Source organism: Schistocerca nitens, chromosome 3 (genome assembly GCF_023898315.1).
Source record: "Schistocerca nitens isolate TAMUIC-IGC-003100 chromosome 3, iqSchNite1.1, whole genome shotgun sequence".
Classification (NCBI taxonomy): domain Eukaryota; kingdom Metazoa; phylum Arthropoda; class Insecta; order Orthoptera; family Acrididae; genus Schistocerca; species Schistocerca nitens.
The window spans coordinates 807,267,504-808,420,936 of record NC_064616.1 but is presented as its reverse complement, the minus strand read 5'-3'; the positions used below and the strand labels follow the sequence as shown (position 1 = coordinate 808,420,936).

General features: G+C 41.5%; 3 protein-coding genes across 5 annotated transcripts in view; 2 read left to right on the top strand and 1 right to left on the bottom strand.

Annotated features, from left to right (window-relative positions):
* Positions 1-387,486, top strand: part of LOC126248838 (tyrosine-protein phosphatase 99A-like) — a 482,348-nt gene extending 94,862 nt beyond the window's left edge. Inside the window, exons 2-15 of one of the 3 annotated variants that reach the window (XM_049950254.1) lie at positions 158,412-158,609; positions 226,789-227,069; positions 238,656-238,912; positions 250,638-250,912; positions 267,341-267,555; positions 316,154-316,198; positions 330,609-330,734; positions 340,609-340,775; positions 345,402-345,702; positions 355,956-356,124; positions 356,588-356,715; positions 362,465-362,736; positions 363,171-363,306; positions 385,008-387,486. In XM_049950254.1, coding sequence (XP_049806211.1) covers positions 158,412-158,609; positions 226,789-227,069; positions 238,656-238,912; positions 250,638-250,912; positions 267,341-267,555; positions 316,154-316,198; positions 330,609-330,734; positions 340,609-340,775; positions 345,402-345,702; positions 355,956-356,124; positions 356,588-356,715; positions 362,465-362,736; positions 363,171-363,306; positions 385,008-385,208 — 2,771 coding nt within the window. In that variant the 3' untranslated portion in view covers positions 385,209-387,486. Of the gene's footprint in view, positions 1-158,411; positions 158,610-226,788; positions 227,070-238,655; positions 238,913-250,637; positions 250,913-267,340; positions 267,556-316,153; positions 316,199-330,608; positions 330,735-340,608; positions 340,776-345,401; positions 345,703-355,955; positions 356,125-356,587; positions 356,716-362,464; positions 362,737-363,170; positions 363,307-385,007 lie in introns of those variants that run through there. The other 2 variants (XM_049950255.1, XM_049950256.1) reach the window with 2 other exon arrangements.
* Positions 387,487-483,753: 96,267 nt separating this feature from the next.
* LOC126248837 (methylcrotonoyl-CoA carboxylase beta chain, mitochondrial) lies at positions 483,754-591,834 on the top strand. Its single transcript, XM_049950253.1, has 11 exons — positions 483,754-483,965; positions 491,448-491,698; positions 515,348-515,588; positions 526,161-526,339; positions 528,834-529,026; positions 533,131-533,280; positions 533,656-533,722; positions 542,334-542,490; positions 569,502-569,616; positions 588,136-588,221; positions 591,605-591,834. The coding sequence occupies exons 1-11, from the start codon at positions 483,828-483,830 to the stop codon at positions 591,720-591,722; spliced, it is 1,695 nt and encodes a 564-aa protein (XP_049806210.1). The 5' UTR covers positions 483,754-483,827; the 3' UTR covers positions 591,723-591,834.
* Positions 591,835-610,337: 18,503 nt separating this feature from the next.
* On the bottom strand, positions 610,338-1,145,885 carry LOC126248836 (uncharacterized). Its single transcript, XM_049950252.1, has 29 exons — positions 1,145,845-1,145,885; positions 992,932-993,004; positions 980,921-981,079; positions 963,933-964,043; positions 954,139-954,295; positions 939,921-940,048; positions 935,354-935,460; positions 922,723-922,867; positions 901,746-902,015; positions 879,548-879,823; positions 873,486-873,671; positions 860,857-860,955; positions 838,110-838,379; positions 831,396-831,534; positions 821,751-821,872; positions 807,735-807,886; positions 800,554-800,843; positions 794,356-794,567; positions 786,663-786,804; positions 759,875-759,999; positions 752,810-753,067; positions 696,898-697,070; positions 678,779-678,945; positions 659,260-659,490; positions 624,257-624,407; positions 621,769-622,030; positions 621,153-621,274; positions 612,111-612,246; positions 610,338-612,027 (listed from the first exon to the last, which is right to left on the bottom strand). Exons 1-29 carry the CDS (start codon positions 1,145,857-1,145,859, stop codon positions 611,759-611,761), a joined length of 4,947 nt encoding a protein of 1,648 aa, XP_049806209.1. The 5' UTR covers positions 1,145,860-1,145,885; the 3' UTR covers positions 610,338-611,758.
* Between the last annotated feature and the right edge of the window lie 7,548 nt (positions 1,145,886-1,153,433).

The following is a 1,153,433-nucleotide window of genomic DNA, read 5'->3' as shown; positions in this document are numbered from 1 at the left end:
CGATATATCAATGTATTTTCATAATAATATCGATACATGACCTGATATCTAAGTTCTCGACGCGTCGAGTAATCGATATTAAAAACCGTGTACCGGAAGTGATATATTTTGTTCTGTCTTTTCGTATGTATCTTTACACTATTTGTGGCACGTGTCTGTGCCTAATGACCACCGGAGTGAATCTGTTAATACTGAATACTGGCAAACACATCCTGCCACAGACAACATGACTCTACATCTCTACTGCCTAATCCAGAGTGACGAACAGGAATTTAAATAAAAATTGGAAACACATCCTACGACTGACAGCATGTTTGTTCTTCTAGACTGCCTAATTGAGAGTGACGAACAGCCCGAAACACCCCGCGCGCCATATCAGAAAAGCCGTGACCCGAACGCTTCCGAAGTGCTTCGTCTGCAGTTTCGTCAGTCTTCTATATTTTATTTAAATTGTTTTTAATAATTCTAAAATGACTGATGGATAGTCAGCTGTTGAGAGATATTTATATTAAAAAGTGAAATCATTCCAATGAGTAGTTTAAGTAATAATAACTATACTTTAACGTTTTGGCGCCCTTGCTCCGAACACAGCAGCCAATCACAGAGCAGTAGCATTATGCAGGAGGTCTTTCTCACGGGAATGGTACCGAATCTGACATGTCACAGGTACCTCACACCACATTTCGTCATCTATATACTTCTTGCATCTCCACTGCTCTGGGAACAGCTTCTTGGAGCCTAATATGGTGGCTGACTAAGCCATAAATATTGCAATGTATCTGTACTGCATTTTCGTGAAAGCTTGTTACTTCCGTGCGTCATTTCTACCATTGCAAACGATAGGTAGGAGGTGCAAAACGAACACATTTAGCGACTGCACTGTATGAGAATGGTGGAAACACCACTCTCAGCTCCCAACTATAAGGTAGAATGTACGCTTTCCTTACCCCCTGAGTACCTGGATCAAGAACAGATAAACGCAACAGAAAAGTAATGTAGACTCGCACATATCAGAAGTTTTTCATTCCCGAGACTTCTCACACCTAGGGATGGGCCAAAAATATCGATATTTCAGAATATTGATATATTTGTGTCGATAATAGCGAAATCTTTTTTAAATACCGATATTATATACATCGATCTTTTTAAAACTTTGCCCATCCCTATTGCCAGGACCTGCTGGTAGCCACCAACATTATCGGCCAAGCCTACAATTGGCCCCGTGCAAACGAAAGCCAGTCCTCAAACAGAAGATGGACGGTGGATGCAAACTTGTCTCATTATTAGAAGTAAAAGTACGTGTGTCTGTGTGTCAGATCGGGGGAAGGAATAGATTATATACAAAATAAACTTGAGAATTACAGGGATGGACAAAAATACGGGAAAACCACCCACACAACACGTTACCATGCCTGATACGGTGCAGGAAACCCGTTGGTTCAAAATGGTTCTAATGGCTCTGAGCAGTATGGGACTTAACATCTGAGGTCATCAGTCCCCTAGACTTAGAACTACTTAAACGTAACTAACCTAAGGACATCACACACATCCATGCCCGAGGCAGGATTCGAACCTGCGACCGTAGCGGTCGCGCGGTTCCAGACTGAAGCGCCTAGAACCGGTCGGCCACACCGGGTGGCAAACCCGTTGGTATCATTACAGTTTCCAATCGTCTCGGAATGGATAAATTAAGGTCCTGTGTGTTTTAAAGGGAATCTTGTACCATTCTTATTGCAAGATATTGGCAGGTGCAGATAACTATAGTGGAGTTGGATAGCGATCACAACCCTTCTCTTTGAAGTAGGTCAAAAAAGCTCAGTAATATTGAGATCTGACGACTGTTGGGGCCAGGTGAGATGCGACAGTTGATCTTCATACTCACGAAACCAGTCCTGGACGATGCGAGCTGTGTGAACAGCGGTCCTCTTGTCTTGAAACACAGCATCAGCATTGGGGAGGAAACACTGTACCATGGGGTGGACCAGCTCGGCCAAAACCGTCACATAACCCTTGGCAGTAATGCGACTTTGCAGAGTAACCATGGGGCCCGTGGAATACCACGATACAGCTGCCCAAATCATAACCGAGCTACCGCTATGTTTCTGTCTTGGGACGTAATCTCGGCCAGAAGTTGGAACAGTGTGAAACAAAGTCTTATCCGACCGAATGACTTTTATCCATTGCTCCACTGTGTACGCAGGATTTATGGCTTTGGCACCACATTTTCCTGTTACGGGCATTGGTATGACTGATAAGTAGCTTTAGAATTCCAGCTTGCCGTGCAATTCGCTTCTTCTGTAGCTCCTTTCGTGTTGTTTTGATACTAACAGGGTTGGTGAGTGCGACATTAAGTTCTGCAGTGATTTTTTGCAGCTGTCGCCCATTTATTTTTCATCACAATCCTCTTCAATGGCCGTCCGTCACCCTCATTCTACACACACTTTCGTCCACGCTGTGACTTACCGGGTTCTGTTTTTCCGCTTTCTCTGTGGGCGGTATAAATCTTCGACACCGTATCTCTTGAAAAACCAAACACTTTGCCGCCTCCCTTACCCCTCTTCTTCGTTTTTATCTACTTACACGTCAAGTTCCGTAGGACCAAATTGAGGAACAAAGCTCCAAGGTCATGGAAAGTGTCAGTACATGAAATTACAACATAAAAGTCATAACAGATAAAAATAAAATGTTTATGAATGCAAAAAAAAGTCAAGCCATAGGACCCAGCGTAACTTTTCAAGCAACTTCTCAATAGAAAAGGAGTGACCCATCAGGAAACTCTTCAGTTACGATTTGAAAGCGCGTGGATTACTGCTAAGATTTTTGAATTCTTGTGGTAGCTTATTGAAAATGGGTGCAGGAGTATACTACTCACCTTTCTGCACAAGAGTTAAGGAAGTCCGATCCAAAAACAGGTTGGATTTCTTCTGAGTATTACCCGAGTTAAAACTGCTTATTCTTGCGAATAAGCTGATACTGTTAACAAGAAACGACAGTAAAAAAAAATATATGTATTGAGAGGCCAATGTCGAAATACCCAGACTAGTGAGCAGGTGTCGACAATAGGTTCGCGGCACCACTTACTGCCCGAACCGCCCATTTCTGAGCCAAAAATATCCTTTTAGAATGGGAAGAGTTACCCCAAAATGTAATACCATACGACATAAGCGAATGAAAATAAGTAAAGTAGACTAATTTTCCTGTCGAGCGATCACTTACTTCAGATACCATTCGAATGGAAATCATATGCCCATCGTGTGCAATCCAAACGTCGGGTTTTGTTGAATTTTGTGCTAGAAACTTAAAAACTGAGTTTTACTGTGATTTAGCGTTAGTTTATTCTCTACAAGCCATGAAGTTATGTCATTAACTGCACTATTTGAAACCGAGCCAATGTTGCACACAACATTCTTTACTACCAAGCTAGTGTCATCAGCGAGCAGAAATATTTTAGAATTACCCGTAATACTAGAGGGCATATTTTTTATATAAATAAGAAACAGAAGTGGCTCCAAGACTGATCCCTGGGGCATCCCCCATTTGACCGTTCCCCACTCAGACCCCACATCATAGCCATTCTCAACCCTGTGAATAACGACCGTTGTTAAAGTAAGAGGTGAACCAATTGTGAGCTACTCCCCGTATTCTGTAATGGTCCAACTTCTGGAGCAATATTTTGTGACCAACACAATCAAACGCCTTACTTAAATCAAAAAATATTCGTAGCGGCCGGCCGCGGAGGCCGAGCGGTTCTAGGCGCTTCAGTCCGGAACCGCGCGACTGCTACGGTCGCAGGTTCGAATCCTGCCTCGGGCATGGACGTGTGTCATGTCCTTAGGTTAGATAGGTTTAAGTAGTTCTAAGTTATAGGGGACTGATGACCTGAGAAGTTAAGTCCCATAGTGCTCAGAGCCATTTGATTTTATGCCTAGCGTTCGAAACCTTTTGTTTAGCCCATCCAGTACCTCAAAGAGAAAAGAGAATATAGCATTTTCAGTTAAACTACTTCTAAAGCCGAACTGTACATTTGATAACAAATTATGTGTTACTAAATGATCAGTTACCCTTATATACACAGCCTTTTCAATAACTTTAGCGAACAGTAATTGCATAGAAATAGGTCTAAAATTGTCTCCATTATTCCTTTCTCCCTTTTTATAAAGCGGCGTTACTACTCAGTACTTTAGGATTGGTCAGTTTCCTGACCGATTAAAGGAAAAAAAATTACAAATATGGCGAAATACAGGGCTAACATGTGCAGGACAGTTACTGAAGCACCAACTATACGAGCACCAAGATTTTTCCCACATTGGAAGTCACTTAGCTCGGACATAATGCACTCAAAACTGCGTAGTACACTGTTTTTGCCACGACTGAGACTTGCAACTTATTCAGGACACTGCACAGCTGCCGTTCGTGGCCAAATACAACAGCACATGCAGGCTTGGAAGCCTCTGCATTTATGATCAACCATGCATTTCTCGCCGAGTTTCGAGATTTTTGCCCAACCCCTGTGCATAACTAGTACCTTCAAAACAAAATAATTACCCAATACTCGAATAGTGGTGTAATTGATATGCTTCACGAGAAACTCAGCAAGAATCGTATTCAATGGAACCCATGAAGCGAATGGGGCGTCTGACGCATGGAAAGAACTCATCGATGTACATTTTATTTCTGTGTAGCGCAATAAGATGATTAAACGTTATGAAATGTTGTAATTTTACAGTGCTAATATCAGTGTCGTGGCGTGGACATCTGAAGTTCTGGAAAACTAATGTAGATACACGTCTGGGACATGTTTTATTAGATTCACCAGATCAATAACACCAAAATAATTGCAAAGCGTGATTTACTTTAACCTCGTACAGTTATTGCGATGGCCTCATATTAGCGAAGTTGCTAAATTTCAGGCAAAATGTTTTATTAGCCGTAACTCCGTAACTAAACATTGGCGGATCTATGTTTGTATAAACTTTTTTCTTTAGTTTCACTTGTTGAGTAACATATTAAAATATTTGCATATCTTCGTGAATCACCCTGTATTGCTGGGAGTGTAGGGTTGCCAGATCCAGAGATAGAAAAGCCGGACATTTTACCGTAAAAGACGGACTAGCTATTTTAAACAGAAATAATCAGTTGGATATTTTCAGTCATTTATTAATTATCAGTTACAACCAGTTTTTGCGAGATCGACTTGAACCTTAAACAAACAAGCAGTAAACGCCGTATAATGTGACAGTTATGGTAATAAGCAAATACTCAGCCTTTTTAATTGGCCAGTCTTCTTTCTTAGGTAATATTATGCCAAAATATATTAAAGATTCTTCATTAAAAATAATCAATTACCTATTTTTCTGGGACATGAATGGAATAGATTTTCAATAGATTTGCTCATTTCAAATAAACTTATAAAGAAATAACAATCTTTAGTTAAAATTTAATATTTCTCATACGAACTCACTTGGGCTCTTGGTAGTATATCATCTAAACACGGATACGACGGACGCGCACGTCGTTAACCTGAAACATTGTCTACTTAATTGCTAATAAGCCCAAGAAAAACCGAACAGGCCCGAAACCTGGCAACCCTTGGTGTGTGGGCTCTCAGTGGCACTGCCAAAAGATGTCTGACATACACAAAGACGAAAAACGTTAAGTTAAAGCTGAGATTTATGAACAAATTATTTTAAAATTTGTAAGGATGACTTTAATGAAGATTTTATAGTAAAGAATCTTGATTTTTTTCCCGCTTTTTTAATTTAATGCTGAAAAGATAAAACGAAAACAATAGGAATTCATTTAAATCACGATGGATGAGCTGTGATGTGTAGCACTGCATTATGAGTAGAAGTTGGAGGACCCGCCGACGGCTCCGAAGAAGACTGGAACGGGCGGTGGCGGAGTAGCAGGCGATGAGCAAGCAGCAGGCGACGAAGTGTGTCCGAGGTGACGGGGGATGTCGCGGGCGACGGGGAGTTGACAGAGTCCACGGGAAATGCAGCCCTACAACCAACTTGTGACGTCACGAGAGTTGCCTGCCCGGCACTGCTCGGCGACATCTGGGGCCACGCGGGAAATGAGTACTTCAATGGAAAGACACCCAATAAAGTCCGTAACTTCGCCATATTTTATAGAGAGTGTGAGTCTATTTAAACACGCATCTACGAAATATTGAAATGGCCAGAAAGATAACTCGCTCCCTTCTGGATGCGGTCGCAGCAACTCGTGTAAGACCTGTAGTCGGCAGGCATGCACGCGAGAGCAAAACAACGTGACGCGGACGAACTATAAGGCAGCTATCAATCAAGCGCTAGGGACTGCCTCTAGCCATTCTACACGGATATGAATCCGCATATCTGATTCCTTTCTGTAATAAGCGATTAACAGAACCTTAATCGAATACACATAAAAATATGCCATTTATAAAATAAGCACAGCAAGAGAAAAAGTCATCATCAAAAACCACTTTTTAAAATAATTGAAAAGCCACGACAGCTTCAATCGTTTATTAGATGACCGGTTTCAGCACTCTGAAGGTGCCATCATCGGATCTGTGAAGGTATAACATAACAGGTTTGAGGGAGGGCTTACATGGGTTAACTATATACATTACAATTATTACAGAAGCACATACCTGAAACGTGGATAGGCCGGCCGGTGTGGCCGTGCGGTTCTAGGCGCTTCAGTCTGGAACCGCATGACCGCTACGGTCGCAGGTTCGAATCCTGCCTCGGGCATGGATGTGTGTGATGTCCTTAGGTTAGTTAGGTTTAAGTAGTTCTAAGTTAGGGGACTGATGACCTTAGAAGTTAAGTCCCATAGTGCTCAGAGCCATTTGAACAATTTGAAACATGGATTAATATTTATAAAACCGTATGGACATCATGGCATATGAGGCAGACCATCTGATAAAATCATTGTCACAACTAATAAAAAATAATAAACTGCTCTCATGGTCGTTCTTTCCGTAAAATATAAAACTGAAGTCACCAGATGAAACTACCACTGCTCGCGTAACACAGGTCGGCATCATCACTGCCCTATTCCGCGCAGGCTTACCTGCTGTGATTCTAGCGGTTCACAACCGGCCACCAGATAGCGCTGTCCAAGCAGCGCATACACAGTCCCACGGTATAACCACTCATTACTACTAAAACACAACTTTACTATAACTGCTTGTCACATATACATGCAAAGCCCACATTTTCGCATACATTTTCTGTACATACTACAATCACTATAAAGTACGTCAATTATCAAGTAAAAGCATCTGAGGCACAGAAATTATCCATTAGCGCCTTACAAAACTACATATTATAATTACCTTTATTCATATAACGACGTCCGGAATATGCACACAGAAAGCTGTTCATAACACGACTTAGGTACATTGTGACGAGCGATTAAAACCTGTATGCTGGGCTTTACCTGTCTAGGCACTGTGGTCTTAGGTATTGTAAGCGCTAAAAAAGAACATATTCACTTGTTATAAAGTCTCTCAGCATCTATACATTCGTTATGAGCAAGGTACGAATCAACTACGAAAACCTGTATAGGCAGATGGAATTAAGGAATGACAGGTCAGAAGCAAACCGAAGAGCACAAGAACAGGGGGGAAATGATATGCGAACCAAGATGCACTGTGACCCCACGCACGCTCCCATCGGCATGGCACTCGTTTCGTCCATGGGCCTCACCGAATGGGGAATAATGACAAACTATATTAGTATGATACCAAAACCACAAGCGTTCTAGCTTCATACAGAAATATATCTGTAAAATATAAAAATAAATAAAATAAGAACGTAACGAAGACACGCTTGGCGGGCAATAGTAATCATCGAGTAAAGTTTTACTGGCGAACGACCATGAGAGCAGTTTATTATTTTTTATTGGTTGTGACAATGATTTTATCAGATGGTCTGCCTCATATGCCATGATGTCCATATGGTTTTATAAATGTTAATCCACGTTTCAGGTATGTGGTTCTGTAATAATTGTAATGTATATGTTAACTCGTGTAAGTCCTCCCTCAAACCTGTTATGTTATACCTTCACAGATCTGATGATGGCACCTTGAGAGTGTTGAAACCGGTCATCTAATAAACGATTGAAGCTATCGTGGCTTTTCAATTATTTTTAAAAACAGAATGATCGCCCCACGACACACCATGTGTTCACTACAAAAACCACTTTTTAACGTTACATCTATGATGAAATGAGAGCAAGTAATTGTTGTTATAACTGTTAAAATGGAGTTGCAATAAAGCTGCTTCGCGTTAGGATAACAGGTTCCTATACTGGGCTATGCGGTAACTGTTTACTTTAGCAGCGCACGATAGGCCCGGCGTGGCACGCTATTGCAACATGAACATTTCTCACCCTTCATCCGTTCTTCACAACGTATCTGAATGCGACCCTTCGATCTCCAGCCTGGTTGAGAATGTCTGTTCCGTTGTTGCATTTGGAGAATTTCTGCTGTACCGAAACTAGGGAGTGTTAAAAGAAACCGAAAATGTTTTCGAGTACAGTTAAACAGGAGGCAAGCGTGTAGTATTACTGGAGGAATTGGGGTACTTAGCCGAGCGGTGTAAGGCGCTGCAGTCATGGACTGTGCGGCTGGTCCTGGCGGAGGTTAAAGTCCTCCCTCGGGCATGGGTGCGTGTATTTGGCCTTAGGATAATTTAGGTTAACTAGTGTGTAAGCTTAGGGACCGATGACCTTAGCACTTAAGTCCCATAAGATTTCACACACATTTGAACGTTTTTGAGGTACTTACATAATATTGCAAGGTACAAATGCAGCATACTGCTCGTTTCTTGGGCGTCGATGAAAGGTAGAGAATTTAATGTTGTTTCTTGCTAAAATGCTGGAGGCAAGGTTCAATATTTCCTCATATGTTGTCAGTAAAATTTACGACCCGGTATATGGCGATCTTGTAAACAATCTTCGAAAGTGTGTGTTTCAACTGTCTTCCTGCACACAGCAAATAAACGGCGCTAGGAGCAGATACTGTCTAAAATTTCACTGTGCGCTCTTATTCTTGTTAATGATGCAGCCGCAGTGATATATATATATATATATATATATATATATATATATATATATATATATATATATATTTGACGAAGAACAACAAAAGAAAGTAAGTATCATAATGCAGAAGAAAAACCTTTTAAGAAATAGCGTAAAAGTTTCGAAAATAATTTGCCCGGCATAATCACACTAATTCGTTCTTTTTGAAATTAGTGTGATTGTGCCGGACAGTTAGTAAAACAATGAATCACCGCGTGCGTGTTTGTGTGTCCAGTTTGGCCGAATTTTTCCTTCTTTCCGAAAAGAGTGAAATGTAACATTTCATTTAGAACCTGCACCGATTGTTCTGCTGTGAAATGTAAAGTTAGAAATGGCAGCCTGTATTTATTTAACTTTCTGGCTTTGTTTGTGTAGTTTTGTGATGTAGATTAAGACTATAAAGAAATAAAAGGCTCCACAGCAATGAGAAAAACCGAGGATTACACCATAATAAGTGCTTGTCTAACAAAAACAATTCAACGACTGCTGCTGCTGCTGCTGCTGCTGCTGCTACTACTACTACTACTACTACTATTACTACTACTACGTCACCTCCACCACCATAGGTGTGTGCGCTAGATGAAGTACAAGACGAGGGCGCTGAGCCAGCCTGCCACTGAATAAACCTAGCGCCTTAGATAAGAATGCCCCTCCATTCCAGCACTCGTAACAGGGCACGGAAAGCGAGACTATCGGTAGAGACCTTGACAGCGACGGAAAAACCAAATGCACCACAAGCCAAGCTTGCTGACTTAGTGCCTTGTCGCTCGCTCACAGCTTGAAACGTCGATGGGGACGGCGTACGTTACAGTCGGTTATCAGACTGACGTACATTCTTAACTCGAAGCTAAGCACTCAAAGTAGATAGCGAGTCCGTGTATCGAGGAAACCAGCAAAAGTTTTCTTATTTGTGTTTTGCTACAGTAGAACATTTCTTAACAAAAAAAGATCTGTCGAGACAGTATATTACCTTGGTTGGAAAAAGATATCTCCCCATGAAACAAACTGTTCCTAAATACAATATCGGTGTCCGAAGGCTACTGGCTTTGCTTTACTACGGTTAGTAGGCTCCGGGTGGTCCTTCCGCAAACTTCGTCGAAGGTGACAACAAAAAGGCTATAATAGTTATCAAGCAGTAGCGGGTTGGTGTTAGCATTCCTATTTCGCATACGGGAAGAACTAGTTCATCAAATCAACGGTAAATCTTTTCTATGTTCTTCTTTTGCTAAAAATTTACACCTTACTCTTTTCGTCCGTCAGGTCGAAAAAGCTCGTGGAGGAAGTAACGTGTTTCTTATTTTCCATTATATTCCTGGCGTGCATCCGGAACTATTGTGTAAAGCGATTGAAAAATGTATAAAAGTGACTCACCTTGAGAATAGCTGAAAGGCTGTCAACCGAAATATTAACAGCAACATCCTTGACGCAACCTGGAAAATGAAGCAATACTAGGTGCGTCGGGAAAACTTGAAGAACAATATCTTTGTTGTTTCGCTTTTGAACGTGGGCTCTGTGATGCACAACGCCTTTATTTGTAACGCCTTCCTCTGCAATTAGTTGAGCAAGCCTCCGATACTCTCATGCTGACCATACCAACCAGTGACGCATTGTGCAGCTCGTCTTAAACATTTACTCTCCTCCTTCCATTCAGTCTCATAAGATCGAGTAACAACACGAAACTGGTACAACAGGGGTTTGGCAACCCATTTTGATGCGTGAATTACTCTTCCTAAAGACTTTCCCAATACATTTGAGTGTGCGTCTGCCTTCCTCACTACAAGATTTATGAGGCCATTCCACCTGTAATCGTTCCGGACATAAGTTCTCCCACGTACTTGGAGGTAGTGATTGGTGCAGTGATGGGATCGCTTGTCGTGTATTAAAGTGATACCGGAACTTTTCTCGAATTTATGCGCATCTAATTATGTTTCGGGTCAGATTCCATTCATCGCATCAGCCACTGATCATCTGCAAGTCGATATTGTGGTCAACAGGTATGGCACACTAGTTCATTTGTTAAGGGATCTGTCGTGCTCCTTTTGAAGAAATCATTGCACTTCCGCGTTGATCTTCGAAATGTAAACTACGAGGTCAGGTCTGGAGCATAAATAGGAAACCACCTCGCTCGCATTGATGTCACGCTTCAAAAAGTCAACGTTGTTGTTAACAGAGTACTTTCTCACAAAATATATGATAGTTGGATTTAAAATAACTCGTTAGTTTGTATCTATGTATTGAACTGGGAACCTAGAAACGACGAAGAGGCTCCGTCCCCACTGTAGCCCTCAGTGGTACACAACCCCACAACAGGCTACAGCAGTCCACTCACCCCACCGCCGCCCCACACCGAACCAAGGGTTATTGCGCAGTTCGGCCCCCAGTGGACCACCCGGGAACGTCTCATTCCAGGCGAGTGTAACCCCGATGTTTGCATGGTAAAGTAATTGTGGTGTACACGTAGATGGAGACAGTGTTTGCGCAGCAATCGTTGACATAATGTAACTGAGGCGGAATAAGGGGAACCAGCACGCATTCGCCGAGGCAGATGGAAAAGCCATCCACAGACTGGCCGGCACACCGGACCTCGACACTTTTCCGTCGGACGGATTCGTGCCGGGGACCGGCGCACCTTCCCGCTCGGGAAGCAGTGCGTTAGACCGCACAGCTAGCCGGGCGGGCTAACTCGTTAGTAGTTCAAAATGGTTCAAATGGCTCTGAGCACTATGGGACTTAACATCTGAGGTCATCAGTCCCCTAGAACTTAGAACTACTTAAACCTAATTAACCTAAGGACATCACACACATCCATGCCCGAGGCAGGATTCGAACCTGCGACCGTAGCAGTCGCGCGGTTCCGGACTGTAGCGCGTAGAACCGCTCGGCCACCGCGGCCGGCTCGTTAGTAGTACTGTATAGTTATCTTACGTCTGAAGCCAGCGGACCATCAGTCGCGCCCTTGGCAAGTGTGGTGAGTCCATTATTATTCCCGGTCTAATTAAATGACGTTGCTTCACCCACTGCAACTGTTTGCGGGCGATGTTTTGTAGCAGATAACTCATATTGTAACAAGTATATTGGTAAATCAAGAAACACTGAAAGAGGGTCGTCTAGGCAGCTCCCCTCCCCCCCCCTCCCCGCCCACCATTTCGCAAGAAAAAAGAAATCCACGGGATAACGTTGCTGCATCGTAAATAGAAGGTCGTGTGGTCGATTTCCCGGCTTGGGACTAGGCCTGGATTTTAAATGTGCTGTTACTGTATGTATCCATTAGATTTGCGTAAAGTAACTGAAATATCATTGTCAGCAGCAGCAGCAGCAGCTATTTGACACCATCAGTTGGGTGAATAACCGCTGTAGATTGAGATTAGGAATAAATTTACCTCTGACTGTAAGTATGATCTACAGTTTCTTGTTATTGTGTCAGCCACATCCTCAGATACACCTGGGAACACTTCCTACCTCTGGTGGGCAATTTTATTCATAAGCTCGCCTTATCATAAGACTGCGCTCCCATCGTTCCACGCGAGTGAAAATTTAAATATGATTGTTCTAGACAGTTCAGTTCTAAAAGCCTTTGTTGCGGTCTATTATTGAAACTATTTGATCATTTTCGTCACTCTTAAGACACTGAACACTCGCATACAGGAGGAGTGGAGTTAAGTTGAAATTCCCGTCCGGCTACTCAGATTCAGATTTTCCGTGGTTTGCGAATATCACGTTAGGCAAATACCGAGTGGTGCCATTGAAAAGCCCACCGCCTATTTCTTCCTTCATCCTTAACCAATCGAAACTTCTGCTTCGTCTCCAACGAGCGCATCGTCGAAGTGATTTTAAGCCCTAATCGTCATTTTTATAGTAAAATAGTTGCGATACTCAGATCTGTTGGCCAAATGCTACTGAAGGAAAAAATCTGAAGCGAACGTACTGCGCGATGCACGCCAGGAGCACCAGGTTCTTTTGGCTGTGTCACTATAGAACATGTACATCGTCAAATTCATTACAGCAATTATTTGAGGTGGAAATCGTTGGAAGACGTCGCGGACGGAGACGGAGAGGCAAATAATAGCATTTCATCAGAGGATTTCGGGGGGGGGGGGGATATAGCTTACGGGCAAAAGACTTGTCTTGCAGGGTACTGTTTTGTCTAATTAATGAGTACTGTCGAACTGTGGTATCACTGCCAGGTCTGAGTGATTTTAGACAATTCTCAGATGAGCGGCGGTGTGTGAATCTTGTGAAGTACGATTATCCTGTTGAATAAAACAGTCCAGCGCGAGTCACCTTGCAGCTAAGATATAAGCGTGTCGAGAACGAGTTTTTTTTATGAATATGAACTTACAGCCTGGTTTTTACGTTTGTTGCCGTTTTTCGGCATGCGGCATGGTGTGTGCCACTGTATGAGCGTCTGTTATTAACAAAAATGAAAATGTTATATATTGGAAACTGCGGTAGTGTTGTGGATACAGCTTTTGTGTGCACTAGGCTGTACGTAATCTGTTATGTACTCAATTTCGTTGGTCGGCTTACAGTTGCTTTGAAACACAGAAAAAGTTCTGTTTCAGTTCTCTTAAAGCCGTTATTGTGTTGTTGCAAGGTGTTGTGTTTTCATGTATTACGTTTTCGCCTTCCACTGTACGTATGTATTAAAACAGAGATCTAGAAGCGACGGAGAAGCTTCGTCCCGCTGTAGCCCTCAGTGGTTCACAACCCCGTAACAGGCCACAGCAGTCCACCCATCCCACCGCACACAGGGTTATTGTGCGGTTCGGCCCCCAGCGGACTCCTCCGGTAACGTCTCCTACCAGACGAGTGTAACCCCAATGTTTGCGTGGTAGAATAATTCTGGTGTGCGCGTACATGGAAACGGTACTTGCGCAGCAATCGCCGACACAATGTTACTGAGGCGGAATAAGGGGAACCAGCCAGCATTCGCCGAGGTAGATGGAAAACCGCCTTAAAAACCATCCACAGGCTGGCCGGCACACCGGACATCGACACTAATCCGCCGGACGGATTCGTGCCAGTGACCGTCACGCCTTCCCGCCCGGAGGTTTCTATATTAGTGGAGTGGTGGTTTTTATTCATTAAGTGTTCTGCAAAGTATGTGCTCTGTGTACCTTGTTTTTTGCTTTTTTGACTATGTATTGGGCTTGACAGGAGTTTCATGTGAGTTAGTGTATGCCTGCATGCTGAATTTGTCTAGGCTTCTTCTGTCTGATGTTAGTCATTGTTGAACTGTGTTCTTTGTTCAGAATGTTGTGTTATGCTTTGTATTATAATATGTTATACAAGGTAATTCAAAAAGAAAGAACATATTTCAGTTGTTTATTAGAGAGAAACAATGAAAGATAGAAATGCATTGCACATGTTACTGGATAGAGGCAGTTTCAACGTTAAATGTTCGCTTAGGCACTATACCATACACTCAACGTGAGCAACATATCTTGCTCGGGAAACATCGAAACGGTAGTTGATTTCATTCCACACTCGGATCAACAGGTACCTGTTCATTGAATCGACAGCTTCAACAGTTTGATTTCTCAGCTGTTGAACAGTAATTGCCGTAGGTGGGACCAAGACTGTCTTTTACGTACCCACACGGAAAAAAATCGCAGGACGCGAAGTCTCGTGACCTGAGAGGCCAAAAGCAATCAAGAAGATCTAGCCCGCCTATTCCATTCCAATTTAGTGGGGTGGTGTTGTTAAGATAACGCCCCACCTCGATGTGAAAATGAGGCGAGGAGCCGTCATGCATAAAAATGAAATCATTGGAATCTTCGTGTAGCTGAGGAAGCAACCAATTTTGCAGCATGTCCACGAATGACATTCCTGTCAGCTTCCTTCTCAAAAAAGAAAGGTCCATAAACTTCGTGAACAGAAGCGGCACGAAACACGTTCAGTTTCGGTGAGTCTCTTTCATGTTTGACGACGACGCCAGGATTTTGTGATCCCCAAATCCTTACATTATGACGTTTTTCTTTACCCTATAATTGGAACGTCGATTCGTGTGAAAAGATCAGTCTTTCAGAAAAAGTATCCTCTGCCATATCCTGGAGAACTGAAATGCAATATTCGTAGCTTCTGCTACGGTCACCGAGACGCATCTCCTGCAGTAACTGCAACTTGTAAGGCTTCATATGCAGGCGTCGTCGTAGAAAACTCCACCCCATTCTTTGAGGAAGTTGAATTTCCTGACCTGCCCATCTTGTGGACTTCTGAGAACCCGTGTAAACGCATCTCGGATACGCTCGACATTTTCATCAGACGTGGGTTGCCGACCAGTGCTCTTCCCTTTGCAATTGCAACAAGCTCCCAAGAATTTTGTATGCCGGTCATAAAAATCTGCTTGTGTAGAGGCCGCTTCTTGTTGAATCGACGGTGGAATGCATGTTGCTGTTGAACAATGTTTTGACTTCTGCAAATTCCAGCACAAAAAAGGATTTCTTTAGTGGCGCGGTCACCGTGTTGCTGAAACAGACAATACCGCAGGTTTAACTTCCCCTATCCAGTGACGTGCGCAATGTGTTTCTATCTTTTATACGGTAATTTGTCTGTAATAAACAATTGAAATCTGTTCTCTCTTTTTGAATCACCCTGTATAACTTAATATAATACAGGGTGTATCAAAAAGAATCACTCGATTTAAAAAAATCATAACTATCATGTTATTTGAGATATGTATGTGAACAACGTACAGTTGGAAAGAACAAACTCTCCAGTTTTACATGGTTCCCGCTAGGTAGCAGCAGTGTGCGTACACTTCAGTTCTAGTAAAAATGGTGCCGGGAGAACAAAAAGCGTTTTGTGTTCTACGTTTTCCTCAATGTGGGTTAGTAATAACTTTTCAGCGTGACTTTCGTACTAGGTACGGTGTGGATCCTCCTACAGCACAGAGCATTAGACGATGGCATGAGTAATTCCGTGAAGCAGGTTATTTGTGTAAAGGCAAATTGCCGGGCCGTCCCCGAGTGTCTGACTCAGACGTCGAACGCATCCTCCATAGTTTCACAAGGAATCCGCAGAAATCCATTCGTCGTGCAGTTCGACAGCTCCACATGTCCGCGATGTCCGTCTAGCGTGAGCTGCGTCTATGTTTACACATGAAACCATACAAAATTCAGCTACTGCAAGCTCTTCGTGAAGGTGACAAAGAACAACGTGTGGAGTTTTCTAATTTAGTCCGTGGCCAGATGGAGGATGACAGTTCTCTTCCACACTTAGTGTTTAGTGATGAGGCAACATTCCATTTAAATGGAAAGCTGAACTGTCATAATGTGAGAATATGGGTTCCAGAACTATAACATGAAGTTGTACAACATGAGAGGGACTCTCCAAAATTTAATGTGTGTTGTGCAGTTTCACGGAAAAAGGTGTTTGTCCAGTTTTCTTTGCCGAGAACACCGTTACAGGAAGCTCAAACCTCGATATGCTTGAGAACTTTCTTTTCATCTACATCTACGGCGATTACTCTACTATTCACAATAAAGTGCCTGGCAGAGGGTTCAATGCCCCTTCAAGCTGTCTCTCTACCGTTCCCTCCTCGAACGGCACGCGGGAAAAACGAGCACTTAAATTTTTCTCTGCGAGCCCTGATTTCTCTTATTTTATCGTGATGATATCGTGATGCAGTTGGAAACTGATTTGAACGACTTCAGCCGGCCGGTGTGGCCGTGCGGTTCTAGGCGCTTCAGTCTGGAACAGCGTGACCGCTACGATCGCAGGTTCAAATCCTGCCTCGGGTATGGATGTGTGTGATGTCCTTACGTTAGTTAGGTTTAAGTAGTTCTAAGTTGTAGGGGACTGATGACCTCAGATTTTAAGTCCGATAGTGCTCAGAGCCATTTGAACCATTTTTGAACGACTTCAATTTCCAACAGTATGGAGCACCGCCACATTGGCATCTGAAATTGCGGGGATTTTTAAATCAAAGGATTACAGAACGATGGATCGGTTGCACTGGACCAAATGATTCAGCCTTACATTACTGGCGTTCAGGGTCCCCAGATCGGGCTGTATGTGATTATTTCTTGTGAGTGTTTACAAAAGACTGTTTATGTTCCTCCGTTACCAATAACAACGAATGAATTGAGACGTTGCATAAAAGCAGCTGTTGAAGCTGTAACTCAAGATATGCTTGCTGCAGTATGGGAACAATTTGAACACCACATTGACGTATACCGTGCATCTCAAGGGGGGGTGTATTGAACACGTGTGAAAAGGATGAAAAAAAAACTCTGAATTTCCCGTTCATCAAGAAACAAAATTCGTTATATATGTTTATTAGTTTCAGAAATATAGTGTGCCAAATCGAATGATTCTTTTTGATGCACCTGTATAATATAAAACATAATATAACATTCTGACCAAAGAACACAGTTCAACAGTGGCTAAGGTGAGACAGAAGAACCCCAGATGAATTCAGCATGCAGGTATATACCAACTCACTTGCAACTCTTGTCATGCCCAATACATAGGACAAAAAAGCAAAAATTTCCGAACAAAGTACACAGAGCACATGAGAGCTCTGAAACTGACAGCATAAATTCCACTTTTGCAGAACACTTAATAAAAACCACCACTGCACTAATATCAAAACTGATCTATTGAAAACAAGACTGACAGTGAAAGTTTGTGAGGCCTGGAACACTGATCAAAAAATGGTTCAAATGGCTCTGAGCACTATGGGACTCAACTGCTGAGGTCATTAGTCCCCTAGAACTTAGAACTAGTTAAACCTAACTAACCTAAGGACATCACAAACATCCATGCCCGAGGCAGGATTCGAACCTGCGACCGTAGCGGTCTTGCGGTTCCAGACTGCATCGCCTTTAACCGCACGGCCACTTCGGCCGGCAACACTGATCAGGTGGCCTATTGGTTAAGGCTATTGTTCGCGAAAAGCAGGAGATCCGCATCAGAACGCCATTTTGGCACAAACTTCCAGCTGTCACGACATATTCATTACACTGCAGGCTCAGCGTTTGTGAACGGTTCTCACTGATATCATTTTATGTCATTACATCATAGATTTCATCCGAATTGGTCAATACGTGCAACTTCTGCGCATTTGCTTCAGTTGAGAATGGTTTTGGTGACCCAGGGGGAGAGAGAGAGAGAGAGAGAGAGAGAGAGAGAGAGAGAGAGAGCGCCGTGAGGTGTGAGGTACGGATCACGCCTGGGTTCCCACGCGCGGCCCCAGATACAGGAAAAGGCGCGGGAGCACTCGCCGCTTATTTATCAGACAGCGGCGTCTCCACAGCGCTGTCACGAGCCTGTGTTCATTTTCTCCTCGTACGAACGTAACAGGCTGCTTTAGCTTTGCTACGAGAGTCCTTTAGCACTATAAAACAATCGAGAACAGTTTGCTCAACGGACAAAACGTTAGTAGCACCGTTCAAAGGGCACATCAGGCGCTACCGAGAACTGTAATTGGCGTAGAGCTGCCGCTGGGCATTCGTGTCGCCCTTCACGGGTAAAGGCCCCCGTAAACGAGCTAACTTGTTTGTCAACTGCACCTTTGTCTTGCTGCGGATTCGACAAACTAGTCCGTACACGTACAAACAAACTTTGTCAGTTTAACCTCACTTTCAAGCAGACGCTGCTCGTTTTCGTGAGCGTTTTGACAGTAGTGAGAATAGCCACAAATGCATATAAAGCATTTCTCATACTGACTTTTCTCCTTGGCCTTCTAATGACAGTTCATTAAAGTAGCACGACGTAACAACAGCCCAAATGCGTGGAAGACCCGGAGAACTTCTATTTATTATTATTATTTTTTTTTTCACTTCATTGCAAACCCGCTTTTATGTTATGCGTACAGTATTGATTTTGTTCCTAACTTCTTCCTGCGTAATACACTACTGACCATTAAAATTGCTACACCACGAAGATGACGTGCTACAGACGCGAAATTTAACCGACAGGAAAAAGATGCTGTGATATGCAAATGATTCGCTTTTCAAAGCATTCACACAAGGTTGGCGCCGGTGGCGACACCTACAACGTGCTGACATGAGGAGAGTTTACAACCCCTTTCTCATACGCAAACAGCAGTTGGCCGGCGTTGCCTGGTGAAACGTTGTTGTGATGCCTCGTGTAAGAAGGAGAAATGCGTACCGCCACGTTTCCGACTTTGATAAAGGTCGGATTGCAGCCTGACGCGATTGCGGTTTATCGTATCGCGACATTGCTGCTCGCGTTGGTCGAGATCCGATGACTGTTAGCAGAATATCGAATCGATGGGGTCAGCAGGGTAATACGGAACGCCGTGCTAGATCCCAACGGCCTCGTATCACTAGCAGTCGAGATGACAGGCATCTTATCCGCATGGCTGTAACGGATCGTGCAGCCACGTCTCGATCCCTGAGTCAACAGATGGGGACGTTTGCAAGACAACAACCATCTGCACGAACAGTTCGACGACGTTTGCAGCAGCATGGACTATCAGCTCGGAGACCATGGCTGCGGTTACCCTTGACGCTGCATCACAAACAGGAGCGCCTGCGGTGGTATACTCAACGACGAACCTGGGTGCACGAATGGCAAAACCTCATTTTTTCGCATGAATCTAGGTTCTGTTTACAGCATCATGATGGTCGCATCCGTGTTTGGCGACATCGCGGTGAACGCACATTGGAAGCGTGTATTCGTCATCGCCATACTGGCCTATCACCCGGCGTGATGGTATGGGGTGCCATTGGTTACACGTCTCGGTCACCTCTTGTTCGCATTGACGGCACTTTGAACAGTGGACGTTACATTTCAGATGTGTTACGACCTGTGGCTCTACCCTTCATTCGATCCCTGCGAAACCCTACATTTCAGCAGGACAATGCACGACCGCATGTTGCAGGTCCTGTACGGGCCTTTCTGGATACAGAAAATGTTCGACTACTGCCCTGGCCAGCACATTCTCCAAATGTCTCACCAATTGAAAACGTCTGGTCAATGGTAGCCGAGCAACCGGCTCGTCACAATACGCCAGTCACTACTCTTGATGAACTGTGGTATCGTGTTGAAGCTGCATGGGCAGCTGTACCTGTACACGCCATCCAAGCTCTGTTTGACTCAATGCCCAGGCGTATCAAGGCCGTTATTACGGCCAGAGGTGGTTGTTCTGGGTACTGATTTCTCAGGATCTATGCATCGCAGTTTCCATAATCGTGGAAACTAACGACACAATGACACAAAGTGTAATAAAACATTCTTCATTAAACATACGCGGCCAAACATCGACGCAAACAACGTCCGTCATCTTGTTCAAATTTCGCCAGTCAAAATTTCTCGCAAACATGTCAAACACTATCTATGCTTGACAAACATATCAAACAGCACCATACACGTCAAATGTTTGGCAAACATAGCAAAGTTTGACAAAATGGTTAATCGTGTACGGGGACCCTTAGCGTAAGTCGTGGCAGTGGAGTGGTTTGCATGTGCCCGTCGATTGTATCGAATCAGCGCAGTAAAATAGACTGACGTGTCAGAATGGCAGGAGCAAGGAATCGTTTTTGACGTTCCCATAAACACACCGTGAATAAAATTGCCCGATGTTTTGGTGTATCGTCGCGAACAGTCCTACGCTTATGCCGGCCGGAGTGGCCGAGCGGTTCTAGGCGCCTCAGTCTGGAACTGCGCGACCTCTACGGTCGCAGGTTCGAATCCTGCCTCGGGCATGAATGTGTGTGATGTCCTTAGGTCAGTTAGGTTTAAGTAGTTCTAAGTTATAGGGGACTGATGACCTCAGATGTTTAGTCCCATAGTGCTCAGAGCCATTTGAACCTTTTTTTTGAGTCCTACGCTTCTACAAGAAATGCTGGATCATTCTTGCCTTGTAACACAACGAAAGAACAGCGGTCGTAAAACGGTCACAAGCGGATGAGGTCGGAGATGGATGGTACTCCTTGTCAGTGACAAATCAGGTTCAAACCCGACCGTTGCTGCCTCTGTATCACTGGGTCACGGGTTCGATTCCCGGCCGGGTCGGGGCTTTTCTCCGCTCGGCGACTAGGCGTTTGCGTTGTCCGCATCATTTCATCATCATTCGTGAAAGTGGAGCGTCTGGACTGTGTGAAGATTGTGAATTTGTACTGACGCTGATAACCTCGCAGTTGATCGTCCTACAAACCAAATATCATCATCATCGAAAACCGACAGGAACTGCTGCTTTCAAAGAATGTAGGTTCATCTCGACTAGTTTCCGAGCGAACATTGTGAAGTAATGTACACGCCGTGGATATTTTGAGTCAGGTACCTCGTGAAACGCCACTGCTCACAGCAGTACATAAACCTGCGTATGCTCAGTGGGCCAAACAACACACAAACTGGAACAGTGACTTAATTCTTGTAGTGTGGTCGAAGGAGTCGCTATTTCGCATCTTTTCAAATGATGCAAGGCGCGAGTGCGCCGACGGCCGAGTGAGGCGTTTAACATGCAGAGCGTATAGAACATTGTTTAGGCCAGACGGGTCTCTGTGATACTTTTGGGAGCGTTTCTTCTACCGCGACTTGGTCTTGTTCATTCAGGCTACTGTGAACATCAACCAGGATTTTATATCGGCACTCTTAGTAACGAAGTAATACTCTCTCTAGCACGCCTGGCTAGCCGCGCGGTCTAACGCGCAGCTTCCCGAGCGGGAAGGCCTGCCGGTCCCCGGCACGAATCGTCCGGCGGATTAGTGTCGAGGACCGGTGTGCCGGCCAGCCTGTGGATGGTTTTTGAGGCGGTTTTCCATCTGCCTCGGCGAATGCGGGCTGGTTCCCCTTATTCCGTTTGAGTTACACTACGTCGGCGATCGCCGCGCACTCTCTCCACGTACGCGTACACCATAATTACTCTACCACGCAAACAATGGGGTTACACTCGTCTGGTAGGAGACGTTCCGGGAGGGGTGGTTGTCCACTGGGGGCCGAACCGCACAATAACACTGGGTTCAGGGTGGGGGGCGGCGGTGAGGTGGATAGACTGCTTTGGCCTGTTGTTGGGTTGTGAACCACTGAGGGCTATGGCGGGACGAAGCCTCTCCGTCGTTTCTAGGTCCCCGGTTCAATACAATACAATACAATACAGTACAACACTCTCTCTTGTACATATTCGTGATCAATATGCTGTGGACACCCCCGTCTTCCAAGGCAACAGCCCCGCGCCCAGGGTTGCACGCGTACATGACGTCAGGCACCCTAATGTACATCGACTGGCCCTCATATCGCCGATTTAAGCATTTCCAGTAAAATCAACGACCTATACTCAATATCCTTCCCTCACAAATACTTTTTTAATCTTCATAAAACATTTAGAAAAAGCATATGATACTGCCCCGAGGAAACTACTTTGGAAAGCATTACATTTGGCAAACATAAAGGATCCTTTAATTAAAATAATACAAAGAAATCTGTAAAGATAACATATGTAAAGTGAAAATTGGTAGTACACTTTCACAGAAATTTAGAACAAACAAGGGTCTGTTACAAAAAAAATGGTTCAAATGGCTCTGAGCACTATGGGACTTAACATCTATGGTCATCAGTCCCCTAGAACTTAGAACTACTTAAACCTAACTAACCTAAGGGCATCACACAACACCCAGTCATCACGAGGCAGAGAAAATCCCTGACCCCGACGGGGCTCTGTTACAGGGCTGCCCCATGTCACCAACATTATTTAAATCTATATAGATATGTCTTAAGACATGGTCTCGTAAATGCAATGGGATGAGGTTAGAAATTAAAGATGGGATTTATTTACATCACCTACTATTTGCTGATAAGTAGTTATAGCACAAGACGGGGAGGATGCAAACTATGTGTGTAACCAATTAGTAATGGAATACAGAAACTGGGGATTGAAGATTAATTACCAGAAAACAGAATACCACACAAATGTTTCAGATGACGTATACACAGAGGGAAAGGAAATTCAGAAGGTCAATACTTTCTGTTATTTGGGATCCATTTTAGGGTTGGAGGTAAAATCAGAGGTAGAAATTAATAAAAGAATTATCAGTGGAAGGAAGGTCACAGGGATGCTCAACTCACTCTTATGGAGCAGAAAATTATTCTGGGATGGGAACCACAGGGAAAGAAGAGAAAAGGACGCCCTATGATCACTTGGCTCCAAACTGTACAATTGACATTGAGAAGACTTCGAGCAGAGGGAGAAGATATAAAAGATCGAAACATCTGAAGGGACATCCTGAGGAGATAAATTAAGATCCTATGGAACAGATGTAATAATTTTCGGGTATTTGTTATGTTGGAAATTTGTGGTCATCGGCCTCTAGGCTTACACACTAATTAATCTAACATAAACTAACTTACGCTAAGGACAACACACAAACACCCACGCCCGAGGGAGGACTCGAACCTCCGACGGGGGAGAACCGCGCGAGACCGCACGGCTACCCCACGCGGCTGTTGTGTTAGAGAAAAACCTTTGTATAGAGGAAAATCCCAATAAATAAATAATAAAAATATTTAGGACATTGTAAACGCTACCTACTCAGATTTTGTTTTGCGTGTTCTGGAAACCTCAGTCAAGTTTTTAGCTAATGATTGCGCCCACTTGTGCAAGTGTATTCAATTATGATGTCTGTAAAAAGAAATCTCAACCACGCGGAGCACACTTAAACTGTTATTTTATTTACAACGTACTACTCCAGTAGTTGGTCTCACGTAATCTTTATTTCACTTTCACTAGTTTATCAAGCAACACAGTTTATCATAAAGTTGTGTTACTGACCTTGGAACATAATTAGTATGGTGTACTTGCAAGTAATTCTGTTTTTGTGGGCAAAGTCATTTTGTATTCTTACTCCATGGGCCATTCAACATTGTAAGTATCGTTTTGCAACGGCTTTTAAAAGTAACCCCGTATGATTGTGCAGTGGCAATAGTTATTTCATGTGTGCACTCAAAAAATAAAGGCTTGTTTGTTGATTTCATGGTAAATTAAGCTTTGGATGTGTGCACAGAGTTCTGCGGACAAACGTATTTGCCACCCCTATTGCCATAACTAACATTTGCTCTGCACATAGGCAAACATAAAAAAAATTACCGGCAGGCGTAATAAGAGCACCACGACTCTTTCTCTGTGGCAGAGACAAGGGTGATTACCTTCACACCTAAGAGCAGTAACACAAATTTCACACCTTATTTTCTTCTCCAGACAGCTGATAACAAAACCAGATATGTATGCAGCAACACTCGTAGAAACATCAGGCAGACTGTCACAGCTATTTATATTGTTAGGATCATGACTAACAGCGTTATTAGTCTCTACTGAAAGCATACACTTTCTGTTCGTGGTTAAATTAACACACTCCACAGGTGTGAAAGTGCTTAGGACTGCAAGTTCGGTACAGTTATGCTATTTTGTCGAAAACTGACATTGTGAGACCATGCTGTGAACAAAATACAGGTTGATTCTTGCAGAGAAGATAACAGCAACCATCCACTTTTAATAATGCTATTTCAAGAAACGCCGTTACCGTTTTCGAACCAACAGGTTCATCAGCATACATATGTTCATGTTAAGAGACACAATTGTTCCTTTTACGTTAGTTTTCGCTTTTTACTTCTCGTTATGGTTAAAATTTCTTGTGGTGGTAGCGCCGTCGTATATATATTAGGTATTAACAAATTAATCGCTACGGTCGCAGGTTCGAATCCTGCCTCGGGCGTGGGTGTGTGTGATGTCCTTAGGTTAGTTAGGTTTAAGTAGTTCTAAGTTCTAGGGGACTGATGACCTCAGATGTTGAGTCCCATAGTGCTCAGAGCCATTTTTGAACAAATTAATATTAACAAATGGATTTCAACATGTGATAACATAACTCTTACAATTTTTTGTTCCTCATTCATAAACATCAGTGTGTGCAACCTTATTGGCACGGATAATGTCTAGTCGAAATTCCATTTCTATCCACGTACGGTTTAATATCTCCACAGTACTGCGAATGCGTGCCTTAAAGTCCTAACCTTGATTGGGTAGACCAGATGCTTTACAGATGCTTTACAAACCTCACAGGAAGAAGTCTAGTGGTGTGAGATAAAGGGATCTTGGCGGCCATCGAATTTGACCATCTCATCGAACCCACCTATTGGAAAACTTTTTATGTAGAAACTGACGGACATTTTGGGACCAGTAGGGTTGTGCCCCATCCTGCTCGAATATGGCATCAGGTTGCAGGTGTTCCAATCGTGGCACAGCAAACTCTTGTAACATATCCAGGTAAACACCGCCGTTAATGGCAGACTCGATGAAAAAGAACGGACCAATGATGCAACCATACATCAGTCCACAACAAACGCTGACCTTGTGACTATCTGTTTCCATTTTACGTGTAATAAGAGGAGACTGTGAACCCAATATCCGAACTTCATGACGATTGAGATTGCCGGATACACGAAACGTTGCCTCATCGGAGAAACAAATCTTTCCCAAAAACTCATTGTTTGCGCTAGTCTTGCCGAGCATATTCCCTGCAATCCGTTCGCGCTCAGTTTTGTCCACAGGCTTTAATGCCTGAACTGCACCTTGTAGGGATGTAGTCGTAACGTCTTAGTGATCGTCTCATTTCCAACTCTCTGGCCGCCGTACGCACCGATTTTGTGGAACTCTTTGCAAACGCCTATTTTTCCATAAATGACGTGCACCAAGCCCCAGTACATCTACATCTACACTCTGAAAATCACATTTAAGTCCCTGGCACAGAGTTCATCGAAACATTTTCACAATTCTGTGTTATTCCGATCACGTATAGCGCGCGCAAAAAACGAACACCTATATCTTTCCGTGCGACCTCTGATTTCCCGTATTTTATTATAGTGATCGTTTCTCCCTATATAGGTCGGCGTCTGCAAAATATTTTCGCATTTCGAGGAGAAAGTTGGTGACTGAAATTTCGTGAGAAGATTCCGCCGCAACTAAAAACGCCTTTGTTTTAATGATGTCCACCCCGAATCCTGCACCATTTCAGTGACACTCTCTCCCCTATTTCGCGATAATACAAAACGTGCTTCTTTCTTTGAACTTTTTCGATGTATTCCGTCAATACTATCTGGTAAGGACCCCACACCGCGCAGCAGTATTCTAAAAAAGGTCGGACTAGCGTAGTATAGGCAGTTTCCTTAGTAGATCTATTAAATTTTCTAAGTGTCCTGCCAATAAAACGCAGTCTTCGGTTAGCCTTCCCCACAACATTTTCTGTGTGTTCTTTCCAATTTAAGTCCGCAGCTCGTGGTCGTGCGGTAGCGTTCTCGCTTCCCGCGCCCGGGTTCCCGGGTTCGATTCCCGGCGGGATCAGGGATTTTCTCTGCCTCGTGATGACTGGGTGTTGTGTGCGGTCCTTAGGTTAGTTAGGTTTAAGTAATTCTAAGTTCTAGGGGACTGATGACCATAGATGTTAAGTCCCATAGTGCTCAGAGCCATTTGTTTTCCAATTTAAATTGTTCGTAATTGTAATTTCTAGGTATTTAGTTGAATTTACGGCGTTTAAATTTGACTGATTTACGTGTAACTGAAGTTTAACGTTTATGTTTCTTTTTTTTTCACTCATGTGGATGACCTCACACTTTTCGTTATGTAGCGTCAACTGCTAATTTTCGCACCATACAGATATCTTTCTAAATCGTTCTGCAATTTGTTTTGATATTCTGATGATTTTATTAGTCGATAAACGACAGCGTCATTCTAAACAGCCTAAGACGGATGCTCAGATTTTCTCCCAGATAGTTTGTATAGATAAAAAAACAGCAAAGGGCCTACAACACTACTTTGGGGAACGCCAGAACTCACTCCTGTTTTAATCGATGACTTTCCGTCAATTACGACGAACTGTGACCTCTCTGACAGGAAATCACGAATCCAGTGACATAACTGAGTAGATATTCCACTAGCACGCAATTTCACTACAAGCCGCTTGTGTGGTACAGTGTCAAAAGCTCTCTGGAAATCCAGAAATACGGAATCAATTTGAAATCTCTTGTCAATAGCAGTCAACGCTTCGTGCGAGTAAAGAGCTAGTTGTGTTTCACAAGAACGATGCTTTCTAAATGCGTGTTGACTGTGTCTCAGTAGACCGTTTTCTTCGAGGTCATTCATAATGTTCGAACACAATATATCTTCCAAAATCCTGCTGCATGTCGACGTTAATGATATGGGCCTGTAATTAAGTGAATTACTCCTACTACGTTCCTTGAATATTGGTGTGACCTGTGCGACTTTCCAGTCTATCGGTTCGGATCTTTCGTCGAGCGAATAGTTGTACATGATTGTTAAGTATGGAGCTATTGTATCATCATACTCTGAAAGGAATCTAACTGGTATACAATGTGGACCGGAAGACTTGCTTTTGTTAAGTGATTAAAATTGCTTAAATACTCCTGGGATATCTACTTCTACGTTACTGTTGGCAGCTGTTCTTGATTCGACTTCTGGAATATTTACTTCGTCTTCTTTGGTGAAGGAATTTCAGAAGGCCGTGTTTAGTAACTCTGTTTTGGCAGCACTGAAAAATGTTCAAATGTGTGTGAAATCTTATGGGACTTAACTGCTAAGGTCATCAGTCCCTAAGCTTACGCACTGCTTAACCTAAATTATCCTAAGAACAAACACACACATGCCCGAGGGGGGACTCGAACCTCCGCCGGAACCAGCCGCACAGTCCATGACTGCAGCGCCCTAGATCGCTCGGCTAATCCCGCACGGCTGGTAGCACTGCTTTCGATAGTTGGTCGGGGTGTGCTCCTGTCGAAATAACGACGGTTGTCGACGTCGTCACGCGGCTGAGTTCCACCGAGTTATTTGAACAACTTCAACATTGACACATAACGCTGAACGTGACCTATAAAGTAGAAGAGGAGACAGGTGTTCGAGCAGAGTGACTACGCTTGCGCAATAGGAGCAGTTAGTAAACCATCAGGTGGAGGGAGAACGCTGTTCAAAGAATCCCACTAGTCACTGCAGTTGTGATAACTGCGCCAACAACAATGACATTGCTCTTCGCAAGGATACCCTCTCAGTGTCGCCACTGTCGTAAACATTGTCACCACGTGCTTCCTCGTTCTTTACTGCGTTGTTGTTGTCTTCGTTTGTCCGTTAGATTAGCTGGAAGACTCTCTCCCGCCCTCCTGGATACATGTCAGTGGCTATCTGACGACAGCTGGCGGAAGTGAGCTCAGATTGCACGGAAGGAAACTCGTCACATCCTAGACGTTGTTGGCAGTATCACAAATCTCTCTGCAACGCTCAGTGCCCAGGCTGCGTAACATTGCCATTTTGCAATGTTTCTCACTATCTTTGGCGCGTTGAGGCCGTTGAGTACATACGATTCGGAAAAACGTGAACTGAACATCTTCACCATCACAGTTCTTGCCCTCGCGGTGAGCTAATTAAGCGGAGTACTGAATGGATAAAACTGTATATGTTTTTGTTTCACTGCGTTAAATTCACACGAAAAATTGTCTGTCAGAAATGAAACGACTGCTGAAGAGATGCAGATCAGTAAACAGAATTATTTCCATTACGTCGACAACGATAGCTTTATAGCTGCAGATGACTGTGTTTACGTGTCTGTCTGCAGTTGTGATATGGTCGGATGTACCGGTTTCATGGGTTACAGTCTCCAACAGACGGAACTGGCTACGAAAGGAAGAGTCAGAAGGTGCTGCTAAAGCGTTTCCCATGCGTAGGTGATCCAGAACGACAGGTGGCAATGAGTAAGTCGCACATCGTCTAGTGACGTGGAAAGCAATTCTACAGTTGGGGGGAACAACAGACCACTAGCGGGAAAGGCGATATACACTCCTGGAAATTGAAATAAGAACACCGTGAATTCATTGTCCCAGGAAGGGGAAACTTTATTGACACATTCCTGGGGTCAGATACATCACATGATCACACTGACAGAACCACAGGCACATAGACACAGGCAACAGAGCATGCACAATGTCGGCACAAGTACAGTGTATATCCACCTTTCGCAGCAATGCAGGCTGCTATTCTCCCATGGAGACGATCGTAGAGATGCTGGATGTAGTCCTGTGGAACGGCTTGCCATGCCATTTCCACCTGGCGCCTCAGTTGGACCAGCGTTCGTGCTGGACGTGCAGACCGCGTGAGACGACGCTTCATCCAGTCCCAAACATGCTCAATGGGGGACAGATCCGGAGATCTTGCTGGCCAGGGTAGTTGACTTACACCTTCTAGAGCACGTTGGGTGGCACGGGATACATGCGGACGTGCATTGTCCTGTTGGAACAGCAAGTTCCCTTGCCGGTCTAGGAATGGTAGAACGATGGGTTCGATGACGGTTTGGATGTACCGTGCACTATTCAGTGTCCCCTCGACGATCACCAGTGGTGTACGGCCAGTGTAGGAGATCGCTCCCCACACCATGATGCCGGGTGTTGGCCCTGTGTGCCTCGGTCGTATGCAGTCCTGATTGTGGCGCTCACCTGCACGGCGCCAAACACGCATACGACCATCATTGGCACCAAGGCAGAAGCGACTCTCATCGCTGAAGACGACACGTCTCCATTCGTCCCTCCATTCACGCCTGTCGCGACACGACTGGAGGCGGGCTGCACGATGTTGGGGCGTGAGCGGAAGACGGCCTAACGGTGTGCGGGACCATAGCCCAGCTTCATGGAGACGGTTGCGAATGGTCCTCGCCGATACCCCAGGAGCAACAGTGTTCCTAATTTGCTGGGAAGTGGCGGTGCGGTCCCCTACGGCACTGCGTAGGATCCTACGGTCTTGGCGTGCATCCGTGCGTCGCTGCGGTCCGGTCCCAGGTCGACGGGCACGTGCACCTTCCGCCGACCACTGGCGACAACATCGATATACTGTGGAGACCTCACGCCCCACGTGTTGAGCAATTCGGCGGTACGTCCACCCGGCCTCCCGCATGCCCACTATACGCCCTCGCTCAAAGTCCGTCAACTGCACATACGGTTCACGTCCGCGCTGTCGCGGCATGCTACCAGTGTTAAAGACTGCGATGGAGCTCCGTATGCCACGGCAAACTGGCTGACACTGACGGCGGCGGTGCACAAATGCTGCGCAGCTAGCGCCATTCGACGGCCAACACCACGGTTCCTGGTGTGTCCGCTGTGCCGTGCGTGTGATCATTGCTTGTACAGCCCTCTCGCAGTGTCAGGAGCAAGTATGGTGGGTCTGACACACCGGTGTCAATGTGTTCTTTTTTCCATTTCCAGGAGTGTAGAAGGCGCGAAATAGGCACCGCCGTGAAAGATGCACAGAAAAATTTGTTTATTTTTATGTACTAGTTAATCTGCCGATAATTCGAAAAAAAATGGTTCGAGTGGCTCTGAACACTATGGAACTTAACATCTGAGGTCATCAGTCCCCTAGAACTTAGAACTACTTAAACCTAACTACCCTAAGAACATCACACACACACACACACACACACACACACACACACACACACACATCCATTATTTCGATTAAGTGCGCGACTTACATTTAGAACATTACAGAGGAATCTTTCTCTGTGCAACGGAATAACTAGCTACAAGACCCCAGGCCATAGCCGATCCTCCGGTAATTGTTGAAATTCGTATCATAGCTACTCTGGCAATTGATGTGTAGCCGTAAGTGACTCCCACAGCAAGCTGCATTGTTGTTGCAACCTGCAGTTACCCGACGTATGGTGAAACGGTTTTAAATAAAATGAATGTCACACACTTTAGGTGTTTAGCGTTTCCGGATAATCGACGTCGCCCTACTGGCGTTCGCACCACCAATCTAGCTTCGGCAGACGCCGACGACTCTTTTCGGCGCAGACAGATGCACTGCTGTAGCATTGCTTCATTATGGAGTCAGTACCGATACATCTGGTCTACCCGCCAGGGTAACCGATTCGGGTAGGCGCGCCGGCCCCGGATCGAATCCGCTCGGCGGATTAACGACAAGAGCCAGTGTGCCGGCCAGCCTGGATGTGGTTTTTAGGCGGTTTTCCACATCCCGTGAGGTGAATACCGGGCTGGTCCCCACGTTCCGCCTTAGTTATACGGCTCTCAAACATCTGAAGACATTCGCTTTCTTCCATGGCTTCCACTAGATGCAGACAATTGGGGTACACTAATTCCGGCCTGGGGGGGGGTTTGGGGAGGGGTATGGAGTGGCGACAGGAAGGGCATCCGGCCACCCCTTACATTAACATGCCACATGCGATTAACCATAGTCGACCCTGCATAACTGTGGGACAAGGCTCAAGAAAGAGACAGAGAGAGACTGATTCAGCTGATCTGTTACGACCATGCAGAGCTCTTTGGTTCCACACACTAATCGCTTTCGGACCAGTATGCTCCGTACAAGTCAAAATGTCCTTTCCCCTCCCTCCCCCCACCCCAGAAATAATAGGTCCACAACGACTCTTTTTTTTATTGAATAATCTCTTTGGCACCTACTATTTACGGCGTTGACGATCCATTCTCAGGTGGTCAGTGTTGTTCAAATGAGCCATGCTGTCCACAGGCAGACTAAGATCACAGATGGAGATTGAGAGCTTGAGAGTGGATCTTCATTCCCGAACATAGTAGTGAACTAAGAAATAAAACAATAATACAGTGTGGCTGTGAACGTGTGACGTTCTTGGGAAAACCTCCTATCAATTCTGGATGCACACACAAAACTTCTCCATATAAAATAATGGAGATAATCTTGTATACAAACCCATTTCTGGAAGACCGACGTATTATGCTATTCAAGCCCGCATCCATGCTGATACGAGTATTGCTCCCCATGTTATCAATGAATCACGCTCGCCTGTATTTTCGAGTTCATGTTTCGTTTAATGGCGATTCGCTGATTGAGAATGGCTAAAAGAGATCATTCTTGTCACACAGTACAGCTGTACTCCACATCTCTGCACACTTAATCACTTACATAAAGTGAGATTTCTACTTTTGCTGTAATAATTTAATTGCATTTCTGTGGTGCACTGTTCTGCACTTTCTCTGGGCTGGGATTTTTTTTTATTTTAGTTCTTGGTAAACTGTTTACTGCAATAAGAATTCAAGAGTGTGTAGCATGGTATCATTCTCTTATCACCACCACCACCACCTCCCACCATGAACTGTTCTACTATATCATATCTATCCTTGATCTTGTTAAGCACCACAGTTGACAATCTAAAATTATCTATATCTATCTATCCATCCATCCATCCATCATACTATCCACTCAACAGTATCCACCTATCTCTGAATATCTATCAAGTTCATGGTCAACTACTCTTTTAAACGTGAACCAAAGTTCCTCCTGTGAGGTACTAAAACCATCAAGTTCCTCACTGAAATTTGACACTAATGCTTTTATTCTGGATATATGTACCTTTTACCTTGTTTTAGTTGCCCCCCCCCCCTTTGTACTTTGGTAATCACTACTACCACAACCGCCAAATGGTCACCGATACCAGTTCTGATATGGACATCCACAAAGACATCATTTCTATTCATTGCATTAGATTTAATATATTTCCATCATTAGTGGGGTTCCGAACTATCTGTTCTAAGCAGTTTTCAGAGAAGCCATTTAGTAATTTTTAACAGCATAGTATGTCACACCCACCACTAACAAAACTGTAATTATCATAATTGATTTTTGGATGATTTAAGTCTCCTCTGATGATTACAGTAGGATTAGGGATCTTAAGTACAAGCGAATTGCGGTTTTCTTTAAAGTTTTGGGTTGCATCAAGAGCTGAGTCTGGTGGTCGATAGAAGTTATTAATTTACGTTGTGTAGTATTATTATGTAAAATTACAGTCGAAAATATACATGTCTTTCAAACGAAATTCAGATAACACGAGAGTTCACTGCTACTTTTACGCGCTCTATCAGTGACTCAAGTATAGTAGTTCAAAAATGGCTCTGAGCAGTATGGGACTTAACATCTGAGGTCATCAGTCCCCTAGAACTTAGAACTACTTAAACCTAACTAACCTAATGACATCACACACATCCATGCCCGAGGCAGGATTCGAACCTGCGACCGTAGCGGTCGCGCGGTTCCAGGCTGAAGCGCCTAGAACCGCTCGGCCACACCGGCCGGCAGTATAGTGGTTAATTTTTGTATATACCGAGATATAAAACACTGAAATGTGTACTTACGCACCAATCAGCAATTCTTCTGAGTTTGCGCTGTGATTTTTCATAGTTTATGGTAGCTGCGTGGAACTAAATCACCCGCCTGAAACACTACTGCAGTTAGAAATCTATGGAAGCAGACCTGAGACGATTGTTATGTCATGCTTCAACCGTTTACTTCGAAAACTTCCTACACAGTGTAAACAAATCCAGTATCTGGACACATCTTGTTCCATACGGGAACGATTCATTCACTGTCAGAAAAACAAACACGAAATTGCCATGGAGAGACGGTTTTTTATTAAGGTGCCGTCTTTAAATGCAAAAAAACGAAATTATGTGAATAGTGGATTAAACATTTGTTCCAGTCTGCCAAACGATTAGAAGACGCGTCTTTCATTACTGGCACGTCTAGACAAGAGCTTGCAGAATGGCCGCTTGGTTAAGCGGCGGTGCAGGAAGTTGCATCTCACCTGCTCTGCCGACAACATGCCAGGCTTCCGCTTGTTCTTCCTCCTGGAGAAGTTGCTTACGTAAATGCATCTTTTAGTGATTACTGTAAGGACAGCGGTACCAACTCAAATCAATACTTCTCCTCTCTGAAAAAGGAAAAAAAAAAACTGTTGGCGCCTAGTTTTTACAACGGAGGATAACTTTCAACGCGTGCTGTGCTGTAAGAGACACGACACACCGTATAATTGGAGTTATAAATCACCATTTATTACTTAGTTCTTAAAAAAGCATCTGATTTGTGTAGGAAAGTTGCAACGCCATAAAGCGATAGCGCATAAAGTTGTTGCGCGCTAATGAGCGGGAAAACTTTTTGTTTGGTAGAAATATTTGCGTTAAATCACTGCAAACAGTAACAACCATCAAACATCTAGGAGTGTTGTGCGAAACGGTTTAAACTGGAATGAGCGCATAAACTTGTTATAAAAGGTGCTTGGATGAGATTCATTGGGAAAATCCTGCGGAAATGCAGCTTATCCAAGAAAGAAGTGGCATACTAAGGACTTGTTCGACTGTTTCTTAAGTATATCTTCACCATTTGGGAAACTTAACATGTAGGATTAATAAACAAGGTTGAGAATATTGACAGAAAAGCAGCACGGGTTTTTTTTAGTAAGCATGAGATGGTAACTGAAATGTTCATCAAACTTCAATGTCAGACGCTATGAGATAGGTGCAATGTATCACACAGGAGAAGACAAGCTCCAGGGCGATTCGATAAGTAAGGTAATTCGGTCTAAGATGCTAGAAGGTGGAGGACGCACAATGTTGATATTTCCGCCAGTACCCTATGGGTGGCAGCTCTATCCAAATAGGAAGATGATGCAACAACACTGATATTTCCGGCAACGCCCAACAGAAAGCTGTAGGCATTTATCCATTAAAGACGTAGTAGTCGGCTAATTTATTGAGTGAAATAGCCGTAATTATGCAATTGTAAGTCCGTTCTTTTAATGGTAACCATTTTCCTCGTGGGTGATTGTATTATGATCACGATTTTAATGGAGATTATGTTGAAAAAAAAAATAGTTTGCATCTTCCCAATATAAAATGGGTAAGATGCCACTTCACTAAAGGGTTCTTCTCTGTGTGTCGGACACGTTCAAAAGAGTTGTGTGGTGTAAAGTTTAGGTATTAATTTTAATTATTTATGATTGATATTAAAATATGTAAATAGGCCATTTAAAATTTAGAAGTAAGAATTGGTTTTACTTGAGGTATACAGCTAAAGTACGTGCATGTAAACATTTAATTTAGCTTTAGAGTAACCTAACTGCCTCGTCAGTACGAGGGAAAAACAAATAGAGCTAATGGCTGCAGAATATGTCACTATTAGGAAGATGTCATTGTGGGATGCTTCGAAACTGTACCAAATACCATACAGAACTTGGAAACGGAGGACGGAAAACAAAAATTTAACCAAAGGTTGATCAAGCCCTGCAGGTAAGAATACTGTCATAAATTCAACAGTGGCGCCAACTTTGTCGTTACTATAGACGTAGGAATTTTAGTGACAACAAAATATTTTCGGCAGTCCGTGAATTAATTTGCGGAGAAAAATGGAATACCTTACCGATTCAACAAGTAAGGTGGCAGCCTATGACTGGTCGAATGTTTTTTACAGAGGCATTTCACTGTTCTAAGGAATGCCTTGACTATATCCATTGCAAGGGAGTTGGGAATGTGTCGAGAAAAGTTGAGAACTATTGTTACCCCTGTTACTCACTTGCCAGGAGAACAAACTGTTGCCGGCCGAAGTGGCCGTGCGGTTAAAGGCGCTGCAGTCTGGAACCGCAAGACCGCCACGGTCGCAGGTTCGAATCCTGCCTCGGGCATGGATGTTTGTGATGTCCTTAGGTTAGTTAGGTTTAACTAGTTCTAAGTTCTAGGGGACTAATGACCTCAGCAGTTGAGTCCCATAGTGCTCAGAGCCATTTGAACCATTTGAACAAACTGTTTCAAGAGTCAGGGAAAATTTACCGTCAGTAGAAAAAGCGAAACCACATCCGTAATTGCTTGCTGCAATACCGTACAGGTTCCTACCATCCTACTGCATATTTAAAGGAGAAAGGAAGGAACCTGATTTTGAATACGATAGATCTCCAGGTTCCCACGTCGAAATGAAAGATGTCTGTATATGTGAATACAGATCTGTGTATGAATTGCATGAACCATCATACCATTTCTAGGAACGAATCTGGCAAAGTATTGTTAATTCTACATGATCATGGGCCACACGGGTCTGATACCAGCCTTCATGATTTTTCAGCTGAGAATCAGCTTAACCGTGCTACTCAATACTTGCAACCCCTAGATCGGATTTTCTTCAAACCATTAAAATTTTTTGTCAACAGACTGTCAGCAGTTGGGTTCACAACCATACTGGCCGCAAAGTTACTCTTCTGCAGTTTGCACAGGTTTTAAGTTCTGCCGGCCGGAGTGGCCGAGCGGCTCTAGACGCTTCAGTCTGGAACTGCGCGACCGCTACGGTCGCAGGTTCGAATCCTGCCTCGGGCATGGATGTGTGTGATGTCCTTAGGTTAGTTAGGTTTAAGTAGTTCTAAGTTCTAGGGGACTGATGACCTAAGATGTTAAGTCCCATAGTGCTCAGAGCCATTTGAACCATTTTTTTTAAGTTCTGCATGGAATCATGCTGCAACTCGGGGTAATGACACTTTTGGATTTTCGGGGTGTAGGATTTATCCACATGATCCCTCCAAAATCCTAGACCAGCGCATTTGCAATATCCGACACAGCAAGTGGTGATACACAATTGAAAATATTAATATAATATATTAAATATAATAATGTAACACCAACATGCAATGTGGAACAATCTAGTAATCCGCTCCACACAAAAACTTTGTAATGGTACCTTTCCGAACGTGATATAGGACTAAGTACCGGAAATATGTAATAGCCAAAAGTCAAATACCAAACTCATTTTTGGTTTACTTGAGCCAGAACTGCATTTTTAATGTGAGTATCGAGTTCTTTTAATAGAGCTTGAATCACACCTCTACAAGTACTCGAAATTAGCTTTCGCTATCCAAAAGTGATTCACGTATAGGTCTTAGACTGTACATACAGTACCCGAGATGATTCGTGGTGACCTTGAACAGCAAGATGAGACTGTAGTGTTAGCAGTTAGCCAACACTACGCACACTACTTGGTTGAGGAGGCCGAATGCACGCGTTAACTCACGCAGGCTGGCGTGAGGTCTGAAACAGGATACGTAATGAATGCTATAAAGAAAAGTACGTAGCTGCTGGAAAACTTAACTTTAATCCATCATTGTTGTACATCCCTCTTGACGATACAAGTGAGACTCTGTAGATACATGCAATGTAATGCTAATGGCGCCTTGCTAGGTCGTAGCCATTGACTTAGCTGAAGGCTATTCTAACTATCTGCTCTGCAAATGAGCGAGGCTTCGTCAGTGTGCATCGCTAGCTAAGTCGTCCGTACAACTGGGCGAGTGCTAGTCCGTCTCTCGAGACCTGCCGTGTGGTGGCGCTCGGTCTGCGATCACTGACAGTGGCGACACGCGGGTCCGACATGTACTAATGGACCGCGGCCGATTTAAAGCTACCACCTAGCAAGTGTGGTGTCTGGCGGTGACACCACAGAGACACTATGTTTTCCTGAATTTATTTAAAACTGTGCAGACATTTCAATAACTGGCACTCAGTATTCGTGTAAAACATAAACATTAGAATAAGATAATCTGAACACCTCAAGCACTGAAAAGTGGAAACACACCACATTTGCATACCACTTCATGTAACAATCACCACCCTACCGGCATAAAAATGCCAGTATAAGCAGTAATAATAATTTGTAGGCAGCAGATGCCCACCAGCCACAACCCAAAAAAGACAGACTAAAGTAACTTTAAGCATAAGATGTGCCATCGTTTACACTTGAACAAGTTATTTTTTGAGGTTATAATTCACACCTAAAATTTCCGACGAAGATTTTGCCTACTTGCGGTTTTTAATAAACCTGCGATTTCAGAACTATATCCTCGTGATGCCACAAACTCCTCCTTTGACCAAACTTATCAGTTTCTCACTGTCCATGTTTCATGTTGTGTCGGCCGATATGACCGAAGAAAACAAACTGATTTGAATTTCACCGCGCACGTAGTGGCGTACTGATATGGAATGATCGGCAGTCTTCGGCCGTTGTCGGTCGTCGTCGGAATCCACTGTGACCTCAGCGTTAGCTGATGCCGCCTTAGTCCCCTATATTTGCGCAGCGTATTAGGAAATTTAAAACACTACACTCGGCAGAATCTGTAGACGTCGAAGACACACTCGCGATGTGGCTGGATACTGGTTCACACGCTGGCACGAAAGGAGCACGCACTTCGAATAGTCGATTTTGACTAGAAAGTTGTTCCTGTGAAAAGAGTTTAAGACTAGGAAACATTATTACGCTAGTGTCGAATTACTTCGGGACTTGGGGTAGAAGATGTCTCTGATGACAGCGGTGTCTCATACTACTGCACAAATTGAAATGGCGTGCCCTTCTTGGGATTTTCTCACGGAGAAGGTATTTAAACTGCCCAAAGATACGTATGCGGAGACACCTGGCCACATTATGTTGACGTATATGCATTCAATGTTACAATGCGTAAACATTTCAGTCCGTCGGACCGTTGACCGAGGGGTCGCGATATGAGTGGGCACGCGGTACGGCGGACTTGGAACGATTGCCATTCAGGCTGTGGTGGCCGTGCCACATCGGGTATTTCCGCTTCGGCTTGGCGTCGTTGTTATGTAGGAGGCGGCTGGTCTGGAACCCGCGGCGCGCCCACGATCGGCCGGACCAGCCGCCCCTGACGTCACGCAAGGTGCATCGCGACCGCACGTGCTGGCGCACCTGTCAGGGGCCGAGCAGTGGCTGCGCAGGGGCCATTCCCAAGTGTTCGCGTCGCGAAGCTTCCGCTTCGAAAACATCGACGTCAAAGGTAATGTCATAGGACCCATTTCGCACCAAGCAGAATCGTTAGAACACTCGAAATCAGTGCTCACAACCCAGTACATTTCGATCCGTTGCGGATAAAGTTGAGGCGAAGAGCCCTTACTAACTGGGGCAAAGTGATACTGCTCCTTCATTATCAGAGGTCAACATCCAGTGCGCGAGGATCTGAATCGTATCTGTACAGTACTTTTTGCTCTTGGGCTAGAGAATGGAAACAGTTACGAAATTATTTTAAATTAAAAAGTTTATTGCGAACAAGAAACTATAATCAGCTAACGTGTGTGTGTGTGTGTGTGTGTGTGTGTGTGTGTGTACTTTGACGATACTCAATGCGTATGTCATGTTTTTTTTCACAAAGTAATTCTTTTTGTTTAGGACACACACAACTGCTAACGCCACCAAAAGTTCCTGAATTCATTCGCAGGAGCTAGCTACTTGTCATAGCGAACTGTGGGCCTTCGCCCAACATCAGAAGCATAAAGGCAGTTACATTGTTATTCGTTTTAGTTATGCCGGCTTCTTCAGCCACTGAGAATTTACTTTGATCTGTCTTCAGAATTAAGACTAAAATGTTTCTGAAATGGAAACCTGACGATAATTGCGTATTACAATTTGTCTTGCAGCATAGGCATGGACTTGGAAGTTTCCTTCTTCCATTCAAATACAGAGCGTTGATGAACGATAGATCTAGAGATGCATTTTGGAATTAATAGAAGACACCAGAAAAGTCAATGGAACTGGGAACAGACTTGTGTAGAGGACGTAATTATGATTGTAAGTATAAGTGAACAAGACGTTGTCAGTGGGAAGATACGCAAACTGTTGACTTAAAACATGTATGGATAAAAATCCTACATCAGGATTACAAGCTTTCTTTATTGATTAGCGGCTTCGGCTCACTGATAAGCCATACTCAGATCAATATAAAATGTTCAAATGGTTCAAATGGCTCTAAGCACTATGGGACTTAACATCTGAGGTCATCAGTCCCCTACACTTAGTACTACTTAAACCTAACTAACCTAAGGACATCACACACATCCATGCCCGAGGCAGGATTCGAACCTGCAACCGTAGCAGCAGCGCGGTTCCGGACTGAAGCGCCTAGAACCGTCATTACATGTCGTCGTATTCTTAGAACTAAGCCATCCTAAAATGAAAACCCATAGTTGATTATGTAAACTTGAAAAAAGAGACAGCATTGGTCGTATATTTTTTACTATTGCAAAATCGATTTTCTGTCACTGAGTGACCATCTTCAGTGCTATATTGTATAACTTAAATTGGGATGCACTGTTGTCACTAAGCTTACGGCAATCACATAGACTATGTGACTGCCGTGAGATTAGGTACCCTCTGTCACGTAACCCACGAGAAGCTGGTGCTGCGATGACTGCCAATTATCTGCAAGGATATAAAGAAGGCTTTTTTTTTCAGCTCTTGTCAACTTCCTGGCAGTATCCTAGTAACTATATTCTATGGCAAACTTTTAGCACCTGTTAACTCGGATCTGTTCTATACCGATTGAATTGTCTGTGATATTCGCGCCTTACATGTGCCAGTCTGTATTTCTAGTTTCCGTCATCCATGAAGAAATTGGCGTCGGTATTCAGCACACTTACCTATGCAGACTGCTGTTGATCGATGAAGTGATTGCGTTGTTAAAAAGAAGCCTACGGTTACCAGTGACTGCTCCTTATTTTGACTGTACAAGAGGTGGGATTCTTCCTGCTGTGTCGGTCAGGTGTTACTGAAGATGACGTAGTGTAACGTCGAAACTGGCAGCAAAAATAAAATAAAATTAGAAATATAGACGGCTGAAGGTGTTTCCGATTTTACATTTTATTACGGAAATGCTCCGTGAACTCAGTTAGGGATCGCAGGAGAGAAGACCTTTTTTTCCCGAAAAGCTATTGGAAAAATTTTGAGAACAGGCATTTGCGCTGACCGTGGTGGCGGTGACGATGATACTAATAAAAGTTTTGGATGCAGAAGATCTACAGCTCACTGTCAGATGCAACTAGGCCTAACTTGCCCTACTTCTGCCACATCGAATAAACAAAACCTACGAGACTCATTCAATAATTAAAGAGACAAATTGGTCTGGGGAAAAACTGTTAGTAGACCAAGTTTGGTACTTTTATGGCTTTAAGTTGGCATCACTGGGATGAGCCCTGATCAGCTGATGTATCACCATTGTTTTGTTTATAACTTCAAAAATACATTTCAAGATGCTGAGCCCGCTTGAAACGTCCACATTAGTTGAACAACGTTCTGTTATTCGTTTTTTACTTTCTGAAGGCAAGAAACCAGTGAATATATACTCCAGAATGTCTAAAGTTTATCTTGGGGGTTGTATGAATCGTCCAAATTTTTACAAGTGGGCAGAGCAGTTCAAAACTGGGCGCGACTCAGTGACTGACGAACACCGTTCCGACCGACGAGTTGCACTTTCAACTCCCTCACTTGAAAGTCGAACTGATGACATTATTCGTGCCGGCCGCCGTGTGACTGTCGAAATGATAGTTCATAAGGTTCAAATTAGTACTGGTGCAGTTCATAACATTATCTGTAAAAAGCTGAAGTACCGAAAATATGAGCCGGTCGTTGTGATAGAGCGGTTCTAGCCGCTCCAGTCCGGAACCGCGCTGCTGCTACGGTCGCAGGTTCCAATCCTGCCTTGGGCATGGATGTGTGTGATGTCCTTAGGTTAGTTAGGTTTAAGTAGTTCTAAATCTAGGGGACTGATGACCTCGGATGTTAAGTCCCATAGTGCTTAGAGCTATTTCCGCAAAATATGTGCAAGATGGGTCCCAAAGGAGTTGACGCGGCTACACAAGGAAACAAGGGTGAGAGTATGCACAGAGCTAAAAGAACGTTTTGAAAGAGAAGGTGAGCACTTCCTCAACAAAATGTAAGTTTTGACGAAACTTTGGTTCACTATTATCAGCCACAATCAGAAAGACAAAGCATGGAGTGAAAGCACATCAACTCACCTGCCAAGAAAAAATTCAAAACCCAAGCATCAGCAGGAAAAGGCATGTTGACGGTGTTTTGGGATGCTGAAGATCCAGTTTTTTGTAATTGTCTCGAAGAGCAACGTGCCAAGAACAGTGAATACTACTCGGATTTGCTTTTAAACAAGGTGAAGCCAGCCATGAGAAAGACGTCGTGGATCTCAGAGGAGAGGTGTGATTCTCCAGCAAGACAACGTACGTCCTCATATTGCTCAACTAACCAGTGAAACCATCGACAAAGTGGGCTGGGAAGTAGTGCCTCATCCCCCTGATTTATCACCTAGTGATTTCCATTTAACTGGTGCGCTGACATTACGTGGGAAGCGGTTCCAGGACAACGAGTACGTGAAAAAGTTTGTGGGGAAAGGTTCAGAGATCAAGATAAAGAGTTCTTTGCAGCTGGAATAAAAAAGCTTGTAGCCTGTTGGAATAAGTGCATAAATGTTCATGAGGATTACGTTCAAAAGTAGAAGTATTGTTTTGTAAAAATGAACGCTTTTTTGTCCAGATCAATTTGGCTCTTTAATTATTGAATGACCCTCGTACATAAAAGTGGAAGAGGGAGCTATTTAACTGCTGCAGTAAAGTAACTGCAGCTTAAATACCGTAGTAACCCGATCACCTGTTTCATTTTATTTATTTTTCGCCTGCAATCTCGAGACTAATATCGTATTTCACAAGAAAGCCTCATGCAGATGTGTTTTAGAAATTCAAATCTGTGTTTAGAACTACTGCTAACTGTTACAAATACATGTTTTTACTACACGTGAGATAGACACTCGTATGTCAGAGAGAGAGAGAGAGAGAGAGAGAGAGAGAGAGAGAGAGAGAGAGAGAGAGGGGCAGAATGAGTAGAGATAATCACAGCAGCGTGTGCAACGTGATTCTTAATCGTATCTACCTCCTGAGTGCTGACTCACTCACCCTCTGCATTTCCTGTCTTCTCTTCACCGTGTATCTTATAAGTTGTTCGCTGTCATTGTCATTTTATCTGTGGTTTATTTTCCGTTCCAGTTGTCATTCCTAAGTTCAGGGTACACGCTAACTCCTAGAATTTTGCATCCTTGTTTCGCCACTAGTGTCTTCTTCCGTAGAGTAGTATGTTGCGTCTTCAGGTATATCTACGGTAACACGCTGCGCTTACTATCTAGTTTCGCTTTAACTATATGCCGGTATGTGGAATAAGGTATCATCTCAGACTGAATCATTCCTCGTCCATGCTTTTGTTGCTTTCCCTTCTTCCGTTGCTTGACATTTTTATGAAGCTAATGTTCCACCTTCTTAATTTCCAGTAGGTCGCAGATCTGCTGCCGTTCGTTGTCAGTCCATTTATTTAGTTCGATGTTCCTCATTCCGTGTTCTGTGTCGTCCTGTAGCTTATCCATGTCTATTTTGCGTTATTAGTATGCGGCACCACATCTTTCTGCGTTGAGAGTAGTGTATAACAGCGTAGATTACACCAGTTTTTTTTTTTTTTTTTATTTCGTAAGCCCTAATGAGTCTCAAAATTAGTATTCCTCGTATAATACACAGGGCTTCGACGTGTAAAATTTGTCGAAGTTATTGTTCACACATTTCTTCCAAAGCTTATTAAAGCTGTTAAAATTGTGTGCAAACTGGAGGTAGCCTAAACATGAGTGCGATGCTGTTGGCTAAATGGCTCTGAGCACTATGGGACTTAACATCTGAGGTCATCAGTCCCCTAGAACTTAGAACTACTTAAACCTAACTAACCTACGGAGATCACACACATCCATGCCCGAGGCAGGATTCGAACCTGCGACCGTAGCGGTCGCGCGGTTCCAGACTGAAGTGCCTAGAATCGCTTGGCCACACCGGCCGGCTGCGATGCTGTTGATTCCGTTGATTAGTCTGGTCGCTTTTTAACAAACGTTCTTAATGTGTAAATAACAAGATGGTGGAGAAATTATTATTATTTGTTTATAAATTAAACACTTTTTTCTTGCTTCTGTAGTGCAAGAGGAAGTAGGAGTCTAATTTATGAACTATATTTACATATTTGCTGCAGTCGGACCTGGTTGTATAATGGTGCAGCGTGTTCCTGGAAACGGAGAGGCCGCGGGCGCGAATCCCGGACAAACCATGGATTTTTCAGTCTGCATTTAATTTGACCTTCGTCTTTCAACGATATGTGTAATCGCCAGAAAAGGCACATGGTTCAGATTCCACGTTGAACTTTAGTTTCTCTTTCCCGGTAGGATAACCGTGGTAGATTAGTACCACCCAAGCTGCCGAACTGGGATTCGATCGAAAGACTGCTACTCGACCATTGAGCCACATGCATTTATTATGTACTTGCTGCAAAAAATTGACACATCAGCAACCATTTCAGAGAAATTGTCGTTTCTCACTGGTCATTTCTGAATTTACTAAGCTGATAGAATAAAATTAATGACGGAATTGTAATTAAGACTCGAGCAAAAGCCTGAATCACGTTACGGCGGAAGATAATCCAAAGAAGCGTGATGGTGCTGCATTATTCAATTAACTGAGCTCAGAGTCACCGTGATCAACCATCACCATCGTTGTAGATAAAATAATGAAGTATCTATCTCTGTTTCTTTTCTCTTCAGTGCCCTTCTTCAAAGGACGTCAAAGATAGTTACATCACTTGTGTCTGTAACAGTTATAGGCTTCTTAGATTTTAAATACAACAAAAATTTCATATCAATACAACTAAATATTGTTGGAATAGTTATTTTGGTTTTTCATTTGCGTAATGACGAGTGAGGTGACGGAGTGGATAAGCCACCAGATTGCGAAGAAACTAGTTTCAGACCCTTTTCTGGCCATCGATATGCAGTTTTACCGCGGTTTCCTAAAATTACGGCGAATTCCTTGATGGTTACTTTGAGAAGGCCTCCGCACATGCTGGATAAGGGCGAGGAGGGAAATCCCATAAGTTCAGTCAGTAATGACCTCGCTGTCGACTGAGTGCTAACAGCTATCTCCCTTCCTTTCCTTCAGTTGCGCCATGCCCATAACTTTACATAATAAAGCGTGAAGAACAGTGGTCGGAGGAAATGGTAGAGAGAGAGAGAGAGAGAGAGAGAGAGAGAGAGAGAGAGAGAATGAAGTGAAGCGATGCAGCAATCTTATTACTGAGGAAACAAAAACAAGCGTGGAAAGAACTTCATGTTTTGGCGAAAGACAGGAAAAGTCTAATGGCGTTGCTGGCTGTGGAATTCCGATGAATTTTTCTGCTTGTTCATTCGCGCCACTTGCCACGTCTCTTTAATGATATGTTAGTGTTGTGTATTTCGTTTGTATTTGTGCCGAGTGCTTATGGAGAGAGAACTTTGTTTGTGCAGGAGATGGCGAAGGGAAGGGTGAAACTTGATGCGGGCATATAAGTCGCTCCTTCCGAATAGCGCCGCGAGTGTGGTAGGGGTTCCCGAGAGTAAGTGGGCGGAGGGGAGGGGCGGGAAGGGGGGGGAAGGGGTGTGCCAAATGTCCCCATGAAGCGGACGGCTCACCTTCCACCCCTTCACCAGATCAGTTCATGACACTCTGGGGAGATATTTGGCATTTAACAAATGACGTTGGGGCACAGTTTGGACATCAGGAACTTGACCTGACTGCACATCAACGTCGTAGCAGGGGCTGTAGTATAATATTGGATTCGTATTCGAGAGGAACAGGGACCATATCCTAGTCCTGCCATCCTGAGTTAGGGTCTCCTCAGTATCCGAAAAAAACAAAAAAAGCTACGGCCAGTTGCCTTCCACATCCTTCTCCAACTGTAATTATGCTCTGTGTCCAATACTCCTATATACATGAGACGTTATGCATTACCTTTCTTTCCATTTGTCTTCGCCTATACTCCTCTCAGGTTCCAAACTTCAGTGATGAAAGTTGTTCCAGTATCAGTTTTCAAACGAGATACCTTTAAGTCAGCGCCACGACGCAAACTTAACCATGCAAAAAGGTGCTGTGTTTCCTTGAGTCGACCCATTGAAGCTATGGGTTTTTCATCGATAAAAAAACTATAAAAAAATCTTTTTTAGATCTTGACTGTTACTTGGAAGAACTGAATGATTGCAGTGAACTATTACCGCATTTAGTTAAGCCCTGTTTGTCATCACAAATGGCCGGCCGCGGTGGTCTCGCGGTTCTAGGCGCGCAGTCCGGAACCGCGCGACTGCTACGGTCGCAGGTTCGAATCCTGCCTCGGGCATGGATGTGTGTGATGTCCTTAGGTTAGTTAGGTTTAACTAGTTCTAAGTTCTAGGGGACTGATGACCTAAGTTGTTAAGTCTCATAGTGCTCAGAGCCATTTTTTCATCACAAATACTTTAAAAAATGGTTCAGATGGGTCTGAGCACTATGGGACTTAACATCTGAGATTATCAGTCCCCTAGAACTTAGAATTAGTTAAACCTAACTAGCCTAAGGACATCACACTCATCCATGCCCGAGGCAGGATTCGAACCTGCGATCGAAGCGGTCGCGCGGTTCCAGACTGAAGCGCCTAGAACCTCTCGGCCACAGCGGCCGGCCCACAAATACTTCTTTCCTTAAATTGTTCGCAGTAATTGAAGGATTCGCTTCCAATCTTGTAGTGTTCGGACGTCTACACATAGTGTATTCGATACGTGGACTGGCAGTTGGGATCAGCTGAGCTGTTGTGTAGCATTGACGCGAGACCGATGTCCGCAGTGGAGCTGGTCATTCTGGCGGCACAAGGGCACCTTTGCCGCTGCCAGTTAAGTGGACCTAATGAGAAGCGCTGAGCTGACTAGGCTGTGGGATTCCTACGCCGCTCTGCTACTATTGTCAGCGCCTCTCTCTTACTACGCTACCTATCACCGATTGTTCGTAATCTCCACTAAAAGAAACCACTTGTAAACGTTACGTTTAAATGCGACCGCGTGCTAATGCAGTCTTTTTGAATATTCTACGCGAAGGTATTGAAGTGGGTTTCGCAATTTTTGTATTCTTCGCACGTGCGTATAAAAATACCGTTAGATACCTGGCAACATAACACGGTTTGTCATTGCTCCTTCATATAAGTCCATATGTTTCGTCCGTGAGCGTGAATTACTATTTTACATATCTCTTCGTGGTGCAAGTGATGGAAAATAATTCTATGAGAACGCCAGCTCCTCGTGCTGCCGAAATATCAGATTTTGGAACATCCTTTGGCCGAAGAACTCGAAACAGACTTCAAACAACTTGTCAAAAAGTAGCTACAAAAGTCTCAATGATTGACAATTACTGCTTTGTTCAAATGGCTCTAAGCACTATGGGACTTAACTTCTGAGGTCATCAGTCCCCTAGAACTTAGAACTAATTAAACCTAAATAACCTAAGGACATCACACACATCCATGCCCGAGGCAGGATTTGAACCTGCGACCGTAGCAGCAGCGCAGTTCCGGACTGAAGCGCCTAGAACAGCCAACTGCTATGTCTAGGATACATAGATATTGGCCGGCCGAAGTGGCCGTGCGGTTAAAGGCGCTGCAGTCTGGAACCGCAAGACCGCTACGGTCGCAGGTTCGAATCCTGCCTCGGGCATGGATGTTTGTGATGTCCTTAGGTTAGTTAGGTTTAACTAGTTCTAAGTTCTAGGGGACTAATGACCTCAGCAGTTGAGTCCCATAGTGCTCAGAGCCATTTGAACCATTTGAGCCATAGATATTGAGAAAACTTTCTAATCAATTTCAACAAAATCTGTTCTGATAGTTGTTAAGAAACAAGGCACTGATTCAAATTAGGTTAGTCACTGAAGAATACTACAGCTTCCGTAAGTCTTCGTCAGACTAGTGTGAATTCAGAATTGAAAGAGGAGTCAGGTAAGAGTTTCTGTACCATCAAAACTACTCCCAGCATCCGTACAGGAAGTTCACAGAATCATATAGTGGAAAGCCGCAGAAAGAATAAGTGTTAATTGAACAACCCTAATGGGCCTTAATTGTGCTGATGGCATTACAGTTCACCGCTACGGGAAATCACCGCTATGGGAAATGAACTTCAACAACTAATTGAAGAAATTAATAGATCGTGTTTGAAAATAAACTTGAAAATCTATTCTTATGACTAAAATATCGAATAATAAATGAAATAGTACAAATTAACAGTGAAGTCATAAAAGTAGTTCTGTTGTTAGGGCAGTTGAACACAGCTGCTGGATTAACAGCAAAAGAAATAAACAGAATGGTAAGAAATAGCCAGGACACTTTTTGTTATAAACGAGTAAAGTCTCAAAACAAATATTCATCTGTGTCTGAAAGGAAAAGCGGACAATCATCCACATGAGTTCTAAAAGCAATCCGTTAAATTTCGGTTACACAATAAATCTTACAACTAAGGGCTGCCAATTCAACTAAATACCTAGGAATAACAATTGCAGACAACTTAAATTGGAACGCTCACGTAGATAATGTTGTGGGGAAAGGCGAACCAAAGACTGCGTTTTAATGGCAAGAACACTCAGAATGTGCAACAGGTGTACTAAAGAGACTGCCTACACTACGCTTGTCCGTCCTCTGCTAGAGTATTGCTGCCTGGTATGGGAATCTTACTGGATAGGATTAACGGAGAACAGCGAAAAAGTCACAAGAATGGCAGGTCTTTTGTACCTATACATCTACGTGACTAATCTATAAACACACTTAAGTGAGTGACAGAGGGTTCTTCGAACCGATTTTACAATAATTCTGTGTTATACCACTCTCGAACAGTGCAAGAAAAAACGAACACCTATCCCTTTGCGTGCGAGCTCTGGGGGTTGGGTTGGGTTGTTTTAGGGAAGGAGACCAGACAGCGAGGTCATCGGTCTCATTGGATTAGGGAAGGACGGGGAAGGAAGTCGGCCGTGCCCTTTCAAAGGAACCATCCCTGCATTTGCCTGGAGCCATTTAGGGAAATCACGGAAAACCTAAATCAGGATGGCCGGACGCGGGATTGAACCGTCGTCCTCCTGAATGTGAGCTCTGATTTCCATTATTTTATTATGATGATCGTTTCTCCATATGAAAGTCGGCGTCAACAAAATATTTTCGCATTCCAAGGAGAAAGTTGGTCATTGAAATGTTATGAGAAGATCCCGCCGAAACGAGAAATGCCTTGGTTTTAGTGATGTCCACCCCAAATCCTGTATCATGTCCGTGACACTCTCTCTCCTATTTCTCGATAATATAAAACATGCAGCCCTATTTTGCACTTTCTCGATGTACTCCGTTAATCCTATCTCGTGAGGATCCCACACCGCGCAGCAGTACTCCAAAAGAGGACCGACAAGTGTAGAGTAGGCTGTCTCTGTAGCGGATCCGTTGCATCTTCTAAGCGTTCTGCCAGTAAAACACAGTCTTTGGTTCGCCTTCCCCACAACCTTTCCAAGTGTTCTTTCCAATGAAAGTTGTTCGTAACTGTAATTCCTAGGTATTTAGTTGAATTTACGGTCATTAGATTTGATTGATTCATCGTGTAACCAAAGTTTAATGGATTATTTTTAACACTCATGTGGATAACCTCACACTGTAATTATTTGGGGTCAATTTCCAATTTTCGCACCATACAGATTGTTACCTAAACCGTTTTGCAATTGGTTCTGATCTTCTGATGACTTTACTGGACGATAAACTACAGCATCACCTGCAAACAACCTAAGACGGCTGTTCAAATTGTCTCCTAAACCATTTATATAGATAAAAAACAACAGAGGGCCTATAACACTACCCGGGGGAACGCGAAATAGGGGAGAGAATGTCACGCATATGATACGCGAGGTGGGGTGGAAATCATTAAAACAAAGACGTCATGTTCCCACGAAATTTCGATCACCAACTTTCTCCTTCCAATGCGAAAATATTTTGTCAAGGTAATTGTAGCAGCAAAAATAAAATTGAAATCAGGGTCACTAAAATTTTGTTGCTCCACATTCCAGCGCTACAGTTCCTTCTGAGACCGGCAGGTTCAATTATTATTCGTCCTTTTTTTTTTTTACCTGTTTTCTGTTTACGGAAATACCTGGAAACGTAGCCGAGGTCGTTACCACAGTTTCCGGCCTCCGATCTAGAAACAGACCGTACAAACCCTGCTGGTGGCAGAAATTTTTATTGCCAGTTCTTAGCCGGCGTGGAGACGATGGTGTAAAAATTCTTATCACAGGGCCGGACGCTAATGTCTTGGATAATCGCAAAACTTTCCACAATGGCGTGTGACACTTTTGCTGGAAATCCAGACATCGTACCGGAACGTTAATATCGGCTTCCTTATTTGTACAGTTGGAGAAGTGCAATATATTAGCCACCACAATTTCTATAATCATCCGTAGCAACACACAAAAGTACACATAACATTCATCTACAAGATATTCGTCCGACATAGCGTCAATGGTTCAAAGTAAGGCTCTGGTAAACTACTCCTGTAGGACCTTCTGAAGAAGAGAATTTGCGATTCCCACATTGAAAAATTACTACAAAATTCCAGTCGGTCATACCCACCAAATATTTTTTTTTTTTTTTTTCGATTGATGCGGCGAGGCCAGATTTCCAGAGAGGACACACACGATTAATTTGGCAAATTGTCGATAAAAAGGTGGAGAAAAGCGAATAATAGAATTTCCATAACTAAATAATGTAATAAAAATTGTGTAGGATAACTTCCAGTGATTGATTTGTAACGGTATGCATCGGTACTCCGGGCCGACACTGACGAAAACAATCAGAACCGCAAGGTTAGAAGTATGGTGCCGGCCGGAGTGGCCGAGCGGTTCTAGGCGCTACAGTCTGGAACCGCGCGACCGCTACGGTCGCAGGTTCGAATCCTGCCTCGGGCATGGATGTGTGTGATGTCCTTAGGTTAGTTAGCTTTAAGTAGTTCTAAGTTCTAGGGGACTGATGACAACAGTTCAGTCCCATAGTGCTCAGAGCCATTTTTTGAGGTATGGTACTTCGTCGTCCTCTATCAAGGACGTCAAAGAAAGTGATAAACAGTGGACAGACTGTTGGACTTTTGCACAAAAGAGAGAGTTTAAAGAAAAAATACAGTTCGCTTATTGTACACAGCATAAAGATTGGCTGTGAGGTTCGCCTAAAGGTTGGATCCCTGAGTGTTGGAAAAAAAAATCGTATTAAAATGTCTCTGATATCACTAGTTCTAGGGAAGCTCGAGCCCAGCAACAAACAGCGTTGAGAAAAAATGTATTTGACCACAAAGAGAATCCTGCGCCGGGACAGCAGTACACTTTTTAGGAGAGTCCCAGAAAGAAGCATTGGAAAATATTTACTTGAGAACCATATCAAAAGAGAAAGAAGACACGACGAGAATCTTTCGCACTGCTTTATGACGTTGGAAAAGGGAACCGATCATTCAACTCAACAACTTTGAATCAGAAATCAATGTTCGAGACCTCAACGGATGAAATATATGCCGAATATTCTACATGCGAATAAGGCGTGTGTGAATATCATGAACCATATCAGCCCAGAAATGAGAAAACATGTACAGGAAATAGCGCTAGCGGACGATAAGTTTGCAATCTTCAACGACGAATCAACTAATTTAAGCAAAAAAATCAACTTTAATTTTGTACTTTACAGTTTAGCTTACAAAACGGGGTATCGAATCCTCCGTAAATTTATCAAGACAATTTCAGTGTCATCTATTGGATGTGAAAGAGGGTTTCCCCAAATGAATCAGATCTTCACTGACGGTAGAGACTATCTCTTAACAAAAACTGTTTCTTCATTACTTTCTCTGATGCTGAATGACCGACCTCTGACTCATATAAACCTTCAAAGCACGTGGAATCTCGGCTACTTCGTGGACAGCACTCCGCTATCGAGGCCAACAGAAAGGAAGGAGACAGAAGAGGGACGAACAACGAAAACCTTTCAAAGATTTGTACAGTTTTATAAACTGTAAGTTTTCGCTTTTTCAGTGTCTCATGGTTTAAATTTAAGTATGTTTACCTTACTATAATTTCTTTTTTTTGTAACAAATCGTAAATTGAGAAATAATATTTAAATTAATTAATAAAACACCTACTAAACGATTGACGGTGCACGCGGGAGTTCCTTTTACCGGCATATGTTGTATTCGCACCTTTAAAGTGCACAGAAAAGCGTTAAAATAACGTTTTAAGAAGTCTAAATTTAAAGACAGCCCGTCCCTCCCAGAAAGTCACAATACCGGAGCCCCCCTCCCTCTCCCTACCTCCCTCCCCACCTCCCCCCCTCCCTCCCTCCCTACCCCCCCTCCCTCCCAACCCTCCCTCACTCTCTCCTTTTATATCGTTCCGTTTTGAAACAAGTCCAGTGTCGTTGACAGTTTTAGTTAGCATGTGATTTCGTAACATAATTATGTAACTTGACAAAGCTATCCTAAGAGTAATGCTACCATCGCTTCTCAAACTTGTATGTAGACAAGGCAATAAAAATCGAGTTTGAAGAGTTCTGTAGCTGAATCTTATATTTCCTATACTTAGGTGGTATCGCAACTTCGTTGTACTCTTAACTTACGATAATCGAAAACATGTTTGCAGACACAGAACATCCAGCAGTTAAATACGAAAGTTTCCGACTTGTAACAGGAAGGATCAAGTCACCTTCAAATATAAATATGTTTGAAGATAAGTGTCACCATTTCCCCTGTGGAGCACGCGTAGATCAGCCCATCTGCAAATAATCGGCGTAGAGTCAGATGTATGTATAAAGTACGTCAAAAACACTGTAGCCCCGCGGTCTCAGGCGCTTTGCTACAGTTCGCGCCGCCCCCCCCCCCCCCCTCGGGCATGGATTTGTGGGTGTTGTCATTAGTTTTAAGTTAGTGTAAGTTAGATTAAGTAGTGTGCTAGGGACCGATGACCTCAGCAGTTTGGTCCCATTGGAACTTACCCCAAATTTCCAAAAAAAACACTGTAAACTGACTCGGTCCATGTCAGTGCATTATGACTTGCAGTATATATGACGCACGAAGCATGTAAACTGACATCCATGGCTGCCAGTGACGTCACACGCAACAGTTTAATAGAGCCTCCTGACAAGTGTACTGACCCGTACCAAGACTGGTGGTGGGGCTATGCGCAGTAGCAATAACCAATATCGTCACACCAGATCATGTACTTTCTTGCGTGAATTTGGTTGTCAAGCTACACCATCTGCCTGTAGCATGCATTGGTATATGTGCATTGAACATTGGGCGATGCTTTTTGGATTAGCGAACTACGTACGGCGGTGGCTGTTTTGTTATCGCTGTGTTATTTATGTCGTACATCTACATCTACATCTGTACTCCGCGAGCCACCTTACGGTGTGTGGCGGAGGGTACTTATTGTACCACTATCTGATCCCCCCCTTCCCTGTTCCATTCACGAATTGTGCGTGGGAAGAACGACTGCTTGTAAGTCTCCGTATTTGCTCTAATTTCTCGGATCTTTTCGTTGTGATCATTACGCGAGATATATGTGGGCGGTAGTAATATGTTGCCCATCTCTTCCCGGAATGTGCTCTCTCGTAATTTCGATAATAAACCTCTCCGTATTGCGTAACGCCTTTCTTGAAGTGTCCGCCACTGGAGCTTGTTCAGCATCTCCGTAACGCTCTCGCGCTGACTAAATGTCCCCATGACGAATCGCGCTGCTTTTCGCTGGATCATGTCTATCTCTTCTATTAATCCAACCTGGTAAGGGTCCCATACTGATGAGCAATACTCAAGAATCGGACGAACAAGCGTTTTGTAAGCTACTTCTTTCGTCGATGAGTCACATTTTCTTAGAATTCTTCCTATGAATCTCAACCTGGCGCCTGCTTTTCCCACTATTTGTTTTATGTGATCATTCCACTTCAGATCGCTCCGGATAGTAACTCCTAAGTATTTTACGGTCGTTACCGCTTCCAATGATTTACCACCTATGGCATAATCGTACTGGAATGGATTTCTGCCCCTATGTATGCGCATTATATTACATTTATCTACGTTTAGGGAAAGCTGCCAGCTGTCGCACCATTCATTAATCCTCTGCAGGTCTTCCTGGAGTACGTACGAGTCTTCTGATGCTGCTACTTTCTTGTAGACAACCGTGTCATCTGCAAATAGCCTCACGGAGTTACCGATGTTGTCAACTAAGTCATTTATGTATATTGTAAACAATAAAGGTCCTATCACGCTTCCTTGCGGTACTCCCGAAATTACCTCTACATCTGCAGATTTTGAACCGTTAAGAATGACATGTTGTGTTCTTTCTTCTAGGAAATCCTGAATCCAATCACAAACCTGGTCCGATATTCCGTAAGCTCGTATTTTTTTCACTAAACGTAAGTGCGGAACCGTATCAAATGCCTTCCTGAAGTCCAGGAATACGGCATCAATCTGCTTGCCAGTGTCTACGGCACTATGAATTTCTTGGACAAATAGGGCGAGCTGAGTTTCACATGATCTCTGTTTGCGGAATCCATGTTGGTTATGATGAAGGAGATTTGTATTATCTAAGAACGTCATAATACGAGAACATAAAACATGTTCCATTATTCTACAACAGATTGACGTAAGCGAAATAGGCCTATAATTATTCGCATCTGATTTATGACCCTTCTTGAAAATGGGAACGACCTGCGCTTTCTTCCAGTCGCTAGGTACTTTACGTTCTTCCAGAGATCTACGATAAATTGCTGATAGAAAGGGGGCAAGTTCTTTAGCATAATCACTGTAGAATCTTACGGGTATCTCGTCTGGTCCGGATGCTTTTCCGCTACTAAGTGATAGCAGTCGTTTTTCAATTCCGATATCGTTTATTTCAATATTTTCCATTTTGGCGTCCGTGCGACGGCTGAAGTCAGGGACCGTGTTACGATTTTCCGCAGTGAAACAGTTTCGGAACACTGAATTCAGTATTTCTGCCTTTCTTCGGTCGTCCTCTGTTTCGGTGCCATCGTGGTCAACGAGTGACTGAATAGGGGATTTAGATCCGCTTACCGATTTTACATATGACCAAAACTTTTTAGGGTTCTTGTTTAGATTGTTTGCCAATGTTTTATGTTCGAATTCGTTGAATGCTTCTCTCATTGCTCTCTTTGCGCTCTTTTTCGCTTCGTTCAGCTTTTCCTTATCAGCTATGATTCGACTACTCTTAAACCTATGATGAAGCTTTCTTTGTTTCCGTAGTACCTTTCGTACATGATTGTTATACCACGGTGGATCTTTCCCCTCGCTTTGGACCTTAGTCGGTACGAACTTATCTAAGGCGTACTGGACGATGTTTCTGAATTTTTTCCATTTTTGTTCCACATCCTCTTCCTCAGAAATGAACGTTTGATGGTGGTCACTCAGATATTCTGCGATTTGTGCCCTATCACTCTTGTTAAGCAAATATATTTTCCTTCCTTTCTTGGCATTTCTTATTATTGATGCAACCACTGACTTATGATCACTGATACCCTCTTCTACATTCACGGAGTCGAAAAGTTCCGGTCTATTTGTTGCTATGAGGTCTAAAACGTTAGCTTCACGAGTTGGTTCTCTAACTATCTGCTCGAAGTAATTCTCGGACAAGGCAGTCAGGATAATGTCACAAGAGTCTCTGTCCCTGGCTCCAGTTCTGATTGTGTGACTATCCCATTCTATACCTGGTAGATTGAAGTCTCCCCCTATTACAATAGTATGATCACGAAACTTCTTCACGACGTTCTGCAGGTTCTCTCTGAGGCGCTCAACTACTACGGTTGCTGATGCAGGTGGTCTATAGAAGCATCCGACTATCATATCTGACCCACCTTTGATACTTAACTTAACCCAGATTATTTCACATTCGCATTCGCTAATAACTTCACTGGATATTATTGAATTCTTTACTGCTATAAATACTCCTCCACCATTGGCGTTTATCCTATCCTTGCGGTATATATTCCATTCTGTGTCTAGGATTTCGTTACTGTTCACTTCCGGTTTTAACCAACTTTCCGTTCCTGATACTATATGCGCACTATTTCCTTCAATAAGCGATACTAATTCAGGAACCTTGCCCTGGATACTCCTGCAGTTTACCAATATTACGTTAACTTTTCCTGTTTTTGGTCTCTGAGGACGGACGTTCTTTATCAACGATGCTGATGTTCTCTCTGGTAAGCCGTCAGGTATTTTATCGTTTCGCCCAAGGGGGGGTCCCTCTAACCTAAAAACCCCCCGTGTGCACGCCACACGTACTCTGCTACCCTAGTAGCTGCTTCCGGTGTGTAGTGCACGCCTGACCTGTCTAGGGGGGCCCTACAGTTCTCCACCCAATAACGGAGGTCGATGAATTTGCAACCATTATAGTCGCAGAGTCGTCTGAGCCTCTGGTTTAGACCCTCCACACGGCTCCAAACCAGAGGACCGCGATCGACTCTGGGCACTATGCTGCAGATATTAAGCTCAGCTTGCACTCCGCGTGCGATGCTGGTTGTCTTCACCAAATCAGCCAGCCGCCGGAAGGAACCAAGGATGGCCTCAGAACCCAAGCGGCAGGCGTCATTCGTTCCGACATGTGCTACTATCTGCAGCCGGTCACACCCAGTGCGTTCAATAGCTGCCGGAAGGGCCTCCTCCACATTACGGACGAGACCCCCCGGCAAGCACACCGAGTGCACACTGGCATTCTTCCCCGACCTACCCGCTATTTTCCTGAGGGGCTCCATAACCCGCCTAACGTTGGAGCTCCCTATAACTAATAGGCCCGCCCTCTGTGACTGTCGGGACCTTGCCGGGGAATCGGCCACTGGCCCAACAGGCGAGGCATCCTGTGGTGGCTCGGAAACGATGTCATCACCACTAGGAAGCACCCCGTACCTGTTGGAAAGGGGTAAGGCAGCTGCCACGCGGCCAGATCCCACCTTCGCCTTTCGGCCAGGCACGCGCGAGCCCACCACTGTCCGCCATTCACCCTGGAGTGATGGCTGACCGGTAAGATGCTCACTGCCGGAAGACGCAGCGACATCAGGGGTTCCATGTGATTCCAAGGCCACCGAAGTAGGCATAGGTCTCACCACAGTTGCCCCAACGCCACTACGAGCCGACGCCTGCGCCTCGAGCTCGATGAGCCTAACAGACAAAGCCTCCACCTGCCCCCGAAGAGTGGCCAATTCTCCTTGCGTCCGCTCACAACAACCACAGTCCCTACACATGACTATGTTTACCCTACTCTATACGGTGACAAATTCCCAAGATAATCTTCTGATGAGCTACTCTGATAATCAAGAAACACTCACTGAAATACGAGACGCGAAAACTACGCTAGGTTTTCCCAGAAAAACTATTTAAAAGCTAAGCGCAGCAAATAAGTACAAAATAAATTTCTCTCCTAACGATCAAGAACTGTTAGTTTCTATGCAGAGCAGATAAACACAAATAGAATCCCTTCCTTAGTGGAAGGTCGTAAACAAAATGCAAAATAAACGCTTTATACAAACAGTACTCGCTGCTGCTGGTGCTCTCGCTCTGGCTGTCACAAGACAGAGTGAAGTAAACGTAACAAACGTTACGTTAAAAACCGATAGCGGAAGCATACCGAGTACACAAATTTTCCAAAAGAGTCATAAAGGTACCCTCACGCTCTCGAGAACGATATTGACGGTTTGCGCAATAAACTGAAGAAAGACTACAGAGCTTTAAAAATATTCACACTTGCTCAATATATTGTGCAATACTGTACCGTTTAAGGGTGATCATGAGCAATACATGAAAGTTTCTGTAGATACCGAGAGAAATTCAGTTTACTCCGAACGAATTTCCGCAAAGAACTGAAAAAAGTAAATGATAAAAGATCAGAAAGAGGGTTGAAATATGTGTATGAAAACACCCTGCTGTAAATAAAATTGCTAATTGATCAGGAAACGCCAGATACTACGTTGTCCACAATAGCGGGGAAAATTGAATAGCATGATGGATGACAGTAAGCAGAAAGGTTTATTTTAGTTGTAGCGGTTGTCAGACTTGACAAATGAGATCAGCTCAGCTATCCGGTGAGCATACATATTTATTTTTTTTATAACTGTTACCTCAACACGAACGTAACGTCAAGTCCGCTTTCAATCAGTAAATAATTGTTTTATTTCGATTGCAGAGTTTTTACAGTAGTGAAATATATTAGAAAACAGCGTATGTACCCTGTAAGTTATACAGTTCACTTATTTAATTATTGTTGTTGTAGTATACGAATCTGTTATGCCGTGAATGAGAGCCCCTGGTCCATTGAATGTTCACTGGCATCCTTTCAGGCTTTCTTCGTAGTTCTGCAAAATTCCCGCTTGTGTTTTGCAAGGGAGGCAAATCACTCGGAATACATGCAAGGCCGGCCGCAGTGGCCGAGCGGTTCTAGGCGCTTCGGTCTGGAACCGCGCGACCGCTACGGTCGCAGGTTCGAATCCTGCCCCGGGCATGGATGTGTGTGATGTCCTTAGGTTAGATAGGTTTAAGTAGTTCTAAGTTCTAGGGGACTGATGACCTCAGACGTTAAGTTCCATAGTGCTTAGAGCCATTTGAACCATTTTAATACATGCGAGTTCCACATCGTCTAGCGCTGACATATTCGCTATGAAGACAAGAGTTGTAACTGACGCATGCCGGACATACACATTGTGCAGTGTATTGACATAGTATAATTTTTTCAATAATATTGAGAGTGTGAGTGCTGCTTAAGCAGAAAGAGTGTGAGTGCTGCTTAAGCAGAAAACTTGTCTTCCATTGGCGCTTACAGCAGTGTTGTGGGAACTGCCGTTATAAGGAACACAATAGAGACCCTGCAAAATGTCGTCTCCCTGCACAGAACACATCACGCACCAGCATTCCTAGGTGCGCACCATATCACGACCATGATGGTCAGCTAAGGAATCGTAAGTCTTTTTGCCGACGTTATCGTTCCACAAGCCACCGACAATTTTTTTTAGTGCGGCTACATGTGACGACAGGAGCGCAAGTAAGGTCGTGTTTTTGATGTCGTGGTCGATAGCAAAAATGGCTCTGAGCACTATGGGACTTAACTTCTGAGGTCATCAGTCCCCTAGAACTTAGAACTACTTAAACCTAACTAACCTAAGGACATCACACGTTCATGCCCGAGGCAGGATTCGAACCTGCGACCGTAGCGGTTGCGCGGTTCCAGACTGAAGCGCCTAGAACCGCTCGGCCACCACGACCGGCGATAGATAGCAGTGGAAAGCCCTGTGGTGGAGTAAAAATTAACGGCAGACTTGTGTCTATGAATGTATGGTTATAAGTATGTAGGTTGTCATCTGCCGTGACAGTAGTGTCTACACGAAGGTGTAATGTTGTCACACTTCTCCATATGGCCATTCAACAGTGCACGCGAACAATCTTACTCACTGCCCAGTGCTTACATCGAGGATCTGTCGCCGGCCGGAGTGGCCGTGCGGTTCTAGGCGCTACAGTCTGGAACCGAGCGACCGCTACGATCGCAGGTTCGAATCCTGCCTCGGGCATGGATGTGTGTGGTGTCCTTAGGTTGGTTAGGTTCAATTAGTTCTAAATTCTAGGGGACTGATGACCTCAGAAGTTAAGTCCCATAGGGCTCAGAGCCATTTGAACCATTTTACCACGGCTGAGCATGTGTATTTACGTGACAAAACACAATCTGCATCGTGTGTGATGGTGTGGTCTCCCGCCAGCGAATATGAACTGGGCTGCTTGCTGTCCTAGTTTACACCATACTTATAATCCTTGGACATTTTGGGACCGCCACTTAGCATTAGACGTAAAAGGTACGTATTCAAACAAGTCTGATACTCCAGAATCAAATTTCCACTCTGTAGCGGGGGGTGTGCGCTGATATGAAACGTCTTGCCAGATTAAAACTGTGGTCCGGGCCGAGACTCGAACTTGGGACCTTTGCCTTTCGCGTGCAAATGCTTTGCCAGCTGAGCTACCCAAGCACGAATTACGACTCATTCCCACAGCTTTATTTCCTCCAGTAGGTAGGAGACGGGGTATTGGCGGATGTAAAGCTGTGAGGACGGGTTGTGAGTGGTGCTTGGGTAGCTCAGATGGTAGAGCATTTGTCCGCGAAAGGCAAAGGTCCCGAGTTCGAGTCTCGGTCCGGCACACACTTCTAATCAGCCAGGAAGTTAACCTCTGATATTGACTCTCTCCCTCTCCCTCTCCCTCTCTCCCCTACTAGGTGAGCCGCCACAGTGGAGAAAACTTCGTGATTTGTGCGCAGGTATATGGAACCTGTCATGGACAGTTGTATGAGTGTAGCATCTGACAAGTTCCAAGCTGTTTTTGTCCACTTTTAGTCCTGATTAACAGTTGGGTACTCTTAGCTTCCTGTCTAAACGGAGCCTCCAGTTCGTCTTTGCCTAAATTTTTGACATCGACAGTTTACGCGCTCTACCCACAGACGACTGACTAGCCGTCCGCTACTACCGTTAATGTGCGTCCTCAGTCGAGAAAACATAACAGTCCCACACCGCAGGGGAGACAGAAGGCGCGCAACGGCGAGTTCTCTGCTCTGTGTTATAATCTGTGCGTTGGGAGATAGGGTCGTGCATTTGTGGACTTGTGCCGAGTTAAATTAGCAGTAAAAGTATTATGGTAGGCCGCTGTGAGCTGCTTTGCTGTTGCCACCGCATTGCCATTCTGCCAACTCGAGAGACCTTACACAACTCTCGCTGCCCGATGTTCAGCGACAATTAATCTTTGTGTCGGTAGCAGGACCATGCCACCACACGCCCACGCGCACTGACAAAGTGCTCTACAGTGCAGAACAGGCAACATAAATGTGCGAAATCAAGAATTTGAAAATTGTTGCAAGAAGCGCGCTTCACAGAAACGCGACCAAAATTAAAGTAACAAACCGCTGTTTTCCCGTCCTGTGTCTAATTCTCGATATAATCATACAAACTGTCAACAGATTTCCGTACAATCGTGTTCTGGAAGGAAGCTGGCATTCCGGTCAACGGACAACCACGCCAACGATGACCTCAGGGCAGCTATCAAACTGGGTAGTCTTTGCCATGTAGTCCCACATCTACACTCGCTCTGTACACTGTCACAGACGGTGCAGTATGGCACAGAGAAAACACCTACCAGACTCTCTACGGTGGAGGATAATAGGAAGAATGGAAGCACGACAGTTGCGCAAACTGAACTGGCCCGATGGCTTAATGCGAAACGATCTGTTGTTTCTCGGATGTGGAGACAGTTTATAGAGACCGAACTGTATCCTGAAGACCAGAAGGCTTCGGCAGAGCGGCCTTTATTATCGGAGACCTGCTGTATGTGTATCTCTGAAACGTCTAGAGGGGAGCTGTCAACATGCCACCTGGACGGTCGAATAGTGGGCCAATGTTCATTCCAGAGATGAGTTCTGATATGGTCTAGAGAATGATTCTCGACGAATATGCATCTGGAAGGAACATGGAACAATTTCGGGACCCAAACATTGAGGAAAGATACCGGTATCGAGGAGGATACCTAATAGTGTGGGGAGGGGTAATGTTGACCACTCAAACATTTCCTCATGAAATTGTACGGGTAAACTGGCAAGGTTTAACTGCTGTCAGGTATCGTGACGAAAGCTTGGGACCGCAGGCGCGGTCGTTGCGAGGTGCTGTGGATCCAGACTTCGTATCGACTGACAATAATGATCGACCTCACAGAGTACGGGTAGTCGATGTTTTCTTGGAAACGGAAGATATTGCACACACAGGTCTTTAGGAGAGGAAATGAATAAACGAATAAAAATACAGGGTGCCATTTAAAAAAGTCATGCCGCTGTTCATATCCTTGTAAAAAACAAAGCTACAACGAAGGCAGTCATGCTCATTGCTGTCCTCCTGACGGCTAAAGAATATTTGCTTGAAACATTTTGTAATTTGCATTTGGACAAACAGTTATGTAGGGTGGTCAAGATAAATGGAACACCGTGTACATTTCTGATTTTATAACGTACGTTTTACCTCTTCACTATGGGACGAAAAGTATATTTAATCTAACCTAACAAGCAGTTAGAACATAGCAGTTTCTCCCGTGGCTGCACACACGAGCGACGTCGTGTAAAACCATAGGGACAAATCCATGGGAGCGAGATCCGGCGATGTGACAGAACTTCCAATGCACGACGAGGGTATGTATTGTTCATGTGCACACGGACAGCAATATCGAAGTGGTAAGTTGCAATTTCGTGTTGAAAACGGACAAGATTAGTGCTAGTTTCTCCACGTCTGGATGACAATGCTTCTGATTCCGCAACTGATGTTCAGTTATTGAAAAGCAGCTCCAACTGTTGTTTTTTTTTAGACCTTTATTAATACAACTTAAAAAGTTCTTTTCAGAAGTAAATAAAGTTCTGACAAACGTAACTGGAGCGGCTTTTCATTAATCGAGCAATAAGACTTGCTGTCCAAAAGTACATTTCAGTTAATGAATAAATTAATTTCATTATGTGACAAGGTGATCTTGACAGTGTTGACGGGAATACACACTTTGAAATTCCGAAGGTAGCAGGAGTAAAACACAGGGGGAGAAAGGTTATCAACAGGTAGTACAGAAACCGGAGTCGAAAGACGTGCAAGAGAAGCAGTTGTTGAGGAGGGAATGAAAAGTGGTTGTAACCTGCTAAGACGTCTTTCGCGACGGAGTCAAATGCTTCAAATGGCTCTGAGCACTATGGGACTTACCATCTGAGGTCATCGGTCCCCTAGAACGTAGAACTACTTGAACCTAACTAACCTAAGGACATCACACACATCCATGCCCGAGGCAGGATTCGAACCTGCGACCGTAGCGGTCACGCGGTTCCAGACTGAAGCGCCTAGAACCGCACCTAGAACACATCGGCCGGCCGCGACCGAGTCCTTGGGTAAAAAGTTCTCGGTAAACTTGCCGCGTCAAATTTGGATAAAATACCGAGCTTTCGATAACTGCCTCCATCATCGTCGTCAGGGGCTATATGTGATTGAATCAGTCTGACAGAGCCCCTGACGACTGTTACGGAGGCGGTTATCGAAAGCTTGGGATTTCATCCAAATTTCACGCGGCAAGTTTACCGAGAACTTTTTATCCACGGTTGTAGCCTATCTCCGATGTCATTCAGTATTACATTGGACAGCAGTAAAGAAAACTTGTGAGAAATTCGTAAAGGCAATGGAAGTTCAGAGAGAAGAAACAAAAAGTTTGAAGTTTTCCGAATATATTGTAATTCTCTCACGGATGTAAAAGGACTTGAAAGATCACAAGAACGAAAAGGTTAGTGTCTTGAGAAAATGTTTTAAGATGAACATCAACAAAAGTAAGACAGTAGTAATAGAATGTTGTTAAATTAAATCAAATGTGCTGAGGGAATTAGATTAGGACATGAGATACTAAAAATAATCGATGGGTTTTGCTATTTGGGCGGCAAAATAATTGAAAAGGCCAGAATAGATAAGATAAAAAATGTGCAATTGAAATAGAAAGTAAAGATTTCCTGAAAAAGGATATTGTGCAGCGAATATAAATTTAAGTTTTAGGAAGTCTGTTCTGAAAGTATTTGTCAGGCGTTGTGAACGATAACATAAATACAGAAAGAAAAGAATATAAGAATTTTAAATATGGTGACAGTGATGAGTACTGAATACGGGTAACTGTCCGCCCCCGGTAGCTGAGTGGTCAGCGTGACAGATTGTCAATCCTAAGGGCCCGGGTTCGATTCCCGGTTGGGTCGGAGATTTTCTCGGCTCAGGGACTGGGTGTTGTGTTGTCCCAATCATCATCATTTCATCCCTATCGACGCGCAGGTCGCCGAAGTGGCGTCAAATCGAAAGACCTGCACCAGGTGAACGAACGGTCTACCCGACGGGAGGCCCTAGCCACACGACATTTCATTTCAATACGGGTAACTAATGAAGACACTCAATCGAATAAAATACATTTATGGCGTAATTTGACTAAAGGCAGGGATAACTAAATAGGATGCATCCTGAGGCGACAAGGATACGTTGGGTGTGTGTGTGTGGGGGAGGGGGGTGTTAAGAATAGAGACACCAGGGCTTGTCTACAGTAAGCAGGCCCATGTGGATATAGGTTGCAATAGTTTTACTTAGATGAAGAGGCTTACACAAGATAGACTAGCAAGGAGAGCTACATGAAACTAGTCATCATACGGAAGACTACAACGTATGATCAGTATTGTTAAAACGTGATCAGGTAACTCATATTACGCTGCCACGACGTTCCCCGAGCAACGGCATATGTAACTGACGATGTAGTTGGCCTAACAACGGAGTTTGTGTGTGCAGGTCCCTTTCCCCAAGCCCAATTTTTTTGGTAGACGGCTTGGGAGTCGCAGCCACCGGATGTTTCCACTTGATGCCCCCTCGGAATGTTGGTTTGGACTCTTAATCTGGGCAAAGGACGGCATCCTCACGGTTTTTAAAAACATGAAAACGTGACCAGGATACCGCGAGAGAAAAAGACGGACTTTCACTCAAAGGGGAGTTTTGAAGGAACCAGGTTTCACACCCGACAAGCGAACTGATACAGTGTCCTTATTAGGCTGATGATCGGTGAACGGCAGTTATATAATAGTGGTGCAGGACTCGCTGAAGGAAGAAAAAAAGGTGTCTCAGAGTGAATCTGTAGGGCGTAGAGAGTAAGATTGATGGAGGACGATGTGTCGAAGAAATTCACGTGTGATGTGATGTTCGAATGAGTTGAGCGCTCGTAGCGTTGTGAGAGCTGTAGTGTTTAGGTCGTTAAACTCTAGCAGAAGCCGCTTAAGGGTTCCACTGCGCATTCCAAATGTAAGGGGGGCAGTGGAGTCGTGGACCCCACAAAAGCAGGATGAGGAAATCTGTTGTTATGCGTCAGCAGGCTTGAATTATGCTATACGAGCCGCAAGCCTGAGTTTTGTGTGATTTCAGTTCTGGGTGTCTCTTTCTGTGGCCAGAGAATTTGCAAGCAGTTAATTTCGTAATGACCCTTCATCTGGATATTGTAAAGAATTAATAAATCTTCCTTTGGCGGATTAATTGAGCCGGCCGCGGTGGTCTAGCGGTTCTGGCGCTGCAGTCCGGAACCGCGGGACTGCTACGGTCGCAGGTTCGAATCCTGCCTCGGGCATGGGTGAGTGTGATGTTCTTAGGTTAGTTAGGTTTAAGTAGTTCTAAGTTCTAGGGGACTTATGACCTAAGATGTTGAGTCCCATAGTGCTCAGAGCCATTTGAACCATTTTTTTTTTTTTTTTGATTAATTGAGAAGAATATCGCGACAGAAATTAGAAGATCACGACAGATACGCGATATTAATAAGCTGAAAGAGATGGAATTGCGTGCCTCGAAACACACTTTGCACCGTTGGCTGCATTCTAGGAGGAAGGGCAAGATTTGATAAACGAGATGTTTTTCGTGACCAGGTAACATTTTAAAATTCGCTCTCTTGAGGAAGATAGTTTTATCGTTATCGGCGAAACAGGAGGCATGCATTTATGAGGTCTTCCAAAAAAAAGAAAATCCCCATATCTCAAACCTAAGTTCAGAACTGACCCCTAGACTTAAAACTACTTAAACCTAACTAACCTAAGGATGTCACACACATCAATGCCCGAGGCAGAATTCGAACTTGCGACCGTAGCAGCCGCGTCGTTCCGTACTGAAGCGCCTAGAACCACTCGACCACAGCGGCCGGCTGTAGAGTGTATCTTTCGGCTCGATTTTTTATGAATATCTCGTTTTTGTAGTAGTTGTTGTGGTCTTCAGTCCAAAGACTGGTTTGATACAGCTCTCCATGCTTCTATATCCTGTGCAAGCCCCTTTATCTCCGAGTAACTATTGCAGCCTACACCCCTCTGAATCTGCTTACTGTATTCATCCCTTGGTCTCCCTCTGCGTTTTTTAGCCCCCCCCCACCCCCACGCTTCCCTCCAGTACTACATCGGTGATCCCTTGATGACTCAGAAGTGTCCTACCAACCGATCCCTTCTTTTAGTCACGTTGTACTACAAATTTCTCCCCACTTATATTCAGTACCATTACTTATGTGAGCTACCCATCTAATCTTCAGCATTCTTCTGTAGCACCACATTTCAAAAGCTTCTATTCTATTCTTGTCTAAACTGCTTATCGTCGATGTTTCATCCCCATACATGGCTACACTCCATACAAACACTTTCAGAAAGGACTTCCTGACACTTAAATCTATACTCAATGTTAACAAATTTCTCTTCTTCAGAAACGCTTTTCTTGCCATTGCTAGTCTACATTTTCTATCCTCCCTACTTCGACCATCATCATTTATTTTGCTCCCCAAATAGCAAAACTCTTTTACTACTTTGTGTCTCATTTCCTAATCTAATTCCCTCAGCATCACTTGATTTAATTCGAGTACATTCCATTTCCCTTGTTTTGCTTTTGTTGATGTTCAACGTATATCCTCCTTTCAAGATACTGTCCATTCCGTTCAACTGCTCTTCCAAGTACTTCGCTGTTTCTGACAGAATTACAGTGTCATCAGTAAACATCAAAGTTTTTATTTCTTCTGCCTGGAACTTAATTCCTATTCCAAATTTTTATTTTGTTTCCTTTATTCCTTGTTCAATATACAGATTGAATACCATCGGGGATAGGCTACAACACTGTCTCACTCCCTTCTCAATCACTGCTTCCCTTTCGTGCCCCTCGACAATTGTAACTGCCATCTGGTTTCTGTACACATTCTAAATAGCCTTTCGCTCCCTGTATGTTACCCCTGCCACCTTTAGAATTTGAAAGACAGTGTTCCACTCAACATCGTCAAAAGCTTTCTCTAGGTCTACAAATGCTATAAACTTAGGCTTGCATTTCCTTAACCTATTTTCTATGAGAAGTTGTAGGGTCAGTATTGCCTCGCGTGTTCCTACATTTCTCCGGAGTCGAAACTGATCTTCGCCGCGGTCCGCTTCTACCAGTTTTTCCATTCTCCTGTAAAGAATTCGTGTTAGTATTTTACAGCCGTGACTTAGTAAACTGATAGTTCAATCATTTTCATACCTGTCAGCACCTGCTCGTTTTGGAATTGGGATTATTATATTCTTCTTGAAGTCTGATGGTATTTCGCCTGTCTCGTACATCTTGCTCGCCAGTTGGAAGAGTTTTGTCATGCGTGGCTCCCCCAAGGCTACCAGTAGCTCTAACGTAATGTTGTCTACTCCCAGGACCTTGATTCGACTTCAGTCTATCAGTTCTTTGTCAAATTCTTCAGGTTGAATCATATTTCCCTCCTCATCTTCCTCTACACCCTCCTCCATTTCCATAATATTGCCCTCAAGTACATCTCCCTTGTATAGATCCTCTGTATACTCCTTCCACCTTTCTGCTTTCCCTTCTTTGCTTAGGACTGGTTTCCCATCTGAAGTCTTGATATTCGTACAGGTGGTTCTCCTGTATCCGAACGTCTCTTTAATTTTCCTGTAGGCAGTATCTGTCTTACCCCGATTTCATTCTTTAGACGTTTGTGTTCCCTTCGCCCGCTTCATTTACTGCATTTTTATATTTTCTTCCCGTTTCATCGATTAAATTCAATATCTCTTGTTTTACCCAATTATTTCTATTAGCCCTCATCTTTTTACCTACTTGATCCTATGTTGCCTTCACTATTACATCTCTTAAAGCTACCCATTCTTCTTTTAGTGTATTCATTTCCCCTGTTCTTGTCAGTTGTTCCCTAACGCTCTCTGTGAAATCCTCTACAACCGCTGGTTCTTTCAGTTTGTCCAGGTCCCATCTCCTTAAATTCCTGCCTTTTTGCAGCTTCTTCAGTACAGTTCATAATCAATAAATTTTGGTCAGAGTCCACACCTGCCCCTGTAAATGTCGTATAATTTAAAATCTGGTTCCTAAATCTCTAACCATTAAATAATCAATCTGAAACCTTCCGGCGTCTCCAGGTCTCTTCCACGTGTAGTAGCTAGGGCCTTATATATTGTGTAAGACCTTTCTCAGTTCGCGTTATAAATCAGTTAAACGTTTTTGAGACTATAAGACACACATATGTGTTACACATGTATTGTGACACAGTAGTAATGGTAATTTTTGATATGTATGGAAAAGCTTCTTTTCGTGAAGTTTAGAAATCTGTTTTCATATTGCTGAGGTACGGCATTTACCGCTTGTTTCACTAACCCACATCATTATGAAGTGTTTCATCAGTAGCGTCCAGCATTTATGGTGTCATGTAAATGAATGTTCGAGGTGAAAAACCGTTCAAAATTTAAGCACTTCACAGCTTCTTCCGGAAATCAAAACCGTATCCTTCACCATCTGTGAGCCATTTTAGAGAAATAGCCATCCACATAATCGATCGACTTTTGTAGTAAAAGAGTGAGCAATGGTATTCGATAAAAATATCTTTTTCCGCCCCCAAATAATTATGATGATCTTGTGGAAATATTTCAGTTCAAGAAGAATAGAACCGCGTTGCATCATACATTACGGTATCTCGTTTCCTCGCGAGTTCATGCGCACGTCTTGAGCAAGGAGACGGCAACGCCAAAAATGTCTTATGGGAAGCGTGCATCTGTGTCCTCGGTGGCTCAGATGGATAGAGCGTTTGCCATGTAAGCAGGAGGCCTGGGTTCGAGTCCTGGTGGGGGCATACATTGTCAGCTGTCCTCATCGAGGTATATCAACAACATCTGTCGGCAGCTGAGGGTTTCAATCAATTATAATTTATTCTAGAGAAGCTGCACTGTCATCCATGGTATGTGTTCTTTCGAGAACATATAAAAATGTGATCATCCGACTTGGTCACCCCACTGGAGCTCGCAAATTGAAGCACTTTGCGAAGAAATCCTGCGCCTCATAAGAGAGAGAATCCGCTAGAGGTAATCGTCAAGGTCAGGCCTGCACGCATTTATCTTAGAAAATTGCTCGTACTCATATAGCGGCATTAGGTCCGACAGGAGTTTGTGAGCAGTGGAGTCGTTACAATTAGACAAAGACTGGCGGAGAATGATTGATAGCTGTGATTTCTTTACTGGCTTACAGTTCAGCGAAGAGGAGCTATTAAGAAACCTCTTAACGAACTGTTGTGGCCGATTTTTCACCCGGTTACTACGGCATTGTTTTCTTTGTTGCCTGCTTTAAAAATTCTAGCAGGCTTCCGCACGTTATAATACTCGGCAATGAAAGACGCACTCGGTCTGATAAAAGTCGACATTTTTACGGGCACTCGCACAAACCGAACGACGTTCCGCAGCTGAGACACTGAGCTCGCATTCGGGAGAGCGATGGTTCACATGCACGTCCGGCCATCCAGATCTAGCTTATTCTAAATCACTTAAGGTGAGTGCCAGGATGGTTCCTTTGCGAGGGGAGCGCCTATTATCTTTCCCAACTTTGGCAAACCCGACGTTGTGCTGCGTTTCTAATGACCCTGTCGTCGACGGGGAGCTAAAGCCCAATCTTCCTCCTCATCATCTCAACACGAGATGTACAGTGGAGGCAGTGGAATTACTGCTCTCTGTTCCTGGAATACCGCTTCCCTAACAGATGGTCCTGGTGACCTAACGACGCCGGCACGGTAGCTCAGCCTGTTCGACCAGAGGGCTGACTGCCGTCTGTAATTAAAAAACTGAGTAAAGGAATCAACGATGAACTTGAAAGAGTATCATGTGTCGTCCGCACGGACCAAATGGAAGAAAAACATAGAGCTCGTACCTGGAAACCGTCGGACCACCGATATTTCAGTCTGCTTTTACTATAACCATCACTTCTCCACGATGTGAGGAGTAGCCAGGAATGGCACGCTAAACTGCAGGTCCTCTTTCTTCGGTTGGATAACTGTTTTAGATTAGGGGCACGCAAGTTGCCGAAATGGCGTCCAATCGGATGGGCTATATTGATCTGTTGCAATCGTAACACTGTGTCTTTGGATTTGATCGATGGCTGCTGTAATGTCTCCTTGATTTTAGAAAACTTGCAGAAACGTATTTCGATTAAGATATTTTTTTTAAATGTTGGAAATACATGCGGAAACTCTCATATGTTAGATGACATGACAGGGTGGGCCAAAATTTGTTGGCGAGTAGTAACAGATACAGACGGCAGAAGAACGTAGATTGAAATGGTAAACTCGTTTCCGTATGTCGCTTCTCGAAGGGAAATCGGTAAACGTTACTAAAAAAAAAAAAAAAAAAAAAAAAGGTTCAAATGGCTCTGACCACTATGGGACTTACCATCTATGGTCATCTGTCCCCTACAACTTAGAACTACTTAAACCTAACTAACCTAAGGACATCACACAACCCCCAGTCATCACGAGGCAGAGAAAATCCCTGACCCAGCCGGGAATCGAACCCGGGAACCCGGCCGCGGGAAGCGAGAACGATATCGCACGACCACGAGCTGCGGACGATAAACGTTACCCCCGTTAGCATTTAGGATGTTTATTCAGTGATACTCTTATATCACTCAGCACTCTGAGAGAACATGAATTTTTTCAAATATGAGGGGCGTTCCGTAAGTGACGGATCACATTTCCTCTTCACGACCAAATTTGGTAATAAAAATGCTGAATTTGTTGAGGGACATCGTGGAATATTTCCGATTCAGCCACTATAGTTTCATGAAATTCTGCTGGGTGGCAGCATTATACGTTGCCTTGAAAATAGCGTCTGTAGCGGAGGTGCGTTCCAAGCAGAAAGTTGTCATGGAGTTCCTTTTGTCGGAAAGCCAGAGCACAGCAGATATTCACAGGCGCCTGCAGAACGCCTACAGAGACCTGGCAGTAAACAAAAGCACGGTGAGTCGTTGGGCGAGGCATCTGTCGTTATCGCAACACGATCACGCAAACCTGTCCGATCTCCCGTGTGCCGGCTGTCCTCGCACACGTATGACTCCTGCAATTTTGGAACGTGCGGACACACTCATTCGAGGTGATCGACAGATCACAAACACGTCGCTGTGCAACTGGACGTCTCTGGTGGTAGTGCTGACTCAGTTGTCCACCACCAGTTGCGGTATTCAAAAAGGGTGCGCCCCGGATTCATCGCCGCCAAACAGAAGACCATAAAGAGCAACGAAGGACACGGTACCAATTTTTTGACAAACGTCATCACAGGCGATGCAACATGGGTTCATCACGTCGAACCGGAGGCTACAGGTAGTCCATAGAGTAGCGCCACACCACCTCTCCTCTGAAGCCCATCTTCAAAGCCGCACCCTCACCCGGTAAATTCATCAAACCAGTCTTCGGACCGAAGACCAAAACAACAGCAACATCAACCTATAAATTTACGGACTCCGTCTCGAAAATTGCGTTTGCATTTTTTTTATTTTTATAACATCTTCTTTCACATACCTTTCGGTGCAACCAAACGCTGCACAAGATTTCACCATTGTAATGATGACACAGTTACTAACAATACTACTATTAATATGGAGATAAACTGAACAGTATTCCAGAAGTTTCCTGCAAAAGGAATATAACGTCATGTGCGATCCGTCATCTATGGTCTTGAGTCAAGTGAAGTTCACTGAAGTGAAATGATAGAGAAAAAATCAATTAACATGCCATGCCAAGAAATGGTACCAGTGAAAATCGTTCAGCCTGCAGTGCAGTCAAGATATCGCGAAAAATGAAACATTTTGATGGATCGAGACTCGAACCCGGATTTCATGTCTTTCAGGAGCGATGATATTACCCATTAGTCTGAGCACTTCATCAGATCTGCCACAAATTTTAATTTTCCTCGATATGTTCAGTATATTATAATTTAGCATTTCCAAGCGTTACCTCGATACAATTTCATATCATTGCTTCTTCATTTATTTCATCCCCATCGATCGATTAATTTTATTTCGGCGACTTTAATTCAGCTGATGTATTGTGACAGAGCAAGTCGCGGTACAAGAGGAAGGCGTTAGTCACAAAACTCAGACGTGGAAGCGCGCTGGGATAGCCTAATGGCTAAGTCGACTGCTCATGAAAAGTAGGAAATCCACTGACTGCCTTTCTGGCACAAATTTTCCGTTATCGCGACGTATTCATGAAGAGCAGAACTGGCAAGCGCCACGACTCAAGAACAGCATCCAACCAACCTAAGAGTTGTTGACAGAAATAAAAACAACCATTGGTGACCATAAACAACACAAATCACCTAATTTCCGCAAAGCACTCGGCTCTTTGAAATCCCCGTCGAATGCTGTATGGAATTTACCGCGGAACTATTACTCAATCATATGCATAATTTATAGCAAATCCCTTTCAAGTCCTCCCAACCTCCCCTCCCCCCAACCCCGCAGTGACTGGAATACAACACTTACCGCATATTGTACAAGAAATATTGCAGTACTGAGTCACGAAACACACAAGCAATAGTTATTGTATCTGCAAATTTTAGATACTACTCGTTTTTCGAAATCTGTGATTAGCCTTGAATAAGTGAGGCGCGCGTTTATCCTGAAATACCTGCTGTGGCCGAGTGGTTCTAGGCGCTTCAGTCCGGAACAGCGCTGCTACTGCGGTCGCAGGTCCGAATCCTGCCTCAGGCACGGATGTGTGTGATGTTAGGTTTAAGTAGTTCTAAGTCTAGAGGACTGATGACCTCAGATGTGAAGTCCCATAGTGCTTAGAGCCATTTGAACCTGAAATACCGAATGTGCTCACGTTTTCAGATATAACTTCACGCCGTGGATAGAGGTTAACAAGTGGATTTTGTGTCTATGAGCTTTCGAAAATGGCTTCGATTCAATCGACACCTAGCGAAAATACATAGTCAGGGACACGTAGTTAGTTTTGCGACTGGATTGTACAGGTTTCCTTGTTCTAATTTTCGGTTTCGGTTTATTTAACAAGAATCGTCTTCTGATCTCCCATTACGACATTAACTCCGCCCGAACAGGCCACGAGGGCCCACCGTCACCGACCGGCCGCCGTGTCATCCTCAACCGCGGGCGCCACTGGATGCGGATATGGAGGGGCATGTGGTTAGCACACCGCTCACCTGTGTCATCCTCAGACCGCGGGCGCCACTGGATGCGGATATGGAGGGGCATGTGGTTAGCACACCGCTCTCCTGTGTCAACCTCAGACCGCGGGCGCCACTGGATGCGGATATGGAGGGGCATGTGGTTAGCACACCGCTCTCCTGTGTCATCCTCAGACCGCGGGCGCCACTGGATGCGGATATGGAGGGGCATGTGGTTAGCACACCGCTCTCCTGTGTCAACCTCAGACCGCGGGCGCCACTGGATGCGGATATGGAGGGGCATGTGGTTAGCACACCGCTCTCGTGTGTCATCCTCAGACCGCGGGCGCCACTGGATGCGGATATGGAGGGGCATGTGGTTAGCACACCGCTCTCCTGTGTCATCCTCAGACCGCGGGCGCCACTGGATGCGGATATGGAGGGGCATGTGGTTAGCACACCGCTCTCCTGTTTCATTCTCAGACCGCGGGCGCCACTGGATGCGGATATGGAGGGGTATGTGGTTAGCACACCGCTCTCCTGTGTCATCCTCAGACCGCGGGCGCCACTGGATGCGGATATGGAGGGGCATGTGGTTAGCACACCGCTCTCGTGTGTCATCCTCAGACCGCGGGCGCCACTGGATGTGGATATGGAGGGGCATGTGGTTAGCACACCGCTCTCCTGTGTCATCCTCAGACCGCGTGCGCCACTGGATGCGGATATGGAGGGGCATGTGGTTAGCACACCGCTCTCGTGTGTCATCCTCAGACCGCGGGCGCCACTGGATGCGGATATGGAGGGGCATGTGGTTAGCACACCGCTCTCGTGTGTCATCCTCAGACCGCGGGCGCCACTGGATGCGGATATGGAGGGGCATGTGGTTAGCACACCGCTCTCGTGTGTCATCCTCAGACCGCGGGCGCCACTGGATGCGGATATGGAGGGGCATGTGGTTAGCACACCGCTCTCCTGTGTCATCCTCAGACCGCGGGCGCCACTGGATGCGGATATGGAGGGGCATGTGGTTAGCACACCGCTCTCCTGTGTCATCCTCAGACCGCGGGCGCCACTGGATGCGGATATGGAGGGGCATGTGGTTAGCACACCGCTCTCGTGTGTCATCCTCAGACCGCGGGCGCCACTGGATGTGGATATGGAGGGGCATGTGGTTAGCACACCGCTCTCCTGTGTCATCCTCAGACCGCGTGCGCCACTGGATGCGGATATGGAGGGGCATGTGATTAGCAAACCGCTCTCCTGGCCGTATGTCAGTTTGCGAGACTGGAGCCGCTATTTCTCAATCAAGTAGTTCCTCAGTTTGCCTCACAAGGGCTGAGTGCACACCGTTTGCCAACAGCGCTCGGCAGATCGGATGGTCACCCATCCATGTGCAAGCCCAGCCTGACAGCGCTGAACTTCATGTATCTGACGGGAACCGATGTCACCACTGCGGCAAGGCCGTTGGCTCATTACGGCATTAGTAGGTCTAATTAATTAGCAAATTGTTAAATAAAACTGTGTGTGTCATCTAGACGGCTAATACACAGGGTGGTTATGATTAAACTTTCCCCACTAAGCGGGCCCCCATGAGAAACGAGTGATCATAGGACAATGAAACTTACAAGGGGAGGCCGCCAATTGTGAAATTCAGATCCGATTCACACTGCGCATAATAAAAGCTCATGGCCAGAGGTGTAATGTGGCAAAGCACAAAGATGCACTTCTCAGCCGTTGTCGAGAAAATCGACAGTTAAAAGAAACCGTTGCGGTGAAATACTCTCTACGATTAAAAATTTTCTACAGCGTCGTGGCGCAGCGGTAAACGCTCGGGTTCGTAACCCGAAGGTCGCAGGATCGAATCTCGCGCCATGCAGTTTTTTTTAGTATTTGTTTTTTGTAATTCAAATGTGCGCACACACACACACACACACACACACACACACACACACACACACACACACACACACACACACACATATACAGGGTGTTTCAAAAATGACCGGTATATTTGAAATGGCAATAAAAACTAAACGAGCAGCGATAGAAATACACCGTTTGTTGCAATATGTTTGGGACAACAGTACATTTTCAGGCGGACAAACTTTCGAAATTACAGTAGTTACAATTTTCAACAACAGATGGCGCTGCAAGTGATGTGAAAGATATAGAAGACAACGCAGTCTGTGGGTGCGCCATTCTGTACGTCGTCTTTCTGCTGTAAGCGTGTGCTGTTCACAACGTGCAAGTGTGCTGTAGACAACATGGTTTATTCCTTAGAACAGAGGATTTTTCTGGTGTTGGAATTCCACCGCCTAGAACACAGTGTTGTTGCAACAAGACGAAATTTTCAACGGAGGTTTAATGTAACCAAAGGACCGAAAAGCGATACAATAAAGGATCTGTTTGAAAAATTTCAACGGACTGGGAACGTGACGGATGAACGTGCTGGAAAGGTAGGGCGACCGCGTACGGCAACCACAGAGGGCAACGCGCAGCTAGTGCAGCAGGTGATCCAACAGCGGCCTCGGGTTTCCGTTCGCCGTGTTACAGCTGCGGTCCAAATGACGCCAACGTCCACGTATCGTCTCATGCGCCAGAGTTTACACCTCTATCCATACAAAATTCAAACGCGGCAACCCCTCAGCGCTGCTACCATTGCTGCACGAGAGACATTCGCTAACGATATAGTGCACAGGATTGATGACGGCGATATGCATGTGGGCAGCATTTGGTTTACTGACGAAGCTTATTTTTACCTGGACGGCTTCGTCAATAAACAGAACTGGCGCATATGGGGAACCGAAAAGCCCCATGTTGCAGTCCCATCGTCCCTGCATCCTCAAAAAGTACTGGTCTGGGCCGCCATTTCTTCCAAAGTAATCATTGGCCCATTTTTCAGATCCGAAACGATTACTGCATCACGCTATCTGGACATTCTTCGTGAATTTGTGGCGGTACAAACTGCCTTAGACGACACTGCGAACACCTCGTGGTTTATGCAAGATGGTGCCCGGCCACATCGCACGGCCGACGTCTTTAATTTCCTGAATGAATATTTCGATGATCGTGTGATTGCTTTGGGCTATCCGAAACATACAGGAGGCGGCGTGGATTGGCCTCCCTATTCGCCAGACATGAACCCCTGTGACTTCTTTCTGTGGGGACACTTGAACGACCAGGTGTACCGCCAGAATCCAGAAACAATTGAACAGCTGAAGCAGTACATCACATCTGCATGTGAAGCCATTCCGCCAGACACGTTGTCAAAGGTTTCGGGTAATTTCATTCAGAGACTACGCCATATTATTGCTACGCATGGTGGATATGTGGAAAATATCGTACTATAGAGTTACCCAGACCGCAGCGCCATCTGTTGTTGAAAATTGTAACTACTGTAATTTCGAAAGTTTGTCTGCCTGAAAATGTACTGTTGTCCCAAGCATATTGCAACAAACGGTGTATTTCTATCGCTGCTCGTTTAGTTTTTATTGCCGTTTCAAATATACCGGTCATTTTTGAAACACCCTATATATATATATATATATATATATATATATATATATATATATATATATATATATATTAAATTCCCGGCAATCAGTTGCAACAATTATGCATATAATAAGTTGTTGAAAGTCGTTTGTTTTGGAAAAACTGGCGACTTCGAACATCATTATGTTTTCCGCAAACAAAGTTGTTCAAATGGTTCAAATGGCTCTGAGCACTATGGGACTCAACTGCTGAGGTCATTAGTCCCCTAGAACTTAGAACTAGTTAAACCTAACTAACCTAAGGACATCACAAACATCCATGCCCGAGGCAGGATTCGAACCTGCGACCGTAGCGGTCTTGCGGTTCCAGACTGCAGCGCCTTTAACCGCACGGCAACTTCGGCCGGCGAACAAAGTTGTATTTCACAAATGTTAACCATGTATAGTTAACGGAAGACGTAGAAACGATATTCCGAAACGAATAAGTATAGCGTAAGTCAAACGTTCGAATTAGAATAGAGACCCCACGAACACAAATTTGCTGTGGCAGGTATGAAATATAAACTCCGTTACTCGCTCGTTACACTTGAAGGACAGATGCTGAATGGGCCGAAACGAGCCGCCTTATAACAGCGTAGTTGCCTGCTAACTTCGAAAGAAGGTAGATGCGGCCCCTAGCGCAACTTATAACATCGTCGAAAATCGGTGCGGACGTGAGAGCTTTGGTACACCCTGTTAAACAAACGGAAAAATGGAGGCGGTACAATTGGAGAGCGACCCGCTTTCACCAACATGCATAAGCAATTTATTAATAGTTATATATATATATATATATATATATATATATATATATATATATATAAATTACAAAGAACTAATAATAAAAAAAAATCGCATGGCGTGAGATTCGATCCTGCGACCTTCGGATTACGAACCCGAGCGCTTACCGCTGCGCCACGACGCTGTAGAACATTTTTAATCGTAGAGAGTATTTCACCGCAACGGTTTCTTTTAACTGTCGATTTTCTCGACAACGGCTGAGAAGTGCATCTTGGTGCTTTGCCACATTACATCTCTGGCCATGAGTTTTTATTATGCGCAGTATGAATCGAATCTGAATTTCACAATTGGCGACCTCCCCTTGTTAGTGGAAGGAAATACAGAAGAGGAATAACGAGTAAACCATTCAAAGAAACACATTTTGTGATGTGTCGGCAGCTGGGCCAACACCTTGTAGATAGAGGTGGCTTAAAAGGCACGCTAGACTAACGCAGACGGGCGTGAAGTACTGGAACAGGATACGTAATTAATGCTATGAAGAAAAGTGCGTAGCTGGTATAATACTTATCTTTAATCAATCATTGTGGTACATCGCACAAAGGAGACTTTAAGTACAATCACTCTAAGGCTAATGGCGCCTTGCTAGTTCGTAGCCATTAACTTAGCTGAAGGCTATTCTGTCTCTCGACTAATGAGAGAGAAAGGCTTCGTACTTCTAGTCGCTAGCTCTGTCGTCCGTACAACTGGGCTGAGTTCGAGTCAGTCTCTCGAGACCTGCCTTGTGGTGGCGCTAGGTTTGCGATCACACAGTGGCGACACGCGGGTCCGACATGTACTACAGGACCGCGGCCGATTTAAGCTACCACCTAGCACGTGTGGTGTCTGGCTGTGACACCACATTTTAATTTCCGTATGAGCGGTAACGTCGGTTAATTGCCTACCACCTTTACGTCCCGGGCTACAAACATTGCCGCGCGCTATTAGCCGAGCGGTCTCAGGCGCTACAGTCACGGACTGCGCGGCTGGTCCCGGCGGAGGTTAGAGTCCTCCCTCTGGCGTGGGTTTGTGTGTTTGTCCTTAGGATAATTTAGGTTAAGTAGTGTGTAAGCTTAGGAACTAATGACCTTAGCAGTTAAGTCCCTTAAGATTTCACACACATTTTGTGTTGCTACAAACGTTGCTCATTTTGACGACCATCTGCATCCACGAGAGCTTGGAACTACACTAGAGATGTCATTCTACAGTTGTTTTCAGCACTTTTCGAAGGGTGGACCATGGAATGTTCAGCTGCCGTGCACTGCTTGAAGATCACAGATTGCATTCAAAAATCTCTGCCACGGCAACAGTAATTTCTTCAACAATTTGTGGCACAAATGGCCGACGCCCTCTCCCAGGAGTAATTCGCAAATCGCCAGTTAATTCAAACTTCCGACTCGTGTTCTTCAACCCCGCTGCGGAAAGAGGACGTCTCCATATTACTTTAATGCGTCCCTCTTCGCGAGGAACAGCTGCGCTTTTGCTGTTGAGCCCGCATCTCGTGGTCGTGCGGTAGCGTTCTCGCTTCCCACGCCCGGGTTCCCGGGTTCGATTCCCGGCGGGGTCAGGGATTTTCTCTGCCTCGTGATGGCTGGGTGTTGTGTGCTGTCCTTAGGTTAGTTAGGTTTAAGTAATTCTAAGTTCTAGGGGACTGATGACCATAGCTGTTAAGTCCCATAGTGCTCAGAGCCATTTTTTTGCTGTTGTTTTGATAAAATAGCCTTACGAGTGCAGCCCTGCTCACTGCTTTGGCGCACAGTCTGAACGTTATTTCTGTAAAGTTGGGTATCCATACGGTAAATAGCTTTTCGTTTGGACTGGCTCAGGCGGCGAAAGGTTAATTATAACCAACCTGTAAGTACAAAAGAAGGGGCGAGTAGAGGACAATGAACAAGCAGAAAATGCTAATCAACATAGATCCCGAATACGACATATGCACATGTCATTCTTACAAAACTGTTCGTGTCTAAGACTAGTTTATTTCGAAACATTGCAAGTGAGGCGCAGATTATAAAGTGATAAACTGTGCAACGGCGTGATTAATTGTTTTAGTTATTCAAAAGTCGCAGTTTACACATAAAAACCAGAATTCCACGAGTTCGTCTTTGTCACTCGTTCGCGATTACTTCGCAGCACTCCACGGTCAAGTTAAATCATTGTTACACAAAATTATCATATAAGTACGCATCTGAACTTAATGAAGGTGAACTCGAAACTTAATTTGGACTTACTGAAGCAATTCTTTTGCCCACATATTACGCGCGAGCGTACTGCTCTCTGACTGGGTGATACGTACATAGCCAATCCAATATCAGTATTAAACCGCACAATCGTGTGTCTTTTACATTCGACCCAACATAGCATATTAGCTTTTATGAGCAATTTATTAAAATAAAAAATTAATAAAATCCACAAATTTCAAAATAACGCCTCCTCACATAACTGAAGTATCGCAAAATGTTTCTTGTTTTTCCAGTACCATAAATTGGCCAGCTGCACTTCACACATTTCCTCTGAGCCACCGATTCCCTTACTTTGTATTCCCAATTCCCACGCTAACATTTACAGGTCGATACACATATCAGTATTAATTTCTTACGTTACTTTGCATTCACACCTTCATTCACACTCATAACTAAACATATTAAAATAGTTATAATTAATAGAAGTAATATTCACAGAAAGTACAGTTTTGTGTTTAAAATATGCTATTTTGACTACGTATGATTTACAGTGCTTAAGATGCTGACGCCTTTCAGCCTCAGTCGCAACTAAAAGGGACTCTTGTATCGCAAGAGCACATCTGGCGTGCTAGAACCATGACTCATGTATGAAGCTATCTCCTCTGCCTCATGTATGAAGCTGTCTGCTCGCTTCCGTCCGACTTAACGCAGGCCTCAACTGCCCTCTTTTGATTTTATCATGGGCCCCCCAGATCCATAACTTGAACCAGGTGGATTTTTTGTGTGGGGATATCTAAAAGCGTTGGTGTATTCCAGCCCTGTTGATAGTGTCATTGAACTCTGGGAATACATTGTGGATGGTTGTCAATGCATTCGGAACACGCTTGGGAGTTCTGAACGTGTACGGGCGCCGATGAGTAAAAATATATGATGACCATGATCAGTAGTCATCTGGAACATAGTCTCAGTCGTAATACATCTACCGGAGAGACCGTTGGTTTCCAAACCTATGTTTATTTGAAATATTTGCTTGTTTTATTGTCCTCGACATGCCCCGTTCGTTTGGACTTATAATATTCAAACACAGTTTTTTGTAGACTGGGTACACCAAAATTTCACGGTCAAAGTTACACAGACAGTATAGGGTTCTAAACTGAGTATTACGAGATAATGGTCGGAAATAGATATTTCAGGCATTAAGTTATAACGAAAGAGCAATGCGAATGGTAGGCTTGTTCGCGAACTGATTATTATATCCAATCGCCCGGTTTGAATGGTGTACGTTAACTGGTGTTCGTCGGAGAGTGCTGTCACAGTTGGCACCTGTTGTTTTACTCGAAATGATACGGTTTTTATTCGACGATACGCCATCCGATGTCTGTATTAATGTCCGCTGGCGTCTGAACAACACATCCTTCATCCTTTGGTTGGAAAGGGAGGGCCTGTCCCCTAGCGAGCGCGGCCGCTGGATCTCACTACTATGGTTTTTTGCCCTTATAGTTCTACATGAAGTCGTTGGCGTAAGAAACTAAAGTCCAAACTGAGGAAGAAATCGTGTGTAGGATTGTAACTACCTGTCTCATTGTACAACAGACGATTGGGAAATTTTATACATTACAGCAGATTTATGTGCCGTTGTAAAGCATGCATTTACTCCGTGGTTGTTATTTTGAGCAGTTTCTATGAGATTAAATTTTTACTGTAATCGTAAATTGTTGCTATAAGGGGTAAGTTATGTCAATAAAAAATAATTCATATGCGACCATTATTTTCTTATGTATAAGCAATCAGGTTAGGATACTCTGCCATCCGTACGATTTTTGAATGCTTGGAACTGTCCTGTATTACGGATTTAACTGTTTCGCTACCATTGGGACGTATGTGTCCCACGATTCGTTATCAGAGAACCAGTGGGAATACGTTGCATGTTATTACTATGTACAGGGTGATAATTATTGAACTATATGAAAAAACGTAAATTAGTTACAAACTACAGCGTGCACACACTTTATTCAACATGTAAATGCCACTACAGATATTCTGATTTAGGTTATGACATGTTCGACGTGCCTGCCGTCATTGGCGATGATGTGGCGCAGACGAATAGCGAAATTCAGCATGACCCGCTGAAGTATCGGAACATCGATGCTGTCGACCTCCTGAATGGCTGTTTCAGCTCAGCAATGGTTTTGGGGCTATTGTTGCACACCTTGTCTTTAATATAGCCCCACAAAAAGGAGTCGCATGTTTCAGATCCGGAGAATATGGGGGCCAATCCAGGCCCAAGCCAGTGGCCTCTGGGTACCCCAGAGCCAGAACGTGGTCCCGAAAGTGCTCTTCCAGGACATCAAACACTGCTTCGATGGGGTCAATCTCTATCTGACGTGAGCCACATCTTGTCGAAATCAGGTTCGCTTCGGACAATGGGGATGAAATCGTCTTCCGAAACCTTAAAGTACCGTTTCTTAGTCGCCGTGCCATCAAGGAATATCGCACAGATTATTCCGTGACTCGACATTGCACACCACACGGTCACCCGTTGAAGCTGAAGAGACTTTTTGATCGCGAAATGCGGATTCTCAGTCCCCCAAATGCGCCAGCATTGCTTTTTGACGAACCCATACAAATGAAAGAGGGCTTCGTCGCTAAACCAAACGATAACGCGCAAACCAATTCCCATCATGCCCCGCGGCCAACTATGCAGTTTGAATGTCCTCATCCAAACCGTTCAGAAGTTATGACGATTTTATTCCATATAGTTCAATAATTGTCACTTTATTGGTGCCCCGTGGTAAAAATTGTAAATTTGTGATAAGATCTTATGGGACCAAACTGCTTAGGTCATAGGTCCCTAAGCTTACACACTACTTAAACTAACGTACGCTATGGACAACACCCACTTCTATGCCCGAGGGAGGACTCCAATCTCCGACGGGGGAAGCCGCGCGGACCGTGACAAGGCGCTCTAACACCGCGCGGCTACCCCGCGGTAAAGAGAAGCCTGCTAATCGTTTGCAGAATTTCTTCTAATTACGGATTCTACCTGTATGTTGTGCTTTCTTGAAGTTCCATTGTTAACCATCTAGTTGCTAGAAGTCTCACTCTGTCTTACGTTATATTTTCTTTATTTTTAGTGTTATCATTTGAGTTCATTGACACTACTTTTTACCTAAATCGTGTACTGACTAGAGACATAATAGTCGGGAACCATCACTCAACTGAAGGTGAAAGAAGGAAGCTAGATAAAAGACCTTACATACCATGTGTTAAATTGCTTTGGGTAAATTCACACCACATCCCGCGTATGAGGATCGATGTGACTACTACATGAGACACTCGTATTTGCATTTAATGACGAGGAGATTGTCATTTGAAATAATTTACTGAAATGTCAAATATTTGCAGTCATAAATACGAGCCAAGTGCCTTTCTTGAAAAATGTCATAAATGAAAGTACTGGATGATCACTGATTTCATCACCACTAGGTTCAAATGGCTCTAAGCACTATGGGAATGGGACTTACCATCAGAGGTCATCAGTTCCCTAGAGTTAGAACTACTTAAACCTAATTAAGGACATCACACACATCCATGCCCGAGGCAGGATTCGAACCTGCGACCGTAGCAGCAGCGCGGTTCCGGACTGAAGCGCCTAGAACCGCTCGGCCACAACGGCCGGCTCACCACTGGGACATGCAAGCCTCACTTCAAAATGCCAGTGGGACGTGTATATTCCACCGATGGCGGGAGATATATACAGGGTGTTACAAAAAGGTACGGCCAAACTTTCAGGAAACATTCCTCACACACAAAGAAAGAAAATATGTTATGTGGACATGTGTCCGGAAACGCTTACTTTCCATGTTAGAACTCATTTTATTACTTCTCTTCAAATCACATTAATCAAGGAATGGAAACACACAGCAACAGAACATTTGCACTGAAATAAGGATTGAGACATTGTTGGATGAACCATTCGCAGAATTGTACCCGAGGAGGCCAATCAGCTGCTGATAGTGCCTGCACACGCTGTACATGGTACGGAAACAACTGGTTCTCCCGTAGCACTCTCCATACAGTGACGTGGTCAACGTTACCTTGTACAGCAGCAACTTCTCTGACGCTGACATTAGGGTTATCGTCACGAAGAATTGCCTCGTCCATTGCAGGTGTCCTCGTCGTTCTAGGTCTTCCCCAGGGTGATTCATAGGCTGGAATGTTCCGTGCTCCCTAAGACGCCGATCAATTGCTTCGAACGTCTTCCTGTCGGGACACCTTCGTTCTGGAAATCTGTCTCGATACAAACGTACCGCGCCACGGCTATCGCCCCGTGATAATCCACACATCGAATGGGCATCTGCCAACTCCGCATTTGTAAACATTGCACAGACTGCAAAACCACGTTCGTGATGAACACTAACCTGTTGATTGCTACGTACTGATGTGCTTGATGCTAGTACTGTAGAGCAATGAGTCGCATGTCAACACAAGCACCGAAGTCAACATTACCTTCCTCCAATTGGGCCAACTGGCGGTGAATCGAGGAAGTACAGTACATACTGACGAAACTAAAATGAGCTCTAACATGGAAATTAAGCGTTTCCGGACACATGTCCACAAAACATCTTTTCTTTATTTGTGTGTGAGGAATGTTTCCTGAAAGTTTGGCCGTACCTTTTCGTAACCCTATATATATATATATATATATATATATATATATATATATATATATATATATATAACTTCGACATTAATTTAAATACCCATACATTGTCTTTTACTCCGAAAAAAAATTGTTAAAGAGTCAACAGATAGTACTAGTAGCAAAGTCAGACTGGCCGGAGATTTCGTGGTTACTTTTGGGGATATGTGATACCTTCTCAAAATATCAGAGACTGGCATGTGCTCCTAAATACAGTAGAATGTACAACTCTGCCACGATATTGCCGACCGGGGTGTCCGCGCGGTTCTAGGCGCTACAGTGTGGAACCGCGTGACCGCTACGGTCGCAGGTTCGAATCCTGCCTCGGGCATTGATGGTGTGATGTCCTTCAGTTAGTTAGGTTTAAGTAGTTCTAAATTCTAGGGGGCTGATGACCTCAGAAGTTAAGTCCCATAGTGCTCAGAGCCGTTACAACCATTTTTTGCTACGATATTATTGCAGTTGGCTGTTATCGGAAATACGCGGTGGCGTTACAGTAAACAAGTACAGTGGCGACTAAGGAAAATGCATCCCACTGTCAATGCTTGCAAGTCAGTTGTGCAAGTATTGTCAACCCCGATTACGCGCTCACTAACGATAATCCGATCCAATGGTCCTCACTCTCACGAGCAATAATATTGTGGTTGATCAGTGCATTGCGAAACATAAACAATTTATTTTCTTGGCTAGAGGATTGTCACAACTGTCGTCTCTCAGTTCATACCAGTGCCTGGGAGTATCAGGCCGTGTGGATAGGAATTCACGAACAATGAAATTGGTATGCTGGAGAGGGAGCGTTACACGTGACTGGGACTGTCACGACGGCAGTCAGTGCACGGTGTGACATCCCGAGTGCACGATGCGTGGTAGAAGCGTGATTTAGCGTATCGCCGGTCCTGACTCATGGGATACTCCATCGCGAGGCACTGGTCTTTTCACCTGCCACCGTGTGGAAGGTGTAGCTTGAGTGTGTCCAACTGGGGAAAAGCATCTTCGCTAGACTCAGCTGTCTTGGGCAAAAGCGTGTTAAACATAGGGGTCGCCGTAGGCTATCTCGGATTGTAACAGCACATCAATTGCGTAACTGAAGCTCTGTTGAGCACACCGGAGCGCCATCATGGATGAAGATGGCTTCCTAATGCTTCCTGTGTGTGGTACAGCGCAGGTGTATGGGAATCTTACCAGATTCGAGTAATAGGACTCACCCAATTTATACAACATGAGAAGCACAAATGTGCAGACGCCCGTTTAGTGTAGGCATGTGTAACGATTCGTAAATTCCACCCATCGATATAACATCAGCATCACTTAATTAGCACTAAACAACAGAATGTACACCTGAATGCTTTGCTGAGTGTTATTGCATATGTGATGTGCGGAGATGGAGTGAGTGAATGAGTTTGTTTCCATTAAGTGCACAGGGACTGCAGTGCCTCTTGCGTCACGCGAGAAACCTTGAAAGGCAGCCAGCAGAACATTAGGTTTCTAGGAACGATAGGCGCTTCGGCATACTTGTAACGATGTAGGCGTGTTTCCACATGACTAATGGGGCAAGATATTCATAAACACACCAAGCAGTTATTCCCCCTTTTTGACATTTATTTTTTAACCCTGGTTTGAATTCAACTCTTTTTTTTCTTCACTTCCACAAAGTCGTCTCTCAAACTTCTGCTTCACTTATCAGAAGTTGCTCAACGCTAGTTCAGAAAAGTTTCTATTACAATAGCTTCCTTTCAGTTACAGCCGGTAATCACAATATACCCATAAAATGAAACTCCTTTGCATAATGTTTTTGATTTGTTTGTAATATTTATGACTTGTTAAGCATAGAACACGTCAGTGTACAGCCCACACATCTGACAAAGGTTATCAGCAACATAGCTACGCACATCTCTGCTTCCTGCGTTGCCACGAGGAATTTCCTCATGTCTTGTGCATAAGACAGTAGTCTACAATTCCAAAACATTTTACTAACAAATGTGGCGAATCTTAGGAAATTTTCTAGTTGCCTACATCCTAACTATTAATGTTTTCGTCCGCAGCTCGTGGTCTTGCGGTAGCGTTCTCGCTTCCCGCGCACGGGGTCCCGGGTTCGATTCCGGGCGGGGTCAGGGATCTTCCCTGCCTCGAGATGACTGGGTGTTGTTGTTGTCGTCTTCATAATCATCATTCATCCCCATTACAGTCGGAGGAAGGCAATGGCAAACCACCTCCGCCAGGACGTTGCAGTGCCGGTCCCCGCATCGTCCCCTACGCTCCTCGGAGTATGGGACCTCATTATCATCACTAATGTTTTCAAGGCCTTCCTTTGAAAAGCGATAGCACCGGTATATTTGTACTGAACATCAGTTGCTGATGGCAGAAGAAGTTGGTTGGTTGGTTGGTTGGTTGGTTTGGGGAAGGAGACCAGACAGCGAGGTCGTCGGTCTCATCGGATTAGGGAAGGATGGGGAAGGAAGTCGGCCGTGCCCTTTGAAAGGAACCATCCCGGCATTTTCCTGGAGCGATTTAGGGAAATCATGGAAAACCTAAATCAGGATGGCCGGACGCGGGATTGAACCGTCGTCCTCCCGAATGCGAGTCCAGTGTCTAACCACTGCGCCACCTCGCTCGGTGCAGGAGAAGTATTCTAGTTATGTACGAGCACATATTACGCTATTGATTTTGTCTCTGGAGAAACTGAAATTTTCAAGTGCGTCTAGCCCTAAAGTAACATCGTATTTTTCACTTTTCTACATTGAGCGTTTTTTCCAGAGAAGAGCCAGAGCAGTGACTACAAATAATTCCTCATTTCCTCAGTTATTTTCTCACGTAATATGTAGGAAAACCGCTCATTTTCTTGTGGAAGGGAATTAGGAAAGGGGGGGGGGTTGAAACTTCGATAAACCCAGAAGAGAGAGAAATTACGTTTTGCAAGAAACATTTTGTACATTTTTCAGTACTTTCTGTGCTCTCTTCAGCAGTTTTTATATAGACCGTATATAACGTAGCTTTTCGTGGTTTCACTACTGTTTCAAGGAAATAGTTAGTTTTTTTTCTAAATAGTGCCTCATTCACGATTTTTGTGAATCTGTTGGTCGCAATTTTCTTTTACACAGAACTGTTAGTCAGTGGCATGTACTTCTGTAACCTTCAAACATGGATGGTACAAACATGCACAATTTTATAGATAATGAGCTCGATGGCTGGTAGAACACACACATCTCCGTATTTTAAAATCATTTTTATTCGGTTTTAGCTGTTCGAGGTGGTGGGGTACTTTCCTTGCGAGACGCCCGTTGCATCTGCTGCATGAACCAGCAGAGATGCCATTCCCACATTGCGACAATGCGTCTGTAGTTAACTCACGTCCCTAAGGCACGCTTAGAAAAGAACTCCTTCCTGTTTCTCATTTCTTAATATAGCTGTTGTCGCAGCTGGTGGGTAATATTTGCGGAAGTTTCTGGCTGCGATGCCGGAAGTGGTGAACGCGCGAAGCTCGCCTCTGTTGACTAGTCACAGCTGGATGAGTGGCTCCCTTTCCGGCGAGTTGTCCCACCAGGGCACATTTGAATACGACTGTATTAAATGGGACTCCCGTGATTTGTCCGAAGTTTCTTGCCTCTCTTATTGCAGTTTCTGACAAGTTACCTCCTTGTGAGAATAATAATCTCGTAAGAACTTGAAGGAAGAAAGATTGTTAGGCCTCCCGTCGAAGTGGAGCCCATTAGAGAAGGAGCAGAAACTAATTGATTCGAGGACAGGGAAGGAGATTGGCCGCGTTCTTTAGAAGGAACCATCCCAGCATTTGCCTACAGTGACTTGCAGAAGTCATGGAAATCCTAAATCTGGATGTCCCGACGCAGATTTGAATCGCTGTCCTCCGGAATGCGAGTCAACGTGCTGACCACTGCGCCATCACTAGGACTGGAAATGCCACGTACAGTCTGCTATTTGACATCCCTATTACTGATTTCGGGTATTCATTCCACTCCTCATCGCTTCCTATCATTACCCGTAATTATTAACAAAGCGAAAAACTTCAGCTGTTTACCACTAGCGCTATAACCTGATGCTATCGGATTCATTTACAATTTAGCCTCCCTATTATACAGTTTTAGAGTGAGTGCGCTACCTTTCAGTACACTAATTGGAAATACTGCCCAATTCGTTCTGCATTTCCTTACAGCCAGCCAGCGACTTCAGTTTCCTGTACACTACAGCATTGTGAGCGAAAAACTTTTTGATCGTTCAAATGGCTGTGAGCACTATGGGACTTAACATCTGTGGTCATCAGTCCCCTAGAACTTAGAAATACTTAAACCTAATTAACCTAAGGACATCACACACATCCATGCCCGAGGCAGTACTCGAACCTGCGACCGTAGCGGTCACGCGGTTCCAGACTGAAGCGTCTAGAACCGCACGACCACACCGGCTGGCAAACTTTTTGATGAATTGTTGACATATGCTGAGGACATTAACGGTGTCAGAGTATGCAGACACAATAGCGCCTTTCCTAGCAATCATATACAACCGCTCACTTGACGAAAGATCTGTTCCTAAAGACTGGAAAGTAGCACATGTCACACCAATATTCAACAAAGGAAATAGAAGTAACCCACTGAATTACAGACCCATCTCACTGACCTCAATTTGCAGTAGGATTTTGGAGCATATCCTGTACTCGAACATTATGAATCACCTTGAAGAAAATGACTTATTGATACATAACCAACACGGATTCAGAAAATACCCTTCTTGTGCAACACATCTAGCTCTTTATTCCCATGAAGTAATGAGTGCTGTCGACAAGGGATCTCAGATCGATTCCATATTCCTATATTTCCAGAAGGCTTTTGATACCGTTCCTCACAAGCGACTATTAACCAAATTGCGTCCATATGGAGTATCGTCTCAGTTGTGTGACTGGATTCGTGATTTCCTCTCAGAGAGGTCACAGTTCGTAGTGATAGACGGTAAATCATCAAGTAGAACAGAAGTGATATCTGGCGTTCAGCAACGTAGTGTCATAGGCCCTCTGCTGTTCCTGATTTACATAAATGATCTAGGTGATAATCTGAGCAGCCCCCTTAGATTGTTTGCAGATGACGCTGTAATTTACCGTCTAGTAAAATCATCACACGGTCAATTCCAATTGCAAAATGATCTAAAGAGAATTTCTATATGGTGCGGAAAGTGGCAGTTGGCACTAAACAAAGAAAAGTGCGAGATCATCCACGTGGGTACTAAAAGAAATCCGATAAATCGCACAAGTCTAAGGGCTGCCAATTCGACTAAATACCTAGGATTACAATTATGAGCAACTTAAACTGGAAAGACCACGTAGATAATATTGTGGGGAAGGCGAAGCAAAGACTGCGCTCTGTTGGCAGAACACTTACCAGATGCGACAAACCCACTAAAGAGACAGCCTACATTACATTTGTCCGTGCTCTGCTGGAATATTGTTGCGCGTTGTGGGATCCTTACCAGGTAGGATTGACGGGGGACATGGAAAAGGGCAAAGAAGGGCAGCTCGTTTCGTGTTATCGCGCAATAGGGGTGAGAGTGTCATTGATATGATACGCGAGTTGGGGTGGCAGTCACTGAAACAAAGGCGGTTTTCTTTGCGGCGAGATCTAACCACGAAATTTCAATCACCATGTTTCTCTTCCGAAAGCGAAAATATTTTGTTGACTCACACCTACGTAGGGAGAAATGATCATCGTAATAAAATAAGAGAAATCAGAGCTCGAACAGAAAGATTTAGGTGTTCATATTTCCCACGCGCTATTCGAGAGTGGAATGGTAGAGAAATAGTATGAAAATGGTTCGATGAACCCTCCGCCAGGCACTTAAGTGTGAATTGTAGAGTAACCATGTATATGTAAATGTTTCTTGGGGCACAACCGATACTTCGTTCCTGTTATAAAACACCGGATTCTATCAGGCGTAAATGTACAGGGTTTCCATAAAGTCATTTTATATCGTAACTTGCAAACTATTGGAGACTGAGCACCGTGGTTTGTTTAAAATGTGTAACAGTTGTAAAAGTTGTTTCTCTGTGCCTGAATTTCAAGGCGTGTCCCACATGTTCGTAGAACATCAATGCGATGTAAGAGTTCTGCCCATGTAAGAGTCAGCATTGCACCATCAACGATCTTCATTGCTTCACTGATCCGTGCACGGAGGGTAGCAATGTCACTGGTTGGTGTTGTGTTGACATAGCCCCGTCTAATTGCGTGACACTGGGAGAGGGAGGGAACCATGCTACGGGACCTTCACGACCCATCTACCTCTCAGGAATCTCAGCACATCCCGTACGTTCAAACTTCAATGTGGAGGTGCAGCGTGATGCTGGACAGCTGCAGCTCCTCAATCTGTGGTATCAGGAACTGTTCGAGCAGGTCCAGGTAAATATTTCACGTTATAGTCCCTTTCTGCGAAGAAAAATGGGCTTATCAGCCTGTCGTGCATTACACCACGTCCAACATGAAGCTTCGGGCTATCAAGGATGTGTTAACATGTGTTGTGTGGCTTTTAGAAGCCCCAAATCCTAATCTCGTGACTATTCACATGTTCAGAAATGTGCAGGGTTGCTTCATATGAAAACATGCACTTTTCGGAAAGTCATTGTCAGCATCTATGGAGGTCACTATGGAACATGCGAATGCACACAACAGGGGATGATCGTTTGGCTACAATGCTCAGAGGACCATTTGAACATTGTACACGCAGAGTCTTAAATGCATATATAACACTTTATGGATCATAATTCCTTGCGTGATGCACGACGAATTGACTTCTGGGGGCTGCGTTGAAATGCAGCTGGCACGTTCTTGGGACGGGGCGGAGACACGGGTCCACTTCGAAGAGGCTCCTTTAACCCTACCTGCCTCTTTAAACTTCTTTAATCACCTCATTATGCTCGTTTTTGCCGATGGTGCCCTCCCATTCTGGCGTCGATAATTCCTCAGTGCCGTTGTCGCAGATTTGGATTCAAAAATGGCTCTGAGCACTATGGGACTCAACTGCTGAGGTCATTAGTCCCCTAGAACTTAGAACTAGTTAAACCTAACTAACCTAAGGACAACACAAACATCCATGCCCGAGGCAGGATTCGAACCTGCGACCGTAGCGGCCTTGCGGTTCCAGACTGCAGCGCCTTTAACCGCACGGCCACTTCGGCCGGCGCAGATTTGGATTCTGCGTACCAAACAACACCTTGCGACTTTTCCAGGTGCTTCGCCATTTTGATCCACTCTAAGTGAAGTCTGCAACAAGGGACGAAGGAAAATGACTTTGACATCTTTTAAATGTTCTACAACAAACTATGGTTCTCTATCTAATAGTTCTCAAGTTATGATTCTTTTAAATGACTGTAGGGTGAAAATCCTGTATATCGAGATATCGAGGCGCGTCGTTCTCTAATGTTCCATATTCCACCTCTAATGTAGTTTAAAATATTGACAGCAGAAATGTTAGTATTTGCGACCTAGTGTCCATAAATTGGAAGAGAAATCTGTACAGAATATTTTCGGAATTTTTAGGTAGGGACAAATATCTGTAACCTGCCAGTTACCAACTACGCTCATTTCATGAAACAGAGTGTACGAAAACGGCAGGTTTACGGAGTGAGACTTAGAGCGTGCTGAAGCGGCGTTGCAAAGTTGCATGGCGGCGCTTCTGCTGTAAACCGGTTGGGCGTATCTTCCAGCAGGTACAGAAAGGCCGCTGGGCGCAGAGTTGGGTGGAGGTGGACACGGACCGTCCAGTCTCTCCATGTGCCTTACGTGCGGGTCGCCTCCCAAACTCTCACTATCGACCTTAGCTGTGTACAAAGTTGGACTATGCGGAATTATGACTGTGCCACTACACTAAAACTTGTTCCGTTAACCATTGAAATTACCGAACCATATGAGGGAGGGGGAGTGGCAAGTGGCAATTATTCAAGTTAGTGCGTAGAATTTATGAGACCGGAGACATATCGTCGGATTTTCAGAAGACTGTCATCAAAACAATCCCGAAGATAGTAGGGGTAGATAAATGCGAGGACTATGACACAGTGTGCGCGACAACTTACGAATCGAAGTTGTTGACCAGAATAAAACACAGGAGAATAAAAATAAAATGAAGGATCTGTTACATGATGACCAGTTATGCTGTAAGAAAATAAGTCACAAGAATAACAAATCTGACGTTGCGCTTGATAATGGAAGCAAGACTTAAAAAAAAAAGAAAAAAAAGAAAATCTGTTTAATTAGATTTGCAGTCCTAGGAAGAGCGTTCGACAACATAAAGTAGTGAAAGTTGTTTGAAATTCTCGGGAAAATACGTGTACGCTGTAGCCAAAGTAGGGTAATATGCAATACGTACAAAACCGAGTAGGGCAATAATAACAGGAGACCAAGAGAGAAGTGCTCGGAGTAAAATTCCATACGAAAGTGACGCAGTCTTCCTCCTCCACTGCTCAACCTGTATAAGGAAAAACAAATCAAAGAAATACAGGCCGACCGGTTCTAGGCGCTTCAGTCCGGAACTGCACTGCTGCTACGGTCGCAGGTTCGAATCCTGCCTCGGGCATTAATGTGTGTGATGTCCTTAGGTTATTTAGGTTTACGTAGTTCGAAGTCTAGGAGACTGATGACCTCAGATGTTAAGTCCCATAGTGCTCAGAGCCATTTGAAACATTTTTGAAAGAAATACAGCTTCAGAAGCGCAATTAAAATTCAGGGAGATTCGATGGCGACATCGCTGTCATCTGGGAGAATGAGGAAGAATTACAGAACATATTGAACTGAATGAATTGACTACTAAACGTAGAATATGGATTCAGAGTACCGTAAACCAAAGAAAGTAGCAGAAATGAGATTAGCGACAAACTTAACGTCGAAATTAGAGAACTGGTAGTACACCAACTAGAGGATTCAACTACTTTGAAAGCAGAATAAGGCGTGGCGGATGAAGCAGGTAGCACACCATCGTAGGCAAAGATACCATTTCTCCCTTAAAGAAGACAACTCGTATTAGACGTAGGTCTTAATTTAAGGAATTCAGAGAATGGAGACCAACGTTATAACGAAATGCAAATCATAGACCGTGGGAAAACCAGAAAAGAAGAAAGAAATGAAGTTCTCCGCAGAATCGGTGAGGAAATGAGTTTGTGGAAAGCACTAATTATAAAAAGAGACAGGATGATACATCTGTTAACATATCATGAAACTGCAGAGAGGAATTATACAACAAATAACTGAGGTCGTTGGATGTGTTATTCCGAGATAAAGAGATTACCAACCGGAGGAGGAATCATGGAGTGGCTGCATTATACTAGTCGTAAGACTTATGACTAACGACTTTTAGTACCACTACCATTTACATTTGCATATGGAGCGAGTGAAAAATGAGTGGCTCACTCCTTGAGTCCTCCTATTCGCACGATCCCTGCGCGAGATACACAATGGAGGTAGTAGTTATTGTTGTCTACCTCGAATACCGGTTTACTAAATTTACCCTGCAGGGTTTCGCAACAGCAAAGTTGCCTTTCTTCCAAAGATTCCCAACTACACTCTCCGAGCTTCTCTTTTGCATGGCCTGTATCGAAATGTCTCGATTGTAACAATGTGTCACTGAATTCGTTGGACATCTGCTGTAATGCCTACTTGATAAAGACTCTAAGCGCAGTTTCTTTTTGTTATGGGTATTGTCTTGCATTTGTCAACATTTAAATAAAGCGGCCACTTATTACACAAAGTGGAAATTTTGTCCATTTCTTTCTGCATTTGCATTCGAGCGTGCAGCGCCGATACAGTCCTATAGACGCAGCATCATCAGCAAACAATCTGATAGTGCTGTAACCCTCACAATAGATCGGTTATATGCAGGGTGCTACAAAAGTACGGCCAAACTTTCAGGAAACATTCCTCACACACAAATAAAGAAAAGATGTTATGTGGACATGTATCCGGAAACGCTTAATTTCCATGTTAGAGCTCATTTTAGTTTCGTCAGTATGTACTGTATTCCCTCGATTCACCGCCATGATTTCATACGGGATAGTGCTGTAACCCTCACAATAGATCGGTTATATGCAGGGTGCTACAAAAAGGTACGGCCAAACTTTCAGGAAACATTCCTCACACACAAATAAAGAAAAGATGTTATGTGGACATGTGTCGGGAAACGCTTAATTTCCATGTTAGAGCTCATTTTAGTTTCGTCAGTGTGTACTGTATTCCCTCGATTCACCGCCATGATTTCATACGGGATACTATACCTGTGCTGCTAGAACATGTGCCTTTACAAGTACGACACAACATGTGGTTCATGCACGATGGAGCTCCTGCACATTTCAGTCGAAGTGTTCGTACGCTTCTCAACAACAGATTCGGTGACCGATGGATTGGTAGGGGCGGACCAATTCCATGGCCTCCACGCTCTCCTGACCTCAACCCTCTTGACTTTCATTTATGGGGGCATTTGAAAGCTCTTGTCTACGCAACCCCGGTAACAAATGTAGAGACTCTTCGTGCTCGTATTGTGGACGGCTGTGATACAATGCGCCATTCTCTAGGGCTGCATCATCGCTTCAGGGATTCCATGCGACGGAGGGTAGATGCATGTATCCTCGCTAACGGAGGACATTTTGAACATTTCCTGTAACAAAGTGTTTGAAGTCACGCTGGTACGTTCTGTTGCTGTGTGTTTCCATTCCATGATTAATGTGATTTGAAGAGAAGTAATAAAATGAGCTGTAACATGGAAAGTAAGCGTTTCCGGACACATGTCCACATAACATATTTTCTTTCTTTGTGTGTGAGGAATGTTTCCTGAAAGTTTGGCCGTACCTTTTTGTAACACCCTGTATACACCGCCGGAAAAAATTGCAACACCAAAGAAAAAAATTATGCTGAGTAATGAAATTTAGCTAATACATTTTTCTAGGTAACACATTTAATAACACTGCAAGATCACAGATCGACATAAGCGCGATATAGGCCATTGTAAATGTGAAATGCAAGCATGCAGACGTGCATGCATTGTGTTGTACAGGTGCCGCATGTCAGTTTGTGGGATGGAGTTCAATGCCGGTTGCACTTGGTCTGTGGCCGAGCGGTTCTAGGCGCTTCAGTCTGGAACCGCGCGACCGCTACGGTCGCAGGTTCGAATCCTGCCTCGCCCATGGATGTGTGTGATGTCCTTAGGTTAGTTAGGTTTAAGTAGTTCTAAGTTCTCGGGGACTGATGACCTCCGATGTTAAGTCCCATAGTGCTCAGAGCCAAAGGAACAGCCGCGCGGCCTTACGTGTCTTGTCACGGTCCGCGCGGCTCTATCCATCAGAGGTTCGAGTTCTCCCTCAGGCATGGGTGTTTGTGTTGTTTTTAGTGTAAGTTAGATTAAGTAGTGTGTAAGCTTAGGGACCGATTACCTCATTCAGCAGTTTGGTCCTATAAGACCTTACCACAAATTTCCAGGAAATAAAGGGACAGTTAACATTGGTTATGGATGACGCAGGAGTTGTCGTCCGATGATGTCCCATATGTGCTCGATTGGTGATCGAGCAGGCCTAGGCACGATGTCGACACTCTGTAGAGCATGTTGGGTTACAATAGCGGCATGTGGGTGAGCGTTATTCTGCTGGAAAACACTCCCTAGAATGCTTTCCATGAGTGGCACAGCCAGTCGTACCACTGGATTGACGTAAACTTTTGCAGTCATGGTGCTTAGGATAACCACGAGAGTGTTCCTGATGTGATACGAAATCGCACCCTAGAGCATAACTCCAGGTGTAGGGCCAGTGTGTCTAGCGTCTAAACAACACATAGCCATCACTGGCACAGAGGCAGAATCAGCTTTCATCAGAAAACACACTAGATCTCCACCGTGCTCTCTAGTGAACTGTCACTTGACACCACTGAAGTCACAAAGGGTGGTAGTTTGGAATCAGTAGAATGCACGCTACTGACTCGGCGCTCTTCCTGAAATAAACGATTTATAACAGTTCGTTTTGTCACCGTGATGCCAACTGCTGCTCATATTGCTGCTCCAGGTGCGGTACAATGAGACAGAGCCACGCCGAACACTTTGGTCTTCCCTTTCAGTAGCGCCATTCGACTGTCAGGAGCCCGATCTTTTGCGACCTTAGATTCTGGTATCCACCGCTGCCAGCAATCTTGTACAGTGGCTACATTCCTTCCAAGTCTTTCTGTAATATCACACAATAACCCTGAAAGAGTGGTTCGTTGTGGGGCGGAGGAGGGGTGAAGTGGACTGCGGTAGTCGTCGTGGGGTTGTGGACCACTGCGGCTGCGGCGGGGACGGAGCCTCTCCGGCGTTTCTTGGCCCCCGGTTAACATGCAATACATACATGCAATACAAGACCGCACAGACGTTGGAAGGCAGTCCAGCGGCCTCTACCACAGACGTCAATGTTAGTCAATCGAGGAACTGATTTGCAGAAACCGCAGATTGTCCGACGATGAGGACGTTCTCTCAGCTGTACTGGAATGGCTCCGTGACATAGGAGCGAATTTGTGTCTTCGAGGAACTGAACGATTGATAGAAAGTTCAGACCGTTATTTACAGATACTTTGCGACTATGAAAAATATTGCTATGTTTCTGTGTCTTTGAAGTGTAGTGCAGCATTCAATAAAAGTTACAGGGCTGTCTGCGACGTCTCCAGACACACCTTCGGCCTGGAACCTCAATGACTGGAGCAGAACTGGCTTCAGTAATGACTCACGCTACGAAATGAGCCCCGATGACCAGTGAAGATGTGTCTGGAGTCGCCATGGACAGTGGGTGGATACCAAACTGCCTGTCGCCCGCCATACGGCTCCACAGCCAGGAGAGATGGTCTGCGGTTCAATTTTCTTTCATAGCAGGACCCCTTTGGTACACCAATGGCAAAAAAACAGTAAATACCGTCACTGCGCGATAGCGATGGAAATGTTACCGATGATGGTGCCACTAAAGCGGTTTTACTAAATACAGTTTTCCGTAATTCCTTCACGAAAGAAGACGAAGTAAATATTCTAGAATTCGAAATCATAACAGCTGTTAGCATGAGTGACAAAAAGTAGATATCTTAGGTGTTGCGAAACGACTCAAATCACTTAAGAAAGGCAAGTCTTCCGGTCCAGATGGTATACCAATCAGGTTCCTTTCAGAGTATGCAGACACAATAGCGCCTTTCTTAGCAATCATATACAACCGCTCACTTGAAAGGTCTGTTCTTAAAGGCTGGAAAGTAGCACATGTCACACCAATATTCAACAAAGGAAATAGGAGTAACCCATTGAATTACAGACCCATATCACTGACCTCAATTTGCAGTAGGATTTTGGAGCATATACTGTACTCGACCATTATGAATCACCTTGAAGAAAATGACTTATTGATACATAACCAACACGGATTCAGAAAATACCCTTCTTGTGCAACACATCTAGCTCTTTATTCCCATGAAGTAATGAGTGCTGTCGACAAGGGATCTCAGATCGATTCCATATTCCTATATTTCCAGAAGGCTTTTGATACCGTTCCTCACAAACGACTATTAACCAAATGCGTCCATATGGAGTATCGTCTCAGTTGTGTGACTGGATTCGTGATTTCCTCTCAGAGAGGTCACAGTTCGTAGTGATAGACGGTAAATCATCAAGTAGAACAGAAGTGATATCTGGCGTTCCGCAACGTAGTGTCATAGGCCCTCTGCTGTTCCTGATTTACATAAATGATCTAGGTGATAATCTGAGCAGCCCCCTTAGATTGTTTGCAGATGACGCTGTAATTTACCGTCTAGTAAAATCATCAGACGATCAATTCCAATTACAAAATGATCTGGAGAGAATCTCTGTATGGTGCGAAAAGTGGCAATTGGCGCGAAACAAAGAAAAGTGCGAGGTCAACCACATGGGTACTAAAAGAAATCCGATAAATTTTGGATATACGATAAATCGCACAAATCTATGGGCTGTCAATTCGACTAAATAGCTAGGAATTACAATTACGAACAACTTCAATTGGAAAGGCCATATAGATAATATTGTGGGGAAGGTGAAACAAAGGCTGCGCTTTGTTGGCAGAACACTTACAAGATGCGACAAACCCACTAAAGAGACAGCCTACATTACGTTTGTCCGTCCTCTGCTGGAATATTGCTGCGCGGTGTGGGATCCTTACCAGGTAGGATTGACGGGGGACATGGAAAAGGTGCAAAGAAGGGCAGCTCGTTTCGTGTTATCGCGCAATGGGGGTGAGAGTGTCACTGATACGATAAGCGATTTGGGGTGGCAGTCACTGAAACAAAGGCGGTTTTCTTTGCGGCGAGATCTATTTATGAATTTTCAGTCACCAACTTTCTCTTCCGAATGCGAAAATATTTTGTTGACTCACATCTACGTAGGGAGAAATAATCATAATAATAAAATAAGAGAAATCAGAGCTCGAACGGAAAGATTTAGGTGTTCCTTTTTCCCACGCGCCATTCGAGAGTGGAATGGTAGAAAAGTAGTATGAAAAGGGTTCGATGAACCCTCTGCCAGGCACTTAAGTGTGAATTGCAGAGTAGCGATGTACATGTAGACATCGGCGGCGCCCGTACAGCACAACGGTGCATCGACGATTCATACACCTCGTCTTGTTGACGTTCATGACAAGCCATACTGGGCTTACATTTCAGCAAGATAATGCCCTCCTGCAAACGGCGAGAGTTTCGTCGTTGGTAAACACTACCTTGACCAGCAATGTCACCGGATCTCTCCACAACTGAGAACATTAGGAGCGTTAAGGTCAGGGCCCTCGAACCATCTCGGAGCCTAATGCACCAGTTGTACAGAATTTTGCACGACATACCTCAGGAGGACACCCAAATACTCTGTCAGTCATCGCCAATCCGAATAACTGCTTGCTTAAGGGCCAGAGGTGGACCAGTGCGTTATTGATTTGCTAAATTTGTGAAGCTCTTTCTCTTGAATAAATCATCCAATTTTTATGAATATCTAATCATTTGCTTTTCTGCACGTACACATCACATCTACCGATTTGCGTCCCATACTCTGCAAACCACCATACGGTGCATGGTGGAAGGTACCTTGTACAACTGCTTCTCATTTTCTTTCCTGTTCCACTCACAAATGGAGCGAAGGGAAAACGACTGTCTCTGTTCGTCCTTACTGGCCCTGATTTCTCTGTCTCGTCTTCCAGTCATGTGTTCGGATATTGTCATGTGACAAAATGATGTCCTACTTATAAAGGACGAGAACTAGGAGACGGACGCCTTAAAATTAAAAAAGTAATTGACGAGGATTCGAACCATAAGTCCATGGTGGACCTGGGTTTGATGTGATAGCGATCTACTCAGTGTACCACTGCGGGTTACGGTGGTGCGCGGTGATGCACTTCTCTCTGTACGTTCCGATGCGCTAAATGATATGACAGTGTTGCCAGCTCCTCGTTTTCATACATGTGTTTCCAAAATGCACTCGATCTGATTTTGCTAGGTAAAATTTTGTCTTTAATCTGGATGAGAAATCACATGCTGACATCAAAGTGCAGCCCTTTTTCGTCACCATATATGTAACAAAACGTGCGATCTAAGTAATAAAGTGAAACTTCCAGGCAGGTTAAAACTGTGTGCCGGACCGAGACTCGAACTCTGGACCTTTGCCTTTCGCGGGCAAGTGCTCTGCCACGAAGTTTCATATCTGCGCACACTCCGCTGCAGAGTGAAAATCTCATTATAGGTAATAGAGTCCTAAAAGGATACTAGACTCTTATATATAAAAGATCGTCTCCTTCTTCCAGTGACAATATCAGATAATCATATCAAATACTAGGTCTGCGGTTCCTTCGCGGAGTAAAAAATTAATCTTTGAAGTCAATGCAGTCAAAAGATACTGCAATCAATGTCACATACTTCGATATTCGCAAACTCATTCATGAAAACCTATAGATAATTTGCCTCTGCTTGATCATCGTAATATAATCCTCTTCACAACTAAAAGGACTTGCACCAGGCGACACGTCTACCCGACGAGGGCCCTAGCACATTTTATTTTTATCTTCTTCTTCTTCTTCTTCTTCTTCCTCTTCCTCTTGTGATTTTGTTCCGCACGGGCACAGGTTCGGCATGGTTGTGAAGGGTTTTGGCACGGGTAATTTAAGGGGTGGCGGGGTACCATTCCTGTCGAAAATCATCATTTAATAATAATAATAAATGTATGTCACCTGCCCTTTCATTGTTATTGTGGCAAGTGTATAATGTTGGTAGTTCAGACTGTAGCGTCGAGGCCTGCTAATATGCGTGCTAGCTGCTGTGACTTTTGGGGAGGATAGTGTACTCCGTGAGCCACCTGATACTATGTGGCAGAGGGTACAATGTGTACTACACCTTCCATACATTTTTAACGAGATACGTGAGCTGTAAAACAAGCACGTATACAAATTTGTTGAGTTACGAGAGGAGATAAAAAGAAACACTTTTGTTCTGTGTCACAGTTTCACCATTTCCCCGCTAGGCGTCCTCGAACGGTTTTACGCTGCACTTCCCCATAGGCTAACAATCACAGTTGTTTTTACTGCTAGCTGTGCAACACGTTGACGTTGGAATCTGATTTGCAACAAAGTTACATGTTACTGCTAGGAACGGTAAGTTTTCATTACTGCTAGGAGTGTCCACATGGCTGGATAAACAGTTATATTATTACTATCAAACCCGGCAATGCTTGATAATTCCTAAACATTTATCAGAATTTGGTATATGTTCTAATTTCTTCCCCAACCTCTCTTTGTCCATCTCCATCTCCTCCTCCCCATTCTCTGTCCATCTCCTCCTCGTCCCCACTTCCTCCCCATTTCCTCCACGCCCACCCCTCTCTCTCCCCCTCCCCCCTTCCCACTCTTAATCCTCCCCCTCTCTCTCCCTTCTTCCCTCCCTCCCTCCCTCCCTCCCTCCCTCCCTACCTCTCCGTCTCCCTAACTCCCCCCTCCTCTCTCTCCATCCCTCCCTCCCCGTCTCCCTAACTCCCCCCCTCCTCTCTCTCTCTCTCTCTCTCTCTCTCTCTCTCTTTTCTTGAGACCTGTTTATTGTTACTGCAAATTCAGCTTCTGTAGTAATATTCTAATCATAAGCTGATGATCGATAAATACAACTTCCCTGTTTCCTCTGAAAACAGACTGCGAGAAACAAAACGAAACTGGATATTTTCAGAACAAAACACTTTCTTCCCGTCAGATTAAAACAGATAACCTGTACATCGTAGTATAAAAATTTTACATCCAACGTCCGTCTGAATGTTAGTGTATCGTGTGAAAAATGTTAAGTAATTCGGTCAAGTACTTTACGAGATTTTTGGTAATAATCTTAATAATTACTTGTCATTATACAGTAGTAGTATAACAGTATGGTGCCCAAGTAGGTATGTAAAAATACGCGCATATTCGAATGCAGCGTTGTGTCAAAATTTCAAAGCAATGGGTGAAAAACTTCCGGAGATTTAAGATTTTGAACAAACGCACATTTACATTTTTGTTTATATACATTGTCCAAGCTATGTTGCGTTCACATAAAAGTTTGTACTGATGATTTACAGGTTCTTGGTGGCTGATGAGTGATGACACTCCAACAGAGTTAGCTGACGTATACCTTTTTTATGGGGAGGCACGATGCAACAATCGAGCAGCAAGACACGTGCACGCAGAATTATTTCTAGCGAGAGGACTACCATATTATTTCGCATTTCAAAGACTTGATGACTGTCTAAACGAAACACGAGATCTTAGACAAGGCTGATGGGAAACTGGTAGATCTCGCACAGTGCGAACCGTTCTGTTTGGGGAAGCTATGTTACAACGAACTGAGGACAAGCACAGAATCAGCACTCAATCAGAAGCCAAGTAACTAAATACCTCCACCGCCAGTGTGTGGAACGTTCTGCACGAGATGAGCATGCCTCTATTGAAGTATCGAAGGTACAGCCCCCAACAACCGATAACTTCCCTCAGCGCGTGGAATTCTGCCGCTCGTGCCAACATAGATTTACGATAAATGTGTTGGCTGATACTGTTTTCTACCTTCTGACTGCGCCATATTCTTGCCTAACACTCTCGGAGGAGGAAATTACCGTATCTCTCTGCGTGAAGTACAACGGGAAATGTTGGAAAGTTTGTGGTAAGGACTATGGGACCAAAGTGCTGAGGTCATCGGTCATACGCACTACTTAATCTAACTTAAAGTAACTTACGCTAAAAACAACACAAACACCCATGCCTGAGGGAGGACTCGAACCTCCTACGGAGGGAGCCGCGCGAACCGTGACAAGACGCCTCAAACCGCCCGGCTACCCCGCCCTGCCGGAAATGTTGGAAAATGTCTGGCTAGCAGTCGGGCATTGGTTCCAGCATGAAGAGGCCCCACCGCACTTTGTCGTTGATGTCAGGGAATATCTAGACAGTGTTTTCCCCAGTAACTGGGTTGGAACGTATGGTCCAGTACCGTGGGCACGACGCTCTCCCGACCTCACTTAAGAATTTAGTTTTCTGTGAGGAGATAAAGTGTTTGGTATACGAGACACGGATAGACGCTCCAGAACAGTCGGTTGCCCGTTTGGCTGAAGTTGCAGCCATCATTAGTGAAACATCTGTTTTTTGTTGTTTTTTTTTTTATTTTTTTAAGCGTGTTAGGCAAAATTACCTCGCAGATACCTGTGTCTACTTACGTAAACGGATAACATTTTCAGCATCAAATAAGCAATATTCATCGCACGGCGGTTTGAACACCGTCTCTGGACATCACCAGCGTCAAAACCTTCCTAGCGGAGAAACGCTGCACCTGTGGTACTTATGTCACATGGAGAGTCTTCCTTTCTGGAATGAGATTTTCACTCTGCAGCGGAGTTTCAGCCTTCCTTTCTATTTCTTCTAAACATTAGAAATTTGTACACGCAGTTTTTTTTTACACCTTGTATGTAGAAGTGAACAGTGTATTGGTTGACTGCGGGAAACGACGCTCTCAGAATTTTCGGAGTTAAACTACTCCGTAATGCTTAACACTTCCCTTGTAGCGTCTGACAGTGGAACTGTATGCGTATGTACGGTACGCTTTCGCGCTTACTAATTGAGAAAAGACCTTTGGATCTTTCATGTTTCCACAGTCCTCTCGGGTAAGGGTCCCAAAATAACGAGAAATGGCAATTTCGCGTTGTTGGTGTAAAATATGCAGTCGCCAACTGAGTGTATGCTCCTTTGTGGATGGCCACTAAAGACACCTTTTGCAAGTGGCGGTACTTAATGTTGACACAGTTATGATCCCCTGTCCAGTCAAATTAATGTGAGCACCTGTCAAAAGCATGAATAACCACATTTTTGCAGTGTGTACTGCTGTGAGACGTGCAAGAAGAGTGTCATTTATGTTCTGGAAGGTACTGACAGGGATGTGGAACCATGTGTACTCCTGTATCGTGGCCAGCGGGCTAGATTTCTCAGTTCAGGATCCATGACTGGAACGACCCGATCGAGGTGGTTCTACAGATTCTCGACTGGGTTTAAATTCGGGAATTTCTGTGGTGCTAAGTTCCTATGGGACCAAACTGCTCAGGTCATCGGTCCGTAGGCTTACACACTACTTAGTCTGACTTAAACTACACTACTGGCCATTAAAATTGCTACACCACGAAGATGAAGTTCTACAGACGCGAAATTTAACCGACAGGAAGATGATGCTGTGATATGCTTTTCAGAGCATTCACACAAGATTGGCGCCGGTGGCGACACCTACAACGTGCTGACATGAGGAAAGTTTACAACCGATTTCTCGTACACAAACAGCAGTTGACCGGCGTTGCCTGGTGAAACGTTGTTGTGATTCCTCGTGTGAGGAGGAGAAATGCGTACCATCACGTTTCCTACTTTGATAAAGGTCGGATTGTAGCCTATCGCGATTGCGGTTTATCGTATCGCGATATTGCTGCTCGCGTTGGTCGAGATCCAATGACGGTTAGCAGAATATGGAATCGGTGGGTTCAGGAGGGTAATACGGAACGCCGTGCTGGATCCCAACGGCCTCGTACCACCAGCAGTCGAGATGACAGGCATCTTATCCGCATGGCTGTAACGGATCGTGCAGCCATGTCTCGATCCCTGAGTCAACAGGTGGGGACGTTTGCAAGACAACAACCATCTGCACGAACAGTTCGACGACGTTTGCAGCAGCATGGACTATCAGCTCGGAGATATGGCTGCGATTACCCTTGACGCTGCATCGCAGATAGGAGCGCCTGCCATGTTGTATTCAACGACGAACCTGAGTGCACGAATGGCAAAACGTAATTTTTTCGGATGAATCCAGGTTCTGTTTACAGCTTCATGATGGTCGCATCCGTGTTTGGCGACATCGCGGTGAACGCACAGTGGAAGCGTGTATTCGTCATCGTCACACCGGCGTATCACCCGGCGTGATGGTATGGGCCGTGGCTCTACCCTTCATTTGATCCCTGCGAAACCCTACATTTCAGCAGGATAATGCACGACCGCATGCTGCAGGTCCTGTACAGGCCTTTCTGGATACAGAAAATGTTCGACTGCTGCCCTGGCCAGCACATTCCCCAGATCTCTCGCCAATTGAAAACGTCTGGTCAATGGTGGCCGAACAACTGGCTCGTCACAAAACGCCAGTCACTGCTCTTGATGACGTGTGGTATCGTGTTGAAGCTGCATGGGCAGCTGTACCTGTACACGCCATCCAAGCTGTGTTTGACTCAATGCCCAGGCGTATCAAGGCCGTTATTACGGCCAGAGGTGGTTGTTCTGGGTACTGATTTCTCAGGATCTATGCACCCAAATTGCGTGAAAATGTTATCACATGTCAGGTAGTATAATATATTTGTCCAATGAATACCCGTTTATCATCTGCGTTTCTTCTTGGTGTAGCAATTTTAATGGCCAGTAGTGTAACTTACGCTAAGGACAACACACACACACACACACACACACACACACACACACACACACACACACACACACACACACACACACACACACACACACCATGCCAGAGGGAGGACTCGAAATTCCAACGGGGGGAGCCGCGCGAAAGTTGGCAAGCCGCCCTAGACCTTGCGGCTACTAAATTCGGGGAGTTTGGTGGCCCGGGGAGTACGGTAAACACATTCTGGAGCTCTTCGAATCATGGACGTACACTGCAAGCTGTGTGATGCGTTGCATTGTCCTGCAGGTAGATCCCATTGTGCTGAGGAAAAAGAAATTGCATGTAGGGGTGACGTGGTCCCCAAGGATAGACGCACACTTTAGTTGATCCCTTGTGCCTTCGAGAATGACGAGATCGCCCAGGGAATGCCACGAAAACATTCTCCAGGTCATAACGCTCCCTCCTCCAGCAGGACCCTTTCGACGATTGTTACAGGGTGTTTGCTTTCAGACGTTTTACAGCGTACACGCCAACGGCCATCTGTCGTATGAAAAGGCCACCTGGCGCCACTCAGTGGACGTCTAGTCTAGGTGTTGGTGTGCTAATTTCAGCGTTCGTCGCCGATGAACGGCTTTCAGTATGGGTGCACGAACCAGGCGCCTACTGCGGAGGCCCATTCGCAGCGACATTCGCTTAACAGTCGTTGAGGAGACACCGTTGGTAACTGCTTGGTTAATGTGGTCAACAATTGCACGTACATTCGCCCTACACATCTCCGCAGCCGCCGTTCACCGTGTCATCTATGCCCCGTGAAGCACTACAGTTGCCACAGCGCCATTATGCCATTCACAGAAGCACGGTCTACTTTAACCACGGCGGCACACGAACAGTTTACAACTAGCAGTTTTGGAAATGCTTCCACTATTAGGTGCTTGCACAAATCCTACCCACAGAACAAGTGTGCATCACCCCCCCCCCTCCTCCCTGTCTATTAAATACCCCCTGCACAAAGTTTGTGTGGGTTATGGGTAATTTTGAACGTCACCCCATTTTTCGGTATGGGTTGAACCATATGTACGATGTTTACATTTCAAGTTTCCGTTGTCATTTTAACTTAGGTGACATTGGGCTCTGGCAGTAGCACCATCACAAACAGCATTCTAGTGCCGGAAATCGGAACTACTATTCCGCACTTAGCATTAGGGAGCCAAATCGGAAGTATGTGTCGTGTGGGCCTCACCAGTGCGACGATGCTGTTGGCGGTGGCGGGCGGTCGGAACCTCGGCGCACGTGGAAGAGGCAGTGGACCTCGTAGCTCGCGGGAGACGAGTCCGGTCATTCTCCCCTGGTATGGCATCAAATAAAGACTGTTACACAACATAATGGTGACAACCTAATAATTTTAAAGTACACCCAAAAACAACTCGATTACACTATGACGTGTGAAGTGCAGTTGTTTATACTTAGGGAAAAAGTGGGCTTACGACTTTTGAACTGAAATAACACGATGCTGTATAACATATATGTTGGGAAAACTTAAACAGCTGTTTAAATGGTGTCGCCAGAGGGGAAAACGCTGCAGAACGACCTGACAGCTATAAATAACCGTACACATCAGAGTGAAAAATAGCATGGGGAAAACATGCTAAATAGGCTGGTTACTTCCCTTTGTCCTAGCTTCTTGGATATAGGCTAGTTACTTCCCTTTGTCCTAGCTTCTTGGATTCTGATGTCAAAGAGGCTGTGACAGTACCCCAGGTCTGAATTCCAGCATGACAATGCACCATCATGGATTTCTTTTTAATTTCCCAGCTGGCCACTGTGGCCGAGCGGTTCTAGGCGCTTCAGTCTGGAGCCGCGCGACCACTACGGTCGCAGGTTCGAATCCTGCCTCGGGCATGGATGTGTGTGATGTCCCTAGATTATCTAGGTTTACGTTCTAGGGGACAGATGACCTCAGAAGTTAAGTCCCATAGTGCTCAGAGCCATTTGAACCATTTAATTTCCCGCCAGTTATATTTAGGACAACAGCCCTACTTCGACAACGACATCATAGTAATGGTGGGGAAAGCTACTAGCACAATTGAACTTTTTGAATGTCCAGCCATAATTACACAGGAAAATTGGCCTATGTCAGAGGGGGGTAGAGGGAGAGGAAAATCTGGAAACAGCGCATCACGTCAAAATCTGGGAACAACGCACTCTGTTCCCGAACGCACTTAGTCTACCTTCTTAGCTCTGCTCTTTACTATATTTTACCCTCACATCTTATACTAAGCTGGCAACAGCACTGACGTCCTTCATCAGTGACTCCTGTCTCCTTTTCTGCGCCATCTCAATAATCGTACAGCCTCCATTACCTTATTATCCTGTCAGTACATCAGTAAAGTATTTATTGACCCGCAAATGGAGAGATTTTCGGCGAATACTGGCAGTTTCACGTTATCATAAATAAATGTATTATACGGAGCGATTCAAAGTGGAACGACGACATTAAATTTGCTGCAGGTAAGGCAGAAAAAAGAACGGGATTTATCCGAAGTATCGTAAGAAAGCGTAATGCACCCAAGTAGTAGTTCGCTAAGACTCGTTATTCTATAGCTTCTTGTGTATGGTTTGACAGCCACGGAATCATACAAATTTGTATTAACGGTTAAGAGTGATGATTCAAAGAGGTACTGCGCTCTCCGTCACGAGTTTGAATAGTCAGTGAGAGACTGTCGCAGAAAAAGAAAAGAAAAAAACCTTAAATGGTATGCTCAACAACAACGGCGTTCTGCATCATGTAGAGCCTAACTCAAAATTCCGAAAACTCGTGTTTCATTTCGGATCAGTAAACTTCCTCCAATATAGATTTTTCTTAGAGACCTCAATGGTCAGTTAAAAAAGAGAGATACATCCTTGATGCGTTCCATTTGCCAGTGGAGCATAAGAGTGAGAGAGTGTGTGTGTGTGTGTGTGTGTGTGTGTGTGTGTGTGTGTGTGTGTGTGTGTGTGAGAGAGAGAGAGAGAGAGAGAGAGAGAGAGAGAATGTGTCCTACGCAACGTGTGGTATGGTGACCTGCACCGTACAGATTAATGCACTGAAATTACATCGTTGACCTCTCTTTTGTAGTCACGTATCTTTCAACTGGTTTATGCTCTTGTCCATATTTTCATTTACTGCCTAATCTTCTTTTCATTTCTATAGAACCATTACACTCAGCATCTTCTAGAGTCTGATGTAATCCTGGTCTGAGCCTGTTATTTTCTCTGTCTGCTGCTCCTCCCGGGCCCAGATTACTTATTCGTAAATGCCCTATCACACGTCCTGTCCTTTCTTCTGGTAAGGTTCCTCCGTAGAACACTTTCTTCATATACTCGGTATAGTATTCCTTCATTTAGAATATTATATGTCAACTTAATTTTCAACAGTCTTCGATATGCAAAATGTTCCCAGTTTCTTTTTCTCCTTACTTGCGATAGACCACGTTTCATTTCCATACTGCTGTGTTCCAGACGTTCACTTTGAGGGACTTCTTCCTTCGTTACACGTCGATATCTGATTTTTATTGAAGAAATATTTCGTAGCATGAGTCGTTCTTTTCGTCATTTGTGCTAGGAACGTTGTGATATGAAAGCAGGGATGCAGGGGAGAAGAGACGGGCAGCACCAGAACTCGACGCCCGGACGCCCCCAGCCCCAGCACCAGCGGCCGGGGCATCTCTTCCGGAGGCTTCAGTTGGTGCACCCGTGGGCGCTATCCGGTCCAGCAGCTATTAGAGTGCGAACTGGACGTGAACCCCATTCTTCAGAGATAACGAGTAGAGAACTCGTCGAAACGTCGCGAATAACACTACACCACGACTCGGGAGATCATCACCGATATCAAATTCGCCGAGAAAGCAAGCATTCCCGTATACGTCCGATATTTTCCATGTTCGATCATCTTGTGTAATGTACACATGTGATCAAAAGTATCCGGACACCCCCAAAAACGTACCTTTTATCCATATTAGGTGCATTGTGCTGCCACGTACTGCCAGGTACCTCATATCAGCGACCTCAGTAGTCATTAGACATCGTGAGAGATCAGAATGGGGCGCTCCGCGAAACTCACGGACTTCGAACGTGGTCAGGTGATTGCGTGTCACTTGGGTCATACGTCTGTACGCGAGATTTCCACACTCCTAAACATCCCTAGGTCCACTGTTCCCGATGTGATAGTGAAGTGGAAACGTGAAGGGACACGTACATCACAAAAGCGTACAGGCCGACCTGGTCTGTTGACTGACAGAGTGCGCAGACAGTTGAAGAGGGTCGTGATGTGTAATAGGCATACATCTATCCAGACCATCACACAGGAATCCAGAACTGCATCAGGATCCACTGCAAGTACTAAGACAGTTAGGCGGGAGGTGAGAAAACTTAGATTTCATAGCAGAGCGGCTGCTCATAAGCCACACATCACGACGGTAAATGACAAACGACGCCTCGCTTGGTGTAAGGAGCGTAAACGTTGGACGATTGAACAGTGAAAAAACGTTGTGTGGACTGACGAATAACGGAACACAATGTGGCGATACAATGGAAGGGTGTGGGTATGGCGAATGCCCGGTGAACGTCATCTGCCAGCGTGTGTAGTGCCAGTAGTAATATTCGGAGATAGTGGTGTTGTGGTGTGGTCGTGTTTTTCATGGAGGGGCTTGCACCTCTTGTTGTTTTGCGTGGCACTATCACAGCACAGGCCTACATTGATTTTTTTAAGTACCTTCTTGCTTCCCACTCTTCAAGAGCAATTTGGGGATGGCGATTGCATCTTTCAGCACGATTGAGCACCTTTTCATTATGCACGGCCTGTGGCGGAGTGGTTACACGATAGTAACATCCCTGTAACGGACTGGCCTGCACAGAGTTCTGACCTGAATCCTATAGAACACCTTTGGGATGTTTTGGAACGCCGACTTCGTGCCAGGCCTTACCGACCGACATCGATACCTCTCCTCAGTGCAGCACTCCGTGAAGAATCGGCCGCCATTCCCCAAGAAACCTTCCAGCACCTGATTGAACGTATGCCTGCAAGAGTGGAAGCTGTCATCAAGGCTAAGGGTGGGCCAACACCATATTGAATTCCAGCATTACTAATGGAGGGCGCCACGAACTCTCCCCGCTGTATTTAATAACACAGCGAAGGATAATGAGTCATTTTCAAATGGTTCAAATGGCTCTGAGCACTATCGGACTTAACTTCTGAGGTCATCAGTCCCCTAGAACTTAGAACTACTTAAACCTAACTAACCTAAGGACATCACACACATCCATGCCCGAGGCAGGATTCGAACCTGCGACCGTAGCGGTTGCGCGGTTCCAGACTGTAGCGCCTTTAACCGCTTGGCCACCCCGGCCGGCGAGTCATTTTCAGTCAGGTGTCCGGATACTTTTGATCACATAGTCTATCTTCCTATATTGGAGAATTCTGTCATTTCTTGCACTACTATGTCGTTCGCAATTTTGATGTAACGTAGGTAGTTATTCTTCTTTCTACTTCTCTTTATCGCTCTCAAAGAAATCGAATTATAGGAATACGTTGCGATCCAAAAGGAAGCGTTGGAGCGTTTTAAGTATATATCTTCGTAGAAGGCCAGCAGTCTTGCTTGTACTAAGCTAGAAATGTTGCATTTTGTGTAGCAGAGACAGACGATTGAAGAGCTATAGCCGCGACGTTCACACGGTTACCCGGACTGCTCAGTCTACGCCACGGCCAGAATTTATTTCACCCTTCTGCTCGGCGTATACATTAACATAATCTCCATCTAAATTACGTCCTGACTGGCGTGCAGCTCGGCAGTGTGCCGATTTCCGATGCGAATGTCTCAATTGAGGTCAGCTGCCGTGATTTAGCAGACCATTTCAGATGAGTCCAAGAATTCCCCATACATCACAAAAAGAACTCTCTCTCTCTCTCTCTCTCTCTCTCTCTGTGTGTGTGTGTGTGTGTGTGTGTGTGTGTGTGTGTGTGTGTGTGTGTGTGTGTGTGTGTGTGTCGAAAATTATGCGACATCGTGCGCCACGGTCGCAAAGTTTTATATCCCGGTGCTCAAGACGAGATTTATGGAAAGGCATTTTAATTTTATTCTCTGCTTGCCTGTTACGCAGACACTTAGTGAATAACTGCTTAATCCTTTGTAATGAAAATGCTGTGTTCTCATCCTGATAGGTCTGTCTTCGTAATGTTCCCAAACAGAGAAGTTTGTGTTCCCGCTGTCACCTCCGTCTTGTAGGAAGCCTCTACCTAGGTCAATTTGACTAGGTTGTACATTGTATATTTCCAATATCATATGATATAATTACTTTTATTATACATCGGGCGTCGACCCTGTGACCTATTCAGCAGCTTTGTGTTTATTCTAATGACTCGCAGCTGGGCTTTTCGCGTTCCTGCGCAGCTGAATAAACCTAGCTAGAAAATAACAGCTCTGTGGATCTCGCTGGAGCATTTACCACCTCACCGCAATTGTTCAGTGAGACAGTCAGAATCGAACCTTGGAAAATGGAACCTGCAAAAATGTAAATCTTCAGTCAGTGTGAAGCATAATTGTTGCGTATAAACGTTCAGTGAATGCATTTCCAGTTTAGTTCTGCTCGTTTTAAGAATTAATTCTACAAAATGACAATAAAAAACTCTCCCCGTAATATTTAATAACACCGCTAAGGATAATGAGAAAAGTGGCAGTAGTGGTGATTAATTAGTAGCGCCGCTGTATTTTTCATGAGTCACTGCATGCTGCAAATTCACGACAAATTAAAACTGTATTCCGGACCTGGAACGTTGTCAGTTATCTTAGCAGCTGAGCTATCAAGAAACACTTCACGATCTAGCTTCACAGCTTTAATTTTTTTAGCACCTCTCCTCTGGTTTTCGTTCTTCACACAAGCTCTGTTACATATCTTACTGGACTAACACTCTTGCAAAGAGGGAGATCACGGAGAAATGGATTAGCCATGGCCTTGGGAAGAAAAAGAAACTTTATTTGCTTTTTGTTACTATGCCAAAGCAGTTGTATTTGTAGTTTTCCATTACAGCCCATTTCAAAGTCAAAAGGATTCAGATTATAAAAATCAGATTCTTGCTCACACAATATTTTATAAATATTATTACCGGTTTCGGCTTTGTTCTGATGTTCACGTGACGCTCCTAAATTTTTATATCTAGTAATGACTGCAAAGCCAAAACCGGTAATCAGTTTTACTAAAATATTACCTTCTCAGGAGGTACAAACGGCCTCGTTTCCCCGAAAGCCTTCATCCTCAGGTACGTAGTGCGGTAATCGATGAGTTACAAACTCGCAACTGGTTCATGTACCCATGAGGCATCACCGAGTACGCCTAAACCGCAGCTCCTCTTTCGGATGGTCGCTAACAGTGTAAAAGTAGTCGCAGGGGAAGTGTCGCAGCTCGAGCGGCTAAAATCGATTGAGAATGATTTTAAAATATGGAGATGCTTCTGTTCTACCACCTAGTAAGATCACTGACCTTCATTAAGCTGTGTATTGGGGACAATCGTTGTTTGAAGGTTAACAATCGTTAAGACTACAAGAGGGCACGTCACGTTACCGCGGAATAGACAGCTATGCTCAATAGACTCACAAGTGTCACCAATGAGGTATTGCTTAGCAAAAGCTAAACATTTGCTTGAAACTATATATGCAAACACATGCAGTACGTTGTTGTTGTTGTTGTTGTTGTTGTTGTTGTGGTCTTCAGTCCAGAGACTGGTTTGATGCAGCTCTCCATGCTACTATATCCTGTGCAAGCTTCTTCATCTCCCAGTACCTACTGCAACCTACATCCTTCTGAATCTGTTTAGTGTATTCATCTCTTGATCTCCCTCTACGATATTTACCCTCCACGCTGCCCTCCAATACTAAATTGGCGATCCTTGATGCCTCAGAACATGTCCTACCAACCGATCTCTTATTCTAGTCGTGTTGTGCCACAAATTTCTCTTCTCCCCAGTTCTATTCAGTACCTCCTTATTAGTTATGTGATCCACCCATCTAATCTTCAGCGTTCTTCTGTAGCACCACATTTCGAAAGCTTCTATTCTCTTCTTGTCCAAACTATTTATCGTCCATGTTTCACTTTCATACGTGGATACACTCCATACAAATACTTTCAGAAAGGACTTCCCGACACTTAAATCTTTACTCGATGTTAACAAATTTCTCTTCTTCAGAAACGCTTTCCTTGCCATTGCCAGTCTACATTTTATATCCTCTCTACTTCGACCATCATCAGTTATTTTGCTCCCCAAATAGCAAAACTCCTTTACTACTTTAAGTGTCTCATTTCCTAATCTAATTCCCTCAGTATCACCCGACTTAATTCGACTACATTCCATTATCCTCGTTTTGCTTTCGTTGATGTTCATCTTATATCCTCCTTTCAAGACACTGTCCATTCCGTTCAACTGCTCTTCCAGGTCCTTTGCTGTCTCTGACAGAATTACAATGTCATCGGCGACCTCAAAGTTTTTATTCCTTTTCCATGGATTTTAATTCCTACTCCGAATTTTTCTTTTGTTTCCTTTACTTCTTGCTCAGTATACAGATTGACTAACATCGAGGATAGGCTACAACCCTGTCTCACTCCCTTCCCAACCTCCACTCTTATAACTGTCATCTGGATTCTGTACAAATTGTAAATAGCCTTTCGCTCCCTGTATTTTACCCCTGCCACCTTCAGAATTTGAAAGAGAGTATTCCAATCAACATTGTCAAAAGCTTTCTCTAAGTCTACAAATGCCAAAAACGTAGGTTTGCCTTTCCTTAATCTTTCTTCTAAGATAAGTCGTAGGGTCAGTATCGCCCCACGTGTTCCAGTATTTCTACGGAATCCAAACTGATCTTCCCCGAGGTCGGCTTCTACCAGTTTTTCCATTCGTCTGTAAAGAATTCGCGTTAGTATTTTGCAGCCGTGACTTATTAACTGATAGTTCGGTAATTTTCACATCTGCCAACACCTGCTTTCTTTGGAATCTGAATTATTATATTCTTCTTGAAGTCTGAGGGTATTTCGCCTGTCTCATACATCTTGCTCACCAGATGGTAGAGTTTTGTCAGGGCTGGCTCTCCCAAGGCTATCAGTAGTTCTAATGGAATGTTGTCTACTCCCGGGGCCTTGTTTCGACTTAGGTCTTTCAGTGCTTTGTCAAACTCTTCACGCAGTATCATATCTCCCATTTCATCTTCATCTACATCCTCTTCCATTTGCATAACATTGTCGTCAAGTACATCGCCCTTGTATAGACCCTCTGTATGCTCTTTCCACCTTTCTGCTTTCACTTCTTTGCTTGGAACTGGGTTTCCATCTGATCTCTTGATATTCATACAAGTAGCTCTCTCTTCTCCGAAGGTCTCTTTAATTTTCCTGGAGGCGTATCTATCTTACCCCTAGTGAGATATGCCTCTACATCAAAAATGTTCCAATGTGTGTGAAATCGTATGGGACTTAATTGCAAAGGTTATCAGTCCCTAAGCTTACACACTACTTAACCTAAATTACCCTAAGGACAAACACACACACACACACACACACACACACACACACACACCCGTACCCGAGGGAGGACTCGAGCCTCCGTTGGAACCAGCCGCACAGCCCATGACTGCAGCGCCCCGGACCGCTCGGCTAATCCCGCGCCGCTGCCTCTACATCCTTATGTGCAGTACGTACATAATTATAATTTCCAGAATAGAAGTTTCGGAGTTTGCGCACATTCTTCCATTATTCGTCAAAAAAGAGCGAGTGCGGAGTTTCAAATGAAGCGATTAAAACACAGCGGAATGGAACAGTGTGCACACTTGACTAGAACAATATGCGGACATGATCCCCATTTTCGGTGGATCCGCACTGCAGTAGTGTAATATCAGTGTGATAACATTCCCAGAACTTTGCTATTCCGCAGTGTTTTAATCACATTACTGAAAACTATGACAACACAGCAAATTGTATTTAGGGAAATATGACTCGATGAGCACAGAACGTGATAACGTATATTGTTTCAAGCTAATGTTTAACTTTTTGACAGATAAAACCTCATTTCTGGCCCTTGTGAATCTGCTTGCTGGTCATAATTGTCTGATACTTGGGCTGCTATAGTCTCACGAGTCGTTAACCTTCAGAAATTGATTTAAATGCCAGTTTTGTACATAAATAACCTTAATGGGTCGTAGAACAGATAAATCGCTGTATTTTAAAGTCATTTTTATTCGGTGTTAACCTTCCGAGATGTGGTATTTCCCATGTCAGTGCGGCGGCGAATTCCGTGCATGTATATATATGCTTGGCTTACTAGCATCAGAAGAAGTAAATGATTTTGCAGGTACAATCAGTGGCATATTTGGATACTATATGCAAATTTCATTGCGAATACAGTTAGCGGTAAAAAACCAGGAAATTAATACGACATGCCTGACGCGGCAGTTTTACCACAGGAACAGCGACATCATCGTCAGAGATTAACTTCTTTCCTTTATCATTTTTTGGGGGCTATCATCGCCAGAAAGTTTCGCACAGATTTGAAATTACATGTGAAGGTTGTTGCAAGTAGGTGAGTGCTCTCATTCTTAAATGCTGGATGAATATAGCCTGCATAATTAGTAATATAGATTACCAACGCCACTCCATGGGTGCTCCTGACTGTAGTACATAAAAATCGGGGCTACACCTTCAGGTGTAAAGGAGACTGTCAAGTTAAGGAAAGATACTTGCGGATAAAAGACTATGTTCATTTCGAAAGCCTCTGAAAGGAGGGGCCGAGCAATCAGTGACATGACGCCTCTAACCGCGCGGCCACCCCGCGCAGCTGATAAGTAGTAGAAGAGCAGTGTGTGCTCTGGGACAGATAACCATCTTACTTGACAGACGCTCTATCCATCCGAGCCACCGAGGGCACAGAGGATAGTGCGACTGCAGGGACTATCTCGCGCACGCCTCCCGCGAGACCCACATTCTCACCTTATATGTGCACACACTACATTCGTAGTGTCCCTACCCATCACACTCATTACTCGTGGAAGTTCGGGTAATATGTGTGCATCCGCACAGAAGAAGACGGTCATGGCCGGTATTACCAGAACTATATACACTCCTGGAAATGGAAAAAAGAACACATTGACACCGGTGTGTCAGACCCACCATACTTGCTCCGGACACTGCGAGAGGGCTGTACAAGCAATGATCACACGCACGGCACAGCGGACACACCAGGAACCGCGGTGTTGGCCGTCGAATGGCGCTAGCTGCGCAGCATTTGTGCACCGCCGCCGTCAGTGTCAGCCAGTTTGCCGTGGCATACGGAGCTCCATCGCAGTCTTTAACACTGGTAGCATGCCGCGACAGCGTGGACGTGAACCGTATGTGCAGTTGACGGACTTTGAGCGAGGGCGTATAGTGGGCATGCGGGAGGCCGGGTGGACGTACCGCCGAATTGCTCAACACGTGGGGCGTGAGGTCTCCACAGTACATCGATGTTGTCGCCAGTGGTCGGCGGAAGGTGCACGTGCCCGTCGACCTGGGACCGGACCGCAGCGACGCACGGATGCACGCCAAGACCGTAGGATCCTACGCAGTGCCGTAGGGGACCGCACCGCCACTTCCCAGCAAATTAGGGACACTGTTGCTCCTGGGGTATCGTCTCCATGAAGCTGGGCTACGGTTCCGCACACCGTTAGGCCGTCTTCCGCTCACGCCCCAACATCGTGCAGCCCGCCTCCAGTGGTGTCGCGACAGGCGTGAATGGAGGGACGAATGGAGACGTGTCGTCTTCAGCGATGAGAGTCGCTTCTGCCTTGGTGCCAATGATGGTCGTATGCGTGTTTGGCGCCGTGCAGGTGAGCGCCACAATCAGGACTGCATACGACCGAGGCACACAGGGCCAACACCCGGCATCATGGTATGGGGAGCGATCTCCTACACTGGCCGTACACCACTGGTGATCGTCGAGGGGACACTGAATAGTGCACGGTACATCCAAACCGTCATCGAACCCATCGTTCTACCATTCCTAGACCGGCAAGGGAACTTGCTGTTCCAACAGGACAATGCACGTCCGCATGTATCCCGTGCCACCCAACGTGCTCTAGAAGGTGTAAGTCAACTACCCTGGCCAGCAAGATCTCCGGATCTGTCCCCCATTGAGCATGTTTGGGACTGGATGAAGCGTCGTCTCACGCGGTCTGCACGTCCAGCACGAACGCTGGTCCAACTGAGGCGCCAGGTGGAAATGGCATGGCAAGCCGTTCCACAGGACTACATCCAGCATCTCTACGATCGTCTCCATGGGAGAATAGCAGCCTGCATTGCTGCGAAAGGTGGATATACACTGTACTAGTGCCGACATCGTGCATGCTCTGTTGCCTGTGTCTATGTGCCTGTGGTTCTGTCAGTGTGATCATGTGATGTATCTGACCCCAGGAATGTGTCAATAAAGTTTCCCCTTCCTGGGACAATGAATTCACGGTGTTCTTATTTCAATTTCCAGGAGTGTACTTACATGGATATGGTGTCTGTTCTTTCGGTCATTTCCGAAAGAACAGACACCATATCCATATAAGTAGATAACCATCTTAGCTTAAGGTCTAGGTCTTCCTATGTCAGGTTCCACTTTTGTTAGTTGTAGTCAATGTCACCCCCCACTCCCCACCTCCTGGGGGTCTCCGGCAATAGATCAAGGTTACGCAGGGGGACCCTCATTCCCTCCCGTCCCCCTGGACGAATAAGATTTGAGCTACCCCCCTATCATCCTTTATAACAAATGCAATCGCGTAGGCTTCTTCATTCGAGATCGTTTCCCCATGGAGACAGGTTTAGGTTTGTTACAAATAAATTATTATTAACAATAAGTCTGTTGTGACAATGTTTGCAAATGATAATAATCATATCGCAGATTAATTAACTGTTTATTAATAAAAAATTCCAGTACAACCTTTACAGTAATTTTTCGTTTTTTATTAAGAGTTTTCAACGGTTTTGTTCACAAATGTAATGAACGATAAAGATTTTCTTCTGGTTACTCTCGCACATATGTTTGCGCATAATAATAATAAAACTGTAAAACCATCATGTTTGTAAGTTTGCCTGTACTAACAACAATACTGTAAAACTGTCGTCTGTTTCTGTTTAAACACGCTAATTTCTAAAACAACGAGACAAACTTTCATGGCGTTTTCACAGGTAACTTGAATGTAGCTTAGGGCAACATAGATGCTTATTTCATCAAAACTGGACACGGAAAAGAATATTTCTTTATTTAAAACTTGATTTAAAATCGTCTGCAGTGGCAGAAGTGTTTTTGGAAGAGTACATCAGTGACAGAATTAAACTCACGAAATCTTATATTTATGAATTAAAAATTTAAACTGGCTAGAGTACATGGATTTACTGATTTCGCTTTATATATTAAAAACTTTAGGACATTGCTGTGCTTCTTTCGATAGGTTTTATTTATATTAAATTAGGGAAAACGAATTTATTAACTTTGTTTTTTGATTTGGGTGCCTATTCATCACATTTTCTCTTTCCAAAAGTGAGGCACGACGTAAATCTGATCGAAAGCATCATGCAGTATTTCGCTCGCTCTTAAGAAATCTTTACTCACAAACGTTTAACTTCTTTCTAAAGTAACATTACGGAAATGGAAAATTTTGACGGGAAGTGGCCCAGGTACGCGAGTTTTGATACCCCGAATCCAGCTTATTCCTAACAATTTACCATTTCGCTTTGAACGTGACAATCCCTAGTGATCTTATGTCATGCTATGACCACGAAAACAGCTAAATGCCAGACGCTGCATGTTGTGGGTATGGACGTTAGTGTCAATTGTTCACGCAACACCAGCGCTACGTGGTTCTCTCCTGCGTTAGTGAAGCAAACAAGCTCTTCGTTGATGTTCTCAGTCACAATATTTCAAACGTTGTATACATAGAAACCTTATAATTCAAAAAATAAATCCCACGTGTGTGAAGCCTCAGGCACAGCCATAAATAAATACCCTGGTATCGCCGAGTTGCTAGTTTACAACAATTGGCAAAGCTATTTTTTTACATTTTTTGTGATGACATTCCTAGCTCGAGCAGTCAGTGAGATACTCACCCTTTGTAAAACAGTTGAGGTATCTACGCCAAAAAAAAACTTGTACATTTTTTGTCGTCAGATGGGAGGAAAGCAGGTGGTGCATACTTTTCATCCACATGTAGTGCTGCTTCTCGCCCTCGGAGAATAGCAGTGCTTTACTTCTGTGTTCGGCACAGTGTGCCCCCTAGTCACCTTCTTCTGCTGGCGTGCTGTTATCAACAACGAGGGTGTATACGTGAATTGAATAATCAGGGTTCTGGCTCTCGAATTTTGGTAGACGCAGGAGTTAGATGGGGAATGTTAATCAGAGACAAGAATTCTTCTCTATATACAAAAATGATCTGACAGACAGAGTAATCAGGAATCTGTGGCTGTTTGCTGATGTTTCTGTGGCCTCGGGAAGATATCGTCGAGTGACTGTAGTGGGATACAGGATGACTTACAAGGGAACCTCCCCATCGCACCCCCCTCAGATTTAGATATAAGTTGGCACAGTGGATAGGCCTTGATAAACTGAACACAGATCAATTGAGAAAACAGGAAGAAGTTGTGTGGAACTGTGAAAAAATAAGCAAAATATACAAACTGAGTAGTCCATGGCCCAAATAGGCAACATCATGGACATTGTGAGCTCAGGAGTGCCGTGGTCCCGTGGTTAGCGTGAGATGTTGCGGAACGAGAGGTCCTTGGTTCAAGTCTTCCCTCAACAGAAAATTTTATTTTCGCAAAGATATGATCTGTCCATTCGTTCATTGACGTCTTTGTTCACTGTAATAAGTTTAGTGTCTGTGTTTTGCGACCGCATCGCAAAACCGTGCGATTAGTAGACGAAAGGACGTGCCTCTCCAATGGGAACCGAAAACATTTGATCGCAAGGTCATAGGTCAACCGATTCCTCCACAGGAAAACACATCTGATATATTCTATACGACACTGGTGACGGCATGTGCGTCACATGACAGGAATGTGTTGTCGACCCACCTAACTTGTACACTTGGCGAATGGGTAAAAAGATTCTTCTACCTTGCCCGATTTAGGTTTTCTTGTGGATGTGATAATCACTCCCAAAAAAGTGATGGAAACATAAGAGTTTGTCACATAAACTGAAAATAAAAAAATTAAACTTTTCACTCGATGGAAGATTTGAACCTACGACCTTTCGTTCCGCAGCTGATCACGTTACCACGAGACCACGGCGGTCCTGCGTTCCCAGTGTCCTTGATATTGCATATCTTCCCATGAACTACTCAGTTTGTATATTTTGCTTATTTTTTCACAGTTCCACACAACTTCTTCCAGTTTTCTCAGTTTATCTGTGTTCAGTTTTTCAAGGCCTATCCATTGTGCCAACTTATAACTAAATCTGAGAGGGGTGCGATGGGGAGGTTCCCTTGTTAGACTAAATTCCTTGTTGGTGTGAAGAATGGCAGCTGACTCTAAATGTAGAAAAATGTAAGTTAATGCAAATCAGTAGGAAAAACTATCGTGCAATGTTCGAATACAACATTGGCAATGTGCTGCTTTGACACTCAGGTCGATTAAATATCCATGTGTAACGTTTCAAAGCGATATGAAATGTAACTAAAATGGTTCAAATGGTTCTAAGAACTATGGGACAAACATATGAGGTCATCACTCCCCTAGACTTAGAACTACTTTAACCTAAGTAACCTAAGGACATCACACTCATCCATGCCCGAGGCAGGATTCGAACCTGCGACCGCAGCAGCAGCGCGGTCCCAGGCTGAAGCGCCTAGAACCGCTCGGCCACACCGGCCGGCAGTATAGTGGTTAATTTTTGTATATACCGAGATATAAAACACTGAAATGTGTACTTACGCACCAATCAGCAATTATTCTGAGTTTGCGCTGTGATTTTTCATAGTTTATGGTAGCTGCGTGGAACTAAATGACCCGCCTGAAACACTACTGCAGTTAGAAATCTATGGAAGCAGACTTGAGACGATTGTTATGTCATGCTTCAACCGTTTACTTCGAAAACTTCCTACACAGTGTAAACAAATCCAGTATCTGGACACATCTTGTCCCATACAGGAACGATTCATTCACTGTCAGAAAAAGAAACACGAAATTGCCATGGAGAGACGGTTTTTTTATTAAGGTGCCGTCTTTAAATGCAAAAAAACGAAATTATATGAATAGTGGATTAAACATTTGTTCCAGTCTGCCAAACGATTAGAAGACGCGTCTTGCATTACTGGCACGTCTAGACAAGAGCTTGCAGAATGGCCGCTTGGTTAAGCGGCGGTGCAGGAAGTTGCATCTCACCTGCTCTGCCGACAACATGCCAGGCTTCCGCTTGTTCTTCCTCCTGGAGAAGTTGCTTACGTAAATGCATCTTTTAGCGATTACTGTAAGGACAGTGGTACCAACTCAAATCAATACTTCTCCTCTTTGAAAAAGGAAAAAAAAACTGTTGGCGCCTAGTTTTTACTACGGAGGATAACTTTCAACGCGTGCTGTGCTGTAAGAGACACGACACACCCTATAATTGGAGTTATAAATCACAGCGGCCGGCAAATGTAACGAGCATGTAAGGATTGTAGTAGTGTTATAGAATTTTACGAAAGTGTGGTTCATCTGTAAATGAGACCATGTATAGGAGACTGTTCAAAATGGTTCAAATGGCTCTGAGCACTATGGGACTCAACATCTGTGGTCATAAGTCCCCTAGAACTTAGAACTACTTAAACCTAACTAACCTAAGGACATCACACACATCCATGCCCGAGGCAGGATTCGAACCTGCGACCGTAGCGGTTGCGCGGTTCCGGACTGAGCGCCTAGAACCGCTAGACCACCGCGGCCGGCTAGGAGACTGTTGCGTCCTATTCTTGAGTACTACTCGAAGTTTTGGGATTCCCAACAGGTCGGATGAAAGGAAGACATCGAAGCAATTCAGAGGCAGGCTGCTAGATTTGTTACCGGTGGTTTTGAGCAACATGCAGGTATTACAGGGATGCTTCGCTGGAAGGAAGGGGCCGTTCTTTTCGAGGAACATTATCGTAAAAATTTGGAGAACCGGCATTTGGAGCTGACCGCAGAACGATTGCAGTGCCACTAGTGTATATTTCGCGTAAGATCCGTGAAGGTAAGAGAAACTGTGACTCGTACGGAAGCACGTCGCTCAGTTTGCAAGTGGAACAGACCAGTAGTTGTACAACGTACCCTCCGTCGCGCATCTTACAGTGGCTTGAGTAGTATATTAGGAATGGTAATGTGGCGTGTTTTTGTTGATTCCAAATGTTTGTCCACATCCTGTGGAATACTACTTTCCTGAATTTTGTGAAGTACACAGTTTCACATTTCTGTATAGTTAAAGCACGTTGCCAACCTTTGTACCACTTTGAAATCGTATCAGGACTTTTAACCTGGCTATTTGAGCAGAAATTTTCCGGTAGTAGTTCGTTATTATATACCTGCATCCTCTGAAGAAACTCTCAGTTTGCTAAGAAGCGCTGGCCGGAGTGGCCGAGCGGTTCTAGGCGCTTCAGTCTGGAACCGCGCGACCGCTATGGTCGCAGGTTCGAATCCTGCCTCGGGCATGGCTGTGTGTGATGTCCTTAGGTTAGTTAGGTTTAAGTAGTTGTAAGTTCTAGGAGACTGATGACCTCAGCAGTCAAGTCCCATAGTGCTCAGAGCCATTTGAACCATTTGCTAAGAAGCGTGGGTTGTATAGTATTGTTTCGTTTCCTTTGCGCATATTGAGTAAGAAATTTACTTTATAAAGTACAGGATGTAACGGATATAAGTGCAGATATACACTGAAAACAGTGTACTGAACAACATTACATCAGTGTTCACTTCATTTGTAGACTAATAATTATATATATTAGGTGTGGTATGTTTTTAGTTTGGTTAATACCTCCAAGTACATGTGGCAAGAGCAAGCCATTAATGCCTGTCTGCCCCTGAGCAGTAGGTGGAGTGTGAACGCAAAACTATTAGCCTGTACTGACAGGCGTAATCCACTGAGTGGTGCAGTTACGACCGTGCAGAAAACATCGGGTAGTAAATTACGTGACGAGTCTGAGGGAAGACCGACGCAGAGAAATAACAACGAACATACTGATGTGCGTACATATTAACGTACCATATATAAAAGATCTGAACTTATACCCGTTGCAACTATTATAGTTGTTCAAGGACCACGAGCCACTCTGAGAAGTTGAGGCCGGGGTTGTCATTTATATCAAGACATAGTACAAAATAACCCACCGTTTTTCCAGTGATTACCACGTGAAGCTTTGTGGCGTTGAAGTAGAATCGTTGGGAAGTCGATAGTAATAGTCAAACTGCATTGGGCTCAATGTTGATTTATGCTTATTTATGAAACAATTACACACAATATTTAAGTTTTTAACTTTTAAACAGAACGACGTATAACATAAAGTGGACATTTCAGTTCAAACATCCACGACAAGTGTCATATAGGTGCACTGACATCCCTTGTCATTTAACATAATTTAACTCTCCCTCTTACAATAACAGGTATGGCAACCAACAGTGCTGCTTTTGACATCATTTCACTAGACTCATCGAATCTGCAAGCTGGCTCAAATGGCTCTGAGCACTACGGACTAAACATCTGAGGTCATCAGTCCCCTAGAACTACTTAAACCTAACTAACCTAAGGACATCACACACATCCATGCCCGAGGAAGGATTCGAACCTGCCACCATAGCAGTCGCGCGGTTCCGGACTGAAGCGCTTAGAGCCGCTCGGCCACCGCGGCCGGCAATTTGCAAGACAAATTGTGTAAATATAAGGGGCGATCAAAACATTTGCGTTCGAAGGCCGTACAGTCGAGAATCGGTATGGCGGGTATGCCAATCAGGCAAAATCACCGTGAGCATTGAGGCAATCATCGCACCGTCACACAAGGCTGGGGTTACCCATTTGATAAAACAGCGTGGCCTGCTGCGTGTAACTGCCTGCTGCCCATCTTCGTCCGACAGGAATCGTAGACCCTTCAGGACATTTTTTAAGGGGAGAGATCTGGACTGTAGGGTGGATGTTCGAGAGACTCCCACTTGAGTTGTGGCAACTTTGCGGTACGACATGGTATTATGAAGCAGCAGTACCCGTTGTCGCAGTTTTCCTGGGCCATTCCACTAAGGTGGTTTTCGACAGACATGCTGCCCCATACACATACGACCATGCAGAAAACATCAGGTAGTAAATTATGTGACGTGTTTGCAGGAAGACTCTACGACACAGAGAAAAATAACCAACGCATTGATGTATATTCATATCAAGGTAGCACATATAAAAATATCTGCACTTACAGGCCTACATGTCACATCCTGTATAGTTGTTAAAGGACCACGAGCCGCTCTGACAAGTTGAGACCAGTGTGTTCTTCTATTGATGTCTGCTGGTAATGCCCTTCGGCGACCAAGAAACGAACAGCGCCACAATGGTCCTGCTTGTGCGCATTCGTTTAACACATGCACGGCGGAAAGACACGGAAGTCCCACAATCCCTTGCCTACATGTCGATGCTTACACACCCACATCAGAGCCGCGCTACGTTACATATACGCTGCTGCAACGCCCTTGAACAGAAACTTTTGATCGTCCCTTATTCTTGCAGTTAAACAATAAGATTAAGGAATGAGAGAGGAATTAAAGGACTAATGATCGGAAAACGAATTGTATTAACACTGGAAAGCTGTACAACCTACTTACCGTCAGCGAAAAATTGTAATATATTCTATAAAAGAACCCACAGTTCGCAAGCAAAGCGTTGCAAAACGAGATTAATAAATTAAAATTGCCGTTTTTAATTTCTTTTTTTGCTAGTATTCGTGGGAATACGGAGATCAACTGCAACTGCTGCTAGACATAACAGTTAGCAGTTCATTTTCCATAGCACACCTTTTCAACTTAGTCGCGTTCGAACCACTGGTTGAAGTTGCGTGGCATATCGCTCGTGTGGTGTGGCGAGCGACCGAATGCAGCGGAACCTTCGCGATCTCTCGCTCGTATGTTGGAACCCTCTAGTAATAGTGTGAGGGTCGCCGCTTTTCTTTTCACCTTCAAGATTAATGAGAAAAATATGCAGCTATTTGGTGTGTATAGAGCGAAGACGTACTGAAAACCGAAAATTTAGTGGTGGGGAGGGAAACAAAGAAGGGCAGTGTAGGTGACAGAATGGAGCTTCAGCTGCAGCTGCAGCCACCTGAGAAGTTTTGTCCCGAGGCCCGCAGGCGGTTGACCTTGGGCGGCGCATCTGCGGCCAGACCGCCTTTGTTACCGCTCAGAGCCCGTGCAGACCAGTCAAATGGGACGCGCTCTCACACTTGGGAACAATGATCTGGGATACTGGCTGATCCGGGTCCAAGTTCTAGCTCAGTGGGATATCCTCCTGGTGACCGGGGCGTACTCATCGTACGACAATACGGTATTCGGTGCTTTTGAGAAAGTTACGAGAGAATGTAGGACTGCATGGTGTGAGAGATGGCTGTTACAGACTAGGCTAAACCCGCTATAGGAAATCGTGTTCTCCAAGAGGGGAGACATGTCTCCTCTGTGGATTTGAGTGTGAGATAATAAACAGGACATCGCAATATGGTTACCGTTACAAAGCGTCGCGGCACCGTTAGTCCGCCAGCTCAAACCTTCTAAGGGGACGAGGAATTCCTTTTCACATATTTCCGTTTTTTAACAATCTTGCCCACAACACAGCATATATAAATTGCGTTTTTTGCTCACTTACAGAACTACTCTTAAAAAATTACAAAACTGACTACGTATTTGTGTATTTGCGTGATTGCGTATTTCTGAGTTATTAAATCTCGTTTTCCAGATATTGACATTTGGGGCCGATCAGCGGATCCACTTTATTGGCAAGTAAACCTGAGTTCCCGACTGGTGCATTCACACAGGTTATCTGAAGTATTGTTATAGGAGACAATGAGGAAAGTAATGAGGCAGTCATTTGACGAAAGATGGCAGACGTAAATCGGAGCTGTGTCCTCCGGTATACTCAACGAGTGATACAGAGTAGCAGATACGTTGAAGTTTATGGATGCTTGACAAATCTTCTTGAAAACGTGCTTTTTCCAAGAAGAATATTTTCTATTCGGGTAACATAGTTTCACACACTTCCAATCATTTCATCCTCTTACACAACAAAATCCACGCATTTCTTACGAAGTGCGAAATAATTTTTCATGCAGAGCTCAGAAAACTCAATTAGGTAGTACTATCCCCACAGATTAAAAAATATATGAATAGATTTTATGTACTTTGATACTTCTTCGGATTTCTAATCAGTCTGAAGCACACTTGCACATGAAATTTAATAAAGATCGCTGTAGCCAAACATATCAAAACCTCTGCAGAAACGGAGGGAAATACAGCCTACACACACACACACACACACATACATATTTTCTTCAGTTTCAGAGATTACAACAATTACTTCAATTAATTGTGATTGCCGTTGCGAAGTTTTGAATGAAGTGCGGTTGTATTGAAGTTCGCGTTGATCAAATGTTTTCGAAGATATACTGAAGATCATTTTATGTACGCAGCTCGTAAAATATTTACTCTGTCGAATCATTAATTCTCAAATATTTATGTAGCTCTACAAAAATTTTTAGAAACAAAAAATTGTGCAACTCGAGATTAACCTATGTGCAACGTCACAAAATGCATTAAGAGCAGCATAATTCACGAAGTATTGCTGCTGTGAAACCAAAAATCAGCGAGAGTTCCAGTTCACAAAGGAATCTGGTACCTACATCTCGGCGCTTGCTGATGTTAGCGTTATTCATGTTTTTTAATAGTTATTGTATGTAAAGCTCGCTCTCCCAGCATGCGTCGTACTTTCCACTAATATTTGTTCCTTTTGTGACACAAAGTAGCAAAGTCCGAGTATCACTAGTAGAGATTCATCAGGTGATGAATTTTGACATGTAAGCTGTTCTTGCATCAGCTAGATCGAACACTTTCATTCCACATTTGAAGGTTTGGAATGAATATACATTCTAAAACCACATCACTTTTACAAGCATTGCATGAACATTCACATATTCTCCAAGACAACAGTGCGCCATGCAGTTTTTAGTGGATGAAAGAAAGCTATTCCTTATAGGAGCCAGTTCAAAAAATGGTTCAAATGGCTCTGAGCACTATGGGACTCAACTGCCGAGGTCATTAGTCCCCTAGAACTTAGAACTAGTTAAACCTAACTAACCTAAGGACATCACAAACATCCATGCCCGAGGCAGGATTCGAACCTGCGACCGTAGCGGTCTTGCGGTTCCAGATTGCAGCGCCTTTAACCGCACGGCCACTTCGGCCGGCATAGGAGCCAGTTCATCTGCTTTTCATCTCTCACACTTCGACTACTTATCACATTTTATAAGTTGTGACAGAAACCTGAACCTATGTAGCCATTGTACAGTAGAATATTTTTATCCTGTACCATCTCTGTCCCAGAGTTGTTCTAAATTTACCCTATCAATCTTGTAAAATATCCCAAATACACCAGACTAATAAAGGCTTCAATTTCAACTCAATCTATCTCACAAATGAAGGACTGACAAGCACAGTACCTAGAATCAGCAGACTTTATTCATAGGTTAGTGTATATCATTACTTCATCCATTATTTCATCAGTGAAGAACAACCGCGTTATTCCCAAAAAAAAAAGTTCAAATGGCTCTGAGCACTATGGGACTTAACTTCTAAGGTCATCAGTTCCCTACAACTTAGAACTACTTTCACCTAACTAACCTAAGGACGTCACACACATCCATGCCCGAGGCAGGATTCTGTAGCGCCTAGAACCGCTCGGCCACTCCGGCCGGCCGTTATTTCAATTTTTGTCTTTTTATTCATTGCAGTTCCCCTCACACACAGAATATGTTGTACAGTATTACGATACCTATTTCTGATATAAAGGTCAGAAATGTCTTTCATGCATTGAATATGATTGCCCTTAGCAAAAAAATATTTATTATTGTTCTGATTCGTATCACTTTCATTCCCACTATCCTGTGCTTCATCGAGTTTAGCCATCTCCCGAAGTAAATTAGCTGATTCAGTGTTTGGAATGTGTGTCAAATCCGTTACTGTTTTATGAGAAATAATGCCACCGTTGCTACTCTGGGTTCTGTGAAAACAAACAGTACTTACCTATATTCTACTGTCGGTTCTGAAAGACCCAAACATACTAACATCAGTCTTAGGCAATGGTCTTCTACCGGCAAACAATAAACAAGTTTCACTACTGTGAAGGATAAGAAGCTACACAAAAAAGGTACGATTTCAGTGTTGAAGACCTACGAAAAACTAATCGCGAACACAGCTCTGGGTACAGGACACCAGTAGCAATGTAAGGTTAACAGCCTTTTGTAATACTCTTCATCACTAAGGCATCGACCGATTGGTTATGTCAGGTCCCAGCCTGAGCCTTAATTCATATTAAATTATGACTTGGCAAGTCATGTTTCATTCGAAGTATATACACTACTGGCCATTAAAATTGCTACACCACGATGACGTGCCACAGACGCGAAATTTAACAGACAGGAAGAAGATGCTGTGATACGCAAATGATTAGCTTTTCAGAGCATTCACACAAGGCTGGCGCCGGTGGCGACACCTACAACGTGCTGACATGAGGAAAGTTTTCAACCGATTTCTCATACACAAACAGCAGTTGACTGGCGTTGCCTGGTGAGACGTTGTTGTGATGCCTCGTGTAAGGAGGAGAAATACGTACCACCACGTTTCGGACTTTGATAAAGGTCAGATTGTAGCATATCGCGATTGCGGTTTATCGTATCGCGACATTGCTGCTCGCGTTGGTCGAGATCCAATGACTGTTAGCAGAATATGGAATTGGTGGGTTCAGGAGGGTAATACGGAACGCCGTGCTGTAACGGATCGTGCAGCCACGTCTCGATCCCTGAGTCAACAGATGGGGACGTTTGCAAGACAACAACCATCTGCACGAACAGTTCGACGACGTTTGCAGCAGCATAGACTATCTGCTCGGAGACCATGGCTGCGGTTACCCTTGACGCTGCATCACAGACAGGAGCGCCTGCAATGGTGTACATAACGACGAACCTGGGTGCACGAATGGCAAAACGTCATTTTTTCGGATGAATCATGGTTCTGTTTACAGCATCATGATGGTCGCATCCGTGTTTGGCGGCATCGCGGTGAACGCACATTTGAAGCGTGTATTCGTCATCGCCATACTGGCGTATCACCCGGCGTGATGGTATGAGGTGGCATTGGTTACACGTATCGGTCACCTCTTGTTCGCATCGACGGCACTTTGAACAGTGTACGTTACATTTCTGATGTGTTACGACCGTGGCTGTTGCCTTCTTTCGATCCCTGCGAAACCCTCCATTTCAGCAGGATAATGCACAACCGCCTATTGCAGGTCCTGTACGGGCCTTTCTGGATACAGAAAATGTTCGACTACTGCCCTGGCCAGCACATTCTCCAGATCTCTCACCAATTGAAAACGTCTGGTCAATGGTGGCCGAGCCTGCATCTCGTGGTCGTGCGGTAGCGTTCTCGCTTCCCAAGCCCGGGTTCCCGGGTTCGATTCCCGGCGGGGTCAGGGATTTTCTCTGCCTCGTGATGGCTGGGTGTTGTGTGATGTCCTTAGGTTTGTTAGGTTTAAGTAGTTGTAAGTTCTAGAGGACTGATGACCTCAGATGTTAAGTCCCATAGTGCTCAGAGCCATTTGAACCATTTTTGAATGGTGGCCGAGCAACTGGCTCGTCACAAAACGCCAGTCACTACTCTTGATGAACTGTGGTATGGTGTTGAAGCTGCATCGCAGGCTGTACCTGTACACGCCATCCAAGCTCTGTTTGACTCAATGCCCAGGCGTATCAAGGTCGTTATTACTGCCAGAGGTGGTTGTTCTGGGTAGTGATTTCTCAGGATCTATGCAACCAAATTGCGTGAAAATGTTATCACATGTCACTTCTAGTATAATATATTTGCCCAATGAACACTCGTTTATGATCTGCATTTCTTCTTGGTGTAGCAATTTCAATGGCCAGTAGTGTATTACATATTTATTTGTTTGGCTACAACTGTTGCGATATTCCAATTTTTGATAGTTGTGATCGTGTGTTATAGCTGCCAGGATCTTAGCTGTACCTACTGAGGCTTGCTGAAGAACGTGTGTGAACGTGGCCGCGTGTTGCTCGCCTTACGGAGTGATGTTTCCTTAGAGGGAGAAATAGAGCAAGGCCTACCCGGCCTCGCCAGGACAAAATATAAGCTTCGCGGAGATGTGGAGCCTCGGTTCGGTGGTCGCCTACAGCCTTTCCGCCCATTCAAGATTTAGGCACGTGACGAGCCCAACAGAGTTTAGTTTTAGTTTGGTCAATGGAAGCCGAATGGACGCGCGGCTATTTGAAGTGCATTAATACATCTGAAGCGTTTTAACACTGTAGGGAGACCACTCTTGGGAATTGCGGCACGTTTCGAAAGCATTCGCGCGTAAACTCAAGATGTATTTAAAGTAACTCAACACTCAGACATTTTGTCCTCCAAGGGAGTGTTCCCCAGAAGCCAAGAGGAAGTAGTGTGTGTCAAAAAACCAGTTCTTACGTTCCTGATGGCCGCAGAGCACACGTCGCATTCATCTACAAAAAGGAAGTGAACTAACCCAAATAACTACAGTTCTACACCACTCTCTGTTTTTACCAGAATACAAGATCGCAACAGAATTGAGTCTGGAAATTTTGGAAACTTGTGGTAAGCTTCTGTGGGACCAAACTGCTGATGTCATCGGTCCTTATACTTACACACTACTTAATCTAACTTAAACTACCTTACGCTAAGGAACACACACACACACACACACACACACACACACACACACACACACACACACACACACATGCCCGAGGGAGGACTCGAATCTCCGACGGGGGGAGCCACGCGAATCGTGGCAGGACGCCTCACACCGGGCGCCTACCCCGCGCGGCAGAATTGAGTTTAAACATAGCGACCTACCCGGAATAAAATAACCTTCAGAACGGAAATCCGAACGGATTCAGTGTAACATCGATCAAGCGAAGCTAAACTTGCACTATTCACACATGGCATTCTCAATGAACCCTGATTGATTCGGTACTTTTAGACTTTCTTTCTTTCTTTCACTGGTGCCATGTCCCGCACTGACGCAGGGTCGGGATTGTTAGGAAAGGATTTGGCAAGGTTAGTATGAAGGGGTGGCCCGATGCCCTTCCTGCCGCCGCCCTGTACCCCCTGGGATGGAATTAGTGTACCCCAGCTGTTTGCGTCTAGCGTAATTCATGGAATAGTGCGAGCGTGTTCAGATGTCGGCGAGTCGTGTAACTGAGGCGGAACGTGGGGACCAACCCGGTATTCACCTATCAGGATGTGGAAAACCGCCTAAAAACCACATCCAGGCTGGCCGGCACACCGGCCCTCGTCGTTATCCGCCGGGCGGATTCGTTCCGGGTCCGGCGCGCCTACCCGAGTCCAGGAACCAGTGCCTTAGCGCTCTTGGCTGTCCTGGCGGGTTACTTTTAGACTTTCTATACGCCATTAATTCAGTACCACATCGAGGCCTTCTTAGGAAAACACACTGCCTGACAAAAAAATGAAGCATTCAAAAGGGGACGAGGAAACGAAATGGAACTTAACGGGTTAAAGGATATGTGATGTTATTTCACTGATTGCAAAATCGAGTCAAATTTACAAATAACTTGGCAGTTTGAGCCTTCTTCTCAGTATGATGCTGCAACCTCTCTGGCATAGATGGATCCACTGAATAGGTTGAGAAACGTGTCCTAAAGCTGCTGTTCCTCTATTGAGGCAAGCTGGCCAACAACCGTTGTAACTGGTTCTTGATATCCTGGATATTCGCTCTCGGACGTATTTGACATCCTAGCTGGTGCCACACACATGCTAGCGGGGATTTTGCTGACCGTGGGAATACCTCAACGTCACGCAGACATTTTTCGATACATGTGCCGTGTGTGGACGAGCATTGTCGTTTTGAAAATGGCACCACTATGTTGTCACATGAGAGGTAACACACGAGGACGCAAGATGTCCGTGAGCTGCCGCCGTCAGTCACCACCATCCGTGACCCGAACTCATAACCGATGCCTTCCCGCATGATGACTGCAGGGGTAACACTGTTCTGCCCCTGCAAAAACATAGAAAGAATAGGATCAGTTCTCAGGTCGCCTGCATACTCGCTGACGATCAACTGGGGAAGGGCAGAACTGCGATTTATCGATCAACACAACGCGACGCCATTCGTCAGCAATGCATGCCGTTTCTGCTGTATTAACGTCAGCCCATGCATAGGCGGAATTCCCTAATGTGGCTGATGCTGCGAGATGACACAGAATGTTGCAGGAAGTTCATTACTTGGTCTCGGATGGCAGGCGCAAATGTGAATGGGTTACGATGTGCTTGCTGCGCAACACAAAGATCGTCCCTTGTGTTGGTCAGACGCGTTCGACCGGAACCTTGACGATGAGTATTCTTGCCCTCACGTTCTCATGCAGTCTAACATCGGGCCATTGTAATGGCCTGCAAAACTGGATATTGCAGCGTTCGATCAGCCGGCCAAATGGAGATCCACGAGGAGCCCGCTTTCAAACTTTGTCAGGTGCTGATAACGCTGTCCCACACAAGTACGGTATCTCCGTTTTCTCTACAATGATTACTCAACATCTGATGGTGTTGACGCCCCATATACACCCTACCAGTTGTAGTAACAACACTAAACACGAACAGCTCTGGTCACTCTGGTGGCCATTCAACCTTTCACAGAGAATTGCAACTCTGTAATCATTTATATACCAGCCTATGGTGTGTACGTGTGCGAAATTACATCGACATCTGACCGTGTCTTCTGGATGCTAGACTTTTTTTCGTGAGGTGATGTACGTTCGTACGGGATATCTAACAAGGTTTTCGACTGGATCGGAAATTTCCTGTCAGGCAGCACTCTGTCCTCGATCGAGAGTTACCTACAGACATTGAAGTGTATCTGGGGTGCTTCAGGGAAGTGTAATAGTGCAATTGCTGTTCATATTATACATAACAATTTAGCGGATAGTATTGGTTGCATAATGCATTTGATAAAGTTGTCTGTTAAGTAATTCTGTGCGGGAAAAATCGCAGCGTTATTCAGTCAGATCTCGACAAAATAGCTGCCTAATGCAAAGACAGGCAACTTGATCCTAACGTAGAGAATCTTAAAGTAGCGCACTTAGCTGAATTTAAAAGCGCTATATTCTTTGACAACCAGATTAATGAGTCACAACTAGAGTCAGTAAAGTCACGCGAAAATTTAAGAGTCACATTGTCTAGACATACGAAGTGCATCTTTATCGTAGGTTTAGTTGTGTGTAAAACAAATGACAGGCTACGATTCGTTGCTAGAATACTGGGAACCTGCAATTTGTTTACTAAAGAGATTTCGTATAAACACGTCTTGGCACATATTTGAATATTGCTCAAGGGGATGGGACTCACATTAGGTCCGACTAATAGAGAATACCGCGTGGATGAACACAAATATAGTAGTGCGAATGTCAACATGCTTGTTTGAGTAGCAAGAGAGTGTAACAGAAATGTTGGAAAACCTGAAATGGTAGATACTGGAAGAAAGACGCCGTATACCTCGCGAGAACCCGCGTAGAAATCTTCAAGAACCGTCTTTCAGGATAGAAACGAGGAATATAATTCAGCCCCTTACCAGTCTGTCCTATTGAGGTAGTGCAGTTAAAATGAGGCTAACACCATGGGGAAGCAGTCATTTTTCCCACGTTTCATCCGCGAATGGGACAGGAAGAAACATTAATATATTGTGCAATAGAAAATACGCTCGACCATGCACTTCACAGAGATTTGAAGAGTGTAAATATAGGTGTTGGAGAAACGTAGCTCGAGATTGTAGGAGCGCCACGATCGGCGCGAAATGATATACCAAGAGATGACGTCTCAGCTATGCACTCTTACGTGCGGGTGTAATGTACTTTTGTAATAGACTTCTTTCTACTGACGACTGTTTCCCTACTGAAATTAGAATTTGCTTTTCACTTTGCAAAACGCCCCAAGAAAATCTTCATTGAGGTTGAGCAAATTAATTCATGAACTCTTCAATGTGTGATTATTGTCCTGTTGAAAAATAACAGGGGCAGTAGCCTGTGGCCCCATAATTGATAAATTTTGACTTTTAATGTTCTATTAAGTCAAATAAATGTCATTTTTTTTGATAAATGTTTTCTTACCGAAATATAGCTGTCTAGAGTTGTTAGGGTGTGTCACACCTTGGAAGTTTTATCAAAGACCATATAGATTTTTGTTTCAAAGTATTCGTGTACTTCCTCTACGTTCAGTTGTAACTGCTTGCTAGACTGTTGCGTAGAGGTAAGACTGATCTGATAACTGATGCGCTACAACAATTTTCTGTTAAATCACTCATAGAATTATTCTCTAAGGCCTCTTATTGATTACTAATCTGACAAGCAGTCCTAGTCATTGTGGAATCTGAAGACCACTGTATTCTCCAGGCAACTTGCTCCGTTAAATTCTGGAATACGTGTTAGCTTACTCAGTTGTTTCTCCATCAAACATCTGATTATCATCTTCGTCAGAGACCATAGGATTGTCCTCTCTTTCATAATCTATGGATGTAAAAATATAAGGTGTCAAGACATTATCAAAAATGTTACTTGTAGGTTAAAACTGTGTACCGGACCAAGATTCGAACTTTCGCGGGCAAGTACTCTGCCAACTGAGGTATCCCAAGCACGACTCATGATCGTCCTCGCAGCTTTAATTCCACCAGTACCTCGTCTCCTACCCTCCAAACTTCACAGATGCTCTCCTGCAGGCCTTAGCCACAGCCTGGGGGATGTTTACAGAATGAAATTTTCAGAGCACTTGCCCGTGAAGGTCCCGAGTTCGAGTCTCGGTTCGGCACACAGTTTTAATCTGCCAGGAAGTTTCATATCGGCTCACACTCCGCTACAGAGTGAAAATTTCATTCTTGTCACTTGTACATGATATATCCCGTCATCTTGTTCTTAGAACCTTTAAGAGGAATATATTCTTTATTTTGTCATAATACTATGTTGTTTTAAACTAGAAAATTACTGTAACAGATGTAATTGAAATGAAAGTAACTCAATTTCCGAGTATGAAAAAAGGTCTTCTTGAAGTAGAAACGTTAAAACACTTTTTATTACGTAGGAATGATGCGCCCAGTTACTTACAAATCCTTTCTCTCTCTCTCCTCCTCCTCCTAATATCTTCTGTGAACTGCCTGTTGCGCACCTAGGTAAAGTCACCAACAGTAGTATACCATCGTATTGGTATTCCATTGTTACTGATACCATCTTTCCATCATTTCGATTTCTTGATGTTCCGACCAATGTTTCTCACTAACATAACCCAAATTTTACAGGAAAGAAATGAAGAGAAGTGACTGTTCCAAGAAATCACGCAGTTTCATGAGCCTCAAATTTCACTTTTTATACCTTTCCAGTGTGTTGCCTATAAAAATGTTCGTCTGAAGTTTTGCCCAAGAATTTAGTAACAATCTGATGTCCAAGCCTCCCTGTGAGTCGCAAGGAGACCGCGCCTTCTCGTCATCACCGATTTCGCCCAGATTTCTGGTATATACGGGGCTCGGCCAGAAATGAAAGTGACAGAGTCGGAGGTTCAGATGGCCGAGCATTTACAAAAGATAGCATTTTCGGCGAGGACCTGGGGGCGGCATGAGCCATTTACGTAAGTGTAGTTTCCAGGGAGCTGCTGGCGTAGCGGAAACAGTACTGAAATGGTAATCTGGAGGTCGTGGGGTCGAGTCCTTACGTGGAAAAATTCTTCTTCTTGTTTTCAGTTTCTACGTTACTTACGAGATGTGTTCAAAAAGAAACCTAACTTTTGCTGTATCAGTTTTATTGCTTATTGCACAGCATTTTAAGCACTACCCCTTCAGAATAGTTCCCATCTACTGGCAGTATACCGTTCCCACCAATTTTGGAACGCCTTCTGGAGCACATTTGCGGGATGGCGCGCAGGTTTCTCGTCGCATAGTCCCGCATCTCCTCTATGGTTTGGAAACGATGTCCTTTCAACGTGTTTTTCAGTTTGGGAAACAGCAAAAAGTTTGCTGGGGCTAGGTCCAGAGAATACGGTGGATGGGGCACAACGGGAATGTGGTGTTTTGCTAGATAGCTGCAGACAAGGAGTGACGCATGAGCTGGCGTATTGTCATGATGCAACTCTGGTTTTCCGACAATTCAGGCCTCTTCTTGCGCACAGCATCCCTCAAACCCACTGGGATTCCCTGATAGACTTCCATGTTTACCACGTGCCACTAATTCGTGATTGATAATGCCTTTGAAATCAAAAAACACAACCATCACCACTTTGATCTTTGATAGACTCATGCGTGGTTTTTTTGGACGAGATGACCCTTTGCCCACGTACTGCGACGGCTGCATGTTCGTTTCAGCATCATCGCCGTACACCCACGTCTCATAGCCTGTTATGATGTTCTTAATAAAGTTTTCATTGTCATTAACAGCGGCAAGCAGTTCCCCGTACCTTTCAACACGTCTGTTTCTGAACTTCAGTCAACAAACACGGTACGAATTTTTCACTGACACGGCGCATCTCAATTTTTGACTCAAAATTTGATGGTATGATGCTACGCTGCAACTTCCCGAACAGTTAAACGACGATTTCCGCGAATCACAGCACGAACTCTATCCACATGGCCATCATTTGTTGATGTGGAAGGACGTCCAGACTTGGAATCGTCACAGACCGACATTCTGCCCTGTTGAAAACGTTTGAAACACTCGTAGCACTGCGTACGACCCATACAGTCCTCCAAGTATGTTTGGCTAAGCATTTTTAAATGTGTCTATGAGACGTTTGCCAAGTTTGTAGCAGAATTTCAGGCACTCGTTGTTCTTGCCGCTAGGTGCGCTCAGCAGCCGCAGCGCTCTCTCTGCTGGTTGGCGCGCTGTTTCAAAAGTTCGGTTTATTTTGAACACACCTCGTATACCTCATAGAAACCGAATTATTGCTAAAATATAGTGTTTATTGACATTTTCATGAGATTCATGAAAAGGGAAGACAAAGAAAAATTTGGGATTGCAAATAACTATCCAGGAAGGGACTGTACAGTCTGCAAGAGAACTTCAGATAAAAAATTAGAAACGTTTACAATTTTACAGTTAATGATCACGTGGTAGAGTGATATTCATCGTAAAAACAGGAGAAGCACTAATTTTCGCTGCATCGTGCACACATTATAAACGCCGCATTTTTATAATTACGTGATTATTTTACAGTTTTCATAGAAAAACAAACATCGTGTACGTTCATAAAGTGTTCTCTCTCATTGGACGGTTTCAGACCAAACCGCGTGTAAGGAAGTCCTTTACGCTCGAATTACAATTCCTTCTTGGGTAGTTATTTGCAGTCTCCAATTTTCCTCTACTTTTCGCGCTTTTATGAAAACATTAACAAATGCGATATAATTAACGTTATTTCGATTTATATATGTTGTATTTAACGTAAAAACTGAACATTAAAAGAATGCTTCCACATAGGAACTCTGTCCTACCCTCGGACTACGGGTCAGTACTCTTTCCGCTGCTCCAATCACCGCCTGATAACACCGCTAATATAAATGCCTCATGAAACACCCGATCTGCGCCAAAGATGCTTTTTTTTCCTAGACGTTTAGCCATCTGGCGCTTCCACGACTGTCACTTTCATTTGTAATCAAACCCCGCATATACCATAAATCTGAATGAAATCGATGATTACGAATAGGCGCGGTCCCGTTATCAGTAAATTTTGTTTCAAGGGCACATCACCATTCGAATGTCAAATATAACAAACACGCCTTCTTTTAATTTTTGTTCTGGCAGATGAGGGAAATTCCCATACATGTACTGAAGACGTTCTCCACGTTTGGGTAAGAGAGAGAAACAGAAATAGAAACCTTTGAACTTCGAGAAATAGCGATAGTAAAGGAAGTAGGACAGCAATCCGGAGAGATAGGAGTAGTTAATGCAGTGCGCTATGGATAATTACTGAAGACAGGATTTGTAGGCAAGTGGTCTCAACGAACAATGCAAAATGGACTGCGAAAGTTACTTGTTGCAGTAGATAAAAAAGTTCTTATACAAGCTTCGGAGTTACCGGTATGCGATTGAGACAATGGCCGAACTGGTAACGTACAAAGAAATTGACCTGGAACTTAGAAGTGTTCAAATGGTTCAAATGGCTCTGAGGTCATCAGTCCCCTAGAACTTAGAACTACTTAAACCTAACTAACCTAAGGACGCCACACACATCCATGCCCAAGGTAGGATTCGAACCTACGACCGTAGCGGTCGCGCGGTTCCAGACTGATGCGCCTAGAACCGCTCGGCCACAGCGGCCGGCTTTAGAGGTGTATGAGGCAGGTCTTTCTTAGACTACAAGAAGGAAATGCGACGTACTGCAAAAGAAATTTTCGCGTAGTTAAACTAATAATTACAGCGAATGCGTAAATAATGGCAAAAAATAAGAAAAATCAAACAATGGAAAAATCCAGGATGGAATGTAGCAATATTATGAAAAGGATAGTTACTACTCACCATATAGCGGAGATACTGCGTCGCAGACGGCATAACAAAAAGACTGTCACAAAATAAGCTTTCGGCCAACAAGGCTTTTGTCAAAAGTAGAGGACAAATAACACACACACACACACACACACACACACACACACACACACACACGCGCGCGCGCGTGCTTGTGTATGAGTTGCGTTTGTTTGTTTGTGTGTGTGTGTGTGTGTGTGTGTGTGTGTGTGTGTGTGTGTCTGTCTGTCTGTCTGTGTGTCTGTCTGCTTGTCGTCTATTTTTGACAAAAGCCTTGTCTTTTTCTTGTACCTATCTGCGACTCAGCATCTCCGCTATATGGTGAGTAGCAACCATCCATCTCATAAAAATAAGAAAAAAGTCGAGATGGAAAAAGTCACAGTTAGCAGGCTTAGAAATTGAACAAACAAACGTTATTACAGGTGTAAATCAAGCTGCTAAAGCTAAATGGGAGAAAGTGAGGCGGAAGTAGTGGTGACGCGGACATGGGCGTAAGGGATGCGCCGGCGGCCCCCTAAAGTCTGTCCACAATGAGGCCATTAGTGAGGCAACGGAGTTTATTAAGAGCGAGCAAGTGGCCGCTGCGTTATTAAAGAACTTCCAGCGCGTCGGGCTGGAAAAGCGCGCCAAACTTTAATAGCGGCTGGGAATCGACACAGCGAGCCGTCGAAACACACAGCTCACACACACTCGCTATCTTTACTTTTTTCTTGCCGCCGGTTTTCAAATTGACTTCCGTAGAGGCGAAGTTTGATGGTAGCATTTGCGGCAACTTGGACTCATACAATTTTTATAACAGGGCCGTTCCGCCGAAATGACTCACAAGCTTCCCAAAATGACTCGCTGTCAGCGAAACGTAAAGTAAGTGTCTTTGAAAATACGAGTTCTTGTCAAATCTCGCAGATTTTATTTATTTTTGTCTCGGTAGCTGCGTCACTCATATCCTGCAAAAAACGTAATGACAGCGGTTCCTGGACTGTTCCATATCTCACTAATGAAAGACACAGGTCTCTCATGCTGGAGGCGCAGGGCTCTCATCTTAATTTAACCTTTCCACGTGTCTCCTAAATCGTTTCACGTCAGTGCCAGGCCGATACCTCCGACACGGTGCAAGATCCATCTGTGGTACTAAACTCCCATAACTGTTTCTCAGTCCAGCCACGAGTCGGAGATGCGAGCAGGCTGTCTGTGTGACTATAACTGGAAGTGCAGGTAGCTAATCTGTTCTAAATAAATTCCACGATGCTATTCGATGCATTTACTGACAAACACTGTAAAATAATTAAGTCACACCGATACACACAAATAATTTCAAAATCACCCAAAATTGAGGGTAAGGCTTGCACAGAAATTACGTCTACATTCCATCCTTACACCGACTGAAGAGCTCGGCGCGCAACAACAGACATCTTTAGTTCACTTCGTATAATTTCGGAGTTATTGCTTTGCAGTCAGCAGATCAATAATTTTCATTTGTTTCTCCCCCTAACCACTCTCCTTCCCTCCCTTCCCCTCTACCCCCCTCCCTTCCTCCACATTTCATAGGAAACGCTTTTCTTAGCCTGTGAGAGATCAACCTACACTCTACAGATTGTCCCTAAGCTTGTATCTGTCCGTTCCCTTTTCCTACATATCCGTGCCAGACAGTGGTTTTTAAGCATACACTGCTGGATTCGCATCCTGAAAAGGAGGAGAAAGGCAACATCATAGCACAATCTAGATGTTGGCTATCGACTGAACGTAGTCATATTAATAGAGGATGCCATGACAGGTTAGGGTTTATAATCCCACTGACACAGAGGTCATTAGCGGTGGCATCCTAGGTCAGTTCAGAATGATTGGTGAAGACATCAGAACCAGTTTGTGATCTTTCAAGGAAGGAAACATCACGACATTCACCTGAATGGATGTACAGAAAACGAGAAAACTTAAATCAGGGGGCAGAACGAAGATCTGAACAGTACTCTTCCCAAATATGTCTCCATTTATTTAGCTACTCTTTCATCTTCCTTCTTCATTATGTTTTTCAACGAGACTAAATCTGCAGGTGAGCTCACCAGACAAATTATTGATCACCCCCTTAAAAGAACAGACTGATCACTTTAGAGCGCTATAGAAAGTGTAGAACTGGCAGCAGACGGTCATGTGGCCCTTCACCGATTACGTTAGTCATTACAGTGAAGTAGCCAGTCGGTTGTATGGAATTAGCACAGCAAAGTGGAGGAGTTAATGAGTTCAGCCGAGCCCGTGACTACACCGTGAATCAAGTTGCCCAACTTGTTGGTGTATCAACGTAGACTATTTTTATTTATTTATTTATTTATTTCATTAACAGTACAGAATAACTCACCGCCTTGAAATGTAAGATGGGTCGGATGCTTCTGAATCTAATGGCAAAGACTTCTCATTGTTACAGTCTTATTGGTATACAGTTGTTAATGGGACTGCCCAGCTTGTCTATAAGGAATAGTGTGCCACTCCCAGCAATGCAACACGGCAGAAGGAAAGTGACCGTGAAAAGATCTTAACCGGCTAGGACCTGAAACGAGTAACACACTTTGTCAATGACAATCGGTTTCAAACCCGACAGGAATTGGTGCTGTCAGTAAATGCTCGTCCATCTCAACTAGTTTCCGAGCGAACATGGCATGAAGTGGGTAGTATCTAGCAAAAGGCCATTGCTCACAACTGCACAGAAAGCTGTACGTCTTTAGTGAGCCAAACAACTCCGGAAATGGACAGCAGATACCCACTAATATTTACTTTGCGGTTAACAACCTGCGCCGATGCGGATATCCGGGGGGTTTTGTGCAGATATCCGCAGTAACAATTACCTTGTGGTGAAAAGTTAATGTCAATATAACGATTATCGCCCATTTCCATTACAAGCGCTCTACAACTAATTAATGTTGAAGTTACTATTACTACCAATTCCGGCAGAAGTGCCTCTATATTGCTTTGAATACGATGTGGCCTAGAGATTTTTGAAGCATTGTTGATATTCTATAGGTCTAAAGATGGCGACATACCCTTCTTCCTGGTTCTGCGCATAGTTACACGTACATCCTTGTTCCTTCGTGCCAGCAGGCACCTTACATATGAGACATTCCTGTTTCTCATGCGTTAACAGATGTCACGTAATTAATGAAAGGTGCCCCAAACATACGTGAAGGATGTTGTAAGACACTCCATCCACTGAAATCTTCGCTTCATTATCTGATTCTTGTTTGTGTATAAAGTATGACATAAATAATGTTTGGTAGACATCAGTGAATTAATCGTTTCTCCCAAATATAATAGAAATGCACACAATGCCAGACTTATTACATTGAGAATTGTAGCATATTAAAATACCGCGGTTGGACAAAAATGTGGAAACAGGGCGAGAAACGCACGCCTGAGCATAAATGCAGATGCTGCATGTTGTGCTGTTGTAACTGAACACTGTTACCATGTCGCCGGCCGAAGTGGCCGTGCGGTTAAAGGCGCTGCAGTCTGGAACCGCAAGACCGCTACGGTCGCAGGTTCGAATCTTGCCTCGGGGATGGATGTTTGTGATGTCCTTAGGTTAGTTAGGTTTAACTAGTTCTAAGTTCTAGGGGACTAATGACCTCAGCAGTTGAGTCCCATAGTGCTCAGAGCCATTTGTTACCATGTCCCCAATGGGTTGTAAGTGTCATTCGTGGTCACAACAGTGTTCTGTGTAGTAGTGAGTGCATCGTCGGAGCTTATTACACTACTGGCCATTAAAATTGCTACACCACGAAGACGACGTGCTACAGACTCGAAATTGAACCGACAGGAAGAAGATGCTGTGATACGCAAATGATTACCTTTTCAAAGCATTCACACAAGGTTGGCGCCACCTACAACGTGCTCACATGAGGAAAGTTTCCAACCGATTTCTCATACACAAACAGCAGTTGACCTGCGTTGCCTGCTGAAGCGTTTGTTGTGATGCCTCGTGTAAGGAGGAGAAATGCGTACCATCACGTTTCCGACTTTGATAAAGGTCGGATTGTAGCCTGTCGCGTTTGCGGTTTACCGTATCGTGACAGTGCTGCTCGCGTTGGTCGAGAACCAATGACTGTTAGCAGAATATGGAATCGGTGGGTTCAGGGGGCTAATACGGAACGCCGTGCGGGATCCCTACGGCCTCGTATCACTAGCAGTCGAGATGACAGGCATCTTATCCGCATGGCTGAAACGGATCGTGCACCCACGTCTCGATCCCTGAGTCAACAGATGGGGACGTTTGCAAGACAACAGCCATCTGCACGAATTGTTCGACGACGTTTGAAGCAGCATGGACTATCAGCTCGGAGACCATGGCTGCGGTTACCCTTGACACTGTATCACAGGCAGGAGCGCCTGCGATGGTATACTCAACGACGAACCTGGGTGCACGAATCACAAAACGTCATTTTTTCGGATGAATCCAGGTTCTGTTTACAGCATCATGATGGTCGCATCCGTGTTTGGCGACATCGCGGTGAACGCACATCGGAAGCGTGTATTCGTCATCGCCATACTGGCGTATCACCCGGCGTAATGGTATGGGGTGCCATTGGTTACACGTCTCGGTCACCTCTTGTTCGCATTGACGGCACTTTGAACAGTGGACGTTACATTTCAGATGTGTTACGACCGTGGCTCTTGCCTTCATTCGATCCCTGCGAAACCCTACATTTCAGCAGGATAATGCATGACCGCATGTTGTAGGTCCTGTACAGGCCTTTCTTGATACAGAAAATGTTCGACTGCTACCCTGGCCAGCACATTCTCCAGATCTCTCACCAATTGAAAACGTCTGGTCAATAGTGGCCTAGCAACTGGGTCGTCACAATACTCCAGTCACTACTCGTGATGAACTGTGGTATTGTGTTGAAGCTGCATCGGAGGCTGTACCTGTACACGCCATCCAAGCTCTGTTTGACTCAATGCCCAGGCGTATCAAGGCCGTTATTACGGCCAGAGGTGGTTGTTCTGGGTACTGATTTCTCAGGATCTATGCACCCAAATTGCGTGAAAATGTAATCACATGTCAGTTCTAGTATAATATATTTGTCCAATGAATACCCGTTTATCATCTGCATTTCTTCTTGGTGTAGCAATTTTAATGGCCAGTACTGTATTTGTGCTCGTATGGTGGGTGCTCCCGCATACGAGGAAAACGGAAAAACATCATCCGCTAAGTCAGAGCGCGGACAAAAGTGTGTGTTGAGTGATCGTGGCCGACAGTCATTGAGAGGATTATGATGAGAAATAAGAGGACGACAGTTGCAGTTGCAAACATCACTATAGAACTAAATTTCGCTCGCGCGAACACTGCCAGCACCTAAACAACAAAAAGCGAGCTCCAGAAGCAGGGAATTGCAGGGCGAGCTTGAATTCCCAAACGACTCGTCGGTGATGCACGTGACCGTAACAGGAAAACGTGGTGCCGAAGGCATAAAACGTGGAATACGGAGCTGTGGAAGAATGTCATTTGGTCTGATGAGTCTTGTTTCACACTGTTACAACTTTTGGCCGAGATTAAGTCCCAAAAGTGAATGATTCGCTAATGATTTTGCCAGTCATATTGTGGTATTCCATGGGCCCCGTGGTTACTCTGCAAGAATTATCAAGTCCATCCCACGGTACAATGTTTGTTCCCCGATGATGATGCTGTGTTCCCTGTTCACATTCTTTTCATTGTCCAAGACTGACTTTTGGATCACCAGGATGCATTGTAGCATCTCGACAGGCCAGCACAGACAGCAGACCTCAGTTTTATTGGACCTTTGTGGTCTACTTTGGAGAGAAGTTTGCGTGATAGCTGTCCACCTCCGTCGTCATTACCTGAACCTGCCACTATTTTGCGGGAAGGAATGGCCGAGCAGTTCTAGGCGCTACAGTCTGGAACCGCGCGACCGCTACTGTCGCAGGTTCGAATCCTGCCTTGGGCATGGATGTGTGTGATGTCCTTAGGTTTTATTGTATTGTATTGTATGTTAACCGGGGACCTAGAGACGATGGAGAGGCTCCGTCCTCGCCGCAGTGGTCCACAACCCCACGACGACTACCGCAGTTCACTGCACCCCTCCGCCGCCCCGTACCGTACCCAGGGTTATTGTGCGGTTCGGCCCCCGGTGGACCCCCCCAGGGAACGTCTCAGACCAGACGAGTGTAACCCCTATGTTTGCGTGGTAGACTAATGATGGTGTACGCGTACGTGGAGAACTTGTTTGTGCAGCAATCGCCGACATAGTGTAACTGAGACGGAATAAGGGGAAACACCCCGCATTCGCCAAGGCAGATGGAAAACCGCCTAAAAACCATCCACAGACTGACCGGTTCACCGGACCTCGACGCAAATCCGCCGGGCGGATTCGTGCCAGGGACCAGGCGCTCCTTCCCGCCCGGAAAGCCGTGCGTTAGACCGCACGGCCAACCGGGCGGGCTGATGTCCTTAGGTTAGTTTGGTTTAAGTAGTTCTAAGTTCTAGGGGACTGATGACCGCAGCAGTGAAGTCCCATACTGCTCAGAGCCAATTTTTTTATCCATTTCGAGACGACTGGAAGCTGCTTTGAATCCCCACGGTTTTCTAACAGCGTAATAGGCTTGGTAACGTGTTGTGTTTTTGAAGTTTCCCTGTTTTTTTTTTTTTCATCCCCTGTAGTTTAACATTATGGTGAATTAACGTACATTTGATAAACAAATGACTAACATTTAACAATATGTGACATGTGACGACAGCTTTTAAAAGGACTAATCAGAATTCCCAATGCTGAGGAAATATTTCGCAAAGAATTTCACAAAATCCATTTCAGTAATTAACGACAGAAACTTATAATCCAGGGAACGAGTCAAAAGTATGATAGACTACGTTGTAATAGAATGTGACCATGATTGGCCTGTACTTTCTTAGTGTGGAATGGAAATTGCGTGGCAAGACTTCAGCAGACGAAAGTTCAGCCCAGGAGCAAGCCTACCGTAAGAATTCGAGCACGCCGAGCGGGCGAAAACGGTTTACGACGTGGTATTTTGATATATGTGGCTGCAGATAAGACTTAAGGATGTGTATATGGGACTTACAGATGAGGCGCGGCTCCGGATATAATGTCTGTAATCCTCACAGAGCTCTCTACACAGGGCACAGAGATAGACATGGGCGCAAAAACGCTGCCATTGGACCCAGAAGGCATGAAACATGGTAGCATGGGTTCATTACATGCGTACATTGTTTGGAAAGTGGCTGACCTCAGCAGGGATAGGTATTTTAGTAAGAGTGAATTTAAATCGTTCTTGAGTGTGTGTACTGATGTTGTTGGGTCCATCTACATGGTGCACCAGCCACAAACTTTCAAAGGTTGTTCAGGTTTACCTTCTGAGTATTTTCGTATAAATGACTGAGGCTCCTCAGCGCATCGTCACAGAGTAATAACGTAATTATGATTTATTCAGTTTGTTACCGCAGTCACCATTTTGTCTGTGAAAATATCTTCAAAACATTGAAGACACCTGTCACATGCCATAACCAAAACGTACAACACAGAACTCAGAGTTATGCAACAATCCTCTACAGATGCAAAGCACTGTGATGTCGACACCGTCATTGCGCGAGCTGCTCAGCAGAGCGTTATTGTGCCACTCTTCCATATCTTCCACTGCATTCAGTGAACCCATACACGAGGGGCACATACACTGAAGAGCCAAAGAAACTGATAAATCTGCCTAATATCGTATCGCTACGGTCGCAGATTCGAATCCTGCCTCGGGCATGGATGTGTGTGATGTCCTTAGGTTAGTTAGGTTTGAGTAGTTCTAAGTTCTAGGGGACTGATGACCTCAGAAGTTAAGTCCCGTCGTGCTCAGAGCCATTTGAACCTAATATCATGTAGAGTCCCCGCAAGCCCGCAACACAACGTGGCATGGACTTGACTGCAAATACTGCAGGAGGGAATTGACACCATGAATACTGCATGGCTGTCCATAAATCCGTAAGAGTGAGATTTCTTCTGAACAGCACGTTGCAAGACTTCCCACATATGTTCAATAATGTTCATGTCTGGGGAGTTTGGTGGCCAGTGCAAGTGTTTAAATCAGAAGAGTGTTCCTGGAACCACTCTGTAGCAATTCTGGGCGTGTGTCGCATTGTCCTGCGGAATTGCCCAAGTCCGTCGGAATGCACAATGGACACAAATGCATGCAGGTGATCAGACAAGATCCTTACGTACGTGACACCTGTCACAGTCGTATCTAGACGTACCAGAGGTCCCATATCACTCGACTACACACGCCCCATACTATTACAGATCCCCCACCAGCTTCAACAGTCCCCTGCTGACATGCAGGGTCCACGGTTCATGACGGTATCTCCATATCCGTACACGTCCATCCGCTCGATACAATTTGAAACGAGACTCGTCCGATGAGACAACATGTTTCCATTCATCAACAGTCCGATGTCGGTGTTGACGGACCCAGGCGAGGCGCGAAGCTTTGTGTAGTGCAGTCATCAAAGGTACACGAGTGGGCCTTCGGCTCCGAAAGCCCATATCGATGATCTTCCATTGAATGGTTCGCACGCTGACACTTGTTGATATCCCAGCAATGAAATTTTCAGTAATTTGCGGGGGGGTTGCAGGATCTTTTCCGACCGCAGCGATGTCGGAGTTTGATGTTTTACCGGATTCCTCATGTTCACGGTATACTTGTGAAATGGTCGTACGGGGTAATCCCCACTTCATCGCTACGTGGGAGATGCTGTGTCCCATCGCTCGTGCACCGACTATAACACCACTTTCAGACTCGCTTAAAAAATTTGATAATCAGCCATTGTAGCAGCAGTTACCGATGTAACACCTGCGCCAGACACTTGTCTTATACAGGTTTAGCCAACCGCAGCACCGTATTCTGCCTGTTCACATATCTCTGTGTCTGAATCGTGACTGTCAGTCTATGCCTGAAAGTAAGCAAAAGTTACATACTGAAAATATGAAACTTTCTGTAAAACATATATACCTCTCTCTGGATTAATGGACCGGGTCATGTTTGTATCTTGCCAGAAAATATCCTTTTCAGTGATGGTGAACAGGTTAGAAATAAATCTCCTCTTCCAGTCGAATGAAGTTCCGAAACGAATCTCGATCTTTAAATCTGTGTGATCAAGTACCTTAGTTCAGAGTGTTGATAATAAATGCAACTCGAGAATATGGATATTATGCACGCACAAACTGACTTACACGCTATATCTTGACTATATTCAATTTGAAAGTAAAAATTGTACGAAAGTTCAGGTGCGTTAACGAACAACTTATACTAGTGTGTATCTTGGATCCTTGTACAGCATTAAGTAGTGTTCGTCTACCAGCAATTTGCTGTTCAAGCCATCGACGAATCAAGAATCTTCTTCGCGATTTTCTCCGCTCTTCTTCAACAATCGCTAACAGAGTTAACGCAGCTATTTTACCCGCGTCCGCTTTCGTAAAGAGACTGTGTGGTCTGCGAGCCAAATAAAGGCGACAAAGGCCGTTGGGGCCGTGCGGTTAAAGGCGCTGCAGTCTGGAACCGCAAGACCGCTACGGTCGCAGGTTCGAATCCTGCCTCGGGCATGGATGTTTGTGATGTCCTTAGGTTAGTTAGGTTTAACTAGTTCTAAGTTCTAGGGGACTAATGACCTCAGCAGTTGAGTCCCATAGTGCTCAGAGCCATTTGAACCAAAGGCCGTTGGAGAGCGCAGATCACGTTAACCAACTCGTCCCGTGTGCCGACGGCTCTGGCTCTTGTAGATCGGATGTCCTTCCGTGTCCACGTCAACGGTAGCTTCATATTCCCACGAGAGGACGGCTTACTCCACTTCTTTTCTTTCGTGGCTTTATTACATTTCCTTAAGATTCTTTCACTGACTCTCAGCCTGACTACGCGCAGTTAGTTATAGGTATTTTACAGTTGTTACTGAACTTTCAGCAGTTGCGTGATGGAACAATAATGAATTTACTTCTGGTAAACTGCCTGTCCCCGCACCAACACCATATCCTCGGCAGGTCTTCCGTCATTTCACTATAGTCACCTGGCAGTACTACATTCCTGTAGACAACGGCAGATCGTCTGAAGGATTAACGAACTTCCGACGTTGTTCAGTAGACCATTTATTCGAAATTAATTCGCTGACAGCGAATTCCTGTATTAGGTATACACTGAGGCGACAAACGTCATGAGATTTATTTATTTTTTATTTATTTATTTATTGTTCCGTGGGACCACATTTAGGAGAAGTCTCCATGGTCATGGAACGAGTCAATACATGAAATTATAACACGATTGTAGAAACAGATAAAATGAAATATAAGAAACATATTCAGGCGACAAGTCGTTAGTTTAAATAAAGAAAATCAAGAATGTAACACTGGAATTTGCTTAATTTTTTAGCTCTTCCAGGAGCTCCTCGACAGAATAGAAGGAGTGAGCCATGAGGAAACTCTTCAGTTTGGACTTAAAAGTGTTTGGGCTACTGCTAAGATTTTTGAGTTCTTGTGGTAGCTTATTGAAAATGGATGCAGCAGAATACTGCACTCCTTTCTGCACAAGAGTCAAGGAAGTGCATTCCACATGCAGATTTGATTTCTGCCTAGTATTAACTGAGTGAAAGCTGCTAACTCTTGGGAATAAGCTAATATTACTAACAACAAACGACATTAAAGAAAATACATACTGTGAGGGCAATGTCAAAATTGCCAGACTATTGAATAGGGGTCGACAAGAGGTTTTCGAACTTACACCATACATAGCTCGAACAGCCCGTTTTTGAGCCAAAAATACCCTTTTTGAATCAGAAGAATTACCCCAAAAAATAATACCATATGACATAAGCGTATGAAAATATGCGAAGTATACTACTTTTCGTGTTGAAATGTCACTTATTTCAGATACTGTTCTAATGGTAAATAAAGCGGCATTTAGTTTCTGAACAAGATCCTGAACATGGGCTTTCCACAACAGCTTACTATCTATCCGTACGCCTAGGAACTTGAACTGTTCCGTCTCGCTTATAACATGCCCATTCTGTCTGATTAAAATGTCAGTTCTTGTTGAATTGTGAGTTAGAAACTGTAAAAACTGAGTCTTACTGTGATTTAGCATCAAATTATTTTCCACAAGCCACGAACTTATATCATGAACTACATTATTTGATAATGTTTCAATATTACACACAAGATCCTTCACTACCAAGGTGGTGTCATCAGCAAACAGAAATATTTTTGAATCACCTGTAATACTAGAAGGCATATCATTTATATAAACAAGAAACAGCAGTGGCCCCAGCACCGACCCCTGGGGAACGCCCCATTTAACAGTGCCCCATTGGGACTGAACATCATTACCACTCTCAATAATGCGGAGGATTACCTTCTGCTTTCTGTTCTTAAAGTAGGAGGCGAACCAATTGTAAGCTACTCCCCTTACTCCATAATGTTCCAACTTCTGCAGTAATATTTTGTGGTCAACACAGTCAAAAGCCTTCGTTAAATCAAAGAAAACACCTAACGTTCGCAACCTTTTATTTAATCCGTCCAAAACCTCACAGAGAAAAGAGACTATAGCATTTTCAGTTGTTAAGCCATTTCTAAAACCAAACTGTACATTTGACAGCAAATTATGTGAATTTAAATGCTGCAGTAACCTTGTATATACAACCCTCTCGATAACTTTAGCAAACACCGATGGCATAGAAATAGGTCTATAATTGTCAACATTATCCCTGTCTCCCTTTTTATAAAGTGGCTTCACTACCGAGTACTTTAATCGGTCAGGAAACCGACCACTCCTAAAGGAAAAGTTACAGATATGGCTAAGTACTGAGCTAACATACGTGGAACAATACTTCAGTATTCTTCTAGATACCCCGTCATATCCATGATATGATACCACCTAATATCGTGTTAGACCTTTTTCCCGGCGTAGTGCAGCAGCTCGATTTGGTATGGAAATAGTTGGAAGTCCCCTGCAGAAATATTGAGCCATGCCGCTTCTATATCCTCCACAATTACGAAAGTTTTGCTGGCGCAGAATTTTGTGCACGAACTGACCTCTCGATTATGTCCTGTAAATGTTCGATGACATCCATGTCGAGAGATCTGGGCGGCCAAATCTTTCTTTCAAATTGTCCAGAATGTTTTTCAAACCAATCGCGAACAGTTGTGGCTCGGTGACATGGCGCATTGTCATCTGTAAAAAGTCATCGTTGTCTGGCTGCAAATAATCTCCAAGTAGCCGTCCAATCAATGATCGGTTCATTTGGTCCAGAGGATTCAGTCCATTCCATGTAAACACAGCCCACACCATTATGGAGCCACCACCAGCTTGCACAGTGCCTTTTGGACAATTTGAATGCAAGGCTTCGTGGGCTCTGCACCACTCAAAACCTGCCATCAGATCTTACTAACTGAAATTGGGACTCATATGACCAGGCTAAGATTTTCTAGTCGTCTAGGGTACAACCGATATGGTCACGAGTCCAGGAGAAGCGCTGTAAGCGATGACGTGCTGTTAGCGAAGACACTCGTGTCTGTCGTCTGCTGCCATAGCCCATTAACGCCAGATTTCGCCGCACTGTCCCTACGGATACGTTCGTCAAACCTCCCACACGGATTTTTGCAGTTATTTCTTGCAGTGTTGCTTGTCTGTAAGCAGCGACAACTGTACGCAAATGCCGCTGCTCTCGGTCGTTCAGTGAAGACCGTCGGCCGCTACGTTGTCCGCGATGAGAAGAAATACCTGAAATTTGGTATTCTCGGCACATTCATGGCACTGTGGATCTCGTAAGATTGAATTCCCTAACGATTTCAGAAATGGGATGTCCCATGTGTCTAGCTGGAACTACCACCACTCGTACAAAGTCTGTTAACTCCAGTCGTGCGGCCATAATCACGCTGGAAACCTTTTTACATGAATCCTCTCAGTAGAAATGACAGCTCCGCCAATGCACTGCCCTTTTATACCTTGTGTACGCCATATTGCCGCCACCTGTATATGTGCGTATCGCTATCTCATAACTTTGTCACCTCAGTATAGCTCTGCTACGCAATAACGACATGTAGACCAGAACTCGAACCCGGCACAAATTTTCGCATGTCGTTATTGGATAGAAGATCTGTACCTAATACAGCTGACGTCAAGGAATTCGCTGTCAGCGAATTAATTTCTAACGTATTTCTTGCAGCTGTGAATCGTCAACAGTGTCTGTTCTTTCAGACATATGCATGTAAGTAGATAAAAAAAATGGCTCTGAGCACTATGGGACTCAACTGCTGAGGTCATTAGTCCCCTAGAACTCAGAACTAGTTAAACCTAACTAACCTAAGGACATCACAAACATCCACGCCCGAGGCAGGATTCGAACCTGCGACCGTAGCGGTCTCGCGGTTCCAGACTGCAGCACCTTTAACCGCACGGCCACTTCGGCCGGCTAAGTAGATCAGTTACATATATTGTAAACAGTAACGGCCTAGTAACACTTCCTTGGAGAACTCCAGAAATTTCGTCCCGTTGTGAATAACATATTTAGTTCTGTCTCTCAGAAAGACCTCGGTGCAGTCACTAATCTTGTCCATTACTACATAGGCTCATATTTTGCTGACTAAAGGGTAGTGCGGAACTGTATCGATTGCCTTCCGAAAGTCAAGGAAAACGCCATAAACATAGCAGACTTTTTCTGTGGCACCCCTGATTTCATGGACGAACAGAGGGACCTGTGTTTTGGGAGATCTCTGTTTACGTAATCCGTGTTGGTTTTTACTGACGAGACTTTAAAATGCGTGAATATACAAAATTATTGTGAATGTACTAACTGAATACTACGGTTAATTCAGAGCCAACATCCACGGCAGCAAAAAAATGTTTCCTTGCTACAGGTCCTTAAAGGTGGTTCCTGGCATGCTCGATTATTAACACTTGTTTGACAGGGTGGCACTATAACAGAAATGTGACAACAGAGCAAATAATAACAAATGTAAATGTCGTGTGAATAGGGCCTCCCATCGGGTAGACCGTTCGCCAGGTGCAAGTCTTTCTATTTGACGCCACTTCGGCGACTTGCGCGTCAATGGGGATGAAATGATGATGATTAGGACAACACAACACCCGGTCCCTGAGCGAAGAAAATCTCCGACCCAGCCGGGAATCGAACCCGGGACCTGAGGATTGACATTTTGTCGCGCTGACAGGATATATATATATATATATTTTTTTTTTTTTTTTTTTTTTTTTTTTTTTTGCGTTTGGTCTGGACGGACGTCACAAGACATCCGTTCTACTTGATCGTTGATTCCTTTACTCAGTTTTTTTATTACAGAGGGTCAGAGGGCGAGCAGCCCTCTGACCGAACACGCTGAGCTACCGATCCGGCACCACTCAGCTACCGGGGCGGACATAACAGCAAATGAAATTTATTGAGGTTACCGGTATGTTACAAAATGGTACTTAACTTTGATACAGTTTGATGCGTGGCACTTGGTGCCCTATACTTACTACAATGAAATCTAAATGATACAATCTGATGCGTGGCAACTAATGTCCTGTACTTAATAGAGTAAAATCTAAGTAACATTTCTGTCTCTTTGCAGTTTGTAGTATTGTCACTATAACTGGAGATAATTGTGCAGACGCTCTGTTTATGGTTCTAGTTCTCCGAAAATAGCGACCGCTAAGTTGGAAGGTAGTCTTCAGAATACTGTACTAAACAGGCTGCAGGAACTGAACTAACTGCTGAATCGTGACTGTCTGTTGCGCGTCGTGTTTTGGTGCCTATCGGTGGTAGGATTCCCGTGTCTGCCAATACAAGGCGGAAGGAATGTAGTCCGCGGTTGACAGTGCTCCTGGTGGCAGCTGTCCACACTATCCGTTGACGTACACGACACGCGCGCGGAAGCAGCAGCGCCATCTGGAGCCTGCTACACGGAACTGAGAGGCGAGAGGCATGTTGTGCCTGCAAGTGGCGCCTTCTCGCGGTATTTGTTCTGTACCTTTTGCTTGGTACGCAACAAACATGTTTCATAATTCTACAACAAACTGACATCAGCAATATAAGCCTACAGTTATGCGCATCAATTCGACGAGCTACCCTCAAAACAGGAATTACCTGTTTCGTTTTTTTTCTTTCTTTCCAACTGTTTGGCAGTCTTCGTTGTTCCAACGATAAACTACTACTAGAAGGGGGCAAGTTACTTCGCATTATCTGTTTAAAATCTGAGAGGTATTTATCCAGCAATCCATCCATTCCAATTGCCTATCCACTATTAAATGTATTTAGGTGATTTTCTATTCAGCGATCATGTATCTCAACATCTATAATTTTGACATGTGTGTAATGAGTGAACGGAGGGCCTACATTAGGACTTCCCGTGGTGAAGCAGTTTTGTAAGGCCGAATTGAGTATTTCGGCCTTCCCTCTGTCATCTTCTGTTTTGGTTCCATTATGGTCACTGAGCGACCGAGTAGATGGTTATTCTTACTGATTTCAATAATACCGTAACTACTTCGGCCTTTTGGTCACATCGGTAGACAATATTGTACTTTCGAATTTCGTGAACGCTTCTCGCATTGCGCTTCTTACGCTCATTTTGGCTTCGTTCAGCTTTTATTTATCAACTAGACTTCCACTTCGTTTAAATCCGTGATGAAGCTCTCTCTGCTTTCGTAGTAACTTTTTAATACCGCTATTGTACCACACTTGGTCTTTACAGTCCGTCACAACCTTTCCCGGCACGTATTGGTCTAAGGCGTATTGCATAATGTTTCTAAATTTCGTCATTTTTACTCTACATCTTCGCACTCAGAACTGAATATTTAATGCTTACTACTCAGATATTTTGCAGTTTATTTCCGATCACTCTGCTAATCAAAAATATTTTCCCATCTTCCTTAATATCCCTTGTAACACGTCATTAAGCACTCCATCTTCAGGCCACAAGTGGCCCATCGTAACCATCCGACCGCCGGGTCAACCTCATGGCGGATGCGGATAGGAGGGGCTTGTGGTCAGCACACTGCTCTCCCGGTCATTATGATGGTTTTCTGTGGCCGGAGACGCTACTATTCGGTCGAGTAGCTCCTCATTGGCATCACGAGGCTGAGTGCACCCCGAAAAATGGCAACAGCGCATGGTGGCTGGATGGTCACCCATCCAAGTACCGGCCACGCCCGACAACGCTTAACTTCGATGATCTCACGGGAACCGGTGTACCCACTGCGGCAAGGCCGTTGCTTTGTAACACGTGTCGTCAATGATAACTAATGGCTTCCTCTATATTAACTGATTCGAAATGCGCGGGTCTGTTCCTTACTGGGAGTTCCAAGACATTATCGTCACGAGTTTGTTTTGTAAGGATGATATATTTTGTAACTATGGACTTTACGGTTCAAGAGAATATAGTGGATTCTTTCGGTCAAGTATTCGTCTTTCCAGGTACATCGACGGGAAATGCTCGCTGTAATCGGATCTTTTTTGTGCTTCGATTGTATGGTATGGTGTAGCACACTTTTCGAAAATCTTATCTGTCCACGATGGACAGAAACAGTCTGAAAAATTTGTACGTGTGTAGCAGTGTAGGATGTGCAGAGAAAGAAAAAAAAAATTCGATACGTTGCGCCGTTTCCGAGTTAATTAAATCTGAAACCAGCCAATCAGGCCTTTGCACATGCAAATTCAAGCATCCAGCCAGAGACGGTGTCCCTAAACGTGTTTTTCGTTTTGTTTCCCAAAATCTAACAAGAGTGTCATAGAAAAATTGGATGTGGGACGGTAGTAAGGATCGAACCCGAGCCACAGTCTTGTGCGCTATCATTTACGCTAGGAGAGCAACTGATGCTAATTGTATTTGGTGGTCTACTTGAATTTGTGCGCGAAACGGCATGATCGGCAGACTTCAATGCTAATTAACTCGGAAACGGCGCAACACATCGAATTTTTTTTCTTAACAATTATTTTTCTGCACAGTCCACCCTGCAACACCCTCACAACCTTTTCAGACTGTTTCTGACTACCCTGTATATCCTTGGAGTCTGTAAAGGAACTGAAGAAAAGCCTGTAAAAATTAAATCTAGATCTTATAGCTCAATTTATCGTAACATACGGTGTAGTGATAAGCAGTATAGTTTTTACTGCCACGTAAAATGTCCGCTGGTGTCCAAAATTAAAGCAACAAACGGAAATTTTGCAATGTTGCGTTTGTTTTTCCACAAAACAGTATAAAGGAGTGATAGTAAAGTGCAAAAATGTAAAGAATACAGAACATAAACAAATGCAGCATGCACAACGGTAGACAAAAATGTCCTTCATTTTTTCCGGCTTAAGGGATTTGTACACCAACAATTGGTTAATGTGCTCACATGGGGAGTGACAACCTCTCGCAGCAATACAGGCCTGACAACGACGGGGCATGCTATGAATGATGTCATCAATCTCTTGTTGAGGCAATAACGTCCCTTCTTTCTGGAGAGCTGCTCGCAAGTCTTGGAGAGTGGTTGGTGGATGCTGACGTGACGCAACACATCTCCTTAGTGCATCCAAGACATGCTCTATGGGATTCAGATCGGACGCACGTGCAGGCTACGCTATGTCTGCAATATCTACCGTTTCCAGGAAAACATCGACCACCCTTGCTCTGTGAGGTCGAGCATTATCATCCGTCATTACGAAGTCTTAGTCCACAGCACCTCGCAACAACCGCACATGACGTACCAAATCAAGTGTGTGTGAAATCTTAAGGGACTGAACTGCTAACGTCATCAGTCCCTAAGCTTACACACAAATTATCTTAAGGAGACACACACACACACACACACACACACACACACACACACACACACACACACCGAGCGAGGTGGCGCAGTGGTTAGCACACTGGACTCGCGTTCGGGAGGACGACGGTTCAATCCCGCGTCCGGCCATCCAGATTTAGGTTTTCCGTGATTTCCCTAAATCGCTCCAGGCAAATGCCGGGATGGTTCCTCTGAAAGGGCACGGCCGACTTCCTTCCCTGTCCTTCCCTAATCCGATGAGACCGATGACCTCGCTGTTTGGTCTCTTCCCCCAAAAACCCACCAACCAACCACACACACACACACACACACACACGAGGGAGGACTCGAACCTCCGCCGGGACCAGCCGCACTGTCCACGACTGTAGCGCCTGAGACCGCTCGGCTAGTCCCGCGCGGCACACATGAGGTACCAAGATCTCGTCACGATACCTGACAGCAGTTAAACCTTGCCTACCTACCCATACAATTTCATGAAGAGATGTTCGAGTGGTCAACATAATCTCTTCCCACACCATTAGGGTTCGTCCTCGATACCGGTCTCTTTCCGCAATGTTTGGGTCCCGAAATCGTGTTCCATGTTCCCCCCAGACGCAAATCTGTCGAGAATCACTCCCTAGACCAAATCAGGACTTATCTGTGAAAAGAACTTTGGCCCATTGCTCGACCGTCCAGGTGGCAAGTTGACGGCTCCACTCTAGGCGCTCCCTTCTGTGAATACGTATCAGAGGTACACATACAGCTGGTCTCCAATAGTAAAGGCCGCTCTGTTGAAGCCTTTTGTACACCCTTTGCCTCGATACAACGTGTCCAGTGGACGCTGCAAGATCAGATGCCAGTTCCTGTGCAGTACTAAGGCAGTACTGTCGTGCCCTTACAGCGAATTAACGGTCTTCTGTTTCTGATGTCATTCGTGGTGATGTCACTCGTGGTCGTCCCCGCCCTGGTCTTCCGGATGCAGTTTCGGTTTCTGTAAACTGTCGCCACATTCGAGAAACAACAGAACGATTCACATTAAGGGGGGTAGGACGTCAAACGGGCCGGCTTGGAGCAGGAGAGACACCACAGGACATTTTAATTTCCACTGTCTATACTTTTACAAATAAATTCATAAAACCTTAAGAGCATGACCAGGAAGGATTCAGGATTCATACTCATAGCAGTGGAAGCTCACAAACGTAACAAAACACATTTTTTTACATGTGAAATTTAATCATTTTTTCACTTACTACTGGCTGCATTTGTTGCTATAGGTACACTTTTCTTCCTAAATAAGAGAGATTCTTCGATGACTTTTGCACAGCATACAAACCATAGTTACAGGTGTATGAAACTCCAGAAGTTATTTAATTTATGAAAAATGAACATTTTAAACTTCATGTTTAGAAAAAACTCAAGTTTTATAGTTAATTATCTCAATTTTTTCCACAGTTTTTTAATAGATTTGGAAAATTCTAGAGTTTCATACACCTGTAACTACTGTTGGTATGCTACGAAAAATTCATCGAAGAATCTCTCTTACTTAGGAAGAAAAGTGTACCTATAGCAACAAATGCAGCCAGTAATAAGTGAAAAAATGATGAAATTTCACATGTAACAAAAAAAGGTATTTTGCTACGTTTTTGAACTTCCACTGCGATGAGTGTGAGTCCTCAATCCTTCCTGGCATTGGTGACAAAGTTTTATGAATTTATTTGTTAAAGTATAGACAGGAGAAAATAAAATGTCCTGTGATGACTCTCCTGCTCCAAGTCGACCCGTTGGACGTCTTACCCCCCTTAAGCCATCGGGCCACATCAGTTTCCGAGCGTTCTGCTTCCATTCCTCCTATAGCCCACCACCACAGCGATTGTGGATGTGAGACCAGCGCCAAACACTACGCCTTTTGATATGTGCCCTGACGTCAGCGTTGGCGTGGTTGTCCATGGACCGGAATGCCATCTTCCGTGCAGAACATTACCGTACGGGCATCTGGTTGGCAGGTTGTGTGATAATATCGTGAATTAGACACAGGGCGTGGAAATAGCGGTTTGTTGCTTTAATTCTGGACTCTACTGTATTTAAAGATGAACGTTAACCTTTTATGAAATAAGCAAATCTGATGTCTAGTGTGTTGTGTGTTACAGTGCCGAGCCAGCCGAGGAACGTGACTGTCCTCCGAGTCGCTTCTAACTCTCTCAAGCTGAGCTGGCTGCAGCCCGAGAAGCCCAACGGCCTGATCACAGGCTACCGTGTTTACTACATGCACGCCAACTACACCGAAGTGCAGTCTATGCGCAACGTCAGCTCCAACAAGAAGGTCGAGTTCGAGCTCACCAACCTCAGTAAGTTAACACAAAACCCAATTACTATCTTTTGTCTGCCGTTTGGCTCTTATCTGGATTTGCGAACTAGTTCTTTCACTCCTTTCTGGTATATTCGTCTTAATGCTACAGTGCGGAAGCCTGGTTAATGGACCCTGATGTAGCTTCTTTCTAGAAATGTTACAGAGGGACATAAAACTGCATTTCCATGATAGATTCGTATCAACTTTTTATTCAGTATAATTTGCTACGAGTTTTTACCATTGGACGTTGTAACGTTAGAAGTAATTCCCTCTTTAATTTCAATGAATTTTAGATTTCTGTTCTAACAAATCCTCTTAGTGCTGTGGTAAGCTAAGAAGGCGGCTGAGTGATGCATGTTGGAGGGAGAGAGAGAGAGAGAGAGAGAGAGAGAGAGAGAGGGAGAGGGAGGTGGAGGTGAGTTACACTGCAACTCTCCCTCCCTCTCTCACTTGCCCTCCCTCCCTCCCTCGCTCGCGCTGCCCCCTCCCTCCATCCCTCACTCGCGCTCCCCCCTCCCTCCCACCCTCTCTCCGTCCATCCCTCTTACGCGCCCCCCACCCTCCTTCCCTCCCACCCACCCTCCCTCCATCCCTCTCACTCGCCACCCACCCTCCCTCCCTCCATCCCTCTCACGCGCCCCCCACCCTCCCTCCCTCCATCCCTCTCACGCGCCCCCCACCCTCCCTCCATCCCTCTCACGCGCCCCCCACCCTCCCTCCCTCTCACGCGCCCCTCCACCCTCCCTCCCTCTCACGCGCCCCTCCACCCTCCCTCTCTCCCTCACTCACGCCCCTCCTCCGTCTGTCTCTCAAATGCCCCCCTCTCCCTCCCCCTACCTCTCACTCTCTCCCCTCCCCCTCACTCTCTCCCCTCCTGTCACTGTTTCACAAGCGCGAGAGAAATTTTCAACTCGCTCGTCCATGCGGTAACGACGGACAGCATCGGCAGGATGACACAACTGGCTGGCCTATCACGCAGTACACTCATCCTGCTGCGCATCTTCCCGCCACCTGCCTTCTTAGCAACACACTACTGTAGGGAAACTTTAAATACTGTAGTGCTTTAGTGTGAACAGTATTGTGTTGCCTAAAATCACTCTCCATACTGTAAAACACTTCTTATTGTTTTCTTTATCGGACCCAACACTGATAATGAACTTGCTCAGAAAGTTTTTTGTGGTCTATCACATTTGTAACAGACAAAAATATATGTTTATATGTTGTTGTTTACATGAAGCTCACTGGACAAAAAAGCACCACCATAGCACCAATAACGTGTGAAATGCACACGACTCTTGCAAGCTGCATTTCGGTGTAGCGTAGACCAGATAAGACTGTGGCGTAGGAGGTATTGATGTCTTAACTGCTACCATTACTACCACCACCACAATTAACTCGTCGGGTCAAAATGCGTGGATATCATCTACGAAATGTGGCATATTATTTGAGACACTATCAAAGGTTTTCAGTTGCGTTCGACTCTGGCGACTTCACTGTTATCGTCAGATCTGGTGTTGCTTCATGCCAAAAAGTTAGAGTTTTAACGTGATGAACGTGACAATTGCCATCTCGGAGGATTGTGCTGCTAGTGTATTACAGTCCTATAAAGTCGGCACTCTGTAGCCTGTGCATGTCGGAAAAATTACAGAATTTGTAATAGAGTATCGACAAGGGTGCCGTATTCAACAGTTTTTGCTAGCTCGGTATCAGACTAACGCCCACCACCACCACCAGCCCTGCACACAGAAGACTAACATACTCTAGAAATAGTTAAAATCGCTGTAGTGTATTGTCATTGTCGCGGATAAAGAAGGGAATATGAAAAACATAACATTAATTACAAATCAGTGCCCTGCATTGTCGTATCGATCAACATATCCAACCTCTGGTGTACACACAACACTGTACGTGCCATCTAAGAGAATGAAGTTGGTGACACACCACATTCCCATTATCGATTTGTGTCACAAGATCTCCGAACACAAAATATGAATTAACGTACGTGTTAGAAGAACGCAAGTGCATCATAACGCGAAGAACATGTTAATGCGAGTGAAACAGCGTCGAACCTTTAGTGGTTACATCACGTAACTAGCGCCAGATTCATAGGAAATCAAGGAAACAAACCGCCCACTGTCACATCGTGATTTCAGTACCCGATGTATTTCGAGACTGGGGGCTGCTGAGGTCATCAGTCCCTATGCTTACACACAATTTAATCTAACTTAAACTAACTTACGCTAAGGACAACACACACACACACACACACACACACACACACACACACACACACACACACACACACGAGGGAGGACTCGAACCTCCGACGGAGGGAGCCGCGCGGACCGTGACAAGCAACAGAATGCTGTTCGTGAATCGTAGCAGAACTGGTCGAATCACCAGACTGACGTACAAATTTGCAGTCAGGGCGCGTGGGATAACCACGAGAGTGCTCCTGCTGTCATTCGAAATCGCTCCCGACCGTAACTCCAGGGTTAGGTCCAGTGTGTGTAGCACGCAGACAGGTTGGTTGCAGAACCTCACCTGGCCACCTTCTAACCAACACACGGCCATCACTGGCACCGAGGCAGAACAGCGTTCATCAGAAAACACAACATACCTTCACCCGACCCTCCAATGAGCTCTCGCTTGACGTCATTGAAGTCGCAGATGACGATGGTTTGGGGTCGGTGGAATGCACGCTACAAGGCGTCTGGCTCGGAGCTGTTCTTGGAGTGCCCGATTTGTAACAATTCGTTGTGTCACCGTGGAGCCAACTGCAGATGCAGTTGCAGTACGATCCGCTAGAGCCATACGCTGAACTCAGTGGTCTTCCCTCTAGGTCAGACTCGTCCAAACTGTGCCCCTGGGGCGCTAGCGCCCGCGATCGCCCGCGGCCAGCGTCCCGGGCGAATTCGTACGTTGCTGCAGTGGCCGAGCCGTGACACTTAGCTGGCCGTGCGGACCGCCCGAACGCCAGCCGATAGATATGTTTGTTCGCCCGTTTTCCGTTCGGGCAGAGGACGTCTCACAAGTACTTCAACTAGAACTGACTGACCTACAGTGCCATATCCGCCTGAAGGACCGCCTTCTTATGTGTAAAACTTTGGATGACTTTTACAGCTATATTCCACGAGAGAAGTATCCTCTTTTGCACAAGCACGCGGCCAAAGTCCTCTCAATGTTTGGTTCCACGTATATTTGTGAGCGCTTTTTCTCTCTTTTAAAGCTTGCTAAAACTAAGAACCGTTCATTCCTTGGCGATAAAAATTTGACCAATTCCTTGAGGTTAGCAGTCTCACGGAATATTGTACCAAACCTAGAAAAAATCGTTTCCTCGAAAAAGAAAAACGTGTAAAATGTTGTCTTCTTTAACAATGTTGACTGTAAGAATTAAAGAGTTTTATAACCATAATTCTATTTTAATAAGTTTTCAAACTTGGCCAGTTAAAATTAATACGTACAAAACAGCAAACTAAGGATCTGATTTCTAAACTCTGAAAAGGGATACAAAAAATTGTAGCACGAAGTATAACAAAAAATACTTACTTGTAACTACTAACAGTAAGAATGAGACTCTATATCCCTTTACATAAAATGAATTCTAAAATAGAATATTTTGTTTACGTTAGATCTGATCGCGGGACAGTCCAGCGCAGAGCAGTGCTGCGCGGTCTCACTGGCGGCGCAATTCTTGGATGAGCCTGCTCTAGGTAGTGCCACGTGGCCGTTGAGAGCCCGGTCTTCTTGCGACTGTACATTCTCTTGAACATCGCTGCCTTCAGTCATGTACAATGGCCATGTTCCTGCCCATTCGTACTGCAATATCCAGCTATTACTCTACCTCGTTCAAACTCAATGAGGTGTTGTTAAGGGGAGGTTTACTATCTTTGGCCCGAAAAAAGCATGTTTTTTGAGAATTTTTTTTCTCGGGATGTGTTATAAATATCAATGTCAAATTTGGTCAAAATGTTTATTTATATTTCCTCTACAAACTGGAATTTTTTCGACCGGAAATGTCGAAGAGCAAAGGCGGAAGTGGCGTCGGAACGAAACAAAATTTCGATGTAGACCTCCACGCGCGGTATGTCACTGGTCAGTAGGCTCATCTGAAATCAAAATTGAGTTGACGTTAGCGGAGCATATAAGATTCTTTAGGAGTTTTACCTCGCTTAAGTTATGTGGACCACAGGAAACAAAATGGCGTCCATTTGAAAGAAATAGGGTTTTTTCGTCGATTTTTCGACTTCGTCGGCCAAGTAAAAATGTTTATGGTTGATGGATCGGAATAAAAGTGGTAAAACTCCTAGACAATTTAGTTAGCTTCGTCGGAAACGAAGAATCATGCCAATCGGTTCAGTAGATTTGAAGTTACCATATCGCGCGATAAAAAAAACGTCATTTCTAGAAAAGTTATGGCTACATATAAATGCAATATTACCCCCTGCGGGTTCGGGGGTTAGAATAGGCCCGCGGTATTCCTGCCTGTCGTAAGAGGCGACTAAAAGGAGTCTCACACGTTTCGGCCTTATGTTTTGGTCCCCTGTTGGGTTTGACCTCCATATTTCAAAATTCTTCCGAAGAGCGAGCCGATTGGGGAAGGGCGCCTTACTTGGTGCCTTGTGTCCATGTTGTGTTCCGAACTTTTGCCATCTTATTCGTCGTTGCGTTGCAGTCCTGCCCGCTTTCCATCGCTTGGGCACGGATACGCTCCTGCGTACCCTCTCTGCCAAACACTGTGCAGGGCCATTTTCTGCACTGACGGCGACCATGGACCACTTGTCACCTAACATCCAGCACGGTAGCCAGTCCGTTGTGGTGGGGCCGCCATGTACCCTCTTGGTTGTAGCCCCCTGACAACACAGGGATCGCTCTACTGATGCCTGCGCCGTTCACTCCCCACGTATGCCAAGGAGTAGATGCCCATCTCCTTGGGGCATCGGGACTCCCGGCAATGGCCATCCTGCCAGGTGGCCTTTGCTGTGGCTGGGTGGCGCCCGTGGGGAGGGCCCTTGGTCGGAGTAGGTGGCATCAGGGTGGATGACACGCAATGAAGCGTGGCACTTCTTCTCTTGCTGGTGGCCAGCCACCAGCAGTCTCTAAGCGTTCTCGGGCTCACTTTAATGCTGACAAGTACAATCCGAAAACGTTCCCCTCTCTGGCCACGCCGTGGGAGGAACGTAAATCTCAGGATGGCAGTAGCAAATATTCGCCCCGATTCTTGGTTTGTACGAGGGCTGATGGGGAGTCTTTTCTCTCCACAAAGCCTCAGTTCTTCGTCGAGCATTTAGAGGACAAGTTTGGGGAGGTGGAGGGTTTGTCAAAAATGCGCTCTGGATCGGTCCTGATACAAACGGCATCCTCTGCCCAGTCACGGCGGTTACTTGCTTGTGACAAGTTGGGGGATGTTGCTGTTACGATCACACCGCATAAGAGTTTAAATATGGTCCAGGGTGTTATTTTCCATAGGGACCTCCTTTTGCAGTCTGATGACGAGCTGCGCGCCAACCTCGAACGACGAGGTGTTCATTTCGTCCGGCGCGTTCATCGGGGTCCGAGGGACAATCAGGTTGCTACCGGTGCCTTCATCTTGGCCTTCGAGGGTGATACGTTACCGGAAAAGGTCAAGGTGATGGTCTACCGATGTGACGTCAAGCCCTATATCCCTCCCCCGATGCGGTGCTTCAAGTGCTGGAAGTTCGGCCATATGTCTTCCCGCTGCACTTCCAGCCTCACATGTCGAGATTGCGGACGCCCATCTCATCCCGATACTCCATGTGCCCCGCCTCCTATCTGTGTTAACTGCGGAGAACACCATTCCCCCTGCTCGCCGGACTGTCGGATCTTCCAGAAGGAAAGGAAGATAATGGAATATAAGACCCTGGACCGCCTGACCTTCACCGAGGCACGGCGGAAGTTTGAAAGGCTACATCCTGTGCCCATGCCGTCCACCTATGCTGCTGCTGCAACACCTGTTCGAACTTCTTCAGTGTCGTCCCCATCAGTTCGAACTCAGCTCTGTCAGCCATCACCGGCCCCCTCGGTTGTGGGGGGCACTTCACTCCCTGTTGCTCCTGCTCCATCTACTTCAGGAGCAACACCACCCCAACCACCGGGGACATCTGTTCCCCCTTCACAGCCGGAGAAGCGTGGGCCTTCTTCGGCTCCTCTCGCCCGGAAGGGGTCCCTTGGGGCCCTCCCATCCCAGGCTTTGCCCAGTGCCAAAGCGGACACTCGCCAGTCTGCCAAAAAACCACCGGTCGCTGGTTGTAGGGCGTCGCGGTCGTCTTCGGTCCCTGAGACTGACCCAGTGATGCCCTCCCAGCCAGAACCACCAAAGGCACAGCGAGCAAAGCAGTCAAAGAAAAAGGCTCCCAAGAATCCTGAAATTGCGGTGGCACCTGTCCCACCGCAACCTTCTCCCTCTGCGTCCGAAGATGAGGTGGAGATTCTGGCGTCCGCTGCGGACCTCGATCTCGGCGGTCCCTCAGACGCCATGAATGGCACTAGCGCGGGTGCTCAGTCGGAGGCAGCAGGTGATCCGGCGGCATAATCTGCCTTCCCAGTCCCGTCACGCCTTTCCCAGCCATGGACAACGCCATCCTCCAGTGGAACTGCAGCGGTTTCTTCCACCATCTAGCTGAGCTCCGCCAACTTATCAGCCTTCACCCTTTCTTCTGCATTGCTCTCCAGGAAACTTGGTTTCCAGCAATGCGAACCCCCGCCCTCCGTGGCTATCGGGGTTACTATAAGAACCGAGCAGCTTATGAAAGGGTGTCTGGTGGCGTCTGCATATATGTCCTTCACACTCTGCACAGCGAGTCTGTCCCTCTCCAGACGCCTTTAGAGGCTGTCGCTGTACGCGTGTGGACGCCACAGCCTGTTACCGTCTGCAGCCTTTACATTCCACCGGATGGTGATGTCTCGCAGCATGTCCTGGCTGCACTAGTCGCCCAATTGCCGCCACCTTTCTTGCTATTGGGCGACTTCAACGCCCATAACCCTCTGTGGGGTGGGTCAGTGGCAACAGGTCGAGGCGCCATCGTTGAGCGTTTATTGTCGCAGCTCGATCTCTCGCTGTTAAATGATGGTGCCTTCACACACTTCAGTGTGGCGCATGGCACCTACTCCGCCATTGACCTTTCACTCTGTAGCCATAGCCTCTTACCGTCTGTCCAATGGAGTGTGCATGACGACCTGTGTGGTAGTGACCACTTTCCGATCTTTTTGTCACTACCACAGCGCCACTCTTCTGGGCGCCCTAGCAGATGGGCTATGAATAAGGCTGACTGGGACTTGTTCTCCTCCACTGTCGCTTTTGAGCCTCTCCCTACTGCTAACATTGATGCGGTGGTTCAATCGGTCACCACCGGCATCGTTACTGCCGCCGAATCTGCCATTCCCCGTTCTTCTGGGTCCCCTCGGCGGAAGGCTGTGCCTTGGTGGTCGCCTGCGATCGCTGACGCGATTAAAGATCGCCGGCGGGCGCTCCAGCGTCACAAGCGACATCCCTCCATCGACCACCTTATCGCCTTCAAACGGCTGCGTGCGCGGGCACGCCTCCTTATCCGCCAAGGCAAGAAGGAGTGCTGGGAGCGGTATGTATCCACCATTGGCCTCCATGTCACTCCATCGCAGGTCTGGGCCAAGATTCGACGCGTCTACGGCCATCGGACCCCTGCCAGCGTCCCTGCGCTCTCACTGAATGGAGCAGTTTGTACTGACTCCGACGTCATTGCAAATCGCTTAGCAGAGCATTTTGCTATGAGTTCCGCCTCTGCGAATTACCCCCAGGCCTTCCGCTCCATTAAAGAGCGGATGGAACGTCGGAGCCTTTCGTTTCGCACCAACCACCTAGAATCTTACAATGCTCCATTTAGTGAGTGGGAATTTCGCAGTGCCCTAGCTGCTTGCCCTGATACCGCTCCTGGGCCGGATGGCATCCACTGTCAGATGCTGAAACACCTTTCAGTGGACTGCCAGCGGCGCCTTCTCGATCTTTACAACCGTCTTTGGGTCGAGGGGGAGTTTCCGTCGCAATGGCGGGAAGGCGTTGTCATCCCCGTTTTGAAACCTGGAAAGAACCCTCTGGAGGTGGACAGCTACCGTCCCATTAGCCTCACCAACGTTCTTTGCAAGTTGCTTGAACGGATGGTGAGCCGGCGCTTGAATTGGGTACTGGAGTCTCGGGGCCTTCTGGCTCCGTCTCAGGGTGGGTTCCGTAAAGGCCGCTCCGCCACCGACAATCTGGTGAGCCTGGAGTCGGCCATCCGTACTGCCTTTGCCCGCCGTCAGCACCTGGTCGCTGTCTTTTTCGACATGCGGAAGGCGTACGATACGACATGGCGCCACCACATCCTTTCTACGCTTCATGGATGGGGTCTTCGGGGTCCTCTGCCGATTTTTATCCGCGATTTTCTGTCGTGTCGTACCTTCCGCGTGCAAGTCGCGGCCTCGTATAGTTCCTCCCGCGTCCAGGAGAACGGTGTGCCACAGGGTTCTGTTTTAAGTGTCTGTCTGTTTTTAATAGCCATTAACGGGCTTGCTGCGGCCGTGGGAACTTCTGTCTCCGCTTCCCTGTATGCTGACGACTTTTGCCTTTACTACAGCTCTACTGGCATTGCAGCTGTTGAACGTCAGCTACAGGGCGCAATCCGTAAGGCGCAGTCTTGGGCTGTAGCGCATGGGTTTCAGTTTTCGGCAGCCAAGACCTGCGTTACGCATTTCTGCCGGCGCCGGACAGTCCATCCTGAGCCGCAGCTTTATCTTGCCGACGAACTCCTTGCAGTGGTTGAGACCCACAGGTTTTTGGGGGTCGTTTTTGATGCTCGGTTGACTTGGCTGCCTCATATTCGGCAGCTCAAACAGGCGTGTTGGCGGCATCTCAATGCACTGCGATGTTTGAGCCACACCCGCTGGGGCGCCGACCGCTCTACCCTGTTACGGCTCTACCAGGCGTTAATCCAGTCCCGTCTGGATTATGGGTGCCTGGCATATGGCTCGGCATCCCCGTCTGCGTTGCGGGTGCTGGACCCAATTCTCCACAGCGGGATACGCCTTGCCACTGGTGCTTTCCGCACCAGCCCTGTGGACAGCTTACTAGTGGAGGCAGGTGTCCCTCCACTGCGGTTCCGACGCCAACGTTTGCTGGCCGCTTATGCTGCCCATGTTCTAAGCTCGCCCGGGCATCCTAACTATCGTCTCCTGTTCCCACGATCGGTCGTCCGTCTGCCAGAACGTCGGCCCCGCTCTGGTTGTACAATAGCGGTCCGCGTCAAAGAGCTTCTCTCTGGGCTTCAGGTTTTCACTGTTCCACCTCCTTTCCGGGCTACTTTGCATACACCCCCATGGTGTGTTCGTCGCCCTTGCCTTCGGCTCGACTTGGCACAGTGCCCGAAGGACTCAGTCCCTCCAGAGGCCTTCCGCCGCCGCTTTCATTCCATCCTGGCCACGTATCAGGGCTCTGGCATTGTTTACACCGACGGCTCGATGGTTGCTGGTCGTGTCGGGTATGCGCTAACTCTAGGGGACCATTCCGAACAACGTTCCTTGCCGGATGGCTGCAGCGTTTACACTGCGGAGCTGGTCGCCATCTTTCGAGCCCTAGAGTATATCCGCTCCTGCTCAGGTGAGTCCTTCGTTATCTGTAGCGATTCCCTGAGCAGTTTCCGAGCTCTCGACCAGTGTTTTCCACGTTCCCGTCTGGTGATGGCTATCCATGAGTCCCTGCATACTCTTGCCTGTAGCGGCCGCTCTGTGGTCTTTGTGTGGACCCCCGGTCATGTCGGTATCCCGGGTAACGAACATGTTGACCGCCTGGCGAAAGAGGCCACCAGTAAGCCATCTCTGGACGTAGGCCTCCCAGAGACTGATTTGCGGGCAGTCTTCCGCCGCAAAATTTTGGCGCTATGGGCCGATGAATGGCGCGAACTGACGACGCGCAATAAACTACGTGTTGTGAAGGAGACGACGGCTGTGTGGCGGTCATCCCTGCGAGCCACTCGCAGGGACTCAGTAGTTCTTTGCCGGCTCCGCATTGGCCACTCCCGGCTGACACACGGTTACTTACTGCGCCGGGAAGACCCTCCTCTATGTCGCTGTGGGGCGGCTTTGACGGTGGCCCACATTTTGCTGGCCTGCCCCCTTTTAGCTGTGGTCAGGCAGACATTTAGGCTGCCTGATACGCTCCCTGCCCTTTTAACAGACGACTCCGCAATGGCTGACTTAGTTTTACGTTTTATTCGGGCAGGGGGCTTTTATCATTTAATCTGAGTGTTTTTATTTTCTGTTATTGTTTTGTGTTGACTCTGGCCTTTGGCCTATGCTTTTAAACTGATTTTTTAACGTGTTTCTAAGTGGTTGGCTTTTCCTTTTTTTGTTTCTATGGTCGGCCAACCACCGTCACACTCTGTGTGGTTTTAGTTCGTTTTGTCTTGTCTTTGTCTCAGTTTCTCTTGTTGTGTATCGTCTGTGTTCTATTCTGTTCCTCGTTTTTATTCTCTGTGGGTGTTCTTTGTCTTTGGAAAAAGGGACCGATGACCGTAGCAGTCTGGTCCCTTTGATCCCCCAAACCAACCAACCAAATGCAATATTATGCAAGGTACGTTCAATCTGCTATTCCGGGTCCATAAGCTAGTCCTTCCTCTTCCTCATAGAGGGCTTTCTGCACGATCTGGGCCATCCTGCACTGGTCCAGAGCCGCTCGTACGGCCGATGACAAGCCGTTTTCGGCCGCTTGAATCCGGTGGTCGTCCGAATGCTTGGCGAACTGCATCGAATAGAGTCCCAGGGTGACGTCCATCATTGTCATGGTCTTCAGAATTGCTGAATACCCTTCGTTGAAGGTACTCACTGCCAGGAAAGTCTCAATCTCCACAGTCTTCGGATCAGATTGAAAATGCTTGGGGGCTAACTTCCAAACACACGCGTTCAAACTTCCACCGGTACAATAACTCGTCCTCCGAAAGAAAAGAACTGCTGCGTGAAAAACGCCGATTTTTTTTGTTCAACCGCGAATAACAAACATTTCCGTTCTGCAGAATGAGATTTTCACTCTGCAGCGGAGTGTGCGCTGATATGAAAATTCCTGGCAGATTAAAACTGTGTGCCGGACCGAGACTGGCAGAAGTAAAGCTGTGAGGACGGGACGTGAGTCGTGCTTGGGTAGCTCAGATGGTTGAGCACTTGCCCGCGAAAGGCAAAGGTCCCGATTTCGAGTCTCGGTCCGGCACACAGTTTTAATCTGCCAGGAAGTTTCATTTCCGTTCTGTATTCGGAAAAACCGTTCAGGGGTGGATTCTAAACACTTTTATGGATCCAAAAATGCAATTTTAAAAAATTAATTTTTTGACCCAAAAGATAGTAAACCTCCCCTTACTGGCGTCTTTATCGCCTTGAAGGCTTTCTTGACTAACATCAACTGACCGTCCAATCTCAAAGGTACCTAACGCTCACGGCCGTTACAGTGTGTATTTAAAGCAAACGAGATTTGCATCCTCGTAGTGGCACTACTAGCGCCACTCATATAAGACTGGCGCGAAATTTGAATAGGCATTATCTTTGAGATGTAGAAACAGGCCTACCAACTTTCATTTATGTCGTACAACTCCTTCCTGGTGTTGCGATTTTTTTCCATCAGTGTACTTTTACTGACTTCACTTGGAGCTCACCCAGTTCTCAGAGTACAATCCCGTGAGCGGGATAGGCTGCCTTAGAGCAGCAGGTAGGTAGTCTTATTTGCTGCGATTTCCAATCTATCGCCTGAACATCACTTTTAGATCTGTTCAAGTATATCACACGCTTTTGTTTCCAGTCTGGCTGTTTAGTCCTCTGCCACCACATTCAGTATGTCAACCGCGTAGGCTATGCCTCCTGACACTTGAGCGTTTTCATTCAGAGCTGTTAGCAACGCCTACGTAAGGCCACAGGAAATTGTTCCACATATTTAAATCCCTCTGGACAATTTATAGTGATTCGCCTCACTGCATTACTGGATGTTGTGCCCCATTCCACAGTGCTCCCTTCACAATAATGTAGGAAACATTTTGGGACCTGTAGTTGTTATTCCATGGGTTGGGAAGGCAGTGCGAGTGCGCTTCACAAATGGTCACCCAACTTCAGTGGAGGACTGTACAAGAAAGGCGCGTGCCTAACGGAAGCCTTACTCACAAAACAGCAATACTCTGCATTCCAGTATGAGTCACTAAACGTATCACTTCGTCGCGCAGTGACCAAGAGAGTAAAACTATTGAAGTTGAAGCTTACGCCCACGAGCATCGCCGACAGGGGGGCGGAGATCAATTTACCCTCCGCCAGATGTTGGATGTTGATGTTGGATTAACGTTGACTCCCAACACCAGTATTTACCCCATGCGAAGCGATTTTTCTCCACTAGCCGGGACACTGGATGGCAGTTTCGGTTTGCCATCGTGTTTCGCCGCGAATATGACCTAAATGCCTTGCAGACGCGGCTGTATTTTTCTGCTAAGCCAGCGGACAGTGTGCGAGGCTACGATTGGGAAATCTTCCACGCAACACGATTACTTTTCCGTTAGAGTCCACACACCCCTGTGTGACGCAGGACTAATGAGGCCTCCATTGACGTCGTGAACAGGAGTAGCTTACAGTCCCCAAACAGTTTCCCCCCGTTCCACCTCGTTCAACGCAGTTTGCAGGCGCGAGAAGCTACTATTAGCTGTGACACGCCAGGTGAGGAAATTTTTGTCCAGTGAGCTTAACTAAATTTTTAATATTTTTCTGCTTGGTTCTTACGTTAAGTGCTGCCCACGCACGCAGGTTGCAGTATTCATCCTAAAGGTAACAGATTTTGAACATTTTGCATGCTTATTATTTAACTGACTTGTTATTACGAATTTCAGATGTGTAACTGATAATAGTTCGTAACTTTTTCTCTGTTCTCAAGTGCACATATGAACGCTCAGAATTCATCATGTATTACATACTTTATATCACATAAATCTGAACAGTTAAAATATATGAACATTCTGTAAGTAGACTTCAAAATTGATATTTGATCCAGTATTAAAACATTTGAAGCGCTTACATCCATTTAGAAGCTCTTGTGTCTTGAACAGTAGAAACGATTATGTAATGTAACATAATAGCTGCAGCTGCCACAGAACAACTCGTGGTAAAGAAACCAGTGTCATAAATATACCTGAAAAGAAACCAAAAATGGTAGACATTGAGAACTGCTGCGATTAGTGTATTCTTCGGAAGAACCTCTATGACGAAGCACAGTTTATTCCTTCGGAAGAAATTAGATTTTAGATCAGTGCTCCTCCCAACTTTCGGGATGCCTTCGTAGAAAAGAACGAAATTCACACCTTTACACAGGCATCGTCTTTTTCAGTATTAACAGAAGATGCAACTTCGGTGGAAACATATTTTTCACGTGTTTGAAACTTATAGAACGGCATAACGAAACTACAAATACGTGCTGTGGCGTGCACGTATTTATCGACACTCAGTTTTGGTCAAATAAATTAATAAACATTACAGCAGCTTCTGGTTGTTGCGTGACCCCGTGCAGCTCTGTTCACAGAAAACAAAGTATCAGAAACTACACTGCCCGACAAAGTAAGGCGCCCAGAACGGGGCGAGGAAACGAAATGTAACTTCATGGGTTGAGAGCGTATTTGATGTTATTTCAGTGATTGAAAACTCGAGTCACATTTATAATGAAATTGGCAGTATGAGCCAACTTCTCATTACGAAGTTGTACCACATCTGGCCTGGATGCTTGCACCGTTTCGATTGGGAAGGGTGTCACAAAGCTGTTATATCTTCTTCTGAGGCCAGCTGATTCAGAACTGTTGTAACTGTTTCTTGATATCCTGGATACTGGCACCGACATCTGAGGTGGTCCCGCACATGTTCTATCGGGGAAGGGATCTGGGAACCTCAACATTACTCATACGGACCATAGAGACACGTGCCAAGTTTGTAGGAGCATTGTCCTGTTGGAAAATGGCACCAAGATGCCGTCGCAACAAACAAGGGCATAGGATATCCGTGATGTACCGTTGTGTCGTCTAAGTTCCCACATTCACTAACAGATGGAACCTGAGGTCATACCCGATGGCTCCCCATACCATGACGTCGGGCAGTAAACCCGTTGTGCCTGTCGAAAACATTGGAAGAATGGTACCTATCCCCAGGTCGCCCTCATACATGTTGACAATAGTCATCCGAGATAGTGCAGAACAGCGATTCATCGCTAAACAAACTGCGCCGACATTCGTCAGCAGCCCATGCTTCCCGGTCACGACACAGCTGCAAACGCAACCGTATGTGTTATGGTGTTAACGGCAGCGTACACGTGGGGTGGTAATCAGCTACTGCACCTGTTACACGTTTCCGACCAGTGCTGCGGGATGACACAAAATATTGCAGGCAGTCCATTATTTGTTCTATGATGGCAGGTGCAGATGCGAAAGAGTTACTATGTGCTTGGTGCACCATATGGCGATCGTCCCTTGTGGTGGTCAGACGTGGTCGAGCGGAAACTTTACGACGAGTATGTCTGCCCTCATGTTCCCATGCAGTCCAGTTTCGCGTCACCGTCACATCCGGATGCCCCAAAAATCTGATTACTGCACGATTCGACCAGCCGGCCAAATGAGACCAACAGTGGGGACCATTTCAAATGTCAGGTGGTGATGACATTGTGTCAAAAGCGTACACGGAATGTCCGTATCCTTCATAGTGCTCACTCAACATCTTCTATCCCTACCAGACCTGGTAACAAATCTAAACACGAACAGAACTAATGCATTCTATAGCCATTCTACCTGACGCAAAGAATTGAAACTATAGGTCTTTACACCCCACATGAACCATCTACCAAGCCTTGGTGGGGAGGCTTGCGTGCCTTAGCGATACAGACAGCCGTAGCGTAGGTGCAACCACAACGGAGGGGTGTCTGTTGAGAGGCCAGACAAACGTGTGGTTCCTGAAGAGGGGCAGCAGCCTTTTCAGTAGTTGCAGGGGCAATAATCTGGATGATTGACTGATGTGGCCAACATCAACCAAAACGGCCTTGCTGTGCTCATAATGCGAACGGCTGAAAGGGGAAACTACAGCCGTAATTTTTCCCGAGGGCATGCAGCTGTTGCAACGTGGAGAGCTGCATCAAACGAGTCTCTGGACTGAAGACCGCAACAACAACAACAACAACAAAAGTTGTTTATATCCCCGCCGATGGTGTGTACGTGTACGAAATGACGTTTATATCCGACCACGTCTTCTGGGTGCTTCACCTTTTTTGTCAGGCAGTGTAGTTAAAATCCCAAGTATTGTTTTTTTTTTTTGTGTCAAGGCTCTATATGGGAGAATGTATTCTTCGTTCGCTGTTAGGATGGCAATTCCAAAACGTAGCGATGTCGTGCTCAGTTGAATTACATTCACTTAAATGAAGATATCGTTGCCAACCAGAGAAAAGCGGTATGAAAATCTGATCGTGCAATGTATCGCACGTGTCGTGACTAACGATAATTCGCGTCATCAGTCGCTTTAACCATTTAGACCATCCTCCATCAAATCCGTTCCCTTAGTGGTGCTACTCACGCACACCCCGTGGGACACTTCTGGTTGTAGTCATCGGAAACCATAGGAAGAAATATCTACGACAGTGAAACTTTGATTGAGGCCTGGAGGTTTGCTCGATACACTCATGGCTTAGATGAGTGCTCGAGAAAAACAGGAAATACGTTCTCGAGTGCCAGTCTGGCAAAAGTTTGCACTAAAGACGATATAATCATTACAAATACTGTTTGTCTCTGCGGATCATTAATGTCAGTAAGGGGTCACATAAAAGACAGGTATTCCTGACATTAAAGCTGTTGGCCGGGTTGCAATTCCCAGAGCACTGCCTTGTACGGGCATTGCTCTTTAAGTCCTGGCCCAGTGCACAGTTGTAATCTGTCAGTTACAGTGCATATACCGCTGCAGTATCAATGTTCCTTCGATATCTGACCATTTGAAAAACAGAACAGGTCGCCACCTCTAAAGCCCGTTTCAACGAAGTAGTGATGTCAGGGAGTTCGGTCAGTTAGTCTGTCATACTCGGACGCTCGTGGGATGTGCTGTAGTGATTACAGTTGCTACTTTTCTTTCGGACTGCCACATCATCCTTGATGTAACTGGTAATCATAGCTCTGTGTGAGCTTTTCATCAATTCGCCCGTGGTACTAAAATCTTTGATCTCCGGCTATTCCAAATTCAAGCCGCCTGTGTTGATAACTGGCATTCAGTTCTCGTATCTACGAAAAGCACGGAGACTTCCTAGCAGTGTGCGGCTCTCGTTCTGTCACAGCTTACGTCGTGTGTTTGTACAGCGAGATAAGCCCAAATAGCTCGTTCCTGTGCACAACATCTAAGTAACTGTCAGGTCCTAAACCTTGGCATGTGATGTCAAGCCGTTTCTTATTTGTTAACCTCATTTCGAAACTTGGGTAACTATTATTCGGGAGCTGCACAAACACTAAAAATATTGCGTGAGCAATTGCAAGACAGCTAACTGAATACACTAGAAGAAATGACTGCAGGCCTTACACTCATGCTGAGCTCTTTGTTTACAGAATTTATACTAGACTTTGTAACACAAGCTATCGGCCTGCGAATTTTTAATATTTTTCTGTAAGTCATGCTCCACATCTTTAACAAAAAACATTTTTATGTATAACCACCAAGACACTGCTAAAATTTTCGTAGTTCTGCAACGAGTTTCGACGGTCTGCTATTATCTGGCAGACTTCTGAATTTTGAAATGGTGTGTACCACACGTCCATAGTTTGAAAATACGTTGTATACCTATTTAGTGCTGTGAACCTAAATGGGTATGGAGAATGACATGACATCATGTAGCCCAGAGCTTATGCGATACTCCGGGCCCATTACGTCCACACCACTAAATAGACACATTTTTTTAAAGTTAAACGCCTGTGGCATAGGCCTACACCATTTTAAAACTCTAAAGACTGCCAGATGACAACGTACTGTCGAAACTAGTTTCAGCACAATAAATATTTTAGCAGCTCTCTGGAGGTAACACGTAAGAAATGTTAATATACTTTCAAATTATAAAAGTACGTGAAGCGTTCTTCCGCTTAGAAGAGTCTTGCACTTTTGTGCATTGAAAACAGTTTTGCTTTCTGTTGGGAACGAGAACTTATGTAAGACCGTAATGACGTTTCACGGGATGTGCGTAGTCTCGTGAATATTTTTCTTCGTTATTAGCTTTTGGTTTCATGACCACACAGCCATCCGTAATTTGTATATATATGTAAACTTTTATTAGTTTTGAGTTTTATTTATGTAGAATGATATTCGCATATTAATAACAGTATTACTGTCATTACAGAACGAAAATATTAAATTCATTTTCAAAATAGTAATATAGTTACCATTAATTTGTGGTAAAATTGTCTGTGCTTATACACTACTGTGTGTGTCCAGTTTGTGTTCTGTTATCTTCGGTAGCTGGAGTCATTGCTGCAGACGATGCTTTTCTTCCTCTCAGTTGGTCTCCCTCCGATGCAAACTAATAGTGGCATTATTCGCATTTGGTCTCGTAGTCCAGATCTAATTCGGATCGTTCCTGGATCAAAATGTCTTTCTAGCGATGTTACAATAAAATAACTCCTCTTGTCTTATAAGCAGAATCTACATCTTTCACTGTACGATAATATGCACACTCAAACTCCTTTAGAACTATGTACAGAAGTACATAAATTCTGGTGTCTTGTTATGCCCAGTAGAATGGTAATGTAGTGGAGTAGTAGACCATTGTCATCAGTTATTAGTATAATCATCGACTTCCTTCTGCAAAGCTGTCGCTAATTCATAGGAGTTCTCGGAGGGGGAATTCGATTGGTTGCACACGAGTTCTTGCATTTGATCAGTGTGTTAATTAAACAAGGCTCTGACAATTACAGAACTGTGATTGTGAGCATTATTGTCTTGGCGCACTGGTCATTCACCAGGGAACACAGTTTGCTCTACTGGGTGAAGGTGTTCGTCAAAAATACTGATATACACGGAAGGGCCAAAGAAACTGGTATAGGCATGCGTATTCAAATACGGTGATATGTAGGCCTATACAGGCAGAATACGGCGCTGCGGTTGGCAACGCCTATATAAGACAACAAGTGTCTGGCACAGTTGTTAGATCGGTTACTCCTGCTACAGTGGCTTGCTATCAATATTTAAGTGAGTTCGAACTTGGTGTTACTGTCGGCGCACCAGCGATTGGACGCAGCATCCCCGGGGTAGCGGTGAAGTGGGGATTTTCCCGTACGACCATTTCACGAATGTACCGGAAATATCAGGAATCCGGTAAAACATCAAATCTCCGACATCGCTGCGGCCGGAAAAAGATCCTGCAAGAACGGGACCAACGCGACGGAAGTGCAACCCTTCCTCAAATTGCATCAGATTTCAATGCTGGGCCATTAACAAGTGTCAGCGTGCGAACCATTCAACGAAACATCATCGATGTGGGCTTTCGGAGCCGAAGGCCCACTCGTGTGCCCTTGATGACTGCACGACATAAAGTTTACGCCTCTCCTGGGGCTGTCAACACCGACATTGGACTGTTGTTGCCTGGAAACTTGTTGCCTAGTCGAAATGAGTCTCGTGTCAAATTGTATCAAGTGAGTGGACTGTACGTGTATGGAGACGTCGTCATGAATCCACTGACCCTGCATGTCAGCAGGGGACTGTTCAAGGTGGTAGAGGCTCTGTAATGGTGTGGGGCGTGTGCCGTGGTATGGGACCCGTGATACGTCTGTATACGACTCTGACAGGTGACACATACGTAAGCATCTTGTCTCATCACCTGCATCAATTCATGTTCATTGTGCATTCCGATGAACTTGGGCTCTCCAGCGGGACAATGCGACACCCAACACGTCCAGAATTGCTACATAGTGGCTCCAGGAAGGCTATTCTGAGTTTAAACACTTCCGCTGGCCACCAAACTCCCCAGACATGAACGTTTTTGAGCATATCTGGGATGCCTTGCAACGTGATGTTCAGAAGAGATCGCCACCCCCTCATACTCTTACGGATAGCCCTGCAGGATTCATGGTGTCAGTTCCCTCCAGCACTACTTCAGCCATTTGTCGAGTCCATGACAGTTTTGCGGCACTTCCGCGTGCTCGCTGAGGCCCTATACGATATGAGACAGGTGTACCAGTTTCTTTGACTCTTCAGTGTATAATCCCATTCTGTAACACGGCCCTACAGAAAAACAAATGGGGCAAGACCACAGTGCGACATCATCATCACAGAACCCCTTCCATGCTTTACGTTAGGACGGCGTCACTCAACGTCATAGTCTTCTGCTGGCATTCTCCATACTCAAACGCGTCCATACTGCAGGAATGATGTGAATGACGGTTCATCTCAGCAGATAATATTCATTCTTCCATTATTGGTGGTCCACTGTATATCTTCGCGACACAAATTTCTAATATTCATGCTATCCGCGTCGAACAGTTTTTGATGATACAGCTTCCTGTAGATGTGTATTCATCTTACATATTATCTGGGATGCTGTTGCCTAGGGCTTTGCGGCCACAATCCGCTTCCAAGCCGCTCTGTCAGCCAGCTTCGATTCTCGGCCAATATTGCGCATCGCAGATGATGTTCTTCCCTGTTTGACGTAGATTGTCATTAAAGTCTACACCAATAAGGGTGTCTCTTCAAGTGTGGGAGGTCAGCCACAATGAAGCTGCCTTCCGCTATCTCACGTAATAAGAGACTGGGGTGTGTACATTTTCTCTCCTCAGGCGGCAAGCTTCAACACTAGAAAATGTAGTATACGATAAGTTCTCTTTTGTTATACAGGTGTTCAATTTTTTTGTCCAGCCATGTATGTTTGCAGATTTCACAATGTGCTTGATTATGCTCACGTGGATAGTTATTTGGTCGTTTGTTTCTTTTTTGACCACTAAGCAGCAAAGATTTTTCCGGAACGCTCTATACAATAGAGTTTGCAGAGCTGAGTACAGAATGGTTCAGTAGATCGAGAACACAGGTATTTAGGATCCGGACATTTGTCCACCTATGTCGTATTGTGGTGCTAGATGGCATCCAAGATTTAGTGTGCTGGTGTAAACAAAGGAGAATCGTCAGGCACGCATCTAACTGTCCGGTTCTGCGAGTCATTACTTGGTCTACGTTTGCGTGTCTACTGCACGTCTTTCAGTTTTTCCATCAGTTATTCCTGCGGCGACAGCTTCATGTTTCATGACTGCTTCGCACGACCTAGACTGCCTGGAGAGCTGCATGCAGCAGTTGCATACCACCAAACATTTGGTCGTGTGCATCGGAAACTACGATAAACTGTAGCTCTACGTGCCAACAAATATTTCAGTATTTTGTCTGCAGTCAGAGAAGTGGTACACACTACGTGTGAAGTCTTCTGTCGCCAAAGACTGAGTTCGGCGAACCAAAGTCTGCATCTATCACAAATTTGCATCACTGTTCTCTCTTGTATAAATATATTCACACAGTTCTTCAATATTCTAGATATATTTGCGAGCCGTCTACCTTACGAAGTGGTGTAATTCTAAGAGTCTCGTCTTATTATCTAAAATAATTAGTTGCTACAAATACCACACGCTTATGAAAACTGAGGAAAGTTTTTACTTTTTCCCCCTGGCGTCGCGAGAGAATTTTTCTACACATCTTGCTGTTTATACTAATACTTAGTAGTAGTCTCCACTCGATATGTGCATTCTGGTCCCCAAACCGACCCACTTCTGTATTCCTTAACTTTTCCTAAAACACTACAGGTCAAGGCAAAGCTTTAATGAAACAGGCAAGATGTCGTTTATCGAACGGCGTTAGTCATTGTAGGACATATTTTGTTGAAATTAATTCGCAAAATGTAAATTTATGTGTAGTTTTTTAAGTTTTCTGCTTTAAGGTATACGCAAAAATGTAAATGGTCAGCATGTAGCCATTATAATTATAGATATTAAGCACATTTAATTACTTAAAGTGCCGTAGGTAATATAATCCATGTCGCGATACAACATAAATTCTTTAAATGTTTATTAGGTTGTGTCACCCACAACAAACAACTCCCACGCTGTGACGTCGCAGACTGTAAATTAAGAAAGACTGAAACCTGCAAGGCAATAGATAACTTGTTAAACACGAGACTTAGAATAAAAAGAAAGTTAAGAAGCAACGAAGTGTCTACTGAACTGGGGCAAGTACATTCAATGTTCATTCCGAACTCAATTCTCGAGATGTATTCACTGAGATATAAACTTGCACCGTAGCGTACAGATGAATACATTAGCAGAAAAGAAATATAACTCAACGATACATTCAAGACGTGGACTAAGATACGTTACAAACGAGATCAAGAAAAGAATGAAGGAAAGTGCAATAAAGTCTAAAGCATTAACGGGGTTTCGTACCGTACAACTTTATTAAAAATTCTGTGACAAGATTCTCCAGAAGAAATTTTTGGAAGTTGCCGATGAGGAACTGGACTGGTAGTATTGCACCAAAATCAGATTATACGTATGTAATAATGGATGACAAAACAAAATTCATAAAAGGAATAAGATGAGGACGTTCTAAAATCATGTTTCTCTAAACTACTGCTCGGAAACGCAGAAAATTTTTTTTTCGAACTTGAAATCAAGAAATGGAAATAAGATTTTTTTTACCGTATGTGGGATTTTCTAACGACGCTGGACCTAGTGTAGACAGCTGATAATACGTGAAACAAATTAGAGGTAAACAAGAATGTCGGTAAAATGTGCCGACTGGAAGCACAAAAAAAGAGAATTGAGCGTCCTAAATTAAAATTTGGGAAAATTAGGATTTGAAAAGCTAAGCTCTCTTTATGATGCCCCAGAGCCGCAAAAGACACCATATGTATACGAAAACCAGGATGCAAACCGAAGCAGTAAAAAAGTAGAAAGCTGGACCATTACAGTGGACGACTAAAAGGTGATGGGCAACGGAAGTGCAGACGTGGAGACGATTTACGAAAAATAAGTAAACATAACAGCTTGTGAATAACTCTTGCAACTCCGAATAGGTATGTGAGAGAAATAATATCCACAAAATAGACTGTAATAGTATTTGGAAACGCGAAAGAGGACGACGAAGTATGCACTAAAGGATAGTTTGAAAATTATTTAGTACTGGAAAGGACGGCGCATCTAGTACATTTAAGAAAATAATGAGTAATTATTTGAAAGAAAAGTTCGCTAATGGCGATTGAGGTACAGTCGCCAAAGAAGGCACATCCGTCTAATGGAGAGCGAAATGAAGATGCAAGTAATCGATGAAATAGATCAGATTACGATCTCTACCTTTTTGTAGATTCAGTATACTAACCAAAAATTTGTAAAACTTAATGACGACAACTCAAGTTTCTTAGCTTAGGTTCAATAAAAGCTTTGGATGAATAAAAAAATCAATAAAAGTAATAGAATGGTTAAAATAATCAAACATTAGGCCTGCTTCACAATGTAAAGCTGAATTTGATACTCATCGGGTAGTAGTAATTCAATCTGTTACGGAATATGTCAGATAACATGTGACAGATGAAGCAAGGAGGACATAATAGGCAAACCAACACAGGAAAAGGGGGCATTCCTGGCAAAGAGGAGTCTGCTAGTATCAAATATAGCCTTTATTTTGGGAATTAGTTTATGAGAAACTTCGTTTGGAACAGAGCGTTGTATGATAGCGAATCATGGACTGTGGGAAAACAAGAACAGAAAAGAATCGAAGCGTTTGAGATGTGGTGACGTAGAAGGATGTTGAAAATTAGGAGGACTGATAAGGAATGAGGTGGTTCTCTGCAGAATTTGAAAAGAAGGACCATATGGAAAACAATGACAAGAGGAAGAACAGAGGATAGGAAATATGTCAAAGACATCAGGGAATAACTTCCTTGGTACTAAAGGTACCTGGAAAGCGTAAAAAATGTAGGGGAGAAACAGAGATTTGAATATATCCAACAAATAAGAGGACGTAAAGTGTTACTGCTACTCTGAGATGAGAAGAATCTGTGTCAGGAGGCGGCATCACATTTAGAAGACCGATGAATCAAAAAGAAAGGAAAGAAATATGCAACGAAGCGAAGTCTATAACAGGAAGTATGAAATTATAAATTAATTTCAGCGTCAACAGAGTATATAGGAGTATGACATCAGCAACAAATCGAAAGAATGTTACAGAAATTTATAGTTAATCATGCTAATGTACACAACTATTAATATATGCAAATAAGACTTGAATTTGGAGCAATACGGGTAGATTGAAGTAAGAAACAATGCATAATAAATCATAAAGAGTGTGTAGGAGACAAACTTGTTATAGCATTTCACAAATACATATTAGCATAATGACATAGTCTTGCATAATCGCAGAAGAGTGAAGAAATTAGTATATTAATCTCTCTAAGCGAATGCGAAGAAGAAGAACAGGAATAAGGACAAAAGTGTAACGGTATAACAGTTTGGTTCCAACTATCCAGTGAAACAATAGTCTGACGTAACAGGTCTGGGGAAGCAACGACTTGGAATGGAATTTTGAACCCATGAGAGGGAGACAAAAAGTTGGCAGGAAGCGATGTGAAGCAACAGAGAAGGTCTGTGGGTACAGCAATATGTTACGGCCCAGGCGAGCAGTACATCGATGATCCTGTGGGATTTAAAATAACCGTTCAACGAGTACCTACGATTGCCTTACGAGCCAACAGTGAAACAGAGCTCGACAAAATAGCGGCATGCGGTAAATTTCGAAAAATGAATCTGGTAGCCATGCACAAGGTTGATGATAAATAGAAACAAGAGTACTTAAAAGAGAGCGCCGTGGTGTTCTCTCAACAGCAAAAAGTGCAGACGGCCAAACCAGTGTCCAGAACGCTCGTAAGACCTTACCTTACCTGACCTGAGCTGTGTGTGCTGTTTGGCAGAGCACGTACTTATCCATCTGACCCACGATTGTCAACGCCGCTCCTTTTTTCTTTCGGCGGTCGTATTATGCCATAGGTTCACCATGAATGTAACTGGGCTGTTGCTCCGAGTAAAAGAAATGAACGGTGAATTAGCAACTAGTTGTTCCCTGGACGAAGTTCAGCAAGAGATTCTGAAATTTCGAAACGAATCACGCCGGAAAAAGTACAGGGAAACAGGGTAGCACTGTGAACGGCGAACAAGATATCAGCATTGACATCTCAAACTTGAGACGAAATTGAATGAATATAAGTATACTGGAAGGTGGGTCATAAACTGGTAAGCAATAAGGGAGGTTTACTGTAAAAATGGCAATAGAACACATCATACATTAAATAACGACATGGAGGTTCGTCGGGTTATTGATCTATCTGAGAAACAGTGTCTATGGAAAACAGGCTTGGCCGAGAAGCTAACCACGAGCGCTAAGGTTGACGGTTAGAACGTCACCATAGCCGTGGATGTGTACTGAAATGTTCGCGTTCTTCGTCGAAATGTTCCTTAATGTCATCTCCTTGTGGCTCCGTACAATGCAGAATATGTTGCCATGAAGGGCTAGTGTGTAGATTTCGTAGACTTCTACCGTGATCTACAGAACAACAAATCCTAGACACGGCAAGCTACAAGGGCAAACAACAAAGCAAAGAGAGAGAGAGATAAGAAATTAAATGCTGCAATATTTACTACAAATGATGTTACAATTTGTAGATATCAAACGTTCGTTCACTGACGTCTGCTAATAGCATTTAAAAGTTAATATTCAGAGATAAAGAGAACTGCATCGATACAATTTAACCAGAACAAACAAAAAGTGATGCGGTGTGTGTGACTATGCACAGGACATGTCTTTGTGTCTACTTCTATAAAAATTATTTAGACAAACGCACATAGTAAAAGCCTAATTATCGCGAGAAAAAGATCTCCAAGGAGTCGAGAGAGAAGAGCAGACATTAGTGACAGTAAAATATCTGCATAAAAATGAAATGAAGACTGCCTGCCCAGAAGCAGAGCTTAATACATAAACTTCTATCGAATTTTATGATGTACGCGATACCATAGAAGAATATCCAAAATTTGAGTCATCGAAAAATTAAAGATACTGCGAAGAACAGAGGCCGAACCCTTCATCTGAACTGCATATGTCAATAAACGGAGTATGGTATGACAAATGTATAGAAACTAGTATAAGAGCTAAAGAGACATCAGACAAAGTGTGCGTTCGCCTTTTGGTTTCAGTGGGGAAGAAAATAGATCCACTCAACATCGTTTTATGACTGTTCTAAGCACAGAAGATTTGCATTAGATAACTCTTAGAAAAAAAAGCCCTCGGAAGACCATTACATGGTCTGAAGTAGATGATGTTCCAGCAAGTCAAAACATGAATTGCTTTCTCTTGCAACCCACAGTTGGCAGGTTGCAAAAGACATTACTTTATTATTGCGTATTTATCTAAAAGTTCATGCATAACACGTATGGGAAACTTGTTTGGATAGCCTTCACACACGAAAGCTGATCGTTGAAATGACTAGAAGAGGTGGTCATTTTACCGCCAAAAGTTGGAGGTAGCGGTTGGGAGCTTTGATAACCAGTTGCTAAGAGTATCATCTAACGGTGAAAAAATTGCCTTTTCTTACCGTGAATGACACTAATGATAACTTATATCGTTGAACATAGTTGCTTGTTTAATATAACATATAAGCCTCATCTAAGAAAAGTACAGAAACGAATTTATTGACGATCAAAATAAACATCAAGCTATGAAACGAATTAAAATATCAAAGCAACATAGCCAACTTGTTACTTGCCACCCACAATCTGCAACATTCATTTGAAGTCAACCAAGGCTCAGTGTGTAAGCGGAGCTCAATCTCCATAACAGTTGATTCTTATGTGAACGATTGTTGATCATGCAAAACAGGTGAAAGGGTACAAATACCAGCGTTTGAGAAAGTAGTTAGCACGAAAATTAAAAGTGTGCAAAATACAACTGTTATTGTTCGTTCCATTTTACGACAGAAAACATTCTCTTACCGAAATTCTCTTCAGAAGTATCTCAAGAGTGTTTCCACTGCTTTGCACCACTAAGGAAAGTACGGAGATATAACTGAATACCGAGGACGAAACTGACTGTGCTGTTTTACCTTCACGTGTCTCAATTTCCAGCCAATGTTCTATGGCCATAGCGCACGGAGAACGATTGACGATAAAATATTCAATTGACTGCCGACAGCTAAGTGAACAAAGCTTGACGCCATTAGTGTTAAGGTCAGTCTGAGACGACTTCTCCAAGGAAAGATCCCAATTATTTGTTTCAAGAGTATGTATGTACTCCTGTACTTACCAGGGCCGTTAATACCGAAAGTTGTAAGTTGTGAAATGCTGCCCCAATTCATTTGATGGACTGAGCCTCATTAGCTGTGACATTAATGCTTTGCGAACTTACCTTCAATAATTTATGTCTGTCTAGTACCGTCGGCATCCCACAACAAGGATTAATGCTTAAGACCGGTACATATTTGAATGTCATTCATCCCAATGTAGCATATTTCTCTAGATTTTACAATGATCGTGTTCAAACATTTGTCTAGTCGATGTGCGTCAGTCGAGCTCGTTCATGTTTTCGAATAAATGCTTCACGGAGTTCTTGTCGCATCAGATTCGACGATAGCCTCCATCGTCATCGTGAGAAAATTTCAGTATGCTTTTACGAGTAGTGGTGCAGTGCGAGTTCAATTATTCATAAAGGGTAGCCCCGTCTGACAGAACGTTGGATTGGGAATCCTTCCGTAAGATGTCCGTTTATTTGCACTGTGGAAATTATATCGTATTCATTTGATAGCAGTAAATCTGTTTTAGTTGTATAAATTTGAAATGCTATGACGTTTTCCTTAGTAGCCAAAGAGGAACGTAACTACAATGCACTCATCAACGACATTTATCATTTAAAAAAAAAAATCCCCCGACTGGGACATTATATATGAGGTACAGATGCCCTTATCAGATAGCAGCTCTTGAGGACACCGGACAATGACCACTTGCACCTATACTTCCCTCAGCCATATGCTGTGTTGAGGGAGTGGTCTGCATGTGATGGCTGCAGCAGCAACCACTGCACAATGTTGTGCTGTGACGAAGTTCACGAGACCATGGATATGATAACCTGTGGGAGTCCAACTCAAGTGTTTAGTTTGTTTTAAATATCATGCGCGTCTATTCTATTCCCAACTTATGTCAGTGGGGGCAATTATTTTACAGTGTAAATTTGTGGATATTTTTCCATCATTATTTACAAGTCTACTATAACCATATAGTGTCATATTCCTCTAAGGCATCGTAATACTGATGTCATTGTTTTTTAACATATAAATAATGCACAGGCGAGTTCCTTGTGAACTAGGTATGTATTTGTTTAACGTGGGATATGGGCGTAATTGATAAAATTGCACGTTGTGCTAATTGCTGAATATTTAAAATCACCTATTTACATATATATCTTAGACTAGAAACGTGTGTACTTGGATAAAACTGGTAAAATAATAGCAAATTACCCCAAACTGTAAATACCAAAATGCTTACAGAATATGCTATGACGTCATTAAATTATAGTAGTTCATCTACACCCCAGTCAAACACTGTAATTTCAAACTGTCCTACCTCATAAATTATGGTAACATCTTCCACCATTTTAAAATTAGGATAACTCTGCTGCTGGTAATAGCAACAATAATAATGATGATAATGATGATGTCGTCGTCATGCAATTGCCTGAGAGCTATGGGCAGGGATTCAGGTTGCATTCTTACTTTGAAAATACCTCACACAGTTGCCTGACAGAGGTCAGTGGGGTGTCAGGTTAAGTTGTCATCTTATCTTACCTTATTGTGAATGATGTGTTGCCCAATGTTTCTGTGTTGCAACCTGCACTGCCCCACCAATGTTATATACTACATTTAGTTAGCCAAATTATGTCATGCAGATGGTATGAAGTCCTGTAACTTCCATAAGCTACCAGACATTATTTTGTTATCTGTCACTGAAGAACATTTTCAGATATTCTACTTCACTGGCTAGGCCACTTAATTTACTGGAAGCTAACACATTGTATGTATTGTGTTGTATGTTAACCGGGTACCTAGAAACGACGGAGAGGCTCCGTCCCCGCCGCAGCCGCAGTGGTCCACAACCCCACGACGACTACGGCAGTCCACTTCACCCCTCCGCCGCCCCACACCGAACCCAGGGTTATTGTGCGGTTCGGCCCCCGGTGGACCCCCCCCCCCCCCCATGGAACGTCTCACTCCAGATGAGTGTAACCCCTATTTTTGCGTGGTAGAGTAATGGTGGTGTACGCGTACGTGGAGAACTTGTTTGCGCAGCAATCGCCGACGTAGTGTAACTGAGGCGGAATAAGGGGATCCAGCCCGCATTCACCGAGGCAGACGGAAAACCGCCTAAAAACCATCCACAGACTGGCCGGTCCACCGGACCTCGACACAAATCCGCCGGGCGAATTCGTACCGGGGATAAGGCGCTCGTTCCCGCCCGGAAAGCCGTGCGTTTGACCGCACGGCCAACCGGGCGGGCAAGCCAACACATACTGACCTATATCTCAGTGCACACGGCATCATCGAGCCCAAAGGAATTTAGTGTTAAACATGCTGCTACATCGAGCTGAATCTGATTGTGACAAAAAAAAAAAAAAAAAAAAATGGTTGAAATGGCTCTGAGCACTATGGGACTTAACTTCTGAGGTCATCAGTTCTGAGGTCATCAGTCCCCTAGAACTTAGAACTACTTAAACCTAACTAACCTAAAGACATCAGACTCATCCATGCCCGAGGCAGGATTCGATCGTGCGACCGTAGCGGTTGCGCGGTTCCAGACTGTAGCGCTTAGAACCGCAGGGGCCACTCCGGCCGGCTGATTGTGACAACTGGACTCTTTGATCAAGTATCCATGTACTGTATCCCTCCCGCTGTCCATACATGTTGTGTGAGGTACTTTCAATATCACAGTCTATCGTGATGCCACACCCACAGCTCAAGGGCAGGATGTAACCTGATACGCCACACATGCATCTTAGCCAACTGCATGACGTAAAAGTGTTGGGAAGCCCACCCCACTGATCTAGGCCAATAGGATGGCTAAAAAAAGGGCGAGAAACCCGTTCTTATTTTAGATGAATAGGAGATTTCCTCCGCTCAGGAATTGGGTGTTGTGTTGTCTCTATCATTATCATCTCATCCCCATCGACACGCAAGTCGCCGAAGTGGGGTCAACTGAAAATGCTTGCACCAGGCGACAGATCTACCCGACGGGAGGCCCTAGCCACACGACATTTCCGTTATTATAATTGTTGTTATTTCAATTAGGCGAGTTTCCTCATTCAAGGTCATTACACTGTAAATGACAGCAGCAGTAGAGATCAACCACTGCCTGCAGCCAGAATAAAACGAAAGAGAAGGCTGTCGCAATCAAAAGTAAGTATTAGCTATACATCTCCCTCGTTATTAATAAATTATTAATATTCTGTGTACTTTTTGGAAATTCTAACGATTTTTCTTTTCCCATAAATGATCATTCATTTATTAATGTTCTATGTGTTTCTACTTAGCATTGTTCTGTGTATTTCGAATTGGTATTTTAATTTTTGTTTTCAAAAAACACAATGCCCATCTGAAGTGGCATTAGCTGAAGTATTGGATCGGGACACAGTTGTTTGAGATTCTGTTGTCTGTACTGCCACCACCACCATCACAGCACCAGATATCGGAATCATGGGATCAGGAAAAGCAGCTGGCGTATGCATCTCGGCAACAGTGTCACAGGAATGGGATACCTGATGTAGAACAAGTTCCCATTATCACTATCGTCAGCACCCCTCATCAGACTGCTGCTGTGGCACACCAAGATATTAAAGTGATCTTTTTCTCTATAATGTTCAATCTAAATTCAAGTGGTAGTAAACATTTGACTGCAGGCTATCGTCAGATTGTGGGTTCAATTTAGTGGTATTGATTGAAAATCCCCAATGTAGTGGTACCAATGCAATGCCTTTGTACTACAAATGACGTTTATTACATCAGAATTTCTCAGATTTATCTGCAATATTCAGCGGTCAAACACCTCCTGTGTGACTAGATTACCTCACAGTATGTGTTGGCGGCTGCCCGAGGACAGTTAAGATATGTAACAACTGTGCACTCACTTTCAGGTATCAACATTCAGAAAGTTGATGGGTGCTGTCTTGACCATTCAGTGTGCTGTGAATGAGTGTCTCAGGTGGTGTGAGTATGTATTTTTAGGAAACGACTGATACGCCCTTACAGAGCTTACCTGGCCACACTTGGTTGACCCACAGCCATCTCTTGTGCCACGAAGACCCCCCTCAGTGTCAGTGTGGCGCCCAGTTACCAGTGGCTCACATTCTATTGTGCTGTCCTGCTTTGTGTGCTCTGCGGGACAATCTTCGGTTACCGGATTCGTTGCCATTCATTTTAGCAGACAACGCCTCATCGGCTGATTTGGTTGTACATTTTCTCCGTGAGAATGGGTTTTATAATTCCATGTACGTTTTTGCGCATGTCCTTTGTCCCTCTGTGTCCTCCACGCCAGTGCTTTTAGGCTGGAGGTTTTAATGTGTCGCAGAGTGGCTGGTTTATCCTTTTTATTCCCGTGATCAGCCAACCATGGTCATCTGCTCTCTTGTTTTAATGCTTTCTACCTGTTTCCTGCGTCTCTCTGTGGTTATCTTGTCTTTATGTTTGTTGCCCTTTTGTCATTCTTGTGGTTTTTCCTTGCTCCCCGTTTTGTGTTGTACGTCTCGTTTGTTTTGTTCTGACATTTGTATACATGTTTTAATCGGAACAAGGGACAGATGACCTAGCAGTTGGTCCCTTCCCCAACCAACCAACAGAGTTTACCCATGTATAAGAAAAAAGAAAAAAAAAGACATGTTCCACATCCACGAGGATCTTCTCAGCACGGATCTATGGAACGAAAAACTAATTTAGTCTAATCTAATCTGCAGTGTATCATTTAAACCTTTGCTACCGGGAACGTATCTCTGCATTATTAATATGTGACATCTAGTGGGTTAAAAACAACATCAGTTTCTTTAACACTTCCCAACGTGGAGAGAATTGTGTAGTTTTACCTTTGCACTTTCTTAGTTTAGCTTTTTGAATCTCTCAGTATTAATCCAATTTACTAGAGACAGCTCTTGCTTTATCGTTAGTGTCTACAGTAGAGTTTCACAGCATGTGTCGATAGTCGTTTGTTTCTCTTTGTACTGTAGTTTTCCGCCGTTTTTAGTATGGATAGGGACTGTGATTGCTGTGTGCAGATGTGAGCTGAGTTGGTGGCACTTTGCTCTCATCTCCATGCTGTGCTGGCTTCGGTTACACAACTTGAGGATGCAGTGGATGGGCGTCACTCTTTTGGACTGGGGATCTAACGGATCCGCTGATCGGTCCGCACCTGTGGCAAGCCCAGTTATTGCTATCACTGAGGTTGTCCCCTCACCCGTGGTCGAGTAGGAGGTCGCCTCAGGCCGTGAAAGACTTCCTGGGAGGCCGAACATAAGGCTTCCCCAGTTAGTTTGACAAACAGGTTGGAGGAGCTATTGTGGCTGCCAGATGCAGTTGCTTGCCCTGGTTCTTAGGAAACATCTCAGCCTGCAAGACCAGGACAGTCACTAAGGGTGGGCGCCTAGGAGGGAAAGAAAACCAGTGTCCACTCCATGTACATACCGAGTGGAGTCATTTCAGACGTGGAGTGGGTCCTTCTGGATGGCATGAGGAGCACAGGGTGCACCCAACTGCAGGTGTGTGTCGCTTTGAATCGGAACTGATTCTCTCTGGTTTTGAGCGGCTATCCAAAGTGGTGAGGCTGCTAGTCGTGCTTGGGAGATGAAAGCAGAGCTTACCATTTGCAACATAGTCGACAGGACCGATCGCGGAACTCTGGTACAGAGCAGCGTGGAGGATTTGAATCAGAGGCTCAAACGGTTCTGCGACTGCTTAGGCTGCACGTTCCTCGACTTGTGCCGTAGGGTGGTGGGGTTTCGGATTCTGCTAAATATGTCAGGAGGCCATTACATGCAAGAGGCGGCTACACGGGTAGAAGGGACTGTGTGGCGTGCAATGGGAAATTTTTTACGTTAGATGGTGTCGGGGAAAAACAAAATGTGCATCCTTCTCAAAGGCTGCAAGTTGAACACAGGAAGAAGATAGACTTAGGAACCGTCGGTATAACAGTTGTAACTTGTCGTAGCTGTGTTGGCGAAGTACCAGAGATCCAAGCGCTAATAGAAAGCACTTTTCAAATTGCTATAGGCACTGAAAGCTGGCTAAAGCCGGAGATAAATTAAGTCCAAATTTTTGCGAAGGATCTAATGGTGTTCAGAAATGATAGGTTAAATATAGTTGGCGGTGGCGTGTTTGTTGCTGTAACAAGTAGTTTATCTTGTAGCGAAATTGAAGTAGATAATTCCTGTGAGTTAATGTGGATAGAGGTCATTCTTGGCAACAGAAATAAAATAACAATTGGATCCTTTCACCGACCTCTCAACTCAGATGATACTGTTGCTGAGGAGCAGCTGAGTTACGCATGTCTGTTGTCGTGGTGTGCATATTTTAACGATTACAGCGCCATCTACTGGTCAAATTTTCGTGAAATTTGTTTGTTTCATGACGTTTCCCCTGGGTTAGTAATATGTTTTTCAAATTTGACATCACCCTGAGCAGTGGTTCTCTTTCTACAGCGTTTTGAAACTGGAATTTTTAATTATGGACACTGAGCATTATGGAAAATAATATCACCTTAATAGATGAGGTGTCCATGTTAGCGGTGTGATGAGAGGTGCTGGTGATAGTGATTATGGGGACTGAATGTCTGGGAATAGTTGTAGATCAGATGCACTGTCACTGTGACACTGCTGCTGGGGTGCATATGCTGCCTGCATTCCCTGATGCCATGATTCAGGCATTTGTTGCTGTGATGGAGGTGGTGGTGGTGGTGGTGGTGGTGGTGGTGGTGGTGGTGCAGACAATAACATCTTGAAACCAGCGTCCTACCGAGCGAGGTGGCGCAGTAGTTACCACACTGGACTCGCATTTGATAGGACGGTGGTTCAATCCCGCGTCCTGCCATCCTGATTTAGGTTTTCCGTGATTTCCCTAAATCGCTTCAGACAACTGTCGGGATGGTACCTTTGAAAGGGCACGGCCGACTTCCTTCCCTAATCCAATGAGACCGATGACCTCGCTGTTTGGTATCTTCCCTGAACAACCCAATCCAACCCAGCGTCCTAGTCAAGCATTTCAGCTAGTAGCACTTCAGGAGGGCGTTGCACTGTTGGAATATAAAAATAAAAAATCCTAAGCAAAACCAAATCCAACATTAATAAATGGTCATTTGAGGAAAAAGATAATCTGTGAGTATTTCCAAAAACATGCAGTATATTAATTATAATTATGCATTTGTGGAAAAAAGGAAAATCGTTGGAATTTCAAAAACCTCGTAAAATATTAATAATTGATTAATAATGAGAGTAATGTATGGATTGATACTTGTCTTCGAATATGACAGTCCTCTTTCTCCTTTTATTCTGGCCGGAGGCAGTGTCTGGTCTCTATTGCTGCTGGCTCATCATGATCCTCCCACTATGTTGTACAGACCTTGAATGACGCAACTCACCTAATTGAAATTATAATTATAATTGAAGAGGGGATTTGGTTTCCTGCCATGTGTTCCTGTTGGATTATATTAATGTAGGGCCGGCCGGAGTGGCCGTGCGGTTCTAGGCGCTACAGTCTGGAGCCGAGCGACCGCTACGGTCGCAGGTGCGAATCCTGCCTCGGGCATGGATGTTTGTGATGTCCTTAGGTTAGTTAGGTTTAATTAGTTCTACGTTCTAGGCGACTGATGACCTCAGAAGTTAAGTCGCATAGTGCTCAGAGCCATTTGAACCATTTGAACCATTAATGTAGGCTGGAGGAGGGGTTTCCCTCCTGTTTCAGTCATCCTATTGGTCTAGATCAGCGAGGGAGGGCGTTTCCCGCCAATTTTGTGTCATGCAATAGGCCAAGATGAATGAGCGAGGTATTAGGTTACATCCCGACCTTGGATGTACCACACACCAGTGCATTACAGGCATGGGCCCCAGAAGAGGGACATGACACGTATCAGGTTACATCCAGACCTTGAATGTACGACACACACGTGCCACAGATGTGCGGGCAGTGTGTCAGATTGCACCATGACATTCATAACATTGAAATTACCCACGCTGTCGGCCAACCGCAGCGTGAGCGGAGGGAGGGGGGGGGGGGGGCGAATTACCTGTAAGCGTGAACTTGTCCTTTGAGATAAGATCATTAACTGGCCTGATAGCCTCATTGAAGGTCTATTGGCGATCAGGCTTTAGCTCTCGTACCTCTCTTCAGAGCTGTCACAAATAAAATAGGCAGAGGGCTGTGAGTATATGGTATTCAATCTATTTTCCGACCCCACAAGATAATTAGAGAGATGATATGCCCTGTAAATAAAAAAAAAGCCTCTCTCTTGTTGTTCCTGGCATTTAAAATACCTTGAGCATGAGAAAGCAGTTACAAAGGTCAGTCAATATGAAAGATTTCAGGAATGTGCTCAGAGTACCTTCGTCACATTAAATTTCATGATGGGAATTATTCTATTCCTGAAGATAGTCTTCTGAACAAACAGACGATTATGTTTGATGCAACAGAAATATTATCCCATGTGTTAACCTAATGGGATTATGTTATCAAAGAAGCCATTGCGATCAGAATGTGTAAAAACAATTTTGACCAGGCAAAGGCTGCATTCTTAGTTGTGGGTGGAAACGGACACTTGATGGTGAAAGCCAGTAGTGAAATGAGCTGAGCCATCCACCAAGTAACGAAATCAGCATCGCTGCAAAGGTTCCTCATCCATAGACATCGACATAATCTCCGGCAGCATACGAAAGTTCAGTGGCTTTGTGACTTCTACAGGACATAATGTGGCCAATTAAATGTAGTATGGTGACAATGGAGGACGTCGTCACAAGCTTGAGACTTGACACACCAAGAGCTCTGTGAAGTATTTATTATAGTATGTTTCAGCGGAAAACTATATTCTCATATTGTCAATGTTTTATCTGAACAGAAGTTCAGACCTTATGAAACCGAGAACATGATTTTGTCGAAACTTACGTTACCCATTACAACAAATTCTGATCACCTTAGGTTAGAGGTCTTCTGTTTTCATGAATTCTACATTGTTGTTAACTAATACTTTTAACGCTTGTGTTTTCATCTTGTGAGTTAATTCCATGATCGTGTGTAACATATGATAAATAATAACTATAGATTCAGTGTGGTTACTTGTCTTTCCTCAGAAATGTTTAATGCATTTGCTTATGACGGTTACGATTATACAGGAAGAGATTACACATAGCAGATGTAAGCTGTGTAGTGGGGCAGGTGTGGCTTATCTCAAGATAATATAACAGGGTGCATCCCAGTATCAGGTTCCACCTGAGGCAATCTCAGGCCACCCCAACCTTCCCCCAACGCCACCCCTCTTGGGAAGCCAACCATCTTGGGCAATTGTGTGTGATTAATTCAAGATCACCAAACCGATGTGGCCATTCTGGCGCAGACAAGGATCTGGGCCAATTGCGTGTGTGAAAAAAGATGGGAACCCCCTCCCCTTTCCTCCTTAGGCCACTAAGAATCAAGCTACCCCTCCCCTCTTAATACCATAGCAATTGTGTGACACTTGTCATTCGAGGCCTATGCACTGTAGTGAGACGATCATTAGCTGCGGAGTTGTTCTGCTTAAAAAATGACGGCAAATGTTACCATAATTTATTAGGTACGGCACTTTCAACATTACAGTGTGTTGCTGAATTACTATAATTCAATGACATCATGGGATATTTTGTAGAAATGGCGGAAAATAATAGTCCATTCACTCCTGTAGGCGAATTGTGTGAGAAGGAATTATCTTACTTAAAAATTGTAGCCAATGTTACAATAATTAATGATAAAAAATGGCCACCTTCAAGTTTTGTATCTTAATTAACAGAATTAGCAACGAAGTTTTGGACATTTATCTGTACGCACTCCAGCTCCCATTGCTATTTAAAAATTTAGCAGATTTTTTCATGAATACGTACTTACACTAGACAGAGCAAATACAATCTTGTTTCTACCTTCTGCAAGCACGCTGACATATGACCACATCAGTCTGTTGCTATTTACAGTTCTGTCGTTTCTCCCTCAGTATTTCAAAGACACATAGGTAAATATAAGACTCACTAATTACCAAAGTGCAATATTTAAACACATTACGTCATATCATGTGTCATACAACTAGCACAGTGCATTATTTTAACAAATAGACCAGTATCCCACTGTAAACAAAATGTATACTAAGTCCACGAGGAACTTCTCCCTTTTTATTACTGTGTTAAAAAACAATGACGTCACTATAAGGATACCATAGAGACAACTGCACTATAGGATCATAAGGCATCAGTAAATAATAATGAAAGAAAAATGCACGTGTGTACATCCACAACACATCGCTATATTCACACTGTAAACAAATTCCCCATAAGCATAGAATGGGAATAGAAAACCAACCAGTATATTTGAAACAAACTAAAAAACGATGTGAGGTGTAGTTCCACATTTAATCGCCTCCGCAGTGCCCGTCAATCTCACCACACACCGTTGGGTGGCTTGCGGAGTATAAATGTAGATGTAGATAACATGGCGCTGTGCGGTGACCCAGAGCCTAGTGGAGTCACCGGCGGACCCCAGGGATGCTACAGCAACCCATCACTCTCCGCAGAACTGCTCGCGTATATACACCGTCTACCCTAGGGAAGTACTGACACGTCTGTATCTGCAACCTGCAGGCCTCAACTTGCAGGCAACACAGACGTATTGGCTCCCAGTAAATGCAGGAAAATGTCCTACGCGTACCCGATAAGTGGAGAATCCCCCCCCCCCCCCCTTGTCGCTACAGCTAACGATCAAGCATTCCATGCACGGTCTCATCCGATATCATTCGCACCGAACTCCAGGGCCAATTCGTTTCTTAAAGACGGCCGACCACCACCAGCAGCAGAGCCTATACAACGGAGATTAGACCAGGGTGCTATCAGAATCAGCCAGCAGACACAGTATGCAGTTAGTCTTGTAAGACGATCTAAAAAATAAATAAATAAAAAATCGCATCTCTCTGTATCCTGAGATTACTTACTGTTCTAAATCCGTATTAAAATCATTATATCACAAGTTGGCATTGATTCAGAAGCTCGTAAAACTCATTCCATAACTATGAAATTTGAGGGTTTCTACATGTAGCAAAGAGTCGCTATAGATTATCTTCTCTCATTGAATACGAATATATAAACCGTGCAAGTGCTCTTGCCTTGGAACGAACGCTTTGACATCCATTTAAATTAATTTCTAGGTGTTTATTTCGTTAACACTAGTTGATTTTAAACTGTAGCCATCTCCATAGACCTAAATTTTCGTGAAACCTGATGTTTGATTTCAACCATACTGCTTTACTGGCGGCACAGATGACTACCACATAGACATTCAGTGGACGTTACTTGTTCCAGCGTAATGAACGTAGAAGAATTATGGGGAACGAATGAAACAACTTTGTTACCAGTCACTGTTTATTTATATTCACAACGCGTTTCAAATGGTTTCAAATGGATGTGTTAGTATGACATATGTGTGTGTTGTGTTACGATCTTGGGGTAACTTGTGGCACTGTCTGCAGTGTCACAGGTTCCTTTCTCTGTCGCCGGCTGGTGTGGCCGAGCGGTTCTAGGCGCTTGAGTCTGGAACCGCGTGACCGCTTCGGTCCCAGGTTCGAATCCTGCCTCGGGCATGGATGTGTGTGATGTCCTTAGGTTAGTTAGGTTTAAGTAGTTCTAAGTTCTAGGGGACTGATGACCTCAGATGTTAAGTCCCATAGTGCTCACAGCCATTTGAACCATTTCCTTTCTCTGTCGTAACACACCACATGTAAGCTGTGATATTTTTTAAACAAAGATGGTATCTGTTTACAAATTATGTCAGTTCAAATGTGATGGGTTTCGACAGAGAAAGAAGCCTGTGATCTCTGGACACAGTGCCATAAGTTACCCCAAATTTCTAACACAACACACACGTATTTCATACTAATACATGTGAACCCACCACGTAATGGAGGTTTCAACCTCCGAAGCTTTATACCAATGAAAAGAGGAAGTTTCAAAGTTTTTGGCGGGCCACGGCGGGCGGGCGGTGATTGTTTCAGAAGCGGCCGGTAGAGTTCGCGCGGCAATAGGGCCGTCATTCCGTTTCACTGTCAGTTGTGAGTGAAATGGCGACTGTGGAGGGCAAGGTTTTCTGCGTTCTTGAGTTCGCGAAAACTGAGTCGCAAATTGCAGTGCAGCGGACATATCGTACGAAATTCGGTATTCAACTATCAACTCGCAAAAACATTAGCCGCTGGTTTAAGCAATTTAAACGGACAGGTAGTGTGTGCGAAGGAAAAAGCGGAGGCCGACCGCGTGTGTCAGAGGATAATGTCCGACGGATTCAAGAAAGTTTTGTGCACAATCCCAGTAAGTCTACCAGTAGAGCCAGTCGAGAACTTGGAATACCCGGCGTTTGCTGTAAGCCCTACCGATTATAACTTGTGCAGGCTCTCAACCCCAATGACAAAGACAAGCGTCTCGCATTTTGTGGTTTTGTGCTAGCAAAGATGGAAGATGACGCGTTTCTACAGCGTGTAATTTTTAGCGAACAAGCGACGTTCCACCTTAGTGGAAAAGTCAACAGACACTATGTTCACATATAGGGTTTTGAAAATCCACACTCAACATTTCAACACGAAAGAGACTCAACGAAGATCAACGTGTTCTGTGCCGTATCCCCTATGGATCATTTTACTTTGCGAAAAGAACTGTAACGAGATTCACGAACCTGGACCTGTTGCAGCAATGGCTGTTCCCTCAAGTTATGGAAGATTCCCAGGACTTCATTTTCCAACAGGATGGAGCTCCGCCTCATTGGCACCGTGATGTACGAGGATTTTTGAATGACTCCCTTCCTCAGCTCTGGATCTGTCGCAGGAGACTTGAGGACCTGGCTCTGCACTTCTGACCACCGAGATCTCCTGTTCTCACACCCTGCGACTATTTCTTATGGGCTTATGTGAAGGAACCTGTTTACGTTCGGCCTCTATTAACCACTCTGGCAACGACCTTGCCGCAGTGGGTACACCGGTTCCCGTGAGATCATCGAAGCGCTGTCGGGCGTGGCCGGCACTTGGATGGGTGACCATCCAGCCACCATGCGCTGTTGCCATTTTTCGGGGTGCACTCAGCCTCGTGATGCCAATTGAGGAGCTACTCGACCGAATAGTAGCGGCTCCGGTCAAGGAAAACCATCGTAACGATCGGGAGAGCGGTGTGCTGACCACACGCCCCTTCTATCCGCATCCTGCTCTGAGGATGACACGGCGGTCGGATGCTCCCGATGTGCCACTCGTGGCCTGACGACGGCGTGCTTTGTGCTATTAACCACTCTGAACGATCTGTGGAACCAGATCACTGCTGCCGTGCTCTCAGTAACAGCAGATATGCTTTCGCATGTGTGGGACGATTTTGGCTACCGCGTCGGTATTTGCCTTGCAGCCAACGGTTGCCACTTTGAACATTTGTAACAAGTATCAAATTTCTAATTATTAAAAACTAATTAATTGCAAATTATTAAATTTATTAAATTGATAGCTAACATTATGAAAAAACTTTGAAAGTTCCTCTTTTCATTGGTATAAAGCTTGTTCATTTTGGATTTGTACTTGAATAAATACAAAGTTTTGGAAATGGGTCCATCATTTACAATAACCCTGTAAATAAACAGTGACGGGTAACAGTAAACTTGTTGTTTCATTCGATATCAATAACAGTCACGGTAAAGTATTTATAATTAAGGGGAAACTTTAAACGGATTCTAAATCGATCTCTAGAGAGGTCTGTTCCAAGCAAGCGGATGAAGTACGGAAAAGACCCACGGTGGTTTTATAATAAAATCCGGAAAATGCTCAGGAAACACAGTGTGTTGCACTCTCCATTTAAAAGAGTACGCACAACTGCGAGAGAGAAAAGTTACTTGAGATACGTGCGTCTGTCAAAAGATCGATGCGCGAAGCATAAACAATTACTACCGTAATACCTTAGAAAAAGATCTTGCCGAAACCCAACACGGTTCTGGCCCTCCGTAAAATCACTAAGCGGGTCGAAGGCTTCTATCCAGTCACTCGTTGAACAGCCTGGTGTGACAATAGAGGACACCAAAAGGAAAACTGAAGTTTTAAATTTCGCTTTTAAGACATCGTTCACACAGGAGCGTACAAACATACCAACGTTTGACCATCGCACAGACTCCAAAATAGAGGACATAACAACAGGCAACCGTGGCGTAGAGAAACAACTGAAAGTTGGGGAAAAAAAAGAGTCAGCAGGTCCGGATGGAATCCCAATTAGGTTTTACAAATCGTACAAGCAAATTTTAATTAATAAAGCAAAGCATGTTCTTATAAGAAATAGTAATATGATGTTCCATTCAAAGATCGATCAGCATTATAATGGCTGGTAGTTCCTTAATTTTGTGTAAAACTTTCAACTGTTTCCAAACTTCGTTTTGTTTACAAATTATCCTCCTTTTCTCTAATGGATCACAATGTTGTCACGATTAGGTACTGTAATGTTGAAATATACGTTTGCAGCATAACTAAATTGGTATTAGCGTAGTTCTGTTAGCTGGCGGGAATATCACAAGCAGCACACAGAGATATTATGGTCACAAGTCTAGTTAGTATTCACGAACCTCCTCACCTCTGCCCTCTTTTTCTCCCCGCCCCTCCTCCACCCATCCCCTCCCCCCAGCCGGCCGGGGTGGCCGAGCGGTTCTAGGCGCTACAGTCTGGAACCGCGCGACTGCTACGTTCGCAGGTTCGAATCCTGCCTCGGGCATGGATGTATGTGATGTCCTTAGGTTAGTTAGGTTTAAGTAGTTCTAAGTTCTAGGGGAGTGATGACCTCAGATGTTAAGTCCGATAGTGCTCAGAACCATTTGAACCATTTTGAACCCTCCCCCCGTCTCGTCAATTACTGCGAAGAATATTTCTTAAGCCACCAGTTGAGAACTGGCTTCCTAGTCGAGCGGTACCGCACATTGGACTGTGGCTTAGCTTGCATTTATGGCGAATCTCTCGCCCAGTGCAAAGTCCTGAGTGACTGGAGAAAAGCGCAGGTGACACCTGTACATAAGAAGGGTAACAGAACGGATCCCCAACATTACAGACTCATATCCTTTAACATCGGTTTGCTGCAGAATTTTTGAACTTACTCGCAGTTCAAATACACTCCTGGAAATTGAAATAAGAACACCGTGAATTCATTGTCCCAGGAAGGGGAAACTTTATTGACACATTCCTGGGGTCAGATACATCACATGATCACACTGACAGAACCACAGGCACATAGACACAGGCAACAGAGCATGCACAATGTCGGCACTAGTACAGTGTATATCCACCTTTCGCAGCAATGCAGGCTGCTATTCTCCCATGGAGACGATCGTAGAGATGCTGGATGTAGTCCTGTGGACCGGCTTGCCATGCCATTTCCACCTGGCGCCTCAGTTGGACCAGCGTTCGTGCTGGACGTGCAGACCGCGTGAGACGACGCTTCATCCAGTCCCAAACATGCTCAATGGGGGACAGATCCGGAGATCTTGCTGGCCAGGGTAGTTGACTTACACCTTCTAGAGCACGTTGGGTGGCACGGGATACATGCGGACGTGCATTGTCCTCTTGGAACAGCAAGTTCCCTTGCCGGTCTAGGAATGGTAGAACGATGGGTTCGATGACGGTTTGGATGTACCGTGCACTATTCAGTGTCCCCTTGACGATCACCAGTGGTGTACGGCCAGTGTAGGAGATCGCTCCCCACACCATGATGCCGGGTGTTGGCCCTGTGTGCCTCGGTCGTATGCAGTCCTGATTGTGGCGCTCACCTGCACGGCGCCAAACACGCATACGACCATCATTGGCACCAAGGCAGAAGCGACTCTCATCGCTGAAGACGACACGTCTCCATTCGTCCCTCCATTCACGCCTGTCGCGACACCACTGGAGGCGGGCTGCACGATGTTGGGGCGTGAGCGGAAGACGGCCTAACGGTGTGCGGGACCGTAGCCCAGCTTCATGGAGACGGTTGCGAATGGTCCTCGCCGATACCCCAGGAGCAACAGTGTCCCTAATTTGCTGGGAAGTGGCGGTGCGGTCCCCTACGGCACTGCGTAGGATCCTACGGTCTTGGCGTGCATCCGTGCGTCGCTGCGGTCCGGTCCCAGGTCGACGGGCACGTGCACCTTCCGCCGACCACTGGCGACAACATCGATGTACTGTGGAGACCTCACGCCCCACGTGTTGAGCAATTCGGCGGTACGTCCACCCGGCCTCCCGCATGCCCACTATACGCCCTCGCTCAAAGTCCGTCAACTGCACATACGGTTCACGTCCACGCTGTCGCGGCATGCTACCAGTGTTAAAGACTGCGATGGAGCACCGTATGCCACGGCAAACTGGCTGACACTGACGGCGGCGGTGCACAAATGCTGCGCAGCTAGCGCCATTCGACGGCCAACACCGCGGTTCCTGGTGTGTCCGCTGTGCCGTGCGTGTGATCATTGCTTGTACAGCCCTCTCGCAGTGTCCGGAGCAAGTATGGTGGGTCTGACACACCGGTGTCAATGTGTTCTTTTTTCCATTTCCAGGAGTGTATATCTTAGCATGGAAACGTGGATATCTGGGGGGAAATTGATTTAAAAAAAAAATGTAAATTGTGTTCGAGGTGCAGTGCTTATACCAATGTTTTTTAACACACTATGGCATCACACTTAACTAATGCTGGGACAAGTTCATTGTAGCAATAGTTTATTTACTCTGTGGTAATAATTGAGTCTGGTGCTTAGAGTGGATATTTGTGGATAAATTGGCTAAAACTTGTAATAGAAATGAGAGGTGGAGTGGATACAGAGAATATCCAGCATTTCGTTGCTAATCTTATTAAGATGCCAAACTTGAAAGCGACCATTTTTGACCGTTAATTATGGTAATATTAGTTACAATTTTTAATTATAACCGTACCCCATCCCAAAATTCACCTAGAGGAGTGGATGGACTAATATTTTCCGCCATTTTTGCAAAGTATGCAACGACGCCATTAAATTATAGTAATTGAGCCACACACACTGCAATTTCAAAAGTGTCTAAACTCATCAATTATGGTAATATTTGCCACCATTTTTAAGTAGGAGAACTCTGCAGCTGATGATCCTCTCAGTCTGGTGCACAGACCTCGAATGACCAGACCAAGCGAGTTAGCGAGTGATTAACACACTGGACGACAATTCAAATCCGCGTCCAACCATATAGAATTAGTTTTTCCATGATTTCCCGAAATCACTCCAGGAAAATGTCGGGATGTTACCTTTGAAAGGGCACGGTCGATTTCCTTCCTCATCCTTGACAAAATCCGACCTTGTGCTCCATCTCTAATGACCTCGATATCGACGATATGTTAAATCCAACCTTCCTTTCTTCCTTCCATCCTTCTCGAATGACAAGGATCACGCAGTTGCTCTAGCAATAAAATGGGAAGAGGGAAGAAGGGAGGGGAGAGCTTGATTCTTATTGGCCTAGGGGGAAAGGGGGGGGAGGAGAGGTGTTTCCCGCGTTTTTTAACTCACGCAGTTGGCTCAAACCTCATCTGCGCCAGAACTGGCGTGATGGTTTGGTGACCTTGAATGTACCATATAAAATTGGCCAAGATGCAGGGGTTCCTCAGATGGAGGGGGTTGAGTGTGGCCTTGAAGTTAGTAAGCCCAATTGCCACTGGCGTAATGTGACACCAGGATGTGTCCCTTTAAATCGCGTCGTGTTATCTTCAGACAAGCGTCATTTAAATCTAGAACCGGCCCTGCTACCCCACTGACATTGAAGGAAGTTTCGATAGTGACGGAAAATAGGTTTTACCTTTTCGAAAACACAAGGAAGATGAATAGACAGAGGTGAAGCTTTTATGTTCGATCTCAAACCACCTGCGGCTATTTTAGTACATACCTGTTACCAGCCCCCGCCCCCCCCCCCCCATCTCCCCACCGCCCCCCCCCTACCCTAGTTTACTGCACTAATGTCCTTGAGCTCTATTCAACATGAAATGTAACACCATTTTCTCTAAATATCGGGGCCTCGCTCCGTCCCCACAAGGAGACGCCAAACGGTGCGACCGACTGATCTCAATAATTTTAGTAATAGTGTTTCCTTATGTACAGGATGAGTTTGCTAAATGGGCTTAAATTGCAGGAAACGACCCCTCACAGGGTAAGAAGCAAAGAGGGGAAATACACACACTTGAAGGTGAAGATAAAATATCTTTGACAGTGTAGGTTTCAGTGATTGAAAGCACAACTGGATTCGTGATTTCCTGTCAGGAACGTCGCGGTTCGTAGTAACAGACAGCAAATCATCGAGTAATACTGAAGTGATATCAGGTGTTCCCCAGGGAAGCGTCCTGGGACCTCTGCTGTTCCTGATCTATATAAATGACCTGGGTGACAATGTGAGCAGTTCTCTTAGGTTGTTCGAAGATGATGACACGTCTAGTAAGGTCATCCGAAGACCAGTATCAGTTGCAAAGCGATTTAGAAAAGATTGCTGTATGGTTGTGGCAGGTGGCAGTTGACGCTAAATAATAAGTGTGAGGTGATCCACATGAGTTCCAAAAGAAATCCGTTGGAATTCGATTACTCGATAAATAGTACAATTCTCAAGGCTGTCAATTCAACTAAGTACCTGGGTGTAAAAATTACGAACAACTTCAGTTGGAAAGACCACATAGATAATATTGTGGGGAAGGCGAGCCAAAGGTTGCGTTTCATTGGCAGGACACTTAGAAGATGCAACAAGTCCACTAAAGAGACAGCTTACACTACTCTCGTTCGTCCTCTGTTAGAATATTGCTGCGCGGTGTGGGATCCATACCAGGTGGGATTGACCGAGGACATCGAAAGGGTGCAAAAAAGGGCAGCTGGTTTTGTATTATCGCGTAATAGGGGAGAGAGTGTGGCAGATATGATACGCGAGTTGGGATGGAAGTCATTAAAGCAAAGACGTTTTTCGTCGCGGCGAGATCTATTTACGAAATTTCCGTCACCAACTTTCTCTTCCGAATGCGAAAATATTTTGTTGAGCCCAACCTACATACGTAGGAATGATCATCAAAATAAAATAAGAGAAATCAGAGCTCGAACAGAGAGGTTTAGGTGTTCGTTTTTTCCGCGGGCTGTTCGAGAGTGGAATGGTAGGGAGATAGTATGATTGTGGTTCGATGAACCCTCTGCCGAGCACTTAAATGTGAATTGAAGAGTAATCATGTAGATGTAAAGTGGGAATGTTTCTGTCTATTCCACTGTTTTATCCCTACAGTCAAGAGCGCAGTAATGTTGTCAATTATGGGGCTGTGCGCACAAGCCTGTACTAGGGGACATACTTTTCACCGCTGCTGTCAACGCACTTTGTTGTGAACATGTGCCGAGCTTGGAAATGATGGGCCGTTATACACCAGGAACATGGCTACGTAGTCTCTACATACAGACAGGCGAACGGCAATGAACGGGCAGCAGCACGACTGTACCGGAAAAAGTATCCCCGCCGACAACAACCGCACCACAATAATCTGTTGGTGACAGGGTTTCGTGGTTCGTATGAGACAGCCTCGTTAACGGGAATTGGTAACCATGCAAGGCGAGTGCGTCCAGTGCGTGAACATTGCAGGATATGGCCCCAGGTAGGTGGCCCGCCAGCATGAGGTAAGCCAGACGGCCGTGTGGATCAATCTCCACAACTGCCACTATTCGTACCACTTGCAACGTGTGCAAGCCTTATTACCTACGGACTGCTAACGGCCTTGCCGCGTTGGCTACACCGCCCGATCACTGAAGTTAAGAAACGTCGGACCCATCTAGTGCTTGCTAGGGTGGGTGACCGCTTGCGAATACCGGGTGCCGTTGGCACAGGGATATGAAAGTCGCCGAAGTGGCGTGCAATTGAAATACGCCACGCCGTTGGGCAATACGAAATCATTATTTTTAGGGTTCCGTACCTCAGTCGGTAAAAACGGAACCCTTAAAGGATCACTTTGTTGTCCATCTGTCTATGCGACTGTTAAAAACACTTTTTCTTAGGAACAGGTAGACGTATCAAACTGAAATTTGTGTCACATACAAACTCACTCATCAAAGCCCATAGGGTACTCCCCGTTGGCCAATATTCACGAAATTTGGCAGAAAGGAAGGTTTCACATTACGACCAAAGGAAAAAAAAACGAAAACTGTAAATTTGTAATTGTATAACACGGGAAAAAAATTGTCGTTCCCTATCCGACTCTCCGTAGGTTCGTCCGCCTCTTAAGACCCCGTTTTCTCAGGAATGAGTAGATGTATCAATTTGAAACTTTGTCACATACTAAGGTCTATATGCCTTTGACGATGTAATAAATAAAACTAGCCTGCGAATGTTTGTTTCACATACGACGTAAAATACCATACCTACGTGCGACAATCGCTCCTGGATATCTGATGGTGGATAAATTCCGAAACGCGTCATGTGAGCAGTAGTCATTCCTTGCCTGATGTTTGGCTTTTACCATTGCGACTCAGTCAGCCTGAACGGAGAACTACTGATTGTTATAATTATGGCGGCCTGTCTGCAGAATGATTTTATGTCACATCTTTATTAGACGACCGACATTCTCGAAAACGTTGGAATCCATCGGAGCGATAGCTTGCAGGTATCAGTGTCGATAACAGGCAAGATTGGTCGAGATTCTCGATTCCTGGAATGGATGAACTGTCTGTATACGTAACTGAGTTTGTACGGAATACTCGCATCTAGCCAGTTTTTTACCAATGGATTTGCATCCACGGCAACAGTTTTGTCCCTGATTCGTCACACAGGCCACGACGAAGCTGGGACTTCAGTCATCCCTCAGCCTCGGTGTGTGGACTGGTATTACTGATGACCGCATTGTGGGACGAGTCATCCTATCGTCTCAGTTGTGTGACCGAATTCGTGATTTCCTGCCAGAGAGGTCACAGTTCACAGTATTTGGCGGAATGTCATACGAGTAAAACAGAAGTGATTTCTGGCGTTCCCCAGCGTAGTGTTATAGGCCCTTTGCTGTTCCTTATCTATATAAACGATTCGGGAGACAATCTGAGCAGCCGTCCTAGGTTGTTTGGAGATGACGCTGTCGTTTATCGATTAGTAAAGTCATAAGAAGATCAAAACAAATTGCAAAACGATTTAGAAAAGATTTCTGTATGGTTCGAAAATTGGCAATCGACCCTAAATAACGAAAAGTGTGAGGTCATCCACATGAGTGCTAAAAGGAGTCCGTTAAACTTCGGTTACGCGATAAATCAGTCAAATCTAAAGGCCGTAAATTCAACTAAATACCTAGCAGTTACAATTACGAACAACTTAAATTGGAAAGAACACACAAAAATGTTGTGAAGGAGGCTAACCAAAGACTGCCTACACTACGCTTGTCCGTCCTCTTCTAGAATACTGCTGCGCAGTGTAGGATTCTTACCAGATAGGATTAACGAAGTACATCGAAAAAGTTCAAAGAAGGGCAGCACGTTTTGTATTGTCGCAAAATAGGGCAGAGAGTGTCACTGAAAAGATACAGGATTTGGGGTGGACATCATTAAAACAAAAGCGTTTTTCCTTGCAGCGGAATCTTCTCACGAAACCTCAATCACCAACTTTCTCCTCTGAATACGAAAATGTTTTGTTGACGCCGACTTACATAGGGAGGAACGATCGCCATAGTAAAATAAGGGAAATCAGAGTTCCACGGAAAGATACAGGTGTTCGTTTTTGCTCGCGCTGTATGAGATTGGAATAATAGAGAATTGTGAAGGTGGTTCGATGAACCCTCTGCCAGGCACTTCAATGTGTTTTGCAGAGCATCCATGTCGATGTAGAACAACACACAGGCGAGGCATATTTGCACTTCCTTCGGGTACCCCTGCCTTCCCTGCTGGAAGATGTGCTTTTGTTGGTACGAAGAGTAATGTGGCCACTACATGATGGTGCTCCAGCTCACTTCCGCATTTCCGTGCGGAGACATCTCGACATCATCTACCCCAGCCGGTGTATGCGGAGCCCATCCCAGACGTGCAGACACTGGAACAACGTATCTGTGCTACCTCTGAAGCCATTCGTTTGCAGGATGGCACGTTTGAACGTGTGCATCAGTAGCTGCTGCGTTGTGTTTGCGCAAGCGTAAAGGCCCTTGGAGACGACTTCTAACGCCTTTTCTAACTAGGCTCTTATCATAGCATGCCGTGCACTACATTGTGCTGTACAAGTATGATGAATTAATAAATACCCTGTAGCATAGACAGCATGCATTTCGGGCCATTAGGACATTTGACCTATATGTCCCCAGGTAGCAAAATCGCCATACCAGGCTAGCGATCTAATACTTTGCGAGCAATCAAAAAATTAATCATTTCAATCAGTTGTTGGAGCTACTTATCATTATTTTAAATAAAGTAATAACGAAACTTCACGGTCTGAGAGGGGGTGTGATGTTACTGCAAAGATTACGGATTCGAGTCGGGTGTATAAAGAACTAGGCAATATGACCCCACTTATCAGTATGATGTTGCACCCTCTCTGACCTGAATGCATGCACTGACTCAGTTGGGAAGGGTGTCACGAAGCAGTTGTAAACTCTTCTGAGGATAGCTGGCCCACAGCTGTTGTACCTGGTCGTTGATATCCTAGATACTGACCGAGCGAGGTGGCACAGTCGTTAGCACACTGGACTCGCATTCTGGAGGACAACGGCTCAAACCCGCGTCCGGCCATCCTGATTTAGGTCACTTCAGGCAAATGTCGGGATGGTTCCCTTGAAAGGGCACAGCCGACTTCCTTCCACATTCTTCCCTAATCCGATGGGACCGATGACCTCGCTTTTTGATCTTCTCCCTCAAATCAACCAGTCAACCTAGATACTGGTATTGGACGTCTGAGCTGGCTCCCCACACGTGTCGTAATAGGGACACACTTGGTTTTCTTGCTGGCCACTGGAGTATCTTAACATTACGCAGACAGTTCAGAGACTCGTGCCGTAAGTGGAGTAGCGTTGTCCTGATGAAAAATGCCATCACGATACAATTGCATGAGAAGTAACACGTGAGGACACGTCGTGTCCGAGACATCCAGATTCCCACAATCGCTACCAGCTGTGACCCGAAGCCATAGCCAGTGGCTCCCCACACCATAACGCCAGGCAGTAACACCGCAGTGCCTCTCCAAAACATTGGAAGAATGGGACCTACTCCCAGGTCGCCGCCATACTCCCTGAAAATGGGAGTAGTGCAGAACCGCGATTCGTCGCTGAATACACTACGACGCCATTCATCAGCAGTCCATGCTTTCCAGGCACCTCTCCAGACGCAGCCATTTTTGTTAAGGTGTTAACGGCAGTCTACGCGTGGAACGGTAATTCCCTGGTGTGGCTGCTACTACTCCCCAGTCCATGGTGTGGGGTGACACACAGTGTTGCAGGGCCAATACTTGTTCCCGGGTGGCAGGTGCAGATGTGAAAGAGTTGCGATGTGCTCGGTGCACAATACGGCAAGCCTCGTGTGTGGTAGTCAGACATGGTAGATTGGAGCCTTGTGGCCACTGTCACATCAGACTACCCAGCAATTTTGGATATTACAGTGTTCGACCAGCTGGCCAAATGCAGACCCACAGTGGGGCCCGTTTCAAACTCTGTCAGGTGTTAATAACGCTGTCTACACGAGTACACGGCGAGCGAGGTGGCGCAGTGGTTAGCGTACTTGACTCGCATTCGGGAGGACGACGGCTCAAACCCGCGTCTGGCCATCCTTATTTAGGTTTCCCGTGATTTCCCTGAATCGCCTCAAACAAATACCAGGATGGTTCCTTTGAAAGGGCACGGCCGACTTCCTTCCCTAATCAAATGGGACCGATGACCTCGCTGTTTGGTCTCTTCCCCCAAATCAACCAACCAACCATCTCGTATTCTTCAAAGTAATCACTCGACGTCTGACGCTCTGAGGGCCCCTTATATTCATCGGTGTATCACTTTTGATACAACCATGAAATTTATATTTAATTTCTTCCTGTCTCGGTAAGCCTTCACGGTACATTGGATATGACACCGACCATACAAATAAATTGCATGGTTGTTTTAGAGGTGATACACCGGTGAGAATTTTGGTGGAGAGAGAGAGAGAGAGAGAGAGAGAGAGAGAGAGAGAGAGAGAGAACGGGGCTTTGGGGGGAGGGGAGGATGCACAACATCTAGACTGTAATTTATTTCCATGGCGACATTGCGAGTGACGACAAATATCACAGACGTTCGTCTGTTGCGGAATCATAGAGTATATTTTGACGTTCATGAAGGAATATCTCGCGAACATTAGACGAAACTGAAGAGGCAGATTCCATCCTCTTAAATTTTCGAAAGGCGTTAGACAGTACTACTACGTCGACTGATAACCAAGATTACGATCAAATGTAGTATGTTCACTGATATGTGATTGGCTCGACGAATTTTTTGACTAACAAAATGGTTCAAATGGCTCTGAGCACTATGGGACTTAACTACTGTGGTCATCAGTCCCCTAGAACTTAGAACTACTTAAACCTAACTAACCTAAGGACATCACACATATCCATGCCCGAGGCAGGATTCGAACCTGCGACCGTAGCAGTCGCGCGGTTCCGGCCTGCGCGCCTAGAACCGCTAGACCACCGCGGCCGGCTTTTGACTAACAGAACCCCGTAGGGTGTCCTGGATGGCGAATGTGCAGCAGAAATGAATGTAACATCGGTTATGCCCCAAGTAAGCCTGATATTCTAAATATACATACACGATTTATCAGATAGCATCAGCAGCACTATGAAATTGTTCGCTAACGAGACTTGTCTATCGATAATTATCGCGGATGGATGATCCTAAAACGCTGCAGACAACTTGGACAAAATAAACATCATAAAAAGTTTCCACGTTTTATGATTAATAACAGTTTTCTTCAAATGTGTATAAACGCAATGTACATCTACATGGATATTCTGAAAATCACATTTAAGTGCGTGGCAGAGGGTTCATCGAACCACCTTCGCATTTCTCTATTATTCCAATCTCGTATAGCGCGCGGAAAGAACGAACACCTATATCTTTCCGTACAAGCTTTGATTTCTCTTATTTTACAGTGGTGATTGTTTCTCCCTATGTAGGTTGGTGTCAACAAAAATATTTTCACATTCAGAGGAGAAAGTTGGTGATTGGAATTTTTTGAGAAGATTCTGTCGCAACAAAAAACCCCTTTCTTTTAATGATGTCCAGCCCAAATCCTGTATCATTTCTGTGACTCTCTCTGTCATATTTCACGATAATACAAAACGTGCTGCCCTTCTTTGAACTTTTTCGATGTATTCTGTCAGTCCTATCTGGTATGGATCTCACACCGTGCAGCAGTATTCTAAAAGAGGATGGACAAGCGTAATGTAGGCAGTCTCCCTAGTAGATCTGTTGCATTTTCTAAGTGTCCTGCCAATAAAACGCAGTTTTTGGTTAGCCTTCCCCACAACGTTTTCCATGTGTTCCTTCCAATTTAAGTTGTTCCTAATTGTAACACCTAGGTATTTAGTTGAATTTACGGCTTTTAGATTAGACTGATTTATTGTGTAACCAAAGTTTAACGAATTCCTTTTAGCACTCATGTGCACGAACTCACACTTTTCGTTATTTATGGTCAACTGCCAATTTTTGCACCATTCAGATATCTTTTCAGAATCGTTTTGCAAATTTTTTATCTTCTGATGACTCTATTAGTCGATAAATGACAGCATCAGCTGCAAACAACCTAAGACGGCTGCTCAGATTGTCTCCCAAATCATTTATATTGATACGGAACAGCAAAGGGCCTATAACACTACCTTGGGGAACGTCAGAAATCACTTCTGTTTTACTCAATGACTTTCCGTCAATTACTACGAACTATGACCTCTCTGACAGGAAATCACAAATCCAGTCACATAACTGAGACGATATTCCATAAGCACGCAATTTCACTACAAGCCGCTTGTGTGGTACAGTGTCAAAACCCTTCCGGAAATCCAGAAATACGGAATAGATCTGAAATGCCTTGTCAACAGCACTCAACACTTCATGTCCATAACAAAAAGAAGAGATCCGATAGTATCTGGTTACAAGATTAGTGGCGACCAACAGGAACACGTCACATCGTTTAATTATTTAGGAGTAATGACAAGAAGCTGCACTGCGAAACATAATTAAAGGGTCACTTTTTTTTAAAACAGCGTAACTGCCTCCTATTGCGACGCGGAAGTTTGAAATTTGGCTCAAAGCTGCCTGCAGCCTTTGTCCGTAATAGTGCAAACGCGTGGTCCAATGTAACGTCAGCCTCGGGCTGACACAGCAAGGTGTCGAGACATACGGAGAAAAGGTCAGAGTTCAGAAGTTCATGTATGGTGTAGGATGAGTTAATGGTGTCACATTGGCAACTAATTTCACCTCAATTCTGCTCAACGCCACACGATGGGAAGGTCGTGAACCTCCTGTTATCACGGATCACCCTTTCTTCTGAAACCTTTGCGATGGAGGTCGCGATTGTGACGCCCAGCGTTGATATCGCGCAGTTTCCTATTCGCTGGCCGAGCCAAACATTTCAGACACACCACACCTCAGAATCGACACGAAAAAATCCGAGAAGGTGGCATAAAGGGCATAAATGAAGCAATCTCCTTCCGTTGAGACACTGATTCCCACAATTTTCGCGGTCGAAATCGACGGTTCACAGTGCGATGAGCAACACGAAGACGCTCTTGACGACTTTCGACACTGCTGACCCCCCCCCCCTTCCCCCCCTCCCCCCCTCCCCCCTGCTCGCTGACGATTCAGCCCTTCTCTAAGGGCATCGTGAGGCTTTAGTCCCATTGTATGTGGTCTGATCCCTGTGGAGTTTACTACGACCGCAACGTTCGCTCTTACGTGCAGGGAGGATCCACTAGGGGCCCTTCAAAACCATTCGACGAAATTCGAACAAGATTCGAAGCAGTAAAAGATGTTTATGTTGTTCAGGCCTTCTCTTCTGCACACTCCTCTGGTATCATCAGGGAGTGGGGCGGGGGGGGGGGGGGGGTTCAACATTGACACGTGCGTGTATAAAATAGATCGCATTCAAATTTCATCGAAAGGGCCAGCCGGTGTGGCCGTGCGGCTCTAGGCGCTTCAGTCTGGAACCGCGTGACCGCTACGGTCGCAGGTTCGAATCCTGCCTCGGGCATGGATGTGTATGATGTCCTTAAGTTATTTAGGTTTAAGTAGTTCTAAGTTCTAGGGGACTGAGGACCACAGATGTTAAGTCCCATAGTGCTCAGAGCCATTTGAACCATCATCGAAAGGTTTTGAATGCTACCTAGTGGTTCCACTCTGTACACCAGAGCAAACTTTGCGGTCGCACTGCTCTCCAAAGGGGTATTTTCACTTTCAGTGGAGTGGAGGTTGCAGCTCCCCCATGTGTTGCAGTTGCATCAAAAGAAGGGATGAAATGTAGGTATAACCCAGCAGAGATAGCACTTTGGTTCGCAGAAGGTGGAGTCATTTTGATTTTCAGGTATGTTGTATGTATTACCCCTCCCGTGAAAAATCCAACTTTTCGACGTTCTGCCCCTTGTGTGCCATCTTAAAGAAACCGCTACGAAATGTCACTTTTACAGTCTTCCGCAGTAACTCGCTTCCAGTGCATTTTAGGTAAAAATATGCCATTATCGATTTTAAAGAGCATTATAGTTCAAAAATGGTTCAAATGGCTCTTAGCACTATGGGACTTAAGTGCTGAGGTCATCAGTTCCCTAGAGTTAGAACTACTTAAACCTAATTAACCTAAGGACATCACACACATCCATGCCCGAGGCAGTATTCGAACCTGCGACCGTAGCGGTCGCGCGGTTCCAGACTGTAGCGCCTAGAACCGCTCGGCCACCCCACCCGGCCATTGAAGTTCCGGCAAGTTTGATGCATAACGTGTTGGAAAATTCGGAACAGCTGCTGAAATACAAGGCTTTAAAAATCTGCAATACTGTCAAGAAATCACAAAAAGTTTGATGTGTCAGTAGTTTCGCCTTAATAATTTTTAGTGCAGTTTTGTGCACAACTCATAACAACCAATGTTCTAGAGGATTTAATTTCCTTCAAGATTCATGTTACTTTGATAACTGTGGTAATTCTAGAGCTAATACACGCGAACAGAGTCCCGACCGGAGATGGGCGGGACAAAATATTTGTAATTACTGCCTCTACACGCCGATGCATTAACAGTTATAGTGAAAGTGGACGCTAAACTGAAAATATCATCCTCAGTCAAAAGTAATACTCCTAAATGTAAAATCATCTTTAAGTGATATGTAATACATACATGTAGTTCATGAAATTCATGTAATTTCTGGATAATAGGTACTTTTGAAAAGGAAAAACAAATTTTCAACACTTTTACATATCTGTACATTTGAACAAAATACAATTTAAAAATAGATCTTAAATTTTATGTTAGTGATATATACAAAAATTTAAGTTAAAATTCATGGACTTCTGTTATTTTGGCTCAGATGTAGTGCAATTGTACAATTCTTCACTTTGACCAGTCAGCAGTAGATTAACTAATTCGTCTTCTTCCATGTTGAATTCAATCCTTGGAGCATTCTCGCATGATTCGAATCCACGCTGAACAAATACAGTGGAATATTGAAGCCGACCCTTTTTTTTTCAGCTGCATTTGTTGCCACAAGTCTTTTTCTGTTGGCTTGAAATCGTGTTCAGCAATGCCAGTGGAGCTTGTTCTTTATTCATTGGCTCTGAAGTTAGACCACCAATATCTTTCTTCAGCCCCACTGACCTCAAGTGGGTCTTTTTCATACCCCATCCACGTTTGAAGTTGCAGATAAGTTCTATAGTCATGATACTGAACTGCATCCCTTGTTGGAGGTGGGAGTGCCAAATTGAATTTGGTGTTTGTAGCAGCTTCAGAAAAGCGAAGATATTACAACTCATCTTTAGAAGTGTTAGGCAACCCCCCACAAATTGCCACGAGAAAGTTACAATTACTTTCACGATCTTCCTCTTTTCTGGAGCTGGTTCTTTGAAAATGGAAACACTTTTATTTTGCCAAGCATCGGTCCCAAGTGTGTTGCAAAATTTAGTTCTTCCCTATCCAGACAGAGTGGAGGTTGTATCGCAACCACTTATTGCATGCAGAAATATAATGTTTTCCAATATCTTTATATCTGGAGGATGTTTTGCAGTACAGCGCATGTCCTGTGTTATCCCTTCCAGATCTGCAAAAGAACACATTGTCTGGCGTTAAGGCCGTCACCAATACCAAAGGATCAATATTTCCTCGAATAATAACAACAACAGAATCGTGTTCAGAAGACAACGAAATTGATGTTTTCACAATTGACACATCCGTATCTTCTGCAGCCTGCTTGGAGACCATTAGTGCTCGCTGAAATTCCTTCTGAAACAATGAGATGATATGGGATTTTTTTTTCTTTTTTCATTCGGTAAAAAAATATCCATTGACATCTGCGGAAACATGGTTCTATCAAAGAACGACAAGCTATTTCGGCGCTTTTTGTGCTCCTTATATATTCTTCTGTGGGGTACCCACCGAAAGCTACCACAGCATTTTGACCATGATATCGCTGTACGTAGGTCACAATTTTTTTAAAAAAATAGAGGAAAAACATTCGCTTCGTTTCCAGTGAACTCTGTGTAGGAGGTAGCCATCACCCGCTACATAAACTTCACTTTTTCCCATTTCTACGTCACATGCAAAGTGCGCGAAGACAGAGTAAAATATAGATTTTGTCCCTGTGTGAATGCATTCCCTAGAAATTGCATTAATCGCATGAACCACATCTACATATCTCGTACATAATGGATTAAAGATGGTATTACATTCGGGAATACTATTTTTAACTGAGGATGTTATTTTCAACTTCGAGTCCATTTTTCACTAAAATTGCTAACGCAGCATTTCTCGCCTGTGTAGGCTGTAACTACAAATATTTTTTATGAACCTTGAAGGAAATTAAACATTCTACAACACTGGTTGTAATGTATTGTGCCCAAAACTGCACTAAAATAAGTTATTAAGGCAAAACCACTTACATAAACTTTCTGCGATTTCTTGGTATTTGCCGGCCGCTGTGGTCGAGCGGTTCTAGGCGCTACAGTCCGGAACCACGCGGCAGCTACGGTCGCAGGTTCGAATCCTGCCTCGGGCATGGATGTGTGTGACGTCCTTAGGTTAATTAGGTTTAAGTAGTTCTAAGTCTAGGGGACTGATGACCTCAGATGTTAAGTCCCATAGTGCGTAGAGCCATCTGAACCATTTTTCTTCATATTTTTGCAGATTTCACAGCCGCTTATCTCAGTAGCTGTTCCTAATTTCCCAACATGTTGTGTATGAAACTTGCAGGAAGTTTAACGACCTTTAAAATTGATAATGGGGTACTTTTTGCCCAAAATGCATTGAAAGCGGGTTACTGAAGAGAAACAGAAGAAGCGGTTTTTTCAAAATGCCGGAAACGCACAACGGGGAGAAAATATCTTGGATTTTTCACGAGAGGAGTAAGACATAAAACCTAAGGGAAGATCAAAATTACTCCACCTTTCGCAACCCAACCTCCTTTTCAGAGTTCTCTTCTACTGGGCCAGTAAGAGCACTGGTGATCGCCACACCGTGTGACAAGCCCACAGTAGCGTTGGACAGAACTGTGGTGAAATTTGGTACCAATGTGACATCATTATCCCACGTTACATCTCACATGAACTTCTGAGCCTGTGCTTCTTTGTTTGCTTGTGTCGACATGTTGCTGTTTGAAGCTTCGGAGAGCCCAAGGGTGGTGTAAGGTGTTACGCCCTGGCAGCGTTGCACAGGAATGTTGTAGGCACCTCTGAGCCAAACTGCAAACTTTTGCATCGCAGTGGGAGACAACTGCGAGGTTTTAAAATAAAAGTGACCCATTAATAATGTTGCGCAGTATATATAAAATGAAACTAACACAGAAAATATTTATTAGGTAAGGTGAGTGAAAGCCTTAGATTCATTACAGAATTAGTTTGCAGACTTCGATTTGTTGAAATGATTCTGGAAAATTGCAGTGAATCTGTAGAAGTGGAACAGATGGGCCAGAGGGCTGTATAGGATGAACATAATGGGAGCAGCCGTACTACTCTCAACCATCTCTTCGCCATTATAGAAGACACCATCACACTGTCGAAACGTTGTTTCGTGTAAGAGTCTTTGAAATAGCTTTTGCGCTCTCCGATTTTTAATATCTTAGGTGGTAACGTTCTCGCCAGTGCTTACAGATTTCCGCATGCAAATTTGAATTAATAAAACAAACTATGTTATAACAAAAAGCAGTGTGATGTTTCACTCCCAGTTTGATCAGCATTACAAAAGCTGGTAGTTCCTTAATTTTGTGTAAAGCTTTTAACTGTTTCCATAGTTTCGTTGCTCTTTAATCAAACTTTTTTTTCTTATGGGTCACGATGTTGTCACGATTAGGTTCTGTCATGCAGGAATATATGTTTGCAGTATACCTAAATTGGTTTGGGCGTAGTTTCTGGTGGGAATATCAGAAGCAACACCAGGCTACGGACCCAGAGATACTATGGTCACGGACTAACGATCGCGAACCTTACGCTACCATCTCCTCTCATCCCCCCCCCCTCCTCCCCCCCTCCGCCCTCTCCATCCCGCCAATTACTGGTGATAAATGTTTCTTCCACCACCAGATTCGAACCGGGTTCCTCCGAGTCGAGCGGTACCGCACGTTGGCCCCTTGATAAGCTTGCATTTATGGCGAATCTCACGCCCAGCGAAAGTCCGAAGCGACTGGAAAAACGTCATGGTGAGTCCTGTATATAAGAAGGTTAGAAGAACAGATCTGCAAAATTGCAGGCCAATATCCCTAACATCAGTTTGCTGAGGATTCCTTGAACATATTCTCAGTTCAAACATAATAAATTTCCTTGAGACCGAGAAGCTTATGTTCACGATCCAGCACGGTTTTAGAAAGCATCGCTCATGCCAAACTCAGCTTGCCGTTTTCTCTCATGATAAACTGCGAACTATAGATGAGGGGCAACAGGCAAGTAACATATTTCTAGATTTCCGGAAGGCATTTGACATGGTGCCCCACTGCAGACTGTTAACGAAGATACGAGCATATGGAATAGTTTCCCACATATATGACTGGCTCTAAGACTTCTTAAATTATCCTCGACGGCGAGTGTTCACCAGAGACAAAGGTATCGTCATGAGTGTTCCAGGCAAGTGTGATAGAACCTCTGTTATTCTCTATGCGCATTAATCTTCTGACGGACAGGGTGAGCACCAGGTTGCGACTGTTTGCTGATGATGCTGTGATGTGTCGGAAGGTGTCAAAGTTGAGTGACTTTAGGAGGATACTAGATGATTTAGACTAAATTTCTAGTTGGTGTGGCGGATGGCAGCTAGCTATAAATTGGAAAAAATGTAAGTTAATGCGGATGAGTAATCTTGAGATACAACGTTAGTAGTATCGTGCTTGACACAGCCACCTCGCTTAAAAATATCTGAGGTTAATGTTGCAAAGCGATATGAAATAGAACCGGCATATGAGGACTGTGGTAGGAAAGGCGAATTGTCGACTTTGGTCTGTGGCAGAATTTTGGGAAACTCTGGTTCATTTGTAAAGAAGACCGCATATAGGACGCTAGTGCGGTATATTCGTAAGTACTGCTCGAGCATTTGGGATCCGTACCAGGTCGGATTAAAGGAAGACAGCAAAGCCATTCAGAGGTGGGCTGCTAGACTTGTTACCGGAAAGTTCGAACAATGCGCAAATCTTACGAAGATCCTTCGGGAACTCAAATGGGTATCCCTGGAGGAAAGGTGGCGTTATTTTCGAGGAACACTATTGAGAAAATTTAGAGACTCGATTTTTCAAGTTGACTGCAGAACAATTCTGCTGCCGCCGACATACATTTCGCGTAAGGACCACGTAGATACGAGAAATTAGGGTTCATATGGAGGCATATAGATTCTCATTTTTCCCTCGCTCAGTTTTAGCTTGGAACAGGAAAGGAAATAACTTTTAGTGGTATAGGGTACCCTCCGCCACGCACCGCACGGAGGCTGGCGGAATATGTATGCAGTTGTAGATGAAGAAGCGTGCGTTGGCGACGTCTGTTACAGAGGCGAGTATGAGTGGCTGCCTCGGAAAGGGCATCATATTACGCATTTCTGTTGTCATTTGGGACGGCTTAGTTCGGTGGCGATTTCATTATATGAGAAGCGGTTATTTCGGATAAAAAGGCCTTATTTCGTTCCTCAGACGCAAACGAAGCGTGCAACTGCTGCAAAATCACTTGCATCTGTCACTCCAGAATTTTTCCAGAGGGCATGGATAAACCAATCACCTACATGGTGCCAAAAGTCACTTTATCTCAAATTTTGCAAACTTCACGAGATTATATAATCTGGGGTCATTTACGCAGTAGACGATAGTATAGCGGACATCTAAGCTGCTGAGAAGATGGACGTATGCGTGTTGGACTCCGCTCTGATCTACCGGGTGATCAAAAAGTCAATATAAATTTGAAAACTTAATAAACCACGTAATAATGTAGATAGAGAGTTAAAAATTGACACACATGCTTCGAATGACATGAGGTTTTATTATAACAAAAAAAAATATTGCTAGACGCGTGAAAGATCTCTTGCGCGTGTCGTTTGGTGATGATCCTGTGTTCAGCCGCCACTTTCGTCATACTTGGCTTCCCAGGTCCCCAGACCTCAGTCCGTGCGATTATTGGCTTTGGGGTTACCTAAGTCGCAAGTATATCGTGATCGACCGACATCTCTAGGGATACTGAAAGATAACATCCGACGCCAATGCCTCACCATAACTCCGGACATGCTTTACAGTGCTGTTCACAACATTATTTCTCGACTACAGCTATTGTTGAGGAATGATGGTGGACATATTGAGCATTTCCTGTAAAGAACATCATCTCTGCTTTATCTGACTTTGTTATGCTAATTATTGCTATTCTGATCAGATGAAGCGCCATCTGTCGGACATTTTTTGAACTTTTGATTTTTTTGGCTCTAATAAAACCTCGTGTCATTCCAAGCATGTGTGTCAATTAGTACCTCTCTATCTCCATTATTCCGTGATTTATTCAGTTTTCAAATTTATACTGACTTTTTGATCACCCGGTATATCACAGAGTGTTGGAGAGCCTGTTGAGCGGTAAAGGATCAGTATGGCTCTCCAGTACCATATGGCTTCGTATGGTGTTGGTACTAAGACGAGCCATAGGCCATCGTCATCATCAGGGCTTAAAGTTACGCTACACTGTACAAGAATTCTTCTCTGACTCGATTACTCGTTAGTGGATACTAATCTTGTTGAAGTAATACCGCTGTACACCCTCAGTGAGACACACTGAAAACTTGCATGCTGAACCAAGCAGTACGCGTGCTTTTTCTAGGTCTTTTTTAGAAGTGGTTGTGGGAAGCCAAGGAAGGAAACTTCGCTTCGGACAGCAACATTCACGGGAACACGAAGCATGCTGTTCTGCGGGGGGCTCACAGTCTGTGCCTTTCACCGATTTGTCACAAGGATAGAAGTGATACCCAGAGTTAACGAATGCTTAAATGTTTTGTCAGATGAAAACTGATACCACTGAATACGAGAGGACACACGAAGTTTTGGTTCTACTTTCTTAATTGGCACGCTCATGAAGTGACAGGAACTAATGAAAAGTAGTGGTTAAAAATGTATGTGTAAAAAAGTGGTTAGGTCCTGAACTAGAAATCCAAAAGCTAATTCGAAACCAGTCGTTTCTAGAATAGGATTTTTCTCTCACTTACTGCCTCTTTCACTTATGACAATGATTTGTTATTTTGAAAAATGCTCGAGGTTAGGCTGTAGGTCCCGATAGAATTGCCTGGGTAAGTCATTTCAGTGGCTGAAGGACTGCAACTGCATATCAATTAGGACCATGCTTGGTACACTGAGGTGACAAAAGTCATGGGATAGCGATATGCACATACAGAGATGGCGGTAGTATGGCGTACACAAGGTATAAAACAGCAGTTCATTGGCAGAGCTGTCGTTTGTACTCAGATGATTCAAGTAAAAAGGTTTCCGACATGATTATTATGCCCGCACGACAGGAATTAACAGACTCTGAACGCGGCATGGTAGTTTAAGCTAGAGATATGTGACATTTCATTTCGGAGATCGTTAAAAAGCACTCCGTCTTCAGGCCACGAGTGGCCTACCGGGACCATCCGACCGCCATGTCATCCTCAGTTGAGGATGCGGACAGGAGGGGCGTGGGGTCAGCACACCGCTCTCCCGGTCGTTATGATGGTATCCTTGACCGAAGCCGCTACTATTCGGTCGAGTAGTTCCTCAATTGGCATCACGAGGCTGAGTGCACCCCGAAAAATGGCAACAGCGCATGGCGGCCTGGATGGGCACCCATCCAAGTGCCGACCACGCCGGACAGCGCTTAACTTCGGTGATCTCACGGGAACCGGTGTATCCACTGCGGAAAGGCCGTTGCCAGGAAATCGTTAGGAAACTCAATATTCCGAGATCCACAGTGTCAAGAATGTGCCGAGAATACCAAATTTTAGGCATTGTCTCTCACCAAGGACAACGTAGTGGCCGACGGTCTTCACTTAACGACCGAGAACAGTGGCGTTTGCGTAGAATTGTCAGTGCTAACAGACAAACAACACTGCCTGAAATAACCGTAGAAATTAATGTGGGACGTACGATGAACGTATCCGTTAGGAGAATGCGGCGAAGTTTGGCGTTAATAGGTCATGACAGCAGACGACCGACGCGAGTGCCTTTGCAAACAGCACGACATCGCCTGCAGCACCTCTCCTGGGCTCGTGACCATATCGGTTGGACCCCAGACGACTGAAAAACCGTGGCCTGGCCAGATGAGTCCCAGTTTCAGTTGGTAAGAGCTGATGGCAGGGTTCGAGTGTGGTGCAGACACCACTAAGGCATGGATTCAAGTTGTAAACAAGGCACTGTGCAAGCTGGCGTTGCCTCCATAATGGTGTGGACAGTGTTTACCTGCAATGTACTGGGTCCTCTGGCCCAACTGAACCTATCATTGACTGGAAATGGTTATGTTGGGCTACTTGGAGACCATTTGCAGCCAGTCAGCGTTGGAATTGTTATGGATGACAATGCGCCATGTCACCGGGCCACAATTGTTCGCGATTGGTTTGAAGAACATGCTGGACAATTCGAGCGAAAGATTTGACCACCCAGATCGCCCGATATGAATCCCATCAAACATTTGTGGACATAATCGGGACGTCAGTTCGTGCACCGACAACTCTTTCGCAGTTATGCACGGCTATAGAGACAGCATGGCTCAGTATTTCTGCAGGGGACGTCCAACGGCTTGTTGATTCCATGCCAAGTCGACTTCCTGCAGTATGTCGGGCACAAGGAGGTCCGACATCGTATTGGGAAGTATCTCATGACTTTTATCACCTCATTGTAAAGCACTATGGTGTTCAAACAACCTTCAGGTTGAAGACGGCTTTATTTTTTAGCTTAATTATCATTTTTAGAAACTTAACACTTTCATCATTTCGAAGTACTCTCCATAACCTATGCATTTTGCAGTTACTCGAAACGGAGGTAAATGCTTCACACACACACTGCAGACACTAGCGCCAGCACACTACCAAAGATGACCAACGTCAGAAGTTATCGATAGCGAAAATTAATAACCAGCGGATGACGTAGCATTAACTGTGTCCCTTTGTTACTGGACGAGGGGGAGAGCAGGCTTTCACGCAGAATTTAAACAAAAATCGCCAGATCTATTTATAAGGTTACTTGGTAATTTAATTTCAACTGTTTCCTTAATAACGTTATCTCAGTAGCTGGAAGTGCTTGCCAGATCTACGTATTGTCATATTCCATACGATGACCGGTGTCAAGATGATAATCTTCAATCGCAGATTTGCTCGGCTGTTGTAAGCATGTGTGACGCATATGCTCAGTACACCGGTCCTCCATAGTCTTGATAATCTGACCAGTATATGACATGCCACAACTGCAAGAAATACGGTAGCTACCCGCCTTACACAAACCAAGATCATCCTTTACGGAACCTAAAAGAATCCTAATCTTAGATGGTGGTCGGAAGACACATTTTGCATAATATTTCCGCAAAATACAACCAATCCTGTTGGAAATACCCCCAGTGTGGGGACTTTGGTGCCGCCTCGGTATTACCATCACTCACCTGATGCACGGTTGGTCTATAGGGTAATGCACGTCTGAACTGTCTTTCACCATAACCATTCCAGTGTAGGGTTACCTTAGGAAGGGCTAACTCAGCTAACAAACCCTCAGGTCTGAAATGACGTGGGCCCTGTATACCAAGGTGCGAAGTACCCCTTGATGCTGAGCCCGATGCTGCTAACAGCCTACAGATTCAAGTCACTGTGAGAAGGCTTCCCATAAACGGCAGATCCCAACGTACCATCAAACTTCCTCCTGACCAGTGCTTCAAGGAAGGGACGGCAGCCATTCTTTTCCACTTCCATCATTAAACGAATATTAGGGTGGATTGAAATTAGGTCTTCTGAGAAGCCGAAAAAATTCTCACTACAACAAAAGTATCGTCTAAATATCTGAAAAACACGCAGGTTTCAAAGCCGCCGACTTTATGGCACATTCCTGAAAATCTTCAATAAACAAGTAGCCAATAATACGTGACAACGGGCTTCCCATCGTCTGCTCATAGTACTAGTCACTGAATGAAAAGTAAGTGGAAGCCAACACATGTCGAAACAGATTTTTTAATTCAGTACCAAACCTAACCCCAATTAACCGTAACGAGCCAGTCAAAGGAACGCGATTGAGGAGAGAATGTCAGAGTCATTCAACCGTATTCCCTCAAATCGTCGTAAGAAATCCGCAAAGTTCTTACAAGGGAACCTCCCCATCACACCCTCCTCAGATTTAGTTATACGTTGGCACAGTGGATAGGCCTTGAAAAACTGAACACAGATCAATCGAGAAAACAGGAAGAAGTTGTGTGGAGCTATGAAAAAAATAAGCAAAGTATACAAACTGAGTAGTCCATTCGCAGGATAGGTAACATAAAGGATAGTGTGAGCTCAGGAGCGCTGTGGTCCCGTGGTTAGCGTGAGCACCTGCGGAACGAGAGGTCCTTGGTTCAAGTATACCCTCGAGTGAAAAGTTTAATTTTTTTGTTTTCAGACAATTATCAAAGTTCAGGCACTCACACATAATTAACTTCGCTCTCCAAAATTCCAGGACATGTTCAGATTTGCTTGGACATATGCAGGATTTGACGGTCTACACATTGATAAATTTGAAAACGTTAAAAACATATGTTTTGACAGAGCACAGGCACAACTGTGCGACTGTGAAACTGTTCCATTCATTTGTTGCAGTTTATGTGACAAACTCTTATGTTTTCATCACTTTTTTGGGAGTGATTATCACATCCACAAGAAAACCTAAATCGGGCAAGGTAGAAGAATCATTTTACCCATTCGCCAAGTGTACAAGTTAGGTGGGTCGACATCTTATTCCTGTCATGTGAAGCACATGCCGTCACCAGTGTCGTATAGAATATATCAGACGTGTTTTCAAAAAATGGCTCTGAGCACTACGGGACTCAACTGCTGTGGTCATAAGTCCCCTAGAACTTAGCACTACTTAAACCTAACTAACCTAAAGACATCACACACATCCATGCCCGAGGCAGGATTCGAACCTGCGACCGTAGCGGTCGCGCGGTTCCAGACTGTAGCGCCCAGAACCGCTCGGCCACTCCGGCCGGCGACGTGTTTTCCTGGGGAATCGGTTGACCTATGACCTTGCGATCAAATGTTTTCGGTTCCCATTGGAGAGGCACGTCCTTTCGTCTACTAATCGCACGGTTTTGCGGTGCGGTCGCAAAACACAGACACTAAACTTATTACAGTGAACAGAGACGTCAATGAACGAACGGACAGATCATAACTTTGCGAAAATAAAGAAATAAAAATTTTCACATGAGGGAAGAATTGAACCAAGGACCTCTCGTTCCGCAGGTGCTCACGCTAACCACGGGACCACGGCGCTCCTGACCTCAGATTATTCTTGATGTTGCTAATCTACTACTCAGATTGTATATTTTGCTTATTTTTTTATAGTTCCACACAACTTCTTCCTGTTTTCTCGATTAATCTGTGTTCAGTTTTTCAAGGCCTATCCACTGTGCCAACTTATAACTAAATCTGTGGGGGGTGCGATGGGGAGGTTCCCTTGTTAGTGTGGTGCTCACACCGACCTACTACCGTCTTGCTACGTGATATCGGCCTAAGAGGAGCCCCTTCCTTTTGGGTCTTTGAAAGGCCATATAACCTAAGGGGAAGAGCACAATAAGAATTAAGGCTCTTACGACAAGGAACTTTCCTTCAGGAGGCTGTTTTTCTCTCAACACTTTTTGTGGGGTCAGCACCGATACTGCCATATCCTGAATCAGATAACAAACACTGCATCATTTGAACATAATCTTGCTTGGCCAAAACAACCATAGCATGCCCGTGCCCAATGATAGAACAACAACATCCGGATCAACTCTTAAGTGAATGTAAAACAGCTCTCTCAGCTGCTGCTATATTACCTTTGTGTGGACGTGCCCTAGTCAACACGACATGCCTCCCTCCTATCTCCTGTGCAGCATCACGAGATAGTTTGAAAACAGTCTAAATCTTCATCGTCAGAAGCTTTTTCTTTGTGAAATTCGTCATAAAATGTCGAGATATAGTATTTAACTCGAAGCCACGGAAACGTTCACACTTCGCCATTGTGCTATCTTCTGGAATTGCTCTGCAAACCGAGGTTTTAAATTCCCGTGCACAGTGCTTGCTTTCTTACAGTTTTGGATTGAAAATGACAGGGTCTGCGCCAGTCAAAATATCAGCGGTTGTCGACGATATCACCTGGCTTCATTCCCGTAAGTTATTCGAACATTTTATACGCCGGGAGAAACTGAATTCTCACAGTTGGTGCGGTGTTTTCATGGAGCAGGATGACGCAGAAAAATGATTTTGGACGTTTCTCCGTGACGCATTACAAGGGCGTGGCCAAGCAAATACCAATGTACGTACTTGAAGTTACTGTCTTGCGTTCATCCGCGCACTGGTAACGATGTGATCACTTGCCGAAACGAATGCGCCCAGCATTCTTTTCCTCACACACCGCATACTAATTCACTTTATCTGGGTGGGCTCCTTTTAGGAAATCTGAAACATACGGGAGTAGCACCGTTTCAGGTCCAAATTGGTACAGCTATCTTTCATCACCAATTGTGATGATAAATACTGCTTTTAATAGTCCGGAATCTAATTGTTCTGTCATTTGCTGGCGGCATTCAACGCGCTGAGTTTGCCTGCTTAGGCGCCAGACTGCGCTATATCCAACGACTGCAGAGTTTTTTAAACCGGAAATTATCATGCAAGATCTTACATACTGCTGCTGATTGGAACTCAAGAGTCACCAAGAGCCTGCTGAAGTCATTCCAAATAGTGTTGCATTCAATCCTAAACATCGTCGCACGGAAGTACTCCCATTCAAGTTGTAGCTCCATTGCTCCTTCAGCCTGTAGCGTTTAACGAAACAATAGAACACTAGCAGTCCATCCAGTCTGTCGATATAACTGAAATTTGCGCGACTCAATAACAATGCGTGTCTCTGCGTGCTACATTTCTTGGAAATAAAACAATCAACAATCAACCAGCACCCCAGGAAGACCCAGTTCTCCTGAACACCTCTTCAACACTGCGTGACCACACTTGAGCTCGTGATTGAATGAGATTAAATGATAACTTCTTACAGTGTATGAGTCACACGCTTCTGGTGGTTTTAAAGCTGTCAAATATTTGCATCTACTATCATAGCAACACAATCGAAATAAAGGAAAGCTGCAGACTGTGGCTCACTGGTAGAGTGTTAGGAAAGTATACCTTTCCTGTAGAGGTCGCCAACAAAACTTTTGGTCTGTGATTCATTTATCGATAAGAAGGTGGATTGTGCTGCTGTTATGTGCCATTTGTTATGGATGTTGCTGTGGCTTTACAAGTACAAATCTAATTTTAAATACTGATACGTAAAGATTTACAAAGCTACGATGTATCAAAGTCAATCTGAATTTGTTTATGTCGGGGATTGTGTCTTAACTCAGATATTCCAGCATTTGTACTTGTCACCAGTAATAATACACAAATCACTATTATCTAATACTGGTAACATAACAACAGGAAACTTTAAATATATTCCTGATTCAAATGTACGCCTTGAAACTTTCTCATAAAAGTCCATAAAACATAGTTTTGTGAAGAATAAATCTGAGAAGATCTGAAGCATTGAGGCAGGCATGGAGTAGTAGCACAGAAGTAACCTAAATGTAGGCCAAAGTATGTTAATTGCAGTGGACACATCCACAGAAGTACGTACAGCAGATTGTTTTTTTTTTTTTTTTTTCATAAATGTGGCAGCAGAAGACAAATTTTTGACTCAAAGTCCACGAGTGCCACAATGAAAGGCAGTTGCCATATGTTTAGTAGTAACTGCAACATCAACAGACACATTTGAAACCTAGGAAGCATACGCAGAATAAAGCACTTATGGAAGCTACAATTGTACAAATTGTCAATAAAATGGTAGTAACATCATGCTGAAGATCAGTAATCACTCTCTTACAATATTTCCAACTTAGAAACATCGGTGCAGTGGAAAACATATAATGTGATTTTCCTTAGCTAGTGGTGTACTCGGGTGACACTTTTTTTTTTGTTGCAGAGCCGTTCACAGATTACAAGATATGGCTGAAAGCGTTTACTGGGAAATACGAAGGACAACCATCTGCAGCAATATACCACAAAACAGATGTGAAAGGGCCAAGTGCTCCTCAAATTTTGAATGTAACCTGCCATTCACATGACACAATATACCTACAGTGGGAAAGGCCTACAGAATTCTACAACACCATTGACTATTATTATATTTTGTACCGTGACGAGTTCTCAAGTGACTACAAAGAAATAATGACGCAGACATCAAAGGAGCATCTAGAAACTATGGTACGTTTCTACCTTAGTTAAATTCTTGCTCAGTGTTGAATTGTGTCCACAATGAAACATTAATAACATAATTCATTGTTTCTCATTAGTGAATTAGTCAATTTTGAAACTGACCTGTTGGTAACGTGGAAGAAAAAAATGTCGACATGATTTTACAGTTGTGTAATAAAACAAATATTTTCTTAAATTTAATTGATCTGCAACATTTGAACTGAATTAATTTTATGTAGGATGGAAAATTTTGGTCCAATCAGACTGTTTTTACAGTATTGTGGCAATTAAACAATGTTAATATGTGAGACATTGAAAAGTTTCTGTTTATAAATTACGTGTACAGATGTAAGAGAGATAATTTTGAGTGAGGGCATTCTATCCTAGATGCCACATCTTGTGAACCTTTGCTAGGCCTATTTGGTAGAGAAGTGCAGTTCAAGAAATGTCACCAATGTTTTTGTGTCATGAATGTGACTTCTTAATGGACTTCCAGTGTTACATAATGGAAGTAATAATGGCTATTGTTATTATGTTTGTAAATGCTCTACCAGGACTAAGCAGACTATAAACATGGATGTTATTATACTAAAAAAAAATTCTAAATAAGACCATAGATGCCAAAACAATTTTGTGTGGTTTTGTAAAGCAGAAACAAAGTGCACTGTTCCTGGATATTATGTTCCCCCTTCATTTGTTCAGTGTTACTAGAGGCACATTAACTGAAACATCTATAAACATGACAGACCATTGGGAAGTAAGGCAGGAGCAGTTTAATCTTAACTGTAAAGCATGTGATGTGGATACTAAGTTCTACAAACTATAATGAAAATGTACTCATGAACTACTACTATATGGTGATTACACTGCAGTGCCCACACTTTTTGTTAGTATTCTCTCAGTGAGATAGTGTGATGAAGTTAATATGACTCATTGAATCAATTGAATATTTTCTGAAGTTAACTTATAAATTTTGAAAATACAAACTACTATTTCCTCAAGTATGTGCTCTGGTTACAGCATAATTTAGTACAAATAAAATTGATGAACAGTTGTTTTTTTCACATCATAAGAAGGTCTGATGCCTGTTCATAATTTATCCTTGACTTGATAGCAAAAATTTTGAAGACTTTACAATTTTTCTTCAGCATTTGTTGAGATATTTATTTGTGTTGTAGAGTTATTTATCTGTGCCCAAACCTTTTCAAGAAACGACATTTGTCTTAATCTGATAGACAACGCTGTCTAGTTGAAACTGTAAATAATATATAGCAGCACAGTACATGACGACATACTTCGACCTACAATTTCATGCAGTCTCATTTGCAACTGATAATGACTCGGCATCAATAAGAAGAAAAATATAGCTTCAAACTTACAGTGATTGTGCATACTCCCTTTTTCTCCCCATCACCAGCAGAAGTGGATGTATATTTCCTCATGGTGTTTAATAGCCCATGTTACGAGAAAGATTTGCATGGGCTTGAACTACTTGCAGTTTCTTGTACTGTATTTCTACTAATCTTGTTAATAATTTCTTGAATTACATGTAGAATGTGATACAGAAATTTTCTATGGGCTGACACATAATGATGAGATGATAACATAACTATACCATGTTTAAAACAAACAGGAATGTTTAAGTAGACATAAGTGCTGTTGACTTCATGAGACTATCCTGTAAAAACTGTCATTAGTTTCCTACACATATGGTTTTACTGTGTAGCAGAAAACCTTCAGTGATCTAGCTTTGCAACAGGCTGTGTGTCTACCCTGTACATGCATGTAGATTAAATTTATTTTTAACAGAAATAGATTAAAATGTTTTACATATAAATATAAAGTATTTTTATACATTAAATTTTTACTGATACTCATTTTTTACAGTAACAAAATTGACAATCATTGATATTACAAGATGTTCAGATATACTGAAACTTTAGTTGGTAGTTACTGTTTTATATGATGAAACATAAAATAATTAATTCATAACATTAAGGTAATGAAAGCATTACCTTAATATTATGAATTAATTTGTTGGACAAATTAGTTTTATTTCTTTCCCAAGTGTTTTAGTAGCAATAGAACATGTAACTCCATTTGTCAGGGTAAATGGTCATTTTCGCATAGACATGATATTACTTTTAAATAAAACAATTGTTATAGGAGTACATCAATCAAAAATGTTTCTTCTTTGATTATGAATTCTATGTATGCTTCCTGTTCCTTGCAGAAGCTAAAATGTAACCATAATTAAAACAATGGCAACAGTAATTTTCTGTAGATAATCACTAGTACATCTTCACAAGTATAACATCAAAACAGAATTCAGTTGATCAAATGTTTCAATTGTCTGTCCTCACATCTTTACATTATAAGAAGTTAGAAATACATTATCACCAGTCAGATGCACAGCAGACCAGCTTATGAATGAATTGTTTAACTAAGAATAAAGATTGTGTATTATTGTTATTATTCCTCTTTTTTCTGTTGCTGTTAGGTTATCTCAGCACCAGAATTTTAATGAGTCACCTAACTTTGATAAATCTTGTTCAGTTATGATGTGCGGCATAACTGGAAAGAAGACATGTATCAACATTCCTTTCCATCTGAATCTAACCCTGGTATGACTTATGAGGTGGCATATTCATCTCCTTCTAAATTACTTGTTGAGATTGTAATTACTTGAATACTGCCATTCAATTCCAGATCCAGATTCAAACACTGAGTCAGATTTCATAAACTACTTCACAGTTTTGAATTACCCATCCAGTGATTGCAGTCACTAATCTCTGATCTCTGGACTGAAAAATATCAACACCAACTTTACAGAGTAAAGACACAAACCCACACAAAAGCAAATGAATAAGTGTCCATTAGTGATAACAATTTAAGACACATTAAAAGTCCTGGAAAGTTAATTTGATTAGACAAATACTATCTCAATAAAACCTCCACCACCCTAGCCAATATTTCAGCTTCCTCTACAAGGAACAATATGAAGTAGGGTTACTGACAAAAAGTATCTGACTTTTTTGTCAGTTTTGGTCTACGCTTCTTCTGAATTTCCTGTCCATATTCAAAATGACACAAACTTCACAGCAAGCTGTAATTGAATGTTGGTCCTTGTCAGCCCACAACAAGATCCACAAGGGGTACTCTAAAACTTGATATACAGTTTCAGATGCAAAACTTTGTCTTTGGAGTCACTTCAGCAATTATTTCTCTTCAGTTATTTATCAAATGACTGACTACTCCATCATATACCTCACAACATTACAGTACATGCCCTTCTGAACCATTCCCAACTCTTGCCCTGTATTCAGTATACTAATTAAGTAAATAATGAATCAAAATAGACCAAATAAATGAAATGAAAATGAAATGATTCTAACTTCAGACTCCTTTCTTCACTAAGTGCCAATGTCTCGTAAAGCTCACCCATATCTCAAAATTAATCTTCAATAATGTTTCTCATAATATCATAACCAAATTATTAGCTTATATGTTAGTAACCTATGCAGTTATTAGTGAAATGACCTGACCCCCCCCCCCCCCCCCCATGCCTCCAACAACAACAACAACAACAACAACACCTGCTCCTCTTACATAGCATGCCTCTGCCTTGTGCTGCCTTCTGGCAAGAATGTTGGGTACTGGTGTACTGTATCCTCAAATCCTGCACTTTCCATTGACATTGTGGAGAGAGATTCTTATGTTAGGATAAATGATGACGTTGGGCAGTAGCAATCTTTATGCTCACTGAACCTTCCCAGAGGCAGACTTGCTCTCCAATATCAGATACCATTGGCTTACATGGGAGGTACCTGATCTGAATGAGAGTAGTGGTTGAAGACCAACCACTTTCAAAGCAATTGAATTGGCAGACTGAGAGGCCAGTAACTAATTGGCATCTGAGTGCAACCATCCCTTGGCCACAGCTGATGCATCCCAATACATTCCTATGACAGATTTACGCTGGGTAACCATTTTGTTAAAAACACACATATCCTAATCTATAAACAATGTGTTACACAACTCCTTCGTTTTGTAGAAAAACTGAAATAGCTCTCCTGCAGAAAAAATTAGAAGTTCAGTATTCTCAAAATAAACTCAATATACACAAAAGGATAGACAACTAGCCTTTCAGTAGATCACATAAATGGCTAATGCTCATTGACTAATCATAGAGCAATGAAAAGTAGAAAATAAAATGTGTCAAATGTGAACAAAAGTGATGTAATATCAAATGGGTGGATTACAGGCATGGATCATCACTAGAATTAATTGTTTTTATGCATACTGTACAAAGCAGACACAAAATACATGCGAACTATAATTTTATTACCAAAACAGACTTTCTGAAGTATGTTAAGACAGTACCCCCACCCCCCCCCCACCCCCTCCTTTCCCATTATCCATGGGAAATGTCCAGCAGAGAATGACGTAGACATTATCATAAACTATGGCTCTCATATAGCTATGAGATACATATAAGCAAGAACCTTCCATGGTCACTTAAATTTACATTCCAAATGAGCATGAACAATGGAATATTCACATTTGGAACTCATGTTTTACTGCTAAATCCTGCAAGTGTTGCCTACAGTTCACATTCTACCTTTGGCATTTGCATTTCTGCCACATTTCTATTCTCCAGAGAGGCTGTTCTTGGTGCCATTCCTTCCATTGTTAAATCACTAATCTTCATGATCTAGATATCAGAATTTAAATAGGGATGAGAAAGGAAGTAGAATATCTTGCTTGTTGACAGAGGGTTCTCATGATTGGTGTGTCTGTTACAGTGTTACATTGTTTTGAATCAGCTTCTCATCCGTCATCCATATTGAAGCATCAGTTTGGGGAGAGTGCTTGTTTGTGCAAGTACTGTTTGATATGTTCAGCAGTTTTTGCTCCACCTCCTCTGTGTTCTGAAAATCCTCCCTTTTCAGGTCCTTTTCTATTGTAGGTACAGGAAAAAGTAATGGGGGTGGGGGCTAGACAGAAAGAGTAGGGTGTATGGGCAAACCATTGTCAACCTTGTTTTTGGGCAATAACTGTCTGACACTCAATACTGTGTGGGTGATAGGGCCAATCTTTCGAACTCCACATTGTAAGTCATTTTTTCTGCTGTGGCTCACACAGTCATTTCATTCTTAGAAGACAGTAATGATGGTTATTTTATTATATTGTGTAACAAATTTGTGGTGGGCTATCTCACTGCATTGAAGAAACAAAGCAGCATTGTTTTTAGTTGGTTCTCACCTGTTTTGCTTTCCTTGGTCACGATGATGAAGCATTTCAGCTATTGTAGAGTCAGAGAAAGAAGAGCACTGCAGTGGGTTTGCCACTGCTGCTTTGTACATGTACCTCAACCGATCACATAACGCAATTTCGTATTATATGTCTCTATGATGATAACTTGAAGTTGTTGCACCTCTATAGACAACTATTGCTTTAGCCTGCAGCCATTTACATTTTGAAGTTGAAAGCTGGTAACAGCACTGCCAGCTGTCTGTGATCTTTCATTGACTCTACTATAGCTCAGTTGATATTATGTTCTGGGTTAAACCTGTAACACCATATCTCCCAATATGTAGTGATTGCTGACAAAAACATAATGTGAGTGTGTTGTTCTGTCATGTCTGCAACAGCTACATCACTGAAACCATGAAACAGTGCTTACGTAAAGAAGCACTAGGATGGACCTGGCCCTTTTTACATGGATGATAGTTGTTCACCTGATTCAGAACAGTATTTAAGTATGGAACCTTATAGAACACATCACTTTCACCCCTCCACCCACAGGATAGGACTTACAATTATCCTCAAATATGAAGTTTTTAAGCAAAAGGGAGGGGGGGGGGGGGGGGGGGGAGGAAATGGAGAAAGAGGAGATTGAGCTGAGTTCTGAGGATTCCTAGGTAGAAATGCAGCAGTCTTGTCTGTTCACTTTTTGTGTGTCTTTTCTTACAGTGTGCAGGAACCTCTGTAGAGCTTCAAACTGTAACATACAGGCTTTCTCTATCATTAAAAACTAAGACAATATGTTAATTTCTATAGATTGTTTGTATAAATATCATTCTAATTTTGAAGGTGTATCCATGTTACTCAATGTCACACATTTTTTGAACAATATACAACTGAAAATCAATTTTGAGCTACTTACATCAAAGTACATTTATACCTGGTATAAGATAATGGGCCATCTCTAAAAAATTAATTTTAGGTGTAAAGGTAGCAAATTGCTGAATAGTTGAGGCACAAGTTATCAGTAGGCAGATAAACAAAACTGAAATTATTACTAGCTCTCAAACCAGTTCTGCTTCAGTGATACAGAGCACACATACAGTATGCACTGTTACACCTGCACAGCTACAGTGACCCTGTGAGGATGAAATAAAGTGATCTCATTCATTGGTAGGATACTGGCAAAATGCAGTCAGTCTACAAAGGAGATTATTATGAAACACTCGTGTGACCTGTCACAGAATACTGCTAGAGTGTACGGGACTCATGCTAAATAGGACAAATGGGAGATACTGAATGCATACCAATAAGCGCATCTTGTATCATCACCAGTTTGTTTGACTCACAGGAGAGTGTCACTGAAATGCTCAAAAACCTCAACTGTTAGATATTTGAAGATAGGTGCCAATTACCTTGCAAAAACCTACTTACAAAGTTGCAGAAGCCAGTATTAACTGGGGATTGTGGAAATATACTTTTGCTCCCTATGTATTGCTCTCAAAGGGACCACAAAGACATTTAGATTAATTTCAGTGTGAACACAGGCATTTAGGCTGTCATTCTTTTTTCTATGTGTACATGAAAGGGATGGGTAGAAATACCAAGTTCCTTCAGTCCTGCACATCACATTGATTGGTTCAAAATGTAGGACAACATCTGCTTAAGAGTTTAGTTTCTGTATAAGCGAAAAGGTAAAATACTTTTCTTTGAAGCAATATTGTATGATTTCAGCATGTGAAATACATGAAATAATGGTAAGTGTTGTATTGAAACCATCTTACACTGTTCATATAACATCTTTATAGTCGTTTTATTAATTAAATTAATCCTTAAGTTAATTTTGAGTCCAAACCAAACAGTGATGTGAAAGGTTTCCCAAACACTATTTGTGGTCACATAAGGTACACACTCAGTTTTCTGCCTTTCATTGTTTTTTGAAACAGAAATATATTATTCAGTTGTTGAATTGGTTCTTAAAGTTCACCACTACTCAGTGTTTCAAAAATAAAGGGTAACTTTGTGAGGAAGTGAAGACAATGTGGTGGCACCAACCTGGCAATTCAACCTTCTTGACATGCTTTCATAAGATACAAATTACATGTCACGTAATAGTAACTCATTAAAGCTTAGCACCATGATTGTTATTCAGATAGTGAACTGTTAAAGTCATAATATGCTTTAGTTGAGAAAATGCTGCTGACTGTTGCCAGGCAGATAGTCACAGGAAAACAGAGATTTCACGTGCCAGTTATAGCACACATAACAAGTTCTTTGTGACCACCACAACCAAATGCTAGTTGTGTCTAATATGCTAATGACTGTGATGAGTTAGTTTGCAAATGGATATACATACCCCAAGAGGATGTCAGACAATGCTGTAAGTTAACAAAACTGTAGATATCTCAGCACTGAAAAAGTAATCATTGGAGCATTACTCTACTGATCTGTTCTGATTTTTGTGAAAGAGACTGCATTTGAAGTATCATTATTCTGATGAGTTACTAAATAGGATATAAAATGTAGGAATATAGGAAAATTTTAAGGAAACTAAGGAGTTCAGGCAAAAAGTGTGAAATGATGATGAAAGAATAATGTTCAAGAGAATGAGGAAAACGAAACTACATGTTCAAACAATGGAAACATGAGGCTGGAATATCGACAGTATTATGAAAAGGATCAGTTGCTCCTCACCATAAAAATGACATGTTGAGTTGCAGACAAGCTCAACGAAAAGAGTGTTACACATTGAGCTTTTGGCCAAAGCCTTCTTCAAAAAAGAAAACGCACACACATTCACATAAGCAAGCACACCTCATCCATACTTCATAGCATAACTGTTACCTGTACAAATATAGTCTCGGTAGCTGTGCCTCCATCAAATATGGCTGAAAAGTTGGTGTTTGAAAGTAGGCAATTTTAAATGGTATGGTCTATACCAAGTTTTGAGTTCAAATACTTGACTTACACTTTGATCACCAAATGATCGAGTATTTATGTCCAAATTGAGTATCATTTACTTAAATTATGCACAGATAATCAGCTAGCCACATACTAGACTCAATTGAAGATCTGTAATGAGATTATTAGAATGCATTAGCCTAACACTGAAGTAACTATTGAGAAAAGTTCACAGGTGGCAAGCAAATTATTAAGAGAGTCACAGATTTGTACTCTTAATACGCTGTCTTTCAGATCTAACAGTCAAATGAAAATAAATGCTATGTGCACAGTTATTATCATGTGGAAATATCACAGTTCACTGTCTGACCCTATTGGAACAGTGTGTGTTACTGAAGTTTGACATAGTCCATGATATCAATTGTACATTCACTGCCCAAGTAATCATTTAAAACAGTTGCTAAACCATGAAGCAAACATCCAGACACAAAATTTAGATAAAAAATGTTACATTTTCTGACTTATAAGATAAATTACATTATCTGCAGTACATTTCCTGGTATCATTGAACTTAGGTCTTGGTCTATTCAAACTCACTACAAACTGACTTAAAATGGCTTCCAACATACTTCTTCAATAGGTTTACAATAATGAGATCTGACTTTAGCTATTGTTGTGTACTAGACTTTCACAAATTACAATTAAAGATTTACATTTCTCTGCAAATTAATAGTAGAGGGAGATCTGTTTTAAAAAGGATTTTTAGATACAACAGTAATTTCTATTTAATTATTCTGGCTAGTATGTCTAAATATGGGATTCAGTTTCAATAGAAATGTTTTTACTAAAGAGGCTAATAACTCGAAACTAAATCAGTGGAAATGTTGCTAACATATTTTTGTCATTAGCTGTATGGGTGGATGTTTCCTTGATTTATATATATTTTTCATCTACCTTATCAGGAAGCCAGCAATCGGGTATGTTTACTAATGAACAAAGACAACAAAATCTGAAATTACTGATGTTTTGTGATTAGCATAGTTATTAGGCAAACTAAACTAACTATACTAATGGATTCTAGATAACCAAAGAAAGATAATAGATAGTAAAGTTAAGTTGTAAGAGTTCTGGCTCAGTATCTGGAATTTTAGGTACTATGTGCATTTCATAAAAATAGTGTTATTGAAGATATTACAAAATTTGAAATAATTGCACAATGTTGCATGCACTCTGTAGCAACACCCTCAAATGGAAACTTTCTGGTCACTCCTTATTTAAAAAAAAAAAAAAAAAAAAAAAAAAAAAAAAAAATATATATATATATATATATATATATATATCAAATGGATGATGTAACTCAGTAATGTGAAGGAGATGTTGAATATAGGATTATCCATTTTTGTATTATGTGTTTACCATGTTTCTTAAAGAAAAGGGAGAAAAATACATTGTGTATGTACTACCAAAGAAAAAGGACAATATAATATGTGATAGATTGAAAAAATTATTACCTAGTACTAAAAAACTAATTTATGCCATAAACAGATATTGAACATTGTGAACTAATAGTTTTCATTCTGAAAGATAGTTCTTTTGTTGCACCTATGTAGAAGACAATGCACAATAGAAGTATAATTGGTTTGGGGCCCTTATGTGCACAAACTAACTGGCGAAACATGGTTTTGTTGATATATGGAATTACTGATATCTTCAAAAGAAGCAATTCATTTGTATCTTAACTTCCCAATTTGCTTGCCTATTTTGCTGAACTCACCATCAGAAAAAAGAAATTAACATCACTCAGTAATGAAGTGCTACATTTGTTGCAAAAGCATTTACAGAGACAAAAAAGTAATTCTGTCAGTACGGTGAAATGTTCAAAAAGTATTTGAATAATGCTGCTGCATTAACTATGCTATTGCAACTTTTTGAGACTAACGCTTGTTTCCATTTTTTCATCACCACCATATTGGCACATTGATACAAACTCCAGAGAATCAGTTTCACTTCCTAAAAATATCACCTTGTGAATTAAAGGTGCTGGTAGATTATGCAAATTTTAAAAACAAATGGAAAACATTTATGCTTGGCAATTACTTCTACTCCCTAGATGAATTTCTGAATAGGTAGTATGTATGTGGTTGGGCTATATTAAATTTTGCTGTACATGAAGATAGACAAATTCTAGTAATATATACAGCCAGCATGTAGCCATATTTTTGTAAAGTAAATTCATCTTCTTTGTAAAGCTACTGACATGTTCCATGTTATAGCGAGTTATCATAAATATGATCCATGGAATACGCAAAAAACTAAATGAAACTAAACTCACCACCTTATAGCAAAAGATATTTAAGCCTGAAGGAGGCTCCTTAAGAGACTGTATCTTTTCACGATTCCTTTATAGAGTGAAATGTTTTCAGATCAACATACTCAGCTCATTTTTTGGAGTACCAGTTAACAAGTTCATAGTACTTCATAATCTTTAAATGTGTCTCCTTAAAATTAATACATTTTGAGTTGTGACACAGTTATTACACATATGCTTGCATGACTTGTGAAAGAAAACATCTGTAAATCTGTGCTGCCTTTTATCAGTTCCAACAATGAACTAACTTTCAATGGACAGCACAATCCTGGTATGAAGTCATTTTAATATAATGCACAATGTCACATAATTTCTTGCAGCTGTAAAAATATGTCAATAATCTCCATAATTAATTAGCAATTTTTAATAAGGAATGGCTCTGTTGCCCCTTCAGATGATATGTGTGTGACTCAACTCATTAATTGCTGTTTAGTTTTGTTCCTTAAACCTTTGCTGTCATATACCTGAAGAAGAGCCCCTGGTTCCAAAAGCTAGCAGTTATGTGGATTTCTGTGTAGATGTAGATATTGCTTGGTAACTCAAGTTTTAATCTAGCTGTATTTACTTGTAGCAGAGAGTTCTTTAATTTTCAGCACTATAGAATTATGATCATTTAATTGTGAATATTCCATTGCATATAACATTAAAATTGTGATCAGCAACAAGAAAAATTGTATCACTATTTATACAGGGACATAAACACATGTTACTGAAAATATTTCAGTTGTTTTCAGGGCAAATCTGATTTATGAATACCAATTAACAGTGGCTTGCCTCTTTCATGTGTGTCTAAATTAGCACTTCCTGTACTGATAATATTAATTCTGCTGTCTGATATTATCTTAACTTAATACTCTTGACAACAGCAGTTGTGTCTATGTGTGTTTTGACTTTCTCCCAAAAACCATACAGAAATTCTGTTTGGGAGAAAACCAAGAGAGTAAACATTACTGCCTTGATGTTAGCACGTGCCAATATTTTTATACAGTTTAAAATTTGAGGAATATTGCAGTACCGTTTTTCATTAGATCAATACCAGATTACATTACTGATGTTCTCATTCTCAATTTTTGAAACAGATGTTCCTACCCAATTTAACAACGAATACTGTTTACGAAATAAAAATCAAAGGAGCATCACATAGCATCTTCTACAAGGATCGGATTCTGGGAGGGGAAGAGTCTGTATTGAAAAAAGTGGAAATACGACCTAATTGTGACAAAGAGCAGACATTCCTAGATGAAACAGAAGAAGAATTGAGTCCTGGTGTTATTGCTGGCCTAGTGTGTGTGGGATGCTCTCTTGTATTTACTGCAGTTGGTTTCTTAATTTGGAGGTAATGTGGTTATAAAATAAATGAAATTAAATGTGTAAATTTAGTTCTAGATGAGGAAATTATTTCCAAATGTTACAAAAGTATGGAAACCAATATAGCAGTAAGTAGTGCCATGCATGCTACATAAAGTTTACTTGTTTCTTTATTTATTTGTACAGCTCCAAATTTACAGCATACATGTGAGTATTCAGGAACTTATAGATAAACACATCAGTTCTTCTGCATGAGTTTTCAAGATTTTTAAGTTTAGTTTCTGTCATATGAACAACACTCTTTATGAGCCTGATTCTCTAAATATTTTCCAGATATCAGAAAATATATGAGTTTTTATTTGCTCCAAATTGAAAAGGCCTCAATGTATTGTTACACAAGATGAAACAGTTTTTACCTATCATTTATAAAATACTTTAATGTGCTTGTATTTTTGCCAGCTTATGTGTTATTAATGTATTTGTAAGCTTCCTCACTCCTTTTCTTTTCCTTTTATTCTGAGAGATAAATGGAGTACTCTAGTAATTGTGTATGGTGTTCTTTATTGTGTATTGATTAAATCAGAGACCTGATTAAGCAAAAATCCACAGTGACTGTTTTGCTAGAGATTTCAATCTAGTAGTGGTGGTAGTGGTAGTAGCAGTAGTAGTAGTAGGAGTAGTAGTATTTATCCATAGATCTCTTTTAGAAGTATACTGGACATGTCTTGGTATTACAATTTACACACAACAAAAATAAAATAACTCACATATACAGGCATTTACAGACTTATGGGTCTAGAATGACAAGAATGGGACAGGTAGTCACTCATGGCTTTGTGGTAGGAATTATTCAGGCATTTGCCTGAAATAGTTTAGGGAGACCACAGAAAACCTAAATCAGGATGACCGGGTGAAGACTGGAGTCCCCACACTTATGAATACAAGGCCACTCTGTTTAAAACAGTGCTATTTCATTTGCATCACCCCTAGCATACAATACTGCTTTAAAAAGAAGTGATTTAGTAATTAGAAAGAGCTAGTGCTTATTTTTCAATCGGTCGCTGCACACACTACACACAATACACACGCAATGTTTCATAACACTATGCACTTTATGAGATTATGTCAACCATTTTGTGCACTACAACTTTCGATTTGCTAGCCTGAAAAACTGAGTAGGCATCCCTCTGTAATGAGAGAGATGTTTAACTCAGAAAGAGGCTAAGGTGTTAGTATGATAATTGCATAGCTTTGGGAGTAAGTTTTTCCATATAAGGAGAAAAAAATAAGTATAGTGTGAAAGTGTAATGTGGAATGTTAGATGTTCTGTTATAATTATTATTATTTGTGTTACATTTTACACCAAACCTCTACTCTCTGTGATCTAAGTAATCCTTCAGTGCACAGAATGTTAGGGTTAAAAGGTTTTTTTAACTACCTTTTTAAATTAGTTTGTTTTAGCAATTTTTTTAATATCCTTGGGAATTTATTGTACAGTTTCATTCTTTGGTGGAAAATTCTGTTTAAAGCTTTATGTTTATACTTTCTTGCTAAATGTAAATTCAGTGTAAATCTTGTTCCATGGTCACAGACAGAGCTGTTTTTGCTGTAATTATTTATGTTATTTTTGATGTGTAGAACTATTTGGTAGAGGTATTCACATGGTGCACTTACAATCTCCAGTGTTTTTGAACAGATCTTTACAATGAGCTCAACTACTATTTTTATTGTTATTCTTATGGCCCTTTCTTGCTGTCTCACAGCTGTGGCCAATCATGACACTGGAACAGCTCAACGAAGTGCATATTGGTGCCACAGGTCAGGGAAGCTACCTTGTCCAGGTCACCACCAATGTCACGTGTCCCATCCCTGTCCAGACTGTTCCCTGCTCCACTCACTATCACTACATGGTCTTTTAAAAAACACTTACATAAAAAGTCCACTATCTTAGCTGTGCATTTGTTTTGAAAATGCTGGTGGCATGGTACATTGCAGCTAAACTTCCGTGTAACTGAGGGTCTATACATCACCCATGGCCACTGTCTTGCAGCAGCACTTCCTTCTTCCTAACACTTTGCACATTCCTACACTTCTTAACATCGGATGAAGTGTGGTGCACATTTTTTAGTCCTGCCTGAGGCTCTTCTCTTCTTAATTCTCTAGTGGTAGATACTGGTTTTTATGGTTGATAATAAAACTATCAGATTGCATTCTCTTTCTATCTTCTTACCAAAAGCCAGTTTCCAGTCAGCTTCCTCCCCTCTGTCTCCCTTGATCCTGATGAATTCCTTCCTTGCTTTCTCCAACCATGCCTGAAGAGCACAGGTTTTGTTTTCCTTTTCCTCAATCAAACTATTCTTACAGCATACTCTGCAATTCCAAGAGAGAGCCTCTTTTGTTTTCCCAACATTCTCCCTACTTCAGTCCCCACTCCCAAGTGAAAATGTTTCATATAAGACTGGCAACAAAACTAATCTCTGTAAACATTTATGTTAATATTATAAGACAATTCTCTTGGGGTAGAGCCCAATCAATCTTTAGCAAATTAGTAAGAAATTGAAATATTAGAGAAAAAAGAAATAATTATGTAACACAATACTAATGCAGGTGGTAGCTAAATAGGGCAATGTAGCATTGCATGTTACTGTAGACATCAGCCAGCATTTGCACACAGTTTCATCTGGTACACATGTTCTTTCAGCATACTCCAAAGGAAAAAACTTCAGAGACAGATTTGGGAAATAGTCCTAACCTCCTTCAAATAATAAATTTACCCTGACTTAGAAGAAGGATGTTATGTGTGCCATGTTGTGAGCAGACATGTGACAAGTTTCGCCACCTTGTTGGAAGTAGCCCTCCGTCTGATTGATGAATGCATCAGAAATTTGCATGTACACATCTGTCCACAATGTTCTTCATGAGACTAGTGGAGTAAGAATGTATGACCATCATACTGTACAACTTGCACCAAGTGTTATTGCCCCAATTTAATTCTCACAACAAAAAGGAGTGATATAGATATTAGAGTCAATGGTGTTGAGAAACAGTTGAAATTACTAAAATTGAATAAAGCTCTAGGGCCTGATGAAGTTCAACAGCCTGATGATGGAATCCCTACAGGTTCTGTCTAAAATCTGTGACTGAGTTAGGCCCTCTTGTAACCATAGTCTACTGCAGATCCCCTTAACAAAAAACTACACCCAGTAGTTGGAAGGGCACACACTTCAAACATGTTTACAAGAAGATCAGCAGAAGCGATGCATAAAACATGCTTCCATTATCCTTGACATCCATTTTTGTAGAATTGTAGAACATATCCTCAGCTCAAACATAATGAGGCATCTCGAACAGAATGACCTCTTCCTTACCAACCAGAATGAATTTTGAAATCATCGATCATGTGAAACCCAACTCGCACTTTTGTCAAGTGAAACCCTGAAAACCATGGATCAAGGCAGTCAAGTAGATGCAGTATCTCTCAGTTTCTAGAAAGCATTTGACACCGTACCACATTTACACTTATTGTCAATAGTACACTTGTATTGGGTATCCTGCAAAATTAGTGACTGGAATGAACCAATGAGCCTTTTTTGGTAGGAAGGACACAACATGTTATCTCACTCAGAGAATAAACAACAGATGTAGAAGTAAATTCAGGTGTGCCCCAGGGAAGTGTATTGGTACTTTGCTGTTGATGTAGTATATTAATGACCTTGTGGACAATATAAATAGTAACCCTCAAATTGTACGCAGATGGTGCAGTATCTGTAATCAAGTACTGTCTGAAAGAAGCTTCATAACCATTTGAACCAACTCTCGATAAGATTCAAAAGTGGTGCAAAGATTGCCAACCCACTTTCAATTTTCAGAAATGTAAAAATGTGCACATGGAAGAGTGTCACAGAGACACTGAGGAAAGTGAACTGGCACTTTTTTCACATGAAACCCTGAAGCCGTGGATCAAAGCAGTAAAATAGATGCAGTATTTCTCAGTTTCTAAAAAGCATTTGACTCAGTACCATATTTGCACTTATCATCAATAGTACAATTGTATTGAAGATAGATGCAAACTATCCGTAGAAATTCTATGGACAGTTTCAAGGAACACCTTTAAATGATGAATCTAGGAATATGCTACAACCCCCTATGTGTAGCTCCACTAGGAATCGTGAAAGCAAGATTAGATTAATTGCATCAAACACAAAGGCATTTAAACAGCCACTCCTCCTGCACTCCAACACGAATAGAATGGGAAGAGGTCCCAATAACTGGTGCAATGAAAAGCACCCTTTGCCATGCACTTCATAGTGGTTTGCAGACTATGGTTGTAGATGTAGATGTAGGTAAGATTTTTCATAACGGTTGCTTGGGTACCCGGTTGCCATGTCTGCATGTTTTAGAAACTGATACATTCAAATAAATGACTGACCATGTTAACTATGTCATGTATGAGTACAACATACCCCTTTATTTTCAGCTGAATGTGTGACATATCATCACTTTACTTAGATACCTAAATAAACTTGGTTGTTTTTAGCTGTCTTTAATATTAACCCACCGAACACTGATAACTGTAAATAATTGGGTCACCAGCCACACAATAAATGTTGACCCTGTGAGTTAAGGGTAGTTCACTAACTGTGACTCATCAGCCCTTGTGACTACACATTTCCTGAAAGCCAGCATCCGTTCAAAGGATAAACAAGCTGTAGGGATACCAGTGCTAGAAAATGCACGACAATAAACTGAATTAACTGAACAGCTCTTCTGTTCATTTACATCTATTATGCACTGATATTAAAGAACACACTGAAATGCAGCAACAACACAAAATACCAGAAAGCACTTCACAGAAAGTAAAAACTCATTATTAATAAGGATATATCAATATATAATAACAATGAAGCTTTGTTATTAAATTTGAATTCAAAGCTACTGTATTATATAGTTGCCCAGCAATTCCTGTCTTTATATCATAACTTAGTTAATTGCTAAAACTTCACTAAGTTTCAGTAACACCATTAGTAACTCATAGATTCTCTTGGAAACTGATCACAGTAACAGAAAACCATGGATCCTTGAGTCATTTACTGAACATAGTTCCTTCCTCTTATCCATAAACTACCCACCAAATGATGAGTAGGAAACTCATCAAAATGTTGTGACAACTGAATGCCAGAACTCAGCTGAGAACCCGAGAAAATTCCATTAATGAAAATTGCTGAGAAAGCCTACATTCCCAGGTAACTATGGATTCCATTCAGCACTATACCATGAGTCTACTTTTCACCACTCAAGGTAGGGTTCTGCACCCTATTCCATTTTGCAGCACTCCTATTTCAACATTAATATCTCTCATCACACTCCACATTCACCAGTCCACCCTTGAGTGATCAACCACAGACTAACACCAACTGAGTCGAACTCATTTTCTGCTCCAGTACACAAACACACATTCTTGGTCGCTCTTTTGACTGGTTTTCTTGTAAACATCCATAGAGACGTGATCACATCGTTCATGCAGCTCCCTTTTGGCCAGTGTTGCAGGTGCAGGATTTTGTGCACTAGCTTACCTCTCGATTATATCCCATAAATGTGGATGGGATTCATGTTGGGCAATCTGGGTGGCCAAATCATTAGCTCTAACTGTCCAGAATGTTCTTTGAATCAGTTGCAAACAATTGTTGCTTGGTGACATTGTGGATTGTCATCCATAACAATTCCATTGTTGTTTGACCCCTCCTCCATTTACCGAACATGACCTGGTCTCCATAAACTGATGGTATGATGGTTGATTTCTTCCATATTTAGTTCTGAAGTTTCACTAAGTCTGCAGGCTTCAATAAACCATTTCACACACAGTGACTTCCCTTTGAGGAACAGGCATTTTTGTAGAATATACTTCACAGTATCTCATCCATCTATAGGGTACATGAAACACACAGACACAATGTAATTAAAAACGTAAATAATCACTGAGTACTTAGTACAAATCAGATGAGAAGATTGACTTTGTATCACATTTTTTGAAATTGTAAAGAGCATTAATGGATTTCCTGTATAATAGACAATAATTTGGGGACACCTATGAGAAATTACATAGTACAGTGAAGTGTGAACTTTCATATGCACCCTCATTACCTCTGTGCCAACAGGACATAAAACTGAAACTGCGTTATACTAAATAAAAATTACCAAACTGTCATGAACCATTTTTTTTTATTGAAAAATAGAATATCTACATATAATTCCCCTACTTTCAGTTGGTGTAGATTTCTGAGTAGCTTCTTATCTTTATAGCTCCTACTGCTCTCCTATTTTATTTCAGTTCTTAGTGATATTTTTGTAAGAAACTTATGCACCATAAATCTCAACTGTGTAAGTAATTTCTTATGATATTGAGACAATCACATAAAGTTAACAGCACAAAAGAACTGAAATTTACAATAAAAAAAACTTATTTAATTTGCTTGTTTTATATATATATATATATATATATATATATATATATATATATATATATATATATATATAAAACAGAGGGAAACATTCCACGTGGAAAAAATATATCTAAAAAGAAAGATGATGAGACTTACCAAACAAAAGCGCTGGCAGGTCGATAGACACACAAACAAACTCCCTCAAAACCCACATCCTTTCGTCTTTCCCTCTCCTTCCCTCTTTCCTGATGAGGCAACAGTTTGTTGCGAAAGCTTGAATTTGTGTTTGTTTGTGTGTCTATCGACCTGCCAGCGCTTTTGTTTGGTAAGTCTCATCATCTTTCTTTTTATAAGTTGTTTTAATTGTAAATTTCAGTTCTTTTGTGCTGTTAACTTTATTTGATTGTCTCAATGTCTATGCTGTTTAATCACTAACAGCTGAAAAACTATTTAAGCACTGCAGTTGTCATTGTAACCAGAAACGAAAACCTTATGCATCATCATATGACTAGGAAACTCACCGTTATAAATTTTTGCCTAGAAATAAACAATGAAGTAATAGTTGCCAAGACACAACAGATTTGCGGAAGTTACAACCCACTGGCAAGTGAAACATAAACCATTAAAAGGAGCCCTACAGTAGAATGATTGACGGATGGTAGCATTTTTAATGCATGCTAGAAGATGATACTACTTTTAACGCATGATAGGGTTAAATTTTATTTTACAGGTCCGTCTTGATCACATAAATTTTTTTACATTTCACTATGACCGGTTTCAGCTACTGCTATCTTCAGATCATAAAATATTCAGATGTAGAATATTTTATGATCTGAAGATGGCAGCAGCCAAAACCGGTCATAGTGAAATGTAAAAATTTATGTGATCAAGACGAACCTGTAAAATAAAGTGCCAAAAATATGACCATGGACTCATTTTCAAACTTTATGGCTTCAATTGATAAATAGGATTAAATACAGTAGTCTGTGCAGAGTAACATCACAAAAAAGTTCATCTAGCTGATCATTTGTACATTTTGTTTACCATCTAAAGTCGTCAGACTAATGACAGATTTTTTTAAAAAAGATGTTTTTCCTTTCTGCAGATATTGTGCTAATCTTTTCTTCTCTACATTGCTACTATATGTAACACCCTCTGCAATTATGTTTAGCATATTCTGAAACTTGCAGTCCCCCTACAATATTTCCTCTCAACTCGTCTTTCCAGCCACAAATCCCTCTTATCCCACTAATCTACTTCTTCTTATGGAAATGGTTTTCAGAAGTCTGTTTTCCTCAATTCTCCTACCCAAATACTCTTCATTTTGTACTTTATGTAGCTACTTAATTTTTAGTACCCTATTGTATTTAAAAGACTTGCAATTTCTTCTTCTCTTCTACTTTCACAGTCTGAATGTCACTTCCATACAATGCTATGCTTATGTGAAAACTGAATATATATATAAAGAAAGCATTCTTTGCCAGAATCATTCTACTTCTGATATCTTTCTTGCTACAGCAGTCTAGTGTAATCTCAGAGTACAGATAAGATAAACTCTGTCTTACATTTGTTATCCATCAGTACTTGTCATCGTATCGTACTACTTCATATCACAAAGATTTCACTGTGTTCCTTGATTGGTCGAGTTTCCTACCACCATTTTCAAGAAGAGCTGCTAATACTGATCACCACTACTGAGTGCTCCGTAACAGTTTTTGCTTTGGAAAAAGTTTAATATTATTCAGACAGAATTGTTTTTGTGATTTCTGGGTGTTCGGATAAGTAAATACATGTTTTGCCAGACCCCAAAAACAATCATTATATGCAGAACATCGGGGAGATTTTACTTCTAACAGTTGTGGATGTAGAGCTTTGTGTTCATGGCAATACCAACATTATACAAAGTTGGACATACATTTAGGTACCACAAGCTACTTCCTGTTGTATAATGAATCGATGTTCCCCCCTAAAGTAGAAACACTGACTTAACAAAAAAATATATGGTTCAGTTATTTTTCATTGTATGTAAATTTTGATTGTCTGTTTACATTTTCTTGCCTTGATTCACATGCCAGTAAGAAACTGAAATACTTAGTACATATTTTGCCATAGCTTTTTTATCACAAGATACCTTTTTATTGTAACTAATAATTATTTTTAGTGTTTCATCCTAGTGTCCATGCCATAATAATGACACAGAGATGTAATAAGGTTTAATATTTACTTTAAATGTAACACCATTATATCAGTTTCACAGATCACATTAACTAGTAGTACACCAAAGGTACCAGACATAAACTGCAATGATCATACATTAAATGGTATACAATTCATTGAGGCCCAGCTGTTAAAATGGTGTCAACACATTGAAAAATTAATTGAAAAGGCCAGTTCAGCATGTCTGCCACTTGGAAGTTTCTCCCAAGTCAGAGAAAATAATGTTACCTTGTTTTGCCTACTTTCTCTCCCTGTTGTCTTACAGAATTAGCTTTTGAAGCAAGTCAGCTGGTGTAAAGAAACAGTGAGCGCTAAGAGTATTGTGTAAAGTAGATAACTGCACTTTTTTCAAAGACCTCTTCAGATAGCTTCAAATTCTTTCTTTCAGTTTCCAGCACATTTACTGCTTAATGGTATCAGGGACAAATAGTGCAAATCAGTTTCAGATTAATTCTAATGTTCAAATTAATACACGAAACAAAAATAGTTTTCAGGTAGACAATGCCTCCTTGTGTAAGTCTCCAGTGGGATTTCTGTATTCAGTGAGTTTTCATCAGATATAAAGCAAATAACTGAGAATCCCTGCAGAGCAAATAAAAAGAAAGGACTAACAAATTAAGATAATATTTAGTAGTCACTCTTTGTACAAGTTATATTATTAACTGCAGTGACTGAAAATTCCCATTAATTGTGAGACAAGTGACAATGTTCATTGTAAATAGGCTTCTATTGTAACAGCATGCAGATAAGTGTTGCTATCAAGTAGTAGTAGTAGTAGTAGTTGTTGTTGTTGTTGTAGAAGAAGGAAAGGATCAGCTACTCATTGCATCTGAAGAACAGTAAATTCTTCAAACTAGTAGCTTACTTGCTCCTTTATTAGATTTATTTACATTGCGCATAATTACAATTAGGATCATAGTTAATTGTTAACACAGCCTATACAATTAGTTGCTAACAGACCTATTAAAGTACATGTTGACTCCAGCTACATGCTTGAAGGTTTTCCCTCATGGTAGACCACAGAACAATGAATGACAGTTGCTTATTGTCACAGGAAACCTTAATGCATTTCACATCATGACAGGGTTACACACACAGAAAAATTTTACTGAATACGTCTCCAGGCATGAAAGTTGGCAGTCATATTATTTATTTTACTATGAACAATGTAGGAAAAGATTGATTGCAACCTATTGTAAAGAAGATGTGTCAAGTTGCACACAGATATGATTAAAAAATGCTCACATGTAGCTTTCAGCCACAGCCTTCATCAGTAAACACACACACACACACACACACACACACACTCTCTCTCTCTCTCTCTCTCTCTCTCTCTCTCTCTCTCTCTCTCTCTCTCTCACACACACACACACACACACACACACACACACACACAAAAACCACGCGTCTCATACACACAGGGCCGTCAACTCCAGCATCTCGGGCCGAAATGCTGGAGTTGGCATTTGTGTGTGTGTGTGTGTGTGTGTGTGTGTGTGTCTAAACTGATGAAGATTGTGTCCGAAAGCTGCATGTGAGTGTCTTTTTAATCGTGTCTACGTCAACTTGACGTGTCTCCTTTACAGTAAGTAGCAATCTGTCTTTTCCTGCATTGTTGATATTCATACCTGAAGTTCCCATTGTTTTATTTTACTATGAGTTGTGTTGGTTGCAGTTAGCAGTAGAGTTACTTACTGTTATTTTTATTTTGTAGAATAAGCCTCTGCTTGCATGACACATCAGAAATATTGGCCTATGGCACACTATACTAACAAAATTGTCTTATTATCTGTGCTACCTTGATAGTTGTGCATTGTAAGCAATGGACCTCATTTAAAATGTTCTCTCTCTCTCTCTCTCTCTCTCTCTCTCTCTCTCTCTCTCTCATTCACAATGTAATGACCATTTAAAAGTTGAAAAATATTTATATAGTACAGAAACTGAACCTTTTTTCCTGTCAGACCTTGCAGTTCTTGGTGTTTAATGATAAGGAAGCATAAGATTATTCGCTTCAAATCCAAATATTAGTGTGCTCAGTATTCTTCTTCACAGAAAACAGCACTGTCAATCCCACAGTGTATTGTACCCCTTCATTCATTGTATTTACTCATATTCTTTCCAATTTCTCTCAATCAGTGCTTCGCAGTACCCTTTGGACTTTTTACTTTTGTTGATTTTACATCAAAATACATCATTGCAGCAGATTTTGTCATAATGATACTGATACAAATATGATACAAGTTAGTACAAAAGGCCTGGATTTCTTCTATAAATGACTCAGAATAGATTCTTCATCAGTCACGCTAATATAATTTTCTCAGGATTGGGTAAACTTAGTCATGCTGATGAATGATACAGTCGTGTACCATTTCAAACCCAAGGAAACATATTGGATAGAGCAGAAAGAAGTCAAAATTTATGTACCATATGTAAATTTGTAGAAACTGAATACTGCAAAACACACTCTGAGACTTCATTGCAGGCAAAATAGTTATAGTTTTGTGATTAAAATAACTCATCATTTGTATGCAGTTCCATCTGTCATATCTAAGGTGTTCTTGAAATCTGGTAGACTTGAGCTTTCTATTATCAAACTTCATTAATATTCAGCACTATTGTGTCTGATTGATTCATGTATAAGTTAACATGTCCAAATGTGTTGTGTAAACAATATTTTATGTTGTGTACCAATCTAGCTTTACTTTGCATATTAACTTTTTGAGACAATAAAACACTATTCAGCAATATCATGGTATGCAAATTATTATTGCCAAAAATACTTTTCAGTTTTATTTGGAAGAATTTTCATACAATTAATTCAATAACTTGATAAATGTGTTTCTTATGTTTTTCTTTTTATATTAGATGCATTATGGAGTAAAATGTGATGGCATGCTCAGGTAGCTACATGCTAATCCATAATGGTCATTTGCTTTCTGTGTGTTCTAAAACTTCTTTAAGTAATATTAAAATGTGGAACATCTCATATTATTTGATAGCAATGTAAATAAAGAAACTAGTAGTGTGAATTTAATTTTTATTGATGAGATATATAAGACTTCAGTATGTCATGATAAACAATTTCTTTCTTTACAGAAAATGTTTCCATGTCAATTATTATTATCTTGATGATCCTCCTCGAATAAATGCTCCCACACTCGTGGACTGGGATTCCCAGACAGAGCAGAAAACTGCTGTGCCCATTGAATTATTTGCCAAACATGTTATAAGTCTGCATGCTGATGGTGACATCGGGTTCAGCAAAGAGTATGAAGCTATACAGGCATCGTCAACCCAGGAAGAATATACATCAGAACATTCTCTTCATCCTGACAACAAGCAAAAGAACAGATATCTCAACATATTGGCATGTGAGTCAAACAAGTACAATCTCTAGAGTAGCATGTCTTATGTTGTAATATATTTAAGTATTCTGCCGGCTGCGGTGGTCTCGTGGTTCTAGGCGCTCAGTCCAGAACCACGCGACTGCTACGGTCGCAGGTTCGAATCCTGCCTCGGGCATGGATGTGTGTGATATCCTTAGGTTAGTTAGGTTTAAGTAGTTCTAAGTTCTAGGGGACTGATGACCACAGATGTTAAGTCCCATAGTGCTCAGAACCATTTGAACCATTTAAGTATTCTTCACAAAAAAATTGTGTGTGTGTGTGTGTGTGTGTGTGTGTGTGTGTGTGTGTGTGTGTGTGTGTGTGTTTTAAAGAGATCAGGCACATTTTCTCTACTGTTTCTGCAGATATTCGCAATTAAATCTGTTATCCATTATGGATGAGGAACACTGTGACTGTGACTGTGACTGTGACGAATAAAGGTTACTTGAAATTACTGCAACCAGTTACCTTTTATTTTGTTCTTCAATTTTTCTATTATTCCAGTACTGATTTTGAACACCTAGCGATTCATCATCAGATGGTCCATGTATTAATTTTCTGCAGCAGTGTGGGAGTCATGCAGAGTGATTACGAGGGTCATTTGAAAAGTTCTCAGAGCAGAATAGAAAAAAGTACTTACATCACTGAAACTTTTTTAAAATTTTTCAATGTAGTCACCTTGTAGATTAATGCACTTAGTCCAACAATGTTCCAGTGCCTTGATCTCACCTCGAAAATAAGTTTACTCCAGGCCTGCAAAATAGTTGTCAGTTCCGGCTATCAATTCTTCATTTGAAGTGAATCTTCATCCACCAAGAAATATTTTCAGTTTTGGGAAGAGATGGAAGTCTGAGGGAGCCACACCAGGTGAATAAGGCGGGTGTGGCAACTATTCATACTGTGTAATTTTGCCATGGCGATGGCTTATGTATGCGGGTGTGCATTGTCTTGATGGAAGATGACTTTCTTCCTTGTTAAACCTGGCCGTTTTTCATGCATCTTTTGTTGCAATTTGTCTGCGAGGTTAGCATAGCATTCTCCAGTAATTGTTTGCCCAGTGGGGAGATAATCTACAAACAGAATCCCCTTCACATTTCAGAACACTGATGCCATGCCCTTTCCCGCCAAAGGAATTGTCTTTGCCTTCTGTGGTGGCAAAGAATCAGCATGTTTCCACTGCTTTGACTTTTGTTTTGTCTCTGGGGTAGAGTAATGCACCCAAGTTTCATCTGTGGCCACAGATCAACACAAAAAATCTTGTTCGTTCCTCCTAAAACGGGCCAAACAGCATTCCGATATGTCCATTCTCATGCATTTTTGATCCAGCGTCAAGAGTCACGACACCCATCTTGCAGATGATTTTTTCATTCCTAATTCATCAGCTAAAATGTTATATAACCTTTCAGATGACATCTGGCAAGTGTGAGCAATTTCGCACACTTCCAACCGGTGATCCTCCATGACCATTTTGTGCACTTTTGCAAAGATTTGTGGAGTAGTGACACATCTTGGCTGACCACTGCACGGATCATCATCTAAGCTCTCCCAGCCAAATTTGAATTCGTGAAGGAGCAGTGTCGCCCAGTCTATTCTGGAAATCGGCATGAATGTCCTTTGGTTTCATACCTTTCTTTACAAAGTACTTAACCACTGCTCGAATCTTGATTTTTTTTTTTTTTTTTTCCCATGTTCGCAAATCACTACGTGGGAACAACAACAGAGCAACGTCACTGCCACAGCTCTCTTCCAAGAGCACTGACATGGCATTTGTTTACAGGCAACAGTCCAATGAATATCACTTGAACAACTAGTTGTGCTAGCGCTGATCTCTTGTGTCAATTCCGAGAACTTTTCAAACCACCCTCATAGTATCCGTTGGTTGGATGTAGGTGTACACAATATTCTGAAAAACATACAGAGATTTTTCCAGTGAGGTTAACAGGTAATACGTTCCACATTTTTACTGTCCCTGTTAATTCATATTGACAAAACGAATATTGCACTAGACTAGTTTGGGGCCATTCTATTGAATGGCCACCTAAAATTTGATTTTGAAAACCATTTTGTCCATAATAGGAAACAAACTGTTGCCTTACATCAACAATGGGCATCACATGAAAGATCTGATTAGAACTATTTGTTTGGACTGACTACAGCTACACACTGCAAAAAAGAAATTGCAGATATCTGCCAAAACACCAGAGAAAATTTGCCTGGTGACTCTAAGGAGAGACATTGTGTATATATCATGAGGAGAAAGTAAAGTTCTGTGTACTGACTTGGCAGAAAATCCTAAGAAATTCTGGACTTATGTCAAAGCGGTAGGTGGATCAAAACAAAATGTCCAGACACTCTGTGACCAAAATGGTATTGAAACAGAGGATGACAGACTAAAGGCCGAAATACTAAATGTCTTTTTTCCAAAGCTGTTTCACAGAGGAAGACTGCGCTGTAGTTCCTTCTCTAGATTGTCACACAGATGAAAAAATGGTAGATATCGAAATAGACGACAGAGGGATAGAGAAACAATTAAAATCGCTCAAAAGAGGAAAGGCCGCTGGACCTGATGGGATACCAGTTCTATTTTACACAGAGTACGCGAAGGAACTTGCCCCCCTTCTTGCAGCGGTGTACCGTAGGTCTCTAGAAGAGCATAGCGTTCCAAAGGATTGGAAAAGGGCACAGGTCATCCCCGTTTTCAAGAAGGGACGTCAAACAGATGTGCAGAACTATAGACCTATATCTCTAACGTCGATCAGTTGTAGAATTTTCGAACACGTATTATGTTCGAGTATAATGACTTTCCTGGAGACTAGAAATCTACTCTGTAGGAATCAGCATGGGTTTCGAAAAAGACGGTCGTGTGAAACCCAGCTCGCGCTATTCGTCCTCGAGACTCAGAGGGCCATAGACACGGGTTCACAGGTAGATGCCATGTTTCTTGACTTCCGCAAGGCGTTCGATACAGTTCCCCACAGTCGTTTAATGAACAAAGTAAGAGCATATGGACTATCAGACCAATTGTGTGATTGGATTGAGGAGTTCCTAGATAATAGAACGCAGCATGTCATTCTCAATGGAGAGAAGTCTTCCCAAGTAAGAGTGATTTCAGGTGTGCCACAGGGGAGTGTCATGGGACCGTTGCTGTTCACAATATACATAAATGACCTGGTGGATGACATCGGAAGTTCACTGAGGCTTTTTGCAGATGATGCTGTAGTGTATTGAGAGGTTGTAACAATGGAAAATTGTACTGAAATGCAGGACGATCTGCAGCGAATTGACGCATGGTGCAGGGAATGGCAATTGAATCTCAATGTAGACAAGTGTAATGTGCTGCGAATACATAGAAAGAAAGAGCCCTTATCATTTAGCTACAAAATAGCAGGTCAGCAACTGGAAGCAGTTAATTCGATAAATTATCTGGGAGTACGCATTAGGAGTGATTTAAAATGGAATGATCATATGAAGTTGATCGTCGGTAAAGCAGATGCCAGACTGAGATTCATTGGAAGAATCCTAAGGAAATGCAATCCGAAAACAAAGGGAGTAGGTTACAGTACGCTTGTTCGCCCACTGCTTGAATACTGCTCAGCGGTGTGGGATCCGTACCAGATAGGGTTGATAGAAGAGATAGAGAAGATCCAACGGAGAGCAGCGCGCTTCGTTACAGGATCATTTAGTAATCGCGAAAGCGTTACGGAGATGATAGGTAAACTCCAGTGGAAGACTCTGCAGGAGAGACGCTCAGTAGCTCGGTACGGGCTTTTGTTAAAGTTTCGAGAACATGCCTTCACCAAAGAGTCCAGCAGTATATTGCTCCCTCCTACATATATCTCGCAAAGAGACCATGAGGATAAAATCAGAGCGATTAGAGCCCACACAGAAGCATACAGACAATCCTTCTTTCCACGAACAATACGAGACTGGAATAGAAGGGAGAACCGATAGAGGTACTCAGGGTACACTCCGCCACACACCGTCAGGTGGCTTGCGGAGTATGGATGTAGATGTAGATGTAGCTGTGTTACACAGACCTGTCTAATAATGTGTAGACCCAGTTTCCCTGATGAAGGTGCAGATGCCCATGGCAGGGACATCATGAGACTTCAGAAGTATTGGAGTATCATCTTAGTCCATGACTGCCCAACTACTACTCATAACTTGTGAAGATTGGTCAGGGCTGCATCCGCATGTGATGGTATTTAAGATGAACCAATAGGATTGGATTCATATGACACAGGCAATGACACAAGTCCTCTTGTGTCTGTGGAGTGTTCCTCAAATCCTTCAGTGACAATTTGAGAATAATAAGATGATGCATTGTGTTGCAGAAGATGAAGGTCACCTGTGGCCTGTGTATGTGAACATACAAAAGCACTTGATCAGACAGTAGGTTCCTGTGTGGGCAGTGGCAGTGCCATGATTCCTATCTCATCTCCAATGAGATATGTCACCTCTTACAATACTTGTACCCAATCATCAGTTTGTGCCATTGTGTCTGATGGCTCAGCAATCCAGAATTTTTGTTCCATGGTTTGAGTGCTGAATTGCAATATTACTCTGACAAGGCTATTTTCTGAGACCAGTGGTGTGCAGTGAACAAACGGACACATGTAGGGCAGTGGCTCCTGTAATTCATGACATGTTTATGGTTTCGGATGGTGAAGTTGCTTGCTGCTAGTTGTTGTCCAGCAGTGAACTGGCCAGTGCCTGTCTGCATTGTCGTAAATCTACACTCCTGGAAATGGAAAAAAGAACACATTGACACCGGTGTGTCAGACCCACCATACTTGCTCCGGACACTGTGAGAGGGCTGTACAAGCAATGATCACACGCACGGCACAGCGGACACACCAGGAACCGCGGTGTTGGCCGTCGAATGGTGCTAGCTGCGCAGCATTTGTGCACCGCCGCCGTCAGTGTCAGCCAGTTTGCCGTGGCATACGGAGCTCCATCGCAGTCTTTAACACTGGTAGCATGCCGCGACAGCGTGGATGTGAACCGTATGTGCAGTTGACGGACTTTGAGCGAGGGCGTATAGTGGGCATGCGGGAGGCCGGGTGGACGTACCGCCGAATTGCTCAACACGTGGGGCGTGAGGTCTCCACAGTACATCGATGTTGTCGCCAGTGGTCGGCGGAAGGTGCACGTGCCCGTCGACCTGGGACCGGACCGCAGCGACGCACGGATGCACGCCAAGACCGTAGGATCCTACGCAGTGCCGTAGGGGACCGCACCGCCATTTCCCAGCAAATTAGGGACACTGTTGCTCCTGGGGTATCGGCGAGGACCATTCGCAACCGTCTCCATGAAGCTGGGCTACGGTCCCGCACACCGTTAGGCCGTCTTCCGCTCACGCCCCAACATCGTGCAGCCCGCCTCCAGTGGTGTCGCGACAGGCGTGAATGGAGGGACGAATGGAGACGTGTCGTCTTCAGCGATGAGAGTCGCTTCTGCCTTGGTGCCAATGATGGTCGTATGCGTGTTTGGCGCCGTGCAGGTGAGCGCCACAATCAGGACTGCATACGACCGAGGCACACAGGGCCAACACCCGGCATCATGGTGTGGGGAGCGATCTCCTACACTGGCCGTACACCACTGGTGATCGTCGAGGGGACACTGAATAGTGCACGGTACATCCAAACCGTGATCGAACCCATCGTTCTACCATTCCTAGACCGGCAAGGGAACTTGCTGTTCCAACAGGACAATGCACGTCCGCATGTATCCCGTGCCACCCAACGTGCTCTAGAAGGTGTAAGTCAACTACCCTGGCCAGCAAGATCTCCGGATCTGTCCCCCATTGAGCATGTTTGGGACTGGATGAAGCGTCGTCTCACGCGGTCTGCACGTCCAGCACGAACGCTGGTCCAACTGAGGCGCCAGGTGGAAATGGCATGGCAAGCCGTTCCACAGGACTACATCCAGCATCTCTACGATCGTCTCCATGGGAGAATAGCAGCCTGCATTGCTGCGAAAGGTGGATATACACTGTACTAGTGCCAACATTGTGCATGCTCTGTTGCCTGTGTCTATGTGCCTGTGGTTCTGTCAGTGTGACCATGTGATGTATCTGACTCCAGGAATGTGTCAATAAAGTTGCCCCTTCCTGGGACAATGAATTCACGGTGTTCTTATTTCAATTTCCAGGAGTGTATATTCAACAATAGTATCTGCCATCAACTCAGTGATGCTGACAGCAGCTGATGCTGGCAACAATGATTTTTACAAATTCAGTGTTCTTTCACATGAAGAAGACAGTGCTTAATTGATCTTGAAGACAGAAAATCATGTGGCAGAGTATCACATGACATGCATGAGGCACCCATGAACTGGTCATCAACAGATGCTCTTGTTTTGTGCATCTTACCTGTCATATGCTCAATAGTGGTTCTGTAGGAGATGATATTCCAGTCTGAGGATATACCTAACTATTCTATTCATGGCATCAATGAAAGTGCTCGCTCTCCAATACATCTCTCTCTAATTCAGTTGTTCATGTGTGTATGTTTGGGATCCATTAACCATAATTTCAAAGGTTGTTAGGCTACATCTGTCTCTTGCCACATTACAATCTCAGTATCCTTTTTTGGGTGGTGTTGAATCATATAATTTTTTCAGAAGGACATTATTGCCAACCTCAATAGTTAAAATTATTTATTAATGAAGTCTGTGATTGCAGTTTTGGCCTGTGGCCATTTTCAAGGGGAACATTGCAAGAATTTTGTACTTTAAAATGTATGTAAATATAAAAATATCAGTGAATGAACACACATTGTCATCACAAGACTCATTTCCATGTCCATGCCATGTATTCATTGTCTGATATTTTGAAATTTTTGCAATGCTACACTTGAAAATGGCCAAAGTCCAAAACTGTCATTGTAGACTCGATTAATAGATTATTTTAACAATTGAGAGTGTTAGTGATGTTTCTTCAAAAATTACTGTCTGACTTTTCCTTACTGTGTAGATATTTAGATCGAAACTGCTTTCTGTGAACCACTTACATGTCAGGTTCATTATTGTTAAAAAAAAAAACTTCTGTTTCAGTGTCTTGGGCAATGACTAAAGTCATTAGAGTCATACCACAAGCCAGTTCCTGACATGGGGAGATGATTAATGAAAGCTGTTTGAAGCAGAGCCTAAAAATGAAGTCTTGAGGAACTGCGTTTTTAATTTTTCCCAATTTTGAATTGAGTGTCACAATTCTGCCTGTTGGGGCACCTTTTTTGGTTTTGTACAACAGCCAAACTAAGAGAAGAGCATGTTCTTTGTACCCCACTGCTATTGTTTCTTTTCAAGATTGTGGGTCGTAGTAAAAGTCCTGTGACCATGACCAACCAGAGATTGAATTCCAATCATTTGGATTATTAAACTTAATCAAATGAACATATTCAGAGAATCATGTACATTATCTTCCACAAGGTGAATCCTGTTTATTGCACTGAAAGATACTACACGGATGTAAGAGCCTGTGCTTCTGTGAATGATGGACATTAAAATATTATTTCTGAATACATTTTATGCTATGCCAAGTGAAAACTTGCTGATTACATGAGCCCCATAGCAACCGTCCTCTAGACTAGCATATTCATTTGGTTGTCATACTGAGAAGGTCCATCTGTTAGCATAATAAACACACTTTCATGCTGATCTGCATGATAATGTTCTTTAGCAGTTTTCCTTGCACAGTTTAGAAATTATAAAATTTCCTTTCATTTCTGCCTTGAATACAGATTGGAAAAATAACATAAAACATTTAAAACACGCACTATGTTTCATTCTCAGCTTACCTTTCACATACAGATAGTAATGTAAATGTAGGATCTTAATAAACAGACACTTCACACAAGGATAAGACACTTTATAGGTGTCCACAACAGGAGAAATAAGTATTCTCTCATAATATACTATTATTATCCCGTGAATTCTTGCACTGTGGCAGATCGGAATGCACTGTCTGCTGGAGTATGTGGTCTTTCCAGTGTTTGTCATTCATGATGTTGTCAATGGATAGCTGTGGAGTGACCTGTGATCTGTCACTACACCACACCCCCACAAGGAAAAGAAACTGAAGAGAACTAACTTGAACTATGAAATGACTGCTGGCTCAAAACAGAAACACACTTTTCATCCGTAACAAGTTTCTGTTGTGGTTGGATGTTGGTGGATCAGCTGGTGCTGCGAGGTGACTGCTGACTCTGGGTTGGCACTGGCCAGTCAGTTTACAGTTGGACAGCACTGCTCTGTTTGATATTACAGTGCTGCTGATTGTGGAATGGCAGATGTTATGCATTCAGTGGTAGCCTGCATTACAGTGCCTTTTTCTGCATGAAGGTAGACTGGCTTGTCCCAGTAGATGGACACTACTGTGTTTAGCCCTTTAATATGTGGACTGTTTGGACATTGGCAGCGGCCTTGCCACAGTGGATACACCAGTTCCCGTGAGATCACCGAAGTTAAGCGCTGTTCGGCATGGCCGGCACTTGGATGGGTGACCATCCAGCCACCATGTGCTGTTGCACTCAGCCGTGTGATGCCAATTGAGGAGCTACACGACCAAATAGTAACGGCTTCGGTCAAGAATACAATCATACCAATCGGGAGAGCAGTGTGCTGACCCCACGCCCCTCCTATCCACATCCTCCTCTGAGGATGACACGGTGGTCGGATGGTCCCGGTAGGCCACTCGTGGCCTGAAGACGGAGTGCTTAACTGTTTGGACATTGGTAGGGTGGTTCCAGTCATATGCACAGTGGGCCATATCAGTCGAAAACACTTTTTTGTTGCCATGTCATTGAAGATAAAAGTAACCTGTTTTTTGTGCCATGATGCAAAGATATATCATACACCAGTTTCACTGGGGAGGCCTGCAGGTCTTTGTTTAATGTGCTACACAATCCATCAGTAGCACATTGTAGTAGCCTTCAAGGAATGGTGTAGGTGCTCCACAATTCCACTTGCAACTGCATGGTGTGGTGAAGTCCTTGTCACATGTATTCCATAAAGTTGGGGCACTGTATGAAATATTTCTGCCTGCCACTGCTGACCCTGGTCGGAAGTCACAGCCAAAACATGAAATCCGGCCGCGGGTGAACCCATATGCCTTATTCTCAGCAGTTTGTGTTTTCACAGGGAATACCTCTGACTACCTGCTGTCTCTTTTGATCAGGCAGTACAGTTAGTTACACATGGCTGGTAGTGGTCCTACCAATCCACGTGGACATGTGAGAATTATGCTTCTGGATGTAAATACTTGAGAGTGGAGCTCATACGTGATGTGTTACTTTGCACTTCAGCAGGGAATGCAGGCCTGAGTTCATGTATGGCAGTCCTGTATACCATACCATGGATAATGCTGTATTACTAATACCCCTGTATTTCAGATTCCTGGTTCGCTGAGCCCATGTAATGTGCTGAAAACGTGTGATCATAAAAGGGCAGGCATTTACAGCTGCTGTTGGCCTGCTGACTTGCCACAGTATATCATTTCCTCTATGCCTGGCACTGACATGTGGCACAAGTTCAGGGCAGTCTTGCCTATCAGCAGGTCATTTAACTCCTCATTGTCATTCTGTGCTGCTGTGAAATCCACAAGTGTGGAAATGCTGTTCGCTGTAGACAAAGCATCAGCAGTTCCATTTTTTGAACTGCTAACATGCTGAATGTTGTGACCAGATGAAACTACTTTCATCCAGCCACAACTGTGGGTTCTTTTATCTCTCTGGAAGAAGGCACATCAAACTAGAACACTTGAAATATTACTTCACTTTATAAATCAGTAAAAAATTTACTTAACTTTGAACACTTCCTTGCCACAGGAGTGCTGAATAATTTAGAACTGTCATTGACTAGCAAAGCAACACTTGATGCATTAATTAACAAACTGTTTTCTGGCAGTACAATGGTCAACATTAACAACACTACAAGTTCATCTGAAACTTTAACTACTCATTGGTCCTAGATGGTGTTGGTGTCTACTGTTGCTGAGGTCTCAAACTGGCTTGAGCTCTTGCATTCTCAATATTGTATTGACCTCAACATGAGAGAACTTCTGTTGCTGAGAGGGATGCATTGTCTTCTGGAGCACCTCTCAAGTGTCATTGTGGACTGCATTGAGCCCTCAATAGCTTCTGTGGTATCAGTTCACATTGGCAGTGCGGCATAAGGAGGCCAAGAAAATCACTAGTGGGAAATCGGCAATCAAATGCAGATGGATAGTGTGGCTTGCATGAGGCTTCTAATGCTGCCTGCAGTTACAACAGGTGTGCAACCAGACACTTTGGGGCTCTTAAGGATGGCAAGGACAGCCCAGAATGGTGCCTGCACATTAGCAGCTCAGGATAAAAACCAATGGTAAAAATTTATCACCACCAGGTACCGATGCGTTTGGCACACCTTTTTTTGGGCCAGATAAGATGTAAATGGAGTTATACACTCTGCTAGTGGATACATACCAGTCAAGGAAAACCTAATATCCCAGGACTGGCACTTTGTTAGCACCAATGACACATTTAGTCAGATTTATGAGGAATCTGTAGAACCCTAGGAAAACTATGCCTAGATGTCTTCTGAGTTATTCTGAGGATGATAATGCCACCAACACATCATCTGTGTATGCAAAGCAGAAGTCTAATCACTGCAAAACTTCATCAAACAAGGCACTGAAAAGTCAGTGCCTTGTTCTGTAGGTGATACAACATGTATGGGAAATCAGATGCTTTTAAAACAAGCCATACCAGTTGTCGAGATATGTGCAAATGCCAATATGCTTAAAGCAGAAATAAGAATGACAAAGGCAGTAATAGACTTTACAGGGAAAAATTCAATAGAACCAGAATAAATGTTAAGAATCGGCTCCATCAGTCAGTGGATTACTACCGACTAGCAGTATTCATGTAGAGTGCAATATTGCTGTTTTTTGATGTCCTCTTTTGCTGCAAGTATATGATATAGGCTTTTACTAGGTTTAACATCAGTAAAATGGTGAACCTAGTGAGTCTACATGGAAAATCTCTGCTGCAGTGCACAGGGAACCAGTCGGAACTTGTCCGCATGTTGAGTCCTCTGTAGTCATCCCAGAGGAGCCAGCCATCTGGTTTCTTTGGTACCAGATGAAGGGGAGAAGCCCAGAGTCTTTCTGAAGATAGTGCTGTGTCTGCTTGTATCATTTCATCAAATTCTGCTTTTACAATACAGGGGTTGTTGAGGGCCGGCTGTCTGAGCTGTAGGAAAAAATGAGGACCAGGCAGGGTCCTGATGTGATGCGGTGTTGACTAGCAGGTCATGTGATTGATGCAAACCTGTTAAACAGGTGCACCAGTGGTAGTGGCATGATGGTGAAGTGTGATGATGGATAACTGCACTGTCTGGTCTGGCATGCAACCTTCAATGACATGACCTAATCTAAAGTGGTATCATTCCTTACATCGAGGATGATGTCACAGAAGGATAGGAAATATAGCCTGATAATAGTGTGTCATGTCTGCAACTATAATTTGCAGTCCACTGACCTCCATAAACCTATGTTCACATTTAGAATCTGGTGTCTGTATGTAACTACAAGTGAACCATTTGCAGCTGCTAAGTCATAATTACATATGGTCACGGTTGTCACAGCAGGTGCCCGGGAAACGCACACATAGCTGACTGGGTACCCATCAGAAACTCAGCTTAGTGTTTCTGTGTGTTACCACTAAATATCTCGATAGCTGCCTGAGCTGTTGCGGCTGGCAGAATTTCCCAGGGGGTGTGGGAGGCTGCCGTTCATGTTCCCCACCCAAGAAAACAGTGATCTGCACCTAAGCACTCTGTCACCAAAACTACACTGGTAAAAACACTGATTCCTATCAGGCAAGTGTTAGGAGCACACACTACATCATCCATGTAATAGCATGTGGTCTTGTTATTTGTATACCGAGAGCTGCAATTTGCTCTGTCAACTCTTTGAGATGAGAGATGATGTCATCCTCCATGTCTCTGGTGGTCATTAAACACCCATGGATCAGCATCCTCAGATACTGTGTCTGTGACATCTGCAGCTTGCTTGAGTTTGCCTCTTACATTACCAACAGCATGGTGTGATGCCTCTCCAGCAAGAGATCCATCCATATGGACCCTAGGAGAGGATTCAGTGAGTCTGGTCCAGTCTAAGTGCAGAGGTCTCACAGGAACTGTGATGCCTTCCTGTCGCCATTTTCCTCCCTGTGCAACAGTTGTCTCAAGCATTGCTGTAAGGGGGGGGGGGGGGAAGGGGGGGGGGGAAGGAACTGAATGAGCTCACCTTTTAGTAAGTGCGTGTATTTGTGATAACACCACTAACATCACTGGAAGAGTAGCTGTCTAGTAGTGCCACTGAAAGTGCATTTTCTGTGGAATCTAATATTTTCACAGGCTTTAATGTGTGTGTGAGCCAAAGGGTTGGACAGTTTGTCAAAGGGCTGGTGCTTTAAATGCCACAGAGTTCACTTGACACCACTGGCACAATCCCATGGTTGATGACAGGTAATAATTTGTCATCCTTGTGACTGTAGGCAGTCAGAGGCAGACTCATGTATGGGGTGCAGGTAGAACTACTGTTGTACATTAGCAGGCATCTTGAAGGTGATGCCAGGGTGCCTGGACACACATTTTCAAGGCTGCACAACTGTAACAGCTCTTTTAATTGTCCTGGAGGTGGTCCGTCTCTGTTGCCACCAGTGTTCGCAACTGCTCCTGGTGTCACTGTTGCAGCAAGGTCAGCTCATCCATGTGTTACCATTGCTCATATCACAATAGTTGCTGCTGTTGTTCTGTCACTTGTTTTGGGTGTCATGATTGTTGCTGTAGTTGTTACATTTGTTCTTGTTGCTGTTGTTTTAACTGTTCCCTCATACTTCTGTCAGGGTCACCACTTTGTAGGTACTTAACCCTTCTATGCACTCTGGCCACAATTGTGTACATTAACTTTTACTGTGGCTTAGCTGCAGTTGAAGTGATTTTTTTCCAATGGAAACCTGAGGTACACATTTGTGGATATTCAACCTTTTCATCATGCAAAAGTGTTGCCAACTGTTGGGAATCACTATGAAAATACCAGCAAGTCACTGTTGCAGTGCGCAACAGCTCATGACTACCAGAATACATGGATGTGGTTGGTTCACTATACTCTAATGTATAATTGAATATTGTTATTGTTCCAGAATGTGGCTAAGCCATGTCTCCGCAATATCCTTTCTTTCAGGAGTGCTAGTTCTGCAAGGTTCGCAGGAGAGCTTCTGTAAAGTTTGGAAGATAGGAGACGAGGTACTGGCAGAAGTAAAGCTGTGAGTACCGGGCGTGAGTCGTGCTTCGGTAGCTCAGTTGGTAGAGCACTTGCCCGCGAAAGGCAAAGGTCCCGAGTTCGAGTCTCGGTCGGGCACACAGTTTTAATCTGCCAGGAGGTTTCATTGTTATTGTTATTTTGCATGGTAATTACTGAATAATCATTTTACAATTTATTGCAATAAATGATATTTTGTAATTAGTGTACAAAGTATGTTTTGGAAATAGGTACATATTTTTGTATAAATCTTGCATCTAAAATCATTAAAAACTCACCTAAGACCATTACCACACAAGGAAAAATTTTCCTTCCACCAGAAAAATTCAGATCTGAAAGAGATAATAGTTGGTACATTTTATGTGAAGATAAGATTCTTCATTGGTTTGGACAACAATAAGGTAATGACAGCTATTACATAATTTATCATCATCATCCTGCTAGTTGTTTTCCCTAACACACCTCTGAAAATCACACACTCTCCAGTGCTCATGCTGTGGCAGGTAGCGATGTACTGTCTACTGGAGGGTGCAACCTTTCCAATTTTGGTTGCTCATGGCATTGCCAACAAATAGGTATGGAATGACCTGCAAGCTGAGATCACTACGCCAGTCATGATGATATTGTAACTAATGTCTGCAAGTATGATTATGTTCTATTGCATACCCATAGATGAATAGAAGGAAATGTATGACTGTTATGGTGTTATTGCATATTATTGCTGTATTATTGTTGCTCTTTCATGTTAATGCTGTTATGATGATGGCGAACGAGTTTTCGCCAATGTTGACTGGTGGTCAATGCTAAATAGAAACATACAAATCACAGCAGGTTTGTCAGTAACGTCGATAAGGTGCTGGCTGCATGGTCTGGATCTGCAATGACTAAAATAATTAGAAGTCATTGGTAAAAAATGATATATATTGTACTTAACTGGTTGTACAGGATTTTTCTTGGCTGCATACATATAATTATAAACAGATAGCTATTTAGGCCTCAATTAGGCCATACGCTACTAAGCACCTTGTTAGAGGTTGCTTCCTATCAGCTGAAGGCTATGCTACTTTACTGCTTGACGTCTGTAGCAAGAGTGGATGAGAGCTCGCTAGAAACTTGATACAAGCCATGGAGCAGTGCTAGCGGTGCTGGTCGTGACTCGCAGGTCGATAACTGCAACCCCTAACAAGTGTGGTATCGAACGTTGATACCACAAATGTGATCTGGAAAGCTCCTGGCATGGAGTTGTGACCAGCATTCTTAATGGTCAGTTTGGGTTTCTAGCACATCTACTGGAGATTTTAGAGTTTCAATGCTGAATAAAATAATAGCACAATTTTCTTCAGAACTTTTATGATGTAATTTCTTGTTGCATTATGCTATATATTCTAAAACAGTAAAGCTCAATATGAAGTTGTCTTTTAGAGCATTGAGAAAAGTCAGCAAATTTATTGGCACTTTTGTATCGTGCTCCCATTAAAATTAACTGTACGATTAAGAAAAAAGTGCAAATAGGCACACACTCTGAGTGTTCTGTACAAGCTTAGTTATGTATATAGCTAGGTCATCTTTAGGTTTCAATGAGTGAGTTTGTGGCGATCATAATATGTGATGCAAATGGCCGTATCTTTTTAATGTATTGTCTTTACTTACTTTACTTTACATGTGGCAAGGGCCTTATCAACCATACACCTGCTCTATGAGCCTCTTCCACTTCTGCCTGTCCAATGACCTGTTTGTCCAATTGCTGTTGCTGCTCATCCTAGTTGTGTCCTCCCAAGTGTTATCCCGCCATCTGATTCTAGCTCTCCCTCTTCCTCTCGTTCCATCTATTGTTCTGCTGAATGCCATTCTAGGTAGTCTATTCTCTGTCATTCTTGCTATATGGCCTGCCCAATTCAACCTTCTCCTCTTGAGCACTTCGACGATGTTATGGTGTTTGTACAGCCCTCTTAATTCTTCATTTCATCTTATTCTACATTCCATGTTATTTTCATCACATACAGGTCCAAAAATTTTCCTTAGTACTTTTCGTTCAAATATTAATAGCTTTTCTTCATCTTTCTTTCTAAATATTAATGTTTCACATCCATATAACATCACAGGTATAATGGTCGATTGATATAAGCAGATTTTGAAGTTACTGCTAAGTGATATTTTTCTTAGAATTTTGATGAAACTGTTGCTTTTGATAAATGGGCATCTATTTCTATACCTGTACTGTTGTTATTACTAAAAAGACTTCCTATGTACTTGAAGTGATCAACAGTCTTGAAATTGAATCCATCTACAGTCATAGGTGCATCTTTTCTTGTTTTCTTACTTATGGGCAGGTATTCTGTCTTTTCTTCATTATCATGTAATCCTGTTTTCTCAGCAATTTTGTAGTAATTTTGCATCATTCTGATTAATTCTCTTTTGGAACTACTTATTAGTGCTACATCATCTGCATAGGAAAGTCTTGTAATGTTCCCTTGTGGACTGGTTTTAGAAAATTCTCTATTGATCTTCTCTAGGACAAGGTTAAATAAAATAGGTGAAAAGGCATCCCCTTGTCTCAGTCCAGTGTACACCTTAAAATCGTCAGTGTCTCTTACTGGTGTCTTTATGCGGCCTAAAGTTTCATCTATACACGTTTTAACTAATCTGATTAATTTTGAAGGTATTTTAAATTCCTTCATTGTATTTAGGAGTGTCTGTCAGTGTATGCTATCATAGGCCTTTTTTAAAATCTACGAATAATATGTGGACATCTACACTGAATGCATTGTCTTAGAATCTTAAATTTTTTATACCATCAAGGGATCGTAGATCTTAACATTTGACAAATTTCAGCATGATACCTCTACCTATTCCTGAAAGAAGGGGATCAAAACAGACAGCAAAGTGATCCTATAAGGGTTCTGTTTTTACTGACTGAGGTACAGAACCATCAAAATGAAGATCAGCTTTAAATAACTAGATAACAATGCAACAGCCAGAAAATATTGTCTCCCTCATTGAAAAGGAGCATTTCCTTCTTACTTAAACCTCTGATTTTTTTTTAACAGGTCACAATGTATGTTTTTTCAGTGGAAAATAAAAGTTTATTGAATTGATGTTTATTTCAGATGATCACAGCAGAGTACAACTGCTTCCCGTACCAGGCCAGAAGAAATCGGTTGACTATGTAAATGCGAATTACATTGATGGATTTCATCAGTCCCGAGCATACATTGGCACCCAAGGCCCATTGCCTTCTACTTTTGATTGTTTTTGGCGTATGGTGTGGGAACAGAGAGTTGTAATTATTGTGATGATCACCAATCTTGTGGAGAGAGGACGGGTAAGTTTTATAATTGATTTCATTAGTGGTAGTAGAAGTAGTTATTGTATTGAATTAATTACTTGATTTTAGATCTTTGCTACCTTATTTCTCGTAGTCTTTATTGTAAAATATTGTAGGTTTGAACAGTTATAGTATTTTTCTATGATAATGCTACAAACTGAGAAAAAATGGAAGAGGGAGGAAGCATAAATTTGAAATGCAAAATGATGATCCATAAACACACAAATATTTGTTCTGCTAACACTCTGTAGAGAAGTCACAGTGTTACAATTGTGATGAACAGTTAAGTCAAATCTTGAGTGAAAATGTGATTAAGTTTATGTTGGTGATCACGTAATCATCCTCTCTCCTATTAGCTTCCCTTTAAGTGCAATGATGTTTGCACGATTGTTTTAAGATAGCACTCAAACATTTCACTGAATGACTGTTATAGCTTATCGTTTCAGTGTGATGGAGTCACAGAAAATAACTGTGCAGTTCTTGTAGAGCTCATTTGCCAAGTTAATTATTTTCTATGTGTCATCATTTGTAAAATATTTTTTTCTGGGTCATCTTTAGAAAAAGAAGCAAGCACCAATGTAAGAATCGTTGTTGTATACACACAGCTAGAATGGGAAGAAGACGTTGTATCTTGGAGAACCTGTGATGACGCCTTACTTGAACAGAGTATTTGTTAATCATCATAATACAAATTTTCACTGCTTTTTTGATATCAATGTTTTTAGCAAACTGAAATCAGTAGTCTGCAAGATCACTTTCCAAATTTTTCTCATTACTGATTTCAAATTTTTTTAAACCCATAATCGGTACAAAATAAATAATGTGATGGTGGCAGTTAATAAGTACCTACTAGAATAACGCCAATGGTGATTTCTCTAACAAAGCTAATTTAAATTCTTCTATGCCTCCATGAAATCTGGAGGCTACTATTTTGAATAAGGGCTGCAAGTTTAGTCTTTGTAACTCAAATGTAATTAAATGATTAAATTTACAAACATATTAAATAAAGTTTTTGACTGATACATCTGTAGACCACAGTTCCTTATCAGGAATTAACTCATCTTATATTCCCATTTACTCACTAAAGTTTAATATATTACAAAAATACCTTTCATGCACAGCATTATTTTGTAGATTCATGAACAGTTAATGCTGCATAAGTTGAGTATCACAGTGCACCAGAATGTAAAATTGCTATGTGCTTAACCATGAGTAGATTTTTACACTTGGTTTTGAAGAAAAAGTAAAGTGTAGAATGTGATAAACATAACTTCAAGAACTCTATACTATGCTTCACCTTTTACATTACGCTTTTAATGTAAAAAAGACCAGACTGAACAGTGTAACAGTTTTCTGTATTCCATGTTTCACAATATTATAATCAGTGGGAACAATGATAATATACTATTTCTTTTACTGCTAAGTTCATATCTTTTTCCAGAGTCCCATGTAGCTTACTTTCTCTCTTACACATGCATCATCTATGTTATTTAAGCTAGAGAAAGTAGTGAACCACACTATATTAATCATAGATTGTATTGCTTTCATTGTTTCCTTGCATTCAGGATTAATAATCACCAATGGACAACTAGTGTTTACAGTTAGGGCTCCCAGTTTACTGAATTTGCTTCTTCAGTGTATCATCAAAAGATTAAACAGTTGATTTAGAATGAGAATGATTTAGATTATACTCTCAGATAAAGTTCTCTGGACAGTGAATTGTCTTTATGGAACCCCCCCCCCCCACTCCCCCCACCCCCACCTCCAAGCGGTAATAATATTTTATCTTGCTTTCTTTCTAATTTTTATAAATAACTTTATAAAGTTTGAATTATTTAGGAATAAAGGAGGTTACTCATGTAAAGGCAGAAGTGCTACGTGGTCAACAGATACACACATAAAAGGTACAGACCTCTACTTTGCTAGCTTTCGGAATGAAATTCCTTTCTCAAGCTGTAGGAGAAACATGCGTGTGGACACACACACACACACACACACACACACACACACACACACACACACACACACACACACACACACACACACCTGTCTCCCTACATTTTGCTTATTCGACTGCCAACTCTTTCCTGGCCCACAGTGAGTGTGCTAGAGTGAGGTGAGTGTGCAGTGTGTGGTGGGGTGAGGGATGGAGAGGCAGGAGGCAGAGAGGGGGTTGGGGGGGGGAGCATCACTAGGGCATGAGATGGCAGGTTGGTTGGTTGGTTGTTTTGGGGAAGGAGACCAGACAGCGTGGTCATCGGTCTCATCGGATTAGGGAAGGATGGGGAAGGAAGTCGGCCGTGTCCTTTCAGAGGAACCATCCCGGCATTTGCCTGGAGTGATTTAGGGAAATCACGGAAAACCTAAATCAGGATGGCCGGATGCAGGATTGAACCGTCGTCCTCCCAAATGCGAGTCCAGTGTCTAACCACTGTGCCACCTTGCTCGGTGAGATGGCATCACACAACTAGTTGACAGTAAGGATCCAGATGGCATGGATTGTGAAGCAGCCACTGAAATCTCGCATGTTGTGCTCTGCTGCATGTCGTGCCACTGGGTGGTCCACCTTGTTTTTGGCAACCGTTTGACAGTAGCTATTGATTCTGCTTGATAGCTGGTTGGTTGTCATACCAATGTAAAACACAGTGCAGTGGTTGCAGCAGAACTGGTACATAACATGGCTGCTTTCACAGGTGGCTTGACCTCTGATGGGGTAGGATAAGCCTGTGACCGGGCCGGAGTAGGAGGTGCTGGGTGGGTGGATAGGGCAGGTCTTCCATGACGGAATGATCCCTGTGGCAGGGGATTGAGGGTGGGAGTGGCATAGGCATGGACTAGGATGTTATGGAGGTGGGTGGGCAACAGAACACCACTTTGACAGGGGATGGAAGTATCTTGGGTGATGTCCCTCATTTCAGGGCTTGATGATAGATAATCAAAGCCCTGTTGAAGGATATGGTTCAGTAATTCCAGTCCCTGGTGGTACTGGGTGCTAAGGGCAGTGCTTCTTTGTGTTTGGTTCTTGGTATGGATGTGAGATTCAGGTGTGTGTGGAGATATGGCATGGGAGATCTGTTTGTGTATTAAGTCTGGAGGGTACTGTGTGTCTGCAAAGGCCTTTGTGAGGCTTTCAGCATATTTGGTGAGCAGAGTTCTCTTCGCTCTAGATGTGTCTGTCATGGGAGGCCAGGCTGTAAAGGAGGGAGATTTTGGTGTGGAAGTGGTGTCAGCTGTCAAAGTGCAGCTGGGGGGTGGGTGGGTGGGTTACTCCTACAGCTTCAGGAAGGAATTCCATTCTGTAAGCTAGCAAAGTAAAATTCTGTATTTTCCCCATGCTCACAACTTTACTTTCACCAGTACCTTGTCTTCTACCTTTCTACCTTTATGAGGCGTGCTTGGGTAGCTCAGTTGGTAGAGCACTTGCCCGCAAAAGCAAAGGTCCCGAGTTCGAGTCTCGGTATGGCACACAGCTTTAATCTGCCAGGAAGTTTCATATCAGCACACAGTCCACTACAGAGTGAAAGTTTTTTTCTGGAAACTTGGAAACAGCTTAATCTGGAATATGGTTTTTCAGTTTGATGTTATCTATTTTAATTTATGAACAGTAACAGTTTTAGTGGATGTGTTTGTTCATGAAGCAGTGTTTCAGTGTGCATAACCTCAGTGAATAGTGCTATAGGAAGATGTTCTTTATTATACTGGATAAGACCACTACAGAGGCTTATAAAATGTGAAAATGGGATTATATTGTCCTTCTCTTAAATTGTGAAAGAAGTTTTTGATTGTGTTCGTATTTCGAAAGTGGGCATAAGTATTTGGAAGATGGCTCATAGCATGGAAAACATTCAGTGTTGGTTATTTCTTAGTTGCTTTACTCTTTCAGTATCCTAATTTTGTTGACTACCTCTTGCTTCTCATTCTTTAACCTGTAATTGATACAGAAAATGTGACAGAAACCAAAAAAAGAAAAGGCTCAACACAACAGTAAGCCTGGCTTTATAATGAGTGAGGCTGTTGTGTGGACACTTTAATGGCAGTTGGTTGTGAGTATTTGCAAATGACTCAGACTGCAGACCACCATGTGGAGAGGAATGGTGTTACCAGCCTCCACCCATGTTTTGTGCTTCTGTGAGGGTGACAGTAACTGCCAAAACATTTTGTATAACCAAAACTAAACCTGTTGCATTAATCAACATATCCAATGAAGATACCTATTGCAACTACTTGTTTATCAGTCATGAGAAACAGTATGAAAATATAGGCAAACTGAACCAAAAGTTATGATACAAGGCCAAGTGTGGATATTTGTCACATAATTTAATTAGTTATAGACAACATTTAATGTATACAGATGTTTCATTAAAAGTTTGACCACTTCTTTTAATCATTTCACATCCAATCTAAGCCGTGCCTTTATGTGGTAGTTTGTTCTTGTTCATGTCCATATGAAAGGAAACTTCATATTCTGCCTTCTCTTAAAAGATGAGTCATCACTAGAATCATTTGTGTGCAGACATATTACAAAAATGGATGTACATAAGTATGTATGTATGTTCCACATCTCCTCCTAAACTATTTGACTGACTTCAACCAAACTTGGTACACATATCACTTACTGTTTGGAAAGAATTTCTGTTTGATATGAACCACCTCTCTATCAAAGGGGTGGGGGTGAAAAACAGTTAGCCCATGACGCGCGAATATCCGTATTTCATTCACACAGTATTTGAAGATGAGAGCATTTAGTGACCTGTAACAAACTTTACATATAATTTCAAACTTTTATGAAACTTTTTCTTGCTGACAACCCCCACAAAATGATGGAAGGAAGAAATTTTCTATCACTTACTGCATTCATGTAGTAATATGTAGCATATGTTAAATTATTATTTCTTTACTACTGATTGTATTCATGACACAGTTTGCAGAGAGTATTCACACATACCACTGAATGTACCATCAAAATTATATCATTGTATAACATATTGAAATTACCTGATCACATATAACAGGTGTAGGTGAAACAAAGTTAGTTGTTGGATGTTTTTACCAGCCACCCACTTCCACTGTGACAGTTCTAGAATCATTCAAATAAAGTCTATTGTCAGTAGTGTTAAAGTACCCAGATGATGCAGTTCTAGTTGAAGGTAACTTCAACCTACCGAGTTTAGACTGCAGTGTCATGCAAAATACTTTTGAACACATTTTCTGAAAACTGTCTTGAGCAACTAGCTCGGCAGCCGACATACAATGGAAATATCTTAGACCTGGTAGCTACAAATAGGCTGGATCTTATTCACAGTGTCAGTACATTTGAATATAATAAACTTTATTGAGACTGAGTAGCTTATGTCCACAGGTCAGCATGGCTTTAGAAAGCATCACTCATGTGAAACTCGTGTTGCCCTTTTCTCACACCATATATTGTGAACTATGGATAAAGGACAACAGGCAGATTCCACATTTTTAGATTTTCAGAAAGCATTTGACACTGTGACTCATTGCTGGCCTCCCCTGCAGGTCTGGGGTTAGACTAGGCCCGAGGTATTCCGGCAGATGACACGCCATGAAACGTAGTACATCATCTCTTGCTGGTGGTCAAACACCAGCAGTTTCTAAGCGGTCAAAGAAATAAGATCCCAAATCCCCCCCTCCCCCTTCGTCGCACCAATGGGAGGAACAGGAACACCAGGCTTAAGGCAGTTAGGTAGTCAGGAAGCAGTAGCCAACCGAGATGGACGCAGCAGCAGGAAAGTAACTGCTTTTGTGACATTTACGAGTTCCTAACCAGGAGCAAATTTTATATCATCTGTGTTCCTTAATAGTTTAGTTTCTTGAGTTTCTGCATGTAAATTTAATATCTTTAGCCACAGTTCTCGCGTTTTCGTTTGTGTCGGAAAGTAAACCGATTTTGTGACATATTAAAAGTTCCTAATCAGGGGCGAATTATTTAGTTTCACCCGAGTGCTTCGGTAGTTAGGTTTTTTAATCTCTATGTATTATTACACACAGTTCCTGTGTTTTCGTCAGGGTTTACAGTAGAGTTGCACAGCACATGCCGATGGTCCATTTATCTGCATAGGTTAGTTTTCCACGGTCTTTAGTATGGACAGGAACTGCGATTGCAAGCCGAGTTTGTTATAACGTCAAGTTTAACAAATATATTTCAGAATGACACAACACATATAAGTCACAGAGTAAGTTGACAAGCAAGACATGTGTACACGTTAGCATTCGAATGAGCACTGAGTTGCAGTCTAGCGGCCGCTGCTCGGCTGGCTGCTTAGCTGGCGCAGCTGCTGCATGGCTGGCAGACAGCGCCGCACGTAGAGGGCGCGCGTAATTGCGCGGCAGCGCTTTGAATGATCGGCGAATCACAACACTTTTCCCCCCTTTGAAATTGTTGCTCTGGTCTTGATGTAGGTGTCCTGGAGATGGCTAACGTCCATAGGCGTTGTTTGACTCGCCATAAAGTCTCGAGGAGGAGGCTTCCCGTACAGACGGAAGTGTCTCCGTTGATAACGGGTTGAGATGACAGGAGATGTAGGGGTCGAATCTGCTGGGGCCCCCTGCACCAATCTGCCCGTTGCGGCAAGTCCAGTTGATATGACAGGAGACATGGGCGATGTGTCGGCGTCCGTTGGAGGAGGAGGCGAGTAGATTTGCTCTGACAGGGGATGGTCATCCGGTTCCTGCATGGGCACGTCTCCTGGCGGCATCCGTTCTTGTGCTGGCATCGCGATGACGGTGAGAGGGCTGCGTTGTGAGTATTGAGAGATTCCAAGATCCCGAGTGTCAGGTAGGTCCAAAAGTGGTGTACCGGCATTTGGAACAGGCGTTACTGGCACACGAGGCTGAAGCTGGTCCGAAAGATGCACTGCAACACCCGTGTCCATCTGGATTTCATACAGGCGTCTGCCACGGTGTCTTAAGATGCGGCACGGGCTCCATTTTGGCTGCCTGCCATATCCCCGTACCCAGACGAGGTCGTCGGTGGTGAACCAGCCAAGGGAAGGCACCCGCGGCCGTGAGGTGGGAGGCCGCAGAAGATGAAGTAGCATGCGGGGCTGTTGGCCATGTAAGAGCTCAGCCGGGCTGTGGTTGCCTATGGGGGTGAAACGGTAAGACGCCAGAAACTGGAGAAGCGCATCATCAGCAGCAGAAGAAGTCAGAAGTTTCCGCATCTGAGCCTTAAATGTGCAGACCAGTCGTTCAGCCTCACCGTTGGATTGTGGATGGAACGGCGGGGCCGTGACATGCACAACGCCGTGACGAGCACAAAAATCCGCAAATTCGGAAGAGGCAAATTGCTGACCATTATCAGTAACAAGAGTAGAGGGGAGGCCTTCCAAAGAAGAAATGCGGGCGAGAGCACTGGTGGTTGCCGCAGTGGTAGGCGACGTGCAACGGACAATGAAAGGAAAGTTAGAGTAGGCGTCAATTACGAGGAGCCAATAAGTACCTAAAAAGGGTCCTGCAAAGTCAGCATGAATGCGCTCCCAGGGCTTCTCAGGCGAAGGCCATAGTGACAAAGATGACTTCGGGGCAGCGGCCTGTGACTCACAAGGGCCGCAGGCAGCGACCATGTGTGCTATTTCAGAGTCGATGCCAGGCCAGTACACATGATGGTGCGCCAGAGATTTTGTGCGAGACACACCCCAGTGCCCTTGGTGAAGGAGGCGCAAGACCGAAGCATGCAAAGATGCAGGTACCACGACACGCGGCGAAGCGTTGTCAGTGGAGAGGAGGATAACACCATCCCTAGCCGTGAGGCGGTAGCGCAAAGCGTAGTAGTTCCGCAACGGATCAGAAGTCTTAGCGGACGGGCGATCTGGCCAACCCTTCTGAATACAGCGTAAAACCCGGGAGAGGGTAGGGTCAGAACTCGTAGCAGCCGCCAGCCTGTCCCCAGTGATGGGGGAACCCGTCCACAACCCGCTGCTCGGCAACATCCAGGTGGAAACACAAAAGTTCGTCCCTATCGAATGCCTGATCAGGACCCATGGGAAGGCGAGACAGAGCATTAGCATTTGCATGTTGAGCCATTGGCCGGAAATGAATCTCATAATTGAAATGAGACAAGTAAAGAGCCCAACGCTGGAGGCGGTGTGCAGCCTTGTCGGGAAGTGACGTTGATGGATGAAACAAGGAAACAAGTGGTTTGTGATCCGTAACAAGATGAAATTTTGAGCCATAGAGAAAAACACCAAACTTATGAAGAGCATAAATAATGGCCAAAGCTTCTTTTTCAATTTGAGAATACTTTTGTTAGGCATCCGTGACCGTTTTGGAGGCAAAGCAATGGGTTGTTCCGAACCGTCAGAAAAACGGTGCGCAAGGACTGCACCGACTCCGTATTGAGAGGCGTCTGTGGCAAGAACAAGATGTTGGCCAGGTCAATAAGTAGCTAGGCACAGGGCCTATTTCAGCATAGTCTTCAATTTGTGGAAAGCTGCATCGCATGATGCGGACCAGTGAAAAGGCACGTTTTTATGCAACAGGCGATGCAACGGCTGAGCCACCGAAGCCGCAGACAGTAAAAACTTGTGATAGTATGCTATTTTCCCCAAGAAGGCCTGCAGTTCCTTAACAGATGTAGGAGGTACAGCCAACGACGAGAAACGCCCTGCATTTGATGCCGCGACGAAATCACGAATCGCTGCTGTTAGAAGCATTTGCTGTTCAAGGAGATTTTGCAATAGTTGCTCGACAGTAGCCATGGAACCCTGTGGGTCAACGGTGAAAAGGAAAAATCCACTACCTCATCGCCAATTGTTATAACGTCCAGTTTAACAAATATATTTCAGAACGACACAACACATATAAGTCACAGAGTAAGTTGACAAGCAAGACATGTGTATACGTTAGCACTCGAATGAGCACTGAGTCCCAGTCTAGCAGCCCCTGCTCGGCTGGCTGCTTAGGTGGCGCAGCTGCTGCATGGCTGGCAGACTGCGCTGCATGTAGAGCATGTGCGTAATTGCGTGGTGGCGCTTTGAATGATCGGCGAGTCACAACAGAGTTGGTGACACTTCACTCTCAGCTTCAGGCTGTGATGGCTTCGGTTACACGGCTTGAGGCTGCAGTGGGTGGGCACCACTGTTGTGGGCCGGCCGTGGGGATCCAGTGGACATCCAGCATGTCCGAGTCCTCCAATTGGTCCTCACCAGTGGCCAACCCAGTTACTGCTCACACTGAGGTTGACCCCTCACCTGTGGTTGAGTGGCAGGTTGCCCCGAGGTGAAGCAGGTGGCGAAGGACTTCCCACGTGGCTGCACATAAGACCTCCCCAGTTTGTCTGACAAACAGGTTCTAGGTGCTGTCTGTGGCTGACACTGTCACTGAGCCAGATGCTGTTGCCTGTCCTGTTTCAGAGGAAACCACTCAGCCTGCAAGATCTGGGCAATCACAGAGGGTGGGATTATTGGTAGTTGAGAGCTCCAATGTTATAGCTTATTGACTTGACTGACAAGAAGGGAAAGAAAACCAATGTGCACTCCGTGTGCGTACCAGGTGTAGTGATTCCAGATGTGGAAAGGGTCCTCCTGGATGCCATGAAGAGCACAGGGTGCAGCCAACTGCAGGTGGTTATACGTCGGTACCAATGATGTGTGTCACTTTGGATCAGAAGAGCTTCTCTCTGGTTTCGAGCGGCTAACAGTAGAGGTGAAGGCAGGCAGTCTCACTTGCAACATGAAAGTAGAGCTGACCATTTGCAGCATAGTTGACAGGACCGATTGCGGACCTCTGGTACAGAGCCGACATCAATGGCGTGTTATCTACCTACGCAAATGCGATTGCCGAGCACTTTGCTGAGCACTGTACTCGAGCCTCTGCATTGGAGAACTACCCCCCCCCCCCCCCCCCAGCCTTTCGCACCCTCAAACGGTGGTTGGAAAGGAAAGTCCTCTCATTCACTACATGCCACAGTGAACCCTATAATGCCCCCTTTAGAGTGTGTGGGCTCCTCAGTGCCCTTGCACATTGCCCTGGCACATCTCCTGGGCCAGATCGGACCCACAGTCAGCTGATTAAACATGTCTCATCTGACTACAAGTGACATCTTCTTGTCATCTTCAACCAGATCTGGTGCGATGGCATCTTACCATCACAATGGCAAGAGAGCACCATCATTCTGTAGCTCAAACCCGGTCAGAACCCACTTCATGTGGATAGCTACCGGCCCATCAGCCTCACCAACTTTCTTTGTAAGCTGTTGGTACATATGGTGTGTCGGCAATTGGGTTGGGTCCTGGAGTCACATGGCCTACTGCCTCCATGTTATGGTGGCGTCTGTCAGGATCACTCTACCACTGATAATCTTGTGTCCTTCAAGTCTGCCATCCAAACAGCCTTTTCCTGGTGCCAACATCTGGTTGCTTACGTAAAGCATACAACACGACCTGGTGACATCATATCCTTGCCACATTGTATGAGTGGGGTTTCTGGGGCCTGCTCCTGATTTTTATCCAAAACTTCCTGTCGCTCCGTATTTTCTGTGTCCAAGTCAGTGCTTCCCATAGTTTCCCCTGTATTCAGAAGAATGGTGTTCGGCAGGGCTCCATATTGAGTGTCTGTCTATTTTTTGTGGCTATTAATGGTCTAGCAGAAGTTGTAGTGCCGTCAGTCTCACATTATCTGTGTGCGGATGACTTCTGCATTTCATACTGCTCCTCCAGTACTGGTGTTGCTGAGCAGTGCCTACTATGAGCCATTCACAAGGTGCAGTCATGGGCTCTAGCCCACTGCGTCCAGTTTTCAGCCATGAAGTCATGTCATCCATTTCTGTTGGCATTGCACCATTAATCCAGAAGCAGAACTTTACCTTAATAATGATCCACTCACTGTAGTGGAGACATATCAATTCTTAGGACTGGGTTTCAATGCCTGATTGACTTGGCTACCTCACCTTCATCAGCTTAAGCGGAATTGCTGGCAGCACCTCATTGCCCTCAGCTGCCTGAGCAACACCAGCTGGGGTGCAGATTTCTCTACACTGCTGCAGCTTTACAGAGCCCTTGTTCAATCCCACCTTGACTATGAGAGTGTGGTTTATGGTTTGGCGATGCCCACAGCGTTGCGTTTACTCGACCCAGTGCACCACTGTTGGGAGCTTTTAGAACGAGTCGGGTGACTAATGTCCTGGTGGAGGCCGGAGTCCCTCCATTGAAGGTTAGGCAGCACGTCTGCTCGCCAATTACGTTGCACACGTTTGTAGTTCTCCTGTGCATCCGAATTACTGTCTCCTTTTCCCAATCATGGTAGTTCATCGCCCGCATTGGCGGCCCAGGTCAGGGCTTACGATTGCAGTTCACATCCCGTCCCTTCTGTCTGAAATGGAGTTCTTCCCATTACCACCTCTCTCTGAGGTCCATTCACGTACACCTCAATGGTGTACACCTAGGCCGCAGATTCTTCTGGACCTTTCGTATGGCCCTAAGGACTCCGTTAACCCTGTGGCTCTCTGCTATTACTTCCTCTTGATTCTCGACATGTACTGGGGCCATGAAGTGGTTTTCACCGAAGACGGCTCAATGGCTGATGGTCACATAGGCTTTGCTTATGTTCATGGAGGACATATTGAACAGTACTCCTTGCCAGATGGCTGCAGACTTCTCACTGCAGAGCTGGCGGCCATATCATGTGCTCTTGAGAACATCTGCTCATGCCCTGGCAAGTCATTTCTCCTTTGTACTGACACCTTGAGCAGCCTACAAGCTATTGACCAGTGCTACCCTTGCCATCCTTTGGTAGCATCCATTCAGGAGTCCACCTATGCCCTGGAATGGTCCTGTCATTCAGTGGTGTTTATGTGGACCCCAGGACACGTCAAAATCCCAGGCAATGAACTTGCCGACAGGCTGGCCAAACAGGCTACGCGGAAATCGCTTCTGGAGATGGGCATCTCCAAAACTGACCTGCATTCTGTCTTATGCTGCAGGGTTTTATGGCTTTTGGAGACGGAATGGCATAACAGTACGCACAACAAACTGTGTGTCGTTAAGGAGACTACGAATGTGTGAATATCTTCCATGTGGTCCTCTCACAGGGAATCAGTTGACCTCTGCCGGCTCTGCATTGGCCATACACATGGTTACCTCCACCATCGAGAAGACCAACCTCAGTGTCACTGTGGCTCCCAAATGACAGTCGTCCACCTCTTGCTGGACTGCCCACTTTTAGCCATTCTGCGGACTTTTAACTTTCCCAGCACCCTACCTTTGGTGTTGGGCGAAAATGGCTCAACAGCAGCTTTAGTTTTATGTTTTACAAGTGAGGGTGGGTTTATCATTTGATCTAAGTTTTAGCATGTGTCCTTTGTTCCTCTGTGTCTTCCAACCTAGAGCTTTTAGGATGGAGGTTTTAATGTGTTGCAGAGTGGCTGGCTTCTCCTTTTTAATCTCATTGTCAGCCAGCCATGGTAATATGCCCTCTTGTTTTGATCTCTTCTACATGTTTCTTGCATCTCTCTGTGGTTTTCTTGTCCGATTTTGTCCATTTTAGAGTTTGTTGCCCTTCTGTCATTCTTGTAGTTTTCTCCTTTCTTCAGCTGTGTTTTGTATGTCTTGATTATTTTACTCCCACTCTTGAGGAATTTTAATTGGAATGAGGGATCGATGACCTAGCAGTTTGGTCCCTCCTCTTTTAAACCAACCAACCAACCATTGCTGACTGTTAATGAAGGCACGAGCATGTGGAGTAACTTCACAGATATCTGAGTGGCTCGAAGACTTCTTAAGTAATAGAACCCAGTATGTTGTCCTCAACAGCAAATGTTCATCAGAGAGTGCTCCAGGGAATTGTGATAGGACCACTGTTACTCTCTATATACATAAATGATTTGGGAGACAGATTGGGCAGCAATCTGCAGTTGTTTGCTGATTATTCTGTGGTGTAATGTAAGGTGTCAAAGTGGAGTGATTGTAGGAAGACACAAGGTGACTTAGACAAAATTTCCAGTTGGTGTGATGAATGGCAGCAAGCTCTAAATGTAGGAAACTGTAAGTTGATGTGGATGGGTAGGAAGAACGCAGCTGTAATTTTCAGATACAGTATTGCTAGTCTCATGCTTGACACAGTCAAGTCATTTAAATATCTGGGCATAATATTGCAAAGTGATATGAAATGGAGTGAGCATGTGAGAACGGTGATGGGGAAGGCAAACGGTCAACTTTGGTTTATTGGGAGAGTTTTAGGAAATATTAGTTCACCTGTAAAGGAGACCACATATAGGATGCTGGTGCAACCTATTATTGAGTATTACTCAAATGTTTGGGATCCACATCAGGTCAGATTGAAGGAAGACATCAAAGCAATTCAGAACCCGACTGCTAGATTTGTTACCAGTAGGTTCGGCCAACACATAAGTGTTATGGAGGTGCTTCGGGAACTGAAATGGGGATGCATGGAGGGAAGGTAATGTTCTTTTTGAGAAACACTGTAGAGAAAATTTAGAGAACCACTATTAGCAGCTGAATGCCAAATGATTATACTACCGCCAACATACATTGCATGTAAGGACCACAAAGACAATCTACAAGAAATTTGGGCTCAATGGAGACATATAGGCAGTCATTTTTCCATTGACCTGTTTGCAAGTGGAACAGGAAAGGAAATAACTAGTGGTGGTATGGGGTACCTTCTGCCACAGACTGTATGGTGGCTTCTGGAGTATGTGTGTAGATGCAGAAATAGAGCATACTAAGTGCAAACAGTTCAGTGAGAAGGCTGTTCTCATGTGAACTGGCAGTAAACAAATGCCAACAACAATAGTTCAGGTATACATGTCAAAGTCACAAGGAGAAGATAATGGATAAAAAAAAGAGTGTGAGGCTACCAAATAGATAATTGACTATGTAAAAGGAGATGATAATGTAATAATCATAGGGGATTGGAACATCATAGTAGGGAAAGGAATAAGACTTATTGAATTCTGTAATAAATTTTAGCTGTTAATAGCAACTATGCTGTTCAAAAATCACAAGAAGAGGAGGTATACTTGGAAAAGGCCAGGAGATATGGAAGATTCCAGCTGAATTACATCATGGTCAGACAGAGATTCTGAAATCAGATATTGGGTTGTAAGTTGTACCCCAGAGCACATATAGACTCAGATCGCAATTTAGTAATGATGAAGAGTAGACTGATGTTTAAAGAGATTGGTTCATTAAAATCAGTCTGCAGAGAAGTGGAATACTCAAGTACTGAGGAATCGTGAGATGGGTTTGAAGTTCTCTGAGACTATAGATACCATGATATTCATTATCACAGTAGCCAGTTCAGTTGACGAGGCATGAACATCTCTAAAAAGGGCAGTTGTATAAGTTGGACAGACAAACATAGCTACAAGAAAGGAAACTGTAAAGAAACCTTGGGTAACAGAAAAAAATACTTCACCTGCTCAACAAAATACTAGAGAAATTCAGAAGTACACAAATATAAGTGACTTTGGAGTGAAATAAATAGTAACGGCATGGAAACTAAGGTGAAATGGCTATGGGAAAAATGTGAAGTAATTGAAAAAGAAATGGTCCTCAGAAGGAAGATTCAGTATATAGAAAAGTCAAAACAACATTTGGTGCAATGAAAAGCAAGGATGTTTACATCAAAGAGGCTAATGTGAATTCCTCTGTTACACGCAGAGGAGAGAGTGAATAGATGGAAAAGGTACACTGAAGGTCTCTATGAGAGGGAGGACTTGTCCAAACTGATTGAGGAAGAAATGGGAGTTGATATGGAAGCCATAGGGGGTCCAGTATTAGAGTCAGAATTTAATAAAGCTTTGGAAGACTTGTGATCACATAAGGCAAAAGCAGTAGATAACATTTCTTTGAAATTTCTGAAATCATTGGGGGAAGTGGCAAAAAAGTGACTATTCAAGTTTTTCTGTAGGCACTCTACCTCTGAAGACCTATCATTGGACTTGAAAAAAATATTACCCACAAAGTCCTGGATGTAGCAAGGGCAGATAAATGTGAGAGCTATTGTGCAGTTAGCTTAACAGCTCATACATCCAACCTGGTGATAGAAGAATTATAAAGAAAATTGAAGATCTCTTAGATGATGATCAATCAAATGGTTCAAATGGCTCCGAGCACTATGGGACTCAACTGCTGAGGTCATTAGTCCCCTAGAACTTAGAACTAGTTAAACCTAACTAACCTAAGGACATCACAAACATCCATGCCCGAGGCAGGATTCGAACCTGCGACCGTAGCGGTCTGGCGGTTCCAGACTGCAGCGCCTTTAACTGCACGGCCACTTCGGCCAGCTAGATGATGATCAGTTTGGTTTTCAGAAAGGCAAAGACACCAGAGAGGCAGTTCTGATATTCTAACTGATAATGGAACCAATACTTAAGAAAAATCAAGACTTGTCCGTAGGGTTTCTCCATGTGGAAAAAGTGTTCAACAGTGTTAAATGGTGTAAGATATTTGAAATTCAGACCAAAATAGTAGCAAGCTATAGGAAAAACCAGGTATAACACAATATAGACAATCATTATTTCTTTGAAAGCATCAGTTTATGTAAATATAATGATTATGTCAACTGGACATTTCAGTGATATTTTTATTTGACTTTACCATCAAATTTTTTAACACAGATTAAATGGTAACTTAGTTGAATATATGTTATTTCTGGGTCCACCTTTATACTTTACATACCACTGTACCAGTTTAGTCTGATTTAATTTAGTTTACATTTTTGCCTGTTTGGTGAATTGTATTCTCAACAACCCACTATGATGTGGAATGTGTCAATAGGTTTAGATATAAGATGCATTTTATCTGTGAAAACATGGCTATATACTGGACATTCACACTACAATCTTAAACTACAAGAAAATTGGTGAAATGTAGCCCAACTACATGTGCACTGTCTACTCAGAAATTCATCTGCAGATTTGAAAAAATTGTCGAGTAGAAATGATTTAAATTTGTTTTCCAAAGTTACATTATCTGCCAGCATCTTTAATTCACAAGTAAGGTGTTCAAAGATTTTTGTGGCTGCCTGCTTTGCTCCTTTCTGTGCACAAGTAAATTTAAATCATACATAGTGGAGCCTACTTTTGTTCTTGGTGTTATATTTATGAATGCTACTTTTATTATCAAACTGTGGAGTGTTAGCCACTTTGTCTCCTGTTTCATTTGCACATGAAACAAATGAAAAATGACTGTCTGTTTGCCTGTGTACACACCAATCTAATCTCTGTCATCTTACTATCATGGTTAACACACAAATATATAATGGAGGTAGCAGTACTGATTTACAGTCTATCTACATTATCCAGAGGGTACAATAAAACTTTATTATCATTCTTCCAATGATTTTCATTGAAGTTCTCTGAGTATATCTGTTCCACTTTAGTATATGCCATATTGACTTTGTACCGTCTTAGCTGTATGTGTCTCAATTCTGTGATAGTCCTCACTCTAGACTAATTTGCAGTACGAACTGGTGTTTGCTTTCCTTAACCAAGGGACCACACTTTCCCAGAATTCACTCATCAAATCTAAGTCTTCCATGCATCACACATATTACTGATTTCAAGTGCTCATTCAGCCTTGTATCAGTTTATAGCATAACCACTAAAGTATTTAGATGATGTGACAGGTTCTACAACCTTATTACTAATGTTGCACTATGGTACTACTGGGTTCTTTCTTTAGTTTGTGCATTATCTTGTATTTATTCAGATTTAGATGGTCAATGTTGTAACCCAAGAACACTGTAACCTTATTACATGATAAAGAATACACATGAGATACAAATTACATACAACAGACAACACACAAGTGGTCAGCAGAGCTATGTGCTCTGGCCTATATAGTCATTAGTCCTAACAGGGGGGGGACAGCCATAATGCTGCGCAGGCAGCTGCTGTCACACTGGCAGGCCGATTGGCCTCTAGTGGCTGAATCAAGCACAAACTTCATGTGCAGACTATGAAGTGGTGCACACACAAATTTGGTAGTTACAGCAGTCTGTTCTACATAACTAGTATCATTAACATACACCGTCTGAACCCAAAATGTAAGATTTTTTGTTATTGATGAAAATATTTCCTTTGTGTTGTGAGACTAAAAGTATTTATGTAAACAATGTCAGAGAATTTTCAGAGTTTATGTCTTTGCAGCAGTAAGACTTTTACAGATGAAATACATACTTAAAATGTACAAGAAGTGGGAAATTAAGAAGTGATGGAGAAATAAAAAGTAAAGGCCTTGCATAGTGAACCATTCTGATATTCATATGTTGTTGTTTAGGAAAACTGTAAAAATCTAACATGGGTAAATCAGGTTGAGGTACTTACTACCCTTCCCCTTCATTAAGGAGTGTTGTGATAAATTTGAATTCATGGTGTTCATTGTATAAAAAGTAAAATTGAACTCAAAATATCATTAAAATCACAGAAAGCAAAAAGGCAAATACAGAAAATTTTGTTGTGTTAAAATTTATTTTAATTGTGTGCTTTTTAATAAACATTGGTGATTATGATAGCAATAAACCATTGCTTTAGATCCTAATATTGACCACTGTTTGTTTCGTTTCTTCAATTTTTTTTTTGTCAGCCAATGCAAATAAATGTTATTTGATTTGATTTTTACTTATGAGTTTTTGAGTTAGCTATCATGAGAATGATGGGAACATTATAAGTTCACAAAGATTGAGGAGGATTAGATTTCAATAAGGAAAATACTAACTGAATCAAGTTTTCAAAAAATACTGTTTCTGTAGCAAATATTGTACCACACTCTGTTGTTTTTTGTAAATTTTCATTGATTATCTTCACTTCATAACATAAATGTAGTGCAATAAATAACATATACTTGTTTAAACAAGATACTGTGTCAAATGACTTTAGCACATGTAGTATGCATCGTTAGCATGTTAGGCAGCATTTTATAGTGCAATTAGAACTTTAGCAGTCTAAGGTTATACACAGAGACAAATAATGAGATGCCATTGGTAGTATTGGCATCTGCTGTGATTGAAACAATGATCAAAATATTCATGTTCAGAAACTGTGTAATATCAGTGCTACATAATGCTGTGACTATAATTAATGTATGTATGTATGTATTTGTGCATATGTATGTTTCTGGATCTTATGCCATTACAATGATTTTCTCTCTTAACATATTTACTTTCTCTTAGGGTACATATCTCTCATGTGCTGTAAGAACAAATGTTTGAAAATAGATCTGTAGTGATCCAAAATTCAAAGAGTTATCACACTTCTGCTTTTTGTGTTTGGTTTAAATTGTTTGTGGACTTTCGAAAACTTTTTTTCATTTAAAAGAAATCCTGAAACTGTGATCTGTTGAACAATAGCCTTTTGTGATTGTCATGTGATGTTTCACAAGTGTATGAATGATGAATTAAGAGTACTGAAATAGCAATACGACACTTTTTTTCCCTCAGTATTTCTCAGGACCTCATTTCTACACCACTTTAAAATTTGACAAGTTCAGGATTTATTACAATACAACTACACTGAAGTTTTTCTGCATTTTGTCCCATAAATAGCTGTACAAATTGTCACTGGCAGACTTCTGTTCACAAAAATTACAGCAATGCAAATTGTTGATGTCCTTTTCCAGCAAAGGGAACCAATAGTAGTATTCATAAATACCGGGTGCTCAAAAAGTCAGTATAAATTTGAAAACTTAATAAACCACGGAATAATGTAGATAGAGAGTTAAAAATTGACACACATACTTGCAATGATATGGGGTTTTATTAGAACCAAAAAAATTTGCTAGACGCGTGGAAGATCTTATGCGCGCGCCGTTTGGTAATGATTGTGTGCTCAGCCACCACTTTCGTCATGCTTGGCCTCCCAGGTCCCCAGACCTCAGTCCGTGCGATTATTGGCTTTGGGGTTACCTGAAGTTGCAAGTGTATCGTGATCGACCGACATCTCTAGGGATACTGAAAGACAACATCCGACGCCAATGCCTCACCATAACTCCGGACATGCTTTACAGTGCTGTTCACAACATTATTCCTCAACTACAGCTATTGTTGAGGAATGATGGTGGACATATTGAGCATTTCCTGTGAAGAACATCTTGTTTGCTTTGTCTTACTTTGTTAGGCTAATTATTGCTATTCTGATCAGATGAAGTGCCATCTTTGGACATTTTATGAACTTTTGTATTTTTTTGGTTCTAATAAAACCCCATGTCATTCCAAGCATGTGTGTCAATTTGTACCTCTCTATCTACATTATTCTGTGATTTATTCCGTTTTCAAATTTATACTGACTTTTTGATCACCCGGTACAACCACATCCTGCCTGGAAAAGGAAAAGGGTGGAACACTATCCCACTGAGCTAAATGTGTTATTTTGAGAATATGTTTCTGTATTTGCTTTTATTTTGCTGTAGTTTGACACATGCATGCTTCTATATATTGTATGAGTAAGAAATTGCACACACACACACACACACACACACTCTCTCTCTCTCTCTCTCTCTCTCTCTCTCTCTCTCTCTCTCTCTCTCTCTCTCTCTTTTCTAGTATACGGGATGGTGCAAAAAGAACACATGTTTTGATGTGAGTAATACATGGAAAGAGCTTGGTGATTCACTTCCTCCACCTGAGTTCTCACTGGTTTAATTTTGTACAACATGGGGGCAATCCCAGATTATAAAACCATACTGCATTAGTGTGAATCAGTTCACACTACTGGATCTTGTATGAAGAGGAAGTCAACTGACCAGTGTCATAGCGTTTGAACCCAAGAAAATATTGACAATTTGAGTATACTAGTTCCTGAGTGTTTTTGGTGTTCCACCAGGCAATATTTAAAAAGAGATGTAGCACTGACCATTTCCATTACAATAAGTTGTGCATTAGCAGAGTAGATCACTGTCACCTTCTTGAACACACATGAAAAGCTTTTTGAAACAAAAATTAATGTTAAGCACTGTGATAAAATACATATGTACAGAAAATTTGCATTTATAGTGTATCAAGGATCTGAAGAAGAAATAAATGAATTGGTTAGTGGCTTTAACAAAAGGCATAAGAATATAGTAGAGCATGAGCAATTGGGAGTGTTAAGTTATCTTGATTAGGATCAAGAATAAGAATAATAAGCTTGAGCTATAACATTTAAGAACCCTAAATTCACAGGTGCAAGAACTGATAAGACCTCATGCCACTCTCCCACTCCCCGTGCCTCCCACAAACATACATTAACATTCTTCAAAAAGTACTGTGCACAGGGCTAATTCCACCTCACTGTGTTGTCAGAAGAAGGATGAATAAATAAAAACACTTAGGCTAATAACAGTAGAAAATGGTTTTGATGCAGGTTTAATAGAGAGTATTAATGCAACTATAGGGCTCAGAAATGAACAGAATGACAAAAATCCATAGCAATATAGAGTACTACCTTAGGGGGGAATTATCTCATATAAACTGACAAATTTATTTAACACCAAAGGGGTGAAAATTGTATTTGGGATGGGCAAAAAACTGGAGCAGAGGCTGAAGCACAAGACTGGACTGGCAGGGGAGCAAACTGGACACGAAAAGGAGAAGTTTATAAAATAAAGTGTAAGAACTGCGAAATAGATTAAGTGGGACAAATGGGAAGAAACTTTATTTTAAAATTTAAAGAGCATAATAATAAAGAGAATGGCTCTTTGGCGGCAGTGAAGCACGTCGAGGTTGAGCAGCATTCATTTGGTTATATCACAGACGACACAGGTGTATTGCACTTTGAGGATAAGGGATGGTTGTTGTCAAATTTAGAGGAAGTGGAGATTTTTTGTGCTTTAAGAAAGGGATGTGTCAGCATGTTAAATGAGAATACAGAAGTCTCCACAGTGCATTTCTGGGCCCACTTTAGCAATGTCCTCCTTGGGAAGCAGCCACCAACTTATTCAAATTAGCAGTGTTATGTTTTCTGTTGGCCATTCTATAGGAATTGACATATTTGTTCATGAATTTTAAGAATGACTGTAGCATCATTGGGGGCTGTAACCTGTATTGCAGGAAAGCGTTATCTTTGGTGAAAGCAGCTGCCTTTAGTTTACACCTGTGCCTCGAGAGTATATCACGCCAATATGAAATGTTCTAAAAAGAGTTTTATGTTTGCCAATGCGTATTTGCTGCTTGATTTTTACCTCTTGATGCTGCCTTATGGCATAGAAGCTTAAAGGTATGTTATACTACAGGATGATATAAACACTTTTATATAGTTGCCAGTATTGTAGTATTGCAATTTATTGATTGACTTCCTTGTTTTATAGCTTTGATAATGGGGCAATGTAGTCCCAAAACATGTTGTGCTAAAAACTGCTGCCATAACATTCTCATACTGATTCACGAGACAATTATACGATGGCTTCACAACAGACGTATGTTACTGTTTCTAAACTGATGAAAAATTCATTTTGATACAACAACCACCAGTCAAGCTGTAGTTTTTCTGAAAAAGATGTGTTTGAAAATGACAGACATTTCTCACCACATAGATCATTTGCAGGTTACAGTTTCTGGTCAATCTTTAAAAACTAAGTTCAAAAGTATCTTTTCATTGTACAGTTTAGGTAAAGTTTTGCTGCTTCCGTCAGGTACAGATTTATTGTCATCATCGATACAATCGACAACTGCTAGGCTCTGTTCACTACCTCCAATTACAAAGTCATCTTTTGAAGCTCAAAAACAATTATGTTCATCATTATCACTACCCATTTAACTTAAGTCGTGAACAGCTTCCACTTCATTAACGACAAGACTGGGTGCTGCTATTAAAATAGATTTTGGTTCCCTTAGGTTTTTGATTTTGGCTGCAAAATTCTCAGAATACACTTTTACTTTATTACTGTCTACTGTTAGCATTTCTATTCCAAGAACCTCACTTTTGTCTTTTTGCTCAAAACAGTTGTTTAAAGTTAACAAGTTTGCTAGATTATCCTAAACGCTAATTTCAGTTTTTACTGGATTCTACAGTTAAGGCTGTTGGTGCTACAATTCCAGTTTTATTCACAATTTCATGAATTTCATTGAGTAGTGCTTTTACTTCTTTATTTAAATCTGCAGAATATTGTGTAGTTTGGTCCTGAGAGATTTTACATCATGTCCCAAATTTGAAATTTTTTGTCAAGGTGTTGTTTAGTTTGTTCAACTGACCATTCTATTGTTTTTATAATATTCCTCATTTCTTCGTGATGATCTGTTTCTTAGTTATCCCATTCTTTAAAAAGTTGTTCCAAATCTTTCAAGTGTGTATACATCCCAAATATTCCCTTCATCATCTTTGAAAGGTTTTAATTGTGTGCAAAGTAAAATAAAGAAAATAATCACTTTGTGCTTTCACATGTCAGTCTGCTGCTATTGTTTACAAAGTCAAAAACTGGTTATGGTTCATCATAATTATCATCCATCACTTCTGATTGTTCATCATCTGTCCATCCATAATTTCATTTGTGCTACTTTCTCACAGATTGGCACATAATTCTCCTTCATAATTTGTTTCTCATTCATTCTTGATCTGTAAAACATCGATGAACAGCAGTATCCGAAGTCTCTTTTAAAATATCCCAAACCTGAGACACCAAGTTGAGTCACCCTCCTCTCTAATGCTGAACAAACAGTCGAGAAAATAAAGTTCAAAGCAAGTGCAGCTCTTTGGCCTACAGTGCTAAGTTTGTGCAGCTAATAATAAGATGAGAAGGAAAGTCACTCAATACCTGACTCTTGCTGTGCCTAAATAACTGTCTCGCATGCAAAGTATTACGGCTCATTTGAAAATAACAATGCTCCTGTCTGGTAGGTATGATCAGGATAAGTAATACAATTTGGACACTGCTTCTATCAGTTTCTTCATCAGCTGTTTTATTTTCTTCATTTCAAGTATATTTCCACAAGATTGAACAAATCAAACTTCCGTTGTAATACAAAGGTTAATAAAATCTTTTTTCAGCCAAAACCAAATGAGTTCCCAGTCCAACAACTCACACCATAACACACCAACTTCTAACTTATGCCATTTCAGACTTTTGACTTCTTATACAAATCAATAAGTACAAGGATACACAAAGTTGCCATTCACTGATATTAAAAAGAAATATCCATTTTACATTCAGAGAGTTTAAATGTGAAATAGTTCTTATTGAATGTTTTCAGAATAAATTGTACAAATAATTTTAAATTTCAATTACTCTTTTAAATTAAATTGGAAATAATTCTTGTCATTTTTCTGTTTTAGTTCTGTCTGTGAACAAATATAAGAACAAACTATGATTTTAGATTTACAGTTTTGATTCCATTGGATTGTGTCATTAATTTAATGTGAGTGTTGTATTCTATGATTTGTGAGAGAGGTAGAAACACTGACCAGTTCCATTACCTTATCTACCAGACATTTTATTTCCATGATTAGACTGTCAAAGAGTTTTATGGCTGCATATTTTACCCCTTTTAGTAACAAAGTTAGATTCATTAAAGAGTAGTGCAGATCATTTTTCCTTCTATTGTTGTATTTATGAACATCTCTGCTACTCTCAAACTCAAATATTTTTAAAATGCAAATTTTTTCTGAACTTAGAATCTATCTTGAATATATTTATGTAGAGTTACAGTAGCAAAGATACCTCCACCTGTAATTCCTGCAAGTAGAGACTGCCTTTGATGTACAAAACAGCTGCAGTGTGTCATGGCATGGGATGTACAGTTTCTTGATAAACAGTTGTAAATAGATGGCACCAAATAGCTGTGCACAGGTCATATCACTCCTAATGGTGGTGGTGGTGGTGGTGGTGGTGGTGGTGGTGGTGGTGTTGGTGGGGGGGGGGGGGGTGGTAATGATGATTGGGAGGGTGGAGGAGGAGGATAGTAATTTCTTTGTAAAATGTAACCCAGAGTGTCACAGACATCTCTAAATGATCAGGTGTGGCTTATGGTTTCTATACAGGGGAAGGTGTATCATTTACTGGTCAGAACTATGGTGCTGGGGCTCTCTAAAAAGTTTATGGACTGTACCTCCTTTCCTTTTCATAAAGAACTACTCCAAGACAAGATACCATAACAAACTGTACTAAAAATGATGGGTTTTGGAGAAATCTTTAATGCAGTGTATGTTAGCTTCACTGCATGCTAAATGTATTTCTCTTTGTCTGTTCTGAACTTGATATGTTAAATGTTTTTTGTGTGTGTTCAATATGTGGCATCAATGAGTTTATGCAATTAAATAGTGATGTTTCATGACATCGCAGGTCCTGTGCTGTCATGGGATAATATTTCTCCTTTTCCACTGCTGAAAGCATACTTACCACCAACTTAATTGTTTTAGTATAATCAGGGGAATATATTTTACCACTTCTGGATGTGACTGGCGTCTTATGCTAGAACTCTGTACTAGGTATATAAACACTGTTACAATAATCAGTTTCTGATTGTCTTTTATGAAGTCAGAGCACAGTGCTTCATTTCCACAGTATATACTATTTTGACTTGCTGCATGTTGATTCGTGGGTGGGAACAAACAGAAATTACCAAATTTTAAAATCTGATACATAGTGAGGGGCTACTACAGGTGGCAGTCATCAAGGGATTTTCAAAGATTTGTGATGGCAGCTCATAAGAGCTCACAAAAGGACAGTTGGATGAATATTTGCCACCATAGTTTTTGCTCCTGAATCACAAAAATTATACTATCATAAATTAAATGTCGTCAATTGATCACAGTTCTAATATGATACAAAAAAGTAATGTTACTGAGCCGCTACAAAAAAAATGAGGCTGTGAATGCTGTCGTTATTCACAAGAAAATATAACTCACAAGAACTCGGGCGCATTATACTCACAAAAAGAAACTTGTTAACAACACAGTTTATCTTGCAAATGCCATTAGCTATTGAAGAAATGCTTAGCAACTACACATAACGGGACATGTTTTTTCCACTTACTTCATCTAATCATTCATGGAAAACTGGCTAAGTGGTATCAATTGCATTACCATATTCTACTGCACTGTAATGTGACATACCTTTCCTACAGCAGACACAATTGCCTATACCAGAATCATAAAACGTTCGTTAACACAATGAAAACATTAATATTATACATTGATTAATGGTGTATTAACACAGAATAAAGATTTACAAAGATAGGGATTCAGTAGTGCAGTATCAGCCACTCCATTGATTCCCTTTTGTTGTAAGCAGTGAAATGTGAAAATCATATTGAGGTTGGTAGAACATGCTTAGACTGAATGAACAAAGCCTTCAAAGAGCCCATAAGAGCTGTACTCCATAGAAGCCATGCCCCCAAACCTCTGCTACTTGGATCTAACCTACATGCCAAGGCATCTACATCTACATGTATACTCAGCAAATCACATTTAAGTGCCTGGCAGAGGGTTCATCGAACCACCTTCACAATTCTCTATTATTCCAATCTCGTATAGTGTGTGGAAAGAACAGACACCTATATCTTTCCATACGAGCTCCGATTTCCCTTATTTTATCATGGTGATCATTTCTCCCTATGTAGGTCAGTGTCAACAAAATATTTTCGCATTCAGAGGAGAATGTTAGTGATTGGAATTATTCGCAATAATACAAAACATGCTGCCCTCCTTTGAACTTTTTCGATGTACTCCGTCAGTCCTATCTGGTACTGATCCCACACCATGCAGCAGTATTCTAAAAGAGGATGGACAAGCATAGTGTAGACAGTCTCCTTAGTAGATCTGTTACAATTTCTAAGTGTCCCGCCAATAAAACGCAGTCTTTGGTTAGCCTTCCCCACAACATTTTCTGTGTGTTCCTTCCAATCTAAGTTGTTCGTAATTGTAATTCCTAGGTATTTAGTTGAATTTACAGCCTTTATATTTGACTGATTTATTGTGTAACTGAACTTTAATGGAGTCCTTTTAGCACTCATGTGGATGCCCCACACTTTTCGTTATTTAGGGTTAACTGCCAATTTTTGCACCATTCTTTTCTAAATCATTTTGCAGTTTGTTTTGATGTTCTGATGACTTTATTAGTCGATAAATGACAGCATCAGCTGCAAACAACCTAAGATGACTGCTCAGATTGTCTCCCAAATCATTTATATAGATAAGGAACAGCAAAGGGCCTATAACACTACCTTGGGTAATGCCAGAAATCACTTCTGTTTTACTGTATGACTTTCCATCTATTGCTACGAACTGTGACCTCTCTGAAAGGAAGTTACAAATCCAGTCACCTAACTGAGATGATATTCCATAAGCACGCAATTTCTCTATAAGCTGCTTGTATGGTACAGTGTCAAAAGCCTTCTGGAAATCCAGAAATACGGAATCGATTTGAAATCCCTTGTCAATAGCACTCAACACTTCATGCAAATAAAGAGCTAGTTGTGTTTCACAAGAACGATGTTTTCTGAACCCATGTTGACTGTGTGCAATAGACTGTTTTCTTTGAGGTAATTCATAATGTTCGAACACAATATATGTTCCTGAATCCTGCTGCATATCGATGTTAATGATATGGGCCTGTAATTAAGTGGATTACTCCTACTACCTTTCTTGAATGTTAGTGTGACCTATGCAACTTTCCAGCTTTTGGGTATGGACCTTTTGTTGAGTGAACAGTTGTATACGATTGTCAAGTATGGAGCTAATGCATCAGCATACTCCGAAAGGAACCTAACTGGTATACAGTCTGGACTAGACTTGCTTTTATTAGGTGATTTATGTTGCTTCTCTACTCTGAGGATATTTACTTTTACATTACTCATGTTGGCAGCTGTTCTTGATTTGAATTATTTACTTTGTCTTCTTTTGTGAAGGCATTTCGGAAGACCGTACTTAGTAACTCTGCTTTGGCAGCACTGTCCTTGATAGTATCTCTGTTGCTATCATGCAGAGAAGGCATTGATTATTTCTTGCCACTAACATACTTCACATATGACCAGAATCTCTTTGGATTTTCTGCTAGGTTTCGAGACAAAGTTTTGTTGTGGAACCTGTCATAAGCATCTCGCATTGAAGTCCACACTAAATTTTGAGCTTCTGTAAAAGATTGCCAATCTTGGGGATTTTGCATCTGTTTGAATTTGGCATGTTTGTTTCATTGTTTCTGCAACAGTGTTCTGACCCATTTTGTGTACCAAGCTAGTACCAGGCTAGCTAGTACCTGTTCACATCACTTGCTATCAACACATCCATACATGTTGACTGTTATTAAAATCCATGTCGGAAATATTCAAAATGCATACTGATACTTTAAATTCTGTAATCCATTACTGAGAAATGTATTTTAACATATCTCTTGGGATGTGGCTCTGCATCAGAGTCAGAGCCTTTAATTACAAGGCACAGCTCTCCATGGTGGTATGTAATTAGTTGGCAATGATACTGATGTTGCCTTCTGTAGATGGCAGAGATTCCTGGAGGATTCAAATGAATATCCTCAGCCACTGGTAATTTATCATCATCCTATAGTGTGTGTACTGAGCAAGTGTTTCTCTGAGAGATGGTGTACCCTGAACCGAACATCAACATCCTGTAAGAGAAAGTACAGTTCATCTGACCAAGCAAATTATTTCCATTGTTCCATCTTCCAATCATAACATTCTCATGCCTGCTGGAATTGTCACTGACCATATTTTTTGCAATAAGTACAATGAATGTTGTGGTACAAAATGCTTGAGCTTTCTATGATGTATTTCATTCCCAGTTACACAGCAGATTGTCATATATGCTCCCTTATTGAACAGTAAATCTACAAAGGACTATATTCTTTGTTTGGGCAATGGAGTCCAACATCCATTTTTATCTTATTGTTGTTTCATGATTATTCATATGCTTTCTATAGCTAACAGTGGTGCCAATATCTGAATATCCATTTAGCATAATCTTTTTTAATATGTCTTATGCCCTGTCACTGGTCTGTCACAAACTTTGTTATCTCCAAGTTGCTTAAGTCATCTGTGTGCCTAGTTCTCTGAAAATGGAATTGGCTGAGTTAATTATGTGTTATATGCCTTTCACATCCCTTCATACTGTCTCCCCCCCCCCCCCCCCCCCCCCCATGACTTAAGGTTTGACCATTCCCACAGTAGAGGGATGGTCATAATGTTCCATATGTTTAATGGAAGATCCTTGTAAGGAAAGAAAGTGCCACAATAAGTATTACAAGACATAATGGTAATATTAAAATACCTGAAATTCCTGGATGGGCTTTAAATGGTGACTGGCAAGGCATACCACTACACACATTTAAAACAAACTGTTATGTGATAGATGGGCACATAAAAAAATGTTTTTGACTACAATTGGGCTTTCAAATTATTTCTTCTTCTTCTTCTTCTTGGTATTATTATTATTATTATTATTATTATTATTATTATTATTCAAGCAACATTTCTCATGTAGATATAATACACTTCTGCTAAATCAGAAGCTTTTAGCAGTACATTGTGTTCTGGAATTGGTGTATGCTGAATCATTCTGTAAAGTCCCTACATGCATATACCATTTCTGAGTTAAGCTTTAACAATGCTGTTAAAGTGTTTTGAACTTTAATGTGTTGTAGACATTGGTCATGATATGCTAATAATATCAGTACCACCCTACATGATAAATGAACAATTTTTCCATATAGCTCCACACTAGAAAAATTATAGAACTGTACGCAGATTTATTATCCCACTTGCAATAAACAAAAAGCAGTCTATCATAATCACAATACCAACTTTATTACTAGAATAAGCCACTTTGATCAAGATGGAAATTCAACCCAAGTGACACTTTAGTTATCCAGATCAAATTTATGTGACAAAATTTTCCCAGTGATTACTGTTGACATTGATAGAAGCCCATTCCTGTCTTCAGTGGTTACAAGTACATCATCCCTTGTGTACACTAGAAGTCAGTTGCAGCTTGTTCTGGCACAATCCCAACAATTGATATCCATAAAAAATGGCAAAATAAAATTCTACATTTTCTAAAATAAGCAATTCACTTAAATAAATGTAAGAAAAGTAGTTTCACCAAAAACAGCTAAGAAATGCAAAATAAACACCCACAGGCAACCTCAAACTGGTAAACACAACTCCTCTTTCTGTAGAAATTTCTTATTCTACAAACAGGGTGGCTGGACATTTGTTCACTAGACTGTACTAACTTACGCTACCTGCCAAGAAAAGTGATGCACCCACAAGGGAAGGAGGAAATGAAATGAAACTTCACAGGTGGAAAGGGTATTTTATGTTCAGCAACTACAAAATCAAGACAGATTTACAAAGAACTCGACAGGATGAGCTAACTTATCATTATGGATTTGTACACCCTCTGGCATAGACACACACACCGATTCATTCCAGAAGAGTGTCATAAAGTCATTTTATCCTCTCCTGAGGCAGGCTGACGCACAACCATTGCAACTGGTCCTCAATATCCTGGGTACTGGCACTGGGATGGGTTTTATGTCTGAGCTGGTCCAACATTTTCTACTGGGGGCAGGTATTGGGATGTAACTGGCCATCGGATTTTGAGCACACAGGCAGTTCTTAGACACACATGCCGTGTGTGGACAAGCATTGTTATGTTGAAAAATGGCACCACGATGCTGTCATAAGAGAAGTAACAAGTGGGGATGCAGGATCTCTGTGACTTACAGTTGTGTCCTCTGATTCCCTCATCACTACCAGCTGTGAACTGAAATTGCACCCGATGCCTCCCCACACCGTGATGCCGTGAATAACACCACTATGCCTCTCCAAAACAATGGAAAAATGTGGCCTCTCTTTAGGTCACCAACGTGTTTGCAAGTGACAGTCAGCCAGAGCTAATCCAGAACCATAATTCATTACTGAACACAGTGTGTTGCCATTCATCAGCAGTCAATGCTACACATTCACAGCAGCAATCCAAATGTTGCCATTTGTGTTGTGGTATTAATGCCAGCTTTTGAGTGAGACGGTAATTCTCTAGTATGGCTGCTGACAGTTTCTGACCAGTGGTGCAGTATTACTCAGAATCTTACAGGGAGTTCATTACATGTTCTGGTTTAGAAGGTAAAGATGTGAAGGAGTTCCAATGTGCTCAGTGCACAGTACGGTGATCCTTCCTTGTGGTGGTCACAGGTGGTCAACCAATAAGTGAGACTGCCCTGTTGTTCCTGTGCAGCCCAAAATCAGGCCACTGTCACATCGAAATGCCCCACAAATTTGGATATTGCACTATTCGACCAGACAGCCAAACAGAGTACCACAACGGGGATCTCTGCAAACACTGTCAGGCACTGGTAATGCTCTCTCACATGAGTATGTGGCATCTATGTGTCCTTCACAGTACACACTCAACATCTGATGCTGTTAACTCCCATTATACACCCTACCAGATGCTTTACCCAGTGGGTTAGTGTCAAGGTCTGGTGTGCCAGCCAGTCTGTGGATGGTTTTTAAGTCAGTTTTCCATGTACCTCAGTAAATGTGGGCTGGTTCCCCATATTCTTCCTCAGCTACACAGACTCAGTTTCCCCATATGCGTACACCATAATTACTCTACCACGCAAACATCTGGGCTTACACTTGTTCGGTATGAGATATTCCAGGGTAGGGGCCACTGGGGGGCCAAAATGTACAATAACCCTGGGTTCAGTGTGGGGCGGCAGTGGGGTAGGTGGACTGCTGTGGCCCATTGTGGAGTTGGGAACCACTGAGGACTACGTTGGGCCAAAGCCTTTCCGTCATTTCTAGGTCCCCGGTTTAATAAAATACCCTACAATACAATACACTAAACATGGTGGATGTTATACCTGTCACAGAGAACTTCAACTCTAATAACTTACATACCTGCTGATTGTGTGTGTGTGTGTGTGTGTGTGTGTGTGTGTGTGTGTGTGTGTGTGGAGAGAGAGAGAGAGAGAGAGAGAGAGAGAGAGAGAGAGAGAGAGGGAGGGGGGGGGGGTTACATTGACTTCTGGATGCTTTACTTTTTTTATTGGGCAGTGTATTATATTTTTGTCTGAGACTGGTAGAACATAGTGATGTATCAATAGTTAAACTTTCTATCTTTACTTCCAAAGTAACTGGTTACTACTCTTTCTCATCAGTTTCAACTTTGGTCACCAACTTCTGTTGCACAGTATTCTGGTCAACAATCACTTAAAAAAGAATGGAAACTTACAGGCATTTGGAAAAAATCATTTAATGAGCTGGAGTGCACACACACACACACACACACACACACACACACACACACACACACACACTCGTGCAGCTACATTTACCTGCTGCAAAGAGGTGGGAAGCAGGAGGAAGGGTTGGGGAGGAGTAGGCAGGGCTCGGAGGGAGGCAGAAGGTGTGCATGAGAAGAATGTGGGAAGGAGGGGGCAGCAGGTGTACAGGAAAAGGATGTGACAGACAGGCATGAGAGATTGAGTTTGTGTTGGGCACATTGACTATATGTGAAGGTGTGGAATGGGATGGGGTGACAGGACAGAGAAATGGAACACTGCTGGGTAGATGGTGCAAGTTCAGTGGGTTAGCAGAGAGTGAGGCCAGCAGGATTATGGGAGTGAAGAATGATTGCCTTGCTCCTATTGAACAGTATCTCTCTCAATGTCCTTCTGAATCCAAACCCACTACCTCATTCCTTATACACCTTACGAATTATATTGTCACACACAATTATGTCTCCTTTGGAAGGAAGATATACAAGCAAATCCATGCCACAGAGATGGGCACCTACCTGACACCCTCTTCTGTCACAGCTATATGGACGAAACCTTCCCAAACACCCAAGATCCCAAACCCCTTCTTTGGTTCAGGTTCATTGGTGGTATCTTCATGACCAGGACCTGGGGCGAAGACACCCTATCCTCATTTGTCCACAATCTCAAAACCTTCTGCCCCATGCACTTCAGCTGGTCTTCCTCAGCCCAACATGCCCATTTCATGAATGGCAACCACCACCTCTGTGATCGCTCCATCCACACCTCTGTCCATACCCAGCCCACTAACCACCAACGGTAACTGCATTTGACAAATATCACCACTTTGACACCAAAAAATTGTTCCCATTTAGTGTAGCCACCCATAGGTGGCATATCTACAGTGACAAGAATTCCCTTGCCAAGTGTGCTGAAGGTCTCATGAAGGCCATCACAGGTGGGCACAATCCCCCCAAACATAATCTGCAAGCAGATTTCCTGTGCCATATCTTCACATACCTCTAATCCTCGCACCACCCTCAAGAACCAACTGCAGAGGAGTGCCTCCCCTCATCACCCCAGACTGGAGCAACTGAACCATGTCTTTTGACAGGCCACTGACTATCTGTCCTCATGCACGGAAATGGGAGACATCCTGCCCACGATCGTTCTGCCTTCTTAGAGAGGCATTCCACTGCCCACCCAACCTACACAATATCTTGATCCATTCCTATGATACTCCCACTCCCAACCCCTTGTCACAGATGTTGCATCCCTGTGGAAGACTTGGGTGCAACACCTTCCTGATTCACCCACCCAGCACATCCTACTTTAGTCATGTGACAGGTTTATCCTATCCCATTGAGGTGAGGCAACCTCTGGAAGCATCCATTTCATATACCAGCTCTGCCCCAATCTCTGCACAGAATTTAATGTGGACCTGCTACTTCACAACTTGTGCCATCCGCATATCCACATCCTGCCCCTCCCCCCCCCCCCCCCCACCCCCCCACCCAGCACCAGCTTTTCTAAACTATACATGGATGGGAGTAGTTAGCCTTGCAACACACAACTGCTCCCATAATCCTCCTGGCCTCAGTCTCCACTAGCCAACTGCACCTGCATCCTCAACCTGACAGTCTCCCTTTCTCTGTCACCCCCTCCCATCCCAAGCCTTCACATCATTATCATAGTGCTCTGCATGAACTCGCCATCTCCTTTGCCTGTGTGTCACATTCTTTTCATATACCACCACTGCCCCTATGCCACATTCCTATCCTGCACTTCAGCTGCCTCTCTCCTGTGAGCACTTTCCTTACCATGTACACTGTCCAGTCACATTCATGTGACCACCTGTCAAGAGCCTGAATAACCACCTTTTGCAGCATGGACCACTATGAGACATCCAGGAAGAGCGTCAGTGAGGTCGTGAAAGGTACCAACAAGGATTTGGAACTGTGTTAATTAAAGTGCCGTGGCCAGGTCTTACAACTGAGTGAGTGTCTGTTGTGCGAATGGACCAGTCGAGGTGGTCCACAGAGTCTTGACTGGGTTTAAATCCAGAGAGTTTAGCAGTCAGGGGAGTACAGTAAACTCACCCTGGTGCTCTTTGAACCACACATGTACACTATGAGCTGTGTGACACATTGAATTGTCTTGCTGGTAGATTCTATTGTGCTGAGGAAAAACAAACTGCATGTAGGGATGGACATGGTCTCCAAGGATAAATGCTTACTTGTGTTGATCTGTTGTGCCTTCGAAAATGAAGAGATTACCCAGGGTATGCCATGAAAACATTCCCCGGACCATAATGCTGGCTCCTCTGGCCCGGACCCTTCTGATGTTTGTGGCAGGGTGTTTTCTATCAGATGTTTCATGCCATACACAGCAACAGTTATTTGTCCCTCGAGCACAAACCATGATTCATATTAAAAGGCCACCTGTTGCCACTCAGTAGATGACTAGTTGCGGTATTGGTGTGCAAATTCCAGTCTTTGTCGACAATATACAGCAGCCAGCACGGTCTGTGAACCAGGCACTTGCTGCAGAGTCCCATTTAGCAATGTTCACTGAACGATCATCGAGGAGATACTGTCGGTAGCCCCTTGGTTCATCTGGGTGGTCTGTTGCTCAACAGTTGCACATACATTCACCCATACATAGGTCTGGAACCATTGTTCATCTCTTTGTCTATGGCTTGTGGTGCACCAAACTTAGCTGTTTCAAAAATGCTTCCATTCTTGTCCCAGAAGTGAATGTTCATGCCATTGTGGACATCAGATAAATCACTCCATTTCCACATTACAACAACAACTGCAGTGTTTTCCATGTCCATCTGACACACTTTGTATACCTTCCACTGCTAGTGCTCTCACCTGCCATCTGTGAATGGTTATTTCATATGTCTAACATAGGTGGTGGTCACACTAATGTGACTGGATTGTGCATATTTCGAATAGCCATGTCATGTCCACTGCATGAGCTATTTTGGCCTTACCTCATTCATGGTCACTACAATAATCTTTGTTTTCTGTTGTCTGACTTTGGATAAACATGGATTTCTAAAATGTCACAATCTAATCATTTCAAGATCCTATTTATACTCTATTTATTGTGTTTCTAGCTAATTTCTGTTTCTCTGTCCACATTATTTTGTGCAAAGGTAGAGAAATGGGAAACAGATAGGTTGATGCTGGATATAATGGAAATTGGTAACATCCAGCCCAGGAAGAACAAGATTTCGGGTCAAGTGAATACAGGGTTATCAACATGACATTCTAGGTCCAATAAAATAAAATAGGAAAGTGTATGACATGCTATGAACAGCATAGTGAATATATTGTCATAGCCAAGATAGACACAAAGCCACCTCCCACCACAGTATTAAAATTTATGTGCTGATGACAAAGAAATGTATGATGAGATAAAAGTAATTTTTCAGATTATTAAGCGAGATGAAAATTTAATTGTGATGGGGAGCTGGAATGTGATGGTTAGAAAAAGAGGAAGAGAAACTAAAATAGTAGTACACTGATTGGGAGAAATAAATTAAAGGGGAAGCAGCATAGTAGAATTTTGTACAGATCATAATTTAATCATTACTAACATTTGGTTTAAGAATCACAAAATTCGTGGTGTATGTGGAACAGATCTGGAGGTATCAGAGGATTTCAGATAGATTATAGAATCATAAAGTTGTAATGGAACTGGTCAATGTGCTTATCTCTCTCACATATCATAGAATATGATACATTAAATTCGTGATACACTCCAGTGGAATCAAAATCATAAATCTTAAAACATTCTTATCTTTATGCATAGTTGGAACTAATATATTAAATTGAAATTAGATTTATTTTCAGTTTAATTTGAAGTAGTTATTGTAATTTAAAATTGTTGTCTCTATTCCTATTTGTATAATTTTTTCTGAAAACATTTGACAAGAAGTATGTAATCATATAAGAAACTCTTTGCATTTAAAATCAATAATTTTTTTAACATAACTGAACTGTAACGTCTTGTACCTTCATACTTGTTGATCTGCGTAAGTTAGTAGAAGTTAGCCTCAAATGGCATAAATCAGAAGTTGTAATTTAGTGTATTATGGCATGGGATGTTGTGAAGTGTCTGTGATGTTAAAGAATGAAAACCAGATTTGTAACAAGTTACTGAAATTTGAGATGAAGAAAATAAAAAGAAGGAGAAAATTGCATCATGCAGCAATGTCCTTATTTGTCAAGTACTGACCCCATCGTATTCCTAGAGGACAGTTATTATCACAGTTAGCTAGATTTTGAAGAAGATCAATGAGAACCAGATCAGTACATTTTAAACTTATTATTTGGAGGATATTGGTCTGTAATTTACAATGAGAACCAGATCAGTACATTTTAAACTTATTATTTGGAGGATATTGGTCTGTAATTTAGCAGGTCAGTTCCTTCTCTCTTCTTATATATGGAAGCCACCTGCTCTTCTTCCCAGTAGCTTGGAACTTTATGCTGAGTGATGGACTCAGGATAAATAAGTAAGGGGCCAATGCCATAGAGTACTCTTCGTAAAACCAGAATTGGGTTTCCATCTCAACTCTTTCAGTTGCTTCCCTATGCCTGGGATGCCTGTTAGTACATCCTCCATACGGGAGCCTGTGAGATTGTCAATTGATGGTATGGTATGTTTGTACAATCCTCCTGTGTGAATGATTTCTTAAACATGAAATGTATAACTTCAGCTTTCCTTTTGCTGTTTTATATTGCCACACCAGATTAGCTAAGAGTGACTGTATAGAATCCTTCAGACCACTTAGCAATTTTATGTAGGACCAGAATTTTCTCTGGTTCTCAGCTAGGCCCTTTCCTAAGGTATGTCGGTGGTACTTGTATGCTTCACACATTGATCTTTTTACAGACACATGAATCCCTACTAACTTTTGTCTATTGTAATTTGCTCATTCTCTTTTGAACTGAGAGTGTAACCGTCTGTGTTTCCTCAGACTGAAGTTCTCTGGTATTCTGCTGCCAAGAATATTTGTGAATGTCATTGTGTTCTAAAAATGTTTTGGTTAAGTTTAGATGAAATACTCCAAAAATTTCAATCAGTTGTTCATCATTGTTATTTTATACTGCTTCCCACTATCCTGCATGAGTCTCTAATTCATACTCTTGCATTCATGTCGTCGATAATGATCTGTTCTTCTTGGGATCTTGCCCTTACAACTTTGCATACCAGACTCAAAATGTGTATATAGTTACCACTCTTCTTCTCCTCCTTTACTTTTACACTTGGTTTCAGAAAGTACAATAACATCAATTCTGAGTGTGTCAAATTTTGTAGGTAATGCAATTATTTTTGTAGAAATGCCTTGTATCTTCCAACATCTGAATGTCATTTTACTTTTTTCATTGCCAATCCATCATCCAAAGTTCCAATTTTTTGGGCAGATTATTAGCTTTTTTAGCACTTAAAGTTTGTTCTGGAAGTAAGGAGTTGGCTCACTGTTCAACCTCCAACCTAGAGGAACAGGTGTTTTACTATTATAATTTTCTTCCTTTAGATTTTGATAAGCCAGTGTCTTAACATATGGTAGCAGCTGCTAGTTTTGGTCTGCCCTAGGTATTTTATTTCACTGGTACCCATCATATCTGATGAGAATCCCCATATTCACTACCTGGAGAAGTGCCTAATGGGAGATTTTCAACTCTGCATGGGACATGTGATTTCTACCCTACCAATATTATATATACGGAAACAATTTTTTCCATGATATTCTGGGGTAACTCATATTTAACAAAGTTTTCATTGCTGAAAAATGTGCTGAAAGAATAATATGCAGTGCTCACCTACAATATTGTAGACATCCATTGAAGGAGTTGGGCATTCTCACTATTGCTTCACAGTATGTTTATTCCCTCATGAAGTTTGTTGTAAATAATCAATTGCAGTTCAAAAGGAACAATTATGTACATAATTACAATACGAGAAGGGAAAATGACATACATTACTCCACATTAAGGTTGTATTTAGCACAAAATGGGGTGCACAGTGCTGCAACAAAAACTTTTGATCACTTATCCAGTGATATAAAATGTCAAACAGACAGCAAAGTAAAATTTGAAAATAAAGTGAACAAGTTCCTCTGTGACATATCCTTCTGTTCTGTAGAAGAATTTCTAGTACTGTAATGCCAAAATGGGGTGGGTAGGAATTACTTACTCACATCTGTAAATTTAATAATAATAATAAATAAAAAATTAAATTTTTAGCATGTAGCCATATTTACAAATTAATTTATGATGTGAAGGTAAAATGACTTGTTCCACATCATTACGATTTATCATGCAAATGGTCCATGGAATATGAAAGTAACTAACTAGCTCTCTAACTTACTTACTCTTTGGCAGTGCTGCCTACTTTTTAAGTATTCAGTTAGTTTTCAACAAAACATAATTAATTATCTTCTGTCATCTCCTAATATGATGTCAGAATTTGTCAGATGATGGGATGCTTGGAATTATGCTTGCTGCGCCAACTCTCTCCACGCTACTTAAATACCTGTCCAAACTGGTTTGTCCGTCAGCTTCCCATGTAACTGCTACAATTGTTAGTATTCTTTCTTGACAAGGGTTTCTCTGTGTTAATTTATTTTCAGAGCACTTTATGAAACCTTTATCCAAATACTGAAGATCATTGCAAACATAATGACTTCTGTAAGTTTCACTTCCTAATAATCCACTCTGAACATTACTGCAGTTATTGTTTCATGTGGAGCTTAACTGCAGTCTCAGGCTATTGAAAATGCATATAAATGATACCCCAATTTATCATTAAACTCATGACCAACATTAACATTCTTTAGAGTCAAGTATAGATTCTCCTCAGCATGGTGATTGAACCCAAATGTTGCCTGTGGTATCCAGATCAGACTTTTGTTACCAAATCAGTCTTCCAATCACTATTCATGTTTATTGAGATTCATTCCCAAGTATGTTTCAATTTCTGATGACTTTCTACGTGTTAGCCCATCCTTACACAAGAAGATTGCTGGTTCCAACCTGGACACAATTATTGTGAAGATGATCATTACAATTGATACCCAAAATGCAAAATAAATGCCACAACCTCTAAATAAGCCTCCCACATATTGAGAAGTAATTAAGGCCAATTTAATGAAAAATCTCCAAGAGATGCAAAATGAGTATCTGTGGGGAGCTAGAATTAACTCCGTTATGTTTTCTGTCTGACTCTAAACATTATATGACACACTGATGGCAAAGCAAAAGCAAATCTGTTTCAGTGATATTAATTTGTGGTATGTAAAATGGACTTAACAAAAATAAAGATAGACTGTGATGTTAATTCTTAGCCAAATCTCTGTACATGTTTAATTTAACTAATTAGACAAGAGATGAAATTGTAAGATACTATGCAGTGTTAATGTCACCAATAAATTACTGTGAGTGGAATGTATGTTATTTAAATATTTGCATGCAGCACACACCCTGTGGCTGTAATGTGATGAAACATTCCACTTAAATAGTATTATAAACATAGTTCTGGGTGGGAAGGTTTACTAGCTAGAAAACCAGCAGAACTCTGACAGAACATTTTGAATGCATAAAATATGTTTCTCAAAGAAGTACACAAATCAGTTTTACCTGATGATATGAAGCAGTTTAAACTTGAATTAGTCCTTTGACCCATTGCATTAATAACCTTCATGATAATTTTAAGGAAGCCAGTGCTCCAAAAATTTGTTGTACACCTTCCTATCAGGTTGGAATAGAACAAAAAATAAATTCACAACTAAATATGTAACCTAATCAGGATATTTACAGTGCTTTTGTCTTCATTATCTATTTACCATTCATGAAAATGACACTGTATGATGTACTCCTGCATGCACAGTGAAGGTTTACTTAATTCATAATGATATACACAGTCACAGTTTTTTCACCCCACTATGGCCAAATTGGCACACACAGTTCATAATTGGTACAGGGTATATTAAGTTTGAATATGACAATCCTGGTATGAAGCATACATCTCATTACATCATAAAATTTTTGTTTGTATGTTATTGTAACTAACATGTGCAAATAATATAAATTCTAACCAAAATTACTGATAAGTTGAAGTTATGTCATGCCAGAATACATACATAAGTTACTACATGACACAATTAAATAAAGCACACCTGAGCTATATTACTTAGAAAAAGATGTGGGTAATGTTTGTCTCTTTCAATAAAAATATAACACTTTGCCATCCATTTGCCAGTATCATCACTGTCCATAAAACAGGACAAAAGTAATTCACTGGTGGTTTGAATGTGAACCACACTACGTGAAACATGAATGTGTAGTAAAACTGAGATATATTGGTTACCTGTTTACATGGATCTTTTGACTTTGTATACTCGATACAGTACTTTATTATGTCAGATACAAACACTTCAGCTTTCATCTGAAGTATAGTGTCATTTAATTAAATAATTAGCAATGAAAAAACATTGTTCTGTCTTATAAGTTAATTTGATTACAAATTGTAGCTGTGATAGGAAAGACAGACATGTGTGGTCCCCCCCCCCCCCACACACACACAGTTGAGTGCAATTCATTTGGAGTCACGGAGCTCATAATTTTAAAGTAAAACTGATATGAGTATTTGTCTAATCATCTCCTATGAAAGACACAATACTTCAATTGTTGTGTGTCATTCAACTAGTATGACAAGCAGATTGAATGTTCCACATGTCAGATAATTGTGAATATTGACCAAAACTATTTCCCTTTTTTTATATAAATTTGGCACGTGTAGTTCCATCTTTAATGTTTTGTTAGCATTCCACTGTCCAGGCTGTATGGGCTCTGTGTCCCTTACTATCATTATATTGCATTTCCATGAATCACACAATTAAACAGTTCATTTTGTCATTACTGGATCTGAATTTATGTTAAGCGGACTACAGAGTAGGGCACCATTTAGGTAAAGAAAATTTTATTAGTTAATTCGTACTCATGACACTCATAAACACAGTTATTTTTCCAGCCAATTCACAGCATGTGCCTGTGATCTCTGAATTTCAGGTGCTGCTGCTGATACCAACAGTCATATTAATAAGGAATCCTGGCCCCACACCTTAATACTCCATAAAAATTAAATTTACGTACAGTAACTTATAAATTCAAATAACAATGCAACATTAATATAAGAAAATAAATTTATTATTTGAATTTTACATCAATAAATTACAAAATAACTGGCACTGGAAGCTCAATTCCCACTACAAGCCAATGTTCCCAATTATATTTAGCATGTGACTACACATGTAATTTTAGTTCACTAATTGACTGTAGAAGTTCACCACAAAGCCACCCAATGATTCAAGCTTTAGATACAGTCTCAGTTTCTTAAAACAGTATGTTACATCACTAAATGGTGGCACAAATGTGCCGTATTCAGCATGCAAACTCACAACTCATCTTAATCAAAATGAGAAAGAGAGTAAATTCTTCTGCCAAGTGTTCACAGTCATGTAAAATTTCGTAAAAGATGTCATTGTCACATTTGAATGTAAAATTCCTTATTAGAACAATCCACTATCGAAGTGTCGACCATATGGTCATTATTAAGTGGAAACAATTGTATGTCAAATGATTTTTAGGTTCTGACATTGCAAAAGCTTTATTTCCACTTGGTAATGGCCATGCGGCCAAAATTGTAATAGTAGGTTGTTCAGTTAAAGAGTTTTACGGTCAACAGCAACCATGATGTGTTTTACAAAAAGAGAGAGTAATTTAATTCCATAGTAACAGTATGGTAACTACTACTACTACTACCGCCGCCGCCACCACCACCACCACCACCACCACCACAACTTAATGTTACTTATTCTTCTTTTTCATTTATTACTATCTCAGCAACTATGACTACATTTACATACACTGCCACAACTAATACAGAAATAATTTTTATTTTGTGAATAACTTCTTACATTGTATTGGAATTCTTTCCATCACAGATGTATGAAATCCTATGGAGCTATAGAAAAATGTTATAGACATTGGGCATGTTCTAATATATGGATTTAAAGTTTCATACTGTGTACTACTGCAGAAATTTCCTTAAATGCGTTCTAGATCTTCCTCTAAATTATAGATTTCTCAAACACTATGACAGATGGTTAACTTTATTTCATTTTCTTTGCAGGATTCCATATTTCAATTGGCAATGTGAGTTTCAGACTACAGATATAATGGTTCAGGGTTTTACCAAGGCCAGTTTGGTCACTGTGTGGCCATTTTCAGTGCACTAAATGTAATTTCAGACATTAAAACCGATTATGTCCCAACTAAACTGTGTGCATATATAAGTGGTTTTAAGGTTTTAACCTACATTTACTGTATTGAAGATGGCCACACCCTGACTGAAATCTGGGTATGGAGTAAACATTGTTTGTGTCTTACTGCTGTACCCTTTACTATTTGAACAACCTCATCTCATACTGAATATACCCCCCCCCCCCCCCCCAAATCAACACACCATCCTTTATACAGTACACACTGCATGAGGAAGTATTACAATTGGAATATATTTCCTCTGGGGTTCACTGTTCCACTGAACATGGCTTCTTCTGTGACAGATAACTTTCTCAGACTTGCCAAGAACTATTTAACCAGTTGGTTTGAAATTTACTTTCACAGTGTTGAGAAACTCTGGAAATCACACAGCAGAACACCTGCATAGTGATTGAAGTTTATTGTTCTCTTGATTAATTTAATGCTAGAATTCTCTTATCATCTATGCAGAAGAGTGATGAACAAACTGTTATCTCCCGCAGCTCGCCAGGCACAAACTGAGTAGAAGATCTGAATAAAAGAAGTCTTCACCACGAATGTGGTTTGAACACCAAGCGTTTTACTGTGCGTGGTTGTGTCTTATCTGATCTGAAAATCATATCAAGTGTTGTGTTCATCCTTCGCATTATTTAATGTGCAAATGTTTTAATGTGCAACCACATCTATTAATTTTCAGTATTTCTCGTGTTCCAGATGTAGTTGGTAGATGTTGATTTGCGTTCTAAGATTGTCAAATCTGTAGGGTTAATATTTTTAAGTGTCCCATTCTCACAAAATAGCTAAGTATGGATAGAAAGAAAGATGGAAAACACTCAAGATAAGTTTAAGACGTATGATTATGGTAATGTAGTTTCTTGACTTGTTGCATAAATGTGTATTTTACTGAACTAATGCAGAGTATTGATTTACCACATAGAGACCTAAAATATGATTTTTGTGATTACCTGTTGTAGTTAATGTGCATTGTCATTGCATTGGAATCACTACAAATATTCAGTAGGTGGGATTTACCATGCATGGCGCAAACTCAATTCTGACCAGAAAGAGAAGTTTGCTGCAAATAATAAATTGCATTATAAGTGATTGACCTTGACTTACCAAATCAGTGAACTTGCCAACAGGAGCAGTATCTGTAAAATAGATACTGTTTTAATTAATATCTCATTAGCTGACAGGTTCATTTTGGAAGGATTTAATGTCAAGGTATCAAATTATGAGACATACACTTAACACTGACAAGCTTTAAAATGCAAAACAGGGCTATACAAACAAGTAGAAAATTTGTTTATTAGCCTTGAAGGTTTTATTTAAATGACTCTGGGTAAATGAAGCTACTTTACTGCAGCACAAGGGCATCATATAATGCTCATAAACCTCAGTGTAACACACAGACAGAAATGTTTTGTGTGTCATTAAAATGTTTCTTACATTTCTTTAAAGTTGATTCTATCAGAATTTTCAAAGAGTTTATTACTATCCTACACATGTAAATACAGGGTGTTTCAAAAATGACCGGTATATTTGAAACGGCAATAAAAACTAAACGAGCAGCGATAGAAATACACCGTTTGTTGCAATATGCTTGGGACAACAGTACATTTTCAGGCGGACAAACTTTCGAAATTACAGTAGTTACAATTTTCAACAACAGATGGCGCTGCAAGTGATATGAAAGATATAGACGACAACGCAGTCTGTGGGTGCGCCATTCTGTACGTCGTCTTTCTGCTGTAAGCGTGTGCTGTTCACAACGTGCAAGTGTGCTGTGGACAACATGGTTTATTCCTTAGAACAGAGGATTTTTCTGGTGTTGGAATTCCACTGCCTAGAACACAGTGTTGTTGCAACAAGACGAAGTTTTCAACGGAGGTTTAATGTAACCAAAGGACCGAAAAGCGATACAATAAATGATATGTTTGAAAAATTTCAACGGACTGGGAACGTGACGGATGAACGTGCTGGAAAGGTTGGGCGACCGCGTACGGCAACCACAGAGGGCAATGCGCAGCTAGTGCAGCAGGTGATCCAACAGCGGCCTCGGGTTTCCGTTCGCCGTGTTGCAGCTGCGGTCCAAATGACGCCAACGTCCACGTATCGTCTCATGCGCCAGAGTTTACACCTCTATCCATACAAAATTCAAACGCGGCAACCCCTCAGCGCCGCTACCATTGCTGCACGAGAGACATTCGCTAACGATATAGTGCACAGGATTGATGACGGCGATATGCATGTGGGCAGCATTTGGTTTACTGACAAAGCTTATTTTTACCTGGACGGCTTCGTCAATAAACAGAACTGGCGCATATGGGGAACCGAAAAGCCCCATGTTGCAGTGCCATCGTCCCTGCATCCTCAAAAAGTACTGGTCTGGGCCGCCATTTCTTCCAAAGGAATCATTGGCCCATTTTTCAGATCCGAAACGATTACTGCATCGCGCTATCTGGACATTCTTCGTGAATTTGTGGCGGTACAAACTGCCTTAGACGACACTGCGAACACCTCGTGGTTTATGCAAGATGGTGCCCGGCCACATCGCACGGCCGATGTCTTTAATTTCCTGAATGAATATTTTGATGATCGTGTGATTGCTTTGGGCTATCCGAAACATACAGGAGGAGGCGTGGATCGGCCTCCAAATTCGCCAGACATGAACCCCTGTGACTTCTTTCTGTGGGGACACTTGAAAGACCAGGTGTACCGCCAGAATCCAGAAACAATTGAACAGCTGAAGCAGTACATCTCATCTGCATGTGAAGCCATTCCGCCAGACACGTTGTCAAAGGTTTCAGGTAATTTCATTCAGAGACTACGCCATATTATTGCTACGCATGGTGGATATGTGGAAAATATTGTACTATAGAGTTTCCCAGACCGCAGCGCCATCTGTTGTTGACAATTGTAACTACTGTAATTTCGAAAGTTTGTCTGCCTGAAAATGTACTGTTGTCCCAAGCATATTGCAACAAACGGTGTATTTCTATCGCTGCTCGTTTAGTTTGTATTGCCGTTTCAAATATGCCGGTCATTTTTGAAACACCCTGTACATATGTACATACATACATACATACATAACAGCCACATAAGGACTACCTGTGAAATTACTTTATAATCATTTCATCTGAATGACAATCATGAATGGAATAAAAACAGGGGCAAATGATGCAGGTACATCATATGGAAATGTACAAGAATGAACAAAAATTATGGAAACAAAAGAAACAGAACACTTTACCATGCCTAATACGGTGCAGGGAAGCTACTGGCATTAAAAACAGCTTCTGGTTATCTCAGAATGTATACATACAGTACCTCTATAATTTTCAGGACATCCTATACCACTCTTCCTGCAAAACTGTGGTACATTCGGGTAATGATGGTGAAAGTGGATAGCAAACATGCACCAGTGTCCCCTAATTAGACCACAAAGGCTTAATAATATTGTGATCATGTGACTATGGTGGCCAGGGGAGGTCCGACAATTCATCCTCATGCTCACAAAACCAATCCTGAATTATACGAGCTGTCTGAACAGGGACGCTGTAATCTTGGAACACAGCGCCACCATTGGGGAACAAACATTTGTACCATGGTATGGACCTGATCAGCCAAAATGGTCACATAAACCTTGGCAGTAATGAGACCTTGCAGAGTAACCATGGGGCCCGTGGAATACCATGATCCAGCTGCCTATATCATCACCGAACCTCCACCATGTTTCACTCTAGAGACATAAGATCAGCCCTGAGTTGGAAACAGTGTGAAACAAGACTCATCTACCAAATGACTTTCTTCCATTACTCCACAGTCCAGGTTTTATGGCTTCAGCACATTTGGGCATGGACATCACTGACGTGTGGTTTTGACATTCCAGCTCACCCTGCAATTCCCTGCTTCTGGAGCTTACTTCATGTTATGTTGCTGCAGACACAACTTAAAAGTGTGACATTCAGTTCTGCAGTGACATTTTCAGTGGTTGTCCTGTTATTTTTATCACTGTCCTCTTCAGTGACCATGTGCGATGATCATTCAAAACACACTTTTGTCTGTGTTGTGACTTAACAGTTGGTGTTTTTCCAATTACCCTGTATGCAGTATAAATTGCTGAAATGGTGCCTCTTTGAACTCCCAACACTTCAGCTGCCTTGGTTACAAAAGCACCCTCCATACGACCAAAAACAAGTTGCCCGCTTTCAATTCAAATTAACTTAGCTCAGACTGTACTCACAACTACACAGAACACTTTTCTGGTCACAACTGATGCTTGCAATGTATTCACAATATTGCACAGGTGCTGTTCATAGTCAGTTACTAAAGTGTAAACTGCATGCTTGGCTAGCACCTGCATTTATGTTCAACCAGGCGTTTCTTACAGTGTTTCTACATTCAGGTCCAAACCGTGTAGGTGTGAGTATATATAATGGCAGAAAGTTCACAGAGCAGATTATGTAATTAATAAATCAAATACATTTCTATTGACATTTTACTTTATTCAGAAGCTTCTTTCAGCTACAGAACACAGTTCTCTGATGTGATGCTAAGTCACTTCATGAATATTGTGTTGGTTCTCTAACTACAGTCATGCCTTGCAATTATCCTTTTGTTTCACAGCACTAACTGGCTCTGTAGCACATCACCCAACTTTGCTGACATGATTTTCTAACATCACAAATTGTCACCCTTTCTGTCTGCTGTTTTTACCATGCTACCCATAGTGCACCTTCAGCAACCTGTTGACTGTAAACTATAATTCTCCTCCCATTCTGTTTTATTATAGTGATCAGTGATTCTAGCACCTTGTGTCTTCTCTTTTGCTACCCTGTGCATCATCTGAACCACACCACCTACAGCACCCCCACATCCGTATTTCTAAAAGACCCCCTTCGAGAGAGAGAGAGAGAGAGAGAGAGAGAGAGAGAGAGAGAGAGAGAGAGAGAGAGAGAGAGAGAGAGAGAGATACCAGTTGATGTGCCCATGAGTGCTCAGTTTTTGGAACAACCACTAAGCTGTCAGTAAGAATAAATGGACAGAAATGAATTTCTGCACTGCCAATGCTCAATACCCTAACATATCAAAGGATTGTTGATCTCAGCACAAATAGCTCATAATTTTGGACATGGGTATTTGCAACATTTGATGTAGTTGGCATGGTCTGGCCATTATTTATACTAATTTATCATGTTATTTATTTTTAATTTTTGTAGAAAAATAATGTGCTAGCTTGAAAAGACAAGGGAGGAGGAGAGAAATTGGCATTCAGCTTGTCAAGGGAACCATCCAAACAATTACCTGAAGAGAGTTGAACTGTTGAATGAATTCAAGATAAAGACCTTAGTGGAAGAAGAAATTTTATGGGTACAATAAAATGAAATTATATAGTTGTGATTTTTACATGTGTTGTAACATATGAGAGTTAGTGAAGACCTTTTATAATTGTCAAGTACGAGTGAAACCTTCATCTGTTGAGAGTTTAAGCATGGTAAGGTCAGCAGGGTGCAGGTGAACAAAGTTGAGTGGGATGCTTCAACTGATAAATAAGGTACCTTGTATGTGGAAAATTCTTTCTGTGCCAGTGGTGCATTTTTCTGGGAGACTGCAAATGGGTTATCTTGGGACAGTAGAATGTTATTTGAATTAGTATCCATGATCATCATGATTTCACTGCAATTTTTGGTCTTCAATAATGTTACAAAACCTAAACAGAATTATTTGCACTGTTATGTTTGTGAACAGTGTAACAGTCAGTGAATATTCTGTATTCTTAAAAATAATTATTCCCTTGATCAAACCAATACGATTATGATTATTTACTTCACCACTATTATTTGGAAAAATGAGAATAATTTGTGTGTTTCTTCATTACTTGTGAATTGCATCTTGTGTGTGACTGTTAATATTTCCTCTTGCATCAAAACCATTCTGTAATAAATGCAAAACGTATTTTGACATATATTAGTCCATAAAAACTCAAATTATCATTAACGACTGATAGAAAATCCGTACTTATTTGAAAAGCTTGGAAATATGGCAAATGACAACAGCAAGCAGGAGAAGAAATATCAATCTCCATGAGCTATTTCTCAAATCAAGATAAACATAGGGAATCTCTCAAACCATCTTCATGTTCCATTTCTCTCTCATGAACAACTACATCCTGATTTGTTTTGCTGAATGCAGCCGTTGTGTAAACTGCTAGACCTTCTTCTTGTTCTTCTTCTTCTTCTTCTTCTTCTTCTGCTACTGCATCACCCACTACTCCCTTCTCTCCTAAGCCTGGATTTTTCATCTATTCATACTATGGCAAAGAGGATATACTGTTATCTGTCATAAATTTCAAAAGCAAGCAGGTTGTGTATTGTGAAAGATATGTTGAAGAGAAGCTCAGTGCCTCTTGTTCCCATATCCAAGGAGCCTGCTCCAGCTATACAAAACAATGATGTTACTGCCTTGCCTGTCATCCTGTTACAGGTTCAGAGATGTTGTCAGTGAAGCTCAACATCTGAAGTTATCTTGATCTCCTCATGAGTTTGTGTGTGTGTGTGTGTGTGTGTGTGTGTGTGTGAGAGAGAGAGAGAGAGAGAGAGAGAGAGAGAGAGAGAGAGTGTGTGTGTGTGTGTGTGTGTGTGTGTGTGTGTGTGTGTGTGTGTGTGAAATTTACTGTTGATATTTCGTGCATGTTTGTGTCACTCTCTGCAAATAATGACTTTCTACTGTTTATTTCTTCACATAGATTATATTTGTATCAATTTGCATATTGTTATGTTGCTTCTCATTATATCAGCTGTAGAACAGAATTGTGTTGTGAGCTGCTCTATTTTTTTCTACGTGCCTGTAAATCAAATTCTTTCACATTTAAAAAAAATTATAGCACAGACTGATGAAATGAGAAGCTCAGAGTATTTCTAAGCAAGACCCCATACTTTAGAGAATCAATGCACATTAGCTTTGTAATAATTTATATATTTATTTGTTGAATGTTTACATGCATATACAAGTGACACAAGAGAATAAAATCCTCTGACACTGATAGGTGTATTTTCTTTCTTTTCTCACTCATGCTCTCCGTAGGAAACTCTAAAAAGACAGCCTAAGCTTGCATCTCAGTGTCTCGAGGTACTGTACTTTAGTTACAGCTATCATCACACTTTAAGTACATTGATGTTCAATGTTCACCTCACTTTCCTAAAATTGTTTGCTATTAGTAACTGTAGAACTAATTATGAACACTGCTTTGTTTTGTGATTATTGTTTCATGCTGACACATCCTGTGTCATTTACCAGATTGGCTCAGTGTTCTTTTCTCATAAACTGGAAAAGTGAAACATTGCATGATAATAGAAGAAAGGCAATTGAATAATTTATTTAAATAATTTTAGCATGAAAATGACACATGATTTTCTACATTTTAATGCTGCGCTAACTGTCAATATGTTACTAGTGCTAATATAGTTGTCAAGGGAATTTACAGAATTGTAAAGTTGTGTTTCAGCATAATATAATACTTTCATCTTCTGTTAGATGCATCACACACCATCTTGTAGGAAACAAACATTTAGAAATAACCTCATATAAGCAGTTTTTAACCTAACCTGGTATGCTTATGCAACGATAAAAGTTATCATAACTTATTAGTTTATATTCTTTTGGTGGAAATGATGTGATAACTTGTAGCTCTACTAAGACTGCATGCTAAAGATTCAAGTGTGTGTGAAACTGTTCAGTTTAATGGAGGTGGATTGGCGAAAAGGAATGGAAAGGGAAGGAACTGATGATATCAGTAGCATCGGGGCTTTATGCGAAATAAACAACAATGACTGAAAATATATACCAGACCAGGCTTTGAACCTGGGATCTCCTGCGTGCTAGGTAGTTGTGTTAACCACTGCCCATCCAGACACAGTGTTAATCACAAATGCATGGAATATCTTGGCATGCTCATCAACGGACCTACATACCCACCTAGTGCCACCACTTATCTACACTCCCTGTCCATGTTGTCCGTGCTTTCTAATTTTAGATTCCGGCTGAAGGTCGAACATAAATGTGCGTCTGCAGACACCAAGCATTCATATAAGTGATACACCTTGATGGGCTATGAATCCACAACCATCAATGCAGATGCACATTTATGTTTGACCTCCAGTGGGAATCTAAAATTAGCGAGCATGGAGGACACGTATTGGGCCTGTGAATAAGTGGTGGCACTATGTGAGAATGTAGGTCTGGTTCAAATGGCCCTAAGCACTATGGGACTTAACATCTGAGGTCATCAGTCCCCTAGACTTAAAACTACTTAAACCTAACTAACCTAAGGACAACACACACATCCATGCCAGAGGCAGGATTCGAACCTGCAACCGTAGCAGCAGCGCGGTTCCAGACCGAAGCGCGTAGAACCGCTCGGCCACAGTGGCCAGTGCTCAGATAGTCCACACATTTGTGACTAACACTGTGTCTGGGTATTGCAGAGGTTAATGCAACTGCCTAAAACGCAGGAGATCCCAATTTTGAGTCCCAGTCTGGCATACACTTTCACTCATTGCTGCTGATTCCTCATAAAGTCCTGATGCAGCTGATATAATCAATTCCTTCTGTTCCCTTTCCTTTCTCCCCCCTTTACCTCAATTTACATAGTATGTATCACAGATGCGATTTCCACATTATGTCTTTTCTTTCGGACATGTTTGAAAGAACAGAACCATGCAGTCATATAACTGTTCATTTTGTTACATAATATATATTTGTTAGAATGAAAAGTAAGAAATACACTACCCTCTAGTAACGGGAGTATTTAAATGCAATAAATATGTCATTGTTTAATATTTCTTGCGCACTGCACATGGATATACAAAAGAATTTTACACTGCTGTGTATGGAGACAAAGATTTACAGAAAGGAGACATAGTACTGAGCAAAACCAAAGGGATCTTCAGCATATGTGAAAACTTGTCATAAAATTGACAAATGAAGCTGACAGATGTTGGTTAGTTCACCAACTGTAGTATTCAAAGAATTCCCAGTGAAACAGGGTAAGATATATTATGAGGCAATATCTCTCTGTAAAAGATATTCAGCTGAACAACTTCAAAAAACTGAAATTTAATTCTGATTTATTAATTGTTATAGTGATGATGTAGCGGTTCATGTACTGAGATTGTATGCGTTATGCCGCAGCACACTTCAGTTATTAGCAATTTAGAAGTCTCTCTCAACTCTTTAACACCAGTGCAGTACCAATAAACTAGAAATTGTTCATTCTTTACAACAATTAACAACAATATCCCAAATAAAATGAGGGAGTATAATTTTGATGTGTTCCATTCTTATCATTTCTTCTTACTACATTTATCAGGATGTCTGTGCATAACTGTTGCTTTTAATTACCCTTTGGGAATTATCTTTGAGGAAAGAATAATAAAAATGAAATTTCAGAACAAAAATGCCAAATATGATATCTATGTGCTGAATATTATTAATCTAAATGAGACAAATACAACTCTTGGGCAATTCTGCTTTTTCCTTTTCAAAACTGTGAATATTCTCTGACCTCAAAATAAATCTTTAAGTGCAAGCCCTAACACTGAACTTTAATGAATCCTTTGAACAACTAGTGTATTATTTGTTATTTTACATAAATGGTTCCATTGGGACTGGTTATCTTCTCATGGCATATCTACAAATTTACTACTTATAAAGTATTTGAATATGCAACCAGATGATTTCATTGAAAATTTGCCTTTCAGTAAAGAATATGTAACTTGGTGAAATGATGATCGAAAGCAGGACGTCAAAAGATTCATGGTTTGCACATAGTTTTAATTAGTTGGGAAGTTTCACAGCAACACATACTGACTTTAGTGAGAGATATTTGTTCTCTCATCAAAACGCATATTTTTGTTAAAATATGGGGCATATTGCATAGACCTGCTAATATATTTCCAGCTTTTCTTGGTTTTCCACTTTCATAGAAATTTTCAAAATGTCCCTTATCTCCTTTACTCTATGCAAAAACTAAGGACTACTCAGCAAGCAAAGAACTGAGTGAAGCATCATGGAAATCAGTGGATGTGTCAAGGAAACAAACAAATAGACCAGCTGACAGACTAGAGCAGAAGACATAATTGTAACTGTAATGCAAATGAAGTTGAGGTTGGCTGAACATGCAGCCAGATGAATAGACAGTAGATGGCCTAAGGAAGTCCTCTGGTAAATTCAAAGTGATAAGTAAAGGTAGAGGCTGTAACCTAATAGACTGCAGATAGATGACATTAGGAAACATGCAGGAGCATCACAAATGCATATTGCAGAAAATCACAACAAACTGAAAAAGTCCATAGGGAGGTATTTCTCCATCACGGGAAGTAAAATGGATAGATGGATAGATAGATAGATGATGTAATATCCTTGTATAAGAATGTTATTCTTCCATTGTCTGTACTTATTAATAATCACTCAAGTAACTCTCCAGTGTCAATGCATTGGTCATTATCAGGTCTATGCAGTCAATTAGATCCTGTATCATGCACCATAAAATAAAAGCATGTTGGTTCCAGGGCAATATTACAAACAACACAAATCAGCATATTCAGTGACTGACATGCATTGCCAGTCATGTGAAACCATCAAATGACCATTTGATGGTGTTTAAATAATTGAAGGAGTAAATGTAAGAACACAGCTTGTAGTTGGGGTGCTTAGCAGTTGATAGGCACATAAACAAGAGTGAAAACATTGCTAAGCTTTTGGATGATGTCCTCCTTCAGAACTAGCTTCTATACCTGTACATAGCTACATTTACCTGGGATTCAGTTTTTTTATATTCCATCCAGGACTTTCCACTTGATAATGTAATTGATTATGTGTGCTGATACTTGTTATAGCATCAAAAGTAGGCAATCACTAGAGCTATTATTAATAAAGACAGCTAATGCTGGGAGACCCATCTCCTTAGTCACACCTGTGTGGCAGTGCTTGACTCAGAGGTTACCCATTTGAATCCTGGTAGTGGAAGAAATTTTCACTACTAGCATTTAGCCAGCAAACGGAGGGAAGGTTGTGACAAAGTTCATAATCACCAACTTTGCAGTCCTGTATTAAGTTCCAAAGCTATCTACAGTGTCTCAGTGAGTGAAAGAATGTAACATTGTTGATAGTGATCCTTCTGTTGAATGTGGATGTTTGGCTTGGTGGACCTTTTATTGCTTCTCAGAAGGTGTAAGCCCTTTCTCTGTAAAAGCTCTTATCACAGTCATCTATACAGCACAGATACACACCTGGCACTCAGTTACAGTTCAGAGGAAGGTAATGGTAAACCACCTCCACTAGGATATTTGCCAGAACAGCAGTGCATGATTCCCACATCTGCCCCATTTCCTGAATATGGGACTGACATTAACTTTTTGTTGGAAAAATATACTCATACAAGTAATTTGTTTCAGATGTAGACCCAAATATGCCAAAGATAATTTATGTATAATCCCTTCATTATTTTTTCCCTTTTCTTTCTGAGCTCCTGCAAACTCTTTGAAATCAAATAGTGGTAAGTATTATGAGCCATTTTGCACAGAATACTTTGGTATGGGATTGCATTTCATTGTGCCATAGTAAAAGAAACTAGGCATCGAGAATTTTCGAATTTGAGAATTCCGTTTAATATATATACAAAGAACTGTTTGAAAATGTGAAAGGCTTTGAGAAATTCAATACTAGGCATATTTCAAAACACAGTAGACTTTTAGATTGGATTTGTTGAAAAGAATTATGGAGTGACTCCAGTAGTATTTAATATGCTTGGTAAAGAAAAGAACCCATATATGTGCTGAACATTGAAGCAATAATCAAATAACTCACAAGAATGCTACCAGATAATGACCTTAACAGCTGCACTCTAGAAACAAAATCCAGCTGTCACCAAGTATAATCAAGGCTCTCACAAATGAGAGCTTGTTGTAATTAGCAGCAGGAGAATTACTTTGGCAAACACTGAAATGACATTATGGTCTTGATGCTGCAACAAAAATAAAAGTGCACATTGAAATCTCACTCTTCTACTGCAGAGTTTGTCTACCTTTCACCAGACAATATCACCCTGCTGCATTCCTGCAAGTTATTTCAACATTTGATATGGCAAGAGAAGTTGATGTTTTATGTTGGAAAAAATATGTAAGAATGAGTAATTTTGGACATAATATAAAGAGGATTTGTGACTGAGTGGTCTGAAATGGAGAAAAATACATCTAATCCTGGAATTGGTGTAGTCTTTGCAGTACAGTTACCAACTCTTTAACAGTGGTGATATTGTTTTGTGTGGCAAAAATTATTGGTGATTACAATTAATTTGGTAACATTGCAAATCAATATGAAATGGAATGAGCACGAGGGTCATGGTAAAGAAGGCAAATGGTTGACATTGGTTTATTGGAAGACTTTTGCAAAAATGTGGTTAATCTGTATAGGAGACTGCACATAGAATGCTGTGTGACATACTCTTGAGTACTGCTCGAGTGTCTGGGATCCATACCGGGTTGGTTTAAATGAAGACACTGAAGCAATTCAGAAATGGGCTGCTAGATTTCATAACGGTAGGTTTGAACAATTCACAAGATGCTTCAGGAACTCAAATGGGAATCCCTGGAGGGAAGGTGATGTTCTTTTTGAGGAAAACTATTGAGAAAATTTAGAGAACAGGCTTTTTAAGCTGACTGCAGAACAATTCTACTGTGATCCACATACATTTCATGTAAGGACCTTGAAGATGAGATACAAAAAATTATGACAACATAGACTGGATCTTCCTAGTAACACCATGTTGTGAGACCATTGGTTGATAATTCACATGAAATAGTATATGTAGACACACACACACAAATTTAGATTTTTGTAGTTACAAATCGAGCTTTTTGCCACGAAATGATTTTGTCAGAAATTGACATTTGCTCTTAGCCAGTTAAAGCAAAATTCAATAAATTCAAACTGTATGTTGCTTCTGAGAGACCCGAAGGGAGACCCACAGTGTAGAATCTCTTTGTCAATGATAATATGAGAGGAAAGCAGAAAAAGGAACACAAGCCATAAGCAAATGCTTGCCACCAGAACCAATGATAGAAATAAATAGATGATTATAGTCATTTTGAGCCAGGTTTGTCAACAAAACACAGGTTGCACAGCCTTGTTGCAAAAACATTCAATGCAATACAGTGGAAGTTCTCAATTGGTGACTTATTCTGTTCCAGACAGACGTGGCAACAGAATTTGTGCATTATGATTCATTCCTGAGCACAGACAAAGGAACTGATTCATTTTTATACTAGGCTTGAAACAGAAGGACTGAAAGTATGCATCCAAGTAGCCACTGCTCTATTGGATTTTCTCAGAAACCTGAAGGCATCCTAGCCAGAAAACAGTCTGAATGAAATTAATTTACTTTCTGGCTCCTGTACTAGTCAAAATAAAAATACAGTAGTGATGGGCACCATCATACAGAAATACAGTAGTAATGGGCGCCGTCATGCAGGAAAGCAGGAAATTTAATAAGCTGGTATCTTATTTCCCTGTTTGTTGTCACAGCTATAATCCTGACAGAGTCTTTGGTAGATTGGGTAAAGGCTACTGGGAAAAGAAAGATGTTCTTCCACACACTGTACACTTTAAGGTGCTGGGACAACATGGCAGCATCAAGATACTAAATATGGGTTGGGGATCATAGGATCTCAAGCCCTTTCAAAATAACTGCTCAGTGAGTGATGGCTTATGAAGTGTCTAAGGAGGAGGTATTGTTGTCAGTATCAGACACGTATAATGGAAGTCCTGTAGAGGTTGAGGTATGGAAATCCAGGAACTGCACCAAGAAAGTGAGGAAGCAGTCACCTTGGAGAAGAAGATGGTTCACCTAGGAAAAGAAAAAGTATGTCTTAAAACTTATGAGGCTTTTTAACATACCATAAGGAACAGAAGAGTTTTATAAGAACAGTGTTGAAAGTGATTAAAAGATTTTCAGTTCAGTATCTTTGTAGCCAGTATTTTGTGTTATATTTCATTGACATTTGTTGCTTTTTGTATTTCTGATTATCAAACATTTATGAAAAAGTATAATACTTAAGTGTTGTTTTGTAGTAAAGTATGGTATTTCTATGTAAAATGAACACATTTCTTTGCAATTAAAAGTTAAAGATAAAAAAGAAATTGAAAAAATCACTTTTAATGTGTTTATCAACAGAACTTTCAACTTCCATCTTTGTATTCATCAACTTTTGAAAAAACTTGGAAACTATGTCCCTCTATTCTTAAATAAAAAATTAAAATTTTAGAAAAATCAACACAGTTGGGTGTTCCATTATTGTTTGAGTGTGTTTTGTAGGAGATAAAGTTGGTGTCATTGTGAAGATATAAGGGTGTATTGATCTGAAGCATTACCACCATATACTTCAATATCATACAATACCATGTGGATTGTGCTTAATAGGGAAAGGGTTCACATTACAATAGGATAATGACCCAAAAAATCTGTTGGTGTTCTTTAAGAACAGGCTAAGAGTTATTCCACCCGTTGTGAGCAGAGAGGAAGCCAAATGTGGAAAAAAGGGGCCACAATTAGTAGGAGGTCAAAAACAGTAAATGAGTAAGCATGTCGTAAGCTCCAGTTCAGAGGTGATGAAAAGGACAGAACATGCTAAGCAACTAGGTATTTGACATTTTGGGACTGATGGTTCTTCTGTGTGCACTCAAGTGTTCTATCAGTTTGGCGTACACGCACCCCTGCCTTTAATGGTGTATGGTGTTACAGTGGTGGACCTAGAGTAGAAGGAAGTTGATGGGTGCATGGGACATGTTTTGCAGTACAAATGGTTAGGGTCCAGCTGATGTCTTGAAATATCGTGTAGTATCATAAGGATGTTGCGAAGGCTGGAAGGGTGACTGGAGACAGCAGTAGACGATATAGGGAGAATATCAAGGAGAGATAATCTTGTATCAGGACTTGACTTGAGAAGTCCTTTTTTCAACTGAAGTTATTTATATGGGCCAAGCACATCTCAAATGATAAAACACTAGTTCCCAAAGTCAAATCATGACCTCTGTGTCAACTTGCAGATTTCTGCAAATAAGGATTCCGTGGGTGGGTTAAGTAAAGGCCAAACCATGTGTATTTTTATCATACTTAAGTAGATAATGAAGAATAACCAAGACAAATTTAGTTCCCAATAGCTGATGTGAATTCGTACGGGGAATATCTGTAATGAGGGAATATGAATTGAGCAATAAAAATGTCAGTTTTTCATAAATAGCTAAATCATATCTTCAAAATACATATTTTCCATATCAGGATATGACATACATAGTTCATTTTAACTAGAGACTGTACTTAAGAAGTGTAATAACTTATTTCTAGTCTTTTTATATGCTCGTATTTGTTGTATGATGTTAATTTTCCCCTGTTTTTTTATTCCAGTACTTAGTTTAACACACTATCAGTATTTCACATTCATTTCTTTTGCTTAACGTAATAGTCTGAATCACTTACTGTATGTTTACTGATCTGCCTTTACACACAATTGACATTTTTGTTCACTTGCCCAGCTCCCAGTGAAATTCATTGTTGGTATTTAGATTTTTTAGCTCATGCATTTACAGCTAACTTACTTGAGGGGCACTCGAAAGAAATCCAAGTTGACATACAAAAGGCTGAAGTGGTGCCAGTACTATGGTCTGTGGTGCCTGTTTTCTTACTTTGTCACAAAAGTCACTTAATGTGTGATATGTTTTGGTGTTAAAGATCTATAAAATGTAATCAGTTTGCAAGCTCTGTACTGACCTAAAAATCTGCAGAGAGTCCAGAGAATAATGACATCATGGTTGTCTTGTATAGTACCCTTTGATTTTGCCATAAAAATACTAATATAATGTATGCAAGTACTTTGTTGTAGGTCAATAAACCCAAATAAAGGTAAGATATGCGTGATTACTCAGGAACCAGTTGTCAAAACACCAAAACTCTAAATGTTTTCAGCTTAATACCATGTATGCAGGTACTTTTTTTGTAGGTCAGTAAACTCAAATAAAGGTAAGATGTGCATGATTGCTCATGAACCAATTGTTAAAACACCAAAACTTGTTTTCAGCTTTTCTGTCTGCATTTTGTGTTAGATATTTCCTACTGCATTAATAATAACAGGTGTAGTATGTTTATCACAAATTTTTCATGTAGATGTTTTTGTAGCAACTCGCCAGACTTGATGGAATTATTTGGTTGTACTTTTTATAGACATGTTGCAAATAAGTGCAACACATTATAATTCTGATGATTTTTTCTGATTTACATCTTACTGTTTGTCTTATATGAGCCACTGATAATTCTTGCTAATAAGAGGCAGTGAGCTTGTACAATATATCTTCCTATTATTAATGCCAGTAACATGTTCAGTATTTGTTTGGTGAACACTCTTGTCCAGAATTTCATGTCTATTTCTGAGTTTACAATATAGAATTTTCAATATAGCAAAACATTATCAAATATTTTATATCCCATTGAAGAGTTCACTACTAATGCATCATCAGAGTGCATTGATTGATCTGATGGAACTATATTTGTCCAACACACTGTTGGGGGAATTGGTATTTTCTCAGTGTTATTTTGAAACCTCTTATTGTTAAATTGTTAATTAGAAATACATTATATTCAAACTTCTAGTTGTAGTGCAACTCATCCATCAGTAGGAAAAGACTTTTCCCCTGGGAAGGGAGGGGGGGGGGGGGGGGGGGAGGCGGAGAGTCGTGGTGGTGATAATCCCAGAGTTACCCAAAGATAAGTAAAAAAAAATACATAAAATCCAAATTGAGATCATCAGAATGTAATTTCTCCCCAAAAGTGAGTGCACTGTTGTACCTTGGAAAAAGTGTTTAGTGTAATGTAATTTTTTGTCTCAGGCTAGACAAATGGCTCATTATGCTCAAACTAGAGAATAATTGTGCTTCTATGGGAATTTTAATCATATTAAAACTCACTTTTGAACAGAAAATTGACTTTTAATAAGTTCTGTCTTCTTTAACTCGTTACTAAGCCATGCATATCACTTTACACATCAATTAGGGCAGTTTAATGCCAAGTGTTCTTTAGATATACTAAAACATAAAGAAATCTAATGCAATTGGATACATAAAAAATCCACTCACCAAGTGGCGGCAGGAGGACACACGTATAAAAGATATTATGTATGCAAACTTTTGGAGCTGGTGACTCCTCCTTCTGGCAGAAGGGTTGAAGGGGAAGGAAGAGGGGTGAAGGAAAAGCCTGGTGAGGTTTAGGAAAAGGGGGTAGGGTTCAGAAAAGTCATCCACAACCCTGGCTTAGGGGATCCTTACCAGACGGGATGAGGAGGAAAGACTGATCTTTGGGGACTGCACCAGACAAGATTTGAAAACCTGAGAGCTTTAAGGTGAAAGGTAGGGTAATGTGATAGACAGAGATTGCCACTAAAACATCATGCTTGAGTTAATAAGAATGAAAGGTAAGTGCATTGTATGTGAATATGGTGGGGGGGGGGGGGGGGGGGGCAGCAAAGAATTGACAGGTTAGAAAATGAAAGATATAGAAAACTAAAACTAGGTGAAGAAAGGAATAGATACAATGAAGAAGTACTGAGATCAAAGAAATTAGTGTAAATTAAGGCCAGGTGGGTGATGGGAACCAAGGACATATGGTAGCACCAGTTCACACCTGTGGAGTTCTGAGAAACTAGTGTCTAGAGAAAGAATCTGGATGGCATGTGTGGTGAAACATGCACCATGGTGGTAGTCATGGTGATATAAAAGGCCGGACAGTGTTTACATAAGAGCTGGTATATGATGTGTTGTTTCACAGTTGGCTGTCCCTTTGGTAGTATTTGATTTGCCAGTTACATGGCTGGTATAGGTGGTGGTAAGAGGATGCATAGGGCAAGTCTTGCAGCAGGAATGATCGCAGGTGTAGGAGCCATAGAATAGGGTGATGGATGCAGAAGGAGCATAAAGAAAGATAAGTAAATTTTGTAGCATAAAGAAATATTGCCACGGCTGAAGTAAAGCTGTGAGGGCTGGTTGTGAGTGCTGCCTGGTTAGCTTAGTTAGTAAGAGTTTTCCCTGTGAAAAGTAAGGTTCTTTGTTCGAATCCTGATGTGCCACACAGTTTTAATTTGCCAGGAAGTTTCGGATCAGTGCACACACTGTTGCAGCATGGAATATTAATTCTACGAGGGCCGTTCAGAAAGTAACCTCCGGTTGATTTAAAAAATACACCAAGTTAAATAAAAATATTTTAATATATACATCTTACAACTACATCTTTGCACTATTTTTCTACATAGTCTCCATAGCGATTGAGGCACTTATCGTATCTCTTCACTAGCTTTGAAATTCCTTCTGCATAAAAATCACCCGCTTGTGCCTGGAGCCAGCCTGTGACCGCATCTTTGAGCTCTTCGTCGTCATCAAACCGCTGTGACCCGAGCCATTTCTTCAAATGCATGAAGAGGTGATAATCACTTGGCACCAGGTCTGGGCTGTAAGGTGGATGGTTGATAACGTCCCACTTGAAGGACTCAAGAATGGCCGTTGTTCTGCGAGCAGAGTGAGGACGGGCGTTATCGTGCAAAAAAACTATACCGGAAGTCAGCATACCACAGCGTTTGTTCTGTATAGCCCGTCGTAACTTTTTTATTGTTTCACAGTACACGTCTTGATTAATGGTCGTACCACGTTCCATGAATTCAACCAACAACACCCCTTTGGCATCCCAAAACACCGTTGCCATCAGTTTTCTGGCAGAAAAATCTTGCGAGGCTTTTCTTGGTTTGGTAGGCGAATTTGAATGTGCCCACATCTTTGATTGTTCTTTTGTCTCAGGGTTCACGTACTTAATCCAGGTTTCGTCACCGGTCACGATTCTGTTTAACAATGGTTCTCCTTCGTCCTCATAACGTGACAGAAAGTCTAATGCAGAGGCCATTCTTTGAGTTTTGTGGTGGTCGGTAAGAATTTTGGGTACCCATCGTGCACAGAACTTACGGTAACCCAATCTTGCTGTCACTATCTCGTACAAGAGAGTCTTAGAAATCTGTGGAAAACCAGTAGACAACTCCGACATTGAGAAACGTCGATTTTCACGAACTTTTGCATCAACTGTCTGAACGAGTTCGTCAGTCACCAATGATGGTCTACCACTCCTCTCTTCATCATGAACGTTTTCTCGTCCACTTTTAAATAAACGTACCCATTCACGGACAACTCCTTCACTCATAACTCTTGGTCCGTACACGGCACAAAGCTCACGATGAATAGCTGCTGCAGAATATCCTTTGGCTGTAAAAAACCTTATGACAGCACGCACTTCACATTTGGCGGGGTTTTCTATTGCAGCACACATTTCAAACTGCCACAAAAACTAAACTAGCGCAGGTACGACGTTCACTCGACCACGGCTTGATGCCGACTGACCTGTTGAGTGCGTGAACGCACAGATGGCGTCGCTACTCCCCCCACAACCCGCACTGTGACCAATCAGAGGTTACTTTCTGAACCGCCCTCGTAGATTAATAATAATATAACTTGACAGGCATCACTAAAAATTGCAAGTTTTTGAGGGGAGGGGATTATCAGAGAGAACAAGAAAGGAGAATGAATAGGCATATGACCACTGTCTACATCTCTCTCTCTCTCTCTCTCTCTCTCTCTCTCTCTCTCTCTCTCTCACACACACACACACACACACACACACACACACACACACTCTTCATAAACTCGGTATTTGTAGTCTGGTTGGGACTGTAACATCGAGCAAGCAGTTAAGCATATAATGTTAAAAGAAAAGGAAATACCTTTCATTTGCACAAGTGATAACATAAAATAACCAAAAGAATTATTAAATTTTATTTCACACTATATTACTTTTTTTGAAGTGTTTGTATTGTAGAGTGCTCCACTTAAAACATTAATATGAATATCTTTGTAAACATTGAGTACAAACTCAAGAGATACATCACTGACGAATTTAAAAAATTCCTGTAAATGATATAAAATACATTTTCTTTCACAGCTTTAAAAATATTGTATCTTGAACTTTGTAAATACTTTAGGATTAAAGGAGACCACTCACTGAAGAGCAGAAGCACTGAGTTGTTGATAGGCACACACAAAAAAGAGAGAACTTCCTAGCTTTTGGAGTTACCTTTGATGAACTGGAGTAAAAAAAAAAAAAGAAAAACACGCACACATTGTGCTGGTTAGGCTAACAGTGCCAATGCTATTTTGCAGCAGGTGGGCTGGTCCAACAGTCCACGTACTGCAAAACAGCATTTGCATTGTTAGTAGGGGCATAGGTGTGTGTGTGTGTGTGTGTGTGTGTGTGTGTGTGTGTGTTATTCTAGCTCATCAAGGGATAACTTGGAAAGCTAGCAAGTTTTCTTCTCTTTGTGCGTGCCTGTCGACTACTCAACACTTCTGCTCTTCAGTGAGTGGTATCCTTTAATCCTCCAGTATTTCCATTCTGCAGGAACTTTCCTACAACATTTATCTTTAACTTTCATTTTTTTGAGATAAGTCATGGATATCTCTGATTGGCATTCTTAATTTCATATGGTTGATGTTAACTCATTTCTGTCAAATGAAATCAACAAAATGAATTTCATTTGTGGGAATGTGTGTAGATATGTGTATTTGTGTGTTCTTTAATACATGTTTATTTGTTCAGTGTTTATTAATATTTAATTTGGCTTGTGTGTCATTGATAGCACACAACCTCTGTAGTTAAGTAAACTGTTTTTCCTGCTTATTACTGCTATCTCATATTTGTGTGTGTGTGTGTGTGTGTGTGTGTGTGCGCGTGCGCGTGCATGCATGCTTGACTTGCTAATGAAGTCTTGATTAATGGGTTTAGTTGCAACTCGTTGCTTTGTCTCTGTCATGCCATTGATGTTACCAGGATGGATATCTACCCGAATGTGCTAAAACATATATTTTTCATTAATGACCAAATGAGTTGATGTAAACTGCAAAAAATATGTACAATCATCAAACATGAGATTTCAAATTCTGGAGATTTGTTCACTAAAATGATTTCTCCAGATTCTGTTACTGTTGTTCTGATTTAGAAGAAAAGTATTATTTATGTAGTAGATTCAGCTATGTAAAAAATGATTGAACATGTTATTTGAAGCAAATAAAAACAACAGGGTAGTTTTCTGAATCTTGTTCCAGTGCATTGTATCACTGACATAGTTATCCAGGTTATCCCAACATATTTTATTTATTGATGTCAATGTAATTTGGATTGTTAATGTTTGGTTTAATGACTGAAAATTGTTGTTGAACTGTGCTGCATGCAGTGTTTCCCCAAAATATTACAGATATGCGGTGGTGGTATGTGGCTTTATGTTAACAGAATGTTTTGTGCACTATTATTGCATGTAAATGTGTATAGACAGATATTATGTTGTTAGATATTTAACACTAGCAATCTGATTTCAGCTGTACAATGTCATTTTTTTGTGGCTTACAGAGAAAGTGTGACATGTACTGGCCAAAAGAGGGAACAGAAACCTATGGTGTAATACAAGTGAAGCTAGTCAAAGAAGATGTAATGGCAACATACACAATTCGGACACTGCAAATTCGCCATTTGCGAGTAAGTTATGATTTTAATTTAATAATCCCCATATTTACAGGTAAATAAAAAAAATATTGATATAAACTTCCATGTTTAAACATACTCTGTCTTAATAGTGTATAACTGTTTTTAATAAATAAAGTTCATACATGTTTTTCCCAATATTGCGGCATTACTTAAAGTGACAGTAAGATATTTGTGAAAAAGAAAATTAGAAAGTGTTTTCCTATTTAATAGTATTATCATGTTCTGCCAGCAAAAATGGAAAATTCAGTTAATGGAAATAAAGAATAAAAAATATTTTCCAGTTGAGTATCACTGTATTAGGGTCCTGAGAGATTGGATAGTTATCAATGAATTAATTAGAAAATCATGTCACCCTTCAATGAAAACAAAGTCTTTATCATTTTCTCAAGGATTACTACAGGACACAAGGACATTCTTCAACTGTAGGTGTATATAATAATTAATTGGTAGCTACAGTTTCATGATGATTTATTGCCTCATTTGGTTTCGACTAATGAGTAGTCGACATCATGTTGTGTAAATTGTACTATCTTCATTGCAAATGCAATAATCATAACTTGGATTCGAAGTTCATAAGAATTCAATGAAACGCAAGAAGCAAGTACACACAAACCAGGAGAGGTCCCCAGCAGTAGGGTTGACTTTTTGAAACCATCTATATGGTTATGTAGGTTAAGATCCCAGGTACCAAACAATGCAGCTGTTCACCCTGGCCGGCCGGTATGGCTGTGCGGTTCTAGGTGCTTCAGTTTGGAACCGCGTAACCGCTACAGTCGCAGGTTCGAATCCTGCCTCAGGCATGGATGTGTGTGATGTCCTTAGGTTAGTTTGGTTTAAATAGTTCTAAGTTCTAGGGACTGATGACCACAGATGTTAAGTCCCGTAGTGCTCAGGGCCACTTGAACCATTTGTTCACCCTGGTGGGCCCTCATTTGTGAGTAATTGATGGAAAAAAATTTGGAATCTTGTGTCACACTGAGTACCATTTTTATTATTTAATCGTATGGCTGGGACCTCACGTCGGGCAGACCGTTCGCCGGGTGCCGGTCTTCCAATTTGACATCACTTCGGTAACTTGCAATCAATGAGGATGATAGGATGAGGATGAGGACAACACAACACCCAGTTCCTGGGTAGAGAAAATTCCCGGGAATTGAACCTGAGCCCAGAGGATTGACAATCCATCATGCTGATCATTCAGCTACCGGTGGCGGACACTCAATACCATTAAAAAAGTTACATAAAATAGTCTGGTTATGTGGTGTAATGGATAGGATAGTAACTTCACATACAGGAGCTTGTGGGTCCGCATCTTGTCGGAAGCAGTAATTTTTTTAAAATTATTATTTAAAATTTATCTTTTGATAGTTTTTTATTTCTAAATTATTATTTTTATCTTTCAATAAAGATTTAAAAATAAACAAAATGACTGCCTCATCATTTTAATCATAAATCAACTTCTTCATTTCCTCTTATTTTTCTTCCTGTCATTCATTTTCCACTCAAAATCTTTATTTATGTGTTTTTAATTAATTTTATGTATTAATTTTTATTTAATTTCTTTTGTTTTATCACCCAGTTTTCTTGTCCACATTATTGCATTCATTGTATCTATTTCTCTTAAAATATTCATTGAACTTATAAATCCTTCTTTCATTTAAATCTTCATCTGTGCTATTTTTGACCATAGTGCAGTAGCTGTTTATATTAGGTTTTAAATGTTTGTATGAAAACGAAAAACACATTTTTCACACTACTGCACAGTCAATATGAGTAGGTTATTTGGTCTTTTGTTTTTTAACTGATAGATCAGAATTTTCAAATAATTGAATATCATAATAGATAAATATAATAAAATTCATATTCACAAAAATTCTGATTGGAAAAAGGTTAGTGTAAAGAAAAAGAGAAACAAATGAAAAAAGTTCATACGGTGATTAAAATAATGTAACAATGGAATAGAAATAAAAAAATTACATTTAAACCGATTAGTTGAATAAAAATAATAATCACAGTCATTTTGATGAGATTCAAACCCACAACCTCTAGAATGTGAAGCTAATATACTATCCATTACACCATACAACCACATTATATAATACACGTTTTTAAGGGTATTGAGCATCACACAAAATTCTAAAAATTTTTTGTTAATTACTCACAAACAAGGGCCCAACAGGGTGAATGGCTGCAGTGTGTGATACCTCGAACCTTAACCTACATCACCATACATTTGGTTTCAAAAGGTCAATCCCACTACTGGTGGACCTCTCCATGTAAGTACAAAGCTCACATATAATTGCTATAACTATGTTGTAAACAAATTGAACTGCTTGAAGGATTAGTCTGCTTACATAGCTCTGAAACAGCTTATGATTTTGTACTGTAGAGTTTGTTATGGGCAATAGCTATTCATGTACAAATCCCAAAGTAGAAAAGGCACACACACACACACACACACACACACACACACACACACACACACACACAGAGAGAGAGAGAGAGAGAGAGAGAGAGAGAGAGAGAGAGAGAGAGAGAGTGTTCCTGTTGTTCCCGTTGCCATGGGGAATGGAATAGTTTAGTGTGTACTGCAACTGGGATTTCATTAGACAATTGCACTGACAATTGGTGTAACAGTAGAGCACAGGATTTAGAAGATGCTTGACATTGTAGCAAATAATCATGTAACTTGCTTGCTGATAGAAGATGGTGCAGATATCAGCTGAAAATAATTCCACAAAGGAAAATAAAAACTGTTTATTCAGTTCTTTTTATTTATTTTTCTTCATCTGTTCAACTGTATTTACTGTTTTCTAGTGTACATCCTATCAACTTCAAAGCCAAATGGCTCCTTATTCAGGCACACAGGGTCAGAAATTGATGTACATCCACAGCACATACAGGGTGTTTCTTTTTCCACCTTGTACAAATTCTAGGGATTGATCGATGAGAGGATATGGAACAAAAAAGGTCTGATGAACTTATCTGTAAATGCATGATTCCCCTACTAGAGACCATTTCTTCAATTATGCTTTGTTACAGAGACTGTGGTCTAATATGTGCTGTAACATGTAGCCACAGTTACAGTATGCATGGTTTCCTCCTAGAGGGTGACACTGTTTCTCATGTCATGCCCTAGCATCCTCTGCTGCCATAGTCAATGGTAATGTTGTGTCATATTCGCTTCTCATGCTGACTCACCTTGTAGTGGAGGTGATACAGCATTGTACACAATGCTTCTGTATTCGAGTCGAGAGCTTTCCAACATGGTATTAACTTACAGAAAGGCAAATGGCAATGTGCGGTGGTCAGCAAGGTTGTATCAGGAGACCTGTCCCTGCCGACAACAACCATACCATTCAATGTTTGGAACTATGTTTTGCTGTTTGACTGAGACAGGGTCATTTCAGGAAGCAGGAAATCATGAAGGATGTACCCGAAATGTTCGGACACCAGACTTGAAGGAAAATGTGATTAACACTGTGGAAGGTGATCACCGTGTCAGTACCAGGCAGTTGGCCTGCCAGTACAGGGTAAGCGAGGCGACAGTGATGTACATTCTCCATGACTATTGTTACTACCCGTGTCACTTACAATGTGTGCAGGGCTTACTAGTGACAGACTTTCCACATCGGGAGCAGTTTTGTCACTGGTTTCTTCACAAGACAACCATGATTCTGGGATTTATGTCATCCATCCTATTCACAGTTGAGGCCACCTTTATGTGGCGTGGTATTTTCAACTTTCATAATGGTCATCTGTGGAGTAGTGTGTAGATCTCCCATGGTATGGTGACAGCAAATCATCAGCATCAGTGCAGCTGGAATGTGTGGGTCAGGATAATTGGCGACTGTGTTTTGGGACCAGTCTTCCTTCCACATTGCCTATCAGGCTGGAACTATTGGCGTTTCTAGTGGGTGACTTTACCTCCCCTGCTGGAAGAAGTGCCATTGATGATTTGAAGGATTACGTGACTGTCTCATGATGGTGGTCCAGCCCACTTTGCCATTAATGCCCAGATGCATCTGAGTTGTGTCTTCCCTGGTCGATGGATCAGATGAGGGGGTCCAGCTGCATGGCCTGCTTGTTCACTGGTTCTCAACCTGTGCGATTCTGGTTATGGGGCCATCTCAAAAGTACCATGTGTGCAGAGCCATTCCAGATGTGGAGACACAGGAGTAGTGTATTAATGCTGCCTTTGACACTGTTCAGATGCAGTCTGACTGATGCGAACATGTGAGACAGAGCATACTGTGGCATGTACACACATACGTTGAGGCACATGGAAACCATTTTCACCACATACTGTAACTGTGGCTGCATGGCAGCTTACATATTGGACCCTCTGTAATGATGTATGATTGAATAAATTTTCTCTAGCATGGAAACCATACATTTCCAGACATAAGTTCATCAGACCTTTTTTGTCCTTTTGTATCCTCTGATCAGTCAGTTCCTAGAGTTTGTACACTGCGGAAAAAATTGCTCTGTATAACATGATGGCTGGCATGAGACAACGGCTATCAACTGACTGGCACAACCAAACTGCCAGTTCAACCAGTTCTGCATAGTGAGCATTATAACAGCTTACAACATATCAGAACTTTTTTCTCCCACTGGATCAAATAGAGCTCATATGTTGTTCTTAGTGAGGATAAATCATCAGACCTGAATGTTGTAACTGTGGATAGTGGGAAAAAACTAACAGCATCTTTATAGCAACTAATGGTGTCTCCAGGATTAGGAGATGAAATTTTAGACACACAAATGTGCTTTAGACCAAGGAGCTCTAGCAAAAATTAGCAAGGATGTATGTGCCAGCCATGAAGATCTGTAATGTATCATTGGCATATATGGCCATTAACTTGTTATTGTCATCAAAAAATTCTGAAAGAGCTATGAGGAACCACTACTTGTGCCTACCGATATGACGACAACTTCATTATGAGTACTTTTTCATTTCTCAAACAATGATTGGACCATGTTACTGGAATAATTGAAAAGAGAAAAAAAAGATTGTCGTGATGACTTTATGTAGTATGAAAATTATCTCAGCAGTTATGCACTTGAAAGTCAACATTTTTGAAAGCCACAATGCTGGGGGAGAGATTTCAGTAACTTCTCAAATTCCTCCAATTTAAAAAAATCATCCCAAGCTGAATGCTTGCCAGCCGATAAGAGCTTTCATGTTTCTGAATTTTGGAAGAAGTTAATTGAAAATTTTGTTTGTTTGCTGTTATCATCAATGAAATATAACAAAAAATTCACAGTTACTTCAAAGTAAAACACAGTGCAGTTCACTCAGTTCATGGCCAACAAATTAGATAAATAGTCTCAATGTCTGAATTGCTGCTCATGTGCAGACAAAATACATGTGTGACACATTTGTTTATGTTAGTAAGGAGAATGCATATCCAGGAAAACAAATGTTTCGAGACTATCTTTTAATGTGCCTCATGGAACCATTTCTAAACCAAAAAATAAATGAGATGGCAGATAATATGTTTGCTTCTCTAGCTTGCTAAGAAATTTGAGAGAGAAGAGCCAGATTAGTGGCAACAATAAGGAAGTTTCAATTCAAAATCCTTGATAATGGGAAGAAGATTACTAGTGAAGTATGCTTGACCACCATCTACGACTAATTGCCAAGAGAGACAGCACATTTATTTATTTATTGAATGTACATCAATGAATGCAGAAGGGTTGGCACTTTAATAGTGGCAACTATTTATTTACAGCTCGTACAAAATAGATACATGTTTCTAAGTTTTACTGACCTTCAAAGTAGTCACCAGCATTGTATATAACCCATTGTCAGTGATGTGGAAGTCGTAGGATACTCTTAGCAGTGCCAGTTGTGTTGACAGTTTGAGTGGCGTGGTCTATAGGCTACCGAATTTGTAGCGGTTCTGAAGCGAATCCCGTGAAGAGTTTCATTCAGTTTAGAAATCAAGTTGAACTTACGAGGGCTTAAGTCAGGGGAGTGCAGTAGATGGTATAGCACTTAGCAGCCCCATCAGCCAAACAAATCAGTAACAACTTGCACTGTACGTGCTTGAGCATTGTCCTGCAAAATGACGGTCATATCCTGCAGAAAGTGTCATCACTTCTGTCTCTATGCTGTTCAGTTTTGGAACACAACCTACGACCAGCTTAGAGACAGAAGTGATGACACTTTCTGCAGCACCTGACCATCATTTTGCAGGACAATGCTCAAGCATGTACAGAGCAAGCTGTTACTGATTAGTTTCACTGATGGGGCTACTAAATACTATACCACCTACTGCACTCCCCTGACTTATGCCCTTGTGAGTTCAACTTGATTTCTAAACTGAAGGAAACACTTCACAGCATTCACTTCAGAACGGCTACAAATTTGTCAGGTAATAGACTGCTCTGCTCGAACTGTCAACACAACTGGCACTGCTAAGAGTATCCTACGACTTCCACATCACTGGCAACAGGTTATACACAATGCTGGTGACTACTTTGAAGGTCAGTAAAACTTTGAAACACGTATCTATTTTCTATGAGTTGTAAATAAATAGTTGTCACTATTGAAGTTCCAACCCTCATACAGCAACGAAAGAAAAACAAGTTTGTAATTTTCAGGTACTTCACATACTGAAACAGGAATAGCAAAAGAGGAAACCAGGAACTGTGACTTCTATAAAAATAAACAGTAGAGGTTTGTTGTCAAATGACACCTCCCCCCCCCCCCCCCCATAATATAAACCTATTAAAATTGTTTCATGAAGGAAATGGCCTATGTATTGCTGTAAATGCTACATTCATCTAGAGCACAGTAACAAACCAAAAAATTAAAATACAGTAAGTCATTCTTCATATATTAAATGAGCTGAGCAGAGAAAAATATTATGGGAAACAGCATAGAGGAGGCCAGAAGACAGAAGAAGTTGCAGGATGAAGTTAAATGAAGAAACAGAAGTAATGTTAAATCAGCATCTCCAAATAGAAGACAACTAACAACCCCTTTGAAAAGTACCACAAAACTGTGTGCAAAAAATGTGCATATAATTATCAATTTTCTGTGCAAAATATGTGTAGAGCTTACAGTGACTTGTTATGAGCAATACACTAAAGCCAAGTGCTGAAATATAAACTACATGTTCCAATTGCACATAGACTGAACTAATATCAATAAAATTATATCTGAATCACTATAAATTTAAGCACTTTTTAGGGTAGTGTAGTTAATCTGTTCCTCAGCACATTCTGTGTATTTTGTTAATGACAGACAAAAATAATCACAGTGTGGGATAATATTGATGACTTTATAAGAAGGCTTGCTCAAAAGAAATTCCTCTGAATGTTTTTGTGTGAGTGCTCTTAATACTTTTTGAATAAAACAGACATTATTAACATTCTAAATCTTTATTATTCATTTCTACATATTAATATACACTCCTGGAAATTGAAATAAGAACACCGTGAATTCATTGTCCCAGGAAGGGGAAACTTTATTGACACATTCCTGGGGTCAGATACATCACATGATCACACTGACAGAACCACAGGCACATAGACACAGGCAACAGAGCATGCACAATGTCGGCACTAGTACAGTGTATATCCACCTTTCGCAGCAATGCAGGCTGCTATTCTCCCATGGAGACGATCGTAGAGATGCTGGATGTAGTCCTGTGGAACGGCTTGCCATGCCATTTCCACCTGGCGCCTCAGTTGGACCAGCGTTCGTGCTGGACGTGCAGACCGCGTGAGACGACGCTTCATCCAGTCCCAAACATGCTCAATGGGGGACAGATCCGGAGATCTTGCTGGCCAGGGTAGTTGACTTACACCTTCTAGAGCACGTTGGGTGGCACGGGATACATGCGGACGTGCATTGTCCTGTTGGAACAGCAAGTTCCCTTGCCGGTCTAGGAATGGTAGAACGATGGGTTCGATGACGGTTTGGATGTACCGTGCACTATTCAGTGTCCCCTCGACGATCACCAGTGGTGTACGGCCAGTGTAGGAGATCGCTCCCCACACCATGATGCTGGGTGTTGGCCCTGTGTGCCTCGGTCGTATGCAGTCCTGATTGTGGCGCTCACCTGCACGGCGCCAAACACGCATACGACCATCATTGGCACCAAGGCAGAAGCGACTCTCATCGCTGAAGACGACACGTCTCCATTCGTCCCTCCATTCACGCCTGTCGCGACACCACTGGAGGCGGGCTGCACGATGTTGGGGCGTGAGCGGAAGACGGCCTAACGGTGTGCGAGACCATAGCCCAGCTTCATGGAGACGGTTGCGAATGGTCCTCGCCGATACCCCAGGAGCAACAGTGTCCCTAATTTGCTGGGAAGTGGCGGTGCGGTCCCCTACGGCACTGCGTAGGATCCTACGGTCTTGGCGTGCATCCGTGCATCGCTGCGGTCCGGTCCCAGGTCGACGGGCACGTGCGCCTTCCGCCAACCACTGGCGACAACATCGATGTACTGTGGAGACCTCACGCCCCACATGTTGAGCAACTGCGATGGAGCTCCGTATGCCACGGCAAACTGGCTGACACTGACGGCGGCGGTGCACAAATGCTGCGCAGCTAGCGCCATTCGACGGCCAACACCGCGGTTCCTGGTGTGTCCGCTGTGCCGTGCGTGTGATCATTGCTTGTACAGCCCTCTCGCAGTGTCTGGAGCAAGTATGGTGGGTCTGACACACCGGTGTCAATGTGTTCTTTTTTCCATTTCCAGGAGTGTGTATCAACATAGTTACTCTGGCAATTAACACATTTCTTCCAACAAGAAACAAGTTTGTTGACACCATCAGTGTAGAATGTTTGACTTTGTTGACAGAGCCACAAATTCATATCTATTTGCACCACTTCAGCACTATCATAGTGAAGTGTTGAAGATGTACTTTAAGTTTTGGAAACAGATGAAAACCAGGTGAGGCCAAGTCGGGACTATATGGAGGATGATCATTGACAGTGAACCTAAGGCGTCAGATTGTTGCAGGTGTCACAGCGCTAGTGTGTGGTCTGGCATTGTAATGCTGAAGGGGAGGGTGCTCCATGTGTGGATGAACTCTTCTGCAGTTAGAAACTTGATTATCGCACACTGTTTCTCACACACCAGCATAGTTACTTTACACACTACCATGTTACATACCACAATTTTGAGCCCTCTAGTGGTAGAGGGCTGCAAATATGTAGACATGAAGAACAATGATTCAGAATGTTAATAACATTTGTTTTATTTAAAAAGCCTTAAGAGTTATCATATAAAAAATTCAAAGGTTCAACTTTTCAGAACACCCTCATATATAAATTAGAAACAGATAAATTGAAATGACTCCTTCCCTCTATTATAAGAGCATTACTTTCTCTGATAATGTAGTGTTAAATAGTTTAAGAGCAGCCACTGACATATGTGGTGTATGTATACAATTTATTTGCAATGTATCAACATGTTCCACATCATAATGAACTACATGCATATGGTTTATGGAACAGGCAACAAACTAAATTATGTGAGTAACTGATAACATCACATTACATTAATACTTGTTCCATGAATCATGAATGTGGTATTTTGTAATGATGTGGAACATGTCAGTTTAGCATAAGGTTTCTTTGCATCAATTACTCCTTCTATATAAAAATTCATCTTTTGAATAGAAAGAGTAGTCAATCAGAAATTCTTTTACTTTGTTTGTAAATGCTGGTTGCCTATCTGTCAGACTTTTAATGCTATTTGGTAAATGACCAAAGACTATGTGGCAGCATAATTTATCCCTTTGTGTGCCAAAATCAAATTTAAACCAGTAGTAACTCTTATATTGCTTGTACAATGATTATATTAACATGTTTTCTCTTGTTTTCATGCATTTGCAGCTAAAGAAGAAGAAGCACAGCCTGTGTGAGAGGCTTGTGTATCAGTATCACTACACAAACTGGCCTGATCATGGTACACCAGATCACCCACTACCTGTGCTTAGCTTTGTTAAAAAATCATCAGCTGCCAATCCGCCAGAGGCTGGCCCTATCATAGTTCATTGCAGGTGTGTATAAAAACACTATCTATCATGTGTAGCAAAATCTGTTCACTATACTGATGATTTCTATACAAATTAAATTATTATAGAGGTAAAAAATGTAGAAAAAATAGAAGAAAACAGGTATTTTAAAATGCCATTGTTAACTGCAATCAAGCCATTTCTATGTGAGTTTATCAGATCAGAGACACATGTATGTGTATTCCTGACCTATTACTCAGTATAATGTTTTAATAAAAATCAATAATTCACTGCTACTGACTCCTGAAGAACAATAATCAAACCAATATACAAAAATCATGGATTTACTGATTCAGTTACTTTTATTTTAAACACTTCTCTCCGTTCCAATTGTCATGCCATCGTGAGGTGTATCAAGAAGATTTTATGTTGTGGAATGTATCTGTGACACATGCACGTGTCATCTATTTGATAGACAGTGATGCAGAAAGAACATTATATCACAAGTAAAAAGTGACTGAAGCAGTATATAAATGATGAATTTGTGTATTATCTAATTAGTTTATGTCCATTACAAATAGTCCTTTATGCACAAGATATTTCTTAAATGATAGCATGATAATTTGATAATTAAAAACACACCCTGTAAGATTATTTGGCACTGGATCCAGATTAGGGAATAAGTGGAATATGCCACACTTTGAACGTTTTCCCCCACACATAGCCAATGTATAATAGTGTAGTCATGACGATGCAACACAGTCCCAGACATGTTTAAAATAAATGCACCACATCTCTCTCTACAACTTCCTAGACTTAGCAGCTGCTTGTTATGGTGTATGTTAAAAATGATATCAAATATCAGCATGTCTGTAATTTGTCAAATGTGACACTCCAAAATGTGTGCAAGACATGGTGGCCCCTGACAGCATATTCGGGCATCATTTCAAAATGGGAAGTATGTGACAGCTGCCTGGTAACTTGTTTACAGCACACATGCCTTTGGATATATTCACTTTCTCATTGTAGCCAAAGACATAAGCAATTCAGTACAATTTTCCAAAAGTAATTTCAGAACACTGTTCATGATGACCTGCAAATATGATGTGATGGGTTATTGTTGTTACCATTGACAGCCAAGACTGCTACAAATTGAAAATAATTCCAGAAGAAATTTGTACTTTGAGGAAGTCATAAAGAACAAGAGTGATATTCATTTGGAACATGACTTTCATTAAATTCCATCATTACAAATCCCATCTACATTGTACGTAATACTTCAAAATACAACAGGCAGATATTCTTCTCTGAGCTATATTTTGATCAGATGTTATAGGTTTTTGGTGTAAAATTCGAACTTTATACTCATGTCACCAGTCAGGTGTGTGCCAGATCCCAAAGCTTCAGCACTAGCCGGCAGTGTCGCTCTCGGCAACTGTTCTATATAGTTTATGCATTGTTGTTAATTTAATTTTTTAAGGTGGTTCTGTTTCAAAGTAAGCAACAAATAATTTTTGGCTTAATTCTTTATTTCTCATTAGCTAGGTTTAAAAGCAGATATGACCAGGGATGTCCTCTGTAGGACCATGATGTGGAACTGATCTTGATGATGAAGCTGAATTGGCAGTTGTCAACTGGCTTCATATGCCCATTGAAAATTATGCAGGTGATGTACTGGCAATCACAAATGTGATGTGGAAACTCCCAACTGAAGTTGGTGTCAGCATGGTCCTCAGAGAATCACAATATAGCGCCAGATGGTCACTCGATGGTGTCTAACAGGTTATGACCACATATAGAGTTAGTTTTATGTGGCAAACGGCTTCTAACTAACAGATTAGTGTCTGGAATCTACCACTATTCTCAGTTTTTCCTGTGAAGACTGACAGAAATGATGAGGCCAGCCAACCTAAATTGGACAGTGTCATTATAGATGTCTATTTGCAGCATTGTTCTGAGGACTGATCTGGATTTTCTCATCTGCACTTGATTGAAAAGCTTAAACCAAAGACTATCAATTCTGTGATGAGGTTGACTGGAGATTCTTTGATCTGAACTACAGGTTGGAGACTTGCAGAGTCACTCTGCATGGCCCAAGGTGTGCAGTACATACCTGACTGCATGTGGAATGCACTTTTTTAAGGCAAAACATTGATACCCTAGTATAAAAACAAATGTTAGATAAACCAATTATTAATAATAATCCCCTTTTACTCAATGGCCTGGTGCAAATATTTCAATTAGATGCTGCTTCAGCAACTTGCGTGCCCCTTACCTGTCCCAGTAATCCTACCATGGAAAGAGGACCGACAGTTTAATGTTGAATACAAACCACATGCTGTTCATGGTGAATCTTGGTGTCATCAAGAGGTGACACCAAGACTGAAATATTCTGTGGTCCAACCAGGATCCAGTCCTTCAGTTTGCAGGCACATGCTTTACGAGTATACCATGAGTCTTGACAAACAGACCAGGTATAAAATGCATAGGACAAGAAAAGTAATAGTTGTCAACATCTAGAACATTCAGATCCCATGACATGCTAGGAACTAAGTTAGGTAAACCTGAAGTATAATATAAAGAAATTTTCAACAAAACATGAAATGTGTATTGGAAAGATAGATTAGGGTCCTCACAATGTGGAGTCTTCATTCTAACAGGCGGAAACATTAGGCCTAGTGAGATCCAAAACAAATTCACCTGGATACTTAATGGACAAGAGCTACCAGGTTCTGTGGGTCTGTATTAATAATCATATGTTTCTACCAGTTGCCATTCAAAGATTGGCTAAACTTAGTAGCATGGAAATATCTTGTCCATGTAGCAATAATAGGCAGTGAATATAATTTTATTCTATCAATGGGAAAAACTGCTTGGTAATAAGAAACAGCTGTTTGAAGTAATACTGAACATCTCCTTAGACAATTTTCTCAAACAACTAGTTCAACAGCCTATAGGTGAAGTAAATGTTTTAAACTTCTCAGCTACAAATAGACCATCTCCCCACTGCTTCACACTGCTCTCTGACATTGCTGTGCTTCTCTCTGAAACTTGCTTTAAGTTTGTTGGCTTCTGTATCCTCATTCACAGTGTTTTCTCAGCAGGCTCTGTAGGTCCTAGCTGTCAACTCTACCTGGGCAACATTTGTCTGCCCTTGTATTCGTGTCATATTCTCCTGTTGTCTCTCTGTTCCCCTACCATTCACACCCATTCATTTATTTGCACACCATACTCCATAAATCTCATAATCAAGGAGAGCCTTTATTCCCTCTTTCAACCCTCTGCTCTGTTCCGGACACTCACTCACTGCAGTCAGGTTGCAGGAGTGGGAGAATGTAGCTCTGTTTGTGTTTGCTTATGGTCTTTTTTATATACCTGCCATCTGCTCAGCTCACTTTTTTACTCATTCTGTTGTTTATATTCCATTCAGAATTTTATACATTACAGAGCACTAGTTTGTACATGCACTTTGTACTGCACTCTGAAAGTCCTTGTTAAACTTACACATATAGAGCTGTAGAAGAGAAATAGAAGCCGTATATCATTGTCTACTAGCAGCACTCTTTTGTACCTTTCCAGAAGCAAAAGAAGTTTGTGTGACCACATGTGAGATTTAATGATTCAGAGTTAATTTTCTGACACTTGTTCAGTATTAAATACAGCCAGACTTTGGCCTTGGGTGGTTCCATTTTTGGATGAATTTGCTCAGGACCATATTGAAAGTGTGCTTGGTTGAATGCCAAGACTTCTACAGTTCTTATTGCAGTGTTAGGAACCTTCACCAAGTACTGTGTTTTTTTTTTTTTTATCTGTGTATTTCATTGTTTCTTTGTCCATTGTAGGTAATAAGTGGACTTTTGGGATTTTCTGCAAACACACATGTAGAGACACTGTGAAATGCTATCACTTAAGTGTTATACTGAAATTATTAATAAGATGATTAACATGACTTCTGAACTGTGAGTGAATCAAATGTAAAAATTTATTTATTTCATAGTGTTGTTACACACTTTCAGAGAAGAGAACAAAGTAAAATAAATATATGAGGATACTTCCCTAACTTGCTGCCTCTCTAAGGATGGGTATAATTTCCTTCATTATATCCCACCAACACATATTCATCTGCAACTCGTGCAAGGAAGTATTTATGATTTGGTGTAAACAAAACTTTGGCCCATTGATGGGAAGGTAAATAAAAAAAACGCTCCATTCAGTTCTTGATATACTTAAAGCTATGCTACAGCTGCAATCCACACTGGGTTCAAATCATCAATGGAATGTTTTAATGGAGCTATATATTGAATATGGGATAAAATGAAGCTGTTAATCACTGCAAGGGAAAAAGGTTCACAAAAGTTGACTAAATAAAAGTTTAGAATGCATGACAGTGTGGCCAAACCACTAAAATAATGACAGAAATTACATATTTTTATGCTGAAACTGGCAGTTCAGTTTGTTTCATTGGTAATAAAAAAATTTTCTACTTGAGAACTTTTAAAATCCTTGAAATCCAAAAGCTTTCCATCTGTAAATCTAATTCTAGTGTTTTTAGTGTTAGTGACAATGGTGGAGTTTCTTTTGTTTTATTAATGTCAAATATTTCAGTCAATTTCTTGTAATTTCAGTTAAATACAGTAAAATAACCTAATAATAAATGTTTCTTCTTTCCAGTGCTGGAGTTGGTAGAACTGGTACATACATAGTTCTCGATGCCATGCTGAAACAGATACAAGCAAAGGGAGAAGTTAACATATTCGGCTTTTTACGTCATATCCGTACTCAGAGGAACTTCTTGGTTCAGACAGAAGAACAATATATATTTATTCATGATGCTCTTCTTGAAGCTATTGAAAGTGGAGAGACTAACATCAGTCAGACTTCTCTGCTTCAGTATGTACAACAACTTCAATTCTGTGATCCTGATGACGAGCAGAAACCGGATCAAATAGAGATGTTGGAGTTACAGTTTCGGGTATGAGTATAGACTGCAATTTCTTAGTTGTTACGAAAAAAAAAATCTTACTTCTGTGTCATTAAAGTTGCCTGTTAGAAAATAATTTTCATCGAAAGTAGATAATTTGTTAGTACATGAACAAAATTAAGCTCTTAAAAAAAAGTTTGTTAGGATCCTCATGACTTGCACAATTTTTGCTATTTTGAACAGAAAGCTCATTGTCAGTACTGTTTTGACCACAGGTAATAATTAGGTGGAGCCGCTTGTGTAATGGAGATAAAAACATCAGTGCACATCAGTAGAGCATACAGTGTCATTTTTATACACTGTTCAGTCTTCAACATGCTTCAGAAAGTCATTTCAAGCTCAGACCATCCACACATTCTCACTTTATGGGAAGAAGGTTTGTCACAATGGGAAATTGCCCACTGTATTTGTGTACACCACGGGAACATGATACAGATATACAAACATTGCCACAAGACATAAATCATAGAATGTACAACTTTTGTTGGACGTCCTCATTCAAAATCACCAGCTGATGTCAGCTACCCATAAATTATGGCTCGTACAAACCCAAAGGAGAATGCAACAGAGCTACACACAGGCTTTTTGGAGTAATTTGGAGGGCTGTGTTGAGTCATACAATAAGCAACTGACTTCATGCAGTCAATTTAGCCTCTGAGCATCCATTACAAACAAGAGTACAAAATCCCCATCATGATGAAGTGTGAGGAAGACAGGTAATGAAACATTAGGCATGGAACCTGGATCTCTGTCAGTGGGTTCTCTTCACCGATGAGGGCAGGAATTGTCTGACTCCTGATGATCATTGTAGGATTGTGTGCAGGTTTCTAGGTACTGATGCACATCTCAGGCATGCAGTCTCATGGGTTCAGCAACATCACGTTTTGGCTCAGTATCCTATATGTCTCTCAGAGGCCTCTAATCTCTATCAAGGATAATTTGAAGGCTGTGCACTATGGGGATGATATCCCCCAGCTTATTATATAGCCCTCCAGTCAACATTTCAGTGGTGGGTTCAGCTTTTGAGATGATGATGATGATGATGATGTGTGAACACACTTTGGCCACTTGGTGAACACCAACCTCCTGGAGGTAGGAATTGTGGTGCATGCAGTACTACACCCCTGCATATTCAGCCACTGCAGTAATGGATATTGTGGATCAGGTGTGGCCCCTGCATCACAACATAGAATATTTGTTGATAGAAGAGTCATTGAGTTGTTTGCTGTGAAGCCTCCTGTAGCTGCCATGGCGTTTGGGGGCACAAGCTATGCCACTACAGAGTGTGCAGGTTGTAGTACATGGCACTGCAGTTGCAGGCTCGTATTCACATCATCAAGGACGTATGTCCACATGATACTGTGTGTGTAGTCTGCTGCGGGTACCTACTTAAGTCAGCACTCCATCCTCTGAGAGCCAGTTATACTCTGGGCTCTGACTGACTGACAGCCACTTCGTGTCCCCAATATAGACCTGATGCCTGACACTGCCACTGCCTGCCGAGATGTAGCCTTGCCCTCACTGTGAGCCCTGTGTGATGCTGAACTTCAGTCAGCTGCTCCCAAGGGAACCACCCCACAGGATCTGCATGTGACTTTCCAATGAGCTCATCACCTCAAAGGACTGTGTTGTTATTGGACCTTGCTGCTCATCAATGGACTGCCTGTGAGTGCCCAGCCTGCCCACGAACTGCCAGACTCATGAGACTGGTTTGTGAAAAACACTGTTACTTATCTTACAATTAATAGCATATGTAGAATTTAAAAGAAGTTGATTATATTGTCATGTCATAACAAGAATCGCATCCAGATCCAAAAGCAAGGTTGTCAATGAAGTAGAACACTTAGCACTGAAAGTACATTTATTACGAACACCAACATACAGATAGAAGATAACACAACTCCCGTGTGGAGAATGCTACTGTTTAGACAGACATCAAAATTTTAGAATGTACAAACATAAGAAATTTTGAGAAAATTTCAGAAATTGTCAATACCAAATTACAAATGGCTGGTGCTTGAGTTTCAACTGGTGACCCATAGTGCGCTAGCCAGCAATGCTAACCACTGCACTGCACTGTATGCCATACAGCTCATGCCTTTGTTCCCTCTCCTGGAGCAATGAAGAGTCACTGTTTCAGAAGTTCTTATTAGAGCTGACTACACTGCCCTGGATCTAGATCTTGTCAAAGGTCATGTGTATGACAGTGCTGGTGGAACCTCACCTTCTGGTAGTGTTGCCACCTCCTTTTCACTATAATGAGCATTGAAAATAGCCCCTCCCATCAAACCTTTGCAGTCGTTGAGCAAGTCTTTAAGTATCTTGGAATGCAAATCCCCCATGATAGATCAGCACCTCAAGACTATAGTAGGGTTTTGTACAGAGGATGTGGGTGACATATCTGTGCTTTTGTCATCTCGATGGGATGGGAGTTTGTATTGGTCAACTTCGTATGTGGCATCAAAGAAGCAATGAAAGATATTATACAGCCCCAAAGTAGCATTTCAGTAAATTTCCGACAGATTCACTTTCCACATAATCATAAAAATCGATGCCAAGTCTCCCAGACCACATCTCACTGGCCAGTGCTTGGCATTACTGTATTCTTGGCCATTCTCCTGGGTTTCTTGGGTTTGTACGTGAGCCAGCTGTCTTGCTTGTTTGGTCCTACTGATGAGGTGTTTCATGTACTCATTCTAAATATCATCTGGTTGAAATGGGAACATGTATCCATTACCGTTGCAGCCTCTGGAGCAGAAAGAATGTTGCGAAGCCTGTGATATCTTACTTCACTGTGGTACATGTTAATGTCACAATGGGCAGCATTGATTTGTTTGGTGCCCCTGACCTGCCAGGCATGGTAGCTTGGGGAACAGCAGGTGGCCCACGCCACACCTAGCACGTTCCGACTATCGGCATTCTCTAGTCTACAGTATGCTTTGTTTACTGTGTGGGTCAGATTTGCCTCAGTCCAAGCCTGGCCACTCTGCAGTGAATGTTAGTTGCAGTTTAGCTGTTAGGCTATCTTTCTACCATTCTGTGGTGAAATTTGTGCAGGTAAGTGCATTTGTTTTCAATTTATCATTCCTTATCTATAAAAAATTATTGTCGCCATAATTACACACAAATTTTATTTTTATAGAAATGCCTCAAAACAGGTGAGGACGTAAGAGGAAATTATTTTCTGTTGAAGATGAATTTTGTGTATAATTATGCTGGAAATAATTGTTTTATAGGTAAAGAATGATAAATTGAAAACAGATGCACATACCTGCACAAGTTTCATCACATAATGGTAGAAAAATAAATCAACAGCAGAATCGCAACTGATGTTCACTGTATAGTGCCCAGGCATGGACTTATGCAAATCTGACCACACAGCGAACAGAACATAGACTAGATGATGCTGATAGAACACGCTAGGCTTGGTGTCGGCCACCTGCCATTCTGTGAGCTACCATGCCTGGTGGGTTGGGTGCACTAAATATGTTACAGTAGTAACAATAAATAAAAAAAAACCAGGCTGCAGTTATGGTGCTACAAGTTTCAGTACATGATCAAAATAAATATGATGGCTAATGAAGATACATATATTCCATGCCACGAAATGAGAACTGAAGATCAGGCATAAAGTCTTGAAATCAATCATGCAATAAAACTTGTAACATCTTAACTGCAGCCTGAGGCTATTTTATATATTGCTATTACTATATGCAAATGCATCCCCACCATTCACAATTATGCATAATGAAGATATCATATTAAAGCATTTGGTGAGGCCATTAAAATGTGGGTAGTAGGCAGTTATCATCTTGTAAGTGATGTTGCAACATGAAATAAACTCTGATACTAATCTTGACTGGAAAAGTTTTTCACGGTCAGAGATCATAACTCAGGATGTTCTATGCTTCAAAATGATGTTTTCTATAAGTAATCTTGCAATTTGTGGAACTTCAGCAGTCTACACAGTTTTTGTGACAGCTGAGAGGGGTGAAGCAGTCAGAGAAGACTATTATTCATGTTTGTTGACTTTGGGAACCTCCCCAAGAAGTCAATTTCAGTTTGGTGGAAGGGACTGCTGCTGGTAGATTTGGTACCAGGTACTTCAGAGGTAATTGCAGCATGTGCTTCCATTGCTGGAATTCCTCACTGTTGCAGACAGTGTGTCTTACAAACTGATGGGCACTTGGCCAGTGGTGCCTGCATCAGATATATCTAGAGTCTTCTCAAATCCCAGGTGACCAGAAGTTTTGAAGCATCATGGAAAAACTTCAGGATAACTGGCCATAGATGAGCAGTCATTTCTCTGCCCCTCCCAATTGGAACATAGTTCCTCTAATACAATGTTCCGTTTATTGACTTTAATTCACCTTTGGCCAATTCCTCCTTCAAGTCTTGTAGGGTTTTCAGCAGTGCTGGATCTTGCCTCTCTTCTGCAGCAGTGTCATGATTGAGATTTCATCCAAGCTGCTGTGTTCTGCCTCAGTCTCAAAAGACAGTTGGTGTCATTGCATGTGCATCCATTTTTGTACACCACTGTGATATTGCACTCCTGAAGCATCAGTGCCCATCTCACCAGTCCATCTGACAGATCCTTCAGGCTAGTCAGCCAACATAATGAATGGTGGTTAGTTACAGAGGTAAATGGTTTGGCATATAAATATGGCTGGAATCTATTGTGGCCCAAATAACTGCAGAGAACTCTTTCTCAATTGTAGAGTAGTTCATCTTGAACTTAGACAGTACTCTGAAGCATAAACTATCACCTTTTCAGCACCTTCCTGAATCTGTACCGTAATTGCTAGCTTCATTGTGACATTGTCACTTTGCACAGTTTTTGTACAATGGTATGACTGCAAAAGATGTTTAAGCCTCCTTAAGGGTAGTGAAAGATCTTTTCTGTGCCTGGAATATTTGCCATTTTCCTGTAGTAGCTCTTGCAAGGGATGTGGCTTGGTACAGAAGCTCTTTATGAATTGCTGGGTAATATGAGCACATTCCAAGAAAACATCTCTCATCACTAATGTACTGAGGAGTTGGAAAATCTGTGACTACTCCGATTTTCTCTGGATCAGAAGAGGCTCCATCACCATTAACTAGTTGTCCCAAGATTTTCATTTCTTGGGCAACTGTTTTGGAGTCAGGGAGAGGTCTGCAGTTGGAACAGACTTTAACAGAGTTGCCAGGCAGCTTAGATGTTCCTCAGACGACTTTGAAAAGATGACAATGTCATTCAGATAGCAAATACATATCATCCATTTAAGGTGTTGAAGCAAGTTGTCTACCATACACTCAAGGTGGCTTAAGTGTCACATAGTCCAAACAGCATAACTTTGAACTCATAATCACTGCCAGAAATTATGAAGACAGAATTTTCCTGGTCAGAGTTGTCAACCTTGATTTGCCAGTAGCTTTACTGCATGTGCATAATTGAGATGTACTTTGAGGGTGTAATCAATGTGTGAGAGTCTGTTAACAGTTGACGTAGAAACACTGTGTGCTTCCTTCTTCTTGATAAGAACCACAGGACAAAAGGAAGATTAGTGTTTAATGTTCCATTGAGAATGAGGTCATTAGAGATGAAACAAAAACTCAGATTAGAAAGAAGTGGGTGGAGAATCAGCTGTGGATAACCTAAAACTAGATGATCAGATGTGGATTTGAACCATTGTGCTCCGAAATGTGAGTCAGTTGTGCTAGCCACTGCACCACCTTGCTTGGTAGGACCACAGGAAAGGAGCAACGACACTCTCAAGATTCAGTAATGTCATTCTGCAGCAACTTCATTTCCTCCTGTATTATCTCTTATTCAGCCAGCTTCATCGTATTAGAGTGCTGGCTAATCGGTGGATGAACCCTAATGGTGGTGCAGTGTTTTCCCATTGGCCTCTTAAAACTGTTGTTTTGCCACTCCACATCTGGGTGGGCCAGTTCCTATTGGCATTTTGATAGTTGCTTCCTCCATTGTGTTGTCTGTGGTTGGAGTAGAGAATGATTCTTCATTGATGGTACTTAGCTGGCTATCCTGGACTGTTTCAGTGCACATACCTTTACGGATGAATTGTGGCTGTTTGTGATAATTAGTGATCCAAAGTCCTTGACCACGTGTAATGTTTATTATTGTTGCAGGTATGTAGATGTGTTTTGTGAGCCCCAGTAGCTTTTGACAACTGATAAAATATTTACAGATTAACTGAGCATCCACATTGATGACTGGAACTTGTCTCATTGATGATGGTGGTATAACATCATCTTCAAAAGCAAACCACCATTCAGAACAATTTTTGATGTGTGTACTTGTTAGAATGGCTTTGTCAATCTAGAGCTCTTATCTTCCACACTTTGTGACTGCTTGTGATGCCCGTAAGAAGTTACAGCTGGGAATTAAATTATAACTGCATTAGGCTAAGATGACAAATTTGAAGGTCTGTGTTCTGCTATCAACAATTATTCTTGCGATACATGTTCCTGTTAGTTGGACATATTTCCCAGTTGTGTCCTTCATTATGATCACTTTCATGTCATGGAACATAGTCTGCTTCAGCTGACATGATAAGCTTTCAGTATTACACAAAAAGAAACCTGAGTCAGCTAGCAGCCAGACAGATTGGTCATTGATGACGACATTAGAGAGTTTTCCTGACATTTTGATAACCGTCATCCGTGGAGTATTTTCATCTGTTGTGGACTCACCTCCATAGATGACTGCCTCAGGTAGTTTTCCTGAGCTTGTGTGCTAGGCATGCGGCTGGTACCTCAGTATGGTGCAAGAAGATAGGTACACCATATTGGTGAGTGACCTTGTCCAGGGTACTGCAATGAGCTTTGCGCCACAGGCTGACTTTGGTCACCTGAAGTTGACTGGTGTGTATATGACTGGTGTGATGATTGATGTCTTGTGGCATAATAGTCATCAAAAGTAGTCACCTATCTCTGCAGTTGCATATAGTGTGTCCAGGGCGTACACTGTAGAAACGTACTTGTGTGTTGTTCTCTGAATGTTTGTGCTTTTTTTAGGTGAATACTTGGCAGAGGAGTTGGTTGTACCTCCATTGGTCAGATGCTATATTATTGTTTGATGGCTGCAGCATAAGTCTGAAGTCTCCTCTTTCTGGGCCATTCAATTGGTAAAAGATATTGGTATTAAAGATTGATACATCTTTTCTTTAACATCTTCTTATTACCTCCTGATGTATAGGGTCAGCCACTATCTCTGGCTTACTCTGTCCAAGCATTCTGTCTGCCATAAACTGCTGTATCTCTCGTCTTACTACCTGGTGTATGAGAGAGGCAGAGTCATGGTGATCTTCCACAACTACCATAGATCCATTTTCTGGAGTTGGTCATATTTCTTGATGAAAGAATTCACAGAAGAGATGTATAAAGCTCTTCTGGTAAATGATGCAAGAACAATTGAGGAATCCATCAAGTGTGAGATTTTTGCTGGCTTCTGTTGTATTCAGATTCAAAATGTGGCACAGGGCAAAAACATTTTGTATGCATGACGCTGTCATTTCCCTATGACTATGGGCCCCATTTTTCAGTTGTTCTTCTGTTAAGGTGACTTGCTTCCAATTGTCACCTAATGTCTTCTCCAAGTCAGTCTGTATTTGGTCCCAGCTAATGAGCTTCTCTTTGATGTACTTAAATTATTGCTGGGCTGTGCCATCCAAGTAAAATTACCTCTTTGTCGAACACATCATATTGTTCCACCTGTTTTATTTGGTGACTTGGTCAAATCCTTTGTCAGGTCATCGGATTCTGACCAGCAACTTCTGAAAACACTGATGGATGCCTAATGTGCAGCTGTCCTGTTGCTGTTTTTACCCTTTGGTTTCCTGAACATGTGGATCTCGAGAATGATTTATGCTCATTTGGATTTTATGTTTCCTAAGTGGAGCCGCAGTGGGATACATGTTTTGAAGTACATGGTGTCTCCACCAAACGTCATCATATCATAACTGGAATCAAGTCCAAATCTGAAAGCTAAGTTGTCAGTGAAGTACAACACTTAGGCCTGAAAGCACATTTTCACAAACACCAACATATGGATAGAAGAGAACTCAACTCTTGGATGGAGAGTGATACTGTTCAAACAAGCATTGAGTATTGCAGAATATACAAACATTACAAACAAAAGAAATTTCAAGAACCTTCCAGAAATGATAACACTAAATAATAAATAATGGCTGGTGGTTAGGGGTCATCTGGTAGCAATGCTAAGCACTACACCACATTGTACACATCACAGATCTTGGGAATATGCTTCAAATGGCAAAGTTTCTCTATAAATTTATTTATTTATTTACTTACTCATTTATTCTCCAGAGACAAATACATGATTTTTTTCAGATTGTGGACATATTTTACATTCCTGTAATAACATTGTGGAATAAATAACAAAAAAAGTTGTGTACCTTGATTACTGGTACTTATAAATACTGTTATGCTTGTAAATAATGTTGGTACAAATGAAAGTATTCCACTTCCCTGAAATAAATTCCTTAATACTATAAAAACATTTACTGGTAAGAAACTCCTTCAAGGCAATTTCACAGCAGCTTCCACTCAAACTTTTTTAGGTTGGATGTTTGTTACAAAATTTGATCCAAAACAACTCCCTACTGCATGGGATCAAATTTTATAACAAACTTGCAAAGAATTCAAAAATTTCCAGCTGTTTTGAAATGGTCTTGAAGGAGTTATCCACTTATTACCATTACACATAGCCACACCTTTTCAACATTTTATGAAAGATCTTTATCCAGATCTGACTGTGGAATTTTTCAAGTTTTCATGTATAATCTACTCATAGATCTGCATCTGCAAGTATGACTTACACTGATGAGCCAAAATGCAATGCCCACTGCCCACTGTGAGGTTGTATGCTGCCTGGTGGCACTGAGGGCACATGACATGGTAAGAGAAGTATACGAGTGGAGCGAGATGAATGGGCAACCATTCTAGCAACAATATGTTGCCCCTTATGCTTGATGCCTTCCTCAACAGCGATGGCATCTCCCAGCAGGATAACTGTCCATGTCACAAGGCCAGAAATGTGCTGCAATGGTTTGAGGAGTATGTTAGTTAACTCACATTGATGTCTTGGCCATCAAATTTGGCTTATCTGAATCTGATGAAACTCGACTGGGATGATACCGGGTGCTAATTCAGCACCCACAAACCAACCATCTGTAAATTATGGGAAGTGTATGACCTGTGCATAGGCACCTGCTGCCACAAACCTCTGGAAACCTATCAAATACTTGTAAAATCCATGGCATTCAGAATCACTGCTGAATTGCATTCTAGAAGTAGATCAACATGCTTTTAAGTAAGTTGCCATAATGTTTTGGCTCATCAGTGTATATTCTGCAGCTCACCTTATGGTTAGTAGCTGAAGGCACATTATATATCATTATTATTTTCATCTCTCTTCTTCCATTCACAAACTGTATGTGAGAAGAACAACAATTCACAAACTGTGAATTAACTTGACTGTCTGATTTTACCATAATGGCTACTTAGTGAGAGACTCATAGGAAAAATTAACATGTTTGGTAACTTCACTACCACAGGTGATGATTGAATGGATCTGTGATGCCCTTATCCTGACTAAATGAACTTCTGATTAAATACAGAGTTGTCCTTTGAATTTTCAGTTTTTCTACATTAATTGCTTCATGGGAAGGGTCACAAGCTGAAATATGACACTGAAGAATTCGTCAAACAAAGTTTTGTAAGATATCTACTTTGTGATAGCATTTCATTTCTGTTTGATTCTTCTTCTTGCAACAAGTTTTATGTGGTTTTCCTGCCATAAATTACTCTGAATTTGTACCCTTGGTATTTTATTCCACTGCTCCCATTAATTGACTGCAAATGGTGTTCTCAAACAGTTGTAGCTTGTTTCTCCTAACCAGAAGTTAGCACTAATTTCACAAATAATAATGTATGTCCCATTGCAAAGACATGTATGTTTATTAACTTTTGTGTATCCATTTCTCTGTATTCTTTATTGAACCAGGAGTGCTTACCCTGTAGAAGAGAGCTTACCCTGAAGCTGCTGTAAATTAATTATTTTTATACTCCTGTATGTGTTTTTACTTAAATTCCTTCCTTATTTTTTTTCTATCCTACCAACTGGCATGGCTTTCAGTCATAATATTAAAAATTTTTAAGGTAATGGTTATTGTAACTGTAGCACATTGACTTTACCATCATACATTGTTTATTTTTTACAGCTTATCACATCCTTTCAACCCAAAGATTTCAACTTAGTTTCTGCAAATAAACCATGCAACCATTTTAAAAACAGAAGCTGTATTTTACCAATTGAAAGTTCAAGAGTACACCTGACACCAAAACCAGGCGTCGATGGCAGTGATTACGTTAATGCTACATGGATTCAGGGTAAGACTGTAGAAGTTGCATAATGTTTTCCCCAGTTTTTTCCATTTCGAAAATTTATGAATGAATTAACATCATTATCATCATCATCCTATCCTTTCCTATTGACTTATTGAGTTGAATTTCTCTGTATCTATCTTCAAGCCTTTCTTATCTTTCAGTTTTCTTCCCATTGATGCTTGATGTATTTGATCACTGTGTAACTGTGTTGTAATCAATAATGCCATAAAACTTTTGTTCAGCTATGATATAAAGTTGTTTGTTTGGAAGCTGCAACAGGAATGAGATGTAACCTACAATGAAAGTTACTCCACAGATGTTGAATATTTCTTACTGCACTGAAGTATTAATTTATTTTCCAACAATGTTATAATTATTTGCTATTATTTTGTAGTATACTTTAAAAACCTGTAAGAGATTGTTCATGGAAAACCTATAATTATCTGAACATGCAATTTCTTTCCAGGTTTTCATAAACTGCATGAATTTATCATTACTCAGCATCCAATGCCACATACAGTTCACGACTTCTGGCAGATGGTTTGGGATCACAATGCACAAACTATTGTAATGTTGTCATATATAGATGGACAGGTAAAAATTTTAAAAAATAAATTGAAATTTGTTTCTGAGTAATCCAGTAAAGTACATTCATAATATTAGAGGCAGATTTGCATGTATTGTGAGGTTCCTGAATGTTTTCTCTTATTATACTTCTTCTGCAGAGCAATGCAACTTAGTAAGCTTCTAGTAAACAATTATTTAGAATATATTTGTGTGTGAGATGTGCTCAAATGAAACCAAACTTTTGTAACAGTACATTGATGAATGTAGTGAATATCTTCAAAGAGTAACTGGCTTGTGGTGAAACAATGCCATGTGACAATGTAACACTGTAATTACTGACCTCCAAGTTGTAAATGTGTAGCAGAATTTTGCAAAGTTTTTAGCAATGTGGAAATAAAAGTAACTGATTAGGGATCTTTCTTTTTAAATTTCACTTATATATTAACATCCAGCTAAGTCATCTTACAATCTTCAGGCTGATTACATTAAATTGTAACTGTTTTTCCTTTTCTTCATCCCTCATTCCTTCCTTTGTTCTTTCCCAGGCTTATTCAAATACAAGGAATATAAAAGGTAATGTTAGCCATACAGAGAGTCTGCAATACCAGAAGCAGAAATAAGCTCACTGTATGCACAAAATTGATATTTAACTCCTTTTCACCTTCACTTATACGGCATACAAAGCTACCTTCCCTTTGTTACATGTCAAATGAACAGGTCTGGACAATTTAATGTTTGTTGGAAGTATGATAGTTTCTAGCTTTGATATATATGCCATATGATAATGTAACAGGAATCATTTCTTTACTGCACAGTGTTAATCAATTCTCTACTGTTAATAGCTATACAAACAGGTATTTAGATTCTGAAGAAACTGGGCAGATGAAAATCTCAGTGAATCCAAAAACTTTGACAATGTTTACACAAAAGTGTAATAATTGATAGACCTTGAAAAATACTTAAAGAGAAACCATCTGAAATTCCACCAAACTGCATCAAATGGCTAGTTTATTCAGCAAGGAAAAAACGGACAACTAGCAACAGTGAAAAGTAAAATTACTCAAACATATCTCCAAGTAGAAACAGAGGGAACACTGATGTATAATGAGGGATGCAGATAAGTGATGAAATCATGACATTGTGAACACAAAAGAAAATGTCATTTCTGTGGTGTTAAGGACACTGAGATTGGAGGAGTGAATGACAAAATCTGATGGCAGCCTACTCCTCTGGAATAGTACCAAAGATCATCAGAGTTTTGTTCTCAATCGTACAAATAAATTAGCATTTTAAGTGGCATACTCCGTTTCTTGCAAAACTGCAGAGAGATTTGACATAGGGGATTTGGTACATAGTATGGTGGTCAAGAACTATGTGGTACAACTCTCTTTACTTCTCAGTTGCATTTGAAGAGCATGCCATATGGAATTTTAATTGTTTGAAATGAAGTCAAAGCTCACACTGAAAAATTCCGGAATTTCTGTAATTGTCTTTTACAGGTATGAAACGCTATCTAGAACTCCACAATCTATCAAATCTCACAATTATTCAAAATTAAAAGATTTTTACCTCCTTCCCAGTAAGTCTCGCCTGACTCGGGATTCTCGGCGACTTTTTTGAACTCTCCCTCTTTGCTAAACCTTACCAGTCTGTGCGGTTCTAGGCACTACAGTCTGGAACTGTGCGACCACTACGGTCGCAGGTTCAAATCCTGCCTCGGGCATGGATGTGTGTGATGTCCTTAGGTTAGTTAGGTTTAAGTAGTTCTAAGTTCTAGGCGACTGATGACCTCAGAAGTTAAGTCGCATAGTGCTCAGAGCCATTTGAACCATTTGAACCTTGCCAATCCTTTTCCTTCATCCCTCTTCCTTCTCCTTCAACCTTTCTGCCAGAAGAAGGAGCCACTGGCTCCAAAAGCTTGCACATTTCTTTAACCTTTATATTTGTTTTCTCCTGTCACCACTTGGGGAGCTTTTTTTTAATGTATCCAGTTACTTCTATAATCTGGAAGCCACTTAACAGTGTGTAGTAGAGAGTGCTTTGTGTATCAGTCTCACCCCCCCCCCCCCCCCCTATTCCCGTTCTGGTCATGAATGGGTCAGAAGAAGAATGATTGTTGGTAAGCCTCTGTGTGGATTGGAATCTCTCTAATTTTATTCTCATGGTCTTTTTGTGAGAGATACACATTATGAAACAATACAGGGTGAACATTAATAAAACTGACAAACTGCAGGGATGGATTCCTGACTGGAAATGGAGGGAAAAAGGTCCAATGAACATGTGTCCAGAAATGCATCATTGCTAGAGTAGAAGGCACTGTCAATTGAGTTTCTCTGATCATGTGCTGTGTCTGTAGCCTACAGATCACAATTATGCACATTTATGATGCCAGTTCTGGTAAAGGTTGCTTTGTCGGTAAAGAGGACTGATGACACAAAGCCCATAATTGTGATGGTCTGATGAACAAAGTATCAAAAAAATCCTTCCTGTAGAGGGAAATCCGCTCCAGATAATCCTTGCTCTCCTTGCAGATGATAGGGATAGTAGCAGTTGTCATGCAGGATATATGTAATTGTAATTTGGCTGACACTATGTTGGCAGGCCACTTGCGTGGAGCATGTACTAGCATTCTTCTGAATATCCTGTAGAACCCAGTCCTCCAAATCTGGTTTACACACAGTCTGCCACCTCCCTGCACATTCATCTGTCTGGAAGGACTCATGATGACACATATTCCCAAAAAGGGCTTGAAATGTTGTGTGACATGGTTGATATCTGTGAGTATGCTTGTTGTGGTACAGCCGTGCTGCCTCTTGACCATTTCCATCTGCACGGCCATGCACAATCACCATTTTAGCATGTTACTGACATGAATACCAGACCATTTTGCTGCTTATAGTGCACTGTGTCAATCAAACAGTCTGCAACACACAAGGAACACGCGGCATGTGGTCAGAGGAGCTTCCATTTGTCAGCACCATCTACTGTGGCAATGATGCATTTCTGGACACGTGTTCATAGGACCTTTTTTCCTTCATTTTCAATCGTAAGTCTGTCCCTGCAGTTTATTCATTTTATTAATGTTCACCCTGTATACTTGGTGACTCTTCTAGGAATGTGCGCTCTTGAAACTTTAGCAGTAATCCACATCATGACACAGAACACCTCCCTCGCAATGTCTGCTGTTTGAGTTGGCTGAGAATTTGTGTGTCACTTTAGTGGTTACTAAATGAACCTGTAATGAAACATGTTGCTCTTCTTTGCGTCTTCTCTATTTCCTCCGTAAATCATATCTGGTACAGATCCCAGATTACTGAGCAATATTCAAGTATTGATCAAATGAGGGCTTTGTAAGTTAATTCCTTTGTTGATGGACTACATCTCCTGAGCATTCTTCTAATGGATTTCATTCTAGTATCTGCCTTACCTATAATTAATTTTATATGGCTGCTCCACTTTAAATCATTCCATAACATACTTCTAGATATTTTATGGGAGTAACTGCTTCTACGACAATGCTCAGAGCCACACTGTTCTTGTCATGCAAGATTTTCATGCTAGGAATGGCATACAGCCGTGACCTGGCATCACCAGACTTCTTTCTGTTTCTAAGGATAAAGAAAAGCTTGAATGGACAGCATCATGGGTCATTGGAGGCGAGAAAAGAGAGTTCAGTGCACTGCCTTAAGGTAGTTCCCAATGATGATTTACCAGAATCCTAGGTAAACTAGGTGAAGTATCAGTGATCTGCAGATGCAGAAGAAATAAACTTTAAAGATTTTAAGTTTTTTTTTTTGTTAAAAGGCAATAAATCTCTTTAAGAAAATTATTCTTGGAACTTTTGGAACAGACCCTGTAGATACCTCTGCTTAAAAAGAATGCAAATAGAGAGAACTGTCTACTCAGCAGCCAGATTTAATACCAACTCTCAATTTCATACATAAGTGACTTGTCAAGATACTTAGAGATTGTACTACATGGTGACAGTTATTGAACTATATGAAATAAACGTAAATTAGTTACAAACAACGGCATTCACACACTTTATTCAACATGTTTACATCACTACAGATATTCGCATTTAGGTTATGAAATGTTCGATATATCTGCCATCACTGGCGATGATGTGGTGCAGACAAATAGCGAAATTCTGCATGACCCGCTGAAGCGTCGGAACATCAGTACTGTCAGTGACCTCTTGAATGGCTGGTTTCAGCTCAGCAATGGTTTTGGGAATATTTTTGTAAACCTTGTCTTTAACACAGCCCCAAAAAAAGTAGTCACATGTATTCAGATCCGGAGAAAAAGGTGTCTAATCAAGGCCCATGCTAGTGGCCTCTGGATACCCCAGAGCCAGAATGCAGATCTCAAAGTGCTCCTCCAGGACATCAAATATTCTTCTGAATTGATGGGGTCAAGCTCCATCTTGCGTGAACCACATCTTGTCAAAATCAGGGTCACTTTGGATAAAGAAGATGAAGTCATCTTTTAAAACCTTCACATACCGTTCGGTAGTCACCGTGTTGTCAAGAAATATCACACTGATTTTTCCGTGACTGGACATTGCACACCACACAGTTTCCCATTGAGGGTGAAGAGACTTTTTGATCGTGAAATGTGGATTCTCAGTCCCCTCAGATGTACCAGTTGTTCCAATTTTCTTATTTGACAAACCTATCCAAATGAAAGTGGGCTTTGTCACTAAACCAAACCATACTAATTCCCGTCATGCCCTGCAGCCAACTGTGCAGTTTGAACATCCTATTGCAAACTGTTCAGGTCCGCAGCTCGTGGTCTCGCAATCACATTCTTGTTTCCCGAGCAGGGGGTCCCAGGTTCGATTCCTGGCAGGGTCAGGGATTTTCACCTGCCTCGAGATGACTGGGTGTTTGTGTTGTCCTCATCATTTCATCTTCATTCATGAAAGTGGTGAGATTGGGCTGTGCAAAGGTTGGGAATATCTATGAGCACTGGTAACTGTGCAGTTAAGTGCCCCACACACCAAATATCATCATCATCATCATCATCAAAATCAAACTGTTCAAAAGTTATGATGATTTTATTGCCTATAGTTCAGTAAGTGTATCTTCTCAGATTGCTTCACCCAAGAGCATCATACCACAGCTTGTACCTCCCTTCATCAAAGGGATGCAAAAATAATAGAGAAATAAGTGGTGAATGCAACTGAAAAATGATGGAAGATAACCAATAGAGGAAAGACCACTAGACCTGATGGGATACCAGTTAGATTCCACATCAAATTTGTGGAAGATGAAGAACCTCTTTCAGAAATAGTTTGTCCTAGGTATTTCCAAAACTTATCTATACTATACAATAAATTTAAAGAAATTTAGTTTTGTACTGAAGCATACTGACAATCATTTACTCATACTATCTGTAAATGAGAAGAAAAGTATGAAAATAATTTTGCTGTGTTATTTGTTCTCCTCCAACCACTGGAACATAGCTTTCGAAGAGCAAATGTAAGTGTGGGTGAAAAGTAATGAAGATAAAAGATGATTCAGTTGAAAAGGCTATCAAAAAAGAGATGAAACTATTCCAAAGTAGGATGTTGATAAACATTTTATGATGTGTATTTCTATCAGAAAAAACCTGTTCTAGTGTCAATGCATTTCAGTAATTTCACAATATTTAATCTCCTCAAGCACTGTGACTAAAAGTAAATGCAACATTTGAAAAACTGTATCTTTTTTTCCCTGCAGTAGTGAGAATGAGTGTTATTAACTGTTTCTTCCTCCATCTGTGTTGCTTCTAGGACTTTGGAATTTTCTGGCCTATAGAAAATGAAGAAATTGATTGTGAAAATTTCAAAGTGAAGTATGTGGACACTGCAGAAAATGAGACCTGTATGACAATGAATGTTGTACTACAGTCACTCCAAGATGACTATGAACTTACAACACGAATTATTCAGTGTCCAAATTGGCCTCATAACTGCAGTCCAGTCAGTACAGTTTTTCAACTTATCATGCTGGTACAGGAACTGCATTTGCGATTTCAGAATGGACCTGTTGTTATTGTAGACAGGTATGCAACCATTATAACACTGTGCTTTATTACTCAAGAATTTCTGTGGTGTAGTAGATAAATCTCCTTTTATGTTGTAATATAACCAGTTTTTTCGAGGCAGTGTCTCTCTGTTACTTGTTTTCTTTAATGTAATAGAATACTGTAATTTCACCTTTTCTGCAGTTCTATAGCTTACTTTGTCTCTGTGGTGTCTCAAAACTGACATAAAAGTTAAATGCCATTTGAAATTCCAAATGAGAAAAAAGGGAATTAAACAATTAAAAATTGATGAAGATAGGCAAAAAGTTTTAGTAGTCAACAATACAAATCAGGATGTAAAATATGCCTGGGTAGAAATTGTAATGTAATAATTAAATCATTTTAAAATATGTAAAAATAGATGACTGTGCTCCAAAGAAATAAAATAATATATTGTTTCTGGTTTCTCTCAGGTATGGAGGAACAGAGGCTGCTACCTTCTGTTGCTTGATGACTATGTTCAAACAACTTAAATTTGAAAGCTCTGCAGATCTTTATATGTATGCAAAATTGTATCATAACAAACGTCCTGGAATTTGGAGAAGCAAGGTATGTGTGCTATTTTTTATACAACAGTATTTTTATCTGAATACTGTTATTCAGTAAAAGTTCAGATACTGCACTGACACTTACCATAACACAGATATTCATTTTTTGATTTATCACTCTGCACATATCCTGGCATTATAAATTTTCTTTGGGTGATCTTTTCATGGTTCTACAGGTCTGCCTGTTCTTTCTCAGTTGTACTAACATGTTGAAGTTCCAAAATAAAATTCATCTTTTAATACAAAATAGGCTTTAGGTAGAAAGTGGATGTGAAGAGAGAAGCAGTGATGAAGCAATAGCAGGTATGCTGAAAGATGTGAAAAGAGTGGGTAGTGACACTCTTCTGATAAAGATTACATCATTAAAAATAAATAAAGCTAGTGACACTTTCATTGTTTTATAACTGCTCAGAACTTTCAAGTTCTATAAGAGTGTCGTGATACCACAATGTAGATGTGAAAGAGTCACAAGAAGAGTAGTTGTGAGGAGGGAAAAGGAAGTAACTGGCATTTTGGAGAAAACAGCAGCATTCGTCTTAAAACAACATACGTCCATTACAGGAATACACAAAGATGATATATATCTAAATACATATATGCCTTTTGAGGTTCAATAATGCATACCAAATTTAATGAGGTGTTTCAAATGCCAGAGAGATGGCTTTTTACTGTTTCATTTATAGAACATTAAGGTACTTCCTTGGGAATTTCTTCTCCTTGAGGATTTTAATACCCAACATACTGTTTGCCCCCCCCCCCCCCCTCCCCCCTGACCCCTCCCACTATGCTTGCTCCACGTGCCAAGAATTTCAGAACATCACTCTGCCTAGGCCAAATGGCACACTTCAACTTGGCAAGATAGTCATCAGCTCAGTGACAGGACCCTTTTCAGCTATTGCTGTCTTTCAGTTCACTTGTCTGCTCTTGCAGGCACTGACTGCTGGGAAGCTAGTACCTATTTACATTCGGGGAAATAATTCCCAATCTGGTTACACCTTGTGGAAAGAGCTGTCCTAAAAGGAATCTTACAAAATTGGTCAGCAGAGCAAGCTAAACACTGCACATCCATCTACTGATATTTGCACATGAAGGCAGCATCCAGGAGTGGGTGAACTACATCACACCACTGCTGGTACATCTATTCTAAAGGCCTCGAGAAAGGAAAGCAGGGAGCCTGTAAGCTAATGGAACTGCAAATGTCACTGTGCAATCAGAGACAGGCAGATGGCACTGCAAATTGATAAGTTCAGACAATCAGGAGAGAACCTAGCATTCTTCCTACTAATTCACATTTTATATACAAAGAAGCACTTTATCATTTTATTCAAAAGAATGGTGTCTCCCCAGGGAAGAATTAGAAGTGTTAACCATTTAATAGTATATAATTTGGATATAAAGTCCTGTTGAGTGTTCTTTGCAAGTGAGCAATTTCTTTATTTTTCTCGTTGTTCTTCAGTGATTCAGCCACATGTCATCAGCTTCAACTGATGCTCAAAAAGTTGGAGAAATGGGTGGAGAATACTGGGTTCAAGTTTTCTGCAGACTGACTTGTGGGCATCTATTTTAATTATTAACACAATGCTTTTTTCCATACCTGACTTGCCGATAAGGGGACTCCTCTATCTTTTTAGAATTTGGTGAGTTCCTGTGTCTTAACCAGACAACAGGTGTATTGGCTGCCACATTTGAGATACCTTAAAGCAAGAGCGGTGAATCCACTTCACACACTGAAATGCTTAGTGTCGAAGTTTAGGGATGGGGGGAGGCAAAAGGGGGGGGGGGGGTGGCAACAGTTTTATAGAAACTTCATTCTGTTCTGCCATAATTATTGATATACTATACATGGATTTGCATGAACTTCATATATTAAGATGTTGTGCAGTCTATAATTAGGGCATTAGGTTGACTGCTTGGTTTTACAGAACAAGCTTCATACATGGCATATATGCTGAAGCTGGGGAAAAAAAGCATTATCCATTTTCCAGCAGCTCCTGATAATGCATGCAAGTACAGACATCACTCCATTGTCCAATAACATCAGTTGCCCATCTGTGTATGGAATACTTATATGCATGATTTCCTAACCCCACAAGATCATTCATTTTCTAATGAAACAGCATCTAATACAATTTAGCAGACATAAAGATTTTACCTCAGTGTAAGAGTAGGCCTCTGCCCTGACTTTTAGAAAGGACTAGAAGGTTTTTCAATGTAAAGCAGTAGAGTAAGCCCTGTACTTCAAATCATAGTTTTCAATTCAAATTTTGTGAGATTATGAAATAAAACTATGATTTTGAAATTGGAGACACAAAAGTGAGTTGAAGCAGGTGAATTGCGTGTGATGTACAATTGTATTCACTGACCACATCTCCTGAATTTGCAATTTTTTATGCTGAATGTCATGATGTCCTGCAGCCCTGGAATATCTGCAGCAAAAGAGGCTCTGGAGCATTTGGGATACTCTTTACCAGTTGCAGCAGCAAGATAAGGTAGTGACATTCTGCTGCATACCTCCCACGTTGGAATCGAGAGAAATAAAATAGATGGAATTAACAAGGAAACTTTTGGGGAACTGACCAAAATGTAGTGTTCCATCCCCCTGCATACCATTACTGTGTTGTTGAACTATATGTTCATGAGCCAATGGGAAAACACTTATTGCTTATAACTGATAATAAGCTGTGACATTTGAAGTCGGCATCAATACAAACAGCTGTCTCCATCCAGCAATAAAAAGAGATGAAGTTGTTTTAACATACTTGCATATTCATGATTGTCTATGTTGGTTAAACTTGTGATGTACTAATTTCGGTGAAACATATTTTAACCAGTTTTACTTATATGCTGGTAGTAGAGCACACCTTGACATAAATGAGAACTTGCTTGCCACTGCAGGATGAGTGTGAAATGACATTTTAAGCTTTTGTGTATTATCATAACTTCTCCCTAAGCTATTAAGTAGGAGATTTCATTGTGCTGCAGAAGGTCTGGTTCATCCCTGGTGTTGCATGACCAATAAGCCACAAGCATATGTGTATTTAATTATGCCTTATATCTTTATTTGGTTGATGGACAGTGATCCACATGTTCATCAGAAACAATTTTAAATACTGTTACATTTTTATTGCATTATCAACTGAGTAGAATTTTGTCTTGTGACTTGCTCCAAGGGTAGTAGAAACAAAGGTATTGTAAATTTTACACTAAAGGAAAGGTGCTGAAAATGTGAATACTGAATGCTCAAACAACTGATCAACCAGCCAATCACCCAAGTGGAAGTAATTATATTAATGGAAGCCATCAGGAAGAGAATAAGAGATTAAGCTTAAATATACCAAGAAAAATAAATAGTGTCAAATTAATTAATGTCACAAAATAGAGAAGTGTTTCATAAGTACTTCATTGTAGTTAAAATACCAATACCGAGCGAGGTGGCGCAGTGGTTAGACACTGGACTCGCATTCGGGAGGACGACGGTTCAATCCCGCGTCCGGTCATCCTGATTTAGATTTTCCGTGATTTCCCTAAATCGCTCCAGGCAAATGCCGGGATGGTTCCTTTGAAAGGGCACGGCCGACTTCCTTCCACATCCTTCTCTAATCCGATGAGACTGATGACCTCGCTGTCTGGTCTCCTTCTCCGAAACAACCAACCAACCTTAAAATACCAATATGAATTCTTTTTACATTTGCTTTTTCAAATTAAATTTCCAGTACTTATCGTATGAAAGGATACAAAAATTTAGAAGAAGGCACATGAAAAGAGTGAAGCCATAAACAATTAAAACAGTTTTCCAGCTGTCACCCATTTTCATAATCAGTTAATACTATAAACAAGAAATTCATATATGACAGTCCCAGATAGTACTGAATATCATTAAAAATTCATGGCCTTCAAGGAAGCTGAAATGTCACAAATATCATACAGTCACAATTAACTGAAAACATTAATCTCTTGTTATTTTTCACGAACACCTCACATATCAATAAAAAAGAGAGAAGAAACACTTAGTACATAGAAAAGGTTAAGCTGTGTTACCCACACCCATTATTGTCATCTAACCACTCCGTCATAGGCCGTGCATTATGAACAGGTGCTCAATCGTGTTGAAAGATGCAATCACCATCCCCGAATTGCTCTTCAACAGTGGGAAGCAAGAAGGTGCTTAAAACATCAATGTAGGCCTGTGCTGTGATAGTGTCATGCAAAACAACAAGGGCTGAAAGCCTCCTCCATGACAAACACAACCACACCATAATACCACTGCCTCTGAATTTCACTGTTGGCACTACACACGCTGGCAGATGACATTCACCAGGAACTCGCCATACTCACACCCTGCCATTGGATTGCCACATTGTGTACCATGATTTGTCACTTTACACAACATTTTTCCACTGTTCAATCGTCCAATGTTTATGCTCCTGACATCAAGCTAGGCATTCTTTGGCATTTACCTGTGTGATGTGTGGATTATGAGCAGCTGCTCGACCATGAAAGCGAAGTTGTCTCACCTTCCACCTAACTGTCATACTACTTGCAGTGCATCCTGATGCAGTTTGGAATTCCTGTGTGATGGTCTGGATAGATGTCTGCCTATTACACATCACGATCCTCTTCAACTGTCGGCAGTCTCTGTCAGTCAACAGACGAGGTTAGCCTGTACGCTTTTGTGCTGTACATGGCCCTCCATGTTTCCACTGCACTATTACATCAGAAACAGTGGTCTTAGTGATGTTTAGGAGTGTGGAAATCTCATGTACAGACATATGACACAATTGACACCCAATCACCTGACCACGTTCGAAGTCCGTGAGATCTGCGGAGAGCCCCATTCTGCTCTCTCACAATTTCTAATGACTACTGCAGTCGCTGATATGGAGTACCAGGCAGGTGGTGGCAGCACAATGCACCTAATATGAAAAACATATGTTTTTGGGGGTGTCCGGATACTTTTGATCACATAGTGTACTGATTGAATGTCTACCTGCAAGAGTGGAAGCTGTCATGAAGTCTAAGGGTGGGCCAACACTATATTGAATCCCAGCATTACTGATGGCGGGTGCCATGAGCTTGTAAGTCATTTTGAGCTAGGTGTCCAGACACTTTTGATGACATAGTGTAGCGCACTGATCTTTTCAAATCCTGTAATGTCCAGCAAGTAGAAAAGTTGTCATTACATTTTGAGTGCAGTGAAGAAACAAAATTTAACTTCTAGGCCTGTGTTTGTACATATTATAAGGTATTATCAGGGAAGGTGAAACATGATGGTCTCAATTGCATGTTTCTTGCAGTGACAGAACTGTATCACCAGTGAAACGGAATGTTCCATTGAGAGATTCCTTCACAGTAATTATACTGAAAATTTAAGAAATGTAATAACAGTGTTTCAAGAATTGTTATTCCACACTGAGCTTTCATTAACCCATATAAATCATGTGCAAAGGGCCTTAAAATGTGTGGCAAGAATTATAAGAAATGACTAAATTCTTTTAATGGCCAAGTGCAAGAATCCCACTCTTTAAATCATGGCCTGCACCTCATGGTCTGGTGGTTAGTGTCACAGCCACTAGAGATCGCACAGCATTCAGTTCAATTCTCGGCAAAGCTGGAGGTTTTGTTTGCTCGGGGACAGTGTGTTTGTGTAATCTTAATCTTTTATCTCATCTTCATTAGAAAGACATGCAAGTCACTGAAATGGCGTCAAATAGAAAGACTTGCTCCAGGCAGCTGAACAACCCCAGAGAGGGTTTCCAGGCCAGTACTGGCATATGATCATTTCATTTCATTGGATCACAGGAAACATTTTAGTCCTTAATTCTCAAAAATTCAAAAAATAAAATTCCACACAAATGCTGTTGGCTTATTGATTCTGACCAGTATGAAATAACATTTTGTGTATAAATTTGTTCATGTTCAGTGCATCAGGCAGAGCGGAAAAATGTGTATTGCTTGAGTAAGAATGCATCCTTTTGCAACTACCGTCAGATATTATAAAACTTTTTGATCTGTGATGAAAACTCATCTTCGCCAAATGTTTTAATTAAGATGATGTACTCCATAACAAACTGCTTTATTCTAGATAAGATAATCTTGCTTTTTGAGGAAAAGTGTCACTATGTTGGCACACATACAGAGATACTTACAGGTCTAGTTTGACAGTGATGGGAAAGGCAGTTGGCTGGCCTGAAGTAATTTAGAGAAACCACAGAATACCTAAACCAGGGTGGCCAGATGAAGACTGGAGCCTCCTTTAGGAGGTGATAGTGAGACTAATTCAAATAAGACATTTCATGTTGTGTGTCCAATATTTAATGGTTGAAGAGACACAGCTGATTAAATAGATAAGTTTTTATTTCACTTGTTGCTTCTCCAGTTGCTATGGGTTTATTTATTGATTGCCGTTATTTCTTTGAAGTTCCAGCTAGGAAGTTTTACTTGAGTTTACAAAACTGATTTTGTCAATTGTTATTGTGATTATGATTTGTTGGCCAATTCTACTGTATCATTTAACCATGCTGCATGGATTTAAAAATTCTGAGTATGCTAATATGGTATTCGTGTATAGGTTTTGTAGTGGAAACACTGCTGCTGCTTGTAGAGAATATGACAGACAATTTCCTAACAGCAGAATACTAGATTCTACATTGTTCACTCACGTTTTCACTAAATTGTGCCAGACTAATGCAGTGCCCAGCAACCGTATTTCACCTGAACATGCAAATAAATAAACTGTTGATGAACTGTAAAACATTATTCAGTTGGTAGATCATAGTCCTTCAACATGCACACACAGAATTTCTACACATATCAGTGTTCAGCATACAGGAATATGGTGGATATTACATATGCATGGCCTGTATCCTTATCATTTACAGTGGATTCAATACCTCCAAGACGGAGATGAAAGTACACGACTGGAATTTAGTCACTGACTAATTGAAAATCACTGAGTAACCTCATTAATACTGTGTACTGATGAAGCCACTTCCACTCACAACAGTATCAATAATGTGCGTAACTTACACTGGTGGCGTGACAAAACCCATGTGCCTTTGAGGAGACAAATTTTCAAGAATGCTTCTATGTAAATGTGTAGTGTGCCATGATAAACAGTCAGTTGATTGGGCCTGTTGTGTTACTACATTGTCTAACAGGAACTAGACTTCCTTGAAAATGAGTTTCTAGCATTATTGCAAGAGCTTCCTTTGATTTCTAGCATGAGAGTGGCCGTGCACATTCTAATCATCAGGTGATGCGTCCTCTAAACCTAACATTCCACGGAAGATGGATCAGCAGAAATGGTCATGTTTCTTGGCCACTGAGGTCCCTTAACCTTACCCCTTAAGATGTTACCTGTGGGGCAGTTGAAAGGTGAAGTTAACAAAGAAAAAGTAAACATGAGACACAAATTGATTATTTGGTGTTGCCAAGAGAGTTAGAAAGTGCATTGAGGTAGGAAGGGGAATTTATGAAAAGCAACTTTGAATTTAACATTTTGATTTGCGCAACACCTTCCACGAGTATTTGTAAGTGTTACATTCTAACAACTCACTATGATCAATAACAGTTGACATATATTACATGAAATGTTTTATTTGAATTAGTCTATAATGCCACCAGCTAAAATATTTGCCATTCTTCCTGAAATAGCCTAACAGAAACTACCCAATACAAGGTACTTTAATTTTTTATTTTATTTCCAGACTAGTGTCAGGAAAATCTTCAGTGCCATTTTATAAATACTGTTTTCTTTAGCACATGCCCAAGACAATTGTTGATAACATTAATGTTGTTTGTAAGTTGGTTGGTTGGTTGTGGGGAAGGGACCAAACAGCGAGGTCATCAGTCCCATCGGATTAGGGAAGGATGGGGAAGGAAGTTAGCAATGCCCTTTCAAAGGAACCATCCTGGCATTCGCCCGAAGTGATTTAGGCAAATCACAGAAAACCTAAATCAGGACGGCCGGACGAGGGTTTGAACCGCTGTCCTCCGAAATGTGAGTCCAGTGTGCTAACCACTATACCACTATGCCACCTCGCTCGGTCATTGGTTGTAAGTGTAAGCTTCCGCAGACATTGTCACTGTCAAAAAAATTCTTCAGGGTACATGACTGGATTATCAATATACAAAATTCCTGAATGTTTTGACCACTGTTGCAAATGGCCTTCCTCAGGGTGTTTTGCTTACTGCTGAATGAGAAAAAACTGACAGGGCACTGAGGATGGGGGGGGGGGGGGGGCTGTTGGCTGTCATTTATTGGTATTTGCCTTTTTTCTTGTTACTGATAGAAATAGAAATCCCTACCATGTTTACAAGGGGTCGCTGAATATGTGGGCAAAATATTCCATCAAGCGGGTATCAAACCAATTTTATAAAGTAGAGATGAAACAAAAGATGTATTCGGTCAACAAAAGATGCAGTCAACAAGCTACTTACTGCTGGAGTCTACGAAATCAGCTGTGAGTGTGGACCGGTGTATTTAGATGAGATGGAGCAACTGATTAGCACACAGATATCAGATCATGAGCGATTCATACACCTAAGCCAATGCCACAAGTCATTGCTGGCAGAGCACTGGATGAGTACGGAAAACAGGCAACATTTCGAGAATCCTATGTAATGGCAAAACAGCCTCTTATCTCAAGGAAGAAGGTTGGAGAAGGGTAGAAATAACCAAGTGACTTGCAAACATGAATAGAGAAGATGGGTGCAGACTTCCGTTGTCTTGGCTGCCAGCAGTAATATTGCTGAGGGATGACAGCTCTTGAAAGCAACACGCAAAGTTATGTAGGAGACCATAGGGACTGTTGGTATTCAAAGAACTGGTGTGCCTCAGCCGGCACTAGGAACAAGTAAGCGAGTGCCACGCCATAACTGCTGTCTATTTCTCATTTGCCTATTTCCACCAGTGGAATCAAACACAGAAAATGCCAATAAGTAACATGTAATGCCCGTCCTCCTCATTCTCAATACCCAATCAAATTACGAAAACAGCTTCTTCTACTGGTATATAAGAAGTACAGTTTTTGTCATTCAGCAGTCAAGCAAAACACCCCAAGGAAGGCCATTTGCAATACCAGATGAAACATAAGAGAATATTATGTATTGACAATACTGTCACATACATTGTAGAATTTCATTGACATTAATGTTGTTATCTATCGGTGTAAAGCATCACCCTAGCCAATTGCACAACACCAAAAATTAATTGCTGATTGCCATGCTTATATAAGTGAATAATTACTTGAATGTTACCAGCAGTTGTCTTTGTCCTGTGCTATTAAAAAAAATAATTAAATAAAAAAAAACACTATTTGAGATGCCTCTGAAGCTGGACATTTACCAAGTAATAGTCAGGTAATAAAATAAAAAATAATAATTACGACTCTATTAGGCATTAATATAATATCATGATATAGTTTCAATTATCACATACATAACATTGTCATACAAATTTCAGAGCAGGGTTTGTATCCTGATGCAACAATCTTGTAAGAAGGAGTAAATAACATCAGGCAGGAAAGTGCACAGCCACAACTACTCAGTAGTCATTTTACTTTTGAGATTCTCCTAAACTGTATGAGCCTTGGGAACTGAAAATTCCTGTTAGTACTCTGTACTGGGATATGTAGAAGAAAACATGTCAATTGTTTATTTCTTTTGCGCCCATCTATAGGTATTCTATGGGAATATTTATAATCTATATACATTTTGACAAATATGGGACCTATATATAAAAAAAAAGCAAACAGTGTACTGTTGTAACCTTATTAACTTCTGATGTGCAGATATCAAATTTGTTTCTTCAGATGAAACTGTACAGTTTTATGGTTCCAGAATGGTTGTTCTAGATGAGTTGTTCTGCTTTTTTTGCATTCTTCATAAGATAGTACATTTTTAGCTAATTCTACATTATTAAAAAACATTTACTCAAAACATCCACAACTTAATAATGCTACGACACTAAATATTTACAAGCAGCACAAATTTTAAAAAAGCTTGACTTATGTTCTATATGCCTGATAGAGACAGACTTTGATTCCACTATACTTCATTAAAATCTTTGGAAGTCCAATACACTCTCTGTGTATCTCTTATCTCGGCAAAGCACTTCATTTTTGACAGCAGCATAAAGCTCCAGATAGTGCATACTCTGCCTACCACATAAGCATTAGGACAACTTAATTTTAAATCCATTTTTGCTACATAATTTCTTCACAGACCTGTGAAATTGGTATATTGCTAAATTAAATGCACACAAATACAGAGTTGTATATTCAGGTTGTAAAAATCTATGTATAAAAACTTTTGGAGTGTTTACAGGAGATAAAAAGCAACACTCTTTTATGTGACAAAAATTTCATAGGTTAACATTTTCCTCACTAGGGGTTCATGAAGATTTCAATGCTAGTGATGTTTAGAGATTGTGCCCAAAGTGCTGTATGATGAATATTGTTTTAGTGCTGTTGGTGAAAATGTTGTGCATTTGCATTAATGCACAACTGGCATCTGTGGTTGTTTAACTTGTTCAAAACAACTAGATGTTTCACAAATAATTCTGCAATCAAATGGGTAACCAGCTCATCTGGAGTGCATATCAGTGTCTCGTACATCTCACATTTCATCTCTCCCCACAAAAAGGAATCCATAGGAGTGAGATCAAGAGAACTTGATGGCAACAGTACTGGCTCAACTTTTCAAATCGAACAGTTGTGCACCTGTGATTTTTTTTTTTTCACATAAAAAAAGTGTTTATTTCTCTCACATCTAAATACACTACAGATCTGTATGTGTAGTTTTTTTTGGACACTGCATATGTGTTAGAAGTTTTTATGAAAAGCAAAGAACTTGCTACTCACCATATAGCAGAGATACTCAGTTGCAGATAGGCACAACAAAAAGACAGTCACAATATAAGCTTTTGGCCAAAAGACCTTTGTCAAAAATAGATGACAAACACACACACACACACACACACACACACACACACACACACACACATCATATATATATATATATATATATATATATATATATATATATGTGTGTGTGTGTGTGTGTTTGTTTGTCATCTATATTTGACAAAGGCCTCGTTGGCTGATAGTTTATATTGTGACAGTCTTTTTGTTGTGCCTATCTGCAACTCATCATCTCCACTATAAGGTGAGTACCAACTTTAATGTTCATAATATTGTCGCATAGAAGAAGGTGTAATTAGATGAATGATCAACACTAACTTCACTTAACAAAGGTTTATTTAGCACTTGCACAAACAAGAGCACAGAGCGAACTGCCTCCAGCCAGAACACATACGGTATATATACAATTACAGAACATTCCAGTACAATGATTCTTGACAGTTGTGGATACTTCTAGACTGTATTGAACCGAATATAGAAATTAAAATTTTGCAGTTTGGGTGAGTTTTGAACTCACTACCCACCATGCGACAGTCTAGTATCATAACCATTACACCTACTAAGCTTCTTCTGCGACACTGCTCCCTCCGTAAGAGAACAGCGTCCCAGTGTTACTTCCTCCTAGTCTGGGAAGAGTCATGGATCCTGCATACTCCGACTCTCGATGACTGATGCTCACACTGGCGGTGATCTTCTCAGAACTTCCTTTGGCGCTACGCTCTTTGTCACCTTTCCGCTTGTTGCCTGTTGCTGGAGCTTCGAATTTACCCTGGGTATGATGAAGATGAACAAGATGTGGGTGCAGGACGATGTAGCTTACCATCGCTGCAAACTAGTCGCTGGAGAGGACGCTCCCCAAAATGCTGATCAAGGTCTCCATTGCCGTTTAGAATCTCCAGCCGATCACCTAGCCACCATACCTTCCTTGGAGGTGAGGCCGCAGAAGAGAAAAATCCTCCGACGTCGATCACTACAAAAATGATGGGAAACTACGTCAATATCCTCATGGATGGCCACCCAGCTCAAGCTCTTGTGGACTTTGGAGCATCATATTCAGTCATTTTTGAGAAGTACCATTGCCAATTTCAGAAAACCATATCTACATCTACATCTACATTTATTCTCCGCAAGCCACCCAATGGTGTGTGGCGGAGGGCACTTTACGTGCCACTGTCATTACCACCCTTTTCTGTTACAACAAAACATCTCTGCTGAAAGTGGCTAATGGGAAATATGTAAAACCTACAGGAAGATGTGTCATTCGTATGGGTATAAGTGGCCATACACAGCCATTAGAATTCATTGTCTTACAAGAGTGTAGTCATGGCGTCATTTTCCTATGGGACTTTTTGAAAGCTTCTCAGGCAATTATAGATTGTGGCTGCTCGAAGATTATGCTAGATGAGATACTGTGGACAGGAAGATGCACATCTGAGTGTGCTGGATGAAGTGATCATTCCTGCAGTCAGTGCTAGAAAGGTAACTGTCATGTGTTATGCCATGCATCCACCCATGGATCTTGTAGTGGAATGTAAGAGAGGCATACCACTGAAGAATAACTTGGTCATCCCAGCCTCTGTTGTCTTTTTTAAGAATGGATTTGGTGAACTGTGGATAGTTAACTGTCACTGAGAACCGCAGATCCTTCCAAGACGCATGTGCATAGCAAACGCTGAGCTGTAAATTGCCAAACAGCGGAGCATTATAGAAAGCTCCCATGCCAAGTCTGTGGGAAAACTTGGCACTACCACTACGAGACAAGATCTTCTAGCTTGACTATCATCAGATCTCGCTAAGAAATAACAGAAGAACCTATTTGCCATTCTTCAAGAGTTCTCTGAATACTTCAATCCACAGGTGAAGAGCAAATTAAACAAGTCGACGGTGAAGCAGCGCCAAACAAGACACCACAGGATTTAAGCCATTTTTTCTTGTGCATGAGTGTGACGCTACTACGACGATGGACACTGTGTTTCCATTACATCCTAATGATGTGGATGACGACTACATTGACCAGGTGTTACCCAGAGCTGAGGAATGCAGTTAGCTTGACTCCGCACGCTGCAAGCTCAAGAAAATGATCGCTGAAAGTATGACGCGAACCACCGCACTGTTGTCTACCAGCCTGGTGACCTCGTCTGGATCTTCACTCCTGTTCAGAAGGTTGGTGTCTCTGAGGAGCTCCTCAGGCGCTACTTTGGACCTTATAAGGTTGTAAAACAGTTCTCTGATGTTACTTATGAAGTTGAAGATTTCGACCCTGACACAAGACGACGAAAGATCAGAGATGCAGTCCACGTTCTTCAAATGAAGCCCTATAAGGATCCCCCAACCCAGGGTAAATTCATAGCTCCAGCAACAGGCAACAAGCGGAAAGGTGACAAAGAGCATAGCGCCAAAGGAAGTTCTGAGAAGATCACCACCAGGGCGAACAACAGTCATCGAGAGTCGGAGTATGCAGGATCCATGACTCTTCCCAGACTAGGAGGACGTAACAGCGAGACGCTGTTCTCTTACGGAGGGAGCAGTGTCGCAGAAGAAGCTGAGTAGGACAGTCACTGTGGTGTAACGGTTATGATACTAGACTGTCGCATGGTGGGTAGTGAGTTCAAAACTCACCCGAACTGTAAAATTTTAATTTATATATTCTGTTCAATACAGTCTAGAAGTATCCACAAATGTCAAGAATCATTGTACTGGAATGTTCTGTAACTATATATATACCGTATGTGTTCTGGCTGGAGGCAGTTCGCTCTGTGCTCTTGTTTGTGCAAGTGCTAAATAAACCTTTGTTAAGTGAAGTTAGTGTTGATCATTCATCTAATTACACCTCCTTCTATGTGACAATATTATGAACAGTAAAGTTGGTACTCACCATATAGTGGAGATGCTGAGTTGCAGATGGGCACAACAAAAAGGCTGTCACAAGATCGGTCTGCTGTCTTCTGACGCGGGCGTCATCACATATCCACCACCTTTCTCGACAATAGTGCACCACATGTCCTGGTCATCTGCAGTGGAAACATACTGGTTGGTTATCCTGGGTCCTCCAGACGTCATTCTTCCTTGGTGCCCAAACAGGTTCCTCATGTGGCATTGTTGTAAGGTAACTTTCCCTGGGTCTCTACTTTTTCACCGTTTTAAAGGGAAATCAAGGACAAGAGATTGGGTTCAATGTCTGTTCCATTTCCCCCCCCCCCCCCCATGATCTCTTGAAGCGTCTCAGTTATTTGCTCACCATGCAATCCAAGTGCCTTCTGAACTTCCTCTCTCACTATCTGACGAAGAACACTTGTGAAATCAGTTCCTTCCTCCATCACAGATATGGATATGACATTTGGAAGACGTTCAAACTTCTTGCGTGTAATTCTGTTTTGACGCATTGTCTCGATATACTTGGCACCATTTTATGAAGTCATCTGTTGTGGAAACCTCCTTCAGGATTACGGCTTGATACATGTCCTCAGCAACACTCTTCATGAGATGTGTAACCTTATCTTCCTCCTTCATTCTAGGATCCACTATTTTACACAACTCCAAGAGTTCTTGAATGCAGTATGCTGTAGTTTCTCCTGGACGCTGCACCCTGCACTTTAATTTATCTTCAGCCACGGTGTCGTCGATAATGTGCACTATCACAAGTTCCAATACCTGGCGCCTCCTTCAGAATAATGTCACATAGAAGAAGGTGTAATTAGGTGAATGACGAACACTAACTTCACTTTACGAAGGTTTATTCAGCACTTGCACATACAAGAGCATGGAGCGAACTGCCTCCAGCCAGAACACATACGGTATATACACAGTTACAGAACATTCAAGTACAATGATTCTTGACATTTGTGGATACTTCTAGAATGTACTCAAACCGAATATAGAAATTAAAATTTTAGAGTTCAGGTGACACTCCATGCAACAGTCTTGTATCATAACAACTACACCAGGGTGACTGTGCTACTCAGCTTCTTCTGCGACAATAATGTTACATTCCATCCTGGATTTTCCATTGTTTGATTGTTAGAAGTTTTTGATACTTTTGCATACAATTATCTTCTGTTATCTTCATATAGGTGCTTTCCTTTTCATATTTTAAGACTTCTTTATTTTTTTGTCTCCTCACCATTGTAATAATCTTGTAGTATCATTTTACATGATTGTGGAGACTGTACATTGCTTCACCTGTGGCGGGGGACCACCAACATGAGCAGCATATAATTTACTTTTGGTTCTCCACTTTTTCAAAAATACATCCACATACCTGATTTTCCATTTGGACATAGCAGAAAAAAATAAAAATAAAAACCTAAATTATCTTCAAATTACAAATGGTGATAATACTGTCAGCGCTTTTGGAAGAAAAATTCAAAAATCTATACAAACTTCAACATCTTTTTTTTCTTGGTATTAGGGAAAATCTGTACCAAAATGTTTGAATTGCCTGAACATGCATACATGCTGTGTGCCAATTGATTCAAGTATTTTAAAGACTGTAGAACATTGATGGAGGAAGACCAGTCAATTAGATGAGCTTCTCCATCAGCTGGTGATTATCTTGTGGCAATTGTCTGTTTCTTGGAAATTGTCAGTTAAAAGTTGCTGTGAAAAAGTGAATCACTAATTGTCAAGAGATTACAGAAAATCAAAATGATGAAAAAAACTCCCTTGAAAAATGTGTGATGGGGAATGACTTGTGTCTGTGGCTACAACATGTAAACAAAGATGCAGTCACTATCGTGATTGGGAAAGGGTCTGCTGCCAAAAGAAAGTATGCATGTATAGATCCATCATCTAAGTGCTGATGAACATGTTCTTTGATTGACAAGATGCCATGCATCATGAGTTCCTAGCCTTTGTGCATACAGCAAACAGAGAATTGTATTAAAGGTTTTTAACAATTTGCCAATGATCTGTGTGTATAAAGAAGGGTGACACACACACACACACACATCTAGCTTACAGACTATTAGCTCCAATCCATGGCTACACAGCTTGTTGGAAAACCAAGACTCCTGAAGCAGCTGTAAATTATACAGACATCATCAAACATCATTATGCAATTAAACTGGACATAGGTCCTGATAAACTTTGTTCTGATGTACTATGAACATTTCATGGAGGATTTGCTTGCAGGTGTACTGCACAGTATTTCAGTGCCATTTTCCTCAGGCGCTGTGAGTTTTTCTGTTCTATAGACTCACTGCCTGGACTCCAACCACATCGTGAAGTAATGTTGGTCTCATACAAAAACAAAAAGAAAACTGTATCTGTCACTCCGAAACATTTCCAATGTTGATGCTATAGCACATTATAAGAAATACTGCAAAATATTAAAGACTGTAATACGGATGTCGAAGCAAATATATTACAAGGAAAAGATAGTCATATCAGATAACAAAATAAAGACAATATGGGATATAGTGAAGGAGGAGACCGGTAGAACCAGGCATGAAGAGGAACAAATAGCATTAAGAGTAAATGATACATTGGTGACAGATGTGTATAGTGTTGCAGAACTTTTTAACAAACATTTTATAACTGTTACTGACAAGATGGGGTTGTCAGGTTCGGTAGATGCTGCTATGGATTACCTTAGACCAGACATTTCAAGTAACTTCCTTAATATGAATTTGACCCTCACTACCCCAACAGAAATAATGTCCATCATAAAATCTTTAAAATCAAAAACATCTAGTGGGTATGATGAAATATCAACAAAGTTAATTAAAGAATGTGATTCTGAGCTAAGTAACATATTAAGCTATCTGTGTAACCAGTCGTTTATTAGTGGAATATTTCCTGAATGGCTGAAATATGCTGAAGTTAAGCCACTGTTTAAGAAGGGAGATAAAGAAATAGCATCAAATTTCCGTCCAATTTCACTGTTGCCAGCATTCTCAAAAATTTTCGAAAAAGTAATGTACAGTCGTCTTTATAACCATCTTATCTCAAATAACATACTGTCAAAGTCACAGTTTGGATTTCTAAAAGGTTCTGATATTGAGAAGGCTATCTACACTTACAGTGAAAATGTGCTTAATTCATTAGACAAAAAATTGCAGGCAACTGGTATATTTTGTGATCTGTCAAAGGCATTTGACTGTGTAAATCACAATATCCTTTTAAGTAAACTAGAATATTATAGTATAACAGGAAATGCTGCAAAATGGTTCAAATCTTATATCTCTGGCAGGAAACAAAGGGTGTTATTAGGAAAGAGACATGTATCAAGCTATCAGGCCTCATCCAACTGGGAACTAATTACATGTGGGGTCCCACAAGGTTCCATTTTGGGGCCCTTACTTTTTCTTGTGTATATCAATGACCTTTCATCAGTAACATTACCAGATGCCAAGTTTGTTTTGTTTGCCGATGACACAAACATTGCAATAAATAGCAAGTCAAATGTAGTCTTAGAAAGATCAGCCAATAAAATATTTGTGGACATTAATCACTGGTTCCTAGCCAATTCTTTGTCACTAAACTTTGAAAAAACACACTACATGCAGTTCAGAACTTGTAAGGGGTGTCCCAAGAGTATATGTCTAACATACGATGACAAGAAGATAGAAGAAGTGGACAGTGTTAAATTCTTGGGATTACAGCTTGATAATAAATTCAACTGGGAGGAGCACACCACAGAACTGCTGAAGCGTCTTAACAAATCTCTGTTTGCAATGCGAATTTTGTCAGACATAGGGGATATAAAAATGAAAAAGCTGGCATACTATGCTTACTTTCATTCCATAATGTCATATGGGTTTATTTTTTGGGGTAATTCATCAAGCCAAGCTAAAGTTTTCCGGGCACAAAAACGTGCAGTGAGAGTTATATGTGGTGTGAACTCAAGAACATCCTGCAGAAGCCTGTTTAGGGAACTAGGGATACTAACTACTGCTTCCCAATATATTTATTCCTTAATGAAATTTGTCATTAAAAATATATCACTTTTTCAAACCAACAGCTCAATTCATGGAATCAATACTAGAAATAAGAATAATCTTCACAAGGATTTAAAGTCACTTAGTCTTGTACAAAAAGGTGTGCATTATTCAGGAACACACATTTTCAATAACTTGCCAGCAGCCATAAAAATCTTAACAACCAATGAAATTCAGTTTAAGAGAAGCCTAAAGGATTTATTGGTGGCCAACTCCTTCTACTCCATTGATGAATCTCTTAGTAAAACCAACTGATTTGTATATAAGTACAACATAACTTCTGCACAATTTCAGTGCAGTAATGTGTTCATTGAAAATTTGTGTGTGTGTGTGTGTGTGTGTGTGTGTGTGTGTGTGTGTGTGTTAGTATAATCTAACTTCTGCACCATTTCAGTGCAGTAATGTGTTCATTGTAAATAAGTATTACAGTAGTTGTATTACCTTATAAATAAATAAAAAACTTTTTTATTTTAAATTCAGTGCATTAGTATTTGTAAAATTACTCTTAGTGTTCATTAAAAAATGACGATCATTCCACTTGGGACCTGTGGAATGGTACATTAGCTTATTTGTTTTAATTGTAAATATTTGTCATGTATTGTTGTTTTTCTGACATGTTCCACATCCTGGAGGACCTCCTCACTACGGATCAATTGGAATGAAAGTAAATCTAATCTAATCTAATCTATACTGCTGTTTACAGCTGGATTCAATTCCTGACACCCACTATGCCCCTTGGTGCTCATTCTCAGAGCCCGCGCTGATATCCGTGCAACATAAATTCCCTCTGACTTCTCCAGCTCTGTTTGATGTGATGGCTGGCAAGATTCCAAACCTTGTTTAAATAGAAATTTACATCCCTGTTTATTGAGATTTGTGACAGTTTATTTTGTGAGATTCCTTAATTATGCTGTCCCAGGAACTTTGCCTTTGCACTACAAGACCGGTCTCATCATATTTCATTTCATGATTATATATGAGGCAGTGCTCAGTGACAGCTGATTTGCTTGGTTGTTATAGTGGGGTGTGTCACTGATGTTTATTGCATCTCTCTTCAACTTTTCTGATAGTCTGCCCCACATAAGACATGCCACATTCTCATGGGTTGTGATATATACCCAAACACAGCTTGGTCAATTGTCAAAATATTGAGCATAAAATGGAAATGATAAATTGGCAATGCACATGGCACCACACCATCAATCATGATGACAAAATCTGTGGGAATATTTCCTGTGCATCTTGAAGCATCACTAACTGATTTGAATGGCATTCTGCAGACTATGCTTTGTGACTGACCTGCTTCAAGGTGTCTGAGGAATCTTCCCTGAAAAACAGGTTTCAAATAGCATCTCTTTGAGATTACATTCTAAACATATATAGTGATTTCTCACAATTATTCTTTAGATTTTCCTGTTTTTGTCAGTTATGCTTAACTTTTGACACTAGTGAACATGCACCAGTGTACCTCAATGAGGGTCTAATAATTGTAACTGAAAAATAATTTTGTTTTCACTTTTAAATGTAATTTTAAAATTTTGTCATGAATGGATGATGTGGTGTGAACAAAATTAACAGCACTGATTTGTGTTACCTAATTTACTAACTTAAGATGCAAGATCTCAATAAATTATGCTATTACTGATAGTCATAACCACCTCTCTCCCACAAGGTAATTAAGGTTTTTAAAACTTATTGCTAGTTTTCTCTAACACTTTTTCCATGTCTAATGGTTCCATTATTGGTGACATGTACCAGCTGGTATTCTGCAGAATCAGTTGAGATAAAAATATATTTTTTGTTCTCCCATGGCTAATGGAAATGGTACCATGACATGGAGCATACAATCTCTAATACCAACAAACACATTCCTGATTTGCATCGTACCTCAAATGAATGGCGGTATTGTATTGTCATCTAGTGTGTTACATTTTGTATATTATTCTGTTACCTTCAACATTCCTTAGTATTCAATGAGTCCTTCTCAAACTATTTGTGTGTGTGTGTGTGTGTGTGTGTGTGTGTGTGTGTGTCCCACAGTAGTAACCTACAAACTATTGCATATTGCATTTGTAATCAGTGTGACATGCATGAATCTCACACTTACATTAACAGGATGCAGATGAATAATACCTTTGAAAACTTTCATTTCTCATAAATTTCATTTGTTACAACTTTGACATGTTGTGCACTTCGTTCAAATATTTCTTCTGCTTCATCAAGGTTTTTTTGAGACTTTGGTGTGTGCTACCAATCTTCCCATGTGTGTTTCATTATTTTGTGCCTCTGAAACCTTGCCTATGTGTCTGCAGGTCTTCCCAAATGTAGTTACCGCACCCGCTCTCTAAGTTTTGTCAAAATCTCATTATCCACCACACACCAGTTCTTGACATTCATTCACACTTAATTATCAGTTTCCATGGATTAAATGTCTGTTACATTATCTTTCACACATGATCTTTCATGCCAGCTCATAGTTTACCACGTGCCTCGCATTGTATAACATTATTGTAGTGATTTTCATACCTTGTCTCTTCAAAGGTAGCAAACAAATTGTGTTTTCTCTTTTTTGACATTACACACTTATTTTACTGATTATGTGTTCTTTTTTGACATACTTATTTTACTGATTATGTGTTCTTTTTTGACATACTTATTTTACTGATTATGTGTATGTTCCAGTATGGCTTCATTGGTAGTGTCAACTTATGGGTACAATCAATTCCAACTGCAGCAACAGTGCTCTCTAGTGGTGAGGTTATCCATAAATAATGTCTTCCAACTCAGTGACACTACTTGCTGTGTGCTCAACTGAACATTTCAGTAGCCCAATTTTTGTCATCTTTCATATTCTGCTTACTTACTTCCTTTGTTTACATCGACAGATTACAACTTTAACATACAGTGCACAACCACAGGTCATGTATAATTTGATTTATTTTGACAGGTTTAGCTTATCAAATGTGAGTATCCTTAAACATTCATTGCCCTAGTGGGAACACTAAAAGTATTACACAGTGCCATCATAAACAATTTGTGTGGCTGTTTAAGTACAGGAATCTAGAAAAATCAGTGGTGGCCAGACACAGCCTTATGTATAACCATTATATCTTGTTTGACGACACACTTATTCTAGTCCGTGATTCACATTACTTGGACTCAGTCATCAAGGAGGCTGTGTAAAGTGAAAACTGCATTAACAACTTTAAAAGAGTTATGAGCTATGCATTCAGCAATACATGGAAATAAGCACTTGAAACTTCAGACCAGTATGCACCATACTGTAAAATCACACTACAGGTGACGTATCATCATTGACACTGCTATGACCTCTGGCCACAGTGGGCACAATAATCAGAGCACATTCTACAAGAGGTAAAAAATGTTGTCAATCCAAGTTAAGTATTCAACTAGTCAAATAAAATCATTTCCTTTATTGGTGCCTGAGAAATTTGAAACAGACAGAGAGAAGAATTACAAACTATACAATCCCCTTTATGGTATAGAAAATGCTCAAACCTCTCATAAGGTGGAGAGCTAATGACCAAATGGAGTAATTCTTTGTCAGTGTTATTGATGTGGTGGTCCTTATATTTGTAAAGCAAGCATTGCCCTCTACAAAATACAAAGTTGTGTTTTTCATTATGCATGGCTCCAAACAATGTAAGGGGGAAACTGAGTATGAGTTCTGATTAGAAGGCTTTATTCTGCAAATTACTATCATACAGATATTACTTTATGCTGAGGGGACTGTCTTTTCACAATATCACAGATATGATATTTTGTGGACCTAAACCTTATGTCTAGAAAATGATTTTAAGTGTTCTTTCTTTCTTTTACAGGACGATTACTTCATGATGTACAAGGCATTAGCTTGTCTAGTGAGCAATGCTGTCCATCATCCAGTACCTATGTCTGCTTCTGCACCTCCTGACTTGTATCTTACTGCAAATGGCCATGTGAATGGTTTTGCTGCAACTACTAATGGATGTTCACAAGCTCCTTCACGAGGAACTGGGGATGGTGAAGAACAACCTGTGTAGACTGGAGGTATAAGGCAAGCTCTGTTTTATAGAATTCTGTTTCTGTGAAGTATATGTACATACTCTTTTCTGAAGAAAGATCAGCAGTAAACCACCAAAGATGTTACAGAATACATAACACTATGTATGTGGTGTCTGTTCTTTTGGACATGTCCGGAAGAACAGACACCATTTTGACTCTGCAGCCACTATGAATCAAGACACAAAGGAATTAAAGGCAATAACTGCCAGTGGGCATTGATTTATATCAATAGGGCAAGTTGAAAATTTTTTCACTCTCAGATCTATTGTGTACTACACAAGATTTGGTGACCTCTGTGTCTGGATGGCATGGAGTACCATAGAATGCCTCCCACCAGACCCAAATTCTCAACTTAAACCACACACTACTAATGTAATACCTCTGCTCATTATCCTCATTACTTGTGGCATCTCGCCAATTTCCATAAGAGTTCAAGCATGGTGCATCTGCACTGAAGGGAACATTGCCATAGTTACATATCTGAAAGAAAAGGCATCATGTTGATACTGTATAATTACGGTGATGATGGCCAAAGATGCCTTCAGTGCAGATCCACATGAAGCTCAAACACTTAGGAGAAATGGCATGAGGCTGCAGGTAATGAGACTAATGACCCGGGGCACTACATCAGTCATGCGCGGTATGAGTTGAGAATTTGGGGCTGGAGTACTAGAGTAGTCCATGTGATTGTGGTGACCACTGCATTGCGATAGCATAGTGGTCAGCACATCTACCTAGTAAGCAGGAGACCCAGGTTTGAATCCTCGTCCAGCACAAATTTCCATCTTGTCCCCATTGAAATAAATCAGTGCCCACTGGCAGCTGATGTCTCCAATTCCTTTGTGTCTTGACACATAACACTGTTGCAGTCCAAAGTCAAGAAATTTAGACATAATTGCTTGTATGTTTATGAAAATGATGATGGTATATTACTAGTTGTCTGTCTCTGTATCTAAAATTAGTGTTATATTTGTCAATAAATGTATTTGTGTATCCCTTCTTTTGTTTCAACATGTTGTTGATGTTTCATGTACCTTTAAGCAGAAGGCTGTTGTTAGTTTCCAAGATGTAATAGCATGACAAAACATGAAAAGAAATGTGTGTAGTAGTCATTTGTCCCATTAGTCCATATTTGTGTTATCGAAAATAAGTGTTACAAAATGTGAAACTTAGCTGTGTGTCAATCTGAATTTTATTAGTCATTTGCTGCAGTTAAAGTCAAATGCAGTAGTTCTAGTCCCAGATATTTGGTGTGACACTGATTCACGGAGGGTGCAGGCAAATTGGCATATATATCATTGTGTGTTGGCTGTAAGCTTCAAAGCTACCATGGATTGGTGGTAGATGTGAGGCTGCAAGCTTATGTGAAGAATGATCTCACCTGTCTTATAAATTAACAGCAGATGATGTTATATGTATTATTTTAGTATTAAAATGAATGTTGTATGTAGCTGTTGAACATAAAAGAATATGTGTGATATGTGTTAACTATGTTTCACATTATAAACTCAGAATTGTGTGTTTCTTTCTCTGTGATGTTCAATAACTATGAAATATGTAAGACAAGATGCAATTTTATCTCTGAACTGAAAATGTTTGAATGAAATAAAGTGATATTTATGTTAGACTGTTACAAATGAAGATTAAATTAATGTTTTGTCAAAACTTGGTACTATACTGTGAAAGAAAAAAAATCAATCCTGCCTATTTTATTGCTCTACTTTTTAAGCAGCTAAAAAATGAAACTTTGTTCATGATAGACTTCATAATTAGCTTCATGATCAGTCAAATGTCATCAAGCTTTCAAAATGATGTTTATCACGTGAAAAGTCAAGTCCAGCAGAAATTTCATTTTTAAATAATTTTTGAGACATTAGTTTTAAGTGTTTTATACTGTATATATTATAGCTTTTTATGATTGTTCCATGAGAAACATGTACCACACATTATTGTTGATACCGTACCCTTCCTTTACTGTTCCTAGTATTACATTATGTAGTTCATCCAATAAACAGGTCCTGTTACTGTGCGCATGACAAAAACATGACAAAAAACTACATAAAAATGAACTGAATGTTTCTGTGTTGTAATAAAAGCTTTATTTGTCGAATATAGTTGTTATCAAAAGAATATGTCTCTGTCTACATTCATTCAACAAGTTAAATGAAAACCAGTTTCAAAATCCATACTGCAGTTTTTGTTTCCAAGTATATGTACCTTGAGAACATGTTTCATGTAGTGAGAAAATATTTTATAAATGTGAAAAATTAAATACATTATTATTTACAAAAACTTTGCGCAGTTATTTACCTCACAGCCTAAAGAAAAAATTGATAATATTTCAAAAGCTAATTACCTTGAAGGCCAGCTACATTACAAAGTTTTTAAATGTTGTTTGAAAGATCTACACTCCTGGAAATTGAAATAAGAACACCGTGAATTCATTGTCCCAGGAAGGGGAAACTTTATTGACACATTCCTGGGGTCAGATACATCACATGATCACACTGACAGAACCACAGGCACATAGACACAGGCAACAGAGCATGCACAATGTCGGCACTAGTACAGTGTATATCCACCTTTCGCAGCAATGCAGGCTGCTATTCTCCCATGGAGACGATCGTAGAGATGCTGGATGTAGTCCTGTGGAACGGCTTGCCATGCCATTTCCACCTGGCGCCTCAGTTGGACCAGCGTTCGTGCTGGACGTGCAGACCGCGTGAGATGACGCTTCATCCAGTCCCAAACATGCTCAATGGGGGACAGATCCGGAGATCTTGCTGGCCAGGGTAGTTGACTTACACCTTCTAGAGCACGTTGGGTGGCACGGGATACATGCGGACGTGCATTGTCCTGTTGGAACAGCAAGTTCCCTTGCCGGTCTAGGAATGGTACAACGATGGGTTCGATGACAGTTTGGATGTACCGTGCACTATTCAGTGTCCCCTCGACAATCACCAGTGGTGTACGGCCAGTGTAGGAGATCGCTCCCCACACCATGATGCCGGGTGTTGGCCCTGTGTGCCTCGGTCGTATGCAGTCCTGATTGTGGTGCTCACCTGCACGGCGCCAAACACGCATACGACCATCATTGGCACCAAGGCAGAAGTGACTCTCATCGCTGAAGACGACACGTCTCCATTCGTCCCTCCATTCACGCCTGTCGCGACACCACTGGAGGCGGGCTGCACGATGTTGGGGCGTGAGCGGAAGACGGCCTAACGGTGTGCGGGACCGTAGCCCAGCTTCATGGAGACGGTTGCGAATGGTCCTCGCCGATACCCCAGGAGCAACAGTGTCCCTAATTTGCTGGGAAGTGGCGGTGCGGTCCCCTACGGCACTGCGTAGGATCCTACGGTCTTGGCGTGCATCCGTGCGTCGCTGCGGTCCGGTCCCAGGTCGACGGGCACGTGCAACTTCCGCCGACCACTGGCGACAACATCGATGTACTGTGGAGACCTCACGCCCCACGTGTTGAGCAATTCGGCGGTACGTCCACCCGGCCTCCCGCATGCCCACTATACGCCCTCGCTCAAAGTCCGTCAACTGCACATACGGTTCACGTCCACGCTGTCGCGGCATGCTACCAGTGTTAAAGACTGCGATGGAGCTCCGTATGCCACGGCAAACTGGCTGACACTGACAGCGGCGGTGCACAAATGCTGCGCAGCTAGCGCCATTCGACGGCCAACACCGCGGTTCCTGGTGTGTCCGCTGTGCCGTGCGTGTGGTCATTGCTTGTACAGCCCTCTCGCAGTGTCCGGAGCAAGTATGGTGGGTCTGACACACCGGTGTCAATGTGTTCTTTTTTCCATTTCCAGGAGTGTATTTGCCTGTTGTAGAACTATATATAATTATTGTGATGGAAAATGAGCTGTTTTAGCATTGTTGAATGGAGCCCAGAAAACTTCACAGCTATAATTTGTGAAACTATATTCACTGGAAGGTCAGTTTTGAAATTTTCTTTAGTGAAACCCTGTACTTGAAGAGATATTGCTTGATTATACAAAAGTTACTCTGAGCCAAAAGATAACTGCAGAATGCAGAACAAAAGACTGGACAATATGATTGCAGTAATTATTGATATCTCTCCCTCTCCCTTCCTCTCCCTCTCCATCTCCCTCTCCCTCCCTCTCTCCCTCTCTCTCTCTCTCTCTCTCTCTCTCTCTCTCTCTCTCTCTCTCTCTCTCTCTCTCTCTCTCTCTCTCTGCCATGAAATACACAGCTCCACACAGAAAACGAAATATTGTAAATTCCTGTCGTGATATAAAATGTATGTAAGAAGCTGTCAAGTTAATAGTTCATTTATTTATTTATCCATCCGTAGACGATAAATATTGTATGGATGTTGTCCAAAAATACATATAAATTTATAGGAAACCCTTTAAGGAAAAGGAACATACAAAATTTTATATTAAATGGTACAAAGAATAATCATACAAAATTGTACAATGAATAATACTTGGTCGTACAAGACCCAGTAATACAACTTTTTATACATGTATACTAACAGTATTGTAACTGCATAGTCTGTTTGTCCTAAGGCTTTACTTTTGTCTTCCCTGAACAGGAAGCCTTTATATTCACTACAATAATTCAGTAAAGATTTTACCACACAAAACAGCTGTCCATCAGATATAAAAAATTAACAGTAACTTTAGGGGATGAAAGACAGAGTTTTCAGTTTTGCCTTAATATAAACATTATCAGAATTATTTATTTTTAAATAGTCATTTACTGAGTAAAAACATTGCTCAAGTAGAAATTCTGTTTTCATTTTCTAACTTTCTGATGTTGGCTGGCAGTCTGTTGTAGAGTTTTGTACCAATATGACCCACATGCCTTTGTGTGTGTGTGTGTGTGTGTGTGTGTGTGTGTGTGTGTGTGTGTGTGTGTGTTTTATCTCTTCTTCTTCTTCTCTTCCCCCCCCACCCAGTCCACCAAATCAGTTCCCATAAGCTTGTACCTTCGGTAACAGCTTGCAGTGGGATACCGTGTCAAATGCTTCCTGAGAAATATGGAATCTGCCTGTTGCCCTTCATCCATAATTCACAGTATACCATGTAAGATAAGGGCAAGCTGAGTTTTGCCATGAGTGATTCTTTGTAAAACTGTGCTGATTCATGGACATAAGCTCCTCGGTATCAAGAAAATTTATTATATTCAAACGGAGAATATGTTCAAGGATTCTATAGCAAACTGATATTAGGGATATTGGTCTGTAGCTTTGCAGGTCCATTCCTTTGCACTTCTTATACACAGGAGTCCCCTGCACTTTTTTTTCAGTCAGTTGGGACTTTGTGCTGGGCTAGAGATTCATGATAAATGCAGGCTAAGTATGGGGTCAGTGCTGTAGGGTACTGTTTGCAAAACCACATTGGAATTGCATCCATACAAGGTGACTTATTTGTTTTCAGCTATTTCTCCACACCAGGGATGCTTATTACTATGTCGTCCATACGGGAGTCTGCCGGATGGTCAAATGATGGTATGTTTGTACAATTCTCCTGTGTGAACTATTTCTTGAACATGAAATTTAAAACTTCTGCTTTTGTTTTGCTATCATCAACTGCCACACTAGATTGGTCAACAAGTGACTGGATGGAAGTCATAGACCCACTCAGTGATTTTACATAGGACCAAAATTTTCTCAGGTTCTATGCCAGATCTTTTGCTAAATATGACACTAGTAGTAGTTGCATGCTTTGTGCATAGATCTTTTCACAGACACACAAATCTCTACTAACTTTTGCTTGTCATCATTTTCATGTTCTCTTTTGAACCAAGAGTGCAACAGCCTCTGCTTCCTCAGCATTTTCAAAATCTCATTATTACATCATGGTGGGTCTTTTCCATGCCTAATCCACTTACTAGGCACATAATTCTCCAGACCATGATTCACGATCTGCTTAAACTTTGCCCTTAATCACTCTATGTACATCTTAGTGGAAATAACCAATGTCAGTTCAGTGTCTATCTTCAAGAGTCTGTAAGCTCAGTTTCTTCAGCAACTCTGCGACATACTCCCACAGATCACACAAACGTGTGACCATTTGTGTTGCCCTTCACTGTATACATTCAATATCCCCTGTTATTCCTATTTGGTAAAGGCCACACACACCTGAGCAATATTCTAGAATGGGTCACGTGAGTGTTTTGTAAGCAATCTCCTTTGTAGACGATTGCACTTCTCCAGTATTCTACCAGGAAACCAATGTCTATCACCTGCCTTACCCACAACAAAGCCTATATGATCATTCCGTTTCATATCCCCACAAAGTGTTACATCCAGGTATTTGTATGCATTGGGTGATTCCAACAGTTACTCATTGATATTACGGTCATAGAATACTATGTTGCTTTTTTTTATTTTGTCAAGTGTAGAATTTCACATTTCTGAACATTCAAAACTAGTTGTCAATCTTTGCACCACTTTGAAATCTTATCAAGACCTGATCGAACATTTATGCAGCTTCTTTTAGAAAAATACTTCCTTGTAGATAACTGCATCATCTGAAAAAATTCTGATGTTACCACCCTACTGGCCATTAAAATTGCTACACCAAGAAGAAATGCAGATGATAAACGGGTATTCATTGGACAAATATATTATACTAGAACTGACATGTGATTACATTTTCACACAATTTGGGTGCATAGATCCTGAGAAATCAGTGCCCACAACAACCACCTCTGGCCGTAATCACTGCCTTGATACGCCTGGGCATTGAGTCAAACAGAGCTTGGATGGCGTGTACAGGTACAGCTGCCCATGCAGCTTCAACACGATACCACAGTTCATCAAGAGTAGTGACTGGCGTATTGTAATGAGCCAGTTGCTCGGCCACCATTGACCAGACGTTTTCAATTGGTGAGACATTTGGAGAATGCGCTGGCCAGGACAGCAGTTGAACATTTTCTGTATCAAGAAAGGCCCGTACAGGACCAGCAACATGCGGTTGTGCATTATCCTGATGAAATGTAGGGTTTCGCAGAGATCTAATTAAGGGTAGAGCCACAGGTCATAACACATCTGAAATGTAACGTCCACCATTCAAAGTGCCGTCAATGCGAACAAGAGGCGACAGAGATGTGTAACCAATGGCACCCCATACCATCACGCCGGGTGATACGCCAGTATGGCAATGACGAATACATGCTTCCAATGCGCATTCACTGCGATGTCGCCAAACATGGATGCGACCATCATGGTGCTGTAAACAGAACCTGGATTCATCCGAAAAAATGATGTTTTGCCATTCGTGCACCCAGGTTTGTCATTGAGTACACCACCGCAGGCACTCCTGTCTGTGATGCAGCTTCAAGGGTAACCACAGCCATGGTCTCAGAGCTGATAGTCCATGCTGCTGCAAACATCATCGAACTGTTCGTGCAGATGGTTGTTGTCTTGCAAACGTCCCCATCTGTTGACTGCTAGTGATACGAGGCCATTGGGATCCAGCACTACGTTCTGTATTACCCTCCTGAACCCATCGACTCCATATTCTGCTATCAGTCATTGGATCTCGACCAACGCGAGCAGCAATGTCATGATACGATAAACCGCAATCGTGATAGGCTACAATCTGACCTTTATCAAAGTCGGAAACGTGATGGTATGCATTTCTCCTCCTTACATGAGGCATCACAACGTTTGACCAGGAAACGCCGGTCAATTGCTGTTTGTGTATGAGAAATCGGTTGGAAACTTTCCTCATGTCAGCACGTTGTATGTATCACCACCGATGCCACCCTTGTGTGAATGCTGTGAAAAGCTAATCATTTGCATATCACAGCATCTTCTTCCTGTTGGTTAAATTTCACGTCTGTAGCACGTCATCTTCATAGTGTAGCAAATTTTAATGGCCAGTAGTGTATTAATATTGTCCGCAAGGTCAGTAATATACAACTTGAACAGCAAGAGCCCCAACACACTTCCTTGGGGCACACACAAAATTACTCCTACATCTGTTGATGACTCTCCATCCAAAATAACATGCTGTGTCCTCCCTACCAAAAAATCCACAATACAGTCACAAACTTCACTTGGTACACCATATGATTTTACTTTTGATAACAAGTGTGGATGTGATAGGAATTAAGGACGATATTTCAAAGTGTTAAAAGAGAGACTTCTGCCCCAGACTAGGAATGGTTTAATGGTGAAGATTCTGTTTCTCTGCATGATGGAGCACCATACCATAAGGTAAAGAGTGTGGGAAAGGTTTTGGATGAAAATGGAGGTACTGTGCTACTGTGGCCTGGGAACAGCAGAAGAAACTAAGAATCAGAAGGTCACAACAGAGGACGATCTGACTGAATTTCAGACCCAAATGTGGTTACATGACCCAGATATTAACAGTTGTAAAAAACTAGTAGAAAGTATGCACAAAAGAGCAGAAATGTCAATAAAAGCTAAAGGAATGCAAATGAAGTGTTAAGAAAATAGTAAACTTATATGGTTATGCATTTACCTTAATTTTAAATAATAAATTGGGTTTAAAGCAACTTTACCATAATAATTTGCCATCTTTGTAGTTGCAAATGCTTTGACAATCAACTACTAGCATTTTAATACTTTTGAATGTGGAGGCATTCCTTTAGATCTTACACTAATACTTCTGGGTCTCCTGCAGCTGCCATCATCTGCACATGTTTGTAAAGTTGGCCAGTTGCTCATCTTGGTAGTGCAAATGTATTACAAAAGTGACTATATGTGCCACTGCCCAGAGGAAAAGTGCCCCCATTAATTTATCCACATAAAATAAGCACATCATCTCATGATGGAATGCAATGATTGATTCACAGTGGGATTCACAAGAGCAGTGAAGTGTCTCAGCTGTCATCAGCAGATTTCCTGCAAAAACACCAGATTACTACTGTCCACTACCCTTGCTGAACTGGAAAATATGGATTGGCCTCCTATTAAGGTGAAGGTGATATTTAGCAGATGCAATCCAAATTTCATTGACTACTGGATACAATAGAATGAATAATTGCAGAATTATATATCCTTTAAAGTTCATAACTGTTTCCAAATTTGGCCGGCCGGAGTGGCCGAGCGGTTCTAGGCGCTACAGTCTGGAACCGCGAGACCGCTACGGTTGCAGGTTCGAATCCTGCCTCGGGTATGGATGTGTGTGATGTCCTTAGGTTAGTTAGGTTTAAGTAGTTCTAAGTTCTAGGCGACTGATGACCTCAGAAGTTAAGTCGCATAGTGCTCAGAGCCATTTGAACCATTTGTTTCCAAATTTATAACTTAGATGCTGTAAATCTTTCATGGAAAAAATGAGAGAGAGAGAGAGAGAGAGAGAGAGAGAGAGAGAGAGTGAGAGTGAGAGTGAGAGAGAGAGACTGTATTTCAATAAGGAATCTATAAAGGTGCTTAATGATAAAAAAAAAAAACATTATTTTTCTCTGGTAGACACTAACAAAAGGAAAGGATTTATCAGCACAGAGGCACAAAAAATAAATTGAGGAATGAACAAAGACAACTACATTGCTGGAAAAAAAAGTAGTACACCCTTTTAGAAGTCTCCATTTCACTCAAGATTTATTGTTGCAACAGTCTATATGGAGCACATGAAACGATTACATTTACAGATCTATAGCACAAGTGATTCTGCGGTATTGGGTATTGACCCTTGCTCAAACACCCATAAAGTGCATTGTGTGGGTCCCATGGGTGACAATGCAGGCACTGATTCTGACATCCAATTGACAATACAGGTGTCCTGGAATACATTATGCCACACCTGCTTGACCTGTTCATGATGTTCTGTAATAGTTGTTGGGTGATGGACAAATCGCACGGGTCACTTCTTGTCCCATCATATCCCAACAATGATTAGTTGGAGACAAATCCAGAGGTAGTACTGGACAGGGAAGTTGTTGTACATCTTGCAGAGCATATTGAGTTCACAGGCAATGTGTGGGTGAACATTATCCTCTTGGAACAACACATCACCCTACTATTGCAAGAATGGGTCTAACAACATTTTGCACATACTGAGTGCTGGTTAGCATCCTCTCCAGACACACCAAAGGTGAACGAAAGTTGTAGCTTATCACACCCCAAACCATAAGGCCTGCGGTGGGGCCAGTGTGTCTTGGGAGAATGCATTCTACGAGTCAGTGCTCACCATATCTACACCACATGTGCAATTTTTGAATTAATTACCATTAACATACGTGAGTATAATCTGCATTTTCATAAAAGAGAAAGGTTGGCCCTCAGTTTTAAAGAATATAACACCAGATCTAGTTTTGTGCTTAGTTTTATGTATGTAATTGGTTTTCTAATTTATTTTGAGTATTCCTAGTTAGTACCTTTCATTGTAGGGTGAAAGCAGTGAGTGTTTCATAACTTAAATTCTATTGTTGAGTTATAAAAAATCATAAATTCTATAATAATTATAAAAATTTGGAGGAGCAACTGATAGTGTTCTTAAAGGATCTATTGGGCTCTATTTGAAAACGTGTTAGCAAAGCCAGCCCTAAATTAATTCCAAAGTAATTAACAGTTTTCTCGAAAGTATTGTTTGAATAACTTTATATGTTAATTTCATCATTTAAACAAATTAGAGTAAACTGTTAAAAGGAATGAATTTTTTGATATATTCAGTTAATCTAATGAATTAGGTTTTAATCATAATTTCTGTAAATTAAACTTCGAGCAATGTGAAGTTTCAGCTGAGTCAGTCAGTCCACAGCCGAGTTTCAGACAAGGAACCTGTATTGGTTAGGTCAACAACAATGCATCCAAGAAATAAGCGTAACACAATTAGGCCATGTGTTAAAACAATGACAGTGTCTGTTCCATAGGTACATTTCTATTCTTCAAGAACTGTGAACTTTGTGGTTAGGTTTTTACTACTCGTAGATGTTCAATGGTAAACTATTGTAACAGTATGTGGAGGTTTGCCTGCAAATTATTAATGAGCTTAGGGAAAGTTAAAACAATAGTGCACTGGCCATATACAAATGTGTATATTTGGGGGGTTGTGAACAGTGAAATTAAATTACTGTGGAACGCAATTATGTTATTTAAAGTAGTAAGTGTTGTACTTCCACACCCCATTTTTCAGCCAGTATCACAATGCAGTACCTCAACACTGAGGACAACAAACAAAGAAATAAAAAAAGAGAACCGTCACACCATCACGTGCATGCAGGCATAATCTGCTTTTATCACTGAAGACCGTGGTGCACCATTCCATCTTCCAAGTGACCTTTTGATGACACCAGTCAAGCCATGAATGTCGACACTGTGGTGAGAGTGGAGGATGGGTTGGAGGTGTGCATGCCTGTAGCCCCCTTTCTAATAACCAGTTTGCAGCAGTTTGTGTTGACATGTCTGGACTTGTAAGTTCTCTTATCTGTGCTGTTGTAGCTGTAAGATCAGCCACTGCTGCTCTTACAATACTACGTTCCTGGTGGGCACATGTGCTGCATGAGCATCCAGAACCTCACCTACAGGTGTGAGAATTTTCATGTGACCATTGATAACAGCATCACAACCGATGCAGCACAACTGATTCAGCACATCCAACTTGTGTGGCAATTCTCTGATAGGACCATCCTGCCACTTGTAAGGCCACAATTTGACCCCTTTCAGACTCACTCAGTTGACTGTAGGAATCACAAGTGTGTCTCAGTAGCACGGTTGCTTGCTTGCTTCACACAACTGCACCACAATGAGCCTTCTGACTTTGGGCATTCCATATTAAAGGGTAGACACAGATGACACTCTAGTAGACATGCCACTATGATATCTGTTGGCAGATAATGTTGAAACCATTATCAGTACATCTACTATCGCCCAGGTGGAATATGCTGTCATCGGATCTCAATTTCATCTTTCCAGATGTACTATTTTTTTCCAGCAATCTATATAGTGAAATTGTTAGTAGTGAATAGGCGGGTATTAACTCTAGTTATCAATATAAGTTCTGTGCAAGTGTACACACCCTAAGCTACATTGCCCCCAGAATTCCCTTTATAATGCAGTCCCTTGCTAAGTCCTTGATGACCTCAATGTCAACAGGACATTAAATCCTAATCATTTATCTTCCTTCCACCCAGTATTTTACTAGTGACATACAAAAAACTTTTGAAGCAGTGGGGTTCATATCAAACTGTAGAGTAAACTGCACATGTGGGAGGTTATTGGCAAAGGTTACAATAAAATTGGTCTTGTTGCATTGAAAGACACTTTTTTGAGAGCTCTTCATTCTAAAAACCATGATTATCCTCCATTTATTCTGTTTATGGCATATTTGGATTGTAAAAAATACATATTTTTAGCAAAGCCATTTTAAGTATTAGCACTTATTTCAGTAGCTCTTACCCATACTATACTGAAAAGCAAGAAAATATATAAAAGAGCAGGGAAGTTTTAACATTTGATACTGTGCACAAGCATGCTCGCATGTATTCATTGGATGCCATGTTGCTAGTTGTGCTAGGCTGACAAACACTGTTCACATCCATTTGCAGCATGTAGAAATGCTGAGACTGTCAGATATTAAGAAAACATGTCAGGGCAACATAGATTCACCACCTCTTACCAAATTATTATCAATAACCAACTTACTACATATGACACTTGAAATCTGCCACAAGGTAACACACCAGCATCTCAAATGAGTTTCCTTGACTCTTGTAGTGTCCCCAAAATGACCACAATCTCTGTTTGTCGAAGTCAATGCAAACTTATTTAAATGTTCATTGTTGAAAGGCAAGGACATGCAATATTTACCTCGAGTGTATTTGTTAGTTAAACCATTGTTCCCTCCCTTTTCCTTTTCTTGAAGCTAAGTCTACCTGTATTGAGCAAGCAATAAAGGAAACAAAAGAAAAATTTGGATTAGGAATTAAAATCCATGGAGAAGAAATAAAAACTTTGAGGTTTGCTGATGACATTGTAATTCTGTCAGAGACAGCAAATGACCTGGAAGAGCAGTTGAACGGAATGGACAGTGTCTTGAAAGGAGGATATAAGATGAATATCAACAAAAGCAAAATGAGGATAATGGAATGTAGTCAAATTAAATCAGGTGATGCTGAGGGAATTAAATTAGGAAATGAGACATTTAAAGTAGTAGATGATTTTTGCTATTTGGGGAGCAAAATAACTGATGATGGTCAAAGTAGAGAAGATATAAAATGTAGACTGGCTATGGCAAGAAAAGCATTTCTGAAGAAGAGAAATTTGTTAACATTGAGTATCGATTTAAGTGTCAGATAGTCTTTTCGAAAGTATTTGTATGGAGTGTAGCCATGTATGGAAGTGAAACATGGACGATAGCTAGTTTAGACAAGAAGAGAATGGAAGCTTTCGGTGCTACAGAAGGATGCTGAAGATCAGATGGGTAGATCACATAACTAATGAGGAGGTACTGAGTAGAATTGGGGAGAAGAGGAATTTGTGGCACAATTTAACTAGAAGAAGGGATCGGTTGGTAGGACATGTTCTGAGGCATCAACTGATCACTAATTTAGTATTGGAGGGCAACGCAGAGGGTAAAAATCATAGAGAGAGACCAAGAGATGAATACACAAAGCAGACTCAAAAGGATGTAGGTTGCAGTTGTTACTTGTATATGAAGAAGCTGGCGCAGGATAGAGTAGCATGGAGGGCTGCATCAAACCAGTCTCTGAACTTAAGACCACAAGAACAACAAGTCTACCTCTAATGCAAACTGTCACTAGTCACAGTAGGTCACTGTCTCAAACACAGCTTTGGCTGTCCTGTCATATTTTTGTATCATCAATTAATGGAAAATAAACATTTTGTTCAAGAAAAGAATACAAAGAAATGTTGTCATTAAAATGTTAGTTATATTGTAGATAAAACCTTAGAATTGTACACTCATGAACAATTAAATTAGATGTAGCTGCTGTGCTGAAGAGAGAGTGATACAGTTGCCACTCTAAATGGAATAGGTCATAACATTATATAACTATGATGTCATCTGACCTTGTTTTAGCTGTCAATGTGACAACTGAATGCATAATAGATAAAACACACATTTGATAATGATCAGATAGTGTGTGCCTCAGTACCTCAATTTGAGTAAAACTACAGTAGCCAATAATATGTTGATGATGGGGATTGTCATTAACTATCAGCTGGAACAACAGATAGACCATAGTGCAGCATGTAAGTTGCTAATTCCAAGCTAGGTAACATCAACCAATGGGCAGCCATATCATTCAGAAATACGTCCCCACTAAAGAATAAATTGCCCTATATGTGTACCTATACTCCACACATGTAGCAAGCACAGATATTAGTGTGGGAAGATTAACACCGTAATTGGTCACTTGAAATCTGGAAAAAAGGCCACTTGTAAAATGCAAACTATCATGGCAGAAATGTTAAAATTACTAAAATTCCCTGGTATATTATTCTGTGGCTTTCTGGAATCTGTTAGATAACTCATTGCTTTGTTTTCATCTGCTAGGGGACATCTTCAGGAAGGTTGTGGCTTCAGTGACACTCTGGAACACACAGCAGCTCACCACTGACTGGTGTTTTGTTCTTATAAGCTAGATGACATTTCCAGGAGGGCCATGGCTGAATTGTTGGGCTGGAACACACTGTGGCTCACCACTGACTTATGTTAAACTGCCTGGTTGTGTACTGTGGTGCAGAGGCATGACATCACATGAGTCTCAAATGCAGGCATGGTTGACCATTGGTGGCTGATTACGTCACCATGCTTTTAGCCACATTGTGGAAGACTTTTGCATTTCTTCAGAAGTGGAAGCCAGATGCTGTTGAGCTTGACACCTTCTCTCATCCAATTAAAGTTTATTGGTATGCTTAACTGTATCCACCCCTCTCTATGCAGTCTTGTGACTGCCAGGATATGCATTATCCGAAATAAAATCTTATGTCATCCTGGTTGCAAATTGCACAGCTGCAGCTGATTTGTCCATCTCCCCTCTCTGATAATTGCCTTTGTGGTTCTCTATCCTTGTTTCAACGGTTCTCACCATGGTACCCACATACACACATCTTTAAAAGACACAGGATTCTGTACACTCCTGCTTCCTCCAGAGGTTGTTGAGTATTAGCCAACTTTATATGTAAGGGATAATCAAAAATTTTCTGTTCAAAAGACATTCAGTCCAGAATAAATATACCAATCAGGCAAAATTGCCACGAACACTGATGCAATCATCCTACTGACACACCAGGTTGAAGATACCCATTTGGTAAAACACCATGTCATGCTGTATGAAGAAGTTCACAACTGCCTGCTGCACATCCTTGTCTGACAGAAACTGTCAGTCCTTCAAAGTCTTTTTAATGGACTGAAGGCATGATAATCACAGGGGGAGAGATCAGGGCTATTGGGCTCAAGTGTCCCCCATTTAAGCTGGCATAACTTCTGCCTTATGACAGTTGCAATAGGGGGATGGGCATTATCAAGGAGCAGCAACATACCCTGGCACACCATTCCACAATGGTGGGTTTTGGCAGATGTTCTGCCCAATACACATTCTTTATTCTCTGATGGATATTTACCAATGTTTGTCCTTTGGGAGTCAAGAAAAAAATAGCACCACATTAGTCCTGTTTGGACACATTTATGAATAATATTCCCATAGTTCATGTTTCTGCATTTACCACACGCATGTCGGAAAGACACAAAAGCTTCATTAATCCCTTGCCTACATGTTGGTGCTTATATACCAGCATCAGAGTCATGCTACATTGCATTTATGCTGCAGCAACACCCTCAAATGGAAACTTTTTGATTGCACCTTATCATAATGAATCTTCTTTCTGGGTTTTTAAATTACACTAATGTTATTTCTCTAAGATCTACCCATTGTGATCAGTGACATCTTCAATTGAAGGTAAGAAGACTTTTGATATAGCAGTTTAATGTCAGTTGTGGCAAGTTGCTGTATGCTGGAAAAGCTGTGGAGGGGAGGATCCAGATGGCTCTGGTAGTGTAGCAGCCATTTAAATCATGCATGTTATGTTCAGCTGCATCTTGTGCAACAGGGTGCTCTACTTTATCCTTGGTTACAGTTTGGCAGTGGTCATTCAGCCTGGTGGACAGCTGGTTGGTAGTCATACCAATATGAAAAGCTGTGCAATGACTGGAGCAGAGCTGGTATATGACATGGCTGCTTTCACAGGTGACGCAGCATCTGATGGGATAGGCTAAGCCTGTAATAGGACTGGAGTAGGAAGTGCTGTGTGGACGGATTGGGCAGGTCTTGCTCCTGGATCTTCCACAGGGATATGATCCGTGTGGGTGGTTCTTGGTGGTGGTGGGAGGATTTGTGATGTGAGGGGAAATGGCGTGGGTGATTTGTTTGCAGACTAGGTCTAGGGGTAGTTCCTTTCTACAAAGGCCTTGGTGAGACCCTCAGCGTACTGGGCAAGGCAGTTCTTGTCACTGCAGATACACCGTCCCTGAGTGGCCAGGTTGCATGGGAGGAATTTTTTGGTATGTAATGGATGACAGCTGTCTAAATGCAGATACTGCTCTGGATGGTGGGTTTAATGTGGACAGAGGTGTGGATGGAGTCATCAGAGAGATGGGAGCCAAAGTCCAGGAACGTGGCACATTGGACTGAGGAGGGTCAGATGAAGTGGATGGGAGAGAAGGTGTTGACGTTGTGAAGGCTAGGGATGTCTCAGCCACATAGACCATAAACAGGTTAGCATAAGAGGGTACTATGTGGGCATCCATGGCTGTGCTGCAAATTTGTTTGTATACCTTCCCTTCAAAGGAGAATCAGTTGTGAGTTAGGATAAAGTTAGCAAGGTGTATGAGGAATTAGGAGTGGGTTTGGTGTCTGAAAGACATAGGGAAAGGTAGTGTTCAATAGCAGTAAAACCATGGGCATGAGGAGGTTAGATTACAGGCCATTGGTTGGAAGCGTTGCTCAATAATAGCCAAAATTCTTTCATTGGAGGCACAATAACTAGCGACAATGGGTCATCCAGGATTGTTGGGTTTGGGGGATTTGGGGAACATGTACAAGATGAGTGTGTGGAGTGTTCTAGGAATGCAGAAGAAAATAGATTCAGGGCAGAGGTTCTGGGAGGGGCCTAAGGCTTTAAGCAGAGATTGGAGGCTACATTGGACTTCTGGGATAGGATCACTCTGGTAGAGTGTGTAGGTGGAGAAGTCAGATAATAGGCAGAGGCCTTCTGTCGGATAGTTACTGCCATTCATAACAATAGTGGTGAAACCCTTTGTCTGCAGATAAGACGATTAGATCAGGATTTATTTTGAGGTTGTGTATGGTTGCGCTTTCTTCTGCTGAAAGGTTGGTGTTCTGAAGAAGGGATGTAGGGAAGGATGTTCAGTTGGATGGTGGTATGAACTGGAAGAGGCAGGGTTCAATGTTGGGATTATGTTTGCTTTGGCTGGAGGGATTGGTGGCAAAGAATTGTTTCCATTGCAGGTTTATGGAGTGGTGCTAGAAATATTGAGTGGTGTTAGAAATATGGAGTATAGTTGACATTAACAATGGATGCTGGCAGCAGCTGAAGTAATGGTTTCATATTTACCACTGGGAGGTCATCATCACTAATTAGCCGAGTGCCATTTGCTATAAATTGCTCAAAGTTTGTGCACCAATAAAAATCCATTCATGGCAGCTGCAGCTGGCTAGGACTATGGCATAATGTTATTGAATGCCTTGATGGCACATTACTTAGAGCAGGCTCAGCTGGCATTACACTGGCTATTTCTGTAAGGCATTGCACACAAAGTGTGCAAGAAGCAGTCCTGCTGATAACTCAGCATCTGTTACATGATTATTTAGTATAACAAATATATAGCTGCATGTCTACAGTGGACCAAACAACACAGCAACTGGACAGTAGCTGACTGTAGGCATTTAGTGTGGTCCAAGTAGTCACAATTTTGCCTCTTCTTGAAAAGATATGAAAAGTTGAATGCACTGATGTCCCAATAAGAAGTTTAACCAATATGGTTCAGTTTGGAGGTGTTTGATGTTTTGGGGGTGTTTTTTTTGTACCATGAGTTGGGTTCAACAGATATAACAGATATAGTTAGACAAACAACACTTTTGACATATATGGTAACTATAATGGAATTAATTAAGGGGTGGCTTTGCTAATATGTTTTTGAATAGAGCCAAATAAATACTTTAAGAATCCTAGGAATTCTTCCAAATTTTATAATTAGTACAGAATTTATATTTGTTTATAAGTCAACAATAGAATCTACATCAGGAAACAATTACTGATTTCACCCCATACTGATTTGTAGCAAAAGATATTAACTAGGAATGATCAAAATAAATTAGGAAATTAATTGCATACACAAAACTAAGCACAAAATTATACCTGGTGCTATATTCCTCAAGACTGAGAGCCAACCTTTCTCTTTTATGGAAATGCAGAGTATACTCATGCATATTAATGGTAATTAGGCAAAAATGAAAATAAAATGAATTTAAGGAGGCACATGGCAAAACAAGAGATGAAGTGAAGAGATCCCAGCTTGCTTTGTCACAGTCTCAGTAATTGATGGATTTTTCTTGGAGGCCTGAAGATCGAACTGATCTTGTGTCTTTTCAGCTGGCATCTGATCTTGCCTGACGCAGACCAACAGAGCAGCAAGATAACACATTTCATTTCCTGCTCCTCGTTGGTGGTCTTATTGTGACTCTTGCTTGATATCAGTACATTTATTTGACAAACGTTATAGCCATTGTTTCTGAAAACCTTGTGTAGGTGGCTCAGCTCATGGGGCAGATTGTCAGTGTCTGATATTCTTGCACAATGCACCAATATTTGTAACACAGAATGTTTCTGTGCCGGGTAGTGACAACTGATGGCATGCAAGTATAGATGAGTGTCGGTAGGTTCTCTATAGAGCTGGTCAAGACATCCATTCCATTTGCAGTGAAAGAGGATGTCAAGGAAGGGCAGTGTGTTGTCTTTTTCTACCTTGATGGTGAACTGGATGTTACTGTTAATGTCGTTCAGGGGTTCCAAGAACTCATCACGTTTGTCACATCTGTGGGGCCAAATGACAATTCTGTTGCCAACATTTCAAAAGAAGCAATCAGCCTTTAATGGCCCCATTTCTAAGGCAATATCCTCAAAATTCTTCATGAAGAGGCTTTAAACAGATGGAGCTAATGGGGTACCCATTGCAACGCCATCCATCTGATCGTAATACTGGCTGTTGTACAGAAAATAAGAAGACATAACAGTGTGCCTAAATAGTTGGACCACAGATGGGAGTCATCCTTACGACACATTATCCACTCCCGAAATTATCTTGGCCTCAACCTGCAGTATCACACTGTCCACACACCCTCTGCTCCTCTGGCCTATCACTTCCTCCCTGTTCTTGGGTCCTACCCTCTTTGTGTGCCACCCTCTGCCAATGCACCCCACCCATCTTTCCCCACTCCTCTCCTTTTTCACTCTCTTCCCCTCCCCTCCCCAGCTCCCTGCTGCACAGCCTCCTGAAGTTGCACTTGTTGGCAGTCTAGTTCCTGCACACTCCACTAGACAGTGCTCTTCCCTCCCTCCCTCCATCCATACACTGCTATCCCTTCCCTTCCCTGTACCATCCAGATTCCAGCTTCCATTCCACATGACAACAGCCATCGTGTGCGTGAGATTTGCTTGCTCATGTGAATGAATGTGTGTGTGTTTCTTTTTCTGATGAAGATTGTGGCTGAAAGCTAATGTGTAAGTGCCTTTTAATTGAACCTGTCTGCAACATAATGAGTCATCTTTACAGTAAGTAGCAATCTATCTTTTTTCCTTACATTGTTAAAACCAATGACTGACATGCATCAAAAATGTCCCTATATATCCCTCACCTTTAACCTTTTTCTGTTTCACTGTTTTAAATTTACACTGGTTCTAATAATTGTACACATGACATCATGTGAGATGTTAGATAATTTTAAGGAGCAAAATGCCAACAATGATTATAATAACATTTTACTTTATAAAGTAATCTGAAAATGTCAAATAAAAGAAAATGTTGCTTAGATTTTGAAAGCTCCACCATTTCACAAGTTTTCTATAAATTTGGAACAACTTTCAACATTTTCTTATAATTTCACTAAATTCTGCAATTTGTAAGCACAGATTATGTGGCAGTAGAACAGAATATGAAGCATCTTAATAATAAAGGCATAATAGAAGAGATACAACACTGTCCCATGTAGTGGTTCTTCAGTTTCATGGTCATAAAGAGCAAGACAACCTTCCACTTCCAACATACTCACCCACTGACTAACATCTAGTAAGTGATGGGTACCTGCAAATATAATGCTACATCACTGAGAAGCTGGAGGTGATGCAATATTACCTCACTGCATATCAACACTGCTCTCAGCTTACTGTTCATAACTTACAAGGCAATGGAAGAAGATTACAATCGCAGGTACACCTAGTACTTAAAGATAGCCAAAGGAAATGATGCAAAGAGTGATAAAATGTCATAGAAGTTGATATGCTATATAGACACTCATTTATTTTACATGACTACTCTTTCCTGGAATGAAGTTCCTATACTCTCCTTATCTGGAGTTTTAAGTATGGTGCCTAATCAAAAGCACCACAGTGGGCTGTGGGCTTTCAAGGTTATTGAAAGAGTGCCCATGTCACCATGGTTCTAAAGTGAGAGTTCTTATGCATTTATCATTGTATTCTATCACTGACTACTGGCTCAAGAACATAATAAATGATACCTTTGGCCAAAACACACCAGCTTACAAAATGAATTCAGGGTCCTTTGTCCTAGCCTCTTGGATATAAAAGTTCTATGGAAAGCATGGTCTGTAAAGAACATCAGTGTGAAAGCAGTTTTTCACCCATTAGTCGTGAAGCCAACAACAGCTGCAGCAACAGGCTCCTGCTGTATTCCACTCTTGTCCCATCTTGAGACAAAGGGCATGGAGTGGCAGCTGTGGGCCGGAATTTTGTGATACTGATGACTCCTTTCCTGGACTAACAACTTTTTTCTATTTCCTGGTACATAGGTATTGGTCTATATAGCTTTCAGTGTTATGCTATCGACCGCAAGAATATGATTTACAAGATGCAAGGTATAGTTTCCTGTGAGAGGCCGCGCATCAGTCCATGTTAAGGTCTGTTTAGAATCAGACACTGACTTCGAAGTCACGGCAGAAAGACGAATTGTTCAGCAGTGTGCAAAAGCATGTTAGAAAACAGTGTTTGAACAAGGGTCAGAGGTAGCTTCTCATTTGCTTAGAGTATGGGTGATCAAACTTTAAAGTGGTCTCTGCAGCATCTGTATATTTAAAATGATCTTGTCCATATAGGCAGCTGCAGTTTGAGGTGTCGCACATGGTGAGCTGTTAGGAATTCTTGGATGGCCACACTCTGAGTTATTTGGGGAGAGTATTGTGAATTCTATTTGTCCATGCTGGAGGTGGATCGCTTTGGTGCCTTCATGAGTTGTAAATAGGATGAGCTTTTATAGTTGGTAATTTTTTTCATTGTTTGATGGTAGAGAATAAAGGTGATAGGATGTTGAGGATCTGTTGTACTTGTATCTAGTTTGGGACATACAACATTGTGCGGTGAATGGTCAAAACAAGGTCCTGTTGCAGTAACTGAGGTCGTTCTGTTTCTAGACAGGCTGCAGAAGGTAATGGATATGTCTTTCTCTGACTTAAATTCCAGAGATCAGATGTGCAACGATCTGGAAATGGGATCAGCTGAATGATATGTAGGGTGTTACTAAACCCCAAGTTGGAATTTTACTGTAGCATGCAAGTTCGGGAAAGGTAACGCGTTTCGCACTGGGTGCAGCCATCTTGAATAACGGTAATTGCGTAATCAACTGACGTGATGACAGAGCACTCTGGTGGTTGTGATAGGAGCTAAACACAGTTGAACTCGGAGCCATTTTTGTTAGATAAACGAAATGTATAATCTTCCGCCAAAATTCAAACTCCCCGCCAAAATCGGACATCTTGAATGACACCCTCTGCTGGGGGGCGATGTGTACTAACCCAGTTGCACTCCGGACCTCGTGGCGAACACACGCGTATGATATAAATAATAATAAATGATAATAAATAATAATAAATGATGATAAATGATCATAAATGTTAATAAATGATAATAAATAACTGGAGCAGCTGTCCTGTTGGAGTGTAGCGATCTGTAACAGTTAACTTTTCTGTCCTCTAGACGACCAAATAGCGAAGTAATAGAATGTGGTGGGAGGCTTTGATGATCAAGTCAGAATTTGAGAAGATGATCGATTTGGGTTGGAGTGTTATTCGATGGGATGTAGATTGTTCGGTTGACTACTTCTGCACATTTGCTGCCATTATTTAGTTGAGTGAAAATCTATTGTGGTGTGTTGGATACATGGTCTTCTGTTCTCTAGATGTGTAAATTATAGCGAAAATTGCAAACATGTTACACGACTGGGAACGGTATTTGAGAGTGGAAATATCATTTTTCGTATGTTTGTTTCTAGTTAGTCAGTGGTTTACAGCATGCTGTACATATATAAAGTTTGGCGTTTGTAGAGAATTAATTTGAAGTCTATATCTTGGGAATTATGATGAACTAGTGATCGGTAGCGTGTAGCCTAGTGCATGATATTGAGAAGTACAGCTAAAATGGTGTAATATTGTGGAGAAAGTACATGTGCTCTTGCAGTCTATGAGTCTGAGAATGTTTGTAGAAAAGTGAACAGACAAGTGAGGAGAGACAGTAAGGTGTTTGTGCTGAGGGGAGACAATACCGAATTTGTAAAAATAGTTCTGAAGGTGACTTAGGTCCACTGATGTAAGAGGGAAGATTAGCTCTGAGTGTTGGGTCTGTAGAGAGAAAGCGCAGGTTGACGGTGCTTTCCTAGGATTGGAGAGCATTGCGGTATATAGACGCTGTAGGAATTTGTTGTTGTTGTGGTCTTTAGTCCTGAGACTGGTTTGATGCAGCTCTCCATGCTACTCTATCCTGTGCAAGCTTCTTCATCTCCCAGTACCTACTGCAACCTACATCCTTCTGAATCTGTTTCGTGTATTCATCTCTTGGTCTCCCTCTATGATTTTTACCCTCCACGCTGCCCTCCAATACCAAATTGGTGATCCCTTGATGCCTCAGAACATGTCCTACCAACCGATCCCTTCTTCTAGTCAAGTTGTGCCACAAACTTCTCTTCTCCCCAATCCTATTCAATACCTCCTCATTAGTTATGTGATCTACCCATCTAATCTTCAGCGTTCTTCTGTAGCACCACATTTCGAAAGCTGCTATTCTCTTCTTGTCTAAACTACTTATCGTCCATGTTTCACTTCCATACATGGCTACACTCCATACAAATACTTTCAGAAGCGACTTCCTGACACTTAAATCAATACTCGATGTTAACAAATTTCTCTTCTTCAGAAACGCTTTCCTTACCATTGCCAGTCCACATTTTATATCCTCTCTACTTTGACCATCATCAGTTATTTTCCTCCCCAAATAGCAAAACTCCTTTACTACTTTAATTGTCTCATTTCCTAATCTAATTCCCTCAGCATCACCCAACTTAATTAGACTACATTCCATTATCCTCGTTGATGTTCATCTTATACCCTCCTTTCATGACACTGTCCATTCCATTCAACTGCTCTTCCAAGTCCTTTGCTGTCTCTGACAGAATTACAATGTCATCGGCGAACCTCAACGTTTTTATTTCTTCTCCATGGATATTAATACCTACTCCGAATTTTTCTTTTGTTTCATTCACTGCTTGCTCAATATACAGATTGAATAACATCGGGGATGTAGGAATAGGATTTTTTTTTCGCATGCTGTAGAAATATACTGGATAAGTGCACTGTTTTGTGTCAAATGTGTATATACTGTATTGTAAAGTTAATGTGGTTTACATTGTGTAGTGATTGTATATACTGCATTGTAAAGTTAATATTGTTTATGTTATGTGATGAGTAGAGAGGAAGTCATAAGGATGGTAGAGATATTTCCAGAGTAACAGCGGTCAAGAGAGTGTATTTCCAATACTTATCTCACTTATGCGAATCAATTGAGACTGCGATCGTAACATTTAACTGTAAGTATAATGACATCAACGACTTCGGTATTTGAGAGTGCGAATATTATTTTTTGGTCTGTTTGTTTCTAGTTACTCAGTGGTTTACAGGATGCTGTGCTTCGAAAAATTTTGGTGTGTTCTTGTAGTCTATGAGTCTGGAGATGTTTGTAGAAAAAGCGAGCAGGCAAGGAAGAAGAGGCAGTAATGCATTTGTGTTGAGGGGAAGCAATCGCTGAATTTGTGGAACAGCTCTGAGAGAGACTTCTGTCCATTGATGTAGAAGGGCTGATTACCGCTGAGTGTCGCGTGTGTAGAAGGAAAGAGCAGATTCACAGTGCTTCCTTAGGAATGGAGAGCATTGGGGCATGTAGTCAGTATTGTAAAGTTCCTGTGGCTTACATTGCGTAGGGTTTGTATATATTGGATTGTAAAGCTACTATTGCTTATGTTATGGGATGAGCCCAGAAAGCCTCAGAAAGAAAAGCAGGATTGTACTTAGATAACAGGACCTTAGGAAATTAGGGTGGTAAATTCGATAAGGAGGAATAAGAATGATTAATGGGTTGTGCTGGGATATAGGAGGGTTGAGAACATTTGCGTATGTTGAGAGCTGGAAGGGTAGGAGGATAGGAGCGCATTCATTATTATTTTAGTGAACAAGTTCTGTTAGGGTAAGAATTTGAATTTACACATAAGCTGAGAAAACACAAAAGCAAGGGTTAACTATTTCTGGGGACATTATACAATTTTGGAGAGGATGACTGGGCTCTTATTTTTTTTACTTAGTCAGATGATCATTTTAGATTTTGAGGGGAGGGCAGCGCTGGGATGTGTGCGGACGGTGTGTGTGAACTCGCTCTCGGCTATTCTGACAGCAGACGTGAAGGTGCAGATGTGTCACAAGCAATGGAATGCGGCCTTAACCCATGTGTAGGACCGCATTGAGTTAGGACGGTGATGGACAATGCGCAGGGCCTGGCTTGGATAGTCATGTTCGACGTCTAGGTGATATGAATTTCTCCGGTGTTAGGTGTGAATGCGGCTGTCATCAAGTCATGTTTGAGGGGTCGAACAAATACCTTTGAGCGAACTGAGAGCTGTCAGGCGTGTGACTTAGTGTGGGACAGGTTGATTCCGCGCTTCTCTTAAGTTATTTTGCTATGCGTTATTTTGACAGATTACGAGTACTGAGGGTGTTTAAAGTTATTTGTACTGCATTATTTGATATTGTGCACTGAAATTAGGAGCTGTTTGCGTGTCTGCTGACTGTGCAACATGACCCCAGGTACATCAGGGCGAGTGTTTTTTGTATGAGAGTGATAGATATACTTGATGCCTAAATAAAATGTATGTTAAGTATTTGTGGGACGATATAGAATATGAGAGAGTTAGAGTTGGTTCTTATGTTTTTCTACTTGGAGGTTTTGATAGATCGAATTGCAGAGGCAAGTAGCTACGAGCGCGCGAATGGAGGGGATTGCAACATATCTCCGTCTCTCAGCGGTTAACTACAGGTGGGGCGAGCGATGTTCTCAGTTTAGGTACTGGGGGTGTGCTCTGGCCATGTCCTAGACCATGTGGATTGAACAACAGTATTCGGGTCATAGTTTAGTTAGAATATTTACAGAGGAGTATGTCCGACGCAAGTATAAAGGTCCAGGCTGTGACGTGGGCGGTCTCGCGCTTGTGGAGCGCGAGAGAGGCAAAGCTGACGATTTTGAGTCATCACAGGTGACTTAGGTTAGTGGCTTTGTTTGCCACAATTTTCTTGTGTTGGTAGCAAAACATGAACTGACCATCAGAATTCAAACTTGACTTACTTGTATAGACAAAATGTGATATAGGTTAATGTAGGTTAGTACACATTAGTAAACAGCAGTACATGTTAGCCAACAAACATTGGTCGGTAAGGAGACATGGTGGTCGGTAGGGACTTTAACTATTTCATTCCAAGTCCATGTGGGCGTGGCGCTCGCTAAAACTGATTCCAAGTCTAGGTGCACGTGGCACTTTTCCGCATAAGAGAGGTTAATTAATTGATCAATTTAATTAAGTAGTCATGCGAACTTTGTTACATTCACTTGCTAGGGGCGTGCGATGGCTCACGTGTACGGGCGTTTGTTTTCACGACGATCTTGGATTAGGTAAGCACAGAATGTGAATTGAATAATGAGAGTCGGGTGGTCAATTAACTTAGTGAGGGACGTTATGGCAAGCACATGTGCTGGACCACCTGTTGTGACGTCATGGCGGATTCCACTCTTGAGCAAACTTTGGCTCCAAACGTGCTCTGTCAAGCACGTGCTGGATCAACCGACCGGCAGTTGTGAAGTCGGCACGTTCCACCCTGTCCAGCGAACAGCTTTGGCGGAAACTGGTCAGTGGGAGCAGACTCCACTGTCCACAAAAACATGTTTACATCGGTGGACCAGCGTGGGCCTGCGAAGCGAGTCGGCAACAGTAGGCTGTGACGTTAGCGGCCTCTGGACCGGCAGCGTGCGCAGATCGCAGGGGACCACATGAACTAATTCAGTTGGACTGGGGGCCTCGTGGTGACTGGACTGCCTGTTGGAGAACAAGTGATGACTGTAGCGCTTGAAATAAAGACTTCAGTCCTTTTTCTTTGCAAAATCAGAGGATGTGGATTACGTTAGTACAAGTGCAGTTTATTATCTGATGCGATTTTGATAGGTTAGCAGTGAAAAAAGATAAGTGAAAGTCAAAGTTCGTAGAATGTGGACTATTTTGTACATGTGATCGATTATGGTGTGGAATTTGAACTTGTGACAGATTTTTTGTTATGGATGTAACGCAAATGGCTTTCTTCCCACTGAAATCAAATGACTTGAATAAATAATAAATGATAATAATAATAAATAGAAGTACAGTTTTCGAGACATTATGGTGTTGGAAATTGAATTTGGAGCAATTTTCTAGTGGAGGTAGGCCAGTAACAATAATAAAAATAATAAATAATAATAAATGATATGGAATAATAATAAAGACAAGTGCGGTTTTTGCAGCCATTATCCTGTTGGAATTAGAATTTGGTGCAATTTTCTTGTGGAGGTAGGCCAATAATAATAATAATAATAGTAATAAAATAATAATAATAATAATAGTAAAACCCGCGGAGGCCCGGGAAAAGAATAGGCCTCCGGTATGTTCTGCCAGTCGTAAAAGGCGACGAAAAGAACAAACCACTAATAGGGCTAACCCCCCTTTAGTGTGATTAGTTGGTTCAGGACAGAACTAAAGAAGCCTCGGACAAGCGCCGTCATGGTCGGGGACGACGCTTGAACCCTATGCCCGCCCACAATGGTAACGACACTGCTAGCCAACTGGAAAATGATTTAAATCCAAATAGAGGTGTTTTGCAGGATATGCTTCCTGCAACCACCCTAGAAGGAAAACAAAGACAGAGGATGAGATGGTCAGATGAAGTTAATCGACACCTCATGTTCTGTTATTACCAAGCAACAAACCTAGGAACCAACACAACTGGATACAGATCACAAGTATACACAACATTTATTACCAGATACCCAGAATCAAAATTTTTAACAGAACAACAACTAGCTGATCAGATCCGTGTAATAATCAAAAATAACAGGATACCCCAGTCAGAATTAGAAAACATCAAACAACAAGTACAACAAATACTGGAACAAAATAATGTGCAATCAGAAGAAGAAGAAAATACAGTAATGGACTCAAACATCCCAGAGCAAACAAACAAAGAACAACACGCATCAATTAAACAATCAGAGGAAAACGAAATCTTAACACAGCCACCAGAACAAGCACAAATAGAACACGAAGTGACACACATGTTAGATATAGAAGAAAAATTTCAGCTGACATATATAGAATACAAAGACACAAATACAGACATAAGACCATTCTTGCATAGACCACCAAATAACCCACAAGTCGAAACAACAATAAAAACTATCAACACAATCATACACAACAAAATAAATGAAAACACAACTATGGAAGAGTTACAACTACTGGTTTATATAGGAGCACTCACTACACTAAACATACACACTAGACAGAGATCAGAACCAACCAACACACAGAAGAAACCCACAAAACCAGCATGGCAACACAGGCTACAGATCAGAATAGAAAAACTGAGAAAAGACATCGGACAGCTAACACAATTTATAAGAAATGAAATCTCGGAAAAAAAACGAAAAAGGTTAGGTAAAATCTCACAACAAGAAGCGATAGAGCAATTAGACGAAAAGAAGCAGAAATTACAAGCATTAGCCAAACGACTCAGAAGATACAAAAAAAGTGAAAATAGAAGGAAACAAAACCAAACATTCAACACAAACCAAAAGAAATTTTACCAGACAATAGATAACACACACATTAAAATAAACAATCCACCAAACATAACAGACATGGAACACTTCTGGAGCAACATATGGTCTAACCCGGTACAACATAACAGGCATGCACGGTGGATACAAGCAGAAACAGACACATACAAGATGATACCACAAATGCCTGACGTGATAATTTTGCAACATGAAGTCACCCAAGCAATTAATTCTACTCACAATTGGAAAGCCGCTGGAAATGATAAAATAGCAAATTTCTGGTTAAAGAAGTTCACCTCAACACATTCACGTCTAACTAAATTATTTAACAGTTACATTGCAGACCCATACACATTCCCTGATACACTTACACATGGAATAACTTATCTGAAACCTAAAGATCAAGCAGACACAGCGAACCCAGCTAAATATCGCCCCATAACATGCCTACCAACAATATACAAAATATTAACTTCAATCATTAAACAGAAATTAATGACACATACAACACAGAACAAAATTATAAATGAAGAACAAAAAGGCTGTTGCAAAGGAGCAAGAGGATGTAAAGAGCAACTGATAATAGATGCAGAGGTGACATATCAAGCTAAAACTAAACAAAGGTCGCTACACTACGCATACATTGATTACCAAAAAGCTTTTGATAGTGTACCCCACTCATGGTTACTACAAATATTGGAAATATACAAAGTAGATCCTAAATTGATACAGTTCCTAAACATAGTAATGAAAAATTGGAAAACCACACTTAATATCCAAACAAATTCAAATAATATCACATCACAGCCAATACAGATTAAGCGTGGAATATACCAAGGAGACTCATTAAGTCCTTTCTGGTTCTGCCTTGCTCTGAACCCACTATCCAACATGCTAAATAATACAAATTATGGATATAATATTACTGGAACATACCCACACAAAATCACACATTTGCTATACATGGATGATCTAAAACTACTGGCAGCAACAAATCAACAACTCAACCAATTACTAAAGATAACAGAAGTATTCAGCAATGATATAAGTATGGCTTTTGGAACAGACAAATGTAAGAAAAATAGCATAGTCAAGGGAAAATACACTAAACAAGAAGATTACATATTGGATAACCACAGCGACTGCATAGAAGCGATGGAAAAAACGGATGCCTATAAATATCTAGGATACAGACAAAAAATAGGAATAGATAATACAAATATTAAAGAAGAACTAAAAGAAAAATATAGACAAAGACTAACAAAAATACTGAAAACAGAATTGACAGCAAGAAACAAGACCAAAGCTATAAATACTTATGCCATACCAATATTGACCTACTCATTTGGAGTAGTGAAATGGAGTAACACAGACCTAGAAGCACTCAATACACTTACACGATCACAATGCCATAAATATAGAATACATCACATACATTCAGCAACAGAAAGATTCACATTAAGCAGAAAGGAAGGAGGAAGGGGATTTATCGATACAAAAAACCTACATTATGGACAGGTAGACAATTTAAGAAAATTCTTTATAGAACGAGCAGAAACTAGCAAAATACACAAAGCAATCACTCATATAAATACATCGGCTACACCACTACAATTTCATAACCACCTCTACAACCCTTTAGACCACATAACATCAACAGATACGAAGAAAGTAAATTGGAAAAAGAAAACACTTCATGGCAAGCACCCGTATCATCTAACACAGCCACACATCGATCAAGACGCATCCAACACATGGCTAAGAAAAGGCAATATATACAGTGAGACAGAAGGATTCATGATTGCAATACAGGATCAAACAATAAACACCAGGTATTACAGCAAGCATATTATTAAAGATCCCAATACCACAACAGATAAATGCAGACTTTGTAAACAACAAATAGAAACAGTAGATCACATCACAAGCGGATGTACAATACTAGCAAATACAGAATACCCCAGAAGACATGACAATGTCGCAAAAATAATACATCAACAGCTTGCCTTACAACATAAACTTATAAAATAACACGTTCCTACTTACAAGTATGCACCACAAAATGTACTGGAGAATGATGAATACAAATTATACTGGAACAGAACCATTATAACAGATAAAACAACGCCACATAACAAACCTGACATCATACTCACCAATAAAAAGAAGAAATTAACACAACTAATCGAAATATCCATACCCAATACAACAAATATACAAAAGAATCAGGAGAAAAAATTGAAAAATACATCCAACTGGCTGAGGAAGTCAAAGACATGTGGCATCAGGATAAAGTTGACATCATACCAATTATACTATCAACTACAGGAGTCATACCACACAATATCCACCAGTACATCAATGCAATAGAGCTACATCCAAACATATATATACAACTGCAGAAATCCGTAATTATTGATACATGTTCAATTACCCGAAAGTTCCTAAATGCAATATAACACATACCATACAGTTAAAAGGAAGTGACGCCTGATCAAGGTCCGCGTAACTTTCCATTTTTAACCAGACTTAACGTCTGAGAAAGTAAATAATAATAATAATAAATCCCGTGGAGGCCCGGGAAAAGAATAGGCCTCCAGTATGTTCTGCCAGTCGTAAAAGGCGACAAAAAGAACAAACCACTGATATGGCTAACCCCCCTTTTAGTGTGATTAGTTGGTTCAGGACAGAACTAAAGAAGCCTCGGACAAGCGCCGTCATGGTCAGAGACGACGCTTGAACCCTATGCCCGCCCACAATGGTAACGACACTGCTAGCCAACTGGAAAATGATTTAAATCCAAATAGAGGTGTTTTGCAGGATATGCTTCCTGCAACCACCCTAGAAGGAAAACAAAGACAGAGGATGAGATGGTCAGATGAAGTTAATCGACACCTCATGTTCTGTTATTACCAAGCAACAAACCTAGGAACCAACACAACTGGATACAGATCACAAGTATACACAACATTTATTACCAGATACCCAGAATCAAAATTTTTAACAGAACAACGACTAGCTGATCAGATCCGTGTAATAATCAAAAATAACAGGATACCCCAGTCAGAATTAGAAAACATCAAACAACAAGTACAACAAATACTGGAACAAAATAATGTGCAGTCAGAAGAAGAAGAAAATACAGTAATGGACTCAAACATCCCAGAGCAAACAAACAAAGAACAACACGCATCAATTAAACAATCAGAGGAAAACGAAATCTTAACACAGCCACCAGAACAAGCACAAATAGAACACGAAGTGACACACATGTTAGATATAGAAGAAAAATTTCAGCTGACATATATAGAATACAAAGACACAAATACAGACATTAGACCATTCTTGCATAGACCGCCAAATAACCCACAAGTTGAAACAACAATAAAAACTATCAACACAATCATACACAACAAAATAAATGAAAACACAACTATGGAAGAGTTACAACTACTGGTTTATATAGGAGCACTCACTACACTAAATATACACACTAGGCAGAGATCAGAACCAACCAACACACAGAACAAACCCACAAAACCAGCATGGCAACACAGGCTACAGATCAGAATAGAAAAACTGAGAAAAGACATCGGACAGCTAACACAATTTATAAGAAATGAAATGTCAGAAAAAAAACCAAAAGGGTTTGGTAAAATCTCACAACAAGAAGCGATAGAGCAATTAGATGAAAAGAACCAGAAATTACAAGCATTGGCCAAACGACTTAGAAGATACAAAAAAAGTGAAAATATAAGGAAACAAAACCAAACATTCAACACAAACCAAAAGAAATTTTACCAGACAATAGATAACACACACATTAAAATAAACAATCCACCAAACATAACAGACATGGAACACTTCTGGAGCAACATATGGTCTAACCCGGTACAACATAACAGGCATGCACGGTGGATACAAGCAGAAACAGACACATACAAGATGATACCACAAATGCCTGACGTGATAATTTTGCAACATGAAGTCACCCAAGCAATTAATTCTACTCACAATTGGAAAGCCGCTGGAAATGATAAAATAGCAAATTTCTGGTTAAAGAAGTTCACCTCAACACATTCACGTCTAACTAAATTATTTAACAGTTACATTGCAGACCCATACACATTCCCTGATACACTTACACATGGAATAACTTATCTGAAACCTAAAGATCAAGCAGACACAGCGAACCCAGCTAAATATCGCCCCATAACATGCCTACCAACAATATACAAAATATTAACTTCAATCATTAAACAGAAATTAATGACACATACAACACAGAACAAAATTATAAATGAAGAACAAAAAGGCTGTTGCAAAGGAGCAAGAGGATGTAAAGAGCAACTGATAATAGATGCAGAGGTGACATATCAAGCTAAAACTAAACAAAGGTCGCTACACTACGCATACATTGATTACCAAAAAGCTTTTGATAGTGTACCCCACTCATGGTTACTACAAATATTGGAAATATACAAAGTAGATCCTAAATTGATACAGTTCCTAAACATAGTAATGAAAAATTGGAAAACCACACTTAATATCCAAACAAATTCAAATAATATCACATCACAGCCAATACAGATTAAGCGTGGAATATACCAAGGAGACTCATTAAGTCCTTTCTGGTTCTGCCTTGCTCTGAACCCACTATCCAACATGCTAAATAATACAAATTATGGATATAATATTACTGGAACATACCCACACAAAATCACACATTTGCTATACATGGATGATCTAAAACTACTGGCAGCAACAAATCAACAACTCAACCAATTACTAAAGATAACAGAAGTATTCAGCAATGATATAAGTATGGCTTTTGGAACAGACAAATGTAAGAAAAATAGCATAGTCAAGGGAAAATACACTAAACAAGAAGATTACATATTGGATAACCACAGCGACTGCATAGAAGCGATGGAAAAAACGGATGCCTATAAATATCTAGGATACAGACAAAAAATAGGAATAGATAATACAAATATTAAAGAAGAACTAAAAGAAAAATATAGACAAAGACTAACAAAAATACTGAAAACAGAATTGACAGCAAGAAACAAGACCAAAGCTATAAATACTTATGCCATACCAATATTGACCTACTCATTTGGAGTAGTGAAATGGAGTAACACAGACCTAGAAGCACTCAATACACTTACACGATCACAATGCCATAAATATAGAATACATCACATACATTCAGCAACAGAAAGATTCACATTAAGCAGAAAGGAAGGAGGAAGGGGATTTATCGATACAAAAAACCTACATTATGGACAGGTAGACAATTTAAGAAAATTCTTTATAGAACGAGCAGAAACTAGCAAAATACACAAAGCAATCACTCATATAAATACATCGGCTACACCACTACAATTTCATAACCACCTCTACAACCCTTTAGACCACATAACATCAACAGATACGAAGAAAGTAAATTGGAAAAAGAAAACACTTCATGGCAAGCACCCGTATCATCTAACACAGCCACACATCGATCAAGACGCATCCAACACATGGCTAAGAAAAGGCAATATATACAGTGAGACAGAAGGATTCATGATTGCAATACAGGATCAAACAATAAACACCAGGTATTACAGCAAGCATATTATTAAAGATCCCAATACCACAACAGATAAATGCAGACTTTGTAAACAACAAATAGAAACAGTAGATCACATCACAAGCGGATGTACAATACTAGCAAATACAGAATACCCCAGAAGACATGACAATGTCGCAAAAATAATACATCAACAGCTTGCCTTACAACATAAACTTATAAAATAACACGTTCCTACTTACAAGTATGCACCACAAAATGTACTGGAGAATGATGAATACAAATTATACTGGAACAGAACCATTATAACAGATAAAACAACGCCACATAACAAACCTGACATCATACTCACCAATAAAAAGAAGAAATTAACACAACTAATCGAAATATCCATACCCAATACAACAAATATACAAAAGAATCAGGAGAAAAAATTGAAAAATACATCCAACTGGCTGAGGAAGTCAAAGACATGTGGCATCAGGATAAAGTTGACATCATACCAATTATACTATCAACTACAGGAGTCATACCACACAATATCCACCAGTACATCAATGCAATAGAGCTACATCCAAACATATATATACAACTGCAGAAATCCGTAATTATTGATACATGTTCAATTACCCGAAAGTTCCTAAATGCAATATAACACATACCATACAGTTAAAAGGAAGTGACGCCTGATCAAGGTCCGCGTCACTTTCCATTCTCAACCAGACTTAACGTCTGAGAAAGTAAAGAAATAATAATAATAATAATGATAAAATAGCAAATTTCTGGCTAAAGAAGTTCACCTCAACACATTCACATCTAACTAAATTATTTAACAGTTACATTGCAGACCCATACATATTCCCTGATACACTTACACATGGAATAACTTATCTGAAACCTAAAGATCAAGCAGACACAGCGAACCCAGCTAAATATCGCCCCATAACATGCCTACCAACAATATACAAAATATTAACTTCAGTCATTACACAGAAATTAATGACACATACAACACAGAACAAAATTATAAATGAAGAACAAAAAGGCTGCTGTAAAGGAGCGCGAGGATGTAAAGAGCAACTGATAATAGATGCAGAGGTGACATATAAAGCTAAAACTAAACAAAGCTCTCTACACTACGCATACATTGATTACCAAAAAGCTTTTGATAGTGTACCCCACTCATGGTTACTACAGATATTGGAAATATACAAAGTAGATCCTAAATTGGTACAGTATCTAAACATAGTAATGAAAAACTGGAAAACCACACTTAATATCCAAACAAATTCAGATAATATCACGTCACAGCCAATACAGATTAAGCGTGGAATATACCAAGGAGACTCATTAATTCCTTTCTGGTTCTGTCTTGCTCTGAACCCACTATCCAACATGCTAAATAATTCAAATTATGGATATAATATTACTGGAACATACCCACACAAAATCACACATTTGCTATACATGGATGATCTAAAACTACTGGCAGCAACCAATCAACAACTCAACCAATTATTAAAGATAACAGAAGTATTCAGCAATGATATAAATATGGCTTTTGGAACAGACAAATGTAAGAAAAATAGCATAGTCAAGGGAAAACACACTAAACAAGAAGATTACATACTTGATAACCACAGCGACTGCATAGAAGCGATGGAAAAGACAGATGCCTATAAATACCTAGGATACAGACAAAAAATAGGAATAGATAATACAAATATTAAAGAAGAACTAAAAGAAAAATATAGACAAAGACTAACAAAAATACTGAAAACAGAATTGACAGCAAGAAACAAGACAAAAGCTATAAATACTTATGCTATACCAATATTGACCTACTCATTTGGAGTAGTGAAATGGAGTAACACAGACCTAGAAGCACTAAATACACTTACACGTTCACAATGCCACAAATATAGAATACATCACATACATTCAGCAACAGAAAGATTCACAACAAATATACAAAAGAAGACAGGAGAAAAAATTGAAAAATACATCCAACTGGCTGAGGAAGTCAAAGACATGTGGCATCAGGATAAAGTTGACATCATACCAATTATACTATCAACTACAGGAGTCATACCACACAATATCCACCAGCACATCAATGCAATACAGCTACATCCAAACTTATATATACAACTACAGAAATCCATAATTATTGATACATGTTCAATTACCCGAAAGTTCCTAAATGCAATATAACATATACCGTACAGTTAAAAGGAAGTCACGCTTGATCAAGGTCCGTGTCACTTTCCATTTTTGACCAGACATAACGTCTGAGAAAAGAAAGAAATAATAATAATAATAATAAATAATAAATTATAATAAATGATAATGAATAATAATAAAGACAAGTAAGGTTTGGAATTTGAATATGGCGCAAATTTTTTTCCCACCAAAATACGCCATCTTGAATAATGTCACGGCAGTGCTCTCTGGTGGCAGGGGTATGAACTAACGCAGTTGAACTCCGGACCTCGTAGCGAACACACGTGCATTGTATCAATAATAATAATAAATGACAATAAATGATAATGAATGATAATAAATGATAATGAATAATAATAAATGATAATAAAAGATAATTAATAGTAATTAATAATAATAAAGACAGGTACGGTTTTGCAGGCATTATCCTGTTGAAATTTGAATTTGGTGCCAATTTTTTCTGGAGGGTTAGGTTAGTGGATGTAGCCCAATTGGCATTATTTCCCACCAAAATTCAAATTTCGCGCAATTTTTTGGAGGGTTAGGTTAGTGGACATAACTCATTTGGCCTATTTTCCCGCCAAAATCCACCATCTTGGATGACGTGATGCGATGTTGCCAAGTCTACATGCCGCCATCTTGTATTACGTCAGCGCCACCATCTTGAATAAATTTGGCAACAATGCAGAGTGGGGTAACCGTCTCCTTGCTCCACTACTGTCGTCATGCCGAATGCGAGACCAGTGTGCTAACCCCTGCGCCACCTTGCTCGGTTTGAGTGGAACTGCTCCCATTATTTTCTACATGCACAAGTTTGTGACCATTTTGTTCATCTCCGGTATTTTCAACGAGCGAGGTGGCGCAGTGTTTAGCGCACTGGCTTCGCATTCCCTAAATCATTCCAAGCAAATGCCAGGATGGGTCCTACGGAAGGGCACACTAATTTCCTACCCCATCTTTCCCTAATCCGAGCTTGTGCACCATCTCTAACGACCATGTTGTCGACAGGAAGTTAAACACTAATCTCCCACTCCTCCAATAGTTTAGAACTACATAGAACAACTAGTAGTAGCTGAGATGCCAGTACTGTAATCGGTAGCAGGGTGCTGGTATTCATACATACATTCTTGAAAATTGCAGCTTTTCAGCTGTTGAACCAGTTCAAAAGCAATCGTCGATTTAGCTTTCTTGGTGCCAAGGCCCTCACTGGAGCCATTCTCTATAGATGACAACCTAACCTGAGGGTGCTGACACATTGACTCCTGCACGTCACTACCATTCCCTGCATTATGCCTGGTGCCTACTAGCGGCTGCCACACGGCAAATGCCACAACAGCGAAAGCATTGCCATGGAAAAGTCCTCAGCGATGTGTGTCACGTTGGACTTAGCGTCACATTTCTACATCTCTAAATGCTGCCTTGTGCCACTCTGCAGGTCTGCACTGCCAATCACAGAGTGCACTGAGAGCGACATCACATGTAGACCCCTTGGCCACACAAAATGTTTGCCGAAGTGCTGACTCGGCTGTGCTGACAGCTGTGCAGTACTTATCTACAGCTACTCTACATAGATACTTCATAAGCTACCATAAGGTGCGTGGTGCCAGGTACCCTCAACCACAATTTGTCACTCCTCCTCCTGATGCACTTATCTTCGTTGTCCTTACGGGAGGTGTACGTTGACGGCAGCAGAATCGTTTTGCACTCATCTTCAAATGCAGGTTCTCAGAAGAAGGTGCAATTAGATGAATTACGAACACTAACTTCAATTAACGAAGGTTTATTCAGCACTTGCACCTACAAGAATGCGGAGCGAACTGCCTCCGGCCAGAACACATATGGTATATATACAGTTACACAACATTCCAGTACAATGATTCTTGACATTTGTGGATGCTTCTAGAACGTACTCGAACCGAATAAAGAAATAAAAATTTTACAATTCAGGTGAGTTTTGAACTCATGACCCACCATACAACAGTCTAGTCTCATAACTGCTACACCACCGTGACTGTGCTACTTAGATTTTTCTGCGTCATTGCTCATTCCTTAAGAGAACAGCGTCTTGGTGTTACGTCGTCCTAGTCCGGGAACGAGTCATCGGTCCTGCATACTCCGACTCCCGATGACTGAAGTTCGCCATGGCGGTGATCTTAGAACTTCCTTTGCCGCTACGCTATTCGTCACCTTTCCGCTTGTTGCCTGTCGCTGGAGCTTCGAATTTACCCTGCGTTGCAGGATCGTTATAGGGCTTCATTCGAAGGACGTGGTTCGTCTCTCTGACCTTTCGTCATCTTGTGTCTGGGTCGAAATCTTCAACTTCATAAGTAACATCAGACAAATGTTTTACAACCTTATAAGGCCCAAAGTAGCGCCTGAGGAGCTTCTCAGAGAAATCAACCTTCCGAACCGGAGGTCACCAGGCTGGTAATCAACAGGGTAGTGGCTCGCATTATACCTTCGGCGATCGTTTTCTTGAGACTGCAGCGTGCGGAGTCGAGCTAACTGCCGAGATTCCTCAGCTCTGGATAATACCTGGTCGACGTAGTCGTCGTCCACATCATCAGGATGTAACGGAAACACGGTGTCCATCGTCGTAGTCGCCTCAGGAAAAATGGCTTAAGTCCTGTGGTGTCTTGTTTGGCGGTCACGAAAGGTCGCACCTCATCCCAGTTGCTCTGCTCAACACTGACGAACATTGATAGCACATCGGCCAATGTCTTATTAAGGCGTTCAGTAAGCCCGTTAGTTTGCGGATGGTAGGCAGTCGTCATGTGATGAGTAATGTTGCACCTACGGTTTATCTCTGTCACAAGATTCAATTCAAAAACTTTCCCTCGATCCGTATTTATCGACCTTTGGGCTCTGTGTTTTAATACAATGTCTTCCACTATGACATGGGCTACCTTGAATGCTGGAGCTGTTTTCAAGGCTTTTGTAATGGCATATTGTGTCAGATAATCAGTGCAAATAATAATCCAGCTATTACCACTGGCGGACGTTGGAAATCGTCCGAGGTTTCGGCTGGTGGAATTGGTATGAGACGGCCAGGTGGTTTCTGAGGAACTGCCTTTCTCCTCCGGCACTCTCGACAGTGCAACACATAGTGACGCACACTCCTTAATAAACCTGGCCAGAAAAATCTCTTGCGGATCCTATCGTATGTCTTAATAAATCCTAACTGTCCGGCTTCAGATGTGTCATGGAATTTCTGTAGAACATCTAAATGCATAGGTTTAGGAATCACTAGTAGCCACTTCTTTCAAAACGAATAAAAGTTTTTCTTGCAAAGTAATCCATTAACTACCTTAAATTGTCCTTTCACATCCTCTGACCGATTAAAGGCTAGCATAATTTGAGATATCTTGGCGTCCTCCTGCTCAGCAGAGGGATCCTGGAGTGCACCGAGACAGTCACTATCTTCATCAAAGTCTCGATGGTCTTGTACAGTGTTTCGTGAGAGACAGTCGGCATCTTGGTGTTTTCTTCCACTTTTTTACACTATGGTAATGTCATACTCTTGAAGATGTAGTGCCCACCTGGCGAGTCGTCTTGTTGGATTCCTAAGACCTGTCAACTAACAAAGTGAATGATGGTCTGTAACAACTGTGAATGGCCTTCCATAGAGATACTGTCGAAATTTGCACATGGCCCAGATCACAGCAAGACAATCTCTTTCTGTAGTTGAGTAGTTTCTCTCGGCTTTTGTAAGTGTCCTAGAAGCATAGGCTACAACCTTCTCTTTTGCATCCGAAATTTGCACCAGAACAGCACCGATCCCTTACCGACTGGCATCTGTGTGTAGTTCTGTAGGTGCTCTCTCATCGTACAGATCAAGTACAAGGTCAGTCGTCAGAGCTTTTCGCAGCACATAGAAATAATCTTGTTGAGCACCACCGCAGATAAATTTAGCATCAGCTTTTAACAACTCTTGGAGTGGCCTGGCTTTGATACAAAAGTCTTTGATAAAACGACAGTAATACCAACATAATCCGAGGAAGCTTCTCAAATCTCTAATTGCTTTAGGAATGGGAAATTCCGTTATAGATCTCACCTTTTCTGGGTCTGGCAGCACACCTTCGTTTGACACAAGGTGTTCAAGTATTTTGATTTATTTTGCTCCAAAGAGTCACTTTCTTGGATTAAGTTTCAGTCCGCCTTGTTGGAGACACTTAAGAACGTCTCTCAGTCTTTATACATGTTCATCAAATGTCTCTGTGAACACTATAACGTCATCTAAATAACGAAGACACATCGTCCACTTCAGTTGACTTAGAAGATTATCCATCATCAGTTCAAAAGTTGCTGGTGCATTACACAAACCAAACTGCTTTACCTTAAACTCATACAGGCCCTCAGGGGAGATGAATGCATTTTTCTCATTATCAGCCTCGTCTACTTCGATTTGCTAGTATTCCGAGTACATGTCCATGGCTGAGAAAACTTATGCCCCTTCAGACAATCTATTTTATCGTCAATTCGTGTAAGGGGGTAAACGTCCTTTTTAGTTATCTTATTAATCTTCCTATAATCAACACAAAAGCACCAACTGCCATCCTTCTTCCTGACGAGAACCACTGGTGACAACCATGGGCTCTCTAACTCGTCGCGAATTTTTCGACGTTCCGTTGTTGACACACCTTATGCTCTCTGGCTTATTGGTTGATGGTCTCCTGTGCTAATCCAGTGCTTCACCGTCGATTAGTCTAATTTGCTCTTCACTTGTGGATTGAAGCATTCAGAGAACCCTTGAAGAATGACAAGTAGCTTCTTCTGTTGTTCCTTAGTGAGATCTGGTGATAGTTGAGGTAGAAGATTGTGTCTCGTAGTGGTAGCGGTACTTTCGCCCACAGACTCGGCATGGAAGGTTTCTATGACGCTCAGCTGTTCGGCAATTAACGGCTCAGGATTTGCTTTGTCTTGGAAGGATCTGCGGTTCTCGGCGACATTTAACTACCCACAATACACCAAATTCGTTCTTAAATGAGACGACAGAGGCTAGGATGACCAAGTTATTCTTCAGTGGTATGCTTCTCTTACATTCCACTACAAGAAGCATGAGTTGATGCATGGCATGACACATGACGGTTACCTTTCCAGCGCTGACTGCAGGAATGATCACCTAATCCAGCACACATAGTCTCCACACACGCGGATGCGCACCTTCCTGTCCACAGTATCTCATCTCATCTAGCATAATCTTCGAGCGACCACAATCTATAATTGCCTGAGAAGCATGCAAAAATTCCCATAGGATACACTGTAAAAAGGCTTTAGTTACTTCCATATCTCGACAGATGAAAAAGTTTCGCATATTTATCATGCGACAAAGTACGCGACTCTTTGCGACTTATCATTTGCAGACAAACACGTTTAGATATCCTGAACCGTTAACAAAATTTGACGACTGTTACCACTACATGAATCACTACGAGCCGGGAAACACTATTGATTGTACCGTGCGCAGCCTGCCCACCAACATATAATTCAATATTTCGAGAACAGTGAGTCTGTTATTTTATTCTCAACTTTAAATACAAATTCGATATGTTGGCTACATTTCATATACAATATGCAATAATGAGTTATGTAAAATGAACTATATGCAAAGTCTGCGGATCTCGTGGTCGTGCGGTAGCGTTCTCGCTTCCGACACCGGGGTTCCCGGGTTCGATTCCCGGCGGGGTCAGGGATTTTCTCTGCCTCGTGATGGCTGGGTGTTGTGTGTTAGGTTTAAGTAGTTCTAAGTTCTAGGGGACTTATGACCACAGCAATTGAGTCCCATAGTGCTCAGAGCCATTTGAAAAAAGTCTGCGGAGAGCGTTTTTACCTCAGCAAACTCAGTGAAATTTCGCGTAGTAGTTGACTTAAAAGCGATACAGCACGTAACTATGGGAAATAACGAAAAGACGCGGAATAATCAAATTTTTCACCAAATAGTAGATGATAAACAAACAAATAAATCACCAGATCCGCATGGAATACCAGTTCGATTTTACAAACAGTACTCTTTGGCATTGGCCCCTTACTTGGTTTGCATTTATCGTGAATCTCTCGCCAAGCATAAAGTCCCAACGACTGGAAAACAACATACGTGACTTCAGTATATAAGACAGGTAAAAGACACGAATCAGCACGGTTTCAGAAAGTACCGTTCGTGCGAAACTCAGCTTGCCCTTTTCTCATATTATATACTGACAAGGGAACCTCCCCATCGCACCCCCCTCAGATTTAGTTATAAATTGGCACAGTGGATAGGCCTTGAAAATATGAACACAGATCAATTGAGAAAACAGGAAGAAGTTGTGTGGAACTGTGAAAAAATAAGCAAAATATACAAACTGAGTAGCTCATGGGAACATATGCAATATCAAGGACAATGGGCTCGCAGGAGCGCTGTGGTCTCGTGGTAACGTGATCAGCTGCGAAATGAAAGGTCCTTGGTTCAAATCTTCCATCGAGTGAAAAGTTTAATTTTTTATTTTCAGTTTATGTGACAAACTCTTATGTTTCCATCACTTTTTTGGGAGTGATTATCACATCCACAAGAAAACCTAAATCGGGCAAGGTAGGAGAGTCTTTTTACCCATTCGCCAAGTGTACAAGTTAGGTGGGTCGACAACATATTCCTGTCATGTGACGCACATGCCGTCACCAGTGTCGTATAGAATATATCAGATGTGTTTTCCTGTGGAGGAATCGGTTGACGTATGACCTTGCGATCAAATGTTTTCGGTTCCCATTGGAGAGGCACGTCCTTTCGTCTAATAATCGCACGGTTTTGCGATGCGGTCGCAAAACACAGACACTAAACTTATTACAGTGAACACAGACGTCAATGGACGAACGGACAGATAATAACTATGCAAAAATAAAGAAAGTAAAATTTTCACTCGAGGGAATACTTGAACCAAGGACCTCTCGCTCCACAGCCATTCATGCTAACCACGGGACCACGGCGCGCCTGAGCTCATATTATTCTTGATGTTGCCTATGTTGCCCATGGACTACTCAGTTTGTATATTTTGCTTATTTTTTCACAGTTCCACACAACTTCTTCCTGTTTTCTCAATTGATCTGAGTTCAGTTTATCAAGGCCTATCCACTGTGCCAACTTATAACTAAATCTGAGGGGTGTGCGATGTGGAGGTTCCCTTGTGAGAACTATGGGTGAAGGGCAAAGGGCAGATTCCGTATTTCTAGATTAGCGGAAAGCATTTGACACGGTGCCACATTGCAGGTTGTTAGCGAAGGTACGAGATATGGAATAAGTTCACAGGTATCTGAATGGCTCGAAGACCTCTTAAATAGTAGACTCGAGTACCTTGTCCTCGACGGTGAGTGTTCATAAGAGCAAAGGGTATCATCAGGTGGTGTCTCACAGAAGTATGACAGGACCGCTGTTGTTCCTTATATACACAAACTATTTGGCGGACACGGTGGGCAGCGTTCTGGGGTAGTTTTCTGATGATGCTGTGGTGTACGGTAAGGTTTCAAAGTTGAGTGATTGTAGGAAGATACAAGACGACATAGACAAAATTTCCAGTTCGTGTGATGAATGGTAGCTAGCCCCAAATGTGGGAAAGTGTAAGTTAATGGGAATGTGTAGGAAGCACAAACCTGGTATGTTTGGATACAGTATTACCAGTGTCATGCCTGACACAGTTAACTCGTTTAAATATCTAGGTATAACGTTGCAAAGCGATATTAGGTGAAACGAGCATGTGAAAACTGTGGTAGGGAAGGCGAATGGTCGACTTCGGTTTATTGGGAGAAAGAGTGGTTCACCTGCAAAGAAGGCCGCATATAGGTCGCATGTGCGATCTAGTCTTGAGTACTACTCGAGTGTTTGGGATTCATACGAGGTCGGATTGAAGGAAGACATTGAAGCAATTCAGAGGACGGCTGCTAGGTTTGTTACCGGTAGGTGTTACGGAGATGCTTCGGGAACCCAAATGGGAATCCCTGGAGAGAACACGTCGTTATTTTTGGGAATCACTATTGTCGCAGATGAAAGTGAGTAGCACAGTCCCCGTGGTGTACTGGTTATGATACTAGACTGTTACAGTTCAAAACGCACCTCAACCGTAAAATTTTAATTTCTATATTCGGTTAGAGTACATTCTTGAAGTATCCACAAATGTCAAGAATCATTGTACTGGAATGTTCTGTAACTTTATACATACTGTGTGTGTTCAGGCCGGAGGCAGTTCCTTCCACACTCTTGTATGTGCAAGTGCTGAATAAACCTTCGTTAAGTGAAGTTAGTGTTCGTCACTAATGTAATTACCCCTTCCTCTACCTGACATTATTCTGAGGGAGACGTTCGGTATTGGAACTTGTGATACCGCACATTATCGACGACACAGTGACTCCCATCAGGCCACTACAGAGCCTTCGTTTACGTGGCGAGAAAGCCGAGTTCGAGCCATATTCAACAGATCGCAATCTTTCGGAAATAGAAGAAGAAGAGGAAGTTACGATGACACCAACTGTGTGTCACCACATAAGAGGTCCTTCCGGATTCTCTGGTGATAATGCCCAATATCCAAACAAATGGCTGAAGTTATATGAGCGTATAGCGAAATTTAAGAAACAGGACGACAGCGTGTGTTTGGCTAGCGTATTTTTCTACTTGGAGGGCACTGCCAAGCAATGGTATGAGAACAACGATAAGTTCACAAGCTGGGAAGTATTCCATGCGGAACTGCTCAAGTATTTCAGCGACACACAACGACAGAAATGCAAGTCTGAAGATAAATTTAAGTGCAGGGTACAGCGTCCAGGGGAAACTACAGCATCCTAAATTCAAGACATCATGGAGCTGTGTAAAGTAGTGGATCTTTAGAATGAAGGAGGAAGAAAAGGTTGCACATCTCATGAAGGGTGTTGCTGAGGACATCTATCAACCCCTACTTCTGAAGGAGGTTTCGACAGCAGACGACTTCATAAAATGGTGCCAGTATATCGAGACAATGCATCAAAGAAGAATTACACGCAAGAAGTTTGAACGGCTTCCAAACGTAGGATCGATGTCTGTGATGGAGCAAGGAACTGATTTCACTAGTGTTCTTCATCAGATAGTGAGAGAGGAAGTTCAGGAGGCACTTGGATTGCTCGGCGAGAAAAAAACCGAGACGCATCAAGAGGTCATAAGGGAGGAAGTTGAACAGTCATTGAACCCAATCGCTCGTCCTTCATTTCCCTTTAAAACGGTGAAAAAGTAGAGACCCAGGCGAAGTTATGTTCCTACAATGCCGCATGAGGAAGATGTTTGGGTACCAAGGAAGACTGATGTCTGGAGGACCCAGGATAACCAACCAGTATGTTTCCACTGTGAACGACCGGGACATGTGGTACGCTGTTGTTGAGAAAGGCAGCGGATATTTGATGACGCCCATGCCAGAAGACAGCAGACCGACCTCAGCTGACGCCAACTCTGGGACGACGAAGATGAACAAGAAGATGTGGATGCAGGACGACGTAGGTCACCATCGCCGCAAGCTATCCGCTGGAGAGAACGCTCCCCGCTGATCAAGGTCCCCATCAACGTTTAGATGTTCCAGCCGATCCCCTAGCCGCCGCAACCTGGCAAACTAAAGGGTGCGACCTTCCTTGGACGTGAGGCCGCCGAAGAGAAAAATCCTCCGCCGTCGATCACTACAAAAATAATAGGAAACTACGTCAATATCCTCATGGATGGGCCGGCTGGTGTGGCCGTGCGGTTCTAGGCGCTTCAGTCTGGAACCGCGTGACCGCTACGGTCGCAGGTTCGAATCCTGCCTCGGGCATGGATGTGTGTGATGTCCTTAGGTTAGTTAGGTTTAATTAGTTCTAAGGTCTAGGCGACTGATGACCTCAGAAGTTAAGTCGCATAGTGCTCAGAGCCATTTGAACCATTTTCCCTGATGGATGGCCGACCAGCCCAAGCTCTTGTGGACTCTAGAGCATCATATTCAGTCACTTTGGAGAAGTACCATCACCAGTTGCAGAAAACCGTATTCGCCGACAACAAAAATCTCTGCTGAAGGTAGTTAACGGGAAATATCTAAAACCTACAGTCAGATGTGTCATTCATGTGGGTATAAGTGGCCATACACAGCTCTGAGAATTCATCATCTTATAAGAGTGTAATCATGACGTCACTCTCGGATGGGACTATTTGAACGCCTCTCAGGCCATTATAGATAGTGGTCGCTTGAAGATTATGCTAGATGAGATGAGATACTGTGGACAGGAAGATGCGCATCTGAGTGTTTGGAGACTATGTGTGCTGGATTAAGTGATCATTCCTGCAGTTAGCACTGGAAAGGTAACTGTCATGTGTCATGCCATGCATCAACCCATGTTTCTTGTAGTGGAATGTAAGAGAAGCATACCACTGAAGAATAACTTGGTCATCCTAGACTCTGTCGTCTCATTTAAGAATGAATTTGGTGAATTGGGGATATTTAAATGTCGCCAAGACCCGCAGATCCTTCCAAGACAAAGAAAATGCTGAGCCGTTAATTTCCGAACAGCTGAGCGTCATAGAAATCTCCCATGCCGAGTCTGTCGGCGAAAGTACCGCTACCACTACGAGACAAGATCTTCTAGCTCCACTATCACCAGATCTCACTAAGGAACAACGGAAGAAGCTACCTGTCATTCTTCAAGCGTTCTCTGAATGCTTCAGTCCACAGGTAAACAGCAAATTAGACAAATCGACGGTGAAGCACCGGATTAGCACTGGATACCACCAACCAATAAGCCAGAGAGCATACCATGTGTCAACAACGGAACGTAAGTAATTCGCGACGAGGTAGAGAAAATGATGAAGAATGACATCATTCAGCCTTCGGGTCTACATGTGATTTCGCTCTCAGTGCGCTCTGTGTTTGGCAGTGCAGACCGGCAGAGTGGCGCAAGGCAGCATTTAGAGATGTAGAAATGTGACGCTAAGCCCATCATGACACGCCACTGAGGACTTTTCCATGGCAGTGCTTTCGCTGCTGTGGCATTTACCGTGTGATAGCCCCTAGTAGGAATAAGGCATAATGCAGGGAATGGTAGTGACGTGCAGGAGTCAATGTGCCAGCACCCTCAGGCTAGGTTGTCATCTATAGACAATGGCTCCAGTGAGTGCCTTGGCACTAAAAAGCTAAATCGAAGATTGCTTTTGAACTGGTTCAACAGCTGGAAAGCTGCTATATTCAAGAATGTATGTATAAATACCAACACCTGTTACTGATTACAGTACTGGCATCTCAGCTACAACTAGTTGTTCTATGTAGTTCGAAACTATTGGAGGAGAAGGAGGTTATAGTTAATGTTCATGTCGACAACGAGGTCATTAGAAACGGGGCACAAGCTCGGATTAAGGATAGATGGGGAAGGAAATTAGTGCGCCCTTTCGAAGGAGCCATCCTGGCATTTGCCTGGAATGGTTTAGGGCATGCGAATCCAGTGCGCTAAACACTGCACCACCTCACTCGGTGAAAATACTGGAGATGAACAGAATGGTCACAAACTTGTGCATGTAGAAAATAATGGGAACAGTTCCACACAAACCGAGCGAGGTGGCGCAGTGGTTACCACACTGGTCTCGTATTCGGCAGGACGGCAGTTCAAACGCGCGTCTGGCCATCCTGATTTAGGTTTTCTGTGATTCCCTAAATTCCTTCAGGCAAATTCCGGGATGGTTCCTTTGAAAAGTCCACGGCCGACTTCCTTCCCCATCCTTCCCTAACCCGATGGGACCAATGGCCTCGCCGTTTGGTCCCCTCCCCCAAATCAATCACAACCAATGGTACTGGTGATAGTTCTCCCCATGATACTCAGCTAGTAGAAGAGAGGAGTGCAATGAATACAGATAAAAGCAATCGATACAGTCTCACGGATAAAGGCCTCCGTGCTGTCTACACTGAGAGTATATCCCAAAATGTGGGAAACTTCCATCCTATGGCAGTAGGCAGGCGCTTATTTAAAGACGGTAACGATTGGGAAAATGAAATTGCTTTAATCAAAACACCAGGAAGAAATAGGATAAGAATAGAACACAAGTCCGCCACTGTGGCTAATCTGGAATTTGGCTAATCTGGAATGTTATGTACTGACTCACATAATAAAAAACAGGGGCTTATCATCAAGATTGTCGACATGGATATCAATGATGAAGACATGGTAGCTGATATATCAGCGCAATACCCATTCGCAATAGTTAAAATTAAAAGATAATTAAAAAAAACGTGTTGTTAATGGGTAAGCCACCTACCAACCTATATTGGTAATTCAGCTGACATTCGGGTCTCAGAGGCTTGCAGATTATATCTCCCATGTGGCTTCAGATGTGAAGGTCAACCCATAGACTGCCAGTCAGGCGATGTTATAACTGCCTATGGATTTATCACAGTGTCAGAGTAAGCCACGCTGCACAAGATGTGGTGGTGAACACTTTCTAATACAGTGTATACCAAAGTCTGCTCCTAGGTGCCTGTACTACTCTGGTAATCACCTATCTAGTGACCGTAATTGCTCATTATACCCTAAACTATAGCCAAGTATATGACGACCACCAATTTTCGGCACTCAAACTTCGTAAGACTCTGGTCCCTTGTATTTAGAAGTGATGATTGCCGCCATATTTCCACCATCTGACGTAATTACGTTCACAGCCCACAACGAACCCACTATCTCAGCTCAGCTAAACAGGAAATCTCAAGTGGCATCTTCATCTCCTAAAAATTTTGTTATTTCTCTCCCGACACTGTAGTCCTTCCCAGCTAACCCAGTACATAGACAATACAATATCCTGAATGACGTGGACACTGTATACCAGTATACTAGATTCATCGAACCAGTCAGACAAAATCCCTACCTGTCTGCCACTTCTAGAGGAGTTGCTACGGACCAACAGAACTTACATGATACTGACAAAATAAGTGATACAGAGATTGCATCAACAACCTGTCCTTCTCGTCAGAGCAGTTCCTGTGAACATTCTTGGAACAGAACGTGGATTATAAGAACTTATACGAGTACATTGCACAAAATATTTGTAATTACAGTGACGTCAGAACCATCGACAGGCTGCAGAAGAATGGAAATGATGTTCCTTTTACTACTCTACAGTAGAACTCGAGGAGCCTTAGGCACAAATGGAATGACTTGACTGCTACCATGAGTCAACTGCTTGGCAGTATATCAACCATTTCAGAAACTTCATTAGCTGACATTGTACACCTGAAGGACAAACGTTTTAAAATTTTTAGAAGGAACAGAGATAATGGATATGGGGAGTTGCGATTGTAGTTTACAAAAAGATCTGCTTTTCTCATAATATACAAGTAAATAATAGTTCCGTACATATTTTGTCGCTGTGCATAGTGAACTTGCTACATATTTCTAATGTTACAGCTACATACTGTCCTCCGCATGCCCACACTTCTGCAGCAACAAGATCTAACATTTTTAACCAACTACGATGAAATGCGCGCTTGGAGGAGATTTTAATGCACACAACTGCATGTGAGACACCCAGTTAAATTGTCGACAAATCATAAAATCCGTGGTAAGTGCCACAACTGCTGTTTTGAGGAAATCGAAAAAAACTTCCGGAATGCATTCCTTTTTGATATCGTTATTTTTTTATAACCTAAATAAATGAAGACAGTTAGTCTACAAACATATTTAGCGTAAAGTTACTGTAAAACATTTAACAACAACAACAAAAAATTGTTGATGGAACAAAATAAGAACAGGGCTATGTGCCAAACACGAAAACCGGGCTAAGTCTACCACTGATACCTGTAAATAAAGGGGTGTGAGAAGGATAATAATAATAGTAATTTTCCTATTATACAAATCTGGAAACTACTGTTTACAGTTTTTCTATAATACTATATTATTATGAAAAGTCAGTTAGGCCTACAGAAGTGCTCTGTTAACAAACAAACTAGTTAAAGAACAAAGACAAAATCAAGCATGTTACTGCGTTCGTACAAGTTTTATTTCAAAATAAATGCCTTTGACAAAGTTTAAAAAGTTACATTTTGTATTAATTTTCCATTACTTTATAAACAAGATATTACAACATTACAGTCTATAAACAGAATGATATTTACACTCTGCAGTGGAGTGTGCGCTGATATGAAACTTCCTGGCAGATTAAAACTGTGTGCCCGACTGAGACTCGAGTTCGAGTCTCAGTCGGGCACACAGTTTTAATGTGCCAGGAAGTTTAAGTCTATAAACAGCTGCTGTGTTTATTCAGTCAGATTTTGGTAAAACAGTTTGTTTTCTTGTTTGAGATAAGGTATCATCTTTTTTAAGTCCTCCTTCTTCTCAGTTTTCATATTGACTGTTAATTCAAGCAGGTGTATATCTAAGCCTATTGTGGTTTCCATCTTCACACCATTTTTTAATACATTCGTTTATGTCCACGTTTCAACTTCACAGATTTTTTTTTTTTTTTTTTGTAACCAGTTTACTGGGTTGGTTTTGGAAACTTTGAGCCAAATGGCGTTGGAAATTTCTAACCTCATTGTGATGATGTGTTCTTTAACTACCTTGGAGAAGTCATAAAAATTATCATCGTTCATCATAGTGGTTAGAAAAGGAGTTTTGCTATTGGCATTACACAAAACTCTCACAAGATCCAAAGGAACTTGACAGTTTTCTACTCTTTTTCTTTTTTCAATTAGAGCAAACTCTCGGTCTTAGGTTAAGTATGTGTCCAGAGACGACATGCTCATGGTGAACTTCGTCAAAGAAATCATTACAGACCAAGTATATACACTCCTGGAAATGGAAAAAAGAACACATTGACACCGGTGTGTCAGACCCACCATACTTGCTCCGGACACTGCGAGAGGGCTGTACAAGCAATGATCACACGCACGGCACAGCGGACACACCAGGAACCGCGGTGTTGGCCGTCGAATGGCGCTAGCTGCGCAGCATTTGTGCACCGCCGCCGTCAGTGTCAGCCAGTTTGCCGTGGCATACGGAGCTCCATCGCAGTCTTTAACACTGGTAGCATGCCGCGACAGCGTGGACGTGAACCGTATGTGCAGTTGACGGACTTTGAGCGAGGGCGTAGAGTGGGCATGCGGGAGGCAGGGTGGACGTACCGCCGAATTGCTCAACACGTGCGACGTGAGGTCTCCACAGTACATCGATGTTGTCGCCAGTGGTCGGCAAAAGGTGCACGTGCCCGTCGACCTGGGACCGGACCGCAGCGACGCACGGATGCACGCCAAGACCGTAGGATCCTACGCAGTGCCGTAGGGGACCGCACCGCCACTTCCCAGCAAATTAGGGACACTGTTGCTCCTGGGGTATCGGCGAGGACCATTCGCAACCGTCTCCATGAAGCTGGGCTACGGTCCCGCACACCGTTAGGCCGTCTTCCGCTCACGCCCCAACATCGTGCAGCCCGCCTCCAGTGGTGTCGCGACAGGCGTGAATGGAGGGACGAATGGAGACGTGTCGTCTTCAGCGATGAGAGTCGCTTCTGCCTTGGTGCCAATGATGGTCGTATGCGTGTTTGGCGCCGTGCAGGTGAGCGCCACAATCAGGACTGCATACGACCGAGGCACACAGGGCCAACACCCGGCATCATGGTGTGGGGAGCGATCTCCTACACTGGCCGTACACCACTGGTGATCGTCGAGGGGACACTGAATAGTGCACGGTACATCCAAACCGTCATCGAACCCATCGTTGTACCATTCCTAGACCGGCAAGGGAACTTGCTGTTCCAACAGGACAATGCACGTCCGCATGTATCCCGTGCCACCCAACGTGCTCTAGAAGGTGTAAGTCAACTACCCTGGCCAGCAAGATCTCCGGATCTGTCCCCCATTGAGCATGTTTGGGACTGGATGAAGCGTCGTCTCACGCGGTCTGCACGTCCAGCACGAACGCTGGTCCAACTGAGGCGCCAGGTGGAAATGGCATGGCAAGCCGTTCCACAGGACTACATCCAGCATCTCTACGATCGTCTCCATGGGAGAATAGCAGCCTGCATTGCTGCGAAAGGTGGATATACACTGTACTAGTGCCGACATTGTGCATGCTCTGTTGCCTGTGTCTATGTGCATGTGGTTCTGTCAGTGTGATCATGTGATGTATCTGACCCCAGGAATGTGTCAATAAAGTTTCTCCTTCCTGGGACAATGAATTCACGGTGTTCTTATTTCAATTTCCAGGAGTGTATATAGGAACAATATCATTTGTTTTTGTTTTGGCCACAGCTGTTGTCAGACCACACTATTAACTTTTTTCTGGGTAATTTTACTTTTAATCCCCCTTAACACAGAGAACGCTATTTCGTTGCCCTCCCCCCCCCCCTCCCTGCCACACATGCCCATGGCCAAAGAAACAAGATCTTCATTATTATCTGCCATATTTAATCCCAAATTGTAACAGGAAGTTGACATAAATAATACATTTGGCAGTGTGACAATGTTGGCAAAGAAAAAACTTGAATGAGATTTTCACTCTGCAGCGGAGTGTGCGCTGATATGAAACTTCCTGGCGGATTAAAACTGTGTGCCGGATTGAGAGTAGAACTTGGGACCTTTGCCTTTTGTGGGCAAGTGCTCTACCGTCTGAGCTACCCAAGCACGACTCACGATCCGTCCTCACAGCGTCAATTCTGCCAGTACCTCGTCTCCTACCTTCCTTTGGAAGGCAGAGCACATGCCCACGAAAGGCAAAGGTCCCGAGTTTGAGTCTCGGTCCGGAACACAGTTTTAATCTGCCAGGAAGTTTCACATAGCCCTGCTCTTGTTTCGTTCCATCAACACAGAAGGTAGGAGACGAGGTACTGGCAGAAGTAAGGCTGTGAGGACGGGGCGTGAGTCGTGCTTGGGTAGCTCAGATGGTAGAGCACTTGCCCGTAAAAGGCAAAGGTCCCAAGTTCAAGTCACAGTCCGGCACACAGTTTTAATCTGCCAGGAAGTTTCAAAGAGGAAACCTGTTGTAAATCTGTGGATACAGTGCATGTAGCACTTGTAGGAGTGGTAGAATATACATGATCATGCTTCATCTCTTCTCTAGCTTTTCCAGCGCATCTATGATGAGATTCTAGTGAAGTACAATGTGTAGCTCTATTGTTTGAGTCATTCAACATTTTATTTTTAAGCAGATCACATGTGTTACAGGTATCTTTCCTTGGGCAGTGAAATCTCAGTTTGGGAAAGTGTTCTTTCAATACTTTTTTGCAGTACAAATATCTAATATTTATGTTTGGATAAAGCATAACAAAAGCCTCATACATCATGCTGTAATTTTAATCTTGGCTTAAAAGTAAAAGGGAGATTTTAGCCCTCGTGTAATGGCTTTCGTCCTCAGGGAAACTTTTGATGTGTTCAACAATGAAGATTTCCTTTCTTTTTTTATTTCCCCTATGTTCAAAATAAGTAACATCACCACTCATTTCTGCTTTTACCAAGGTTTCCACTATTTGCCTGGTAACTTTGTGTATTTCCAGATAGGTTTTTTTTGCAAACTTGAAAAGTCTGCCTTTGTCATCAGGAACTGTATAAATAACACTGTCCTGTCTGTGACTCTCCTCGGGTTTTTCATAACAACCATGATGCCTTCTTCTAACATTGCATACATTTACGTTTCCCATCACATAAGAGTTTTGCTTAACATTATCACCTAGTTCTTAGAACTGATTCAATAAGTTTCATTTGTTTTCCAATGCAATGTCTCTACATTGACTGTGGCACCAGCATGGGATTTACAACAAAAGAAAGTGGGAATTAGAGGTATTAAATAATTAGTGACGAACGTAAATAACCTGTTTGTTTTCTGTTCTACACAGTTAGTAGGTCTACTATAGTCCAGGAACCAAGTCAAACATAACCTGACGTGGTCTGCATAATCTAAACATAGGTTAGCTTAAAACGCCACACAAAAATCATAATCAAGCGAAGTTCTTCAAAAAAGCCTTAGTCCTAAGGCGTTCAAGTTATGATATACACTTACCTTATTCAGGTGGAGGTTGTTTTTGAGGTACAGTAACTTTCTTATTGTTCTCATATGTTTTTCATTCGGCTCTTAGCTTCTTATTTATTTGGGAAACACTATCTTCACCCCTTTTCCGACGTTTCCTTGTTTCATCCATCACTTAAACCACAATACTAAACACAACAGACAGGACAAATCACTGCAACTTGAACACAATCGAACCTCAAACTAAAAACAACAGCATGGACACACAACCCCGATTTTATTTCAGAAAAGATGTGACTTAGCACCTGCCGCATTCCGGTGGCAATGTTTTAAACCACTTCCACACTGATTACTAGATGCCCAGTTTTTACTGATGAAGGTTAGGCACATAGCCCATATTTTGACAATAAAACGATATTTTTTTTAATTTTTGGCACTTAAACCAGATTTTATAATTAGTCAACAACTGTACTAATGAACTAGTGAACTCTCCCATTCAATCAGATCTAGTTCTACTAAGTACTAAACAACCAGCCAGATTAGGCTCACCATCACAAGTCCATACTCGCTAAACCTTACACCAGTACCACCATCATTATCCTTGAAACGCCTGTGGGAACCGCTCACTGACATCCTAGGCACTGACCATCATCCAATTAGACTCTCCGATTAGAATCTCTGTGATGGCATGTGCACCCAGTCAATGAGGACACATGTGGAATGATCGGATGAATATCCCTGTCATTTAATATAATTATATTTGATCTCATAATTCCATGTGTATCCTCATCGACAGGGTGTATGTACATTCATAGAGATTCTGATTACAGATACTAATTTGACTTTGATCAGTGCCTAGAGTTCCAGTGAGTGTTCCCACGGGCATTTTAAGGATAATGTTGGCAATTTTCACTCTGCAGCGAAGTGAAAGATCTAGTGAGTGTGGCCTCACAAAAGTCTGCATCATCTGGTTGGTTGTTTAGTACTTGGTAAAACAGGATATGATTGAAAATGAGGTTTTGCTAGTTCATTACAGTGGACACCATTCAGCTGGGTGTCCCACATGTGGTTGTGTGCCTTAAAATCTCCTCCAAGTGCGCATTTCCCATTTCGTTATATAAAGAAGTGAGAAATAATTGACATGTCGAAAGTACAGGCCAAAAGCAAAAGTAGCTCAAAAGCTCTAATTAACATGAGTCCACAAATCAATTATTGTCGAGCTACAACGCATTTTCTGTCATTGCAGTTCATCTGTGTCTAAGAACACATGGCATCTCTAAACGTTAACTATCCCATGCTCCTCCCCTTTCTGACAAAGGCCAATTTCCCTATGAACGAAATGGTAGGAAACTCAAATTTTGGCGGTAAATTAAAAATTTTGGCGGAAAATTCAGAAACTAGCCCAACTACACTAGTGTTTTTCCTGTGAATGAGGTTTGTTGCGGGAAATTCAAGTGAAGCATTTTCGTGCTGGCTGACTTGGGAGTACTGGTCCTGGCTCTATAATGTCACAATCTGAGACTTGGTATACGAGCATCAGCCTAGCCATGACGTCGTAATCCAACATGGTGATCGAACATGGAGACTGGGGCATATTTGGGACATGGTCTATCTCATCAGAATCTGAGTTCCTGGCACTATAATGTCAGAGGCAAAAGATGTTTGTGCGGTTCCAGGCCTGTCTACTTGACATGTTTTTCCCTCCAATCTACTATTCACTCAGAGGCACGTGGTCAATGCATACTCTTAGTTTGGGTCTCTCCAATTGCATTTTAATTTAAAGAAACACCAGGAGGGACAGGGACTTTTGAACACACCGTCCGTGCTGCTGACCCGACTTATTCCACCTAAGTTAATGTCCAAACTGTATTCTGTGTCGTAGGAACACTTGTATATTTATTTAAACAAATAACACTTGTATATTTATTTAAACGAATACAATTTCAGGGAGAGCTCCCTTCTCTAAGGTCACAAAGTTCACACTAACCACATTAGTTGAGAAACATGCCAGCATCCCATCCACAGTATCCCAACTAAGAGCTATGTTGCCCTGATGTCAAGTCACCATGCACTGGTGACAGCTCTGTAGAGAGAGAAACCACACATGTACTACCGATTCGATAACCTAACGCAAAATGGTGTATAGAAGTTCCAATTCCTAACGCTAGTACGCTGTTGTGACAGCATTGCAGCCACAGCACACATGACTTGAGTTAAAATTATGGGAAACATGAAAATGGAGGAAGCACACTTGTACTTTAACCGAAATAACAAGGAATCAAAATTCAAGTAAGCTGAAATAACCTATAACCCGCACATACATACATTCTGCATGGAAATTAAAAAATCATGACTCGCACATTAATTTCTTGGTGGCCGACATGTGATTGCTTTGAAGCAAAAAAAAAAATATTAAGGTGCTATGTTTGTAAAATTCATGAGAAGAAATCGTGTGTGGAATGGATCATGGCTATTTACCGACAATAGCATAACCTATCAAGCCAGCACTCCCATAAAGTTGTCATTCTTATATTGCAGTAGTTATTTATGAATCACATTTTAGAATGAAACACACTTATTAAAAGTAGAATCGTAACTGTCAAAGACACGGTAAATATAGACAGTGGATAAACAATGCCATCTTACAGGAGTAATGGTCTGTACCCTTCTTATCCAAAGCATTTCGACACGAAAAACTGTCACCAGTATCAGATGCTAGACCACAGCACATCTTGCAGACATGAATTGCCTAGTGTGGGAAAATATAATCCACAGACTATCCACATAACAGATGAGCAAGACGCTTCCGGCGTACCAGAGCTATGAATCACATGGTACAGTGCGGTGTTCGTCAGACCACAGCTGGTCGCGATCATTAAATTGTGCTTGTAAGCGATTGACATTCAGTTGTACTTCTATTAACAATGTGGGATATATACACAATATTAATCATAGCAACAGCTTCCATGCCATTCGCAAATAGCGAATATCCATAGAGGTGTCAAATGTCATGGGATACCTCCTAATACCATGTCGGACCTCCTCTTGCCTGGTGGAGTGCAGCAACTCGACATAGCATGGACTGAACAAGTTGTTGGAAGTCCCCTGTAGAAATATTGAGCCATGCTGTGTCTATAGCCATCCATAATTACGGAAGTGATGCCGGTGCAGGATATTGTACATGAACTGACCTCTCAATTATGTCCCATAAATGTTCTATGGAATTCACGTTGGGATCCAGGTGGCCATATCATTCGTTTTGAATGTCCAGAATGTTCATGAAACGAATCACTACCAGATGTAGCCCGGCGACACAGCGCATTGTCATCCATAAAAAATTCCGTCGTTGTTTGGGAATACAAAGTACATGAATGGCTGCAAATGGTATTCACATAGTAGAACATAACCTATTCCAGTCAACAGTCGGTTCAGTTTGACCAGAGGACCCACTCCATTTTATGTAAATAGAGTCCACACCATTATGGAGTCACCACCAACTTGTACAGTGCCTTGTTGAGAACTTTGGTCCATGGCTTCATGGGCTCTGTGCAACACTCCAAGCCTACCATCATTTCTTACTAACTGAAACTGGGACTCATCTGAGCAGCCAACTGTTTTCCATTCGCCTCAGGTCCAACTTATATGGTCATGAACCCAGTGGAGGCACTTTGGGCGATGTCGTGCTGTTAGTAAAGGAACTCGCATTAGTTGTTTTCTGCTATATCCCATTAATACCACATTTCACCGCACTGTCCCATCAGGTGGACATCATCACGTCAGACACCTTTTCTCGTGAATCACCTGACTACAAACGACAGTGTCACCAGTGCACAGCCCTTTTATACTCTGTGTACATCATACTACTGCATCTGTAAAAGCCTTGTTTATATTTTTAGCAACAACAATAATTCTTTTAAGCTCACAATCGTACACAAAATTATATGTTTGTTGCTCATTTCCAGTCATAAATATAAATTCATATATTTTTATATGAAATATTTTATTTTGTAGTACATTACATCTATCTAAAAGTAGATTCAAGAGCTGTATTCACGCTTCTTATCTCTTCATTAAGATATGTTATAGTGGTACAGTAATCATTATGAAGATGTAAATTCTTTTCATTGAGATGTGTTATAGCAACATACTGAATTGTGTTATATACTTGAGGACATTTGTGAATATTCAGCTTTTGTACATTCATTTTCTAAGTATTGTTTGATAACTGCATCATAACTACTTACTGGATATTTTAGATACCTTTATAATAAATATATCCATCAATGATTTTAAAAATATTACATAATTCTTTATGAAACTCTTTGGTTATATTTGACTCAAATTTTCAGTTAATGACTCTAATTCATTTTTGATTTTTTCATATTCTCCCAACTTTATTTTTTCCATTATTTTGCTCATTAATCATACGGCCTTTGGGCTGCACCTCATTTCCAAAACTTCCACTTATTAGATTCAAAATATCACTTAACTTATAAATACCTGATGATAGCTTTAGGATGACTGTACACAAACGATTTCATTAAAATCTTGAATTTGCTTTCCACCATAGTACAAAGCGCATGTTCTTCAGGAAAATTTCCTCCAAATGAATCAAACACAGATTTTTCATTTTTGTCTTAATAGTAACATATTCAATGTGTGCCAACATTATCAGATGTATCTAGATGAACTATTCCGTATTTGTATTCTCTAGTATGAATAGGTAACTTATCAGTCATGCAAACACCATGAAAGTGATTAATCTGATGCTTCTTAGTTAGTTTTCTACATCAAAATTACTTAATGCATTAGGATACATATCGCTTAATGCCCTGAAGAGCTCTTGGAAGGAAGTTCCAACTATTTTCTGAAATTTACCTAGATTATGTCTTTTTTTCTGCTAACTCAGCATCGGTGTTTCGTTTGACATGAACTCATTTCGCTATAGCTGCTGCTCCACATGCTAATGAACCAATTACAGCTAATACTACCAGCAAAATTAGAAGAAAATGACTTTCTTGTTTGGTTAGACCTGAGTCTTCCTTCGTTTTCATTACATATTCAGTTATATTTACAACAGTTATGCATAGTGTTATGAGCAAACTCCCACCTGTTTTCTTTTATCTCTTTCTTTTTTGTAAATCAGTTAAAACTTATCAGTACTATGTTGTTGTTGTTGTGGTCTTCAGTCCAGAGACTGGTTTGATGCAGCTCTAGATGCTACTCCATCCTCTGCAAGCTTCTTCATCTCCCAGTACCTACTGCAACCTACATCCTTCTGAATCTGTTTAGTGTATTCATCTCTTGGTCTCCCTCTACAATTTCTACCCTCCATGCTGCCCTTCAATACTAAATTGGTGATCCCTTGATGCCTCAGAATATATCCTACCAAGTGATCCCTTCTTCTAGTCACGTTGTGCCACAAATTTCTCTTCTCCCCAATTCTGTTCAGTACCTTCTCATTAGTTATGTGATCGACCCATGTAATCTTCAGCATTCTTCTGTAGTACGACATTTTGAAAGCACCTATTCTCTTCTTGTCTAAACTATTTATTATCCACTTTTCACTTCCATACACGGCTGCACTCCTTACAAATACTTTCAGAAACGATTTCCTGACACTTAAATCTATACTCGATGTTAACAAATTTCTTTTCTTCAGAAGAGCTTTCCTTGCCATTGACAGTCTACGTTTTATATCTTCTCTACTTCGACCATCGTCAGTTCTTTTGCTCCCCAAATAGCAAAACTCATTTACAACTGTAAGCGTCTCACTTCCTAATCTAATTCGCTCAGTATCATCCGATTTAATTCGACTACATTTCATTAACCTCATTTTGCTATTGTTGATGTTCATCTTATATCCTCCTTTCAAGACACTGTCCATTCTGTTCAGCTGCTCTTCCCGGTCCTTTGCTGTCTCTGACAGAATTACAATGTCATCAGCAAACCTCAAAGTTTTTATTTCTTCTCCATAGATTTTAATTCCTACTCCGAATTTTTCTTTTGTTTCCTTTACTGCTTGCTCAATATACAGATTGAATAACATCGGGGATAGGCTACAACCCTGTCTCATTCCCTTCCCAACCACTGCTTCCCTTTCATGCCCCTCTACTCTTATAATGGCCATCTGATTTCTGTACAAATTGTAAATAGCATTTCGCTCCCTGTTTTTACCCCTGCCACCTTCAGAATTAGAAAGAGAGTATTCCAGTCAACATTGCCAAAAGCTTTCTGTAAGTCTACAAATGCTAGAAACGTTAGTTTGCCTTTCCTTAATCTATTTTATAAGATAATCTGTAGGGTCAGTATTGCCTCGCGTGTTCCATCATTTCTACAGAATCCAGACTGATCTTCCCTGAGGTCGGCTTCTACCAGTTTTTCCATTCATCTGTAAAGAATTCGTGTTAGTATTTTGCAGCTGTGGCTTATTAAACTGATAATTCGGTAATTTTCACATCTGTCAGCACCTGCTTTCTTTGGGATTGGAATTATTATATTCTTCTTGAAGTCTGAGGGTATTTCGCCTGTCTCATAGATCTTGCTCACCAGATGGTAGAATTTTGTCAGGGCTGGCTCTCCCAACTCTATCAGTCGTTGTAATGGAATGTTGTCTACTCCCAGGGCCTTGTTTCGACTTAGATCTTTCAGTGCTCTGTCAAACTCTTCACGCAGTATCTTATCTCCCATTTCATCTTCATATATGTCCTCTTCCATTTCTATAATATTGTCCTCAAGAACATCGCCCTTGTATAGACCCTCTATATAATCTTTCCACCTTTCTGCTTTCCCTTCTTTGCTTAGAACTGGGTTTCCATCTGAGCTCTTGATATTCATGCAAGTGGTTCTCTTTTCTCCAAAGGTCTCTTTAATTTTCCTGTAGGCAGCATCTATCTTACCCCTAGTGAGATAAGCCTCTACATCCTTACATTTGTCCTCTAACCATCCCTGCTTAGCCATTTTGCACTTCCTGTCGATCTCATTTTTTAGACGTTTGTATTCCTTTTGGCCTGCTTCATTTACTGCATTTTTGTACTTTCTCCTTTCATTAATTAAATTTAATATCTCATCTGTTACCCAAGGATTTCTATTAGCCATCGTCTTTTTGCCTACTTGATCCTCTGCTGCCTTCACTATTTCATCTTTCAAAGCTACCCATTCTTCTTCTACTGTATTTCTTTCCCCATTTTTGTCAATCGTTCCCTAATGATCTCCCTGAAACTCTCTACAACCTCTGGTTCTTTCAGTTTATCTAGGTCCCATCTTCTTAAATTCCCACCTTTTTGCAGTTTCTTCAGTTTTAATCTACAGTGCACAACCAATAGACTGTGGTCAGAGTCCACATCCGCCCCTGGAAATGTCTTAAAATTTAAAACCTGGTTCCTAAATCTCTGTCTTACCATTATATAATCTGTCTGAAACCTTACATAATCTCCAGGCTTCTTCCATGTATACGACCTTCTTTCATGATTCTTGAACCAAGTGTCAGCTATGATTAAGTTATGCTCTGTGCAAAATTCTACCAGGTGGTTTCCTCTTTCATTCATTACCCCCAATCCATATTCACCCACTATGTTTCCTTTTCTCCCTTTCCCTACTCTCGAATTCCAGTCATCCATGAGTATTAAATTTCCGTCTCCCTTCACTACCTGAATAATTTCTTTTATCTCATAATACATTTCATCAATCTCTTCGACATCTGCGGAGCCAGTTGGCAAATAAACTTGTACTACTGTGGTAGGCATGGGCTTCGTATCTATCATGGCCACAACAAGGCGTTCACTATGCTGTTTGTAGTAGCTTACCCACATTCCAATTTTTTTATACGTTATTAAACCTACTCCTGCATTACCCCTATTTGATTTTGTATTTATAACCCTGTATTCACCTGACCAGAAGTCTTGTTCCTCCTGCCACTGAACTTAACTAATTCCCACTACACCTAACTTTAACCTATCCATTTCCCTTTTTAAATTTTCTAACCTACCTGTTCGATTAAGGGATCTGACATTCCACGCGCTGCCCCGTAGAACGCTAATTTTCTTTCTCCTGATAACAATGTCCTCCTGAGTACTCCCCCCCAAGAGATCATTTTACCTCTGGAATATTTTACCCAAGAGGACACCATCATCATTTAACCATACAGTAAAGCCACATGCCCTTGGGAATAATTGCAGCTGTAGTTCCCCCTTGCTTTCAGCCATTCGCAGTACCAGCACAGCAAGGCGGTTTTGGTTAGTGTTGCAAGGCCAGATCAGTCAATCATCCACACTGTTGCCCCTGCAACTACTGAAAAGGTTGCTGCCACTCTTGAGGAACCATACGTTTGTCTGGCGTCTCAATAGATTCCCCTCCGTTGTGGTTGCACCTACAGTATGGCTATCTGTATCGCTGAGGCACGCAAGCCTCCTGACCAACAGCGAGGTCCATGGTTCATGGGGGGGATCAGCACTATGTAGTTAATTATTACTGAGTTTAATTATAACTGATTTTGCATTAGTTTTGCCACTACTTAGTAATTTGTAATTAAGGTTCAAGTGATTCATTAATATAGAAAAAACGATTTATAAACCTCAAACATTTAAATGAAGTTTTTCTCCAAATCAAGCATCTTTAGCATACATTCATCTTTTAGCTACTGCTTGAAGTTGTATATCTGTTTCCTACGTCCATTCTTCATGATCTCTAAGGCAATATCACGTTGTTTGCTTGCTTCGTCTAATGGATTTATATCTTGGTCTTCCTTAGCTAATCGTTCGTCTAGCTTGGTCCCCAGATCACATAATCTACATCCTGGAAGATGCATTTCAGATGAAGTTTGGTAATCAAAGTGTTTACTAGACCTTTACCATATTTTTCACTTTATCAAAATGTGTGAGGTAAATTGTTGGGCAGTCTAATCAAATATGGAATTCCTTTAGGATTGCTGATGACGAAATCACTGAACTTAATCGTTAACATTCGTGTTATTCACACGTTTTTGTTACAATAATTTTTATTTCCAGCTAATTCTTCCCCATGCATTAGTTTTGATCTATCGATTGAATCATGTACATCATTCATCCAAATATATTAAACTGTATACTTTTTTTATTAAGCCTCCACTGATTTTTGCATCTGAAGAATCTGATCAAATTGCATTATTATTAGCATATGAATTTTATCATATATCTGTATTATTTGACAAATCCACAGCATCAAATTCTGTATTAGTATCTTGTATAGTAATACTATTTTTTACTTAAAATATTCTTCAATCCACCAGCACCTGAATATTCCTTTCCACTGAGAGTTAACGTATCTCAGCTGAATTCTGTTGGTAAATTACCAACAAATTCAAACAAACCAACAGGCTTTAATCGAAAAACTTTATCTTCACTATGGTTAACATACTCCATAATCCTTTCACTTATATCAATTTTTGAAACACCATGTTCTTTTGTTTTTTTCTGTTCTTTGCCAACTGACTTTTTTCTACCATTATTCTCTTCTTCATATTTCTTCAATGCAGCCCGTATTTCTGATTCACTTAATGTATAATCAAACTCTGGAGTTTCATAAGATTTAAGCTGTGGTAAATATTCAAATTCTTCATCCACATGAGTATTATGACAGTGATAAGGAATGTTAGGAGTCAATTGTTTTTCCACTGCCGTGTTTTCTTCAGTAGCTTTCATAACATTATCAATTATACCTTCAATGCCTTGTTTAACTTGTCTCATAGCATCAAAACCATGTTGATCTTTCCTGAATGAGTTTTTACTCTGCAGCAGAGTGTGTGCTGATGTGAAACTTCCTGACAGATTAAAACTGTGTGCCGGACCAAGACTCAAACTTGGGATATTTGTCTTTCACAGGCAAGTGCTCTACCAATTGAGCTACCCAAGCACAACTCACGACCCATCGTCCCAGCTTCAAACTTCACAGCTTCCAAACTTCACAGAAGCTTCACAGAAGCTCTTTCTTCTGGGAGTGCTTGTTCTGCCAGGTTCGCAGAAGAGCTTCTGTGAAGTTTAGAAGGTAGGGGGCGAGGTACTGACAGAATTGAAGCTGTGAGGATGAGTCATGAGTTGCACTCAGGTGGCTCAGTTGGTAGAGCACTATCCCACGAAAGGCAAAGGTCCCGAGTTTGAGTCTCCGTCTGGAACACAGTTTTAATCTGGCAGAAACTTTATGTTGATCGTTCTTATTATATCTTTTATAGACTGTTCTTGGTTGTTTCTTCCATAGCTCCAATCCATCTTTCTAACTATTCAAGTTTTTTCTATTTAATTTAACACTTTTAACAACTTCTGGCTCGTATTTTGCCAACATTTAATAAGGATAAAGAAAATTAATCATTTGTGTTTAATGTCCTTGTATAACATTCTTTTTTATGTTGATTTTATTAACTTTTTATTTTAGCTCTGTACTTGCATTCATTAGGTTCCCTTGTCACGTCTATTGTAAAAATGTTGAACTCTTCCACATCCCAACATTTATTACACATTTCTATAAAATCAACAAAGTTTAAATCTCCAACAACAAATTCATGATAAATATGACCTAAATCTGTGACATCTTGTCTGAAAATATTTTGAATTAAGTGGCAGTTCACCAGTGCTTAAGAAAAGATTGACTGTACCTTGAAAGACAGTTATAATCGTGTAGCACTAGTTGGTTTTTATACAACATTTTGAACCCCAAAATCACATGAAATGTTATAAACTATATTGTGATGGAAAAATAATAGAAATTCCAGTTGGTCAATATAGCCTCAAAAGCTTAGAAAAATTTATTCAGACAATAACACCCAACATACACATCAAGGCAGATGAAAGCTTAAACAGAGAATGATGTTAACATGTATATGGACATAGAAGATAGTGTTTGCAGTTTTAGAAGCCAAACTGTTGAAGCCAATGAAAAATTGTAGCTTACGATCTTCCAAATTAATTAATGGAGTTTTAATCTAGCTGATGGACTGTATGTAAAGCATAGTTAGGACTTTCAGTCGAGAAACTAACATTATTGCTTCATTTAAACTTAATGTAGAATTTGGTGGACCAATGATTTATGAACCACATTAGCCTTTATTCATTCCAAGCCACAATAAAATTTAAGATTTAGAAATAACTATAACTGATGAAAATGATGAGTTGATTAACTTCAATGGTACTAGTGTAGCAGTTACTTTAGAAATGACTTGATGAGATATTTTCCTTTACAAATAAACATGACTGGGAGACACAAGTTCTACTCATTCCCTATGAATGAGAAATCAAAAAATAACTTAAATACTCGCAACAAGGAGACAGAGATTAACGTCTGTATTGGTGATGGATGGATACATCCTAATTGGCTCAGCTGTATATCAGTTTCAGACTCCTAAAAGCTAATGCCATAAGTTATCCAGCGTATGATGATAAATCCAATAAAAAGTTAATGGATAACTATGTGAGAAAATTATAATCATAAAAAAGGAAATAAAGTTTTCTCTAGAACAGAACACCCTTTTATTTCATCATCAGTTTTGTTGCATTTGAATTCATCTCTTGCTGATAAAATAAGTATGAAAGGTGATATATTTAACAGTGGTAAAGCAGGAAATACGATAAATTAAGTACTTTATCCACTGGATATACTTGCTGCATTTTTCAAGGACTTTAAAGAAGTCATGTGGGAACGAGATCTAACTGTAGTTATTAATTGGAGTTCAAGTGCAAATTATACCATTTTTTGATGGGCTGATCATTATCATCGAAATAAAAGATACTCGTCCAAGTGAAGGAAAAATTATAGTAGGAAATTGGAGAAATTCTATGCCTGTTGTTAAATATGATCATAATTATGAGCTGGAACAACGAGAAATTATGTTGAAAAACCTTATATTCCTATATCTTTCTATGAATTACGAACTGCAGAAGCTGCTGGATTAAGTGGGTAGAGGAATTTCGAGCAAGATATCATAAATTACTATAGCTCAGTGGGATTTGATATTTATTATTTTATTTTCTCTGTGTTTGAAGCTAATCGTAAAAACAACCATCCACCTGATTCATCCCTGTGTGATCATGTTACGCTATGTACATTGTATTTGAAAAATGGAAGAAATGAAATATTTCCTCAAAAACAGCAGAATTTAGATCCACCAGAAACTTATCTCAAAGCTTACGATGCTTTTTGTGATTTTAAATGAGTTACACAGCTAAAAGGAAATGTTGGTGTATGTCCATATCATTTCTTAACCAATTATCCTATCTATGTGATTCACATGACATGTAGAAAAAATGTTGTTGCTACACAGAAAACCACTGTGAAACTGTGTGCTTCTTTCAACACTAATATACCATCTGATACACTAACCTACATATATATGTTTGGAAAGAAAAATCTCATATATAATGCACAACACAGTGTATTGACTGAAAATTTTGGTTAAATAAATGAATAAAAAATTAGAAAAAGTTATCAACTCTTAAGTTCTTGTTTATATTTCCTTTTTATTTTAAGAAAGACAGAAGAATTAAAAACTCAAAATTTTAGTATTTTAATTAGAATTTAATATCTGATTTTATTCCTTAATAATGTTCTGGATAGCTCTTTCTTGTATGTCAATTACAATTAGCATTTTGACTTTTTAAAATCGGTTAATTTTTGAGTGAGAAGTTAAGAAGTAAATTTTGGTCCTTGTCCTCACAAGTTATGCAACCGCACTTACTTCTTCTGTGTATTGCAGAACTGAATTTTCAGGGGCATTGTCTGTATCCTAAAATGCAACCACAATTCAGTTATCTGTAAAATTACTTATTACAGTGAGAAAAACAAGACTTTTTAGGTCAGTCTTTCAGTAGGCTCCACCTACGACAATTGGTTAGAAGGAGTTAATAAATATTTCACATACTCTTTCCTTAATTTAATTGCTTCAGCTTTACAAGTGATGCCAGCATGGTGTACCAGCAATCGTGATTTAATGCATTGTGACATGATGTAGGTAGCAACAGCAGTTATGGCAGCTGTGATGGCAGTGGGTATCATCTATCTACTACTGCTGTAGCACTGGGAGGCAGGGGAGACTCTGCACACAGAAATTTGTAGAAACGCACAGCTCTCTGATCTCCTTCTGTTCTCAGCACCAAAGGTGGCCACAGTTAAGTGCCATTTTCCTCTCTTCATGTTAAGAATCGCTGTGGATAGCATTCTCTGTCTAGGCTTCCCAATTGTTAATAAAACACAATTTACGCTTCACAGTTGCTAATAACACTGTTCTCACTTTTATTTCAGTGGATCCTGCCTCCCATGTAGCCCTCTTGTGCCTACCGAGTTCACTTTCTCTTACCGATCACTTTCACTGTTCAGTTTCCCAGAAAGATTTTCATCATACGTGGGGCAGCGGGTAAAAGTATTTGGTTATTTATTCAGTTCTATAAGTTGAAGGTCTGGTAGTCTTGTGCGATTTTTGGATACCAGAGACTCTTACATGGGACTCAACATTATTTGTGCGAACAAGCAGAAAGCAATGAAGGATGTACTTTTCAGTCTTCAGGCGATAGGTTCATCATTCAGCTGAAATGATATGTTCTAACCCTTTAAGGATAAGACAGAGGTGTCAAGAACCATGACGATACATAAAAGTCTTCATACGCTCAAAACTTTTCAAATGATACAGCACAGCAATCAGTCGTCCTTTTCTATCAGGTTTTATTAGACAAATCCAGATTTCGGCTAGTGCCTAGACATTAACAATGCACTATCATGTTATCAATGAATGTCCTAATACGTCAGTCTCCTGTTGTTTGTGCTTCTGCACAGTTCGTTCACACAGTTCATTGAGTCTTGAACGAACTGTGACAGAAGTCCAAACTACGTGGACTGATCTACTGGGGCATGCATTGATACAATGAAATAGTGCATTTATAATGGCTAGGGACTTACCGAAATCTAGATTTGCCTAATAAAACCTGAAAGAAAAGGACGACTGATTGCTTTGCTCTATCATTTGAAACTCATTTCACAATCATTGAGTGCACCCACATTCCTAATGGAAGGTAACCTGCTCATGAACTAGTTCGAAAAATCATTAAAGCTTGGTCCATCGTATCCAGCACAAGACACCATTCAGAGACGATTTCAACTCTCTGTACCTAATTAAGTGAAGTTAATTGTGCGCCTTTCTATCGTGTACCGTTCGTCACATGAAATAGAACATTGAAAACGAAACATGGGTTTGTCAATAAATCATTAATCCACTTAGGTTCATGTTTACACAGTTTCTCATGATATTCGCGATATCTCATTCTATCGAAAAACCATTACAATCACTCTTCATTAAAGCCATCCAAGGCTTAAGTGGACTATCATGGATAGAAGCACAGCACATTCTGCCAGAGGACTGTAACACATTCCTTATGACTGACAGCAGTCGAATACCTCCATCAGTGTAGACACTTCAGTCTTTATTTATTGTCAGAGCAGACGACAAAGGAACCACTCCCTCCAAAATTGCTTCCAGCGTTGGCAGCAGTGCACACCCAGCACCCTTTTTGCCTACATAATTCTTTTCATCGTTGTTAATTGAAGACCTAAAACGATCCTGATTTTTCTCTAAATAAATCTGATAACTTTTAAATTTTAATCTCCAAAATTTTTCAAATAGATGTACTGTTGTTGATTTACAATACCATAGTGAAACTTAATACAGTTTTATTATTACCTATATCAAATATAGTGCTGTCAATTTACATTTGTATCTTATATACTAAGGTAATTTATATAGTATTTACTTAATGATTCAAAACGTAAAGGAGGTAGCCCTATGAAAACAATTCCCATATGTTTTTATGATAAACTGAACCTAATTCCAAAGGTTGAAGTAACTAACTTCAATATTATGTGCTTTTAAGATTTCCAAAAAAGTGGAATAATTCAAAGAGTACAAGCAGTAGCTTCATGAAAAAATCGAAATAGTGCTTTTACAACCAGCTGAACCTAATAGCAAAATCATAATTTTCAGAGTTTGATATTACTTGTATTTTAAAATTTAATTTTGAAGAAACTAATTATTGGATAATGCTGAGATTGAGTATCTATACTGTGTTTTTATTGTGTATAATTCCCATGCTGATAACATTTAAACTTCAAACACTACAAGTTTTCAAAAGAAAATGAGGTTAGATAGTGGCTTCTGAACTGTCTCTTTACTTATTTCTGTACCACTGTTAAATTACAATTGACATTCCCTTAGTTTTACATAATTTGGTAAAGTTTTGTAACAATATTTAAACATTTAATTTTATGTAGGATTATTATGCAATCTCGTTGTTTGATCAGGTCGTGGAATGCATTTGGCACAGCTGGCCTGACCTTAGCTGAACAACAGAGAAAAATTAATAACTTGATTGCCACAGTGAACATACCGATGAGTGCTTGCATACCCACACAGTCTATACTCAGAATCTTAAAGTCATTTCCAACTGATATTGCGTAATTAGGGTATTTTCAAACTACTGAGTGTTGAGTTTCTCTGAATGATTCTATAATTGTTATGGCGGAATTGTTATAGAAGTATCTGATAATTGACTCAAGCTCGCCAGGACCTGGTACATGCATTCAGATAACTTTACAGTCGGACTCAGTTTCGACCTCGATAGTCACAATATTTCTGTCAGCTGCTGTGAACACTCGCTCCTCCTATGGCAGATTATTTGTCTTTCTGACAGGCGCTCCATGCCCAACTAAACATTTCAGAGTTTTCTATTTCAGGTTTCAGCCATGCTCGATTCCAAGAATAATTTGAGTGCAACAACTTTCCATAAGGGAGCTAAATTCAGGAACTTTGTTATGAATACTTCAACAATTTGCTGTTAAAATTTTGACAGTTGAATTGTCTTTACTTTTTACATAGTCTTCTTCTGCCCTCTGCATTATGCATGGCGAGCGTACATCAGAGGACCTCGAACTACCACCTACCAAAAAAAAATCCCCATGTGCACTCCACATGTACTCTGCTGCCCAAGTAGTTGTTTTCTTTGTGTAGTGCACCACAGAACTATCAAGGGGAGTCTAACAATTTTCCACTCCATAATGCAGGTCCAGAAATCTGCAGCCAAGACAGTCACAGAATCAATGGAGCATTTGGTTGAGACCATCCACTTGGCTCCAAATGAAAGGACCCCTATCAGTTCTGGGAACAACGCTGCTAATTGCGCTCCAGACATGAGGTCAGCATTCTTCACCAATTCCGTAAGCTTTATATACTGTATAAACTGAGGATGGTCTCAGCACCCAAGCGATAGCCATTGTTGATCCCAATGTGAGGCACAACTTGTAGAGGACTGCACACTGCATGCTCGACCACCTCATGCAGGGCATCCTCCACATCTTGCAAGAGGCCGCCCGGTAGACATACGAAGTGCACGTTGGATTTCTTTTCGGCCCTGGAAGCTATTTTCCTACCAGACCCCATAATGCGCCTAACAATTGAGTTCCTGATAACTAGCAATCCACCTCCCTGTGTGTCTGCCTGGGCACTACACAAAGAGTAGTCAACTATGCACTCATGGGGTGAATGGCTGAGGTCAAGTGACCAGCCTCCACATTCTCCACCTCAAGTGATGCAAATGCATTACTGCCTGTCACTCAACCTGTGGCAATGGCAGATCCATTGCATTAGGTACTCTGCAAGGTGGCTCAGTAGCACAATGTGTAAGCAAAGCAAGTGACTCCTGGTGTGTACCACATAACATGCCATTATTCTGCTGGAGAACAGCCTATTTGTCGTAAGTAAATTGCACTTTAAGATCAGAGTGGGATGCATGCACCACAGAAGACTAATTTTTAATGGGACATTTGTTAATGGTGGGAGGCAGCATCACATGCAGCAGAATACTTTGCAAGTTAGTCAATAATTCCTGTGTTTTTGCAATATGTATACCCCTCACGTTTCACTCTAATACATTATAAATCTCTAAATTTCCTCCCTATGTGGCAGCTGCTGCATTAGAGGCGTCGAGTATAACAGAGTGGTTTACTGTTGCAAAAATCGGAGTATGTTACTTCCTCACAGAGATGTCTCATAAATGGCCACAATGTAGAATTACAGGTGTTTGCCAACAAATGTTCTTTCCATGTGAATGGCGCAGTAAGGGTCTTAATGTATTCTCCACAACACACTCTAAAGTGATATGCGAGTGTTAAGAATCTTATTTCTCAGTGCATTCCCCATGTTATGGGCACTAGGAACTTGAATAGTATTCAAAATACAACATCTTCCTGTTGTACTTCGAATACTGTTTAATTTCTGAGAAAATTTGTATATATCACAGATGGAGACAAGTACAGGCAGTGTCCATGCAGGGGTTTGGGATATACCCTACTCTAGTCAAATTCTGATATCGTGCAGGTACTATACCAACCACAGTATAATTAAATTAGTGGTTTCTTTGATTATTGTTTTGGGTTACTATAAATATACCTCCATCTATATTCTCGCCATTTGAAACTGTTGTCATCGATACATACAGCAAATTTCGTCCTCATGATTTTTGAAAAACGAAATTATCTTATTGTGATCAACAGTTCTACTTCTCTCATTGTTGCATCACAAATTTGGCAATCGTTTGATAGTACAGAGGGTATGTGGTACAAATTTTTTGTCGATAATATTATGAATCGTTTATTTGGATATGCTTAAATTCACTCATATGTCCCTGTCTTGTTGCTCATTTTTGCCTCAATTTTATATATATGGCCTGCATTTCAACTGGTATACGCCCTCAAAAATTAATGTACATTGGTACTTGTCTAGATATTAACATGGAGCATTGTAAGGAATTATACTAAGATAGAAAACACTAAGGTTACAAACGAGGAATATGTGTATGTATGAGAGTGATGCATAAGAAGGATCGAATATATATTTGTATGAGCACTTTGCTATGCTGGGGATACTGACTATTCTTTGCGTTTTTATATATCAGTTAATTAATATAGAACCAGCCTATTTTTGGGGCTCCTGTATCAAATGACTACATGAAAATTCTACTTTAAAATCACATTGTTCATAATAGGGAGACCATACAATTTCATTATTTATTTCGACCTTTGTTTTTCTTCATAAGTAACAGAATTCAACAGTACATTATAGGAATGAATATGTGGAAATATCTGTAGGATGATACATGACTGAACGATGACGGTTTATCACTGTATATGTAAATAAATGGTTCCATCATGGTGATCAAGCTGTCATCATGACACACCTAATATGTGGTAGGGAAGCTGCCAGCATACACCCAGGAAAGTGTGGACTGCCTTAACACTAGTGTTACGTAGGAAGTAAGAGGTAAAATTAAAATCCCTGCATTCTCTCAACTAGAAGAATTGCAGAAAGAAAAGGAACGAATTTTTAAAGTCATAAAACATCTGTTTTAAAGGGAAGATATTAGATACATTTTGGAATTTGGGAACATATCTTCTTTGTATTTGTCATATTTATGGCTGGAGAAAGAATTAGATGATCCTAATGTTGATTTAAATTGTATGATAAAAATTAAGTTGGATGTTATTAAACTATGCCAAACAAATGTAAAGAAAACTTGTTTTCTGTATGTAAATGTATATGCAGAAATTAATAAGGAGAACATTTGGCTTCCTTATTCACTACCCTGCGAGAAATCCTCAAATGCTCCCTATTTGCGATGATATATATATATATATATATATATATATATATATATATCTGTGTGTGTGTGTGTATGTGTGTGTCTTTTGAATGGGGTGCAGTGAGGCAAGGGGGAGGGAGGAGAGGAGTGGGTAGTTTTGGATGACACAATAAACGCAAAGAGATTAATGTATATGGTTGTCAAAGCGATTACAAAATTCTACTACCATACTTGCTGAGAACGCTAAAGACAGCATGGAAGTACCAAGGTACAGTCATAGATGACAGGCAGATACCAGCAACTATATCCTGAGCCTTGCAACCCATGAGGTATGTATTAGAGAAGATTCAAAATGGAAGACAATCAATTAATTCACATGTGGTATCGATGACATACATGATTTAATCCTGACAGAATCATGCCAATACAAAATAAAAACTGGCAGGTCATCTATACTGCCAGCATACATATACAGCTGACACATCCATACACTGAACAGATGGGTATAGTTTAAATCGATGACTGTCAACGAAATAAACATCTAGAAATTAATGTATATAGATATCAAAGCGCTTCCAGCCTCCAAGGCAAGAACGCTTATATGATTTATATATTTGTCTTCAACTAAGGGTGGGAACGTTTAGCGGTTTTTGTGGTATGTGGAAATTATAGGAAAATAACTAAGGAGTAATACAGTGATGAACGACTGCTCACTTGTGATGTAATGATTTTAGTAACGACTCATTATTGGAAGTATTCTTGATATATGGAGAGAGAAGTATAATAAAAAGTTTTTAGATCATTTTCAAGACTGCCAGCATACTGTGTCCGCTGGCTGATTCTTACAGGAATGACAGATAGTCAGACACGTGTGTGATACAAGCAGTATCAGTGGATGTGATGTCCATGTGTAGAATGGGTAAGGTGCGCGATCTGTCTTAGTTTGATCGAGGCCAGATTTTAATAGACCAGAGGCTCAGCATGAGCATTTCGGAAACTGCATGATTTCTCGGTTGTTCGAGGGGTGCTGTGGTTGGTGTCTTCAATCAGACGTCATGGAGTTGGGTGAGCATCTCTCATTACAGATGTCAGATGTCATAGACTGGGCAGACTGATAAAACAGGACAGGCGGCAAACTGTGGTGAAACTAACATCAGACTTTAACTCTGAGCAGAGTGCAAGTGTGTCTGAAGACACAGTGCACCAAACACTCCTAATGATGAGCCTCTGCAGCTGATGCCCAATGAATGTACCAATGTAAACACCATGAAATCGGCAACTATGAATGAAATGGGCACGTAACCATTGGTACTGGACATTGGTGCAGTGGGAGAGCATTGCATAGTCTGATGAATCCCGAAACCTTCTTCATCATTCCAGTGGGAGGGTGCGCATCCATTGTCTTCCAGGGGAACAACTCCTTGACACCTGTACTGCAGAAAGTTTGCAGCAGCTTCATTATGCTCTCGGAAACATTCACATGGTTATCTATGAGTCCAGTGAAGCCCGTGCAAGACACCATGAGGGCCAAGGTCTATCGTACACTAGTTGCAGCCCATGTACACACATTTGTGACGATCATGTTTCCCAAAGGCAATGGCATTTTTCAACAAGATATTGTGCATGTCACAATGCCAGGAGTGTGATGGAGTAATCTGAGGAACACAATTGTGAGTTGCAGTTGATGTGCTGGCCCCCCAACTCACTAGATCTGAACACTATTGAACACATCTGGGACGTGAACGAACATTGCATCAGAGGTCATCAGCTGCATCATTGGAATATATGGGAATTAGGTCAACCGCGTGGTTGATCAGTGTTTATCACATTTTTTAAAAAAATTGGTTTAAATAATGTACTTGTCCACCCTGTTTCCATCCAATGGTAGTGGCCGCATAGTTATTATTTACAGTGTAAATTTAGTGATTTGTTGTGAGTGTACATATATACTTCGGATCTTTGGGCATTATTTACATGTCTCCTATGGTCAGTCTTACAGTGATGTTATTGTTTTAACATACTATGATGTGGTTTGTTTTAATATCAGTGGTAGTAATCACTTACGGTGTATATTTAGCACTGGGTTTTGAGTGTATATACTCAGCTTTTTCTGTAGTTGTTTAGGAGCCTTACAGTGGCATCACACACTTCTGATGTAGGGATAATGTAGGTAATGTACTTAATGCGAGTGTAATTATTGTTAAATAATGTACTGCAGTAAATGAGGGATTGTTTACAAAAACTAGATAAGTTCTTAACTGTGATCTTTCAGGAATAAGAAAAACCATCCATTCAAACTGAAGCATGAAGAGTGTCTAAACGATATATTTAGTGTGTTAAATAGGAACATATTTTTAACTAATTTTCGTTTTCAAGTATACAAAATGGTTTAAATGACTCTGAACACTATGGGACTTAACATCTGAGGTAATCAGTCCCCTAGAACTTAGAACTACTTAAACCTAACTAACCTAAGGACATCACACACATCCATGCCCGAGGCAGGATTCGAACATGCGACCTTAGCGGCCGCGTGGTTTCAGACTGAAATTGCCTAGAAACACTCAGACACACTGGCCTGCTTTCAAGTATACAGTCTATAGTTAATTCCAAAGGAGCATTTTTCTTTGGACCTGTTCGGTATTTGTTGAAACTTAAGAAAAGAAGGTTCTAAAATTTTTCACTGGACTGCTTTATTATGTTTTCGAAATGTTGTCTGCGAGAATCAAACAGCAAAAACAAGGCAATGTTATTTTCTTTACAACAAAAAGAAAACAAATGTTTAGTTGTTCCTATTGTTCTATTTATTAATTGTTGTTCATCCTCACACATATCACTGTTATCATCATCATCAGCTTCCATTTTCTCCTCTTCATTACAGTTTTCATCTGGGATACCATAAAAGAAGTCCTTGTAGAATGCTTTGTTTACTTCTTCCAAGAAATGCATCAAATTTCAAAGATCTCTTGGCTGAATACCAGGATTCTTCTTATACAACTGATATAGGTCCAAATTCATATGTTCTGCAATAGGACTTCCCTTAACAATGGTATGACTGTTCCATGGACCAAAGTAAGGGTTTCGCTTTGAGACAGAAAACCTATCTTCCACGTCATTGCTAATTATCCACATGCCCTGCAGTCTGAGTGTTTTCAAACAGAATGACTCAGTATCACACTTAATGCCTGCGAAAGGATCATGTTTCATTATTAACAGATGGAAAGGATGAAGTAATGTGCACGTTTCAACAATTTTCCTGACCCAAGCTTCAAGAATTTCTGGAGTCTTTGCCTTGCATCTGACAACATTTGCATTAGAAATACAGATTTCTTTAGATGCTTCAGCAGTAATGCGGTGTGATCCTCCCATTTGAATTTATTATCAAGCTGTTATTCCAAGAATTTAACAGAGTCAACTTCTTCTAGCTGTTTTTCATCATATTTTAGCCAAATAGTGGTGAGAAATATTGGAAAAAGTCACGTGGACTGAACGTGAAGTTGGTAATGTTTAATTCGTTTTTTGTTATGTTTTTATAACCTATTAGACAACATAAAGTATGAAATATGCAGATTTGCATCAGATCAGTAATATCTAAACAATGACTTTTTGAATACATCAGTTACTTTGTTTTTAATTTTTATTACAACTGTAGCTTGCAGTCACGGTTTACTTGAGATGGCTTATAAGTGTGGAAGGGTTATGTCAGAGCTGACTGGTAGGAGACAAGGTACGTATTCTTCACGATGGACAGCTAGAAGGCGACGTTAGTCTTATGGCTCCACAGCTATGAGTTTACAACAAGACACCAAGACCATCCCAGATGGGTGTGGGAAAGTGGCCCACCATCTCTCCATGTCATGGAGAACAGATAGAACAAGTTTCTTTGATCCTTAACTTACAATTGGCTTCAGAGCTTGCAAAACAGAAAACAAGATTTTCCGTTTCGTTTTGCTGCCTCCGCTGTGTTATAGAAGTATTCTGCTCTCTCTCTCTCTCTCTCTCTCTCTATCCATCTATCTCTCCACACTGGGACCAGTGTGCGATTTACAGGGGGGGATGGGGGGGATTTGCCCCCCTCTGCATCAGACCATCCCCTCCTCTGGTTTTAGTTTATGCATCCCAAGCTGGGATGTTTATTTCCCACGCACTGGAGTAAGACCTTACATATAATTTTGCAAAAACAGACATAATGTCTTATGTGATAACAGCAATCAGTGATTTTATAATGTTACTTAAAATCCGTCTTGATTGCAAATGTTTTATTCATATGACCGGTTTCAGTTCATTCAGAACCATCTTCAGATCTGTAAAAATAATGATACTAATTCACGGAAGCAAATCTTTTTCATCCTATCTAATCAACATCAAATGTACCAGAACGTACCTGATATTTCAGTTACAGGAGTAACCCGTCCAAATCCAGCAACTTTCACATGCTACATCACATAAAATTGGTTGGCAGAGTGCACGTCATTTATATTAATTATAATACTATTACCGACAGGTGGCGTGTGGTACATTTGTTACATTCCATTTGCACATACTGTATTCAGTAGATATTTTTTATATTAAAAATACTTAATTAAAATATGTGGATGTCAAGGTTAAAATCTGTACTTATCAGAATTAAAAAACAGTAAAATTATCATTTTTATACGATCTAAAAGTCATAGGGCCTTTTGTATATCCATGGTGCTAGTGTGAACTTGTTTTCCTCTACGGTCTGCTTCCGTGGTTCCCGCCATTTCGGTGTTGTGCCGCGGTCCGCTCAGTCGTCTGATGTCCATCGCCGCGGGCAAGAGGGCCGCACAGGAGGGCCCCGTCAACGACGCCAGGCGCTGCACGCGTCTTCCGGCTTCTCCACCGCGCACCATCTCTCATCCCTCGGCCTGTATCTCCACACGCAACAGTTTTCATCTTAGTAGGTCGTCATAAATGCTAAAATAGGCGTTATGATTGAATTCTCTTTGCTCGTTGAGGATTAAATCCGGATCTTTATTTTTGTGGGTGTATATTTCAATTTCTTCCAAAATGTTAAGAAACCGTTCCTTATGAGCTCTATGCAGGATGTCTAAATTGTGTTCAATGTTCGCGACTGAGTGCTTTTTCGCAGCCATATGCGCCCCAAAAGCTGTTTTGTTTTGAGAGTAGGTGTGCTCCCTGAATCTGGTTTCAAGGTTCCTACCAGTCTGCCATATATATTGTTTACAGCAGTCATTACATTTGATGTTATATACACCTGAATCCTGAAATTTATTCCTACTATTACATATTCTATGCCGGAGCTTCAATTTTAACGTGTTATTTGTTCGGAACCCTATTTACGAAAGCATCTTTCAATTTAAATTTGTGGAGCCGAACACTGAAAGTTTTTAATACAGTCTTACTATTAATACTGTTAATATGTTTGCTTATTAATTTTGAAAAGGTGTTATGTAGTAGGTAAGCATTTCAAAACATTTAGAACTAAATGACAAGACGACGCACGCCACATTTCCGTAGCATGCTACAATGTTGCAAGACGTCGCCCCAGCGTAAACGAGGCTTTAGACCCAGGTCTGTATTGTATGGTGGATATGATGTGTTGCGTACGAAACTAAAACCTGCAATCAGATCCAAACGTCGTGGAAAACCGTGAAGAGGTGTCAGCCTGCAGCAAGATAACGCTCGCCCACATTCTGCCAAACGGACAGGCGAAGCAACAAAGGAGTTGAGATTCGAGGTGCTGTTACATCCACCATACAGTCCACACCTGGCTCCAAGCGATTTTCATATGTTTGGACCCTTAATGGAAGCACTACAGGGAAGAAGATTGGAAAGTAATGAAGACGCCATTGCTGCGGTGCAAAATTGGTTGCAGGTGCAACCGATAAACGTATTTTTTCTGATGAAATAAAAGAAACCTCGTAAAACGTCGGGAAAACTGCACTGAAATCGAGGGATGTTACGTAGAAAAATAACGCATGTTTCAGTTTTCTATCATCAGAATAAGTACAGATTTTTACAAATGTACCTTTACTTTTCGAATTCCCCTTGTATACCTGTGTGTAGATTTTGTAAATAAGTTTTACCTATAATGTACTTTGAAAGATATAACAAGGAATGACTTTTCTGATAGTGCACACGCGTGAATAGTGAGTTCGGCATTAACATCTATTTATAAATAACTGTTTAACCATGGGTAAAGCCACGGTCCAAGGTAGTAACATATATTATACTAACCCCCTAGGACATCCCCCCCACTGGTAAAAGCACAAATCGCACACTGACTGGGACAGATTGGAATCTTCAAAATGCGAACCGAACACGGGACGCAAAAAATAGCTACCATCTCCAACTTCTAAAGTGTTTTCCTTGTGAAACAGAGAACATTCTTTTGTGTTTCGCTTTACAGCCTCCACTGTGTTAGAGAAGGGCACCGCTCTCTCTCTCTCTCACTCGATGCTGAGAAGACATCTCTGTCAACATATTGGAATCTTCAAAAAATGGGGAGTTGGGACGCAAAAATAGCACCCACCACCCACATATAAAGTGTTTTCCTTTTTTTAGCTCCAAGCTGTAGAATCGAATACTGTAGCATTCAGAAAGCGCAATTACTATTCGGGAAGACATTGTGACATCGGAGGGGAAGCTGTCGTCTCTCCCACCTGCACTAGAAGACTGAAGCTAAATGTTTGATTGGATAAGACTCTTTTTTGTGTTGGTGGTGAGGGGACTCTCTCGGTGCTGAGGCTGGTGATTGGAAAGGACTAGTGGAAAATTAGAAACGTAGTGGGGGTACGAGTTTCCGTAATTCCCAGTGGGAGATATGCATAATTCGCCTGTTCTCTCTACTTTGGACACTCTAGATTTTCTGACACCATATGGATTGGGCCACGCTGTTTTCAGACTCAACAGATAAAACAGTCATCTAATGGACCCTTCTGCATTGGTATACAGTCATGGACAACTTCTGCTTGGTATATGCAGTTGTGGAATGACCTTCTGCCTTAGAATTCTGCCAAGTAGACTATTTATGTTTAACCTCCTGCTTTGTCAGATTAAAATTATATATGAAATTTGACGAACGTCTGGTTCAGTTTTCTGAAAGTGTAGAGCACTTAGCATTCTTCCGATCCAAGTAGAAGAGCTTCACTCTAAGTGCGTGTTCAATCTGAGCATCTCTCTTAATCAGTTATTTTGTTGAACTGAGTCCTTTGGACTTTATTCAGGCTAATAGAATATTCATTAACTTTGTGATTTCTTTTTTTGTTAGTTTAAAGACATGTTTTGCATTGGAATGGGTGTATATCGTCATCCTCATTAATGTAAATTTGAAATTGGATTTTTCGGTACTTATTTCAGCATAAGGCAGGATTAGTCGCATTTTCACCATCAACCACCAGATGTGTACTTACAAACACACCCGTCATGCAGCATATAAGTCATGCCATTACACTAGCAGTCACAGGCACGAAGATGCAGCACACATGCTCGATACAGTAAAGCATAGCTCAGCTCTGACTGATTAGGGAATCTCATTGTCAACTCCTTGCTCAAGGCTGGTCAGCATTCACTTGATCTTTAGACTTGCATGCCAATTTTCATTTTATAATGCACATTATATTACTCAATTCCTGTCGGTATGTTTCCCCTTACTTTAAAAACATTCGCCAACCAATTAATTAAATTCATATTGCTCTTTCTAATAACTCATACTTATATTCGCCGCTCAATGAGCACGCTCGCTGAAACATATTTAATGTGGTTTTTTTTCGTTCAAAACATAAATGAAATTCGTTAAAAATGCCATCTTTCTTTCAAGTTACTAGTACTAGTCATCATTTGTATCTGTATACGATTCGTAAGGGTGAGAGAGCCACTGATTGAATTTCAAACAAGTACTTCACTCAGATGTGTAGATTTTCATTAAGTTTGTAGAAAGAGATTATTTGAATTTGAAACAAATACTTCCTTCACATGCATAGTTTTTCATTAAGTTTGTATGTCCAGATTGTCAATCTTGGTTGAATGTCACAGGACTAAATTATTTACCACATTTCAATATCGATTGTGTAATCTTGTTAAGCATTTAACCCAAGGAGAGTAGTGTGGTGTTTCACACACACACACACACACACACACACACACACACACACACACACACACACACACAATTTGAAAAAACCATGAACAAACAAACACTTGAAGGGGGTCTTGCAACCTCTTACAAGTTCTGAACTGCATGCCGTGTGTTTTTTCAAAGTTTATTAACAAAAAATTCTTTAGGAATCATTTATTAAAGTCTATGAAAATTTCACTAACCAATCTTCCTAAGATTACTTGATTTGCTATTTATTGCAATGTCTATATCCTCTGCAAACAAAACAAACTTGGCATCTGGTAATGTTACAGATGACAGGTCATTGATATGACCAAGGAAAAGTGAGGCCCTAAGGTGGAACCTTGTGGGAAACCACATGTAGTTAGGTCTCATTTGGATGATGCTTGATAACTTGTCTATCTTCTAATCGCGTCCTTTGTTTCCTATCATATATATAGGATTTCAGCCATTTTGTAGCATTACGCATTACACAGTAATATTCTGATTTACTTAAAATAATATTGTGATTTCCACAACCAACAGCCTCTGAGAGATCTCAAAATATACCAATAGCCTGTAGTATATTGTCTAATGAATTAAGTACCTTCTCATATGTGTAGATAGCCTTCTCAATATCACAACCTTTTAGAAATCTGAACTGTGACTTTACGAGTGGCTAAAAATTGGAAGTACTTTTGTCAATTGGCTGAAAGTGGCTGAAATCAGAAAGTGGTCACATGAGGTCCCTCACTCATGTGGTGCGATCTGTGCCTTGAATGACAAATTTACGAAAACGCCTTAAGAATTCGAACACAGCTAAATATTTGTGACAAGCAAGACCTGCTCTTTTAATTCACAGCAATTTAAGTTAAGCTCTTAAGTCCCTATCTAACCACACCATCGAAAATCGGGACATAATCCGAATAAACAGCAAAGTATTGGTGACAAGCGAGACTATAAACGTGATTGCCCCTCGTTTTACCCACAGAAATTTATGCTACACTCTTAGGTTCCTGCCTAACGACACCATCAGAAAGCGCAACATATCTGCAAATAAACAGCCAAATATTTGTGACAGGTGTTCTCTTAGATTCCTGTCTAAACACAACATCAGAAATAGTGACATATTCGAGAAAAACGGTCAAATGTTTGTGAAAAGAAGGAATATAAACGTCATTGCTGGTTGTTTCATTCACAGCAATTTCGTCTTTCGTTTTTGAATCAGAGTGAAGTCACAAAATGGAAGGAACTAACTATACAAACTACATCGAATATTCCAGAACATACTTCTGTTACATGAATACGGAAGTCCCAAACTGTTTTACAAATGCAAAGAAGAAAAAATTGCATGTACCTGGTTCCGTAGCTACTTTCTTTCTCGCCCTCATAGCGCATATATAATCACACAAGTGGAGGAAACACACAAAATGCAGTGCTCTAAAACTGTTTGTATAAAATTTTCTTGGAATTTTTAGAGATGATGTATAATTAAGTGACGTTTAATTACAATAAATCGCACCTTGAGTGGTAATCTTCATTGTGCCTCTGCCTTAGAGTGTCCTAACACGCAAGTTATAAGATGGAAACAACTGAAATAAGATTAATTCACTATGGTGGCTCAAAAGTAGTGAGCAAGGGACATCACACGTTCACTTTCCTCTTTGCCTACCTAATTTAAAATATTTTACTTAAATAATACGCCTATTCCATTTGTGTGCTGCGAGAAATTATCTGCATTTCACGGGGTACACTACATTGCTTATAAAAGAGTTTCATTTGAAAGTATAAGTGGAATGACAAGGGCGCCCATACCCACGGACGAGGGAGGAAGGGCTGGGGTGGGGTGAAGTGGGGGCGTTGCCCTGCCCCTTAGCTCTCAGGGAGAGGAAAAAATAGTTTAGTCCAGTGTTTTTCTTTCAATAAAATTGTGTAAATAGGGTTGGAACTGAATTTCTTATGGCTACTTACAAGTCCCCAATCGTCTTCCAAAATACTGTAAATATTCCATACCTTAGGTCTTGGACCCTTTGGCTATCTACGTCAAGTGAATACACTCCTGGAAATTGAAATAAGAACACCGTGAATTCATTGTCCCAGGGAGGGGAAACTTTATTGACACATTCCTGGGGTCAGATACATCACATGATCACACTGACAGAACCACAGGCACATAGACACAGGCAACAGAGCATGCACAATGTCGGCACTAGTACAGTGTATATCCACCTTTCGCAGCAATGCAGGCTGCTATTCTCCCATGGAGACGATCGTAGAGATGCTGGATGTAGTCCTGTGGAACGGCTTGCCATGCCATTTCCACCTGGCGCCTCAGTTGGACCAGCGTTCGTGCTGGACGTGCAGACCGCGTGAGACGACGCTTCATCCAGTCCCAAACATGCTCAATGGGGGACAGATCTGGAGATCTTGCTGGCCAGGGTAGTTGACTTCTAGAGCACGTTGGGTGGCACGGGATACATGCGGACGTGCATTGTCCTGTTGGAACAGCAAGTTCCCTTGCCGGTCTAGGAATGGTAGAACGATGGGTTCGATGACGGTTTGGATGTACCGTGCACTATTCAGTGTCCCCTCGACGATCACCAGTGGTGTACGGCCAGTGTAGGAGATCGCTCCCCACACCATGATGCCAGGTGTTGGCCCTGTGTGCCTCGGTCGCATGCAGTCCTGATTGTGGCGCTCACCTGCACGGCGCCAAACACGCATACGACCATCATTGGCACCAAGGCAGAAGCGACTCTCATCGCTGAAGACGACACGTCTCCATTCGTCCCTCCATTCACGCCTGTCGCGACACCACTGGAGGCGGGCTGCACGATGTTGGGGCGTGAGCGGAAGACGGCCTAACGGTGTGCGGGACCGTAGCCCAGCTTCATGGAGACGGTTGCGAATGGTCCGCGCCGATACCCCAGGAGCAACAGTGTCCCTAATTTGCTGGGAAGTGGCGGTGCGGTCCCCTACGGCACTGCGTAGGATCCTACGGTCTTGGCGTGCATCCGTGCGTCGCTGCGGTCCGGTCCCAGGTCGATGGGCACGTGCACCTTCCGCAGACCACTGGCGACAACATCGATGTACTGTGGAGACCTCACGCCCCACGTGTTGAGCAATTCGGCGGTACGTCCACCCTGCCTCCCGCATGCCCACTATACGCCCTCGCTCAAAGTCCGTCAACTGCACATACGGTTCACGTCCACGCTGTCGCGGCATGCTACCAGTGTTAAAGACTGCGATGGAGCTCCGTATGCCACGGCAAACTGGCTGACACTGACGGCGGCGGTGCACAAATGCTGCGCAGCTAGCGCCATTCGACGGCCAACACCGCGGTTCCTGGTGTGTCCGCTGTGCCGTGCGTGTGATCATTGCTTGTACAGCCCTCTCGCAGTGTCCGGAGCAAGTATGGTGGGTCTGACACACCGGTGTCAATGTGTTCTTTTTTCCATTTCCAGGAGTGTAGATTTGATGATGAGAAAGAATAACATTCACACTTGCGAGATAACTTAATATATTTACACTAATGCGCAAATTACGAACATGGCGAGTTAGCACCAAAACATATCACGATCGAGCACCAGAACAATAGAACAAAGAAGTGCACCTATAAAGATAAAACACACTGAAGCATATCATTGCTGCCTATGTCCACTGATCGATATCCACTTTTCACTACATCAGGCCCCCTTTTTGAAGTTCGGCGCCCCAGGTATATCGAGGTAATGGTGGCAAACAGTTCTTCCGGTCCATGTGATCACTGGAGCAATAGGTGGAGGACCTGTAGGAAGTATTGTGTGGTCCATAGCCTGAGGTCTGTGTGGCCCTCCTAGGGAGGGTTTTAGTGACCGCACTCGAAATGTCATTGTCCTGTGGGCCGAAGTGAAAGGGTTTCAGCTGCTCTATGCAGATCATTTCATGCTTTCCATTCCAATCTATCATGAAGTCGTTCGGCAATCTGTGCAGCACTCAGAACCGACCTGTATACAGTTGGCAGAGAGGGACATGTACAGTGTTGTCCTTTAGTCAGACATATGTTGATGTGGACAGATCCTTGTGTACATAAACTGCTTTGTTACCATGATATTTCGGAGCTTATACGTTACGTATGTTGATCTGTGACATTCTCTCTTTTAATCGTCCACCAGAATCGGAATTGTGTTGCTCCGATTGAAGGAGCACATGTTTGTCAGTCAGTAGATCAGCAGGTAGGTGTACTTGCTCACCTAACACCAACAGTCCCGGTAAACAACCTAGATTTTCATTCACCACTGATCGAAGGCCTAACAGCACCAGAGGCAAAACTTCCGTCCACTTAGAGCATTTCGCCATTAACGCACCCTTCAGAGATAGGTGAAATCTTTCAACTAACCCGTTGCTTGCTGGGTGGTAAGTAGTTGTTCGAATGTGACTGCAGCCATATATCTGTAGCAGCTCTTGAAATAAACAAGCCTCAAATTGTCTTCCGCAGTCAGCTGTATGCCACAGCGACCAAACCAGCCTGCCCATAGTGTTGTAGCCACAGTGCCTGCTGAAATATTGGACATACAGATTGTTTTTGGCCAATGGGTGAGCCAATCCACCACCATCAACACGTAGCTATAATTTTTGGAACCCAGAAGAGGTACCACCAAATCAATATGAAGGTGCATAAAATGGACTGTAGGTTCAGTGAGCGTTGCCATAGGTATGTGCACATGTCTGTCAACCTTACTCTTCTGACACTGTAAACAACACTGAATCCATCGATGGGAAGCCTTTCTTATTCAAAGCCATATTCTGTATTTTGCAAGCAGTTTACATGAAGCCCAGACTCCTGGGTGTGCCAAATTATGAAATGTGAAGAAAACCTCTTTCCTGTGTCTCAGTGGAATGTAAGGCCATAATATATCTTGCGATGTAACACACCATAAGGGAAGTCCTAACTATTTCACGTCCGCTTTATCAAAGACCAAACCATGATATTGATTAGCCAACAACTGAGCCAACTCCGAGTCTTCCTTTTGATAAACCGCTATTTTCTCCCAACAGAATGCCTTGACACTGGCGCAGCTACATGATAAATACTCAGGCACTAAATTATTCACGCCCCTTATGTGTCTAAAGCCTGCAGAGTACTGTGCTATGAAGTCTGCTATGCAACAATGATGGGGCCATGGTAGTACTGTCGTCTTGGAAAATAATGCTGTAAGCAGTGAATGATCTATGTAAATTGTAAAGTGCTTGCCTTACAGATATTCTTTGAAGAATTTAACCGCTGTGTCAATGGCTACTAATTCACGGTCTGTAGCGCTTCGTTTGCGCTGTGCTTCTGTGAAGAGATGAAAAAAAAAAAAAGACAAGGGTTCCCAATCACCATTGATCCTCTGTCGTAATGTCGCGCCGATTGCCTCCTGGCTGGTGTTGACCATGGTTCAAAATGGTTCAAATGGTTCTGAGCACTATGGGACTTAACTTCTAAGTCATCAGTCCCCTAGAACTTAGAACTACTTAAACATAACTAACCTAAGGACATCACACACATCCATGCCCGAGGCAGGATTCGAACCTGCGACCGTAGCGGTCGCGCGGTTCCAGACTGTAGCGCCTAGAACCGCTCTGCCACCAGAGCCGGCTGTTGACCATGATTGTCAGTTTGGTATCGTGGATAGGGTGGTGTAATAGCACAGCCTCCGCCATAGCATCCGTAGCCTCCTTAAAGACCTCCAGCAGATTCTCATTAGGTAGTGTCTTCTTGTTCCTTGAGGTGAACTTTCCCTTCAGAAGCGCAGTCAGAGCAGCCTGTTTCACAAGTAGAAATTAAACATTCGCAAGAATCTAAGTAATTCCTAGAAAGTCTGAGGAACTGGGAAGTCACTGATTAGTTGTAGTCTCCAAGGGTTTGGAGATAGACCCTATGCAGAATCGATGAACGCTCTCTTTTACGAAAATGCACTTGTGTTCTTCTCTGGAGAAGGGTTTGTAGATGCTCGTTATGTTGTTCCACATTGTCAGAGAAGATGAGAATGTCGTCCATGCAACGAAACAGGAATGGAAGTCCTCCAAGTATCTGGTGAATAAACCTGTGCCATGATTGTGCACCATTTTTTAAGACCAAATGGCATAAAGTTGAAATGGAACCAACCAAATAGAGTACTGATAGCAGTCTTCTTCCTGTCACACTGTACGACCGGAATCTGTACATACGCCTCATGACAGTTGAAAACGCTGAAAACTCTTGGGAATTTAAGACCTTGTAATCCCCACACATGGGCCAATTTCTGTCCTTCTTTTGACCTGGTGGACAGGTGACTATCTGAAGGAAATACGATGCCTTCAGTAATCCGTCCGTCTATGTCATCCTTAGCTGCAGTGAACGTTTCTGGCATAAGCCTGCATGGGCAGGCCATTACTGGACAGTCAGTCGATGTCCGAATGTAGTGCTGAGTGTTGTGCTTGCAAGCTGTTCCAGGTTTCCTGGTTTCTATAATCTCAAGAAATTCTTGTAATACTGCGTTATATGCAATGGAAACTTACGTCAATTGAATCACTTCTAGGAGTCAATTAGAAGACATGTCTGGAGCCAGCCGGAAGATTTGTAGAAATCAGCTCCCAAAATCGGTTTTGTTTTCCACAAGGAATAGCCTTGGTAAAGAATGTTGCAGCCCAGGATCGATTGTCAAAACTTTTCTTACCGTGATCCCAGTTCTGGAATTATTCGCCATCGTTAGAGTTGTCAGAATCTTGGAATTGTTGCCTGTGAAACTTCCAGCCAGTAATGTACTGCAATCAGAACCTGTGTCTACCAGAGACATTGTTCCAGACGTGTTATCCCTTACAAATAACCAGCGAGACTGCTTCTCGGTTACACACACTAAGCCAATCTGTTTTGTCAGTTGCCTCCTGTCCACCAGCTGCAGCTCCTCAGTACTATAGTAATTGTCGAAACCCTGCATAAATGTTATGCACTGTCTTCTTGTAGGCCTCTGAGTTGCATAGCATTCAATGTCTTCCGTCAGCATAAAAACAGCCCCATGCATCCCATTACATATCAGAGGTTCGTGCCCTATTGATTGACGCACATCGAATGGTGAGCCCACGGAAATCTCGCTTGACATACCTGGGAACGTTCCACATTGCTTACGTATGATAGTGATCGACTCCTGTAGCCTGGCACGGCAGATGCAGGAAGAAAAGAAGTAGTAGGGTGATTTTTTTGCCGATGACCACCCACGCCCTTCTGGGGTCGTCGAACTATTTTGAGAAATTTCACAGACTGATACATTGGCTTGTATTTCTGCCGAAATGCAGATGGAAGCAACACCACAAAATTTTAACTGATGGTTTTTGTTTATCTGTATGTACTTTTGTTTCAGGTGTGGCTATTCACTAGCATTTCAGAACCGCCACCATGGCTTGTCATGCCCTCACACACTCCAACATTTGTTCTACTTTGTTTAGGGGTGTGGCTGGGACTATACCTGAGCTGGGCCTGCGTTGCCCAGCTTTACTGATAATGCCCGCTTCAGGGCCTTCAGCCACACCAGTGTGTTTGACAGTGTTAAAACCTTTATGCTCTGAATATTGAGCCATTGTTTCAACTTTGCCAGCTAAGACTGCCAGTTGTAATTCAGTACATGCTACTAAGACTGTGCTGATTTTTGGTGGTAGCTGCATGAGCCATAATAACCGAAGGGAAGCTTCAGGCAAGAAACCATTGCCAGCTAATGATTTTAATTGCGCCAACATTTGTTTTGGTGACAGGTTACCAGTTGGCATCTCCTGTAACAGTTTATGCAATCTGCTCTCCAGGGCTAAAGAATGCTCTTTGATTAAACCTGCTTTTAGAATCTCATAACTCTGTGAACTTAATAAGTCCTCTGCTTGTGTAATTTGTGCCTCATCCGCTTGTGGCACCACACAATGAAACCTGTCGAGTCAAGCTAGGACGGCATGTTGCGAAAATATGCTCTCTACCTGCCTGAACCATAGGTGTGCCTGTTTCGTCCAGAAGTTTCGGAAGTTTAACATTTCCAAAGTTCCTCCATAGAACTGTAGAGACTGTAGGTTCATTTGAAGAGCTTGCCTGTGCTGTGGCGTCCAGTGTAGCTGCATTTTGAGGTTGTTGCTGTGGCTCTGACTTGATTGTAGCGTTGTTGGTGTTGTTAGTTCTTCAGTTGGATCACCACTTTGGCAATCTACATTGAGTGAATAGAATTGATGGCGAGAAGGAATAAGCTTCACACTTGCAAGATAACTTAATATATCTACATTAAAGCACAAATTACAAACACTATGAGTTAGCACCAAAGTACACGGAAAATCTACACCAGAACAATAGAACAAAGCAGTACATACAACAAGATAAAACATACCACTGCCATCTATGTCCACTGACCGATATCACTTGCTACTATAGCCTCCATCTCCCCCCCCCCCCCCCCTCCAACAAACTATCATGCGGGTGTCCTTGAGGAGGAGTCACTAGACGGGATAGACTGCTCCAAATTTTTGGGTGTACGTATTGATGAAAACTTCAACTAGAAGAAACATATCACCGAGCTTCTCAAACAATTAAGTGCAGCTACTTTTCCTCTTACAAGGGAACCTCCCCATCGCACCCCCCTCAGATTTAGTTATAATTTGGCACAGTGGATAGGCCTTGAAAAACTGAACACAGATCAATCGAGAAAACAGGAAGAAGTTGTGTGGAACTACAAAAAATAAGCAAAATATACAAACTGAGTAGTCCATGGGCAATATAGGCAACATCAAGGACGATGGGAGTACAGGAGCGCCGTGGTCCCGTGGTTAGCGTGAGCAGTTGTGGAGCAAGAGGTCCTTGTCTCAAGTCTTCACCCAAGCGAAAATTTTACTTACTTCATTTTTGCAAAGTTATGATCTGTCCGTTCGTTCATTGACGTCGTTGTTCACTGTAATATGTTTAGTGTCTGTGTGTTGCGACCACACCGCAAAACCGTGCGATTAGTAGACGAAAGGACGTGCCTCTCCAATGAGAACCGACAACATTTGATCGCAAGGTCATAGGTCAACCGATTCCTCCACAGGAAAACACGTCTGACATATTCTATACTACACTGGTGACGGCATGTGCGTCACATGACAGGAATATGTTGTCGACCCACCTAGCTTGCACACTTGGCGAATGGGTAAAAAGATTCTTCTACCTTGCCCAATTTAGATTTTCTTGTGGATGTGATAATCACTTCCAAAAAAGTGATGAAAACATAAGTGTGTGTCACATAAACTGCAACAAATGAATGCAACAGTTTCACAGTCGCACAGTTTTCTCTGTGCTCTGTCAAAACAAATGTTTTTAACGTTTTCAAATTTTTCCGTGTGTAGACCGTCAAATCCTGCATATGATCAAGCAAATCTGAACATGTCCTGGAATTTTGGAGAGCGAAGTTGATTATGTGTGAGTGCCTGAACTCTGATAATTGTCTGAAAATAAAAATTTAAACTTTTCACTCGAGGGAAGACTTGAACCAAGGACCTCTTTTTTTTGTAACCATATATATTTATTTAAATATATTAACAACGATACATTTAAAAAAGACATTTTATTCTATTAATCTATTATATTCCTAGTGTTGGTTAATATTACTGTCATTTTATATGTTTTCGTTTTTATATTTTCCTTTTTCGTTTTTTTCTTATTGTTGTTCCTTAAACCCTTTTACATGGCCATTTGTCGTCTTTTTTTTTTTTTTTGAGGGGGTAGACATTGCAGGACAGGCATAACAGTTTATATTTGGCATCGATGCATTGATTTTGAGTTTATGTTTCTGTATGTGATGCACTTGTGATACCACAGGCACGTTGTGTATTCTGGTTTGATCTCTTGCTCTAGTTACACTGTTAACTGGGACAGTATGAGGGAAACGTCACCATGATAGGTGGAGCAGAAGTGGAAGAAATTTTTTTTACATATACTACAGAATATACCTAAATTGAAGAAGAGAGAAAATTTTGTCATATTACATAAGAGAAGCAGAAATGATAGTGTGAGTAATCAATAGAATTTTATAGGCACAAAGTAAAGGAAATCATTTTAAAAAAATATCTAATAATAGTAATGAGTAGTTGGCACTTTCCACTAAGTAATGCTTGTTTCCTATTCAGTATAGTACAAATAATGGAAGAAAAGTTAATTAAAAAAACTGGTAGTACTACTGTGCATACTTTTGACACTGTTTTGGCTGCGAGCATGACAGATGTTTGGTGAGAAGCACTTTGTATCACTGATTTCACTAAGAAGAAACACTTTATACTACTATACTTCACTATTTTCGTACTGCAGCTGCTCACGCTAACCACGGGACCACGGCGCTCTAGAGCTCACAACATCCTTGATGTGGCCTATGCCCATGGACTACTCAGTTTCTATATTTTGCTTATTTTTTCATAGTTCCACACAACTTCTTCCTGTTTTCTCGATTGATCTGTGTTCAGTTTTTCAAGGCCTATCCACTGTGCCAACTTATAACTAAATCTGAGAGGGATGCGATGGGGAGGTTCCCTTGTTAGTAGTGTTGTTAATCATGGAAACAAACATATCAGCCATCTGACATATTTTGTATATTTCCATTCAATGTCTTACAGAATAATTTTCTAGGATAATTCATCACTTAGAAAGTAGTGGTTACACAAAAGCGAGAATTAAGAATATGTGGTCTTCATCCACGGATGTTGTTTAGGTACCTCTTCAAGGAGCTAGGCAGTTAAGCTGCACTATTATGATATATATATTCGCTAATGTAATACATTATAAGTAACCCATCATAATTTGAGAAGAACAATGATGTCCATATCTACAGCACTAGAGGGGAAAAGTGACCTTTATTGCATATTGTCAAAGCTGTCAGTAGCTTGGACAGGGTTCAATATGCAGCAACAAAAATTTTTGATCATTTGCCCAATTCTATACTGTCTGCAATGTAGCGAAGCAGGTTTTAAATCTAATTCAAAATTATTTCTCTTGGACAACTCCATCTATTGCTATGATAGATTACTACTTAAAAACTAGTTCCCAGTAACTAAACAAAAAGGCCAATCCACACTGTCCAACACGGCACCACCATGTGACAACACCATCATGTCAAGGTGTATTCACACTGTTCATCATGTCACGTCATATCATGATCTCAACTCACATTGCTGTCCTCAACTGTTCTTTTCGCGGGAATTGCGACCTTTGTAAGATGATTCCAACTGTTTCTATGCGCAAAGTGCACATACACAATGCAGTAGCCGATATAAGTGGATGCTGAAGTCCAAATTTGTACAAAAACGACATTTATTGTAGTAAAATGATTTGCAGCTTGCAGGGATAGCTTGTATAGTAGAGAAGGGAAACAGAAGTGCAAAACAACACAAAGAAAATGCGTGGATCCGAAAAAATGTCAGTACATGGTACAGAGGGGGAATTTCACACTCTATGCAAGGAGCTTGAGGAAGAGGAATCTGCATTTTATATTTCAGAAAGTCGAACCATCAGTTTTTTCACACCCCATTGAAAATTTGGTTCGTTTTAAGGTTAACTGTGGTTGCTAGCCCAGTGCAAATTTTTGTGCCATAGTCATACGAGATCTCCCTTGATTCATTCCCGTCACAATGTGTAGGTATTATTTATATGTTGTATTTTGTTTCTAATAGTTCAAGTGCCTTATTTGTGTTGGAGTAAGCTTTTAAACCACATAAGTATTGACCACTCCTGCTTGAAAAACTGTTTCACACACGATTCAGAGAGCTACATAACAATAACCACGCCTGACACAAATACATATTTAAACAAATAACTTGCAGTGTCTGCAGTTTTCAGTGCATTTCTTTACATAATACTACAAATGCCTGACGACATAGAAATAAATTCCACCTAATAATCAATCTGATTCTACCCACAGCACTTTTTTACTTCAGGTTGCAGCCATGTTGCAATCCATTTCATTGTAAAATATTAAATATGGTATTCATATCTATAAAAATCCACTGTACAAATGCAGTAGGGGGCAAGTAATCTAGTATGCTCATGTCATCAAATTCAGTCACCTGTCTCACTGCTTCAATTAATCTGACACCATTTATTATAAATCTTAACAAAAGAAATAACGAAACGAAACGATTTACAGCAAATAACAAACAACAGATATCAACCATTAAAATAACGACAAAATGAAATACGGACATCTGCACATGGCCATGTTTTGGGAGGAAATGAGCTTGTGGGTCACATTCCATGTGACCAGTAATGGATGACTGATTTCAGCCATAAAAAATTTCCTCCAGGGAAACCTTGACTGTGGCATGACGTGATGTGATGGGACAGCCAGTGTGGATGCCACCATTTGAAATGCACTGCAGAATGTTTTGAAGGGATGGGACAGTATGTGATGTGATAGCCAATGTGAATGGACCTTCTTAAGTGTAGTTGCATGAGAACAACTAAAAGCAATTTGTTCATTAATGCTAACACTAATCATGTATACATATCCTGTAAATTGACTGGTTCCACATCATTTAGGCAAAAGAATCATTAAAATGATCTGTGGAACATGTAATTACCTAACTAACTTTCAAGGCCAATTCACACTGCCCTTCACTGCACGATCACGTCACAGCACCGTCACCTCAAGGTGTATTCACATTGTCCATCACATCACAGCATGTCAAGTCAGTTCAAGTCACATGATCTCAACTAGCATCACTGTCCTCAGCTGTTATTTTCAGGGGAACTGCGAGCTTTGCAAGATGATTTTCAATTGTCTTACAAATAAAATGTGGATACGTGGCGTGGTAGCTTATATACATTGATATTTGTGTCCACATTTATACTAAAATAACATTTATTGGACTGAAATTGTTTGCAGCTTGCGGGGATAGCTTGTGTATTAGGGAAAGGAGCCAGAATGCAAAACAAGAAAAAAAAGAGTGTGGGTCTGAGGAATATCATCACTCTGTACAGAAAGGGAATTTCACACACTACATAAGGAGCTTGACGAAGAAGAATCTTCATTTTATACACTCCTGGAAATGGAAAAAAGAACACATTGACACCGGTGTGTCAGACCCACCATACTTGCTCCGGACACTGCGAGAGGGCTGTAAAAGCAATGATCACACGCACGGCACAGCAGACACACCAGGAACCGCGGTGTTGGCCGTCGAATGGCGCTAGCTGCGCAGCATTTGTGCAGCGCCGCCGTCAGTGTCAGCCAGTTTGCCGTGGCATACGGAGCTCCATCGCAGTCTTTAACACTGGTAGCATGCCGCGACAGCGTGGACGTGAACCGTATGTGCAGTTGACGGACTTTGAGCGAGGGCGTATAGTGGGCATGCGGGAGGCCGGGTGGACGTACCGCCGAATTGCTCAACACGTGGGGCGTGAGGTCTCCACAGTACATCGATGTTGTCGCAAGTGGTCGGCGGAAGGTGCACGTGCCCGTCGACGTGGGACCGGACCGCAGCGACGCACGGATGCACGCCAAGACCGTAGGATCCTACGCAGTGCCGTAGGGGACCGCACCGCCACTTCCCAGCAAATTATGGACACTGTTGCTCCTGGGGTATCGGCGCGGACCATTCGCAACCGTCTCCATGAAGCTGGGCTACGGTCCCGCACACCGTTAGGCCGTCTTCCGCTCACGCCCCAACATCGTGCAGCCCGCCTCCAGTGGTGTCGCGACAGGCGTGAATGGAGGGACGAATGGAGACGTTTCGTCTTCAGGGATGAGAGTCGCTTCTGCCTTGGTGCCAATGATGGTCGTATGCGTGTTTGGCGCCGTGCAGGTGAGCGCCACAATCAGGACTGCATGCGACCGAGGCACACAGGGCCAACACCCGGCATCATGGTGTGGGGAGCGATCTCCTACACTGGCTGTACACCACTGGTGATCGTCGAGGGGACACTGAATAGTGCACGGTACATCCAAACCGTCATCGAACCCATCGTTCTACCATTCCTAGACCGGCAAGGGAACTTGCTGTTCCAACAGGACAATGCACGTCCGCATGTATCCCGTGCCACCCAACGTGCTCTAGAAGGTGTAAGTCAACTACCCTGGCCAGCAAGATCTCCGGATCTGTCCCCCATTGAGCATGTTTGGGACTGGATGAAGCGTCGTCTCACGCGGTCTGCACGTCCAGCACGAACGCTGGTCCAACTGAGGCGCCAGGTGGAAATGGCATGGCAAGCCGTTCCACAGGACTACATCCAGCGTCTCTACGATCGTCTCCATGGGAGAATAGCAGCCTGCATTGCTGCGAAAGGTGGATATACACTGTACTAGTGCCGACATTGTGCATGCTCTGTTGCCTGTGTCTATGTGCCTGTGGTTCTGTCAGTGTGATCATGTGATGTATCTGACCCCAGGAATGTGTCAATAAAGTTTCCCCTTCCTGGGACAATGAATTCACGGTGTTCTTATTTCAATTTCCAGGAGTATATTTTAGAAAGTCGAAGCATCAGTTTTTTATTTGTTACTTCAAGCTGCACCCAGAATTACTAAAAGAAATGCAGTGTTATGCGCTACCATCACATCCCATAAAGAATTGATTTGTTTGCAGTTAAGGTTAGTTAGTCTAGTGCAAATTTTTATGCATTGGTCATATCTCCCTCAATAACTTCCCCTTCAGGACTCATAGGTTTTCTTTTAGTCTTGTATTTGGATTTTAATAGTTCATGTGCCTTATTTTTACTGGGGTTAGCTAGTGAAATCACATACATATTGACTACTGATACCTGCAAAACTATTTCACACAGAGTTCAGAGAGCTACTTAACAATAAATCAGCATGACACAAACACATATTTAAGCAGACAACTTGCAGTGTCTGAAGGTTTCAGGCCATTTATTTACAAAACGCTACAAACATCTGACAATATACAAATAAATTCCACCTCCTAATCAATCTGATTCTATTCACAGTACTTTTTTCACTACGAGTTGCAGCTATATTGCATGCATTTCATTATAAAATATTAAATACTGTACCGGTATGTATAAAAGGCCACTTTATAAATGTAGTAGAGGGTAAGAAATTTAGTGCACTCATGCCATACAATTCAGATGGCTGCCTCACTGCTTTAATTAATCTTTCGTCATTTAATACGAATTTTAACAAAAAAAATGGTTCAAATGGCTCTGAGCACTATGGGACTTAACTTCTGAGGTCATCAGTCCCCTAGAACTTAGAACTACTTAAACCTAACTAACCTAAGGACATCACACACATCCATGCCTGAGGCAGGATTCGAACCTGCGACCGTAGCGGTCGCGCGGTTCCAGACTGTAGCGCCTATAACCGCTAGACCACCCCGGCCGGCCGAATTTTGACAAAAGAAATAACAAAATCAATAAATTTATGATAAGTAACGAACAAAAAACAGCTGATATTAACCACTAAAATCCCAACTAAACGAAATATTGAGATCTGCATATGGGCAGCTAAAGGTAGGAAATGAACATGGGGATGACATGATCAACATTGGACAGATGATGTCAGCTGTCAAAACTTTCTTGCCGAGAAACTTTGACAGTTCCGTCACGTGACATGACAGTATGGCCAGTGTGGATGCCATTATTTGAAATGCATTGCAGAATGTTTTGATGGGATGTGATGTGACGTGATAGCCAGTGTGAATTACCCTTCAGCCGAGTGCCAGACATGCTACCAATGTTTTGTCACTTGTATGACTTTGACGCTATACTATACTTGTGTCTTGGCACAGCAAATCTTGGTGCCAGTGGAGTGAGCTGATCGGTTTCGCTCAGTTGGCCTCAGGGCTGCAGTTCGTCCTACTGCCTGGTGGCAGACAGTGAAACCCTACATTCGCATTTAGGACAAGGAGATGTTTGATTCATTCATTAATTACAGAAGTTTTTAATCACATGTGCATTGTCACAATCTTCACATCACACTGTTCACAAAAAAACTTCTCAAAAATCAATTCTACAACTAAAAACATAGGTATGTTCTTTCGAGTCTGTGAGTTGTTATTTCCGAGAAAAGTGTTCCAGTTCTTAGTATATTAACTGACTAATATTACACGTTTCTGACTATAGAGGACTACGCAGATAGATTGGCCTGAATCCCATGTATATCTCCTATGGCTGCACGAACATCATGGGCACTGGTTTGTACGAGAATCTTTGAATTTTTATATAGAATTCCATTCAGCGGATTTAATCTGCCAATAAACCAATACTTGCAATTATGCTTCACGTACCTGGAGGTGCAGAATCACTGCACTCGAATGGAGAATCAGCTGACAGGCTTTGTGATATAAGCTACATTATGGTTAGCTTAATGAGTAGGCTACATTATTAGAGCAAGATCTATGAAATACCAGTGTTCATGTAGTTTTGTCAGTGTATGAAATATTTCGAAAATTGGGCGAGCTATTTTATAGTTTTTGGCCTCAGCAGTAGTGGCCTAGGAGATTTTCTTGCTGAAGATGTTTCAGACGAAAAAATGTTTCAGACGAAAAAATTGCTAGTAACGTGCAAACTGTGTTGCATGAATTCATGATAATTGATTATGAAGAATACTTTACTATCGTACAATAGTATAAGTTTAGAATAAAAACTGCCTGTCCTCTTTGATTGCCATTAGCGTTTTTGCTGATAAAAAGCGAAGACAATTGTCGCTGCTGATGACAATGAGTTAAACAAGTAAAGCTAACTGTCAAAGCGTTTGTTTTTATGATGAGAACCATGACAGAGTAGTTAACAGTATGTTTCCTTGACACTACTTGTAAACTTCTAAATGTCTCAGAAACGAGAATTTAAATTGTGCATGCAGTAAATGACACATTTTATAGTTTTATACAAGATTATTCAAACAAATATTTTTTTTTATTTCATCAGTCTCCATTTTCATCAAACATCGTATAAATTACATGTGTGAGAAGCCATATTTGGTAAGAAAGTATTAGAATGTTACGGCAACATGGTTGTGTCCGTTATTTTCTGGGTTAGAAGATTTGAGACATTCAGGATTAAAAGTCAGGGAGAGTGATCTCGACATGTAACATCTAGTAAGGATTTGCAGGTTAAATAGAAACCTGTTTTCCTTAGCTTCTCAGCTGAAATAAAGAAACCAATTACGACCATTAGTAATTGTTAATTTTTACGAAAATTTTGATTATCTTGTTGGACAATTTGGCGAAATAATCTTGCATTACCGCCAAATGTTGCAACTATACTTCTCCATTTTGCAAACGAGAGCTGTCGTAACACAAACAACCGCACACAAGCAAAACACCGAGCCAGATGACGAAGTGGTTAGCATGCTGGACTCGCATTCTGGAGGACGACTGTTCAATCCCGCGTCCGGCGATCCTGATTTAGGTTTTCCATGATTTCCCTAAATCGCTTTAGGCAAATGCCGGGTGGTTCATTTGAAAGGACACGGCCGACTTCCTTTCCCATCCTTCCCTAATCCGATGAGACCGATCACGTTGCTGTTTGGTGTCCTCCCCCAAACAACCCGACCCAATAAGCAAAACGCGGGACCAGTACACAAAATAATGACGATTACTGTCTGTAGGCTTCGCTGCCTGCCACCAGGAAACGCTACGAGCTGCAGACACGAAGCCAGCTGAGCGCACCCGATCGGTACCAAGATTTGCTGTTCGTAGAGAGTAGACAGTAGACACACTGTTTATATCTTTGGTTTGAACATATGTTCGTGTTTTAGTAAACTGAAAGAAGTTGTTGATAATATGAAATCGCACGTAACAAAGTTAATTCTGAGGAGAGTTTTAAATGTAAAAACTCAGCATTATTTCCAGAAATGTTCACGTCATAATTCGGCTGATTTCATAGGATCCGCCCAGGACAGAAATTCTCCTGAATTCAAGGTTAGATGCCGTATTATAATTGTTAGAATGCATGAACCAGTCGTTAATTAGAGATCACAGGCGAATTTCTGTGATTCTTCTAAATTTAGTTTATTTAATAGTAGCAGGACTTACATATTGTTGGAGAAGAGATCTCTGTCATTACTGGTACCGCTTTGTTTATTTTATGGATTGTTTCCACTGGTCATCTTAAAGTTATGCAGAAAACCCGAGACTCTCCGATCTATCTTGTAGATTCATTTCGTTAATACAACATTGTTGTTGTGAAGAACATGTAGACATCGTGCAGTAGTTACACACTTCAAAAACTGCCCAAAATTACTAAGAAAAGCTATTTAAAAAATCAAGAAACATGCACATTATGTTAGAAATCTATATTCTGACCTCAAACTTAGTGTTACATGGAATGTAGTGAAACGAGAGACAGGACAACACGCCACAGAACAGGATACCACCACCATTTAACTGAATGGAAGGGCTGTTATTGATGAAATGAGACATAAGTACCAAATATATTTAATAACTATTTCTTAAATATAGTAGAGTATGTAGGGACAAACAGTTCAAGAGAAAAATCACAGCGGTATGTAGGAAATGGTGTTTTCATAAAATTCACTCATACGACTGTAACACCAATTTCTGGTTTTGAAATTAACAAAATTATATAGTCTCTCAAAAATCAAACCTTACCTGTTTTTTTTTTAATTGTGTTTCCAATAGAGTTCTAAAAATTTGTTCCCATATAATAAGCGCAGTCTTATGTGGAACGAGTAATGTTAATGCGTCATTAACTCGTGGCATTTTTCCAGAGAGACTGAAATATGCCATTGTTAATTGCTAAAACCATTCAAAAGCCAATATCGCAAAAAATATATTTTTATTTAAGGCAACAATTTTCAACAGTCTTTGCTGTCGTCGTCAGGTCTTAGGTCTTAAACATCTTTTCATTGTAAAACGTTTTCATTTTATGCTGAACCTCATGCACAAGCTGTCATGTGGATAAAACTCAGCACATTATAAAAGTTTGTCATCGCTAAAATATTTAAAAACATAGAGCACCTTGTCCAATTGGCCATTCCATATGCATATTGCTCACAGGTGCTTGTTACATCATACAAACACGGTTCTGTGTTGTATGATGTAACAAGCAGGTGTGAGCAGTATTCATATGGGCATGGTCCTTTGCACAAGGTGCTCTATGTTTTTAAATATTTTAGCGATGACAAACTTTTATAATGCGCTGAATTTTTTCCAAGACCTGAAGATGACAGCAAAGACTGTTGAAACAGGTTGTATTAAATAAAAGAAATATATATTATGTGATCTTGGATTTTGAGTGTTTCTTAACATTTAAAACATATCACTCCTCAATACTCTCAAAATGAGAAAATTCAATCAAGTTGTCAATCCCCTCTATAATAAAGGTGATAGGAGAGATGTCAATAACTACTGACATATTTCTAATGTTATGTCGCCCCCCCCCCCCCAAAAAAAAAGAAAAAGGTACTTAGTAATACAGCCAGTATAGTCTTGAGAACATTATTCTGACCAGGGAAAAATCACTTATGACGCTCTCTAAGGCTCAGTCTTTGGCCTGCTGCTGTTCCTCAAAAATGTAAATGATCTTTCACCTAATGTAAAAAAAAAAAAAAAAAAAAAAAAAAAGTTATTTTTGCAGATGATACTAGTATTGTAGTCAATCCAAGCATACATACAAAAACAGAGGAAATGGTAAACAATGTCAAAAAGTATCATTGACTGATTTCTTTTGCAAATGATCTCATCTGCAATGCCAAAAATAGACAACATATCAGTTCTGCACATCTAGGGGTAACCCACTAAAGATAAATGTAACATATAGTGAGGAAATAATAAATAGGATGGTAACTTAAAAATTCTTAGGTGTCCATATGGATGAGAATTGAAATTGGAAAAAGCACATTTTGGAACTTTTAAAACAACTTAGTTCAGCCATATTTGCACTTAAGAATCACTGCAAAGCTTGGGGAGAGAGAAATCAGTAAGTTGACATATTTTGCATATTTTCATTCAATAGGGTCATATAGAATAATGTTCTTGGGTAACTCATCTTTAAGAAATAAATGTCTTCTTCATTGTGCAAAAATGTGCTGTAAGAATAATATGTGGCGCTCTCCCACGATCATTTTGTAGATATATGTTTAAGGAATTGGGCATTCTAACCACTGCTTCACAGTATATTTATTCCCTCATAAAGTTTGCTGTCCATAATCCATTGTGACAAAAAGGTGCAATGATGTACATAATTACAATACAAGAAGAAAAAATGACATTCATGACTCGGAATTAAGGCTGCTGGTAGCACAAAAAGGAGTGCACAGTGCTACAACAAAATTTTTTGGTAACTTGTGTCATGTTATAAAATGTCTCTCAAACAGCAAAGTAAAATGTGAAACAAAACTGAAAAAGTTTCTCCATAACAACACCTATTCTGTAAAAGAATTTCTGTTGTTGTTTTTGTAAAAGGTGATGGATAGGAATTACTGACTGTAGATTTAATAAATAAATAAACTTATAAATATTCAAATTAATTTCCAATGTTAATGTGAAAGACTCATTTGAATTTCACATCATTATGAATTATTGTGGAAATGATCCGTGGAACATGGAACTAACTAATTAACTACAAATGATACTAACTATGTGTCTTTGTAATTTAGCTTACTGATGTGCCATAATTCTTACACTTGGAGAGAATTTCTTATCTGGTGATATGATATATTCCATTTTCTTTTCAGTAAAGGTCCAGTTGAAATGCTCTCTGTGATTGTGCCATGTGTTTTTCCCATTAGTAACTAAGTCTCATCGTAGTTACACAGTATGTGGCTACAAATACATCAGTGGGATGTACTGAACATACTGATATCATCCATCTACTTTGACACATAAAGTCATCAAAACAGCATTCACTTATGACTCAGTGATTATCAGCCATCTCTTAATGTCAGGGTGCTGTTTGGGCTACTAAGTGATGGTGTGTACAAATATGTAATGTTCAGATATGTTGGCAAAAATTGGTTGATAAATAAAACAGAGTAAAATGCGTCCAGATTAGTCTATAATAGAATTTAAGTGAACATTGTGGTGTAGCTATTGGTCAGTGGCATTTGAGGAGGACTGGCCCCATCCACCTGGTAATGGGTTTCCTACACCATATTAGGCATAGTAATGTATAGTGTTTTTGCTGTTTCCATTGTTTTGTCGACCCCCAGTATATTCTTTTCTTTTTGACAACCACTGACAACCAGCCTGCCCTTACATAGACAGTTATTGTTAACTTTAAAGACCCATTTGCCTGACAAGATCTCTTTCCTTAATGCCTCCTTTGGCTTCACCAACTTCTATGTGTCATTCTGTTCAAATGGTTTCTTTTCTTGTTGTATTGCATTTATCCAATTTTCTTTATCCGTACTGTTAATACACCTTTCATATTCAAGTAATACTGTATCGTAATCTTCATATTTTTAAGGTTTCATAAATTTGTTCCATTGCATAAACTGTAGTTTCTTCTGTCTTCATTGCATCCTCTTCCATCTTGATTTTCTTCTCCCACATTTTCTGTACCTTGAATTTCATTTACTTAATTGCTAGTGTCATTTGATAATTCACCAATAACAAGATTTTGTGTACAATCTTTTGTCACTCTGTTCAAATTCAAGATCTTTTGACACAACAGTATTTCTTCTTTGTGCACGAAATGGTTTTGTAGCAATCTGGAGCATAACCTAAAAAAAAAAGTAGGGATTACTTCTTTTGTTTAGTTTCTTCAAGAAACCTAGATTTTTGGCGAAATCTCTCCATCCAAAAGTTTAAAGTCTCGACGGATCAGTTCCTCTCCCACACCACTTTTCTGCAGGTGTGACTCTTTGGCATTTGGGGTCTTTTATTGATTAAATATGTGGCTCTGAGCACTGCTTGTGCCCGCTCTTTCTGCAGTAATCTGTCAAAGATCATAGCTTGTGCTTTGTTCATTATTGTCAGATTTAGTGTCTGCTTTCCCCATTAAATTGAGGACTATAAGGAATTCTGAAGTGTTGCACAATTCCTTTTCCTTCATATCAATTCTTAAACTCATGGCAGGTATATTTACCACCTTTATCACGTCTTATTTTTGACAGATTGAACTTGCTTGATGGACCTCTTAAGAACATTTCCACCCTTTGATGTCAGTTGACAGGTTGCATTCTTGAGTACTGTTGGGGGAGCAACTTAGTTTAATGTTTGGTGCCTCTAGCTTCTTTGGGCTTGGCCTGTCAGTTTGTTCTTCCTTAATGATGTCACTCACAAAAATACCTGCTTCTGTATATATTTAAAAAAACTCCTGTTGGAGGGTGCTGTCATAAAAATTATATCAGTTTGTTCTCTGAGAAAACTTTAATTTATTATATAAGTAATCAAAGCTTCTTTATGGTGGTGTTATGTTCTATGAAAATTAACTTTAATGTACCTAGTTGTTTACATAAGTGTTTGTGCAGAGTTTGAGAGGCTAAAAAAATATAAACGGACATACCAAACCAGTTATAAGGGAACATACAATTTATTGTCAACTATGAACTACAGTGCATCTCAATTTTTCATGTACACAAATTATTTTCCTTGGTGAAAGAAGTAGTAAATGAGATCAAAAGTCTTATGACCAATTGGGATTTGGACCTCGAATCTTTCTCATTTGTAGTTTGAAACCTACCCATTGAGATGCAGAGTGTATACTGAATCTTACTTTAGAAGCTTTGTTGTCAGTATTCATTTTGGCTGACATTTAGGTGGTGTTGATCTTGCATTGGGCAGTAAATCACAGATGTTGGCAGCAGCAGTGGGAGGATGGTATTGGGTAGCAGTGACTAGATGTCTGTATGCTTAATAATATGATTTGCTCACATTCTGTCATTTTCTGCATTCGCATAATATTAATGTTTTTGTTATGAATATGGATAGATGTGTTTTCTAAAATAGTTATGATCAGTGAGGTAGTTGTTTCATCTTAAGTACAAAAGTTTTTTGACAGACAGGTTTGTGCTGTAGTCGGAAGTCTAGGTTAGGTTGGAAGGCGAGTGTGGTTGTGAATGGATGAAGCCAACAAAAGTGAAAATGAAATTTTTGTTGTCATGATTGAATGATCTGTACCATAGCCGAAGGCCTAGGTTAGACTGGAAGGTGGTGGTTCATTTGTGAGGCAGGCTAATGAATATCAATATGAAATCTTAGTCCTGGTGGCAAACTGTTTTGTGGCATAGCTCAAGGTCGACATTAAAGTGGAAGATATTAGTATTGTATAACATTTGTCATGCAAATGAACTGAAAATTCCTCTTTTGACTGAGAAAGATTATTATAGGTTGTCCATGTGCTGTATAAACGTACCTATTTGTTTGTCAAATGCACTCAAGTTAAGGATGTATTTTTTCTCTGACAATATCATTTGCTCACACCCTGACCACTAGTATTTTGAAGTTGTCATCATGTTAGCACCTGAAAGTTAAGTTTTCCACAGCTGAAATAAAGTCATCTCCTTGATCTCTACCGAAGCTCATATCAACTTCGTGGTTTGAAAAACAAATGATTGTCAGAAGGACTGACTCAGCATATAGGAAAGTCAAAGCTACCTTTGGTGAAGTTAAAAGCAAGGGTGGTAACATTATGAGTGTAACAGGAATTCCACTGTTAATTGCAGATGAGAGAGTGGATAGGTGGAGAGTACATTGAATGCCTCTATGAGGGGGAAGATTTATGTGATGTGGAAGAAGAAGAAACAGGAGTCAGTTTAGAAGAGATAAGGGATCCAGTATTAGAATCAGAATTTAATAGAGCTTTGGAGGACTTAAGATCAAATAAAGCAATAGGGACAGATAACATTCAATGAGAATTTCTAAAATTATTGGGGGAAGTGGCAACAAAATGACTATTTACATTGGTACGTAGAATGTATGAGTGTGGTAATGTACCAGCTGACTTTCGAAAAAATATCACCCATACAATTCCAAAGACTGCAAGAGCTTACGAGTGCGAGAATGATGATACAATCAGCTTAACAGCTTATGCATCTAAGTTGTTGACAAGAATAATATACAGAAGAATGGAAAAGAAAATTGAGGATGTGTTAGATGATGATCAGTTTGGCTTTAGGAAAGGTAAAGGCACCAGAGAGGCAATTTTGACATTGCATTTGATAATGGAAGCAAAACTAAAGGAAAATCAAGACACCTTCATAGGATTTGTCAACTTGGAAAAGGCGTTCGAATTTGTAAAATGATGCAAGATGTTTGAAATTCTGAGGGAAATATGGGTAAGCTGTAGGGAGAGACAGGTAATATACAATATGTACTAGAACCAAGAGGGAATAATAAGAGTGGATGACAAAGAACGAAGTGCTTGGATTAAGAAGAGTGTAAGACAGGGATGTAGCCTTTTGCTCCTGCTGTTCAATCTGTATATCGAAGAAGCAGTGATGGAAATAAAAGAAAGGTTTGGGAGTGGAATTAAAATTCAAGGTGAAAGGATATCAATGATAAGATTTGCTGATGACATTGCTACCCCGAGTGAAAGCAAAGAGGAATTACAGGATCTCTTGAATGGAATGAACAGTATAATGAGTACAGGGTATGGATTGAGAGTAAATCGAAGAAAGAGGAAAGTAATGAGAAGTAGCAGAAAAGAGAACAGTGAGAACTTAACATCAGCATTGGTGGTCACGAAGTAGTTGAAGTTAAAGAATTCTATTACCTAGGCAGAAAAATAACAAATGATGGACAGATCAAGGAGGACATCAAAAGCTGGCTAGCTCTGGCAAAAAGGGCATTCCTGGCCAAGAGAAGTCTACTAGTATCAAACATAGGCCTTAACTTGAGGAAGAAATTTCTGAGAGAATACGTTTAGAGCACAGCATTCTAAGCTAGTGAAACATGGACTGTGGGAAAACCGGAACAGAAGAGAATTGGAGCATTTGAGATGTCATGCTACAGAAAAATGTTGAAAATGAGGTGGACTGATAAGGTAAGGAATGAGGAGGTTCTCCACAGAATCGAGGAGGAAAGTTGTATGTGGAAAACAATGACAAGAAGAGGGGACAGGATGATAGGACATCATTGTACTAGAAGGAGCTGTAGAGGAAGACAGAGATTGGAATACGGCCTGCAAATAATTGAGGACATGGCTTGCAAGTGCTATTCTGAAATGAAGAGGTTGGCACAGGAGAGAGATTTGTGGCAGGCCGCATTAAACCAATCAGAAGACTGATGACTAAAAAAAAATCACATAGGTATGTATGGCAAGTCTTCAAGATAATTGTGTGGAAAGGCCTTTAGAACTTTTACCAATTTTTCATGTGAAAGTAGCTAAAACCCAAAACAACTAATGGGGATGTTAACTGTCAAGCTTCTATTGTTTATTTTTTTCCATTCCTTTTGCTGTAATACAAATGACTAAAAGGTTTTCATTTGCATTTGCAGGACAACTATGCAGCTATGAAAGGTGTTGTAGATAAGTTGACCCAGCGTACTTTAGATGTACGTGGTGGTGGAGGACCGAAATATGCCCAGCGCCACAAATCAGCTGGCAAGCTGCTTGTTCGAGAGAGGATTGATGCCATTCTTGACCCTGGTTCTGCCTTCCTTGAGTTGTCGCAACTGGCAGGATTAAACATGTATGAGGATGATGTTCCATGTGGTGGATTAGTGACTGGAATTGGTCTTGTGGCAGGGTAAGGTAATATTTCCCCATCATTATTTGAAAACAAAGATCGGCTTTAATGTAGTATTTATAATACTGACCAATAGGAATAACACTATTTTGACAGTAAATATCTGTTGTGAAGTCACCTTACAACTGCCCTATGAGTCCCCATGAGTCAGTACTGAGAATGTTATGCCACCAGTTGTTGAATGTGTGATGTTTTTAGCACAACATATTGCGGGAATACGTTATCCAATTATCAGATACTGTAAAACGAGGAAACCAATCAATAAATCCCAACATGATACGAACTAACCAATATTTATATTGTCTAGTAATGTAACATACTTTAAAGCTGTTATACTACAGGACAGTATAGCTTAAAGCTTTAAGATATGGTATACATCAGGATGATATAAATATTTTATATGGTTTTTAGTATGTGTCAGATTGTGATATATTGATTGGTTTCCTTGTTTTAAAGTGTTTGATTATGGGATAACATAGTCCTGAAACATGTTGTGCTAAAACTATCACAAAGTTGACAACTGGAGATGTAACATTCTCATTAATGATGGAACAATAAATGTTTGGAAACACTTCCTTTATCAGCTAACTCATTCAAGGCTATTGTACTAACATTGAATCACCACTCAAATTTATCATTTGCTTCTAATTTATAAACATATCTCATATATAATGTTAGTTCTGTCAAGGGAGTGAAAGATTTCCTGGGGTGGTATTTTGTACATTAACACTACAGGTTTGTGTAAGGCTGGTTTTCCCCAAGCCTTTTGCTACATGATAAATAACATAAGTTTGTCGTAATGCATGACTTATTATTATTATTGTGTTGCTATAATTTCCATTTTCATATACTTATACTTAACATGAATTAGGACATAAACAGGAAAGAAATTGCATTTAACAGACTGGCTGCTATTGTGATTAAATGTGGAGTAATATGATTGCAGATTTTGTTGCACAGTAATTACAGAATTATAGTTTTAGTCTGTAATAACATTTTACAGTTTTAAAGACTTACCACTGTTTAGTGTTGTGTGATATTATTCTACACAGTCCACAACACAAAATGGCTTCTATGCCAGGGAATAGTGTGACAGTATGCACACTGTAATTTTATTATTCTCTGAAGAGCATTACATTTGTGGTTGTAATGAGTTATTAAGCATACTGTGTAAACATATTTAGAAGTAAATTTCTTCGTACTAGTATTCTGCATTCACTTGAAGAACTGATGACATACTTTGGGCATTGGTTAGGAGTGTATGTTGTACTCAACTTCTCTTGTCACTGTACTTATTTTGTATGTGCACTTATGTAAATCAGATAACTAATTAGAAGGGATTGGATCAAACTGGTCAGTAAAGAAATTTATGGCAGAACTAGACTGAAAGAAGGGATTGGTTGTTAGGACACATCTTGAGTCATCAAGGGATTGCCAGCTTGGTAATGAAGCGAAGTTTGGGGGTTAAAATTGTAGAGGGAAACCAGGACTTGACTGTAGTAAGCAGGTTCAGATGGATGTAGGCTGCAGTAGTTGTGTAGAGGTGAATGGGCTTAATGCAGGATATACTAGTGTGGAGAGCTTAACCCATCTTTGAACTGAAAGTCACAATAAGATGTGTTTTTCAGCTGCTTCTTGTCACAAATGTTCTGTAACTAATATAATTACAATAAGAGACAATATGACACTAATCTTCCTGGAAAGAGTAATGAGAAAATAGATAACTTATGACTGTTTGGCTTACTGTTAGACGGGAATACAAAACCATCCAGTGGTGAAAACTTTCTGTTAATGACCAATTTTTAGCAGCAGAAAGAACTCTCGTTCCACTGCTTTGATGAGAATAAAGCAACTTTATACAGAAATCTGTAAAGATTCTGTGTATTATTTGATGTCAGTTCCATCTGATTCTAAATTCTTATAACTTGGAAATAACTATTTCCATAAATTTTTAACTTATTATTTTGTTGATTTATTTTTGTATCTGGCACTCAGGACGTGAAAGAAAGCTTTGGACACGTCAGAGTGTGCAGCACATGTTACCTTTAACTGAAAATAATAAATCTCTTCAATCTTACAGATTACTTTCACTTAACATCTGGCGTATAAAGGGTGTTAGTTAGAAGTGTGCATTATTGAATTTCTTTTATTTAGGCTATACCATTGTACACTGTCTGCACATATTATTGAGCAGTTTTTAAAGAAATTTCCAAACTTTTGAGATGATATTTTAAAATGATTATCATTAACAGTTGTAATAGAGAGTGGAAAACTTATACAGGTAACAATAAAGTTATCTTTTTTGTTTCCTGATGAAAATTACCTCCTGGATCGCCACAGCATTTATCTTTGACAGCCAGTTTCAGTCTGTCAGACAGATTTGTCTTTATCAAGTTAAGTGCATATAATTGCCATACTAAATATGAAGATGGTTTGTATATCATATTAAAACCAGTCGTCATAAAAACACTTTGGTTTTCAACATTGAGTCATTAGTGGTTACAGTTCCCTAAGATGACATGGATTTAAATATAATATACCTGTTTATTGTTAGATTATTTTCTGTGTATCTTTTTAATGTGGAGATACATCAGCTTTATTTGAGCAACAATAAAGATAGTTTGAAAAGTTTCTCTACTCTGCATGTGCAGTGATGAACAGTTTAAAATGTTTTGAGATTTTCACGTTACTCAAACACATGCCTTGTTCGTTTCATACTTTGCTCATCTATAGCACTATTAGGGGTTAGCACAAAACTTATTTAAACACCATGTTGGATTAAATAATTCCAAACTAATGTGCTGTATTTGGTAATTCTCGTAATATGACTTGTGTGTTAAGAAAATGCCACTGTTACATGCATTATTGCTTTAAAGATCTATCAAATGCATTTTGTTTTTCATGCAGTTTGATGTAATGAAAGGGAGGAAAAGTGACATTGATGTATAAATCTTTTATCTTAAATCTATCTATTTGCAGTTCTAAATTAAGCTACATTTTAATGTTGTACAGCACAAATTTTACATCTTCAAACGTGAAATAAGTCATCAAACACTTACTGGAAACATGCATAACAAGAGCACTGTGTCAGCAGGCCAGGAAAGTGTTAAAAAAAAAAAAAAAGTTTTTTTTTCCCCCAAATCATTTTCCGAAAACATATGCACGTCCTGATTCACATGATAGGTATAGTATGATATGAGAAATATTATGGTAAAGGACAAAGACATGGTGTGATAAAAATTCATATATACATCAAGCCAACAAGATTTGACATACACTGACGAGGCTAAACGTTATGACTCTCTGATTAATAGTGTGTTGCTCCTCCTTTGGAACGCAATATAGTGATGATTTTGTGTGGCGTGGACTCAAAAGTTCTTGGTAAGTTTCTGGAGATTTGTGGCACCAGATGTCTATGCACAGGCTATAGCAATTCCCATAAATTATGCTGGCCGCGGTGGTCTCGCGGTTCTAGGCGCGCAGTCCGGAACCGTGCGACTGCTATGGTCGCAGGTTCGAATCCTGCCTCGGGCATGGATGTGTGTGATGTCCTTAGGTTAGTTAGGTTTAAGTAGTTCTAAGTTCTAGGGGACTGATGACCACAGCAGTTGAGTCCCATAGTGCTCAGAGCCATTTGAGCCCATAAATTATGGGCCAGTGGTTTGTGGGTTTGGAACTGGTGTTTAATGGCATTTCAGATGTGTTCCATTGAGCTCAGATAAGGTGAATTTGATTACCAAGACATCAATTAAGTTCACTCTCATTCTCCTGAAATCACTGTAGCACAAAAGTGACTTTGTGACACTGTCTGTTATCATTCTGGGATATGCCATCACTATTAGGGAACACATTAAGCACGAAGGGATTCATGTGGTCCACAGTATGTTCGTGTACTTCACAAATGTCATGGTTCCATTGATTAATACCACAGTTCCCTAGAAATCCTAAGTGAATGTTCCCCATAGCATAATACTATCCCCATTGGCCTGCATCCGTGGCACGGTGAATGTTTCGAGCATCTGTTCACCTGAGTCAGTGCTTATTTATATGTGACCATTGACCTAGTGTAACAAGAAATATGATTCAAGTCATCAGGTAACACGTTTCTATTGATCTATAGTCCAAGCTTCATGATACTGTGCTGGCTGCAATCATAACTGATAGTGTTGTTGCGTCAACATGGGAACATGTAGGGGTCGTCTGTTGCAGAGCCCCATGTTCAGCAGTTTGCACTGAACAGTGTGCTCGAAAAGACTTGTGCCTGCATAAACATTGTACCCTGGCATCAGATCTGTCAGAGATTGCCTCCTATCCTGCTTTACAGAGCAAGCAGTCGTCCAACCGCACATTCTGTAATTAGACACATATGTCCAGTGCTTCATTACCTACTCTTATTTTCACTGTCAAATGGTTCAAATGGCTCTGAGCACTATGGGACTCAACTTCTGAGGTCATTAGTCCCCTAGAACTTAGAACTAGTTAAACCTAACTAACCTAAGGACATCACACACATCCATGCCCGAGGCAGGATTCGAACCTGCGACCGTAGCAGTCGCGCGGTTCCGGACTGAGCGCCTAAAACCGCTAGACCACAGCGGCCGGCTTTTCACTGTCCTTCAGCATTTTCCATAGATGCTCATGACAGAAACAGCATATAAACAACAGGCCAACTTTGACATTTATGAGATGCCAGTTCCAATATGCTGGGCCATAACAATTTGCCCTTTGTCAGAGTATCTTACATTAGTGGATTTCCCTATTTGTAGCCAATATCATTTCTATAGTGAATCCCCATTGTTTTGATCTACTGGGGGATGGTTGCCAGAATGAATTTTCCTTCTGCAACCGAGTGTGTGTTGATATGAAACTTCCTGGCAGATTAAAGCTGTGTGTGGGACCATGACTGGCTACTTTGCCTTTCATGGGCAAGTGATCTACCATCTGAGCTACCCAAGCACAACTCATGACAGCCTTCACAGCAGAATGAAAATTCATTCTAGAAACAATCCCCAGGCTGTGGCTAAGCCACGTCTCCACAGTATCCTTTCTTCCAGGAGTGCTAGTCCTGCAAGTTACGCATTAAAACTTCTGTGAAGTTTGGAAGGTAAGAGAGGTACTGGTGGAAGTAAAGCTGTGAGTACAAGTCATGAGACATACTTGGGTAGCTCAGTTGGTAGAGCACTTGGGTTCGAGTCCTGCTCTGGCACACATTTTTAAAGTGCAGGATGTTTCACATTGGCACACATTCTGCTGAAGGGTGAAAATTCATTCTGAAAGACGTTTTGTTTCATGGAAAGCAGATGTATAAGAGACACCATCAGCGGAGTCACTTTCAAGTTAATATCTTCTAATATTTACATATATACCATTAAAAGATTGTATGTTATAGGATAGAAGAAACAAAATATGAGAAATTACTCTAAAAACATTTGAATTTCATACACCACATTGAAAAGCATAACCCAAGAAGTAGTGTGCACACGTTTGTCCAGACTCACAACGAAGCACCTAACTTCTCACTTTCAGTTTTAGGACACCAGTTTTCTACAAATATTATTTCATTTTTAGTTCTTAATTATGACATCCGATATGATCTATTAAAGCCATATGTACAAGGAAATGAAAATGTGCACTTGAAATTGAAATTGAAACTAGCCAATAGTATTAAACGAGACAATTTTTTGAAATAAATTGACAGGCTCAGTGGAAAACAATGGTTCATCGTAATTGATGTGGGTGGGCTGTGGAGCCAATCATGAAAAAAGAGAAAGCAATCAAATTTATAAAAGACCGGAAAACCAAAGCAAATCACTGTAATAACTAACATGCTACTGTAGTCTACCACAACGGTGTTAACATATTTTAATTCACTTGAGAACTTCCAATCAGCAAAGGAAACTTAGTGGGAAAATTTGTGTAGTCGCAAAGTTTTGTACACTGGTGGAAGGGAGTGCCATGAAAAATGTAATAGAAATTCTGATGAGTGGGCTTTGAGCATGTTTAGTTTAAAGGTAACTTACTTTTTTGTGTTTTTCTTGACAGACTCAAAGACTGCAGCTGCTGGTGAAAATTTTCCCCAGTAAAAAATTAAATTTCCTACAAAAAGGTACTACTAATTTCTTCTCTTATGACAAATAGTTTTGCATATTGCAGGGGATGGAAAAATCACAACTTATTAAAAAATAGTATATTAATGATACAAAATCAATAGTTAATATAATAGAGGGAAACATTCCACGTAGGAAAAATATATCTAAAAACAAAGATAATGTGACTTACCGAACGAAAGTGCTGGCAGGTCGATAGACACACAAACAAACACAAACACACACACAAAATTCAAGCTTTCGCAACAAACTGTTGCCTCATCAGGAAAGAGGGAAGGAGAGGGAAAGACGAAAGGATGTGGGTTTTAAGGGAGAGGGTAAGGAGTCATTCCAATCCCGGGAGCGGAAAGACTTACCTTAGGGGGAAAAAAAGGACAGGCATACACTCGCACACACACACATATCCATCCACACATATACAGACACAAGCAGACATATTTAAAGACAAAGAGTTTGGGCAGAGATGTCAGTCGAGGTGGAAGTGAAGAGGCAAAGATGATGTTGAATGACAGGTGAGGTATGAGTGGCGGCAACTTGAAATTAGCGGAGATTGAGGCCTGGTGGGTAACGGGAAGAGAGGATATATTGAAGAGCAAGTTCCCATCTCCGGAGTTCAGATAGGTTGGTATTGGTGGGAAGTATCCAGATAACCCGGACGGTGTAACACTGTGCCAAGATGTGCTGGCCGTGCACCAAGGCATGTTTAGCCACAGGGTGATCCTCATTACCAACAAACACTGTCTGCCTGTGTCCATTCATGCGAATGGACAGTTTGTTGCTGGTCATTCCCACATAGAATGCATCACAGTGTAGGCAGGTCAGTTGGTAAATCACGTGGGTGCTTTCACATGTGGCTCTGCCTTTGATCGTGTACACCTTCTGGGTTACAGGACTGGAGTAGGTGGTGGTGGGAGGGTGCATGGGACAGGTTTTACACCGGGGGCGGTTACAAGGATAGGAGCCAGAGGGTAGGGAAGGTGGTTTGGGGATTTCATAGGGATGAACTAACAGGTTACGAAGGTTAGGTGGACGGCGGAATGACACTCTTGGTGAAGTGGGGAGGATTTCATGAAGGATGGATCTCATTTCAGGGCAGGATTTGAGGAAGTCGTATCCCTGCTGGAGAGCCACATTCAGAGTCTGGTCCAGTCCCGGAAAGTATCCTGTCACAAGTGGGTCACTTTTGTGGTTCTTCTGTGGGGGGTTCTGGGTTTGAGGGGATGAGGAAGTGGCTCTGGTTATTTGCTTCTGTACCAGGTCGGGAGGGTAGTTGCGAGATGTGAAAGCTGTTGTCAGGTTGTTGGTGTAATGGTTTAGGGATTCGAGTGTATACCTGTCCTTTTTTCCCCCTAAGGTAAGTCTTTCCGCTCCCGGGATTGGAATGACTCCTTACCCTCTCCCTTAAAACCCACATCCTTTCGTCTTTCCCTCTCCTTCCCTCTTTCCTGATGAGGCAACAGTTTGTTGCGAAAGCTTGAATTTTGTGTTTGTGTTTGTTTGTGTGTCTATCGACGTGCCAGCGCTTTCGTTCGGTAAGTCACATTATCTTTGTTTTTAGATATAAAATCAATAGTTAGTTTTATATGAAGTTGGTTAAGAACAAATGTTAAATGTGTGTACCACATCTAAGTTCAGTGGAGTTTATTAAGGTATAAACTGCACTACGGGGGTGTTCATTTTCCACAAAATGTATCAACACTGCATGGAATACTGACTTACCAATAACACTAATGCATATGGACAGAGTCTACATAAATATCTGTACACTGCTAGAGGGGAAATTAATTCTTAGGCATCCTGTATGGTAGTTGTAGCATTCTTCAGGGAAAAATCTCTCTTCCATCCCGCCCCCCCCCCCCCCTCCCCAACCCCCACCCCCATCACCAAGTGCAGCTTGCCTATCAGTTTACAGAGAAACTACACCTCTTCAACATTCCATGTCCAATTCTTGTACCCAAGTAGACAGAAGTTCATTGAACTTGTGTTTATTAACTGAGTACTCATTTGCAGTTTTTAATTGAGTTTTTATGTAAAAGAATTCCTATGAACAATGGATGAGAAGTGTTTAATTTGTGAGTTTAATGTTGCCAGTGACTTATGTAGCACTAATGGGAAAGGGGTTGAATTGGTAAATGTGGCACTTTGTTGCTGTCTATCATTGACAGCTTATTGTGAAGCCTTAGAATCATGTTGTAGTCAGTTGTTGGTGAATTAATGAATGATCAGAAAGTTAATCATGGTACTGGTAGACTGCATAAATCTCTTCCATTCTGGGATTGCTGGAAGTTGACTTGGGTTGCTTACCATAGTCCACAGTATATCTTGCATTGTGGGTGCAGATTTTTCTGATGGAATCAGACTGATTATGTTCAAGTCTAGAACACCCGTCTGACCTAATCCATTGCTTGATTATGTTGAAAAAAAAAAAAAAAAAAAAGTCGCCCTTCCCCTCCCCAATGTTCTCACTGCTTTAGTCAGAATTTTTAGTATGTTGTCCATGGCACTTTCTCCTACTTCTGAACAAACATTCGCAACTACACAAATTTTTCCCCTATTCTACCTTGTTTGGTATTCGTTGACTGGGCTATTGCTTTTCATTTGATGGGAGAGATACCCAACTTTACACATTCAGCTTTGTGCATTTGCTGAGATGCAGTTTGAGTTAGTTTGAGAAAAAATCTTTGAAATTGTTCTAAAGGTTTCCATTTGTCTGTGGGTATGACTTGAACAGCGTACGGCCAGTCGCAAATGGTTTGTGTTTGGAGAATCTGCTGCTCGAATACAAATTCCACTATGTCCATGTGCCTGATGGTCGCAAACTGCTTCTCGAACAAGGCTATTATCTTTGGAAACAAAAACTCTACTTTGATATTTATTGCTGTGTGTGCTGTGTCTAGATGCAGTTTCCGTAGCCCTCTATGTGACACACCATTATTTGTAGTGCACATAAAAAATCTCACTACGTAAAGAGAATAAAAGAAGAAAGTGGCAAAAGAGATGGAAAAATCTAGAATGTCAAAAGCAAGTTGAATTATTTGTGTGTGTATGTGTGTTTGAGAGAGAGAGAGAGAGAGAGATAGAAATATGTAAATATAGGCATCCATGTGTTAAACATGGAAGACTTTGAATTAGCAGCTCATTTCTGTAGGGAAAATTTGATTCAAATCTATTGATATCAGTGGTTTCTACTTAGATCAAAAGTTGGAACCCTGTGCTTGTGGATTGCTCCTTCTGGAAAAGTTATTTATAATTGTGATGGTATGTAGATCCCCACTGGGAAACTTCAAGTATTTTTATACAGTTATGGCTCATTGTCATAATAAAAGAAATCAAATGATAGTCTGTGGAGATTCAAATATTAATTTTCTGAGAGATTTAGACAGAAGGAATGATTTGAAAATGTTACTAACACTTACAACATGTGTTCTGTTGTTAGTTTTCCCAGCATAGTTGCGCAGGAAAGCATTACACTAAGAGAGAACATTTTTGTACGTGAACACTTAATCAGTGATGTAAATGTTTCTTCAGTAGTGGATGATGTCCCTGACCAAGATGCGTTTTAATCATATTAAAAAAAACTTACAATGAAGTAGAGTCATGGAAAATAGTGAAAGTAATTAAAGAACAGACAATAAATAATTGCTGACCAGTCTCGCTACTTATCTTGTTTTCAAAGATATTGGAAAAATTATGTATGCAGGCACCATAACACACTCATCACAAAATAAATCATTCGCCGTTTGAATTGTAAAAAGATCTATCCACAGAACATGCAAATTTTCAATACACAAGTCAGACAACACAAAATTTGAATAACAGAGTATTGCCAACTAGTATCTTCTATGGATTGTTAAAAGCATTTAATTGTAGAGTTCATAGCATCTTCATAGAGAAGATAAAATATTATGGTATCAGAGATCTTGTTAGTTACTGGTTTTCATCCTAACTTAGTAAAAGGATGCGGAGTGTTGAATTAAGAAACTCTGGGAATGTACATAACAAAACAGCATTTTCAAAAAGGCAATAATTGCTACAGGTGTACGAAAGGGAACATTATGTCTGCTCTTGCTCTTATTATATATAAATGGTCTTCCATTATATATCCAAGAAGCAGAAATATTTCTTTTTCTGACAGTGCAGGTATCAGCACAAAGCCTAATAGACTAATTTCAACACTTGAATATGCCAATAATATTTTCTTGAAATTAATAACTACACTCTGAAGGCCTGACCACATCATTAAAAATAATGCATGAGGGTAAATCAATAAATAAAACAGAATATTCAAAATTCTTATATGTCTATAATGATAAAAAACCTGAACCGAAAGTTGCCTGTTACAGTTGTTCTTAAATGTTTAGGTTGTGCGGATTTTACATTATGGAGAATATCAGGTTTTGGAAACAAAAAGGTAAAAAAACCTGACTTACTTTTTCTGTTTTCATTCCATTATGTCTTGTGGCATCATATTCTGGGGTAGCTTTTCATTCAGGGGACAAGGGTTTGTTACACAGAACATGTAATAAAGACAATGTGTGGTGTTGACTCCAGAATTTCTTGTAGCCAGCTTTTTAGACAGTTGGACATACTGCCAACATTTCCTCCCTACAGGTTTGTTGTCAACAGTCAGTCATAGTGTGAAAAGAACTGTAACATTCATAAATATAATACAGTACTTGAAGGAGAAATGATGTACACTATCCATCACTCAGCCTCAGTGTGCCACAGAAAGGAGTGAGGGTATTCAGCAACAAAAATCTTTGGCCATCTACACAGTGATATAAAGATTTTAATGGATTGTAAAATTAACTTCAACACAAACTAGAATCATATCTGCTTGACAGCTCCTTGTAATCCATATAAGAATTTCCCTCTCTCTCTCTCTCTCTCTCTCTCTCTCTCTCTCTCTCTCTGTGTGTGTGTGTGTGTGTGTGTGTGTGTGTGTGTGTCAGAAAAAGAGAGAGAGAGAGAGAGAGAGAGAGAGAGAGAGAGAGAGAATGAACATAGTTGAGTATAAATCACTGTATTCACGAAAGAAAGAAAGGAAAACTGCCTAAGAAATTATGTAAATGGTCAGTATGTGCTATGTTTTCTGCTGGGACAATGTAAAACTTGACATATTCCATAATATAGTGAGAGGTCACTGTTAGGATCCACGGAACATTCAAATAATGAAGGTATCTTATTTAGAGCTAGTGTAGGAAAAATTGTCATGTAGGTGCATGCAGGGAGGGAGAGGAAAAGAGAAGAGGGTACTTGCTTCTTGGAATCTGAGGCTGTAGACTTTATACCTCTTACACAGTGTTTGCCCTTTTGTAACAATGATTGTTTGCAATTCTACTTAATTGCAGATGTAGCATTTTGGAGCGTGATGGGAAATAATGTTATATTTAACATTTATTGTCATTTCTCCATTTAGAGGAGTCAAAATTTGGCTCCTTTTTTCCAATAGGCTTTTATCAATTGTTTTGATTCCTTTTCTGTTTCACATTTTTAATTTTCAGTGAAAATCTAACATTACTGGTTTATGAATAAAATTTTTTCTTGTGCATAGCTCCTTGAATTGTAAAAAGATCTATCCACAGAACATGCAAATTTTCAATACACAAGTCAGACAACACAAAATTTGAATAACAGAGTATTGCCAACTAGTATCTTCTATGGATTGTTAAAAGCATTTAATTGTAGAGTTCATAGCATCTTCATAGAGAAGATAAAATATTATGGTATCAGAGATCTTGTTAGTTACTGGTTTTCATCCTAACTTAGTAAAAGGATGCGGAGTGTTGAATTAAGAAACTCTGGGAATGTACATAACAAAACAGCATTTTCAAAAAGGCAATAATTGCTACAGGTGTACGAAAGGGAACACTATGTCTGCTCTTGCTCTTATTATATATAAATGGTCTTCCATTATATATCCAAGAAGCAGAAATATTTCTTTTTCTGACAGTGCAGGTATCAGCACAAAGCCTAATAGACTAATTTCAACACTTGAATATGCCAATAATATTTTCTTGAAATTAATAACTACACTCTGAAGGCCTGACCACATCATTAAAAATAATGCATGAGGGTAAATCAATAAATAAAACAGAATATTCAAAATTCTTATATGTCTATAATGATAAAAAACCTGAACCGAAAGTTGCCTGTTACAGTTGTTCTTAAATGTTTAGGTTGTGCGGATTTTACATTATGGAGAATATCAGGTTTTGGAAACAAAAAGGTAAAAAAACCTGACTTACTTTTTCTGTTTTCATTCCATTATGTCTTGTGGCATCATATTCTGGGGTAGCTTTTCATTCAGGGGACAAGGGTTTGTTACACAGAACATGTAATAAAGACAATGTGTGGTGTTGACTCCAGAATTTCTTGTAGCCAGCTTTTTAGACAGTTGGACATACTGCCAACATTTCCTCCCTACAGGTTTGTTGTCAACAGTCAGTCATAGTGTGAAAAGAACTGTAACATTCATAAATATAATACAGTACTTGAAGGAGAAATGATGTACACTATCCATCACTCAGCCTCAGTGTGCCACAGAAAGGAGTGAGGGTATTCAGCAACAAAAATCTTTGGCCATCTACACAGTGATATAAAGATTTTAATGGATTGTAAAATTAACTTCAACACAAACTAGAATCATATCTGCTTGACAGCTCCTTGTAATCCATATAAGAATTTCCCTCTCTCTCTCTCTCTCTCTCTCTCTCTCTCTCTCTCTCTGTGTGTGTGTGTGTGTGTGTGTGTGTGTGTGTGTGTGTGTGTGTGTGTGTGTCAGAAAAAGAGAGAGAGAGAGAGAGAGAGAGAGAGAGAGAGAATGAACATAGTTGAGTATAAATCACTGTATTCACGAAAGAAAGAAAGGAAAACTGCCTAAGAAATTATGTAAATGGTCAGTATGTGCTATGTTTTCTGCTGGGACAATGTAAAACTTGACATATTCCATAATATAGTGAGAGGTCACTGTTAGGATCCACGGAACATTCAAATAACGAAAGTATCTTATTTAGAGCTAGTGTAGGAAAAATTGTCATGTAGGTGCATGCAGGGAGGGAGAGGAAAAGAGAAGAGGGTACTTGCTTCTTGGAATCTGAGGCTGTAGACTTTATACCTCTTACACAGTGTTTGCCCTTTTGTAACAATGATTGTTTGCAATTCTACTTAATTGCAGATGTAGCATTTTGGAGCGTGATGGGAAATAATGTTATATTTAACATTTATTGTCATTTCTCCATTTAGAGGAGTCAAAATTTGGCTCCTTTTTTCCAATAGGCTTTTATCAATTGTTTTGATTCCTTTTCTGTTTCACATTTTTAATTTTCAGTGAAAATCTAACATTACTGGTTTATGAATAAAATTTTTTCTTGTGCATAGCTCCTTGAATTATAAGAATGATGTAATTTCAGGTTTTTTAATCAGAATTATAGCTTTCATATTCACATGAATACTGTAGTAACATGTCGTAGCATATACTAATTAAACATGCTTACCATTTTGATATCAGAGTAATATACCTAAAAACATTGGATGGATACGTGTTAACATTTTGTGTAATTCTCTTAAAATTTAGCTTTTGCACCATTACAGTTTCTTAAACTCGTTGAATCAGATAAATCAAATTGGCAAATTTTAGAATATGTCCCTTCTTGGATAAATTTTTGCGAATGCACAGAGTCATGACGCTGATGTTTCTTTGATATGGCAATAAAATCTCTGTGATAGAATACAGACTTATATATGACATAGAGACTGATATTTCTGTGAGTCATTTAATGTTTAATTGGTAGAGAATTAAAAGATTCATATAAGAACAGTATCAACAGGTGATGTAATATTCGTGATCAGCAGATAGTGCCAGTTACCTGAAATGAACCCCAAATGTCTCCATAGTGATTGATGGTGTGCTTCCTGGAGTTCAGCCGAAGTGTCAGATGCCTTGAGATGCGTTGTTGTCAACTGAAGAAGACATGTATTTTTGGTCGTTGAAATAGTGCCTAGAAAATCTGAGAGACCGTGTCTATGTAATGTCTCAACAAGTGAGAACATGTGATACTATTGACAGTAAAATCAAACACTGGAAAATCCAGGATTAAATGTAACAATATTATGAAAAGGATAGTTGCTATTCAGCATATAGCAGAGATGCTGAGTCGCAGACAGGCACAACAAAAAGACTGTCTAAAAATGTGCTTTCAGCCAACAAGGCCTATTGACAGTAATCTACTTATCAGATTGAGTCAATATGCTATGTGACCCTCCTGGTGCTACTTGAGAGAAGACAATGTGCATGCACTAGGTTTGATCTCTGATGTGTGCTCTTAGGCTTTTCCAGCGAATCAACTGTCTGTACTGTTGTCAGGTGTCCATCTGGTTGGCAGTCGTTTTCATAACATAGTATTTCGACAGCATACCTTGTCGTCATCTGCAGGTGATACCTACAGAACGAGTGTCTGTGCTACATCCCACCTCCTTTGTACTCTGTCTATATCCAGTCCTTCATTGCCAGTTGCATGCTGCGACAGATGGAGAAGGGGTGGGACAAGGGGGGGGGGTGATGCTAATGGATGCTGGGCACAGACTCTGGTTCTTCAGTACTTCTGTGGCCTGCATTGGATAAGGAAGCTACTTTCAGCCAACACCATGATTTTAGTGCCAGACTAATCTCTTGTAAAGGAAAGGTTGTGGTACAGAAATCGGTGACTGGATACAACATCTAAAGAAGTGCTTGCACTTAACTTGGAGATGGCCTGTTTACTCTCTTCTGATTCTTGGGAGTGGCTTGACACCATTTCTCTACACAGTGCTACTACTAGACAAGCCTCCAAGTTTAAACATCTAGCATCAAGAAAACAATAGTCACAAGAAGAGCAATGATGAACCATGATCAACCTCATGGAGAAAGAGATTGATGGCAGGGCGAAATCAGTTCTGGGAAAGGGGCTCACCTTTGAACCATCACCGACTGCAATACCTGTTGCAGATGTCATAAGTGGTATAGAACAAGTAATTTCTACCCTCCCTAGTGACAATGTGCAAGAGGTACGTTGGGAAATAAGCCACGTGCTCACTAGGGACATCTCACTGAGGACGAACATCATGAAAGTGGAAAGAGCTGCCATTCAGGAACTATGGAATGATCCTGAAATAGTCATTCTACCTGTGGACAAGGAAATACCACTGTACTAACTACTGCTGTCGGAGTGCAATCACAAAATGTATGACCTACTAAAGGGTCCAGCATACAGAAAAGTGAAGGGAGACCTGACCAACAGAGTGAAGAAGAAAAGTATTGAGTTTCTTCTCCAGTCACTGCTGAAGAAAATCATCACGAAGCTTCGACCACGAGCTGCTGCACCACCAAGGCTCTATGGGTTACCGAAGGTTCACAAATTGGAAGTCCCTCTATGTCCTGTTGTATGCAACATAGGCAAACCAAGGTACCAGCTGGCCAAACATCTCACAGCAGTATTAGGGCCGTATGTTGGTAAATGTCGGCACCATGTCTTATCATGAGATTTGATATGGTATCCCTCTTGAGCAGAGTGCTGCCCGCTGATTCTCTCAAGTCGATGAGAGAGAAATTCATCCCAACAATGGTGTATCTCTTTGAATTTGTCCTCACATCAAGATGCCTTCTCTGCAGTGGCAACTATTATGAACAAATAAATGGTGTCACGATGGGATGCCATCTGTCACCAGTTGTGGCAAACTTGGTTATGGAGGACTTCAAAGAGATAGCACTGGAAATAGCTGCACTGAAGCCCACATGCTTTGTCAGATATGTTGATTACACATTTGTGGTGTGGCCACATGGGAGTGAAAGACTTCAGGAGTTCCTTTGACATCTGAACTCTCTGCACCTTAGTATCAAATTCACCATAGAGGTGGAAGAGAATGGCAAGCTCCCCTTTTTGTACATCTTAGTCAAGTGCAGAATGTATGGCACTATAGGACACAGTGTATGCAGGAAAGCCACCAGCTGTCAGCTGCCATCATCCTCCAAAGCATGGGGGACACTGGTATACAGGATGCACACAATATCAGATGAAGAGTGCCTATGAAGGGAGTTTAACCATCTTAAGCACATATTCAAGCATAGCAGCTATGATGAGAGATAAAGGCAATGTGCTTTCAGGCAGAATGTACAAGCCCAGCAGATATAAAATGATGATGAGGAGAAGAAAATGGCATATCTGCCATACGCCGGCAAAGTATCGAACAAAATCTGCAGAATCCTGGCATGATGTAACATTAAATGCATTTTCCGTTTACCTCTGAAAAAAATACCCTATTTGGTATGGTAAAAGAAGACTTGGGGCTCTGTAAACCAAGTTTATGCGGTAAGGTGTATATCGGGGAGACTGTATGGAAAAAAGGTGCAAGGAACACAGAAGACACATTGAACTTAAACAAGCAACAAAATTTGTGGTTATAGAACACTGAATAGCTACAAGAGACTCCATGAAGTATGAAGAAACGGAATTGCTAAGAAAGACCTCATCTTTTTGGGACTCTGAAGGAGGCTATCAAAATATGGGTGTCCGATGAGCTGATCAATACACACACTGGGTTCACTCCCAGCAATGCTTGGGACCCAGCACTTAGTGAACTAAAATCACAGTGTTGGCTTAGAGTGACTTCCGCACCCCACGCAGGCCACAGGAGTACTGAGGGAACAGAGTTTGCACCCAGCATCTGGTGGCACTGTGTCATTGTCCACTCCCCCCTTCCCCCTCCTGCAACTCTGCTTGTCACAGCATGAGACTGGCAGTGGAGGAAGGGGTGTGTGGCTGTCAGAGTATAAAGGAGGCTAGATGTAGCAAAGCCGCTAATTCTGCAGACATCAGCTGAAGATGATGGCAAGGTATGCTGTCGAAATATTGTGTTATGAAAATGACTGCACCCGGCTGCACACAGCAGTACAAACACTTCATTATATTTCATCATCCTCAATACCATGAACATATTACCCATCACTCTCACTTATACATTGACCAAAACATCTGTTTTATCCAGTGACAGTTATTGTACTATATGATGTGGCACCATACTCAGAAATCCTTTATGTTAACTGAGTACGAAAGTCTGTGCAATTGTAACAATGTTCACACTTTGCAAAGAGAAGCTGCCCTATTGATGTCTATAAACAAATACTTTCTGAGTTAGGCAGCTGAATGCTGGGGATATCCCAGCCAATAATTCCACACATTCCATGTGCCATGTCAACTAGCACATCTTTGCATTGTGAGACTTCAGACACACATCCTTCATGTCAGTACATGCAAAGAAGCACAGAAATTGAGCTCCTCCAACCACTCCTGCCTTAGTCTGCCTTTCACCAAGAGATCCAACAGTGGAAGAGTAGTGTGTAATATTGTGATATTTTTTTCTGAGGATTGACAGTGAATGGGAACTTTGAGTAAATGTCTCCAGTGTTTTGTTGAAAGATACTACACGGGCTTACACTACCAGTAGGCACAAACTGTAAAATCATTCTGCTTTTAAGCTGGAGACCCATGGCTTTCAATTCACAATGAGAATATAGATTCTGATTTGCTGAACAGTCATGTGCTACTGTCACTTTTTGCGTGCAATACTTGGACAAAAGCTGGATTCAGCAAAGAAAACTAAGTGAAATAGATATGTTGCAGCTTAGCATAGTCACACAGGGATTAAGACACCTGCAAGTAAAATAACTTGTGTTATCCACCTAGACTTTTCAAAGATTTTTTAACACTGTTGTAGATCAATACTATAAGTGCATTTTTATCTTTATGGGTGGATGTAAAAGGGCATGCTGAAAAGTAATGTCTCCAAATCTTTTATTCTGTTCTCAGTTTCAGTTGAGCTATTACATGTCATGCAATACTGGGCTGACTTTCCTGCTTCGCAGACACAAGTTGTAACCCTCTGCTAGAGGGGTCTGAATTTTAGTATGTAACATGGCAGTGTTTAACTTGTGTCAGTGTGTGAGAAACAGTGATAGTGATGAAGTGGTGCAAGCAAATGAGACTATGTCAACAAAGTCAAACATTCTACAGTGATGATATCAATAAATTAATCTCTCATTGGGAGAAATGTGTTTGTCACCAGCGTGACTATGTTGAAGAATGAATACACAGTCCACTCACATTAATGTGACCACTGCTTATGTTCAACATCAACATGTAATAACTACTCAGATGGCTGGGGCAGCTTTAGCAGTGGAGGGTATATGAAGTGCATCGGGTTGATGCAGGAAACAGTGCAGTCGTTACCATAATTAGGAAACAGAGTGATTTTTCTGTCATCCAAAAGGGCATGATCATTTACTGTGGGGCCAAGGCTGAACACATTTCTAAAATGGCTAAGTCTGTAAACTGTTCACATGCTGCTGTGGTTAAAGTGTACTTGCATGGCAAAATGGTGCTATCCAAAACTGACTCCAAGGCAACTGTGGTGCACCACTAGACGTAGATGACAGGAGACAGGAAAATGTGTACTGGCGAATAGACATACAACTGTTGAGCAGCTGATGGCACACATGAACCAAGGGGCTACCAGCAGAGTCTCTGCATGTAGGCCTAAGCAGCAGGCACCTGGTTCATGCATTCACGCTGATTACTGTTTGTCAGTGATAAAGGCTTAAATTTGCACACTAGTACCGCAACTGTATGTCCACTGAGTGGCAACAAGGGGCCTTTTCAGATGAATCATGTTTTATACTCAATTGGACAGATGACCATTGTATATGGTGTCATAAGGGTCCAGGCCGGAGGAGGAAGCATTATGGTCTGGTGAATGTTTTTGTGGCATACCCTGGGTGATCTCATCGTTATTAAAGACACACTGGATCAACCCAAGTATGCATCTATCCCGAAGGATCGTGTTCACCCCTACGTGCTTTTCGTTTTTTCTCGGCTTGATGCAACAATGAAAAAGGCACTGCAACATGTCACACAGCTCACAGTGTACGTGCATGGCTCAGAGAGCACCAGGACAAATTTGCCATACTCTCCTGGCCGTCAGATTCCCCAGATTTAAACTGGAAATCTGTAGGACCACTTTGATTGGGCTGTTAGTGACACGGATCTTCAATCGAGAAACGTAGCACAGCAGTCCATGATACTGGAGTCGACATAGCTCCACATCTCTGTTGGTACCTTCTAGAACCTCACTCACCCTCTTTCCTGAATGTCCATGCTGCAGGAGATGGTTATTCAGACTTTTGACAGGTGTCACATTAATGCGACTGAACTGTGTATATGGACATGAAGACTAAAGATGTAGAATGTTAATAAAATTTGTTTTATTTTAAAAGCTATAAGTTTTTTAGCAAAACAAATCAGAAGTATTACATTTCAACATACCCTCATAGGATTGGGAATGCTGTAGGTTGTGCCTTTCTTTCCTTCCATCAAACCTTTGGGTTTTAATGAATAAATGACCTTGTATTTAATCATGCAGGTCTTCAAACTCTCTTGAAGCCAATAAGGCAGACAAGGTAGCACTCTTACACCTATCTCATTTGCTCAGGTTCACAATATACCATGCATGTATCCAGCAGATTAAACAATCCAAGCCATTCAGGACAGAGCTAGCTGGAAAGGTTTTTGTGTTGTATACTGAGCCCCCATAGGCACTGAGGGGAATGAGCTGGTTGATAATACAGCCATAGCAGTTGTCAGCAATGCATTATACAGAACTATCCCTGTACCAGATGTCTGTCACTCAAGTACTGAAGCAAAGAGTCAAAAGCTGATGGCACAGCAACGAAAGAAAGTGACAAACATATAATTATTTGTTCTGTGAACCGCGTGTTAGTGGCATACCTCCTTCCTGCCCCATAGTTAAGAGGACAGGATTCTCACTTGTGTGACTGTTGGAAGTGGCATTTAAATGTATGACTGTCTCCTGTTACATGACAGACAAGCAAAATGCAGCACTTCTGTAGAGCAACTTACAATAGAGCACATTGTAACATCCTGTGCTGCATGTATTCGAACGTAGGAAACACAAGGATTGACTGAAAGTCGGCTTTTAATGTTAGTGATAAATGGAGGGGTGTACTGCACATATTACAATTCTTATTGAGGACATAACTTATGCTATGACTAGTGGAGAGGAACCGTTAATATTTGGTAGAACAGCTATTAGACAACCTGTAAATAAGGTGAACCAGTAATAATTAGTGATTTTCTTAACTTAATCCCAACATTGCATATAACCCACTTGCTTAATAAAAACTTTGTACATATGCAAGTACCATCAAATTGGGTGAAGTTGACCAAAAAGATCAAAAAACATTTAATGTTAAATAATTACACATTGGTGATGAAAATTCCTTTATTTTAGTTATTATATTTGCTATTCAAAAGTTCTTTGCATGTGGTAATGGCTAAATGTACAGTATTCCAAACCATATGGTCAGCCAGTTTTTAGTGCCAAGGAAATGAGCGTGTGTGTCTTCAGAATTTCATAAAGCAAATTGTCATGAAACTTTCTTTGTAAGGTACTCTGAAATTATTATTAAAATTTAATTATAATATCAGATTTATTTTTCAATCATTGATAACATTCCAGAAGAACTGACCACTTTTCTCTCTCTCTCTCTCTCTCTCTCTTTTATTTATTTCCTAAACTTTTATTTCTGAGACTGGCATAAAGCAACTCATATGTCTAGATCTTATGTATATCATGCATTGACTCTTAGACGACAACAACTAGAGCAATAACAAAGGTTAATCTATTATACTTACCTGTTTATAGAGACACAAATAAAACTTTTCAAATTCTTGGTGAAACTGGCATCTCGTTAATTGTCTTTTCTCATGCTGGTCTTTTCTGAACATACATTTGTGAATGCGGCAAGAATGTGACTTAATGGAGGCACCAACAGTGTGACATAGTGGATGCAGCAGCAACTGTTCATAGCAGTCTAGTGATGAAGTTAGGAAACCATTGTTGCAAGTATCTGTATGGTAACTTATGACGTAGGCCACAGTTCTGTTTGTTGTATCATGAAGTGGAGATTGTTAGAGTTGCCAGTGTAAAAATGCTGCCTGTGTAAAAGTGTAAATTGGGTGAATTGAAGAAATATAGCCATGATGTGTTGTAACTGAGTTTCTCAGAAATTTCAGATTGCAAAACAATAATTAATGAGGCTAGAGAAGTGCTTCAAATTCCCGAAGGAACCCTAATAAACAGGATTCATGGTCGTCATGGTAAAACACCATATGGTCAGCCAGTTTCTAGCGCCAAAGAAATGAGCACGTGTGTCTTCAGAATTTCATAAAGCAAATTGTCATGAAACTTTCTTTGTATGGTACTCTGAAATTATTATTAAAATTTAATTATAAATTCAGATTTATTTTGCAATCATTGATAACATTCCAGAACAATTTTTTATCTGTTAGATCAAAAGTTGAAGAAGACCAAAAATTTTATTACTACAGCTCTGAAACAAAAATCTATATATTAATGTCATTGGTTTCAGAAATATTTAACATTAAAAGTCCACAGTTCGTCAACTTCATCCCATTTGAAGGTAAATTACTTGTTATAAGAGTTATGTAGTTTTATAATCTCACTTGAACATCTCCTCAAATCCAACTATAATTATCTCATTGTCAGCTGGGTGTTAAATCCCAATCTTCTTTCCTTCTTCCTCCCCAAATTAGTGGAGCATCATAATGTTTTATACAGTGGTAGTTTGTTCAATTATTTTCTTGTTCTTTAAAATCTGCATACAGCCATTCTGATTTGAGTTTTCCGCCATTTCCCTAAATCGCTCCAGGCAAATGTTGGGGTGTTTCCTTTGAAAGGGCAAAGCTGATTTCCTTCCTCATCCTTCAAGCATCTGATCTGAGGTTGTGCTGCATCTCTGTATGATCTGTGTCGGGTCTTGCTCACTCATCTCGTATACGGTGCCTATTGGATGGTGCGTTCTCGGAATGCTGTACAACAATTCAAGTAAATAACATTAGTAGTTTTATTTCAATAAAGCAGATCAACAATGCTTAACTTGTATTTACAAAGGTGTCACAAACGATGGGTGACATGCAGCCAAGTCAGAGTTCATGCAAGTTTGTCACACGTCACTGATACTGCTCTGCGAATCCTGTCCACTAATGTCCACTACCGAGTACTAATGCCTGCCCGAGGCTGGCAGGAGCGGCGCTTATATTCACTTTTTGCAGGGGGCACTCGTGTTGTGCTGTGGTCCTAATCAGCGCACCTTTGGCCGGCAACGTTTCACCGCCTTCTCAGGTCTTCCATTCTTCATCTTCATTCCGGTGCTTGTGGTTACGCCAGAACAATCTCGATGTTGATGGGATGTCAAACCCTAATCTTCCTTCCTTCATCCAATTTTTCATAGTGATCAACCAGGCATACAGGTATATGCCTATGGAGTAATTTTAGGCTGTTGTTGGTAGTTTTCTTTTAGAAGGATATAGTTGTTTTTTTGACAGCATGCTTCATTACACACTATTTGTAATACTGTGTGTGTGTGTGTGTGTGTGTGTGTGTGTGTGTGTGTGTGTGTGTGTGAGAGAGAGAGAGAGAGAGAGAGAGAGAGAGAGAGAGAGAGAGCACATGCGCATGCACATAGTATAATGTTTGTGTTATATGGTGGTGGTGGTGGTTGTTGTTATGGTCATAAGAGAAGGGAGAGGATGAAACCAGTGCTGGCACATTGCCCACTCCTTGCAATTAGCACCAAGGGTTCTGCCAAGCTTAACGTCCCCATCCGACAGGCAGATGGCCATCAACAGTGCCACATGCCCTCACTTCATGAAACACTGTGGATAGGTTTGGTATTTAAATCAGAACGTTGACACAAAGTCTGGTGATCAGAAACCTTACACAACCACCTCTCCTCCTCCCCCCCCCCCTGCCCCCCTTGCCAACCAAATATTGGCAGCAAAAATTTTTTCCACCACCAGGATTTGAACCGGCTTACCCCCAGGTCGAGCACCACAGCAAGTGTGCGTTAGTGAGCTTAGCCATGGATGTGGATCTAGTACGATATAGTGAGAGGATATAATTTTTATTGAATGCACATATATTTTCCTTTAATGCACAATTTTTATTGTAATTTTATTATGTTTTTGGGCCTACTGTTTATTCAGTGGCCAATTCCCTGAACTTGTCAATTATGAAGTCCCAATGCAGCGAAGTGTCTCCAGTGACAGCTGCATGTGAGGGTTGCCATTTGCCAGGGATTGGGATGAATACCTTAACTGCCTCTGTAAGGGTGGCCTTCCTCGTGCTTCTAAATATTGACATAGCCATACATCCTAAAATCTGATAATGTATGGAAACATCATGCATCAATTGGAAGGCATCATTAGAGTTGTCAACGTGTTCCAGTACAAACTCTAAAGCTGGTCAGATATATTTATTATAAACTGTTACTAAGTCACTTAATTATGAATATTAGCTGTTTATCATGATTTTGTACATTACCCATTAGCACTAATGCTTTTTTTATATCTAATGCTATGTATTCCAACTGTCTCCTCCCATTGATATTCATATTTTACATTAATTCTAGGCGAGAATGTGTAATTGTTGCAAATGATGCAACAGTGAAAGGAGGCACATATTACCCTGTTACAGTAAAGAAACATTTACGAGCACAACAAATAGCCTGGGAAAATAGACTTCCTTGTATATACTTAGTGGATTCTGGAGGTGCAAATCTTCCTCATCAGGCAGAGGTTTTTCCAGACAGAGACCATTTTGGTCGAATTTTCTACAACCAGGCCAACATGTCGTCTGCTGGAATAGCTCAGGTAAACATATACGTGATCAATTTTTTTTAACAAAAATGTACATTTCTGCAGTGTGTGTCCTCATATATATTCTATTTTTACATGCTGATTTAAGAATTATCTTTTTCTTCTTCTAATGCTGTTACAGAATACGGTTATTTTTTAACACAAAGTTAACTCAGTGGATATCCATAGCTAAAATACTTCATGTTGAGTAAAAACAGTAGTATAGAAAAAAGCAAGTTTAATCTCAAAATTCTAAATACCTCATTCATGCTAAGTATATGTTGAAATCTTTGTGAAATTGTTCCATAATCAGTATGTAAGAACCACTTTAGTTTCCAATGCTCAACCATGGTACCTAATTGGCAGAATATTTAAACAAACATTTTAAACATTGTTTTTCATTAGTATTTTTAGTGGAGAGGAACTGATTAGAATGCTGATGGGTTTGTCTTCCCCACCTGTTATGGTGATGGTCTCATTTCATGTTAAGAATATTACTTGAGCATACCCTGAGATCATGTCATTATTATTGTTAGGGACAACCTCAGACAGTACAGTGGGAGGGAGGTAGATGAAACTGACGATGTTTTATGGCTCTGTGAGTTAGTACGTGGTTTTAATTAATTTAAGTTTAGGGATGATTTCTGTGTTCAGGGACACAGTCTTGACATGGGCTTGCCCTTGTCATGCACATTGACCATTATATTTATTACTATTTCGGAATACTGTGTAGTTACTGAGTTGGCTAGTATTTCAGATAGAGTGGTGCTATTGTCATGGTAATTTTATGATATTTTCCTTTTGTATAACAGACCCATTTCTGAATGTAACTAACTGCACCACCTTAAACCTTGTAATATGGGGGGGGGGGGGGTTACTTTATGCCCAACTTAAGAAAATCCTGTAATCTATCATATTACTTTGTATTGTAAAATTTTGAAAAATATTTATTGTTTTTAATGACTTCTTCTAGCAGACGCCATTTATGTTTCAAAATTTTCAGTTAAACTTAACCAAAAAATTTAAGTCCCAATAGTGGATGACGGTTTCCCCAGTGAATGTCGTTTTCACTATTTACAGGTTCAGAGCCTTATTTACATATTAGTATGTCTTTAAAAAGTGTGTTGAGAGTTAAAGTCAACAACAATGAATGAAAGTTGCAGTTTTTATATTTTTTGTGGTAGTCATAAAGTTGGTTGTACATGTTACTGAAAGTGCATAGATTTTGCTAAGAGCCTGTTAAAAGGAGGTTTCAGGTTCTGGACCACACTTACACATCAGTACCTCTTTAAATAGTATGTTACTAATATAACTGAACAACAATTAATGATTTTTAAAAAAAATTTTTTTTTTTTGGATGGTCACAAAGTATCCCCTCCATCCACTTGGTAATGTGCATTATGGAAAATGCCTCGATACTGCTACAGTGATGGCTTCAGTAAATGTGCAGTTCAATAGTGAACATAGTACTAATAACATTTTACCATTTTTGGACCTTTCAGTGACATTGCAGGATGATTCTTTTATGTTTGATATTAATCGGAAGCCTGCCATGGTGGACTTAGTGTCTCATAGTTTGTCCAGTCATCCTCTCCATTACAGACTGGGTGCTTTTTGGTTGTGCTCTTGTGGTTGTGTAACACTGTTGGCGGAAGCATTCAACTGGGAATTACAGGGTGATCCAGTTTGTAGAATTTTCTAATGGATACCACTGTGAGTTTGTAGGGAATATTAATAGAAGCAGTCTTAAGAAACCTAAAGGTTCCTCATCTCTACCCTTAGACCGGCAAGAGGGTGTAATTTCATTAGTGCCATTAAATAAAAATGGTTTCATATCATAGAGATACAAACGATTTTTGTTTCACAAGATTGCTGTGGCATATTTCATTCCCAGGAATAATGGGCAGAGATTCAGACATAGTGAAAAAATGAAAGGTAATCCTTTTAAGTTTCCAGGGGTTTATAGAATTATGTGCAATGACTTCCAATACAAATATATTGGCCAGGCGGGTAGAACATTTGAGGTCTGGTTTAGGGAACATTCATCTGGCTAGAGCTGTAACTCTGCTTTGGGTACCCATATTTTTTGAGATCGGTCATTCAGTTACCAGTATTTCATCCAACCTTTCAGTGTTGCATACAGAATTTAAGGATAATGTTCTAGAAGAGCTAGAGATTTACCATGCCTTAAAGCAATCCCCAGTCGCACTATCAGCATCCAAGCAGAATTGAAACATTAATAGATGTTAGCTAATTTTGACTTTCTCAGTGGGTAACCTGTGCTGTTTACCTGTTTGTGCATTGCCTCCTCCTTTGTCTCCCTCCATCTTTGAGTCTTTTTACAGTTTGATACTTTAAGGGTACCTCTCTTTTTCATTTTTCAAAGAGTTTTAACATTTTTAATGGTTTCCTACATTACGCCATTTAAGAGTACCCAGGTTATATTTTTTATTGCAAATATTTGACTTTGTAATCTTGCATGAACCTGATTCCTAGTATTTTTTTTATTCAGAGTCCACTTTAACTCTTCTGCACATGCTCCATTTCTCTGGTGGCCAGTCATATGTTTCTACATTAGTCTGTGATCAACTGCAGCGCTATCCTGTACGTCTGGTCCAGTAGTATATGGCATGTTTTTTTTTTTTTTTTTTTCCACCACCCCGACCACACCATATTTTGCCCCCCCTCCTCCCCCCCTCTGCATCAGTCTAGTGTGTGGTCTGACATGATTTCTAGAATGGAGTGAAATTGTAGGAATTGGGGAGAAGTTTAGTATCAGCTGTACTCCAGTATCATGTTGTAACTGTAAGCATTGGTATTTGCCACATTTTGTAGTACATGCATTCAGGCACTTTTGGCAATGATCTGATGCTCTTTTTATATAAGTTTGTCACTTCCTGGTATTTTTTCATGGTTTCTTTCTACTCAGGACTCCATCTGGTAATGTAATTAATGTTACGAAACCAGTCATACTTTTTAAGTAGAATAACCATACAGCTGCAGTGGTGCTTTTTACTCAACATGGCGGTTATTTTTCTTAGACTTCAGCTTTAACTTGCATATTTTTCAAACATTTTTGATAGCTTGGGCTAATAGTACAGCATGAAAACATTACTTCAAATCTGAAAGTCTGAACTGAGGTTTGATTGCTTGGCTATATCTCGGATCCAAGTGTATGTTGGTAGACAAACACTGCTGTTGTACTTCACAAAAACTGCAATAGCTAGTATAGGACACACAGCAGTAAATTTATTCATAAATATTTAGTTAAATTGTATGTATCTGAATTAAAATTAGCTCCTCATAATACAGTCAAATGAAGAAGAGTCTTGGTTTGTTTATCTCAACCTATGGATTTTTTCAGAATTGTCAGATTTGAGCTGTTGAGTTAGTGCAGCACACTATGAACACAGCCCCTGCAACCCATGTAGCCACTACCTGTTTGCAGTGGAACCCTGACCTGTCAAGTGGGACCTGAAAAATCCATCACCCTATTGTGCAAGTCGAGAAATCTGCAGCCTATATAGTCGCAGAACTGATTGAGCCTTTGATTCATACCCTCCACTCATCTGTATACCAGAGGTCACTGCTTTCAAGGATGCTGCAGATGGTGATAATTGATTTCATCTCGCAAACAAGACCAGTAGTCTTTACCACTTTATCTAACCACCTGAAACCAGAGAGAATATCATCTAATCCAGAGCGACACATATTGTTAGAACTAACATGAGCCACCACCTGTAGTTGGCTGCACCCTGTGCTCTTCATGGAATCGTGAAGCACCTGTTCCACATTTGGAATGACTCCTCCCAGTATGCACATAAGGTGCACAATGGATTCCTTTCTCACCTTTGCAGCCATATCCGTAAGGGGCCCCCATTACGCGCCTAGTGTTTGAGCTCCTACTACCAGTAATTCCATCCTCTATGATTGCCCCGGTCTTGCAGGCTGAGAGGCTTCCCCTGAACTGGGGCAAGTGTCTGCATATGGGTCAGGATGTTTACCAGACACAGCCAGCGTCTGAAACCTGTTCATCAGATGATCCGAGGATGCCCTCTCATCAGCCTACTGGAAAGTTTTGCTGCCTGCCACACTTTGGAATGACCTCACTACCTGCCACACCTTGGAATGACCTCCCACTCGACCACAGGTGAAGGGTCAACCTCAGTGCTGTCAGTATACAGCAGTGGACTCATCAAGGGTCACGGAGTACATGTCTGTTGGATCCCCATGTCAGGTACCCCACAGTGATGCCTATTGGCAACAGCCTGAAGCTGTGTGACCAAAACTAGCTCTGCATGGAACTGTGAATGAAGGGTCACTAAATCAGCTCGCATCTGAACATAGCAACTATTGTTTCACAGTTCCTGTCCATGCTAAAGATGGTGGAAATATACTCAGGCAGTAATTAAAATTGAGTTTCTCCATTCCAGGATATTATTGGCTGTTTTTTTGTGTGTGTGTTTGTGTGTGGGAGGGGGGCTGCTCCTTGCAACTAATTCTTGGAGTTGTTGGGAGGATTGGGGGTGTGTGAGGATATGGTGTGGGAAATCTGTTTACTGACTATGTGTGGGGTTTAGTGCCTGTCTGTCTGTCTGTCTGTGAAGGCTTTAGTTAGACTTTAAGCATACTGGCCAAGGGAATTCTCCGTACTCTAGATACACCATGCACAGGTCTCCAGGCTATAAGAGAGCACCTTTTTGATGTTGAAGGGGTGACAGCTGTTAAAATGCAGGTTCTGTTGGTCGTTAGTTGACTTAATATGAACAGAGGTATGGATGAAGCCATCAGAGAGGTGGAGGTGAACATCCATGTATGTAGCACATGGTTGAGGAAGGCTAGGTGAACTGGATGGAAGGGAAGATGTTAAAGTTGTGGAAGAATGAGGATAGGGTGCCTTGACCTTGAGTCCAGATCAGGAAGATATCATCAGTGAATCAGACAAGTGATTTGGGGTTTCAGGAGGCTAAGGTTTTCTCTAGACGGACTATAAACAGGTTGGCATAAAAGGCTGCCATGTGGGCATTCATTTCTGTGCTGTGGATTTGTGTATATACACCTTTCCCTCAAAGGAGAAGTAATTGTGTGTGAGGATGTAATTGGTAAGATGTATAAAGAATGAGGTGGTGGTTTTGGAGTCAGAAGGATGTTCGAAGAGGTTGTGCTCTATAGCAGCAAGACAATGGGCATCAATTATGTTGGTGTACAGGGAAGTGGCATCAACAGTGATGGGCAGGGATCCATGTAGGGTTGGGATGGTCAAGAGTCTGTGTAGGTATTGGTTTCTGTATTTGGTATGGGAGGCTGGAATATGGGCAATTTTTTGTAACAGAAATTCTTTCAGTGGGAGCACAGTAACCAGATACAATGGGACAGCCAGGATTGTCGGGTTTGTAGATTTTGGGGAGCATGTAGGAGGTGGATGTACGGTGGGTTATTATAATGATGAGTGGGGGAGATTCTGGGATGCACCTAAGGGATTGGAGATTGTGTTGGATTTCTGGTATGTGGTCACTAAAGCAGAGCTTGTAGGTGGAGGAGTCAGACAGTTGGTAGAACCTTTCTTTCAGGTAGTCACTGTGATTCATCACAACAGCTAGCAAGTGTTTGTCTTTAGGGAGGAAGATTAAATCAGGGTCAATCTTGAAGTTGCAGATAGCTGTTCTTTCTCCTGTTGAGAGGTTTGTCTTCTTGGGAAGGTAGGTGAGGGATGATGGTGAGGCCAGGTTGGAGGTAAAGAATTCCTGGAAGGTGACCAGAATGTGGTTAGGTGGGAGGGGGCAGGGTCATGGTTGGATGTTGGGATTAGGTTGCTTTGGTTGGAAGAATTCATAGCAAAGAAATGTTTCCATTGTAGGGATCAGGAGAAAGAAGAGTAGGTCTTTGAGTGCAACATTGTTAAACTTGGATGTGGGGCTGAAGGTGAGGCCTTTGGATAAGACTCAAGTTTTGTAGGATTTAGGTTTGATAGAAAGGAAGAAGACAGTGTTTTTTGTTTGTTTGGGTTCTGCATTTCATGCAGTGTTGGGGAGAGTTTTGGCAGATGTGACAAATTGAGAAGCTGAGTGAGGCAGGGTTTGGGTGATATCAGTAGTTGACAGAGGGTTCACTGTGAGTAGTATAGGTGGTGATGGACAGTGATGCTCTAGGGTAGGAGTAGGATGTCGACAAATTCGATAAATTAATGGGGATGGTGTCTGCTCCTCCAGGTGTTGGAGAGCGAGAATTTAAATTTGGGGTATGTGGTGTAGGTAGTTGGGATTGCACAGTTACAACATCGTGGGGAGGAAGCAGAGGTACAAACCACTTCCTTCACTACTCTTGGCCATCCCCACCCCATTAACACCTGGATCCATACTCATCACAGTTGAAACCCACTCCCTCATGCCCACAGCAGTGCTGCTGTTTTACCTTATCACTCGCGACATCCTTCTGTCTCCAAATGCACCATCTCATTCCTTATAAACAATACCAATTATATCCTCACAGACTACTGCTTCTGCGGTGAGGGGAAGTATGTGTTATATATCAGAAATGAGCTCCATAAATTATCTTTAAAATGACCAGCTGGTCCTATGATATCATTTCCAAAGTCACCATCTCTGTATGCTGGGAGACTCGACTCATCAGTCCGCTGCTCCCTCTTAATTGACAACATGTCACTTGAATCTGTTGTCTGGTACACATATATTACATCCGTGTAGAGAGAGAGAGAGAGAGAGAGAGAGAGAGAGAGAGAGAGTGCACAAATGGGTGAATATAACTGAGGACACATGGTATTGCTGCTACACACACAACTGTTGGATATGACATCTACCTATACGTATTATAACTTAAAAGTCCTCTGCCACGATTTTCAGTCTTTATGTGGAGGCTAATCTCGGGAACTGTTGTGTGGATTTTGATATGGTTGTCACAAATATATAGACTGATTCACCAGGAAGATTTGAATATATAATTTATTACTGCTACACCAGACAAGTCATACAACTTTTTTGAAGACTACAGCAAATTTATTTTAATATATGCTATTTATTCAGGGAAATTCTAACAATTAAGTTGATGACACACACACACACACACACACACACACACACACACACACACACACAATTCTCTCTCTCTCTCTCTCTCTCTCTCTCTCGACAAGTTACCAAGCCTGAGACAACAGTACAAGAAAACAGGAAATGATGATAAGGGGAGGTTTCTCTGAATATTAAAACAAATTTACAGCAGTCTTTCAAAATTTAATGAAATGAATGGTACACTACACAACTCACTATTAGCACATAAATGCAAGTTACCATAGCAAAAAGAATACATAAACTGATGGACTTGACCTGTTAGTATGTATTAGTAGTCTCATTCCAATTAATGTTGTACATAGTATTTTACCTTGTGAAACCATAGAGATTGTTTTAAAATGCCTAGTCCTTGCTGTGTGGTTTAAAAACCAGCCTGGCTTCCTTTAACAATGCTTTTGAGTAATGCAGCACTGCTGTGTCTTTGATTATCATAACTCAAAGAATCTCCTGAGAGGTGGTGGTCTGGCAACTAGGTGTTTCTAGGAGACCATTGGAAAGGATCACGAAATTTGACTAACATGTCATGCTATTACTTTAATATCAGAATAGTATTGGCATCAGTTAATCTACTTCACAAGTATTTAACAAATCATTGTTACTAAGAACCAATAAAATGTCATCCACTACATTTGGGTTCAGACAGCTGTGAAACTCTGTAACAGCCTAACCTGTAGCACTGAAGTTCCACTCACTAAATCCACTTGTGGTTGGATTTCACGATATGCTGTTAGCTACACATGGCAGAGGAGGTAGTGCCTTTTCATGTTCTTTCCATCATCGAAGGATATCAGTTTCTGCCTCCGTATCTTTTTTGGTAATGGTGATTGAGAGGTACAACGATACTTCATGGTGTTTGTGTGTATCGTTCAGACCTCTCACATACCTCTAGATGTTCAACGGATAAGCCAGTTTCTTCAGGCCTGATATACTTTCGTATGAACTGCGAGTCACTAAAAAGAATGGAGGTCGCAGTTTATAGCAATGTCCACTTGTAATCATGTTACAAGATCATAGAATAATAGTCGTATATAGTTGTTCACTCATCTGAAATGTTTACACACAAAGCAGCAACCTATTTCAAAATATTCTCTTTGCCTTCAGTGTTCAGTATCAACAGGTCATGAAAATATTGCAGTCTTGTGGTACAAATATAGTTTAATCATATCACTCTTTCTGTCCATGTAATTGCTGCACCTTAACTCAAGTATTGCCGTGGTGTCACTATCCTATTCATTAGGGCTCAAGTGCTCATCCATAAGTTTACAATGCCAGAGAAGTTCCAAATGGAGAGTTCAATTGTTGTCATGTTCTGTATCATTACTACCTTCTTTAAATGGCTTGAATAACATGATGGACCCATTTAGGGTGTGCTCATCTATATTGTGAAGTCTACTCAGCTCTTCCTGTGGGAGCAACTCCCTAACCTCAGTCAGAGTATCAAGTACTGAAACCAGCACTTCTAACAAGTGTTCCATTGGGCTTTGACCTCTTGTTTGAGTGATTTTGGAGAGTCTCGTTGAAAGGCCAATACTCTTGCAATATGCCACTAGTACTTTACACAAGTTTATTGTCTCTCCTGCATGAGTTAGTTCTGGCTTCAATCCTAAAAACTGTGACTTGAAGGTATGTTTGAGCTAAACGCTAAGACAATGACAAGTGCAAGAAAGGCTAGTGAAGTCTTTCAGAGCTGCCAGTATGTTTGAACCTTGATCTGTTATGAAACGTGCTGACTTCATTAATTTCTCAGAAATTTGCAAGGACTCAAAATGGCAAACAATCACCTATAAAACATTAACTGCTGTTTTTTGCTCATTGCGAAACAGGCCATAGTAATGTAGGTTATTGTAAGTGTATCCTCCATCCACATGTCGGTTTGGAAAGAAGCTCTTTTATCAGTAATGGTAGCAGTAATTTGTGGAACCAGCACCATTTTAATAGTATCTGCAATGGAAATAACCCAATTCTTAACCATAGTGAGATGAGGTATAGGCTCCACATCAACTTCACAACCCACTTCACTTCCTACAAATATGAATGGGTGGGCTACCTTTTTGAAACTGGAGCTATGAACCATACTGAATGGTCTAAGATATCTGTAGCCCGAGTGTCACTGAATCACAAGTAGCTTGCTTTTTAGATGCAGTGATGTAACATGATGTGCATTATACAAATTTTGTCTGTTCTCCATTTGCAGTGTGGATTATAGTGTGTAACTTTTTGCAGATGTCACTTCACTTCTGGAGCTCATTTTTAGCTGTGTACACTCCATTATTTAATTTTTGTTTCACATTCTCTCAATCTCACAAAACAAAGATTCATTAGAGGCCATTTGATCCCAAGAGTCAGTTGTTTTCACCCTGTTAGTGCTACACAACACAGCAAGATCGTGCACTCAACTTCCACATTACATCACAGCTAGTATTACACTCCTACATGTTTCAGTAACAGGGTATGAGTCGATGAGTAGGAAGTAACCGCAGCACCATGATACTCAGATTCCTCATACTCATAGAATCTTAGCAAGAAAGAGAGAAGCCAGTCTGATCTCTAATATATAAAGATACCAATCCTACCCTCAAACACATCATATGCCTGGCCTTTCACAGGCCTATTTTATCCCATTAGGGACAGGGCTACCTCTGAAAGCAGCCATGTCATATATCAGCTCTTCTGCAATTTGTGCACGGCATTTTATTTGGGCATGGCCACCAACATACATTATAAGCCAAAATGAATGGTCACCATCAAACTTACCAAGAACAAAGTTGACCACCCAGTGGCACAGTACTCTACTGAGCACCACATGCTTGAGCTCAATGGTTGCTACACAACTCATGCCATCTAGAGGCTTCCCTCTAGCACCAGCTTTTCTGAACTACATAGATGAGAGTTAGCCTTGCCAGTCCTACCATTCTTCGCTCACATAATACTTGTGACCTTAATCTCCATTAACCCACTGTCCCTACGCTTTCTACCCACCAGTTCTCCCTTCCTTTGCCTGTTGCATCCTCCCAATCCACATCTCCATCATCATCATCATCATCATGCACTACACAAACTCAATGACTGGAATGCCTGTGTGTTGAATGCCTAGTCCATGCACTTGCTGGCCCTCCCTCCCACGTTCCTATTCTGCACACCCACTGTCTCTGTCTAAGCCACTAGCTACCTATCCCCAGCCCTTCCTCCTGCTTCTTACCTCTTCCTCCATCTACATATCGCACCCAACATGACACCTCACCCCTGTCCACCTGGCAGATAGTGAAGTGCCGTGTATCTTATATATGAGAACAGTAACTGTTGTTCTTATTTATAAGCTAAAGAACCTTTTAATTACACATTTGTCATATCATGTTTGAAAGTTATATTTATCAGCTTGTGAATGAATAATGGTGTATATACTGCCCAAAAACAAACCTTCAATAGATGATTACTTTTTTTAAAAAATAGCCATGCATCTGGTTATATCATTTATAAGAATGGACTGATACTTTTTTTCCAGATTGCAGTTGTTCTTGGTAGCTGTACAGCTGGTGGTGCTTATGTCCCAGCTATGGCTGATGAAAGCATAATCGTGCGACGACAAGGAACTGTGTTTCTTGCAGGACCACCTCTTGTCAAAGCAGCAACAGGTGAACAGGTGGATGCAGAGACTCTTGGAGGAGCTGACCTCCACTGCAGGTAATTTATAGTTTTGTTGATAGGAATATGTTGTAGTTGTAACAGGTTGTTGGATTGGGTAGGTGTGGGCGAGTGGTTCTCTTCTTGAGGTGGGGGACATACGTATGGTGTAGGCAGCGAATCTATTGCCAAAACTCTTCATTACCAATCATATGTTAATGTAGATCAGTGCATCTGCAACAGGCAGATGGTAGACAGTGGGTGGAAATGAGCCAGGTGGTAGCCTAGCTGTAGCTAGGTAGGGTGTGCCTAGCATGACTGCCCAGATGATGAACTCAGAACTGCATGCTGGAATGCAGCAACACCCGTTGCTGAGTTGTCCAGAACTCATGTTTCGACCTGGACCGTGGAGGCGGCTACTGGTTCTAACGTCCCAGGCTCAGGCAGTTAGATGGTGTTCGCTGCTTCACACACCAGAGATGGCAAATGTAGCTGTCTCAGAAGTATGGAAATGAGTGGCATGGGCTGTGCGTTGTTGTGAGGTCCAGCTGTCCTGATGACAACAGGCTGGACCTGGAGGTGTAAGTACTATAGCCCAGCACTGAGTTTGCTGAAGCGCCATATTTCTGTGTCATCAGGAAACATCTGGAAGGGAGGCTGATGATTGGTTTTTGGCTGTTGTTAATGCGGCAGTCGGTCAAACTTTCAAAGCTTCATTATGGCTATTCCAGACCCAGGTCTTTAGCATGTGGGTGCAGTGGTACAACATTTCTGGCATCTGCTGAATAGCAGTATCGGTGGGCACATTATTTCATGACATCTTAAATGTGAGACATGTTGTATTAATGTAAAAGACACAATTGAATATCTTTTTTTCAGTCATAATGATGTGTGGAATAGCTATTCATAACAATGTCTTTGAAGGTTTTGATATCAGAGTATTTGAATATAAAACAAGGAAAAAAAACTGGTGAGATCAGTTGAGGCAATTCATGATATTAATGTGAAACTTACAGCAATGTGGATATATAATTGTAAGAGAAATTAGAAATAGTATTTGTTGATAGTCCCTCATTCCAATTGTTAGGGAGTTTGTAAGTCCTTGAGATCTAGCACGACCTTTGTGACAGCAGAATTTTAAAATCTGATAAGGGTAGGTTGATACTAAGCTATGATATTATTAAGAAAATTGATGCATCCACCTTTTGTGAATGCTCTGTAAGTTTTTAAATGCACTGAATGTTGTCAGTGGCTGACATTTACCACCACATTTTTGAACTATGTAATGAACAAATCATTAGTGTGTCAATGGTGTGAAAATCGATGTGAAAGCACAGTGAACGATATAGCACTGTGTATGATGAACACAATGTGTCTGTAGTCACAGATAAATTCACTATGGAAGGAACATGAAGACAACCATTTCACCATGACAGATCGATAAATTTCCCCAAATTTGCTGATCGTTGATGCATGAAATTGTGTTGGACAGCCTGAACTCCCGCAAATTATATACCTAATGGATGCCACTTTAACTAGCAGTCAGTGTGAAGTGCATTACTGTGTTTGAGGCAGTACTCTGAGGAGATAGGGCATTTTGAATCGCCTCATGATGGGGGATGACACATAAGAGCTATAAATGAAAAGACCAATATCAGTCTTATTCTAGCCACTTGAAAGCTTCCGTGCACTGTATTTTGTCAGACAAAAGCTGTATTTCTTATTGACTAGGGGCTACAATAGCTGCAATGGTAAAAATACTACAATAACTACCATGTTGAACCACATTATAGGCTTTCCTCCTAGCTCCTGCAAGATTTCTTTGCCCACAAGAGATTGTGTTCTGCTATGATGCAAACAAGCTCTTACCACTTTATTATTATAGGTGGTAGAGGTCTTCGTTATAGGTACATAGTGTAGAATGTGTCTCAAAGTGGGTTACAATTATATTGAAACATAGTAAGAACTGTACTTCAGTTTACAATAAAGTGTTTCATTTTGTACATTTTATGTTCTCTCTTATCGGCTAATTAATATCTGTTTTTTTCCACCTGTGCTCCTATATATATTTATATGCTGTCTTAATGTTCTGGTTGGTATTTTTTTTTTACTATGCATGTCTTCCTCCCCAGATTTCCTGATTTTCCATTTCTTGTTTGAGGTCAAAGCTACATTACACTCACACATTGGCTTTTGATGTTGTGCCTAGAAAGCACAGTGGTTAAGAAACTGAACGCATATTTGCATTTGGTTCACATCACAGTCTGGCCTTCGTAATTTATTTTTTTCAATGATTTTGTATCAAAATCTGGCCTTCCTAATTAACATTTTCCATGGGTTCCATAAATTATTACAGGCAAGTGACAGAGTGACAGATTGTTTATATGAACAAAACAGTGGCTGATTGTCACTCCCCCTTGCCCCCAACTTTATCCAGCAGAAATCTTTCTCTAATGATATCTGTGTTCACAAGGTGTTAAATTCTAACCTCACCCCTCTTCCTTTCAACATTGTTTATAGTATTTATTAAATTCTTTACTTTTCTTTGTAACAGAACATCAGGTGTGACAGACCACTATGCATTGGATGATCGACATGCATTGCAAATTGCAAGGAGTGTAGTAAGCAGCCTGGAACCACCTTTCTCTCAAAATACACCCGAGGATACAGAAGAACCCTTGTTTCCTCCTGATGATATATATGGTATCGTTGGATGCAACCTCAAGAAGAGTTTTGATGTAAAAGAGGTTAGTTGCTTATTTAAATGTCTGCCCAGCTTTCTAGACCAGTGTGTCTCCCATTTGTTGTTATATTACAATGTCCCACCTGAGTTCAGTCCCATAACTAAAACTCTTTTGCCCTCTGTGCACATTTGAGTTAATTGGTAATAAGGAGGCAGCTAATTTAATAAATTAAGTGATGCTTGGAGGAACAGTTGGGCACTCAAAATGATACCACAAATGATTCAAATGATTATTTATTCTGAGCCACCACTTCATTTCAATACAGATTGGTGATCAATAAAAGAATAAAAATGTTATTTAATAATTGAAACACAATATATTGAATAACTTGTAACATCAGAATTCAATTTAACTAGTTAATCTGAAGTTTGTAAACTATTTTCTCACACACACTCGTGCACACATGTGCACTCTTCTTACAGAAATGGAAAAACAATTTCTTGCTATTGATGATACAGTAAAACTGATGTGTAGCTCATATTTGGTTGTTGATTGCAAATCTGGTAGCCCATTAGGTCTCAAAGAGAGAGAGAGAGAGAGAGAGAGAGAGAGAGAGAGAGAGAGAGGATAATAATAATAATAATAATAAGAAGAAGAAGAAGAAGAAGAAGAAGAAATAGTTTACTACAATATGTTCTAGTTCTCCATGGGTTGATTTCTAAATAACAGTTGTTTGCTTATGTGTTGTGGTAAGTTTCTTTGGGTAAGGGTCTACTACATGGGCAGTGCCATTGCATGCATGTTTCACTGTTCATTGTTGGCAGCACTGACTTAGAGGTGTGACTACAATATTAGAGGAGTGTATCAACTGCGGGTTGTAAGTACTCAGTGTAATTCAGCATATGGACAGTACGGTGGTGTGTTTTGGAATGATGAATTGAAGTAAATGTATCAAATGTGTTGAGGTTTACACATACTGACACTCTTTATTCTGGATAGACAAATGGTGAACGGGTGGTACAGAATCACATAATCCAAGAGTAGTCTAGGTCTGAGGCAGTGATTGTCATCACAAGATAGCTGGCATAATATGCGGATCATGTGGAGCACCTACGACAACTGCTGTTCCCAGTGGAGCACCTGCTTGTATCCAGCAGGTTGGCCACAGGATTCTGCCAGGTGATGTGATGTGATGTGATCACCTTGAGGATGTTCCAACATTTTCCTTGTGGCAGCCACTCACAGCTCGCAACATTGTCAGCAGTACAAGCGGCAAGTATGGATCAATTTTGGCCAATTGTGATAACTCAATCTCGATGTGAGAGTCGATTACATCACATGATTATACACTGGAAAGCACAACCTATTCGGAAAAGCGGCAGCCATAACTCTGAAAATACACAAGATATTCACCGTAAGTGTACAAATGATTTCATGATACTTGATATATAGCTGCAGTTCCTACTTAAACTGTTCAGTAACTGTAAATGAACTTTTTATCACAATATTAGCAACTGTAGCTGATTTGTTTTCCGTACCATCACATTTGATGCTTTTTACCAGCTCACAACCAACACCTTCATACCTAACCTATAACTGTTATTACACTACAGTTCAGTCTGTTGCCATTACCTTCATACCACATAAATGTTCCGTGGCCCAATGAAGCCATGAATAATCTACAAATAACATGAAATGATTTCAATTCTGGCATTCAAAGTAGATTGCCGAAAACTCGGCTTTGCCTAGGTATGTGTTTATTCCAATCTTCTATTAGCACATCTCCTTTGCTCACTCTCAGTCTACCACCACCACCACCTCCTCCTCCTCCTCCTCCTCCTCCTCCTCCTCCTCCTCCTCGCTATATCCATTTCCTCCTCCCCCTTCTCTCTGTCCATCTTATCCTCTCCCTGTTTATCTCCTCCTCCTCCCTTTCTCTGTACCTTTGCCCCTCCCCAATCTCTCTGCCTATCTCTTCCTCCCTCTGTCTGTCCATCTCCTCATCTTTCCTCTTTCCATCCATTTGCCCCTTTCCCTCTGACTCTGTCTACACAGTGCAGAAACAAAATTGCAAATATCTACTGAAACACCAGAGATAATGTGCCTGATGACTCTTAAGAGAGAGAGACCCGGTATATAATGATGAGCACTATTTGTTTGGGCTTACTCCAGTGACACATTGCAAAAATGAAATCAATCACACACACACACACACACACACACAAATGCTGTGACTGGCACTGCCCCTGTTCTAGACAGCCTTCTTATGTTTTCCATTATAAAGTTACAGTATGAAGCTTTATTTATTTGTACTAATGGATCTGACTTCACTCCAGCTAACATATATTCTAAGTTAGAACATAAGCTTTAGTGATTTGTAATGCACTATCACAATGATTATGTTGTTCCAGCTGGTCGTAATCAGTACCTTTTTGTATAGAAAAACTTGAGGAATTACTTTACGGCTGTTTGTTGACATGAAAAGAAAATTTTGTAGTATCACAGTTGGAAATATGGATCAACATTTTCTAAATATATGAGGGTCACTCCAAAAGAAATGCACACTATTTTTGTAAAAATATAGTTTTCATTCTGCATGTGTGAAAGTTTTACAGTGTGTAGATACACCCTTCCCGCTTGTTTTCAAACTTAGTTCAACCTGTTTCTGTGAGTGGCGCCGTCACAGCATGTCCTCAAGATGGCTGCTACATTTGACGTTTGTCAGAAGCAACGTGGTGTCATAGAATTCCTGTGCTTTGAAAACGAGACAGTGGGAAACATCCACAAGAGGTTGAAAAAGGTGTATGGAGATGCTGCTGTTGATCGCAGTACAGTTAGTTGGTGGGCAAGCAGGTTACGTGATGAAAGCGGGCACAGCAATATTGAGGATTGTTCTCACAGCGGCAGGCCTTGTACTGCACACATGCCAGACAATGTGTAGAGTGTTAACGAATTGGCGACTGCTGACAGACGCATCACAGTGAACGAATTGTCATACTACGTTGGGATAGGGGAAGGAAGTGTTTGCAGAATGCTGAAAGTGTTGGCATTAAAAAAAAAGTTTGTGCCAGATGGGTTCCCAATATTTTGACAGTGGCTCACAAAGAAACAAGTAAAACGGTATGCAGCGAACTTTGGAACAGTACGAGAATGGAGGAGATGAATTTCTTGGAAGAATTGTGACAGGTGATGAAACATGGCTCCATTATTTTTCACCAGAGACGAAGAGGCAATCAATGGAGTGGCATCGTGCAAATTCACCAAAAAAAAAAAAAAAAAAAAAAATTCAAAACCACACCTTCTGCTGGAAAAGTTATGGCTACGGTGTTTTTCGATTCCAAAGGACTCTTGCTTGTGGACATCATGCCATGTGGAACCACCATAAATTCTGATGCATATGTGATGACACCGAAGAAACTTCAAGCTCAACTGAGTCGTGTTCGACCACATTGGCAAAAGCAGGATGTTTTGCTGTTGCACGACAATGCACAGCCACATTTCAGTCAAAAAACCATGGAAGCGATCACAAAACTCAGATGGACAACACTGAAACACCCGCCTTAGGCCTACAGTCGTGACCTGGCTCCATGTGATTATCATCTCTCTGGGAAACTGAAAAACTCTCTTTGTGGAACAAGGTTTGGAGATGATGACTCCCTTGTGCACACTGCCAAACCGTGGCTCCAACAGGTTGGTCCAGAATTTTACCGTGCGGGTATACAGTCACTGGTTCCAAGATGGCGTAAGGCAGTTGAGAGGGATGGAAATTATGTGGAGAAATGAAAATATTGTTCCCAAAGGATGTATCTACATACTGTAAAACTTTCAAACATGTAGAATAAAAGCTGGATTAAAAAAAAAGTGTTAATTTCTTTTGGAGTGACCCTAGTAGCAGTATTGAGATATTTAAGAGCAGTTTATGAGAAACACTGGTCTATCATGAAGTTGTAGTCTGCACAAATATTTCTGTTCATTTTGGAGCTTAAAAAGAAAATCTCTTAATTTGTCAGTTGCTGCTGTAGTATTTGAACATACACCTGATCTTGACAGTGTGCTTATTATTGTAGGAAACTTTCTGGATGAAAGGTATCAACGTAGAAAGATCTGGTAAAATTTATTTTCTCTGTGTAAAAATGTATATTTAGCTTGTTTATCTTTGTGTTGCAGGTGATTGCACGGATTGTTGATGGCTCAAAATTCAAAGAATTCAAGCAGAAATATGGCGACACACTAGTCACTGGTTTTGCTAAGCTGTATGGTCACACTGTTGGTATTATTGGCAACAATGGTGTTTTGTTTTCAGAGTCTGCTCTTAAAGTGAGTGCTTATACCTTTTAATGTCGACAAAGTAACATACAAGTAGTAGTAGTAGTAGTAGTAGTAGTAGTGTGTGTGTGTGTGTGTGTGTGTGTGTGTGTGTGTGTGTGGGTGTGGGAGGGGGGGGGTACACATGTGTGCATACGTGTTTATTGTGGGGGGAAAAAAATTGAAGGTTTGATGAAAAAGTCATCTGAATTGTTGTGACTTGCTTTTGATTGCATTGTACTGCATGTTACTTCAGTTTTAATTGATTTGCTACATCTTTTTGTTTGCTTGCTTAAATTAACTATAAATAGGTACTTTTCTCCTTGCATTCTGTGTTGAATTGTGTCCTATTAGGAACCATTTTCTTTTTTTATTTTCCATTTTTAGGGAACACATTTCATTCAACTTTGCTGCCAGAGGAAAATCCCAATAGTGTTTCTTCAAAACATCACAGGTAGTACATGTTTCAATTATGTTATCACTAATTGTATGACTGAACAAAAAACAAAAGTATCATTTTCCAGACAATGGAATTTCATTCTTTGTTTGAGAGGTGTTATCTGTCAGTAATCCATTTAACAGCAACAGTTATGACATTGGATTAGGAAACTATGCTTTGTTATAGATTGTATAAACAACCGAGACTTCTCTTAACCGTGCCTGGTTATTTGTATCACTTCAGCAACTGACATTTTGTCTGAAAAAACTTTCAAGGAACAGAAATTGTGTTACAGAGTGAAGTGATTATGTGGCAGAACATGTTAATTACAGAAACATTAGAAAGCATTGCATGTATTTTTAAATGTGTGTTAAAATGCTGTAGTTTCAGTTTAATTATTTTTTATCTTTTCATTCATCTGTTATGTTATGCTGTTAGTGCAGGTGGTTTTTTTTTTTTTTTTTTTTTTTTTTTTTTACTTAGTCCTTTTCTTGACTTAATAACTTTGTTCTCTAATAATTTTGGTGCAGGTATTTGTAGAAGAGAGAGATGCATTTGATGTGTTCTTCAGTAGCTGAAAATTTGTTTTGAAGCTCTGCTAACATTTTAATTCTTTGTCCTGCTAACATTGCTTGTAAAAGTGCCTAGAAGAATGAATCTGTTACTTTTGGTGAAGATTCCCAACAGTATGTTCATAAGGACCTTGATAATGTTCAAAGACACTATCAAAATAAGGAGGAATAAGTGTGTTGCTGTGTGTTGTTTGTGTGGCACTGTGAAATCATTAGTCGTATTTGACTGTTGGGTGGGTCCCCTATGAGATACAGTTAAACTAACACGAATATGTGTGACCACTCTAGAACCTCTTGTAAACAGCTGTTCAAACAATTGGGCATACTGACAATAGCCCCAAAGTACATATACTCCCTTACGATGTCTGTTGTCAACACAAATATGAAATTAGAAGGAGAAATAGTATACACTACCCATCACTCAGCCTTATGCCATCCTCACAAGGGATGTGTTTTTCAATGTGATACACACCAAATATGGTTTCCAGTGAGTTTGGTGCATGCTCAGAAATTAGTTGGTACATCACATTGAACATACTACTTAAGTGTTGTCTAGGAATGCAGCACTCTCCAGCAGCAGTTGTCAGTAGTATATGGTGCATAAACCGCACAGTTTTTTTAATTATGAAAGTGGACACATTTAAAACTCTATGATACCTCTATTAGCGATTGTTGAAGGTGACCATAGGAAATTGGAAGGAAGATTGTAGACACAATGATGGACTGGACAGCAAATTGCTGATAGAGGAACTGTTACTTGTTACTTGTAACGTTATACATTATACATTATACAAACACCTCTCCTCTTTCAGTGCACCTGTTGAAATGCACATTTGCTTTCTTGTCAATGTGCTACTCTTATTGTTCTGATGTAGTATACACTGTGCTGAAGTGAATGAGAATTGCTCAGTGATGTAGCAGCGATCTTGCAAGCCATAGTCCATGTTCTATGGCATATTCACAAAATCGAACAAACTCACTCCTGGACGAAGAGCCCTGTTATATAAACATAAACATCAAATACTACAGAACATACTTCTGTGGAGTTAAAGCTCCAAAATTTTTTAGAAAATGTGAAGGTGAATACAAAAATATTCATAGAAAGCAGGATGTGCGAACCTACAGTGTTACAGTTCTCAGACTGCATCTCTACTGTGCTGCAGGTGCAGTCATTTATCTTAAGAAGTCATAAAGGCTATGGCAGCAGATACGTTATGACCTTTCATTTAATTTTAGCAAATTACACCAAAAACGACGCATTTGAGATAAATCTTGAATGTGCTGGTCCATTGAAACTACTGCATACTTTCAGAACATGATACTTGTAATTTGAATACAACCAAACATGAGAAGTCTTTAACCACCAGTATGTCGATTCCCATCATTTTATTGTAACAAACACATTTGCAAGGTATTCAAAATGTGCTAGTGGTATGAAATAGCATATATTTATGGCACATAAGTTATAATATGAAAACCAACATATACAGGTTTAAACTGCAAACAAAGTAATCCAGTATTGTGCCTTAAGTTTTGCTTGTCACATAAAAAAATCTTGCATCTCATTAGTCACATCCAGTTCTCAAAACAAAAATCTTATTCTGCGTTTCACACTTGGGAATACTCCACAATGTGAAATTTCACATTGTGATACAACAAAACCTGACCATCTCCAAATCTATGTTTGCTTCCATGTCCCATCTAAAGATGACTGTACTGTGACACAAAAAGGAGTGAGGTATTTACACACAAAAATCTATGACCATCATCCAAACGATGTAAAAAATTTAATGGATAATAAAATTAACCTCAATCATATTTGTGTGCCAATTCTTTCTACTCCATAGGAGAATTCTGGACTGTTAAATAGTGTGTGTGTGTGTGTGTGTGTGTGTGTGTGTGTGTGTGTGTGTGTGTGTGTGTGTGTGTGTTTAAGAGAGTACGTTAGAGATCATATGTAGTTAAGTATAAATCGGCATATTCATGGAAAAAACTAACTTAATAAATCATATAAATGATCAGCATGTAGCCATATTTTCCATTGAGAAAGTGTATGTTAAACTGACTTGTTCTATGCCATAAAGATAGGTCACAATTATGATCCATGGAACATGAAAATAACTAATTAACTAACTTGGGTACATATTTTCCCAATCCTCATTGATTAACTGTTTCATTGAGAGTGGTTTATACTAATCATAGATTGATGATGGTTACATGAAATCTTTTCTGGTCTGGTGACACTAATGTTTAAGCATTGGAATCTTCACCCAGAGACTGAGGCAACTTATTGCATTTTATTTTTGTGATAGTTCTTGCTTGTCCTCTTAATTGTCACATGTATGTGGCTTTGTTTGTGAGTTTGGGATTATCTCTGAAGATGCCATTTCAGAGTGGTAAAATTGTATTCTTGCTCTGAATCCATTCATTTTTTAACAGAAGTCACTACAAAATGTTTTACTAAACATTTTCAGCTTACCACTCTACTAGGATGAATTTTTATTTTTTGTTTAATATTGTTTTGAAAATGGTGTCTTCTCTTAACTTATATGAGTGATAGCACGTTTTTATTGTGAATGTTAGATATTACAGCAAAACACACTTTGCTGTATGTCTGTCAGCCTGCCTTGAAGCTGTTGTTAGTATGCAGTATTAAAAATAATTCATATGTTGAGCCTGATATTGTCTTGGTTTCACAATCTTTCCTGTATCTGTAAAGCTGGTTTCATTACCTGCCATGTGACTCATCATGCAGCAAAAAATTTTTAAATTGTCAAACTCATTCAATGAAAGTTCTACATGATGCCTCGTTTTGCATTTATGAGGTGAAGTATGATACTGAGATAAATTATGATACTGAGATAGCAATGGTTGCATGTAAGGTGACGCATTGTCCAAGGTAGTGTATTCCAAATGTGCTTCTTACAGATACAACACACAGCCAGTTAGTGGATAACTTATAAGGGGTGGAATATTTTAGGGTTGGCAGACACAAATTTAAGGTGTTTGAATAGGCAGCTTTTGTGGTTTAAAAAAGGTTCAAGAATGAAAATAGAAGTAGTGTTAGTCTTTCCTTACTTTTGAATAATTTCCTGCTCCTTGATCCAATGCTACAGTTTTCCTTCACTTCAGTATCTGTGCTTCTTACCATTTCTCTTTCCTGTTTTTTATGTGATCTGACAACAGAGACAAAGGTGTCATTAGGAGTGTTCTAGGAAAGTGTGATAGGTCTGCTGTTGTCATTTATATACATAGACAAACTGACAGGTAGAATGAGTAGCAGTCTGCAACTGTTTGCTGATGATGTTATAGCATACAGGAAATTGTCATTGCTGAGTGACCATATGAGGATACATGATGACTTGCACAGAATTTCTTTTTGGTGTGATGAATGCCAGCTTTCACTAAATGAAGGAAAATGTAAGTTAATGCAGATGAGTAGGAAAAACAATCCTGTAATGTTCAAATACATCATTCATCTACATCTACACTGTTACTATGTAATTCACAATGAGGTGCCTGGTGGATGGTTCATCGAACCATTCTCAAACAGTGTGTGGGAAAAACGAACACTCTAGTCTCTCTGTATGATGACTGATTTCTCTTATTTTAGTATGATGATTATTTCTCTCTATGCAGGTGGGCACCAACAAAAATATTTGTGCACTCTGAGGAGTAAGTTAGTTTGAAATTTAACAGAATTGACAGCCTTTAGATTTGTGTGATTTATTTGTGAGCCAAAATTTAGCAGATTCCATTAATTACTCATGTGGATGACTTCACACTTCTCATTTAGAGTCAATTCCCACTTTTCACACCATACAGACATCTATTCCAAATCATTTTGCAGTTGATTTTGATTATCTGATCACTTTGCAAGACAGTACATTACAGCATCATCTCAAATAATCCAAGGGGGTTGCTCAGATTGTCTCCTGAATCACTTATATAGATCAGGAACAGCAGAGGGCCTATAACACAGCCTTGGAGAATGCCAGGTATTACTTCTGTTTTACTTGGTGACTTTCCCTCTATTACTACGACCTGTGAACTTTATAACAGGAACTCACAAACCTAATTGCATAGCTGAGGTGGTACTCCATAGACACACAATTTCATTAGAAGTTACTTGTGAGGAAGTGTCAAAAGCCTTCTGGAGAAATAAAAATATGGTATCAATTTGAACGCCTGAGATGATAGCACTCATTACTTCGTGAGAATGAAGAGCCAGGTTGTGTTCACAAGAACCATTAGTGATGTGCTGCTTGATACAATCATGGCAATTAAATATCCAGATGTAATATTGCAAAGCAATATGAAATTAAATGAGTACGACAGTTCGATAGCCAGAAAGGTGAATTGTCAACTTTGGTTTATTGGGATAATTCTAGGAAAGTGGAGATCATCTATAAAGGGGACTGCATGTAGAGCATTAATGCGACCCAGTCTGGAGTACTGCTGGAATGTGTGGAATCCCAACCAGATCCAATTAAAGGACAACATCAAAGCAGTTCAGAGACAAACCTGCTAGATTTGTTATTGGTAGGATTGATCAACACATGAATATTTTGGATTTCTTGTGAATTCAAATGGTAGTCCCTGGTGAGAAGACAACATTATTTTCGTGAAAAACTATTGAGAAAACGTAAAGATACAGAATTTGTGGTTGACTCCAGAACAATTCTATTGCTGCCAGCATATATTTTGCATGAGGACAGTGAAGACAAGATAAAGGGGAATTAGGGTTCATACAGGGACACACACTTGTTTTTCCTTCAGTACATTTGTGAGTGAAACAAGAAAGGAAATGACTAGCAATAGAAAAAGGTACCCCCCTGCTATACACCATACGGTGGCTTGCAGTTTGTATGGAGATGTACATAATTTTACTAAAGATACTAAGTAGATAGTTCTCTTCTGTGCCTATGTAATAGAAGCAGCTTTTATTTTTTTTATTTTTTGTGACTTTTCAGCCACCAGTGTGTCTAATACCTCTTAATTTTCTTTGGAAAACAATAATTTAATACTCCAATCTTTGTTGTGTATAGGGATCACTGGATAAGAAACTGAGAGTATGTCAGTGTTACATTACCAGTGCCTAGTGCCCAGACATGTAAGCATCTGTCAGAGGACTGTTATTACAGCACTTGCTCTTCTTCCAATTAGGATCTTCACAAAGTTCTTATGAACAACTGTCAAAAGTTGAGCCATTCATCCTGTAATTGTATGAGAAATTGACATGCATTTCCATCCTGATTGGGTTTGGTAATTGACAGACTCAACCCAATCTACAAATGTTCTGTCATTGTGCTTCTCTGCCTTATGTAAGTTTTCATGGGACTCCATATGATTTTCTTAAAAATTACATACAATATTATTATTCGTCAGATCCACCACACACACATTTGAGCCCCCTAATCTCTAACACCGTGGCAGCATTGTTCGCACTGCAACAGTGCTTAGCTTTGGTGTACATTCATGTGACAGAAATCAAGGGATACCTCTTAATATTGTGTTGGACCTCCTTTTGTGCGTTGTAATGCAGCAGCTCGACATAGCAGGGACTCAAAGTTATTTGAAGTACACTGCAGAAATATTGAGCCATCATGTGTGTATAGCGATGCTTAACAATTCACAGATTTTGAATGTGAGCACTTGCTCCTGCTCATGCTCTTAGCTGCAAGCAGAGTAGCTGCGACAATGTGTTCGCACCATGTGATCGTAACAACAAGGGAGAAGTGCTGACTGCGAAATATGACAGGATCAGTTTTGACTGTTGTGCCATTTAATAGCAGTAATGGTGAGTCAGTATTACATAACACTGAAATGTCTTCGCACCTCAGTCTTCTGTCTGAGGAATCTTACTTTTAACACAAAACGATAGGTACACAAAATGACAGCCCGTAAAAGGAAATCCAGCCGATTTTCCTAAATTATCATCTGTGCAAGATGCTGTTGTTAATGAAGACTTTCAGCATTATTAACACATTTTTATACCCCTTAAGGAAGAATTTGAGCAATGTTTTCAATATCTGGTGGCATTAGAAAGTAATTTTGATCTATTCTCCTCTCCGTATTCAGTGCTTATTGAAGATACTTGTCCTGAACTACAATTAGAAGTTATTGCTGTGTGGTGTGACAGAAAATATCAAGACAAATGTCAGTACAAGAGAAACATTTTGGAATTCTATAGACACGTCCCTCAGCACAGATTTCCTTGTTTCCATAAACAGGTGGCTACAATAATAACCAATGTTTGCTCTGAACAGTTGTTCTCTGCAATGAAAAGTAAGAAGATGCACCTGAGAAACTCACTGTGTGATCACAATCTAAACTACATGCTGCATGTAAGATGCACAAGAACAATGACTCTGCACATAGAAGCAATTGTTTAAGGGGAGAAGTGCAAGAGAACCGACAACCTCACACTTGAATGACTTCATTATTGTATAACGGGTCACAAAGTAAATAAAGAAAAATGTAGAAGTATAAGTTAATAAGATAATGTTTATTTGTTTCATTTCTAGTAATAATATTTCATATAGTGATTTCCATGGAACTGGCTGAAGATTTAAATTTACTGATGAACATGCGACGGCAGCTGTTGTGTCCCCCACTCGACTCTTCATTTGGCACCCCCACGCTCTGCCCTGTGCCAATAGTAGGGGTTCTGTGCTCACCCTGCTCTATGCTCGCACCTAGCTGCTCACAGCTTGCTCCGTGAGCGCATTTGTTGTGAAGTCCTGCTCTGTAGCCTTCCACAATTGTGAAAGTGTTGCCAATAGGGGATTTTGTGCACAAACTGACCTCTTGATTATGTCCCAGTCAATGAATGGCTGCAACTGGTCTCCAAGTGGCTGAACATAACAATTTCCAGTCAGTGATCAGTTCAGTTGGATCAGAGGAGCCAGTCTATTCCACGTAAACACAGCCTGCACCATTATGGAACTACCACCAGCTTGCACAGTGCCTTGTTGACAAGTTGGGACCATGCCTTTATGGGGTGTGCGCCACACTCGAACCCTACCGTCAGCTCTTACCAACTGAAATTGGGACTCATCTGACCAGACCACAGTTTTCCAGTTGTCTACGGTCCAACTGATATGGTCATGTACACAGGAGAGGCACTGCGGGTGATGTGCTGTTAGCAAAGGCACTCATGTCAGTCATCCACTGCCATAGCCCATTGACACCAAATTTTGCTGCACTGTCATAGCAGATACATTTGTAATATGTTCCACATTGATTTCTGTAGTTATTCCACACAGTGTTACTTGTCTGTTGGCTGCTGCTCTTGTGAAGGCCGTCAATCACTGCTTTGTCCATGGTGAGAGGTAATGCCTGAAATTTTGTATTCTCAGTACACTCTTGACACTGTGATTTGCAAAATACTGAATTCCTAAATGATTTCAGAATTGGAATGCCCCCTGCCTCTAGTGCCAACTACCATTCTGTGTTCAGAGTCTGTTAATTCCTGTCATGTGGCCATAATCATGTCAGAAACCATTTCACATGAATCACCTGGATACAAATAATAGCTGCACCGATACACTGCCCTTTTATACTCTGTGTACGTGATATTACCGCTGTCTATAAATGTGTATATCGCTATCCCATGATGACTTTTGTCACCACAGTGAATGTGATAAGGTTCTTCAATGACTGCTGAATTGTTGTGTTCCTGCATTCTGTTGTTTGTATTTCACCAAGCACTTAGTCAGAAAAACATGAAATGCCATACAACGTCCCAAGGAGCCATAATTTCTTATGTAAGCAAAAACCAAATAAACAATCTACAGGAAGATGTGTGCGTCCCTTAATACTGGAAACCCTGATACACAAATGTAAATAAATAAAATATACAAAAATGAGCAGACAAACAAAGGACCCAGTGAGAATCCATGTGCCCAACCCCAAAGTGGAAGAGTAAAGAGACTTTTTAACTGTACCAAGAACGTTAGGAGTCTAGAACATCATATATGTTAACACTTCAGATATGCAACTTGCCATTTTTTAAGTGTGTGTGTGTAATTTTGTTTTTCTTGTTTGACTAGGATTCATGGTGGGGTGTGATGCTGAAGCTGGTGGCATTGCCAAGAATGGAGCCAAAATGGTAACAGCTGTTGCTTGTGCACAGGTGCCCAAATTTACAGTCATCATAGGTGGTTCATATGGTGCTGGCAACTATGGAATGTGTGGTCGAGCATATGGGTAAGGCTTATTGCTGTGGTTCAACATTTTTATTATATTATAGTCCATGATAGCGTTAATGGCCTCCCGCCCTGCAGCTCACATGGAATACTGCGTTGTCAGCCTGGGTGAAAGTGCATGGACATTAGCTATGTTACAAACAGTTGCAGTAAAGGGAATTTAACCTCTCTTGCTAGGTCAGGTTCATGGTGTGCTAGAAACTGTTTCATGATAAATTATTAAGTGTGTGTAATAAGTATGAGATACACGTTACAGAATTGAATGTGTATTCAGTGTTTCCCCATCACAATGACATGAAGGAAAGCCAGCTATACAGATTTTCACACTGCATACTGGATTGTATAGTAAATTGCACTATGTAGAATTGATTACACCTACTGTTGCTTTTTACTTTAATTAACAAAATGATGACAGAATCAAATCTAAAATATCTACAGCTGGACGAACAGCATTTTAAACTATGTTATATTGTAGCCAGAATAGTGAAATAAGTAAATTAAATTCCCATTAGAGAACAGTTTATGCTCCGATCTGCTTTCTACTGCACAGACAGCCGGATAAGGCAGTAAATGTTCCATTAAAATTACTAATAAATTTACATTCCATTCACATACCTTTTTACTCAGATGTTTCATTGTCACTGCCTTTGGAACTTGAGTCGTTGTATGTGAGTATCAGATTATCAATTAAAGAATCCGTTATTTCATCTCTTAACAACTTCTTTCTAGTAGTCATCTTCTTGCAGTTTGTCAGTGTGTCATTCATAAGCTTCTCAACCAGCAACCATGATTTTGTTTACTGCTTCATGGATCAGCCTTTCAGTGCCAGCTACTTTAAACATAGCATTTTTATCTGGTGCTTATCTCTTCACCTGAGCCCACACAAGTTCTATGGGATTATAATGGCAATGATAAGTAGGCACTCATATCATCCTGTGACCATGTTGCAGAGCTATGGAAGCAATTTCGTATTTTTTACCTCCACCTTTATAAATCTTAGTGAGCCCAACAGCTCTGCTCTGGCTTTTGTTTCAGTAATCGGTGTACTGTTACTTCGCAGCCCTGAAACAATATCACTTTTTCTTGTATTTGTAGTGGGAGGCCTGTCGAGAGTAACAGCGATACATTGCATTGTCCGTAACAGTGATAGAACCTGGACACAAGTAGAGCAACAGCTGATTCTGAAACTATTCTCAAAATGTTTCTCCATTTATTTTGGCGTGGTAGTCAGACATGGTTTTAGATTTTCCTTGGAATGAAAGTTTACTTTAAGGCACAAATCCCGTAGCTGTGGAACCAGTGTGACATACCATAAGACACCCTCATTTTCATACTGGAACTTTCAAGCTGCCTTTTCCCTCTGTTGTTCGCCAAATAAAATTTCTAATGTGGTTTCGATTTATCCAGGACTCATATAAGTAATATGAGATGACACACTTTTCCACAGCTACAGTGTCTTTTTTATCATTTGCTCTTTGTTTTTGTTCCCCAGCTATTGCAAACTCAGTTGCGAGATCCAGTGGGCTGCCACAGAGCCCATCCTCCTATCCAGTAACCACCTCAGATGACGACCTTGACCTTGGTGGAATTATGACTGTCGATTGGCTATCAGGGCCAGACGAACAGCTCTGCGTAACTTCAAACACTGTCCAACTACAGAAAAACCTTGATGCTCTCAGATCTGCAAGAGCACATGCAAGGCAAGTCATAAAAGAATGGAAGAAGGCTTCCTGGAGGGAATTCACGATTTCCATTAAATAGTCCACTTCCACTGAGCGAGTTTGGGAATCAATAAGACAGATTTGTGGCACGGGTGGTACATGTCCTATTACGGCCTTGTTAACTAATGGGGTCTTGATGGACATGCCAGAATACATGGCTCAGGTTTTAGGTGAACAGTTCTTTACTGTTACTACATCATCCAGACAATCTCCTGCTTTTCAGGTGTTCCGTAGGACTGCAGAGATGAGGAAGCTCAATTTCTTCTTGCATAGTAAGGAAGTTAGCAACCTTCCGTTCTCCATGTGGAAACTGGAATCAACTTTGTCTGCAGCCAGAGACAGTGCTCCAGGATCTGATGAGATCCATTATGCCATGCTTCGTCATCTGTGCCCTGAATCGAAAGGACAGCTCCTCTCTTGTTTCAATCAGATCTGGTTTGATGGACAGTACCCCATGGCTTGGAAGGAGGCAGTATTAATTCCATTCTGGAAACCAGGCAAAGACCGTAGTACCCCTAACAGTTACCGGACTGCAGTCCTTACTCATTTATATGAGTAAGACTCTTGAATGCGTGGTCAACCGCCGCCTCGTCTGGCTGCTTGAATCCCGACATCACCTGAGCCACTCCCAGTGCAGTTTCAGGTGCTACCATTCCACCTTTGACAATTTAGTTCTACTGGAGAGGGCAATACAGGAGTCCTTCTTACACTGGAACCATTTGGCTTGTATGTTTTTTGACCTTGAAAAAGCATCTGACACTACTTTGAGGTACAACATCCTTCGCCAACTTCATGAATGAGGGCTATGTTAACACCTGCCACTTTTTCTCCAATCCCTTCTTGAGGACCAGTGTTTTCAACATTGCATTGGCAATGTCTTGTCTGAGTGCTGTGTTCCAGAGAATGTGGTTCCCCAAGGCAGTGTTTTTTTTTGCCATTGCTATGAATGACATTTCCTCCACAGTCAGGAACCCTGTCAAATGCTCTTTGTTTGTGGATGACTTTGCCGTCTTCTACTTTTCCTCTGATCTTATTATGAAAATGAGGCAGCTACAGCTGACCATTAGGAGGCTGGAAACGGGCCAGGACAGCTGGTTTTCGGTTCTCGCTCGAGAAGACTACATGTATCAATTTTAACCATGTTCGTCGAAGTTTTAAGCAACCAGTGCTCATAATGGGGGACAATATTTTATGTTTTCAAGAGACTGTGCAGGTTTTTGGTTTATTATGTGACTCAAAATTAACTTGGCTCCCACACCTGAAAGACCTATGAACAAAGGAGTTCCAGTTATTGAATATTTTGAAATTCCTTAGCGGAAAAACATGGGGAGCTGACAGATGCCGCCACCTGCAGTATTATAGACCGTTTGTTTGATCATGTTTAGATTATGGCAGCATGGTCTATGGATCAGCCCGTCCTTCCTGCCTCGAGATGTTAGATGCTGTCCACCACAAGGGTATTCGGGTATCGACTGGAGCCTTTCGGACCAGCCCAGTTCAGAGTCTGTGTGCAGAGGCTGGTGAACCACCACTCTGGATTTGGCGACATATCCTTTTGGCTTGACAGGCACTGAAAATATCAGCGTCACCTCAGTCATTTACATTTAGTTTAGTGGTCCAACTCACCTTTCAACAGCTGTTCAGGTATCAGCCCCATGCAACCAAGCCATGTGGGATATGTGTTACAGACTGTCTCAAGGATCTGGATCTATCAGGCATCAAAATACACAGCCAGGTATGGAATGCATTGCTGCCTTGGCATCTTCAGAAGCCCAAAGTGATTTTAAGCTTGACACAGTACAAGAAAACTTGTACTCCAGATTATGTTTTTACAACTTTGTTTTTGTCCTTGTCCAGTTTTATTGTTATTTATACAGATGGCTCCCAGCAAGAGAATTTCCTCGGTTGTTCTTCTGCTTTCCCTTATAGGGTTTTTAAAGTGCGTCTTCTGGAACAGTTTACAAATTACGATGCGGAGTTATGTGGCATTCTGATGACACTGGAGAGGGTTCACAAACATCGATGTACAAGGTTTCTTGTCTGTTCAGACTCGCTTAGTGCACTGCAAGCACTTCAGCAAAAGTATCCAGTAGACCAGCTGATTCAGTTCAGTGGTAACTCCTTACAGCAGCTACAACACTGTGGCAAGGAGGTGGTCTTCTGTGGGGTACCTGGCCACATCGGGATTCAGATCAATGACTTGGCTGACAGAGCTGCCGAGGAAGCATGTTGGGATGGTGGTGTCCGTTGTCTCATTTTCTGAGAGATGCATCATGCGTCAGTGGGAGACTGAATGGTTGCAGGTGACAGAAAACAAACTGTGGTTGCTCAAATCGACCACAAAGGCATGGTGGACTTCAAGTCAGCCACACCGCTGGAAAGAGGTCCTGCTTACCAGACTGTGCATCAGACATAGCCCTTTAACACGTGGCTTCCCCCTATGGGGGGGGGGGGGGGGGAGGAGCCACCACTCTGTAAAGTTTGTGGTGTGCCACTTTCAGTTCAGCATATTGTGGCAATGTGTGTCCTATATACTGAAGTTAGGGCAGCCCTCAGTCTAGATGGGGATCTGTGCACCATCCTCGCAGATACTGTTTCCAGTGTTACAAGGGTGGTGAAATTTTGTGCGCTGTCAGGGGTTATCCTTAAATTGGTGGGGAAGTGAGGCAGACTTTAATACATTATAAACTGCTCCACTTCATGTGGGGACAGCCTTTGTTCCTACCCATGAGATTAGCATGCTGACTTTTCGTCAGAGTGCTGATGACCATGCTGTCGAGCACCCCTCACCTCAAATAATCATCAGCAATATCACTATGCTCCACAAAAAATTTCTGTCTGTCATTGGATTGGACATTTTCAAGTCCGATGTTCTTCGATATTACACTACTGGCCATTAAAATTGCTACACCAAGAAGAAATGCAGGTGATAAACGGGTATTCATTGGACAAATATATTATACTAGAACTGACGTGGTTACATTTTCACACAATTTGGGTGCATAGACCCTGAGAAATCAGTACCCAGAACAACCACCTCTGGCTGTAATAACGGCCTTGATATGCCTAGAATTGAGTCAAACAGAGCTTGGATGCAGCTTCAACACAATACCACAGTTCATCAAGAGTAGTGACTGGCGTATTGTGACGAGCCAGTTGCTCGGCCACCATTGACCAGACGTTTTCAATTGGTGAGAGATCTGGAGAATGTGCTGGCCAGGGCAGCAGTCGAACATTTTCTGTATCCAGAAAGGCCCATACAGGACCTGCAACATGCGGTCGTGCATTATCCTGCTGAAATGTAGGCTTTCGCAGGGATCGAATGAAGGGTAGAGCCATGGGTCGTAACACATCTGAAATGTAAGTCCACTGCTGAAAGTGCCGTCAATGCGAACAAGAGGTGACCGAGACATGTAACCAATGGCACCCCATACCATCACGCCGGGTGATATGCCAGTATGGCGATGACGAATACACGCTTCCAATGTGGGTTCACTGCGATGTTGCCAAACATGGATGCGATCATCATTATGTTGTAAACCGAACCTGGATTCATCCGAAAAAATGACGTTTTGCCATTCGTGCACCCAGGTTCATCGTTGGGTACACCATCGCAGGCGCTCCTGTGTGTGATGCAGCGTCAAGGGTAACCACAGCCATGGTCTCCGAACTGATAGTCCATGCTGCTGCAAACATCGTCGAACTGTTCGTGAAGATGGTTGTTGTCTTGCAAACGTCCCCATCTGTTGACTCAGGGATTGAGACGTGGCTGCACAATCTGTTACAGCCATGTGAATAAGATGCCTCTCATCCCGACTGCTAGTGATACGAGGCTGTTTGGATCCAGCACGGCGTTCCGTATTACCCTCCTGAACCCACCGATTCCATATGCTGCTAACAGTCATTGGATCTCGACGAATGTGAGCAGCAATTTCGAGATACGATAAACCGCAATCGTGATAAGCTACAATCCGACCTTTATCAAAGTCGGAAATGTGATGGTACGCATTTCTCCTCCTCACACAAGACATAACAACAACGTTTCACCAGGCAACACCGGTCAAGCGCTGTTTGTGTATGAGAAATCGGTTGGAAACTTTCCTCACATCAGCACGTTGTAGGTGTCGCCATCGGTGCCAACCTTGTGTGAATGCTCTGAAAAGCTAATTATTTGCATATCACAGCATCTTCTTCCTGTCGGTTAAATTTCGCTTATTTAGCACATCATCTTCGCGGTGTAGCAATTTTAATGGCCAGTAGTGTATTTCCATTGATCTTGCACGTCCTTCAAACTGAATAGCTTCACGCATAACAGTGAACAGTTTCAGTGTCACTGGAAAATTGCCTCTTTCATAGAATTTGAAAACCTTTTGATGTAAAACATCTTGATCAACGTCATTGATTCTTGTTATCCTCTTTGCCACACACTCCCCCAAGGGGCTCGCTGCTCTTTAGCGGTTTCATGCTTGGCTAGCATGGGGCCCCAGCCTTTGCAGCATCTTTTCCCTTCCATGCTGCATGTCTATCCTCTTGGTATTCTTTTTCCCTTCCTTTCGGGAACGTGTCTGGGATGTTTCTGGAAATATGTTCTGTATATTCAGTACCTGATATCACAACAGTCTATTGACTGTTTTTCATTCCCCCTTTTATTTTTATTTATTTATTTATTTTTTTTCCCCCCCCTCTCCTATCCTTCCTCTGCTTCGGTGTTTGAGGTTCCTCTTTTTCTTCTTTCTTCCTGTGCACTCCTGAAGGCCAGCCCAATTGTCTGATGCATAAAATGTGACTGGATAATATGTAATTCCCACCCCGTGTTGACAAGTAGGGTTCGCACATACCTCTGGTACAGGCCAGGACCAGGGAGGGGTGATTGCCTGAACTGCTATCTTCCGAAATTGCTTATGAGTCCCTCTGTCAGTTGTTTGGGTATTGTGATCAATCACCTAAGGTAGGTGTGCCCCTTTCTGAAGGGAAATAGCGCGCCATTGAAGACGTTGGCAATCGTGGGGGATTTTCTCGCAATGAGCCAATCATCATCTTCACAGTTAACGCCTACCAAATGTAAACAGAATGAGACTAACAATTCAAAAGCCCCTCCCAGCTGCACCACAGTTCCTCGTGGTTTAGTGTACTGAAGGTTATCAATCCTTTGCTACAGTAAATTCATTTATTATTTAGAAAGGTGTTGATACAATTGCTGGCTCTGTGAAATCCTGCTCTCATTTATGAAATGGTACCTTGCTTTTTGAGACCACTTCTGATTCTCAAGCACAACAATTACTTGCAGCTTCGCTCCTCCACAGCCATACTGTTCATGTCGAGACCCATCAAATGCTGAATTCTTCTCTTGGTGTTATTTGCACTAGGCTGCTTGATGGTCTGATTGAGGCAGAAATCCAAACATACTTCTCTGATCAGGGTGTCCTTGCAGTCCATTGGGTGATGAAAAAGGTAGATGTACACACATTCTTTTTTCACTTTTGATAGAGTGGTGCTTCCGTCAAAAATTAATGCAGGCTATGAAGTTATCACATTCTGACTGTACATTCTGAACCCGATGCACTGCTACCACTATCATTGTTACAGCCACAATCAAATGCCCTATCGACACCCAGCCATATGTGTAAACTGTATTAGGGATGCTCATGATAGCAATTGTCTGCCTCCTCCTTCCCAGCGTATCAACTACAATGGCGCCCATGCCATCCTCCAAGATTGTCCCATGTATCTCAGTGAGTGGGCTGTCCAGGAGATCCAGGTGAAGGAAAAAGTACCCTACCCTGTTGCTCGCAAGTTGTTGGCTAGTAGGAAAGCCTGCGTTCTACCATTCGACACTTACAATACTGTTCTTGCTACATCTCACTCCACGAAGAACATGACCATGCAGACATGCGACCTTAAATTCAGCGCTGTGGTTGTGGAATCGCTGTCTCCTCCTCCAGCTGTGCAAGAAGCCACCAAACTTTTGCCTCACGGGTTGAAATCACCTGCTACACAACCGGCAGGCCAGAATGGACAGAAGGAATACTCTGGCGAAGACTTCCTATGTTCCTGTGGCCAACAAACATCTGAGTCTTCCTCTGCCAACCAGAGAGGCTCCAAGAAGTCAAACAAAGGCAAACGGTCCTCTCCTTTGCCGAATCAGAAATCCTCTTCGACAGTGTCGCCACGTGATACCCTTGCCCACCTGACCTCTGTGTTGCTGGTGCACACCACCAACTGTTTTTCTGCCCGGGACTCCACAGATCGACAGAAGGAGAATGCCAATGCCTCTACAGATCTCATGGAGCAGAATCCTCCAGCCTCTGTGCCCTGTAGCAGTGAATCATCAAAGGCTGGCACTTAGCAGCCGCCGAGATGACACCACTTCATTTTTCCCTCCTCCCCTTTCCTCATTACGACTCTCCTCCAATGGAACATTTGTGGCCTTTGATTCAACAAAGAGGACTTATGGTTGACCTTAGAATCGCAGCATCTGCTTGTTCTCTGCCTCCAGGAAACAACATTGCGTCCTTACTACTGCTTCGAGCTCTCACATTTGTTCCTGGTCTGCTTTGACCTTCCCCCCGAGGATGGCATTCCATCTCGTGGGAGAGTCATGCTTCACATCCAGGCTGACATTCATAGTCAACTGGTGCAGTGGTTAGCACACTGGACTCGTGTTCGGGAGGATGACGGTTCAATTCCGCGTCCGGCCATCCTGATTTAGGTTTTCTGTGAGTTCCCTAAGTCTCTTCAGCTAAATGCTAGGATGGTTCCTTTGAAAGGGTACAGCCAAGTTCCTTTCCCATCCTTCCCCAACCAGATGAGACTGATGACCTTGCTGTTTGGTCTCTTCCACCAAATCAACTCAACCCATAGTCAACCCATATCCCTGACCACCCGATTTAAACCTGTTACAGTCCGCATTTTCCTTCCTCACTTGACATTTTCCCTTTGTATGGTTTACATCCCTCCGTCATTAGATGTCACTAGGGCAGACTTCCTCCAGTTTATTGGGCAACTCCCTCACCCCTTTCTGCTGCTCGGTGACTTTAAAGTGCACAATCCCCTTTGGGGCTTGCCCAGAACCTGTCAGAGGTGTGCCCTCAATCACCTTAACCTCATCTGCCTTAACACGGGAGCACTCACATTCCTTTCAGACTCCACTAATGCCTATTCCCATTTGGACATCTGCTTCTGCACTTAACAGCTTTCCCATCATCACGAGTCGTGTGTTCTCTCTGACGCGTACTTAAGTGACCATTTCCCACATGCTATCCGATTGCTAACTCCTACACAACCTACGTGCACACCCAAATGGCAACTTTCTAAGGCCGACTGGAGGCTTTACTCCTCCCTGGCAACCTTCAACGAACGACATTTCCCCAGTTGCGATGATCAGGTAGAATATCTTACAAACTGGATTTCCTTTATTAGTTCTTTTAACAGTTCCATACTGTCTTCATTGTGTGGGCCAACGTCCAATGCCGGTCTGGGACCAAGGTCTATTCCCCAATTTCTGGCCTGAAAGTAGCAGGTGATGTCATAGTGGACCTTATTGCTATCTCAAATACCTTGGGCCACTATTTTGTGGAGATTTGGAGCACCACCCTCTATCACCCACCTTCCTCCATTGGAAATGAGTGGAGAAGGCTCAGGCGATACCCTTCTCTTCTCAGAATGGTGTTACAATGCCGCCTTTACTATGAGGGAGCTAGATCATGCTCTCATTTCATCCAGATCCTCCGCCCCAGTGTTGGACAATGTTCACATTCAGATATTACAGAACCTTTCTCTTGTGGGCAAGCACTTTCTCCTTCATACGTACAATCCCATATGGGCAGAGGACACATTTTCCAGATGCTGGCGTGAAACCACTGTCATAGCCATACCTAAGGCCGGCAAGGACAAACACTTTCCTTCTAGTTATCGCCCCATTTCTCTCACCATCTGTGTTTGCAAGGTGATGGAACATATGATTCGTGCCTGGCTGTTATGGTGGCTCGGGTTTCACAAATTACTAACATGGCACAGTGTGGATATAGAATGCACTATTCTGCATTTGACTATCTTGTCATTTCGTCAACCCTTGTCACGAGTGGTTTTCTTTGGAAATACCAAACTGTAGCTGTGCTTTTCGAATTGGAGAAAGCCTGCGACACCTGCTGGTAGACTGTGGAATCCTCCATACACTCTACATGTGGGGCTTCCATGGCCACATGTCCCATTTCCTTCAGGGATTCTTAAAAGATGGAGTTTTTGAGGTCTATGTGGGTTCTGCCTTGTCAGACACATTTATCCAGGAAAACTGTGTGCCTCATGGTTCCATCCTGAACGTCATCCTCTTTGCTATTGCCATTAACCCTATTATGGCCTGTCTCCTGCTGGGCATCTTCGGCTCCCTTTTTGTTGACGATTGTGCCATCTATTGCAGTGCTCCACAGACTTGTCTCCTTGAGCGGCGTGTTCAGTGATGTCTTGATCGTCTTTACCCATGGAGCATCGAAAATGGCTTTCACTTTTACACTGACAAAACTGTTTGTATGAATTTCTGATGGCACAGTAGTGACCCATTTTTATTTTTAAAAAATATTTTGCTGCTTTCTCTTCATGTACAGTTCACTCATCAAATGCAAACAAAATGAGTTTCTGTGGCTGGGAGCTATCAAGTAAATTAAAATACATTAACATAATTATGGAAGGCTCAAATGTGTTATTAGTTCCAGTTTTCTGATTTTATTTTATTTTCACATTTTTGGCAGTCAAGCATTAATCACCTTGCACAACAATGAAGTTATTTTTGTCGGTTTGCTAAATAAATGTGACTTTTATTGATATTCTCTGCAGATGCAGTCAATTTATAAGAAATGAAATGTTTCATTCCACACTATTGGCTAACTTCTACTCTTCACTGAATTTCAGGTGCATATTTTTATCTTCTGGCATGTATGGCATTATGCCATAATAAAGAACCAAACATGAGACAATACATTACTGGTACCCCAAGAAAATTTGCATCCCGAAAAGCACACATAAAAGCTTAATATCAGATTGGGGCCCATTTCATTGTGAATTTGAACATATGAATGTGTCCTTTAAGCCAAATTATGCATTTTACTATGGTTTATGAAATACCTATGCTCTTGGAGTATCCTCTGATGTCCTATTTTTTATGACATTATGTAAGATTTCTTAATACTATATGTGTATGAACAAAGGGGCTTCCTATGTCCTACTCATAGTAACGCCTGTTGTTTTCTGGTGCACTCTGGCAGCTACTGAAATGAACCCATGTCTAAGAGATCACAAGAAAATATTGCAAATGGTTCTTTGAAAAGCGTTATTTTCAAAGGAAATTTCCTTTTACACAAGATGAATAATGGTACATGTGAGAATGTGCAATGAATTTCTTAAATCTCTGAGCTGTTGACTCTCATTTAAAACTTAACACTTTGAGCCCAGTAGACCAGACATTAATGTCATTGTTTAAAATTTTACTGGCCCATTTGTGTGATGTACCCTAAGGTGTAACACATGCTGAAAAGACCAATATTGTTTGTGAAAGCTTAGCTTTTCTTGTAGCTTATTAATCTTCGAGGCCGATATTATATGTGAAAGCTTAGCTTTCCTTGTAGCTACACCATGTGCATTAATTTAAACTATTAACTTTTCTTATTTTTGTGTTCATGCTACTTAATAGTGATGTTGCTATTGGCTGACTACATCACGTGTCCTATGTTCTGAATATCTGCTGTCATTGGCTGGTGAGATCACGACATGAGCTATGATTGGCTTACAAAAGCACATTGCAATCTCTATTTCAATGCTTTTGAAACTATTGTGCTGTGTTCGCTGGAATTCAAATTTATACTTTCTTAATATGAAAATATGCAGCGTACATGTTGCTGAACATCAAAGATCTTTCCAAAATGCGCCCCCCCTCCCCTCCCCGAGTTTCGTTTTCTAAAGTGCTGGGAAATTCTACGTTGGTGTATAAAACCTTTACTATTCAAAGGATTGATATTTTGACATATCTGAGGGAAAGTACACTGTCACTTAACTTGGAAAAAGTGTATTTTCACCTTGGAAGAAGTGTATTTTCACGTGGGGAAAAGTGCATTTTTATCCAAGAGATCTGGGAAAAATTGGGGAAATCCCCCCCCCCCCCCCCCCCCCCCCGCCTGTCTACGTATACACCCTGATTCAGTAATAACTTCAGTTGACACATACTAGTTTGTCAGCTATTCTTCACTATTAAGTGTATACTCGCTCCTCAGCAGTATTTCTAATGTCCATCTTGCTTTTGCAGGAAGCCTTATGTGGTGATGCCTCAATCATTTCAAAAATTGACCTATCCTGTAGAGAAGTCAATTGTTCGGACCCTCTCTTGGATAATTTCCAGGCCCAGAATACAGTCTGCTGGTAAATTTTTTACCACTAGGAATGTGCATTTTATGGCTATATTTCCCAGCTTAATTTTCAACAGAGTCTGTATTATAACACTTCATGATCTCATACCTATTGCTCCAAATGTCTTACAATTGTGTACTGGAAATGGAGGCAGATTGGTCATTTGGAATGCCCTTTTGAGAAAACTACTTGAAATAGCATCACCAATGCTCCAGTGTAAAACACCACTATGACTGGAACATCCTCTACTGTTCCTTGGATTGCTGAGATCAGTACTAGGGAATCCACTCTTATCACATGGACTGGTATTGGAACATAGTTCCTCCATAATACCCACATCATCATTATAATGTAAGAAGTTCTCTTCTTGCTCATAGCTCCTATTCCAGTCCCATAATCACTAGTGTTTGTTCTTTCCAGTTACTACTCATCAGTTGTGGTTGCTGTATTTGACTATGATTCTAGTTCCAGAGCTGGTTATTGGTACTGGAATTGTAGACTGGATTATTTCTTTGATCTTATGTATTTGATTGGATCTGATGTATTTGATTGATTACGATTAGGATGGAAGCTGTTTACATTCCCATTCTGTCGATAATTGCTATTCTGTTTTGGATTGTAGCTGTGTTGCATAGGACTATTTGCATTTTTTTCATATGTGTGATTGTTATTTGCATGACCATTATATGAAGTATGTCCTTGGACATGTCAGTTGCCTTGTCTCCTCTCGATTTGATCTCATTCTATATAAAAAAAATTGAATCTACAACTGTCATAAATTCATCTACATTCTAGTCAGATGTATGTAAGAGGTTTTTGTGAATCTCAATTGGCAACTTTGCTTTTAGAATCCATGGAATATCCTTCTTCGTAATTGGTTCATCCCAGTATTTCTCCTTTGGCTTGGCTCTGAGCACTATGGGACTTAACATCTATGGTCATCAGTCATTTCTCCTTTGTTCAAATGCTTTTCAAAGTACGAGCACAAGCTACCAGATATAAATGAGCAATCCTCCAGTCTAAAGACTTCTGTTCTCAAGTGCTCCTGTGTCCCTATAAACCAATATTTGGCCAGGACGGCTCTTTGAAATTCCTCATGTTTTGTGTAGGTGACCATCATATAAGTGGTCCATGGTACGCCATCTCCTGGAGTATAGCATGGGACATAATTCATCTCCAACATTTCTGTCCATGATCCCGGTAAGACTCCATGAAGTCCACAAATAAACACGACAGTATTTACAGTTTTCTTATCAGATCAAAATAGTTGGAACTGCCTATATCTGAGAGGTTTCCCCTCTATTAACTTTATCGTATAGAGGGTTGTTGGCATTAAAACTCCGTAGGCTTTATCTGAATCATTATTGCAAAATGCTTGACAAGGATGCACATTGCCTATTCCGGACCGTTGTTTGAGTTCTACTGTATGTTTTCACAGCACAGTTCGGGACAGTCATCATTTATCGTCCCGTCCCCCCAGACTTCCTGTATACCTTGCAACAAGGCTTCTACGGACTGTGCCATTCTTGTCTGCCACTGAACACAGTCAGATCCTAATTGATCCTTAATTTCCTCCGGATCTTTGTTGGGTTGATCGTTTGAAGGAAAATTATCTACTGACAGGTTTTCCACTGTTTCTTTAATACTTTTGTTAGCACAGTTTATCACTTGCTGATCTTTATCTTTCAACCAATCATCTACATTGCTCGAAAATTTTTATTTATGCTCATCATTCCATATCTTGATCAAATGATCACAACAACGTGATAGAGTAGTAACTATTTGGTTTAATCGTCCTACCTTAGTATCTATTTCTTCTTGTTTATTTGTTAAATCCTGCATGTATTGGGTTACTTTTTGTAGTTGAAGAGGAAATTGTTCTTGAGCGTGATTTATCTCGTTAGAGATCTTTTCTTGCTATCACACTATATTTTTCGCTTTGGTCTTAGGTTGTAGCCTGCTCTAAATCTTGTTTAGTTGGAATCTTCAACTGATTTTTAACTATTTCAGTTTGCTGAGTTGTTAAGGCTTAATTGCTTTAAAATTTCCACTAGGTGATCAGTTACTTGCTGGTCCAAAGTGGCTGCTTCCTCTTCTTCTTGCACTTCACTAACAGGTTGAACATTTAGTTGCTAATCTCTCTGCATCTTAAACTGTGATGTTGTTTTTATCATGACACAGTAAAATTCAAAAAAATTAAGTAGCACTGTTCCTAATTGGGACACACTCTTATTAATAACACAAATTATGCTAATCATTTGGCATGAAACAAAATTTCTGAAAAGAGCAAGTAATAATTATGCACTCAGACTACTGCTGAAGATACTACTACAAAAGGTAGTGAACTCAAAAACTAGCTCTTTGATTAATGAAGAGCAAAATTATGAAGTGGCACAGGTGAGTTAAAGTTGTAATTTTCCCAGAGGGCCTCCCATCTCTTTCGTGAGTATGTGTTTGGCTACCACTGGACTCCAGCCCTTGCAGCCCCACTTCCCTTTCCATGCTGCAAATCTATCCTCCTCCTGTTTTACTTCCCTATCTTTTTTTTTTTTTTTTTTTCCTCTGGCTTTCCATTGGCTTGGTCTTCTTGGTGCCGATTTTGGTTGATTTGGTTTGTGATTTTGGGCACTTGTTTTCTTCCCTCCCAGCATTCTACAACTTATCATGCTTAACTATATTGTCCCCCATGGTTGTGTTTGACCTGCTATCTCTTTTCCAACATTTACAGAAGTGCAGATCATGCAGGGAAGGTCGTCCGACATGTAGTGTATTCATCATTTCTCTCTTTGCATCCTTTCTTTCTTGCAAAGGTACTATGCCCACAACCCAGTACAGGGGCGTTCCATTATGGGGGATGGGTGCAGGGGTTTGTCAAGTACCTGCACTGTGGTAGGCCTCTGACCGTGCAGGGATTGCATTGTTTGTGCCTGAGCTGGAAACTCTCCACACAAGACAGGGATTAAAAGACTTATGTGTCCATGACAGGTGGAGCAGGGGGCTCCAAGCAATGGTTTACTGACCAGGTAACTGTTGCTGTGCGTGGGTGGCACCCATGCAGAGAGCCTCTGTTAGGAGTAGGTGGTACCATGGCAGAAGATTCACACATGGAAGTGAATTAAACTTTCTTCTACTGTTGGTTGAAGGGCCCCAGCAGTCTCTTAATATGGGAAAGATTATTACAATGCAGAGAGAGGCTACACAGTGGAAGAGGATCAAGCCAAATTTCTCAGAGCGAAACACTTCGCCCAATATGTACTCAGATTCACGGGGATACTTTTACTACTATGAAACCGTTATTTTTGGTTGAAGCAAGTGAAGACAGAAAATTTGGGAAGTTGTGTTTGGGAAAAATGTGAAATGGTTCATTATTAATTAAAGCTTCATCTGCTGCCCAGTCTGCAGCTCTAGGTGACATACCAGTGACCATTCCCCCACCAAACTTTGAACATAGTCCAAGGAATCATTTTCCACAGAGATCTTATGCTCCAAACAACCAAGGAGCCCCAGACTTATCTCCAGCAGTGGGGCATACATTTGATTGAGTATGTACAAAAAGGGCCCAAGGATAATCGTACAGACAGAGGTGTCTTTATCTTAGCCTTTGAAGGAAATGTACTCACAGAGAAAGTAAAAGTCATACTGTACAGGTGTGATGTGAAACATTGTGTTAACTGCCTGTTGTTTATTAAGGCTCAAAAGAAATACAAATGCTTTCATCGTTTGTATATGACTATCCATTACACTTAACATCATGATCCCTCCCCCCTCCTCCCCCCACATCTCAACCTTCCCCCAACCAGATCTCCACCCTCCACCCCCAGCCGCCTCTCCTCTCTTGCGGTTCCTGCAGTACCTTCTTTGGGAATAACTTCCTGTACCCAGAAGAAGAAGTGCTCTCTTTTATCGGTGTCAACAGGTGACAGGGCTTCCTCTAGTAGTCCCTTTCCCTGGCAACTGGACTGGATGCCCGATGCCAAACAGTGGCTGAAGGAGCCATGACCTGTGGGTCCAAAGGCTGTCCGCTCTTCATCTGTCCCCGTGCTCAGTGTGGATAGCCCCCTGAAGAAACCTTGCCCACAAAAGGTTACGAAGGAAAAGAAGAAGAAGAACTGGGAGAAGGCACCTCCAATGGCCCTGGAGGTGCCAGATTCCCCGACGCAGTCAGATTCTGAGCTGATATTTGTGAATGTGATTCAACTCCCCCTGGTGACAGGCAGTGATCCTGTGGTATGAACAGTCCTCCTGGCCCCTTCACTCCTTACCTGACCATGAGTCACACAATCTTCCAGTGTAGTTGTTAGGAGTATTACTGTCACTTGCTGGAACTACAACACCTTATTTCCTCTTCTTCTGCAGTTTGCGTTGCTCTCCAAAAAACACGCTTCGCTGATGACCATTCTCCAGTGCACCATGATTATCGTGCATTCTGTTGGAACTGTGCTTGTCTCGAGGACATCTGGAAGGGTCTGTTCTTTGGTTTCTACAGATGTCATCAGTGAATGGATTCCCCTTCATACCTCGGGTGTGAAAAACCTCAGAGATTACCATTTGCAGTGTTTATCTCCAGGTAGGGCAACAATTTATGATGATTTGATCACAGTAATCCAACAACCTTCCCCCCTTTCCTCCTGCTTGGGAACTTCAGCACACACCTCCCCCTGTGGGAGGAGTACCACTTCGATTGGTAGGGGTCTTGTAATTAACCAGCTTCTCACAGACCATGATGTGTGCCACCTCTATGATAGTTCTCCTACCCGCTTCCGTGCTGCCCATGGAACCTTTTCAGCTATTGATCTAACAATCTCTTCCTCTAATCGTGTGGCTTCACTACATTGGTCCCTATACGATGACCTGTGTGATAATGACCACTTTCTGGCGATCCTGTCATTTCCTTTCTATGGCAAGACAGACAGACTACCACATTGGACACTTCAGAGCTAATTGGCCGTTGTATGCCTTTGCTGTTATATTCGCTGCCTCTCGGTCATATTGTTCTGATGAGATTGTGCAAGGCATCTGACACTATCACCCATGCCACTGGAACTGCTTTTCACCTTTCCATGGATCGATTAACATTGTAATAGCATCCAGGATCGCCGACAAACCCTGCAGCAATTCAGATGATGTCCTTTACAAACCAACCATATAACTTTTAAGCAACTTGTTGCTAAGGCCCTCTATGTAATCAAACAAAATAAGAAGGAATGTTGGGAACACTGTTTCTCCTCCCTGGGGACGCACACCTCTTCATCTCAGGTGTGGGGCAAGCTCCGTGTTCTTATGGGCCACCAATGATCAACAACTGTTCTGGCTGGGTCTTGTTCTACAGGGTGATATTTGTACAATTAACCAGTTCTACCAGAACACCTTGCAACCCACTTTGCATCAGCATTGGCGTCCTCTTCCTTTCTGGCTTCCCCTCACAACGGCAAGATAGCATAGTAGGTCCAAGCCTTAAACTGAGTTACAACCAACCATATCTCGACAGTTACTGGTCGATTATCGTGACCAACATACTTTGTAAGCTGCTTGAAATGATAGTTGCTCACAGAATATCCTGGGACCTTGAATCTTGGGGCCTTCTGTGTCCTCTATCAGAGTGGTTTCTGGAAGGGACAAACCACAACCAGCCATTTGCTTAGGTTGTAAACAGCAATCCGACGGGATTTTTCCAAATGCCAACACCTTGTCACAGAGGTTTTTTTTTTATTCCATGACTGGGGATTTCCAAGCCCCCTATCAGTTTTTGTTCATTAGCTTTCATCCCACCGGTTGTTCTGGGTTACCTGACACTTCGCTCAGCTCCTCATGGATCCAAGAGAGCGGTGTCCCACAGGACTCCGTGCCATCAATGGACTAGTAACCCCTGTTGGGCTGCTGATCACCCCTGCATTGTATGTTGTCGATTTTTGCATCTGGTACAGCTCCCACTTGGTAGCGTCTCCTGAACACCAGCCTCAAGGTGCCGTCCAGCGGGCCTCTGCATGGGCTCCTTCTCATGGTTTCCAATTCTTTCCTACAAAAGACAGTGGTCATGCATTTCTGCCATTGTGCCGCTGTCCATTTTGACTCCAAACTCTACTTCGGTACCCAGCAGCTGGACGTTGTAGCACAATCCCGTTTCTTGATCCTCCTTTTTGACAAAAAGCTGACTTGGGTGCCCCATATTCATCACCTGAAGACTAACTGCATGTGAAAGCTTAACATTCTCTGCTTCCTTGCCCTTGGGATGTGGCTCATGCTACTCATATCTGTATTTACCAGACCCTAGTTTTGTCCTGAGTGGACTATGGTTGCTGGGTTCTTGGCTCAGCAGCTCCTTCAGCTTTGAAACTGATAGACCTAGACCACCATTGCGACATGTATCTGGCCTTTCGGACTTGGACTGTAGAGTCTCCTTGCTGAAGGGGGGATCTTCCCTCTTCAGATTCGACAGAACCCGCTCTCGGTCTTATATGTAATTGGCATTTAGGAGTTCCCTTATCATCCCACATATCCCATTCTCTTTACATATGAGGGATGTTGCCCTCCTGATTCCTCCCATCGGATGGGATTACCAGTTGGAATGTACCTAGTTTCACTCCGCCAAGATCTCAATCTTCCCTCCCTGGACTATGCTCCCTGTGTTTTCTCACGCAATTCCCCTTTGATGGTACCCAGGCCACGATTAGGACCGATCTCTTCCAAGGTCCTAAAGACTCGCTTGCTCCATGACCTTTCAGTGTCTGTTAAGTCCAGTTGTTTGAGAGTTTCACAGTGCTACCATCTGTTACACTGACATTTCTAAAACTGTTGATCAGGTGGGATATGCTTTTACAATTCCTGCCGGTATGGAACTCCATTTGCTGCCGGGAACATGTGGTGTGTTTACAGCAAAGCTAATAGCCATTAGCAGATCCATCCATTTTATTAAATGGGCCTCCCTTAACTGTGTTTTAATATTTACTGACTCAGTGAGAAGTCTCCAGGCTATTGACAGATGCTATTCTTGCCACCCTGTGGTCTCTGCTTTTCGTGACCTTTCTCACTGACCTTCATCATGCTGCCTACTCAATTGTCTTAATATGGGTCCCAATTCATGTGGGTATCCTCGGGAATGAACTGGCCCACTGTTTGGCTAGAGGAGCACTTACATGCTCACTGTTCACTGCGCCTACCTCAGGTGCGGAATTACGGGTGCACGAGATCTCTGCTTGCCCAAAAATGGCATGACAGCTGATGGGCTACTGCCTCATCTGATAAGCTCTGCACAATCCGGGAGACTACTACAGCATGGAGCTCTTCCTTCTGCTTCTCATGGAATGAATCCACAGTACTATGTTTTCTCTGCATCGGTCATACCAGGTTATCCCCTATTCTTCTTTTGTGTAACAAGCCACCCCAACATTGTGGTTTTTTAGCCTTAATGACAGTAGTTCTTTTTATGAGTAATCACTCTTCTGACTGGTTTGGTGCGACCTGCCACATTTTCCTCTCCTGTGCGAACCTCTTGATTTCAGAGTAGCACTTGCAAAGTACATCCTCAGTTATTTGCTGGATGTACTCTAGTCACTAGGTTGCTCCATAGTTTTTACCCTCTACAGCTCCCTCAGGTACCATGGAAGTTATTCTGCAATGCCTTAGCAGACGTCCTATCATCTCGTTCCTTCTTCTTGTTAGTTTTTCCCACATATTCCTTTCCTGTCAAATTCTTCACAGAATCTCCTCATTCCTTACCTTATCAGTCAACCTAATTTTCAACATTTGTCTGTAGCACCACATCTCAAATGCTTTGATTCCCTTCATTTCTGGTTTTCCCACAGTCCGTGTTTCACTAGCATACAATGCTGTGCTCTAAACATACATTCTCAGAAATTTGTTCCTCAAATCAAGTTCTATCTTTGTGCCAGGAATGCACTTTTTGCCAGTGCTAGTCTGCTTTTGATGTCGTCCTTGCTCCATCCGTCATTGGCTATTTTGGTGCCTAGGTAGTAGAATTCCTTAACTTCATCTACTTTGTGACTGTCAATCCTGATGTTAAGTTTCTCATTGTTCTTATTTGTACTACTTCTCATTACTTTTGTCTTTCTTTGATTTACTCTCAGTCCATATTCTGTAGTCATTAGACTGCTCATTACATTCAACACATCCTTTAATGTACAATGTGAAGTTCATTTGTGACGGACCAGTACTCCAATGCTGTTGTGGACGAGACTCCACCAAACACATGAAACAAAATACAATACGTGAATTACGAACATAGTACACAATGTTACAATAAAAGACACAAAAATAGTAATTTAATTTTTATGCTTCTTTGTTCAAACTTTACTTTTCCTAGATCAATCTACTACTGCACAAGTTAACAAAGATCCTACAGTTTTACAAGTCAGAAACAAGTTAAATAAAAGTCCTACATTTTACAAGTCCTCATATAGTGGGCGCTCTTAAACCACACCATACAAGTTAACTGAAAATAGGGTATTTGACTGTTTTCTGGAAATTGTCTTAAATTATTAGTTATGTCATTTTATGCTCCTAACATGCTTTTTTCCCCTCTTGAATTTCAGTATTCTTTTATAAAAACAGAAAGGAATTTAAAATAATTTGAAAGCCGGCTAAAATGCTCGATTCGAGTAGTGATGCCTGTGATGTCACAGGTTAGCTTGCTACTCTTACTGTCATAATGATAATTCACAATGATGTCGTGTTTTGGAAAATGGGTTACAAATGGCGTATACTACCATACTGTACAAATACATTTATAAAAACTCCTGAAAATTTGTTCTTGAGTGTTCCAGAGAATAAGATGCCTAAAATAGGATTTCACTGTACCAGCAAACTGCCACCACATCGATGCTCAACTTCACTAACTTACCTAAAAAGGTGTTGCACTGTGAAGTAACATTAACTTGCCTCCAAGATATGCTGTTCCACTGTTACAATGAAGGACTGTGTTATTCAACTAAATTAAACACCTAATGAAAATTGCCGTTTTACCCAACTACACCTCAGTTATTTGATACATCTACATCTACATCAATACTCTGCAAATCACATTCAGGTGCTGGCAGAGGGTTCATCAAACCACCTTCACAATTCTCTATTATTCCAATCTCGCATAGCATGCGGAAAGAATGAACACCTATATCTTTCCGTACAAGCTCTTGATTTCCCTTATTTTATCATGGTGATCGTTCCTCCCTATGTAGGTCAGTGTCAACAAAATATTTTCGCATTCGGAGGAGAAAGTTGGTGATTGGAATTTCGTGAGAAGATTCCGTCGCAACAAAAAACATCTTTCTTTTAATGATTTCCAGCCCAAATCCTGTATCATTTCTGTGACACTATCTCCCATATTTTGCGATAATACAAAACATGCTGCCTTTCTTTGAACTTTTTCGATGTACTCCGTCAGTCCTATCTGGTAAGGATCCCAAACCGCGCAGCAGTATTCTAAAAGAGGATGGACAGGCGTAGCATAAGCAGTCTGCTTAGTAGGTCTGTTACATTTTCTAAGTGTCCTGCCAATAAAACGCAGTCTTTGGTTAGCCTTCCCCACAACATTTTCCATGTGTTCCTTCCAATTTAAGTTGTTTGTAATTGTAAGACCTAGGTATTTAGTTGAATTTACGGCTTTTAGATTAGACTGATTTATCGTGTAACCGAAGTTTAACGAAGTCCTTTTAGCACTCATGTGGATGACCTCACACTTTTCAATATTTAGGGTCAATTGCCACATTTTGCACCATGCAGATATCTTTCTAAATTGTTTTGCAGTTTGTTTTGATTTTCTGATGACTTCATTAGTCGATAAATGACAGCGTCATCTGCAAACAACTGAAGACGGCTGCTCAGATTGTCTCAGAAATCATTTATATAGATAAGGAACAGCAAAGGGCCTATAACACTACCTTGGGGAACACCAGAAATCACTTCTGTTTTACTCGATGACTTTCTGTCAATCACTATGAACTGTGACCTCTCTGACAGGAAATCACAAATCCAGTCACATAACTGAGATGACATTCCATAAGCTCTCAATTTCACTACGAGCCCCTTGTGGGGCACAGTGTCAAAAGCCTTCCGTAAATCCAGAAACACGGAATCGATCTGAAATCCCTTGTCAATAGCACTCAACACCTCATGTGAATAAAGAGCTAGTTGTGTTTCACAGGAACAATGTTTTCTAAACCCATGTTGACTGTGTGTCAATAGACCATTTTATTCGAGGTAATTCATAATGTTCGAACACAATGTATGTTCTAAAATCCTGCTGCATATCAATGTTAATGATATGGGCCTGTAATTTAGTGGATTACTCCTACTACCTTTCTTGAATATTGGTGTGACCTGTGCAACTTTCCAGTCTTTGGGTACGGATCTTTTGCCGAGCGAACGGTTGTATATGAATGTTAAGTATGGAGCTCATGCATCAGGATACTCCGAAAGGAACCTAATTGATATACAGTCTGGAGTTCAGTTGTTAGAGCAGTAGACCGTCGAATTTTATAAGACAATATCCATAGATTGCTGGTTTGAATCTAACCTGAAAGAACACACAAACCAACTCAACAGTCTCCTCATACAAAAACCGAATCACAATTACAGAACTTCACCACACTGATCAGAAACAGAATATCATTGTGTTTTCGTTACTGTTTATATGTGCTTACATTTGCATTCGCTGTATACACGCTACATTCAAGAAGATATTTTCTAGTTAATGTGTCCGCACAGATGGTACTTTATTAGAAACAATGTTTTATCTTCGTACTGTCCAGCTAGGATATTTATTGTTTTAACTTTTGCAGTTTCATCATCTTACAAAGAGGTGAAGTTAGTCTGCTTAAGATGCTCTAGTTAGTTTATGCTCGCTAAAATTACAGCCCCTACATTTGTGTCACCTGAATGCATTACATCTATCTGTATAACCTCATCGTCCTACACCTCATTGTAGTCTGGGCATATGGTGGTATCTTCCCTGCTAGTAATGCTTTGCAAAACAGTGAACTGTTTGTTTGCAAAGTAAATGCATTTATCCTCTCTTGTCCATTTCTCAGACTAAGATTAATGTGAAGCTACATATAATACATCCCACAATTGAAACAACCGCTACATCAGTTCTTGCTAACACTATTTTCGTATTTCTTGTACAACTTTTAAAATTATGTGACCCTTCCAGGATTTGAACATGTGACCTCTTAATGCACTACTTATTGTGCCACCGAACAGCAGCTATAAACAGGGAGTATCTTTGCTGAGGCTCTTCAACAGAGGAAATCAGAACTAAGAATAATTTGTTGTGCTTTGGGTCGTAGCTTGTCTAAGTCAAAAGTCTAGTTATAATATATGGACACATTTGCAAAAAGTTCTACAATTCCATTGTTTTGAGTGAGTTTAATGCTGTTGCAGGGAGCGGGGAAAAGAATGTCCGTCGTTGCACATATTGCTGCTCTAAATCGGCGGAGCACAAATGCATCAACTTTAGCAAGGCTTCCACTGCCAACATTCTCAAAATTCTCTATTGTTACTTAAAAGTTGTAATTGCATTTCCTGTCACTAAATAGCTAAACTGTTTGCAGAAAAAGTATGTAAAAACCTTGTAACTTTGTCTAATGCTCCTTAACACACACAAAGCTTTGTCTGATTCCTAGACCGTGACGTCACAAGAGCATCAACCAATAACAGAGAATTTTCAATTATGTGACCATATATTGATATTTAATGATTCTTGAGCTTTGATTACATAAAATTAACAGATATTTCGTGACAATATTGGCTGTAAATGGTATTTATATGTTATAATCAATTAGAATAACAACAATCCGAACCATATTCTACCCATTACAAGTCTTATCACGGTCGCCTCTCTTAACTATTCAAATGATGGGAACTGCAATGAAATTAATGATTGGTTGCTTCTAGGCTCCTGATCGTATATAAAGTTCTTTATATGGAGACATTAAATAATATTTAAGCATGAAAGAATATTGAAAAGAGCTTTTAATATTTGTAGCTAGTGAGGTAACTTATTTTGTTTTGAGATAACTTACCAACCATCAAAAATGTATCTTTCCTTTGAGTAATGTAGTGACATTGCAGCTCACTGAAGAATGCTGCTAACTGCTCATAGATCAAACTACTGATTCTTGGCGAAATCTGAAATCTTACTGCATGTAATTACTCCTTCACTATAAATTGGCTGGAATCTGTTGATTTGCTATGATAAAGTTCTTAATGAAAAATGGATGGTAGGTCTGTAAGTAGGATTTCATTAAATACTTTTGAAAAGAACAATAATCTTCTTTCAAATAAGCATTGCAGTGTAGTTTTGTACTAACAATTCAGTGTGTATAAATCCGAGTGATTTATAGACCATCATAGTACTTCATATTACTGAATCCAGGTTTCACCAAAATTTATCATGAACACTTACCTTTTAATTGTAAACCAGCTTGTATTTTCCAGACAACACTTTCCCTACAAAATTCTGAATAGCTCCAATGATATTTCTTGAGTATTAATGATTTAAACTTTAATTATATCTGAAATTCTACAATGGGGGCTCAGAATAATATTATAGATTAAAGAATGTTCTCTCTCTCATAAATCAACTGCTTTCTTTATCTTCTAGAATCAAAGCATGCATTTTTACATAGCAGTGAGTCTAAGAACGTTAAGGTTACTCACAGGCATTTTTCTCTGACTTTTATTTATAAGTAATTTATTGGTTTTGTAAACAAAAATGTTATCATTTCTTGCTATGTGAGGTAAATTGAGTAAAAGTTGTAAAAAGAGGTCATAGACCTTGTTTTGTGCATTCTGAATTACATATATAGTGATGGGGTATACTATATCATGGTACCGGAAGATGATGTGAATGAATCTGAAGTACATTTCCACCTGCCTACTGTGCAAGTTACATCACATAATCTCACGCCACACTCACTGAATTTACAAAGTGCGAGAAGTGTAGTTGTTTGTTTATAGAAGTCTCAAAGTTATCAGTTTTACTTTTGTGGAGTTAAAGCCTGCAAACGTAGAAAGCTTAAAATACAGCAAATTCCATTGTATCCTCTCCTGATGAAAGCTGGCCCACAACTGTTGTAACTGGTCTGTGATGCCCTGGACACTGGCACTGGGATTGAGTTGATGTCCATGCTGTCCCACCCATGTTCAGTTCCAGGAATCTTTCTGGTCATAGGAGTACCTCAGCATCATGCAGACAGTTCATAGAGAGATGTACCCTTTGTGAATAAGCATTATTGTGTTGAAAAATGATATCACAATACTGTTGCATGGGAGGTAACACATAAGGATACAGGATTTTCGTGATGTACTCTTCTTCCATCAGAGTTCCCTCAATCACTACCAGCTGTGACATGAAGTCGTGCCTGATTACTCCACCCACCAATGACATCATTGTGCCTTTCCAAAACACTGGGACATCATCTCAGCTCGCCACCCTGCTCACTGTCAATGGTCATCTGGGGTAGTGTTGAACTGCAATTCATCACTGAAGACTGTGCAATGCCATTCATGAGTAGTCTATGCCTCCCGCCCATGGCACCATTTAAAGCACAGAAATTTGTATTGTTATGTGAATGGTAGCCTACACATCAGCCAGTAATTCCCTTGTCCGGCTGCTGCTAGTTTTCTACTGGTGGAGTGGGATGGTGCAGAATGTTGCAGGGAGTCCATGTATGTTCTCAGGTGGCTTCTGCAGATGTGAAGGGGTTATGATGCACACAATATTGTGTGATCAATGTGGTGGAAGATGTGGTCAACCAGATAGAGTGCGCTTGCCCTCATGTTAAAGTGCAGTCCAACATTGGACCACCGTCACACCTGAATGCTCCACAAATCTGGTTACTGCATGATTGGACCAGCTGGCCAAATGAAGATCCACAATGAAGCCCCTTTCCAACTTCAAGTGCTAATAACACTATCTCATATGTGTATGTGATATCTTGATGTCTCTCACAATGATTATTCAACATCTGACATTGTTCACACCCCTCATATATCCTACGAGGCCTGGTAACAAACTCTAATGCACTCCAGTGGATGTTCTGCCTGTCAGAGAATTGCAACTCTTACATGTTCATAAGTGTCCAATGTTCATTGACATCTGACCATGTCTCCTGGGTGCTTCACTCTTTTTGTCAGGCTCTGTGTGTGTGTGTGTGTGTGTGTGTGTGTGTGTGTGTGTGTGTGTGTAATTAAATAGCACATGGATCACCTCCTGTTGCCAATCTATGGAGCTTTCACCATAACAAAATTATTTTAATTAATGTAGTAATTACCTATGTGCAATTATCAATGAATTTGGAAATGATATCTACTGCTGCGAGTTCTTTAACATGTGTTGTGAAATCAGTTCTGAGTAAACCTGTGTTTAGTGATTATTCTAAATATACCATTTGTGTGACTAACAATAATGGAAATTCCTGGATGCAGAAACACATAAAATAAAGGAAAGGAAACCTCTCAACTGCAGCAAATCGATACGTGGAGCACAGTAACACATAACAGAAAACAGCACTCACACTAGCTTTCGAGCACTACACACAACCATATGTTTGTGTGAATGTGTGTTCTATTGCTGGAAAGAGAGCTAGTGTGAATGCTGTTCTCATTTGTCTGACTACCAGAGTTAGGATTATTTTTGTGGTATGGTGTTGAATAGAATATGTTAATAAATAATTTACTTTGTTTTCAGTTTGCCCTATAATAAACTATGCAACATGTGTTTCACAGTAAAATTTAAATTTAGTGTTTCAAGTTAATTATAAATATATTTTTAGGGGAGCATATCTGGTTCATTAGCTGATATATCAGACTGTAATGTTTATTACTATATCTGAAATTGCATAAAAAATAAAAATATAGTTATTGGTTGAAATATTTGCCATAGGCCAAGATTCCTGTACATGTGGCCAAATGCAAGAATCTCAGTGATGGGAGGTGATCAGGCTGCGGGAGTGTTGGCCCAGATAACAGAGCAGCAGAAGTTAAGGAGTGGAAAGGAGGTATGCGCTACTTGAGCAGAAAAGTTATATTTTTGGATTTTGGTAATGCAGAATTGCATTTTTTTTTTAGTAATTCCAAATCCTGTATATATTCAGTTGAGTATGTGTGACTTTCTCTGTACCTGAAGATTCTGTGATGCAACTGATGGCAGCATTCTTCCTGTGTCACATTTGGATTTAGACGTGATAAGTTCACCCATTATGAAGTGCAGACACTGCAAGCAGTTCTAGAGTTAGGCTATCACCTGCCACTTGTTTCCATTATCATGACAGGCAGTAGCACTCACAGTGAATATTATGAAACTGACACATAGTCCACCTAGGTACGTATTCTTTTTAATAAGGATTTTAGATTGTCTATTCAAATTTCTCCTAATACTAAAAGCAATAAGTGTGTTTAAAACAGTGTCAGAAGGCGTACGCTGACAGCTGAAAATATGTAAGCAGAATTTCAGTAATTTCAGTAAACTGTTTGCTACATACTGCCTATTTGGGGATGGGGAGGGGGTGGGTGATGACACTCAGTGTGTTCACATGGGTTGTGTCAGATGTTAAGCATCTCAGGAACTCGGCCAATCTAGGATGGGTACAAGTTTGGCAAACCCTGCGTTCGTGATGTGGGAACTGGTGAATACGAGCAGGCCTCTGCAACCTTAAGCTCTAGGCAAGCTTCAGTGACCACTATGTGATGTAGCAGTGGGGAATTATATAATTGACTTGCATATCCTCTGATATGTGCCACTGGTGATGGGCTCTGTGCCTAAGTATCAGCTTGGCAATTAAATATTTTACTTGCAGCTCATGGTGTGCAGTAAGATAAAAAAAAAAGAATAAAAACACTTCCAGCAGTTTGGGTGGGCTATTTGGTTCTATTAATATCCAGTCCAACAGTAGGAGTGACGAGACAGACTAAGTGTAGCAGAACAGAGACAAACTTTCAGAAGCTGTTTTTAATCTTGAAAAGGTATGTTAGAAAAGGTGTTTACCTTTCAACGTTGAGAGTTTTGTGTGTGATAAAAGGAACATGAATTCAGTGGAAAGCCTCTGAAATGGAATGTTGTTGAGCAAATTTCTGCTTCACAGTATGCTGCACAGCTGCAGAATGTGCTGCAACTGGGACACTACCCAAATGCCACAGATATGCACAGGTGCATAAATTATAACAGAGATGTCATGCTTGTAGGGACATAAGTAAATTAGACACTAGTAAATTAAAGAAAGAATGGGAGGCTATTGGAGTTGTTTATGTATGAAATATCATGGAAAATGTCAATGGCGAGCTGAAAAAGAGCTATATTTGCATTGACCACTAACATGCCTATTCTTCCTAAATATATCAAACAGAGTGTATTTGCTTAAAATTCCATCCCTACTTACAAAACCATTTAAGGTGTTTTAAATTCCAGTTTTTTGTGCAGACTGTGCTAACCTGTAATATTATTCCAATTAATTTAGTTACTGGAGCTTAACATGTCATGCAGTTGGGTGTTCTTCAACAGTCACTTGATACAGAGATGTTTCTACAGAATTCTAGGCTCTGTGTTTAATTCCTTATCCTATAGAACCATGCTAATTTTTATGCTCTGAACATGCATACATATACAAGGAAACTGTTTGTGAGATCTCTTGATAAAAGTCAAGGAGACTCAACTGTTGTTATGATCTATAGCTTGAGACAAAATACTAAATCTGTCAGTGTTACACATATTATATTCTGGGAAGGGGGGGGGGGGGAGAGGGAGAGAGAGAGAGAGAGAGAGAGAGAGAGAGAGAGAGAGAGAGAGTCTGGGGGGGGGGGGGGGGGGAAATGGGAAACATTGAGAGAACAGCCCACAATTAAAATTCAACAGAAACAATATAAATGAACTTCCAGCATGTTGGAATACTTGTAGGTGTTACAACAATAACAAATACAATATGTGGAATGTAGTACTTTATAGAGGAACATGTAAGATACAGATTGTGCATAGCATTGAACACATTGACTGGACAACAGTAATACAGGGTACAGAATAGGCTAAGAACTTGTTTGCGATCACTTAAATAATACTGTTTCCTTGGTGGCTCACTAGTGCGTACTAGGGTGTTGACCCAAATGGCCTCTATAAGTGGGCTTGTGAACTGTATGGACATGCGATCTCTGAAATTGTGCTCACCATGAGTGAAGGTACATCACTCCTCCCTTCTAGGGAATGGGAAAACCACATACATACATAAAAACACCAGGCTCAGAAAAAATGCATGGTGCCAAAAATGTGCATGTTTCCGATAAAAAGTAATGGTACAAAAAAAAAAGCATTGATGCCGTGAAAAAAAAGCACTAATTAAATGAGGCACTGCGATAACAATTCAAAGAAAACGCCAGTGATGGTACTAACATCCATTTCATTGCTCAGCTTCTGCGGCTTGTGCCAGGCAGGCACTGACAAGTAGGGCGGAAGTGATGAGGGGTTAGTTTGGTGCACCATCCCACCTCTCGTGAGAGCTGTAGGGCTGGACCAGGGACGATGTCTCCATAGAGATGTCCTTCTCCAGGTCAGCAGCCAGTGCCAGAGGCTTCAGTAGGGGCATAGAGACAACGGCCGCACAGGACCCAGCAACGGAGACAGCGGCAACAGCTGTGGCATCAGGTGCAGTGGGGATGCACCGGTGACCGCGGTCAAGGAGTGGGGGCGGAGTTAAGAACCCCAGACAGTGATCTGACTGGCAGCGACCTCCCACTGTGGCATGAACTGGACTGTCTGCAATACAGGAACAGGCATTGGCGGCGACGGCAGCGGTGGAGGCAGTAGCCCTCCGGAACAGACTCTGCTGTGTATGGCCACAGCTGGTTGAAGTGATGGGACATCCACCCACCTGGAATGCGGCCAACGCACAGGCACCAGCGACGATCGATGATGACAGGAACCCAGTTCGGCCGGTGGCTGAAACCACAAGCCCAGGCAGGTGCATCTGGCCAGAATCATTGCGGACATGGCGTCAGTTGCAGCAGGTGAAAGAATGTCTGTGACTGTGTTCATGTAGCAGCTCCACCAGGCTCTTGTCCCCAACTGGAGTGAAACAGTACGAACTCAGTAAATGGTCTAAAACAGTTACAGGGGCCTGCAGGATATGTACTTCTGCATCTGAGTTTTAAATGTCCAAACCATGCATTCTGCCTCACCATTAGATTATGGATGAAAGGGGAGCTTTGAAATGGCAAACACCACTAGCCTGCAAAAAGATACAAATTCTCGAGAAATGAACTGGGGGCTGTTATCAGTAACAGCGGTATATGGAAGTACCTCAATTACAAAAATCTTAGACAGGGATGAAATAGTGGCTGCTGCAGACATGGACAGAAAACACACCATGTGGGGAAACTTGGAATAGGTGTCCACTATGATGACCCAATACAGCTTTAGGAAGAAAGGCCCAGCAAAATGGACATGTAGACCAGGGTGTATATGACCCGGGACATCCAGGAAAAACCCGGGAATTTTTTTGTCCGGGAGAAAACCGGGAAAAACCCGGGAATTTTTTAGAATTCCGGGAACTTTTCCTTGTTTTAGTTACCAGTTCAATTTTTGTGATTTTGACTGGTAAGAACCAATACTCTAATGAAGGATATTACTGTATCCCACTTCTGCAGAATAATGCTGCAGCAAAAAAACATGAACGAGACAAGCGTCTGCCAACCAAAGTGTGTCAAAGGTTTTAGGAAGAATATGCAGTGCTTCCTAACAACAAATTGCCTCCGATGTGCGTGACATGACAGCTGTTTACATTTGATTCATTTGAGCAGTTGCGGGCAGGCTCTTTCGCATGCCCAGTTGAGTCACCTATGAGTAGTACCTTCTCCCGCTTCTGGCTACAGATGTGTGGCTGGGCGCCACTATCTAAATTGCTATGGTTTGGAAATATCATAGATCCAGAGCTGATGCACAGAGCAGTCTTAAGTTCTTGCAGTGAGGTGGGTAGTCTCCACGTGACCTGTGTTTACGTTTAGTGATTTTGCACTTTCCTCTTCACTTATTGCTCTCACATTAAATGAAAACAAAATGGATTTCTGTGGCTGGGAGCTACCAAATGAATTAAAATATGTTCGCATAATTACGGAAGGCTAAAATATGTTGTTAGTTTCAGGTTTTATTTCCATCTTTCTGACAGTCAAGCATTAATCACCTTGCAGAACAATGAAGTCATTTTTGTCGTTTTGCTAAAGAGATTTGGCTTTTATTAATATTTTGCGCTGAGGCAGTCAATTTATTTGAAACGAAGTGTTTAATTTCACACTGTTGGCTAGTTTGAACTGTTCGCTGCATTTCAAGTGCACGTTTTCCATGTTCTAGCTTGTGTGGCATTATGCTATAATAAAGAACCAAACATGAGATAATACAGTACTGGTACTCAAGAAAATTTACATCTGAATCTGGACATACGATTGTGCACTTTAAGCCAAATTATGCATTTTAGTATAGTTCACGAAATTCCGATGCTCCTGAAGTATCCTTTTTTGTCTTGTTTCTTTTATGACATAATGCAAGATCTTTTAATATTTTACATACACGAACATGCGGGCTTCCTGCGTCATCATAGCTGCGCAGGCGCAGTGACGCTTGTTATCTGGCGCTCTCTGGCAACTGCTGAAACGAACCAATTTCTAACAGGTCACGGGAAAATATTGCGAATGGTGGGTTGAAAAGTGTTAAATTTCCTTTCACGCAAGATGAACTATGAGCTAGAATATATGATGAATTTCTTAAATCACAGAGCGTTTGACTCTCATTTAAAAATCAACTTTTTGAGGACGACCATCTAGAAGAATTTCGAGCCCGGAAGATCAGACATTTACGTCGTTATTAAAAATTTTACTGGCACATTTGTGTGATGTATCTTAAAGTGTAACACGTACAAAATGATCAGCATTATATATGGAAGCTTAGCTTCTCTTGCAGCTTATTAATCTTCGAGAACAATATTATTTGTGAAAGCTTTGTTTTTCTTCTAGCAAAACTATGTATATTAATTTAAACCATTGACTTTTCTTTTTTGTGTTCGCACTACTTAAGAGTGATCTTGCTATTGGTTGACTACCCTACGTGTCCTGTGCTGTCATCAGCTGCCGAGATCACGTGACACGAGCTATGACTGGCTTACAAAAGCGCGTCGCAATCTCGATTTCATTGCTTCGGAAAGTAACATGCAGTGTGTGGTGGAATTCGAATGTATACCCCTGTAAAACGAAGAAATGCAGCGTACATGTAGCTGCACATCAAAGATTTTTCCAAAAGGGTTTCGTTTTCTAAAGTACTGGCAAATTCTACATCTGTGTAGAAAACAATAAACATTCTAAGGATTGATAAGTTTTACAGTGCCGAGGAAAAGTATACTGTCATTTAACACGGAAAAAGTGTATTTTCACCCGGGAAAAGTGTATTTTCAACCGGGAAATCCGGGAAAAATCCGGGAATTTTTTTTCCTTTTCCACGTATACGCCCATGGGGCTGCCTATTGCTGAATACAGTGAGTGAAAGTGGCTATAAGCCACAACATGACCCCAGCTATACCCAGTCGATACACAATCTGGCGAGCCAAAGTTGTGGTGCGAGAGGTTTCCCAATGACCAACATGGACAAGCTGCAGGATGTTAGAGCATAAGGAAGTGGGAATCAGAACCTGGAAGCAGCATCCTCTGTAGCTAACAAAAGAACACCACCAAACACAGGAAGGCAGTGCTGGAGGAAGAAGTAATTACCTCAGGGATCCCAGGCATGGCCCAGGAGGTTTTTCAAGCCAACTGTGCTGCACAAAGGAGAGGACACTACTAAGTACAGGATCCGCGGTGATGGCTGATGCTATCATGGCAATAGTGACGGGAAAACCATTGACGACATTCTGGTTCTCAGTATCTAAATAGAAACAAAGCAACTCGTTCTGATCAAACACTGGGTCCAGTTCAGCCAGAAGGCGAAGTAAGGCATCGGTGTTGGTGTGTTGTGCCATCGGCCAGTAATGGATCTGATAGTGATAGTAGGAGAGGAAGAGTGCCGACTGCTGCAAACTATGTGCTGCCTTGTCCAGCAAGGAAGGTGAAGGGTTAAAAAGAACAACCAACAGCTTTTGATCTGTATTAAATCGAACTTAGAACCACACAAGAAGACGTAAAGTTTCCTGAGGGTGAACACAATCGCTAAAGCTTCTTTTCAGTCTGACAATACAACTGCTGAGCAGGAGGTAAAGTCTTAGAAGGGTAAGCAGTGGGTCATTCAGACCCATCCGTGTATTTGTGCACCAAACACCACACCAAGATTCTGCTGAGAGGCATCTGTAACCAACACAAGATGCTGACCTGGCTGAAAAGTGGCCAGACATGGGGCAGATTGAAGTTTAGGTTTAAGCAAATTGAACACTCAGTCACAAGCTGGGGACCAGAAAAAAGGCACATTTTTACGCAAAAGCACCTGCAGGGGCTGAGCAACAGTGGATGTGTTTGGCAAAAGCTTATGGAACTATGCAAGTTTACCTAGAAACACCAGCAGTTCCTTAACAGAGGTTGGCCGTGGCAAAGCCGCAGTTGTGTCAACATGGAGATGCGATGGCGTGACCCCCGTGTGAGAAACCTTAACACCTAGGTACCCAATTGATAGCTGAAAAAAATTGAGATCTGGCATGATTGCTCTTGAGACCTCCAGACTGCAAAACAGAAAACAACGATCAGAGATTGCTAAGGTGGTCTTTGGTGGAAGAACCCGAAACGACGACGTTGTCAAGGTAATTAATGCAGCTGGGCACAGAGGCTGTCAGCTGTTCTAAAAAATGCTGAAAAATTACGGGTGCGCTAGTGACCCCAAAATGCAAACGTTGATATTGAGTAGGCCGAAAGGTGTATTGACAATGAGAAGGTGTTTAGTGGAGGTATGCTTCTGACAAATCAGTCTTAGAAAAGAAGTGGTCACCTGATAATTTTGCGTGCAACTCATCAGAGTGAGGCATAGGATATTTGTCAGTCATGGAATATGCATTAATCGTGACACTTAAGTTGCCGCAGAGGGAAAGCTTATCTGTCAGCTTCTTAACAACGACCAGTGGTTAGCCCATTCACTGAAAGAAACAGGCTGAATGACATTGAGCGATGTCAAATGGTCAATACAGCCGTCACAGAGTCATAAAATGTGAAAGGCAAACAGAGACAAAAACTCGGAGCAAAGGGACTGTAGTTGCTGATCCAGAACTTGAGCTGACATTAAATTTACCTTATCAGCAATGGGGAAACTGAAAGCGCTAAATGGATCTAACTCAAACAGGTCTGCAGTGTGGGAATGACCCACGACAAGGAAGATGAGAGGGCAAACAACAGATTTGTAAGAGACAGGAGCAGAGAACTGACTTAGGATCAGAATCTGCTGTTTATTGTAGCCAACCAACTTCTGTGAAGGCTGTGTGAAGGGAGGGGAACCAAAGTCCACATGCATTTGCGTGTTTACTGAAGTCACTGCAGCTTCTGTGTCCACTTGCATTTTTAGCAGTTTATTAAACACACACAAGTCAATAACCAATTTCTTTGGGGAGATAGCCATTGTAGAGACACTGTTTATGTCCATCAGTACGACTGTGCCTGACACGTTTGGAGAGGAATTACACACCAACGCAATGGGCCTTTATTTCAACACCTGTTGCAAACAGCCCAATCCTTATGGCAGTACGGGCAAGACAGAAGGGGGACACGCGGTTGTAACCGAGGCTGCTCCATATGACACTGAGTCGAAGGTTGTATAGCTGCAATGGCTTCCAGTGGTCCTAAACACTTGCAATGTGCCTGACAGGGGTTGAATGAGCAGCTTCTGATACCTTACTCACACAGCAATCTAATTGCTTGTGGCCTGTGACACTTCAAAGGATTGTGCTACATTGAACACATCCGTAAGTGTTGGAGTCTCATATTGAAGTTCTTTTTTGCGGACTTCCCTATCTGGGGCCAGATGAATAATATCACCACAAACCATGTGATTAGTGCAGGTTTTGTGATGGGTACTAATGAAAAATTTACAATGACAGCTCAACCCGTGTAATTCTGCAGCCTAGGCTTTGTAAGATTGCTTTGGGCATTTCTGATAATGGTAAAATTCTACACGTGTCACAATGACATGCATTCTGTCACAGTAACAGGTTGAGAGAAGCTTGCACATTACAACAAATGATAAACTGTCCATGTCTTGCTAAGTTACAATTTGGCACAACAACTGATAAATGCATGGGGGAAGCCAGGAAAGAAAGAAAGACCTACACAGGTCTGCATCGCCTACGCAAGAAACTTGGTAATGCTGGTATAACCATGTCTCATAGAAGTCCCTATCTTCATCTGATTCATCATATGCCAGAAAGGGTGATGTTTGCACTGACAGGAGAGTAACCTGCTGCTAACACACAGAGGCCCCTTGACGGAGAGCAGTGGTGAGAGCCTGCTGTTGTTTTGCAAAAGCTTGCTGCTAGGCAATGATGCATTGGAGTATTTCTTCTATTGAGATGTTTGTCGGGTAACTTAGCACTGACACTGACAGGCAGAGAAAACATAACCCTCACTTGTCACCAAGTTTGTTATAGCAAGAACAAACAAGATTTATGGATCACTGGACTTTATAGAGCAACATGTAAGATACAGTTTGTGAGTTTGTGAGTAGCACTGTACACAATGATGGGACAGCAGTAATACTGGGTATGAAATGGGCCGAGCACTCATTTGGTGATTGCTGAAATAATACTGTTTCCTTGGGGACTCACCAGAGTGCACCAGGGGTCTGACCCAGGTGGCCCCTATAAGCAGGCCTGTGAACTATATGGACTCGTGATCTCTGCAAGCATCACGAGTGAAGGTACGTCAGTAGATCAGCACCTTTGGGCAATCAGTACAACAAAAAGCCAGCCAAAGTTGCAAATTTCACTTGTTTTATTCACTTGATGTCTTGTTTCAGGTTGAGACCCATTTTCAAATCATCGTAACAGATAGTCAAAATGCAGAAACCACGCCAAGAATGTATATGAATCACGAAGTGCAAATGAACAGTTACTGTGCACAAAGTTATATCTGTGTGGGCTGTAACTGTTTGTTTGCACTTCATGATGCATTTTCAATCACAACATGGTTTTTGCATTTTCGGAAATACCATTTTGACTCTGTGTTACGATGATCTGAAAATGAGTTCCGGTCCGAAAATAGTCATTGAATGGATGAAAAGTTTTCATTGTCGTAAGAAACAATATGGACTAGGCATATACCCTTTATCCATGAATGTCTCGATCATATTTGGTACACATGTAACTATAACATAATCATTATTTTTAAATATAATCAGCCACAGTTAAGAATATGCAAAGAAATTTAGATAAATGGAAACCACACATCATGGAAAAAAAAAATTTATTTCATTACAGTAATTAGGGACCAGGTAATAAAATTTGCACATAATAAACTTTGACAGCTATACTATGTGATCAAAAGTATCCAGACCCCCCCCCCCCCCCCCCAAAACGTACATTTTTCATATTAGGTGCATTGTACTGCCACCTACTGCCATGTACTCCATATCAGCGACCTCAGTGGTCATTAGACATCATGAGAGACCAGAATGGAGCGCTCCGTGGAACTCATGGACTTCGCACATGGTCTGGCAATTGGATGTCACTTGTGTCATACGTCTTTACGCGAGATTTCCACACTCCTAAACATCCCTAGGTCCACTGTTTCCAATGTGATAGTGAAGTGGAAATGTACAGGGACACGTACAGCACAGAAGCATACAGGCCGACCTTGTCTGTTGACTGACAGACCGCCGACAGTTGAAGAGGGTTGTAATGTGTAATAGGCAGACATCTGTCCAGAGCATGACACAGAAATTCCAGACTGCATCAGGATCCACTACAAGTACTATGACAGTTAGGCGGGAAGTGAGAAAACTTGTATTTCATGGTCGAGCGGCTGCTCATAAGCCACACATCATGCCGGTAAATGCCAAACAATGCCTCGCTTGATGTAAGGAGCGTAAACATTGGATGATTGAACAGTGGAAAAACATTGTGTGGAGTGACGAATCACGGTACACAATGTGGCGATCTGATGGTAGGATGTGGGTATGGCAAATGCCCGGTGAACGTCAACTGCCAGTGTGTGTAGTGCCAACAGTGAAATTCAGAGGCAGTGGTGTTACGGTGTGGTCGTGTTTTTCATGGAGGTGGATTGCACCCCTTGTTGTTATGCATGGCACTATCACGGCACAGGCCTACATTGATGTTTTAAGCATGCTCTTGCTTTCCACTGTTGAAGAGTAATTCGGGGATGGCGATTGCATCTTTCAACACGACCCGGCACCTGTTCATAATGCATGGCCTATTACATAGTGGTTACATGATAATAACATCCCTGTAATTGACTGGGCTGTACAGAATCCTGACCTGAATCCTATAGAACACCTTTGGTATGTTTTGGAATGCTGACTTCGTGCCAGGCTTCACCGACCAACATCGATACCTCTCCTCAGTGCAGCACTCCATGAAGAATGGTCTGCCAATCCCCAAGAAATCTTCCAGCACCTGATTGAACATATGCCTGTGAGAGTGCAAGCTGTCATCAAGGCTAAGAGTGGGTCAACACCATATTGAATTCTGGTATTACCTATGGTGGGCGCCACGAACTTGTAAGTCATTTTCAGCCAGGTGTCCGGATACTTTCGATCACATAGTGTATGTTGAACATTTGACACTTAACTCATTTATTCTGTGGTCCTTTACTGACAAAATTCCATAAGGACCATAGCAATCGAGCATAATTAAAATCATTATTGTTAAAGATGTGGGATTTTGTCAGTAAAGGACCATGGAATAAATGAGGTAAATGCCAAATATTCAACATAGCTGCCCAAGTTTATCATGTGCAAATGGGGCATTGTTTCTTGGTTATGTCTTTCAGTTGGAGTTGTGCAACCACAAGAGCTGATGTTACAGACACACAGTACATGGTAGTGTTTTAACTCCAACTGAAAGGAATAACAAAGCAACAAGAGCCCTTCTGCAGATAGTAAACTCCGGTGGCTACATTGAATATTTGGCATTTAATTCTGCTTATTCATTCTGTGACCTTTTCCTAGCAAAATTATCATTAACAGTAATGTTTTTACTTATGCCTAATTCCTGCTCTTTCATTTTAATTTTGTATGCTGCCTAATTAGTCTAATGAAGTAATAAAATATGTCGGATATTCTGAAAGTAATTTTCATCATTATCTGTGAAAGAGAAGATAGTACACCAGACGACACAGGCAAATACCATATGAATCCACACCCGTTGCTAGTTTGGCGATGGAAGGGGCGTCACTGAAGGAGAAATGATGTATGCACAGAGTGCCAAAGATAAGAGAGTAGCAGCAGATATGCAGGCCCGAGGTTATTTGAGTACACATTACAAGGGCAGACAGATATGTACTGACAATGTGGTTGCCAATCGAAGTGTATACTGGTATGTGGTATGAATGGGCATCAGAACATCCCTCATATTTATTTTGTTTTATTGGATGATTAGAGGAATCCTTTAAACATTGTAGCCAAAGAGCATCGTTGAATACATTATGCCAACATTGCCTTCGTTAAACTCAGTAAAGATTTCCTAGATGGACGTGAGTGACTCCAAGACCTGCATAACGCGTTCCCATTCACAGGAGTGAGTAATAGAATAAGATGGGGCTCAAGTAGTAAGCATAATGCGTTATGCAGGTCTTGCAGTCACTCACATCCATCTAGGAAGTTTTTACTGAGTTTAACAAAGGCGATGTTGGCCTGATGTATTCGACGATGCCCTTTGTCTACACTGTTTAAAGGATCCTTTGAAGAAATACCAAATTAAGATCAACCTGAAGATGACTAAATAAGGTGAAATGCGTAGTTGAAAAATAAAAGACTAAAAAACTAAAATTGCAACCAAGACTGTTTTTAACCAATACTGTTAAGCACTGGTTTGCTGTATGCCACTGATGGATTGGAAGAATTACTACTTTCAAACTGATACCCACTTGTGACGTTTTCTTGGTATGGGAGTTTTCTGTGTTCAGATCAGATATCCTATTAGCTTGAATCTTGCTGGTGAAGTGTTTTTGTCAGAAATGTTTTTAATTTATTTCTTTTATTGTGGGGCCACCATTCGCTAGTGAATTCAGTTTTACCCACAATTTTCATGGGCTTTTGTCCTTCATTGATGCAGGGTCAGCACGATCATCTCGTATTCCCATTACCTGTTGCCCCGTCCCTCCCCTTACCATAGGAGGGAACATGTGTACCCCAACATGTTATCCACATGAAAGTGACTAAAAGTTTTTTGAAATGTTTGTGAATCCTGTAATGGAGGTGGGACACATCCAGACTGACCAGCACACCGACCCTCATTGCTAATCCACTGGTTCGATTCAATCCAACTCACCTCCTCATTCAAAAAGCGGCATTTTAACATGCACAGTTATTGGGGTGGATCTGTGAATTCAATTTTAGTGAATAATATAAACTTTGTTTGGTTTTAGTCATAAAATATTGTCTTAGTTACTTAACATCCTATTTTATTAATTGTATTTGCAAATGTTACCATACTTTGCATTCTTATCAATTGTTAGGAAACTCAGTGAAAATCTAATGACACTACAGCCAAGTTGGCCAAAGGGTGATAAATGGAACGAAGTTTAGATATATGTTTGAGTCATAATTCTACTAGGTTGCACATTTATCTGATCCTCTGCTATTTCGAGCACAATTTTTAGCTCTTAGTTTTTTTAGTCAAAAGAGAGAGGGCTGCTCACAGTATCCTAAATTGTGGTTGATTATATTTAAAATAAAAGATAATTGTTATGTTGTATTTTCTTAAACATGAAAACTTTTTTCCATTGTACTTTTTGCACATGTAAGCCATGCTTGCTCATGCGCCATGTAGAAACATAATTGTTCTGGTGCTAAGGTGCAATGCATGAGCAGATACAAAGTTGATTTCAACCCAACGAAAATCAGCATATTTTGTCTTAGACATGTTCCTCAAAATTATATAATTTTTTACAGGAATTCTTTATAAATCTATCCTTTCTATTTATTGAAGTGATGAGGGGTGAAGATAATACTGTTTTAGAAGTTTTCATTGATGTGGTATACCCAAAAAATACAGGCATGTGCAGTGCCACTAGACATTTCTCACACTCATACTGTGTATCATTTTTCTTCTTCCTTGCTTTGTGCACTACACAGTTTCTGGAGGGTGTTTCCTTGATGGAACTGTAGGGTATAAACCTAACAAACCATGGAGATGATTGCTTATATCTTGCAAAATATTGAATGAAATCAAGTGTGTTGTACACCACTAGATAGATTGATTTCTCAGCTTTTCAATGCTATATAATGTGTTACGCCATTTGTTAAGAGGGAAGTAGCCGGCAATGTAATAACAGAATTAAAATCTACGGCTGGCTGTGAGCCGGCCGTATAAGCCTGTGAGTTAAGTGACCAGTTTGATGATGAATTAATGTATGATTTTCATAATGAGATGCCAGGCATATTTTTACTCCTTAGCTCACACTTTTTAATATTTTATAACTGTTTGTATTTAATAGTAATATTTGCTTTATAGTCTTTCATAGATTTTTAGTTCTGAGGGTGACTCATTAGAGTCAAGACTGGTTAACTGTAATATATGTATCAAATGTGATCAGGATGTTCAAGACTAAAAGAGTGTGTGTTAAATAAATCACCTGCTTCAGTTTGACAATGTCAAATTTTACTAAATGTATACTGAGTAGTCATCAACAGATGTACAAACAAAGGTATCATTTCATTGGTTTTCTTATTATATTGCTCTGTTCAGTGTACTTTGTCTGGTGTTTGTGTGTGAGTCTTTGAAGAGTTTGATTTCATTAGAAATCTCAGGTTAGAGTACCTGTTGTGCCTGACCGTTTTCATACTTTTGTGAATATGCCAGTCTGTTGCCATAATGTATTTGTCATTTTACGTCAAGGCCTTGTCAAAAGGAATGTTATATGTTTGTAGACATTTAGTGAAACAAAGACTTAACTATCTGTTACAAAAAGAAAAGGTGTACTGGCTTTTTCTTTCTTTCTCTTTTTTTTTGTAAAACTTATTTTGTTGTACTGTGGAGATCACAAAGAACAATAAGAACACCTTCCTGATGAACCCTACATCCGAGAGAAATGAAATAGAATTGAAGATTCTGAAAATGGTGTATTTAACAAAACAATATTTGGAAGGAGCACAGACAGCAGTGCAAAGAAGTTAGTGACTATGTAAGTTTATGTACTTGGTTGTAAATTAAAGGTCCTCAGTGCTACGTGCAGAATTGATGTCTCATATTTGATATTCCTTTTGTTGGTGGCAAATTTTAATCCCAAATTTTCTGCTAACTTGCCCATTTTTTATTCTAAGCAAATTTGCATTGACTGTAGTTTATTTCCTACATTCTTAATGCTGATGCTAAGACTTTCTTTCCATGTTTCAAGTATTTCCGTATGTTGTTGATGAATTTTGGAACCTAAGTTATACAAATCTATCCTCATCTTCCATTCCTTCTCACTCATCATATACTTCAGATATTTTTTCTTCTTTGCCATTTTGTCAGTTACTAAACACTTAGTAACAAATACTTTTAACTTTTGTTTTCCTGTGATGATAGTTACTGCTATCTTGCCACTCCTGGTAGTTCATTCATAATTCCATGTCAGGCTGACTTGTTTACATCTGGACTCCAAACTGGTTCCTCATTGGCTGAAACCTTAGAAAAATGGTGTCAGTCATCTTTGTCGTCCTACTTATCAGTCCTATTTGCAAAAGATGGCAGGTGCTTTCTTTATTTTCCATTGGTTGGTGCTTTTCCTGTTGTGTTATCTGCCCAGCATCTTAATTTTGTTTCTTTTATTTGCAATATGTGCACTGTTCACTTTTCATATAGGAATAGTCTTTGCACTCGTAACACCTTCAACTGAATTTCTAGTTCAATATTTCATTGTCACTGTCACCATACCTTCAGTGTCTCAAACATTTTTCAGTCATAAATTGTTCTCTACCACTGAATTCCAATTTTGTTAATCACAAGTTCTTGGTACTAGTGCCAAGGTGAGGCTAGTCCTTACTGTGAAAAGAAACAAAATGTGAATTTAATTGGTTGTAGACAAAAGTTCCTTGGTGGTACATGCAAATTGAAGTCTCATAATCTGAAATTACTTTCGTTGGTAGTTATGCCATTTGATGATAAACACATGCTTGAGTTAAATTTTTCAAGATTCTACGGTTATTCAAATTATATATTTTCATTGGAGTGAGGACCAATCTGTATCAGTTGAAAGTTCTTTAGGTATTATTCCAGTGGTAAGTTTTGAAGAAACTGCCCTGCTAATTTTCATTCAGAGCAATGTCATTGAGCAACAAAGTAAAGCAAACCTTACTTTTTGACCTTATAAATAACAACAACAACGACAACAACAACACTTGGTGGTAGCTCGTCTACACAGTCTGTTCTTGTTGGTCATACTGAGTTCGCAAGAACACACCTGAGCGAGGTGGCGCAGTGGTTAGCACACTGGACTCGCATTCGGGAGGACATGGTTCAATCCCGTGTCCGGCCATCCTGATTTAGGTTTTCCGTGATTTCCCTAAATCGCTTCAGGCAAATGCCGGAATGGTTCCTTTCAAAGGGCATGGCCGACTTCCTTCCCCGTCCTTCCCTAATCCGATGAGACCGATGACCTCGCTGTTTGGTCTCTTCCCCCAAACAACCCAAACGCAAGAACACAACAGTACTTTATGGAGTTCACTGAATTCACTCTCAACACAGCAATACTAATAGTCTAGTAACAGAGGTTAGTTATTTAGTGACAGTGAGCCTAATTGTCTTTCAAATCATGTTGTTGTTGTTGTTGTGGTCTTCAGTCCTGAGACTGGTTTGATGCAGCTCTCCATGATACTCTATCCTGTGCAAGCTTCTTCATCTCGCAGTACCTACTGCAGCCTACATCCTTCTGAATCTGCTTAGTGTATTCATCTCTTGGTCTCCCTCTACGATTTTTACCCTCCACGCTGCCCTCCAATACTAAATTGGTGATCCCTCGATGTCTCAGAACATGTCCTACCAACCGATCCCTTCTTCTAGTCAAGTTGCGCCACAAGCTCCTCTTCTCCCCAATTCTATTCAATACCTCCTCATTAGTTATGTGATCTACCCATCTAATCTTCAAGATTCTTCTGTAGCACCACATTTCGAAAGCTTCTATTCTCTTCTTGTCTAAACTATTTATCGTCCACATTTCACTTTCATACATGGCTACACTCCATACAAATAGATGTGAAAATTACCGAACTATCAGTTTAATATGTCACAGCTGCAAAATACTAACGCGAATTCTTTACAAACGAATGGAAAAACTGATAGAAGCCGACCTCGGGGAAGATCAGTTTGGATTCCGTAGAAGTGTTAGAACATGTGAGGCAATACTGACCCTACGACTTATCTTAGAAGAAAGATTAAGGAAAGGCAAACCTACGTTTCTAGCATTTGTAGACTTAGAGAAAGCTTTTGACAATGTTGATTGGAATACTCTCTTTCAAATTCTGAAGGTGGCAGGGGTAAAATACAGGGAGCGAAAGCTATTTACAATTTGTACAGAAACCAGATGGCAGTTATAAGAGTCGAGGGGTATGAAAGGGAAGCAGTGGTTGGGAAGGGAGTGAGACAACACACCATTGTCTTCTACACACACATTTGCTGTTATGCACTACCAAAAAGGTAATAAGATGCTCTCCACATGAGGGCTGTAATAAACATTAGTGTATGCAGTGAGTCACTGATCTTCATTGATGTGAATAAAATGAAACTGTTAACATTATCAGAACTGTGAATGCACTTTCATCGGGACGTTACTTTGATGGTGATGGTACGTGGGCTCTCAATAGGTGTTAAATAAGAGATAGAAAGAGATCAACATGGACGTATTATACATAGATCTAATTGTGTCGAATGCTAGCTGCGGATTTATTTATTTATTTTTCTTGTGCAAACTTTCATGGAGATATTTACCAGTTGACTGCTATGTGTGGACTGAAGAGTTTTGGGAGGGGAGAGGTACTTATAGACTTGCGCAATGATATATTGAGATCTTGAGTATTAACTACAGGGTGAGAATTTAATAATTTAGATGACCTACCAGCTTCAGTTGTGGTTTGGCTTAAATAAAAGTCTGGTAGTTGGAAAATTATAGAACTACTCAGTACTGTTTGATTATTTGATTAGTACACCATATCCTGATTACCTACTAGCTTAGCGCCTGCTGCTTTGCTCGTGTACACTAGGGAGTTCTTTTTCAAACACCCTGTATAAAAAAAAAATTAATTATCCAACAGAAGAAGAGTAATAGCAGTTGAAATAGTTCTGTCTTGCTGTGTTTCAACTGTGCACCAATGTCTAATACTCTGCAAGCTACCTTAATGTGTGTCCTGAGGATACTTCAAGTACCACTTAAAAAATTCACCCCCCACTCCTCTTCCATTTGTGAATAGTGTGAGAGTACAACCATCAGGAAGTCTTCGTAGTGAATTTATCTTATTATTCTATTATTATAATTTCATGGACTACATGTGGAACAAATTGATGTGTTACTTGATCCTTCTTGGAACACATATTATTATTAGACTTTTTAATAGTAACCCTCCTTGTATGCATAACTCCCTTCTTGTAGCATGGCACTGAAGTTGTATAAACATATTTATGTTGCCTACATGCTGACTAACTAAATCTGTGACAAAAAATGTACCTCTTCTTTAGGTCTTCTGTACCTCCACTGTTAACCCTGTCAAGTAAGAGTCCCAGACTGATCAGCAGTTTGCAAGAATCAGTTGAATATGCGTTTTATAAGCGACTTCCTTTGTTAGAGAGATTCTGAAAGAGGCAAGAAGTGTTTGGAAATTTGAAAACACTAGATTTCCTGCAGGCATCAGTCAGTAAATTGTCTGACAGACAGAGCATCTGGACATTAGTTAGTCACAAAACCATTGAACAAATTAAAAATGCAAGGAGGAATTTTGTTTGTTAGTTGACTGCACAGTTCATTGGCAGAATTTGTGTGTACGTGTCGATACTGTCCAGTACATGTGTATGTAGTCATAAACAGTGTTGTTTCCATGTTAAAGTACAGCAGTGTTTCATATCAACAGAGACCACATACTTGACCCATTAATAACACACATACATTGCAGTGAAATTGTAGCAGTAATATATCAGAAAATTTTAGATATATTTTTAAGTTAAATGTAAATAGTATGTCTAATACTTTCTTTAAACTCTTGTTTGGTGGGTACATATTTGTCTGAGATATATTTTGGTGAAAAATTTTTTGTTACCACATTCACATGGCCATAAATAGATTTATTTTTGATAGAGAAGAAATTTGCTATGTACATGTTATCAAAACTCATTTCAAAAATGGCACTTAACTTATATCTGCATATCGTGTCTGAACAGTGGACAAAAGAAGACGATGATAAACTGAGGAAACCAGTCGTAAAGAAATTTGAAAATGAAGGAAATCCTTACTATTCAAGTGCAAGGTAAGGAATGTGTTATTTCTTTGTTTACAACTTCATAGCATTTATGTAAAAAATGGAGGAGGAGATATTAAGAGAATGTTGGGGAAAATAGGGGTTGTAACATATTTTTGACATTTTACTTGTTCTGAACACTGTGTGTATTCCACACACACACACACACACACACACACACACACACACACACACACACCTTCCTCATTTATATTAAAATTTCTTACCTGATGTCTGATTTTATTCTTCATGTTATTAATGTGCAGTCACTAGAGCTTCTAAAGTCATTTGATTGACCCTTCCTGCACAATCTCTTCTGTTGTTCGAACTGATATGGTTAAGTCTAATTTTTAATTATGATTAGTTTCTTCCAAATTATAATCTGTTTTCCTTTTCCTGGAAGTGATTATTTAGGATGTACATTTTTCCTTCTCTGAGAAACTGACTATTTGTCTCCTCTGTCATTTCTGGGGTCAAATTCTGTTATTTTTTAAGTTTCTTTCCTATCACTGCATTACAGTCTCTCATTATCCTCTTGTAGGTTGAGTTACTCTTTAACAGCTTTTGTACCTCATCAGATTGAGGGCATAAAATTGTATGACTTGAAAAGAATATTTTCAGTTGTTCATTCTGCATGTGTTGATTTTTAATTTTATTCTTAAGTGGGTCACAGCACATCAGAGGTTACTTAAGAATTAGGGTTTCTGAGGTTAACAGTATCTCCAGTATTGTAGAGACAATGTGTAAATTGCTACAGTGGGCATGTGCATGGTGGCTCTCCAGTAGTGCAGATACAATGTTTCCACTTGACTAAACTGCTGGACTAGACAACAACAAATGTTTGACAGATGGACATAATGTTGCTTCCATGAGCCCATACTAGGTGATCGACAGTCTACTCTGAGTCAGATCACCACTGTTTTCTGAATGAATGGCAAAACTTAACATCTACAAAATCAGTTTGCATGCTGGATATATGCCAGTAAGTATATGTTGTCTTACAATTACTGACTGAAACACGCAAGTGTTCATACTGGTCAGTTTTATTTGTTTGATTTGTTAACATTTAGAGTCAGTTTTATTCTGTAGAAGGTACTGCATTGAGTCTAGAAGGGTGTAAGTATTTTCTTTTCAAGTGCTTCATGACACTGCTTCAATAGCAGCTCATTCAAATTTGTTCATTAAGTGGAATCCACCCTGTTTCTATAATATTAAAGAGTAAAGGATGTTGCCTGATAGAGATGAAGGGCTGTGGAACACACAGTATCTGGTTCATCTGTTGGTTCTTTTCTGGTTTGGAAAGGCCTACCAATAGCTTCATCATACAGATCATTATATCTGGTTATTACCTAAGGTATGTGTAACTTATCAGTGCCTATGGGAAACTTGTTGGTAGGACACAAACGATGGAATGAGTAAAAACAAGCATCCACTTTATAATCAAACATTGAGCTGTGGGTAGGCGCATAAACAAGAAGTTGAACATTGTAGCTTAGCTTTCAAAGTTGTGCACATGTTCAGAGCTACAAACTCAAATTTCTTGATAATATGCACAAGAACTGCCAAAGACCTTCACTGTACTCTGATTGGTTATCTTTAGTCATTCCATTTTTTGTTGGTAACAACAAACTGTTTTAACCTCTGACATCACACACTAGATCGCTACACAAGGAGCACTTGCCTGAGTAGTTTGAATGAATTATAGCTTTCATAATTCCACTGATAAAAAGCTATGAAGAGTTTTTTACCAGCAGTGTGTTAACATTTCATCTTGGCTTGTTATGCAGTAGGGACTACTGGTTATGACGGATATTCTCTGTGAACCTCAAGAGTACGATCCTTTGAAAAAGAGGCCAAAGAGCAATTGTGTGGGTACATACAGAAAACAATGTAATAGAAGTAACTGATTCTAGTCATTCCAGGCATGTTCTATAACACATTTGTGGTTATATCTTAACTGTACATTTATACATTTATTTGATGTATGAATGAGATAAACATGTTTTATGAATATAGGTTATAGAATTTTGGCTACTGTAAGTTTGTCTTTTTTGGTGCACATTCTTGTACAGATATGATAATCGATTTTTGTCCCACTACCATTCTCTTAAACAAGCAGAACTTATACTTTCTTAAATGATGTCGTATTGAGGTTCAGTTTTGTTTTGCTTGGCGCACCCTCAGCTTGTCAGTTTAATATATGTCTGATCATGCACCAGGTGCTATATCTTTTCCAAAACTGAGACACAAAGCCCCGATCCTCAATTGTTCATCCAGATTTAGATTGAAAGTGGCTTCCCTATACTGTTTAAAGAAAATAAGGTGGTTCCTTTCAGGACATGGCCTATTTCCTTCTGCAGATTTCCCCAACCTGATCTTGTTCTTCATCTCTAACAAACTTGTCATCAAAGAGATTTTGAACTGTAATTTTCCTTCTTCGTCTTTTCCAAAGATAAAAGATATTGTGTATTCCTCTGAAATCGTCCCCATCTGTTTTCTTGATATGTTAGAAATTGTGTTGTTTCCATGAGAAGATGAAATTTTATTTTCATACATTTTCCTCATAAAATTGTGTTCTCTGTATTGAGCGTACTTTGGTTAGTATGCTAAATCCTGATTAGAGAAAGGAAAAAATAAAACAGTATATGAATTATTATCATCACTGTTATTTTTGAAAGAAGTTTGCTGTGTTTTCCACTGTTTTTATACTGTTTTTTGTCCCCATCATACCATTGTATAACAGTATTAGCACTTAAGAGTGCTCAAATGTAGCAGGTGTATTTGCTGCATGTTTAATTTATTTTTGTTTATTGAACACTTCGTGACTTAACAATTCAACATTCTGTTTAGAACTTGCATACTTCTTACAGACTATTTCTGTGCATCTAGACTGCTTTATTTGATTTTTCTTGAGTTCTTATTAGGGAGAGATAATATGGTGTATGAAATGTGATGTGATATAATATGTGAAGACTGCAACAGTTAACATGTTAAACCTGATTTATTAATAAAATTATGATCAGACAATAATTGTCATTGCTTTGTTTACATTGAGTCGTCATGATGTAAAGAACTTAAAATCATAATAGTAGACATTTTTGTGTGTGACTGAATCAACATAAGAAAGCAACTAATGTCATGTGACATTCCGTAGTTGGAACTTTAACCTTAAACTCAGATAACTGACGTAATTCTAAAAGTTGGCATTAGAACAAGTGTGTTGAAATTTGCATTGGAAATAAGTTTATTTACCACATTATTTTTTTTTTCATTTTGTGAAATTTTGTTGTTTTATAAGTTTCTGTATAATATAGATAGGTTTCTTGAAATGGAACTGAGTTACTCACTGAATAATGTGGCAATTTGAAAATAATTGTATTGTCTCTTTGTAGGTTATGGGATGATGGTGTGATTGACCCTGCAGACACGAGGGCTGTTCTTGGCATGAGTCTTCGGGCAGCATTAAATGCGCCAATTCCACACACAAACTTTGGTGTCTTCAGAATGTGAACAATACAGAATTGTCGTACCAATAATATGCCAAAAATTTGTTACTAGTTGTATGTTTTATTTGGTTGTTTACTGTACATTCCTGTCATAAATAGGTTTTTGAAAACTAAAATGGTGTTCATTTTACTTTGGATGTACATTTATGATCTCGTATTTCTTTATATAAAACGTGATGATGAAAGAAATAACCAGAAAATTGTGTGTAGAGTAGAATATACAAGAAACTGAAAACATTGCTTCTTTCTTTACATTTAATTTACCACATGAAAGATTAAATGGGAAGTATTCTAGGTGGCGTATGATATTCTCAAATCAGTACGTAAAATGTATATTTTTGCCTTTAGTAGTTAGTGTTTCCCACTTCATTTCAATTTATTGAATTCTCAACATGTACAGGTTTATTACAAATGATTGAAGCGATTTCACAGCTCTACAATAACTTTATTATTTGAGATATTTTCACAATGCTTTGCACACACATACAAAAACTCAAAAAGTTTTTTTAGGCATTCACAAATGTTCGATATGTGCCCCTTTAGTGATTCGGCAGACATCAAGCCGATAATCAAGTTCCTCCCACACTCGGCGCAGCATGTCCCCATCAATGAGTTCGAAAGCATCGTTGATGCGAGCTCGCAGTTCTGGCACGTTTCTTGGTAGAGGAGGTTTAAACACTGAATCTTTCACATAACCCCACAGAAAGAAATCGCATGGGGTTAAGTCGGGAGAGTGTGGAGGCCATGACATGAATTGCTGATCATGATCTCCACCACGACCGATCCATCGGTTTTCCAATCTCCTGTTTAAGAAATGCCGAACATCATGATGGAAGTGCGGTGGAGCACCATCCTGTTGAAAGATGAAGTTGGCGCTGTCGGTCTCCAGTTGTGGCATGAGCCAATTTTCCAGCATGTCTAGATACACGTGTCCTGTAACGTTTTTTTCGCAGAAGAAAATGGGGCCGTAAACTTTAAACCGTGAGATTGCACAAAACACGTTAACTTTTGGTGAATTGCGAATTTGCTGCACGAATGCGTGAGGATTCTCTACCACCCAGATTCACACATTGTGTCTGTTCACTTCACCATTAAGAAAAAATGTTGCTTCTTCACTGAAAACAAGTTTCGCACTGAACGCATCCTCTTCCATGAGCTGTTGCAACCGCGCCGAAAATTCAAAGCGTTTGACTTTGTCATCGGGTGTCAGGGCTTGTAGCAATTGTAAACAGTAAGGCTTCTCCTTTAGCCTATTCCGTAAACCGTCGGCTGTGGTACGTTTAGCTCCCTGCTTGCTTTATTCGTCGATTTCCGCGGGCTACGCATGAAACTTGCCCGCACGCGTTCAACCGTTTCTTCGCTCACTGCAGGCCGACCCGTTGATTTCCCCTTACAGAGGCATCCAGAAGCTTTAAATTGCGCATAACATCGCCGAATGGAGTTAGCAGTTGGTGGATCTTTGTTGATCTTCGTCCTGAAGTGTCGTTGCACTGTTATGACTGACTGATGTGAGTGCATTTCAAGCACGACATACGCCTTCTCGGCTCCTGTCGCCATTTTGTCTCACTGCGCTCTCGAGCGCTCTGGCGGCAGAAACCTGAAGTGCGGCTTCAGCCGAACAAAACTTTATGAGTTTTTCTACGTATCTGTAGTGTGTCGTGACTATATGTCAATGAATGGAGCTACAATGAATTTATGAAAACGCTTCAATCATTTGTAATAGCCCTGTACTTCACTATGAATGTACATCTTTGTCAAAACAATGTTACTGGTACCAAATACTGTTGCAGTATTCTATTTTCAGTTCTGTCTGGTGGTGGTGGTGGTGATCGTCTGAGTGAAGAGGCCCTGAAAGCCATTCTCAGGGAATTATTCCAGCACATTTCTTCTAGTTTGAGACTTCAGTTAGTTAGTTACATATTCTATAGACCATTTGAATGATTTTTTTTTTTATCGAAATTATGTGGAGTGAGTCAGGTCCTTTTTTTATTGGCTACAGTTTTTAAGTAGAAGTTCATCATTGGAAGAAAAGAAACTTTCCAGATTTTGGAAAAAGATTCCTGTAGTGAAATTGGGCAGTAATTGCTTAAGTGTGTCTTGTCACCTTTCGTATGAATTGCTTTAACAATTGCTTGCTTTGACTTGCCTGGAAAAGCTCTTTGCGCCAGTGATGCATTGCATACATCACTAATGACATTACTTATTTAGTTGAAACAACTTTTCAGAATTCTGTTTGAAATTCCAGCAATCCCACATGAGCTTTCATTTTTTAGAACTTTTATAATTGTAGTAATTCAGTGGAGGGTATTGGTGCTACTTCTAGTTGTTTAAAGTTTTGTGGTACGACTTTTTAATATATTCTCATGCTTCTTCAGCTGAACCATTTAATCCTATATTTGCAGCTACATTTAGAAAGTGATTGTTAAAAGTACTTGCAGCTCGTGAATTATCAGTGACAACATTGTCATTTAGTTAAACTTTTATGGAAACTTGCACACTGACTGGCTGTTTGACAATGACCCATATAGTTTTAATATTATTATCTGTATTTACTTCTGTTAGGACATGCATACTTCTGAACATCTTTATGACTTTCCTTGAAATACTACAGTATTTTATTGTGGTTTGCAAGTAATGCAGGATCTTGGCTTGTTCTGGTCTTTACATAAATGTCTCTCTTTCTCTTACATGAGATTTTAATTTCCTTGGTTGTCCACAGCTAATTTGTTTTTTAATGTATCTTCTGGGTAATTTTTTTAGGAAAGAAACCTTCAAATATTGACACAGCTTTAATGTCAAATAAAATGAATTTGATATTTTCATCTCTTTCTATCTTTACCTCATCCCACACTGCCACTTTAAACTTTCACTTAAAACACTGTGTGTTCTCATCAATAAGCCTCACTGCTTTGTATGAACCTGTCTCAGGGTTGTGAGATGCCATGCCGTTTATTTCCATTAACTGTGCATTGTGATCAAGTAGTCCATTAGGAACTGGGTACACATTAATTGTTTCAGCTTGAGCACTGTCTATAAAAATGTTGTCAATCAGTGTCCTATTATTTTGCTGCACATGAGTTAGAAAACTGGCTACCGAAATTAGATTGAAACACCCAAATAATAATTTTGGTTCATTTTTCCTGTTTGTATCTTCTAAGAAATCTGCATTGAAATCTCCACAAACTTCTGTTTTCTCTTGTCTGACAGGTAGCTCAACAGTGCATCTAGATTTCTCATAAATAGCTGAAAGTTCCCTAGAGGGTATCTGTAGACCGCTACAATTATCAGATAAGTATTCTGCAGTAATGACTCACAAACACATGCTTCTGGGTTCTGATCAACACAAAAATTATTTGTTTCAATATTTTTGGCTTTGAGTCCAACTTTTACATTTCTTGCAACTCCTCCTTCTTCTGTGGTGCAAGTCTGTAATAAAGATATTTTACTTCTCCATCCCAGGTTTACATGCTGTTCAGAAATGCGCAGAACATCTATCACTTAAGAGTTTTTCAAAATGGCTCTGAGCACTATGGGACTTAACATCTGAGGTCATCAGTCACTTAGAACTTAGAACTACCTAAACCTAACTAACCCAAGGACATCACACACATCCATGCCCGAGGCAGGATTCGAACCTGCAACCGTAGCGGCCGCGCGGTTCCAGACTGTAGCTCCTGGAACCGCTCGGCCACCCCGGCCGGCAAGAGTTTTTCACATCGTCTAGGTGTACAATAAGCTCATCTATCGTCTTTTTCGACCTGCTAATGTTCTGATGAACCAAATTAATTTTATTTTTCTGGGAACTGTTAGGTGTGTTATGGTCTTGTACTGCTCCAATTTCTTTATGAGTTGTAATTAGGGATCAGAAAATGTAGCGTCTATTTTTGACAAAATTCACATCTATTTTTGTGAAATCTCATCTAGAAGGTTGTCAGGCTACGTGAGTGAAGACAAAGCTTTAGTGCTTTGAAACTGACTATTAAAAAAAGTACTGATTGTGAACTTTCTGATTGGAATGTTTGCATTTGGAAAAACCTTGACTTTTGCTTTCTACTTTTGGCTGTATTTAAGCTTTCAACAAATGATTTTTCTGTCGAGAAGCAGCATATTTGCTGCTAGTGAACACAATGTGTGTCTGATTTAACGCGTTTCTTGACATTTTCTTTTCATGCCTGGTTCAATGATTACAAAAATACACATAATATTAATTTCAAACTTTCATGGATATTCGTTGCTATGTAACCCATACTTGACAATGCTGCAGATAGAACAAGGCACTTAGCATAGAATTAGAACTGAAATTAACTGTTCAAATGTTAGGGAAGAATTTCAACTCAGTCGAAATACGTGACAGGTTTTGTTTTCCAATTGCTATAATGCAGAGTGCATACACTACATACTTGCAGACAACCGTGAAAGTAAAGAAATTATAATTCTGACCACCAGAGGGAAGAGGAGCATTGTGGGGAAGTGAGACCCATCTCCTTCTCACAGTGCAGCAGCATGCAGCCATGTTCTGCAAAAGCAGAACTGACATATTGTCATGGAGATTGCCTATCCATTCAGGTGTTGTGAGGGTCCTAATTGAAATCTGTGATGGACCAGTAGTAGTGTTTTTACCCATTTCAAAATAAGGAGCAGAAAAAATGAACAGTGCACAACATAAAGCATTCGGAACAGCTACCACACAATTGCATATTGAGATTGGCAGAGGTAGCTCAGGCCTGACATCTAGTGGTATTCGACGCAACTACAGGTAAAAATAAGTGCCACCTTAAACTGGCACATTTCGCACCAGTCTTCTGAGTGGTTTGATGTGGCCCACTATGAATTCCTCTCCCGTGCCAATCTCATCACCTCAGAGTATTACTTGCAACCTATGTCCGCAATTATGTGCTGGATGTATTCCAATTTCTGTCTTCAGAAACCATTAAGAAAAGTGTGAGGTTGCTCAACCTGACATCTATAGATCACTTCAGAAAAAGTTTAGGAAATGTAAACTGGGAAGATGTATATAATGAGCCAAATGTTAATGAGAAATGCAGCATATTTCTTGATAAATTTATATCCCTTTTTGAAGGGACTGATTGACCTTAGGAGTTAAGTCCCATAAAATATCACACACACATATCCCTTTTTGAACATCGTTTTCCAAAGAAAATTACTAAATGTAACACCACAAACTTCTGAAAGAAACCTTGGATTACTACAGGTATTGAAGTGTCTTAAAAAAAAACTGCATGAGACAGCAAGAAGTAGTAAAGATCCATAAGTAGTTTTACACTATAAAAATTATTGTAACATACTGAGAAAAGTTGTAAGGATATCAAGAAATATGTATGTTAGAGAAGAAATTAACGCCAGCAATAAAATCAAATCAATATGGAATGTTGTTAGAAGGGAGACAGGAAAAGTAACAACTGGGGTAGGTAGTATTACTGTTAAAGAGAATGAGACCATCGTAACCAACAGTACACAGATAGCCAATGTATTTAACAATCACTTCTTAAGTGTAGGAGAAAAAATTGGTGAGAATAGTTCAAAAGAAAAAGGCAGGCAGTACCTGGAAGAGTCAGTTTTGAAAAATTTTAGTCAGATTAAGTTTCATCTAACAACCTCTTGTGAAACAAGGAAAATTATTAAATCTTTGAAAAATAAATGTTCTGTTGGAGTAGATGACATCTCTAACAAGTTATTAAAACAATGTGGAGCAATTACAGCTGATGTTTTGAGTCACATATGTAATGCATCACTGACTCAGGGTATTTTTACAGACAGGTTAAAATATGCCATTGTCAGGCCTCTCTACAAAAAGGGGGAAACCACAGATGTCAATAATTACTGGCCAGTATCCTTGCTTACAGCATTTTAAAATATCTTTGAGAAAGTAATGTACTCAAGAGTGGTTAGCCATCTCAACACTAATGGGATACTTTGTAAATCACAGTTCGGATTTCAGAAATGCTGTTCCACTGAGACAGCAATATACAATTTCACTGTTCACATAACAGAGTCTTTAAATAGTAAAATGTCACCAGTAGGAATATTCCGTGACTTATCCAAAGAATTTGATTGTGTGAACCATGACATTATGTTAGAGAAATTACAATTCTATGGTATAAATGGAACAGCATATGAGTGATTTAAGTCATATCTACAGAACAGGAAGCAAAAAGTCTCTTTATATGCTTCAAGTGATTCAAAAAAGTTTGCCACTTCATCTAACTGGGGTGAAATTACATTAGGTGTTCCACAAGGTTCGATCATGGATCCCCTCTTCTTCTTGATATATGTGAATGACTTCCCTTCTTATGTGAAACAAGATGCTCAACTGACACTGCTTGCTGATGATACAAGCATAATTATTAATCTAGTAAAAGAAAGTCCGATAGAAAATGATACAAATAAGGTCTTTGGAAAAGTTATTAATTGATTTTCTGCGAATGGGCTTGCTCTGAACTTTGAAAAAACACAGTATGTCCAATTTTCTGCTGCAAAAGTATAATTCCTTCAATAACACATCAAAAGAAGTCAGTAGCCAGGGTAGAGTATCATTTTGGGTGTACATGTAGATGAGAATCTTAATTGGAAAATACATATTTTCGATATCCTAAAGCAACTAGCTTCAGCAACTTTTGGAATTGGAATAATTGCCAATTTTGAGGATGTAGAAATTAGTAAGCTAACATACTTTGCATACTTCCTCTGATGTCATACGGAATAATATTCTGGGGCAACTCAACACTTAGGCAAAAGTTATTCACTGCTCAAAAGAAAGTAGTTAGAATAATGTGTGGGGTTCATAGTTGCACATTATGTAGGCATCTGTTTAAAATGTTAGGAATTCTTACAACTGGTTCACAGTACATTTATTTAGTAATGAAATTTTTTCTCAACAACAACAAGGACCAGTTTAAAATCAACAGCGACATTCATGATTACAATACCAGAAAAAAGAAAGACCTACACTATCCTTTACTTAACCTATCTTTGGCACAGAAAGGGGTAAAATATGCTGCTATAAAACTCTTTGATAAATTACCAGATGAAATAAAATGTCTGAGAGACAGCAGTAATAGTTTCAAAAACAAATTGAAATCATACCTCCTTGACAACTCCTCCTATACCATAGATGAATTCTTGAATATAAGTAAATAAATCTGGAGATATAATATATGCATTTTGTGCCATTTAAGGGAATGGGATAGATAATAGAAATATTTAGGTATAACACTATAATGTAAACAAATAAAAAAGAAAAAATGAAAAAAAAAGCTTGTTTCCTATGCACATTTCTTGTGCATTTGACACGTTCCACATCGGAACGGTTTTCCGTGCTATTGATCAATGGAACACGTTTTTGCGCTCTACAGCTCCCTCTAGTAGAAACCATTCTCTGATGTCTTAACAGATATCCTATCATTCTGTCCCATCTCCTTGTCAGTGTTTTCCACATGTTCCTTTCCTCTCCGATTCTTCACAGAATTTCCTCATTCCTTAATTTATCAGTGCACCTAATTTTCAACATTCGTCTGTTGTACCACTTCTCAAATGCTTCGGTTCTCTTCTGTTCCGGTTTTCCCACAGACTGTTTCACTACCATACAATGCTATGCTCCAAATGTACATTCTCAGAAATTCCTTCCTCAAATTAAGGCCTATGTTTGATACTAGTAGACTTCTCTTGGCCAAGAATGCACTTTTTGCTGGTGCTAGTCTGCTTTTGATGTCCTCCTTGCTCTGACCGTCATTGGTTATTTTGCTGCGTAGGTAATACAATCCCTTACCTTCATCTACTTCTTGATCATGAATTGTGATTTTAAGTTTCTCATTATTCTCATTTCTGCTACTTCTCATTACTTTTGTTTTTCTTCGGTTTACTCTCGATCCGTACTTAGTACTCATTAGACTCTCCATTCCATTCAGGAGATCTGGTAATTCCTTACTTTCACTCAGGATAGCAATGTCATCAGCAAATCATATCATTGACATCCTTTCAACTTGAATGTTAATCCCACTCCTGAACCTTTCTTTTATTTCCATCATCACTTAATAGGGGTGATATACTACATCCCTGTCATACATCTTTTTTAATCTGAGCACTTCGTTCTTGGTCATCCACTCTTATTTTTCCCTGTTGTCCCTTTTAAATATTGTATATTACACTTCTCTCCCTATAGTTTACCACTGTTTTTCTCAGAATTTTGAATGGCTTGCACTATTTTACATTATCGAACGCTTTTTCCAGGTCAACAAACCCTGTGAACATATGTTGATTTTTTTAGTCTTGCTTCCATTATCAACCACAATGTCAGAATTGCCTCTTTGGTGCCTTTACCTTTGCTAAAGCCAAACTGATCATCTAACACGTCCTCAATTTTCTTTTCCATTCTTCTATTTATTATTCTCATCAGCAACTTAGACGTATAAGCTGTTAAGCTGATTGTACGGTAATTCTAACACTTGTCAGCTCTTGCAGTCTTCGAATTGTGTGGATGATATTTTTCCAGAAGTCATGTGGTATGTCGCCAGACTCGTACATTCCACACACCAACGTGAAGAGCCATTTTGTTGCCACTTCCCCAAATGATTTTAGAAATTCTAATGGAATGTTATGTACTCCCTTTCTTCTGCCTTATTTGATCTTCTGTCCTCCAAAGCTCTTTTAAATTCTGATTCTAGTACTGTATCCCCTCTCTCTTCTAAATCGACTCCTGTTTCTTCTTCTACCACATTGGACATATCTTCTCCCTCATAGACGGCTTCAATGTACTCTTTTTCACGTACCCTCTTTCTTCTCAGCATTTAACAGTGGAATTCCCATTGCACTCTTAATGTTATGTCCCCCCCACCCCCCACCCCCACCCCCATGGTTTTAATTTCATCAAAGGTTGTTTTGACTTTCCTATATGCTGATTCAGACCTAACAATCATTTCTTTTTCGATTTCTTCACATATTTCATCCAGCCATTTTGTCTTTGCTTTCTGGCACTTCTTGTTTATTTCATTCCTCAGTGACTTGTATTTCTGTATTCCTGAATTTCTGTGAGCATTATTCTCAAATTGGGCTTTGACAGATGATGTGTAATATGAGTATCCGAAACATGGGTACAGTCTCAATAATTATATGCAGAAAACAATGCTGTTTCAAACTATCTATAATGAAAGTTCATTTGGATATAATTTGCTACACAATAGCGTCTATTATGTAATTTTGTGTGTTCACATTTTTTGGCAGAATTTGCAACTATATTCATATTTATTGAAAAATGCAATTTTTCCAGTCCCTATTTTATAAGACTTAAATACCACTAGTCCCAGGGGTATAATGACTAAGTGGCCTGTCCTTTAGAGAACATTAAGGGCACATAGCATGCTTCTGCCTAACATTATGATCTTTCTCTGCTACTGACACTACCAAGAGCTGCTCTAAAGAATAATTGTATTATACTGCCTGTTTCGTACCAACCACTCAAGATTGGGAGTAGATGAGGGTTTTAGGCAAGTACAGAACATAGGAAGCATGCATAGAGACATGGTTATGCAATAGTGGATTATTTTTTCGTCGCCTGCTTAGACAGATTATACAATCCAGTATTTCAAAACCTGTCTTTTGCCTAGCCATATATAAGGGAAAAAGCGTCAGTTACTACAATGAAGATTTAAATAACTGCTTCTCTTAATTCAAACTGGTATCTGCCCTATTAGTGGTACAAGAGACGGACCTAAGAGAAACTTATCCAGTCAGCCTGAAGAAAGATACTGAATGAATCTGCCATGAATGAAATAGGTAGGTGTAGCTCATACAAAACTGCAGTGACTGTGCTCAAGTCAACTTAAATCAGAATTTTCAGAGGGAAGGTGATGTGATTCTTGTTATACAATTAGGGTAAATTTAGAGAACTTATAATGGAGTCACTTCAGACTATTCTGTAACTAGTGCCATTTGTCTGTTCATGAAACTGAAATTGAACTATGGCTGTTGATAAATCATTTCACTTCCTACCTGCTTATTCTTCATCCAACATCCTCACAGATCATGCTTGTACAGTATACACAGGCTAAGCCAGAAGCTACTGCTTCCAGTTTAATCATCTATATGAAAGTATTGTAATTTCAAAATTCTATAGAAACTTTGGACTGAAAAAGTTAACTCACTCAGAATCCGAGTGTTCATTCAGTAGCAATGTTTAAGATGTATGAACCAGACAATGTTTTTATTCATGTAGTTGGACTCACAACGCATTTATAGGCAGTGCTTAAAATATGCTAACTTTAAAATTATCTTACTATATGAAGTTTGTAAGTAAAACAAAAGCAATTCAGTTACTAGTAAAGGTAAAGAATGTGTGAATTTCCAAGGGTCTGTTTTCAGTAAATAGGAAATAATAGCAGAAACTTTCATTTGCTTCTAACTGTAAAGATGTGGTCAGTTAAGTACTGTCCTTTCAAATGAACTTTGAGAAAGAAAATCAACATTTCCATAATGTACAGACATGAAAAAAAAAAAAAAAAAAGTTTTGTATCACCTTGGTTCTGAGAGTTCCGGAACCTGTACAGAAAATTGGAATAGAGATCAAAATAAACATCATTTCTACACTTTTTATCGCTCATCAAAACCACACATTGCATGTTGTACCATCATACAGCAAGACCTACAGAGGTGGTGGTCCAGATAACTGTACACAGCCGTACCTGTAATACCCAGTGGCACATCCTCTTGCATTGATGCGTGCCTGTATTCGGCATGGGATACTATCCACAAGTTCATCAAGGCGTTGTTGGTCCAGATTGTCCCACTCCTCAATGGAGATTTGGCGTAGATCCCTCAGAGTGGTTGGTGGGTCACGTTGCCCATAAACAGCCATTTTCAATCTATCCCAGGCATGTTTGATAGGGTTCATGTCTGGAGAACATGCTGGCCACTCTAGTCGAGCGATGTCGTTATTCTGAAGGAAGTCATTCACAAGATGTGCATCCATGAAGATGAATGCCTCGCCAATATTCTGCCGATATGGTTGCACTATTGGTCGGAGGATGGCATTCACGTATCGTACAGCTGTTTCTGCACCTTCTGTGACCACCAGGCAGTGTACGTTGGCCCCACATAATGCCAACCCAAAACAGCAGGGAACCTCCACCTTGCTGCACTCATGGGACAGTGAGTCTAAGCCGTTCAGCCTGACCAGGTTACCTCCAAACATGTCTCTGACAATTGTCTGGTTGAAGGCATACGCGACACTCATCGGTGAAGAGAACGTGATGCCGATCCTGAACGGTCCAGTCGGCATGTTGTTGGGCCCATTTGTACCGTGCTGCATGGTGTCGTGGTTGCAAAGATGGACCTTGCCATGTACTTTGGGAGTGAAGTTGCGCACAGTTGTGCACAGTTTGAGTTGTAACACGACGTTCTGTGGCTGCACGAAAAGCATTATTCAACATGGTGGCGTTGCTGTCTGGGTCAGGGTTCCTCCAAGCCATAATCCATAGGTAGCAGTCATCCTCTGCAGTAGTTGCCCTCAGGCTGTCTGAGTGAGGCATGTCATCTTCAGTTCCTGTCTCTCTGTATCTCCTCCATGTCCGAACAACATTGCTTTGGTTCACTCCGAGACACTCCCTTGCTGAGAGCCCTTCCTGGCACAAAGTAAGAATGCAGACAAGATCGAGCTGCGGTATTGACTGTAGGCATCGCTAAACTACAGAAAACATGATCCATGTACTTCCTTCCTGGTGGAATGACTGGAATTGATCGGCTGTCGGACCCCTCCATCTAACAGGAGCTGCTCATGTGTGGTGGTTTACATCTTTGGGCAGGCTTAGTGACATCTCTGAACAGTCAAAGGGATTGTGTCTGGGATACAATATCCACAGTTAACGTCTATGTTCAGGAGTTCTGGCAACCGGGGTGATGCAAAACTTGTTTTGATGTGTGTATTAAGGTAATGATGTGTGACCTTCAAAGTGTCTGTTTGCAAGAACTTTTGTAAGAAGACGGAAGTAATAACACATTTACGGTCAGTTTTAAAGGTGTCTGAACTTAAACGTTTTTTTTTTTTTTTGTTTCTTTTTTTTTTTTTTTTTTTAAATAATCTTTAACAAAGCAGGAAAATGATGAATTTTGTGCTCATTATATGACTCACATACTGTTTGCACGATCTTCTTCTCTGCATAAGACATTACATGCTATTAATAGTAGAACAGCTGTATGTGATACATAACATCAAGCCGAGACAGATAATTGCAATTTAAAGCGGAAAGCATTCACATTTTATATACTCCAGTATTCTTCTCGTCTTATGCACAGCACAGAATAGCCACACCCTTACACAAACACACAACACTGTCCATTCGCCAACTATCCGCATATGACTGACTGTTGAGCTTTTTCATGGCACACGCTAAGTTGCAGCATGCTTCTGTGTTGTTGGTGATTCCCCGTCCCAAGGAGGTACAAATATCTCTCTACCTGATTCTACTACTACAAATTTAAGTGAAAGAAGACACAATAAGAAATAACGTTACAATAGTTACACACGCTGCCTGACAGAAAAAGTGAAGTGCCCAGAACACATGATCAGACGTCATTGTAAATTCGTACATGTGCATACTATCAGTGGGTATCTAAAAGATTAGAGTGGTATGTCTGCATTACAGGTAGAATGGCTGCCAGAGTGCAATAGTGTTGTTTGTGTTTAGTGTTGTTACTGGGCCTAGTATGGTCAGATGTCGAGTGATCACTGCGAAGGACACGGAGATGCCACATACTTGTATGAGGTAGTGTTATCAACAACTGAGTATGGAATGGGCCTCATTATGGACTCCATTGGGGCTGCTGGTTGACTTGTGGAATATCCAGATTTATGGGGCATTTGGATGTGACTGGCCCTATGTTGGACTCCACTGGAATATGAGTGCAGGCATAATAGTCATCGGGGTTACAGTCGACCACATCTGACAACTGCAAAAGAGTATTGCTGTATTGTGCGCCGAGCACGTTGTAACCCTTTCCTACCTGCACCTGTCACCTGGGAACAAGTAATGTACTCTGCAACATTCTGTGCCACCCCATACTGTTGGTCAGAAACTAGCAGCAGTTGGACTAGGGAATTACCATCCTCTGCATAGGCCATAATTAATGCTATTAACACAAGTGATTATGTGTGGAGTGGTGCCATGACCTGGAAGCAGAGACGGCTAGTGTATGTTATTACATTTTGTTCAGAGATGAATTGTATTTTTGCACTACCCCAGATGACCATTGTTGATGAGTATGATGGCTACCTGGGGTGAGGTCCCATTATTGCAATGTTTTGGAGAGGCACAGCAGTGTTCCTCCTGGCATTATGGTGTGGAGAGCCATTGAGTATGACTTCACGTCATAGCTGGTAATGATTTAGGAAACTCTGGTGGCACAATGGTATGTCACAGGCATTGTGCATCCTCATACATTACTTCTCACGTTGCAGTATTGTGGTGCCATTTTTCAACATGACAATACTCAACAACACACAACACCTTTCTCTAAGAAATGTCTGCATGGGACTGTAGTACTCCCATGGCCAGTGAGATCCCCGTATCTGTCCCTGGTAGTACACGTGTATGTCTGGCTTGAACGTTAACTCCGTCACAGTGCCATTATTTGGGATATCGAGGAGGAGTTACAACATCTGTGGTCCAGCTTGCCTCAAGAGCAATTTTGACTACCTCTCTTCATGCCCTGAAGTGAGGACTATTCACTCCACTATCCTTACCACCCCTCCCACTGTGATATTATGCAACCCACTGAAACTATGCAATATCCTTTTCCATCAGTACTCTACCCTTGCTCCTGTACATCCTCCCCGAGCGGTCTAAGGTGCTACAGTCATGGACTGTGCGGCTGGTCCTGGCGGATGTTAGAGTCCTCCCTCGGGCATGGGTGTGTGTGTTTGTCCTTAGGATAATTTAGGTTAAGTAGTGTGTAAGCTTAGGGACTGATGACCTTAGCAGTTAAGTCCCATAAGATTTCACACACATTTGAACATTTTTTGTACATCCTCCCACTACTGCCTACTCCAGTCCTGTTACGGGCATCTCCTACCCCATCAAAAGCAAGGCCATCTGTGAAAGCACCCATGTGATCTATTATCTCAGCTGCAACCACTGTGCTGCTTTCAATGTGGGCTTGACAACTAACAAGCTGTCTGTCCACATGAATGGCCCAACATGCCGTGCTTCACTTTAATGACTACTTCACAGTTTGCAACATCTGGATTCTTCCTACAACACCAGCTTTCTGGACCTGCATCGATGGGAACTCTCTGTACAACATTTTGTTCATTCCTGTAACCACCCTGGCCTCAAGCTGTGCTAGTACACTTCCCCTCTTCCAAAGCTACACACGTCTTGTGTCCCGCCAATATGTCCAGTAGCATTTTCCTCTTCTGTAATTATCTTCCTGATGTTGTCCCCCCTCCCCTTCACCTGCAGCACAGCCTTCCAACACTGCACCTAGCACCCTTATCCTATCCCCACTATGTCCTGGCATACTCTGACAGGCAGTACAGCATCTTCCCCCACCATCACCCCTACAAACCCTTCCCCTGCACACCGTGCCTCCTCCATACTCCCACCACCCATCCCAGCAGGTTGCTGCTCACATCACATGCAGCGCAGTCAGCTCCTAGTGCACGGAGACAGTGGTCACATGTGTATGAGTTGTGCTTTTGTGTGTGTGTGTGTGTGTGTGTGTGTTGTCAAATTCCAACACAGGCCTTGTTCGCTCACTTTCTGACAGTCTTTTTGTTGTGCCTATCTGTGACTCAGCCTCTCTGCTGTATGATGATTAGCAACTATTCTTTTCATAATATAGTTACATTCCATCCTGGCTTTTCAATTGTTTTATATTTTTTATGAAAATTTTATTTACCTTTTCTAATGTTTAAGAGTAGCTTAGCCCTATTTTCTATGCTTCACAGGGCAGTACCTAACACTTATGAAAAGTGAAACAATTTGAAGCAATAGTCTGCAACACACCACAATAAGAGTATATGTAGACCAATAAGAGATTTAAATAGCAGAGAGATGGCATGCACGTGGGCCCAGCAGTGCCCTCTTTTGTATTACTTGGCAGGTCACTGTTACACACCGAGCGAGGTGGCTCAGTGGTTAGCACACTGGACTCGCATTCGGGAGGGAGACGGTTCAATCCCATGCCAGGCCATTCTGATTTAGGTTTTCCGTGATTTCCCTAAATCGCTCCAGGCGAATGCCGGGATGGTTCCTTTCAAAGGGCACGGCCAACTTCCTTCCCCGTCCTTCCCTAATCCGATGAGACCGATGACCTCGCTGTTTGGTCTCTTCCCCCAAACAACCCAACCCAACCCTCACTGTTACACAATGTTCAATCGGTGAGGAGCTGTCATGCAAAGTGGAAATGTGTAACTAAGTGCCACTATATCTCAGCGCCATCATATAATCAAATATCGGCATGTGAGTCCATTTTAACAGGGCGAGATCACCACCCAACTGTCCACTTGGCTGTAACAGAAATAACAGCTTCATCAACAGTGTCGATCCAACATTGGATCTCTGGACATGTCTGCATAAGTGGTTTGACGCCATCTTCTGTGGGCTGGACTGGTGGTATGCTTGCCACTGCACTGGCGTTCATGGACCAGAACCCACCAGAATCACATATTGCAATGGGCATAATGATTTGAAAATTGTACGTAAGGAGATGAATAAATCACATGTCACACATGTCGACACTGGCATGGTGAGCGGCAAAATGTAGTGTTGACAGGTGAGTCCTGCTTCAATTTCTCCTATAGTGATGGCTGTGTATATGTTTCATGCCACCATGGTGAATGCAATTGGGCAGACTATATTGTTGAACAGCATAGTGGACAAATGCCAAATGTGATGGTTTGGGGTGTCATTGCCTATAATACACAATCTCAACTCCTACATTTTGCTGGGAATATGAATAGCTACCAGTACATCAGGAAGGTTTTATGGCCCAAGGCACTGCCCCTCCTGCAGGCCATTCCACATGCTATATTTCAGCAGGACAATGCCTGGCCACATGTGGTGAAGAACGTACAAGCCTTCTTCAAAGAATGATGGGTACCACGGTTTCCCTGGCATGCCCACTCACCTGACATGTACCCATCAAACATGTCTGGGATATGGCCAGTTGAGAACTTGTTCATTCAGGCCCTCCTGCAGTCACAGTTGATACTTTTTCAGTGCTCCTACAAATCGTGGTAAAGTATTCTCCAGCAACATATTCATATGCTGTTTGATTCAATGCCACGGTATCTAGTGGCTCTGATTGCTGTACATAGTGGTGCTACTCCATACCAGATTTCCACAGTCACAGTGCATGTACAGATGTGTAAATCTAATCGTTCATGTGGTGTCATGTTCCTAATTGGTGAAATAAATTTCCTTGTGATTACATATATCGGTCTTGGTGTTTCACATTTTTCAAACAGTAGTGTATAACAAAATATGGATTGGTTTATGACGTCCAGCAGCATGGCTACCCTGTTCACATGACCTTAATTCTTTCAGTTTCTGGCTATGGGAACCTCTCAAAGCAATGGTGCATTCCACATGCATCAACAACAGGGACACATTACAGGAGGGTGTGTAGCCAGGTGTGGTCACAAAAGTTCATGAGTCTCTGAGGAGAAGGGCTGAAAAATGGTAAGAATTATTGTTAACCACACAGCACCTCTTGTAATGGAAAGTGACTGATCTAGAGAAGAACATATTTCTCTCTTCACACCAATAACAGTGGTGGAAGAGTATACTTGCCTGTGGGCATGGGGTGTTACAGCTCTGGTATGTTGTGACCAGACTGTGTTAAGTTTAATGTACTGAAGAGCTAATAACTCATTACAAATGTAACAGGGATTGTCATCATACGTATTGTTATTTGAGGCACTGAAATTGAAGGGTGGAGATTTTTCGTTAGAAGTACAGTTATAGCTCAAATGCAAGTCATGCTTAATGGCTCATTTAAATGTCATGAAAGCTTTTACAGTTGTGCAGCATGTCAATGTCAAGTGATAATACTTTGCCAGGCAGCAAAGAAGCGGATATCACAAATTTTAGGTTCACTGAGAAGTAATATTTGACTAGTTCAACAGTTGTGAAGTTGCTGTCAGTATATCTGAGTTATTCATGTAATGTGTTCATAGCATTTTATGAAGAAATATAGTGTAATTGGATGGATAAAAACGTACTCAAGAAGAAGCAGCAGGGGAATATACGCACAAAAGGATTTAACTTTTACAAGCTTTCGGCGCCAGTGGCTCCTTCTTCTGGTAGAAGAGTTGAAGGACAAGGGGGGGGGGGGGGGGCGGATGAAGGAAAAGGACTGGAGAGGTTTAGGGAAAAGTCACCCAGAATCCTGGGTCAGGGGAGACATACAGAATGGTAAGTACCTTCAACTATTCTGGCGGAAGAAGGAGCCACTGGCTACAAAAGCTTGTAAAAGTTAAACACTTCTGTGTGTGTGTTCCAATGCCACTGCTTGTTGAGTAGATTTCTTATATATCCATTTACATTATATTGTCAATAATTGATTATTTTCTTTATTATTTTATGAAGAAAGGATTTCTCTCTGTGTGTATCTCTACTGAATTGATGTTGGTATTTCAAATCAGAGTGCGTGGTTATGTTAGGCACCTGAAGCAACCATAACTGGTAGTTACACACTTACAAAATCCTAAAAAATCTGATGATAAATACATTGTCATAGCAAGGGAGTAACCCTGATGGTATGTTAGAACGCAAGATTGTATGTTACGTGAACAGTTGTCTGAGGAGGCATTGAAGAAAATAATTCTTTTGACTTGTACTAGTAGGTTTCATGTAACAAGGTGAAGGTATTTGTCCACAGGTAGACAATTTGCTAGTGCATTCTATGTAAACACCTGTAGTCAGAAGCCTGGCTGGCTGGAACCATAGGTTTTAGTAAAAGAGTGAAGAAAGTAGCTATGGGAATAGGGGCACACATTAAGAAAAAAGGTTTGTAAATAGGTCATAGCATTAGAAGAAATACTTGATATCACATGTGGACTTTGGTCCTTGTCCATGAGGAGAATGATGGAGTTAGTCAGATTTCACTTAACAGATGGTTATTCTTTTCAAAGAGGAATTTATGGTATCGCTATAGGGGAACAGGATAAAGAACAGTACTGAAATGATGTATTTACAGCTTTCAGAGATTTAGCTAGTGGAAAGAGATGATAACTGTTTTCTACTAATGACATAATCTTCAGGATTTGCAAAGTAATGGTTATTTGTGAATGCAATTACATGAAGTAAGGAACATTTTATTCTTCTGAATTATGAATTTCAGTTTTAAAATGGGGTTTGTGTAGGGCAGTTTTCTTATTGTTTGTTCTAAGTACAAATAAAAACAAACATATTATTCTACGTTGAGTGGTCTAGTATTAAACAGTTCAACTTAAATACAGAGTACTATTTGTTTTGCCATTATATCACTAAAAATTAAAAACAACTCTGTATTCCAATGCAAATTTAATACAATAAATCATACAAAATAGAGGACAGATTGTGTCATATAGTGGAAGATTACAGTCAACTGTAGAATTTGGCTGTGAAAAAGGCTTAAAATAAAAACTACTAGTTTACATAATACTACAGTAACATGATTAGTTAAAACAGATCAGATGAACTCAAATGATTATAAAATAAATAATGAAGTATCAGTCTGATTAAAACTATTACAATGAGAAGGGGAAATGTGTTAGGGACTGCAGATCAATGCACCAACTTTAGTTAAATTAGAATAACTTGATGATATCTGCACCATAACAACTATTCTCCTCTTATTGATTTTTTGCAGAACATTAGAGAATTGTTCTACATTAGCTACTCCAGCAACCAGATGATTAGATTTGTAATGGCTCATTATTGGAGCTTAACATTTATACATAAGGTGATACTACAATATTGCTTATTGACATCTCATGGGCTGAATTACATCACAATATGAGTCTTAAAGAACCATGGTATACATTTTTCAACAGTTTGTATCTGTGCTACATGTATCAAATTCAATTCAATAGATTTGTAATGACTCGTTATTGGAGCTTAACATTTATATATAAGGTGATACATGCAATATTGCTTATTGACATCTCATGGGCTGAAGTACATTACAATATGAGTCTTAAAGAACCATGGTATACATTTTCCAACAGTTTTTATCTGTGCTAGATGGTTCAAATTCAGTTTCATGCATACCTCTCCACTTTTAATTTCCACGTATCTTCTCTCTTCTGGAGATTATAAAGTTAGTGTTTTACTGTAGCTAGAATTACCCTTAGATATAATGAAAAATGTTCATACCAGGATTCAGGCTTCATTTCACAATACACAAGCAATTTAGTTGTACAGCATTGCTGCAACATTGTATGGTTTTAAGTATATTATCACATATGTGACACTACTCTCTGTTTCACACATTATTTGAAGCCTGAACTCCTGAAGCCACAAAATGATGATAGTATAGAGCCCACAGTAGTCTAGGACTATAATTCTGGTAGCTTCATTTCGTTGCTTGTTTTAATGATCATAGCATACTTAGTTTTTACAGCCATCATAACACACTGAGTGAAATCTGTTTCATACTGTCATGTACAAAGAAAATGGAACCATAAAAGAGTATATTTCGAATGTCAGAGGTGAGAAACAATGTATTATGATCAAGAACTGCGTAATGCAAAGTTAAGGAACTATATTTACAAGTACCTGAATAATGAAACAGCTTTAAGTTAAGAAAATGTAATAAACATGTCCTCAACATTTGGCCATTTAACAAATACTAGTCAGCACATGTCACAAAAATGTATTATAAACAGAGTTCGAATAAAAACATTTACAGAAGTCCACTATGAAAGATATCACAAATATGCTTTCACATCATAGTTACTAGCACTTCTTGTAAGAGTTTTTTTATGTTTTAGTCATCAGATTCACTCAAACCACTTACATAAAAATGACAAGTAACTTTTCATATTTACTTTTCTGAACATACTTCATTTCCAAGCTTACTAAATGTAGGATTTGGTGGTAGTCGATCGTAAACATTCCGAAACAAAACTTCTGGAATCTGGCTTGTAGCCAGTCTATGTTCTAAGGATTCATGTCTGACTCTTTGTTCAGTCTGAACTCTGTAGAAATACATAATACAAAACACAAAGCTTATATTGAACAGTATAATGGCAATAATCGATGATGCCACTGTTAATTTAGTTGCACAAACAGAATCTGTGTCGACAGATTCATCTGAAAAAAAGAGAATAATATTAGTAAGAGTGAAACACATTGTGTTGATCAAATACATAATTACACTAGAGACAGAAACAAACCTTTGGCTCCTGTATTGAGATACTCATCTGCAGTTCCATCATTCATGGTATTTTGTACTGTTGCACCTCTTGAAGTCTCTTTTTTGAATATTGTTGGCTTTGTAGGCTTTGGTATGATGTCCTCCCCAACAACAAGCTGGAAAAAGGATCTATATTAGTTTGGCTCCATTTTATAGGCTACATTACACTGGAAACTAACTTAAATTTATCTTCTCTCATGTAATCTTCATATATTTATGTTTCAATGACTTGGCATATAATGGTTAATTAAAAATAATATGTTTCTGCGTTAATCATATACTATATTGCTTTCAATGTAAGATGCCTCACATTATTAATTGATTTAAAAGAATGAGAACTATATCCTTTACTGCATGGTAGTTTCACTGTCTCATACTACTTTGATAACTTTACTAATTTAGTTTCAATTAGCATTTAATGTTCAGCAATCTGGTTCCCATGGTTGGTGGGCATGGGGAAACCAGATCTGGTCCAAGATCCTACAACTATGACTGTTGTCCTTATCAACTCTGTCAGTGTTTGATTATTTAAATGTTCTGCAGATAATGTGAACTGTGTTTACTTAGCCCACAGTTTTTACTATAAAAATGAATGTATGTATGTTCCATATCTCCTCCTTAATCAGTGGACTGATTTCAATCAAACTAGGTACACAAATCACTTACTGTCAAGAAAGAGCTACTGGTAAGAGCTAACTAAGCTAACTATCTCTCAAAAGGGAGTGGCGAAGGGGGGAGGGTGAAAAAGAAGTGTAGCTCACAATGTGCCAACTGCCAGACTATATTCACCCAGAATTTGTGAATGAGAGCACTTAGTGACTCGCAACCAAATTTACACACAATTTTAAACCTTTACAAAACCTTTTCTCACTGATACCCCCACAAAATGATGAAGGAAAAAGAAGTTTATTGTTTACTATATTTTTGCTGTTCAGGCAGAAAAACAGCTGCATCAGGCATGGCCTTTTAATTTATTACTGCTTTACTACTAACTCCATTTGCAACACATTTTACAAACAGTATTCACATATATCACTGAATGTACTTGCAAAAATATATCATTGTATGACATATAGTTCAGGAGACATGATGTCATAAATACTGAGATGTGTGAAGAACTGTCACATCATGATTTTAATTTATTACTTCTTTGCTACCAAATCTATTTGCAACACATTTCACAGTCAGTATCCGCATATACCACTGGATGTACTTGCAAAATTATATCATTGTACAATATACACTCCTGGAAATTGAAATAAGAACACCGTGAATTCATTGTCCCAGGAAGGGGAAACTTAATTGACACATTCCTGGGGTCAGATACATCACATGATCACACTGACAGAACCACAGGCACATAGACACAGGCAACAGAGCATGGACAATGTCGGCACTAGTACAGTGTATATCCACCTTTCGCAGCAATGCAGGCTGCTATTCTCCCATGGAGACGATCGTAGAGATGCTGGATGTAGTCCTGTGGAACGGCTTGCCATGCCATTTCCACCTGGCGCCTCAGTTGGACCAGCGTTCGTGCTGGACGTGCAGACCGCGTGAGACGACGCTTCATCCAGTCCCAAACATGCTCAATGGGGGACAGATCCGGAGATCTTGCTGGCCAGGGTAGTTGACTTACACCTTCTAGAGCACGTTGGGTGGCACGGGATACATGCGGACGTGCATTGTCCTGTTGGAACAGCAAGTTCCCTTGCCGGTCTAGGAATGGTACAACGATGGGTTCGATGACGGTTTGGATGTACCGTGCACTATTCAGTGTCCCCTCGACGATCACCAGTGGTGTACGGCCAGTGTAGGAGATCGCTCCCCACACCATGATGCCGGGTGTTGGCCCTGTGTGCCTCGGTCGTATGCAGTCCTGATTGTGGCGCTCACCTGCACGGCGCCAAACACGCATACGACCATCATTGGCACCAAGGCAGAAGCGACTCTCATCGCTGAAGACGACACGTCTCCATTCGTCCCTCCATTCACGCCTGTCGCGACACCACTGGAGGCGGGCTGCACGATGTTGGGGCGTGAGCGGAAGACGGCCTAACGGTGTGCGGGACCGTAGTCCAGCTTCATGGAGACGGTTGCGAATGGTCCTCGCCGATACCCCAGGAGCAACAGTGTCCCTAATTTGCTGGGAAGTGGCGGTGCGGTCCCCTACGGCACTGCGTAGGATCCTACGGTCTTGGCGTGCATCCGTGCGTCGCTGCGGTCCGGTCCCAGGTCGACGGGCATGTGCACCTTCCGCCGACCACTGGCGACAACATTGATGTACTGTGGAGACCTCACGCCCCACGTGTTGAGCAATTCTGCGGTACGTCCACTCGGCCTCCCGCATGCCCACTATACGCCCTCGCTCAAAGTCCGTCAACTGCACATACGGTTCACGTCCATGCTGTCGCGGCATGCTACCAGTGTTAAAGACTGCGATGGAGCTCCGTATGCCACGGCAAACTGGCTGACACTGACGGCGGCGGTGCACAAATGCTGCGCAGCTAGCGCCATTCGACGGCCAACACCGCGGTTCCTGGTGTGTCCGCTGTGCCGTGCGTGTGATCATTGCTTGTACAGCCCTCTGGCAGTGTCCGGAGCAAGTATGGTGGGTCTGACACACCGGTGTCAATGTGTTCTTTTTTCCATTTCCAGGAGTGTAGTTCAGGAGATGTAACACCATAAACATTGAGCTATGTGAAACTTAAACTGCAGGGTGAACTGTGGTACAGATACAGGTGAAATGTTTGTACAAATATGTGTGAAACATGTTAAATATATGTCAAACGTATGAGACATGTGTTTACAGGGGCAAAGCCATGGGTATAAAGCTCCACCTAAACCCTTAGATTAATTTAAATCACATTTGGTACACACAGTATTTACTAAATGGGAAGAAATACTGTCAGGGTAAGAACCAGCAACCTCCTATTGGTGTGGGGGTGATAACACGGAGAGAGAAAAGGTGGGAGCAGATTGACAGATGGAGAGGGGAGAGGAGTAGGTGGGTACAGAGAGGGAGAAGGTGTAGATGGATGCAGATAAGGGGAAGAGGAAATGGACAAAGAGAGAGGGGGAGGGGGAAATGGTCAGAAAGAAAGAGGAGAGGAGGAGATGGACAAAGAACAGAAAGAGGGGGAGATGGAAAGAGACAGGGGAGAGGAGAAGATGGGCAGACAGATGGAAGGGGGAAGTGGACAGAGAGTGTGGGAAAAGGAAGTGGACAGAGAATGGCAAGAGGAGGAGGTGGACAGTGAAAGGGCGAAGGCAGAGATGGACAGTGAGAGGGGGAAGGAGGAGACAGAGAGGGGGGAGGAGATGAAGAGAGAGAAGGGGAAGCAGGAGATGGAAAGCGAGAGGGGGAGGAGAAGGTGGACAGAGAAAGTGAGAAGGAGGAGATGGACAAAGAGAGGGGAGAGGAGGAGATTGGCAGAGAGGATGTGAAGAGATCAGTGAGCAATAGTTTATTTATTGTTGACAAAATGACTTGGTCCAAGCAGAATTCACAGTGGTCAGGATCTGTGGGGGAGACTGCAGCACTCTCCATTTTGTGCTTGTTCTTTGCTGCCGTCTGTGTCAGCCTTGGCTCTGAACCATGTCAGGATGACCAATAAGTCGAATACCAGCACCAAATCTCCAAGTAGTAACCATTAGGTTCATTTGGAAAACCTTGTCTAGAAATTCCATATTTTGTATGCTACATTTACAATACTGTATGTGGGTAGCTGCACTTTGTAAAAGCCATGACCTGGATACTGAGGAACAACAGAGGATGACATGTATTGGCCACTGTACATTGCATGGTGTCTGGCAATGGAATTCTAAAAAGAACAGTGGCATGGGGTGAATCTGAATCCTGTGCCTAGCACTACACATCGAAATAAAAGAAAGTGTGCACATTGAGGAACCATTAACAAAAAAATGCAAGGTGATGTAATCTGCATGGAAAATCCCTGTGACTGTGTTCTATGAATCTCCAACTGTCTTTCTGTTCCACAACTATGAATGGCTCCACATTACAGATTCCATTTATTTTAAAATTGCACAATTCTCATGAGAGGTGCTCCAACTCATGATGCAGTTCTGAGCTCATACCATCAGAGTCATTTGTTAAGTCAATTGAATATAACACTAAGTGGGAGATACTTTCAGCCCACCACCAAGGCCACACTGGATACATGTGAGCTGCTATGGTTCAATGCCCAGGTTATTTTGAAACTTGTGCCCCACTGGATGGACTGTGCATAGAAACTATTTACAGAAGTTGAAAGATAGCCAGAAAGATGCAGGATGAAACTCTCCTCCCATACAGTAAGTATCATGAAATAATATCTGTATGTTACCTTTAAATCCACTCTGGTAAATGCATAGTTACCTTGGGAATGGAAAAACAACAACACAGTATTATTAATCTAGCAAATGATCTTCTTTAGTCTGCTACACAGTGTCAGTATATCATACAATGGATGCAGAAACTTGTGCATTATTTCTAGTGAAATTTTGTGCTGTTCACCATACAATATAACCCTCAATTCTGTCTGCTACACTGGGGATGGAACTCAACTCCACAGTTTCTGCTCTAAAATGTACCATACATGCTTAATATTATTCAACTCTGCTGATCAATGGAGCAATGGAACGTGTTCAACTAGTATGCCTGATAAGAGCTAGTGACATACATTTTGGTTAGTGAAGATGGAATCTTTCACTAGACATGGCCTGCACCTCAACAGGTATGGGAAGGGGAGGTTGACAAAGCTTATAGGTGACAGCATAGGTGGGGTGGGTGGGATCACTCATGGGAAAATTCCTGCAGTAGTGGGTGTTAGAGCTGCACCTTTTTTAGATTGAAGTCAGCTGATAGGTATTCCTGCTTAAGGGAAGTCTCTCTAACAAAGGAACCACTTTCGACAAAGCTTAGGTATCCGAGTAATGAGGGAATTAGTATATTTCATCAAAATATACAAGGTATTAGAGATAAAGTTAGTGAACTGCTTATAGATATTCACTCTGAAATTATTGGTATATCTGAACACTTCTTAAATAAGGAGATAATTCAGAGGCTTCCTTTACCAGGATACAGGTTGGCTGGCAGCTTTTTGAGGAGCTCTTTGTGGTGTGGGGGAGTAGCCATGTATGTGAAAAACGGCATCCCATTTGAGTCAGTTGATGTTTCAAAGTACTGCACTGAAAAGGTGTTTGAATGTTGTGTAGGTGTGGTTAAATTTAATGGAGCTAAACTTCTAACTGTTGTTGTTTATAGATCCCCAGACTCCCATTTCACAACATTTTTGCTAAAGCTAGAGGAGGTTCTTGGTTCACTTTATAGGAAATACAAAAAGTTAGTTATATGTGGTGACTTCAATATTAATTGTATAAGTGATTATTGTGCAATGAAGAGGATTCTGGTAGACCTCCTTAATTCATATAATCTTATGCAAACCGTATTCTTTCCAACGAGAGTGCAAGGGAACAGTAGAACAACCATAGACAACATTTTTGTTCATTCCTCATTACTAGAAGGGCATTCTGTTAGCAAAAAGGTGAATGGCCTTTCAGATCATGATGCACAAATTTTAACTCTAAGAGATTTTTGTGCTGCAACACGTGTTAAATATAGTCATCAGCTGTTTAGGAAAGCTGATCCAGTTGCTGTAGAGACCTTTGTAAACCTTATCAAGGAACAAGAGTGGCAAGATGTTTATAGCGCTGACACAGTAGACGATAAATATAATGCTTTTCTCAAGACTTTTCTCGTACTCTTTGAAAGTTGTTTTCCGTTAGAACGTTCAAAACAGGGTACTAGCACAAACAGGCAGCCTGGGTGGCTGACTAGAGGGATAAGAATATCTTGTAGAACAAAGTGGCAATTATATCAAAATGTTAGAAACAGTCAAAATCTAAATGCAGCAGCCCATTACAAACAGTATTTTAAGGTGCTTAAAAACGTTATTAGGAAGGCAAAAAGTATGTGGTATGCAGATAGAATAGCTAAGTCTCAAGATAAAATTAAAACCATATGGTCAGTCGTAAAGGAAGTGGCTGGTCTGCAGAGACAGGTCGAGGATATAGAATCAGTGGATAGTGGGAATGTCCGTGTTACTGATAAGTCGCATATATGTACAGTATTTAATAATCACTTTCTGAATATAGCAGGTGAACTAAATAGAAACCTAGTCCCAATAGGGAATCATATAGCGCTCTTAGAAAAAAGTGTTCCGAGACTGTTACCTGAAATGCTCCTCCATGATACTGACAAGAGGGAGATTGAGTTAATAATTAAATCACTAAAGACCAAGAACTCTCATGGATACGACAGGGTATCTAGCAGAATACTGAAGTATTGTTCTATGTATGTTAGCCCAGTACTTAGCCATATCTGTAACTTTTCCTTTAGGAGTGGTCGGTTTCCTGACTGATTAAAGTACTCAGTAGTGAAGCCACTTTATAAAAAGGGAGACACTGATAATGTTGACAATTTTAGACCTATTTCTATGCCATCGGTGTTTCCTAAAGTTATCGAGAAGGTTGTATATACAAGGTTACTGGAGCATTTAAATTCACATAATTTGCTGTCAAATGTTCAGTTTGGTTTTAGAAATGGTTTAACAACTGAAAATGTTATATTCTCTTTTCTCTGTGAGGTTTTGGATGGATTAAATAAAAGGTTGTGAACGCTAGGTGTTTTCTTTGATTTAACGAAGGCTTTTGACTGTGTTGACCACCAAATATTACTGCAGAAGTTGGACCATTATGGAGTAAGGGGAGTAGTTTACAATTGGTTCGCCTCTTACTTTAAGAACAGAAAGCAGAAGGTAATTCTCCGCAATGTTGAGAGTGGTAGTGATGTTCAGTCCCAATGGGGCACTGTTAAGTGGGGCATTCCCCAAGGGTCGGTGCTGGGGCCACTGCTGTTTCTTATTTATATAAATGATATGCCTTCTAGTATTACAGGTGATTCAAAAATATTTCTGTTTGCTGATGACACCAGCTTGGTAGTGAAGGATCTTGTGTGTAATATTGAAACCGTATCAAATAATGTAGTTCATGAAATAAGTTCGTGGCTTGTCGAAAATAATTTGGTGCTAAATCACAGTAAGACTCAGTTTTTACAGTTTCTAACACACAATTCAACAAGAACCGATATTTTGATCAGACAGAATGGGCATATTATACTCGAGACGGAACAGTTCAAGTTCCTAGGCGTTCGGATAGATAGTAAGCTGTTGTGGAAAGCCCATGTCCAGGATCTTGTTCAGAAACTAAATGCTGCTTTATTTACCATTAGAACAGTATCTGAAATAAGTGACACTTCAACACGAAAAGTAGTCAACTTCGCATATTTTCATACGCTTATGTCGTATGGTATTATTTTGTGGGGTAATTCTTCTGATTCAAAAAGGGTATTTTTGGCTCAAAAACTGGCTGTTCGAGCTATATTTGGTGTAAGTTAGAGAACCTCTTGTCGACCCCTATTCAATAGTCTGGGAATTCTGACATTGCCCTCGCAATATATATTTTCTTTAATGTTGTTTGTTGTTAGCAATATTAGCCTATTCCCAAGAGTTAGCAGCTTTCACTCAGTTAATACTAGGCAGAAATCCAATCTGCATGTGGAGTCAATTTCCTTGACTCTTGTGCAGAAAGGAGTGCAGTATTCTGCTGCATCCATTTTCAGTAAACTACCAAAAGAACTCAAAAATCTTAGCAGTAGCCCAAACTCTTTTAAGTCTAATCTGAAGAGTTTCCTCATGGCTCACTCCTTCTATTCTGTCGAGGAGCTCCTGGAAGAGCTAAAAAATTAAGCAAAGTCCAGTGTTACATTGTTGATTTTCTTTATTTAAACTTACGACTTGTCACCTGAATATGTTTTTTTACATTTCATTTTATCTGTTTCTAATATCGTTTTATAATTTCATGTATTGACTCGTTCCATGACCATGGAGACTTCTCCTTAATTTGGTCCCACAGAACAATAAATAAATAAACAAATAAAGAACAGCACACTGTTATATAAAATGTACATTATCTCTTTGAATGTTTTCCAGACTGTATAGCAGGATCTTGGCTTCATTTGTGACAAATAAGTATGTGGAGAGTGTTTTCCTGATGCAAATGATCAATTTGTGCAGGCTGTGTTGGACTGTGATTATAGAAATAGATTCTGCACCAGGATATTGAGTGAATTTTGACATCAAACGTATCTCATTAGTTCTATGATTATTTACAACAATCCTTAATGATTATTAGAGGTCCTTATAGCAGATGATTGTTTCTTGCTCCATATTCATTTTTCTTGCCATGTGTTGCATATGTTGACATTATCTTGGTCACTGTCATATGTGTTAAACTAACAGTTTTCAACCACTTACACTCCATTAACAGGCCTTAGTCAAAAGTAAGGAATTCTGCTATCTTTTTTTCCCAGATGACAAAAACTGTAATAGCTGGGTCAAAATGATTTATTAATCATGACTAGTTTTGTGACATTATAGTCACATCTTCAGATAACAAACTGTTGACCTTTCCATACATGAAATCCTTGAAACTCTATAAGAGTAAATAATAGCAGTCTCGTACAAAGTTTTCACAAATTGTGTATTGAAAGGTCAACAATTTGTTACCTGAGGATGTGACTATAATGTCACAAAAGTAGTCATGATTAATAAATCATTTTGATGTGCTGTCATGTTTTTCATCATTTGAAATGTATAGTCACAACTGTGGTTGCCCATCATATCAAGTAATTCATCTACTATTTTACCACACTCGTATCTGTCCAACTGGAGAAAAAGAAAAAAAAATGTTATACACAAGTCAGTGTACTGAAGACCAGCTTCCTCCACTGTGATAACAGATAACAATCATAGTGCATAAATAATACTATCTTCTAAAACGGGGAATTTCCATTCTGTGATAATCATGTGCACGTTCACTGTTTCTGCCTTGCAAAAATAACAATTTTAATTAATTTGAATACTGTGTTGCTTACTAATGCCAAAATGAAATATATATTTACCCTTAACTGTAATGGCAATGCACTGGGCAGCTCTGGCCCACTCTCCTTCTGAATACTTGCATTGGTTACATCACCTATGGCTGGAGTAACTGGACGTTCTTCACTTACTTCAGCATCATAATCTAAACAAAATATAAAATAGTTCAGAGACTGAATTATAGCTGTAGAAAGAGTATCAACAATGTTATCTATAAATTAATGGAAATGTAGAAGAATATTATGCTGAACTCTACGTAATAGTTAACGCTGCATTAACTTTTTAGTTTCATTATTTCTTTCATAGTTTATTTTAATTTCTGTCCCCTTCTTACCTATTTTCCTTCATTTACTCTAGTAAAGCATCCAGTTTTCATTTTTAAATGGGAGTCTTAAGTAGCCATTCCCTACCATGGGGTACGAACAAATGTTGTTTCTGATTTCAAGGGCATCATTTCTGTCTCTCCTTTCACTTCACAACACTGGATAATTTTAAAGTATTATCTATTTACCACAGTTATAACAGTTTTCTACCCACTTGATACGAATACAGAACAAAACATTTCAGAATGAAATGAAATATGAAAAGAATACACATTAATTTTCCTCCCCAGCAATGAGAACCCCTGTTACGATTTACCATTTATTGGTATAGGAACTGTTGTATCCAGTTCAAGGTCTTCATTAGGAGTAGTTTCAGTGATGGATTCATCACAGTAATTGGGATCAGTAGAGGTGTTCTCATTAGTTTCATTTAATGATATGTTCATATTTTTTCTTTCTTCTTCTTGGAATTTGCATTTTCCTTTAACAACTGAATTTTTTCCTGAAGAATCAATACTTTGAGTCAAGTCTCGCCTCCTTCGCCTACCAAAGGATTGTACTCCATTGTTACAACGAATCTGGGGAAAAAAACAAGGACGGTATGAATTTTCTGTATAAGTAGAAACATTTTCTAAATTTATCTATTCTTTAGATTTTAGCATTAACTACTTGTGGTATTACCATAAGCTAGGCCTAATTTACACACATTCATCATGCATTTGGCAAGAAAGTGTAAGAGCATCATGGGTGTACTATTGAAACTCCAGTGGCAGACACTACAAGAAAGGCATTATGCAGCACAGAGAGGTTTATTGTTAAATTCTGAGATTATATGTTCCAAAAAGAGTCAGGGAACATACTACTTTCCCTGACAAGTATTTTGTGAAATGATGATAAAGATAAATTCAGTTGTTCTTCTTGCACACCATTTGTGAATGGAGCAATAAGGGGGAAAATCACATTAATATTTTTGAAGTACTCTCCATCAAACATCATGCAGTGGCTTTTAAAGTTTGAAGTTTAGATGTGGATGTGAATATATTTTTATTTATTTTTTATTAAAGAATGTGGAGAACAGTTATGATTAATTTTTATTATTTTATATCTACAGGGTATCTGATGACCTCCTGAATGGGGTATTGCAGGCCGGCCACAGAAGCCGCTCCTGCCGGTCAAATGAGTCCTGTGGGGCCGCACTATACCCCCTTTTTCTGTGAGTTTTTGCCTGAAGGCCATACAGACATAGGCGCCTAGTCAGGCAGTGTCATTCGAGCAGTGAAACATGCATCACGAGTGTAACAGTGAAGTTTGCGAATGCAACAATGGGTAGAGTGAATTATTCAATTCCACAATGAGAGTTTACTTATGATTTGTATGTGCATACAGAGTCCGCTTGAACTGTTTGGAGATTGTTTGAAAAGAAGTTGCCAGGTGTTTGAGTTCCAAGTCATGACGCAGTTCATAAATTCATGAAATGGGAAGTGTTCAGGACAAGAAGCATATACAACAATGTACAGTGCCCACAGAAGCTTGTCTTGATGACATTGCATACTGCCTGGAAAATACCCCTAAAAAGTCTTTTAGATGTCTTTCACAGCAAACACAAATATCGTGCACCTCTGTACAAAGAGGTGCTAAGCTGCTTGGGCTAAGGCCATATAAAGTATCAGTAGTACAAGAACTTTAACCTGGTGATCTTGTGCACAAGGTAAAGTTTTGTGAATGGGTTTTCAAACAAGTGCATGCTGGTGAAATGGATCTTTACCTCATTCTGTTTTCAGACAAGGCTTGGTTCCATTTACACAGGTATGTTAATTCCCAAGACTGTCAATAATGGAGTACAGATAGACCTGTTGTGCTTCATTAGAAACGTCTTCATGATCATAAAATAGGGGTGTGGTGCACAGTTGTTGGTGACAGAATAACAGGCCAATTTTTTTTTAATGACTCATTTACAAGTGAGAGATATGTGCACACCATTTTGCGACCCTTTTTTAATGAACCGAGTGAAAGAGGATGAAGTTTCGCATTTTTTCAACAGCATTCAGCAAGGGCTCATATGATCAATGTTTCTTTGCATGCAATTCATGATGTGTTCAAAGACAAAGTGATCAGTAACAATATCTGGCCCACTAGAAGTCCTGATTTAACTCTGTTGTTTGGTGCACTGGAGGACGTAGTGTACACAACAAATACTCACACGATATAGGAACTCAATGATAATATCCGTGAATCAATTAATTAAAAATCTCAGAGAGAATTACATTATGTAATTAATTATTTCTTGAGTAGATGTCAGAAATGCGTGGAAAATAATGACAGGCATTTTCAGCATCTCCTTGTGTTACATGGGTGAGTACAAAATTTATTTGCTTTTATTTTAAATGTAGTCATGTTGTATCACAACAATAGACTGGCAACACGGCATCTGATCACTGGGCAATGGAGTGCTTGCTGCCTGGCATCTACTGCATTGCACAGGCGGTCATCAGTTAAATGGAACACAACCAAGTATGGAAATGAATAGTATGGTATTGTAATTTACATCTATGAAAGTCATATTGGAGTATATCTTGTTTCAAGCAACAAAATTGCATTTAATATACTGTTTTTTTGTGTGTGTGTGTGTGTGTGTGTGTGTGTGTGTGTGTGTGTGTGTGTGAGCGGTGAGAGAGAGAGAGAGAGAGAGAGAGAGAGAGAGAGACTTTATAAGTTAAATATGGTACTTAAAAGCTCTATGACAACATTGTTCTCTTTTCAAAATTTGTGTAAACAATTTGCATCAAAATTTAACATTATCTTACAGGTTCACAAACATCCTGGCAAAATTGCACTGTTGCAACAAAATTCACAGTTGCTGTTGATGGAAAACGGAATGCTTTGAAGTCTGCAAACAAATCTCTTGTTCCTCTTTCTGCCTGCAATGCTGGGAATATATTGTGGTCACGTGGACATCTGTAATAAAGAAAAGTATTGTTGTAGAATTTCTTACCTTGGTCATATGTTTTTACTGTTGGAAATTTAATTAGCCTCCATTTTAGAAGCCCTCTGTGGTGATTATTACAAAAAGTATGTATACATACAGGATTTTTATAAAAAGTATGGATTTATTTATTTCTGACAAGACTGTACATTGCAGTGCACTTGTTGCAACTGATTTTGATGAAAATGGAAGTCATCTTAAAAACATACCTGACATCATTCATTTATCAGATTTCATGTGGCTCATATCATCATTTTAGTGTATCCCTGTTTATAGGCTTGCTTGAAGCTTAAAATGCAATGTTCTGTAAAAACAGGACTAGGCCATGAAATTACGTTTGAGACTTGGAAGACTGGTTACAAAGCCATTAGCCATGATCCACCATGTGTCTGGGACTGCATGCCTATCAAAAGCTGCTGTCCTTGGATTGTACAAGTGATTCAAAATGGTTGAGAGAGTGTAGAAGATGAACCTCACAGAGGACGTCTGTTCGTAGGCAGAAACGAAAGAAATATACAATGTGTGCATGATGTGGCAAATTCAAACTGATGATTAAGTTTTCGAATGATTCTAGGCCACAAGAATTGATCTATGACTGAAAAAATTGAAGGTAGAGGTCAATTGAGTGAGAGCAGGCATTGCCACAAATTAGAAGCCGCATTATGACACTGCACTAAGCCACATCTGCTTTATGCTCAATGGCTACCTAGCCTGGTAAGGCACTGCAATGCGCTTCCTACAGTCCAAATGTGATCCTGATGGACTTTTTCCTGTTCCTCTGAGTGAAGACAGTCCTCAAAGGATAGTGCCATGACACCATAGTAGAACTGAAAGATGAAGGTTCTGGAAAAGTACTTCCAATGTCCCTTCCAACCGTGGTAAACTCATTGGCAAAGGGTCCAGTTTTCAAGCATTTTAATTGTTTGTTGTTATATCTTCAATACATTTTTCCTTGATCTGGACTTATTACTTTAGAAGCATGATACTGCTATTGTTCTCTGAATACCATTTCCATTCAGTCTTCACACAATACAATGAAGGCAGAAATTAATTTTTATTTGTTTCATTACTAATGTAGTTATAATTACGAAAAGAATTATTTCCCAATGAAAAATGCTCATTTCTATGTCATTACTAAGCAAAAGATAGCTTTTTTAAATGTAGAATGATATTCATCTCCTCGTATAATTTTGTCGCCACTAGCAATTGAATTATCTGTACTGATCATCTCCTGCCAATTCCACTGCTTATAATCTTGATACCTTAAACATAAGTACGGGACTGGGACCTGATCTGGACAGATATTACACATCACAGTCAGACTCAAAGATTCATCTTGCCACTACTTCTTTCTTTCACACACAATCTCCTCCCAGTCTCAAAGAAGTAGTCTCTCTGGAAGAAAAATTGCTAAACTGTGGCTACAGATTCACAATTGGTACCATATGATTTCTACCCTACTATGTGTAGGTGGAATACAGCTTCTGATACTCACATTGGTGGTAATACAGATACTCTGAAAAGGCCTGGAAAGGCCAAACGGTACCAACTCACTGCAATGTTATCATCAGCCAACAGGCATCACTGGATGCAGATATGGTAGGGGCACATGGTCAGCACACCAATCAGCCATTGTTATTTTTTGTTACCAGGGCTGCTATTTGTCAGTTAAGCAGCTCCTCAACTCACCTCACAACCCCTGAGTGCATTATGCTTGTCAACAGCATTCACCAGACCCGTACACTCACCCAACCAAGTGTTAACCAAGCCCAACAGCACTTAACTTCAATGATGTGACAGGAACTGTTGTTACCACTGCAGCAAGGCCATTGGCAGTAATGCAGAGCTTGGTGGAACAAATGGGTGGTTCCTGAGTTTGATGATGGCAGAGTTCACAAAGTGAATAGCTAGCCAAAAACAAAGTCTAGAGTGTAGCAAAATCATATTGAGCTTGCACAAACAGTTCACAGAGCAATCTGAATCAAAAATATCAAACAGCAAGGTCAATCACTCCATTATTAATGACACATTTGGAAATTTGTGAGAACTAACTGACAAGTATTGGGCTATGATATTTACAGACAACCTTATGTAAGTGGAAATTCTCCTGCAGTAGTTTCTTGGCATTAACTGGGAAAGGTCAGTGGTGTCTGTGGGAGTTCCAGGTAACGGTTCTGGGGTTAAGCTTGGTGATACCTGCAGGCAATTGAGTGTTGGGAGCTGGAAGCAGCTTAGGGGATGGACGTGTTCCACCTCCATTGGTTCCCATTGCTGGTCATTATGAACCCCCTGTCATTGCCTAAAATGAGGGCAATGGTTATACCAATAGCAAGCAGGTTGTTGGGCAGGCTTGTCCTTTGTGTGGTTGTGTAGTTCATGCCCAGTCAATGGCTGAGGGGCAGAGGGAATCCACATCTTGTGCCCAGAGCTGATTTCATTGCATGACTAGATGCTTCAGATCAGCTGCAATGTCATACATTTGCTACCTCCTACGTTGAAGTGGGAACGTGTGGTTTCCCCGCTTACAGTCACTCACGTGCAGTGAACCGGCTTTATCGCTGCGCCCACGCACTATGCTCAAAGGGAGAGACTTGGTCCGCGGCAGAAGAAATGGGAGACGTGTCATAAACAGGCTTTCGAAAAGCCCAAAGGGCGTTACGATGGCTGTTTTTTCAATGTCTTCGGGCACCACCGGAATTTGGGTGTACGCCTTTGCGCAATCGATCTTGCTGAACACCGTGCAGCCGCCAAGGCGTAGCTGAAGTCTTGAAGGTGTGGGACGGGGTATCAGTCCGGCACCGTTCGCGAATTAAGGGCGCGATAGTCCCCACACGGGCGCCACAAATTGTCTTTTTTGGGCACTAAATGCAACGCCGATGACCATAGGCTGCTCGATGGTCGCACGATGCCTTGCCGCAGCATGGCCTCGAACTCTGCCTTTGCTGCTGCGAGTCTGTCCGGCGCGAGTCGACATGGGCGACACGATGTGGGGGGTCCGGGTGTGGTTATTATGTGGTGCACCGTCGAATGTTTGTTGTCTCTCGGTGCACCGGCTGGGCGGGTGAGGTCGGGGAATTGTTCAAGAATGTCAGCGTACGGTCCGGGGCATTTAACGGGTTTAACGCTGTACTATGCAGCCTGCCGGCGCTGTCCCGCTATCTTTAAATTCGTTGTGGCGTCGATGAGCTGGCCGTTTGCGATGTCGGCTAGCAGCCCGTAGTGGCCGAGAAAGTCTGCGCCCAGGATCGGCTCATTGACGTCGGCCACTGTAAAAGTCCACGAGAACGTGCGCCATAGGCCTAGATCTATATTGCGGCTGTGTGTGCCGTAAGTTTTAATAGCGGAATTGTTCGCCGCTGTAAGGCAGAATGCCTCGGCCCGCCTGCGGTCTCGTAACATAGAACGGGGGAATATCGAGAGGTCCGAACCCGTGTCGACAAGGTACCTCACGCCTGCCCCCCGTTCCACAACAAACAGACGCTCCGATATCACACTGCAGCCGGGTGCGCCTAGGTCCGGTCGCAGCTGGCGTTTGGGTGCGAGCAAGGAACGCGGCACCTGGTTGCTTCGTTGCCGAAGCGGGCGTGGTACCAGCAGTAGCCACTTTGTGCGTGCTGTGATGTCGGCGGGGTATTGTTGGAGCGGCTGTTGCTGCGTTGCTGGCTGCGCAAGCCGCGCTGCCTGTCTGCTGCCACTGCAGCGCGTGCTGCCCTCTTGCTGCGAGCGCACCAACTGGTCGACTTGCGTCAAGAGAGCTGCCACCTGTGCGGTCAAGTTTTGCACTAGCTGGTGCAGGTCGGCATCCGATGCGGGTGTGGGAGGCGCTTGCCGCCATGGAGCTGGGGGGACGGAGTCGTAAGCTGCCGCAGCCGCGGTGCTAGGTGCCATTGTCAGCGCGTCGTGCACCCTGTCGGCCAAGTTAGCGATGGCGTCCAGCTGCATCTCCGTCTGTGCGGCTATCACTGCCTGCACCTGAGTTTGGAGGCTGTGCACCCAGATAGTGCATAACAGCAAATCTGGCACCATATTGGACTGTGCGAGGCTCCGCAAGTGGTGCAGGAACTGCGAGGGCCTCCGATCGCCGCATTCCTCTTGCCGCAGCAGTTGGTGCACTCGCTGATCCGCCGGATCAGCTCTTCCTTGAGCCGTTTGTAGCTTGACTGCATCAGCGGGGCGGTGATTATATCTCGCACTTCGGCCGCATAGTTCTGGTCCAGCTGGCTCACTACGTGCCCAAATTTCGCCAGGTCGCAGGTCACGTGGTTGCTCATAAATACCGCCTCAACCTAGCTGAACCACATTACAGGGTCGCACGGCCAAAAGGGAGGCAGCCTGATCAATGCCCGTCCAGTGCTTGTTGGCATTCCGGCGGTCGTAGGAGGCGTCGGTGTGGCGGGGAGTTGCGCGCCAACATTGTCCTGAGCTGTCTGTGGCTGCGCGGCGTCCGCACGTGTAGTCCGTGCCTGTAGCTCACTCTCTAGCCTCGTGTTGCGTGCGAGCAGTTCTTCGACGGTCTTTTGCAACTCCTCTAGTGTCGCCATCTTAGTTCAGAGTCGAATCCTCGTACAAGAGGAAAGTACACAGTGAAAATAACACGACAAGGGAAACACATGAAAAAAAAATAACACTAAGCAGTCCGCGATCAAAACACGCGCACAAAAACAATACAAAAAAAAGTTAGTTAAAAAAAATTACTACTGAGCACTGTTCGGCGTGGGCATATACGCGCAAGCCTACTCGCGGTTCCACGTCTCTCGTACCGATGAACGTTCATCACCACGTGTTTTTTTTTAGCCTCAAATCACGTCGGGGTCACCAGTGAAGCGGGAACATGTGGTTTCCCCGCTTACAGTCACTCACGTGCAGTGAACCGGCTTTATCGCCGTGCCCACGCACTATGCTCAAAGGGAGAGGCTTTGTGACAGAAACGACTAAGCAGTTTCGGGACAGGACACATTTATTCTTCATACCATTACAATAAATGACAAATAACATTCTTCGCTAATGTCCGTCTATACAGGTGTGTTGCACCGGCGGCACGGCTCGATCACTGATCCTGGAGGGTATACACTCCAGTGACGAGCCGTGGCGAGACAAAAGGCCGCGTCACAGAATGTTCTGCTCCTGGCGCGAGTGGAGGCGCCGTAAAGTCCGCGAAGAAGTGAAAGACACTTTAACGGTGACTGCGTTTATGACCGCGCGTACGCATTTACGGTGGAGTCACTTTGACTCGACGCACGTGGTCCGCGGCAGAAGAAATGGGAGACATGTGTCGCGTCGCGTCGACTAGCTCGCGCTGCCCGCCTGCTTTTTGTCCCCGTGCGGTCCGGTGTGCGACGCACCGTTGCCGAAATTCTGCGTAACGGTACAGCTGCCCCTACTTGTGTAGGCAGTGCCGTAGTTCAGCCCTTCGTGTGTTGGACGGTGCTGCCGCCACAACGTTGCCTTGGGTCCACTCAGGGTCCTGTCGGAAAGCACGAGTCCAGTGTAGGAGTCCATGCAGTAATACTGCTGTATGTAAAAGCATAGGGTCCAATGGGCTGGGCACAGCAGGACAAAGATGGTGTGGGGTCTGCACTCATATAAGACTTTAGCTAGACTATGTTCATTTATGGAGGTAGACAAGAAGGTGATAAGAAAGCTGGAGTGCTTCCCCATAGTTGGCTATCATCATTATCTTGCACATCTGTGTTTTGAAGGTCCTGACCATCTGCTTAGTTTCTGAATTGGATGTGGGATGGGAACAGCCAGTGGCTAGGTGCTCAATGCCATTGTGTTCACAAATATCTTGAAATGCAGATGTCATGAATTGAGGGCCTTTATTGGAAACTAGGGTGGAAGTCACCCATCCCCCCTCTCCCATTGCAAATGTGTTGATGAGGGCATGGATGGTGGTGGTAGTTATCCATTTCACATATCGAAAGTCAGAGAGGGTATCAGGAACTAGCAACCACATTCCTCCCGAGAATGGCCCAGCAAAATCAACATGCACTCACTGCCAGGGCATGACCCAAGAGTTGAAATATTGTGTTGAGGCTAACTGATTGTGGAAGGAGGCCTGGCAGCTCTGGATAATGTGTTCTATTACAACTTCTGTATCAGGCCAGTACAGGTGATATCACTCTATGACCTTGATTGTGCACATTTCCCATGTGCAGTGTGGAGAAGCTTCAGTATGAGAAAGTGGAGAGTGGGAGAACTATCACCTGGCATTCCATCCATAGCTAACAATATGGGCAGTATGACACCATCAGTGTGCCATAATGAAAAATAAGTGTGTCATGCTGAGTTAGTGCCCTTAGGCAGGTGCACTGGCCAACCCCACCTTAGCAGAGTAGCAGATGACACTTGTTTCATTTGCTACTTTACACACTATGATCAGGAATTCATTGATGGTGTGTTGTGATTTGTACATGTACACATTAATAAGACACACGGCCATATCTATGTCCAACTGTATATCTGCTGTTGCACCATTAACTTCTAGCTGCAACATAAGCTTTTGCATTCCATCTGCTGGTGCTATTGCCACTGGCAAGGCTGCATGCAGCATGCTGTTGTTGTTGTTGATAACACATACCAGCAAAGGCAGACACCAGCCAAGGCAGACACTTGCTAGATGCCCCAGTTTGTGGAATGCGAAACAAGTGATGCCTTGGAAAGAGGTGACAATCTAGATATGATTTGATGGTAGAAGCTTTTCTGGTTCAAAGTAGGAGAATCGGATCACTGTTATTGAAAAACTGCAATTCTTACCATGGCAAAGTGCCAGATACTATCACTTGATGTTTATACAAAGTGCTACAAACACATTAGGATACATTGTAACACTATAAATTCAATATATTGTTGTAATTATAATACTTGGAACATAACTGCAATGAAATATAATACAAATACAATGAAACATAGCTAATATATGAAAATATGTGCAAGAAATATTAAAACTTGTACTTACAAAATTTGTACACAGAAACTGATTGTAACTATTGTAACTAAATGTACAGATACAGGACTCATGTTAACATCAAAATCAAACATGTATTTAAAAAGTTATTAAGATTTCTAAATCAAACATTATTATGGAAAGATATTTCATGTAATCTGGTAATGATATCTGTAATATTTTGGGATGTTAATTATTCTGGCAAGATTATAACAAATTGTAAACCTAAATTTTATAATTTGTTTTAGAAAAATAATCAACTTTTAATTACAAATTTAAAAATTACTGCTTGAAACAATGAATGTTTTCATATCTTGATTGTTAAAACATACATGTACGGACCAGCAGCAACAACTGTGGTGTGGCTAGTATTGTCTCAGATTTTGTAGGGTCAAAGTTAGATCATTTTTCTGGCACAAATAAATAAGTTATTAAGCATATTTCCATTTCAGTCACATCATTTCTTGATTGGATTAACCTGACATATTGATCCTGATGTTACAAGGAAACCAGGCTATCTCTCATGTGGAGATAAATTGCAGCGAACAAATATACACTTCAGTTATGAACTTTGAGAAACATTAAATTGAGTATCCAGTTTCATAACCACAAATGGTGGTTACATTTTAAGTTGGTGGATTGAGATGGGATGGTTTGATAATCATCAGGACAGTCTTGTTAATTATTCCAGGTACCAACATATCACAAAAATTAAATCCAAAATTTAAAAAAAAAAAACTGAAAACTGAAGATATGGAGCAAAAGTAAAAGAGGATGGATGGACAAGGAAGGTGAGGAGCTGAATAATTGGAAATAATTATGTGGGATCTCATTTTTTGAAGACACTGAAAAAGATAAGTACTTTAAATTTTTTTCTTTTGTACTGTAGTGAAAGACAGTATTGTAGGATGTGCAAAAAAAACTTTTTCTTTAGGATTGTAAATTTTTGTGATAATAATTAAAAATAAGTAGTTTCAAATGACAATACGGAACTTGACGACAGCCTAAGTGAAGCAGAAATAATTTTGGAAAAAACAACACACTGCATCAGAATTGTGAAGAAGAAATAGTAAGTGTTTGGAGTCCATTTAGAGGTTTTGATCAGATGGAACTTTGAGACAAAATGTTAATCTTTTGAAACAAATGATGACATTTATGCAGGAACAGTTTAAGAAGCAAGATATAATTTTTGAATAACTAAGTAAAGCAGTAATTAGGTCACAGGGCAAAGAATTTTATGATAGAATCAGAACACAAACAATCCAATGCATGGATATGTTCTGTAGAAAATAATGTTGTGAATGTAAAATTGGACACTAATATTAAAAACACTTGCACTCTTGTACCAATGCTCCACCCAATAGTTATGTAAACATTAATGAAAACAGAAGTAAAATGATTGAAATGAAGTGTAAATATCTGAAAATAAAAGTAAAAAGAAAATTTCTAAGAAAACATGAAGTAGTTGTGAATATGCATATAAACGACTTTTGGACAGAAGACACTGTGGGACTTCTAGGGTTAACTCTCACTGCAATCTACAGTTTTATTTCAAATGTAAGTTGGAACAAAAGTGAATATCTGCTTAAGAGAGTGATAAAACTACTAATGACATCAAGGGAATCGAGAAGTCTTGTGGGTCTGTCTGAAGCAAAACTGTGAAGTAGCTGTGTATTGAATAGTAATACAAAGAAATGCCTAAAGTCAGAAACATATTCCAAGCATATTTTACATTTTTCAATGTGTATATGTAATGTCAAGTTAAAACAAGTGCTTTCAAAGGAATTCATGTTCAATGCAGAAGCATGTGATTTCAAAATAATTACAATTTTTGTTCACCATAGATTTAAAGACTCCAGGGAAATATACCTTCAGTTGTATATGATGTGTCTAGCAAGCACAGAGCACTGAATTGATGTCGCTTATACTTCATAAAATTTTGATTTCCAGGACCACATCCATAGTCTAACTATCCGAGATACTTCGAGATTATTTTCTACATCCATGCTATCCTCCTTCAGTTGGTGTTAGTTGTACATAAACTAGAGTACTTCAAATGTATTTACACAGTAGTGATTATGTGAAGTTTACTTATTATTTGTTGGAAAGTCATGAGTGTTTCTGAAATTAAGTCTGAATTCAATTTGTTAAGATAGAGAAATTTTGAAACACAACTACACTAAAGGTATTTTCCATTGTTATGAATAAAGATACATTTACATTTATGATTCTATTGTGAAGAAGTTACCTTGTTGTCTGAGAAGGTACATTTTGGGTGCCTTTGAGGAGAAACATTTTTTACACTTGCTATACTTTCAATTATTGTACTACTTGGTTTCATAGAAGTTGGATAATTGGAAATTTTGGAAATACTCAGGAAACAGTTGTACTATCCAGGAAACAGTGAAGAAGGGAAGGCAGGCTTGTTAATTACTATTATCAGTTTAAAGATCTATGGTCAGCAACTGAAAAAACTATTATAGTGAGAGCATCGATGAACATTTGTTATGAGAAATGAGTACTAAGCTCAAAATTTCAAACTCAAGGAACACATATCTATTCCCTCAGGTATATTTTACTGTGAGTAATGATTTGAGTGAGGAGATTATTTGTCAAATCACATACATAATATCTGAGAGCTATAACAGTTAAGAATTATGTTTTATATGGTTAACTTTATGTGTGAACTGGAATAATATTTGAAATAGTTATATTAAAGAAAATTTGTTGTTTTTGTACACTGTGAAAATACATTACTATCTTGTTGGATTGTAATTTATATAAGAATTTATTTATGGTGAATGAGGAAGGACTAAAACGTTGCACATAACACAAAGTAAGAACAAGTATGTATGCAATTTTTTTATGCTCATAGTGGTACATCAACTTCAATGATTGTTTTATTTGAAAGGGGTCACCCATGTTATTTCAGGCCTTCCTGACTGCTGTTACCTCAATGCAAATTATGATATATTTACTTTACAAAACTAATTCACTGTATTATCACAAGACTAAACAAATACTCTTATTACCACTTATTGTCAAACTTACAATGTGAAATGAAAAATATCAATCTTGAAATGAAATACATGACTCTACAAATTAATAATTAACATATCATGTAGCACACACTGTGTGAAAGTTTTTCTGCTATTTGTTATCGCACACCCTCCCTAATTCCAAAAGTAAACAATTGTAAGACATGTAAAGCACATTAAACTTGGATAGAACAGTTTTAGGAACATATTTAATGTGTACTTTAATTTACATGTACACATGTTTAACCACATATCTGAAATGATTTATATCTCAACTGTTGATGATAAATTTAGTGTAATGCTACAAGAAGACCATTCTTGAATAAGTTATGGAATGTACAAACACTTAAAGTTATACACTGACACGTATCTAATATGAAGTAACACTTCATTATAGCTTTTGGTGGTCAAAGTGATTGACTCCAATTTTCTTATTTCTATTTTTATAGTGTTTACTTCTTTTCATTTGCAATGATGTAGTTTTCAAAACATTTAATACATGTAAACAATGGCTGTGTAAACTAGATAATGTTATTTTTGACAAACTATTTAGATCAAAATTTGGCTAAATGATTTATTTTGTCACTTTTAAGCTTACATCTGAACAGGGTACTACAGAATGAGTCACAACGAAAAAGGTCAATTTTCTGGAGTTGAGGACAGTGACTGTGATCCAGATTCCATCCCAGACACAGGTAAGGAAAAGCTAAACTTTCCACCACATAGTATGTGTTACGTCTGCCACAGATGGCCCCTGCCAGGCAGACTACACTCAAGACACCCCTGAGTATCATATAACATACACAAGCACTTGCAGGTGCAACCAAGAGGAAAACAATTCTTCAAAACAAACAGAACTTGCTAGAGACTAATGCGAACCTTTTTCTGCAGAGGTCACCTCACAGATACAGGGAAAGTTGGAGTACTCCACCGGCCTCTGCCAGCTTTATAAGGCCAGCGCAGCAGCAGTACAGCCAGTTCCTTGCTGAGCTAGGACCAGCTCCGACAGACCTCACCGATGCTCTTGATGAATGGTCGTCTACAAGTTATTTGTTTTTGTGTGTATATAGTGATTGTTCAAGAAGTGTAGTTTAGTTTCAATAAACGACATTAAACTGAGTGTTTCACAATACAGAGGATTCACCAGTGGCGATGAGTATAGTGGAACGAACCAACGAACATCATGGTTACACTAGCAGCGCCTATGGAATGGCAACAATTCTTTCAAGGACTTCTGCACCAGTTTTTGGAAACTCAGACACAACTGATCACTGAAATCCGAAGCCTCCACCGCCCCGCAACGCCACTGCCATTCCAAGCATTCAACGATGAAGTTGAAGAATGGGAAACTTGCGAACGATGTATCTGGCAACACTTCACGATACATCAAGTCACCCAAGAAGACAGGCAGCATGCTTTTTTCTTGTCATGGAACCAATCAAAGATGTACGTCCTGCTCACGTAACTACAGCCGCTGCACCCGACTCCCTCACCTTCACCGTCATCTGTGCGACATTAAATGCCTACTACAAAAGCCGATTTCATGTACTCGCAGCCTGCGTCGAGTTCTACCACTGCTGGAAGAAACCCGAGCAGACCTATCGCCAGTGGGTCACCGAGATGCAAGGTCTCAGCAGGAAATCTGAGTTTCACACACAATCTTTCAAATGAAACATACGCTGATTACATGGTGCGTGACCACTTGATAAAGGCAGCGCCAGACGTCGCTTTGCGCCACTACGCCCTCAAGTTAGAAGACCCGCCCTTGAGCAGGTCATAGAACTAGCCCATTAATTCGAAATTTCTACACCTGCTGATCATCGACTGGAATCCTGGGCAGATGTAGCAGCAATCCGTGATGATGCCATGATGGACACCGAAGATATCGCACCAATTCAGGGCTCACCGTCGCATTCCTACCTCCACCGCGGTCGGAGACCGCCTCCACAACAAGACGCCCAGTCGCACCATCCCGGCTGGAGCCAGAAGCCACTGCAGCAACAACACAACCAGCAACGTCATTGTGGGGATCATCTCCGCCTGCCCTCCTGCCCCACCTGATAATCAACACATGATAGAGAATATTGCCCAGACCGCTGGGCGCAATGCTCACACTGCAGCAGGGAAGGCCATTTAGTGTCCGTTTGTTGCGCAAAATCCACCACCTCCAGCAACTCTCGGCCCAGGCCATATCCAGATGGCCTGAACAACACCCCAATGGTCATCAACCAGGTAGACAACTCCGAGACATCAAAAATTTTTATAGATGTCACTATCAATGACAAGCCTCTACGTCTGCAAGTGGACACAGGCGCAGCAGTATCCTTGATTAATTACACTTCATATGCCAACATTGGTTCACCCCCCTCTCTCCAGCCCGTAAGCGCCTACTGGCGTGCAGTAAGCAAGAGATAGCTCTCCTAGGACGATTCACAGCTCAAGTCAAGTACAAATCGGTTCACCGTCCAGCCACGTTTCTGGTTGTAAACAATTCCTCCACAGCAGACTTATTCGGACTGGACGCCTTCCACTTATTCGGATTTTCCATTGTGGACGATGTTCACCTAGTATCTCAGCACGTTCCTTTCCCTGAAGTTGATGCACTCTGTAATGAATTCCAGGGCCTGTTTTCACCGGGCATAGGCTGCGCCAAGGATTTTGAGGCCCCGTTCCAACTCCGTCCCGCCGCCTGGCTCCTCTACATCCGGGCATGCCAGGTACCAGTGGCATTACAACAGCTGCTCAAAGAAGAACTCCAACATCTTCAAGATGTAGGGGTTCGCCAGCTCGTGCAGTTCAGCTTGTGGTCCATGCCTATAGTCATTGTGCAGAAGCCAGGCCACCGCCTTCGCCTCTGTGGTGACTTTAAGTCTACAGTCAACCCACAGCTTCTCGTTGATGACTATCCCCTTCCACGACTGGAAGATCTTTTTCGCAAATTGGCAGGGGGCTCCTACTTTACCAAAATCGACCTAGCAGAAGCATATCTCCAAATTCCACTTGATCTTTCCTCCCGACAATACACTGTTATAAATACTCCTTTCGGCCTCTTCCAACTAAACCAACTCATGTTCGGTTTAGCCAATGCTCCTGCAATCTTTCAAAGATACCTTGAACAACTTCTCACTGATATCCTGGGCTGTATAAATTACTTAGACGACAGTCATCACGGGATCCTCCTCCGAAGGGCACATAGCCAACCTCCGCCTCCTCTTCCTCCGCCTTCGAACTGCAAGTCTGAAATGTAATATTTCTAAATGTTAATTTTTCCAACAATCTATTTCCTACCTCGGTCACATCATTTCCCAGAATGGCATTTCTCCATCTTTCTCTTATATCGACACCTGCCCTGTCCCCGGGACCTTCATCAGTTGAAATCCTTCTTGGGCAAAATTTCGTATTACAGGAAATTCGTTCCTTCTGCAGCTCAAGTGGCAGCACCCCTGTACCACCTCTGCCACAAAAATTTCCCATTCTGTTGGACTCCAGTCTGTGAGACCGCCTTCCATACCCTTAAACAGCAGCTCCAATCCGCTGCATGTCTCATGCCTTATGATCCAAATCTTCCTTTGATACTTGCTACGGATGCCTCTGAGTATGGTGTGGGAGCCGTACTGTCTCACAAATTGCCGGATGGCACAGAGCACCCCATAGCACACATCTCAAAAGCTCTTTCCACAGCACAAATCAAATATTCCCAAATCGAGAAAGAAGCACTTGCCATGGTTTTAGCCTGTTCCAAGTTATATCCCTTTCTCTATGTCAAGTCCTTTCACATTATTACTGACCACAAACCTCTCCTCTCTTTATTTGCGCCTTCCGCACAGTTACCAACCAAAATATCCCTACATCTCCAGCATTGGGCGTTGTTCCTATCCCAATTTCGCTACACCATGCATTTCCGTACCACCTCCCAGCACACCAACGCGGACGCCTTGTCGCATCTACCACAAGGTCCAGACCCTGCTTTTGACCAGTTGGACCTCCTCGTTTTTCAGATTGATGATGACGTCCAAGAGGCCGTGAAGGCATTTCCCGTTACAGCTGTCAAAGTAGCTGCAGCCACCGCAGAAGATTCCCTCCTCCGAGTTGTCCAACACCGCATTCTGCATGGTTGGCCATCCTCGCCGCCTCCTCAGGATCAACGCCACATCCAGTTGTACTATTCCATCCAACACTAGCTTTCGGTGGTGGATGGAGTTCTCCTTCACTTAGGTTCAGCAGAACTGAGGGTCATCGTTCCGAGATCCCTGCAGCCCACGATCCTCCACATTCTTCACCAAGGGCATTGGGGGATCGTTCGCACCAAATCCCTCGTAAGAAGGCATGTTCTTTGGATCAGCCTCTTGTTTGACATCACAGAGATGGTGCAGCACTGTACCGTCTGTGCCCAACAATTGTCCCATCCCCCCGCAAATATTCCTTCCCTGGCCTATGCCAAACGGTCCCTGGGAACGCATCCACCTTGACTTTGCGGGACCATTTCTGGGCCACCAATGGCTCCTAGTCACGGATGCATTTTCCCATTTCCTGTACATCGTTCGGTGTTCAGCAATCACCACGCACATTACCTTATAAGCCCTCGAAAAATATTTTGCTTGGAAGGATTACGAAAAGCCATAGTCACGGACAATGGACCACAATTTCAGAGCCAGGAATTCCTCTCCTCTTGCACCGACAACAGCATCCAGCATCTTCTCACCCTGCCCTTCCATCCCCAATCCAATGTGGAAGTGGAACGCCTGGTCAGAACTTTTAAGACAGAGATGCTCAAATATACCAAAGACCACTCCGTCGAAGATGCTCTGACGCTCTTCCTCAGTTCCTATCAAGCCACTCCGATAGGGGACAAAATCCCAGTGGAAGCACTCCACGGCCACCAGCCCAGGACCCTCCTACATCTTCTCTTGCCCTCTCCAAGAATTCATATTCCTTCTGGACAGTTCCGGTTCTTACCTGGCTCCTTAATCTGGACCCGAGGTTTTGGCACTAAAGCAGGTTAGCTGCCCGCCGTCATCCAGCGTTCCCGGGGTCGCCAACTTTTTGATGTCATCTTGGATGGCCACATAGTCTGTCACCATTGAAATCAATTGCTTCCTATCTACTCTGCGACATCTGCACCGCACCCTACGACATGGACCACCACCACCTCTACAACCCATTCCGGACCACCTACACAGACCCCTTCACTAATTCCATCTAATCGTTGCATGGGTGACGTTTCAGGGCATCAGTCGCCACCACAAGCACCACCAACACAGCAGCTGCAGCTGACGGACCAGCTGCCTGGCCCCTCTCCAACAGCCGATGGCCACCGATGAAGATGACCTGATGCCACTTGTCCCACCCATGCCGCCATCACAACCAGTACGCAGGTCAGCCCGCATTGCTGGACGTACAGCACCATATTCTCAAAGAGGCAGCCTCCACAGACTCCTCCAGGGAGCCGCAGCCGCAGATCTCCACGACGTAGCAGCTATCGATCTTTCGTGCAGCTCCTCCCTGGAAGGGAGGTATGTTACGTCTGCCACAGACGGCCCCTTCCAGGCAGACTACACTCAAGACACCCCTGTGTACCATATAACATACACAAGCACTTGCAGGCACAACCAAGTGGAAAACAATTCTTCAAAACAAACGGAACTTGCTAGAGACTAATGTGAACCTTTTTCTGCAGAGGTCGCCTCACAGGTACAGGGAAAGTTGGATTACTCCACCGGCCTCTGCCGGCTTTATAAGGCCAGTGCAGCAGCAGTACAGCCAGTTCCTCGCTGAGCTAGGACCAGCTCCGACAGACCTCACCGATGCTCTTGATTTGGTTTTGTGTGTATATAGTGATTGTTCGAGAAGTGTAGTTTACTTTCAATAAACGACATTATACTGAGTGTTCTACAATACTGAGTATTCACCACTATGCACTTATTTGGGAGCTCAACTTTGTCAAGTTCAATCTCTTTTGTGCATTATACAACATCAAGAAAATGTAAAAAAGCTATTTGGCTCAATATGTCACCAACAGGTGGGTGACTATCATATCACTACAGTGCAAGTGCAAGCACATGCTAATGGAGACATAAAATGTTGATTACTACTTTGGATATGATATGGGAGCATCATGATCATGGAGATTAGTAGAGCTCATGATGTAAAATAGCATGACTGATTTCCCTGGTATGACCTAATGTCATCTGCATATGCCACCAAATGGAACTTTTATTTTTGTAACTTTATTTTAGCTGTCTAATTATAAACTTGCTAGAGACTAATGTGAACCTTTTTCTGCAGAGGTCGCCTCACAGGTACAGGGAAAGTTGGATTACTCCGCCGGCCTCTGCCGGCTTTATAAGGCCAGCGCAGCAGCAGTACAGCCAGTTCCTCGCTGAGCTAGGACCAGCTCCGACAGACCTCACCGATGCTCTTGATTTGGTTTTGTGTGTATATAGTGATTGTTCGAGAAGTGTAGTTTACTTTCAATAAACGACATTATACTGAGTATTCACCAGTATGCACTTATTTGGGAGCTCAACTTTGTCAAGTTCAATCTCTTTTGTGCATTATACAACATCAAGAAAATGTAAAAAAGCTATTTGAAAAAGCTATTTGGCTCAATATGTCACCAACAGGTGGGTGACTATCATATCACTACAGTGCAAGTGCAAGCACATGCTAATGGAGACATAAAATGTTGATTACTACTTTGGATATGATATGGGAGCATCATGATCATGGAGATTAGTAAAGCTCATGATGTAAAATAGCATGACTGATTTCCCTGGTATGACCTAATGTCATCTGCATATGCCACCAAATGGAACTTTTATTTTTGTAACTTTATTTTAGCTGTCTAATTATAAATATCCACTAATTCTTTAATAGTGCAGATACAATGTGCATGTGGTGTGGACGAGTGGAGTATATGGCATTAAAGGGGTACACTGGAATTACTGCAAGCGGATGCAAATTAACAAGAAGGATTTGTGGGCCAAATTTCATTTATTACAGAGCTACATGAAGAACCTGTGCCACTAATTTTCAATGAACAATGCAACAATGCCTTATATTATCTTGAGCGAATAATAGTAGTAATTGCACAAAGTGATTAGCAGTAACTGTTAGTGAACAGTAATAGAAGTTGAAGTTAAAAAAAAAAAACCAATGAGTCAGTAAAATCATGTCATGAACTTTGCCTTTCTTTTACAATCAAAATTTTGACTTTGCAAATAACGTAACTATAACTCGCAGGAAAGTGATTACAGAATGATGCTATATCATTACGATAAATGTTAAGCTAAATGATAGGATTACAATGAGTAATATTAGGAATCTTTGGATTTATGTAACTGTTTAATACTGATGATATTTTGTTGTTCTTTGATTACTACTAATTGATTTCCATGGGCTCCTACATAACTGAAAGGTTTTTGTTCAATGTAACATATCCATCTGAAATCACACTAGAGGAAGAGTTGAAAGGTTTTGTGCTGTTCTCGGCTTGCAACAAAATCAAGTGTTCTCACATAATTTTTCAATCATTAATAGACAATGATTATAATGACAGTAATTTTGCTCACATAGTGAGTAGGTGACTATTAATTTTCTTTAATTCGTTAACTAAACTTTTAACATTTTCCAAATTTATCTAGCTACTATAATTTCATCCAGCAAAAATTTTATATTTCCTTAACCTTAACCAAGTTTTTACTCGTTGCCATCACTGCTACAAGTACAAAATACTGGTGATTTGGTTATAACTGCACCTACATTTCATGGATTTCATTTATTCTTTGGTGTAGATGCCTTTCCCACACAACAGAGAGCTTTAGGTTCATGGTATTTACTATTAAAAATGTGATATTTGAACATGACTTCTTAGTGGTTCCTCAATTAAGCACTGAGATAACTGCAGGTATGGATTGGATGATGTAGCATAAAGTAATTATTGAGTGTGATAGGAAGTTAATGACTTGTTCAGAGGAAGAAGATAAAGAAACAGTAAATTTTGACGAGGTTAGAGAGAACAATGAGGAGAGTGATGCTGATTTGACAGTAATTACATTCCTAACATGTGTAAGTTTGAGTGAAGTGCTGAGAGTTATCATGTTAGAAATTTGAACAAGATGTATCCCTATGAAGACGAACTGAGAAAAATAATCAAGAGAATTTTGGGAATATCAACAGAACAGAAAGTGGAGTTGTCCAATATTTTACTCTATAACAAAGAAGTGTTTTCAGCTATTGTATTTACCCAATTATAAGACAAGGCTTTTTCCCCAAATTTGTCATTTGAAAAATACTGCATCATCTTATATTCACAGGTTAAACTATTGCCACTGAGGTTAACATTTTTACATTGTTTAATTGAGTATATAGGGGTTGGCATTCATTTAAAGATGAAGCTTTGGATATTGAGGTCACAGGCAGATTTATTTTGAAGAATTCAGAATGGCAGAGATGGGCAATTGATACTCGTGTTTGAACGGGTTCAAGATTTCAGAGATTAATAAATCTGCATACAAAGGGTCACACCACTTACATCAAAAAATCGAACTTGCATGCCAAGACTGGCAAGTCAGCAGCCTACGCTGCATAGGGTTTGCTTAACACCTTGATTAAATGTGAAACTAGTTGCAGCTGCTTGGATTTTATTACTCATAATAGACTCTCAGCAAACCACAAACATCAGAAAAATTCAAACTAGTTTTGCCTGAGAGTGGGTGTAGTTTCTGCATCACTTTGTACAATTTGTTATTTGAAGACAAATAGAGTACACTCTCCTCTGCCTCATTGAAGGAATGGTGTACATGTGTGTGTAGTGGTGGGGAGGGGGGGGGGGAGGTGCTGAGGCAATGAAGCTGCAGCTGCAGATTGCTGTTGGTTTTGCTGCAGTTGGAGCAGCAATTACTGCTGTTACCATTGGAATTTCTATTGTTGTTCATGTTGCTGATGTAGCTGCTGGTGGACTTCCCACTGTTTTTCTTGTTGTTGCTGCAGTTGTTGTTGCTGTTGCAAGAGCTTCAGAAACTCTGGGATCAATGCTTCATTGGAATAGTTGTATGGTGAGAAAGTCCTCATCACCACTTTTCTATCCTACTTTACATAGGTGGAACACAGATTATGATCACTAACCTTGCCAGTAATGCAGAGACTGGGGGAACAAACAGGTGGTTTCTGAGGTCAATGACAGTGGAGTTCACAAAGTGAACAGCCAGCAGAAAACAAAGTCCAGAACATAGCAAAATCATCATAAGCGTAGCCAAACAGTCCAAGGAGCAACCCAAATTTTTAAAATAACAAACAGGTGAGATCAGTTAACCTACAATAAATGAGGAGTGTTGAAGGCTTCACAGAATAGCATGAGGTTACAGTATTTACAGGTACTCTTGCATCAGTGAAATGCCCCACTTGACCTTTTGCATCTGTGGCTGTGCTCCCCATGGAAATTTGAGTATCTCTGACATGTCCTGCATATCGATACTTGGGGTTCGGTGGGAATTATGAATCACTGTCAGATAATAAAAACTGTTTTACATTACATTTGAATACTTGGAGTCTTATTTTCAGTTTTTTAAACACATCTTTATAATTTAGGAGTAAAGGAGCCCACTCACTGAACAGCAGAAGTCATCAAGGGGGACACAAAAAGGTATGAAAACTTTGCTAGTTTTGATATTCTAGCTTCGAGTTTCCGTTGTTTGATTTTTCATAGGATGGACACACACACACACACACACACACACACACACACACACACACACACAAAAGTCCCACTAGGAGAGAGGTGGATAGCAGAAGTATGGGTTGGGGAGGTGTAGCTGGTAGCACAGACGGACACAGCAGGTGTATGGAATGGGAATGTGGAAGGGAGAGGCAGCAAGTGAATGGGTTACTACTGTGACATTTGGGAACTGGAGCTGATGAGTTTGTGTGGTGCACAATGAAACTGATTTGGAGGTGTGTATTGGGAGGGTGTGATGGGATAAATGAAGGGGATACTGGTGGGTGGAGGGTGTGGTTGCAATAGATTAATGGAGGTCAAGGGGTTGAAGCCAGGACGATGTGTTATAAGTATAACTCTTATCTGCATACTTCTGGAAAGCTGGTGCTGGAGGGAAGGACCAAGATGACAGGTCAACATGAAAATTTCATCTCCAGCACTCACAATGTAGAGCATTAATGGGCTAAGTTCAAGAGCATTGTACAATATGCTGTAGGCTGAAAAGTTGCGAGGGATGAAAAAGATCCACCACAGCTCAACAAAATGTCAGAAAGCTGCTACAAAAGCCAAGAGAGCTTCACTGTAAATTTAAATATAGCCAAAGGCTCACAGACAAATAAAAAGTAAATAAAGCCAAACTTAACATAAGAAGGGTCACTTGTGAAGCATTCAACTCATTAAAAATAATATTCTATCTACTGACTTGAAAGAAAATTATAAAAAGTTTACTCTCATGTTAAACGAGTACAAGGAGCAAAGCAATCTATTCAGACACTCTGTGACCCTAATGGCTCTGAAATGGAGGATGACACATAAAAGAACAAAATACTAAACTTTTTTTTCCAATAATGTTTCACAGAGGAAGATAACATTGTCGTTCTTCCTTCAAATCACTACACAAATGACAAAATGACATATTGAAATAAGTCCCAAGAGACAGAAAAGCAACTGTACAGTATGTCTGAGATTGGCACCTCTCATAAAAAAATAAAACAACTCAAAATATTGTTATAAGGGAAACAGGAAGACTGTATTTCTATTGCACTCAGTCAAAAATATTACAGCTGTTCATTAGAAAATGCAAGGCTGTATATGGAAGAAGCAATGCCTATACAATTTGATAAGACTGAAATTCAACACACATCTCCACCAAGATTCGGAAAATAATAAATTCACTCAAAAGTAAAAGCTGACATTGAATTGATGGCATTTCCAACAGAATACTAAAGCTTGTTCCTAACAGATAAGTAGGATTCTCAGCCACATATGCAGTAGCTCACTGAAACTGGGCATTTTTCTGGATAGACTAAAATATGCTATTGTTAAACCATTGCATAAACATAAAAAGGAAGATAAGTCTGATACGAACAACTAGTGTTTTATCCAAACTTCTTGAAAAAGTAATGTATTCAAGAGTAGCTTCACATACTTGTAAAAATGAAGTACTAACAAAATGTTAGTTTGATTTTCAGAAAGGCTTTTCAACAGAAAATGCCATATATGCTGCCATTGATAACATATTGAATGCTCCAAGCAACCAAACATCACCCACTGGGATTTTTTGTGATCTCTCAAAGGCTTTTGACTGTGTGAATCACGAAATTCTTCTAGACAACCTTAAGCATTGTGGTATGAGTGAGACAGTGCACAAGCAGATATTTAACTGAAAGAATGCAGAAGATTGGAACTGACAGTACAGATAGTCTGCAAAAATCGGCAGAGTCCTCTAAGAGGGGAGTAATCAAGAACGGTGTTCCACAGGGTTCAGTCTTGGGTCCCTTATTGTTCTTGATATATATTAATGTCTTTCCATTCTATAGTCATGAAGAGACACAGCTAGTTGTTTTTCTGATGATACAAATATAGTAATCACACCTAACAAACAATAATCAGCTGACAAAATTGTAAATAATGTCTTTCACAAAATTATTAAGTTGTTCTCTGCAAATGGATTCTCACTAAATTTTTGAGAAAACACAGTATATACAGTTCTGTGAAATAAATGGCATAACACTATTGATGAATATATACTTTGAACAGAAATCTGTTGCTAAGGCAGAATATTCAAAATTTCTGTGTGTGTGCACCGATGAGAAATTGAACTGGAAGAAACACATTGGTGATTTGCTGAAATGTTTGAGTTCAGCTACTTATGCTATTAGGGTTACTGCAAATTTTGGTGATGAACATATCAGTGAATTAGGCTACCATGCCTATTTTCATTCACTGCTCTCATATAGCATCATATTTTGGGGTAATTCGTCATAAAGAAGGAAAGAACTTGAGGGTATATGGAATAGTTGTAGGTAAACAACTAGAATTCTCTCAGATAGAGATTTATTCACACTTAGCTTCTACACAGATACAAGTCCGGAGGCTAACTGCCGTTAGCGTCCAACATCCTGCCCAAAGCCCTCTCCTCAAAGATAGCCCACTTACGCACAGAACAAATATCGATATTTATGGCGCTCTACGCCACATAGCCCCCACCGCACAGTATGGAGTACGTCCCTGTGAATGGGGGGGGGGGGGGGGGTGAGAAGTTAGGAAGGTAACGCACAGTTCTTCTGTGTCAGGCGGAAGCGGTCGACTGGTAGGAGACCGGGGGGTGAAACCCGGTACGTCGACAGTGAAGTCAGCAAGCGACGCTGGTGGCTGAAGAAGACGTCCCGTCCTGGAGTGGAGGTGTAGCACTTCGTCAGCTGGCAGGCGGAGAATCACCTTGCCAGAAGGCCTAACAAAGGCACGCAAATTGCCACACGCAGCACTTCTGCTCAATTTAAAGCGGCGCACCACACGAGATTCTGCACTTCCTTCCTCAATCTTGTCACACGCGAGTACCACACACACCGTATCGCCATCTACGACAACAGATAATTTATGTATGTCATCAGGGTGCACATGTGTTGTGAATTCTTGGATGGCACCTGTACGAGCAATGGTAGGGAGGCAGGGAGATGTAGGAAAGCCATGGCAGGGGGAAGAATCTGCTAAGAGGGGGGTGACAGGTGCATTGGACTGCGCAGGAGACAACCTCGTGCGACCAGCTGACAGACGAGGGAGCGTGACCAAAGGCAACGAGGAGCCAGCGTGTATTGAACGGCGTGACAAAGAGCTGTCACATGAAGATGGTAACACAGTGGTAGAATCTGAGTGGTTGGCAGTTCGATTGCGAGGGCTGTGAGGAGTGAAGCCCCGAAAAGATTGGCCACTCGAATTAGATGAATGCGGAGAAGGAGCAGTGCTCGGCAGAGAAGCACACTGTGGAGAATCAATACCCGAATGCATGGTGTGGGAAGATGGATGGCCACTCGAAGCAGGAGTGGGGGAAATAGGGGCAGAATCAGGGAGGTTCACCTGAGGCTCAATGAAAGCTGGTTTCATTAGGTTGAGTGAGACCGTGGTTACAGTCTTTTATGAGGAGATCCATGTTATTCTCAGAGCATTTGACGACCTTGTAAGGACCTGTGTAGAGCGACTGAAGCGGGGCTTTGACTGAGTCGTCTCTGAGAAACACGTACTCACAAGAGTCTAGCGTGCGCGGTACGGGAACACCAGATTGGCATGGACTGACCTTGTCTGTAGCCGATGAGTCGTCTGCTTGTAGTGCCGCGAGGCGTTGTTGTGTGGAGGCCAACTCGTGGTGTATGTCGCGGAGATGCAGCAGCATTTCCGTATGTTCCATCCGCAACTTCGAAGACTTGGTGCACTCCACTAGCCACTTGTTTGTCCAAGATTGCAGCTCCCAGGATAGGTTTACACACTTCTTAGCACAGCACACATGTTTGGTTTTAGCCGAACTGTCACTCGGCGAAGCGAAAGAAATATGTTTGCTGGGGGGGGGGGGGGGGGGGGTAAAACACAGTATTTTGCACAAAATCTAGTGACAACTGATAGTGCTTGAGGAAATCAATTCCGAGAATAGGTTCTTCAATTGTTGACACTAGAAACGTCCACTCCAGCTTGCACTCGGGCGAAAGTTTCACTGTATACAAAGTGGAACCTGAACACTGTAGGGTAGACAAGTTCACTGCACGAAGTACTGTTTTATGTGGTTGCACTTTATTGGTTGCTAGGCGAACCGGCAGCAAAGAGACATCTGTGCCAGTGTCTACCAGAAAACATACACCTGATCGTAAATCGCGAACATAGACTCGACCACACTTACTGTTATTGTCCGAAACGGAGTGCAACGTGGGATGGTGCCCGTTGTTTACATCACAGGAGGTGGCACCGTAGCCTACCTGCGGTTGGAGTTTGGGTAAGAACAAGGTGAGCTTGCTCCCCGAATCTCGCGTGGAAGAAACAGTATGGTTGGGCGGGCCTGTGCTCCTGTGGGTAGTTGCTAGGTGACGGAGTATGTGCCCCAGAGTCTTCCACAGAGGCCGATGCACAGTCGTTGCGGGGAGTTGAAGGTGCAGGCAGGGCGGCTAGTTTATCAAACTTGTTATTAGCAGCACCAGACAAGGGCGTGGCGTCAGAAAGTGTCTTAGTGCGGTCACGTCCAGAATGCAGTGCACGGAGCTCACGTTGCCTGGCGGAGTATGCTCTGTCGGCGGCGCGTAAACGTTCAATTACTGGCCTATCTTCATACGCAGAGATTGCAGTCTGGACAGGCAAAGGCAGCTTTTCAGTTCAGATTTCTGCGAGCGTGCCATCAGGAATAACTTGCTCATCGACGAGAAGACGGATGCACCGCCACAGCTGGGACGGAGACCTGTCGCCGAGACGCTCTTCGTAGATGAGCTGTCGCACATTTTCTCTCCTGGTTTTAGAGACGAGCTCCAGTATCATCTGTTTCGCCACAGCATACTCCCCTACTAGGGGGGGTGCTTTGACCAGATCGTAAATTAAATCGACGCGGTCGTGAAGATGGTTCATGAGGCAGGCGAAGCGTGCGTCGTCGTCCAAAGCACAGACATTGAATGTTTGCTCAACCAGGTTAAACCAGAACTCCGGGTGAGCGGGTTTGAAATCTGGTAATTTCAGCAGATTCGGCACTGCAGTCACTGCGGAGGTGCACCTATTACTTCGGACGGAAGTAGAGCATGCAGAAGATTGTGAGTCCGAATTATTGGCATCCCGTAATGCGGGAATCGCAAAATTCACTTGACGCCGGGGGGTGGCTGAGAAGCGACGGACGCTCGAAAGGTGTGAGGATCGTAGTCAAAATGTGCATTCTCATTGACGAGGTAGCTCGGAGAGAAGCCACAAGTGCTTAAGTACGCCGGTGAATGTCCGTTATGCACACAGTATTCACTCAACAGTGAGTGGTGGGGCTGGTTGTAGATGTCGGAGTAATTACTGTCCAGCACAGAATTGTTGACTTGATTAGAAGCAACACAAGGATCCCACACACGTCCACTAGGATGCACACTCGGTGTGATATTTGCTGTTTGGCAAGCATTGAACACCTGTTGACTAGCCGGCGCAGAAGGATACACACGTGGCGGGAACTGATTCGAGTTTGAATTTACTACTGGATTTTCCAAAGTAGCAAAACCTCGCTTGACGCCATGAACTGTATTGAATTGTGTGTTCGACACAGGAGTAGGAATGTTCCGACCAACACTCTGTGGAGAACACGTGGGAAGGTCCAGGCTAACAAAGCCAGAGTCCATGACCGTTGGCGGTTGGAAGAAACTGGCGGCACTCGATGAATTCCACTGCATGTTCTGGCTGAAGGATTCCGAAGATTCTTGCGGCATGTCCACTAGAACGGCAGGAGTGCTGGAGAGATGTTGCTGGAATCCGGGCGGCGGTGAATGCTAAAAGGCCATTGTCTGGAGCTGAACAAACGCCCTCGCGATCGCGGAGAAACCCGATGCGGTATGCGCGTAAATAACCTTTGGGCGGTAACTCGGACGGGTATTACACAAAAACGGAGCCACCAGTGAGGGAATATGGAATAGTTGTAGGTAAACAACTAGAATTCTCTCAGATACAGATTTATTCACACTTAGCTTCTACACAGATAGAAGTCCGGAGGCTAACTGCCGTTAGCGTCCAACATCCTGCCCAAAGCCCTCTCCTCAAAGATAGCCCACTTACGCACAGAACAAATATCGATATTTATGGCACTCTATGCCACAAACTCATTGCACAAAAGCATGTAATGAGAATAATAGCTGGAGCCCATTCAACATCACCTTGTAGACATTTATTTAAAGAACTAGGGATATTCACAGTACCTTCCACAACACAAATATTCATTTATGAAAATTTTTGTTAATAACCCATCCCAGTTCAAAAATAATATCAAAGTGCATAGCTACAACACTGGAAGAAAAGATGACCATCACTATTCTGAGTTAAATCAGACTTTGGCATAGAAAGGGATGAACTATGCTATCATAAAAGTCATTTGTCATTTACCAAATAGCATTACAGGTCTCTGGTGGAGCAAAGCAATCCTAATGATTGGAAAAAAGCACATATCATTCTCATTTTTAAAAAGGGTCATCAAACAGATGCAAAAAAACTATAGACCTATATCTCTGATGGCCTATTGTAGAATCTTGGAAAATATTTTATGCTTGCATTTTATTTTTTCTGGAGACTGAAAAACAATAGATACAAGCACCCACGTAAATGCTATGTTCCTCAGCTTCTAGAAGGCATTTGAAACAGTTATGTTCTGCCACCAAATGAACAAAATATGAGCATACAAAATATTGGACCAACTGTGTGACTGGACTGAAGAGTCTCTAGCAAACAGAACACAGCCTGTCATTCTCAATGGATAGAAGACTTCAGGTGTAAAAGTAACTTTGGGCATATTATAGGCTCATTACTTTTCACAATATATACAGGGTAAGTGATGAATAAGGAAAAATATTCCGAGAACTGCATGCTGCCATGTGTGACAAGTGACAAGCCACTCTTAATTTTGTTCTTCTCAATGTATTGTGTACATAAAAGAAAAGAAACAGTCATTGCCAAAAAGAAAACCACAGTGTGCAATGTGTTTACAACAGCCCTGCACTATTTGCTCTAGCTGATATTTGCCATGCTGACTGCTGCTAATGGACGCGTCACTGTGTTACTACCAGGGCAAGTTTCACAAATGAGGAGTACGTCAACATCCACCTCTCCTAAGGGATTATGAATTGAAGAGTTGGCATTGCAAGACAACTGTTTCACAAGAGGTTTCCTAACTAGCACCTTCGATCTGTAAAAACATTGTACTCTGTGTAAAGGAGCTGGAGGGAGTATGGTGTATGTGTAGCACCTCCAGGGTTTAGTGGACAGCGCTGACTATCAATGTACAGTGCAGATGACAAAGAGAATTTGTTAAAAACTGTTGCAGAGGACCAACGAATAAGCAACAGGTCTCTTGCCACTGTGGTCAAAATATGTCACAATTTACTGTTATGCAAGTACTGCACAGAAACCATTACCATCCCTTTTCAAGTGTAGAAGGTACAAGAATTGTTGCTGGGAGACTACTGGGAGGCTGGGTTTCTGCAAATTCATCCTATGGTGTCAAAGGCATAACCAGCATTTTTCACAAACAATACTGTTCACTGACAAAGCCTATCTGATGAAGGAGGGTAAAGTGAATTTGCATAACTGGCACAAGTAGGCAGAAGAAAACCTTCACAGCACAGTGGTACAAGGGTACCAAGAATGATGCAGTGCCAATGTCTGATGTGGTATTATCAGCTGGCATCTCATAGGGCCATTAGTGTTAGCACCAAGGCTGACAGGAGAGTGATATCTCCATTTCCTGGAAGCTAAATTACTGGAATTGTTGGAAGACATTAGTATGGCCTCTCATATGAACCTGTTGTACATGTGTGATGTAACCTCCTTTCACTTCAGCAGCACAGTTCAACGCCACCTGGACAATTTATTCCCTTGCAAATGGACTGGTGGTAGCATCACTGTAGCACGGCCAGCAAGATCGCCAGACCTTAAGTCACTGGATTTCTTTTTCTGAAGCCATCTAAAATCTGTGACTTATGAAGTGGGACTGTTGATGTCAACAACCTTTGACATGGAATACAACATGCCTGTGATATTGTGTGATGAGATACAGACATGATGGATCATGTTCAGCAATCCTTTCTGTGAAGAGCCAGACTTTGCACACATCATTTCAAACAGTACTTCAGCTTCTGGTCATGTGTTTCTATGTTAATCTAGATTTGTACAGGTGTACTGTATTCGTTTTGATTAACTGAGACATAACTGAGTAGTGATACTCTGTATTCTGATTCTTTGTACTCGTTCCTTAAGACCAAATCCAGGAAACAAAAGTCAAATAATAAAACATGCATACACAGTAATACAGTTCCCCCTCAGTTTCCTTTCCCTATGCCAGCTAGCCAAAGGCAGTGTGGTCAGTTGTAAAACACAAATTAGGTATCAAAGCCTCTAGACATGGAATTAGTACATTTAAGCTTGAAGATGAGATCATTGTAAATCCGGCTCAAATTTCAGAATGCTTCAATGAGTTCTTCATTAATGTAGTGAAACCAGAGGTTAATGTTGCAGATTATGAGAACAATGTACGTCCCTTTGGACTAAATCAAAATTCTGAATGCCTCACAAAATTCAAAACAGTTTGAACAATAGATGCAGAAAAAATTATATTAAAACTAAAAAACAAAAATTCTGCAGGTTCGGATGGAATACCAGCAAAATTCCTTAAATTTGTGTGTAAAATAATAGGATACCCACTATCTAAAATAATAAACCAATCCTTTGAACCGAGCGAGGTGGTGCAGTGGTTAGACACTGGACTCGCATTCGGGAGGACGACGGTTCAATCCCGCGTCCGGCCATCCTGATTTAGGTTTTCCGTGATTTCCCTAAATCGCTCCAGGCAAATGCCGGGATGGTTGCTTTCAAAGGGCACGGCCGACTTCCTTCCCCATCCTTCCCTAATCCGATGAGACCGATGACCTCGCTGTCTGGTCTCCTTCCCCAAACCAACCAACCAATCCTTTGAACAAGGAAGCTTCCCAGAGGTGCTGAAGTATGCAGAACTAAAACAGTTGCTCAAAAAAGGGTCAAGAGAGGATATGGGGAATTATCATCCCATCTTCCTCCTTCCAGTCCTATCAAAAATCTTTGAAAATGGTGCTTCTATGCAGATTCGAAATTTTATGGAGAAATATGATATTAATTCAGGATTGCCCACGCACCTTATGTACCGTTCTATTTACCAGAACAAATCAACGAGGACAAGCTGCCCCCACTGTCGCAGTCTCCACCTCCTCCTCACCCTGCTCACCCTTTCTGCTGGTACCACAAAGTGTTCGGCGATGATGCCAAGAAGTGCAGGTTGCTATGCCAACACCGAAACACCAACTGCAGGAACTAAGAGACGCCGAGTCCTGCGGGGAGCCTAACAGGCACCCTACACTCTGTTCACTCATCTGCCCAGCCAAGTGGTCGTTTCTATGTGACTGACATTGCATCAGATCTAGCTTTTCTGGTCAACACTGGTGCTGATGTGTTGATCATACCTACTTCGATGGCTCCACCCACTTCTTCACAGACAAAGTCACTTCTATGAGTTGTCAACACAACGATGTTACCTGCCTCAGGCTCAGTAAAGGTCACGGTGGCCCCATCTCCTTCTCTATGTTTTCCGTGAACGTTCTACATTGCCAACATCAATGAACCAATCCTTGGTATGGATTTTTTGTCTCATTATGAACTATTATCTCTGAACGTCATACAGGGTTCAGTGCTCCACCATCCTACGAACACTCACATACCTTGCACCTGCACCTATGTCCAACTCTCTGTTTCCACCACAACATACGATATCATACTCGAATGCTCCAACCTTGCGGGCAACATTGTGACCTGCGTTACCGACCTACTGTCAGAATACAACTCGGCAACGCAACTCCGCCAGGACAATGAGAAGCTGAAACAATGAATTGCATCCACTTACAGCGAGCTCGTCGTGGCTCGTACCTTGCTTCTGCAAATGCAGTCCATGGTGCCGCCACCTAAACAAGATTGCTTGGCCGAGCCTAGCTCAAACTGTCACCAGGTTAGTCCACAAACTTTACTTGCGTGTGACATTCCAACCCGACCGTCATGCTCGCCTCATCCAGTGCAGTGTGTTTCAAACAGTGCTGCTAATGACAGTCACGAGCGTGTTGCAACTACGCCAACCTCTCGGACAGCTACCGCGTGTGTTGGTAAACATTCCCCCTCTCTCACTCACCAGCCACATGACCCAGTGGCCATCGTGGTCCCACGTTTGACGCCAGCGCTGCTCTCGCCCACACTGGTTGTCCAGTGCAAGGTTAACAGCAGACAGCCACCGCCAGTTCCCCTTCGCTTGCTGCTGTGCGCTCACCCAGCCCCTCCACACAAGTGCACGCCATGTTCCCGTAAGAGACACATGATTTCGTGCTACCTTTCCCCACTTGCACTAACGGCTACACCTCGTCGCGCCCTACTCGTCCGAAGATTCGGTGCCAGGATGTTAACCAATCTTATGTGCTGTTCCCAGTTTCTTCTGTCACTGATGGAATGACACACAAGAGTTACCACTGCTGGCCCTCCTACTAGGCATAAGGTACGATGCCTCAAACCTATGAAGTTGCGTGAGGCCTGGCAGCAGATTAATGAACTTTTGGCGGCAGGTGTTCTGCAACCTTCAGACAGCAACTGGTCTTCACCAATCCACCTTGTCCCCAAACATGATGGATCTTTTCGAATGTGTGGCGATTACAGATGCTTAAACACTTGTACCATCATGGACAATTACCCAGTGCCAAACATCAATGACTTCACTCGTATGTTATCGGGCGCCAAAATTTTCATTGTTATTGACTGTAAATGCGCCTACCACCAGATTCCTGTGGCGCAGGAAGACATTCCTAAGACAGCTATTATCACGCCGCTCAGTTTATTCCAATACCACTTCATGCCATTCGACCTAAAGAACGCGGCACAAATGTGGCAACGTTTCATTGACTCTATCTTGCGACAGTTCGAGTTTTGCTTTGCTTATCTGGATGACATTCTCGTTTTCAGCAGCTCAGTAGAGGAACATGAAAATCATCTGTCTACAGTCCTCCAGACCTTGAACTCCAATGGTGTCGAGGTCAACAAAGACAAGTTTCAGTTGCGCCAGGCGTCAGTCTCCTTCCTAGGTTACACCATCTCCGCTGACAGAATACAGCCTCTCAAATCTCGTGTGCAGGCTATCACGCCTCTGCCATCCCAGACTACTTACAAAGAGCTATGCCATTTCCTCGGCACCATCTATTACTATCGTCGCCATCTGCCTTCCGCCGCCTCTGTTCAGGCACCCCTGACGGATGTGCTATCAGGCAAACAAACTTCCAGTATCAAACCCGTCTCTTGGAGTGCTCCGATGCTAGAGGCCTTCAAGGCTCTGAAGACTTCTTTAGCTCATGCTGTGACACTCGCCCACCCCGACCCCTCTACCGAGTTATTCATCACTACAGACAGCAGCGACATCATGGTGGGGGCAGTGTTGCAACAACGCAAGGGCGACGTGGTTTCCCCCCTTCATTTCTTCTCCAAGAAGCTATCTACAGCTCAGAGAAAATATTCTGCATTTGATAGAGAACTCCTTGCTGTTTATGAGGCAATCAAACATTTCCACCCCGACATCAAGGGATGTACGTTTTTCATCCTCACCAATCACAAACCACTGGCAGAAGCATTCTGCAACCCACCTGAGGACCCACTCCTTTGACGTTACCGCCACTTTGACCTGGTTTCTCAATTCACAATGGACGTCCGTTACATCGAGGGTGCAGATAACGTCACTGTGGATTTCTTCTTGTGGATCAGTGCTGTTCCCACAATGTTGATCTTTCCGATCTGGCCTCCCTCCAAGCTTCTGACAAAGACTCTCAAGTTCTCCTACGAGACCCACAAAAATCACTTGTTTTCACAAAGGCTAAATTCCCTGGCATTTCCGATGAGGTGTGGTGTGATTCTTCAACCAGCACCCTACGCCCTTTGCTCCTACCTGGGCTGCGCCGACAGGTTTTCGATGCCCTGCATGACCTAGCCCACCCGGGTGTTCAAGCCATCACACATTTCGTGTCAGAACGTTTTGTTTGGAAGAACATCAAACAGGACTGTCAAACCTGGGCATGCAGATGTGTCGCTTGCCAATGCAACAAGATCAGCTACCAAACATCCCCGCCTCTGTGCAAGTTCGACATTCCTGCAGGACGATTCTGTCGTACATATTGATCTGATTGGGCCTCTTCCTCCTTCGGAGGGCCATAGATATATTTTACCAACTATGGACTGTTTGTCTCGCTGGGTCGAGGCTGTCCCTCTCCCTAACATTACTGCCGAGATGGTAGCCAAGGCTTTCATTGGCTCGTGGATCGCTCATTTTGGCTTCCCGACCTTTATCACCACTTATCAGGGTCGACAGTTCGAATCCTCCCTTTTCACCATTCTCTGCAATATCTGCGGTATTAAAAAAAATACACAATACTGCCTATCACCCACAAAGTAATGGTTTGGTGGAGTGATTGCACCGGACCCTCGAGATGGCCCTTTGATGCCATGATTGTCTCTGGTCGGAAGCTCTCCCGTGAGTGCTACTTGGTCTATGCTCGACCTATAAACCTGACCTACAGGGGACTATATCTGAATTTGTTTCCGGTGAGGATCCAGTTCTACCGGAGGAACTTGTTCTTCCCCAGGTTAGTGAGGATCTTCCCCTCTTGCCAGATTTCATTAGCCGGAGTTTCAACAAACACGTTTGGACCTGCCCATCAGTCACTCACCGCCCGAGACTTATGATCCCACCGCACTCTCCGACTGCTCCCACATCGTGCTGCATGATGATGCGGTTCGGCAGCCTCTTCAACCTCCTTATCTTGACCCCTGCAAGGTCCTGCGGTGAAGGGACATGACTTTTGATATCATGATTAAAGACCACACAAAGTTTCTCTGCATCGCCTGAAACCGGCTTTCATCGACCCTGATTGTCTCACATCACCACAGTCGGACTCTGCAGATGATCCATCCTTGATCAAGAACAAAGACATGCTCCCATGAACCTCACCACACACCTCTTCGGACAAAGACTATTCGCCATGGTTCGCTGGTTTCCCGACCTCATCCTCTGTTTCACCCTGCAGAGGTTTTGTGCCCTCATCTCCAACATTGGAGACCACACACACCTACTATCAGTTTGTCCTGCAGCGTGCCACTGCACCGAGTTAACAACGTTTCTGTAGTGACGTTCGATGACTGAGTGCTCATTCTTTTGACAGATACCGAGGTCCTGCCATCGGATGGTCGCTCACACATCAACATTGCACACAACCTCACACCCCTGCGCGAGTGTGACTGAGCATCTCTAAGTGCTTTCATTTCTACGGATGGCTTGATCCACTTAAGGGCCACACATGCCTCCACCACGCCGTCGACTGCCCTGCCCGCCTACTCCCGGGCTGGCCGCTGTCTCATCCGGGCATGGTGGCTAACTGACTACGAAGTTGACCTGCCTCTTGCTGCTCCACCTGCACAACCCACCTTCTTTGAGATGGAAGTACCTGTGGTGCACCTGCCGATGCGCACAATTTCCACCGATGTCGACACCCACACGCCCTCACCCTTGGATGTCTGTAGTACGGGGGCGCTTGTGTGGCGTCGATTGTTTGTATCGACCATGAAACTTAATATCTGTGAACTCTAAGTGCTCTGTCAAGCCTTCATCTTTACTTTAGTCAGTTCTTTGTTATACTTCATTCTGTACGGATGCAGTGTCAGGTGAAAATATATACGAGCTACAACATATATGGGAATTACGTTTTCTATATCCTGATTACTGATCCCATTCCCATAGTCTTATTTGGTGAGTGTACATTCTACTAGAACTTTTCATACCACATTTTCAACATGGAATAAACAAATTTGCTACAGATCTCTTTTGCAGTTCATTGTGTGTATTCATTAGTCCTCATTATTCTAGTCTGATTTTGATTCCACATGTTCAAGTAATATTCTGTAATGTGTGATACAAGTTGTTTATGAAGTATACAGAATAGAGAGTTTGCAGTCTCATAACATTTCACAAATGAATTGAAACTGACTGTCTGGTTTACTTGGATGTATGCTCAATGTGAACTTTTCATTTCAGATCACCATGCACAATTAAACCTCAATGTGGGAATGAGGTGATACTCCATTTGTGATGAATTTATCACATAGCAAGATGTGTGATACTTTGACATGTAGTTAAAAAGTCAAATATAATTTCCTAGATCCAGTAACTTGTTTCTACAGCAAGCAGTAAAAGAGGTTAATCTACAGTAACTATGGTGACAGTAGCAAAATTTGCTCTTCATATACTATGGATTACATACCATAAGGTCTACTGAAAAAGCTCATCATGAGAATTTCTAGGAAACAGAATAACTGGCCAGTACTTATCTCCAGGAAGCAACATTTTAATACCGCCAACAGATATATATAAAAGTACAAATAGCTTCTGAACTGTTAATTCCTTCTTCAAGGAGGAAAGAGGGGTATGCTGTGAAAGACCCTCTTGCCCTTACAATATGTGGGCCCTCTCGTCCTTGAGTGTTGGTGACCTGCTCCTCCTTCCTAAGCTTTTGCATCCTGTCCTTCTTTCCTTATCCTAGAAGGGAACTATTAGTTCCAAAAGTTATTTCTGCTTTGATATGCGTCTACCTGCAGTACTGAAGTTTTGCAGCCTGAAGGTAAACCATGGTCATCGATTCTGTCACCTTGTAATTTTTTTGATTTGTAAAGTGACTTTTCCATTTAGAGTAAAAATTGCCTTTACTCTTTTACAAATTCTGGGATGCAGTTTATTTCTGTAATATAACTTGTGAGCTTACTTCCTGAATCACATTTCCATGTGTAGCTAATTAGGCTAATTACAACTGCATTCAGATACTCATATATTGTGTATGTAATATGATAAATGTGGCAGGTTATTTGCTACAGAGATTAGTTACCTCCTTCCATTTCACTTTTTGATTAGTGATGGTAAGAGAATGAGTTATCTGTAATGAAATAATCACTACTTCTCACATAGTGTACATTAGGGAATACTGTGTGAAAGTCTAGTGCTCAATATACTTTAACTAAATTTTAAAAATAATTATAATAATATTTACCCAACATTGTCAATTAAAGTCAACAGCTCTCCATTGTCTGTGCGTGCTTCCAAGTTGCGAACAAAAACTCCGAAGGCACTGGTGGGATCAATTTCTATTTTGAGTTGAAGTTCTTCTCCCAGGCCCACTACAGATGCTTCTTGTCCTTTATGTGTAATAATGCGCATTCGGACATTTGGAGTAGGTGCAGTGTTTGTAACGATATTTGTGCCAGAAGGCCGAAAAGGCACTCTGAAAAGATTTCAACAGTTAAGTTCAAACAAAAATTGGTAAAAAATAGCAGCAAATATTCTATTCAGTTTTCAGTATCAATGTTAGGTAGGAAATCACTAAATATTTTCTATTACACAAGTAGTCTTGAGAAATGTAGTTAAACATAGCACTTTTTCTGAAGTATCAAATTAATTTATTTATTTATCTATCTGTGAGCAATTTACCCAGTATGGGTGATGGAAATGTTTACATGCATAGGTAATAAAATTATACACAAATGCTAATAAAATACATATAAAAAATGTGGTCCAAAAATCTCTACAGCTTACTTTCATCTAGCAGCAAATGCCTTTATTATATTACATTAATATTTTAAGTATATTAACAGTGCAGCAATTACTGTCATTAAATACATTTTAATATGTTTCTTGAAGTAACATGTTTTGTTTTTAATTTCTTTTGGCAATTTGTTACTTAACTCCACATCCTGCTACACTGTAATATTTTGAGTTCAAACTCTATTTCTTCTGGATAGCTGTCAACAATAACTGGCTCTGGTTTCATAACCATATATTGAGTTATTTGTGACATACTGATCAACATATCCATAGGTTATAGTCAAAAGATACTTTTATACAAAACTATAAAAATCCTATCATTTTGAACAGCTCATGGCAATGAGCACATTTACCATTCAACATTATTGTTCTGCTTGTGATTTTCTAATTTAAACTTTAATTCAGTTTTTAAGTATGTGCAGCTCAGAATATTATGCCCTAAGAGATAACAGAATGAACACCTATACAGCAAACAGTTCTTACGCATGAGGTGTTTCATTGAAGATACTTGTCATACATGTGTGGCGTCACTGGTGTGAAGCATCATCTCTTTGGACTATTTTCATTGGCTTTGCATTCTGTCTTTCTTTGCTTGCGCCATGTTCTACATCCATTTCTGTATTTTCTTTGTTCAGTGCCAAAATAAATGTTAATTCTTACTCTAAAAGTGTGTTATTACGGTTCTACACCACGTAAAACCCACAGTGTTGACCCCAATTTCAACGTTGTGCATTCGGGAATTATTTTGTGCTTATTTTCATTGTTAACAAATTTCGTGTGCCTGTCCACATTGCCTTCAGAACAATGGATCTACCAGTGTCGTTTTGTACTAGTGCCATGCACCCTTTTAACTGTGCTTGCGTATATACAAGTGTTCCTAATGTATATATGGTTAAAAGTGAAAAATTACCTAACCCCTACCATACCAGCGGCCACTTAACTGTTACCAGCCCAACATGGCCACCGTCAAATCCTACTACGCAGCAGTGACTGCCACCCGGACAGAGCACACCACTTAGTGACATTGTGAACTATAATCGTGTGATGGACGTTGTGTTCCACCCATCAGCTACGCAGTCACATTCAGGTCAGGTTGATGTGCTGATGAAGTTCAAGAACTATACTTTGATGAACGTTCATGTGCATGCCTGATGTTATTGCACCACCGCCCCCACCCCCTCCCCCCGCATGCCATTTCAGCGGCACCGGTCGCCACTGCCACACTGGTTACCACGACCATCACTCCATGGTCACATCATGATCACCTTCCGTCTGCTCTCGTAATGGCACCGGGTGTTTCTTCTGCGCCGGTTTCAGGATCAGCCCCCCTTGGTAACATCACGACCGCCTCCCACCTGCTGTTGCAACGGCACCGGCCGTTACACCCATACTTTGCCTGTCTCCGGGCCTGCAGTTGGGACACATCACACCGTCAGTTGCACCGGCTCACTGTACATAGTGTGCTGCTTGTGGCCGCTCTCTGATGCAGACTTTGGTTGATGCCTGCTTTGCAAATTGCAGTTGGTTCAGGTTGGTGGATCACATACTGGATACCCACAGGATTTTGGATGATGATGCACATTTTGTCTGCCTGGTGAGCCACCTCCATTCTCATCCAGACCTCATCAGTGATCTGCTACTATCGCCACCCACCTTGCCCAAGTATTTAATGACAGAAACATTACTTACTGAATACCTTTCTCACCCTCTGGCAGAGGCTATCCACCACATCATCCATGATGAGCACCTCAATGACCACAAACCTTTGCAGCTTTGGCAGCGCCTTTGTACATTGATTGATGATCATACACTACCAGACGCCATGCTTTGGACTTTTTGGTTGGTCAAACTGCCACCAGACCTACAACTCCACCTGTTATCTCACATCACCGACCCTCTTGAGGTTTCCCTAAACATGATCAACAGGGCATACACGCAATCATTGATCACCGACACTGCCAGTCACAGACAACATCCCTGTCACCATCAGTTGGCATGACTGCACCTTTGGTTCCACACTCTGCCAACAGAGACCAGTGCCCTCACCTCAGCACCATAGCTGACTGTCAGGAGCTGCCACCTAGCGGCCTACATGAGGTACTGCCTGCGGACCCCTGACAGCCGTCGACCTCACTCGAGCTGCAACACAATTGGCTTCCAGCCCCAATGTAGTCAGCTGTTCTGTGCTGGTTCCACACTACCTATGGGGATGCCGCCTGCAACTGTCGCGAGCCTTCCACCTTCCCCAACCGAGACCAGTGCGCACGCTTAGGCACCATGTCCCGCCATGATCCTCCACAGAGTCTAGTGTCCAATCTACATCTACATGACTACTCTGCAATTCGCATTTAAGTGCTTGGCAGAGGGTTCATCGAACCACAATCATACTACCTCTCTACCATTCCACTCCCGAACAGCGCGCAGGAAAAATGAACACCTAAACCTTTCTGTTCGAGCTCTGATTTCTCTTATTTTATTTTGATGATCATTCTTACCTATGTAGGTTGGGCTCAACAAAATATTTTCGCATTCGGAAGAGAAAGTTGGTGACAGAAATTTCGTAAATAGATCTCGCCGTGATGAAAAACGTCTTTGCTTTAATGCCTTCCATCCCAATTCGCGTATCATATCTGCCACACTCTCTCCCCTAGTACGTGATAATACAAAACGAGCTGCCCTTTTTCGTTCCCTTTCGATGTCCTCCGTCAGTCCCACCTGGTAAGGATCCCACACCGCGCAGCAATGTTCTAACAGAGGACGAACGAGTGTAGTGTAAGCTGTCTCATAGTGGACTTGTTGCATCTTCTAAGTGCCCTGCCAATGAAATGCAACCTTTGGCTCGCCTTCCCCACAATATTATCTATGTGGTCTTTCCAACTGAAGTTGTTCGTAATTTTAACACCCAGGTACTTAGTTGAATTGACAGCCTTGAGAATTGTACTATTTATTGATTAATCGAATTCCAACGGATTTCTTTTGGAACTCATGTGGATCACCTCACACTTTTCGTTATTTAGCGTCAACTGCCATCTGCCACACCATACAGCAATCTTTTCTAAATTGCTTTGCAACTGATACTGGTCTTCGGATGACCTTACTAGATGTGTCATCATCTGCGAACAACCTAAGAGAACTGCTCAGATTGTCACCCAGGTCATTTATATAGATCAGGAACAGCAGAGGTCCCAGGATGCTTCCCTGGGGAACACCTGATATCACTTCAGTTTTACTCGATGATTTGCCGTCTATTACTACGAACTGTGACCTTCCTGACAGGAAATCACGAATCCAGTCGCACAACTGAGACAACACCCCATAGGCCCACAGCTTGATTGGAAGTCTCTTGTGAGGAACGGTGTCAAAAGCCTTCCGGAAATCTAGAAATACGGAAACAACTTGAGATCCCCTGTCGATAGTGGCCATCACTTCATGCGAATAAAGAGCTAGCTGCGTTGCACAAGAACGATGTTCTCTGAAACCATGCTGATTACGTATCAATAGATCGTTCCCTTCGAGGTGATTCATAATGTTTGAATACAGTATATTCTCCAAAACCCTACTGCAAACTGACGTCAATGAAATAGGTCTGTAGTTCGATGGATTACTCCTACTACCCTTCTTAAACACTGGGGCTACCTGCGCAATTTTCCAATCTGTAGGTACAGATCTATCGGTGAGTGAGCAGTTGCATATGATTGCTAAGTAGGGAGCTATTGTATCAGCGTAATCTGAAAGGAACCTAATCGGTATACAATCTGGACCTGAAGACTTGCCCGTATCAAGCGATTTGAGTTGCCTCGCAACACCTAAGGTATCTACTTCTAAGAAACTCATGCTAGCAGCTGTTCGTGTTTCAAATTCTGGAATATTCCATTTGTCTTCCCTGGTGAAGGAATTTCAGAAAACTGCATTCAATAACTCCGCTTTAGCAGCACAGTCGTCCGTAACAGTACCATCGACACTGCACAGCGAAGGTATTGACTGCGTCTTGCCGCTTGTGTACTTTACATACGACCAGAATTTCTTCAGATTTTCTACCAAATTTCGAGACAATGTTTCATTGTGGAACCTATTAAAGGCATCTTGCATTGAAGTCCATGCCAAATTTCGCGCGTCTGTAAATTTTAGCCAATCTTCGGGATTTCGCATTCTTCTGAACTTCGCATGCTTTTTCCGTTGCCTCTGCAACAGCGTTCGGACCTTTTTTGTGTACCACAGGGGATCAGTTCCATCTCTTCCCAATTTATGAGGTATGAATCTCTCAATTGCTGTTGCTAATATATCTTTGAATTTGAGCCACATCTCGTCTACATTTGCATAGTCAGTTTGGAAGGAATGGAGATTGTCTCTTAGGAAGGCATCTAGTGACACTTTATCCGCTTTTTTAAATAAAATTATTTTGCATTTGTTTCTGGTGGATTTGGAAGAAACGGTATTGAGCCTAGCTACAACGACCTTGTGATCACTAATCCCTGTATCAGTCATGATGCTCTCTATTAGCTCTGGATTGTTTGTGGCTAAGAGGTCAAGTGTGTTTTCGCAACCATTTACAATTCGCATGGGTTCGTGGACTAACTGCTCAAAATAATTTTCGGAGAAAGCATTTAGGACAATCTCGGAAGATGTTTTCTGCCTACCACCGGTTTTGAACAAGTACTTTTGCCAACATATCGAGGGAAGGTTGAAGTCCCCACCAACTATAACCGTATGAGTGGGGTATTTATTTGTTACGAGACTCAAATTTTCTCTGAACTGTTCAGCAAGTATATCATCGGAGTCTGGGGGTCGGTAGAAGGAGCCAAATATTAACTTAGTTCGGCTGTTAAGTATAACCTCCACCCATACAAATTCGCACGGAGAATCTACTTCGACTTCACTACAAGATAAACCACTACTGACAGACACAGACACTCCACCACCAATTCTGCCTAATCTATCTTTCCTGAACACCGTCTGAGACTTCGTAAAAATTTCTGCAGAACTTATTTCAGGCTTTAGCCACCTTTTTGTACCTATAACGATTTCAGCTTCTGTGCTTTCTATGAGCGCTTGAAGCTCAGGGACTTTCCCAGCACAACTACAACAATTTACAACTACAATTCCGACTGTTCCTTGATCCAAGCACATCCTGTATTTGCCATGCACCCTTTGAGATTGTAGCCCACCCCGTACTTTCCCTAGGCCTTCTAACCTAAAAAACCGCCCAGTCCACGCCACACAGCCTCCGCTACCTGTGTAGCCGCCAGCTGAATGTAGTGAACTCCTGACCTATTCAGCGGAACCCGAAACCCCACCACCCTATGGCGCAAGTCAAGGAATCTGCAGCCAACACAGTCACAAAACCGTCTGAGCCTCTGATTCAGACCCTCCACCCGGCTCTGCACCAAAGGTCCGCAGTCGGTTCTGCCTTCATCTCGTAAGCAAGACCGGCAGCCTTCACCAAATCAGATAGCCGCTGGAATCCAGAGAGAATTTCCTCAGATCCAAAGCGACACATGTCATTAGTGCCGACATGTGCCACCACCTGCAGCTGGCTGCACCCTGTGCTCTTCATGGCATCCAGAAGGACCCTTTCCACATCAGGAATGACTCCACCCGGAATGCACACGGAGTGCACACTGGATTTCTTCCCCTCCTTAGCCGCCATATCCCTAAGGGCCCCCATTCCGCGCCAAAATTGGAGCTCCCAACTACCAATAAGCCCACCCTCTGTGATTGCTCGGACCTTGAAGGCTAAGAATCATCCTCTGAAACAGGGCAGGCAGCTGCATCTGGCTCAGCCAGAGACAGTGCCTGAAACCTGTTTGTCAGACGCACTGGGGAGGCTTTCTGATCAGCCTCCGGGGACATCTTTCGCTGCCTGCCACGCCTTGGAACGACCTCCCAATCAACCACAGGCGAGGGCTCAGCCCCACTGCAGGCAGCAACTGGGGCAACCACAGCGGCAGACCGATCCGGGGACAGACGGGACGAGGTTGACATCCCCGTGATACCCAAGTCCGGCTCCCCACAGTGGTGCCCATTGGCAACAGCCTCAAGCTACGCGACCGAAGTCAGTGCCGCTTGCAGCTGTGAGCAAAGGGATGGCAACTCAGCCCTCATCCGAACACAGCAATCACAGTCCCAGTCCATTCTAATCGATGTTGAACAACAGTTACTGAAACACGAGTCTGTGCCTAGATAACGCAAGGGAAACACGCAAAGAATGTATTAACTAACCTGTACAAATGCCTAATGACTGCACTACAATCTGCCTGAATTTACGATTACAGTAACTAAAACTCGAAATTACACCTCCTATACAAAACTCACACGCAATTTAAGTAAGAATCTACGAAGTAAACACTAAAGCGCAATGCTACAACTCTCAAATACTATAATACGCCAGAAATTTATGAATTAGACGATGCAAGTACCCAAAAACACGCAAAGAATCTACGAAGTAAACACTAAAGCGCGATGCTACAACTCTCAAATACTATAATATGGCCGAAATTTATGAATTAAAAAATGCAAGTACCCAAAAACACGCAAAGAAATTACGAATTAAACTATGTAACAAATAAGCTAGGGGTATACGACCTGCTGCTGCAGCTGCTTATCCAACGGCGGCAGGGACCACCACTTGCTCCAGTGGCGCAACGCCTCTACGTCATTGACTTGTCATCAGGCAGTCGCTTTCTCATCGACACTGGTGCTGAAGTCGGCACCATTGTGGCCAAGCATGTCGGCAACATGCTTTCTCCTGCTAACCTCAATTTGATTGCTGTAAATCACTCTCCTATCATGGTCTTTGGCTCCATCAAGATGTCACTTTGCCTATCATCAGTTGCCACCTTTCCTTGGACTTTCCATGTAACTGACGTGGACAAACCTGTAGTTGGATTAGACTTCCTACACCATTATGAACTTTCACCAGACCTGCACGCTGCTACACTCTGCCATGCGTCTGGTTCTATCGGTCCATGCTCAAATGAACTTGATACATCTCCACTCTCCACCTCCTTGGCTTATGCTTTCTTGAAGGTATTATGGCATGTCTCTCCGATTTACCGGATGTCTGCAAACAGATCGACAGGCTCCGCATAACGCAGAGCTACGCTCCTGCACTGCTACTGCCTCAGCTGAATTGGCTCAAGCACAGAGTAGCTTACACATCCTCTCTGCAGAGCCTCTTCTTTCGACACTGCATCCCTCTCCTACTGTGTCTTCACACTGCTTCACTTCTGTGTCGAGCTGCACTTTCCCTGCTGCTGGTTCCATGATGATGAAGTTGGACCTCCCGGATGCTCCTGTTATTGCTTTGCGGGACACTTTGCATGGCGTTGCTGCCGCGCCATGCCCTCCATCATCGTCTGCCACCGATGCCCCACCCACATCCCTCTGGCCCGGCATGGACGCTCACGTTCTCGCTTCATGGGATCCCCCACATTTCATGGCTACCGCACCGTGTACTCAGTCGTCACCTGCTGCCAACACTCCACACATGCCATCCTGGCATGCCAAGGTCAGTCAACCACCGCCACGCATTCCCCCCCTCTCACCCCCACATGTGTGCCTCCCTTCACGGATCTTGGCAATCATCAATGGCACCTGTCACTGAATCCGCACCATGGACGGCACCCCTGTACATTGGAAAGCTAGATGTCTCAACGCCTTGGAATTACTATGAGCAAGTACGGTTTTGGTTCAATGATTAAAGCCTATGTGGTCACTCACGGACCCACTTCCCGTTGCCCCCGGCACACACTTTGCATGCAGGCAGCGGGTGGTGGTGGGGTGGGGTGGGGTATCTCTGTTGTATCCATGGCACAAAGCACCATCTCTTAGGACTATTTTATTTGCCTTTGCATTCTGTCTTTGTTTGCTCATGCCATGTTCGACATCTGTTACTATATTCACTCTGTTCAGTGCCGAAATAAATGTTAATTCTTACTCTAAAAGTGTGTTATCATGGTTCTACGCCACGTAAAACCCACACGTATAACCACAGTGTTGCCAAATTGATTTTCTTAAGTGTTCTTTTTCAACCAAAAATATGAATGAAGTTTTGTGATGTATATTTTTGTACTGTTAATATGTAAGGAACTGCATTGAGTCATCTGAGTGCATGAATTATACAATTTGTTCACCCTGTATATTCTATAAAGAAAATTTGTCCTCAAAAATTATATCTATCTTTCAAACCAACATTTCAGTTCATGGAAATAATACTAGAAACAAGAATATCATACTTAAAGATGACTAATTTGTCCCAGAAAAACATCCATTATGCACAAACACACATCTTCAGTAACTTGCCTGTAACTGTAGTATGTTTGGCTACCAATAAAATACAATTTATGAGAAACTTAACTGGTTTATTGGTGCTCAACTCCTTACCTGTTTGGCAAATTTCTTAGTGTACCTACCTTATGTATATGTGAATAATAATGTCAAATAATATGAGGGTAACATAAAATCTGACTTCTGCTCATCTTCAGTGGAGTAATGTGATCTGTATAAGAAAGTATGGTAAACTGCTTTCTGTTTGATGATGCATGGATGCATTAGCCCAGTGTTTGATTTGTAAAAAAAAAGATCTTCTGGTACTGTGACCTTCCAGTTTTTTTTAAATTTAGATTTCTTAAAACATTATTTTACGGCCTTTCTGAACATTTTAAAAGTGCGAATACAACATTTGTTTCATATCATTTCAACTGCAGAAAAAGTCCTATTATATCACATCTAAAAATCTATGTTTCTGATTTTTTTTCTCATGTACCAATGCATACCATCACATATTGAGCACTGCAGTAACTTATGAATTAACTTACACACTTTTATTTGTGATATGTTTCAAATTAAAATATGTCTGAAATGTTTTACTGATTCCACATTATTTAAGACCATTTCACTTAGGATCTGTGAAAGAACATTAGCATATATCCTATTTTTGTAAATATGTATTATGTATTTTTGTTTTGAAGACAAATTCTACATTTTTGAGGAAACAGTGAATTCATGAGGGCTTCATACAATGAAGAGTATATTTATCTAAGGATCTAAGACATGTGTTTCTGTATTTGTTAGTAAAAGTCAATATGCCTCGCCTATTGTCTTTACTATATACTTACAATCAATAGCAGAAAAACTGTTTATGCAGAGAAAGATAACTGGTACTTTATTTTTCACCAGACACTGAAGACCCTTCTTGATGAACTCTCACACCATTTCTCATTCTGGGGGACTTACAAAAATGCATATTGCATGCTATGGAGACACTCTTATAGGCCTAGAGATGAAGTCCCATGAGTGTCATCCAATCTGAGACTTCACATTTTCTCTATACTGGACACATGAGGGATTTCAGCATTCCTACCGGATTTTTTACCACCCTGCTTTTTTTCTCACTTCCTCAGAGACACAGATCAGTGGGAAGATGATAATGACCTTCATTTGAATGACCCCTTCCCTGTCTAGGATTATTTAACAGACAGAAGTACCCTCAAAAGGAAGCCACAGAAATGAAGCCTCAGAAATGCTAACTGGAACCTGTGAAGTCAGTGATGTGTGCATGAACACAAAGACTTAGTGGATCAGATCACAAGTATGATCCATTTTGCTGCTGTTGCATCCGTATCAACATCTTCTTGTAATCTCAACAGACAGCATATCCTTTGGTGAAATAATGGTGATCATGGTGCAGCCATGCACAAATGGCCAACACTTTCAGATGCAAACATACCGATGTCATCATGTGATCACAAAAGATAGATTATGTTTTGATTCACCAGCGATTGTCATGCTGCAGTCATAGATGAGTGGGTGACACTTTGAAAGTGGTACACTTTGAAGATTCATGTGCAGGGTAGCCACAGAGAAGCATGCAATATTTGGAAAACTAAAATGAAAAGATGGAACATCATTAAAGATAATTTAAAAAAGTGGAGGATAGATTGTGATGAGAGTCCCTGGACTCAAGTAAGTGTACCACCAGTTCAACTAAAGTGAGATAATCAGTTGAGAAGTTTTGTAACATACAATCAAGGTTACATTTATCTATCTGGCAGAATTACTGTGAGTATAGGCACAAGAGCTAAGACGTTTTTACATTAAATGCCTCATTCAGGCAGACTACTTTAGAAGAAGTCCAGAGAAATGAAGTGTCACACAAAAAAACCTTGTCTAAATAACCTTACCATTATGTATCAAATTATTAGAGTACTAAAATATGAAGTTGTCAAACTCTTTATCTGCTTTTATGATACAGAATGTCAAAAGGAAGCTCATGTATTATGTCTGTCTGAGCATAATATAAATATAGGAATCCTAATGTTAAACATAGAGGCCTATAAATTAGCATACCATTTCTGCAGGTAAAATATGAACAAAGGAAAAGTTTTGGTGAAGGCAAAAACATAAAATCAAGTTCAAGTCTCTTGATACCAGTAGTTTCTGCTTAGAACAACAACTGGAATCCTGTGCTTGTGAATTTCTGATAGCACAAAAGTAATTTATAATTGTTACAAAATTTTTAGCAATTATTATGCCACTTAGCAAACAAACACAAATGGTAGACTGCAGAGATCTTAATATTAATTTTCTGAAGGATTGAGGTAAAAAAAAAAAAAACTGTTTGGAAGTTTTAACTGACACTTACAGGTTTTCTGTTGTTAATTCTCCCACCATAATTACACAAGAAAGCAGAAATCCAATAGGTAACATTTTTGTAGGTGAACGCTTAATCAGTGATGCAAATGTTTATTCAGTAGTGAATGACCTCTCTGGCCATGATGCAGAACTAGTCACGGTAAATAACTTACAGTGAAGTGATATAATGGACAGCACCTTGAGTAATTAATGAACAGACAACAGAAAGTTTCAAGGCAGTCTTAAAGGATGCCCAATGGAAGAATGTATACAGTGTGACAGACGTAAATTCCAAATATAATTTAACAATGTAGGAAAAAGACAGATTGCTACTTACGGTAAAGAAGACACATCAAGCTGCAGACAGGCACAATTAAAAGATACTCACATTATGTTTTCGGCCACAGCATTCATCAGTACAAGACACAGACACGCACGCACACACGTGCGTGCTCACACACACACACACACACACACACACAAAGCAAGCACACCTCATGCACACACAACCACTAACTTCAGGATTTCGGGCCAGACTGCAGCATCACATGGGTTGCCCAGCAATCTGGAGGGAGCAGGGAAGGAGAAGGTGTGTGTTTGGAGCTTACAGGCATGGGAAGGGGGAGAGAGATGAATGCTGTCTAGTGGACTGTGCGGGGACTAGACTGCCTACAGGTGCAGCGTCAGGGGGTTGTAGGGCAGGGAGGTGGAGAAAAAAAGGAGCAAAAAAGGAGAGGACTGGGAAACTGTTGGCTTGGGGGGGGGGGGGGGGGGAGGTGACAGTATGTTACCATAGATTGAGGCCAGGATAATTATGTGAGCAGAGAATGTGTTATAAGGGTAACTCCTATCTGTGCAGTTCAGAACAGCTGGTGGTGGAGGGTAGGATCCAGATGACTCAGTCAGTTAAGCAGCCATTGAAATCAACTGTAATTGGCAGTGGCCATTCATCCTGGCGAACAGCTGGTTGGTAGTCATACCAATATAAAAAGCTGTGCAATGATTGCAGCAGAGCTCATAAATGATGTGTCTGCTTTCACAGATGGCCCAACCCCTGATGGGGTAGGATGAACCTGTGACGGGACTGGAATAGGTAGTGCTGAGTGGGGGGATCATGCAGGTTTTGCACCTGGGTCTTCCACAGGGATGTCATCCTTGTGGCAAAGGGGTGGAATTGGCAGTGGCACAGGGATGGACTAGGATGTTGTGGAGGTCAGGTGTACACCAGAACACCACTTTACAAGGGGTGGGAAGTATCTCAGGTAGGATGTCCCTCATTTCAGGGCACAATGATAGATAATCAATGTCCTGGTGAAGGATGTGGTTCAGTTATTCCAGTCTGGTGTGGTACTGGGTGATGAAGGAGACATTCATTTGTGGCTGGTTTTTGGGGGTGGTGAAAGGATGGGAGGTGTGAGGGGAAATTGTATGGGAAATCTGTTTGTGAATTAGGTCCGGGGGTAGCGTTTGTCTGTTTGTCTGTAACGGCCTTGGTGAGACTCTCACCACACCAAGCAAGGCAGTTTTTGTTACTGTAGATACACCATCTCCAGGTGGCCAAGCTATATGGGAAGGATTTTTTGTTGTGAAAGGGATGACAGCTGTGAAAATGCAGGTACTGTTGGTGGTTGATGGATTTAATGAGGACAGAGATGCAGATGAAAACATCAGACGGGATGAGGTCAACATCTAGGAAGGCAGCATGATGCTAGTTGAGGAAGACCACGTGGAGCAGATGGGATAGAAGGTGTTGAGATTGTGAAGGAATGAAGACAGGGTGACTTGGCCGTGAGTCCAAATCATGAAGATATCATCAATGAACCCGAACCAGACTAGGGGTTTGGTTTTGGTTTTATGAATCGCAGTGACTAACTGTCAGAAGGCCTCCACCAATTATCTGACTCCCCCACCTATAAACTCTGCCAGAGTGATCCCATCCTTGAAGTACAATACAAACTCCAATCCCTGCCTAAAGCCTTAGGCCCCTCCCACAGCATCTCCCCTGAATCCATTTCCCTCCTCACCCCCAGAAACCCTGCAAACCCACCTTCTACATGCTCCCCAAAATCCACAAGCCCAATAATCCTGGACACCCCATTGTGGTCGGTTATTGTGCCCTCACTGAAATAATTTTGGCCCTCATTGATCAACACCTCCAACCAACTGCCCATAATCTACACTCCCACATCAAAGACACCAACCACTTCCTTCACTGACTCTCCACCATCCCCACCCATTTACCTCCTAGATCCCTACTCGTCACTGCTGACACCACATCCCTATACACCTACATCCCTCATGCCCATGTTCTTACCACTATTGGACTCTACATTTCCCAATGTCCTTCAGACTCCAAATCTGCTACCTCATTCCTAATACACATTACTTACTTTATCCTAACTCCCAATTACTTCTCATTTGAAGGGAAGTACACAAACAAATCCATGGCACAGCCATGGGCACCTGCATAGCATCGTAGCATCCTCCTATGCCAATCTTTTTATGGTCCATCTAGATGAGACTTTCCTAGCTTCCCAAACCACCAACCCACCACTCTTTGTTAAGGTTCATTGATGATATCTTCATGATCTGGATTCATGGCCTTCAGAACCTAAATACCTTCTCTCCCATCTACCTCATATGGTCCTCCTCAACCCAACGTGCCACCTTTCTAGATGTTGATGTCCTCCTCTCTGATGGTTTCATCCACACCTCTCTCCAAATTAAACCTACCAACCACCTGCATTTTGATTGCTTTCATCCCTTTCACACCAAAAAATCTGTCCCATTTAGTATTGCCACCTGAGGATGGTATATCTGCAGTGACAAAATCTCCATTGCCCAGTGTGCTGAGAGTCTCACCAAGGCCTTCACAGACAGGCCCTACCCCTAGACCTAATCTGCAAATAGATTTCCTGTGATATTTCCCCTCACACCCCCAGTCCCCCCACCAACCCCAAGTACCAGCCACAAAGAAGTGTCCCCTTCTTCTTGAAATGTGGGAAATTCCGCTCAAGATACGTTCCACCCCTCATAAAGTGGTGTTCGATTGCACACCCAACCTCCACAACATCTTAGTCCATCCATATGTCACTCCCAATTCCAACCTCTTGCCACAAGGATCATGTCCCTGTGGAAGACTCAGGTGCAAAACCTGCCCAATCCACCCACCGAGCACTACCTACTGCAGTCCTGTCACAGGTTTATCCTACCCCACCATGCGTAGGGCCATCTATGGAAGTCACTTACTAGCTCTGCTGCAATCATTGTGGAGCTTTTTATATTGGTATGACTATCAATCAGCTGTTCACCAGGATGAATGGCCACTGCCAAGCTATGGTCAAGAGCAAAGTAGACCATCATGTGGCACAACATGCAGCTGAACATAACGCAGTTCATTTCAATGGCTGCCTCACTACCCAAGCCATCTGGAGCCTTCCCTCCACCACCAGCTTTTCTGAACGGCACAGATGGGAGTTATCTTTACAACACATTCTCTGCTCCCTTAGTATCCCAGCCTCAGCCTATGGTAACACACTGTCCCCCACACTCCACCCAATAGTTTCCATCCCCTCTGTCCTATCATCTCCTCCCCATTCTCATCCTCCACCCTGTTTATTTACAGTTCTCTGCCCATGCATCTGCCCATCTTTCCCAGTCCTCTCCTTTTTTTTTGCCACCTTTGTGCACCACAACCTACTGATGCTACACCTGTTGGTAGTCTAGTCCCTGCACACTCCACCACACAGTGTTCATCTGTCTCCCCATCCATACACTACTATCCTTTCCCCTTTCCCACCCCCTCCTGATTGCTGCTTATATCCCACATGATGTTGCATTCCACCTCAAGATGCTGGAGTTGGCGGTTGTGTGTGCATGAGGGGTGCTTGCTTGTGTGTGTGTGAATGGTGTGAGTATCTCTCTTTTACTAATGAAGACTGTGGTTGATAGATTTATGTGAGTGCCTTTTAATTGTGCCTGTCTGCAATTTGACGTGTCTTCTTTAAAGTACGTAGCAATCTGTCTTTTTCCTACATAGTTGATATTACTGCCTTGAGTTTCCCTTGTCCAAATTTAATTTATTTGAAGATGCATTTCTATCAGTCTTTAACCACTGGTTTCTGAAGAAAACAGTAAAGTATGATATTAATGAAATGAAAATACCTTGGCTTACAAAAGGAATCAAAATACCATGTGCAAGGGAAACGAAATTGTTTGAAATGGTTAGGACAAAAAGAGAAGTAGAACTAATTACATATAACAAGAAATACTGTACTGGTTTAAGGAAAGGGATTACAAAATCAAAAAATCTATCTATAATATTTGAAATTAATAATTAAGATAGTAAAATTAAATCTGTATGGGCAGTAGATAAAAGAGAAACTGGGAAATCACTCACAGAATGTGGAGACTTTGTTATTATAAAGAACTGGCAACTAATAAATGATAGCAGTAAGGTAGTCAACACAGGTATTTAACAATCAGTCCCTCAAAGTTGCTCTGAAGATCTGGACAGTTCAGGCGATAAAGCATTACAATATATATAAGAAGCAGTGCCTCACATGAACATACAATGCTCTACCAAAGATCTTAAGAATGTAATTAACTCGATCAAAATCCAAAAACATCTCTCACAGAGTTGACATCATCTTAAGAAAAGTATTAAAATCAAGTTCTTCACACATATGCAATGTATTAAGTCATATATCCTACACATCACTATCATAGGGTGTTTTTCCAGACAGATGGAAATATGCTATCATCAGACCTCTTCACAAGAAAGTAAGTAGAACAGATATAAATAATTACCAACCAATCTCACTACTTACATCTCTCTTGAAGGCACTAGAAAAAACTTATGCAGGCATCATAACACATCTCTCTCAAAGTAAGGTACCTAGCAAGTCTCAATTTGGATTTCAAAGAGGTCTCTCCACAGAACATGCTATTTTTCATTTCATGAATCAGCTAAACTAGAATTTGAATGACAAAATGTTGCCAACCGTTATCTTCTGTGACTTGTTGAAAGCATCTGATTGCAGACTTAGGAGTATTTTCCAATAGAAGCTAAAATATTATGCTATCAGATATCTTGCTAGAAAATGGTTGAAGGATGCAAAATGAAACAGCATCTTCAGAATGAGATATAATCATTACAGGTGAATGGCAGGGATAAATTTTTGGTCTACTCTTGTTCTTGTTATATGAAAAAGGTTTTCCATCATATATTCAAGATGCAAAAAAAGTTCTGTTTGCTGACAATGCAAGTATTGTTACCAAACCCAATGGAGTAGCTTCAACACTTGAAAATGTAAATAATATTTTCTTGAAAACTAATAACCTTTTCTCTGAAAATGGACCCTCACTGGATTTATATAAAACACAATAAATGCAATTCTGTATTGCACAAACCCTGGTCACACTCTTGTACATAATACATGGGGTAAATCAATACATGAAACAGAATATTCAAATTTCTTAGGTTTTTATACTGAGCAGAACCTGAACTGGAAACCATATACTGCAGATATTCTTAAATGACTAAGCACTGCAGCTTTTGCATTACAGATATCAGATTTTTGGAGATGAAACTGTAAAAAAAGGTGACCTATTTTTCCTGTTTTCATTCACTAATGTCATACAGTATCATATTTTTGGATATTTAGAAAAAAGGTATTTGTTACACAAAATCATGTAATGAAGATAATGTGTGGTGTCCACTCTAAAGCCTCCTGTAAACAGCTGCTTATACAGTTGGGAACACTGACAACAGTGCATTTACTCCATTATGAAGTTTGCTGTCAGTAATCAATCACAGTTTGACAGCAACATCCCTCTGAATCTGGTTACTGTATTCATCTCTTGGTCTCCCTCTATGATTTTTTAACATACACACACACACACACACACACACACACACACACACACACACACACATGATTTACTCATAGTACTAAACTGGTGGTCCCTTGATGCCTCAAAATGTGTTGTACCAACCGTTCCCTTCTTTAATTAGTTTGTACTACAAATTTCTCTTCTCCCCAATTATATTCAGTACTTCCTGATTAGTTATGTGATCTACCCATCTAATCCTCAGCATTCTTCTGTAGCACCATATTTCAAAAGCCTCTTTCCTCTTCTTGTCTAAACTCTTTATGGTCCATGTTTCACTTCCATACATGGCTACACTCTATACAAATACTTTTAGAAAAGACTTCCTGACACCTACATCTATACTCAATGTTAACAAATTTCTCTTCCTGAGAAATGCTTTTCTTGCCACTGCCAACAACAGTAATGTTCATAAATATAATACTAGAAGGAGAAACGATTTACACTATCAGTCATTCAGCCTTAGTGTGACACAGAAATTCTGAGTGTGCTTTTAAGAGAGCATGAGAGAGATCGAACATATTAGGAGCAGTAAAATGAAAATGAGACAGATGGAAAATATTATTTCAAAGCTAATCATATAACTGTTAAAATGTTTAGCTTTCTGTGAGACAAGGTGGTCAATGCCATCATGGAAAAAAGTTTGCAGTTGCCTACAGAACCATGATTGTACCCATGAGGGCGCTCTTTGTTCAAAGCTACAAGTGGGTGGACCAAAATGTTGCCACAGTTGTTTCAAGTCTGCTGCAGAAATTTCCCTCAGAATTCAATACACATCCTCCATACAGTCATGATCCCTCCTCATGTGATTGCCATATTATTGGTGTTCTGAAGAACATGGATTCTGAAGGAAGACATTCGTGGCCATCAATTTGCTTCAGACAAAGAGGTGCACACCTGGGTACAATCATGGTTCTATAGGCTACTGGAAACATTTTTCCATGAAGGCATTGACTGTCTTGCCTCACAGTGGGATAAATGTATTAACAGTTATGGTGATTACTTCTGAAATAATAAGCAGTTTAATTACTTTTTTTCCATCTGTCTCATGTTCATTTGACTGCTCCTTATAGGTAGGTATAAATCACTGTATGTACATAAAAAAGCACCTTACAAAATCATGAAAATGGTCAGCATGTTGCCGTAATTTTTTCTGAGATGATTTACTATAATTGTAAAACTAACTCATTTCACTTCATAGTGAGAGGTTGCAATTATAATCCATGGAACATTCAAATAAGTAGCTATAATTAAGCAGAGGAGTGTCCAAATCACACTTAAGATATTTCCAAGACAATGGCAGAGCATTTTGCTAATATTATCTCCACTGCTAGCTTGGATCTACCATTTTATTACTACAAACAATCATGGAGGCAAATGGTTAGAGTTTCAACCAATAATGAATTAGACTGCAACTGCCCTTTCTCCAGATAGAAGCCGTGTTCAGCTTTGTTAAGGTCATAGGAACTTTTCCTAACAATTAACAGATTCAAAGATATGCTGCAGCAATTTAATAGTTGGGCCAAACAAGATCTCTCTCATTTTAATCATGTTTGGCAGTCAAAAGAAATTCCTCATTCTGGGAAGAAGTCAATCCTAATTCTACAGTTGAAATTATGGTAGGTTTTCTAAGCACAAATAGCTACTGTGGCATCATGTTGGGAATGTCTTGAAGGGTACGATGAACCAGTAACATGGATTCCAGAAACCAATAAACTACTTAGTCATTTTCAATTTTTACACACAACTGCATTAATAACTTATTTTGGCTCCCCTGAGCACGTATCATTAAGAATTTGTTTTATTGCTCACATAAAATAGAACAGTATAAAATTTGGAGTGCAGTTAACACCAGATTGTATGAATGTTTATCTGGTGTACACTACAGATGAAAACCTCCCAGGGTTTTAGCCAGGTGCTAGTGATAGATACTGCTATGTTTTGATGAGTGTCACGCTCATCATTTTCTGGTTAAGTCAGTTTGCTAGAAGACAATGAGTATGGCATTCATTCATATGCCATAGTACCTCAATGACTATACCTCACTGGAAATCTGAGAGCTTTTCAACATTACTGCCAGATTGTTCTCTCTACCATTTGATAAATACATAGCCACTGGGCTTAAAAAAAATTCCATAGATTTTTATGCATTTTCTAAAGAGTTTCTTCAATACAATGCCCAAAATGCATTTTCTGACTACAGATATTTCCAGTAACTCTAAACTTCATTGTATTATTAGAATATGGCTTTGTGTGGATCATTTATAATATCCTTGGTACATAAAAGTTAAATGATAATCACCATATTCCAATGCATGTTGTCACCGTATTTAACAAAGTTGGAGTAATATAAAGCAAAGTGAATGGTATGTGCAGGGAATATATGCACAAATACAATTTTATATCTCATTGAACAATCTTGGTTTATAGCAGAAAATACTTACGTGACACTGATACCACTGCCTTCTGGATTTCGGCCTCCGGTTGGTGCATATGATACAGTCTGATCACTTGCATCAAATGAACATTCTACTCTTACTGTTTTATCTGTCTCTTGCATTATTACAGGATTTTGTTGGATTACCACATGATTAACATAACGACCACGGCCCTACAATGTACATTAATCAGAATTTATAATTCATTTAATTAAATTAGACTAAGTGATTAAATAGATAAATAAAACACAGAACATCCTATCAAATAAGCAATCAATACAGTACTTTTAGAATTACTTACTCAATTAAGAAAATTAAATGTGCAATTTCAAGCCAGAAAAACAATGCTTCTAAAGCCACTAACATGTTGATAGCCAATGAGTATTAGCAAGTCAGTTTTGAAAATCTATAAATAAAACTTCCAAACTTATGCCTGAACTAGACTTTAATGAAACAGAAAAAGTTTATTTTCTTCTTAATGTTATCTCCATATGAGTTGTGATTGGAAAGTTTTAAGAATCAGCTTGTAATTGTACAATGGTGATAATTACATGCTACTGTGAGTCATCTCCTTCAAAATAGTCCCCTTCTGACTGAACACACCAACTCCAACAGTGTTTCCACTTTTGGAAATATTCCTGGAAATTTTTTTCCTGACGTTTGTTTAGGACGCTCTCTGTATTTGCCTGGATGTCTTCAATCAAGTCAAATCACTTCCCTTTCAGTGAAAATTTCAGTTTAGGAAACAGATAGAAGTCTGCAGGGGCCAAATCAGGGGAATATGACAGTTCTGGAAGCACACAAATTTTGAATTTGGTCAAAAATTCAACGATGGAGAAGGCACGATGAGCCGGAGCATTGTCATGGTGTAGCACTCAACTCCTGTATTTCCACAATTGTCTGCCCTCAAGGGGTAAATTCATGATGCACAATACCGGTAGAATCGAAAAAAATCACCAATATTGTATTCACCTTTGACTGACTTTGCCATGTTTTTTTTTTTTGGTCATGGTGAACCTGGAGTCTTCCACTGCAAAGACTGCACTTTGGTTTCAGAATCATATCCATACACCCATGATTCGTCACCTGTAATTATCCTATTTAACAAATCTGGGTCATTTTTAGTCCGATTAATCAGTTCTTGGCACACTTCAAGTCGCTATTGTCTCTGGTCACTTGACAATACTTTTGGAATGAATTTTTCCGGACACTCAATGCATGTTCAGATCTTCAGTTAAAATTGACTGAACTGCATAGAAACTTGAATTAAGTTCATCAGCCATCTCCCTAATTGTAAGTCTACAGTCAGAGTGGACTAAGTCACGAACTTTCACACCAACAGACTGACACTCAGCCAGCTTCCACAATGAACTGAATAAAGGAAATACAGTTTCCTGTAAGAGGGCATTCAAGAACAAGGCAATGACTCACTTCCCACTCTCCGTGTACCGCCAAACCAGTAAGCAGTAGCGGATCCATTCTTAAAACTTTCCAGTCACACCTCGTATGAGGTAGGCATGCTAACATAGACCTGGAAGGAAGGAAGGTAGTTATGAGGCCAGAATGTTAAGATAAGAAGTCTAACAGAAACTGAAGAAAAATTATGTTTATAAAAAAATGACATTGGTGTTTCCTGTTTTCCAAGTACAGTGAGCTAGAATACATCAGACCTTTGCTATAGCAATCTTGTGTTTGAAAAGTCAGTTCTCATTTATGTTATGTTGGTTACAAATATGATTAGTGCAAAGTTCATGCCATGATGGAACAATATGATAATGTTAACAGTCACTGAAACACGGATAGATTGTCACATTCCTATGAGTAACTAGCAAGCACTGAAAAATTGCCACACACACTCAATTCCAAAGAAAACTTGTTCATCTTAACACAATGAAATCATCACAGCATTTTCTGGGACATAAAAATGGTCCTTGTTTTGCTCCAAGGCATGTTATCAGTCCAGGGAAGATTTATGAAAAAATTACTAGGCTATCCAAAACAAGCAACAAGAAATGCTGTCCATGGATTCCTTTTACTGCATGACTGGTTCAATCAACAAACAGTGTACGACACAACAGACCTACCAAAGTACTTCAGGTGGGAGGTTTTGCTATATTCATTGCATAGTCGAGATGAACATAAACTTTACTGAAGTTCAAGAAAAATATAGGCAGCAAGCCTTCTGTAAGGACTGGTGAAGTTCAAGGGATAGTAAAAAATTGACCAGAAGAGTATATGGAACACTTCCTTACCAATGAAACAGAAAATGCACATTATGAAGCTCATAAAAAATAGTATCATCACGAGTGATGGGAAAATAACTAAAAATGTGTTCCAAACCTATAAAAATTTAATATGGAAACAAAGCTTAACTCTGCCAGAACAGACCATTAAGGCCCATCGATACTAACAGGCTGCTGTGTCATCCTCTGTTCACAAGTGTCACTGGACGCGGATATGGATATGGAGGAACATGTGGTCAGCACACCACTCTCCCAGCTGTATATCAGTTTACAAGACCGGAGCCACTATTTCTCAATGAAGTAGCTCCTCAGTTTGCCTTACAAGGGCTGAGTGCACCCTGCTTGCCAGCAGCACCCAGCAAACTGGATGGTCACCCATCCAAGTGCTAGCCCAGCCCGACAGTGGAAACACAATTTTTCGAAATATGGTAATGGAAAGTCCTGGTGGAAAGATGACTGAGGTTAGGGTCCTGGTGCAGAGAGGAAGGTGAGTTTGTGACAGGGGCTAGAGCAGCTTGATTGAGGGCACGAGGATTATGGGATCAGTGGATGTGTTTCATGGAGAGCTACCATCTACATAATTCAGAGAGCCTAAAGGGGGGGAAGTGGGTGAGTGGGGGGGATACAGGTTGCAAAGAAGTTGTTGAAATCAAGTATGCTGTGCTTAGCAATGTGTTCAGCCACTGAGTAGTCAACTCTGCACTTGGCTACAGTTAGGCCGTGGCCATTCATTTAGGGGAAGAACTGGCTGGTAGTCATACTGACATAAAATGTTGTGCAGAATTTACAGCTGGCATATGACAGGAATGCTTTCACAAGTGGCCCTGCCTCTAATAGGATAGGTAATCCTATGATGAGAGTGATGTAGGATGTACTAGGTGTGTGTATCAGAGAAGTCTTGTAGGTGGATCTTTTGGGTAACATAAAACTGGATTAGGATGTTGTGGAGATGCGACTCTGACATGGACGGCAACAATTACGGGTGAGATGTTCCTCACTGCTGGGCACAATGATAAATAGTTCAAAACTTGATGAAGGATATGGTTCAGTTGTTCTAGTCTTAGGTTAATGGTTACTGCACTAGATATGGACAAAGGTTTGGATGGAGCCATCAGAGAGGTGTAGGTCAATGTCTGTGGAGATGGTATGATGGGCAGAGCAGGACCAAGTGACATGGATGGGAGAGAAGGTGTTGAGGTTGTGGAGGAATGAGGATAGGGTGTCTGGGCCCTGGGTCTGGGTAATGACAATATCATCAATGAATACAAACCAGACAAGGGCTTTGGGATTCTGGCTGGCTTCAAATGTTTCATCTAGATGGTCTATAAAAAGGTTGACAAAACAGGGTCCTCTGCAGTTGCCCAGTGCTGACCAGCAGATTCGTTTGTATATCTTCCCCTCATAGGAGAAGAAGTTATATGTGAGGATACAATTAGTTAGATGTTCATGGAATGGAGTGGTGTGTCTTGAGTCAGAAGGACATTGGGTGAGGTAGTGTTCAATCTTACAAGGCCATGGGCATGGACTGAGGGATGTTGGTTTATAGGAATTTGTGTTAACAGTGACAAGCAGGGATTCAGGTGGTAATTGAAAGGAAGTGGTTCATGTCCTTGATATGGGAGGTTAGGCTATTGGCTGGAGGTGTTGGTCAACAAGAGCTGAGATTCTTTCTATGGGAGCACAGTGAAAGATATCAGGCCACAGTGTCATGTGATAACATTGCCAGCTACTACACTGTGTCATCTACTGTTGAGAAATATATATAGATGGCAAGTTGCAAGGTGATTGCCAGGCCACACAGGTAAGCACAGATCAAGCAGATGTTGCTGAGAATTTCTAATAAGGAGACAGAGGGGGAACAGCATGCTGCAATGGCAAGATTCCGGCTGTATTTGGAACTAAAATAAAGATTCCCCAAAAATACAAAAATGGTATCCAGAAGAGCTATAGAAATTTGGAAACAGTGTTGATATCACAACAACAAGAAAATTCTTATAAAATATCACTGTGTTTGTCATATTTAAAAAAAAGTTATTAACAATTGTTTGCAAATTCATTTAACAACAGATAACAACATGTTGCCAGTGCACACTATGTAGCAACCGTTAGTGGATGAAATCTGGCTACAAATGAATATATGGCATAAGGATAAATTAAAAAACCTACTTATTATAAACAAAAATCTTAGATTAGTACTGTTGTGTGCCCAAAACAGAGTTCTCGACTAACACGTGCTTATACAGAAGTTAGTCATTTTCAGTATATCAGTTGGTGATATTGAGACTTTTAAACAGTGAATGTTAGAAAAGTGACCAAACTTTGGTGTGGAGAACTATTTATTACAAAATTTGATTGAATTTGTAAAGCACCATGAATTTATACAGTTTAACAGAATCTGAGCGCACTGCACGACAGTTTTGGCTCATGGTACCCATTGTCTGCAATTGCTCTGCAGGCTTTCTGATTTCATTTGTACCATTTGGGATAGTATTATACCATGTAGGTAAATTTGTCTTCTGTGAATAAATCAGCAGTAAATTCAAAAGTGTGGTAAGCCTACATTAAAATCCTGAAGGATTAAAGCCTTAATTCCCTGTTATTCATTTATTTATATTTATTAATGTTATATACATATATAATTCGCTAATCACTTCCGTAGTCCCTCTGATAACAATTAGATGCTTATATATGGGGGTAATGCAAAAGCATACAATGAGCCATCTAACAGTTTTCTTAGGTCGTGCACTCACCTTCTGGTGGATGGGTAGCTGTAGGTGGTCACCAAACCTCCAGGTATCTTACAATTGGGTAGTTTTGTCTGGTACAGAACCATTATTTTCACATCTGCACGTACATGGATAGTCTGCAAATCACACTTAAGTGCCTGGCAGGGAGGTCATCAGACCCACTTCACAATAATTCTCTATTATTCCTTTCTTTCACTGTGAGCTCTGATCTCCCTTATTTTATTATGATGATCATTCCTCTCTACGTACGTTGGCATCAACAAAATATTTTTACATTCAGAGGAGAAAGTTGGTGATTGAAATTTCACGAAAGTTCCTGCTGCAATGGAAAATGCCTTTGTTTTAATGATGTCCACCCCAAATCCTGTATCATGTCTATCATGCTCTCTCACCTATTTCCTCAATGATACAAAAGGTGGTACTGTTCTTTGAACTTTTTCACTTTACTCTGTTAATCCTATCTGGTAAGGATCCTATACCATGCAGCAGTATTTCAAAGGATGACAGACATGCATAGTTTAGGCAATATCTTTTGCAGATTTGTTGCAACTTTTAAGTGTTCTGCTAATAAATCACAGTCTTTAGTTCTCCTTCCCCACAACATTTTCCATGTGTTCTATCCAATTTAAGTTGTTTGTAATTGTAATTCCTAGATATTGAGCTGAATTGACAGTCTTAAGATTTGATTGAGTTATCGTGTAACTGAAATTTAACACATGTGGATGACCTCACACTTTTAATTATGTAAGGCCAACTGCCAATTTTTGCACCATACATATGTCATTTCTAAATCTTTTTACAATTTGTTTTGATCTTCTGATGACTTTACTGGATGGTAAATGATAGAACCACCTGTAAACAATGTAAGATCATTCCTCAGCTTGTCTCCTAAATTGTTTATATAGATAAAAAGCAGCAGAGAGCCTATAACATTGTGGGAGTTGCCAGAAATCATTTCTGTTTCACTCACTGACTTTCCATCAGTTACTATGAGCTGTGGCCTCTCTCACAGGAAATCATGAATCCAGTCACCTAACTGAGATGATATTCTATAAACACACAGTTGTAGTGGTCCGCCACTGATCACACTGCTGCCTGCCAGTATTGCTGTTTCCCTTAAATGTGCCATCACATTGACATGTTGCTGCCATCACTGTTGTTGCTGTGCCACCACTCACTGGTCATGTTTCAGCCATTGTTCTGATCCCTGCTGACATCTGCCCACACCACAGTGTCCCTGCCACTGCCACATCTGTGTCACTGCCTGTGCCACGTCTCCGTGCTGCTGCCATCACCATAGCTTTTCCATGCCACAGAACCCTTGCTGCCACCACCACCTCCATGTCGACGATCTCCATGCCATGGAGGCTGCTGTGACTTTCTCACACCACTGGCTCCTTGACAGTGCATCACCATGACCAAGTTCACAGTCCATGTGCCACAGTAGCAGTCGACATCACAGTATCAGCCTCACAGTACACACATATTAAATACAGGCATCAGTTGCATTACATATTGTGTTGCTAGTTGCAAGCCCTGGCCAATAAATTTACTCTGTTGTTCAATGCATTGAGTCATAAATTAATTGGCAGAATTGATGAAAGTATTGATTCAAAATTTGAAGATATAAAGTATGAAACTGAAGATTTAAATTCTAGACTTACTGATAAAATAAATGATGTGCATAGGAAATCAGATAATATCCTATGAAAGACTGATGAAATAGTAAAGAGGAGTATTCTTGTGAGAAAACTGTGGAAATTGATCTTGGGGAGGATAAATCAGATTTTGAGTAGGTTGATGTCAGTCATGAGGAATCAGAATCAGAAATTGATGGGAAAAGAGTTGTAGTCTGCAAAAAATGAGATCACATTGCGGAATAAATTACTGAAGTTTATGATAGTATTGACAATGATATTAAAGTTACAAAAGGGAACTGTTCAGAAATAGAAGATGTGGGAGGAGCTATTAGGGATTCCAGTGGAAACTGTATTTAGTGAGCTTGGAACTGTTGAGGCACAGGTGCAGGAATGCACACAATATAAATTACAAACAGATGCAGAATTAAAATGTTGGAGTGTAAATGAATGTAAGAAGCGCATTAAAAGCAACATTAATGAGTTAAGAATGGAAGTGAGCAATACTGAGAGAGAGAGATTCGGTTTAACGGGCGAGGTTGACTGAGTGAGCAGTGTGCTGTTCGTGTTTGAGTATGTTCTGAGTTAGGCATATTCCTATGTATGCTTATTCAGGATTTAGTAATTTTCAGTATATCTACATATATGTCACACTCTTCAAGCAATCCAATTGTGTGTGGCAGAAGGTACTTGTAGTATGACTAACAGATCCCCCTGTATCCTGTTCCACTCATGAATGGTGCATGAGAAGAAGGATTGTTGGTAACCCTCTCTATTGGCTATAATTTCTCAAATTTTCTTGTCATGGTTATTATGTGAAATTTATGTGGGAGGAAGTAACAAGTTGTCTGACTTTCCAGAAAGTGCTCTCTCAAAATTTCAGTAGTAAACCTCTCTGTAATGTCTGCCAATTGAGTTTGTTGAGCACCTACGTAACGCTCTCGCACTGACTAAATGATCTGCCCTTAATTGGATCGTCACCATCTCTTTTATTAGTACTTCCTGGTAAGGATCCCATATTGATGGACAATGCTCAAGAATTGGTCAAACAAGCACCTTATAAGCCACTTCCTTCATGGTTGAGTTACATTTCCTTAAGATCCTTCCTATGAATCTCAGTCTGGCATCTGATTTTCCTGTTGGGTGGTGATTTTGAGACTTTTAAACTGTGCATGCTAGAAAAGTGACTGAATTTTGGTACAGTGAACTATTTATTACAAAGAGAGTTGATTGAAAAACACCAGGAATTTATGTATTCTAAATGAATTTGAGTGCATTACACAATGATTTTGGTTTATGGTAGCCATTGCCTGCAACTGCTCAGCTAGAACAATTATTTCTGATTTCATCTGTACCATTGTGGATTGTATTATTCTATGTGGGGCCATCATGCAAATTTCATTTGTTTTCTGTGAATAAATCAGTTGTAAAATTCAAATTTTACAGTAATATCTTGAGAAATTATTGCTTAATTCCCTGTTACTTATTTATTTACTTATATTTATTCATGTTATATACATATATCATTCACTAACTGCTTGCGTAGGCCCACTGATAATCTTTAGATGTTTACATATGGGTAAAATGTAAACAGTGTAAAACTGAATCCCTGTGTAGACAAAGCCACCTAATAGATCTTTTACGTTATGTACTTGACCTCTGGTGGATGGGTAGCTGTAGGTAGCTGCCAAACCCCATCATATGTTGCAACAATAACCAGCTACAATGTGGTATCCATGGAGATTTTATTTCTTTAGTATCAGATTAGTGAGCGGTAGGGATTGGCAGAATCTGAAGTTTTGAAGGTGATTGTGAAAGGTGGGGTAGCATGCAGAGAGGAGAATTTTGTGATTAGTCTGTTGGGGGTAGGGGGAGTGTTGAATTCCATGGCTTAAGCAGCATTTTAAGACCAGTATGTGGGACTGCGTTTTATCCAGAGATAGGGACACTTTTCAGAATTTATCTAGACAGCTGAAGCAGAGGTCCATTTCAGATGGGATGACACTATAGAAGGATACAGAGGAATGTAAATGACACCAGTGCTGACAAGTATGAATAAACAACATGGAAGAATATTGGAGGTAAAAATGCAAAGCAAGCATGTGAACTAAACAAGGAAAATGGAAAAATGCATTTATTAAATAGCTGTAATGGGATCTGTAGATAAAAATTTGATGGTCTGGGGAAAAATGCAGGAGGCAATTGTACTGCAGCCTGTAAGATGGTGCCATGGTGTGAGTATTTGTTTACGCATTTATTATTGTCATGCATGGACAATAATTTGCCATGTAAATATCATGTGCAATGTGTGGAGGAGAGATGGGTGTATAAGAAATGGTGGGTTTGGAGTCTGAAGAAAGTTGGATGAAATAGTATTTGATCACAGTAAGGTGTGGGCAGGGGCATGGGTATGAGGGATATTGGTGTATAGGCATTTGGTATCAACAATGATAAATAGGAATCTAGGTGGTAATGGGGTGGGGATGGCTGAGAGTTGGCAATGGAGAGATGGAGGGAGATGGATTTGGGAGAGAAATGTTGGGCTGTGCATTCAGTTTAAGAGAAGCCTAAAGGATTTATTGGTGGCCAACTCCTTCTACTCCACTGATCAGTTTCTCAGTAGATTTTAAGTTTTCCCATGTTTCATACTCTCATGTTCTGAAAATCACCCTGTTTCAAAAATATTTAAACTCTGTGTTGGGGTGACATTCCAGTTAGAATCATAAAAATAGTCTTTCATGTAGTGTGCATCCACTCTCCCTCATAATCAACCAGTCATTTGATGAGAGGTGTTTTTCAGATCGATTAAAGTGTGCTGAAGCTTGATCAATTCATAAAAAGGACAAACAAGATGAAATGAGAAAAAATAGGCCCATCTCATTGTTACCAATTTCCTCAAAAATATTTGAAAGGCTTGCATGAGATCAGATAGAAAATTATAATTTACCTAAATCATTATTGTAAGCAATTGATATGGTGTCAGGAAAAACTGCACCACAACCTACACAATAAATGAATTGGCCAAAAAAATCAGCATATGTCCTGATAATAGACTGTGTGTATTAGGCATCTTTTGTGAACTTACCAATGCTTTCGATACTGTGAATCAACACCTGCTTCTCCAAAACCTGAGAAGCTATGGTTTTCATGAAAAATATCTCAGTTGAATGTCATCATACATGGCAAACAGAAAAGAAAGAGTACTTGTTAATAACAGTGGCAAAAAAATTCCTCTCTGGCTGGAAACACACACAATTAGGTATTCCACATGGTTCAATGTTGGGACCACTACTATGTTTGAATTACATGAATGATATGCCATGTCAGCTACAGTCCAGCACTATCCTCTATGCAGAAGACTCAACAGTAATAGTCTTCCATAAAACAGATGAAGACGTAATCTGCCATTCTGAGCAAACTCTTGTGGAAGTAGGTATGTAGACCAAAAGTAACAATTTGAAATTAATCTTTACAAAAACAGAAATTGTTCATTCTACCATAGAAAAATCAGCACAAGGCACAAGTGAGATATGCCATATGGACAAAAAATTGAACAATGTAAAATGTGTCAAAATCCTTGGTGTACTCTTTCTCTCTCTTTATTGTTGTACTTTGAGGTTGGTAGATGCAGAACTTCTTGATTTCTGAAAAGCATTTGATTCAGTACCACACTTACACTTATTGTCGAAAGTACAATTGTATGGGATATCAAGTAAAATTTGTGACTGGATTGAGGACTTTTTAGCAGATGGCACACAACGTGTTACCTTGGAGGTGCAGAAGTAACTGCAGGTGTGCCCCAGGGAAATGTGTTGGGACCCTTGCTGTTCATGTTGTATATTTATGACCTTGCAGACAATATTAATAGTAACCTCAAATTTTTCCAGATGATGCAGTTATCTACGATGAAGCACTGTCTGAAAGATGCTGCATAAATATTCAGTCAGATCTTGATAAGATCCCAAAGTGGTGCAAAGTTTGGCAGATTACTTTAAGTGTTCACAAATGTAAAATTGTGCACTTCACTAAATGAAAGAAATGTAGTATCCTATGACTATATTGTCAATGAGTCACTGTCAGAAATGGTCCATCTCATACAGATACCTGGGTGTAACAGTGTGTAGGGTATGAAATGGAATGATCAAATAAGCTCAGTCATGGGTAAAGCAGGTGGTAGACTTTGATTTATTGATATAATACTGGGCAAGTATAATCAGCCTACAAAGGAGATTGCTTACAAATCACTTGTGTGACCAGTTCTACACTATCGCTCAAGTGTGTGGGACCCATACCAAATAGGACTAACAGGGGATGATGAAGGTATACAGAGAAGGGCAGCACGAATGGCCACAGATTTGTTTGATCCATAGGAGGGTGTCACAGAGATATTAAAGCAACTGAACTGGAAGACTCTTGAAGATAGATGTGAAGTATCCTGAGAAAGTCTGTTACAAAATTTCAAGAACTGGCTTTAAATGATGACTCTAGGAATATACTACAATCCTCTATATATCACTCACATATGGATTATGAGAATAAGATTAGAATAATTACTGCATGCACAGAGGCATTCAAACAATCATTTTTCCCACATTCCACATGTGAATGGAATGGGAAGAAATCCTAATAACTGATACAATGGGTATGCACCCTCTGCCATACACTCCACAGTGGTTAGAGGAGTAAAGATGTAGATGTAGATGAATGTAGTGCATCACGCATCATTCATAACCTGTTGCATGTATGACATCCTTGGTCACCCCCAGCAATTTCTACCCTCAGTAGCTCTTTCTGCAATAGCTCCAATGATGTTATTGTGTCTTAAAATGTATTCTATAAGTTTCTCTCTTTTTCTTTGGATGTACCTCTACAGAGATCTGGTTTCCTGTACTCTTCTCAGTACCTCTTAACGAGTAGCTCTGTCTCACCAGCCAATCCTCATCATCTTTCTGTAGCACCAAATATCCAGCACTTCTGGCCACCTAGTTTCTTGTTTTCCTGTTGTTCAATTTCACACCCATATAGGAACACACTCCAAACAAATGGTTTCATAATACATTTCCTTATTTCCAGACTGATGTTCAAGCTGGTGAGTAAGTCCTTTCTTAAATTTAGTGCAGTTTTGACCTGTTGTATTCTGCTCACAGTTTCTTTCCACCTTCTACCATACCTTGTAATCCTGCTTCCCAAATAGGCAAATTCATCTATCATTACTAGCTCCTCTCTTCCAATTCTTATATTTAAAGATTCATGTTCTCCTTAGTGCTGCATACCATTACTTCAGTCTTTTACTTGTTTATTCCCACACAATACTGATTACAGAAAATCCTTTCCATTGTGTTGAGAACCTTATCTAGCTCTTCTTTTGTCTCAGCAAATATCATCTGCATAACACAGCATGTCTATCTTCGGCCCATTGATTTTGATCCCCATCCCAGCAGTTCCATAAACTTGGCCTATAGCTTCCTTGATGTAAGCACTGGATATAAGAGGAGAAAGATCACATCCTTTTCTCATGCCTTTTCTAATTTGTGCTTCTTGTTTGTGATGAAAATTCCTAATCACAGTCACTTCATTCTTATAGAAGCTGGGTATCATCTAGACCTGCTTTCTTCAGACCTCTGAACATCTCTTGCCAGATAACATTATCAGTTGCCTTTTACAGGTATACAGAGGTAATATAAGTTGATGTATTTTTCTGTATTTGCTTTTTGATAAAAAGCCTCACTACCAGAATTGTCTCTCCTGTTCTTAGTCCCCTCCTGAATCCAAACTGATCTTTACTGAGCCTATCCTAAATGTTCTCTTCAGTTCTCCTCTCACATATTGTAGCTGATGTCTTCTTCAGTATGAGAAGCATGATGCATTTCTGGAAATAGGTTGGTATCTCACCTGTGTTACAGATCTTCACCAAATCTTCACCAAACAACACTTTTCCCTTCACTATACCCAAGTTTGTGTTTTGCATTTATTAAAAAAATTATTTGCTGTTCTGTAGGTGTAATAGTAAATAAAAATATGTTGTGGAGTCATCAGGTGAACAGCATACTGAATCTATGAACAGTCCGTATATGTCTTATATAGCATCACTGATTTTGCTGTAAGGACTGTATATTATACATATTTTGTTTCAGTCATTATATGTAGTATAATTTTCTGGGGCTCTGAGAAAACTAACCTACTCAAAACTTTTAGACTACAAAAAAAGATCATCTGAGCCATGGCAGGAGCCAAAAAGCAACAACACTGCAAACTTTTATTTGAAAAGTGGAGCTAATGTCAATTCCAGCATGTACACAGATTTTCATTTTCACAATGAGAAATCCACAACTTTTTGAGGGCAACTGCTTCTTGCATCAGTATGAGACAGAGCAAGTTACATGTTACCTACCCACAGACGAACAATATGAAAAAAACTCTTAATTATATGGTCATGAAATTTGTAAATAAAATCTGAAACAGGAAGAGTAATTTAAATCTGAAAAATAATGAAGAATATCTTAATAGTAAATTCTCCTACCATGTAGATCATTTCTTGAATGGTCACCATGTGAAATAGTGCATGTTTGAAGAAGCAACACTGCATGTGTTACAGTCATATATTACATATTAATGATAACCATGTAAAATATTATCTGTCTGAAGAAGTAACAACAGTCATATTATAACCTTACTTTAAGTTTATTTGTCTATATATAGTGTTAGTACTGACACATCACCTACGTCACGTAGTAAAAATTTTATTTAATTGATTTGGGAAGAGAAGTGGGAAATGTGGTGAGGCCAAGTTGATGGTAGGAAATTCCTGTAAGATAATCAGAGGGTTGATATGTGGGTTGGGGAAGGGTCACAATTTGACAAAATTATGAACTGGAGAGCACAGGATTTATGTTAGATTTTGATTGGCTTTGGTTGGGGAAAAAAGATAGAGAGAAGAAGAAGAAGAAGAAGAAGAAGAGAGGAGGAGAGACAGAAGCAAAGAGCAGAGATGACCACCCAATGTCAGAACATGCTGCTTGAAACATAGCAAGTTGCAATCTAATCCATCTGTTATGATTTATGCTCCCAAGGAGAACTAAAATTTTTTACTCTTTCATTCTATATCTAATGCAGTTGCACACATAATAGACAATCTCTAAAGGAATATGTAAAATTGTTGTTTATGTAAAATCTCAGTTACACTTTTATTTCAATTGTTTGTAGCTGCCTTCCTGATTACAATGATGCAAGTGGTTTTAATGGAAAATAGAATAATTAAAATTACAGCTAATTGAAGTTATGAGGATGTCATATAATGGTAAAACATTGTGGGCAGATAAGCAGTAGACGAGGTATTGTTACTAATCATTCAGAGAGTCCTGACTTTCTGATAACATATTTCTTTAATGGCTGCAACATTCTGAACTTAATCAATATAATTTTATTGCTATATTTTTCTGAGTCAGAAAACACATCTCATTGAAATTCAGTCAGTAATTCAGATTTTGAATAATTCAGAGTCATAAAATATTTATTTCAAGGTAGATTCCATACTCATCAATAAGGGATTTTAGATGATGTATAATAATAATGTTCCATGTACTTTTATGAATAACTAACCTGGAACATTTTTCATAAACCAAACAATAGTGCAAAATAGTATAATCTAAGCTAGCCAAATCTGAAAGCAATAAGTAATTTCAGAAATCGCATCATGTTCTTACACTTGTCTTTAAATACCCACCCCTCCCCAAAATTGGCAGTCTGAAACTGAACAGTGCACGAATAACATCTCAGTCAGATTGTTTCAGTGCCTGGGACTGGAAAGCATTTGAGTAACACCTCTGTGTCATTTAGAGTGAAATTCTGTGCACTATTATAATACATGCAACACAGGTTTCTAAAGAATATGAAACTGAGTAACATTTTGTGTCTTAAAAATCTTGGGTGAGCTAGTTGATATGCAACCCAAAAGTGTTAATGACCTACAAACTCTGCTCACTGGACATTGCTGTTAATGCTGGTGATAATATTGCAAGTTATTTACTGTTGTACTGTCACTTTCACATGTCTGTAACTATATATTATGCCACTGTGAACGTACACCAATACTTGACTATGTTTAATGATTGGGTGATTCTTCTTCAGCATGTACACTGGCAGAAGAAAATCACAACACCAAAAAATAATTAATGTAGAATAACGTAATTTCAGGAATATGTTTTTCTAAGTAACACACCTATATTTAAATGGTTAACATTGCAAGATCACATATTAATGTAAACATGAGCTAAGTCATTGCAACTGTGAAACACAGGTACATTAACAACCGGTGTAAACGGGGGAATGTTGAATACAAGCATGCAAACATGCATGCATTGTGTTGTGCAGGTGCTATATGTCAGTTTGTGTGATGGAGTTCTATACCTGTTGCACTTGGTCGGTCAATACAGGAACAGTTAAAGTTATTTATGGATGATGTTAGAGTTGTTGTCCAATGATGTCCCATATGTGCTCAATTGTAGACAGATCCAGTGATTGAACAGGCCAAGGTAACATCTTGATATACTATAGAACATGTTGGGCTATAACAACAGTATGTGGGTGAGCTTTATTCTGTTGGAAAAGACCATCTCAAATGCTGTTCATGAATGGCAGCACAACTGCTTGAATCCCTAGACCAATGTACAGTTTTCAGTAAGGGTGCTGTCATATGAAATCATATCCCAGACCATAACTTCAGGTGTAGGTCCAGTGTGTCAAGCAATATTATGCACACAGGTTGGTTGCAGCCCTTGAACTGGCCTCCTCCTAATCAGCACATGGTCATCACTCGCACCAAGGCAGAACTAGATTTCATCAGAAAACATGACATATGTCCACCCCACCCTCCAATGATCTCTTGCCTCACACCACTGAAATTGCAAATGGCAGTGGTTTGAGGTCAGTGGAATGCACACTGCAGGGCATTTGTCTCAGAGCTGTCCTTGAAGTAACCGATCTGTAACAGTTTGTTGCGTCACTGTGATGTGAACTGCTGCTCAAATTGGTGCTGCAGATGCAGTAAGATGTGACAGAGCCATACACTGAACACAATGATCTTCCCTCTCAGTTGTGCAATGTGGCCATCCAGTAACCTGTCTCCTTGTGACCATACCTTATCATGACAACTGCTGCCAGCAATCATGTATAGTGGCTCCATTCCTGCCTAGTCTTACTGCAGTATCTCACAAGGAACATCCAGCTTCTAGTAGGCCTCTTACATGGCCTCATTCAATCACAGTGAGATGCTCAAACACAGTGAGTTGCTGATAATGTCATCTTTGTTGTCTTAAAGGCATTCTTGACTAACATCAACTCACCACGTCTAATCTCAAAGGTAACAAATGCTCATCACCATTACAGCTTTTATTTAAAGCAAACATTATTTGCATCCTCATAGTGGTTCCTTTACCTGTATAAACTGGAACTGGTCATCAACCATGGTATAGTGCAAATAAAATGGTTGAACCAATTTTAAAATTCATTTCTTGTCCAGTCTACATCATTTAGTACTATCATTAACAGCACTAATTTCCAGGATATTTTTCAGTACAGCAAGATATGAGACTTAGAGTTTTGACAAAATCAAGTACAACTTCAAAGTACTGGCAAGCAGGCCATTGCATGCTGAGCACAGCATGCTTGATTTCAGTGGCTGCTTCACAACCTGTGCAATCTGGATACTTCCCCCCTAATATCACCTTCTCTGAACTATGTAGGTAGTAGCTGCCCTTGCAACACCCCCTTTGATCTTTTAATCCTGCTGGTGTCAAATCTCTGTTAGTCCATGCCTCACATACACCTCTATCCCAGTCACAGTACATTAACTTCACTCATCCTGCACCCACACCACCTTCTCCTACAGTGTCCCTCTTACTCTGTCCTATTACTCCTTCCCAATCTCCTTGTTAAAGTCACTGTGCTCTGCCCACAACTCCCCCTGCTTATGACCAGAATGAGCTCATCTCACTGGTGCCACATTCCTAAGCTGTGCACTTGCTGCCTCTCCCTCCCAGTCATCAGCCACCCTTCCACAACCCAGTCTCCCTCTCTTCATTTCCTTTCTCACCTTGCCCACCTCGCCCACTCCATTCAACTCATTCCCTCTACCAAGGTGCAGCACCATCAAAAAATTGGTGTGTGTGTGTGTGTGTGTGTGTGTGTGTGTGTGTGTGTGTGTTGTGTTGTGTTGTGTTGTGTGTGGGTGTGTGGGTGGGTGGGTGGGTGGGTGTGTGGGTGCACACATGCAGCATGTGCTCATGGGTGTGCACATGCTCTATAGCTCTGCAAATGATTCATCAGAAAGTTAGGAAAGTTCTCAGTCTTGTATATGTGTCTTTCTATGACACAGCACCATTATTAGTCACTAATGTTTTGAAATTATTTTCTGTGCTTTCTATCTTTATTTTGATAGTACCCTCATAATAAGCAAGGTAAAATGGTGTTCCTGATACAATGTAAGTCATCATTTAAAAGTAAGGAACATGAGGGGGAAAATGAACATGTAATCTGCCATTTCAGAGATTTTCGTATGTGCAGTTCACATTAATGATTCTGTGCAACATGTATTGAACAGTAAATGTATGAATATTATCAGGATAGCTGAAAAGGAACCTAGAGAGTGATTCATCTCAAAAATCTTTCTGTACTTATTCCTATTTTCTACACTTGTACCTGTTTTAGCTGACATATTTTGGTATTATTTTGAATAATTACATTTTTGGGGCACTGGGATTTTACTAGCATGGATGGGGAGTTTTTTTGCACTCTTTAGAGAGTAAAATGAATAATAAGCATTTAACTGAATTTTACAAGTTACTGTGAGGACATTTAAAATTAAAAATGAAACAAGGCTTTCACAGCTGTTATTTGAACCCTTGGCAAGTTTCTTTTTATGGGCATTGGGTTATGATCTCTCTTTCTTTTCCTAACTCTTCCTATTTCTCTTCCTAACATTTCATCTTCCAGTGTTGGAGACATCATCAGAGGCTATAAAAATTTAGATAGCAGTAGCAAATTTAAACAGTTTGGCTTGCTGAGCTTGTTCAAATTTGCCACTGTTCACTGAAATCTTTATAGCCTCTGATGAGGTCTCCAACATTGGAAGATGAAAGGTTATGCAGAGGAGTATGCCTTGGACCCTGACATAATACCCATAAAACAAAAATCTCCAAGTATGAGTTCAGTTTTTCCACTATCTTCCCAGAAATGAATAAAAGAATTACTTCCAGTTTTGGATACCAAATTTGTATCATTTGATTTATAAAACATATATTTTATGACATTATTTGATCAAACAATACATTTTAGTGCAAATTAATAAAATTAAGAAAACTGACTTGACATGTAAATCAGATCCTGAGTTATGAACAAATCACTTTGTAGTGATTTCAATTGCTGTCTCTTATTCACATGTAAATACAATAAAATACTCAAAGAAAATGCACTGAAGTACTATAATATGAAGTATTATTTACCTGCTGCACAGTTCCACACTGGGTTCCCATAGGAATTCGTAAAACCAATTGAGATTGCCCACTGCCCATTTCAAAACAAGCTTGTGGATTACCCGTTGCATAGACTCGTCCTTCAAATGGTCCTCCAAATAAAAATGTAATCAACATATCAGCCTGTGTACAGTCAACTCTCACTGAAACCATAGAGAAAAGCTCCTTAAAAAATTTAAATGTACGCACTTGACAAAATTGAATTGGTAAAAATTGAAATAACTAAGAAAGTTAAAAGAGGACAGTAACAAAGATATAATAGACAAGCATAACAAAATAATAGAAAAGGAAGAATGAATATGTTATAAATTTTTGTTTGATAGATGTCATGTATGTCCCACCTCTAAAGTAAAGATGTGACTGTGCATAATAAAACAGTAAGTTTTAGATCAACATATTTACACAGAATCTAAAGCATTAAGTTTCACCCATTAAACTGCTTTTGTGGAAAAAAGTAACACATCATGACTAAATCATAGCATGTGTTGTAATTCAAAGTATGGAGTGAGTTTATATATGATACCATGTAGTGGTACATACAGGAACACTTTCATAGTGCTGTAGTGAAGCTGGTGCTTCATTACCTTGTCTCTGGGCTTTTTGTGTTCTGTTGGATGTGTTCCTGTGTTGTGTAGATGACTGAAATGAGTGCTTTCAAAGAATGTGTTAAGAGCAAGTTTCTAATTTTACAGATGACAATTAAAATGAAAGGAAAGGATTGAGTGAGGTCAGTACTGATACACAGTCAGCTCATCTTAAAAAGGACCTTGATGAAATTCTGCATATTTGTGTAGTCACCCAGTCAACAACTGCCTGGCTAAGATTCCTGTCCAGTTGATGAATTACCATTGGAAATGGTAAAGTGTCCATACTTCATGAGGCACTTTCTGGAGAACATAAAATGTATTTACAGTTAACGCACTGTGTAGTTTATGGTGGAAGGTACTAAGCGTCAGTTTCCCACACCCCCTATCTTATTTCATTTGCAAACTGGGTGAGGGAAAAATGACTTTCTGTTTGTGTCCTCTCTTTTATAATTCTCATGATATTATATGATATTCTCATGAACTCCACCCAAAATATATGATGAAAGTGGGGAAACTGATGGACAGTCTACATTAAACACCAGTTATCTAAATTTACCTTACAGAGTTTCATGAGAACAACGTTATTTACTACCAAAGATTCCCATTTAATTTCCATGTGCACCTACTCTCAATTTTCTAAGAACTATACTGCCTTTTTTATAATCCTAGTAGCATGTGTCTAAATTTTTTTAATGTCTGCTGTCAGGCCTACTTGTTAAGGAATGCAGACACTGGAGCAGTACCTTAAGAATATGTTGAATCAACATCTTCGGTTGGGTTGTTTGGGGGAGGAAACCAGACAGTGAGGTCATTTGTCTCATCGGATTAGGGGAGGACTTGGAAGGAAGGTCATCTGTGCCCTTTCAAAGGAACCATCCTGGAATTTGCCTGGAGTGATTTAAGGAGATCGCGGAAAACCTAAATCAGGATGGTCAGACGCGGGATTGAACTGTCGTCCTCCCGAACGTGAGTCCAGTGTGCTAGCCCCTGCACCACCTTGCTCGGTCAACATCTTGGATGTGGTTTCCTTAGAAGAAGGAGTCAACAGTCCCAGAATTCTGCCAAAACCTCTATGTTTCCGATTCCCTTTCCCTATTACTGATCTCATATGTTTGTTCCATTTTGTACATCTTCATAGTACTACTCCCAGGCATTTAAACGCTGTGGCATATGGCAGAAGTTTACCACAAAGCTTGTAATTACATAATATTGGATTTTCTATCTTGTTTGTGAGCATTATCTTGCAGAAACATAATGACACAGATTAATTTTACAGATTATTTAACATAACTCCATTTTTATGTGGGGTTACGCATGGTGTATGTAATAGTGAAAAATATCTTTTATATAAGCATAAGTATGTTACCCTATACCCTATAAATTATTTGTATGAAACAGAAACAGAGTAGTCCAAATAAATATGTTTGGTTTGCTTTTGAAGTAAACTTTATTGCCTGTCACAGACTTCTACACCACTGACCAACTGATAAAACAAATTGTTACACCTGCATATTTGTTCTTCATATCTATATATTTGTAGACCTCTACTGCTAGAATTGTAGCATGTAACATGGTAGTGTGTAACCTAACCATGTCAGTGTGTGAGAAACATCATGTTTGTAGTCAAGTTTCATATTCAAAGAGTTCATTCACACATGGAACACCCTCTCCTTCACCATGACAATGCCAGATCACACGCAAGGACTATAACATCTGCAGCAATCCAATGTCTTGGGTTCACTGTCATCTATCATCCTCCATAGAGCCCCAACTTGGCTCCACCGATTTTCATTTGCTTCCAAGACTTAAAGAATACCTTTGAGGACTTCACTTTGACAGTGATGAAGCAGTGCAAGCAGAGGTGAGGTTGTGGCTCTGTTGAAAAAGTTGAACATTCTACAGTGACAGTATCAACAAACTGTTCTCTCCTTGGGAGACATGTATTTGTCACCATGATGATTATATTGAGAAATATACAGGTAGACATGAATAATGAAGATGCAGGATGTTAGTAACGTTTGTTGTATCTAATAAACTTTAAGAGTTTCCACATACAAAAATTCGAAGGCATTACTTTTCAACATGTCCTTGTAAAATCTACTTTATTGAAGGTGACTTGTAAGTTAATAAATTTCAGTTGATGAAAATATATTTACATAAACTAACGTTAAAACATGTAACTTCAAAATATGTCTTGAGACAGATGGCTAAACTTTATCACAGTTGATAACTCCATATAACTCTTGTAGTATATGTTTGTATAGATACGACTTGCCTGAATATCACAGTCTAGATGACAATATATATAATTGTGGGTACTAGTTTCAGCCAGAATGGGCCATCTTCAAATCTCAAAATTTGTTGCAGAAACTGTTACTACAACAGTTGCTGTGAACTGTTTTTAAATATGATGGTGGCCTAGACTGGCTGAAACCACTCATCGAAAGAAAAATTGTGACATAGAATGTGTTACTCAGACAAGATGAATACACAGCACAGTGCTGTCTTTTAGTTACAACTTTTATTCTGAAATATGACTATCTCCCTGAATAATACAGGATTATTCACAAGTACCTCCAGGGATTCAGAAGATGAGTGTGTGAAAATGACAACACACACAGAAAAATGAACATATCAGTAGACGGATTTGACAGATTTTTAACATAATTAAATTTTTATATGATAGTACATATAGTATATATAATAGTGGAAAATATCTTCAATGTAAGCATTAGTATGTTACTCTTTTACTCTATATATTCTATAAATTACTTATATGAAAAGGATAGAACAGAGCAGTCAAAATAAATACATTTAGTTTGCTTTTAAAGTAAATTTTACTGTCTGTCAAGGCCTTATACGCCACTGGGCAACTGACAAAAAAATTGTTATGGTTTTTTTAAATGCAAAATCAACTTAACTCGCCAAATTTCAACTCAAAATATATACCACCACACAGTTGCGCTAGGGGACAGGCATGTCAGAACATTTAAAGAAATCATCTGCTACATAGTATCACATCAAATTAGTTCACAGCTGCAGATAGGCAACCCGATGAACAGGAATTGGCGAGCCATCCCAGGCAAGTCATGTCAGTGAATCCATGAATTACATGCATGTATCGATGTCTACCTTGTCACAAATGATGCCCATATTGAGCAACTGAAATGTAAAAATGCTCTATACATTGATATCTATGTCTTTTAGTTTTTGCACAGTTTTCTTCCGAAACCTGGAAGGTACAAATAACCCTATATTACGTAAATCAACTAATAAATGGAAATAGCTGAAATATATTAACTTATTGGCTTAATTATTACTGTGGCTTGGTATGATAAAGAATACTAAGGTTACTGCTCTTAGTTAATTAAGAAGTCCCAGAATGTTTTCTTTGAGTTCAGTTTCTTATCCTCTGAAAACGAGAAAATTTCCTTTTATTAAAACAGTGAGATATGAAAAAACTGATCATTTTTCCTTACAAAATGATTAAAGGAAAGGACTTCAACTTGACTAAGCTTTTTTTTTCTAAACTTTTTGAACATTTTGTTTGATATTGCCTTCTGTGCTACTTGACTCAATATTCTAAACCATAATTAAGACATGATTTCTATGAATATTTGCTAGTATGAGTTATCATTTGTGACTTTTTTCATCCACATTAAAAATAATGAGCAACATTAACTCACTCTGCAGTTGATTGCCGTATCTCTTGATTCTTGATTCACTGTATTCTATATACATTTGAGCGTGTTAGTTTATGGAATCACGTTCACACTTCTGGGCTTTTTTAATATTTTTTGTAATGTAATATGCAATAGCATTTTTTTCAGTTTACAACCATAATGAGATCCTCAATTGTTATAGCTGTTATATATATTTCCTTTTTCCATTTAAGCTTACTTTAAACTTGGTTTCCAATACACTACTTTAATCATGTACAATTTCGTACGGAATGGGTGTGCTCAGTGGCTGTGTTTATTAAAACAGGATTATTTACAATTACTAATAAAAAAATGTATTACACCATGCAGAGTATATTATGTGTTGATTTTACGTGACAACTTTAAACTGAGTGCTGGACTGGTATTTGGACCCAGATTGCCACTTTTCACAGGCAATGCACTAACAATCACTCCATCTTCGAATAGCTTATAGGCCGACTCAAAGCTTCCACTTGTTATAGGCTCCTTCTCTTTCCTTCCAAACTCTGAAGATGATCTCCCAAATAGTTATGTTAGCAATAACCATGTTGTCTAAGGCTCTTACATTACTCCTAGAATAAATTTTCTTTATCCACAACCACTAAAAAATATTGATTAGTACCTATGATATCTATAGGGTGTCCCAGAAATGTTGCAACAAATTTTGAGGGGGTTGTAAAGGGTGTCTCGAGGAACAAATTGAGGATAGGAACCCATCAAAGTTATAAGCACTGGTGCCTGCCACTAGCCCATCCATTCAGCACCATATGTGTCTTTACATGCTGATGGACCATAGGCAGAACATCTCACAATTTGTTCATTATTCAGTGATCATGACTGATTGCCACGATCACCAGTGGAGAAGATGGAGCTAGCTGCTGTTCTAATGAAACACTATGACAGTTTTGGACATGGGTTTCCATCCACAGCTTATTTTTCTCCTGGAAACCTCTAAAACCTCAATTATTTCTGAGTATAGAAGAGAAATATAAACCATAGATGGAAACCCCTGTCCAAAACCATCGTCCACCAAGGCAACAGAGCATTGCATTCATAGGAGACAATGCCTGTTGATTACTATAAACAAGACTTGGCAGTTGTTATTACTGCCTTCTAACTTGTACATTCCATGTCTTCTGACTTGTATGTTTCTATGTCATCCTTTACCCATCTGAGTGACTTTATCATCTTTGAAATACTTATTACACCATCCCCCTTTACTTTATCTTTCCTCTAGATTCCAACAAAGTTATCATAACTTATAAGATCTTCAGTTATTACATCTTCAATTATTCCACACACTTGTGAGCCCTATTTTGACTGCTCCTATTACAGAGCTGTAAGGTTAGCCCTAGCAATGCTAATGAATTTTTGAAGACATATACTACCAAAAGGAGTGGGGTCAAAGTACTTTGACAAAAAAAGAAGAGTCCAGAACCTTAAAATATCTTTTAGCAGTCTTAGCAATATCAACGCATTGTCAATAATGTATGCTACCAACAGGCTAGTACTTTATATGAACTGCAATTTAAAAAATACAAATTTCATTAACTGATATTGACTCTCATTAACAACATACTTGTAAAATAGGCTCTGAGATGTAAGTAGAGTCCTGAAACTGAAAATACTGAATATGACATTTGTTGTGAAAATTCACATTCCACTACGACCTCAAAATTAAATTTTTGAGCTAAGTTTAACTGACAAAAATTATAATATTTATAGAATCTGGTAGAATGAATGATTAAAAACAATAAACATTTGTTCACAATTTTAAAATATCAATTACATGACTAGATTACAGTATTTACAAAAAGTAGGCATAAAATAGCCCCCCCCCCCCCCCCGCCTCTAATTGTTATTGCTAGGTTTAATGAGTTTAATTTAATTGCTTCTGTTTTAGAGTTTCTCATATACAACAGTCTGAAAACAAGAACACAATAGTTTTATATGTGTCAACAGTTCAGTTCATTAATTACTTACAGAATCAAAGAATATTAAACCACTATTTTTATACATTTTATATATTTGTTATTTACATACAACTGCTTTGGCAAGTACTAATTGTGCTATATTATTTTTGTTCACATGAAGGACAGGCTAAATAATCTGGCCGAGTGAGATGGCACAGTGGTTAGCACTTTCGACTTGCATTCAGGACAACAGTTGTTCAGATTCACGTCTTGCCACCCCCAATATGACTAGAATGGGTAAATATATGAAGGTGCAGTTTTTGTTAAAACCTAGCACATTTTATTATATATGCAAGTAAATTTTAGCATTTATTGCTGCCAAATTATGACAACTTCGTTTTTTGGAAATGAAATTATATAGTTTATTCTATGACCATGGAAAGAGCATTTAACATTATTTCCATGTCCTACTATGTGTGGAACGTAATCAGATAACAAATAAGAAGGTAATATTGTCAAGAACCACTGTCCCACCATCAAGAGAAGAGGCTCCACAAATGTCTGCCTTCTGTACCAAATAGAGGTGAACACATAACTCAGATATGATTTGTGCATTTACCTGTGTGCTTCAATCACATTATTTTGTGCTCTCTTGCAGTACTGATCAGCCAAATTACTCACAAAGCATTTCAGACTTTCAAAATGTATGTGACAGTTGGAAAAGTGGATATTGGTTTCATTTATGGCAAATGTTGCCAAACCATTGCAGCAGTAGTGTGGTTGCATGCTATAAGGTGTTCTGATTGTGCCGAGCTCTTACAATCTCAATAAAATCTTCTCAGTTTACAAGAGGTGTCACTTCAAATAAAACACTCGAGCTTTCAATAGCTTTCTCTGCAATTGTCATCATGATTAAAATCACTGACTGCCAAGGTTGGCATGATGTTCTGCTTATGTAGATGCACTGACAGCATTTGGAACCTTCCAGGGAAGGCCAGAGTGACACATGCATTGAAGGAAAGATGGACAGCTTGAAGTATTGAAAATTATCCTCTCCCATTTTTTTCAGAATTTACAATGTCAATTACAAGTAAACAGTCCTTTTTTTACATTTTGTCCCTAATTTGCTTTGAGGTTCCTGAAGACTCATATAAAGCTGCAGAAACTGTATTCCACTGTTACTTATCACTGACACTGTTGTATATGAATATGTCTAGAATCTACAAATTTTTCTATAGTTCTACCTATCAATGACATCTCCTCTACCTATTTACTTGAAGTAATCTTCATAATTTTGTGATTTCCTTTAATGTACGTTTTCTGAATCTATTTAACCAGGTTGAAGAAGTCTGGAATTCAGTAATATTCACCTCACTTCAGTTCAGAGGGCCTAGTCTTGTATATTTCCCTCAGTTATAATGCACTGACTGTCACACTTTTGGACATTTCATTTTGGAGCATATTGTCTAGTGTTTGCAAATCTTCTTTCCATTTATACAATTCATGTTTAGGTTCTATGTAATTAAACTGGCTTTGCAGACATCTTAACTTTAAGCATTTTCTTCCTCCTGCCATTAACCAAAAAATTCACAGCCTTTTCCATGTCACTGAAAGCTGTTACTGTCTATGTTTTCTTACAGCTAGATAGGTACTGTATTTTTGCTCTAGTCTTAAATAGCACAACAGTCATCGTTCAAACAACAATTCACAGAAACATCAGAGTTACTTCATTTTTCTTCTAATGTTTCCACAGTTTGTAATGAAATGTCATGATCATTCAAATGAATAACCAAGAAATTACCTAATAAATAACACTCACATATAGGTCTTCAGGAGAAAGTAATTTTGATTGTATAACACACCATTCATATTTTATCTTTGCAAGGATAAAAACATTAATTGGATACAACATTACTCTGAAACTCTGGAACCTGCACAAAGATAGATGCTGTTAGCAAGTGTATATGAAGAAAACATTAAAAAAAAATTCCATTTTATCTTCATTGTTAACACATAGTGATACTGCTAAGGCAACTGCTAATTATCATGGATATTAAATGAGTTGCAAATTTGAGCAAATAATAATTGTGACCAACTGGCAGTGAACCTATTGATGGGAACTAAAAGTAGCTTTACCAATTATAATTGTATTGTGCTGTGTTATCTATTTACCAATATGTCATCAATCACGGATATGTGCCTGGCATGTTGCACATGCACTGTCTGCTACAGGTGTGGTATGCATGTACTTTTCTACATCAGCCTGGCGATTTACAAATTTGGGAATTTCCAACATTTGTTTTAAAAACACTTCCAGTGTGCCTTAGCACCTAAAATTTTGGCACTGTGTTTCTTTCTGTTAATTCTTTTGTATAATAGAATTGAAGACAGGCTTTGACATGTCATATGGGGAGAGCTACAAATATCATATGTTAATGGCCAACAGCATAGATGCTGTCATAGGTATTGTATGATAATGGGCAATGGCAATAGATGCTGCCATAGATATTTTGATATTAGATTGCCATCATAAAGACATCTGTGGTACCAGTTGTAGAACCTTGATGGTAACAAAAAAAAATCTTTAAGAGATGCTCAGTGAAGCCATCCTAGAAAATGACCTCACCATGAGTGAGGTCCCCACTTAGGGTGGGCAATATAGGTTGTTATTTGACTTGAAAAAGGAAAGAAAGGAATGGACATGTAAATGTGAGAGTTATATATATCATCATGATAGGGTGCAAATAATTGAGACTAGTGTATATATTCTATTTTTCAGGACAGTGGATCATACATGTCCCATCCATGCATTGGAAATGGAAATGCCGTGTGGATAGCGCCTCCCAGCGGGTAGACTGTTCGCCTGGTGCAAGTCTTTCGAGTTGACGCCACTTCGGCAACATGTGAGCCAGTGGGGATGAAATGATAATGATAAGGACAACCAACACCCAGTCCGTGAGTGGAGAAAATATCCGACCCAGCCGGAAATCGAACCCGGGCTGTTAGGTATGACATTCTGTCACACTGACCACTCAGCTACCAAGGGTGGACATCCAAGCATTTACAAAGGCTGATTGGGATGTAGTGGCCCAGGAAGGAAGTGTACATTGATGAAATGAGCAAAATACAGAAACAGCAGTTGGGTATATGAGTGAGGCTCCCTTGGCCTTTTTCAGTGGCACATAAAAGGTATATAGTTCCATTAAAAATCAAATTTGGTGTCATAATTTGGCAACTACAAATGTTTAAAATTACATGTGAATGTCAAAAAAATTTGCTACTGTATCAACTATGAACATACTGAAAACCACCCTTCAGTATATTTATTTATTCTGATTATACTTTGGTTGGCTTACCCAGCTATCTCACTCTGTATGCATCCTCATATTGCAGGTTATATTGGTTCATGAAAAGAATGGTCAATGAATCTGCTACATCTTGCAATAACAAATTGTTGTGACTGGGCTCAGAATGACCACACATAGGGAAATCAATGAGTGGTTTACAGTACGGTTTCAACATTAAATTTAACAAAAATGCAAAACCAAAACCAGCAAAAGCATTTCAGAACATTATTGACCATGAAACCAATACATTTAGCTAGAAAAATGATATTCAATATCCTGATGACAGCAACATTCAATTCATTGAATCAACGAATTCTTCCTGATATTAGGTAAAAATGCAGAGACAGAAATCTACCATCAAAATAGGTATGTTACATTACTCAAACACTCACTGCACAATCATCACCAGACATCAGTCTTGCCAAACAAACTGTTAAAGAAATCATTAGGTCATTGAAAACCATTAAATCTTCTGGTTATGATATTTCAACCTAAGTACTAAAATCTAGTGTTGTCTTGGTAGTGACACACTTGAGTTATTATTGTAAATAAAACCGCTACATTTTCCACTATAACTTAGCAAAAACTGCAAGTGACTCCTCATTACAGATTCAACTCCCTCTGCCAGTATTCTCAAAATTTTTTGAGAAGGCAGTTTACAATGCAATATTGACCTATCTGTTAATCACAGATTAGTTTGCTTCTGTGAAGAATTTTCTACATAGAATGCAATATATGATCTCACAAACTCAGTTTAGAAATAAATAAGAAAACTTGCCCTGTTGGCATTTTATGTGAACTTGCCATGGCCTGAGATTGTGTATTTCATAAAATTCTATCATGGAAACTAAAATTATAATGGCATTAAAGGCACCATTCCCCTTGCATGGATGCAGTTATATCTCAACAACAGAAAACAGTGCATCACATTAACAAAAGTCTAAATTCAGAGGGGGAGGGGGAGACCATTAGATATGGAATTCCACAAGGTTCAGTGATTGAGCTGCTCCTGTTCTTGACCTATACAGATGACTGACTTGGACAATAGAGGACTCTTCAAAAACAGTGAAATTTGTTGATGATGATGACTCCACAAACACATCCATGCCAGATATAGCAAGTAAAAAAATGGAACAGCGTTACTACAGATTGAAAGCAAAGAGCTTCATTCTTGATCTTTCAAAGGCACACTTTATGCAGTTCCAAACAAATAAAATTGTCTTATGAGAACCAGAAGTAAAACTCAATGGGAACACACATGATGAGGCTTAATGTTTCTAGGCATCCAGATGGACAACCGAGAGGGCACAAGCATGAGGATGCCATTTACATGTTCACTCAGCAAATTTTGTAAACAGAGAAAATAGCACCAGTTGGTATTTTCTGCGACCTACCTATGACATTTGACTGTGGAATCACAGCAATCCCCTGCACAAATTGAAGTGTTATGGGACTGATTGTGTAGCCAACCAATGGATAATGTCAAATTTTTAAACATCCTTAGGCCCACTATTATTCCTCATATGTGTGAATGATCTTCCAAATAATATAAAAAAGCAGAATTAGTTCCTCTTGCAAATGACACTAGTACTGAAATCAGTCCAAGCATTCATGCAAAATAAATGATAAACAAAGGTCTTTAAAGTATCATTAACTAATTTTCTGTGAATGGTCTTTAAAAAAAATCAGTTCTGCATATATAGGGATACTTCACCAGTGATGAGTGTTACACATGATGAGGAAATAACAAATAGGGTAGAAACTTCAAAATTTTTTGGTGTCCATTTTGACAAGAATTTAATCAGGAAGAAACACATTTTGGAACTGCTAAAATAGTTTTGTTCTGCCACATTTGCACATAGAATCATTACAGATCTTGGGGAGAGGCACATCAGTAAGTTGACATATTTTGTCTATTTTCATTCAATAGTGTCATATGGAATAATGTTCTGGGGTAACTCATCTTAAAGAAAGAATGTCTTCCCTGCACAAAAAAGTGCAGTAAAATAACATGTGGTGCTCACCCATGACATTGGGCATTCTGACTACTGCTTCACAGTACATTTATTCCCTTGTAAAGTTTGTTGCAAATAATTCAGTACAGTTCAAAAGGAAGAATGATGCACATAATTACAATACCAGAACAAAAAATGATGTTCACTACCCAACATTAAGGTTGTCTTTAGCATGAAAAGGGGTACACAATGCTGTAACAAAAATTTTTGATCATTTGCTCAGTGATACAAAATGTGAGACAGAGAGCAAAGTAAAAAAGTTAGAACCAAAACTGAGAATGTTTTTCCATGACAACTCCTTGTACTCCACAGAAGAATTTCTATTACTGTAATGTATAAAAGGTGATGGGTAGGACTTACTAAATCACAACGTCTGTATATCTTTTTTTCTTCTTAAAAAAAAGATAAAAAACTTAGAAATGTTCACAATGTAACTATATGTACAAGTTAATTTGCAATGTGAATGTAAAATGACTTTTTTCATATTATTATGATCTATCATACAAAACAATCTATGGAACATGAAGCTAACTAAATAGCCAACCTGACGACTCAGTTCTTCCATTTTTATAGTTAAAAATTTCTCTCATAGTTTTAACTTGCTGACAGGATTGCTAGCATGCCTTCAGGGTTTTTTGTCCTGTGGTACAATCTTCACGTGTAACACAATGAAGATCAAGCGAGCATAAAGAATATTTTGTAAAACTGATAGCTGAACATTGTGCATAAGACTTTTCATGAGTTAGGGGTTCTTACACTTATGTACTGATACATTTACCACCTAATCAGATTCACTGTTGACAACAAGAAGAATGATTTTAGGATGAACTGTGCGTTTCAGTACCTCAATACTAGGAGGAAAAATAATTTCTATTTTGACAGTGTGGATTTTTTTATTATGGAGCAAACGTCTATAACAGACTGAGGACAAATGTCAGGCAAGAAATGGAAAATCCCCAGATAGACAATAAACAAAGCAAAAGGGTACCTTATCAGCACATTCCTTCAGCAATTTATCAGAATGTATGGTCAAGGGGGATGTTAATTCTGCTTAACTAATGTCAGCATTGCTGCATCCATGGCTTGCACCTAGACTAAGGATTAAGCGATGTAGTTTGAACATAACCATCTTTCACTGATATGAAAGGGAGAGTTTGTTTTAGCTGTGAGGAGTCACTGAGGTACTCTTGGCTGGAGAAGATGAAAAGTTCAGTTACTAATTCCATGGTGTAAAGTTAACTTGGAGTTTATGCAATATGCCTTGAACATTACAGTATCTACTGAAGTCCTTTACTGCTTACTCAGAGTAAACATTATGAGTCTTGAGCTAGCACTGAACAGTTAAGTCCTTGATAGCTGCTTGACAGACAGCCTAGTGCATGTTGAAGTCTGACTGTCAGCTGCAGCTCCAACTTCTTTGCTGCCCATGATGTATCTCTTGACTGCATCTCTGCTGACATTCTGATGTCTTCTTCACTTCAACCCTCCTGCCTTGGCAGTGCTCTGAGGCTGTTTTGAAGCAGAGAGATGCTATTATACCTGTTCAAGGTTGATGACATAATGCCAATTCTTCTGCCTTTATTGGCCATCAATGATGTTATGGAATTCCTTCCTGACACCTTGTTTCTTCTCTCTAAAACTACAACCATACACTGCAAACCACTTTGACGTGCTTGTCACAGATGATACAAATTTTCTTCATGGTAATAATGATCTCAGTAGCCTTGGAAAGACAGACAGCTGCTAAATCATTCTATTAATTTAGAGCAAATGGATTCATGCTGAATGAAAACAAAACCAAGTAGATGATATTTACCATAAAAGACAAGTTTTCCTCACATGATTCAAGTTATGTTACGTTTTTACTCTACAACATGACAATCATGACCTTAGTGCCTGTTTCACCAAACGTGCCATATGGATTGTTCCTCCAGACACCCGTTTCTCAGAACTCTGCAGGTTGGAACTAGCACTACAACATGTCCTTGTTTCTCACAATCCACCTGGCATTAATTTGCATTAATTTCTTCCACCACAGCATTTCTTCATAGTAACTACTCTTTGCTTCACTCCATTTTAGTTTTCTACTCTTTCATTGTCTTATCCATCTATCTTTAACCAGCCCCGTCCCACCTCTGTTGTGTACAATGTGCTTAGCTTTTCGCATTAACTCGTGCATGATGTTTAAGCAGTAATCTCTGTCTGTGTATTACCATATCTACCTTTAAGCTCTCAGGTTTCCAAATCTTGTCCAATGTAGCCCCCAACAATCACTCTTTCCTTTTCATCCCGTGCGGTAAGTCTCCCCTGACCCATGGTTCTGGGTGACATTCACAAAATCTACTGCTTTCCTAGACCTCTCCAGCTTTTTCCTTCACCCCTCTTACTTCCCCTTCAACCCTTCTGCCTGAAGGAGGAGCCACTGGCTCCTCCGAAACCTTGCCAATTACAACTGCCTTTTATGTGTGTATTCTGCCACCGCTTGCTGAGTAGATTTAATTAATTAATTAAATTATTTTGTCAATAGTTGATTGTTTTCATTGTAATTTTAAACCTATATTACTTTTGAATCATCAGTTGTATTTTACTATGTGTATGAGACTTTACTATTGCTGTACTGGACTACTGACAGTAAAAATATCATTAGTATTACTTATTAGGGTCTCTGACATTCTATTCATGGGTGGAATGTGGGAAGAAAGCCTGCTTCCATGCCTCCTCATGTATGGTAATAAGCCAAATCTAGTCTTTGTGGCTCTTACAAGAGCAATCTCTATGGGGTTGTAGTATTCCTAGATTTCTCATTTAATAATGGTTCTTGAAACTTTTTTAAGTAGAATTTCACAGAAATATTTATGTCTGTCTTCAACCATCTGCTATTCAGATTATTCAGCATTTAAGTGACAATGTTCTATGAGTCAAATAAAATCTGTGGCCACTTGTGCTACCATTCTTTGCATACATTCAGTATCATCTGTTAACCTTATTTTGCATAAGTCTCATACATCAGTACTCCAGGCTGGATGGAACAAATGTTTCATGAGCAATATCCTTTGTACACTAACTGCATTTTCTTCCATTTGCCATGTACAACATTTGAACTGAAGACATTTATCAAGATCAGACTGAATATTTATGTAGGCTTTTTCAGGCAGTACTTCCTTATAGACAACTGTGTCATCTTCAAAAAGTCTGAGGTTATCATTAATATTGTCTGCAGATCATTAAATACAACATGAACAACAAGGGTCCCAGCAGCACACTACCCTGGGCGCTCCCCAAGTTACTTCTGCATGTCAGTGACTCTCCACCCAGAGGGCAAACTGTGTCATTCCTACCAATAAATCCTCAATCCAATCACAAAGGTCATTTAATTCCCAATATGATCATACATTTGTTAATAAGTATTTGTGTGACACCAACAAGCATGGCTATTGGAAATAAAGAAATAATTATAGCAACTTGATTGCCACGTTCTTTTGATTATGTCAAGCTAGAAAAGTGGAAATTGGGTTTCACATTAATGATGTTTACAGAATCCATACAGTTAGGCCGGCCGTGGTGGCCAAGCGGTTAAAGGCGCTACAGTCTGGAACCGCGAGGCCGCTACGGTCGCAGGTTCGAATCCTGCCTCGGGCATGGATGTGTGTGATGTCCTTAGGTTAGTTAGGTTTAATTAGTTCTGAGTTCTAGGCGACTCATGACCGCAGAAGTTAAGTCGCATAGTGCTCAGAGCCATTTGAGCCATACAGTTAGGCAGAGAGGAGGCTGATCTGTTCAAAATGCCTCATTACATTTCAGCTCAGAATATGTTCTAAGATTCTACAACAAATGGATGTCAAGAATATTGGATGGTAGTTTTGTAGATCATTCCTGCTATGATTCTTGTGAATAGGTGTGACCTGTGCTTCCTTCTAACTACTGGTCACAGTATTTTGTTTGTGGGATCCACAGTGTATTATAGTTATGAAGGGCACTAATCAAGTGGCAGTATCTCTATAAAATATGACAGGAATCCATAACACATTGATGCTTTATTTCATGTAAGTGATTTGTGCTGTTTCTCAATAACACTGACATTAGTACATGTCCTGCTCATTTTTGTAAAACAGCAAGAATTAAACTGGGATATTATTCCTGAAATTTGCATTGGAAAGAAACTTTTAAAAATGGAGTTCAGCATTTCTGCTTTTGCTCTGCTAATCTCAATTTCACTTTCTAAGCCACACATGAGTGTTTGGAAATTAACTTTGGAGCCTTAATATATGACTAGAATTTTTTTCAGTTCTGTGAGACTTTTTTGATAGTATTCTGCTATGGTAGTCATTGGAGGCTTCATGTAGTGCCATTTTGCTGCAGTAATTGCTGTTCTTTGTAAGTTTCTTTGTGGGGACTGCATACCATGGAGGGGCTATCCCACCACAAACTGTTCTACTATGTGCATATCAACCCAGTGCTTGGTCAACTATTCTTAAGCCACAGTTTCTTTACATACTTGCCCCTAGAGCTAAATCATTCAAGTTCCCTCTTGTGATATGACATCATCCAGATTTGAGGATGAGAGGAACCCACTAGTTGTAAGGATGAAGGGAAACATTCCTCTCACCTTCACAGTCTGTGTGCTCTTACGAATAGAACAGTTTTATTTGTTTTATTTGTATTTATCAACAGTCACAGCCCTCATACTGTGGTCCTTTATGGACTAAATATTCATGTGTGCCTTTATGGACTAAATATTCATGTGTGTCTCTGTGATCCTGGGGTTTGAATAAACTGTCCTCCTTTCTAATCTTAATTTCCTGGGGAAGGAACTACTAGTTCTGAAAATTAGGAACATTTTTTGCACTTTTAAATGTACCCAGAATTTTGCTCCCCAAAGATAACTGCTGCTGAGGCATTCTGCCTCTTTGTAATATTATAGTTTCCTAAAGTGAACTTTCCCTTTGATAAAAGTTACATAAATTCTTTGTTAGAAATATCAAATAAACAATGACTGAATTATTAAGAGGGGGAGCATATGCTTGTTTCAGAGTACTGTGTGCTAAAAAGTGATGACTCGCACTTTTTTATTCTGTTCTTGATATCGGTTGAAGTATTACATGTCACACACATTACTTGGTCAACTTTCCTGCTTCATTGACACCAGTTGCAACCCCCTGGCACTACAGGGCTCTGAACTGTGGCATGTAACATGGTGGTGTGTAATGTAACTATATCAGTGCATGAGCAACAGTGTGATGTAATTGAGTTCCTGACTGCACAAGATATTTGTCTACACATGGGACACCCACTCCTTCAGCATTACAATGCCAGACTACACATGAGCACTGTCATATCTGTGAGAATCTGATGCCTCGGGTTCACTGTCATCAGTCATCCTTTGACAGTCCAGACTTAGCCACATCCGATTTTCATCATTTCCAAAACTTAATGAACCGCTTCGAGAACTACACTTCAATAGTGATGAAATGGTTCAAGCAGAGGTGAGGTTATGGCACTGTGAACAAAGTCAAACATTCTACAGTGACAGTATCAACAAACTGGTATCTTGTTGGGAGAAATGTATTCATCACCAGAGTGGCTTTGTTGACAAATAAGTATGTAGACATGAAGGATAAAGATGTAGAATGTTAACAACATTTGTTTTATTTAAAAAGCTTTAAGTGTTTTCACATAAAAAATTCAGAAGCCTTACTTTTCAGCATGTTTTTGCATAAAGCAATCTAGAGGTAATATTCAGTGGCTACAACTGTTTGTTCTTCTACACAGTTGTTGTTGAGACTTCAAGGGTCATAATGCCACAACTCACCATAAGATAGCATTGCAGTTTGGAATTTCACACAAGCTGTTCTAATGGAACTGGGGCACACTGTGTAAATACTCTAACAAGGGAACCTCCCCATCGCACCCCCCTCAAATTTAGTTATAAGTTGGCACAGAGATAGGCCTTGAAAAACTGAAAACAGATCAATCGAGAAAACAGGAAGAAGTTGTGTGGAACTATGAAAAAAATAAGCAAAATATACAAACTGAGTAGGCCATGCGCAAGGTAGGCAACATCTAGGATTGTGTTTCCTTGCGGGTACCATGGTCCCGTGGTTAGCGTGAGCAACTGCGGAACGAGAGCCGGCCGAAGTGGCCGTGCGGTTAAAGGCGCTGCAGTCTGGAACCGCAGGACCGCTACGGTCGCAGGTTCGAATCCTGCCTCGGGCATGGATGTTTGTGATGTCCTTAGGTTAGTTAGGTTTAACTAGTTCTAAGTTCTAGGGGACTAATGACCTCAGCAGTTGAGTCCCATAGTGCTCAGAGCCATTTGAACCATTTTTTTTGCGGAACGAGAGGTCTTTGGTTCAAATCTTCTCTCGAGTGAAAAGTTTAATTTTCTATTTTCAGACAATTATTAAAGTTCAGGCACTCACACATAATCAACTTCGCTCTCCAAAATTCCAGGACATGTTTAGATTTACTTGGATATATGCAGGATTTGATGGTCTACACACAGAAACATTTGAAAACGTAAGAAACATATGTTTTGACAGAGCACAGGGAAAACTGTACGACTGTGAAACTGTTGCATTCATTTGTTGCAGTTTATGTGACAAACTCTTATGTTTTCATCACTTTTTTGGGAGTGATTATCACATCCACAAGAAAACCTAAATTGGGCAAGGTAGAAGAATCTTTTTACCCATTCGCCAAGTGTGCAAGTTAGGTGGGTCGACAACATACTCCTGTCATGTGACGCACATGTCGTCACCAGTGTCGTATATATCAGATGTGTTTTCCTGTGGAGGAATCGGTTGACCTATGACCTTGCGATCAAATGTTTTCGGTTCCTATTGGAGAGGCACGTCCTTTCGTCTACTAATCGCACGGTTTTGCGGTGCGGTCGCAAAACACAGACACTAAACTTATTACAGTGAACAGAGACGTCAATGAATGAACGGACACATCATAACTTTGCGAAAATAAAGAAAGTAAAATTTTTGCTCGAGGAAGGATTCGAACCAAGGATCTCTTGTTCCGCATATGCACACTCTAACCACGGGACCACAGCACTCCTCTGCTCAAATTGTCCTTTATGTTGCCTATCTTGTACATGGACTACTCACTTTGTATATTTTGCTTATTTTTTCATAGTTTCACACAACTTCTTCCTGTTTTCTCGATTGATCTGTGTTCAGTTTTTCAAGGCCTATCCACTGCGTTAATTTATAACTAAATCTGAGGGGGGTGCGATGGGGAGGTTCCCTTGTAAGAAATGTTTAATATGCCCTAAAACATTGCATCAGTTTATATAGCACCCCATTCTGAAAGTCAAAATAAAGAAAAATCTTAATATAAACAAATTTCATTAAATTTATTACATAAATTCCACCATGAGCAAGCATAAAACCAGTCCTCAAAGAATGAAATATACTTCAATCCCGTATTTATATTTTAAAATCTTTTTTGTTAGCTAAGATATTCATTTTAAATAACTGAAGAGACTCACAGGTAAGACAGAAGTTCTGTTGAAGTGAAATATGTGAGTAGTCTCCTTAACAACAGAGTCTCTTCATCCATTAGAAACAAAAACTAATACTTTTAAGAAAAAATGTAAGTAACCACTTTTTGAAACACTTTTTATGGTGTTAGTATTAACTACATGGCTTTCTTTTATTTGGTACATACATATGACAGCTGAAAAGTTAAAAATCTTGTTTAATTAATTTCACATATATAAAGATAAATATGAAATGTTCACCTTTACATAGTTGTCATTTTTCTTTTCCCACAATGGTGTTTATTATGTGTACTTCATATGGTATAATTTTGTATTTGTGTAGTAGAATAAATGTTATGGATTGTGCTATAGGTTAGAAGAAATTCACTAGTGGTGAGCGTGGTATTTATGAAATGATTATTGACTTCTCCTGTATCTTTCATAGTTGTACACCACTGAATGCTACTCCCAAAGAATACACAAATCATTAAATATAATTATATAATAAGCCATGATTATATGGCCAAGGATGTCTCATTTGAATAAAATGTTTTATTTATTACTGAACAATATTCAGCATTTGGTCATCTTCATACATTTGTTACCAAGAGTCTGTACATCCAATCTCTTTTAACAGTGACGAAAAACTTTTGCAAAAAATGCTTACCATTTTAATTTAGGATGGTTTGAATGTATAATTAGAATGATTTATTGGAAACTAATGGCACATTACCAGTGTAGAAATTTTAATGTAAAGCAAATGGTAATGCAAAGTTGTTGTCATTGTAATTTTTGTATTATTCAAAAGCAGATTATTAAAGTCAGTTTCTGTTTATGACGTAGGTAGGATGTTCAAAGAAACTAAATATATATTTAAAAATAAATCATTTATTGCAAGAATCTAACTGTAATATACATATTAATACATGATATAACAATATATTATTGTTTATTGGCACAATAGATATATATATATAGTTGATATATAGTGTTTTGTGATAATTGTCAAACTTAATCTTTTACTGGACAGTAATCTGATACATGGTTTTGTATTCAAATGTATTGACAGTAAACACTAAAAATTAGTGTTCTACTATTTAAATGAAAGTTCAGTAAGAATTTTTTTGTCTGGTTCAAGTGAATTTGAACCATATTTTCAGGTTTTTGGACTATCAGATAACTGCAGTATACATGAAAATATTTTTGTGTATTTTCATTCATGTAAGTTGAGATAAAATTTGGTAGGTAGGTAGCGTGATGGAGTCCATTTTCCACTAGCTTGCCATGGAACCTGTTCCAAATAAAGAAAAATGATGCTAGAGAATAATTATTTAGCCAATGAGATGTAGTGAATTTACTCCAGAAAAAATGGAATACTAAATGTAAGATGGAAGCTGATTCTAATAAACAGTAAAATGATGAACAACCATTAGGTACAGAAAAAACAACAGTTAGCGAAATAAAATATGGGTTCAACTTGAAGAAGACAGTAATCTACGGTTACTTTTAAAATGATAGTGTCTTTATTTTTCATAATGTTTATGGACACTGTTATTAGATCACTATAAGTCATGCTTTGTGGCCATAGGAAAGAAGTCTGTGTTAGTGGAACATATACTGTATTAAACAGTAGTTTCAAACACCATTATACATTGTTAATTATGATTTAATCAAAATGTGGGATTAGACCAACATAATTTAACTGCTAATTGTTTTAGAGGTTCATTTACTTCCCCATATGCGCTTTACATTTTAGAACAATTCCACTAGTTTTCACATGTATTAATCACAAAAGTACTGTTAAAATAATACTGTTAAAGCTACAGTAAAATAATTATTATGTAGTGGTACTTACATAAATGCAATGTTTTAAGACAGTTAAGTATAATCATTTAATTGTTTTTAAATATTTTTTCAGCAAAAACTTTTGCCTTTTATCTTTTTATTGTCCCATAGTATATTGTCAAAGATTTCTCCTTTGAATTTCATGAGTTGTTCTATTTCTAACCATTATTCTGTGTATATAATGTATGTTTCATATATTATAGTTATGACACACTCACTGCATTTCCACATTTATTTACTAAGCAGCTTATAATAAGATATCTTCAGTGAATAATTTGGAACCCCTTTTTGGTAAACTGAGTAAGATGGTACAATGGTTAAGGCATTGTAATTGTATTTGGGAATAGTGGGGAACCAGAGTCCCATCTGGATATCAGATGAAAGTTTTGTATTGTTTCCTTACATCACTTAAGGTGAATGCTCAGATGGTTTCCTTGAAAAGAACAATGAAAATTACCTTGTCCATTCTTGTATAGTCTGAATTTTTGGTCTGTCTCCAATGACCTCGTTGTTGATGGGATCTTAAATGCTGATCATCCTTTCTTTTATAGGCATAACAGATACTTCTGAAGATGTCATTAATTAATTAATTAATTTAAAAAAAATAAAAAAAAAGGACATGTTCCTCATCCACAAGGATCTCCTCAGCACGGGTCTATGGAACGAAAACTAATCTAGTCTAAAGAGCAATCTCTTTACTTTCATGTTTCTAAAAAGCATTATATGGTTAGGATTGTTGCCTCCTTAGACAGTTCTCTAATGACCTCGTTGTCGACGGGACGTTAAACACTAACCACCACCACCTTAGACAGTAATGTGATACTCAGCAAATAACAATTTGAATAATAAGACAGCTATTTACACAATCACTGGACACTGGTTACAAGTTTTAAATAATAAAAATGTAACAATTAGTATTCTATGACTTAACAAAGACATTTGATTATTACAAAAGCAACAGTCTTGGGGAATAATGATGAAGCACATGACTGCTTTAATCTTACCTATGCAGGAAGGAATGGAATTGTACATTGAGTGGATCAAGTATTTCACAAGGAGATGCTATGTCACGAGTAAAACTCTCAAAGTGTGTTAGAAGGTTCAGTCATATATGTCCACATTTTGCTGCTATATTTGAATGACCTATCATATGACTTATAAAAGGAGGCAAGATAGTATATTTGTTTGAGTTATTTGATTTTGCAAAATTACACTTCATTAAACTGACTGACACACACACTCACATTCACATACACACAGTGTTCTTCTATAAAAATATGTTTCACATTAAAAAACAAAAAAATCATCTCATGTTGTATTATTTTTGGCATAAAACACTTATCATATAGAGGAAATGCTATTCAGTGCATAGAACATAAACAAGAAATTGATTATTGTAGTTAAACACTCATAATTAGCATTATTTTTCAGTTCATGTTTAGCTATTACAGACTTGCAAAGGAAGTGTAAACGGGTGTGAAACTGGTCCACTTTCTGTGATTCATTTATATCTTAGTTCCGTTTTGGTCAGTTAAGCTTGAATAAATTTCAAACTTGGCTGAAATTCAATAATAGATATCTAAAGAATGTGGCAATAATCTCACACTTTTACAAACAAAAGACATTTAATGCATTTTGAGATACACATTCTGAAATTTGGGAAACAAATTTGGTCCATGTTGAAAATACTGTGTATACGGATGATTGTTCTGTTCTGGACTATGGTATGACTCAATATACACTCAAAGAAAACGTTACATACATGTATCCCACAAGTAGATATTATTGGAGAAAAAACAGAAATTAATAGGAAGAATTTCAAAAACTGAATTTAGAAAGAAGACAGTTCACAATTTTCAAAGGAAAATATTGAGAGATCTCATAAAACAAGAGAAGCATTATTAAAAAAGTTCATTTGAAACAGCAATAAACATCCAACTTAAACAAAAGAATTTAATTCTAACACATTTAAGAATCCTTCCTCATGAAACAGAGTAGGAGCTGCTGCTTTCCTTATTATATCTTACAATTAAATATTCTAAAGTATCACCAATGACTGCATACTGAGGGCTCTACATTTTATGGCCTCCATTTCTGATTTTAATTTTATTTGTGTGGCACAGTTTGTCAATGAGGACTTTTGCTTCTTGTTATAAAGATTCATTTCCATTGAAGCAAAAGTGATCAAATGCCTTTAAAATTTATAGATATACAGCAACATGGTAGAACTTTTCATTAGATCTGCCAGGACTGTGTTTGTGAAATGACATGTGTGTTTCTAGAAGATGGATTTACAAAATGCTAATTATCTAACAATAGTAGAAGTTCCAGTAGTTATCAGTAGTACTTTCAAACAAAATGCCAAAGACATTGCACAAAATAATAAAATATATCCTCTGAAAGCCTAACAGATACTTAACAATAAACACATTTTCTTTACAATCTGATGTTACTTGCATCCTATGGGAGCAACAGAAAGTAAGTGTAATAAGAAATTGAGAATTGAGTAAATAAAAATATCTGCCAACCTAAATGACCTTTCAAATAAAATTTTAAAGTTAAAAATAACTGAAATATTAGAACCCCTTTGTTATCTAGTTAATTCATGGCTGGAAGCATGAAGTACTCAAGATAGAATGAGAATTGACAGGATCCTGCCACTTTTCAAAAAAGGCAATTCCATATGTGCTGATAACTACTGGTATGGGACAACGTGGTTTAAGATTAAGAAGTCTCTGAGAAGTACAGGGCTTCCATAATTAAAGTTCCAGTTTCAAAACGTTGTAGAAAGAGAAACATTGCTACAAATTATGTCAAATTTGAACAGCATAATATTGAAGCATAGGGAAATGTTATGGAACACAAAAAAATTATCTAACATTTTATCAATAGCTGGTGCTGTAAGCATCTTGATGTAAAGGGGGTCAGCTACAAATGACAAATGATTTGCAATATGATGGCTACAGTTTGAGTTGCTCATTATCCCATACATACTGTTCACTGTGCATGACTGCGCAGGTCCAGCAGTCAACAGTTGTGATTCTTTTAGTTAGGTAAGCCCATCCACCATGGCAAAATCATCCCACATCCAATGGGAAAAATTGGTTTTTATTGCCTTGATGATGATGTTTGGTTTGTGGGGTGCTCAACAGTGCAGTCATCAGTGCCCATACAAAGTCCCTATTTTTTCACAGTCCAATTTTCACCCAGTCCAGTCTAGCCACTGTCACAAATGATGATGATGATGATGAAGAGAACACAAACACCCAGTCCTCGGGCAGAGAAAATCCCCAATCCACTCAGGAATTGAACCCAGGACCCTGTGATCCAGAGGCAGCAACGCTAGCCACTAGACCATGAGCTGCAGACATTTAACTGTTCTCAGGCCAAAAACTGCATAAAACACAAAATAACATTGGTTTTTCATTGTCTTTGTGCCAAAAACTACATAAAAAGCAAAAGGGCCTACAACTGTATGAAAACAAAATGACACCAATTTCTAATTGTCACTGGCACAAGACACATTCAATATGGTGTCCACTGTTTTCTGCTACAAGTTTAAATTGAGAAATGGCATGTTCTACAAGAGACTGGTGTGTCTCAGAGGTCATATTCAGCCTTCAGTTCAGCTACATTCATAACTAGAGCAATGAACATAACATATTTCAGATAACCCCACAACCAGAAGTCACAAGGATTAAGATCAGGTGAATTGTATGGCCAGTCTGTAGTGTTGTAGCGAAGTGACAGCTGACAATTGTAGCTTTTGCGAAATGCCTCTGCAGTTGCCACTCCACTGGCTGTGTAATGTGCAGAGGAGCCCCATCTTGCATAAAAATGATCCTACCCACACATCCACATTCTTGAAGCATTGGAATGATGTTGGTGTGCAAAAGACTTTCATATGGTTTACCAGTGACAGTATACATAACAGGACCTGCATGACTCATCTCCTTGAAAACATATGGCCCTACGATATATGGTGCCATCAACCTGCACCACACAGTCACCTTTCCAGAATGAAATGGACTGCGTAATGTGCGTGCAGATTTTCCATTGCCTATATTGTGCAATTCTGTATATTGTCATGTCCTTGCATATCGCTTCATCTGTCCACAGGATGTCCCATGGCCATTCACTGTCCATGCAAGCAAGAAGTTCTAAAGCAAATGTTTGTCTTACTAGCACCTCAGTAGGAAGCAACTCCTGAACTTGGGTGATTTTATATGGAAAGCAATGCACACCTCAACAGGAAGCAACTTCTTAACATGGGTGGTTTTGTATGGAAAGCAATGCAGGATGTTTCATAGGATTTTATGCAGCATGCTTGCAGGCATGTCCAACATGTGGGCAATTCTCCATGCACTGCATGTTTTCACACCACCACTCGACCTCTCCTGCAATGCTGTTGCAACATTTTCAACATACATCAGATCAACTGCTTTCTTCCCTCTGCTACACTGCACTTCAAAAGAATCTGTCATTTCTGATTTTGTAATCATTTTCTCCAGACCCTTAGCAGATATCAGACCAATGCCTTTTTTCATACCCTTGATTGTCTGGAACATCTGCAGGGCCACTGGTGCACAGTTATCATTCTTGTAAAAGAGCTTTACCAGCAATGCATGAGTCTTCATGGAGACATTTGTATTGGGCATCTTCGAGGCAAACTGAGAACAGCCATGTGCATATTCGCATACTTATAGTGCCACGTATTTCTAAAAGCTTCATTAATTTTTTTCTGTTCCATTATGCTTCCTCCCTGTATCAATAATATGCTGCTAAAATTTGGTGTCATTATGAGCAGTTGTTCTCTTTCTACAGTGTTTTTAAATTGGAACTTTTATTATTTTTATTTTTATCATTATTGTATATAGTTAACCACAACTCGCCTGTCTCCATTCTTGTGAAGTATAACAATTACAGTAATTACAGTTTTGGGGATTTTTCCCCCCTGATGACATTCTATAAATGATTTAGCAAGTTATTTTTTTATTACGCTGCCTCTTTCTTTAAACATTTCTATTGAAACCCCATCATTTCCAGTCCCCTCTCATTTTTTCACATAACACAATTATAAGTTTGTTCATTCAGTCCTACCTAAATTATGGGAAACTCAGTATATTCAGTATTCAAAAGATGGCAAAAAATGGCTCTGAGCACTATGGGACTTAACATCTTAGGTCATCAGTCCCCTAGAACTTAGAACTACTTAAACCTAACTAACCTAAGGACATCACACACATCCATGCCCGAGGCAGGATTCGAACCTGCGACCGTAGCAGTCCCGCGGTTCCGGACTGAGCGCCTAGAACCGCGAGACCACCGGGGCCGGCTTCAAAAGATAGCCTTCAGAATAATGAACTGAAGTAAAATGAAGGGTTCAAGAAAATAATTTTTATTGCTCTGAAGATGGTTTGTCAGTGAGCTGAAATTAGGAATCAATAACAGAATTTTTGTGATCTTGACCTAGGATTTTTATCCAAACGTTTTTAATAAATAGTGGTACTTTGATTGTTAAGAAATGCCAGCAATAAAATGTTGTCATTACAGATGAATATGGCAATTACTGTACTTCTTCAGGCTTTCCCAGCGATCTTATGACATCTTGAGATTTCAGGTGTTCTGCTGGATATCATTACAACCCATGCACAATATGTCAACAACATGACTCATAGTCTTCATGAGATGCTAGTTGAGACAGTCTACTTTCCTTCCAAACTAACTATGTAAGAACAGACCATTGTAGAAGCAATGAAAAAAAACATGTCAAGTTTAAAGAACCCAAAACCTTCAAGATTGGAGATGTTCATCTCGAGCTTGTGGCCAGATGCATCAGACTGAGGATGAAACATCTCAGTATGTTTCTAGTGGTACCATAGTTAGAGAACTTAGGACCAACAACACAGGGAGCAGACAACAGATGTAAATTTTGGACCCGTTTCACTTGACTAGCAGTTTCATGCAGCAACTGATGAAAACCATGAGTCATGCTGTTGATATATTGCACACAGACAACAGTGATATCTGTCAGAACACCTGACATCTCAAGATGGCAGTTACTACTTAAGACACTACACTATGATGGATTATGTTCATTAGCAGCTAGAACTTGGACATATTACATATACATAACAAAAACAAGTATGTAGTGGCTGCTTTAGTACTTTGTTGGTGTTTATTTTACAGTTTTTCTGTAAATGTGTTTGTATTTAAATGAATGAGATGCATTTCTTCATACAACAGAATTCTTCAATGTGCAAGTATTTGTGAATTTATTTCTACTCTTTGCCTTGTAAATTACATACCAAAAAGACCAGTAAAAACATCTATGCCACTGTAAATTATCAGTGACAAACTAATACTCTTGACTGTTATTAGAATGCCATTTATCAAAAGTATTAAGATGCTGCATACTGCTTTCATGGTCATTAAAAGTAAATGTTGAGTTAGAAGCAGTTCCCATACTAAATACAATAAATGTTTTGCACCACCTGGATACCTGTAAGTGTGTATGGGCTTAATTTCAAGAGAGGCAGGGAATTAAAGTGTAAGCCTTATGAAGTTAAGAAAAAATAAAAACAACACAATAATCAAAGAAAGGTGGTCTATTCAAAAGTGCATGTCTTTTCACATCTGTAAAATAAGTCTGCTTCTGGGCAATATTCAGTATCATGTTGCTACATCCCTTGCTTTCTAACATGCTTCAATCCTCTCTGGTAAGCTATTGATTAGATTAGATTAGATTAGATTAGTACTTGTTCCATAGATCATGAATACGACACTTCGTAATGATGTGGAATGTGTCAGGTTAATTAAAGGTGTCTATACAAGATATTACATTACACAAAACATTACGACACTCAATATTTTTTTTGTGGGAGTTGGGAAATTACCCACTTTATATATCCAAACATTCATCTAATGAGTAGAAGGAGTTGCCATTAAGAAATTCTTTTGTTGTTGTTGTTGTTGTGGTCTTCAGTCCTGAGACTGGTTTGATGCAGCTCTCCATGCTACTCTATCCTGTGCAAGCTTCTTCATCTCCCAGTACCTACTGCAACCTACATCCTTCTGAATCTGCTTAGTGTATTCATCTCTTGGTCTCCCTCTACGATTTTTACCCTCCACGCTGCCCTCCAATACTAAATTGGTGATCCCTTGATGCCTCAGAACATGTCCTACCAACGATCCCTTCTTCTGGTCAAGTTGTGCCACAAACTTCTCTTCTCCCCAATCCTATTCAGTACCTCCTCATTAGTTATGTGATCTACCCATCTAATCTTCAGCATTCTTCTGTAGCAACACATTTTGAAAGCTTCTATTCTCTTCTTGTCCAAACTATTTACCGTCCATGTTTCACTTCCATACATGGCTACACTCCATACAAATACTTTGAGAAATGACTTCCTGACACTTAAATCTATACTCGATGTTAACAAATTTCTCTTCTTCAGAAACGATTTCCTTGCCATTGCCAGTCTACATTTTATATCCTCTCTACTTCGACCATCATCAGTTATTTTGCTCCCCAAATAGCAAAACTCCTTTACTACTTTAAGTGTCTCATTTCCTAATCCAATACCCTCAACATCACCCGACTTAATTCGACTACATTCCATTATCCTCGTTTTGCTTTTGTTGATGTTCATCTTATATCCTCCCTTCAAGACACCATCCATTCCGTTCAACTGCTCTTCCAAGTCCTTTGCTGTCTCTGACTGAATTACAATGTCATCGGCGAACCTCAAAGTTTTTATTTCTTCTCCATGGATTTTAATACCTACTCCGAATTTTTCTTTTGTTTCCTTTACTGCTTGCTCAATATACAGATTGAATAACATCGGGGAGAGGCTACAACCCTGTCTTACTCCCTTCCCAACCACTGCTTCCCTTTCATGTCCCTCGACTCTTATAACTGCCATCTGGTTTCTGTACAAATTGTAAATAGCCTTTCACTCCCTGTATTTTACCCCTGCCACCTTCAGAATTTGAAAGAGAGTATTCCAGTCAACATTGTCAAAAGCTTTCTCTAAGTCTACAAATGCTAGAAACGTAGGTTTGCCTTTCCTTAATCTTTCTTCTAAGATAAGTCGTAAGGTCAGTATTGCCTCACGTGTTCCAGTATTTCTACGGAATCCAAACTGATCTTCCCCGAGGTCGGCTTCTACTAGTTTTTCCATTCGTCTGTAAAGAATTCGTGTTAGTATTTTGCAGCTGTGGCTTATTAAACTGATTGTTTGGTAATTCTCACATCTGTCAACACCTGCTTTCTTTGGGATTGGAATTATTATATTCTTCTTGAAGTCTGAGGGTATTTCGCCTGTTTCATACATCTTGCTCACCAGATGGTAGAGTTTTGTCAGGACTGGCTCTCCCAAGGCCGTCAGTAGCTCCAATGGAATGTTGTCTACTCTGGGGGCCTTGTTTCGACTCAGGTCTTTCAGTGCTCTGTCAAACTCTTCACGCAGTATCGTATCTCCCATTTCATCTTCATCTACGTCCTCTTCCATTTCCATAATATTGTCCTCAAGTACATCGCCCTTGTATAGACCCTCTATATACTCCTTCCACCTTTCTGCCTTCCCTTCTTTGCTTAGAACTGGGTTGCCATCTGAGCTCCTGATATTCATACAAGTGGTTCTCTTCTCTCCAAAGGTCTCTTTAATTTTCCTGTAGGCAGTATCTATCTTACCCCTAGTGAGACAAGCCTCTACATCCTTACATTTGTCCTCTAGCCATCCCGGCTTAGCCATTTTGCACTTCCTGTCGATCTCATTTTTGAGACGTTTGTATTCCTTTTTGCCTGCTTCATTTACTGCATTTTTATATTTTCTCCTTTCATCAATTAAATTCAATATTTCTTCTGTTACCCAAGGATTTCTACTAGCCCTTGTCTTTTTACCTACTTGATCCTCTGCTGCCTTCACTACTTCATCCCTCAAAGCTACCCATTCTTCTTCTACTGTATTTCTTTCCCCCATTCCTGTCAATTGTTCGCTTATGCTCTCCCTGAAACTCTGTACAACCTTTGGTTCTTTCAGTTTATCCAGGTCCCATCTCCTTAAATTCCCACCTTTTTGCAGTTTCTTCAGTTTTAATCTACAGGTCATAACGAATAGATTGTGGTCAGAGTCCACATCTGACCCTGGCAATGTCTTACAATTTAAAACCTGGTTCCTAAATCTCTGTCTTACCATTATATAATCTATCTGATTCTTTTAATTTCCTTTTAAATGCTATATGGCTATCTGTCAGACTTTTGATGTTATTAGGTAAGTGACCAAAGACTTTTGTGGCAACATAATTTACCCCCTTCTGAGCCATAGTTAGATTTAACCTTGAGTAGTGAAGATCATCCTTTCTTCTAGTGTTGTAGCCATGTAAACTGCTATTACTTTTGAATTCGTACAGATTGTTAATAACAAATTTCATAAGTGAATATATATGTTGTGAGGCTACAGTGAACATCTCTAGCTCTTTAAATAGGTGTCTGCAGGATGATCTTGGATGAGCTCCAGCAATTAATCTGATTACACGCTTTTGTGCAATGAATACTCTTTTGCTCAATGATGAGTTACCCCAGAATATCATGCCATACGAAAGCAGAGAATAAAAATAGGCATGGTAAGCTAATTTACTCAGATGTATATTGCCAAAATTTGCAATGACCCTAATAGCATAAGTAGCTGAACTCAAACGTTTCAGCAGATCCTCAGTGTTTTTTCCAGTTCAACACCTCATCAATGCATACACCTAGAAATTTTGAATATTCTACCTTAGTTACTGATTTCTGATCAAAGTCTATATTTATTAATGGTGTCATTCCATTTACTGTGTGGAACTGTATATACTGTGTTTTGTGAAAGTTTAATGAGAGCCCTTTTGCAGAGAACCACTTAATGATTTTCTGAAGAACATCATTTACAATTTCACCAGTTAATTCTTTTCTGTTGGGTGTGCTAGCTATACTTGTATCATCGTCAAAAAGTAGCAGCTTTGCACCTTCGTGGATATAGAATGGCAAGTCATTAATATACACTCCTGGAAATGGAAAAAAGAACACATTGACACCGGTGTGTCAGACCCACCATACTTGCTCCGGACACTGCGAGAGGGCTGTACAAGCAATGATCACACGCACGGCACAGCGGACACACCAGGAACCGCGGTGTTGGCCGTCGAATGGCGTTAGCTGCGCAGCATTTGTGCACCGCCGCCGTCAGTGTCAGCCAGTTTGCCGTGGCATACGGAGCTCCATCGCAGTCTTTAACACTGGTAGCATGCCGCGACAGCGTGGACGTGAACCGTATGTGCAGTTGACGGACTTTGTATAGTGGGCATGCGGGAGGCCGGGTGGACGTACCGCCGAATTGCTCAACACGTGGGGCGTGAGGTCTCCACAGTACATCGATGTTGTCGCCAGTGGTCGGCGGAAGGTGCACGTGCCCGTCGACCTGGGACCGGACCGCAGCGACGCACGGATGCACGCCAAGACCGTAGGATCCTACGCAGTGCCGTAGGGGACTGCACCACCACTTCCCAGCAAATTAGGGACACTGTTGCTCCTGGGGTATCGGCGAGGACCATTCGCAACCGTCTCAATGAAGCTGGGCTACGGTCCCGCACACCGTTAGGCCGTCTTCCGCTCACGCCCCAACATCGTGCAGCCCGCCTCCAGTGGTGTCGCGACAGGCGTGAATGGAGGGACGAATGGAGACGTGTCTTCTTCAGCGATGAGAGTCGCTTCTGCCTTGGTGCCAATGATGGTCGTATGCGTGTTTGGCGCCGTGCAGGTGAGCGCCACAATCAGGACTGCATACGACCAAGGCACACAGGGCCAACACCCGGCATCATGGTGTGGGGAGCGATCTCCTACACTGGCCGTACACCACTGGTGATCGTCGAGGGGACACTGAATAGTGCACGGTACATCCACAAAACTACCCTGGCCAGCAAGATCTCCAGATCTGTCCCCCATTGAGCATGTTTGGGACTGGATGAAGCGTCATCTCACGCGGTCTGCACATCCAGCACGAACGCTGGTCCAACTGAGGCGCCAGGTGGAAATGGCATGGCAAGCCGTTCCACAGGACTACATCCAGCATCTCTACAATCGTCTCCATGGGAGAATAGCAGCCTGCATTGCTGCGAAAGGTGGATATACACTGTACTAGTGCCGACATTGTGCATGCTCTGTTGCCTGTGTCTATGTGGCTGTGGTTCTGTCAGTGTGATCATGTGATGTATCTGACCCCAGGAATGTGTCAATAAAGTTTCCCCTTCCTGGGACAATGAATTCACGGTGTTCTTATTTCAATTTCCAGGAGTGTATATTAAGAACAGCAGAGGACCCAAGACCGAACCTTGTGGCACCCCATTCTTGATTGTTTCCCAGTTTGAGAAATCACCAGTTTTTTGCATATTATGTGAACTGTTTATTTCAACTTTCTGCACTCTTCCAGTTAGGTATGATTTAAACCACTTGAGCACTGTCCAATTCATACCACAGTACTTGAGCTTATCTAGAAGTATTCCGTGATTTACACAATCAAAAGCCTTTGATAGATCACAAAAAACCCCAACGGGTGACTTCCGGTTACTCAGAGCATTTAATATTTCAATATTGAAAGTATATATAGCATTTTCCATTGAAAAACCCTCTGGAAACCAAACTGACATTTTGTTAAAACTTTATTTTTACAAAGGTGTGAAGCTACTCTACAATACATTACTTTTTGGATAATGCAGTCAGAACCTTGTGCACCCCATTCTTGATTGTGCCGAGTAAAACTGTGAGGGATGGGAAAAACCCACCGTGGTACAACAACAAAGTTAGGAAACTACTGCGAAAGCAAAGAGAGCTTCACTCCAAGTTTAAACGCAGCCAAAACCTCTCTGACAAACAGAAGCTAAACAATGTCAAAGTTAGCGTAAGGAGGGCTATGCGTGAAGCGTTCAGTGAATTCAAAAGTAAAATTCTATGTACCGACTTGACAGAAAATCCTAGGAAGTTCTGGTCTTACGTTAAATCAGTAAGTGGCTCAAAACAGCATATCCAGACACTACGGGGTGATGATGGCATTGAAACAGAGGATGACACACGTAAAGCTGAAATACTAAACACCTTTTTCCAAAGCTATTTCACAGAGGAAGACCGCACTGCAGTTCCTTCTCTAAATCCTCGCACAAACGAAAAAATGGCTGACATCGAAATAAGTGTCCAAGGAATAGAAAAGCAACTGGAATCACTCAACAGAGGAATGTCCACTGGACCTGACGGGATACCAATTCGATTCTACACAGATTACGCGAAAGAACTTGCCCCCCTTCTAACAGCCGTGTACCGCAAGTCTCTAGAGGAACAGAAGGTTCCAAATGATTGGAAAAGAGCACAGGTAGTCCCAGTCTTCAAGAAGGGTCGTTGAGCAGATGCGCAAAACTACAGACCTATATCTCTGACGTCGATCTATTGTAGAATTTTAGAACATGTTTTTTGCTCGAGTATCATGTCGTTTTTGGAAACCCAGAATCTACTCTGTAGGAATCAACATGGATTCCGGAAACAGCGATCGTGTGAGACCCAACTCGCTTTATTTGTTCATGAGACCCAGAAAATGTTAGATACAGGCTCCCAGGTAGATGCCACTTTCCTTGGCTTCCGGAAGACGTTCGATACAGTTCCGCACTGTCGCCTGATAAACAAAGTAAGAGCCTACGGAATATCAGACCAGCTGTGTGGCTGGATTGAAGAGTTTTTAGCAAACAGAACACAGCATGTTGTTCTCAATGGAGAGACGTCTACAGACGTTAAAGTAACCTCTGGCGTGCCACAGGGGAGTGTTATGGGACCATTGCTTTTCACAATATATATAAATGACCTAGTAGATAGTGTCGGAAGTTCCATGCGGCTTTTTGCGGATGATGCTGTAGTATACAGAGAAGTTGCAGCATTAGAAAATTGTAGCGAAATGCAGGAAGATCTGCAGCAGATAGGCACTTGGTGCAGGGAGTGGCAACTGACCCTTAACATAGACAAATGTAATGTATTGCGAATACATAGAAAGAAGGATCCTTTATTGTATGATTATATGATAGCGGAACAAACACTGGTAGCAGTTACTTCTGTAAAATATCTGGGAGTATGCGTGCTGAACGATTTGAAGTGGAATGACCATATAAAATTAATTGTTGGTAAGGCGGGTACCAGGTTGAGATTCATTGGGAGAGTACTTAGAAAATGTAGTCCATCAACAAAGGAGGTGGCTTACAAAACACTCGTTCGACCTATACTTGAGTATTGCTCATCATTGTGGGATCCGTACGAGATCGGGTTGACGGAGGAGATAGAGAAGATCCACAGAAGAGTGGCGCGTTTCGTCACAAGGTTATTTGGTAAGCGTGATAGCGTTACGGAGATGTTTAACAAACTCAAGTGGCAGACTCTGCAAGAGAGGCGCTCGGCATCGCGGTGTAGCTTGCTCGCCAGGTTTCGAGAGGGTGCGTTTCTGGATGAGGTATCGAATATATTGCTTCCCCCTACTTATACCTCCCGAGGAGATCATGAATGTAAAATTAGAGAGATTAGAGCGCGCACGGAGGCTTTCAGACAGTCGTTCTTCCCGTGAACCATACGCGACTGGAACAGGAAAGGGAGGTAATGACAGTGGCACGTAAAGTGCCCTCCGCCACACACTGTTGGGTGGCTTGCAGAGTATAAATGTAGATGTAGACGTAGAAGAGAGATTGGGCGGTAGTTGTTGACATCAGACATATCCCCTTTTTTATGCAGTGGTTTAACAATGGCACACTTCAGTCTATCTGGGAAAATACCCTGCTTCAGAGAGCTATTACATATGTGGCTAAGAATACCACTTATTTCTTGGGAACAAGCTTTTATTATCCTGCTGGAAATGCCATCAATTCCATGTGAGGTTTTATTCTTGAGAGAGTTTACTATCTTCCTAATTTCAGAAGGAGAGGTGGGTGGAATTTCAATTGTATCCAATGGTGTGGGTAAGGCCTCTTCCATTAACTGCCTTGCTTCTTATAATGAACATTTAGATCCTATTTTCTCTACAACATTTAAAAAATGATTATTCAAAATGTTTTTGACTTCTGGCTTGTTGTTTATCAAGTTCCCATTCACTTTGATGGTGATTCCATCATCCTGTACTTTTCGTTGCCCTGTTGACTTGTTGTCAAGACATTGCTGCTTGAGTCTGTTCCAGTCTTCAATGGTGGGCTCCACTATTCAGTGGCAGCACCAACTCTTCTATGGTAGCACTCACTCAGTGGCAGCACTGACTCTCTTCTGTATCATCCAGAGTGAGAAAGGTTCCTGCAGTGATGCACTGCAAATTTCAATTGCTCAATCACATTCATGCCAGAAGATATTGCATGCTATTCCATTCAGTTAATCTCCACCTCCTGGAAGGAGGTGTTAACAATGTGGACATGATGCACTTATATGTTGCTGTCTTGAAAGACAAATTCATCACCTAAATGTTGACTGTAGAACTTGACAATAAGTTGGAAGATGCTGTTCCAATACTCCACACTCATCAAATTATCTCTGTGGCAATGAGAAGCATCTGACATCCAGTTGAGTACTGATCCATCACCCACTGAACCCCCCGGATGTATGCCTCACACACGCATTGAAACCTGGCCACCTCAGTACTCTGCTATGACAAATGTCAGGCATCACACATATCTTGCACTCTTTGGTGAAGAGAACTTGACACCATGGCCTCAGGTCTCATTCCATCTGTAGCCTTGGGTAAGTTCTTCATGCTTGAGTGGGGAGGGGGGTTGTACTGTTAGAAATAAATGACAAATTGATGATGTGAAGACAGTATATACTGTCTGAGGCAGTACAGTCTCCCAGCTGGCACCAAAACTTTAACTGACTATTCTACTGCAGTCTCCTCAAGGCAGATACAAGCCAAAATTTGTTGACTATGGGTCATCAGTGTGAGGCAGATTTTCAATGTTTTCTTTCTCAAGATTCAGGTTGGATGTTTGAATGACATCACTATGGTGTAAGCCAAATCAATGGTTAACTTACCAGTCTAACAACTCTTCTTGCTGTAGACTGACAATGTGCATAAAATCTAAATTTGAAATGACCCTTTGACAAAGCGAATACTGTACATTGGCAGCATTGTCCTACTCGTGACTGGAAACAATGAACAGCACTGTGGATGCAGATTCACTTTTACATGTAGTCATTTAATGGTCAAAAGAGTGTTAAGAAAGACTTCCCTGATAAGGAAAAAATGATGAAGGTGGTGAAAAACTTGTTTAAATAAGCAATAAATACTTGGTCTTACTCTCATGTGCCCACAACCCAAAGTCAGTCTTTGGCCTTGTCAAGCAGCCTCCTCCACAGCATTCTGTCCATGGCATCATCTTCCCTTGCTCCAAGTATCTGAAGATTGTTGGGCACCTAATCTCTCCATCTTATTTTCAATCTGCCTAAAGGTCTTCGTCCTTCAGGTTTCTTCTCCAACACTTCTCTCAGTCTTGATCCCTCCTCTCTTCTATAGACACACCCATCTCAACCTCCCTCATCTTGGCTACTACAACAGTATCTCGTTCATTATATCCATCCATGAGCTCACGGTTTTTTATTCTTTGGCATTCTCCTCCAACATAAATTGATCCAAATATCTTCTGCTGAAGCCTTTCAGTGTAGCTTTTACAAGATTTCTAATCTTCTTTGGTATTTCAGCCTCCTGCATTTTGTCCCATAACCTTTCTCTGTTTATGGTTTTGTATGCTTTCTTAAAATCAACAAACAATATTGCTGCTGTTTTGCTGTGTTCCCAATATTTTGTTATAGCTTCTTTCAGTATGAATATCTGATCATTGGTGGAGCAAATCTTCATAAATCCCACTTGCTTCTAATCTATTATCTCTTTTAAATATGGTTCCAATCTTTTCTGGAGAACTTTGGAGAACACTTTATAGACTGTGCTAATTAATGACCATAGAGATAGACCAAGAGATGAATACACTAAGCAGATTCAGAATGATGTAGGTTGCAGTAGTTACTTGGAGATGAAGAAGCTTGCACAGGATGGAGTAGCATGGAGGGCTGCATCAAACCAGTCTCTGAACTGAAGACCACAACAACAACAACAACAATTAATGAGATGCCTCTATAAAATCTGCATTCTTGTTTATTACTCTTTTTATAAATTGGTACTGTGACCATTTCTTTCCACTCAGATGGGATTCACTCTTTGTTCTAAATGTTGATAATGAGTTTGTTTGTGTACTTGATTTGCAATTGTGTCTCCTCCCTTGTTATGTAATTCAGCTGTTATTTCATCAGCTCCTGGAGCTTTGTTGTTTTTAGAATTTTTGTTGCATCTAAAGTATCTTAGAATGTCAGCAGTGCACCTAAGGGTACTATGCTCTGATATTTATGTTGTTCCTTCCTTTCTGTACTTCCATCTTCAACATTTAAAAGCTCCTCAAACTATTTCTTTCAAATTTCCATACTTTTCTCCTTTCCACAACTGTATTACCATTTTATCTGTAACGTCATACATCCATGGTATGTATCATTCTCTAAAGAATCTAATTGAAAAGTAAAAATCTCTAGCATTCCCTGCAGTCTTACCCTGTTCTGTACTTTCACTAGAATTTTGACACGCTCTACCTTTTTCCTTCTGAGAAAATTTCTGGTTTCTCTGTTAGCATTTTCATTTGCTTGCTCAAATAAGCAATAAATAAATATATTCACACACTGTTCCTAAATGCAAAAGTACAGAAGGCAACAGTGTCTGCACAGAGCTACATGCAGCATGATCTTCCAAACTGATTAGAGCGACATATATCATTCTCATAATTTTAATTAAGTATAGATGAATACTTTCAAATGCCAAATTGCTGATCTCAAATTTTTTGAAAGTTTGATTTTATATCACAGTGCAACTGTTGGTGGAACTAATTGTTAATTGTAGCAAATTAGATAGTTGTTGCTGAACAATAAAGCAAAAAAATTATTTTCTATTTTTTTTAGTTTCACTGTACTTTTATTTGCTATTAAATTTACAAAAAATGGCTCTGAGCACTATGGGACTTAACTTATGAGGTCATCAGTCCCATAGAATGTAGAACTACTTAAACCTAACCAACCTAAGGACATCACACACATCCATGCCCGAGGCAGGATTTGAACCTGCGATCATAGAGGTTGCACGGTTCCAGACTGTAGCGCCTAGAACCACTCGGCCACCCCGGCCAGCTATTAAATTTACACTGCGCAACATCATTTCTAGGTATAAATAAGTTTTGTTTGATTTTTATATTCATTATATTGCAGAATTTAAACTTTTGAACTACTATAATTTAAACTGGGAAATTAGACAGTGCAAGGCGTATCAACAAAAATTAAAATACTAGATTGATAAGACTGATACACATTTACGAAATAGCAGGAAACATTGTAAAATGATACGGCTGTTCCTAAAAGTGATTCTTGAAACAGTTTTTTTCAAACTTTGAAACAGTTACAATTGGCAGGTACTCTTTTTCATATGCCCTTAAGTGAATTGTAGCACACTATGGAAAAATGAATTTAAATGAGGTTATATGAGCGCTGCAGATCTAGCATAGTTTGTGTACATGGTACACATTACTTCTAAAGAAATAGTCAACATAATGCATGGTGTTATATTATACTGCAATATTAAGGTTCAATATTATGAAAAGGATACTTGCTAATCACCATATAGCAGAGATACTGTGTGTGTGTGTGTGTGTGTGTGTGTTTGTGTGATATATTTTTGACTTGGGCTTTGTTGGCCAAAAGTTTATTTTGTGACAGTCTTTTTCTTGTGCCTATCTGTGACTCAGCATCTTCACTATATGGTGAGCAGCAACTATCCTTTTCGTAATATTGTTACATTCCACCCTGGATTTTCCATTGTTTAATATTAAGGTTAATGTGATTTACATGTACTTCTACATGATTACTCTGCAGGCCACAATTAAATGCCAGGTGGGGGTTCACTGAACCACATTCAAGCTATTTCTCACTGTTCCACTCTCAAACAGCTAGCAGAAAAAATGAACACTTGTCAATATTTCCATAAGAGCTCTGATTTCTCTTATTTTATTAGGATGCTCATTTCTCCCTATGTAGGTGGATACCAACAAAATATTTTCACACTCTGGGGAGAATATTGATGATTGAAATTTCATGAGAAGATCCTGCCACAATGAAAAATGCTTTTGTTTTAATGACTGCCACGCCAATTTGCATATCATATCCATGGCATTGTCTCCCCTATTTCACAATAATACAAAACAAGCTGCCCTTCTTTGAACTTCACCAATGTCCTTCGTCAATCCCATCTGATGCTGATCTCACACCACACAGCAATGCTCCAGAAAAGGGTGGACAAGCATAGTGTAAGTAGTCTCTTTAGTAAACTTGTTGCATTTTCTAAGTGTTCTGCCTATAAATCACAGTCCTTGGTTTGCTTTCCCCAAAATATTATCTACGTGATCATTCCAGTTTAAGTTATTTGTAATTGTAATCCCTAATTATTTAGTTGAATTTACAGCCCCTAGATTTGTGTGACTTATTGTTGTAACTGAACTTCATCGTAGTTTTTTAATTACTCATGTGGATGATGTCACACTTTTATTTATTTAGAGTCAGTTGCCCCTTTTTGCACTATACAGATATCTATGTATCCGATTCTCTGTACATGGAGGGCATAGGGGCCTGAAGATGGCACTAATGAGATGCCAAAACTGGTCACGTAAATAAAATAATAACTTCTGAAAACATAGAGCTGTTTGGTGATTTTTCTTTCATAAATTTGAATCTGTGTTCAAATTTATGAAAGAAAAATCACCAAACAGCTCTATGTTTTCAGAAGTTATTATTTTATTTACGTGACCAGTTTTGGCATCTCATTAGTGCCATCTTCAGGCCCCTATGCCCTCCATGTACAGAGAATCGGATACGCCTGCTGTCCCATATCCTCAGTGGATCAACAGAGAAACAGATATATTGTTTAAATCATTTTGTAATAGATTGACAAGGAAGGTATCTCAGCTGAATTGGCACATAACATCTTGGACGAGGTTTTTTGGATGTGATTAAACTGAGTGTGTGATGGTCCCATGACAGAAAACACTTAAGGGAGCAATATTTTAAAACTCATTCTTCAAAAACCTGAAGCCCTATCAAAAGACTTCAGATGATGATATATGACTAGATGAAACAGAAGTTTTCTATTACATACAAGTATGAAGCTCAAATTCATATGGTGGGTTATGGGGACCAATAAATGCAAAAACTGTTTAGTGGACAGGTAATGTTATGACAGCTAAATTTGAGGAATCATAACATATTATCATTATTTACTGTTTCATAAATGGGCAGTGATTGGTTCTTATTACACACTGTTTCTGAACTACTATAAAAAGGGTAAAAGCAGAAATGACCCAGTTTAAAGCACAAAAAAGAACACATGCACTAAGATAATGTACTTGCTCAAGTATCTATTTGTTAATTCGTCCAGGGATCATCTCACAATGATATAGGATTTGACAGTGTAGTACATTGGAAATAAATAACTTACAATTTATATACACCAAGAATATATACTCCTGGAAATTGAAATAAGAACACCGTGAATTCATTGTCCCAGGAAGGGGAAACTTTATTGACACATTCCTGGGGTCAGATACATCACATGATCACACTGACAGAACCACAGGCACATAGACACAGGCAACAGAGCATGCACAATGTCGGCACTAGTACACTGTATATCCACCTTTCGCAGCAATGCAGGCTGCTATTCTCCCATGGAGACGATCGTAGAGATGCTGGATGTAGTCCTGTGGAACGGCTTGCCATGCCATTTCCACCTGGCACCTCAGTTGGACCAGCGTTCGTGCCGGACGTGCAGACCACGTGAGACGACGCTTCATCCAGTCCCAAACATGCTCAATGGGGGACAGATCCGGAGATCTTGCTGGCCAGGGTAGTTGACTTACACCTTCTAGAGCACGTTGGGTGGCACGGGACACATGCGGAAATGTATTGTCCTGTTGGAACAGCAAGTTCCCTTGCCGGTCTAGGAATGGTAGAACGATGGGTTCGATGACGGTTTGGATGTACCGTGCACTATTCAGTGTCCCATCGACGATCACCAGTGGTGTACGGCCAGTGTAGGAGATCGCTCCCCACACCATGATGCCGGGTGTTGGCCCTGTGTGCCTCGGTCGTATGCAGTCCTGATTGTGGCGCTCACCTGCATGGCGCCAAACACGCATACGACCATCATTGGCACCAAGGCAGAAGCGACTCTCATCGCTGAAGACGACACGTCTCCATTCGTCCCTCCATTCACGCCTGTCGTGACACCACTGGAGGCGGGCTGCATGATGTTGGGGCGTGAGCGGAAGACGGCCTAACGGTGTGCGGGACCGTAGCCCAGCTTCATGGAGACGGTTGCGAATGGTCCTCGCCAATACCCCAGGAGCAACAGTGTCCCTAATTTGCTGGGAAGTGGCGGTGCGGTCCCCTATGGCACTGCGTAGGATCCTACGGTCTCGGCGTGCATCCGTGCGTCGCTGCGGTCCGGTCCCAGGTCGACGGGCACGTGCACCTTCCGCCGACCACTGGCGACAACATCGATGTACTGTGGAGACCTCATGCCCCACGTGTTGAGCAATTCGGCGGTACGTCCACCCGGCCTCCCGCATGCCCACTATACGCCCTCGCTCAAAGTCCGTCAACTGCACATACGGTTCACGTCCACGCTGTCGCGGCATGCTACCAGTGTTAAAGACTGCGATGGAGCTCCGTATGCCACGGCAAACTGGCTGACACTGACGGCGGCGGTGCACGAATGCTGCACAGCTAGCGCCATTCGACGGCCAACACTGCGGTTCCTGGTGTGTCCGCTGTGCCGTGCGTGTGATCATTGCTTGTACAGCCCTCTCGCAGTGTCCGGAGCAAGTATGGTGGGTCTGACACACCGGTGTCAATGTGTTCTTTTTTCCATTTCCAGGAGTGTATATAAATAAGCTTTTGTGAGGCTAGGACAGCTGGTGAGTCATGGCATTGGTAAAGGAACTATCGTGGCATTTGCCTGAAATGATTTAGGAAAACCATGGAATATATAAATTAGGATGGCCAGGCAGAGCAAACTACATTTTCCCAAATATGAGGCCAGTGTCTTAACAGCTGTACAGTATCATTTGGCTGATCCCTACTGCACAATGTTTGCTAATTTACACACTTTTTGCTTCAGTTAACTTAGAACATAAAAACATGCTTTTACTACTCATCACTGCACACAAGGACACCTGCTGTTTAGATGAAAAAATTGGATGAGCTGGGCTTATAAATAGTTTTCTATGTATACTGTCTTTAGATCCAGTTCTGTCTTATGGACAGGGTGAGCACCAATCTGTGGTTGTTTGCTGATGATGCCATGATGTATGGGAAGGTGGCATCATTGACTGACTGTAGAAGGATACAAGATGACTTAGACAACATGTCTAGTTGGTGTGATGAATGGCAGCATGATCTGAAGCTAGAAAAATGTAAGCCAATACAGATAGCAGGAAAAACAATCCTGTGATGATTGAATACAACTTGTGTAGTGTACTGCTTGATAGTCACTTTGATTAAATATTTAGGCATAACATTGCAAAGCAATATGAAATGGAATGAGCACATAAGGATGGAAGTTGGGATTGTGGACTTCAGCTTATTCGGTGAATTTTAGGAAAGTGTGGTTCATCAGTATAGGAGACTGCATATAGAACACTAGTGTGACTCATTTTGAGTAATGATTGAGTGTTTGGGATCCCCACCAGGTCAGATTAAAGGAAGACAACGAAGCAATTTGGAGGTGGGCTGCTAGAATAGTTACCAGTAGGTTGAATCGATGTGCAAGCATTACGGAGGTGTTTCATGAAGTCAAGTGGAAATCCCTGGAGGGATGACAATGTTATTTTCACGAACACCACTAAGAAAATTTAGAGAACCAGTATATGAAGCTGACTGCAGAATGTCCCTACTGCCACCAACATATATGTTGCATAAAGACCATGAAGATGAGATAAAAGAAATTAGTGCTCTTATAGAGGCATGCAGACAGACATTTTCCCTTGCTCTATTTGCAAGTGGAACAGGAAAAGAAATGACTAGTAGTGGTACAGGGTGCCCTCTGCCATGCACCATACAGTGGCTTGCAGAGTATGTCTATGGATGATGATGTGAGTTTTCTTTTTTTGTTGTTGCCTAATCTCAAAAAAGTCTTGGAAGAATGAAGAATGAAATTCTTGACAAAACTGCAAATGAGTTATCTTAGGAAACAAAAAACATTGAATCTCAAGTGACAAATACTCTGAACTAAATGGAGATTATGTTGGAAAGAATATTTCGTTTCACCAAATACATTTTATTTGCTATGCTCTTGTTCAAAATCATCCTTATATGTCCTACCAAATCAAAAGACATGGGTAAATAAGAGATCTGTAGGTGTACTCAGAATTTTCGTATGTTTTCACTCATAAATCAGCTGCTGTAAGAGTATGATTATGGCCAAGGTTGAATACAACAAAAGAGTAGGTTTTTTTCTGGAGTACTCCACATTCAGGCATACAAGCCATAAAACATGGGGTTCCACAAGGCTCAATGATACAGCCCTTACTGTTCTTACTTTACGTACACACATCAAAAAATGTTTCGCATGACCTTGGTTCCAAGAGTTCCGGAACTAGTACAGAAAATTAGAACAGAGATCAAGATAAACATTATTTCCACCCTCTTTATTGCTCATAAAAACCATACATTGCATGTTGTGCCACCATACAGCAAGACCTTCAGAGGTGGTGGTCCAGACTGCTGTACACACCAGTACCGCTTGTACCCAGTAGTAACTCCTCTTGCATTGATGCATGCCTGTATTTGTCGTGGCATACTGTCCACAAGTTCATCAAGGCACTATTGGTTCAGATTGTCCCACTCCTCAATGGTGATTTGGTGTAGATCCCTCAGAGTGGTTGGTGGGTCATGTTGCCCATAAACAGCCGTTTTCAATCTATCCCAGACATGTTTGATAGGGTTCATGTCTGGAGAACATGCTTGCCACTCTAGTCAAGCGATGTCGCTATCCTGAAGGAAGTCATTCACAAGATGTGCATGATGGGGGCATGAATTGTCATCCATGAAGATGAAATCCTCGCCAATATACTGCCGATATGGTTGCACTATTGGTTGGAGGATGGCATTCACATATCATACAGCTGTTACGGTGCCTTCCATGACCACCAGTGCCATACGTCAGCCCCACATAATACCACCACAAAACAGCAGGGAACCTCTGCCTTGCTGCAATCACTGGACAGTGTGTCTACGGTTTTCAGCCTGACCGAGTTGCCTCCAAACACGTCTCCGACGATTGTCTGGTTGAAGGCATATACGACACTCATCGGTGAAGAGAATGTGATGCCAATTCTGAGTGGTCTATTCGGCATGTTGTTGGGCCCATCTGTACTGTGCTGCATGGCTTCGTGGTTGCAAAGGTGGACCTCGCCATGGACGTTAGAAGTTAAGTTGCATATCATGCAGCCCATTGTGCACAGTTTGAGTCATAACACGACATCCTATGGCTGTACAAAAAGCATTATTCAACATGGTGGCATTGCTGTCAGGGTTACTCCAAGCCATAATCTGTAGGTAGCGGTCATCCACTGCAGTAGTAACCCTTGGGCAGCCTGAGCAAGGCACGTCATCGATGGTTCCTATCTCTCTGTATCTCCTCCATGTCCGAACAACATCGCTTTGGTTCACTCCAAAATGCCTGGACACTTCCCTTGTTGAGAGCCCTTCCTGGCACAAAGTAACAATGCGGACACAATCAAACCATGATATTGACGTTCTAGGCGTGGTTGAACTACAAACAACATGAGTCGTGTACCTCCTTCGTGGTGGAATGACTGGAAATGATTGGCTGTCAGGCCCTCTCCATCTCATATGCACTCCTCATGCATGGTTATTTATATCTTTGGGCAGGTTTAGTGACATCTCTGAACAGTCAAAGGGACTGTGTCTGTGATACAATGTCCACAGACAACTTCTATGTGCAGGAGTTCTGGGAATCGGGCTGATCCAAAACTTTTTTTGATGTGTGTAAATAATCTTCCCTTAAGCCTACCCTCCAAGAGAACTCTTTTTCTTTATTGACAACACCATGATTTTCATATGTGAAACAAAAAAGCCAATTCACACCACAGGGAATAGGAGCACAACTCAACTAAGCTAATGGCTTAAATCAAACAGACTATTTGTTAATATAAAGAAGACAGTTGGCCTAACTTTTTGCACTACTTAGAATAAAACTTCAGTGGTCTTGACTATATCACTGATTGATAACCACATCAAATTTATCTATGAAACCAAATACCTAGGGGGTATACCACTGAGACACACACACACAGAAATGCCACGTAGACATAAGCAGGGCCAAACTGACAAAGGGAGTCCATGACATTTGGCTCACAGACCTAGTTCAAACTTTGTACACTTTTAATACTAGTAAGGTGAACTACATAACAGATTTTGAGAAAATCGCAAGAGAAGTTTTACACGTCAATGATGTACCAGTGCACTGCAACCATGAACATGTGCTGGTGGTGGTCATTTGGTTAGCATTCAAGTTCTTTAATCAGTCGACTGAGTTCTGCTCATCTTTTCTTTTCTTTAACACCAGTCAAATTATTAAGTATATATTACATTTGAAAGGTAATACAATGAAAAGACACATGTATTTGCATGCATTTTTATTGAATTTCCAATGTTATTTGGTGGGTTACTAATTTGTATTATGACAACAAATATTACGTGAATTTTATTTCTACTGGCAAGTTAAAAACTTTATCAAGCACCTTCAAACTTGTTCATACTTCACTGACAACAAACGAGAAATTGCTCTCATGAAGATGCTTTTAAAATACATTCAACTGTACATTACTAATTTTCAGTACTGATATTTATGAAAATGTTGTGTTATGCATGGTTTGCATCAAAATTGTCACAAGAAAGAGAAATTATTCAAAATGTCAATGAGCTTTGTTTTTCCTTGGAAACTCTGAGGTTTCTTTGTGCACATGGTAAAATTGCAGTCATTCAATGTAGTAGATGCCATTTTAATTTAGGTTTTCTGTGTCTACATGAAAAATATCATCCTGCAACTTGTAATGTCTAAAGCACATCTGAAAATCCATCACAGATTACCCTCACATTCTGGTATATTGTAGCTCAGTGTATTATTGAATAAATTTATTTATACCTTTATTTATTTACACCTGATTTGGGATTTCCAAGCCTGTCCCTCATCCTTGAAACCTGTGTCTGCATATCAAAGTGTACTGGTGCAAAGCAGTTTTTGGTACCTTACCCAATTAGAGGTATAAGGGATTTTGGAAAGCACAACAGGCATACATTTTCAGGAAAAAATTCTGCATTTGGTCATTTAATTGTCAATAATTATAAGCACAATATTTATTGTGATAGTAAAATTTAGCAAAAACCCAAGTAACGTTGCAAATTTAATAAAAGTTCTTGTAAATACACATCTTTTCATCATATTATCTTTTAAATGTAATATGTATGAAAGAATATGACTAGTGTTCAGGGAAAAAAAAAAAAAAAAAAAAAAAAAACTGTGAGTGGGTCTCATTCAAGCGATCCTCCCATTACACAGCTCGAATGCTAACAACATAACTGCCACCATGTCATACTTGGGGTGACAACTCATTGGTACATCACTGATGTGTAAAATTTCTCTTGTGATTTTATCAAAATCGCCTAAGTGGTATGCTTTACCACTTACACATTATGTTGTCCTAACGAACTACTAAGTGTGTGCAAAGTTTCAGTTAAGTCTATGATATGAATGTCATGGCCTCCCCTTGTGAGTATACTATATTTTATGAAAACATCAATTAAGAAACGTAGGAAGTATCAGTACTGTGACACCAGTATCTCTTTCATCTGGCACTCAATTATGGATTTACTTAATGGGGACACAGTTCATAGTCAGCAAAGTTATTTAAAATACTAATGGAATCTGTCAGAACAATACTGTTCAAATAGGCAAATGAAATATGTAAACTATTGTTGAGGAAATGGAGCATATTACCCCTATCATGACAATATGTACTGGAACTACTATATTTTATAAAGGACAACTTCAGCAAACTAGACAGGCTCTGTGTAATACTCCTCCCATGGCAATATATACTGGAATTACTGCTCAGGGTGTCTCAGGAGGAATGGTCAATATTCAAAGATATGACAGGAAAACTCATTTGAAGCAAAAAACTTCATATGGACATATACCCTATTCGAAATGGTTTTTGATATAGAACATATTTAACATAGATTTATTTTCGAGTGAATGGTGTGCACATATGCATCTTATCCTAAGTGCCAGATTGGCCATGGTAGTTAAATTAACTGGCTACCAAGATTGCAAGACCTTACATGATTAAATTTTTGTCTATTGGGTTGGATGAATTGATTGATTGATTGATTGATTGATTTTTATTTGGTCCCATTTAATTACATTTTGTAAAAAGTGTGTACTTTTAATATGGGACAAGTCAACTTAAACCTATTTTCTTGCAATATTTAACCTATTTATTACAATTTAGTACATCAAAGTGGCAATACTTATAATAATGTTGCACACATTTTTCACACATATTTTTTAGGTCATGAGAATTATTTACATACTACATTATGCTCATATTTACATTTTTCTCTCAGTATTCGTGCTCTCAACTTATTAACATATCACAACATGTTCAATTAGTTACAGTACCTCTATAACAGTATTAGTAGCATTTTTCATTCACTGATACATATACTCTTCTGCACTATAAAATTCTTTTTCCACTCATGGGAAAATTCCTGCAGTAGTGGGTGTTAGAGCTGCACCTTTTTTAGAGTGAAGTCAGCTGATAGGTGTTCCTGCTTAAGGGAAGTCTCTCTAACAAAGGAACCACTTTCGACAAAGCTTAGGTATCCGAGTAATGAGGGAATTAGTATATTTCATCAAAATATACAAGGTATTAGAGATAAAGTTAGTGAACTACTTATAGATATTCACTCTGAAATTATTGGTATATCTGAACACTTCTTAAATAAGGAGATAATTCAGAGGCTTCCTTTACCAGGATACAGGTTGGCTGGCAGCTTTTTGAGGAGCTCTTTGCGGTGTGGGGGAGTAGCCATGTATGTGAAAAACGGCATCCCATTTGAGTCAATTAATGTTTCAAAGTACTGCACTGAAAATGTGTTTGAATGTTGTGCAGGTGTGGTTAAATTTAATGGAGCTAAACTTCTAACTGTTGTTATTTATAGATCCCCAGACTCTGATTTCACAACATTTTTTGCTAAAGCTAGAGTAGGTTCTTGGTTCACTTTATAGGAAATACAAAAAGTTAGTTATATGTGGTGACTTCAATATTAATTGTATAAGTGATTGTGCAAGGAAGAGGATGCTGGTAGACCTCCTTAATTCATATAATCTTGTGCAAACCGTATTCTTTCCAACGAGAGTGCAAGGGAACAGTAGAACAACCAAAGACAACATTTTTGTTCATCCCTCATTACTAGAAGGGCATTCTGTTAGCAAAAAGGTGAATGGCCTTTCAGATCATGATGCACAAATTTTAACTGTAAAAGATTTTTGTGCTGTAACATGTGTTAAATATAGTCATCAGCTGTTTAGGAAAGCTGATCCAGTTGCTGTAGAGACCTTTGTAAACCTTATGAAGGAACAAGAGCGGCAAAATGTTTATAGCGCTGATACAGTACACGATAAATATAATGCTTTTCTCAAGACTTTTCTCGTGCTCTTTGAAAGTTGCTTTCCGTTAGAATGTTCAAAACAGGGTACTAGCACAAACAGGCAGCCTGGGTGGCTGACTAGAGGGATAAGAATATCTTGTAGAACAAAGTGGCAATTATATCAAAACGTTAGAAACAGTCAAAATCTAAATGCAGCAGCCCATTACAAACAGTATTGCAAGGTGCTTAAAAATGTTATTAGGAAGGCAAAACGTATGTGGTATGCAGATAGAATAGCTAAGTCTCAGGATAAAATTAAAACCATATGGTCAGTAGTAAAGGAAGTGGCTGGTCTGCAGAGACAGGTCGAGGATATAGAATCAGTGGGTAGTGGGAATGTCCGTGTTACTGATAAGTCGCATATATGTACAGTATTTAATAATCACTTTCTGAATATAGCAGGTGAACTAAATAGAAACCTAGTCCCAATAGGGAATCATATAGCGCTCTTAGAAAAAAGTGTTCCGAGACTGTTACCTGAAATTCTCCTCCATGATACTGACAAGAGGGAGATTCAGTTAATAATTAAATCACTAAAGACCAAGAACTCTCATGGATATGACGGGGTATCTAGCAGAATACTGAAGTATTGTTCTATGTATGTTAGCCCAGTACTTAGCCATATCTGTAACTTTTCCTCTAGGAGTGGTCGGTTTCCTGACCGATTAAAGTACTCAATAGTGAAGCCACTTTATAAAAAGGGAGACAGGGATAATGTTGACAATTTTAGACCTATTTCTATGCCATCGGTGTTTCCTAAAGTTATCGAGAAGGTTGTATATACAAGGTTACTGGAGCGTTTAAATTCACATAATTTGCTGTCAAATGTTCAGTTTGGTTTTGGAAATGGTTTAACAACTGAAAATACTATAGTCTCTTTTCTCGGTGAGGTTTTGGACAGATTAAATAAAAGGTTGCGAACACTAGGTGTTTTCTTTGATTTAATGAAGGCTCTTGACTGTGTTGACCACAAAATATTACTGCAAAAATTGGACCATTATGGAGTAAGGGGAGTAGCTTACAATTGGTTCGCCTCTTACTTTAAGAACAGAAAGCAGAAGGTAATTCTCCGCAATGTTGAGAGTGGTAGTGATGTTCAGTCCCAACGGGGCACTGTTAAGTGGGGCATTCCCCAAGGGTCGGTGCTGGGGCCACTGCTGTTTCTTATTTATATAAATGATATGCCTTCTAGTATTACAAGTGATTCAAAAATATTTCTGTTTGCTGATGACACCAGCTTGGTAGTGAAGGATCTTGTGTGTAATATTGAAACCATATCAAATAATGTAGTTCATGAAATAAGTTCGTGGCTTGTGGAAAATAATTTGATGCTAAATCACAGTAAGACTCAGTTTTTACAGTTTCTAACACACAATCCAACAAGAACCGATATTTTGATGAGACAGAATGGGCATATTACACTCGAGACGGAACAGTTCAAGTTCCTAGGCGTTCGGATAGATAGTAAGCTGTTGTGGAAAGCCCATGACCAGGATCTTGTTCAGAAACTAAATGCTGCTTTATTTACCATTAGAACAGTATCTGAAATAAGTGACACTTCAACACGAAAAGTAGTCTACTTCGCATATTTTCATATTCTTATGTGGTATGGTATTATTTTTTGGGGTAATTCTTCTGATTCAAAAAGGGTATTTTTGGCTCAAAAACGGGCTGTTCGAGCTATATGTGGTGTAAGGTCGAGAACCTCTTGTCGACCCCTATTCAATAGTCTGGGAATTCTGACATTGCCCTCACAGCATATATTTTCTTTAATGTCGAATGTTGTTAGCAATATTAGCCTATTCCCACGAGTTAGCAGCTTTCACTCAGTTAATACTAGGCAAAAATCCAATCTGCATGTGGAATGTACTTCCTTGACTCTTGTGCAGAAAGGAGTGCAGTATTCTGCTGCATCCATTTTCAATAAGCTACCACAAGAACTCAAAAATCTTAGCAGTAGCCCAAACTCTTTTAAGTCTAAACTGAAGAGTTTCCTCATGGCTCACTCCTTCTATTCTGTCGAGGAGCTCCTGGAAGAGCTAAAAAATTAAGCAAATTCCAGTGTTACATTGTTGATTTTCTTTATTTAAACTTACGACTTGTCACCTGAATATGTTTTTTTATATTTTATCTGTTTCTACTATCGTCTTATAATGTAATGTATTGACTTGTTCCATGACCATGGAGACTTCTCCTTAATTTGGTCCCACGGAACAATAAATAAATAAATAAATTAATTAATTAAATAATCCTTTAAAAATTTTTTGTATGTCTTTTTGCTCACACTGTTCTGTAAACTCTTTGGAAGGCACTTTATGAATTTGACACACAAGTATCGAGGACCTTTGTCAGCAACTCTCAGTCGGTGTTGTATACTTCTCAGCTGACCTTTATTTCTTGTATCATATGTATGAACACCTGCATTTCTTTCTAGTACTTCATTTCATTTTATTAATGACATTATTGTTTTGTAAATATATAAAGATGGAAACATCAGTATTTTTAGACTATGGAAAACAGTTCTGCATGAGTCTCTTTGTTTCTGTCAAGATGGTCCTAACAGCTTTTTTTTGCAATGTAAATATTCTTTTTGTATTTTTGCCACTGGACTTTGCTTAAACAGTAATTCCATATTGTAGGTATGGCTCAAATAGAGCATGGTACACTGTACATAGAAGCTCCTTGTTGGCATAATGTGCAAGCTGTTTCATAACAAATATTGCAGTGCTTCATTTACAGCAAACATTGTGTAGTAACACGATTCACGTTTCCGTCGCACTTCACATAGTGTAGACTGGGAACTGTCTGCTAGGCCTGCCCGATGTGAACTGAACTGGGCACGGCCCGTGCTGCCTGAGTTGTTGTTGTTCCGCTGGCAGAGGGCGCGGCCAAATTCTCGTGTGCCCTCTGGTGGACGAGACTTTACTTGCGGCAACTACTGTCCGTGATGCGCCATGCCGATGTGCGCCTCCCGTGATCTTTCTGGTGGCTACTGCACATTATATATATGTTGACTCCACTGGAGCTTATTGTCAACTGTAATCTCCCAAAATTTAATAGTAGTAACTTCTTCCAGTCTTGTTTCATCTATGAATATATCTATGTGTTCTTCCTTTTCTCAATTTTTGAACACCATGAACATTGTCTTTTTTAAATTTAAAGTTAAGTCATTTTGGACAAGGCACTGTACTGTGTTATTTATTGACATAAATGCACCTCTTTCCAGTGTTTCCAGATTTTTTTCTACGTTCATTAGTGTCATGTTATTTGCATATAGTATTTATCTTTCTCACTGACATCAATATTGTTTACAAATAGGTCAAACAGAAGTGGGTCAAGTACAGATCCTTGAGGCACTCCATACTTAATATTTCTGATTTCAGATCTGCATCAAGTTTCTGTTTCCACATACTGCTTTCTGTTGCTGATGTATGATTTTATCCACTTGGTTGCATGTCCACGAATACTATAACTTTCAAGTTTTTCAATAAGTGTAGCATGGGTGATTGTGCTGAACGTTTTAGACAAATCCAGAAACATAGCAGACACAGAGTTTCTTTTGTCTAATGCAATTATAATGGATTCTGTGAGGCGTGATGTAGCGGTTTCTGTAGATATCCTTTTTTGGAAACCATGTTGTGCTGGAATCAGAATACTGTGTGTCTCCAGGAATGTGGTCAATCTACCATGCATGAGTATCTCTAGTATTTTTGAAAAACCAGAGATTAAAGACACAGGTCTGTTGTTATTTGGATCATTTTTGTCTCCTTTCTTAAATATTGGTACTACTTTGCTTACTTTTAATTTTTCTGAGAATATTCCTTCTCTAAATGAGCAGTTTGCAATATGCAAAAGAGGTTTGATTATTTCTTAATTCACATGTTTTATTAAATTATTTGATACTTCATCATCTGCTGCAAACTTCTGGGGTTTTAATTTCTGTATTATTTTTTTGAGTTCTGTTTTTGCCAGTGGTTCTAGGAACATTGAGTGGGATAGTTGGCCAAGTGCTTTAGCATACTTTGACCATTGATGATTTGTTTCCCGTTTCAAATTTTGTACAACATCTATAAAGTTGTTGTTTAGTATATTAACAATTTTTCTTCCATCTGTAACTATGTTGTCATCAGTTCTCATTGACTTAATAAAATTTCTGTTTTTTACACTTTTTTGGCTACATATTCCGCAATTCACAATTCACAATGTTGATTTTGTTATGGCTCTGTTTATTGAAATGGCTTTTGCTTCTCTTATTGATTGCCTGTACTTCTTCTGATACTGTTTGTATGTCTCCATATTCCCTGCTTGTCTGAGCTCCTTCACTCTAGTCCTGAGTTCAATTATTTCTTTCATAATCCATTTCTTACTGTGACCCTGTTTTTCTGATAGGCTACTTTGGGGAAGAAGTGTGAGGTGGGGGGGGGGGGGGGGGGAAACTCTGACAAAGTAAGATGAACAACTTGGTTGCATTACAAATTGGAATGTGAAGAGGCACTCAGACAAGCAACACAGCATATTCTCCCAAGAGTGCATAAATACGCTGAAGCTGACAGAGGAATATTTGAACATTTATTGTGAACTGTGCAACGGCTGCAATATGACGTCTGCAATAATGCCTAGAGGTGAATGTGTTTAAAAAATATGCATTTTTCAATTGATACTTTGTAAAATGCATGCTGTAATGCTGATTAATTGTTGTACATGTATAAACTTCAAAATGTATTGAATAATACAGAAAATAAATAACTATGTACATTAAATGTATTCTATTCAGAAACGATTCAGAGTAGTGTGTATGTCCAGATGAAGCTTTTTGCCTCAAATGATCATTCCTGTCATATCTCTGAATACTGATCATTCCTCCTGGGACACCCTGTATTTTGCAAAGAAAAATTAAAGAAGAACTCAGAGAACTCACTAAGGTTAATCATCCACTTAATGATACTGTAGAACAAAGGTGCTACATGTATAGGAATAATATTATATCTCCCAACACCAATCAAGAACGCTTAAGGACCTTCTTTATAGAAAACCAGTTGGAATTCAATACAGTCTTTCCCGCAGATCAAACGGCCTTTGACATCTTTAGTGTTAGTAACCAGAATGATTTATAGACTGCAGTTATGAGCATAAATAGTCCCACTGCATGTCAGTGATAATAGCAGTGAAACTCTTTCCAGATAATGTAGTTCAGGGATCAAAAATTTCACCATCCAGCAAACACAGATGCTTCTCAAGTGCAAGCAGCAATGGAAAATGGTGAAGTACTTCATGACTACTCTGCAATTCACAGTAACTGTTTGACAGAAGGTTCACAGAATAACTTTTGGGCTATTTCACTACTATTCTGTCCTCTACTGGCACCAGGAAAAAATTAACATCTAAATCTTTCTACTGTAGGAAATATGCAGCAATTATGTCATTCATTCCATCAGTTGTGTTTCTTACATTGGCAGCAACCATGTTGAATGTGATACTATTTACAGCACAATTTATATCTAAGCTGCTCTGTTTTGATGTAGAAGCACAGCTCTTCTTAGACTGCCTAGAATGCCAAATTGTGGTTTGTTCTGTAAGAACATCCCCACCATTTGTCGGCTGCGGTGGATTTCTGAAGATAGAAGTACACTTTCAAGAATGTTCCAGTGTTGTTGTCATGCACATGCACATGTGCTTTTCATTTTTGAATTGACAACTACTTTTGACTTAAAAACCATTGTTTCATTCCTGTATGATTATGTAGGTATTTATGTATGTATTGAACTGGGGACATTGAAACGACAGAGAGGCTTCGTCCCCACCATAGCCCTCAGTGGTACACAACCCCACAACAGGCTACAGCAATCCACTCACCCCACCGCCGCCCCACACCGAACCCAGGGTTATTGTACAGTTACCCCTGGGAATGTCTCATTTCAGGCAAGTGTAAACCCAATGTTTGTGTTGTAGGGTAATTATGGTGTATGCATAAACGGAAACAGTGTTAGCACAGCAATCGCCGACATAGTGTAACCGAGGCGAAATAAGGGGAACCAGCCTGCATTCATCAAGGCAGATGGAAAATTGCCTTAAAAACCATCCACAGGCTGGCCAGCACACCGGACCTCGACACTAATCTGCCGAGTGGATTCGTGCCGGGGACCGGCATGCCTTCCCGCTTGAGAACCAGTGTATTAGACTACACCGCTAGCTGGGCAGGCTCCTGTATGAGTACTGCATGAGAAAGACAAAGTTTTGGTTCACTTTTTATTGTAGGACTAAAAATATCATTGAAACCTTACATGTAATAAGATACATGAAGAATAGATTAGAAATGAAGGGAAAATATAAACTGCTACTGAAGCTGTGTTTTAATTATGTAATGTCAAAGTGGAAACACTCCATACTTTTTACGTTTCTAGGCTCTAATAATTGATGGAACACAATACATGAAAGGAAATTCTGCATACACTGTACAAACACATTACTCTACCATTATCATTATACAGGGAATGGACATCTAAAACCTAACCCCTGACCAATCAAGGCCAATAAAATTATCTGAAATACAGTTCCTCTTCTATGCAGTAAGATTTTTTTTTTGTACTCTTAAAATAATACTAAGTGCAAAGTGTAGAACAAAGTGACATCTATAATGAAATTGTGTGCATGAAATTAGAAACCCCAAATACAATGTGTAGCATGTAACAGAATCATTACCATTTGTTTGTTATAGTTTCAAATGAAAACATAACATAAGGCACTCTTTTAAATCATTGTACAAGCAATTTTAAGGCAAAAGAGAACAATGAACCTGATGATTGTAATTGATGGTGGTGTGTCTATTCCCTCTGTTATTAAATCTTACCAATCAGATGAATGTTAGTAGAGTATTTCCTTAAACAGATGGCCCATTTCAAAGCAATAGTTTGTTTAAGGCAGTAATAAATCTACTAACCATCATTGTTAAATGTCTTCATTTATTTTTAACTGCAGCTCAAGTGTTTCTTACATACTTTTAAATCATTTTGCATGAGAATAGCTCTCAGTACTGCAATGCAACATACAGAAATGAGTGTTATAGTCTGATACTAACCATTACTGCAGGTCCCATGTTCACTATAATAAAAGTCCCTGTCCATCAGTAGTGATGAGCGATCAGCTGCGAAAGTGTCATCAGAACTCAAGAAACAATCCCGACGAACCACATGGTAGTTAAATGATCTGCAGTTGAAATCCTGTTCTTGATTGCATAAGTGTTTGCATTCTGGAGCATCATAAATCTGTGGGATATATCTGTCGGTGTATGGAAGGAATCTTCCAGGGTAATCTGTGTAGTCACAGCTTGGTGGCTCTGAAATCAGATATCATCATTGAATAAATATGTTTCAGTGCGTTTTTAGTTTATTAACAAAGAATTGGTGTGAACTGGTAATTTTCTATTATATAGTACAATTTTAATATATTATTAACAGAAAGAAAGCTACAGTTAACTCTTAACGTATATTATACATTCAGGTGACAAAAGTCATGGGAGACCTCCACATATCATATTGGACTTCCTTTTGCCCTGCATAGTGCAGTAACTTGTGTGGCATGGAACCAACAAGTTGTTGCAAGTCCCCTCCAGAAATATTGAACCATACTGCCTCTACAGCTGTCCATAACAGTGGAAGCGTTGCTGGTGCAGGATTTTGTACACGAACTGAACCCTTCATTATGTCCCACAAATGATCAGTGGGATTCGAGACAGGAGATCTGGTAACCCAGATCATTCATTCAAATTGTTCAGAATGTTCTTCAAACCAATTGTGAACAGTCGTGGCCAGGTGACATGGCACGCAGTCGTCCGTAAAAATTCCATCATTTTCTGGGAACATTAAGTTCACAAATCGCTGCATATGTTCTCCAAGTAGCCAAACATAACCATTTCCAGTCTATAATTGGTTCAGTTGTATCAGAGGACCCAGTCAATTCCATGTCAACACAGCCCACACCATTATGGAGCCACTACCAGCTTGCACAGTGCCTTATTGACAATTTGGGTTCATGGCTTTGTAAGGCATGTGCCACACTCAAACCCTGCCTTCAGCTCTTACCAACTGAAATTGGAGTTCATCTGACCAGGCCATGGTTTCCCAGTCATCTAGCATCCAACTGATATGGTCGTGTGCCCAGGAGAGGCACTGCAGGCAATGTCGTGCTGCTACCAAAGGCATTCACGTTGGTCATCCACTGCCATAGCCAAATTTCACTACACTGTCTTAACAGATACATTTGTCATACATCCTGCATTCATTTTTTGTGGTTATTTCATGCAGTGTTGCTTGTCTGTTAGCACTGACAAATCATGCAAACACAATTGCTCTCAGTCATCAAGTGAAGGCCACTGGCGACTGTGTTGTTCATGGTGAGAGGTAATGGCTGAAATTTGGTATTCTTGGCACACTCTTGACACTGTTTATCTTGGAATATTGAATTTCGTAATGGCTTCCAAATGGAATGTCCAATGTGTCTAGCTTCAACTACCGTTCTGCTTACAAGGTCTGTTAATTTCCACTGTATGGCCATAATAATGGCAGAAACCTTTTCACATGAATCACATGAGTATAAATGAAGGCTCCCGTGAATGTAGTGCCCTCTTTACCTTGTGTATGTCATACTACCACCATGTGTATAAGTATACATCTCTATCTCATGATTTTTGTCACTTCAGTGTAAAATGAACATATAAATCAATGTCAAGGAAGGCAAATGGAAGACTTCGATTTGGTGGATGGTAGACTTGGATTTGGTGGAACGGTTCCAGGAAGGTGCAGTACATATATGAAGGGAATTACATACTAGTTACAGAGTACTGCTCCAGCATTTGAAGTCCTTATCAAGTAGGTATGGCAACAGACATTGAATAAATTCACTGATGAGATGCTAAGAATGTAACAGGTTGATATAGCCCATACGAAAATGCTTGGGAAACTTAATGGAAATCCTTGAAAGAAACATGTCATAGTTTTTGCAAAATCCTGTTGGGATAGTTTAGAGAACCTGTATCTGAGGAAGACTATGTGACAATTCTGCTGCGTTATACATCTCATATAGTCATAATGACAATACATACTCTTCTTCTCCTTTAACTTTTACCTTTTGTCCTATTCCTACACAGGGATGGTATGGTTATTATCGAGTTTTGAATTGTTAATATGTTAGAGAGGGTGGTTGGATGCTCTACTTGTCGCCATCCCTTCATCCCCCCCCCCTTTCTCTGGCCACCAGCCCCTGACAGAATTTGTGAACCCCCACCTGTCTGTGTGTAGTGATCCATCAAAAAGAGTATGAACATTTTCTAAATGTTGGTGAATTGTGTAACCCAGATGGGATGTGGGTACCAGCCTGGTATTCACTTAGTCAAAACTGCTTATAAACCACATCCAGGTTGATTGGCACACTGGCCCTCCGCCATGCGGATTCCATCCAGGGCTGGTGCACCTGCCCAAATTCTGGAAGTGGTGTGGTAACAAGCATGGCCATCCATGCAGGAGGCATCCATATTTACATTAACAACATAAAAATATGTACTTTGCATATATTACTGAAATATTCTTACCATTTTGTACTAAATAATCTATCTTAAAATACTAAGTACATAATTGTCAATATTTTGAGATATAGTAAGTTTTGTGTACTTATTGAAGAACAACACATTTTCTAACTCACAGAATTAGTTCTTATCGACACTAGCAAGTGCTGAATTTTGCCACTCTTGAAAAAATTTGTGCAGATGGATACCTGCCTGTTTCCTTGTACATGAAACCAGCACATCAATTTTTTAAAAGTTTAGACAGTCTGTAAAGTCTAAACTGTCTTAAATTCTACTCAATGACATTATTACTCTCTGAGACATAATTCACCTCTTACTTTCAAGCCAACAAATCCATGCTCCTCAAATTTGGGCGAGGAAAATCTCCAGTAACATAGATAGACCTTGGTGGTGGTTAGTGTTTAACGTCTCGTCGACAACGAGGTCATTAGAGACGGAGCGCAAGCTCGGGTTAGGGAAGGATTGGGAAGGAAATCGGCCGTGCCCTTTCAAAGGAACCATCCCGGCATTTGCCTGAAACGATTTAGGGAAATCACGGAAAACCTAAATCAGGATGGCCGGAGACGGGATTGAACCGTCGTCCTCCCGAATGCGAGTCCAGTGTGCTAACCACTGCGCCACCTCGCTCGGTGATAGACCTTGTATTTGGCAATGCAGTTTTGACATTTTAAGTTATCCCAAAATCAGTAGACATTGGCTGAAATAAGTAAGAACCCACTGAATTGGTAATAATATGAGGGGCATTTGAAAAGTCCGTGCAAAGTCCGAGAGATGGCACCTCTATTTCTTTGTGTTTGGCATTAATATGAATCAAGGAAGTTGAGTGATTGTCAAAAAATGGTTGAAAAAGAATTTCGTGTGGTGATTAAACATTACTTTATGAAAGGCAAAACGTCTCAGGAGACTAAAGGGAAACTTGATAAACATTATGGTGACTCTGGACCTTTCATTAGAACAGATTATAAGTGGTTTCAAAATTTTCGGAGTGGCCATATGGGCACAAGTGATGCTGAACTTTCTGGACCCCCTGTGGAGGTTACGACTCCAGAAATCATTGATAAAATCCATGATATAGTGACGGATGACAGAAGAATTAAGGTATGCGAGATTGCTAGTGCTGTGGGCATCTTGAAGGAATGAGTACATAATATTTTGCATAAACATTTGGACATGAGAAAGCTATCCACAAGATGGGTTTCATGACTGCTCACTCTTGACCAAAAACGGAATTGTGTGAAGTGCTGCAAGGTTGGTTTGCAGCTGTTCAGGAAGAATCTGCAGGACTTTAAGTGTCATTTCATCACTGTGGATGAAACATGGGTACATTACTATACTCCTAAGACCAAAGAACAATCTAAACAATGGGTTACCAAGGGGGAATTTGCACCAAAAAAGGCAAAGACCATTCCTTTGGCGACTGTCTTTTGGGATTTGCAAGGGTTAATCCTCATCGACTATCTTGGGGTAGGGTGGTGGGGGTGGTGGGGGGGTGGAGTAATAAACAGTCCCAAAAAAATAACTGTTACGAAAAAAATTGATACTTTGTGCTCTTTCCGAGTTAATTAGCATTGAAGTTAGCCAATTAGGTTGTTGTGTGCACAAATTCAAGCAGCCTGCCAGATACAATTAGTATAAGTATTCCCCATAGCATAGTTGATAGTGCATGAGACTGCTCAGCCTCTGGCTTGGGTTCAGTCCTTACTTATGTCCCACATTCAATTTTTGTATGACTCTCTTGTTCAGCTTTAGGAAACCAAACAAATAACACATTTGGTGACACCATCTCTGACAGGCCACTTGAATTTGCGGGGACAACTGTCTGTTTGGCTAACTTCAATGCTAATTAACTCAGAAATGGTGCAATGTATTAAATTATTTCTTAACAGTTATTTCTCAGCATAACTTACCCTGTAACACTCTTAAAAGCTTTTCAGACTGTTTCTGATTATTCTGCATACACATTTGCCTGAACGAGTATAGACCAGCTTAATAGTAGGTGCTACTGCAAAGTTGTTTTGAACACATGAAGAAACAAAATATTCAAATGGAAATAAGCAGTTAATGTATGAACACTGAGTTCAGTGAGAACTATTTATGTGTGCAACAACAAGGATGCAGTGGGAATGCATTTACATCTGTTGGACGAATGTTATGAAAACAAACACTCGAAACCGACGTTTCACCTAAGTCACATGCAACGAAAATCTGTAACGCAACCATTTGTGTGTGACGTGTTTATAATTATGTATTATTTATATTTCAGGACAATTAATCTTTTTTTTTTAAAAAAAAAAAAAAAAAAACACCACCACATGTCATAAAGAAAACATGTAAACCGTCTGAGGATGAATCACAACGATTCGAAACTGGTAACGGTATCCTTTGAATAAAGGAACTGAAAGTAAATTTGTGGCTGGTTGCTGTCCTAACACCATCAACATTTGTCTTCAAACAACAGTCACAGTCTCCATCATGTCATCATATGACAAAATTACATTAGATTCAATTTTTGCTCAACAGACCCAAAAAATGAGATGATTCTCATGAAACATGTCAGAAAGTATAACATGAAAATGTAAAACGTTTGAATATAATACTTTCTACTCTGATCATTTGTTAGGAGATTGTTGAAATAGGTGAATACAATGTGGTAAACTGTAACAGCTAATATTTACAGAAGTAACATGCTTTCAGAATGAAACATTGTTGTGCACAACTAATACATTTATCATACACAAAATACCCAATCTTGCCTGTTGTGACCAAGTGCTGTCAAAACTGAAATCTAACAGTCATTTTTACTTAAGCTAGCTCAACAGTCTCTGTTAAGATATTCGTCTATAGAGTAGAAGGAGTTGCCTATTAAAAAGTCTTTCAAACTCTGTTAAACTATGCATTATCTGAAACCAAGTTTTTAATGGTTGCCGGCAATTTATTGAAAATGTGTGTTCCTGAGTGTTGGGCCCCTTTTTGGACCAAGGTAAGTGATTTTAGGTCTTTATGTAGATTGTTCTTATTCCTACGTATCGAGCTATTGTTTGGAAATAGAGACATATTACTTGCAACAGTCCGCCCCCGGTAGCTGAGTGGTCAACGTGACAGAATGTCAATCCTAAGGGCCCAGGTTCAATTCCTGGCTGGGTCGGAGATTTTCTCTGCTCAGGGACTGGGTGTTGTGTTGTCCTAATCACACCATTTCATCCCCATTGATGTGCAAGTCACCAAAGTGGCATCAAATCAAAAGACTTGCACCAGGCAAACAGTCTACCTGATGGGAGGCTCTAGTCACTTGACATTTACATTTACTTCCAACAAATTTCATTAAGGAATAAATATACTGAGAAGCAGTCATTAGAATACAAAGTTGTTTGAACAGGTTCCTACATGATGTTATTGAATTTACGCCACAAATGATTCTTATCACACGCTTTTGCACCCTAAAAACTTTTGCTCGGTTTGATGAGTTACCCCAGAATATGATTCCATATGGCATAATAGAATGAAACTAAACAAAGTATGCAAGTTCTTTTATATTCATATCTCCTACATCTGATCTCATTCTCACTGCAAATAAATACTTGTTTAGGCACTTAAGCAATTCTGTGGTATGCCCTTCCCAACTGAATTTATTATCAAGTTGTAATTCCAGAAATTTAACACTGCCAATCTCTTTGATCTGCATGTCTTCATATGTTACACACATGCTGGAAGGAAATCTATTACAGCTTCAGAGCTGCATATAGTGGGTCTTCTCAAAGTTTAATGACAGTGAATTAGCTTTAAATCATTTATTAATGTCAGTGAAAATTTGATTAGCAGCTGTTTATAAATCTGTACTTGGCTTGCTACTTATTGTAATGTTTGTATTAAGTAGCAAGGCAAGTACAGATTTAAAAATAGCTGCTAATCAAATTTTCACTGACATTAATAAATGGTTTAAAACTAATAGCATCAAGGGGGCCTCTGGGTACAATGTCCCATTCTGATAGATGGATTGTCATCAACAGTGCCACATGCCCTCACTCTATGAGATGCAATGGAGAGATTTGGAATTTAATCCATGACACCAGAGGGAAGTCTGGTTGCCACACTACTACCTCCCCTCAGCTTGTCAGCTAAATACTGGTGGTGAAAATTTCTTCCACCACCAGGACTCTGGCTAACTACAAGTTGAGTGCCACCACATATGCATGCAGTAGAACACTGATCTACTTCTCTGAACACAATTCCATACATTTCTCTACATACCGTCTCCTTTATTTTTATTTTATTTTATTTATTTATTTATTTTGACAAAATAATTTTCGCTTGAAAATCTTGAAATTAAGTGTAGGTGACTATATTTGCTACTGCATGTAATCCTATTAAAAGATATTTGCCTGCATTTGTTTTGCTTAAAAGATTTCATTTTTTTATTTTTCAGAATTAGTTATTAATGAACTTTGTCAGCAAGAAAATAAATAAGAAAATTCTAACAATAAGTACCATATTTAATTGTTTATTAACTGTAATAATAAAAAACTGAAAATATCATTATTGGGCAACTGCACAATTCAGACCTACTTGGAGCACATTCATTTTCCATGTAGTCCACATCAGCAGAAACTCTTCGAAAATGCTGTGGAGTTGTTCTCCTAGTTTCAGGGGTGAGTTTGCACAGTCTCTCTCTTCCATAGTAAGTTGCTGACCTAAAAAATTAAATACCTACATAAATATCAGAAAAGAAAAACCAATGAAGCTAGCATACTTGCTGAGACAAGAAAGTATTACAACACATGCAGTATGACAGTTCGTAACTGACAAAATAGAGCCCATTGCAGAATTTTCTATTTATGCAGTAAACATACAGTAAATGTACTACATAATAATTTAATTATCTTTTTTCTTCTTCTTTTTTCTGACATTAATACCATATTTTCTTGGGGTCAGTGTGTTAATTATTGGATTTGTCAAAGATGGTGGTAGCTCCCCACCCCCAGATATGGAATTTGTGTAACCCCAAATGTCAGCATCTAGTGTTATTCCATGTGAAGGTGTGTGAACATGTTCTAAATGTTTGTGAATTGTGTAACTGAAGGTGGACGTGTCTACCAACACAATAAATAATTTATATTAATATATTACATTTAATTGAATATATATACCAATAAGTTTATTTTATTAATATTAAACGATTATTTTAATACATATATCTACCTAGGATTATAGCTACTTACGTTTTTAGCTTAAAATAAGTACACAGATACTTCACAAGCCACCGCACAATGCATGGCAGAGGATACCTGATATCAGTACTTGTCATTTCCTTTCCTGTTCCATTCACAAATAGAGCAAGGGAAAAATGACTGCTTATATGCCTCCATATGAGCCATAATCTCTCATACCTTATCTTCAGGGTCCTTACATGCAGTGTATGTAGGCGGCAGTAGAATTGTTCAACAGTCAGCTTCAAATGCTGGTTCTCTAAATTTTCTCAATAGTGTTTCTTGGAAAGAATGTCATCTTCCCTATAGGGATACCCATTTCAGTTCCCACAGCATCTCCATAACACTTATGGGTTGTTCAAACATACCGGTCACAAATCTAGCAGCTTGCCTCTGAATTGCTTCAATGTCTTCCATGAATCTGACCTGGTACGGATCCCAAACATTTGAGCAGTACTCAAGAATAGATCGCACCTCTTTTACAGATAAACTACTCTTTCCTAAAATTCTCCCAATAAATTGAAGTCAACCATTCACCTTCCCTACCACAGTTCTCACATGCTCATTCCACTTCAAATCAATTTCCAATGTTATGCCTAGATATTTAAATGACTTTACTGTGTCAATAGAAATACTGTATCCGAACAGTACAGATTTGATTTTCCTATTCATTCATATTAACTTACATTTTTTCATATTTAGGGCTAGCTGCCATTCATCACACCAACTGGAAGTTTTGTCCAACTAGTCTTGCATCTTCCTACAGTCACTCAACTTCAACACCCTACTATATACACCATGGCATCATCAGCAAACAATTTAGATTGCTGTCCACCCTGACCGTTAAATCATTTATGTATATAGAGAACAACAGTGGCCATATCACACTTTCCTGGGGCATTCCTGATGATACCCTTGTCTCTGATGAACACTTGCCATCAAGTACCAGCCTGGTATTCACCTAGTCGGATGTGGAAAATGTCCTAAAAAACACATCCAGGCTGATTTGTACACCAGTTCTCAATGTTACTCCAACAGGTGTATTTGATCTGGAGGTGGCATGCCAATGTGAAAAGGTATTTGGGAGAGTCATTGCCACTGTGACATTATTGTAATTGTTCTGTATTTACAGGGTAGTCAGATCTTTCTATTGAATGAGTTGCCTTATATGTCAACAATACATGAAATTGCATTTAGTCTTACTTCTTTATAAGCTACAGTTCAGCACATAATTTTACTTTGACCCATTCCAGTGTTTTATAAACAGATTTAAGTAACATCTGCCAGTTTTTACTTAAAGCTGCAATTTGTTCATAAATTAAGTAAATTTAGTTGCTCAGAACTGTAGCAACACTTTCAAGGAAATGGAAAATGATAACTGTTTACTGTGCTATCAACAGTGTGGGCACAGGAGATGGGTCTCAAACTCATATTGGAGTAAAGTAGGGAAGGATACTGGCCACATCATTTTTAAGGGGCCACCACATCGTTCATTTAAATCAATTAAGGGAACCATGAGGAGCCAAATCTGGGTGGTGATTTGCACCCTGCAATTGTCAGTGGTGAACTGGACTGATACATGCTGTTTCTACAACTGGCTACATGATGGGAGGTTACCAAATGTCATAACATATTTGGCTAGAGCAATTATAAATGCTCCTAGCTAAGCCAGTGGCAGCATTCCTATGGTGCTATACATTTGACTGGCACAGTCTCTGTACCAGGTACTAGTCAAATGTGCAACTCAGCTGCTACAGCCTCATTGAGCAGTATCACTGACTGAGTGAAGCCACTGATCTATGAGCTGTCAGTTAGCCCTGATAGTTCTGAACTTAAAAATGGATCTGCTGAGGTGTGGTTGCCGCACAGGTGGCATCACATGATACTCCAGCCAATCTGTGAGAGACCTGGGTTCAACTTGGGGTGCCTACACATTCCTTTCAGACATCTTGGGCTGCAAACTACATTTGACAGCATAATTGTCTAATATTGCTGTGCTGACAAGTTGACACCTGACTTGCATCACTAAGGATCCTCTGTTGCCAGCTACTGTTGTGGTGCAGCAACATTGCACTGCCTTGGCATATGTCTCAGTGCTTACTAGCTGTGGATCAGCTCCTTCGTGTCTTTTGCTGGAGTGCTGTTTAAAAGACAACTAATAATAAAGAAGGTTTTTGTTGAGTAAGCACTCTTGACACCATGCTCACTGCAGAACTGAAGATCTCATCCCACAGTTTCCCCTCACATGACACTGTAAAAGTAAAAAACAGCCATCCTGCAACAATGGTGTTGTTATGTCCTACTAGCACATGATAGAGGGAAGACAGGGGGTTAAGGGCCATCTCCAATTTCATGCAGTGAGGAGCAAATGTAGAAAGACAAATTCCCTCTGAAGGCATATTAATGACATGGATCAGTGCCAGACGTTGTCACAAGGCACCTGCAAGGTTTATGGATTCTGGGACTCGACAGGATGCTTTCAGCAGGAGACTCATGGTATTCAGAAGTCTGATTAATACTATTTATTAGCAATCAGGCTAACTAATACACTGAAGAATAATTATAAACATTAGAAAAAGCAAAGGAGGCAACTGGTTGCACAACAGAAGTCAGTGTCTGAATCCATGGGTTTGGTGCTAACAGAAGTAGTGAACACTAGCAGCATGTTAAGTAGAAACTTGAGAGCGGCACATGAAGTAAGGAAAACAGACATGTTGGGGCTTATCAAGGCTGGCCACAAGTGACACATATTTGGAATCCGAACAATCCTCTGAATACAAAAACATGGGTTCTTGAAGAATTGTAGTGGTGCACTATTTCTCCCTTCCTAGTTGACCCACCAACGCACCAGCACCTAACAAGCTTTGGCCAATCTCATAAGTCACTCTGTACCGCCAGGGCACCTTTGGCCAACCACATGTAGATTCCTCCCCTCCTCCTACTCGGTAGATAGGGGCGCTTTTGGACTTTACATTACCTAACTCCAAGATTGGTAGCAACAGTTTCAGCTGAAAGCTAAATGTCACTGTTGTGCCTATTATGGCCAGCAACAGCAATTATTTTTGTCACTTGGCTCCACCCTCAGTCCTTTTGTGTGTGGGGACTGCTGAAGTAACACTCTAACCTGTGTAAACTCACTGACATTGCAGTTCTCAGGAGCAAGTATCAAGCTTGCTGCCTCTGCTAAGACATTCCTTTTAATGGCCATCAAACGAATCTGCTCCAGTCCTGAATCCCTGAACCATTACACCAACAACCTGAAAACAGCTTTCGCATCATGCAGCTACCCTCCCAACCTGGTACAGAAGCAAATAACGAGAGCCACTTCCTCATCCCCTCAAACCCAGAACCTCTCACAGAAGAACCCCAAAAGTGCCCCACTTGTGACAGGATACTTCCCGGGACTGGATCAGACTCTGAATGTGGCTCTCCAGCAGGGATACGACTTCCTCAAATCCTGCCCCGAAATGAGATCCATCCTTCATGAAATCCTCCCCACTCCACCAAGAGTGTCTTTCCGCCGTCCACCTAACCTTCATAACCTCTTGGTTCATCCCTATGAAATCCCCAAACCACCTTCCCTACCCTCTGGCTCCTACCCTTGTAACCGCCCCCGGTGTAAAACCTGTCCCATGCGCCCTCCCACCACCACCTACTCCAGTCCTGTAACCCGGAAGGTGTACACGATCAAAGGCAGAGCCATGTGTCAAAGCACCCACGTGGTTTACCAACTGACCTGCCTACACTGTGACGCTTTCTATGTGGGAATGACCAGCAACAAACTGTCCATTCGCATGAATGGACACAGGCAGACAATGTTTGTTGGTAATGAGGATCACCCTGTAGCTAAACATGCCTTAGTGCACGCCAGCACATCTTGGCACAGTGTTACACCGTCCGGGTTATCTGGATACTTCCCACTAATACCAACCTATCCGAACTCCGGAGATGGGAACTTGCCCTTCAATATATCCTCTCTTCCCGTTATCTACCAGGCCTCAATCTCCGCTAATTTCAAGTTGCCGCCACTCATTCCTCACCTGTCATTCAACAACATCTTTGCCTCTGCACTTCTGCCTCAACTGACATCTCTGCTCAAACTCTTTGCCTTTATATATGTCTGATTGTGTCTGTATATGTGTGGATGGATATGTGTGTGTGTGCGAGTGTATACCTGTCCTTTTTTCCCCCTAAGGTAAGTCTTTCCACTCCCAGGATTGGAATGACTCCTTACCCTCTCCCTTAAAACCCACATCCTTTCATCTTTCCCTCTCCTTCCCTCTTTCCTGACAAAGCAACCGTGGGTTGCGAAAGCTTGAAATTTTGTGTGTGTGTTTGTGTGTTTTTTTTATTGTGCCTATCTACCAGTGCTTTCCAGTTTGGTAAGTCATGGAATATTTGTTTTTAATATATTTTTCCCGTGTGGAATGTTTCTTTCTATTTTATATATATTAATGTGAAACGCGTTTGGGTCATAGTGGGCAAACTATGCAGAAAGATACAAAGAGACAGTTTATTATCGGCACTTTACAGAAGTACTTGTATATTATGCAACCAGTGGCTTTTTAAATTTCATGCAATTTACTGTACCATAACCAGTTTTAAAGCCACTGCTGGCCCATAATTGCAAAAACAAGTAGACAGTATGTTGCCAAGTGCAAAAAGTGACTATGACGGCCCTCGAGTGACAGGAATGCATGATACAACTGACTGCCAAGTTGCTTAAATACCATGTAGGGCAATGTATGATGTTGACTAGCCCTTACAACCAGAAGGGAAAAACTGAAAATTTTATGCTGGTTACCAATTGTTGTAACAAAGTCATTGAGATTACCTCACTGGTAAAAGTGAAGTTACAAGTCACTACTCTTACAACAGTCATATATGTTGGGCATATTCAACCTTTTCAGGACATGCCTGAAAGTTTACCACAATTACCAGTGTCATCCCCAAAAACAAAGGGAAGGGGTAAGAAAGGAAAAGAATCATTACATACTACGATCAAGAGATGGACCAACAAAGAGAAGGGACAACTGGAGTAGCAGATGGTGATGGTAAATGCTTTGTGGTACACCCGTATGCAGTGAAATAAGACTTTTAAAAAATTTGCACACCTCTGAACAAGTGAGATATACAGGGTGATTCAAAAAGAATACCACAACTTTAGGAATTTAAAACTCTGCAACGACAAAAGGCAGAGCTAAGCACTATCTGTCGGCGAATTAAGGGAGCTATAAAGTTTCATTTAGTTGTACATTTGTTCGCTTGAGGTGCTGTTGACTAGGCGTCAGCGTCGGTTGATGCTAAGATGGCGACCGCTCAACAGAAAGCTTGTGTTATTGAGTACGGCAGAAGTGAATCAACGACAGTTGTTCAGCGTGCATTTCGAACGAAGTATGGTGTTAAACCTCCTGATAGGTGGTGTATTAAACGTTGGTATAAACTGTTTACAGAGGATGGGTGTTTGTGCAAAGGGAAAAGTTCTGGACGGCCGAGAACGAGTGATGAAAATGTAGCACGCATGCAGCAAGCATTTGTTAGCAGCCCAGGAAAATCGACTCGCAGAGCTAGCAGAGAGCTGCAAATTCCACAATCAACTGTATGGAGAGTCCTACGAAAAAGGTTAGTTATGAAACCTTATCATCTGAAATTGGTTCAAGCACCTGAACGTCAACTACCCGAGGCGATGGATCGGCCGCCAGGCAGCCCGTGACAGAGCACTTCATCACTGGCCTCCAAGAAGCCCTGATCTTACCCCCTGTGATTTTTTCTTATGGGGGTATGTTAAGGATATGGTGTTTCGGCCACCTCTCCCAGCCACCATTGATGATTTGAAACGAGAAATAACAGCAGCTATCCAAACTGTTACACCTGATATGCTACACAGAGTGTGGAATGAGTTGGAGTATCGGGTTGATATTGCTCGAGTGTCTGGAGGGGGCCATATTGAACATCTCTGAACTTGTTTTTGAGTGAAAAAAAACCTTTTTAAATACTCTTTGTAATGATGTATAACAGAAGGTTATATTATGTTTCTTTCATTAAATACACATTTTTAAAGTTGTGGTATTGTTTTTGAATCACCCTGTATATGCTGGGTGAGAAGAATTGTGCAGCAGAAAAGCTGTGCCATTGTCAGAGGGAGCAGGTTACAGAACCCCTCACCCCCCCACCCCCCCTCCAAATTGTCACAGACACATGTGAAATGGAAATACTGCTTGCGGGAACAGATGCAGGCAGATGCCCAAGGAACATTCTTATGTCCCATCCACATTTTCAGAAAGCAAGACCTCACTGGTGTACTCAGTGCATGACTCAAATCGTAACTAAAACCACCTGCTGTAAGCAAGGATGCTCAAGGGGAACAGGACAATTGGAATGAAAGAGCAGCAGCACACAGCTAAATGGGATTTGATTTGTCATCTCAGACAGACTTTTCAGATTCCAATGACAATAACAGGAACTATGGATCTGAACATAATGTATCCTATGCTGTATTTACACAATAATCCTTTTGAAATACCATCAGCGAAGAACCTAACTTACCTGAACACTACCCTCAGTACCACTGCACTTAGTTCCCTCTACAAGCTGTTAGCAGCACAGAATCGGTGCATTAGCACATAACAGTTGTTCTAGAGTATTCAGCAATACCACCACAAGTACCAGTGCTGAGTCACTGTAATGAAGATCTCAGGCTTAATGTTTCCTTAATACTGGTCGTCATTCGTGTTACCTCTGTCCATCATCAGTCAGAGCCCTCAGCTAACCTGATCTTCTAGTCCGTACCTACAAATCCAATGGATTGACCACAAGGGTTGACCAAAGAGAGGGAAATTTTGGCTGTAGCAGTTACCATACACCATTTGATGGAGTGGTATGAAGAATTCGATGGTGTGTGTAAGGAAGAAGAACAGATAATGTTTAAAGTGTAAATAACAGCGTGCGTGAGAGAGAGTGCAAAGCAGGGACAGGGGGAAAATGGAGACACAGTAGTACCATGTTGTTTTAATAGTTCATAGTTTCAGCATGGATTTCAGATGGCCTGAATTTTTCTAAGGAAGGAGAAAATGTGTCAGCATCAGCTTCAGGCAGGCCTTCGCAACCAGCCAAAGAATATGTGGGCCAGCGACTGATGTCATTCTGCAGCTAGGTACTCAGTAGTGAGCTGAATTTCTACATGCTATATCACTGCTGCAAGGAATTTTTACAACTGGCTATGTAACATGAGGCACCTCCTGTCATAACACTCCTGGTTGGAGCAACTAAAATACTCCAAGTTAGTAGCAGAATTCATTTGGCACCACTCATTCAATTGGTACAGTGTACACACCAGTCATCCATCAAATGTGTGGCTAAGCTACTACAGCACCATCAAGCAGCATCACTGACAAGGTGAAGGCACTGATCTATGAGCTGTCAGCTAGCTCTGAGGATTCTGGCCATTATGTGAATGCCATCACCTGACATTCCAGTCAGTCTCTGAGGGTCATGTGATCAACATCGTGTGCTTGCATGCTCCTGTCAGATGCCTCAGGCCCCAAGTGATGCTCACCAGCCCAGTCATCTAATGCCATTGCACCACTGAACTGACACATGACTTGTGTCAGAAAGGACCCAGCTGTCACCAGCCACTGTTGAGCTGTGGTAGCACTCCACTGCCTCAACATATGTCATTCGCAGCTTATTAGCCTATCTCCTTGCCTGCCTTCATCAGAATGCTGTACGAGAGACAGCAAACAAGAAAGAATGTTTTTGTTGAGTAGACATTTTCAACTCTGGGCCTGCTGTGCTACTGGAGGTCCCACCTCAAAGCATCCCACATGTGCCATTCTGAAGTCATAAACGGCCATCCTGCAAGTCTGGTGTGAACCAGCTGTAATAATACAGGCATATTTGTCTGTTGAACACTCTGGGAAAATACAGGAACAACTCTTATGTGATTAGCTACTGGTGAAAAGAGAACTAATAAGTCTTAATCAAACACAGTATGGTTTCAGAAAGGGAAATTTGATGTTATGACAAATATTTCATAGCCATCATGACAGATGTCACCAGAGTATCCAATACTCTTTGGTGGTCACCTTAGTTTGTGAGATTTTGGCAGCTGAAGTTGCCCAAATGTTTTTATAACTCCTTCAGAGGCAACTGTCCTAGTAGAGTAGTGACATGGTCACCTCCTGATATATAATCTCAAAGTAAGTGCCCCAGCACAAGAAGAGCAACTGTTGTGAGTTATGAATTTTTTACAGTATTGTCCCACAAAGAGGAAAGCACAGACTGAGGTCAGTGGGTAAGTGGTGCCACTCAGAGAAACCATGACCTGTTAAACCGCTCCTGTATCAGTGTACCTACTAGTGGAGGTAAAACAGTTCAAGTTTATAGGGAGATGTTCAGCTAGCAAAGTATAGTAACAATAAGAAATACCAGTAACAAAAACTGTGTGTGTTCTATCCAAATATCAGGGATCTCATAAGCATTCTGAGGTTTCTTAATCCTGACATAAATGATACAGAACCTATAAGCTGTGTCTCACAGAGCATCATGTAATGGGTGGAACTGAAATGTTTTGAATTGGTAGCTATGCATTATTTTGTCAAAAACTGGCATTATGAGAACTGTGGCTGTAATACTGTAAGGTTTATAATTGAAAAAGCAACCACATACAAGAATGATTTAAAAATGTTTATTTGAATCAAACCATGGCCAGTTCCAGATTCCTTACAAATCCATCTTCAGAATGTTATTATAGGTTTCCTTGTTTTCTTGCTGATGCCTCATTTTGTATTTGTTATTCGTTTCCTGCAGTGGTGTATGGTTCTGTGTGATGAAATCACTCTCTGTTTTTGTCACAAATTTTAAAATCAAGACATTTGTGGATGTGCAATATGTGAGTGCTGTTCAATCCATGGAAAACACGTAAGACAATAACATTCTCTGTTTAATGGCACCAAAATTGTGTGTTCTGCTGTTCAACAGAGAAAGGTGTCGTTTAAAATGTTTTTCTGTGAATTTAATAGCACTCATACAGTGCATGCCCAAAAATGTGTTGATTTTAAAATTGATAATGAAAACACAGGGTGATTTCCTCATGCAGAATCATACAGCGAACCAAAAACAAATACAAAATGAGGTCCCATAAGGAAATAAGGAAACCTGTAACAACCACCTGAAGATGGATTTGTACGTAATCTGAAGCTGGTCATGGTTTGATTCTAACAAGCTATTTAAAACCATACTTGTGGCTGGTTGCTGTTTTGTCAATTTTAAACCTGGTGGGTATGTTTTAGCAACAAGTTAAGGAGAAAGTTGGAACTGCAATTTATATTAAAACCACTGTAATATTTAATCAACAATATTAGGAAATGGAGAGATTGCTACTCACCATAAAGATGATCCATTGAGCTGCAGACAGGTACAACGAAAAGACTATTGGCCTTCTTCAATCAAAGAAAGCACACACAACCTCACACAAGCAAGCACACCTCATGTACCCATGACCGCTATCACTGGAAACTCTGACTGGAATGTAACTGCCATGTGAACAGCAATCTAAAGTAGGGCAGGGAAGTGGGAGGGATAGGAAGGTATAGGTGGCCTCCAACTAAAGCCAACCTAATCCCAACACTGAACCCTTCCTCTCCCAGTTCACCCCACCACACCTCTATGATACCCTGCACACACACAGCTTCTACATGCTCCCCAAAATCCACAAACCCAACAATCTGGCTGCCCCATTGTGGCTGGTTATTGTGCCCCCACTGAAAGAATTTTGGCCCTCACTGACCATCATCTCCAGGAAATTGCCCATAATCTAGCCTCCCAACCTCTTCCTTCACCGACTCTCCAGTACCCCCACCCCTTAACCTCCTGGATCCATACTCGTCATGGTTTATGCCACTTCCCTATACACAAAAATCACTCACACCCACACTCATACTGCTATTGAACATTAAGTTTCCCAATGCCCATCAAACTCCAAACCCACTACCTCATTACTTCTACTTTGAAGGGAAAATGTACAAACAAATGTGTGGCACAGCCCTGGGCAACCGCATGGCATCCTAGTATGCCAACCTGCATTTGTTAGCAGCCCAGGAAAATCGACTCGCAGAGCTAGCAGAGAGCTGCAAATTCCACAATCAACTGTATGGAGAGTCCTACGAAAAAGGTTAGTTATGAAACCTTATCGTCTGAAATTGGTTCAAGCACCTGAACGTCAACTACCCGAGGCGATGGATCGGCCGCCAGGCAGCCCGTGACAGAGCACTTCATCACTGGCCTCCAAGAAGCCCTGATCTTACCCCCTGTGATTTTTTCTTATGGGGGTATGTTAAGGATATGGTGTTTCGGCCACCTCTCCCAGCCACCATTGATGATTTGAAACGAGAAATAACAGCAGCTATCCAAACTGTTACACCTGATATGCTACACAGAGTGTGGAATGAGTTGGAGTATCGGGTTGATATTGCTCGAGTGTCTGGAGGGGGCCATATTGAACATCTCTGAACTTGTTTTTGAGTGAAAAAAAACCTTTTTAAATACTCTTTGTAATGATGTATAACAGAAGGTTATATTATGTTTCTTTCATTAAATACACATTTTTAAAGTTGTGGTATTGTTTTTGAATCACCCTGTATATGCTGGGTGAGAAGAATTGTGCAGCAGAAAAGCTGTGCCATTGTCAGAGGGAGCAGGTTACAGAACCCCTCACCCCCCCACCCCCCCTCCAAATTGTCACAGACACATGTGAAATGGAACTACTGCTTGCGGGAACAGATGCAGGCAGATGCCCAAGGAACATTCTTATGTCCCATCCACATTTTCAGAAAGCAAGACCTCACTGGTGTACTCAGTGCATGACTCAAATCGTAACTAAAACCACCTGCTGTAAGCAAGGATGCTCAAGGGGAACAGGACAATTGGAATGAAAGAGCAGCAGCACACAGCTAAATGGGATTTGATTTGTCATCTCAGACAGACTTTTCAGATTCCAATGACAATAACAGGAACTATGGATCTGAACATAATGTATCCTATGCTGTATTTACACAATAATCCTTTTGAAATACCATCAGCGAAGAACCTAACTTACCTGAACACTACCCTCAGTACCACTGCACTTAGTTCCCTCTACAAGCTGTTAGCAGCACAGAATCGGTGCATTAGCACATAACAGTTGTTCTAGAGTATTCAGCAATACCACCACAAGTACCAGTGCTGAGTCACTGTAATGAAGATCTCAGGCTTAATGTTTCCTTAATACTGGTCGTCATTCGTGTTACCTCTGTCCATCATCAGTCAGAGCCCTCAGCTAACCTGATCTTCTAGTCCGTACCTACAAATCCAATGGATTGACCACAAGGGTTGACCAAAGAGAGGGAAATTTTGGCTGTAGCAGTTACCATACACCATTTGATGGAGTGGTATGAAGAATTCGATGGTGTGTGTAAGGAAGAAGAACAGATAATGTTTAAAGTGTAAATAACAGCGTGCGTGAGAGAGAGTGCAAAGCAGGGACAGGGGGAAAATGGAGACACAGTAGTACCATGTTGTTTTAATAGTTCATAGTTTCAGCATGGATTTCAGATGGCCTGAATTTTTCTAAGGAAGGAGAAAATGTGTCAGCATCAGCTTCAGGCAGGCCTTCGCAACCAGCCAAAGAATATGTGGGCCAGCGACTGATGTCATTCTGCAGCTAGGTACTCAGTAGTGAGCTGAATTTCTACATGCTATATCACTGCTGCAAGGAATTTTTACAACTGGCTATGTAACATGAGGCACCTCCTGTCATAACACTCCTGGTTGGAGCAACTAAAATACTCCAAGTTAGTAGCAGAATTCATTTGGCACCACTCATTCAATTGGTACAGTGTACACACCAGTCATCCATCAAATGTGTGGCTAAGCTACTACAGCACCATCAAGCAGCATCACTGACAAGGTGAAGGCACTGATCTATGAGCTGTCAGCTAGCTCTGAGGATTCTGGCCATTATGTGAATGCCATCACCTGACATTCCAGTCAGTCTCTGAGGGTCATGGGATCAACATCGTGTGCTTGCATGCTCCTGTCAGATGCCTCAGGCCCCAAGTGATGCTCACCAGCCCAGTCATCTAATGCCATTGCACCACTGAACTGACACATGACTTGTGTCAGAAAGGACCCAGCTGTCACCAGCCACTGTTGAGCTGTGGTAGCACTCCACTGCCTCAACATATGTCATTCGCAGCTTATTAGCCTATCTCCTTGCCTGCCTTCATCAGAATGCTGTACGAGAGACAGCAAACAAGAAAGAATGTTTTTGTTGAGTAGACATTTTCAACTCTGGGCCTGCTGTGCTACTGGAGGTCCCACCTCAAAGCATCCCACATGTGCCATTCTGAAGTCATAAACGGCCATCCTGCAAGTCTGGTGTGAACCAGCTGTAATAATACAGGCATATTTGTCTGTTGAACACTCTGGGAAAATACAGGAACAACTCTTATGTGATTAGCTACTGGTGAAAAGAGAACTAATAAGTCTTAATCAAACACAGTATGGTTTCAGAAAGGGAAATTTGATGTTATGACAAATATTCCATAGCCATCATGACAGATGTCACCAGAGTATCCAATACTCTTTGGTGGTCACCTTAGTTTGTGAGATTTTGGCAGCTGAAGTTGCCCAAATGTTTTTATAACTCCTTCAGAGGCAACTGTCCTAGTAGAGTAGTGACATGGTCACCTCCTGATATATAATCTCAAAGTAAGTGCCCCAGCACAAGAAGAGCAACTGTTGTGAGTTATGAATTTTTTACAGTATTGTCCCACAAAGAGGAAAGCACAGACTGAGGTCAGTGGGTAAGTGGTGCCACTCAGAGAAACCATGACCTGTTAAACCGCTCCTGTATCAGTGTACCTACTAGTGGAGGTAAAACAGTTCAAGTTTATAGGGAGATGTTCAGCTAGCAAAGTATAGTAACAATAAGAAATACCAGTAACAAAAACTGTGTGTGTTCTATCCAAATATCAGGGATCTCATAAGCATTCTGAGGTTTCTTAATCCTGACATAAATGATACAGAACCTATAAGCTGTGTCTCACAGAGCATCATGTAATGGGTGGAACTGAAATGTTTTGAATTGGTAGCTATGCATTATTTTGTCAAAAACTGGCATTATGAGAACTGTGGCTGTAATACTGTAAGGTTTATAATTGAAAAAGCAACCACATACAAGAATGATTTAAAAATGTTTATTTGAATCAAACCATGGCCAGTTCCAGATTCCTTACAAATCCATCTTCAGAATGTTATTATAGGTTTCCTTGTTTTCTTGCTGATGCCTCATTTTGTATTTGTTATTCGTTTCCTGCAGTGGTGTATGGTTCTGTGTGATGAAATCACTCTCTGTTTTTGTCACAAATTTTAAAATCAAGACATTTGTGGATGTGCAATATGTGAGTGCTGTTCAATCCATGGAAAACACGTAAGACAATAACATTCTCTGTTTAATGGCACCAAAATTGTGTGTTCTGCTGTTCAACAGAGAAAGGTGTCGTTTAAAATGTTTTTCTGTGAATTTAATAGCACTCATACAGTGCATGCCCAAAAATGTGTTGATTTTAAAATTGATAATGAAAACACAGGGTGATTTCCTCATGCAGAATCATACAGCGAACCAAAAACAAATACAAAATGAGGTCCCATAAGGAAATAAGGAAACCTGTAACAACCACCTGAAGATGGATTTGTACGTAATCTGAAGCTGGTCATGGTTTGATTCTAACAAGCTATTTAAAACCATACTTGTGGCTGGTTGCTGTTTTGTCAATTTTAAACCTGGTGGGTATGTTTTAGCAACAAGTTAAGGAGAAAGTTGGAACTGCAATTTATATTAAAACCACTGTAATATTTAATCAACAATATTAGGAAATGGAGAGATTGCTACTCACCATAAAGATGATCCATTGAGCTGCAGACAGGTACAACGAAAAGACTATTGGCCTTCTTCAATCAAAGAAAGCACACACAACCTCACACAAGCAAGCACACCTCATGTACCCATGACCGCTATCACTGGAAACTCTGACTGGAATGTAACTGCCATGTGAACAGCAATCTAAAGTAGGGCAGGGAAGTGGGAGGGATAGGAAGGTATAGGTGGCCTCCAACTAAAGCCAACCTAATCCCAACACTGAACCCTTCCTCTCCCAGTTCACCCCACCACACCTCTATGATACCCTGCACACACACAGCTTCTACATGCTCCCCAAAATCCACAAACCCAACAATCTGGCTGCCCCATTGTGGCTGGTTATTGTGCCCCCACTGAAAGAATTTTGGCCCTCACTGACCATCATCTCCAGGAAATTGCCCATAATCTAGCCTCCCAACCTCTTCCTTCACCGACTCTCCAGTACCCCCACCCCTTAACCTCCTGGATCCATACTCGTCATGGTTTATGCCACTTCCCTATACACAAAAATCACTCACACCCACACTCTTACTGCTATTGAACATTAAGTTTCCCAATGCCCATCAAACTCCAAACCCACTACCTCATTACTTCTACTTTGAAGGGAAAATGTACAAACAAATGTGTGGCACAGCCCTGGGCAACCGCATGGCATCCTAGTATGCCAACCTGTTTATGGTCAGTCTAGAAGAGCCCTTCCCAGCCTCCCAAAATGCCAGACCCATAGTCTGGTTCAGGTTCACTGATGATATCTTCATGATAAGGATGCTGGGCCAAGACACCGTATCTTCATTCCTTCACAACCTCAACACCTTCTACCACATCCACTTCACCTGGTCCTCCTCAACCAAGCATGCCGCCTTCCCAGATGTTGGCCTCCTCCCCTCTGATGTCTCCATCCACACTTCTGTCCACATTAAACACACCAAGCATGAACAGTACCTGCATTTTGACAGCTGTCATTTCTTCCAACCAAAAAACCCCTCCCCTACATCTTGGCCACCTAGAGATGGTGTATTTGCAGTGACAAGAACTCTTTTGCTCAGTACGCTGAGAGTCTCACACCCAGGTCTTCTCCCAATCACTACAGATCTCCTGTGTCACTTTTCCTCACACCCCCAAGTCTCGCACCACCCCCACGTGCCAGCCACAAAGGAGTGCACCCTTCATCACCCAATACCGCCCAGGACCGGAACAACTGAACCATATTCTTCGCCAACCTCCACAACATCCCATTCCTATGCGAGTACCAATCCCAACTCTTGCCACAAGGATCATATTCCTGTGGAAGACCTGCAAGACCTGCCCAATCCACCTACTCAGTACTTCCTATTCCAGGCATGTCACAGGTGTATCCTACACCATCAGAGGCTGGGTCACCTGCAATAGCAGCTGTGTCATATACCAGCTCTGTTCCAATCACTACATAGCTTTTTATATTGGTATGACTACCAACTATGTGTCCACCTGGATGAATGGCCACTGCCAAACTGTGTACAAGAGCAACATAGACAATCCTGTGGCACAACATGCTGCTGAACATTGCATGCTTGATTTCAATGGCTGATTCAGTAGCTCAGTCATCTGGCTCCTGCCCTCCACCACCAGTTTTTCTAAACTGAGCAGATGAGAGTTATCCTTATGCTTACAACACATTCTCTGCTCCTTAAATTATGCTGCCTCAACCTATGGTAACATACTGTCCTCACACTCTCCACCCAACAGTTTCCACCCCTCTGTCCTGTCACCTCCTCCCTATTCTCATCTCACACCATAATAGTGTGCTGCCCTCTGTCAATGCACCCACTCATCTTTTCCTGCTCCGCTTCTTTTTCCTTTTCCATGCCATCCGCCACCCCCATGCCCATCCCCCTGCCACCTCCCTGCACTACAGCTTCCGAATGCTGTACCTGTTGGCAGTCTAGTCCTTGCACACGTTGCCAGAAAGTGCTCTTCTCACAATCCACGTATACACTGCTATCCCTTCCTCACCCCCTCTGGATTGCTACTTTCATTCTATGTGACAGTTGCATTAGGGTTTGAGCTGCCAGAGATGATGGTCATGTGCATGCGAGGTGTACTTGCTTGTATGAATGATTGTTCATATATTTAATTTTCTTTTTCTGATGAAGGCTGTGGCCGAAAGCTAACGTGTAAGTATCTTTTAGTTGCACTTGTCTGCAACTTAACATGTCATATTTATGGTAAGTGGCAATCTATGTTTTCCTTACATTTTGATAGTCCACACTATTATTTACTATTTATTGCAAATGGTCTGCATGTGACCAAATGTTTATAACATTCTTTTTATTAATTTTATTGCTGTAATTTATTAGTTTAGCATGGATTATTTAGCTTGGGGATTCTGCTACCATTGTTGTAACACAATTAACACAACATTATTGCATTCTAATAAAGTTATATTTCTGTCTGAATTGTAACTCTTAACTGTGGTAGCACTTTCAATTTACTTTAGATTACTTTAACAGTCTACATCTACATGATTATTCTGCTATTCACAATAAGGTGCCTGGCAGGGGGTTCAATGAACAACCTTCAAGCTGTCTCTCTACCGTTCCACTCTGGAACGGCACACGGGAAAAACGAGCACTTAAATTTTTCTGTGCGAGCCCTGATTTCTCTTATTTTATTGTGATGATCATTTCTCCCTATGTAGGTGGTTGCCAACAGAATGTTTTCGCAATCAGAGGAGAAAACTTGTGATTGAAATTTCATGAGAAGATCCTGTCGCAATGAAAAACGCATTTGTTTTAACAATTACCACTCCAATTCATGTATCACATCTGTGACAATATCTCCCCTATTTTGTGATAATACTTTTTCGATGTCATCGTCAGTTCCACCTGATGTGAATCCCACACCACACAGCAATACTCCAGAATAGGGTGGACAAGCATGGTGTAAGCAGTTCTTTAGTAGACCTGTTGCACCTTCTAACTGTTCTGCCAAAGAATCGCAGTCTTTGTTTTGCTCTACCCACAATATTATCTAAATGATCGTTCCAATTTAGGTTATTTGTAATTGTAATCCCTAAGTATTTAGTTGAATTTACAGCCTTCAGATTTGTGTGACTTATCGCATAATCGAAATTTAGCTGATTTCTTTTAGTACTCATGTGAATAACTCCACACTTTTCCTTATTCAGGGTCAATTTCCACTTTTTGCACCATACAGATATCTTATCTAAACCATTTTGCAAGTTGTTTTGATCATCTGATGACTTTACAAGAGGGTAAATGACGCATCATCTGCAAACAATCTAAGACGGCTACTCAGATTGTCTCCTACGTCATTAATATAGATCAGGAACAATTATTCAACAAAATTCTCTACGTCATTTACATCCATTTCAGACATTAGAATAAAACTCTTTTATTAATTATTAATTTATCATTTATTTAATATTTCTGATTATATGTTAATTTGCAATTCTAGCCAATGCATAGACTATTTGACTGCAAGAGTATAGGTCCAACTCACTATCTGCAGTGAGCTTAGCTGCAAGGAATGGAAGCAGACATGTATGGCTCGACCCTACAACATTAGTGACCCATCCTTTTTTAAATAGAGTCATGAATAGCCCAATTACCTAGGTATATCTAAACGGAGGTAAAGTCACATGCTGCTGCTCATGCTGCTACTCTGAAAAGCTGCTTTAACCCCAGCGACTGGTGCAATACTAATGAAATAAACACAACAGCTACATTGTTCTAGGGCTTCTCTTGCACTTCTGTTGTCAGTTTATGGCAAAGGGCTTGCTCAACCTGCCACTCATTATAGCTGTTCTTATGAAAAACTGTCATCAAGTGTTGTAGTTCTCTGTGAGACTCCCCATATCCAAGAGGATATAAGTCATTTGTAAATATGTTCCTCTGTGCAGAATGATGGTAGCTGCCTGCAACTTCTTGCAGTATATTTTGTAGCCTCTTGTATGATCTGCTCTCCTTTCTACCTAGATATCCAGTAAGAGGAGAGTCCATCCCCTTCAACTTCCATGGCAGCAAAACAAACTTGACAAGCTGTGCCACCAAAGAAGCTATTTGCTCAGTACCTTTGCATTCATTATCAAATACCATGACCAATGTGTTGTGCCAAACTATGCCACAGTGAGACATCATATTAACTCAGCAGCAGCTGCAAGAATCAAGAAGCTGCCAGCGTATCCTTGGTGCAGGAAAGTGTACACTTCACTCATTGGAATCTACACGCAACTACCAAATAACTATTCAGACTACATCTACAGCTGTTGAACCTGTTTAGTCCACATACATGGGAATGGACAGACAGTGGCACCTTGGGCACTGTAGATTCCATTTCTTGTCAAAGAAAAGTTTTATGAGAAACACAACATTGATTTATGGAAGGTTATTTTATATCATCTGCTGTATACAATCAAATACATACAATGTTAATAAAATTACATGAGAAGAAATGGGAGGCACGTTTGTTTCTAGATCTGTCATGTACATTCAACACAGTTTCTCATGAACAACAGCTACTTAATAAACTGGAAACTTATCGTATCACAGGAATAGCTAAAAGTCTCTTTCAATGGCACCTAAAAGGGAAGTATCGTGATACAAAAATTGAGCACAAAGAGGCTAACATTACTACGGAGTACTAATCTAGTCTACTTTTTGTAAAGAGCGATGTGCCCGAAGGATTAGTTCTGGGGCCTTTTACATGATGTATATATATATATATACAGGGTGTTTCAAAAATGACCGGTATATTTGAAACGGCAATAAAAACTAAACAAGTAGCGATAGAAATACACCGTTTGTTGCAATATGCTTGGGACAACAGTACATTTTCAGGCGGACAAACTTTCGAAATTACAGTAGTTACAATTTTCAACAACAGATGGCGCTGCAAGTGATGTGAAAGATATAGAAGACAACGCAGTCTGTGGGTGCGCCATTCTGTACGTCGTCTTTCTGCTGTAAGCGTGTGCTGTTCACAACGTGCAAGTGTGCTGTAGACAACATGGTTTATTCCTTAGAACATAGGATTTTTCTGGTGTTGGAACTCCACCGCCTAGAACACAGTGTTGTTGCAACAAGACGAAGTTTTCAATGGAGGTTTAATGTAACCAAAGGACCGAAAAGCAATACAATAAAGGATCTGTTTGAAAAATTTCAACGGACTGGGAACGTGATGGATGAACATGCTGGAAAGGTAGGGCGACTGCGTACGGCAACCACAGAGGGCAATGCGCAGCTAGTGCAGCAGGTGATCCAACAGCGGCCTCGGGTTTCCGTTCGCCGTGTTACAGCTGCGGTCGAAATGACGCCAACATCCACGTATCGTCTCATGCGCCAGAGTTTACACCTCTATCCATACAAAATTCAAACGCGGCAACCCCTCAGCGCCGCTACCATTGCTGCACGAGAGACATTCGCTAACGATATAGTGCACAGGATTGATGACGGCGATATGCATGTGGGCAGCATTTGGTTTACTGACGAAGCTTATTTTTACTTGGACGTCTTCGTCAATAAACAGAACTGGCGCATATGGGGAACCGAAAAGCCCCATGTTGCAGTCCCATCATCCCTGCATCCTCAAAAAGTACTGGTCTGGGCCGCCATTTCTTCCAAAGGAATCATTGGCCCATTTTTCAGATCCGAAACGATTACTGCATCACGCTATCTGGACATTCTTCACGAATTTGTGGCGGTACAAACTGCCTTAGACGACACTGCGAACACCTCGTGGTTTATGCAAGATGGTGCCCGGCCACATCGCACGGCCGACGTCTTTAATTTCCTGAATGAATATTTCGATGATCGTGTGATTGCTTTGGGCTATCCGAAACATACAGGAGGCGGCGTGGATTGGCCTCCCTATTCGCCAGACATGAACCCCTGTGACTTCTTTCTGTGGGGACACTTGAAAGACCAGGTGTACCGCCAGAGTCCAGAAACAATTGAACAGCTGAAGCAGTACATCTCATCTGCATGTGAAGCCATTGCGCCAGACAGGTTGTCAAAGGTTTCGGGTAATTTCATTCAGAGACTACGCCATATTATTGCTACGCATGGTGGATATGTGGAAAATATCGTACTATAGAGTTTCCCAGACCGCAGCGCCATCTGTTGTTGAAAATTGTAACTACTGTAATTTCGAAAGTTTGTCTGCCTGAAAATGTACTGTTGTCTCAAGCATATTGCAACAAACGGTGTATTTCTATCGCTGCTCGTTTAGTTTTTATTGCCGTTTCAAATATACCGGTCATTTTTGAAACACCCTATATATATATATATATATATATATATATATATATATATATATATATATATATATATATATATATATATATATATATGACAAACAGTTACATATGACAAACACACACATAAAACAAAGATGATGTGACTTACCGAACGAAAGTGCTGGCAGGTCGATAGACACACAAACAAACACAAACACACACACACAAAATTCAAGCTCTCGCAACAAACTGTTGCCTCATCAGGAAAGAGGGGAAGGAGAGGGAAAGACGAAAGGATGTGGGTTTTAAGGGAGAGGGTAAGGAGTCATTCCAATCCCGGGAGTGGAAAGACTTACCTTAGGGGGAAAAAAGGACAGGTATACACTCGCACACACACACATATCCATCCACACATATACAGACACAAGCAGACATATTTAAAGACCCAAGACTTTAAATATGTCTGCTTGTGTCTGTATATGTGTGGATGGATATGTGTGTGTGTGCGAGTGTATACCCGTCCTTTTTTCCCCCTAAGGTAAGTCTTTCCGCTCCCGGGATTGGAATGACTCCTTACCCTCTCCCTTAAAACCCACATCCTTTCGTCTTTCCCTCTCCTTCCCTCTTTCCTGATATATATATATATATATATATATATATATATATATATATATATATATATATATATATATATATATATATATAGTGCACAGAAGCAAGGAATTTAAAAATATGTATCACACAATAGTTGTCATCTGGACACCTAACGGAAATGACGTAGAACTGAATTCTTCTGGTGTCTTATATCTTCAGGAATTACATAAAAAGTAAACACCCAAGCTTCAACCACAGTAAAATGAGTCAAATATATTTTCTTCTAAATCAGCAACCTGATAAGAGTGCAACGGAATGACATGTCTAATAATGGGACAGAAATAAAAACTTTCCACAATGTAATGTTAGAGTGAAATCTCTCTCTGGAACATAACATTATTCTTTTTGAGCAAAAATAAAATATAACAAATAAAAACTGGTTTACAAAATGACAACAAAGTCTACAAGTTCTGAATTATGAGTAAAGCTGTAAGAATATTTTGTACTATTTTTTACCCTCTGTTCTTAACGGTTCTACTCTATTTGTGCTCAAGAACAATGATCTTATACATTTGCAGAAGAGGTACTACCTTCCTGAATTATATTATTTTTCCAGTTATATTAGACAACATATTCAAGAAGTAATGCACATTTATATGAGTATACTAAAAACTTCCATAAGTTTTCCTAGATAGTGTAAGATCGGAGCACCACTGAAATTAATTTGTACACCCACTATAAGTTGAAAGCATGAATTTATTGAATGTTGTAACATGTAGAAGGCACTAACAACACTCATAGTGATGCAGACAACAAGGTTTGTCACCTCGCACCATCAACAGCACTCCACTAAGAGAGGTGTTAAGATGCACCCCCTGGTTTTATTGTGTTGACAATGCCTGGACTTGGCTTTGTGCATTAAAGTTGTCATTTGTGTAAACTGTTCTTATGCTACATGTTCAATAACCATTGCATGCACTATGGTGAAACAGGACTGATTAATAAGTTAAGTTTTTAATTACTTTTTGAATTTGCTAGGGTTACATATTCCTTACTTTATTTCTGCAATAGTTTGTTAAGATTTTTTTAACAAAATATTAAACACATTCTTGAAATATAGAGATGGATGCTGAGAAGTAGTGATGTTTACATCTTCAAGCACACTTTTCAGGTACTGCAGCATATATGAGAGTTGAATGAAAAGTAATGTGTCCACCTTTGTTAACTGGGTTTGGATGAGAATATTTTAATAAATCAAATGCAGAAATAATTCTTAGAATGTCATCTTTAATTACTAATATTCACTTTTCCACATAATCACCAGCCAATTGGATACATTTCTGCCAATGATGAACAAGTTTTCTGAAGCTGTCACGGAACAAGTCAACACTCTGTCTCTGCAACCAACTGACATTTCGTCTCCAGCTTGTAATGGTGTACCCACATTTTTTTGTCTACTGTCACAATTGAATGGAGAAAGGTGTCACCTTCATTATCGTAATGTGAGAGGAGTTCCAGGCAAATTTAAAGTCTGTGCACTTTCATTTTAGGAGTCAGCATCCGGGGTACCCATTGTGCACAGATCTTCCAATAGCAATGCAAAGCAATAATGTGACCCACCCGTTTTTGTGAAATGCAGATTGTGCTTACAATTTCTCTCTGAGTAATACAATGATCATCCTGAATCAATCTGTCAACAGTTTGCTTGTGAAACTTGGTGGTTACTGTCACAGGATGCCCAACTGTTTGTCATGCAGGTCAGATGTTCCCACCTCAACATCTTTAAATATACTTGCCCAATGACACACAGTACTCACATCAACACAGTCACCATAAACTGCTTTCATTCACTGATGAATCTCCTTTAGGGTGACACCTTCTGCTGTCAAGAATTCAATGACTGCACGTTGCTTAAATCACATTGACCGACCGTCTGCACATTGTTCCATACTTTACACTGTAACAACACAAACATTCAATGCTAAGGCTTCCCGCCAACTGGAGCAGTATAGAAGAGGCTAGGCAACAAGCCAGTACCTGCCACATACCAATGCTGCAAACTGTTGAAGAGTTACAAAGGTGGAGGCATTACTTTTCAGTCAACCCTTGTATTAGTTGAGAAACGAGGTAGTCAAGGGATGGGGACATCGTCAGCTCAGCTCGCTGTGAGTGATAGCCCAGGTTAAGTTTATTTCATATGTTTGTTAGAAGATCTTTTCACAATATTTAGATGTTTTTACACCTGTGAAGTGAGGACAGTTCTTAAAAACCCAGAAAAACTTTCTATTGTAATGTCTTTACTTCGATTTTTATAATTTACCTACAGCTTACAAGATGTAATCAAGCAGTGTGATCTCACGATGGTAAGCCTACATTTTCATATAGTTGGCTAGGTCTAATCATTTTATAATGAATCCTACCTACGTGAGTAGTCCTGTTACCTTGCTACTCTGCTGACATATGGGCATGCTGATTAAATACATTTGCAGCTATAAGACAATGGCTAAGTCATTATTTAAATAACAGTATTGAACAACTTCAATAACCTGATGTCAGATGATAAGAAGAAATACTAACATGTATATGTTTTCTCTTTCATGTCAAATGACGAACATTTATGTCAAAAAAGGAGCTATCGGCTATATCAACATGAATGTGTGACACTAGTGACAACTAGTAGCTGCTAGGTTGCATTCTCATCAGTTCAGAAGCTGCAGCTTAGATAGGCTGCCATCAACATGATGATAATAACTCAAAGCACTGAATAAGTGGAATACCAATTTTCTGTGCACATAACTGAATACTGGAGAAGGCCAAAATTTTGTCTTTGCCATTGCAAGTTTAATGTCCCATCTTAGATCTTAAGAATGGATAATTATCTGTTTTTTAATATATTTCATACTCTCACTGATGAATGTTGTTTATTGTAAATAGGTAACATGTACTTGACATTTATCCAGATCTGATGATTAATTATTTAAAGTGAACATGTCTTGGCATTTTGTGAGATCCCAAGTTTTAATATGTAAACATAAATGCAGTATTTACTACCTAGAAGTGCATTAGTAAAACAAGGATGCATAGACATAAAGTTTTCTTTTCCTTGTTTGAGTAAAATAATCAAATTTAATGATATTTAAATTCTTATCCCTGAAAATAATTTAAGGATTTGTTATTTTATTACCTAATTATCATATTTATAAACAGTAATCATAACCAAAATATCAGGAGGACTGAGTGTTGAGACAATAATAAAATTGGCTTAGGCTATGCAGTAAGATCTCACCACAGAGATAGGATTGAGCAAAGATTTTTGTCAATAAAGTAAGATCTTACCACAGAGATAGAATTTGAAAAAAGATTTTGGTCAATAATTTATTAACATTAAGACATTTCTAAGAACACTAATTACTATTTTTATATTTGTCAACCTCCATACAGTAGTTATGAACAGCTATTCATAATGAACAGTAGGGGTTATTATTACAAAATATAGATTGTGTTAACTAAAGAAACACTTTTTTAGCCTTGTTTCACAAACTCTATTATTACTGTATGACCTAGGTTTCAGGTTATAAGTGCATTTTCTAGTACATAACTGACTCCAAAGATGAGAACCAGGCCAAGATGAAATGACAATTCTGAACTTAAACTGTAAAAGTTATCTTTGTTGACAATTTTGACAAATTACATATGGACTTTAAAAATTCATTAGCACAGCATTTAAAAAATTCGTTAGTACAGCAATTACAATAATTATGACTAAACATACTTCAGACCAGAGTTATGCACAGGAATGGTTTTTTTTTTTTGTTTTGTGAATGAAGGCGCCAAGGTTTTTTATCTTTGTAGGAGAAGTAATATTGTCCAAAAGAGGTGAACAATTGAACTGAGTTTGTTCATTCCATAATAAATGTGGGGATAAACACAACTGTTTCTTAATTTCTAACTGTGGGAGCTTTGCACTCTCTTCTTCTATGTGTAAGACTTCTTTATCTATTATGTACTTGTGGTTTTCATTTATTCAGTGTTTGGCAAAGGATGGCTCTGGCTTCTTTTAATGTCCTTGTATGGTGTTCTCTGAGTCTAGTGTCCTTGTATGGTGTTCTCTGAGTCTAGTGCAGATTGACATCTCTGTCTCTCCAACATAGTGACACAAACTCTTGGCAAATGATCTTATAAACTCCACTTTTTATTATGTCTGGTTGTTTATGTTTTGAACTCAAGGGACATCTAACAGCTGTCTGTGGGACATAAAAAAGCACAGAGAAACCCTTTGCTTTGAAAATACTGTTTATCCTATTTGTAGTTTTACCTATAAAAAGTAAACTGCACCATTTTCTTTTTGATCTATTTACGTTGTTCACTGGGTACAGTAGTGATGTTGCCTGCTTCTTCAGTTTTTTATTTAAAAATTTGCCAATAATGTTGGAATTCATTATTTTTGGCTACTGTTTTTATTGTGAAATTAGGCTAAAAAGTGTTTTATTAGGTTAATACAATATACAGTGTTTCACCAAGAACCCACAATTGATCACTTAAAATATACATTATTCATATTTCATCTTCACTGTAAGACCAAAGATGATGAGCTAAATTTTCACCAATAAGGTTATTACTTTGAAGCTAACCTGAAACAGCTGCTTATGATTAATATAATCAACATTGTGTCCAACATGTTTTAGGAAAACTCACTGAACACTGAGGTTCCTTGTTATCATTTATTTTCAGAGCTGATGCACAAGTAACTACTGAAGCAGCACTTTGAACGGATATACATTTCTGAAAGACCAAATCTGATCTTGGCTATAAGCTGTTTTTTACCTACCATAACCACCACATCTTTGTCAAAACAGTATTCAATTCAAATTTAACAAAACATATTTACTGTCAGAGAGAATGTTGGAGTATTTCTTAAGTTATTATTTGATAACAAGACAGTACTGGCAGTGTGTTATATTTGGGATCTTTAAAAGTGTTAGGTACATAGCACTCAGGGAAGCTCTGTTATACCGCTTTAAACTTCAGTGTTGTTAACAGAAAAAGCTTACTGTCTTTAAATTTGTTTAATGTGATACCTAAGTCAACACTGGAACAAAGCTAACTGTGTACGTTTATTTTCTGTTTCTCATAAATATTGAATTCACAAAATCACAACAGGAGAGATTGTACAGGTAATAAGGCCAACTTCTGCATATTTAGACATATGGTACGAGATGGGATGTAGTCAAACCTAGGTCTTTATAAACTATACTCTGGATTTTACTGGATTTTTATTTGTAGTCAGCAACAAATAAGCCAATTTTCTTTTTAAAACTTGATAATAAGGCAGCTAACATTTTCTGAAAAAAGATCTTGTACCTGCAGATGATTCTTGTCTCCCGCAAGCATTCGTCCTGGCACTGTCGTCTGCTAAATATATTCCTGACGTCCACAGTATTTGGTGCAGCTAGTTCATAACTTGGTACTCTTGTAAATGCCCAAGCCTTTGCACAAGCACTTTCTGTAAGATAAAATAAAAGCTCTACAATAACTTACTAGCAATATTGTTAGTGAGTTAACAAAGAATGGTAGATTATTAACAATATAAATAAAACCCAGAAACACATACACTCTACTGAGAAGACAGTGTTTCAAACAGGATGAAAAAATAATCAGGTTTTTTTGTCATCTATTTACACATATGTTTATGATTGAGTTGAAATCATCAATCCCATTTCAGAAATGTATTAAATTTGCACACAACACAAATCTCTTATTTAAGAGGTAGACTGCAGATGAGCTAGAGAAAGAAATAGAAGTCTGTTACACATCACAAAGTGGTCCTCCAAAAATAGCCCTGTAGGTTGTCACACTTTTATATGCCTCACAAAGAAACCACTTAGAATCTCCAGAAATACTACTATCTAGAAAGCACCCAGAAATTTCAAATGTCACTATGTTTCTTGGGATGTAGCTACAAGATAATCTAAAATGGGATGAACACTTGAACTATATAAATGATAAACTAAGTGTCAAGTTACTGTACCAAAATTCTAATAGAATGCACAACACAGTAAATTGTAAGAAATGTGTATTGTGTACTTGTGAAAGCATTGTTATGATATGGAATCATTTTTCATGGAAACTCTTAACTAGGTAGATGTAGAAGGTGCTTTGTACCACAAAAAAGAATTATTAAGATAATTGAAAGTACACATTCCACAAATGCATGGAACCCACTGAAAAAAGAAGAAGAAGAAGAAAAAGAAGAAGACTACAACTACTTACATTGCCTTGCTTATATATTTTGGAGGACAAATCATTTGTGATGAAAATTATAGAAAACAGGATAGTTCGCACAAAACAGTATGTTCACACATGTAACTGCATACAAAATATATTCACACAAAAACTGAGCAAAATGGTCCGCTGCAAGCAAGGATAAAGCTTTACAATAAATTACCTGAATATATTAAAACAATAAAAATATTATATGTTTCAGATCAACTCCTAAAGCATACCTCCAAAAAAGGTGCTATTACAGTGCAAATAAAATTTTATGGCATTATGTTTAGGATGTTGGTGGTTACTAGTTGCTATGTGTATTGCATTTAAGGATTCTGACATTTGGTGAAATACTTTATAAACATTTTTTGTGTCATTGATAGCAAGAAGTTGTTTCTGTCATGTGTGGTACCTGGTGAAGTGGTAACATTCAAGTAGACTACTGACTGTTAACAAAATATACAGGGTGTGTCATAAAGATTCATCCAATTCCACAAGAATCTATTTCTTGTACATGAACAAAGATAGAAACTTAAGGTTTGACTTCATTGAAACTAAAAGTTTGCTTTGGCATCTCTTGGTTCATGTAGTTGCTGGTAGGGGTCTCCCTGGTCCAGCTCATTTGCTTATTTATTAACCAATGTATGTCAAGTTGAGATGGCAATAACACAGCAACAAAAGGCATTTTGCATTATCCATTTCAGTAGGTGCAATACAGTGATTTGTGATTAGAGTGCAACACTGCATCTCTTAAGAGTGTCATGGGCGTATGAATCTTGCATTGTACCACTGATCTCCATGGTCACCTGATCCCACAGAATTATTATTATTATTATTATTATTATTATTATTATCATTATTACTATTATTTATTAATTTTTTTAGGGGAATGAGGTAGGGGTGATGGGGGTGATAGATTATATGACCCAACTTCCAACAACTTTGAGTGAACTGTGTCATTGCATAGCAACAGCAGTGACTGCAGTTCCTCAAGTCATGCTTGCAAAATTATGGAACAAATTTGACTACCATTTGGATCTTTCTTGTATGTCCCATTCAGGGCACATTGAACATTTGCGAAATGTAAATGAAAACTTTCATAGTAAATGTTCGTAAAAAGTACCCCAAGGTTGTATGTGCATGCCGTAAAAACATATACCCTTGTAAAATTGGATGGCTGGTTTGAAAATAAATACTTTGTGGTCTTGTGCAATAATTAAAATTTCCCACATTTCTATCTTCATTCATGCAGAAGACATAGTCTTGTGAAATAAGATGAACGGTTCTGAAACACTTAACACTATTAGTAATAAAATTGTTAAGATAATTTATGTAAAAACTTATGAAACTATTTGACTACCATTATTCAATATTGTAAAAACATAATAATTTCATCAAGAAACTTGGTCTCATTGTATACATAATGATTGTGGCCATCGTTGCTATGCTGTTCTCAAGTCTTATGATGTACCCCAGGTGTACTGATAATAATTTCAATGTTATCCACCAACAGATACCATAACTGCCAGAGGGCAATCTGTGTCTCCACTTTAGTAGAGAATGCTCACAGGCAGAAGGCTCCATGTGGTGTAAATGTGTGAAGCAACCATGTCACAGGGATGTAATTGTGCTTCCTACAGCCAACTCAGAGAGTTTGAAAGGGATAAAATTGTGGCCTTCAAAGTGGCAGAATGATCCTTTTGGGGAATTGCCACACAAGTTGGACGTTGTAACGGAACATATTAAAGGCTTTACTTTAATGAAGTATGCGATCCCTTCCAAATTCAACCAGTTTAACGAGTATTTATGATTATAGAAAAGTTATTGTGTATGTTAACAATGATTGCATAACATGTCTCCATAAACAGTCAACCCATTAACTTATACTGAATAACTGACCCTCCAAAAGTTAATATCACTTGATCACTGATACAGCAAATCTCATCATGTAAAAACACTAAGTTCATCTTAAATAATTAATATGAAGTACGAAAAATAGTGGCCAACTTAGGTATTTTGGATCTCCTTAAATAAAAATCACCCAGTGAAACCTATTTGTTCACTAGGAGCGTTTTCACTCAGTATTCACGTAATCAATCCTATTTTAGACGAAAACCAATGTAATTCTTAATAATTCATGTTACTTACTTATTTATGCAAATTAGAGAAGTCAATTGACAAACTTCTAAAAAACAGCCTTTTTGTAACAAAGAATTATTCTGTCAAGTCAACAAATCTGTCTGTCATTTTAATAACATGTTAAATTATGTCACTCGATGCAAATTAATAACTTTTCTGCACAAATTATGATAACAGATGTACATGTGACTTATAAACTATATCTCTTTTTAGTAGTTCTTTGACAATGTTATAAATACAAGCAGAGAGAAGGGTCGAAAGAGCAGTCGGAGGCAGTCAGGGGTGCAGTCGGAATGTCACTTTGGTGAAGTATGTTTCTGTATTATTGTTTGGGATGGAAAAACATTGCAAAGAACATGTAAAGGAAGTACTACTTTGTGTTGTGTTATGGTCTTTGGTGGACAGTGGAATTAAGATGGCCACCAAAGTAATAAATATTTGATGTTTACATATGTGTTGGTTTCGTTTGTTCTTTATCATCAAAAGCACATGAAAAACACGGGACCTCATGTTTTTAACCCTAGACAACCAGATTTAGAGCCAGCATCAGCATCGAGACACAGCAGCGATCCAGCAAGCAGCAGCGATTACTACAATGCATTGTAATGGCGCCAACCTAACATCAAGTGCTAACAAGCTCTGTAAATTGGAGTGAAATAGTGTGATTATAGCAATTAGCAATATCTACGACCAGGCGGACCATTTACAACGTGTTACATCAGTTGTGCAACAATGCCAGTATCAGAGGTCATGTGAGCAGTTTCACACTTACAGATGGGGTTCTGGATGTCCATTCAGCACAGATGCCTGCCAGGATCATCATATTTTAAGGGCAACAGTGGCAGATTATACAGCTACCACAGTACAGGTAAGAGGGCTTGCGAGCCCAGCTGTGTCATCACAAACTGTTATGATCTGGTTATCAGCACTGAGATTACAGATATGCACACCTCTAGCCTATCTTCCACTCAAGACACAGCATCAACATGCATGGTTCAACTGGTGCCATCAGAGGATAAGTTGGAAAATGGAATGGCATGCCATGGTCTTCAGCAATGAAAGCAGATTCTGCCTGGACTCAAATGATAGTCATTCACAAATATGATGTAGACCTGATGAGCACTGTCTCATCTTCCTCTCACACCACAGTATCAACATGCATAGCTCCACTGGTGCCATCAGAGGATCACTTGGAAGATGGAACGGCATGCCATAGTCTTCAGTGATGAAAGCAGGTTCTGCCTGCATGCAAGTGATGGTCATTTGCACATGCGATGTAGACCTGATGAGCGCTGTCTCATAGAGTTCATTCTTCCTAGACACACTGGTCTCATCCCAGACCTTATACTCTGGGCTGCAACAAGCTACAATTCTTGTTAACCTTTGGTGTTTGTGGAGGGTATGCTAACCAGCACACAGAGTGTGCGAATGTTGTTAGACCCTTTCTTGCAACAGGACACTGATGTGTTGTTCCAACAGGATAATGCTCACCCACACACTGCCTGTGAAATTCAACATGAACTGCAAGACATGCAGCAACTTCTCTGGCCAGCATGATCTCCAGACTTGTCTCCAATTGAGCACAAGTGGAATATGATGGGACAAGAAGTGACTTGTCAACCAACAACTCTTACAGAACTATGTGAACACGTTGAACAGGCATGGCATAACATATCCCAAGACAGTATTTGGCACCTGTATGATCAACTGGATGCCACAGTCAGTACCTACATTGCCACCCATACTAATATGGGCGTTTCAGCATGGGCTGATGCCTTATAACTCAGAACCACTTGTGCTATTGATCTGTAAATATAATCATTTCATGAACTGCATATGCACTGTTGCAATAATACACTAATGGCCATTAAAATTGCTACATCATGAAGATGACGTGCTACAGACGCGAAATTTAACTGACAGGAAGAAGATGCTGTGATATGCAAATGATTAGCTTTTCAGAGCATTCACACAAGGTTGGCACCGGTGGCGACACCTACAATGTGCTGACATGAGGAAAGTTTCCAATCGATTTCTCATACACAAACAGCAGTTGACTGGCGTTGCCTGGTGAAACGTTATTGTGATTCCTCGTGTAATGAGGAGAAAGGTGTACCATCATGTTTCCAACTTTGATAAAGGTTGGATTGTAGCCTATCGCAATAGCGGTTTATCATATCGCGACATAGCTGCTTGTGTTGGTCGAGATCCAATGACTGTTAGCAGAATATGGAATTGGTTGGTTCAGGAGGGTAATACAGAACGCCCTGCTGGATCCCAATGGCCTCGTATCACTAGCAGTCGAGATGATAGGCATCTTATTCGCATGGCTGTAATGGATCGTGCAGCCACATCTCAATCTCTGAGTCAACAGATGGGGACGTTTGCAAGACAACAACCATCTGCATGAACAGTTCGATGACATTTGCAGCAGCATGGACTATCAGCCAGGAGACCATGGCTGCAGTTACCCTTGATGCTGCACCACAGACAGGAGCACCTGCGATGGTGTACTCAACAATGAACCTTGGTGCACGAATGGCAAAACGTCATTTTTTCGGATGAATCCAAGTTCTGTTTACAGCATCATGATGGTCGCATCTGTGTTTGGCGACATCATGGTGAACTCACATTGGAAGCATGTATTCATCATCGCCATACTGGCGTATCACCCGGTGTGATGGTATGGGGTGCCATGGGTTACACGTCTCGGTCACCTCTCGTTCACATTGATGGCACTTTGAACAGTGGACATTACATTTCAGATGTGTTATGACCCATGGCTCTACGCTTCATTTCAGCAGGATAATGCACGACCGCATGTTGCAGGTCCTGTACGGGCCTTTCTAGATACAGAAAATGTTCAACTGCTGCCCTGGCCAGCACGTTCTCCAGATCTCTCACCAATTGAAAACATCTGGTCATTGGTGGCCGAACAACTGGCTCGTCACAATACGCCAGTCACTACTCTTGATGAACTGTGGTATCGTGTTGAAGCTGGATGGGCAGCTGTACCTGTACACGCCATCCAAGCTCTGTTTGACTCAATGCACAGGCGTATCAAGGCCGTTATTACGGCCAGAGGTGGTTGTTCTGGGTACTGATTTCTCAGGATGTATGCACCCAAATTGCGTGAAAATGTTATCACATGTCAGTTCCAGTAAATATATTTGTCCAATGAATACCCGTTTATCATCTGCATTTCTTCTTGTTGTAGCAATTTTAATGGCCAGTAGTGTAAATCTTGAGTGAACTGGAAGCTTCTAAAAGGGTGTACTAATGTTGTTTCCTGCAGTGTGTGTGGAGGGGGGGGGGGATTCATCTGTCATCTACTTTTGTATTATATATATAGTGTCCCAGAAATGTTGTGATGGACGTCTAAGGGAGGTGGGGCACATCGTAAGGGACATCGTCATATGCTGCTAAATGGTGTTTTACATGAGAATACTGGTGGGAATATGAGGATTTCCTCATTCAAGCACTAGCTGGCATACGCTGAGCATGGAATGGTATAAGAATGGTGAGCTTGCAGACATGCACTTAATGTATAGAATAGCCATGTGCAATAGATGAGCATATTGAAAATGCTTCCCAGACAGACATCAACTGCACCATGGCTTGTTTGCATGTTGGAACTGAAATTTGTGTGAGTACGGCTCATTGAGAAGTGGCACAGCTAGTGAGGGCAGGCCACAATTGGCATGTTTGGTCATTAGGGAAGAATGTGTTTGGATGCCTTGGAGATTAATCCAAGCACCAGAATGCATGCCTTTGCCTCAGACTTAAGAATGTCTAGTAGCAGCGTCCAGCATATTTTGAACACCGAGTCCTTACATGACTTTATTGCATGCTGTTATTTCACCCCAATGACCAACCTGCATGTGTGCATTTTGCACAGTGGTTCTGCAACATAGTAGCTAAGATGTATATTTCCTAGGTTGTGTGTCGTTCAATGATGACATCACATTTCCAGGAATGTTGTATTGGACACCAAAAAACACCCACAAAGTGTGGTACCAAGTGGCACATTGCTTCACAGTTAATGTGTAGACAGGCTTGGTCAGTGACTGCTGGACTGCCACAAAGTATCAGAGCTTTCTGTAATAGGTTCTTCCTGGATTGCTTGAAGATGTTCCAGTAAATGTGAGGGGCTGCATGTAGTGTCAACATCATGGAGTGGCTACACATTTTGGACTGGCTGTTCGTAGGTATTTGAGTAGCTCATTCCCGCATCGACAGAACGAGCCTCTTTGAATATGCTGGCACTTATCATGTCATTAACAATCAACGTATTTGGATAAGAGTATATCTAGCCAATGGGCATGAGACTGATGATATAGTAAGCACATTTTTAGTAATATATTGCAGTTTAATGTACAAGAGACATTCACACAAAATACCAACCAGCTCCTTTTTACAGTTTATGTGAGACATAACTTCATAAGAGGTGTTACTAACAATTGTAAATTCTCAAATCTCCATCAGACTTCCTCCTTTCCTGGAAAATATGTTAGCCTTATCATCATCACAGGTTAAGTGAGCTACTGCCCTCTTCAAAGATTATCTTATCTGCTTACTAGCATAAATGAGCTAAAATTCATACATAAAATGCTGATGGTGAAAACATACAAGAAAACAAACCACTAACCTTGTAAACAGATTTTCTGAAAATAGGCAAGATCAGGAGCAGATTCAAGTGGAGCACTTTCTGAATCTGATGAACGATCCAAAGCATAGCATCTCTGACGACCCCCTCTGATGTTCTCAACAGAAACAGCAAGACAATGCTGTCTCATCTGAGCACATTTCACCAGACACTCTACAGCAATACCAATATCATCTCTGGTCCTGATAGGCTCTCTATGAGAAACAAATACATAAATAAATAAAACTATGCTTGCTGCACAATTAGAATATGTGTAAAACTTCATGTCATGCAAGAGATAGTGAACTAGTGTGCAGTTATCATAACATACTATACATTGTGAGACAATTCATGTACAAGCACGGAAATAGTTTTCTAAAAGGCAGTGTGTTAGTTGCTTTTTGAATACAGTTATGTCACCAAAAACATACCTAACATGAACTGATGAAGCATACCGTACATTTATGCTTGAATAAAGTATTACTTTCCATATCATTACGAGTTTTATTTACTGTTCTATGCAAATTATGTTAGCTATAAAGATCAGGCTATAAATTTTTCATTTTCTGTACTGTATGATTCTTTTTTTTTTTTAAAAAAAAAAAAAAAAAAAAAACCAGAAAGAAAATAATGGGAGGAAATGATGAGGAAGTTGATAGAATAGTATCTATGTTGGACACAATTCAAGATTCTAATGACTTTTGTTGTGCACTGAAACATTTTTTACTTGTGACTGCTTTTCGTAGAATATGATGCCACAGGATGTAAATTAACAAAAGTAGACTAGATATATAGCTTTGGTTGTGTGTAGGTCATAGATGAATGCAATCTTATTAGTAAAAAACATTATTAAACTCAATTTTTACATAGGCATCAGACATTATTGATCAGCTATCTCAACTCTTAATATGCAAGCCTGGCAGGAAACTAATGTCAAACTGGCACAAAGTTACCACATGTTTGGATATGCAAATGGTTAACTTTTCAGTGCAATCACCCAAAGTAGGCAAGGGTAACATTATCTACATTCTGTATACACAGTCAGTGTTACAGTCACTGTAAAGAAACTTAGAGCCTGGCCTCAGCAGCCAGAGAGAGAGAGAGAGAGAGAGTGTGTGTGTGTGTGTGTGTGTGTGTGTGTGTGTGTGTGTGTGTGTGTGTGTGTGGGCACGCAGGTGCGTGGGCGTGCGTGGGTGTGCGCACGCACATGTGTGCATGTCTACTTCCGATAAAGGCTTTGCTGGCTGTAAGATCACTTTCTGACAGTCTTTTTGTTGTGCCTATCTGTGACTCAGCATCTCTGCTATATGGTGAGTAGCAACTATCCTCTTCATAAAATTACATCTGCATTATGTGAGTAAAAAAAGCATAGGGTTTGGGATGGGGAGATGCTGAATGAAACACATTTGTCTGTCAAGAGGGCAATGTGTGGGGCCCTCAATAACAACCATAGCAGAGTATTATTGAAGGATCTCTCACAAAACCCATAAAAATTCTAGAATGAGATTTTCACTCTGCAGTGGAGTTTACACTAATATAAAAATTCCTGGCAGATTGGCAGATTAAAACTGTGTGCCGGAATGAGACTCGAACTCAGGACCTTTGCAAAGGTCCCGAGTTCGAGTCTCGGTCCGGCACACAGTTTTAATCTGTCAGGAAGTTCCATAAAAATTTTGTTCATAAGTAAAGTATGTTCATGGTACAAAAGTTAGTGTCTACACACTCATGGATGAGACAGAGATTGAAACTGAGGGTAGCAAAGCCAAAGTGGACACTCTGAACTTGGTTTTTCAAATGTTCTTTTACAAATGAAAATCCAGTGGTAGTGTCAGTAGTGTTGAGAAACAACTAAAAGCTTCAGGGCCTTGTTGAAATCTCTATCAGGTTCTAAACTAGATTTGTGGCTCAGTTAGTCCCTCTTTTAACTTTAATCTGTTGTACATCCTTTGAACAAAAAACTGTGTCTAGTGATTGGTAGGAAGCATGGATCACAGGTGTGGCAGAAGTGATACACAAAAATACTGTCCAATATCCTTGACATCCATTTGTAGTAAATTCTTACAACGTATTCTGAGCTGAAAAGTAATAAGGTATCATGAACAAAATGATCTTCTCTGTGTCAACCAGTGAGGATTCCAAAAACATCAATCATGTGAAAGTGAACTTGCACTTTTCTCACATGACATACATAGATGCTGTATTTCTTGATTTCTGATAAACATTTCATTCATTCAGTACCAAAGCTATGTTTATTATCAAAAGTATGGTCCTATGGCACATCAAGCAAAATTTGTGATTGGACTGACGAAATTTTGGTAGAGAGGACCTCAGATGGAGAGTCAATGACAGAGGTAGAAGTAGCTTTGGGTGTGCCCCAAGGAAATGTGTTGTGACCCTCACTGTTCATGTTGTATATTTGTGAGCTTGCCTTCAATATAAATAGTAACCTTAGACTTTTGCAGATGATGCAGTTATCTATAATGAAGTTCTGCCTGAAAAAAATGCTGCATAAATTTTCAGTTAAATCTTGATTAGGTTTACAAGTCAGGCAAAGATAGGCAGGTGGTTTTAAATGTTCAAAAATGCACAATTGTGCACTTCACATGGTCAAGAATGCAAAACTGGGCACTTCACATAATGAAAAAACATAGTATAATATGACTATAATATCAACGAGTCACAGTTGGAATCGGTCAACTCATACAAATACCTGGATGTAACACTTGGTGGGAAAAGAAATGAGAGGATCAGATATGCTCTGTCATAGGTAATGCAGGTGGAAAACATTGATTTATCATTACAATACTAAGGAAATGCAATCAGTTTACAGACGTGATGACTTACAAATCACTTGCATGACCCACCCTAGAATACTGCTAAAGTGTGTGGGACATTTACCACATAGGATTAACAGACAATGATGAATGCATAAAGAGAAAGGAATAATGAATGGTCACAGGTTCCTTTGATCCATGGGAAAGTGTCACAAGAGATGATGAATAAACTGAACTGCCAGACACTTGAAGACAGATGCAAACTATCATGAGATTTACAAAGGTTCAAGAACCAGCTTTAAATAACGACAGTAGAAAAATACCTCAACCTGCTCCATACCACTACCATAGGGATTGTGAGGACAAGATTAGATTACTTACAGCATGGGCAGAGGTGTTTAACCAGTCATTCTTCCTCAATGCCACGCTGCATCTCAAATCCCCCATGCGACCAGCACCCATCCCCATTCTGTGTTCAGCATCACGATGGTTGTATCCAAGTGTTGAGATTCCAAGGAGAATTGAGGTTGCCAGATTGCATTCATCATTGTTGTACAGGCCCGGCAGCTCATGAGAGAGTATCAGGTGCCACTAGGTGGCTAACTCAGTTACCTCTGGTTTGCATACCTAATGATTATGACAGCGGCCATTACATGTTTGATGTGTTAAGGCCAATGGCTACACCTCTGTGAGATTTTATTTCAGCAAGATAGTGCATGCTGCCTGTGCCATTCTGATGTTTCACAATACAGGCTGTATTTAACTTTCACCTCGGCCAGTATGTTCTCCATAAATCTGACACACTGAAAACATTTGGTCACAGGCTGCCAAGAGACTGACACGCCAAAACTTGCCAGCCATTATGATTGATGAACTCCAGCATAGAGGTGAAGCAGCTTGGAATGATGTAACCATATCTGTAATCGAAGCTCACTTCAACTCTTTGCTCAGCCAGGCCAGAGGCACTTCTGTTGCCAGAGGTGACAGCTTTGTGTATCAAATTTTGCATCTGTATACCTCAAAATCACTTAAAAATTTTATCAAGTATTCTTCCTACTATACTGTCAATACACAATAAGTAAGAGTTCATTATCTGCTATCTTCCCTGTTGCTGCACTCTGAATGGCCACTATTGTACATAAAAGCAATGAACTATATTTTGCTACCCCATAAAAGAGAGAAAACTCTGTCCTCAAGTTATTAAAGAAGACATAGGTACAAAACTTATGACCACATACTTTTTTTGCATTTGTGAATTGTTGTCATATAAAAGAAATTGTAAAATCACCCCATTTATAAGACAGGATGTTTTAAGATGCTTTATTTCCTGGATCATTAACATGAGAGACAGAAATGAAAAGGAGATGCTTCCATTTAGTTGAATGATCATTATTTGAGAGACAACATGGGAAAGAGTGTAGAGTGCAGATTATCTCTGAAACTATGAGAAATAGCAGATAAAAACTGCAGGAAAATAAGCAGTCCACAATGCAAAGTTTACATGATATAAACTAATGTGATAAACGTCGTGGGACATATCTTAGTATCATGCTGGATCTCATTTTGTCTGGAAGTAGTGCAGCAACTTGGCATGGACTTGACAAGTTGTTGGAAGTCCCATGCAAAAACATTGAGCCATGCTGCCTCTATAGTCATCCATAACTGTGAAAGAGTTGTCAGTGCAGGATGTTATGCACAAACTGACCTCTCGATTATGCCCCATAAATGTTCGATGGGATTCATGTCAGGCAATCAGAGTGGCCAAATCATTTGCTCAAGCTGTCTAGAATGTTCTTCAAAACATTGGTGAACAACTGAGGACCAGTGACATGATATCGTTGTTTCGCAACATGAAGTCCATGAATGGCTGCAATGGTCTCCAAGTAGCTGAACAGAACCATTAACAGTCAATGATTGGTTCAGTGGACCACAGGACCCAGTCCATTCTATGTAAACATAGCCCACACCTTTATGGAGCCACAACTAGCTTGCACAGTGACTTGTTGACAACTTGAGTCCACAGCTTCATGGGGTCTGTGCCACACTTTAACCCTACATTTAGCTGTTACCAACTGTAAGTGGGACTCATCTGACCAGGCAACAGTTTGCCAGTTGTCTAGGGTCCAACTGCTGCAGGCAATGTCATGCTGTTTGCAAAAGGACTTGCATTGGCCATCTGCTGCCATAGCCCATTAACTCCAAATTTCACCACGCAGTACTAACAGATATATTCATCACACATCCCACAATGATTTCTGCAGTTATTTCACATGGTGTTGCTTCTCTCTTAGGACTGCCAACTCTGTGCAAACACTGCTGTTTTCAGTTGTTAAGTGAAGGACATTGGCCAGTGTGTTGTCCATGGCGGGGAGGCAAGGGGAGGGGGGGTAATGCCTAAAATTTAGTATTCATGGCACACTATTATTGACATTATGCATCTCAAAATATTGAATTCCCTAACGGTTTCTGAAATGGAATGTGTCATATTTCTAGCTCCAACTACCATTCTGTGTTCAAAATCTGTTAATTCCTGCCATACAGCCATAATCATTTTGCAAACCTTATCACATGAATCACCTGAGTACGAACGACAACTCCACCAATACACTGCCCATTCATACCTCGCGTACTCAAACTACTGCCATCTGTATATGTGCATATTGCTATCCCATGACTTTTGTCACCACAGTGTATGTTAGAACTGAGTCTGTGTACAATCTGTTAACTTTTATATGGGGTACACACTGTGTCTTACTGTATATGTATAAGAGAAAATAAATTAATGTAACCAACAGCAAGTAAGTATGTAGTTATTTTACATTACATATACTACAAGTAAGACAATGGAGATTGCCCAGGTGTATTCTCTGTTGGTTCAACTGCAATTTGTTTCTGCACATTACTTAAATAACTGATTCATATTTCTCTCTCATCCGTATCCTCCACTGCTTAATTTGATAGTCACTCCATGTGTTCAACAAGCATTCCTTGCATTATAGCTTCCCATTAGAACAACAATCATTATCTCTTACAGTCGGCCTCATTTCAACACCTTCCTTGTTGGTTTGTTCTCTCTGCTCCTGGTGCTGCTTTAAACAAATTCATATATTTACTGTATTTTACTTTCAATAAAAAGCAATATAACTTCCTACTACAACAACCATCATTATCTTTTACAGCCTGCCTCATTTCAACACCTCCCTTGTGGGTGTTTTCTTTCAGTTCCAGGTGCTGCTTTTAAAAACTTTGTATATTTTTTGTATTATGTGCTAGTAAAGGAAACACTGTACTCAATGCCACAAAGAAACACAGGGTCACACTTAGCATTAAATGTCAGTGAACGAATACAATATTTGTCCTGTTGGTACTAATATTTAGTTTACATCATTTCAGATCCTTTGATTATGAGAATGAGTTAGGAACATACCTCCGACTGTTTGTAAATGTGGCTCCAGCAATTTTTTCATAAGTGAGAGTGTTTCTGCATGGAAAAGGAAGAAGACTTGGTCCTGGTTCACTCCCTGATGGATATCGGCCTGGAATGTTTGGTGGAGCTGGGGGCACAGGTGGTGGCAGTGGTGGTGGTGGTGCTACAGCTGAGCTTGATAAGCACTCTTTTTCTGCATAAAGGGCACCACTCTGGGGCTGGAATGCACCAATATCTATAGTGGAACCCAATGACCCACTCAGCAAACAATGATTGTTGTTTATACCTGTCTGTAAAAAGAAATCACTTGTCATGAGCTATTTTTTTTAAAAGAGAGAGAGACAGAGAGAGACAAAATTATAGTATATTTACTTAATTTATAACAAAATACACAGCTTTCAATTCAGTCTCATTAAAATCATGCTATTAGTGTTCAATGTTGAAGATGTAATGTTAGTCAGTTGCCCAAAGACAGGAGCATTCTCACTGAGTGAATTATGCTGGTATTTGTCTGACATGATTTAGTGAAACCACTGGGAACCAAACTGAGATGGCCAGATCAGGGTCTCACTCCTAATCCTCATGAAAATAAACTGACTCTCATACTATTTATGTATTTATTTATTTACATTTCTTTTTGCATAGAGTCATTATATGATGATTTTTGCAAACATCATGCTGTTTACAAAAGTATACTGCATATAATATTTGTGTACAAAGGTTTAATACATAACATATTCATTTAAAATGTTAATACATAATATATTCTTAGAATTCTTTCAGTGAATACACATTATTATTTACAAGAAAATATTTTAAGTCTGTTTTAAATTGATCTCCAGTATGTGCTCTTATGGATTCTGGCCATTAGTTGCACCACACTGAGCCATTAAAACATGGACTATGATCTGCTACTTTCAAATTGGTTTTTTGTCTCTTATTTCTTGAGTTATGGTTATGTACATCATAACATTTGGGTGAGTCACCTTGATGGCTTACAAAAAATGTGATATATACAGTGTGATTACAATTACAATTCCAGTTTCAAAACGCTTTAAAAATTAACCACTGCTGAGAACAATGTCAAATTTGAATTTGATATTATCAAAGAAGAGAGAAACATTATGGATACAAAAAAATAACGAAAGTTTTACCACCAGATGGAGCTGGAAATGGCAGAGTATGCTAAATAAAAGATGCAGGGTATACGGCTGTTCTTCAGTTTTTGTCTGAGATTCTCAGCATTACTGTGTCAATGCAAGCTCACATGCTCTGGTAAAGCTCTTTTACAAGAACAGTGATTTTGTGCCAGTAGCTCTGAAGAAGTTCTGGACATTTAAGGGAATGTAAAAAGGCCTTGGTCCAATGTCTGAGATAGGGTCTGGGGAAAATGATTATGAAATTCAAAGAGACATCTTCTTTCGAAGTGCATTGTGGCAGAGGGAGGAAAGCATCTGATGTCAGTAGAAGATGTGACCACAGCATTGCAGCAGAGGTTGAGTAGTAATGTGCCAACATGCAATTCATGGGGAACTGCCTGTACTATGGATGTGTCTATGAGCATGGTGCATAAAATTCTATTAAACATTCTGCATTGCTATCCATACAGAATTACCCATGTTCAGGAGTTGTGTCATGTTAAGCTGCCAGTAAGGCAAAAATTTACTCTAAAATTTCTTGCTTCCATGGAAGTGGAAATGAATATCCATTCTGTGAACAGACAAAGCTCATTTCCATCTGCAAGGACATGTCAAAAATGCAAAATACTGGCAATGGAATATCGGCTCACACATCAACTGGTACCACTTCATTTGGGAAATGTAACTGTGTGGTGTGGGTTGACAGCATAATTCATTGTAGGGCCATATTTTTTTTTCTTTTTTTTGAGATGAGATGAGATTTGTGGGTCCTGTTACCTGTACGCTATGAGAGTCTTTTGCATGTCAAAGTCATTTTAATACCCATGACAGAGCAACAAGTGCAACTTACAGCCATGTGCAATGAACTGGAACATGACTTGTTGATTTCTGCCATAGTGAACACACAGAAGGATCTATTGGAGCTACACTTGATAAATCCTGTACAGGTTGTTAAGTATCTTGAGCTAATGAGGAAGGATTTGAAAGATAATAAATTCCCTATTGAACTAATGGAGGACCAAGGATATCAGTTACTTTGTACAATAGACTCAGATGTATTTTTAGCAGTTACTGCAGTAACTTGTGTGTTGAACGTACCCTTAGTTGACATTAATATGTGTATCCTATATAAGGTTTGGCCCCTACCAGCTGAATTTGATAAGATGAAGCGATTATTCAGTTATATAGCACCAGAAAAGGAATTTCTGATCATAGACAAAGCAAAGTGACAGTTTTGTGCAACTGTCCAGTGACCAACTCCTATGTAAAATGGTCATCATGAGACATCAGATATGTAAACAGATTTCATACTGGTGTCCACATAAGATCACAAATAATATGAGGATTGCATGCTGCAACCAGTAACAGAAATTCCAAAAGATTTCAGTCTTAAATACATAGTGTCAAACAAAAATATCTGCACTCAGATTCGAAACAACAAATGGTTGTATATCACCTAAAAGGCTGAAGGCTTCCAGTCTGACCTTATGATATGCACCAATATAAGTGAAATAGAGACAGCTCCTAAGCTACTATAGAAACAGATCACTGTCTAATAGAAGAACAGAAATGGGAAGTGTCCCAGATCCCCATACTCTTACCATTACAGCATAGAGATAGGCATTCAGATGACCTCAAGGTCACTGGACATAAAACGGAAGACCTACAAAATGAACTAGACCTACATAGGGTGGTTTATAAATGAGTACTCCATGCAGGTTTGATAATATGCAGGTTTGGTAATACTCTGTTTTGTAACTGGGATCATTGTATTTATTATATATGCTGCAAGAGTTGTGGCAAACAGATTTGTGAAGCAGCAGAAAGTTGATGTACTAAGATATGTGTAACTAATACAGCTGTGACTAGAAGCATTCATAAGGACACAGTAAGGTATATACATTCTCCCCAATCTGAAAAATATGGTGAGGAAGAGGAGTTAGTTGAGTATGACATTAGACAGAGTGTTGTGGAAAGAAGAAAGTCAGATGCCACAGCTTCCCAGAAATATAGGAGCTGACACACCCATGTTAGAGATGCTGCTGACAAAAGACAGAATGACAAAAGGTACATATACAATACGTCTTATATGGCATGTAATCATGAACTCTGCAGTTTTATCAATGATTCTATTAATGTAAACTTTGTATTATGTGAAAATGTAACCTACATCCAGAATAATGTGTGTTTGTGTATTATATGGTATGAAAATTGTAACTCTATAGTTATAAGTCTGTCCTTGTATTAATGCTCCCATTCATGTGGGTTGGTTTATGTGAAGAGATTTTATTTTGCTGAAACTACCTTCCAGGTAGAATGATGGACTTGTTTTGGTGAACTTTGTCATATGTAAATATGTTCTGTTTGGAAATAAAGCAAGGGAAAAGTCCACTGGACATGTGACTAGGAAATGAAAATTTCATGACCTTGGAGGGCTGAGCTTACAAAATTTTCCCCAAGGGAAGGGAGGTGTCGCGAATCTAAAAATGTTTGATCAGTTCATTAACACAACTCAGAAACTGAGTCTTGGCCAGAGGCAGTAGGCTGCTTGTTTCAGTGCCAGAAGTGGTGAACCAATATCTGAACTCAATAATGGATGATGGCTCTGCTGCTCTAGTGACATGCAATAGCAGCCTGTTTGACTAGCTCCCCACAGCTTACAGAGTAGCAATGAAGGAATATTCCAGAAGGGCCAAATACAGCTGGCATCATGCACTAACTGCAGGATCAGCCGCACACAGCAAATCATCATCAAACCTTCCAGAAGGGCAGTGTGCAAAAGAAGTCATATAAATAGGGACTTCCAGCCCTACTGGATAGTGCTGTACCAACAACAAGTAGATGATGCCATGTCCACAACACTTATCAGCAGGAACCAGATAAGATATTTCGCTAGCCTTTGCCAATATGGGACACAGAGCAGACTTCATGAATAAAGAGTTAGTCAATTATAGCTGGGAACTTGTAAATAGGGAGAAGTGCCAGGGGTACTTCCATGATATGTATTCACATATGTACTTTGACATTTCCAACCTGTTTCCTCAGTAGCCCTACTGAGTTCAATACTCTGTATCACTCAAACATTGCTTTTCAGCCAGGGTCAGGGAATCAGCAGGTGGCCCACCATCAGTTAACCACATCGAATTCATTGACTGAGGTAAGGTCCCCTCTCATGCTTCTTGCTGTCTTTCTTACTCCCTATCAGGACATAGCAATAGCATACTGTTTTCAGCATTTTATTACACGTAATTTTGCACAGTTGGAAGAGCAAGTACAACATGATTCTTGACAGTCTCTTCGGGTTTGCTGCCGGATCCTAAAATCAACTTGACTCAATATTTCGGCAATCCAGCTGGTCGCCATCTTCAGGAAAATGCTACTTCTGCTGATGAGTCCCGCTGAGAACTGCCGCCAGGCTGCAAATCAACATTCCACATAGGCCACCGTTCAGTACATGGCGCATGCGCTGCCCATCATGGTTTCTGCCCTCCACGACATGGAGGTGGCGCTGCAATGATATATCGCACTCAGGGCTGCACTGAAGAACGTTCAGTTTTGATGTGAGATAATACAGGATTCCATATCTTGCTAAGAAGAAACTCATTGTCTCTGTTGATGAAATTATCCACCAACCTAATTTCAGTCACCTCTTTATAGACACTGTTCCAAAAATGGAAATGTTGGCAACTACCACAGTTTCATCAAATTTCATACTGTGTCCCTCATTTAAGCAGTGTTCTGCTACTGCCAATTTTTCCGGCTGTTGTAGCCTCATATGACAGCAATGTTCCACACACCTGTCATGCACTCTGTGAATCAAACGGCCAATATTCGCACAGTGCATGACAGGTGTGTGGAACATCACCATCATATGAGGCTACAACAGCCAGATAAATCAGCAGTAGCAGAACACTGCTTAAATGAGGGACACAGTATGAAATTTGATGAAACTGTGATAGTTGCCAACATTTCCGGTTTTTGGAACAGTGTCTATAAAGAGGTGACTGAAATTAGGTTGGCGGATAATTTAATCAACAGAGACAATGGGTTTCCTCTTAGCAAGACGTGGAATCCTGTATTATCTCACATCAAAATTGAACGTTCTCCAGTGCGGACCTGTGTGCAATATATCGTTGCCAGCAGTGTTCCACTAATGGCGGCACCACATCCCTGTTGAGGAGGGCACCAACCGTGATGGGCAGCGCATGCGCTGTGTACTGAACGGTGGCCTATATAGGATGTTGATTTGCAGCCTGGCGTCAGTTCTCAGTGGGACTCATCAGCAGAAGCAGCATTTTCCTGAAGATGGCTACCAGTTAGATAGCTGAAATATCGAGTCAAGTTGATTTCAGGATCCGGCAGCAAACCCGAAGAGACTTTCAAGACTTATTACACTGGGAAAGCCTATGTAATCAACATGATTCTTATCTTTCTGCATAAAAAGTTAAGATGGTTTCCCCGTCAATGATTGCTATGCCAGTACAGATCAAGAAATTAACAGTTTCACTGTCTGCATATGAAATACCACAGATATTTCATACACATCTATGGCATGAGTGGCCTGCTATGAACTCCAGTAACTTTCATTTTGTGGTATTGCTTTTCACATACTGGTTACTGATACCTATATTAGATTAGACTAGATGTACTTTTTGTCCCAATCAAACAAAATACACAATAAGTATTTACAACAAAAAACAAATATGCTAATGTACCTTCCACAGATCCCCAGTGAAATTATTGTAATGGATGTACAAAAAATTTGAAAACAGTTTCATTTAAAAGGTAATAATACTACACTGAGAAACCATTTTAAAACACTTATTCACAATGATTGCATTACTGCACTGAATTTCTATAGAAATCAGACTGGACTGGACTGGAAGTCCATTGACAAATTTTCAGAGGTTGTTTACAGATACCTTCTGAGTATTTTGGTATATGGACTCCATATTCTCCAGTGGCCTGGTACAGACTTATTGCATTTTGTTTGGTTTATTGGCCCAATTAGCTTTGTATCTGCATTGCACTGAAAATATCTGCACAACAGCACAAATGTAGATGGTACACGCTGTGGATTTTGTGTGGAAACAAACTTGGTCCATCCACTTCCAACTGGCAGCACTCATGCCCACTGCACTATTTACCCTCAAGGTTGCATTCAGTACTACTCAGTTCTGTAACAAGTTTGTCTTTTGAAGACTTGGTTGATAAGCACTTCCTGTATGGGTTCACTGAAGGCAATGCAAAAGCAGCATAATGATGCTCCTGCAGCGACGCCAACCATACCACATTAACTTTCCATTACTCTGTTTACTCCATGTTTTGTGCTGCACATTTTGGCAATTGTATATTATAGGATTTTTCATTGCCGTGGAGATATTTTTGCCACGAATAAAGGTAACTAGAGAAAAATTAAAAAAAAAACATAATTACATAATTATTTTGAAACAAGCCACAGGAGACCACAGGCTCCTTATACCAAAATTCTCAGAAGGAATCCCTGAACAACCCCAGAAAGTTTGTTGGAGTTCTGGTCCACTGTGCGTGTGTGTGTGTGTGTGTGTGTGTGTGTGTGTGTGTACTTACTACAATTACTACAAGTATCATCCTGGTGCTTACTAGCCAAAAATTCTTTCAATCACAGGTTTTTAATATTTAATATGTGACACATAACTGCATAAATATGTCGTTTTGATGGTATAAGATCTATTTTACTCAATGAATTTTAAAAGCCTTATTGATAATATTTGATAAAATTATTGTATGTGAAAATCTTATTTTTTGAATAAACCTCACCACAAGCTATTTAAGCCACAGGGATATTGATGGGACTACATACAGTTTCATTGCAGTCATGGAGTATGGCTCCTTCTTCCACTAATAGTCATGATTAAGTCAGTCAGTTTGTTAACATCCTTTACTGCAGATTCAGTAATAACTACATTATGTTAAAACATATCTAGCACATTTTCTGTGTAGTAGTGAGAAGGTAATTAAGACCATCAGTCATTATTATGGGAATAAGAATGTTTTACTGACCTGTCCCAAAAAAGTATAAGATCGACACACGAATTCCCTTTCCACGTCACATGCTTGCTCACAGCTTTTGTCACTGAAAGAGGACAGTGATTTATCTGTGTATATGAGCTGTTGTCCTGCTTTGTGGTATGTGTAGGCACAGTGTGTGAGACCTGCAATGTAATCATGATCAAAGAATGACACACTTTTATCATATTTCTTTATTTACAAGCAGTGGCAGCTCGTGATTATACATTCTGAGTTTTCAAAAATTTTTAGTTCCAGATAAATTTGAGAGTGTGAAATTAATAGCCTCTGCTGTATAATAGTTATGTTTATCAACATGTTTATACAACAACAGCCACTGCCAATAATAATAATAATAATGATAATAATGACATGCATAACTTGTCTGAAATAAATAATTGTTTTTGTGGAATTTTGTTGTTTTTTACATAACGAAGTACAGTTTAGATTAAGAACAAAATAATGTTTAAGCTTTCGCTATTTCACATTTTTGTGTAAGAGAGGTTTTCATGCTCTTTTATATTTTTTTGGAGAAATGTACAAGATCTTGAACATGTGTTAGTCCATGAATTAACTTCTGGGACACTAATATGTTGCACCTACACAAAAATTTACACTTATAGTACACTTCTTTATGAAATGTTCACTTGTAGGCATGGTTATTTTATTTCATCACTTTCTGAGGTAACGGATCTGGTCTGGGAGGCCTTAGTTCCTTTGTGACTAACTTTTCCTGATAATTTTCTTTTCTGTTGGCACAAACAGATTCAACAGAGATCACACTGACACTGCAACACAAAAGCCAATTCCAGCACAGTAGACAACCAACACAAAACTGCTATTGTGGAAATGATTAAATTCAGATAATAATGTGGACCAGCATGGTCACTTGACTAGAATACAAATGAGGCACCGAGAACCATAAGCACCAAAAGCACACAATCGTCAGTTCCACATTTAAGTGAGTATCAGACAAACCAGTGAGACAACTTTTCATAAATGTTTATAGATACAGTGCAGGCCTACAGCAGAGATAAAACTGACCCACCACATGATCAACAGATGTCAGAAGCATGAATAAATACCACAATCTCAGTATCGACAACGATATGCTTTACAGTTCTCAGCACCTCAAATGGATTACTGTATAATAAAATTCAAAACTTAATATACTATGTCTCATTCAAAAACCTACAAAATAGGCTTTTCTGGCAGTATAACTATAACACATACTGACATTCAATCAAATTGTACTATATAGTGAGTGAATTGGCATATCTGATGTGTGTGCTACCATCTAGCGGGATTTATGGCAAGTGAAAAGGGATAAAAGTCTGCTGTAGTGTGCTACCACCTTGTAGCATTGTCGTAAACTTGTAGTTAATTGGTAAGGACTATCTGTGCACACCGTGAGCTGTGCGTTCTTTGTCAAATCTGTATGTATTTGGCCTGCAAGGCAATTATGTCATGCCAGTTGCGTATGCGCAAAAGCTCCTCAAAATAAGCACAAATAAAGGTGTGCTCACGACCATGATGTCAAGTTTCACAAAGTCTAGAGTAGCAATGTAGCATAGCATGGCAGATTTAGTGCTGTGTACTTCAGATTATGGCATCTATGTTATGTTTAACAGCATCCAAAGAAAAATAATCCATAATGTGTCAAAAGCTAGTGTGTTCACATGCTCTTGTACCCTTATGCAGTAGCTGCCACTGTTTACATGTATACACCCATGTATGACATTAGCTGAAATGGGGCATTATTCATGGGAGTTTTTTTGATACACGAAAGAGAGAAATCATCAGTCTTATTTAACAAGATTCTTGAGATGTACTTAAAATGCTAAACATATGTCCTGTGCAGGTCACCTACCCAGTGTATGAGGTATTACAAAATTTTATTTCTATTTTATAATTTTTTGGTTAAATTTCAATCTACAATTTGTTGTGACCTACAAGGTCAGTAGGTTCATAGTTTCAGTTAAGGTTGTTCGGGCCAGTGGAACATGTTGACAAACAAGCCACTATGCACCATTATGCGTAGCAAAGATGTAGTGTGGGGGAGAAATCACGTTGGCTTTTGACTGTCCTCTGATTAGATTAGATTAGATTAGATTTACTTTTATTCCAATTGATCCGTAGTGAGGACGTCCTCCAGGATGTAGACTATGTCAGAGAAACAATAATACATGACAAATATTTACAACTAAAAGAAATAAGCTAATGTAGCTTCCACAGGTCCCATGTGGAATGATTTTTTTTTATGAACACTATATGAAAGGATCATTTTACAACACTCATTTACTAAGATCACATTAATGCACTGAATTTAAAATTTAAAAAAAAGTTTTTTTTTTTATTTATAAGGTAAGAAACGTATAATAGAACTATTACAATACTTATTTACAATGAACACATTACTGCACTGAAAAGGTGCAGAAGTTAGACTGTACACACAAAATCAATTGGTTCTACTGAGAAATTCATCAATGGAGTAGAAGGAGTTGGCCACCAATAAATCCTTTAGGCTTTCTCTGAAACTGAATTTCATTGGTTGTTAAGCTTTTCATAGCTGCTGGCAAGTTATTGAAAATGTGTGGTCCTGAATAATGCCTTTGTTTCCTGCCAGAGCTACAAGATTTGAAGACTTTTGCAACATTTCCTGTTACACCATAATATTCTAAGTTACTAAGAAGGATACTGTGATTTATACAGTCAACTTTTTGTACAAGAGTAAGTGACTTTAAATCCTTGTGAAGATTATTCTTATTTCTAGTATTGAGTTCATGAACTGAGCTGTTGGTTTGAAAAAGTGATATATTTTAATGACAAATTTTATTAAGGAATAAATATATTGGGAAGCAGTAGTTAGTATCCTTAGTTCCCTAAACAGGCCTTGCTGGATGTTCTTGAGTTACCACCCCACCACCATATAACTCTTACTGTATGTTTTTGTGACCGCAAAACTTTAGCTTGCCTTGATGAATTACTCCAAAAAATAATCCCATATGACATTATGGAGTGAAAGTAAGCATAGTATGCCAGCTTTTTCATTTTTATATTCCCTATGTCTGAGAGAATTTGCATTGCAAATAGAGATTTGTTTAGACGCTTCAGCCATTCTGTGGTGTGCTCCTCCCAGTTGAATTTATTATCAAGCTGTAACACCAAGAATTTAATGCTGTTCACTTCTTTTATCTGCTAGTCATCATATGTTAGGCATATACTCGTGGGTAACCCCTTACAAGTTCTGAACTGCGTGTAGCATATTTTTTCAATGTTTAGTGACAAAGAATTGGCTAGGAACCAGTGATTGATGCCCACAAATATTTTATTAGCTGATCTTTCTAAGACTACACTTGATTTGCTATTTATTGCAATGTTTGTATCATTGGCAAACAAAACAACCTTGGCATCTGGTAATGTTACTGATGAAAGGTCACTGATATACACAAGGAAAATGTAAGGGCCCTAAGATGGAACCTTGTGGGACCCCACTAGTAATTAGTTACCCGTTGGATGATGCCTGATAGCTTAATATATGTCTCTTTCCTAATAACACCCTTTGTTTCCTGCCAGAGATACAAGATTTGAAGACTTTTGCAACATTTCCTGTTACACCATAATATTCTAAGTTACTAAGAAGGATACTGTGATTTATACAGTCAAATGTCTTCGACAGATCACAAAATACAGTATTTGCCTGCAATTTTTTGTCTAATCAATTCATTACATTTTCACTGTAAGTGTAGATAGCCTTCTCAATACCAGAACCCTTTAGAAATCCGAACTGTGACTTTGACAGTATGTTATTTGTGATAAGATGGTTATAAAGCTGCTTGTACATTACCTTTTCTAAAATTTTTGAGAATTCTGGCAAAAGTGAAATTGGACAGAAATTTGAAGCTATTTCTTTTTCTCCCTTCTTAAACAGTGGCTTAACTTTAGCATATTTCAACCATTCAGGAAATATTCCACTGATAAATGACTGGTTACACAGATAGCTTAATATGTTACTTAACTCAGAATCACATTCTTTAATTAACTTTGTTGATATTTCATCATACCCACTAGATGTTTTGGATTTTAAAGATTTTATGATGCACATTACTTCTGCTATGATAGTTAGTGTCAAATTCGTATTATGGAAGTTACTTGCAATGTGTGGTCTGAGGTACCCCATGGCAGCATCTACAGAACCTGACAACTCCACCTTTTCAGTAACAGTTATAAAATGTTTGTTAAAAAGTCTCATCTGTCACCAATGTTCATATTACAGTCTTTAATATTTTGCAGTATTTCTTATAATGTGCTATAGCATCAACATCAGAACTGTTTTGGATCGACAGATACAGTTTTCTTTTTGTTTTACAAGATACCTCTATTCCTTGAGTAATCCATGGCTTCTTTGTAGACTTTGCTCTAACCTTGGTTAATTTTGGGGGAAACAGTGTTCAAATAAGGTAAGCACTTTATTAGCAAAAGCGTTATATTTTTCATTCATGCCATGAGCACCATAAACATCACTCCAGTGAATGTCTCTGAGGAGTGTCCTACTATAATCAATTTTTGGCTTATTGATTACCATCTTGAGTTCACATTTAACCGATTTTGTATCCTGTTCAGTATTAACATTTAACAGAAGGAACTGCATGTCATGGTCTGAGAGGCCATTGACTATTGGTTTTGTAATATAATTTTGTTCATTGGACTTTTCTATAAAGATATTATCAATGGCTGTTTGTGAGCAATTGGCTAGCCTAGTTGGGAAGTTTATAGTGGTAATTAAGTTGAATGATAGTGTTACTAGCTCAAATATGTTCTTAATGGGAGAGTCTTTAAGGAAATCTACACTGAATTCTCCAGCAAGCACTATTTCGTTGTTTTTGGTCGTTAAATGGGCCAGTACAGCTTCAAGGTGGTTCATGAACAGATTAAAGTTACCTGCAGGTGCTCAATATACACTTAATATTATGAAGGATTTTTTTATGAAATTCTACTTCTGTTGCGCATGCTTCCATATGCTGTTCTAGGCAAAATTTATGAATGTCTATGTTCTTAATTTTTTGACAGTTCCTGATGACTGTGGCAACTCCTCCTTTCTCCATTTCTGCACTACAAAAGCAAGATGCTAACCTAAATCCTGTAACACTTTAAAGTTCTATACCAACAGTCACATGATGTTCAGAGAGGCAGATTATGTCAGTTGGGTTTGAGGACACTAATTCATCTTCGCAGACTGGATTCAGATTGGACATTCTGGCAACAGCTTTCAGCCAGTTATGACATGAACCATCTCCTCTCTCCCTTTATTTTTTGAACTTTGTTCTGGCACTAAAATTAACATCTTTCTATTACCACCTTGACTGGCTGATAACCTCACAGCCAGACCCTGGTGTGTCCATATGTATTACATATTATGTATACATAATTGAAGTTCAATTACTTCTTTTATTATGAAAACCCCTCAGATGGCCACATCCATGACTATCCTGACCAGGAGCTGCTCTGGCCCTATACATTCCCACAGTATATGTTTGTGTGCCATACACACCTCATACATCAGCATTTAAAAAAGGCCTCAATTGTGCAGACTTATTTTATCTAATAACTTTCTTCAAAAATTACATGAATCATTCTGAAACATATCATGAAAGAAAGAAAAAAGTTTATACTAATTTTACATAAATCAATTTCCATTGAGTAAACAACTGTACATCTGCTTTACCTTAATTGCACCTGGCTTCTTTTTGAAAGCTGTAAGGTAACAAATCTTATTTAAAACAGATTTCATTCAATTATGAAGTATATTTCATGAATTCCATCATGATGAGGAACATTATGAAATGAGAATGAACAAAGAAATAGTTTATAATCACAAAAAAGATGTTTTAAACTGTACCTGATTGCTACATTAACAACTGTTATTAATACTGGCATGCTTGTATGATTCATGAAGTATATTATCTATACTTCATGTATGATCAATGGCTACTTAAATAAACAGACAATCTACAAGAAAGCTACTATTTTTTTGGATACATTACAGGTCAACTGAAGTTGCCAATGGCTAACACATCACGCCCATGTATTATTTTTGGGAAACTTACTGTACAACATATTCAAAAGTTAGATATCAGCACCTCCAGATATACTTAATTATTGGACAGAAAATCAACATTATGGAGATTAGCATATTTGTCATCAATTTAGTGCTGGGTATGGTCTTCATATGAACAGTTTGGGCTAAAAACTGATATTCAAAAGCATACACAATATTGTTTCAGAAAAGTAAGGTACATTTTCTTGTAAGAAGATGACACTTAGTTGTCAAGCATCAGCTAAATCTGTGGTTGCTAGTGACTGAAACAAACAACCCGATGCAAGAGATGAACAGCAAAATTTAAGACACTGCTAAAAGGAATAAAAGAAACTATAAAAATGGAAAAGTTGCAGTACAAACAAATGATTCACCAAATGTGAAGAAGGAAATACTCGCTGCAGTACACACCAAACATTTGAAGCCTGAAGTGACAGGAAACCAGATGAATACAACAACTACAACTGAAGTTTTGGTTTTCCTCCCACAATTTCCCCTAGAAATCACTGCAATAACACAAGAACATAATGGGGATGAGCTCACAAGAAGCGATGAAGCAACTGCATAAAACGAAAAGGTGATAGCACAGGTCTCCAGTCCCAATGCTTGCATGAAGTCATTTGCTACAGTTGCTCCAAGAAAATCTACAAGGAAAAGAAGAAAAGTCCCACACATGAAAATAAATATCTAGGCATCACAAGATAGTACCACATGTATTATCGACAATATACAAAAATGCTAACAAAACAAGTACAAATCACACAGAATCAGCAGTATTATGCAGTTCAGTGCTAGATAAACACGTCATTTTCCCAAGAACAGTAGCTTTCATTGTTGAACAGCATTTGGCTACTGTTTGTATGCACATATTGCATACACATATTGTGGGAAATATTCGGATGTCATAAAGCCAAACAATTCTCCAGTAATAAAATTTTCAGTTTCAGGGAATATGGATCATTTGCAGACAGGAGGAGAACCTGGAGACAAGTAATTTTCATGAACACTAATCTGTCTGAGATTGAGAATTTTAAACTGCACTCTCTATCAAAAGTTTGAGGAGATTATTTGCCAAATGGCAGTTCTGTATGCTAGTGGTCACAAAGCAATGGAGTTAAAATTTCATTCACACCATGCTGACAGTGTGTAAGAACTGTAGGCACTGAATAAAGAAAAGCATCTAATGTACTGTGCGTGGTTTTGGTCATTTAATGGTATCCATGGAATTGCAGAACTGGACCACATTTTCTTCACTGATAAGGCATGATTCCATCTTAGTACCTATGTGAATAGCCAAAACATAAAAATTTAATCAACCGAAGATCCACATGTCTTTCATAAAAACACCTTGAAAGCCTGCACTCTGTCTTCAGGCCACAAGTGGCCCATCGAGACCATCTGACCACTGTGTCATCCTCAGCTGAGGATGCAGATAGGAGGGGCATGTGGTCAGCACACCGCTCTCGAGGTATTTTGATGGTTTTCTTTGACCGGAGCCGCTACTATCCTATCAAGTAGCTCCTCAATTGGCATCACGAGGCTGAGTGCACCCCGAAAAATGGCAACAGCGCATGGTGGCCCAGATGGTTTCCCATCCAAGTGCCAGCCACACCCGACAGCGTTTAACTTCGGTGATCTGACGGGAACTGCTGTATCCACTGCAGCAAGGCCATTGCCCTTGAAAGCTTGGACAGTCATAAAATTGGTGTGTAGTGTGTCCTACATCAAATTTCACATAGAATTTCATTTTCAGATATATGGCACAAAACACATGTATTGACACACTTTACTTAACAGGAGCGTTTTATAAAAGGAGTTTAGTTATCTAGGAATACACTGATAATAAGTTATGAATTCCCAAGTAGAGAGATTATGAGATGAAACCCACAGCTCTGAGCAATACTGTGAATGTTCATTTATACCATAGAAACATTATAGTAAGACCTTTCTTCTTTGAATCTACTGATGTGTACCAAGGCATAATTATACAGTTTATTTTGCTTCTTGAGATAGAAGAACATTATTGTTTGTTACAGCAGGATGGTGCCACTTGTCACACAACTAATGAAACAATTCATTTTTTAAACAAATATTCTGGATATCAAATCATCTCTAAGCAATTATGGCCCCCACATTCTCCTGGTTTAAAGTCTCCAAACTTCTTCCTGTAGAAGCTACCTTAAATCAAAGGTTTATAAAAACAGGCTGCATATGCTGACCAAACTACAGATTGACATAGTGGAGATAAAAAACAGTGTGAACATGCTCTGCAGTAGTCTCAAACCAATTATACACTGTTGGTAGCTCCTTGGCTCATCTGGGCAGTCAATTGCTCAACAGTTGCATGTCTGCTGGCCTGTACACATCTTTTCAGCTGTTGTTCATCCCTGTCATCAATAGCTGTGGTGCACCACAGTTGTTATGGTGCTGGTTTCTCATAGTGCCATTTTGCCATGCACAGTATACTTCAACCACAGTGGCACATGAACAGATTACAAACTTAGGCATTTTGGAAATAATTTGACTCTTGGCCCTAAAACAAATGATCATGCCCTTTTGGACATCAGATAAATCACTCTGTTTCCACATTACGACAATGACTGCATTGTTTTCCGAGTCCCCAACATGCTTTATACATCCTCCACTGCTAGTGCTGCCAGCTACCATTTGTGAGTGGTTATGGTATGTTGACATCGAACATAGGTGGTGGTCACATTAATGTGACTGGATCATATACGTAATAGTGTGAAGCAGTTAACAAAATACCAAGGTTTTTGAGTTGTGTCCGCAGAATGTTATACAATTGGTACTAGATAAATTCTTCTTTTAACATGTTTCTGTATTCTGAAAATACTGTCCTGGAAAGCTGAGTTTCCCCAGAAAATGATTCCATAGATCATTAATAAGTTGATATATACACTATAAACTGCCAATGACCTTGCCACAGCAGTTATGCCGGTTTCTGTCAGATAACCAAAGTTAAGCACTATTGGGCTTGGCTAGCACTTGGATGGATGAGTGTCTGAGGCTACCGAGAGCTGTTGGTGAGTTGGGTGCACTCAGCCCTTGTGAGGTCAATAGAGAACCTACTTGACTGAGAAGTAGTGATTCCAGCCACAAAAAGTGACAACAGCCTGGAGAGCAGTGTGCTGACCATATGCCCTCCATATCTGTATCCAGTGTCACCTATCAGCTGGGGATGACACAGCAGTCAGTGCATACTGTTGGGCCTTCCAAGGCCTGTTTCGACAGAGTTAGTTAGTATAAACTAGTTTCTTTGTTTTAAATCATTTATAACAGTAATAACGCATACTGCAAACATAGGAGAACCAAGACGCATCAATAGCAATGAGATTAATGATTAAAGTTGTGACCTCTCTCTAGTCCCAAAAACTTAACATTTTCTACTTCTTGTATTTCATTGTTTAAAAATATTATTTTTATAGAATGTGGAGTTCTATGAGAAATACTGAACTGTGTGTACTGAGTCTTCAATGATAATCCATTTGCCTTCAACCATGGGTTGATGTTCCCAACTATTTCATTGGGTGCTTTTTCGGTAAATGGGCTGGTCCAGATAAGATATAAACAAAGGACCTGTTGTGTCTCCTATCCTATAATATTTTTAACTCTTTCATTAGGGTATTACAGTCTAAACAACTGCTACTTCACAAAATATTCCCAGTGGTAATCATTATTGTTTCTAGTGTGTGATTTGTCAAAGGAAATATAGCCTGTTCAGTTGACAGTCGTTTTTGAAATGCAAAGTGTTTGCTACTGAGTCTGGTTTCCTGTACTAATTTTTTTTCAAAGTATATTACACAATATCTTCTCAAAAACTTATGAAAATACTGGGAGTTACGAGATGGGTCAATAATTCTTTACTAATTTATTGTCTTCCTTTTGTGGACAGACTTGACAATAGTATGTTTCAGTCTCTCGGGGAAAGTTTTAATGAGAAAAGATTCATTCAATACATAACTCAGTGTACTACTAAGGTCAGCTGAGCAACCTTGCATTATTTTTCTACTTATTTAATCATAAGCACTTGAACATTTAGTTTTAAGAGACTTAATAACATCGAAAACTTCTTCTGGAGATGTAGGATGAAGAGGAACTTTATCAAACTTGTTTTGCAAGGTTTTTCTTAGGAACTGTAAACTATCTGTGAAAGAAGTGTTCAAACCTAAATTATCTGCTACTGACAGAAAAAGGGTAAGTGTAAAGTTTTGCCGGCCAGTGTGGCCAAGCGGTTCTAGGCACTTCAGTCTGGAACCGCGCGACCGCTATGGTCGCAGGTTCGAATCCTGCCTCGGGCATGGATGTGTGTGATGTCCTTAGGTTAGTTAGGTTTAAATAGTTCTAAGTTCTAGGGGACTGATGACCTCAGATGTTAAGTCCCATAGTGCTCAGAGCCATTTGAACTATTTTTTTTTTTTTTTTTTTTTTTTTTTTTTGAAATAATCTAAGTGAATAGAAAATTAGGGAAAACTTTCCACACTTAAAAGCTGCCTTACAAAAATGGATCCAGGATAAACATTATTTAAACAATACCTTATCTTCTTCTTCTTGGTGCCACTTGTAGTGCGTCGGCTGCTCACAGGCAGCTCACAATCAGCTCTACAAAGTTGTTGATGCCAGTCCACGTCAAGATATTCCGTGGCCATGATTGCTTCCTTCTACCTGGTGGGGACGTTCCTTCTATCCTGCTTTCTAGAATTAATTGCAGAAGCTCGTATTTCTTTCCTCTCATAATGTGCCCCAGGTACAATGCCTTTCTTCTTTTAAGTATCCTTATTAGTTCTCTATCCATTCTGGCTCTACGCAGCACTTCAGCAGTGCTCGCTCTCTCAATCCATGGTATTTTTAGTAATCGGCACAAGAACCACATTTCTGTTGCTTCTAATCTCTTTACAGAAACTGCTTTAATTGAGCAAGTTTCCGCTCCATAGAGTAGGATGGGGATAACATAGCATTGTACCACCCTTATCCTCAAATGGAGCAGCACGTCTGTGTATATCAGCACATTTCGTAGCTTTTGGAATGTTTCTTTGGCAATCCCACAGCGAATCTTAATTTCCTCACCACATTCAAGTTTCGAGTTCATCACAGATCCTAGACATTTAAATTTGGTTACTTTCTCAATTTTACTACCATTAATGACTAGGGACTCATTTTGACCTGGGGTTCTTTCAATTGACATACATTTAGTTGTCTTGGCATTTATTTTGACACCAAAATGATGACAAGCTTTATCTATTTCTGTAAGTATTTCCTGTATCTCAGCTACGGATGATGCTAACAAAGCTGTGTCGTCAGCATATCGTAAGTACCAGATCTTTACCTATTAACAATACCTATTAAACAAAAAAAAAACTTCATTTTTGACTGAGTATAAATGTTATCTGTAATTCCTGTGTCCTATGCTATTACTGAAGTTGAGTTGTAGTTTGCCGTTTCGTAAATAATGTGTAGACAATTTCCTACACATGTATAGGGCAAGCTTATAAATTGGACAGTACCATAGTCAGTCACTGATAGTCATAGTCAGTCAGTTAGTTACTGTTAGGAAATGCAAGTATGCAAGTCTGAGGAACCTATGTCAATCTGTGAAAACTTGCCAGTCATGAAAGTGGATCTGTGCAGACTCAAGCAAGATTTATGTAAGTTATAATCATGAAACTTTAAATGAAGAATGTGCTACATTTAACTGAAAGAGGATCACAGCCAGTTTATTAAAACAAATGTCTGTTGAATGTGCTTTAAATATCTGTAATACTGCCTAGTTAAAGATTGCCAGGAGGGAAGACCAGTGGATACACACTAAATGAACTACGTGTGTTAAATTCTGAAGCATTCATACAGATAACAAACTGATGTGGTTCCAGCACATTGATAAGATTATGTTCGGTCAGCCTTGCACTTGGTAATCTCTCTCACTGTTTTGAACTGCAGACAGGATAGCTAGAGTAATTTTCATACATTCTCTCTAAACTATCCTACAACATAATCTTTGGGATTATGAAGAAAAATTTTTACTTTACAGACATGTGCAGAAATAATATTAGGTATAGTTGATAGCTGTACATCTTGCACAAGCCTCTTCACAAGCCTCAAGATCCTTATACTCATTTACTCCATAGTAGCATTTTTGGTTGATAATAATACTGAATACAGGGTGAACTAGATAATTCAGAACCACAACAGTAGAATTAAAAATAATTTCCATGTGACCTGCATCCATATCTAAGATTCAGTTTTATGTATTGGTGTGAAAAATTTTAATAGGTTGACAACAGAAATCAAACAGCAAAATGGAAATCTGCAGCTATTAAAAAATGAAGTAAGTGAGTACCTTATTAGCCACTCCCATAATTTTTCGGAGTAAATGTACTTGAAGTTATATATCCCATAAAACATTAATGTATGTATTATGTTTCAAATTTCCCAGTATGTAACAAATGATGGCAACCTCTGAAATCACTAAAATTACTTTGCATTTTGTGCAATAATTTACTGAAGTAGCCTTCAGGGCCTGCTTTTATCTGTGAATTTCTAACTTGACTCATTCAGTATCACCTTATTCATGAAGGGATTTGAGGAACACAATGTGAATGAATGAATCACTCAGTGGGTACCTTTTTCAAAGTGAGAAGATACCCCAAATATACACCTGAGTACTTCCAATTGTACGACATATTAGTGTATCTTCCCGTTCCATTTAAGTATTGAGCAGGGAAAGAACAATTGCTTAAATGGTTCTGTGCTTGCTGTAATTAGTTTGATAACTATTTGCTGTCCCTCAGGTGGCTGTAGTATATTCTAAGATTCATCACTTAATACTGGTTTCTGAAACTTTGTAAGTAGGGATAACAATAAATAAAATAGCCTTGGGCTGCAGTTATGGTGTTACAGATTTTATTACATGATCAGTTTCAAGCCTCATGCCTCATCTTCAGATGCACCTGTGCACAGTTACCATTTATTGGCATGGACTATCCATATCTTCATTACCCATCATTGTTGTTGGTGGTAGTGCAGCCACATACAGTAATAATAATGAATAAAATAGCCTCAGGTTGCAATTATGGTGTCAGAAGTATTATTGCATGATCCATTTTGAGCCCATGCCAAGAAATGATAACAGTGCACAGGTGCTTCTGAGGATGAGGCATGAAGATGTCCATCTCGAAGTGTCATCAAACACAGATTTTACAGTGGTTCCAAGATAGTGTCCTGTGAGTCAAACTAACTGGTGATCATTTTGTGTGAGCAGTCTCATTCCGAATGGGTCCAACACACTTGAGTAATATTCTAGAATGGGTCACATAAGTCTTTCGTAACCAATCTCTTTGTAGACTAATCAATTTTCCAGTATTTTGTCAATGAAATAAAGTCTGTCGCCTCCTTTACCCATTATAGAGCCAATGCGATAATTACATTTCATATTCCTACAAATTGTTACATCCTAATATGATTATCAAGAGCTTCAAACTAAGACATATTTATGCTTAACCTAGCTATACCGTAGACACTGTGTAATAAGATAAGATCTTTCACAATGTTTGAAAATTTAGCTATGCACATTTAACTTGAAGTAAAGGTAAATAAGATTTTTGTACAAAATACTTCTCAACATGAGAAAAATAAAGTTCAAAGTGCTTATGCACTGTTACTATTTATATGCATCTTATGAGTTACTACAAATTATTTGTCAACATCTTGTTTAATTTTTATCACTCAATATGTACATCCACCTAGGAGGCTCTTAAAGTAACTTTTATGTGACAATAACAAGATAGACGACAAGGCTGAGACAGGAGTAACAATACAATGAAATAATACAATATCAATTGATATGTGACTAGCACTAATAGCATTAGTCTTAAATAACTACTAGTAAGTGTACTCACGTGGTGCGCATTGATTCTCCAAATAATCAGAGTCACCGTTCACTATGAATGCTTGTGGCTGAGTATAACGATCTTCACAACTTAGTCGGCACTCTTTCCTTAGATAATTATATGTGATTGATCTGTGAAAGATGAATGGGCCATATAAATTGTATAATTTGATTTTGAAAATGGTTAAAAGCTTTACTGTGATGTTACTGATAACAAATAACTGCCCAAACAAAAAATCAAACTATGGAAACTCCAGGTAGGAATATCAACAATGCACGAAAAGCTAGATTACTGCTTACTGTAAAAATGACATTGTAAGTTGTTGACAAGCACAATTAAAAGACACTTACACAATGCTTTTGGCCACAGCCTTCATCAGAAAAAGGGAAACACACCATTCAAACACACAAGCAAGCGCACCTCATGCACATAACCGTCAACTCCGGCAGTTCAGAACAGAATGCCAGACACTTGACCATGTGCGTGTGAGCTGTGCTTGTGTGAATTTGTGTGTGTATGTTGTCTATTTCAGAAGAAGGCCTTCTGGCTGAAAGCTAACATGTTTAGTAGTCTTTTTGTAGTGCCTGTCTGTAACTCAACATCTTGCTTTTTGGTGAGTAGCAATCTATCTTTTCATAATATAGTCATTTTTCCATCCTGGATTTTCCAAGGTTGTGAGTCATAGGCACATGAAACTGAGACATCATTTTAGTGCTCTAGTATTCTGGTAACTAAAATATGAAGCACACAAAATACAGTTTATACGTTTTGCACTGAGATAAGGTGCACGGCATTCCTCCCCTCCCATGATAAGTGATTTTGTGGCATTAGGAGTTGCTGTTGAAAAAGTTATCATTTGTAACAATATTATGAAAAGGAAAGTTGCTAGTCACCATATAGAGATGCTGAGTCACAGATTGGCACAACAAAAAGACTCACAAATAAAGCATTTGGCCTGTAGGGCCTTCATCAAAAATAGACCACACACACACACACACACACACACACACACACACACACACACACACAAACACACACTCATGCAGACAGAACTCATACACACATGATCGCAGTTTCAGGCAACTGTTGCCAAACTGCGAGCAGCACCAGTGCATGATGGGAGAGGCGACTAGGTTGATGTCACCTCCCTTTACACTAACATCCCTAATGCCCATGGTCTTACTGCTATTAAACACTACCTTTTCCAATGCCCAATGCATTCCAAACCAACAACCTGCTTCCTAGTCGCCATGACCAAGTACATCCTCACCTGCAGTTACTTCTCCTTTAAAGGCATTACCAACAAACAAATCTGAGGTACGGCTATGGGCACCCACATGGCACCATCCTATGTCAACCAATTCACGGGCCACCTAGGGGAATCCTTCCTATACAACCAGTATCCTAAACCCCTCACCTGGTTCAGATTCATTGATGAGATCTTTGTGATCTGGATAGAGGGTAAGGACATCCTATCCACATTCCTCCAGAACCTCAACAATTTCTCCCCCATTTGCTTCACCTGGTCCTACTCAACCCAACAAGCCACCTACCTAGATGTTGACCTTCACCTCAAAGATGGCTACATCAGTACCTCCGTCCATATCAAACCTACTAACGACGAGCAATACCTCCACTTCAACAGCTGCCACCCGTTCCATACCAAGAAGTCTCTTACATACAGCCTAGCTACCCATGGTATTCACATCTGCAGTGATGAGCAGTTCCTCTCAAAATATACTGAGGGTCTCACTGAATCTTTCACAGGCTGTAATTATCCTCCCAACCCTATATATATATATATATATATATATATATAAAAATCTCCTATGCCTTATCTTTTCAGTCTCCCACCATCTCTCAAATTCCCACTGTCCAGCCACAGAGGGGCATTCCCCTTGTAAACTCAGTATCATCCAGGGCTGGAGCAATTGAATTACATTCTCCACCAGGGTTTTGACTACCTCTCATTGTGCTCTGAAATAAGTAACGTCTTGGTCACCATCCTTCCCACCTCTCCCACAGTGGTATTCCACCGTCCACTGAACCTACACAATATACTCGTCCATCCTTACATAATCCCTGCTCCCAACCCCTAACCTCATGGCTCATACCCCTGTAATAGACCTAGATGCAAGACCTGTCCCATACATCCTCCCACCACCACCTTCTAGAGTCCGATCACAAACATCATCTATCACATCAAAGGCAGGACGACATGTGAAACCAGTCATGTGATCTACAAGCTAAGCTGCAACCACTGTGTGGGCATGACAACCAACAAATTGTCTGTATGCATGAATGGCCACCGACAAACTGTGGCCAAGAAACAAGTGGACCACCTGGTTGCTGAGCACACTGTCAAACATGACATCCTTCATTTCAATGACTGCTTCTCCACCTGTTCCATATGGATCCTTCCCACCAACACCAGCTTTTCTGAATTGTGCAGGTGGCAACTTTCCTTGCAATATATCCTACGTTCCTGTAACCCTCCTGGCTTCAAGCTTCATTAGTCATTGTCCTCACTCATCCAGCCTCCCTATTCCCATTCCAGCACTATGCAGTCCTCATTCCACCATCGCACCCAGTCTTTTTACTTCTCTCCTTTTCCACTACCCCCTCTCCCCACCCCTCCCCTGCCATCCATCTAACCTCCAGACTGCAAATAGCTGCCCTACCCTCTCCATCTCATCCCTACGCACTCCGCAGCAGCACTGCACTCTCCACCACCCCTATCCTACTATCCCTTCCTCTTGCTGCCCCAGCCTCCTCCTTAACCCCACCCAGTCGCCATTCCCATTACGCACTGGTGCTGCTGCTCACAGTGTGGCTACAGATGTCTGAGACTGCTGTCATGTGTGTGTGAGTTGCATTTGCATGAGCGCGCGCGCGCGTGTGTTTCCTGTTCATAATATTGTTACAGTCCATCCTGGATTTTCCACTGTTTGAAGTTCTCATCTGTGACATTCTGAGGTATTTGTATTGGGAAGTAGTTCAGATATGTCGCGAACCAGTTCATGAAATAATTTAGCACATTGACAAAAATGTTCTTCAGGAATGACAAAGTTGTAGAAGGAGGAGTGTCTCACGTGGAAAAGATTACATCATTGGAAGAAGTCCAAACTGGAATTTCTGAAATGTATCTTGATTAACCAACTGTTAACTCACATCCTTTTTCTTAGCAAGCTGGTGCATGACCACATTAGTCATTTAAAGTAAGATCTGTCTTTCATAACACCTTTTCTGGATGTTGGATTGACAGAAGTAGTCCAAGTTCCTGGTCTTTTAGGCCTCTGGTCTTACATCCATGGACTTTTTTTTGTCTCAGGGGTTAAGTTAGAAATTGTATGCATCAGATTTCTTTCAAAGATGTTACTGATTCACAAGCCAAGATTGTTGTGGTCTTCAGTCCTGAGACTGGTTTGATGCAGCTCTCCATGCTACTCTATCCTGTGCAAGCTTCTTCATCTCCCAGTACCTACTGCAACCTACATCCTTCTGAATCTGCTTAGTGTATTCATCTCTTGGTCTCCCTCTACGATTTTTACCCTCCACGCTGCCCTCCAATGCTAAATTTGTGATCCCTTGATGCCTCAAAACATGTCCTACCAACCGATCTCTTCTTCTAGTCAAGTTGTGCCACAAAATTCTCTTCTCCCCAATCCTATTCAATACCTCCTCATTAGTTACATGATCGACCCACCTTATCTTCAGCATTCTTCTGTAGCACCACATTTCGAAAGCTTCTATTCTCTTCTTGTCCAAACTGGTTATCGTCCATGTTTCACTTCCATACATGGCTACACTCCATACAAATACTTTCAGAAACAACTTCCTGACACTTAAATCTATACTCAATGTTAACAAATTTCTCTTCTTCAGAAACGATTTCCTTGCCATTGCCAGTCTACATTTTATATCCTCTCCACTTCGACCATCATCAGTTATTTTGCTCCCCAAATAGCAAAACTCCTTTACTACTTTAAGTGTCTCATTTCCTAATCTAATCCCCTCAGTATCACCCGATTTAATTTGACTACATTCCATTATCCTCGTTTTGCTTTTGTTGATGTTCATCTTATATCCTCCTTTCAAGACACTGTCCATTCCGTTCAACTGCTGTTCCAAGTCCTTTTCTGTCTCTGACAGAATTACAATGTCATCGGCGAACCTCAAAGTTTTTACTTCTTCTCCATGAATTTTAATACCTACTCCGAATTTTTCTTTTGTTTCCTTTACTGCTTGCTCAATATACAGATTGAATAACATCGGGGAGAGGCTACAACCCTGTCTCACTCCTTTCCCAACCACTGCTTCCCTTTCATGCCCCTCGACTCTTATAACTGCCATCTGGTTTCTGTACAAATTGTAAATAGCCTTTCGCTCTCTGTATTTTACCCCTGCCACCTTCAGAATTTGAAAGAGAGTATTCCAGTTAACGTTGTCAAAAGCTTTCTCTAAGTCTACAAATGCTAGAAACGTATCACCATTGCAATTTGTTTGGGTTGTTTGGGGGAAGAGACCAAACAGAGAGGTCATCGGTCTCATCGGATTAGGGAAGGATGGGGAAGGAAGTCGGCCGTGCCCTTTCAAACGAACCATCCCGGCATTTGCCTGGAGCGATTTTAGGGAAATCACAGAAAACCTAAATCAGGATGGTCGGACGCGGGATTGAACCGTCGTCCTCCCAAATGCGAATCCAGTGTGCTAACCACTGCGCCACCTCGCTCGGTGGTACCATTGCAATTGCCACTGTTCGTGGAATCACTGCAATGACCATGAACAGGGTAGGAGTACAAGTCAGACATTTGAAATGCCAAAACATAATTGAAGTAGAAAAATCTTTCTGTGTTAGTGTATTCGCTCAGTCACAGCTCTTCCATCACACCTGTTATAAGTCATGTTACCGTCTTCTGATATTGTAAAATACACCCTGGGACACATTTTGTCTATTTTTTTCAAATGTACATTTTTGGACACAATATCAGAAATGAAGAATAAAAAATATCAAACAGAAAAAGGCACTGGTAATGATATAGCATCTCCACCAGCATATGTTACATAAAGCATTGTGGTCAGGAGGCTGTAGTCTGGCTCCACAGGCTGCTTAGGTTAAACCAGTCTTGCAGGGCATGATGTCATTGGCAGTGACAGCAGTATTGCTGCCAAAGGCACACCTTCGTTACCAGGCCCAGTGCTTTTCATTCTCTTCTTCATCAGTTATTGACAATTTGTGGTGCACTTCACTAGCAATTTTTTTGTTAAATTTGTGGATTCTCTAAATCATTTATTGATTAAACTGCATCAAGGCGTGTCGTATTATGTTGTTGCCAAGGATAATAAGTCTCGATATAGAATCAAATGTGTAGTTTACCATCACTTTCCAAAATGTATTGAGCTTCTATGTAAATGGCTATGTTGTAAAAATGAGAAAACAAAATTAATGTTAATTATGCAAGTATCTGTTCCAAAAATAAATTGAATTATTGATTTTAGCTACCAGTAAGTTTTAATCAAAGGTCAAGGATATGAAGAAAAAGATAAGTTATTGTAATGAATAGAAATGCTTCAGTGGAAGATATTACTGTTTGTATTGTAAAGCATCAGTGAATTCATTAAATTTAATGTATGAAGTGTATGATAACAAACAAAAATTGCACAATATCATACAGATGTCCGAAAATTGTCAGCAATTAACGTGAGCATTCCTTTCACTACTGATTTAATAAGTAAATATAGCATTTCTCAAGCAAAGTTCATCATCCTATTCATTTCATTTGGAACAAACAAACACAATAAAAGGAAACAATAGTAAATGTCTATGCAATTAGTAATGATTTCTTTTATACATTCTGCAAAATATGAAATGCAGAACACGTAATTCTTCAGAATTGTCAAAATATTATTTAAAAAGTTATGAACTAAATTTTATTATTAAGTACCTTGTTTTCATCTTTTTGATTGGAGTCACATAAATGAATTCACTAAAAACATTTATCTAAAGACATACAATTGGAAAGGAAATGGTAAACAAATCATATTACAAAAATTTACACAAAATAAAAAGTTTCAGTAATTAATTGCCATGTACCAAATAAGAAAAATCTTATTATCTCCCTGCATGCAAGGACTGTATTTTGTAAAAGAAAAAAGAAAAACTAATTTGTTCAGAAGTAATTGGCCTTCAAAATTTATGTTTTCTAGAAGTTTTTAGTAAAATATGCAAAATTTTTATTTTCATGGTATAATTGCTCTAATTCATCTGTTTATAAAAGTATATGCTGCTATTGTAATTAAAATCTTAATTACAAAATTTCTACTATATGAAAAACTGTTTTTCTGACAATATTCACATATGAAACTTTAAATTATACACATGCAGAAACCATGCTAACTGTATTATTAGTAATTCATTTGTTTATGTAGAGACAGTCCTGTGTCATTTTGTGTAAAATATTGTAGTACCTCTTTCTAGGAAGAGTTTTTTTATAAAATGTGTCTAGAATAAAATAAATATAATGAATTCATTGGAAACTGTTATTTTAAATGTCACCTGCAAAAACTTAGCACCTTTAGACAGTTAGGTTAAAAAAGTATCTGCTCACTACCTTTGAGTTGTCAGCGAAGAAGCTAAGTACTGAAACTGGATTCAATTTGTAAGTTTCACTTTCCACACTGAAATATCAAGAGCCAAGGTAGCTGTTATTTATGCTAAAGCAACCCTTCAAAAGTGATTATATGGCATTATTTCTGAAAAATTGTACATGAAATCATTTGTAGGTTATTCAGAAGAAAACTTAATGACATATATATGATGTGACTTCAAAAAGTAAGTTACTCATTATTTTGACAGGCCAAGTAATAGAAAGCTGCACTACACTTCATAAATGACACAGATACATGACACTATTTTTCAATATGGTCTCCAAGTCTCTGCAAATGACAGCTGGAACATTCTGCCAATAGTTCAGTTCCCTGGCGATAAAAGTCTGCTCCTTGGTCATGGGGCTATTTTAGAACTCTTGCACACATGTCCTCAAAGTCAGAAAATCTGTGACTGGTGCAAATCCTTGATTGTATGGACATGTCATCTGTATTGATGTCAATGGCCTTCCTTCTCAATCAGCATCTTCCACATCCAGGCAGCCTTGGTAAAATTGTTGACATTTTTTCACTTTGTATGTGTAACACTGCTTTTGGTCCAAATTCCACGCTGAATCTGGATGTAATTTAGATGTTTTGCCCACAAGAGTCACACTGTCCCACATACTTCAACTTTGGAGTACATTTCTAGTTGTTGCAACATTTCACTCCCACACTATGATGCACCTGTTATCCACACTGCAGCAGAACTGTGTCTGCAGGAAACCAAGAACATGTAATCCCATCTCACAATGTCACACTCTTGTTGCACAATGGTTTTAAGTGAAGGACGACATGTGTAATTTACTTCTTGAAGCCCCCTACCCATTCATAGCTTATGTGGGAAGTTAAATTATAATTGTGGGTGTCCTCCATGATCTTAAGGTGTAAAATTGAAACACTAATGCTGTTTATATTTTACTGATAATGCATAAGTAGTAACATGTGACATAAAAGTGAATAGCCAGGGTGCATGCATGGGAAATGCAGAAGGCTGCAGACTGTTTTGAAATGCATAAGACTGCAGACTGTTTTGAAATAGACACGAAGAAAGGAAGATAAGTATATTAAAGACAAGAAAGTTCATGCATCTTGTTTTTTTTTTTTTCTTCACAAAAACAGTTAGTAAAGGTTTCAATGTGGCTATTACTGAGGCAGAAGTGCTAGTGGAGCAGTGTGAGATGCAGAAATGGTTCAGCTCTGGTGAGTTGTCTGTAGTGGCTGTTGTACTGGGAGACACTGCAGACGCAGGTACAGATTGTTTTTCTTCATTTAATGTAGAAGATTCATCTATTGTTCTCAATGACTGAGGGACATTGGCTCTTTCTGATTCCACTGATGCTGATACTACAATAAGTTCTTTATCAGACAGTGTGATAGTGTGTTGCACTACTTTAGAGTCTTTGATAGCATTCAATATTGCAGCACTGATGGCTTCTTTGCCTTTCATGTTTCTGTGAAGACCATGCTTTGTAAAATTCTCTCTGCAATCACTATTTATCCTTACATATGTAGCATTAGGATAACTTCTACATATCTTGCCGAAAAGTCTGTTGGCAGTAATAATCTCAGTATACACGCACGATTTTTCCGTGAGATCATATCTTTGAGAAATACTAACAATGAAAAATTTAACTTCAGGCATTTTGCAGATTACTTCCTTTAAACTTTTCACACCACATCTAGTTTCATTGTGGTATATATCATTGGCATCATATCACACATGTGTTACCACTCATCAGGGATTTTTTTACAGATGTTTAAAACTTCAAATAGTGGAGCTCCTGGTTGGATTATGCCTGTTACCTTGAATCCTGTTTCATTAGTACTCATAATTTCAGCTATAGCTCTACCATGGCTGTCTGTGAGAATAAAGGCTTTGTTTCTATTTTCCAATGTGTATTTTTTGGTTTGGGTTTGTTTACAAATAGGACTAACTGCTTTGCTTCACTCACTCTTCTTACCAAATTTTCAACCATTTTTGCATATTTTGTGACAAAATCAAGATCTTTTCTAAGTTTATTCTCTACAGTGCAGCCCACTACCCATCATGAGGCTGCACAGATTAGATTAGATTAGATTAGATTTACTTTCATTCCAATTGATCCGTAGTGAGGAGGTCCTCCAGGATGTGGAACATGTCAGAAAAACAACAATACATGACAAATATTTACAACTAAAACAAATAAGCTAATGTACCACTCCACAGGTCCCAAGTGGAATGATCGTCATTTTTTAATGAACACTAAGAGTCATTTTACAAATACTATTGCACTAAATTTAAGATAAAAAAGTTTTTTATTTATTTATAAGGTAATACAACTACTGTAATACTTATTTACAATGAACACATTACTGCACTGAAATGGTGCATAAGTTAGATTATACTAACACACACACACACACACACACACACACACAAATTTTCAATGAACACGTTACTGCACTGAAATTGTGCAGAAGTTATGTTGTACTTATATACAAATTAGTTGGTTTTACTAAGAAATTCATCAATGGAGTAGAAGGAGTTGGCCACCAATAAATCCTTTAGGCTTCTCTTAAACAGAGAGTGACAGGAGCAGAGTAATGAAAGGGGGTGGAGCAACATTCATCAGGAAGCACCTTAAGATGGCAATAAGTCTGTGTGCTAAAACATAGTGGAAAACTTATGATGTACCCAGGTGGACACCCAAGAATTCTACAAATCATATATTAGTTCCTTAAAGGAAAACTGGACCATGTCAGTGTGATGCTCTATCAAATAAGATGGAAGCACATTGTCCAGAATGGCTTAACTTTTCACTCTAAGTATTTTGAACTATGGTGTTTGAATCAACTTCAAGTGAGTGACAGGTTTAATTTCTATAAATCTATAAATTAAGTGCTCTGCTTTTGAATGGATTCAACAATAAATATATAAAATTCATATTTGATGCAGAATATTAGTAATGATGAAACAATCATGTCATTAATTTTTTTAAAAAAAGGAAGAAAATGATATCTAGTTACCTGCACACAAATGATCTCTCTTCTAGACATCTTTCTTGACACTCAATTTTGCTTATTCCTGGATAGGCTGCATTGACAAACCCCCGAAGTTCTCGGCTAATAAATCTTTCATATACCCAGGGAACATTGCAAGTAGCACCTTAAATAGTAAGTTCAATTACATTAAAATCTCATTTTTAACTGTGATTCAAGTTTATATAAAATTGCTAAAGATACACAAATTATACAATGTGGACATAAAGGGTTTTGTCCATATCTGATGAAAATACCCAAAATGAAATTAACTTGGGCATATGTTCTGCTTATATTAAATGCATTTTCTCAAAGATAGTTTTTTATTCTTTATACAAGTATATACTATAATAATAACTGAGTTTGAAATTTTGGGAAAAGTATTTCCATAAGACAGCTGTATGGAATTTAAAACAGTCTGCACTATACACCCACTGATGTGGTTACTCACAGTGAATTACTAAAAGGCATGTAATACTGAGTGATACAGAGTTTGGCCAAAAGGTAATGAAAATGAACCTTCCCTTCCACAATGGGTCTAGGGGGAGAAATGTTAAATGTTCTCTCTTGGATGAGTAGTGAGGATATCACATATACAGCTGAACCTTAGTCAACTTTCTAAGAACTAACTTCACTAGTTAGAAACAACCGTTATTTCAGTAATGCATGACATGCCACAATGCAATGTTGTCTCTAGTGTCCTTTCTTGTAAAACTCAGGAAAATCAGCAAGGAATGAGCTGAGATGTTATGAAAAGTCTACACAAAGCAAGCTCTGCTCTCTGGTTGAGTTTTCTGGTGGCACAGCATAAGCTGTTGCAATGCTGCCCTGTGGGGCATGGGTGTTGAGGAGTGCCTCTCAGCTCACTCACAGGTAGGCACGTCTAGTGTAGGATGCCAGGCTGCCTGCCAATAGCCCTCTTACACACTGTTCTGTGCATTTGTGAACCATTGGCCACTGCTGCCTGTCAGCATGAGGCCAGGGAGTATATGGTCATGTACACTGCAGCCCGTCTGCCTGACTACCCGAGTGTCAACTGTTTGCTCATCCCTGCCCACCCCGGCTCACAGGTGCCCCACTGCCAGCAGGGAGACACTCGAGCTGGAACATCCTATAGTGCATTTAAAATTAGTTGCAGCTTTTGACGTTTGGCTCACCAGAGGGGACATGACTCCATTGCCCAGGTAACACCAATGGCTAGCTGGCTTCCCCAACCACACTGCCAGCAGTTCAGTTGGTAAAGCATTCCTGTTGCCACACCATTGATAAACAGCATCACATGGTGTCACACATTAGAGGCACCTATGTTAAAATCTGCTTCTTTTGCCTAAACACAGCAGAGTTTACAGGTATACATCTCACTAATGTTCTAATGCAGTTGAAATTGTGACAGAATCCTAAAACAGTGTATTATTAAACTAGCAACCAAGAGCAAAGCATATCAGTAGTTATGAGAAAGCCCATTCTCAGTATAAATATAAATGTGCAGCTTCTTCACTTATATTGTTGCAAAACCCATAGCAATTCTCATTTCACAGGCTACTGATGGTCTTTAAATATTACATTGTTTCATTTTAAAAAATCTGTAGTTGCTTGAGTCTCGGTCCGGCACACAGTTTTAATCTGCCAGGAAGTTTCATATCAGCGCACACTCTGCTGCACAGTGAAAATCTCATTCTGGAAACGTCCCCCAGGCTGTGGCTAAGCCATGTCTCCGCAATATCCTTTCTTTCAGGAGTGCTAGTTCTGCATGGTTCGCAGGAGAGCTTCTGTTAAGTTTGGAAGGTAGGAGACGAGGTACTGGCAGAAGTAAAGCTCTGAGGACAGGGTGTGAGTTGTGCTTGGGTAGCTCAGTTGGTAGAGCACTTGCCCGCGAAAGGCAAAGGTCCCGAGTTTGAGTCTCGGCCCAGCACACAGTTTTAATCTGCCAGGAAGCTTTGTGAATCCAGTTGTTTGGGAAAATCTGCATGTGAGAAGAATTTTATGTAAAAAGTGTTTGCAACATTTGGACCAACAATCAAAATAACATTTGCACCTTAATTTCATAAAAACAGGATGATTGTTTAACAAAACTGATTGGCATTTTCTGACAGAATAAAAAGAAAAAAAAAGCAAGTGAGTATTTTTTTCTGTAGAAAACTCATCCAGAATAAGTTAGTAACAATAAGATAAATAATAGATGTATAAGTTTATTGGTAGGTGCTCAATCACTTTAGAGAAAAGGTCATGCTAATAAGGCCAAAGGACCCATGCAACGTCATTTTATTTCCTTGCGCCAAATCTGATCTCTCAGCTCATTTTGAGACCATATCATTTAGGCTGCTGTGATGAGGACTTTCAACAGTATTTGCTTTGAATACTGCCAGTACTTTCAAGTAGACTGGCAGCAATGTTGGATTCAGTGTAAAGACTGTAAAGGAATTGGTTTGAATATAACTAACTGTATCTGAGCTGATTTCAGTAAAAGTGTTTTTTCTGGTATCATTCTCATTACTTTGGGGTAGACCCTGCATACATAAGGCACAGTTCAACATTATGCTGTTAAACATTCTTTGATATATGAGTCTTTAAGTAGAGTGGCTGCAATGCAAAATGTGTTAATCATAAGTGATTTGACATGGTGTAATTATTGGAGAAATGTAGCAGACACTTAAAGCTTTAGTTGTAATAATGAGTGGAGAAGCTAAAAGTGTACAGCATATTATTTGTAATACAATGCATGTCAAGCAAAGGGAAGCATCCAAAACAGGAGGCGGAAAGAAAATGAGACTTGGTGGGTTGAGAGGTTATGTGATGTTATTTGAATGATTACATAATCAAGCCACAATTACAACAAACTTGGCAGTATGAACCTACTTATCAGTATGATGCTGCACCTCCTCTAACCCAGATGCATGGACTGATTCATATGGGAAGTATGTCATAAGGCCATTGTATTCTCTCCTGGAGTGACTGGTCCACAACTGCTGTACCTGTTCCTCGATATCCTGGACACTGGCATTAGGACAGAGTTGTCATCTGAGCTCATCCTACAAATGTACTATCAGGGATAGATCTGGAGATCTTGCTGGCCACAACAGTTCATCTACGTCAAACAGACAGTTCATAGAGACTCATTCCATATGTGGATGAGCAGGGGAGGTAACACATGAGGATGCACGATGTCTGTGACTTACTGTTATGCCATCCTAGTTCCCTCCATCACTACCACCTTGACCTGAAGTCATACTCAATGATACCCTGCACCATAAGCTGGTATAAACATCACTGTGGCTCTCTAAAACATTGAAAGAGTGGAACTTTTGCATAGGTCACCACCATATTCATCGATGATGGTATCCGGTTTAGTGCAGAACTGTGATTCATCACTGAACACAGTGCGACGCCATTCATCCGTGCTTTTTAGTCATGGTACTACTCCAAATGTAGCTATTTGTGATGCAGTGGTAATGGCAGCCAACACATGGGGTAGTAATTCCCTAGTCCAGCTGCTGCTGGTCTCTACTAATGTTGTGTGATGACATGCAATGTTGGAGGGAGTCCATTATTTGCTGTCAGACAGCTGGTGCAAATGTTAAAGGATTATGATGAGCCTGTTGCACAATATGGTGATCTTCCCTTGGGATGGTCAGATATGGTCAATCAGAATCTTGATGATGAGTGTGCCTGCCATCGCGTTTCCATGCTTTTCAACATCAGGCCATGTCACATCCAATTGCCCTATGGCTACGGAGCTGCATTGCAGTGGGTGATGGGGAAGAGATGTGGCAACAGTATGCTGTTTAGCTGGAGGGGCATGCCCTGTGATGCCAGCGGTGTGACCACTGTATGATGGTGTACTTGCACTTGTGCTCTGCTCTATGCCCAGGGTCAGTGACAATGTGGATCCTGGGTAGAGTGGGAAGTGGGTGTGGTCAGATGTCAGGAAGGCATGATCAATCGGCAAGCCCGGGACCATGTGTGTGCTCAAACTCTTGTCATCATGATGGTTGTGTGTCAAAGCTGTGAGCTCATGTCAGGATGAGGGCAGCAGGTATGTCATTATTACATGTCAGGAACAATTTGTTTTTCATACAGTGTGGCTGATGTTGCACAGCAGTTGGCCTAGCATTGGTGAATAGGTAAGAGCCCATCGGCTGAGAATGCACACTGCATGAGTGTGTTGATGGATGAATCATTATCTTCCTGCTGTTTGTCATGAATGGTGAATGTGGAGGTGCCAGGGCAAAATGTTCTGGAATGCAGCATTACGAATCAAAGTACAGAACGTGGTGTGTTGTATGATACAGGAGAGGTGGAATTGGTGTAAAAAGTCCATTACTAGGTACGGTTTTATAATACCCTTAACATAGAATGTCCACATGAGGTGTTGAAATGGTAATCATTGAAGGTTTTGGGTCACAGAAACATGCACTGCAGTCACTGAGCTGGTAGCCTCATGTGGCTGCAATGCCATAGGTTCCTCCTTTGTTGATGAGATGATGAATGGTAGATGGTGGATGTCAGATCTGATGTCAACTGAAAGATGGGGTTCCTAAGATGATGCTGCATGAAGTGCAGCTGGAAACACGGCTCTCAGAAATGGTACCAGTGGAGGCAGAAGCCCAGCGGAACATTTCTCAAACTCTGAGTCAATGAGATCACATTCACGTGCACAGTCAGAGATGTGAAATCCGACAGCAGTTGTTGTCAGTGGAGTGAGGGAAGATTCATTGCAGTAAGACGCACTGAGACAGCTAGAAAGTATTCCCGAATAGATGAACTTGTTGCGGGCACTAACAAGGAGTCACAGGCAGCTGACAGTCATACACAGCATTGTTCAACTGTACCTACACGGATGTGGCAGCATGTTGGGCATGGTCACTTGGAACACAGGCAGGGTTTGCGTCACAGCCAGAAGCAATCATATGGAGTCAGTCAGGCTCAACCACTGCTTGGAAATAACCACACTGGGGCTTATACTGTGGTGAGTGGCTGCCGGCATTGTTGTCAATGGTACAAATGCATTATTAGTGTTTGGGTGGAATGTTCTCGATGCAACTGCCCCACAATTATCTGCAAAGTGAATTGATTAGTGGCAAATGAACGCGAATCCGAGCAGATGGAATGTTGCAGTTCAGTCATTGCCTGGTGTTTCTGCAAGATGGGAACAGCAATGAGGTCCCACAGTAAATCATTTATTGCTTTCAATTGTTCAGCACTAACGTTGTGCGTCAAACTACAGTACTGAAGATGGTCACTGGTACAGCTGACATCTATCAATTGTCGATGAGTTGAATGAGAAGCACTGTATTGTCCAGAACAGAAGTTGTAGCCAGAACGTGCAAATATCAGCACATGTTGGTTGCGTGAGGTGTACACAGCCATCATGAACTGTCAGGGGCATCTATAAAGTGCAAGTATGATATAACTGTGGTATGACTCAGGACGGCATGATATAATGCTTTACTGCACAAATATGTACACAGTAAAGGGTACACATCTGTTCTGCTTGCAAGTTAACAGCATACGGAAGTCTGAGGTCAAATCACAGATATTATACTTATTGTTTGTCATGGGTGATTCACTTTTTTTTGTCAAGCAGTGTATGCACATGAAGATAGACCACTACTTACTAAATAGAAAATGAGCCAAGTGTAAGGCAGGCCTGCAGAAAGGAGAAAAATTGCTTAAATATGTGATAAACATCTTTTTCATAACAATGTCTCTCTCCCTCCCTCCATCACACACAAAGACAGAGAGAGAGAGGTTTTGTGTGTGTGTGTGTGTGTGTGTGTGTGTGTGTGTGTGTGTGTGTGTGTCTTATCTGAAGAAGGACCTTGTTTGAAAGCTAAGCAATTCTATATTGGATTTTCTATAAATGCATGTTTTTTATTTATTTTGCAAGCCATAATACAACAATTTCATGTTGCAACAACTTTGTTGTGACTGCTTTCAACTTCTTCTGAAGGTGTACTCAGACTGATGAGAGGAATAGTATTCAACATGGATGGATATTTGTATACCAGAAAATTGTCCCTATGCTCAAACCCAGAAATATGCTTGAAGAGTTCTAACAAAATGTAACTTACCTACCATCAGCATTTAACAATCACATTTTGAGTTAAATATTGGAAGAGATTCGTCTACCATTACTATTAGTTACTGCAATTATATTTGCACATTTCCTGAATGTTACATATTGTAAAAATTGAAATACCCATTCAAGTTAGGTCTGTCATTTAAATACGTATTTATATAAAGCATTCATGAAGTTCCCTATTTATAACCATAATCTGGCTCCAAAGCAGAGCATCTCAGTTCACCATGAGAACAATGCAATAATTTATTCAATGGGCGATATATACTAAATACATTTGATTTGAAAATTTATGTAGTATATATCACAGTAAAGACTAATTAAGGGTCTTCTAAAACAAAGAGGAAGAGATGTATCATATAATATGGACGATCACCTATCCTTTGTTTGTTGTATCGCAAGGAGGAGGCAGGGGTGAAGGGAGTTACAGGAACAACAGCAAAGTATTTTATTCTGAAAACATTTCAGTTATGTGAGAATTTAGGAAAGACATCTTAAAACTGATAAAAGCTGTTGTATCGGTAAGTTTAAAATGTATTTAATGAATTCTTTAAAACTGTGGTTCACTGCTTGCAGAAGGATATAAGAATTATTGTGTAAATATGTAAATCATGATTTCTCACCCTGCAAACAAATGCCTTCAAAGTATGCAATTCCAGGCACTGGCCTAACATCAATTCGTGCTCCATCAAGGTCTCCTTCCAGTGCTGTGCAGTCATTCCGATTGTAGTCAAGATTAAAACCACGACATCGGGGATCAGAACGACAAAGTTGAGCACATTGTGTTGAAATTCCTGGAATACTGTTCCGAAAGAGAGTGTAACCACGCTGTCCTTGCAGTTCAAATCCAGTAACCTTCTCAAATTCAAGGCGGCCACCAATACCACACAAACCTGAAATTAAATTCAGATTTGTAGAATTCAGTTTTTGACCTCTACAACTCAGACTCTCCAAGAAAGACATAACAAACTAAAGAAATTTATTTACTGTACACTAGAAATTAAAATATCTGGATCTTTAAATTACATAAGTTTGATGCCTAATCACTTTAGTCTTATTTTCTCAACTGAGTATCTGAAAACCTTAACACATAAGGTATGCACATTAAACACACCATATACAAACTTCAGCAATAAAAATGAGCTCTGTAAATAATTCTGGTATAAAGTTTTAACTGTTAATAATACCAATAATAAAAATTTTAAAAAAAATGAAAAGAACAGAGGGCACTTGTTTTAATGAAGGTGTAACTAATTTTGAGGATTTATAGTTTTCTGATAGATAATCCTCTCAAGTAGCACTCCCCACCAGAGAAAAACACCAAATCTAATTTTGTACTTAGTTTTATGTATGTAATTTATTTTGTAATCTATTTTGATTATTCCTAGTTAGTATCTTTCATTATAGGGCAAAATCAGTAATTGTTTCATAACTTAAATTCTATTGTTGACATATAAGCAAATATAAATTCTGCACTAATTATAAACATTTGGAAGACAAAATGCTAGTAATCTGAAAGTATCTATTTGGTTCTATTCGAAAACATGTTAGCAAAGCCAGCCCTTAATTAATTCCAAAGTAATTAACAGTTTTGTCCACAGTATTGTTTGCATAACAATATTTGTTAATTTCATCATTTACACAAATAATCTGGCTTATCTCTTGTAGTAGAAAAAACTGTTAAAAAGAACCAAGTTTTCAATGTATTCAGTTAATTTAATGAGTTAAGCTTTAATTGTAATTTCAGCACCTATTATTGTGATTTTTGGTCACGGGTCAGTCAGTCCGCGGCTGAGTTTCAGACAAGGAACCTGTGTTGGTTAGATCAACAACAATGCATCTGTGAAATAAGTGTTATGCAATTAGGCCATGTGTTAAAACAGTGACAGTGTCTGCTCCATATGTACCTTTCTATTCTTCAAGGACTGTGAACTTTGTGGTTGGGCTTTTATTGCTCGTAGATGTTCAACTGTAAACTATTGTTGCAGTATGTGGATGGTTCACCTGCTAACGATTAATGAGGCTTATGGAAAGTTAAACAACAATGCACTGACCATATTAAATGTGTACATGGGAGGTTGTGAAAGTAAAAGACACTGATGGATACATTATTTAAAGTAGTCCATGTTTAACTTCCATACCCCACTTTTCAGCCAGTAAGTCAACACTGAGGACAATCAACAAACGAAGAAATAAAGCAGGTGGAACCGCCACACACCCTGATCCTAGAGTGAGACTAATTAAAACACATCCAGCCCCTATTGCTGCTGGCAGGGCTGGAACACTGTTGACACAGCATAAAATGGTGGCCAAACTGTTTCAGTGGTGAAACCGGATACACTATGCCTGACTTGCTACTGAGCAGCTGCCTGCCCTGTGTCTATACACTCTGCCACTGCAGAGTTAAGTTCACAGGCTGCTGATACTGCATCATACGCTGGTGTCATCGATTCACCGTTGCGCTTGTGTGCACCATACAATGGCCCTGCCCCAGGCTGTTAACTGATCATGCATCTGCATCAGTTGCTGTGACTGACTTACTGTGGGGCTTGGTGTCACTGCATGCCTGCTGCTTGCATGGGCCTGATAAAGCCATACACTTGCTGAGGTGCTGAAATGCTTCACCCCAATGGTGCCTGCTAGGCTCAGTGGCTTTGTGAGCCAGACACCTCCTGAGGCCACATTCTGAGCTAAGCTACACCACTGTTGAGTGCCAGCCAGCACCTGTTTGACCACAGTAAGATGACATTTTAACTGCTATACTGCTTGCAATTAATAAATTGGCTATCATTCTGTCAGTGCTTCCATGACATTGTGATGGCTGTCCACCTGGCTTCATATACAGGGTGTTTCAAAAATGACCGGTATATTTGAAACGGCAATAAAACCTAAACGAGCAGCGATAGAAATACACCGTTTGTTGCAATATGCTTGGGACAACAATACATTTTCAGGCGGACAAACTTTCGAAATTGCAGTAGTTACAATTTTCAACAACAGATGGCGCTGCAAGTGATGTGAAAGATATAGAAGACAACGCAGTCTGTGGGTGCGCCATTCTGTACGTCGTCTTTCTGCTGTAAGCGTGTGCTGTTCACAACGTGCACGTGTGCTGTAGACAACATGGTTTATTCCTTAGAACAGAGGATTTTTCTGGTGTTGGAATTCCACCGCCTAGAACACAGTGTCGTTGCAACAAGACGAAGTTTTCAACGGAGGTTTAATGTAACCAAAGGACCGAAAAGTGATACAATAAAGGATCTGTTTGAAAAATTTCAACGGACTGGGAACGTGACGGATGAACGTGCTGGAAAGGTAGGGCGACCGCATACGGCAACCACAGAGGGCAACGCGCAGCTAGTGCAGCAGGTGATCCAACAGCGGCCTCGGGTTTCCGTTCGCCGTGTTGCAGCTGCGGTCCAAATGACGCCAACGTCCACGTATCGTCTCATGCGCCAGAGTTTACACCTCTATCCATACAAAATTCAAACGCGGCAACCCCTCAGCGCCGCTACCATTGCTGCACGAGAGACATTCGCTAACGATATAGTGCACAGGATTGATGACGGCGATATGCATGTGGGCAGCATTTGGTTTACTGACGAAGCTTATTTTTACCTGGACGGCTTCGTCAATAAACAGAACTGGCGCATATGGGGAACCGAAAAGCCCCATGTTGCAGTCCCATCGTCCCTGCATCCTCAAAAAGTACTGGTCTGGGCCGCCATTTCTTCCAAAGGAATCATTGGCCCATGTTTCAGATCCGAAACGATTACTGCGTCACGCTATCTGGACATTCTTCGTGAATTTGTGGCGGTACAAACTGCCTTAGACGACACTGCGAACACCTCGTGGTTTATGCAAGATGGTGCCCGGCCACATCGCACGGCCGACGTCTTTAATTTCCTGAATGAATATTTCGATGATCGTGTGATTGCTTTGGGCTATCCGAAACATACAGGAGGCGGCGTGGATTGGCCTCCCTATTCGCCAGACATGAACCCCTGTGACTTCTTTCTGTGGGGACACTTGCAAGACCAGGTGTACCGCCAGAATCCAGAAACAATTGAACAGCTGAAGCAGTACATCTCATCTGCATGTGAAGCCATTCCGCCAGACACGTTGCCAAAGGTTTCGGGTAATTTCATTCAGAGACTACGCCATATTATTGCTACGCATGGTGGATATGTGGAAAATATCGTACTATAGAGTTTCCCAGACCACAGCGCCATCTGTTGTTGAAAATTGTAACTACTGTAATTTCGAAAGTTTGTCTGCCTGAAAATGTACTGTTGTCCCAAGCATATTGCAACAAACGGTGTATTTCTATCGCTGCTTGTTTAGTTTTTATTGCCGTTTCAAATATACCGGTCATTTTTGAAACACCCTGTATCTGCTGCTCCACCAACCACCCTGCATTACTTTTGCAACCTGCAACAAGGTCAATAAACACTCAAGCCATCCTGATCCCATTGCACCATTAATATCCATCATGTCCTTCACATTTCTGACTTTACATGCTTCTTAGAGATATCGGTTGAATACCTTATATCTGTCTTCTTTTTCTTAAACTGTCTCCTCGCAATTTCACACATACTGTATGACAAAAAATATCTGTTCCCGTTGTGACAGTGCCATGATATTTAAAAGTGTCACTACATCAGTACGCGAACACGGCGATAGAGGCGCTCCACAACTCGGCTGAGTGCGGGAGCGCCACCTAGCTATGAACGGCGCCGGCCGCATGTCACGAGACGGCAGTCGAATGACAGATACGGAGTTAGTAGAATGTAACCCGCTATTGTTTCTACTTTTGTATATCCACGCAATTTATTAGTGATTAAAGGTTATAACACTTTTTGGCGCTGAGGTCGGATATTTTTTTTTCCTGTGTTGTGGAATTGTGTGTTCGTGTCGGGGCAGACATGGAACAGCTTATGCAAGCGCTCATTGAACAACAAACACAGCTGACAGCTGCTATTCAGGCACAACAAACACAGCTGACGGCTGCTATTCAGGCGTTGTCGACGTCGCTTACTCATCGTCTGTCTTCCTCTTCTCCGCCTTCATTCCCTCCTTACGACGAGGCCGCTGAAGACTGGGAGGATTATGAGAAGCGTTTGTGGCAACACTTCTTGGCTTTCGGCGTTGTCGACGCTCCTATCTGTAAGTCGTTGTTTCTATCTTGTATTTCCCCACGGATCTGTTAGCTGCTATCTCAGTTAGCCCCTCTGCGGGAACCTGCCTCTCTGTCCTTCCAAGAAATGTGTGACTTATTGTCTACCTATTACTGAAAAAACACCCACGTCGTTGCCGCCCACGTGGCATTCTACCGGTGTCGTAAACAGCCCCATCAATCTTACCGGGCTTGGGCGGCGGAACTACACGGTCAGGGTCGGAAATGTCAGTTTGTCACGGACACTCATCATGAGTCTTATGCTGATTCGATGGTTAGGGATGCTATTCTACGGCTTGCTCCTGATAAAGAAGTTCGGCAACGTGACTTACAACTGCCAAACTCGTCGTTGTCGGAAGTTCTAAGCATCGCTCAATCTTTTGAAGTGTCTCACGCTGCTGGTGCGCAAATAGACGCATGGTGTGATGTAGGCGCTATACAGACAACTTTCGACATGGACAATTTGCCTGTTTCCCAGGGGAACGACGATGTGGCGGCGGTCCACTCGCGTCAACAACGTCGCGTTGGGCCGCCACGCTCGCAGCGAAAACAGCAACCACAGAAGCAGGTTCGTTCCGCACTTCCTTCTTGTCCACGTTGTTTCGTACAGCATGACAGGGCCGCGTGTCCAAAACGTTGGGCCACGTGTAATTCATGTAGGAAAAAAGGCCACATTGCTTCTGTGTGTCAGTCCCCTAAAGTTCCTGTCGACGAGGACGAGGCATCGGACATGGATGTTAACTGTGTGCTTTCTCAAACAAATAAGTTGTTTGTTACTGTTCGTGTTCTGGATAAAGACATTCACATGCAAGTGGACACTGGCTCTGCAGTAACTCTCATTAATTCTCGCACGTATTTGGAGTTGGGCTCCCCTCCCTTGTCTCCAGTTACGCGAAATCTGCGAACTTATAATAAGCAGAAAATTCCTATCGTTGGCCAGTTTGATGCTTCCACTGCCTACAAGTCTGTTGTTAGGCCCCTCACGTTTTATGTGGTGGATCATGCAGGCACTGAAAACCTGTTCGGTTATGATGCTTTCCAGTTGTTCGCGTTCTCCATTGATGATGATGTGCACCTCATATCTGAGGATATCCCGTATCAACAGCTGGATGGATTGTGTTCTGAATTCTCGTTCGTGTTCTCTGCTGGTCTGGGTCGTGCCAAGGATTTTGAAGCCCACATTACTCTTAAGCCTACAGCTCCCCCTAAGTTTTTCCGGGCACGCCCTATTCCGATGGCGTTGCGTGCACCTGTCAAGGCTGAGATAGACAGGTTAACAGCTTCAGGGATTCTCCTTCCTGTTACCTCCAGCGAATGGGCATCGCCGATCGTGGTGGTTTCTAAACCAAACGGGAGTCTGCGATTGTGTGGTGATTTTAAAGCCACTGTCAATGCTCAGAGCCTCATTGACACTTATCCTCTTCCCCATCCTGAGGAGTTATTTACCAAGCTCGCTGGCGGCCAGTTCTTTTCCAAACTTGACTTATCGGAGGCGTACCATCAGTTGCCGTTGGATGCGTCTTACAAGGAATTTCTCGTCATCAACACTCCTTGTGGGTTGTATCAGTACCAGCGGTTACCATTTGGCATCGCTAGCGCGCCGGCTATTTTTCAGCGGTTTTTGGAACAGCTCATGGCTTCCGTTCCCGGCTGCATCAACTACCTGGATGACATTGTTGTCACGGGGGCCTCCACTGAGGAGCACCTTCGCAATTTGCGTTCACTGTTTCGGGTTCTGCATTCGACTGGGTTGAAGTGCAATCTGGACAAGTCACAGTTCTTCCAACCCACCATTGTGTATCTTGGTTTCCACTTGTCCCGTGAGGGTATACGTCCTCTATGTCAGCACGTTGCGGCCATTAACGTTCTACCCCGGCCGTCTACAGCCAAAGAACTTCAGGCGTTTCTAGGCAAGATTGCTTATTATCACAAATTCATTCCATCCGCGGCGGCGGTAGCTCATCCTCTGCATCAGCTGTTACGCAAAAACGTCCCTTTCTGTTGGTACGACGAGTGTGAGCAGGCTTTTGTCCGCATGAAGGCTCATTTGCAGTCGGCGCCTTGTCTTGCCACATTCCATCCGGGTCAGCATTTGATTCTGGCGACTGACGCGTCACAGTATGGCCTAGGGGCTGTTCTCGCCCATCGGTATGAGGATGGGTCGGGAACGACCCATCGCCTATGCTTCCAAGACCCTCAACGATGCCCAACAGCATTACTCTCAAATCGAAAAGGAGGCGCTCGCTATCATTTATGCTCTAAAAAAGTTCAGCGTTTTTTTGTATGGTTCTAAGTTTCACCTCATCACCGACCACAAGCCGATGGTCTCTCTGTTCAGCCCATCGGCGTCGCTTCCGGATAAGGCAGCTCACCGCCTGCAACGTTGGGCCTTATACTTGTCTCGTTTTCACTATGAGATTCACTATCGCCCCACGGCCCAGCACGCCAACGCTAACGCGTTGTCACGTTTGCTGATGGGCCTCGACCCGGTTTTCGATCGAGATGAACTACTCTGTTTCCACATTGATGAGGAAGAACGTCGTGCGGTCGAGGGTTTTCCACTTACAGGTTCGCAGGTCGTGTTGGCTACTGCGCGGGACCCGGACCTGCGTCAGGTGATCGGTTTTGTTCAACGGGGTTGGCCGGACAGGACCAAGGGCCGGGCATCGGATCCGCTTCACAACTACCATGCCTTGCGCCTTCGTCTGTCTGTTCGTGAGGGTGTTGTTCTTCTGGCCATGGATGGCGCATCTCCATGGGTCGTGGTGCCAGCCTCTCTTCGCAAAGATGTTCTCAAACTGTTGCATGAAAGCCATTGGGGGATTTCTCGGACTAAGTCCCTGGCCCGCAGGCACGTTTATTGGCCCGGTATTGATTCGGACATCACCCACATGGTCGCTGCGTGTGGTCAGTGTGCTCAACAACTGGCTGCACCCCGTACAATGCCCTCTCCGTGGCCTGATCCGGCGCAGCCATGGGAATGGGTGCACGCTGACTTTGCCGGCCCCTTCCTCGGCACTTACTGGCTACTGTTGATTGACGCCTTCTCGAAGTTTCCGTTTGTTGTTCGATGTCCGTCGCCCACCACTGCGGCGACGATGCTGGCTTTGTCCAAAATCTTTGCGCTAGAAGGTCTTCCATCCACGATCGTCACGGACAATGGCCCTCAGTTCTCTTCACAGGCCTTCCGTGATTTTTGTACTGGACAAGGGATTCATCATGTTACAGCACCGCCCTTCCATCCGCAATCGAATGGGGAGGTCGAGTGCCTTGTCCGCACTTTCAAAAGCCAGATGAAAAAATTCCTTAGTGATTTTTCTACAGATGACGCTCTGTTGCAATTTCTGAGTTCTTACCACTTCACTCCTCTGGGTGATCGCAGCCCTGCTGAACTCTTGCATGACCGCCAACCGCACACTCTACTGCACCTGCTGCACCCTGTCAGGCCTTGTACTGTGTCCCCTAGTGCGGGAAAATACTCGGTGGGCGCCGACGTGTGGGCACGAGGTTATGGATCTCGTCCTAATTGGATTCCAGGGGTGGTCAAGGCTCTTCGCGGCCACCGGCTTTGTGAAATACGTACGGACAACGGCATGGTTGTTCACCATTATGACCAGATGCGCCCACGAGTGGTGGCCACGCCGGTGCCACCGCCCCTTCTTTTGCCTCCACCAGCCCGAGAAGCCGGTCCTGTCGTTGCTGCCGATCTTCCGTGCGTGTTGCTGCAGCCGGCATCGCTACCGCTTCCGAGTACGCTGGAACCGGCCCCAGTCGTGACACCGCCTTCTCTGGGACCCATCTCGCTGGAGCACACCCTCAGGTCCACGACACCTATGGATGCTGCTCCGGAGTTTTCACCCATCATCTCGTCCAGGAGGCACGTTCCACGCACAAGCTTCCGTCCTGGACATTTTCGACCATACTCTCGTGTTTCTCCGCGGGATCTTCTCGGGGCCTCCCAAGAGGCCATGGATGTCTCTGCACTGTCCATGTCTCCAAGGAAGTGAGTTTTGTTTTTTTTTTTTCAAGGGGGGAAAAGTGTTGTGACAGTGCCACAATATTTAAAAGTGCCGCTACGGCGATAGAGGCGCTCCACAACTCGGCTGAGCGCGGGAGCACCACCTAGCTATGAACGGCGCCGGCCGCATGTCACGAGACGGCAGTCGAATGACAGATACAGAGTTAGTAGCATGTAACCCGCTATTGTTTCTACTTTTGTATATCCACGCAATTTATTAGTGATTAAAGGTTATAACAGTTCCAACGTGTGAAATATATGAATAACACAAGAAGACAGCACAAAAAATCCAGAATGCAAAAAAAAAAGATAATTCTGAATCAGTCATGAAGTTTAATTTTATCAACTATTCATTTTTATGGTTAACCTTCCTCATCAAGTGGAAGGCATCTTCTACATGATTGTTGTTATTGGAAAGGAATGGCGATTTTTTGCATGCTAGGTAGCCAAGAGATTAAGTTGTGATTTGCAAGTACAAGTGAAGCAGTATTTGTGCTGCATTCTGTCACTGAAATTTACAATAGCTTTCTAATGTGTTTTCACTCTAATTGACAGTCACAGCCATCACAACATAATCCACAGTGGATGTAACTGATATTTATACAAAAATCAATTTCATTATATTTTGTGCAGCTCATGAACTGTGTGCCATTAGTATAACATTTCAACTATTTCCAATTTCATATTCTAGTGGAAGTGTAATGGAATACTCATGATCTAGAAGTAGTAATGCAGTCCACACATATTGACCTTATGAATGTACAGCACTAAAAAATTCAGCTAAAAGAGCTGAAATCTCCAATTGCCATTCTCACTATAGCACTCCGTACTGTTATCAACTCCTTGCACTATCATAACTCAGTATGAATGGTGTGATTCTACTTATCAATACTAGGGAACTGCTGTGCCCAGGAGCCATACTTTATCATGACAAATGCCTCATGACAGAAGGCAGAAAAAAGACATTGTGTACTGTGATAAGTCACAATATGCCATCTACTGTTCCCATGGAAGGAAATGCATTTGGGAAAGTCTGGGGAATAAAATATAACAACAGTGAAACTTACATGTTGTATTTGAAGGACTTTTTTAAATTTTTTTTTCAAACAGCTAAGGTTTCTTGATATATTTGATTAAATACTGTGGTATCCACACTTATACTCTGACCAGACTGCAACTGCATACACAATCATGTCCTGCAGTTGACCTAGCCCCAGGCATCATCAACAACTGGCACTACTGCTAGCAAGCCAGCTCCAACAACAGCTCTGGGTAGCAAGCCAGCACAACAACAATAACAACACGATTTGTTATTGCTGGGAACTGAAGACACCATCACTGCATGTGCTTCTATCACCATCTGGAGACATTTCAATTGACGGCAGTAGGTTCAGCGAGCATGGAACTATTTCCCTCTGCAAATCACTTGCCTGAAAATTTGGACATAGTGTACCATATACTAGAATGGAACCAGTAACTTGCACCACTTGAAGGCATTGTGGTCATGCGGAAAAATTGTATTTAGTGTTGCTGGGCAATGATCAGACAAAGATTAGTTAAGATTATTTGTATGAGTTTTAGGTGTGATTATGTCTGTTGAATTTTTCTGTTACTTTTAAAAGAGGAAGTGTTTCATTCACATTCGTATTAGCCTTGTAAGTGTAAAAGTAGTAATTAAATGCACAAAGATGCAATGGGGTAATATGAATGATGCCATAGCTGCTCCAACAGAGCAGATATCGAAACTGTGGGAGGATAATACTCACCAGAAATTGTACAATGATGTGGTAAGTAAGCAACTAGAAACTTCCAGGCAGATTAAAACAGTGTGCCAGACCAGGACTCAAACTCAGGATCTTTGCCTTTTGCAGGCAAGTGATCTATCCAAGCATGACTCACAACCTGTCTTCACAGCTTTACTTCTGCCAATGTCTCATCTCTTACCTTCCAGGGATCTGTGAGGACAGGTCATGAGTCGTGCTTGGGTAGAGCAGTTGCCCGTGAAAAGCAAAGGTCCCACATTCGAGACTTGGTCTAGTGCACCATTTTGATCTTCCAGGACGTTTCATATCAGTGCACACTCTGCTGCAGAGTGAAAATTTCATTCTGGAAGCTACTAGAAGCTTTGCAAGCCGTGCAACAGTCACAGTCAGGTTCAGGTGAGGTTAAGGTGGTAGTGTACTCTCCTCCTCCACAGATGTGTCAGCAGTTAACCTAATAATACACCTCTCTGGTAAAACAACAGAAGAGTTGACAGTATTAATAATATAATTGGTCAGATGGAAGAGTCCACAGATGGTCAATCTATGTCTAATGGGTGAGGCTAAAGCATATGTGCTGTATCATGAGATGCTCAGCAAAGCTCGCATATTCGAACAATTAGCAGTGTGTGTGAGGCAGATGAGCTGACACAAAATTCAGAAGCAGATCAAGTCGTACTCAGAGAAGTGGAAATTAGGGCTCTAGATGTCTTTCTACAGTGCATTTCTGCAGAATTTTCATGTAGAGTCCATGTGGAATATCTGGATGATTTAGCTGCAGGATTCCACATTGCCATGTACTTGCAGGAAATCGACATTGCTACGAAAGTAAACAATGATTGACAAAGCTTTGCATCCAAAAAAGAATGTTATTGGTGTAGGCACAACAATTTTCATTGTTTTCATTCCACTGTATAGCTTATGGTTGTCCATATTTGCAACTGTGAATGATTTCACGTATTTCATAATGGCTGTACTCACCACAGTGCTTGTCCAAAGGAACGTTGTATTGTAATTCAGAATAACACAGACACTGCAATATCATATTTATCCACTGGCACTGAGCAAGTGACTTTCAAGTAAAATGTATCCTCTTTATGGGTGTATTGGAATATACATAATGGAAGTATGAGTACTGGTTGTAGAAACATAGTTGATGACATAAGGAAGTTTGGGTCTGCGTGAGTTGTACTCGAATAGCCTAAAGGCAAAGCAACTGCTCATGATAAGTGGGGAAACTGTGTTTGAGTCCTGGTTTGGCACAAACTTTCATGCATGCATGTACAAAGAAACATTGCATCATAATTCAGAGTAACACAAGCCCTGCAATACCGGATTTATCTGCCGATACTAGATAAGTGATTTTCAAGCAAAATGTCTTCCCGGTACATGAATATACATAATGGTAAGGGGACTGCTTGCGATAAGTGGGAAACCTCAGTTCGAGTCACAGTTTGGCACAAATTTTCATTATTGTCATTCCATTGTATTGGTGATGGTTGTCCATATTTGCAACTGCGAATACATTTCATGTAGAACTTTCATTACCACATATATTTACATTTCATATTCAATTGTTTGCTTTTCTTGAGATTTAGTCAGACAAAAGGTCTGATAACTGGAATATGGCTATCCATTTTGGAAACTAAGTATACTCAAACCTAAGTACACTGCTAGTCATTGCAATTACAACACCAAAAAAGGACAGCAAATAATGAAAGTTTACTTATTGTGCATTGACAGTATAATAGGGAGACTGAACACTCTGTCAATGATTTAGAGATATAAATTATGCAAAATTTAGTAACAGAGATGATACCTCTGGCAGCATGAATGGCTCCAACCCAGTGGGATATTAAATGAAACTGAACTTGGATGACAGATGTGGGTACATCACTCCATGCTGCTTCAATTCTGTGGCAGAATTCATCAGTAGTTGTGGAAAGTAAGTGTCAGTGTGTCAGGCTCTCAGCAATCCATTAGAAGTTGTTTTCAGTGGGTGAGAGATCTGGAGAACATGCCCAGGCTAACAGACAAACATCTTTTGTATTGAGTTAGGTCAGGATAGCACAGATAACATGCAGTTTTCTGTTATTCTGTTGAAAGATAATGTCACAGATCTCAAAGACAGGGCACAGCCACCAGTCTTAGCATTTCAGAAATGTAATGGCTGCTGTCCAAACTACAGACTATGCGAATCTGAGATGCTCATGTTGTGTAACCAACAGCACTCTGTACTGTCACACCAGATGCTGGGCCTGTATGATGATGACAAATGAAGTCTGGCAATATTTGTTCTCCTCAGAGGGTCCAAAAACAGATATATCCTCTGTAGCTGTCCACACAACTTGGACTCAACTGAAAAGATGATATTGTGCCACTCCTGTGTCCCATGTTGTCACTGCGTGCCCCCATGTCAGCATGCTTCTCTCTGCTGCTATGTCAAAAGAAGCTGAAAAAACATATTTGTATGATAGTTGTGAGTTTCTGACTAAAGCGAGCAGCAATTTGTGAGAAAATAAGCCACAATCTTGGTAGGCTGTGATCTAGTCGCTGTTGAATTCGGATGTGTGCTCGTGTGCTGGTAGAGGCTTCTCCTTCATACACAAGTCATAACATAATCTTCTCATACTCAACCAACAGTCAAAAGTGATTTCCAAATGAGTCATCCACTATATATATATATATATATATATATATATATATATATATATATATATATATATATGACAGAGGGAAACATTCCACATGGAAAAATATATCTAAAAAGAAAGATGATGAGACTTACCAAACAAAAGCGCTGGCAGGTCGATAGACACACAAACAAACACAAATATACACACAAAATTCAAGCTTTCGCAACAAACTGTTGCCTCATCAGGAAAGAGGGGAAGGAGAGGGAAAGACGAAAGGATGTGGGTTTTAAGGGAGAGGATAAGGAGTCATTCCAATCCCGGGAGCGGAAAGACTTACCTTAGGGGGAAAAAAGGACAGGTATACACTCGCACACACACACATATCCATCCACACATACAGACACAAGCAGACATATATATGTATATGTCTGCTTGTGTCTGTATGTGTGGATGGATATGTGTGTGTGTGTGCGAGTGTATACCTGTCCTTTTTTCCCCCTAAGGTAAGTCTTTCCGCTCCCGGGATTGGAATGACTCCTTATCCTCTCCCTTAAAACCCACATCCTTTCGTCTTTCCCTCTCCTTCCCCTCTTTCCTGATGAGGCAACAGTTTGTTGCGAAAGCTTGAATTTTGTGTGTATATTTGTGTTTGTTTGTGTGTCTATCGACCTGCCAGCGCTTTTGTTTGGTAAGTCTCATCATCTTTCGGAAAAAGCATTATTCTAGCTTATTTTGTGTGGTTGTCCTGAAATGCTGATCACTTATGTATCTAAGTATTTAGTACAGTTTGTGCTATTCTGATGTTTCTTGCATGTTGCCTTCATGGTTTCACAATTTTAGAGGCCAGTAGTGTTCTTCTGATGTGTTTCCTCAAGTAGTTGATGACATGTAAGGTCACTTTGAGAATACAAGTCACAAACTGAGAAATATATGATTTGAATTTAGTTTTTAATCCTAATTTGAAGGGCACCAGATTATGTTTATTTGTAGTGACTAAAATAAACACTAAATTAATGAACTGAATTTTTCAGATTAAAAAATAAGGTATGATTATGGCTTGCTAATGTCTGGAATCTCCAATATCACGTAATAGGTTTTGTAGTTTGTCAGACAGACACATTATTAGCAAGGCCACTCAGTTTAAAATGTCAAAAACTATATAACCCATAATTATTACATCCCACACTTAATAAATAAATTTTAATGTTTACTTATCATGCATTACAAATTTTTAAAACTTTGAACATGCTAAATTGTTGCTACATTCTACTGTTTTTCATGCAGTTTATCTACAGTGTCAGCTTATTATGACAAGACAGAAGTAACATGCCCATGTGTAGATATGAGTCTTTTGTGATGTTCAAGGATAAATCATTGTTATATTGTTACTCCCAGAGAAATATGAGTTATTGAGCATAAACATTTCCTATTGAAGATACGTTTCAAACTCTAATAAGAAAAACAGATTAAATCAGACTCCCTACTTACATAAAAAACATGAGCTCTCAAAACTAAATAAAACATTACAGTATGCACAAACAAAAATTTCACTCATAAATAGCAACCACATCTCCAGCCACACTGCACCTCTGCCCCCCCCCCCCCCCCTTCCAATTCCATGTTAAATGGCTGTAATCATATGATAATTAGGTAATACAGATCAATTTTGAAAGAAACAATAACTTTTTAATAAAAAATGTTCTGTTTTATAATTATGTAAGTAAACTCAAGCAACACCAATCTACTTTTAGAGTTTGAAAACTTGGAAACAGCTGTTATAGCACATGTGGGCGTGAAAACATTTTAGTGGGTGGAAAGCCTTATAGGTATCTCAGTGGCAGTAAGATCTGTTTTAGGTGTCTTGTTGCATCAATTTTATCCTCAGTTCAATTATCATGTGGGGTGGTGGTGGCTTCCCTGTTTTATAAGATTCCTTGTTGCGTTCTGATAGTTGAGAACACCCTTTGACTAGAATTTAACCTTTTTACTGTGTCTCAAATGTAAAATAATCTTTACAAACAACATAAGTCAGTTTAGCTCTTTGCTTGAAACATTTGTGATACATTCTGCTCAGTTACTTGTGAACCAAGTACTACAAATTACTACTCCCATTTCCATAGCATTGAGTAATATATGTTGCCCTATACAGAGCCAACACACTAAAATGACTGTGTACATTTTGGTGTTAAGGTATACTGGCATCTGTTCGTCGCACAACATTCCTGAGAGCTCTCCTCATGGGGATCTGGCTTCACTGATTCTAGCCTATTCATCACTACTGATGTTACTATTACTATGTAAGTACAAGCCAAGGCATTGAAATATGGCCACATTGTGTAAGTATGTCTACAGCTTTTGGGTATTACAAGAGTAGCACTCATTTTTTCTAATATTCAGTTGTAATTCAAATTAACTGAGGTGGTCATATTATGCCTGGATTTGTCATTGTCATTCCTGTCTTTTAAAGATATATATCATACCATCGTCATATAGAGCAAGTTCCAAGGTTTGTTGTGCTGCAGGTCATGTACGGTGATGTCCATGACCAAGATGAATAACAGTTGCGGCAGTGGTGACTCTTTGTGTGCCCAGCTGTCAGTGTAAAACTATTTGATAAGCCCACAAGGCGGTACATAGAGCTTTAGACATTTCTGTGCAGCCTACTGACCCAGTCAGTGAGACGATGTGACACACTGTAGTCATGTACATTGAGCTTGTCTCAGGTGGAGCACTATCAAAAACCTTCTCCAGATTTATGAAAGCAATGTGCAATGTTGTTACTTCCAATGTTTTTCAATGAGTTCATGAGCAATAAAGGAAGCAACAGTCATATCACATCACTTAATGAAACCTAACTAGAGATGCTTAAATTTGTCAAGAAATTAGTTTATGTATGGCTGATGTTTGTTATCACACTGAAGAACTCAGTAAAAATATCACTTTGTAACAGGGTCTGATTAATTAAAAAAATTGTAGAGTATATGATCTCAAACAGGTACCTTCAAGATCTTCATGCTGTCTATTGATCTAATAAATTCTAAACCACTGATTGGCTGCAAGTGGTCCTTTAATTAGTGTCCTTTCTGTGCTTGGAAGTAGCTGGAGTTCAGTAGTAAAAATCTGATTAGAATTACCTTCTCAGCTATTTAAGATCGCAAATTTACTGCAGAGTTTTCTGTCAACCATATTGTTACTTCATATGTAATGTTTGATGTTTTGGTCTATGCTCATCACATAGGTCAGTCAATTTTATGCACCTTCCCACTTCTTAAGGGCTTCCTTTTTCTCTAGTTCTTTTATCTGCATGTGTTCCATCCACAGCCGTATCTATTTCTCACTAGAGCAGTGGTCTTATGTCATGGTATGTACAATTTTCCACACTGTGGTGGCAATAGAGTCTTTATGCATTAACCCAGTAAACTGACTTGAGATGGTATCAAGAGGTAGAAATACAACTTGACTGTACAGTGCTGCTTTCTGGTCTCTCAGCCACCATCCAGTTTTCTTTGAAACTGTAATGCATCTGGTTTGTTCATATTCTTTTATCTTGAGATCCTTTATGAGTGGCTTCTGTTGTGGAGTAAGGTCATTAAATGGAATAACTTTTGTTTCAGATTCTCTAGGAAAATAATATTTCTTCAGAAGGATAAAATCCATCTTACTGAATGTCCATTGCTGATGTAGGTGATGAGGTGCTTCCAGATTATAGGATCATTTGTTCCTGCAAAACAGATAGTTTAAATATCTGAAGGAAAATATCACAAGCATTTTCATAAGTATTCTTTCTAGACTGAATTCAGCATTCAATATCCTAGCTCATACCCCCAAACCTGAAATATCTGTAAATAAAAGAGTATAATCATCTTTCTGACACATTCATGCCATAATTAACTTCAACTGAAAGATACACATCTGAAGGAGGCTGCTTTTCACAACAGAATATGAAAGGCACTAGATTATTGTATCATCTTTCAAGACTTACATTTTAAATGCATCTAAAAATTGTCGTTACTAGTATCCCTAGCAAACTGAAAGGAGGGAAAGAGGGTCACTTGCCCCTTCTGGAATCTGGGTACAGGCTTTTTAATCATTACAATATTCTCTCAAATATCTATTAATTGTTGTCTGAAACTCTACTAAATTAAGGATTTGACATTGCTGTCCATGACAGAAAATACTGCAGCTTTATCATTCACTATATATCTTGGCTTTTACTAGCTATCAGTATGTTCACAAGAAATTATGCTGATTCCTTGCTGTGGCTGAAGTTTTGGCAGTGTTCTGCAATCAAGCTGAATGCAGACTTTTGCAGAACATTGCCAAGACAGTGATTTAAATCTCTTTTGGTTGCATCCTCATTCAGTCCTTACTGAGTAGCAGAAAGGAGCTAGTACAACAGCGTGGCACACAAATTCTCTTGCCAATTCCCAAAACATCATAAGCATGGCAGCACTATATGTGACACTCTTCCTTCCCCAATTCTCAGAAGGATGCCCCTTCCCCTTGCTCCACAATGGAATCACAACAGTGGTCTTCTAATTGTCAGTCCAGTTTTACACACCAGAGCTTTGCAGTGCACTCAGAAGAATGCAGTCATATTATACTATAAATTTATATATCTATACTTAATCTCAAATACATCAGAGGAGAAAAAAGTATAAAATTTCAAGGACAAAAAGATGTCCTCCCCAAGAATGGAACCTTCTCAAAATATTAGGTACAACATAGCACCACATGCAGTCACATTGCTGCAAACTATGCATTCCAGTCGGCTTGGTTGCACAATAATGTGACAAACCAGAGAGACAAGGATTATTTTGGTTTAGTTTTAGGCTGCTACAAGTTGATTCTGATGGCCAATTTGGGATGATTTTCAGAGGATCCCACATTTGTATTGTCAAATACTGTCACCAGGCTAAACTTTAGCTAACACTCAGAAAAAAAATGTAGCTGTCAGTTATGCTAGTCACAATGAAGTTTTATAAGCAACCAAATGGCATCAAAGTTCAATACCTTTTTTTTTTTTTTTTCCATCCTAATATTATGAGAACATGAATAATTTTTTTGTGAATATTTTCTAGCTATACCCTGGATATAACTATGTGATATGAGGATGTAATTTTAATCACTAAATCAAAACACTGGCATAAGTATTAAAATTAATAACATAAAAGATGTACTTTACATATATTATTGAAATATGCTTACTTTTTTGGTACAAAGCTACCTGCCTTAAAAGTACCAAGTAGATAACTATCAGTCTTTTGTGACAGTGTAAGTTTTGTGCATTTCTTTTCAAATTTAGTTTTTGGGGCATGTCATGTTTTCAGACTCATGAATCAATTATAACAAAATTGGAAATTTGCCTCCTCTTGGAAATATTCTGGGAGGCACTAATATTATCATCCAAACAAGTTTTATTGAAACTAGGCTATATCTCAATGAATATAAATTTAAGGATTTTAAAGCCACAGGTAGTTCTAGTTTTTAAGAAATATTGGAAGACAGATATGTAACTCTGCAAGCTGAGGCAAGAGGACTCAATGCCGTAAAAAGAACACTTGCTGCAATATGCTGGCACAATATTATGCCACAGCACCAGCTGATTGCTGCCACCCACATCTCAGTCAATGCTAGTTACTGAAACCAAGGAAACTTCAGCACATGGCGTACATGACATTTGTGGCGGTAACATCACAACAAATCTGCTCTGGCACATACAAACACTGACTGCCTGGCCAGATAGGTCACAGAATTGGCGAGTCATTAAGTCGGTGTCCATCAAAATGTTGACTTCCACCCTGTGGTTGCTACCACTTCACCACCATCATAACTGGACCACCTACCAGGGGACCACCTACAGCACTGCTGGGCAAAGGTTGAACTGAGGCCCTCCTAGCAATTGGCCAGTGCCGTATGGTGCCAGCCAAATGCCAGGCTGTGGTTCATTCCCCAGACATCTATGTTCCCGTTACACCTCACAGGTGGGGCAGACTTCCAGCCCATCCCACACTTGGCCTGACTGTCAGTCTGCTGCATCAGCTCCTGACGTAGCTCGGCCACAGGGCAGGAACATTTACCACACAAGGTCGTGCCACATCTAAGCAGACTGGGTGTAGCAGCTGCAAGTGTCTTCACAACTGTGCTTTGCCGCTGAGGTCTGTGGGTCAATGCCTGAATTCTGTCACCTGCCAGATGAAAGCGTGAGCTGTTGTGAAATAACAAAGAGATTCTGCGGTTATTGAGCTGGTTTTGACTCACTCTGACTCACCAACCTCCAGTCAAACATATCCACACCTCTACAGACGCATGAAACAGCACTGGTACATCACTGAAATAATTTGTTGAAGAACTATAGAATATGTGCTATGATCATACCTGATGACTTATTTGAAGACCAAATTGAAGAGAGGAAGTGGGCAATTTTCAAAGTGACAAATCTCACATTTGTCAGGAGAATCAAAGAACAATGTCTCTCTTTTTGTTCATAACTTATTTATATACATGAAACTGAGAATGTATTCTGATACCATGGAATTATGCTGGCAGCTCATCACTACGAAAAGTAATGAGATGAATTAGAAAATAAATAATTTATAAAACTATGTGCCATACCAGGAAACTGACTGGTTCTGAGTGCCAGTAAGCAAGTTCTTATTTCCTACTGCCGTTAATGTGGAGGCACATGTTTTATTTATGATAACGCAAGTACAGGTATACAGCAGTAACAATTTAGTCAAGAAAAATCGTGTCTCATTTCTTTTACATTTTTACAAGTGTATTACAAAATTAAATCCATAAAAGATATTGCTTAGTATCGATTCTGTTTTGTGCATAACTCCATTGGGACCAGATGCTGCAAAGTTTACTGCAAAATTCCCTGTGCTGCTGAGGAAGAAATGACAGCATTGTCAACAGATGTTTGTTTTGCAACTCATAAAAATGGGTGGTCTTCAGTTGAAGTATGGCATGGCTTACATATGCTATGGTCTTTCTTCTTTTGAATACATTGATATTCTTCTATTCTTCGGTTTTTGAGTAAGAATGTTTAATAGATACTTGAGATGGATGAGTATGAGGCACTTATATAATACTGCTTATGGAGATCTTACATGCCTGCATTGACAACAATGTTTCAGCAGCATCTCTAAAATGAAAAAAGTCAGTTACATGGATTGGAATTACATGGAATGGACTAATAGTTTTAGCTGACTCAACAATCAGGTGTAAATCTTGTGGAACAATGACTCTGACACATGGCACTTGGATCTTCTGGGGGTAGCATGCTTGGCACAAAGACCATGCACCTTCTAGAATCTCTGAAACATTTTCTTCAAGGTTTGACAATTGGAACAAGTTTAGTGATTTGCAATATAGTACCAAGAACACAATAACATTGAAAACATATTTTTGAAAAAATAACAGTTAGAACATTTTCCATTTCCATTGTTCAATTAAGTTCTTTAAGGGTCAACAGGGATTTCACAGGTGTTGGTTAAGTGCAACTTAAGTAATTCTGTTTATTTACCAGCTGCAGAAGACTACAGATAGTAGGGTCCAAGAAGACTTTGTGATTTTTAACATCTGAAAAGCCTTCTACATAGCTCAGGAAAACATTGATCATCTGGAAGCCTCCTCATATTTCATAACAATTTTCGCCATTTATATACAAGAAGTAAGCCAATGAAAACTGTAAATGTGTAATATAAAAGTACAAATGGTGCAAGTAGTTTGTAATAATGTTTTTAACAGTTCTTAGTAGATGGCAGAATAAAACAATTCAAAAACAATGACACAAGGAAGAGGAAAGTATTGCTGCACTACAAGGAATTTGCACAATGGATGAGCAGGATTCTATTACTCAGTTTCTACAAAGTGAATGTGTAAAATATATCTACACCTATGTCTACATCTACAGTTGTACTCTACAAGCCACTGTGAAATGCATGGCAGAAGGTATGTTCCACTGTACTAGTTATTAAGGCTTTTTCTCATTCCATTCACTTAAGGAGTGTGGAGAGAATGATTATTTAAATGTGCCTGTGTGTGCCGTAATTAATCTAAATTTGTCCCCGTTATCCCTATGGGAGCAATATGTAGGGGGTTGTAGTATATTCCTTGAGTCATCATGTAAAGCCAGTTCTTGAAACTTTGTCAGTAGACTTTCTTGGGATAGTTTCTGTCTACCTTATGAAGTCTACCACCATTTCAGTTGTTTCTTCACCTCTGTGACCCTCTCCAGTTGTAACATATTCCTAGAGTTATAATTTCCATTCAGTCCTTGTAGCTTTTTAAGTAGACTTTCTCAGAACAGTATCCATCTAGCTTAAAGAGTTTGCCAGTTCAGTTCTTTCAACATTTCTGTGACACTGTCCCATCAGTCATACAAACCTGTGTCCATTCGTGCTGCCCTTCTCTGTTTGTGTTCCATATCCCCAGCTAGTGATGTTTGGTATGGGTCGCACACACTTGGGCAATATTCTAGGATGAAGCACATGAGTAATTTGTAAGCAATCTCTTTTATTGACTGATTGCATATCCCTAGTATCCTACCAATAAATCAAAGTCTGCTACCTCCTTTACCCATGGTTAAGCCTATGCGACTGTCCCATTTCACGTCCCTACACAATGCTACACCCAGGTATCTGTATGAGTTTATCAATTCCAGCTGTGACTCACTGATATATTCCTAGGATACTACTTTTTTTTTTCTCAGGAGCAGCTCTACGAATGGAGATGAAAGTTCACAATTGGTGAAATGAAGGTCACTAACATTCCTTGTTTTCCTGTTCCTATCATTCTCAGTTTTCTAGAAGTCATTTTCACTTGCAATCAAATCAAAATGTTGTGGATTACTATGTGTACTTGTTCTGCTACATCATAACAGTGTACAGTCCCATACAGTTCATGCAACAATTGTGAAAATCACAGATCTGGCATTTGAATATATTTCACATTTGTCAAGTTTCATTTTGAAAACAGGTACACAAGAAAATGCATGAGTGGTTGCGCAGACTCCCAAATGAAGCGTTTGTTTCAATAATTTAATAACTATAATCAGTCAAACATACATTGACTGTAGTGGAGATTATATTGCAAAGTGGCACAACTTTGTGCTGTGTGTGCACAATAAGTAATATTTAAAAATATTTGCAAGTTTTATTTGACTCCCCATCAATAGTTAACATTATATCACAGTTCCTTGGATGGGGAAATTTTATTTGTGTTCTTTGTTTCCTATATCTTAAACAACAATTCTTTGCAGATTTGATTTAAACCACACTTTCAATGCAGCCTCTCGTATATTTGTCCCAAAGAGTTCTGTACCAAATGTAGGTTGGCACCCACTACTATGACTACAATTCAACTACTAATCGTAAGCATCTAGCTTCAACTAGTTTTATTTGACTCCCCATCAATAGTTAACATTATATCACAGTTCCTTGGATGGGGAAATTTTATTTGTGTTCTTTGTTTCCTATATCTTAAACAACAATTCTTTGCAGATTTGATTTAAACCACACTTTCAATGCAGCCTCTCGTATATTTGTCCCAAAGAGTTCTGTACCAAATGTAGGTTGGCACCCACTACTATGACTACAATTCAACTACTAATCGTAAGCATCTAGCTTCAACTAGAAGTCCCTTGTTTATGAAGCCACTACAACATGCCGCTACAGTAGACAGAGGAGTGCAGCACTGTTTTCTACAGGTGTTCTGCATGCCGATATTTGGGACTGAGCTTACTCGGCGTGGAGTCGGTTCGGCCAAACAGTGTACCTGGTGGGTTTCCATGGCTGGAACTGCCTCCTGTCTGGCACACGCGTTCAAAGTAGTCTGTTCCTGGACGGCTCATCAATGCCTCGCTGCCTGCTGAAGCTGCAAAACAAAGTAATAGTGACCTACATAGATGTACAAGTTACTTGATACAGCTTTGAAGTTGATTTCTAAAATATTGCACTACCTATCCACAAGGACAGTTTCATAAATAAGCAAAAGTTTCTAGTTCAACATGCAGTTGTCTGTATACAGTTATATGAAGTCGTCAATATGATGCTTGTCTTAGAAGATAGAGGGGGAGTGGGAAGAACCTAATTTCTTGGCATTATACATTTTCATAAGAAGGGTTGAACAGCTGCAAAGATCAACACCAAGTTGGATGAAACTCCTTGGAAGTTCAAAACTGTGTGCTAATCCGAGACTCTAACTTGGGACTTTTGCCTTTCGTGGACAGGTGCCCTACCAACTGAGTTCCCTAAGCACAACTCAAGACTTGACCTCATGGCTTTACTTCCACTCATACCTCATCTCTTACCTTCCAAGCCTCCCAAAAGGTCCTGAGTTCGAGTCTTGGTCCAGCACACAGTTTTAATGTGCCATGAAGTTTCACATCAATACACATTCTGCAGCAAAGTGAAAACATAACTCACCATATTGGATATTAATGTGAACTCTGTACTGACATTGACACTTTATGAATGCCACTTGAGGAGTTAAAACACATTAACTAGATAAAAGAATAAGTATGCTCCTGTGTTGGCACTATAGCACAAGAAGCTATAAAAAAGCTTCATGATATAATAACAGAAAATTGCACAATAAAAGAGTGTTAGATAATTGATACTGAATTTATCACAACTGAATAGGCCAAATAGGTATGTTACACACAGCCTGAAAAACTAGACATGAAATGTCTCTCTCTCTCTCTCTCTCTCTCTCTCTCTCTCTCTCTCTGTGTGTGTGTGTGTGTGTGTGTGTGTGTGTGTGTGTGTCTGTGCTATGGAACTGGTTTTTCACTAAAAACTGATATGGATGAACATTTCAACGCAGACTATAGGAATCTTTAGGCAAAAAATCTGCAGATCACTTTGTAGACATTCCTGACTATGGATAAAACTTGGGTTGGTCATCAAACAACTAAATCCAGAGACCAATTAGCAACTAAAATAATGGATTAAGATTGTTGATAACATACTAGAGATTACAAAGGCCAGGAAAGGTATGGTCATTGCTTTTTTGAGGATTATCTGATAGGAGAAAATATAAAAATGCAGTAAATAAAGCAGGCAAAAAGGAACACAAATGTCTCAAAAATGAGATCAACAGGAAGTGCAAAATGACTAAGCAGGGATGGATAGAGGACAAATGTAAGGATGTAGAGGTGCATATCACTAGGGGTAAGATAGATTCTGCCTACAGGAAAATTAAAGAGACCTTTGGAGAAAAGAGAACCACTTGCATGAATATCAAGAGCTCAGATGGAAACCCATTTATAAGCAAAGAAGGAAAAGCAGAAAGGTGGAAGGAGTATATAGAGGGTCTATACAAGGGCGATGTTCTTGAGGACAATATTACAGAAATGGAAGAGAATGTAGATGAAGATGAAATAGGAGATATGATACTGCGTGAAGAATTTGACAGAGCACTGAAAGACCTAAGTCGAAACAAGGCCCCGGGAATAGACAACATTCCATTAGAACTACTGACAGCCTTGGGAGAGCCAGGCCTATCAAAACTCTACCATCTAGTGAGCAAGATGTATGAGACAGGTGAAATACCCTCAGACTACAATAAGAATATAATAATTCCAATCCCAAAGAAAGCAGGTGTTGACAAATGTGAAAATTACTGAACTATCAGTTTAATAAGTCACGGCTGCAAAGTACTAACACGAATTCTTTACAGATGAATGGAAAAACTGGTGGAAGCTGACCTTGGGAAACATCAGTTTGGATTCCATAGAAATGTTGGAACACATGAGGCAATACTGACCCTATGACTTATCTTAGAAAACAGATTAAGGAAAGGCAAACCTATGTTTCTAGCATTTGTAGACTTAGAGAAAGCTTTTGACACTGTTGACTGGAATGCTCTCTTTCAAATTCTGAAGGTGGCATTGGTAAAATACAGGGAGCAAAAGACTATTTACAATTTGTACAAAACCAGATGGCAGTTATAAGAGTTGAGGGGCATGAAGGGGAAGCTGTGGTTGGGAAGGGAGTGAGACAGGGTTGTAGCCTATCCCCAATGTTATTCAATCTGTTTATTGAGCAAGCAGTAAAGGAAAAAAAAGAAAAATTCAGAGTAGGAATTAAAATCCATGGAGAAGAAATAAAAACTTTGAGATTCGCCAATGACATTGTAATTCTGTCAGAGACAGCAAAGGACCTGGAAAAGCAGCTGAACAGAATGGACAGTGTCTTGAAAGGAAGATATAAGATGAACATTAACAAAAGCAAAATGAGGACAATGGAATGTAGTCAAATTAAATCGGGGGATGCTGCGGGAATTAAGATTACGAAATGAGACGCTTAAAGTAGTAAATGAGTTTTGCTATTTGGGGAGCAAAATAAATGATGATGGTCGAAGTAGAGAGGATATAAAATGAAGACTGGCAATGGCAAGGAAAGTGTTTCTGAAGAAGAGAAATTTGTTAACATCAAGTATATATTTAAGTGTCGGAAAGTCATTTCTGAAAGTATTTGTATGGAGAGTGGCCATGTTTGGAAGTGAAATGTGGAAGATAAATAGTTTAGACAAGAAGAGAATAGAAGCTTTTGAAATGTGGTGCTACAAAAGAATGCTGAAGATTAGTTGGGTAGATCACATAAATAATGAGGAGGTATTGAATAGAATTGGAGAGAAGAGAAATTTGTGGCACAACTTGATTAGAAGAAGGGATCGGTTGGTAGGGCATATTCTGAGGCATCAAGAGATCACCAATTTAGTATTGGAGGGCATTGTGGAGGGTAAAAATCGTAGAGGGAGACCAAGAGATGAATACACTAAACAGATTCAGAAGGATGTAGGTTGCAGTAGGTACTGGGAGATGAAGAAGCTTGCACAGGGTAGAGTAGCATGGAGAGCTGCATCAAACCAGTCTCTGGACTGAAGACCAAAACAACAACAACATCTGATAGTATTCCCACTTTATTACTCACAAGGAACTCCTCAAGTCTGAGGTTATAAGTTCAATCTTTAGTAGGGGTCATTTGAAAGTGTAGTGTTAACAATTATGACACGAAAAATATTGGTGGCTAATGTCTCACCATGTGCTTCATGAGGATGACAGAAAATGAGTGTCTGGGAGATACAGAGTTCAACTTTCTATAAGATTTAGGTATTACACTTCACAAAATGAACACTGAATGAAAAATGGTGCACTACAATGATCATATAGGTTCACATCTTAAAGACTGAAGGTGAAATCCTTGGGTGTTTCATACCACACATGATGTTCAGCTAGGTATCCACTCTTAAAGAATGCATATAGAATCATACTGGTGTAACAGGGTGATGCGAAATGAAGGAATGTGATGGTATGCAACCGAATGCAAAACAGTCTGTTGTGGAGCTTATCATGAGACTGGCTATCATGTAAGGCATAGCTGCAAGTAATGTGATAATATGTTTTATAGGCTCAGAAAAAAAACAAACATCCAAAGACTGAATTTGTCCAGTGGTTAAAGGAGGTATGAATTGCGATGTCATACACTTTTCAGGAGGAATAGTTTGCTCTAAAGGAGTATGATTTTTATATGCAGGCCAGGAATCAAGTAAAAGCAAGTTATTTCGACCAGCTATTGGCCAAATGCAGTGCTCATACCATAGTTGTAGTTCTCTTACATCCATTTCCCCACTCTTGCTTGCTGTGATGTCAATATTTCCTACTGCCCTTGCAAGATCATGCACACGAGAATGGATCACAGTGGGCAGAGCACCTCCAACTTCTTGCAGCACAATAAATAACTTTTCAGCTAATTTACCATCCAGATTAACAGTCAGCATAATTGTATACAAATGCATTAAGGCATTGTTGTTGATTGATCCAGATACAACTCTCTCGGTACCTCTAATTTCCAGGATTCCTTTCATGTGTATTTCCTCTTCAAATCCCAATTGGTCATAGATGAAAAGAAATTTCTTACTGAACAATGAGATAAGTTTGTTTATTTCATCAATGAATTTTCAGGCCGATTTCGCAGTTTGCTGTGCATGTCAAGTTGACATTTTGTTTGAAATTTCACTATCTCACACCATCCAATTCCGTAGCACTGTTTGATGTTATGCAATCACCAATTGCTTCCCTTTAAATCATTTTAATCTATCCTGTAAATTGTATTGAGGATCCCTGAAATGTGCAAACACATTTTTGTAACAAGAGCATCTTGTTCTCCCTTAAATATCCATAGTTTTTCTTTTGCACTACATGTTCATATTACTCATGAGTTATTCAAAAGCTGTTCATAAATTTTTTTTACTATGCTGTGGATGGTCTTCCATGTATGTAATTATGTTTAGTATCCGATCCTTGGACAATGACTGTCCTTTACTACCTTTCACTGGAGACAGGATTTGTGGCTCCCTGTCTGATAAGGATCTACATCTACATATATACTCTGCTAGCCACCAAGCAGTGTGTGGCGGAGGGCACAATTCATGCCAAAGTCATATTTCCCCCCTTTTGTTCCACTCACGGATTGCGTGAGGGAAAAACGACTGTCTGAACGCCTCAGTGCAAACTCTTATTTCCCTTATCTTTGAATGGTGATCATTGTGCAATTTGAAAGTTGGTGGTAATAATATATGCTCTACATCCTTGGTGAAGATCAGATTTCGGAATTTAGTGAGCAGCCCCTTCTGTTTAGTGCGCCGTCTTTCTGCAAGTGTGTCCCACTTCAAACTTTCTATGAGATTTGTAATGCTCTCGTGATGGCTAAATGTACCAGTCACGAATATGGCCGCTGTTCTTTGGACCTTGTTAATCTCTTGAATCAGACCCAACTGGTAAGGGTCCCATACAGATGAACAATACTCCAAGACTGGATGAACTAACATATTGTAAGCTATTTCCTTTGTTGAAGGACTGCATCGCTTCAGGATTCTACCAATAAACCACAATCTAGAGTTCGCCTTACCCATTACTTGTGTAATCTGATCATTCCATTTAAGATCATTTCGAATAGTCACACCCAGATACTTGACAGACGTTACCGCTTACAAAGACTGGGCATTTATTTTGTACTCTTACATTAATGGGGATTTTCGCCTTGTTATACGCAGTAGGTTACACTTACTAATATTGAGAGATAACTGCCAGTCATTACACCACGCATTTATTTTCTGCAAATCCTCATTGCTTTGTTCACAACTTTTGTGTGATACTACTTTCCTGTAGACTACAGCATCATTGGCAAACAGTCTAAGGCCGCTGACAATACCATCAACCAGATCGTTTATGTAAATTGTAAAAAGCAGAGGACCTATTACACTGCCCTGGGGCACACCTGAAGTTACACTTGTTTCTGTTGAAGTCACCCGGTTCAGGACAACATACTGCTCCCTGTCTGTTAGAAAACTTTCTATACAACGGCATATGTCATTGAATAGACCATAAGCGCGCTTTTTGTAGCAAGCAACAGTGTGGAACTGAGTAGAATGCCTTTCAAAAGTCGAGAAATATGGCATCAACCTGGGAGCCGGTATCTAGAGCCTGTTGTATATCATGCTGTTTCCTAAAACCATGCTGGTTTCTGCAGATGAGCTTCTCAGAGTCTAGAAAGGTCATTATGTCTGAACAAAAAATATGTTCCATAATTCTACAACTAATCGATGACAGTGAATTTGGCCGGTAATTGTGTGCATCCGATTTTCTACCCTTTTTATATATTGCTATGACCTAGGCCTTCTTCCAGTCCTGTGGAACTTTCCACTGTTCCAATGATCTCTGATAGATGATGGATAAGAATGGTGCTGTATTTGTAGCATAGTCAACATAAAACCTTACAGGGATATCGTTTGCGCCAGATGCCTTCCTGGCGTGTAAGGATCTTAACTGTTTTACAATACCAGATACACTAAACACTGTGTCAGCCATCCTTTTGTTTGTTTGATAATTGAAAGAGGGAATGGTGCTGCAGTCCTCTACCGTAAATGACTTTTTGAAAGCTAGGTTTAGAATTTCAGCTTTCTGTTTATCATCATCAGTTACATTATCCATACTGGATGATGAACTAGATGGCTAAACCCCTGTTTCAATATAACCTTCACTTTTTAAGTATGTATTGTCATCATTGTACTCCTCGTGTACATTGCACAGTCAAGTGTATATGATACCATACATTCCACTGACTCATCTTGCGGAAATTCTAATACTTCATCTGCCACTTCTTTCACACTCTGAAAATATTTGGGTTCCTTTCTGACAAAATGTCAACTCTTGCAACTGTTATTGTAGATATAATGCAATGTTTGCTTTGTTTATCATTGCCATTACTCTGATTTGTATCAACGCCACCAGCACTGTAGCACTGTTGTGAGTTACTCATCAACTAAGCAGTTCAACTACGCTCTGTAGCATCTTGCTGTGCTCACCATTGGATACCTCCAGTCCCACAAAGGTGACAAATAATTTCAATAAAAAGATGTAGCACAAATGAATTATTTTCATTTTTGATAATCCCACTAAAAAAGGACAGTCGAGAACATAATAAATTTCTCTATTATGATCTTGGATGTGGTACGCCATTTTTTTTCCCTTCATACAAATTTATTAATATATGCGGTACATTGGTAATTTGGTAATCATAATTCACGAACAAAATCTATATCACCTAGACTTCAATACAGGAAAAAGATCAACAAGATATTGTTAGATTACTACTTCTTAGGAATCTTAGCAAAAAATGTAGTAATCACACTAGGTTTTCTTTTCTAAAGATCTTTCCAAATGATTTCCACCTCCCTTTCTTTCACTCTTTATTTATTTTCATCATTTGTGAACCCTGAAGCATACCCTGGCCTAATTTTGCTTCCTTTAAGTGATTTTTTTCAAATGCTTTCTTCAGTTTAACTGAAGCTTGAGAGAGAAGTTCTTCTCATTCTTCTTTGGATAGTTTGATGTTCTTTTTTTCTATTCTTTCACAGCATCCGCTTCACAGTCAATTGATTTATTGATGTTACTTATTTTTTAAATCTTCCCTGCAAGATACCTTGGTTTTGTTCCTCATCTTACTTTTCTTCCAATTCAAGTTTTCTTTCCCTTTCACATTCTTCCTTATAAGCAGTATAATTTGTGTGTGTTTGCTGTCCATACCTAATGAGCTGCAAGTCAATGGACGCAGAAAGAAACTGGGGCTATTGCCTCAAACCATCCCTCACAGTCAAAACACTGTTTAAAAGCCTATCAGTCATTGCTGCCTGTTTTCTCGTAATGTGTGCTTCAAAATAGAATATCCCATGGGATTGTGTAAGAGGATCCTCAAGAAGTTTTGAACCATTTGGGTACTTTTGACTTTATGGATAAAGACTTTCCTTACAAGATGTGCTGCTATAAGTAACTGTCAACATCTTTGTTGTCTAAGGCTGGGTCACCTACACTGAAGAGCCAAGGAAACTGGCACACCTGCCTAATTTTGTGTAGGGCCGCTGTGAGCACACAGAAGTGCCACAACATGACATGGCATGGACTCAAATAATGTCTGAAGTAGTGTTCGAGGGAAGTGACACCATGAATCCTGCAGGGCTGTCCATAAATCCATAAGAGTACGATGGAGTTGTGATCTCTTCTGAACAGAATGTTGCAAGACATCCTACATATGCTCAATAATGTCCATGTCTGGGGAGTCTGGTGGTCAGTGAAAGTGTTTAAACTCAGAAGAGTGTTCCTGGAGTAGCAATTATGGATGTGTGGGCTACTGCATTAGCCTACTGGAATTGCCCAAGTCCATCGGAATGCACAATGGACATAAATGGATGCAAGGGATCAGAGAGGATGCTTTTGTATGTGTCAACTGTCAGAGTTGTATCTATATGTATTAAGGGTCCCATATCACTGCAGTTGCACATGCCCCACACCATTACAGAGCGTCTACCAGCTCAGACAGTCCCCTGTTGACATGGAGGGTCCATGGATTCATGAGGTTGTCTCCATATCCATACATGACCATCCACTCAATACAAGTTGAAATGAGACTTGTCCATCCAGGCAACATGTTTCCAGTCATCAACAGTCCAATGTCAGTGCTGACTGGCCCAGGCAATGCATAAAGCTTTGTGTTGTGCAGTCATCAAGGGTACATGAGTGGGCCCTCAGCTCCCAAAGTCCATATCTATGAGGTTTCACTGAATGGTTCACATGCTGACACTTGTTGATGGCCCAGCACTGAAATCTGCAGCAATTTGTGAAAGGGTTGCACTTCTGTCATGTTGAACGATTCTCTTCAGTTGTCATTGGTCCCGTTCTTGCAGGATGCTTTTCTGGCAGCAGCGATGTTGTAGATTTGATGTTTTAATGGACTCCTGATATTCACGGTACACTTGTGAAATGGTCGTATGGGAAAATTCGCACTCATTGCTACCTCAGAGATGCTGTGTCCCATCGTTTGGCACCAAGCTGACTATAGCACCACAGTCAAACTCACTTAAATATTGATAACCTGCCACTGTAGCACCAGTAACCGATCCAACAATTGCCCCAGACCCTTGTTGTCTTCTATAGGCATTGCTGACTGCAGTGCAGTATTCTGCCTCTTTACATATCTTTGTATTTCAATACACACGCCTATTCCAGTTTCTTTGGTACTTCAGTGTATTTCAAACTGTAGAATCCTCCAGTCATTTAATAAGCAATCCTGTGGACATAAAAATGCATCATTTTTGCTACTTTCCACATGTCACTGCAACTTCTGCTCTTTATTGTTTCTTTGGGTCTAAAAACTCAAAGCTTTTCAGTATTGAACTTGATAAGTATATCTTTTCCTTCACATGTTTGCTAGCTTATATATAATGTTTTTGGGCATTCTTGAGAAAGCACAACTTGTCACATTGTTCCAGTCTGCTAAGCTCTTTGGTTACTTGCCTGCTAATGACAAGCTATTCAAGGTGAAGCATATTATCCAATGTTAGGATTTCATTATGAAGAACTTTTTACAGATGAAATTACAAAATGAAGGTCTGCTTTGACCGAAGTTTTTTTAAAAGTATTCAGAATGGTATTGTAGTTAAAATAATACTGAATACATCCATTGTTCCAAAATCCTGTTGGCTGAAGGTCCTAAAGTAAGCCATCCTGTGGTTGTATGCCTCTAAAACTTGTGAAGGGGAATGTTAGATCAAGTTTCTTCAAATTCTACTCAGTGAACAGGTCAACTATCAAAATAATGGTAAATATTGACCAGAAATCTGGATGGTTCTTCATCCAAACACTCCAAAGCCTTTACATTGGCATTATGTGTTGTATGACTGTTGCAAGTTCTGATGTTTACAAGTTGTCTGCATCAGTTCTCCTGCCCATCACTATTTAAAACCCTCAATACTTTCTTACTGATGTTAGGTCTACCTGAACCCAGCATGGGATGCATGTAGGGACAAGCTGGGTTCAGAAAGTGCTTCAAATAATTTCTGATGTGATGTTTCACTATCTGCTTTGCCAGTAGAGAAAGTTCTTAGTTGATATGTTGCTATCCAACAATTACTCTCTGACCAAAACATATTTGTTTTTAATTTTTCTATTTTATCTTTAAGAATGGTAGATTCATTGAAACTCAATGTGTAATATGATGAACATACTTCTTCTAACATATGTTCCTGGGAATGTGATGCCATTCCATCAGTAATTAGGTATGTCATTTCCTTGGACAAAAGTGAAAATGTTCAGAAGCACTATCGGGGACCATCATCTTAAAAATGTTACAAATATCATTTGACAAATTTGCTGAGTAGCTGCAAATCATTGATTTCATTGTCCAAATCAATTCAGTAAAGGGATTGTAGTTCTTGTATGAAGAAGCATCCAGATTTCTGGCCAATATTTACCATTATTTCGATGGTTGACCTGTTCACTGAGTAGAATTTCAATAAACTTGGTCTAACATACCCCTTCACAAGTTTTTGGGGCATACACAGCCAAAAATTGAACAGAGTATCACATTAGCAGTTTTGTTTCTACAGCAAAATTATAACATGGAACAAAAACAGAAGCAGTTGTAATAGAGGAATATTTGACACTAATAACAGTTGCAAAAATATAAAAAAACACTCAAAAAATAAAAAATAAAAATCTACCTCAAATTTTAGATGCCCCACATATTAGAATTTATTTACTTTAATCACCAGAGCATTTCAAAAAGTTAAGTGAATGAACAGGAATACAGAAACTTTGAAACAAAAATAAATAACTTTGAGAACATTAAAAAAGGTGACTAAAGTTAAGCAATGTGACAGACTCCCCACCCTGCGAGTGGCATGATAGTTTGGACAGCATAAGATACAACGTGCCATCTTGGCTCCTATGTGTTGAGGGCAATCTCAAAGCAAACACTACGTCACAGAGGTTTTAGAGGCCAAGGTAATGTCTCAGCTTCAGCCAGCTCCACATACTAATTTCTAAAGGACAATATCTAATCACATAAGACAACGAATGTGTGAGACTTCTTCAAAGAACAAGCAGTACAATTACTCTTTGATCGCCACAGCCATCTGGTACGAGTTGTCTTGGGTACTAGCGGCTGAAAACTTGTTTGTAACAGGCCCTCAGCAACAACTGTAGATGCTGCGTGGTTTGGAACATGAACCACTTTCAGGGAGATTCCCCAGGAACACATCCAGTGCTAATATGTGTAGAGGTTCTGATTACAGTGGGTATGGGCTTCGAAATTTACTGAATTCCTTATATCAGAAACCTTGTACAGCTCTTTGCGTATTGCTTTATACCTAATCTGTGGCATTATAGGGCATTTCCAGCTTAAGTGCCATTGATAGTGTTTAATTAATTTTCACTAATGTTAGTGTATCTGCAAGCCCCTATAATGTATCCAGAGCCACAGAAAAAATTACAATACTGTTTTTACAAAATATCAATCAAAATTATTGTATTTTGATTTAAGAACAGTAGAAGTATCTACACAATGCTGCTGAATAAATACATAATTTTCTTTGCCAACAAAAACCAAAAAAAGAAAATGAAAAATGGGCTTAATTAAGAAGGTACAAAAGTGCAGAATATGATCCCTAAAGTATTTAAAGTAAGCATAATGTGTAGACACAACTGGATTTCACATTGAGTGACAATGTTATCATATTAATTTCCTTCCGAATTTAAGTGTTTTATATGAGCCTACTCTGAAATAATTATGTTCTGAATGTGAAGATTGCCTTATCAGAAATTAAAGGAAAAAGATAGGAAACAACAGAAACACGTAAAAAAGATTCAGAGACAGGAGAGATAATCAGGTACTGGATTGGTTATAAAACTGTTAACATTTCCTTAAGCAATTAAGTTAAAATAATAAAGAATGCATGGGGCATTTAAGTAAGTCACTAGCTGAGTATGTATTTATTCCAATTCTGTTAGTCCATCTCCTACAATCCCTTCTCTGTGTCCATCTCCTCTTCCCTCTCTCCATCCATTCACCCATCCCCTATCTCTGTCCATCTCCCCCTCCCTCATATCTGTCTCCATCTCCTCCTTTCCTCTCACTGTCCACCTCTTCCTAACCCCTTCTCTCTTGACGTTATCACCTCCACATCAACAGGTGGTTGCTGGTTCTTACCCCATAGTATTTCTTTCCATATAATAAATAATATGTGTATCACATTTGATTGAAATAGATCCAAGGATTTAGAAGAAGCTTTTTACCTGTGGCTTTGCCCCCATATGCACATGTCATCTATATTTCATATATATTTAACATATTTCACTGATATTTCACCTGTATCTCTAGTGAATAACCCCCTGCAGTTTTGTTTTCATGCAGCACAACGTTTATGACATCATTTCTCCTTAACTATCTGTCATAGAATGATATATATTTACAGGTACACTGGCTGCAAAATTTGTTGTGAATAGAGTTATTAGTAAAAAAGTAATATATTAACAGGTCATGCCTGATGCAGCAGTTTTACTGCATGAATAATGAAAATACAGTAGGCGCTAAACTTTTTACCTTTCATCATTTTGTGCATAAAGTCTCATAAGCATTTGAAATTATGTACAAAATCTGTTGTAAGTCACTAACTGCTTTCATTCTCAAATAGTGGATAAATATAGTCTGGTTTTTTGCGTGTCGTCAGTTATGCTTTTCTTCACCCCCACCCCCGCTCCTTTGACAGGTAGTCAGTTCTTACCTCCACAGTGGTTCTTTCCAGACAGTAAGTGATATGTGTGTCAAGTTTGGTTGAAATAGATACAGTGGATTAGGAGATGATGTGGAACATACATACACACATTGACTTTTATAATATGTATGGATATCAAGGACAATAAAATAGAAAGAGATAACTTAAATTTAAAGCTTTGGGATGATTACAACTTTTATGAGACCAGGAACATTAAAATTATTTTTAATTTAATAAGTATGGAGGCAAACTCTTAATGTAATGTTGTACATTATATAAATAAAAGCACGTACCTCTGTCATCGCCACTGATGAAGCACTGACTTCCACTGGGATAGTACGAGAATGATCGGCAAATGAAATCTGTATATTCGTAGCAACGTCGTTTACAATCCATTTCATCACTAACAAGTGAAAGTACAAGGTCTAAATAACGAGGATATGAATTTGGTATTGATTTGAAAGTGCACCTTGCTTCTTCTGAAAACAGAAGCCTGACATTAGTGAAACATATTCAACTATATGAAATTCATGGAAAAATACATTGTTTAATTTAATTTACACTTAGTGTTAAAGATAACATAGGAAACAAAAATCACAAAATTTAATGAAACATATTCACCAGAAGAACGTAAGGATAGAATATTTTTTCTTGAAAGTGAATGATTGAGGCTTTATAATGCCGTCACATTGGTATCATGTGCGTCTCATTTCTCACCTCCAGCCCGTAACTCTCTCAACGACAATGAGTAGATCTGAAAGCTTTCACTTGCACTTCTTCATTCTAATATGTTTTTAATTTTTCTCTATACTAACTCAAATACAATAAGCATAACCTTGAACTGTGACATTACAAAAATCATGCATACCACATAGACATGGGGCACTGTATTGTTGGTAGAATACTGTTGCTGTCAGTGATTGATTTTGTACTGTACTATTAAACATTTTTATTTGTGTTGACTGTTAATGTACTGCTCATATGTTTGTGGGGTGCATACGATGCTGTGACTGGATGTATACATTAACTTAAACATCAAGAACATATCACTTAGACATTTGGCACTGTTTTGCTGTACCATTGACCCATGTTTACTTCATTTCATCAGTCTTAACCTTTTGCTTTACCTATGCTATTTTATATTCTAGACATGTCACTTTCAACTGATGCTTTTCTTTATTCCACTGTAAATGGTTCAATGCATAAGATGTTCTACAGTATAATGAAACAAATTACAGATGACGTATACATCTAGATCTACATCTACAGCCACACTCCGCAAGCCACCTGACGGTGTGTGGCGGAGGGTACCTTCAGTACCGCTATCGGTTCTCCCTCCTATTCCAGTCTCGTATTGTTCGTGGAAAGAAGGATTGTCGGTATGCTTCTGTGTGAGCTGTAATCTCTCTGATTTTATCCTCATGGTCTCTTCGCGAGATATACGTAGGAGGGAGCAATATATTGCTTGACTCTTCGGTGAAGGTATGTTCTCGAAACTTTAACAAAAGCCCGTACCGAGCTACTGAGCGTCTCTCCTGCAGAGTCTTCCACTGGAGTTTATCTATCATCTCCGTAACGCTTTCGCGATTACTAAATGATCCTGTAACGAAGTGTGCTGCTCTCCGTTGGATATTCTCTATCTCTTCAATCAACCCTATCTGGTACGGATCCCACACTGCTGAGCAGTATTCAAGCAGTGGGCGAACAAGCGTACTGTAACCTACTTCCTTTGTTTTCGGATTGCATTTCCTTAGGATTCTTCCAATGAATCTCAGTCTGGCATCTGCTTTACCGACGATCAACTTTATATGATCATTCCATATTAAATCATTTCTAATGCATACTCCCAGATAATTTATGGAATTAACTGCTTCCAGTTGCTGACCTGCTATTTTGTAGCTAAATGATATACATCTACATAATCTCTTCATATTCTACCTAATGCAGACTAAGGTTGACTATTAGATGTGTATTTTCATTGGTTTTATGTGTTAGAATAACTTTGTAAGCCAGTGCCTCCTATTATGTAAATTTTCACTATTGTAGACATATTGCGATGTATATTGACACTGCCTCTTCACAATGATCATGTATATTGGTCACCTTTATGTTTTGTATAATTTTAAGTCAATCTATTCTAATGTGATTTATTTCATCTGTAAACATATAAAATATTTTATATAGACTTGCATAAATTGTTATACAATTAGTCTCTCTATCAGTAGTCTTAGTGCATATATTGCATCAGTTGTTCCTCTTCCCAGCATAAATCCAAACTGTTCTTCACATCCTTCCATTTCTAGACACAACCTCTTTTCAATTATCCTTTCCCAGATCTTCATTGTGTGGGATATCAGTTTTATCCCTCTATAATTTCCATAGTTTTGGATATCCCCTTATATAAGGGAACCAGTAAACTGCATCTCCACGCATGCTGCATTCTTTCTCTTCCAGATCTTCTGCATTAGATCCCAGAGAATATCAGTTCCCTGTTCTCCCACACTTTTCATTGCTTCTATTGGGATTTGGTCTGCCGCCCCTAGGGCCTTTCCATTTTTCATTTTCATCATTATGTGTTCGACTTTTTCCCTACTTATACTTTGGGTCATTCCTTCATTTATATCTCCATCCTCATACTTCTCTCGTACATTTTCCTCATTCAATAGCCTTTCAAAGTACTCCCACCACCTACTCACGATTATCTCAAGGTCGTGTAATACTACACCTGATTCATCCTTTATCTGCCTCATTGATGTTATGTCCTTGGTCACCTTATCTCTTGCTTTAGCAATCTGTAGGAGTTGCCTGCCATTCTGTCTTCTTTCCAGCTGTTCATACCCCTCTTCCATTGCCTCAGCCTTTGCTTTTGCCACTGCTCTTCTTGCCATCTTTTTTGCAGTCTTGTAGGCTTCACTATCCTCCTGTCTCCCTGTTAAGTCCGATTTTTTTTTTTTTTTTGACCTTTCTTCACTTTTATCACTTTCTGAACCTCCTCATTCCACCACCATGCCTCCTTATCTTCTGGTGGTCCCTTTCCTGTTGTTACACCCAGCACATCTTTCCCAGCTTTTGTAATTACATAGCTATTATAACTCCACCACTCCTGTACATCCTCTGATAATTTCACTTCTCTTAATACCGTTTCCTTGAATTTTTCTCACAACACCTCTTCTTTCAGTTTCCACCACTTTATGCTTTGTTCTCCTTGCTTGATACATTTACGTCTTTTACCTACTACCATTTCATAATCGGCCACTATGAGTTTGTGTTGTGCAGCCACACTTCCACTGTATATAACCTTGGTATTCTTTATTTCCTTCATGTGTTTCCTTCTGGACAACAAGTGGTCTAACTGACTTTTATGGTCTCCACTTCTGTATGTTACAAGTTGTTCTCTTCTATGACTGAAGTAGGTACTGGCAATCATTAGGTCAAAAGATACAGCATATTCTGCTATTTCGTGCCCTGCATTTCTTTCTCCATAACTCCATCCACCATGGATTCTACCTTACCCACTCCTCCTCTCACCAACATGTCCATTTAAATCTCCCCCAATTATCAACCTTTCATTGTCTGGTATTTCCATTGTTACTCCATCTGAGATTTTCCAAATTTTGTCCCTCTCTTCCTCCAAACACCCTTTCTGGGGTGCATACATGCCTGCAACAGGTAATGAGTGAATTCAGTAGCTTGTTAACTGTTGTTGCTGGTCCCAAGCCCAGATAAAGGAGGAGGTTTGGCATCAGGAAGGGCATCCAGCTAGAAAAAACCCTGCCAAAGCCAAAAAATGATGGATACTTCTCAAAGTAAATCTACAAGGAGACTACATCGAAAAATAAAAAGAAAAGTTTCAGTGATGTAAGTACTTTTTCTATTCTGTTCTGAGAACTTTTCAAACCACTCTCGTATTATTTGCAGTCAGCGGCTTAAGGAGACACTTGAACATAACTTTTTCAATATTATTTCATGGTAATGGCCAAGAACGTCTAGTGAGAACCATCTAAGATAGTCAATTAACATAATAACAGAACTACTAAAGCATCTAAACAAATCTTTATTTACAATGCAGATTACGTCAATCATAGGTGATATAAAAATTAAAAATCTAACATACTCTGCTTCCTTTAATTCCATAACATCATACGGGACCATTTTTTTTTGAGTAACTCATAATGTCAAGCTAAAGTTTTCCCAAGTCCAGAAATGTGTAATACAAAATAATCTTAATAAAGTCACTGTGGCCCAGAAAGGTGCACATTATTCAGAAATACATATTTTAATAACATGCATGTGCCCATAAAATGTTCAGCTACTAATAAAGTAAATTTAAGAAAAACTTTAAAAAATTCATTCAGGGCCAATTCTGTCTACTCCAATTAAAAATTTCTTATTAAAACTCACTGAAGTATGTATTATTGATTATATCAAATAATATGACCATTACATAAAATCTGATTCCTGCACATCCTCAGTGCATTAATATCATCAATGTAAATAAGTATGGTAAACTTATTTGCTGTTAAATAATGCATGGCTACAATTGTAGAAGAATTATATGTTCCTCAGTGTATTGTACATTTAGAAGTTGAGTTATTAATCCAGGCACTTTGATTTTTATACAAAACTGGTAAGGCCAACACATGTGTATTTTGAATGAGGCATTGCTGCAAGCTGGGATTGTTATTTCAACTTCTGATTTAGTATGACCTGGCTGGAAGCTTCATTTCTATCTCCTAGGATTTTAGTTGCAATTATTCTACAATGTGCCCTGTCTCATCATAATTATGAATATCCAGTTACAGATTTTCCTGATTTAATTATATTTTTTTTATTTTTTCTTGGATCAGTTTGACAGCTCAACTGCCAGCGGATAAATCTTCACTGCAGATTTCAAGGTGGCGCACCTCATATTTTCTCCTCCACCTATCCAGCCAGCCAGAACTATCAGAAAACTTTCTTCTCCTCCTTCTAATTATTTTCAAAATAAAAGTGCCTTCTCCTGAATAATTGGATCACTTACTGGACTAGTTTAGCTTGCCATTGAATAAAGGACTTCACTAATCTTTCCATAATTTGATGTTTCCATGGTTTTTACCATGTGTAAATTTTGATGTCTTTAGAAGAACAAGATGCTTTGGTAGAATACCACTGCACTAGTTTGGTTCTGCTTCATTGCCAGTCACCTATTGTTACTTCTCCTATGCCCAACTCTGCCACTATCTTATTTACAGTTTCCCTACTGTTCAATATTTTCAGTGCTAAAATTTACATCTCCAAAGAAACAAACTTCTTCTTCTGTTTTGAAGAGTCAACACTCATATTCATGAGAAATGGCAAGAACAATTATAAATACATACACACTACACTGAGTCTGAGCAGACACTGGTTTACTGGTGGTGGGTGAAACAGCAATAGTTGCTAAAGTAGTCCTGATTGTAAACAATGTATGAGCACACATATTGGCCACTGATCACATCCACTCCCTGCACATTTTCGATTTTATTTGTGATATTATTTTGATTTTTTAAACATAGTAGTCAAATGTTTTCCACCTTGGATTAAATGGAGGCTTGGCTTGTGTGGGCTTGAATTACCAACATTTTACTGTGCTATGCTCTGTTTGCAAAGAACTCCTCAATCAGCCACAAAGCTGGTCTAATATTCCATACACTCATATTTTGTTCATGAAGGAACAGTGCAAAACTGTATCAAATGCCCTATAGAAGTCAAGGAACATTACATACGTCAATCTAGATGCCATGTGGTTGTAATAGACAAACAGAGCAAGTTGGGTTTCATATTATGGTTGTTTGAAGACTTTTGATTCTTATAACGTAGATTTTTGGCTCCCAGAAATGTTGTAACACCTGAACATAAAATATGTTCAAAAATGTTACAACAGACTGATGTCAGCAAAATAATTGTGGACAAGTGGCCAATAATCTTGTACATTGTTATACACTGACGTCAGCTGAGAGATTTCCTTGCAGCACACTACTCCTATTCTGTACAATACTTCATCTAATAGCTTACAACTTTTATCTGTAATGTGTTATTTACCCATATATTTTTTGTGTTGATCTAATTCCTTAAATCTTTTGTATATAAATTTTCTAATAAGAATTCTGTAAATTATGTACTGATCTGTTGAATGACCATGAAGTTTCAGCTTGCATGGTTCCACAGAACTTGATAAATAAAGAAATGACTAAGTCCAACCCCCTCACCCATTAGTTCAGTTCTCAGGTACGCTCTTGTCCAAATGTACAAATGTAATGTACGTGTCCTTGGTTTTCATAAATCTGCCTCTCATTATTAATCATAGCACATTTGCCGGAAAGCTAGGCATACTCACGGGGTAGACACTGGTTTTCGAGGTATTCGGTAGTGGGGGGTGCATCCACATAGTCAGAGGGCCTGGTGCGGCGATCCTCACTGCTGAGACGGCACTCAGTGGTGAGTGTGTCATACTCTGCTGAACGGCAGGTGAACCGCTGCTCGGATAAGCACGCCTCCATGCAGTCCCGCCTGCTCTGCACCAGGTTCAGCTTCAGGTCATCGTGGCCCTGCAGCTCTTTGCCTTGGCGCCGTTCGAATGCCCAGGCCCGACCCTCGCAACCGTGGATGTAGCCTGAAAATGGAAATATGCTTCAGGTTGCCTCCTAAGGGGATTTTAAGAAACCAAAAATATTTGTGCATCTATTATAATCTATTGTCTCTCAATGCCTTGCAATATATTTCTCTGAGTCTGTTATGTCAGTGGATTCTCCTGTATGCAGAAAAGTCAAGTACAGACTTGTCCACTTACTTCACACACGACATAAATTAGCTGTTTCGTTGGGTATGCTGAGAATGTAAGCACACGATCACTGTCCAACTTAGCTTGCTGGTGCAGCGAGAGGAGAGGTGTACACTTGAGTCAGTATTATGTTCACACTGTCTACTACAATACTTTGGCATGTTCAACATGAGGTTGGGAATGGCGGGAAACATTCTGTACTGGCATGAACTCGTCCAACTTCCTTTGATTCCTTCACTCCCGGAAAAGTGCCAAGTTACACTGCCTGAATAATAATAATAAAAAAGAGAGATCAGATATCAATGGAATTTCATACATGAATACACCATCAGCGGGCAGGTGAATGATTAGTGTTGCAATTCTCTGTGTCTACCAGACTGCATTAGTGCTGTTCATGTTTAGTGCTGTTTTCAGGCTTACGTTGCATGGACAGTGTCAGATGATGAGTAATCACTGTGAAGGACATGGATAAGCCACATACTCATGTCAGACAGTACTATAAGCACCTGACAGAGTTTGAAAGGGGCCTCATTGTGGGTCTGCATTTGGCTGGCTGGATGAATTGTGCAATATCCAGATTTTTGGGGCACTTGTATACGACAGTGGCCCAATGTTGGATTGTACGGGAACATGATGGCAGGCATACTCATTGTCAAAGTTCCAGTATACCAGGTCTGACCACCATGAGGGAACATTGCTGTATTATGCACTGGGCACATTCTAAGCCCTTTACAGCTGCACCTGTCATCCAAAAACCAGTAATGGACTCCCTGTGACATTCTGTAGCAATGTTCAGAGAGTAGCTGCAGCCAGACTAGGAATAACTATCTCATACATAAATCAGTATTACTCCTGGCATCATGGTGCGGAGAGCCATCGTGTATAACTTCAGGACACTGTTGTTAGTGACTTAGGGAACTCTGATGGCACAACAGTATGTCTCGGACATCCTCCAACCTTGTGAATTTCCTCTCATGTGACAGTAACGTGGTGCCATTTTTCAACAGGACAGTGTTCGTCCACACAAGGCACATGTGTCTATGAACAACTGTGTGGGAAATGCTGAAGTACTCCAATGACCAACAAGATCCCGAGAGCTTTCCCCCAATTGAACAGGTGTAGCACCAGCTCAGATGTCAACGCCGTCCCTGTGCCATCATCCAGAATATCAAATATCAGATAAAACATGGGGGCTTAGAATCACAACATCGTTCCTAGCATTTTTATAGATAAAGGCAAAAGAAATATTATCAGGAAGAGAAATATTATCACTGTTATCACAATATTAATGCTGCTGATAACTGTGATACTTCATTGTCCTCAGAGTGTGTTTACATTCATTCAACAATTTCTCAGCTTTAATATTAAGACAGTGAAGAAGAGATATGTCAAAATGGCCAATTTTTAGCTACGTTGTTATGACTCTAAACCCCCAGTGGTGGGCCAGCTTGCATCAGGAGAGAATACAATGGCTTTATGGTACCCTTCCCAACTCAATCAGTGGGTGCAACGTCATACTCATAAGTGCGCTAGTACGCCTAGTTATCTGTAAATTTACTCGATTTTGTAATCAATGAAATAACATCACGTACCATCCAACCAGAGGGGTGTTATTTCGTTCCTTTTCCCGATCTTGGGGCTTCACTTTTTTTTTGTCAAGCAGTGTATATTGTACAACGGTACGATTATGCTGCAGCCTCGTGTTTCGCACACAGCCTTGCTTAACCGTTCAACTTGCATAATTATGCGCTACTGTTTATGCTGGTCGTTGGTATCTGCGAAAGGCGGCGCGAAAACAACATTTCGTGCAGTCCGCAAAAAGATGAATTCATACATTGCAAAATTCCAGTCATATGATTCAAAACGGATAATGTGGAACGCATAAATCACACGAGACGTGAGAAAAAATTGTCGGAAACACTGGATATTTTATCTGAGTGAGGTACAAGTGAGACGTAGGGGCGTAATGTACCAATGTGATGTATAAACAACAAGTGAAGCCACTCAGAGCAGAATTTAGTCACGAGTGGGATATTTTATTTTTGCAATTTTCCGTAGCTGCAGCAATGGATTCCTTAAAATAAATATTTCACACATTGTTATAACACACCTGATCGAGTACATGGGCACAACGAAGGGTATCCGGTACAGATTTAACAATCATTTCCTGAGTGTTGCTGGTGAATTATATAAAAATTTAGTTTCTACATGGAATCATATAACTTTCTTGCCAAATGCCTTTCCGAGATTGATGTCTGAAATACTCCTCTGTGATACAGTCATGGGGGAGGGGAGAGTGAGTCAATAATTAAATCACCGAAGACTGAGGACTCTCATGGATATGATGACGTGCCTAGCAGAATATTAAAGTACTGTGCTGCGCATGTTAGCCCTGTATTTAACCATATTTGTATTTTTCCTTTAGGAATAGACAGCTTCCTGAACAAGAACGCAAAAGGCGCGATTAACAAAACCTTGGACTCCAGCTACCAGAGTCGCTTTTTTGGCCGTAAGTGCTTTCGGATAAGACCATGCGTCATTGCTCTTCATTAGCGTAAAAAGTGTAGAAGGTGTTGCAGTTTGTGAATAACATTGAATTCGAGTAGAGAAAAACAAAAAGAAAAAAAAAAACAAAGATTCACTGACCATATAATAATCTATGTGAGCGAAGGAGTGGGCTCCTCTAAGCTAGTGTTTTACAAACACTGTTTTCATTGAGCCAATTTACAGCTATAGAACGTTGCATATCAATTAGTAAGCTTCAACACATACCACTATATATTACGTATAATCTGGCAATATGTGAGGCCATGCCATAAGTTCTGCGCCTGCACTATTCGCGCACTGTGCTTTTCCAGCTCCCACAATTACGGTGCTTCCCCTAACCATCGATCTTTAGTCTCAGTTGTTACTTTATCGCCATGTAACATGGTTGTCGATCGAATACCTCAACAGGAATTAAGTACACCAAATAACAATAATTTACAAACTTTAAATTTCATCTTTAGAACAAGCATATTTTTTTTTTTTCAAAACAAAACGAATACATCGTATGCCACACGTGTGTTTAGTACCGTTCTGTGTGGTATGTGTTACATACTGATTTATTGACTGCTCACATGGTACACCACAACACACTAAATAAAGGACTCTGTCCGAATAGACCGTCTGTAAATTGAGAAGCAAGAAGCGATTTTAGTAAGTGGAGAGAGCTCTCTAGGAGAACGCTCCTGTGACCTTACAGGCACACTAAGAACTTATTTCCTATTAACCAGCATAGTATTATGTGTAGTGGTGAACGCCGAGTTGCTTGAGTGCATTTCTTGTGTGAGTTTAGATAAGTTACAGGTGCCAGCTTAGTCCTGTTTGTATATTTTGTTAAGTTATTCAGCTAGTGATCTAATTGGTTATGTAATCAATAAGTGTGAGGTGATGGATAAGAAAATGGGTGCAATCCCGAAACAAGATTTTTAGACAATAAAGACAGTTTGGTCGTTTCTAACGTGCTTAGTGATTTAGTTAAAGCGGTAGTACATGTTTCACTTGCGAAATATAGGGGTCAAAATGAGTACCAGTGTGAGCGTTGCAAAATAGCTCGCATCAGAGAGCTGTGGTAAAATAAACTATAAGCTGGTATTTACCCAACATGATCCACATTGCTATAATTATAGACTATGGATAAAAGCTTTTCCAACAAACGCTCTTCAACGGCTTCATCCTTATCTCCTATACCCTGTGAATTTCTATGATGTATGTGGCATAGGGTACTTATCATTGTATCATATATTAAGGTACCTTCCATTTCCATTTGTGGATAGAGTATGGGAATAATAACTGCTTTCCGACTCTGTGTAAGGTGTTAAAAAGCAATTGCTGGACAATATCTACAGAATCGATAGATAGGGGTTGTGAGGTTCAGGAACGTTTAGTTGCTATTTTTCACACAGTTAACGCTACATGTAAGCTGGGTATGTTGCTATCATGATACAGACATAGACTGAAACACAGGGAGGCGAGTCCCATGATCGGTAAGCAGCCTGTGAGTACGGTTGCGCCATATGTCGCTGTAGATGAGCTAGTGGTGTGAGGAACTACCAATATTTGAGAACATATCTAGCAGAGTGATTGTAGATGCCGAGGACAACACGAGATTCAGGTGTGTCTGAGCAACTTGTTCTGTATCAAATGTTGATTAGTAGGCTACACTTTTAACGTAATAAATGTCATGGTCAGTCTAAAATCATTAAAGCTCCTTTATTATTATTAGAATCATTATGCAGTAAACTAACTGGAATGCTACCTCAACATGCATCAGTAGCTACACAAGTAGAAATCAAATGAAATGTCGTGTGGCTAGGGCCTCCAGTCGGGTAGACCGTTCGCCTGGTGCAGGTCTTTCGAGTTGACGCCACTTCGGCGACCTGTGCGTCGATGAGGATGAAATGATGATGATTAGGACAACACAACAACCAGTCCCTGAGCGGAGAAAATCTCCGACCCAGGCGGGAATCGAACCCGGGCCCTTAGGATTGACAGTCTGTCACGCTGACCGCTCAGCCACCAGGGGCGAACCACACAAGTAGAATTTTTCCACGTCAGAACTCTACCAGAAAAAGAGGAAACCTGTGCCATTCTCGCCAGTCGAAACCGACCGAGCGCCTTGTCATCCTCAGCCAGTGGCGTCATCTGCCGGCCGGAGTGATCGAGCGGTTCTAGGCGCTACAGTCTGGAACCGCGCAACCGCTACGGTTGCAGGTTCGAATACTGCCTCGGGCATGGATGTGTGTGATGTCCTTAGGTTAGTTAGGTTTAAGTAGTTCTAAGTTCTAGGGGACTGATGACCACAGCAGTTAAGTACCATAGTGCTCAGAGCCATTTGAACCATTTTTTTTTTTTTTTTTTTGCGTCATCTGGATGCGACGTGGAGGGACGTGGGGTCAGTACACCATCTGCTGGTCGTTGTTAGATTTGTAGACGTTGAAGTTGTTCTACTTCTCATTCAAGTAGATCTTCATTTGGCATCATGAGGCTGAGTGGACCCAGTGCGAGCCTCCTATCAAGGGAAAATCCCTGACTCTACCGGAAACTGAACTTGGGTCCTATGCATGGCACTCAGGCACACTGATCACTCACCTACAAAGGCGGACTGAGCTTTTCCAGAAGAGAAATTCATCTTCCATGTGGGATGATAGCAATGAGGGGACTACACATGGGTTATCTTTTCTTTGCAGTCCGAGGCGGAAAGGCAAGTTCACTCTAACCTACAGTTCCAATGTCATTTTCTTCTGCCTCGAGACTGTCGTCAAAAAATGCATTGAGGTTTATTTCATGAGCGGATCTTATGATTTGGCATCTGTATGCTGGCGATATGGAGTACAAACTATTTCATAGCTTATTGGGAAGTTAGAATTTGAACACAGAGCGACATTAGAATTAGACATGATTAAAATGTGTGGCTCGTGAGCAACAGTGTAACGTTATAGAAGTGAATGTCATGGAATGTAATAAGTGGGTGTCTTGAAATGTAATAAGTTCATGTCACAGAAAATTAAGTTTGCGTCCAAGGATTATGGATATTTTGCGAGCGAAATATTGAGAACATTCATCACCTGCACAGCACGAGGAAAAAGATGAAAGATGGCGGCCGCAGACGTGGCGAGGCCAGCCATAACTGTGACGTAACAACCGAAAACGAAAATGTAAGTGTTACTAACAGGGTAATGTGGCAAACTTGTTCGGAATTAAGGAGAGAGAAACAACTGAACTTAGACAGAAAATTTGACAAAACAGGGGATTATATCAGGGATATCAACATAACAACAGTAAAACAGAAGTATCTGTAAAGGATATTAACAACAAAATCGAAGAGATTATTAAAAAATACCAACAAGGAAACTAAAGAATTATGTGAACATATTCCTGGCTTCACAGAAGACCAAAAGATTAATGACAAATGAATTGCCCTATAGAGTGAATACAAGCGAAGCCATTCTAGTCAAACATAGTAGGGATATCAACGAAAATAAAAATGCCAATAATACCTTGCAAACTACACTCCTGGAAATGGAAAAAAGAACACATTGACACCGGTGTGTCAGACCCACCATACTTGCTCCGGACACTGCGAGAGGGCTGTACAAGCAATGATCACACGCACGGCACAGCGGACACACCAGGAACCGGGGTGTTGGCCGTCGAATGGCGCTAGCTGCGCAGCATTTGTGCACCGCCGCCGTCAGTGTCAGCCAGTTTGCCGTGGCATACGGAGCTCCATCGCAGTCTTTAACACTGGTAGCATGCCGCGACAGCGGGGACGTGAACCGTATGTGCAGTTGACGGACTTTGAGCGAGGGCGTATAGTGGGCATGCGGGAGGCCGGGTGGACGTACCGCCGAATTGCTCAACACGTGGGGCGTGAGGTCTCCACAGTACATCGATGTTGTCGCCAGTGGTCGGCGGAAGGTGCACGTGCCCGTCGACCTGGGACCGGACCGCAGCGACGCACGGATGCACGCCAAGACCGTAGGATCCTACGCAGTGCCGTAGGGGACCGCACCGCCACTTCCCAGCAAATTAGGGACACTGCTGCTCCTGGGGTATCGGCGAGGACCATTCGCAACCGTCTCCATGAAGCTGGGCTACGGTCCCGCACACCGTTAGGCCGTCTTCCGCTCACGCCCCAACATCGTGCAGCCCGCCTCCAGTGGTGTCGCGACAGGCGTGAATGGAGGTACGAATGGAGACGTGTCGTCTTCAGCGATGAGAGTCGCTTCTGCCTTGGTGCCAATGATGGTCGTATGCGTGTTTGGCGCCGTGCAGGTGAGCGCCACAATCAGGACTGCATACGACCGAGGCACACAGGGCCAACACCCGGCATCATGGTGTGGGGAGCGATCTCCTACACTGGCCGTACACCACTGGTGATCGTCGAGGGGACACTGAATAGTGCACGGTACATCCAAACCGTCATCGAACCCATCGTTCTACCATTCCTAGACCGGCAAGGGAACTTGCTGTTCCAACAGGACAATGCACGTCCGCATGTATCCCGTGCCACCCAACGTGCTCTAGAAGGTGTAAGTCAACTACCCTGGCCAGCAAGATCTCCGGATCTGTCCCCCATTGAGCATGTTTGGGACTGGATGAAGCGTCGTCTCACGCGGTCTGCACGTCCAGCACGAACGCTGGTCCAACTGAGGCGCCAGGTGGAAATGGCATGGCAAGCCGTTCCACAGGACTACATCCAGCATCTCTACGATCGTCTCCATGGGAGAATAGCAGCCTGCATTGCTGCGAAAGGTGGATATACACTGTACTAGTGCCGACATTGTGCATGCTCTGTTGCCTGTGTCTATGTGCCTGTGGTTCTGTCAGTGTGATCATGTGATGTATCTGACCCCAGGAATGTGTCAATAAAGTTTCCCCTTCCTGGGACAATGAATTCACGGTGTTCTTATTTCAATTTCCAGGAGTGTACTTTCAGTGAGGAGACTGACAGGGGAACATTCCCAGGTGTAAATAAACGACCTAGATGAAATTTGGCAGGTATGTAGAGAGTCTAAAGTAATGCAATACGCATTTTGTTTTTGTTTTTGAACAATTTCACTTTTAAGCAGTAAAACACACCCTGAAAAATAATTTGGCATATTAGGTTTAGAGGAATCTTCGAAAACACGAAACATAAAAAAATGCGTTTCATATAGAGGTTGAAATGTAATAAACATTTTGGGAAACTGCATAATCCATTTTTGTAATAATTCGAAATTTTTCAAAATACCTCTACCATTAACTAATTTTGAAAAATGAAAACTTTTGAATAGCATAGATGAAAGAAGCTTTTATGCCACATCCATCCATGTGTAATGAAATTGGTTTTTGAAACACCATTTTTCGAAAATAAGCTGTACACAATGTGCTGCTGGAATAGAAAATAAGCTGTACACAATGTGCTGTAGATGAATTTTTAATATACCTAATTAAAATATCTAAACATTAATTATTATTCTAATTATTTATTCTACTTATTTTGGTTTTTTGTCTTAAATCGTTATTTTTCGTTTTAATTTCGTGTCTTTTCGTTTTCTTAGTTTACTGTACACGTGTGTGTAGCTTGTTAATTGAAAATAATAAATAACTCATTATTATGATACAAAATGATTGCAATATTGATAATCTCTAAAGAAATGGTTAAAATACGTTTTTTAGATCATGTACCGTACATACAATGAACGGAATTTCTTCACATAATACACACACCTTATAAAACAGAATATGGTAGGATTCTCAAATTGTGGCTGGCAGCCTCCTAAATAGCCTGACTTGTTCCAGGCAAATATTCAATACAATGGAAAACCTTGGTGAAGAAAACTGATCATGTGCTAGTACTGTTACTATTTTTCTGGTGGAGACTGACATCACAAGAATTCAACAGATCTAGATCTAAAAATATTTTCATGGAGTTCTTCCAACTTCGAAAGCCATATACATTCGATGGCTGTACCTGTCCCATCGAGCCTTTTGGGATCAGCAGACGAACAATTTCCTTGTCCTCAGGTATGAAGCTCAAACGTTTTTTTCACACACTTTTCTTGGTTATAAAAGAAACCGAGAATTTGAGAATCTATTTTTGAAGCTCCAATTGTTCTTTCTGATAGCATCAAAATCTGATAAACGAGCGTCTGACGACATGAAAGATATTTCACAGACGATTTATTTTCCAGTACGTGAGAAAAATCTGTATTGCTAGATTCTCGTCATGGTCAGTGTGAAAGAACCGCATTGATAGTCGTACCTAAGGACAAGGAATTTGTTCTCTGGTAATCCCAAAAGGCTCAATGGCATGGGTACAGGCGCTAGATGTATATGGCTTTCGATGTTGGAAGAACTTCGTGAGCAGATTTTCAGAACCAGTTCTGTTGAATAATTACGATGTCAACCTCCACTTGAGAAACAATATAATCAAGCTGTGCTCACTGGCATATAATCAATTCTCTCCACCACAATTTTCGAATGTACTGAATATTTGCCTAGTACAAGTGAGGTTACTTAGAAAGCCAGACACAATTTGAGGATCCTGCTGAATTTTGCTTTACAGTGTGCTGTCTGTCGTGTGTATTATGAGAAGAAATTTCGTTCATTATACACTCCTGGAAATTTAAATAAGAACACCGTGAATTCATTGTCCCAGGAAGGGGAAACTTTATTGACACATTCCTGGGGTCAGATACATCACATGATCACACTGACAGAACCACAGGCACATAGACACAGGCAACAGAGCATGCACAATGTCGGCACTAGTACACTGTATATCCACCTTTCGCAGCAATGCAGGCTGCTATTCTCCCATGGAGACGATCGTAGAGATGCTGGATGTAGTCCTGTGGAACGGCTTGCCATGCCATTTCCACCTGGCGCCTCAGTTGGACCAGCGTTCGTGCTGGACGTGCAGACCGCGTGAGACGACGCTTCATCCAGTCCCAAACATGCTCAATGGGGAACAGATCCGGAGATCTTGCTGGCCAGGGTAGTTGACTTACACCTTCTAGAGCACGTTGAGTGGCACGGGATACATGCGGACGTGCATTGTCCTGTTGGAACAGCAAGTTCCCTTGCCGGTCTAGGAATGGTAGAACGATGGGTTCGATGACGGTTTGGATGTACCGTGCACTATTCAGTGTCCCCTCGACGATCACCAGTGGTGTACGGCCAGTGTAGGAGATCGCTCCCCACACCATGATGCCGGGTGTTGGCCCTGTGTGCCTCGGTCGTATGCAGTCCTGATTGTGGCGCTCACCTGCACGGCGCCAAACACGCATACGACCATCATTGGCACCAAGGCAGAAGCGACTCTCATCGCTGAAGACGACACGTCTCCATTCGTCCCTCCATTCACGCCTGTCGCGACACCACTGGAGGCGGGCTGCACGATGTTGGGGCGTGAGCGGAAGACGGCCTAACGGTGTGCGGGACCGTAGCCCAGCCTCATGGAGACGGTTGCGAATGGTCCTCGCCGATACCCCAGGAGCAACAGTGTCCCTAATTTGCTGGGAAGTGGCGGTGCGGTCCCCTACGGCACTGCGTAGGATCCTACGGTCTTGGCGTGCATCCGTGCGTCGCTGACGTCCGGTCCCAGGTCGACGGGCACGTGCACCTTCCGCCGACCACTGGCGACAACATCGATGTACTGTGGAGACCTCACGCCCCACGTGTTGAGCAATTCGGCGGTACGTCCACCCGGCCTCCCGCATGCCCACTATACGCCCTCGCTCAAAGTCCGTCAACTGCACATACGGTTCACGTCCACGCTGTCGCGGCATGCTACCAGTGTTAAAGACTGCGATGGAGCTCCGTATGCCACGGCAAACTGGCTGACACTGACGGCGGCGGTGCACAAATGCTGCGCAGCTAGCGCCATTCGACGGCCAACACCGCGGTTCCTGGTGTGTCCGCTGTGCCGTGCGTGTGATCATTGCTTGTACAGCCCTCTGGCAGTGTCCGGAGCAAGTATGGTGGGTCTGACACACCGGTGTCAATGTGTTCTTTTTTCCATTTCCAGGAGTGTATGTGCGTGGTCTAAAAAAACCTTGTGTTTTTAAGCACTTCTTTACAGATTATCATTATTGTATTGATTTTGTATCATAATATAGAGTTACTTATTATTTTCAGATCACAAAATACACATATTTGAAACAGTTAACAAAAAAAGCATGAATTTAAAACGAAAAATAATAGTCTAAAACATAAAACAAAAAATTTAGAACAAAGAATTAGAGTAATAATTATTGTGAGTGTTGAAAATACTCCAGTAGCACTTTGTGTAAAGCTTATTTTCCAAAACTGGAATTTTAGAAACCAGTTTCAGTACACATGGATGGATGGACGTGAAAGCTCTTTTTATTTATGTCATAACAAAAGTTTTCATTTTTCAGAATTAATGATGGTGAGGTATTTTGCAAAATTTCAAATTATTCCAAAGGTTCCTTATATGTTTTCAGGAACATCAGTTACATGTCACCTTTTATATTAAACACAATTTTTTATATTTCATGTTTCTAAGATCCTTTTAATCCTGATATGCCAAATTATCATTCAGGGTGTGAAACTGTGAAAGTGAAACTGGGCAAAAACAAAGACTATGTATTGCATTACTTTGACCCCGCTACATACCCACCAAGTGTCATAAGGATGGTTTATGCGCACCTAGGAATGTTACCTTGTGAGAATTGAAAAGGACAGCCTCTGAAATGAATAATTAATTAGCTGATTATGGACAAAATAATAAGCAAAAGTGAACATGTTCAGTCTACACTGCCAGTATCTGTTAAAGCTGGTTCTGTTCATGATATTGTGTTCACTAATACAAAGGAGATATTTGAGAAATTAGACAGTATTCAGCACAAGAGCAGTGACTTTAATAGCATAGAAACTAGTCTCACTGCTGAAAATGTGAAGAAGAAGTTAAATTCAAAGATAAAAAAGTGTGGTGGCAGCATATGCCAGTAGTGGAAATATTGTGAATGAAGACCACTATTTGTATGTATGTGCTTTTCACAGTTTTGCTGCTACTGGAAAATTATATCAAGTAGCCTTTATCAAGCAGTTTAATGGAGTGTTAACAGAACACAGAGACGACAGAAGGAAAATATATTGTGTCGCCAGTGAGATTGAAATGACTCTCTAGCTTGAGGAACGAGATCAGGAGATACATGACAGTTATATGAGGAGTTTGTCAAAATGTTCTTGGATAAATATTGGTCGAATAGTACTCAGAGTAACGCAAGAAATTGCACGTTACTGGGGAGAAATTTGTCAAATAGCAGGTATGATAACTACAAAGATTTTCCCAAATCTTTTTTGAAAAGAGTTTATGTCTTGACAATCCAGTAAGTGAAGAAGATCTAATTGGAGTAGTAGTGGTCAAACTAACGACACATGTACAGGAAAAATTGATAGCGATTCCTAGAGAGAAAACTGAAGAACTGAAGACAGTATGTGATCTGAAGCTCTCCCAGCGTACATGCTGCTTCCCAGGTTCTCAGATATATTTCTGGATCCAGTGATCGAAGGTCCATGATATCTGCCATCATCGGATGGTGCTAATGGAATAACTTGTCTGCTTCATGCTGACGTTATTTATACCTGCTGGTCCAGCAGCGTTCAGGCATCCCTGTCCCGCCCCGCACCATGCTTGGTGGTGAGGGGGGGGGGGGGAGGGGGGGGGTAGCGTGTGGCTACAATAGTGGTGGGTGGCGAGAGAGTCTCAGTTGCCTTCCACTCTCTTTTCCTGTCGCGTTTTGCGTCCAGATGCCTTCTTCTGCTTTGATTGAGCTTAGTATTGGCTCTCATACCTTGCTCAGTTGGAAGCCCATGTCCTTTTTGATTAAATTATCAGTCACACAGATTTAAATTGCTGCTTTGAAAATGCAGTCTGAAAATTTATCGGTGGTAGTCAGGACTTTCGTTTGCCGGTAATTCATTTTATGTCCATTTTCAATGCAGTGTTTTGCTATTGCAGACTGTTCTCCCTACAGCCAAGATTGTAAGTGCTGTGGAACAGGCTATCCAAAGAGTACCAGAGGAAACTCGTTGGGAAACCTATAGAATTCTCACCAACTTGGCTCTACCACAAAGCAATATCTCTATAGGAGAAAGAACAGGACTTTGTACCCTCAGAGAAGACAAAGAAATCTTTGTCCTCCCAGCCGATAAGGGCAATGCCACAGTTCTCCTCCAATGTAATGACTATGAGCGGAAAAAGCTAGAGATTCTGGATGATCCAACATATAAGAAAATAGCAGCATATCCAACCAAGAAAGTGCAGTGAAGCACCTCTGCTCTGTTAAAGAGTGGGTTACTCACTGACAACGTCGTCAAATCACTTCGGCAGCACACTTCTGTACCAACCAGATTGCATGGCCTACCAGAAACCCACAAGGGAGGCACTTGCCCAGTAGTGAGCAACACTGGGGCACCAACAAAACCTCTGCTGAAGCATCTGGCTTGTCTGTTGGGCCCTCAAGTGTACACATCACATATGAAATTCGGTGGATTTATCAGTCGGCTGAAGGAGCTATGGTTGCAGGAGTCTGACATTGTGGTCAGCTTTGATGTTGTCCCACTTTTCAGTCGAATCCCATTGGAAATTTCCATTAAACTAATCAATGAGAAGTTCAGCCCTAAGATGACACAGCTATTTAGACATGTTCTGGCATCGATCTATTTTATTTTCAGTTGGTAATACTGTGAGCAGTCTGATGACATAGCCATGGGCAGCCATTCTCGCCAGTTGCAGCAAATTTGTTCATGGAGCACTTCGACGACAGAGCAACGGAAACATGATTGTTTCTTTCGGTATGTCAACGACAATTTTGTCATCTGGCCAAAGGGACCCAAAAAACTACAGAAATACTCAGAACATCTGAATTCCATCCATGACATCATTCAGTTTACCATGGGAATGGGAAAAGATTGCTAACTTCCTTTTTTTTTGAAGTCCTAGTTCAGGGGAAACCCGGTCCGTCACAGAAGAACAGTGTGCTCAACACTTTAGTACACAGAGCGTACTCCACTTCATTAGAACAAAGTCTGACAGCAGAGCTATGGCACCTGGAATCCGTCTCCCACGAGAATTGATACAGCAACCGACAGATTCAGATAACCCTATGACACAAGAGCCCAAAGAAAGACACGGAGGCATAAAACACGGAAGAAGAAGAGAAGAAAAACCCTTTCATGCCGTTTGTTGGCAATATATCGCTAAAAATAGGCAGACTACTGCAAAAAAAAACACATAACGCCAGTTTTCAGCCCGCCAGCCAAAAGATAAGCTTTATTAGGGACAGTGGAAGATGACTTGTGTCTCAAAATGTGAGGTATACCAAGTTCCATGCGAATGTAGAAAAAACTTTTATTGGACAAAAGATCTGCACAATAGAATTTCGATTTAAGGAACATGAGCACCACACCCGCTTACTGCAGACCAACAGGTCTGCAATACCAGAACACTACATCTATAGACAAAAAAGAATTACCAGCAAACGAAAATCTTGGCTACTATAGATCATTTTTGGGACTGCATCTTCTCAGAAACAACTGAAATTCGTGTTATGATAAGTTAATCAATAGGGATAAGGGGTTTCCAACTGAGCAAAGCACTGGAGTCAATAACAAAATAAATCAAAGCAGAATGCGACATCTGGCATTCCAAGACGAGAAAGTCATGGTTGGAAATAAGGTGGTTTATATCTTTATGGTAGCAGACAATGTAATGCTATTGGTGAAGAAAACATTAACAGGAGGGACGAGAGACAAGCTGAGAGAGGTAGTTCTGAGCTGGAGAACTGAAGTGGAGTTTGGATAAGGTCTGGCCAAGAACTCAAGTATTTTCAGGCAATTAAACAGATGGTTAGAAACGAGTTCGGAAATGTGAGGGAAGCCCTTTTTGAAGAAAATCAGACCGAAAGTACAGAATATTATCAGCATATAACAAATGTTGGCGTTAATGATGTTGAGGCTGTAGGGCCACTGAGAAAGGAAGCAAATTATGCATCACAGTAGGCAGACTTTACGAGCAAATAATAGACAAAGAGAAAGTAACAGAGTTACCAGTACAGGGGGTTAAAGTTGTTATGTGGCATTAGAGTTAAGAGTGAAATAGTAATGTGACAAGTGTTGCTAGAAATGAAAATCCTACAGAGTATTGGAGGTTAGTGCTATGGTGGTACCAGAACTCTGTTGGTTTTATCATAGGAACAGATCTGTTATTAAACATGCTGCTGTCATAGACTCTGAGGAGACAAATATGACTGTGAAGGCGAATCGTAGGAAGAATAAGATAAAGATGGCAAATAGATTTAGTCCTCACGTAGAAGCACCGGTTAGATGGTACTTGAAAGTGACACATGAATGTTAAAGCCAAGAAGAATGAAATTACTTCACAGAAAGGAAGCAGTGGTCAGAAAACTACTTTAAAAATCATACAATGAGATAAGGGCTGAAGTAATTGAGAAAAGTGGAAAAGAATAGTTAGAGAAGTTGCTTTTGAAGTGTATGAATATGTTTTCAAACAAACTCAGACGGATGCAAGATGACCATTTGAAGTTCAAAATCAAACTCTATCAGCTGTTTAAACTAAAACCTTAACCAATAACATTAAGAAAAAGGGATTCTGTAGAAAGGGAAATTCTAACATGATTAATTATCAAATCATTGAAAGGATGACAAGCAAATATTGTAATCCATAAGTGTATGTGACTAAAAAGAATGTCTCTGTGACGAAAACGTTAGACACTAGAGATATGAATAAGACCATAGAACCTCAGAACGATCGACCAGAAGCTCTTGAGGAGTTTCTGTGGAAGTTTGGGGAAGCCAGCATATTATCCCGTAGTGACCTGATAAAAGGATATTGGCAAGTTCCATTACCACTACACAGGGGTACATACCTCGAGTTCAATGTACTACAGTTTGGATAAACATCTCAGTGTATCCGTTAAGGGAATGTACTGGTAAGGCAGTAACCAGTAAAGTGAACAAGCATTACATATCTGCTGTATGTAAGCCTGAGAAGATACTTGTATTGTATTGTATGGAACTGGGGACCTAGAAACGATGGAGAGGCTTCGTCCCCGCCGTAGCCCTCAGTGGTACACAACCCCACAACAGGCTATAAAAGTCCACTCACCCCACCGCCGCCCCACACCGAAACCAGGGTTATTGTGCGGTGCGGCCCCCCCGTGGCCGTACACAGCGAGAGGTTCTACCACTTGTCTTCATGCTTCCCAAATCCTACTTCGGCCAGCAAGGTCGCCAGATTTCTCCCCAGTTGAGAACGTATGGAGCATTATGGGCAGGGCCCTACAGCCAGCTCGAGATTCTGACGATCTAATGCCGCAATTGGACAAAATTTGGCACAATATTTCTCAGGAGAATATCAGCTACTCTATAAATCAATGCCAAGTCGAATAACTGCTTGTGTAAGGGCTAGAGTAGACCAATGCGTTACTGACTTACTCAATCTGTGAAGCTCTTTCTCTTGAATAAATCATAAATCTCCCCATTAAGATAATTCCTTCATGGTGTATAGCATGGTGTGTCGTTTCTTTCCTTTTTCCCCTTCCTTAGACTGTATTTCAAATGGCGGTCAGTGAAACGAGACATCAATTTCAAGGATCCTCAGAAGGAAAGTTTTGACCTTGACGTTGTTGGGGGGTAGAGTGACATGAGTCGCCCTCACTGATGCTATAGTAGTGGACCTTTATTTAAGTATCATAGTTTGCTTTGCTTTGTGACATTTTTCCTACATGTATTCTTCCATAAAAGGCACTAAACATCTGAAAGCGAAAAATAGACTTAGGCTTCATAATACCTCTTCAGGCCTACATTATGCATAATAAGAATGTAAACTGATTCAGTGCGATGTGTGTTTGCGCTGACAGTATTGACAGCGTTTGAACTCCTACTACTCAGATCCTCCTGGGGTAAGGGGTCATCCACGGCTGGCTGACCCCTCTCTGGCTGATACACACTTCTGTGGCTGCGGTCATGGGCCGTGTTTAAGGTGGCAATTTCCTCTGTCGGCGCTGCGCAGCAGCACAGTGAGTGCATGGGGTGTATTTGATGATCTGTAGGCCAATTTTGCAGGGTTTAGCTGTCAGTGCAATATGGCAATCTGTACAAAATAGTTTTTGCATCTAAAAGTCTCATCTGTAGAAAGAAAAAGGCAGACAGTGCTTCCACAGTGGCAGCAACAGTAATTTGGTGGGTAAATTCAGTAAGAGTCCATCAGAATGACCCATTCATTCGCAAGACATCCTTTGTGCTGGGACATAGGAGCCTCTACATAGTGGTGAGAACGTTGTCATTTTGGAGATGTTTGTTGAAAGAATCATTTAACGATTTCCAGGAAGGGTAACACGTGATGGACAGGGTGCCATGTTAGGACCAGCAGGAGGAATGCATTCGGCGTGATTCTGGTATGTCTTCGTAAACAGGTTTTGTTAGGACAAGAATTTCCATGCAGCCAAACTGAGACCATGAAAGTTCCTACAAAAGCGACCATTAACTATTTCTGCAGCACTTTACCAATTTCCGAGAGGTCTACTTGGCCTTTATTTATGTAGCCATGTGATGTCTGTATGACATTGAGAATCTTTTAGATGGTGAATGGCCACATAATCATTTCATGGTGATGCTTCAGCCACACGGGAGGTAAACGCCTGCATGTTTAGACGCAGCTCACATGTCCTGTTAGGATTACTAGGAACAATGCACCCTGTGCTATTCTGGGAATCATTGGAACAGATTTCTAGAGTGCGATCTGTGACATCAGTATCTACAGAAAGAGAGGTATCACGTCAGCAACAGTAAACTTGCGTGCGTGGTACAGAGGTGTCTCACATATCGGACAGGCGTGAGGGCACCGCCTGGGGCGTGTGCCTTAAAGTTCTGCAGGGGGTAGTTCGCTGATACTTCGCAGTTCACGATAGTTCGAAAGTGTGTTTTACATGCAATGAGTGTTTGTACACTGCATTATTTTCGGTTGTTTAAGCACTGTGAGCATGTTTGCATAGCATTACACATGCTTTATCTTTTGACAATTTACGAGTTGTTTTCGTGTCTGTTCAAAAAAAAAAAATGGCTCTGAGCACTATGGGACTTAACATCTTAGGTCACCAGTCCCCTAGAACTTAGAACTACTTAAACCTAACTAACCTAAGGATATCATACACATCCATGCCCAACGCAGGATTCGAACCTGCGACCGTAGCAGTCCCGCGGTTCCGGACTGCAGCGCCTAGAACCGCACGGCCACCGCGGCCAGCTTTGTGTCTGTTGCATTATATTGTGAACAGGTGTGCAGGCTGTGAAATGCTTGATTTCGAAAGTTGACGGTTAGCAAGCGTGTTTGGAGAGCCTTTTACATGCATTATTTTGACAATTTACGAATTGTTTGCGACTCTGCATATTGGTGTACTGCATTATTTCGGTGATTTACGAGTAGTTTGCAGTTCTCTAGAGCGTTCAATGGATTATTTCAACAGTTTACAGTTAGCAAGCATGTTTGCAGAGCATTATACATGCATTATTTTGACAATTTACGAGTTGTTTGCATGTCTGTACATCAGTGTACTGCATTATTTCGATGATTTACGATTAGTTTGCCGGTCTGTAGACTATTTACTGAGACACCAAGCATGTCAGTGCAAGTGTTTTGTATCGGTGTAACAAATAAACTACGTGAAATCCGTCCCTAAATAAACTGTTCCAAAATAAATAAAGTACACTCCTTCCTATCTACAGCAGCCCAGAGCAGGTTCAGTCCTTTTACCGCCAATTTTGCCCCCAGACTGCCATCTAGGATTATGTCACAGAAGGGAAGACAGCATCCTCTGGTGGCAGTACTGTGTACTAGGTTAGTTGGGCTCCAGACCTCATGGTGGACACACTGGATGGAGCTAGTGATTCAAATTGTTTAAGTAAACACTGCATGCAAAATAAAAGCTTACGTCCATCCCATCCAGCAGCCCAGCACAGGCTGAGTCCATTCCCCACCAATTTCTAGGAAGAGGTGGCGGTCGGACGACATAGGTTACTGGAGGTAGCGCAAATGACCTATTTTCCCGCCATTTTCTTAGGTTAGTGGATGTAGTCTTGGTGTGTTGCATTGTGCAGCTGGAATTTAATTTGAACTTACCGCCATTTTCTGGGGTTTTCTGGGGGAGGGGCAGGGAGAGAGGAGAGGAGGGGATTAGGTTAGTGGAGGTAGCCCAATTGTCCTATTTTCTCTCCAAAATTTGGACTTTCCACCATGATGTCATTGTGACATTGCCATATCCATCGTCGCCATCATGAATAAATTTGGCAACAATGGAGAGTGGGGCCATACGAACTTTGTCCCACTACTAAGGTGATTTCTTGTCCCGACAGGAAGTCTCCTACTCAAATCAACGTTTATCTGGGCTTTCCCAAGGATATGTTACAGGTCCTCTACCGTTCTTCATCAATACAAACGGTTTTGGAGACAATCTAAGCAGCGCTCTTGGATTTTTTGCAGATGATGCTGCTATCTACAGTTTGATTTAACATCAAAATATTAAAATGAATTAAGAGATGATTTAGGCAAGATATGTGCATGGTGCGAAAAGTGTCAGTTGACACTCAACAATCAAAAGAATGAAGTCGTCCACATGAGTACTAAACAATTCTTTAAATTTCAGTTACACTATAAATCACCCAAATTCAAATGTTGCAGGTTCAGTTGAATTCCTAGGGGCACATAGATTGTGCAGGAAAGAGACTGCCTGCATTGCGTTTGTCCATCCACTTGTGGATATTGGTGGATGGTATGAGATCCTTACCAGATGCGACTTACGGAGGACATCGAAAAAATTCGAAGAAGGGAAGCTCATTTTGTATTATCGCGAAATGGGGGGAGTGTGTCATGGATATGATACACCATTTTGGGTGACTGTGGTTAAAACGAAGTCGTTTCTCGTTGCGGCGAGATCGTTTCACGAAATTTCTGCCAAAAATTGGAACAGAAGAGAATCGTGGTACAGAAGAATGTTGAGAGTTAGGTGATGAATTAGAAGGTTCTTTGTATAAATGGTGAAATAACGAGCGTATGGAAAGAATGAAGTCGTCCACATGAATAGTAAAAAAATTCCTTAAATTTCGGTTACAGTATAAATCACCCAAAATTAAATGTTGCTGATGCAACAGAATTCCTAGGGACACGTAGAATATGCAGAAAATATACTAAAGAGACTGCCTGTTTTACGTTTGTCCAGCCACATCTGGGTAATGCTGGACGGTATGGGTTCCTTACCAGAAACAGTTTACGGAGGGCATCGAAAACATTCAAAGAAAGGAACTCATTTTGTCTCATCACGAAATTGTAGAGAGTGTGTCATGTATACGATACACGACTTTGGTTAGCAGTGGTTAAAAAAAAGTCGTGTCTCGTTAGGACGAGATCTTTTCACGAAATTTCTATCAACAACTGGAACAGAAGAGAATCGTGGCATTTAGAGGTGGTGCTACAGAAGACTGTTGAAAATTAGGTGAGGAATGAGACGGTCCTTTGTAGAAATGGTGAAGAAACGAACATATGGAAAACACTTACAATAAGAAGGGAGAGGGTGATAGGACATATGTTAAGATATCAGGGATTAATTTCCACGGTACTAGAGGGAGCTGTATAGGATAAAAACTGTATAGGAATACAGAGATTGGAATACATACAACAAATAAATAAGGACATATGTTGCAAGTGCTGCTCTGAGACTCTGAAATGAAGAAATTGGCACAGGGGAAGAATTCGTGGCCGGCCGCAGCAGACTAGTCAGAATATTAAACTGAATAAAAAATTCCGCTCCCAGTGCCAAAATATACGAGGGACACTCCAAAAGAAATGCACACTATTTTTTAATCCATTTTTTATTCTACATGTTTGAAAGGTTTACTGTGTGTAGATACATCCTTTAGGAACAATATTTTCATTTCTCCACATAATTTCCATCCCTCTCAACTGCCTTACGCCATCTTGGAACCAGCGCCTGTATACCCGCACTGTAAAATTCTGGACCAACCTGTTGGAGCCACTGTTTGGCAGCGTGCACAATGGAGTCATCATCTTCAAACCTTGTTCCACGAAGAGAGTCTTTCAGTTTCCCGAAGAGTCATATGGAGCTAGGTCAGGACAGTAAGGCAGGTGTTTCAGTCTTATCCATCCGAGTTTTTGTGATCGCTTCCATGGTTTTTTGACTGACATGTGGTCGTGCATTGTCGTGCAACACCAAAACATCCTGCTTTTGCTGATGTGGTCGAACACGACTCAGTCGAGCTTGAAGTTTCTTCAGTGTAGTCACATATGTATCAGAATTTATGGTGGTTCCACTTGGCATGATGTCCACAAGCAAGAGTCATTAGGAATCGAAAAACACCGTAGCCATAACTTTTCCAGCAGAAGGTGTGGTTTTGAATTTTTTTTTCTTGGGTGAATTTGCATGATGCCACTCCATTGATTGCCTCTTCGTCTCTGGTGAAAAATAATGGAGCCATGTTTCATCACCTCTCACAATTCTTCCAAGAAATTCATCTCCACCATTCTCGTATTGTTCCAAAAGTTCGCTGAATACTGTTTTTCCTGTTACTTTGTGAGCCTCTGTCAACATCCTGGGAACCTACCTGGCACAAACCTTTTTTAATGCCAACACTTTCATTATTCTGCAAACACTTCCTTCCCCCTATCCCAACGTAGCATGACAATTCGTTCACTGTGATGCGTCTGTCAGCAGTCACCAATTCGTTAACTCTCTGCACATTGTCTGGAGTGTGTGCAGTACAAAGCCTGCCGCTGCGAGGACAATCCTCAATATTGCCGTGCCAGCTTTCATCACGTAACCTGCTTGCACACCGACTAACTGTACTGCGATCGACAGCAGCATCTCCATACACCTTTTTTAACCTCTTGTGGATGTTTCCCACAGTCTCGTTTTCACAGCACAGGAATTCTATGACAGCACGTTACTTCTGACGAACGTCAAGTGTAGCAGCCATCTTGAAGACATGCTGTGACGGCGCCACTCACGGGAACAGGTTGAACTAAGATTGAAAACAAACGGGAAGGATGTATCTACACACTGTAAAACCTTCACACATGCAGAATGAAAACTGTATTTTTACAAAAATAGTATGCATTTCTTTTGGAGTGACCCTCGTAGCAAGCTGACACAATGCGAGAACTGACCTCTGAGGCAGATTTTCTCGAAGTAGCTCTGCCCCTCCCTGGGCGAGAGGTCGCTGCCGCGGCCCTGAGTGTTGCGGTCCAGCTTGAAGCACTTCATGGCGTTGTAGTCGAGGCTGAAGGCGGGGCAGTCGGAGCCCGCCTCCAGGCACTTTGCGCCGCACTGCAGCGTTATGCCCGGCGAGGCGGCCATCGCCAGCCCCACCTGCTGAGCGCTCCGCAGGAAGTGGCCCGTCACCTTCTCGAACGTGAACAGCCCGTCTTCACACTGGCCTGCGACAAAGCGAGATTACCCCACTTTAGAAGGATTTTAGAAGGTAATAATCACAGTGCAAAATGCCGGGTGTTCAAAAAGTCAGTATAAATTTGAAAACTGAATAAATCACAGAATAATGTAGACAGAGAGGTACAAATTGACACACATGCTTGGAATGATATGGGGTTTAATTAGAAACAAAAAAAAAAATACAAAAGTTCAAAAAATGTCCGACAGATGGCGCTTCATCTGATCAGAATAGCAATAATTAGCATGACAAAGTAAGATTAGATTAGATTAGATTAATACTAGTTCCATGGATCATGAATACGATATTTCGTAATGATGTGGAACGAGTCAAATTTTCCAATACATGACATAATTAAGTTAATTTAACAACATAATTAAGTTAATATAACAACTTTTTATTTTTTGTTTTTTTTTAATTTTTAATATTTTTTTGTTTGTGTTTTTTTCTTTTTTTCTTAATTTATATCTAAAAATTCCTCTATGGAGTAGAAGGAGTTGTCATTCAGAAATTCTTTTAATTTCTTCTTAAATACTTGTTGGTTATCTGTCAGACTTTTGATACTATTTGGTAAGTGACCAAAGACTTTAGTGGCAGTATAATTCACCCCTTTCTGTGCCAGAGTTAGATTTAATCTTGAATAGTGAAGATCATTTTTTCTCCTAGTATTGTAGTTATGCACACTGCTTGAAAGGGTACAGTACCGCCCGACATTGAAAATAGGTACAACATACTTCAGTATTCTTGTCAGAACAACACATTTTTTTGTAAAACTAACTCAATTTCAATTAATACAGCGAAGCCAGATAACAGTGTGGGAAAGAATGACAATTTATTTATTTAATTGATCACATGCGCACTCCCACAAAGTAAATCCCTACATCCAGTTTGGTGAGATCTGTGAAATGAATGAATGTATGGTCGTCTGCTAACCGCAGATAGTGAATGTGAATATATGATCATCTTTGAGACGATCCTTTGGCCACCTTTGGTGGGACCAAAGAGATTAAATTTACCTGAGCTTTGAGCGCCTGAAATGTGGCTGACCAATTCGGTAGCATGGTCTTCCCCCACCTCGACAGAGGTGCGAGATGACCTAAAGAATGGCCATGTTTCAGCACTCTGCCGCTGGATCTTGTGCTGTTAAGACCTGTTTTAGTTGTGCTCCGTAATGACAAAAGAGTGGAGACATGGTATGCATGTGGAATATTTAAGAGTAGTTTGAAATAATAATTTCTCTATTTCAGGAACTTTTGTGGGGAGAATTAAATGTCAGGCAGGTAATATTAATGGGATTGTAGTAATCTTCGGAAGTGACCAACGGTCACAATGAAACCACGTGTAGCAATAAGTTGAAATACACTCCTGGAAATGGAAAAAAGAACACATTGACACCGGTGTGTCAGACCCACCATACTAGCTCCGGACACTGCGAGAGGGCTGTACAAGCAATGATCACATGCACGGCACAGCGGACACACCAGGAACCGCGGTGTTGGCCGTCGAATTGCGTTAGCTGCGCAGCATTTGTGCACCGCCGCCGTCAGTGTCAGCCAGTTTGCCGTGGCATACGGAGCTCCATCGCAGTCTTTAACACTGGTAGCATGCCGCGACAGCGTTGACGTGAACCGTATGTGCAGTTGACGGACTTTGAGCGAGAGCGTATAGTGGGCATGCGGGAGGCCGGGTGGACGTACCGCCGAATTGCTCAACACGTGGGGCGTGAGGTCTCCACAGTACATCGATGTTGTCGCCAGTGGTCGGCGGAAGGTGCACGTGCCCGTCGACCTGGGACCGGACCGCAGCGACGCACGGATGCACGCCAAGACCGTAGGATCCTACGCAGTGCCGTAGGGGACCGCACCGCCACTTCCCAGCAAATTAGGGACACTGTTGCTCCTGGGGTATCGGCGAGGACCATTCGCAACCGTCTCCATGAAGCTGGGCTACGGTCCCGCACACCGTTAGGCCGTCTTCCGCTCACGCCCCAACATCGTGCAGCCCGCCTCCAGTGGTGTCGCGACAGGCGTGAATGGAGGGACGAATGGAGACGTGTCGTCTTCAGCGATGAGAGTCGCTTCTGCCTTGGTGCCAATGATGGTCGTATGCGTGTTTGGCACCGTGCAGGTGAGCGCCACAATCAGGACTGCATACGACCGAGGCACACAGGGCCAACACCCGGCATCATGGTGTGGGGAGCGATCTCCTACACTGGCCGTACACCACTGGTGATCGTCGAGGGGACACTGAATAGTGCACGGTACATCCAAACCGTCATCGAACCCATCGTTCTACCATTCCTAGACCGGCAAGAGAACTTGCTGTTCCAACAGGACAATGCACGTCCGCATGTATCCCGTGCCACCCAACGTGCTCTAGAAGGTGTAAGTCAACTACCCTGGCCAGCAAGATCTCCGGATCTGTCCCCCATTGAGCATGTTTGGGACTGGATGAAGCGTCGTCTCACGCGGTCTGCACGTCCAGCGCGAACGCTGGTCCAACTGAGGCGCCAGGTGGAAATGGCATGGCAAGCCGTTCCACAGGACTACATCCAGCATCTCTACGATCGTCTCCATGGGAGAATAGCAGCCTGCATTGCTGCGAAAGGTGGATATACACTGTACTAGTGCCGACATTGTGCATGCTCTGTTGCCTGTGTCTATGTGCCTGTGGTTCTGTCAGTGTGATCATGTGATGTATCTGACCCCCGGAATGTGTCAATAAAGTTTCCCCTTCCTGGGACAATGAATTCACGGTGTTCTTATTTCAATTTCCAGGAGTGTACTTCCGTGTGCTTAAGTTAAGCTGAATTACTAGCGTGTGTACAATAAGTTGAAATATTTAAGAAATAGCGTGTGTACCATCAGTTGAAATATTTAAGAAATGGCGTGTGCAGGACTTGAAATTAGAGACGAGTACTTCCACGTGGTGAGTACTGTGTGAGTCTCAAACTGTGTATGAGACAAAAGATAAAGAGAAGTACTCGTCCATGGTATCAGTTGAGGACTCGCGTGTGTGATGAATACGTTCTTAATATTACTTTGCGTGATATGATTCCGTGTTACGCTAGATTCAAACTCTGAGAGAGAAGCAAGGTGAGTCGGCCGTCTATCCAGCAACGCCACTTAGCTTGCATTGCACAGGAAGACGTGCAAATATCTCCAGAGTTCATAGTAGGAAAGTAGAATTACAAAGTGGGGCAGTGTCGTGTGAAACTGGGATAAATACTAATTGAAGTGGGAAAGCTGAAAGTGATAATGTTGTGACTATTTAGTGTTTTGTATTTCATGTCGTAGTGTGGTGTATGTCATGTAATTTGGGTATGTGTGGTTTGCATGGGAGAGTAGCAAGGTAGTTTCAAAAGATTAGTGGGTTATGCTTGTTCCTTCTGTACTGCTCGGTTTGGAGGATAGTTTCGTGATGATGATTGTGAGAGTCGAAGTGTGAGAAATAATAAAGGATCCACCATCCTATCCAGAAAGTGCACTGTAGCGTTAAATAATTACGAGACCATAATATAGAGATTCACCAATGTAAAGCCATGCCCACTGGGCGGAATTTCTCATGTGTTATTGTTGTAGGTTATAGAATTTGTGTGTTTAAGTTAGAGAATTTATCGGAATAAATAAGATAGTGAAAAGAAAAAGATTGGTGGACTTTTCCTTCGAATTGTATGTTGTCATAATGTCCCGAATTTATAATGTGTGCGCCATTCATATTCAGTGCGGTGGCCACGTGTTGACAAAAGCCGTTAAATAAAAATAGAAAGAAAATGTGGTATTGCCAGTGCGTAGTGTACAGTCAGAGTTCTGTAAATTACTGATAGTCAGATGCGTGTTTCCGTTGCGTATTAATCATATAGGAGGATAACTTGTAACTTAATTGTGAGTACGAGAGTTCATGTTACTCGATAAATTAAGAATGAATCCACTCGCTTGGCAGACCACTCATCTTGCAGGCCTGACTGCTTGATGCCACAGTATGAGCAAGGCATGTGGGTGCCTCTCATGCTATTACTTTTGAATTGGTTTTGGTTGTTAATAACAAATTTCATAAAAGAGTATATATACTGAGAAGCTACTGTGAATATCCCAAGATCCTTAAATAAATGTCTGCAGGATGATCTTGGGTGGACTCCAGCTATTATTCTGATTACACACTTTTGTGCAATAAATATTTTTTCCTCAGTGATGAATTACCCCAAAATATTATGCCATACGCAAGCAATGAGTGAAAATAGTCGTAGTAAGCTAATTTACGAAGATGTTTATCACCAAAATTTGCAATGACCCTTATTGCATAAGTAGCTGAACTCAAACGTTTCAGCAGATCATCAATGTGTTTCTTCCAATTTAATCTCTCATCAAGACAAAGCAAAGATGATGTTCTTTACAGGAAATGCTCAATATGTCCACCATCATTCCTCAAGAATAGCTGTAGTCGAGGAATAATGTTGTTAACAGCACTGTAAAGCATGTCCGGAGTTAAGGTGAGGCATTGGCGTCGGATGTTGTCCTTCAGTATCCCTAGAGATGTCGGTCGATCACGATACACTTGCGACTTCAGGTAACCCCAAAGCCAATAATCGCACGGACTGAAGTCTGGGGACCTGAGAGGCCAAGCATGACGAAAGTGGCGGCTGAGCACACGATCATCACCAAACGACGCGCGCAAGAAATCTTTCATGCGTCTACCAATATGGGGTGGAGAGCCATCCTGCATAAACGTCGTACATTCCAGCAGGTGTTTATCGGCCAGGCTGGGGATGATGCTATTTTGTAACATATCGGCGTACCTGTCACCCCTCACGGTAGCAATTACAAAACCATAATCAACCATTTCATCGAAGAAAAAAGGCCCGATAACGGTAGATGTGGTAAATCCAACCCATACCGTGACTTTCTCGTAGTGCAATGGAGTATCCACGACAGTTCTAGGATTTTCGGTAGCCCAAATTCTGCAGTTGTGGGCGTTGACAGACCCTCGGAGCGTGAAATGAGCTTCGTCAGTCCACAACACGTTACTCAACCAATCGTCATCTTCCGCCATCTTTTGAAACGCCCACACCGCAAATGCCCTCCACTTCACTAAATCACCAGGTAACAGTTCATGATGCCGATGGATTTTGTACGGATAGCATCGGAGAGTACGCCAACCAAATAGTAGTGTATGGAATGCCGGTGCGACGTGCGACTGCACGAGCGCTGACTTTCCCGTGCATAGACGAACCCGCTACAGTCTCCATGTCTTCCTGAGCTGTCTCAGCAGCATTACGCCTTGTGCTCGGTCGGCCACTACGGGGTCTATAGTCTAAACAACCCGTGGCTTCGAACTTCGAAATCATTCTCGCCACAGCTGCGTTTGTCAACGGACCTTTACCCCTTCGAATCCCCTTCCTATGGCGATAGGATCGTAACGCTGAACTAGCACATTCCCCATTCTGATAATACAGCTTCACTAAAAGCGCCTTTTCAGGTAACGTCAACATGCTGCGACTGCTGGCGCATCTGATTCTCTCTCTCATTACAGCTCCTTTTATACACGATTGTCATGCACAGTCACTGATGTTTTGCTGTCCAGTGCCATCTGTCGGACATTTTTTGAACTTTTTTTTTGTTCTAATAGAACCCCATGTCATTCCAAGCATGTGTGTCAACCACATTATTCCGTGGTTTATTAAGTTTTAAAATTTATACTGACTTTTTTAACACCGTGTATAATTTCCTGGTCTCGCCTATGTGCCCGTCCTAAGAGCCAGCACGAAGGCGAGCATCTATTGGAAATACACTCAAGTGCCAAAGAAACTTGTACAGGCATGCGTATCCAAATGCAGAGATACGTAAACAGACAGAATACGACACTGCGGTCGGCAACGCCTGCATAAGACAACTGTCTGGCGCAGTTGTTAGATCGGTTACTGCTGCTACAATGGCAGGTCATCAAGATTTAAGTGAGTTTGAACGTGGTGTTATAGTCGCTGAACGAGCGATGGGACACAGCATCTCCGAGGTAGCGATGAAGTGGGGATTTTCCCGTATGACCATTTCACGAGTGTACAGTGAATATCAGGAATCCGGTAAAACATCAAATCTCCGCCAACGCTGCGGCCGGAAAAATGTCTTGCAAGAATGGGACCAACGACGACTGAAGAGAATCGTTCAACGTGACAGAAGTGCAAGCCTTCCGCAAATTGCTGCAGATTTCAGTGCTGGGCCATCAACAAGTGTCAGTGTGCGAACCATTCAACGAAACATCGTCGATATGGGCTTTCGGAGCCGAAGGCTCATTCTTGTACCGTTGAAGACAGCATGACACAAAGCTTTACACCTCGCCTGTGCTCGCCACCACCGACATTGGACTGTTGATGATTGGAAACACGTTGCCTGGTCGGACGAACCTCGTTTCAAATTGTATCGAGCGGATGGACGTGTACGAGTATGGAGACAACTTCATGAATCCATGGACCCTGCGTTTCAGCAGGGGATTCTGCAAGCTGGAAATTTGGTAATTTGTGGTAATTTCTATGGGACCAAAATGCTGAGGTCAGCGGTCCCTAAGCTTACACACTACTTAATCTAACTTAAAGTAACTTACGCTAAGGACAACACACATCCATGCTCGAGGGAGGACTCGAACCTTCGACGGGGTGAGCCGCCCGATCCGTGACAACGCGCCTGAGACCGCGCGGATACGCCGCGCGGCTTACAAGCTGGTGGTTGCTCTGTAATGGTGTGGGGCGTGTGCCGTTGGAGTTACATGGGACACCTAGACGTCTAGATACGGCTGTGACAGATGACACTATGTAAGCATCCTTTCTGATCACCTGCATCCATTCACGTCCATTGTGCATTCTGATGGACTTGGGCAATTCCAGCAGGACAATGCGACACCCCACCCGTCCAGAATTGCTACAGAGTGGCTCCAGGAAGACTCTTCTGAGTTAAAGCACTTCCGCTGGCCACCAAACTCCCCAGACATTAACGTTCTTCAGCATATCTGGGATGCCTTGCAACGTGATGTTCAGAAGAGATCTCCACCCCCTCGTACTCTTACGGATTTATGGATAGCCCTGCAGGATTTATGGTGTCACTTCTCTCCAGCACTACATAACACTTTAGTCGAGTCCATGCCACGTCGTGTTTCGGCACTTCTGCTTGCTCGAGGGGCCCAGTTTCTTTGGCTCTTTAGTGTAAATTAATGAAAGGTCCTGCCATTTTGCCATGATTATTAGTTAGAGAGGGAAACGGCTGATGAGATCGACTGCAAATGGCTACTAACTCTGGTCAGCTGAAATATGGCGGCCTTAAAACAAGCTTGCAGAGCATTTGGAGCACGTGAAATCGCAGCGTTTGTTGGGTTGAGATGCGAGTCGTGTGTCGTGTAGGGAGGAGTTGGTGTTTAACTAAAGTCACGAGCTATTCATAATCTACAAAATTACATTATAAATACGGAAAAACTACAAGACTCCCGAGTGCATCCCGTGAATAGACTTAGGATGCTGTTTAGTCACCTTCTGATTTCTCTGGGCGACTGCTGCCTTTTAGTGAGCGTGGTAGGGCTCGATGGAGAGAAAAATCTTACATCAGGGCGTGGAGTCCTTAGCTGGCTGAAGGTAATGTGGAGCAGACTAGGCAAATAACAAAGCAAATAAATCCCAATTTTGCTGTGGAAATCTAAGTGTCTTATTATTTCGTGTCTTTTAACCTATTCACTTTGAATCGTACTAATGTTTTATTTTTATGGAGGTTATTAGCGGAAGTTGTTGGCTGCCAGCTGGAGAGGGTGTATGAACTGTTAATTCCAGTGGTCGGATCTCGATATATTGCTGAGGATAATTAGACAACTGCTGGCCCTTAATTATTGACTTTGAGGTAGTGAGAAGTTTAACCCTGTCACACGGTATAAAGTGAGGCTGGTGGCCTTTATTTTTAGTGTGGAAATGTAGAGAATTGATCTAAGACCGCCAATAAGCTCTTCCGAATAAAGTGGCGGAGCAATACCTCGCATAATTTGTTCCGCGCAGCGGAATAACATTACAAAAAGTGCTTGTATTCCGCCCGCAGACGCGGGTGGGTTTTCGCGCAAATCCATGCAAGCTCCTAGGACAGATGAAAGAAACGTTTCAACAGCTAAGTTTTAGCTCGACGTTCTTTGTACTTAAGTTTTCTTCACAAGGTAACCCAAATGTTCACGATCAAATTTATACACACAATAGGACGACCCTAAACCCAGTATCTTGAGGTAAGGAAGCAATGGTCGGAAACGAACATTTTGGATTGTATGAGAGGAGGCGGAATGACTGTGTCTGGGTGCAAAGTGCGCTGTTGCCCGCTCTCCCCCCTTAAGACGTCGTCGATGATTTCATGCGCTGTTGCCTGATTTCTGCTATTAGGCCAATTACCACATATATGAAATGGATGGAAATTCAAATTTGGGTGCGAAATTCAACAATTCGTGGAAATTTTCAAAAAATAGCCCAAATGTGCTAGTAGGTTTTCCCCCACTCTTATGATGTCACTGTGGAAGTAGGGCTGTTGTCCTAGCTATAAATTGACAGGAAATTAAAAAATCAAAGTTGGTGCACTGTCAGGTTGGTGGAAGTAGTTCACTTGCGCTGAGTGTAGAATTCAAGATAGGTGACCTGGAATACCGACGCATCTAACTACAGGGCTTGTTTAATCATTAGTTTTGAAGAAGTGACAAACTTAACCTTGAGCTGACAACTCTTATTAAAACTATAAGTGTAGTAGTGCAGTAAATTGACCATGGTACACCCATAAACGTTTTTGTTTTCTCTCTGTAGCAATAAGTCGCGCAATCTGTCTCATATCGCCATGAATGCATGAATTTTGGCTAGAGCTGCGAATGGCACTTGGCTCCGGTTAAGAGATGTAAGGAACATTTCATCCTATTTGCAACTTCTTTATACATCTTCAATGTGGGCGCAAAACAGATGATTTTGTATTGCGTTTTAAGATATAACCAGCAATGTCAGTGCGATAGACAGTTGTTTACAATTATATAAGTAGGGCTATTGTCCTAAGAATAAACTGTGACAAATTAAAAATTTTTAAATGGGATGTTTTCATGCTGGTGGAGGTAGGTCATTTGCGCTAAACACAGAATTCAAGATGGCTACTGGGCTTTCCCCTGTCATTACTGGAGAAGAAGGGCTGTGTCCTAAGTATAAATCTGCAGGAAATTCAAAAATCAGAGATGATGCATTATCATGCTGGTGAAAGTAGGTCACTTCATCTACATCATACTCCGCAAGCCACCTAATGGTGTGTGACGGAGGGTACTTTCGGTACCACTATCTGATGCCTCCAAACTTGTTCCACTCGCGAATAGTGCATGGGAAGTGACTGTCGGTAAGCCTCTGTATTGGCTCTAATGTATCGAATTTTCTCCTCGTGGTCAATACGCGAGATATATGTGGCGGGTAGTAATATGTTGTCCGACTCCTCCTGAAAAGTGCTGTCCCGAAATTTCCATAGTAAATCTCTCCGTGATGCACAACTCCTCTCTTGTAACGTCTGCCAGTGGAGTTTGTTTAGGATCTTCTTAACGCTCTCTTGCCAGCTAAACGATCCCGTGATGAAACGCTATGCTCTTCGTTCGATCTTCTCTATTTCCTCTATCAGTCCCATCATATAGGGATCCCAGATACATGAACAATACTCAAGAACCGGGCGACCAAGCGCCTTATAAGCCACTTCTTTCGTGGATGAGTTACATTTCCTTAAGATTCTTCCGATGAATCTGAGTCTGGTATCTCCTTTTCCCACTCACTGGTTTATGTGGTCATTCCACTTAAGGTCGCTCTGGATAGTTACGCCTAGATATTTTACGGCAAACGCTGTCTCCAGCTGTTTGTCATCAATAGTGTAGCTGTACAGTAGTGGATTTATTTTCCCATTTAGGCGCAATATGTTACATTTACTTACGGTCAGGGTCAACTGCCAGAGCCTCCACCATTCATCAGTTCTCTGCAGGTCGTTCGGCAGATTCTTAATATACACTCCTGGAAATTGAAATAAGAACACCGTGAATTCATTGTCCCAGGAAGGGGAAACTTTATTGACACATTCCTGGGGTCAGATACATCACATGATCACACTGACAGAACCACAGGCACATAGACACAGGCAACAGAGCATGCACAATGTCGGCACTAGTACAGTGTATATACACCTTTCGCAGCAATGCAGGCTGCTATTCTCCCATGGAGACGATCGTAGAGATGCTGGATGTAGTCCTGTGGAACGGCTTGCCATGCCATTTCCACCTGGCGCCTCAGTTGGACCAGCGTTCGTGCTGGACGTGCAGACCGCGTGAGACGACGCTTCATCCAGTCCCAAACATGCTCAATGGGGGACAGATCCGGAGATCTTGCTGGCCAGGGTAGTTGACTTACACCTTCTAGAGCACGTTGGGTGGCACGGGATACATGCGGACGTGCATTGTCCTGTTGGAACAGCAAGTTCCCTTGCCGGTCTAGGAATGGTAGAACGATGGGTTCGATGACGGTTTGGATGTACCGTGCACTATTCAGTGTCCCCTCGACGATCACCAGTGGTGTACGGCCAGTGTAGGAGATCGCTCCCCACACCATGATGCCGGGTGTTGGCCCTGTGTGCCTCGGTCGTATGCAGTCCTGATTGTGGCGCTCACCTGCACGGCGCCAAACACGCATACGACCATCATTGGCACCAAGGCAGAAGCGACTCTCATCGCTGAAGACGACACGTCTCCATTCGTCCCTCCATTCACGCCTGTCGCGACACCACTGGAGGCGGGCTGCACGATGTTGGGTCGTGAGCGGAAGACGGCCTAACGGTGTGCGGGACCGTAGCCCAGCTTCATGGAGACGGTTGCGAATGGTCCTCGCCGATACCCCAGGAGCACCAGTGTCCCTAATTTGCTGGGAAGTGACGGTGCGGTCCCCTACGGCACTGCGTAGGATCCTACGGTCTTGGCGTGCATCCGTGCGTCGCTGCGGTCCGGTCCCAGGTCGACGGGCACGTGCACCTTCCGCCGACCACTGGCGACAACATCGATGTACTGTGGAGACCTCACGCCCCACGTGTTGAGCAATTCGGCGGTACGTCCACCCGGCCTCCCGCATGCCCACTATACGCCCTCGCTCAAAGTCCGTCAACTGCACATACGGTTCACGTCCACGCTGTCGCGGCATGCTACCAGTGTTAAAGACTGCGATGGAGCTCCGTATGCCACGGCAAACTGGCTGACACTGACGGCGGCGGTGCACAAATGCTGCGCAACTAGCGCCATTCGACGGCCAACACCGCGGTTCCTGGTGTGTCCGCTGTGCCGTGCGTGTGATCATTGCTTGTACAGCCCTCTCGCAGTGTCCGGAGCTAGTATGGTGGGTCTGACACACCGGTGTCAATGTGTTCTTTTTTCCATTTCCAGGAGTGTATTTTGGCGTTTCTACTTTAGTATAGACAACTGCATCATCAGCGAATAGCCTTAAAGAGCATCCGACACTTTCTACTAGATTATTTATATATACAGGGTGTTTCAAAAATGACCGGTATATTTGAAACGGCAATAAAAACTAAACGAACAGCGATAGAAATACACCGTTTGTTGCAATATGCTTGGGACAACAGTACATTTTCAGGCGGACAAACTTTCGAAATTACAGTAGTTACAATTTTCAACAACAGATGGCGCTGCAAGTGATGTGAAAGATATAGAAGACAACGCAGTCTGTGGGTGCGCCATTCTGTACGTCGTCTTTCTGCTGTAAGCGTGTGCTGTTCACAACGTGCAAGTGTGCTGTAGACAACATGGTTTATTCCTTAGAACAGAGGATTTTTCTGGTGTTGGAATTCCACCGCCTAGAACAGTGTTGTTGCAACAAGACGAAGTTTTCAACGGAGGTTTAATGTAACCAAAGGACCGAAAAGCGATACAATAAAGGATCTGTTTGAAAAATTTCAACGGACTGGGAACGTGACGGATGAACGTGCTGGAAAGGTAGGGCGACCGCGTACGGCAACCACAGAGGGCAACGCGCAGCTAGTGCAGCAGGTGATCCAACAGCGGCCTCGGGTTTCCGTTCGCCGTGTTGCAGCTGCGGTCCAAATGACGCCAACGTCCACGTATCGTCTCATGCGCCAGAGTTTACACCTCTATCCATACAAAATTCAAATGCGGCAACCCCTCAGCGCCGCTACCATTGCTGCACGAGAGACATTCGCTAACGATATAGTGCACAGGATTGATGACGGCGATATGCATGTGGGCAGCATTTGGTTTACTGACGAAGCTTATTTTTACCTGGACGGCTTCGTCAATAAACAGAACTGGCGCATATGGGGAACCGAAAAGCCCCATGTTGCAGTCCCATCGTCCCTGCATCCTCAAAAAGTACTGGTCTGGGCCGCCATTTCTTCCAAAGGAATCATTGGCCCATTTTTCAGATCCGAAACGATTACTGCATCACGCTATCTGGACATTGTTCGTGACTTTGTGGCGGTACAAACTGCCTTAGATGACACTGCGAACACCTCGTGGTTTATGCAAGATGGTGCCCGGCCACATCGCACGGCCGACTTCTTTAATTTCCTGAATGAATATTTCGATGATCGTGTGATTGCTTTGGGCTATCCGAAACATACAGGAGGCGGCGTGGATTGGCCTCCCTATTCGGCAGACATGAACCCCTGTGACTTCTTTCTGTGGGGACACCTGAAAGACCAGGTGTACCGCCAGAATCCAGAAACAATTGAACAGCTGAAGCAGTACATCTCATCTGCATGCGAAGCCATTCCGCCAGATACGTTGTCAAAGGTTTCGGGTAATTTCATTCAGAGACTACGCCATATTATTGCTACGCATGGTGGATATGTGGAAAATATCGTACTATAGAGTTTCCCAGACCGCAGCGCCATCTGTTGTTGAAAATTGTAACTACTGTAATTTCGAAAGTTTGTCTGCCTGAAAATGTACTGTTGTCCCAAGCATATTGCAACAAACGGTGTATTTCTATCGCTGCTCGTTTAGTTTTTATTGCCGTTTCAAATATAACGGTCATTTTTGAAACACCCTGTATATATATATCGTAAACAGTGACGGTCCTATCACACTTCACTGTGGTACTCCAGGTATTACCTTTACATCTGTCGATTTTGTTCCGTTACGAGCGACATGTTGAGTTCTATCTGCAAGAAAGTCTTGAATCTAGTCGCAAGTCTGCTCCAGTACTCCGTAAGCTTGTATTTTTTTCATTAAACGGCAACGTGGGACGGTGTCAAATACTTTACTGAAATCAAGGAACACGGCATCAGCCTGAGCGCCGTTGCCCACTGCGCTGTGGATCTCATGGAGGAACAGAGCGAGCTGAGACTCGCAGGATCTCTTGTTTGTGAAACCCATATTGATTTTTATAGAGAAGATGTTCATTTTCCAAAAACGTCATAATTCTTGAGCATGAAACATGTTCCATAATTATACAACAGATTGACGTCAACGATATAGGTCTATAATTGTGTTTCTTAATAACGGGAATGACCTGCGCTTTTCTCCGGTCGTTAGGTAGCTTTCGTCGCTCAAGCGATCTGAGGTAAATTACTGCTAGAAGAGGAGCAAGTTCTTTCGCATAATATGTATAGAATCTTATAGGTATCTGATCTGGTCCTGACGCCTTTCCACTATTAAGCGATTGTAGCTGCTTTTCAGTTCCGCGATCGGTTATCTCAATATTTGCCATTTCGACGTTCGTGCGACTATTGAGAGGAGGAACAATGTTACGATCTTCCGCGGTGAAACAACTTCGGAAGACCGAATTCAGTATTTCTTCCTTCTCTCTGTTATCTTCTGTTTCGGTGCCGGTGTGATCGCTGAGAGAATGAATAGATGTTTTGACCCACTTATTGATTTTACATACGACCCAAATCTCTTAGGGTTTTTACTAAGGTCAGTTGACTACGTCTTACTTTCAAAATCATTGAACGCTTCTCTCATTGCTCTCCTTACGCTCATTTTCGCTTCGTTCAGCTTCTGTTTGTCAGCTAGGTTTTTACTTCTCTTGAATCTGAGATGAAGTGCTCTTTGTTTACGTAGCGCTTTTCTAAGACGACTATTAAACCATGGTGGATCTTTCCCATCCGTTAAAACCTTACTCGGAACATACTTGTCTAGGGCATATTGAACATATTGAACGATGCCTCCGAATTTTTCCCATTTGTTCTCCACATCTAAGTCCTCAACACCGAATATTTGACAGTGACTGCTGAGGTATTCTGTCACCCTTGCTGAGCAAATATATCTTCCTACCTTTCTTAACATTCCTTGTAGGACCCGTCGTCATAGATGCTGTCACAGCCTTATAATCACTGATACCTTCCTCTACGTTAACTGATTCAGTTCTGTTTGTTGCTAGGAGGTCTAAGACGTTACCCTCACGAGTTGGGTAACTACCTGCTCAAGGTAATTTTCGGACAACACATCCAGAACGATGCCACACGAATCCCTTTCTCTGGCACCAGTTTTGATGGCATAACACTCCCAATCTATACTTGGCAAATTGAAGTCACCCCCTATTACAACGGCATGATCACGAAAATTACTAATGATATACTGTAAGTTCTGTCTGAAGCGCTCTACAACTGCAGATGGTCTATATAAGCATCTGATCACCTTTTTTGACCGTTCTTTGATACTCAGTTTCACCCAGGTTAATTGAAATTCGGAATCTGTGATAACCTCGCTATATTTTATCGAATTTTTACTGCTATAAACACGCCGCCACCATTGGCGATTAACCTATCCTTAAGATAAACATTCCAATCTTAACTTAGTGTTTAGTTTTCTTGACGTCGGGTTCAACCAGCCTTCTGTTCCCAATATTATATGTGCGTTATAACCTTCAGAAAGCGATACTAATTCTGGAACCTTTCCTTGGATGCTCCTGCAGTTAATTAAAATCATATTAACCTTTTCTATTTCTGATCTGCGAGGATCAAGATTTTCTGAGGTCACTGTAGCTGATTATCACTATTAGCATTCAACCGCGATTCTTATACATATTTTAACAACGCGTTTCAAGAGACAATGCTCTCATCATCAGGTTGTAAAATCTATGTCATGAATTAAACGGACTAAAAAGACCAAATATCATCACCAATAGTTGGGAAGTCCATAGAGTAAAACAGAATTAAAAGTATATTGGACTGTGAGTCCTCGTCTTACATTGAAGTTGTTGACACAAGTCAATGGCCGTCCCATAGCTACCAAATATGCTGTCGACTGCGCCGGCTCGGGAGCTGTTGTGGACTGACGTGCCTAGGTGTTGTGGCGTGGTTACAGAAGTATGCTTGACGGTAACGCTATGCTATTGGGCGCCTCATTTCCTTATTGCATTGGTCTGCCATCGTTAGCCTATCGCAACTCCGTCATTGACATGCTACAAGTTTAAAGTCGCATGCCTGCCCTAAAATAATTCTAAAAACCCGCTAAAAAATCTCATTTCTTTAAAGTTATCTTGTACATTTAGGATATTGCTTTGTTTCTTTTCATGGATAGCTATCTCGAATTCCTCTAGTAAATCAAGTTTCCTCCCTTTCTTTTCTACATGCAATATTTCTACGTTGTCTTCTATGCTATTAAGGGGATGGCCTGTTTCATATATATGGTTCGCAACAGCTGATTTGTCATAATTCCCTAACCTGAACGCATCTTTATGTTCTTTATACCGGATCGCGAATGATCTTCCTGTCTGCCCTATATATTTTGCATCACAAGTTCTGCACTGAATCTTATAAACTCCCGATCTTTCAAACTTATTTCTCTTCTCGCCAATATCGTGCTTAAGGCTATACCTCACTAGGTTATTAGTCTGAAAAGCTATTTTGACATTGTATGGCTTAAAAATATTTGCTATCTTTTGTGAGACTTTTCCGTAGTATGGCATCGTGATAATTTTCACTTTCTCTCCATCAGGTTTATTCTTTTTGCGCTTATTACTTTTCCGTAACAGTTTTTTAACCATATCTATTCCGTAACCGTTGTTCATCGCTATTCTCTTAACGGTACTAATTTCAGTCTCCCTATCTTTTTCACACATAGGTATATTGACTGCCCTATGCACGAGACTACGGAAAGCAGCTTCTTTATAAGCCTGTGGATGGCATGAATCATTCGGGATCACGGCATCAGTCGTAGTTTGTTTTCTATAAACGGAGAACGCATGTTTGTTGCCCTGCTTTTTTATATTCAGGTCCAGGAACTGTAAACTATTGTCAGTTTCATACTCCACGGTAAATTTTATTTTATTATGTGCGTCGTTGAACTTTTTTACTATTTCCTCAATGTCCTCACGGGAACCATCGACAAGTAACAGGGTGTCGTCTACATAACGTTTGTAATAAACAATTTTATCCATAATGTTATCGTCAGAATTTAGAACTTTATCTTCAAGGTCATTGATAAAAATGTCTGCCATAGTTCCTGAAATACTGGACCCCATGGCTAACCCATCGTCCTGAATATCCTAGCTGATTTAACTGGCAAATAGTCTTAGATCCCAAGGGAGGGGTTCTCTAAACCAAAAAAGCCCCATGTGTACGCCTCACGTACTCTGCTACCATAGTTGTCGCTTCCTGCGTGTAGTGCACGCCTGACCTATTAAGGGGACCTCTGCAATTCTGTACCCAATACCAGAGGCTCGAGAAATTCGCATCCGGTATCGTCACAGAGTAGTCTGAGCCTCTGGTTTAGACCTTCCACTCTACTCCAAACCAGAGGACAGCGATCAACTCTGGAAACGATGCTAAAATAGACACCCCGCGTGTGTTGCTAGTTGCCTTCACCAAATCAGCCAGCCGCCGGAAGGAGCCAAGGATGGCCTCAGAACCCATACATGCAGCGGGTTGCTCCCAGTGCGCTCGATAGCCGCCGGCAGGGCCTCCTCCACATCACGGATGAGACCTCCCGGCAAACATACCGAATGCACACTGTAATCCTTTCTCGCGTTGCCTGATATCTATCTGAGGGGCTCCATCACCCGCCTAACATTGGAACTCCCAATGACAAGCATACCCACCCTCTGTACTTGTGCGGATTGGGCAGGAAAATCGACCGCTGGCCCAACAGGAGAGGCATCCCGTGCTGGCACAAAGTTATCATCAACACTGGGTAGCACCTCGTACCTGTTGCTAAGCACTTGTGTTAACTATAGAATTTAAGATGGCTGACGTGTAAAACTGGCGCAGCTCTGTGACGTCAGAATCCAAGATGGATGAACTGAAATACGAGTGCAGTCTGCATTTTTCGCCAGATTTCCTGGGTTTTCCCACCTGAGATAAAGGATCTCTGTTTCCGCTACAGGTCCAGACCTATCTATTGGATAAAGGACGCCAGTCTGAGCCTGAAGATGTTTTTCACCCTATAGGTAGCAGCCCTTTCAGCTATAATTCACTCAGAGGGGTACGGTTATTTTTTGCAGTGTGGTCACTATAGAATTCCTCACGCTACACACATACTGCCTTTCCTAACTTCAATTCCTCTGCCGGTCGCTGTGGTCGAGCGGTTCTAGGCGCTTCAGTCTGGAACCATGGGGCTGCTACAGTCACAGCTTCGAATCCTGCCTCGGGCATCGATGTATGTGACGTCCTTAAGTTAGTTAGGTTTAAGTAGTTCTAAGTCTAGGCTACTGATGAACTCAGATGTTAAGTCCCGTAGTGTTTAGAGCCATTTGAATCCAATTCCTCTAAGTCACCCTAAGTTTAAGTTTGGCAGGAAATTCAAAATGGCCAACACATACGTAATTGTGTTATTTCAATTCAAAAACCGTGAGCTCACTTTTCCCCTAAGTTTAAACAACTGCCCTTCTGACATCACAGGTTAAACAAGTTGTTTTGGAGCTTACTTAAAAACTCTATGGCTGTCACTATCTTTTGCACTAACCTGTTTTAAGGCCACTGCTGCTATTTTTAAAGAACACACCTCTGACACGACAGTTAAGAATAGTTCTCACCACACTGACATTCCCTTTTGAACAATTTAACTCCCAACAGCGACCTTAAGTTTCAAACTGAAGAGCTCACTTCTCTTAAGTTTAAAATAATGGATAAATTAACAAAATTCATTTATCCTAAGTTTAAAAATTGCGGGAAATTCAAAATCTACTCACCCTAAGTTTAAAACGATAGGAAGCCCACTGACTGTAATAGAGAGAGCAGTACTTGAGGGGAACAACCCCTCTGGGAGTCATAACTATAGAGCACTTGTCCTATTTTTAAAACTTTATTATAGCTCACTGATGCAGGCAATATGGTTGCCAAATACCCTTCACTGTCGCGTGTAGTCGGAGAAAGGATCAGGAGAGATATTCACTTGTGATTTTATTTAAACACGCCGCCAATGCTGCTGCCGGCGCCACGAAGAAGACAGGCCGTGGAGAGTCACGTGACACCGCAGGTCTTATGAGCACTAGCAGTCGTTTCCGGCGGGAAGCGAGTTAACTATTGCACACACGTTTAATAATTCTTGACTACGCGTTTAAATGCATGAAAGTTCTCGATAGCACACGACAGAATTAAGAGCTTTAGTTGGTACCTCTTCAATTAAATATTGATTTCCCGTGGGCCTGCACAGAGCCGAGCGTTCCTGAAGTGTGGCGCACAAGCCCACTAGTGTGACGTCACAAGTTCGTTGGAGGGCCCGTATATCTCGTCGGCCCCGCTTCCCTCCAATGGACGTAGACCACTGCTGTAGGTCTTAGGACGCTGCATTCGCAACTGACCCGATAAACACCCCCGTGGGCCGTTTGGTCCTGTGTGCCCAGCCTCTTTCACCGAGTCTTAATTGGCCAACACCAAATCATCGATTTGGAATGCTTGCAGACGTTTGTAAGTCTCCTATTGTTCGATACGGGCTGGATACCTCGAAACGGCCGGTTACACGCTTCCTCACTTACTGCACTCTTAATTTTAGAGCCGCACAGCGGCTTACTATGCCGACAGCCGTCCAGGCCAGTCACTGAGAGAGGAGCCGACACCGATAAGTTCAGTGAGCGGAACAACACCGCTGTTAGAAGTTATAATAATACTCTCTAAAAAATACCTTTAACTGCTTTTGAACCTGAACCTTCCTCTTCGTTAAGAACGACACGGTATTTGTCAGGGACTCTTAAATAAAGAACATATCTAATTTGATAGTCCGTATTGTATTCATATAGCGACAGTGCAGAACTGTACCAAACACTCGGCAAAGTTTGTGAGAGCTATATCAGGTCTCTTAGTCATCGGGAATTGAGCGCCCTTTACATTCCAATGTACAAAATCTATTGATTATTATAGGAGGAGAAGGCGTTCGCACCTGACAGTTTATAAAGCTGTTGATAATGTTATTGTCCGCGGCTCGTGGTCTCGCGGTAGCGTTCTCGCACGGGGTCCCGGGTTCGATTCCCGGCGGGGTCAGGGATTTTCACCTGCCTCGACATGACTGAGTGTTGTTGTGTCGTCTTCTTCATCATCATTCATTCCCATTACGGTCGGAGGAAGGCAATGGCAAACCATCTCCACTAGGACCTTGGTTGCGCGGGATTAGCCGACCGGTCTATGGCGCTGCAGTTAATGGACTGTGCGGCTGGTCCCGGTGGAGGTTCGAGTCCTCCCCCGGGATTGGTGTATGTGTTTGTCCTTAGGATAATTTAGGTTAAGTAGTGTGTAAGCTTAGGGTCTGATGACCTTAGCAGTTAAGTCGCATAAGATTTCACACACACACACACACACACACACACACACACACACACACACACTAGGACCTTGCCTAGTACGGCGGTGCGGGTCTTCCGCATCGTTCCCCTACACTCTGTCAAGGAGTATGGGACTTCATCATCATCATCAATATTGTTATTAGTACGAAGAACAGCGTAGGTGCCCAAGTGATTCTGCAAGGTCCTTCTGTCTTTTGTGGATTTGTACTGAATTTTACGCTTACGAACGCAGATACTAATGGACATGATATTGGTTGGGTTACTGTGGCTGTAGTACGTGCTGCTAAAGTAGAGACTGCAGAAGGGCTTGAGACTTTAACAGTAGAGAAATTATTGCTTATCGGACATTTCAGATTTGTGAGATATGAGCACATTTTATTATATGCCTACAATGTCATTGGTTCTTAAGACGAGGTATCATCGTAAAATAAATGAGCCAAAGTCTGTGTCGGTATGGGTTAATGGAGCTCTTAATTGTAGCAATATTAAAATTGTTAGTGATACGACACATTGTTATAGAAAGTGAACACTGTTTTATCTTTATAGAGTTCCACACTCTTTGATGGCTAACTTTACGGGGGTGAAACTCCAAGAGAAAGCGTCAGCAATCAAGTGAATCACCCGACAGAGGTCTCCCAAGGTTCTGAAGGTAATGTGAAACGGTGAGCCTTTATATAGACTCCACACATGAGATGAGAGACAAACAGCTTTAAGATGATCTCAGAAGTACAGATATGCTATAAACATATACTCAAATTATGTGGAACTGTACCATAAAATGCTGAATTATTATGTGAAAGGGCAGAAAAGGGATGTCGGAATCATCAGAAACTGAAAGCGATGAATGAGTGCCGATCCGTCATGTTTATAGAAACAAGTGCGAGGGTGGAGATATGCAAAGCTTATCGCAAGAAAAAGAGGATATACAGAATGAGTAAGTATTTACTTATGCTGCACTGCTTCTCAGCGTAGACGGCATCCCTCTTGATGAGCAGCGGAGCATTGTTGAGTGACAGGGAGTCGTCGCCACTCAGGTAGCACCGCTTCTCGTTCTTGGCGTACGTGAAAGACCGACATGTGAAGCCCCGCGCCTGCAAAACACACCACCCAAACCTCGTCATCTCTACAATGACAGTGTTTGTGAAGAGTCTCGTATGCCCTGCTGTATAATGGCTACAGAGCTTCCAGCACACAGTTCAAGTAGCTGCTGCCGTTCAGCACAGCAGTCACCGAAAACTCCAAGACATCGGTGGCAGGAAATTCAAAAATACCAAGTCAGCTGGTAATTTAAGATATGCAGGATGGTGGTGTGGGAAAATTAAAAAATTCAAGATGGCGGAATCATACCAGTTCTGCTAAGATTCAAATGATGAGAAAATAAGAAGCCAAGATGGCGCAATTAGTCCAGCTGTGTTTTGTAATCCCTCTAACATTACAATCCAAAATTCTGCCACATCCAAAAGTATCCGAATGATCTGAATCTGAACGATCTGAATAGTATCCAAATTACATAAACTTTGTGTTAAATGGTACCACTTTCAAAAGTAGACAAACGTTTAGTGCCATGTTCAAAAGTATCTGAACGACCAGAACTTTTTACACCATGTTAGAAAGTACTGTACCCAAACAACCTCTACTACTTATGAAAGAAAATACGTAGGCACAAGTGCAACCCCCCCCCCTCCTCTCCCAACGCACGCACACACACAATGCATGTTGTAGCCATGTATTTCATCTCTCACTTTCTTTTGTAGTTCAGTAAAACAAGGCTTATGTTAAATACTGCACTAGCTCATCATTAAAGTCATCTCTCTCTGTTTTATGCTTTACTCTTTCATTACTTTCAATGTCATAAGATACAGAACTTCTAAGTGTGTATGGTGTTAATTCACACATGTTATCTCGAGTATTAAAAACATTACAAAGTATTAGAATAAAGTATTATGTGTTTTTATTTTTACACAGTGAATCACATTTATTGTTATCACAGTTAAATTAGTTACAAATCACATTTAATGTGTCTACATTTTCACAAAATAAAGTTACAAAATACATGTAATCCTGTTACATTTTCATACATACACTAAAATCAGTCATCATGTTGATCATGATCATCACCATATTTTTTCAGGTGATAGTGATCCCAAGCTAAGGTACTCAGTTTATCTGGCGGCACATATAAAACATTCATCAACTTGTGCTGAGAAACCCAACTTTTGCTGTTTGGCAGTATAAACCATATGGCATTTGGACTGAACGATATACTGTGCAGCTGTTTTAACTTCAGAGTTCAACATACATTGCTGGTAATCATCGATCTAACATCAAGTATGTTTCACACCCTTTTCGATGTGCATTATGCTTCCTGATTCAGTTTCGAGTGCATACATTTTAGCTTGCAGATTGACAAATTCAGTATTAGGTTCACCATTCAACTCTTCTTTCATTAATCGAATGTTCTTTTTATTTACAAGTGGAGTGTTATGTATATCTGTTATTTATAGATAAATCTGAAGTATCAAAACAGATATGTTCATCACTCCTGATGTCCCCATAAATATTTGAAGGTTTAATACGACAAATTAAGCTATCAGTATCTGTGTAACACAGTTTTATGTGCTTTGATGGAAGCTCGTTTAGTATATATCCAAAATTAACGGATTTTTACTGCTTATGGCTTATCAAACACTACAGTAATTCTATTTAAATCAACAGCAACTAAATTTTTGTTAAGAATAACACTTCTCTGAAAATTCTGTCTTGCACACAATGCAGCAGGTCGATATCTATCTTCCCATGATGTCGCAAGTTTTATGTATCTCATCTTTAATACATTTTGCACAATTTTATCAAACACGCTATTATTATTAAGTTTGATTTTTTTTTCTCAGTACCATTGCAACTCTGTATATACCTTGTCATAGCTACAGTGTATGTAATTGGTTATGCTGAATGGTGTACGTAAATGTACTTGATCGGAATAGGAACCAGAGTTAATACTACGACTGCAATTAGCAGTTGGTTCTAACATGCATTCTGCATCAACATAAATAACAAAAGGCAGCTATAGCTCGTTTCTGAACTTGGTTAATTTTATACACGATTTCCTGTCATTAGGAATGGTACTGTTGACTGGCTTAAACTGTGCCCAGACAAGCGAGTGTGTGTAATTTTTCTTTGTAATGAAAATAGCACAAAGAGCGCTTACATGTTTCAGTTGAATGCTTATAAGCAGTAATGCTTCTGTGTGCTAGACTAGAAAGGTCTTTCATGTAATAGAAACGGTATGTACCTATATTCACAGACTTCAACTTTAATAGAGCTACCTGTTCTTTGCAGTGGTGCTTTATGGTACAGCTCGAAATTCTGCCTGATCTTTCTCGTCTTCTATGAGTATCCACTCATATCAAAATACTGAATGCCGTAGATGTTAACAGGGAGATTTTGTTCTATTTTTTGAACATGTGGACATGCTTCACACTCTGTAGGAAACAGGATGTTAGCAACAATACGTAGACACACAGTGTGCATTCCAGTTTACAGGATACAAACCAGCTATAATTCATCACTTACACAAGCATTGTCATATGAGTGAACATACATTACTGTGGTTTTATTTGCTATAATTTTTCTTAGTTTTGTGTCTGCACATGCATGGAACCCTTTATTTTCATTAATATTAATATACAGTTGAACTACTTCTTTTAATGGCCAACTTAAATCTCACTCTTGAAAAGTCTCCACTTTCTTTAACAGAATATCACCAACATTAGTTGAGTATCAGTTATTACTAAATTCTGGTGGCGTTAAAGTAACATTTTATGTTTTTTGAGACATTCCTTTTACTTCACCTAACTTCGGCAAGAGAATGTTGCAGACTAGTGAAAAATTTATTGTATGTGACTGGTAAATTGACACACTCTTTCTATCAAAGACGAAAAAATAGGCAATCGAAAAGTGTCGAGGATCTTCAAACTCAACTTGATTAGCTACCACAGCAGAACATATTCGATTTTTAAATGTGAATTCAGCGGAAACCGATTATAGATTATTAGTTGGAATAAATTTAAGGCGATTAAGAGACGGTTCCCCCATTATTTCAAACAACAGCCAAAATGGAGAGAACATTCAAAATTATTTAACTTACACTGAAATATTACCCAGTATTTGTACTAACATGTCACTAACACAACTTCAGTTCTCTTTCATTATTTTTGCAAGATACTTCATTAATACAATAATACTCCTAGGGGACACCACAACTGGAAAGAGAACCAAAAGCCACTTCTGTCAAGAAGGCATAAATAGTTGTTTGAACAACATTTAACGACTATCAGTTGTCATTTATCGTGAGTGAATTTGCCCAACAATAGTAGCTGATTTATATATGAATAGACCTTTATTTGTAATTATTGTGAATGATCTGAGTGTGACTGAATAGGTATAACATTTCTTTATTTAAATATTGTCATATTATATTAGTTTGGTATGAGAAGTCTGTCAACTTGAGTCAGATCATGTCTGTAGAACTTAAGGACGATTTATTTTTGGTGGGGACAGACTTCAGCCAATGGAAAAGCAGACAGTAGCGGAACACTACAGAAGTCAAGTGGAGACTGGAACTTTTCGAATGAAGAACTCAAGAGAGCGATACTGCACACCTGTATGTTCGTTATGGAAGAAGGCAGACCTACCTGTGGTACTGTGTGGTTTTTGATGAAGTGGGTGATAGATTCTCGGTAGTGAACGGCTGCTACCATATTTTAATTATCAAGGGACTTTATATTTCAAGAGGTCTGAATGTGCTCCATAGAAGGACTCTAACTTTTTCCACTTGCATTACAGAACTGAGGATAGACAGACTGAGTTTCTATTCATCATTTCGTGTGCGTTAATTTGTAAATCATTGCGTTGAGCTCTGAAATGCCTTGAGCTCATGAATATTTCGTGTACTGTAATTGTTAAATGCATTTAGTTTTTTCATATCTTTGATGACTATTTAATTTGGGGATTTTGCTGCCATTCTTGAAACGCTCTCAACGTGACTTTACAGCATTTGGTAAGGATATTTTCTGTCTGCATTTTAAGTGAATATCGTAGGACCATTTCTCATTTATCTGAGATGTCATTTCTTGAATAAACATTATTCAACATGTTCTCTGTCACCTACATCAATCACAGGCGATAGAAAAGAACCTATTTTATTAAATTATTCATTGAATTTTTATTTGTATTTTTATGTATTTTATTAACTCGCAATTCTAGCCAATTCCTAGACCATTCTGCAGAATCACAGCTATAGGTTATTATTTATAACTAATAAGCTGCGGAGCATGAAAGCAGATGTGCGAAGCTTGACCCTGTGGCTACGATGAGCTATTCTGTTTAAAACAGAGTAATGCATAGCATAAAGTATGAGTAACTGCAAGTAAAGACAACTGGTTTGCTGGTATGGGATGCTGTTTCCAAGAGCAACTACACTTACACTAACCATTAAGTACTGTCGCACTCTGTCCATTACTTGCGGATGAAGATTACCGATTTCCCGAAAGCGATGCTCCAGGCGGCGAAAAACGTTCTTATTGGAATGGTGCCTCTGAGAGTACTGTGTAGCATATGCACGAGCAGCGGCAGCAGCTTGGTTATCCGATGGACCGAGCACTAAAAGCATATCGACATATTCATCGTTCGTGCACTCCATTTGAAAACTGCTCTACATGAACTTGACAGGACCAGTTGCGGTTGTACACTGCTTATAAACGACGAAAACTAGGGAATGGCTGTCTAAAAACTAGGTATGGAAGCTGACTAGTATTTGAAACATAGCTCCATGGTCGATGTAGGTTTGATGTCCCAGCAGTCCACGCAGTGAGGTACAGTGGCTAGTATGGTAGTGCTGGGCGATACGTGTTCCAGGGTACTTCTGATATGCTGCACAATATGACCGTGTTGCCAACTCCTCGTTTTCATACATGTGTTTTCACAATGCACCCGATCTGATTTTGCTAAATAAACTTTTATGTTGGATCACGGTCAGGATGCTTGCGACATGGTATGCTACATCTAGGTTTTCCTGTAGCATTGGCCTACACTCTGATGTGACTGTTACCTAGCAGCAGAACACTTTTCTTTCTGCGATACGTTTTTACTGACCAAGCGTTAAAGTCTTTGCTACAACTTTGCTGCACCTACTTTGCTCAAAAACTGGTTGAGGCACTTCCCCCGTTTCAGGTAACAAGTCAGACTGGTTGCTACCCGGTATTTGAAATGTGATTTTAAGGCTTTCTCCTTTTGCCAATTACTTGTCACCTTTTTACATTGTTTATTTACCTCTGCAACCTATCTAATCCAAAATATGTCATTTCTAATTTGGCCTGAAGGGCATAAATCTTATTCCCTGTTCCATAATTTTCTTGTCTCGATTACATAAACTACAGCTCCATGGAACAGCCTCATCTGACACTTGATTGTCTTCCCTGCAGCGATCACCCAAGTGAAAGACCGACCCACAGTCCTGACATGTTTGTTCCATACTAACTAACCTACAACAATTTCCACATTTGTCACACATGACGCTACTCTTACAGTAAACTAAAAAGCACTGCAACATACACTCCTGGAAATGGAAAAAAGAACACATTGACACCGGTGTGTCAGACCCACCATACTTGCTCCGGACACTGCGAGAGGGCTGTACAAGCAATGATCACACGCACGGCACAGCGGACACACCAGGAACCGCGGTGTTGGCCGTCGAATGGCGCTAGCTGCGCAGCATTTGTGCACCGCCGCCGTCAGTGTCAGCCAGTTTGCCGTGGCATACGGAGCTCCATCGCAGTCTTTAACACTGGTAGCATGCCGCGACAGCGTGGACGTGAACCGTATGTGCAGTTGACGGACTTTGAGCGAGGGCGTATAGTGGGCATGTGGGAGGCCGGGTGGACGTACCGCCGAATTGTTCAACACGTGGGGCGTGAGGTCTCCACAGTACATCGATGTTGTCGCCAGTGGTCGGCGGAAGGTGCACGTGCCCGTCGACCTGGGACCGGACCGCAGCGACGCACGGATGCACGCCAAGACCGTAGGATCCTACGCAGTGCCGTAGGGGACCGCACCGCCACTTCCCAGCAAATTAGGGACACTGTTGCTCCTGGGGTATCGGCGAGGACCATTCGCAACCGTCTCCATGAAGCTGGGCTACGGTCCCGCACACCGTTAGGCCGTCTTCCGCTCACGCCCCAACATCGTGCAGCCCGCCTCCAGTGGTGTCGCGACGGGCGTGAATGCAGGGGCGAATGGAGACGTGTCGTCTTCAGCGATGAGAGTCGCTTCTGCCTTGGTGCCAATGATGGTCGTATGCGTGTTTGGCGCCGTGCAGGTGAGCGCCACAATCAGGACTGCATACGACCGAGGCACACAGGGCTAACACCCGGCATCATGGTGTGGGGAGCGATCTCCTACACTGGCCGTACACCACTGGTGATCGTCGAGGGGACACTGAATAGTGCACGGTACATCCAAACCGTCATCGAACCCATCGTTTTACCATTCCTAGACCGGCAAGGGAACTTGCTGTTCCAACAGGACAATGCACGTCCGCATGTATCCCGTGCCACCCAACGTGCTCTAGAAGGTGTAAGTCAACTACCCTGGCCAGCAAGATCTCCGGATCTGTCCCCCATTGAGCATGTTTGGGACTGGATGAAGCGTCGTCTCACGCGGTCTGCACGTCCAGCACGAACGCTGGTCCACCTGAGGCGCCAGGTGGAAATGGCATGGCAAGCCGTTCCACAGGACTACATCCAGCATCTCTACGATCGTCTCCATGGGAGAATAGCAGCCTGCATTACTGCGAAAGGTGGATATACACTGTACTAGTGCCGACATTGTGCATGCTCTGTTGCCTGTGTCTATGTGCCTGTGGTTCTGTCAGTGTGATCATGTGATGTATCTGACCCCAGGAATGTGTCAATAAAGTTTCCCCTTCCTGGGACAATGAATTCACGGTGTTCTTATTTCAATTTCCAGGAGTGTATTAAAAAACGTTAAGATGTAGAGTTTAGTACGAGGGTCACTCCAAAAGAAATGCACACTTTTTTTTTAATCCATCTTTTATTCTACATGTTTGAAGGTTTTACATTGTGTAGATATATCCTTTAGGAACAATATTTTCATTTCTCCACATAATTTCCATCCCTCTCAACTGCCTTACGCCATCTTGGAACCAGTGCCTGTATACCCGCATGGTAAAATTCTGGACCAACCTGTTGGAGTCACTGTTTGGTAGAGCGTGCACAACGGAGTCATCATCTTCAAACCTTGTTCTACAAATAGAGTCTTTCAGTTTCCCATAGAGATGATAATCACATGGAGCCAGGTCAGGACTGTAAGGCGTGTGTTTCAGTCTCATCCATCCGAGTTTTTGTGATCGCTTTCATGGTTTTTTGACTGACATGTGGCCATGCATTATCATGCATGATGCCACTCCATTGATTGCCTCTTCGTCTCTGGTGAATAACGATGGAGCCATGCTTCATCACCTGTCACAATTCTTCCAAGAAATTCATCTCCACCATTCTCGTGCTGTTCCAAAAGTTCGCTGCATACCGTTTTTCTTGTTTCTTTGTGAGCAACTGTCAACATCCTGGGAACCCACCTGGCACAAACCATTTTTAACGCCAACACTTTCAGTACTCTGCAAACACTTCCGTCTCCTATCCCATCGTAGCGTGACAATTCGTTCACTGTGATGCGTCTGTCAGCAGTCACCAATTCGTTAACTCTTTGCACATTGTCTGGAGTGTGTGCACTACGAGACCTGCCGCTGCGAGGACAATCCTCAATATTGCCGTGCCAGCTTTCATCACGTAACCTGCTTGCCCACCGACTAACTGTACTGCGATCGACAGCAGTTTCTCGATACATCTTTTTCAACCTCTTGTGGATGTTTCTCACTGTCTCGTTTTCACAGCACAGGAATTCTATGACAGCCCGTTGGTTCTGATCAACGTCAAGTGTAGCAGCCATCTTGAAGACTTGCTGTGACGGCGCCACTCACGGGAACACGTTGAACTAAGTTTGAAAACAAGCGGGAAGGATGTATCTACACACTGTAAAACTTTCACACATGCAGAATGAAAACTGTATTTTTACGAAAATAGTATGCATTTATTTTGGAGTGACCCTCATAAAGACTTATCTTTTGGTGAGCTAACTTCTAGGCGGCAGGCGTAAATAAAAAAAAAAAAATACAGGAGGATGCAAACGACACACAGATGTTCGCTGAAAGTAAGTTTTAGGTAGCAGAAGTCACGAAGTGAATTCAACTAAAAAGCACAATATTTTCTATCAAAACTGTTAAACCGATACTATTAGAAAATTATGTGAAGCACTGTGATAAGTCTAAAACAACATGTAACAATCAGATGGTAACAATACGTTAACCATAGGTTGTAAACACACCATCGATTTTTAAATCGTAAAGGCCACAAAAAAAGAAAATGAAAACTCGAAAAAGCTCGATACTTTTGGCAACAGTGTTTAGGAGGCACTATATAGAAATCATGGAAAGCTCTTCAGTGCATCCAAAAGAACGCATCTGTTGGTGTTTATACCAGAATGCTTGGAGTGCGACCCTCTGTCACAATTGTGAACTGCTCATGTACTTTCTTAAAAATAATACTGGTCGCTCAGGTACTTCTGATCATGGAGCAAAAAATTCAGGTCGTTTGGATACTTTTGAATGTGTCGCAAAGGTTGTTTGGATACTTTTGAACATGGCACCATTTTACACAAAATTCCGGTCGTTCAGATACTTTTGAAATTTCGCCAATTAACGCAAAACTCTGGTCGTTTGGGTACTTTTCAACATGGTGCAAAATTCAGATCGTGAACATAATGACATCTTGGATTTGCCATCAGAGTGGTGATGAAGTATAGCCGGACTAGATCCACCATCTCGGACATTTTGCTTTCCCGCCATTTTAAACTTAGCACAATTGGTCTGGTTTTTACGTTTTAAGTTTTCCAACAACGTCCTCTTGTATTTTTGAATTTCCAATCACTGCCATCTTGGAGTTTTGGGCGACCACAGTGCCGAACAGTTGTGGCTGCTTGAACTGTATGCCGAAAATCCTGTAGCCATTCTACTCCTTGAACTTCAGCCAGCGATACACTAACAAGGGTAAATACTGCAGAATAACTAGAAAATGAAATAAAACTTTACACGTCACACATTACAGACTGGGCTCCGTGAAGTCTTCTCATAAATGGAAAAAACACGGTCACTGTGTATCAGTACACTGAACACAAGAAACATCCTTTTACCCCCGCCGTAATCCTATTTGTTAGACAATTAGAAACTGCATATACCAATAAGTTTCTTGGCTTATGGAAGTAGGGAGTTCTGAAGTCAGATAAGCATATAAGCTTCATCAACAAAAAATTAAGCACCATCCCCAGCTGTATGAAAAGTCTTACTGGAAGTACGACGCACCAAATATTAATAAATAAGGAGACGTTGAATCAGTGTTTCAATATAGTATCTATTTTTGTAATTTTTAAGGGAATTATTTACTTATTTCTGGTTCCAGTTTTGACACCAGTCTGTTGGTGGCTAGGATCTAACGTGGGTTTTGTTTACACATCACTACAGAAAGTTGTAAGTAGCAATGATGTGACATTTACTTCGTCATCTGTAATCTGATTTACAGCATTTACAAAAAAAGAAAAAAATTAAATATAGCTAGACCATTCTACAAATTATAAGAACCCATCCAAAACCTTAATCAAAGATCTTACGTTTACTGTATTATGCACCACCGCAGCAGATGTATGAGATGATCTTAGTATATTGACAGTCGTTTAGAGTTTTTCATGCGGTTTGGCAGGGGTGTGCGACCAGCAATAGAGGATGACTTTTTGATAATGCTAGCCTCTCGTGTAGACAAAACGTTACAAAAACCAATAAACGACCGTCCGTCGACAGACGAGTGCCAAAAGGCAACATGTCTGTTCTTCAGAGAGCCTCTGTTGCGGAATTACTACAGTTATGTGCTCTAATAATGGTGATTACGTCTGTGCAAGTAGATATTTGAATGGCGGGGATCGTATGTAAATTATTTATCAATGGAGCTCCAGGAAACCTTTTCCACTCCAAAACAAATCCAGAACCAGCATGTGCCAGCCGTCTGATGTGCCCTAGCTGTGGCTGCATCATCATCCGCAGCCCTGGTGGCGCCTAGCAGATCCACTGCCCCACCCCACGTAGATTGTTCTCTCTGGTAGACACGCAAAGGTGGCCTACAGTTACTTATGTTTTATACAGGTTCTGCCATAACTGTCATGTTATTGACTACAGGTTCTCTTAGCTTTCTACTGGATAAAATAGTAGCTATGTTTTTTTTCTGCTGCCATTGCTTTTTATCTCTAACAATTGCCTTTAGTGCCCCAATTCTGCGGTATAGGTAATCAGATCTTCATAAGTAGGGTACTCCAGTGTGATATGTTTAGTTGTGACAATAGCACCACATGTACACACTTTCCTTGGATGTTTTATTATCCAGTTGTAGTGCTGCCACTATTTTTCGGCGCTATTGAGTAAAATAACAGCACTGCCAGAGCTATTGCAAATGTCCATGGGGGCAGCGAGCATGTAGTGGACCAAAACACCGATAAACCAGATGCAACAAAACCACTGATCGATTTGCAAACAGTGGGCCGAATCAGAGGCTAGCAACTGAATAACATCGATAGAGCAGAAAGGTAGGGTAACTGTGGCATCGGCAGGTCAGTTATTACACCTCCAAGCTATAGGCTTGTTTTAGTGTACATGGTTGAAAACAGTGCTTCAGCAAAACAATTAGTCACCGAATCAGTATAAATGTTCGTCATTTCTACCCAAAAGGACCTCAATCTGGTGGCACAATCCACTAGGCACCATCCAATGTGTATGCTGAGCAACTGGGCGACATGATTCTGCAAGCAGCCCCATGAGACTCGTCCTCCACCAGTCATGGGGCTCCTGCTGGTTCTGGGTCCACCACCGTGGACCGGCTTTCTATCCGGTAGGCTACTGTCAAGCTCACTCTAGTAGCAGCCAGTCTTCTATAGTGGAGGACAGCTGCTCGACACCAGGGTGGTGCAGTTGTTTAACCGTCTATGCCTCGATGGACATACTGGCGCTGATCACCTATGCCCACAGAGGTGGACAGTACTGCTGAGGCTTGTCTTCCTTTACAGGAATTACTGTGGGTTACCGAACCTTCCTGCCTTGAGATGCAGAGTCGTGCCCATATCATACATGTGCTGCCGCGGAATCTGCGCATCAGCATTCCTGTCCAGCCATTATCACCAAATAGGACGATGACCGCCCGTTGCACAGCGGCGCCGCTCTCGCTGTCGTCAGCATACACCCAGGGGTCACTGCCGCCACAGAACATCGCTATGTTGTGCGTGTACAATATTGTAAGAAGAATACGTGATTAAATTTGAATGTGATTTTGGGGATTACAGGGTGAAGGTTTGCTGGCTCTACATGTGGACTCACGAACTGTGTCAGCCAGCACGATCAGCCTGTGTATGAGCGCCAATACTTGCTTCGAATCCTCTCTGCAGCCAGTCAGATCCCAAGTGCGAAGTGCGCTAGACCTGAAGCGAGCAACTGAAAAGTGTCCTTTGTTAAACATAGCTTGTAATTTTCTAGAGTTCCTTGGTATTTTTAAACTGTTTTCAGCTACTTTGTATTCTGAAGATTATCTAACACTTGGAAATTGATATACGTAAAAATATAAACATTGTCCTTTGGGAAGTGGGTAGTGGGGCATAACCCTCCCCCTCCTTGAATCCGAAACTCGAGTTAACATGAACTTCTCACAATCAGCTAATATTCGAACGCAGTTTCTGAATAGTAAACCCTTCGTGTGATCTTTCCTTGTCTAAGGAATGTGGGTGGCATTACTCCTACATGTTTTGTGCGGTTGTGCTGAAATATTATTATTTGCATATTCGAGTGGGTAATACATTCCATGCCAATCTGAAGCTTTCCGCTTTCAGGGTGTTGCAGTTTTAGTTGCCAACAATGCATTTCGAGATTAACTGTTCAAGAATGAAAGATCAATAATCGGCTCTAACCATACATATATGATTAACTGCCTAATGCAGCTGTAATTGTTTTCACATCCACAGCGCAACTGGTCAGTTACATTGAAACGTTTACCGACTATATCGTAATAGGTGTCTTCAGTTCTAAGACTGGTGTGACGCAACTCTCCACAATAGTCTATCGTGTGCTAGTATCATCTTTAATCTTTTCTGCGTAACTACGGGAACATACAACCATTTTTACCTACATACAATAGTCAAGTCGTAGTCTATCTCTGAAACTTTACCTCCTATCGACGATTCGTTGATGCTTCAGGATGTGAGCTACCAATGTGTCCCGTAATTTAGTCAACTTGTGCCAGGAGCTCTTCATTAGATGTCTGATCTACCCACGTAATAGCCAGCATCACTTAACGTATAGCCACTCAACGTAACATATACTGGTGTAGACATCAAAGAGGAGAATGTTGCTTTACCTGGTCACAGAGGGCTTCGCACTCTGCTTGGTTGGCGGCGAACTGTAGCTCGTCCATGGAGATGACGGCGCTCCCTTCTCGCACGTTGTAGCGGCAGTCAGGCAGCGCTGCGAAATTACAGTCATGCAAGATTATAGTTTAACCGCTGAGTGTTGCCTTCATGTATTTTGTAGCTATTGTAGGGAAAAAGACAGCACAGTGCCCGGGACATGAGCTAGGATGGAGGGTCGCCACTCCTATTAATTTTGTGAAATGGGGAAGGGTGGAGGAAACAAGCACACTTTCACACAAAATGTAACCCATAGTTATTGAAAAATTCTGGTCAGTTAGTAGGTATCTACAGGGTGACAATTATTGAACTATACGAAATAATATCGTCATAACTTGTGAACGGTTTGCGTTAGGACGTTCAAACTACATGGTTGGCCACGGGGCATGATGGGAATGAGGACGTTCAAACTACATGGTTGGCCGCGGGGTATGATGGGAATGAGTATGCGTATTATGGTTTGGTTTAGCGACGATGCCCACTTTCATTTGGATGGGTTCGTAAATAAGCAAAACTGGCGCATTTGGGGGACTGAGAATCCGTATTTAACGATCGAGAAGTCTCTTCACCCTCAACGGATGACTATGTGCTGTGCAATGTCCAGACACGGAATAATCGGTGTGATATTCCTTGATGGTACGGTGACTACCGAATGGTGGGTGAAGGTTTTGGAAGATGGTTTCATCTCCATTACCCAAAGTGACCGTGATTTCGACGAGATGTGGTTCATGCAAGGCGGAGCTCAAGCCAATCGAAGTAGGAAAGTGTTTTAAGTTCTGGAGGAGCATTTTGGGAACGCATTCTGGCTCTGGAGTAGCCAGAGGCCACTGCCATGGACCTCGATTGGTCGCCATATTCTCCGGATCTGAACACATGCGACTCCTTTTTGTGAGGCTATATTGAAGACAACGTTTACAGCAGTAACCCAAAAATCATTGCTGAACCGAAAATAACCATTCAGGAGGTCATCGACAGCATCGATGTTCCGACACTTCAGCGGGTCATTCAAAATTTCGCTATTCGTTTGCGCCACATCGTCGCCAATGATGGCAGGCATATCGAACCTGTCATAACTTAAATCCGAATACCCGTAGTGAGGTTTACATGTTGAACGAAGTGTGTGCAGGCCGTAGTTTGTAACTAATTTATGTTATTTCCCCATATAGTTTAATAATTGTCACCCTGTATTATCCACAATGTTCTTAACTGAGAGCGTATAGTCTGTAGGAGAATTGCTCATATTATGTTACTGTCAGGAAGGAAACGTTCAGTTACAAGTGAATATTTTCTGTATTCACATTTTAGTACCTTTTGACACTGATTAATACGAGGGTATCCGCAAAAGTAAGGTTTCCTGTTTTTGTATAAGTACAGAACTCTGTTTGTGTGGCAGTTGGTCACACTGTTATGAAGAGTGCTTCACGCGCTGTGTGTAAACATGCGCACGCCGCGCTGAGGCGCTCAGGCTTGGTTGGCTTGGCAGCCGTTGAGAATGGAGCTCCCGTTGGATGTTACCGCAAAGTGCGAATTGCGCGCAGTTATTCGGTTTTTGAACGCAAAGGGCACTGCGCTGATCGAAATCCATCGCCAATTTACGGAAGTGTATGGTGAGTCATGCATGGATGTCAAAAATGTCCATAAGTGGTGTAGAGAGTTTGCAGTTGGTCGGACCGAAATTCACGACGAACAAAGGAGCGGAAGACTGTCAATTTTTGAGGAGACAGTGTTGAAGGTTGAGCAAAGCATGCGTGAAGATCGGCGGATCACTCTGGATGATCTCTGCACGTTGGTTCCTGAGGTTTCCCGAAGCACCGCCCACAGAATTTTAAGGGAAACATTGAACTGCCGGAAGGTGTGCGCAAGATGGGTGCCAGGCAAACTGACTGAGGACCACATGCGGCAACGAATTGATGCTTCCCGCGCATTTCCTTACCGCCTTGCAGCCGAACAGGACAACTTTCTGGACTCAACTGTCACGGGTGACGAAACCTGGGCATACCACTTTACACCTGAGACCAAGCAACAATCATGCAAGTTCATAACTTTCTGAACAGCATGGCGGCGAGCTGGTATAACATGGGCATACAAAAACTGCCACAGCGTCTACAAAAATGCATCGACAGAAATGGTGATTATGTCGAAAAATAGCTGAATATTCAAGCTGTAAACTGATGTAAACCATTGTAGAAATAAACAGGTCTATGTACTTATACAAAAATAAGAGACCTTACTTTTGGGATTACCCTAGTATTAAGAGAGAGAGGAAAAAGAAACATCACGAACTGAAGGTACAACGTGACTGGAAGCGTTTAGAACCTAGACTCGTCTGGATATTGCAGTTAGGAGGAGAATATGAGCGAACGGCGAAACAGTTTTGACATTGTAGTTGCACTCGCTACTGGTCAATACTCCTTACATGTTTTGGCTTTCTTCTAACTGATACGTCTGTCTATGTGGCGGGAGAGTATGCGTATTCAGTTTGAGATTATTTTGTTCTGCTCTCCTCTGCCCTTCGCTGGGTACGCCCTTGATAAGAGACGAAGGCGCTGTTTATGCGGGCTAGTACGTAGACATAATTATTAACAAATAACAAAGGCCTTGTGTTCAGTCCTAGAAATTCTTCTGCCACATATCGCACTTTCACTCCTGCAAATGACGTGGTAATGTTTTTCACATTACACTAAGTTGCACTAAGGTTCGCAGTTTATTTTAAGTTACAGGTTAGTATATAACTGGCTGCGTAAATCAGTTTACAGTTCACAGGAAGGTAAGGGCGTGCCACCTCAGACAGGATCTACGCGATAAAGCATTGCAATGTTTCAACCAACCTCAGCCTCGTGAAATAATGTTTAATGTATAAGGTTTATTCGTATAAACTTAGGTCGTCGTTCTGAAGCACTCTGCATGACGCCGTAGAATGCTTCACTTACTAAAATCAGTTATGTATCGCGGGTGGGTGCCGGCCCAAGACTGTCTGGAATAATATTAGTTGTTCGAACTTAGAACTACTTAAACCTAACTAACCTAAGGACATCACACAACACCCAGCCATCACGAGGCAGAGAAAATCCCTGACCCCGCCGGGAATCGAACCCGGGAACCCGGGCGTGGGAAGCGAGAACGCTACCGCACGACCACGAGATGCGGGATTGTCAGTCGTGACAATGATTTTTAATTTAAGTTTCACAACGGATGATTGGTCAGGAAGAACACTCCCGGCTGCTTGAGTCTGGCAGGACTAGCTGTCGGTATAATAGAACCTTGCACATCGTGGAAGAGCATATTGTTCGAATTTTGAGAGTGCACTTTCCAAGAAGAATCAAGCAACGTATTCATTCCTTCCACCCATGTTACGCAATGACGATAACAATAAAACAAAAGAAATTGGATCTCGTACGAAGGCCTAACGACAGCTAGTCTTCCTTAGGATGAGAGCGATGGTAGTGGTTCTCTATGCACCCTCCATTGCGCGCGATAAGGTGGCTTGTTGAATATAAATTTGGATGTAGATAACGATATCAGTTTTTTGAGGTGATACATTTTAGACGATAAATGAGGAACCGTTTGTAAATATTCGGCAATAGAAAATTAGGAAATTTGTGGTAAGTTCTATGAAACCAAACTGCTGAGGTCATCGGCCCCTAGGTTTACACACTACTTAATCTAACTTAACTAACTTACACTAAGGACAACATACAAACCCGTGCCTAAGGGAGGACTCGAACCTCCGACGGGGGGTGGGGGTGGGGAGGGGGGGGGAGGCCGCGCGAACAGTGGCAAGGCGACATAGACCTCACGGCTACCCCGTGCTGCTCAATTGAATCTATAAGAAGAAACCTACGAGCAGTGCTTCCTATATAAGTGTTCTTGAACAGGCTTAAGAGCGAATATAATTGAACTGATGTGTATTTAATCCGTATTCTACGGGTGACGTAGCCATCACTTCAATATGTAATTATCTGGAGGCAGTTTTTTGTCTGTGTCAAGCACACTAAGTGATCTGCCTCTTCCCTCATTCGCTTTTATATGATGATGATGATGTTTGGTTTGTGGGGTGCTCAACTACACGGTCATCAGCTCCTGTACAAAGTCCCAATTTTTACATAGTCCAATTTTTTTACACAGTCCAATCTAGCCACCGTCACGAATGATGATGATGATGAAATGATGAGGACAGTACAAATACCCAGTCGCCGGGCAGAGAAATCCCCAACCGGCCGGGAATCGAACCCGGGGCTCCGTGATCCAGAGGCAGCGACGCTAGCCACTACACCACGAGCTGCGGACACACTTTTATACTACAGTACCATTTGACTGTTATGTTCATTTCATTGGGTGCCACAACTATCAGTTGTATTATCAAAAATGATTGGCACCAATGAGAATAATGAATGCATCATTGTTTGAAAAATTATTTTCGCGTGTTATAATACTGTCACAGTTGTTTAAATACATTTTTCATTTATTTCAAGGATTGAAAGTAGCACAGTAGACATGACACAAGACAGATTTACTCACATCTGACGCACTGGTTCTCCAGGTAGTCGACAGAGCTGCCAGGAACTTTCCTGAAAGCACTGGGCTGGCTCCGTCGATCTTCTCTACTGAGCCGGCACAGGTTCAGGGACTCGTCAAACTCCGCTGATCTGGAAAATTACAAACTGCTCTGTTCCTTTCCCAACAAACATACGACTAACCGTAAAGAGTAATTCTCAGTGTCATATGTTTTAGTCAGTGCCACAGAGCAGAGCTACTCGATAGACTAGTATAGTTAGCAGCCGTTGCGTTGTATATGATGTAAAGTACGAGGAGCGTTTGAAATGTCCGTGCAAAGTCCGAGAGATGGCACCACTGGCGCGTATCGAGGTCATATTTAGTTAGTAGCATCTTTGGAAAGAACGCACACCAAGTTTCAGCCATATTGGTCTATTTGTTTGCAGTTGGCATTCTTGTGAATCAAAGAAGTCGAGTGATTGTTAAAAATGGACGAAAAAGTGTTTCGTGTGGTGATTAAACTTTACTTTATGAAAGGCAAAACGCCTCAGGAGACTAAAGAGAAGCTTGATAAACATTACAGTGACTCTGCACCTTCGATTAGAACAGTTTATAAGTGGTTTCAAAATCTTCGGAGTGGCCATATGGGCACAAGTGATGCTGAACGTTCTGGACGCCCTGTGGAGGTTCAAAATGTTCAAATGGCTCTGAGCACTAATTTCTGAGGTCATCAGTCCCCTAGAACTTAGAACTACTTAAACCTAACTAACCTAAGAACATCACACACATCCATGCCCGAGGCAGGATTCGAACCTGCGACCGTAGCGGTCGCGCGGTTCCAGACTGTAGCACCTAGAACCACAGGGCCACCGCGGCCGGCCCTGTGGAGGTTACGACTCCAGAAATCATTGATAAAATCCATGTTATGGTGATGGATGACAGAAGAGTTAAGATGTGTGAGATTGCTAGTGCTGTGGGCATCTCTAATGAACAGGTACATAATATTTTGCATAAACATTTGGACACGAGAAAGCTATCCGCAAGATGGGTTCTGCGATTGCTCACGCTTGACCAAAAACGGAATCGTGTGAAGTGTTGCAAGGATGGTTTGCAGCTGTTCAGCAAGAATCCGCAGGACTTTAAGCGTCGTTTCTTCACTGTGGATGAAACATGGATACATTACTATACTTCTGAGACAAAACAACAATCTGAACAATGGTTACCAAGGGAGAGTCTGCACCAGAAAGGCGAAGACCATTCCTTAGGCCGGAAAGGTTATGGCCAATGTCTTTTGGGATTCGCATCGACTACCTGGAAAAGGGTAAAACTATTACAAGAGCGTATTATTCATCGTTATTGGACCGTTTGAAAACCGAGCTGCAAGAAAAACGCCGGTGATTGGACCGCAAATAAGTCCTTTTCGATCACGACAATGCACCAGCACACACCTCAGCAGTTGTGGACGCAAAATTAATGGAAATAGGATTCCAACTCGTTTCACGTCCCCCCTCTTCTCCGGACTTGGCTTCCTCGGACTACTGTTTCCAAATTTGAAGAAATGGCTGCTGGGACCAAGATTTTATTGAAATGAGGAGATGATTGCAGCAACTAATAGCTATTTTGCAGACTTGGACAGTTCCTATTATTCGGAAGGGATCAACAAATTAGAACAGCGTTGGACGAAATGTATATGTGTAAAAGGGGACTATGTCGAAAAATAAAAAAAGGTTTATCCGAAACACGTAAGAAGTTTTCATTTTTGCACGGACTTTTCCAACGCCTCTCGTAAGTAGAAGTTTATCCATGCTGTAGCTGAAACATATCGTGCTACTTCTCTATTGTAAGAGCAATACAGACTGTCGCCAAACCCTCTGGGTTAAAGTGATACACGCAGTAGGGGACTCAAACTGATTACTTTGAGATAAGGAACTAATGGTACGTAATTAGTATTTAGTTATTCATTCGCTTCGTTATATTAAACTCGTAACAACTGCTCAAAGTGACGACCGCAAGTTTCTATGCATACGTTACAACAGAAATATTTACAGAACCTAGCTCTGGGTTGAAACCATTGGCCCCCCTAGCTTTCGTACATTGTTTATGAGAGGGGAGAAACTGCTGATACGCCAGCACTCTCCAAACTGTATTCTTTGAAGTCTGCAGTTAAGGGGGAAGTTGACGGGTGTTTATTGATGAATCTCCTCCCACCAGATCCAACGCCGTATCTCAGAATTCTACTGTGCGACAATTCTTTCCCTTAAACCTTGCTAGCTTGCCGTGGTTAGAATAATGCAGTTTCTCGTAAATTTCTACCAACAACGATAAATTTCTCCAGCGTAGGATGACACCTGTTGCGAAGATTTCCCAGTGCATAATATTCTATCTTTGACGATCAGTCATGAGCTTCGAACAATGGTTGACTTCACTGTGGATACATCACAGAACGTTTCGTACTGTTTTGAAAAGTAGCGTCACCGAGATGGACGCGACAACTTGTTTCTCGTGAAATTTAAGCAGTTTACGAAAAAGTGCCTTCTTGAAACTTTCTGACAGGTTAAAACTGGGTGCCGGACCGAGAGTCGAACTCGGGACCTTTGCCTTTCGCGGGCAAGTGCTCTACCAACTGAGCTACCCAAGCACGATTCACGACCCCTCCTCACAGCTTCAATTCTGCCAGTACTTCGTCTCCTACTTCCAAACTTCACAGAAGCTCTTCTGCGAACCTTGCAGAAATAGCACTCCTGGAAGTTTCAGATTAAAACTGTGTGCCGGACCGAGAGTCGGACTCGGGTTGGAACCTTTAAAATGGTTCAAGGGGCTCTGAGCACTATGGGACTTAACATCTAAGGTCATCAGTCCCCTAGACTTCATCTACATCTACATCTACATGATTACTCTGCAATTCACATTTAAGTGCTTGGCAGAGGGTTGATCGAACCACAATCACACTATCTCTCTACCGTTCCACTCCCTAACAGCGCGCGGGAAAAACGAACACCTAAACCTTTGTGTTCGAGCTCTGATTTCTCTTATTTTATTTTGATGATCATTCCTACCTATGTAGGTTGGGCTCAACAAAATATTTTCGCATTCGGAAGAGAAAGTTCGTGACTGAAATTTCGTAAATAGATCTCGCCGCGACGAAAAAAGTCTTTGCTTTAATGACTTCCATCCCAACTCACGTATCATATCTGCCACACTCTCTTCCCTATTACGTGATAATACAAAACGAGCTGCCCTTTTTTGCACCCTTTCGATGACCTCCGTCAATCCCACCCGGTAAGGATCCCACACCGCGCAGCAATATTCTAACAGAGGACGAACGAGTCTAGTGTAAGCTGTCTCTTTAGTGGACTTGTTGCATCTTCTAAGTGTCCTGCCAATGAAACGCAACCTTTGGCTCGCCTTCCCCACAATATTATCTATGTGGTCTTTCCAAATGAAGTTGTTCGTAATTTGAACGCCCAGGTACTTAGTTGAATTGACAGCCTTGAGAACTGTAATATTTATCGAGTAATCGAATTCCAACTAATTTCTTTTGGAACTCATGTGGATCACCTCACACTTTTCGTTATTTAGCGTCAACTGCCACCTGCCACACCATACAGCAATCTTTTCGAAATCGCTTTGCAACTGATACTGGTCTTCGGATGACCTTACTAGACGGTAAATTACAGCATCATCTGCGAACAACCTAAGCGAACTGCTCAGATTGTCACTCAGGTCATTTATATAGATCAGGAACAGCAGAGGTCCCAGGACGCTTCCCTGGGGAACACCTGATATCACTTCAGTTTTAATCGAACTACTTAAACCTAACTAACCTAAGGACATCACACACACCCATGCCCGAGGCAGGATTCGAACCTGCGACCGTAGCAGCAGCGCGGTTCCGGACTGAAGCGCCTAGAACCGCACGACCACAACTGCCGGCTCGGGACCTTTACCTTCTGCGGGCAAGTGCTCTACCAACTGAACTACCCAAGCACGACTCACGACCCGCAAGGTTCGCAGAAGAGCTTCTGTGACGTTTGGAAGGTAGGAGACGAGGTACTGGCAGAATTGAAGCTGTGAGAACGGGTCGTGAGTCGTGCTTGGGTAGTTCAGTTGATAGAGCACTTGCCCACGAAAAGCAAAGGTCCCGATTTCGAGTCTCGGCCCGGCACACAGTTTTAATCAGTCAGAAAGTTTCGTATCAGCGCACACTCCGCTGCAGAGTGAAAATATCATTCTGGAAGTGCCTTCTCGTTTAACACATCGGACACCCTGAAAAATTCATTTCCGGACACTGATTCCCTGTATCAAAATAATTTAGGGTACTCTATTGTCTGGATTATTTTGACAATAAATGTTTGGGACACCTTGTATACACTCTTTAGATACGGCTAGCGAGTGCAATGATGAAATTATTGAACATGGTATGTATTTTGTGTGGAGGGTGTTCATAATTAAAGTTACAGTTTCGAAACGTTGTAGAAACAGAACCACTGCTCAGAATGACGCAAATTTGAACAGCACATTATTGACGCAGGGGGAAACGTCATGGAAAAAAACAACAATCGAAAATTTTACCGGTAGATGGCGCTGTAATCGTCTTAACGTAAATGGAGACGGCTGCAAATGACATATGAATCGCAATACGATGGCTATGGTTTGAGTTACAAGTTACACCATTCGCACTGTTCAATGTGCATGACTACAAAGTTCGACGGTCAACAGTTGTATCACTCCTTTGTTAGGCAAGCCCGTCCACCAAGGCAAGGTCGCACCATATCGGATGGGAAAAAAATTGGTTTTTAATTGTCTTGAGGCCAAAAACTGCATAAAAAGGAAAATGACTTCGGTTTTTAATTGTGCTGGGGCCAAAAACGCACGAAAAGCAAAGTAACATCAGTTTTAATTGTCATGAGACTGGCGCAAGACATGTTCAATATGTTGTCCACCGTTTTCTGCAACAACTTGAAATCGAAGGACGGCATGCTCCACAACAGATGGGAGTGTCTCTAGGTCACGTTCAGAATGCATTGTGCAATGCGTGCCTTCAGTTCAGCCACATTCGTAATTGGAGCACTGAACACAATAACTTTCAAGTAACCCCACAGCCAGAAGTCACACGGATTGAGATCAGATGATCTGGACGGCCAAGCTGTAGGGAAATGACGGCTGATAATTTTATCTTTTACGAAATTCATCTGCAGTTACCGCTTCACTGGCTGTGCAGTGTACGGACGAGCACCATCTTGCATAAGAATGATCCTACCCGCACATCCACACTGTTGAAGGGTTGGAACGACGTTGGTGAGCAAAAGATTCTCATAGCGTTTACCAGTGACAGTACAGGTAACAGGACCCGCAGCACTCATCTCATCTCATCGAAAAAATACGCTACTACGATAAACGATGCTGTGGCCATATCTTCGACCGACATCTGATCAGCTGTTTTCCTCCCTCTGCCACATTCCACTTCAAAAGAACCTCTTTTCGAAGTTTGTAATCATTTTCTCTAGACCCTTAGCAGACATCGGACCAATGTCTTTTTCATACCCTGTCCGGAACTTCCGCAGGGCTACTGGCGCATCCTCTATGGGGACAGTGATGTCGGGCGTCCTGGACGCAAAACTGAGGAACAGCCGTTTCCCGGCGTCTGTTGGTGTGCATATTCTGACGCCTACAGCGACATTTGTTGATCAAATTTTCGTTAATGTTTTTGTTTCGTGGGCGTTTCTACCTGCGTCAATAATATACTGCTAAAATTTGGCGTCGTTCTCAGCAATGGTTCTCTTTCTACACCGTTTTGAAACTGGAACTCTAATCACGGGCACCCTGTATTAAAAATGTTTTTGAAAAAGGAAAGAACGGTCAAATGTTTTGTGAAATGATTTGTCTAAAAGTAAGAAATAAAATAGATTAAAGAAACATTTGATGTGCCTTTGAATGATACTCGAAAATGCACCAGGCAACTATCCTCTAGTACTCTTCACGATTTTGTGTTAAACACTGAACTTTAAATTCTCAGTCGGCACCTCTTTTGGCTGTACAAAATTCCGAGCACAATTAAAGGCACGCTGATCTGTTTTAATTCTTACTTTTAGACAAAACATTTCACAAAACACTTGACTTTTTTCATTTTTTAATCTCGGGTTTTGTTCAGCAGCATGAAACATAACAAAAATAGCGATCGGTATTCTATTATTATTATGAGTATGCAGACAAATGAAACGTTTTCACCCAAAATAGCTAGGTCTTGAAACGACACCCTTTTTGACCCTCAATTTGCGTTCCTAGCGTTTTCCGTTCTCGAAGTGTTCTAAGTTTAGTTCTTGATTCGAATAAAACAATTCAGACAGACACGGCACTGTAACTTCTAATGTGCAAAACAGCTAGGCCTAGAAGAGATGAACTTTTTGATACATCATTTACGTAGCTAGAAGCAGTTATTCGTGACATATTTTAATTTTCCCCCAAATCGCTCTTAAAACTTTTCTTAAATTTCCTAATTACTTTCAAGCAATTAAATCTTCCTATGCAAAACTAGATCTCATGCTACTCAATTTGATACCCCATTTGTCCATTACCCTTTCTTCGTTTGCCTATGGAAATTCGGACAAAAATATAGTATGCAGTTTTCCCTCAGGTCACTAATTAAGTTTTTATTAATCAACCTGAAAACTTTCAAGAAATTAGGTTTTTTTTGCAAAACTAGACCTTACGCCGATCAATTTGATCCCGATTTGTCTATTTCTCGTTCTTCGTTTGGGTATGAAAATTCGGACAGGCATACAGTATATAATTTTCCTTCAAAGTACTGACTGAATTGTTCTTGATCACCCTGAAAACTTTCAAGAAACTGCATATTTGTTTGCAAAGCTATACCTTACGCCGGTCAATCTGATCCCCATTTGTCCACTTCCCATTCTGCGTTTGGCTATGGAAATAGGCAAAAAAATTTTCCTCAAATCACTACTTAAGTTTTTCTTAATAGAACTGTTTACTTTCAATCAATTAAAACCTTTTTTGTGAAAATATACCTCAATCTGGTTGATTCGGCATCCCATTTCTCGATTTTCTACTCTTGGTTTGGTAATGACAATTCGGACAAAAATCCAGTGTGTAATTTCCAGGGAGTCTTGCTTTCGCTCCTCTCACATGCTTGACCAACAAATACTCCTTTGTGTTACAAAGCATTGGCCTCTCCCTTTATTTGATAAACTGTTTGAAATATAGGAAAAAAGGTATTAAGTGAGTGAGAGTATGCAATGATACAGTATTTTGCTGCTTGGCTTACATTCGTAATTTTATTGTCTAGCGAAACATTAAAGCAACCATGTTTTTTCTTAATTGGTCGAAGTTCTTTCTTTAAAATAGTTCTAGAACAGCTGAAACGAAAAGTAGAGTTATGTCACGGCTGCCGCAGTCCGTTGTGAAAAAGCAAAAAAGGCGACGCCGTGCATTCTTCCGCTCCCTTGTGAGATGTTTACGTGGCAACTGGGGACATCAAAGGGTACCGGACCGAAAGTTTTTACCTGCAAATAAAGCACATTTGCCGCCTTTCATTGAAAGCTATAACAATATTCATACCTGTACAGGGTTAAGCCGAACTCCATCGACATTTCGGAAGTTGTTCAGGGATATTTTTTGTGTATTTTGGTACAGGGGACCCGTGGTCGCCAACGGCTCGTTATAGAGTAATTATATTTTGTTTCATTTCTTACCCCCATTTACCTTTGTATCTATATTGTGCTGAAAGTATCTGCAGATCAGTGCAAATGTCGACGGTATGCGCTGCGTGTCTTGGAAACGAAATAGTTCCATTCACTCACTGTACTTGCTGTTGACACAGTAATGCCAACTTTACTCTTCTCCTTCAGGCTTGCATTCAGTGGTGCTGGCTTGCATTGACAGGTTTACTCATGAAGAGTTGAAATTGTTGCAGATACACAATTATTGTGACGTGGCTGCCGTCGCCACGGGAACAGTTCAGTACAGCGTCGTTGCGCCGTTCTGCCATCACACGTAGTGAATCAATGCACGTGGCGCATATCGCTGAAATCTTCATCACTATACCTGCCCGTACTGTATATAACTGTTAATGCACAGGATGGTTACAATTAAACTTTCGCTACTTGAGCTAGTGTAGACGGAAAGGTATTTACCGTACGGGTGTGATGTCACACTGTGCGCTGCGGAATTGGCGTTGTTATAATCCGTTCATCAGAAGAATAAACCTGATGTAAACATTGCACTATGTATTCTTCCGCGTTTGCTGGAACCTCATTGGATTTCCGTTTCACGTGGGACTGCAGCCAAGCTGTCTCGAGTACTGTCAAGTACGATAATAAAGGTATGTTTTGCGCTGTGCGTTACGCGCACATCGACTTAGCGATAATAGGGCACAACAGCTTTACCGGCACATTTAACTTGGATTGCACTGGCCAGCTGCAGTTCACACGTAAGAATGGACGAGCAGAGGAGCAATACAGCTTCGCATGTCAATTAATTTTTAATCAGAATGAAATAATTCACTACAAATCTCCCACAATACATTCCTCAGACGACTAGACGAAAACCGCAACACTTTATCGTTTTCAGCTAACGTACTATTTTAATTAAAAACAAGTATGATGAAAATGCCTGACTTAACCACAAGGTAAATTTGCTGCATAACGTGTGTGTAATGTAAGACATTATTCAAGGATTTGGCCGTATAGTTAAATACTGAAACCACTGAAGGTATTACTCACAGTAAGTCGTCTGGTAATCTCTTAGCTCCTTCCTTATCCGAATCCGAGAAATGCCAGCCGAAGTGGCCGTGCGGTTAAAGGCGCTGCAGTCTGGAACCACAAGACCGCTACGGTCGCAGGTTCGAATCCTGCCTCGGGCATGGATGCTTGTGATGTCCTTAGGTTAGTTAGGTTTAACTAGTTCTAAGTTCTAGGGGACTAATGACCTCAGCAGTTGAGTCCCATAGTGCTCAGAGCCATTTGAACCATTTGAACAAATCCGAGAAATACACTCCTGGAAATGGAAAAAAGAACACATTGACACCGGTGTGTCAGACCCACCATACTTGCTCCGGACACTGCGAGAGGGCTGTACAAGGAATGATCACACGCACGGCACAGCGGACACACCAGGAACTGCGGTGTTGGCCGTCGAATGGCGCTAGCTGCGCAGCATTTGTGCACCGCCGCCGTCAGTGTCAGCCAGTTTGCCGTGGCATACGGAGCTCCATCGCAGTCTTTAACACTGGTAGCATGCCGCGACAGCGTGGACGTGAACCGTATGTGCAGTTGACGGACTTTGAGCGAGGGCGTATAGTGGGCATGCGGGAGGCCGGGTGGACGTACCGCCGAATTGCTCAACACGTGGGGCGTGAGGTCTCCACAGTACATCGATGTTGTCGCCAGTGGTCGGCGGAAGGTGCACGTGCCCGTCGACCTGGAACCGGACCGCAGCGACGCACGGATGCACGCCAAGACCGTAGGATCCTACGCAGTGCCGTAGGGGACCGCACCGCCATTTCCCAGCAAATTAGGGACACTGTTGCTCCTGGGGCATCGGCGAGGACCATTCGCAACCGTCTCGATGAAGCTGGGCTACGGTCCCGCACACCGTTAGGCCGTCTTCCGCTCACGCCCCAACATCGTGCAGCCCGCCTCCAGTGGTGTCGCGACAGGCGTGAATGGAGGGACGAATGGAGACGTGTCGTCTTCAGCGATGAGAGTCGCTTCTGCCTTGGTGCCAATGATGGTCGTATGCGTGTTTGGCGCCGTGCAGGTGAGCGCCACAATCAGGACTGCATACGACCGAGGCACACAGGGCCAACACCCGGCATCATGGTGTGGGGAGCGATCTCCTACACTGGCCGTACACCACTGGTGATCGTCGAGGGGACACTGAATAGTGCACGGTACATCCAAACCGTCATCGAACCCATTGTTCTACCATTCCTAGACCGGCAAGGGAACTTGCTGTTCCAACAGGACAATGCACGTCCGCATGTATCCCGTGCCACCCAACGTGCTCTAGAAGGTGTAAGTCAACTACCCTGGCCAGCAAGATCTCCGGATCTGTCCCCCATTGAGCATGTTTGGGACTGGATGAAGCGTCGTCTCACGCGGTCTGCACGTCCAGCACGAACGCTGGTCCAGCTGAGGCGCCAGGTGGAAATGGCATGGCAAGCCGTTCCACAGGACTACATCCAGCATCTCTACGATCGTCTCCACGGGAGAATAGCAGCCTGCATTGCTGCGAAAGGTGAATATACACTGTACTAGTGCCGACATTGTGCATGCTCTGTTGCCTGTGTCTATGTGCCTGTGGTTCTGTCAGTGTGATCATGTGATGTATCTGACCCCAGGAATGTGTCAATAAAGTTTCCCCTTCCTGGGACAATGAATTCACGGTGTTCTTATTTCAATTTCCAGGAGTGTACATTTCAATTCTGGAAATATCGGCTGCTACGTGGATAACGAGCCTATCAACAACAGAATCCATGAAGCCAACCAGGCGCAGCATTTCCTCATCTTCTTTTATCACGAGCCGTTCTATATCCCACCAGCGTTCGGCAATGACGTGTTTTCGCTGCGTGCGTTAGTTTCAGTACATCTGACAGCTCAACAGTCTTGTTACTTGTCGGGCCAAATCCCGCAGCTTGGCTCCAGATCAGTTCTGTTGGGTTCATATTGTAATGGTACAGTAGCAAATGTAAAAATGCAGCATTTGCATGATGGGTTCGATGCCGTGAAAATGATTGGTTTTCGTGTTTCAACGATACTTACCTACCTCTGTGGTATAAAATGATTGACATAGTCCAGATAAAGAGGATTTTGTTTTTCATTTTTGCCTTAAAAATTAAATTGTCATGGTTTCTTAGTTTAAACAACCTGTATTAACAGTCTTTCATAGAACATCGATGATTAAGAGTTTGTATATGAAATGGAAACAGGGATTTCGCGTCTAATATGTAATTAGAAACAAGAAGACGTGCATTATTCAGAAAAAATGATGTTGAGTTTTATAATTACGAGATGTACATATTTCAAATTGAACGAGAAAAAAAATGGTTATGAGGAGATTTTCTTCCATTTCGCTACCAATTGCGATACACATTCAATGTGCATATGTTTATCAACTGTATTGTATACAAGCGAGGGAAAAATTCAAAGCCGATTATCTCCGTAAATTTATGACAGACATTAAGAACAGCCTATTTCTCGGCACTTTTAAACCGTGTTCCACGCGCGTGCTTCACTACGGAACAGAAAGCAGCCTCAGCCATTTTCATACTGCGCATTAACAGCGCAACAAAAAGAGCACAACGCTGCAGAGGCTGTGACTGTACACAATTTTTGAAATAAAGACTATGTAGCTAAAGCGTAATTAGGAAAAACGTTGATTTCTGTTAATACATTTGAATATCTTAAAACTTCATTAAACGTAACTTAGAAATACGATATCTAATACATAAGTGGGACCTATTTCCAAGAGTGTAACAACACCAGTGTACGTGTGCTACGGCTTCTGACCGATCTTCGCGTTTGTGTTTGTTTACATCAGGTTTATTTTTATGATGAACGGATTATAGCAGTGTTAGTGTCATGACTTGCCTTTAGGGGCCGCAACTGGTACGGCGACTTAGGGCTGAAAAACAGGCATCAGTGTCGATTACAGCTGCAGACAGTCGACATGGGTATGGACAAGGTTGAGCAGGCTTTACTTGTAAGGCTGTTTCATCGAAGCAACAGCAATAGTGCTGCTACACTTCGCGAGTATCGAAGCGTTGAAGGAGTACGAAGAGGTCCTCTTTCCACACCAGGGTTGAAGAACACGATTGGGAAGTGCGAATTAACTGACGATTTGGTAATTGCTCCTGGGAGAGACCGACGGCCAATTGTGCCACAAATTGTTGAAGAAGTTACTGTTGCCATGGCTGAGAATGCTGGACACGATGTGCGACCTTCAAGCAGTGTTACGACAGAATGAGATTTTCACTGTGCAGCGGAGTGTGCGCTGATATGAAACTTCCTGGCAGATTAAAACTGTGTGCCGGACCGAGACTCGAACTCGGGACCGTTGCCTTTCGCGGGCAAGTGCTCTACCGACTGAGCTACCCAAGCACGACTCACGCCCCGTCCTCAGCCTTACTTCTGTCAGTACCTCGTCTCCTACCTTCCAAACTTTACAGAAGCTCTCCTGCGAACCTTGCAGAACTATCACTCCTGAAAGAAAGAATATTGCGGAGACATGGCTTAGCGACAGCCTGGGGGATGTTTCCAGAATGAGATTTTCACTCTGCAGCGGAGTGTGCGCTGATATGAAACTTCCTGGCAGATTAAAACTGTGTGCCGGACCGAGACTCGAACTCGGGACCTTTTCCCGAGTTCGAGTCTCGGTCCGGCACACAGTTTTAATCTGCCAGGAAGTTTCAGTGTTACAACAGTTGAACATGCCATGGTCCACAGTTCAAAAAGTGCTGCGAACAATTGTGAAATGGTATCGTGGCTGTCGCGGATTCAGATGGTTGTCATATTGAGCATAGTTTGTAACCTGGAACGTAAACATGGTACGAAATTAAAAAAAAGTTATCCTCTCGTGTGGAAATAAAATGTGTTTCTGTCATTGGTTTATTTGTTATTTCTCTTCAGGATGTCCTTACAAAAATTTTCACAAAATTTTATTGCTCTACGCTCTCTCGTTTTTCATGGGGGCCTTCTCCAGTGCGAAAATTTAATTGTAACCACTCTGCAAGAGCAACACTGTCGGAAAAGCACACACGAGACATCCGAACAGTACGGAATGCAAGCTGGAGGGGCAAGAGGGAAGTGAGCATTACTGCAGCGTGAGTGAATGGAACAAGTTTGTTTCCAGTCAAGACACACATCGACATTTGCAGTGATGTGCGGATATTTTCAATACAAAACAAGTACAAATACAAACGGGAGTAAGAAATCATCGAAATGTATTTACTCTGTAACGAACCACAGGAAACCACGGGTCCTTTACATTAAAATATTCAAAACATATCCCTAAACAACCTTCGAAATTTTGTAGCAGGAGACAGGTTTCACCTGTATACTCCAGTTTTCAAGAGCACTGACCATAGTTAAGTGACTAGTCTCATATTTAGTGGCATCCCAGTCAGGCCCTCCAAGGTTTTTCTGTAGTTTCCCTAAATCTCTTGACACAAATGACGAAATAGCTCCTTTGAAAAGCACACGGCCGATTTTCACCCTCATCGTAATTATCTCTTCATCGACGTTAAACAATAACTCCTTTCCTCCATTCTTTCAAGGGCCTTGGTATCCAATTAAGAAAGTACATCCTTGATTAAAGTTAAAGTTTCATTGCATATCTCAGCACATAAAAAATGTAAAACTAGAAAACCTACAACAAAAGTACTCACTGCTCTTCGCGCTATCACGTACTAAAAAATTGTTTCAGGATCTTACAAGGAGCGTCCGAAATGTTCGTTGAATGGTGTCAGAAAAAAAAGAAACAATAGCTGCAAAGGAAATATCTTTCGCGGCCCTTAAAGTAATCGCTATTAGCTACAACAGACTTCTGACGTTGGTTGTAAAGTTGTTGGAAACTGCCAGGAAACGCTTCTTGTGTAATCGCTGGAAGCGTTGTGGTCACGCGTTGTTGGATATTCGCATCTTTACAGGAGATGAGACCCGGTGTTACCAATAAAATCTGAAGACCAATGACAGTCAGTGGCATAGTGGTCATCGTTTTCACTACTTCCCTCGGTTAAAAATTCATGATCGATCAAGCCTTTGCTGTCGAAAAAGGCGATCAACTTTGTCTTAATCATGGATTTGTCAGATGACTTTTTTTTTAGAGTCGTGGAAGACGATGAGCACCATGCCATTGCCAGTCGTTTGGTCTCTGGATCTTGTTGATAGCACCAGATCGCATCTCCTGTGATGATGCGGATATCCACACGGTGCTCTTAGCGATTCCACAAGAAGCGTTTGTTGACTGTCACTAACCGGTGTCAGAAGTGTGTTGTAGCTAGTGGTGGCTGAGCTGAAGGCCAGGAACAGGAAAAGTATTTAGTTTGTAACTCTTGTTTCGTTTATTTTCTGAAACCATTCACAGAACTCTCCAGATGCACCATGTACTATTTTATGGTGTATAAAGATTTTCAAATTACACATGACAACTGGGTTCCATAATTCAGTATAACTTCGACTGTTTTACTGAGAGTAGAAACAGACAAGCTGAAATACACCCTTACCTGCAAATGAAAGTCGTCTCAAACAAGCACAGTTTTTCACATTCTGTCTTCGTTTGCGTATTTCGTTCTTCCTTGTTATCGAATCCCTCAAGATAAGCACCAACAACTCTCTCGAAGGCCCATAATCGATCGCCACACATCGAGCTTAGATTTGAAACTGCAAAAGAAAATATTCGATTGAATTACTCAAAGCCCTATTAACACATATGATTGACTATAACGGATTTCAAACATTACGCTAAACATTAAGTCTTTACAGTACATCATCTAGTCGATTATAGCGTATCTCCTATTCGTAACTCCACTCTTGATTGGAAAATTTCTAACTTAAAGCCCCGTAAATTTACAGGAGTACAGAGTACTGATAACATATCATTTTAATTCCTTTCGAATAACTACAGATTATTTAGTCCTTTCATTGTTATCTGCCTTGTGCTGATATGAATTCTGACGTATAATATAAGCAACCTGTAATTATTTACATTCATCTTGCCTAGGTATACGTCATTTTTATACAATATGCTGTAATCCTTCTAAGTGTCACTGGTTTGGCCATTTCTTTCAGAATCACCCTCCTCCAGCTGACGATAAATCTTATGTCCAATAGAAACACTGCACTACTTTTTGTATTCAGCTTTGCCTTTTGTGCATCATTTTTCACTCAAGGCACTCTATCTCGTAAATACATGGTACATGTCTGAGGTATTATTGCATAAAGTTTCCGCTCGAAGTAAACACTATCTTACGTCACTATTTGTGATTCAAGTATTATTGTAAAACTAAAATTTGCTGCGATTGAATCACTAAAAGAGTAAGTAGCGGCGATAGAAAATTCAAGTACATGCTATAGAAAGAGTTTACGACTAGAAATAGGATGGTCACATTCACAGGACATGTAAATTAGTAAGTTCTGCAGAAATGATTAGTATTTGAACAATCGGCCCGAGGGTTCAAGGTCAACATCGGTATAGCGTTCCAACATCAGCTGCCTGTAAAATGTGTCTGTGGCTCTCGTTGTCGCTATAAACCGAAGGTAATGGATCAGTGTGACTTGTGCAGACGTGCAGGATGCCTCGCAGGCGTATGCGCGGAACGTACTATCAAATCAGTTAGTCTGAAAGAGGGTACATTATTGGCGTCAGAGATCCATCCGGGAAATTGCTGCTCGTGTGGGACGAAGTGTTACGGCAGCGCAGAGGGTGTGTGTGTCGAATGATTCACGGAAGGCCGTAGAACACGACGAGGTGGGTCAGGTCACACCAATCAGACCACTGCCGAAAAGATCGACACCTCATCCAAACCGAGCGAGGTGGCGCACCGGTTAGTACACTGGACTCGCATTCGGGAGGACGACGGTTCAAACCCGCTTCAGGCCATCCTAATTTAGGTTTTCCGTGATTTCCCTAAATCGCTTCACTCAAGTGCCAGGATGGTTCCTTTGAAAAGGCACAGCCGGCATTCTTCCCTAACCCGATGGGATCGATGGCCGCGCCGTTTGGACCCTCACCCTAACCAACCAACAAGCCAACCAACCTTACGGAATTACAGGGCAGATCTGCGTCCTCCTCGGCTCTGGCACAACAATGGAACAGTGTAACACATCGTACACTGTCTGGGGTGATAGTCCGTCGTCGTTTATTACCGTCTGTGTTACGTGTGCGTCGTCTCCTTCTGCGCCTTTCTTTGACGAATGTGCAGAAACATGCAAGACTGCAATGGTGTGTGTAACGACGTCACTGGGGACTGGAATGGCGTCAGATAGTATTTTCGGACGAATCAAGCTCTGTTTTCTTGAAAATGATGGCCGCATTTTGGTTCGCTGTAGACAGGGGGAGCGGCATCACAGTGACCGCATTCGCACAAGACATCAAGCGTCAGCTCAAGGCCTTATGGTCTGGGGTGCTATTTGGTACAGTCACAAATCACAGCTGATACATGTCCAGGGCACTGTAACCAGTGTGATCTACATGAATGACATCCTGCGACCCGTAGCCATACCCTTTCTGCTCAACTCCACAGACGGTCAGTTAGGCAGCAGCAGCCGGCCGAGACAGAAGCAGCAACAGGGAAGTAACCGATTTTGTGACTTTTACGAGTTCCTAACCAGGAGCGAATTTTATATCATCATCTGTGTGATTTAATAGTTTAGTTTCTTGAGTTTCTGCGTGTTAATTTAATATCTAATAGCCACAGTCCTCGAGTTTTTGTTTGCGTCCGAAAGTAAACCGATTTTGTGAAATATTACAAGTTTCTAATCAGGGGCGATTTATTTAGTTTCACCTGAGTGCTTCGTTGGCTGGGTTTTTGAATCTCTCCGTATTAATCTAATTCATTAGACACAGTTCCTGCGTTTTCGTCAGCATCTACAGTAGAGTTCCGCTGCATGTGCCGATAGTCCGTTTATGTGGGTAGTTTAGTTTTCCATGGTCTTTAGTATGGATAGGGACTGTGATTGTTGTGTGCGGATGCGAGCCGATTTGGTGACACTTCGCTCTCAGCTGCAGGCTGTGATGGCTTCTGTTACACAGCTTGAGGCTGCAGTGGATGGGCACCATTGTTGTGGGCTGGCTATAGGGATCCAACGGAAGTCCAGCACGTCCAATGCTCCAATCGGTCCTCACTGGTAGCCAGCCCAGTTACTCCCCGCACCGAGGTTGACCCCTCATCTGTGGTCGAGTGGGAAGTCGCCCCTGGGCGTAGCAGGCGGCGAAAGACTTCCCAGGGGGCCGCACGTAAGGCTTCCCCAGTTAGTCTGACAAACAGGTTCCAGGTGCTGTCTGTGGCTGACACTGTCGCTAAGCTAGATGTCTGTCCTGTTTCAGAGGAAACCTCGCAGCCTGCAAGATCTGGGCAGTTACAGAGAGTGGGATTATTGATCGTTGGATGCTCCAACATTATGCACGTTGTGGGGCCCTTAGGGACATGGCTGCCAAGAATGGGAAGAAAGCCAATGTGCACTCCGAGTGCATACCGAGTGGAGTCATTCCAGACGTGGAAAGGATACTTCTGGATGCCATGAAGAGCACAGGGTGCAGCCAACTGCAGGCAGTGGCTCACGTCGGTAGCAATGATGTGTGTCACTTTGGATCAGAAGAGATGCTCTCTGGTTTCGAGCGGCTAACAGTAGTGGTAAAGGCTGCCAGTCTTGTTTGCGAGATGAAAGCAGCATAGGCGACAGGACCGATTGCGGACCTCTGGTACAGAGCCGAGTGGAGGGTCTGAATCAGAGGCTCAGACTATTCTGCGACCGTGTAGGCTGCAGATTACTCGACTTCCGGCGTAGGGTGGTTCGGTTTCGGGTCCCGCTGAATAGGTCAGGAGTCCACTATACGCAGGAGGCGGCTACACGGGTAGCAGGTGCTGTGTGGCGCGAACTCGATGGTTTTCTTAGGTTAGAGGGTCTCGGGGAAACACAAAAAGGGCTTCAGTCACAAAGGGTGCAAGGCGAACATAGGAAGAACGTAGATCTGGGAACCATCGGTACAACAGTTGTAAATTGTCATAGCTGTGTTGGGAAAGTACCAGAGCTCCAAGTGCTAATAGAAAGCACCGATGCTCACTCAAATCGTTGTAGGCACTGAAAGCTGGCTAAAGTCGGATATACGCTCAGCCGAAATTTTTGCAAAGAACCTAACGGTGTTCCGAAAGGATGGGCTAAACACGGTTGGCGGTGACGTGTTTGTTGCTGTTAGAAGTAGTTTATCTTGTCGCGAAATTGAAGTAGGTAGTTCCTGTGATTGAGTATGGGCAGAAGTCATTGTTGACAATCGGAATAAAATAAGAATTTGATACTTTTACTGACCTCCCAATTCATATGATACAATTTCTGAAATGTGATTCTTGAGTTTCTCCCGGCGTATTTGATAATCAAAATATCCACGGGTGTACTGCCGGTCTACAGTGTCCAACGGGCACAATATTTCGGCGATCATACATGTCGCCATCATCAGGTGAACTGACGGACTGAGCTCCTGTGAACGTGCCGGCACGGAGATCCGTACACTATGGCTGCTCAGGGGGAACTGGGTTCGGTCGCGGCGGCGGCCGATTTAAATACCCTCCGCCCGCGGCGCGCTCACTCCGCCGTCCGCGCCCCGCGCCACGGTCGCGCGGTGGAACAGATTGCGACGGCGTCTGAGATGACGTCGGTGTGATGGCTCTGTCCGCCGTGGTCGTCACAACTATACATTTGCTCGATTTACTCTTGGTTAACCCAATCGCTGGTTCCCAAGCCCTGCTAAGATTATAGCCACAGTCACGGTTTATGAGATCGTCATTGGTGCGAATTTCGATGGCCTCTCTAACAATGCTGTCCCAGTATCTCGACGTCTGTACCAGAATCGTCGTGCGTTCATACTCCATAGCGTGATTTTCCGACAAACAATGTTCAGCGACCGCCGACTTGCTCGGATACATTAGTCGAGTGTGCCTCTGGTGTTCACGGCATCGATCCTACCACCGGTGGTAGCGAATTTGTACATGGAGAACTCCGAGGAGGAAGCCCTGTCGTCATCCGAATGGAAACCTACTTGCTTTTTCCGTTACGTGGACGACACGTTCGTCATCTGGCCACATGGTATGGATAAACTCCTTGACTTCCTTACACATCTAAGCTCCATACACCCCAACATCAAATTCACTATGGAGACTGAAACGGAGGGTAAACAACCTTTCCTTGACGTCTTGGTCAAGAGAAGGCCTGACGGCACCCTAGGCCATGGGGTGTATCGGAAGACAACGCACACTGATCTGTATTTGCACGCAGACAGCTGCCACCACCCTTCACAGAGCAATGGGGTGCTTAAAACTCTAGTACATAGGGCGCGCACTATCTCTGACGCAGAGAGTCTACCCCAGGAATTGGAACATCTGAGAACTGTATTTCGAAAAAATGGGTACTCAGAGTGGCAGATTCAACGTGCTCTCCGCCCACCCACTACAGCACAACCTGTGGAGATGGATGAAATCACGAGGGAGGAAGTAGGCACTGCGTTTATCCCATATACAGGCGCACTCTCGGGGAAAATCGCCCGCATTTTGAAGAAACACCGGGTCGGAACTGTGTTTTGTCCTCCGAATAAAACTCGTGCACTGGTGGGGAGCGCCAAAGATGACCTCGGTTTGAGGAAGGCCGGCGTGTACCAGATTCCGTGTCAATGTGGCAAGTCGTATATTGGTCAGACGATGCGTACCGTCGAGGATCGATGCCGTGAACACCAGAGGCACACTCGACTGATGTATCCGAGCAATTCGGCGGTCGCTGAACATTGTTTGTCGGAAAATCACGCTATGGAGTATGAATGCACGAGGATTCTGGTACAGACGTCGAGATACTGGGACAGCGTTGTTAGAGAGGCCATCGAAATTCGCACCAATGACGACCTCATAAACCGTGACTGTGGCTATAATCTTAGCAAGGCTTGGGAACCAGCGATTGGGTTAACCAAGAGTAAATCGAGCAAATGTATAGTTGTGACGACCACGGCGGACAGAGCCATCACACCGACGTCATCTCAGACGCCGTCGCAATCTGTTCCACAGCGCGACCGTGGCGCGGGGCACGGACGGCGGAGTGAGCGCGCCGTGGGCGGAGGGTATTTAAATCGGCCGCCGCCGCGACCGAACCCAGTTCCCCCTGAGCAGCCATAGTGTACGGATCTCCGTGCCGGCACGTTCACAGGAGCTCAGTCCGTCAGTTCACCTGATGATGGCGACATGTATGATCGCCGAAATATTGTGCCCGTTGGACACTGTAGACCGGCAGTACACCCGTGGATATTTTGATAATTTCTGAAATGTTTACCGAAAACTTGAGTTTGATTTGAAACACGTACCCGACTCATACGATTGTAGTTAGTGGTGATTTTAATTTACCCTCTGTATGTTGGCGGAAGTACATGTTTAATTCCGGAGGTACGCATAAAACATCATCCGAAATTGTGCTAAACGCATTCTCTGAAAATTATTTCGAGCAGTTAGTTCATGAGCCCACGCGAATAGTAAACGGTTGTGAAAACACACTTGACCTCTCAGCAACAAGTAATCCTGAGTTAACAACGATCATCAAAACGGATACAGGGATTATTGAGTACACAGTTGTCGTAGCAAGATTGAATATTGTAACCCCCAAATCCTCCAAAAATAAACGAAAAATATACCTATTCAAAAAAGCAGATAAAAATTCACTTGCCGCCTTCCTGAGAGACAATCTCCACTGCTTCCAAATTCATAATATAAGTGTAGACCAGATGTGGCTTGAATTCAAAGAAATAGTATCGGAAGCAATTGCGAGATTTATATCAAGTAAAATTCACAAACAATGGAGCTGATCCTCCTTGGTACACAAAACAGGTCAGAATACTGCTGCAGAAACAACGAAAATAAATGAAAATATGCCAAATTTAAACAGACGCAAAATTTCCAAGATTGACGATCTTTTACAGAAGCTCGAAATATAGCGCGGACTTCAATGCAAGATGCTTACAATAGCTTCCACAACAAAACTTTGTCTCGAAACCTGGCAGAAAGTCCAAAGAGATTCTGGTCGTATGCGAAGTATGCTAGCGGCAAGACACAATCAATGCCCTCTCTGAGTCATAGAACTGGAGATACTATGGAAGACAGTGCTGCCAAAACAGAGTTACTAAACACAGCCTTCCGAAATGCCTTCACAAAAGAAGACGAAGTAAAACTTCCAGAATTCGATTCAAGAGCAGCTGCCAACATGAGTAACCTAGAAGTAGATATCCTCGGAGTAGAGAAGAAACTTAAATCACTTAATAAAAGTACGTCTTCTGGTCCATACTGTATACGCTTAGATTCCTTTCAGAGTATGCTCATGCAATAACTCCATACTTAACAATTATATACAACCGTTCGCTCGACGAAAGATCCGTAACCAAAGACTGGAAAGCTCCACAGACCACACCAATATTCAAGAAAGGTAGTAAACCCACTAAATTACAGCCCCATATCATTAACGTCGATATGCAGCAGATTTTGGTACATATATTGTGTTCGAACATTATGAATTACCTCAAAGAAAACGGTCTATTGACACACAGTCAACACAGATTTAGAAAACATCGTTCTTGTGAAACAGAACTAGCTCTTTACTCATATGCAGTGTTGAGTGCTGTTGACAAGGGATTTCAAATTGATTCCGTAGTTCTGAATTTCGGGAGGGCTTTTGACACTGTACCACACAAGCGGCTTATAGTGAAATTGCGTGCTTATGGAGTATCGTCTCAGTTATGTGACTGGATTCGTGATTTCCTGTCAGAGAGATCACAGTTCGTAGTAACTGACGGAAAGTCATGAAATAAAACAGAAGTGATTTTTGGCGTTGCCCAAAGTAGTGTGATAGGCCCTTGGCTGTTTCTTATCTATATAAACAATTTGGTAGACCATCTGAACAGCCGTCCTAGGTTGTTTGGAGATGACGCTGTCGTTTATCGATTAGTAAAGTCATAAGAAGATCAAAACAAATTGCAAAACGATTCAGAAAAGATTTTTGTATGGTGTGAAAATTGGCAATTGACCCCAAATAAGGGAAAGTGTGAGGTCATCCACATGAGTGCTAAAAGGAATCCATTAAACTTCGGTTACACGATAAATCAGTCAAATCTAAAGGCCATAAATTCAACTAAATACCTAGGAATTACAATTACGAACAACTTAAATTGGATGGAACACATAGAAAATGTTGTGTGGAAGGCTAACCAAAGACTTCGTTTTATTGCCAGGACACTTAGAAAATGTAACAGTTCTACTAAGGAGACTGCCTACACTACCCTTATCCGTCCTCTTTTAGAATACTGCTACGCGGTGTGGGGTCCTTACCAGATAGGATTGACGGAGTACATCGAAAAAGTTCAAAGAAGGGCAGCACGTTTTGTATTATCGCGAAGTAGGGGAGATAGTGTCACGAAATTACAGTCACCAAGTTTCTCCTCCAAATGCGAAAATATTTTGTGACGCCGACCTACATAGCGAGGAACGATCATCATAATAAAATAATGGAAATCAGAGCCTGTACGGAAAGATATAGGAGTTCGTTCTTTCCGCGCGCTATACGAGATTGGAATAATAGAGAATTGTGAAGGAGTTTCGATGAACCCTCTGCCAGACACTTAAATGTGATTTGCAGAGTATCCATGTAGATGCAGATGTAGATTAGACGCCTTCTTTCAGCAAGACAATGCACGATTACATGTTGCTGCACGAACATGTGCCTTCTTGGTGTCACAGTATGTCAGCCTTTTGCCCTGGCCCGTCAGATCACCAGACTTGCCGCCAATCGAAAATGTGTGGAATACGGTGAAACGACGGGTGCAGCGCTGTGACCCAATGCCAACCACCACAGATGAACTTTGGAACCAGTTGAGTGCAGCATGGATTGCTATACCACAGGACGCCATTCGCGTCTTATATGCGTCGATGCCATCGCGCATGGAACAAGTTATCAGGAGCCATGGCGGACCCTGTGCCTACTAGGCAACAGGACACATGGTTCAAATGGCTCTGAGCACTATGGGACCTAACATCGGAGGTCATCAATCCCCTAGAACTTAGAACTACTTAAACCTAACTAAACTAGGAACACATCCATGCCCAAGGCAGGATTCGAACCTGCGACCGTAGCGGTCGCGCGGTTCCCGACTGAAGTGCCTGGTACCGCTCGGCCACTGCGGCCGGCTGCTGAACCGAGGTGACTGAAATGCTTATCATTTTTGAAGAACATAGTTACGTATATATCCTGTGACTCTACGGATGGCACGAAATTCTTAAAACATAGTTAACATTTCCTTAAACTTTTCGTTCATTTGGCTCTTAGTGGTGAATTCTTTGTCGATTTTGAACACATTAGACTTGAACATTTGGCTGTTGGCAGCTTGGGACACATTAGACACAATTGCTTGCCTATTGGCAACTCATGAAATCAAACACGCGATTAGCAACTACTCCGACAGTACAAAGGCTGAATGGCATTGTTAATGTTGGCGTCACTCTGTGTTTTCGGTAATACGCAGTTGTCTTCTCCGAGACTCTACTGTTACGATGAGCGTAGTACCATTTATCAAGCTTCATGTTCATTGTAGTAAGTGTGCGTTAAGATTGATAAATGGTTTGAAATATATAGAACAAAAAATTAAACGGAATCACGTTTATATGTTTTAATAGCACTACATGTGTCAGGCACACACGAAGTTAAATCTTGTAACACGGCGTAGCAGTAGTGTCGCTGAGCTTTCAAAATGCATCCAGAGCGGGCACATGTTCTAGACCTAACAGCTGTGACTGCACTTTCGTTTGACAGAACACTAAAAATACCAGGCGAGGAGGAACAGTAGAGCTAGAGTAGACAGGAAATCACTAGAAACATATGAAGGGCTTATTTCAATAGTGGCACAAGTCCATTTTTGTTCATTCTGAGATACGGAGTCCTAAAGTTAAATGAGCGCTGAAAAATCTGCACTTGAGATACCAGAAATATTCAAGTAAATATACCTGAATATTTCTGGTACCTTAACTGCAAATTTTTCAGTGCTCATTTAATTTTAGGACTCTGTATCTCAGAATGAACAAAAATGGACTTGTACCACTATTGAAATAAGCCCTTCATATAATGTCTTTCACAGCGTTCTGGTACCTGGCTTTTGTACCTTCACTTCTGAATAAACATTCTAATTTTAGCTCACAGATTGTAACAAACTTAATGAAATAGAAAAAAGTTAGCTTCTTATGCGCTATACGCTAAGAGAAAATCGTTGAGCGTTGAATACGTGTCTTACCTCCACGCAGACATATTTTCTCGAAGAAATTGCTCCCTATTTTGTCGTGAAGACTGTTTCGATGTCCAGCTGAGTCAGTGTTGTAGGACAGACACCGAGAAGTTTCGTAATCTGTGAATACCAAATAATTAATGATCAATTATTCGAAATAGAGAACATACTTCGTGGATTATATGAATTTTATACATATAATTATATTTCGTAGAATTTGATAGTAATTTGAGCAACAAGGAAATGCATACTCAGTATTTCTGTGATAAAACTTTACACATCATTCGCCGAGCGTATAAACACTCTTAGACGTGTGTACCTATTGATGAGAGATGATTCAGTGCTAGGAGATTTCACTTGAATCTTAAATTATGAATGAGGCTATGAGAAATTCCTTAAATATCTGTGTTGCATTGTGTAGTAGTTCAACATGGCTACAAAACATTTTTAGTTCACTGATTTTCAGAAATTAGGGAGAAATTTGAAAAACAGCAATTGCAGGAGAAAATATAGCTTATACAGGGTTGTCAGAAAATGTGTGAAATGCTTGCAGGGATGTTACAGGGCAGGTTGTACTGAGACATAAATGTTAAGAAAGAAATTCGATACGTTGCTCCGTTTTCGAGTTATTTAGCATAGAATTTAGCCAATCGGGGAGTCGCGCGCTCGCATTCAAGCGGCCTGCCAGGGGCGGTGTTGCCCAACAAGTGCTTTGTGTCGTTAGCTGAAACTTGAATTTACGCGCGCGACGATCTGATTGGCTAACTTCAATGCTAAATAACTCGGAAACGGCGCAACGTATCGAATTTTTTTTGTAACATTCATATCTCAGTACAACCTGCCCTGCGACATCCCTACAAGCGTTTCAGACATTTTCTGACCACACTGTATAAATCTAAGTGGCCAAAACTTCTGATCATTTTGAAATTTAACAGTTTTAATATTAATGTACTGAAGCATACAATGACAAAAGTTTGAAAAAGTTATTTCAATTTTTAATTTCGCTCTTAGATTATGGCGCAATACTTTGTATGCCACGCAGAGGCGAGTGAACAGGGTTTAGTCCCAGCACTCGCTCGCCCCTGTATCTCTCACAATGGTACAGCGCTTGTTTCGCCACATCATCATCGGGTTTCGTCACCTCTCCCACTCCAACCCTGTGACTTCCCTGTGCATAAAATGGTAGTAAAATCAAAAATTGGCGTTAAATTAAAAAATTAGCGTGTGTTTTTCCCAAGTCCTATTAAGCCACTGGGCAAGTATGGTTGTTGCCCCGAGTATAAATTAGCAAGAAATTCAAAAATTCAAGATAGTGCATTGTCATGTTGGTGGAAGTAGATCACTTGTGCTAAGTATAGAAGTCCCTGGTATAGTGACATAGTCTCTATGATGCCAGATGCCAAGACGCTAGGACAAAGGGAAGTTACAGTCTGTTGACCTACTTGCTGTTTCCCCAAGCTTTTTCTTTCCTCGCTTTTCATTCCCTCCTTTGATGGAGATGGGCGGGTTATTCGAGGGCTTGCTGTATACTCTTTTCAGCTGTTGGATTTTACATTTTATTTTTAATTTAAATTTGTTTATTTAATGCAATTCAGTGCACATTTCATTTTGACAATAGACTACAACTGAGTCTTTCATTTTGATATTACAATTTGTATTATTCATCCTGGTACTATTTATTACATTCACATTGTTCTTTCTTAACAAGCTATGCGTTTTCTGTAATCGTAGTACAATAATATTACTTAAAGATTGTGTTGCTTCTAATGTAATATACATTTTCTTTAATTCAAATATAAAGATGTTGCATAATACATAAAATTGTAGTGTGGAGAGGAGAGAGATCGATAGGAATGGGGAAGGTTGAGGTAAACTTATGCCTAGTGGAGGGTAAACAGTACATATTGAAATGTAGAGTCTTAATTACTGTTTACAATTTCTATTTATAATGTTCAGTTTCTTAGAGCTACCATAGAGACATAGGTCCACAATCGTGCGTTTGCTGTGGTGGTGGTGGTGGTGGTGTGTGTCTGTGTGTGTGTGTGTGTGTATATGAGTTTCAGTGATCTGTTCTCTTGTCAAGTTGAGGTGGGGTTGTAGAGTTGGGTGAGAGTGGTTCCAGGATGGGGGCTAGTTCTGGGTAAGTTTTGGCGGTATTGAGGGCTATTGTACTGGAAGGGGTGATGTATTTGAATTCTGGTTTTCGTCGGGTTCTATTGTTGGTGGAGATCAGGTATTCCATGTTGGGCCTTTTGTTCAATATGCGTCTGCCGTATCGTGCTCGAAGCTTGACCAGCCTGGTTTAGAGTGGTTCTACCTTGGTTGTTAGGTAGACCTCATTGCTTGGCGTGCTGTAGGGGAGTTTAGCTATACTGCATAGGAGTCTCCAATCTGTGCTGTATATTCTGTTTGCTATTTGGGAGTGTATTCCTCCCAAGGGGGCTGCCGCATATTCCAGGACAGGTCAAATAAAAGTTTTATAGGAGTGGGCTGTAGTTTGTGTGCTGCAGCCATGGATGCGACCTTGTACCTGGTGGATTAGGTTATGTCTTAGTCGGGTTTTGTTCGGGAGGTGTGTCAGGTGGGTTTTCCAGCTGAGGTGTTTGTCCAGATAGATCCTAAGGTACCTGGCTGTACAATTGATCCTTAAGAGTGCGTCCCACAATGGGAGTCTGATGTCGTCTTTGTTTTGTTGGCTTTTTTTTTTTTTTTTTTTGTAAGATGTCTATGTCTGAAAAGGACTGTCTGAGTCTTCACCGGGTTTGGTCATATGCTCCATTTCACCATCCACATTTCTAGTCGTTGGAGGTACGATTACGTCTTGCATTGTATGGTTGTTGTTCGTAGCTTAATTATGGTAGGTACGTCAGCTGTATATACGGTGTACAGAAGAGGGGATCAGATGCCACCATGAGGGACGCCAATACGTGGGGTGAAGGCTTCAGAAGATTGGTTTGTTACATGCACTCTGCAGGTCCGCTCAGTGATGTATGCTTTTATTAGTCTAACCATTTTAGCTAGGATACCCATGTTAAGCAGTATGAACAGCAAGCCCTGGTGTCAAAGTTTGCGGAATGCTCGTTCGATATCTAGGAACACTACAAGGGTGCAGTATCCCTGGTCACTCTGCCACATATGACTATTTATAGCAATCAGCGGTCTGCAAGACCCTCCGCCCCGCTTCTGCTATTGATACTGCCTCACAGCAAACATACGAGTCCTACAAAACACCATCCATGTAACAGTGACAGATAAGGGCATAGGGACGCTGAGCTCATACAACCGATACGATAGCCCAATGCAAAGTGAAGAATAACAGTTCCGACTGCCGCTACTTGTGCAGTGTAAGGCTAGGTGCAATGCTTGCAAAATGCACCACAGAAAATGATTGTGTGAGGTAGGTACCAGCCGCACGGAGTAGCCTCGCGGTTAGAGGCACCATGTCACTGACTGTGCAGCCCCTCCCGCCGGAGGTTGGAGTACTCCCTCGGGCACGGGTGTGTGCGTTGTTCTTAGCATACGTTAGTTTAAATAGTGTTTAAGTCTAGGGACCGATGACCTAAGCAGTTTGGTCCCTTAGAAATTCACAAACATTTGAACATTTTTCTGATAGGTACCAACTAATAAAACGAGTAGTAATATGCATTGTACATAGCAAAGCGCCAATCCTGCCATGGACTCATCATTCTTATTTGCAGCCTTGTATCAAACACACATTGGAGAATGAATGAGGTTACCAACTAACCCGTGTTTACCGGGAAATGCCGTGTTTTGACTATTTTGTGCCCGTAGTATTTCGAATTTATCCAGTATTTTTATTAGTTTTGCAAAGCTAGTTAAAATAATTTATTTCACTTGACACGTCACAGCTTTGTCTATAATTTCTATGTTAGTATAATGGAAGCTTTTGAGGCAGCCAAGACTCTGATTAGTAAAATTGAGCGAAGAATGAGTGATGAGTATTTTTGTATTGCCATAAATAAAGTTTTTAATAAATAAGCTTGTCGCAGAACCTGAAAACGCATTTAAAACACTCCTGTGGAATTTTATATGTCATTGGAAACATATTTAGTCAAGAATTTCAAATCTGAAGATCAACTGCCAATGCCAATAGAGTTTTGGACTACTCTTTGAATTCCGAGATAAAATTTAAACAACTTCAAGATATTATTGACGCAGTTCAGATAGATGATATGAATGAAGATCGTTTGATGAATTCTGTAATGGAAAGGATATTTTGAAACAAGCCACATCCTTGGAAGGCAATGCAAACAGAAAGTTGGTTAAGGTATTTTGTACCTTGAGAGCCAAAAATGTTCAGGTTCCCAATTTGCTGAAGGTAGTGGGTTATGCATTAAGCATTCTTGGTTCAAATGCTGAGGTAGAAAGAATGTTTTCCCTAATGAATCACAAATGGGCAGAGGTGTACAACAAATGTACCACCGAGCTTATAAAAACAGAACTGCAAATAGCGGGGAGTTTTTAATTTTAAATGTAGAGAAGTCTTTAAGTATGTAAAATCGAACGAATCTGTGCAAGAAGAAGCAAACTGTATTCATAAATACAAGCAATAATGTAAAATAAAACATGGACGCACATAGATGATATAAGTGAAGATCGTTTGTGTGACGAATTTTGTAATGCAAATGATGTTTTAAAGCACTGCTCTTCGTAGAAAACACTATTTGAACTATTTATTTTGTAGGCTTCCTTCTTGATCCCTTATTTACTCTGTAAAATATTAGCAACCCTAAAAATGAAACACACTTATACTTGACGATTAAAATTCTTCTCGGTGTTGTCCCGCGTCATTGTATAAAATATTTTATTATAAATTTCAAACCAACGTTTCGGCCGTATTGCAACGGGCTTCCTCAGGGTGGTCTTGCCTTGTGGAAGGCGGTTGCAGTGCGATTGAAACGGCGGTTTTAAGTTTACAATCTAAGTGTTTTATGCAACGACGAGTTACAATATTCAGAAGAATTTTAAATCATGACACCAGCGAAGGAAGCCTACGTAGGTATGACACTTATACTTATTTACAAGTCAAATTGTAACCATCGACAATGCGGCAAATACATATAACGAACAAGGAAGTTACTTTTTACGAGAGTAATGGTCAATACTCTACTTGTCAACCACATTTCAAGAAGAACAAAGTTAACTGCCATTAGCAATAAAGCCCACTGCTATGTACTGTATGTAAGAAGCAATCGACGACGATGTGATACCAGCATGGGTCGACGCCCACGAGAAAGACAGGCCGTATCCCGTAGTTCACAACACGGAACACTGCAGGTCTTACGAGTGCCAGCAACCGTCCCCAGTGGAGAGCGAGTAAATATTTTAGACGAGTTTATTGATTCTTTAATGCGTTTTTAAATGTATACAAGTTCTCGATAGCACACGACAAAATTAAGACGTTTAGTGGGAACCGTTTCAATTACATATTGATTTCCAGTGGATCCTGCACGGAGCCGAGCGTTCGCGTAGTGTGGCGAATAAGCTGTCTAGTGTGACGTCACAAGTTCGTTACAGGGCCCGTATATTTCGCTGGTCCCGACCATGCGTGGAAGTTGCGCTCACCTATAAATACACTGCACTCGTGTGACTGACGATCCTGTGCGTCGAGAGGTGTAATTTTAATTGTGTGCTGGACTTGTACTTATTGTTACTGTCAGTTATTGTTATGTGCTACGCCATCCGTCGATACTTTTACGCTCCGGTCATACTTCGCCTTGTGTTCTTTTAATTGTCCCAGTGTGTGGTTTTCTGTGTGCGCTACTTTTTTACAGTTTTTATCTCCATTTTACAGTCGCCCCTTTTCGTCTATTGTCTTCCATAACGTAACCCCCATTTTTATATCTATGTACACCTTGTTTTCTCCTTTATGTTATTTTTAAATGTCTTCTGTTGTATGTTCTATTGTCTTTCGGCTGAAGAGCAGCGCATATGCTGCTGCCAGCCCGCCCCGATGAGGAATTGAAATACAATAAAGAAAAAAAAAGTGACTGACGCGGCCCGCTGGGACTTGCAGTGTTGACAACTCACACCCCGCCGGCACAGCCGATCGCTGTTACGAATTGTGCTCGGAAGCAGTTGCTCTGGAATGATACTTCCTTTAGCAATGTGGAACAGACAAGAGTGTGCTGAAAGGTAAGGCCTCTTAAAGATATTCAGCATCTCTAATTTTCATGTCTATATATTTATTTCTCGGCATAGTCACTTTGACGACGAAAACATTTCTCTCAACGAGAGAGCACTTTATTGATACCATCATTGGTGAATGATTTCTTTGACACCGAGCGAGGTGGTGTAGTGGTTAGCACACTGGACTCGCATTCGGGAAGATGACGGTTCAAACCCAGCCATCTCGATCTAGGTTTTCCGCGATTTCCCTAAATTGCTGCAGGCAAATGCCATCCCTCCCTAATTCGATGGGACTGATGACCTCACTGTTTGGTCTCCCCTCCCCCCCCCCCCTAATCAACAACGGCAACTTAGTTGACGCAGCCACAACCTCGCCTCTGCTTGAACCACTTCATCCCTGTCAAAGTAAAGTCCTCTTCTTTAAGGTCTGCAAACGGATGGAAACTGGATGGGACCAAGTTGGGGCGCTTTGGAGGATGACCGATGACAGTGAACCCAAGGTGTCAGATTGTTGCAGATGTCGCAGCGCTCATGTGTGGTCTGACATCGTCATGCTCACGGAGAGGGTGCTCCATGTGTAAAAGAACTCTTCGAATCCGAAAGTCGATTATAGTACGCTATTTCTCATCCACCGACATAGTTACGTTACACCTCCTCCCCTTGTTACATGCTACAATTCGGAGCCCTCCTTCCACAAGGGATGCAAATACGTAGACACGAAGAATAAAGATGTAGAACGTTAATAAAGTTTTACTTAAAGAGGTTTAAGAGTTTTCACATTAAACCTTAGGAGCTTTTACATTTCAGCACGACGTCGTACACAACCTGATCATTTTGAAGCACAAGTCAAATTGGCAGCTGCTAGGAATAAGTTCTTGTGGCTAAATCAGCAGCCAGGCCAGTCGTATAAACAATGGGTCACGGAACTGCGTGGGTTGACGAGACAGTGTCAGCTCAAATACTGATATCGTTCGAGCTACAGTGACATAATGCCTAGCGACATTATCACTCACAATACTTCGGATGCACGCATTCGTGCCTCTATTCTGAAACTTTCGAACCTGAACTTGAATACTGAGTTGTCAATAATTAAATCTCGGGACATAATAGACATTACTGAACTTGACATGCAAGCTCCAGCCATTTCTGTGGTAAAGGGTGAACAATTTTAGAGGTCCGCTACCACTCAAGCTAGACGTACCCCAAGATTTCAGTTTCGTGCTAACAAGTCCCGCCAATGGCGCATGGTATAGCCATATACGAGGGCAGTTCAATAAGAAATGCAACACATTTTTTTTCTCGGCCAATTTTGGTTGAAAAAACCGGAAATTTCTTGTGGAATATTTTCAAACATTCCCGCTTCGTTTCGTATAGTTTCATTGACTTCCGACTGGTGGCAGCGCTGTACGGAGCTGTTAAAATGGCGTCTGTAACGGATGTGCGTTGCAAACAACGGGCAGTGATCGAGTTTCTTTTGGCGGAAAACCAGGGCATCTCAGATATTCATAGGCGCTTGCAGAATGTCTACGGTGACCAGGCAGTGGACAAAAGCACGGTGAGTCGTTGGGCAAAGCGTGTGTCATCATCGCCGCAAGGTCAAGCAAGACTGTCTGATCTCCCGCGTGCGGGCCGGCCGTGCACAGCTGTGACTCCTGCAATGGCGGAGCGTGCGAACACACTCGTTGGAGATGATCGACGGATCACCATCAAACAACTCAGTGCTCAACTTGACATCTCTGTTGGTAGTGCTGTCACAATTGTTCACCAGTTGGGATATTCAAAGGTTTGTTCCCGCTGGGTCCCTCGTTGTCTAACCGAACACCATAAAGAGCAAAGGAGAACCATCTGTGTGGAATTGCTTGCTCGTCATGTGGCTGAGGGTGACAATTTCTTGTCAAAGATTGTTACAGGCGATGAAACGTGGGTTCATCACTTCGAACCTGAAACAAAACGGCAATCAATGGAGTGGCGCCACACCCACTCCCCTACCAAGAAAAAGTTTAAAGCCATACCCTCAGCCGGTAAAGTCATGGTTACAGTCTTCTGGGACGCTGAAGGGGTTATTCTGTTCGATGTCCTTCCCCATGGTCAAACGATCAACTCTGAAGTGTATTGTGCTACTCTTCAGAAATTGAAGAAACGACTTCAGCGTGTTCGTAGGCACAAAAATCTGGACGAACTTCTCCTTCTTCATGACAACGCAAGACCTCACACAAGTCTTCGCACCCGAGAGGAGCTCACAAAACTTCAGTGGACTGTTCTTCCTCATGCACCCTACAGCCCCGATCTCGCACCGTCGGATTTCCATATGTTTGGCCCAATGAAGGACGCAATCCGTGGGAGGCACTACGCGGATGATGAAGAAGTTATTGATGCAGTACGACGTTGGCTCCGACATCGGCCAGTGGAATGGTACCGTGCAGGCATACAGGCCCTCATTTCAAGGTGGCGTAAGGCCGTAGCATTGAATGGAGATTACGTTGAAAAATAGTGTTGTGTAGCTAAAAGATTGGGGAATAACCTGGTGTATTTCAATGCTAATAAAACAACCCCTGTTTCAGAAAAAAAATGTGTTGCATTACTTATTGAACTGCCCTCGTACAAACAGTGTATCTTCAGCAATCAGGTGGCGGGCAGTTTTCAAAGTCTAAGTCGAGCTCTGGCCTGATAGAAGTGAATGTTGTTTCTGCTGTGCCTGTGAGTACAGACAAGTTCCTAGCTCACTTTGATTGCAGGACAAACATTCTTTGGTAATCAACGGACAGTGTAATAAATTGTTTGTACATTTGCATGTGACGAATAAAAATTTGAAATTGCATTTGGAAAGGTGAACCACTGTTAAGCTGCTTAATCGTACCACATGTGAACAATTAGGTAGCCCTCGGCTACAGCAGCTAACTGTCACGCTGTTACCTTTCAATGGACAGAACAATCTTGTTTTATGTGTGTGTAGCTTCCCTATTCTAAAAAGACAGTTTTTTCATGTTTTGTGTACACGTAACTGTACAAACAATTTTGGTATGGACACACTATGTGATGAAAAGTATCCGGACACCCCCAAAAACATACGTTTTTCATATTAAGTGTATTGTGCTGCCACCTACTGCCACGTACTCCATATCAGCGACCTCAGTAGTTATTAGACATCGTGAGAGAGCAGAATGGGTCGCTTCGCGCATCTCACGGACTTCGAACGTGGTCAGGTGATTGGGTGTAACTTGTGCCACACGTCTGTATGCGAGATTTCCACACTCCTGAACACCCCCAGGTCCACTGTTTTCGATGTGATAGTGAGGTGGAAATGTGAAGGGACACGTGCAGCACAAAAGAGTACTGGCCGACCTCATCTGTTAACTGACAGAGACCGCCGACAGTTGAAGAGGGTCGTTATGTGTAATAGGCAGACAGCTATCCAGACCATCACACAGGAATTCCAAACTGCAGCACTGCCAGTATTATGACAGTTTGGCGGGAGGTGAGAAAAATTGGATTTCATGGTCGAGCGGCTGCTCATAAGCCACACATTACGCCGGTAAATGCCAAACGACGACTCGCTGGGTGTAAGAATCGTAAACATTGGACGACTGAACAGTGGAAAAACGTTGTGTGGAGTGACGAACCACGGTACACAATGTGGCGATCCGATGGCAGGGTATGGGTATGGCGAATGCCCGGTGAACGTCATCTGCCAGCGTGTGTAGTGCCAACAGTACTATTCGGAGGCGGTGGTGTTACGGTGTGGTCGTGTTTTCATGGAGGGGTCTTGCACCCCTTGTTGTTTTGCGTGGCACTATCACTGCACAGGCCTACATTGATGTTTTAAGCACCTTCTTGCTTCCCACTGTTGAAGATCAATTCGGGAATGGCGATCGCATCTTTCAACATGATCGAGCACCTGTTCATAACGCACGGGCTGTGGCGGAGTGGTTACACGACAATAAGATCCCTGTAATGGACTGGCCTGCACAAAGTCCTGAACTGAATCCTATAGCACACGTTTGGGATGTTTTGGAACGCCAACTTCGTGCCAGGCCTCACCGCCCGACATCGATACCTCTCCTCCGAGCAGCACTCCGTGCAGAATGGGCTGCCACTCCCCAAGAAACCTTCCAGAACCTGATAGAACGTATGCCTGCGAGAGTGGAAGCTGTCATCAAGGCTAAGGGTGGGCTATCACCATACTGAATTCCAGCATTACCGATGGTGGGCGCCACGAACTTGTAAGTCATTTTCAGCCAGGTGTCCGGATACTTTTGATCACATAGTGTAGGCTTTGACTTGTTTGGGTTAGCAATTGATGGAAAAGTGCTGCAAGTAAATTCTGCTGTGCTGCTTGCCTCTGTCAACGTTTTGTGTGATAAAAAAGTTCATTGTTTGAAGGTAGTTTAGGCAAGGCACAACGACTTGAGGTCCATGTAAGTTTAGAAGACAATACACAGCCAAATTTTCTTCATCCCCGTCCTGTCCCACTTGCTTTCCGAGATCGGATATCAGTTGAACTGCAGGGGTTGCAGGATTATGATGCAGTTAAACTGAAGTCTCTCCTATGGTTCTTCTTTCGAAGCCATCGGATGGTTGAGAATTTGTGCAGATTTTAAATCTACTGTTAACCCACAAACTGTGATTGATTCTTTTCCTTTACGGCACCTGGAAGATGTAATAAGCAAACTAGGGCAAGGTAATTTTTTCTCAAAAACTGACTTACCGAAGGCAGATCTGCAACTGCCTTTTTGTGATCTGTACCCACCGGAGCCCGTTTCAGTTTCAGCGGTTACCGTTCGGTAGCGCATCAGCGCCATCTATTTTTCACAGGTGGAATAATTTCGTCGCAATTACCATCGTGTGCTAATTACTTGTACGACATAGTCGTCTCTGACCATACGCCAGCTGAACATTTGCAGAACCTGGATGCATAGTTCAAAGTGTTATTAAAAGCAGGTTTAAAGTGTAATCGTTCCAAGTGTTTCTTTTTTAACACAGAAACAGAGTAAGTTATCTGAGTCATGTGATTAAAGCGCACAGGATTCATCTGTCGCACTCGCATTTGGCTGTCATTCGTGACTTGCCTGACCCCACGGATGTGTCATAACTGCAGCCAGTTATGGGAAAGTTGACATATTACATTAGTTTAATAGAAATGGCGATTAGCTCGCGGCTCCATTGAAATATTTGCACCGCAAGGGTGTCCCTTTAAGTTTGGTCCAGAGATTGTCAGACTGCTTTTCAGCGCTTAATGGATGCACTGTTAAGTGACCAATACCTTGTACACTTCGACCCCTGCAAACCTGTCATTCTCGCTGTGGGCAACTCTTCTTACGGTGCCAGTGCAATGTTGTCACACCGCATGGGTTCTACTAACAGACCGATTAACTTTGTTTCCAAGACACTGAATAAGGCACAGCAGAATTATATCCAATTGAAAAAAAGAGGCTTTGGCTATTATTTACATGGTTATTCACTTTCATCAGTACTTATATGGACGCCATTTTTACGTACTTACAGACCACAGGCCATTGACAGCCCTGTTTGGTTCCTCCCAGCCTGTCCCAGCTTGCATGTTTGATGCATGGCTGAATATAAGAACGACGAGCCCATGCAAGGACTGGGGGTTTACTATGAACAATGCATATTACAGCATGGTTTAATAGCTGGCATACATCCTACAAATAATTTTTGAGGTGAATTTGGCATGTGTAGTACCTAACCTTTCACCTCAGAAATCCTGTCAATGGGATGAGCATGCATCAACCCTCTAATTTTTAAATTTCCCATCCAGAACGTTTGTATGGGTTAAAGGTCATTTTTAATTTCCCACAATATTTCAGTATGGGTTAAAGCAAGGTATAATGCTTACATTACCAATTTCCCATGCTATTTTAACTTAGGTCGCATTGGGCTCTGACTGTAGCACAATCGCAAACTGTATAATAGTAGCGGAAATCGGTGTTATTATTCATTACTTTTCGTTAGGCTGCCGAATTATTTCTATATGTGTAGTGTCTCACGCGGATGGTGTTGTGTTGGACACGTGCATCTGCTGTGAGGTAGTATCAGTAGCAGCAGCAGTGGACAGGAGGGTCTTACCAGCTGCCCTCGTATGGCTCAGCCCTACATGTGGCCCCAGTTGTGTTGTTAAAGAGCTTACGATTTTTGAATTTTCATGACATGAAGCTGTATGACACATGCGTAATTTCTCACCAGATTTAAACTTTGGTTGACAACTGTTTAAATGGTGACAACGGAAGGGAGCACCCTGGAACTCTATAAGTGAACTGAGTGCTACAAATAGCTACACATGTCAGAGTGAATAATACCTTGGGGAAAGCAAATTAACTAGATCAGCAAACTTGTTACTTCCATTTGTCCATTTATCTTAGATTCTGGCGTCACAGTGACTGTGCCAGTATGCCAGAGGATTCTATACTTAGCGCAAGTGAGCTACTTCCACCACCGTGACGAGGCACCATCTTAGATTTTTTAATTTCCCACCAATTTATGCTCAGGACATCACCCCTGCTTCCACAGCGACATCATAGGACTGAACAGAAGGCCTTGGCTGTTTTGAATTTCCTGCCGATGTTTGAATTTCCCGCCATTTTGTGCATAGTGGAATTGGCTTATGTCAGAGGGGTGGAAGGGGAGACGTGACGACATGCAATAACTCATTAATGACGTAATGGATGACGTCTTAAGTGGGAGGTGGCATCCTCTTTTTCCAAACCAGCATTGTCTACCTTCTTTCGTGCTGCTAACTCCATGAAGGAAGAGCCTCTGCTTACAATGCCGTCCCCATTCTTTACTCAGTCAGTGTCGCTGCAGTAACCAACGTCGCAATATGTAGGTAAACTCTCTGTGCGTAGCTCAACTTTGCCACAGTTATTTTTCCTTTGATTTCCACAGAATTCTGATTATTCTACTGAGCATAGCTTGTGGAGTGAAAGTCGCATGAAACGTGGTTAATTGTTTGAGTATTCGTCGATGTCATTACCATTTACTTCATTAGTTGAATTTTTGCGAATTTAATTACATTGATGAGCAGAATTTTATTTTCCCAAAAAATATTGTAAATGATGATTATAATACTGGAACTAAAAACGTTCTCTACTTATATGTAATAAAGGTAACATTAGTTGAATAAGGAATTAGGTCAGAAACATGGGTACACATTTTTAAACATGTTGTAATAGTTTTTTAAGTGTCTAATATGAAATATAGCAGGATTTGAGTGTGAATTTAATAGCTGTCATATTGACCATATCTTCGAGCATTATATGACATAATAATTTGTTAGAATGCTTTATGGTATAACGTATTTTTTTCTTTATTGTTATTTCATCCCCCACACCCCATATGGGCGAGGGGTGGGCTGTCAGCAGTACAATATCCGTTCTCCAGCCAAGAGTATTCATAACGAGATTACAAAGATGATATAAAAATAGAAATGTGTGTACTGTTTACGTTTTAAGTTAAAAAGATTAATGATGGACAGGGAGGACGAAAAATATAATTATACAATTTAAAAACACATTAGGATGAGGTAGCACTGCACTTTCACTTAACATCTGAAGGACCTTCACTGGTTGAAAAAGTGTTCTGCGAGGAGAGAATATGTTCCATAGAGGTTGGGGGTGGATGGGTAAAGAGATAGGAGTCTGTTACGGGGGGAAACTATGGAGACGATAGGTAGAAGGTGAAGCAGACAGTGGGAATACAGGCATTGGGAAGAACAGAGGGTGAGGGGGAGTGATGGTGTGTAGGAAGGGAGTGAAACAAGAAGAAAGGGATAAGGGTGGGTATAGAGGCAAAAGGAGAGAGGAGCTCTGATATGGACTGGGAAAGATGAGGAATGGTTGAAGTTAATAGGAGGGATAAATACCAGGGCAGAGATAGTTGTGTGGGAGATGGAGTTGGATAAAGTTGCATTGAGATAGGATATGGAGTGTGTGAAGTTTTAAAGATGGAGGGATGTGTTTGTGAAGGTGTGGCAGGACACCAGAGTTGCTGATTAAACACGAGACAATGGGGTTATCGGAATCTAGTGTATTGGCTTCAAATGGCTCTGAGCACTATGCGACTTAACTTCTGAGGTCATCAGTCGCCTAGAACTTAGAACTAATTAAACCTAACTAACCTAAGGACATCACACACATCCATGCCCGAGGCAGGATTCGAACCTGCGACCGTAGCGGTCGCTCGGTTCCAGACTGTAGCGCCTAGAACTGCACGGTCACTCCGGCCGGCTCTAGTGTATTGACAGTGTAGGAGATGCAGAGGTGTTTGATGTGGGTGAGGATGGGTGGAAATTTGATAAAATGGTAGAGGATCCATGTGGGTGAAGGTAAACGGATGCAGAAAATGAGACGGAGTGCATGGCTTTCAAGGATCTGGAGGGACTTATAGAACTTTGGTGGGGGAGATATCCATGTAACATTGGCATAACAAGGGATGGGTCAGATCAGGATTCTGTAGGTGTGGAGAATAGTGGAGATGTGTAGTCCCCAAGTTCGGCTTGTTAGTAGTTGTAGTGTATTGTCGGCTTTCTGTTGGATGGTTAGTAGGTGAGGAGTTGCTAGTACAGAGTTACTCCAAGATATTTTAATGTGTTAGTTAACAGGATACGACGGTTGTAAATGGTAAAGTAGCAGTCATGGAGGTGGAGAGTGTGGTGGGTGGTTCATCCTATAATTATTGTCTGGGTTTTGGAAGGGTTGAGCTTGAGGAGCCATTGCTTACATCAAAAAGTAAACTGATTGAGATGGGACTGGATGGATCGTTGCCATTTCCGGAGTGTAAGGCAGAGGGCGAGGAAAGCGGTGTCATCAATATAACGAAGGAGGTGGACTGGTGGAGGTGATTTTGGCATACCAGCACTGTAGAGGAGATATAGTAGAGGTGAGCGGACGGAACCTCGGCGCACTCCTGCATTGGGAGAGAGGGTGTGGGAATTGGTATTCTTAATAGTGACAAGGGATGGGCGATTAGATAGGAAGAATGCAATAAGGCAGACGTAGTTAATTGCAAGTGCGTATTTATGGAGTCTGAAAAGGAGACTAGAATGCCATATACAGTTGTAGGCTTTTTATAGGTCGAGGGACACGAAAATAACTGAATTACAGGAGTTGAGTTGGTGGGATAGGAGATGTGCACGTGCATGAGCAGGTCATCAGAGGAGAAATTGGGACTGAATTGAAAGAAGGTGGTGTTGGTTCAGGTGTTGATGGATGTGTTGGGAGAGGATGGATGTGTTCAGAGATGATAGATGTGTTGGAGAGGATGGATTCTAAGACCTTGCTGAACACTGAGGTGAGGCAGATGTGGCGATAGGAAGAGACATGAGTAGGGGGTTTGTGCGGTTTGAGGGAAAGTAGGATTCTGGAAATTTTCCAAAGCTTAATATAGCACAAGGGTTACCCAGAAAGCAATGCACCACATTTTTTCTTCAACAATTCTTTATTGAAAATAATGAGAATTACAGACACGAAAGAATTGTGTTTTATCTACACACCCTATTCTATGGTCTTCCTCCAGTGCAAAACTAGGGCGTGTACGTCCTGTCGGTACCAAGCCTTGTCCTGGTGGCGGAGCCAGTTCTTCACTGTGTGAATCACCTCCTCATCGTCCTCAAAATGTCTTCCACGAATGGCACCCTTTAACGGCTCAAACAAGTGGAAGTCCGAAGGGGTTAGGTGAGGGGTGTAGGGTGGATGGGGTAACACTGTCCATCCCTGTTTTGCGATGTGTTCAGCGGTCCTCAGACTTGTGTGGGGCCGAGCGTTATCGTGTTGCAGCAAAACATCTCCTGGGTTGCTGTGGCGTCGAAGTCGCCAAAAATGCGTCTTGAGTTTTGTTACTGTGTTAACATATGCTTCTGAATTAATGATACCGCCTCTTGACATCACATCAATGAGAATCACACCTTCACAGTCCCAGAATACGGTGATCATGACCTTACTGGCGGAACCAGTTGCTTTGAATTTTTTCTCCTGTGAGGAGTGGGAATGGCGCCATTCCATCGGCTGTTGTTTTGTTTCGGGCTCAAAGTGGTGAACCCAGGTTTCATCAACTGTCACAATATGGGACAAGGAGGCCTCCCCCTCAGGTTCAAAACGTTGCTGCATATCAAGACAAATATTTTTTCCGTGCGATTTGTGATCCACCGTTAGACACCGCAGGACCCATCTTGCACACACTTTTTAATATCCCAGAGTGCGGATAATTGCATTCACACTTCCTTTGCTGATTGACAGATGCAGCACCAGCTGCCGAGTCGTAATGCGTCTGTCCTCGCGGATGATAACATCAGCTCACTGCAACATGTCAGGTGTGACCGCTCCAAATCGGGGAGCTCGGCCGAACCGCCTACTGATGACCTCCCTCTGTGCCCAGCGACTAACTGTACTTCTGTCGACAGCAGATGCTCCATAGACTTTGCACAAGCGTTTGTGAATATTCCCCACAGTTTCTTTCTCTGCAGTGAGAAATTCAATGACGGCACGTTGCTTGTAACGTACATCACCTAGAGACGCCATTTTGAAATTGTCCTGCAGCTATGCTATCCGTCGGAAGTGACGGAAACTTGGCGCGTTCACTCAGGAGACTTCAAATAATACATACGTAACGTTTGGAATTCGTTGCATTGTTTTCGGCTGAGAAAAAAATACACTATACTACAATATTTCGTAAGCTAAGGTGATTCTGTTAATTGGTGCTTCGATTAAGTTTATACTGTTGAGTTATTTCTATGTAGAGACGTTAATTTCGGTGTGATACATAGAACAAAATTTACATACTGCAAAATGTGAAGTCGTGAATGATGAAACAGTCATTAACTGCGTGGCAGGACTCACCGACGGTGAAGGCAGCGCAGGTGGGAGTCTGCCGACAGATGGCAGTGCAGTCGCGCGTGATGCCCGTTCCGGGCTGCGTCAGGATGCCCTGTGAAGCGCCGTACGTGAACTTCACCCCCGTCGTCTTCTCGTACGTCTCCGTACCGCCAAAACACTGAGCTGAAAGTGGCCAAAAAATCTACAGTAGCGCAGGGACTGAAATACTGCTACAAGTTGCTGCGCATACTCAACGTTAAGTCACGAGTACAGGTTGTCAGGTAAAATACTTGTACGATCTCCCACCAACATCAGTTATTCAGTACTTAATACCCTGGTAAGTACTAAGAGATATTGTGTAAAACACATCGAAATTGTACAATCAAACAATGAAATCATAGAACCATTTGACGAGGTTTTGTATATACACTGCTCTGCAAAACTTAATGACAAGATAGATAAAGTACCATAATATATTAACTACTGGGTGGAAGTTAATGGAAGTACGGGAGCATGTTGCCAGGGACCTCCCAGTCGAGCATAGAAAGTTGGACGTCAGATGGCCACACGGCATGACGTCAGTATGGATACAGCATCAAATAGGGCTGTCCCCGCAACACGAGACTGTTGAAGGAACGGGAAAAGACAGTGTGTCAATCAGCGAGTAGTTACGGTGCAGTGTGGTGGCGTTCTTCATTGCAAAATGTCCCGGAGACAACATTTGGATGACTTCACCCTACAAATAGGACAATAAACACGGCTCCTGTTGAAGTACTGTCAACTAGATAGATTTCAACAGTCCATGAGACACATGAAATGAAAACAACTTTTTTGTAATTTGAGTAAATCGCGAAATACGAGTGGGACGCACGCGGCTGGACAACGAGAAACTGCAGTTTTACGTGAGATTTTCTGGCAATATGCTCATCCCATCTCCATTTAAATTTCTTGGTAATCACTGAAATCTACAATTCCTGTCTATGCCTCTTTTACATGCCACGCTCCTCCTTCTCGCTAATTTCCACTATATTTCTTCCCACTGGCAATTCTCCCTTGTTCAGTTAAGGTCGATGCCTCGCTGTCCTAGCGTAGAGCTGCTAGCTGAAACTGGTTCCAGACTTCCATATCTGGGCACTTTGGAACTATTCATTTCAATACGATTTTATCACTGTCCGTTACAACAAATAACAGTTAAATGAAATAAAGAAATAGGCATCCCTCTCCATACGGGGACTTTGGCACGACTGAGTGGCCTGCGTGCTTCTGCGATACAGAAGACGAGCAGCAACCATTTCACACTGAAGAGCCAAAGAAACTGGTACACCTGCCTAATATCGTGTTGGGGCCCCGCGAACACGCAGAAGCGTCGTAACACGACGTGGCATGGACTCAAATAATGTCTGAAGTAGTGCTAGAGGGAGCTGAAACCATGAATCCTGCAGGGCTGTCCATAAATTCGTAAGAGTCCGAGAGGGTGGAGATCTCTTCTGAACAGCACGTTGCACGGAATCTCAGATTTGCTCAATAAAGTTCTTGTCTGGGGAGTTTTGTGGAGAGTGGAAGTATTGAAACTCAGAAGAGCAGGCTGTTCCAACAGAGCTCCAGGGAGCCGGAGCGTTCCGGAGCGCTCATTGCGGCAGCTCGGAGCCCGCGTGGAGGGGGAAAACAAACTCACTGCCCCCTGGCCGCGTGTAGCCGCAACTGACGCAATAATCCGTGTTCGATGACAGCTATGACTAGCCGCGGGAGCTCTGTACCTCTATTGGAGGATTCCTTTCTATTCATTGAGAGGGATGGTCGTCTGCAGTGTCTTGTATCGTCAAAAAGTATTTAAATCTGCGAAGAGGTACAATATACAACGACATTATACACGTCTTTACGCAGCGCACTACGATCAGGTAGAAGGCGTTGCATGCAGAGAACTGGTAGCCAGGCTTAAGAACGACATACCAGGAGACGTAAGTTTAAAAACGGTTTCGTAATACGGAGGGTATCAAAACATGCAACATAGTTCGTGTTCTGTAATGCGCTTATAATTTTCAGGTGAATGAAATCGGAGAAACCACTACTGAATCTGCAATTCGAGCAAGCTACAGGGTGGCTCACATCATTGCGACGAGTGGCAAGACGTTTTCGGTGGGACCACTCGTAAAATCGTGCATGGTAGCAGTTGCAGAATGTTTGTTTACAAGGAAGGTGCAGGCCTGTCAAAGCAAACAATGTCTCGTCGAATCCTGGACATGGCAGCGGATGTAGAGACACAACTCGGTCAAAGGCGGAGAGCTTTTTGTGCGTGGTGTCGACATGGAGCTGCAAGTAACTGAAGAACTCTTGGATGTGGTACCACTCGATTACATCGCAACAGGACATGACATTTTTGAAGCTGTTTGTGAATCAGTGGACAATATGAATTTGCCGTGGGACAAGCTCCATTCTGTAGCGACAGACGGCGCACCACAAATGGTCGGGCGTCACCAAGGTTTTGCTTCTCGTTTGAAAAATAAACTCAGGGAAGAATTCGGGAAAGACATTTTGACTCTTCATTGTTTTATTCACCAAGAGGCACTGTGTGCTGGAACAGTAGAGCTAGGTGGCGTAATGAAATATATCGTGAAGTGTGTGAATTTTAGCCGGCCGAAGTGGCCGTGCGGTTAAAGGCGCTGCAGTCTGGAACCGCAAGACCGCTACGGTCGCAGGTTCGAATCCTGCCTCGGGCATGGATGTTTGTGATGTCCTTAGGTTAGTTAGGTTTAACTAGTTCTAAGTTCTAGGGGACTAATGACCTCAGCAGTTGAGTCCCATAGTGCTCAGAGCCATTTGAACCATTTTTTGTGTGAATTTTGTGCGGCGTCACGGTATGAATCATCGCCAGTTCAAAGGATTCCTGAAAGATATGGAAGCGGAGTATGGGGATATATCTTACCACAGTACAGTTCGTTGTCTGAGTCGGGGAAAATTTCTTGATAATTTCTTTGCATTCGTGAGGAAATATCCCTTTTTCTCGAAATGAAAGGGGAAGAAATGCGTTGTCTGAAAGATATAAAATGGATATCAGACCTGGCGTTCCTAGCTGACATAACTATGCTTCTGAATAATTTAAATCTGTCATTGCAGGGCAAAGGGCGGCTAATCGTTGACATGCACGACCAGATCAAAGCGTTCATGGAAAAGTTACGTTTATTTGAGAGGCAGATGAGTAATGGACATTTAACGAACTTCAATCGTGTTGCTTCTTTAAAACTACCTGAAGGTACTACTTTCGGCGATTACCAAGCAAAGTTAAAGCAGCTCATTACGTCGTTCGAAACACGATTCCGAGACATCACTAGTTTGGAAATGGAACTTAAGGTGTTCAGCACTCCTTTTTCAGTTTCCCCCGATGACTTGTCATCGTCACTTCGATTGGAGATGATTGATTTGCAAAATTCAACTTTGTTGAAAGAGAGGTACTACAACACATTGGATTTGTCACGATGGTATCGTTCATTACAGCAAAAAACATTTCCCAAGCTTCACAACAATGCAGCTTAGATCATGCGCATGTTTGGATCTACGTATTGTTGCGAGCAGCTTTCCTCAGCAATGAAAAGAGTAAAAAGTGAGGAACAATCGTTTGTTCAGGATGGAACAATGAAGGCCATCCTCCGCATTAACGCTGCGAACACTTTGATGCCTGATACTTCCGATCTTGTAATGAAAAGAAAATGTCAAGCTACAGAGACCCAATAAATTTAGTATGCAATTCTTGTAAAACAGTTGTTTCTTATTTACACTCCTGGAAATGGAAAAAAGAACACATTGACACCGGTGTGTCAGACCCACCATACTTGCTCCGGACACTGCGAGAGGGCTGTACAAGCAATGATCACACGCACGGCACAGCGGACACACCAGGAACCGCGGTGTTGGCCGTCGAATGGCGCTAGCTGCGCAGCATTTGTGCACCGCCGCCGTCAGTGTCAGCCAGTTTGCCGTGGCATACGGAGCTTCATCGCAGTCTTTAACACTGGTAGCATGCCGCGACAGCGTGGACGTGAACCGTATGTGCAGTTGACGGACTTTGAGCGAGGGCGTATAGTGGGCATGCGGGAGGCCGGGTGGACGTACCGCCGAATTGCTCAACACGTGGGGCGTGAGGTCTCCACAGTACATCGATGTTGTCGCCAGTGGTCGGCGGAAGGTGCACGTGCCCGTCGACCTGGGACCGGACCGCAGCGACGCACGGATGCACGCCAAGACCGTAGGATCCTACGCAGTGCCGTAGGGGACCGCACCGCCACTTCCCAGCAAATTAGGGACACTGTTGCTCCTGGGGTATCGGCGAGGACCGTTCGCAACCGTCTCCATGAAGCTGGGCTACGGTCCCGCACACCGTTAGGCCGTCTTCCGCTCACGCCCCAACATCGTGCAGCCCGCCTCCAGTGGTGTCGCGACAGGCGTGAATGGAGGGACGAATGGAGACGTGTCGTCTTCAGCGATGAGAGTCGCTTCTGCCTTGGTGCCAATGATGGTCGTATGCGTGTTTGGCGCCGTGCAGGTGAGCGCCACAATCGGGACTGCATACGACCGAGGCACACAGGGCCAACACCCGGCATCATGGTGTGGGGAGCGATCTCCTACACTGGCCGTACACCACTGGTGATCGTCGAGGGGACACTGAATAGTGCACGGTACATCCAAACCGTCATCGAACCCATCGTTCTACCATTCCTAGACCGGCAAGGGAACTTGCTGTTCCAACAGGACAATGCACGTCCGCATGTATCCCGTGCCACCCAACGTGCTCTAGAAGGTGTAAGTCAACTACCCTGGCCAGCAAGATCTCCGGATCTGTCCCCCATTGAGCATGTTTGGGACTGGATGAAGCGTCGTCTCACGCGGTCTGCACGTCCAGCACGAACGCTGGTCCAACTGAGGCGCCAGGTGGAAATGGCATGGCAAGCCGTTCCACAGGACTACATCCAGCATCTCTACGATCGTCTCCATGGGATAATAGCAGCCTGCATTGCTGCGAAAGGTGGATATACACTGTACTAGTGCCGACATTGTGCATGCTCTGTTGCCTGTGTCTATGTGCCTGTGGTTCTGTCAGTGTGATCATGTGATGTATCTGACCCCAGGATTGTGTCAATAAAGTTTCCCCTTCCTGGGACAATGAATTCACGGTGTTCTTATTTCAATTTCCAGGAGTGTATTTCCTGAACATCGTATTTCCTGGTGTAGCATGTCACCACGTCTTAGCAGCTAAGAGTATGGGGTTATCGATCTTGTAAGACGCAGCTGGCACATGAAAACGCTTGCCTTGCCTCCTGCCTCAGCCGTACCACGTGCCGGCGTGCCGGCCCACTCGAATGGTCACAGCGAGCGACACGGCTCCCTGGAGCAGGGAGCACTCCGCGGCTCACAACGGAGCCGACGAGCTGGAACAGCCTGCAGAAGAGTGTTCCTGGAGGCACTCTGCAGCAATTCCAGACGAGTGGAGTGTCACATTGTCCTGCTGGAATAGCCCAAGTCTGTCAAAATGCACAATGGACATGAATGAATGTAGGTGATCGGACACGATGCTTACGTATCTATACGTAGGGCTCCCATATCACTCCAACTGCATATGCCTCACACCATTACGGAGCCTCCACCAGCTGGAACAGTCCTCTGCTGACATGCAGGGTCCATGGATTCATGAGGCTGTCTCCATACCTGTACACGTCCATCCGTTCGATACAATTCGAAGCGAGACTCGTCCCACCAGGCAACATGTTTCCAGTCATCAACAGTCGGTGTCGGTGTTGACGGGCCTAGGCAAGGCGTAAATCTTTCTGTCGTGCAGTCATCAAGGGTACACGAGTGGCCCTTCGGCTCCAAAAGCCCATAACGATGATGTTTCGTTGAATGGTTCGCACGCTTGTTGATGACTCTGCATTGAAATCTGCAGCAATTTTCGGAAGGGTTGCACTTCTGTCACGCTGGACGATTATCTTCAGTCGTCGTTGGTGCCGTTCTTGCAGGATCTTTTTCCGGCCGCAGCGATGTCGGAGATTCGATGTTTTACAGGATTCCTGACATTCACGGTACACTCGTGAAATGGTCGTACGGGAAAATCCCCACTTCATCGCTTCGCCGGCCGGTGTGGCCGAGCGGCTCTAGGCCTTCAGTCTGGAACCGCGCGACCACTACGGTCGTAGGTTCGAATTCTGCCTCGGGCAGGGATGTGTGTGATGTCCTTCGGTTACTTAGGTTTAAGTAGTTCCAAGTTCTAGGGGACTGATGGCCTCAGATGTTAAGTCCCATAGTGCTCAGAGCCATTTGTGCTCAGTTAAATCTTGATAACCTGTCATTGTAGCAGCAGTAACCGATCTAACAACTGCGCCAGACACTTGTTGTCTTATGTAGACGTTGCCGACTGCATCGCTGTATTCTGCCTTTTTACATATCTCTGTACTTGAATACGCATGCCTATACCTCTTTCTCTGGTGCTTCAGTGTAGTAGCTGCAGGGGTAACAGCCAAGATGACAGATTCATCAGGCCTTGTAACATTAGCCAATATGGGCTCGCTATGTTCGTACTGCGAACTGCCCAAAGTAAGGGGAAACTACAGCCTTTATACACTTCTTCTTCTTTTCCTTATTCCTTGTCTTTTCCAGTTTCTCTACGGGGTTAGTATTTTTATATGGGTTTTATAGGTCCTAGGCGCTACAGTCTGGAACCGCGCGACCGCTACGGTCGCAAGTTCGAATCCTGTCTCGGGCAGGGATGTGTGTGATATCCTTAGGTTAGTTAGGTTTAAGTAGTTCTAAGTTCTAGGGGACTGATGACCTCAGACGTTAAGTCCCAAAGTGCTCAGAGCCATTTGAACCATTTTTATAGGTTTTGGCAACGTTAGTGACAGTTGGTGGTCGGATGCCCTTCCTGACGACACCACTCCCCCTGGGACGCAATTTTTGTACACCATCTGTCTACGTCTAGAGAAAATCTCGTGTTCAGGTGTGAGAGCGTATTCTAAATGTTCGTGTAGCGTGTATCTTAGGCGGGATGTAAGTATCAGTCTAAAACGTATCTGTGTAGATGTTGGAAAGAGCCTAAAAAGTAGACTGGCTGGCTCACCAGCCCTTGTCGTTAAAACGCGAGGCGAATTCGATCAGGGACAAGTTCGCCTTCTCTAATCCCACAAGCGGCGTGTTAACGTGTTCGGTTATGTGAGGATGGTATGACGACGGGTGTGGTGGTGAGCAGTCAAAGCCGTTGCATACTGAGATGACAAAAGTTACGGGATACCACTTTTTTCCCAGCGTAGTGCAGCAACTAGACGTGGCATGGATTAAATAAGTCGTTGGAAAGTCCCTGCAGAAATGCTGAGCCCTACTGCCTCTACAGCCGTCCGTAATTGCGAAAGTGTTGGCGTTACAGGATTTTGTGCACGAACTGACCACTCGATTATGTCCCATAAATCTCTCTTTGCAAGTATTTATCCCGACTTGCGGGGTCTGCTGGTTAATCGGACGTGGAATGTTAATGTTAAGAGGTGGCCAGATGCCCTTCCTGTCGTCACCCCATACCCCCCAGGAAGGAATTAGTGTACCCCAGCTGCGTCCAGTGTAATCCAAGGAATACTGCAAATGTGTTCAGACGTCTGCGAGCCGTGTAACTGAGGCGGAACGTGGGGACCAGCCCGGTATTCACATAGCAGGATGTGGAAAACCGCCTAAAAACCACATCAAGGCTGGCCGGCTGTCGTTAATCCGCCGGGTGGATGCGATCTGGGGCCGGCGCAGCTACCCGAGTCTAGGAAGCAGCGCGTTAGCGCTCTCGGCTACCCTGGCAGGTCACATGATTATGTCCCATAAATGTTCCATGGATTTTACGTCGAGCGATCTGGGTGGCCAAATCATTCGCTCGAATTCACTAGGATGTTCTTCAAACCACTCGCGAACCACTGTGGCCTGGTGACATGGCGCATTGTCTTCCATAAAATTTCCGTCGTTGTTTGGGAACATGAAGTCCATGGATGGCTGCAAATGGTCTCCAAGTAGCCGAATATAACCAGTTACAGTCAGAGATCTGTTCATTTGGATAATAGGACCCAGTCCATTCCATGTAAACACAGCCCCCACCATTATGAAGCCACCATCAGCTTGCACAGTGCCTTGTAGACAACTTGGGTCCGTGGTTTCGTGGGGTCTGCGTCACACTCGAACCTTTCTATCAGTTCTTACCAACTGAAGTCGGAACTCATCTGACTAGGCCAAGGATTTACAGACGTCTAGGGTCCAACCGATATGGTGACGAGACCAAGAGAGGCGCTGCAGGCGATATCGTGCTGTTAGCAAAGGTATTCGTGTCGGTCGTCTGCTGCCACAGCCCATTAACGCCAAATTTCGCCGCACTGTCCTAACGGATACGTTCGTCGTACGTCCCACTTTGATTTCTGCGGTTATTTCACGCAGTGTTGTTTCTCTGTTAGTAGTGAGAACTCTACGCAAAAGCCGCTGCCTTTGGCCACTGCGTTGCATGTGGTGAGAGGTGATGCCTAAAATTTGATATTCTCGGCATACTCTTGACACTGTGCATCTCTGGATGTGGAATTCCTTAACGATTTCCGAAATGGAGTGCCCCATGCGTCTAGCTCCAATTACCATTCCGCGTTCAAAGTCTGTTAATTGCCGTCGTGCGGCCATAATCACGTTGGTGACCTTTTCACATGAATCAGCTGAGCACAGACGACAGTTTCGCCAATGCACTGCTCTGTTATATCTTGTGTATGCGATATTACAGCCATATTTATCTGTGCTTATTGCTATCCCATGACTTTGTCACCTCAGTATACAGCCTTTGTACAGGTGGTTGGACACATGAAACCACAGTATTGAACTATATCACTGATACAGCAGTGACTGCGAAAATGGTAAGTGGTTTGAAGAAAGCTCCCCGGTAAAGCAAGAATGAATACCAACACTTACGCCAAAACGTTTGACGGGTTGAACTAGCTGACTGTGAATATTAAATCTGCTGAATGAAGCTCTGATACAAACGGCTAATTGCTATAGAGGCTTAATGAGCGGGAACACTACGTCAATAGTGTGAGAATAAGTTGGAAATTTGCATCGGTCTGTGACAATATCCGGATAGCCGACGTGGTTAACGCAACGGCTCATCAGAAGTGGTAAATCTGGGTTAGAGTCCCAGTCCGGCACATATTTTCTACTTTCCCGATCGATTTATTTCAGTGACCACTAGCAGCCGTTGCTTTCTTTAGATTCATATTCATATAAGGGTGCAGAATTAAACAGCTGTCCGAAAGAACAGACGCCATTTTCATTGTCATCATTTCCTCACACAGCTGATGTCTATTCGTATTCGCAACTGTGGATAGATTTCACGTATTTCAGAAGGGCTGTAGTCGCCAGAGTGCCTGCTTCTTCGGACATGTATACAAGTCTGAAGTAACCTTACATCGTTCTTAACAAAACAGGTACTGCAGTATCACAGATAAATATATGTTCGTTTACAGGAGATTATTCTACTTTACAATTTGTTAGGCTGAAAGTTAATACTGCAGTTTCGAAACTAATTCAGACATGGTGCTGGGTCACGTTTACGCATTATTTTGCATTGCAATCATAACTGATGCCCCAGTCAAGGCAGCAACAGCAATTAGAAACTCAATCTAAAAAAAAAAAAATGAAGTCACAGGAGAATAAAAGACTGAAATTGCTTTGAAAATCTATTTGAGCCTAATGACTCTCAAGGGAAAGAATTAATTCTATGAGGGCAACGAGCTATCCGGGCAAGAAATTGCTAAAAACAAGAAGAAGGAAAAGTGTGGGTAGGCCTACTTCTGATGCCAACATGAGTATTCTGCCCAAAAGTGGTTTTTCACACGGAAGCTCTCCATGCTTTCTGCCATCCTCTTCAGGTGCACGTAATTTCCGCTTCCCTTTATGTCGTCTATCATCTCATACCTCCTCCTCCCTCTCAGTCTCCTCTCACAAACCAGTCCTTCCAGAGCGTCTGCTAGCAGGCACTCTCGTCTCAACTAGTTCTTCCTCCTTTCTCTTATAACTTGCAGAAGTCTGATGAAGATGATGAAAACTGCCTTTGTATTTACTGTTTGAAACAATATAATCAATCAAAAAGAAATCGAGAATGGGTCTAAAGCCTTCATAAATTGTAACTCGAACAACGATGATGAATAGGCCTTTTATTAACACTGGAACTTCTATGTAGGCCGTGTTATCTTAACAGGTGGATGTTCGCCAAAAAAAAAAAAAACTGTTTACTGCCAGTACAACTGTTGTATTTTATCATACTGGTGTAAGTACTATGTCCTTGGCTGTCACCTCCACTGCGACCACCGTCTACGCCTCGAGATGGCTTCGTCATCTCCCTCCGAAGGGAAGAGAAGTCAACTGAAGAGTCCCATTGTGGGATGGTGCAGACACAAAGAAGACAGTTCCCAGGTAGCCTTGAACTACAGACTTTATTTCTCTAGGGGAGCAACAAGAAAACACGAACAACAGAAACTGAATCTCTACTAAGATCACAAGAGATCGTCCTGATCTGATAAGAATAACTGTCACTCTGTGAATACAGTTCTGTGAAGATGCAAGAGGACGCACACAGACTGTCACGATCGATTACTCTCCAAGAAAGTAGTCCGTTGTGGTCACGATCGGTGGTGCACTGGCGTTGTCTTCGTGCGGTACTGCTGTATCGGTGACTCGCCGTTTACTCGGCGGTAGACTAGGCGCCACGCTCTGCTGGAGGGTTGCAGGCGGCAGTCCTATACAGGCCACCCAGCGTAGGGATACCAGGAAATGGCCTGCGTCACGTGGCTCCGCGAATGGGAAATAGAGCCGTCTCTGTCCAGTGGATCGTAGTGCTCTCCATAGTGCAGCGGAAGGCGCAGTGACGTCGAACACTAACAGCTACAGGCGCCTGGCGCGCCGGCAACCCGCATGACACTGCTGTATGGCGGGTTTGCGAATCATCAGGCACCAGAGGTGCATTCCTTTAACCTTTTCAGGGACATGGCGAAGCATTTAAGTATTCGTTACATTCAGGGTTTTGAGTTCTGTCACATAAACAATGCCAGCTGAAAGCCAGAGTTTGGACTGTCCGTGAAAATGCAACATTTCGAACTCAGCACGCAAATAACAAAAAGTCAGAAACACACAGCAAATAGAGATGCTCATAATACTTTAACATTATATCCGAGAGAGCTTAGCTTTGCTGGTTTCCCTAATGACACAAAGTGAATCACGCAAAGTTACATTCAGAATGCGAATTTACGCAAGAAAATTAAGAATGATAAGGGACTGCAGAAAATTTGTCTAACTTCAGCAAAGAAATGAAAACAATTAATTGTAATCTCAGTGGAAACTAAGTTAAGTGAATACCTTTGTCCTCGATACCAGAGGGACGCTACAAGGAAGCGTTCAATATTTGCGAGCCCGAATAGAAGAATGTAAAGGTTCGCTTCCCTTTTTCGAGAGCGTCCACCCCGCCCCCTTCCTGTTACCAGCCATGCAACTGTAGCATCCACAAACAGACTTCCACCCCGTATCACTGACCAAACCTCTCTGATTTCACCTCTACCTATCTACAAGTCAAGTTGGCACTACGATTCCGCGCTGGACACACTGGAGGCAACTTCAACATACTGTACTCCCGTTCTCGTACTCACCCACTCACATGAAGTATGGAGGGAAACAAAACGAATTGTTTGAGGGGAAATAGATAAACACCGTTGCTCTTCTCTTTTCCAGAGTTGCTGTGACTGTGTGAAGTAGCAGGTGAACTAGAACTACCAGCGTGCTAAAGAACCAGACGCAATTAACGCTTCTGAAACAGAGTCTACTGACCCTTTTCAATATCTAACCTTGTCAAATCGTCTTTATACGAAAGTTTTTAGTTATATGAAAAACTGATGTAGTAACTGGAAAAAGCTGTATCTGTTAAAATCTCTGTTCTGACCTATCACAATACCTCACGTATTATAAATCAGTTATGATTGTAATTCATTGAAAAATATACTTACCATAAGCAATGCTTACTCCAGTTGCGAATAGTAGTACGTGAGGTAGCAGGGATCTGGAGCCACAGTCTGGAACCTGGAAGAGCAATGCAACATATTAACCGTCATGGAGAAAATAAAACGAAAAGGAAATGGAAGAAAGACGTCCATTGTAATAATCTTGGCAGGCGTTAGCATTAAGTAATCAACAAACAACAAATACAGTTACCAAGACAATAGATATTAACTTACCCATGCGTTTAAAGATTTTATTTTCTTGTTAGACATACAGGGTGCGGCGCTTAAATGGTTCAAATGGCTCTGAGCACTATGGGACTTAACAGCTGAGTTCATCAGTCCCCTAGAAATTAGAACTACTCAAACCTAACTAACCTAAGGACATCACACACATCCGTGCCCGAGGCAGATTTCGAACCTGCGACGTAGCGGCCGCGTGGCTCCAGACTGTAGCGCCTAGAACCGCTCGGCCACCCCGGCCGGCGCGGCGCTTAAATCCGGACAAATTTCAATTTGAATTTCCCGCCATATCGCAGTTCCGCCGGCGGTCGCGAAGGTCGTTCTTGAAAGCCATAGGCATCTCGTAAACAGTCAGAACCTCAAAATGGCCGAGATGTTAACGGACAAGTGCGGAGTACAACGGAAGAGCCGCAATTATCGAATGCCTTCGCGCTGGGCGTTCGCCCACTGAAATAGTTCGATTCTTCGGGTACCCGAGATCAACCGTTTACGATGCTGTGGCCAAGTATAATGCTTCGGAGAAATCTGGGGGAGGTTCTGCTAACATGGCGAGGAAACCTCATTCGAGGAAACGCGTGTCACGAACTGCGGCAGTTATCGAAAAGGCTCAGTTGCTGATTTCGGAGGACCCGGGTCAATCGCTGAGGAAATTGGCGCCAGTATTGAATGTCAGCGATTAAACAATGCGTCAGATGGCAGAGGAAGACCTTATACGAGCCGTTTAGTCCAAAACTGTCTCTCGGATAACGTTAACATGTTCTGGTCAAAGGAGTTGTGATCCCTGAATAGCCCGCATTTGATCCCCCTCGACAACTATGTTTAGAGCGTAGTCGAAAGAGTTACCAATAAGACGAGGCACCCTAATGTATCTCTACGCACCGCTATAAAATCAGCATTCGCGAATATGGACAGCACTGTTTTAAAGAGTGCGTGCGATCGCTTCAGGACAATATTGGAGGCGGTCATTGCGGCTGAATGGAGTTACATCGAGTAATGTTGCTCTTGAAAGATACCACCACTTATATGTATAAGGATTTTCACTTTCATTGTATTTTGTTTTAATAAATTTGCTTTAAAAAATTCATTTGTCCGGATTTAAGGGCCGCACTCTGTAGAAATATCATTTTCAATCCGGAAAACAGCTGAAGGATTTTTGTGTGCGGATACTGACAGTCTGCGCTTTTTTCCACCAAAAATTCTCGTGTAACATATTTTCGACATAGCATTCGAGCAATGATCAAACGATGACGCAGATAATAAATGTTATGTAATGTACAGTCGCACAGATGTTATACTAAGAAGTGAAAAGATGTGGTATATAAATTTGTTTCCAGGATTACATGAAGCAACCATAACTTTGATCCGTAGTGTTTCGTGGAAAAGAACGAAACCATAACAAAACACATTCCTACTAATACTGTTTACGAAAATGAATAATATTTCTATTTCTCAATTTCACATAATTTTCTGCGAGTAATAGGCAAGTGATTAAATTTCACTCTTGACTTGCTTCAGGTCAGATTGTTACAACGCCTAATGTGTTCCAGGATTTGCCCTACAAAGGTATAAATATTATTTGCGCTCACAGGTTTATTACGTTTTGTTCGGCATTCCACCTTCATAGCACTTAACTGGATTGTGTTGCTCCTTTGCAGTTCAGGCTGCCGGTATTCGGACCTTAAATTGCTGTTCTTGGCAAGTAGGTTCGTTTCAGCAGTATAATGTGCGTCTGCGCATCCGTGTGGTAGAACGGGAACAATAAACTAAATCTACGAAGAATGCGAAAATATTCATGGAATAAGTTGAGCTTATGTCTTGCATCAAGTGTCTTATTCGCTGCATATGTTAACAAACAGTAAATCGGTCATCAGTGTAAGTTTCAACGCAACAGATCTTTGCTACCCATGATCTTATCGGACGTGTTGTCTCCTTGTATTGCACCAGTTTGTGAAACTACTCACCCATCCGGTTCTAGGGGTCCTAGTGTTGAACATGGCATTCTAATCACGCAGAGTCATGAATTTTTCACATACACAACGTACTGCCTGAGGTGAAAGCCATCTACCTGCCAGAAGAAACTTTAGAACGGATCGTTGATTGAACCTTAGATGTTTGGCTTTGTAGTCTGGCCCCTAAAGAAGCAGATGGACATACTTTACTGAGTTTCTAAAAATCATTCAGTCCTACTTGAAGTGAATGAAAACCTACAGAAAATTTTTAATCGAAATTGTTGAGGAAAGATTACTGACGAAAACGAATCGTCATTGTGTTTCGCGCTTTACTTCTAGAAACCGTTTTGTTGTTGGAAGTAATTTCCGTCCGTCAATGCCATTCGTTCCAGTTCATTTCTGAACGTAAGTTCCACAGCGAACGGCACAGCATAGACATAGGGGAAGAGAAAGATACGGTAGACACCTTACCCTCTTTTCTTCACAAACCTGCGCGATTCCAGTGAGAGTACAAGTAAAATAGCTTCTGGAAGATTGTAAATGCGTTGACTAACTGGACGAATCGCTTTTACAACTGAATGTGCGCCTTAAAATTAAAAAAAAAAACTATTCGTGGAGGGTGAATGACAGCGAAACTCAGTGATATTCAGGGCGCGCATTAGTTTCCAGTACGTTTTTCTTCTAGTTATGGAGGACATAAAGATGCGTACATAAAGATGCTGGAGAATCAATCTGTACCAAAGACTGTATATTTGTAAACTGTAAATCACACCGTACTACTGTGCAGAGCTGAACACCAGGTGAAATTTAACACCGGATTCTGGATGCTTGCCGTGATCTCATAAAGTGGGTAACTAACTGGCAAGTCGAAGGGAAAAGAAACGAAAGTCAGTCGCTCCTATTCACAGAGAGACGACCTCCAGAAATTAGAAGCATATGATTACTGAATATTTGGAAATTTTTGGAAATTTGTGGTAAGTTCCTATGAGACCAAACTGCTGAGGTCATCGGTCCCTAGGCTTACGCACTACTTAATCTAACTTAAACTAACTTACGCTTAGGACAACACAAACACCCATGCCCGAGGGAGGACTCTAACCGTACGAACCGTGGCAAGGCGCCCCCGACCATGTGGCGACTATTGAATACTCTAGTCCAATGAACAACGACAGCCAAGTACTACGCGATGATATTTGATCGCTTGCTAAGGTTCAGACAAACAATAGAGACTCACATTGAGAAACTGCAACGGCTTCAGAACCAGACACTGCGATGCGTAGTCGACCTGCCAGTAAACTTGCCGGACTGCTACACGTATACATCAAGCCGTCGACGACGAAATAGAGATCAGACAAGTAGAGAGATAATAGGCCACCTCGATCATCGGAATGAGGCATCAGGCCGCTACAAGCGACCAGTGGCAGTGCTGTATTTGGAGTAAAATCACGAGAAGGAAGTAAATCTATCTCATAATCCAGTGGTTACCATGAAGCCTGTCATATCAACCACTTAAGAAAAGCAGTCAATACGTGAAAGGTAATACACTACGCCAATCCATTAAAGAATACGGTACAATCCCTTAACAGAAAATAACTTCCTCCACGAAGTCCACAAAGACCCTTTTATGTCGACATCCGAGCCAGTGTGGGGTACATCCAACACGTGGCCAAGCACATCTTCTCATTCCTAGCAGCCGACGAACTAGAGGCGCCATTGGAGAGGTTACATTCAAGGAAGGTAGGTGCATCTCACATGCTAACAAACCTTATGATATTTTAATAACGCAGTACTTGATTGTGAAATATGTGATGTCTTATTTTCTGTAACGAAATTTCATGATCTGAAGATGATTGTGAGCACAATCGAAACCGGTCATATTATTTTATAAACTCACGGCATAGACTAATAAAACTGAAGTAATATCTGGCGTTCCCCAAGAAAATGTTATCTAAACCTATATCTATATACATACTCAGCAAACCACCGTACGGTGCGTGGCGGAGGGTACCCTGTACCACTATTAGTCGTTTCCTTTCCTGTTCCACTCGCAGATAGAGCGAGGGAGAAACGACTGTCTGTATGCCTCTGTATGAGTTCTAATTTCTCGTGTCTTATCTTCGTGGACCCTATGCGAAATGTATGTTGGTGGCAGTAGGATCGTTCTTCAGTCAGCTTCAAATGCTGGCTCTCTAAATTTTCTCAGTAGTGTTCTTCTAAATGAATGTGTTCTTCCATTAGGGATTCCCACATGAGCTCCCGAAGCATATCCGTAACACTTGCTTGCTGACCGAACCTACCGGTAACAAATCTAGTAGTTCGTCTGTGAATTTCTTCGGTGTCTTCTTTCAATTTGCCCTGGTGCGAATCCTAAACACTGGAGCAGTAATCAAGAATAGGTCGCACTCGTGTCCTGTATGCGGTCTCCTTTACCCGTGAACCACACTCCCCTAAAATTCTCCCAATAAACCGATGTGGACCATACGCCTTCCCTACCACAATCCTCACATGCTCATACCATTTCATATCGCTTCGCAATGTTACGCCCAGATTTTTAAACGATGTCACTGTTTTAAGCAGGACACTACTAATGTTATATCCGAAAATTACGGATTTGTTTTTCCTACTCATTCACATTAACTTACATTTTTCTACATTAAGAGCAAGCTGTCATTCATCACACCAACTAGAAATTTTGTCTAGGTCATCTTTTATCAACCTACAGTCACTTATCCTCGGCACCTTCCTGTCTACCACAGTACCATCAGCAAACAACCGCAGATTGCTGCCCACCCTGTCTTCCAAATCATTTATGTATATAGAAAATAGCAACGGTCCTATCACACTTCCCTGGATCACTCCTGATGTTACCCCTGTCTCTGACGAACACTCGCCGTCGAGGGCGACATACTGGGTCCTGTTACTTAAGAAGTCTTCGAGCCAGTCACATATCTGGGTGTCTTTTCCGTATGCACGTACCTTCGTTAACAGTCTGCAGTGGAGTACCATGTCGAATGTTTTTCGGGAATCTAGGAATATGGAATCAGCCTGTTGCCCTTCATCGATGATTCGCAGTATATCATATGAGAAAAGAGGAAGTTGGGTTTCGCACGAGCGATGCTTTCTAAAGCTGTGCTGATCCGTGGACATGAGCTTTCCGGCCTCTAGAAAATTTATTATATTCCAACTCAGAATATGCTCTAGAATTCTGCAGCACACCGATGTTAAGGATATTGGTCAGTAATTCTGCGGGTTCGTTCTTTTATCCTTCTTATATACAGAAGTCACCTGCGGTTTTTTCCACTCACTTGGCACTTTGCGCTGGTCGAGACATTCGCGGTAAATGCAAATTAAGTACGGGGCCAACGACGCAGTGTACTCTTTGTAAAACCGAATTGGGATTCCATCCAGACGTGGTGAATTACTTGTTTTCAACTCTTTCAGTTTTTCCTCTACGCCAGGGATGCTTATTACTATGTCATCCATACGGGACTCAGTGCGGAGGTCAAACGACGGTCCGTTTCTACGATTTTCCTGCGTGACCGATTTCTTAAACGTGGCATTTAAAACTTCGGCCTTCCTTTTGTTATCTTCTTTTGCCAAACCAGACTGATCAATGAGTGATTGAATGGAAGCCTTAGACCCGCTTAGCGATTTTACACAGGACTATAATTTCTTCGGGTTCTCCGCCAGATCTTTAGCCAAGATATGACGGTGCTTGTATGCTTTGCCCATATATCTTTTCACAGGATCACGGATCTCAACTATTCTTTGCCTGTTGTCATTTGCGCGTCCTCTTTGAACCGAGAGTGCAACAACCTTTGCTTTCTCAGCATTTTCCGAATTTCGTTATTAAACCACGGTGTGTCTTTTCCGTGCTTCCTCCATTTACTAATCACATACTTATCCAGAACAAGATTTACAATCTGTTTAAACTTTTCTCATAATTCCTCTATGTCCATCATTTTGGAACTAAATGGTTTCAGTTCATTGCCTAAGTGAGACGCTAACAACTGCTTATCTGCTCTTTCTAGCAGAAACACTCTCCTAGCCCTCTTGACATTTTTATTAACTTTTCTAACCATAGTCGCTATGGTGACATCATGATCACTAATCCCTGTCTCTATAATGGCACCATCGATAAGGTCCGGCTGTTTGTAGCTACAAGGTCCATGATACTTCCATTGCACGTGGGCTGTCGAACTAGCTGCTCAAGACAGATTTCGGAAAACGTATTCGAAAGTACTTCACAAGACCGTCTATCTGTGATGAATCCGTACACGTCTTCGTCTATACTCGGTAGGGTAAAGTCACCATCAACTACACACATCAAAAAAGTTTTGCATCATCCCGGTTCCCATAAATCCTGAAGACAGACGTTGACTATGGATGTTGAATCAAAGACACAGTCCCTTTGACTGTTCAGGACGTCACTAAACCCGTCCAAAGATGTAAACAACCATGCATGAGCAGCGCCTATTAGACAGAGGGGGTCCGACAGCCGATTAGATCCAGTCATTCCACCACGAAGGAGGTACACGGCTCGTGTTGTCTGTAGTTCAACGATGCCTAGACGGCCAATACCGCGGTTCGATAGCGTCCGCATTGTTACTTTGTGCCAGGAAGGGCTCTCAACAGGGGAAGTGTCCAGGCGTCTCGGAGTGAACCAAAGCGATGTTGTTCAGACATGGAGGAGATACAGAGAGACAGGAACTCTTGATGACATGCCTGGCTCAGGTCGCCCAAGGGCTACTTCTGCAGTGAATGACCGCTGCCTACGGACTGTGGCTCGGAGGAACCCTGACAGCAACGCCACCATGTTGAATAATGCTTTTAGTACAGCCACAGGACGTCGTGTTACAATTAAAACTGTGCGCGCTGCATGATTCGCGACTTCACTGCCGAAGTCCATGGCCAGGTCCATCTTTGCAACCACGACACCATGCACCCCGGTAGAGATGGCCCAACAACATGTCGGATCGACCGCTCAGGATTGGCATCACGTTCTCTTCACCGATGAGTGTCGCATATGCCTTCAACCAGACAATCGCCAGAGACGTGTTTTGAGAAAACCCGGTCAAGTTGAACGCCTCAGACACACAGTCCAGCGAGTGCAGCAAGATGGAGGTTACCTGCTGTTTTGGGGTGGCATTACGTGGGGCCGACGTACGCCACTGGTGGTCACGGAAGGCGCCGTAACGGCTGTACGATTCGTGAATGCCATCCTCCGACGGATAGTTCAACCATATCGGGAGCATATTGGCGAGGCATTCGTCTCCATGGGCGACAGTTCGGGCCCCCATCGCGCACATCTTATGAATGACTTCTTCCAGGATAACGACATAAAAAAAATGGTTCAAATGGCTCCGAGCACTATGGGACTTAACGTCTGAGGTCATCAGTCCCCTAGACTTACAACAACTTAAACCTAACTAACCTAAGGACATCACGCACATCCATGCCCGAGTCAGGATTCGAACCTGCGACCGTAGCAGCAGCGCGGTTCCGGACTGAAGCGCCTAGAAGCGCACGGCCACCCTGGCGGCGATAACGACATCGCTCGATTAGAGTGGCCAGTATGTTCCCCAGACATGAACCCTATCTAACATGCTTGGGACAGATTGAAAAGGGCTGTTTATGGACGACGTGACCCACCAACCGCCGGCAGTTGTGGCCGAGCGGTTCTAGGCGCTTCAGTCCGGAACTGCGCTGCTGCTACGGTCGCAGGTTCGAATCCTGCCTCGGGCATGGATGTGCGTGATGTCCTTAGGTTAGTTAGGTTTAAGTTGTTGTAAGTCTAGGGGACTGATGACCTCAGACGTTAAGTCCCATAGTGCTCAGAGCCATTTGAACCATTTTTGAATGCACCAACCACTCTGAGGGATCTCCGCCGTATCGCCGTTTAGGAGTGGGACAATCTGGACCAACAATGCCTTGATGAACTTTTGAATAGTATGCCACGACGAATACAGGCATGCATGAATGCAAGAGCACATGCTACTGGGTATTAGAGGTACCAGTGTGTACAGCAATCTGGACCACCACCTCTGAAGGTCTCGCTGTGTGGTGGTACAAAATGCAATGTGTGGTTTTCATGAGCAATAAAAAGGACAGAAATGATATTTACGTTTATCTCTTTTCCAATTTTCTGCACAGGTTCCGGAACTGTCGGAACCGAGGTGATTCAAAACTTTTTTCGATGTGTGTAGTATTATATGATCTTGGTATTTATGCACAACTGACCACAGACGTTCTTTGAATGACTCTACAACTGTCACAGCGGAGTCGGGTGCTCCGCAAAAACATCCAACAATTAACTTGTTTTCACGTAGACATGTTATGCGCGACCAGGTAACTTGACTGTCACACTCAGTTTCAACCTCAGTAGAGACAATATTTTTGTCGACTGCAATGAACACTCTCCCACCTATCGGCATCTAATCTGTCTTTCCGATAAACATTTCCACACTCTCTAAATATCTCAGAACTTACTACTTCGACAATGGAAACAAAATCAGCCCTCGGTCACTGTTTTTAACAAATTAACCTGGTTTCGACACTGGTAGGAGTGTCTTCCTCAGAATTTAAATCAAAGAATGATCTATATTCATTCTTTGATTTAAATTCTGAGGAAGAAACTCCTGTCGTTGTTGTGGTCTTCAGTCCTGAGACTGGTTTGATGCAGCTCTCCATGCTACTCTATCCTGTGCAAGCTTCTTCATCTCCCAGTACCTACTGCAACCTACATCCTTCTGAATCTGCTTAGTGTATTGATCTATTGGTCTCCCTCTACGATTTTTACCCTCCACGCTGCCCTCCAATGCTAAATTTGTGATCCCTTGGTGCCTCAAAACATGTCCTACCAACCGATCCCTTCTTCTAGTCAAGTTTTGCCACAAACTTCTCTTCTCCCCAATCCTATTCAATACCTCCTCATTAGTTACGTGATCTACCCACCTTATCTTCAGCATTCTTCTGTAGCACCACATTTCGAAAGCTTCTATTCTCTTCTTGTCCAAACTGGTTATCGTCCATGTTTCACTTCCATACATGGCTACACTCCATACAAATACTTTCAGAAACGACTTCCTGACACTTAAATCTATACTCGATGTTAACAAATTTCTCTTCTTCAGAAACGATTTCCTTGCCATTGCCAGTCTACATTTTATATCCTCTCTACTTCGACCATCATCAGTTATTTTGCTCCCTAAATAGCAAAACTCCTTTACTACTTTAAGTGTCTCATTTCCTAATCTAATCCCCTCAGCATCACCCGATTTAATTTGACTACATTCCATTATCCTCGTTTTGCTTTTGTTGATGTTCATCTTATATCCTCCTTTCAAGACACTGTCCATTCCGTTCAACTGCTCTACCAGTGTCGAAACCAGGTTAATTTGTTAAAAACAGTGACCGAGGGCTGATTTTCTTTCAATTGTAACTATTCACGGTCTCTGAACGTGCAGCCATGTACAAGATTTTTTACTTCGAGTTGTAGCCAGCTCTCAGTCCTAAGAATAATTTGAGAGTTGTCTTGAGAACTTTCCTGGAGGGCAGTAAATTTGGGAGCTTTGTTACGATTACTTCGACAGTTTACTGATAAAATTTTTATAGTCGAATTGTCTTTACTCTGAACGTGGTCTGATTTCTCTATATGCGTATCGACTGGCGAGTGTTCATGAGAGTACCTCATACTACTGCCTACCCTAAAAAAAACCCATGTGCACTCCACAAGTACTCTGCTTCTTTTGTATAATGCACCCTGAGCTATGTAAGGGAGTCCTATAAGCCCCCTCTCGATAACGCATGTCCTGAAATGTGCAGCAAAGACTGTCACAGAGACGACTAAGCCTTTGTTTGAGATCCTCCACTCGACTACAAACCAAAAGACACCGATCAGCTGTGGGAACGATGCTGCAAATTGCGAGCTCTGCTTGCACCCCGCGTCGAGGCCAGCAGTCTTCAATACCTCAGCCAGCCACCTGTAAGAACTGAGGACGGCCTCAGAACCCATGCGACAGGCGTCGTTGGTGCCGACGTAAGCCACAACATGCAGACGACTGCACCCTGTATAAGCTCGACAGCTGCAGGCAAGGCCGCCTCCACATATCGGATGAGGCCCACAGCAGACATACAGAGTGCACATTGGTTTTCTTTCCAGCCCTGAACGCTATCTTCCTAAAGGGCTCCATAACAAGCCTATAGGCCTTCTGCCGTTCCTGATCTACGAAAACGATTTAGGAGACAATCTGCCGTCCGCGGTGGTCTAGCGGTTCTAGGCGCTCAGTCCGGAACCGTGCGACTGCTACGGTCGCAGGTTCGAATCCTGCCTCGGGCATGGATGTATGTGATGTCCTTAGGTTAGTTAGGTTTAAGTAGTTCTAAGTTCTAGGGGACTGATGACCACAGATGTTGAGTCCCATAGTGCTCAGAGCCATTTGAACCATTTTTTAGGAGACAATCTGAGTATCCATGTTGCATTGTTTGCACACGATGCTGTCATTTAGCATCTCGTAAAGTCGTCAGATGAGGAAAACCCATAGCAAAACAATTTAGACAAGATATCTGAATGGTGCGAAAATTGGCAATTGACTGTAAATAATGAAAAGTGTAAAGTCATCGACATGAGTACTAAAAGGAAGCCAGTAGGTTTCTGTTACACTGTAAATCACGCAAAACTAAAGGCTGTAAATTCAACAAAATACTAAGGGATTACAGTTATGAACAACTAAAACTGGAATTATCACTTAGATAGTGTTGTGGGGAAAACCAGCGAAAGACTGCGATTTGTTGGCAGGTCCAACAGGTCTACTAAAGAGACTGCTTACACCACTTGTCTGCCCCCTCCTGGAGTATTCCTGTGTGGTGCGGGATCCGCTCCAGATGGGACTGACGGAGGATATTGAAAAGTTTCAAAGAATGCAGCTCGTTTTGTATTATCGTGAAATAGGGGAAAGAGTGCCACGGACATGATACGTGAGTTGGGTTAGCAGTCATTAAAACAAAGGCATTTTTCATTGCGCAAGGTCTTTTCGTGAAATTTCAGTTTCCAACTTTCTCCCCCGATTGCGAAAATATTGTTGGCGTCCACCTACATAGAGAGAAATGATCATCATAATAAAATTAGAGAAATCAGAACTCGCACAGAGAAAATTAAGTGCTTGCTTTTCCCGCTGTTCGAGAGTGGAACGGTAGAGAAATATCTTGAACGTGGAACCTTCTGTCAGGCACTTAACTGTCAACTGCAGAGTAGTCATGTAGATGTAGATGCATACATTCCATAGACACCATTCAAGTGTATGCACAAAATGCTCGTATTCTGATGAGGAGATACAATACATCAAAGAAGAGATATAGAAGATGATGAATAACAGTAAATCCCGCTTCAAGAAGTAATCGGGGATTTTAATGCAAATGTTGGAAACTTAGGATATGATGTCAGAAATAAGAGATTTCATATGTTGGCATAATCTGCCAAGAAGAACAAAATATTCGTCGTTTACACTTTTTTCCAAAGGAAAACAAATAGAAAATGTATCTGGCAACGACAAAATGAAACTAAAAATGAAATGTATTGCACTTTATTTATAAATGCGTTTATACCCACATCTACACTCATGCTCATAAATTAAGGATAATGCTGATACATGGTGAAACAATACTCTGGTGGGCGGTTTGCGGATTTAAATCACCTCGGGTTATGACTATGCGGTACATCTGACCTGCAGTCATCGCACGATTGCGCTGGCAGCAGTCTACATACACAGAGGTGTATTGGTGCATGTCAGAGTACGGTTCAGCGAGTAATTGTGCAGCCGTTTTCAGACGTGCTAATGGTGACTGTGTGTTGAAAATGGCTCAAAGAACACATATTGATGACGTTATGAGGGGTGGAATACTAGGGCGATTGGAGGCTGGTCAAACACAGCAGGTCGTAGCACGGGCCCTCCGTGTGCCACAAAGTGTAATCTCACGATTATGGCAACGATTCCAGCAGACAGGAAACGTGTCCAGGCGCTACAGTACGAGGCGTTCACAGTGTACAACACCACAAGAAGACCGATATCTCACCATCAGTGTCCGCAGACGGCCACGGAGTACTGCAGGTAGTTTTGTTTGGGACCTTACCGCAGCCACTGGAACAGTTGTCTCCAGACACACAGTCTACTGACGACTGAACAGACGTGGTTTATTCGCCCGGAGACCTGCAAGGTGCATTCCATTGACCCCTGGTCACAGGAGATCCCGTAAAGCCTGGTGTCAAGAACACAATACATGGTCATTGGAAAAATGGTCCCAAGTTATGTTCACGGACTAGTCCAGGTATAGTCTGAACAGTGATTCTCGCCAGTTTTTCATCTGGCGTGAACCAGGAACCAGATACCAACACCTTAATGTCCTTGAAAGGGACCTGTATGGAGGTCGTGGTTTCATGGTGTGGGGTGGGATAATGATTGGTGCACGTACACCCCTGCACGTCTCTGACAGAGGAGTTGTAACAGGTCAGGTGTATCGGGACGTCATTCTGCACCAGTATGTCCGCCTTTTCAGGGGTGCAGTGGGTCCCACCTTCCTCCTGATGGATGATAACGGACGGCCCCACTGAGCTGCCATCGTGCAGGAGTACCTTGAAACAGAAGATATCAGGCGAATGGAGTGGCCTGCCAGTTCTCCTGACCTAAACCCCATCGAGCATGTCTGGGATGCTCTCGGTCGACGTATCGCTGCACATCTTCACACCCCTAGGACACTTCAGGAGCTCCGACAGACACTGGTGAAAGAATGGTAGGCTGTACCCCAGCAGCTGCTCGACCACCTGATCCAGAGCATGCCAACCCGTTGTGTGGCTTGTATATGTGTGCACGGTGATTGTATCCCATATTGATGTCAGGGTACATACGCAGGAAACAGTGGCGTTTTGTAGCACATGTATTTCGGGACGGTTTTCTCAACTTATCACCAATACTGTGGACTTACAGATATGTGTCGTGTGTGTTCCCTATGTGCCTATGCTATTAGCACCAGTGCCACGTTGTGTGGTACCACATTCTGCAATTATCCTTAATTTATGAGCATGAGTTTACTTCACATTCCGCAAGGCTCGTAACAGTGTGTGGCGGATTGTACTTCTGGTACTACTAAATCATCCCCTCTTCCCTGTTCCACTCGCTATGGCGCGTGGAAAGAGCGAGTGTCGATAAGCCTCTGTGTTACCTCTAATTTCTCGAATGTTCTCGTCGCAGTCGTGGTCACTTCGTGAAATGCGCTCACTGGAAATTACATTAACAAACCTCTCCGTGATGCGTAACGCCTCTCTTGTAACATCTGTCACTGGCGTTTGTTGAGCAACTCGGTAACGCTCTCGCACGAACTAAACTAACCCTTCACGAAACATGCCACTCTTCGTTGGATCTTTTCTGTTTCTTCAGTCAGTCCTACCTGGCAAGGATCCCAAACTGATGATCACTACTAAAGAATCAGTCGAACAAGCGTCTTGTAAGCCACCTCCTTCGTAGATGAGTTACATTTCCTTTATATTTTTTCCTATGGATCTTAGTGTGCATGTGCTTTTCCTTCTATTTGTTTTATATGAGCATTCCACTTAAAGTCGCTCTGGATGGTTACCCCTAGATATCTTATGGTAGATACTGCTACCAGCGATTTTTTATTAATAGTATAGTTGTACAGTAGCGGATTTCTTTTCATATGTAAGTGCAATGTGTTACACATACTTACGTTCAGAGTCGATTCCCAGAGCGTGCACCATTCATCAATCCTCTATTGGTCATTCTGGAAATCGATACTGTCTTCTGTCGTTGCTACTTTCTTATAGACCATCTCATCACCTGCGGACAGTCTTAAAGGGGTTCCGACGCTTTCTACAAGATCATTTATATACATTGTAAACAGTAACGGTCTTATCACACTTCCTTGGGGTACTCCGAAAATTACCTTTACATCTGTAGATTTTGTTCTGTTAGTTACATGTTCTACAGATCATTTGAACGGTTCTTTTATCGAAATTATGTGCAACGAGTCACTTTATAAGGTATGTATGCATGATTAGTGTTAACATAAATGAACACATTATCATTTTATTCCTACTCATGCAACTACACTTAAAAACAAGTTTTTTTTACTGTCTGCCAGATTTTAAGTAGAAATTCTTCAATGGAATAGAAGGAGTTGTCAAGGAGAAATGATTTTAAATTAGATTTAAAACTTACTTCGCTACCTGTCAGACATTTTATGTTACTGGGTAAATCACCAAAAATTTTATTTCTGGATAATAAACTCCTCTCTGAGGCACTGACAGCTTTAACAACGGGTAATAAAGGTCTTGATCCCCTATAGTGATGAAGGTATGTACATCATTGTTCTTCCCAAATTGTGGTGGATTATTTATGACGAATTTCATTAGCGAAGCACCACATATTATTCTTAGTGCACGCTTTTGTGCAATCAATAATTTCTTCGTAATTGATGGATTAACCCAGAAAGTTATTCTGCACGACTTTACTGAGTGAAAATATGCAAAATATGTCAAGAGGCTGATACGTTTTTTTATGAGCAATAATACAAACAGAAGAAGCAGCTGAACTTAATTGTTTGAGAAGGCTCAATGATATGCTTCTTCCAGCTGAAGTTTTCATCAATATGTAAATCCAAAAATTTGGAGCTTTCTGCTCTAATTACTGACTCCTACTCATGTGCTACATCGATTGTTGGTATGATTCTATTTGTTATACAGTGTGTTTTTTGTTTCAAAATTTAGGGAGACTTCATTTTCAGAGAACCACTTAATAATTCTTTGGAAAATAACATTTACTAACTCTTCTGCTGCTTCCTCTCTAATGGGATTAATTAAACACTAGTACCATCTGCAGAAAGAACGAATTTTGCTTCTTGAACGTTAAGTGGAAGGTCATTCACATTGGACACAAAATTGAACCCTGTGGTACTCCATTTGTGATTTTTACCCCAGTAACTAAACTTTGGACCTTTCAGGTATTGTCTGAATTGTTCAGCACAACCTTTTGCATTCTGTTTATCAAGTATGATTCAAACCAATTGTATAAAGCCATGAATTTTATGAAATCTGAGTTTTTCCAAGAGAGTGTCATGATCTACACAATCGGAGGCCTTGGAGAGATCATAGAAAATAGAGATAGGCGGTATATTATCATTTAAGGCTTGTACTATTGGATGAGTGAATGTATAAATAGCATTCTCAGTTAAGCAAACTTTCTGGAATCCAAACTATGATACGCTGAGTAAATTCTTTCCACCCAAGTGTGCGAGTACTCTCGAGTACATTACTTTTCTGAATATTTTGGAAAAATATGTCAGTAAGGAAACTAGATGATAATTGTTTAAGTCTGACCTGTCACCTTTCTTATGAAGTGGTTTAATAATTACATATTTGAACCTGTCTGGAAAAATACCCTGCGCCAGTGGTGCCTTGCACATATCAGTAGGGACATTACTTATTAAGCTGGAAACTTATGAGAATTCTGTTTGAAATTCCATCAGCCTCACAAGAGCTTTCGTTTCTTAGAATTTGTATAATTGCACTAATTTCAGTGAAGTATGTTGTTGCTACTTCAAGTTTATTAATGTTTTGTGGAATTACATTTTTAATATATTCTTTTGCTTGCTTCTTCGATTGAACCATTTAATCTTGCGTTTGCCGCTACATTTAGAAAGTGAGTGTTAAAAGTACTTGCAGCTTGTGAATTATCAGTCACAACATTATCACTTAGTTTAATTGTTACAGAATCTTGTACGCTGGATGGCAGTTGTGACTCCCATTTGAGTGTATCGCATTAAGTTTTAGTCGTATTATCTGTATTATTTATTTCTGTCAGGACATGCATACTTCTGGAAATTTTAATGACTCTCCTTAAAATACTAGAGTATCTTTTGTAGCACGCAAGTAATGTCAGATCTTGACGTACTCTGGCATTTACATCAATTTCCTTCTTCCTCCATCATAAGATTTTAATTCTCTTAGTTAACTACAGCTTACTTGTTTTTTTAAATGGATCCTTTGGATAATTTTTGGGAAATAAACTTTCAAATATAGACACAATCCTAGGGAATAAATTGAATTTGACATTAGCATCTCTTTCTCTATATACCTTGTCCCATACCACCCCTTTTAGTTTACTCTTAAAACACTTGTCTTCAATTCTCAGTAATAAGCCTCATTGCTGTGATGAACCTGACTCTGGGTTGTAAGGTGCCATACTGTTTATTTCCATAACTGTGCATAGTGACATCATGATCAGATAGTCCACTAGCAACTGGGTGCACATCAATTGTTTCAGCCTGAGCACTGTGTATAAAAATGTTATCAATCAATGTCCTATTATTTTGCTGCACATGAGTTGGAAAACTGACCAGTGAAATTAGATTGAAACACCCAAATGATAATTCTAGTTAATTCTTCCTCTCTCCATATTTTAAGAAATTTGCATTGAAGTATCCACAAACTACCGTTTCTTGTCTGACAGGTAGCTCAATAAAGCATCGAGGTCCTGATAGCTGAAAGTTTCCTAACAGGATGAAGCAAATTAACTGTGTTTTTCTGGAAACTGTTACGCGTATTGTGGTCTTGTACTGCTCTAATTTCTTCATGCTTGTCACCTGGTAGTCTACGCTTAGATTTCCTGTAGCAACTGGCCTACACCTCTCCCGTGACTGCTCCCTAATAGCAAGACTTTTCTTTTTAGGTGACTTTTCTACCTACCTGGACTTAATATATTTTCTGCAAGTCTGCTCCACCCTGTTAAGCTCAAACACTGGTTAGGCTCTTCTCCTATTTCAGGTAACAAGTCAAACTGATTGATAACCGGAAACTAACATGTGATTTCTGAGATTTTCTCCTTTTGCCAATTAGTTGTCACCTTTTCCCAACTCCCGCTGTATCTTTCCCTCTTCAGCCTATTAAACTCAAAATATTCCATTTATAATTTTGCCTGGAGGGCACAAATCTTTTTTCCTTGTTCCGCGATTTTCTTGTCTCGACTACATAATGTGCAACCCCATGCAAGAGCACCATCTAACTCATTTTCAGCTTTTAGGCTGCATTCTCCCCAATGAAACACCAGCGCACAGTCCTGCAATGTTCCTTCCATACCAACTAACCTACGGCAACATCCATATTTAACACACATGGCGCTCTCTTACAGTAAATTAAAAAGCACTGCAACACAATTAGACCCATAATACAGCAATAATCAGTAAAACATATCTGTCGGTGAGTTTTGCAGCTAATTTCCAGGCATCAGGCAGACTTAGAATAACACGGTCGAAGTTCGTTGAACGTAGGCCGTACCAGACACGAAGTGAATGAAAACTATAAGGGCACTCTTAAACCGATGATATCAGGAAATTATTTAAAGCACTGTAATGAATCCAATACAACATGTAGCGATTATGTGACGAGCAGAAGTTAACATTAGCTTATAAACACATCATCGATTTTCACTTTACATAGATTTTAGACCACGGAAGACACTCAACGAAATTAAAACTCTACAGAGGACAATATTTTTAACAATAATGAAGTCTTGAATCCCTTCCTGACGTCATGGAACACGGAATCTACTTTAGCGCCGTTATCTACAGCGCTATTGACTTAACCTCCTTATCTCCATTTTGTACACAATGAAAGTTTATGCATCAAGTTTGTTTTTCAGAAATCGAATGTGAATGTTGATTGTTTGTGAGAGGATCGTGCTATGCCTCAAGTAAGAGGGAAAAATGCGTGCCAGCACGTTGTCGGAATCCGACAGCGGCAAGATAGTGGGCTATCGAGACAGCGGTTTATCATTCCCCAGTATCGTTGCTCGCGTTTGTCGGTTGTTCCGGATTCCACGACTGTCATGACAATATGGTATCCACCGGTTCAGGAGGGCCACACTCAACATCCTCCTGGTTTTCAATGGCTACACACGACTACCGCTCGAGAGGACAACTCTGATAAGCCAAAATGTTGTGACCACTGGCCATCGCGAAACTGAATGCTTCCTGATGACTTGAGGACATGTAGCACGGTGAGGAAAGTACGTAAGTGGATCAGAAGAGAATGAGGACTCATTCTGGCGACAATACAGGTCACAAATGAGGGAATCCACTAACTTAAGCGATTTTGATATAGGACAGACCTGGCATCTTGGAATGAGCATCTCGAAACGGCGAAGTTGGTCAGTTCTCCACGTGCAACTGTTGTGAGCACCTATGGAAAGACGTAGAAGAACGGAGAAACCAGGAGTAGGTGACAAGGTAACTGATGCCCTTGCCTCATCGGAGGCACAAGCGTTTCGGAGCACTCTACTCAGCGCACTTTGCTGACCATGGAGCACCTCAGAAGATGACCGGAAATGTTCCCCTGTTAGTGGTGTAGCACTACGGGTTCTGGTAGGAAAATCGTGATGTCAGCTTTTTTTGGCGTCAAAATTCCAAGAACTGCCCTGATGTCAGCACATTCCACTGACACTGTTGCGAGAATTGCACTTCCGGTTGCTGAGGCAACTGTGCTTTATTTATTCACGGACACTGACCTCCCCTCACCTTTTCCACCTCCGCTTTGCTCTCCACCAATTACGAAACGACAATGTTATCATGCTTTCAGCCAATAGCCACAGCTCTCGAGCAATTTGCTCTCCATTCTAGGTTTGTGCCGTGTAGTGAGAGGATCAGAGTGTGCGTATCTGTTATAACAAATTAATTTTTTATTATTATTCCAATTACGCGAATTCCGCCATTCGAGATCTGTACGCTGCGCGAGAAAACCATTAATAGCAGGGTTAAAAAATGGCTGCAGGTATTATCATAATTTACGAGGTAAGACACTTTGAAAGTGTCAATTAATGTGAAGTGCTGGTGTGGGATGCCATTTCATTTGATATTAGGATTCTTTTGATTGTCATACGCAGCACCCTTACAGGGCAGTGGCACGTCGACGATACTATACGCCCTGTTTCGTAGCAAGCCATCCTGGGCTCACATTATAGCAGGATAATGCCCACCTGCATATGGCGACAGTCTCCACCGCTTGTCTTCGTGCTTGCCAAACCCTACCTTGGCCAGCAAGGTCACCGGATCTCTTCCCTACTGAGAACGTTTAGAGCATTATGGACTGGGTCCTCCAGCCAGCTAGGGATTTTGAACATCTAATACGCCAATTGAGCAGAATTTGGGACGTTATGCCTCAGGAGGACATCCAACAATTCAACAATTCTATTAGTCAGCGCCAAAAAATGGCTCTGAGCACTATGGGACTCAACTGCTGTGGTTATCAGACCCCTAGAACTTTGAACTACTTAAACCTAACTAACCTAAGGACATCACACACATCCATGCCCGAGGCAGGATTCGAACCTGCGACCGTAGCAGTCGCACGGTTCCGGACTGCGCGCCTAGAACCGCGAGACCACCGCGAGTCAGCGCCAAGCCGAATAACTGCTTGCATAAGGGCCAGCACGTTATTGACTTGCTCAGTTTGTGAAGCTCTTCCTCTTTCTATCTTATAGAATATTTCGGTCAAAATATTTGTATGGAAGACCTTTTTTCGATTATGAAATTAAATAAGTTACTATTACGTGGCAACCTAAGTGCGACAATCTGTGGAATTCTTTTGTGTCTGTCCATATGTCAACAATTTATACCAGATGCAATTATATTATGCATTCAGTGCGCCGAAAATAATTAAATAATAGGGAAGACTTGTTTTGTTTGTCATCTATGTTGCTAAGAAATATGAAATACGCAGCCAAGCCGTATTCAGTGCGACTGTATCGCCATATAAATGCAGTGAATTCGCAGTTTCCCCCTCCTCCCCCTCCACCACTTGCACAGCGTGGCATGGCGATGGGGGGCAGTGTGCAGATAAGTGATAGAGCGATGGCACACATGACAGAGAATGGCTCATAAACCATATTCTTAGCCACCCCTGATTTAATGGAAAATTTGGTAACACATTCAGGTTTGTGTCATATGTTAACAAGTGCTTCGCTGTGCGTGTATATACCATGTCATACTTGTGATAAATATGTGCGTCTCTCCCTATTCATCGATGTGTTGTCCACATTTATGTCATAAATATGGAGAATGTGGAGAAATCGTAAAAATATGAATACAAAATGGGAATAAAGAGTATTCTATGTTTATATAGAGGAAAAATCGAAAATTTCGGTTTTTAATGTAACCACTAGATAGATATAGGTTAGCGATGACACCAAATATATGTGTTTTAATAGTGGAGAGACGGAACGTTCTAGAGAGACATTCCGTCGAGACCAAACATCTATATTCTTAATAATTGTCAACCAATGCTGTACAAACGCAATAAAGTCATGAGATGTTCAATTGACTGTTTTATTAGAACATGTTACGCGTTTCGGGGTTACACCCATCTTCAGACATCACCAACTTCAACTCCTTCCTAACCAACCAGGCGTACAACTTTGACAACTCAAAGAAAGTGTCAGATAACATATGACTGCGACACAAGCAGTCTGCTTCAAGACTGCTTGTGTCGCAATCTGTCTCTATGCTGTTAATTTTTGGAACACAACCTACGACCAGCTTAGAGACAGAAGTGATGACACTTTCTGCTGGACCTGGCCATCATTTTGGAGGACAATCCTTAAGCACGTACAGTGCAGCCTGTTACTGATTTGTTTGAATGATGGGGCTGCTAAGTGCTATACCATCTACTACACTCCCCTGACTTAAGCCCTCGTGAGTTCAACTCCATTTCTAAACTGAAGGAAACACTTCACATCATTCGCTTCAGAACTGCTACAAATTCGTCGGGCAATAGACCGCGCCGCTCGAACTGTTAACACAACTGGCTCTGCTAAGAGTATCCTACGGCTTCCACATCGCTGGCAACCGGTTATACACAATTCTGGTGACTACCTTGAAGGTCAGTAAAACTTTGAGACACGTATCTATTTCATACGACCTGTAAATAAATAGTTGCCACTATTAAAGTTCCAACCTTGGTATGTGTGACAGAAAATTAAATCTTCTCAGAAATCAACGACACTAAATGACCTGAAATGACCCGAAATTCAACACAACTAAGCACTGTACGGTTAACCCAGGACATGTGGAAAATTATGTCGATATAGACGAAGAGAGTGACGCGCTCGACTTCTTTCCTCTCTCCGAATGTTGGCAGGTGACGTTCATCTCATTTTGCACAGCTACAAAGCTATTTTCAGTTTGCTGCTGTAGTTGTGCTACATTCTCCATTGAAACATCATACAAGTGTTCTTTGAGACGGCCCCAAAGATAGGAGTGCAGGGGTTAAGATCCGGAGATCCGGCGGGCCAAGCAGCTGCTCCTGCATGACTTGTCGACTTACCAGAATACGCAACTTTGAGCTACTCTTGTCTCCCGACTGAAATCTGCAGGGCCATCATCGACAAAGCAACGCTAATCGATATGCAGGCGAACACGACACGCCAAAATCCTGTACTGGGTCGTAATTTAATGTTTACTACATATGGTATTATGCATCATAATTCGGAAATAAAGCAATTTCAGACAAAACTTTATTTAACGTTTTACTCTCATTTTTATTCATACATTACACCTACTAAGTGTATACAGTTACTTTGGAATCAAGTTATTTCGCAGGCTTAAAAAGACGTAATACTATTCTCCATAGAGTAAACTTCTAGTTTGTACCACCTTTTAAGAAGTGCTTCTCGATGTGGATATATAGCACGTCAGATGCGTGATACAGATGTGTGGCTCTGTGTGCGTATCCAGCGTGCGCATACTATTGTCCCCACGCAAAAAAAAATAAAATAAAAATAAAAATAAAAAAATAAAAAAATAAAATAAAAAATAAAAATAAAAATAAAACTAAAATAAAATAAAATAAAATAAAAAATGCCTTAACTGTAGGCACAATGTTACGTATGCTTATTATGCATTGGTGTCTCGAAGACGTCAAGAACTGCAATAAGGAACGGATCTAATTGTTAATTCCATAGACATATGCATTTCTAACGGAATACACTCCCTATGTTAACGACCAATAGCGTGAGTCTAGATACTTATCTGGTCGCAGGTTCGAATCCTGCCTCGGGCATGAATGTGTGTAACGTCCTTAGGTTAGTTAGGTTTAAGTAGTTCTAAGTTCTAGGGGACTGATGACCTCAGATGTTAAGTCTCATAGTGCTCAGAGCCATTTGAACCATTTGAACCATTCGTTCATGCCGCCATTCTGTCTGCGTCTTGAACTGTAGATAATGAGGGCTGTTTAGTTTCAGAGAACCCACGAGCAAGCCTTGGTGATGAAAGTCGGTGGGAACCCGTCCACTGATTAACTCATCGAGTTCCGGCACCAGGTGCGCCATACCTGTGGCAGGGCGGTTGCGGAATTTGGGGAATTTCACGGATGTCTGGAGCTGTGGTCCAGCCAACCTCCACCCTCTCATTAGCTTCGGCTGATGGACTGCAAGCTCTCTGCCATCTAGCTGGAGGAGGGCGCCCTCACGGCCTCCTAACCACCTAGATGTCATCGACCAGGGGATGGGGGCGGGGTGACATGGGCACTGCTACTCGGCATCACGACATTTAGCGTCGGCCATCGCATCCGAGAGCACGACACGATTCCGAAGGGCCTGGGCGGCCGCGCTCGTCTTTGCCTGGTGGCGGCCCACGGGCGCGATGGGGGCGTCAGCGCAGTCCGCAGTCTGCCTCTGCACACCCACAGTGCGGCCCTCAGGAGGGCCAGAATGCTGCATAAGGCTGCTGGAATAAACATCTGCCAATGCTACCGTGCTAGCGTAAGCTGTCACCAGCACACCGGTCGGCAAAGATGTAGCAAGGAGATCGATAATAGGCGCTGGGTCAAGCGCGCCTATCAGGAGAGAGGCCAAAGACAGACTCGCAAGCAACGTCCCGCCAACGCCCTCTCGACCACAGTTATTTAGATCCGTCAGTCTCAGTCTCTGTCTCAGTCTCAGTCACCAGCGCAGTGTCAGCCACTAGCTCAGTCACTGGTGCACCAACTCGCATCCTAGTTTGGCGTCTGTCATTCATCGTGTAGTGGGACTTGTACTTCACCAGCAGTGAGGATAACGTGGACTATTACACATGGACTCTAAGTTAAGTATAAAGAACCCTGTTAATATATGTGTGCAGTTGTGTTGTCGAAAGAGGATACCAGCCACCAAATACCCTCTCCTTTGATTCCTATGGTACAAGAATACTACAGTGTCGATGAGCACACAACAGCAACCTCTGTCTCACAGTACTTCCCGATCTGAATCTGCCCTCTCCCTCGCTATTTCTCTCGCCCATAGTGACGTGTAGTGATCCGGAATAGGTCACATCGTTACAGTATCTTTTAAGAAATCTACACCGAAATCTCCACAAACTACTAACAGTTGGGTCTTGTCTGAGAGGGAGCTCGATAATGGATCTATATTTCTCATAAATAGCTGAAAGTTTCCAAGAGGCCATCTGCAATGTTCAAATGTGTGTGAATTTCTAAGGGACCAAACTGCTGAGGTCATCGATCCCTTGACTTACACAGTAGTTAAACTAACTTAAACTAACTTATGCTAAGAACAACACACACACCCATGCCCGACGGAGGACTCGAACCTCCGGCGAGAGGGGCCGCGCAATCCGTGACATGGCGCCCTAAACCGCGCGGCCACTCCGCGCGGCGGCCCTCTGCAGACTGTTACAATTATCAGAGAAGTGTCCTGCAGTAACAGCTCACAAGTACACGTTGCTGAATGCTGATCAACAAAAAAAAAATTGTTCCAATTCCTTCTTTTTCCTTGTTAATTCTGCATGCAAATGATGCTAGTCTCTAACTCCAGATATTCAACTTCTTCATCCCTGTGGTTTGGTGGTTTACAGAGTGGCACGGAACATCTATCACTTCAAAATTTTCCACATATTCTAGGCATACAAGAAGCTCATATATCATGTTTTTCAACCCCCCAATGTTCTCATGAAGCAAATTAATTTTACTGCTCTGGAAATTGTTACATGCATGATGGTCCTTTTCTATTCTAATTTCTTTCAATACTTGTAACCTGACTCTAACGTAAAAAAATGTCAGCCTTTCACTCAGATAATCACAGTGATTTTGTCCTGTGTACTTGTGCCCCCCTTATAGTTTCTACAAGATGCTCAGCTAATCTTTCTTTTCCCCCTCCTACGCAGGTGCAAGCCCTGATTTGTGTACTCTCATCTCCCAGTTGAAGCAACAGGCATGACACAGATATGAGACTTTGTTTCAGTCAAAAGTAATCTGCTCAGCTCTTTTAACCCAAGGCTGGTCACGTCACTTTAAAACCTTATTTCCTGCTCCTACTACTGCAAGTTCCTGATCCTCTTCATCAGAATCTCTGCACAGGGGCCCTACGTTCTAGGTCACCTGGGTAAGCTTGGTACTAGGTTTTAATCTGCTTTTGACCTGGTATTTTAGCCGAGCGGCTGGTCCCGGCGGAAGTTCGAGTCCCCCCCCCCCCCCCCGGGCATGGGTGTGTGTGTTTGTCCTTAGGATAATTTAGGTTACGTAGTGTGTAAGCTTAGGGACTGATGACCTTAGCAGTTAAGTCCCATAAGATTTCACACACATTTGAACATTTTTGACCTGGTATTCTACACCTAGCTTTTCCTTTAGCACGAGGCCTACACCCCTCCCACGGTTCCTAGCTATCAGCAAGACTCTTTTCTTGCTACGTGATTTTCCTACCAACCTAAAGTAGTTACGACAAGTCTGCTGCACTGTACTTTGCTCACAAACTGGTTCAGGCTCTTCTCCTACCTCAGGTAACCAGTCAGACTGATTGCTAACAGGAATTAGGAATTTTATTTCAAAGATTTTCTCCTTTTGCCTATTACTTATCACCTTCTTCCAGCTCCCACTGTCTCTTTTTCCCTTCAACCTAGCTAATTCAGAATATGTCTTTTCTAATTCTGCTTGAATGGCATAAATCTTTCTTTCCTGTTCCACGATTTTCGTGTCTCGACTCCAAGATCTACAACTCCATGGAAGAGCCTCATCTAACACTTTCTTTGTGTCCCCGTTGCATTCACCACAGTGAAATACCAAGCCATGATCATGATATGTTTCTCTCATTCTAATTAATCTGCGACAACATCCATATTCGTCACATATGACGTTGCTCATACAGTTAACTAAAAAGCACTACAACACATTTAAACTGTAATACGGGACATTTAAGAACTAAATTATGAATAAACACAGTAAAAGTTAAATACGTAACTTGCTGCTCCGCTGGTGCGTCACAAACGGCAGCAGGGAACTGACTAGAAATGTAAGGTGTTAAATTTAGGTTAATGAGGAGCCCATGCTACTGTCACCCTCCGACCACACCATTGATCATTGTACTTTTGTGTCTGATATTGTCGCACGAGCTGTAGAAAATGGGGTGGTGTGCTGTCGCACATAAAACACATCCGTTGTTCTTTTGCAAGGGCAATGTTGTCCATTAGCGCGTTGTTTTGTCGCCCAGAAATTGATGCTAAATAAAACCTACTACTGTGTCCGGTAAAGAGAACGGCTGCCCGAGTCTGTCATCGAAAGTTGCTACTCAAACGTTGATACTAAAGCGTACCTGATGTCTCGCTTCCACCATCGCTCGAGGATTGGGATCTGCCCACAAGTGGTTAATATGGAAATTTATTGTTTTTTTCGGCATGAATAATGTCTCACGCGTGAACTGTAGACATTCAGCGCTCCGTTTTAGCCTTCACTGCCACAACTGTTATCTAGTCTTAGAGCGTGTGCACACTTTATATGATTCGGATAAAGCAACTGAGTGTGCAGAACTTACCACGCAAGTGCCGTGTCTGGAAGTGGATGGAGCAATCTGCTCAACTTTTTTTTTTTTTCAGTTGGAATGCAGCGCTGATAAAATCATCCGAGTGGAAGACACACTCTGCAGGCTATCCCATTGCGGAATATCGTGTCTGCCATTCCGCGCGTGGGATAATAGCATTCCATCTCACTGCTGACGTTATTCACATTCCAAGAAATCACTTATCTTAGGCTGATGCCAGCTCTAAGTATAGAATGGCAGAGACGGGAGACCGATGTAAGTGACATGTCTGTAAACAGCTTCAGAGTTAGAGGATTAAGTAAAGAGAGAAACACGACCACTAAGAAATGAGCCGCCTACACCGCTGAGTACTAATCATTCTCAACAAAAGTAAGATGGCCTGTATTTGTTTTCGGACGCATATACAGGGTGTTACAAAAAGGTACGGCTAAACTTTCAGGAAACATTCCTCACACACAAAGAAAGAAAATATGTTATGTGGACATGTGTCCGGAAACGCTTACTTTTCATGTTAGAGCTCATTTTATTACTTCTCTTCAAATCACATTAATCATGGAATGGAAACACACAGCAACAGAACGTACCAGCGTGACTTCAAATACTTTGTTGCAGGAAATGTTCAAAATGTCCTCCGTTACCGAGGATACATGCATCCACCCTCCGTCGCATGGAATCCCTGATGCGCTGATGCAGCCCTGGAGAATGGCGTATTGTATCACAGCCGTCCACATTACGAACACGAAGAGTATCTACATTTGGTACCGGGGTTGCGTAGACAAGAGCTTTCAAATGCCCACATAAATGAAAGTCAAGAAGGTTGAGGTCAGGAGAGCGTGTCCATGGAATTGGTCCGCCTCTACCAATCCATCGGTCACCGAATCTGTTGTTGAGAAGCGTACGAACACTTCGACTGAAATGTGCAGGAGCTCCATCGTGCATGAACCACATGTTGTGTCGTACTTGTAAAGGCACATGTTCTAGCAGCACAGGTAGAGTATCCCGTATGAAATCATGATAACGTGCTCCATTGAGCGTAGGTGGACAAAACTAAAATGAGCTCTGACATGGAAATTAAGCGTTTCCGGACACATGTCCACATAACATCTTTTCTTTATTTGTGTGTGAGGATTGTTTCTTGAAAGTTTGGCCGTACCTTTTTGTAACACCCTGTATAAGAGACTTTTTCCCACTTTTCGCCATTAGTGTCTCCAGTAAGAATATGGGACCCTTTTCAAATGTTCCATGTAGGTGCATTTCGCTGCTGCGTTACGGCCACCGTGCTTCAAATCTCTAATGCTAAGAACAGTGATGGTTGGTTGGTTGTTTGGGGAAGGAGACCAGACAGCGTGGTCATCGGTCTCATCGGATTAGGGAAGGATGAGGAAGGAAGTCGGCCGTGCCCTTTCAGAGGAACCATCCCGGCATTTGCCTGGAGTGATTTAGGGAAATCACGGAAAACCTAAATCAGGATGGCCGGACGCGGGATTGAACCGTCGTCCTCCCGAATGCGAGTCCAGTGTCTAACCACTGCGCCACTTCGCTCGGTAAGAACAGTGATTCGAAATACAAAAGAAGTAAAGGACTTTTATATTTTTTGTAAACAACGTAGTGTAGCGGTTTATCTTTCACTCTGGCGCAGAGTTTGATTGAACCTGACATCACCCTTCTAGTTACTGGAGTGGTAGTTTAGCGTGACATACTGGAGAGCTTTGTTGTGTTTGTAAAACTGGAGAAAAGTGCTGGAAGAACTGAACCTATGAGAACGGATCGCGAGTCGAGCCTGCGTAGGTCAACAGGTAAGAGCATTGCCCACTGAAGGCGAGGTTGGCTGTCTCTATCTCACAGTTTTAACCTACCAGGAAGTTTAAAAAAAAACCGAATGGCTGCTTCTGGAAAAATATACACTCCTGGAAATTGAAATAAGAACACCGTGAATTCATTGTCCCAGGAAGGGGAAACTTTATTGACACATTCCTGGGGTCAGATACATCACATGATCACACTGACAGAACCACAGGCACATAGACACAGGCAACAGAGCATGCACAATGGCGGCACTAGTACAGTGTATATCCACCTTTCGCAGCAATGCAGGCTGCTATTCTCCCATGGAGACGATCGTAGAGATGCTGGATGTAGTCCTGTGGAACGGCTTGCCATGCCATTTCCACCTGGCGCCTCAGTTGGACCAGCGTTCGTGCTGGACGTGCAGACCGCGTGAGACGACGCTTCATCCAGTCCCAAACATGCTCAATGGGGGACAGATCCGGAGATCTTGCTGGCCAGGGCAGTTGACTTACACCTTCTAGAGCACGTTGGGTGGCACGGGATACATGCGGACGTGCATTGTCCTGTTGGAACAGCAAGTTCCCTTGCCGGTCTAGGAATGGTAGAACGATGGGTTCGATGACGGTTTGGATGTACCGTGCACTATTGTGTCCCCTCGACGATCACCAGTGGTGTACGGCCAGTGTAGGAGATCGCTCCCCACACCATGATGCCGGGTGTTGGCCCTGTGTGCCTCGGTCGTATGCAGTCCTGATTGTGGCGCTCACCTGCACGGCGCCAAACACGCATACGACCATCATTGGCACCAAGTCAGAAGCGACTCTCATCGCTGAAGACGACACGTCTCCATTCGTCCCTCCATTCACGCCTGTCGCGACACCACTGGAGGCGGGCTGCACGATGTTGGGGCGTGAGCGGAAGACGGCCTAACGGTGTGCGGGACCGTAGCCCAGCTTCATGGAGACGGTTGCGAATGGTCCTCGCCGATACCCCAGGAGCAACAGTGTCCCTAATTTTCTGGGAAGTGGCGGTGCGGTCTCCTACGGCACTGCGTAGGATCCTACGGTCTTGGCGTGCATCTGTGCGTCGCTGCGGTCCGGTCCCAGGTCGACGGGCACGTGCACCTTCCGCCGACCACTGGCGACAACATCGATGTACTGTGGAGACCTCACGCCCCACGTGTTGAGCAATTCGGCGGTACGTCCACCCGGCCTCCCGCATGCCCACTATACGCCCTCGCTCAAAGTCCGTCAACTGCACATACGGTTCACGTCCACGCTGTCGCGGCATGCTACCAGTGTTAAAGACTGCGATGGAGCTCCGTATGCCACGGCAAACTGGCTGACACTGACGGCGGCGGTGCACAAATGCTGCGCAGCTAGCGCCATTCGACGGCCAACACCGCGGTTCCTGGTGTGTCCGCTGTGCCGTGCGTGTGATCATTGCTTGTACAGCCCTCTCGCAGTGTCCGGAGCAAGTATGGTGGGTCTGACACACCGGTGTCAATGTGTTCTTTTTTCCATTTCCAGGAGTGTAGTTGGATATATAGATGATGTAGGATGGGTTGATGCATTACTTCTATTTACGTATCTGTCTTGTACAATTGAGAGCCGGTTAGTGTCCGAGGTTGGGATGTCATCCTGCCGTGTTTACGAGCTATACCCCTCAGCTACAGTCTCGTAGGTAGCCCGCTGCAAGTATGCGAATAGCTTTTGTGTGAACACTGCAAAAATGACGCGTTCGTGCGCATTTCGGGTTTGGTTGGCTGTCGTGTGCGTGGATTTAAATCATTACCACTCTAGTCTCTGTACGTACATCTACGTGACATTTCAAAAATGGATGAAAAACAATGTCGACCGCAATAAAACATTCAGTTACGATCGTTACCAGTTTCGGTCGGACCATCTATACCATGGTGGTAGATGGTGGCTGTGAACGGAACAGGTGCTATGACTCCAAGGAAGTCAGAAAAAAAAAAAATAGTTCAAATGGCTCTGACCACTATGGGACTTAACATCTGAGGTCATCAGTCCACTAGACTTAGAACTACTTAAACCTAACTAACCTAAGGACATCACACACATCCATGCCCGAGGCAGGATTCGAACCTGCGACCGTAGCAGTCGCGTGGTTCCGGACTGAAGCGCCTAGAACCGCTCGGCCACCGCGGCCGGCGAAAGTCAGCAGTTGACGTTCGTGAAGTCATAACACCTGCTCCGTTCACCGCCACAGCCTACCATCATGATACGTAAAAATGGTCTGAAGATGGTCACATTCTGACTGAAACCGTTGACGATCGTAAATAAGTGTTTTATTTCGGCCGAGACTCTTTTTAATTCAATTTAAAGCACTTTTAGCCAGACCGCTGTTTCTCCACGAGAAATGTTCTAAAAAATAACTATGTGACAGTTCTTAATTTCTGATGGGTTGGTCAGAAATTCTACCCCAAAAGGTCCCTCGAGCTGGACAGTCGATCATTTCCACTGTGTAATTGAGCAAACAAGTGGGAGAACGAAAATTTGGAACTGCAAATTTCCTGTCTGGCAGAGCTCTGCCAGGAAGTTTGTGTTCAGTATAAACCTCGATATAAAGTAAATTTTTCACTGTAGAATCTGTATATACTCAGTGAGATGACTCAGTCGTTAATAGATTGAACACGCAGGCAGAAGAAGCCTGTTTCAACTTCTCTTCCTCCCGACATTGTTTTATTATTTCAAATCTGTAACTTGAAACCAGCGGAAAAATGATACTATCGAGGCACAAAAAGGCGAATATGCTCCTGTTTATTAAAAGACTCTGACTGAAAAGTGGGGTACCAGCTGCCTTATTCTACCTCCCTCAGGGCCTTTAAAATTTTTCCCAAAAATTATGGCCTGTAAGCATACTTGAAGCCTTTTTAACAAGCAACTGACCTCTCACTCCCACAAGATCCCCTAAGTGTAACTCGCTCACACTCACAGGGGAAACTCTCCATCGCACCACCCTCATATTTAGTGGTGAGATGGCCCAGTGGATAGCCCATCAAAAACTGAACACAGATCAAGCATGAAAACAGGAAGAAGTTGTATTGAACTCTGAAAGAAAGCAAAACAGAAAAATTGAAGTGTAATAAAGAGCAGCGTGAAACAGTAACGGCGTCGCGTGTCAGTGGTCCTGGTGTTAAGACTGCCAAGCGGGCGAGCCGTGTTCAGAACTCACTCGTACCCTTCATCTTTTTCCCACAACATTATCAGCTGTCCGTCTGGTCATTGAAATGTTTGTTCTCTTTCTGTAGTCTTGGCAGTTGTCATACTATACATTGGTTATAGAATATGCGTCGTGTGGTAAGACCACGTTACCGTCGCAAGTAAATGTGATGAACAGTGAGAGCGGGCGAGATACCACATAGACAGCTCACAGACATGAAAAGTACAAATAAGCGGATGTGAGCTATGTTACAAGAAAGGAATTCAAGAGTCAAGACTACCAAAACGGAACGCAACTTCAAAAACGTTAAAATCATAAGTCTTGACAGAGAACAGAGAAACTGTGTGATTGTGAAACTGTTGCGTTCATTTGTTGCGGCTTATGTGACAAACTGTTATGTTTCCATCATTTCCTTGGGAGTGGTCACATTCATAAGAACACCTATATCGGGTAAGGAGGCATACCTCAATCACTTACCAGTCGTACAAACGAGGTGTGTCGATAAGAGATTCCTATCATGACACACGTACTGTCACTAATGCCGTGTATGACACACCTGACGAGTTTTCCGATAGCGGATTCCTTTCACTTGTCGCCTTGTCATCAAACGTTTGCGGTTCCCATTCGAAACCCACTTCCTTTCGGCTGCTAATAGCGTATGCTGCGAGCAACTGTCGATCATGCGGTGCTACGAATGCAGGATGTTGCTGAGTCTGGAGACCATACTGAACACATATTGTAACTTGTGACCGTATCCTAAGAAACGTGCCAGAACAACCATTATCATGTGTTTGACCGTTCCTCTCCTTTTGCCGCACCCACACAACATTCTGTCGGTTTACAGAGCCAGATTTCCACCTGGTGGAATAAAGTGGAACTATTACTATTTTCAGCATACTCGACGACTAATGAACATACCTACGAGGTTCCAGCGTCCTGCGGTGTATACAGCCCCCACTGCAGCACTAAGAACACCGTCAACTTAGTTATAACCAGACGCTTTACATCAAGTAAGGATCATGAGAATAATATGAGAGCTGTGACGACGCTTACTGAGGCATATAAAGCCATTTTTCCCTCGTCCAATACGTGACTGGAATAGGACAGGAAAATCTATAATATAGGTACCAAGTAATATCCATGGACTTCAGAATGGATTGTGGAGCACACACATATCTGTAGAACCCATCCATATTAACCAATAGTTAAGAAATTGGATCGATATTCAGAAAGAACGAGATTCAAATTCTCCACCCACTACACTGATGTTGGGGATTCTATAGTCAATTTATTTCAAAAGGTTTATTTCATTTTCTCGTTATTATCAAGCATTAGCAGGCAGCTTCGGCTGCCTGTAATTTTCTCGTCCCACCGTCTGGCAGCAGCAAGTCAGCACCGGGGTGGGCAACCTTGAACATGCACCTCCCTCGTGTGCTGACGAGGTAACACCACCTAGGCGATACTGACCAGACCACACTTCAGAACTTTCCATGCCGCCCCCGCGGGTTTCTCGGCTGCCGCCCGTCGGCGAGACGCTCAAAAATGGTTCAAATGGCTCTGAGCACTATGGGACTTAACTTCTAAGGTCATCAGTCCCCTAGAACTTAGAACTACTTAAACCTAACTAACCGAAGGACATCACACACATCCATGCCCGAGGCAGGATTCGAACCTGCGACCGTAGCGGTCGCGCGGTTCCAGACGGTAGCGCCTAGAACCGCTCGGTGCGAAGCGCTCTCTCTGCGCGTGCCCCCTTGCTGTGAACACCACCTGCCCCTCCCGGTGCTGTTGTTTCTGTAGCTGCCACGCCATTTGGACAAGTCCGAATGGCAGACACCACTTTTCATTAACTTCGTCCAAGTTGGATGCGAACTATGCATCGCCTACCACTATGCTCTGGCTCACCCTCGTCTCCATAGGCCTGACTCATGTTGCCAATTTGCATGCATTTTCAGCCAATAAATGGCCTCGTCACAAGAATTGTCCAAATAATTTATTTCCGCCCACTGCCTTAGCCACTCCTAACAGAGCCGATCCTGAACACTGATTTTAGTTTTTAATGAAATCCTGAAATCACTTCAGACGGGCCCCAGAATAGTTACTAAGAAGGATAACCTATAATTATTTCCCACTTACTCAACTAGACTAGTGCTCTGTGTCTAATGATCTCCTATTCGACGAAGCGTTAATGTTTATACCGAGGTGACAAGACTTATGGGATACCAATATGCACGTATACAGATGGCCGTAGTATTGCTACACAAGGTATCAAAGGGTAGTACATTGGTGGCGCTGTTATTTGTACTCAGGTGAGCCACATTATAAGGTTTCCAACGTGGTTATGGCCACACGACGAGAATTAACAGACTTTGAACGCGGAATGGTAGTTGGAGCTAGACGCACTGGACATTCCATTTCGGTAATCGGTAGGGAATACCATATTCCGAGATCCATACTGTCGAGAGTGTGTCGAGAGTATCATATTTATGGCTTTACCTCTCACCATGGACAGTGCAATGACCGACTGCCTTCACTTAACGACCGAAAGCAGCTACGTTTGCATAGAGTTGTCAGTGCTAACAGAAAATCAACACTGCCTCAGATAAACGCAGAAATCAATGTGGGACGTACAACGAACGTACTCGTTAGGACAGTGTGGCAAAGTTTGGCGTTAATGGGCTATGGCAGCAGACGACCGACGCGACTTCCTCAGCTAACAGTACGACATCATCTGCAGCGCCTCTCCTGGGCTCGAGACCATACCAGTTGGACCCTAGACGATTGGAAAACCGTAGTCTGGTCAGTTGAGTCCTCATTTCAGTTTGTAAGAGCTGATGGTAGAGTTCGAGCGTGGTGCCGACCCCACGAAGCTGTGGACCCAAATTGTCAGCAAGGCACTGTGGAAGCTGGTGATGACCCCATAATTGTATGGGATGTGTTTACATGGAATGGGCTCGGTCCTGAACCGATCGTCGACTGGAACTGGCTATTTTCCTACTTGGATACTGTATGCAGCTATTCATGGACTTCAAGTTCCTACAAAACAATGGAAATTTTATGGATGACAATGCGCAGTGTCGCCAGGCAACAATTGTTTCCGATTGGTTTGAAGAACATTCTGGACAATTCTAGCACATGACTTGGCCACCCAGATCACCCGACATTAATCCTATAGAACATGTATGCGACATAACCGAGAGGTCAGTTCAGACACAAAATCCTGCACCGGCAACACTTTCGTAATTAAGAAACGGCTGTAGGGGCAGTATGGTTCAGCATTTCTGCAGGGGACTTCCAACGACTTGTTGAGACCATACCACGTCTAGTTGCTGCACTACACCGGGCAAAAGGAGGCCCTACACGATATTGCGAGGTATCCCATGACTTTTTTCACCTCAATGTAATTTTCCTTTTTTTCGATCTTGTTTGTTCATCTCGCACTTGGTCCCTTATAAAATTAACACGTATACAGCTTAAGAAAACGGGAACGCACCATTCCTTCGCTGTTAATCGGCGTCTTCCACTCGCTTTCTGTACTATCACGTCACTTCTGGTAAGTGCTGTGAGGTACTTTACAATAACTACACACATCAAAAGAAGTTTTGCATCACACTCAGCTGGCGGCTACACGGACAGCGGAGGCTGTGTGGCGTGGACTGGGCGTTTTTTTTAGGTTAGAAGGCCTCGGGAAAGTACGGGGTGGGCTGCAATCTCAAACGGTCCGTGGCAAATATAGGAAGTACTTGGATCAAGGAACAGTCGGAGTTGTAAATTGTTGTAGTTGTGCTGGGAAAGTCCCTGAGCTTTGTAACATGCCCTTTTTGTTTATTATTATATCCGCTCGTTCGCGGATCTGAATAGCAGCCCAAATTTAGATAATTGATTAATGTGACCGTGTACCTAATGAGCTGGCAATCGGATTGGACTGCTCAAGGGATGTTACATTCCGTATTGTCCTTCGCAAATACTGTAATAAGTACTGTTTGGTGGTAAGAAGGACACAACACAGTTTCACAAACAAGATCTATATTCTTAGCAAAAGCACAAAATAAGGAGACAGCCACTGCCTTCGTCAATACACTGTTAATGATGGCTAATCTCAGCACAGGTTTCCTTAGTTATTCTTAATCGTCACACGCAACATCCAATCACTGTAATCCAAGTAATGCCGGCGCGGTAGACGCGGAAGTTCAATAACGGCACTTAATATCACTGAAAACCCTCTGTAATAAAACTTTCTCACTTTCCCGTATAATACTAACACAAAGGGGTTAAACCGCGGCGATGGCCACTCCCTTTGTCGATAATTTGCACCAATTCAACTGCTGGCTTCTGCACAGCTCTTCCCGCCTCGCGGGAACCTACCACACCCTGACTCGGCACTCTCCACACTCTAACTGCCGCCCAGTTCTTCCCGCCTCGCGGGAATCTACCCAAGCAGCACTCGGCACTCCGGTGAATCCCCTCTAGCTCTCGCGCCCTGCACACACTACCCGATAGTTGCCCTGTCGACCTGTGTGAGCGCAAACTTAGCAGTAAGGGCCTGCGGACCCCTTACAGCTTCAAGCGCTAATAGAAAGCACAGATGCTGAAATCGTTATAGGTACAGAAAGCTGGCTAAAGCCTGAAATAATTTCTGCAGAAATTTTTACGAAGTCTCAGACGGTGTTCAGGGAAGATAGATTAGGCAGAATTGGTGGTGGAGTGTTTGTGTCTGTCAGTAGTGGTTTATCTTGTAGTGAAGTCGAAGTAGATACTCCGTGCGAATTGGTATGGGTGGAGGTTATACTTAACAGCCGAACTAAGTTAATAATTGGCTCCTTCTACCGATCCCCAGACTCCGATGATATAGTTGCTGAACAGTTCAGAGAAAATTTGAGTCTCGTAACAAATAAATATCCCACTCATACGGTTATAGTTGGTGGGGACTTCAACCTTCCCTCGATATGTTGGCAAAAGTACTTGTTCAAAACCGGTGGTAGGCAGAAAACATCTTCCGAGATTGTCCTAAATGCTTTCTCCGAAAATTATTTCGAGCAGTTAGACAACGAACCCACGCGAATTGTTAATGGTTGCGAAAACGCACTTGACCTCTTAGCCACAAACAATCCAGAGCTAATAGAGAGCATCATGACTAATACAGGGGTTAGTGATCACAAGGACGTTGTAGCTAGGCTCAATACCGTTTCTTCCAAATCCACCAGAAACAAACGCAAAATAATTTTATTTAAAAAAGCGGATAAAGTGTCACTAGAAGCCTTCCTAAGAGACAATCTCCATTCCTTCCGAACTGACTATGCAAATGTAGACGAGATGTGGCTCAAATTCGAAGATATAGTAGCAACAGCAATTGAGAGATTCATACCTCATAAATTGGTGAGAGATGGAACTGATCCCCCATGGTACACAAAACACGTCCGAACGCTGTTGCAGAGGCAACGGAAAAAGCATGCGAAGTTCAGAAGAACGCGAAATCTCAAAGATTGGCTAAAATTTACAGACGCGCGAAATTTGGCACGGACTTCAATGCGAGGTGCCTTTAATAGGTTCCACAACGAAACATTGTCTCGAAATTTGGTAGAAAATCCGAAGAAATTCCGGTCGTATGTTAAGTACACAAGCGGCAAGACGCAGTCAATACCTTCGCTGCGCAGTGCCGATGGTACTGTTACCGACGACTGTGCCGCTAAAGCGGAGTTATTGAACGCAGTTTTCCGAAATTCCTTCACCAGGGAAGACGAATGGAATATTCCAGAATTTGAAACACGAACAGCTGCTAACATTAGTTTCTTAGAAGAAGATACCTTAGGGGTTGCGAAGCAACTCAAATCGCTTGATACGGGCAAGTCTTCAGGTCCAGATTGTATACCGATTAGGTTCCTTTCAGATTACGCTGATACAATAGCTCCCTACTTAGCAATGTTATACAACCGCTCGCTCACCGATAGATCTGTACCTACAGATTGGAAAATTGCGCAGGTCGCACCAGTGTTTAAGAAGGGTAGTAGGAGTAATCCATCGAACTACAGACCTATATCATTGACGTCGGTTTGCAGTAGGGTTTTGGAGCATATACTGTATTCAAACATTATGAATCACCTCGAAGGGAACGATCTATTGATACGTAATCAGCATGGTTTCAGAAAACATCGTTCTTGTGCAACGCAGCTAGCTCTTTATTCGCACGAAGTAATGGCCGCTATCGACAGGGGACCTCAAGTTGATTCCGTATTTCTAGATTTCCGGAAAGCTTTTGACACCGTTCCTCACAAGCGACTTCTAATCAAGCTGCGGGCCTACGGGGTATCGTCTCAGTTGTGCGACTGGATTCGTGATTTCCTGTCAGGAAGGTCGCAGTTCGTAGTAATAGACGGCAAATCATCGAGTAAAACTGAACAGGTGTTCCCCAGGGAAGCGTTCTGGGACCTCTGCTGTTCCTGATCTATATAAATGACCTGGGTGACAACCTGAGCAGTTCGCTTAGGTTGTTCGCAGATGATGCAGTAATTTACCGTCTAGTAAGGTCATCCGAAGACCAGTATCAGTTGCAAAGCGATTTAGAAAAGATTGCTGTATGGTGTGGCAGGTGGCAGTTGACGCTAAATAACGAAAAGTGTGAGGTGATCCACATGAGTTCCAAAAGAAATCCGTTGAAATTCGATTACTCGATAAATAGTACAATTCTCAAGGCTGTCAATTCAACTAAGTACCTGGGTGTAAAAATTACGAACAACTTCAGTTGGAAAGACCACATAGATAATATTGTGGGGAAGGCGAGCCAAAGGTTGCGTTTCATTGGCAGGACACTTAGAAGATGCAACAAGTCCACTAAAGAGACAGCTTACACTACACTCGTTCGTCCTCTGTTAGAATATTGCTGCGCGCTGTGGGATCCTTACCAGGTGGGATTGACGGAGGACATCGAAAGCGTGCAAAAGAGGGCAGCTCGTTTTTTATTATCACGTAATAGGGCAGAGAGTGTGGCAGATATGATACGCGAGTTGGGATGGAAGTCATTAAAGCAAAGACGTTTTTCGTCGCGGCGAGATCTATTTACGAAATTTCAGTCACCAACTTTCTCTTCCGAATACGAAAATATTTTGTTGAGCCCAACCTACATAGGTAGGAATGATCATAAAATAAAATAAGAGAAATAAGAGCTCGAACAGAGAGGTTTAGGTGTTCGTTTTTCCCGCGCGCTGTTCGGGAGTGGAATGGTAGGGATATAGTACGATTGTGGTTCGATGAACCCTCTGCCAAGCACTTAAATGTGAATTGCAGAGTAATCATGTAGATGTAGATTTAGATGAGAGTTCTGGAACCTGTACGGAAAATTGGAATAGAAAACAACATAAACATCATTTCCGCCCTTTTTATTGCTCACGAAAACACACATTGCATGTTGTACCACCATATAACGAGACGTTCAGAGGTGGTGGTCCAGATTGCTGCAAACACCGGTACCTCTAATACCCAGTAGCACGTGCTCTTGCATTCATGCATGCCTGTATTCGTCGTAGCATACTATCCACAAGTAAATCAAGGCAGTGTTGCTCCATATTGTCCCACTCTTCAACGGCGATTCGGAATAGATCCCTCAGAGTGGTTGGTGGGTCACGTTGTCCATAAACAGCCCTTTTCAATCTATCCCAGGCATCTTCGATAGGGTTCATGTCTGGAGTCTAGTCGAGCGATGTCGTTGTCCAGAAGGAAGTCATTCACAAGATGTGCACGATGGGGGAGCGAATTGTCGTCCATGAAGTCGAACGCCTCGCCAATATGCTGTCGATGTGGTTGTACTATCGGTAGGAGGATGGCATTCACGTATCGTAGAGCTGTTACGGCGCCTTCCACGACCACAAGGGGCGTACGTCGGCCCCACATAGTGCCATCCCAAAACAGCAGGGAACCTCCGCCTTGCAGCACTCGCTAGACAGTGTTCCTGAGGCGTTCAGCCTGGCCTGGTTGCCTCCAAACATGTCTCCAACGATTGTCTGGTTGAAGGCGTATGCGACACTCATCGGTGAAGAGAACGTGATGCCAATCCTGAGCGGTCCATTCGGCATGTTGCTGGGCTCATCTGTACCGTGCTGCATGGTGTCGTGGTTGCAAATATGGGCCTCGCCATGGACGTCTGGAGTGAAGCTGCGCATCATGCAGCGTATCGCGCACAGTCTGAGTCGTAACACGACGTCCTGTGGCTACACGAAAGACATTATTTAACACGGTGGCGTTGCTGTCAGGGTTCCTCCGAGTCATAATCCGTAGGTAGCGGCCATCCACTGCGTAGTTCCCCTTGGGCGGCCTGAGCGTGGCATGTCATCGACAGTTTCCGTCTCTCTGTATCTCCTCCATGTCCGAACAACGTCGCTTAGGTTCACTCCGAGACGCCTGGACACTTCCCTTGTTGAGAACCCTTCCTCGCACAAAGTAACAATGCGAACGTGATCGAACCGTGGTATTGACCGTCTAGGCATTGTTGAACTACAAACAACACGAGCTGAGTACCTCATTCCTGATGAATGACTGGAACTAATGGTTCAAATGGCTCTGAGCACTATGGGACTTAACATCTGAGGTCATCAGTCCCCTAGAACTGAGAACTACTTAAACCTAACTAACCTAAGAACATCACACACATCCATGCCCGAGGCAGGATTCGAACCTGCGATCGTAGCGGTCGCGCGGTTCCAGACTGAAGCGCCTAGAACCGCTCGGCCACCACGGCCGGCGACTGGAACTGATCGGCTGTCGGACCCCGTCAGTCTAATAGGCGCTGCTCATGCATGGTTGTTTATATCTTTGTGCGGGTTTAGTGACATCTCTAAACAGTCGAAGGGACAGTGTCTATGATACAATATCCACAGTCAACGTCTATCTTCAGGAGTTCTGGGAACCGGGGTGACACAAAACTTTTTTTGATGTGTATAATTTCACTGATATTTGATCAGTTTTACATTTAATAACAAAATTTTAATCAATTTACACTGGTCACTCACGTATTTTTGTATTGTTTCGGTCTGTCACTACGGAAGAAATAATTACCTTGCACGTATACATGCTTCTACAAATAGTTCCTGTGTTATAAAATCATTATTTTGAAATACATGTACAGCTGTCTACTACATTTTTGGGCAAGAATGAAAGCAATAAATATTTTACCAGTCTTCTTTAAAGTACGCCTAAAGATGCAGGCATATCTGATCATTGTGTCGTGATTTCAAACATTGGACTTTTTTATTGTATCCACTGTGTGGATCGGTCAGGAAGACATTCTGGAAATAGAAGATACTATTGACCTGAGTCACGGATTCTTAATTTCTTTAGAAAAATCGAGAGTGATAAAAAACTGCTGATATTCCTTACCAGCTAATTACCTTGATGAAATAATATAGAGTACAAAATCTGTTCCTTGTGAATGATCATTAACTTGAACTTTGACTTTCACGCCTCTTGTGTGGTACACGTTTTCCAGATGAAGTAGACTTGAAGACTCTTCTGGCCACTATATACGTGAATCTAGTTAACATTGAGGTTTGCAGCTTTCTTTTATTACGCAATAACAACATGAAACCAAATTGCAGAAATATGTTACAAGCATAACTGTAACTAATACTCCTAATTTTTGTTTCGGTATCAGATTCCGCTCGCATAGACTATTTGATCAAAAGCATGAGGACACATGCATGTAATGCGCAACTGACCTCTAGATGTCGTAATGGGCGGGCACACCAGTAGAAAAGTAGGCGGAAAGTCTTGCGTTGTCAGTATAGAATCAGCAACCGTGGAATGGTTCGGTCAGAAGAGCTCAGAGGCTTCGAACGTCTATAGTCGTTAGATATCACCTGAGTAAAAATTCCATGTGGTACATTTCGGCCCTTTCGAAAGTTGCCCAAGTCCACTGTCGGTGATGTGACTGCAAAGTGGAAAGGCCAAGGAAGAACCACACTTAAACCAAGACCAGACATGCCTCATGTTTTGATGGGCAGTGACCATCGAGCGTTGCGGAAGTTGGCTGTAAAGAATCGCACGAAATCAGCTGAAGGAATTCCTCGCGACTTCCAAAGTGTTATCACTAGCCCAATTAGCACCGTGACTACACGTAGGGAGTTAAAAACAAAGGATTCAATGGTCGAGCAACTCCTCATAAGCCCACATTTCTGTAGTCAGTGTTCAGTGACGCTCGAGGTAGCCTAAAGATCGACGCCGTTAGATAACGGATGACTGGAAACGAGTGCTTTAGGATAATGAATCACGCTATACCCCGAGGCAAACCGATGGAAGGATCCGGGTTTGGCGAATGCCTGAAGAACGTTACCTGCCATCACGGAGCAGGTGGTATTACAGTGTGGGGATTTTGTTCGTGTTTAGAGTGTAGACCCCTTACAGCGTTTAAGAAAACTCAAAATGCGTAATGATATGAACACATTTAACATCACTGTGTACTGCGTACAGTAGAGGAACAGTTCCGAGTTGATGGTTGATTGTACCAGCAGGACAATGCGCCCTATCATAAAGCAGCATTCGTGAGGCAATGGTTTGTGAAAAATAATATTCCTCAAATGGACTGGCCTGCCGAGAGTCCCGACCTCAGCGCAGTGGAACCCCTTTTGGAGGACTTGGATCGTCGACTTCGCTTCAGAAAAAAATGGCTCTGAGCACTATGGGACTTAACTACTAAGGTCAACAGTCCCCTAGAACTTAGAACTACTTAAACCTAACTAACCTAAGGACACCACACACAATCATGCCCGAGGCAGGATTCGAACTTGCGACCGTAGCGGTCGCGCGGTTCCAGACTGTAGCGCCTAGAACCGCTCGGCTTCGCTTCAGACCCCAACGTCCAACATCGCTAGATCTTCTTGGTTTCGGGTCTTCAGGAAGAATGGCTGCTATCTCTCCGCACGTCACTGAAAGTGCAACCAGCAGAGTACAAGCCTTTATAAAGATGAAAGGCGGGCACGCCCAATATTAATGTCAGTTGATAGGTGTCTGGGTACTTTGGATCAGACAGTGTAAGGCTAGTACTGCTAGTTTCTTTCAGTAGCTCTTACCACGTGCTAGTCGTATTCCTGAGTCTACAACGAAATTTTATCGCCCCTTCAGCGAAAATACTGTCACTTTCGTCGGGACACCAACAGTCTGTTTTGACTTTTTTATGTACAAACTAAATTTTCTTTGTTTTTTTTTAATTTTTATTTTCTTTACTGAACGTAGACTACAATGAAGAGAAACTGATGCCTTGTTATTATTTCGCTTTTTAGACGTACTTAACATTTGGAAACTTTCTTGTTCTCTCCAAGACGTGTACAAGAAAGTGAAGATATAAAACTTCTGGGCAAGCTGCTACTGAACCAGAGTTAATGCTTTTCAGGTAGCTTCATTGCTCAGTGTGGTAAGCGCTTGCAGTAGTTGTATAAAACAGTAATATTGGCACAGTTTGAAAATTTACTATTTGCAAAGTTTTTCCACATCATTATCAACAAAATTTTTATTTTTCATTCGTTTCTGTGCACTAGCCATTATTTCTTGCATTGATAATCCCCCCCCCCCCAAATCCCTGAGACTCCTCCCCACGCACTTTTTTGCACGGAAACCATAACAGTCAAATATGTTGTTCAGAAGCAGAATGACTATCCAAAAGTCTTAAACAAAAACAAAAAAGTCGAATTCATGTATTGTAAAAGCTGGACAGTGAAGTAGCAAATTAGATGGGATTTTCTGTTTTATGAGTACTAGGAAAACCATCATCATGAAGGGTCCTAGCATCAGCGAAATGTCTGTGGCCATTTCAATCATCCATGGACATTACCGCAGTCGGGTGATCTGCATGCCTCAACAATTCAACAATACAGATAGCTGTACCGAGGGAACGAGGACCTAGCAGTTAGGTCCCTTCCCCCCCCCCCCCTCTTTAACCCAACCAACCAACTGTACCGAAGGTGCATCAACATTGGAGTGTATATTTGAAGAGGTCAGTAGGTACAAGGGCAACAGTCTGGATAATTCTCTAACCTGGTACTATAAAATTTGCGAATATGACCGAGCTGAGCTGATAGTGTGGAATGGCTGAAAGCGAGGGTCATTATGTTCCTCGAGGACTCGCAGCTCTACTGTATGGCTTAATGATGACGTCATCTTCTTAGTAAAAATATTGCGAGGCAAAAACCGTCCCTTAATCAGATCTTCGAGTAGTGCAGAGACTACTCAAGAGGGTGTTGTCATCAGGTTTGGAGTTCTACATGTGGGAACGTGGAATGTCGGATCTGATAATGGGGTAGGTGCAAGGTGCGTCTGAAAAGTTTGGTGACTGGGCTCGGAAAATAAAGGATACAATATTTATAAACAAAATACCTTTACTGGCGTTCAAAGGAATGACCAACAGCTACGAGCTGTTTGAAACTGTCAGCAGACGCTTCTTCTGAAGTTAATTGAAGCACCACTTTTACCCGTTGTTGGATATTCGCATCATTACAGCAGGCGAGATCTGGTGCTACCAATACGATCTGGAGACAAGCAACTGTCAGTGGCATGGTATTCACCGTCTTCCCGGCCTCGTACAAAAACTCGGCTGAGAAAATTGAAGATTAAGACGATGCTGATCGCCTTTTTCGACAGCAAGGAGTTGGTCCATCATGAATTTTTACCCAAGGGAAGCGGGGCAGATGATGGACACCATCACACTGACTGTCACTTGATCTCCGGACCGTTTTGGTAGCATCAGGTCTTAACTCCAGTGATGATGCAGATATCCAACAACGCGTGACCACGATGCTTCGAGTGATTCCACAGGAAGCGTATGCTGACAGCTTACAACAGCTTTACAACAGATGTCAGAAGAGTGTCGTTGCGATTATTTTCTGGGACCATTCACCACACTTTTCAGACGCACCTTGTGGGTTAGAGACATTGAAAAAAAATGGCTAACTGGGTTTGACTTTAACTAGCAGGTTCAAGTATATGTAGGTTTCAGTAGTTAAGCTGAGGCGGAGAGACTTGGGCAGATTAGATTATCGTGGAGAGTTGCATCAAACCAGTCTTTCGACTGAAGACAACAATATGTTGGAACTCGAATAAAATTGTGGGGCCTTAAAATTCTAATACACCATTTTACATGAATATTTAAAACAGGCAGATGTCATCAGAAGAAGTATTTTTGTAATACAATCTATTTCCTAGCGTATATATTTCTAGTTGTCGAACTTTCTAGATGTGATAGTCATATTTTCTCAGCTGAGGCTGTTTCCTTTCCGTTATTAAGCTACTCGCACAGTTATATTCTAAACTGTAGACTATAAGCAGTAAGGTTTTTTCAGTTTTTTAAGCTTTACTTTTCTGTTGACGGTACGTTACGTACAAAACGGATACGGTTTCTTTGTTGTTCGACTGTCAGTCTATGCAACTATTCAGAACCCTTTTTCTCAGGGATAAGTGGATGTATCAAGTTGAAATTTATGTCACATAGGAACGTCTATGGTCCGTTGGCGGTAAGCTTCTGAAGCCATTACAATCGAATAATACGATCATTTATTTTCAATGCGATAGGGTCCGCAGCTGCGATGAATTCTTTGAATGATTTCTTGAAGCCTTCAGCTGCCATTTTCTTTATTTTCTGTTCACGCTATTTTAGGAGCAAGTTACTTTCGAGCCTTATTTTTTTTTCTCTTTCCATGGTGAAAGTAACGTGCTCTAAAACATCGTGAACACCTCGAACTAATTTATGAGCATAACACGATGTCATAGGAGCAACGACGTATATGACATAATCTGTTACCAAAAAATCAACCATAAAATACTTGAAAATGGTCCAAGGCCGAAATTGTACAATCGTACAGGAAATATAGAAAATGGCAGCTGAAGGCTTCAAGAAATCACCAAAAAAAAAAAATCATTTATGTCAGATATTTTGATTCTCGCAATCTCACTCATCAAAACCTATGGGGTATTTCCAGTTGACCTAGAATTATGAAATTTGGCTGGAAGTACGGTTTCATAGCACAAGTAAAGGGGAAAAATGCGAAGACTGTTAATTTCTAATTATGTCACACGAAAAAAAAAATTTTTTTTTGTCATTTGCTAGCCGTCTGCCTATCTCTCTGTATGCTTAAAAACCCGTTTTCTCAGGAACGGTTAGACGTATTAAATTCAAATTTATGCTACATGCTAAGGACAAGGTTCCCTGGCGATGTAAAAAAATTTAAACTTTTAAGTCAACGCAATCAAAACATACGGCTATTCGTGTCACATATTTTGATACTCTCAAAGTCACTCATCGTAACCTAGAAGGCAATTCCCGATGACCTAGGGTCGTGAAATTTGGCAAGGAGCAAGAGTTCATTGTACTAGGAAAGGAAAAAATCCGGAAAGTGTTAATTTATGATTATATCACACGAAACATGTATTTGTCATTTGTTATCCTACTGTCTGTTCATCTGTTGTGACCCCTATTTCTAAGGAGTTACAATAGCAAATTCAAAATTATACAAAAAAAATTAAACTTAATATTTAGACATTCTCGATAGTCTTGAAACTCCAGGGACAGATATTTCTCCAGTATCGATATCGACAAAAGGCAAAAATCGTCGACATTCTCTATTCACTCAGAGCGCGAATCCTACTAGCAATTGGATAGTTTAATAATTGCTGTAAACAGATGCCTCATTTCGGTAGCAAGTACCTCGATAACAGTGCCATATCATTAGGCGCTACATCATGAGAAGTTACAGTAACTCAGTTTTAGACTTTATTATAGTATATACGCTATTAGTGCCGATGTTACTTAATACATGGGTGATCAAACCTTAAATCAAACGTTTTAAAATTCTGCAGTGTCGTCAACAAGTAAACAGACTACAGGTAGTATTACTTTCATATTCACAATATTTTTTGTGCACAAAAAGAGATTTAATTTATAAAACAAATGTAGCAAGAAATGCAAAGTCAACATCGCGTCCGCGAAGAACGAAGTAGTGTTATAAGGCTCGATCAAACAGTTTTCGTTTGATGGTGCTGCAGCCGGCCGAGGTGGCCGAGCGGTTCTAGGCGCTACAGTCTGGAACCACGCGACCGCTACTGTCGCAGGTTCGAATCCTGCCTCGGGCATGGATGTGTGTGATGTCGTTAGGTTAGTTAGGTTTAAGCAGTTCTAAGTTCTAGGGGACTGATGACCTCAGAAGTTAAGTCCCATAGTGCTCAGAGCCATTTGAATCATTTGATGGTGCTGCAGCAGCGTATATGTAACGTAGCGCGACTTCAATGCTGGTATACAAGCACCGACATATACGCAAAGGATCATGGTGGCATTCGTGTCTTCCCGACGTACATACGGTTAATGCTCAAACGTGAACTAAGGCGACGTTATTACCAAATGCGTCCAAACTGAACCAACTTGCTGTTATTCTTTTCTTGGCTCCCTAAGGACAAACTCCAGTAGACATCCATCGGAGAATAGGGAATATGTATGTATGTCCAAAACCACCGTTGTGGAATGGTGCGCGACAAAGGGTGCTCCTGCTTCATGATAACGCACTTCCCCATATCGCAGAAGTTACACCAACTTAAGTGGGAGACACTCGAACACACGCCCTCATCTCTCTCCATGTGATTATCACGCCTTCGGTCCCCTTAAAAAGCCCTCGAAGGGTCGACGATTCCTGTCGGAGGAGGACTTGCAGCGGGCAGTAACGAACATCTTCACGCAGCAGGATACGGTCTTTTACCGAGAGGATATCTTCAACCTGGTGCGTCTGTGGGATAATTGTCTCAATGTCCGTGGCGATTTTACCTGTTAGGCATACCGGCTCTGGACTGTACGGCCTTCGAACGGAAACTTCCTGATCGTGCCTTATACTTCAGCGTTATTTCCGATTGTGGCTGAAAGTTGTAACAACGGACTGCACGTGACGCCACACCTACGGGGCTCGGGGCTATGGCCGCTGGCGCACAATAAACAGTAAAAAAATTCGGCCGGCGACATGAGTGTGGCGGTGGCGATATCAGGGTCCATTGTGCGCCTTCCTGTGGCCTCTGCTTTGTCCGGCATAACGGTCCGCCCACTGGCCGCGTCACACGCACGCCCGTCGCCCATTACAGGGACCACCAACGCTCATCTCTCATCGCCCCGACTGGGTAACTGGCGCCCACGGCAAATTCCACTTGGCACCCTCCCCCCTTCCTCTTACCAGGAGCAACCCTTTTTTTTTTAATCCTCATCGCTGCTTAGCCTGTTTATTCGTGTACTGAGATCACCATTACTTTATAATGAAGCAAAAGATATACATTCCAATAACTCTTTTCTTCTTATTATTTTTCTTCTATTAGTACAGAATTAGGCCTAATGGTCTGTTCTGGCCTTACTAACTCTTTCTCGGAGTTCCTACACGCCTTCTTCCAATAGAGTTGTATTACATCGCTTGTCGATGAATTCGCTGAAGCTCTTTTCTTGGATTTCTTTTTCACTTTAGGGCTGTAACCCAATTCTTTCCTCGTTTCTGCGTTTCTTATTTTGTACTCTGTTGTTCAGCCTTTCACTCATCTAAGGAACTTCATTTATGGTTTTTCACTTTGTCTTAGGTCTTTTAACCTTAATTTCCAGCAATGCTCCGTATAGTACTGTTGGTAGTGCCATGACTATATAAAATCTAATGTGAGTTTCTCTTCTCGTTTTACCTTCCAATGCTCTTCTTGCGCCGGCCGATGTGGCCGAGTGGTTCTAGGTGCTTCAGTCTGGAACCGCGCGGCCGCTACGGTCGCAGGTTCGAATCCTGCCTCGGGCATGGATGTGTGTGATGTCCTTAGGTTAGTAAGGTTTAAGTAGTTCTAAGTTCTAGGGGACTGATGACCTCAGATGTTAAGTCCGATAGTGCTCAGAGCCATTTGAACCATTTGTTCTCCTTGGTGTGGTACATATACACTCCTGGAAATGGAAAAAAGAACACATTGACACCGGTGTGTCAGACCCACCATACTTGCTCCGGACACTGCGAGAGGGCTGTACAAGCAATGATCACACGCACGGCACAGCGGACACACCAGGAACCGCGGTGTTGGCCGTCGAATGGCGCTAGCTGCGTAGCATTTGTGCACCGCCGCCGTCAGTGTCAGCCAGTTTGCCGTGGCATACGGAGCTCCATCGCAGTCTTTAACACTGGTAGCATGCCGCGACAGCGTGGACGTGAACCGTATGTGCAGTTGACGGACTTTGAGCGAGGGCGTATAGTGGGCATGCGGGAGGCCGGGTGGACGTACCGCCGAATTGCTCAACACGTGGGGCGTCAGGTCTCCACAGTACATCGATGTTGTCGCCAGTGGTCGGCGGAAGGTGCACGTGCCCGTCGACCTGGGACCGGACCGCAGCGACGCACGGATGCACGCCAAGACCGTAGGATCCTACGCAGTGCCGTAGGGGACCGCACCGCCACTTCCCAGCAAATTAGGGACACTGTTGCTCCTGGGGTATCGGCGAGGACCATTCGCAACCGTCTCCATGAAGCTGGGCTACGGTCCCGCACACCGTTAGGCCGTCTTCCGCTCACGCCCCAACATCGTGCAGCCCGCCTCCAGTGGTGTCGCGACAGGCGTGAATGGAGGGACGAATGGAGACGTGTCGTCTTCAGCGATGAGAGTCGCTTCTGCCTTGGTGCCAATGATGGTCGTATGCGTGTTTGGCGCCGTGCAGGTGAGCGCCACAATCAGGACTGCATACGACCGAGGCACACAGGGCCAACACCCGGCATCATGGTGTGGGGAGCGATCTCCTACACTGGCCGTACACAACTGGTAATCGTCGAGGGGACACTGAATAGTGCACGGTACATCCAAACCGTCATCGAACCCATCGTTCTACCATTCCTAGACCGGCAAGGGAACTTGCTGTTCCAACAGGACAATGCACGTCCGCATGTATCCCGTGCCACCCAACGTGCTCTAGAAGGTGTAAGTCAACTACCCTGGCCAGCAAGATCTCCGGATCTGTCCCCCATTGAGCATGTTTGGGACTGGATGAAGCGTCGTCTCACGCGGTCTGCACGTCCAGCACGAACGCTGGTCCAACTGAGGCGCCAGGTGGAAATGGCATGGCAAGCCGTTCCACAGGACTACATCCAGCATCTCTGCGGTCGTCTCCATGGGAGAATAGCAGCCTGCATTGCTGCGAAAGGTGGATATACACTGTACTAGTGCCGACATTGTGCATGCTCTGTTGCCTGTGTCTATGTGCCTGTGGTTCTGTCAGTGTGATCATGTGATGTATCTGACCCCAGGAATGTGTCAATAAAGTTTCCCCTTCCTGGGACAATGAATTCACGGTGTTCTTATTTCAATTTCCAGGAGTGTATGTTGGTATGTATTCGTGTGCTTGTTTATTCTCGCTCTTCTTCAAAAGCTCTTTTTTGTACCATACAGTTCAAAACATGGAACAACGCACAGTCCAAAATCGCAGTGCTTGCAACAACAGCATGATTACTTTTCCATTGGTTCATCGCTGAGCAATGCTGAGCTGCAACAACGAAAACAACAAACCTAACTTTCGTTGCGTTGCCTCACTTGGTACGATAGGCTACACGTAGAAGCGAAAAATTAGAAACAATCGGTCTTCGTACCTTCGAAATATGGATCGCATGGGACTCTTGCTCAACACATTCTAGTTCGTATCTGCTCGTGATATCCTTCCCTATATCTTCGCCCTCATCTCACTTTTGTGCCCTCCTATGCCCCCCTCCCCTCCCCCCTCCTCACGCTTCTCCTTTCTTATTTTGTTTATCTCGTCAAAAAACAAATCCAGAATCTGTGTGCCCGTAGTTGTCTCCACAAACGGGCGATACATCGCTGGCGATATCGCCTGTAATCGGTCGCTCTCATTGATCTCACCATTCACTAGCGATTGAAGCCATTTCTACCAGTATTTCCAACGTCACTGGGTTATGAAGTTCTGCCATGCGAAATGAATTACTACAATGTATGTCGGTGAATATACCTTAAAAAAAAGGAGAGAAACGAATTAAATTTGTTTTGGAAGTTTTTCTCTGGGACTGCACGCTGTGTTACAAAATACATTACCCTTTTTAGTAACGCCAAGTATTTTTTGTACATCTTTCCAGCCGGTATTTCTAAATGCAAATTATTTACCACAGTTCCTATTTTTGCTGATTGGTCTGGTAGTTTAACTACAAGTATTTAGACTAAGGCTTCGTAATCTCTACTTGTCAATAAAAATATTATCAGTAGCAGTGCTGCTGGTTTCCACAATTCCTGCATATTTTATGAGGGAGAGACAGAAAATATAAAATAGCAACGGGTTTAATTAAGTGTAGCTCTGGAATGTGTTTGCCTAAAAATATTAAAATTAAAATCGCCAGGTAATTATATCATTCGTTTTAGAAGTTAAAAAGTTTAATAAAGCTTCACAGTGTTTCATGAATATCTAAAACGTACCAGCTGGAGCCCTGTATGTTGTGATTCTTACTTTTAACTTTCGATAAATTTCTTCTTTTACGGCACAAGCTTCAAAATTTGACAGCATCAGTGCTTTCATATTTGTACAGGTACCTAATATGACCATTCCTACTTGAATTTCACTTTTTAGAGCGGTTCCCGAACAGTTTTATAAATTATAATATAAATTCCTCACTGCAGGGGCCGTAGCAAAACAAAACAAAACTACTTGATCACGCCTAATAAACAAACCGGGGGCCAGCCAGCCATACTGCAATCAATATCTTGGAATCGATAGTTTTGTGCCGATTTTATCGAGTTATACAATTTTAAATATTAGTATCTTTACCAACTAACTTGTCGGATCCGATATTGGAATTTCCCTGCTCATACTGAGCATGTCCCAGCGTTTCCAGTGCTCTCTCTCTCTTATTAGTATCTTTACCAACTAACTTATCCGATCCGATATTGGAATTTCCCTGCTCATACTGTGCATGTCCCAGCGTTTCCAGCGCTCTCTCTCTCTCTCTCTCTCTCTCTCTGCACAATGCAATATGCACGAATCTTCTTAACTGCATGCATTTAAGTGCGAGATGACACAGGGAGCCGGCCGGAGTGGCCGTGCGGTTCCAGGCGCTACAGTCTGGAGCCGGGCGACCTCTACGGTCGCAGGTTCGAATCCTGCCTCGGGCATGGATGTGTGTGATGTTCTTAGGTTGGTTAGGTTTAATTAGTTCTATGTTCTGGGCGACTGATGACCTCACAAGTTAAGTCGCATAGTGCTCAGAGCCATTTTTGACACAGGGAACGCCAATAATAACTCGAAACAGGTACGTATCTGTCCGCCATGAAAAAGAACTGACAACAAATATGGTGACAAGACTATGAATTCCAACAAAAGCTTATTTTACCTTAGACAAGTAGTAAGCTAATCGTTCTCGGTTAGTTACGGGCAAAAGTAAAAAATAGAAAAACGAGAAAATTCACAATCCGAGGGAACTACAATGATTTTCATAGAAAAGGGAAATCACAAAACGGTTGCTGGTCAAATGTGATAATACGAAGCTAATGAATAGAACGCACGGCACGATAGGAGAAAACACGATGACACAATTCACGGCAAAGAAACTTTTTCCGCCGTCAGAAAAGTTCTAATTGTATTAGCTGGTGTATCAATTTAGTATACTACAAACAGTGTCCGCAGGGAGTCCTACCACGCTAACTACACTGATTGTGATTCAATGACAAAGTGGGTAAGTATTCGGCTACATAGCCTAAGATTTACGTTACAAAGCAAGTGGATACAGTATCTGAGGTTGTCAACAGACTGTTAATACATATTTGCGGGGAGGTTCAGGAAGCACAGAAAATACCTTAGAATTTTCCATGAAACATGTGTCCAGTTTCTACTCTTTTTAAAGACACTGCTTTTAGAAAGTAATCCAAACAGATACTCACAGAAGGTGTTTAGCCGAGGCAAATGTTTAAGTTCACAAATAATTTTCATAAACCCCACCTCTGACTTCAGCAGGTTTTAAATTCTCTTGACAGCACCACGTGTTGCTATTCAGAGGTCGTCTAAAAAATGGTTCAAATGGCTCTGAGCACAATGGGACTTAACATCAGTGGTCATCAGTCCCCTAGAACTTAGAACTACTTAAACCTAACTAACCTAAGGACATCACACACATCCATGCCCGAGGCAGGATTCGAACCTGCGACCGTAGTGGTCACGCGGTTCCAGACTGAAGCGCCTAGAACCCCACGGCCACACCGGCTGGCGAGAGGTCGTCTTCGCGTTCTTTTATGAGGGAACCACTATTCATAATCTGAACTATCAGATCGTGTCTTCTGTTTACCTTTTCTTTGTTGATTTCGCCTTTCAACCGTCCCCATAGGTAAATATCTAAAGAGATACGGTCTTGAGACCTTGGTGACCAAGAAAAGTGACCGTTTCTGCCGATACATCTTCCGTAGGTATGTATTGTGTTTTGTAGTGTTGGCAATGCTGGCAACATTAAAAAACACAATACACACTTAAGGGTATACAAATAAACAGTAAACAGTGGTGTTCCAAAAAGTGTGCTGTGCAAAACTTAACAAATACATGGTTCCACAAAGCAGCGAAAAATTGGACTACAGGTATCAGTGTCTAATGAAGAAAGGAACCGAGGATGTGCTAGCAGACGGCATTTCCTCATATAGGCGAGAAACCAAGCAGAAATTACCGTAAGTGAAAGCCAACAAACTGTTAACGAACTGTTTTTCGGTCTTAAAAACAATTTAATTTGTAAACATATTTGATTACAGACCACTGATGCTGCTTTACCTCAATAAAGCGAAATGCGTCTGGTGAGAAAAACATGTATTTTCTTGTACTTGTAACGACGGGGAAAAATACCCTAGGAAATTTAATGACCAATTATGTAGGTACTTTTCGGTGATATAAAGTGACAATACTGAACAGAAATAAAATTATCCTGGTGCTGCACAATAAGTGGGTGTCTGGACGTAAGTGAGCTGTGCAGTAGACTATCTGTCAAAAATGATCCACATGACTGAGGTTATTAACACTCTTGATGCCCTGATTTTTTTTCTGTGATAGTGGATGTTACTTTGTGAATGTCATCCATATTAGCGTACTTAATTATTTTTACCAAGATTTGTATTACAAAGTAGTGCGTAGTTGTCTGAAATCCCTTTTTACATATCAGAGTTTGAAACGAGTGTTAAAATGCTGTACTTGTATCTGCTGTTACTTCGTGCAGTTAAACAACAATTGTAGAATGTTGTAATAAGTACAGATTGGTACAGTTTGTTTCGTATACAGGTCTTTTTTATGTCTCGGTGTCAATTTTCATTAGTATCCTTGGTATAATTTCTTTCTAGTCGTGCTCATCACCTATTCTTTTTCCAACTTTGCACATAGAAAATATTTGTTTAGCTACACAGCAAACATAAAGAGAGATTTAACTTTTTACATTGTTTTCCAAAGATTAAAATATCATTGTAAAACACAAAGCGTTTCCAATTCTTTAGTAAGATGACCTACATTCTTTAACTTTGTAAAAGTTCAGCTCACATCCCCTAATCTTGTTCCAATCAGCAAAATAGCAATGTGCGAAAACTTTTAGCTCAATAAATAAATAGCAAAGTGACATCCAGCGACCATGAAGTTCTGCAATTTTCATTCATCAAACACTTTTTGCTAGTTATTTCACTTGCAATCGCTTGCAGACGTTGGTAATTTAAATTAATGCGAGTTTTCTTTAAGTTTGTTAACATGTGACCATTATTCACAGTAGCATTTCATTTGCCATGAGAAAACACAAAGCCGATGTACACTACGCTATTTTACCCCCTATCTCTAAAGTTGTTGCTAAGTGCAAGGTCAGTGATGTAAATGGGTTTTACATATTGACGGATGCTGCAGAACCTTTCGGATACGATATGGCACTGAAAACCTGATGATACACGGAACACTTATCGAAAGCCTCAGAAAAAATGATAAAATTAACGCCTGTCAAAAATTAGTGCTGCACTGTTCTCGAAAGCTGCTTCCAGAATTCACATGTGTTGAAAACGTTGACAGACTGGCAGTCATAGTACCTTTTCGGGGCAAGAAGCAATTACTGGAAGACCTTGAAATCCTAACTGCAAGTCTTGATTGTTTGCCAAATATTGGAAAAGGGCGGTAAAACTTACAAAATTCAGACACTTTGCTGTGGTATGACAGCTGGACAGCTGTCTACACAGATCGATAAAATGGTGCCTGTACAAAATTGAAAAAAAACCCGATCACCACTATTCTTATCCTATATAGAATCTCTAAGTGGGTCTAAGTCTTCCATTCACTCACTTGTTGACCAGTCTGGTATGACAACTGAAGACAGCAAAACGAAAGCCGAAGTTTTAAATTTCATGTTTAAGGAATCGGTCACGCAAGAGAATCGTACAAACACACCCTCGTTTGACTATCGAACAAACTTCCGTATCGACGACCTAGTAATCATCATCCTTGGCGTAGAGAAACAACTTAAGGGGCTCCGGAAAGGCTCAAAATCATGAAAAGTTCAATTTTTACTTTTTTGCGTTTTCTGAATCTGCAGACTATTACCTTTTAATAGATATATAATTTATTCAATTCCGAAGACTACAACTATTTTTAAAAATTTTTTGAAATGTGTTCTACATGGGCGTGACCCACTGTGGCGCTGTTAAACTGCTGTCAAATGGTGTTATTATTAACGTCCGTGTTCATCAGGTATATTTTAGTGATGTGAGATAAAGTATGTGTTGTGGCTAACCTGTGATGGTTCAATATATATCGCTGGTGTGATTGTCGATTGTTTCATGTTTATTTACTCTGTCGTTATCTCGAAAATATTCGTAATTAATTCTGTTTCTTGAGTCTCTGTTTTGTTGAAGTATAATAATGAGTAAAAGTAAAGTTATTAGAAATCCTCTGAAGGCTTTTAAGAAAAGGAGAAATGTTGGAAACCCAAAGGTATGTGTTATTACTGTAAACAATAAAGACGATGAAAATCCCCAACATAGCTTGTGTCCCAAAGAAGAAGACAGTTGGTGTAAATATAACAAAGGATTGCTAACAGGTGAAGTGTACACTCATAAGCATAGTCTGCCTCATGCAATAATGGAGGTGATAAAACCTATTTTCAGAGACTTAGCAGCACCTGAACTGTTGAAAAAGTGTATTCACGGAAAAACTCAAAACCCCAATGAAAGTGTAAATAGTGTTATATGGTCGAGAATTCCCAAGACTGTATTTGTTGGAATAGAAACACTTCACTTTGGTGTGTATGATGCTGTTGCGACTTGCAATGATGGCAACATTGTAAGGTGCAAGGTATTTAGAAATATGCGAATGAAGATAGGTTCTAACATGGTACGAGCGATGCTTGCTTTAGACAAGGAACGCCTTCGGGCTGCAGAAAGGGCTGTAAAGAGTCTAGAAATACAAGCAAGAGTAAACAGGAGGAGGAACAAGAGGAAGCTGGAGGAGGAGTTTGCAGAGGATGAAGATAATCCATCCTATGGACCTGGAATGCACTAAAAAGTTAATCCAATCTTTGTCGCTCGATTCCCAAAACTTTTATTTTCTCATACTAATTACATGTTTTCTAAGGATCTTCCAAACATATTTGTTTCAAACTTTCAGTAAATGTTACACAGTACCTTCTGCATAATTTAACACAGCCTTTTACCAAAAAACTGTATATTTTTGAATATATAAATAAAAAATTGCAAAAAAATGTGAATTTTCATTACAATTGAAAAAAAGTCATCTTTAATAACTGAACTAAAATTTTGTAAAATCCCTGTGTTAAGTTGTAGCCCATATTCCAATAAATAATCTGTAAAAAGTTCAACTTCCTACCTCAAATACTTTGTGAGGAAAGATGTAATTTATAAGCGTTATTTTAACATTGCAAGTATAGGGCGTTCCGGAGCCCCTTAAAGAGTTGAATAAGTCACTAGGTTCGGATGGAATCCCAATTTGTTTTTTCAAAGAGTTCTCTACAGCATTGGCCCGTTACTTTACTTGAATTTATTGCGAATCTCTCGCCCAGCGCAAAGTCCCAAGCGACAAGGGCAAAAGAACGGAGCCGCAAAATTAGACCAATATCCCTAACATCGGTTTGCTGCAGAATCGTTGAACACATTCTCAGTTCGAATATGATAAATTTTCTTGAGACCGAGAATCTTATGTCCAAGAATCAGTATGCTTTTAGAAAGCATCGCTAGTGCGAAACTCTGCTTGCCCTTTTCCCACATTATACACTGCGAACTATGAATGAAGGGGAACAGGCAGATTCCATACTTCTAGATTTCCGGAAAGCTTTTGACATGGTGCCCTCTTGCAGACTGTTAAAGAAGGTACGAGCATATGGAATAGGTTCACACATATGAGTGGCTCAAAGACTTGTTAAGTTATAGGAGTGCCTCAGGGAAGTGTGATACTACCATTCTTATTCTCTGTATACATAAATGATTTGGCAGACGCGGTGGGCAGCAGTCTGAGGTTGTTTGCTGATAATGCTATGGTGTACGATAAGCTGTCGAAGTTGAGTGACTGTCGGAGGATACAAGATGACTTAGACAAATCTTATACATAGTTGGTGTGATGAATGGTAGCTAGCTCTAAATGTAGAAAAATGTGAGTTAATACGGATGAGTAGGAAAAAACAAACCCGTACTGTTCGGATACAGCATTTTTGTGCCCTGTTTGACATATTCACGTCGTTTAAATATCTGGGCGTAACGTTGCAAAGCATATGAAAAGGAACGAGCATGTGAGGTTTGTGCTACGGAAGGCGATTGCTCGACTTTGGTATTGGAAGAATTCTAGGAAAGTATGGTTCATCTGTAAAAAAGACCACATATTGGACACTATTGCGACCTATTCTTGATACTGCTGGAGTGTTCGAGATCCGTACAAGGTCGGATCAAAGGAAGATATCGAAGCAGTTCAGAGGATGACTGCTAGGTTCGTTACTTGTAAGTTCGAACAACACGCAAGTGTTACAGACATTGTTCACGAACTCAAATGGGAATCTCTGGATGAGAGGCGACACTCTATTCGAGGAACACTATTGTGAACATTTCGAGGACCAGCATTTGAAGCTGGCTGCAGAACCATTGTTCTGTCTCCAACATGCACTGTGCGTAAGGAGCATGAAGATAAGATACGGGTAATTAGGGCTCAAGAGGAGGCATATAGATTGTCGTTTTTCCCTCGCTCTGTTTGAGAGTGGAACAGGAAAGGAAAGTACTATTAGTGGTACGGGGCACCCTGTGGCACGCGTCGTGTGGTAGATTGCGGAGTATCTGTGTACATGTGTATATAGATATAGCCGACATACTTATTGATTGGCAACTCCACGGAGTGCTGTGTGCACAACGACCGTATACGTGAAATTAGAAGGAAGGTCAGCGTTGGCCGTAATATTGATGGTTTATTGACAGCAAAACCGATTTCCAATCACATAGTGATCATCTTCAGTGCTGTGATGTACAAATTAAACTCATAGGCACTGGTGTCAAGCTATTATCAGTAACCAAAGCTATGAAACGATCAAAATTTGCATATTTTTTGTAGAATGATTAGTTTCGGTCTCCTTGGATCATCTTGAGATCAATGTACACTACACAACGGAAATAAATGATTACTTTTTCAAACCCCCTTAACTGTTTCCCATTGCGATACATAAGTTTGAAATTTTGCTCAAAAGTGCCTACAAACTTCCTCTGTAATGGTGAATAAGCGGGGCGCCTTGCGACGTCATCTTACGGCTCAGAGGTGCTTCAAACAACAAGGTGTCGACATATGCGAAATCAGGGCACAGCTCAGAAATTCATCTAAAGTGTAACATGGGTTAATGGTGTCAAACTGGCACCAAACTGCAACTCAATTCTGCCCAACGCCACTATTTTATGTAGTCACTTCGATCTTAGCTGTCGAGACTAGTGAGTTTTAAACGACGAAATCGTGTAAGGAAAATCAGACAAAATGCAGTATATAATTTGCTGTATCGTCCGAACAAGACACAGCCAGGGCAAAAGCACCACAGGCGCAAAGATGCGAGCTGGTGCCAATGCCATAGAGACTCGCCACTTTCGTGAGTTTCACCAGCGCCACGGGCGGCGCTGAGGATGAAGATGTCGACTTCGCCTCGGCCAGTTGCCAATGAGTGGACGACATTGGACAGAAGCCTACTCGGAAGATACAAGAGCAGGTTATTGACCATCGTCCAGGGCTGACTTAGCTAGGAAACGTCGTTTAGTGAAACCTTCGAAGTGAACAGACATCATCACCATCATAAACTAAAGGCTGTGCCTTGTCGATTTAGCCACGTCCTTCTCTCCATTGTCATCCTCTTCAATTCTTCATACGATTTTATGCCCATATCTTCTTTGGTGTTATTAAAATACGTTGCTCTTGGCCTGCCTCTTGGCTTTTTCTCTAAAATTTTCCTTCAAATACATTCTTTAGGAACTGGTTGTGTCTCATTATGTGCCCTATCATATTTGATTTTCTTCTTCCTATATAATTTAGCAGCGTTCTGTTCTCATTCACTTCTCTTAAGACCTGTTCATTACTTTTTCTGTCTATCCAGCTTGTTTTCGTCATTATTCTCCATATCCTCATTTCCACTGTTCCAGTCTCTTTTTCTCTGCCTTTCCCAGAGTCCACGCTTCACATCCGAATGTTAAGACACTCCAGACAATAGTTTTGGCAAACTTTTTCCTACTTTCTAGGCTTATATGATTGTCTGTTAGTAAATTCCTTTTATTTTGGAAACAGACGGTTGGTGTAAATTGTATTTTCTATGTACTGTGACGTTTACCTACGATTCTTTGCACTTAGCCATTGAGAGCCTTTTTTGTGTTATACTACACGCAGTATCTCAGACGTCATTATACAACTAGCCACGAAGATAAGTAAACTTTTTAACTCATTTGCGTGACTTTGTTATTAATTTTCTGGGTTGTTTTAGAACCTTCGCTCTCCTATCCTGTTACCTAACCCTGGGGCATAGCTGTGTAATAGTGGCAGGGAGAAATTGACCTATCGGTGTATTGCACCAGAAGCCGTTTCACAAACCCACAAACTAGGCCTTCCGTAACAACAGTGGCAACTCGGTCTCCACAGCAGCAGCGACGAGGCCTTTACAAAACTGGCGACTAGGTTCAAATGGTTCAAATGGCTCTGAGCACTATGGGACTCAACATCTTAGGTCATAAGTCCCCTAGAACTTAGAACTACTTAAACCTAACTAACCTAAGGACATCACACACATCCATGCCCGAGGCAGGATTCGAACCTGCGACCGTAGCAGTCCCGCGGTTCCGGACTGCAGCGCCAGAACCGCTAGACCACCGCGGCCGGCCTGGCGACTAGGGTTTACAAAATAATGATGAAGAGATGCTGCATACAGTCACCATTCCTTCAAATGAATGATTTATTTGTCCGTAGCTAGTTCGATGCCGACGTTCATTCCCACTCGCTGGAATTAATACTTTATATAATTTTACACTCTACTCCCAAAGACAAGGAGTCTTTTCCTAAAATAACATAATGCACATGTTGGTTTTGGGCGTCACACAGACTGAACAGAGATTTGTAACACCTGCCACAACTTTCCTGTTAAATAATGGTGTATGTGGCTAACAGATGCACCAAAAAATTAATAGTTAATAGCGTTGTTAAAAAGAAAGACAGGTAGTCAGTGTAAAACTGAGTCACACAGTTATTTAACAGGAGGATTATTTTTCGTGAAATATATTACAGATCAGGCCTCGTTCAATCGTAATTGTCTTTTTAATTGCTATAAAATCACGTATCTGGTGATGTAACACTATATACGCCATGGTCATATCAGATCACCAGCGACGATCTCGTAAAATTTTGGCTGACATTGTGTAAGATCAACGAAAAGGACCTTATTTGTTGCTTACCTATCTGAATGATTCACGCTACCTGGTGTTAAAACTTCGAGATGTGCTATCAGAGTTGTTGGAGACTAACTTCTGCTGTCCGCGAGAGGATATGGTTACAACTCGACGGTGCACCATCCTATTTCAATATTAAAGTCTGAGAGCACTTTAGAAACAGACATCCGCATAGTTGGATTGGAAGGGGAGGAAGTCCTGACCCATGGATATCTTTCCCAACGGCTTACGTAAAGTTGTTGACGTATAATAGCCGAATGACGTGTCAGCTCTTTGACTGCATAGGTTATATTATAAACTGATATTATGTGTGAATCATTATTGTATTGTTACAGGCATTTATGAAGGCAATAGAGGAGAGGATATGAAACACGTGGTGACAATTATTCGTTAGTCGTTTAAGGAGGCTCAACTCGACAGCATCTTTAGTTTTCTTCCAAAAGAAACAAGTACTTGTAACTTGCTCCTTTTGGAAGAAATTACAGACGCTGTCCAACTGAGCCTTCATACACGACTCAGGAATCATTGTCAGCAGGTTTATTGGCCTACAGTCGATAAGATGATAATTATGGGGCTAAATAGGCAAAACTTCTAAAGTCATCAGTATCTTAATCATACCCTTCCCTCCCCTAAGACGGAATCGACGTACCCATCTGGCTGCGACTAGAGTAAATCTCAAGTTAAAATGTGAGAACGTTTTGCAAATGTATGCGCAGTGCGTACCTGAGGCAGGACGTGGGAGCCAGCCCAGTATTTACGTAGTTGGATGTGGGAAACCGCGTAGAAACCACAGCTAGGCAGGCCGGCTCACTAGCCCTCCCGGCGAGGCGGATCAGGCTAGTCTCCCATGTCCCAGAAGCGACGAGTTAAAGCGCTCGGATATCCGGACGAACAATCCGTGGGTCTACAAGATGTAACCACTGGCGACACTATTTTCACACATTCTGTTTTCTTCATCAGTGTCTTCAACACCTCTCCTAGAATACCAAATACCTGTCATTTCATAACTGCAATACGTCCAGCATTTTGGCTGTACCTTTGCGGAACACTAAATCTTTCTCTGTTTCAGCCATACAACACTGGAACGAAGTAAGCAGTCACCTACGTCGTATCCAAAACCGCTCTGCAGTCGAGAGGAGGTTAAAACTTTATATGTTACTATCGGTGTAATTTCCCTCTCGACAGATCCTATCTGTTTAACTTCAGTCAAGCAGTGATCCAGTATCTCTATCACACTGTCAACCCTATTCATGCTTTCCTCAGCCCTATATTTCTGTTTACGTTCTTCCAGCTTGTCTGTAAACCTTAATCTATTATTTCTCTTCCTTCCCCTGACCTGTTAGCATCTTCAAGAAATTAATGATTAAATTACTTAGTGTAATGTTAATGAAACTGACATTTCTGAAATATACAGGGCTATTACAAATGATTGAAGCGATTTCATAAATTCACTGTAGCTCCATTCATTGACATATGGTCACGACACACTACAGATGCATAGAAAAACTCATAAAGTTTTGTTCTGCTGAAGCCGCACTTCAGGTTTCTGCCGCCAGAGCGCTCGAGAGCGCAGTGAGACAAAATGGCGACAGGAGCCGAGAAAGCGTATGTCGTGCTTGAAATGCACTCACATCAGTCATAACAGTGCAACGACACTTCAGGACAAAGTTCAACAAAGATCCACCAACTGCTAACTCCATTCGGCGATGGTATGTGCAGTTTAAAGCTTCTGAATGCCTCTGTAAGGGGAAATAAACGGGTCGGCCTGCAGTGAGCGAAGAAACGGTTGAACGCGTGCGGGCAAGTTTCACGCGTAGCCCGCGGAAGTCGACGAATAAAGCAAGCAGGGAGCTAAACGTACCACAGCCGACGGTTTGGAAAATCTTACGGAAAAGGCTAAAGCAGAAGCCTTACCGTTTACAATTGCTACAAGCCCTGACACCCGATGACAAAGTCAAACGCTTTGAATTTTCGGCGCGGTTGCAACAGCTCATGGAAGAGGGTGCGTTCAGTGCGGAACTTGTTTTCAGTGATGAAGCAACATTTTTTCTTAATGGTGAAGTGAACAGACACAATGTGCGAATCTGGGCGGTAGAGAATCCTCACGCATTCGTGCAGCAAATTCGCAATTCACCAAAAGTTAACGTGTTTTGTGCAATCTCACGGTTTAAAGTTTATGGCCCCTTTTTCTTCTGCGAAAAAAACGTTACAGGACACGTGTATCTGGACATGCTGGAAAATTGACTCATGCCACAACTGGAGACCGACAGCGCCGATTTCAGCTTTCAACAGGATGGTGCTCCACCGCCCTTGCATCATGATGTTCGGCATTTCTTAAACACGAGATAGGAAAACCGATGGATCGGTCGTGGTGGAGATTATGATCAGCAATTCATGTCATGGCCTCCACGCTCTCCCGACTTAACCCCATGCGATTTCTTTCTGTGGGGTTATGTGAAAGATTCAGTGTTTAAACCTCCTCTACCAAGAAACGTGCCAGAACTGCGAGCTCGCATCAACGATGCTTTCGATCTCATTGATGGGAACATGCTGCGGTGAGTGTGGGAGGAACTTGATTATCGGCTTGATGTCTGCCAAATCACTAAAGGGGCACATATCGAACATTTGTGAATGTCTAAAAAAACTTTTTGAGTTTTTGTATGTGTGTGCAAAGCATTGTGAAAATATCTCAAATAATAAAGTTATTGTATAGCTGTGAAATCGCTTCAATCATTTGTAATAACCCTGTATATTTATTACTGTATCTTTTATTAATATTATCATCATTATTTACTGACAATCTACAGCGCACGTTATCACTTGAAGAAAATTCATCAATACAGCTGTCATTGGCTCAAAAATTGCTTAATAAGCATCCTCAAAAATCTTTTATTAATTTGTCAATGTAAAAAATTGTGGCAGATAGCAAACAAAGTTTTAAATCTGACGTGAAATCATTGATGCCTTACAACTTCTTCTGAACAGTAGTCTACAATAAATTTTAATAAAAACAGTAGCGTATACAAGGTGTTTTAAAACAATATCCTATTTCTAACGGCGACGCTCCTGGTCATCAAAATGCCTATTAACCTCTGTTCGGTTCAGATGTGGACCAATTTACTTATGCTGACTGCGATGATTACCCCCACGGAGTAGGCTGTCTTGTTCACTGCTCATTTCTTACTGGTTGTGTTTTTCTTGTGCTTAGTCTTCCTATTGTGAAGCGGTTGTCAGACATAGCACCTCCAGCAGTATCCTACATCAGCCATTCCGTACATATCATTTTTATGTCCAATCATCAGAAAAAAATGAGTTATTCTGCGCCAATAGTATCGTATTATTCCAAGCTGTTACGAAAGTCACTCTTGCAAGCAGGGATGCGTTCGTACGAGTTGTGATTCTTCGAGAAGAAGGGGCTGAAGGACTGTAAGAATTACTCGTAATCAAAATGAACACCTCCTGAAGCCTCAGAAGACAGATGGCTATCGACTTATTTTCTAGTTCTGACCAGCACTACGTCCTTTAAGAACATGGGACACTTCTTTAAACACTCTGTGTAGTATAGAACTCAGACATGTTTGCTTTGTCGTTAAATTTAAGTATGTTACACGAGTAGGATGGTACGTGTCCTGATAGCCAGCAGCGGCAGCTTAACATTAATGTGTCACTTGGTATTTTAGGTGGCTGTCTGAGAGGTCCACGGTCATGATATGCCAGTACGTCGTATATGTGCTGTCTACAAGGGCTTCGTTCAAACACACGTCCGAGCTTACCACTAGATGTACCCCTGCAAAAAAGAGGAAGCGAAAATACACTCATGGTCAGAAAAAATACATCACCTTGAACGACTAGAAAGAGGACGTTCATATTCACAGGACATGTGCATTAATATGTTCTGTAGAAATGAGTAGCATTTGACCATGTCGGCCAGCGTGTAAACATCGATATTGCGGCGCAACACCGCCCACTGGTGTCCGCCCCAATAACTGAACGGTCTTCTGGAACGGTAGCTCACCGTGTTCGGTCAGAGGGTTAGCTACCCTCTGTAATAAAAAAAAACTGAGTGAACGGATCAACGAACAACCTGAACGGGTGTCATGAGACGTCCGCTCCGAACATATACAACGAACAAAATAGAACAAAAATGAGATCAACAAAGAATAAAAAAAAACGGTCAGCGCGTTGGCATGCCACACACGGGGGCCCAGGTTCGATTCCTGGCTGGGGTGGGAGATTTTCTCCCCTCAGAGACCGGGTGTTGTGCTCCCCTCATCATCATTTTATCCCCATTGTCGACGCTCAAGTCACCCCGCCCAATGTGACGTCGCACTCAATAAGAGTTGCACTTGGCGGCCGAACTTCCCGCCTGGGAACTCCCGGTCACTGACGCCATACGATCATTTCCATTTACCACCTACCGGTAAAATGTGCTTGCGGCTCTTGTTGTCGCTATTAATCGAAGGTAACGGATCAGTATGACTTGAGCCGACGTGCAGGACGCCTCGCAGACGCATGCGCGAACCCTACCTTCAAATCAGTGAGTTTGAAACAGGGCGCATTATTGGAACAAGAGAATGTGACACATCCATCCGGGAAATTTCAGCTTGTATGAGACGAAGTATTTCGGCAGTTCAACAGGCGTGTGCAGAATGGTTCACGGAAGGCCGTAGAATACGACGAGATGGGTCAAAATGGTTCAAATGGCTCTGAGCACTATGGGACTCAACAGCTGTGGTCATAAGTCCCCTAGAACTTAGAACTACTTAAACCTAACTAACCTAAGGACATCACACACATCCATGCCCGAGGCAGGATTCGAACCTGCGACCGTCGTAGTCGCGCGGTTCCGGACTGCGCGCCTAGAACCGCGAGACCACCGCGACCGGCCGAGATGGGTCAGATCGTACTACCCAGACCACCTCCCAAGGAGATCGACACCTCATCCGAATGGCTAGGCAGTACAGACCTGCCTCCTCCTCCGCTGTGGTGTAACAGTCCAACATTGTAACACATCGTACACTGTCAGGCATGATAGTCCGTCGCCGTTTAATACGGCATGGATTATGTGCGCGTCGCCCACTTGTCCACCTATCTTTGACAAATGCGCAGAAACATGCTAGACGACTATGGTGTGTGCAACAAATGGTTCAAATGGCTCTGAGCACTATACGACTTAACTTCTGAGGTCATCAGTCGCCTAGAACTTAGAACTAATTAAACCTAACTAACCTAAGGACATCACACACATCCATGCCCGAGGCAGGATTCGAACCTGCGACCGGAGCGGTCGCTCGGCTACGGACTGTAGCGCCTAGAACCGCACGGCCAATCCGGCCGGCTGTGTGCAACAACATCACCGGAGACAGGAATGGCATCAGATAGTGTTTTCGGACGAGTCCAGGTTCTGTATTTTTTCTGTACTTTTTTCTTTTAATGATGGCCGCATTTTGGTTCGCTGCAGACAGAGGTTCAAAAAAAGGCTTCAAATGGCTCTGAGCACTATGGGACTTAACATCTGTGGTCATCAGTCCCCTAGAACTTAGAACTACTTAAACCTAACTAACCTAAGGACATCACACACATCCATGCCCGAGGCAGGATTCGAACCTGCGACCGTAGCAGTCGCGCGGTTCCGGACTACGCGCCTAGAACCGCTAGACCACCGCGGCCGGCTTCAGCAGACAGAGGGAGCGGCATCACAGTAACTGCATTCGCACAAGTCACAGCACCAACTCAAGGTCTTATGGGGTGTGGTGCTGTTGGGTACAACCGAAAATCACAGTTGGTGCTTATCCAGAGCACTGTGACCTGTGTTATCTACGTGAATGCATCCTGCGACCCGTAGCCGTACCCTTTCTGCACAACACCCCAGACGCTATTTTTCAGCAAGTCAATGGAAGACATCATATTGCTTCACGAACATGAGTCTTCTTGGTGTCACAGGATGCCAGCCTTTTGCTAGATCACCAGACTTGTCGCCAATCGAAAATGTGTGAGATACGGTGAAATGATGGGTGCAGCACTGTGACCCATTGTCACCCACCACAGATGAACTTTGGAACCAAGTGAATGCAGCATGGATGGCTATACCACAGGACGCCATTCGCGTCTTATACGCGTCGATGCCATCACGCATGGAAAAGTTATCAGGGCGCATGGCGGACCCTGTGCCTACTAGGCAACAAGACACATGCTGAACCGACGTGACTGGAATGCTAATCGTTTTCGCAGATCTCTAGTCGTTCGAGATGTCCTGTTTTTTTGAACGTGAGTGTAGTTTCTGCATTGTTGGGCTCCAGTAAATTTCGATGTCATTCTTCTAGATTCACGGTACGATATCTATAGGTAGGAGAGAGCCACTTTCGTGGGTTGCGCATTCCCCGACCTCGGATATCTGGATTGTTATCGGTCGTGTTACATAGAAAATGTGTTTATTGAAGGATGATTTCTAATTCAGAGACGCATCATCAGCGTGTCATAGAACCTTGTGAAGCCTTTCTACATCGTCTGGGGTTACTGAAAAGTTCTGTATGAGTTCCTTGTGAAAAAATGTTCTGTCTTCTTGTTGCGTCATATTAATGTAAAAAATCTAGTTTCCTACTATTACAACCGTAGATGGCTATCTCCAGTGCCGTATAATCGTAACCGTCGAAAAGCCGAGTTTTTATTCTAAGCTGATATGGCACGATAGCCGAGAATATTTATTAAACGTGTTTAAACGGCATCTTTTCCTTGTTTTAGTGTGAGGAATCCGCCCCTGAAAGTTTGTAAAAGCTTTTAAATGCATATTAATTTTTCTTTCGCTTCATTTTCATTTTTACTGTGCCTTATTTATATCTCGAGGGAGGCTGATGCATGCTCTGAGAGTGTGAATCTGAGCTGGAGTATGATTACGTGCTCTTCACGTAAAATCCGATATTTAGATAAATAGAAACCTAGTCCCAACAGGGAATCATATAGCGCTCGTAGAAAAAAGTGTTCGGAGACTGTTACCTGAAATGCTCCTCCATGATACTGACAAGAGGGAGATTAAGTTAATAATTAAATCACTAAAGACCAAGAACTCTCATGGATATGACGGGGTATCTAGCAGAATACTGAAGTATTGTTCCATGTATGTTAGCCCAGTACTTAGCCATATCTGTAACTTTTCCTTTAGGAGTGGTCGGTTTCCTGACCGATTAAAGTACTCGGTAGTGAAGCCACTTTATAAAAAGGGAGACAGGGATAATGTTGATAATTATAGACCTATTTCTATGCCATCGGTGTTTGCTAAAGTTATCGAGAAGGTTGTATATACAAGGTTACTGCAGCATTTAAATTCACATAATTTGCTGTCAAATGTACAGTTTGGTTTTAGAAATGGCTTAACAACTGAAAATGCTATAGTCTCTTTTCTCTGTGAGGTTTTGGACGGATTAAATAAAAGGTTGCGAACTTTAGGTGTTTTCTTTGATTTAACGAAGGCTTTTGACTGTGTTGACCACAAAATATTACTGCAGAAGTTGGAACATTATGGAGTAAGGGGAGTAGCTTACAATTGGTTCGCCTCTTACTTTAAGAACAGAAAGCAGAAGGTAATTCTCCGCAATATTGAGAGTGGTAATGATGTTCAGTCCCAATGGGGCACTGTTAAATGGGGCGTTCCCCAAGGATCGGTGCTGGGGCCACTGCTGCTTCTAGTATTACAGGTGATTCAAAAATATTTCTGTTTGCTGATGACACCAGCTTGGTAGTGAAGGATCTTGTGTGTAATATTGAAACATTATCAAATAATGTAGTTCATGAAATAAGTTCGTGGCTTGTGGAAAATAATTTGATGCTAAATCACAGTAAGACTCAGTTTTTACAGTTTCTAACTCACAATTCAACAAGAACTGATATTTTAATCAGACAGAATGGGCATGTTATAAGCGAGACGGAGCAGTTCAAGTTCCTAGGCGTACAGATAGATAGTAAGCTGTTGTGGAAAGCCCATGTTCAGGATCTTGTTCAGAAACTAAATGCCGCTTTATTTACCATTAGAACAGTATCTGAAATAAGTGACATTTCAACACGAAAAGTAGTCTACTTCGCATATTTTCATACGCTTCTGTCATATGGTATTATTTTTTGGGGTAATTCTTCTGATTCAAAAAGGGTATTTTTGGCTCAAAAACGGGCTGTTCGAGCTATGTGTGGTGTAAGTTCGAGAACCTCTTGTCGACCCTTATTCAATAGTCTGGGAATTCTGACATTGCCCTCACAGTATATATTTTCTTTAATGTCGTTTGCTGTTAGCAATATTAGCTTATTCCCAAGAGTTAGCAGCTTTCACTTAGTTAATACTAGGCAGAAATCAAATCTGCATGTGGAATGCACTTCCTTGACTCTTGTGCAGAAAGGAGTGCAATATTCTGCTGCATCCATTTTCAATAAGCTACCACAAGAACTCAAAAATCTTAGCAGTAGCCCAAACGCTTTTAAGTCTAAACTGAAGAGTTTCCTCATGGCTCACTACTCCTATTCTGTCGAGGAGCTCCTGGAAGAGCTAAAAAATTAAGCAAATTCCAGTGTTACATTCTTGATTTTCTTTATTTAAACTAACGACGTGTCGCCTGAATATGTTTCTTATATTTCATTTTATCTGTTTCTACAATCGTGTTATAATTTCATGTATTGACTCGTTCCATGACCATGGAGACTTCTCCTTAATGTGGTCCCACGGAACAATAAATAAATAAATAAAAATAGATGAAGTATGTAACCTGCACCTATAACCTTATGTTCACGTGTATCTTTTCAGTATTTTACTAAGTTGGAGATCCTTATATTTGTAAGGCCACCTTTAGAGAACGTATTTCCTTTATGGAGCTGGTGATATGGTACACGTAGAGGATAGCTGGAAACACAGTCTGGTTGTGACAAATGACATTGGTCCGGCGGGGCTGGTGACCGAACATCCGCTGATCGCCATTGTGGCGGCTGTCGAATGACTCAGCGGCTGGCGACCTCCGGCCATCTCCCAGGGCCAGACACCTGTATCAGCACGCGCCACAGGAAACACCGGTATAGCTGAATACAAACAGCTGGCTCATCGCTGACAGCACAGCCAGTCTGATTTCCCCTGTGTAGAATGTGTAGGGTACTACATCCACATCTACAATAAAGGTGATTGAAATTGCAACACCAGGGAGGATACAGATAAGGAAATTTTACTTATAGTGCGTATAAAGTATAGTAGGAAAAATACACGACTAAATTAGTAAGTTATTTGGGGGAATACAGGATACGAAATTCAGTACACAGAGCAGCCACCTCTGGCAGCAGCAATGGCTGTAGTATGGCTGAGCATCGAGCCAAACTGAGCTTAAAGGAGAAATACGAGTAAGTCACTCCATGCTGATTCCACTTATGCCAGAGCTGATCAGTCATAGTGGCTGATGAGATGTGACGTTCTAATCTCTCTGTAACCCATGACCAGGTGTTTTCAGTGGATGGGAGATCTGAAGAACACGCTGGCCACGAAAAATGTTGGGCATCCTCTTCAACGAGGTCGTTTGAGAGAGCACGGGACCTCGAATATACGGCACAGACATCGGCCTTAAGACTGCACGACTGAGCTAGCGGCTCTCAGATGCTGGAATCGTATGAAGTTAATGAATGACATATGGCAACATTCGTTCTCCTCGGAGACTTCACAGACGGACATGACCATCGTGATACTATGCGCAAAATCGGGACTCGTCTGAGAGAGGTGATGTGATGGCACTCATGTGCCCAGCGTTGTCACTGGGGGAACCACTGTCAGTGTGCCTCTCTCTCTCTCTCTCTCTCTCTCTCTCATGCCGAGTGTGGAGGATACTTGTCTTCCTGGAAACAAACCATTTCCTGACCCGTGGTATATCACATGACTCTACAATCCTACACGGCCAAGCGATAGTGTCTCTGTCCTCTCAGACGCCAGTCACGTGGAACTACTGAGATCCTGCATGGTATAGAGAGTGGGTCTCCCAGTACAAACTTTAACTTCTTACACGACGTGTAATAAAACCATCTCACAAAGAGACAGCATTCACATGCTATTTCTGCAACAGCACTGTGTAATCTTTCCTTATTTACAGAATGTAGATGGCATCACTCCTATTTTGTGCGGCTTTGCTGGAATGTTAGCCGTTTGCATATCCGAGTATGTAGTACACTTAATGCCAATTTGGCGTTTGTTGCATGCTGCCTTCATAACCTCGTGATTTCAATGGCCAGCAGTGCATAGATGCACCCCGCAAGCCATCGTATCGTGTGTAGTGGAACTTAAACAGTGTACCAGAATCATATGTCCCCTATCCTGCTCGTCTCCTAGATAATAAATGGGAGGAAAGATAGTAAAAAAAAATGGTTCAAATGGCTCTAGCACTATGGGACTTAACTTCTGAGGTCATCAGTTCCCTAGAACTTAGAACTACTTAAACCTAACTAACCTAAGGACATCACACACATCCATGCCCGAGGCAGGATTCGAACCTGCGACCATAGCGGTCTCGCGGTTCCAGACTGTAGCGCTTAGAACCGCTCGGCCACTCTGGCCGGCGAAAGATAGTCGATGCGTTTCTGTATGAGCCTGAATGTCTCTAATTAAGGCGTCATGATCATTGCATGAGATATATAGTGGAGCAAGTATTATATTTCTTGACTTATTTGGAACCTAGGCTCTTGGAATTTTGTGAGGAAAGCTCTCTGCAAAACACAACATCTTTCTTGTAGCATCTTCCACTGCAGCTCATTGAGCTTTTCTGTGACACTGAGAGTTAAGACAAACTCTTAACGAATCGTATAGCTCTTCTTTGCGTCTTTTCTCTATCTCTTCCGTCAATCGAACCTGATAAGGGTCCCAGACAGACGGACAATACTCAAGGGTCGGTCGAACAAGGGTTTAGTAACCGACATATTTCGTGAGTAAATCACACTTCCTTATGATTCTTCTGATGAATCTGAAACTGGTTTCGGCGCTACAGTCTGGAACCGCGTGACCGCTACGGTCGCAGGTTCGAATCCTGCCTCGGGCATGGGTGTGTGTGATGTCCTTAGGTTAGTTAGGCTGAAGTAGTTCTAAGTTCTAGAGGACTGATGACCTCAGCAGTTAAGTCCCATAGTGCTCAGAGCCATCTGAACCATTTTTGAAACTGGTTTCTGGTTTTCCCACTACTAAATTTTTAAGGTCATTCTACCTTTAATCATTAAGGGTGGAGACTGCTACGCACTTGCAGAATATGAGTGAATCCAATGATCGAGCGTCGATTGTGTAGTCAACCAATATCAGGTATTTCGCCTAACAGTACGCCTTACGTTGCTTCTATTTATATTGAAGGTTGGCACCAGTCGCTGATTACCTACAATATCCTAAACTGATTACTGTAAGATAACGAAATATTTTTCGGAAATAAATATATAGTATTTTTTTAATATCTACTTCTTACACCACACAGAAAATGCTGAAAGTGACTGCCACTAGTCTGGAGGATAATAATATGCTAGATTTTTGCAGTTTCGTATCTTATTTTGTGATTTATTGTGTTCAATAAGAAACTTATATTGTCATATTACAACTTGAAAATGGTAAGTATAGCGAATAATGCATTTTACAGGCCTAATGGATAAGTGCTATGTTAAACGATTGTTCACTTTGTTTCTTATGCAGAAGGCATTTTACAGAAAAAGCACATCTGAGGTAAAACCAGGTAGAGGCAATGGTGTAAAACCGGAACTACCCGTTATTACCCCCAAGACTTCATTATACAATGAAGCGGCAAAGAAACTGGTATAGGCATGCCTATTCAGATACAGAGATATGTAAACAGGCAGAATAGGGCGCTGCGGTCGGCAACGTCTATATAAGACAGCAAGTGTCTGGTGCAGTTGTTAGATCGATTACTGCAGCTACAATGGCCGGTTATCAGCATTTACGTGGGTTTCAACGTGGTGGTTCAAAATGGTTCAAATGGCTCTGAGCACTATGGGACTCAACTGCTGAGGTTATTAGTCCCCTAGAACTTAGAACTAGTTAAACCTAACTAACCTAAGGACATCACAAACATCCATGCCCGAGGCAGGATTCGAACCTGCGACCGTAGCGGTCTTGCGGTTCCAGACTGCAGCGCCTTTAACCGCACGGCCACTTCGGCCGGCTCAACGTGGTGGTATAGTCGGCGCACGAGCGAAGGTACACGGCATCTCCGAGCTAGCGATGAAGTGGGCATTTTTCCTGTACGACCATTTCAAGAGTGTACCGTGAATATCAAGAATCCGGTAAAACATTAGTTCTCCCACATCAAAATGGCTCTGAGCACTATGGGACTTAACAACTGAGGTCATCAGTCCCCTAGAACTTAGAACTACTTAAACCTAACTAACCTAAGAACATCACACACATCCATGCCCGAGGCAGGATTCGAACCTGCGTCTGTAGCAGTCTCGCAGTTCCGGACTGAAGCGCCTAGAACCGCACGGCCACCGCGGCCGGCTCTCCGACATCGCTGCGGCCGGAAAAAGATCCTGTAAGAACTAGACTAACGTTGAGTGAAGAGAATGGTTCATTGTGACAGAAGTGCAACCCTTCCGCAAATCGCTGCAGATTTGAATACTGGGCCATCAACAAGTGTCAGCATGCGAACCGTTCAACGAAACATCATCGACATGGGCTTTCGGAGCCGAAGGCCCACTCGTGTACCCTTGGTGACTGCATGACACAAAGCTCTACGCCTCGCCTAGGCCTGTCAACTCCGACAGTAGACTGTTGATGACTGGAAACATGTTACCTGGTCGGACGAGTCTCGTTTCAACTTTTATCGAGCGGACGGACATGTACGGGTATGGAGACAACCTAATGAATCCATGGAACCTGCATGTCAGCAGGGGACTGTTCAAGCTGATGGAGGCTGTGTAATAGTGTGGGGCGTGTGTAGTTGGAGTACGTAAGCATCCTTTCTGATCAGCTGCATCCATCATGCCCATTATGTATTGGTACGGAAAATACATAACAGATCGGTGCTCAATGACGATGCATATAGACAGTGGGGCGGTGATCTTGTTATACACATTGCTCCCTTCTCCTGCGTTACAGCGTCACTCTGCCACCTGTCGGTCACTTTCCGAACCTCAAGGAGCACTACTAACACCTGTCAACTCCATCATACTACTTTTTGAAATTTTAAAGATATTTTAAGATTTTCATTTGCATCGCCCTCGTATTACTATAAATTGAGAATAATTAGTCTACTTTCATTACGCAAAGAACGTGAAAGCAGTAGCCAGAATTGCAAAGAGGAAAATAGGGCGAGGGCAACTCACGATGTTTTAAAAAAGGAAATGGGTTACAAAAAGGTAGCAACTAATTTTAGTGATCTGCAGTCGACATCACAAAATCGAAATAAGAAAGCGCTGTGTCGTCCGAACAAGAAACAACCAGAGCAAAAGCACCACAGGAGCAAAGATACGAGCTGATGCCAGTGCCATAGAAACTCGCCACTTGCGCAAGTTTCACCAGCACCACTGGCGACGATGAGGATTAAGATATCGGCCGCGCGGGATTAGCCGAGCGGTCTGTGGCGCTGCAGTCATGGACTGTGCGGCTGGTCCCGGCGGAGGTTCGAGTCCTCCCTCGGGCATGGGTGTGTGTGTTTGTCCTTACGATAATTTAGGTTAAGTAATGTGTAAGCTTAGGGACTGATGACCTTAGCAGTTAAGTCCCATAAGATTTCACACACATTTGAACATTTGAATAAGATATCTACTTCGCCTCGGCCAATTGGCGGCTGAGTACAATCCGCCAATCACCGGACGACAACGGACGGAAGCCTACTCGGAAGATAGAAGAGCAGCTCTCGCGCACTTGGTTACAGATCATCGTCCAAAGCTGACTTGGACTGGGAACGTCGTTCAGTGTACTCTTAGAAGTGAACAGAAAGTAGTTGTAAATTGCATGTGCTATGTATTGTCAAGTTGATCTATGATTATTTGTAATTAGGCATTGAGGGCCTTACTTGTGTTATATTACATGCAGTATTGCATACTTAAACATTCAACAAGTCACAAAGACAGGTAAATCATTTTAACTCATTTGTGTGACTTTTGCTAATTTGTTGGAGTGTTGTCGAACCTTCGATCTCCTATCCTGTTACCTGACACTAGAGCATAGCTGTGTAATAGTCGCAGGGAGAAATTGTCTTAGCGGTTTACTGCACCAGAAGCTGTTTCACGAACTCACAAACTCGGCCTACCGTAACAAAAATGGTTCAAATGGCTTTGAGCGCTATGGGACTCAACTTCTGAGGTCATCAGTCCCCTAGAACTTAGAACTACTTAAACCTAACTAACCTAAGGACATTACACACATCCATGCCCGAGGCAGGATTCGAACCTGCGACCGTAGCGGTCGCGCGGTTCCAGACTGAAGCGTCTAGAACCGCTCGACCACACCGCCGGCTCTACCGTAACAACAGTGGCAACTTGGCCTCCACAGCAGTAGCGACGAGGCCTTTACAAAACTGGCGACGAGGGTTTACAAAACAAAGAAAGAAGTGGTAATATATAAAAGATTGTGAACCCACCGATTCCATATTCTGCTTACAGTCATTGGATCTCGACCAACGCGAGCAGCAATGTCGCGATACGATAAACCGCAATCGCGATAGGCTACAATCCGACCTTTATCAAAGTCAGAAGCGCGATGGTACGCATTTCTCCTCCTTACACGAGGCATCACAGCAACTTTTCACCAGGCAACGCCGGTCAACTGCTGTTTGTGTATGAGAAATCGGTTGGAAACTTTCCTCATGTCAGCGCGTTGTAGGTGTCGCCACCGGCGCCAACCTTGTGTGAACGCTCTGAAAAGCTAATCATTTGCATATCACAGCATCTTATTCCTGTCGGTTAAATTTCGTGACTGTAGCACGTCATCTTCATGGTGTAGCAATTTTAATGGCCAGTAGTGTAGTTTTATTCTGGTACAAAACGCTATAATTACATTACTGGAGCCGGCCGCGGTGGTCGTGCGGTTCTAGGCGCTCCAGTCCGGAGCCGCGCTGCTGCTACGGTCGCAGGTTCGAATCCTGCCTCGGGCATGGATGTGTGTGATGTCCTTAGGTTAGTTAGGTTTAATTAGTTCTAAGTTCTAGGGGACTGATGACCACAGCAGTTGAGACCCATAGTGCTCAGAGCCATTTTACATTACTGGAATTATAAAGCCATTACCTGTTCCAACTTCAGTGAACGCTAGTTTTAAAATTCATCCCTTCTTGATGTGCCGACCGGTATCAGTAAGTAGAATTATTGATTTTAAGGAGGAAAACTCGCAAGGTGAGTTATATTGGTTGCTGCTTCAGTGCTGATTGCCGTCACCGTGCTTTACTGGGGAACCTGAATCATCAGAAACGAAAATTCCAGGTAACAGTGAAGCGAAATGTGTACTTTGTTTCTTGATAAAACGACCCTCTAGTTTGCCCACTAAAAGCTCCGAAGAAGTATGATAGCCTAATTAACATCCAGGCAGGTACAAACACGTTTAACATTACTATGAAAATTCAGTTAATTCTAAAATAGTCTTAAAATTGCTAGTATTATTGTTTTAGAAACAAGTACTAAGTTATACGTTACTATAGAAGGCCAAGATTCTAGTAAGGTCGCACCCCTTAACAGGGACGACCTCACTACCGTAATAAACGAGAATAAGAGAACACTGTAATTAAGGGGGGGGGGAATAGGGTGTAAGGGCGTTATACGTTTTGTTAAAATATACTATTCCAAACGAATGTCTAGATTTTTGCGAACTAATACCTCGTTTATGAGTATTGTGTAGCTGTTGGTCTGTTAAACGCTACTGTTTCTTCCAACGCTTTGCGTTCATTAAGCTTCAAACATCGACTGTACGCAAATCTAGAGCTATACAGATACACGATCTTGTTGGATCTCAGAACAGTTACATATCCATATTTTAAAATCATTTTTATTCGCTTTTAGTCGTTCGAACTAAGGTACTTCCTCTGTCAGACAGAAAGATATAAAAGAAATGATTTCGTTTTCTGTATGTACTTCATTGTAATTTTGTACATAAATTCTAACTTGTACAAGAAAACGACAATTATGTACTACGCAATATAAAAACGAATGTTGCATGCAGATACGAAATCAAATTTCTCCTGGTGAAATGGTAGCTATTACCAAAACTCAATAACCAAAAATTTCAAAAATGCCGTCTCACATTCTCTAAATGATGAATACGGGTTCGATGAACACTCCAAGGAAATTAAATGCCTTTGCCTATATGTGCAACAGCTGAATTTGGATATTACGAGAACAATGATGTCTGTATGAGAAACAAGATTCACATCGCCACGTTTCAAGGAAGCGGAACAATTTCATTGCGAGGGGTGATATTAAATGTAATTGCTCACTATTCAGTCTGTTTTGAGGTGCAAAGGTAGTCTTCCCATTTTAGATCTTTGCACGAGCGCGATTCGAACTAAATACGTGTACTCCACAAGAGAACAGTAATATGTACACAACCACATTGTTGCTTTCACCTTAAATAGTTCAGGAACACCACGCACAATCTAACATTGACAGCCAGACAGGGATCCACATTCTTCCCGATTTAGTCCACAGCCTTAAATTGCTGAACTGATTTAAATGCACTGAAATTAACTGATTGAATTGATGGGAATGTATTCACTAACTCTCTGATGGCATGAAAATCATGTAAGGTGTCCAAAATTATCTCAGAGACCAGTATGATGACTAACAGCCTTCTCTCCAGCCGAGATCGCTAGTGCACACACTATATTCGTAGGTAGATGATTCGAATACTGCTGGTGGAAGAAATCTTCACTACTGACGTTGCCCAATTCAGTTCCAATCCACTCATGGAATGAAGTCGTATCACACTATTGATGGTGGTCCGTCAGTTGGATGAGGACGTTAAGTTCGGCGGCCTCCTTGGAACTTTTCGAGAGGAGTAGACTTCGTGCCGGCAGCGAGTTTCACCCTCTCCCTCATCTTTTCATAACACAACTGAAAAATGATACACATCCTTTATACTTGTAAGGTGTCAGGCAAATCCAACACCTTCCATGAAAACCCTGACATGATAAGCAAATCCAGTAGTATGTCGCATAACTCCGAATAGATCGTGACATTAAATTAACCAAAGTAATATGAGTAACGAGTGAGCAAATGGAATACCACAGACTAACATAAGAATGCCTAAATGCATGTCATAACCTCCCACCGTGAGACAGACGCAGTTCCGAGGGGAGAAACGAGAACAGAAGCCGAGAGCAGAACCGTGTTAAGCTGGAAGGCCCTACGATAAGGGACGGACGGACACCCACGTCGCCAGCTAACCGCTAGGACCGCACCACCCGCAAGTTTTAGCGTGAGACTTTTTCGCGTCTCTGTTACGTCAAGACCACCCCAAGCCAATGTTAAAAGCTAGAGCCCTCCAGAAGAACAGTATAGATCTTACGATAACACAAAAAGTTCTACACCACCCGCAAGTTTTAGCGTGAGACTTTTTCGTGTCTCTGTTACGTTAGGACCACCCCCCAGCCCATGTTAAAAGATAGAGCCCTCCAAAAGAACAGTATAGATCTTACGATAACGCTAAAAGGACCACACCAGCTGCAAGTTTAAGCGTGAGACTTTTTCGCGTCTCTGTTACGTTGCAAACTTTAAAAAACATTGCCCCACCACGAAAAGTATAACGTTTCTCATTGGATAGACAGAATTTTTGTAGGCGGAGCTTAAGGTTAACATTGAGACCCTGATTGGTCAGATGAAAACACAGCCAGATAGTTTTTTTAAACCAACTTCGGTAAATTGTAGTAAGGAGAAGTTAGAGAGAGAGAGTTCCTTCCGAGACGGCGAGGTGAGCGGAGCTGTGCTGCCCGTCGCCCCCTGACGAACACCGACAAGGCAATGAACGCAGGCGATGCCGCATAACAGCGCATAAAGCTTCACTCAGAACTGCAGAAGTCTCATCTGTTACACCCCCTTTTGCGTAATACTAGTGTCGATCGTCAATTAAAGCTCATGGTGTTCACATTTGCCACTTGAAGTAAAAATCTGAAACGCGATGATTTTTCTGTTATATAGTTATTGAGAAGCCACATCAGCCACTGTAATTTACGACAAGTTAGATAAGTAATTAAAAAGATAATTGAGGGTCACTGCAGACCATTTTGATAGTTTTCTCTTTTGTGAAACTTAATTTAAACCTAGATTATAGATGTGATATGGCATAGGTCATCCTTCGATCCATTGTAGAACTTGGAAACCCATTCAGGGAATATTCGTTCACATTTTTGTTGAACGCAGTTGGTTTTTACCATCCTGTAGTAAAACATTTCCTTTTATCAATAGTGCAATTTATAAACGATGTTTTGTGAGTAGAATAAAATTTCCAATGGTAAACTTAACTGCTTTTTCGACGTTATTTTACCAGCTAACTCAAAATAGGAAAGCCTTGAGCCCCTTCCACTAAATTTAGTTAGTATTAAGATTCTTTTACAGGGAGTGCAGTGGAGCTGACGCTGAGATAATTAAGTATTTGGTTATATCATCGCTAGTCTCACTGAACTCTTCTGAATTCTACATGTCATGTGTGGTCTGACGTCTCCTTACCAGCAACAAGTCCCAGGTTCAAACTAGTCAATTCCCTAATAAACACGCTCAGAGCGTCGTTGCGCGAAAGTGGTAGGGAGACACGACATAGAACAAATAGACACCACGCGGAATGTTTAGATGCTCAGCCATTTAGATACACATCCTTTATACTCAGCTATTTACCTACAGTCAATGGATATATACCTCACACACACCGCGAGGAAAGTGGCCTTGTGACTGGTCGATTGATGCTAATCCTCGCGTCTCCCAACCAACAATGACACACAACTCTTCGTTTCTTTTTTCACGGTCACGATTGTACAGCATGGTTTTACTACTTCCTTCTGTTGCGTGATGGCACGTTATATTCGCACTAAGACACGAAGAGGAGGTATATCTCCAACAGCCGCCAAGTGCTCGCATTTCACACGGTTTTGTTCTCGATCTGTATATTGCTGTGGTACATTATGCTGGACGTTTTGTTTCGCACGGCTTCTGGGAAGCATGGCTAAGGAATAGACCAACTGTTGTGTACTTGTTACTACTACACAGTGTTCTGGCTCGTGTTATTTCAGGTGGCATAATTTGTTTCACATCATGAAGTTACACAAATTTGCCTAATGTTTCGTAACCTAAAAGCCAACGACCACACATTGTTTGAAGTTGGTACCATGTTTTGTGCTCTAATCTTTTCTTCGAAGTATTTCGATATCAAAAGACGGTGACATTGAAAAATGACTGATCGAGCTACCATCTGATCTCGGGTGTATAGATGACACAGAGAGTGATTCTAATTACGGAGTCAAAACTTGTCAAGCTTCTTGTGGTTCTCTAGATGAAAGTAGTTGTAAGGAACAGGAAATGAAACTATAAGCGTCAAAAGAAGGAAGGAACATTAGGATTTATTGTCCAGAATCAGTGTAAAGAGTCTGTAAAAACATAATCCTACACGGGAACAGTAGTGCAACGCAGTTTCGGCTAGCGTTCTCATAAAAAAATTGGATAACGCAAGCCAGACTGACGTATTCCATACGATGCATTATAATAAATTAATAGATCTGATTGTCTATCAAACCAACTTGTGATAATCAAACGGAAAAGCCTAATGGTACAATAGCTCAATAGCTAATGAAGAAATACGAACTTTCAAAAATAGTTTAAATGGCTCTAAGCACTATGGGACTTAACGTCTGAGGTGATCAATCCCCTAGACTTAGAGCTACTTGAGCCTAAAGAACCTAAGGATATCACACACATCCATGCCCGAGGCAGGATTCGAACCTGCGGCCGTAGCAGCAGCGCGGTTCCGGACTGAAGCGCCTAGAACCGCTCGGTCATAGTGACCGGATACGAACTTTCCTGGCAATATGTAGGTTAATAGGAATAAAACTACAGCGTTCCTAAAGACTATTGGTCTGGTGCACCTGAACTTCCTGACAGATACGTAGATTTCTGAATGTCAGTGAATCGTTTTGAACGAGTGCTTAGTAATCTGCATGTCAATGACAACTCCTTGCAATCTGAAGGAGAGCGCGAAATGGCCCGTAGCCTACTACGGAAGGAGTACAATGTTCATAATCCTTTCTGTAAAAACCTTATGAATTAAGTGGGCACCTACCCATTCGTGAGCCAAAGATAATTTACATATAATGTGACTGGGCGCTATATCCAAAAAACTTGGTAACACACTCTGGAAGCCAAGGCACTTCCAATCTATTGATCACATACCTATGAGACGTTTGATGGACCCATGGAATATCCCAGCCAACAATATCATAAGATATTTACTTTTTTACATTTAATATGTATATTATCGTGGTAACTGTAAACGTGAACTCTAGGCACGTCTTTTAAGATATAAGAATAGTTTGGATACCTCAGTCACGCCAGATAAAGCAAACGCGTACAAAGAGTACGCAGAATCGTATTTTCTTTTTATTTTTAAAGTCTAGCGAACACATGACATACCTGCGTTCGATGTTAACTGTTGCAAATTCTGGCTGTTAAATTGACCAGAGTGTCATTATGCATACACACCGATGAGCCAAAACATTATGACCACCTGCTTAATAACTTGCTTGTCCGTCTTTGGAACGAAATTCATCACTGATTCTCCGTTTCAGGGGTCCGACGACTTGTTGGCAAGTTTTTGGAGGCACGTGGCATTAGATGTCTACGCACAGGTCACGTAATTCGCGTAAATAACAGGCCGATGATTTGCGTACGCGGTGATGGCACCCGATAGCGACCCAGATGCGTTCCATAGGATTTAGATCAGGTGAATTTTGTCGCCGAGACATCAACATGAGTTCACTATAATTCTCCTCAAACCAGTGTAGCACGGTTCTGGCTCTGATACATGGGAAATTATACGGCTGAGAGATGACATCGCCGTCGAGGAAGGCATGAAGCATGAAGGGATGCAGGTGGTTCACAGCTGTCAGTGTGTCTTCGATTACCACCAAAGGTCCCATGCAAGCGCAGGAGAATAGCATAACACTGCTCCCACCAGCCTGCGTCCGTGGCGCGCTGCAAGTTTCGAGCCGCCGTTCACCTCGATGACGGCGTTTGTGGAGACGACCATCGACTTAGTGTAGCAAAAAGGTAATCACCCGAAGAGCCGACACGGTTCTATCGCTTGACAGTCGAATCCCGATGATCTCATGCCCACTGCAATCGTAACTGACGATGTCGTTGGGTCAACATGTGAACACGTAAGGGCGGTCTGCTGCGGAGCTCCATGTTCAACAATTACCTGTGACGGCGTGCTCCGAAACACTTGTGGGTGCACCAGCGTTGTGCTCTTTCGGCAGAGATGCCACAGATCACCATCTATCCTACTTTGCAGAGCAGATACGTCTGCGAATCCCACGTTCTGTGAAGATTCGTGGACGTCCAACCATTTAGCACCTAATGGTAGTTTCAGTGTCCTTCTACCTCTTTCCGTAAATGCTCACGACAGCAGTACGTGAACGTTCGATCAGCTTCGCTGTTTTCGAATGGCTCAAATGGCTCTGAGCACTATGGGACTTAACATCTATGGTCATCAGTCCCCTAGAACTTAGAACTACTTAAGCCTAACTAACCTAAGGACATCACACACATCCATGCCCGAGGCAGGATTCGAACCTGCGACCGTAGCAGTCGCGCGGCTCCGGACTGAGCGCCTAGAACCGCTAGACCACCGCGGCCGGCCGCTGTTTTCGAGATACTTGTTCACAGGCTCTGTGCAATAATAATCTGCCCTTTGTGAAAGTCGCTTATCTCAATGGATTTCCCCATTTGCAGCCCATATCTTCGCTAGGATGGTACCCCGCCCGTGTCTGCTCCGCTTACATACTTTTGTTACTGTGTCACGTGCCCACAACACCACCAGGCGGTATCCATCGTTGCACTGGGCTGGGGTTATAATGTTTTGGCTGTTCGGAATAAACAGAGGGAGATGAAATTCATAATATGTTAAAATTTAACTGATACGGAATACTTAAAATTATATATTACAATTGCGACTGTAATTATACAGGGCAAACGAAATAGAGGGTAAAATCTAAGTATAAGAAATGTGTGGAAGTATACAATACGCATGGTTCAAATGGTTCAAATGGCTCTGAGCACTATGGGACTCAACTGCTGTGGTCATTAGTCCCCTAGAACTTAGAACTACTTAAACCTAACTAACCTAAGGACATCACACTCATCCATGCCCGAGGCAGGATTCGAACCTGCGGCCGTAGCAGTCGCACGGTTCCGGACTGCGCGCCTAGAACCGCGAGACCACCGCGGCCGGCCAATACGCATGGATACGTGAACATATTCAGTACGCATCCAAGCGAAAGAGACACCCGATTTGGTCATTAAACATAATTACACAGTTCAATAGAGAAATATGTGAATATACTTAAATGTATGAATATACTAAATGAATTAGAAATATGTATCCACAAGGTCAAATTTTCAGGCAGAATATTGAAGAAGCAGATTGTAATCCATCACAAAAGATGTATAGGATGTTCCACAATTAATAGGAGAGGCTTCTACGGGTTGTAAAGGGGACGTAGTAAGTAAACTTTTGACACGAAAACTAGGTTTCTAAATGTACCATTTGGATATAAAAAAGAAAAAAAGTTTGAAGATAGGATCACTTTCAAATCTCGAGTTTGACGGTACGGTACATAATGGTAGAGCTGCACAATGCATGTATCGAGAACGTTTTCCGTATCGCCTGAGTCCACCACGTATCATTTTCGTCAGACCACAATTGCTGCGAGGACTGTTCGTTCGCAACTAGGGCGACTGACAGGTGCACCACGGAGGCGCACCATGGTTTTTGGATCATGTGTAATGAAAGTTTGTGTCGCAAATACACCTTATACAACGAACAGTAAGTTCGCCACATGGATCAGCACCTGTAGAGCGCACAGGTCACAGCTCATTGTGCGTACCGCGCAGCGGGATACTTGAAAGTCATCCGATTTTCAAACTTACACTACTGGCCATTAAAATTGCTACACCAAGAAGAAATGCAGATGATAAACGGGTATTAATTGGACAAATATATTATACTAGAACTAACATGTGATTACATTTTCACGCAATTTGGGTGCATAGATTCTGAGAAATCAGTACCCAGAACAACCACCTCTGGCCGTAATAACGGCCTTGATACGCCTGGGCGTTGAGTCAAACAGAGCTTGGATGGCGTGTACAGGTACAGCTGCCCATGCAGCTTCAACACGATACCACAGTTCATCAAGAGTAGTGACTGGCGTTTTGTGACGAGCCTGTTGCTCTGCCACCATTGACCAGACGTTTTCCTTGGTGAAAGATCTGTATCCAGAAAGGCCCATACAGGACCTGCAACATGCGGTAGAGCACTACCCTGCTGAAATGTAGGGTTTCGCAGGGATCGAATGAAGGGTAGAGCCACGGCTCGTAATACATCTGAAATGTAACTTCCACTGTTCAGAGTGCCGTCAATGCGAACAAGAGGTGACCGAGACGTGTAACCAATGGCACCCCATACCATTGCAAAGGGTGTTACGCCACTATGGCGATGACGAATACAAGCTTCCAATGTGCGTTCACCGCGATGTCGCCAAACACGGATGCGACCATCATCATGCTGTAAACAGAACCTGGATTCATCCGAAAAAATGACGTTTTGCCATTCGTGCACCCAGGTTCGTCGTTGAGTACACCATTGCAGGCGCTCGTGTCTGTGATGCAGCGTCAAGGGTAACCGCAGCCATGGTCTCCGTGCTGATAGTCCATGCTGCTGCAAACGCGCTACGGTCGCAGGTTCGAATCCTGCCTCGGGCATGGATGTTTGTGATGTCCTTAGGTTAGTTAGGTTTAACTAGTTCTAAGTTCTAGGGGACTAATGACCTCAGCAGTTGAGTCCCATAGTGCTCAGAGCCATTTGAACCATTTTTGCTGCAAACGTCTGAACTGATCGTGCAGATGGTTGTTGTCTTGCAAACGTCCCCATCTGTTGACTCAGGGATCGAGACGTGTCTGCACGATCCGTTACAGCCATGCGGATAAGATGCCTGACATCTCGACTGCAAGTGATACGAGGCCGTTGGGATCCAGCACGGCGCTCCGTATTACCCTCCTGAACCCACCGATTCCATATTATGCTAACAGTCATTGGATCTCGACCAACGCGAGCAGCAGTGTCGCGTTACGATAAACCGCAATGGCGATAGGCTACAATCCGACCTTTATCAAAGTCGTAAACGTGATGGTACGCATTTCTCCTCCTTACACGAGGAATCACAACAACGTTTCACCAGGCAACGCCGGTCAACTGCTGTTTGTGTGTGAGAAATCGGTTGGAAACTTTCCTCATGTCAGCACGTTGTAGGTGTCGCCACCGGCGCCAACCTCGTGTGAATGCTCTGGAAAGCTAATCATTTGCATATCATAGCATCTTGTTCCTGTCGGTTAAATTTCGCGTCATCTTCGTGGTGTAGTAATTTTAATGGCCAACCGGAACATTGCGGACATGGGTTCCTTACCTAAAGTATAGTTGCTAACTCCCCTCTACTGCCTCCAGAAGTTTGTAATAGGAAGTGCGAAACACTCTGTACAGAATGTTTCGATGCTATATTCATAAGAAAATAGCCAGATAATTGTTATCAACATACTCGGATGTAATACTTCATCGTTGGTCATATATACAGCACATATGAAACAGATAATGTTGGTATGCCTAACAGTCCTCTGGCGGTTTTAACTCCCAGTGTTTCCAGCCTTGACGTAAATATATATATATATATATATATTATAGAACACATGCATATCTTACATGCATTACAAACTGGACGGTTTGGCATAATGTGACTGATGTGCATTTCCTTACTGACACGAAGAAAAATAGTTCCGACTACAAGAATATATGACATCGTCGAACACAGTCTTATGGTCTTCGTTGACAATACCATAATATGTTAGATTTTTGCAGTTTCGTATATTATTTTGTGTTTTATTGTGTTCAATACTTGTCATATTGCAACTTGAAAATGGTAAGTGTAGCGAATAATGCATTTTACAGGCCTAATGAATAAGTGCTATGTTAAATGATTGCTCACTTTGTTTCTTATGCAGAAGGCATTTTACAGAAAAAGCACATCTCAGGTAAAACCAGGTAGAGGCAATGGTGTAAAACCGGAACTAATCTTTCGAGCTGAAGCTATGCAGATGACATATTACAGTTCCAGCTCACAACTACCATGTAGAATAATGATATCTACTTGTATCTAACTATGTTTGTCATCTGATCTGAATGTAACTGAAATGGCGCATATGATTGCACCACACCTTAGAACATGTCATCTGCTGTAATGCGGGAGCCGCCTGAGGATGATAAAAAAAAACTAAAAAAAACTCCGCCCGAACAGGCCATGAAGGCCCAGCGGTACCGACCGACCGCCGTGTCATCCTCACCAACAGACGTCACTGGATGCGGATGTGGACGGGCACGTGGTCAGCACACCGCTCTCCCGGCCGTATGTCAGTTTGCGAGAGCGGAGCCGCTACTTCTCGATCAAGTAGCTCCTCAGTTTGCCTCACAAGGGCTGAGTGCACCCCGCTTGCGAACAGCGCTCGGCAGACCGGATGATCACAATCCAAGTGCTAGCCCAGCCCGACAGCGCTTAACTTCGATGATCTGAGGGGAACCGGTGCTACCACAGCGGCAGGGCCGTTGGCCTGAAGATGATAACCGGCCACAAAATAAAATAAAGATATTCTAAGTAACAGTTGTAGTGGATAAGAAGCCATGTCTTTTCATAGTATTATGTTTGTTTTGCGTGTATTTCTTCAATAACGTAACTTAGTCTTGGCCGGCCGGAGTGGCCGAGCGGTTCTAGGAGCTACAGTCTGGAACCGCGCGACCGCTACGGACGTAGGTTCGAATCCTGCCTCGTGCATGGATGTGTGTGATGTCCTTAGGTTAGTTAGATTTAAGTAGTTCTAAGTTCTAGGGGACTGATGACCTCAGAAGTCAAGTCCCATAGTGCTCCGAGCCATTTGAACCATTTGAACTTAGTCTTGGGTGTAGCTCTATTTGTAAATATGCAGCAAAAAAAAAGTTAACGCTGCGTTCAATATGAGACGTTGTGTATTTGACGGCCAGCAGTTCAGTTGGCGTGCAGCGCAGCAGTGCAGCTGCGCAGCTGCCAAAGTGCAATTTCCTGCCGGCTTGTTTGCGTGCTTCCGTCTCATTTTGAAAGAAGATATAGTGGGTGAATAATGGGATTTTTTTTCTACCATACATGACCGAAGATGAATCATTGTGCAAACTGAAAGTGAAACATTTATTTACTATTTTATCATGGAGTGGAGCAATGATGAACTGGTAGAAGCAGTCGCGGCCCTTGTGTTCCAAATTCGCGAAGGCTGCGAATCCGGGAAGTGTAACGAGCATAATATAGATTAAAACTTAACCGTTTGTTAGATGTAAATTATCTTCTAGAATTACGCGATCGAGAGATGATCAGTCGACTGTAGCATATGGCTACACACTGAGGTACTATCATCTATCGCAACGGTTCTCAAACTTTCTCAGACCATTACCACTCAGCGAGATCGAATATCACCCAACATCGAAAAAAAAAAGCTCAGCTTCTTATTAAAATTTTCATAAATAATGGAAAGTCTCTTTCTGTTTTTCAGTGTATCGAAAGATACAGTAAGCGTCTTTTTGGAAGCGTCTTTTTGGAAGTTTTTTAAAATTAAAACCACGAAATAATGGATCAGTAAGATGATTGGTACCGCCTATGTCGAACTACTTTTTTGATGTTATCTATTGCACGCACAGCAAAAAAAGCCAAAAAAGACTATAAAGCTTTTGAGTGTGTTTAGTAAAATATACATGGTTTTCAAACATAAGGTTCCGGTATGTATATAGAGGAAAGCTTACATTCAATGCGAATTATCAGTTTTGATTTACAGGAATGAGACAATGAATTTTAACGTGGAATACCGAGGGCTGCTCACTCACCGAGAAATGAAGAGATGTAGCCGGCCGCAGTGGCGGAGCGGTTCTAGGCGCTTCGGTCCGGAACCACGCAGGTGCTACGGTCGCAGGTTGAATTCTGCTTTGGGCATGGATGTGTGTGATGTCTTTAGGTTAGTTAGGTTTAGGTAGTTCTAAGTCTATGGGACTGATGACCTCCGATCTTAAGTCCCATAGTGCTTAGAGCCATTTTTGAAGAGATGTATGATGAAGAGTTATTAGGAGTACGGGATAACAGACCAATTGATCAAGGAACAGTTATATATACAACTAATGACGGCATGATAGATGTTGCCGGGACATTTGACCATGTGAATGGATGGTAGATGGACAGAGAAAGATCTGTGCTGGATTCCAATAGGAAAGAAAAGATCGCGAAGACAGCGTTATAAAAGACCGTAATGTACCCAAAAGTTAAGAGGAGAGCTTTGTCTATCAGTGAATGTCAAATCACTGATGATGATGATGATGATCTAATAAATACCAGAGCAACGAAATAATGTCTTATTCATCATGTTCTGTAGATCTCAATAAGAAGGAGAACTTTCAGGAACGTGGAACAAGTCAAGGCGTACAGTAACAACAGAGAAGCTACTCTTACAAGCTTAATACGTACAATGTCTTAACATAAAGCTGTCTCTGTAATGACTAACACTATTTGTTCTCACACCAGCTAAATTTGACGTAGTAAATTAGAAGGAAAGCAGTTACTTTGCAAAACAAGCTTCTGCTCCCTCTGTTATATTAAATACCTGCTGTTTCTCTATTACTCATAGCTTAAAATTTACTCGATTACTTCAACGCAACTAATTACCTACATCTATAACAACAGTCCTGTTTACACTACTTGTGGGGCAAGTTTGCAAAAAATGGCTCTGAGCACTATGGGACTCAACTGCTGAGGTCATTAGTCCCCTAGAACTTAGAACTAGTTAAACCTAACTAACCTAAGGACATCACAAACATCCATGCCCGAGGCAGGATTCGAACCTGCGACCGTAGCGGTCTTGCGGTTCCAGACTGCAGCGCCTTTAACCGCACGGCCACTTCGGCCGGCGGCAAGTTTGCAGTAACCACAGCTGCTTGCCATGTAGCGAATAGAAATTTCCAGTCATTGAATGTAGATAACCAGATAACTTGTAGAAGGAGTGAATAATGAGGTATGTTTTTAATTTTCTTTTCGATTGTAAGGAATTCCCAACATCTTGTTTTGTGTGATATGGGAGTTTGCTGAATGACTTTGCACAAAACTACGTAGCTCCATGGCGTCGAACATAGATTTACTAAATTAGAAACATCAGAGACCGTGAGAAATTCTGTAATCCTAGTCAGTTGTATAAAACTCACTTCGGTCCCATGCCTCTTTCGTTCAGCAATTCTGAGAAACGTTAGTATGTATCGGGAAGCAGCATTCTGAGCCAAGATACGACATCAGTTATTAATAACTGATGCAACACATACCGAGGCTGAATTAAGTATAATTCTTTCAGATTGCCTTTGTAACGCGGCACCGATGTTTTGCCGGTCCGTCGCATGCTTGTTTGTGGGAGTGGTGCGCAGTCAGCAAGCCGCACGTGAGGCCGTTGGCACAGTAAATAAATGTCGTGTGACTAGGGCCTCCCGTCGGGTACACCGTTCGCCGCGTGCAAGTCTTTCGATTTGACACCACTTCGGCGACTTGCGCATCGATGGGGATGAAATGATGATGATTAGGACAACACAACACCTACTCCCTAAGCGGGGAACATCTCCGACCCAGCCGGGAATCGAACCCGGGCCCTTAGGGTTGACATTCTGTCACGCTGACCACTCAGCCACCGGGATCGGACATTGAAACACTTGGTTGTGTTGTTCCGTTGCGCCTGGCAACCAGCTATCTGGACGGTTGATAGATGTTAAGATGAAAAGTACAGCGAATTGAGGAAAAGAAGAGCAGACCACGTGGCGTTCCTGGTTGCTAACCGGTTCGCCCGTTTTATTTTTGTATTGCACTGCGTACTAATGGCGATTCGGTAATTAAAGTATTGATGTGAAATGATTAGAATCAACAATTATTATCAACTTAGGGAGTGACATAAACTTGCGTCAATTGGAATTCGAACCCGGATCTGTGAGGTCTACTACTACCCTTAGTGCTACGACACAGCCATTCGCACCCTATACCCATAGGTGGTCCAATGGAACATAGCGCTTTTTCCAGTCGGAGACATTGTCTTACTGTTTCCTTTAACAATCCCCAAACGCGACAGTTCACGCACCTTTATGCCACGCGAAGACAGTCGTTATTCAGATTTCGCGTGAAACGATCGAACGCAATTTAATCACACCACACACACACACACACACAATGACAGTTTGTAGATGTGGATAAAACATGAGTTAGAAACTTTTCTGTATAATGGTAGGGCAGCAGTGACCGATTAATCGGTTTATTCTCGGAATGGCTCTGAGCACTATGGGACTTAACATCGGATGTCATCAGTCCCCTACACTTAGAACTACTTAAACCTAACTAACCTAAGGACATCACACACATCCATGCCCGAGGCAGGATTCGAACCTGCGACTGTAGTGGTCGCGCGGTTCCAGACTGAAGCGCCTAGAACCGCTCGGCCACACCGGCCTATTCTCGGAAGGTACGTGTTAATTATACACGTAATCAATTATCAGATCAGCATCTCATTCTTAGTCAGTAACATCCGTTGGCGGGCTCTATTAATATATAAATAATTATTAAGTCTACTGTGAACTGCTACAACGTAATAGTTTAATTTGGGAAAGCAATACTGTAAAGATAAACTTCAGTATGAATATGAGCAAGGTTGAGTCTTGCCATTGACAGGAACTATGTTACTTGCAAACTCGATAAACCAAGTATATAGTATGAACTGTTATCCTTTCACATTAAATTGAAGAACAGTAATATTCGTAAGATGATACATTTTACTTTTAGGAAATACTATCGTATTTAGTACAAAACATGTTTACTCTGTTAATCACACCTTACCCACCCCCGATCGCCGCAAAGAAAACTGTTTCAGTTATGAACCAGCAAAACAGAGGGAAGGAGATTACAGATCTGCTTATTGCGAAAAGTCTCCTAAACTCAGGCTACCTGAGGCCGAAACAGCGTAGACATAAGTTTATTAAAATATGTAAAATCACTCAATACCTTTTGCAAGTTAGTGTGAAAATTACTTTTGCAAGTACTGTTACTTTCTTTGTTTATAATGAATAAAGAAAAAAATTAGAAATGTTCTCAAACGTAGTATTGCGACATATATACGAAGCTAGACCAATGTCCCAGCACCAAAGACGAACTGAAAATATCCCGTAGGACGAGGGACCCTAATCTGCAGGATGACAGCAGCTGTTCCGTCAATAGCGGCATGCCTGAATGGTAAAGCATCCGCATCCTCACTTTCGTACGACTCATCGCCTGCCGCGCTGGATCTTGCACTTGTCCTAAAGCACTGTGGCGTGTTTCACACTGAATTAACGTAGCGCTCTGTTCATTCAGAGACATATCTCCGTGCCGGCGCTAATTTACGGCGTGGTAGGAGATTCAAAAAATGTCAGCCACAGGATGTTTCATGCACTTCAAACGAATCAACAACGAACGTCTACGTTATTGCAAAGAATCGTCAGGATGATACTGTATCTAATGAGTGACGGGTAAGTCAGACTGTTTTTTCGAAAAATTGAAATCGTAAGTACAAGTTGAGGGTTGATGCCCTGCTTAGTGACAGGTTTTATTGACCGACATTGAACATTGTTTTACAAGTTCTAAGTTTTGACCTGATGACGGGAGTAGCCGTAACGAAGTAAGAAACAAAGTGATGTACTATGCGATCTAGACGATTTTATTCACAAAACGCAAGTACTCAGTTTTCTTAATAATGATCTTGCAGACCTGACGTTTTCGTGTTTGTCAGTGCAGGATTACTCTATGTTCATAGTTTTTATTGCAAGAGCTTGTGCAGAGCCAATTGCAAGGTAAAATGGCCTCATGTTTCACCGTCGCTTCTTATTATTCGCATATCTCTCTCTCTCTCTCTGTCAGTCTATAACGACTTCCGAAATATCAGAAGATATTCATCTTGTAACTAGTTTCTACTTCAATCTCTTGTTAACTACTGAAATCTAACAACTAATTTAATGCACTCTTCCCGTCTGATATTCGGTCGACGTTTGTTTAATGATTTTTCGGACGATCGCCACCGCAAGTGACAGGTATTCTCAAAGATTCCTCCATGGCCGATGGCGGACTCTAGGAAGCTCCCACCATTTGAGCACCAATAATTTGCCCGCGTTTTAATTCCTTTTCGCCTGCTTCATTTACTGCATTTTTATGTTTTCTCCTTTCATCAGTTAAATTCGATATCTCTTCTGTTACCCAAGGATTTCTACTAGCCATCGTCTTTTTACCTACTTGATCCTCTGCTGCCTTCACTATTTCATCTCTCAAAGCTACCCTTTCTCCTGCTACTGTATTTCTTTCTCCTGTTCTTGTCAATATTTCCCTAATGCTCTCTCTGAAACTCTCTACAACTTCCAGGTCCCATCTCCTTAAATACGTACCTTTTTTGCAGTTTCTTCAGTTTTAATTTACAGTTCATAACCAATAAATTGTAGTCAGAGTTCTCATCTGCCCCTGGAAATGTCTTACAATTTAAAACCTGATTCCTAAATCACTGTCTTATCATTATATAATCTACCTGAAACCTTCCAGTGTCTCCAGGTCTCTTCCACGTATACAATCTTCTTTCATGATTCTTAAACCAAGTGTTAGCTATGATTAAGTTATGCTCTGTGCAAAATTCTATCAGGTGGCTTCCTCTTTCGTTCCTTACCCCCAGTTCATATTCACCTACTGATTTTCCTTCTCTTCCTTTTCCTACTACCGAATTCCAGCCCCCAAGACTATTAAATTTTCGTCTGTCAACTATCCGAGTAATTTCTTTTATCACATCGTACAATTCTTCAATCTCTTCATCATGTGCGGAGCTAGTTGGCATATTAACTTGTACTACTGTGGTAGGCGTCTGCTTCGTGTCCATCTTGGGGCTACAATAATGCGTTCACTATGCTGTTAGTAGTAGCTTATCCACGTTCCTATTTTTTATTCATTATTAAACCTACTCTTGCATTATCCATATTTGATTTTGTATTTATAACTCTATATTCACCTGACCAGAAGTCCTGTTCCTCCTGCCGCCGAACTTCACTAATTCCCACTATATCTAACTTTAGCCTACACGATTAAGGGATCTCACATTCCACGCTCCGATCCGTAGAACACAATTTTCTTTTTTACTGATAACGACGTCTTCCTGAGTTGTTCCCGCTCGGAAATCCGATTGGGGGACTATTGTACCTCCGTAATATTTTACTCAAGAGGACGCCATCATCATTTAACCACACGGTATAGCTGCATGCCCTCGCGAAAAATTATGGCTGTAGTTTCCCCTTGCTTTCAGCCGTTCATAGTACCAGCCCAGCAAGGTCGTTTTGGGTAATGTTACAGGGCTACATCAGTCAATCATCCAGACTGTTGCCCCTGTAATTACTGAAAAGGCTGCTGCTCCTCTTCAGGAACCACACGTTTGTCTGGCCTCTCAACAGATACCCCTCCGTTGTGGTTGCACCTACGGTACGGCTATCTGTATCGCTGAGGCACGCAAGTCTCCCTACCAATGGCTAGGTCCATGGTCTATTGGGGAAGGGGGGGGGGGGACTGCTTTAGATTTAACTGCCAAATATAAGTATTTTGAGGCAACAGAGGTGAACAGCAACATAAGTGGGCCTCTCCGTCACTCGAGAATTAGACCACATTGGTAAGAAATTCGTAACCGACCTCTAGTGTGGTAGCCACGAGTCGCCTGTGATCTACATCTACATCTGTTCTCCACAAGCCACCTTACTCGTCCAGATAGCCGTGTATGTTCAAGCACGAGCGGGCACGTGCGCCGACCTCGGATCGAATCCGCCCGCCGGGTTAACGAGAAGTGTCACTTTGCCAGCCATCCTGGATGTAGGTTATAGGTGCTTTACCACGTCCAACAGCGAGATGGTACCAAACTCCGCCTCAGTTACATGATTCGTAAACATTTAGAACAAAAAATGGTTCAAATGGCTCTGAGCACTATGGGACTTAACAGCTGAGGTCATCAGTCCCCTAGAACTTAGAACTACTTAAACCTAACCAACCTAAGGACATCACACACATCCATGCCCCAGGCAGGATTCGAACCTGCGACCGTAGCGGTCGCGCGGTTCCAGACTGAAGCGCCTAGAACTGCTCGGCCACTCTGGCCGGAAAACATTTAGAACACTTCCACACACCATCACATGAATCACATTACACACCGACAGTTGGGGTACACACATTCTGTTCCGTGGGGCAACGGGCTGGCGACAGGAAGGGCATTCGGCTAGCCCTGAATTAAACTATGCCAAATCCTGTGCAGATTCTGGACAAAGGCACAGAGAAAAGAAGAAGACTCCACAAGAGTGTGGCGGAGGCTACCTCTGGGGATGGTACTAGTAGTTTTATTCATCCGTAGATCACTTTTACAAAGATGCTGCTCTTATCTTTGTAAAAGTGATCTACGGATGAATAAAATTACTTGTATTACTGCTAGAGGTAACAGCCGCCACACACCATCTTGTGGAGTCTCCTTTTTTTTGTGAACTGAAGAGAGATGACTGCTGTCAGCTGCAGCAGGACATTATGGCTCTGAGCACTATGGGACTTAACTTCTAAGGTCATCAGTCCCCTAGAACTTAGAACTACTTAAACCTAACGAACCTAAGGACATCACACACATCCATGCCCGAGGCAGGATTCGAACCTGCGACTGTAGCGGTCGCGCGGTTCCAGACTGTAGCGCCTGGAACCGCTCGGCTACCCAGGCCGGCCAGCGGGACATTAAGCGGAATCAGCGGCGACGAACGAAAATGTGTACTTGACCGGGATCCGAACCATTTACTGCCCGAAATATGCGCAGGACGAAATTTTTTGAGAGACTTTTTGTATTGGCAGTATGTGAGGAATCGCGCTGCGAAGTCAGAGTGCTCGAATTTTTCTTCACCTTGTATAAAACAGATACATCCAAAAACAGCCGAACAGAGCTTCCACCGTTATGCACTAGGTCATTTGTATATACTGCTAATAGTAATGGACCTGTAATACTCCCTTGTGGTACATCCGAAGTCACTTTTTGACGATCTTTCCTTTAACAATGATATTCTGTGTTCCATTTGCTAAAAACTCTTCGATCCAATCACAGAACAGCTGGTCTGACATTTCATTACCTTGTGTTTTCTTCAATGGGTCACTGTGGGGAACTGTATCAAACGCGTTCTGGAAGTCGAGGTAGACGGCATCAGCCTGGACACCGATATCTACTGCCTTCTGATTTTCGTGGACGAACAGAACGAGCTGGGTTTCACATGATCGGTGTTTACCGAAGCCATGTTGATTCCTACACAAGAGATTTTCAGGTCACACTACGTACGCATAAATCGTGTTCCATATTCTACAACAGACTGACGTTACCGATGTAGGGGTAGGATAGTTCTGTGCGCCTGTTTGAGGACTCGCTTGAAAACGGGAATGACCTGCGCATTTGTCGAATCGCTTGGAACGCTTCGTTCCCTTTCCGACCTGTCGTAAATGCTGCTAGAGAAATTTATTTAGAGTACTTTTTGTAGACTCTTATAGGTACCCCATCAGGTCCACTCTGTTCCAGCGTAACGACAAGCGTCGGCATAAAGATGAAGAACGCAAGAGCAGAGAAGGCTGTGAGACGACGTTAGCCAATAGTTCGCTGACTAGGACCGCACCACGACAGGAGCGACCTCTATCCGAAGAGACTATAAGCGCAGATCCTGCAAGCCCCGGCCGGACAGTAGAAGACAGACACTTGTAGACAAGGACTAAAAGAGAGCACTAGAAGAACTATTTATTGTGATCCATATACATTACTTGCATTGACATTCTATATAGGGAATGACATTGATTGCTTGCATGTCGCCAATATCTTGCGACACGACATTGTAAACCAAAATTAAGTATTGTTAATCTACTTTATTGTAATAAAAACCATTAATATTATTTGCTTGAATTGTTGTATAACTATCCGAAACAGCATCCTTTAGGCACCCTATAAGATACGAGTGGACAGGACCCCATACACTCCCCTTTCGTCTGTTAAGCACATTTCTTTCGAGCACTTTTTGTAGACTCTTATAGGTATCCCATCAGGTCCACTACACAGCATTGTCTTGTTCCAATATGTATAATTTTGAGGTTCGAGCAATAAATAACAGGACGAACCACAGTAAGCTATTCCTCAGTGAAGCAATTTTGGAAAAAGGAATTTAATATTTAGGCCTTTCCCTGTCATCCTCCGTTCCGATGTCGTGTTCAGTCAGTGTTTGGACAGATGGCTTTGAACCATTTACAGATTTAAAATAAGACCAAAAGTTTGAGCCTACGCTGCGGCTATCGATTCCAGAGAGATCTGCGAGGAGTGTTATCAGCAACTAGGAGTCTCTCTGACCCACAGAAACTTCAGCATCGCCCGCTAGAGGTAGCTGCAGCGGAAGAGACAGAGAATGCAAGTCTCCGTAGAGTAGAGAGGAAGTAGCCGCCGAAGTGAAACGACGTAAGCAACACGGTACACCTTGGAAGCAAGTTAGCACCGAGGCTTGGTGCATGCTGTCCAAATTTCCACTCGCTACGGCGACGCCTGTGGACCGAGGAGGGTCCGTGGCTCTGGCTCCGGCGTGCTGCCTTGCTTTGTATCCGTTACCAGAAGCGAGGAATGTCTGTTTGCGATTGCCATATGCGATGATGAAAAATTCTGTCTTGAATTGTCTATCGATCCTGTCAATTTTGAGACGATTGCACGCCATGAACTTTCGGAGTGGTTTTCTAAAAAATTCTGGTTTATTGAGCCTAAATATCTCAGAGTCTTTCATTTTAGATCGTGCACAAGCGATCTACCAGAGATGCGGTAGTGACGGGAGCAACCGAAAGAAAACAATGAATTCAGTCGGTTATTGGAAAACAGCCGACTCATTCGGTTGTAGCTTTACGTATCGGTTGAGTTATTCATTGATCTGTTTCGAGAGAAATCAGTCTGTGGTACTAACCGAATGAAAACAGTCGGCGCATTCGGTTTAGAGGGGAAACTTTGGATCGTTTCCCGTTGTTGAATCAAAATTGTTGACTATATTCTCTTAATGCCTGTCGACACTGTGTGGTTCGTTCCGATATCTGCTTTTAATTGAGCGCCAATAAATAGTTTTCTCTTCACTTTTTCGTTCGTCTTTATGAATACGCCTTGTCTTAGTAGATCAGAATGGCGAAACGATCAGTGGCGTGGGAATAGAAAAAATCGTATGACTGCATGAAATTTGACCTTCAAGACAAATTCAGTGCGATATACAGTATCTGCAAGGGTGATAGGTATGAAGAAACTGAGTTAAATTAAAGAAATTAAAAGAAAATTAACGAATGATGACAAATATTTCTCGCAAAAAAAAATGCTTGCGGCTAATGACAGTAAAAATATGCGTACAAGGCAAGTGATTGTCACCAAAGAAATAAAAAAGTAGCATTTTATATCCTCCTGTTTTGGTCAATCAGTTCTTAAAACCAGTCGACTGTCCCATCTCTAATCTGAGCGGCGTCTGTGACCTTCCCTTGTGAATAAAGGCCGCGGGCGCCGTGTGCGGTCCAACGCACACCTCAGCTCCGTCCCCGTTCATGAGTCAGCGCTACTGCCGCCATGATGACATCACTAGCCTGCTGTCGACATCGCCTGAGGGAAGACGTCACGTCACGCATATCTTTCCGCCGGGTCGCTACTGACGCCAACACGCTTCGCGGTCGAGGCCAGCCTACGTCAGGGAGGGCATTGCCCATCTTCACAGAAGGGTAACTCCCCATCGCAGTTCCCTCAGATTTAGTGGTAAGACAGCCAGAGCCCAGAGGATAGCCCGTCAAAAACTGAACACAGATCAAGCATGAAAACAGAAAGAAGGTGTACCGAAGTGTGAAAAAAAAAGCAAAATAGAAACAGTGAGTGGTCCACGAATATAGAACAACACTGTAGCTCAGCGTGTTCGCTCACAGGGTTAGCTGCCCTCTTGTAAAAAAAAAAAAAAAAAAAAAAAAAAAAAAAAAAAAAAAAAAAAAAGTGAACGTGAACGGGTGTTCTGGGACGTCCGCGCCGAACAAATGCAACGAAAAATACAGAGCAAAATGAGATTAAAAGAAAGGGGGGCCGAGCCATGTTTCAAGCTCCAGACTGGCAAATTTATAATTTTTTTTTCACAACATTATGAACTGTCCGTCCGGCCATAGAAATTTTTGTTCTCTTTCTGAAATTTTGACAGTTGTCATACTATACACGGTTATAGAATATGAGTCATGTAGTAGTAAGAATACTTTACCGTCGCAAGTGAATGTGATGAACAGTGGGAGCAGGCGAGATACCACATAGCGTCTCACAGAAATGAAAAAAAAGGAAACTGTGTTACAACAAATGAATTCAAGAGTCAAGACTTCCAAAACAGAACGCAACTTCAAAAACGTTAAAAACATATTGGAAGGTAGGAGACGAGGAATTGGCGGAAGTAAAATTGTGAGGACAGGTCGTGATTCGTGCTTGGGTAGCTCAGTTGGTAGAGCACTTGCCCGCGAAAGGCAAAGGTCCCGAGTTCGGGTCTCGGTCCGGCACACAGTTTTAAGCTGCCAGGAGGTTTTAAAAACATATGTTTTGACAGAGCACAGATAAACTGTGTGATTGTGAAACTGTTGCGCCCATTTGTTGCAACTTATGTGAGAAACTATAATATTTTCTTCATTTCCTTGGGAGTGATCACATTCACATTCATACGAACACTTACGTCGGGCAAGGAGGCTTATCTCTCTCAGTTACCAGTCGTACAGATTAGGTGCGTCGATAAGAGAGTCCTATCATATGACACACGTACCGTCATTAATGCCGTGTATGACACACCAGACGTGTTTTCCGGTAGAGGATTCGATTGACTTGTCGCCTTGTCATCAAACGTTTGCGGTTCCCGTTAGAAAGCCACTTCCTTTCGGCTGTTAATAGAGTAGTTGTGCAGAATCAACTGTCATTATAGGTCCCTACCTTATACCTCACTATTGCACACGGATAATCCACTTCGACATAGACACAAATTTGAATAAAGCGAACAGCGAGGGAAAAAAAAGTAAAAAAGAAAACATGAGGGAGGTTTGAACACAGCTCGCTCGCTTGACAGTCCATCACTGCAACCACTTTTTTTGCGTTGTATTCGGTCTTACCGGACGTCACATGACGTCCGTTGAAGTTCGTTGTTGATCCCTTCACTCAGTTTTTTTAATTTTTTTTATTTTATTTATTTATTTATTTTTTATCACAGAGACCAGCCAGCTCTCTGACCGAACACGCTGAGCTACCGTGCCGGCTACCACGTCACTACGATGCCACATGTCTTCCGGACTGTTATCTACATCAACATCTACATCTACATCTACATCCATACTCCACAAGCCACATGACGGTGTGTGGCGGAGGGTATCTTGAGTACCTCTATCGGTTCTCCCTTCTATTCCAGTCTCGTAATGTTTGTGGAAAGAAAGATTGTCGATAAGCCTCTGTGTGGGCTCTAATCTCTCTGGTTTTATCCTCACGGTCTCTTCGCGAGATATACGTAGGAGACAGCAATATACTGCTTGACGCCTCGGTGAAGGTATGTTCTTGAAACTTCAACTAAAGCCCGTACCGAGCTACTGAGCCTCTCTCCTGCAGAGTCTTCCACTGAAGTTTATCTATCGTCTCCGTAACGCTTTCACGATTATTAAATGATCCTGTAATGAAGCGCGCTGCTCTCCGTTGGATCTTCCCTATCTCTTCCATTAACCCTATCTGGTACGGATCCCACACTGCTGAGCAATATTCAAGCAGTGGGCGAACAAGTGTATTGTAACCTACTTCCTTTGTTTTCGGACTGCATTTCCTTAGGATTCTTCCAACGAATCTCAGTCTGGCATCTGCTTTACCGACGATTAATTTTATATGGTCATTCCATTTTCAATCACTCCTAATGCCTACTCCCAGATACTTTATGGAATTAACTGATTCCAGTTCCTTACCTGCTGTATTGCAGCTAAGTGATACAGCATCTTTCTTTCTGCGTTTTCGCAGCACATTACACTTGTCTACATTGAGATTCAATTGCCATTCCCTGCACCATGCGTCAATTCGTTGCAGATCCTCCTGCATTTCAGTACAATTTTCCATTGTTACAACCTCTCGATATACTAAAGCATCATCCGCAAAAGCCCTCAGTGAACTTCCGATGTCATCCACAAGGTCATTTATATATATTATGAGTAGTAACGGTCCTACGACACTCCCCTGGGGCACACCTGAAATCACTTTTACTTCGGAAGACTTCTCGCCATTGAGAATGACATGCTGCGTTCTGTTGTCTAGGAACTCTTCAATCCAATCACACAATTGGTCTGATAGTCCATATGCTCTTACTTTGTTCATTAAACAACTGTGAGGAACTGTATCAAAGGCCTTGCGGAAGTCAAGAAACACGGCATCTACCTGGGAACCCGTGTCTACGGCCCTTCGTGGACGAATAGCGCGAGCTGGGTTTCATACGATCGTCTTTTTCGAAACCCATGCTGATTCCTACAGAGTAGATTTCCAGTCTCCAGAAAAGTCATTATACTCGAACATACTACGTGTTCCAAAATTCTACAACTGGTCGACGTTAGAGATATAGGTCTATAGTTCTGCACATCTGTTCGACGTCTCTTCTTGAAAACTGGGATGACCTGTGCCCTTTTCCAATCTTTTGGAAGGCTACGCTCTTCTAGAGACCTACGGTACACATATTGCACTTGTTCTTCTTGGACCGTTCACTGTTTCTATTTTCCTTTTTTGGTTTTCACAGTCCAGTACAGCCGGCAGCGGTGGCCGAGCGGTTCTAGGCGCATCAGTCCGGAGCCGCGCGACTGCTACGGTCGCAGGTTCGAATCCTGCCTCGGGCATGGGTGCGTGTGATGTCCTTAGGTTAGTTAGGTTTAAGTAGTTCTCAGTGACTGATGACCTCCGATGTTAAGTCCCATAGTGCGCAGAGCCATTTGAACCATTAGCCAGTCCAGTACCCCTTCTTCATGTTTTCATGCTTGATCTGTGTACAGTTTTTGACGGGCTGTCCACTGAGCCACCTTACAACTAAATCTGAGGGAGGTGCGTTGGGGAGTTTCCCTTGTCAGCACCGCTTGTTATCAAATAAAGCGGTAATTCAACAGCCGGCCCGAGTGGCCGTGCGGTTCTAGGTGCTACAGTCTGGAACCGATCGACCGCTACGGTCGCAGGTTCGAATCCTGCCTCGGGCATGGATGTGTGTGATGTCCTTAGGTTAGGTAGGTGTAATTAGTTCTAAGTTCTAGGCGACTGATGACATCAGACGTTAAGTCGCATATGACGGATCGGCACCTGCCACCTACCACACGACTACAGACATGCCGAGAGAGGCGAGCTCCATACATACTACCACAGGCAGGCTCTCCGTCCACCACAGCGGTTACTCAGCCCGGCCGCAACATGTCCAATAGTATGTACCTGGTGCTTCCTTCTCGCTTATTCTCATCACTTTTGTCTTTCCTCCATTTATCTTCATTCCATACTCCTCGCCCTTTCTTGCAATACTCTTCAACGTCTGCTATGGCGCCTCTTCTGATTCCGTCAGCACTGCTTGCCCATCCGCGTATTTGTCTGTCTTTATCCTTTCCTCTCCAATTAAAATGCCTCTTACGTTTCCTACGGCCTTACGTATCCGTTGTTCTCCATACATGTCGGACAACTTCGGTGTCAGTGAGCATCCTTACCTTACACCCTTTTCAATGTTAATCTCTTCCGTCTCCTTTATAAGTATAGCAATAACAACAAAACTGTGTTATTACAGGTCAAATCCAGTGAAGATGCCATAATGTAAAAGGGGAAACGCGTATGGAACATCAATAAATATAAATTGCAATAGGAAAAGGGCGTTTCAGTTTATAAAATGAGTATTTATATTATTGCTGCGTGAAATAGCCACACCAACAAACTTGTTATTGTTTTTGTTTTGTTTAGATCTAACGACGGTTAAGGCCGGGACGCGTCATAAGGAATGTCTACCGTATTAAATTTAGACTGATCCTCTGTGTAATCGCTAAGAATGATCACGGACATCTAAGGATCTTCCACCCGATTCTGTAACAGCACCATAGATTATTATGTAATTAAGCTTTAGATTGATAGACAATTTCATATTTCGAACGAGAAATAGTATTTACGTACCGCCCGACAAATAAAATTCCAGTTTCTGTATGTTAAGAAGTAACAGAACCACGAATACGGTTATAACTGCTATTTCTAACAACTTTTTTCCCCTATATTCGTTTAGGTCTCGCGCAGCGCACATCGCACGTCATGCTTTAAGTTCATTCGCTTCCTCGTTTTTGTTTTCATTCCTACCATAGCCAAAAGCTGCTTTCACCTCTGCAAGTTGTAGCATATGAAGTCAGTAACATTAACGCTTCCTCCAATAATAATGGATACTCACCACCAACATTTCTTAGGAAGTTGCCACTTTTGTTCTATTAAAATACGTTTCCACAGTGCCGTATTCACAGAGTAAAGTGTACTTGAGCTCGAATGTGACTATCTAAAAAGGTTCTATTCAACGGAAATTGTTTTAGAACCATAGCAACTGTTTGTCGGTTTTAGAAATCAGGAAAACAGTTATTGATGGCAATTATTGCCGACGACAAGTGCTAGCTGCTATTAAACAAAAGAGTAACAATGGAATTCTTTTTGTAAGCGAAATTGTTTTCAGAACTAAGCATTCAGTGTGTCCGAAACTGAAAGTGTTCGATGGGTGGCTGTTACCAGTTTTGACTTACGGCAGTGAGACACGTCTACGTCTACATAGATACTCTGCAAATCTCATTTAAGTGCCTAACAGAGGGTGACATGGACTTTTAATATGAAACTCAATCAAAAATTTGGGGCTGTTATTGCTAAGAAAACAACGGAGAGATGCGTTTTGCGAAATACTATGAGAGACTCAAAAACAAATAAATCGTGCAGGGAACACATTAGAGTGAAACATGAAATCAAAATAAACTGAAAAAAATTTGGAACGGAGCCGCGTGAACCTTGGCAAGGCGCCTGAGGTCGTGCGGCTACCATGAGCGGCAAAATAAACTGAGGTGGCAGTATATGTCGACAGACGAATGGATGGAAGTGCCCAAGAGAATTTCTCTGATGGATTCCAAGAGATAAGGAAAAACCGAGACGACGTGTTATTGGAAGGTGGATGGACGAAACTAGAAAACATGTACAGAAAAATATCGCTTAAGATCCCAGAGCGTGTTAAAGTGAATGTTAAGTGGCTGATGATAACGACGACGATGGTGGTGATGGTGGCGGTGATGATGATGATGACGATGATGATGATGAAGATAATGATGTTGGTAGAGATGATGGTGGCGGTGGTGGTGGTGGTGGTGGTGGTGACGATGATGTCGATGGCGACGATGCCCTAATCAGTATTGCAATATAACGAAATAGTGATAATACTAATTATTAATAAAAATAAATTAGATTGATCCTTAATTGATCCCTTCTTTTTTTACTGCTAAGAAAATTCATTTTAGCCCCCAAAGGATATTGTCGTCAGGTAGGTGAGCACTCTTCTGTAGCTTAAGTTAATGCAGCCAGGTGATGTCTTCGACAATCGCCCGCAGTGTGAAGTTTATTTTTCGACTGCCTTCTAATATTAGGGACCTCTTAGCGTCTGTAACGGATGATCTTGGTTTGCTAAGCCGGGTGTCTACCGTATGCCAAGCAATTGTGACGCGTCATACGGTGGGCTGACCATAATAACTGTGGAGCACTGGTGTATACAAGTGGAAAATGTGTCACACATTCCTACAGTAGGTAACACTTGCCGAACAAAGTTTCCATAATTATATGTCCAGAAACCAATTCCTGTTGAGATATGGAATGTTTTACTTGTCCGGAATAATAGTACTTGCAGAGAAGGCAGAATTCACAAGAGATGGAGTAGTAAATTACCACAAAACGCACGTATGGGCAGATGCAAAACCTCGAGCTATCACGGAGGTGAGGTATCGCGATCACTTTAGTAACAATGTATGGACAGGAATTGTCGGTGGCAGGCTCATAGGGCTATACATTTTACCAGACAGATTAACAGGTGCTCTGTATCACCGATTTCTGCTCGACGAATCACTAGTACTATTGGAGAACGTTACCCTTGCAGAAAGACGACGACTATGGTTTACGCACGACGGCGTACCACCCCATTTTCTATAGATCGTGCGACACCACCTCACCGCAACGATTCGTACGCGATGGATTGGTCGACTAAATCCGTTGGATTTCTGGCTGTGGGGACATTTCAAGGCATCCAACCCACGGAAAACATGCAGACGTTACAGAAGCGTGCGACCAATGCATGTGATTCAATCCGAATGGAGGCAGGTGTGTTGGAAAAAGTGCGTAGTTCACTGTGAAGAAGTCCTGAAGGACGTGTCTAGATGCGTGATAACCACACGTAGCACTGTCTATAGTACTTACTTCTACGTAACAGACAGATGGGAATGAGAGGATAGGTTGGCTCACATTTCGACAGAGACCGGTTTCAGGAGTGTGATCATAAGAACTTTTCTTTACTTTTGACCAACACTGCTTCCTGTCGGAATATGTGACCGTCTTTTGAAACTTCATGTAGAGCATCACAGTGACAGTCTGACAGATCTGCTATTGCAGAGCATTGCCTTGATACTGGTCATCCTATGGAATATAACAACACAGAGATTTTGGCATGCACTTACAGCTACTAGGATAGTGTTATTAAGGAATCAGTTGAGAATATATTAGCAAGTGGCGTTAGAAACACAGACGACGGTCTTTGCTTAAATTCTGCTTGGAATCTTGCATTCTCCTTGGTCAAACAACAGAGGAACAGTCTAAATGTTACATGTTACCCCTTCGTTCTTCTTTGTATTTTACTTGGCGTTAATTCCGGCTAGTACGGAGTTCGCTGAACTCGAGATCTGGCAGATTCAATTTTGTTTAGCTTTGCGACCGGAGACCCTCTTTGTAGCTACAGTCATCAGTTTCCTGAGGGAGGAAATTCGTGTGCCCCACCTGTCAACGAATTGTGTAATCCTTGTCCTGTGTGTGATCACATTTTAACTGTTTGTCTATCTGAGTTGGAAAGTGGGAATGAGTCCAGCATTAACCTAAACGAGCGTGGAAAACAACGCAAAAACAACTCCCAGGCCGATCAGAGCACTAACAGGGCACGATATCGCTGGTTTGGATAACCTGGTTTTCTCGGAAGTTAGCACGCTACGCGTTATGCTATTCGACTAGAACCACTCGCTTACTCGTTGGTAATTAATACTCACTATCGGCAACTTTTGGAGTCCGTCATCTTCGTTGTGTAGTGCTGCTAATTATTTACAGTGTGTGTGCGTTTTGTCTTATACCGAGTGAACAAAAAGTCAGTATAAATTTGAAAACTTAATAAACCACGGAATAATGTAGATAGAGAGGTAAAAATTGACACACATGCTTGGAATGACATGGGGTTTTATGAGAACAAAAAAAAAAAAAAAAAAAGAAAAAAAAAACAAGACAAAGTATTGTTAGACGCGTGAAAGATCTCTTGCGCGCGTCGTTTGGTGATGATCGTGTGCTCAGCCGCCACTTTCGTCATGCTTCGACTCCCAGGTCCCCTGACCTCAGTCCGTGCGAGTATTGGCTTTGGGGTTTCCTGAAGTCGCAAGTGTATCGTGATCGACCGACATCTCTAGGGATGCTGAAAGACAACATGCGACGCCAATGCTTCACCATAACTCCGGAAATGCTTTACAGTGCTGATCACAACATCATTCCTCGACTACAGCTATTGTTGAGGAATGATGGTGGGCATATTGAGCATTTCCTGTAGAGAACATCATCTTTGCTTTGTCTTACTTTGTTATGCTAATTATTGCTATTCTGATCAGATGAAGTGCCATCTGTCGGACATATTTTGAACGTTTGTATTTTTTTGGTTCTAATAAAACCCCATGTCATTCCAAGCATGTGTGTCAATTTGTACCTCTCTATCTACATTATTCCGTGATTTATTCAGTTTTCAAATTTATACTGACTTTTTGATCACCCGGTATATTTGCAATATTACGGCTGTCAGTTGAGAAACCCCGTCTAGAAAGCGTTTAAATTTGCTTGCACAGCGCTCTCTCTCTGCAGTCTCAATTGCCACACGAAGTTATTTCGTCCCGTGTGAAGAACGCTGGGGCTGCGCTCTGCTATTTAAGGAATTTGTTGTCAGTCCAGTCGAGAATATTACTGAATATGAATTTGGGTGCAAATGAGAGAGCGAGGAGAGGCAAATGGCGAGGTGTGTGGGGTTTGTAACGGCTGGCTGGGGAAGCGCGCGCCGCCGCACTTCCTGCCGGCTTCCGGAGCGGACAGGCTGAATGCGCTTCCGGCCCGCGGCCTTGGCGCACCTGCGCAGTGCACTGCTACATTTCGCTACCGCAGCTTCAGCACGCAGCTTCTCCTCTTCTCAACAGTCACACCGTCCCCCTTGCTATGCCTATGCCATCCACATCTACATCTACTTTACGCAAGTCACATTTCGGGATCTGGCGGGAAGTTCGCTCCCACTCCCCCCACCCTTTCCTGTTGCTATTCGCGAATTGTAGGCGGGAAGAACGGCTATTGGAAAGCTTGTACTGCCTTAAGGAAAAGGATTAGAAAATCAGAAATACCAGTGTATAATGTCTGAAATGAATAACTGAGTGCTACGGTCGCAGGTTCGAATCCTGCCTCGGGCATGGGTGTGTGTGATGTCCTTAGGTTAGTTAGGTTTAAGTAGTTCTAAGTCCTAGGTGACTTATGACCTAAGATGTTGAGTCCCATAGTGCTCAGAGCCATTTGAACCATTTGAACAACTGAGTGCCGGCCGGAGTGGCCGAGCGGTTCTAGGCGCTTCAGTCTGGAACCGCGCGACTACTACGGTCGCAGGTTCGAATCCTGCCTCGGGCCGTTACAAACCCCACACACCTCGCCATTTGCCTCTCCTCGCTCTCTCATTTGCACCCAAATTCATATTCAGTAAAATTCCCGGCTGGACTGACGACAAATTCCTTAAATAACAGAGCGCAGCCCCAGAGTTCTTCACATGAGACGAAATAGCTTCGTGTGGCAATTAAGACTGAAGCGAGAGAGCGCCGTGCATGCAAATTTAAAAGCCTTCTAGGCGGTGTTTCCCAACTCACAACCGTAATATTGCAAATATATAAGACAAAACGCACACACACTGTAAACAATTAGCACCACTACACAATGAAGATGACGGACTCCAAAAGTTATCGATAGTGAGTATTAATTACCAACGAGTAAGTGAGTGGTTCTAGTCGAATAGCTTAACGCGAAGCGTGCTAACTTCCGATAAAACCAGGTTATCCAAAGCATCAATATCGTGCCCTGCTAGGGATCTGGTCGGCCTGGGAGTTGTTTTTGCGAGGTTTTACACGCTCGTTTAGGTTAATGCTGGACTCGTTCCCACTTTCCAACTCAGATACACAAACAGTTAAAATATGATTACACGCAGGACAAGGTTTACACAGTTCGTAGCCAGGTAGTGAACACGAATTCCCTCCCTTAGGAAACTGATGACTGTTAAGTCCCATAGTGCTCAGAGCAATTTGAACCATTTTTGAATAACTGAGAGAATGAAATTAAATTTATATGGACAACATTTAAAATAGAAACTGGGAAATTAGTCGATGAATGAGAAGAATTTGTTATTAATAAAGCAGCCAAATAGTAAATGAAATCAGTCAGTCAGCCAATATGTTTCATAATCACTTCCTTGAAGCAGCTGAGAAGATTGGCATGGACAGTTCAAGGGATAAAGGAGTAGGTCTGATAATGAAGAAGAATGCGGGTAAGCCGGCCGAAGTGGCCGTGCGGTTAAAGGCGCTGCAGTCTGGAACCGCAAGAACGCTACGGTCGCAGGTTCGAATCCTGCCTAGGGCATGGATATTTGTGATGTCCTTAGGTTAGTTAGGTTTAACTAGTTCTAAGTTCTAGGGGACTAATGACCTCAGCAGTTGAGTCCCATAGTGCTCAGAGCCATTTGAATGCGGGTAAGCTACTGTGAACATGATAGTGAACGCATTGTCATAGCCAAGACAGACAGAAAGCCAATAGCCCCCACAGTAGCACAAGTTTAAATGCCAGCTAGCTCCGCAAATGATGAAGAGATTGAAGAAATGTATGATGAGATGAAATAATTTATTCAGATGGTTAAGGGAGACGAAAATTTAATTGTGATTCGATCGTAGAAAAAGAAAGAGTACGAAAAATAGTAGGTGAATGTGGACTAGGGGAATGCAATGAAAGAAGAAGCACGCTGCGAGAATTTTGCACAGAGTATAATTTAAGCATCGCTGATGATTGGTTTAAGAATTACGAAATAAGGTTGTATACGTGGAAGAGATCTGGAGACACTAGAAGGTTTCAGATTGATTATATAATGGTGAGATAGATTTCGGAAGCAGATTTTAAACTCTGAGACATTTTCAGAGGCAGATGTGTACTCTAACCGCAATTTATTGGTTATGAAATGGCTCTGAGCACTATGGGACTTAACATCTGAGGTCATCAGTCCCCTAGAACTTAGAACTACTTAAACCTAACCAACCTAAGGACATCACACACATCCATGCCCGAGGCAGGATTCGAACCTGCGACCATAGGAGTCTCGCGGTTCCGGACTGCAGCGCCTAGAAACGCGTGGCCACCGCGGTCGGCTATTGTTTATGAACTGTAGAATAAAACTGAAGAAATTGCAAAAATGAAGGACATTAAACAGGTGAGACCTAGATAAATTGAAAGAACCAAAGGTTGCTGAGAGTTTCAGAGGGGTATTAGGCAATCAGGGGAAACGAATACAATAGAAGACGAATGCGTAGCTTGGAGAGATGAAGTACTGAAAGCACAAGAGGATGAACTAGGTAAAAGATAGGGCCAAGTAGAAATTCTTGGCTATCATAGAAGATAAAGAATTTAATTGATGAAAGGAGAAAATATAAAAATGCAACAAGTGAAGCAGGCGAAAGGGAATGCAAAAGTTTAATAAATGAGACTGACATCAAGTGGAAAATGCTAAGCAGGAATGGCTAGAGGACAAATTTATGGATATAGAAGCCTATATCACTAGGGGAAAATAGATATCACCCACTAAAAAGTAAAAGGGCCTTTGGACAAAAGTAAAGCTCCTGTATCAGTATCGAGAGCTCAGATGGAAAACTAGTACTAAGCAAATAAGGGATAGCTAAAAGGTCGGAGTATCTAGGGGGCTTATACAACGAACATGAACTTAGAGGCAATATTATAGAAAGGGAATAGGACTTAGATGAATATGAGATGGGAGATATCATACTGCGAGAAGCAATTGACAGAGCTCTGAAAGACATAAGCCGAAAAAGGCCCTGGAGTAGACGACTTTTCCTCAGAACTGCTGATATCGTTGGGAGAGCCAGCCATGATAACCCCATTCAACCTGGTGTGGAATATGTGTGAGACAGGACAAATACCATCAGACTTCAAGAAGAACGTAACAGTTCCAATTACAAAGAAAGCAGTTTCTGACAGGTGTGAATATTACCTAACGTTTATAGCATTTGTAGACTTAGAGAAAGTTTTTGTCAATGTTGATTGGAATCCACTCTTTGAACTTGTGAAGGTTTAGCTTTGTGTTCTGCCCGACGGCAGGTCTGGTCATGGGGGAAGCCTCGTCAGAGAGGTCCACCGCACGAGCGCCTAGGGCAGTGATTCCGGTGGTGGTTTCCCGTTGCCTTCCACTTATGATGATGAAATGATAATAAGGACAACACAACAACCAGTCCCTGAGCGGAGAAAATCTCCGACCCAGCCGGGAATCGAACCCGGGCCCCTTGGCGTGACAGACCGCCGCGCTGACCACTCAGCTATCGGGGCGGACTTGTGAAGGTAGTAGGGGTAAAATACAGGGAAAAAAGGCTGTTTACAACTTGTACAGAAACCAGACTGCAGCTATAAGTGTGGAGGGGCATGAAAGGGTAGCAGTGATTGAGAAGGGAGTGAGATGAAGTTGTAGCCTATCCCCAATGTTATTAAATCTGTACATTGAACAGGCTGTGAATGAAAGCGTGGAGAAATTTTGAAAGGGAATTAAAGTTCAGAGAGAAGAAATAAAATCTTTGAGGTTTTCCGATTTTTGCTGTTAGGATATTAAAATAACCAATGGCCGAAGTAGAGAGGATGTAAAATGTTGACTGGAAAAGGCAAGAAAAGCGTTTCTGAGGAAGAGATATCTGTTAACATCGAATATAGGTTTAAATATTAGGAAGTCTTTTCTGAAGACATCTAAACTGTTGCCCTGTATGGAAGTGAAACGTGGACGATAAACAGTTCAGACAAGAAGAGAATGGAAGCTTTTGAAATGTGGGGCTGCAGAAGAATGCTGAAGGTTAGATGGGTATATCTTGCAACTAATGAAGAGGTACTAAATGTAACTGGAGAGAAAAGGTAATTGTGGCACAAATTGATTGATACGACACGTTCTGAGATATCAAGGGATCACCAGTTTAGTATTGGAGGGAAGTGTGGAGGGTAAAGGTTGTAGAGGGAGTCCAGGTGATGAATACAGTAAGCAGATTCAGAAGGATGTAGGTTACAGTAGTTATTCGGAGATGAAGAGGCCCGCACAGGATAGAGCGGCATGGAGAGCTGCATCAAACCAGTCTTCGGACTCAAGACAACAACAGCAACAACAACACATACTGTTAAGTGAAAACCGCGAGATTAAATGCCGATTGGTGGCACGAGACGCGGTACGAAAACATGAGCAGCTAATTCGGCAACCCACACGCAACGTAAATATTTTAGATCTTGTAGATAAAAACGGGCCTCGTCTTATCAACAATGCCAGTGTGGAGGAAGTAATTAGTGATCACGATGTCATTACGGCTACTGACGTTAATAAATTCATCAAGAAGGTTAGGAGCGTATTTATGCTGGAAAGAGCATAAACTGTTGTAAGTCTCCTAGCTGAACAATGAATGTATTTCATTTAGTTCCGATATGAAGGGCGCAGAGGAATTACGGGCAAAGTTTAAACTGATTGTAAATCGCGCTGTGGAGAAGTAGGTGCCGAGTAAGTGCATTAAGAACGAAAAAGACATGTCTTGATTTAATAACAATATTCGGAAAATGCTTAGGAGTCAGAGATTCTTTCACTCTCGGTTCAAAAAAGATGGCGGAAATGTCGACAGGAAAAGTTTAGTAGACATTCGCGCGTCTATAAAAAGACTAATGTGCGAAGCATACACCAACTTCGACCGTCAAACATTAGCGATGGATCTTGCCAAGTATCCGAGACAATTCTGGTCCTACGCAAAATCAGTAAGTGGCCCGAAGGATCCTATCCAGTCACTCGTGGACCACTGCGGTGTGGCAGGAGAAGACATCAAAAACAAAGATGAAGTTTTAAATTTCGCGTTTTAAAAATCAGTCACTTAGTAGAATTGTAGAAGACCGTCACAGATGCATAGGCATCCCTGGTGTTGAAAAGCAACTAAAACAGTTGAAAACAAATAAGTCACTAGGTCCGATTAGAGTCCTAGTTTGGAATCACAGAATGTGTGTTTCGGAATTCGCCCCTTGCTTACTTAGCTTGCATTCGTCGCGAAGCCGGCCGCGGTGGTCTAGCGGTTCTAGGCGCTCCATCCGGAGCCGCGCGACTGCTACGGTCGCAGGTTCGAATCCTGCCTCGGGCATGGATGTGTGTGATGTCCTTAGGTTAGTTAGGTTTAAGTAGTTCTAAGTTCTAGGGGACTGATGACCATAGATGTTAAGTCCCATAGTGCTCAGAGCCATTTGTCGCGAAGCTCTCACCCAGCGCTAAGTCCCGAGCGACTAGAAAAAATTGCAGGTGACTTCTGTATATAAGGAAGGTAAAAGAACGGACCCGCATAATTATAGGCCAATATACGAGGGCAGTTCAATAAGTAATGCAACACATTTTTTTTCTGAAACAGGGGTTGTTTTATTCAGCATTGAAATACACCAGGTTATTCCCCAATCTTTTAGCTACACAACACTATTTTTCAACGTAATCTCCATTCAATGCTACGGCCTTACGCCACCTTGAAATGAGGGCCTGTATGCCTGCACGGTACCATTCCACTGGTCGATGCCGGAGCCAACGTCGTACTGCATCAATAACTTCTTCATCATCTGCGTAGTGCGTCCCACGGATTGCGTCCTTCATTGGGCCAAACATATGGAAATCCGACGGTGCGAGATCGGGGCTGTAGGGTGCATGAGGAAGAACAGTCCACTGAAGTTTTGTGAGCTCCTCTCGGGTGCGAAGACTTGTGTGAGGTCTTGCGTTGTCGTGAAGAAGGAGAAGTTCGTTCTGATTTTTGTGCCTACGAACACGCTGAAGTCGTTTCTTCAATTTCTGAAGAGTAGCACAATACACTTCAGAGTTGATCGTTTGACCATGGGGAAGGACATCGAACAGAATAACACCTTCAGCGTCCCAGAAGACTGTAACCATGACTTTACTGGCTGAGGGTATGGCTTTAAACTTTTTCTTGGTAGGGGAGTGGGTGTGGCGCCACTCCATTGATTGCCGTTTTGTTTCAGGTTCGAAGTGATGAACCCATGTTTCATCGCCTGTAACAATCTTTGACAAGAAATTGTCACCCTCAGCCACATGACGAGCAAGCAATTCCGCACAGATGGTTCTCCTTTGCTCTTTATGGTGTTCGGTTAGACAACGAGGGACCCAGCGGGAACAAACCTTTGAATATCCCAACTGGTGAACAATTGTGACAGCACTACCAACAGAGATGTCAAGTTGAGCACTGAGTTGTTTGATGGTGATCCGTCGATCATCTCGAACGAGTGTGTTCGCACGCTCCGCCATTGCAGGAGTCACAGCTGTGCACGGCCGGCCTGCACGCTGGAGATCAGACAGTCTTGCTTGACCTTGCGGCGATGATGACACACGCTTTGCCCAACGACTCACCGTGCTTTTGTCCACTGCCAGATCACCGTAGACATTCTGCAAGCGCCTATGAATATCTGAGATGCCCTGGTTTTCCGCCAAAAGAAACTCGATCACTGCCCGTTGTTTGCAACGCACATCCGTTACAGACGCCATTTTAACAGCTCCGTACAGTGCTGCCACCTGTCGGAAGTCAATGAAACTATACGAGACGAAGCGGGAATGTTTGAAAATATTCCACAAGAAATTTCCGGTTTTTTCAACCAAAATTGGCCGAGAAAAAAAATGTGTTGCATTACTTATTGAACTGCCCTCGTACTTAACATCGGTCTACTGCAGAATTCTTGAACACATGTTGAGTTCGAATGAAACAAATTTCCTTGAGACATGAAAGCTTCCGTCCACAAATCAGTACTGACTTAGAAAGCATCGTTCCTGAGAAAGTCAGCTTGTCCTTTTTTCATTCGATATCCTGCGAACCGTGGATGAAGGACAACAGGCATAGTCCATGTTCCTAGATTTCCGGAAAGAATTTGGCACAGTGCCTCACTCCAGACTGTTAAAGAATGTCCGAGCATACGGAGTAAGTTCTCAGATATGTGAGTTGGAACCCAGTACGTTGTCCTCGACGGCGAGTGTTCATAAGAGAGAAGGGTATCGTCAGGAGTGCTCCAGGCACGTGCGATAGGACTCCTTTTGGTTTCGATGTAGAGAAACGATCTGAGGTATAGGATTTGCTGATGATGCTGTAGTGCACGGGAGAGTATTGTCGTTGACTGATTGCAGGAGGGAACATGATTTAGAAATCGATTTGATGTGATGAATGATAGCTTGCTCTAAATGTGAAAAAATGTAACTTAATGCAGATGAGTAGGAAAACAATCCTGTCAGGTTCGAATACAATAGTAGTGATGTGTTGCTTGCCGCAGTCGGATATATTAAGTATCCAGGCGTAACGTTGCAAAGCAATATGAAATGGAACGAGCACGTAAGGAAGGCGAATAATCGACTTCGGTTTATTGGGAGAATTCTAGAGAGGTTGACCCTAAATAACGAAAAGTGTGAGGTCATCCACATGAGCGCTAAAAGGAACTCGTTATACTTCGGTTACACGATAAATCAGTCTAATTTAAAAGCCGTAAATTCAACTAAATACCTAAGTATTACAATTAAGAACAACTCAAATTGGAAGAAACACATAGAAAATGTTGTGGGGAAGGCTAACCAAAAACTGCGTTTTATTGGCAGGACACTTAGAAAATGTACCAGACCTACTAAGGAGACTGCCCACACTACGCTTGCCAGTCCTCTTTTAGGATACTGCTGCGCGGTATGGGATCCTTACCAGATAGGACTGACGGAGTTCATCGAAAATGTTCAAAGAAAGGCAGCACGTTTTGATACAGAATTTGGGCCGGAAATCATTAAAAGAAAGGCGTTTTTCGTTGCGACGGAATCTTCGCACGAAATTCCTATCACCAACTTTCTCCTCCGAATGCGAAAATACTTTTTGACACCGACCTACATAGGGAGGAACGATCACCACGATAAAATAAGGGAAATCAGAGCTCATACGGAAAGATATAGGTGTTCATTCTTTCCGCGCGCTATACGAAATTGGAATAATAGAGAATTGTGAAGGTGTTTCGATGAACCCTCTGCAAGGCACTTAAATGTGATTTGCAGAGTATCCATGTAAATGTAGATGTAGAAGTGCCGCTCATCTGTAAATGAGACTGCATATAGGACACTAGCGCGACCTATTCTTGACTACTGCTCGAGTATTTAGGATCCGTACAATGGTCGGATTAAAGGAAGACATCAAAGCAACTCAGAGGCGGCCAGCTAGATTCGTTACTGTTAAGTTCGAACAACACGCATGCGTTGCGGACATGCTTCGGGAACTCAAATGGGAATCCCTGGAGGGAAGGCGACGCTCTTTTCGAGGAACACTATTGAGAAAATTTAGAGAACTAGCATTTGTGGCTGACTGCAAAACGATTCTACCGCCCCCATCGTACATTTCGAGGAAAGGCCACGAAGAAAAAATAAAAGAAATTTAAGTTCGCACGGAGACACATGTTAATACACACTTTTCCCTCGCTCCATTTGCGGGTGGAATAGGAAAGTGAAAGACTAGTAGTGGTACAAGGTACCCTCCATCATGCATCATATGGGGACTTGCGGAGTATGTTTGCAGATGTAGATGTATGTACGCGGCGCAGTGACGATACGGTCCATAAATGGGGAAATCGTTTCACATATGCCATTGGGACAAAGGACACGTTGTTATGCTGTGGCGCCTCGGAACGACTATCTTGGAAACGGCGTGTGCTACTACCGTGAGCATCTATGGAAAGTGGTTGAAGGGCGGTGAAACCAGGAGAAGGCAACAAGGAGTTGGACATCTACGCCTCATCACAGAAGATGGAGTTCGGAGAGTTACCTGTTACGTAAGGCAGATTAGGCATCATCTGCAGCAGATTACAATGGTGGTTCAGACACAAGTGTTTCGCAGCACATCATTCAGCGCACAGTGTTGAACATGATGCTCCATAGCATACGATCCTACGTGTTCCTATTATGACCCAACGACATCGTCCATTATGACTGCATTACGCACGAAATCGTCGAGACTGAACCGTGGATGAATGAAAACTAGTCATCTGCTCCCTTGAATGACGTTTCTCATTAAAGCACAACTATGGATGTGTCCGGATACACCGTCATTTCGGCGAATGGCTGCCCGATACGTGCACTGATAGTGCTTAGGCGCAATGGGCTCTACCCTTACGAAAGCCCTTTTAAGTGAAGCCCATGAAATGCCCTTACCTATCAGAAGAGAGCTGCTGGTTGACAAATTTATCCTTTTCAAATCTTCATTTGCATTCCAAATTGGAAGCTCTCGACTTAATTTACTGCAATGCTCCTCATGGTGCCTCCCTCCCTGTCCTGATGAACATGGTGTCACCCGTCACCAAAAATCCTCAGCACAAGTTCGATCCCCATATATATGCACAACTCGTCAGTACTTTCCCATTCAGTTCGTATAACAAGACGGCAAAGCACTAACGAAAAAGCCACTCATCTATCGTGATATGATGAGCCAAGTATACCAGAAATGGTCGGACGTTTGGCACATATTTGCATTGTATTCAAAACTATTTATCCTGTAGATTACGTAAAGGACATAACTTTGAGTATTTTGGCCCATGCCGAAAAGTAGCTAAACACTGTGGTTTTAGTCCCTCATTAAAAAGTATTTATCCAAAAAGTTGCAATAAGGGTGTAACTTTTAACATTTCCACATTTAAAAGTACATTGTAGACCATTAAAATGAAACAGCCAATCACAATATGTCATCTTGGCCATGCTCAAAAGTACCAAAATGATCTGAAATTATTTTATGGCTTGTTCATAAATATTTATCACACAAATTATGGTGGCCATAATTTGCTGCACACAATTGCAATCTCTGGCGCAATGAATGTCGTACACGCCGCAGTACATCTGGTGTAATGTCGCCGCAGGCTGCCACGATACGTTGTTTCATATCCTCTGGGGTTGTAGGCACATCACGGTACACATTCTCCTTTAACGTACCCCACATTGAACATCTATTGGCCTGACATGTCAGGACACACCCTATTCCACTCCGTAATTGAAAACGGAAACCAGGTGTGTACGTGTACCTCACCCCTCATGGTAATATACACGTGCGTCAGTGAAAAAGACCAATAAAAAGGTGTTAGCATGTGGACGTAATGTGCTGTTCCAGTCTCTTCTGTACCTAAGGTCCATCACCGTTCCCTTTGGATCCATACGAAATTCGGTGCTCTCCGATACACACGATCGAACAACGGAGGAGTGGTACTCAAGCGTCAACTTTAGGTTAAAATATCTCCAGATGTAATTAACATTTTCCAATGCAACAAACGGCGCTGATTACGTATTTGTTTATGTGTTCAGATGTGCTAACAAAACTAACGGTGTTCCATTTAAAAAAAACGTAGGTTTGTGTTAAAAACATACTTCCGTGCATTTTTGTATGGTTTGTATTAACCAATTACACTAGCCCCTCTCCTCACGTTCGGTCTGTGGAATCGATTCGTCAGTATTTGATGTGGTTTACGAAATACATCCAGCGGTAATGTTAGGTGACTCACCCTATATATATATATATATATATATATATATATATATATAGGGTGCTACAAAAAGGTACGGCCAAACTTTCAGGAAACATTCCTCACACAGAACGAAAGAAAATATGTTATGTGGACATGTCTCCGGAAACACTTACTTTCCATGTTAGAGCTCATTTTATTACTTCTCTTCAAATCACATTAATCATGGAATGGAAACACACAGCAATAGAACGTACCAGCGTGACTTAAAACACTTTGTTACAGGAAATGTTCAAAATATCCTCCGTTAGCGAGGATACATGCATCCACCCTCCGTCGCATGGAATCCCCGATGCGCTGATGCAGCCCTGGAGAATGGCGTATTGTATCACAGCCGTCCACAATACGAGCACGAAGAGTCTCTACATTTGGTACCGGGGTTGCGCAGACAAGAGCTTTCAAATGCCCCATAAATGAAAGCCAAGAGGGTTGAGGTCAGGAGAGCGTGGAGTCCATGGAATTGGTCCGCCTCTACCAATCCATCGGTCACCGAATCTGTTGTTGAAAAGCGTACGAACACTTTGACTGAAATGTGCAGGAGCTCCATCGTGCATGAACCACATGTTGTGTCGTACTTGTAAAGGCACGTGTTCTAGCAGCACAGGTAGAGTATCCCGTATGAAATCATGATAACGTGCTCCATTGAGCGTAGGTGGACGAAACTAAAATGAGCTCTAACATGGAAATTAAGCGTTTCCGGACACATGTCCACATGACATCTTTTCTTTATTTGTGTGTGAGGAATGTTTCCTGAAAGTTTGGCCGTACCTTTTTGTAACACCATATATATATATATATATATATATATATATATATATATATATATATGCCTAAATCATAGCTGTGGACTATCAAATCATGTGGCTCAATACTTTTTCATGCCTAAACACACGTGGCTAAAAAGTAACATGCTCAATAGACAATTGACATTACAAGTCTTAGTCGTAAAAGATTGATGGCATAAAACTAACCTGACCAGGCTTATAACTGAAGAAAATACATGTTGGCTAAAATACTAGGCAAATGCACAAACATATTGGCATTCTGAATTGCTGTAAGAATGTAATTAATTAGGCCTTCTCCTGGTGCAAGTCACGAAACACGATCAGATTTAATCGAAATTGTTCTTTGATGCTTTTGGCGTGTTACAATGCCACCTCACGTCTAAATTATATAAAGGGTGTTGTCATTTCAATATGATTAAATATCTGTCATCAAATAACATTTTTTTGGTAATGTTTCACCAGCAGTTTAAGGGAGAAGAAAATAATGTATCAGTAAAAAAAATGGATGGTACTGATTGGCAGTTATTGACTTTTATTACTGGTTATTTGGCCTAGTTGAGGTTAAACACGAAACGAACTGCTGTAATATTTACCAATCGGAACTACAATGTCAAGGCTCCTTAAAACTTTTCTAGACTGTATTTCCTATAATCAACTGCTAAATAACACCAACATCTAATAAAAATACATCATGTGACATACAGACACAACATAGACAAAACTTCAGTTTTAGGAAGGATGGAAGCAAGGAAGCAATTGTTTTTATTGTATATTTATTATATTCTCCGGCGTTTACACACAACATGATCAAAGAAAATGACAGAGAAGTAACATCACAAAATAAGATGACAGGGTCAATATCTCAAAAGTAAAATTATTTATCATTTATCAGGTATAAAAAACACTTGTAGTTTGCTTATAAAAATGCAAAAGCATAATTACAGGTCTCGAACATTCAAAGTTTGCACCAAAATAAAATTGTAGAAGTTTAAGCAGAAAATACACGTTATAAGCACTCCACTTCAAAATAGTGTATATAACTCATTAAAATACGCACAGCTCGCTTGTTAACACTTCTTAAATAAATCATAAATTAGTAGATGACTATGGTTCGTCACATTAAGACAAAACTTGTTGGAAAAAGCAAAACACTCAGCCAGCGAGTTCAGTCTTACTTCTGCCTGCCTGCCTTGTGATGCTTGATGTAGAAATACCGCAAGTTAGACCATTTATGTAATATGTTAGATAAATACTTTTAAACATGACGCAAAATAATTTCAGACCATTCTGGTACATTTGAGCATGGTCAAGATGACTACATTGTAATTGTCTGGTTCATTTTAATTATAAAACTACAAGTTACATCTTTCCGTAACTATTTGGAAAATACTTTTTAACGGGGGGGGGGGGGTGAGGACTGCAGTGTTCAGTTACGTTTCAGCACAGTATGAGGAAAAATACTGCAAGCTATGTCCTTAAGGTAATTTCTTGGATAAATAGTTTTGAATATGGTGCAAAAAATATTTAGAGCATTTTAATAATTTTGAGTACAGCCAAAAATACTGCAAGCTGCATATTTTACACAATTTTTTGGCTGAAAAATGAGCATAAAAGAAATTCAGAGTGTTAAGAGCATTTTGAATAGTCAGAAATACTGCAAGCTACATTCTCTACATAATTGTTGGGTTGAATATAGCGCAAAAAGAAATTCAGAAAGTTCGGATACTTTTGAGCACCCTCTAAAGTACTTTGAAATACTGCATGTTACGCCTTTTACTTAATTTTTGGGTTGAATGCGGTGTAAAGACGAAACTTAGAGCATTCATATACTTTGGAGCACTGTGTAAACTACTTTGAAATACTATGTTACATACATTTTCTAATTTTAAGTTGAATATGGCGCAAAAAAGAAATTTAGAGCTTCTGGATACTATTAAATATCCTGTAAGGTTCTTTGTACATTGTACATCATGAGCAATGAATACTTTTTAAAAATTAACTCTATTTATTTATTGAAACTACATATTTATTGAGTTGCCTCATTTTAAAACCACACTGTGATTGGCTGGAGGAGAGGCGAGGGTGTGGGTGGTACAAGGCACATATGGGCTATTCCACCATCTTTGATATTTTCTATTTTATCGAACTTTTTGTTTTAATTTCCCACCATCCTGAATTTTTAAATTTTTCGCCATGCGTCATCTTCGAGTTTTAAGTTTCCCACCAGCTGGCATTTTGATGGCGTCATTACCCCTGACATTTGGGTAAGACCCTGCTCCTATATTTAGACAACTTGACAGGCGAAGGCCAAAGAGATGCAGGACAAACGGCATAGGTAATTCTATTGCTGTGTCTTACCACAAAAACAAGACTCAAAAATGTTTAACTGCTGAAAGAAAGTTCGGTTTTTTCTATGGAAACTGTAGCTATATTGGAAGCATTAAAATATCAGCTTTCTTCAGTTTTCAAAGTTCCTCATTCTATCCTGTTCTAAGTTGGTTTCATAATTTCTAAGGCGCAGGAAGTGGAATTCAAAACGAAGCAACTTCATCTTGGCAGTCATTTGCGAGTGAATACAGTGTGAAATCCAAAGTCAGACAATAGAATTCCTTTGGATTAAATCTCACTGCGGCATCATTCCTACTGAAGGAGTCAATATTCCTGCTAAAGAAGCCACAAAATCTGGAACTTTTATTGACATCAAACTTTCCTCTTGTGAACCGTGCCACCTCGCCACACACAACGCATTTCAACAATGGCTAGAGGACTGGACGTGTCTCAGTTCTTCGAGAGAAGATGTTATACCTCTTCAGCCTGTTATTCCACGTAGACCTTGGTTTCGCGATATCTAATCTCTACCTGTCGTATGGGGTTCAACCACGGAAGTTTTCCGAGACACCTTCACCGTATTTGAAGTATTCCAATGCTTACTTATATCTGTCACAATACCACTGTTAATCCTTAATGTCGTTATATGTCCCATATCACTCTAACTGCACACACCCCACACCATTACAGAGCCTCTACCAGCTTGAACAGTCTCCTGCTGACATGCAGGGTCCATGGGTTCATGAGGTTCTCTCCATACCCGTACACATCCATCAGTTCGATACAATTTGAAACGAGACTCGTCCGACAAGGCAACATGTTTCCAGTCATCAACAGTCCTATGTTGGTGTTGTCGGGCCCAGGCGAGACGTAAAGCTTTATATCGTGCAGTCATCAAAGGTACACGAGTGGGCCTTGGGTCCCGAAAGCCCGTATCGATGATGTTTCGTTGAATAGTTCGCACGCTGACACTTGTTGATGGCCCAGCTCTGAAATCTGCAGCAATTTACGGAAGTGTTTCACTTCTGTCACGTTGAATGATTCTCTTCAGTCGTCGTTGGTCCCGTTCTTGCAGCATCTTTTTCCGGCAGCAGCGATGTCGGAGATTTGATGTTTTACCAGATTCCTGATATTCACGGTACACTCTCGGAATGGTCGTACGGGAAAATCCCCAGTTCATCGCTACCTCGGAGATGCTGTGTCCCATCGCTCGTGCGCCGCCTATAACACCACGTTCACACTTACTTGATAACCGGCCATTGCAGCAACAGTAACCGATCTAACAACAGCGCCAGACACTTGTTTGCCGGCCGGGGCGGCTGAGCGGTTCTAGGCGCTATAGTCTGGAGCCGCGCGACCGCTACGGTCGCAGGTTCGAATCCTGCCTCGGGCATGGATGTATGTGATGTCCTTAGGTTAGTTAGGTTTAAGTAGTTCTAAGTTCTAGGGGACTGATGACCTTAGAAGTTAAGTCCCATAGTGCTCAGAGCCATTTGAACCATTTGAACCAGACACTTGTTGACTTATATAGCAAACCAACCGCAGCGCCGTATTCTGCAAGTTTATACATCTCTGTATTTGAATACGCATGCCTATACCAGTTTCTTTGGCGCTTCGGTGTAAATTAGATTTCTTTAAGAGTCTTCGAATGGAACTCAGTCTGGAATATGCTTTTGCTACAACTAGTTACATGGTCGCTACAATTTAGGTCAATCCAGAGGGTTACGGCATTCCAGTACATACCTCTAAATCGCCAAGAATTACTCGTTGAGTTCCATCTGCTCGGAAGTCTTGCATTACAGCAACAAAATTGGTCTGATATCCCGTAAGTTCGTATTTTTCTCATTAGCCGATAGTGTGGGACTGCACAGAACACCTTCCGGAAGTGAGAGAACACGTCATCAACATGGACGCTGTTATCTCATGGACGAAAAGAGCCACTGCGGACACTATGACCAAATGCAAGAATTGAAAATATTGAACACAAGTAAGTCTCAAGGGGAAGACACAAAAAAGCTTTTATTTACGATTTAACTTTAATATTTTCAATACGTTGCAATTGCACTGTCAAAGATGACATTTATTCCGTGTCTGCATTTCCTCGCGGTAAGTAATATCGTTTTCTCCAGCATTGTATCATCTTTGACGACGATATTCATTTACTAAGCGGCTCCCAATGTAAAATGGAAACATAAAATTATGCATGGCCTGCAGTGCAACGCAGTTTGTTTTCGTTTAGTTTACAATCAGGAAACATATTTTTTATACCTTTTTTAAACTTGTTTCCCCCTAAAGTCAGATACCTAATCTCTTTAATAATTTTCAATAAAATAATTCTTTGAGAGGTAATACAAGAAATAAGAGACGATATCGGCGACTCGAACTTGTGGTTATCTGAAGACAGAACAGCTGACTCGTGTGCGGGATTTATTGCCAACGTCGTAGTGGAAAAAATGACAGAATCTGAATCAGAGCCACTACATCTCACTGTCTCCAAGGCACTGGAAGAAACAGACCATTCGACGATTGTTGGGGTCGTTCTTGAAGCATTACGTGCTTTGTGGCCTGCTAAATAAAATGAGGAAAAACTCTTGGTGATGGCTACAGATGCAGCAGCATACCTGATTAAGGCTGCTAAAGCTACGCAGGAATTTTACCCTAAAGCAGTTCATGTAACTTGTTTAGCACACGCTCTTCACCAGTTTGCAGAAAAAATTCGAGTGAATTTTGCAGGAGTAAATGGCTTAAATTCCTCTGTGGAAAAAGTGTGATGAAGGTGCCATCAAGAATGAAATTATTTACTGATATGATGTAAGATAATCGTTTACCCAGAGCCAATACTCACGAGATGGGGAACATGGATTGAAGTAGCTCTGTATTACAGTGATATTTGTAAGATATGAAAAGAATTCTCGACGTGATGGGAAAAACTGAAGCGGCAAGTATCCCTGATGCAGTTAGTGCTTGCAATGAGAAGAGTCTCCAGAGTAAATCTGTGTTTATTAGGACCTATTTTAGTAAACTCGCAACAGCAGCCGCACGTTTGGAAGAGAAAGGGATGCCCTGCAGATATACGAAACAGCTGTCACTGGAGACAGACCAGAATAAATCAAAAAATTTCTTCATAACAAAATTGAGAAAACTAAACCAAGGAATCCAAGTTTAATATTTTTTCGGGATGTGAATCAAGTGCTTCAAGGAGAATCTGAAAAACAACTGAATACTTATTCTGTAAGTGACCTCGCCTTTTTTCAGTACTGTCCTGTGACTTCATGTGAAGTAGAGAGATCTTATCTTCATACAAAAACATTTTAAGTGACAGAAGGAAATCGTTTCTTCCTGAAAACTGTCCAAAATATTTGATTGTTTATTGCAATAAAAACAACTAATGCTAAAATACGAGGGTGGTTTGAAAAGTTCTCGGAATCACCACGAGAAATCAGCGCAAGCGCGAGTTGTTCACGTGATATTCATTGGACTGCTGCCTGTAAACACGTGCCACGTCAGTGCTCTTGGAAGAGAGCTGTGGCGGTGGCGTGGTTCTGTTGTTGTTCCTGCACACTGATTTGCGAAGATGGAAAACAATCGAGATTCGCGCAGTGATTCGTAAAGAAAGGTATGAAAGCAAAGGACATTCATGCCGATTTCCAGAATACACTGGGGGACTCTGCTCCTTCATATTCAACTGTTGCCAAGTGGACAAATGAATTTAAATTTGGTTGAGAGAGCTTAGATGGTGATCCGTGCAGTGGTCGGCCAAGATGTGTCACTACTCCAGAAATCACTGCAAAAGTGCACAAAATGGTCATGAAAGATCGCCGACTGTAAGTGCGTGAAACTGCTCACGCTTGCCAGATATCATCTGAAAGGGTATATCATATTTTAACTGAAGAATTAGAAATGAAAAAAATTAACTGTGGGATGGGTGCCGCGACTCTTGACGCTGGATCAAAAACCATGAGAATGGACATATCGGAATAATGTTTGGCCTAGTTTATGAGAAACGAACAAGATTTTTTGCATCGGATTGTGACCACAGATGAAACTTGGATGCACTACTATACCCCAGAGACAAAACAACAGTCCAAGCAATGGAAACATGCTGATTCTCCGCCACCAAAGAAACCAAAGACAATTCCTTCGGCGGGAGAGGTCATGGTATCAGTGTTCTGGGATGCGAAGGTGATTCTGTTTGTAGATTATCTCCCCACTGGGTAAACAATTACTGGAGAATACTATGCTAACCTCCTGGACAAACTGCAACAAAAGACACGCGAAAAAAGGCCAGGTTTAGCAAGGAAGACACTCATCTTCCATCAAGACAATACGCGCCCGCACACATGTGCATACACGAACTAATGTATGAATTGTTGCCACACCCGCCTTATTCACCTGAAATGGCTCCATCAGACTTCCGTCTCTTCCAAAACTGAAAATTTTTCTTGGTGGACGAAGATTCACTTCAAACGAGTAGGGATCAAGGCACTGCAGCATTGTTGGACTAAGTGCATTAATCTACAAGGAGACAACATTGAAAAATAAAATAGTTTCAGTAATGTAAGTACTTTCTCTCTATTCCGTTCCGAGAACTTTTCAAACGACTCTCATAGATAGACAGTGAGAGAAAAAGAAAGACGAACGTACTGTAATAAATACAGTATTTATTTTGTTGATGACCGAGTTCAGGAATAAATGTACTTTGTCTGCTTCATCAACATTAATAAATGTGAGAAAGTTGAAATGATGTATTTTTTATGTATATTTTAAAGTTTTTAGAACATGTTTACCAGATTTTTAGTGTATAGATGCATGTATCTAGATACCGTACAGTGTATATAAATCCCAGCTCTGCTTATGACAAATATTTGGAATTATTAATAACTGTAAAGCAACTACAGATACTATGGCCACACAAATGGAAAAATATTTGGAAGTGAGATTACTGAGGAGATGATGGAGTAAGTATAGTGTTTGCTAATAACACTATCAGACCACTTGCAATAGGAACAATTATTCACTGCAGAAAGGAGTAATGTGAGCATATTGTTGTGTATCGGGTATATAGCTGAGACATGAAGAATTGTTCAGATTGGGCTTTGTTGTATAACGAAACATCAGCCGGAAAGATGAAATACTGTATCCAGAACTGCTTTCACTTGCATGTTTACGAGGAAAAAGCTTTGTGCGTTTTTGTAAAATGTGGACACTTTCAGGCTCTCAGTTGAGTGTTTATCCAGTACTTCACCAAGATCTGTAACTCATGAACTGAAAAGAATTTCTGTGCCAGTTAGAATTATTTGTGAAAGGTTGGGACAAATATGAAACAATGGATGATTAGCTGTAACGATTTCTTAAGGTTTAGTAACAATTAAATCTATGTGTTCCTGAATTGAGGAGCAACTTGTTCAGATGTTACAGAGCCAACAGTCTGGTTCATTCAACTATCTGGTATTATAATTACACACATCATAAAAAGTTTTGCATCAATTCTTTTTCTAGAGTTCCGGAACCTGTATAGAAAATTGAAATAGAGATCAACATAAACATCATTTCCGCCCTTATTATTTCTCATGAAAACCACACATTACATGTTGTGCCACCATACACCAAAACCATCGGAGCTGGTGGTCCAGATTGCTGTACACGCCGGTAACTCTAATAGCTAGTAGCACGTCCTCTTGCACTGATGCATGCCTGCATTCGACGTGGCATACTATCCACAAGTTCATCAAGGCACTGTTGATCCAGATTGTCCCACTCCTTAACGGCGATTCGGCGTAGATCCCTCAGAGTAGTTGGTGGGCCACGTCGTCTATAAACAGCCCTTTTCAATCTATCCAGGCATGTTTGATAGGGTTCATGTCTGGAGAACATGCTGGCCACTCTAGTCGCGCGACATCATTCACAAGATGTGCACGATTGGGGCGCGAATTGTCGTCCATGAAGACGAGTGCCTCGCCAATATGCTGCCGATATGGTTGAACTATCGGTCGGAGGATGGCATTCACGTTTCGTACAGCTGTTACGGCGCCTTCCATGACCACGAGCGGCGTACGTAGGCCCCACATAATGCCGCTCCAAAACAGCAGGGAACCTCCACCTTGCTGCACTCGCTGGACAGTGTGTCTAAGGCGTTCACCCTGACCGGGTTGCCTCCAAACACGTCTCCAACGACTGTCTGGTTGAAGGCATATGCGACACTCATCGGTGAAGAGAACGTCATTCCAATCCTGAGCGGTCCGCTCGACATGTTGTTGAGCCCATTTGTACCGCGCTGCATGGTGTCGTGGTTGCAAAGATGGATCTCGCCATGGACGTCGGGAGTGAAGCTGCGCATCATGCAGCCTATTGCGCACAGTTTCAGTTGTAACACGACGTCCTGTGGCTGCACGAAAAGTATTATTCAACAGGGTGGCGTTGGTGTCAGGGTTCCTCCGAGCCATAATTCGTAGGTAGCGGTTATCCACTGCAGTAGTAGCCGTTGGGCGGCCGGAGCGGGGCATGTCATCGACAGTTCCTGTCTCTCCGTATCTCCTCCATGTCCGAACAACATCGCTTTGGTTCACTCCGAGACGCCTGGACACTTCCCTTGTTGAGAGCCCTTCCTGGCACAAAGTAACAATGCGGACGCGATCGGATCGTGGTATTGACCGTCTAGGCATTGTCGAACTACGGACAACACGAGACGTGTACCTCCTTCCTGGTGAAATGACTGGAACTGATCGGCTGTCGAGCCCCGTTCGTCTAATAGGCGCTGCTCTTGCATGGTAGTTTACGTTTCTGGGCGGGTTTAGTGACAGTTCTAAACAGTCAAAGAGACTGTGTCTTTGATACAATATCCACAGTCAACGTCTGTCTTCAGGAGTTCTGGGAACCAGGGTGACGCAAAACTTTTTGAAGTGTGTATCTCCAACATGGACTTGATATGTTGGTACTGCAGATGACTGAAAGCAAAGGGAAGCTATAGCGTTACATTTCCTGAGAACATGCAACTTAGCTTTATGAATAAATGATGACGGTATCCTTCAGGGCAAAATTTTCGTTGGTATAATAGTACCCCATTCGGATCTCCAGGTGGGGAAAACTCAGAAGGGATGAATAGTGTATTATGAGGATCGAAGCGTGGAATGTTAGATCCCTTGCACGGATATGTAGATTAGAGAATCTGAATATACATATGGATAGATTGTTGTGAGATGTAGTGGCAATTAGTCAAGTGCGGTGGCAGATAGAACAAGTTTTTATGTTTAGGTGAGTGCAGTTACCAGCACAAAATTAAACAAAAGTATTGCTTGAGTAGGTCTAATAGTTTATTAGCGAACAAAAATGCTGGTGAAGTACTATAAACAGCATAGTGATGTTCTTAGTCAAGACAGACAGTCACATCCCACTGTAGTTGTATATGTATGTGTGGCTACTAGCTCCGCAGATGTCGGAGACTGAAGAAAGTGTGATGATTTCAAAACGGTCAATACGCTAAAAGGGAGAAAATTAATTATAATGGACGACAGGAATTCGATTGTAGTAAAAGGAGGAGAAGGAAAAATTGTGCGAGAATTGGGCTGGGGGAAAGGAATGAAAGGGGAACCACGAGCATTGAGCACAGTGTAATCATAACTAACACTTTTTGTAAAGATCACATAAGAAGATTTTTTATCGTGGAGAGGACCTGCAGAATCCGAAGGTTTCAAATATGCTGACGGAAAAAAATCGCAACCATAAAACTTAATTAATGTAGACTAATAAAATTTCGGGAATACATTTCATTATGATCATCATCATCTCGGCCTCTGGCCAGGTCTGTTTGGAACACGAGCCTCTCCGTCGTTCAAATTTGTGTGAATTCCTAAGGGACCAAACTGTCGAGGTCATCGGTCCCTAGACTTACACACTACTTAAACTAACTTACGCTAAGAACAGCACCCACACCCAAGCCCGAGGGAGGACTCGAACCTCCGGCGGGAGGGCCGCGCAATCCGTGACATGGCGCCTCAAACCGCGTGGCCACTCCGCGCGGCCTCTCCATCGTCTTCTGTCTTGCCACCATCTCTCCATCTTCCCCTTCGTCCAGCCTTCTTTCTTCGGGACGCATTCCTCCACTCCTTCCAGACATCTGCCTCTCGGTCTTCCAGGGTGCGATTTATGCTTTTACCAGTGGGGGGGATGTCTTAGGGGGTTAGTAGAATTATATATGTTACTAGCTTGGACCGTGGCGTTACGCATGTTTAAACAGCTATTTATAAATAGATGTTAATGCTGAAACTCACTATTGACGCATATACACTATCAGAAAACCCATCCCTTGTTATATCTTTAAAAGTACATTACAGGTAAAGCTTATTTACAAAATCATCTACATACGGGTACAGATATACGAGGGGAATTCAAAAAGCAGACGCACATTTGTGAAAAGTTGTACTTATTCTGATGATAGAAAACTGAAACATATTAATAGTATTAATACTAAGACTTAGTAAAAACTTTCAGGGTTCGGCTCCACAAATTTAAATTATATGTAAAGTTTTGCTCCAGTGCGTGGGAAATAAACATCCCAGGTTGGGATGCATACACTAAAACCAGAGGAGGGGATGGTCTGATGCAGAGGGGGGGAAATCCCCCCCCCCCCATCCCCTCCTGCAAATCGCACACTGCGGTCTTCCTCTTGGTCTGTTTCCTTCCACTTTCCTCTAGTGTATCCTCCTGAGTGTCCTCTTCTCCTCCATTCGGTTAACACGCCCATAACATCTCAGCCTTGATTTCTCTATCTCCTCCTTAATTGTTCCACCTTCATTAACTCTCTGATCCTCTCATTTCTTATCCTGTCTACCTTTGTCACTCCAATACTGTTCCTCAAGAATTTCATCTCACTAGCTTGCACTTTGCTTTTCTCTCTGCATTTCATAACCCAGGTTTCGGATGCATATGTCAGGATCGGGACATAGTATGACCGGTATATAACCTTTTTACTGATTTGGGGTACATCCTTGCTCCATATCAGGCTTCGGACACTCTTCCGAAATGCTTCTGCTTTTCTCCCCTGCTCGTTTATTTCTCTGTCGTTTTTTCCCTCTTCCTGTATCAGATATGAAGGTCCTACAGGAATCCTGAAAAGTGACGGCTAACGGGGCTCTGGTGAAGCTACGATAGGCCCAGCAAGCCATTAGTGGATTATGATTTCTGCTTTCAAAAATAGAAGGGGCCTCGGAAAGGACGGTTTTAATTGACGGGGATACATTTATCTAAGTAAAACATTTAACTGATTAACAGAGCAAGATTACTGTAAGCGCGAGATAAGGCATTGCAAATGGGAATATTAATAACCGATGTAACCACCAGAATGTTGAATACAAGCGTGCAAACGTGCATACGTTGTGCTGTACAGGCGCCAGATGTCAGTTTATGGGATGGAGTTCCAAGTCTGTTGCACGCGGTGTGTCAATACAGGGACTATTAATGGAAATGAGCGTTTGGCGTCATTGGCCGGAAGGCCCCTTGCGGGGCAGGTCCGGCCGCCTTGGTGCAGGTCTTATTACATTCGATGCCGCACTGGGCGACCTGCGCGCCGGATGGGGATGAAATGATGATGAAGACAACACAACACCCAGTCGCTGAGCAGAGAAAATCCCCGACCCAGCCGGGAATCGAACCCGGGTCCCTTAGGGCGGCAGTCCATCACGCTGACCATTCAACTATCGGGGCAGACAGGAACTATTAATGCTGTTTGTGGATGACGCTGGAGATGTCGTCCGATGATGTCCCTTATGTGTTCGAGTTTTGGCCGATCTGGTAATCGAGCAGACTAAGGAAACATGTCAACTCTCTGTAGAGAACGTTGGCTTACAACAGCCGTATGTGGGCGAGTATTATCCTGTTGGAAAACACATCCTGGAATACTGTTCATGAATGGAAGCACAACAGGACGTATCACCAGATTGAGATATGAACTTCGCACTGAGGGTGCTTGGGATAACCACGAGAGTGCTCCTGCTGTCATACGAAATCGCACCCCAGACCATAATTCCAGATGCAGGTCCAGTATGTCTCTCATGCAGACTGGTTGGTTGCACGCCCTCAACTGGCTTCCTTCTAACCAAGACACGGTTATCACTGGCAGCGAGGCAGAACCGGCGTTCATCAGAAAACCCCTGAGACTTTCACACTGCCCTCAAATGAGTTCTCGCTTGACACCACTGAAGTAGTAAATGGCGGTAGTATGAGGTCAGTTGAATGCATACTACAGGGCGACTGGCTTGGAGCGATCCTTGAAATAATCAATTTTTAACAGATAGTTATGTCACTGTGGTGTCAACTGCTGTTCAAATTGCTGCGGTGACGCTGTACGATGAGCAGAGCCATACGTCGAGCACGATGGTCTTTCCTGTCGGTAGTGCCGCGTGGTCGTCCGAAGTCCGGTCTTCTTCAGACCTATGTTCTCTCGGTCACCGCTGCCAGCAACCATGTAGAGTGGTTACGTTCCTGCCGAGTCCTTCTGTACTATCGCAGAAAAATGTTTCAAATAGCTCTGAGAACTATGGGACTTAACATGTGAGGTCATCAGTCCCCTAGACTTAGAACTACTTAAACCTAACTAACCTAAGGACATCACACACATCCATGTCCGAGGCAGGATTCGAACATGCTACTGTAGCAATAGCGCGGTTCGAGACTCATGAGCCTAGAACCACTCGGCCATAGCGGCCGGCTTACTATCGCAGAAGGAACATACAGCTTCTCATAGTTCTATTACACGACCTCGTTCAAGCTCAGTGAAGTGTTGATAAAGGCATCTTTGTCGCCTTAAAGGCATTTTTGACTAACATCAGTTCACCACATCCAGTCTCAAAGGTAACTAAGCCTCATGATCGTTACAGCCGGCCGTGATGGCCTTGCGGTTCTAGGCGCTGCAGTCCGGAACCGCGGGACTGCTACGGTCGCAGGTTCGAATCCTGCCTCGGGCATGGCTGTGTGTGATGTCCTTAGGTTATTTAGGTTTGAGTAGTTGTAAGTTCTAGGGGACTGATGACCTAAGCTGTTAAGTCCCATAGTGCTCAGAGTCATTTGAGCCATTTGATCGTTACAGTGTGTGTTTAGATCAGACCTGATTTGCATCCTTAAAATGGCGCTACTAGCGCCACTCTTATGTGACTGGCTTCAAATACAGAAACACGCCCACTAAATTTAGTTTCTGTCGCGAAACTCCTTCTTCATGGTGTGATTTTTTTCTCGGTATACATTTTGTAACGCAAAGACAAAGATTTTGAAACTAGAGATGAAACTGCAAAAGATGCCCAGGAACAGATGTGGACTCTTGACATAGTCCAACACTTACAAAATGCAGATTAAAGCTGAAGATACTGAAGAAGATTGGAAATTAAATACATGGCACCTGGATAAGGTTAAACAACCTGAAGCTGTTGGCAGTTCCAAAAGGAGAATATGCAGCGATTTTCAAAGAGGTGAAAGAAATATAATGGAAGGCGAAAAGCTAACTGTGAAAAATGTGAAAGTGAAGGCAGCATTAGAACAACTAGGAAAAAGATAAGGACCAATTGAAGTTATTGGATACCACACATGACAGTAAATTTTACTGTTAAAAGAAGTAAATATAAGCAGCAAATGAAGAGAATATACACTGATGGGCCGTTGTGCTACTGGAAGACGCCGTCGACGTAGGGGAAGACATCAAAAATGGTTCAAATGGCTCTAAGCACTATGGAACTTAATATCTGAGGTCATCAGACCCTAGACTTAGAACTACTTAAACCTAACTAACCTAAGGACGTCACACACATCGATGCCTGAGGCAGGATTCGAACCTGGGACCGTAGCAGCAGCGCGGGTCCGGACTGAAGCGCCTAGAAATGCTCGTCCACAGAGGCCGGCGGGAAGATAGCAAGCATGAAGGGATGCAGCTGATTCGAAAAAATGTTCGCGTAGTCCAAAAGCTGTAATGGTGCCTTGTATTATACCACAGATCCCACGGTAGCAGAATACTGCCACTAGCCGCCTGAGTGCTTGATGCAGCGCATGTTTCGAGCAACCGTTCGCCTGGCTGACGGCGGATGTGGGCAATACCGTTGACCTGGTGTTGCAAGAAACGTAATTCATCCGACCTCGCGACACGTCTGCTGCGGAGCCCCAAACTCAATAACGTGCTCTGAACGGTGTGCTCCGAAACACTAGCCCCTGCACTAACATCGCACTTTGTCGTCAGATGTGTCACAGATCGCCGCCTATCATGCTCGATGTAGCGACCGAGCGTCCGATCTCCACGTTGTATGGTGAGGTGTGGGCGTCCAACACCTCGTGACCTTCTCGTGGCCTACCAGCTCTCTTGTTTCGGAGATTCTAGTTCGCAGGTGCCGTGCCATACAAGTCTGCAATTTATCAACGTCGCTTATGTCAGTGGATTTGCCCCTTTGCAGCCGGTATCGTTGCTACAGTGCTCCCCAGACCTCTATGCTCCGCTCATACCATCATCATAAACTAAAGGCTATGCCTTGTCGATTTAGCCACGTCCCTCTCTCCATTGTCATCCTCTTCAATTGTTCATACGATTTTATCCCCATATCTTCTTTGATGTTATTAAAATACGTTGCTCTTGGCCCTCCTCTTGGTTTTTTCCCTAAAACTTTTCTTTCAAATACATTCTTTAGGAACTGGTTGTGTCTCATTATATGCTCTATCATTTTTGATTTTCTTCTTCCTATATAATTTAGCAGCGCTCTGTTCTCATTCACTTCTGTTAAGCTGTTCATTACTTTTTCTATCTACCCAGCTTCTTTTCGTCATTCTTCTCCATATCCACATTTCCATTGCTTCTAGTCTCTTTTTCTCTGCCTTTCCCAGAGTCCACACTTCACATCCGTATGTTAAGACACTCCAGACAAAAGTTTTGCAAACTTTTTCCTACTTTCTAGGCTTATATCATTGTCTGTTAGTAAATTCTTTTTATTTTGGAAAGCTTGCTTTGCCAAGGCTATTGTTCTCTTTATATCTGTGATATATTTATTGTCGTCAGTGATTGTGTTCCTCAAATAACAGAAGTTCTCAACCTGCTCCAGAACATCATCTTCTAGTTTAATATTAACTTACCGCTGATATAGGCCCATTAAATTTCTTACCTCGCCGAGCCCATAATGCCACCACGAGGTATTCGATCAAATGGTTCAAATGGCTCTGAGCACTATGGGACTCAACTGCTGAGGTCATTAGTCCCCTAGAACTTAGAACTAGTTAAACCTAACTAACCTAAGGACATCACAAACATCCATGCCCGAGGCAGGATTCGAACCTGCGACCGTAGCGGTCTTGCGGTTCCAGACTGCAGCGCCTTTAACCGCACGGCCACTTCGGCCGGCTGGTATTCGATCACGTGGTAGGCAATGGTCATAATGTTTTGGCTCAATGGTGTAGATGTTCAAAAATCCAGCAAAGCAAAGCGGCAAAGCAAGATTGGCTTCAAAGCTGCTGAAGCATGCATGGTTATAGTAAAGACAGATGCCGTCAAAGGTGGTTTAAAGAAATCTTTGAGCAAACTGGCAGCTGAATGAGCAATAGCTCAGATAGCAAGCCAGTAATATGCAAAAAACGAAAGGTTGAAAGATGGAAGGAAAAGTAGGTCTGTATAACGGAATTGAACTTGAAGATAATATTATGGAAAGGGAAGAGGAAATGGATGAACATGAGATGGCGATGCGAGATTTCGAGAAGAATTTGACAAAACACTGAAAGATCTAAGTTGGAACATGGGAGCTGGAGTAGAAAACATTTCTTCAGAAAAATTAATTCCTTCGCGGAAACAACGTATGACAAACGTTTTCAGCTGATGTGTAAGATAGATGAGAAATACCGATACACTTCAAGAGGAATTCAACAATCCCAACTACCGAACTATCGTTTAGTAAGTCATAGTTGCAAAATACTGACACCAGTCATCTACAGAAGTATGGAACCACTGGTGGAAGCTGATCTGGGTAAAGATTAGTCTGAGTGCTGGAGAAATATAGGAACTCGCGAGACAACACTGACCGCACAACTTATCTTAGAGGACATGATGAAGAAAGGCAAACCTACATATTTTTACTTTTGGAAAAAAAAAAACTTTTGGCAATTTTAAATGGCGTGTGGTATTTAGAGTTCTGCAGGTATCAGGTTAGAACGAGGAAGGAGAAGAAACAGGGACATCACACAAATTATATGGAAGAATATGACGATTCTAAATTTATATAAAAATTTCGTACTATTACTTTTAGATCTCATGCCTGAGAAACGGGAGCGTGTGAACTAAATGTGAAACTATTTCCTAACATAAAACTTGTTTGTTGTAGGCCTAATAAGTATTTGATATTGGCACTTCGTGAATTATATTCTATCGTGTTATTGTGCAAAACTGTCTCGCTTACTTGGCGCGTGTTACAATTGTTGCAATATTAGAAAGGCCTGTTTCGTTTTATCTAGCAGACAGTACTGTTCGTATTATCACCTTTTTCATGTACCGAAACGTTTGACGAACTTTGATGAGGTAATAGATTCTTTCGCAGAAAGGAAAGCACGCCGTCTAAGGCTGTAGCAAGATTACAGAGAAAAAATACTGGGATCTAAGGACTGAAGAAATGGGTACTGTCTTGCATGTTTCTTGTCTTTATTGGTTTTATGTTTCCTATATTTAGTTTTATGTCACACAAAAGAGAAAGTTATTACCTAATAGGCAATAAAAAGTCCAAATTTTCAGAAGAGTTCTTACTCTCTGGTTGCAAATAATCGCACCCAGTATTAATTATCAGTTTTTTTAAGGGTTAGGATGACAAACCGGCTGACTGGGAGCAGGACAGGTAGCACAGTACATTTTAATTTCCACTGTCCTGAATATAGGTTTCATGGCTTCCGTTACAAAATAAACATGTTTGAATTCCACAGAGCGAAATACAGTGACTTGCGATAGAAAAATTCTGTGTGAAGAAGCGTGGCACTGCACTTTGGCACATTGAAGACCAAATAACATGTCTGACATTTCCTCGAACATACGTGTTTCATATATCAAATACTTAAGGAAAATGTGCGCTAAGAATGAACAAATTTTGACACTGTTCTACACTGCTACAGGTGAAATTGATTCTTACCATCTTGTAAGGCAGTTGTAGGTTCTTCTGGGAAAGGTGAATGTGGTAGGTTTTACGTAGTGCAGACTATTAGAACAGTCGAGGAGAGATGCAACAAAATCAGCGACACACTTGACTGAAACAACCACGCAAGTCACTGCACTGGTTCGAATATTATCGTGAAATGCGATGAGACCATAGTAGTTTACAAACAGTACTATTCAACAAATTTAAGATAAATGTTTAAATTGTGTACTTGTGCTTACAGAGTATCTGGTAAAGGAAGTAAGTCTACTAATGGTTAACTTCATGATAACTTTGAATGTTGATTTATTCAGAACCATCCAGATTATTTTCGTACTCGTTAGTGTGTGAGAGGTTTCTTGTAAATTAGTATCCCACTGCAAAGCACAAAATTAATGCTGTAGTGAAGATTTGTTTCCACGAAACAGTTCTCTCGTGAAACAGTTAGTGAAAAATACAATTTACTTACAGAAATTTTGAATTTAAAGGTAGTAATCACCTTCCTTACTTAAATACGAGGCCTGTTCAGAAAGTAAGCTCCGATTGATTGCCAAATTGAAACCACAGTGAACATCAGAAATGTTTTACTTGTAACAATTAGCTACACCTTTCAGCTACTTCTCTACGTAGTCGCCATTCTGACTTAGACTTTTGTCATAGCGTTGTACCAACTTTTCAATAGCCTCATCATAGAAGGCAGCCGCCAGTGCTTTCCGCCAATTCTCCACGCTGGCCTACACCTCGTTGTCTGTGTCAAAATGTTGTCTTCAAAGACAGCGGTTCATGTGACCAGAGATGAAACTCAGGGGGAGACAATTGCGGACTGTATTGTGGGTAATCTCACATTTCCATTTGAAAACGATGCAGGAGCATCTTCATTGCCCCTGCAGAATGCGGCTGAGAATTGTCTTGAAGAAGAAACAGCACGACAGTTATGTAATGTTAGCTGCATAGCTTCAGGCGAAATTTCTCACCAGGCCCTCGTACTTGGCGGCAGACACTATTTTCTAGACATCTTTACGCACTCACTGCGAGCTCAGAAATGAGAAGAGCGACGTGATGCTAACTGGGGTTATACTAGAGACACTACCCAACACATCTGTGCAAAGCTTTATCGGATTTTCATAGTCGTTTCCATTTCGCGACCGATCGGAGCTTACTTTCTGAACGCCCCTCGTATATGTCCTCTTTGGACTGACTTCCGGCCTATTACTTTGCAACAGCTAGCAGCAATTGCTTTGTCTGACCTAACTGAAACGTTTCAAAATTTGCATTTTTCCGTACAATGATTATGGTGATTTTGGAGATGAATAATTAATTTTTAGTCCTCTTCAATAAGCAAACCATTAGTAACACGACCACGGTCAGTATTTAGTAAAATGACAATACGAGAGGGAGAGAGTTGCAAAGGTCACTGCTGATTTTCTTACCCATGATGATGATGGTGGTGATGATCATCATCAGCCATTGTCATTCACAGCTAGATATAGGCCCCTTCCAGACTTCTCTGTATGTTAAGACGTTCGGGTTAAACATAAATTTAGTTGAGGTAAAAATCGTACGTCGGTCTCCACTGACACTGACATCGCATGTAACAGTCCTTGTTTTGGTTGACCCACCTACTCGTTACTAAAACGAAAGTTAATATACGTTAGGGAACACTAGACGAAAGGCATCTGACTATTGTTAGGAATCATGGGCAAAGTTTAAGCAATTTGTAAATCGTGGTGCTTAGTAAGTGGATTAAGGACGGAAAAGCCCCACCATGGTTTAATAACGAGATTCGGAAAATGCTGAGGAAGCAGAGGTTGTTGCATTCTCGGTTCAAAAGAGAACGCGCAAATGACGACAAGCAACGTTTAGTAAAGATTCGTGCATCTGTGGAAAGATATATGCGCGAAGCGTACAACTACTACCACCGTCATACTTTAGCAAAAGATCTGGCAGAGAACCCGAGAAAATTCTGATCCTAAGTAAAATCGCTAAGTGGGTCTAAGGCTTGCATTCCATCCACTTGTTGACCAGTTTGGTTTGGCAATTGAAGATGGCAAAACGAAAGCCGAAGTTTTAAATTTCACTTTTAAGAAATCGTTCACGCAGGGGAATTGTACAAACATACCGTCATCTGAACATCGGATATACTCGAGTATAGACGGCATATTCCAACACAATATATGTTCCAGAATCCTGCTGCATATCGACGTTAATGATATGGACCTGTAATTTAGTGGATTACTCCTATTGGCTTTCTTGAATATTAGTCTGAAAAATAACATTTTTATTCAACTTATCTTAATATACTGACGAATAAATACGTTACTGCTACGGACTTCAATTCACTCCACCATCACGATAGTGGGAAATTCAGAATCGACAGAGCAGTCAGGCATCGAAATCCCAAATCACCGAAACTATGGTCAGCGGACCTGTAAGAAGTTTTCAGGCAAATATTACTCAGGAAACATTTACATCAACCACTAGCTACTGAAGGTTTTTAATTATATTTTATTACCATTTACCGCAGGCTGTTTTCAAATTCATCTTTAGAAGGCGCATTTTAGATTTATACTACGTTAAGTAAATAGAGGTCCTGATGCTTGTGCCGAAGCCCCGTATCATCCTCTTTCATCGAAAGACTTGCACCAGGCGAGCGGTCTACCCGACTAGAGGCCCTCATCACACGCCATTCATTCATTCATTCTTCTTTTAAGTGTGGATATGAACATCTTCACAGACTCCATTGCAAGCACAGTTTGTTCGTCTGACACACGCGAGGCTACAGCACAATCTTTTTATAGAACTGAAAGTTATAATTTATTTTTACATTATAGACCTGTGAAACATTTACCGATAAATAGCCCTCGTTTCTGTGCGGAATAATCTCCATGTCATTCGATAACGTTATAGATTTTCCTTACATTAGAATCAATTCCATTTAAACAGCTACGACCAATAAAAATCTTTGACAGCTATTATGATTATCGTCAAAAACATCTTTCTGTACACAAAATACTTATGCAGATGATAGAAAATATAATTTAGTTAATAACTGTTGCGAAATTATTTACAGACTTTTAATGTAGGCATGTAATCTGATACAGGAATAATATTAGCTGCAATTTGCATGAAAATGCTTTGAGACGAAGCGGCCATTTGGGTACCTTTCAAAAACTTACATATGTCTTGATCAAAATTTTTATTATTTCCAGAATCGCCTTACGCGTTCCGACATTCAGTCATTTTCAAAGGCTATAAAATACAATACAAAACTGGTATCAAAAGATATGAAAATGTTACATTTCCACCATAGATTAGAGACTTAGTATTGCGAGTAGAATATGGTTTTCTAGCTTACCAATGTTATGTAAATCATAGAGAATGTTCAATAGATACATTTTATATCGTCAACATTCTTAATCAAGAGAAAAATGAAAACTGCTCCCAAGTCCACTTAGTTTCTAATTTGTTCCTTGGTAGCAGTTTGCATTTGTCTCTTGGTTAAGAATGTCGACGAGATACAATGTAACTGAACAATTTTCTGTGATTGACATAACACTGGTAAACTAAAAAACCATATTCTACTCACTATGCTATGTTTCTAATCAATGGTGAAATGAAACATGTTTTCATATCTTTTGATACAAGTTTTGCATTGTTTTTTACAGCCTTTGAAAACGATGCAATGTCGAAACCCATACGGCGATTTTGGAAGTAATAAAAAGTGTGGTCAATACATCTGAAACTTATTAAAGGAATAATTTTTTTATTTACAACGGAAACTGTTTAAACCTTGTACTTCTTAATGAATTGAGACATTAGAATCAAGTGCCAATGAAAATATACACACATAATTGTGGAATGGACTAAATGCATGTGGTGTGTGTGCGTGTGCTTGGGTTGGTTGTGTGCTATTTTTTCCTTCAGAATACAACTGTTTTTGTGAGCTCAGTTTTTTCATTACGTATACGTTTGATGGTGTGTGTAGATTTCACTTTATTCCCTTTATTGTTAATGTGAAGTATTAGCTTACAATTTTGAATATCTGTGAGTCTGTGTTCATTCGCAGATAAGTGGAGAAAAAGGTTAAAATCATATGAATGTACATACATATTCCACTTTCAATTGTGCACTACAACATTACTGATCCCGCGGACTCTATTATACCCTCTACCGCCGCGCGGGATTAGCCGAGCGGTCTAGGGCGCTGCAGTCATGGATTGTGCGGCTGATCCCGGCGGAGGTTCGAGTCCTCCCTCGGGCATGGGTGTGTGTTTGTCCTTAGGATAATTTAGGTTAAGTAGTGTGTACGCTTAGGGACTGATGACCTTAGCAGTTAAGTCCCACAAGATTTCACACACATTTGAATATTTTTTGAACATACCCTCTACTTGTGTCCTTTTAGACGTCGCAAGTGCCAAAGAACCTGAAGACAGATGCACAGGATTCGAACTGTCATAGCACACTCTCTTCAATTATCACAGTCAAGGTCATTTCTAATATAATGGATAAAAGTCGTTGAACTGTTTAAAGTTCTTAATCATAGTGCATCTGCATGTTTCTTATATCTGCAGTAAAATCCGGCCACTTCGAATGGCGGATACTATAAACAGCAGTCGCTACGTCAGTTACGCTGTATTCCTGGAGGTGTATTCTAGCAGGGCAGCCTGCAACCATTGCCCACCTGCCAGAGATGTCACCCACAGAGCCTGTTGGGATTTCGCTACTCACCTGCTCATTCATGACGTCGTCCAGTTGCCAATGAAGATGAACTTTGGACTCGAAAACTATCTGCAGTACAGTTTCCCTGCGTCATATGTATAAGGGGCGTTAAAATGAAAACCGGTAACGATTTTATTAACTCAAAAATGTAGTTATACACAGTACACGTAACATAATAACGTTGTAGATGACTCAAAGACAGCGCCATTCGAGTATTCCGCTGTTAGGCGGTTCACTTGGTGGTGAATCCACTGCGCACAGATTTTTCGAAAGTTCAAGTGTTGATGCATTATGGTGTGGGCGGTGCCCACCCTCATACCCAGTAACCGATGGATCTCGTCCGCGGTGATTCTGCGGTTGTCCAAAACCAAAGCATTCACTTCCGCAACCATTTCCGGTGTGATAACACGATGAGCCTGTCCAGGACGAGCATCGTCTTCCAGTGACTCGCGCCCCCCAAGGAATCGTTTGCGCCATTCCACAACACTTGAACGACTCGGACTGTACTCACCGTACACAGTCTTCATCCGTCGATACATTTCGCGACCTCCAACACCCTCCGCCGCCAAACATCGAATCACTCCTCGTTGTCCCTGCTTACTCACCTGCATGTTCGGTAGTGGACGGTAACTTTTGTGACCACCTTTTCTGCGGCGTGAAACCACACTGGCGCTATGCAACATCAAACGGTGCGCATGCGTCAGTCTCTCTACGAATAGATGGCGCCACCATACCCGCAGTTACGTGGTGCCATCTTACGTGTAAGGCAAAGGTAGAGCAGGGGAGATGCAATACGTAGAAAATTAAACGGAAACAGTATTCGTAGTGAGTAGTGGCGCTCATAAGAAATCCTGGAAAATATCGATAAACCATTTCCTGTGGGTGCGAATCTATTCATTCAAGATTCCATGCTGGTTAGCTTTAGAATGCTTACAAATCTCAGTTTCTTCCAAAATGAATCAGCATAAGCCGTTTGGTTCTACGTGTAGGATCGTTAGAGAGTTTGCGGTTGTGTCTAAATGACGATTCTCATCACTGAGATGACAACAAATAGCAGTAGTGTTTTTATTACAGTGTTCTCTGAATCAGGTTAAAAAGTCACACCCTGTCTGCCGCATGTAAACAATATCGCAAGATCCGCAATTGATTTAATATACTCCCGACTTTGCACATTTGTTCTGCTTATTGTCAACAGATGTACACAAAACTTCATTCTGAAATCACCGACAGTAGTGAACACACACAGGTTGGTCTGAAATTTTAAACTCACTCTTAACGGAAAATATGTAAGAATAAAGATCCCCTATCCTTCTTTACAATGCCCTGGCAGGACAGTCTTTTAATTTCCACTACTGCAGCTCACCGACAGAGCGGGTGTGTTTATCTTCGTCTTGAACAACGTTTTCTGGTGTTTTACATCGTTTCGGATACCTCTCTAGTGCTCTCCTTGTTGATTAGATTACATTGTCGAGAAATCTTGAAAACATTTCTCGGTTCGGTTGTATTTCGGCCGCCCGCGCACATATTATTTTCGGAAGCTACTCAGTATTTCACTTGTTACGGAGAAGTCTACAATAAATGAACTGTACTGCAGTCAATCTGTGGCCAAGTCACCATAGGTGGAGGCTCTAATTAAGTCCTTTACAGCGTATATGAACCGGCATGTATTGTTTTCCAAAAGGTATCTCGTGCTTGTTCAGATGTTTCGACAGCCTGAGATAATAAGGTCAAATGTGCTAAACGTGAAACGCGGATTTTGCCTTTTTGTTTTACATCTCTTGAGAAATACGAAAGCCGGCCGAAGTGGCCGTGCGGTTAAAGGCGCTGCAGTCTGGAACCGCAAGACCGCTACGGTCGCAGGTTCGAATCCTGCCTCGGGCATGGATGTTTGTGATGTCCTTAGGTTAGTTAGGTTTAACTAGTTCTAAGTTCTAGGGGACTAATGACCTCGGCAGTTGAGTCCCATAGTGCTCAGAGCCAGAAATACGAAGGCCAACTGTCGAGAAACAATTAGAGCGGAGTTAATATAACGTTAAACGATAAGTCATTACCACCATAATCCACGATTTTCTTTAGTGTAGTCGAAACAGGATAAGCGAGGTAGTTCAAAAGGCAAGAAATTTTTTCTCACTTAACTGTTTCACTCTTAGAGTTTAGTAGTGGCTCGTCTCTTATATGGCCCTTCTTTAAAATTTCTCTCAAGGATTAGCCTCTAATTCAGAAAGGTTTAATAATAATAAAATTATGTTTAGTAGAAAATTTACTTAAAATAATTAGAAAGCTTACTTTCTTTCATCAGTCGTGATATTTTGAACATGTTCTTTAAGCTCAGTTATCTTGTAAATAAACGTCTGAAAAGCGTCACTTGAAAATTCAAATAATATGAGGACTGTCTCGGTAATCGTCTTTCCTTCCTAAGGCAACCAAAACCTGTGTTTTTGTCACTATAGATTCAAATGTCTGGGGTTCGATTTTCTGTCGGTCCTATGGCTTTTTTTCTGTGACATATCTCTTTTTTGCCTCTGGCAGTGATTTGTTAATGCGAAAAATACCAAGCAGCACAGAAGTTCGGAATCCGAAGTAAACCATAGGTCTCTCTTCAGTTGGCTGTGTAACTCAGTTCAAAGAGGACAAAGGCATACCATCTCCAATAGAACCATGCCTAGTGCAGCATCACGGCGTTAAAACTTGTCTTCGGACTGAGGACAGCCTACTGCTCCTGTAAAGTCTTGGAGAGTTTGTACACGGTGTTTCAAAACTACACCGAAAAGCTACGAGGGGATGTATAAGATGTCTTGAGGAACAAAATGAGGATAGGAACCCGTGTTTGGAAACTTCAAATGGCTCTGAGCACTATGGGACTTAACATCTGTGGTCATCAGTCCCCTAGAACTCAGAACTACTTAAACCTAACTAACCTAAGGACATCACACACATCCATGCCCGAGACAGGATTCGAACCTGCGACCGTAGCAGTCGCGCGGTTCCGGACTGAGCGCCTAGAACCGCCTGGCCACCGCGGCCGGCTTGGAAACTTCATCCAACGATGCTACAGAGCGTCGAAGTTATAGGCGCCGGCGCCAGTATTGTATACACAGTGATTCCGTGATATTGTTGCAGACTTTCAGGAATGATGCAGAAGGATAAATGTATCAATTTCAGTTAAGAGAAACAAACGAGTCGAAAATCATTAGCGAAAATCGTTCTGACACCTCTGATAATGGAATACATGAACCGGTACTGTTGTTAAGATTGCAGGGTAGATAACTTCCAGAGGTGGTAGTATGGAACAAAACAAGGAAAAAATGCCCAATAAACCTGGGCTCTAAAATGCATACATGAGCTACGAGCACTTTTTCATCCTCGCTACTGTGAAACACAGCTCCTCTATTAAACAACTGCTCATAGCTCTTAAGGTATGCATTTTAGAACCCATGTTTACTGAAAATTTTTTTTCTTGTTTTGGTCCATACTAACACCTCTGAAAGTTGCTTACCCTACAATATTAGCAACGACAGTACCGATTCATTTACAGGATGAATCACCTAAAACTTGAAAGGCAAATATTGCCTAAATGGAAAGTGCTATTGATGTGCGATTTTCATAGAATAGATTGATAGTCAGGGGCTTGTATTGTTAGACAATAAACAGATTGTAATAACACTCAGAAGATGTATTTTTATGCAAACATGCATTTTTTTTTAAATGGAACAATGCCTGTTGACACTACCAAACTAAAAGTAGGTAAAATTAGAATGTCAGTGGTATTTGTTGCAGCATTCTAGTGCGAGTTGTTTGCGAGACATCGTATTTTGAAAAGTTTCCACACGGACACTTGTTTGTGCCATTCAACTTGCCTAGTTCAAAATGGTTCAAATAGCTCTAAGCACTATGGAATTTAACATCGGTCATCAGTCCCCTAGACTTAGAACTACTTAAACCTAACTAACCTAAGGACATCACACGAGGCAGGATTCTAACCTACGACCGTAGCAGCATCGCGGTTCCGGACTGAAGTGCCTAGAACCGCTCGGCCACAGCGGCCGTCCAACTTGCCTAGTTGGTAGGTACGATGTTGTTATACATATTTGCTTACAGTGTGCTTCTGTGTTCCTTGAGTGCTTTGCGACTTGTTGGTCAGTTAGCGTGTGACAGTCTGAGCAGTGGGTAGCGAGTAGACGGTGGGATTTACCAATGCAGAAAAAGCCGACATGCTCATGGGGTATGGAGAGAGTAGCAAGAATGCAAATAGTTCTTGTGCGGTGTATGCGGCAAGATATCCTAATAGACGTCAACCACTTCGCCAGTTATTTATAAGTCTCTTCAACCATTTACGTGGAAGTGGTAGTGTAACACCCAGACAAGGCAAAAGAAGGAAACAAGTAACGGCAGAAGAGGTGGAAATTAATGTTCTTGCTATAGTTGCAGTAGATCTGCATGTTAGCCCCCGCACAATCGCACGAGGAAGTATCACGAGCCAGACAAGCGTCCCATGTATTCCCCATCGACATAGATCCCATCCATATCACATCCCTGTCCATCAAGAGCTTCATGGAAACGATTATGTAAATCGTATTAACTTCTGTACTTCGGCAATAGGACAGGATACTCCAGATGTATCATGTATATTGTTCAGAGATGAAGCCACATTTACCAATCACGGCCAGGTAAACCGCCGAAACATGCTCTATTGGTCTATTGACTATCCCCGTTGGCTTCGTCAGGTGGAACGTCAGCGTCCATGGAGTGTAAACATGTGGTGTTGGATAATGAACCATCAGCTCACAGGCCCGTTATTCACAGACGGAACACTGCACACGCACAAGTATTGCAACCTCCTAACAGTCCATCTTCCACGCATGCTGGAAGACGTTCCTCTGCACTCTGGGATCAGGATGACAGCTGTCCAGTACATAGTGCAAGAAGTACTACAGCGTGTCTTCACGAACTGTCTCCAAATCGTTGAGTTGGACGCAGTGGACCTGTAACTTGGACGACTCGTTCCCCGAATTTGACGCATGTAGACTTTTTTCTGTGGAGAAATCTCAAAGATGGCGTCTACAAGGACATGCCAACTACACCCGATGATATGCAACGACGTGTTACTGCAGCCTGCTCGAACATCGCTCAAATGCTAGCACGTGTGCACCAGTCGTTCCATACCAGACTGGAAGCGGGTAATGCCGCTGCCGGTGGTCGATTCGGGTACAACCTGTGATGGTCAATTGTCTCGCTACTGGTTATAATCCACATAAGGAGTGTTTGCACTTGTGTTGTACTTTAACGTGTGCTACCACAGGTGTCGTAAAAGTGTCGGTGTTGGACTTCTGAAAAGATGATATCTCGTAACCGACTCGCACTAAAATCCTGAAAAAAACATCATTGACATTCTAATTTACACTACCTTTAGTCTGTTAATCTCAATAGTGTGTGTTTGCAAAAAAAAGGTGCTCTTCCAAAGTATTATTACAATCTGTTGATTGGCTAACAATACGAGCCCCTGATTACCAATCCATTCTGTGAAATCCAACTTTCCATTTCCGCAACATTTGCGGTTCAGGTTTTAAATGATTCCACTGACGGGGGTATTGAAACAATTTTCGGTTATAAATGTCGACTCTTTCGTTTCTGGACCAGGATCCTTGACCTCAAACTGATACATTTATCATTCTCCATCATCCCTGAAAATTTGCAACTTCGTCACGGAATCACCCTCGATATGAATACACACACAATCACAGGCATGGTCCCTATGACTTCGATGCTCTGTAGCGTCGTTGGATGACGTTTTCTGACATGGGTTCCTATCCTAATTTTTTTTCCTCAACACAAGTTTATCGCCAGCCGCTGTGGGCTAGCGGTTCTAGGCGCTTCAGTCCGGAATCGCGCTACTGCTACGGTCGCAGGTTCGAAACCTGCCTCGGCCATGGATGTGTGTGGTGTCTTTACGTTAGTTAAGTTTAAGTAGTTCTAAGTCTAGGGGACTGATGACCTCAGATGTTAAGTCCCATAGTGCTTAGAACCACTTGAACCATTTTTGAACCACAAGTTTATCGGTGTAATTTTGAAACACCTATATAACTCTAAGACCTTATAGGAGCACTATACAGCTAATGCAGCGGGTAGTGTGTTCAGTTAGAATGCTCGATACGGAAGAAAAGATTATATGTACAGGCGAATTTCTTGCTATTTGCTAATTTTAGTCTGCATGATATATATGCAGATTCTCAATTCTTATACAAGAATTCCAGCATGTCATATATAAAACATATACCATTACTCAATCTACTTTCTTCTCTCGTTTAGAGTCATCAGAAGTCACTCCAAGTAACTGTAAGACATTCCCGGAAGCCTTTTCTTGCAGCCCGAAACAGTACATTATTTTTGGCCAAATGCCTTCTCTCCTCTGTCCAGCCGCTTTTCTTCTTTTGCTCATCTTAATAAAGAAGTAAGGGTACACTCACGTTAGAGACGTATTTTCTCTTTAAGCGTTTACTCTGGCCCTTTGCCATGCATTGCATTCTTCCAAGCTTAACTGCCGAATGCCATGGCATGGCTCCCTCCTATTTCAGACGCCCGTCTCCCTCTCCACCAAAGAAAAAGTAGTAACTCTACCTAGCTCCTGTTTGGTGTATTCCTACTTCTCTTCTCCTCCACCACTAAATTCTTACTACTCCTAGGTAGGTGGCCTTCAACCACAGACGCATCACGTAGGGTATTGTCGGGCACCACTTCACCTACTGCTTTCCAATAGTAGAGTGAGCTCCCGCAATGGCGTCGAACTGGATTCGTATTCGGGAGGACGGCAATTTAGTTCCTCGTCCGACCATCCAGATTTAGGTGTTCTGTGACTTCCCTTAAATGACTTAATATGAACAGTGAAACACTCTTATTAGTAAACCTGTCCGTAATGTTATGTATCGCTGTTAACGTACAAATAACACTGCTGAAAAAATAAACCTGAGACAGTACCGAGCAGCATTGACTGCAGGTTCGAGAGTGAAGAGTACAGTGTGCATTACTGCTTCCTACAGCATGTACCGTGAGTAAATGGAGCAAGATTGTTTTCGAACAAACCCCGCAGCCGATACAGTAGAAATTTGCACCGTTGTGCAGACATTTTCACAGCAACATAGAAACAAAGATAAATGGGGGTAAGAAAAAATTAAACGCGTAAACGTAAACAATACTAACGGATTACGCTTTAAGCCTGTTCCAACTGGGTGCCTGCAGTCTGCAAGGCAGTAGGAGGAGCTCGTGGAACCTGTGATCAGCATGTCGCCAATGCCAATAGACGAACCGTGACGATGCCGCTGCTTGTCTCCAGACAGTTCCTCATTTGGCCTCACGAGGCCTGAGAGGCCTCAGAAAAATCCGAGGGCGTAGCGGGAATCGAATCCGTGTCATTATGTGACGAACGCAGCGATTCTAACTATTCGGCCGATTACTCTCCAACGTGCCACCAGAAACCACGGATCCTTTACGCCAAAATAGCCTACTCACAAAATAAACAAGCAAAATTTTGACGGTGGGTTTCGGGTTCAACCTGATTTACCACTGACAGAAAGTTCGTTAAGTTCTCGAGGTTCCGTCTTTAGTGTCCAGAGACAGTGTTAGGAGGAACTAAATACAAAAATTGCTCCTACTTTCAAATAGAGGCAGAGGTGGAACTGCACTGCTGAGCAATAAACTGAAAACGAGGCGTGACTGGAATCTGCGAACCTGAGCTTATAGTATGAAGGCTACGACCCTACAGCAAAGGATGGCACATCAGTGTCCGATAACCTTCCTGCTATCGAGTGTTGCAAAAGAGCCCTCTGGAGCATCCAACTACACGCAAGCACCGTGCGATTTGTGGCAGACGCGACACATTTTTCACGAAATAATCCGTTCCCTTCAATAGATCTCCCGAGTTCTTTGCTGTCTCCGTCAGATTGATATCGTCCTCTGCCATTCCTTACAGCTTTTCTATTTCTTCCCTTATCCTTAATCGCCTTTCGGAATTTCTCCTTCATTTTATTTATTACTTGCCCATAACATGGCTTCTTGATGACTGCCTCTCCTTCAGTTCTTCGACTCTTATAACTACAATCGGACAGGAAAACACAATGTGAGGTTACATTGAAGGAACCATCCTGGCGTTTGTCAGCAGTACAAGGGAAATTACGGAAAACTCAAATTGGGATTTGAGTTCCGCTCCTCGAGGAATTGAGTCCATTTCTATCATTACCTACAACGTTCGATGAGAACAAGGAGGTAACAGGGTGCGAGGTGTTATTTAGTGAAAAATGATTGTATGTTGATCATCAAAACTGTAAATTAATGACACTGGAGTGTACTCTGGTTAACTGAAATGAAGCTTAGAGAAATATATTAGGAAACTAAACATTAAAAGTACTAGACGTGTTTTGCTACTGGAAAGGCAAAGTAACTGAAGTGCTGCAGGTTGGCATTAGTAAGAAAATTAGTAGCATGGTAACATCGAAAATAAATTTGAGTGTTAGGAGGACGTTTCCGGAAATATTTTTGTGAAGTACAGCTTCGTGTGGGAGCAAAATGTGGACAATAAATAGTACAGTCCAAGCCGCCTCGGAAGCCACGCACGCCAGTGCGTTGGCACTCGAATCGAAGGTACACCGGTTCGAATCCTGGCGGTGGAAAACTTTCATTGCTAATGTTTGGCCGGCAAGTGGAGAAGAGTGGTGGTAATGTGGCAGACTTTGTGCCATGTCCAGGACTGAATTCCAGACTTCTCATGGACTGAGGACATGTGACACAGCCGATGCTGATCCGTCCGTAGGATGCTGAAGTCACATTCGACGGCACCCTCGGTGCTCTTCGAGAAGGGTAGGGTATGTGGTGGCACCTCGTGTCACCCTCTCCCTTCTCTCATCATCATCATCATCATCATCATACAACACAAACATAACACTATACCTACCTACGCAGTCAGTGCACTCACCTACACACCACAAATACACATACAACGCAACTTCCACATATCCACAAGGAAAGCGGTCTGTACGTACCGTAGAAGAACACCGTTTCCGATAGGCGTCTGAAACTACTCCGTGGAATATGTTAGCCAACAGTGCCGTAGAAAATTTACATGTCCACTTTTAGTACTGTCAAGAAGAGAACTTTTGAAATGTGGTGTCACAAAGAATGATGAAGATTAGATGGGTAGCTCGGATATCTAGTGTAGAGTTACTGAATCACGTAGGGGACGAAAGAATTTTACGGCGCACTTCCACTAAAAGAAAGGGTAGGTCACACCCTGAGGCATTCAGGAATAATTCTACGCCTATATTTACGTACGTATGTTGTGAGCCACTTTACAGCCATCGCGGAAGGGAATTTTGAACCACTGATAGTCACTCCCCTTCTTGTTCCACTCGCAAATGGAGGGAGGCAGAAATTGACTGTCTCTATGCCTCTATGAATCTGTGCGGACCCTAATCTCTCGCACTTTTCCGTTACGCGAGACCGTCGTTGGAAACAGTGCAACCGTTTTGCAGCGTGTCGCAAATCTTAATTCTGTAAACATCCTTGCGAGCTCATCAATAATAAGTCTATCAGCACGGCTCTGAATTTATGCGATCTCTTATTTTAATCCGACCTAATGCGGATCCCAAACATTTGAGCAGTACTCAAGAATAGTCAACCACGAGCTTTCTGTACTTGGTCTATTTTATAGGTGTGACACACTTTCCCAGAAATGAAATTCATTGTAATTCGGAATAACACAGGCACTGCAATATCATATCTATCCTCCGGCAACGGGCAAGCAACTTTCAAGTAAAATGTCTCATCTGTACGGGAATATACATACTGGATATACGAGAACAGGTCGTAGACACTTGACTGACGACATATGGAAGTTTGTGTCTGACTGTGAGTCCTGTTCGGATAGCCAAATGGTAAGGCGATCGCTCGCGATACGAGAGAAATCCGGGTTCGAGTCCCGGTCCGGCACAAATTTTCATCGTCGCCATTCTATCATGCAGCTGATGGTTGTTCATGTTCGCAATTGTGAATATATTTCATGTATTTCATACGGCTGTAGTCACCGCAGTGCCTGTTCCTTTGAACATGCATGCATGTCCAAAGTGTAATGGTTTTTTATTTACGTGACCATTATGGCACTCCAACCCCAGTTCTCGATTCCAGTAATATCGTACTACTTTTCTGCGAAGTAACAGACATATTCGTGTGACAATATTCACATTTGGTTTTATTAATGTATAGGTACTCCGATGTATCGATATATTACAATGATATGGTTCTTGGGTGTATTCAATTCTATGAAACTGTCATAATCTTTGACTCACTTACAACCGGTTTGGCGCGAATGCGCACAGGGCAGTCTTTGTTTTCACTCTGCAGAAGTTAAGTTGTTATTTCGCTTTGTAAAAGAACAGTCAAGTCTTGTGTTTGGTTAAAGTGGAAATTAAAAATATGGAGATTGATACAAAACTGTTTTCTTGATGATGTGACAATTAAGAAGAAGTATATGTGAATTTACAAGAAGTTTAATAAAAATGTGGCTCGTGAACACCAACTCAAAAATTATTTCTACCATACCATTGTTCTGATCTGGAATTGTTTGACCATTAAGGATTTCCTGAAAAACGCATTTGTTAGGTCTTCAAATATTGCTAAAATACAGATCTGGACCTTCTAGCAGTCAAAGTGGAATCACCCTAGAATCAACAAGATGAGCTATAACAACTTCGACGAAATCTACGTGGGAATCCATTCAAGATAAGTGTCAAAATTAATGACTTTTTTACAGTGACTTCATTATTTCCATTCTGACGATACCATCCACAGTCAATAACTTCGTTGTTGCCCGATAAAGCGAACATATGCTGCGAGAGCAACATTATTAATCTGATTTCTAACCTACTTTGCAAGTGGTGGTATTCTTATAAAAGGAACATTGCATCGTAATTCGAAATAACACAGGTACTGCAATATCGTAAATATAAATTCTGTCAGTCATCGTGGATCTCCCTACATTCACACAGTGACGACCCTTCCTCGCACATAGTACCTGACAGGCCGTTTATACACGCGGAGAATAGGAGCAGTCCCGTCACACTACCCTGAGACGTTCTTGAAGTTACTTTGTTCTTTGATGAACACTGGCCGTCCAATAGAACGCATTGGGTTCTATTACTCAAAAAGTAATCGAACTATCACGTATTTCCCTGAAGATAGACGTCAACTATCCCGGGAAAGCCTGCTTACATTGTTTCAAGAACAAATATTTAGTAATCTACAAAAATACTACAACCCCGTGCATAACGCCCCCATAGTAACCGGGCAGGCAAGATTAGACTAGCTACATAGGCATTCCCAACTGACAAACAAACGAAATATATTTGGTAGAATGGGAGATACCCTCTGCCACGGACTTCACAGTGATTTGGTGAGTATGCATCGAGATGCAGGGGTAACAGCTGTAGAGAAATTCTAAGGCTAGAATGCAGCGTATCTTGTAGAAGTTGTGCAGTGAAGAAGAGTCTTCATGGGGCAGACTCGCGTGGAAATCTGCATAAAACCATCGTTTTGAATGCTAGAACAACAGCAACAACAGCCTTTATGCGGCGGATGGGTCTGGAACAGGGACAATTGAACCTCGCGAGGCCAAATGAGAAGCCTCTGGATTCAAATGGTCGAAGTGGTGCCAGATTAAGAAAACTTGCACCGCGCTGCCAGTCATAAAATTTTCGTGTCATCTACTGACTCGTTTGAATATCTGTGGTGCTGAAATCCGATATTTGTGGGATGCTAACCTCTATCCGTCTATTTATTGCATTTTCAGATTGAGTGCCTGGAGAATGAATATCTCTTATTTTATCGTCATTGTCATTACGTGAAATGTGTAAGGAGGAAAGGAGAGAAAGAAGATTAAGACTTTATAGATTTTCGACATTGAGATCACTGGAAACAGAAAAATGTCTTAGCCAAGAGTGAATTGCAGGAAGTAACTGGAGGAGGGCTTTTCAAAGAAATCATTGCGGCGTTCACCTGTGGCACTTTAGGGGCTCCACTAACAACCCAAATCTGAATGGCAGGACGCGAATTTCAGCACCACAGATATTCAAACGAGTCAGTAGCTGACAATAAAATTTTGTGGCTGGCAGCGCGGTGCAAGTTTTCTTGATCTGGCGCCACTTCGGCCACTGGAATCCAGAGGCTTCTCGTTTGGCCTCGTGAGGTTCAGTAGTCCCTGTTCCAGACCCATCAGCCGCATAAAGATCGGAAGAGGCAACCAGAAATCGCGTCCGCGCTCTCAGCTGTAGCACCAGCTACGCTAACGACTCGTCCCCTTCTTTCACATAGACCACGTTGGCCTCCCGGCCACAAATAGCTTTTGCCGTGCGACAGAGTGGGCAAGGGTCTTCGCCCTTTAGCGTACATATACAACCCGTTCTTGGAAATATATAAAACACTTTCTCGATAAGGAGAGAAACTCCTCTGAGGGAAACTAATGACTTCGTTTCCAGGAAATAATGAACCTTCTTCGAGTAACTAATGAGCCATCTTCGAAAAACTAATAAACCTCCTCCGCGACACTAAAAATTTTCTTCGAAAAAATTAAAACTCTTCTTCACAGAAATGAAAATTCTACTTTGGAAAGACGAAAGAACCTTCTTCGGAAAAATTGAAACTCTTCTTCAAAAATGGTTCAAATGGCTCTGAGCACTATGGGACTCAACTGCTGAGGTTATTAGTCCCCTAGAACTTAGAACTAGTTAAACCTAACTAACCTAAGGACATCACAAACATCCATGCCCGAGGCAGGATTCGAACCTGCGACCGTAGCGGTCTTGCGGTTCCAGACTGCAGCGCCTTTAACCGCACGGCCACTTCGGCCGGCCGAAACTCTTCTTCGAAAAAACTGAAACCACTCGTCGAAAAATTGAAACTATTCTTCGGAAAAGTTGAAACTATTCTTCGGAAAAACTGAAACTTTTTTTCGAAAAAGTTAATACTCTTCTTCGAGAAAATTAAAATTCTTTCTGGAGGAAACAGAAACTCTTATTCGAGAAAATTAAAAGTCTTCGTCGAAAAAATTATAGCTCCTCTTTAGAAAAATAGACACTCTTAATTTAAAAAACTGAATCGTACTTTCGGAAAAAATTAAAACCTTTCCGTCTGAAAAATCTAAAAACTCTCCTTTAAATGAAGTAAATATACTGCAAAATTTAAACCAGGTACAAATACATTTATTTCAGAGCCATAACCTGTTTTGGGCATTCGTGCCCGTCTACAGTTGGACAACGTTTTCTGTGACACAATATCTTTATCATCACTCATTTATATAACTGGAAACGTTCGTGAATTGAACGTGGGTTCAAATGCCCGATTCCGGTTATGGCTCTAAAGGCTATTCAGCAACAATCACTAGCATCCAAAATGCTTCTTTGAAAGAAACCTAAAAACTGTTGTTTGAATAAAATAAGAGTGCAGCGGGTCTGACCTGAGCGCGGCCCATGGTGGTCGGCGCGCGTGCACCGTGCAGTCCAGCGTCGCACTGGCCAGACAGACAGCAGCAGCAGCAGCAGCAGCCACAACCAGGGGCCGACACTCCTGCTTCCTGCCTTTTCATCGGCCGCCACCAATCCGCGCCCACTGCAACAGTTACGCCAAATCTGTGTCATCACCCTGCTAGTTTCCCTACCTTACACGTGCGCACGCTGCCATCGGAAAGTAACTAATATTATCAAGTTATCACTTTCTCTACTTCACTCCCATTTACAATTCTACGCCTAAACTGTACGAGCTACCATACGTAGCGTGCTGGAGGATACTTCGGATACCAATACCACAGAATATCTACATTTCCTTGCACATTCACGAATGGTGCGCCTGAAGAATGCGCGCGGGTAATCCCCCGTTTGAGCTCGAATTGCTCTGACCTTGTCGTGGTCATTTCCACAAATGTGTTGTGGGGAGTTGAAAAAGTAATGTAGTCTCATGGGGAAATGACTAAGTTACGAAAGTTCTTCGGTGTGGACTCCATTACCTACACTCATGCCCATAAATTAAGGATAATTGCAGAATGTGGTGCCACACAACGTGGCACTACACAAAACGACGCTAATAGCATAGGCACATAGGGAACACACACGACACAGATCTGTAAGTCCACGGTATTGGTGATAAGTTGAGGAAACCGTCCCGAAAGACATGTGCTACAAAACGCCACTGTTTCCTTCGCATGTACCCCGACATCAATATGGGATACGATCACCATACGCACGTACACAGGCCACACAACAGGTTGGCATACTCTGGATAAGGTGGTCGAGCAGCTGCAGGGGTATAGCCTCCCATTTTGCACCAGTGCCTGTCGGAGCTCCTGAAGTATCGTAGAGGTTTGAAGACGTGCAGCGATACGTCGACCGAGAGCAAAATGGTTCAAATGGCTCTGAGCACTATGGGAGTTAACTTCTGAGGTCATCAGTCCCCTAAAACTTAGAACTACTTAAACCTAACTAACCTAAGGACATCACACACATCCAAGCCCGAGGCAGGATTCGAACCTGCGACCGTAGTGGTCGCGCGGTTCCAGACTGTAGCGCCTAGAACCGCTCGGCCACCCCAGCCGGCTCGACCGAGAGCATCCCAGACGTGCTTGATGGGGTTTAGGTCTGGAGAACAGGCAGGCCACTCCATTCGCCTGATATCTTCTGTTTCAAGGTACTCCTCCACGATAGCAGCTCGGTGGGGCCGTGCGTTATCATCCATCAGGAGGAAGGTGGGACGCACTGCACCCCTGAAAAGGCGGACATACTGGTGCAAAATTGCGTCACCTATACACCTGACCTGTCACAGTTCCTCTGTCAAAGACATGCAGAGGTGTACGTGCACCAATCATAATCCCACCACACACCATCATACCACAGCCTCCATACAGGTCCCTTTCAAGGACATTAAGGGGTTGATATCTGGTTCCTGGTTCACGCCAGATGAAAAAGTGGCGAGAATCACTGTTAAGACTATACCTGGACTCGTCCGCGAACATAACCCGGCACCACTGTTCCAATGACCAAGTACTGTGTTCTTGACACCAGGCTTCACGGGCTCTCCTCTGACCAGAGGTCAGTGGAATGCACCTTGCAGGTCTCCGGGCGAATAAACCAAGTCTAATCAGCCGTCTGTAGACTGTGTGTCTGGAGACAACTGTTCCAGTGGCTGCAGTAAGGTCGCGAACAAGGCTACCTGTAGTACTCCGTGGCCGTCTGCGGGTGAGATATGTGTCTTCTTGTGGTGTTGTATACTGTGGACGCCCCGTACTGCAGCGCCTGGACACGTTTCCTGTCTGCTGGAATCGTTGCCATAGTCGTGAGATTACACTTTGTGGCGCATGGAAGGCCCGTGCTACGACCTGCTGTGTTTGACCAGCCTCCACTCGCCCTAATATTCTACCCGTCATAACGTCATCAATATGTGTTCTTTGAGCCATTTTCAACACACAGTCACCATTAGCACGCCTGAAAACGTCTGCACACTTACTCGCTGCACCGTACTCTGACATGCATCAACACACCTCTACGAATGTGGACTGATGCCAGCGCTACCGTGCGATGACCGCAGGTCAAATGCACCGCATGGTCATATCCCGAGGTGATTTAAACCTGCAAACCGCCCACCAGAGAGTTTTTTCACCATGTATCTGCATTATCCTTAATTTATGAGCATGAGTGTTCTTCTACATACACTGAAATGGCAAAAGTCATGGGATACCTCCTAATATCGTGTCGGACTTCCTTTTTCCCGGTGTAGTGCAGCAACTCGACGTCGCATGGACCCAACAAGTCTGGAAGTCACCCTACAGAGATACTAAACCATGCTGCCTCTATAAGCGTTCGCAAGTTCGAAAGTGCTGCCGATGCAGGATTTTGTGCATGAACTGACCTCTCGATTATGTCCTATAAATGTTCGATGACATTCATATTGGGCGATCTAGGTGGCCAAATCATTAACTCGAAACGTCCAGAATGTTCTTGAAACCAACCGCGAAAAATGGGGGCCGGTGAAATGGCACATTGTCATCCACAAAAATTTCATCGTTGTTTGGGAACAAAGTCCATGAATGGCTGCAAATGGTCTCCAAGTAGCCGAACATGACTATCTCCAGTCAATCATCGGTTCAGCTGTACAAGAAGACCCAGTCCATTGCGTGTAAACACAGCCCACACCATTATGGAGCTAACACCAGCTTGCACAGTGCCTTACTGACAGCTTGGGACAATGGCTTCATGGGGCTAGCGCCACACTCTGGCCCTACCGTCAGCTCTTACCAAATGAAATCAGGACTCATCTGACCAGGCCACGGCGTTCCAGTCGTGTAGGGTCCAAACGATATGGTCACGAGCTCAGGAGTATCTTGCCGTTAGCAAAAGCACTCGCGTTGGTCATCTGCTGCCATAGCTCATTAACGCCAAATTTCGCCTTACTGTCCTGACGAATTCGTTCGTCGTACGTCCCACATTGATTTATGTGGTTATTTCACGTAGTGTTTCTTGTCTGCCAGCACCGACAACTGTATGGAAACGCCATTGCTCTCGGTTGTTAAATGAAGGCCGTCGTCGTGAGAGCTGATGCCGTATTCTCGGCTCTCTTTTGATACTGTGGGTCTTGGAATACTGAATTCCCTAACGAATTCCGAAACGGAATATCCTATGCGATTGGTTAAACACTGTTAATTCTCGCCGTGCGGGCATTGTCACGTCGGAAACCTTTTCACATGAAGCACTTGAATACAAATGACAGCTCCGCCAAAGCACTGCAAAGCACTGGCCTTTTGTACCTTGTGTACGCGATACTACCGCCATCTGTATATGTGGATATCGCTATCCCATGACTTTTATCACTTGAGTGCATACACTAATCAAGCCATTGTAGAGCGAACGGTAGAAGTTACTTCGCAACCGGCATCAGTGATTATCTGTTCTACTGACTCCGCGTATTGAGGAAGCAAAGCATGATGCTATTCCTCAGCAATCGATGATTTCCGGTCACGGCACGACTCCGTATGCAGCCATTGTACACTATTGGCCATTAAAATTGCTACACCAAGAAGAAATGCAGATGATAAACGGGTCTTCAATGGACAAATATATTATACTAGAACTGACATGTGATTACATTTTCACGCAATTTGGGTGCATAGATCCTGAGAAATCAATACCCAAAACAACCATCTCTGACCGTAATAACGGCCTTGATACGCCTAGGCATTGAGTCAAACAGAGCTTGGATGGCGTGTTCAGGTACAGCTGTCCATGCAGCTTCAACACGATACCACAGTTTCTCAAGAGTAGTGACTGCCGTATTGTGACGAGCTAGTAGCTCGGCCACCATTGACCAGACGTTTTCAATTGGTGAGAGATCTGGAGAATGTGCTGGCCAGGGCAGTAGTCGAACATTTTCTGTATCCAGAAAGGCCCGTACAGGACCTGCAACATGCGGTCGTGCATTATCCTGCTGAAGTGTAGGGTTTCGCAGGGTTCGAATGAAGGGTAGAGCCACGGGTCGTAACACATCTGAAATGTAACGTCCACTGTTCAAAGTGTCGTCAATGCGAACAAGAGGTGACTAAGACGTGTAACCAATGGCACCCCATATCATCACGCCGGGTGATACGCCAGTATGGCGATGACGAATACACGCTTCCAGTGTGCTTCTACCGCGATGACGCTAAACACGGATGCGACCATCATGATGCTGTAAACAGAACCTGGATTCATACGAAAAAATGACATTTTGCCATTCGTGCACCCAGGTTCGTCGTTGAGTACCCACCGCAGTCGCTCCTGTCTGCGTTGCAGCGTCAAGGGTAACTGCAGCCATGGTCTCCGAGCTGATAGTCCATGCTGCTGCAAACGTCGTCGAACTGTTCGTGCAGATGATTGTTGTCATGCAAACGTCCCCATCTGTTGACTCAGGGATCGAGAAGTGGCTGCACGAGCCGTTACAGCCATGCGGATAAGATGCCTGTCATCTCGAATGCTAGTGATACGACGCCGTTGGGATCCAGCACGGCGTTCCGTATTACCCTCCTGAACCCACCGATTCCATATTCTGCTTACAGTCATTGGATCTCGACGAAAGTGAGCAGCAATGTCACGATACGATAAACCGCATTCGCGGTAGGCTACAATCCGACCTTTATCAAAGTCGGAAACGTGATGGTACGTATTTCTTCTCCTTACACGAGGCAGCACAACAACGTTTCACCAGGCAACACCAGTCAACTGCTGTTTGTGTATGAGAAATCGGTTGGAAACTCTCCTCATGTTAGCACGTTGTAGGTGTCGCCACCGGCGCCAACCTTGTGTGAATGCTCTGAAAAGCTAATCATTTGCATATCATAGCATCTTCTTCCTGTCGGTTAAATTTCGCGTCTGTAGCACGTCATCTTCGTGGTGTAGCAATTTTAATGGCCAGTAGTGTATTTGCTGTTAACGGCTGTCTACGCGTGAGCCAGTGATTCCCTAACCAAGCGGCTGGTAGTCCCCGACCAGTGCTCCAGGATGACACAAAATGCTGCAGTGAGTCCATTACTTGTTCTCAGATGGCAGGTGAAGATGCGAAAGGATTACAATATGCTTGGTGCACAATGCGGCGATTCTCCCTTGCGACGGTCACACGTCGTCGGCCGGAACCTTGATGAGTGAGCCTGCTCTTACGTTCTCAGGCAGTCCAGCATCTGGCCACTGTCACATCCAAATGGCGCGCAAATATGGACGCTGCTAGATTCTACCAGCCGGTCAAATGGAGACCCACAATGAGACCACTTTCAAACTCTGTCAGGTGCTGATAATGCTGTCTCACACGGGCGCACGGTCCCTCCATGTACTTAACAGTGGTCACTCAACATCAGACGGTGTTCGCGTCCCTTACATAACCTACCTGGCGTAGTAACAATAAACATCAACAGCACTAATGCACTCTCGTGGCCGTTCACTGTGTGCACACGTACACAGTTGTATTGACATTAGACTCTGTCCTTGGCTGCTTCTTTTTTTGTCAGGCAGATTGTATATACACACAGCAAAAAAAGTTTCGCATCATCCTGGTTCCCAGAACTCCTGAAGATAGAAGTTGATTGTGGATATCACAGACATAGTCCCTTTCACTGTTCAGAGATGTCACTAAACCCACCCAAAGATGTAAAGAACCATGCATGAGCAGCGCCTATTAGACAGGGGTTCGACAGTAGATCAGTTCCAGTTATTCCACCAGGAAGGAGGTACACGGCTCGTGTTGTCTGTAGTTCAACCATGCCTAGACGGTCAATACCGCAGTTCCATTGCGTCCGTATTGTTACTTTGTGCCAGGAAGGGCTCTCAACAAGGGAAGTGTCCGGGCGTCTCGGAGTGAACCAAAGCGATGTTGTTCGGGCATGGAGGAGATACAGAGAGACAGGAACTGTCGATGACATGCCTCACTGACGCCGCCCAAAGGCAATTAGTGCAGTGGATGACCGCTACCTACGTATTAAGGTTCGTAGGAACCCTGACAGCAACGCCACCCTGTTGAATAATGCTTTTCGTGCAGCCACAGGACGTCGTGTTACAAGTCAAGCTGTGCGCAACAGGTTGCATGTTGCGCAGCTTCACTTCCGACGTCCATGGCGCGGTCCATCTTCGCAACCACGACACCATGCAGCGCGGTACAGATGGGTCCAACGACATGCCAGATGGACCGCTCAGGATTGGCATTACGTTCTCTTCACCGATGAGTGTCGCATATGCCTTCAACCAGACAACCGTCGGAGACGTGTTTGAAGACAACCCGGTCAGGCTGAACGCTTTAGACACATTGTCCAGCGAGTGCAGCGTGGTGGAGGTTCCCTGACATTTTGGGGTGGCATTATGTTGGGCCGACGAACGCCGCTGGTGGTCATGGACGGCGCCGTAACGGCTGTAACATACGTGAATGCCATCCTCCGACCGATAGTGCAACCATATCGGCACCATACTGGCGAGGCATTCGTCTTCATGGACGACAATTCGCGCCTCCATCGTGCACATCTTGTGAATGACTTCCTTCAGGATAATGACATCGCTCGACTAGAGTGGCCAGCATGTTCTCCAGACATGAACCCTATCAAACATGCCTGGGATAGATTGAAAAGGGCTGTTTATGGACGACGTGACCCACCAACCACTCTGAGGGATCTACACCGAATCGCCGTTGAGGAATGGGGCAATTTGGACCAACAGTGCCTTGATGAACTTGTGGATAGTATGCCACGACGAATCCAGGTATGCATCAATGCAAGAGGACGTGCTACTAGCTATTAAAGGTACCTGTGTAGAGCAATCTGGATCACCACCTCTGAAGGTTTCGCTGTATGGTTTACAACATGCAGTGTGTGTTTTTCATGAGCTATAAAAATGGCGGAAATGATGTTCATGTTGATCTGTATTCCAATTTTCACCACAGGTTCCGGAACTCACGGAACTGAGGTGATGCAAAATTTTTTTTTATGTGTGTATAACATTAGAGGATGTGTCACATTTCCTGGGGGCGTGTCTGATGCTACTTTGGTTTCTGGTGAACATGTGCTGTCCATTATAACCCTCTGGGTTTTATTAGTCAAACACTCACGAAAACCATCAAATATCTGCGAAGATACTCCATATGATCGTAAAAAAATGAAATGATCGTATGGCATTTTGGCCGGGAGGTCCCGTCCGGGGAAGTTCGGTCGCCGTGTTGCAAATCTTATTTCCTGTGATGCCACATTGGCCGACTTGCGCATCGATGAGGATGGCTGGTTCAAATGGCTCTGAGCACTATGGGACTCAACTGCTGTGGTCATAAGTCCCCTAGAACTTAGAACTACTTAAACCTAACTAACCTAAGGACAGCACACAACACCCAGCCATCACGAGGCAGAGAAAATCCCTGACCCCGCCGGGAATCGAACCCGGGAACCCGGGCGTGGGAACGTTACCGCACGACCACGAGATGCGGGCCGATGAGGATGAGATGATGATGAGTACACCCAGTCCACGGAAGGAGAAAATCTCCAACCCGGCCGGGAATCTA

Bases quoted from the DNA above. Each gene is read 5' to 3' on its own strand.
- LOC126248837 (XM_049950253.1), top strand. From the start codon at position 483,828: ATGAAATCGCACGTAACAAAGTTAATTCTGAGGAGAGTTTTAAATGTA. The intron at 515,589-526,160 runs GTAAACATATAC...CTTTTTTTCCAG, and splicing joins CGTCTGCTGGAATAGCTCAG to ATTGCAGTTGTTCTTGGTAG. The intron at 542,491-569,501 runs GTAAGGCTTATT...TATTTGCCATAG, and splicing joins ATGTGTGGTCGAGCATATGG to GCCAAGATTCCTGTACATGT.
- LOC126248836 (XM_049950252.1), bottom strand. The intron at 935,461-939,920 runs GTGAGTAAATCT...GTAATTTCGCAG, and splicing joins GGAGAACCAGTGCGTCAGAT to CGCTGCCTGACTGCCGCTAC. The intron at 659,491-678,778 runs GTAAGTATTTTC...AAATCTTTTCAG, and splicing joins GGCAGTGGTATCAGTGTCAC to AGTGCCTTTTCGGCCTTCTG.